The following is a 1,153,433-nucleotide window of genomic DNA, read 5'->3' as shown; positions in this document are numbered from 1 at the left end:
TCTTTATTTTATGTTTAAGGGACTATCTGTTTTATTTATTGAATAGGTTTTTTTTTTTTCCATCATCTAGGTTTAAAAAATAATTCCTTTATTTTAATGCAAAAAAAGAATTATTTTATTTTGACACATGTGGAACCTAATTTATTTTCCCTATGTAAAAATTTGGCCTGGACACTAGGATACCTATTGTAGAAGAGATAAGAGTAAAGTTAGAAGTTATATAAAGGGAGAAAGTAACTTAAGACAAAGAGCTAATCTCTAGGATATAAAAAGAGTTCTGGTAGAATAAAAAGATTACAATACATGCATAAAATGTTCAGAAAAAGAAAGTAAATGTGTGTAGCGTGTGAAAATACGCTTATCTCACTTATAATAAAGAAAAAATAATTAAAATAGTATTAAAATATATTTTTAAAGTTATATCTCCAGCAAATAACCAAAATGATGACAACACACTCAGTTGTCAAAGCTGTAAACGCCCTCTCACACACTGCAGTTGGGTGTGAAGACTTATTTAATCATATCAAGGGAAATTTGGCCATGTTTTTAACATGATCACATTAAATAACCACTGACTCATAGTTCCACTTCCAGGACTCTATACTGAAAATACGGTTCTACAGATAGAATCAATATATGCATTAGACTTTTCCCAGCAGTATTACATATAATGGTAAGAGATTGGAAACAATCCAAATGACTACCAATAGTTGACTTGGTGGGAAAAAAATAAAGCTACATAAAGGTGTAATAAGGAGGTGTAAAAAGCACAAGGAAGATTATGGAGTACTTGAATAATCCTTAGGCTATATATATCCAAAAAGATAAAGTGCCCGAGAAAAGCTATGCAGCCTTTTTTCTAAGGAAGGAAGGGCAACACACACATATGCACATACACACTTACAAACATACCCAACAATACACTCATACATCCATTAAAAAAAGGACCATCAGAACGATAAACCAGAAACTAATTAAAGAAGGAAATCTCTACAAGATTTGAAGTTGGGGTAGAGACTGCAGAGAAGAGGATAGAAATGAAAGTGTAACTTTTTATAGTACAGCTTTTTATGGATTATGAATATATAAACTTTAAATTATGTAAGTGTATAACGTATTGAACACATTTTAAAAAATCAAAGTGTTTTTTTTTTTTTTTTTTGAGAGGGAGTCTCTATCGCCAAGGCTGGAGTGCAGTGGCACAATCTTTGCTTATTGCAACCTCTGCCTCCCAGGTTCTAGAGATCCTTCTGCCTCAGCCTCCCAAGCAGCTGGGATTACAGGCGCGTATCATCAAGCCCGGCTAATTGTTTTGTGTCTTTAGTGGAGACGGGTTTTCACCATGTTGGCCAGGCTGGTCTTGAACACCAGACCTCAATTGATCCACCCTCCTCGGCCTCCCAAAGTGCTGGGATGACAGGCGAGAGCCACTGTGCAGGCCTCAAAATGATATGTTTGAATTGTGAAATTGGAAACAAACTAAACAAATAAACACAACTTGTATCAAGTTCATAGCAAAACTACCGAGTGAAAAAAATATTTCGAATTATTTTTTGTTTCTGTTTTTAAGACGGAGTCTCGCTGTGTTGCCCAGGCTGGAGTGCAGTCACCCTATCTTGGTTCACTGCAACCTCCGCCTCCTGGGTTCAAGTGATTCTCCTGTCTCAGCCTCCCAAGTAGCTGGGAATACAGGAACGTGCCACCATGCCCAGCTAATGTTTGTATTTTTAGTAGAGATGGGGTTTCGCCATGTTGGCCAGGCTGTCCTCAAACTCCGGACCTCAGGTGATCTGCCCACCTTGGCCTCCCACAGTGCTGGGATTACAGGTGTGAGCCACCGCACCTGGTGTATTCTCAATGATTTTTAACACAGTATCCTTTTGTCACATCTCTACTAGCTTTTGAGCATCAAAAATAGTAAGTAAGTACAATATATTTTGAGGACAAAAAGTAGTACATGTAAGCCAGACTCTTTTTGATACTCAAAAGCTAGTAGAGATGTGACAAAAGGACACAGGAGCCAGCCTGAATGGACTCAGTGGCCAAATATGACATAATGTGAGCATGAGAAAGAATAATGGGCATAAGTAAATATAGAACAGCAAGGGGGAAAAAATCCTGATTTCTTAGTGTTACTAAAATAAAAAGAGGAAAAAGTTTTACTATCTTTGAAAATTACTATTACTTCAACTGCTTATTCCTTTATAGTCATTTTTTTTTTTTACTTTTAAATTTTGTGTATAGCTAGTAGGTATATATCAACTCCTTGTTCTTAGCATTAGTAATTAAAGGGAGATAATTATTTACCTTCTCTTTTTAAGACAAATTGTAGTTCATATTGATTTGATGAGGTGAAAAAAGAAACCCCATTTTGTTATGTATGAAAATGACAGAATTAGAAATTTTTTTAAATTTATAACTAAATAGTTGATTTTTACAGAACCCTCAGTGGATACTGAAACTTTTAGAAGAAATGTTTTATTTCATAAACCAACATAGGAAAAGTATCATTCACTGCATATTTTCTAATTGCAAAGAAAATTACCAAACTATAAAATAAAGTGATATGGAGGTCATCTTAAATGATCAGTCAAATTTAGCATTACTACCTTTAAGACACCCTGATATATTTGTCTTGACGTAATATTATATGAAAAGCTCATGAAAGATGCTTACCGAAAGTGGCTAACATGATTTAATCTGGTCTTAGATCTAATTTCCAATTTGGCAGAAATACAGAGTTTAGAAAAACTGAGTTACCAAATGGTAAAATCCATAATTTCAGATATTTAATAAAATAGCATTGTGTTTTTTTAAAAATCAGTTGAGCTCCTTTAAATTAAGAGAGAGAGAGAACATTTCTAACAACCATATGAAACTTAATTGCATCCTGGTTAAAAAATAACACTAAACTGAAGGCAAAACAGTTATGAAATGCATTAAAGGAACAGTTGGGGAGATTGTGATAAGACTTAGATAATAGCTAATACTCAATATTTATGATTAATATTGTTAGATGTGATAATGGTCTAGGCAGCATGGAGAATATTCTGATTATTAATAATAGATGGATGTTAGAGTATTTAAGGATAAAGTATCATCTGCTTTATTAAAGTGTCTTCCGCTTGTTTTGAAACAGTTCAAAAAGCATGCATTTGCACGTTAACATATAAAGTGGATGGAATGTTTATGTGCCCACTCAAAATTCATATGTTGAAATCCTAACTCCCAAGGTGACGGTATTAAGAGGTGGGACCTTTCGGAGATGATTAGGTCTTGAGAGCAGAGCCCTCATGAATGGAATTCGTGCTATGAAAGACCAGAGAGAGCTCCTGTCATCATGAGAGGTTACAGTGAAAAGAAGGCCATCTATGAAGAAGCGGGCCCTCACCAGACACTGAGTCTGCTGACGCCTTGATCTTAGACTTCCTGTCTCCAGATCTGTAATAAAAGAATTTCTATTATTCATAAGCCACCAGTCTATGGTGTTTTGCTATAGCAGCCCAAACAGACTAAGACGACATATATATACAAAATGTATGGCAAAATGTTAACAGTTATTGAATTTGGTTGTAGGTTTACTGGTATGTATTGCACTATTTTTAAAATTTTTATGTATGTTGAAAATTATTTGTAATAACAATTATAAACAAATCAAAAGAATAAATTATTTTAAAAAGTGAGGCCAGAAATGTAGATAATAAACTATCAATTTTTGTGTACCTATAATGCTCCTCTCTTCTTGCTCTCTCTCCCTCTTTCTCTCCCTCTCTCTCTCTCTATGTATATATAGATATATAGATATAGATATAGATATATTGGATATAGATATAGATATATTGGAAACTTTTCTGGGGTACCATTGCATATGGAATTAATTACAGCTTTCTCTACCTATCCTGTAAGTACCTCACCTGCACTATGGTCTCTTAGAAAGTTACTTAACTACTTAATCCCTTAGTTACTATTTGTAAAAGGGAATAGTAATATGAAACTCTTAGACATGTTGAGAAGATTAAATGGCTCTCTCTCTATCTATCTATATATATATAGATCTATCCATATATATAGATATGTATATCTATATATATCTATCGATATGTATCAATATATATCTAGATATATAGAATCTGTCCATATATAGATATATCTATCGATATATATCTATAGATAGATATATCTGTCAATCAATGTATATATCGATAGATATATCTAGTTATATAGAGAGAAAGAGGGAGAGAGAGAGAGCCATTTAATCTTCTCAACATGTCTAAAAGTTTCATATTATTATTCCCTTTTACAAATAGTAACTAAGGGATTAAGTAGTTAAGTAACTTTCTAAGAGATCGTAGTGCAGGTAAAGTACTTACAGGATAGGTAGAGAAAGCCGTAATTAATTCCATATGCGGTGGTACCCTAGAAAAGTTTCCAATCACAGGCCAGGTGTGGTGGCTCATGCCTGTAATCCCAGCACTTTGGGAGGCCAAGGTGGGCGGATCACCTGAGGTAAAGTTCGAGATCAGCCTAGCCAACATGGTGAAACCCTGTCTCTACTAAAAATACAAACATTAGCCAGGTATGGGGGTGGGCACCTGTAACCACCCAGGTACTCTGGAGGCTGAGGCAGGAGAATTGCTTGAACCTAGGAGGTGGAGGTTGCAGTGAGCCAAGATTGCACCACTGCACTCCAGCAAGGGCAACAGAGCCAGACTCCATCTCAAAAAAAAAAAAAAAAAGAAAAAGAAAAACAGGAAAAACGAAAAGAAAGGTTTGCAATCACAGGCATATGACCAGAATCTTTAGTTTAGGAAGATTTATTTTGCTATTGCATTTATTAAGAACTGAAGTCAGGGAAGACAGCTGTAAAATACTTAGGAAACATTATAGTGAACAGATGGTACATGATAGAAGATACTGAGTGTAGGAGTGTAAGGTGGGGAGCAAAAGCCTAAGACATTTTGAATGTATACTATACATGACTTGGAATCTGACTAAAATTTAAGATAGAAAAAATGAGCCAAAAATGCTTAAAGCTTAGCGTTACTAAAATGTGGTACAGCCATTAATTAAAACTTGTATTAGAATTTGGGGGGATGGCAAAACAAATTTTATGTTGGACATGTTGATTTGGGCAACAGTAGAAACAAAAGTGGGTTATTGACAATTTCAACATGATGTCAGGTCAGGGCTGGAGTGTCATAAATATTTGAATCCCTGAAAATAAAGAAATCCCTAATGGTAGAGCATATGGAAAAAGAGAGTTTGGCAAAAGTCTTCAAGCATTAAAACTTAGATTTTTTTTTTCTCCAAGCAATTGGAGTATAACAAAGCCCCAAAAGTAGAAATGTATGTGTAAGTATATGTATGTGTGTGTATATGTGTGTGTGTGTATGTGTGTGTGTGTGTGTGTGTGTGTGTGTGTGTGTGTGTGTTAATGACAGAAATGTTAGAGGCATAACAGATAAAAGAAAAGTATAGTTTTAAGAGGTTTCTATGCAGGCAAGAAAGCAAGATAAGCCAAGGACTTTCTATTCCTTAGGCAATTAACAGTGTGTTGGTATATTAAAGATAATAGTAAATATGACAGCAGGAATTTGGGATAAAGTATATCCATCACTTCATAATTTTAAACCTTTCTCTGTTTTAAGAAACTCTATGAACTGCCTCTTAGGGTTGCCAGCTGAGTATAGAAGACTTTCATTTTACTGACAGTAATTGTACTTTTCCTGTATAAATAGAGATCCTGACTTATTAAATAAAGTTCTTAAATTCCTTCCCATCACATAAGAAAAAAAAATGGACACACTTTGCCAAATTGAAATATTAGTGAATAAAGTCTCAAAGAAATAGGGACATTTTGTCTTCTCAGAGCACCTATTGAACAATTCTCTACATGATGTATCAGCTGCCCTCTGCTAAAAAGGTCAAGCATTCCAAGGATATTTGTACTGCTTCTCTCCTCTGCCAATAAAAGAGATGGATAAATTTATGATAAGATCTATTCTCAGTAAAGAATAGATTTTAAATATTTATTGAAGTTCATAGGCCTCTATGCAACTTTTATAGGACATTTCTCTGTATCACTAGTCAAGAAATGTCATCTGCATATATATTTTTTATTAAGTTTTTTGGTTTTTCAAGTTTGTGAACTGCTTCATTGTATTTCTATTAGTTACATCTCAACACATTTGTTTAAATCTTTAAATTGTAGCATGGTTTAGAACACATATTGCATTCATTATTTAATTTACATGCTGATTTTATTTAAAACATAAATTTTTCTAATAGTGCAAAGTACAGGTTTCTATTTATTTAACTGTTACTTTTTCCTAATGTTGATTGTTTTTAGATACCATAGTAGACATCATTAAAACATTGTAAGAATGTGGTTTAGTTGTCTGTAGGTACTTTAGTAGGCATTAAAACCAGCATTGATATCAATGAGATAAAGATTGTCTCTTCTGATTATTTCTGAATTTAGCAGAAAACATCACATCCAGGAGAGGTTGATCATTTATAAAGATCCTGAAGAGACAGCTTTATCATGAATAGTCTGGATAAGTATAATATTAATTCATTCTAATTCTCAGCAAATGTGTTTCCTTGTTAGAGGCAAAATAACTAGACAGTGACTTTTAAAAGTTCTGTGGCTGCTGTCAGCAGTACATCAAAGTTTCAACTCATTTTGAAATTGTGGCACTAGGATATTTTATTAAGGGCAAAGAATGAGATAATGTATTCAAATAGTAATCGAACATGTTGCTTGTTAGCATCTGTTCACATGATGAAGGAGTTAGTATTATCATAACTCAATTATACTGTGCTGTCCCTATGGTCAACATAAATAATGTTCATCTTCCATCTCATCTATGTCTTATCAAAATAATTGTTACAGTCGCGTCTGTGTCCTGGATGTCTGTGCACTATTTCTCTAAGTGAGGAGTGAGAAGATTCTAAAAGAGTCTATCAAGATAGTGAGGTATATACTAATATCCTGAATATGAAATTCTATGGCATTTTGTTTTTACAGAAATTATTAAAACAAATATTCCAACTTTTTGAATTATAAAAGAAAGGGTAAAATTGGTTCTAAATTTAAAATACATTCCTCAGTATAGCTTTAAGCAGAGCAAGACTAACTATAAAGATAGAAGTTATGCGGAAGTTGAAAAGGAATGTTTCTAAATTTTAACGTCCTATATCTGTAACTTTTTCCTAAATATGAATGCTTCCCTTTCAACAAGTTTTAGAATGCTGGCAATATTTCATTTCCCTGTGAGGGTTATAGGGTAGGAGTAGTAAGATAAATAGTTTGAGTCACTTATCTACTTTTTAGGCCTTGGTTCAAGTTTCACCAGAAAAGTTAAATTACTGTTTTTTGCTGGTTGTCAGGAAGAGTCACGAAGAGAAATTTATTAGTTGTAACTTCTGTCGATTGTGCAGTTACTGAACTCAAAAGACCAAGGCACATAAGCTTCAGGAAGCGATTTAGTTTAGTTACGTAAGGTCTCAGAAATCCAAATTGATAGTGGAAAGGGAATAGTGAGAGGATAAAAGGGTTGAAATTATATATTTTAGAGGAATTTACATTAGTATGTGAGCAATACAATATCCCCATCATAGAGAGTAATAAAAAGTGAATGTCTCTCTGCTATTTCTTTTATGCCTCCCTTGAATATTTTAAAAGCCTTGAGGGAGGTTCAAATCCCATTATACCTAAATTAGAATCCTAGTCTAAGAAAAGAGGAAGAAAGTTTAGTTTTCAAAGTCATCAAGATATATAGAGTTCATGACGGGGGAAAAAAGATAACTCAGATTGTATGTACTTGTATCTAAACAAAGGTGTTGTGTTTTTCCGTGATAGGCTAATGCATTTGAGTCTTGGAACACTGCCGTTCTGTGGCTGCTGTTTCATTACCGCTGAGTAAGATGATTTGAGAAAAGGGCAGAGGCCAGGGAGTGGGTAATCAGAGACTAGGGCATCAGTTGAAAGGGAAAGGTTATTCAAAAGAAAAATCTCACAAGCTAAATATATATTTGAAAAGCCTCTGGAAGACACAGCTATGAAATGACTTTCCTTTAAAGGTATCTAGGTATGATCTAAAACCAGAATAATTCAGTAATAAAATGCCATATTCATTTTAATTTCTTCTAAGAATTCAATAAAATAATTGAGCTTTGAAGATACATAACTTCTTCTTGGTGGGTTTCCACATATTAATTTTTGTATGCAATTACAGTGAGGTGATCATAAATTATTGTTTTTTTCTATCAACATACTTAATAATAATGTTTTCGGACATGTAGAAAATCATGTGCATATCAGGGGAAATGAATACTTTTCAAACACTGAGCAGGAATATATTAGTAGCCATATTCTTATGCACTGAGTGTCTCCCTCTTCTAAAACTATGTTTTTTTAAAATTCTATTATAATACACAACTGAGAAGCCTTAGGATAATGTTTGCAACGGAACTGTCAGATGTGTATTTGCGTTATTTTCATCATTAAAATATATCATCAGTTTAGAGTGTCTTAAAAACAAAGTGTAACCAGGTTGAAGCTCCTTCCTCATCCCTGAAATGACACACCAACATACTGTCTCAAAAAGATGGTTCTTAGCTTTTTTGGTTGGCTACAACAAAAATATAATACATAGGTGGCTTATAAACAACAGAAATTTGTTGCTCACAGTTCTGGAGTCTGGGAAGTCCAAGCTCAAAGTGCCAACAGACTCAGGGTCTGGTGAGGGCTCTCTCTCTGGTTCTTAAATGGCTCCTTGCTGTGTTCCCACATGGTAGAACGCGCCAGCTATCTCTCTGGGGTCTCTTTTATAAGGGTACTGTTTCATTCATGAGGGTTCCACCCTCCTGACCTAATCATCTCCCAAAGGCTCCACCTTCTAATACCATCACATTGGGGACTGGGTTTCAACGTATGAATTTTGGGGAGACACAAACATTCAGACCGTGGCAGATGGTCTGACCCTTTATCTTCCTTAACCCTCCTCCAGGTAAAAAAGTAGATACATTTCTTCAGGGTTTTAGAACTTGAAAGTAGAATACATTTGAGGAAGTGTTTCTAGCCTTGAGGGAATGAATGCAAAATAAAGTAGTTTCTTCCTGTGGGAGGAGGAAATAGTAGGTCTGGGAATGAATTTGAGGTCTTTCCAATATTGGGAGAAGAAATGAGTTCCAGCAGCAGAGTCTAGGACTCCACTTTTACTTATCATTTAGAATTGGAGGGTGGGGGAGGGAGGCTGCTGGTGAAGGAGAGGGTCTACTGTGAGTTACTATCCTTAATATACCTGAAGGAGTAACTCCTGAGGAAAAAAATAGTATAAACCTGAGCTCCTGAGCAATGTAGAGCCTGGGAACAAAAGTACAGCATTCTCCATGAAATGTATTTATGTCTTTGGCTGTGTTTTGGCACTAGGACAACCAAGATTCTTAAATAAGCCCTTGTTAGCAGACGAAGGGTAGTTCCTAAAACAAGCAAGATTGCATTTTCCTGTTTCCTGGAAGCTGGGGACACAAAAGATCCTGACTGTGGTGTAGTGAAATACAGAAATGCAAAATGTCTCATACTCTATGTTTTGAAGTGTAAACAACTGAAGCTGTGTGAATGCAATAATAGTAAAGAAAAGGTCAAACGTAACATGGTTCTGCCTGTAGTTTTTCTAGTGCTATTGACGTTTATTTATTTATTTATGTATTTGTTTATTTATTTATTTATTCATTTATTTATTTATTTAATTTTTGGCCACTTCGTATTGTTAAAGTAAAAAATGCACTGGACAAAGTTAATCAGGCAATGTAGACTTCGTTCAAGGCTGTTGAAATAGGGGAGAGGCCATAACTCAGTCTGAGCTGAACTCCTCTAAGACAAAGCATGGACGATCTTTTAAAAATGAGGGCGGGAAGGATCCACGAGTCATCTGTGTTTGTTAATTGGCTTTACCCTAAGGATAAATAGACTTTCTTCATGACAGGAGGGAGTTTTACAACTTGGAGTAAGGTGCCCACCAAAGTTAGGCTCCTACTTTCCCTTAGAGACGGGGAGATCAGGGCATTATCTCTATGGTGATTATATTTCAAAAGTGTGGCTCCCGGATCCTGGAGAAACTTAGTCCTAGGTTGTAAAGCTTATAAGAGTTTTTAAAAGATTTACATGTCAAAGGCTAGAAAGTTAAAAGTTCTCTATGGTAATTGCTCTAAGAAAAGGAAGGTGAGGAACTTAAACAACCTATCTAACCTTTTTTGGTCAATATGCAAAATTAAGTACCACAAGGTTAAGAACATTTTGTGAATTTGACCATGTCAGTATAATTATCACTTTTTTCCTACTATTGTCAAATTCTGATTCTAAAGTTGCCTTTCATTCCCACTCTCAACATTCTGAAAATAACTAAAATCAAGAAAATGTCATTTTAAGAACAAATAAAACACACATAGCTTTTATAAATCCTGAGGCCCAAGCAACCAAGGCTCTGCAGAGATTTGCACTTATTAAAGCACAGTCCATTGCACAAATAAAAATAAATGCAATCACTTAATTGTGTCTTAAGGAACATTAGAGAAAATTCATTTCATTATTCATGTAATCACTTCTCAAAGCCCCCTTTTCTCCCCAGTACTCTCATTCAAAGAACTGGTCCAGGGCCCTTCAGTCACTGAATTCCACAAAACTCTTACATAAGCCCAAATCTGAGGGCGTTTCTCTCTCTCTCTCGTCATCTTTCCCCCACTCTGCAAACCTATCTCTCTCTCTCTTTTTTGCATCAAAGGGTGAATATCAGTTTTTTTAGATAAAGATCAGAATCTGTACAGATTATATCCATTCAAGCCTCTTAAGTCTCTTTGCAACTCCTAGCATCTTAGACTAATCTGTAAAGTAAGATAAGATTGTTATGTGGTCAATATCAAAATTTCTATTACAGTTGCTACTATTTTTAATCCCGTTTGGTAAGGATCAATTACTTATGTTTCAAACTGAAATAAGCCAACTTGTTTTCTAAGAAACAAGTGAGTATATAAAGGCCATGTTAAAATGCTATTTTTTACAGCATTATAGAAGATATTGTGAGGGTTCTTCTTTAATTTACTTCAGAGAAGAAATATTGGAAGATACAGGCAGAAGCTAAGAAGAAAGAAAAGCACACAGATAACCAACTACAATTGGCAAAACACGTGATTTATTTAAACTAAATAAATTGGGGAAAATGATGGTCAGAGTGCCAGTCAGTGTCCACAAGAATTATGGTATTAGCGGCCGGGCGTGGTGTCTCACGCCTGTAATTCCAGCACTTTGGGAGGCCGAGGCAGGTGGATCACGAGGTCAGGAGATTGAGACCATCCTGGCCAACATGGTGAAACCCCGTCTCTACTTAAAAAAACACAAAAAATTAGCTGGGCGTGGGGGCGGGTACCTGTAGTCCCAGCTACTTGGGAGGCTGAGGCAGGAGAATGGTGTGAACCCAGGAGGCCGAGCTTGCAGTGAGCTGAGATTGCGTGACTGCACTCCAGCCCACTGCACTCCAGCCTGGGCGACAGAGCTAGACTCTGTCCCCCCCCCCCCGCAAAAAAAAAAAAAAGAAAAAGAATTGTGGTACTAGCTGGAAGGCTGGGTGAGGGTAGTGCCATAAACAGGGAAATAAGACACTAAAAAAGGAGCAAATTGTGTCACCTAAAATAGGTGAAAGCAACAAATATGATAAGCATTTAGAGAAAATAGTTATTTTGACCTTTCCAATGTCTACACCGCAGGGGACCTTTTTGCGAAGTATATTTTGAAGGTAATTTGCACTTTTCTGTACGTTTAAAACAACACAAAATGTTATCATGAAAGGTTTTGTTTTCATCTATTACTTCCAAAAGGTTTGTTTTATTTTGATCATTAAACACTTTTGTTCTGTTAGTCCTTTCAGCATGAAAGCATTAAAATAATTGATATCTTAACATTGCAATTTATTAGTATTATTGTCTGTATTAACTATATTTGCTAGTTTCAGGTTGCTTTTGGTTTTTCAATATTTCCAAATATTCTATAGGTGACTTCAAGCAGTAGTTCTCACATTTTGAGCAGCAGTAACCTTATCTGAGAAGTTATTATAGATGCAAATTCTTACGCCCAACTGTAGACTCACTGAATGAAAAACTCTGGGATGGGTAACAGAAGCTGAATTTTTAAGCCCTCCAGATGTTATGATGCATGCTAAAGTTTGAGACATTTGGCTTATAATACTTACCTGCAAATACTGGCTCAAAGTCTTTAGCTGAATACATGGAGTCCTTTCACTCCTCTACCTGCTTGTAGAGCATTTTTTATTATCATATATTTGTGTATGAATTTATTCATTTGTGATGGACAATAAAATGACCACAATGTATTTTCAATAATATTAAAAATCTTAAAAAACAATATTTAAATTACCTTTTGAGTGTTTCTAATGTTTTATGGGTGCTGGATCTCCCTCTACATGAAAATATAATATTCTGAATAAATGAAAGAAAACTACTACTCTTTAGAGAAATTTAACATGATAAACTAAGGGAATGAACTCAGAAAAAAATTAAAAATAACAATATATGTTAGTTATAAAATATATAAGGAAATAGCAAAAAAAAAAAAGTCATAAGTTCCCAAAGGATCTTTTAAAATAACTATTTAACAGAATGTCCTTCCCAGCAATCCATCCAAGATGTAAAAGAGATAATGATGCCATCTGCACATTGTGTCCAAAGCTGCAAGGAGGCACTGGGGCATCTGCTCTTTCCACCCACGATGTAACAAAATGGGATTCTGCCATCAGGACATCAGGGGAAGGCTCCATGTATTTGGCATCTTTAAGAAATTAGGAGATCAAATAAATTAATTTTTATATTAAAAACTTAGATACCAATAAATAATGTTAATCATTTTAAGAGGAAATAATATATTTTATATTATTATATATTATAAATATTATTAAATATTTAATAAGTTCTCTGTGCTCTTACACATTTCATTAAGCAGAGAATCCTGAGTGAGGATATAGGGAAAGTTCTTGGTGTTCTTAAACATCAACTATGAAACTCCTCTTGATTTCTGTGATTCTTTTTGTGATGTCACAGTGAATAAGATGATTTGCTCCTTTCCCTAAATGCCATTGAACTGTAATAAAACTATTCTGGTCTGCCCATTGATCTCCAGGGGAGAAAATAAAACAAAAACACAAAAGTCTAGGAAAATGAAAGAATTGAGAGATATTTCAAACACTCTCAAAGGAGTCGACTGATGAGGATGAAATAAGAAAAAAATAATTCTTACATAGCCCATTAAATATATGGAACCAGGTTGTGAGGAGAAAGTAGGATAAACAGACTGGTTATTGGTAGGTTCCTTTTGAGATGTGTGTAGAGCATCCATGTGGAGATAACTAAGTGGCCACTGAAAATATAGATCTAGTTTAATGAGAGCAGTTAGGACTGGAAACACAAGTTAGTAGTCATTGTCATATCAGTTATAAATAACATTGATTTCTGGTTGGTATTATTTAGCAATAATTTATTGAAAAGAAGACAACAGACATTACAGCCCAAAGAAACAGTAACATTTAAGAAGTGTGTGATTGAAGTTGACACAGTGAAAGTAAATAAACAAGTAGCAAAAGATTGGAATGGGAATGTCATGGGAACTAGGGGAGAATTAACTTCAAGGAGAGATTGATTTATTGCATTGATCCCAAAATGAAGTCAGGATTAGCAGAGAGTCTTGACTTTTGTAATCATTAGATTGGATGATTTTTGTTAGAGCAATTTAAACATTAGAGGTGAAAGATATGTTGTCATGAGTTGAGAAGTAAATGGGAAATTAAAAATCAAAGCAGTGAGTACAGGTTTTTTGTTTTGTTTTATTTTTAACTTTTAGGTGTGGGGGTACACTTGAACGTTTGTTACATAGGTAAATTCACATCACAGTGATTTGCTGTACACATTATTTCATCAGCCAGGTATTAAGCTCAGTCCTCGATAGTTATTTTTCTGCTCCTCTCCCTCTCCTCACTCTCCTCACTCTCCACACTTAGACCTCAGTGTCTGTTGTTCTCTTCTTTGTGTTCATATGTTTTTATTTAGCTCCAACTTATAAGTGAGAGCATGCAGTATTTGGTTTTCTGTTCCTGCATTAGTTTGCTAAGGATAACAGCCTCCAGCTCCATCCATGTTCCTGGGCCTCCAGCCACCCCCTCACTAGAGTACACACTATGTTGATGATGAAGGGAAAACAGCAAATCGGGTAATAGGTAGGAAAATCGGGCATTCTCTTTAGAATGGAGTGACAAATATATGGCATGTTCACAAATATGGAGGCCCAGCTTTGGAAAACAGTAAGAGCGTAGCTTTCTCAGAACAGTAGGAACTGAACTCAGTATGGAAAAAAGAAAAGCGGGAGGGGGTCGTGGAAGTGAAAACGTGACAATTGGTTCAACTGAAGCATAGTATTAAGTGTGCTTTTTATGCCAGTATAATAATTTCTAAATTTGTTTTAAATGTCTGTATACAGATAATTTTCAGACCTATTAACTTAAGACATTTAAATATAATACAAATGCACTTTTAGCATAACGATAATTTTGAAACATCCAAAAAACTTAGAATGACCATATTAATGGTGACTAGGGCTATTTCTCCAAGTTAAAATTTTATACAAAACCTGGAACCTAAAACATAGTCTAAACAAAAAAAGTCTATGAGCCAAGCAAGGCTAAATTTAATTTAGCCTATAATAGTTTGAAATCCAATTTTGGATAAATCCCTTACTCAAAGCACTTACAACAATTAAATTATGTTTTACTTTTATCATTTCTACTTCACTCTTGCATTTTTTTCACAATTTGTTCCACATTACCTAAAAAGATTATTTTACTATGTTATTTAAAACACATACGTGAATTTACTAATTATTAAAAACCTCACATGCAGTATTTTATAAACGCCAGAACATTATTACAGTGGACAAAGTTTTGGAAAACAAGCGTTTCATTTATGACAACTTTCAAAGTCTATATTATTTGTATCACAGTTGTATCATGTTTACACATTCCCACATATGTATATTTACAAAGATAAGACTTTTCATGTGACTCTTCCACATGTGCAGAAATATGCAAGAAATTGATGTACTCTATAGTAATAGATGTATATTAATATAGGTATAGATAATCACCTCATTTCATGTTGTGGTACTTGTCTTGGTCTGTTCAGGTTGCTATATAAAACACCTTAAACTGGACAGCTTGTAAACAACAAAAATTTATTTCTCATATTTCTGGAGGATGGGAAGTCCAAGATCAAGATGCTAGCAAATTCATGTCTGGTGGGGACCCATTTTCTAGTTCATAGATAGCCAGCTGTCTTCTTACTGTGTTCTCATGATGAAAAGGTCAAATGAGCTCCCTCTGGCCTCTTTCATAAGAATAATACTCCTATTCATTAGAGCAAAGCCCTCAGGACCTAATCATTTGGTAAAAGTCTCACCTCCCAATTAAATCCAGCCGTGAAGGTTAAGATTTCAGGGTATGAATTTGGGGGCGGGTGAGGAGGTGGAAATAAACATTCAGCTCACTGCAGTATTTTTTAACTCTTTTGGCCAAATATCCCACTTCCCCTCTTTCCAGACATATCATATTGAGAGACAGGACTAGCTGGATTTCCTAGGCCAACTAAGAATTCCTAAGCCTTGCTGGGAAGGTGACTGCATCCACCTTTAAACACGGAGCTTGTAACTCAGCTCACACCCAACCAATCAGGTAGTAAAGAGGGCTCGCTAAAACACCAATTAGGCTAAAAACCGGAGGTAAAGAAATAGTCAAATCATCTATCATCTGAGAGCACAGGGGAAGGGACAATGATTGGGATATAAACCCCAGCCATTAAGCGGGGAGTGGGCAACCCCCTTTGGGTCCCCTCCCATTGTATGGGAGCTCTGTTTTCGCTCTATTAAATCATGCAACTGCATACTCTGCTGGTCCATGTTTGTTCCAGCTGGAGCTGAGCTATCACTCGCCGTCCACCACTGCTGATCGCTGCGTTGCAGACCTGCCGCTTACTTCCATCCCTCCAGATCCAGCAGGGTGTCTGCTGCGCTTCTGATCCAGCAAGGCGCCTAATGCCACTCCTGATCGGGCTAGAGGCTCGCCATTATTCTGTGCAGCTAAGTGCCCAGGTTCATCCTAATCTAGCTGAACACTAGTCGCTGGGTTCCATGGTTCTCTTCCGTGACCCAGGGCTTCTAATAGAGCTATAACACTCACTGCATGGCCCAAGGTTCCATTCCTTGGAATCCGTGAGGCCAAGAACCCCAGGTCAGAGTGCAAGAGGCTTGCTGCCATCTTGGGAGCTCTGGGAGCAAAGACCCGCTGCTAACAGTATGACTGTACATCTAGCTTCCTTCTGTTTGGTTGAGGCAACATCAATATTTTTCACTAAGGAGAGAAGTTGGCTGGAAGTAACGTGTTCCTCTGTGGGAAGAGCAATTAAATACTCATGAGAGAACTGCAGGCTCACTTTTTTTGCTGATATGGACATTGGTAATACATCATCAGCCAGGTCCAAAGGGAGGACAATGATCCGAAGAATGTAGTTCTAGTGAACCTGTGATAGCTTTGTCTTATAAGCAAGAAATAAGCTTTTGTTACTTTAGCCTCTGAGATTTGGGGATTATTTTTTCAAACAGCATAAGTTAGTCTACCATGACCAATTCACTTATCAACCTTTTGAAAAAGTTGTTAACTGACCAATTAGTGGTGTTACCAAATGAAGTGGTATCCAATTAAAGTTTTCCTCACTCAGACTTTCTTGAGACTTAATGAGAATAAAAACTGAGCAATTTTCCCTTATTACCAATGGTATATTTCGTCAGAATATGGCTTTTTTTGTTTTACAAGTATACATAATTACTGTTGTCAGTGGATTTTGAATTTTTAGCACAATTGTTATCAAAATAACTAGTAACATTGGGAAGTCTAATTCTATTATTTTTTAGGAAAATCATCAATTCGCTAAGCTCTGATTAACTCTTACAGATTTTTAAAAATCTAGCCCTCTTCAATAAAAAGCTATTTTCTTGAATACATTCCTATTCAAAGATCTGCAACTTTATGTAATTTCTGACCTGAATTGCACAGATACTTGGTAGTTGTGTGTTTAGATATAAACAGTCTAGGTTCCTTTCAGAAAAGGTCTAGAGCAGTAATTCTCAAAATGGGGTGGAGGTATATCAGAAGGATCTCAAGTCAGAATTCCTTGAGTCAGAATCTAAATCCATTATTTGCTAACTGTGTGATCTTGGGAAATTACTTAACCTTATTAACACACAATCATTCTCATTTATAAAACAAAAATAAGAGTAGGAACTATCTCAATACATTATGTAAAATGTTATACAAAACCTGGAACCTAAAACATAGTCTAAAAAAAAAAAGTCTATGAGCGAAGCAAGGCTAAATTTGATTTAGCCTATAATAGTTTGAAATTACAAACTATTATACAAACAGACTAGAGAGAATTTAAAGAGTTGTGTATTCACTGGGAGTTTAATAAGGGCATTTCAGAATAATATTTGCTGGATTAGATGCATATCTGGTTGCTGTCCCACGGGACAATAAATTATAACTTTGGGGTTATTTTTGTCTTCTGAACAGAAAGTATTTGCATCTCTACTGGACAAAAGCCTATAAGCAAACTAAATCTGGGACTTTTAAATGATAATCTTTTTTAAATTATACTTTAAGTTTTAGGGTACATGTGCACAACGTGCAGGTTAGTTACATATGTATACATGTGCCATGTTGGTATGCTGCACCCAGTAACTCGTCATTTAACTTTAGGTATATCTCCTAATGCTATCCCTCCCCCTCCCCCCACCCCACAACAGGCCCCAGTGTGTGATGTTCCCCTTCCTGTGTCCATGTGTTCTCATTGTTCAGTTCCCACCTATGAGTGAGAACATGCGGTGTTTGGTTTTTTGTCCTTGTGATAATTTGCTGAGAATGATGGTTTCCAGCTTCATCCACGTCCCTACAAAGGACATGAACTCATTGTTTTTTATGGCTGCATAGTATTCCATGGTGTATATGTGCCATGTTTTCTTAATTGAGTCTATCATTGTTGGACATTTGGGTTGGTTCCAAGTCTTTGCTATTGTGAATAGTGCCGCAATAAACATACGTGTGCGTGTGTCTTTATAGCAGCATGATTTATAATACTTTGGGTATATACCCAGTAATGGGATGGCTAGGTCAAATGGTATTTCTAGTTCTAGATCCCTGAGGAATCGCCACACTGACTTCCACAATGGTTGAACTAGTTTACAGTCCCACCAACAGTGTAAAAGTGTTCCTATTTCTCCATATCCTCTCCAGCACCTGTTGTTTCCTGACTTTTTAATGATCACCATTCTAACTGGTGTGAGATGGTATCTCATTATGGTTTTGATTCGCATTTCTCTGATGGCCAGTGATGATGAGCATTTTTCATGTGTCTTTTGGCTGCATAAATGTCTTCTTTTGAGAAGTGTCTGTTCATATCCTTCGCCCAATTTTTGATGGGGTTGTTTTTTTCTTGTCAATTTGTTTGAGTTCATTTTAGATTCTGGATATTAGCCCTTTGTCAGATGAGTAGATTGCAAAAATTTTCTCCCATTCTGTAGGTTTCCTGTTCACTCTGATGGTAGTTTCTTTTGCTGTGCAGAAGCTTTTTAGTTTAATTAGATACCATTTGTCAATTTTGGCTTTTGTTGCCATTGCTTTTGGTGTTTTACATATGAAGTCCTTGCCCATGCCTATGTCCTGAATGGTATTGCCTAGGTTTTCTTCTAGGGTTTTTATGGTTTCAGGTCTAACATGTAAGTCTCTAATCCATCTTGAATTAATTTTCATGTAAGGTGTAAGGAAAGGATCCAGTTTCAGCTTTCTACATATGGCTAGCCAGTTTTCCCAGCATCATTTGTTAAACAGGGAATCGTTTCCCCATTTCTTGTTTTTGTCAGGTTTGTCAAAGATCAGATGGTTGTAGATATGTGGCATTATTTCTGAGGGCTCTGTTCTTTTCCATTGGTCTATATCTCTGTTTCGGTACCAGTACAATGCTGTTTTGGTTACCGTAGCCTTGTAGTATAATTTGAAGTCAGGTAGGGTGATGCCTCCAGCTTTGTTCTTTTGGCTTGGGATTGACTTGGCAATGTGGGCTCATTTTTCTTTCCATATGAACTTTAAAGTAGTTTTTTCCAGTTCTGTGAAGAAAGTAATTGGTAACTTGATGGGGATGGCATTGAATCTATAAATTACCTTGGCCTGTATGGCCATTTTCACGATATTGATTCTTCCTACCCATGAGCATGGAATGTTCTTCCATTTGTTTGTGTCCTCTTTTATTTCATTGAGCAGTGGTTTGTAGTTCTCCTTGAAGAGGTTCTTTATGTCCCTTGTATGTTGGATTCCTAGGTATTTTATTCTCTTTGGAGCAATTGTGAATGGGAGTTCACTCATGATTTGGCTGTCTGTTTGTCTGTTATTGGAGTATTAGAATGCTGGTGATTTTTGCACATGGCTTTTGTATCCTGAGACTTTGCTGAAGTTGCTTATCAGCTTAAGGAGATTTTGGGCTGAGATGATCGGGTTTTCTAGATATACAATCATGTCATCTGCAAACAGGGACAATTTGACTTCCTCTTTTCCTAATTGAATACCCTTTATTTCCTTCTCCTGCCTGATTGCCCTGGCCAGAACTTCCAACACTATGTTGAATAGGAGTGGTGAGAGAAGTTTTCAAAGGGAATGCTTCCAGTTTTTGCCCAGTCAGTATGATATTGGCTGTGGGTTTGTCATAGATAGCTCTTATTATTTTGAGATACATCCCATCAATACCTAATTTATTGAGAGTTTTTAGCATGAAGTAGTTGTTGAATTTTGTCAAAGGCCTTTTCTGCATCTATTGAGATAATCATGTGGTTTTTGTCGTTGGTTCTGTTTATATGCTGGATTACGTTTATTGATTTGTGTATGTTGAACCAGCCTTGCATCCCAGGTATGAAGCCCACTTGATCATGGTGGATAAGCTTTTTGATCTGCTGCTGGATTCAGTTTGCCAGTATTTTATTGAGGATTTTTGCCTCAATATTCATCAGGGATATTGGTCTGAAATTCTCTTTTTTGGTTGTGTCTCTGCCAGGCTTTGGTATCAGGATGATGCTGGCCTCATAAAATGAGTTAGGGAGGATTCCCTCTTTTTCTATTGATTGGAATAATTTCAGAAGGAATGGTACCAGCTCCTCCTTGTACCTCTGGTAGAATTTGGCTGTGAATCCATCTGGTCCTGCACTTTTTTTTGGTTGGTAAGCTCTTAATTATTGCCTCAATTTCAGAGCCTGTTATTGGTCCATTCAGAGATTCAACTTCTTCCTAGTTTAGTCTTGGGAGGGTGTATGTGTCAAGGAATTTATCTATTTCTTCTGGATTTTCTAGTTTATTTGCGTAGAGGTGTTTATAGTATTCTCTGATGGTAGTTTGTATTTCTGTGGGATCGGTGGTGATATCCCCTTTATCATTTTTATTGCATCTATTTGATTCTTCTCTCTTTTCTTCTTTATTAGTCTTGCTAGAGGTCTATCAATTTTGTTGATCTTTTCAAAAAACCAGCTCCTGGATTCATTGATTTTTTGAAGGGTTTTTTGTGTCTCTATTTCCTTCAGTTCTGCTCTGATCTTAGTTATTTCTTGCCTTCTGCTAGCTTTTGAATGTGTTTGCTCTTTCTTATCTAGTTCTTTTAATTGTGATGTTAGGGTGTCAATTTTAAATCTTTTCTGCTTTCTCTTGTGGGCATTTAGTGCTATAAATTTCCCTCTACACACTGCTTTGAATGTGTCCCAGAGATTCTAGAATGTTGTGTCTTTGTTCTCATTGGTTTCAAAGAACATCTTTATTTCTGCCTTCATTTTGTTATGTACCCAGTAGTCATTCAGGAGCAGGTTGTTCAGTTTCCATGTAGTTGAGCGGTTTTGAGTGAGTTTCTTAATCCTGAGTTCTAGTTTGATTGCACTGTGGTCTGAAAGACAGTTTATAATTTCTGTTCTTTTACATTTGCTGAGGAGTGCTCTACTTCCAACTATGTGGTCAATTTTAGAATAAGTGCAGTGTGGTGCTGAGAAGAATGTATGTTCTGTTGATTTGGGGTGGAGAGTTCTGGAGATGTCTATTAGGTCCACTTGGTGCAGAGCTGAGTTCAATTCCTGGATATCCCTGTTACCTTTCTGTCTCGTTGATCTGTCTAATGTTGACAGTGGGGTGACCCCCAAGTAGCCTAACTGGGAGGCACCCCCCAGTAGGGGCAGACTGACACCTCACATGGCCGGGTACTCCTCTGAGACATGACTTCCAGAGGAATGATCCAGTAGCAACATTTGCTGCTCACCAATATCCGCTGTTCTGCAGCCCCCGCTGCTGATACCCAGGCAAACAGGGTCTGGAGTGGATCTCCAGCAAACTCCAACAGACCTCCAGCTGAGGGTCCTGACTGTTAGAAGAAAAACTAACAAACAGAAAGGACATCCACACCGAAACCCCATCTGTACGTCACCATCATCAAAGACCAAAATAGATAAATCCACAAAGATGGGGAAAAAACAGAGAGCAGACAAACTGGAAACTCTAAAAATCAGAGTGCCTCTCCTCCTCCAAAGGAATGCAGCTCCTCCCCAGCAGCAGAACAATGCTGGACGGAGAATGACTTTGATGAGCTGAGAGAAGAAGGCTTCAGAAGATCAAACTACTCCGAGCTAAAGGAGGAAGTTCGAACCCATGGCAAAGAAGTTAAAAACCTTAAAAAAAAATTAGACGAACGGATAACTAGAATAATCAATGCAGAGAAGTCCTTAAAGGACCTGATGGAGCTGAAAGCCAAGGCAGGAGAACTACGTGATGAATGCACACGCCTCAGTAGCCGATTTGTTAACTGGAAGAACGGGTATCAGTGATGGAAGATCAAATGAATGAAATGAAGCAAGAAGAGAAGTTTAGAGGAAAAAGAATAAAAAGAAATGAACAAAGCCTCCCAGAAATATGGGACTATGTGAAAAGACCAAATCTACGTCTGATTGGTGTACCTGAAAGTGACGAGGAGAATGGAACCAAGTTGGAAAACACTCTGCAGGATATTATCCAGGAGAACTTCCCCAATCTAGCAAGGCAGGCCAATATTCAAATTCAGGAAATACAGAGAACGCCAAAAAGATACTCCTCGAGAAGAGCAACTCCAAAACACATAATTGTCAGATTCACCAAAGTTGAAATGAAGGAAATAATGTTAAGGGCAGCCAGAGGGAAAGGTCGGGTTACCTACAAGGGGAAGCCCATCAGACTAACAGCTGATCTCTCGGCAGAAACTCTACAAGCCAGAAGAGAGTGGGGGCCAATATTCAACATTCTTAAAGAAAAGAATTTTCAACCCAGAATTTCATATCCAGACAAACTAAGCTTCATAAGTGAAGGAGAAATAAAATCCTTTACAGACAAGCAAATGCTGAGAGATTTTGTCACCACCAGGCCTGCCCTAAAAGAGCTCCTGAAGGAAGCACTAAACATGGAAAGGAACAACCAGTACCAGCCACTGCAAAAACATGCCAAATTGTAAAGACCATCAATGCTAAGAAGAAACTGCATCAACTAATGAGCAAAATAACCAGCTAACATCATAATGACAGAATCAAATTCACACGTAACAATATTAACCCTAAATGTAAATGGGCTAAATGCTCCAATTAAAAGACACAGGCTGGCAAATTGGATAAAAAGTCAAGACCCATCAGTGTGCTGTATTCAGGAAACCCATCTCATGCGCAGAGACACACATAGGCTCAAAATGAAGGGATGGAGGAAGATCTACCAAGCAAATGGAAAACAAAAAAAGGCAGGGGTTGCAATCCTAGTCTCTGATAAAACAGACTTTAAACCAACAAAGTTCAAAAGAGACAAAGAAGGCCATTACATAATGGTAAAGGGATCAATTCAACAAGAAGAGCTAACTATCCTAAATATATATGCACCCAATACAGGAGGACCCAGATTCATAAAGCAAGTCCTTAGAGACCTAGAAAGAGACTTAGACTCCCACACAATAATAATGGGAGACTGATAATCTTAATAGATGCAAATACCTTAGCTCACTCTGTCATGCTGTTGTCTAATGGGTGGCTATCACTCCTACTCCTCTCATCCTACCATTTCAACCTTTTACAGCCAATTTCCAGCAAACTGTGTATTTATTTATGAGCTTGTTTATTTCAGAAACTACTTTCGTGCAAAGCAGAACAGAAATTCTGGGGAATTAACCCCCTTCCCCTTCTCATCCTCCCAGTCCAGGATGCAGCCCCCAACAATTACTGATGGAAGTTTGGGTATACATACCTTAGCTTTCTTAGCCCATCAGGTGGGATAATTCTGAAGTGTGTGTTTTTTACAGTTGATCAGACTTTCCTAGGGGAATAACCTCTAAGCACCCACTTTAATAGTTGATTTAATTTCATTTTCTACATTCTCTTTCGTCTACCAACTTACTCAACTTTAGGTGTGTTTTATATCTCCTAAAAAACTACTTCTACTAAAACTTTTTGCTCAAGGTCTGTTTCTGGAGACTCCCAACTAAGGTATTCCTGTCTTGGAAAGGTTCCCAGGACCTACCATATTCTCCATCAATCAGTCAAGGCTGTAGGGTTAGTTGACTAAATATGTGCCTGAGTTAAGCCTGTTATTCAAGAATAATTGCTAATGCTCCCCTAACTCACTCTCAAAAGAACAGGTATGGGAAAATCTTCTTTCCCCACCTCCCACCAACCCACTCAATAAAGTTGTATCTCTCATTAGACACCATCGTAAAACATAGCAGCATTTATTTTTTTTCTGTGATACTAATTTTTCTCTCTGTATTTGATTGTAATATCTACAAAGATCTTGTCCATGGTGCTCATCACTGTATGAAACCTACAATACCTCATAACATAATAGGTAATTGACAAATACTACTTGAATGTTGTTCATAAAATAGAGAAAATAGAAGCAAACATAAAAGTGATGCTGTTAACTTTTCAAAGAGGTGAAGACAACCATAGACAATTTTCCATCACATGTATTTTTTGGTGAAATAAAAAGAAGACATATTATAAGTTTACATATTTTTAGGTGTTAACTCATAAAACAGTTAAGAAACAATGCTATGCTCATTGTTTTAAATTCCATCATCTACTTTTATTTTGATGTATGCATTCACTATACTATTCATTATGGACCATATGATATTTATTACTAAATAAAGTAAGAGCTGTATGATAGAGACCAATAAGCCAATTTATTTGACAATAAGCCCTTTTATAATAATTGCTCATCCATAACTTATTATATATATAGAAAAATTATCAGTAAGCCAGTCATATTTGTTCAGAACAGGTTATGTAATGCATTTGTAGTATTGTATTGATGACCATTTTAAGGTATACAGCATGAGGTTATAAGACACATATATATAGCAAACATTATCTTTATTGATATGTCTGTTTCCCTTTTTTTCTAATTACTATGTTAATTACTGTGAATGCTCCACAATGAAGGGCTAAAATGATAGATCTTAAGAAGACTCAAATATGTAATATGCATTAGATATTTTTATAAAATATTAATAAATTTAGATACTTTGTAGGCATCGAAGATTGATATCCTGATGACATTATTAGACTTTGAGCAGAAAAAGATTCAAAAGCATATTTTAAAAATATGAAACCTACTTATTTTATCAAAATAAAAAATATTTCACGGTAAAATCAATCATCTCTCTTAATGCAGTTCAGCAAGGTCATTTCTTGTAGGTCTTAATGTAACAGAAAAGCATTTAGCTCAAAAAATTTCTGGCAGGTCTAAAGATGTTTGAATTTTATAGCTGTCCTTGATCACCTTTCTTGGAGTGGGGGTTAAGAGGAAGAGGGCTGCAGGTGAGCAATGATTACATGAATGATAAGTTCTTTGATGGATCGATTTTTTTCACGTTTTTAATTTAGAAGGTAAAACTTTCTATCACAATTTAAGCTAAAAAATTATGGCTGAGATAATAGAGGTCTGATTCCAGTGCAAGTTAAAGAGGAAAAAGTTGCTGCTCAAATGTCAAGACATCTTGAGGTCCGGGATGATTAAAACTAAACTGTTTGCTATATGAATCCCAAGATGCAGCTATGCCTTAGCTTTGGTGACATTTAGCCAGTGACTTTTCATAGCTTGTTAATAATGTATAGCTGTCCCTATATAAATTTGCAGTGACAGAAGTGGCCATTTGGAGTGGAGCAGTTAATGATATTTATTCGTGACAGAAAATGCAGATTTGAAAATATTTCTAAAAAATCAGGATTCATGTCAAAAGAAATCATGTATTTAAAAGACAATAGCATCATAATATTTTTCAGGTGTTGTAACTAAAATCACAGCACTTTGTCAAGCAACGTTTGTTCTATTTTTAATCATTCTATACAGCGCAAGCCCCAGCTCCCTCTGCAACTTGGTCCTACTTATCCTGCCAAATCGGAAAACTTCACCTTGCAAATCACTTCCTCAGAGGGCATTTTCTCACCTTTGACTTGGTTAGTTCCATATAATTCATGTTTCCCATTATAAGACTAACCATACATTTTTGTAATTGCTTGTTTGATGCCTGTCTTTCCCTCTAGACAACACTAGCATGTTTCTTAGCCAATTTTTGGATTTCAATGAATCCTTAAATGATTATTGAATGATCAGATCAACACTAGCAAGTAGAGATATGCATATTATTTGCAAAAGTGAGAGGTATCATTAATTTATTAGACAATTGAAAGTTTTATAAGAAAAATTCAGTGCATAGTCTATTAATATTAATCTCCCATTAGTTATTTTGCTCTAGTAGAAACAGAAAACTGCTGTTTCCAATAATGTCTGTTTCTAATATTTCAATTTAAAACCTGACATATACAAATAATGCATAAACTATAAAACATCTTAAGGTAAATATGAAGAGACGGAATGCAGAAAAACGAATATAGGAAAGGAAATGATTTTCAAGTTAGCAATTCATCTTGGTTTAACATCTTTATGAATATAAATAATCTCCAACATTTGCTTATTTGAAGAGGGTTGTCTACTTTTTGTGATTATCAAATTTATTTGGCTATGGAAATAACACATATTATGAAAACTTCAAAAATTTAGAGGAGGCTAGGTGTGGTGGCTCATTCCTGTCATCCAAGCATTCTGGGAGGCAGAGGCGGGATGATCACTTAAGCCTAGGAGTTTGAGATCAGCCTTGGCAACATAGTAAGACCGCATCTCTATTAAAAAAAAAAAATAGCTGGGCATGGTAGTATGAGCCTGTGGTTTCAGCTACTCAGGAGGCTGAAGCAGGAGGATTGCTTGAGCCCAAAAGGTTGAGGCTGCAGTGAGCCACAGTCACACCACTGCCTTCCAGCCTGGGGAACAAGACCCTGTCTCAAAAAAATGAAAAGAAAAACAATTAAAAACTAAGATGAGCACAAAAAATATAGAAGAAATTAATGAACTGAAACATGTCAAATTGCCACGTTTATAGGTTAAATGTGGCCAAATATTAAAAATTGCGTATTAACCCACCTAATATATTCCCAATAACTGAGACAGTCACTGTTAAATTTTGTTGCAATTCCATCTACATGAACATAGAGGTATCTATATTACTTTCCTGGCTGCCATAACAAACTATCACAAACTGGGTGGTTTAAACAAAATAAATTTGTTGTTTCATAGTTGGGTGCTAGTCTGAAATCAAGGTGTTATCAGGGTTGATTTTTTGCTGGGAACTGTAAGGGAAAGCTCCTTTCCTCTCTAGTAGCTTTTGGTAGCATCAGGCATTCCTTGGCTTATAGATGGTGGTCTCCCTGTGTCCAGATAGTCTTCCCTTGGTGCATTTCTCTCCATTTAGCCCAATTTTCTGATTTTAATTAGGGATACCAGTCAGATTGCATTAGGGTCCACTCTAATAACCCCATCTTACTTTCATCGGCAAAGATCCCATTTCTAAATAACGTTACATACGGGGGTACTGAGAATTAGGACTTCAAATATCCTATTCTGAGAGACAGAATTCAACCCCTAATGAATGATATGCAACGCAAAACTGTGCGAATGTATGTAAAATGCACAAACACACACACATATATGTACACACACACGGAATTTTATACATAGTTCTTACGAAGTTTGTAAATAGGCTTTGCAAACATGAGAGTTAATTGCTGTGTGTAGTATGTCATATTTTGCTTACCTGTTCTTTATCGCTACATGTAGAGGAGGTTTCCATTTACTTGCTATCATAAATGACGATTTCATGAATATGGTATTAGTTTCATATTGCTGCATAACAAATTATCACTGATTTAGAAGTATGAAACAAAACAAATTTATTTTCTCACAGTTTTTGTAGACTAGAAGTTCAGGCATGGCGTGACTGGTTCTCTGTCCAGAGTCTCACTGGGCTAAAATCAGAGTGTTTGTTGGGGTTGTAGTTTCTCTCTAGGCCTTAGGGTTTCCTTCCAAGCTCAATGGATGGTGGCAAAATTCATTTCCTTGTGGTTGTAGGACTGAGGTTTCCATTTTTTGTCAGGTAGAAAATACTTTCAGCTCTTAGATGCATCGTTAGGTCCTTGCCCCCTTGTTCACAATGCAAATTATTGCTTCCTTCTAGGCCAGCCAGAATGAATCTTTCTGCCCTTTCTGTGCCCCATCAGAGAAAATACTGTTTTTAATGAGCTCACCTGATTAGATTAAGGCCCACCCCCAGTTAATTTCTCTATTGCCATAAAACTTGATCCCAAAGTGACATTTCATAATATTAGTAGGCTTCATTTATACTTAAGTGAAGATTATATACATGACTGTGGGTCACCTTAGAATTCTGCCTACTAAAAATCATCTCATTAGTTCATCTTTGTGTTTTTGAGAATAACTGTCCTAAAATAAGTTCTTGGCAGGGAAATTTCTCCCTCAAAGTAAATGCAAATTTTTGTAAGCTTTTAAAACCTGTTGTTAAAGTCTAATTTTCACTTCCACCAGTACACTTGGAGTGCCTGTATGCCAGTGCATGCCAATTAACAGAACTTTATCTCAACATTAAACAATAACAGCAAAATCTTTTGATAAGCAATATGATAAAGATTGGTATCTTACTTTATGTAACTGTAGATTATCAAAATGATAAATAAGAGAAAACACTGAGTTAGGTTTATTGTTCACTAATATGTCTTTCTTTATGTTAATATTCATTTTGTTCCAATTTTCCATTCTCAGTGATATATAAAATATCTTATAACAATATTGAACTTTTCTCTGATATGTATTTTATGAATTTTTTTTTCCTTTTTTTGAGACGGAGTCTCACTCTGTCACCACGCTGGAGTGGGGTGGCGCGGTCTCGGCTAATGGCAACCTCTGCCTCCCGGGTTCAAGCGATTCTCCTGTCTCAGCCTCCCGATGTGATGGGATTACAGGCGTAAGCCACTGCGCCCAGCCTTTATGAATATTTTTACAAGTTTGTTTTTTGCCCTGTATTTTTCCTTCCTCATTTATTTTACTTTATTATCTTTCATATTCTCTCCTCCCTCTCCCTCTCTGATTATTCCCATGAATCTACTCTCTAATCTAATGGCTTATTTTTAGGTACTTTGGGAAAAAACAAAAACAAACATAATTTTTGAACTGCACATATATACAGATACATTCTCAATATGAACCATTCAAGTAATATAGAACTATAGACTATAGTATTTCTTAAAATAACATCTTTCTCCTGGCAACTATTTAGTCTTTTTTCCAGAGTAATTACAATTAACAGAGTGATCGTAACCATTCTATCCTTTCTGTAAGCATTTATCTATCTATAATATTCATGTGGACATTTTTTTTAAGTTAGAAAGACATTGAAACCAATTTTTAAGTTACTGGCTTTTTTAGTTAACCATATTGGGGACATCTGTCTACACGAATAGTTAAATTGGCTCCTTCATGATAACAATATAATATTTCATAATATAGGTAAATCATAACTCATTAAGGAGTTGCCAGACAATAAGGTTGTATTTATTCTTCTATTAGTCAAACAATAAACGTGAAGATCCATTTTTATATTTTATTATTTTTAATATATTGCTGTGGTATTTTTGTGATTTCTTCATGATTTTCAAAGATATGTTTATAATTTATTCAGTGGGTACATGTGCTTACCTGAATTATTTTAATATCAGGTTACTCTAGGTTTGTAGGTAGATGTGAAAAGCACCTTTTTTCTATGTTCTGAGACAGTTTATACAACATGAATTTACATATTTCTTAAAATTTTTATAGTACACATGATACTAGAGCTCATGCATGGTGACTGTAGGAGTCAAAATTTTTACTATCTTCTATGACAATTTGTGCTTTCCAGTTTTCCCCCTTTCCTCAAAACAATATTGTAAGTTTATATTTTCTTTGAAAAAGCATTCACTTAGTATAGGTTTATAAGCATACTGCTGTATAAAGTTAAATTCTCTCATTTTTGTTTGCTTTGTTTTCTATTTTACCATCACTAATTTATCTGACAAACATCTCAAAGACATGACAAATCAGTGTCCAAGAGAAAAATTTGAGTATCTTTCTTTCAGAAAGTGATGGAACAGTGAACAAAAAATTAGGATTTTTAATGTTTATAATACATTATTAAGAAATTTGATCTCATAAATATATATCTAGAACCATGGGCCAAGGAAATAGAATATATTTTGTGAGGGTACCATGGACTACTCACAGAAATTAACCAGTTTTTAGCCTCAAAGAAATTTTAATAATTCCCCCAAACCAGAAATCATCATTTAGAACAAATTTTAAAATCAAAATTTAATACAATTTGATATCTAACAAAATTTCACAGCTAACAGAAATATTTTCATTGGGAATTTTAGAAAATACTGTTAAAAAGTTAATGAGTTAAAGAGAAAATATAAATTTAAATCATAATCTAGATATATAGCCATGCAACTACTACATAGCAAAAACTCTGGTTTAATCAAACATTCTCAGAGAAAATTCAAAGTTTTAATGCATATATTATAAAATATTAAAAATTAAGTAAACTAAATCTTTAAGTAGCTACAAAATGAATAAAATAAGAATTAAAATTATATTAATAAAAGTGGTAACACATTAATTTAACATTAATTTAAAAATACTTAACAAAACCTAGATTTTTAGTTGTTGTATTTATCCCTTGAACAATGAGTAGTAAACTTTTAGCCAGTGTGACTAAAAACGAAGAGAAACCCCACAAAGAAATAAATAACGTCAATTACATGAAAGATGAGCTGGTGAAAATGTGGATTAAATGAAAGATTCATAGGAGAATTTAACTTTATACAGCAGTATGCTTATAAACCTATACTAAGTGAATGCTTTTTCAAAGAAAATATAAACTTACAATACTGTTTTGAGGAAAGGGGGAAAACTGGAAAGCACAAATTGTCATAGAAGATAGTAAAAATTTTGACTCCTACAGTCACCATGCATGAGCTCTAGTATCATGTGTACTATAAAAATTTTAAGAAATATGTAAATTCATGTTGTATAAACTGTCTCAGAACATAGAAAAAAGGTGCTTTTCACATCTACCTACAAACCTAGAGTAACCTGATATTAAAATAATTCAGGTAAGCACATGTACCCACTGAATAAATTATAAACATATCTTTGAAAATCATGAAGAAATCACAAAAATACCACAGCAATATATTAAAAATAATAAAATATAAAAATGGATCTTCACGTTTATTGTTTGACTAATAGAAGAATAAATACAACCTTATTGTCTGGCAACTCCTTAATGAGTTATGATTTACCTATATTATGAAATATTATATTGTTATCATGAAGGAGCCAATTTAACTATTCGTGTAGACAGATGTCCCCAATATGGTTAACTAAAAAAGCCAGTAACTTAAAAATTGGTTTCAATGTCTTTCTAACTTAAAAAAAATGTCCACATGAATATTATAGATAGATAAATGCTTACAGAAAGGATAGAATGGTTACGATCCCTCTGTTAATTGTAATTACTCTGGAAAAAAGACTAAATAGTTGCCAGGAGAAAGATGTTATTTTAAGAAATACTATAGTCTATAGTTCTATATTACTTGAATGGTTCATATTGAGAATGTATCTGTATATATGTGCAGTTCAAAAATTATGTTTGTTTTTGTTTTTTCCCAAAGTACCTAAAAATAAGCCATTAGATTAGAGAGTAGATTCATGGGAATAATCAGAGAGGGAGAGGGAGGAGAGAATATGAAAGATAATAAAGTAAAATAAATGAGGAAGGAAAAATACAGGGCAAAAAACAAACTTGTAAAAATATTCATAAAGGCTGGGCGCAGTGGCTTACGCCTGTAATCCCATCACATCGGGAGGCTGAGACAGGAGAATCGCTTGAACCCGGGAGGCAGAGGTTGCCATTAGCCGAGACCGCGCCACCCCACTCCAGCGTGGTGACAGAGTGAGACTCCGTCTCAAAAAAAGGAAAAAAAAATTCATAAAATACATATCAGAGAAAAGTTCAATATTGTTATAAGATATTTTATATATCACTGAGAATGGAAAATTGGAACAAAATGAATATTAACATAAAGAAAGACATATTAGTGAACAATAAACCTAACTCAGTGTTTTCTCTTATTTATCATTTTGATAATCTACAGTTACATAAAGTAAGATACCAATCTTTATCATATTGCTTATCAAAAGATTTTGCTGTTATTGTTTAATGTTGAGATAAAGTTCTGTTAATTGGCATGCACTGGCATACAGGCACTCCAAGTGTACTGGTGGAAGTGAAAATTAGACTTTAACAACAGGTTTTAAAAGCTTACAAAAATTTGCATTTACTTTGAGGGAGAAATTTCCCTGCCAAGAACTTATTTTAGGACAGTTATTCTCAAAAACACAAAGATGAACTAATGAGATGATTTTTAGTAGGCAGAATTCTAAGGTGACCCACAGTCATGTATATAATCTTCACTTAAGTATAAATGAAGCCTACTAATATTATGAAATGTCACTTTGGGATCAAGTTTTATGGCAATAGAGAAATTAACTGGGGGTGGGCCTTAATCTAATCAGGTGAGCTCATTAAAAACAGTATTTTCTCTGATGGGGCACAGAAAGGGCAGAAAGATTCATTCTGGCTGGCCTAGAAGGAAGCAATAATTTGCATTGTGAACAAGGGGGCAAGGACCTAACGATGCATCTAAGAGCTGAAAGTATTTTCTACCTGACAAAAAATGGAAACCTCAGTCCTACAACCACAAGGAAATGAATTTTGCCACCATCCATTGAGCTTGGAAGGAAACCCTAAGGCCTAGAGAGAAACTACAACCCCAACAAACACTCTGATTTTAGCCCAGTGAGACTCTGGACAGAGAACCAGTCACGCCATGCCTGAACTTCTAGTCTACAAAAACTGTGAGAAAATAAATTTGTTTTGTTTCATACTTCTAAATCAGTGATAATTTGTTATGCAGCAATATGAAACTAATACCATATTCATGAAATCGTCATTTATGATAGCAAGTAAATGGAAACCTCCTCTACATGTAGCGATAAAGAACAGGTAAGCAAAATATGACATACTACACACAGCAATTAACTCTCATGTTTGCAAAGCCTATTTACAAACTTCGTAAGAACTATGTATAAAATTCCGTGTGTGTGTACATATATGTGTGTGTGTTTGTGCATTTTACATACATTCGCACAGTTTTGCGTTGCATATCATTCATTAGGGGTTGAATTCTGTCTCTCAGAATAGGATATTTGAAGTCCTAATTCTCAGTACCCCCGTATGTAACGTTATTTAGAAATGGGATCTTTGCCGATGAAAGTAAGATGGGGTTATTAGAGTGGACCCTAATGCAATCTGACTGGTATCCCTAATTAAAATCAGAAAATTGGGCTAAATGGAGAGAAATGCACCAAGGGAAGACTATCTGGACACAGGGAGACCACCATCTATAAGCCAAGGAATGCCTGATGCTACCAAAAGCTACTAGAGAGGAAAGGAGCTTTCCCTTACAGTTCCCAGCAAAAAATCAACCCTGATAACACCTTGATTTCAGACTAGCACCCAACTATGAAACAACAAATTTATTTTGTTTAAACCACCCAGTTTGTGATAGTTTGTTATGGCAGCCAGGAAAGTAATATAGATACCTCTATGTTCATGTAGATGGAATTGCAACAAAATTTAACAGTGACTGTCTCAGTTATTGGGAATATATTAGGTGGGTTAATACGCAATTTTTAATATTTGGCCACATTTAACCTATAAACGTGGCAATTTGACATGTTTCAGTTCATTAATTTCTTCTATATTTTTTGTGCTCATCTTAGTTTTTAATTGTTTTTCTTTTCATTTTTTTGAGACAGGGTCTTGTTCCCCAGGCTGGAAGGCAGTGGTGTGACTGTGGCTCACTGCAGCCTCAACCTTTTGGGCTCAAGCAATCCTCCTGCTTCAGCCTCCTGAGTAGCTGAAACCACAGGCTCATACTACCATGCCCAGCTATTTTTTTTTTTTAATAGAGATGCGGTCTTACTATGTTGCCAAGGCTGATCTCAAACTCCTAGGCTTAAGTGATCATCCCGCCTCTGCCTCCCAGAATGCTTGGATGACAGGAATGAGCCACCACACCTAGCCTCCTCTAAATTTTTGAAGTTTTCATAATATGTGTTATTTCCATAGCCAAATAAATTTGATAATCACAAAAAGTAGACAACCCTCTTCAAATAAGCAAATGTTGGAGATTATTTATATTCATAAAGATGTTAAACCAAGATGAATTGCTAACTTGAAAATCATTTCCTTTCCTATATTCGTTTTTCTGCATTCCGTCTCTTCATATTTACCTTAAGATGTTTTATAGTTTATGCATTATTTGTATATGTCAGGTTTTAAATTGAAATATTAGAAACAGACATTATTGGAAACAGCAGTTTTCTGTTTCTACTAGAGCAAAATAACTAATGGGAGATTAATATTAATAGACTATGCACTGAATTTTTCTTATAAAACTTTCAATTGTCTAATAAATTAATGATACCTCTCACTTTTGCAAATAATATGCATATCTCTACTTGCTAGTGTTGATCTGATCATTCAATAATCATTTAAGGATTCATTGAAATCCAAAAATTGGCTAAGAAACATGCTAGTGTTGTCTAGAGGGAAAGACAGGCATCAAACAAGCAATTACAAAAATGTATGGTTAGTCTTATAATGGGAAACATGAATTATATGGAACTAACCAAGTCAAAGGTGAGAAAATGCCCTCTGAGGAAGTGATTTGCAAGGTGAAGTTTTCCGATTTGGCAGGATAAGTAGGACCAAGTTGCAGAGGGAGCTGGGGCTTGCGCTGTATAGAATGATTAAAAATAGAACAAACGTTGCTTGACAAAGTGCTGTGATTTTAGTTACAACACCTGAAAAATATTATGATGCTATTGTCTTTTAAATACATGATTTCTTTTGACATGAATCCTGATTTTTTAGAAATATTTTCAAATCTGCATTTTCTGTCACGAATAAATATCATTAACTGCTCCACTCCAAATGGCCACTTCTGTCACTGCAAATTTATATAGGGACAGCTATACATTATTAACAAGCTATGAAAAGTCACTGGCTAAATGTCACCAAAGCTAAGGCATAGCTGCATCTTGGGATTCATATAGCAAACAGTTTAGTTTTAATCATCCCGGACCTCAAGATGTCTTGACATTTGAGCAGCAACTTTTTCCTCTTTAACTTGCACTGGAATCAGACCTCTATTATCTCAGCCATAATTTTTTAGCTTAAATTGTGATAGAAAGTTTTACCTTCTAAATTAAAAACGTGAAAAAAATCGATCCATCAAAGAACTTATCATTCATGTAATCATTGCTCACCTGCAGCCCTCTTCCTCTTAACCCCCACTCCAAGAAAGGTGATCAAGGACAGCTATAAAATTCAAACATCTTTAGACCTGCCAGAAATTTTTTGAGCTAAATGCTTTTCTGTTACATTAAGACCTACAAGAAATGACCTTGCTGAACTGCATTAAGAGAGATGATTGATTTTACCGTGAAATATTTTTTATTTTGATAAAATAAGTAGGTTTCATATTTTTAAAATATGCTTTTGAATCTTTTTCTGCTCAAAGTCTAATAATGTCATCAGGATATCAATCTTCGATGCCTACAAAGTATCTAAATTTATTAATATTTTATAAAAATATCTAATGCATATTACATATTTGAGTCTTCTTAAGATCTATCATTTTAGCCCTTCATTGTGGAGCATTCACAGTAATTAACATAGTAATTAGAAAAAAAGGGAAACAGACATATCAATAAAGATAATGTTTGCTATATATATGTGTCTTATAACCTCATGCTGTATACCTTAAAATGGTCATCAATACAATACTACAAATGCATTACATAACCTGTTCTGAACAAATATGACTGGCTTACTGATAATTTTTCTATATATATAATAAGTTATGGATGAGCAATTATTATAAAAGGGCTTATTGTCAAATAAATTGGCTTATTGGTCTCTATCATACAGCTCTTACTTTATTTAGTAATAAATATCATATGGTCCATAATGAATAGTATAGTGAATGCATACATCAAAATAAAAGTAGATGATGGAATTTAAAACAATGAGCATAGCATTGTTTCTTAACTGTTTTATGAGTTAACACCTAAAAATATGTAAACTTATAATATGTCTTCTTTTTATTTCACCAAAAAATACATGTGATGGAAAATTGTCTATGGTTGTCTTCACCTCTTTGAAAAGTTAACAGCATCACTTTTATGTTTGCTTCTATTTTCTCTATTTTATGAACAACATTCAAGTAGTATTTGTCAATTACCTATTATGTTATGAGGTATTGTAGGTTTCATACAGTGATGAGCACCATGGACAAGATCTTTGTAGATATTACAATCAAATACAGAGAGAAAAATTAGTATCACAGAAAAAAAATAAATGCTGCTATGTTTTACGATGGTGTCTAATGAGAGATACAACTTTATTGAGTGGGTTGGTGGGAGGTGGGGAAAGAAGATTTTCCCATACCTGTTCTTTTGAGAGTGAGTTAGGGGAGCATTAGCAATTATTCTTGAATAACAGGCTTAACTCAGGCACATATTTAGTCAACTAACCCTACAGCCTTGACTGATTGATGGAGAATATGGTAGGTCCTGGGAACCTTTCCAAGACAGGAATACCTTAGTTGGGAGTCTCCAGAAACAGACCTTGAGCAAAAAGTTTTAGTAGAAGTAGTTTTTTAGGAGATATAAAACACACCTAAAGTTGAGTAAGTTGGTAGACGAAAGAGAATGTAGAAAATGAAATTAAATCAACTATTAAAGTGGGTGCTTAGAGGTTATTCCCCTAGGAAAGTCTGATCAACTGTAAAAAACACACACTTCAGAATTATCCCACCTGATGGGCTAAGAAAGCTAAGGTATGTATACCCAAACTTCCATCAGTAATTGTTGGGGGCTGCATCCTGGACTGGGAGGATGAGAAGGGGAAGGGGGTTAATTCCCCAGAATTTCTGTTCTGCTTTGCACGAAAGTAGTTTCTGAAATAAACAAGCTCATAAATAAATACACAGTTTGCTGGAAATTGGCTGTAAAAGGTTGAAATGGTAGGATGAGAGGAGTAGGAGTGATAGCCACCCATTAGACAACAGCATGACAGAGTGAGCTAAGGTATTTGCATCTATTAAGATTATCAGTCTCCCATTATTATTGTGTGGGAGTCTAAGTCTCTTTCTAGGTCTCTAAGGACTTGCTTTATGAATCTGGGTCCTCCTGTATTGGGTGCATATATATTTAGGATAGTTAGCTCTTCTTGTTGAATTGATCCCTTTACCATTATGTAATGGCCTTCTTTGTCTCTTTTGAACTTTGTTGGTTTAAAGTCTGTTTTATCAGAGACTAGGATTGCAACCCCTGCCTTTTTTTGTTTTCCATTTGCTTGGTAGATCTTCCTCCATCCCTTCATTTTGAGCCTATGTGTGTCTCTGCGCATGAGATGGGTTTCCTGAATACAGCACACTGATGGGTCTTGACTTTTTATCCAATTTGCCAGCCTGTGTCTTTTAATTGGAGCATTTAGCCCATTTACATTTAGGGTTAATATTGTTACGTGTGAATTTGATTCTGTCATTATGATGTTAGCTGGTTATTTTGCTCATTAGTTGATGCAGTTTCTTCTTAGCATTGATGGTCTTTACAATTTGGCATGTTTTTGCAGTGGCTGGTACTGGTTGTTCCTTTCCATGTTTAGTGCTTCCTTCAGGAGCTCTTTTAGGGCAGGCCTGGTGGTGACAAAATCTCTCAGCATTTGCTTGTCTGTAAAGGATTTTATTTCTCCTTCACTTATGAAGCTTAGTTTGTCTGGATATGAAATTCTGGGTTGAAAATTCTTTTCTTTAAGAATGTTGAATATTGGCCCCCACTCTCTTCTGGCTTGTAGAGTTTCTGCCGAGAGATCAGCTGTTAGTCTGATGGGCTTCCCCTTGTAGGTAACCCGACCTTTCCCTCTGGCTGCCCTTAACATTATTTCCTTCATTTCAACTTTGGTGAATCTGACAATTATGTGTTTTGGAGTTGCTCTTCTCGAGGAGTATCTTTTTGGCGTTCTCTGTATTTCCTGAATTTGAATATTGGCCTGCCTTGCTAGATTGGGGAAGTTCTCCTGGATAATATCCTGCAGAGTGTTTTCCAACTTGGTTCCATTCTCCTCGTCACTTTCAGGTACACCAATCAGACGTAGATTTGGTCTTTTCACATAGTCCCATATTTCTGGGAGGCTTTGTTCATTTCTTTTTATTCTTTTTCCTCTAAACTTCTCTTCTTGCTTCATTTCATTCATTTGATCTTCCATCACTGATACCCGTTCTTCCAGTTAACAAATCGGCTACTGAGGCGTGTGCATTCATCACGTAGTTCTCCTGCCTTGGCTTTCAGCTCCATCAGGTCCTTTAAGGACTTCTCTGCATTGATTATTCTAGTTATCCGTTCGTCTAATTTTTTTTTAAGGTTTTTAACTTCTTTGCCATGGGTTCGAACTTCCTCCTTTAGCTCGGAGTAGTTTGATCTTCTGAAGCCTTCTTCTCTCAGCTCATCAAAGTCATTCTCCGTCCAGCATTGTTCTGCTGCTGGGGAGGAGCTGCATTCCTTTGGAGGAGGAGAGGCACTCTGATTTTTAGAGTTTCCAGTTTGTCTGCTCTCTGTTTTTTCCCCATCTTTGTGGATTTATCTATTTTGGTCTTTGATGATGGTGACGTACAGATGGGGTTTCGGTGTGGATGTCCTTTCTGTTTGTTAGTTTTTCTTCTAACAGTCAGGACCCTCAGCTGGAGGTCTGTTGGAGTTTGCTGGAGATCCACTCCAGACCCTGTTTGCCTGGGTATCAGCAGCGGGGGCTGCAGAACAGCGGATATTGGTGAGCAGCAAATGTTGCTACTGGATCATTCCTCTGGAAGTCATGTCTCAGAGGAGTACCCGGCCATGTGAGGTGTCAGTCTGCCCCTACTGGGGGGTGCCTCCCAGTTAGGCTACTTGGGGGTCACCCCACTGTCAACATTAGACAGATCAACGAGACAGAAAGGTAACAGGGATATCCAGGAATTGAACTCAGCTCTGCACCAAGTGGACCTAATAGACATCTCCAGAACTCTCCACCCCAAATCAACAGAACATACATTCTTCTCAGCACCACACTGCACTTATTCTAAAATTGACCACATAGTTGGAAGTAGAGCACTCCTCAGCAAATGTAAAAGAACAGAAATTATAAACTGTCTTTCAGACCACAGTGCAATCAAACTAGAACTCAGGATTAAGAAACTCACTCAAAACCGCTCAACTACATGGAAACTGAACAACCTGCTCCTGAATGACTACTGGGTACATAACAAAATGAAGGCAGAAATAAAGATGTTCTTTGAAACCAATGAGAACAAAGACACAACATTCTAGAATCTCTGGGACACATTCAAAGCAGTGTGTAGAGGGAAATTTATAGCACTAAATGCCCACAAGAGAAAGCAGAAAAGATTTAAAATTGACACCCTAACATCACAATTAAAAGAACTAGATAAGAAAGAGCAAACACATTCAAAAGCTAGCAGAAGGCAAGAAATAACTAAGATCAGAGCAGAACTGAAGGAAATAGAGACACAAAAAACCCTTCAAAAAATCAATGAATCCAGGAGCTGGTTTTTTGAAAAGATCAACAAAATTGATAGACCTCTAGCAAGACTAATAAAGAAGAAAAGAGAGAAGAATCAAATAGATGCAATAAAAATGATAAAGGGGATATCACCACCGATCCCACAGAAATACAAACTACCATCAGAGAATACTATAAACACCTCTACGCAAATAAACTAGAAAATCCAGAAGAAATAGATAAATTCCTTGACACATACACCCTCCCAAGACTAAACTAGGAAGAAGTTGAATCTCTGAATGGACCAATAACAGGCTCTGAAATTGAGGCAATAATTAAGAGCTTACCAACCAAAAAAAAGTGCAGGACCAGATGGATTCACAGCCAAATTCTACCAGAGGTACAAGGAGGAGCTGGTACCATTCCTTCTGAAATTATTCCAATCAATAGAAAAAGAGGGAATCCTCCCTAACTCATTTTATGAGGCCAGCATCATCCTGATACCAAAGCCTGGCAGAGACACAACCAAAAAAGAGAATTTCAGACCAATATCCCTGATGAATATTGAGGCAAAAATCCTCAATAAAATACTGGCAAACTGAATCCAGCAGCAGATCAAAAAGCTTATCCACCATGATCAAGTGGGCTTCATACCTGGGATGCAAGGCTGGTTCAACATACACAAATCAATAAACGTAATCCAGCATATAAACAGAACCAACGACAAAAACCACATGATTATCTCAATAGATGCAGAAAAGGCCTTTGACAAAATTCAACAACTACTTCATGCTAAAAACTCTCAATAAATTAGGTATTGATGGGATGTATCTCAAAATAATAAGAGCTATCTATGACAAACCCACAGCCAATATCATACTGACTGGGCAAAAACTGGAAGCATTCCCTTTGAAAACTTCTCTCACCACTCCTATTCAACATAGTGTTGGAAGTTCTGGCCAGGGCAATCAGGCAGGAGAAGGAAATAAAGGGTATTCAATTAGGAAAAGAGGAAGTCAAATTGTCCCTGTTTGCAGATGACATGATTGTATATCTAGAAAACCCGATCATCTCAGCCCAAAATCTCCTTAAGCTGATAAGCAACTTCAGCAAAGTCTCAGGATACAAAAGCCATGTGCAAAAATCACCAGCATTCTAATACTCCAATAACAGACAAACAGACAGCCAAATCATGAGTGAACTCCCATTCACAATTGCTCCAAAGAGAATAAAATACCTAGGAATCCAACATACAAGGGACATAAAGAACCTCTTCAAGGAGAACTACAAACCACTGCTCAATGAAATAAAAGAGGACACAAACAAATGGAAGAACATTCCATGCTCATGGGTAGGAAGAATCAATATCGTGAAAATGGCCATACAGGCCAAGGTAATTTATAGATTCAATGCCATCCCCATCAAGTTACCAATTACTTTCTTCACAGAACTGGAAAAAACTACTTTAAAGTTCATATGGAAAGAAAAATGAGCCCACATTGCCAAGTCAATCCCAAGCCAAAAGAACAAAGCTGGAGGCATCACCCTACCTGACTTCAAATTATACTACAAGGCTACGGTAACCAAAACAGCATTGTACTGGTACCGAAACAGAGATATAGACCAATGGAAAAGAACAGAGCCCTCAGAAATAATGCCACATATCTACAACCATCTGATCTTTGACAAACCTGACAAAAACAAGAAATGGGGAAACGATTCCCTGTTTAACAAATGATGCTGGGAAAACTGGCTAGCCATATGTAGAAAGCTGAAACTGGATCCTTTCCTTACACCTTACATGAAAATTAATTCAAGATGGATTAGAGACTTACATGTTAGACCTGAAACCATAAAAACCCTAGAAGAAAACCTAGGCAATACCATTCAGGACATAGGCATGGGCAAGGACTTCATATGTAAAACACCAAAAGCAATGGCAACAAAAGCCAAAATTGACAAATGGTATCTAATTAAACTAAAAAGCTTCTGCACAGCAAAAGAAACTACCATCAGAGTGAACAGGAAACCTACAGAATGGGAGAAAATTTTTGCAATCTACTCATCTGACAAAGGGCTAATATCCAGAATCTAAAATGAACTCAAACAAATTGACAAGAAAAAAACAACCCCATCAAAAATTGGGCGAAGGATATGAACAGACACTTCTCAAAAGAAGACATTTATGCAGCCAAAAGACACATGAAAAATGCTCATCATCACTGGCCATCAGAGAAATGCGAATCAAAACCATAATGAGATACCATCTCACACCAGTTAGAATGGTGATCATTAAAAAGTCAGGAAACAACAGGTGCTGGAGAGGATATGGAGAAATAGGAACACTTTTACACTGTTGGTGGGACTGTAAACTAGTTCAACCATTGTGGAAGTCAGTGTGGCGATTCCTCAGGGATCTAGAACTAGAAATACCATTTGACCTAGCCATCCCATTACTGGGTATATACCCAAAGTATTATAAATCATGCTGCTATAAAGACACATGCACACGTATGTTTATTGCGGCACTATTCACAATAGCAAAGACTTGGAACCAACCCAAATGTCCAACAATGATAGACTCAATTAAGAAAACATGGCACATATACACCATGGAATACTATGCAGCCATAAAAAACAATGAGTTCATGTCCTTTGTAGGGACGTGGATGAAGCTGGAAACCATCATTCTCAGCAAATTATCACAAGGACAAAAAACCAAACACCGCATGTTCTCACTCATAGGTGGGAACTGAACAATGAGAACACATGGACACAGGAAGGGGAACATCACACACTGGGGCCTGTTGTGGGGTGGGGGGAGGGGGAGGGATAGCATTAGGAGATATACCTAAAGTTAAATGACGAGTTACTGGGTGCAGCATACCAACATGGCACATGTATACATATGTAACTAACCTGCACGTTGTGCACATGTACCCTAAAACTTAAAGTATAATTTAAAAAAGATTATCATTTAAAAGTCCCAGATTTAGTTTGCTTATAGGCTTTTGTCCAGTAGAGATGCAAATACTTTCTGTTCAGAAGACAAAAATAACCCCAAAGTTATAATTTATTGTCCCGTGGGACAGCAACCAGATATGCATCTAATCCAGCAAATATTATTCTGAAATGCCCTTATTAAACTCCCAGTGAATACACAACTCTTTAAATTCTCTCTAGTCTGTTTGTATAATAGTTTGTAATTTCAAACTATTATAGGCTAAATCAAATTTAGCCTTGCTTCGCTCATAGACTTTTTTTTTTTAGACTATGTTTTAGGTTCCAGGTTTTGTATAACATTTTACATAATGTATTGAGATAGTTCCTACTCTTATTTTTGTTTTATAAATGAGAATGATTGTGTGTTAATAAGGTTAAGTAATTTCCCAAGATCACACAGTTAGCAAATAATGGATTTAGATTCTGACTCAAGGAATTCTGACTTGAGATCCTTCTGATATACCTCCACCCCATTTTGAGAATTACTGCTCTAGACCTTTTCTGAAAGGAACCTAGACTGTTTATATCTAAACACACAACTACCAAGTATCTGTGCAATTCAGGTCAGAAATTACATAAAGTTGCAGATCTTTGAATAGGAATGTATTCAAGAAAATAGCTTTTTATTGAAGAGGGCTAGATTTTTAAAAATCTGTAAGAGTTAATCAGAGCTTAGCGAATTGATGATTTTCCTAAAAAATAATAGAATTAGACTTCCCAATGTTACTAGTTATTTTGATAACAATTGTGCTAAAAATTCAAAATCCACTGACAACAGTAATTATGTATACTTGTAAAACAAAAAAAGCCATATTCTGACGAAATATACCATTGGTAATAAGGGAAAATTGCTCAGTTTTTATTCTCATTAAGTCTCAAGAAAGTCTGAGTGAGGAAAACTTTAATTGGATACCACTTCATTTGGTAACACCACTAATTGGTCAGTTAACAACTTTTTCAAAAGGTTGATAAGTGAATTGGTCATGGTAGACTAACTTATGCTGTTTGAAAAAATAATCCCCAAATCTCAGAGGCTAAAGTAACAAAAGCTTATTTCTTGCTTATAAGACAAAGCTATCACAGGTTCACTAGAACTACATTCTTCGGATCATTGTCCTCCCTTTGGACCTGGCTGATGATGTATTACCAATGTCCATATCAGCAAAAAAAGTGAGCCTGCAGTTCTCTCATGAGTATTTAATTGCTCTTCCCACAGAGGAACACGTTACTTCCAGCCAACTTCTCTCCTTAGTGAAAAATATTGATGTTGCCTCAACCAAACAGAAGGAAGCTAGATGTACAGTCATACTGTTAGCAGCGGGTCTTTGCTCCCAGAGCTCCCAAGATGGCAGCAAGCCTCTTGCACTCTGACCTGGGGTTCTTGGCCTCACGGATTCCAAGGAATGGAACCTTGGGCCATGCAGTGAGTGTTATAGCTCTATTAGAAGCCCTGGGTCACGGAAGAGAACCATGGAACCCAGCGACTAGTGTTCAGCTAGATTAGGATGAACCTGGGCACTTAGCTGCACAGAATAATGGCGAGCCTCTAGCCCGATCAGGAGTGGCATTAGGCGCCTTGCTGGATCAGAAGCGCAGCAGACACCCTGCTGGATCTGGAGGGATGGAAGTAAGCGGCAGGTCTGCAACGCAGCGATCAGCAGTGGTGGACGGCGAGTGATAGCTCAGCTCCAGCTGGAACAAACATGGACCAGCAGAGTATGCAGTTGCATGATTTAATAGAGCGAAAACAGAGCTCCCATACAATGGGAGGGGACCCAAAGGGGGTTGCCCACTCCCCGCTTAATGGCTGGGGTTTATATCCCAATCATTGTCCCTTCCCCTGTGCTCTCAGATGATAGATGATTTGACTATTTCTTTACCTCCGGTTTTTAGCCTAATTGGTGTTTTAGCGAGCCCTCTTTACTACCTGATTGGTTGGGTGTGAGCTGAGTTACAAGCTCCGTGTTTAAAGGTGGATGCAGTCACCTTCCCAGCAAGGCTTAGGAATTCTTAGTTGGCCTAGGAAATCCAGCTAGTCCTGTCTCTCAATATGATATGTCTGGAAAGAGGGGAAGTGGGATATTTGGCCAAAAGAGTTAAAAAATACTGCAGTGAGCTGAATGTTTATTTCCACCTCCTCACCCGCCCCCAAATTCATACCCTGAAATCTTAACCTTCACGGCTGGATTTAATTGGGAGGTGAGACTTTTACCAAATGATTAGGTCCTGAGGGCTTTGCTCTAATGAATAGGAGTATTATTCTTATGAAAGAGGCCAGAGGGAGCTCATTTGACCTTTTCATCATGAGAACACAGTAAGAAGACAGCTGGCTATCTATGAACTAGAAAATGGGTCCCCACCAGACATGAATTTGCTAGCATCTTGATCTTGGACTTCCCATCCTCCAGAAATATGAGAAATAAATTTTTGTTGTTTACAAGCTGTCCAGTTTAAGGTGTTTTATATAGCAACCTGAACAGACCAAGACAAGTACCACAACATGAAATGAGGTGATTATCTATACCTATATTAATATACATCTATTACTATAGAGTACATCAATTTCTTGCATATTTCTGCACATGTGGAAGAGTCACATGAAAAGTCTTATCTTTGTAAATATACATATGTGGGAATGTGTAAACATGATACAACTGTGATACAAATAATATAGACTTTGAAAGTTGTCATAAATGAAACGCTTGTTTTCCAAAACTTTGTCCACTGTAATAATGTTCTGGCGTTTATAAAATACTGCATGTGAGGTTTTTAATAATTAGTAAATTCACGTATGTGTTTTAAATAACATAGTAAAATAATCTTTTTAGGTAATGTGGAACAAATTGTGAAAAAAATGCAAGAGTGAAGTAGAAATGATAAAAGTAAAACATAATTTAATTGTTGTAAGTGCTTTGAGTAAGGGATTTATCCAAAATTGGATTTCAAACTATTATAGGCTAAATTAAATTTAGCCTTGCTTGGCTCATAGACTTTTTTTGTTTAGACTATGTTTTAGGTTCCAGGTTTTGTATAAAATTTTAACTTGGAGAAATAGCCCTAGTCACCATTAATATGGTCATTCTAAGTTTTTTGGATGTTTCAAAATTATCGTTATGCTAAAAGTGCATTTGTATTATATTTAAATGTCTTAAGTTAATAGGTCTGAAAATTATCTGTATACAGACATTTAAAACAAATTTAGAAATTATTATACTGGCATAAAAAGCACACTTAATACTATGCTTCAGTTGAACCAATTGTCACGTTTTCACTTCCACGACCCCCTCCCGCTTTTCTTTTTTCCATACTGAGTTCAGTTCCTACTGTTCTGAGAAAGCTACGCTCTTACTGTTTTCCAAAGCTGGGCCTCCATATTTGTGAACATGCCATATATTTGTCACTCCATTCTAAAGAGAATGCCCGATTTTCCTACCTATTACCCGATTTGCTGTTTTCCCTTCATCATCAACATAGTGTGTACTCTAGTGAGGGGGTGGCTGGAGGCCCAGGAACATGGATGGAGCTGGAGGCTGTTATCCTTAGCAAACTAATGCAGGAACAGAAAACCAAATACTGCATGCTCTCACTTATAAGTTGGAGCTAAATAAAAACATATGAACACAAAGAAGAGAACAACAGACACTGAGGTCTAAGTGTGGAGAGTGAGGAGAGTGAGGAGAGGGAGAGGAGCAGAAAAATAACTATCGAGGACTGAGCTTAATACCTGGCTGATGAAATAATGTGTACAGCAAATCACTGTGATGTGAATTTACCTATGTAACAAACGTTCAAGTGTACCCCCACACCTAAAAGTTAAAAATAAAACAAAACAAAAAACCTGTACTCACTGCTTTGATTTTTAATTTCCCATTTACTTCTCAACTCATGACAACATATCTTTCACCTCTAATGTTTAAATTGCTCTAACAAAAATCATCCAATCTAATGATTACAAAAGTCAAGACTCTCTGCTAATCCTGACTTCATTTTGGGATCAATGCAATAAATCAATCTCTCCTTGAAGTTAATTCTCCCCTAGTTCCCATGACATTCCCATTCCAATCTTTTGCTACTTGTTTATTTACTTTCACTGTGTCAACTTCAATCACACACTTCTTAAATGTTACTGTTTCTTTGGGCTGTAATGTCTGTTGTCTTCTTTTCAATAAATTATTGCTAAATAATACCAACCAGAAATCAATGTTATTTATAACTGATATGACAATGACTACTAACTTGTGTTTCCAGTCCTAACTGCTCTCATTAAACTAGATCTATATTTTCAGTGGCCACTTAGTTATCTCCACATGGATGCTCTACACACATCTCAAAAGGAACCTACCAATAACCAGTCTGTTTATCCTACTTTCTCCTCACAACCTGGTTCCATATATTTAATGGGCTATGTAAGAATTATTTTTTTCTTATTTCATCCTCATCAGTCGACTCCTTTGAGAGTGTTTGAAATATCTCTCAATTCTTTCATTTTCCTAGACTTTTGTGTTTTTGTTTTATTTTCTCCCCTGGAGATCAATGGGCAGACCAGAATAGTTTTATTACAGTTCAATGGCATTTAGGGAAAGGAGCAAATCATCTTATTCACTGTGACATCACAAAAAGAATCACAGAAATCAAGAGGAGTTTCATAGTTGATGTTTAAGAACACCAAGAACTTTCCCTATATCCTCACTCAGGATTCTCTGCTTAATGAAATGTGTAAGAGCACAGAGAACTTATTAAATATTTAATAATATTTATAATATATAATAATATAAAATATATTATTTCCTCTTAAAATGATTAACATTATTTATTGGTATCTAAGTTTTTAATATAAAAATTAATTTATTTGATCTCCTAATTTCTTAAAGATGCCAAATACATGGAGCCTTCCCCTGATGTCCTGATGGCAGAATCCCATTTTGTTACATCGTGGGTGGAAAGAGCAGATGCCCCAGTGCCTCCTTGCAGCTTTGGACACAATGTGCAGATGGCATCATTATCTCTTTTACATCTTGGATGGATTGCTGGGAAGGACATTCTGTTAAATAGTTATTTTAAAAGATCCTTTGGGAACTTATGACTTTTTTTTTTTTGCTATTTCCTTATATATTTTATAACTAACATATATTGTTATTTTTAATTTTTTTCTGAGTTCATTCCCTTAGTTTATCATGTTAAATTTCTCTAAAGAGTAGTAGTTTTCTTTCATTTATTCAGAATATTATATTTTCATGTAGAGGGAGATCCAGCACCCATAAAACATTAGAAACACTCAAAAGGTAATTTAAATATTGTTTTTTAAGATTTTTAATATTATTGAAAATACATTGTGGTCATTTTATTGTCCATCACAAATGAATAAATTCATACACAAATATATGATAATAAAAAATGCTCTACAAGCAGGTAGAGGAGTGAAAGGACTCCATGTATTCAGCTAAAGACTTTGAGCCAGTATTTGCAGGTAAGTATTATAAGCCAAATGTCTCAAACTTTAGCATGCATCATAACATCTGGAGGGCTTAAAAATTCAGCTTCTGTTACCCATCCCAGAGTTTTTCATTCAGTGAGTCTACAGTTGGGCGTAAGAATTTGCATCTATAATAACTTCTCAGATAAGGTTACTGCTGCTCAAAATGTGAGAACTACTGCTTGAAGTCACCTATAGAATATTTGGAAATATTGAAAAACCAAAAGCAACCTGAAACTAGCAAATATAGTTAATACAGACAATAATACTAATAAATTGCAATGTTAAGATATCAATTATTTTAATGCTTTCATGCTGAAAGGACTAACAGAACAAAAGTGTTTAATGATCAAAATAAAACAAACCTTTTGGAAGTAATAGATGAAAACAAAACCTTTCATGATAACATTTTGTGTTGTTTTAAACGTACAGAAAAGTGCAAATTACCTTCAAAATATACTTCGCAAAAAGGTCCCCTGCGGTGTAGACATTGGAAAGGTCAAAATAACTATTTTCTCTAAATGCTTATCATATTTGTTGCTTTCACCTATTTTAGGTGACACAATTTGCTCCTTTTTTAGTGTCTTATTTCCCTGTTTATGGCACTACCCTCACCCAGCCTTCCAGCTAGTACCACAATTCTTTTTCTTTTTTTTTTTTTTGCGGGGGGGGGGGGGGGACAGAGTCTAGCTCTGTCGCCCAGGCTGGAGTGCAGTGGGCTGGAGTGCAGTCACGCAATCTCAGCTCACTGCAAGCTCGGCCTCCTGGGTTCACACCATTCTCCTGCCTCAGCCTCCCAAGTAGCTGGGACTACAGGTACCCGCCCCCACGCCCAGCTAATTTTTTGTGTTTTTTTAAGTAGAGACGGGGTTTCACCATGTTGGCCAGGATGGTCTCAATCTCCTGACCTCGTGATCCACCTGCCTCGGCCTCCCAAAGTGCTGGAATTACAGGCGTGAGACACCACGCCCGGCCGCTAATACCATAATTCTTGTGGACACTGACTGGCACTCTGACCATCATTTTCCCCAATTTATTTAGTTTAAATAAATCACGTGTTTTGCCAATTGTAGTTGGTTATCTGTGTGCTTTTCTTTCTTCTTAGCTTCTGCCTGTATCTTCCAATATTTCTTCTCTGAAGTAAATTAAAGAAGAACCCTCACAATATCTTCTATAATGCTGTAAAAAATAGCATTTTAACATGGCCTTTATATACTCACTTGTTTCTTAGAAAACAAGTTGGCTTATTTCAGTTTGAAACATAAGTAATTGATCCTTACCAAACGGGATTAAAAATAGTAGCAACTGTAATAGAAATTTTGATATTGACCACATAACAATCTTATCTTACTTTACAGATTAGTCTAAGATGCTAGGAGTTGCAAAGAGACTTAAGAGGCTTGAATGGATATAATCTGTACAGATTCTGATCTTTATCTAAAAAAACTGATATTCACCCTTTGATGCAAAAAAGAGAGAGAGAGATAGGTTTGCAGAGTGGGGGAAAGATGAAGAGAGAGAGAGAGAAACGCCCTCAGATTTGGGCTTATGTAAGAGTTTTGTGGAATTCAGTGACTGAAGGGCCCTGGACCAGTTCTTTGAATGAGAGTACTGGGGAGAAAAGGGGGCTTTGAGAAGTGATTACATGAATAATGAAATGAATTTTCTCTAATGTTCCTTAAGACACAATTAAGTGATTGCATTTATTTTTATTTGTGCAATGGACTGTGCTTTAATAAGTGCAAATCTCTGCAGAGCCTTGGTTGCTTGGGCCTCAGGATTTATAAAAGCTATGTGTGTTTTATTTGTTCTTAAAATGACATTTTCTTGATTTTAGTTATTTTCAGAATGTTGAGAGTGGGAATGAAAGGCAACTTTAGAATCAGAATTTGACAGTAGTAGGAAAAAAGTGATAATTATACTGACATGGTCAAATTCACAAAATGTTCTTAACCTTGTGGTACTTAATTTTGCATATTGACCAAAAAAGGTTAGATAGGTTGTTTAAGTTCCTCACCTTCCTTTTCTTAGAGCAATTACCATAGAGAACTTTTAACTTTCTAGCCTTTGACATGTAAATCTTTTAAAAACTCTTATAAGCTTTACAACCTAGGACTAAGTTTCTCCAGGATCCGGGAGCCACACTTTTGAAATATAATCACCATAGAGATAATGCCCTGATCTCCCCGTCTCTAAGGGAAAGTAGGAGCCTAACTTTGGTGGGCACCTTACTCCAAGTTGTAAAACTCCCTCCTGTCATGAAGAAAGTCTATTTTTCCTTAGGGTAAAGCCAATTAACAAACACAGATGACTCGTGGATCCTTCCCGCCCTCATTTTTAAAAGATCGTCCATGCTTTGTCTTAGAGGAGTTCAGCTCAGACTGAGTTATGGCCTCTCCCCTATTTCAACAGCCTTGAACGAAGTCTACATTGCCTGATTAACTTTGTCCAGTGCATTTTTTACTTTAACAATACGAAGTGGCCAAAAATTAAATAAATAAATAAATGAATAAATAAATAAATAAACAAATACATAAATAAATAAATAAACGTCAATAGCACTAGAAAAACTACAGGCAGAACCATGTTACGTTTGACCTTTTCTTTACTATTATTGCATTCACACAGCTTCAGTTGTTTACACTTCAAAACATAGAGTATGAGACATTTTGCATTTCTGTATTTCACTACACCACAGTCAGGATCTTTTGTGTCCCCAGCTTCCAGGAAACAGGAAAATGCAATCTTGCTTGTTTTAGGAACTACCCTTCGTCTGCTAACAAGGGCTTATTTAAGAATCTTGGTTGTCCTAGTGCCAAAACACAGCCAAAGACATAAATACATTTCATGGAGAATGCCGTACTTTTGTTCCCAGGCTCTACATTGCTCAGGAGCTCAGGTTTATACTATTTTTTTCCTCAGGAGTTACTCCTTCAGGTATATTAAGGATAGTAACTCACAGTAGACCCTCTCCTTCACCAGCAGCCTCCCTCCCCCACCCTCCAATTCTAAATGATAAGTAAAAGTGGAGTCCTAGACTCTGCTGCTGGAACTCATTTCTTCTCCCAATATTGGAAAGACCTCAAATTCATTCCCAGACCTACTATTTCCTCCTCCCACAGGAAGAAACTACTTTATTTTGCATTCATTCCCTCAAGGCTAGAAACACTTCCTCAAATGTATTCTACTTTCAAGTTCTAAAACCCTGAAGAAATGTATCTACTTTTTTACCTGGAGGAGGGTTAAGGAAGATAAAGGGTCAGACCATCTGCCACGGTCTGAATGTTTGTGTCTCCCCAAAATTCATACGTTGAAACCCAGTCCCCAATGTGATGGTATTAGAAGGTGGAGCCTTTGGGAGATGATTAGGTCAGGAGGGTGGAACCCTCATGAATGAAACAGTACCCTTATAAAAGAGACCCCAGAGAGATAGCTGGCGCGTTCTACCATGTGGGAACACAGCAAGGAGCCATTTAAGAACCAGAGAGAGAGCCCTCACCAGACCCTGAGTCTGTTGGCACTTTGAGCTTGGACTTCCCAGACTCCAGAACTGTGAGCAACAAATTTCTGTTGTTTATAAGCCACCTATGTATTATATTTTTGTTGTAGCCAACCAAAAAAGCTAAGAACCATCTTTTTGAGACAGTATGTTGGTGTGTCATTTCAGGGATGAGGAAGGAGCTTCAACCTGGTTATACTTTGTTTTTAAGACACTCTAAACTGATGATATATTTTAATGATGAAAATAACGCAAATACACATCTGACAGTTCCGTTGCAAACATTATCCTAAGGCTTCTCAGTTGTGTATTATAATAGAATTTTAAAAAAACATAGTTTTAGAAGAGGGAGACACTCAGTGCATAAGAATATGGCTACTAATATATTCCTGCTCAGTGTTTGAAAAGTATTCATTTCCCCTGATATGCACATGATTTTCTACATGTCCGAAAACATTATTATTAAGTATGTTGATAGAAAAAAACAATAATTTATGATCACCTCACTGTAATTGCATACAAAAATTAATATGTGGAAACCCACCAAGAAGAAGTTATGTATCTTCAAAGCTCAATTATTTTATTGAATTCTTAGAAGAAATTAAAATGAATATGGCATTTTATTACTGAATTATTCTGGTTTTAGATCATACCTAGATACCTTTAAAGGAAAGTCATTTCATAGCTGTGTCTTCCAGAGGCTTTTCAAATATATATTTAGCTTGTGAGATTTTTCTTTTGAATAACCTTTCCCTTTCAACTGATGCCCTAGTCTCTGATTACCCACTCCCTGGCCTCTGCCCTTTTCTCAAATCATCTTACTCAGCGGTAATGAAACAGCAGCCACAGAACGGCAGTGTTCCAAGACTCAAATGCATTAGCCTATCACGGAAAAACACAACACCTTTGTTTAGATACAAGTACATACAATCTGAGTTATCTTTTTTCCCCCGTCATGAACTCTATATATCTTGATGACTTTGAAAACTAAACTTTCTTCCTCTTTTCTTAGACTAGGATTCTAATTTAGGTATAATGGGATTTGAACCTCCCTCAAGGCTTTTAAAATATTCAAGGGAGGCATAAAAGAAATAGCAGAGAGACATTCACTTTTTATTACTCTCTATGATGGGGATATTGTATTGCTCACATACTAATGTAAATTCCTCTAAAATATATAATTTCAACCCTTTTATCCTCTCACTATTCCCTTTCCACTATCAATTTGGATTTCTGAGACCTTACGTAACTAAACTAAATCGCTTCCTGAAGCTTATGTGCCTTGGTCTTTTGAGTTCAGTAACTGCACAATCGACAGAAGTTACAACTAATAAATTTCTCTTCGTGACTCTTCCTGACAACCAGAAAAAAACAGTAATTTAACTTTTCTGGTGAAACTTGAACCAAGGCCTAAAAAGTAGATAAGTGACTCAAACTATTTATCTTACTACTCCTACCCTATAACCCTCACAGGGAAATGAAATATTGCCAGCATTCTAAAACTTGTTGAAAGGGAAGCATTCATATTTAGGAAAAAATTACAGATATAGGACGTTAAAATTTAGAAACATTCCTTTTCAACTTCCGCATAACTTCTGTCTTTATAGTTAGTCTTGCTCTGCTTAAAGCTATACTGAGGAATGTATTTTAAATTTAGAACCAATTTTACCCTTTCTTTTATAATTCAAAAAGTTGGAATATTTGTTTTAATAATTTCTGTAAAAACAAAATGCCATAGAATTTCATATTCAGGATATTAGTATATACCTCACTATCTTGATAGACTCTTTTAGAATCTTCTCACTCCTCACTTAGAGAAATAGTGCACAGACATCCAGGACACAGACGCGACTGTAACAATTATTTTGATAAGACATAGATGAGATGGAAGATGAACATTATTTATGTTGACCATAGGGACAGCACAGTATAATTGAGTTATGATAATACTAACTCCTTCATCATGTGAACAGATGCTAACAAGCAACATGTTCGATTACTATTTGAATACATTATCTCATTCTTTGCCCTTAATAAAATATCCTAGTGCCACAATTTCAAAATGAGTTGAAACTTTGATGTACTGCTGACAGCAGCCACAGAACTTTTAAAAGTCACTGTCTAGTTATTTTGCCTCTAACAAGGAAACACATTTGCTGAGAATTAGAATGAATTAATATTATACTTATCCAGACTATTCATGATAAAGCTGTCTCTTCAGGATCTTTATAAATGATCAACCTCTCCTGGATGTGATGTTTTCTGCTAAATTCAGAAATAATCAGAAGAGACAATCTTTATCTCATTGATATCAATGCTGGTTTTAATGCCTACTAAAGTACCTACAGACAACTAAACCACATTCTTACAATGTTTTAATGATGTCTACTATGGTATCTAAAAACAATCAACATTAGGAAAAAGTAACAGTTAAATAAATAGAAACCTGTACTTTGCACTATTAGAAAAATTTATGTTTTAAATAAAATCAGCATGTAAATTAAATAATGAATGCAATATGTGTTCTAAACCATGCTACAATTTAAAGATTTAAACAAATGTGTTGAGATGTAACTAATAGAAATACAATGAAGCAGTTCACATACTTGAAAAACCAAAAAACTTAATAAAAATATATATGCAGATGACATTTCTTGACTAGTGATACAGAGAAATGTCCTATAAAAGTTGCATAGAGGCCTATGAACTTCAATAAATATTTAAAATCTATTCTTTACTGAGAATAGATCTTATCATAAATTTATCCATCTCTTTTATTGGCAGAGGAGAGAAGCAGTACAAATATCCTTGGAATGCTTGACCTTTTTAGCAGAGGGCAGCTGATACATCATGTAGAGAATTGTTCAATAGGTGCTCTGAGAAGACAAAATGTCCCTATTTCTTTGAGACTTTATTCACTAATATTTCAATTTGGCAAAGTGTGTCCATTTTTTTTTCTTATGTGATGGGAAGGAATTTAAGAACTTTATTTAATAAGTCAGGATCTCTATTTATACAGGAAAAGTACAATTACTGTCAGTAAAATGAAAGTCTTCTATACTCAGCTGGCAACCCTAAGAGGCAGTTCATAGAGTTTCTTAAAACAGAGAAAGGTTTAAAATTATGAAGTGATGGATATACTTTATCCCAAATTCCTGCTGTCATATTTACTATTATCTTTAATATACCAACACACTGTTAATTGCCTAAGGAATAGAAAGTCCTTGGCTTATCTTGCTTTCTTGCCTGCATAGAAACCTCTTAAAACTATACTTTTCTTTTATCTGTTATGCCTCTAACATTTCTGTCATTAACACACACACACACACACACACACACACACACATACATACATACACACACACATATACACACACATACATATACTTACACACACATTTCTACTTTTGGGGCTTTGTTATACTCCAATTGCTTGGAGAAAAAAAAATCTAAGTTTTAATGCTTGAAGACTTTTGCCAAACTCTCTTTTTCCATATGCTCTACCATTAGGGATTTCTTTATTTTCAGGGATTCAAATATTTATGACACTCCAGCCCTGACCTGACATCATGTTGAAATTGTCAATAACCCACTTTTGTTTCTACTGTTGCCCAAATCAACATGTCCAACATAAAATTTGTTTTGCCATCCCCCCAAATTCTAATACAAGTTTTAATTAATGGCTGTACCACATTTTAGTAACGCTAAGCTTTAAGCATTTTTGGCTCATTTTTTCTATCTTAAATTTTAGTCAGATTCCAAGTCATGTATAGTATACATTCAAAATGTCTTAGGCTTTTGCTCCCCACCTTACACTCCTACACTCAGTATCTTCTATCATGTACCATCTGTTCACTATAATGTTTCCTAAGTATTTTATAGCTGTCTTCCCTGACTTCAGTTCTTCTTAATAAATGCAATAGCAAAATAAATCTTCCTAAACTAAAGATTCTGGTCATATGCCTGTGATTGCAAACCTTTCTTTTCGTTTTTCCTGTTTTTCTTTTTTTTTTTTTTTTTTTTGAGATGGAGTCTGGCTCTGTTGCCCTTGCTGGAGTGCAGTGGTGCAATCTTGGCTCACTGCAACCTCCACCTCCTAGGTTCAAGCAATTCTCCTGCCTCAGCCTCCAGAGTACCTGGGTGGTTACAGGTGCCCACCCCCATACCTGGCTAATGTTTGTATTTTTAGTAGAGACAGGGTTTCACCATGTTGGCTAGGCTGATCTCGAACTTTACCTCAGGTGATCCGCCCACCTTGGCCTCCCAAAGTGCTGGGATTACAGGCATGAGCCACCACACCTGGCCTGTGATTGGAAACTTTTCTAGGGTACCACCGCATATGGAATTAATTACAGCTTTCTCTACCTATCCTGTAAGTACTTTACCTGCACTACGATCTCTTAGAAAGTTACTTAACTACTTAATCCCTTAGTTACTATTTGTAAAAGGGAATAATAATATGAAACTTTTAGACATGTTGAGAAGATTAAATGGCTCTCTCTCTCTCCCTCTTTCTCTCTATATAACTAGATATATCTATCGATATATACATTGATTGACAGATATATCTATCTATAGATATATATCGATAGATATATCTATATATGGACAGATTCTATATATCTAGATATATATTGATACATATCGATAGATACATAGATATACATATCTATATATATGGATAGATCTATATATATATAGATAGATAGAGAGAGAGCCATTTAATCTTCTCAACATGTCTAAGAGTTTCATATTACTATTCCCTTTTACAAATAGTAACTAAGGGATTAAGTAGTTAAGTAACTTTCTAAGAGACCGTAGTGCAGGTGAGGTACTTACAGGATAGGTAGAGAAAGCTGTAATTAATTCCATATGCAATGGTACCCTAGAAAAGTTTCCAATATATCTATATCTATATCCAATATATCTATATCTATATCTATATATCTATATGTACATAGAGAGAGAGGGAGAGAAAGAGGGAGAGAGAGCAAGAAGAGAGGAGCATTATAGGTACACAAAAATTGATAGTTTATTATCTACGTTTCTGGCCTCACTTTTTAAAATAATTTATTCTTTTGATTTGTTTATAATTGTTATTACAAATAATTTTCAACATACATAAAAATTTTAAAAATAGTGCAATACATACCAGTAAACCTACAACCAAATTCAATAACTGTTAACATTTTGCCATACATTTTGTATATATATGTCGTCTTAGTCTGTTTGGGCTGCTATAGCAAAACACCATAGACTGGTGGCTTATGAATAATAGAAATTCTTTTATTACAGATCTGGAGACAGGAAGTCTAAGATCAAGGCGTCAGCAGACTCAGTGTCTGGTGAGGGCCCGCTTCTTCATAGATGGCCTTCTTTTCACTGTAACCTCTCATGATGACAGGAGCTCTCTCTGGTCTTTCATAGCACGAATTCCATTCATGAGGGCTCTGCTCTCAAGACCTAATCATCTCCGAAAGGTCCCACCTCTTAATACCGTCACCTTGGGAGTTAGGATTTCAACATATGAATTTTGAGTGGGCACATAAACATTCCATCCACTTTATATGTTAACGTGCAAATGCATGCTTTTTGAACTGTTTCAAAACAAGCGGAAGACACTTTAATAAAGCAGATGATACTTTATCCTTAAATACTCTAACATCCATCTATTATTAATAATCAGAATATTCTCCATGCTGCCTAGACCATTATCACATCTAACAATATTAATCATAAATATTGAGTATTAGCTATTATCTAAGTCTTATCACAATCTCCCCAACTGTTCCTTTAATGCATTTCATAACTGTTTTGCCTTCAGTTTAGTGTTATTTTTTAACCAGGATGCAATTAAGTTTCATATGGTTGTTAGAAATGTTCTCCCTCTCTCTTAATTTAAAGGAGCTCAACTGATTTTTAAAAAAACACAATGCTATTTTATTAAATATCTGAAATTACGGATTTTACCATTTGGTAACTCAGTTTTTCTAAACTCCGTATTTCTGCCAAATTGGAAATTAGATCTAAGACCAGATTAAATCATGTTAGCCACTTTCGGTAAGCATCTTCCATGAGCTTTTCATATAATATTACGTCAAGACAAATATATCAGGGTGTCTTAAAGGTAGTAATGCTAAATTTGACTGATCATTTAAGATGACCTCCATATCACTTTATTTTATAGTTTGGTAATTTTCTTTGCAATTAGAAAATATGCAGTGAATGATACTTTTCCTATGTTGGTTTATGAAATAAAACATTTCTTCTAAAAGTTTCAGTATCCACTGAGGGTTCTGTAAAAATCAACTATTTAGTTATAAATTTAAAAAAATTTCTAATTCTGTCATTTTCATACATAACAAAATGGGGTTTCTTTTTTCACCTCATCAAATCAATATGAACTACAATTTGTCTTAAAAAGAGAAGGTAAATAATTATCTCCCTTTAATTACTAATGCTAAGAACAAGGAGTTGATATATACCTACTAGCTATACACAAAATTTAAAAGTAAAAAAAAAAAATGACTATAAAGGAATAAGCAGTTGAAGTAATAGTAATTTTCAAAGATAGTAAAACTTTTTCCTCTTTTTATTTTAGTAACACTAAGAAATCAGGATTTTTTCCCCCTTGCTGTTCTATATTCACTTATGCCCATTATTCTTTCTCATGCTCACATTATGTCATATTTGGCCACTGAGTCCATTCAGGCTGGCTCCTGTGTCCTTTTGTCACATCTCTACTAGCTTTTGAGTATCAAAAAGAGTCTGGCTTACATGTACTACTTTTTGTCCTCAAAATATATTGTACTTACTTGCTATTTTTGATGCTCAAAAGCTAGTAGAGATGTGACAAAAGGATACTGTGTTAAAAATCATTGAGAATACACCAGGTGCGGTGGCTCACACCTGTAATCCCAGCACTGTGGGAGGCCAAGATGGGCAGATCACCTGAGGTCCGGAGTTTGAGGACAGCCTGGCCAACATGGCGAAACCCCATCTCTACTAAAAATACAAACATTAGCTGGGCATGGTGGCACGTTCCTGTATTCCCAGCTACTTGGGAGGCTGAGAGAGTAGAATCACTTGAACCCAGGAGGCGGAGGTTGCAGTGAACCAAGATAGGGTGACTGCACTCCAGCCTGGGCAACAGAGCAAGACTCCGTCTTAAAAACAGAAACAAAAAATAATTCGAAATATTTTTTTCACTCGGTAGTTTTGCTATGAACTTGATACAAGTTGTGTTTATTTGTTTAGTTTGTTTCCAATTTCACAATTCAAACATATCATTTTGAGGCCTGCACAGTGGCTCTCGCCTGTCATCCCAGCACTTTGGGAGGCCGAGGAGGGTGGATCAATTGAGGTCTGGTGTTCAAGACCAGCCTGGCCAACATGGTGAAAACCCGTCTCCACTAAAGACACAAAACAATTAGCCGGGCTTGATGATACGCGCCTGTAATCCCAGCTGCTTGGGAGGCTGAGGCAGAAGGATCTCTAGAACCTGGGAGGCAGAGGTTGCAATAAGCAAAGATTGTGCCACTGCACTCCAGCCTTGGCGATAGAGACTCCCTCTCAAAAAAAAAAAAAAAACACTTTGATTTTTTAAAATGTGTTCAATACGTTATACACTTACATAATTTAAAGTTTATATATTCATAATCCATAAAAAGCTGTACTATAAAAAGTTACACTTTCATTTCTATCCTCTTCTCTGCAGTCTCTACCCCAACTTCAAATCTTGTAGAGATTTCCTTCTTTAATTAGTTTCTGGTTTATCGTTCTGATGGTCCTTTTTTTAATGGATGTATGAGTGTATTGTTGGGTATGTTTGTAAGTGTGTATGTGCATATGTGTGTGTTGCCCTTCCTTCCTTAGAAAAAAGGCTGCATAGCTTTTCTCGGGCACTTTATCTTTTTGGATATATATAGCCTAAGGATTATTCAAGTACTCCATAATCTTCCTTGTGCTTTTTACACCTCCTTATTACACCTTTATGTAGCTTTATTTTTTTCCCACCAAGTCAACTATTGGTAGTCATTTGGATTGTTTCCAATCTCTTACCATTATATGTAATACTGCTGGGAAAAGTCTAATGCATATATTGATTCTATCTGTAGAACCGTATTTTCAGTATAGAGTCCTGGAAGTGGAACTATGAGTCAGTGGTTATTTAATGTGATCATGTTAAAAACATGGCCAAATTTCCCTTGATATGATTAAATAAGTCTTCACACCCAACTGCAGTGTGTGAGAGGGCGTTTACAGCTTTGACAACTGAGTGTGTTGTCATCATTTTGGTTATTTGCTGGAGATATAACTTTAAAAATATATTTTAATACCATTTTAATTATTTTTTCTTTATTATGAGTGAGATAAGCGTATTTTCACACGCTACACACATTTACTTTCTTTTTCTGAACATTTTATGCATGTATTGTAATCTTTTTATTCTACCAGAACTCTTTTTATATCCTAGAGATTAGCTCTTTGTCTTAAGTTACTTTCTCCCTTTATATAACTTCTAACTTTACTCTTATCTCTTCTACAATAGGTATCCTAGTGTCCAGGCCAAATTTTTACATAGGGAAAATAAATTAGGTTCCACATGTGTCAAAATAAAATAATTCTTTTTTTGCATTAAAATAAAGGAATTATTTTTTAAACCTAGATGATGGAAAAAAAAAACCTATTCAATAAATAAAACAGATAGTCCCTTAAACATAAAATAAAGAGAGTTTGGGAAAGACTATTTGTATGCCACAAAGTGAGTGATGAAGAAAGGAAAAGCTTAAGAAAGCAATGGGAACAGACTGCCTTAGTAGTAAAGTGGAGAGGGGTCCACCTCCAGAGTGCCAGCATGAGCTGCCCTGTTGATGCCATCCCCAATGAAACAACCATAACTGGTAAAAACTATAACAAAATAATCATTTTATGTTCTACAGGCAGGAATACAACAAATAAGGAAACATTTGTTTAAGAAAATGTACTAATTCAAATGAGTGCTGAGAGTCTGTGACACTTGAGCTACAACCCATTAACCACAACTTCCAGCTGACGGTGTTGGAATCTCTACTTTCAGTGAATATGGCTGAGAAGATGAAGCTAACTCTCTTCTCAACTCCCAATCAACAGATATTGAATCTCACTGGAAATGGAAAGGCCACCAGCATTTATCTGCTTAAACGTTGAGTTGCAGAGGTTAAGATCCTGGCTAGCGTGACTAAGAGTTTACGACTTCCTTTTCTACACCCAACCCCAACTCATAGGGCAGAATATTTACCTTAGTTTCAGCAGGCCAAGAATATGTGGAGACCGATTACCTTAGCCCTAGTTTGCTTGTACTGTGGGGGTTTCACATGCAGAGAAGTTCAGAGGCTCTCACCTTCACGCAGGGCCTGGAGGAGTGACTCAGAGATTTTGCCCCGGGGAAAACACAGTCCATAAAACTGAGTTCCCAAACCCTCTCCAAGAAACTAATTTTTATTTAAAACATAATGTGAGGTACTGCAAAACCAAAGGCAATCTTGATGACAAAGAAAATTTTGGGGGTAAGTATTTAAGAGGAGGCTGGTATATATAGCAGAGCAACAAACTAATCCTTAAGCCAATTAGCTTACTGGAGAGAAATGGGGGGAAAAAAAGCAGCTAAGAAGAGCCTGGGACAGGAGGAAAGTGCTAAAACATATCTCAAATACTAGCCTCACAAATGACTACGTTGGCTATTGGCACAGTAGTTTATCTCAGAATTACTGTCTTTAAAAATCTGGAGAAAATATAAAAACATAACTGAAGGCACCAGAACATGACAAAAGACAGGAGGAAACTGAAGAAGATTCAACCCTTGAAAGAAGAGAATTGCACCTAGTGAGTAGAATTTTTTATTGTATGACTATTGCTTGAGGGTAATTTCTGGTCCCCCGTGCCCTTTTGTGTTTGGGTTGCTAGAGATCAAGTACAAAGTTGCAATTTCACTGGCTCAAATAGAGTGTGACAATAACTAAAAGAATAACTAAAAGATGATGGGGGGAAATACTAGGGCAAACACTAGAAAGGAAACCGCTGTTTGATGTAGCTCAAGATGCTACAATTTTGGTAGTTAGGTAGGTAGACAGGCATGAATGGGGCTGGAGAGGGCTCTTCCCTTGTCCACTAGGAATGTCAGGTGATGGTTCCGCAATGATCACGTGGCCTCGCTAAAAGTGATTCACGGCCAGGCGCGGTGGCTCACGCCTGTAATCCCAACATTTTGGGAGGCTGAGGCGGGCAGATCACAAGGTCAGGATGTTGCGGGACAATCAGAGACAGGAGAGACCGACAGACTTAAGGAGAGCCCTTTATTATTAAGGTGATCACCGGCTCAGTCAGACTAGGGTCCAATCACCTTTTAAGCTGTTTGTGGCGGGATCAATCACCTTTTAAGCTGTTTGTGGCGGGAGTTACGTGCTACAGGAGGAGTACTTGCAGAAGCGAGAACAAAGGCAGTGAATCATTCTTTTACATTTGTTACACCACATGTCTTACATCCTTGGGAATACATGTTTTTGCAACATTTGCTTATCAACCTTGTGACTTAACAGCTGCGCTAGGGAGGGAAGCAAGAACCTGCCGTGCCTCAAGGAACGTGAAATGATAGAACACAGATAAGCCTCTCTGGGCACAGAGGAGAAACAAGCAGTTAATACTCTCTTAACCCAGGACCCCGGGTGGGGCTATATTACATTCTACCTTTAAGGAAAAGAATAAATTTCTTGGCTATTATACTTATAAAATTCATTAATTTTCCCTTCAAGGAGATCGAGACCATCCTGGCTAATAGGGTGAAACCCCGTCTCTACTAAAAATACAAAACAAAATTAGCTGGGCGTGGTGGCGGGCGCCTATAGTCCCAGCTACTCCGGAGGCTGAGGTGGGAGAATGGCGTGAACCCGGGAGGTGGAGTTTGCAGTGAGCCGAGATCGCGCCACTGCACTCTAGCCTGGGAGACAGAGGGAGACTCCACCTCAAAACAACAAAAACAACAACAACAACAAAAAGTGATTCACTGGCAGTGGCACCAGAGAGAGGCCAATTCCTGATGGTCCACACTGTTGCACAAAAGTGTTAATTGGATGTAGGCACCAGGGAGACGCAACTTCCTGGGCATGTTCATTAAGAGACAAAATGGCAGAGTATGACCTTCCAGGGGCAGTTCACCAGAAAAAGTGAAGAAAGCCTCACATGGACATGCCTACAACTTCCTAAACACACTGTGCGCCCTCACCTCCCAAGGGTAAGGAGGGTACTTTGCATGCAGACAGCCCACCCTCAGGGAGTAATACTGAGAAAGAGGACAGTCTATGAGGTCTTAGGATCAAGGTTGAACATCGCAATTGGCCTTCACATGCCCACTAGGGTTTCTTCCAAACGTACCTTCCTTTTTTTTCTGTTGTAAAGAACCTTTTTTTTTTTATTATTATTATAGTTTAAGTTTTAGGGTACATGTGCACAATGTGCAGGTTAGTTACATATGTATACATGTGCCATGCTGGTGTGCTGCACCTATTAACTCGTCATTTAGCATTAGGTATATCTCCTAATGCTATCCCTCCCCCTCCCCCCACCCCACAACAGTCCCCAGAGTGTGATGTTCCCCTTCCTGTGTCCATGTGTTCTCACTGTTCAATTCCCATCTATGAGTGAGAACATGCGGTGTTTGGTTTTTTGTCCTTGCGATAGTTTACTGAGAATGATGATTTCCAATTTCATCCACGTCCCTACAAAGGACATGAACTCATCCTTTTTTATGGCTGCATAGTATTCCATGGTGTATATGTGCCACATTTTCTTAATCCAGTCTATCGTTGTTGGACATTTGGGTTGGTTCCAAGTCTTTGCTATTGTGAATAGTGCCGCAATAAACATACGTGTGCATGTGTCTTTCTAGCAGCATGATTTATAGTCCTTTGGGTATATACCCAGTAATGGGATGGCTGGCTCAAATGGTATTTCTAGTTCTAGATGCCTGAGGAATCGCCACACTGACTTCCACAATGGTTGAACTAGTTTACAGTCCCACCAACAGTGTAAAAGTGTTCCTATTTCTCCACATCCTCTCCAGCACCTGTTGTTTCCTGACTTTTTAATGATTGCCATTCTAACTGGTGTGAGATGGTATCTCATTGTGCTTTTGATTTGCATTTCTCTGATGGCCAGTGATGATGAACATTTTTTCATGTGTCTTCTGGCTGCATAAATGTCTTCTTTTGAGAAGTGTCTGTTCATATACTTTGCCCACTTGTTGATGGGGTTGTTTTTTTCTGGTAAATTTGTTTGAGTTCTTTGTAGATTCTGGATATTAGCCCTTTGTCAGATGAGTAGGTTGCAAAAATTTTCTCCCATTTTGTAGGTTGCCTGTTCACTCTGATGGTAGTTTCTTTTGCTGTGCAGAAGCTCTTTAGTTTAACGAGATCCCATTTGTCAATTTTGGCTTTTGTTGCCATTGCTTTTGTTGTTTTAGACATGAAGTCCTTGCCCATGCCTATGTCCTGAATGGTAATGCCTAGGTTTTCTTCTAGGGTTTTTATGGTTTTAGGTCCATCGTTTAAGTCTTGCATCCATCTTGAATTAATTTTTGCATAAGATGTAAGGAAGGGATCCAGTTTCAGCTTTCTACATATGGCTAGCCAGTTTTCCTAGCACCATTTATTAAATAGGGAATCCTTTCCCCATTGCCTGTTTTTCTCAGGTTTGTCAAAGATCAGATAGTTGTAGATATGCGGCGTTATTTCTGAGGGCTCTGTTCCGTTCCACTGATCTATATCTCTATTTTGGTACCAGTACCACGCTGTTTTGGTTACTGTAGCCTTGTAGTATAGTTTGAAGTCAGGTAGCGTGATGCCTCCAGCTTTGTTCTTTTGGCTTAGGATTGTCTTGGCAATGTGGGCTCTTTTTTGGTTCCATATAAACTTTAGAGTAGTTTTTTCCAGTTCTGTGAAGAAAGTAATTGGTAGCTTGATGGGGATGGCATTGAATGTATAAAATACCTTGGGCAGTATGGCCATTTTCACAATATTGATTCTTCCTACCCTTGAGCATGGAATATTCTTCCATTTGTTTGTATCCTCTTTTACTTCATTGAGCAGTGGTTTGTTGTTCTTCTTGAAGACGTCCTTCACATCCCTTGTAAGTTGGATTCCTAAGTATTTTATTCTCTTTGAAGCAATTGGGAATGGGAGCTCACTCATGATTTGGCTCTCTGTGTGTCTGTTATTGGTGTATAAGAATGCTTGTGATTTTTGTACATTGATTTTGTATCCTGAGACTTTGCTGAAGTTGCTTATCAGCTTAAGGAGATTTTGGGCTGAGACAATGGGGTTTTCTAGATATACAATCATGTCGTCTGCAAACACGGACAATTTGACTTCCTCTTTTCCTAATTGAATACCCTTCATTTCCTTCTCCTGCCTAATTGCCCTGGCCAGAACTTCCAACACTATGTTGAATAGGAGTGGTGAGAGAGGGCATCCCTGTCTTGTGCCAGTTTTCAAAGGGAATGCTTCCAGTTTCTGCCCATTCAGTATGATATTGGCTGTGGGTTTGTCACAGATAGCTCTTAACAAACTGTCTCTCAGACCACAGTGCAATCAACCTAGAACTCAGGATGAAGAAACTCACTCAAAACCGCTCAATTGCATGGAAACTGAACAACCTGCTCCTGAATGACTACTGGGTACATAACAAAATGAAGGCAGAAATAAAGGTGTTCTTTGAAACCAACGAGAACAGAGACACAACATACCAGAATCTCTGGGACACATTCAAAGCAGTGTGTAGAGGGAAATTTATAGCACTAAATGCCCACAAGAGAAAGCAGGAAAGATCCAAAATTGACACCCTAACATCACAATTAAAAGAACTAGAAAAGCAAGAGCAAACACATTCAAAAGCTAGCAGAAGGCAAGAAATAACTAAAATCAGAGCAGAACTGAAGGAAATAGAGACCAAAAAAACCCTTCAAAAAATTAATGAATCCAGGAGCTGGTTTTTTGAAAGGATCAACAAAATTGATAGACTGCTAGCAAGACTAATAAAGAAAAAAGAGAAGTATCAAATAGACGCAATAAAAAATGATAAAGGGGATATCACCACCAATCCCACAGATACAAACTACCATCAGAGAATACTATAAACACCTCTACGCAAATAAACTAGAAAATCTAGAAGAAATGGATAAATTCCTCGACACATACACTCTCCCGAGACTAAACCAGGAAGAAGTTGAATCTCTCAATAGACCAATAACAGGATCTGAAATTGTGGCAATAATCAAGAGCTTACCAACCAAAAAGAGTCCAGGACCAGATGGATTCACAGCTGAATTCTACCAGAGGTACAAGGAGGAGCTGGTACCATTCCTTCTGAAATTATTCCAATCAATAGAAAAAGAGGGAATCCTCCCTAACTCATTTTATGAGGCCAGCATCATCCTGATACCAAAGCCGGGCAGAGACACAACCAAAAAAGAGAATTTTAGACCAATATCCTTGATGAACATTGATGCAAAATCCTCAATAAAATACTGGCAAACTGAATCCAGCAGCAGATCAAAAAGCTTATCCACCATGATCAAGTGGGCTTCATCCCTGGGATGCAAGGCTGGTTCAATATATGCAAATCAATAAATGTAATCCAGCATATAAACAGAACCACAGACAAAAACCACATGATTATCTCAATAGATGCAGAAAAGGCCTTTGACAAAATTCAACAACGCTTCATGCTAAAAACTCTCAATAAATTAGGTATTGATGAGACGTTATCTCAAAATAATAAGAGCTATCGAAAGATCCTTTTTAAATAAACTTCCACTCCTGCTCTGAAACTTGCCTGGGTCTCTGTTTCTGCCTTATGCTGCTCAGTTGAATTCTTTCTTCTGAGAAGGCAAGAATTGAGGTTGCTTCCTGACCCGTACGGATTCACGGCCAGTAACTTGGATACCTGCCACCCCTATGAAAAATCTTTACCCAGCTCCTTAACTAATACAGAAATAGTTCATGTATAGGAGAGAGCATGAGGATATAGAGGGAAGGCAGTAGCTGCAAGGCTGAGAGAGCCCAGCAGAGACTTTAGCTGCTGTGTACACTCTAGGGAAGGCAGAGTTTAGAGTAGTAATCCTTCCATGTCATCTGTCTGCTAAAGGCAGAATCGACATTCTTTATAAAAAGAATCCAAAGGCTCAATAGCCTATCATTCACAATCCATTCTTTTAAACATGGAAAGAAATAAGAAAATGTGATCTACATGTTAATTTGGCACTGAGCTCGTAAATGTTTTAGCCAGTTCTGATAGCAGAGAAATAATTAAAAGGAGCCAATATCAATATATTTAAGGAGTTAAAAAAAAAAAAAGGCTAGGGCCACATGAATTAACAGATGGGGAACATCCATGGATAAATAGAAACTATAACAAAGCACCAAATGAACATTTTAAAATTAAAATTTGTATTATCTGAACTGAAAAATTTATTGAATTTGCTTAATATTGGATTAGAGAAGGCAAAAGAAGCTATCAGTGAAATTGAAGGCATATAAACAGTAATTTATAAAGTACTGAAAATACAGGAGAGAACAAGTTTGAAAATAAAATGGAGTCTAGATGTCCTAGGATAGGAGATAAAGAATAGGACAGAAAATTGTACTTAATGGCTGACATTTTCCCAAACATGGTAAAAAGTGCAAATTACACACAAAAAGCTCAGCAAATCCAAAGAATTAATACAAAGTCAAAATTGCAACTTAGGCATGTTAGCTCAAGTTGCTCCACTTTGTACAACCCACCATTGGGCAGACCTTGGTGAGAGTGGAAAATTCCACTAGGGTTGGGACCATGAGAAACATCCTCCTGGACAAGTCCCAGGCCTAACCGCCTGACCACAGGAAATTCCTCCTTATCAGCAGCTAACCTCACTGCCCACCCCATTTCACAGTAAGCCCAGAGCTTCCCCCGCCCTAGTCTGTAAACGAAGGCAGGCTCCTGCACTAGCTGGTGTCCCCCTCCACAGGTCTTTGTTCAATAAACCTGTGTTGCTGTTGAGCTGCCAACTCTCTCACTCTTTCCTTTACCTTCACCTTCCTTTCAAAGCCTTACAATGCATATCTTAAGAGATAAAGAAAATGTCTTAAAAGCAATACAATATCTTGTATTCTATACAAGAGAATAACTGTATGAATGGTATCTGACTTCCGGTCAGAGAAAACAAAAAGGTAGGCTGGAAGACAATGAAATGATATCTTTAAAGTGCTGAACAAATTACCATGAACAACAACAGAAATATAAAACCTGTCAGCTCAGAAATATGTTAGCCATCAAAAATATTTTTAAAAAATGAAATCTAAGTAAAAAAAGATATTTCTGAATACAAACCTCTTATTTTCTTTGAGTTTCAATAATAATTCATTTCAGTGGACCTGCAATAAAGTAAATGCTAAAAAAAACACAACTGAAGAGAAATTATACTGAAAACTACACTAAGAATAAAGAGCACCAGATATGGCAAATTTGTAGGTAAAGTCTTATATTTTCTCCTTATTTTTTAAAATACATAATTTTTAAAGCAACAATTATAACACATAATTATAGGAAAAATATATATATATATAGAGAGAGAGAGATATGTATATGAGTGGACACACACACATATACACTATAACATAATGGCCTGGTAAGGATATGGAAATATAGTATGACACGTTTTTGACATTTTATAGGAAGTGTTACAATATTAATTCTAGGTGGACTGCAATAAATTAAAGATTCAATCCCAAGGACGTTAATAAAAATGGAATGTATAAAGATATAGTCAATAGAAAAATTAAAATAAGATATTAAAAACTTTCAGTTAACTGAAAAGAAGACAGAATAGGAAGTAAATTATCAATACCAGATGGGATAAATAGAAAATTAATAACATGATAAACCCAAATCCAACCATATAATTGTTATAATAAATTAAATGGCAATAAACTAATAAGTGCATATAAAAGGTAGAAATGTTCCAAATAGATAAGTCTCAACTACAGACTAATATAAGAGATGTACTTTAAATATAAAATGTTGAAAGCAAAGGTAAAAGATGAAAAACAGTATGTTGTGGAAACAATAAGTATAAGAAATTTGGCCTGACTATAATAATATCAGACAGAAAAAGTCAAGATGGGAAACATTACCAGAGATAAAGAAGGGGATTTCATAATGGCAAAAGGAAAAATTTATCAGAAAAATATATTAATCCTCAATATGCACATACTTAAAAGAATAATTATAGTTGAACATTTCAAAGATTCTTTATAAATATTTGATTTTAAAAAAAATCTCAAATTCTTATTAATGATACAGAAGGTGTGAATTAAATTATTAACCACTGCTATCATTTGTATGTTTGTCTCCTCCAAATTTGATCCGTATTGTTGAAGTTGGGATCTGATGGGAGGTGTTTGGGTCATGGGGGTAGATCCCTCATTAATAGACTAATGTTTTGGGGTGGTGGTGATTGAGTTCCAACTCTATAGTTTCCAGGAGAGCTGGTTGTTTAAGAGTCTGGCACCTCCAGTCTCTCTCTTGCTTCCTCTCTTGCCATGTGATCTCCGCACATGCTGGCTCCCTTTCACATTCCTCCATGAGTGAAAACAGCCTGAGGCTTTCGCTAGAAGTTCAAGCTTCCAGACAGCAGAATCTTCAGCTGCTGCTGGCATTGTTTTCTTTATAAATTATTCAGTTTCAGGTATGCCTTTATAGCAACACTAATTTACTTCTATGAGACCCACACTCAGTATACTTCAAAATACACTATCTTTTCAAGTACATTTGAATCATTAACCAAGGGTGATAACATGCTGGGCTACAGAATATATCTCAGTAAATTGTAAGAGTTTGAAATCTTATAGAGTACGTTCTCTGACCATGATAAACTCAATACAAAGCAATAAAAATAAAGTATGGAAAAAAGTCAGACATATTTGGAAATTACACAATGCACTTCTAACTCACCCAAGAGCCAAATGGAAAAACAAGAGAAATTAGAAAATACTTTTAACATTAAAAACATTCAAAAAAACAGGAAGCTGTTAAAGCAGTGCTTAGGGAAAAAATTACAGCTTTAATAGCAATTATGAGAAAATAAGAAAAATTTAAAGTTAATGATCTAAATTTCTATCTGTAAGAAGACAGAAATAAAAAGATAAATTTCAATAAAATAGAGGGAAGTAAATACACATCAGCAAATAAATTATTTAAATTTCTAATCAGAGAAACCTTTTATAAATAAAAATGTTGATTTTTTTGAAAAGATAAATGAAATAAATAAATGCCTGGAAATACTGATGAAGTAAAAAGGAAATAAAACAAACATTACCAATATGATAAATGAAATAGAATTATATAAATATTAAAATGATTATAATAGGCCGAGCGCGGTGGCTCACGCATGTTATCCCAGCTCTTTTGAGGCCGAGGCGGGCGGATCACGAGGTCAGGAGATCGAGACCATCCTGGTTAACGCGGTAAAACCTCGTCTCTACTAAAAATACAAAAAATTAGTGGGGCATGGTGGCCGGCGCCTGTAGTCCCAGCTACTCGGGAGGCTGAGGCAGGAGAATGACATGAATCCAGGAAGCAGGAGCTTGCAGTGAGCCAAGATCGCACCACTGCACTCCAGCCTGGGCGACAGAGCAAGATTCCATCTAAATATATATATATGCATGTATATATATATATATATAATTTTATTCTAAAAACCTAGAAAAACTGGATAAAATAAACTAATTCCTAGAAAAACACAATTTTCCTAAATGAGAAACATTTGAATAGAAAACCAGAGTAGTCCTCATATGTATTAAAGAAATTGGTTTCACTGGCATATTCTATGAAACATTTAATGTAGAAATAATGCTAATTCTAAATAAAATCTCAAAAACTAGAGAGAAAGAAACACATTCCAAGTAACATTAAGTGGCCAAAGTAACTCTAATACTGAAATCTGACAAATATATTTTAAGAAAATATGATTACAAACCAATATTTCTCATGAACATGATTGTAAAAATTATTATATTAGAAAATTAAATCAAGTAATATGTTGCAAGAATAACATATTTGTATTAATAGATGCATTGGAAGAATGCATGAGAGTTTAAATTGTTTAAAAGTCATGCATCAATACCTAATTTATTGAGAGTTTTTAGCATGAAGGGCTGTTGAATTTTGTTGAAGGCCTTTTCTGCATCTATTGAGATAATCATGTGGTTTTTGTCATTGGTTCTATTTATATGATGGATTATGTTTATTGATTTGCATATGTTGAACCAGCCTTACACCCCAGGGATGAAGCCAACTTGATTATGGTGGATAAACTTTTTGATGTGCGGCTGAATTCGGTTTGCTAGTATTTTATTGAGGATTTTTGCATCAATGTTCATCAGGGATGTTAGTCTAAAATTCTCTTTTTTTGTTGTGTCTCTGCCAAGCTTTGTTATCAGCATGATGCTGGCCTCATAAAATGAGTTAGGGAGGATTCCCTTTTTTTCTATTGATTGGATTAGTTTCAGAAGGAACGGTACCAGCTCCTCTTTGTACCTCTGGTTGAATTCGGCAGCGAATCCGTCTGGTCCTGGAATTTTTTTTGGTTGGTAGGCTCTTAATTATTGCCTCAATTTCAGAGCCTGTTATTGGTCTCTTCAGGGATTCAACTTCTTCTTGGTTTAGTCTTTGCAGGGTATATGTGTCCAGGAATTTATCAATTTCTTCTAGATTTTCTAGTTTATTTGTGTAGAGGTGTTTATAGTATTCTCTGATGGTAGTTTGTATCTCTGTGGGATTGGTGGTGGTATTCCCTTTATCATTTTTTATTGCGTCTATTTGATTCTTCTCTCTTTTCTTCTTTATTAGTCTTGCTAGCAGTCTATCAATCTTGTGGATCTTTTCAAAAAATCAGCTCCTGAATTCATTGATTTTTTAAATGGTTTTCTGTGTCTCTATCTCCTTCAGTTCTGCTCTGATCTTAGTTATTTCTTGCCTTCTGCTAGCTTTTGAATGTGTTTGCTCTTGCTTTTCTAGTTCTTTTAATTGTGGTGTTAGGGTGTCAATTTTAGATCTTTCCTGCTTTCTCTTGTGGGCATTTAGTACTATAAATTTCCCTGTACACACTGCTTTGAATGTGTCCCAGAGATTCTGGAATGTTGTGTCTTTGTTCTCACTGGTTTCAAAGAACATCTTTATTTCTGCCTTCATTTTGTTATGTACCCAGTAGTCATTCAGGAGCAGGTTGTTCACTTTCCATGTAATTGAGTGGCTTTGAGTGAGTTTCTTAATCCTGAGTTCTAGTTTGATTGCACTGTGGTCTGAGAGACAGTTTGTTATAATTTCTGTTCTTTTGCATTTGCTGAGGAGTGCTTCACTTCCAACCATGTGGTCAATTTTAGAGTAAGGGCAGTGTGGTGCTGAGAAGAATGTATATTCTGTTGATTTCGGGTGGAGAGTTCTGGAGATGTCTATTAGGTCCGCTTGGTGCAGAGCTGAGTTCAATTCCTGGATATCCTTGTTAACTTTCTGCCTCATGGATATGTCTAATATTGACAGTGGGGTGTTAAAATCTCCCATTATGACAAACCCACAGCCAATATCATACTGAATGGACAAAAACTGGAAGCATTCCCTTTGAAAACTGGCACAAGACAGGGATGCCCTCTCTCACCACTCCTATTCAACATAGTGTTGGAAGTTCTGGCCAGGGCAATCAGGCAGGAGAAAGAAATAAAGGGTATTCAATTAGGAAAAGAGGAAGTCAAATTGTCCCTGTTTGCAGATGACATGACTGTATATTTAGAAAACCCCATCGTCTCAGCCCAAAATCTCCTTAAGCTGATAAGCAACTTCAGCAAACTCGCAGGATACAAAATCAATGTGCAAAAATCACAAGCATTCCTATACACCAATAACAGACAAACAGAGAGTCAAATCATGAGTGAGCTCCCATTCACAATTGCTTCAAAGAGAATAAAATACCTAGGAATCCAACTTGCAAGGGATGTGAAGGACCTCTTCAAGGAGAACTACAAACCACTGCTCAATGAAATAAAAGAGGACACAAACAAATGGAAGAACATTCCATGCTCACGGATAGGAAGAATCAATATCATGAAAATGGCCATACTGCCCAAGGTAATTTATACATTCAATGCCATCCCCAATCAAGCTACCAATTACTTTCTTCACAGAACTGGAAAAAAAAACTACTTTAAAGTTCATATGGAGCCAAAGAAGAGCCCGCATTGCCAAGACAATCCTAAGCCAAAAGAACAAAGTTGCAGGCATCATGCTACCTCACTTCAAACTATACTACAAGGTTACAGTAACCAAAACAGCATGGTACCACTACCAAAACAGAGATATAGGGCAATGGAACAGAAGAGAGCCCTCAGAAATAATACTACACACCTAGAACCATCTGATCTTTGACAAACCTGACAGAAACAGGAAATGAGGAAAGGATTCCCTATTTAATAAATGGTGTTGGGAAAACTGGCTAGCCATATGTAGAAAGCTGAAACTGGATCCCTTCCTTACACCTTATACAAAAATTAATTCAAGATGGATTCAAGACCTAAATGTTAGACCCAAAACCATAAAAACCCTGGAAGAAAACCTAGGCAATACCATTCAGGACACAGGCATGGACAAGGACTTCATATCTAAAACACCAAAAGCAATGGCAACAGAAGCCGAAATTGACAAATGGGATCTAATTCAACTAAAGAGCTTCTGCACAGTAAAAGAAACTACCATCAGAGTGAACAGGTAACCTACAGAATGGGAGAAAATTTTTGCAATCTACTCATCTGACAAAGGGCTAATATCCAGAATCTACAAAGAACTAAAACAAATTTACAAGAAAAAAACAAACAACCCCATCAAAAAGTGGGCAAAGGATATGAACAGACACTTCTCGAAAGAAGACGTTTATGCAGCCAACAGACACATGAAAAAATGCTCATCATCACTGGCCATCAGAGAAATGCAAATCAAAACCATGATGAGATACCATCTCACACAAGTTAGAATGATGATCATTAAAAAGTCAGGAAACAACAGGTGCTGGAGAGGATGTGGAGAAATTGGAATACTTTTACACTGTTGGTGGGAGTGTAAACTAGTTCAACCATTGTGGAAGACAGTGTGGCGATTCCTCAAGGATCTATAACTAGAAATACCATTTGACCCAAAGATCCTATTATTGGGTATGTACCCAAAGGATTATAAATCATGCCACTATAAAGACACAGGCACACGCTTGTTTATTGTGGCACTATTCATGTTAGCAAAGACTTGGAATCAACCCAAATGTCCATCAATGATAGACTGGATTAAGAAAATGTGTCACAAATATACAACATGGAATACTATGCAGCCATAAAAAAGGATGAGTTTATGTCCTTTGTAGGGACATGGATGTAGCTGGAATCCATCATTCTGAGCATACTCTCGCAAGGACAGAAAACCAAACACCGCATGTTCACACTCATAGGTGGGAATTGAATAATGTTAACACTTGGACAAAGGATGGGGAACATCACACACTGGGGCCTGTCCTGGAGTGGGGGGAGCGGGGAGGAATAGCATTAGGAGATATACCTAATGTAAATGATGCGTTAATGGGTGCAGCACACCAACATGGCACATGTATACATATGTAGCAAACCTGCATGTTATGCGCATGTACCCTAGAACTTAAAGTATAATAATAATAAATAAATAAAAATAATAAAAAGTAAAAGTGATGCATATATAATATTAAAAGAAGAAAATATAAATATATCATCACCTCAATAAATTTAAAAAATCGTTTGAAAATTTTAACATCCATTCATGATTTAAATAACTATTAGCAAATTACAAATAAAAATAAACTATTTCAGTCTAATAAAGGGCAATGATTAAAAAGTACACATGTAACATTAGATTTCATAGTGAAATATTAAATATGCAGTCTTTAAGGTCACGAACAGGGCATGGATGACTACTCTCCATCTTCTATTTAATATGTTACAAGTCTTAGCCAGTATAAACCACAAAGTTTGGATAAAAAGAAATAGAAATGTCTCTATACACAGAGAACAAGATTTACTTCCCAGAAGTTTTATGGAACCTACAGAACAGCTAATAATAACTAATGAATAGAGTATTTTTCAGAATATAGTATATATGTACATATAGTCAATGAATTTTTATATGCAACAGAAACACTTTGGAAAATAAATTTTAAAAATTTCAATTTCAACTTCTCTTTAAGATACAGCAGTTACATGTGCAGATTTGTTACATGGGAATATGTGCTGCTGAGCTTTGGAGTATGGATCCTGTCACCCAGGTAGTGAGCTTAGTCCCCTATAGGTCATTTTTTTAGCTCTCCCATCTTCCTCCATCCTCTAGTAACCTACAGTGTTTATTGTTCTCATATTTATGTCAATGTGTGTTCAATGTTTAGCTCCCTTTTGTAAGTGAGAACATGCAGTATTTGGTTTTCTGTTTCTGCATTAATTCACTTCTGGTTATAGCCTCCAGCTCCATCCATGTTGCTGCAAAGGACATGATTTCATCCTTTTTTATGGGAGTATAGTATTCCAAGTGTATATGTATCACATTTTCTTTATCCAATCTATAATTGATGGGCACCTGGATTGATTTCACGTTTTTGTTCTTGTGAATAGCACAGTGACAAACACAAGAGTCCATGTGTCTTTTTGGTAGACCAATTTATTTTCTTGTGGATATATACCCAGTAATGAGATTGCTGGATTGTATGGTAGCTCTACTTGATGTTCTTTGAGAAATATCCACACTGCTTTCTACAGTGACTGGACTAATTTTATATTCTCATCACCAGTATATAAGTGTTCCCTTTTCTCCATAGCCTCACTAGCATCTGTTGTTTTCTGACATTTTAATAATAGCCATTCTAATGTGAGATAATATCTCACTGTGGTTTTGATTTGCATTTCTCTGATGTTTAGTGATGCTAAGCATTTTATCTTATATCTGTAGGCAACTTGTATGCTTTCTTTGGAGAAGTGTCTGTTCATGTCCTTTGCCCATTTTTTAACGGGGTTATTAGTTAAATTCTCAATATAAGACATTTGTCAGATGGATAGTTTGTGAACATCTTCTCCCATTTTGTAGGTTATCTGTTTATACTGTTGACAGTTTCTTTTGCTGCGAAGAAGCTCTTTAGTTTAATTCACTCGCGCTTATCTAGATATTTTTGTTTTCATTGCAATTGCTTTTGGAGACTTAGCCAAAAATTCTTTGCCAAGGTTAATGTTCAGAAGAGTACTTTCTAGGTTGTCTTCCAGGATTTTTATATTTTGAGGTCTTACATTGAAATAATTTTTGACTCATGATTTAAAAGAACTATTAGCAGAGGTAATTTTTTAATATGCTGAATGGTAGGCATCCAGCTTCAGCCTACTACATATGGCTATCCAGTTATCCCAGCATCATTTATTGAATAAGGAGCCCTTTCTCCATTGCTTGTTTTTGTCTACCTCATCGAAGATCAGATGGTTGATAAGTTGGTGGCTTTATTTCTGAGTTTTCTATTCTTTTCTATTGATCTATATGTCCGTTTTCATTCTAGTACCAAGCTGTTTTGGTTACAGCTGCTCTGTAGTACAGCTTGAAGTTCAGGAGTATGATGATGCCTCTGGCTTTATTATTTTGCTTGGGATTGGTTTGGCTGCTTGGGCTTTTTTTTTTTTTTTTGGTTCCAGAGGAATTTTAGAATTTTTTTTCTAATTCTGTGGAGAATATTGTTTATGATTTGATAGGAACATCTTTTTTAAAAAGCACAAGTATGAACAAATTTAAGAAAAATGTAAATTAGTTTTACTCTAGAAACTACAGAATAATGCAGATAGAAATTTTAAAAAAGTTAGGTAAATTTAAAATATTATCATGTTCGTTAATTGAAAGACTTAATTTTTTTCATTTTAATTCTTCCCAATTGATTCAGTCCAAATGTCTTGATCTTAATTTCATCATGTTTTCAAAAACAGAAATTGGCAAGCAAATTCTAAAATTTATCTGAAAAAATCGAAATATTTCTAAAAATTTATAATAATGTTAGAGGATACACATTTGCTAATTTTATGATTTATTATAAAGTACTGTAATGAAAATGAGCTATTGTGATAAAGGTATACACATAGATTACTGCAACACAATAGAGTTCAGAAATAAACCTACACTTAAATGGTCAATTGAGCATCATTTGCAGGGGTGCCAAAGTAATTCAATAGTGAATGTAAAGGCTTCCTGCCAAATTGTGATGAGACAACTAAGTATCACTATGGAGGAAAAAATGAATTTTGAATCCTCACATCATAGGTAAAATTGAATTCAAAATTAATAGACCCAAATGTATTTTTTAATGGAAAAGACAATAAAAATGCCTTCATGTCTTGAGGGTTGGGAATGTTCTTAGGTCACAAATAGCATAGCCATTAATTTTTTAAAAAAATCAATAAAGAAGGCTTTATAAAAATTAAGATACTGTCTTCATTAAAAATGGAAGTTAAAAAAATATGACTTAGATGGGGGAGAAGTAGCCTCCAAACATACATCAAACTAAAGAATTACACTCATACATATATTTGTTCACATATATGTATTAATTTATACATAAGTGATGAAATGATTAAAAGGCAATCAATCCTATCTTTTAAAAAATATAAGAAGGCTTAAATAGGAACATAATAATTACTCAAAAATCTTACAGATTCACATCAATGAATAAGGAGAAAAAAATTGAGATAATCTTGTTTTGATTTTTTTCTCTATACAAAATTTATTGTTCAAACTTAAAAGTTAAATGATAGTAGCTGAAAATTAAAATTGAAAAATAAATTGTTGTTGGGTTTTTTTCCCCAAGATGGTGGAATAGAGGCTTTGCCAGCATGACTTATTTACCTGTAAATAGTAAAACAGTATATAGAGATTCACATTACGAACTCTTATCCATGAAGGAACATGGGGTCACAACATAAAAGTTAAAAAATCATTGAATGCTTTTAAAAATAAGGCAGAAAACAGCTCACATGGCACGTACAGCAGAAGATTGAGAGTAAATTCTCAATGCATGAGAAGGAAAAAGAATGCCTTTGCGATGCACATTCCCACTGGGAAGCTGGGCAACTCAGGCCACAGGGAAACTCCTTGACCCTGCTAAGCCCTCGGTCTGACCTGGGGAGCAATCAGGAGACTGTGAGGAGGAATGATACTAGGAAGTGCCCTGCATGCATTCCCAGACCCACATGCCAATAGAAGACCATTCTTTATCCTTTAATTCATAGCTGACTGCACAGGAAGCTGCCAGCAAGCACAGGCTGGAGTCACTGGTTTGGAGACTAACTGGATGGGAATTTGTGATGTGGTCTCAAGCTAGGGAGAAGCCTTCATAACTAGAACTGAGAGGTAAACGTAGCATAAGCTCCAGCGATGGACATGGGAGTTGGATGTCCCCACTTTTGTGAGACTGGATCAGGAGAAGTTTAGCCTGAGAACTGCAGTTTTGACCCAGGCAGCAAATTTTTTGGCCTGGTGCAGTTTCATGGTCTGAAGACAAACTGCTTGTGACTTGGCTAACTGGTCATTCTTGCTGCCAGTGTCAGGCTGTGGGAGAGAGCCCCACTGGGTCAGGAGCAGGAGAGTAAAGCAGGCTACACTACCACCTGCTAGTCTCTGGAGCCTGAGCTTCCCCTTTCCCCATGCTGCATCTTTGGCTCAACAGTAGTTGCTGTGCCCTTCTATGGAACATTATTCTAGGGGCCTGAGAACTGCCTTCCAACCACTTGGAAGGCTGCCACTTGTCCCCACTATTGGCCATCTCAGCCCCATCCAACCCACCCTAGAGGCAGAGCATAGGACTGGGACCACTGAGAGTTCCAGGGCCTAAACCATAGCCTGGGACACTCAGGTACTTCTCATGGCTAACAAAGGGCAAGCATAAGCCCTATTGCCACCAATGCAGCTGACTCCCACCTGAAAGCACAAACTTCTTGCCTGGAGGTCAACTTGCACAGCTCATTACAACATCTGCTGATACCAATTCATAACATTTGCAAAGGAGACACCCTTTGCGTGATCTTCTGCTACCTTCATTGCCCATTGCACCCCAGCTACTGAGAAGGCCTTCAGCTCACTCATCCTCCCAGTACATTGCTATTACAACTGGCATTTGAGGAAGCCACCACACTAAGGCTAATTATAACCAAGGAAATCATACAGAGTATACACCACTGAATGCATCCAGAAGAAATGCCAAATAATCATACTTTTTTTCTTTTAATTTTTTTTTTTTTTTGAGAAGGAGTCTAGCTCTGTCACCCAGGCTGGAGTTCAGTGGCGTGATCTTGGCTCACTGCAACCGCCTTCTCCCAGGTTCAAGTGATTCCCCTGCCTCAGCCTCACAAGTAGCTTGGTTTACAGGTATGCACCACCATGCCCGGCTAATTTTTGTATTTTTAGTAGAGATGGGGTTTCACTATGTTGGCCATGCTGGTCTTGAACTCCTGACCTCATACTTAATATATATCATAGACACAGCCTCACATAAAAAAGTGCCATCCCAATGAAAAGTAAATACAAAAGTAAGAAGTGACTCTTCCCACATATGCAAATAAATCAATGTCATAATACTGGAAGTATTTTTTTTAAAGGTACTATTACACCTCTAAGGAACACAGTTTTCTGTAGTAATGGATACCAAACAAAAAGAAATATTCAAAATGCCAGATAAAGAATTCAAAATGCTGATTTAAAAGATATTCAAAAAGATACAAGATAAATCTGAAAACCCATACAAAGAAATCAGAAAATCAATTCAGGATATGAATGAGAAATGTACCAAAGAGATAGATATCTTTTAAAAAGATAAACAAAACTTCTGGAAATAAAAAATTTGTTGAAAGAATTACAAAATACATTTGAAAGCTTCAACAGTAGAATAGGCCAAGCACAAGAAAGAATCTCAGAATGTGAAAACAAGTCTTTTGACTTTATCCAATGAGACAAAATGAAGAAAAAAGAATTTTAAAGAATAAACAAAGCCTTTGAGAAGTATGGAACTACATGAAATGAAGTAAATATATGAATCATATGTATTTCAGAGGGAGAAGAAATGAAACATCTGGAAAATCTATTTAAGAAAAAGCTTTCTTAGTCTAGCATGAGATTTAGACATCCAGATACAAGAGGCCCCCAAAATTCCAGCAAAGTATATTGCAAGAAGGACCTCACCATGACATGTAGCCATTAGACTCTCTAAAGTCAATATGTTGGAAAAAAAATTTCTAAAACCAGAAAGAGAAAAGCGTCTCATTGCCTACAAAAGAAACCCCATCAGACTAACAGCAGACTCTTCAGCAGAAGCCATACTGGCCAGAAATAATTATATTTTCAAAGTGCTTAAAGAAAAAAACTGTCAACTATATATTCTGCCAGAATAACCTTCATGAAAAAAAGAAGAAATAATGTGTTGGGCAGACAAGCAAATGCTAAGGAAATTTGTCACCATGAGACTGGTCCTACAAGAAATGCTCAAAGGTGTTTTAAATATAGAAATAAAAAGTTGATACCAGCCATCATAAAAACACAAAACTATAAAACTTACAAGTTATATAAAGCAATTACACAAAGGAGGAAGATAAATGGCAACATGAGAAAATGCTATCAAACCACAGACAAACAGAGGAAAAAGAGAAACAGACTCAACAAAGCAACTAAATAATGCTTAACATTACAACAGGAACAAATCCTGTCAGAACTAACCTTGAATATAACTGGATTTAATGCTCCACTTAAAAATATAGTTTGGCAGTGTGGATTTAAGAAAAACATGAATCAACTACATGCTGCTTACAAGAAACTCAGCTTATTGGTAACAGTATTTATAAATTGAAGGTAGAGCAGTAGAAAAAGAGGTTCCACACAAATGAAAACTAAAAGAAGTTATACTTAGATAAAACAGACTTAAAGTCAAAAACAGTAAAAAAAGACAAAAAAGTCATTATATAATGATAAAGGGATCAATATAACAACCCAAAATACATATGCACCCCAAACTGGAGAACCCACATTCATAAAACAAATATTATTACACCTAAGGAAAGGGAGAGACAGCAATGCAATCATATTGGGTGACTTCAATACCCCACTCATATCACTGGACATGTCATTGAGACAGAAAATCAGCAAAGAATCACTTAACACTTAAACTGGACTTTAGACCAAATAAACCTAACAGACATTTACAGAACATTCTACTTTACAAAAGCAGAATATGCTTTTGTCCTCAGTGCATGGAACATTCTCCAAGAGAGGCCATATGTTAGTTAACAAAACCAGTCTCAATAAATTGCAGGCCAGACACGGTGGCTCATGCCTGTAATCCCAGCACTTTGGGTGGCTGAGTCAGGTGGATCACGAGGTCAAGAGATTGAGACCAACCTGGCTAACACTGTGAAACCCCATCTCTACTAAAAATACAAAAATTAGCTAGGTATGGTGGCACGCACCTGTAGTCCCAGCTACTCAGGCGACTGAGGCAAGATAATCACTTGAACCTGGGAGGCTAAGGTTGCAATGAGCTGAGATTGTACCACTGCACTCCAGCCTGATGACAGAGCAAGACTGCATCTCAAAAAAAAAAAAAAAAATCAAAATTAGATTAAATAATTTCTTGAAATACAGCAGTATAAAACTAGAAATCACTTCCAAGAGAAACTCTTGAAACTATAAAAATACATGGAAATTAAACAACATACTACTGTTGTTGTGTCAACAACACAATTAAGAAGCAAAATTTTAAACATTTTGAAACAATTGAAAATGGAAATAAAACGTACCAAAACCTTTGGGATATAGCAAAAGCAGTGCTAAGAGAGAAGTTTATTGCATTAAATACCTACATGAAAGAAATAGACTATAAATTAACAACCTGCCATTACCTCAATGAACTAAAAAAATAGGAACAAATAAAATCCAAAACTACTAGAAGAAGAGAATAACCAAGATCAAAACAGAACTAAAGGAAATTGAGAATAAAATATAAGGGCTCAACAAAATAAAAAATTGGTTGTTAAAAAAAAACAAAATTAATAGACCATCAGTTGGACTAACCAAGAAAAGAAGAGGGAAGATTTAACAACAAAAGCAAAAATGGACAAGTGGGATCTAATTAAATTTAAGGGCTTCTACACAGCAACAGAAATTATAAATGGAGTAAATAGACAACCTATGGAATGGGAGAAAATATTTGGAAACTATGTATCTGACAAAGGTCTAATATGGACCGTCTATAAGAAATTTACAAGAGAAAAACAATCTCATTAAAAAGTAGGCAAAGGACATGAACAGACTCTTTTCAAAAGATTATAAACATGTGGCAAACAAGCATATAAAAAAAGCTTAATATCAATCATCATCAGAGAAATGCAAATCAAAACCACATTAAGATACCATCTCACACCAGTCAGAATAGCTATTATTAAAAAGTCACAAAATAACATGCTGGCAAGGTTGCCAAGAAAAGAACATACCTATACACTATTGGTGGGAGTTAAAATTAGTTCAACCATTGTGGAAAGTGGTATGGTGATTCCTCAAAGAGCTAAAAGCAGAACTATGATTCAACCCAGCAGTCCCATTATTAGGTATATGCCCAGAGAAATATAAATCATTCTACCATAAAGACACATGCACGTGAATGTTCACTGCAGCTCTATTCACAAAAGCAAAGATTAATCAACTTAAATGCCCATCAATGACAGATTGGATAAAGAAAATGTGGTACATATATACCATAGAATATTATGCAGCCATAAAAAAAGAACAAGAGCATGTCTTTTGTGGGAACATGGGTGGAGCTGGAGGCTTATTATACTTAGCAAACTAACACAGGAACCGAAAACCAAATACCACGTGTTCTTACTTACAAGTGGGAATTGAATGATGATAACTTATGAACACAAAGAAGGAAACAACAGTCATGGGAGTCTACTTGAGGGTGGAGCATGGGAGGAGACAGTGGAGCAGAAAAGATAACTATTGGATACTAGGCTGAATACCTGGGTGATAAAATAATTGGTACAAAAAATCCCCATTACACAAGTTTATCTGTGTAACAAACATTCATATGTACCCCCAAACTTAAAATAAAAGTTAATTAAATGAGAAATAGAAAGGGGTCTCCTTTACAGTTGATACCACAGAAATTCAAAGGATCATCAGAGACTACTGTGAACAACTATATATACCCACAAATCAGAAAACCTAAATAAAGTGGATAAATTTCTGGGAACATACAACTCCCAAGATTCATGCAGGAAGAAATAGAAATCCTGAATAGATCAATAACCAGTAATGACACTGAATTAGCAATAAATCTCCCAACCAAAAATTCCCAAGACTAGTCAAATTCACAGATGAATTCTATCAAATCTACAAAGAAAAACTGGTACCAAGCCTCCAGAAACTCTTCAAGAAATTCGAAGAGAAGGGAATCCTCCATAACCCATTTTACAAACCTAGTATCACCCTGATGTCAAGGCCAGAAAGGGACACAACACTAACAAACAAAAGTAAACTGCATACCCATATCTCTGATAGATATAGATGCAAAAATCCCCCATATCTCTGATAAATATAGGTGTAAAAATCCCCACCAAAAAACTAGTAAATTGAATCCAACAGCACATCAAAAAGATAATATACCATAATCAAGTGGGTTTTATTCCAGGGAACCAAGGATGGGTCAATATACACAAATCAATAAATGTGATTCCCCACATAAATGGAATTAAAATTTAAAACCATATAATCATCTAAATAGATGCAGAATAAGCATTTGATGAAACGGAGTATCTCTTCATGACACAAACCCTCAACAAACCAGACATCAAAATAACATACCTGAAAATAATAAAAGCCATATAAGGCAAACCCACAACCCACATCATACTAAATGAAGAAAAAGTTAAAGAATTTATCCTAAGAACTGGAACAAGAAAAAGACGCATACTTTCACCATTTCTAGTCACCATAGAACTAGAAGTCTTAGCCAGAGCAATCAGGCAATGGAAAGAAATAAAAGGCATCCAGATTGGAAAAGAGGAAGTCAAATTATCTGTTACTTGACAATATATTCTTATACCTAGGAAAGGCTAAAGACTCCTGCAAAAGATTTCTAGATTTGATACATGACTTTAATAATGTTCCCAAATGAAAATCAACAAAAAATATCGGTAGCCTTTCTATATACAAATGATGACAAAGAGATACAAATAAATAAGTCAATTATGTTTATGATAACTAAAATATTAAAGTAACTAGGAATATATTTAACCCTGGAGGGAAATGATCTCTATAAGGAAAATTACATTACACTGATGAAACAAATCATAGATGATTCAAACAAATGAAAAAAACATCCCATGATCATGGATTGGAAAAGTTAATGTTGTTAACATGGCCACACTATCCAAAGCAAAGTACAGATTTATGACATTCCTTTCAAAATATCATCATTACGTTTTACAGAATAAAAACAATTCTAAAATTCATATGGAAAAAAAACAGAGCCCGAGTAAGCCAATGAAATTCTAAGCAAAAAGAACAAAGTTGGAGACATCATATTAGTTGACTTCAAATTATACTACAAGGCTATAGTAACCCAAACAACATGATCCTGGTGTAAACCTAGACTTATAGATCAATGAAATAGAATAAAGAACCCAGAAATAAAGTCACGTAACTATAGTCCATTGATATTTGACAAAGCTGATGAAAACATACACTGGAAAAAGGATACCCTATTCAGTAAATGGTGCTGGCCGAACTGGATTGCCATATGCCGAATAACATAACTGGATCCTTATCTCTCATTATGTACAAAAATTAACTTTAAGATTAATTAAAGATTTAAATGTAAGGCTTGAAGCCATAAAAATACCAAAAGAAAACTTAAAAGAAATCTTGGATATTTGCCTAGGCAAAGAATTCAAAAGCAAATGCAACAAGAAGAAGAAAATAGATAAATGAGACATAAACTAAAATAATCAACAGGGTCAACAGACAACTTGCAGAATGGGAGACACTATTTGCATACTATGCAACTGAATAGAGACTAATATCCAGAATCTACCCAAAGGAAAAAAACCATTATAAAAAGATATCTGTACTTGTATGTTTATTGCAGCACTATTCACATGCCTTTGGTATTTTAATACCAAATTCAAAACATGTATAGAACTGGAGGCCTTATCTTAAGCAGAACAACTTAGAAAATCAAATACTGCAGGTTCTCACTTAAATTGTGAACTAAAGAATGTATACATATGGACATAAAGTGTCCACAATAGACACTGGAGTCTCAGAAGGGTCAGAGGTGGGTGAGGGATGAGAAATTACGTAATAGGTACAATGTAAGTTATTCAGGTAATGGGTACAGTAAAAGCCCAGACTTCACTATACAATATATCCATGTAACAAAGCTGCTCTCACAGCCCTTAAATTTATTCAAATAAAAAATAAATTGAAAAAAATAAACTCAAAAATTAAAAGAGCAGAAGTATATAATAACTTTAAAATAGTCTGGTTTTGTTTGAATTTGCTTTGCAATTTACAATAATTATTTTGAGAATGGAGTGCATATTATGTGTTAACTATTAAAATAAGATGCAGTAAATTTTACTCTTGTGCTATTAGTCATAAAATGACTTTTTTTTCTCATTGGTTTTCAATAACAAAAACCCTCATTTGATTCAACTTCACCTACATATGAATAAAGTAGCCACTATCTTTTAAGGGAATTGGGCTTCAAACACAACTGGACAATTTTTACATATTTTAAAAGAAAAGCGTGTCTATGAAAGAAACACTTCTCTAGAATGAACATTTTTACAAATACAAAAAAAGAAGTTTCACACCCTTTCTACAAAGATGAAATAGAGAACAGAGGCTACCAGTATCAATCATACAGCCTCAGTTTTCTAAGTTAAAAGACAAGAATGTATTTATTCAAAATGCTCAATGTAGGACCAAGACAAAGAAGACATGCACACATGCACAAACACATATAACTATGTAAAATAAAATTTAAAACTGTATAATATAGACTTTAAAATTAATGCTTTTATATATCTATATGTTACATAAATTGACAAATTTATGTACTTTATGTAATCAATTCAGAACATCGTCAAGATCAGATTCAGATATGTGAGATATTTAAACAGGTCTGAAAAAATGTACCACCTCAAATAACATCTGTTAATAAGTTCTCCTGTGTAATAACTGCTTTCAAAGTGCTTTCTGTTGATCTCTGGGTTCATTCAAGTTTATACTATCAAGTGCCATAAAAAGAATACAAGATCAGAAAGGGTATCCATTATTCATTTGTTTATTTAGCAAACTTTTATGGAACACTTAATGCTATACTCTGTACTGTGCACTGTGAATACAGACATAAATATTTAAAACCATAAGTTTAAGCATTTCAATACAGAAATAATTAAAGTTTAACTAATTCTAAGGGAAATAAGTGTTTTGGAGTGTAACAAATTCTTAATGGCTAAAAGCAATGCTTTGCAAGTCACAAAAGAAAAATTTTTACTGATAGATAAAATGGGGAGAATAGAAAACATTGTATTACCTGTTAATGTGACAGACATTGTTAAATAATAATGTGATTAAACAATTTTTTTCACACTCTCAAGAACTGTGAAGCTTCAGAAATTTTGCTGTAATCACAAGCTAAGAGTAAACTCATAAGCATTTCAAGGTTTTATGGAGATTGGCAGAAGAAAAAAGACAAGGTAAGAGAAAAAGGACCTGATTAACTCTATTACTCACGGCAGAGCAGGTAGCATGAGGTTCATAATATTGTGTTTATTCCCCTTGTCTAATTGATGGTGATACATATAAACATAGCTAAATGTTATCTTATTAATATCCTTGTTGTATTGAAATATAGTGCCCAAATAATTATCTGCAATGCTAATTTTTTATGTATGTATACTGGAGGTTTCTTAAATATATACATACACATACAAACACACACACAGACACACACACACACACACACACACACATATATATATATATATATATATATTTTTTTTTTTTTTTTTGAGATGGAGCCTTGCTCTGTCACCCAGGCTGGAGTAGTGCAGTGGCGCAATCTCGGCTCACTGCAATCTCCACCTCCCGGGTTCAAGTGATTCTTCTGCCTCAGCCTCCTGAGTAGCTGGGACTACAGGTGTGCACCACCATGCCCGGCTAATTTCCCAGGACAATGTGGAGTAATCCAAGTGGATGACGCTTTGGTTCATTACAACATTCATGAAGAGGGAATTTTCAGTGTCAAAGTTCATTGAACATTGATGCATTTAAATATATAATCTCACCACCCAAACTGTGGTAATTGTTATTACAAGAACAAAAATGACAAATTGTGAAACAAAAGCAACAATCAAAATAGTAACATATTTTAAGTATGTATATGTGGATAACCATTCTACCAAAATTCAAAACAAAATCAATTAGTTGGCAGTTAGAAGGGAGAGGTGAAAATAACGAGGGCATTATTATTTTATCTTTCTCAGAGCTGAATACAAAATATGCACATTGGTGCATATTTATTTGAAGACCAATTTTTCAATGTGGTTCCATATGTCTCACAATGTATTTAATTGACTAAACAGTTCTACATCTAATAATAAATCCTACAGAAATAATTGCATACCCTTATATGAAAGAGATTTAAAAAAAACTTCAGTGAAAAATATTTTGCAATAACAAAATTCTGGACTCGCATGAAATTCTAAACAAGAATTTGGACAATTGAGTTAAATGTGTTTGCACTAATGGAACATGTAAAAAATATATCAGGAAAAATTTTAGATGTATTCATATTATAATTCCATTTATATCTGTACTTTGTTTAATTTTAATGAGTATTCTAATATAAATGTAATACTATATATTTATATGTATGTACTATATATAAATATATATACATATATAAAATAATTGCTACATTTATCTTTCTTATACAGCAATAAAATTGTATCTAGTTGCAGAGTTCATGAGTGGCAATCTAAATTATATTTCTATAATATAATCTATATTATAATATAATTATAATATAATACTTATAATTATATTATAATTATAATACTTATAATATAATACTCTCATTGAAAGTAGATTTGGGAAGGTGATGACATTGTCCCATGGAATATGACTTCACATCTGAGGCTAGCAAGTGAAATATCGGTTATGACTCACCTGCAATTTCCTCCTGCTGGATTTTGGAGCTATCTTTCATGAAAATAAAGCAAAGCTTGGAGGGAAGGGAAGAACAATGATTGAATGACTTCATGAGTTACAGCTGTTCCACAAACCTGGGCAGGTCTTATGACCATCAAATATTGAAAAGACAGAAAAACATCTAACTGTAATGCCATAAAACCATCTATCACAAATCCACAGCCAAAATAGTACTGAACGGGGAAAAGTTAATAGCATTCCCGTTGAAAACTGGAACAAGACAAGGATGCCCACTCTCACCACTTCTATTCAACATAGTACTGGAAGTCCTAGCCAGAGCAATCAGAGAAGATAAAAAAAATAATAATAAAGGGTGGTAAAGAGGAAGTCAAACTGTTGCTGTTTGCTGATGATATGATCAAACGTTTACCTAGAAAACCCTAAGGATGCCTCCAAATAGCTCCTAAAACTGATAAATAAATTCAACAAAGTTTCAGGATAAAAGATCAATGTACACAAATCTGCAGCTCTGCTATACACCAACAGCGACCAAGCTGAGAATCAAATTAAGAACTCAACCCCTTTTACAATAGCTGCCAAAAAATGTAATAAAATGCTTAGGAATTTACCTAACCAATGAAGTGAAAAATGTCTGCAAGGGAAACTACAAAATACTGCTGAAGGAAATCATAGATAAACAAACAGAGACACATCCCATTCTCATGGATGGGCAGAATCAATATTGTGAAAATGACCATACTGCCAAAAGCAATCTACAAAATCAATGCAATGCCCATCAAAATACCACCATCATTCTTTACAGAACTAGGAAAAAAATCCTAAAATTCATATGGAACCAAAAAAAAGCATGCATAGCCAAAGCAAGACTAAGCAAAAAGCACAAATCTGTAACCAATAGCAAAGACTTGGAACCAACCCAAATGTCCAACAATGATAGACTGGGTTAAGAAAATGTGGCACATATACACCATGGAATACTATGCAGCCATAAAAAATGATGAGTTCATGTCCTTTGTAGGGACATGGATGAAATTGGAAATCATCATTTTCAGTAAACTATCGCAAGAACAAAAAACCAAACACCACATATTCTCACTCATAGGTGGGAATTGAACAATGAGATCACATGGACGCAGGAAGGGGAACATCACACTCTGGGGACTGTTGTGGGGTGGGGGGGGGAGGGGGGAGGGATAGCATTGGGAGATATACCTAATGCTAGATGACGAGTTAGTGGGTGCAGCGCACCAGCATGGCACATGTATACATATGTAACTAACCCGCACAATGTGCACATGTACCCTAAAACTTTAAGTATAATAATTAAAAATAAATAAATAAAAAAAATTATTCAAAAAAAAAAAGCACAAATCTGGAGGCATCACATTACCTTACCTCAAACTATACTAAAAGGCCATAGTCACCAAAATGGCATGATACTGGCACAAAAATAAGCACATAGATCAATGGAACAGAATAGAGAACCCAGAAATAAAGCCAAATACTTACAGCCAACTAATCTTCAACAAAGCAAACAAAAACATTAAGTGGGGAAAGGGCACACTATTCAACGAATGGTGATGGGATAATTGGCAAGACACGTAGATGCGTGAAACTGGATCCTCATCTCTCACCTTATACAAAAATAAACTCAAGATAAAGGACTTTAAGATATAACATTATAAAAATTCTAGAAGATAACATCAGAAAAACCTTTCTAGACATTGGCTTAGTCAAAGACTTCATGACCAAGTACCCAAAAGCAAATGCAACTAAAACAAAGATAAATATATGGGACTTAATTAAACTAAAAAACTCTGCACTGCAAAAGAAATAATCAGTAGACTAAATAGACAACTCACAGAATGGGAGAAAATCTTCACAATCTATACATCTGACAAAGGACTAATATTCAGACTCTACAAGCAACTCAAACAAATCAGCAAGAAAAAAACAAACAATTCCATTAAACAGTGGGCTAAGGACACGAATAGACAATTCTCTAAAGAAGATATACAAATGGCCAACAAACATAAAATAACATTCATTATCACTAATGATCAGGAAAATGCAAATCAAAACCACAATACAATACCATCTTACTCCTGCAAGAATGGCCAAAATAAAAAAAATCAAAAAATAATACATCTTGGTGGGGATGTGGTAAAAAGGCAACACTTTCACACCACTGATGGGAATGTAGACTAGCACAACCACTGTGGAAAACAATGTGGAAATTCCTTAAAGAACTAAAAGTAGAACTACCATTTGATCCAGCAACTCCACTGCTGGGTATTTATCTGGAGGAAAAGAAGTCATTATACAAAAAAGATACTTGCACACACGTTTATAGTAGCAAAATTCGCAATTGGAAAAATATGGAATCAGACCAAATGCCCATCAATCAATCAGTGGACAAAGAAATTGTGAGATACACACACACACACACACACACACACACATACATATATGTGTCATGGAATACAACTCAGCCATGAAAAGGGAGGAAATAATGGCATTTTCAGCAATCTGAATAGAATTGAAGACCATTATTTTAAGTGAAGTAACTCAGGAATGGAAAACCAAACATTGTATGTTTTCACTCATAAGTGGGAGCTAAGCTCTGAGGATGCAAAGGCATAAGAATAATACAATGGACTTTGGGAACTTGCGGGAAAGGGAGGCAATAGGGTGAGGGATAAAAGACTACATATTGGGGGCCAGGCATGGTGGCTCATGCCTGTAATCCCAGCACTTTGGGAGGCCGAGGTGGGCAGATCACGAGGTCAGAGGATGCAAAGGCATAAGAATAATACAATGGACTTTGGGAACTTGCGGGAAAGGGAGGCAATAGGGTGAGGGATAAAAGACTACATATTGGGGGCCAGGCATGGTGGCTCATGCCTGTAATCCCAGCACTTTGGGAGGCCGAGGTGGGCAGATCACGAGGTCAGGAGATCAAGATCATCCTGGCTAACACAGTGAAACCCCATCTCTACTAAGAATACAAAAAATTAGCCGGGCGTGGTGGCGGGCGCCTGTAGTCCCAGCTACATTACAGGCATGGTGGCTCATGCCTGTAATCTCAGCACTTTGGGAGGCCGAGGTGGGCGGATCACGAGGTCAGGAGATCAAGATCATCCTGGCTAACACAGTGAAACCCCATCTCTACTAAGAATACAAAAAATTAGCCGGGCGTGGTGGCGGGCGCCTGTAGTCCCAGCTACTCCGGAGGCTGAGGCAGGAGAATGGCGTGAACCCGGGAGGCCTTGCAGTGAGTGGAGATCACGCCACTGCACTCCAGCCGGGGCGACAGAGCGAGACTCATCTCAAAAAAAAAAAAAAAAAAAAAAAAAAAAGACTACACATTGGGTACAGTGTACACTGCTTGGGTAATGGATGCAGAAGAATCTCAGAAATCACCACTTATTTATGTAACCAAATCCCACTGGTTACACAAAACCTATTGAAATCAAAAAAGAAAACTAACTCTACATTATGTAGGTCAAATAATTATGAGGTCTTGTTAAAGCAGCTTAGCTTTCCTTAAAAAGAAAAAAAACATGAAGTTGAATCACCTATTTTTAAAAAAGTATGAAAGGGACTATGAAGTGATACAGAATATAAATCACAGTGAGGATTCGCATGGGTTTTAATGCATAAAATTATATAAAATAGAAATATACAGCACAAAAAAAACCCCGGATAAACATGAGGGAGCCCACAAACACACAAATGAAGACATACCCTTTAATAAACTATTTAGTGTTCAGCAGATTAAGTAAACAAGTGTAAGTATAAGATGTGAGTAACATGTATGCAGGCCTGAAAAAATGAGTACTGTCATAACTTGTTGACACAACAATTCTTCTAGCTTAAATAATTGGTTGGTTTAAAAAATTAATCAGGCATATGTGCAAAAATGTACCTGCATTTAGCAGTACTGCGTATGACAGGGAAACGCTTAAGACACTTTATATCCAAAGCAACCTATTCTGATATTCAGCTTATTTTAATAAAGCAAAATGCTTGTCTACCTCTCTTATTAAATAATTCAGACCCAAATCTTTTTACTTTCAGTTCCAAATTTAATCCTTTTACTCCCAATTCCAAATTCCTGGGGAAGGAAGTCTGATCTACCCAGGTTTGATAAAACTACCTCATTTTGTTGGGATACAATTGTCCATGGGTCTCTCATGTTTCTGCATGTCATGTGCCCAGAGTCAATATTCCGGACTATCTTCACAAGGATGTTTGTCTTCCTTCAGCGTAAATGACAGATTTGTTTGCTATTTGGGAAAAAAAAGTCTCCCTCAAAGGCAAAGGCTGGGCAAGTTTGCTAGTATATCTCCTATAAAAGATTAGGATTACCTAAACTTGGATTTTCCAGCTGTGAGGCAAACTCACTACATGTATAGCATCTACAAGGACTGTCTGCATTGTCCTGGAAACAAGGAGAACTAAAACAAATGTGAAGTTGTGATGCCTGCTGTGCCATGAAAAATCAAGTCCATTGTTTCTGACTCAAGTATCCCTTAGATCCTACCAGAATTTATGAAACTTTAGCAATCTAACATGCAAGTTTACAAAAAGCATAAAATAGCAGACCATTCCCAGTTTTTGACATCGTGTTTATTTTGAATATTGTATTAATGCATAGGGCAAAGATGATTGCCTGGCATACATGCACACATACACACACACACACACACACACACACAGCAGTAAGTAATGTACTAAATTATCTATGTGCAATGGAAAATACAGATGAAAATATAATATGTTTTTAAAAAGTCTGGAAAAATGATGACCAAATGGGTACAGTAATTATCTTTGAGTGTTAGAATTTTCTTTGTTTCCTATTTTGTCTTTTCAAATAAGCATGTATATTTTTATAACTTATACCATCTCATTTGAAAATGTGAAATCCTAACAATTGTGATACATCATTAAAGTGATATTAGTCATCACAATGTTGTCAGTAATCAAACACTGCATAGGGCATTTCTTCCAAATCACTATCCTAAACTTAAAAATAACATTTGATGGAGTTCATTTCTTGAGCATTTTTCTATATCCAGTTAGATGACATTACACCTTCTTTATATAAATATTTTTTCTCTCTTTATATTCTTTTGTACATCTATACATTTGCTCATATTTTAAATATTTTAATTATTTATATTCAATAGGCTACCAAATTGTTTTAAATAATAACTTTGCTGCTAAGTATACCTCTGTTAGGAAAGTCAGAATATTATTTACCATAATCACTTCTAGGTGTTCCTGAAGCAATGAAGGCAATAACAAAAATATTGGCTGTAAATTGTATAGTCCATTAAAATTCAAGGTAAGAAGTCAGATTGTATGAAGGAGCTAGATGCCACATATGAAAATTTGTCCTAGAGGAGCAGTATGTGGTAACACATTGTTCTCATTACAATGTAAGCTATGCATTAATATGATGGACCATTTATTTTAACTTTGTGGCACGAAAATTAATAAATCATGAGCAACTGCAAACTGGTGATTTTTTCTTTAGGCATATTTTCAAAATATTTTTAACCTGGTTTTTTTCTGGTGCTCTTCAGCTAACAGTCTTGGAATCTACTGTGTGACTTATGATCAAATTGTGTTTTTTACTTGATATATACAGAAATAGTCCCTCAAATTAATTTTCTAAAATATGAAGAATATGAAAACTTTACTTTGCAGGAAATATACTTCTAAAAATAAGTATTTCCTTTTAGAAAAGAGGGAGAAACCAAGAAAATATGCTAATAAACACATCTTATAAATAGGGACATGATTATTAATGATTAAATTCTCATTGTATAAATGACAATTTGTAGATACAGAATTAAGTAATTTGTCTAAGTTTAGACAGGTAAGAATTAATAGGGTCACAATAAAATCCATGTCTTCTCATTATGTAGATGGTTTTCCACATGGCATTTCATAGCAGGTATTGTCATATTCATAGTAACCCTGTATCCACTCTTAAAATGTTACAACCCTTCCTCTTCTACCACATCTCAGGTGGAAAAGGAGAGTGCCAAGCATGGGCCATCCCTTCACCTTCATAGGGCACCACTTCACCTCAGCCTTTCATTAGCCACGGACCAAATCCTTCATCCAGTTAAAGGGTAGCCAATAGGGACCTCACAAGGAATACAGAAAACCAAGAAACCTGGAATTGGGCCCTTGAGCCGCTTGCTCTGGCCCACTCCCACCCTGTGGAGTGCTTTCTCACTTTAATAAATTTCTGGTTTAGCTGCTTCCTTCCTGTGTTTCCTTCCTTTGCTACTTTGTGAAGTTTTGTTCAATTCTTTGTCCACAACACCAAGGACCTGGACAACTCATACTCACCACCTTGCTTCCTGTAACAAAAATACACTGTGTAACCTTAAATAGAAGCTCACTTGCTCAAAGAGTGCTCTCCAGAATATGATTGGGGCAGATTGCCATTTACTTCATGTTGCCATGTTTTCCTGTGGAACATTTATACAAATGCTCACAGGAGGTTGGAGATAGTTTGAATTATGGTCAGGACAACTTATTTTATAGTTCAAAAGCAGCAGCCTGGTCTTCACTTTATGAAATGATATATGATATAGGTGCTGCCACCTCGAATAAACCTGAAAGTTACACAGGGATTCTGTGGACTTGATGTCCAAGGACAGAAAAAGAGTATTGCCTTGAAAGAAAAATGCCGTACCGTAAGACAGAGCTACAGAGATTTTTGTAGAAAATACAATTTTCTGACAAGGTTGTCTCATCTTGACAAGACATGAATTAGGTGTTATGTTAATACTGTAATTAGGCATCTCATTACTAATAATTAAAAAGACATTGTTTACCTCAAAAATTGATTGCACCAATATTTGATTTACAAGAAAATAAAGGCTTTAAGACAACTGCTTTAAGCAGAAAGCAACATTGTATTTTAAAAGTTAAACCTAGAAATGCTGGTTTTAGAAAATAGAAAATATATCTTTGTATTAAGACAGTTGACACTTTCATTCTGTTTTAAACTCCCTGTTTTATACATGTGGCTCATATATGTGTGCCCACAATAGTTTGTACAGGGTTGAATTTTGTTACTAACTTTCTTTAATAAGAGGAAAAAAACACTAAGAATTGCAATTCAATAGTTTATGTATTACATGCATATCAAGATGAAAATCTATTAAAATTGGTCAAATTACTCTGCTATGACCATGACCATTAACCAAGAAACACTGGGTTTGGCATAGTCTTAGGCATCACCGGAAAATGTAAAGAATATAATGAATCTGCTCATTCTTACTCTGTCCAGTTTAATTCTACAGAAACAAGGTAATACAAAATATTCATCCAAGAGTATAAAATTTAATGAGGAAGATATTCAGATACACAGATACGATGCAATATACAACATAGCATAAGAATAAAATGAACTGGGAGAAGAGATTGGACTAAACATTTCCTTTTGTGTCTATGATTAGATGAGTCAGGGAAAGGAGGGGTTATCATGAAAGACTTAGTTGTTTAAAGGAATTAACTATATTTTATTCATTTTTATAATCTTAGTTTGGAGCACGGTATGATTGGCACTGAACAACTACTGCGATGAATGAATAAAATAATTTTTAATGGATGAATTCAAATTAGCTAGGTAGGTTAAAAAATATAAATATTCTAAGTATGCTATTCTAAATACGCTATGCTATTTCTCAGAACCTTTTCAGACTTGCGCCCCTCCGAAGTCAGGTTGTCTCTTCCCCGAAGTCAGGCCATCTCCTCCTCTACCAAATGAGACTCCGGTCTTTATAGGCACAGGATGGGGAGTGCATTCTGACTGGTTTGTGAATATGCAAAAATGGTTAAAGCAAAGACACCACTCAAAGTTGGGCACAACAGTGTGGAGAAACAATTAGGAAAGGGTAGGTATATGTAAAATAGGTGAAGGGTGGGGATTGATCCGAGGAAAGTGCACCGAACCCAGAGGACAAGTTCTCAATCTGGTCCAAGGATTTAACTCGTAACTTGGCTTTCAGGCTTTAAGGTGTCTTCAGCTTGGAGATGGGGTTTCACTAGGTACCTGTCCCTATCTGCCTAGGCATTTGGCTGCCTCCTGCTACTATCAATTCCATAACAGAAAAAGACATGTAGCAATGTGTGTGTGAAATAAAATAGTGTGTGAATGTGAGTCTAAGAAATATCCTTAACATTCTCAGCTATAGAATATATACGAGCTGTAGCATATGAGGCACAAAAGGTAGGTGGAGTATACATCATAGAGTGTCTTAGTTAAAGAGATAAGAGTGTTTGTGGAAGCATGATTAATCTACTTCAGAAAGATAGCTTTAGCAACAGTATGAAAATGATTTGATTGTGAGGATCCTGGTGATGTTAAAGGACGAGGAAGCTGGAGGAAGGAAGTTGGGGGATTATGGAAACTTTATGTTCAGCAACAAATTAGGATCCTGCACAAGCAAGGAATGTTAAAGGCCAGAATTAAGACAATAGTGAAACAAAAACAGAGGAATTAATGTTCTGGAAGCAGTGAATGATCCCAGTGGAATTTCTGAATATTGTGTATATTTGTCAGAATGTAGCACCAACTATGCAAATGTTCTTGCACCAAAAACTTGCAAACCACAAAGGCAACCCCTTAATTACTAATGCCAATTAGTGCCATTGCAGTAATTTCCCGAGTAAGCAATGTGTTCATTTCTCTGGCAAGTTATCTCAAAGCATGGAAAGGCTGAGGCATTTCAGGACCCACGCCCTGCAAAAGAAACTGAAATGCTCTAAGGTAAAACAGAAGACAACTATGCAACAAGAGAGCCAAATATTCCAAGGCAATGGAGTGTAGCACAGTTTGCATCCAAAGATCAAATTCATAAAGCCACACATCAAAACAACTATTAGAAGAAGGCATTCTAAAATCATCCGCAACACCACTGACACAGTCAAAATATTCATAAACCAAACAAAACAATGTTCAAGCACCCACAGGTCCCTATCAATCTTTTGAAGTGCAAAACAGCCAAGGGAAATGCATTTTTAAGATAAGTGCACCTAATATGACTTTGTAAAGTAACTTTATGTCCTAAAATGCCAGTGTTATAGGTAATAAATATAAAATCAAGGCAATAAATATTCCTTCAAACATGCAGCAGCATTGAGCAGCATTCCCTTTTGGTTTCCAGAATATGATTTCCAAAACTGCAGCAGGGAAAATACTTACTTTGAACCTCCTGCCTCTCCAAATCCAACATAAGCTGGTCTGGATTGGAACAATTGTCACCTATAGTCTCAGCATGGAATGTGACTGTTTTCAAGATTCCTTTCATGATGCTGTCAGCATGAAAACTCTCAATTGTGTCCTCAGCTTGATCTTTAAATGTCATTTTTAAAACAGATTTGAAGTAAAAGAATACCATTCTCTCCATTTTTTCAAAAGGAGATATTTCCTTCATAAGTTTATAAAAGTCTAGGTGTTAATGAATTACTCACCTAATATAGACTCCTTAAGGCAACAGCAGCAGCTTGCATCAGGCACCCTAGGGAGTATAGGGGACTTAGAAACAAAGAACTATTTACCTATAAATCTTGTGCACATGTTTTCAGAAGGGCAAGACTTGTTCTTGGTTTCAGGTAAGGTCAACAAGCTTAAAAAATGACAATTCTTGGAATTTCTCAGTGACTCTATGAGACCTATGTAACAGCCACTCAATATATATGTTAAATAATGTTTTCTGTGAAATTTCTTTATATATTAAGAAGGGCTTTCCTGTATTTCTTATTCCACTGAATTCCTGGAAGGGGACTATCCCACTTTGGCAAAGCTCCATGAAACGAATAACCTTGGGAAAATGTGCATAAAAATGTATTACTGAAGGCATTATGTTCCAATATATGAGCCTCTAGTTTCTTTGCTTTTCAGGGGCTCACAAAGCTATATATTTTCAGAGAACTAATTGTGTTCATTTATTGCAAATTTTATAATAGCAAGCTAAATATGTTGGTATTTTAGAAGATGAATTTGAAGAAGTAAATTGTAGAGATCTTTGAGAGGCAATGTGGTCTGCATTACAATGATGGTGGTAAAATAAATGGAAAGACTTGGAAAGATTCAAGAAATGTTTAATAGACAATGACAAGTAAATTATTGCATGTAGTGGATGAGGGAGTATACAAAGAAAACCTCATTGTTTTGGGCTTGAGTAACTGGGTGATTATATTAATAACGATGAGAAAAAAAGATAAAATCTAGTACGGGAAGTATTCTAATAAGTGTCTTTTCCCAGATAAGGAATAATTGAGAGGAAAACTTTCCTTTTTGACTCAGTCATGCCTTTAGCAGAAGGCAATATGACATAATAGATTTCACTGTCAACAGACAAGTTTTTAAAATTTTCATCTAGCAGTTGACTCATGTGTGATATTAGTAACGCCATTTGACTTATTTGAAACACATTTTCATTCTTTCTTTCTTTCTTTCTTTTTTTTTTTTTTTTTTTTTTTTTTTTTTTGAGACGGAGTCTTGCTCTGTCGCCAGGCTGGAGTGCAGTGGCGCAATCTCGGCTCACTCCAAGCTCCGCCTCCCGGGTTCACACCACTCTCCTGCCTCAGCCTCTGGAGTAGCTGGGACTATAGGAGCCTACCACCACGCCCAGCTAATTTTTTGTATTTTTTAGTAGAGACGGGGTTTCACCCTGTTAGCCAGGATGGTCTCAATCTCCTGACCTCGTGATCCGCCTGCCTCGGCCTCCCAAAGTGCTGGGATTACAGGCGTGAGCCACCGTGCCCAGCCTAAAACACATTTTCATGATCTATAAAATAAATAGGCTGATGAGACCACCCCCTCTACCAGCTGCTAGGAGAACAAAATTAGATCGTGTATGAAGTGCCGCTTGAAAATGTCTATCTAGTCTCAAACCTTCCTGCCTTTTTCTAGATGTGTTAATATGCAGGTGACCAAAGCAAATTGTATTAACAGTTTAAGGCAGCAGTTCCCAGTTTTTTTTGGCACCAGGGACCAGATCTGTGGAAGATTATTTATCCATGGACTGGGGGTGAGATATGGTTTTTGGGACGATTCAAGTGCATTATATTTATCGTGTACTTTATTTCTATTACAATTACATTGTAATATATAATGAAATAATTATAGAACTCACTATAATGTAGAATCAGTGGGAGCCTTGAGTTTGTTTTCCTGCAACTAAATGGTCCCTTCTGGGGGTGATGGGAGACAGTGGCACCTGAAGTGTGTTGCTTACGTCCAGTCTACTCCAAAATTGCTTTTCAGTTGTTGTCACTGCAGAAAACCCTGCTTCACAAAGATAGCATGTTGGAAATGGAAGCAGGCTTCTCAGTGCTTTTGTGGCAATCTCAGGATATTCTGCCTTGACTTTAATCTGAAATGTATGGAGATTTGAAGTTGTCTCAAACATACTTTTAAGGCCACCATCATTTGTGATCTCAAGAGGGTGATCCTCTTCTAGCACAGACAAAGTTGATTAACCTGGCTTATTCACAGATGGGCTGCAGATCCATTCCTTCCAAGTTTGGGGGTCTTCTATGGCTGGGAAGTAATGCTCAGATGCTTGAAAGCTGAGATAGGTGCTGATGTACCAACTGGGAGAAAGAAGACCCTGGTTCAATCTCTTTCAAAATCTCTGCTAATGTTTGAAACATGTCAAAAATCCCAATGCTCACTCATTGCCCTCATAATTCCCATTTGGCTTTGAATGCCTCCACTTTATCTGCTGACTGGAACAGTTATCATTTGCCCCTGACATCACAGCTTGAATTTGTTGAGCAGGTTGAATACGTCACACAAGTAAGCAAGTTTTGTCACCCATTCTGTGCCACTGAGTTGTGCTTCCAGTGGTGACTGTTTTTCTAAAAGAAATCTCTGGAGTGGCTCTTGTAACTCCAAACCTCTGGCCAGTGATCTACCTTTAGAAAGTCACCTAACTTCTGCAGATAAAAGAAGAAACAAGTGCTCTGCATCCATCTCCTCACAGAGCTGCATGAAGAGACGTGTGAGTTAAGGGTGTGTAGTTTAGTGTGGTTGATAGTTTTAATCACACCCTGCAAAAGGTTAAGTTCAGGTGACATTTTTGAGTTAGCCAGCATTTCTCTATGGATGACACAGTGTGTAAACTCACATTCAGAAGCAATCTCTTTGATCCAAGTAGTGAAACCAGAAAGCAGTCAAGTCACGGTAGCCGCTCCATCCATCCATATATTCAGCACAAAAACCAATTCAGTTTTCCTGGCACGTAATCATTCAAAGACTTGAATAGTTTTGCAATTGCGATATTGGTTGGCAACAAAAGCACACATAACATGTGTTCATGCACCTCCTGAAAAATATGTTGCATAAAAACAAGCATTGTTGCCTTGTTATCAACATTGGTACACTCCTCAACCTGGATTGCATACCATGGTGATTCATTAATCCTCTCTAACAATTGTGCCTTAATATCCTCTGCCATTTCACCAATTTGTCTACTTATGGTTCTAGCTGAAAGAGGAAGACGTTGCCACCTTTTGAACTGCAGCCTCTCTGAGAAGTTCATGACAAATGTCCTTAGCAACAGGCAGGATCAACTCTTCACCAATAGTGAAGAGCTTCTTGGCTTTAGCAATGCAGTTAGCAACTAAGAATGACGCGCTCAGTGCAGACACATTTGATGAAGTGGTAGTCTTCAATAATTGCTTCTGTTCTTTATGTTGATTTTTTTTTCTTTTGGAAAACTCCAAAGGCTTGTATTTTAATGCAGGTTGCTTGGTCTCCATCTGGGGAAGCAGTTTTGAAGGTTTCATGCCTTTGTTGGATAGCTGGTTGCCACATATTATACAAAGTGGGCTTGGAGAATGTGAATCGCCTGTAGCAATGAACTCATGATTTAAGTAGGACTGTTGGTATTATATTTTAAATGCAGATTTTTGTTGGCAGTCTTAGAGTCTTCTGCTATCTCATCATTGGCTCTTCCCCCTTTTCAAAGTTTTCCAGTAATGTTTGTTTTTTACTCATTTTGGCTAGGGTTAGCTTGTGGGTTTACCAAAACCATGACTGAGACAAGTGCATAGTGTGAGAAAAAGGTATAGATGGAAGTGGTAAATAAAATAATGAGTGGACCACATGTGGACTAAAATAAGTGTCAGATTCTGACTTAAATCCTGCCACCAGATGTAGCTTGTCGCTTGCCAGCCACTAATAGGGATTTGATATGAGTCTGCAAGCAATTGACGTATTATGGTCTCTGTTCAGTGAAACCTGTCTACTAATGTTAATCTTTATTTGCAGCTGCTCCCCGTTGCTCATATCACCACCTCAGCTGCACCTTAGATCATCAGGCATTAGGTTATCATAAGGAGCTTGCAGCTTAGATCCCTCACACACACAGTTCACAATAGAGTTTGGGTTCCTATCAGAATTTAATCCTGCTACTGATCTGACAGAAGGCAAAGCTCAGGGCGGTAATGTGAGTGATAGGGAGCAGCTGTACATACAGATGAAGCTTTGCTTGCTCACTGATCACCTCCTGCTGTGCAGCCTAGTTCCTAACAGGCCACGAACTGGTACCTAAGAGGCCATGAACTGGCACCCCTAGTTTAAGGAATATAGAGTTTTTCCTGCTTACTTCAAAAAGAGTGTATCAAACCAAAGTCCATACCCTTTGAAACTATGCTATGAGGCTTTTCTCAAAATTCCATCATGTGATGTAGAGGTATATGGGTCTTTACACTTAGGTTCAAAGTTGATGGAGGCCAGAAATTGTGGTAGAATGCTTATTGATTGGGCCACACTATGAGAGTCACTACCTCAAAAGCCTTTAGAAAGATTATGGTACATATTAAAATTTCTCAGTATAGAAATTCCTCAAAATTCTCTTTTTCACATTTTCTTTGATGAATGCAGAGAGGAAAGAGAGACAGAGTGTATGTTTGTGTGTGTAAAATAAGCTCAGACATTATGAAATGGCCCTGCTCTGAGCTGTTCTGCCTCTTACTACAGTTAGTTCTGCTATAACAATTGTTTTGAAAACACAAATTTATTCTAGTGTAATGGATATATTAGGGTACAATTTAAGCATGGTGTGAATTTCCTGTTTACTTATGCATGAATTCATCCCTGAGGAACACTAGGTGAATGCATAAAACTGCACTTAGCTGAACTGAGCTATGTAGGAATCCACAACAGTGCAAGCACAAACACCCCTCAAGTATCTACCAGCCGCCTTAGCTGATGACATGGGTTATGAGCCACTCCCATCCACCCCTGTAGTTACAGCTTTCCACCTGATTTCAAATAACCCTCCTTTCACCACTTCACAATTACTTGCAGGCTGAAACCTTCCAATAACCTCTCCCTAAAGCAAACTTCACATCTTTCTCAAGGTAAAATACATATTTCATGTATTTTTTTATATATTTATCAATTCCTTAATGTATATGCAATGCACTTTTGACCTTATCAGTTTATCATTTTTTCAGATGTGTCCCTTATGAAGTTGTTGAATGTTATACACTTTACCTCATCTCCACCTTAACATTCACGCTTTTCATTGTGTGATTTTGCATAGCACAGTACATTTTAGGAATACATATGCCACACAGCATAATTGACTGTATCTATAAACTTGTTCAGGTAACATGATCCTCTTCAGTACTCCCTGTAAAAGGTTAAAAATAGTAGAATCAATCTCAGAGCTGTTGACAAAATTAAAATACGTGTGGCGCATTTAGTATATGCCATGCAATATCATAGTACTTAATACATGTTAGATATTGTGATAAGCAGTATAATAGCTCCCTGAAGCTATCCACACACTAATCTCTGGAACTTGTGAATATTTTGTGTTACACAGAAAAGTGGACTTTGCCAATGTAATTAAGACTTTGGATATTCAAATAGAGAGTATCTTGGATGATGCAGGTAGCCCCAGTCTAAACACGTGAACCCTTAAAGGCAGAGGATTTTCTTAGGATGAAGTCAGAAAGATGCAGCAGAGGAAAATTCAGTGAGATTTGAAATTCTTGACAAGCCATTGCTGATTTGAAGATGAAGGCGGGCAAGTGATGTGGGAATGTAGGAGTCTTTACGGACAGGCTCCAGGATAACAGTCAGCAAGGAAAAGGAAATTAGATTTTTCCCTTAACCTCAACGAGGTTAGAACCAGATTCTTGCTAGCTAGCTGACACCTTGATCTGGGCCTTTCCCAACCTGAAATGGAGAAGCAAAACAAGTCCATCCATACTTCTGACCTACGGAGTTCTGGGATATGTTTTAAACTGTGAACTTTTGGGTAATTTATTATGGGAACAATAGAAAATGTAAGTTTTATTGCTATTAAATGTTTCTATTTTTATTAAGGGAAGAGTACATTGCTATTGGGAAAAATATCATTTTAAACTAAAAATGTTATATTTTAAGTTTTTAAGTTAACAAGTCAGTCATCAGTTACTACCTTAAGAGCAGCATGAAAGGAACAAAGGAAAAATTCCTGAGAGAGAAACCTTGGCAAGAAGGAGAGATGTTGCAGGCAAACTCCATTTGCCTCACAAATGTGTTTTGGGCCAGTCTTTCTTTATATGTCGCTAAACTTTGTTAAATATTTGTATATACTTTGGGAGGCTGAGGCAGGTGAATCACTGGAAGTCAGGAGTTCTCCACCAGCCTGGCCAACATGGGAAAACCCCGTCTCTACTAAAAATACAAAAATTATCCAGGCATGGTGCGCATGCCTATAGTCCCAGAACGGGAGGCTGAGGCAAGAGAATTTCTTGAACCTGGGAGGTGGAGGCTGCAGTGAGCCAAGATCGCGCCATAGCACTCCAACCTGGGTGACAGAGTGAGACTCCATCTCGAAAATAAAGAAATAGTATGTCAACTCCAAGTCTTGCCATTAGAAAGACCATAAAAGGTTTAAACCTATATGTTAGTGTCCTATTACTGCTGTAACAAATTACTAAAACACTAGTGTCTTGAAACAATACAAATATATTGTCTCCCAGTTCTGGAGGTCTGAAGTTGAAAATCGGTCTCACTGGTGTAAAGTCAATGTATCAGAGGGCATAGGGCTACTACTGGAGGCACTAAGATAGAATCTACTTCCTCACCTTTTCCAGCTTCTACAGGCTGCCAGCAGCTGTTAGCTTATAGCTCCTTCCTCCCTCTTCAAAGCCAGCAGTGCAGCATCTTCACATCCTTCTCTAACCTCTGCTTCCTTCATCACATCTCCTTCTCTCACGTTTTCCTTCCTGCATCCTTCTTATGAGGGTCCTTATGATTATATCAGTTCTACCCAGATAATCCAGGACAATCTCCCCATCTCAATATCCTTAACTTAATCCTTAAGTAAATTTCCCTGTGCCCTGTAAAGTAGAATATTCACAGGTTCTTGGTATTAGGATTTGGACATTTTGGGAGGGCCATCATTCTGCTTCCCACAGCCAGAAACAAATATATTTCTAATGGAACACATGATTTCTTAAATAATTGTAACAGTTCCATTCCAGCTATTTCCCTTAAATCATACATTCTTGCAGTTTTCCATCCCCTAGAGTCTCTATTTGCTTCAGGACATGAGTAGATAGAACTTCATTAATGAGACAATAGGCTGGAAGAAAGGTTCCAGGTGAAGACTATACTAGTGAGGGGGGAAAAAACAAAAATACTGTTTTTTGGACTCCTCCAATATTATTCCAGTTGTTCCACAAACAACACACACACACACCAGTCTATCTTTCTCTTTATCAATCTATCTGTCCATATAACTACCTATCTATTTAGACGTTTATTTTTCAAAATGATTTATGGTGCCTCTTTTGGTGTTTAATTTTCTAAATGTGCAAACATCTGCATTTTTTTATGAAAGCCTAAAATATGTATCATAAGCATGTCATATTATTAAGCATGTTTTGAGATCTAAAACCAGTTAGTGTTCTGTAAACTGAAAATAAGTAATAAGGTGTTTTTATATTCTCTAAGCCAAATATTCCAACTTACACTTTTATTCTACAACTAATTATCAAGTGTCTACAAAGTGCCAGGCTCTATTCTGGGCCTGGGGATTTAGTAGGACCAGAAACAACAACAACAGGAACAACAAAGGCTAACACAAATATCTGTCTTTATGGAGCTCACAATTCAATAAGATAGCTGAGCAGTAAGTAAATAAATAATAATACAAGGACAGTATAATATGTCACTTAATGATAGTGCTACAGGAGAGTGAAAAAAGGCAGGAAAGTGGGGCTAGGGGCAGGAAGGTTCCAAAGGAAACTGCAATTTTAACTATGGTGGCCAGACTCAGATGCTTTGCTGAGAAAGTATCTGAGCAAATAAAAAGGAGGTGAGAGATAAAGACTCAAGAGTATTTCAAGAAAAGAATCTTTGGTGGAGGAAGTGGAAAATCCTAGAGAAGGAAATGAGATTTATTCTTTGAGAACATTAATTCCATCTTTTAACTAATATTTATTGATGGCCTCAAATGGGTGGGGCACTCTTACATCAGTACACAAAATAAATCCCCTTTCTTCAAAAAACTTATATTCCAAGGAATAACTTGACTTTCCTTTAATTTATTCTACTCTGTCATTTTTCTGAAAATGAGGGAAAATCAATTTTCCTGTTTATGAAACAAGAATAGCACGATAAGGCCAAAAGAGAACTTTAGAGATTATTTAGCCAAAATGTATAAAGTACTAAGAATCATTTTTATAGAATAATGATTGGCCAGTATAATCACCACATTGAAATCTTGGTTTTAGTTTGCTTATTGTTAGTTTGAATTTTAGTTCCATCGCATCTAGGCCTTACATTTGTAGGGCTTCAGTTGGAACCAGATGATATTTGGAACAAAACTGATTTCATGAAGATGATTTCCTAGAGTCTAACACCCAGTAAATGCAGTCAGTTTATTCAAACATTACACAGTTTCCAGAGTAATGTATGTTGCACAGATAAAATAAATCATGGATTTAGAGAGAAGCTGAAGTGTTGTCAACTGGGCTGTAAATGTTTCAACATAATAAACAGTACAGTAGAATAGAAGTAGCTCAAAAGTTGAAGATTTCAGTTTGTGATGCAGGGAAAAAGGATCTGATTTAGGTAGGAAAGAAAAGAGAATTTTAATGATGGAAATGGTCTAAAAGAAATCGCATGTATTACGGTTGTCAGTGTGACAGATGGTGAGACTGTATATAATAAAGTCAAAAGATATTTTGACAAGAAAGAAGATGGATCTGACAGTTCAGAAATCAGAATCCTGGGCAGTAAAAAAATGAGAAAAATATAATTGAATGTGTGCTCAGCTGATACATAGTTAATTTTACACAGCCCAAGGCAACAGAGTTTGGGAAATGGTCAGTAGTGTTAGCAGACTTGATAAAACAAAGAGAAGAGGAGGGATAATGTGAAAACAAAGCAAAGGAAGACAACATTCTACCACCTGTAAAATAGTATTTTCAGTAAATTATTTGAAAAAAAAAAACAGAAACTAACCCATCTGAATCCATTCAAAATTGTCATTTGAACAATACAGGGCTAGATTTAAATGCTATTATACTTTACATAAATATACAACATCCCTTAAAGTAAAACTAATTTTTTTCAGAGCTACAAAGGAAATACATTTCATTAACACTGTTTCTTAAAATAATGCTAGAAAACAAGGTCTCTTTTTGACACAGGTATTTGAATTTCCTTGACCATTAACATCTTGTAACTACCATTGTTTTAAGATATAATTCTATTTAAACAAATCTAAAAAGTGATAGATTCTTTAGAACATGAATAAGTTATATAAAGGATTACCCATGTTTCTTTCAAAAAGTGACTGTGTTATTCGCCTGATGTTATGCTAGGCTTCCGTATTGTTATCACAGGGACACTCTCAAGTATAGCTTAAAAATACACTTGTCCTTCACATTCTTAATACTTTTAGGTCAGTATATCTGTAGCAGCAACCCCTTATGTTAAAACTTGGAAAGGGTAAAACATAATGGCTTCATACTGAAGATTTCAGGAGGGGAAAGAAAGGCCCTAAGGAAAAACAAAAAGAAAGAAACTGGTTTAAGAACACACAGTGAGCATGGGCAGAGTGGACACATCGAGGCAGACATTCCACCTGTGTAGTCCATGCTCTTAACAACTTTGCCATAATGACTTATAGCCTTACCTGTGAAACATTCCCCGTCATTATCCTTGTCAGTCACATGTGCATTTACAACAGGAAAATGAGACAAATATCTAAATGCTTTCAGAAGAAACCCAACAGTAGGAAAAAATACCAGAAATGAAGAGTGTCTCTATGTTGTTTTTGTAAAGGACAGAGTTCTCAGAGATATTTTATGTGTATAGATGAAACTAAAAACGGCATTGCAGGATGCTTTAATAATCTTTATTGCATCATATTTGTGAAAATTATACTACATCACCGCCATCTGTAGTGATTCATAAATCACAAGGCAATAAAGCCTTCTAGTAAATCTTATGCCCACTCTCTTCACATTATTGATCCCTTTTATTTGCTGATGCAAGAACTCTTCCATATGTTGATGCAGCATCCGTGATCTATGTATCATTATCCTTTATGTCTAATAGCATTTTCTATAAATCAATATCCTTCCTCTTTGAAGATGGTCCTGCAGAATGAGTTGCTATATGCTTGTGTGAGCATCGCTGAAAGCCTGGAGGTGTGGCATGGCTTGCCATTCCCTCATTAGTCTGAGGAAATTTGTAGGTGATCGTTTGTGGATCTTCCATGGGTTTTGTCACAGCCTCACCCTGTTAACTCTATGTTCCTAGTGAGTAGCCTCAGCAGTTTTAGCCTAATCACTGCACTGTGCCTAGTGGTCAGCAGTCTTGGATCTGTGCTTATCATCAGATACAGCCCTGTTCCACTACTTGACACTCTCCTTAACCATAACCTCCTGGTGGTCCCACTTCTATCAGCCTCCATCTGCTAACACATCAATCACAGAGGATTTGTTTGAGACTCTTAATACCTCATAATGTTATAATCATTGTTGTTTTTATTTTTTTGTTTTAACATTTAATACAAGGAACCTGCTGTAGTGAGAACATATTTAGTGCTGATTTGATAGTAAACTTGAGGAGCCGATTTAAGCAATTGTAGGTAAAGTCGGTTATCCACTAGTTCTCTAACCCATTCAGGCTGAGCCACTTACAGAAAACCCAATCTGCAGTGTTGTGTTATATTTCTTTTGCCTGCCAGCCTCTCAAAGCATGTGCAGTTTTGACAGTTTTTTTGCCTTGCCTGCTAGCCAAGCAGGTGACAGAACATTGCTGTAAAAGAAACTGCTTTGGATAGCTTTCAACGTTAAATCACTAGCGTAGATTTTTAATGTTAAGCAAAAAGTCCATGGTGCAAATGGAAGTATGTCTGCCTTCATATTTCACAGACTCTTAGCCTAATATGTGTTTGATATGCTATCACCTTAAACCACTAAAGCCATGTGCTGCTCAAACATCATAAAACATACAATCCTATTTTTCTGTAAAGAATAGTTTACATCTGAAGTCAGATTTATTTGAAATTTCACATGCTAACACAAAGCATTAATGTTGAGTGGGAAAACTATAGAATCTTTAGAAAGGTATCAGAATAACTTCAAAATGAATTTAGTATTTTTATGTATTATTATATATATCATCTGATATGCACTGAAAGGATGAAACCATTTAATAAAGGTTAAAAAGTAGCATTTGTGGGTCAATAATGACTTCAAAATTAAAACAAGTAACATTCTAATAATACAAGTAATATACCACTTTTAAGAAAAATAATTTGTAAAAGGTGGCTTCAAATTTTGCTGTAGAAATTATGGAAAGAACAACTTAATCTCAAAATCTTTTCTAGTATACCCAAATAAGCTGACTAAGAATTTCAACACTAGAAACTTAACAAAAATGAAAAAACAAATCAAACAAAAACTCCAAAATACACCAAAAATGTAAAAGTGTATATTTATTAGGGTTAATAAATAAAGAAGAAAGTAAAAGAAGAGATAACACAGAATGCTTCTTCCCTCTAACCACCCATTTCTGGTCACAGATGGGAAAATCTTACATTTAAGATCCTCTCTAATATAGATGTTTCTTGTAATACGTAGGATATTAATAGTTCTCTTTGGACCACGATATTCTTGACAATAAGTCCAGTAAGTCCTACAATTCCTTATATCCAAACAGAAAGTTATTGTAGTAGAAATGGGTAATCAAATGACATTTGATTCATTCATTCATTCCACTCATTGAGGAGAGGGTTTCATGTTTTGTGTTACTTTCCTATCATGTTCTCCCAGCCCAACCCCTTCCCACCCATCAGAATAGGGGCTAATACCCCAAAGTATCATATCTTATTGACTTATTTACTCAGACTCAGAGAAGCAATGATTTAAGGCATTATGAGCTCAACTGATTTATCTTCCTAGAGAAATGGAGTACTTCTAAAATAAGAGTCAAAATATTCATATGCCCTAGCCCTATTATGAATACAATATTAAATTTAACTCATCTATTCAGGCAAATAAAAATAATCGTTGTCATTTTGACTTCAAAGTGTCCTCTGACTTACTCCTCCAAGTCTTATTTCAGAACTAAACAGCATCACCACCCACCAAGACCTCCAGCACAGAGGAAGCAGGAGTCATCATTGATTCTATCTCATCCTCAACATTCATTTTATATCCATGTCTTATTGATTTCACCTCCAGTAACTGTTTAATCAACCTCTTCTGTTTAATCAAGCTTTTTCCTTCTTCTGTTTTTACATCCTACAATTTCCTGAGAGCTCTCCTCATAAAACATAAAATTAATCATGTAGCTCCATTGCTGATACATTTAGGTGGCCTTCTAAGGCCTACAAATTAAACCCAAAGCCTTTATCACTATGCAATGTAAACAAAAGTGTTTCAACATGTTCCACTTATAATGATCACTTAATGTTACAGGTTTGAAAATACCCCTATTCTTCCCAAGTATGTTGACTTGACAATATCCAAGACTTTTGTCTCCCTCATTCTTTTCCTTCTTTATAAGTTGTCTTTCATCTTCTTCTCTGTCAAACAAAATTCAATCAACCCTCGAGGGCCCAATTCAAATCTCCCTCTTCTTTTATGAGCCTTGCTCTATACAATCTTTCCCCCACATCACCTCTTTTGCTAGAAATTCTAATTATTTGGATGTTATGATGTGTGATGAATGTCTTTTAACAATTTACATGCCTGCATGTAAATGAGATTCTGGAGGGCAAAGAATATCTAATTCATCCTTGAATCTCAATATTTCACACATTGCCTAGCACTGGAGTTTATAAATATTTATTGAATCAAGTAAAATTCTTTAATCTTTTAAATATGCAAACATGATCTATGTATCTTATTTAAATAAATATGGCTCATGACTTAGTAGCCAACTATAGACAGATATTATAAAACTATATTGTTTAAAGTTCTGTCATGGTATATTTCTACCAAAATGTTCAGATAGAAAAAGAAGAGATTCAGCTGGAAATGCTCTTGTAAAGAACACTTGTATTCATGATAAATAGAAGAATATAGCCCTGACTAATTCAATCAGAAAAGTCCTTTTGTAGAATTCAATCCTATAACCCTATTCAATGGAGTTAATGATTGTTTCACATGAGTGATAGTAATATGTTAAGATTTATAGAAGGGTGTGCAAGAAAACATAGCCGAAAGCAGATATAATATTTAAAACATAATTCCTGTAGAACGAAAACAAAATCTATAAGACAGGGCTCCATAGAAACATAATGTTCCATTTCAGGCTTTCAAAACAGATTTACAAATGAAACATTTCATAAACAATGAATAACATGCACTTAACCTCACACAGAGGAAAATTGCAACTGAGCATGCATGTGTAATTTGCACTACAGTAATCTTACTTTTTAGCAAATGCAATGAATCCTGTCACCAAATGGTGAGCAAAGTGATGGGTGGCATACGGATGTTACTGAAATTCTCTCCAGAGGAATATGGATACAAAAATATAAGTGTAATGTTTTGTACACATAATTTTTAATTGCCAATAAATGTAAATAAATAATTTGAAGCTTGTTTTCATCAAGCTATCGATACGCTCTTTAGAAGAAGCCACTCATAAGACTGAGGAATTAAACATATTAAATTCTTAAAGTTTTATCTTGGAGGTGGGATGATGCTCATATTTCTGCATTGCGTAATTATGCTTTTTTTCAGAGATACAATTTCCTTCAGTTTTCTCACTTGCATAAAGCATGGAATTCTGGTACTTAAAAAATTTATTAGACTTTTAGTTTGTTTTATTTCTTTGCATACATACAAACCATGGGTTACCAGCTGTTTACAAGTTTACTCATGAATCTCAACTCTCCTGCACTGACCTATCATCAAACAGTAGCCATATCACCTACCAGTTCCTCAGGGAACACATGTTATTTAAGCTACTTTTTTCTCTTTAAATGTGTTACAAGTAGTAAACTATATAATTATTTTCCGGAAAAAAAATCCTTGAATTTCTTGTGAATGAAGATAAAAATATCAGTTGAATTAAATAGTGAAAAGTAAAGGTGAGGCTTGTTTTTATATTTACAAAGAAACCCTAATTAATTAATCATCTGCCAACAACATCTTAGCACACAATCTCATAACACAATGTTTAGACAATGACCCAATCCTAGAACATAGTATGGACTTCATTTATGGTTATTGAACCAAAGGTGATGCCATAGATTTTGTAAAATAACTCAGAGGAATAAGTTGTTTCTTTACAAAGTAGCCTAATAAGTACTTTGTCCAAAACAACCTACCTATGTACCATGATTCCTGTCAGCTACATCATCACTTCTAATTCTATTTGAAGATACAGTTGAAACCACTACTGAAGCAGGAAATTTCCCTGACCCCTTCACGGGTTGAAACTGGAATGCATGGGCACTGGAACTAGCTGGCTGCTTCTTCGGGGCGGCAGGAGTGGACTCCCCTGGCTCAGTCTCACTGCATTCCACCCCTCGAGGAGGGGAGTGCAGGTGAACAGGTGCAGGAGCCAGGGCAAGTGCTTTTGGGCATTGGCAGGAGCAAAACTTTGTGCGGGCCCTGTGGCAGTGTCTAGTGAGGAGTACCCATGACCCCTGAAGCCCCAGAGGATGTGTGTTACAGTGTTTTTTTGTTTTGTTTTAAACCTGTGTAAATAAAAAAAAGTAAACTAATAAATACTAATAGCTTTAAATACCTAATTCAATGTTTCTTCTCTTTTTATTCATTTTTTTATTTTTTTGAGATGGAGTCTTGCTCTGTCGCCCAGGCTGGAGTGCAGTGGCACAATCTCAGCTCACTGCAAGCTCTGCCTCCCGAGTTCACCCCATTCTCCTGCCTTAGCCTCCTGAGTAGCTGGGACTACAGGCGCCTGCCACCATGCCTGACTAATTTTTTTGTATTTTTAGTAGAGATGGGGTTTCACCGCATTATCCAGGATGGTCTCTAACTCCTGACCTCATGATCTGCCCACCTTGGTCTCCCAGAGTGCTGAGATTATAGGTGTGAGCCACCGCGACCAGCCATGTTACAGTGTTCTTTTAGTTTTGCCATCTGTGGACAGCTTAAGTCTTAAACAGCTCAGTGGGCCCCCTGCCTTTTCACGTGTAGTGGTTGCTCTCCACCAGCAAGGGCAAAGAGTCAGTGTGACAGTCTTCACTGTCTGCACCCATGGCTCCTGAGCTCTTGTTCAGTGTCCAGGAAAAATTAGGTCTTACTAACGAATTGGAGGGTGGTGAATGTGGAGGATTTTATTGCTGATGAGAATGGCTCTCTGCGGGGAGGGGAGCTGGAAAGCAGATGGAGTGGGAGGGCAGTCCTCCCCTGGAGTTCAGCAGTCCTTGGCCAGACTCCTCTCTGAAGCCACGCTGTCAAGTTGTCTCTTTGAATTCAAGCTGCTTCTCTTGGATATCCAGTTGCTTCTCTTCTCTGCTCTCTGCTGATGGAGACTGGGGTTTTAATGGGCACAGGATTGGGGGCAGAGCGGGCCATAGGTGGTTTTGGAAAAGGCAACATTCGAGTGGGAAAACAGGAATACATGTTCTCACATTGGGCCACGGTTCCAGGTTTGAGGGTGGGACCCTTGCCAAAGACTTGCCCTCTTCTGCCCAGAATTTCCCTGCCTCCTATCCTTATCACTACTAAGGCTGTATTGTATCAAGAAACCCAAGTGAGATAAATTATATTATTGCTTAACAAGTATTCACTTTCTATCCCCTTCTGTGAAAGGAATATATTCCCTACCCAATTGATGTTGAACGTGGCTATGTGACTTGCTTTTTCTAATGGGATGATAGTGGAAATTATGTGAGTAGAATTTGAAATGTGCTTGTGTGATTTGACTTGGTCTCCTGCACTTTGATCTTTTTTTCATAAAAAGGATATGTCTCAGCTATCTTCAGTTTTAAGAAGGATGAGAAACAAGTGAATGTAGTTCACAGCTAGAAAGCAAGCCTAATTGTGCCAAATCTAATGTAGCTGAACTCATGTCAACCCATAGATGAGTAAGAAATGGATGCTTACTGGCAAGCAGGTTGGTAAGTAGTTTGGTGTAAAAGTAATCATGTTTTTTTGTCCGTAAAAGCAATGGTAAAAACCGCACCAAGCTAATACATGCCAATGAGTTTTGATTTTTTTTTACACAATGTTATTATGGATACAAATGACCGATACACCAAGGAATAAAAGCATTTCATCAATACACAAGGAGAAGAAAGAATTTTAAAAGTTACTTAATTGTGAAACTATTGGTTTAACTGGTAAAATAGTTGTACAGGTGAAAGTTTAGTTTTGTTATGCATGTAAAGACATTAATAACAGAAGATTTTGAAAAGTAAAGCATCCAGTGAGAAAATATAAAAGGAAAATGACAAATATAGAAAATTCTTAGGAATGTTATTGGTGAAAGGAAGGAAAAACTAAGAGTGAAGCTTGAAGGGGTATTAGAAAATGGAAGCCTTGTTAAATTTTTGTTTCTTTTTTTCTTTAAAGGAATAAATGATCTAAATATATTTACAATTAGAAGAGAAATATCAATGAAGCAAGAGCCCTAAAATGCAAGGGAGGGACTTATTAACTGATTTCAAACAAAGCTTTGGCTCAGCTGAGTTGTGAATGACACTGCACAAAGTGAAAGAGAGGAAACAAACTTACTCTGAGACAGGAGGAAAAAAGAGTAATGTTACGGATAAGTTCTAAAGACATAAGGAAGCTGTGATCACCTAGATATGTTGAAATGACAAGATAGATAGCAAACAAAGGCACTTGTGCTAGATGACCTATATTTGCCAACATGGGATAAGGAGATTGCATGACTGAATAACTTGGAGAAGAGCACAAACAACTTTTACTTTTACTTATTTATTTTTTTTGAGATGGGCATCCCGCTCTCTCACCAGGCTGGAGTGCAGTGGCGCGATCTTGGCTCACTGTGACCTCAGCCTCCCAGGTTCAAGCAATTCTCCTGCCTCAGCCTCCAAGTAGCTAGAACTACAGGCACGCGCCACCATGCCCAACTAATTTTTATATTTTTAGTAGAGACAGGTTTTCTCCATGTTGGCCAGGTTGGTCTCCATCTCTTGACCTAGTGATCAGCCTGCCTCGGCCTCCCAAAGTGTTGGGATTACAGCCATGAGCCACCATGCCCGGCGTGTATCAATAACAAAGATGATGGTGACAAGAGCAAACTGTCTGAAAATTCGATGTTATTTATATTAGTAATACTACAAACTCTTAGTCTTGTTAAGATTAATTCCAAAATGTGATCTTAACGTAAATTCGAGGATTCATTTGGGGCAGGCAATTCAATGTCTAGGGTCCATTTACTTCTGCTTTCCTGTTTTTAACGTAGGGCAACTACAATTTCATCTTGGAGAAAAGAAAATCATAGATTTTATCAAATAACCTCATCTTTTACATGAACAAGATAACTATTTACTTTCTCTTTAAAAATAAAGCATACTGAAACTGGACCCCTTCCTTATACCTTATACAAAAATTAACTCAAGAAAGATTAAATACTTAAACGTAATACATAAAACCATAAAAACTCTAGAAGAAATCCTAGGCAATACCATCCAGGACATAGGCATGGGCAAAGACTACATGACTAAAACACCAAAAGCAATTGCAACAAAAGCCCCAGTTGACATATGGGATCTAATTAAACTAAGAGCTTCTGCACAGCAAAAAACAAAACCAAAAACAAACAAACAAAAAAACAAAAAACAAAAAACTATCATTACAGTGAACCGGCAGCCTACAGAATGGGAAAACATTTTTGCAATCCATCTGACAAAGGGCTAATATCCAGAATCTACAAGGAACTTAAACAAATGTACAAGAAAAATACAACGCTATCAAAAAGTGGGCGAAGGACAGGAACAAACACTTCTCAAAAGAAGAAATTTATGCAGGCAACAAACATATGAAAAAAAGCTCATCTTCACTGGTTATTAGAGAAATGCAGATCAAAACCACGAGATACCATGTCACACCAGTTAGAATGGTGATCATTAAAACGTCAGGAAACAACAGATGCTGGAGAGGATGTGGAGAAATAGGAATGCTTTTACACTGTTGGTGGGAATGTAAATTAGTTTAAACATTGTGGAAGACAGTGTGGCGATTCCTGAAGGATCTAGAACCAGAAATACCATTTGATCCAGCAATCCCATTACTGCGCATATACCCAAAGGATTATAAATCATTCTACTAAAAAGACACATGCACACGTATGTTTATTGCAGCACTGTTCACAATAGCAAATATTTGGAACCAAATCAAATGCCCATCAATGTTAGACTGGATAAAGAAAATGTGGCACATATATACCATGGATTACTATGCAGCCATAAAAAAGGATGAGTTCATGTCCTTTGTAGTGACATGGATGAAGGTGGAAACCATCAATCTCAGCAAACTAACACAGGAACAGAAAACCAAACAGCACATGTTCTCACTCATAAGTGGGAGTTGAACAATGAGAACACATGGACACAGGGAGAGGAACATCACACACTGGGGCCTGTCGGGGTTGGGGGGCAAGGGGAGGGATAGCATTAGGAGAAATACCTAATGTTGGTGACGGGTTGCTGGGTGCAGCAAACCACCGTGGCACGTGTATACCTATGTAACAAACCTGCATCGTCTGCACATGTATCCCAGAACTTAAAGTATTAAAAAAAAAAAAAAAGATGTTATTACCTCCTGGACTGGATTGCAGAGAAAACTGTAAATGTTTTAACACACTAGTGTTTCTACTGCCAAATTCCTGTTAGCTCATTAATTGCATTCCATATACACCTTTGCAAATGTTTGCCCTATAGTCTGTTTATAAACATCTTAGATATGGCAGAAATTTTTTAAAAAGTAAAAGAGATAAAAAACAACATTCATATGAATTATACTAATTTATTTTTATTTTTGAATTATTATTTTTTGAGGGAATCATAAGTATAAATTTACTGTATACCTAGTGGCGTATAGTAAAATTGTAGGCATAAGGATAAAAGGAAATAATAAACTTCATAGTGCTAAGCTTCAAACCCAAACCTCTAAATAACAGGACAGGCTCAGATACCTCAGGGATCAGGCAGATAATACAAATAAATGAAACAGGCAAAAAAGAGTACAGTCTTGCCAAGAGAGGCAATCCCTACTTAACTCCAACTGATTGTTCTCGTTTGAAAACACAAATCACAACTGCCAAATCTGACTGTTCAGGAGAAGCCAGAAATTCTGATGTTTAATGTGAAACCTCTAGATTTCTTATATGGTAGCACAATTTTCTTGAAAACACTAGGGAATCTAAATAAAGCTGACCATCTATCAGTTTCAGTGCTGTGTTGTGCAAATGATGAATGGCATATCCCCTAATTGTGGTATTAGACTGCCTCTCACCAGCCACAATTTGTAATTGCAACAATGGCATCACCAGATAGGACTCTCCTGCTTTGCTATGCACACATTCCTGAGCCCTGGAGAACAACTAACTCTACAGGAAAAAGTGGAAGGCTCATCTAAGCCATTCTTGCTAGCTTTCATGACTAGCTGCTGGCCTACAGGCAATAAATTCCCAACTGCTCCTGCAAGAAGGCTTTAGGGCCTGGGAGGTCTTTATCTGGTTCAGAAGGCAAGGCTGCTTCTCAAAGCACCTCCAAGTGCTTTGGGGCCCCTGTTCAGATGGCAGGCATTTCTGGTTACCAGCACCTGATGACTGACAGGAGCAGGGCAGTCGTACTCACATCCAGGAGCTTGGTGCTTAACAGATGGTACACTGATTTCACAACATCATCTACTCTGGGGATGATCCACTTGGCCACCACAATGATGCTGCTGACAGTGGCTGAAGTCTTCTTCTCAGCCTCTGAGCCCGTTGTCATGGCAACAAGTTTTTCTCTCAAAGTGTGACAAATCTTCAAGATGACACTGCAGTGGGACATGAGACCCAAGGCATCCTAGATCCAGTCTTCATTCTCCAGAATGGGCTCTATGCCAGAGTGGGCGATGATGACATCATCTAGTTCTAACTCAGAGAGCTCAGATTGGGTCTCCATGGCACCCAAGAGACTCATAATGGGCTTGGAATCATAGCGCTGCAGCAGGTCTCCTGGCCAGCGGTAGCGCTGCACTCAAACCACCACCAAGACTGCAAACAAAGCCAGAAAGATGGTAGCCAGCACGCTTATGGCAACAATCACTGTGGCCTTCTTGCTTCTCGGTGGCTCCTGACTTAGTCTCACTCATATCCTCCTCATAGGCTAAATTTTCTGAACTGTAGATGAGCAGTCCCATGGCGATGGGAGCAAGCTATATTAACTTAAGAAGTATTTTTTAAATACCACAAAATATGATACCTTCTATTATGTTTAAAACAATAAAACAAACGAAACCCTTAGATGACAAATCCTAGTAACAATATTATATGGTAGTGCTTACCCAATCACGAATCTTCTGCCCACATTGCAGATATTTTAAGGGAAAAAAAAACAAGTAGAAACAAACAAAAAAATAGATTTACTGCTGGCCATATGGAGAAATTCTATTTTCAATAAATAATATAATTCAGAAAAGCTTTGTTGAGGACTAAAGCGAATAAGCACTTTGTAACCTTTACTTCCAAGAAACATTCCTTTTATTATCCATGTAAGTTATCTATAGAAAAAAATATTTCTAGCATGTTTTTATTTTTTTTTTAAGTTTTGTTTGAAGCTTTGAAGTATTCCTTAGCAATTTGTGTTTGGAGAGAAAAACTAGATATCTGGCATATGCAATAGGCACAATTTTTAGTTTGCAAGTGTTTTGATGTGATTTTTTCCACTGAAAATATTGCTATAAGAGCATAGAAATCAGAATAAGTTAAATCAATCTCCTTATAAAAAATTTTGGGGTTTGTGTAAACAATCTGCTGTAAGTTGTTTATGACTATTTCTAAGTATTTCTGTTACCCATTTACAATTTTTTGTAAAAGTTGAGGCCATTCTGCTCCATTTTCTCTAAGTTCTCTCTCAAGGAAAAAATAAATTCTACCTAAAACTACACTAGAAAGTGTGTATATGCTCGCACATGTGTCCACATGGGGAAGAGTAGAGATTGGAGAAAATGTTCACACGGACAGGAAGGGGTATTACTGTGCCCTCTCAGAAATAAAGAACAAAATCAAGAACACTATGATTTTTCTTAATTTTAATATATCTTTTGAGTATTTGTATATAGTGACATTCTCATTAACTATGATTTCAGAGCAATAGGAATTCTATATTTATTATTCTATTATTTTTCTATTAGTTCTTTCTCTCTAATGTATGTTGCACAGAGGTATGCTTATATAAACCTAAATATGTTAATGAGGTGATTAAGACATAATATGCACTATATTATAAGACTGAAGTGTCTAGTCTAAATGACTTACTTTATGGTACAGTATAGGTTAAGTTTTCTGACTTTTTTTTTTTTTTTTTTTTGAGACCCTGTCATGCTCTGTCGCCCAGGCTGTAGTGCAGCGGTGCAATCTCCGCTCACTGCAAGCTCCATCTTCCGGGTTCACGCCATTCTCCTGCCTCAGCCTCCCTAGTGGCTGAGACTACAGGCGCCTGCCACCATGCCTGGCTAGTTTTTCGTATTTTTAGTGGAGACGGGGTTTCACCGTGTTAGCCAGGATGGTCTCGATATCCTGACCTCGTGATCAGCCTGCCTTGGCCTCCCAGAGTGCTGGGATTACAGGCGTGAGCCACCGTGCCCAGCCAGTTTTCTGACCTTTTTTTCTGCCTCCTGTGCACTATCTTATTTATTTAAATTTGGATAGTGACACAACTGATCTGAAAATTGCATGAATATACTCCTTTCAGATAATAATATATCCATGAGAAGAAAAAACACAAAATTTGAAAAAAATTGTATAACTTATACTTTGTCTTATTTAAGTATTTCTACTACATGGCAAGTAAAATATTTGAGTTTGATTTCACTTTCTTAAACTGAAAGGAAAATGATTGTACACATTTGAATAATATATTATTGAAACCTTAATGGTATTAGGGAAATATCAAAAGAGAAATATTTACAATTGTTACAATTGATGGATAGTGTCTGACAAAAGTATTTATTTTTTGACCTAAATGTAGTTTGGCTATTGATGAAGTTGTTAGGTAGCAATTTACTAATGTATATAATATAATAACCAATAGATACAAATTCCTATTTCATGGAGGTTGGAAATAAAGACAAAATAAAGAACTATGATCACACTGGGAAACTGAAAACATAAGCATATAATTAGATTAATTTAAATAGAGCTTTTTTGAGTTACATATTTCAGTTACAATCAAACCGATAGCTTAGTTCTTGAAGTTCTATAAAAGATGAATTAAATCTAATATATGCAATTGGTTGTATGCTCGAAAATTAGTTACTGAAATTCTCAAGCCCTTTCTATATTATTACAAAAGTTTTCTTCTGATAGCATATACTACTGGTTAATAAAAATTCACAGTAAATTCACTGAAAATATAACAATTTAAATTTTAACAATTTTGAAACATTCCACACTGGATTTGAATTTATTCTTTCCATTCCCTTTTCATTACATGTTTTAAGAAACTTCTATGAATATTACCTTTTATAAAAATGAGATACTTAAATACATTACATATAAATAGAAATCATGTAGTTAAAAATAAAATTCTATTTTTGAGTATTGAATGAACAATGAGGAAACTACTGACTTCCTAGAATATTTTAGATATATTCAAAATAAAATTCTCTAAAGAGTGGTTGAAGAAATAACTGAAATGTTAATTTCTTAAAACAGTCTTTACTCTTTTAGTGGTATTGCACTAACTCTATGACTCAGTGACAATAAAACTACTTTAAAGTATTTTTCCTAGAATCATTACAGAGTATTCGTTACAAAAGCTTCGCCAAACTTGTTCCTCCCTTTGGCCCATTCTCGTAATTGTTACTATTTTATCTTTTCTGTAGAGTCTTTCCTGGTAAGTCAAATATTTTCCTGTTTTTAACATTACATTTCTATTGTGAAATGAGTCCTGCGTGAGGTATTTCTATATTTTCGAATTAGCAGTGTTTATTAAGTGCATATGCCAGTTCTCACCACTGTGTCAGACACTGAGTCAAGGCTGGACTATACATGAGTGAGCAAAATCAGATTAGGGAAGCTTACTGTTGAAGAAGACAGAGAATAGGTAATCACACAAAGAAACATAAAATAAAAATTCACAATAATTCTTACAAAGAAAAATTGTATAAAAATGTGAGGGACGTGTCCTTCTCTAGGAAACAGAAGAATACAACTTATCATTTTATATTACCTTATGATGTTTCATTGTGTATTTTCATTGTATATTAGTATAGTTTGCCTTTCAAATTGTGTGTCACCCAAATTGTGAAGAAACAATGTAATGTGTACTATTTTTTATTCATCCCTTTGAATCTAGGCACATAAAAGCTGTGTCTGATAGCTTACTACCTGCATGAAGACCAATATTATTTTTTGTGATAGAAATCTTATAATAATCCACTGTGATATAAAAAGTTTCTGGATGTGCATCTTTAAAAATCATAAAATGCATTTCTTTAGCAAAACAGCCGAATCAAATATCATTGATATCAGTATTCTTTTCTTTTCCTAATTCAATATTCAGTTTTATTTTTTTAACCGTATGTTCTACTTTAGTAAAAGACCAAGTTTTATTGGGTAAAATATAATTTATGATGTTATATAACAGTCCATTTTAAACAAAATGCAACCACGCTTTAACCTGGTAGAGAAAAACAATGGTAATTCATTATCCAATGATCATCGCAAAACCTTTCTCTGAAGCAAAATCTGGAAACGTTCACCTCTCTTTTCCTAAAGCTGATTCAGCCACAGAGATGGCATCACAAGCTTGGCACTTGGTGTAATTTCATTTTCTGCTGTCACCATCTTGAAATTTTTAATATTTTTATCTTGGAATGTATGTTTTGCAAGTGAGGTCTGATAGGTCTGATAGGACAATGGAACATGCCAGTGAGCAGAGCTGCTTCCTTTGTAGACATCACGCCCAGTTTCTTATGAACACAGAATTCTTGTGGATCCACAACATGCAGGAGTTCAGGAAGACTCAGATCTACTACAAAGTCAGAGTGTTGCATGAACCATCGAGTAACTGTGATAAGGAAAGGGAGCACTAACATCCTTAAGAGGTCACAGTTTCCATTTGAGCAATACTTGCTTTAACTGTGGAAATAATGCAATGATGTTCTATCATGAATGAAAAACTCTCCATATCCTTTATTTGTTTTACTCCTCTGTATTAACCAACCATCGATGCTCAAAGCCATGTTTCCTTTTCCTTATAGTCTTTCTTTAGCTTATCACTATGCTAAAGGTATAGAGGTTGGTAGCATGTGTACTATCGAGAAGTGAAATAAAAACAATTGTGTTAGTTTGTGCAGTATTTCCACCATTCTGATAAGGACTTGATGTAATTTAGATATTTGTCCCCTCAAAACCTCATATTGAAATGTGATCTCCAATGTTGGAGGTGGGGCCTGGGAAGTTGTTGGGTCATGAAAGGGCTGGATGGGGCTGGATCCCTCATGAATGGCTTGGTACCCTCCCTACAGTAATGAATGTGTTCTCACTCTAATAGTTAGCGTGTGTCTGACTGTTTAAAAGAGGCTGGTACCTTTCTTGCTTCCTATTTCCTTGTGTGACAGGTCTGTTCTTCCTTCACCTTGCTCCATAAGTAAAAGCTTCCAAAAGCTTTAACAGAAGTCGAGCAGATGTTGGTGCCATGCTTGTACAACCTGCAGAACTGTGAGCCAAATAAACCTCTTTTCTTTATAAGTAACTCAGTCTCAGGTAGCTCTTTATGGCAGTGAAAAACAGACTAATGCAGGATAAAATATGTGTTGTGGAATTTTGGTGTGCTACTTTCAAGTTAAAGGCCCTTATATTTGTATAGGAAATGGCATTGCACAATAGAAAATGAACAGTTTAGTCTATGTTCATATTTGAAAATTTTAATTTTTCTTTATTTAAAACAACAATAGTGGCAATTTTAAAAATATCATGACAAGATGAGAGAAAGGCCATGCAAAAAAGGAAAAAGACTCAAATTTTAGTAATTTTTTTTGAGATGTAATTTTGCCCTTGTTGCCTAGGATGGAGTGCAATGGCATGATCTCAGCTCACTGCAACCTCCGCCTCCCAGGTTCAAGAGATTCTCCTGCCTCAGGCTCCCGAGTAGCTGGGATTAGAGATGCCTGCCACCACATCCCGCTAATTTTTGTATTTTTAGTTTTAACCATGTTGGCCAGGCTGGCCTCGAACTCCTGACCGTAGGTGGTCAGCCCGCTTCAGTCTCCCAAAGTGCTGGGATTACAGGCGTGAGCCACCATGCCTGTCCAGTAATTTAACAGTACTTTTTTCTTCCTGTTTGTACAAGAGTGTCCTTTTTTTCACTCTACTGAGCTGGACCTCTATAGCCTCAGACAATCAAATACTCTTTTTCATCATACAAGGTAGATGGGTTAGTCATGCAACAATCATTTCAGTCACATCTCAGTAAATTTATGATAATCACTATTTTGTTTTTGAAAACTAAAACTATTCACTCACATTAAGAAATTAAAACCATGCTGTGATGCCATTTACTGGAGGAACTTGTAATATAGTAGTTTAAAATCTAAACAAGAGACAAAGGTGAAAACTAAGGACAATTGTCTGTGTATACCAACCAAGGAAGATAATTATTTTTATGAGTTAAACTGCAGGTTTTTCTTTAAAGACTAAAGTTTAGCAATAATGATCATGACCACATATAAAACAATTTCTATGGTGCTAGTATCAAAATGTTATTACCAGAAAGATCTGTTTAGGCATCTTAATCTCTAATCATATCAGACAGATTGCATGTGTACTAAAGTATTCAAATTTATTTTCTCTATATCCCAGTTGTACCTATTGTTCTTTGCTAGGTAATTCCATTCAGAACCATTACTTTTCTATACAACAGAAGCACCTAGAATAAAAACCTTGATTGCTTTCCTGAATAATATTAAAAAATTTCTATTTACCACAAAATTCTGTAAGGACCTTAAAACAATACCAACATTCCTTCAAATTCTCAGAAATTCTAAAATGTAATTTACATAAATGTTAGGGTCCTAGAATAACCCTATTAGGGTTCCTTCATCCATTTTGTAGGGGCAGGGGAAATATAAACAATACTATTATTAGGAAAATAAGTGAATAGGAAATAATGTTTTTAAACCCTTATTTTATGTTAATAGTTGTTACACACATTAGGCTAAGGTGTTAATAATAAAAAAATATAAGAAACTCGTAGAACTAATTAGCAAAAAATCAAACCAATCAAAAATCTGGTGGGGGGTGTATTTCTAGGGAGAGGTAACTAAATGGTAATTGCTAATAAAACTTACTGATTTCTTTTCCTAGTCTTAGGAACTTTCTTCAAGCATTTAAAGTATGAAGAGAAAGTATTCTTTCTCCTCCTCATCAGAACCCCTAGCACAATCTACATAATCACAATAAATTTACATAAAATACAGTTATGAGCAGTTCTAATACATTTCCTAAATCTTGAAATACTTTATTCTATTGTTTCTACTATATTTTCAAATTATAAAAAAAATATGAGAATGAATTATCTTTGTTTTATACTTCAGTATTAGGTCATGGAATCTACATAATGGTTAAATGATTATTAGTTTCTTGTATTTCAAACACTCATTAAAAGCTTATATATTCTGTTCACCTTGGAGAACAGGTGATCTATAGAAGCACAGCAAAATAGTTTCTGTGTCCATAACTTTTAATGCTAATCTTTATTTTAGTTTACTTTGGTACCTAAGCAAACCTATATTCTAGCATAATTAAGCAGAGGAGAGACCATAGAGCACCTACACCACGGAACAAAGTAAGGTGATGGCTCTACTCTGGTTGTCACTTCCCATATGTCTGTGAGACACATTATCATACATGCCTGTCATTGCACAGTAACTTTGAACATCCAGCTAAAATTCCAGAGTCTGTCCAGAAAGAATATGTCCACTTTTTTTTTTTTTACTGAGTCTCGCTCTGTCGCCCAGGCTGGAGTGCAGTGGCGCGATCTTGGCTCACTGCAAGCTCCGCCTCCCGGGTTCACACCATTCTCCTGCCTCAGCCTCCTGAGTAGCTGGGACTACAGGCGCCAGCCACCACGCCTGGCTAATTTTTTGTATTTTTAGTAGACACGGGGTTTCACCATGTTAGCCAGGATGGTCTTGATCTCCTGACCTCGTGATCTGCCCGTCTCGGCCTCCCAAAGTGCTGGGATTACAGGCGTGAGCCACCGCGCCCGGCCATGAATGTTCTTAATGACATCTAGCATGGTGAATCCTTTTCAGAAGGTTTTTGATTGACTTTGTCTAGATCTATCAGAGAAATCACTGCCTATGACAGCTGCAGCCTTATGAAATGTATTTCTTAAATAATAATACTTGAAAGTCAAAATTACTCCTTGATCCATGGGCTGCAGAAGGGAAGTTACGTTAGCAGGTATGAGAACATTAATATTCTTGTACATCTCCATCAGAGCTCTTGGGTGACCAGGCACCTCGTCAATAATATTTTTAATTTTTTTTCTGCTCAGTAAGTCTGAAAAACGGACTTAACATATTCAGTAAGCAAACTGTAAACAAATGTGCTGTCATCCACGCTTTGTTCCATTCACAGAGCACAAGCAAAGTAGATTTAACATAATTCTTAAGGGCCTTACGATTTTGGGAATGGTAAATTAGCATTGGCTTCAACTAAAAGTCACTAGCTGCATCAGCCCCTAGCAAGAGGCAACTTGTCCTTTGAAGCTTTGAAGCCAGGCCCTGAATTCTCTCTATCTGTGAATGTCCTAGATGGCATCTTCTAAGAAAAAGGCTATTTTATCTACATTGCAAATCTGTTATTTGGTTAATCAATTATGTTAGCTAGATCTTCTAGATAACTTTCTGCAACTTCTACATCAGCACTTGCTCCTTCACCTTGTACTTTTATGTTATGGAAATGGCTTTTTAAAAAAATTAAACATTATGAAGCAACCACTGCTGGCTTCAGATTTTTCTTCGGCAGCTTCCTCACCTCTTTCAGCCTTCACAGAATTGAAGACAGAGAGTCAGGGTCTTGCTCTGGGTTAGAGTTTTGGCTAAAGAGAATGTCATACCTGGTTTGATCTTCTATCCAGATCACTAAAACTTTCTTCCTAGGAGCAATGAGGCTGCTTCTGTTTCTTACTATTTACACGTTCAGTGGAGAACCACTTTTAATTTTCTTCAAATATTTTTTTTTTATTTGCATTCAAAACCTGGCTATTTGGTGCAAGAGGCCCAGATTTCAGCCTGTCTTGACTTTCCATATGCCTTCTTCAATAGGCTTAGTCATTTCTAGCTTTTGAGTTAAAGTGAGACACATGTAACTCTTTCTTTCACCTAAAAACTTAGATATCAATATAGGGTTATTAATTGGCTTAATTTTAATATTTTTATGTCTCACCAAATAGAGAGATTTGAGGAGAGGAGAGAGCTAAAGAAGAGCGAGTTTGTGGAGTAGTCAGAACACACATTTACTGATTGTTTGCCATCTTATATGGGTGTGGCTTATGGCCCACTCAAAACAATTACAATAGTAGCATCAAAGATCACTAATCATAGATCACTGTAACAGATTTAATGACAATGAACAAATTTAAAATATAGTGAAAATTACCAAAAAGTGACCCAGAAACACAAAATGAGCACCTACTGTGGCAAAAATGGTGTCAATAAAATTGGTCAAAACAGGGTTACTAAATACTTCGCTATCTTGAAGTGTAATATGATGAAGTTTGACTGTACTTAAAACTGATCGAGAGAGTAGAATTTATGTTAAATGTTCTTCACATACACACAAGTAATAATAAAGGAGGCAGTAGAAAAATTTGGGAAGTGATGGATGTGGTTATGTCCCTGATGGTAGTGATGGGTTCACAGGTGCATACTTATTCTCAAGCTTATTGAGTTGTAAACATTAAGTATGTACAACTGTTTACATGTCAATCATATTTAAATAAGACAATTTTAACAACAAGAAAGAAATACTCTCCTGAGAATTTCAGGACCTCAGAGGGAATGGCTCCATGATGCACACAGGGAGCTTAATCGTGTGCATTCATTCAGTTTTTCAGTTTTGTCAAAGCTTCTCACATTACAAGGCAAGTATGAAAGCCACAAAATCACCGGTGATAAAGGAATTAGGTTAACTGCAAATAAGAAAATTTAGTAGTGAATACGGAAGACTTAAGATTAAAGGATTTAGTCTCTTTCCTCCCATACTGTGCTATCTGCTAAGATTTACTTCTTTGTCTGAGGACAGAGTAGACATCTAAAAATGACCTCATTTGAATTATCTTCTAGTGAAATGAGATGGAAACCGAGGTGACATTCAAGCAGAAACAAAATGAACAAATGTGATAAACCTAAGTTTACAGCATAAGACTAATATCTGCTATAAAATTACATTTTAAAGATTTACTTATTTTATAGAAATAAGTCTATAATTTTTTTGAACCTTACTGGTAGTGCCTACAGAACCATGGGGTGATTTCATAAATATGACATGTGTAGGTGACAAAAGACAAAAGGCACCAAGCCCAATCTAAAATGCCTTTTAATTTCACATCTGGCCAAACCACATAATTGCTACAATTATGTAAATGAAAGTCTATATTTGGCAAACTTCCATATAAATTTTATTGGTTATAGAAATAGTAAATAATGATTTACTGTCAATTTTCAATTTTTTTTCTAATGGTAAAGAGCATTCTTAACTATTGATATTTTTGAAAGTTATCTTCACAGAATGGTCCATGAAAAGCAGTTCTGATTGCTTTTCAAAGTATCTGCAGTTATTTTACAGTAAAAGAGATTTTTCATCTCATGAGATCAAACAGCATGGAAATAACTTAGGATATTTGTGAAAAGTAAGAGTGTTATAAATTCATTGATTTAAATATCCAAAGTTCTGGAGAAGTTACTTGATTTTTTTGTTTATTTTATTGGAAATACTATCACATTACATAAGGGTTAGGATATTTAGAATTGTTACAAAAAGTGTCAGAAAATAATTGATAATCTTAACTTAAAAGGAACAAAGCACAATACCAAATTAATAAGGGGGAAATGATACCAAAGTACTGCTCTTCTGTAGATGAAATATAAGTGGCTATCAAACTTTAGTGATTGTTACATTACTCTAAAATAGAGAATACTATCATATCATTTTCTATTTCTAGAATAATTCTATAATGCATAGATGACTCTTTGTAAAATTTGGTATACATTCTCTACATTCATGTCTTTACATGACATTAAAATATTGATGAAATATGTGGCTTAATTGGCAATCTTGGCCTAAATTAAGCTATTATGAAGAATCTTATGTTTCTAATATTTAAAAAAAGCATATTTTGCCATTCAATGAGCTTTAGAAACAACACAGTTTTTAAGCAAATCACCTAGTAGCATTATTGAATCAATTCTAGTTGGTAAAGAAATCAGAAAATGGGTCGTAAACCACTGGGGCTCCACACCACTAATCTTTAAATTCAATTTTCCAGTTAAAAGAGACTTAAATCCCAAATTGGGTAAGACTTGGAGTGAGAAACAGATGCTGCTTGTTTTGTGCTTCTAAGCCAATACAGAATCTCTGGAGGCTGTATTCAAGAGACCCAATCAAGGCATCTTATCACCTGCCCAATATTGGGTTATTCCAGACATTTTCTAAGACTTCTCTCACATGTTCCTAGCCAATATAGTAAGTATAGTACAGTTTCAATGTCTATACGCAACCAGTATCAGAATTTATGGAAGTAGACTAAAAGTTAAACAATCTGGCATTTATATTAACAAAATTAGTTATTAAAACTTTAATTTAGTAAAACTTGAACTAAAAACATGTATGTGTACCAAAATGCATGCACATTATATATGCAGATTAAAAGTAATGCTAGTTTTAGAGTGTATACACTGAAAAAACAGTTCCCTTTTAAGAAGAAATAAAATATGATTGAGAAATTTTTATCTCAGGCACATTTATTTTAAATTTAAAAAGTAGAGAAAAAATCACTTTGATTATGCGAATTGCTAAAAAAAAATATTTGACAAAAATTGCACACTAAAAGCTCTTAAACATTATTTCCAGATATACTGGAAAGATTTTTCTTCTCAGTATTGCCAAATTATTTGAAATAGATGTTTGTTATTAAAAACTCTGGAACAGTTATGAAAAAATTTCTATGTATATTTTCTTACTTCTCTAAAACTCTCATAAGCAGCATGAGGGGAAACAGTGTGTCATGCACCCTACAGCCCTTGTTTGTCCTAATGGGAAGACAGAGTGGGCTCATCATATTTGAGAACATTTTCACACAATTTCAAAAAGAAAACTCTTTCATTTTTTTCTTTGAAACATTTCTAAAAATACTTCAATTTAGTTTTCCTAAAAAATTCTGAAAAAACTCTCTAAGCATCACAATGACTGTTCTGAGATATGTATAATAAAAATACATGTTATTAATAAGATGTTAAGAAAACCAGGATTTTCAAAGTCAGTACATAAATATCAATATACAAAATGGCAGTCATTTATGGGCTTAGTAGGTGAATAGTGAATTAAAATGTGCAAAATAAAAAATGCAGTTTATTTTGTTAATGAATATTTAACTATTTTATTAAAGTGAAATTTATATAACAAAATTTAGCCATTTTGAATTGTAAAATTCAGTGGCATTTAGTATATCATAATATTGTATAACCATCACCTCTATCAAGGTTCCAAAATATTTTCATAACCTTCCAAAAATAGACTTTACTCATTAAACAGTTACTTAAGCGACAATATTTTAAAACTTGTTAGCCACTGTAATCCAGAAAAATGGTACCACTATGTATAAAAATAAGCAGTTACTTAAGCAATAATATTTTAAAACTTATTAGCCACTGTAATCCAGAAAAATGGTACCCCTATGTCCAAAAATCCAGAAGGGGAAAATTTCATATGGTTTTTGAAATCTTATAAAGGTTCTCCATTGGCAAGCATTATAGCTTTTGTTTTGTTTTGTTTATCTGGAATAAAATTTGAAAGCAGCTCTAAGTGTAGAAAAGAATCAAATCTGATTCCCTTGAATAAAGTAGAGGGATATATGTTATACATTTGATCTCATTCCATTTCATTGCAAGCATCACACATATCCTTAGGAAGTCCTTGAGTAGTAGCCTCCAAAGGATAGAGTGTACCTTAGGGAATGCAGAACAGGCACTGCTGGGATATAAGAAGAAAACATTGAAAGTTTTATTTCTCATACTTTAAATTTTTTATTTGAAGTATTGCTGTGGTTTGACTAGCAATACCCCAAATAAAAATTTAGAAGTATGAGAAATAAAAGTTGAATATTGTTACAAGGGCAATTAAATTTCAACATGAGTTTCAACCAAAACTTGTGTTGAAATTTAATTGCCCTTGTAACAATATTAAGAGGTGGGACTATTAAGCGATGTTTAGGCCATAAGGGTTCCATCCTCATAAGTGGATTAATTAATACTATTGTCAAGGTTCATTATCTCAAGAATGAGTTCCTTATGAAAAGAAGAGTTTGTCACCCCTACTTTGCCTTCTCTTTGCCCTTCACCATGAGATAATGTAGCAAGAAGACCCTTGCCAGATGCTAGCCCCTTGATATTGGACTTCCTAGCCTCCAGAACCATGAGCCAATACATTTATGTTCATTAAAAACATAACACATCTGTGGTAGTCAGTTACAGCATCATAAATAGACTAAGGTTTGATTTTTAAACATTTACAATATAACACTACAGTAACACATTTATGTGTTTTTTAAACCAAAACAAGTCATAGGAGAACATGAATAAAGAATTTAGGAATCACTGGATGTCTAGTATCCATCATGTTGTTTCATGTTGATACCTCTTAAGCATTTTGAATTGGCTCCACCACAAGGTCTATTTTTAGCAATTTCCATACAGACTGTATATAGGCTGATGTGCTTTTGTGGAAGATAAAGCAACTTTGTCAGTTCATCCATCACTAATAATCCTGATACTCAAAATCCTCCTGTAGGTTGTCCAATGCCCTTTGGCATAGTCATAAATATACATGCAATTTTATGATTATAAGAATTTGGAAAACTTAATCATTTCAATTTGCTATGGCTGATTAATTCTGCTATGGTCTATGGTATTGGAAACAGAAGAGTACTCAGATTTCTGGCTGCTAAGAGCTTTCCTGCCTGGAGCTGTCTTCCTCAAAGCAACAGCTTGGGGAATACAAATTTTCTACCACTACGACCACTCTGCAGGCCACCCATCTGTAACTATTCTCTGGGTAGAACAACAGTTAGAGTAACATACTTTTAGGTTAGTTTTTGTGAGTGTAAACGTATAACTGGATGATGAAAAGCAAGTAAAACTACTTTGTAATTTTTGGTAAGGATCAATGGGTTATATCATCTAGGTCTAGAGTAATTTTTAACTACCGTTAATTTCCAGAGAAGGCTTTCCCATAGTCATTCCATTAGTCCAATGCTTATTTGAAATCTTTTCTCTTCTCTGCATTTTTCTTTCTGGTAACCCTTATGTTGGCGTCATTTTTGACCTTGTAGTTCTGTAATCCCAGAATCTTTTTGGTTTGTTTTTGTTTTGAGACGGAGTCTCACTCTGTAGCCCAGGCTGGAATGCAGTGGAGCAATCTCCACTCACTGCAACCTCGGCCTCCCGGGTCCTGGTTCAAGCAATTCTCCTACCTCAGACTCCAGAGTAGCTGGGATTACAGGCACGCATCACCATGCCCAGCTAATTTTTGTATTTTAGTAGAGACCAGGTTTCACCATGTTGGCCAGGCTGGTCTTGAACTCCTGACCTCAAGATCTGCCTGCCTCGGGCTCCCAAAGTGCTGTGATTATAGGCGTGAGCCACCATGCCCAGCCCTAGAATCACTTAATAGCACCTTCATTTCTCTCTCTGATCTGTTTGAGCCATTAGTGTACCTAGGGGAAAGACATAGCACATTCAGGGATTTACATTGAAAATTCTGGTTCTTTATACTTGTGCTTTAGGGTTTGTGCACAGAATTAGAATGACCTTCTTTATCTTTTACAAAGTCTCTCAAAAAAGGAATACATGATTGGGAGTGGGATAATTGCATTTGTCACTTAAATTAAAATTCTGTTTTTATGCCTGCTGATGAACATACACTTTGTCAGTTGTTGGTTACTTCTCTTTGATGTTTTTCACATATTTATTTCCAATATCTGTCATTTATACCAACCAAGGTAGTCCCAAATAAATGTCATCAAGAATACAGTACTGCTAAGAGTGTGGAGAACATAGATTTCTACAAACTAACTATTGGATTAGCAGTGAAATTGCACTGTGTGATACCTACAAAGCCAAGAACATTATTCAGGGTAACTTTTGTTCTTGTGCTACATATTTAAAGACATGTGATTCACCAGGAAATACAATAAACGTAATAATAAACACACATCAACACATTTCAAATATACTGGCATTCCAGCTACTCTAAGTAGGAAAGTTATAGAGCAGCGCTCCCCAACCTTTTTTGGCACCAGCGACCAGCTTCATGGAATACAATTTTTCCACAGACAGGGTGAGGAGGAACGGTTTCATTACACCTCAGATTGGGCATTAGATTCTCATAAGGAGCTGCAACCTGCATCTCTTGCGTGCACAGTTCACAATAGGGTTTGCACTCCTGTGAGAATCTAAGGCATTAGCATTAATTGGCATTTATAGCTCAGTATCATCTACATTCCAAACACTTAACCTAAAGAAAGTTCAATTTGCTTTTTCAAAATAACTCATCTATCATTGTGTTCCCAGAAGGAAGGGTATCTGTGGATGCTATGGAGCTAGAGAAGACAGTGATTGAGAAAACACAGTGGAATCTGAAGCTTCTATATATTGTAATTAACCAAGTGGGCTTGGGAAGAGGAGATCAAAGTCTAAAAGAGGAAAAGAATGATAGCATGTATAATGTCACATACTATTTAAAATTTTTTAATTTTTTATTGTTTTATGAGATGGAGTCTCACTCTGTTGCCCAGGCTGGAGTGCAGTGGCATGATCTCGACTCACTGCAACCTCCACCTCCCAGGTTCAAGCAATTCCCCTGCCCCAGCCTCCCGAGTAGCTGGGATTACAGGGGTGTACCACAATGCCCAGCTAATTTTTGTATTTTTAGTAGAAACGGGGTTTCACCATGTTGGCCAGGCTGGTCTCGAACTCCTGACCTCAGGTGATCCACCCGCCTTGGCCTCCCAAAGTGCTGGGATGACAGGCGTGAGCCACCATGCCTGGCCTAATGCCACATATTTAACTTTGCTCCAAAGATTCAGGTTTGGAACCATTTAGAAAATTGTAATTTCATAATTTAAAAAATATGGTATACAAGAGATTTTATGGGCAAGTATATTAAACCCTAGTTCTTATCAAAATGAAAATGAGATACACAATTACATTAATAAAAATTGTAACAGACTATTGATGTAGATCATACTTTTTGTACACCATTTGGTCACCTAGCTCTATGCTTTCTATAAAATCTGATTTATTTAAGACCTTGTTACAACACTCAGAATTTTTTAAAAGCCTATGCCTTCTAATATCAAAGAACATGGACTTTAGAACTACTTAGATTGTTTTGTTGAGTCAGATTAGGGCCCACTTGTTTAAGGCATAGCTAAGCAAGAAATGGTTAATTACTTACATTTGAAAGTTTATCACATGTCAAATACTGCAAAGTATAGGTCACATACTTGGGTTCTTAGTATTCATAAAACCATATGAACTTCTTCTGCTGCCTCTACAGGTTGAATAATTCAACGACTATTCTAAAAAAAAACATTTTAGCAAGTCTTGCTAAATTAGAAAATAGAAATCTTTAAAACAGACTGCAGAAATTTGATTCTGTTGAACAGACACCATTAAAAACTAAAGCAGATTTGAACAACTTGGACTAGAAACTATGAACAGGAATCGATAGCCCAGGTTGTCTACTCTGGAGTCCACAGTCACAATCACTGTGCCACTGTGTCTTTTTTTCATACATATTTTGATTTTTAATATTTGAGTAACTGCTGGCATTTAGGAAGTTAGAGGCTAGTACGTAATATATCATAGCAAATATTTTAATATTGCTAACAATAGAATGCCTTATAGTAATTCGTTACTTATATCTTTTAATATTATTAGAAGTATTATAATTTCTAATAGATTATTAGAGTTGTGTTTCATTACAAAATTATATTTTATTTTGTCATTTGGGATTAATTTGACTACAGAATATAAGCAATTCATCTTTGCTTGGTTTATTTTGGAAAACTCCACTTTTTGTGAACATAATATCTCTTACAAAAAGGTTCCAAAGTAATTTAATACTTTATTATCTAGTTATTTTTAAAGCTATATTTTGGGAATATTTTGCTGAAAGCTAAAATTATAATAAAATAGAGAGCAAAAGAAGTACTTTAGGTCAGCTTCTCTGTTACCCAGGTGTCAAATGATAAATTCCTAGATTCTTCTATTGGACATAGATCTAAGGAGTAATAGGATTAGTTAGACTGAGAATAAAGAATAAATGAAAAAAGATAAAACCATGGCTTTGAGTTTAGAGCACTGAGAGTAGAAATTTTACAGCAAATAAGAGGAAAAGTAAAAAAAAAAAAAAGCTTTCTTTTTCTGAAATATTACAGAGAAGCTAAACGGTAAAAAAATTTTTTTTACTATAATATGTCATCCAAAGAAAACTACTTTAGAAAAAAAAGAAAAGATAAGAGCTAAGGTTATACATTTGAATGTGATCTGCATAAAGCTGGATGGATCAGCTTAAAATTACAATTTTAAATAAGGCATAGCAGCATAAGAAGAATTTCTAGGTTATTTAAATTTACATTTTAGGGTTCTTTTCTTCTACGATGTTGGATTGGAGGCTTTTAGAGCATCTCATCCACTTGGAAATAGCAAGATAATGCATAGAGACTAACACTGTGAGAGTATATAGAAGGTATATGGGAATTCACTGAAAAGCAAAGGACACTTCAGATTTTAGACAAGAGAAGGTGGGTAATCAGCATGCATGGAGGCATTCGGCTGAGAAAAGTAGGAGCCCCAGTACATGAGAGGGGCAGAGTCCCCCTGAGCTGCCCCTCCCTTCCCATGCCAAGAACTTGGTGCAGCAGCACTGTCTCTGCTCCACACTCTGACAAATTTCGAGGCACTTGGAGCACCTATTCTTCTAGATTAGGAGTTTAGGCCCCTCCTTTGCTGTGTAGAGAACTTGATGCAGTGGCAGTTTTCATGCTACAAGCCTGGGCATATCTCTTGGCTTTTGGTACACCTGCCAACCTGGATTAGGAGCTTGAGTTGCCCCTCCCTTCCTGTGCAAAGACCTTGTTGCAGCAGTAGTTTCTCCACTCCTTGCCTGGGCAGAGTTTTTCCAGGCATATGGCACATTTGCTCCCCTGGTTTTGGAGCTTAAGCTGCCCCACCCCTCCCATGAAGAGGAGTTGGTGGAGCAGTGCTCTTTCCACTCCACACTTAGATATATCTCCAGGCATTTGAAGCAACTATACTTCCAGGGTAGGAGTCCAGGTCACCCCTTTCTTCCAATGCAGAGAACTTGGAGGAGTGGAGGTTTCTCTACTCCACACCTGGGCACAAATCTGGGTGTTGAATGGCTGCCCCCGGACTCCTCATTGGAGCTGGTGTTTGCACCTGCCTTTAAGATACCTGTAGGTGGACCTGCCTGGTCCAGCTCCAGGCAGCTTTGTCCCCCACTCTGGGGCTGAGCACGGAGACAAGGTCACAGGACATAGCACAGACTAGCCCATTGCCTGAGGAAACTGAGTTTCTCATGGTTCACAAAGATCATTCATATACCCATCTCTTTCAGCCACTGTTGGCTCCTATCTGTAAACACCACCTATTTGTCTGGAGGTGGAACTGCACAACCTAATAGAAAATCTGCTGACAAGAGTGCTCAGACTTGAGGAACAACATAAACTTGCCAAGACCTCTGCTATCATAGCCCCATATGTGGCAGCAAGTCTGCTCACACTCCCAGGACATCACTACTACAACCAGGATTTGAGAAAGCCACCACACAAGGCTATCTGTAACCAATGAACTTATACTGAATCCTTGCCATTTAAAGCACCCAGAACCAAAGCCAAAGAACCTTGCACAACATACATTATAATCACATCCTCAAGGATGTGACTCATTAAGAAAAAAATTAAAAATAAGAATAGACAGTTTCTCCAGATGAGAAGAAACAGATAAACAATTCTGGAACTATGAAAACAAACGACCAACCAACCAAACAAACAGTGTTACAAGCCCTCAAAGGTTACTCTAACTCTTCAGCAATGGATCCTAACCAAAATTAAATTTTTGAAATACCAGATAAAGAATTCAAAATGTGATTTTAAAAAAACTCAGTGAGATCCAAGAGAAAGTTAAAGCTAACACAAATAAATCAGAAAAAGAATGACTCAGGATATGAATTAAAAATCCACTGAAAAGACAGCTTTTTAAAAAATAAACAAACATAACTTTTAGAGGAAAAAATTATTGAAGGAATTACAAAATATAGTTGAAAGCCTTAACAACAGACTAGACCAAGCAGAAGAAAGAATTTCAGAGCTTGAAGACAGATATTTTGAATTAAACCAGTCAGACAAAAATAAAGAAAAATATTAAAATATAAACACTGCATTCAAAAAATATGTGATTATGTAAAGTGTCCAATCTTATGAGTCATAGGTATTGCTGAGGGAGAAGAAGAGTAAAAAGGTTGAACTATCTATTTGAGGGAATGATTGAGGAAAACTACCTTAGTCTTGCTAAAGATTTAAATATCCAGATACAAGAAGCTCAGAGAACTCCAGGAAGACACATTGCAAGATGGATTTCACCAAGACATATAGTTACTAGACAATCCAAAGTCAACATGAAGGAAAAAAAATACTAAAAGCAGCAAGAGAAAAGTGTCTAATCACCTCTAAAGGACATCTCATCAGATGAAGTGGATTTCTCAATTGATACTTCAGAATACAGAGATCATCGAAGACTACTAGAACAGCTGCATACTCACAAACTTAAAAACCTAGAGAAAATGGATACATTCCTGGAAACATACAACCCTATAAACCAGAAGAGACTGTGGCCCTATGTTCAGTCTTAAAGGAAAAAAAACTATCAGACATGCATTTTGTATACTGCTAAACAAGGCTTAATACATGAAGGAGAAATAGTCTTTTTCAGCCAAACAAATGCTAAGGAAATTCATCACTACTAGACTGGTCCTGCAAGAAATCCCCAAAGGAGTTCAAACATGGAGATAAAAGGGTGATGCTTGCCATCAGAATAACACACACAAGAATATAACTCACAGGTCTTATAAAACAAGTATACAATTGAGACTGCAAAGCAACCAGGTAAAAACACTATGACAGGAACAGACTCACATATCAATATTAACCTTGAACATGTACCAAGTGTTCACTTAAAAGATAGAGATTGGCGTAATGGAAAACAGCAACAACAACAACAAACCCAAAAAACAAAAACAGGGTTCAGCCAAATGCTGCTTTCAAGAAACACACTTAGCTGATGAAGACATTTTCAGACTCAAGGTAAAGGGGTGGAAAAAGATATGCCAATGGAAACCAAAAGAGAACAAGAGTAGCTATACTTACATCAGATAGAATAGGCTTTATATCAAAAAACAGTAAAAAAAAAAAAGACAAAAGAGGTCATCAGATAATGATACAGGTTTCAATTCAATAAAAAGTAAAACAATTCTAAATATATATCCACCCATCACCAGAGCACCCAGATTCATATAAAAAATGCTACTAGATAAAAGAGATAGACAGCAATACAATACTACTGAAGTACTTCAGCACCACTAACAGCACTAGATAGATCATTGAAATAAAACAAAGAGGCACTAAATTTAAAATGGACTCCATTCCAATGAACCTAATAGATGACTACAGAATATACTACCCAACAATCACAGAATATATATTCTTCTCATGGGTGCATAAAACATTCCCCAAGAGACATCATGTTTTAGGCCACAAAACAAGTCTCAATGAATTTGGAAAAATTAAAATCACATCAAATATCTTTTTTAACCTCAGTGGAATAAAACTAGAAATCAATTCCAAAAGGAACTCTGAAAGCTATACAAATACAATGAAATTAAACAATCTATTCCTGAATGATCTTTGGGTACATGATGAAATTAATTTGGAAAGTAAAACTCTTCTTCAAAAAATGAAAATGGAAACATAACATACTCAGACTTCTGGGATACAGCAAAAACAGTGCCAAGAGGGTATTTTTATTGTGTTACATGCTTACATCAAAAAGATACAAAGTTCAAAAATTAACAACATATCATCACGCCTGTATAAATGACACTACTATAAATGGCTATACATTCACAACCCAGAAAATCTAAAGAAAATCAATAATTTCCTGAAAACATGCAACTTCCCAATATTGAACCAGGAAGAAACAGAAATCTTAAACAGACCAATAAAAAGGAGTGAAATAGAATTAGTAATTTAAACATCTCTCTGAAAACCCAGGACCAGTCAGATTCACGGCGGAATGCCACCAGACATACAAGGAGAATTTGGACTGATCCTACTGAAACTGTTCCAAAAAGTTGAATAGGAGGGATTCCTCCTAACTGGTACTATGAAGCCAGTATCAGCCTGATACTGTTGCCAGACAAGTACACAACAACAAAAGAAAACTACAAACCAATATCACTGATTAATATAGATACAAAAATCTTCAATAAAATGCTAGTAAACCAATTTCAGTAGCACATTATAAAGAATACACCAAAATTAAGTAGGTTTCATTCCAGTTACGGAAAGATGGTTCAACGTATGCAAATCAATAAATGTGATTTGCTACATAAACATTTGATAAAAAGCATCTGATGAAATTCAGAATCCCTTTATGATTAAAAACCCTCAACAACTAAGCTTGAAGTAAGCTATCTCAAAAGTATAAAAGCCATGTATCGCAAAGCCAACATCATACTGAATGGAGAAAAGTTAAAAACATTCCCCCTAAGATACTGGAGCAAGACAAGGATTCCCACTTTCATCAGTACTATTCAACACAATAATGGAAGTCTTTGCCAGATCAATCAGGCAAGAGAAAGAAATAAAAGATATCCAAACTGGAACCGAGGAAGTCAAATTAGCTCTGTTTACTGACAGTTGATCTTATACCTAGGAAACCCTAAAGATTACTCCCGAAGACTCCTAGATTTGATAAATGATATCAGTAAAGTTTCAGGATAAAAAATCAACATACAAAAGTCAATAGAATTTCTATACATCAATAACAAACAAGTTGAGAACAAATAAAGACCTAAGTTCCATTCATGATACCTATAAAAACCTATGGAAAATGTTCTATGAATACATTTAACCAAGGAGGTGAAAGACCTCTACAAGACAAAGTACAAAACACTGATGAAAGGAATTATAGGTGACACAAGCAAATTGAAAAATACCTCATGCTCATGGATGGGAAGAAAGCCCAAAGCAATCTACAGATTCAGTGTAATTCCTCTCAAAATACCATTATTGATTTTCATGGAATTGAAAGTCCTGAAATTCTTATGGAACCAAAACAGAGCCTAAATAGCAAAAGCTATTCTAAACAAAAATAAGAAATCTTGAGAACATACATACATACATACACACACACACACACACACACACACACACACACACACACACACACAGAATACTATCCAGCCAGAAAAATAAAGAAATCATGTCTTTTGCAGCAGCATGGATGGAACGGGAGAGCATTATCCTAAGCAACATAATTCCTAAACAGAATGTCAAATACTGCATGTTCTCACTTGTAAGTTGGAGCTAAATAATGTGTACACAGGGGCATACAGTAGAATAATAGACACTGGGAACTCACAACAGTGGGAGGGTGAGGGAGTGAGGGATGAGAAATTGCCTAATGGGCACAATATACACTATTCAGATGATTATTACACTCAAGGCCCAGACTTCACTACTGTATAATATGTCCATGTAATAAAGCTGCACTTGTAACCCTTAAATCTATAAAAAATGAAAAATAAATTTATAGTTCATTTATGTAAAATGCACTTTGTGAATCTATAAGTTAATACAAATTTTATAAAAGTACATTCAAACCCATATCAAAATAATCACTTACATTGAGACTTGTTCTATTTGAAATTCTTCTCTAGCAAATCATTAGCAAATTATTAAATATTTTTCTACTCCAAACAGATATGAGTATATTCTATCATAATCCATGTATACACTGACCCCCAAAATTCTTTAGGTATTCAACATTTCATATTTGTTATTTTATATGAAAATTTTGTTTCACAATTTGTTTTAAAGTCCAATTCCATATAGTTATTTTGAAACTTTTTGGATTTTATATTTACTTTATGGCAATGTTTAAAGTTTGCAGCAGTAGAAAAACTGAACTCCAAATGATTAAAACATTAACTTTCCATTTAATGTAAGTTTGTAGGCATCTACTCATTTTCAGTCTGAGACTTTTATTTGAATAAGGATCTTGTTTTTTAAGCATTAGATGCACATAGAATATGAATGGGAATGGGACCGTGGCAGAATTCAAGCCATAATGCCTTATAGCCTGGTTTCAGATACCTTAGATATAAGATTATTTCCTCAAATTTAAGGTGTGCTGATTTATCAAGCACATTTATTACATTTTTATAATCACATCTATAAGTTTTAAATAACCTTTCATGTTTTAAAGGACAAGGACAATTATATATCTCCAACTTGTCTTTAATTTTAGTTGAAAACAGAACCTTATTAAAATTGGAGCATTATACATGTAAAACCACTACAGAGTGTCCTTTTACTCAGCACAGAATACATCTTAGATGAAGTTCACAATAAAATATTCTTACATGAACTTTTGTCTTGTTTTGAATCGTAAGTGTAGAAATAAAGTCCTGAACATTTTCTCATGAAACAGATAATTTTAAAATAACAATAACAAATCAAAGTCAAAAAATGTTCTGAATTTAAAAATACAAAGCATCAGTGCTTTTTTTTTTTTTTTTAACAGATGTGATACTCCCTGATGAAGTTTTCTAGGGAGAAAGAAAATTTTAATACAGTCACTTTGGCCTTAGGCTCATTTATATCCCTTCTTTGAGACTTGGTAAATGGATCTTCACATATATATACAGACCCCAAACTAATATCTGATTTATAAAATAAAAAATTCTTAGGGTGACATTGAAGGTGCTCTATTACCTGTCTTCAATATATTTTTCTATCCTTACCTCTTATTCACATTTCAACATTCGGTTTTCTAAGGAAGACATACTCTGTTATGACCTGATGTTTTTTGTGTGTAAGAAATGTGCTTCCTTATCATCTCCCCATAGAGGAGTCCTTCTCCAACCTGAAAAGTTAGCCCTGTTGATTTCTCCCTGACTGTCTCAGGAAAATTGACTAATTTTCTTCACTGCTCCCACACGTCTTGTTCAGACTTCTATTATAACACTTACTGCACTGCCTTGGAATTATCTCTTACCATAACTTTCTTTATCAAAAGACTAAATATTTTGTGGCAAAAGACATGCATTTTTTTTTTATTTCCAGCATATTGAGGAGTGGCACATTAAATACACAAGTATGTTTTGACTGTGTGAGTGTGGTAGAATACAGATTTTGGTAGAAAAACTATGCTATCACGTCTTAATTTGTATTATTTAAAATGTATGCATCCGCTTAACCAATGGTTTTATCCCAATACCCTAACTGACAGAATGAATATTATACCACTCTATCAATCAGTAAATAAGTGGGTTTTATGTCTTCTCACTCCACCTGTTCTGTTCCTTCTTTTACTGCACAACTACATCTACAAAAGATTAATTTTTTTTCTTTCTTTTTTTTTTTTTTTTTTTTGCGTGTGTGTGTGTGTGTGTGTGTGTTGTTTGTTTGTTTGAGACGGAGTCTCGCTCTGTCGCCCAGGCTGGAGTGCACTGGCGCGATCTCGGCTCACTGCAAGCTTCGCCTCCCGGGTTCACGCCGTTCTCCTGCCTCAGCCTCCCGAGTAGCTGGGACTACAGGCGCCCGCCTAAGTTTTTTTGTATTTTTAGTAGAGACGGGGTTTCACCGTGTTAGTCAGGATGGTCTCGATCACCTGAACTCGTGATCTGCCCGCCTCGGCCTCCCAAAGTGCTGGGATTACAGGCGTGAGCCACTGTGCCCGGCCCAAAAGATGAATTTCTTAACACGTCAAACACAGACATGTCTCATCTAGTACGCACGAGTTATTTATTTGTTGAGTGTCAGTCTTGTGCTTTGTTCTTTGCTCCAACAGTTCATTGATAGGGATCCTGGGAAAAACCCCTTTGGAAGCCTGGACATTCTCCCATTTACCTCACTAGCCACTATACTCTCCTCTAAATAAGTTAAAACTTCTGTGTCTTGGATTAAAAGCAGACTAATACAACTTGATTGCAATGTAGGGGCAAATGACAATATCAAAATATAAGAGGATTATTGGATTTTGTCAATAAAATTGAAATTTATCACTACTGGGTTACTACTGCTTGGATAGCCTGGAACTTGGGTGTTTGGTTTTTTTTTTTTTTTGATTAGAGACATGACTAGACTCAACTCTACAAAGGAAAGAGTTTACGACAATCCTCTCTCAGTGGCAAACTGAGGAAATAGAACTTGCACCCAGTCCATGCTACAATTATTGTGCCTATAGAAATCCACCAGAGGAATTACTTTTCTCCCTCTAATTAAGGACACAAACCCAGTTTTATCATTCCCTCCACTGCAGTTTGGAGTGAGAAAAAGTCAGTACACACCACATCTCTTTTGACAACAGATTTCTTTTCTTTCATCAACACCCAGCTAGGAGAATAATGGGAGATGGAGCTAAAGTCTATTTTTGTTTTATTAAATAAGGAGTCTACCCTTTGGGCAAAGAGTAATCAATTTGGATGGGGAGAAAAGATAAAACTCTATCACCAATGATAGTAGAAAATTAGTCTTGGCCGGGCGCAGTGGCTCACGCCTGTAATCACAGCACTTTGGAAGGCCGAGGTCGGCGGATCACTAGGTCAGGAGATAGAGACCATCCTGGCTAACACGGTGAAACCCGGTCTCTACTAAAAATACAAAAAAATTAACCAGACGTGATGGAGGGCACCTGTAGTCCCAGCTACTCGGGAGGCTGAGGCAGGAGAATGGCGTGAACCCGGGAGGCCAAGCTTGCAGTGAGCAGCGATCACTCCACTGCACTCCAACCTGGGCGACAGAGAGAGACTCCATCTCAAAAAAAAAAAAAAAAGAAAAGAAAAGAAAATTAGTCTTAAGTTGTAATGAGACGACGGGTAGCTATCAAGAGATACAGGATTTGGGGCTAGGTGATACTTGTTTCAAGCGAGACATTCCTTTTGACTCATCACTAATTATTGTAGTGTGAAATCAGCTCATGGATTTAGTGACATGATACACTACTTATCACCACTTCTCTTAGTCTATTTGTACAAAGTCCAATTAATAACTTATTTTTAGGCATTTGTAAGTATAATTTTATTTACATAATTTTACTTGAAAGTAATTCTGTAGTAAATTTGCCTACTGTTCTAATGAAAATAATGTGTCTATATAAAACAAATTGTATAAGCAAAATCATCCTATTTTTAGGCAAATATAACTAATAATTTAATTACACTTATGCTCTTAGTTCAACATGTAATCAATTGTACAGTAAGCACAGAATTAACACTGAGAGGTTAAAAATGAACTAGAAGTTCTACATATATTTCATAGACATAGATAAAAATATATTTAAAATCAAAATAAAGGAGGATTTAATCATCTAATAATCCACAAATGATTTTAGGAATTCACTCTTTCTGAATTATTTTTAAGAACAATCAAGAGAAAATATTAACAATTAGCAAAGAGTAAAACCTTCAAAAAATTTTGAAAATAAAAACTAACAGTTCACTTTATAAAATGAATAGTGTCTAACAAGACAACATATTACTGCTTATTACTACCATGGATAACACCCATATGTTATAAAAATGGTCAAAAATGTCTCATTACAATATTTAAACCTTTGTACAATATTTGAGGCAAAAAAATGTTTTCAGCACAGAAATGCACTATACATTTTGCTGGATTTACCTTTGCCATACTAATCCTATATTTGTGTACTGTCATTAAAGGTACCAATTATGTTTTTAAAATATATTTTACACTTGTTGGAATGCTGAGTACAAACTTTCTAAACAAGGATAATTTGATGCAGGCCACAGTGCCCTCTGTCTTCTCACCCCAAATGGTTCTATAGTTTTTGATCTTTCCCCCATCAGCATCTGTACTTTTCCACTCTCCTTTACAGCTTCTGCATGCCATAAAGCTTCTCCTCTCTTTGACACTCTAGGCTGGTGAGGATTTTCAGATATTATCTTGTATATAGAGTGACCAGCTCTCCAGGTTTGACTAATATGTTCCCGGTTTTAGCTCTATAAGTTCTGTGTCCCAGAAACCCCTCAGTCCTAGACACCCCAGGAGGGTTGGTCATCCTGTTGATACTTTCTACATCATAGCTTCTGATGTAACGCTGCCATAGAGTAGAAATGGCATCAAGCTAGGTTAAGGCAGAAAGAGAGAGAGTGAGTCCGAGGAAGTCTGCTTCTACCCAGTCCCCTTTTCTTTAGGTTGCTATGAGAAATGACATGAGCCAAGATACTTATCACGGCCATGGCAAAGAAAGCTGATAACTGAGGGCCAATGTGCCCTCCCAGAAGACCTATAAACACAAGCTGTTGTGCAGGACAGTCTTGAATATTCATCAGTGGATCAACACTGTCTTTAATTGCAGCTTGTCAGTTGGAAGTGATGAGCAGGTCCAGTGCAAAGTGCATTCATAAGGCCAAGAGAGAGGGCCGACATTCAGCCAGCCACAGATGCCTCGGTGGGAACCCTACAAAGTCAGAGGCTGACTCAGAGAACTGGTAAGATGAGACACACTGAAAGAGGCTGGTGGGACCAGTGAGGAATTGAGGACACTTTGGAACCTAGCCATTGTCTCCAACTCTTTGATGTAACTTTCTGGGAGAAGGAGTAGGAAGGAAGTAGGAGAAGCATGTTTTTTGATAACTTTTACTAAAAAATTGCTTTAAATGACAAAGAAGTGACTGAACATTTTTCCGTCACATTTTTCTACCATCAGTGGATTTGGGGGTTTCGTAACTCTACTTGAATTCAGTTAGAACTATCTGCACAAGTGGGTTGAGACCTAACAACTTAAAGCCATTGCAATATTTTCCAGGAAATTGGAAACTCAAGGCTCAGGAGAGATTTATGTGGAGCAGTGAGGGATTAAAAGACACTTACTTTCTCAATCAAGTTTAGAGAATCAGACTGTTTGAAGATCAATCCTGAATCCTGATTATCACTTAGAATTTACTTATAACTTTTCCTTCCCTGAGAAACTGAGTCAGTTTCTCCGCATTTGATTTACCATCTGTAAACAATGGATAAGACCTGTGTCCTCACAAGATTTTTGTGAAGATTACCAGAGACAATGTATATTTGAAGTATACATTAAGTGCTCAGCAAAAATGGTATTAATGTTGTTATGATTAGTATTATTTTATTTATTTATTTTTGAGATGGAGTGGCCAGGCTGGAATGCAACCTCTGCTTCCTGGGTTTAAGCAATTCTCCTGCCTCAGCCTCCCAAGCAGCTGGGACTACTGGCGCATGCCACCATGCCCAGCTAATTTTTGTATTTTTAGTGGAGATGGGGTTTCACCATGTTGGCCAGGATGGTTTCTATCTACTGACCTCATGATCTGCCCACCTCGGCCTCCCAAAGTGCTGGGATTACAGGCGTGAGCCACCACACCTGGCTGATTAGTATTATTTTAAATTCTTCGAGGACTAAAGAACAAATAGAAAAGGTAAGCACAGATAGGACATAATATATAGATGTATAAAATATCACTTTCCCCACGTATAATATGATTCATAGATAACATATGAACACATAAAAATTGCCTTTTGGGGCAGAAAAGGAGAAATATTGGTTAAGAGTATAAAGTTTCAATTCGATAGGAGAAAATATTCTTGGTGATCTGCACAGCAAAGTGACTATACTTAATGAATGAATGATAGTATTGTATATTTCAAAATTGTTAAAACAGTGGATTTTAAATGTTCTTACCACAAAGAAATGATAAGTATGTGAAGTGTTATACATGTTAATTAGCTGATTTGATCATTCCACAATTTATACATGTAACTAAACATATTGTACTCCATAGACCATATAAAATTAGTAGCCAATTAAAAATTAAAATATAATTTAAAAATGACTTTGTAATGGTTGTCATTTGTAATGGTTGTCATGATTGACTGCTGAAAAAAAGTAATGAACAACCTCACTTAACAAGTTGCAGAAGGCAAAAGCTAACTACTATATTTTTCTGCACTATTCACTCATTAGGGACTCAATTCACTCATTACCTGCACAGCCGTCTGCTAGAGTATGATCTTAAATCATGGAGTCCCTGAAAACCCAACTTGGAGCAAATATCAGTTGCTTGTTATGTTTCTCTGAAGAGCAACATGAGAGTGATGTAATAGGAAATTGGGGCTTATTCCTCTGCCTCTGTTGACAGTAAGAAATGATTAAATTCTACAAAAAATTCATCTTTTCTTTTTTTCGGTTGTATTTCTTGCTTTCTCCACACAGAGAAGAGCGCATATATGCAGATGGTTCCAAAACTATTTATGATGTATTTTTACATCATGTTGGAGAATGTAATCACACACACACATGCACAAACACACACACACACACTCACAACCATGGTGCTCACCCCTCATCGATAGGAAAGTGTTTAAAATTTATTTGGTATTTCGGTCTTTTTCTTTGCAATACTGATTATCCTGTTTTATAGACCACTATGTTATTGTCTTGAAAGAAAACAAGCATTTATAGTGTATTGATTTTAGCAAATCTATCTCTAGTTTACTTTACGTTTGATTGCTCTAGTTTTGAAATGGAATTTATTTCATAAAATACTCTGTGGAATGGCATGTTAGAAATACATTCCCTGTGCAAGTATATTAATAAAGTTATTGAAAGTAACTTGCTGTAAAACCAAACTTTCTGAATGGGAATTATGAACACAATATAAAACAGGGTATTGGATTGCTTGCCATGGTCATTCTTTAACAAACCTTCAGTGCTTCTTTTATTTTGAAAAAATATAAATATTTGATATAATGTTAAATATTACCACAGGAATAAATGCAAAAGCAATAAAGTTAAATTTTAAGGAACTATTTTTATGGGTGTATCAGTCTGTTTTCACTGTGCTATAAAAGAACTAACTGAGAGTGGGTATTTTATGAAGAAAAGAAGTTTAATTCACTCACTGTTCTACAGGCTTAACAGGAAGCATGACTGGGAGGACTAAGGAAACTTACAATCATGGCAGAGGGCAAAAGGGAAGCAAGCTCCTTCTGCATATGGTGGCTGGAGAGAGAGACAGAGCAAGGGGAGATGTGCCGCACACTTTTAAATCATGAGATCTCATGAGAACTCACTCACTATCATAAAAACAGCATGAGGCAAATCCTCACGATCCAATCACCTCCCACCACGTCCTTTCCCCAACACTAAAAATCCCAACTGGAGTTGAGATTTTGGTGGGCACACAGAGCCAAACATATTATTCCAACCCTGGCCCCTCCTAAATCTCATGTCCTGACATTTCAAAATGCAATCAAGCCATCCCAACAGTCCCCCAATCTTAACTTATTCCAGTATTAACTCAAAAGTCCAAATCCAAAGTCTCATCTGAGACAAGACAAATCCCTTCCACCTATGAGCCTATAAAATAAAAAACAAGTTAGTTACTTCCAAGATACAGTGGGGGTACACAAATTGGATAAATCCTCCCAATCTGAAAGGGAGAAACTGGCCAAAACAAAGGAGCTACAGGCCCACCCAAGTCCAAAACCCAGTTGGGCAGTCATTAAATATTAAAGGACCAAAATAATGCCCTCTGACTCTATGTCTCACATCCAGGGCACATCGATGCAAGAGGTAGTCTGCCAAGGCCTTGAGAAGCTCCTCCCCTGTGGCTCTGCAGGGTACAGCTCCCCCTGACTGCTTTCATGGTCTGGCATTGAGGGCCTGAGGCTTTTCCAGGCACACTGTGCAAGCTGTTGGTGGATCTACCATTCTGGGGTGCGGAGGATGGTGGCCCTGTTCTCACAGCTCCACTAGGCAATGGCTCAGTGGGGACACTATGTGGGGGCTCCAACCACACATTTCCCTTCTGCACTGCCCTAGTAGATGTTCTCCCTGAGGGCTCTGCTTTGCAGCTGACTTCTGCCTAGAAATCCAGGCATTTCCAAACATCTTCTGAAATCTAGGCAGGAGTTCCAAAACCTCAATTCTTAGCTTCTGTGCATCTGCAGGCCCAACACCACGTGGAAGCTGCCAAGGCTTGGGGCTTGTACCCTTTGAAGCCACATCCTGAGATGTATGTTGGCCCTTCTTAGCTGTGGCTGAAGCTGAAGCAGCTGTGCTGCAGGGTGCCATGTCTCATGGTAGCACAGGGCAATGGGGCCCTGGGCCCAGCCCACAAAACCAATTTTCCCTCCTAGGCCTCCAGGCCTGTGATGGGAGGGGCTGCTATGAATGTCTCTGAAATGCCCTGGAGGCATTCTCCCTATTGTGTTGGTTATTAACATTTTGCCCATCTTTACTTATGCAAATTTATACAGCAGGCTTAAATTTCTCCCCAGGAAATGGGGTTTTCTTTTCTACTCCATTGTCAGGCTGCACATTTTCCAAACTTTTATGCACTGTTCCCTTTTTGTTTTTTGTTTGTTTGTTTAGACGTAGTTTTGCACTTGTCATCCTGGCTGGAGTGCAATGGTATGATTTTGGCTCACTGCAACCTCGGCCTCCTGGGTTCAAGTGATTCTCCTGCCTCAGCCTCCCAAGTAGCTGGGATTACAGGCATGCACCACCATGCCTGGCTAATTTTATATTTTAATAGAGACATGGTATCTCCATGTTGGTCAGGCTGGTCTTGAACTCCTGACCTCAGATGTACCGCCTACCTTGGCCTCCCAAAGTGCTGGGATTATAGGCGTCAGCCACCGCGCCTGGCCCTTCCTTCTTTTGAAATATAAGTTCCAATTTCAGATAATCTCTTTGTTCACATATATGAGCATATACTCTTAGAAACAGCCAAGTCAAATCTTAAATGGTTTGCTGCTTAGAAATTTCTTCTGCCAGATACCCTGAATCATCTCTCTCAGGTTCAAAGTTCCACAGATCTCTAAGGCAGGGGAAAAATGGCATCAGTCTCTTTGCTAAAGCATAGCAAGAATGACCTTTGCTCCAGTTTCCAATTAAGTTCCTCATCTCCATCTGAGAACACCTTAGTCTGGACTTCATTGTCCATATCACTATCACCATTTTGGTCAAAGCCATGCCACAAGACTCTAGGAAGTTACAAGCTTACCTGCATCTTTCTGTCTCCTTCTGAGCCCTCCAAACTGTTCCAGCCTCTGCCTGTTCCCCAGTTCCAAAGTCACTTCCACATTTTCAGGTATCTTTATAGCAGTGCCCTATTCTTTTGGTACCAATTTTCTATATTAGTCTACTTTCACACTACAGTAAAGAACTACCTAGGCTGGGTAATTTATGAAGAAAAGAGTTTCATTGAATCGCAGTTCCTCAGGCATAACAGGAAGCATGATTGGGAGGACTCAGAAAACTTACAACTATGCTACAAGGCAAAGGTGAAGCAAGCACCTTCTTCACATGGTGGCAGGAGAGAAAGAAAGAGCAAGGGAGGAAATGCCACACACTTTAAACTATCAGATCTCATGAGATCTCACTATCATGAGAACAGCATGGAGGAAATCTGCCCCCATGATCCAATCACCTCCCACCTGGCCCCTCCTCCAATACTAAGGATACAACTTGAGATGAGATTCTGGTGGGGATACCGAGCCAAAACACCATATCAATGGGTATATTTCAGATTTAATAAATTCTGAAAATACTTAGTACCATACCTTCAGCTTTTCTTCATTGAGCTGTTGGCACTATTTTCAAGTAATTAGGGTCAAATATATTAGCTAGGCTATGGGAAAAAATGAAATCCCCCTTTTTTTTTTGTAAAATAATATTTGTAAAAAAACATGCCATCACGCCCAGCTAACTCTTTGTATTTTTAGTAGAGATGGGGTTTCACCATATTGGCCAGGATGGTCTTAAACTCCTGACCTCAGGGGATCCGCCTGCCTCAGCCTCCCAAAGTGCTGAGATTACAGACATGAGCCACTGCACTGGCCCCTCCCCTTCTCTTCCCTTCCCTGATCTGCCCTTCTCCTCTCCTCTCCTTTCCTTTTTTCTTTCTCTCTCCTTTATTCTTTCTTTCTCTATTTATTTATATTTTTATGAAAATATATCCAACAAGGCCAAATGCAGTGGCTCGCTCACGCCTGTAATCCCAGCACTTTGGGAGACTGAGGTGGGCAGATCACGAGGTCAGGAGTTCAAGACCAGCCTGACCAATATGGTGAAACTGTCTGTACTAATAATACAAAAATTAGATGGGCATGGTTGTGGGCGCCTATAATCCCAGGTACTCAGGAGGCTGAGGCAGGAGAATCACTTGAACCTGAGAGACGGAGTTTGCAGTGAGCCAAGATCATGCCATTGCACTCCAGCCTGGGTGACAGAGCGAAACTCCGTCTCAAAAAAAAAAATATATATATATATATATATAAAATCTAACAAATTGTTCACTGTGCCCTTCCACTGAGAAACAAATACGAGATGATTTCACAGACAAACTTAGAGTGAAATGTATTCATTATTTTCTAAGTCTAATATGTACTTAGTCATCTGAACAGAATTTGAGTATTTTATTATTTTGTGACAATAATTTGTTACTTCTTACCTTAAAGGATGCTAAGGAGAGCAAAAGAATAATTTGTTTATAGTAAAAAAGCATAGGTTCAGTACAGTAAAAGAAAAACTGAAAAGAAGTCAATTATTTTAAGTCTACAGATCATTGAAAGTTCTGAAGTCAAATCAAACAGTTTGAAATTTTATATGTGATGATATCACTGGGGTTATCCTCACTTTATATTCACATGAGCTATATATTTTTTTGCTCTACAATCAAATAAAGGTAAAATTGTATTTTTTCCTTTTTACATTAGTTTTTATAAGTGAATTTAATTTTTAATTGGATGTACTAATTGTACATATTTATTGTGTACTAGTGATGTTTTAATGTATGTAATATATAGTGATCACATCAGGGTAATTAGCATATTCATCATACCGTACATTTATTATGTCTTTGTATTGGAATATTTTCAATCCTCCTCTAGCTAGTTGAAAGTATATAAGATATTACTGCTAATTATAGTCACCCTGCAGTGCTACAGAATGCTAAAACTTATTCCTCTTTTCTAGCTGTAATTTTGTATCCTTTACCAAATCTCTCCCCATCTTCCCTTTCCCCATACTCTTTCCAGCCTCTAGTATTCTTTGTTCTATTTTTCTTTTTCTATTTTTTACCTTTATGATTTTTTTTTGCATTCATATATGAATGAGAACATGAGATAGATAACTTTCTGTTTCTGGCTTATTACACTTAACATAATGTCCTCCAGTTCTTTCCATATTGACACAAATAACAAAATTTCATTCTTTTGTACAGCTAAATAGTATTTAATTGTTTATATATACCACATTGTCTTTATTCGTTCATCTGTTGTTGGACACCTAGATTGATTTCATATCTTGGCTGTTGTGGATAGTGCTGCAATAAACATGGGGTACAGGTAATCTCTTTGATATACTGATTTTTTTCCTTTTGGTAAATGCCCAATAGTGGGATTGCTGGATCATATGTTAGTTCAAGTCGTAGTTTTTTGAGGAACCTCCATATTTTTCTCCATAGTGACTACACTAGTTTACATTTCCATGAGCGGTGTATGAGCTCCCCCTGTTTTTGCATCCTTGCCATCATTTGGTATTTTTTTGTGTTTTTGATAGTAGCCACCCTAACTGGGGTGAGATAATACCTTATTGTGATTTTGATTGGCATTTCTTGTATGATAAATTGTATTATTTGATGAATAAATTATCACCTGGAGCATTCTAATATTCCCAATATTAACATGAAATAAAATTTAAATTAACCTAGAAGAATGAAAAATAACAAAATAGCAATGTATTAAACTATTGTTTGATTCATGTATTTCAATATATTTCAGAATAATCATAAGAGATATTTAAAAGTATTCTACTGTAAATTCATATTAAGATTCTGCAAAGTATTTATTAAAAATAAAATAGAACACTTTGAGAAATTTCCTTTTTTTGAAATAGAAAATATAAAAACCATGATGATAATAAAAATGATTTTTAATGTTGCCTTCATGTATATATTTAGCAAGAGGAATACTCACACAAGATGGACAGGGGTGATGAAATTGAATTCTATTTTATGAGAAATATAAAATGGTTGAATCAGAATCTGATGGTATGCTTTAGTCCTTCTGAAAAGTCTATTACTTTTTTGGTCTTTAAAGAAAATTATTGGCAAGGAATTCTTTATATAGGGGTCACCCTATGAAAGGATGAACCATTTCCCTTAAATGTGTCCCTGGTCATATCAGAAAGTTTTATTATCACTTCAGGGTAGCTCTCTGATAAATTGATAAAGACATATTTAACTGAATTTGCAACCATAATATGAGCCCTTTGGTGATAAAGGTACAGAAGCGAAGCTTTCTTATGATGTGTTTTGGAGTTTGAGAAAAATCAGTTTTCCATGAACCACCTCAATGAGCAAAGCCCTGACTGCTAGATCATCCCTTATCACAAAAAGGGCAGGCTGTTTATAATCATATCTTCTACCCTTCCGTTATCATGTCTGTGAAGGCAGCAGGAGATCATGAGACACTTGTAGGGCCATGACAAGGAAGAGCCTACATATCTTACATTGATGATGCTGGCAGGAAAAGTGTTGGCAATTGTGTATGAATGGAGCTAGATCCTGTTGCTTCCTTGAGTCACCTTGTGGCTTGTTTACTACACTCCAAGCCAATGCCAGCTAGTCACTTTCATATTAAGACAAAAATAGATCTAATTCTGCAGGTAGAAAATAAGAACCTACATTACTTTTTTATCATACTTATATGAAAACTACATAGCGTAATGGGACAGCAACTAAAGAAGGTGCGCCTCACTCTACTATTACAGGCCTAAATCATTTCTTTTTAGGTTTATAGATGTTCTGCAGATACCAGCTGAACTGTGTGTTCTTATGTAAATGAGTATTTAGTATTATTTTTGCTCTAAAGAATGCCTAACTCTGTTGGCCTAGCTCAAAAGCAGCCACAGAAAGACAGAAATAAATGAGCACAGCTGTATTTGAATACAACTTTATAGACACTGAAGTTTAAATTTTATATAATTTTATATAATTTTCACATTATTAAATATTATTCTTGTTTTAAAATTTTAAATCATAAGTTTAAAATTGCTTTCCCATTACACTATGTAATAACTATTGTTAGCTCACGAGCAGTACAAAAATGGGTGTCCAGATGGATTTGGCCTACATAGTTCCCACCTGTGTAATAGCCAATTTAGTGACTACAGACACATGTAGTAAATAAATAACCAGGTGATTTAAACATCGTTTTATAAATGCTAAGATTAAAAAGGGCAGGATATGATTGGATCACCTAAAAATGTATCCAGCTTGATCTTACAGAACCACGAAATTCTTCCTGAAGGAGATGAAAAACTGAGGTAGGAAAGATGGAAATAAGGCATCCAGCTGAACATGAGAATAAGGTGTCAAGCTAAAGGACCAGCATTGGTGGAGGTTAAGGAGATCAAGAGAGAGCAAAGCAAGTTTAAGGAACTAAAAGTATTAAAGAAGAGCTAAAGTGATTTTGTCAAGACTATATCTACTTTTCAAATATGTTTCTGCTTCAGATATGTATATATATACACACACACATACAGATGTAAATATATATAAATATAAATATTCATTTATTATTGCTGGTAGAAATAATTTTTCTTACTTCTATCCTTATATTCCTTTACATAAGTTTGACAATGACTTCAACAACAGAAATTGCTTGTCTCTCAATCTTTGTTTTACTGCTTAGTAGATTCTAGAAATGTTTTCTTATTAGCAAGGAGTAGGAAAGCCTACCACTGAAGTTTGAGAGATTGTTTTGAGACCAGTCCCTATTAATACTTTCTTTTGACTACCTCTTAAAAGAATTATACAAGCATATTTCATGTGGAAAGGATATGTACATACAAACAGGAATAGAAACGGTTTGTAAAGAAATGAAAAGTTATTGTTTTAAAGAAATTATATCAAATACTATTTGTTTTTTGTCCGCTGATAAAAAGAACATGGAAAGCTATATAGGTATGATTATTTCAAACAGTCGTATTCAGAAAAGACAAACAAGCTATTCTCAGAGTAGTGGTGGTGATCACTAATTGTTTTAAAAACAATTCCAAAAGGATTTACCCCATATGAAAATGGGTTAACTCACCACTGTACTTTAATAGAAATTGTAGACATATTGACCCATAATGGTTGCCAGTGCTTCTGAGGTTCACTGTTTCACTAAATTTCCTTTAAACTCAATCATCGAAACTAGGTGCAGCTTTACAGTAGGTGAGTTTGGAAAGACTTTGAAGGTATGCAACATCACAATCACAGTCAAAGTGCTCTTTAAAATGCATCATATTTCTAGGTGAATTATTATTAGTAGCAGTATTCATAAAGGAACCTCAAATGAGCTTTTGCATTTACAAACCGAAGGTTTAGTTTGTACAAAGCATTTTAAAAATATTGAAGTCTGTGACATTAGAGCCCATCTTTGTAGGTTACTTCCTTCTACAGCACAGCAGAAGTTTGTACATTCTTAGAAACTCATAATTATGAGGGATAAATACTTTTTTGATCAAGAGGGATATAATATATTGCAATTCAAACAAGTCCAAATTGCCAAATACAATTGTTTTAACTGAGCCCTTGTCTGTTTGAAATTTCCTTGATATTTAACACTGATGAGCGCCAATTCCCCTTCTGAAACTTGCTATTCCTTTGATTCCAGGATATCTCTCATTCCATAATCTCATTCTCTTTAACAACTATTCAAATTCTTCACTTTTCCTTCTATGCTATATATATAATTTCTCAAACTTTTGCTATATTCTTGTATATAGTATTAATTTCTAGTCTCAAATTTCTTATGTATCTATAGCTAGATCCCCTTTCTTATTCCTAGTATTTGTGATTCTCCTCTTTCTGAATTGCCAAATATTTGCCTATATTATGAGACTTTTCAAATAACTATCTTGTGTTTTTGTTGATAAAATCTACACTTTTGTCATTACTTTATATGTTGATGTTTCTGTATTATTTCATATTGATTTTGATTTCTATTTTACTTAGGAATGCTCTCTCTACTTATTTTGGAATTAATTTGTTGTTCTTATTTTTCTTTAGCTTACTTGCTTTAATTTATCCATTATAAATTGCTATTAAGTTTACTGCATACATTTCACATTACACATTTTTCTTTGTACTACTTTGCATACAGTTTTTAGTATGTAGGGCTTCATTGCAATTCATTCCTAAACAGCTTATAACTTCTGTTTTGATTTCATTTTCATCTTAGGAATTCTGTCAGCTGCTTTCATTTTAGTTTGTTGTTAATTTCATTTTTAAATTGTTTTGTGTTCAATAAATATGGTCTAAAAGACTTCTGTCTTACAGAATTTATTGATTATCTTGTGCTTTCATACACGGTCATTTTGCTCTGAGTTCATTCATGTCTCAAAAGAAGGCTCCCTTTTTGTCTGCTGTATGCAATGTTCTAAATGTAAGAACTAGTCACCTCACTGCATTATGCAAATATTCTGTGTTCTTATTGTTTTTAATCTATCTTTTGTATTCAGAGAGAAGTTCCTATTTGATTGTATTTTAAACATTTTTTCATCTCTCATGTAAATAGATACTGCTTTATTGTTTTTCAAAATGTTAATATAATAAGAAATATCCTGTTTCATTTGGTAGTTTTTCACATGGAATCCTTCTTTCTTTTTTTGGCATTTTCCTGTTATTTTTGACTAACAATTAATTTTATAAAAACGTACCTTTATTCATCTTTTTGAGAATAATACATGGTTGGTGTTTTCCAGTCTAACTAATCTGTTTTTAGGGAATCCATTTTTGGGTAGACTTTCATACATTCTCTCCTACATCAGCTGTCCTGTGTAGCATGGTTTTCATCTTCCATATTGGTTGTTTTTCAAAAGTTTGTGAACGTGGTTGTCTAATTAGTTTTGAATATGAGTATCTGTTGATTTGTGTAAGTAGCTGTATCAGCTTTTCTTTTGAATTTTTGTAGTTACATAGTTTTTGTATACATTTATGGGGTACATGGGATATTTTAATACAGGCATACAATGCATAATAATCACATCAGGGTGAATGGGATATCCATCACCTCAAGTATTTATCCTTTCTTTGTGTTACAGGCAATTCAATTATAGTCTTTTAGTTATTTTAAAATCTACAATAAACTACTGTTGACTGTAGCCATGCTGTTGTGCTATCAAATACTAGAACTTATCACTTTTATCTAACTATATTTGTGTATCCATTAACTATCCCTACATACTCTGCCTCCTCCACTACCCTTCCCAGTCTTTGGCAATCATTGTTCTACTCTCTCTCTCCATGAGTTCGATGGTTTTAATTTTTATCTCCCACAAATAAGTGAGAACATGTGAAATTTGTCTTTCTTTGCCTGGGTTATTTCACTTAACATTATGTCTTTTAGTTTCATCCACGTTGTTGCAAATATATCTTTGCTCTGTTGGTATGTAGTTCTCAGGATACCTGCGTCCTAACTAGGAAGGTTTCCTCAAACTTCTTCTACATGGATATGGCATAGTTCATTAGGTTATGTGGATACAGAAAGAGGAAGAGTGACATATCCTTTCTCAACTTTTCTTTTCCACTTTTAAATTCAGGGGGATGTGGAAAGGTTCGTTACATGGATAATTTGCATGTCACAAAGATTTGGTGTACAGATTATTTCTTCACCCACGTTTTCAGAATAGTACTCAATAGGTAGTTTTTCAATCCTCACCCTGCTCACACTTTCCACCCTCAAGTAGTCCCTGGTGTCTGTTGGTTCCTTCTTTGTTTTCATATGTACTCAATGTTTAATCCCCACTTATAAGTGAGAACATGTGGTATTTGGTTTACTGTTCCTAAGTTGGTTTGCTTAGGATATGGCTTCTAGCTCCATCCATGTTGCTGCAAAGGGCATGATCTCATTCTTTTTTACGGCTGCATAATATTCCATGATATATATGTACATTTTCTCAATTCAGTCTACCAGTGATGAGCACTCAGGTTGGTTCCATGTTTTTGCTACCGTGAATATTGCTGCAATGAATATACATGTGCATGTGTCTTTATGGTAGAACGATTTATAGTCTTTTGGATATATACCCAATAATGGGATTGTTGGATCGAATGTTAATTCTGTTTTAAGCTCTCTGAGAAATTGCCAGACTGCATTCTACAATGGGTGAACTACATTACATTCTCACCAGCAGTGTCTAAGCATTAAATTTTCTCTGCAATCTCACCAGAATCTGTTATTTTGGACTCCTTAATAATAGTCTTTCTGACTGTTATGAGATGGTATCTCATTGTGGTTTTGATTTGCATTTCTCTAATGATTAGAGATGTTGAGTATTTTTTCATATGTATGTTGCCCATCTGTATGTCATCTTTTGAAAAGTGTCTGTTCATGTCCTTTGCCCACTTTGTAATGGAGTTGTTTGTTTTTTGCTTGCACATTTCAAGTTTTCAAATATTTTCTCCCATTCTGTAGGTTGTCTGTTTACTCTGTTGATTGTTTCTTTTGCTGTGCAGAAGCTCTTTAGTTTAATTAGGTCCTACTTGTCAACTTTTGTTTTTGTTGAAATTGCTTTTGGCATCTTCATCATGAAAACTTTGCCAGATCCTATGTCCAGATAATGAGGTCTTTACTGTAAGACTGGAGCATTTTTGTTTACTTCTGTCAAATCCCTTATGAATTACCTTTCATTATTACACATACTTATGCATTTTGTTTTATAAAAATACAGAACACTAAATACACAAAAACTCTAGATTCTACCCACATGATCCTGGTTGCACTTCTGAAGCTTTCCCAGGGATAATTTTTGGGGAGAGATTGGGGAAACTGAAGATAATTTTTCAAGGTGTCTCCTCTTATCTTTCCTTATAATCCCTCTTCTTTTATGGAATAAGGAAGGGGAAACAGCAGGAAAATGTTAACATAAGTCCATAGTTGTAACTACAAAGGCTTGTGATTGGTATTATTTAATGTTGACTTGCAGATTTATCTCCACTCAATCTGGGAGCACACCTAGACCTGCAGAGGGAAGGGAAAGCATAAAGGTACCTGCTATCACCATGCATCTGCTTAGTGTGGAGTAGATTATAGCATTAGCTCACCATTTACCTCCATACACCAGTTTCTCAATTCAGCAATGGGTCCTATGTGGATCTTTGGCTTTAGTTAGTTAATAGCCAGTACAAGGACTTCATTTTCTGTCCTTGAACCTCAGTCTGTTATGTATAAATTATAGTTCCTAAAACTGAATCTCCTGATAATGTGTGCCTGCTGCTTAAGTCTCAGTCAGCCCTAATCTGGCCAATCAGATAGACTCCAAATTCCTCACCTTGATTTGAAACTTCCCACTGTAAAATTTACTTTTCTCAGACTAAATTTTGGGTCCATCTTTCCCTGTAACTCTCTCCTTTCCTAAATTTATGACCCCTTATCTGACACCTTGCTTTTTCTGATATTTGGCATGCTTAAATCTAATTCTTTCTTCTGGCACTAAATTAGAGTGCTATAAAATATTTGTATTTGCAACTATTTCGTGTTTATCTTACAGACTCATTTTTGTCACTAGGGAAAGGTATTTCTAGTGCCTATCAGATAAGTAAATAGCCTGTAAATAGGGAGTGCAAACTCGAATGCCTAGAGATGTCCGTGACAGATAATGTAAACAAGTGAAACTCTCCTAGGATAAAACAGCAGGAGGTGGTAACCGCTGAAAACCTTACAACTGTTTAAAGACATTCCAAATCAAATTATTTCTAAAAATCAGTAAAATGTGAGTCAACAAACAGACAAACAAAACAAGTATGGTCTGCATTGCCACCTTGAGTAACTCCTCTAAACCAAATAGACTTCTGCTCATCCTTGCAAGGTCACATCCAGCCATTAGGTAACTTCTTGTTTGCCTCCCATAAAGGCTGTTCATATAGTTAATTTTTGACATGGCTTTACCTCAATAAAATTATCCTGAGGCAATAGGATAGAAGATAAACCTTGGTTCAAACCCCAACTTTGCCACTTAAAACTGAACCAACGCACGGCAAGTTATTAAATTTTAGGAGCTTCATTGCTCTCTTTTATAAAACGGGCATAAAAATGTATGTAATAAATTATTGTTGGGAAGATTAAATATAATCTAAGAAAGAGATTATAGGAAAAAAATCAAACATTTCATGTTAATCCTCTTTTCTGTCATGCATGTTCTCCAAATATTGATGTTTTTCTGTAGGCCACAAAATTTTCTTAAGAGTAATCCTACCTATAGCATTTGGAAGTCAGGACCACAGTATTTTTGAAAGACAAATATTTACAATCTATTATAAAAATTTCCAATATCATTTTTGTTTTTATTTGGAAATATCTTCATGAATTCCTATTCAATATTCAAAACATCACAAATATGTAGAAAAGGGGATAAACATCAAGGTAGTACAATATATCTAATTTTTTGGTTGAATCAAAATTTTAAAATATAGCTGCTAGCTGTTTTGTGTTTTGTTTCTATGTAGACTTATCTCTCAGTAATGATGATGCTTCAAAAGAACACATCTATATCAGGTTCTATCTCTACACACCCTTTACTATTATCAACTTGTAAAATGTATCAGCCAAACAGGACCTGCTACAGGATTGCGGATGTCTATAAAAATGCAGAAAGCACTAAATCGAAATGGGCTGCTGAAAAACTAAAAATCAAATATCATACAAATCACTCAGCTGCCTGGGCTTAGAAAGAGAGCATTTGAAAGCTCATATGTGGACTGATATTGCCAATTGACATACTCAGTTGTTTTAAGCAAATCTTTTAAAAATTCATTGCTTGAGGAGATCGAGCAAACCTGTTTTTCTGGCCAGATATGCTTTTCCTATTTCCCTGGCTTATGAAGTTTCACAGGATGAGTTTTAAATTACTCAGGAAATAGCTATAGGGTATCCTATTTACATCATAAAAGATATACTGACAGAACTGCAGGGTTTATGCCAATCTATAACACCAGACAAAGATTTTTCACTGTGATGCAGGTTTTATAAGCAGACATTTAAAAACATATATAGGAAAAATATAATCCTTTATATGTTATTTAAATATATTCTCTGGCTATCTGAAAGGCTTTCTATTCTTTGAAGGAAAAATTCTATTCCCTTTTTTTTGCTGGCTATTGCTTTTTGTGTGTAGTTATATGAAATTATCAGAAATATTAAGGCTATCTATATGTACTATATTTAAAGTGGGACTCTTCTGAGCTCATCACATGTCTCATCATTAGCCTTTCACATATATTTCAAATAAAAATGTAATTATATTAGTAATAATGCTTTTGGTGGTTAGGGAATGAATAACACTTGCCACACTGTCCAGTTGGTATCTTAGACTAAAATAGTTAACACTTGCTGAAAGTTTTTCCTATGCTTCATTAGCTTACTAAGTCAGACAGGAACATTCCTGTCATTGGGATCTTTGCTAGATTTCTGATGTTATGTTAGTTTATTCTCATGCTGCTATAAGGACATGCCTGAGACTAGGAAATTTATAAAGGAAAGAGGTTTAATTGACTCACAGTTCAGCATGGCTGTGGAGGCCTCAGGAAACTTAACAATCATGGCAGAAGGCACCTCTTCACAGGACAGCAGGAGAGAGAATGAGAGCCCAGTGAAGGGGAAAGACCCTTTTTAAACCATCACATCTTATGATAACTAACTCACTATCATGAGAACAAGATGGGGGGAACCCCCATGATTCAATTACATTCAAGAACTACAATTCAAGATGAGATTTGGGTGGGGCACAGCTAAACCATATCAGATGTTATATAATTATATAGTAGACTGGGATATAAAATAGACAAGGCACACTGTTGTATTAAGTGGAAACTCTAGTTTATAGATATTAACATGATTTTAGGTATTATTCTTTATACCTTAGATTCTCAAAGCACTTGATAAATAATGACCCTAATTTGATGGTGAACATGCTGTTGGAGTGTTGAATCCAATAAAGTTAAATAAACAAGAGAAAGAAATGGCATCTAAAAGGACAAAAAAAATAAGGTACTTAAGGCTGTGCACCTATTTTTCTGTGTTTATAGTGCCTTAAATATCACCCTCTGACCAAGAAGTAATGAACGGGTTTGGGGCTTTTCTTAATGTGTTTTATACTTGCTTTATTGCTAATATATTGATTAGTTTCCTAATGAGATCACAGCAAAGTTGTTACTTCTAAATAAAAGCTTTGCCACAAAGGTTGCAAGTAATGAATACTATAAACTCTATGTAATAAAATGTTTGCAAATAGTCATCCTTTGGTTCATATATAAGGTATTCTGGAGAAATAAAAACTTTCATGAATTTATTTTATACTTTTTCCAGCAATCCTAAATGCTAACAACAACACACTATTTTAATCTGAGGAAATTGCCATGAATTTGAAAATAATCTCAACACTTTGAAGGAATTAATAAAAACAAAGAGTTGTGTACATATTCAATTCCAGTAGATAATATTAAAGTATCATAGATATATTAATTAAGAATATGAATGTTTAAGGATAATTCTTAAGTTTCAATGAGATTCCAACCCAATTAAACAACAAAGATATGTTTCCCTTGTAAATTATCTAGTTGACTTAATCTATTGCTTCTAGAAAAGGATTGTTAGAAGTAATATGATAGTGATGAATAACCCAAGGTTTCATTACTGCCAAGAATCCAGAATGTGTTTACATATCTCTCAGATGCCAGAAGAACTTGGACAGGAGCGAATGCCTTCATGATTGGTGAAGAATTTTTCTTGCCTTGACTGGTAATTGTCTGAATCTTCTAGTAGTGATCTTACCTCTTGTTTTGAAGTTGAGAATATGAATACTCATGAAGAGAAAAGGAGAGGAGACACATCTGAATTGAGCTTCAAGGTATTAAATAAAATGTTGCTTGTCCGGCATCCAAAGAAATCTGCAAAATCTGCAAAATCTTAGGCTCCAAGCACTAGTGGTCTAAAATGAAAATAACCCAAGATATCCATCAGGGTTATGCAAACAACAGGGGAAGACAATCTGCCCTTGGGCATTTTCTTCTCTTCTTTTGTCACACAGGTCTACCCAGCTATAATGGAATACAACTAAGAGAGCTTCTTGTTCGTTGGCTGCTTCTCTCTGAGAATTTAAACATGAATCTCTCACTAAAAAATGTGGCTTGGTCAAGAGAATGACAGATAAGCCAGCAACTGGGATAACATATTTTTGAAACACATTAACTGATAATGAACTGGTATTCAAAATATACAAAAACTCCTAAAAACCACCACCACCAACCACAAAACTACATCACAAGCAAAAGATTCTAATAAATGTTTCACCAAATAAGATATACAGATGGCAAATAAGCATATGTAGCTATCCACACGATTTCTTAAAACCCAACAACAACAAAATTACATTATGTGCAAAAGATCCCAATAGATGCTTCACCAAATAAGATGTACAGATGGCAAATAAGCATATGTAGCTATCCACGCTATTTGTCATCAGAGAATTTCAAATTAAAACATCACTACATCACCTATTAGAATGGGTAAAACACAAAACACTGACAACACCAAATACTGGCAAGTATGCGGAGCAACAGGAACTCCCAATCATTTCTGGTGAAATTGCAAAAATGATACAACCACTTTGAAAGACAGTTTGGCAGTTTCTTACAAAACTAAACATATTCTTACCATATAATCCAGCAATTACACTCTTTGGAATTTACCAAAGCAAATTGAAAATTTGTGTACACTCAAAAACCTGCCACAAATATGTATAGCAGGTTTGTTTCTAATTGCCAAAACTTGGAAGTATTTAAAATATTCTTCAGTAGGTGAATGAATAAATGAACTGAAGTATATCCATACAATAGAATATGTTTCAGGGATGGAAAAATGAGCTACCTAACCACAAAAATGACATGGAGGACACTTAGACCCATATGGCTAAGTGAGGAAGCCAATCTGAAAAGTCTATATACTGTATGATTCTTATTATATGACATTCTGGAAAAGAAAAAACCATGGAGACTATAAAAAGATCAGTGTTTGCCAGGAGTTGGGTTGGGGGAAGGGAAGAATAGAGGAAGCATAGGATTTTTAGGGCAGTTAAAATATTCTGTATAATTCTGTAATGGTGGATACATGCCATTATACATTAGTTATACCTATTGAACGTACAACACAACAAATTAACTCTAATGTAAAACATGGACTTTAGTTAACAATAATATACCAAAATTAGCTTATCAATTATAATGTGTCCCATGAATGCAAGATGTTGATAAAAGAGGAAACTGGGGTGGAAGGAGGGATATGTTTATAGAAACTCTTCCCACTTCTCACTCAATATTTCTGTAAAACTAAAACTGCTCAAAAACATAAGAGCTATAAATTAAACATTATTTTAAAATGCTGTTTGATAGATTAGTGATAAAATGGAGAGGCTGGAACTGGTTTAGTAATTACTAGTGCTCTCCTGCCTGGGGATCACCTCTCTCCAAGGGCCACCATAAATGCTAACTTATATAAATGATGCTCTCTAGATTTATGCAATACTTAACTACAAAAAGATATGAAACAACAACATCTTAATCTCTTCTTAAACTCAAGAATGAACACAATCCAGGGCTTGGTTTTGGTGCTTTTTGAACATAGAGACTAGAGATTAATATCTCCATGTGAACATGAGCTAAATAAGTAGATATCTGGGAGAGATCACCAATATAAAGGAAAAATGACATATGTAAATGAAGCAGATTTTAAATCAAAGGATTAAAAATAACCATGTCATTTAGCCTTATGTATGTAAAGGAAGACACTAGTAATAAGAGGCTGAAATAAGATTTTATTTAAATGTGGATTTTTGACATATGAAAAATATAATGGTTGAAGAAAAGAAAATGGTAGATGGGATTTTTAAACATCAGGATTATTACTACTGAAGAAAGAATTATGGATGGAGCCATTAATCTAAACGAAATAACTCAGAAACAGAAAATCAAATACTACACGTTCTCACTTATAAGTGGGAGCTAACCAATGGGCACACATGGACTTAAAGATGGGGAAATAACAGACACTGGGGACCCCAGAAGGGGAGAGGGAAGGAGGGGGTTGAGGGTTGAACAATTATCTGTTGGGTACAATGTTCATTATTGGGCGATGGATGCATTAGAAGCCAAACCTCACCATTATGCAATATATCCACGTAACAAACTTGAACACATATTCCCTAATCCATAATAATAATAAAATAATCCTGCAATGAAAGGCAAAAAATAAATTAATTCATCTGGGATAGCTGGAATCCTGTGACCCAAGTGAAGACCATGAAATTTATAAAATAATTATTAATTCTTGCCAAAAATATTCTTTAAAAAAATTATTCTATAGAGGAATTCACCATTTTTTATTTCCTTTCACCAGTGTCTTGGAATTATTTTCTAAGAATAAATTCACAGGCAAAGGAATGAATGTGTATATATGCTTCTCAAATAACAGTCTAATGTGGGAAATTAAGAAACAAAAATAAGGGGATAAGGTTTATATTTCTTTACACCACAGTTGATTTGTAAAATTAATATGTTTTATATTCATCGATTCTATTGATTCTAGGACAGAGGTGGTACTCAAGACTCAAGGTATTAGAATCCTTGTCTGTCACAGGGACAAATTCTTACCAGGAGAGGATAGGAAGTGCCTGCAGGGTAGAGTTGACAGATTTGACAAATAAAAATAGAGGATACCCAGTTAAATGTGAATTTCAGGTAAATAATGAACATTTTTTTTAGAATAGGTATTTCCCAAATATCGCATGTGTCTTTCATACTGATAAGCTAGCCCCACCACAGACCTATTGAATCAGAATTTGTGGGGATAGGGACTAAGGCATCTAGTTTGTATAAAAATTCGTCAGTAATTCTAATAGGCAGACAAGGTTGAGGCTCACTATGTTTAACGATTATTTATCAATCAAACCTCCTATAAGATATATGAAGTGACACTTATGGCCGGGCGGTGGCTCACGCCTGTAATCCCAGCACTTTGGGAGGCTGAGGCAGGAGAATGGCGTGAACCCAGGAGGCGGAGTTTGCAGTGAGCCGAGATTGCGCTACTGCACTCCAGCCTGGGCGACAGAGCATGACTCCATCTCAAAAAAAGAAAAAAAAAGAAATGACACTTATGAGGCCATGACCACACAACAAATCCAGATATGGATAACCCTCAGCCCTTGGGCGTCATGTTGACTATGATATTCTGTGTTGGTTGATGACTGCTATCAAGTTTTCAATTTTATCCTGGTTTTCTTTTTCATACATTGGAGAACAAGCTACAAGCCCCACTACCCCCAATAATTTCCTCATTTTCAAAGTCATCAGGGAATGTGTGCAAAAATAAAAATAATGCCTGCTATAAAACTGTTTAACTACTGTGTGAAAAATTGAATTTCCAACATAACTCAAATTATGTTTCATCTCATAAAACATGAAATGGTTGAAGATGCTAAATATGGCACAGTGGATATGAAATTGATTATATCAGGAAATCTAGTCATCTGTTTCCTGGCTATGCCATTTAGCTTCTTTGGGCCTCAATTTCTTCACCAGTAAAACGATGTTTTGTCTTGTTGACTGCCCACTTTTAAATGTTTGTAAGATTTAGTGTTTACAATGTCTCTTGGAAACACTAAGGTTGGTATTCATAAGTTATTGGCAGATCATATGTTTTAACAAGAATGTTGTAGAAACAAAATAGATTATCATCTGTATTTATGCCCCATACTTGTCATCTGAGAGAATTCTTAAATGCAATTCAATGTAGATTACAAATTTGCAGTCTACAATTGATAATCACACTGTGAACCTTCCAGAATATTGAAACTCTATTTTAGAGGAAACAAATGTGTCTTGCTTTAGGCTTACCTGCAGAAATAGTCAATACCCTATTTAGGGTCATGAAGCAGGGACAACGAAATTTTCATGAATATTAATTGAGATTTAGCTTGCAAAATGAACACGGAAATATCTCTCAGATACTGCCCATCTTTTAAGGACTGACACTAAAGTAAGGCTTTCCTTTAAATAATATTTAATAGACTAATATACTCTTTTTCCTTCTAATTTTTAAGCTAGGATAAGTGCATTCCACATTAAAAAACTGTTCTCTTTAAAAAACTTAACTGCATATGATGGTGATGGATGATTACTTTTCTTCATTTCAAGTTTATTGGGTCTGTCTCCTAGTTTATATGTATGTTTTAACCAATGCATCTGATTATATTAATCTCAAGATGAAATAAATGTGCCATTAAAGTCCATATGTAAAAGAATAGTTTAAAGTTATGAAAATAGGCCAGTTCTCAATTACATATATTTTTTGTTCATCATTAAGTAATTTATCACTGGTTCATTTTAGGGCACTTGTATTTTTAGTATTTACGATTCAAGTACATTACAGTAGTCCTTTCTTATCTGGAGCTTGGCTTTCCATAGTTTAAATTACCAATGGTCAGCCATCTTCTCAAAATATTAAATAAAAATCCAGAAATAAACAATTCATAACTTTTAAGTTGCATGCCATGCTTAGTAGTGTGATGAAATCGTGCACTGCCCTGTTTAGTCCTGTCTGGGACGCGAATCATCCTTTTGTCCAGTATCCACACCGTAGGCACTACCCACCTATCAGTCACATAGCAGCCATCTTGGTCATCAGATTGACTGTCATGGTATCACAGTGCTTGTGTCCTAGTAACCCTGATTTTACTTTTATTACAGAATATTACTATGATTGTCCTATTTCATTACTAGCTATTATTGTTATTCTCTTACTGTGCCTAATTTATGAACTAAACCTTATCCTATATACATATCCTATATACATATACATATCCTATATACATATCCTATATACATATATCCTATATACATATATACATATTTTATATACATAATATAATTAGGTTTCAGTACTATCCATGGATTCAGTCATCTGCTAGAGGTCTTACTGCCATGGGGAAGGCGGAACTACTCTACTGCATTCAATTTATATCTTCATTATGTGCTAAAGGAAAATTAATTTTAAGAAATTCAGGTAAAACTATATTCACGTTCTCTTATGTGGCTTTTCAGATCTAAAATTATTATACATATTGTGCTGATACATAAATACAAATTGTAAAATGTGTCCTATGTAAATAAAGATGGAAATCAGAATTCAATAATATTTCAATGGCTATACCATTTAAAAACACACATGTATAGTCAATGAATACAATTTTAAAAATGCTATAATTTTTTAGCCAAAGCTTTTATCTTTCATTTGAGAACTTGAAGACTGTCAGCAAATTTCAAAGGCTTTAATCATCCAAAGTTTTTTTTAACATTACAAAGTATTAAATATTCCAAAAGTAGATTCGAACTTTCTTTACCCCAACTCTGCTTTAGGAACCCAAGTTCAGTCAATGATTCTCAAAACGGAAAATTATTTTAGAGACAGAAAGTCTTCTTTGAGATAAATTTAACAAAAATTTAATCAAAATATTACTTTTAAATGTTATCTGGAGGGGAGAATATGGTATGTTCATTACCTTACAGAGTTTATGTACATATTTTGAAGCTTACCATAAACTTTGCTTTTAATTGGTTACTATATGTGATTAACATCAACTATCCCAACACTTAAGTTATTTTTATAATTCTCAATATTATTTGTGATATCTTTCTAATCAATATTTTTGAGTTTTACCTATTTTTATTGAATTATCTTTCTTTCCTTTTTTGTTTCTGTAAATTTGTATTCATTGTTTATTTTTTAAATTTCCTTCCTTCTACTATCTTTAAAATAATTGTTTTTTCCTAATTTTTAAATTAGATTATTAGTGTAGCAGTTGTATATACTTTATATATATGTCCGTGATATAAGATCTATTCCCTATAATTTCATTTTTATTTTGTTAAGCTTTATTAAGATTTTTTAAACCTTTTTATTTGGTCACAAACACTAACATTGTTGCACTGTGAATAGGTAATATGGTTTGCTAGCTATCTTGCTTATTGTCTTCCCCCTTTACTGGAATTTAAGATTTCTGAGGGCAGGATTTTTTGACTGCTTTACTCATTGTTATGTCCTCTGAACCAGAAGAGAGCCTGGCACATCATAAACCTCAATAATTACTTGTTGAGTAAATTATTTCATTCTAGAGGTTTCAGCTGTCTTAGATCAGTTTTTATATTACTGCTTCTTGTTGTTGTTGTTGTTGTTGTTTGGATTTCTATAACAAATGACTGTGTAAATTCAAGCCATCAACCACTTTTCACACAGACTGGCATTTTCAAATTCTCGGGTTATTTTTCCCCTTCACTTATTGCTTGTGTTGGATAGAAAGTTCTCTTAATATCAGTATTGCTTTGTTCTGATGTGTAAAGTGTCTCTAGGTCTCCATTTCACAGATTGTACAGCCCTTAGATCAGTTGTATTCGAGGCCCCTTTTCTGCCCTCTGACTTGGGAGAACACAAGATGTCTTCTGTTTCTGTAACAGTCATTAAAATCCTGTCCTAAGCTGGACGTGGTGGTTTATGCCTACCATTCCAGTTACTTGGGAGACTGAGCTGAGAGGAACTCCTTGAACCCAGGAGTATGAGGCCAACCTGGGCAACATAACACCTCCATTTCTAAAACATCAAATAAAAATAAATCCTGAACTGCAATTTCAAGAAAATGTTCTAATGCATATTTAAGCCTGTCACTACTTCAGTTGCCAGCGTTTCAGCTAAAATATACAATCTATCTTTAATTTCCTTTTTATTTCTAGCCCTAGGGATTTCTTTCTTTCCAGCTTACTTAGCTGTTAAAATTTTCCTTACATGTTTTATCTAGCATTTTTGTGTGTATGTACTAATCAATCTTGTTTAAATCTCACAGTCTTTAAGTCTTGATTGGAAATGAATATAGCCAAATCTTGCTGGCCTAAAACTGTTTCATTTCTTTGAGAAAATGTGAACAAATTAAAAGGTCATTTTCTGAAAGCAGCCATAATTTTCTTATTTCCGAATTTCTACAGCTCTTTGTTAGACAAAAAGATTGAGCACCACCAGGTTAGAATTTCTCATCTTAAACATATGCTTCCTTATTCTCATGAAAACACTCTGTCTTTATCCAAAGAGATTGTTCTTAGGATCCCAAAATAAACATATTTCACCTTCTGAAACATATTTACAGTCTCGACAATAAACATCATGTAATAGTATCATAACCTGATAGCTACCAGTATAGCCAAAACCAAGCTTATTTAGTCAACAAATATTTGTTGCACTTTGATTATTTGTCAAGCACTATTTTTATGATGTATTGTGCTAGTTGCTGGAGGTATAAATTTAAATAAAGTAGATAAAGTCCTTGTCATCATAGATCTTATTTTCTGATAGGGAAAACTGTCAAGAATAGCAAATCCAGGTTAACCCAGACCCAACTGAATCTTTCAAAATGTCAGTAAATACTTCTAAATGTCCTCCTATGTGCCAGTGTGGCAATCACCAACAAAATAAGAATTCCTGTTGTGTGTATCTTATAGTCAAGTAGGGAATAAAGGCACTAAATGCTGCAAAGAATTAAGTAAATAATCGTAACTGTGCAAAGTATAGGCTGAGAGAAAAATGGAGTGTTTTAGAAATTCTAGCAGAATATAACTCAGGTTTTACAATGAGCCCATCTAGCTTAGCTAGACTGAGCTTTGACCTTTTAGACTTGGTAGTCTTTACTGGTTCTACATTTTTTTTTTGTTTTTTTTTTGGTTTTAAGAAGCAGAGGGTTTAATAGGCAAAAAGGGGCAAGAAGGAAGGGAGAAGGAAGAAGCTCCCCTGTACAGAGACAGAGGGGTGGGCACTCCAAAGCCGAGAGACAGAACCCCAAGTGTGGCGGAAACCAGCCAGGTGTATATATAGACGTTGGAAGAGGCAGTGTCTGATTTGCATAGGGCTCAGGGGATTGGTTTGACCAGGCATGTCATTCACCTAGCCCACGAAAAAGCTGGCCCTCCCACCCTAGTCATTTAATATGCAAATGTAGGGCACCATGATGTTCTACACACGTGGGGATATGCGGGGGCAGTCATGTTGCCAGCAACATGTGGGGCAGGGGCACTGGTTCTACTTTTTTATCATGTCATTCATTCTATCTCTCTTGACACCATACCGGGGTCCCCACTGGGTCATATTAGGTAATTTCTAATTGCTGATGTTGATTCTCAGTCCAGGTTTACCTCTCAGAGCATCTGGTCCAGGTGTTATCTGTAAATCTTACGCCCTTCTTTAAAACTTAAATGTCTCTCAACATGATTTTTAAAAAAAATTATTCCTTCCCCAGGGGACCTGACCTTGGCATAGCAGACTGTGCCTTGGTTAGAATTTTAACCTTCTTTGGAGCTACTCTAGTGATAAATCCTGGGGCTGGCACTCAGCTTTCTCTGACTTCACTCTGAGGAGATGAGGCCCATTTCATATGCTGCCAAGAGAGTTTGCTGAGTTTCACTCTTGGCTTTCAATTACTTGTTAACCACCCTTAGCATTTTGTTATCCTTTTTCTAGAGGTCAGTAGAGTTTGGCAATAGCATGCAATCCAATTGCTCTTGAAGCTACTATTTCCCTCATGCTTTTCAACATCAAACCAGTTAGTGGATTCCTCTTTCACTGATATATCCCAATTCACCACCAGTGAAAGTTGCATGATTTTATGAGTCCCTTGTGCCAGTAGAATCTAGAGTCCGTGTGCTCAGTAGTGCATTCCTCATTGCCAGCTAGGCAATGAGAGGTCTAGCTCAAAGAGTAGTTTTATCACTTGCATTTTCAGAAAACTCCTGACATAAATTACCATATTTTGGATTCATTATTTGATTTCTATACATGATTGATTGTTTGGGTGGTATAAAATTGGAAAGACATTTTTCCTAAAGTTTTGCAAGCATTGTTCCCTTGACTTACGACTTTTGATATTATACTTGAGAATTTTTACTTATCCTTTGCATATTATTTTTAAAAAATTTGTTTTTTTCTCTATGTTGAAATGCTCAGAAAATATTTTCTGTTTTCTTTTCATTTGAAAATTTGAAATGGTCTCATTATTCTGATTTTTTCCAGGCCTTTGTTGAGCCCTTCACAATCTAAAAATGAATGAACTTTAGTTTCAGGAAACAATAATGAATTATTCCTTTTTACTTCCTCTTTCCTGTTATCTCTTTCTGAAATATTAAGAATCAGATGTAAACTAATAATATGTCTATATATTATTTATAGATAATAATACATATATAACATTTTATAATATATATATAAGTATAAATATTTTATTAATTTTCTCATCTCATTTTACTTCTGTGTGGCTTTTCTTTGGGGGAGAATTTGCTTTCTGGGAAATCTGCTTAATTTTACATTTCAAGCTTTCTCTTTAATTTTCAATTTTTCCTATTTTCTCAGTTTAGAGAAGCTCTTTTTCTGTTATCTGGGTTTCCCTTTTACATCATGCCCCTTTGTAACTGTTGTTTTTAAATGGGTGAATATGCTGCTTGTCTATCTGAGTATAATAATTATATTTTTGAAGCTTTTTTTTCTGTTTCCTACATTGCTTACAATTTCTCTCTCTTCAGTGTTTCTGGGGTTGTTTGTTTGTTTTAAGTGTTAGAAGATTTATCCAGAGATCTAACAATCCCTATCTGTCTGCTCATACTTAAGAATAAGGAACTAAATATCAGATTGGAAGTTATTTAGGCATTTACAGAATTTTAAGGATCTGGTACAGATTAAGTTGACTAAGGAGGGATCCGGCTGTTTCAGTAATACATCCAACTGTTAATTTTTCTTTCCCTGAGGTAGGGGAGCTGGTCCTACCTACGGCCTGGAAATCAGAAGCTTGAGTGACTGTGATCTGGCAGCTGAGTAGGAAGAGAGGTGTGGACCTTCAACACTCAGTGCATAGACCTCCATTAACCCCAGTTTCCACACGGCACTCCCACCTCTAGTGATGCCTATTGTTCAAAACTGCAAATTCCTTCCATTTTAACATTTCCAGAGAAAAACTTTTCAAAATTCTTTTTAGGTGTTCATGTGTATGTTTGTTGCATGAGACGTGGTAGAGGGGATAACAGTGCTTGGAATGGAGAGTGTATCCAGGGGTCTAAATGCTTCTAACACTGATATTCAAGTGACTTCCCATTTCAGCTCCATCCACACAACCTGGCCTTCACAGGCAGCAAGCGTCTCTAATTCTCCATCTTTTAAAGAGTTATTCAATGGCAGTTTCATTGCTTCTTAATTTCTCTCCCTATTGTCACTTACTTCTCTTGTCTGCAAACTAAACTACAAATGGGCATTTTTAATCACTTAATTAACATCTTTTCTCTTGTGACTTCCTGTCCTTGTCTCTTCTTGGCTTTATGGAATTATATTTTTAATAAATATTTTAATAGTTATTTTGTAGTGTTTGTGGAGTTTGTAGTGGTAAAGATGTGTTTAATCTGCTACTTGTAACCCAAAACCCGTAAGTCACCTCAATAAAGTGATTGCAATTTTCAACCTCTCATTCAGCACCCCCATCCAGTTATTCAACAACTTATTAAATTCAAACACTGGAATATATCTCCAGTAAGCCCAATAATCTCCATTCCCTATGCTACTATACAATGTCAAGCCACCATAGCATTTGACCTAAGTCACAATTCCAGTCTTATCCACTTCTATTTTCAACTGAAACAAATGTATTTATCTTTCTAAAATACAAAGATGACTGTTATTTTCCTCCTTACAAGATTTTTAACAATTTTTCTAATTCCTAGAAGTATTTTCTAAACTGCTTCCTAATGCACACAAATCACTTGAGACCCTGATTCTCAGCCATCTCTCTTTGTGCTTGGATTACATTCAATTTATGATACATCCTTCTGCCTTTCTTAACCAGAGGAACATGAACATGGGATGAAGCATGCACATACACGTTCTCTCATACACACACATGCTAACATGCTCCGTCAATATTAATGTACTTACAAGTCTATAAACACGCAAGAATTTTTTTATACTGGACTACCAACCACCAAATTGTCCACTAAAATAATGTCTTTCTTTATATTTTTAATACCGTAGTTTAGCTGTAACCCATACCAAGGTGCCCTTCCTGATTCTGTGTTAGACAATATGTTCACATAATACTTTCCATTTATCCAAAATTATCATTATCACATTGTATCGAATTCTCTTTCTCCTTCCCCTGTACACCACTTCCTGTGCTCTAACCTCAAGACTGTAAGCCTTTCTTTTTTTTAAAAACTGCAAGCTCTTTAAAGAATCCTTGTGTCTTTTCCTGTATCTAATTTTAATTTCTGATATACTACATGGCACAGCAGATGCTCAGTAAGTATCTGATAAGCCAGCATCCAATGACTACTACAAGGAAAGCGATGGGATTCTAAAGTTGTATGATATATATATATATATATAAAAATGTCAAAAAGCTAGGGGAATATGAATAATCTTCGTTATAACTAGTTTGTGGTGGGAAGCAATATATCATTAGATTTGTTCTTTTTTTTACGAGGAAGATACAACAAATAAATCCTTATAAAAACAGCCAATAAATCATTTATCATCATATTGATTTTCTCACTAGATTTGTTTTTTAAGAAAAAGTTTATTTGCTGGAAGAAACTAACAGGAATCTTTTTTGCTTTGCTTTTGTAAGTAAAAACAAGTGAAAGGAAAAGAATAGGCTGTATGTTTATAGTCACCAAAAAGACTGCAAAAATGTGACAGAAAGAAGGGAATAAGGTCTTTAAATATCTTTTCAAATTAAAGAGTAGACTGGATCTATGAATACCAAACATCAGCGGCATGAAATTTACCCATGTCATAAACCTGCACATACACCCTCTGAACCTAAAAGTTGAAAAACAAATAAAGTATAATAATTATTTATAGCATTTAAGTGATGACCAAATCAAAGATGAATTATGAATTCAGTTAGTTCAATCATAAGACAAGAAAAAAATATGTACATCTAACAATTAGCAATCACCCGATAAGATACAGAAAAAATAATTAACTTTTTATGACTATTTTTATTTCAAATAAGTGACTGAAAAGAAATAAATTTCAGTGGGATTTTTCCAATAACAGTTTTATGGCACTAAAACAAAGACAAATTGCAATAGAACTTTCACTGTAGATTTTAAATAAGAGTAAAATCATCCCACTTTGGTTTCATTAAGGCCAAATGTAGACAAAGGAAATAAGAACATGATCACATTTTATTCTCATCTGTTTCTTACTTCTATGTAAGGCTTAACTTACAAAAGTGTTATCATTTCAAACATACGATTTCTGGTATGTATTTGAAAGGCAAAGTAAGAACAAGGTGGCACATTATCCAGAAGCATTATTTTTTCTTATTCTTTTTATTTATTTTGCATTTTTCTTAATAAAAGAAGAATGAAAATGCAGGAAAAGATTTCCTCTCTACATAATTTAAAAACATCTTTCAAATTATACTTTAGAGTTCATTTGCAAAATTATGAACAATGTTTTACATGCAGTTTTTCACATGCTGAAAACATCAGTTTTTACTTAATCTCCTTATGCCGTTTCTTTCTTCCTTCTTATAGATAAAAGCCTAAAGTGGGTTTGCATGGATTACAGCTTTTCTCATTCTCCTTTCATCATAGCTCATTGTTTTGCATAATGTGCATAAAATACATATAATATATCCAATCCATTTTAGCCTCAGATCCGAACAAGTATTGAACTTCTACAAGTTTTGTAAAAGTTTGCAAATTTCACTCAGCAAGACGAAAAAAATACATACATTCTAATGACTTTTAATTTGGTAAATAAATGTTGTTAAAATTAATGCATGCACACACACACACATACACATACATTAGGTGTTTGTTCATTAAGACCTAAAATTTGCCATTTCCGCACTATATTATTCACACAGAAAGGGCATCAAGCACAATGTACCATAAAGCTGTTTAACTTCTCCTTAATTGGGAAAAGTAAACTCAAAATATCTAAAAGGCAACTTTATGACAGAATAGAAATCTGCTATAAAAGCAACATTTTCATGAGTATTTAAAATTATCTCTACATTTTAACAGCTATTTGGACAGGAATGTGTAACCAAAGAGAAAACTTAGAAAAAGGCAGCATACAACATTGAATCCGTGATGAATTAATTGTTGGCAGCAACTACAACCATTTTTGTATTGTTTTGCATTTAAAAATGTTTTAACCTGTGTAAAAAGTGTAAACTAATAAATACTAATTGATTTAAATACCTGATTCAATGTTTCCTAAGCTTGAGACACATATTAAAGGAAAAATTATGCTATGTCTCACAATATTGCATTATTTCCAGAATGTCATTTAAATTAGAATATACATAAAACATGGCATTAATCGTATATATTTAGAGTTTTTATAGAACCATATGACTGGAACAAGATTTTAATATACTTTTCATAGAACTACAAAACTAATGAAGTTTAAAATAATAGTATTATTATGTGGTCCATAGCATTGTTTTCTGAATGAAAAACCATCACTCACAATATTACTATGATATTCATCATCCTAGTGCAGGTTCTGTTGAGCTCATCTTGTTTGTACTGCATTTTTTTCCTTATAATGACTCAATTTTCTCACACTTTTGGGTATTCAAATTACTGTGAAGCCTTTATTCATCCATTATGGTATGATGTCAGGTGGATATAACTTGGCTCCACTTTTAGATATACATATTAACCTTGCCCAAATTATTTCCTATTAACTTCTAATGATGAAAGTAACACCACTAGGCAGCAATATGATGGTAAGAAGAATGTGTCTGTAACTCGTAATGTTCTGGATCAGCATTAGATCATATATTTACAATCCAAATAATCAGGAAATACGTTTTTAGACATTTATAAATATTAAACTATAAAATTTAGATTGTTACTGTGGAGAATTTTTAGACATCAAGTTTATGATCATAGGCTTGCATTTAAAAAATAGTACCAAAATTATACGTGTTGTGACAGTTAGTTTCTACCTAAAGTTAAGCAGTACCAAGCTGTGAAGAGTTAATTTTTAAGATTAACATTAATTTGGAGTTCTAATATGAGATCAATTGCCATTGAAAAATTGAGAAAATATAACAAAGATATGATTAATACCTAAAACTCCAAAGCACAGGGAAATTCAAATATTTTAGGAATATAAATCTGTTTTCAATGCAGCAAAAGCAGCATTTACCCATGTCCAAAAGTTGTTTATTTATTTGGCATAGTCAGCTATTATATTGTATAATGTTAGGCTAAGAAAGGGTTTCCAAAGGAGGATTCCTTTCTGTCTCCATGTTTCTGTCTCTGACAATGTCAAAGTCATAATTGTTTTAATTTCATACAATCTTGACGTGTGTGTGTGTGTGTGTGTGTGTGTTAGATGTAACATTAAGGGAAGACCTTTAGTAATTATGACTTTAATTGTTATGGCTGATTTTTTAGAAGAATATTTCCAAATATCCAACATATATAGAAATTCATAATTATACGGAAACATAATTTTTATGCATATTTCAAAACTGATGTATGAAAGTCATTTAGCTAATTAATGAGTCCGAATCTCTTCCTACATTTGCATTGTTACTTGTTGCTGTATGACTTTAGAAATAAAGCCACCTCCTAGTACTAGTTATGAGAACGGATGGAATATGAAGAGTCCAAAAAGAAATGATTCTTTACTGGATATTTTCAATAACTATATAAATGGCTTAAGCTTTGTATTTATTGGTGTAAATGAATTAATTCTAATTGTAGCTAGTGTTAGCTATATTCAACTACACGTTTTGGGTAAATTATATGCTATAAAATAGTTGAAAATCAAAAATGTAAGAATTTGATAGCTAAAGTCTCACAAAATTTAAAAAATTAAGTATGACCTGGGAGGAAGAATACTGTGCAGTCTTTAGGAATGCCCTAATGTTGAGGATCTTAAGTAATAGTAGGGAATGTAAAAACATTGAGTTCCATTGGTAGATGAAATGCATATTGGATAATTTTACCTAAATGTGGCTTTAATACATGGTTGTAAATTTGCTGTTGCAGATGTAACTAGATCACATGCTAGACCTGATCAAAATACATTAAATGTTGTAGCTACGTTTTTTTATTTACGGTTTCAAATTCAATGGCCTGAGTTTCAGGAATAAATATTCCAGTGAATATCATTGTTCATAGTTGATGTCCAAGGACTATACTAAATTTCCTCTTCTTCATCTGTTTTATTACATAAGTTGAAATTTTAAGAAAATGTTTTACAAATGTCTTTATGAACAATTATTTTTCCATCTTTTTTTTGTTTGTTTGTTTTGTGGTAAGAATATTTAACATGAGATATACTCTCTTAGCAAATTTTTAAGCATACAGCCCAGCATTTTAAAGCACACAACACAATATTTTTAAACCTAAGCACAATGTTTCAGGATCTCTAGAACTTATTTATTTTGCATAACAAAAACTTTATTCCCATTGAACAGCAGCTCCCCATTTTTTCCTTGCCCCAGGCCCTGGTTAATCAACCATTCTACTCTCTGTTTCTACAAGTTTGACTGTTTTGAATACCTAATATAAGTGAAATAATAAAATATTTGTTGTTCTGTGATGTGCTTATTTCACTTAGCATAATGTCCTCAAAAGTTCATCCATCTTGTAACATATGGCAGCTATTCCACTTCAGGCTATTCATACAAAGGAATTGAAATTAGGATCTCAAAGAGAATTTTTTACCTTCATGTCCATTGCAGCATTATTCATAATAGCCAAGCTGTGGAAACAATTTAAATGTCTGATATGGTTTGGCTCTATGTCCTCACTAAAATCTCATATTGAATTGTAATTCCCAACGTTGGTGGAGGGGCTTGGTGGGAGGTGACTGAATCATGGGGGCAGACTTCTCTCTTGCTGTCATGATAGAGTTTTCACAAGATCTGGTTGTTTGAAAGTGTGGAGCACCTCCCCCTTCTCTCACTCTCTCTTCTGCCCACCATGTGAAGATGTGCCTACTTCTCCTTTGCCTTCTGCCATGATGGTAAGTTTCCTGTGGCCTCCCCAGAAGCAGAAGCCTGACCAGAGCCAATTAAACTTCTTGTCTTTTTAAATTCCCCAGTCTCTGGTATGTCTTCATAGTAGTATGAGAATGGACTAATACAGTGTTCATCAACAAATGAATTTAAAAATGTGGCATATACATACACATTCAGCTTTTAAAAAGGAGAAAATCCTGCCATATGTGGCCATTGTTTTTATTCCTTGAAATGGGACAATTCAAATAATCAATTCCCATTACTATGATTTTCTGAAAAAAAAATCACAGGATACATAATTGAGATACAGTCTTCTATTATACCCCACCAACCACCCACACACAGGCATACTGCCCAATGCTAAGCATTTATTCTTTTCTGTATCTTGGACATTTATACTACAGGGATAGAAATAGACATTGCCAGCCAGGTGCAGTGGCTCACGGCTGTAATCCCAGCACTTTGGCAGGCCGAGGCAGGTGGATTACCTGAGGTCAGGAGCTTGAGACTAGCCTGTCCAACATGGTGAAACCCTGCCTCTACCAAAAATTCAAAAAATTAGCTGGGCATGGTGGCAGATGTTTTTAATCCTAGCTACTCATAAGCCTGAGGCAGAAGAATCGCTAGAACCAGGGAGGTGGAGGTTGCAGTGAGCTGAGATCACATCATTGCACTCCAGCATGGGTAACAAGAGCAAAAATCCGTCTCCAAAAAAAAAAAAAAAGAAGTAGACATTGCCTTTTATTTTGAAATTATACATGATATTTGTGTTTCCTAGAAGTAGATAAAGCAAGCAAATATCATTGAAGAAAAGCAAGATGAAGTGGGTGGTTGAAAATAGAGAGGAAGTAGATATCCCGAGTATGAGAGAAGGAACACCATTCTTGGTTGGACAAGATATCTATAATTGTTTTTAGTAGGATTATTTTATGTTTCTACATATCATGCCACATTTTTATGCAGTATCAAATTTTGAGGACTGCTATTGGGTACTTCATGGAATTGAATTCTGAGGACCAAAGTCTTGAACTTCTTCATGATTAATCTCTGCATCCAAGATTGGCATCAAACTTTATGGCATTTCACTCTCAAGGGACCGTGTAAACATAGGTGAAATACCTGGAATGACCAGAATATTGTTTCCTAATTGTTCTTGATTTAATACAATTTTTGACACTTTTAATGAACTTCAGTGGGCAGGTAAACTCAATGGCTGGAATTTAGTATCCCCTAATGAGCTGTGACAGAATTTTAGATTAGATTCAATTTGATTTGGAGAAAAATAAACAGAGCGGTACTTTTTTCAAACATATACATGCTCAGATCTGCTATATGTGAGGACCTCATCCAGATGTGTACTGAGGGTTTATGCATTGTAGAATGATAGCAATCTACAGAAATGGAGCGAGATGCTTTTGAGACAAGAGTGTTGACCTAGTTGCAGGACTTGGGTACGTGGATGAGTCTACACTGAGAAGTAACTACTGATTTGGAGTACAGCACTAACGTATGCTGAAACTAAGTTGATTAAAAACTGCTTACGCATGAAACAAAATAAAAAAGCGTACATCTGGATGTTATTGAGGCAGTACTGAAAGAAGACAATGCTTCTGAAAATCCAACCTATATCCAACTTGCATAATTATTTATTCATGCTTGCCCCACAATAGAAGATTATGCTTTTTACATGGAAGCAAACTATCTCTGGAATCCTTTAGTGCCCCAAATTTATATGTAGCTACTGGGATGGACCATTCTTTAAGAGACTTACAGGTTTACTGATGAAAGGGGTTGTAGAATAAATAGCAAGGAGAGAAACAGCTGACCAATTGCTTTTCTACTACTACTTCCAGGAAGAAAAGACGAGCAGTGTGTTCTAAAAACCCATTAAGGGGAGAGGATATAAGACAGTCCCACAGGAGTAGGAGACAGGAGTTAGAGATTTAGTAGGGCAATCAACCACTTAAAAATTATTAGCGTGAATCCCAAGTTATTTGATATATAGTTGAGTTTAAGGCTCTGAAAATAATGGACACCTGCTTCTAATTCTGCCCATTTTTCTGGAGAAATAGCAGAACCACAGGGAGAAATATCAGACCGATACACACAGATGCTATATTCTGAGGTATCCAAACTTCCATATTTGGTCAAGTACTGTACGTTGAGCCAGAAAGAGCAGAACTGACTTTCCTCAAATTAATGATGTGGAGTTGAATATGAACATGAAGAGTTGTTCTTCTGCATATCCTAGACACCATTTAAGCCTCAGGTATTTTTGCGTGACACGAAGATGTGTGAGAGATACCAAAACATATTACTGAAGTTCAATTTTACACCATTCTTGTAATTTGGGGCTTAGGGATAATTTAGAGAAATTAAGCAATGTAGAATATTTTTCTCCGGCGGGTGGTGAAGGGAAACTCACATCAGTTATATTTTCATTGTGAGTGCTTCCCATGGTAGTCACAAACACATCCATTTCTCCAGTATACTGTGGAATTTCAAACAAGGAGAAAAATCTGATGAAGTTCAGCTCCTGCCTAGCAAATTCTAATCGGGTTAATCAATATCAGCCAGTTCTACCTTCAAAATACCAAATGTTGTGACATATGCTATGCAGAGTTTGGCAGCAAACAATTGGCCAAGAAAAGAAGTAATGGGATCAGATGTGAGGAAAGAGAAAAATAAGTATGATAGCAAGAATACCCGTACTCTTTAAGAGGTAAGGCAGAAGAATTAAACATTTAAGGCACAGCAGGGATTGACAAAGAAAAAAAAATTGACCTTCAGGGAAGGTTCCCAGTTCGGAGATGTGAGATTATTGTTAACAGACACTTTATGCCTGAACAGTTTGTTATCTAAATACATTTCCATGGACCTATACGTTTGAAATTAAATGGGTGAATTTTCAGAGAAATCCTTAGTTTTCCCAGTATTGATGTCTTCCCAAAGCATATTATTATTGTGTTTTAAAATAAATGATTAAAAGGGTATATTTAACACCTCATATATTATATCTCACCTGATTGACCAATTGCCAAATAAAGCTTATCTCCATTTTTTCTGAGTTTAGGATTATACTTATAAAATAAAGATTACTATAAAAATATGGTTTTTTAAATTATACTTTAAGTTTTAGGGTACATGTGCACAATGTAAAAATATGTTTTTATTTCCCATAAATACTTTTAATAAGACATTTAAAATAGGTTAAAACTACAGTGCCTGGATAAAAGTGCTTGAATCTCCTAATCCTCCATGTAAATCTTAAATAAGCAATATACCCGTGAGATCTCTAAATCCACAAATGCAAATTGTCTATTTATGTTGCCAACAAGCCAGATGGCATTCAGAGCTTCCTCAATACCCATGAAACACCTGCTTGCTCCAATTATTAGATTTTCAAATGCTATTTAATATCTCATATATTATATAAATTTTATGGATAAACCTAGGTATATATACATATATTAAAACCATTATTTTCTTCATTATATTCTTTATAATCGTATTGATATAAAGTAACAAATAAATATTAAGTAACAAATTCAGAAGCAGATCACTTTTTTTCTAAAGGAATCAGAGAGAAATTTTGTCACACCTACATATGCCTGCATAGTGTTTAACTTGGAATGATACAAAAGTCTTTAATTCATCAATTACACTATTAATTTTACAAATTCTAAAATTACATACTCATATCTCCCTCAAGATTTTCAAGGTTCCTTATCTTCTTTTTCATAAAGATGTTAAAACATAATTAATGGCTTGGTGAATAATTTTCATCCATACAGATATAAGAAGCTTAGGAGATACCAAAAAATATGTTTAAAAATAAGCTATTTATGGATCTACAGAGTCCTTCCCATATGTTTTAAGTTACTTTAAGCTTTTAATTCTTGAAATGTGATTAGATTAATCTAAATAAAGATAAAAAGAAAGCAAGCACATGCGACGGATGCCATGTTATCCATGTAGTTCTGTGCATATTAATTCTAAAACTGACTATGTTCCTAGGTCTACAGACCTGGTTTGAAGATTCATTCTGCCTGTTTCTTTGTTTCTGTTTTTTTTTTTTTTTTTTTGCATCATTACCTAAAAAACATTGCATTAATAACTCCTGGTGAGTTGAACTCATTGTCTCCAGTCCAAGTGGAGGAGATCCTTAGTCTCCTTCCTTCCATAACTCTCTTCCCACTTGAACTGGAGATGATGATTATTGCATAAATGCTCAGGATATTTTTGCATTTGGACCCACATAATTACCCCAGCCTAAATAAAGTAGTCATAAGAGACTTTTCATTCTACTCCCACATTTAATCAATAGCAGGATATTTTATTTTTACCTTCCAAATTCTCTGGATCCTACCCTGTCTTCTCCCATTATACTGCTTTAGCTGGACTCACATTCCCCTCACCTTGATCATTGCAGTACTTGGCACTTTGTCTCTTTAACCAGATAAACCTCTCCAAAAAATTATTTTTCTAAAATACAAATTTGACCATTTAACTCCCTTACTTACAAACTTGGAAAGTTACAAACTTCGAAAGGACCCTCTCTCATTGTTTATAGAATCAGTTTCATCAGTTCAGTAAGCATTTCTTACAAGTCTCCATTCTACCTCACAAATACTATTTTGTTTTACCTCTACTACTTTTTTTTAATTTAAATGATGGTTCCTTGTAATCCATCAAATCTCATCTTTCTTTACTTCCATTTTTTTCTTATGCTTTGATACCAAATATACCAATGTGATAAGCTCATCCTTTGAGATTGAGGTCAAAGCATACCTCCTGTTGAAGCCTTACACAATCTCTCAAAATATAATAGGTTTAATCTTTATTTTTTCACTGAAACTTTATGTACTTGTAGTGTGTTGTTCTTATTGTAAACTCTATTCCATTTGTTTACAAGTTTCACTAAAATATTGTAAGCTTATTCATTTAAGACATTTATCTAATTTATTCATATGCCTTTAGCATATGTTAGGTTGAAAGCATCTAACAAATATTCATTAAGTAAATAGTTAATTTAAAAAATTGATCTATGTAGAGTGAGTAGGCCATATATGATGCAATCTATACCTGTGCTATTCTGAATATATGATATATATTATATCTATCTATAATATATATAAGTACATATATAATTAACACATTTATACCTGTGTCTGTATCTCTCTATCTCAAATAAAAAATGTTACAGGAGCCAAAAGAAAACATTTATAGTTTTAAATTTTTTCACATATTTAAGTATCTGAATACCTACATAAATAAAGTACAATTGGACAGTTTAATCTGCAGTTTCTTTAGAGTAAGCAAAGTGAATGTCTATTTCTACAGAAATGGAAAATACTAATAATATTCTCTGACTGTCTTTGTCTCTCTATAATGTACATGCCCACACACAAATACACAAATACATTGATCTTTCAAGTTAAAAAACTCACATTATAATCCTTTTTATCTTCCAAAATATCACTATCAGGTTTATAGTTCTGCTGAACTGAAAAATTTTGGGAGAAGCTTAGAAAACTTTTATGGATAAAGAGAAATCAAAATCATGCTTTTAAAATTGGAAGGCAAGAAGAGTTTTCAGCTATATAAATTGGTCTACAAAAGTATTGCTAAAGAACTAAAGTATTCTGCAAATGTATAGATGCCCTGACCTGTGGAGATACAGTAATTCCACTGACAATAAGCATCGTGAGCAATTATTTTTATTTCCTTACTGCCCAATGTCTTTGATGAAAAAGTACTATCAACCTAGACTACAGAATGTGGCATTAAAGTTTAATTCTCTTCAATCAGGTAGGCAGAGATCAAATTCTGACACTGGCTTTTATTGTGGAAGAGTTAGAACTTTCTGAAAATCTCTTTTAAACCATTGAAGCAAACCAAAAATGTTATAAGAGCCAAAAGAAAACATATGCAGTTTTTTTCACATATTCAAATATCTCCACACCTACATAAGGAAAGTATACCCAGAGAGTTTAATCTATTTTTTTTCCCAGAGGAAGCTTTTTTTTTTTTTAAAGTTTAGTCTTGCTGCTTATTTAACTCTTTAGATTCCTGTCTTGCTTTTGCATTATCACAGTTGTATAAGCAGGCTTTCCTATAAATTAAAACATTAACAGCAGAAAAGTAAAATACCATATAATTCCATACACTGACATTAGCTTTTTTACTTTTTTACTTAAAAAATAAAAATAATCATATTGATAGAAAGTTTTTTTGTTTTCAATGTGAATATGACTTATGAAGTGTAGCTAAAATTTGAAAATGTAGCTGCAAGCTTGGGTTACATTTTTGAAAATAATGAACAAAAGGACCTGAATTTTGAACATTTTTTCTACAATTGAACATGTCAGATTAATCTGCTATAATAGAAGCACACATTAAGCACAATAAAGTATTTATCAGTGTTCAAAATTACTATTTTTTACGCCCCTCTCATCTGAATGAACTGTCTTTCTAAATAATGAGAAGTTTATCTCATTGTTTCTTTTAACTAATTCTACTTCAATTTTTATAACTTTATAGTTCTGGGAAATATATCCTTACTTTCAAAAGGGCATCACTTCCAGAAAACATCTGAATGTTTAAAAAAAATCATCATTTTAGGGCCAGTCATAAGTTTAAAGGACTGAAAAATAGCACATGTAAATTTGCAGGAGGCAAATGTAATTTTTTTTTATATAGGACAAGCATTAAGCACTAAAATTAATTTAACGAAGATACACTTTTGAAGAAAACATAAGTGTTTATATTTTGCTCACCACTGATAACTCAAATACAGATTAAAAACCATATCATTCTAAGAATTGCTAAACTATACACACAGAAAAAATGTATTTTTATCAATTCATTCAAATAATATACTATACAGATTATAAAAGGTGTGGAATGTTTCACATCCAAAGTTACTTACATATAATTTAACATTTTTTTTGTATCCACTTTTTAAAAGAAGAAAAAGCCGCTGAAATTGTTATATACTCTGGGTTGATGATAACTGACTCTAAATTTCTACCTTTGTTGATTAATTGAACATTCTATAGCTATTTAGCCATTATGTGTTTTTAAATCCTTTTTAATGTATTTTATTAAAATTCTTTTATTTAAAATGAAAAGGCTAATAGATGTGTCAGAATTATATCAAAGAGAGAAAAAAGTACAAAGAAAAGACAAAATCATACGATAATTTCATTCTAATTATTTCATAATCACCTATGACATAAATTGGCAAGCCAGTCTTCATGAGGAGAAAGAAGGAAGTGGACATGGTAGAAAGAAATGTACCATACCCGTCTTAACTAGTCGCTGAGGAGAGATTCTCCAAACAAGTTTATCTTTGCCAATCTATCTTTGCCTATCTCATGAAGTCCCCTGCCACACTCTGATTAGGTTGGCTGTAGACCATGCTATTTAATAAATGAGGATACTAATTTGTTATAAGAGAGTTATAACAAATTTCTTTTTCTTTTTCTTTTTCTTTTTTTTTTGAGACGGAGTCTCACTCTGTCGCCCAGCCTGGAGTGCAGTAGCGCGGTCTTGGCTCACTGCAAGCTCCTCCTCCCAGGTTCACGCCATTCTCCTGCCTCAGCCTCCTGAGTAGCTGGGACTACAGGCGCCCACCACCATGCCCGGCTAATATTTTTTATTTTTAGTAGAGATGAGATTTCACCTCTGTGGCTAACACCTCTGTGTTAGCCAGGATGGTCTCTAACTCCTGACCTCATGATCCATCCACCTCGGCTTCCCTAAAGTGCTGGGATTACAGGAGTGAGCCACCGCGTCCGGCCGAGTTATAACAAATTTCTGAGTTTCATAAACAGTAACTAAACAAGGTTTTTGAGTGTGTAATTCTTTATGTTCCAGCACCTTTGCTCTTTCCTGTTAACCTTCTCTTATCAAATGAAGCAGACCTATAAATAAATACTGTAAGATGGCTAACAAACTGCCACCAAAATAAAAACAAAATAAACTTAATTTTATATTATCCTAATTTATAAAATTCTTGTAAATTGATACTTCTTCATTCATATTTCATCTTTTCACACTACTAATTTCCCTAAAGTGTTAGTGCAAAATTAAAATATGCAGATAAGTTATTTTTAACATCATCCCTTCTCTGTTATTCTCTATTAATTAATAACAAACTATCTCAAGATGAAGTTTACCAGTGAGTTCCCTGGTTAAAATCAGTTATTTGCCAATTTGCTTCATGTAAAAAGATTTTATGTATCATCTATCTATGTGTCTAATCATCTATCATTTATCATCTATCTCTTTGTGAACATCTGCTGAGACTAGACTGATTTGCCACAATTATTTGGCTAAACTGATGGCAGCCACAAGCCCTCTGGAGTGGCTACTGTGAAGACACCAGCTGCTGTGGTGAGGCGGGCAGCTCCAGGTGCTGGCACAGGTGCTGGCTCCATGCAAGGTTACAACTGGACCAGAGGTACTGCACGTAGCTCCCACTGCAGGCACCCACATCTGGACGAGGGGAATACAATGGTTCCCAGAAGCTTGGAGATGCCATGTGGTCCTCAGAAGCTTGGAGAGGAGCTTCATTGATCAGTAGAACAGCTCTTAGGAGGCCCGAAGTGGGTAGTTGCTTTCTGTAGGCAGGTTATCCCAGGAGACCCAGAGTGGGTAGCTCCTTTCCAGCTCTCTGCAGAGAGCAAATCTGGAGTGGGTAGCTCCTTTTCATAGGCAGGTTGACCCTACAACTCAAGGAGACTCAAATTGGGTAGCTCCTTTCCACAGCTGGTCATCCAGATGTCTCTCTGAGTCTGGCTGAGTAGGGGGACTGAAGGTGTGTGTGCGGGGGAGGTTGGTTTATGGGCTTTAGAAGGGAGGAAGTGTGTGCTGATTGGCCATGGTTGGGTCTGGAAAAAGCACCATGAGTTCTAAATCCCAAAGTAGACTCCACCTAGAACTGACAGCCTGGCCCCATGCTTCACGCCTTCCCTGGCTTGAAGGTGGGGCATCAATGGGGACTCACCCCTTTCTGCCCAGGAGCCTGTCTGCCTCCCACCATCATCAATCATGTTGTCCAAGGCACTCAGGCTGTTCTTGTGGAGGGGCGTCTGCAGGTCCATAGGGAGCTACCCTCAGCATCCCCTTGGCCTCCCTCTTGTGTTTGTCAGTGCCCAAAATCTGGAGGGGGCCAGGGTGGCAGAGGGCTGGCATGTCAGCATCACCCCAAGCATGGGCACACCTGGCCGGTCCTGACAGTGCCTGGGCTTGGCCTCAACCTTGCTCCAAAATTGGAGCAGGTGCCAGGAGTGGGGAAGAGTCCAGGCAGCAAGAGCAGGCACTTCCAAGACTGTGGGGCCATGGGGTAGGCTCTCCAGGGCCCCTAGAGCACAGGGATGCCTGGGTTCACAGCCATGGCTGGGTGGCTGCAGCTGCGCCTGGGAGGGTAGGGCTCTCACCCAACCAACTTGGAAGGGGGCGTGGTTCCTGCCTGCTCCTTGGAGTGTAACCCTGGCTGTGCCTCACCTACTGCAGCCAGTGTCTTTGCGGTGGCTGGTCCAGATGGGCCACACCTACAATCAAAATTATCTGGAGGTATGTAATTTATTACAATAAAATTGTTATTTATTAAAGGCATCAAATTTTGCTTTGAGACAGCCATTTGATATTTATCAGTTAAAATAGTTTGAACTCTTTCTCTAGAAAATTCAGTATACTTGGTATAACTTGTTTAGTATTATTAAAGATTAACTTTGATAGGAATTAACAATAAGGATAGTAGAACTGGACATCAATATTTACTTCTTTTCACACTCTGTTTAGTAAATTAAAAGAAGTGTGACATATAACAATTCACTTTTATTCTTACCAAAATTTAAATGGTGAACCATTTTTTACTATTTATCTTGCCACAGAAAACCACCAAACTCATTAACCATCTGGTAATTATGCCAAACAAACTATCATAAATCCATAATTATTAGTGCCACAACTCTCTTTAATATGGTTAAATTGTCTACTTTTTTTTTCCTTCATTTTTCCTTTTGGTTTCAAGAAATACAGAATTGTAATTAATTAGTCATGTTTGATCCTATGGATCGTATATGCGCCTCTTTGGCTTTTGGAATCTGATGACATACTAAAGAAACCTATGTTTGATAAAGGTGTTTTAAACCATAGAAAATTATTTCTGCTTCATCAAAGGAAAGGAATTTGAATATATCTGTGTATTTATATTTTCTGTGAAATAGTCACAAATATATTTTAATATACATAAAAAATTCACATATTTGTGATTGGAGACTAAAACTAATATGTAATTTTTGAATGGACACAATCATCCTATTAAAATGTATCACACACATATTTTCTTCTGCTAAAATCTATTTATAAGAACTTCTGAAGGAAATACAGGTACAGCTATGATTTCTCAATTTTCAAATTCCAACTGCAATTTTTTTTGTACATAGTAGTTTTCCAAAAAATATTTGCTGAATTAAGTTATATAATAATTAGATGAACCATGAAATTAACTTTTTAAAATTTTAATCTTATTTTGAAATCAATTAGTTGCCTAAAAAATACAGCAATTGCCAATTTTCAGTGTAAGTTTTATGTGTAAATCAAATACTCTTTAATGTAAATTCACTTGGTGAATTAAACGAGTAGTCTTATTTTATTTTCTACATATGGCAATAAAGTAACCTTAATTGTATCCCCAAATGGAATAAACAGATGTATTTTTAAAATTGAACTTGATGCTGTTGAGCAAACACTATTTGTGTTTGATAGATTGAAATCTATTATATTGAATGCATAGGCTTTTTCTGTTACTCGTTTAAATTTTCAATTGAACATGTGATCACTAACTGTGGTTTACCATCACATTTAGTATATCTGACATTGATTTTATCTAGAAAATAATCTAGATTTACCTTTCAAAAATAATTTGATCATAAATTATTGCTAGGTATTTTGAAAGGCAAACTATAATAAATTCTCACTACTCAAAATATATTTTTATTTATTTATCTATGGAATGACAAAGAAAAGTAGAAATCATAACAGGACTAAACAGGAAAAGGTGTGTGAGGTATTATATTCAAAATCAGTTCCAAAAGTTATGCAAAAGCTGGAACTATGAAAATTTTAATAAATTCTAATTTATTATTTAATAATATTTATTTAGTAAAATTATATTTTAGATTGATTCAATTTGTTAATAATATTTGAAATATCTGTAAGTATTTCAAAAATTCTGATTTGGAGAACTAAAGTACAAAAATACATAATTTTTAAAAATCCCAAGGAAATTTGAAATTCTAGTAATTTTATTTAAAACATGAACAAAGAAAAATATTTAGTAAGCAATTATAAGGGTTGTGATAGTTTAGGAGGTCATCAGAAAAAGATTTCATTATTATGAGATGAAATTGTAAAAAAAACTTACATGTGAATATAGGAAAAGGCCTACTAATTTGATAGATAAAATATAATTTTAAAATTATGACATAATTACCAATAAGAATACTTTACATTAAAAAATCAAAATAGGTTGATGTTTTAAATTTGAATCTCTCCATGTTGTGAAGTAATAGTCATAAATTTAGAGTATTACATGTTCCATCTTTTATTTTTGAAAATATAATCTCTATTTAATAAAATGTCACCTAAACTACAGCTGTTAAAATACCAACATCATTTTCCAAGCTGTAAAACTAATTAACTTAAAGCTAAGTTGATTAATGATAGTTGAAAATGGTTATTGTACAATCAATATCACTACCCTGTAACCATCATAAGTTACCTAACTTCTCTTAGTCTTTATTTTGGAGTTTTTTATCTAAGCATATAAGAAAATAGCTTCGGTCCTTCCTCAATATGATACCAGTATGGATTACTTATCTCAAATATTTTCTTTAACAATATTATAGGATATTGTGGTCCCTAAGAATATATAATTTAAAATAATTCACTTTTACTGATTTTCCTGCAATCTTTTTAAAAAGAAACTTGAAAATGTCAGGAATCAAACATTAAAGCTTACTAATCTTTTAACAAATAATTAGTGTGAATTAATTATGCTCAGTTCAAGGTAGAAAGAGTAATAAAGTTTAAGTAAATAGTAAGGGCAAGAATATGAAACACTTCAAAAATATGGAGATAATGACCAAGGAGAATCAAGTCTGGGAAAAAAAAATCATATAAGATTAAAGGGAAATTTGGAGCTGGAGGGTGGGAAAGTTGTGGGGATGGATGAGGACTCGGTAAGGCAAAGGCAGAGAGCACTATGGAAAAAAAAATGCCTGGAACAGGTTTTCACATATTAAAAACAAACCATCTTTGTGTCTCAGTGCTTTGTTTTATAAATCATTTCCTAAATTCTGTGTGATCTACAGATTAAAAAAGTTATGTATAATGTCTTTGCTTATTTCTGTAGTCCTCTGCTGTGTGAGTCTAATTTGAATTTTAGTGTAATTTCAACATAGCTTTTACAGTTTAATAAAACTTACATGCATTAAAATGCTATTAAAGTGTTACACATGGTTAATAATACTTATGGATTTCTGAAAGCAGTCATTATTACACTGAACAAAGTCATTAATGTCTTTAAACTTTGCATCAGGAAATAAAATACAAAATAGATGTCTAACTGCAAGAATAGTCATGATATCTGACTATAAATATTTCTTCTCTTTTTACCATATATTTTTTTTCTTTTGTATTTCATATTTCAAATAAAATATACTGTAATAAAAATAAATGAGCAATGCATTGGATTCTGGTATTGACCTTCCCACTGATTGTGACTTCAGCTTTGATGACTGACAGAGTACAAACCTCCTTAGGCCTTTGCCTTGTCACCTATATAATAACTAGGACACTAAAGATAATCTCTGTAATCTCCCTCAGCCCTAAAACTCAATTGAGTTTACAGCTAGAAATGAAATCATCAGGTATTATATTTTCTGAACAAAAATATTTTCAATTATTTTAAATAACATATATAGTTTGGGAATGGCAGAGACTTTGAAAATCTTATCTATTATTTGTCATGTAACTTTTCTCTACTTCAGATGTGCATATTATTAAATTGGCATTTCTTCATTAAGTAATATAAAGTCAATCACTTAAATGTTTGGATTGCCTAAAACATACATTACTAGAAATAAGTTTAGGTGTTTAAAATGTCCATTCACTTCTCTATAAATTACCTGAAGTATGGTTATAGAATGATATGTTACTACACACCTAACATCTAAGTAACTGTTTATCTAAAAGAAATACTAACTTATTTTGCTTGAAATAGTTAACTTTTATTTTATTTCAGTATGCAAAGCATACTGCCTATGTATTTGTCCACAGTAATAAGGAGACTATATGTCAGTGGTTCATTCATTTTACTATCCAGAGTCACATTCCAAACAGTCAGGCTTAAGTCCTTCCTCCCCTTCCTTCTCCCTCCGTCCTTCCCTTACTTCCTTCCTCCCTCCCTCCTTCCTCCCTCCCTCCCTCCTTCCCTCCTTCCTCCCTCCCTCCTTCCTTCCTCCCTCCCTCCTTCCTTCCTCCCTCCTTCCTTCCTCCTTTCCCTTTTTCCCTTCTTCCCTTCCTTTCCCTTCCCTTCCTCCCTTCCCTTCTTCCCTTCCCTTCTTCCCTTCCCTTCTTCCCTTTCCTTCCCTTCCCTTCCTGTTTAAATAATCTACCTATGATCACGATATAGCACACTAAGGATTTACAGTATAAAACATGCTTTGGAAGAATTATATTTTCAACTGGCACACTGAAGCAAGGGGACACTGATGTAGACAATGTCATATGGTAGCAACATCAGAGTTTATCACATTAATTAGCATTTTATGGTAACAATTCAATTAGGCTTATAGTTTTCATTGAACTTTAAAACATTTTTATAGTTATATAACAGCAATAAACATAATGGGTTTATAACTAGCTTTATATTTGTATATATCAAATATATAATTTAACTGAGACAACATGAGATTTATTTTGCTTTGAAAGGAGTCCATATATAAATCAACTTATAAATTTACAGATCTGTTGCATAGAAAATAAATTCCTAACAGGTTCAGTGTTTCTAAATGTGCCTGAGAACATTAGACAAGACCACTGAACTCAAAGTGTAAAAAATTATATCTAATCTGGGTTTCTTGGTAATTTTTTTTTCTTTCTTCATCAAAATACAACTCTTCTGTGTTGATATCTGTGCTAACTACCATAACAAATTTATCCTTGCCAGAAAACAAAGAATCTACCTATCTTTCAAAATTTAGTTACTGCATCAGCAAGATTTTTTTAAATGAATACTGGCTATCTTAATTATGTACCATTGTCTTAGTTCTAAAATAATTTAAAATAATAAAATGTTTTCATGAGAAAAATCAGCAATGAACAAAGTATAAATCTGATACGACTCTGACCTGGAGAGGTCCAATACTCAAAATTTAATAGTAGAGGAAGATATTTAAATAGACTCACACTTGTGTAGTAATTTGACCCTTAGACCCTGGCAACCACAACACATGTAGTAAAAATAGGCTTTCATGGGTGTTCCTGTGCATTAATGCTTGCCTCTGCCCAGACATTTAATGGTTCAGCCTTATTTCAAATAGTCTTAAAGACACAGAAATAATTCAATAAACAAGAGTCTGGCAAATAGAGTTAGGATATGAAAGTGGTCTTCGGCTATATCTGGGTAACAACCACAAAGATCAATAAAGCCGGGATACAAAATGCTAGAAACTGACACACTGAGTCAACTTAATTCTGTAACAATAAAAAGATGAGTTCAGCTATATGAACTTTGAAAAAAATCAAACTCTTGGAATAAACTAACTACTCTGTAAACAGAATATAATAATATGGCTTTTTAAGTGGGCGTTACATTTACGATGAAAGAAAATAATGAAAAACTAAGGCACATTGAAAAGTAAAAGATTAAAATACAAAAATTTCAGAAAAACTGGATAAAAGTTTGAGAAGTAAATAAAAATGTGAGAAGGAACAAAAATATAAAAACTGAAAAAAGTGAAATACATGAAGGACAGAGTTTTAAGTAGTGTTACTCACAATAGCAAGGATATAGAATCAACCTACATGCCCATCAACAGCAGATCGATAAAAGAAAATGTGGTACATATACACCACACCACAGAGTACTATGCAGCCACAAAAAATAATGAAATTATGCCCTTTGCAGAAACATGAGTGGAGCTGGAAGCCATGATCCTAAATGACCCAACACAAGAACAGAAAACCAAACACCATACGTTCTCCATATAGGTGGGAGCTAAACATTGAATACACATGATCATAAAGGTGGGAACAACAGACAATGGGGATCACTAGATGCAGAAGGGAGAAAAGGAGCTGAAGAACCTCTTATTGGGTGCTGTACTTACAGCCTGGGTGATGGGATTTTTGGGATCCCAAGCCTCAGCATCAAGTAATTTACCCCTATAACATACCTGTGTATGTGTCCTTTAATCTATAATAAATGTTGAAAATGTTGAAATTTTTAAAAAAGGAAGCAAAAAATTTCATCAAAGAAAATTTTTTAAGAAGTGTGATATACAATATGTAAGCAATATTGCTACCCGAAGTAGAATGCAGAATGAGTGAATCAGTATCAATCTGCATAAGACAAATAGAATAATTTTAAAAATTCCCCTGACTTGAAGAAATAAATAACAGAAACGTATGACACCACGTATTTTGAATAAACACTTAAAACTCCAGAAATAAAAACAGAAGGGAATTAAATTATAAGTTCTCTATATGTCAGTCATTGGAATAAATCTTTTCTACATGGTTTTTAATTAAATAAAAGTCATGTTAACTTCTGTGAAAGAAATGAATCAACTGAATTTATAACATATAGCATTCATGAAAAAAGACCATTCCTTGGTTTAATTTTGGCAATGATGGAGATGAAAGCAAACTTGACAGCACTTACTATATCATCCTCAGTCAAAGATAAGATCTAAGAAATTTACATTTCACCAAGTTAAAATTAATATGTGAATCTTACAACACAACAAAATATTTTAGGTTGGCAATTAAAAAAATTACAGGCAATTTTAAAGGGTAGCACAGTCTTTACCTTTTTTGTTTATTTGTGTAATGTCATTCAGCATTAAATTTCAATTGGAAAAAATAATTCTAAAATAATTATAAGAGCAAGCCTATGGAATATTCTGCAGGTCATTAAAGGCTGAAATATTTAATAAAATAGTTTTCCTTGCAAGTAAGACCTCAGGATAAATACCCTTAAGGTGCAAAGTTATAAAGTTGAGTAATTTTCCCAATTAAAGTCAAACAGACCTTAGCAAAATCATTAACAAACCAGCAACAAGAATGAAGACATTAACTTTTACTATGATTGGCATAAACTTTGAAGCAAAAATAGTATAAAGATAATAACAACAAAATATTTTACCAGGTTTTTAAGAGTGACATGATTCTTTTTGATTACATTTAGAGAACACAAAATAGAACTCAGAACCATAAGTTCAATTTTCTTCTTTAAATATCAAATAATAATTTTACTATGATTTTACATAAACATATTATGGATTAACCCTTAACCCATGAACAAATCTGATAATTTGACTTGAAAAGCACTACCTTCTATCCTAGAATATGAGTTTTCTTTGGTAAGTAAACTATCTAAGGACTGTGTTGACTTGGCACCAGCTCTGACTTCTCATAGTGTAGCGTGGAGTCCCAGTAGAAACTGCACCTCCCAAGGCATTACCATTGACAGATCTTCAGGGGCTTTTAAACACATTGAATCAGCAATGATAATTTTGGAGATAGATGACTCCTATTTAAATACAGTTTGAATAACTTTATAGCAGTAATGAATGCCTATGCTTATCCCTGGGAAATACGCCAGGAAAAGAAGCAGGCATCTTCAGCCTGAATTCCACTGGCTTCATGCTGTAAAAAAAAAAAAAAAAAAATCAGTCTAGCTAGCCTGTGGATAACTTTTCCCTAAAAGGAATATTTATAAAGGAGCTTGCTATGGTTTAGATGTCCATACCAAAACTCATGTTGGAACCTTAGTGCAGCAATGTTGGGAGGTGGTGCCTGTACACAGTGAATAGACCTTTAAAATAGATTAAAGTCTTTCTCATGAGACTGGATTTGTTCTCTCGAGAAAAGATTAGTTCTGGGTACAGTGGGTGTCAGAAAGCAAGGTTGCCTCTCCCGTTTGGTCCTTCTTGCATTCCAGCTTCCACATTCACATCTCTGCCATCCTATGGTGCAGCATGAAACCCTCATCAGAAGCCAAACAGATGCCTATGCCATGCTCTTGGGCTTTTCAGCCACTTGAAGCATAAGCCAAATAAACCTCTTTTCTAGTCTCTGTTATTCTGTTATAGCAACACTAAATGGACTAAGAGCTCTTACAGTGCTTGATTTAACAAATACTAACAGATTGTAAAAATACACATTTTAGGTTTATGTTTACTTATTTTGATAATCAATTTTTTATTGAACAAAATGTATTTCCATGAATTGAATCCTGATTTTTAACACTGTATCCATCAGAAATATACGTTCAATTTATGATTAATGACTTAGTCCAGGCAATTATTAGGTTATAACCCTGAGAATCCTTGTAGCAGTCATTTTAATAATTTTGTTTTATATAATGTCCATTTGTATAAAAAACATGTTTACTATATTTTATCAATCTACAAAAGTACGATAAACAGAAAGTATGTTCAAAACACAAGATATGAGAAAGAAGGATTTAAAATACACACACACACACACACAGGTACACACACATGTCTGATGCATGTGTATATCAAACAAAAATGGCATGTTAGGCAATGTGTAATAACTAATATCTATGTCATAATAATAAATAAACATTGTTTGCCTATGCTAAATGTAAGTTAATATTCTTGAACTTATATGAAATTAGCCTTTATGTATGTCTTACTAGAGATATACACCAAATAAAAAATACAGTAGATATCAAAATATATAAGTAGGCAAAACATGCCCTAGATATTGAACATAGAAAATACGGAAGTGACAGTATTGTATAGAAGGCAGAATATATTAGTGTCTTAAAAAGAAATAATAAAATATAGAAATGATAAGTATACTTTACTAGTAAATAACTATATATCAAGATATACATGATAAACCTGTCAGTAATTTACGATATATGACAGAAATGCAGCTCACAAATTTTAACTTAACATCATCCTAGCACAAATGAGACTGAAAGGAGGTAAAGTATGTGTGTATATTTTTTAATACCTGGGTTCGGTTATTATTTTACAAGTTGAACAGATAGTGACTAAATTCTCATATGACCAATCCATTGGATATATTATATAATCAGAAATAACAAAGGAAAAAAATTCATCTCCTAAAAAGTTTAAAACTATACCTTTAAAAAGTGGTTCAAAAATATAGTGATAGAATAATTTGCTTTTATAACTCAAATAAAATTTTTATAACCTATTAAGATCTCAGGAGATAGGCATAGTAGTAACAGAAATGAATCTCTGGCTAGGAATTATTCTATAAATGTGAAATATTAGTAAATCATTCATTTGGTATAAAATATTTGAGAAAAAGAATAAAAACCCACTTTGAGAAAGGAGAAGAGATAAAAAAAAATTATAAAATGAGGGATGATTTAACTGGGAAAGCAAAACATGGGAGTGATATGAATATATGATATTTGGAAAATATAAACAATGCCATTTTGTAACTGTTATTTTCTAAGTTGTGCTTATATATATATATAAGATAAAATCTTACTTCAAAACTTAGTATTTACATTGCAGAGTGCATTACTAGTGGGATGTTTATAAGCTCTCCTAAATGTATATTTACTTACTTGTGGGTAAATAAATACTGACCTGCAGTCAAAAGTATGTCCAGGCCCATCAACACAGATCCCTCCATTAAGACAGATGACTGAATTAAGTTCAGGCTCAGCACAATTATCAATGCTTTTTTCACAGTATGCACCAGTGTATCCACGTGGGCAAATGCAAGTAAATCCATGTGCTGACTTCTGACAGAAGCCTTCATTCATACAAGGGATTGATGTGCAGTCCTAGATTAAGAAATAGAGAATCAAATTTGATTATCAGTATAAGGATGACCATTTTAATATAATTATATTTTTATTTAAACATAATCTAAAAAACTGATGTGCAAACTTGTTTGACATTTCCTTCCTCTGTTAATTGAAATATATGTTTATGACAGTAAGCGGTTTTTTACCTTTTATTACCAGAAAGACTCTGTCAAATATTTTATTGCTGATTTACCAAGAAATAAAATCATTATTAATCTTTATAAAAAGATGTACCATGTCAGAGAACTGCCCCTGCCCCCAATAATGGTGCTAAAGCAAATTTCCTCTGCAGATAACAGAATTCACTGGCCCTTAGTGTCTACCATACCTCTCAGTTTTCCCAAAACAGCCCCAGTTCAACTGCTCTCCTACGGTAATGATTAATAGTACTTCCATTAAATTTCAAAGGATTTCTGGGTTTGATCACATACTTAGAACAAACATTTCACAATGCATTTATATTCATGTAAAATAGCTAAAACATCTGTAATAGCTGAAGTTTGAATCCAATCATAATCTTTTAATTACCTACTTTTTCCCATGCATTTGTCCAAATGTATGTCCAGCATTTCTGACACCTATAGCTGCAGAAGTGCAGATGTCTTGTAGAGTTAGAGGAATCTGGATAATACCTGTTACTTTTTAAGCTTAAAAATATTTTAAAATTTCTCATAGTTTTACTTACTTATTCAACAAATGGTATTTTATTTATTGTAACTACATGGATGCACAAAATGGTGTTAATATCACCCACCTCATATGGTGTGCTATGAGAGTTAAATAAAATAGTGGCACTGTGTCTTAAACGTCATATGTGATCAGTAAATATTATCTTTCTTTCTTCTCCACTCTGAAGGCCAAGGGCTCAGTCAGCCTCTATTTCAATCTTTTGGCACTTAATTTGAACAAGAAATATGTTTCTCTGTATATTTAGCTTCTACCATATCATACCATATGCTTTTAAGTTTACAGTTTAGGGTTTATATATATACTTACAGTGTGGAAAACACATGTCATAGTACCACAAACATGGTATGACATTTTTTTCATAATGTAAACTGAAAAGATTTGCACCCATAATTCTGAGAACTAATTTATGGAAAGTTATGACATCATTAGTAAAACTGTTTATTTTCAAGAGTTTTACCTAAAGATAATATCTTAATGAACCTAAACCAACTTGAATCATTTTGCACTCTAGGTCTTGAGTTCTTCCATTCTCAAGGATAATTGCATATGCAAACATAAAATACTTCTTCAGCGTTTTACCTTGAAAAGTGACAATTTTCTAGAATTATTGTTCATTAATTGACACCTATGCTTACAAATATTTAGTGACTTTTTAAAAAAGTATTAACAACAAAAACTCATACCGACAAGACTATTATGGAAGCCATTGCATTAATATCATGTATCCACTGGAAAATTAGATGATGTTAAAAATCATCAGAGAGATTAATTAGCATCATCCACAATTAGAAATGAATTGTGCACTTCAGTATAATATTCCAGTCATGCCTGGAACTTAGATAGTGATCTTGTACACCCCCACCCCCTACAAGTGATAGAACTAAGTATGTTTTTATAAACAAATCCTTTGATATTTGTTCCACTTTTGCTGAAAATATGAACTTGTTAAGAAAAACCAAGGGCACATAGTAGACTATCCTGTAGGTATTGCAGTTTTATTTATGGAATAGAAATGCAGAATTCCACAGGGAGTGGCATGGAAACATGTTTCTCCCTTAGCTCTGTTTCTAGATATGTATAGAATGATTTATTAGAGAACATTACATACACTAATTGAATTGTATCTCCCATGGGAAGATAGGGATAGTTTTTAGACTGCCAAAAGTTCTGTCTCCAGGGTTTCAAGAATCTTTTAGTAAATTAATTAGAAAGCTTAATGGGAAATACAACGGCAATTTCTTTTTAGAGGAAATCAAATTGTCATTTAAAGTTCTTGATCTTTCCTGGTTTAAAAATTTAAAAGGATGCCTTTCCTTTTGTTCATCATTTATATTGCTTTGCTATATTCTATTTAATATAATAAAGTGCTTTCCCAAAGAGTTCACTAAAGTAATTTCAAAAATAAAAGATATAAAAGGTTGAGTATTTAGAGAAAGAGATGGAAGCTGGGAGGAATCCTGCAGACCAGGGCAATCTAGACAACAGAGCTTGACCCTAGTGATATATTCATTCAACTTGTACTGAAAATATTATGCCAGGAAATGTACAGGAGCATGAAAGGAACAGGGCAGTGATATATTCATTGTGAAATTCTTAGACAGGGCAAAGTACTAACTGGGCTAGTAAATGTGACAGTTATCTCACTGACTCAGTTAGTTGTGTTCTCTCTGAGGGATGTGGTTTAGATCCACAGGGTTGTCCTGTGATCTCTTAACTGCCTAGAAAAGGAAATTACCCAATGTCATCTTTATCATAACATTTCTCTCATGGCATCACGTTTTATTTTTTAGCATTGGTGTTTTGGGTAGTGGAATACTTTCCTCAATTAAGATCTTGGAGAAAAGGAAACAGATACAGAGAGAACTACTATTTGAAGAGTGGGAACAGAACACGGTACCTACTAAGTCCCTACCATTCCCTCTGCAAAGGCCTATTAACCTTCACAGAATTCCATGAACTTTGTCCAGTTCTGAATAAAAACTGCTAGTGTAGTCCAGTGTTTTTAAATGCGTATATTCAAAATCTCATTAATTATATGGGCTTTTACTTTGCAAGCTGCAGGATTGGGCAATCCAAAAGACTGAGAACTTTGATGAGACGTAACTACGGAGTCTGTAGCATTGTAAGTGACATGTGGTTGCTGTTGGTAGTAAAAAGAGTCTGGAAAAGGAAATGCAACTTCTCTTACCCACACTTGTTTTGCTCTTCTGATCTAGGTTTGGGCTCACTTTTGCATGAGTCGTGATAGGCTTTCCCTAACTTAGGGATTCAAGATTTATGGAGGAGGGCAAATAATGGAATAGCTAGAGAACAAATACCTAGAGAACATAATGGCATTTATTTAAACAAAAGATACATATACCAATAAGTAATAATCACATTTTGTCAGAACACATACGTAGGAAAATATTTCTAATAAACTCACAAGTATGGCAGGGCACACACAAACAAATGAGCAAGAGGGTGTCTTAAAAGTAGTGCTGATTATTTTCTGCTATGAAATAGCTAGAATGAACTCAAACTTCTGTACCTAAAACACAGAAAGAATTTTTAAGAGCAATAGACTTAAAATATCTTAAATATCCAAAAAAGGATACTAATTAAATAAATATGGTATTTCCACACAATAGAATATTAATAAGAAGAAAGTAGAACAACATATGGTAGTATAGAATATATATATATAATTATATATAAAGTAGAATAATTTTCTATGATTGATTAAGTGGAAAAGCAAGGTACTCTGTGTGTGTGTAATGAATGTTCCCATTTTGCAAGATCTTGTTTATTTTAAAGATTTGTTTCTAATTAAAGGATATCGATATTCTCTGAAATAATTTGTAGGAAAAAGCTGACCATTTGTTGAGGGAGATGGACTCCAACTCAAACCCTCTCCTGGAAAGCATTCTGATGGTTCAATCATTTAATTTCAAATAAAAAGAATGAGAAGAACTTGTTAAATAAGTCCCTTTTAAACCTGTCAAAAATCACAGAACCTTTAGAGTCTGTAATCAAGTAAATTTGGATACATGAAAATAATTTTCTGAATGCCAGAATCCACTATGTACTACTGAAAGAATAACAAAAAATAGAAAAATATACATGATATACATGGCAGACAAAATGTAAATTATATTAAATAAAAAGCTCATAAATTACAGTCCACATTCAGAGAAACACAAATACATGCACTCATGTGTGCGTACTCAGTTTTTTACATGCAGGGGATACATGTGCAGCCTTGTTACACGGGTGTATTGCACTTGGGTAGTGAGCATAGCATACAATAGGTCATTTTTTCGAACCATTCTCCTCTCCCTCCACCCTCTTCTAGTCCACAGTGTCTATTATTCCCATGTTTATCTCCATAGGTGTTGAATGTTTAGCTGTCACTTATAAGTGAGAACATATGGTATTTGTTTTTCTGTTCCTGCATTAATTACCTTAGTTTTATGGCCTCCAGCTGCATCCATGTTGCTGTGAAGGACATGACTCATTTTTATCACTCTGTAGTTTTCTATGGTGTATATGTACCATATTTTCTTTATCCAATCCACCACTGATGGTCACCTGTGTTGATTCCATGTCTTTGCTATTTATACACAGTTTTTTAATTCTTTCCTTTTTATTTAGAGAACTTACATGAGTCCTTGCTTTATGTTAAGTCTGCTCATAGCAATATATTCACTACGAGTTAAAGCACGAATTCTCTTATTTCTACTTCATCTGAGAAAGTCACGATTTTTTAATTCTGTAATTAGTTTTTCCATTTCAGTACATAACATATATTTATAATTTGAAATCTTAAAAATAATACTGCTTCCATGTACATATACATGGTGCATGAGAAAGATACATGCCATCCTCCTAAGTCTTATCAAACTTGAAAGAAAAATATCTGCTTTCTATGCCCTACTCACTTTCCTTTTCTGTTTGTGTGTGCATATCCAGAACTTAAATTACATTTTTTTCACTAGTCATGGCATATGTTCTCTCCCCAGGCATGCATTTGCTCTTCTCCAGCATTAATTCAAATTTTTAAAGCTTCCTTCTAATTGTCACTTGGACAAAAAACAAAACAAAGTGTATTAGCTTTCTCTAGAGAAACAGGACGAATAGGATAGAAGTATATGTGAAAGGGAGTTTATTAAGGAGTACTGACTCACACTATCACAAGGTGAAGTCCTACAATAGGCCGTCTGCAAGGTGAGGAGCAAGGAAGCCAGTCCGAGTCCCAAAACCTCAAAAGTAGGGAAGCCGACAGTGCAGCCTTCCGTCTGTGGCTGAAGGCCCGAAAGCCCCTGACAAACCACTGGTGGAAGGTCCAAGAGTCCAAAAGCTGAAGAACTTGGAGTCAAATGTTTGAGGGCGGGAAGCACCCGGCATGGGAGAAAAATGGAGGCCGGGAGACTCAGCCAGTCTAGTTCTTCCACGTTCTTCTGGCTGCTTTATTCTAGCTGAGCTGGCAGCTGATTAGATTGTACCCACTCAAATTGAGAGTGGGTCTGTCTTTCCCAGTTCACTGACTCAAATATTAATCTCCTTTGGCAATACTCTCACAGACACACCCAGGAATAATATTTTGCATCCTTCAGTCCAATGAAGTTGACACTCAATATTAACCATCACAGCAATTTTGCTTGTCTTGTTGCCCATCCAGCCCTAACATAAACTATATTATTTCCACTCCTAAGGAGGTTCACATGTAACACCTTGCCCTATATTGACCCGAGTGCTCTTTTCAGTTAGTACTGCCTATCTTTCTCCATTTTTCTTGCCTCTTTAGCCTTGAGAAACAGTTCATGAATCTCCTGCAGAGTGTGTTATCTAAGCATTGCACCATAGAGAAAACTAAAATAAATAGGTCAGCTAGTAAGTAAGATAGAGAGAGATGTAGATCACTTTCCATGTGGAGCTGGTCAGGTAGGAAATATATCTAATGATTATTATATCTCAATTTCTTATAGACGTTCAATATCTAAGATTTACAGAATGAATGAGCAAAATTACATATAGAGTACACTTAATGTATTAGTGAAACATGACAAAATTTTAAAAAATGTATTAAACTATAACAATTATTCTAGATAGTACTGGTGCAAATGAAATAAAAAGTAAAGAAACAGAATAGTCCAAAAACTAACCCATATATAGAAATCTATTATATGAAAAGTGGAGCATTCCAAATCAAGAAAGAATTAACAGGCCCTTTGATAAAATTTCTTGGAAAAAATGATTATACTTAAAAGAAACCATTAAGTTAGATTCCTAGCTTTTATCAATCGTAATATATTCACTATGAGTCAAAGCACTAAAAGTATCATGAATTCTATAATTGTAGATGAGAATATAAAAATATATTTAAAATATTACAGTGGGAAGGATTTCTTTGGAGAGCAGCAAAGCCCAGTTAGGAAGAAGAAGGTAAAGAAAAATATGAAAATCTCACAATTCATAAGCTGTATAAAGTAAGAGTGTCCAGACTTTATAAAAGATTTGCATTTTTTCAGAAGCTAGTAGATTTTATCTACAATTTAAAATAAGACATACAAATCAAAAAGTAAAGGGCAAGTAATCAAAAAGTAAAAGGGCTATAAGTAGGCAAGGCACAAAGAACTACAAATGGCAAATAATAGCATGCAAAGGTGTTCAATCTTGATAGTAACCTAGGAAAATATAAATTAAAATAATGACAAATTACATTTTCCTCATGAAATTAGTCAACACTTTGTAAAAAGTGATTTCATTTAATAGGATCTAGGTAAGCAGTGTGTTCATACTCTCATCAGGTAAGTGTGGTCTTCAGTGTTTATTTGGAATACTTTATAGCTATTAAAAAGAATGAATCAGGACTCTTTGCATTTTAATGGAATGATTCCTAAGATATACTTCTAAGACAAAAAAGTCATTGAGTATAATGAGTTTGCTCTTATGTTAAAATAACAATATTAGGAAAAAATCTAGAATCACATAGGTAGAATTTTAAGAATTGCTCTCATAATATTGGCCATGTATGTATATATGTATGCATGCATATATACATACATATGTCAAAAATGTCTATTTACTGATATTTTAATACAAAACTAAGAATATGATATTTGTACTAGTAAGAAATATGGTTTTAGACATTACTTCAGGCAATATTTGCGGTAATGCAAACAAGATGTATGGTTCATTCATTCTCTACTAGGGAATTTATTTATTACATTTCCTTTTCCACATCAAGAATAGCTTTCACTATCCAGAACAAAATAAACACAATATCAACAGATAATTATGCTTTTTAAAACTGTGTGTCAGAAAATGTGCTAATTGTTTTACATGCATTATCTCATTTAATTCTTGCAATAACCTGAGGTAGTTACTGTGATAATTTTTATTGAATAGTCAAAATAATTTCAAAATAAATGTAAATTGAGAACACACAGTAGGTAAGTAGCAATATAGAGTTTCAATCTTGGTTCTCCGTGAATGCATTTAACTACTCCATCACCCCTCTCTGGAAGGGCCACTTACTGAATAGTTACTGTGTTTCATGTGCATTCTCACGCATGACCCTGTGATGTCAGAACTAGTATAGCTATGTTTTACTGACGAGGGAGAGAGACACAAAGAATGTAATAAAATACCCATGGTTTCACAATGACAAAGGCTTTTAGTTTGTATGCTTCCTACCTTTACCATGTTATTGTCAATCAAAAATGATTCGGAAGAACTCCCCAGTATTCCAAAAGGCTCACAAAATTCTCATCCACCAAGAACGGTCACAATTCTCAGTCAACCAACATTTTTCAACAAATGAGGCATCCCATGTAAAATACCATATGTCAATCACACCACATGAGACTCCTGAAGATTGAAAGACATATCCTGAGAATATTAAAGGTGTTGCCCACGTCTTGATATATACATCCAGTATTTATATTATCCTTGTGATAACTGAATTAATTGAATCCTATGTCATCCCTACAGATCCACAGATACCTCTGTCTCCTAAGACCAGGGAGGACGAGGCAGATGGTAAAATTTAAGCCATCTGAGCAACTGTTGATAATGGATACTTCTAGGATTTAGTTTGGTGGGGCGGTCGGCGGGAGGGAGGAGAATCGTGGAATTTTTTAACAACAAGAGACAAAGAAGGAAAAGGTGGGGGAGAAAAAAGCCTTGATTTGTAGTTTTGTTTGGAGCAGCCAAAGAATTACACAGAGGAAAGATGAGAGAACAGTTAAATCGTTAACAACTGTGGAAGAAATGACTCTGAAACCTACAGCAAGCAACTTGATTTTTCTTTTAAATTAAATTTTTGTCATATAACTTGAATAAAATTATAAGACTTACATTAATTTTGATCTTACATTGTGTGCTAGTCCCATCTGCATCACATGAACATGGATATTCATTAATAAGTTCTGTGCACCTGAAACAGAATTAGAATTACATTTTCAAATAAGTAGATGTTAAAGCATAACTTCAAGGGAGTTTCACCATTTAAACTTTTCTTTCCTAGTTCAGGTGAAAAAAGCACTCCCATGAGAAATACAAAGCAGAGTTTATTCCTGGGTTTCTTATCCTTGAAGGTGACTGGACTGAAAAAATGGATCAATTTTCATTTTTGCCATTTTCCCCATGGCAATGAAAAGAATGAACAGTTTTAAAAGATAAAAAGTATGTAGGGCTTACGTGAGAAACTGAAGTTAGCTATGGCCAGCCTGCATTGCAATGAGCTGCCAACCTTCTTTCTCCCTTCCCTGCTTACAAAGTAGGTGGCAGGATTAGAAAAGAAAACTAACGTCGAAGCAAGCAGCATGATGCATCTGTGATACATTCTTCTTTGCCACCTGCATCTCCTAGAAATACCTTCACTCTAGATGTGTATTAACCAATATTTTATCCATGATCAGAGCAGTTATTATACAGATTCATAGAGTCATAAAATACTTTTCATACACATAGGGCTGAAAGAACCAGTTTACTTAGGAACATTTTAAATACTGTGTGGTATTATCTCTCCATAGAGCAAATAATAGAATGTCTCATCATCTTACCTGCTAGTTCTATTACCATGAGCAGTTACCTTTAAGTATATTAAAGTCTCATTAATCCACATTTATAGAAAATTACTTTATGCTAATGAACAGAAATAAAAGAAGGGCAGAGATAATGTATCAGTACATTGCATTAGCTAAAACTGGCAGCATCTGTCATCTTAAATGTACTTAGCTCTTGTTTTATGAAAGAGCATAATTAAAATTATCTTTATCAACTTTCCCTTGACGTTAAGTCTTAAATATTGTGAGTTAAATATACTTTCATAAAGCTAATAATAAAAAAAAATAGCTACCTTCCTTGTAGACAAGGATTTGAAAGGCAATCATTGGCGTTTGTTTCACAGTGTGTTCCAAAAAACCCACTCTTGCAGTCACAGGTATAATGATTGATGCCATCGATACAAACTCTATCATGGAGACAGGGCTCTGATAGGCATTCATCTAGATTTATTTCACAGTTGATGCCTGTGTTGGAACAGACAAGGCAAAACATGAAACCATTTAAATACAAAACTCTTAAAACTTTGTTCATTATGGTAAACATCACCAAGAAATGAAGACCTCTCTCTATAATGATAACTTCGTATTTGGTAGCAAAAGAAAATATATTTCAAGGTTAAATATATTTAGGTCTATGAATGTTCAGATTACTAATTTAATGTGAATGACAAAAACAAAGCACAAGCTTAATCTACTGAGGAGATTGTTTTTAGTGTGATGTTTGTTGAGAATATTAGTGAAGTAATGAATTATATCAAGTTGTCACTGTGAATACTAATTCATAATTTTTTTGGTAATGGTCTTTGAGAGTCAAACATTTATTACCTACAAGAATTAAGAATGAGTTTGAAGTTTTCTAAATTTGGCTTTAGTGAGTCTATTAATGGGCTCCCTGAGATTTCTAAATGAAATCTAACTTTGGCTAAATACCTGGGATTTTCAAAGGCCAAGTAGCGAATATTTTTTAAGCACCTACCAGGAACCACCGCTATGCTCAACTAGAGGTACCAAGCCAAAAAATAAACTTCCTGTTAACCCAAAAACGTTTTTAGGGAGGTAATAATTTACAGATAGAAAACACCGAGATGATAACATAAGCAGAGCTTAATGGAAAGCAAGATTGTGTTTCGTACGTTTGAAATATCTGGAAAGAGCACAGAACCATTGTAGAATTGTTAGAATAATTTCTTTGCCCATTACATCCATTACTAGCAAGCATCTACTAATAAAAACTAGCATTGATTGAGCACTTATAGGTGTGCCCTGCCCTTAAGGCTTCCTGCACATTATCTTAGCTAATGCTCATCAAACCGATAGGCAGATCTCATTAACCTAACTCACTGGTGAGTATTCAGAGTGTAAGTGAAACTTCCAGGTCACACAGGCCATAACAGCAAACAAGAATTTAAATCATGTTTCCTCTGACTTGTGCTTCTGATCATTACTTTAAATTACCTACCTTGCAGCTACTCTAATATGTGCATAAGTTGCTATGCTGAGTAATACCGTGGATACCAATTGGAAAACATGGTTCTTGTAGCCAATACATAATACCTAGTTGTGAATAAAGATAAGTAATAAGCTTATTACAGTGAAGAAGACAATAATGAAAATAGCTGACATGTGAGGCTCTTACTGTGCGCCAGGTACACTCAATTTCAGAGGTTCATGACACAGTTTTATTTCCCACTCACTCTCCATGACTAGAGTGAGTTACAGATCCTCTTCACATTATTTTCACTCTGAGACCAATGTTAATGAAGCATACTCTACCTGGGATATTGACATCTGTGTTTAAGAGGAAAAAAGACACTTCCCTTTAATGTTGGGCTTGGTCATATGACATAAAATACAGGTGGCTCTTAAGTCTTTCACCTACAAATCAAGTTATACGACTAAGTCCAACAGAAATGGAATGGGAAAGAATGTTTCTCCCCCAGGAAAGAGCAGATATTTGTAACAATAAAATTGAGTACAAGCATAATCAATCAAGCTTCTGACTTGTAAATGAGGGTTACTTATTGGTACATCATACATTTATTGGGATGATAGAGTATAGGCATGCATCAAAAACAACCTAGCCAAGGTCTGATACATGTTTAACATTTTATTACTTTCAGGTTCTTGATAAAAATATCACAAACACATTATATTTGATTAGTGATTTGGGTGGTTCCTAAGACACCACCATTCTAACTAGGAAGATAAGTGAAAAGTCTCTGTATCACTATGTAGAATGCTGGTAGAGTCAGTGCTGAAATTTTCAGTTAAAAAAAGATAGATGGTCAATTTATAACAAAAGTGTGGGGGCAGGGACAGAAAGTGTTAGAAGAGCTTGGGACAGGATGCATCCAGCAATGTTGGGAGATGAGGAGATTTGACAAAAGACACTCCACTCTGTTTTTGAAATGTTCTCTCCATAAAAGGCAAACATGTCTCAGTTTAGCTAGAGACAGCATCATCAAGATTATCTTAGGATCTTTTTTTCCTAATGTTTTATTCATTAATTAAAATGTGGTTATAATTTGACTTTCTAAGTAGCCTCCAAAGAGGATAAGAATGGAATAACTAGCCAATGTGAGCATTTTGGTCTCTATAAACCATTCTCATTTTTAACATTATAGTCCTTCAGATTCATACATATCAAAGTCCCTTTTACCTTTCTAACTTCATCTTATTTTAATCTCACCCTTGACTAGTCTACTTTACTTACATTGACCTCCTTATATTTTCTCAAAAGTTTTAAGCATGCTGTTCCTAAAAGACCTTTGTACTTTTATTCCCTTTCTAAAAAATCTCTTCCAAATATTTCACAGTTTACATCTTTGTCAGGTTTTTACTCAAATGTCACTATCTCAATGAGGACTATTCAACCACACAATACAAAATTGCATTCTCATCTTAATCCACAATTGCCATTATCCTGTTTTATGTTTCCCTCCTATAACAAGTAATCTCCTTGTAGCATTTCATAAGATTTGTTCATCTTTTTTTTTCTTTTTCTCTGTATTTCTCCATGACAAGCTTAGCTTCATAAAGGCATAGATTTTGTCTGTCTCATTCAAACTGCATACATTCAAATATTTGTTAAAAAACAAATCCTTGTCATATACGTGTGTGTGGGTTTATGTGTGCATGTTTTTGTATTTTGTTTTACAGATATCTGTTGTTTTCTCAGAAATCCCAGCCTCTTCCCAACCACAAACAAAGCAGTTCTTGAGAATCTGGGGAAACTGTTAGTCCTTGCAAAGGTGAGAGTCAGAATCCAATGAGGCGATGGTGATGCCTCTGAGGTACATAACTAAAAGAGTTGTCTGTGCAGCCAAGGGGAAGTATTTAATGGGACCTCTGCTTTTTCCCACCTTCAAACAAAGACATGTTCATGTGTGAAAAAAGACATACAGTTGTGGAGGGTCTTGGACTTTGGTTCACAATGATCTCCCACAAATAATTACCAACCTATTCAAACTCTAAGTTATTCATCTGTAAACTATGAATCAAAATATCTCTACTGTAGCATAGTAGAGAGATATTCATAAAGTGCACATATATATATATAAATACATATGCTCCCTGATTATTATAACAACAAGATTGTTTATCTTCATAGGATAACAATGCTTTGACATAGCACATCTAAAAGAAATAATAGTATTTATTAGACATGATCAAAGCCTTGGCTAAAGTCTCAGTCTCAGTTTTTTGCCTACATTGCCTTATATACCAGGTATTTCCTACTGGTCATTAATTTATCTAATGCATATTTATGTGTCAATCAGAGTTCTAGACTCCTTGCATAGTTCCCTTGACCTGGCATGCATCACTGCCACCTCAATCACAGCATAGCAGATGATTTTCACAAAATCTAATGATTTCATTATGGACTTCATTTGACAAAAGAAGAGCCATGATAAATTTTTTTCTTTCTTTTTGTTATGTCTAACATATTGTTCTTTCCACCTACCCTCCTGCCTGCTTTGGAGCTACAGCAATAGTTTATGTTTGAAATAATTTTCAGCTTGTGTTTCTAAAGTTTTTTATTTCATTCATAATGCAGGCAATTCCTTTTTTAAGCAGATTGGAAGGTTACCTGTGATATTTGAGTTTTTTTCCTATGATCCCACTTATTTAGAAATCCTCTTTACTAGTCCGCCTCAACATCTGCCTCCAGATTGAATATTTTCACATAGGAAATTACACAATCCTTTTAGAATCAAGCCATTAAAGTTCATAAACTGAGAGGTTTGATCAGCAAAACATTTTCGTGCATCAACAATATTATAATAGAAATTATATATATTCCTATTATATAAATATATGATTTTATGTGTGTATATATATATATCTGTCAATCAGCTGTCTTTTTTCAGACTGTGTTCTTTTTTCTTACTTTCTCTTCATTCCCTTTTTACCCAACTTCTTCCCATTTGTCAGCATTACATGTTTTGACAAGTTTTTCAAAATCACTTTCCTGATTCTTAATTTTTTTCATTTCACATATGAGAACCTCAAAACATACTTTATGAACTCTCCATTGTCCCCAGAAATAAATGTAGTCTCCCTAGCCTAAAACCAAATTCTCTGTTCCAATCTTTCCTTTCTTGTCGCTGCTCTGATATTATCAAATACTCTCATCTCCTGGTTTATAAACCTGATTGAATAATACAATCAACTGTGGAGTTTTAAAAAATACGAAATCCCAAATCTGAATCTCTGAGAAATAGGACTGAAAAGCTATATTTTTAAAAATCTCTCTAGATGATGGTAAATAGCTAAGGACCGCTGCTTTTTATCAAACTGGCTTAAAATTAAACATTCTCAATATTTTCTCATATCCATGTTAGCTCCTGATAGTTCTGCCTGAAATTCATTTCCACATCTCTGTTTGCAGCTTGTTTTTTTATTTGAGGTCTTACAAAATTCTAGTTAATTTTAAATATTCCTTTTGATATCTCCCATTGCATATCAGTTAATATCATTTATCAGAGTCTCCTTAGAGTTTATTTATTTGAATTACTGTCTTATCTTCCAAACTTTATCACTAGTTATTTGAGCACAGGGATCATACCTATTTACTTTTACTTCATGAAAATGCCAAATACAAAACTTTTCATGTAGTAAATGATCAAAATAGTCGGCTTAACTACTACTGAACACATCTAAATTGTGATAACCTTTTGAAAATGACTAAAATTTACATAATAGCATGATATTTACAAAGGACATAATCAAGTTAATACAGGCATACAATAATTACATAATTTATGGACTTAAGAATCAGTGATTTTAAAAATTCAAATTCTTATTTCTAACCATTTTGAATTACAAAATTTAAAAAGTCATAAGAGCTCCAAAGGCAAAATGAGAGTTTTGTAAACGTTTCTTATTATGAACAATATTTAAATTAAAAACAATTTTAACTATCATATAAAAGACTTCCAGATAGGCAGTCCAGCAAATGCTATTCTATGAGGAATTATCTAGGCAAACATGCAGCCATGGTGTTTAAAGGTGTGTCAATCAAAAATTATGAGATGTAAAAAAAATCCAGAAACAACAAAAAATGGATGGAATAAGAATAAAGTTGACAGAAAGGTTGAAATTATCAGAGAAGGAATTTAAAATAATGATTTAGAACATGACTGATATGTTAAAAAATATATCATAAAAGGTGGATAGATGACTGAATCTATGAGGAATATCAAAAGAAATGGAAACTATAAAAATATTCAAATTTCAATGCTAGGAAAATAATACAAGATGAAGAATTAATTTAATGAGCTTATCAGTGGACTGGACATAGGAAAGAACCAATGAACTTGAAGATAAGCAAGTATAAATTAATCAAAAGGAAACACCTGGAGGTAAAAAGAGTAAGAAAACAGAAAAGAGCTTCTAAGACATATAGAATAATATCAAAGGTTCTAACTGACTTGCACCTAGAATCCCTAAAGTAAAAGGGAGAGATAATATGATAGGAGAAATATGTAAACAGATAACGGACATGGATTTGACTAAATTAATGGAACTCTGTAGCAGTTTCAGGCAGTATACAAGCTATTTTGCTGTTTGGGGCATATATCTTAGAAGACTCTATGGTATTAAAGATATATGTAGTGGAAAATATGATGCATAGACTTTATAGTAGTGCCAGAGGAAGAATCATAGACTGAGGCTCTGGACCAAAACTAAGACATATGTAGCAGAGAATTATCCTGAAATTGAGAAATGGCTTCTGTCATGTCTGGGTAGTTGTAGAGATGAAACACCTGACCATGGGACATCAAGTATCCATGTGGACAGAACTGCCAATGCATTTGGCAAGACCAGTGGCAATCTACAGTAGGTAGTATATCGGGAATTGTGTATGAGTATGCCAGAGATCACAGATAGTTGCACTCCTAAGTTATGTACTTCTTTCGCAACAGAAGCTCATCCTAAGTTCATACTGTTTCTGTCTGGGCCCTCCCTGGTGGCCATCTGAAGGAAAAATAAAAAAAGTCCGAGCTTGGTTCATGGATGGGTTGACTTGGTATATGGATATAAACTGGAAATGGACTGCTGCTTCCTTAAAGCCTTATTAAGAGGTTACCCAAGAAGGTAAAGCAAAAGGGACATCCTTCGGATGGGCAGATCTTCAGTCCCATGATGTGGTCATAATCTTTGGGTGGAAATAGCCTAAGAGAAGAATATGCATGGAGTTATAGGTAGTGGCAAATGACATGGCTGGACTGGAAGGTAAAATATAAGACTATCTGGGTCAGGGAAATATGAGAAAGAAGCATATATTGGACTGATAGGAGTGGGCATGAAGTGTGAAGTTCTCTGCAATGCATGTTAATGCAGAAGAGGCATTAAATAACCATACAGAAATAACTCAGCCAGTTAACATCTGTCCTTCTCTGGCATCAGCCACCACAATGGTGGTACAATAGGCATGAATAGAGTAGCTAGAGTGGCAAATATGGAGGCCTGTGCATGGACCCAATGTATGGGCTCCTCTGTCCCAAGAATTAGTTAGGTACTGCTTCCCTCAGATATCCAATCTTCCAGGAACAGAGACCATAGCCACTACACACTTAATGGTCAGCCTTTCTTGCTTCTCCTGCCAATAGAAGTTTGGCCAGAATAACTACTCAAGGGCTTATGTAGTGTTGATCCATCAATATGAGAGCTCTCATAACATCTCACTGGACCAAGGAAGCCACTTTACAACAAAGCATAGTAGCAATCAGATAACGATAGATCTGTTGGTTTCATGATGTAGCACACCATCCAAAAACTACTAGGTGTAACTGAGGTGCCAGTTCGGAGATGAAAGTTTTGGGGATGGAACACTATATTATAGAATGCAGAATGCACTCTATATCAATAATCATTATATGATGCTTTGTTCCCAATAGGTATAATATATGGAATTGGGAACCAGGGGGTAAAAGTGAGTGAACTGAAGTGCCATCCTTCTTTGTGAACAATTGGGAAATTTGTGCTTTGCATTCCTGAAAATATAGGTTCCAGGAATCTAGAGGCACTGATTACCAGGGGAGGGACCCTTGCGCTAGAGAATACCACTAGAATCCCTTTTTGAAATGTATGGTTGTTGTAGGCTCTTTGTGCTAAGAAACTATCAGTCAAGGAAAGAAGTTCCTTATTGTGATATGGACTGAAATGTTTGTGTTCCCCCCAAATTCACATGTTGAAATCCTAACCCCTAAAGTGATTAGGTCATAAGGGCAGAGCCCTCATCGATGGAATTAGTGCCCTTATAAAATAGGCCCAAGGGAACCTTCCACCATGTGAGGACATGGCTAGAAGGCACAATCTAAGTACCAGAAAATGACTTTCACTGGACATCAAATCTGCTGCCACCTTGATCTTGGACTTCTTAGCCTCTAGACCTATAAGAAATAAATTTCTGTTATTTATAAGCTACCCAGTCTATGGGATTTTGTGATAGAAGCTCAAATGGACTAAGATACAAGGGTAAGTGATGCTGATAATGGGGAGGGGGGATGTAGGACGCTGTTATAAAGTAGGGACAAGGATAAAAATATGTGACATTAAGGTGATCTACTGAGCAGAGTCTTCATTGTCATTCATGAACAAACAAAAAAGTCATAGCCTTACTAGCAGATTAACTGTCAGGCATGAGTTTCTAGATTAATTCACCAGGTAATCCAGTAGGCCAGCATATTTTCTAGCCAAGGATGAGGGTAATATAATTTGCACAGGAGAGGAGGAAGAGAAGTATCAGATGCAGTACCAAGACCAACTTTGGTGAAAGAAATTGGAGTTCTTCCCAGTAATCCCTGAAAGTGATCTTGTCTATTTACCCAGGAAGAGACAAATTATAATTTTGGGTATCTGTTTCCAGATTAGGTGTACTTATTTTAGAAAGCAGGTAGATCTGAGCAGCACAAAGGGTTGACTATAATAGATAAAGTAATGAGCATTCCAGGTCCCCATTCAGAACAGCAACACTCAATTCCACAAATAGAGGAGTTTCCTACCAAGTTCTAAGTGCAATTCTTCCCCAGGAATTGAATTTTGCTTGGCCAAAGGTGTCTGCCTTGCCCAAGTTTGGGCCTCCCCTCTGCTGTGCAATGAGTGAAGGCGACTCAGTATGGGTCAACTATGAAGGGGCCATCCCCACTTCATAGTTCCTGGAGGGATCAACTGAGGCTTCTGTTATAACTACATCTTAGCTCAACATCTTCCTTTCCCAGTCCTACTTCTCTTTCCCCTCACAGGCATTGCTGTTGAAAGTAGTCACTGATAACTCACCTATATGTAAATTTCAGTCTCTTTCTTGGGAAGCCTAACCTATGACAAAGTTTCCTGGAAATTAATCTTTTCCATAGGAATGCTTTTAAATTTTTTTGTCAAAAAACTTAGGAAGAAATGTTGAAAGTGTATGAAGTAGTTACTAGGAAAATGTATATCATTAATAAAAATATTGGCGGTATATATCAAATACTGGATTAAACCAGCATAGATTTAGCATTTGATTAACAATCATTTGCTAATATTTTCATTGTTTGGAAAGAATTTATTAGAATATTATATCTGTTTTCAGAAGCTCTCCAAGGAACTTTTACTGATGCTTTATTTTCCCATCTATAAATATCCCAGGTTTGGACAGAGGCTTTTAAAATTCATTACAGTAGTCCTTAGAGGTTTGGAAAAGGACAAGTATCAATAAATATTTGATGATGAAAATGATGATGATAATGATGTTCATTTAAATCTTATTTCTCCTTATATTTTCCTACCTCTTTTATGAAAAGAATGGGGGCAATTCTTCAATATCAGGCCACAATTAAATGAAGTCTCCTCTCATTTAGACTTTGTTACCACAGGAATGCGGCCAGATATTAGAGGACTTCACAGTTTATTGTAAAAGTTATAAAAACAATTACTATGTCATTGTAAAAAATTTTAAAGAAGACATTCAAAATATCCTTCACAAAATTGCTAAGACAAGCAAAAACAATATTCTGATTCATATTAGTTACTCATTGTTTTTAGATCATTCTAAATGAGTGAGTCAAGAAAGGTATGTGAAATGAGGCGTGTGTTTAATTAGGCAACTATGTTGAGAGCTTTGGAAAGTGAGAAGTTGTTCAAGGTGAAGAGATGCAGAATATCTCTAAGTACAAACAGGCATATGAGGATTGATTAAAAATGAAAGATATTAGACAATAGAAGTAACAGTTTATAGATGAGTCGGACTTCTGTTCTAATTAATACATAATTACTTATTATTTGAGGGCCCTGTGTATTAACTCTGATTAACATGTTAAAATATTGTCAAAACTTATAAACTTCACACATTCATATGCATGTACATGGCTATAATTTATCAACTAACATTAATACTAATACAATCAGGAAATTTTATTTCAAACAAATGATTCTAACCCTTGCTAATATAATGCAGAAAATAGCTCATTATTAAAGTACTGTTTAGTTCCTAGGTTCTGTTATGATTAAAATAAACACTGCATGATTCTATCTGTATGAGGTATCTAGTCACCAAACTTATAGACACAGATAGTAGAATGGTGGTTTCTAGAGGCTAGGGGTGGGAGAAAATGGGTAGTTGTTCAATGGCATAAAATTTCACTTATGCAAGATGAATAATTTCTAGAGATAAGTAAGCTATTAACTACAGTACCTATAGTTACCAATATAGTATTGTTCACTTTAGAGTATTAGGATAGGTTGCATGTTAAATATTCTTACCACAAAAAAAATAAATAAATAACACATACACACAAAAAAGAATATGAGAAAATTTTTGGAGGTGATGAATATGTTTGTTATCTTGATTTTGGTGGCAGTATCATGGATATATGCATAGGTTAAAATTAGTCAAGATGCATATATTAAATGTATGTAGTGTTTTTGGATATCCATTGTATCTCACGAAGCTACAAATGAAGTCTTATTAATCACATATACAATAATAATTTCTACCTCATAGGGCTAATGTGAGTATTAAATGTGTCTACACAAAGTTACTGCAATCTAAGTATTTCAAAGGACATTCTTTAGTTCAAAGGACATTCTTTAGAAATGCTTGCTCTAAGCTTGTCTAAATGAGTGCCTCAAATATTCTTATGTGCATCATTGAGCTCCCACCATTAGACCCTGCCACATTCCCCATTCCAACTCATAAGAATGAGAATTGAGATCATTAGGACTAATTTTATGGCTTATTACATATAAACATTAATGCACACAACTCTGTTTCTGATTATGCATACCTTATTTCTTGTATTTCAATACCACAATACTATTTCACTTATATGTACATCACAATCTTTACATGGTAAAGTATTTCAGTAGGACTACACTGAATAGGATTGAAAACCAGCTTGCCATCAAAACAATTCTTTAAATGAATAATGATTTTGTGAAAACATTCGGTTTTAGGTAACCTGTGTGTAGCTAGGAAAACATTTTAATTATGCTTAAAATGTGATTTATAGGACAATTTTGCTTCAGATAAACAAGGCTGATAATCAGTGGGATGTACCGGCATGACTAGTGTAAAAATATTGAAATGTTAAGTAACTAGCCATTGGGTGTTGCTGTTGCTCACCCTTCTTAGCAGCCCCAACATTTCTTCTGTGACTATGCAGACTTCTTGAGCCATCAAGTGAGGTATAGAAACATGAGGTTATACATAGGTCAAAACAATCATTACATAATTTCATTATTACCTCTGAAGATAAATATAACAACAAAAATGTGTCTCATATCAGTGAGCTCATGTGTAAATTTTTTGAATCAAAGTAGCTTGTAATTTTTTGTATTTTGTAACAATTAGAAATGAATGAGTCAGCCTTTAATTGCCGTTATTAGTTAAAATTATATTTCTACATAAGGAAAATACACGATAGCACTGAAATCTTTCTTTTATAATTAAAAAAATGTAAGATTGAATGGCCTAAAATTATGTTATTAGAAGATGACAAATGGAATCACTTTTACAGAATCCTGGGGCTTTGAACAAAATTTGTGACATTTTACAATGTATGTTTCTCTTATTTCTGACAACTCTACCAAGTAACTGAAGATCAATGAAAAATTCTAATTTTAATTCTTCATTTGAATGGGCCCCAAACCAGGGCCTTGATGAAATTTAAGGATTTTGTTTATCCCCTCCAGGTTAGGCACAGACACATTCTGACATAAAGATTGATTTAGGTCCAATGAGTCAATCGAATGCATTCAAGAGAAACCCTTTGGGAAAACAAAGCAGACCCAGCAGTCACTAAGACCAAGCTGTGAGCCAGAACACTCAGAGTGGAAAATAAATGTTCTTTATCGGAACCAAAAAGCGATCTGAAACTTACAAAATTTGGGAGGTATTCTTTAATTTAAAAAACGCTCATGATTACAAATATAAAATAAGGCACAATATGCTAGCACAACCCCTTCTGTGTAAAGAGGTTAAAGTTTAAACATATTAGCTTCATAGTAAATTCATTTCTAGTTGCTACTATTTTTAATACAGAGCTGCATGAAAAAATGGAAAAATTTGAAATTAATATAATGTCTACTGTTCTCCATATGGCTAATTCCATAGTTTACTTAAGTAGGAAGCACACTTTAACGACTAAGTCAATTTTGTCATAGAAGTAAAAATCCATAATTAAAAATATCCAGTAACCTAGTTAATTTGAGATTTAATTTTCCAAAATTAAGAAAACATCTTATTGGAGGTGCTTGCTTTAATCCTTAAATCAATAGCATAACATTTTATTTATTCAAAGTTATAGGCAATGGCTTATAAGCTGCACCTAATTCATAGTTTGATAAAAGAGTATTGTTTCTAGAGTGGCATTTTAAAAATACTAAGTCTCCATAATGTTTAATTTTAAAGACCAGGTGAAATAAAATGTTAAGTGATAATCACAGGACTTTCTATATTGTATGTTTTGATTAACAAACACAATTCTTAGTTGTTAATTTGATTTATGCATAAACCAACCTGTTAAGTTGATGTTAACCACAGGAAATAGATAAGGCTAACTGATGGTTGTACTATTGAGAGACAGTCCAATATCAAATAATAGCAAAAATAAGTTTTGAAGTAACATCTTCTGATTTAAAATGAGTGGCCCAATGTGTGTTATGCAGAAATAAAAGGAGTTTAAAGATGTAAAGTTATAGTTTTGTACTAGTAAATGTTTAACTGGCTCTTGGAAGAAAAAAAAATCAGGAAGCAAGGGCTTATTTATAACATAGTTTAATTCCCCTGATGCAGTACTCCCATCTTTTTTATTTCAATGTCCCGAAATTATGTCTACAAACCAACAAAGTTTATAAAAATTAATATTCAGCTCTCATGAGCACTATTAGCTTTCTCCATCACACCACTGGAAAGGTACTTTCCTAAGTATTAATTTGGGGTTGAGCAGAGTGTTAGAGAACTAGAAACATGTGCATAATAAGGATGAGGAGAGGCAATAGAGATTGTTGTTGAGGGAGCTGTTGAAATGATAGAAGAAAGTATGTGGTGTGTGTCTGCATATGTGTGTGTAGCAGACAATTCCTCACAATATTATAGACTAACACAGTCACTAATTAGCATAATGTGGCTGAGAATTAAAAAAAAACTTGTGGCAAGATTTTAATACCAAGAAGACAATACAATTATTTTATTATCAACACTCACTGAATCTTATGTACTAGGTAAGCACTGGTGATAAAAGCATGACACCAGACTTATGTACCAGTTGTGTCCTTATTTTACATAGCAAACATAGCCACAGGATAATATACAACCTCTTGAAGATCAGGCTGTTGTAAACTGGGTTAATAGATCTGGGTTTCAACACATAGAGTCAATTATGAGAATATTCACTGCTAAACATTTGAATCAACTGTGTATATATTATAACAAATTTAAACTTTATTCCATAAAAATAGAATGAAACAACATTGAAAACTATGTGCCAAGGCTAGAGACAATGAGTGCAGTAACATGGTAGTATTATCAGTTCAGTTGTGAATCAGTAAGGCCTAAATTAAGATGATGATATTAGCAATAAAAATAAATGATGTATAAAAGACATCTCTACTTCTTTTGGGCTAATGGCCAAATGCCTCCCCTTCCTCCATTTTTATTGTAAAAACATATTAAAATGTTTTAAGTTGAGTAAATAAAAGCAAATGAAAATAATAGCTCAAATCTCATAATCGTAATTTTTATATATTACTTATGTTTTAATTTTTTCCACATGCCTCCATACATACATACATTGGCACTTTTTCAATGTAAAAAATAATTAAACAATTATAACATGTCATGATTTTTTTTCATTTGGTGACATGGTCTTCAGTCATATCATTTTAATGATTGCAAAATATATACATTCTTCTATGAGGAATACATATCATGAATATATTATGATTTATTTTATATATATATGCACACTATAAATATATGGCAATGTATTCTTCCATGAATAATATATACAGTAATCTAATTTCAAAATAATGGTTATTTCAACATTTCACCAATAAAAATAACTAATGAAGATCTTTATGCATACCCACACATATATTTTTGGGGGTTATCTCTGCAGACGATTTATACAGGGAAATATTTTTCTAGGCAAAATTTTCATGTCAAATGAGTATTTTATCTCACTACTGTTTACCTCAATAGCAGGCAGTAACATGCATATTGAAACAGTGAAGCATAATTTTACCAAAATTTTTTTCATAAAAAAGATAAAAATTTTCTATTGAAAATAGCAATATCCAGTAGTGATGAACATGCAGTCAAATGAGCACATGGTTACAATCTCGATTGGTCTGCAATTTGTGAAAACTTGCCAAAATGTAGAAAACGGCATAATTTAGAGAGCAATTTTAGTGAAATGCTGTAAATAATCTCTTCAAATGTGATAAAAGACAAATATAATAAAAATTTCACACATTTCTGTGAAATTCCACTTTTGAAATGTGCCTAGGAAGATGATTATTTCAGTGGTTTGAAAAAAGTGAGATATTGGAAAATATATAGATGTATAAACTAGAGACACATTAATTATAGTATATCCTCATGATGAAAAGTTTGACAGTTATTATAAAAATGCTGTGGAAATTTAAAGAATGGCATGGGGGATTTCCAGAATATACTGTTACTAAATAAGAATTCATGTGATCAAATCCTATGAACTGCATAAAACTAATAATAAATCCATCTTTAATAGGTTATAGCAATAAAAAATTGTTATTGTTCACTTTTTGTGGTAGGCATTTTGTAATCTTTACTTTTTATGTTTTATCTGCAATTTCCATTTTTTATCTTGTACATGTATTGTTTTTAATGGGAAAATTATGTTTTAATGGGTTAGACTCTAGATGCTTAAAAAGCACTTGATATTTCACATCTCTTCATAATAAAAATCCTCAATAAGCTAGGCATAGAATAAACACACTTCAGCAAAATAAAGGCCATATATGACAAAGCCATAGTTAACAACATACGAAAGGGGGGAAAATTGAAATCCTTTCCCCTAAGAACTGAAACAAGATGAGAATGTCCACTTTCACCACTTCTATTCAAAATAGTACTGACAGTTCTGGTCAGAGCAATTTGGTAAGAGAAAGAAATAAAAAGCATCAAAATGAAAAAAGAGTAAGTCAAATTGTCCCATTCTCCCTGTTTTCAGATGACATATATATATATATATGAGATATGTATATGATATATATATGATATATATGATATAGGATATGTATATGATATATATAGGATATATATATGTCTATATATAGGATATATATATATCCTATATATAGGATATATATACATATATAGGATATATATATGTCTATATATAGGATATATATATCCGATATATATAGGATATATATACATATATATATATCCTAAAGACTCCGCCAAAAAACTTTTGGAATCAACATATGAGTTTAGTATACTGCAGGATACAAAATCAACTTACAAAAAATCAGTGGCATTTCTATATGCTAATAGCAAACTATCTGAAAAAGAAGAGACATTGAAGACTAGGAAGGGTGGGAGAGTGAGAGGAGATTGAGGGATAAGAAATTATGCAATGATAACAATATACACCATTCAAGTGATGACTACACTAAAAGTCTAGACTTCACCACCTTGCAATATATGCATATAAGAAAACTGCACTTATATCTCTTAAATTTATACAAATTTTTAAAAAACGAATATTTTTGTGTCCTTTATATATAACCAATTTGTTTTAAAAGGATCACAGTGATTCTTACAGTAATGTTACTATTTCTGCTTCTTTTGTTCAAACACACTGATGTATTATTGCTTAGTCTTTTATTTTTAGTGTTCCTCTGCCATTTAGTTTTACATGTATTTCATAAATATAGCATAGTTTGGGATTTGACTGTGAATCTGTTCCAGTAGACTTTGACTTTTAGAGAGCAATTTAAAGACATTTATGCATGTTTGGGATTTATTATGTCTGGCCCTGCATCTGACATACTTTCTTTAATTTTTTAAAACAGTTTATCTCTTTCACCCTCCCCCCTCCACATTCTTTCTCTTTCTCACTTTTGCTCCCTCACTTTTTTTTCTGTTCAATTCTTTCACTAATGTGGGCACTCCTTGAAGGTAAGGACTTTATCCTTTATCTTTGTGCCAAACACATGTACAAAACAATTTATAATTTCTGAATGAATAAATAATTCTATAGCTTAGAATTCAAATAGCTAATTGTCAATTCTGTCACGCAGAATTATCTTATACTTCACTTAAATTCACATGAAACCATTGAATATTGATATAATTTAAATTATAATTTTATAAACATAGAAATCAAATGTAAACTTTATATTAAGCACTGTTGTTTCATTTTATCCATCCATATATCACTTAAATTTTTGTCTGCAACTCATTCCATTTTCTAAAAATATTACTTTACCCTGTACTATTTAACAAATATGGAAATAATTAAATTTTCACCCACAATACTAGTGATTTTTTAATTTAGCAATCTATTTACTTGTATCAATAACTGCACTAAGGCTTAACCTAGCAGGGTTTTTTTTAACTATAACATTCAAACTGAAGTATTCCCTTTCTTGTTTAGGCTGGTAGTGTTTTATCATATCTCATGGGTTTTATTTTGCAGGAAAGAAAGGCTCTTAGCTAATGTGTCCTCTGAGACCATAAATCTGAGAATACCTTTATGTGGCTTTCTCAGAATATGACAGTTTGGATCCTGTCTTTTTGACACCGTGAATTAAGTGATTCCCACATCACTGTTAAATCAATGGTTGAAAAAGAGGAGAAAACATAAAGACATGGTGATTTTAACTCTTCTGAAATGGTTCCAGTCAAAGGAAATTCTGAGCAAGCTGATGATATAATAGGTTCCCCTTTCTCGTCCACTTTCTTTTTAAAATAATATTTAAACTGATGAGCCTAAAGATTGAGCACTGACTTATCAGATCAAGAAAATAAGATATATTTGCCAAACTTAATGCTGATGTACATTTTTACATTAATTCTTTGTGTCTGAAGATCCAGGACCAGAAGTTTCTAAGGCCAGCATTTCAAGTGGTATCTGGTTCTCTATCTATTCTTTTGCCTAGGGATGCTGGTTAAATGAGAGTAAAACAGTGCACACAGCATTTGCAGGCTTGCTGATCTGATGGAAATTTCTGTCATTAAACATTTTCATTTGGAAATTTAATGTTTTGTTAGACTAAATGATATGTAACAATATGGCTATAATATAGTGAGTCTTCCTCTCTTTCTGTTTCTCTACACACACACACACACACACACATGCACGCACACACAGAGCTGTTATTTGATAATGCATAACAAATTACTGCTTATGTGATTTTATTTCATTAAATAAATGCTATCAGAATTGGTAGACATTATCTTTCCATAAATTTCCTGTGGAGTTGTAGAACTGACATTCATTCACTTTGTTTCTTTATGCTCCACTTACAACATTTTTGTTTAATGCCTGACTTGGTTAGTGTTGACTCAATACCTATGATACAATTTTTTGCATTTTAAATATGAGCCCTAAGCAACTAGGAGGAGCTGCAGCTCCATGGTAAATTGTAATCTGTATTGACAGTTCAATATTAAGAAACAGTTTAGAAAAATATATGACATATAGAATTTAAGGTGCAGGCTTAATTTTACCTACTTCTCAAGCCTTATCAATTATATATTCTATTCATAACAGAAATTCTGTCATTATTCTTGATGATTAACATCTTGTAATTAAAAACATTTTGCTATACTTTTGAAATCTGCCCTTATTTCTGCTGCATTGATCCAAAGCAATCATATTGAATTAATTTTTGCTTGAGCAATTCACTATAAATACAATGAAAATTGATCACTTCATTTTGAAAAGCTAGATTGGATACATAAATTTCATTAGTCATTAGATAATTATCAATTCCACATATAATTTTTATAGATCCTACCAGTTACATAATAATTTTATTAAAAATTTACTATAACAAAAATACCCAAAATTTCATTACATGGTCTTTCAGATTTTGTGTACTGTGACTCTAATACATTTTACTTCTATATAACAGTGTTCCTTTATAGTACAAATTTACAGGGAAAATAAGCTTATTAAAAAGTTGCCGGCAGTAAGACACTGATACAAAATAGTTTTTAACATAAAGAGTTGTATTTAATTTGTTTAAAAGTTTAGACTAGGAGGCAAGTTTTCCCTTTTTTTCTCCTAATATATACTGTCTTAGCCTGTTTGTATTGCTATAACGATATACTTGAGCCTAGTTGATTTTTACATAAAGTAAATTTATTTATCCCAATTATGGAGGCTATAAAGCCCAAGATCAAGGTGCTGACAGGTTTGGTGCCTGGTAAATGCTGCTCTGTTTTCAAGACGATGCCTTGTTGCTGGATCCTAGAGAGGGGAGGAACCCTGTGTTCTCACATAATAGAAGGGATGGAAGGACAAATAGGAAGGGTCTACCTTCCAGCCTTTTCATAAGGCACTAATCCATTCATGAGGGCAGAGCCCTCATGATTTAATCACTTCCCCCAAAATCCCCACCTCTTAATATCACCAAAATGGAGGTTAAGTTTTAACACATGAATTTTGGGGGACATTCAGACTATAGCATATGCATATGGACATATGCATACATGTAAGATCATTCTAAGTAGGGCACTTTAATTTTACTCACGTGATGTGTAGCACTACATAGTTGTGGTTATGAACTCAAATATGGAGTCAAATAAACCTCATTAAGAACTCTACTTTTGCTACCTATTAGTTCAGGTGAACTTAATTTTGCTACAACACATCCGTAAAGCAGTCATAATCTCTACTTTACATATTATTGCTATAAGATTGTCATGGTGTTTAAAATGGTCACATACTATTATTATTATCTAGGAATGGGGTAAGTAAAGATAACTGGTGCCTCAATTTGTAACATGTGCAATAAAATTAATCCATAAAAAGTGAAATAATAAAAATGTAACTTGCAGTCTATGATTTCTGAGTGCTCTGCAGTTCTAATAGAGGATGTTACAAAAATCAATAATAACAGATAGGATTTGAGAATTTCTTCTTCTCTACATTTGAATTAATGGGTTGATTCCCAGCTAACAGGCCAAGTGATGGGAGAACATTTTAGATTCCTTCATATCCACATGTTTTCAAATTCCAAGGGAAAGATGGCAGAGGACTTCGAAACTAATGGATAGCCCTTAAATTTATGATTCATTTGTTGTGGATAGCACTGAACCCTCATTGCTTGTTGAGAACTAAAGGTAAATCCATGGGGTATAGAATCATAAAGCCACTGGTATCAAATATTTTACTATAAGAAAAAAGAATGTAGATGGTAACAAGTGTTAACTGATTGCTTAAATGATTTCTTTTTTATAATTGACCTTACCCCATTAAATATGATCTTTATCACTAGAATGTAGAACTGTGTTGTCCAATACTACAGTTTTCAGCACACACATACTTAAATTTAATTAAAAGTAAATTGAATGTAAAATTCAGTTATTTAGTCAGACTAGCCATTTCAAATGCTCAATAGACAAAGAACTACACAGCACACAGCAGAATATACCCATCATAACAGAAAGTTGTATTAGACAGCATTGATCAAGACCACTGCTCTTCAACCTTTATTTTTTTCTTATTGCCCCTGTACATAGCTTTTTAAATATTTTTTTCTAATCACTCCTCATCATCAAATTTTACAGCCAAAGATACATGTTTTATGTACCTGTGTCTAATACATAAAAATAGTAAGATCCCAGAAACCTTTTGAGAATGCATGATGTAGACCTATAGAAAGAGAAAAGAATCAGTCCATAGATAAACACTATGAAGGGCAGAACAACACTTAATCATGTGTTCATGTTCAAAACATCTATGAACCACTTATTAAATTTTACCTTCCTAAATATGCAAATACATGTAATTACAATAAATGTTAAGGTAAATTTAAGAGAATATTTAACTCTATTACTGTATTATTTTATTAATATGCAAGTGAAACTACCATGAAATATTTTTCATGCCAAATATAAAATAAGAAGATTAGATCTGTGTTATTTATATTTCTACCATCTTCTTGTGAATATCTTAGGTGCCAGGAAATGTGGTTGATGCTGGGAAGGCTAAAGGAGATAGAATAGTTCTTGGTCAAAAAATTTTAAAAGGCTGATGTAAAGATAAGGTAAGTATCTAAATTTCCCAATCCGAAATCCAGAACATTGTCTACTAAATTATATTGCTTTGATACATCAACAGGAAGTGATATGCTGGGTCCAGTTAACACTTACTCTCAATGGCCAACTGTAAAATGTTCAAAGGTTTTGGGAGACAATTGGCACTATCACACTGGTAGTTTAATATCAGCTATAGTCAAAATATGTGCACCTTGGACGTGAGAAAGAAAACTGTGAATCAGGGATTTTAGTTTGCTGTCAGATAAATGATTGCTAATCATTCACCAACACATCACTGTCAAACACCTTTTAGAAAAGAACAAGATTAACTTCTCATACCCAATTATCCTAATTCCACAGTCCTTTATTAAAACCATGGAAATCAAGCAAGTGATGGAAATGTCAATAAGCCCAATTTCTTCATAAATTCCAGGATTAGATGGCTTTGTCTACTAGAAAACCTGCTGAAAAGTCACCTTAAGTGAGATTTTAATGATGTTTGGCACCAAATATCATCAGTGTTTGCACTATCTATTACTCTCTATCAGTAAAACTAACATACAGGGCATTAATGCTAATAGTGTTGGTTTTACAATTAACAGTGAACTACACGAAGATAAATTTGTCAGGAGCACAGAATTTACATAAGGTCTGGAACAACTTTTCCTGGTCTGGGCCAGCAAAGTGACAGAAAAACAAAAGAGATTGATCTGGTATGCCATTATTTTCTTTTTTCTGCTAAACCAAATTTCCAATAAGGTTACTGCTGATAATACTGGTTGATATGATTTGTCTGTGAATCCCCACCCAAATCTCATCTTGAATTGTACTCCCATAATTCCGTGTTGTGGGAGGTACCAGTAGAGTGGGGCACTGCTGAAAAGATACCCAAAATTGTGGAAGCGACTTTGGAACTGGCTTTCAGGCAGAGGTTGGAACAATTTGGAGAGCTCAGGAGAAGACAGAAAAATGTGGGAAAGTTTGGAATCTTCTAGAGACTTGTTGAGTGGCTTTGACAAAAATGGTGATAGCAATATGAATGCTAAGGTCCAGGCTGAGGTGGTCTCAGATGGAGATGAGGAACTTGTTGGCAACTGGAGCAAAGGTGACTCTTGCTACATTTTAGCAAAGAGACTGGTGGTACTTTGGACCTGCCCTAGAGATTTGTGGAACTTTGACCTTGAGAGAGATGATTAAGAGTATCTGATGGAAGAAAATTCTAAGCAGCAAAGCGTTCAAGCAGTGACTTAGGTGCTGTTAAAAGCACTCTGTTTTAAAAGGGAAACAGTGCATAAAAGTTCAGGAAATTTGCAGCCTGATGATGCAGAGAGAAAACCCCATTTTTTGAGGAGAAATTCAAGCTGGCTGCAAAAAATTTGCATAAGTAACAAGGAGCAGAATGTTAGTCCCCAAGACAATGGGGAAATTGTCTCCAGGGCATGTCATAGGTCTCATGGCCACCCCTCTCATCACAGACCCAGAATGCTAGAAGGAAAAAATGGTTTCATGGGCTGGTCCCAGGGTCTCCATGCTGTGTGAAGCCTAGGGACTTGGTGCCCTCTGTTCCATCTGGTTCAGCAGATGTATGGAAATGCCTGGATGCCCAGGGAAAAGCTTGTTGCAGTGACAGGGCCCTCAGAGAGAACCTCTGCTAGGGCATTGTGGAAGGGAAATGTGGGGTTGGACCCCCCACACAGAATCCATACTGGGGCACCACCTAGTAGAGCTGTGAGAAGAGGGCCACTGTCCTCCAGACCCCAGAATGGTAGATCCACTGACAGCTTGCACAGTAGACCTGGAAAAGCCTCAGACACTCAATGCCAGCCTGTGAAAGCAGCCCGGAGGTGGGCTATACCCCACAAAGCCACAGGAGCAGAACTGCCCAAGACTAAGGGAACCTATCTCTTGCATCCACATGACCTGGATGTGAGACATGGAGTCAAAGGAGATCATTTTGTAGCTTTAGAATTTTACTGCCCCGCTGGATTTTGGACTTGCATGGTCCATATAACTCCTTTGTTTTGGCCAATTTCTCCCATTTGGAATAGCTGTCTTTACCCAATGCCTGTAACCTCATTGTATCTAGGAAGTAACTAGCTTCCTTTTGATTTTACAGACTCGTAGGCAGAAGGGACTTTCCTTGTTTCAGATGAGACTTTGGACTGTGGACTTCCGGGTTAATGCTGAAATGAGTTAAGACGTTGGGAGACTGTTGGGAAGGCATGATTGATTTTGAAATGTGAGGACATGAGATTTGGAGGGGCCCAGAGTGGAATGATATGGTTTGGCTGTGTGTCCCCTCCCAAATCTCATCTTGAATTGAATTCCCATAATTCCATGTGTTGTGGGAGGGACCAGGTGGGAGATAATTGAATCATGGGGATGGTTTCTGCCATACTATTCTTGTGGTAGTGAATACATCTCACAAGATTTGATGGTTTTCTCAGGGGTTTCTGCTTTTTCATCTTTCTCATTTTCTCTTGCTGCTGCCATGTAAGAGGTGCCTTTCACCTCCCACCATGATTCTGAGGCCTTCCCAACCATGTGGAACTGTAAGTCAAATTAAACCTCTCTTTCTTCCAAGTCGCTGGTATGTCTTTATCAGCAGCATGAAAATGGACTAATACACTGGTGTTACTTCATCTCTCCATATTAAGTGAGTATTTTAGATTAGTATAAAGCAATTTTATGTATATCATTGTTCTTAAATTTCTTTTTTTCTCAAAATAGCCTTTCTCACCCAGCACTATGATAAATGAGTGAGACTAAAACCATGTAATTTAGAGTTTTTATGCTGTTGGGTTTTTTTTTTTTTTTTTTTGAGTAGAAGCATAGTTTCAGTGCTTGATACTCAATAATGAATTCTTTCTCAAAATATTTTCCAAATATACCAATCATGAGATATTGCTTCCAGAAACATTTTTCTGGTAATATTATATTTTAAAGATTTTCTGAGCAAGTAAATCTGTCTCTTATCCATGGGTAACATCTTTCTTCAATATTTAAATTTTTGTAGACCCTTCTTTCACCTACTAGTTCTAAGTGAATTATAAGGTTTCTTGGTTTTCTCCTGATGATACCAAGCTTTTTGAAACCCTCTTTAGGGGAAGCTGATATTTATTTCATTTGGACAAACTCAAATTAATAGTGGAAATGGATGAGTAGAGTTCCTGTTCCAACTTTGGACTTTTATACTAACATAATCATTTAACATTATTTTCACTTTGGAAATTAATGCATTCAAATATATTTCCTTCTCTCAACTTTATTTCATGGTAATTTCAAAAACCATTATTTGAGTGTGATGTTCAGATCAAAGTTTCAGCCTCATCCACCTCAATTAATTTTTAGATGACTGATATTATAGCCATCTACTCATTAGCTATTACACACAGACACATACCCTATGCAACTCAGCATTGTAAATTGTTCTTTATAAAACACCTAATCAAATAAATTTTAGTGTGGTGGCTCACACCTATATAATCCCAGCACTTTGGGAGGCAGAGGTGGGAGGATTGCCTGAGCCCATGAGTTGGAGACCAGCCTGGGCAATATAGTAAGACCTGGTCCCTACAAAACAAATTTAAAAATTAGACGATTATGGTGATATGCACCTGTGGTTCCAGCTACTCAGGAAGCTGAGGTGTGAGGATCATTTGAGCCTGGGAGGCAAAGGTTGTAATGAGCCAACATAGTGCCACTAGACTCCTGCCTGGGTGACAGAGAAAGTGCTTATCTAAAAAAAAATTTTAAATAAAATTTAAAATAAATAATTAGAATCCATTCTTGGCTCTTCCCCTTTGTGTATCCTAAACATACTAAGTTTCCTTGATTCTAATATACACATCTTGGTCTTAGAATCTTTATTCATCTTCCATGGTGCATAAAATAATGGGGAATCCTATCATTGATAGCACATTAGATTTGTTGAAATATAATTGATTTTATTCAAGTTTCTTCCAACAAAAAATAATCTCTCTCTCTCTCTCTCTGTCATTTTAGCCTACTCCTAGGCCTTTTTTCTCTCCCTGTTTTGCTCCCAACTTCAGGAATTTCTTAACTCCACATCCTGTCTATACAGGTAACTCACGAAAATTCATTTGAAGTCATTTCTTTCTTCTCAGCGTCAGATCCTCTTTTTGATGACTTACTTGAAATCCCATATGATTTTATTACTTTTAAGTTTAAAATTAAGTTTTTCTCCATCACTCCTTCTAACAAACATCTCATTCTCCTGACTCAAAAAGTAAAATTCCCTCTTCCTTTTCTAAACTTTCCTCCCTATGTAAATTACCCAGGCTCAAAATTGTAGAGGTAAATTCAATTTCTAATACTTTTATAAGTCTGCTGCTTTAGCTAACTTTTTTCCTTTCTGTTTTCACTGGCATAGGTCCAGACCAGGCCTTCATTTTTATTTAAAATCATCTAAGAAACTCTTCTTTTGTTTTCTTCAACTTAACATATGTTTCCAAATTTTTCAAATCAATCATCTTATAGAGGCAGTTCCTGTAAATCGATTTCCTTGCTCAGAGACTTTCAATAACTCTCTGTTTATCCAAAGTAAAGTAGAATCCACATTTCTTATTTCTGATTAATACTGGAAAAGTAAGTCAAAACTTGTCCTACCAATAATGGGCTTTGTGGAAGGAAAACATAAAATAATTATGTCAAGCCTTTCATTAAAACATTGCAATGTGAAAGAGCAGCTTTAAAATGTGTGTTCTGCAGGGAGATGACAGATTGGTGAAGGTCAATCATAGTTCAGGTTATTCCTAGAATTGAATACTGTTCACGTTCTCAAGAGTAATGGGAAACTGAGGCTCTATTAGTTACAGAATAGAAATAAGAGGCAGCCAGATTGAGGTTGCACATTAGTAGCTTTTGGTTAGATAATTTGAGTTTAGCAAGAGGGGTGGAGAGAAACAAATGGGGTCTAAATTATCTCAAGTATAAGAGGAAAAGATTTAGTTTTATTGGAGCTGTGATAGTTTGAAATCATAGTTGATATAGAATAGACAATATAATATTATTCTCAAAAGACATACAAAGCCATTTCTTAGCTTTACTTTCAGCTATCTGTTATATATTCTCAAAGCAATTGTTAATTAGCATTTCAGTGAGAGTAATTTTCCCAATATAAAATCTCATTGATTTTAATATTAAGGTAAATACATTATATTAAGAATTGCTTGATGTGGTAATGCAGTGAATTTAGGGGAAGTATTTCATTATCTATATGCAACTATTATGAAATAATTATTGTTTTTTATTAGTTTACTCAAAAAGTAAAATAAGGCCACATAATTAATCATTGCATGTGTTCACTTGACTGGACCTCAGGGTGTTTAAATATCTGGTTAACAACTATTTCTGGGTGTGTATGTGAAGGTGTTTCCGGGTGAGACTATCATTCAAATCTGTAAACTGAGTAAAGCATATTATCCTCCCCAGTGTGAATGCCCATCATCCAATACATCGAAAGCCTGAACAGACCAAAAAGGCAAAGAGAATTCTACCTGCCTGTCTGAAAGCTGGAACACTGATTTTCTCCTGCCTTGAGACTTGGACTTGGATTGCAACTTATGCCACTGGCTGTTCTGGTCTAGGCTTCTCATCCTCTGTAATTGCAGGAGATAATTCCTTGCAATACAAAATTCCCCTCTCTCTCTTCTCTCTCCTGTCATTCTCTCCATCTCTGTGTATATGTATATGTATATTATGTGTGTGTGTGTGTGTATCCTATTGGTTCTATTTCTCTGAAGAACGCTAATACAGATTAAATGTTAATGCCAATCAAAAATGAATTTATTTACAAAAATCCTAGTGAATATAGTTACTACACTTAAATGACTATAATGGTAAGCAAATATTCTCTTAAGTAGTTAATAATAATTATTTTATATCTCATATCCTCATCTTTAATTATCTTTTCAGCAGCACAGTTTAGAAAAGTCTGAGTAATCTATGAATTCTTACATGCTATATCCAATTTTCCTAAAATAATGTCTTGTAAGTCCATCTCTGTTTCCCTGGCAACTGCCTGAGCTCACCATTTCACTACAACCCAACAGTGTTTTTAAAAGACTCATCATGTCAGCAATATCCTTTTTGGATTTACACTAACCCCTACCACATCTATTTATTTTCTAAAACAAACAAACAAAGAAAAAACATACTTTTTTTGCCAAAGAAATTCCAGTTATTTTCCCTTTTCCCAGGGGAAAAATGAATCTTCATCACAGACAAGACCCTTTGATTCTTGTTTACCTTCTTACCCTCACTGTGAACAATTTGTAGAGTGGAACCCTAATTACATCTATCAATGCTGATTGGAAATGCCACACTTGAAATATTTTGGGCGCTTCCTTCCTACCTTCTCCAATTGTGACAATGTGTTTTCCTTTGAATCTGAATATGTATGCCATTCTGTTTTTGCATATTTTTCTAATACAGTAGTATAGATAGTTTATTTGTCTATAAATATGTTTGTATAGCTACCACATTGGGTCGAATTATTTATGTATAAGATTCTGAGCTCATTACAATCCTCTGTCTACTGCCCCAGTTCCTGAACAAATGCTGATCTCTTTCTCTTTAATACATGTGGAGAAAATGATTTTGATTACGACAGCTTTCAATAGATAATTGAGTGATTGGCTCATGTAACTTTTCCTCTTTCCTTCAAATTTTTTCTTTTATTTTTTCAGTCTTTAAGAATAATATTTTTTTTTATAATTTCTAATAACAAGATTATGCTTTGATCATTTAAAAATCAAATGTTTATATATATTTCAATAGTTCCTCTTGAATTGCAGAATAGGTAAACAGCAATCATGCAGAAATTTGAAAAAATGCATATGAGTTAAAACTGCTTTTATAGTAAAGCTAGTGAAAAGCAAGAGGCACTTCTGGGGAAGTTTTCAGTTAACTGCATTGCTAGGAGATTGAACAGAGAGACTGATAACGAATGCGTGATGTTTTCAAACAATCAACTCACACAGGAGACAAAATTATGACATATAGTTTGTTTCCAATGAGAATGGGAGGGGCAGTATAGCAGATCAGGTGGATGCGCTGAAGGATAAATGTCTTAGTTGTACTGAACAAGCGAATGCAGCTGGTGTAAATAGCATGGTCTGAGTAATAGTACACAGAACAAGTGTAGGAGAGAATGATAAATTTAGAGATTGCCACCATGGATCAGAATATGAGTCCATCTAATGTTAAATTCTTCCTATGGCAATAACTAATATTTAATGTTCCAAAGGAAGATGAAAACTCATAGACTGTGCCTAGGCAATTTATTCAATGTTATTTATCAGATGAGAAATTTCTGTTATCAGTCCCATATGAAATCTTTGAACAACTTGAATTATGCAGTTTGAATACCCTAATATTTTTATGCTGGCAGAACTGCAAATCATATTGATGAGCATAAAGGTAGTGAAGCTTTTAAAATAATCCCTAAATAATCCCTCCACACTATTCTATTTTCATTTACCATCAAAAAACAATGGTTATTCACATCTAGTGCAATATATATACAATTTGAATGCATTTTGACATCAAGCTTGGGTCACAACACATTTAAAAACATGTTAAAGAGAAAATGTATTAGCATTCATGTAGCCAATACAATACTAGCCTGCTTTACAGAATGTTCATGTTTACTTACTTTATGTTTTTATATTTATAATTTAATTAATATAATTTTTAAAATCTCTGAGATTCTTAGAAATATCCATTTGGTTATATAAGACAATTCTACTAAAATAAATAAAAGTAGGTTTTATTAGAATTATAGTCAGAGGTAATGGAGTGAAAAAAATATTTGAAACTAGAAATATCTTGGGCTTTAGTCTTTCTGTTGTCACATTTTAGATCAAAAATATTTGGGGAGTCACTTATCCTTCAGTAGATTTCTATTTCTGCATATTTAAGCAGACTTAGCAGCTTAAACACCATCAGTTTATTAGCTCACAGTTTTATATATTAGAAATATAAGTGGGCTTGACTCTTTTTCTCCTTAGGGTCTTACCAGACTAAAATTAGTTGTTGGCCAGACAGATCTTTTCTAGAGGCTCTGGGGAGGAATTTGTTATAAGCCATTCAAGTTGTGCTTAGAATCCAGTTCCTTACAGGTAGATTGAACATGCACATTTCCTTGTTGAGTGTTAATCACAGGCCACGCTTTGTTGCTAGAGGCAACCTGTGTACCTTCTCATGTAGTGCCCCCCATCTTTAATATCACCAAAGAAAGACTTCCCCTTATGTTCACCAGCTGGACAAAATTTTCTGCTAAAAAAAAAAAAGGTATGTGATTAGATTAGGCCCAGCCATAGAAGCCCCTTTTTTATATAATGATTTAATGTAATCATGGGAGTTATATCTCATCATATTAGTAGGTTTCACTCACACTCACAGGGAGAAGATTACAGGAAGGCGGTATTTATGGAAGTCATTCCTGCAATTTTGCTTATTACAGGAGCCGATATTTTATCTGAAAAAATTGAGATTAATTATGTCTTCCATGAACAATTGTTGGTAGTAGTAGAAGAGCTAATGTTTAGACTCACTTGCCACATCATAAACAGCGAAATTACTAATTTTTCTGATAAACATTTGACCCTCATGAATGCATATTTTATTTATAAACAAGAGCGTATGTTAGAACATTCTTTCTATATTAACTATAAATCTATCTCCTTGTAATTTCCCCCGGCCTTTGAAGTCAAACAGATAATATGTAATCTCTCATCCATGTTTATTCACTCTGTGGCATTGGTCCAGCATTTGTAGAAACTCCATTTCATGTAAGGCACTCAGTGCTGGGGATCAGTGAACCAAAATACATGACCCCCTTAATCTCAGACGGTCCTCCCTGAAGAAGGAACTTGAAATGAGATATGGTAGAAGTTAATTAGGTGAATAGGGAAAGAATGAGCCTTTCAGAAATAAGCATAGGCATATTAGAAAGGGAAATAAGACAGCAGGAGGAATTAAACAGCTAGAAGACTGAAAATTATTCAAAAAGTGTTACAGTATTAGATAGGAAAGGTAGGCAGAACTTGTTACAGGTAGATGAGAGGGAGAAAAGACAGTAATTGAAAGCCACTAAAGTTTTTTAAAAGTTTTTTTAAGCATGAAGGTAACATAATAGACATTAATTGTGAGAATAAAATTATTCTATTTACTATGCAGATGAAGGTAAATTAGTTCAAAAGTAATTAAGTAGACCGATCAGATAGAATATTAGACTAGTTTTGTGGAGATAGAGATAGACATGATTTATTTTGAAATAGCTAGATGACAACCAACATAATTTTATTGTAAATTTAATATAGTAGGGAAGATGCAAGGGATATTAGGAATTTCTTCAAGATTCCTAGTTGGCATATGTTGATAATTTGTGTATCATTAACTGTTTTAAGTTCAAAGCCCAGCAGTTTAAACTTGTGTACATTGTGGTGGTTTGGCAGTATTTAAAATGAGATATCAATTAGCCTATTTAACAAGGTCTGGCATTTAGAGTGGAGAAGAAACTTGAGAAAATAACACGGAAGCGACTGCACATAGATGAAATGGAGCTGCCACCATGCATGGAGAAGGTGGAGAACCTGATTCAGAAGTCACCAAAGAGGGTTCAGAGTTCTGAACATCAAGCCAGAAAGAATTATTCCTATGACTTGAGGCAATAGAATTTTCCTTGATGACATCTGGACTTGTTGAAGGCCAGTGGCTCCTTTGTTTTCTGATTTTTTTAAAAAAAATAAGGACATCCATGCCTATCCCACCATAAAATGTCAGAAGCAAATAACTTATGTTCTAGAGTCAAAGATTCACACATGGAGATAAATTTTGCCCAAGATGAAATACTCAGAGCTTCATTCATACCTGATTTAGATGACTTAGGTAATACTTGGGACTTATTGATTTGATGTTATTTAGATTAAATTGTAGACTTAGAGTTGGTGCTAAAATGGATTAAACTTCAGGCTAAATGTCCATGAATAATAAACTGGATAAATGATACACCATGGAATACTATGCAGCCATAAAAAAGAATGAGATCATGTCCTTTTCTGGGACATGGATAGAAGTGGAGGTCATTAACATTAGAAAAGTAACACAGAAACATAAAACCAAATATTGCATGTTCTTACTTGTAAGTGGGAGCTAAATGATGAGAACACATGGACATATACAGGGGAACAATACACACTCTGTGGCTTTTCAGAGGATGGAGGGTGGGAGATGGGAGAGGATCAGGAAAAATAACTAATGACTACTAGGCTTAATACCTGGGTGGTCTGTACAAGAAATCCCCATGACATAATGGTGATCTGTACAAGAAACCCCCATGAATAAATTTACAGGTGTAACAAACCTGCAAATTTACCCCTGAACATTAAATGAAAGTTTAAAAAAAGATTTGCGGATTGTTGGGATAAAGTACATTTATATTGCTTGTGGAAAGATCATGATTTGGGGTAGCCACAATGTAGACAGTAGTGGGTTGAATAGTGTCCTCCAAAATCTGTCCATCAAGAGCCTGTGATTGTTCATTTCACAGTTTTATGCTGTGATGGTTAGTACTGAGGGTCAACTTGATTGGATTGAAGGATGCAAAGTATTGATTCTGGGTCTGTCTGTGAGGGTGTTGGCAGAGGAGATTAACATTTGGGTCAGTGTTCTGGGAAAAGCAGACCCACCCTTAATCTGGGTGGGCACCATGTAATCAGCTGCCAGCATGGCCAGGTTACAAAGCAGGCAGAAAAAATGTAAAAAGGTTTGACTGTCTTAGCCTCCCAGCCTACATCTTTCTCACATGCTGGATGTTTCCTGCCCTCAAACATCAGACTCCACGTTCTTCAGCTTTGGGACTCAGACTGACTTCCTTGCTCCTCAGCTTGCAGACAGCCTATTGTGGGACCTTGTGATCTTGTGAGTTGATACTATTTAATAAACTCCCCTTTACATATATATGACTAATACACATGTCTACCATAAACCCATGAATGTAAACCTATTTGAAAATTGAATGTTTGTAGATGTAATAAAGTTAAGATGAGGTTATACTGAAATAAGATCACTCTTAAGTCCATTGACTGATGTCTTTATAAGATTGGGTGAAGACATGGAGACACAGATACAGGGAGAAATGGCATGTGCACATGGAAGCAACAATTAGAGTAACATGTGAAAACCAAGGAACACCAAGGTTTGCTGGCACCCACCAGAAGCAAGGAGAGAGTCATGGAATAGAGTCTTCTCTAGACCCTTCAGAGGGAGCATGGTCCTTCTGAAACCTTGTTTTTACAGTTGTACCTACCAGAACTGTAAGAAAACACATTTCCATTGTTTTAAATCACCCAGTTTCTGGTACGTGGTTATAACAGCCTTAGGACACTAACCCAGAAAATATAGGAAAAGATAAGGCAGACCTACAGTGATAAATGAGAATATTTTTGTTTCTTTCTTGCCTTTTGTTCACACTATGAAATTAGAGAGACCCAAGGTATTGTATGATCAATGTGTAGAGTTCAGTTGATTAAATATAGATATCTTCCCTAAAGATCCTTTCATATAAATAACAATGTATTATAAGTTTTAAAACTTACATAGAAATAAAACTTATGACAATTATAGAACAAAAATGGGAGAGAAGAAAGAGAAGCATACTCTTGTAAAGTCCTTATCTTATGTGACATGGTATACTAATGGCAGTACACTGTGTAACTGTGTCATTTATTTGACATAAATATCAAATATTTGTAGTATGTTAAACAAAAGGGAAGGTGTAAAGTCTATGTGCCATTAGATAATTTTGTGTCCAGGGCTTTCTTTTTCCATGCAGAATACCAGGTTTCCAAACTTCACAGCCGACTATGAGAAGCTTCTGTTATACTTTTTTTGTTCAAATTTGCCTCAACCAATTGAGATTATTTTGCAAGTACAAACTTTAATAATTACTACCAGGATTAATTTGGGTCTTTTCAAAAGGGAGGACAATTAAGCAAGAAAAATGCTAAGGGTTCAAACTTATCTCAGTGGAGAGGTAAAGCAGCTTGGTATTGGTAACGCTGTTGTTAATATAAAGTAGAAACCTAGGCAATAGCATTTAGGACATAGGCATGGGCAAGGACCTCATGTCTAAAACACCAAAAGCAATGGCAACAAAAGCCAAAATTGACAAATGGGATCTAATTAAACTAAAGAGCTTCTGCACAGCAAAAGAAACTACCATCAGAGTGAACAGGCAACCTACAGAATGGGAGAAAATTTTTGCAATCTACTCATCTGACAAAGGGCTAATATCCAGAATCTACAATGAACTCAAACAAATTTCCAAGAAAAAAAAAACAACCCCATCAACAAGTGGGTGAAGGATATGAACAGACACTTCTCAAAAGAAGACATTTATGCAGCCAAAAGACACATGAAAAATGCTCACCATCACTGACCATCAGAGAAATGCAAATCAAAACCACAATGAGATACCATCTCACACCAGTTAGAATGGCGATCATTAAAAAGTCAGGAAACAACAGGTGCTGGAGAGGATGTGGAGAAATAGGAACACTTTCACACTGTTGGTGGGACTGTAAACTAGTTCAACCATTGTGGAAGTCAGTGTGGCGATTCCTCAGTGATCTACAACTAGAAATATCATTTGACTCAGCAATCGCATTACTGGGTATATACCCAAAGGATTATAAATCATGCTGCTATAAAGACACATGCACATGTATGTTTATTGCAGCACTATTCACAATAGCAAAGACTTGGAACCAACCCAAATGTCCAACAATGATAGACTGGATTAAGAAAATGTGGCACCATGGAATACTATGCAGCCATAAAAAAGGATGAGTTCATGTTCTTTTTAGGGACATGGATGAAGCTGGAAACCATTATTCTCAGCAAACTATCGCAAGGACAAAAAATCAAACACTGCATGTTCTCACTCATAGGTGGGAATTGAACAATGAGAACACGTGGACACAGGAAGGGGAACATCTCACACGGGGGCCTGTTGTGGGGTGGGGGGAGGGGGGAGGGATAGCATTTGGGGATATACCTAATGTTAAATGACGAGTTACTGGGTGCAGCACACCAACATGGCACATGTATACATATGTAACTAACCTGCACATTGTGCACATGTACCCTAACAGTTAAAGTATAATAATAAAAAAAAGAAATTGTATTTCTCTTTCACTTACCTTCAATTTTTTTTTTATATCTGACAGTCTATTTCAAGATACAGGTTTCTGTTGGGGATCATACTGTTTCTGGAGGAAAAATATTAATTAATTTGTTGTGAAGTGATAGTCTGATGATAATGAATCCTTTTGGCCTATTTTTCTTTTGAAAGATATTTTCATTTAGACTTTTGTGTTGACAGTTTTTGTAAATATCATTACTTTTAAGGTGTCACTATTGTCTTCTGGTTTACATAGTTTCTGACAAAAGTCAACTGTTTTTATTTTAGTTTTTATTATAATGTTTTCATATTCTCTGTCTGCCTTCAAGATTATCTACGGTTTGCATTAGTTTTACTATTTTTATTGAGCACTCTCTCTCTCCCCCATCCCCCACCGCGTTTGTGTGTGTGTATCTGTGTGTATGTGTGTGTGTGTTGTACTCATCCTGATTGAGGTTCTCTGAGCTTTGTGGATTGGTGTATTTTTTTACCGTTTTTGTAGAAATCTTGGCCTTTATCTTTTCAAAATTTCTTCTTCCTTGTTTTCTATTTTTGCTCTGGAACTCCATTCATATTTATGATTGACTGTTTTATGTCTTTTCATAGCTCTTCAGTGTTCTGTTCAGTTTTCCTTTTCTCTAGTTTTTTTCTTATTTTTCGCTTTTATTCCAAAAGAATTTTTCATCTCTGATATTGTTATTTTGTATTGAGTATACTATTTTTACAACAGCTTTGTATTAGTTTTAGAACAGTTTAGGGGTTTACAGAAAATTTGAGAGATACCTTATTTCCCCTATACATATTTTCTCCTATTATGAATGTCTAATATTAGTGTGGTACATTAACCATAATGATGATCCAATATTGATACATTATTAAGAGTTCATAGATTATATTAGGGTTCTCTCTATGGGTTGTATAGTTGTTTGGGTTTTCACAATTGCATGATGTCATGTATCCACCATTCTAGTATCATAGAAAATAGTTTCACTACTCTCAAAATCCCATGTGCTTCACCACTTTCCTCCCCTCCCACATTTATTCCTGATCCTTTTACAGTATTTATAATTTGCCCTTTTTCATAATGACATAAAGTTAGAATCATACATTATGTAGTCTTTCCAGATTGGCCTTCTTCACTTAGCAATATGCATTTAATGTTGCTCCAGTTCTTTTCATGGTTTGATAGCTTAATTTTTAAATCATTGAGTAAATTTCCATTTTACTGATGTACTGGTTTGTTTATCCATGCACCTATTATAGGATGTGTTGGGGCTTCCAGCTTTCAACAATTATGAATAAACCTGCTATGAACAATTATATACACAATTTCATGTGATACACATTTCCAACTCATTTGGGTAAATACTAGAGAACATTATTGTTGGACTGTATGGTAAAATTATGTAGAGCTCCATAAGAAAGTGCCAAACTGTCTTCCAAAATGGTCGTGCCATTTTGCATCTCCACCAGAAATAAATGAGAGTTCCTGTTGCTTCACATTTTCGCCAGCATTTGGTATCATTTGGTATCAAAAAAATATCATTGGTATTTTTTTTTTTCCCAGAAAGGGTCTCACTTTCATCACCCAGGATGGAGTTCAGTGGCAAAATCTCAGTTCACTGCAGGCTCAACTTCCCAGGCTAAGGTGATCTTCCCATCTCAGCCTCCCAAGTAGCTGGGACTACAGGCGCTTGCCACCATGCCTGGGTAATTTTTGCATTTTTAGAAGACGAGGTTTTGTCATGTTGACCGGGCTGGTCTTGAACTCCTGGACTCAAGCAATCCACCTGCCTTGACCTCCCAAAGTGCTGGGATTACAGGTGTGAGCCATGGTGCCTGGCCTGCCCATTTTTAAATGACTTTTTTTCTTATTGTTTCATTTAAGAGTTATTTGTGTATTTTGAATATAAGTTTCTTAACACACGCATGTTTCACAAACATTTTATCTCATTTTGTGCTTGTCTTTTTAGTCCTTCACAAACTCAAACAACAGAAGCTTTAAACTTATAAGTTTCCAACTTATGTTTATTTTTCTTCTTTCATGGATCAAGCTCTAGTTGCTGTATTTAAAAACTTCATGCCAACCCTAGGTAACTTAGGTTAATAAACACTAAGATTAATATTTCTCCTATGTTAATTTTCAGAAGTTTTATATTTTTGTGTTTTATATTTAGATCTATAATTCTTTATGAGTTAATCTTTAGAAAATATGTAAAGTTTATATCTAGATTTATTATTCCTTGTGGATGTCTAGTTATTCCTGCATCATTTGCTTAAAAAACTATTTTATTGGGTTGCCTTTGCTCTTTGTAAATGATCAGTTGACTATATTTGTATGGGTCTATTTCTTGGTTCTCTAGTCTGTTCCATTGATTTGTCTATACTTCCAACAATATCATAATAAAGTATAGTAAGTAAGCTTAGATTGTTGGTTTTAGATCCTTTTATCTAATACATGCACCGAATGCCATACATTTCCCTATAGGTACTATTTTCACTGAATCTTACAATTTTTTAAATCCCTCTCTCCTTTTGCCCAACCTCTGGTAACCACTATGAGTTCAACACTTTAGATTCCATATGTAAGTGAAATAATGTGGCATTTGTCTTTCTGTGCCTGGCCTCTTTCATTTAGTTCTCCAGTTTCATCCATTTTATTGCAAACGACAGAATTCTCTTTTTTAAAAAAGGTTGAATAGTATTCCATTGTGTATGTATAGCACATTTTCTTTATCCATTGATGAAGTTCATTCATGAAGACTTAGGTTGAGTCCATATTTTGTCTATCATGAATAATGCTGGAATGAAAATGGAGATGCAGATATACTTTTAACACATTGATTTCCATTCTTTCGGATATGTATTCAGAAGTAGATATGCTGGATCATATGGCATTTCTATTTTTAGTTTTTAGAGGAACCTCCATACCATTTTCCATATGGATTTACTAAGTTACATTCCCACCAGCAATTTACATGAGTTCCCTTTTTTCTCCATGTCCATGCCAACATTGGTTTTCTTTCTTTTTTGTTTTAAATAAAAGCCATTCTAATGAGAGAGAATTAATTGTGGTTTTAATTTGCATTTCCCTAGTTATTAGTGATGTTGAGCATTTTTTCATATACCTATCAACCATTTGCATGTCTTCTTTTGAAAAATGTCTGATTTTATTTCCCGTTTTTAAATTAGGTTGTTTTCTTTTGTTTGAGTTGTTTCAGTTTCTTAAATATTTTGGATATTAACCCCTTATCAGATGTATGATTTGCAAATATTTTCTCCCATTCTTTGGGTTGCCTCTTCACTTTATTAATTAGTTCCTTTGATATGCAGAAATTTTTAGTTTGATGCTATCTCATTTATTTATATTTGCTTTTGTTATCTGTGCTTTCAGAGTTATATTAAAAAAATTATTGGCCAAACCAATGTAATGGAGATTGTTGGCTATGTTTTCTTTTAGTAGGTTTACAGTTTCAGGTTTTATATTAATTTTCAAAATTTGTTTTGAGTTAATTTTTGTATATGGTATGAGACAGGGATCCAATATCATTCGTGTGTGTGGATAGCCAGTTTTTCCAGCATCACTGATTGGGGAGACTATCCTTTCTCTATTGTGTAATCTTGGCACCTCTGTAAAAAATCGATTAAGCATAAATATGTGGGCTTGTTTTTGGGTTTTCTATCCTGTTCCATTGGTTGATGTGTCTCTCTTTTTATGCCAGTACCATGCTGTTTTTATTATAATTGCTTTATAATGTGCTTTGTAATAAGAAAACATAATGGTGTCAGTTTTGTTATCGTCACTTAGGATTTTTTTTCCTATTCAGGGTATTTTGTAGTTCCATCCAAATTTAAGATATTTTTTCTATTTTCATGAAAAACACCAAGACTAATTGGTATTTATGCTGTTTCAAGTATGGTTCAATGTACACAAGCAATAAATGCAGGATACCAATTAAATAAAATTAAGAAAAATTATATGAAATCATCTCAATAGATGCCAAAAAACCTCATGTTAAAATTCAACTACCCATAATGATCAAAAGAAAACTTTCAAAAGATTAAGCATAAAGGGAATGTACCTCAACACAGTTAAGGTCAAATATAACAAACATATAGCTAACATCATTCTCAATGATGAAATGTTGAAAGCTTTTTCTCTAAGATCAAGGATAAGCATGTCCATCCTCACCACTTCTTTTTAACATTGTATTGGAAGATGTAGCCAGAGCAATTAGGCAAAAGAAAGAAATGAAAAGTATTCTAATAGAAAATGAAGAATTGAACTGTCTCTATTTGCTGACCTGGTAATCTCATATATAGAAAATGCTAAAGATTCCACCAAAAAACTATTAGAACTGATAAATGCACTTAGCAAATTTACAGGATATACTTTCAACGCAAAAAATCAATAACATTTCTATATGCTAATAACTACCCAAAATAATATTTTAAAACATTTATATCTAATATATTTATATTTATTAAATATATTAATAGATTTATATTTATTAAATATATTAATATAGTTATATTTATTAAATATATTAATATAGTTATATTTATTAAATATATTAATATAGTTATATTTATTAAATATATTAATATAGTTATATTTATTAAATATATTAATATAGTTATATTTATTAAATATATTGATATAGTTATATTTATTAAATATATTGATATAGTTATATTTATTAAATATATTGATATAGTTATATTTATTAAATATATTGATATAGTTATATTTATTAAATATATTGATATAGTTATATTTATTAAATATATTAATATAGTTATATTTATTAAATATATTAATATAGTTATATTTATTAAATATATTAATATAGTTATATTTATTAAATATATTAATATAGTTATATTTAGTTTTATAAATAGATTTATATTTATAAGAATATTTAAATATTCTTTTGGATAGTTACTATAAATCCCATTTACAGTAGCATCAATAAAAATATTACAACATGTATATTTCACCAAGGAGGTAAAAGACCTGTATATTGAAAACTTTAAAACACTCATGAAGGAATTGAATAAAACAAAAATAAATGGAAATATATGCCATTTTGATATGGTTTGGCTGAGTCTCTTCCCAAATCTCATCTTGAATTCCTACATGTTGTGGGAGGGACCTGATGGGAAGTAATTGAATCATGGGGACAGGTCTTTCCTGTGTTGCTCTCATTATACTGAATAAGTTTCACAAGATCTGATCATTTTAAAGAGGAGAGTTTCCCTGCACAACCTCTCTTCTCTTGTCTGCTGCCATGTGAGATGTACCTTTCACTTTCCACTGTGATTGTGAGGCCTCCCCAGCCACGTGGAACTGTAAGTCTGTTAAAACTCTTTCTTTTGTAATTTGCCCAGTCTTGGTTATGTCTTTATCAGCAGCATGAAAACAGACTAATACAAATGTTATTGATAGAAATAATTAATATTGTGAAAATGTTCATGTGACTCAAAGCCATCTACAGATTCAGTGCAAGCCCTATAAAAATTTCAGCTTTCTTTTGATTAGTCTTAGCATGGTATATCTTTTTATATCTCTTCTATCATTCACTTTTGAAAACATTAATCTCTCTCATTGAAACAATAACTGCCAAATTTGTAACAGTTTTCTATTTGTGGCAGTTTTTCTTTGTTTCTTACTTTTAAAAAACATATTCTCCCTTTTTTCTGCATCTTCTGGATCCAGTGGTGCATCTTATATAACTCCATTTGATCTCTCTTTGTGTATACTATCCTTCCTTTTTGAAAAATATTGATTGCTCTAGAGTTTGCAGTATGTATTTACACTAATCCAAGTGCTATGGAATCCTTGGGCTGTCACTTTGCCAGCCAGAAAACTCTGTGGCCAGTGGTGCCTTTGCCCAAGTCTTGGTCAGGGCCACTGGGCCCACTTGGCATGGCAGGCTGTGCTCAGCTCATGCTACTGGCCTAGATCCCATGCCTGCCAAGGTTGAGCAGAGTGGCAAGGGTTTTGTCAGCAAGCGAGTGTGGGGTCAGGCCACTGCACACAGCCAGGCACACTGGCTGTGGCAGGGCTGGAAGCTCCAGGCACCAGCACTGGTGTCGGCTCCCTGTGTGGTTGTGACTGGGCCAGAAGTACTGCAAGCAGCTTCCATGGCTGGTACCAGGGAATGCAGTAGCACCTGGAAGTTGGAGACACCAGGACCTGCAGAGCCCCAAAGAGGGTGTTGCAGCCCTAGCTTGGGGAGCTCCTAGGTCCGGGCTCCCTGAAGGGCCACAGCTGTTTTCTCTTTCTTGTTGCCTGCAACATGGTGAGCAAGGGGTGTTTTTCAGCCCTGTTTGTGTTACAGCTCTTTCAGCTCTGCCACTCAGTGGGTCCTGAGTTCTTGTCCCATGCCCAGGAAGAATGAGGTAGGTAGACAAGTGGAGGATGAGCAAGGTGAAGAAGAGCTTTATTGAGCAATAGAACAGCTCAGAGGAGACCAACAGTGGATACCTCCTCTTAGCAGGCAGGTTGTCCCGTCATGTCCTGTAGTCTGATTGAGTTCTGGGTTTCCGCCTGCTTCAGAGGAAAGGAAGTATGTGCTGATTGGACCATGGGTGGCTATGGGCAGGCCCAGAAAAAGCACCATAAGTTCCTGCTCCGGTCTACAGTACTGACAACCCAGACCCCAGGCTTCAGGCCTTCCTGGCTTGAAGGTGGGGCTTCACTGGGTACCTGCCCCTTTCCACCCAGGAACTTGTCTGCCTTCTGCCACTGTTCATGGTGTCCAGGCTGTTCATGCCCAGGGGTTCTGGCAGGTCAGTGCGGAACTGCCCTTAGCCCCTGCCTCAGATTCCCTCCCATGCTCGTTGGTGCCCAAAGTCCAGAGGGGGCTGAGGCGGCAGGGGACTGGTATGTCAGTGCTCCCCTGAGCATGCCCACACACAGCTGGGTTGCAACAGCACACGGGCTTGGCCTCAACTCAACTCTGCTCACTGGAGGGGGCACAAGGAACAGGAAGAAGCCAGGCAGCAGGAGCAGGCACCTCTGAGCCAGGGGGGTCAGGGGTGCTTCCCAGTCCCGAGAGTGCAGAGATGCCCAGGTCCACAGCCATGGCTTGGGTGGCTGCAGGTGCACCTGGGAAGGTGTGGCTCCTGACTGCTCCCAGCCCCCAAGAGCTCAGGGATGCCTGGGTTAACAGCCATGGCTGGACAGCCTCAGCTGCAGCTGGGGAAGGCAAGGCTTCCACTCTGCCATCTCAGAAAAGGGCAGGGCTTCCACCTGGTCCTAACTCCTATCACAAGTCCACTTTTAAATAAATTTTTTCAAAGGGATTTTCTGAACCTTATAATATAACATTCCCACTTCCTCCCTCTCATCACTTATTACATTGCTGTCATTCATTTCACTTATCCATAATGTACATAATACATCTTTGCTATTATTAACCATTTTAAGACTTTGAACACTTTTAAGAAGATATTTTGTTTTACCTTCATTTACTCCTCTAATGCTTCTTTCTTTACATGGATTTTGGTTTCTGACCATGCTTCTTTCTTTATGTAGATTTCAATTTCTGACCAATATCATTTTTTCTTCTCTCCGAATAATTTTTTAACATTGTTTGCAAAATAGTTTACTGGTGACAAATTATCTGCTGTATTATTTAAAGAAAGTCTTTATTTCTCTTTAATTTTTGAAAGATAATTTTGCTAGACAGTGACTTCTAGGCTGGTGATATTTTTCTCTCAACACTTTAAACATTTCATCTCACTCTCTTTCTACTTGTATGATTTCGCATGTGAAGTCAGGTGCAATGCCTATTCTTGTTTTCCTATAGGTGAGGTGGTCTTTCATTTCCCCCTCTGGGTCTTTTTAAGAGTTTATCTATGTTTTTCTGTAATGAATTCTGCTTCTGTTCAGCTGCAATTCTCTGAATTCATTGGTTTCTCTAGTTTTGTGTATGAAGGTTTGTCTTGTCACCTCAATTATCTGGTGGACTTCAGTTGTTTTTCAGCTTTTCATTTTGTTGTTTCAATGATTATGGGAGTGATGACCTCAGCTTTTTACATGTAAGAGCAGAAAACAATTTTTGATATTGCTCAATATTTCTAAATTTTCCATTTGACTCTTTCTTATTTCTACATTTCTGCTATAATTGTTCATCTTTTCACTCATATTATCTTTTGTTTCCCCAAGATCTTCTAATATATTAATTATAGTTATTCTTAACTTCCTATTAAATAGTTCCAACATACGGAGTAATCATTCAGTCTTGTTCTGTGGATTACTCCTCCTCTGTGCAATGGCTGAGGTTTTTAAAAATTATTATTATTTTTTTGCAACTTCTATTTTTACTGAATGCCAGGCATTCATATGTAATGGCACAGACTGAGGTGAATACTCTTCATAATTGAACTTAAGAATGCTCTTTTTGTTTTGTTTTGTTTTTTTAAATCAAGCTGTTATTATGGGCAGTTGAGTCAATCTACTTAGGAGCTAATCTAGACTTGACTTTTGCTGTTGTACCAGAGGATTTAAATTGGTCCTGCACTGGGCTTCTATTAACTTCAGCCTTGTTTGGGGTCTAGTGGGCTGGAGAATTTTCTCATTGTCACTGCTCAATCATCAGCTTTTGGCGGTTCCTCTATGTTTTCATTAACGACAGAGTATTTTCGTGAATTCTTTTTCCTCCTCCAGTGCAGATTTTTGCAGGTTTTTACTTGATGCTATGCTTCTATTGTGGGATAGTTTTTTGAACTGTTCTAACCTGAATCCTAGGCAAGTCCTGTGTACCTAAGTCTAGGAAGTTTAAAATTTTTTAAATGTATTTCTCTGCTATTATCAATAATCTACAAGCAATTAGAAACACCTAGGAGATTTTTAATATTGTGACACCCAGGTTTTAACCTTAGAGGTTCTTAAGTAAATGATCTGGGTATGGGTCTTGACATTTATATTTCTTAAATAATTCTGGGATATTTAATTATAATATTAAAACTGCCAAAAAGCAGTGTTTTTTTTTTTTTTGTTCATTCGTTTTTGTTTTTGTTTTTGTTTTCTTGAGATGGAGTTTTGCACTTGTTGCCCAGGCTGGAGTTCAATGGCAAGACCTCAGCTCACTGCAACCTCCGCCTCCTGGAGAACCAGTTTTTTATTATACCAACACACTGATTGACAAAATAAAACTAAAATAATAGGGTTTCTGATTGACATGTCTGAATCACCAGATTGGTAAACGCTTTTCCCTTAGTTCTGTATTAAAAATTGTTTCATGTTTATTCTCAAAGAATGTTTTCACTAAATATAAAATTTTATATTTTTTCTTTTAGTATTTAAAACATATTATTCAGTAGGGTGCAGCAGCTCACACCTGTAATCCCAGCACTTTGGGAGGCTGAAGTTGGCGGGTCACTTGAGGCCAGGAGTTTGAGACCAGCCTGGCATCAAACATGGTAAAACTCCATCTGTAGTAAAAATACGAAAAGTAGCCCGGTGTGTTGGCACACACCCGTAGTCTCAGCTTCTTGGGAGGCTAAGGCAGCAGAATCGCTTGAACCAGGAAGTCAGAGGTTGCATTGAGCTGAGATCGTGCCACTGCACTCCAGCCTGGGCAATAGAGCAAGACTCTGCCTCAAAAATAATAATAATAATAATAAAAAAATAAAAATAATTAAGATAAATATATTATTCAATTTTCTGCTAATTTACATTGTTTCTGATAAGAAATCAAAGTTAATTCTAAGTGTTTATATGTATATATTCAAATATAATTTGGCTACTTTTAAGATAGTTTCCTTATCATTGATTTCCATGAGACTTCGTGATACGTTCTCTGTATTTATTCCATTTAAAGTTGTGTTGGGATTTTGGAATTCTGGATATGTTGTTTTCAGCAAATTTAGAAAAAGGATTGGCCAATAGTTTTTAAAGTACTTCTTCTGCTCTAATATTTTAATCCTCTCCAATGTTAATTCCATTGTTCTTTTATTAGCTCATGTAATATTGTACCATAGGTTACTGGGTCTATACATATTTTTAATTTTTTCTTCTCTGTCTGCTTTAATTTGAAATTTGAATATTCAAATCCCCACATATTTTCTTCGCCATGCATTGTACTGTTACTTTCATCCATTTTAGTTTTAGAAAGCATATTATATTTTCATTATCAAGAAATTCTTCTGAGTTCTTTCCCTTTCTCTGTTGAGACTTTTACCTATTTATTCATTATTCCCACTAGTTTCTTTACATTTTTAAACATTTTTGCAATATCTGTTTTAAGTAGCACATGGCAATTCAAATGTCTATATTCTCTGAATCTGTTTCTATTATCTGTTTTACTTCCCAGATATAGATCACACGTTTTTTCTTCACATACTTTTAAAAAAATTTTATGCTGAATAGTAAAGATATCACAGTATATAAGGTTTGCATATTTTATTCCTTTAAAAATCGTTCAGTTTGAGCTGGTGGGCTGTTAATTGCTAGTGGCCTGACTTGTTGCTTATCAAGCCTCCTTTGGGTGCACTTGGAATAGCTCTCATTATATAGCAATAGTAGCTTTATTTTTAAGTCATGATCATCTTTCAACTCTGGCTGGTCAGATATTCATCTTTCAGCACTCTGTGGACTCTAAACCTGCCATTTATCTCATAGTTTTCCAGGAATTTTCTGAAAACCCTTATAGAATGTTGTCTATGAAAGTGCAGGTTTGCATTCAACCAAAAATCTAGGGCTCATGCATATTTTAAATTATTATTTTTTTCCTGAGAAGCCGCCTCCTTTCTAATACCTTCCCTGTAAGTCCAACTTTCCAGAATTTCCAAATCAACCCTGTAATCTGATCTCTATTATCTGTATGGATTCTAATTCCCTATGCTACATTTTGGAAACTAGCTTAGAAAGCAAATTGGTTTCAATGTGACAATCATCTCATGTGTTTCTCTTGTGTCACACATCAGTTTGTAGGTCCATTGAAAAGCCTTTAAAATATATTTTATCCAGGTTTTATTTGTATACAGCAGAAGAGTAAGTCCAATGACTGATTATCAATTGGATCCAAAAGTCTGGTTACTAATCATAAGTCATACATAGATCTATTAAATGGGATTTTGCTAAATGGAAGGATATGTTTTTGTGACCTCATCCACTGTCCCCCTTGGTACTGGCTAAATTATATTTTTAGATTTATATTAAAAGAGAGTTTCATAGGCCAAATCAGAGCTAAGTTGGCACAAGTGCTATTGAGAAGGCAAAAATAATTTTGAGAAATACAGAGGTGCTATAACTTCTTTTTTTTTTTTTTTTTTTTTTTTTTTGACAGAATCTTGCTCTGTCACCAGGCTGGAGTGCAGTGGTGCAATCTCGGCTCACTGCAACCTCCAACTCCCTGGTTCAAGTGATTCTCCTGCCTCAGCCTCCTGAGTAGCTGGGATTACAGGCACACGCCACCATGCCCAGCTAATTTTTGTATTTTTAGTAGAGATGGGGATTCACCATGTTGGCTACGATAGTCTCGATCTCCTGACCCTGTGATCCACCTGCCGCGGCCTTTCAAAGTGCTGGGATTACAAGCGTGAGCCACTGTGTCTGGCCCAGAAGTGCTATGACTAATAGACTCATCTGAGATTGAGAACTTTAAGTTGACTTAGAAAGGTTAATAATGGGGCAGGCGCAGTGGCTCACGTCTGTAATCCCAGCACTTTGGGAGGCTGAGGCAGTTGGATCACCTGAGGTCAGGAGTTTGAGACCAGCCTGGCCAACATGGTGAAACCCCGTCTCTACTAAAAATACAAAAATTAGCTAGGCACAGTGGTGGGCATCTGTAATCCCAACTATTCAGGAGGCTGAGGCGAATTGCTTGAACCTGAGAGGCAGAGGTTGCAGTGAGCCTAGATAGTGCCATTGCACTCCAGCCTGGGCAACAAGAGGGAAATCCTGTCTCAAAAAAAAAATTAATAATGTTATTTGAAGATATCAAGATTCTCTATAGACCCAACTTTTCTGTCTTAGGATATTGGTTACTTTATAACAATCTATATATTTATTCAAAAGCCAATTATCTAGGGATATTTCTGGGCTGTGAACAAAAATATCTTTCTACTTTCAAGTAACTCAAATAAATACCAAGGTGTGGAAATAAAAAATTGCATATATATACACACATAAAATCTAAGAAAGAAATTTGAGATTATGGTAAGTACTGTTAAGAAAATAAAAGAGATCATATAATAGATATTAAATCAGTTTATAAAGAGGAAGGACTATAGGAGGTGATTTCTAAGCAGGCAATATATGAGCTGATGTCTAAAGAAGCCAAGCATGTGAACGCCATTAGAAATGCACCCCAGGCATAGAGGAGAAAAAACGAAGTGTTTTCTAAAGAATGAGTGATTTTTAGATATGTTCCAGGAAACAAACAAAATAAAGTTTAATATAGATGTGCATTGGAATGCATATATTGAAAAAGTTGTCAGTGTCCAAGTTGTATAAGCCTTTTCAGTCATGTTAAGAATTAACTTTTATTTTAAGCACAGCAGGAAAATCACTGAAGGGTTTATAGGGGTGAAGTTATTTATTAAATGTATATTTAAAATTATGTTCATTTTTTTCTGCTATCTGGAAAAGGGAAGGTAAGAATGTAGAAACACAGATATCTGTTGGGAATCTAGATTTTAGGACTCAATGAAGGATAATGATACCCTAGACTGATGTAGCTGCAATAAAGGGAAGAAGTAAACTAATTAAGATTATTTCATTGTGTAAACTAATAGAACTTTGTGATGGATTGGATGTGGGAATGAAGTAGAGATCAGAATCACATATGGTTCCAAGATTTATGGTGTGGTATTTATGGAAGCTTTTACTGAAGTGGAACAGAAATCAGGAATTTTAAAAAATTAATTACAGACAGTTTGGAGATTCTTTAAATTGAAAGTGTTAAGTAAAAGATTATGATTTATTACCAGAAACTACTTCTTGTCTATTTTTTGATTCTCATAATCTTATTTTTATTACCATATTACATTTAGCAATCTGCTTAAACCGTATCATCCATTCTTTGAATGTTCATGAAAATACATGCAATCTGTCTGGAGAGATGATAAAAGTTAAATCTTTATCATGATTATTTGGAATTTACTGATACGGGATTTCTTTCACTTTAAAGAAAATTGCCTCTTTCTATTTTAGTGAAATATTTAATACAGTCCTACTATAGTTGATTAATTGCATCCTATAGGCAACAACAAATTTGAATGTCTCTCTTAGACCTTGAGATCTGTTTCAATCACCAAAATTATTTGGTTGTCATTTTATAAAGTAGAGATATAAGAATGAATAGCTTCTCAGGTTTTTTCTTTAAATTTGCCAATATAGGTCACGTTTCCCTATGGTTTATTATTTATTCAACAGCCTTTAAAATATTTAAAGCAATAGAATTTTTCTGCCTGTATTGAAGGAATATTAAATGTGCTCAAAAGGCCTCTAGTTAGATATAATTTTTATGATTCCCAAACTGTTTTTTATTTTTTAGTTATCTTTCCTGCTATTAGAGTTCTACCATTGAATTAAGTTATTAGATAATATTTGTAGTTCTACTTTATATTAATAAAATATATTTTTGTCCAAATATATCTTTAAAGATGAAATTTGTGATTTTTTTCAATGACAAGTTCTGCTATAAAACAAATACTTTAAAGTTGCTCCACTGTCCTGAGAATGTTAATTTTCCAATTTCAATAAAAAGAGCAGATGGTTAACATTAAGAGTGATGAAACAGGAGATTTAAATGGTTTTACAATAAAAAATGAAAACAAACTCAGTTCATCATTAGTTAAAAGTTACACAATTGATCTATCACCTTCATATTCCAAAAATGTATACATATGCCTGGTAAGAAGGTAAATTTATTTTCTGGGTGTGGAATACAGAAGAACTTTTAAAGGGAGAAAATATTTTAGAAAGGAGAACTCACTATGCATAAATAAATTTAGAACATAGCTATCATTCAATAAATGTTAATTAAATCCAGATATTTAATTTGAGGCAGAAAAATATCAAAGAGACCATGTGTCTTATTTTATTTCCAGCTTTAGATGACCAATTTCCTACAAACTTATTAAAAGTTTATAGAGAATTTGTTCATTTGTTGGTTTTTATTTTAGTTTTCTACAGATGAATTATGTTTCAGAAAATGCCAAACCTGAATTTCAGTCTCAAATCCTCTACCATATTTTTCACCTAATACAACTTATTTAAATTTGTCCTGTCTTCTCAAGTGTAAGGTGGAAATATGCTTAATTCAGAATGTTGAGATATCAAATGACAAATGCCTTCAAATTGGTCCACAGTAGGAACTCACAAACATTCTATCTTTTTCCTATTGCTTTTCTTGACTAACCTATCAGGCAGGTGATCCTATGACACATAGAGCAAAAATCTGTCCATGTCTTCAAAAACCATTATCAAAATTCCATTGTCAATGAAATCTGAGTTCTCTATAGATGCTTATCTTCTTAGCCTGTTTATCTTATCTTTGATGGCAGGAGTTATGTTCTAGATGTTACTTGTATTATTATAGTATGTGGTCCAATATTCATTTACTAAACCAAGCTGTTTTTATCTCTGAATTTTCTGTAATATTGATAAAAACTTCCTTTGCTTGAACTTCCAGAAAATTCCAAGTCTATGTTAGAAAGCCATACAAAATGAAATTCTACTTTTGAAAACAAGCCTTCAGACTAAGTGAATTGTAATTATTTGTGTATATTTCCTGGTCTTTTATCTTCAATTAACACTTGTTATAAAATGAACTTTCATTAGACAACTGACATTAGACAAGCTTCACTAAAAGTACCATTAATTTTGATTTTATTTCTTAAATAAAAAGCCTGTGGATAATTAAAACCCTTGTATATCATTTAGAAAAAGCTCTAATACCATGGATTGTTCGAATACTCATAAAATATATAAAGAAAAGATGGCATATTTCAAAATCTTGAAAACATTGTCTTTATTAATTCATTTACATATCATTTTAATCTTATTTAAATTATATTTTTATTTTAAAAAATCACTTCAAGTCTTCTGATGTTAGTATTTGTTTGTTTATTTTTAAATACTTATTGAACCCTTTGAATGTGTCAAGTGTGGTTTTTAATCCTGGAAATTCACTTGTGAATAAACACAAATATTTCTGTACTCATGTAGAATTGGATATTTTTTTCTCATTTTCATAGTGACAATGTTTTCTAACTTATTAAAACATAAATGCATGTTACAAAATATTAATGGAGAAAGCATGTAAAATGCCACTAAATGTAAATTTTCTGTTACAGCTTCGTTATACCTAAATACAAAGCCAATGTTTCCAATGATTATGTAATCTTATATAACTCCATCATATTCAATTAACTATGAATTATACCCTAATCTATGACTTATGTGGCTAGAATATTATGCAAAACATTTAGGTATTATTCTTAGAATTAATAAATTTTTGTATTGGTTACTTGATAAAATTCTTGCTGTATCAACTAAGTGGGTTGGATTGATTATACATAATAAACCAGAGAAGGTCTCCATATGGAAGGAGGATATTCAGAAAAGTTCAAAGATGGGGGAGAATACTATTTTCTAGGAAGATTAAACATTTTGTCATTTCATTACAGGAACATATTTTTCTGAAGGTGTTGATTAAATTATACAAACAGGCCATCAGGTTAAAAAGAATTACAATTTGAGTACTACCTTTGGAATTTTTCTATCATTCTTTACATGATTACTACAAACGGACTTGCATGAGACTTTTTAAGCTCAGTGTTCTTTCCCTTTTGATTTTCCCCAGTAAATAATAATATTTCACTGTCTAAAGACTTCCGACTAAATACACTTAATTGAATAAGTAAGAGCCTTTTAATCCTTTAAACTGTAATTTGTTAATTAGGTAATATGCTAGAAATTGAGTTTTCTTAGATCTCAGTTGTGACTTCTCAGTTATCATTTTATCATACCTTACACTTCATTTTATATTTTATATGAAAGGATTCTCTTATCTACTTATCACTCAGATACATCAAGGGAGTGGCTCTATGTCTTGTGAGCTTAACAGAAATGACTACCATGTTCCATAAACATGAACATCTGTTCAGACTATTATAATCCATGCTCAGTTGTTTTTATTTATTCTGAATTAACTAAAAATACAAGTTCCTCAATCTCATCTAATTCTTTTTTGTTTTCAACAAACATGTTTTCAGCATGTCTTTTATATCTGGACCAGGGGATACAGGGAAAGTCCCTGCCCTCATGGAACTTTGTTCTCAAGGGAAGAACTAACAATCAAAATAATAAATGAGATATTACAAACTAAGGTAATGAATGAGAAGAAAATTTAAAAAAAAGATGACATAGTGAAGTAATTTGGGGTTATTTCATCGTAAAGAGTTCCCTTTTAAGAGAAAAAAAATCTTAGTTGAGACCTGAATAGAAGGAAATGGCCATGTGAAGATCTGAGGAAAGGATATTTCTGTAGAAGAAACATGATGAACAAAATCTCCAAAGGAAAATAGTGCAGCATGTTTGAGAAATAAGCAGCAGCTCGTGAACTTGCATGATTAAAGAGATAATGTTTTGATATAATGTTGAGAGACAAGCCAGAGATAAAGCAGATTATAAAAGGTCTTGAGAATTAGGTTAAGTTTTGACTTTATTCTAACAAAAATGAGAGGGCATTCAATTATTTTAAGTGGGGAGTTATAAGATCTTTTTTTCTTTTTTATGTAAGACAAGTCTGTAAAGAATTTATTGGAGAAAGGTAAGACTAGAAGTAAGGAGGTTGACTGAGAATATCACTGCAGTCATACAAAAAAGAGATGGCTATTATTTCAACTGAAGTGATTAACAGTGGAGAAAAAAAAGACATCTAAGATGGTCTTTTAAGTTAGAACTGAAAGGATCAGGCACTAAATACGAGGGTGAGAGTAAGAAAACAATCAATCATAGTTTCCATGTTGTTTTCTTAGATCACCGGATGGACAATGGTTTCTTTACACAAGATGAGTAGGAACATATAACACTGAAATTCCACTTTTAGGTATATACCAAAGAGAATTGAAAGCATGCATACACCCCAAATCTTACACATAAATATTCATAAAAGTGCTATTCATAACAGCTGAAAATGTGCATATTAGAAAGTGATTGTGAATACTCAAAAGTCACAGGCTTAGAAATTACTTGAGAAGAAGTTTACAACTTAGGGTGATCCTTGATACAGAGTCAGCTTACAACAATTAAAAAACTAAAAATAAACAAAAACAATTACTCCCTCCTCCCCCTTCCAAAAAAAAAAAAACAAAAAGCTGGGAAGTGGGAGAATCTGATTTGCAGATTTACAACATTATAAGACTAAAATATCCACTTTTCAACAAACATCACAAGGCATAGTGAAAGAAGGAAACAGGAAAAGATGGCCCATTGAAATGGAAACAAAAAACATAACCAACAGAACCTTCCTGAATAATACCTCGTGGCAGATCTACCAGACAACAATTTTAAAATAATTTTCTTAAAGATGCTTAAGAAGTAATAGAGGATGTGGAGAATGTAAAGAAACCATATGAACAAATTGGAAATATGAGTAAAGAGATAGCCTAAATAGGAACTAAGAGAAATTCTGGAGCTGTAAACTACAATAACAGAAATATGAAATTCACTGGAGGGACTTAAAGGCATATTTGAGCAGACCGAAGGAAAAAAATAGTGAATGTAAAGATAAGACAATAGAATTTATGAATTCAGAGAAACAGAAATAAATAAAGTTTGAAGAAAAGTGACCAAAGCCTAAGGGACTTGTGGGATACCATCAAGTGGACCAACATACACACTGTGGAAGTCTCAGAAGAAGATGAAAAGGAAGGGGCACAGAGAATGCTTGAAGAAATAATGGCTTAAATTATCTTACATTCGACTGAGTAAAGTAAAAAATATGAACATCCAAGAAGCTGGCTTATTTCGCTCAAAATTAAGTTTCTACGATTTTTCTGCTGTTGTGTGAATTACAATTATTGTGATTACACAATTATATAGACATCTAATAAATATCTTTTACATAATATTATTTGCATAACATGCTATTTGCATAATATTCAATGTTCCCATTAAGACCCTAATGGATATTTTAAGGAACAGGCCATCATTAAACTTTTTTTCTGCTAGGTTTTCCACAGTTGCTTCTCAAAAAAAAAAAAAAAATCTTGTTTTGGTCACAGAGTGGAAAGTACCTATAAATCTACTTAATATCCCTTTTGAAAAGATTAGGAGGGCATTGTGGTATTGGAGTTAAATGTCTCTAACTGACTACAGGTAACACATGTTTTCTTTTAGGCCTGAAATTAATGCTATGTTTATATAACTTCCTAAATGAAATACAATACTTTTGGGATAAAAATAAAAGTCATCTCTTGCTCTTAGAGAGGACAACAGAGTAAAAGAAATGTTCTGAGCTGATAAATAAAGGTAGGTAACTATGTGTGCTCTCTTGGAGTCAAAATTTTCTCTAAAGGTCAACACCATACTAAACACAATGCTAAAAACACAATTACTAAAATGCTAGTCAGCTCCTCCCGAACTCTGTACAAATTTTGCAGATGCAGCTTTGATTTGTTTTATTCCTCTTGAGAGAAGGTAGGTTTCACCAGAGTATTTTTGTAAATAGTAATTTTCCTTAGAAAATTAAATCTCAGATGTTTAAAGGTTAACAGGGTCTTTCTGTTATGGCTCTAAAGGATAAGCCAACCAAGGATTGACAACAAAGAATTTGAAAAAGAAGGCAACCATTCATTTGCCAATGAAAAGAGCAGAAGGCTGAGAGGTGATTATAAAAGTCTTTATCCAGAAATAGATAACTCTGGACAAAAGTAGCAAATGAAGGGAGTGGATATATTAAAGATGGAGAATCTTGTTTCTACTGTCCTCTGAAGTTATGGTGGTAGCAAATTCAAATTTATATAGTAGCCAGGTAAATAGCCTAAATAAGTACAGTTGACAACTCATATGAAAGGGAGAGTCTATGTCCCATCTCAAGGAGGTAATGACTCCTCATAGCCAGCCTGTTGTTACCAAAGTGAAATGTATGCCCAATGTTTACAGGTCTTCTACATTGTAATAAGAAGCAAAAATTAAGTGTATCATGTAATGATCTAACTTATAAATATTATCTCACCTTTATAAATTATCTTGCCCAACAAAACAGATCCAGACTATATTCAACCTGTGGGCCACATTTAGCAAGCTGCCTAATAATTAATTAAATGTTGAAAATCAATGGTGCAGTAAGTCAAAACTCCTATCTTCTGATGATAGAAAATCTGGCTGGCTGGCGATTTCTTGCTGAGGACATAGGATCCAGCCCAAAGTTTCTGACAACCACACATGGAAGTGGAGGTCAAGATGCAGAAGAAGGAGACCATCTCTTATAGCCCCTCTGCTTCCAGGGAGTGGTAGTTGACTCCCCTGTGCTTAGAGATGAGAAAATGTAAATCAATATCTCACCTTTCCTTACTCCTCACCCACTTTAAAGCCTCAGTTGAAATCTAGAGTTCCAGCATCATCAAAATTATGATAGTGAGAGTAAACACAGGAAAGCTAGATTATCTTAGAGTCTCAAAGGAACATAAACAGCATGAGTCAGGAAGTCTAACATGTTCTTTGCAATTCCCCCAGAACCTAGACAAGTTGGCATGTTGTAGGAGCTCCATAAATGGACCAGGAAGTATAACAGGAACTTCAGGAGTGCAGTCACACTTAGTAAAGTGTGACTTGATCAATATGCTCACATGATTAAATTTGTTTCAGCCAGATAACAGTGGGAACTGTTATGAAAAAGACTAAGAGATAAAATGCTAAAGAGACTAAAACAAGGTAAGATCTGTAAGGAAATAACAAGGAACTAAAATAGAGCATTGTATTAGACTGTTTTTACACTGCTGATAAAGACACATCTGAGAATGAATGGGCAATTTACAAAGGTAAGAGGTTTATAGGACTTACTGTTCCACATGGCTGGGGAGGCATTACAATTATGGCAGAAGGTGAAAGGCACATCTCACATGGATGGCAGCAAGCAAAGAGCTTGTGCAGGGAAACTCCCATTTTTAAAACCATCAGATCTTGTGAGACTTATTCACTATCATGAGAACTGCACGGGAAAGACCCATCCCCATGATTCAATTACTTCTCACCGGGTCCCTCCCACAACATATGGGAATTGAAGAAGAGATTTGGGAGGGGACACAGCCAAATCATATCAAGCAGTGAAATTAATTTTCCACTACAACACCAGAGGAAAGAATCCTTTCAAACATGGGAGACACTTTTATGTGAAATCCAAAAAGTTGATCCCATAGAAACAGAGAGTTAAAAGGCAGTTGCCAGAGGCTGGAGGAAGGAGCAAGGTGGAGAAAGGGGTGATATTGATCAAAGGGTACAAATTTTTAATTAGAATAGAGGAATATGTTGTAGTGACTTATCACATTGTATGGGTGCCATAGTTAATAATAATGTATTGCATATATCAAAATTGCTTAAAAATAGATTTTTAACATTCTCATTACAAAAAAAATTATCAGTTAGTGGGGAGATGGATATGTTCATTAGCTTGACTGAATCTTTCAACAATGTCTACATAACTAAAAAAACATCATATTGTGCCTCATAAATATATACAATTACTATGTGTCAATTAAAAATAAATAAATACATAAATTTTACAAATGAAAAAATAAATGTGGCACATTTTTTTCTTTTTGAATTAGAAATATTAGGGCCAAGATTTCAAATTGCAAATGTCTTCAAAGCTCTTTGCTTTCTAATGGATTATATTTCTATTTATTTTCCCCATTAAAAGCCACAATTAAATGGCCTGGTAGTACTTCAAAACTTTGATTTTTAAGTGTCTTTAAGATTTCTTTAAATTTGACCAGTTTGTATGAAACCACAGCACATTTCAGCTGAATAATGACAGTGCAGAAAGGCACTTTGTTACAGATAAAAATCATTGACTTTCGGAGATGCCATCGATAGTCATTTAGACTAGAATATTTCAGTCTCAAAAGTAAAGATATTTTCTCCTTTATAGGCAGCACATTGCATTTTACATGGTTGTTAAGATTTATAGATTCATTCTCTAGCTCCATAGGTGAAGTAATTTCAGACTCACATAACCAAAAGAGGTAGAATTTCATTGTATCGAATTCTCTTTTCTTCCCTTTCTACTCAATTAGTGAAAAATCTGTTTTTCAAATTGTAATGTCTCAGATACTGACAGTAAGGATTTCCATACTTAAAAAGTATGCAGTATGCTCCATACCTGGGCTTTGGGCACCTTCACTGGATTCCTTCCTGTTTTGATTTTTAAACTCACTATTTTAGTTTGGATTCTGCTGAAATCAGAACTTAAGATGGAGGCTTGTGTGCAGTAATGCATTTGGTAGATGATTTTAGGAAGTAAAATTGAGGGGCTCGGAACATGAAATCAGAGAATAACGAAGTCAGTAGAAGAAATCTTATTATGGTTACTATTTGGGCATTGACTAAATAATTACATAATGACCTTTAGAAAGTTAATAACATATAATCAGGATTATCCATAAGTAAAGCTGGTGATTAGAATATTTATAAATTACCTTCCATCCCTAGTTGTTTGAAGGGTGTCTTAGGAGCACTGACTTCTTGTATTTTGAGCCTGAACGTGCCTGTATGCTAAGGTAGTTCACATCGTGTATGAAAAGGTCCTCAAAGGGAGCAAAGACTTGATATAAGGAACTGCCATGATGAGGCGAGCTGAGATCACTCAGTACAGCTCATTCCAAATGCAGTACTGCTCATTCCAAATGCAACTGAAATCAGAGGCTGACCAAGAAAGAGGATATAGCCTGGAGCACCAGAGTCATTTGCTATGTTTACTGCAGGAAGTATCAAGGCCTGCTTTCTAGAAATATACCTGTAGGTCTGCCTCCCTCCATGTACTCTCTGATCTTCCCCATTCAATTGACCCCAATCTTCCAAGAAGCCAGTTGTGTATATTTTGCTTGGAATGTGCTTTGTACACTCAATTCTTACCTCAATTTGCACCAATTTGTGTGTGTGTGTGTGTGTGCTGAGGAAGTTGGAGAATTAAAATGTTCGTGCTTTGGGACATAGGTATTAGGTGTGCTCTTCATAATAACTTTGCCAGAAAGCCCTGCACTTTGGGAATTATTGAGCTTTTGTGATTACATATGGCAATGTAATCTTGTATTTTGAGTTCTCACTTATGGTTAGAACTTCAGTTGGGTGCTCCGGGCTATATCTTCTTCCTTGTCCAGCGTCTGATATCAGTTGCATTTGAAATGAGCAGTTCTGAGTGGTCTCAACTCACCTCATAATGAAAGTTCCCTATGTAAAGTGCTCGCTGAGTCTTTGCTCCCTCTTGAGGGTCTTTTTCTATACATAGGAGCCATCCATGTATAGAAAGAAACTATGAACAACTGAAGAAGAAGAAACACTGAATAACTAGGAATAACAACCACATCAGAGCCTAACACATTAAATCATCCAATAACTATAATTTTTGGTACCACTGGTCTTTAATTAGGTCATTCTAATTAAAATGTTCTTACATAATTTGTTCTGTAATGTTAAAAGTGTATTTTAATGTTCTATCTATTATATATAATTTATCTGAGGCCAATTACTCTAAAATATGTGATGCCCTAGAAAACTAAATATAGGTGGATAATGACCTATAAATATATGATAATTGATGTGTTTTTAATAGACATTACTTAATCTCAAATCATTATTATCTTATTTTGTAGAGTATAAAAATTAACTGCTTCAAGATTATTTTATATTATATAAAGAATCACCAATGATAAAGTTACTTGTCTTAATTTGCTATTGGTTTCAATTTAGAAAGATTTATTATGAGTTAGTGAATAATATAAAAAGTCTAAATTTTGTGTTTTACTTCACCTCTAGATTTACTATAAAGAACAATTTTACTTTGTAATATTACATCAAATTATATCCTATCTGAATTTAAAATTAATGTTATATACTCACATATATTGTATTTTAATTTAGAATGAACCTGATTCACAGGGTTGTAAAAAATTCTCTAGATTGTTTGCCACAGTTTCAAAAAGTCCGCATTTTAAAAGTCAGAATTTTATTTCTTATTGGTTACTAATTTTTTAAATGTTTTTTATTGGCAGCATGAGAAGAAAATTAAAAGAGAAAACACTTTATGAAAAACTATAATCACTAAGCAGTTATATGTGTTAACATTCAAAAAGTTTAAATTGTATACAATTAAAAAATTAACTTACTTGAAGTGAAATATGATTTTATTTTAAAAATTTTTGTGTGCCTTTAATGTCCTAGGCACTCTTGTAGGTGCTGTGATAAAATAATGAACAAAAGAGAGAAATTCCTGTCTTCAAGGAGATTTAATTCAAGTAGTAAGAGAGAAAATAAACAGTTAAGTGACAGACTTATTAGGAAGTGCTAATTGCTAGGAAGGGAATAAAAGGTAATTGAATAGAGTGACATAGTGTTATTTTTATATAATGTAGGTAGGCTTGTAAGAGAAACTTCTATACAAAGCCTGATAAAATAATACAGAAAAGCATGCTATCGGAGGGAAGTGATACACACCCAGATAGAATAGCAGAGGCCAACACTGTGGAATTGAGGGAGAAATTAGATTAGAGAGGTAGCTAGGGGCCATATTATACAGGATTTAGCAGACCAATGTAAGGAGTATGTGCTTTGTTCAAGTATTTTGGGAAGCTATGGAAGATTTTGAACATGGGAGTGAAGTGATATGCTTTAATTTTAAAATGATCACTCTGGGTGCTAGATAGTGAATATATTTTAACATGAGAAGAGGGAAGATGGAGACAAATTAAGATGTCATATTTCAGGCAAGAGATGATGGGGGCTTAGACTAGGATCATTGCAATATAGGTTGTGAAAGTGGTTGAATTAAAATGTATTTTGAAGATGCAGCCAATGGGATTTGCTGATGGACTGCATGGAGATGTGTGAGCAAAGAGTTAAGAATAACTCCACAATTTTGGCCTGAGAAACTGGGTAATAATGATGCCATCCACTGAGGTGGACAACACTAGGCAGAACACAGTTGGAATAAATCCTCAGTACTAATCATTCTAAGGTATTATATGGATACCTGAATGAACATGTTAGTAGTTATTTGGGTATATGAGTTGAGAGTTCAGGGGAGACACAAAGATTCATAGAACATATTTGGGAATTATTAGTATATTTATGGTATTTTTTAAATGGTTGAAATTCCTCAATCAGTGAATATATCTAAAAATAGAAATAATGACGATCTAAACATTATGGGATCCACTAATAGTAAGAGAAAACAATGATGAAATTGATAATTGCGGAAAGATGGAGTAAAAATTTACAAGGTATTTTACATAAACAAAATAGGTAAAATGCTACTGATGATATGACCACAATGTGGAAAGAAAATTTGCCTTTGAATATGGCAATGGAGAATAATTAGTGACCTCCAACAAGAAGAATATCATTTTAATCTTGGGATTAAAGCATGATTGGAAGTGGGATTGAAAGAGAATAGGTAGTGAGGAAATGGATATTCAATAGACAGCAGGTTTCATAATTCTTTTTTTTAAACAAATCGAGTAGTAGTTTAACACTTTTTACACATTGTAGAAAGATTCAAAAACAACATGAGGAAGAGGTAAATATTTATTCATATGCTGATAGCAAGTGATATAGTATGGAGAGAATAATTTATGCTGGAGAAAATAAATGCAGGATAAACTTTCCTTAAAAATAAATGAGGCTGGGTGCAGTGGCTCACGCCTGTAATCCCAGCACTTTGATAGGCCGAGGCGGGCAGATGACTTGAGGTCAGGAGTTCGAGAACAGCCTTGCCAACATGGTGAAACCCCATCTTTACTAAAAATACAAAAATTAGCTGGGTGTGGTGGCGAGCACCTGTAATCCCAGCTACTTGGGAGGCTGAGGCAGGAGAATTGCTTGAGGTGGAGGTTGCAGTGAGCAGAGATTGTACCACTGCACTCCAGCCTAGGCGACAACAGCAAGACTCCATCGGAAAAAAGAAAATATGATAATAATAATGGAGAGAATCCATACAGCAGTAGGGCAGTAGGGTTGACAATAGACAGGAATGTGGAAAAACAGAAAATGTAGTCTATGAATGCAGATGCATATAGTTTGGTAGTTGTTAGTGCGAAGATAAAGAAGCTTTCTTCTGATGGCTTTTATTTTCTCAGGGATATAAGAAACAAAGACAATTGAAACTGCAATAGAGAAAGGATTGATAATGGTGTAAAAAGATAAAGCTAGACTAGTAGGCTAGGATACTCGGAAATTCAATTGATTCAGAAGAAGTAGGATTGTCAGGCAGCACCAAGGGCTTTCTTGAGATTTGTGGTCAAGAAATCAAGGTAAGAACATTCATTCTCATTCTCTCTCTCTCTCCCTCCCCCTCCTCATAATTTTTCTCTGTGTGTGTTTGCGTGTGTGTGTTTCTTTAAGCACATGCATTTTTTTTTCTGACAAGTAAGAGTGATTTTAATAATGAGTCCTATAATGTAGGCTGGGAACATGGGAAATAAGGATTTTTTTTTTTTTTAACAAGAGTCAAAATTGGCAGCCTGAAAATAGCATTAATGAGCAATTCTTGGAAGACTTGTATTTTCCTACTCACCTCTTCAGCTAATGTCATGCCAACCTCTTGGTCATTGCTCTGTGCTTCTTTCCTGCTGCAACTTCTATTCTCCTGGTGTTTATTTTGCCCTGTGCTAGAAACTGCATTGATATTTTACTCTCTAAAGTTCCATTAACATGCATTTTTGTTTGCATTATAGAATTTCATTAAGGGTTTGAAGAAATAATTTAGAGCACAGTAGAAAAAATAAGTTGAATTTTATGTGTTGCCCTTTTAGCAATTTGTTGGCTTTTTTGAACAGAACTATCTAACTGGCCCTTGGGTTCTGCCTCACCAAATCTTGTCAAATCTATTTTCTCACTGTGTATGTCCTCACCTCTATCTCCACCTATCATTTCCTATGAAGGGGAAAAGACCCACCAATAATGACATTTCAGCTTTCTAAAATACAATAGCTGGCTTTGATGCTCACTCACAAATAGTATCAAAATCACCAGTTGGGCATTCCCATTCATTCAGATTTTTCAGTTAGCATTTTGGTGGTTCTCTCTTAGACATTAACTGATATTCAAGGATTTTCTCATATTAAAGGGATATCTCTAAATAAATAGATACATAAACAAGAAAATAGCACAGACACACAGAAAAAAAGAAATTTTGAAACACTGAGGCAAGGCAGGAAAAAAACATACAAAAAGCTTCATAAATATTATTTTAGAGAAAATATAAGATATTTTGTTTGTGAACATTGCAGAATGCACTAAAAATATTAGGTAAGATAGACAGTTTTGGGGAACTGAAATGAAAGCTAAATATTAACAATGTAATAGAGGCACTGGAAAAGAAGATGTAAGTAAATCTTTCCTCAAATGAGCAAAAAATAAAATTAGAGAGGATATTGATATAGTTACAATATTATTAACAATGACTTATGACTAATAACATTTTTGATATAACTATGTGGGGAGGAAAGAGTAAGAAAACATATTTGGTTAGGGGGATAGTGATAAGCTAAGTTTTAATTATCCATAGAAACAATTAGATATGTGAAACACAGAAGAGAAAAGTTCAAGAAATAGTAGTATAATTGTACCATTTAGAAATATAGAAGTAAATATCAGAAGTATTAAGAGTGTTGAAAGAAGTTGCTTCTGGAAGCAGGTCTGCTGTGTTTTATATTATTCTCCCACGTCCTCACTCCTGCTTTATACAGGCAAATCATACCTTTTCCAGAGCTGTCGCTGGTATAACACCTCTTTCTTCCTAGCGTCATTATAGAATTAGTTACCTGATTCTGTAACTGTTAAGCATAGTCATTGCTAAACACAGGGCCCTCATTACACATAGGTGGAAAAAGCAAAGCGTTTTGAGGAATCTGTGAATTTGTAAGTCCTTTAAAATCAGATTAGTCTTTGTACATTGTATATTTTTTTCCTAATACCTCAAGACTGCAAGACTGCTAACTATAGCTAAAATTCTGAGGTGCTTCCCCTATTTAATTTATGATATGATGGTGCTTTTTTATATAATTGTATATACATCCTATGAAGATTCTAATGTCCCATAGACATATCAAAGCTTCTTTTTTGCTTTACTCTCTTCTTCTAATTATTCAATTACATAAAAATATAAGTATCAGTTAGTAAGGAACTATTTCATCTTTATATGTAATTAAGTGTAATTTTGGTTCTTGATCTCTCTCTACCTCTCCCTCTCTATACACATTTGTACATCTGTGTTTGTACCAATATATTATAGGCATCTTGAACACAAACCTAATCAACTTTTTCCGTAGCTTTCCCTTAATGTTCCATTTAAATTCACTTCCCCAACTCCTTACCTTCATCCTGGACCCCATAATCATTTGTTTTTAATTTCTTTTTAGAATTTTTCCTGTGGAAAGTTAATACCATATAAGGCAATTAAGCTATTATATCTCATATATATCTATATATACATATTTATATATATTTATAAGTTTGTGTTTATATTTTACACACATACTTATGTATAAGAGATTTTATATATATATACACACACATATATTTGTATACACATGCTCTAGTATGTATATTATACTGGCCTTATTTTATATATTATGTGTGTGTATAATATATAAAATAAATGTGAATAAATTTTTTTTTTGGTCATAGCTTTCTGTCTGAACTTTGAGAGTTAAATCCTCCAACCCTTCTAGGAAGTAGTATTGCCAGTCTCTGACACGCCTGGCCTGAATTGATGCCTGAATCAATTCAGAATTTACTACATCTATTGAGACACTTTGTCCATCCTGATTACTGCATAACAAGTTCACCTTACGTCTCATGCTAGTGCATTAATCCAGGTGCAAAAACTACCCCCTAACAATTGTATGTGAGCTGGGTTTTTGTACCCTTATCATCATTTTTTTGACATTAAAAAGAAAGCTCATTTCTTTCAATATGAGAAGCCTAAAATAGAGTTAACTGAAAGTCATACACATGAGGACAAGTTATTGATTGTAGTGGCAGGAGACTAAGTGCCGAATGATGTTGTATAACAGATTCACTGTGCCAAGTGTAAATGTCTGGAATATCATCTGTGGGAAAATTCAACTTCTTATTTTAGCCACTGTATTTTAATATTTTAGCATTTTTTTGTTAGCAAAGGTAATCTTATCTGGATGAATATATTCAGTTATACATTTTTTTCATATCTTTGGAAATATCTCCGATTACTTTACATATTTAGTTGGATTTTGTTCAATATCTCTTTACCGTAACATAAGCTCCTTTAGGGTAGGGAACCTTCTCTGTTATGTTCACCAGACTTTACTGAGAGTTTTCAACAAGGCTTGGGATGTAAGAGGCACATACACATTTGTGACATTAGCAAATAGAAAATGCAATTGCATTCTGCGTCCATTCATGGTTATAACTCAATAAAATAAGATATTGGCTATTAAAATTTGCATCTGGATAGTAAATCTAGAATATAAATCTTCAATGTAAACTCTGTAAGTTTTATTCCTTCTTTGCAATTGTTCCTCTTGCCATTTAAGCTGATTTAAGGGCTTACTTAAATAAACATTGTTTTAAGAAAAGCCAAGGACAGTCTATAAAATAAGTTAATTAAAAGTACTATTAATGTTTGTAATTCAATGATATAAATATCATTTTTCAAAGTGCAATTTCAATGTGTAAGATCCAGCTTTTGATAAAAGAGAAATGGATTTGCGAGTTCTAAGTGATAAAGGCAATTTTATAATGAGGTTTTGGATTTCAAATGAGGATGAGACAGCTTGGACATAGTAAGCAAAGCCCATGGAAGAGAACATGGACATCAAGAGTCTATACCAGTACACAGTACCCACATACCAGGGGCAATGTCTTTCTCCATTGCGTCCAGATTAAACAGAGCAAAAGAGTGACGGATCTCTGAATAAAAAAGATATTCAACTCTGAAACTGATATAACTGAATTTTGTCTTGAAAAAGTCACACATCGACTTGGCACATTGACATTTTCTTCTGTTAGATGACATTTTACCCATACATTATATGGAATTCATTATGACACAAATAACATATATTTTTGCACATTTGAGTTGTGAAAGTGAATTTCAAATCTTGTCACATAAGGGAAAAGTGGTTGAGCACAATTCAGCTGCCTGTTTAATGTAGCTCCTGCCTACATTAACAGAAAAAGGAAATGGTAAATGCTATGTTAATAATGTTGCTGTCGTTGACAAAAAGAAATGATTACTATTAATCTAAAGCTAAATATAATCAAATACCAAATATTTTCCTGAATGTTTATATCTATAGACTTATAGTTATCAATCAAACAAAAAATAAACACTAAACCCTTTGTGTTTAAATTATTACAGATGCATAATATGTAATTAGAAATTTGAAGTTGCTTTTACATCTTTTATTTCCCATTCAATTAATTATCTTTATATTCTATTTTAATATATCTTGTTAAACTAGGAACTCAGCTGACATATTGTACCAGAGTAGACTAAACTTTGATGGAGAGAAGAGATAAAATGGTGAGCAAGCAGATTTGGGGAGTCTCCTCAGATGAACTGATAATTAAATCAGAATTTCACAAAACTCTAAGTTCGGTGGATAAAATGGGTGATATAGAAGAAAATAACAGAAGCCAAGAGTCTAAGAAAATATTCCTATAGAAAGTTGCATCTGAGTTATGGTATGAGGATCAGTACTTGCAATAGGATAAATCGGATATTTTAGGCAGCAGAAACAATATGATAATAATATCTTTACAATAACCAAAAATGTACAATTGATCAATTGTCCATATTTTCCCAAACTATGCTTCTTTATACATGTACTCAAGGCAGATTGTTTTACTTCTTATGTAGATTGGGCATTTGGCAAAAAATGTATTCAGAAGACAGCTTAGTTATCTCAAGCAGAAAATATTATAACTGAATATAGTCATATGTTTGCATGTGTATATGAAACATATCCAAGAAAAAATGTGCATTGCTTTGAAGCAAACATAATTATATTTTATTATTCTGAATTATTGAATTGCATATGTTTTCTACATGGCATTATTATCAAAGTTATTATTTCTGAGATAGGACTTAGGCATTTTAAAAATATGTATACTTTTCTAGTAGATATATAAATATTAATATAGATATAAACACAAATGTAGACATGACTACATGTAATCATATTTAAAGTCCTTAAGCACAAGTTCATAAACTTTTATCTACAGATTAGTAATATATAATCGTGTCTAGTTAAGAGGAGACTTCTTGCTAAATGAGTGAATATTTTAGAAAGCAATATACATTTATTTATATTCATCTTTCCTATATTTAAATCACTAATAATTAAAACTCAAATTCATAAGCCAATATTCTTTAGGAAAGACAAAGTTAGACAATACTGCAAATCTACTGATAAACTGATTTATATCTTTTGCAAGATAAAATGTAAGCCTTTGATTATATGCCATCACTTGTGTACTTCCTGTTCATTAAAATCAGTCAACTCACTACGTGTGTAAATTTGGACTCTATTTGTGATAGTGTTTAATTAAAAATACTCTAGATAAATTAATTATAGAATGGCTTTAAATAGTCAACTTTGTAAATGTTTATTATCTTCTTCCAATTCTAGATACCACAAGTCTTCATAAGAATAAGAACCATGTCAGCCTTGATCATCACAAAACCTCAACAGCTAATAGAATACAAAGCATAAAATGAAGAAGTATCGAGTTAATCACTGATAGCCTGTGTACATATTATTTAATGTGTTCTTCAAAGAATGCTCTGATTTAGATAATTAAGAATCATAAACTTTCCTGGTCAGAGTCTTGAAAAATTTATATCCTTAATAACTTGGTTAAATGTATTCATAGGTGTAGGCAAAGCTAAATTTTTCTGAATAATATATTTGGCTACCAAATTTTAACATATTTAATATTGTATTTAATGTTATTTTATCTTTCCTCTCTATCACTAATACCATTACATTCAAATTTTGTTTTTTTCTGATGGAGCAAAGCTAGAGTAGAAATAAAACTGGAATTAGAGAGGGATGTGTATTTTGGTTCCGGCTCTGTCACTACCAGATGTATGATCTTGAAAAATATACAAAAGTATAACATCCTTGTGTTTTAAAGTTTAAGATTCTTTAAGTAAAACCTTGCAGTGTCATGACTCTCTTGAAATGGAACAACCTAAAAATGAATAGATTTGAACATCTCACAAAACAGTAATGCTTTAGGAGCCTTGAAAAAAAAGATTTCCAGAGAAGGCTAAGAAAAATAAATGCTATTAAGTGTCTGAGAATAAGAAAAACTTTATCTGTCCATGTATGAAAGAGAAGGTCAATTTGAATGTCAAAAGAGCATGTACAGAAAAACAAATACATGTAACTTTCTTGAGGGGGAAAACTTCTTTTTGAATGTCCAGTCATGTATCTTTCTTGGTTTGAAACCAAACTGTAACACATATTTCATAATATTTTTTCTATATTCAACTGTAAATTCTGAAAGTGGTACACTTTTAATTTCTTATCTTCCAGTGAACCTAAAAATGGACATGTGAGCAGTTTTGCTCAGTGACATATTAGCAGGTTTTGATTGTTATTCTAAAAAGGTTCTCCTTACAGAAAGACTCAATACAGTTAGCACCACTCTTTTCCCTTGACTCAAGTGTAGAAATAATGACTTAAGTCATTGCAGCAGCAATTCTGAATGCATGAACCTATAATCATGAATTAAAAACTAAGAAAACCATTACCTCATCCTGGTACTGTCAAGTCACTGGACCAACAACCATTAGCTGTCTCCCTACAGAATTCTTATTATATAAGAAAAAATGAACCCTATCTATTAAGGATAACAATTAATTGAGTTTTCTTTTACTTGTAGCTGTACCAATATGCAAACATATATTAAAACATCTTAAATCATGTGCCACTGGTAACATCTTAGATAATATCATTTTAAAACAATGCTAAATACCATATTTTGAAATGAAATTAGAGATGTTATCAAAAGAAAAATAAAGAATATGTTAATCTTTCAAATGTTGATACATTGAAAATATCAGAGCAAGGTGTTATAACAAATAATTTTACAAAATGTGTTTCTTAGTCATGTTGAGCTCAGTGTGTTGTTTCTTATTTTAATACTTCTAGCAGCAGTAACAACAACAAGGTGAATGGCATTGCTGAGTGGATATATATGGTTCTACATTGATAGCTCAATAATTTTGAAGATAATGGGCAATGTGAAACTTAGAAAGTAAACTGTTTTATATTTGAAATTTAATGTTTCTTGTATATTATATGTAATGAACTTTGCAGAAAATGATACTTTTTAGGAAATATTAACTTAATCTGATAGTTTTTGTGTATATGAGATTTGTTACCAAGATTACCTCTGAAGCCATCAAGATTTCTCAGGAAAGACACCTTCATATTTCTTTTTAAGGTCACGTAACTTTCTCTCACCTTTTGATTACTTATTCTCTGGAAATACTTCTAGTTCCTTTCCATTTTTGCTTGCCAATATAATTTCCATGTGTCTAGTATTTTATCCCCGCTGGCAGAGAACCTAATATTAGATATATTTAACTACTCATCCCTCAGGATAGAAATCCATATGATTTTAGTGCTGCACGAATCAGATGTTAATAAACTGAGATTTGAGATGTAAATACATTATTGTAATCTCTGTGGGAATTGTGTGAAAAAATAAATATGAAACAAAATAACACAAAAACTATATTATTGTTAGTCCCATATCATTAATACTAGTATGCCAAAACTAAAACAATATAGCTTTTTGTATTTTGTAAATGCAATTTCTCACCAGAAATTTAGAGGGCTAATGCCTCTACCTTCTATAAGCTCCCTGATGACTTTTGCCTTTATGTTTGGATAAAATTTATGTTGTGAAATAATTGATACTGACAGCTAATGCCAATCTTCTTTTGCTTTACGTTTAAATTCACAATGGCTGTCTTTTTTATGTAAATATTTTTAATGCTAAGCATATTCTAGAAATGACAGTTTTGTAACAGATATAATAATGTTATTTCTGTTAGATTATCCATACAGAAATACTTTTTCCTATACTATAGCCATGCAAACTTACTAAAGATAAATTTACTGTAAAAGATAAAAATGTAAGATAACTTAAAATCTAATCTTAGGATTTAATAAATTGAAGATAAAACACATAATTTTACTTCTTATTAATTTCTTTTATAAGAGACAAATTATCTCTTGACATTTTTGCCCTGTTTGCATCTGGCAGGTTATTTCAGGTTTTGGAGTATAAATATGAGGTTTCTATTTGCTTGCAGACAGAAATATGTTGCTGCACACGGGACAGATATGGATTTACCTGTATAACCAGGGGCACAGAAGCAGTTGTATCCATCAGTCCTGTAGACACAATTTTCTTCATCTAGACAAGGTGAGATTTTACTTTTATTTACGTCAAGTTCACAGAAGGGCCCATGGTACTCAGGTTCACAATTACAAAAAAATCTGGAGAAAAGTGGAGAAATGAGAAATAGCCATGTAACAATGATAATCATTTATTATACATGATTCATATTTATATTTTAAATTCAAGACATTCAACTTAATTGAAATAAATAATATATGTATTTCATTTTTTTCTTTGAAAAATTATAGCAATTCCCCTTGCAAAATTTTGTTCTGCTCAAATGTTCTTTATGTGTGAAATTTTGAAAAACAATGTGTTGGGTAAATAATTACTGTAACCTGATAAATGCTAGTATCAAAATATAGATGAGTTCATGTCCTTTGTAGGGACATGGATGAAGCTGGAAACCATCATTCTCAGCAAACTATAGCAAGGACAAAAAACCAAACACCGCATGTTCTCACTCAGAGGTGGGAACTGAACAATGAGAACACATGGACACAGGAAGGGGAACATCACACACCGGGGACTGTTGTGGGGTGGGGGGAGGGGGGAGGGATAGCATTGGGAGATATACCTAATGTTAAATGACGAGTTGATGGGTGCAGCACACCAACATGGCACATGTATACATATGTAACAAATCTGCACGTTGTGCACATGTACCCTGAAACTTAAAGTATAATAATAATAAACAAACAAACAAACAAAAAATAATTTCCAAAGGAGATATTAAACTGATCGAAACTGTATACTTAGCAAAAATATCTCTTCATAGTTTTTCCTTTTAGAAGTCTAGATAAAGAAGCTTTAGCAACTTTCCATAAAATGTTTTTGAGCTAGATTTCTATTTAGATTTTTTAGGAAACTCTTCCTAATTAACTTCACTCATCATTTTATAACCACAGAAGTCTAACAGTCCCCATGCTCCTCCTTTTACTTCTTCAACCTACATTAATTAATTGAGTGCCAGACATTAGTCATGTACCTATATTCAAGTGTAAATTAAACTAGAGCTTGCTTTTGAAAGTCTCAGGAACAGGACAGGAATACACATATGTAAAAATTACAGTAAATACATGTCAATTGAGACACGTCCTGTTAAAGCATGGGTAACTGCTAGACAAGAGGTGACAGAAAAGGTCTTACTCAGTATTAATAAAGAAGGAGCAGGATCAGTGTTTTAAAATTCTGAATATGAATGAAAACATGCAGTATTTTTCTTTCTGTGCCTGGCATATTTCATTTACAATAACGTCCTCCAGGATCATGTATGTTGCTACAAATAACAGGACTTCATTCTTTTCCATGGCTGAAGAGTATTTCATTGTTTATGTATACTACATATTTTTTATTCATTCATCTCTTAAGTAAGTAAGCCAGACAGTAGCGGGGAGGGGATAGGAAAGGTTGATTGATGGGTGCAAAATTACAATTAGAAAGGAAGAATAAATTTGGTGTTCTATTGCACAGTACGGTGACTGTAGTAAACAGTAAGGTATTGTATATTCAAAAGAGCTAGAGGAGAAAATTTTGAATGTTTGCACCACAGAGAAATGATGAATGTTTGAGGTGATCTCTATGCTAATTATCCTGATTTGTTCATTACAAACGAATGAACAAATGTGCTGTAATACAATATATTATGTAGTATAATGATACAATGTATTCATGTATCAAAACAACACAACAAAACAACACATAAATACATCAATTATGTGTAAATTAAAAATAAAATTAATAGAAAAAGAAAGAGTAAGGAATCTTTGTATCAGTTGGACAGAAGGCATTAAAATGTCATGTGCAATGGGATACTGGGTGAAAGAGTAGAGTATTTCCCAAGAGCTCTTCATGTGACTAGGGAATTGACTATAATCACCTTTTTGGAGTAACACTAATCCAAATACTAACTTCTTGAATTTTTGTTCAAATAGTCAAACTGTTTTTCTCCATCTTATTCATTTTGCGAATATCTCCCCATCTAGTGAGAAGTAATGTAATGAATCTGCTAAATGTCTTACTAAAATCAAGATATGTTTGTTAATAATACTGTCTTTGCTACTTTGTGTTCTCACTGAATTAATGATGATTCCAAGGAATCACAGAATAGAGAGAAATTGGACACAGAATTCTCAGAAATAGCAGTGAAAGGTATCTCAAGAAATGATTTGTTTCATATTGACAAATTTAAAAATGTTATATTACTATAAAAACAATGACTTTCATTTCAATTTATGTATTTCTTTCATGTACTTCTGACAGTTCTATTATATTTTTAGAAGCTTCAAAATCTACTTTGTATTTTGAAATATTGAATACTAGAAAATTATTTGGGGATATCTTGCTTTTTCAGTGATTTATGATAATCACCACCAATTGTTTCAATTTTTTTTAAATAGTAGTTTACTATTTAATTTATAGAATTTTCTCTCTCTCTCATTTTGAAAATCAGAAAATCATAACATCTCTTGTCTTTTGCTCCCCAAATTTTGTTTTCTGTGATTTTAATTATCTTAAATATACTTACTTACTTGTTCCATAAGTTAATGGGAAATTTTTGTGAAATGTCTTTTTGTCATGATGAAGATGTGGGTTTTGCTGAGTATTAATTTTTTTTTGTCTATATAGTTGTCTTGAAGATACATGAAAAGATTCAGATTTTGACACCTACCCAGAATTCTTGTTTTTTCAATTATGATTTCTTTCTGAATTTTGCCTTTTGAAACCTTTGTTAGTTTTTACTAAATGTTATTGTTGCGGGAAGTCAGGGACCCCAAATGGAGGGACTGACTGAAGCCATGGCAGAAGAACGTGGATTGTGAAGATTTCATGGATGTTTATTAGTTCCCCAAATTAATACTTTTATAATTTCTTATGCCTGTCTTTACTGCAGTCTCTAAACGTAAATTGTGAAGATTTCATGGACACTTATCACTTCCCCAGTCAATACCCTTGTGATTTCCTATGTCCGTCTTTACTTTAATCTTTTGATCCTGTCAGCTGAGGAAGATGTATGTCGCCTCAGGACCTTGTGATAATTGCATTAACTGCACAAATTGTAGAGCATGTGTGTTTAAACAATATGAAATCTGGGCACCTTAAAAAAAGAACAGGATAACAGCAACTGTTCAGGGAATAATAGAGATAACCTTAAACTCTGACCACTGGTGAGCTGGGTGGAACAGAGCCATATTTCTCTTCTTTCAAAAGCAACTGGGAGAAATATCACTGAATTCTTTTTCTCAGCAAGGAACATCCCTGGGAAAGAGAATATGCGCCTGGAGGTATAGGCCTATAAATGCCCCCCCAAGGTGTGCCCATCTCTTATGGTTGAGACTGCAGGGGTAAAATAGACCCCAGTCTCCCATAGTGCTCCCAGGCTTATTAGGAAGAGGAAATTCCTACCTGATAAATTTTGGTCAGACCAGTTGCTCTCAAAACCCTGTCTCCTGATAAGATGTTATCAATGACAGTGGTGCCCGAAACTTCATTAGCAATTTTAATTTCGCCCTGGTCCTGTGGTCCTGTGATCTCGCCCTGCCTTCATTTGCCTTGTGATATTCTATTACCTTGTATAGTACTTGATGTCTGTAACCCACACCTATTTGCACACTCCCTCCCCTTTGAAAACCCCTAATAAAAACTTGCTGGTTTTTGCAGCTTGTGAGACATCAGGAACCTACTGACATGTGATGTCTCCCCTGGATGCCCAGCTTTAAAATTTCCCTCTTTTGTACTCTGTCCCTTTATTTCTCAAGCCAGCTGATGCTTAAGGAAAATAGAAAAGAACCTACGTGAATATCAGGGCAGGTTCCCCGATATATTATATTCATTTTTTTGCTTCCATGTCCATCCTTCAAATGTATTTACTCTAATTTAAAATGAACTTCTCAAAAAGTTCTGCTTTTTTGTTTGCTCTTTAACATTTATCATGTAACTTATTTTATGAATCTCAAATATGTACCTTACGCTTCTGATTTTGAAAGTGATATCACACAGTAAATAAACATACATGTACTATCTCAAGACTTATGGAAGTTTATTTTTCTAAAGTTTTTGGCATACAGATAACTATGTGAAGAATTATTTTTAATAATATGAATCATAATGATCCTTTCTTCTAAGAATGCTTTGCTTCTACTTCAATAACCTCTCTTTCCTTTTTGCTTTCAATCAAGACCATTATTTTTTCTTACTTTCTACACTACTCCTGAAATCTGAACTTTTCAACATTGCAAAAATATGCTTTACTTTTACATAAATTCCAAACATTATTAAATTTCAAGAATCTGTTAAACCACAGATGCCTGTTCAACTGGAATGTTGGGGGTCCCTGCTTTGTTAATAATGATGCAAAAAGGCCCTGGGATTCTAGAGTCCATTTGGACATTTTCTGAATGGCATCTAAAATTTCGTAGAGATTAAAAAAAAAATCATCAACATTAATAGCAGCCCTGGTGAAACAGTTTAGAGAAAATATTCAACTTATATTTCTTACTTTCCACCACACTAAACAATATGAGGGCAAATTTGTGCAAAAATAACATTTTACTCTACAAAAGAGCATCTACCTTTAATCCTTGTCTCTGCTTTCCCAGAAAAATTTAAATGTTTTTATTTTCTCTTCCTCCTTTCCTCCCTCCACCTGCCCTGCCCTGCTCTCTTCCTGCTCCCTTCCTGCTCCCTGTCTCTAATAGGAAGGGCAAGCACAATGCTGAGCACTTGGGACGTTTTTACTTTTCACTTAACGTTGGCCCTTCAAAACGTTAAAAAAAGTAAAAGTGCCTAGGGTATGTCTGAAAAGATCCTCATCAAATTTTCCCCCTCCTGGCCTCTGGCTATAGTGTGCAATTCTTTCAGCTTTGGTATAATTTTCCTTTCGCTATTACCAGCTGAGGGTCCCTTTATGCTAACCACCTCTAATAAGGCTAGAGAAAAATTAAATGTAAACCTGATTTTTATTAATGTCCTAAGTGATCCAGTCAAATGTACAGTAAGTACTGCATTTTATATTAAAGGTCCCTAAAGTATACCTTCCTTTGATAAAACTCAATTTTCATAGCTTTTAAAATATACACATATAATAATATCTTCTATCTTGAGAGAACAATTAAGACCATGAAATATATATTTTCGATGAAATAAAAATTTCTCATTTAAATAAAAAGCTTTTACTTCAAAAGTTTTAGAACTAAACTTAAATATATTGTCAAAGTATTGAAATAATTCATATTTTTAATTTGACATTGCCCTAAAATTTTTCAAATAGGTGTTCAAGATACTTTTTCAATCACTAAGATGCATTTTAACAGTGACTTTTGAAGAAAATTCAACATATTAAAATAGAGATAAGGAAGAGTAACTATAATTTGCATAAAATGATATCTCCAAACTATAAAAAGATGGAAAAATACAAGATAATCACATGAATTTATAGCCCCCAAATTAGCCATGATTACATTTCATTTACATTATTCTTATATACTTTTTCTTGTATTCCAGATAAGAGAGGAATTAATAAGTAGATGTATTATTTGTATGCTTCTGAAGTTATTTTAAAATGTAATTATTAAATAGATTGAATAGTATTACAAAATCCAAACATAACACAGAATGTTTTAATGAGAGTTTTGATTTTAAAATGTGTTTGCAATAAGGTTAAATCATACTTGTTTCAGTAGATATTTTTTAAAAGTTTACATTCAAAATAAGAAAATGAAACCACTGGTGAAACTTTCTGATAAGGACTTTTTAGCCTATGTTAAAGCAATTCAAATTTTGAAAGAATTTATAATGTATTTTAGAGCATTTCTACTTTTTTCTTGTGATATTATAACTGCATTCGTGAACCACACTTCTTTACAATTAATGACAATTTTTACTTAGAATATGAATAATCTATTTTATATTTGCAACATGTCTTTATTATGTTATATATAAATATATGTCTACATTATTTATCATACTCACAACATGTCTTTATATGTTTTTATTATAATTGCATGTGTGTGTGAATCTGATTTGAAACAGTGATGTTATCGTAAATTCTCTAGTAGAATAAACATCATTTGGATTGATGACTGTTTCTAGGCAAACAATTACAGAAGAGTAAACAGATTTTTGTCTTTTGGTTAAACGCATATTAACCAATCACTTTTAAATTTGTGACAGTGAAGAATTGCTAAACCCGTGAACATCACAAACTGAATGGTCACAATATGCTTGTTGGTAATGATCTCGCTATGATAATCACATCAGCCAGGCACTTGGAACATTTTCTTCTATTTTTTCTTTAAATGGACTAGCCACTGTTATTGTAATTGTTCTTGCAAATTCTATTTAGTTGTAAATTTTCAGTAGACAGATACTATTGTGAGTGACCTAAATGAACTAGTAGCAATGACTTGAAAAGACATTAGTTGCATTGGATAACATACGCTATCAAGTGTCAGAAAAATGTAAATTCCAGTGTTCACTTTTGCAGTGGATTTGTATATTAATTGGGGCTGTCATTCATGTGCCATTATATCTCAGCAAACTCATCTTTAAATCATGTTACTAGAGGTAAGTCTTAATTGTTGCAGGCCACAGTTTCAATAACCATAAGAGAGAATAGAATAGATTAAAAACATGAATCTAACCATGAGGCATATATGTAGTAACTACTGTTTTTAATATGTTTTTTGTTTATGTGTCTACAGTTTAATTTACTTTGAAGTAACTATAAAATTATTGGTTTTAAATGAGTTGGTAGATTACTTGAAATATTTTTATTGAGTACTTTATCAATAGATTAAGTTTTTCAAAAAAATAAAAATTACTTTAAGAAGAGATAAGACAATCAAATGTGACTACTTCATTTTCAGCTGCTAATTGATTTTTAATCTTTGAAAGATTTTAATTCATTGAAAATGGCTTTTATTATAATAATTTACACCAGGTCATTTTCTAAGAATAGAATAATCAACACCTGTATGCCCATCACCCATATTTAACTCATCTTAGTATTGTTTCATGTTGCTGAAATATTTTTAAGGAAAACACACAAAACATATTTGATCTGTCATATATATATATGAGATCTGTCATAAATATGTATGCACACACATATATATGTACACACATTTCATACACATATATGTACACATATTAACACAAATATGTACACACATTTCATGCACATATGTATGTATGAAACTCCTATGCATGCATTCAATTAATTATCCTCCATTCCTCTCTACCAGGAGAAAATTACTACTCTTAAGATGCTATGTATTTTTCAAAATATGTTTTAATACTTCAGTAAATATGAGTTACATATCACATTATTCTGAGACTTATTTTTTCAGTCAATCATACATTTTAATAAATATTTAAGTGATATACTTTTATATAATTTATTCACAGTAAGTAATGTATAGATGCTTATGATTAAGTTGCATTGCATTTGTTTTGTTTTCTAATGTTTACCAATATAAAGATATTGGAAAGGCATCACCTTGTTCATATATCCTTGCTCACAGTGCTGGATGTTGCCATGGAATTGGGTTTCGTGATATTAATTACAATAGATCTAAGAATGCATAGACTATTGGATATGCTTGACAATTAGATGCAAAATGAGCAAATAAGCATATAAATCAGAGAAACAGAGTGGACATCAGTGGACTGATTCACAGATATCTATGGCAGAGGCTAACTGATGACGGGGTTTTAGAAATGAAATATATAATCAGTCTACTTACAGTGCTGCCTCATGTATATAGAATGAAATGTATAGTTCTGGAGGACAGAGACATAATTCAGTTTGGCTTTGTAGGGATTCTCTGCCTCTTTCACAATTCCAAAACCTAAGTTATGTCACAGACTCAGTCACTCGAAGGTCAGGGTTTGCCTCCTTAAGAGGAATCTTTAATAGAGTCACAGGTATTTTATGTATCTTTTTGAAGACTTCCTCAGAGGTATCTGAGGCTATTTACCAGTATGACTGTTCTATGGTGAAAGAAAGATATTCAGACATTTTAGGAGTTGCTGAATACTGGTTCTGAAAGTATACTTATTTCTGCAATGCTACTGATCCACCAATAGAAATATAAGATTATTGAGGTCAGTTCAGGTGAGGCCACAAATACATCTTCCCTTTGATTTTGTTTTTTTTTTTTACCCACAATTCTTGAATATACAGTGTAGTTGATATATTTAGTAATAGCACAATTTTTACATTGGAGTAAGAGCTATTATGGAGGAAAATCCAATTGGAAGATCTTGTCATGCCCCTTTAGACCAATGGAGATTTTAAACTGACAGCAATTCTCTATTCCTATGGTACTTGTAGTGATTGGTGTCCCCTTGAAAGGACTGAAAGTTGCAGGGGTGGTGATTCCAAACATCCCTACTTACCTCACCAGATTGGACAATGCAAAAGCTAGATAGGGCACAGAAAATAAGATGAATGATAGAATATTGTTGGAAAATTAAACAGGATCTGATGCAAATTTCACCAATTCTAAAGGTTGGATCTCTATGAAGATAGACAAACAGAGCTCCTGGTACCTGAGTCCAGCTATGACATAGAAAATTAATTATTTTGTGTTCTAATTAGTGCAGCTCCACTTGAATTTGTCAGAATGCCTTTTTAAAGATATTTTGAAAGACCTAAATAAATAGATATCAATTTTTCTTAAATTGGCCTACCCATTCAATGAAATTCCAATCAAAATTGCTTGTTTGAATGTATATTTATATAGAATACAAGTTGATTTTAACAGAAGAAATTGCCAAAATATCTAAAGTTGCCTGGAGATTAAATAGCCCTACTAGTATTGAGATATTTCAAAGGGAAGTAATTAAGATTTATGACTCTAGCACATGGATGAGTAACTGAACTAAAGCAACAGAACAGCAATAGAGAAATAGACATATCCATATGTGGAAACGTGATCTGCAACCAAGAAGGCACTACAGATCAGTGAGTGAAAGATGAACTTAATATGTAGCAGACATGGCTTATTTATATAAAAAAATAAGAATCTGAGTTTATTTTTTAAGTGTGTAAAGAATGAGATAAGAATACTTTACACCCATACTCATACATACAATATACCTGATGCATCTACATATAAAGAACATAATCTTAATTATTTTAAAAGGAAATATAGGGAAAAAACCCTTTCATCCTAGTGTAAAGAAAAGTTAAATAAGATGAAACTTGCAAACCATATACTAAATAATAAATTAATTCAAATATATTAAAATTAAGTTTTAGTACATATAACTTATAAAGGTGAAGTGTCTATTTCAATCAGAACTTATATTCAATAAATACAACTAACAAAGATATTTTAAAAATCATATATAAGGATTCTTACAAAGCCATAAGAAGAAAAAACATTAAAGAGCAGATGCTGACTCAGCAAGATGGCAGAATAGGAATAGCTCAGGTCTGCAGCTCCCAGAGAGACGAACGCAGAAGGCAGGTGATTTCTGCATTTCCAACTGAGGTACCCAGTTCATCTCCCTGGTACTGGTTAGACAGTGGGTACAGCCCACGGAGGGCAAGCAGATGCGGGGTGGGGCACTGCCTCACCTGGGAAGTGCAAGGGATCAGGGGCCTCCCTCCCCTAACCAAGGGAAGCCCAGAGGGACCTTGCTGTGAGGGACGGTGCTATCTGGCACAGATACTACGTTTTTCTCACGGTCATTGAAACCCACAGACCAGGAGGTTCCCTCAGGTGTCTACACTACAAGGGCATTGGGTTTCAAGCAAAAAACTGGGTGGCCGTTTGGGCAGACATTGAGCTAGCTGCAGGAGTTGTTTTTTTTTTTTTTTTTTGTATCCCAGTGGCACCTGAAACACCAGCAAGACAGAACCCTTCACTCCCATGGAAAGGGGGCTGAAGCCAGGGAGCCAAGTGGTCTTGCTCAGCAGATCCCACCCCCACAGAGCCCAGCAACCTAAGATCCACTGGCTTGAAATTCTCACTGCCACCACAACAGTCTGAAGTCCACCTGGGATGCTGGAGCTTAGTTGAGGGAGGGGCGTCTGCCATTATTGAGGTTTGAGTAGGGAGTTTTCCCCTCACAGTGTGAACAAAGCCGCCAGGAAGTTCAGACTGGGGGGGGGGGGCGCCCACCACAGCGCCTCAAAGCCACCATAGCCAGACTGCCTCTCTAGATACCTCCTCTCTGGGCAGGGCATCTCTGAAAGAAAGGCAGCAGCCCCACTCAGGGGCTTATAGATAAAACTCCCATCTCCCTGGGACAGAGCACCTGAGGGAAGGGGCGGCTGTTGGCACAGCCTTAGCAGACTTAAACGTTCCTGCTTGCCAGCTCTGAAGAGAGCAGTGGATCACCCAGTACAGTGCTCAAGCTCTGCTAAGGGACAGACTGCCTCAAGTGGGTCCAGGGCTCCCATATCTCCTGACTGGGAGACAACTCCCAGCAGTGGTCGACAGACACCTCACACAGGAGAGCTCTGGTTGGCCTCTGGCAGGTGCTCCTGTGGGATGAAGTTCCAGAGGAAGGAGCAGGCAACAATATTTGCCTTTCTGCAGCCTCCACTGGTGATACCCAGGCAAACAGGGTCCGGAGTGGACCTCCAGCAAACTCCAGCAGACCTGCAGAAGAGGGCCTGACTGTTAGAAGGACATCTAACAGACAGAAAGCAATAGCATCAACATCAACAGAAAAGACGAACACGTGAAAACTCCCTCCGAAGGTTACCAACAGCAAAGACCAAAAGTAGACAAATCCACAAAGATGTGGAAAAATCAGTGCAAAAAGGCTGAAAATTTTAAAAACCAGAATGCCTGTTCTTCTCCAAAGGATGAAAATTTCTCACCAGCAAGGGAACAAAACTGGATGGAGAATGAGTTTGACAAATTGACAAAAGTAGGCTTTAGAAGGTGGGTAATAACAAACTCCTCTGAGCGAAAAAAGCATGTTCTAACCCAATGCAAGGAAGCTAAGAACCTTGATAAAATGTTAGAGGAATTGCTAACTAGAATAACCAGTTTAGAGAAGAACATAAATGACCTGATGGAGCTGAAAACCACAGCACAAGAACTTTGTGAAGCACACACAAGTATCAATAGCTGAATAGATTAAGTGGAAGAAAGGATATCAGAGACTGAAGATCAACTTAGTGAAATAAAGCAAGAAGACAAGATTAGAGAAAAAAGAATGAAAAGGAACAAACAAAGTCTCCAAGAAATATGGGACTATGTGAAAAGACTAAACCTACATTTGATTGGCGTACCTGAAAGTGACAGGGAGAATGGAACCAAATTGGAAAACACACTTCAGGATATCATCTAGGAGAACTTCCCCACCTAGCAAGACAGGCCAACATTCAAATTCAGGAAATACAGAGAACACCACAAAGATACTCCTCAAGAAAAGCAACCCCAAGGCACATAATCGTCAGGTTCACCAAGGTTGAAATGAAGGAAAAAATGTTAAGGGCAGCCAGAGAGAAAGTTCGGGTTATCTACAAAGGGAAGCCCATCAGACTAACAGCTGATCTTTCTGCAGAAAACCCACAAGCCAGAAGAGAGTGCAGACCAATATTTAACATTCTTAAAGAAAAGAATTTTCAACTCAGAATTTCATATCCAGCCAAACTAAGATTCACAAGTGAAGGAGAAATAAAATCCATTACAGCCAAGAAAATGCTGGGGGATTTTGTCACCACCAAGCCTGCCTTACAACAGCTCCTGAAGGAGGCACTAAACATGAAAGGAAAAACGGGTAACAGCCTCTGCAAAAACAAGCCAAAATGTAAAGACCATTGACACTATGAAGAAACTGCATCAACTAATGGGCAAAATAACCAGCTAGCATCATAATGACAGGATCAAATTAAACACATAACAAAATTAACTTTAAATGTAAATGGGCTAAATGCCCCAGTTAAAAGGCACAGACTGGCAAATTGTATAAAGAGTCAAGAGCCATCAGTGTGCTGTATTCACGAGATGCATCTCATATGCAAAGACACATATAAGCTCAAAATAAAGGGATGGAAGAATATTTACCAACAAATGGAAAGCAAAAAAAAAAAAAAAGAGAAATCAGGTGTTGCAATCCTAGTCTCTGACAAAACAGACATTAACCAACAAAAATCAAAAAGACAAAGAAGGGCATTATATAATGGTAAAGGGATCAAGGCAACAAGAAGAGCTAACTATCCCAAATATATATGCATACAATACAGGAGCACCCAGATTCATAAAGCAAGTACTTAGAGATCTACAAAGAGACTTAGACTCCAACACAATAATAGTGAGAGACTTTAACACCCCACTGTCAATATTAGACAGATCAATGAGACAGAAAATTAACAAGGACATTCAGGACTTGAATGCAACTCTGGACCAAGTGGACCTAATAGACATCTACAGAACTCTCGACCCCAAATCAACAGAATATACATTCTTCTTAGCACCACATAGCATTTATTCTAAAATCAACCACATAATTGAAAGTAAAACACTCCTCAGCAAATGCAAAAGAATGGAAATCATAACAAACAGTCTCTCAGACCACAGTGCAACAAACTAGAACTCAGGATTAAGAAACTCACTCAAAATGACACAACTACATGGAAACTGAATAACCTCCTCCTGAATGACTACTGGGTAAATAACAAAATCAGGCAAGAGAAAGAAATAAAGGGTATTCAAATAGGAAGAGAGAAAGTCAGGTTATCTCTGTTTGCAAATGACATGATTGTATATTTAGAAAACCCCATCGTCTCAGCCCAAAAACTCCTTAAGCTGATGAGCAACTTCAGCAAAATCTCAGGATACTAAATCCATGTGCAAAAGTCACAAGCATTCCTATTATAATAGACATTAATAGACAAACATTAATAGACAGAGAACCAAATCATGAGTAAACTCTCATTCATAATTGCTAAAAAGAGAATAAAATACCTAGGAATACAACTTACAAGAGACTGATGAACCTCTTCAAGGGGAACTACAAATCTCTGCTCAAGGAAATAAGAAAGGAGACAAAAAAATGAAAAAACATTCCATGCTCATGGATAGGAAGAATCAATATTGTGAAAATGGCCACACTGCCCAAAGTAATTTACAGATTCAATGCTATTCCCATCAAGCTACCATTGAATCTCTTCACACTATTAGAAAAAAAAACTACTTTAAATTTCGTATGGAGCCAAAAAAGAGCCCATATACCCAAGACAATCCTAAGCAAAGGATCAAAGCTGGAGGCACCATGCTACCTGACTTCAAACTATACTATAAGGATACAGTAACCAAAACAGCATGGTGCTGGTACCAAAACAGATATATAGACCAATGGAACAGAACAGAAGCCTCAGAAATAACGTCACACATCTACAACCATCTGATCTTTGACAAAGCTGACAAAAACAAGCAATGGGGAAAAGATTCCCTATTTAATAAATGGTGTTGGGAAAACTGGCTAGCCATATTCAGAACTCTGAAAATGGACCCCTTGCTTACACATTATACAAAAATTAACTCAAGATGGATTAAAGATTAAAATGTAAGATCTAAAATCATAAAAACTCTAGAAGAAAACCTAGGCAATATCATTCAGGACATAGGCATGGGCAAAGACTTCATGACTAAAACACCAAAAGCAATGGCAACAAAAGCCAAAATTGGCAAATGGGATCGAATTAAACAAAAGAGCTTCTGCACAGCAAAAGAAACTATCATCAGAGTGAACAGGCAACCTGCAGAATGGGAGAAAATTTTGCAATATATCCATCTGAGAAACGGCTAATATACAGAATCTACAAGGAACTTAAACAAATTTACAAGAAAAAAACAAACAATCCCATCAAAAAGTGGGCGAAGGATATGAACAGACACTTTTCAAAAGAAGACATTCATGCAGGCAACAAATATATGAAAAAAAGCTCATCATCACTGGTCATTAGAGAAATACAAATCAAAACCACAATGAGATGCCATCTCATGCCAGTTAGAATGGCGATCATTAAAAAGTCAGGAAACAACAGATGCTAGAGAGATGCGGAGAAAATGTGGAGAAATAGGAATGCTTTTACACTGTTGGTGGGAGTGTATATTAGTTCAACCATTGTGAAAGACAGTGTGGTGATTCCTCAAGGATCTAGAACTAGAAATACCATTTGAGCCAGTAATATAATTACTGGGCATATACCCAAAGGATTATAAATCATTCTACTATAAAGACACATGCACACGTATGTTTATTGCAGCACTATTAATAATAGCTAAGACTTGGAACCAACCAAAATGCCCATCAGTGTTATACTGGAAAAAAAAATGTGACACATATACACCATGAAATACTATGCAGCTATAAAAAAGAATGAGTTCCTGTTCTTTGCAGGGACATGGATGAAGCTGGAAACCATCATTCTTCGCAAACTAACACAAGAACAGAAAACCAAACACTGCATGTTCTCACTTATAAGTGGGAGTTGCCCAATGAGAACACATGGACACAGGGAGGGGAACATCACATACTGGGGCCTGTCAGGGGTTGGGGGGCAAGGGGAGGGATAACATTAGGAGAAATACCTATGTAGTTGAGTAAATATATGTATATATATATATATATATATATATATATGCAGATGCCATAATTAGGCATTTCTAAAAAGGCAAAATTAATCATCTCAAAATGTACATAAAATTGTTAAACTTCATATTATTATAAGAATGCAGGGAGACTACAATAAGATATAACTTTACACACAGCCTAAAATGGAACATTCTGAAAATGCCAATAAAAACATTTATTCCCTGCTAAGAATACAAAAATTATATTTTTCAAAAGAAATGAGAAAAATATAAATGTGATTTAGCAAATGTGACCATGTTTACCCAATGGTTCAACAATTCTACTTCTATGTATGTAACCTCGGACATACTAGTACTTGTGTATTTAGAGAAATATTTGAAAACTTTAATATCATTGTAGGTAAGACAAAAGAAGCAAATAGTCCAAATATCTATAACCAGTAGAATGATAAATGTTGGTATATATTTAATATTAAATATCGTATAAAAGTTAAAAATGAGCAACAGATACATGCATCAACAGGAATTACAAAATATTATGTTCAACAACAATTTCGGGAGACTCTACACAATATTGTTTTGCTTATATTAACATGGAAACTAAACAGCATTTTGTTCAGGCACACATACAAATAGCACTATAAACTAACAGCAAGATTGGTAAATAAAAATTTGAGATTTTTGACATAAGTGATTGGATGGGACAAATGAGGATGTCCTGGTACAAGCACAAATGTATCAGTGGTGATCAGCTGCCTTAGTTACATAATGAGCACATGTGTGCTCACTTTATTACATGTTGAATTACACATATCAAATAATTAATTTAATAAAAAGTAGCTTCTCACCTGTTTGTCAGATCCACACATGTTCCATTATTTTTGCAAGGTTCAGAGGAACATTCATTAATTTCAATTTCACACAGAGATCCAGAAAACCCAGGTCTGCAAATACACCTTTTAAACAAAAAATTTAGTAACTCCATTAGTATAGATGTATAAAATCAATGCTTCAACTAATTGTAGCATGGCAAGTTTTTAATAATTATAATTGGTGCTTAATTCACCAATTAAAATTCTATACCTGTATACATCTAGACAAATAAACATGTATCTAGATACTCTTTAAGTTTTCTGTACCTGAAATTGTTGACCATATCTTCACAGTCACCATAATCCTGGCAGGAAAGGAAGAGGCACTCTTTCACATCAATTTCACAGTTTTTACCTTCAAATTCTGCAAAGAGTATGAGATGAGTATGGATGAGCAATCCTTGTTATAGAGTAAAAAAATCAGAATCAGTGGTAGTCTAAAGAATACGCTCATAATGGAGGTTAAAAAAGGAAAAAGAAAATAATTAATCTCAAGCTTCTCATAAAACTCCATTTCACATAATGTGTGCATAAAAACATGCCAGTTTCTAGATTAATGAGTTTAAATGAATACTCAAGGGAGGAATACTCCACTAAATCCCCTGAGAAGGTAGAGATGTTGCTAATGTTGCTGTTGTTTTAAGGTATTTAAATGTTTGAACAAGAAGAATTGAAATGATCTGGAAAGCAAATGAATTAATGTGATGACCAATCTTAAAGTAAAATTGAGCTTCAATGATCAAATTTATTCAAGGCAGTTAGCAGATGAAGCAAATTATTTAATTGCTTTTTATATCCAAGTGATTCAAAGAAAACAAATTATTTTGATTCATAGCTACATAATCAGTCATCCATTTAAACACATGCCAGTTATATTAAAAAAAAGAACATGAAAGAAAATTATACAGGCTGATAAACAAGACAGTTGCAATTATTTCAACACATTTGTGTCAGAAAAAACCTGCATGATATCACTTTTTAAAATACAATGAAATATATTAATATTTATAATAAACAGTTAAACTATTCTATGGTTATATATTAACTAAGTATAATAAAATATATGTGTAAAACCATTTTTCTTGTTAATATTTTTTCTGTACTAGTTCAAATATGTAAGAAACAAGATTTCGCTTTACTTTGCTTTTTAAGTGATATTACCAAGCACTAAATAAGTGCAGCCACATTATACAATATTCTAAATGTCAGTATGCAATCAGGCTAATTTAGTTTGAGGAACAAAGAGTCATTCAGGTTACTTTAAGACAACTGTATTCATTGTTTGCATACACATAGACTGGAATTGGAACTAAGAAGCATTTAAAGGGAAGCATAGTCTAGCTACCCAGGAATAGCTGTCTGCCTTTTATAGTACATGTCCTTTATCCTTCTCATATCACTTTTTCTTCTCTTTCTATCACAAATATCTCAGCATGTTCAGTTTCAAATCACTTGTAATGTTGGCATGCGAGTGATATAGCACAGCTTTCTTGGTCTCTATGTCTATATTATGACATTTCAGCTTCAGCACCTACTGTTCAATGAAAAATTCCCTCGGTATTTTCTCACTCAGATTCCCACGATAGAACACGGAATTGACTGACCTATTTCATCTTTTCATATCATACCATGCCACAGTCAATGCCATTCTCTGTGGTGTCTACCATTGGATCAAACCGCAAACCTGCCTCCCGTTGCAATTTAACAGGGAGCTTGGTGTTACACCTTATAAAATCTGGCTGCCTCTTTGGTAGTATATAATATGGAAAACTAAAAGTTACTTAATCCAAAAGAAAACAGAAAAAGAAACAAAGGACAGATACAACAAATAGAAAACAAATAGCTAGAAGGTGTATTTACAGCCACACATATCAAAAGTTATATTAAATATGATTTTTAAAAACGCCAATTTAAAGGTAGAGGCAGACTAAATAACAGAAGAAACTACAAGATATCTAAAAGAAATGTATTTAAAACATAACAACAATGATAGGTTAACATTTAAAAGATGGAATGATCACACACTATGAAACACTAATTGTAAGTAAGCTACCATACTTAAGTGGCTAGCAGACCAGGTAGTCTTCAGGACAAGCAATACTTTTTTTTTATTATACTTTAAGTTTTAGGGTACATGTGCACATTGTGCAGGTTAGTTACATATGTATACGTGTGCCATGCTAGTGCGCTGCACCCACTAACTCGTCATCTAGCATTAGGTATATCTCCCATTGCTACCCCTCCCTCCTCCCCCTACCCCACCACAGTCCCCAGAGTGTGATATTCCCCTTCCTGTGTCCATGTGATCTCATTGTTCAATTCCCACCTATGAGTGAGAATATGCGGTGTTTGGTTTTTTGTTCTTGCGATAGTTTACTGAGAATGATGGTTTCCAATTTCATCCATGTCCCTACAAAGGACATGAACTCATCATTTTTTTATGGCTGCATAGTATTCCATGGTGTATATGTGCCACATTCTCTTAATCCAGTCTATCATTGTTGGACATTTGGGTTGGTTCCAAGTCTTTGCTATTGTGAATAATGCCGCAATAAACATACGTGTGCATGTGTCTTTACAGCAGCATGATTTATAGTCATTTGGGTATATACCCAGTAATGGGATGGCTGGGTCAAATGGTATTTCTAGTTCTAGATCCCTGAGGAATCGCCACACTGACTTCCACAATGGTTGAACTAGTTTACAGTCCCACCAACAGTGTAAAAGTGTTCCTATTTCTCCACATCCTCTCCAGCACCTGTTGTTTGCTGACTTTTTAATGATTGCCATTCTAACTGGTGTGAGATGATATCTCATAGTGGTTTTGATTTGCATTTCTCTGATGGCCAGTGATGATGAGCATTTTTTCATGTATTTTTTGGCTGCATAAATGTCTTCTTTTGAGAAGTGTCTGTTCATGTCCTTTGCCCACTTTTTGATGGGGTTGTATGTTTTTTTCTTGTAAATTTGTTTGAGTTCTTTGTAGATTCTGGATATTAGCCCTTTGTCAGATGAGTAGGTTGCGAAAATTTTCTCCCATGTTGTAGGTTGCCTGTTCACTCTGATGGTAGTTTCTTTTGCTGTGCAGAAGCTCTTTAGTTTAATGAGATCCCATTTGTCAATTTTGGCTTTTGTTGCCATTGCTTTTGGTGTTTTGGACATGAAGTCCTTGCCCACACCTATGTCCTGAATGGTAATGCCTAGGTTTTCTTCTAGGGTTTTTATGGTTTTAGGTCTAACGTTTAAATCTTTAATCCATCTTGAATTGATTTTTGTATAAGGTGTAAGGAAGGGATCCAGTTTCAGCTTTCTACATATGGCTAGCCAGTTTTCCCAGCACCATTTATTAAATAGGGAATGCTTTCCCCATTGCTTGTTTTTCTCAGGTTTGTCAAAGATCCGATAGTTGTAGGTATGTGGCGTTATTTCCGAGGGCTCTGTTCTGTTCCATTGATCTATATCTCTGTTTTGGTACCAGTACCATGCTGTTTTGGTTACTGTATCCTTGTAGTATAGTTTGAAGTCAGGTAGTGTGATGCCTCCAGCACAGCTGAATTCTAACAGAGGTACAAGGAGGAACTGGTACCATTCCTTCTGAAACTATTCCAATCAATAGAAAAAGAGGGAATCCTCCCTAACTCATTTTATGAGGCCAGCATCATTCTGATACCAAAACTGGGCAGAGACACAACCAAAAAAGAGAATTTTAGACCAATATCCTTGATGAACATTGATGCAAAAATCCTCAATAAAATACTGGCAAACCGAATCCAGCAGCACATCAAAAAGTTTATCCACCATGATCAAGTGGGCTTCATCCCTGGGATGCAAGGCTGGTTCAATATACACAAATCAATAAATGTAATCCAGCATATAAACAGAGCCAAAGACAAAAACCACATGATTATCTCAATAGACGCAGAAAAAGCCTTTGACAAAATTCAACAACACTTCATGCTAAAAACTCTCAATAAATTAGGTATTGATGGGACGTATTTCAAAATAATAAGAGCTATCTATGACAAACCCACAGCCAATATCATACTGAATGGGCAAAAACTGGAAGCATTCCCATTGAAAACTGGCACAAGACAGGGATGCCCTCTCTCACCGCTCCTATTCAACATAGTGTTGGAAGTTCTGGCCAGGGCAATCAGGCAGGAGAAGGAAATAAAGGGTATTCAATTAGGAAAAGAGGAAGTCAAATTGTCCCTGTTTGCAGACGACATGATTGTTTATCTAGAAAACCCCATCGTCTCAGCCCCAAATCTCCTTAAGCTGATAAGTAATTTCAGCAAAGTCTCAGGATACAAAATCAATGTACAAAAATCACAAGCATTCTTATACACCAACAACAGACAAACAGAGAGCCAAATCATGAGTGAACTCCCATTCACAATTGCTTCAAAGAGAATAAAATACCTAGGAATCCAACTTACAAGGGATGTGAAGGACCTCTTCAAGGAGAACTACAAACCACTGCTCAAGGAAATAAAAGAGGATACAAACAAATGGAAGAAGATTCCATGCTCATGGGTAGGAAGAATCAATATCGTGAAAATGGCCATACTGCCCAAGGTAATTTACAGATTCAATGCCATCCCCATCAAGCTACCAATGACTTTCTTCACAGAATTGGAAAAAACTACTTTAAAGTTCATATGGAACCAAAAAAGAGCCCGCATCGCCAAGTCAATCCTAAGCCAAAAGGACAAGCAATATTTTTAATTTGCCTTATTTTTCTTACTCAATTCTCAGAGCCTGCAAATGAATCTCTGAAGTTACATTTTTGTAATTCGTTCATACGCTAGGTGTTGTATCCTCAGCTTTAGGAACAAAATTAAAATGAATTACTTCCAAGTTATTATGGCTCTCCTCATTTTAGGTGAGCAAGTTGTAATTGTTCCAACATGCTTCATCATTCTTCAATCGCCATTGCTGTTTTCTATATTTAGGTTGTAAATGCCATAGTACAGATATAAACAACTTAGATTCTATTTTCAAAAGATGTTTAATTCTTTAAGTATTTGTTTGAGGTTAGATTTTTCACAAGTTAAAAATTGAGAAAGTTGAGTGCATTTCACCATTTCTACTTTAAGTCTGGTTAGTTTTCTCTGGGAGGCAGGGCATTTTGACACTAAAATGATTCTTAGAAATGTTCTTTTGAGGCAGTGGAACTCAGGGGCACTGACTGGCTATAAAGAAGCACCAGTGAGCCTCCATGATTTCAGCTGTGCTGATGAATCAGAACACTCAGGGCCCAGGACCTTGGGTAGCTCACAGGATAACCTTGTTTCCTGTGATTTTGTCATATTTATTAAGTTTGACATTTCTAAGATGGAGTTTTGTTACCAGCTAGCAACATATGTCAATGGGTTGAGGAAATGAGATTGCCGAAATGCAGCAGACATTGGGAGAAAACATAACATGTGGATTGCATTCAATATAAAGCAAAGCTTTGCTGAGATAGCCTATGTTTTGGGGATTTTAAGAGCGAAGTATGCATACAGTCACTTGCTGCATAACAACATTTTGGTCAATGACAGACCACATTTCTAATGACAATGATCTATAAATATTATAATGGACCTATAAATGCAGTAGGCTATCTCATCTAGGTTTGTGTTAGGGCACTATGTTGTTCACACAACAAAATTGCCTAGTGATATATTTCTCAGGATATATCCCCATTTTTAAGCAATACATGACTGTATACTTAATCCCAAACTACATATTCTATAATCCTTAGTGTTAGAAGTTGATATTCATTTCTGTGAAAGGTACTTGTTTTGAATATATGAAGTTATAGGTAAGAAACTGCCCAAACAGAAAGTTTATTATTACTAATTTTATGCTGTTCCCCTGTTCTTTACTCCTACTCAGAACTATTCAGTTGGCCGTACTTTGTTAACTGCAGGGAGGATCTTTACATGCATAAAAGTGAAGCTTCTTAAATGGATACTGTCTTGATCCTTTTCTTACACTGTCTCGTCCGTGTATGGCTATAACAAATACACACGAATGGTCACTAAATGATATTTTTATACTTCTGCACTCGTTCCTCCAAAATACACAAAATTGATTTTTAAAGCCTACTGCTCAAATTTAAGATCTAAATCAGTCTGGATTGTAGGTATTATTTTTTTAAATCACTTAATATTTTCTCTTTTCTAACAAATTCAGCCTTTTTGCACTTTATGCTCTAGAAGGTAATGTATGGAACAGAGTACAATAATGAAATTTTCATAAAAATCATTTTACATAGCATTTTATCATTCACGACTATATTTTAACAATCTCCACTTCAGAATTCGTATTAGCTGGAGTAATTTGAAATGAATGTAAATAGGGAAAAAAACTAGTGTATACCATAGCATGAATTCACACAAGGTAGTTAAAAATCATATATTTTTAAATAAAAACTCAAACACTTAAAAATGTTTTTCTTTCAAAAGTATTAAATGTATTATTTCTATTTATTCTTAATTAAATAATCTAATTTCTCTGGATTTAAAAGCTTGATAAAAAGAAAACAAAAAAAATCTCAGAAGTTTTTCTTAGCAAGTCAGATTTTTTTTAAAAAATATTATTTTATTTAAAAATATTTGTATTCAAATATTAACATTTTCTAAAATAATGAACCAATATAAGAAATTCTTTAAATTTAACTTTAAAAACTATGAAATATGAATATACAGAACTAATATTTCCAATAGTCTCTAATAAGATTTTTAACATCTATTTTTAAAGTGAACTTAAAAAAAGAAGAGCTAATATTTTAGAATGTAATAAATATTTAACATGTTTTATGTTTAATTATGTATGTATTTTCTTTAAGGAATTTTCTAAATTCAAATTTCTACAGCTATTAACCTTAATAGGTATGTGCTACAACATGGGTACATGTTTTTAATTGTCAACAGGAGTAATTTCTAATTTATACAAACTATTTTGTCAAATGACACATTTATTTGGTGTTTGTACTTGTATACCTTGGCTAATGTGGAATTAACATAATGATAGTTTATATACTGGAGTAATAGACACATTTAAATGCAACTACTTGTCTCCCGTGATACTGCAATTCCATCAAGCGTAGGATCCCAATTATAAATCAATAGCACATGTAAATGATCTGATTCTGCTCTCACTACAGCTCCTTGCAAGGCATCTTTGCCACATTTTAATCCTGTCATTAAGGAAACTTCTGTTCCTTTCACCTTGAAGACATACAAAGTAGCTATTTTAGAAACTAAGCTCTTTACATTAAATTAAGAAGTATTTGATAGGGTAATTTTTTGCCTATAAACTGAGAAAGTGGAGTAATTCAAAGTAGAAAGATAAAGAACCATTCATAAAAAGAACATTAGAAAATAAATTATTTAATTCTTGACATATATTTCTAGGCTAGACACACACATGCTAACATAATAATTCTACTGTATGCTACAAACACACACATTCTCATGCATTTCATTTGAAGTCGACTTTACCTTCTTAATCTTCGTGTGGTTTTGTGGTATTTATTATTATTATTTTTTATTATTAGAGACAAGGTCCTGCTCTGTTGCCTAAGCTGAAATGCAGTGGTGTGATCATAGCTCATTGTAACCTTAAACTCCTTTGCTCTAGTGATCTCTCCTGCTTTAGCCTCCTGAGCAGTTAGGACTGCAGGCATGAACCACTACGCACTGCTAATTTTTTTAGAATTTTTTTTGTAGAGATATTATGTTGACCAAGCTGGTCTGGAGCTATTGGCCTCAAGCAATCCTCCTGCCTTAGTCTCCCAAAGTGCTGTGATTACAAGTGTGAGCTATTGTGCCTGGCCCTCAAGTGATATATTTTATATTTGATTTCTACCAGCTTGAAGTTGAAACCAGTTTATTCAACCTTTCCCACTTAATTAACTCTTTGCCTTCACTATATGTTTTAGCCATTACTCTAATGGCCATAAACATATAAATAAAAACATGAACTTAGTTAAGAAGTGAGATATATTGGTAACCGAGCTGAGAGGGATACCAGACAGTTCACAAAATTGAAGAAAGAACTGTAAGTTCTGCCAGGATTCCTTCCCCAAACACTTCTATCCTACTATATACAGATCATCTCCACATGAAGAGAACATGGTAGTTGTCTGTACTGACTGAAAACATCTGGCAGAAAGAGAAGGCCTCTTCTCTCAGCATCAACTCTAAAGAAGGGGTCTGAATGCCAATATTCCACTCACATGCATGCCCAGACTTGGGTAAATCATAGTTACCATGGGAATGGAATTTACTATGTGTCTTAGCTTGGGTTGTTCCAAAAATTAAAAAAAAAAAGTCTGAGATAATGATTTTCTCACAAGTAGTTTATTTGAGAGGTGATCCCAGATCTCAGGAATTATTGCAACGGAGTGGAAAATAAAGCAGGGAAGACCGTGGTTTAATGAGCACATAATTGTGGGCAACTGAGGCTTCATATGCTGGAGACTCTTATAAATCATGCGAAACATAACTAAAAGTTGTCAACAGAAATGAGAAAGCAGTGTTATGTATCCACAACTTGTCATCCCTTGTGCATATTTCTGGCATAAATGTGGAAGTGATGCAGGATTTTTCTCAGCCCGTTTGGCAGACTCGTGGGAGGGGTGCCCCATCTACTTGGTCCATTATGCTCAAGCTTTTGGGGGAGGGAGCACATATGCCAGCAAGTGCAGGACCTGGCTGGCCACTCCAGGTGCCGAAACAGGAGCAAGCTCCACACGGGCCCCCAGCCTGACCAGGTGTGTTGCCTTGGCGGGAACATGGTGGAACCCAGGTCAGGGTGCCTGTGACACTGAAGCCCCAGAGGGGATTTTGCAGTGCTCCTTTAGTTCCACCATTCACAGACAGCAGTGTGTTAGCAGCTCAGTTGGTGCCTTTCCTCGTCACATGGGGTGGCTGCCCTCCGCCGGGGAGGGCAAAGGGCTGGTTGGACAGCCTTTCTGGGTACCCACACTCAGTGGGTCCCAAGCTCTTGTCCAGTGTCCAAGAAGAATGAGGTCATGCAGATGATTGAAGGGTGGTGAAGGTGGAGAATTTTATTGAGTGATGAAGACAGGTCTCAGAGGAGAGGGGAGCTGGAGAGGGTACAGGAAGGACAGGTCGTCTTCCTGTACAACCTGAAGTCAGGCTGTCTCTTCCCCAAAGTCAGGCCATCTCATCTTCTACTGACTGAGTCTGGGGTTTCTATAGACACAGGATGGGGAGTGCTTGCTGATTGGTTTGTGAGTGTGCAAAAGTTAAAGTGAAGACAAGACTCAAAGGTGGGTACAACAGTGTGGAAAACCAATTAGGAGAGGGCAGGTATATGTAAAATAGGTGAAGGGTGGGGATCAATCAGAGGAAAGCGCACCAAACAGGAAGACAAGTTCTCAATCCTGTCTGACAATTTAACTTATAGCTTGGCTTTCAAGCTTTAAACTGTCATTGGCTTGGAGGTGATGTTTCACCGGGTACCCACCCTTATCTGTCTAGGCATTTGGCTGCCTCCTGTCACTATCAAAAGCTTTTACTGCATTGTACTTTAATGGTTAACTAACTGATATGTCTCTCCCTTAAACTTTCAATTCCTTGAGGGCATATCTTCACCATGTTTAATTTTTCCAGAACCTATCTCAAGACTTGACACATCATAGGAAATCAATATGTTTGTTGAATCAGTTAATATTTTTAAAAAATCTAGAACACTAACAACATGCAGTTACAAGATAGATATGTATTTGTGTATGGAGTACAGTTTATAGAGGCAAAAAAAGTTGGTTACAATAAAATAAGTTTCTAGGTGTGTAAATTCATTACATACTAAATAATCAAAGCTAACACTATTGAGGTGTCAAAAATAAAACCCATTTGTTTATAGAAATCTCATAAAATGTGCCTTCCTGTGTGTTATTTTTCTATTTATTAAAGCTAATTTCTTACAGATATTGTGCCTATTTTCTTACAGATATTGTGCCAAACTAATAAGATTTTATATAAAATAACCATATTGAATTATTACTGTCACATGCTCTTTTGCCTCCTCATTTTCCTGTAGAAAATGTTCATTATTCATAGAGACCCAATTAATCACCGCAGTTTTAGTCAGAAGACAGAAGCTTTGCCCTTTATTTATCTCACAAAGCAGGATCACAATAGTTGTGGTGCTTAACTATACCTATAATTTTTTAAGTAGCTTACTTTGCTAAAAGGATTAGATTATTTTTACTATATATACATTTTTTACTATATATATATATTTTGACTATATATTTCAATCACACTAACCAAAATAGCTTACCTGCTAAGCATGCAGTCTGATGTAAACCCAAAAGTATCAGTTATTCTACTTGCTGGTCCTTCAGAGTGAATTTGAATGTCATTTCTAATATAGTTTTCTAACATACAGTCGCATTGTTACTCTGGCTGAAATTTTACCTATACTCATATTTATCTAGTGAGAGACCCTACAGACTGACTAAAAACTGTGAAAACAAATTCAGAAATACATACACTGAATCCTTAGCCTAAAGCCTTAAATTTCTACTCTTACGACCTGTCCTATTTTAGTCAATTGACAAACATCAACAACTTCCAAAGAGATCCAGTGGAGCTTCCAAATCATATCTGTAGATGTTAAGTCTTGGAATTCTTTGTAGTTCTAAATGTTGATACTTGTGAGAATTAAATTTGATAAAATATTTTCTTTTAAAAACAATATACTGGCTTTGACATAGAACCTATTTTAAATAAAGCTATTAAAGTAACCCAGTCAAAGCTTCTAAAATGTTGCATAGTCAACTTTTGAATTTTCTGAGGTGGTTTTTAAAAGCAATGTTACAGCCTTTAATTTTTCATCTGCTACAGAACTTAAAACTACTAAAGACACGTTATTACAGTATTCAGATCTGATTTACAGAAACATACTCCACAATTAGGTTTAGAAAAACATAGATGCAAATTAGTTAAAAAATGATGTGCACTTCAAGTATATCTTTGTACTGAATCACAATCACAAAGGAATAAACACATAATTCACGGTGTTTACCTGCCACTCTAGCCAAAGCTCTGATTTGGCTTACGTACAATAATAAAATACTAAGGGGAAATAAGATTTCATTTATTTAATAATAGTGAAATCTAAATTCTCCCCATGACATCTTTGTCAATGTTCAATGGGACAGCAGATATCATTACTAATTCAGTATATGACTAGAGGGTTTTAAAATGTTTCCAAACTTTCTTTCCCTAACCCCGTAGCAGGAAAGAAATATCACTATATTTTATAAATTTATTAAATGCACTTATAAATAGCAAAAGAATTTTTAAAATATTAAGGTTTGAAAACAATGCCCACTTTGCAGAAAATTATCTCTGGTGAAAACAAAGGAAGTTTGTCTAAAGTGAATAAATATACTATGGCCTCCTCAATAAATATTTATATTCTGAGATTTTTTTTCTATTTTACTTAGCCTACTTATACTCTCAGAAATAATAACATGTTTCTTACATTCTTAGAAATGTAAGTAGGCTAAGTAAAATATTCTACGTAGTAGAATGTTTAGAATTGTTCTACTAAATAAATTAGCTTCACTGATATTGAATAATTTTCAACAAGTTTCACTCTCAGTGCTTGCTAAAAGGAAAACTATTTACTTGTTTGAATTATGTTCTTCATAATTACTAAATTTTTCTGGGCATCAAATGCTCCCCTTGTATTTTTTCATTTTTTTCTTCTCTATCTTGTTTTTCCTGTCTCATTCTTGAAAATATTCTCTCATATGCTCTATAAAGCCCATGCTATTTTTGCAAAATCAATTACTGATGGCTTTCTAGCTTTTAGTTTTAATCCTTCAGAAGGCCCAGAACTTTCTGTCATGTATACAGGTTCAAGGACTTGCTTCATATCCTTAAAAAACATTAACATCTTAAGGAAGTTTTAATGCAAAACAAATGGAAATAGCTTTGAATAAGATGTCTGTTTAACTAATGTCATCTAAGCTGACTTTTTTGAACAGAAGAGTAAATAAGTGATATCCTTATTATTAAGAGACTCCCTTAAGGGCCAGTGAGAGGCAGGAAAACATGAAACCACAGTGAGTATTAGAAAATAAATTGCAGTTTTGGACCTCCAAACACAATGTGTTTTTTATATTATGCTTATGACACATCTAGTTATTCTGAAAACCGGCCATGTGTTTTGGAGCAGAAGCATTTCCACTGAAGATGGTAATTGCTTATGAGTAGCCATTGATACATGAACAGTGAACATGTACCTAAACCACTGTGCATTAATAAGACTTTCTTCACTTGCATATGAAGAGACCCCAATCAAGAAAGTTTAATGATATAAGCAGAGTTATTGGCTGATATGACCCAGAAAGCCAGAAATATCCTGGCTTCAGATACGGCTGGATCCAGGAGCTCCAATAGTATTTTTTGAACTGCTCATTCTTTCTTGCATAGGATTTCTCTCTTGAGACAAAGCAGCCACCAAAGTTATGTGATTGTAACTAAACAATCTAAGTCGAAAGAAGTAATATTTTGATAGCTCCAGAAGAAAATGTACAATAGGGCATTTCATTACCCCCAATTATACCTATGCCCATCTCTAACTAACTGCTATTGTCATGAACACTACATGAACAGGATTGTTCAGAAAAGAGAAACTGTTATTAAAGGAGAGACAACTTCTGAAAGAAAAAAAAAGGGCCAAAAAGCTATAAAGCTTCACTCTTTTCCCTCTTCCCAATGGTTAATTCTTAGATTAACTCCTTTGGGGCATTTCTCTAATATATTTTTATAACTGGATTTGAAGTTAGATAGTCCCCTACCCACAATGTACATAGGATTTTTCCAACCCATTTTAGGAGGCCATCATCCCATAGGCACAATAAATACACAAACTAATTAAGTAATTATTTAAAAACAATAAAATCCATATTAGCTCTTACCTTCTCTACAAATACAATGCTGATTTGCGTCTACCAAAGCTAAGCATGTTGAGTTGTTTCTGCAAGGGTTATGAAGTAGGTCACAAGGGTTATAGCGTTGGTGGCAAAATTGTCCAGTATAAAGGGGTGGGCACAGACATACAAATTGTCCAGGGATGGTAGATTCATGACAAAGACCTCCATTCATGCATGGATCAGAGTCGCATTCATTTATTTCTTCACTACAGTTCTGTCCAGTCCATCCAGATGTACACTCACATCTGAAATAAAATATTAAAATTTTTAGAAGTGTGAACTCTTTTTCAAGTTTATTTTTTGTATTTTTAATTACTCCCTTGAACTAATAGTATGTGGTGCTTTTAAATTTATAACAGGACTAATAAATAATACATAGTTTTAAAATATTGTTTGCCTAATTTCCTGTGACAATATAATATATATTACCATAAAACTTACCACATTGGCTGAAATAAGATTTTAAAAGCATTAACAAATTTCTAACATAGTTAGGCCTCTGAGACATGTCAGAGAACAACTATTGACCTAAATCACCAATTGAGCAAAATTTTCCTATGAATTATTTAATATAAGTTTTACAGATGAGATCACTATTTATAAGCCTTAAATGCTATTTAATTCAGCGTCCTTAGCAATATGTGAAATTCTTGTCATCACCAGAGTATATAACAAGGTGTTACTTTATGTTAAGCATCTGTTTTTGGCTTTGTGTGTCTGTTGAATCACTTGAAATGCATTTTTAAAAATATATTTTCTTTTTTAAAAATTTTAGATTCAGGGCTTACATGTGCAGGTTTGTAACACAGATACATTGCATAATGCTGTAGTTTGGGCTTTTGTTGAACCCATTGCCCAAATAGTGAACACAGAACCCAATAAATAGATTTTCAACCCCTACCTTTCTCCTTCCCTGCTCACTTTTGGAGTTCTCAGCCTCTATTGTTTCCATCTTTATGTCCCTGTGTACCCATTGCTTAGCTTCCACTTGCAAGTGAGAAAATATGATATTAGATTTTCTGTTTCTGCATTAATTCACTAAGGATAATAGCCTCTAGCTGCATCCATATTGCTGCAAAGGACATGATTTAATTCTTTTCATGGTTTTGTAGGATTCCACAGTGTATATGCATCACATATTCTTTATCCAGTCCACCGTTGATAGACAGCTACGTTGGTTCCATGATTTTGCTCTTGTGAATAGCACTATGATAAACATATGAGTGAAGTTGTCTTTTTGGTAGAATGACTTCTTTTTATTTGGGTGGATGTCATTAGTGGGATTTTTGGGTCAGATGGTAGTTCTATTTTTAGTTCTTTGAGAAATCTCCATAATGCTTTCTGTAGGCTGAACTAAATTCGTATTAATATTTGAATAATGTGGGATAATTGAAGGGAAAGCAAACAAATAAAAAATAAAGCATTTGGAAGTCATCTGTGTATCACAGGCTTCTAGCTCAGTCTAGTCCTCCATCCAGTATCTGTCATTATCTTCAAATACCACTTTGGCCAGTCATCATCCATGAAACGAGGCTAGTCTGCTGTGAAGAGAAAAATTCTAGCAGACAGGAGGGGGAAAGTGTTTTACACACAAAATTCTAGCAGACAGGAGGGGGAAAGGGTTTTACACACAAAGTGTCCATTTGAGGGAAATGGAAAGGTTATAGTGAAGCCTGCAGATAGAGAGTAAATGCAAATAGAGAGATAGAGAGGTAGTCCATCAGCTGGGTAAGTGGAAAACAATCACAAACTGTAGGTGTGTTCAAGGAGAGAACTTGTGTCAATTTGTGGGCAAGGTAGATTTCCAAATCTTGAGCAACTTTACTATTATGCAAGTTATGAATCATGAAACAAGCACAGGAAATATTAGAACAATTATTTTCAAAAAGTGTATTTACTGATAAATTAGATTTTTAAGATAACTTGAAAAAAAGTCATAGTGCTGAAATAATGTAACTTACTTTATGATACAGAATATCTTACTAAAAGGAGGGGAGCAAAGAGGAAGGAAAGAAGGAAGAAACAAAGAAAAGAGTCACCTAATTTGCAGTTTCAAAGCCCCAGATATATCAAGGCCCTTTATAATTATAAATACATAGGATACCAATATATTGGAGGAGATAATTGAACAAATGACTTGCAACAACATCTATAATTGAATTCTAAATCGATATAGTTACCATTAAAATAAAAACCAAAATGAATAATTGGCAAAATGGTATTAGACATAATTGACTAATAAAGTGTTTACTAGTTCAATAAGTTTAAATCCAATGCATTGTAAGCCAGTGGATTTCACAGCTGTCTAAATTTTTTTTTAATTGGCTGTGGGTAGAAAGTAATTGCTATCATGATAATTGCACATTTCTTTGTGAAGTATGCTAGCACAAGACAAAATTTATGACGGAAACAATTCATACCTTTACAATATAAAAAATATATACCTAAGGGTATGTTATTTACTTAATATTTTATTTTCTTCTCAAAATCAAAATGCTCTAATTATTTTGGTGACTTTCCATCCTAGTTTGCCTGGAGAGACTTGGTTCAGTTTGTTGTTCTGATATAATTTTCAGGGCATCCTTTTACTTATAAAAGTTTCTAAGGTGCTTTTTTAAAAAATCTTTATCTCCTATATCCCATTACTGAAATTGAGTATCTAAAAAAACAAAACAAAACTAACAACTATACACTTACCTATTTACTAATCCTACAAATTATTTCACTTTGCTCTAAAATTTGCTTGCCACACACTTTAGGAACTCATCATATATACTATCTTGTGTTAAAATCATTTGCATGGTTTGCCTCCACCATTAAACTTCTGGTTCCTGAATGTCTAAGAATGATCTGAATCTCCACATTATCATGTCAACACAATAAATGTTGACAATACTATAAGAATTGATATAAGGTCCTCAGTGTTGAAACAGATCAACTTATCTGCACTCTTTCATTTAGGAAGTTGAGGATCAGAGAGTTTAATGAAATTGGTAATCTCAGAGAATTGTTGTAAAGATTACATTATATGATGAATAAAAAGTATATATAGTGCCTGGAATCTGCATTGCCTGGCCACCTACACTGTTTACTAGATGCTGTCACAGAAGTTTTAAGAATACATTTTCTGACCTATGAGCCTAAATACAATGTGTATCTCAACAATGAATATTTCTTTAGCTTTTAGTAGTACTTCTTTTTAATTTTTGATCATCACATCGCATTTTACAACTGTCAAATATATTATCCAATTTGATACTTTCAATAAAGCTTTGAAATATGTAGAAGAGATATTCTTTTTCTCACTTTACAGATGAGATAGGTGGAAGTTCAAAGGATAACAGTGATGTATCCTAAGTCATGTGGTTAAGCAAATGGAACTTAGAATCCAGATCTCCTCCTCTCAAGTTCCTGTTTTTCTTTTCTTTTCTTTTTTTATACATGCTTTAAATCTAGTATCATGTCTTTAAACATTTTGTGAAATAATGTTAAAACTGGGTATTACCCAGTCTTAAGAGAACAACTTCAGTGTATTTATTTTGCTTGAAATAACATCACTGTAAATATAACTATTCAGTCATATAATGGGACTCAGTTAATATACTATGGCAATTTTAAGAGGAAAAAAGCTAGAGAATTAATATTTTCTAAAATCATGGTTACTACCACATCATGATCACAGGTCCTGAGGGTATTGCACAAGTATTTATGTTTTTCTCTTTATTGTATTCTGAGTACATAATTTCAACTTGGTTAATTTAAAAGAGTTTCCTAAGAAAAACCGACAATTCTTGCCTATTTGGCATATGTGCTGAAGGTTTGTTTTATCTTCTCACATAACAGGTGGCCTAAGACCTCATGTGGTGTCATTCCAAGGATCAAATCCTCAGGAAAGAATGTGGCTGTATGTCAAGAGGACTGATGATGCCAAGGCTGAGTCCTATGGAGATAACATGGATGTTTTATAGAAAATAAAGTTCCGAGGAACAAAGTCACTACTAGTGACTAACAATCATACCAGCAGGTTTACATATTTGAATCTGCTTCCGCACATGTCAGAGAAGCTAGTGTTTGATGGGTGGGAAAAGGAAAACATATTTGATGTGAGGGCTTCAATCAGATTCTAAGTTTGCACCATGAAATAATTTCAGGATTTAGTGGAACCAGGCAGATATTTTCAAACTCACAGCTAGAAGCAGAGTCTTTATGGATTAAAAAAAAAAAATGCAAAGCACATACTGTGTGACTTTTTGAGTGTACAATTTCTGGTAGTAAACACTTGAAAACAAGTAAGTGCGTGTCTAAAGATAGGTTAATACATTCTAATTTGCTCTTTTCCCTAGTGTGAGAAAATCTAAATTCATTGGTGTAAAATACATTGAACACTTCTAAGGACACTTTTCAAATCTTAAATGCTGATTTAAAGTACTAAAGCTGATAATAGAAAATAAAGTAGTTATCATCGTTAAAAAGTGGAAGAAATTCTACTCATTAAGGTGTGTTGGCTCATGCCTGTAATCCCAGCACTTTGGGAGTCCGAGGCGGGTGGATCACGAGGTCAGGAAATCAAGATCATCCTGATCAATATGGTGAAACCCTGTCTCTATTAAAAATACAAAAATTACCCAGGTGTGGCAGCACGCGCCTGTAGCCCCAGCTACTCGGGAGGCTGAAGCAGGAGAATTGCTTGAACCTGGGTGGCGGAGGCTGCAGTGAGCAGAGATCGTGCCACTGCATTCCAGCCTGGGTGACAGAGCGAGACTTAGTCTCAAAAAAAAAAAAACAAACAAACAAAATTCACTAGCTTCAAAAATCTTAATAAATGTCAATTTCTAATGACTAAGCATTCTATATGTTTACCTTACCGTAAACATTTATTTGTAATGACAAAGGATCGTTCAGCAATATGTATCTGTGTTTGAATATATTTTGTATATGAAGGCATATAGGCTTTTTTGGCTCTAAATTTATTAATACAAACCTAAGAGTATATGCAGTTTAAAAGAATATTTTCTTATAAAAATCAGTTCACTTCTCTTAGAAGCAAACAGTAAAATGTTGTTTATCAGCTACTGGGAGGTGGAGGAGATCAGTGGAGATGTTGGTCACAGGATACAGTTAGATGGAAGGAAAAAGTTCAACAAACCAATTGTACATGATCATGACTATCATTAATAACAAGATATTGTGCACTTAAAATTTTTTAAGAGAGATTTTAAGTGCTTTCTTCATGAAAAAGATAATTATGCGAAGTAATGCGTATGTTAATTAGCTTGATTTACCCATTTCAAAATGTATGCATATATCAAAACATTATGTTATACAACATAAATATACACAATTTTTATGTGTTAATTTTAAAAATTAGTTCATTATTTCCTGCAACCATTACATATTTGAAACACAAAATTTCAACCAACACTGCTAGGTGAAAAAGAAATAATGACCGTTAATAATAAAATAGTATTGTTATCTTTTTAGTGTCCTACAAATTGAGGGCATAGGAAAGGGAAGAATTTTTTTTTAAATGAGCTACCGAATTAAATAATTCATTCATTATTTTATTGTTTTGTCTATTAACCTATTTATACCCTTAGGTGTACATACCATCAACAAAACTATATTCATACCGAATTATAACATGAACATTACTAAACTCTTAACCTCTGCAATCTTCTTCTTGGAAATAAATGTGGAAAATCACTTAGCTCATTTAGACGGAAAAATCTATTGTAAAAAATATTTGTAAACATTAAAAATAGAATACAAAATTAAGGACCACTTTGAATAACAGCCTGAAAATGTTAGTATGTAAAAACATATGAGAAGATTGATATGGGTAAAATGAAAGTGAGGAGGTAGCCTAAAAACAGTAATAGTAAGGCAAAGTTGCTGAGGATTGTGAAAACTACTGTAACAACAAGAAAAGTAAAATTAAGGAATTTTGACTTTACCCTTGAAGATATTTAAGGGTTTTTTGTTTGTTTGTTCGTTTGTTTGTTTCTAAGCCTGGGAGTAACGTTGATTGTTATCCAGTAGATGGATTAACATAGGGACAGCTTGGAAGCATGAAGATCATTTAGGAAGCTATTGTTTCATTACTGATAAGAGATTATGAGTACTACACAAAGGGAGTAATAAAGTACATCAGATTTGAGATATATTTCTGATGTAGGACAGAGAAGATTTGGATAATGGTTAGTAAGCAGATGAGGCAGAGTGAGGAGTGAGGAGGACTCAGTGGGCTTCACATTCACTATTGGAAAGATAATGATGCCATCAGGTAGGAGACAGATGACAACAATGGAAATAGAAGAAAATAAGATGGTACTGATGCTTAATATGTAACAACTTAAATCAGATAAATTGCATGATTTCAGATGCTGTCCTGCATGTATTGAAAATTCAAATATGGAGCTCTAGAAAAACCAAGGCATGCAATAAAAATTCAAGTACCATTCTAACAAATAATACTAGGAATAAATAAATTAAATTTGGCCTTCTCTACTGAAATATAAATTTATGAAACATATAGAATCCTCTTCATTGTGATATTCTGTGGTATTTTATAGAATCTTAGATACATATGTAGATTCTTTGAAAAGAAATAGGCAGGAAAGAGTTCTACTAGGCAGATTAGTGTAAGCATGTGGTCGGATAGACAGTAAGCAAGATAGTAAGCAAACCTTTCTTTCTTTAATTTTTATTTATTTATTTTGAGATGGAGTCTCACTCTGTCGCCCAGGCTGGAGTGCAGTGGCGTGTTCTTGGCTCACTGCAACTTCTGCTGCCTGGATTCAAGCGATTCTCCTGCCTCAGCCTCTCGAGTAGCTGGGTTTACAGCCCTGCCATCGCACCCGGCTATTTTTTGTATTTTTAGTAGACACAGGGTTTCAACATGTTGGTCAGGCTGGGCAAACCTTCCTTTTTTATGTTTTTTTTTTTTTGAGGGTGAAGGGAAGTTTATGGAGTATGTATTCTAAATGAACTCAAGAATTTCTGTTTTAATATTAATAGAAAAAGGATTTCTTCTATTTAGGCCATCAAGCATCATTTCATATATTTTTTCAAAAAAATAAATTCAGACATATAATTTATCTATTTATACACATAATTTATAAGTCAATTATTTCAATTGGAAGAATTATAATCTATATTTTTCATACATTTTGATGTAAATGAACTGTATGGATAATTCCTTGATATAATTCTCTTCAAATTATCTGTTTCCAATATTCTATATGATTTAATCTCCTGTGCCATGTAAGAAGACAACTGATCAATAATCTTTTTCAGAGTTATTTAATTCAAGCTGCTTTGTAGGTCAGTATTTCTAAAAAACAATTCAAGGCTTTTTCAAGATTCAGAATATTCCTCGTTTCATAGAAGAAAGCTAAAATGCCAGACAAGCAGAGGCAGATAATGCATTGGGTCACGCCTCCAGTATATTCATATTTAAAATCTGAGGTAAATCTGATGGAACTCATGCTGTATTTTGAAGAATACCCAAAGTTAAATACACTTGAATCTGGGACTAGAACAGCAAAGCCAAACATATGCCGTACAGTGAGATGCCATATAGTGAGATTAGTTTCTTTTTTTTTTTTTTTTTGTCATTGTGGTCATAATACAGAAACCATGAGAATGGGGTATTTTACCACTCGGATGATCAGAATTTAGATTTTTTTGTAAGCCTACAACAAGCCCTAAGACATTTATGTTGAAAGATGAATCTTTCAACAACATCTTGAATAAAGCTGAAAGACAACACTTGCTCAAAAAGGCTGACTACATAAGATAGTTGAAGCTACTATTCTGTAAGTTTACCTGTTGAGTCAAGAAAATGACTAGTGTTATAAACATGAGTAACATGAACAATTATGTGATTTAGCTTTGAACATAAACCTAGTTTAAGTTACTGTCTTTAATTTCTTCTATTTTATTTTTCCTTGATGGTGTGTGTGTGTAAGCAGAAAATTGATGATGAATCAGTTTCTGAGCAAGTAAGTATTACTTCTGGCTCCTGTTTTTTTCCAAAAAGGATTTTTGTGGCAAGTCAAAGTAAGTCTGCTTTTAAATATAGTGCTTTATATATTCAGAAGAATTCGTAGTTAGTTGCATCTTTTTCAATGCTTAAAAATGTATGTAAGTATATGTCTGCATGTGTATATGCAAGTATAATATCCATACCTATACCCACACATTGTATTCAAATTATACTTGAAAATGCATATATAATCTTTCAAATACAGTTTAAAATGTATAAAAATCCTATATACCTACACATATATTTTTATTCTTTCAGGTACAATTTGAGTAGGAGGCAGAATTTTAAATACAAAAGCAGGATACAGAGTGTTACATATGCAAAGTACTAAGATATAGAACTTAAATTTATAAACATTTTACAAAATAATTCATAAATCTTCAGCATGTCAGGTGTTTCATATGGAGAAACATTTTAAACTCCCAGTTTAATAAGCATTACACTTGAAGTCTCAGAAGAAAATCAACTGAGCTAGCAAAAGCCAAAGGATTTTTATGCATATGGAAATATTACAAGCAAGGAGGAAACAAAATAATCTCTGTTTTTTTGTTAGGACTGGCATTATAATAAATGCTATATCTGTTTCATACTCCTTAGGGGTAACATGTATTAAAAATATATACTCTAATTACTAATCACACATACTTAGTTCAGACTATATGCATATAACACCATTAATTCTGAAATGTAACATAAATTCAGTTAGCCAATGTAAAAATATGCAAAAATAAACCTATTGAAAATGAACACTAACATAATCTTTCCACATACAGAATTATTAACCCATTATTTTATTAAAATTTAAAATTATAGAACATGTCCTTCCTTAAAATTTAAATAACACTCAAATTGTCTTATACTTATTTTTTAATAAAACAGATGGAACTATAGAAATAAATAAGGATAGCAGAGATAAGAGAGAAATGGAAAGAAGGAAAGAGAAGCAAAATAATTATTTTTAAAAATGTCACTAAAGGGTCACCTGTCTCACAGGGGTTATGTGGAAAATTTTTTATCTATGATCCTGCTTCTTGATGAGACTCTTCCTGGTACTTAGTCAAGCCAGAGTCCAAGTGATATTCAAAAAGCCTTTAAAATTCACTAAGCGAGAACCTCAAACTCATGGAAAGAAAGGATAAATTCAAAGTAGAAGAGATTTATCTTTGTAAAGTATGAAGTAAAGACACCAGTGCCTGTGTCTCTCTGAATCTAACTCAATGTGACAAAGAAAATTAGAAACAGAAAATAAAACTTCATCCTCAATAAAACAGTTATCAATAATCCCAAGCCAAAGCACAAAAGAATGAGATGACAAATATTGTGAAAGGACCAAGATAAGAGCAGATATGAAGAGCAGGTAGGTGCCTGCTGCTGGAGTAAGCCAGCAGAAAGGGCACAAAAATAGTTCTCAGAGTAGGAAACTGATGAAAAATTTTAAAAAACAAGAACAAAAATTAAAAAAAAAAAACTTGCTTGAAATATAAGGCTGGGCCAATTTTCCATCAAAGAGTGTTTGGGGTAGAAGAAAAGACACCGGCAGAATTTGGAATTTCAGAGACATGCAACATTGAGGCCCCATGAAGGAAAATCAGCAGTCCTCTTGCTACCGTTACTCACTGGGGTGACGAAAAATATATCCATTCTCCCTCTCTCCCACCTCTCTCACACACATACACATGCATATGCATATATGTGTTCACACACAAGCAATTGAAAAACCAATATTTTCCTCTGAGCCAGGGAAGATTCTGCTTGTTTCTCATTGACAAGGACATTGTGTTGACTCACACATGTTCCCACAAATACTAAGGTTTTGAAGAACTAAATTTAAAGATAAGAAAAACTTAGAAAGGAATTAGTGCAAAATAGACTGTTGTGTTTGTGTGCAAGCGTAAATGTAAAAATAAATGAGTATGAAAAGAGCCAGACATCTTATGTAAGCATTATTTTACCAAGCATATTAAAATTACAGCTAGATAATTTTAAGACAAGTATAAATATTACTATACAACAAAATATTTAAGGAGATATAAAAGACTCAGGATATATATTAGTTAATAAAATGAGAGGAATCCCAATGGCAGAATTCCAGAAAAAATAGAGGATAAATTAAATGCCAGTATTCACTGGCCCTTTTGTTTCCTCTCCATGATAGCAGTGCAAATGCACTGCTTCTAGTCTGCCATCTTGACCCAACATCCCTTTAAATGTATTTTCTAACTCATTCCCTAGCTTCTAGGGTGTCCTGGCATCTTAGCTATGGATATCCCAGTACCTGCAGGTCACAAGGTAACAGAGACTATGACAGTCATCTGGGTCTCCTGGAACAGAGGACACAGAGCAGTGGAGATGGACCCCATGCTCTGGGTGGAGTAAGAGACCTACTTTGAATTCTTTATCCAGCATCCCAACATTTCATTTTGTTTAGGATTCAAGATCCAGTATTACTATGCTGATTTTTTTCTCATCTGGAGAAACACTTCTTATTCTTGAATTTACTTTTTTGGGGGTGGGACTTTTCTTGAGGATGTGCCTGTGATGTATGTTGAGTAAGATCATTTGGCTTTGCTTCTGGGTATGTTTAGTGGCTGTATTAGTCTGTTTTCATGCTGCTGATAAAGACATACTAGACACGGGGGAAAAAAAAGGTTTCATTGGACTTACAGCTCCACATGGCTAAAGAGGCCCCAGAATCATGATGGGAGGCGAAAGGTATGTCTTACATGGTGGTGGCAAGAGAAAAATAAGGAAGAAGCAAAAGGAAAAACCCCTGACAAACCCATCAGATCCCATGACACTTAATCACTATCACGAGAATAGCACAGGAAAGACCTGCCTCCATGATTCAATTACCTCCCCGTGGGTCCCTTCCATAACATGTGGGAATTCTGGGATATACAATTCAAGTTGAGATTTGGATGGGGACACAGTCAAACCATATCATTTCACCCATGGCCCTTCCAAATCTCATGTCCTCACATTTCAAAACCAATCATGTGTTCCTAACAGTCCCTCAAAGTCTTAACTCATTTCAGCATTAACTCAAAAGTCCAAATTCTCATCTGAGACAAGGCAAGTCCCTTCCACCTATGTGTCTGTAAAATCAAAAGCAAGCTAGTTATTTCCTAGATACAGTGGGGGTACAGGTATTGGGTAAGTACAGCTGTTCCAAATGGGAGAAATTGGCCAAAACAAAGGGGTTACAGGGCCCATGCAAGTTCAAAATCCAGCGAGGCAATCAAATTTTAAAGCTCCAAAATGATCTCCTTTGACTCCATGTCTCACATCCACGTCACACTGGTGCAAGAGGTAAGTTCTCATTGTGTTGGGCAGCTCTGCCCCTGTGGTTTTGCAGGGTACAGCCCCCCTCCTGGCTGCTTTCACAGGCTGGCATTGAGTGTCTGTGGCTTTTCCAGGCACATGGTGCAAGCTGTCAGTGGATCTACCATTCTGGGGTCTGGATGATAGTGGCCCTCTTCTCACAGCTCCACTAGGTGGTGCCCCAGTAGGGACTCTGTGTGGGGACTCTGACCCCACATTTCCCTTCCATAATGCCCTAGCAGAGGTTCTCCATGAGGACCCCGCCCCTTCAGCAAATTTTGCCTGGGCATCCAGGTGATTCCATACATCTTCTGAAATCTAGGCAGAGGTTCCCAAACCTCAGTTCTTGACTTCTGTGCCCCCAGAGGCTCACCACCATGTGGAAGCTGCCAAGGCTTAGGGCTTCTACCCTCTGAAGCCACAGCCCGAGCTGTACTTTGGTCACTTTCAGCTATGGATGGAGCGTCTGGGACACAGGGCCCCAAGTCCCTAGGCTGCACACAGTATGGTGACCCTGGGCCCAGCCCACAAAACCATTTTTTGCTCCTGGGCCTCCAGGGCTGTGATGGGAGGGGATGCTGTGAAGGTCTCTGGCATGGCCTGCAGACATTTTCCCCATGGTCTTCGGCATTAACATTAGGCTCCTTGCTACTTATGCAAATTTCTGCAGCCAGTTTGAATTTCTCCCCAGAAAAAGGGTTTTTTCTTTTCTATTACATAGTCAGGCTGCAAATTTTCCAAATTAGTATGCTCTGCTTCCCTTGTAAAACTGAATGCCTTTAACAGTACCCAAGTCACCTCTTGAATGCCTTGCTGCTTAGAAATTTCTACTGTCAGATACCCTAAATCATCATTCTCAAATTCAAAGTTCCACAAATCTCTAGGGCAGGGGCAAAATTCCACCAGTCTCTTTGCTAAAACATAACAAGAGTCACCTTTTCTCCAGTTCCCAACAAGTTCTTTATCTCCATCTGAGACCACTGCAGCCTGGACCTTATTGTCCATATCACTATCAGCATTTGGGGCAAAGCCATTCAACAAGACTCTAGGAAGTTCAAAACGTTCCCACATTTTCCTGTCTTCTTCTGAGCCCTCCAAACTGTTCCAACCTCTGACTGTTACCCAGTTCCAAAGTCACTTCCACGTTTTTGGGTATCTTTTCAGCAGCACCCCATTCTACTGGTACCATTTACTGTATTAGTTCATTTTCATGCTGCTGATAAAGATATACCCGAGACTGGAAAGAAAAAGAGGCTTAATTGGATTTATAGTTCTACATGGCTGGGGAGGCCTAAGAATCATGGTGGGAGATGAAAGGCACTTCTTACATGGTAGTGGCAAGAAAATAATGAGGAAGAAGCAAAAGCGAAAACCCCTGGTAAACCCGTCAGATCTCATGAGACTTAATCACTATCACAAGAATAGTGCGGGAAAGACCAGACCTCATGATTCAATTACCTCCCCCTGGGTCCCTCCCACAATACATGGGAATTCTGGGAGATACAATTCAAGTTGAGATTTGGATGGGGCACAACCAAACTCTATCAGTGGAATAGACTCTGTATGATTTCTTTGGTTATACATAGTCTTCATGTGGTGGCTTTCTCAAATGCTCATTGTGGTAGCGATGTGCCTGGTGTGTCAGCAGGCCCAAGGCCTCCTAATGAGCGAGGGTGGTGTGAATAATAGTGGTAGCAGAGGTCATATGAGGCTACCTTCCCAAATGCTGTGTACTTGTGTCAGCAGATATTGAAATGGGCTATGAAGTAGATCTTAAGGCCAGAAAGTGGTGCTTACAGGTGAGAGCCAGATGGCATGGTCACTAGCTCTCTCCTGTAAGATGTTCTCACCTGGTCTAGATGATCTCTCATCTACACCCAAAGGTGTAATCTAAATGAAGTTCTCAGGTTCCCAGGTGGTGGGTTGGGTTGTAGAACATTCAGTGGTCCTTGTCCCACACTTTGCCTCTGAGGACAGAGGCAGCATAGCTGGGAACTGGGCCAAGCGAGCCTGCATGTGGGCCCCTAATGGTGGGTGCAAGCACCAGCCCCAGTAGGGTTCAGAGTCAGTTCTCAGGTCCTTAGAATAACTTCCCAATGAGGAGCAGAATAATCATTGCTGGGCCTAAGACCCAGGATGGGGAATGAGAGATGGCTCAGGCTCTACAGACTAGCAAGTGGTAGTGGGACCTGCTGTGCTCTCGTACTCCCAACCTAGCAGGGCTCCCTCCTATAGTCTGACTCTGGCAGAAAGTTAGAACAGTTAGCCAAAGCACTCCTAGTTTGCCTTCAGGCAGACCTATCCCAGGCCACAAAACTTTCTGCTGGGGTCAAAACCACACCCACTCATGTCCTCTGAAGAGGGAGCACCCAAGTACTGTGCCTGTGGCTGGAGCACATACCACATTTGCCTCTCAATTCTAGCCCCAGGGGCTTCTCCCCTGCTCAAGATCATAAATCTCTGACCTGAGACTCTCCAGACCAGTAACTGCCACTTGTGCTGGCTGGCAGGTTTCCACATAGCTCCCTATGAGCTAGGATACAGAATGGCCTCATTCTATTGATGCCCAGTTCTAGGAGAGCATGCAGGATAATTTCTAGGGCTGTTCCTGCTCATAGACTTCTGATGGCTCCCCAAGTTAGATCCAGAGCTTGGTTGGGACAAGGATCTCCGTTATAGCCTGGATTGCCCAGCTTCCCAGTGGGAATGTGCATCATGGAGGCAATCACTCTCTATCTCATGCACTGGGGATTCACTCACAATTTTCTGCTGGAGCCTGCCACATGAGTTGTTACCTGCATTTTTTTTCTAAGTGCCCAAAGTTTTCTTTAACTCTTATGTTGATCTCCCGTGTTCCTTTTTGCACAGAAGTTCACAGTGTGAATCTTTACACACAATTTTGCTATTTCTAAGTAGGTGAGGTATACTAACAAAGCCTCCAATTACCCATCTGGTGAAAGAAAGGTGTTTAAAAACTTTGAAAAAGAGATAGACCCTAAAATGTAGGTATTTGTAAAGAATTCCTATACCAAGACATACGTTAATTGTGATTTACTGTGAAAAGCAAGAGCAAATATAAAGACTATACAGGCGATATAGGTCATGATTTTTTTACAAAAGAATGCAGAGTTATATTTTCTCATTCTGAAGTCAAAGAAGAATTTTATAGCTGAATCTTTTAGTACAGGACATTGGGAAACATAATGGACCATGTCTTGATGTATGGCTTTGCAATAGGTATAGAAATGTTCAAATGCACATCTTTTAAACCGATTCTGCATGAAAATTGAAGGCAAAATGTAACATGCTAACTTTGTGTGGAAAAAAAAGGATTATTAGCTCGAATAATGTGCTCTAGACACAGATCTAGGAGAAACACATAAAATGAATTCCTTAGTTTTATGTGAGCTCTTTTTGTTTGTCAGCTGGCTTATCATTTTGAAAGCTGATAGTTACTCGGGGCATGCATTGGAAATACCCACAGATTATTTAGCAAAACAACACTGATCTGAGAAGAAAGCCCTCTACAAGAAAAGAAATATCCCAAAATCAAACTAGCAATACGAAATCTTACTTACCTAGAAATACACTAATAAAAGTTATTGATTACTTACGTGATCAATTCTATAGACTGAAACAATTTAGAATAACAAATACAGAAATAAAACTTTTTACCATTAAATGTATGTCAAAACTCCCCAGCACAAGAAAAACCACAACATTGAACAACCCTTTCATCACTGATTTGGCAAGGAGTTACAGGTGACAATAAAAAATAATGTCAAATCTTAAGGGTTCTGGTGTAAGAAGTCCTAAATTCTATATATCTTCTGCTAATAACATGTCATTTGAAAAGCCAACTGATCTATATAATTTTTTATATCCTCATATAAGAAACATAAATAATATCAGTATATCATCTGGCCATAGTTATAATAAAAGTCAAATTAAAAGTTTCTATGAAACCCCTTTATTAAGATAAACATAGTAAATAGATAATTTAATTTACATTTAAAGATTTCTCATGCTGAAAAAAAGTATTGATGTTTTGAAATAGTTTATCAGAAATTATTACAAAAGGAAAATTTTCAAAAGCCCAACAAATAGGGTATAAGAGGGTGGAAATGAACTGTGAATGGGGCACAAGAAAACTTTCTAGGGTGATGGATAAGTTCTATATTTTGGGTTCAGTGGTAGTTACACAAGTAAGTGCAATTGCCAAAACTCCTTAAATTGTATATGTAAAATCTTTGCATTTTATTATGTGTAATCACAATAAAAAATGTCCAAAAGCTATTGAATACCTTATGAAAAGTCTATTTCTCTGAAAACATTGCCTCCCCCTTCCCCATAAAAAGAAAGAGTAAGGGGAAAAGTCTACTTCAAAACATAAGAAAAATGCAGGACCTTAATTATATCATTTTTTTCAGAACTTAATATCAAATTTTGATTATCTTTCAAAAAAAGAAAATACAGATTTTGCAGCAAATAATATTCTCATGTACATTTTTCCTTTATTTCCATATGTGATTACCTTTCTTCCACAGTTCAATACAAATAATTTTACTCACAAATACCATAATCCTAAATTTCACATTTTGTGTTTGTTATAGTCATGGTCATTGCCCTCCCATGCAACATTGAATCTGAAACAAACAATAACTAATGGCTTTCAATTCATTTCTAATGAGCCATTGCTGAATATGTCTGCATCATTCTGGTTTTGTTTCATGGTATTATGTTTTTACATTTTTCTTAAATTTTACGGTTTCCAGTACTTTGCATTAAAACAATTCATCATCTTTAAAAACAAATGTTAAAAAAGAAGAAAACAAGCAAAATCTATTCTTAGATATAGTACTTTTTAAAAGTCCATTTTTTTTAAATTTTAGTTTATTTTTAATTGACAAATAATAAGGCAACACTTTTAATCTGAATCTGGTATTATGGTTCTATGTGAAATAATGAGATAACCTAATACGGAATGATTTTTTTCTAACTACACCTCTAAACAAGCAAAATTATCTTTGAATATGTTTCTATGCAGTTCTGTGAATAAAATTTAAAGATTTTATGTATGGCTATGCTAAATTATAATCTTCTGGGCTTCAATAACCATAAGATATGTTTTCATAACTGCACTCAGGAGACATCAGAAGGTGTTGGGGTTGAATTGTATCTCCCCAAAAGACCTTGAGGTCCTAATCACCAGGATCTCAAAATGTGGCCTTTTTTGAAAATAGAGTCTTTACAGTGATATTCAAATGTAAGTGAATCCATTAGGGTGGAAACTAATTCAATAGGACCACTGTCTTTTAAAAAAGGGGGAAATTTTGACACAGAGATAGGCCCTCACACAGGAAGAAAACTACAAAAATTGAAGGCTGAGACGAGGGTGCTTCTTCAGAAGCCAAGGAATGCCAAAGATTGTCCTGGCAAAGTAATACAGAAGGTATACAGGGAGCTTTTTACAATTACTATGATGCCTGATAAAACTGTCTCTTCCTCCATTCTTTCAACTCAGTTTCAGTGAAATAAGAGAGTTCATTTATTCATTCAAAATAAGGTCTTTAATACCTTTTCTGTTTATCACTGCCTGTCTTCAAATAATATGCCACTTCCTGTAAAACATAATAGCCTTACAACAAGATACTGTGCTTTCCCCTTTTCTTCCTTTGTGCTACTGTTATCAAAAAGCAATTTTACTTAATCAGTTAGTTCTAAAGCCTATTTGTACAATAATTATTTGACCAATAATTGGTGGTAGGATGTATTTATCTGTCAAAGAAAGTATACTTAACTCCTGAGTTACTCCTTTTTGATAAAATTTGAACTACATGAGGTTCCAACTTTTCCAGTGAGAAAATAATAATTATTTAGTCTTTCACAAATTTGTTAAACCTTGGGAACTGAGAGATATCATACATATCAACATATGTTGCCACTGGCAACGTATGTATGATTATATACTATAAGCAGGATCAGATGATGATGATCTCAAACCATTGATGTGGAGTCACACCTGTCTTGTTCTGGTATTTAGATTTACTACTTTTTAACACTGTGATTTCTGCATAAGTTACGGAAAATATCTAAGTTTTTGTTCTTTCATATATAAAATAAACAAATAAAATCTGACTAAGAGATTTGCTCAAGAACAAAATGATACAAACTGTAAGTGTCTGCTATAGATAATTGCTTTAATTACTTGTGTGAATTTACTGAATCTGTCCAAAAGATAATTTGATAAAAACTACTCGAATATTTAATGTAGACACACTTTGATCCAGCAATTACACTTATAGTAATTTATTCTACAAATAAACATGCACACATATATACAGAGGCATATATAATTCCTCAAATAATAGATTATAATTGTAAAATATTAAAAATTCCCTGTGTCTGTTATATCTGTAAACTACAGTGTAGCTATACCATAAGAGGATGAGTGATCTACCTACCCACACATATTTTGTTCAAACCTCTGGTTTTTGTGAAGGAAAAATCTTTTAACTCTTAAAGATAGATATTGTGCCATAGATTGCTATTGCCTGAACTAAAATTTTGTCATGGCTTTGCTTTTATATTAGCACTTAGGACTTCTATGCATAAATAAGGTAAAAAAAAAAAAGCAAAACAATATCTCTGGTAACACACTAAAACTTTCATAGTTTTTATTTGATGTGTTAAGATATACATAAATAATCACAAGTTTTTAACTTATTAAATGTCAGACTTTTTCAGTTATTATATCCATTAAAAATTTTTAAACATATTTTTATAAGAGATGAAAATTTTAATGCATAGTGCTTCGTGATTTAAGGTATTTATTTAAATACTCATAAAATACAAACTAAGGAAAAAAATGCTTACAGTCATCTGGGAGCAAACCTTCACGTTGTCTGAAAGTCAGCTTTGTAGTGTCCATAAGAAAAGCAGGCCAAAGCATCAACACAAATGCCAACTGCACAGGCAGCAAAGAGCCAGATGCTGTTGGCAAAACATGCTCCAGAGTGTGGCATCTGGGTCCAATAATGGCCATACAGAGCCCCATCTGTAGCTAAAGCTGTTGACTCTGCTTTGGGGGAAGAAAAATCAGAAATAAAGAAGGCAGTTAAATTTTAAACCATGCCAGGAATAGCAGAAGGCAGGTTGCAGTCAGCATTCAAATTACATCCCTAGCCCAATTTCCTTTTTAATGTCTTGAAACTGTGTAAACACTAAACTATGTTAACTCCAGTTGTTTAGAGAGATGAGCACATATAGGTAGTTCAGTAACTTAGGACACACAAATCCGCTAAATAGATTTGATATTCCATCAGACGTTCATTTATCCAATTTTTTTCTCAAGGAATATAAGCATATGGTCCATGAAATGCAATTCTAATTTGATCTATTAAAATATGTAATTTTAAGTGTTCATTATGGTATATAATTTTCTTCAAATAGCATAAAATTTAAGACTCTTCTTTACAATTTTTATAATATTTTATTAGAATAACTCTTCACAAAGTTAAATAGGATATTCATGTATCCTTCACTGAGACTCCTTAAAGTTTTGATCAGTGGAAATTTGTGGGAAAGCTACAAAGAACCTTAAGCCTTAATCAAATAAAGTTTTTCAAAATTATAAAGAGATGATCAAAATAATCTCTTTTTAGTGTTCTTCATTTGTTGTACATATAAATATATAAAATGGAATTAGTTGATATCCAGATGATTAAAAAGATTCATCATTTATAAGATGCCACACTAATCTTATCTATGCATATATTTTTGAAAACAAGATCAATGTTTTAAATAATAAAAACTAATGATATTTAGAGTGAACTATATATCAAAAAGTTAACTAAAACCTTGTGGACAGAATATTATGTATCACCATAACCCTATGAGACATTACTATTGTTGATTCTACTTTCTAGCTAAGGAAACTGGAAGCTTGCAAATGTAATGTAAACTTACTTATCCCAATTCACACCAACCCTTAGAGACAGAATCAAACTTAATATGCAGACACTGCAGACACTGTGATTGTAGAACCCATATTTATTCTCCTTCTCCCCAATAAGATGAAAATAAAATATAACTTGATAGAATCATTTCTGTAATAGCAGAGGAATAACTAGTCAAACATATACTCTTCCATAAAAGAAACTTGTACATTGATAAATATAGTTAAAATAAGCTGTTTCAGAACTGTGTAAATGAACTAAAGGCTTGAAACAATCTCCGTGTTTATTCAAGAAAAATGATTGAATCTCATAAGCCTAATCAGCTTCGTGGTTGTAAACAACCATCCCTCTCTCCCCAGCTCTTCAATGGACTTGAAATCCAATATCATTTCAATAATGGTAGCTGAGAAACCAGCAACCTAATAGCCAGTGGAGGGGGAGGGGATAGTACAGGTATGCATTTGACTCAAAAGACCCTTCCCAAGGAATGTCACTATTTCCTTGGTTTGACAGCACTCTGAAAAACTCCATTCTCAGGGACTGACTTTATTTGACCTGACTAAAAATTCACTCTTATAAAAAACCATATATCTAGGGAATTTGTTAAAAATAATCAGTGGCAATTGCTTAATATCGCAGTGTTTGAGGCAATAATTCCAGTTGAGGGCAACTCTAGGTTGATCAATATAATCAAAGATTTAATAACTTGGGAATTAGATGTACCTAGAAGTCTTTGAAAGCTAGAAAAAATCCTGGAAAACTAGAAAACATCACAGCATGCAAGTCTATAAACAGGCCTAAGAAACATATAAACAGCCCTAATCTCTGATCTCTGACTAACCTTGAGGCTCTATACAAGCAGGAAGTAAAGAATAAAGTACAGTTGTAAACTGCCCGGCTGAGCATTGAAGACATGTCTCAACACACACACAGAGTCCTTTAGTAAAGGCTGGAAGATGTTTTAGTTCCAAAAATCTAAGAAAAATCTCTGTCAAATGATTCATTTTAGCTGACCACTAAGTTAATCAAGCAGAGACTAATATGGCCACACATGGTAAAGAACAATCCCAGTGAAACACTACACAAATATTAGAAACAACAAAAACAAAAACACTAGCTACTAGGAAAGAGTAAGATTTGATTTCCAGATGTACCAAGTTATGCTATTTTAAATGTCAAGTTACCAGAAAATATTATAAGACATACAAAGAAATAAAAGTATGGGCCATGCACAGAAATAAAACCAGTAAATAGAAACTGCCTTTGAGGACACCCGAATATTGGATTTACTTGACAAATATATTAAGTCAGCTATGGTAAACTTGTTCAAAGGGAAATATAAACTATTATATAATCAATTAAGGAAAGTAGGAGATTGATGTCTTACCAAATCAGTAATAAAAATAAAGGAATAAATTATTAAAAAATTAAAAAACAAATAGAATTTCCAGAGTTGGAAATTATAAAAACTGAAAAACAAATGTAAAAGAGAAAAACAGACAACGTCATCAAAAAGTGCGCAAAGGATAGGAACAGATACTTCTCAAAAGGAGACATTTATGTGGCCAACAAACATACGAAAAAAAGCTTATCATCACCGGTCATTAGAGAAATGCAAATCAAAACCACAATGAGATACCATTTCACGCCAGTTAGAATGGCAATCATTAAAAATCAGTAAACAACAGATGCTGGAGAGGATGTGGAGAAACAGGAATGCTTTTACACTGTTGGTGGGAGTGTAAATTAGTTGCACCACTGTGGAAGACAGTGTGGCAGTTCCTCAAGGATCTAGAACTAAAAATACCATTTGAGCCAGCAATCCCATTACTGGGTATATACCTGAAGGATTATAAATCATTCTACTATAAAAACACATCCACACGTATGTTTATTGCAACACTGTTCACAAAGCAAAGACTTGGAACCAATCCAAATGCCCACCAATGATAGATTGGATAAGGAAAATGTGGCACATATACAGCATGAAATACTCTGCAGCTATAAAAAAGGATGAGTTTATGTCCTTTGCAGAGACATGGATGAAAATGGAAACCATCATTCTCAGCAAACCAACACAGGAACAGAAAACCAAACACTGCATGTTCTCACTCATAAGTGGGAGTTCAACAATGAGCACACAGGGAGGGGAACATCACACACCAGGGCCTGTTGGGGGGTCAGGGGGATAGTGGAGGCATAGCATTAGAAGAAATACCTAATGTAAATAATGGGTTGATGGGTGCAGTAAACCACCATGGCGTGTGTATGGCACATGTAGACCTATGTAAAAAACCTGCACATTCTGTACATGTATCCCAGAACTTAAAGTATATTTAAAAAAAAAAAGTTATTGGAAAAAATAAAATAATTACTAATTGAGCAAAACAAGAGATTTAATTTGGCAGAAGAAAGAAGTAGTGAACATAAAGATAAGTTTATTAAGATAATTGTGTCTGAGGATCATCAGAAAAAAAATAAATAAATGAGTAGATCCTCAGAGATCTACTCACATATGAGTTCCAAAAGGAAAAGGGATAGATAAATGCTTTGAAAAATTAATGGCCAAAACTTTCTGAATTTTATGAACAAATGTTGATCTATACATCCATGAACCTCATCAAACTCAAAGTAGAATAAATTGAAAGAGATTGAAAGTTAATCTTGATAGTCAAACTGTAAAACACAAAGAGATAATAGTGATAGCATCGAGAAAAAAAGTGATTTATTACATACAAGGATCCACATAAGAATAACAATTGACTTCCCATCAGAAGCCACCATGTAGATAAGAAAGCAGCAGAATGATATATTTGAAGTGCTAAAAGAAAAAAAAAGACTATCAACCATGAATTCTATATCCTACAATGCTACCTTCTAAATTAAAGCAGAAATTAAGACATTTTCAGATAAACAAGAACAGGAAGATTTCATAACTAGCAGACTAACATATAAAGAATAGTAATGATAGTCCTTTAGGTTAAAATGAAAAGAAACTATAGAATCTTAATTATTCACACATAAAAATCATGAGATCCAGTAATGGTAACTATATTAGTAAATATTAAAACCAGTATAAATATGTTTTGTTCATAACTCTTTTCTCTGTATATGATTTAAAAGATGGAGCATAAAACCATAATTATAACAGTTTGTTGATGGGCTTATAATGTATAAGATATAATTTGTATCACAATAATACAACAAGGGAGTAAAAAAAGGGGAGCAATGGTGGAACAATATTTTTGCACATTATTAAAAATAAGTTGCTATTAATGCTATGTAATTGCTTTATCTTAAGAGGTTACTTATAATCCATAGGTCAACCATTAAAAATTTTTTAAATAATACAATAAATGTAACAAGGATGTTAAAGTGGTATATCAGAAAAAAATATCTATTTAACACAAAGTAAGGCAATAATGGAAGAAGGCAGGAGCAAAAGAGAAGAAGACATATAGAAAACAAATGGCATAATAGCAGAAGTAAACTCTACCTTATCAGTAATTACAGTAAATGCAAATTGAGTAAACATTCCAATCAAAAGACAAATAATGGCAGAATGTGCTTAATGAAAAAATTGTTCAACTATATGCTATTTGTAATAGATATACTTTGTATTCAATAGTGAAAACTAAATTCATAGCAAAAGGAAGGAGAACATAATGAAAATTAAAGCATAAATTAATAAAGCAGAGAATATAAAAGCAATAGAATAAGACGATGAAATCTAAAACTGGTACTTTCCAAAATTGAAAAACCATTAACTAGAATGATCAAGAAAAAACAGAGAAGACCCAGAATACAAGAATCAGAAATGAAAGAGAAGAAAATACTACACTCTTCCAAAAACAAAAAAGGATTCAAAGAGAATACTAAACAATTACATGCTAACAAATTATAAAGGCTAAATGAATTAGATAACTTTACAGAAAGGTAAAACCACTGAAAGTAACCCAAAAAAAGTATAGCATATCAATAAACTTACAATAAGCAAAGAGATTTAGTAATAAAAATGTGTTCCACAAAATAAGTACATGAGTAGATTGCTTTACCAGTGACTTTACCAAACGTTTACAGAATAATGAACACCAATCCTTCTGCAACTGTTCCAAAAGAGAAGGGGAAAATTCTTAACATGTTCTATGTGGCTAATATTACCCAGTCTAAATCCAGTCAAAGATATGACAAAAAAAGAAAAATACAGATCAATATGCCTTAGGAATACAGACCCCAAATTCCTTCATGAAATACTAGCAAATGGAATTCAGCAACATATACAAAGAAATATACATTATGACCAATTGGGATATATATTAGTTCTGCAAGGTTGGTTTTAAAATAGAAAACCACTAAATGCAATATACAATATTAATAGAATATAAGACAAATTACACATATAAACAGCTTCATTGATAGCATTTGAAAACATTCAACACATTTTATAAAAAACAAAACAAAAAAAACACTCAACAAACCAGAAACAGGAGGGAATGTCCAAAATCTGGTAAAGTGTCCCATGAAAAATCTACAGCTAACATCATACTTTATGGTGAAAGACTGCTTGATTTTCTTTTAAGCTCAGGAACAAGACACGGATATTTAGTCTGTCATTTCTAAATTCAACATTGTACTGGAAGTTGTTGGGATAATTAACCATAAAACAGAAAAAACGTATCAATATTGGAAAGGTAGGAGCAAAATTGTCTCCATTATCAGATATTAAAAATCCTAAGGAATCGACCAAAAATTATAACTAATAAATAAGTTTACTGATGTTGAAAAATACATCATCAATATACAAAAATCAGTGCTGTCTCTATACACTAGCAAAGAACAATCTGAAAATGGCATGAAGACAATTCCATTTCTAATAACATAAAAAGATTCAAATTCTTAAGAATAGATTCTAAGAAGTACAAGTATACATAGAAAACAATAAAATATTATTGAAAGAAATTAAAGAAGATTCAATAAAATCTCTATTAAAGTTATGGCTGCCATTTTCTTCAGAAAGTAACAAGCTGATACTAAAATTCATATGGAAGTACAAGGATCCCAGTTTAGCAAAACAATGATGGAACAAAAAAATAAGTTGGATTCGTATTTCCTGACTTCAAACTTACTAAAAGCTACAATAAGAGGGTGTGGTATTAGAATAAAGATAAATAGAATAGAGTGTCTAGAAATCCTTACAAGTTTGTCTAATTCATGTTAAAGTTACCAAGATAATTTAATATGGAAAGAATAGTATTTTTAAGAAATTATCCTGAGACAACTGGATATTCATGTGTAGAAGAATGAGGCTAGACCTTTACCTCACACCACACACATAAAAATTAACTAACTCAAAATGGATTATATCTCAATATAAGAGCTAAAAATATAAAGTTTATAGAAGAAAATACAGAAATAAAATTATTGTAATCTTCAGTTAGACAACAATTTCTTAGCTATGATATGAAAAGCAAAAGTGGCAAAAGAAAATGAGTCAATTGGTTGTCCTCAAAATTAAAATTGTTTGTGCCTGAAAGGACACCATGAAGAAAAAGATAACTCACATAATGGAAGAAAATATCTGCAAATCATATTTGATAATTGGCTTGTATCCAAAATATATAAAATTTCTTACAACTAAGATAAAAGGTACATAACTTCCATTCCCAAATGAGCAAATGATATGAGGAGATATTCTCCCAAAAAGAGATACACGAGGTCAGAAAGCGCATGTTAAGATGAGCTGTATTATTAGTCCTTAGGGAGATGAAAATCAAATGTGCATTGAAATACAACTTCACACCTACTAGAAGGGTTAAAAAGACAAACATCAACAAATATTGGCAAGATGTGGAGAAGTTGACACTCTCATACACTGCTGGTGGTACTGCAAAAATTATACATTCACTTTGGAAAAGAGTTTGGAAGTTCCTCTAAAAGTTAAGCACAGAGTTACTCTATGATCCAGCAATTCTACTCTAGTTTTATATGAAAAATAATTGAAAATATATGTCTGGACATGTATTGCACATGTTTATAGCAGTGTTATTCATAGTAGTCAAAAAGTTGTAATAATCAACATGTTTATCAGCTGAAAAATAAACAAATTTGCTGTAACTTTATGATGTAATGTTATCTGGCCATAAAAAAGAAACAAAGTCCTTATACCTGCTATGACATAAATCTTGAAAATATTATGCTAAGTCAAACAAACCAGTCACCAAAAAACATATATTGCATGATTCCATTTATATGAAATGTCCAGAACAGACAAATCCTAGAGATAGAAAGTCGATTAGGGGGACTTTATTTATTTCAAGGGGGAAGAAGGAAATGGGGAGAGGCTATGGTAATGGTATGAGTTCCTTTGGAATAATACAAGTATTCTAACATTAGATAGTGGTGATCGTTGTACTTCTCTACTAAGCTACTAAATCTATAGTAGTTCTCTCCTTTTCCATGGTTTTGCTTTCTGGTTTCAGTTACCAGCAGTCAACCATGCTCTAAAAATAGATGAATATAGTATAATAAGATATTTTGAGAGAGAGAGAGAGACCACATTGACACACTTTTATTACAGTATGTTATGATTTTTCTATTTAATTAGTAGTTATTGTTGTTAATCTCTTAATGTGCCTAACTTATATTTAAACTTCACCATAGTTATATATAGAAAAATACATAATTTATATATAGATGGTCCCCAACTGGTTTGACGTGATGTCTTGTCTTTACAATGGGATAAAAGCAATTTACATTAAGTAGAAACTACACTTCAAGTACGCTTACAACAATTATGTTTTTTTGCTTTCAGTGGAGTATTCAATAAATTACATGAGATATTCAATAATTTATTATAAAATAGGAATTGTGTTTTTCTCCACCGGTAAGTTAATGTAGGTTCTGAGCATGTTTAAGGGAGGCTAGGATAAGCTATGATATTCAGTAAGTATATTAAATACTTACAAGTACATTTCCAACTTACAATTTTTGTCAATATACAATGGGTTTATCAGAAAAATAACCCTATTGTAAGTTAAGGGATATGTGTAACCCTGTATAGAGTTCGGTGCTATCTTTGATTTTCAGACATCCACTGGGGGTCTTGGAACATATCTCCCTTGGAATAGTAAAGGGGGACTATTGTACTGAATTGTACACCTAAAAAGGTGAATTGTATGGTATGTTAATTATGTCTCAATAAAATTATTATTTAGAAAGATAATTGGTAAGGAAATTCCTAAGTTGTAAGTCATCCTATTTATATGCAACATATGGAATACATACATTATGCTCATCTCATTAATATAGCATATTTAGTGACTGCTCTTTCCTCTTTACAATCTAGAAAAGCCAATATGAATATAATGTTCATATTAATACATTATCTTTATAATCACAAAGAAGAAGCACATTCAGAAAATCTGATTCAGCTAAACTTTAAATTTTATATCCAGATAAAATGCAACAAATATCTGAAATATGAAAATAAATAAAGCAAATAATATATCAAAAATCTTAGGAATGATGAAATGACTAAGAGTTTGTCTTAATTTAGGTAACAAAATCTCCTGAAACATTTATACATTTAAATCACTAGGAGTTCACAATAAGCCATGTCAGGGTTATCTAGAAAGACTGATTATGTATCATGAATATTAAAGTATTTTGAATTAAGCCTTGTAGATGCTGTTTATTTTGTTTTCAATTTTTAAGACTTCTATATCAAATGTGATACTTTTATTTAAATAAAATTAATACCATGTTGGACAATAAATTAATATTTGAGTCCTCTCATTTTGTTGGGATATATAAGAATATTTTGAACCAATAGGTGGACAAACATAAGTGATGTATTTCATACACACACACACACACACACACGTGTATTTAACTCATATGTATAAGACATTGTTTTGGGAAGGAGCAAAGTAGCTTCTGATAGCCAGGATATTCAGGAGCTAGCCATATAGTATAAAGCAGGTTTAGAGCTAGGTGTAAGTGTTCTTCTGATGACCATTTCAACAATTTCATAGAACATCAGTATCAGACATGGCTAATCTATGCAAATAAGAGATCACAAAAACTAGACTAACTTATAATCTTATCAAATAGAGACAAAACCAGGAACATCACCCAAACAAAAGACTAACAAAACAATCCCCTGTCATGGCTAATATAAGTAATTGGTACCTCTTTTGAAAACATTGGTTTTCACTTCTTTCTTGTCTTTTCCTCCATCCTCCTAGGTAAGACTTACCATAAACCTAATAATAAAATTCTGCTCCCTTCTTGACAACTTATCCAGAGCAAAGACGCACTGTTTGAAACCATCCCCCAAAATACAAGTAGCAAGCTCAGGTCGGTAAGTCCTTTCTAACATCCTTTTATTTAGATATCCCTGTGGATCTACATGATGTGTTTTCTCCCTTGTTGCAATGAGTTATAAACCCAACTTTTGCAACCCTAGGTGTGTTCCCAGTGGTGTTTGTCTGGTGACTGCCAACAGCATCAACGCACACATACACAAATGCATATACAAGTTATCTTAAGAAATTATAGGAAGAGCTAAACGCCAAAAAAAGGATATATCAGAGTCTCAATGAAAGAAATACTAGAAAATTTATAGTACATATTATAGGTTATAATTAATTGATGTAAGAAAAATAAAACATAGATAACAATGAATATTATGTTTTTAGTTCATCAAAAGTTTATTATTTCTCCTAATATACAGGTGGAAAGGTTATTAATATCAATTTGTGTTCATACATCAACTTAATAATTGCTAATGTCACAAAAATGTCTCTGGGTCTTTTTATTTTTATATATCTTTAACTAATCCTAACTATTGGCATTGTGAGTTTTCCTATATTACCAAAATTATTTATTTATCTTTTTTTGTCACATAGTATCTATGCCATTATTGCCAGCTATTGTGGAATTCAATTTAATAAAGCAAACTGCCTACTGTTGAACAGTCTGCACCTTATAACCCACTTTAATCACCAAAAAATTAGAAACATTTGTGAAAAGTTTTACAGGCATGAGATAATCCAGAATTCTCAACCTTAATCACAAGGCAAAAGAGAATGTATGATTTATTTTGGAGGACATTCTGAAATAATTTTAACATTTTCCTTTGTAAAATAATCATCTGAGTGTGTTTGTATGCAATTCATCTGCTTCTGAACAAGAAAAGGATTTAGTTATGATATACTTGATTATGCATCTACATAAGAGATGCAATGTATACCAAACAAATCTAGGATTAAAAATTATTTACCAAGGGCAGGGCATGGTGGCTCATGCCTATAATCTGAGCACTTTGGGAGGCCGAGGCGGGCAGGTCACTTGAGATCAGGAGTTCGAGACCAGCCTGGCTAACATGGTGAAACTCATGAAACTCCATCTCTACTACAAATACAAAAATTATCCAGGCATGATGTCAGGCACCTGTAATCCTAGCTACTCGGAGGCTGAGGCAGGAGAATTACTTGAACCCAGGAGGTGGAGGTTTCAGTGAGCCAAGATCATGCCACTGCACTCCAGCCTGGGAAACAGAGTGAGAGTCTGCCTTAAAAAAAAAATTTACAAATATATACATGGTTATTAAGCTTTTGGAATAATAGCAATAGCTACTAAGAATTTCTTTTTCATGTGTATGCATCATTTTAGATTTAGGGAGTACATGTGCAACTGTTACATGGATATATTGCATGATGCTGGAGTTTGGGGTACAAATGATCCCATCACCCAGGTAGTGAGCATAGTATCCAACAGTCAGTTTTTCAACCCATACTTACCTCCTTCCCTTCCCACTCTAGAATTCCCCAGTGTTTATTACTGCCATCTTTATGTCCACGAGTACCCAGTGTTTAGCTTCCACTTATAAGTGAGAACATATGATATTTGGTTTTATGTTTCTGTATTAATTCACCTAGAATAATGGCCTCAAGCTACATCCATGTTGCTGCAAAGAACATGACTTTGTTCTTCTTCGTGGCTGCATAGTAGTCCATGGTGTATATGAACCACATTTTCTTTATGCAATCCCATGTTGATGGGAACCTAGGTTAGTTCTATGTCTTTGCTATGGTGAGTAGCACTGAGATGACTACATGAGTGCATGTATCTTTTTGGTAGAATGATTTATTTACTTTTGGATATATTCCCAGTAATGGGATTGGTGGGTGAAATGGTAGTTCTATGTTAAGTTTTTGAGAAATCTCCAAACTGCTCTCCACAGTAGCTGAATTAATTTATATCCCAACAACAGTGTTTAAACGTTCTCTTTTCTCCAATGCCTCATCAGCATCTGTTGGTTTTTTAACTTTTTAATAATAACAATGCTGATGTGTGTGAGATATTGTCTCATTGTGGTTTTAATTTGGATTTCTCTGATTAATGATGTTGAGCATTTTTTTCATATGTTTATGGGGCACTTGTTAAATGCATATCTCAAAATGTCAGAAAGATATCAAACTAATGATCTAATATCATACTTGGAAAACCAGAAACAAGAGCAAACTAATTCCAAACCTAGCAAAAGAAAAGAACTAAAATCAGAGCAGAACTGAACAAAATTAAGACCCCAAAATCCAGGGAAATAATCAACTTAAACAGAAGTTGGTTTTTTGAAAGCATAAACAAGATTGATAAACCACTGTCTACATTAACAAAGAAAAAACCACAGAAGATCCAAATAAGTACAGTCAGAGATGACAAAGGTGACATTACAACTGATCTCACAGAAGTAGAATGATTCTGAGAGACCCTTATGAACACCTCCATACACATAAACTAGAAAATCTAAAGGAAATGGGTAAATACCTGGTAACACACAACCTCTCAAGATTGAATGAGAAAAAAATTCAAATCCTGAAAACACCAAGTTTTGAAATTGAATCAGTAATTTAAAAAAAACGACCTGCCAACAAAATAAAGCCCCAGACCAGATGGATTCACGCCAAATTTTACTAGATGTAAAAAGAAAAGCTGGTACCCATTCTACTGTAACTCTTCCAAAAAAAAAAAAAATGAAGTCGAAGGAACTCCTCCCTAACTCACTCTATGAACCAGTATTATCGAGATACCAAAACCTGGAAAAGATACAACACAAAAAGAAAACTACAGGCCAATACACCTTATGACTCTCAACAAAATACTAGGAAGCCAAATATGGCAGCACATCAAAAAGTTAATTCTCCAACTAAGCTTCATTCCTGGGATGAAACTGTTTCACCATACACAAATCAATAAATGTGATTCACTGCATAAACAGAATTAAAAACAAAAAACACATGATGATCCCAATAGAAGTGGAAAATTCTGCTATGATATTCAACATCATGTTAAAAATCCTAAATAGATTAGGTATCTAAGAAACATATCTCAAAATAATAAGAGCCATCTATGGTAAACCCACAGCCAACATCATACTAAATGGGCAAAGTCTACAAGCATTCCCCGGGAGGACTGGAACAAGCCCAGCCTCACAACTTCTATTCAACACAGTACCGGAAGTCCAAGCCAGAGCTATCAGGCAAGAGAAATAAATAAAAGGTATCCAAAAAGTAACAAAATAAGTCAAACTATCTCTCCTTACTGATGATATGATTCTACACCTAGAAGATGCTGAAGACTCCACCAAAAGGCTCCTGGAACTTATAAAAAATTTGGTAAAGTTTCAGGACACAAAATCGATGTATACAAATCAGTAACATTTCTATGCACCAATAACATTCAAGCTGAGAGCCAAATCAAGAATCCATTTACAATATGCAATCCCATTTACAATAGCACACACACCAAAAACAAAAAACAAACAAACAAACAAAAAAGCAAGGAATATATCTAATCAAGGATGTGAAAGATCTGTACAAGGAGAACTACAAAACGCTGCTAAAAGTAATCAGTAATGACACAAACAAATGAAAAAATACCCCGTGTTCATGGCTTGGAAGAATCCATATCATTAAAATGGCCATAATGCCCAAAGCATGCACAGATTCAACCTATCAACCTACGAATGTCATTTTTCACAGAATTAGAGAAAAACTATACTAAAATGTATGTAGAATGAAAAAAGAAGTTGAATAACTAAAGCAATCTTAGAGAGGAAATAAAAAAAGATGGAGGCATCATTTTACCTGACTTCAAACTATACATAAGTCTACAGTAACCAAAAACAGCATGGCAGCATTGCACTGGTAAAACAACAACAATAACAGACACATAGATCAGTGGAACAGAATAGCAAAACCAGAAATAAAGCAACATACTGACAGCCGTCTAATATTTGATAAATCAACAAAAATTAGCAATGAGGGAAGGACCCCCTATTCAATAAATGGTGCTGGGAAAATTGGCTGTCCATATGCAGAGGACTGAAACTGGACCCTTACCTTTTACTATACACAAAAAAGTAACCCAGGATGGACTAAATATATAAATATAAGACCTCTGACTATAAGAATCCTAGAAGAAAACCTAGAAAACACCATTCTGGACATCAGCCTTGATAAATAATTTATGAGTGAGTCCACAAAAGCAACTGCAACAAAACCAAAAATTGACAAGTAAGATTAAGCTAAGGAGCTTCTGCATAGCAAAGGAAACTATCAACAGAGTAAACAGACAACTGACAGAATGGGAAAAATAAAGCGGAGTATTCTCCCCATGTGATAGTCTGAAATATAGTCTGAAACCAGGGGCACAATGCACTGCGGAAAGCCGTAGGGACCTCTGCCCTTGAAAGCGGGGTATTGTCCAAGGTTTCTCCCCATATGATAGTCTGAAATATGGCCTCCTGGGATGAGAAAGACCTGACCGTCCCCCAGCCCAACACCCGTAAAGGGTCTGTGCTGAGGAGGATTAGTAAAAGAGGAAAGCATCTTGCAGCTGAGATAGAGGAAGGCCACTGTCTCCTGCCTGTCCCTGGGAACTGAATGTCTCGGTATAAAACCCGATTGTACATTTGTTCAATGCTGAGATCAGAGAAAAACCGCCCTATGGTGGGAGGCAAGACATGTTTGCAGCAATGCTGCCTTGTTATTCTTTACTCCACTGACATGTTTGGGTGGAGAGAAACATAAATCTGGCTTACGTGCATGTCCAGTCATAGTACCTTCCCTTGAACTTAATTATGACATAGATTCTATTGCTCACATATTTGTTGCTGACCTTCTCCTTATTATCACCCTGCCCTCCTACTACATTCCTTTTTGCTGAAATAATGAAGATAATAATCAATAAAAACTGAGGGAACTCAGAGGCCGGTGCAGGTCCTTGGTATGCTGAGTGCCGGTCCCCTGGGCCCACTGTTGTTTCTCTATTAAAAAAAAAAAAAAAAAAGAATGGGAAAAATAGTCACGATTTATGCATCCAATAAAGGTGTGATACGCTGAATCTATAAGGAACTTATTCAACAAGCAAAAAACAACTCCATTAAAAGGTGGGCATAATACATAAACACCTACTCAGAATTTCTATTTGGAGTTTCTTCAGAATTCTCATCTAATAACTAATTAATACAATTGAATTATGGAATATGTGGATAATTTATATTATAAAATATATCAAAAATTTTATTAAATTATCCAAACTCAAAATAATCTCTAAGTAAAAAATTGGAAGTTTTAATTTAGTGGACTCACTCCTTTCTTGTCATAGTGTGGTAGTTCTCATACTGCATGGAAAGGTCCAAAACAATGTTAAGATGGCAAAAACATGTTTTGAAGAAGTAAATGCATTTGTATCATTACCATATTGGAACATTGCCTTTTCAAGTTAAAATTTGTTTATACTTTGTTGACATCTGGCCTTCAGTGTTTTCAAATTTCAAATGATTGTGACACCATCTTGTCAGTAAATGGCTCTTCATTGCTGGATGGTTATTTTAATTAAATGTATCTAAAGTGAAAATAATGTCTGGATGTATCCCAAGGACACTGAGCACTCCAAGTAATTTCATGAAGAAAACTAAAAATATGTTACTCACCGATAGCTTTTGTAAAGGTCAGTACAGGTGGAATTGTTCTTGCAAGGATTCATTTTACACTCATTGGATTCTTGTTCACAAAAATTTCCTTCCCAATCAGATAGGCACACACACTGGTAGCTCTAAGAGAATATGAAATTATATATTTTTAGGCTATTTCTTACTATTAAGCCTATAATACAGATATTACTCCTGGCTATTTTGATATCTCTGTCAATTTATAATTTTTTTAGTTTTATAGAATGCCAATACTCCCCCCAAATGACTTTTACCACATTTTTAAAACCGTGTGAACAGTATTCTTTAGTATCTAATTAAATAAAGTTTAGTAGTAAGCCAATAGATTCTACAGAAGGTATTAAAGATTTATGCATTATGCTCACAATGTAGAACTATCATCTTTGTTAAATGTTTTAAAAGAAAAATAGCATGTTAGTCATATGATGGTAGATGATGGAGTATAACTAAATAACTAATTAAACAACTCAGCAACTAGCTCACAAGTTAAAAATACAAGTATAAATAAGGAAACTTTTGACAGATTTATTGTTACAGATAAATATTTAAAATAAATTAACAGACTTTTGGTTAATTAAAATCGTAAAACTTTTCATGGTGTTTTTCTGAAACAGAGAGTTGCCCTATGACAATGTAATTCAGAATGCTAGAGGTAAAATTTTGCTTTCCTAGTATTGGGCAAACAAACAAACAAAAGAAACACTTTAAATTACTCTGTGAAAATACTTTCTATATGAAAAATATTTTTGAAGAATAGAGCTCTTGTCAAAATTAGATTTTGGGCTTTTGTCTGTAGAGAATCTAGATATAGCATTATAAAAATGGTAAAATCAATGTTAACTGTTATTTAAATCTGCACTTTTCAATACAGTAGCCACATGTGGCTATAAAACATTGAAACATGGCTAGTACCATTTAAGATGTGCTATAAATATAAAATACATACTGAATGTTGAAAAGTTAGTATTAAAAAAGGAATGCCAAGTATCTCACTAAAATTTTTTATTATTTACTTTTGGTTGACATGGAAATAATTTTGATATAAAGAGTTAAATGAAACGTACGATTTCAATTAATTTCATTTATTTCCACAGCTTTTTGTAGTGGCTACTAGAAAAGTTAAAACACAAACAGAGATCTCGTTTAATTTCTACTGAACAGAGTTGAGAGTTGAGTTAGATAATGCCAGCCCAGTTTCTCCATTTGTGGATAGAGTTAAGAAGTCTATATACTTATAAGCACAATGTGATGAGTAGGAGCCCTGAGATTACAGAACGCATCTTAGTTTAATACATCTCAACATCCTGTACAGATCTAGCACCCTATGTTTAATTAATGTTGATTAAATAAACAGAAAAGAACAAACATGATATGACCAATAATTTAAAGGTTGAAGTTAGTAGCCAAAACAAAATTCAAAATGATCTTTCATCACTTTGGTACATTTGGACAGCAAATTTTTTTTACAAACATAACAATGAAACATGATAACCAGAAGAAAAATAAATTCATGCTCCATGTATGTGCATTTAGGTTACAACAGTTTAAATGTGTAAGAAGTTCTACTCAGTACTGTGCTTTGGTTGAACAGGGCCAATTGGTTTTCCATGCTAGGTATTAATAACTAGCTTAAAAGCACAAGAATGAGAGCCACCTTTTCAACATTGTGCTTTATTCCTGACACATATACTAGTCTCCACTCAGAATAATCTTTAAGGGTACTCCAGTTTTGCTGGATTTTAGCAGATTTTTTTTTCACATACCATGCTCCCTACATTGTTAACTTCCTCCATGAGTGTGGTAACATTTACAGTTTTCATTGGTTGCGTTTGGCTTATTTTTTCTTTTTTTTCTTTTTTGTAAACATTAAAAGAGGACTTACATAAAAATTGAATATAATGATTATATTTTGTTTTATGAATGTGCTATTTAAAATGAAAGCAATTCCACAATAGGCAAGACAACATCAGCTGTGGTGAATGGGAGAAAATCATCCCACTCAGTAGCATAAATGGCATATGCATAAAATCTTCGGGATATGCCCGTTCGTTATGTTCTGAAATTTCTCATATTATGGGGTATAAATTATTTATGTAAAGACAAACGCATAAGCACACTGCTGATTTTTATTTTGATGCCTCAATAATATTTTGAAACAAATTTAGTGAGTCAAAAAGTCAGTCAAATTTTTCCTATTAAATTCATATATTTCTTAAACGCTAATAACTATTGGTATTTTCAATAACTTGATAATTAGTAGAAAATTATCAGTTTCAGGGTATCATTATCATTAAAGTATCAGGTACTATAGCAGTGAATTCCAGATATGATGAACTATATACAAAAAGAAAACATAAAAGGATGAAGAAAATATAATTTAAAAAATTAAAATTTAAAAATGTAAATGATGAAGAGAACAAAAGTGCACAGCAACTAAAAATAACCCAGAGTTTGAGAATTTTTATTCATCAGTATCTTACTTGATTCAAAAGCATTTTCCTGAATTTAGACATTCTTGCTGCAAAGCAGTTTCTCATTCAACATTGAATAATTGATTCCAGTAATTTAAAATAACTGTTACTTAAATTTGCACTGGTCAATACAGTGGCCAGAATAGTATTAAATAATATTAAATATTTTATTTAATATTATTAAATATCAAATATTAATAATTATTAAATATTTTTAATATTAATTATAAAAATAGAAATTATATTCCACTAGAAAACTGAAATATAATTAATATTAATATTTAATATTTTAATATTAAACATTAAGTAATTATTAAATATTAATATTAAATATTAAATAATATTAAATAATATTAAATACTAGTATTAAATAGTATTAAAGTAAAATACTATTTTTAAAAGCATATTTTGAGCCAATTTTGATGGAAAAGGAAAGTATTATTAAAATGTATTTACCAAAAGGAGTAAAGGTTTACATTATTTATTAAATTAGAATCTTACCATTTTTTAACTTCTCACTACAAAGTAGACATTACTCTTCCTACTAAACTTAGATAAAACAGTAGTTTGAAAATATGCATGAGACAGGAAAGACAGAAGATGATAAAAACACACGTCTACAATATTGAACTCTGCAGCCAGTGAGAAAAAAATAAAGACAAAGCTGTCAAGTTTGATAGTTGTAAATGCATAAACTATATAGTAGTTCACTTTTTCAGATAAACAGCCAGATATTTTAAATTTTTCTTATCAGTAACAGATGTACTAAAGTAAGATGGATAGCATAATTGTGAACATGAATTTTCAAGTTAGATTTTCTTTAAACATTATCTCTGATGCTTATTAAATCTCTAGACATCTAGTATATTAGTTTTCTCTTACTGCCTAAAAAATTACTACAAATTTCGTGTCTTAAAACAACATAAATGTACTGTCTCACAGTTTCAATAAGTCAGTGTACAAGTGTCAGTCACCTAAATCCTTTGCTTTCAGTCTCACCATGCTGAAATCAAGGTACTGACTGGGATGTGATCTCACCTAGGAAATAGAGTTCTCTTCCAAGTTCAATGATTGTAGCAGAATTCATTTCATTCTGCCTCTAGGACTCAGGTCTCATTTTCTTGCTAGCTACCAGGTAAAGACTACTCTCAGCGTTTAGAAGGTATTCGCAGGTCCTTGACACATGGCCTCCTCCTCTCACAGCATGCCAGTTTGTTTTTTTAAGGACAACAGGAGAATCTCTGCTGTTACCTCTTGTTTTGTTAAAGGCCCATCTAATTAGGGCAGCCCATGTAGGACAACCACATGTTTGATTAAATAAAAGTCACTTATTGGGGGTGTTAATAACACTGTAAAATCTCTTTCTACATGTAATATAATCATGGAAGAAGTATCATATTTACAGGTTTCACTCACACCCAAGGGGAGATTTTACAGGGCATATACACCAGGAGATGGGAATCTCCAGGATCATCTTATAATTTTGCCTTTGATATCTACTAATCTACTTAATTTTTCCAAGTAACCTACTCAAGTTCTCTAAGCCTCAGGTGCCTTCATATGTAAAGTACTAACAATTTATACTTCATAAATATACTTATGACTTGAAGGTAGTAATAACTATAATATTCTTAGCCTAGCGACAAATAATTATCATTAATTAGTAATAGCCATTACCTCTAGGCAAAACAGTCTAGATCTAACAACGTCAAAGAATAATTGACAGAAGTACCACGATTAGCTCAAACCTATTGATCAATACATTACTTATTTTTATAAACATTTATGCCATATAATAAGAGATAACCAGACTAGGAAAAACAAAGAAGGAGGAAGAGCAAGAGAATCCAGCAATATGTAATTTATGAACACAGACTTACATGACGTGGATTAATATAAGAAAATATAAATGAAGAAAATGTATTCAAGATGAAATAGAAAATCATACTAAATCAGTAGACATTTAAAAATATACCAAAGGAGGCAGATTTGCTAACATAGACTCAAACAAAATTACTCCCAAGAATTTATTTATTCTCTTATGCCACATAGGTGAAGAGAATAGAAAAACAGGAAAAACTACTCAAATTATTTTTTGAGACTATCAAAACCTAGCTACCAAATTCTAGCAAGCATATAACAACAAATAGAAATTTAGTCAATGTTTTTAGGATCAAAAAGTCCATTTTTTTCAAAAAAACATAAATTTAGATAGTCAAAAACAGTAATGTATTTAAAATACATTATATAGTTTGAGCTGGAAATATGCCAGAAATGGAAATATGCCTCAACACAAGAAAATCTTTTAGAGAAAGAAAAATGGTTTTATCATTTCAGAGCAGAAAAATATTTTATAAAATTCAATACACATTCTAAAAATTTCTTTTAGCAAATGAAAACAAAATGGGAATGTACTTATATTAACAACAACTACCTACAAAATGATTTTAAAAAACCCTGCCAAACATCAGTTTATCAAAAACAAATGTAGAAACTGAATAAAAAATATATACACATATACATATATATATATATATATAGTTGAATTGTTACAAGAACAACTGAAGTTGACTAGATCTTCTAAAGCTAAAGAGATAAGAAGCAAGCAAAGTTAAGACTACAGAGGGCTCTGCTTTTCAAACCAGGACATTTGCCCATTTGCTTCCAGATAAGTAGTTGCATCTAGATAAGCAGAAAGTAGTAGCTGGAGTTTGCAGCAGCTTCTTTGAATGAAAAGAAAACACTAGCATTCAGCTTGGTCAAGGAGATTAGGTCCGTGAAGAGAAGAACAGAGAAGTGAGCCCACAATTTGATCAGCCCTATTCTATAGAGGCTCTTGTTCCCTTTCAACCTTGTATTTATAGTATGAAATTACACAAAAGTAAAGCATTAGCAGTCTAGTAGTGCAAGGAAGATAAAAGTTGGAGTTTAGGGCCAGCAATATCTTACAGTCTTGTTAAACACTTCTAGCTTTCAATGAACACAACAGAGGGGCATATCTTGAAGAAAAACCAGCAAAAAAACAAAAACAAAAACAGCTTTAACGGCATGAAAACCATACTTGCCTAAAATGTGATCATGCATTCCTATTCTGTCTGCCAGAAAAATAAAAATAAAAAATCCTCTTTGGAAGACGTTAACATTAGATGGAGCTTTTCAAAGTTTGAAACAAATGTCTGCCATTCAATAAAAAAGTTTCTTAAATGCTGATTACCAAATGTCAAGAGACAAACTGACAGTAGAAATATACTATTGAGATACTGTGATTATTGGATAGAGATTTAAAAATACTTATGATGAATACATATAAAAATATAGAAGACAAATAGGGAATTCCACTAGAAAACTGAAATCTATAAAAGAGACAAAGAAAAACTCTGAGTTTGAAAATTATAACCTGAAATTTAATGACTTAATATATTATTTTAATAATAGACATATTAGACAGAATTAATAAACTTGCTAGTAAAAGATACACAGATTGAAATATTTATATAAAGGATATAACAATCATAAAAGAAAACGAAATATGGGAACTAATGAAAATAGCCATTATTTGTTTAATTGGAGTATCAAAAGTGAAGGTAGAGAAATTGGGCAAGAACAATATTTGAAAAATTGTTGCCTGAGAATTTTCAAAAGATGGCAAAAAGAGAGTGACCACAGATTTAGAAAGTTCTTGAGACCTATGCTGGATACATAAAAATAAAACTTTATCTAGATTAAAACTTCTGAAAATGAAAGACAAGGAGTAAATCATACAGGCAGCCAATGAACAATGACATATTATCTTCAAAGGGACACAAAGATCACAACTTACTCCCCAGTATCAGAAGCAAGAACCCAATGAGCCAACATCATAATGGAGTGAAAGAAAATAACTGCCAATTTAAACTTCTATACCCAGTAAAAATACACTTCAATTATGAAAGCAGAACAAACTCACTTTTTACAAAAACAAAACCTGAGAACTTACTGCAATGTTTAAGATTGTGGGAATTTGTTGACAGATGACCTGGATTTAAATTCAGGCTCTAAGAATTATGACTTATATAATTTTAAGCATGTTACTTAATTTCAAGGCACATCAGAAATAATGCTACCTGCCCGACGAGGGTATAAGAAGTACAGCACTGAATATAGGACGTAGTGTAATATCTAACATAGTAAGACAACCATAAATTTTAACTAAAATGTTCTCATTTTAGTGACTTGTCCAGGTAAGCTAAACTACTTCTCAGTCTCTGTGATGTTTGTTTCCTTTACTTTCTTCCACTTGGAATGACTTTGTCTACTTCCACCAATCCCTGACCATACTTTCCCAGTTTTATCCACCTGCAAATGTCAAAACAAGTGCCACATAGTACCTGAAGCTTTGATAATTTCCTTCAGCATACCTTCTCTTACTTACTGTTTTAGATTTTATGATACATTTAAAGCATGTTAGTTACTTATGTACATATAAGCTGTATTCTGCTTAGTGCTTATTGTATTTAAAAATATCTTAATTATATTATTGCGTATTTCTCTAGTTTCTAAAGTATAAATTCCAAGAGGGCAGAAACTTTCTTTACTTTGTTCAACAATTATCATCAATAATAACATCTGGAATAGTGTCTAATGTTTGACTGAATAGGTGCTAGAGATTGGAACATCTATAATGATATTCATTGGTACTAATATAGTCATGGAGGATATTTTATTTATCATTTCTAGATATTTAATAATCTTATTTTCCTAACAAGAAAAAGACTTTTTAAAAAGAATTCATTTAAATAATCATTTCATTACAATCAACCAAAAGCAGTTCTATAAATGAAGAATTAAAATCCCCATTGAAAGAAAACTTGGATTGCTTCCATTTTGAAAAGTTTTTATACATTAGAATTATTGTATTTTATTCAGTCTTAGCCACAATTTTTTACTAACATGTGTGCTTTGTGAAACTTTCTATTAGATTACTGAAAATGTAGATATATACTGAAAAAAATAGAAATTTCGAATTATAGTCTCTTTCTGATCATTATTTATGTAATTCTAGAAAGAAGGACAAATATTTTTCTTTGCATTAATAAAAAAACTTTTGAAGTAAAATTTGTAATGAATTTAATCCTTGTAAAAATAAAGGGCTCTCCCTATTGACTTATTATCTCTTTCATTTAAATGTTATTTTAAGTTTTCACTTTAATTCATAAATACTTATAGAGTTGGCTATAGACACAAAGGTTTCCAAATACTGAATGCTGATACTCAGGATTATACATAAAAACACTAATCTTTATTCATAAAACAAACAGAACTATCTTAATATGATTTCTTTCAGCAAGAGAAAATGATTTATCTTGGTGCTTTAAATCTAAAGTAAAATAATATGTATTATTCTGACAGAAAGTAAATGGAATATTTAGAAACAATTTCTATAAAAAGTTACAAACACTGAATTTGATTGAACATATTTTGAAATAAGGCAAAGAAAATACACTTTACAATGAGTGATACTTTCAAGGCAAAACTTGTAGAAAAACACAATTTCTTTTACTTGGGAAAATGTAATACAAATACATGAAGAATATGAAAAGTCACATGGTAGATGAAGATAATATAGAGTATAAATCAAGCTATACTGGATTTTGAAACCATTTTCTAAAGAAAACATAAACCTCTAAGAAACTTAGTCATTGTTTCCATGTGATTATACTTTTCATTAGTAACAAAAAAAAAGCAAATGATCATTTTAGTGCCTAATATTCCAAATGAGAAAACAAACATTAAGTATAAATTTCCACTGGTTTTATTTCCTATATCTAGTAAATCTACTATCAAAATAACTTCAGCTGTTTGTCTACCATGCTATTTTCAATTTATAGTTTTTATTAGTAATCTTCACTTATAATTTAGTTCTCTTACGGCATGCCCTACCTTCATAAACCATTTGTGATCCTTTTTAAGGGTTCCTTTACCTTTAATGTTGGTTTAAAAAAAAAGAATTTAAAACTAGAAAAAAGAAGTTTAGACTAACTGTAATAAACCATGGGAAAAAATAACTCATCTGTCATTGATGTGTACTGCTCAAACATATTTATTATGTTTTGAATATTATCTTCCATATTGACTCAATTTGACAATTAGAGATATAGTCTAATACCCAAAGCTTTTTCCCTAGTACACAAATAATAAGAATATAGAAAATATAATCTTGTATGAGATGATCACATAAAGATGACAGTATATAAATGTAATTCTGTAACATATAGTTTTGGGGAGCATTACATGTTTTGGTCTGAGAGCCAAATGACAATAATAATGCAAGTACACCATGGACTAAAAATCACTTGTAAGTTTTGAACCACAAGTACAAAACTCATTACCAGTATTATGACCTCAAAGAAAATTAGCAACTGAGGCAGAGCAAGATGGTGGAATAGAAAGCATCATCAATTTTTCCCCCACCCCTGGCAAGGACACCAAATTAACAACTATATACACTGAAAACACCTTCATAAGAACCAAAAATCAGTACATACAAAAATCAGTAGTATTTCTATATGCCAAAAGTGAACAATCTTAAAAACAAATCAAAAACATAGGCTGGGCATGGTGGCTCACACCTGTAATCCCAGAACTTTGGAAGGCTGAGGCAGGTAGATCACCTGAGGTCAGGAGTTCAAGACTAGCCTGGCCAATATGGTGAAACCATTTCTCTACCAAAAATACAATACAAAACAAAAAATTAGCCGAGCGTGGTGGCAGCCACCTGTAGTCCCAGCTACTCAGGATGCTGAGGCAGGAGAAACACTTGAACCTGGGAGGCGGAGGCAGCAGTGAGCAGTAATTGTGTCACAGCACTGCAGTCCAGCCTAGGTGACAGAGTGAGACTCTGTCTCAAAATACAAACAAACAAACAACAACAACAAAAAAATCTTAATTCCATTTACAATAGCCAAAAATGAAATTAAATACCTAGGAATTAACCAGAGAAAGGAAAGATCACAATAATGAAAATATATGACAATGATGAAGGAAATTGAAGAGGACATCAAAAAATGAAAAAAAAAATTCCATGTTCATGGATTAGAAGAATCAATATTGTTAAAACATCCATACTATTGGGAGAGGACATAGTTAGAGGCTGGCTACACACATACAGAGGGAGAGTCTTGGGAGAGAGGCAGTGCGCATGGAGACACACTGACACCACCCCTGTGATGTAGTTAGCAGGAAAAATATGGTTAAGAGCTTCCTCTTATACCAGGATGTTTGCTCAGAAGGGACTGTCCCAACTTAGGAGCAAGCACAATAAATCAACTAAATGTCCTGAATATGACCCAGAGCTAATTGTAATGTCATCAGCATTGCAGTTTTGGCCCCCTATCCCATGGGTTTTGCTTAGGCATTCTTGGGTAATAACTACGATGGAGTCACTATGGTCTACTCCAGATACGCATAGATGCAACATCCCCGGGAGAGGGGGAGATCTTTATTCCTCCCATTAAGGCAGAACCTACAGAAGGCTTTCTTGTTTTTCCCCACATAAAAAAAATCCCCAGCACTCAGAACCATTTCTGGCAACTCGCTTTGGGTCCCCTCTCACTGCTAATAATTTTTCTATTGCTTTACAAATTCTGCTCTGCCTTACTCACTCTCTGGTGTCCACGTGCCTTATTCTTCTTTGTCCTCTGACAAGAACTCAGACCTCACTAAATTAAGGAATAGAGAAACTGCAATACTATGCAAAGCAGTCTACACATTCAGTGCAATCTCTATCAAAATATATGACATCTTTCACAGAAATAGAAAAAAAAATTCCAAAATTTATATGAAACCACAAAAGACCCAGGATAGCCAAAGCTATCCTAAGCAAAAAGAATGAAATGGAAATAATTACATTACTTGACTTCAAATTATACTACAGTGCTATAGTAACCAAACAGCATGTTGCTGGCATAAAAACAGATACAGACCAATGGAACAGATTAGAGAACCCAAAAACAAATCCACACACCTACACTGAACTCATTTTTGGTAAAGGCGTCAAGAACATGCACTGGAGAAAAGACAGTTTGTTCAATAAATGGTGCTGGGAAAGCTGGATATCCATAGACAAAAGAATGAAACTGGATGCCTATCTCTCATCATGTACAAAAGTCAAATCAAAATGGATTAGATAATTAAATCTAAGACCTCAGACTATGTAACTACCACAGAAAACTGGGGAAAATCTCCGGGACATTGGTCAAATATTTCTTGAGCAATACCCACAAGCACAGGCAACCAAAGCAAAAATGGACAAATGACATCACATCAAGTTAAAAAGCTCCTGCGCAGCAAGGGAAACAATCAACAAAGTAAAGAGACAATCCACAGAATGGGAGGAAAATATTTGTAAATTACCAATCTGACAAGGGGCTAATAACCAGAATATATAAGGATCTCAAGCAATTTTATAGGAAAAAAACTCTAATAATCTGATCAATAAATGGGCAAAAAATTTCAACAGACATTTATCAAAAGAAGACACACAAATGGCAAACAGGCATATGAAAATGTGCTTAACATCACTGATTATCAGAGAAATGCACATCAAAACTACAATGAGAAATCTTCTGACCCCAGTTAATATATCCAAAAGACGCAACAACAAATGCTGGTGAAGATGTGGAGAAAAGGGAATCCACTTATACTGTTGATGTGAATGTAAATTAGTACAGTCACTATGGAAAACAATTTGAGGTTCCTCAAAAAACTAAAAATAGAGCTATCAAATGATACAGCAATCCCACTGCTGGGTATACACCCCCCAAATGAAAATCAGTATATCAAAGAGATATCTTCACTTCCATGTTTGTTGCAGCATTGTTCACAATAGCCAAGACTTGCAAGCAACCTAAGTGTCCATCAAAAGATAAATGGATTAAAAAAATGCAGTACACATGCACAATGGCGTACTACTGAGCCATTGAGAAGAATGAGATCCTGTCATTTGCAACAACATGGATGGAACTGGAGATTATTATGAAGTGAAATAAGCCAGGCACAGAAAGACAAATCAAATATTGCATGTTCTCACTTAGTTGTGAGACCTATAAATCAAAGCAATTGAATTCATGGGCACAGAGAGTAGAAGGATGGTTACCAGAGGCTGGGAAGGGTAGTGGATGGTTTGGGAGATGTGGGAATGGTTAATGGATTAAAAAAAAAAAAAATTAGGGAGAATGAATAAGATCTACTATTTGATGGCACAACAGGGTGACTATAGTCAATAACAACTTAATTGTACATTTTGAAATAACTAAAATAGTGTAATTGGATTGTTTGTAACACAACAGATAAATGCTTGAAGGGATGAAGACCTCATTCTCCATGATTTGATTATTTCACATTGCATGCCTGTATCAAAACATCTCATGCATACCATAAATATACACACCTATTATGTACCCGCAAATATAAAAATAAAAATAAATGCAACCTCCTTCATCAAAAAAAATTAGTGCCTGTAAAAGTAGAAAAATAGTCTAGGCTTTTTCACAGCAAAACAGAGACAAATACCAAACAAATAATATGGTATTTGCTTATTGTTTTTAAATATTTTCAATACCTACTTAAATAGTTCATTTAATCACCTGGTAAAATAAAATAAAATGACCAATATGAGATAATATAAAGAAATGTTCAACTGTATTTTAGCCTATTTGACAGTTTTATGTTCTGTAAAACTTCTAATATTTTACATTTATTAGGATTTTTTTCTGTAAAATGGTTTTAAGTTTGAACTGAAAGCATTTTTATGCAATTCTGTATATATATATATCACATAAAATATATTTGTATAATTATAGATACACAATGTATTACATATAATTATAAATATACCTAGTATATATAATGACATACGTATATACCATATGTTGTGTATGTATATAACATCAAATTTTGGCTGGGTGCGGTGGCTCAGGCCTGTAATCCTAGTTGTTCAGGAGGCTGAGACATGAGAGTCGCCTGAGTCCGGGAGGCAGTGGTTGCAGTGAGCCAAAATCGTGCCACTGCACTCCAGCCCGGGTGACAGAGTGAGACTCCATCTCAAAAACTAAACAAAACAAAACAAACAAATTTAATGTCATCTGAATCTAAACCTCACTTTCACAGAGATTAAGAAACAATCTTCAGCAAATATATATACTGTAATCAAACTGTGGTGTTTCTTTACATTTTATATTTCATAAACATAATAATTTCTTGGCAATTGGCAAGAGGAATTCTGGAAACATTACAGTTAGACACACACTCATTGGAGTGTAAATAATGTAAACTGGCTTCATATCCCAGGACCTTAACAATTATTGAATGACTTGTATATCTGTAGGATATAGTTCCTTGATGAGAGGACTATTTTGTCTTATGGTTAGCCATTATGATTTTATTGCTGGCTGATAGACTACCTGCTTTGCATTAGAAACCAGTAGGGGTAAGATGCGGGATATAAATACTCAGTCGTAGTTGTGGTGACCATGTAAGCGGCAGGTGGGAAGGGAGTAGAACAATGTAAGAATACTTAGAAATAGTGTGAGCTACAATTTCAAATATCCCTGTCATCATCAGCATGCTGGAATTCCATAATTCCTCAATAATAATTCCAAGAAGCAAATTTGTTGTAAAACTCATTAATTTATGAAAACAAGCCCTCCAATCTGTGTTTTGCATTGTAGAATGTGTTATTATTGACATAATCATTACTCCTCTCCTCAGAGTAATCAGGGAGATCAGAAACATAAGTATTTTTTTCTTTTCCTTCATTCTTCTTTTTTTTAAATTCAGGAATGAAGGCTTCTGTTGTCATTCTATCCACAGATACCATAAATATTTTCTACACACATTAAACCACTCATGATATTGACTTAATGTGAATGGAGACATGGGTAAAATGCCCTAGGCAGATGTCAGGGTATTTGATTCTGGTCCCAAATGCTATGACATGTAGGCTATTGAACATCTTATCCAGTTGGTCATAACTGGTCTTAATTTTATATCAATAAATTTGAACTCAGTAATTTTTTACTCTTTCAATTCTAAAATGATTATATTTGTATTGCCTTATTTATAGTTTCTAAAAGCACCAGATATTAACAAGAACTATCTCTCTATTGTGCCAAGTATTCTGACCAGATGTCTAAGGTGTTCCTAGTGATTGGTTAATCCCTGAGTAACAAAATTATGTTGTTAAAGTTTCAGCTGCGAACACAGTTAAGTAGTTCATGACTCAGGTAGTTCATGACTCAGGTTTTTTTTTTTGTTTGTTTTTTTTTTTTTTTTTTTTTTTTTTTTAGAAGAACCACTGTTAAAGTTTGTCTTTGTTGCCAATCACCACAGTGCGTGGGCAAATGTGTGTTTAAAAACTTGCAGAGAGAAATTTGTATTACTGAGTCACAATGATTGATGTTTTACTCACCAAGCACATAAGTGATATTAGTCTTAACGCCTTTCAATGGAATAAAATCAATGGTAATTTTCAGGTATAGAAAAAAAGTGGAGTCTCTAAGGCTAAGTTTGACTTGTGATTTGAAGTTTACAAATAGTTTTCCAGATATTTTCTTAATCCTGTTAACAAATATTTATAATGAGAGGAAATTACTAATACCTTCTCATTGTAAATATTAATATGAACAATAAAAGTAATCTTTGATTATGTAGAATATGGAAACAGTAGTTACTTTATAGTCATATGTCATATAATCATTTTCTTATAAAATAAGGGATAATTTTAAGCAACTGTCTTCAAATGTTAAGACAAAAATGATTTTGAAAGGATTTTTCCTTTTACCTTTTTAAATTGCTGTCAATAATTTTTTAACAATGTAGAACCTAGGTCACTGAATACAGTGTTTTGTATAACTTTGTTTTTTCCAATATATATTCCAAATTATTTATAGGTTTTCCTTTTCATTTTCTACTTTTAGAAGAGCCAATTGTGATTCAACTTATATCTACAATTCTGAGTCTGTTCCCAAAATCTTTGATGTCACAAAATAAATCCATGCCATCTTACATTTGGCATTTCTATATTTTTCCTTCTATTTAACTTTTATATTAAGTTCAGGGGTATATGTGCAGGTTTGTTCCATAGATAAACTTGTATTATGGTGGTTTCTTGTACAGAATATTCCATCATCAGGTATTAAGCCTAGTACCCATTAGTTATTTTTCCTGATCCTCTCCCTACTCCCTACTCCCACCCACCACCCTCTGATGGGCCCCAATGTGTCTCGTTCCCCTCTATGTGTCCATGTGGTCTCATCATTTAGCTCCCATTGACACATGAGAACATACAGTATTTGGTTTTCTGTTCCTGGGTTAGTTTGCTAAAGATAATGGCCTCCAGCTCCATCCATATCCCTGCAAAGACATGATTTTGACTGCATAAACCATAGTGTATGTGTACTACATTTTCTTTATCCAGTCTATCACTGATGGTCATTTAGGTTGATTCCTTGTCTTTGCTATTGTGAATAGTACCAGAGTGAATATATGTGTGCATGTGCCTTTATAATAGAACAATTGATATTTATTTGGGTATATACCTAGGAATGGGATTGCAGGGTTGAATAGTGGTTCTGTCATTACATCATTGAGGAATCATCACACTGTCTTCCACAGTGGTTGAACTAATTGACTTTGATTATGGAATGTAGCCCTTTAAAGACGTGTTTCCCAAAGGAACATTTTGGTCAGTGGTGTTGTATGTATCTGTTGTTGTAAACTATTAATTATTCAAATAAATTTTAACATAAGTAAATGAAATCCTATTATGATCATCTAACTGTAGTGAACAAGAATGAAGTGATCAGTTATCCTTTCTAATATATCATATATATATACACACACACAATTTATATACACATAAATTGTATATTTGTATATACATGCATATCTGTGTGCGTATAATTCCTCTTCCTCTTTAAAATACTCAACAGCTACACTGTTCACCTCTCAGTCATTTATAAGCTAGGAATAATGTTTTTCAAAAAATGCATGCTTCATCAGTACAATGGAATAAGTCCAGAGGGAATTTATAAGGCATTTTCATGTATTCTATTCATTTTATTACGTCATTAATCCTCTCCCAATTCACAATCCTACCAATACACCTTTATAATGCTCAGTGCACTTGAGTTGCAATTCAGCTTCTGTTTTGAGCCCTTATGCTATTAGGCAATTTACTTAGCCTATCTTTTTATTTATAAAACTGGAAAAATAATAGGAAATTTTAGGGAGATAATTTCTGAAGCGGTTTTTCTATACTCATATACTAAAAATTCATAATTTATCTATCATCATAATTATTTTATTGATCCATTAGTATTTTAAAATTCTCAATCCAGAGTTTTCATTCTTCAACTCTAGTGAAGTCACGAAAAACATAATCATAACTTCCTCACGTTTCCCCTAAGAAATTTTCTAACTCCAAAACCTCAAATTATGATATTCTGTTCTTTGTCACTACTTCTTCAGCTTTATCACTCCTAAGCCTGCACTTCTATTCTAGCTGCTATTCTTCTCAGTATTTCTCGGTTAGCACACTTGCTTTCTAACCATTAGTTCTCTCTCTTCACTTTTCAGCATAAACACCATCATAAGGGGGTTTCCAAAAACTACACCACTAGTAGTACATGAGATGGTCTGATAAACAGAGGTTTATTTTATTTTAAACTTTATTTACCTAATTGTGTTAAATAAAAATAAACTGTTTATCTAATTTATCTATGTATCTCTTTATCTCTCTCTTTATCTAATTGTATTAGATAGATAAATTGTGTTATTTCTTTACTCTAAATTGTGTTACAAAAACAGAACAAGTAGGTGGAGCATGGTGGCTCATGCCTGAAATCATAGCCCTTTGGGAGGCCAAGGCGGGAGGATCACTTGATCTAGCAGTCCGAGACCAGTCTGGGAAACATAGGAAGAGACCCTATCTCTACAAAAAAAAAAAAAAAAAAAAAGGTTGTCATGGTGCTGTATGCCTGTAGTCCCAGATACTCAGGGGGCTGAGGGGCTGAGGTTTGAGGGACGCTTGAGCCCAGGAGTTTGAGGCTGCAGTGAGCTGTGATCACACCATTGTACTCCAGCCTGGGCAACAGAATAAGACCAGGTCTCCTCCCCAACAACCCTCAAAAAAAGAGAGAGAGAAATATAGAACAAGTCCACCAAATTCTGAATAGATTACTGAAGAGTAAGTACATTTTAATTAAAAAATGATTTAGGTGGTATAAACATTTGTATCAAGAACCCGAATTTCTATAATTTTGATTAGCTCGATGAGGCTTAAAAATGTGTGCCCTTAGTCCTATTATCATATCTTCTTGCTTCTGTATTACTGTACTCAGGACTATTTGAATGATATTTTCTATGTAGTTTAAAATATTTTGAACTTTAATGGTAAAAGATATGCATATGAATGTGTGTGTGCATGTATTATTCTGAGTGTCACTCTACAGACAATGGTTTATCTTTCTTTAGCAGAAAATCTTTCTCTAGGTGTAGTAAGCTAGTGTTCTGATTAGAAAGCCCACATTCTAAAGATAGTTACTGCAAATACTTCAGTTATCTTTATCTCTGATCAACACTCAATATTTTGCAAATGCAAAATATTAATTTACAAATTGGATTTCATTAGTGAAATTATTATTAAAGATATATAGACTTAGTAAATATTTTACAGCCATTCTTAGTTCCTTCTTGACCAGGATGTAGTGAGTCCTATAGTCATTAGCCATAGGAATGGCACCTTAGGTTTGATAATTTAATTATCCTTTACCTCTCCCTTCATTCAGAGATTTCCCATTCTTTTGACTCTGAAAGATGTTAAGATAACCCAACGACTTAAATATTGTCAACAGTGACCTACTGTGAAACTTTTGTGCAAGCAATTTCTGAGACCACCAAAAGATAGAGAACAGAGACCTCATTGATGCAATAAATGTGTGCATGATAGCATAATTTGGCCTATGGCTTGTTTTTGATAACCAAGTGGTAAATTAGTGAGGAAGGAAGCAACTCATACTATTTCTAGCTATTCATAGTGATAGAGACACACCAAGTAGAAATAATAATATTATCTATGTTCAAACAGATTTTAGTCAATTTCCAAATCCTTAAGTACATTTCTATTCATTTTGTCAGATGAGTGAAGTAGGAGTCTTTTGTATATCAAAAGTTCACTGAATAATTAATAACATACAGCACATATATAAAATGCTGACCAACAGCAAAATATTTCTTTAGAAAATAAACTCTTTTAAGTTGTAATATATAATATAGAATTACAATATATTATGTTGTACTTTTTTATTAGGTAAAACACACATGAATACACTGCCTACTTTTAAGCAATAGGGGTTAATATTTCCTGTTAGAGATTAGAAAGCAATGGTTATCAACTGGATTTTATAAAACCTTACATCTATAACTTCTCAACAAATTTTATCTTTTATGATTATCACTATTACATATTTTTAATAAACACACACTTCTCACACTATTTGAAAATAAGTTCTATATCATTTGGGTTTAAGATAAAAGTAGCCCAAATTTTAGTGAGATTTTAATATAAGGCTCTCAATATGTATTCATGTAATTTATGAAGGAATTTTTATTTCCTCTTTAATTTGGAAATAATCACTTTTTACCATTTCTCTGACTTTCTTCCCTTCAAAAGTTTTCATACAATATTCTTTATGATTAAATGGATATTCAGCATTCCTTATTCCTTAAAGGAAAATCTTTCAACTTTTATAAATGATTTTATTTAATTATTAGACTTTTTAGCTTTATGTTATTACTATAATGTGTCAATTTAAAATGTCATATGTTAAATTACATTTTTCTTTCCTGTGCACTGAGATAATCCATATATTCTAATTTTAGTCAATGTTTGTTGATAAAATATCTTTTGTTTGTTAAGGTGAATATTTGGGAAATTTCCTGTCACAGTGGCAGCACCAGCAAGCAATTCATCAAAGTATGAGCTATATTCTTTGCTCTTTAGCAGATGCAAAAGAACATAAAATATGTCTTTTTGCCTAAAAAGCAAAAGTATGGAAAGTTTCTATTAATAACAATTGAGTTCATTGAAATGAATTCTATATAGGCTGGGTGCAGTTGCTCACGCCTGTAATCCCAGCACATTGCGAGGCCAAGGCAGGCAGATCACTTGAGGTCAGGTGTTCAAGACCAGCCTGGTCAACATGGTGAAATCCCCGTCTCTACTAAAAATACAAAAGTTAGCTAGGGGTGGTGGCATACACCTGTAATCCCAGCTACTCAGGAGGCTAAGGCACAAGATTCACTTGAACCTGGGAGGTGGAGGTTGCAGTGTACTGAGATCACACCATTGTACTCCTGCAGGATGACAGAGTGAGAATCCATCTCAAAAAAATAAAAAGAAACTAATTTTATACAAAACAATTTACCCTTATGCCTAAGGGTAATAAATAAATGCTATTAAATTATATCATCATAATATTAAAACTGCAAAATTGAAGCACAGAAAATTCATGTAGTCTTTTTTGGATACCGTAAATATTTGCTAAATATGTATTAAATGATCTGCATCCTAGGAGTTTGAAATACTTTAGCGAACAGAATTGACAAAATATTCCTGCTTGAATGCTTGTCTGAAAATTACTATAATGTCCATATAGGAAGATCATAGTATTGACCATAAATGATCATAAAATATAATAAAATAGCTATTGTTTATAGGCCTTTTTGTCCAATATATTATATATGTTATTACAATGTAAATATATATATTTTTTATTTTTTACATATAGGAAAGTAAATGCATTGATATATTTGTAAATGTGCTGATTAACTTGTCACTAATTGAAGAATCATATAAATGAAGATCATTCAGACTTTTCGTTCTTCATTATAAACGAGGAAAGCAAAATGAAAAAATAAAAGAAAAACCCAAAAAGGCAAATTTTCTAACTCATGGGTACCCCCATGAGTTTTATACTTTTTGTATAGCATCATCCCTAACTTTTTTCCTTTATTTTATAGAGGTTATCAGATTTATTACAAAGTATACTGACCATTCAATTGGTTTTATATGCTCCTTGATTGCTTGCTTTTTTATAGTTTATAAGCAGAAATATTTTGGATACATATATTAAGATATAGCTACCTACAAACTATTACTGAAAACAGAATATATTTTATATATTAGAGATATATAGATTGTGAAGCAGTTTATGGCTTGAAATTTGTTACTGAAAGTTCTGTCTTTTTTAAAAGGCAGCGACTTTAAGAAGTTTTTGGTTGCCTAATAGCTGCTGAACATTGTGAGTGTGTGTGTGTGTGTGTGTGTGCCTGTGTATTTTGAAGTCTATTCAAAATGCTTGTCCATTTTACTGGGTTGAGAAATGGGTATAAAGGGTACAGGGAATTTAATTTAATCTGGTTAACTGAAAGTCACTCCATGCCTTTGAGTTGGAGAAAAGACAAGTTGATTTCTTATGAGTGAATTATTTCTTATTAAACATATGTTTTTCTGAGTTGTTGCTTTATTATTTATATAGATAGGTATCAAGATATGAGAAAAAAGATTCATTTGTCCTATATGCTAAAGGATAGATTATTTTTAGCTATGAGAAAAGAGAGCCTAAATTGGTTTGTTAGTATGTTTTGTCAAAATCTAGCAAGAAATTGGTGTTGGGGGGGTATTGTTTAACTTGTTAAATGTTTAAGCTTGTTAATTATTTGGCAGTCCTGATGCTTTAATTTAAGGATTGAAATATGTCATATTCTATTAAAATTACCATGGCTTAGAATTAATAACTGTTGACAAGAGAGATGTAGGGTATAAAGCCAAATATCTGCTTCTCTTTATGTGAGGACGAAAACAAGTTATGTGGTCACTCTGCTGATAAAAGATATGGCCACCTTCAAGGGGCTTTAGGGGAAAATCTGTTCCATTTCCTTTTCTAGCTTCTAGAACTGCTTTCTTATCATCCTTGGTTTATGCCCACCTTTTCCTTCATCTGCAAAGACAACAGTGTAACATGGTTGCTTCAATCCTCACATAGCCTTTTTCTTCTATCTTCAAATCTCTTTCTGCCTCCCTCTGATAAGGATACTCCTGATTACATTTAGGACACACACAGATAATCCAGGATAATGTCCTCAATATCCTTAATTTAATTGCATCTGCAAAATCCCTATTACCATATAAAGTAACTTTCACAAGTTTCACAGGTTCCAGGAATTGGAACCTCATCTCTTTAGTGGCCATTAAGTCTACCCTTTGATCATCTGGCTACTCTCTGGCATTCTATATACAAAGGTAGCCCTCCAGTTAGCACATCAAAAAGCCATGGATTTCAAATTAAATTCCATTGCATTCTCACATTATATTCTACTAATTACATGAAATTATTTTTTCTTTGAAGTTTCTTTCTAATCAACTACCACTACCTTATTACTGGGATATTGTCTTTAGCTTCAATTATGGCATCCATTTTCCATGTAATCTGCCTGTCTCTAACCATACTCAGTCCTACTTCATAGCAGCCAGAATTACTTTTCTAAAAATTAAACACAGCTATGTTACTCAGCTCCTTAGAAAGACTCTGCTTATTTCTACCATTCATGGGACAAAATCTAAACTTACACTTTGGAATAAGCTCTTCACTGTAGTCTGAGATCAAAACTCCATTTTTTTTTTTCAAGACAGAGTCTCACTCTGTCCCCCAAGCTGGAGTGCAGTGGCATGATCTTGGCTCACTTCAACCTCTGCCTCCCGGGTTCAAGTGATTCTCCTGTCTCGGCCTCCCGAGTAACTGGAATTAGAGCAACCACACCTGGCTAATTTTTGTATTTTTAGTAGAGATGGGGTTTCGCCATGTTGGTCAGGCTGCTCTCGAAGTCCCGACCTCAGGTGACCAACCTGCCTCGGCCTCCCAAAGTGCTAGGATTACAGGCGTGAGCCACAGTGCCCGGCCTCCATTGTCTTTCTTTTTTTTTTTTTTTTTTTTTTGTTTGTTATTTAGTTTTTATTTCATAATTATAAACTTAACTCTGCAATCCAGCTAGGCATGGACGGAAACAAGGAAAACATGGAACCCAAAGGAAACTGCAGTGAGAGCACAAAGATTATAGGATACTGTGAAAAAATGGGGTGAAGGCGTGCTCTATTGAGCTACAGACAGAATGGTCTGGTGGTTAAGATAAAAACACAAGTCAAACTTATTAGAGTTATCCACAGTCAGCAATGGTGGTCTTGGTCTTGCCATTGGACCCAAAGCGCTCCATGGCCTCCACAATATTCATGCCTTCTTTCACCTTGCCAAAGACCACATGCCTGCCATCCAACCACTCAGTCTTGGCAGTGCAGATGAAAAACTGGGAACTGTTTGTGATGGGTCCAGCATTTGCCATGGACAAGATGCCAGGACCTGTATGCTTTAGGATGAAGTTATTAAATTTCATTATTAAATTTCTCCCCGTAGATGGACTTGCCACCAGTGCCATTATGGCGTGTGAAGTCACCACCCTGACACATAAACCCTGGAATAATTCTGTGAAAGAAGGGAACACTTATAATCCAATCCTTTCTCTCCAGTGGTCAGAGCATGAGTTTTCTGCTGTCTTTGGAAACTTTTCTGCAAACTGCTTGAAGGAGCCACAGCCCAAGGGCTCGCCGTCAACCACGATGTTGAAGAACACGGTGGGGTTCACCATGGTTGATAGTACAGGGCTCCGGCAGTGGTGTCTGCAAAGCCAGTGTTGTAGGTTTTAAATGAGCATCAGCACCCTGGCCTAGGGTGTTGTTAAGTGTGCCACTTCTCTTGTCCTCACATTCATTTGTCATGTATGGGGATTAGACTAAATGATCACAAAGGCTTATTTGAGTTTATTATTCTGTAATTTCCATGTGACTTATTAATTAGCCTTATTATATTTAATACAATTGTAGTCATTATGAGTGCAGAAGAGAGGATCAGACAGATGTTATTCCGTGAATATAACTTTAACACACTATTGGTGCTGAAAATTCAAAATTATAAGAATCTGAATATTGCTTTTTCAAGTGACTACTCCAAAAATAGTTGGCCAGTGCCCTAACCTGTCACTATCTGAACAAATGGAAGAGAATCCATGTTAGAAAAAAACTACAAGTGCTTCATCAATACTAGAAAACAGAGTAAACCTAAAAAGGAAAAGTAGAGGTGAAAGCTCCATCTGGTGGTTAACATCTACATTTCCAAGAAATTGACATTATACTTCACTGACTGTAGTACTGGAACCTCAGTTTAGAAATACCGCACCTGAGCCTCCATTGTCTTTCTTATCACCCACATCATTCCATTCAGTACACCATATGCTCCCACTACACTGAGGATTAACACTACTTTACAAATCTGTACTATAAAATTAACTCCAGTATTTTGCTTGGAAATCTCCCGTTTATCATTCAGGAAGGCAGGTGCTAAATTTCATAACGATTTTTCTTCCTTCTGCAATGTATAAAAATGGCTGCTCCATCTTTTGGGTTTTCACAATTCAGTCTTATTTCTTTTATAATATTTGTTGTATGGTGTTAATTTTTTTAAATAACCACTCTATCCCCTCAACATGAATTTGGGCATGTGAAAAGTACTGTGCCCAGTTCATCTTTGTATTCCCAAAGCCTAGAACTCGGCAGAAAGAAGACATTGGACAAATGTGATTAGTTAAATGAATGAGGCCTTCAGAGGCAAGTGAAATGAACTAGTGCCCACAATACAACATAAAAGACAAATTTGTACCCTCTTTTCAAGATTACAGCCATATATAACACTAGAGTCCTCTCAAGAAATAATCTTTGATTAAACAGGAAATTAACTTTGATTTTTAAAATAAATATGGGTATTTATTATTACTTACAGAAACAGTAAAAAAAGGTATATAAAACACATCTGTTAACACTTGACCCAAGATTTTTTTTTATGGGAAGTTTAAAATTACTCAGTGATGCAATTGTTCTATAAATTTTCCACTGCCTTGAAAACTATGGCAATTTTATATTTTCAAAACTTGTTTAAAAAATAATTTTGCTGATCAAATGTGTTTTATTCTTTCAAAATATATTTATATGAGTTTCTTCATTTACAAATTAAATTTTAAAATGTTTGCAATTTTTCTGATCTAAAACCTTTGTATATTCACTCAAAAATACTTCTCTCCAATCGATCTCTTTCTCCTTTTGAATTGTTACCTGAGAGGGTCTGATTGCTTTATATAGATGCTCGAAGCAGTATTATTTTTTTCAGAAAATAAAACAATCACATTACCTAGGACCCTCAATTTGGCTTCCAAAATTCTGCTTGTCAAAAGCTGGATTGCCTACTCCATGTTTATTTTCTTTACTAGTCAATAACCCCATTGGCTGTTGTTGTGGTTGCCATGGTGTGCCCCCAGATCTGTCTTCATAGCTGAGGCTCTCTTAGCCCCAGCTTCCCAGACTGTTGGCAGTTGAAAACTCATAGCTGAGTCTTTGCCTAGGACTTGTCCTTACCTGAAAGGAGATGCTTTGCTCTTCTTCCAACCCCAGACCACATCCAATCATTGCTTTATATGAAGGTACAAAGACCAAGCTCTTTTCCCTCAATTCAAGATATCTCTAATGAGGTACCCCAGCTCAAGCACTTTCTGTGGGATTGCCCAAGATCTCTGTTATAACCATATTGCTGTTCAAATTGTCTATTTCTCTTTCCTTCACTCTCTCACAGACATTGTTTTCTGAGTATTTCACAATCAACTCCTTGCGTGAAAAAAAAAAAAAAATCTCATTTCCTAAAACTTTTCCTGGGGAATCTCCCCTAAAAGAGTTGAAGACCGGCATGGCCTAGGACATGGACTGTAAAATGATGCTTTGAATCTAAATTGTCAGCTGAAAGAAAAAAGTCTCTGTCAGTGGTTGCAGGTGGAGTGTGAATGGCCCATAGCATGCTGTAGTAGTGCAACTGTTAAAACTTGCTACTAGCTGGGGACTGGAGCAGGATACTAGAGAATGTCTTTGCAAATGCAGTATCGCACACATTTGTGAGGAACAGTGGGAGTGGAAATCACAATAATGTAATCAGATGGCTCTTGCTGGGTATCATTGAGGCATTGAAAAAGGCAAAGATTAAGGGTGAATAATCACCATTTTAAAGAATGAAACTTAGGGGGTCACTTTGGAAGCATTTAGACTCCATTCTTGGCAGCCACATATCTGTAAAAAATGAGGGCCAGGTCCAGGACTTACTTCTAAGGACAGTAGAGCCCAAATTCCCTGGAACCCACTAGGACTGTAGAAGAAGCCACTTCTTTTGCTTGAAGATGGTGCAGACATCTCTGCATTCCAAGATAATAACATGAAACTGCTCTCCCTAGGATTTAATCTCACATAGCTAGTGATGTTAAGATTATATGATAAGCCTTCCAAGCAAAGTCTTCCTTCACACAGAGGTTACTGGCCTATCTCCACAAATACAAAGGCAGTAAAAGGTCTAAACAATTGTACCAACTGTGAAGTCTCAAAGGCCTAGTAGAATTTCACCTTGGTACTCTTCAGTTTGTGACCCCAGATGTTACCTAAACTTTCCAATCTCATACTACGTAAAATTGCTTTAGATTGTCATACCAATGATTATAAAATATGTGGCTTTAATACAGTAGCTATTTCTATAATAAGAATGTAATACAGTTGTTCCATGAACAACACAGGTTTGAAATGGACACATACATTTATAAGCAGATTTTTTTCAATAAGTATTGTTGGAAAATTTGGGGTAGATTTGTGACAATGTAAAAACCTCAAATATGAATTGCCAAGCCTAGAAATACAAAAAAAAAGTTGTGAAAAAGTTAGAAATGTAATGAATGCATAAAGTGTATATGTAGATACTAGTTTATTGTATTATTCACTACCATAAAATATACACAAATCCACTGTGAAAAGTTAAAATTTATCAAAGACTAAGCAAACAAACACAGATCATACATAGTGCTCATACATCCCGAGTAGCTGGGATTACAGGCATGGGCCCCTATGCCTGGCTAATTTTTATATTTTTAGTAGAGATGGGGTTTCGTCATGTTGACCAGGCTGGTCTGGAACCCTTGACCTCAGGTACTCTGCTCACCTTGGCCTCCCAAAGTGCTAGAATTACAGGCGTGAACCACTGTGCCTGGCCACTGCAATAATTTTATAACCACCTCCTGTAGCTATTGCAGTGATCCCAAGTGTTATGAGTATCCACTTAAAACATCATGTGATGCTAATCATCTCCAAGTGAGCAGTTATCTCTCCAGCAAATTGTGCATCACAGTAAAAAGTGATTTTTCAAAGTTCTTATAGATTTTTCTTTCTGTTTAGTACAATACGTAAACCTTGAATAACACCACTGAACCCATATGAAGTGCCACTAGTGATGGTGCAAGTGCTCCCAAAGAGAAGAGAAAAGTCATGACATTACAAGAAAAAGTTAAACTGCTTGATATGTACCATAGAATGAGGTCTGCAGTTGCTGCCATTTTGAGATAAATGAATTCAGACTAAGAACCACTGTGATAAAGAAAAGAAAATTTGTGACACCATCACTGCAGCTACATCAGCAGATGTGAAAACTGCACTTCTTTTTGTGAAATATATTTATTTTTAATCTCATATTTAAAATGCAGCTTTTATGGAGGTTCAGGATTGTTCTAAGGAAGGCATAACTATAGACTCTGATATAATGCAAGAAAAAGCAAAATCATTATATGATAACTTAGAGCAAAATGAAGGTGAAGGATTTCAAGCTGGAAAATTTAATGCCAGCAAAGGATGGCTTGATAATTTTAGGAAGAGTTTTGGCTTAATAAATTTCAAGATAACAGGAGAAGCAGCTTCTGCTGCCCAAGAGGCAGCAGCAGAGTTCCCAGATGTCAATAAGAAAATCACTGAGGAAAAATGATATTTGCCTGAACAAATGCAGATGAAAGTGTCCTATTCTAGAAAAAAAAAAAGCCACAAAGGACATTCATTAGCATGGATGAAAAGTGAGCATCAGGACTTAAGGCGGTAGAGATAGGCTAACTCTACTGTTTTATAGAAACACACTTGGGTTTATTATGATCAGGGCTGCTCTTATCTATAAAGCTGCTACACACTAAGTTTGAAGGGAAAAAAAAATAAACAGCTTCCAGTTTTTTGGTTGTAAAACATGAAGGCCTGGACAATGAGAACCCTTTTTCTGACTTGGTTCCATTGATGCTTTGTTTCTGAAATCAGGAAATACTTAGCAAGTAAGGGACTACTTTTAAAAATTCTTTTGATAGTGGACATGCCCCTAGCCACTGACAACCCCTTGAGTTCAACAGTGAAGGTGTCAAAGTGCTCTATTTGTCCCTAAGCACAATGTGTCTAATTCAGCTTCTACATAGGGGATCATAAGAATATTTAAGTTTAATTACACACAGTACTCTCTAGAAAGGATTGTCAGTGCTGGAAGAGAATCCCGATAGAGAGAACATCATGAAATTGTGGAAGAATTATAACATTGGAGATGCCTTTGTTGTTACAGAAAAGTAATGAAAGCCATCAAGCATAATTAAGTAAGTTCTTGATGAAGAAAACTGTATCCAAATGTTATACAAAACTTCCCAGATTTATGATGATGCCAATCCAGGAAATCATGAAAGAGATTGTGGATATGGCAAAAAAAAAAAAAAAAAAGAATAAAGAAAAAACATGGTCAGGGGGTAAAGCGTTTCTAGCAATGTATCTTGGAGAAATTCAAGAGCTAACACACACCACACCAAACAAATTAGCAGAAGACCACCTGATGATGATTTCTTATGAACCAGTGCCAGAAGATGAGAAAGAAGACGTGGAAGAAGACATAGAAAAAGCATTGCCAGAAAACATTTTGACATTAGGCAATCTGGCAGAAGAGTTCTGATTGCTCAACGTTGGTTTTGATTTCTTTTAGGACATAGACTCTTCTATAATACAGCTACTGAAACTAAAGCAAATGGCAGGAGAAGGATTGGTACTGTACAGAAACATTCCTATAGAAATGAAAAAGAAAACAGTTATGACAAAAGTTACGATGTATTTTCATGAAGTTACAGAATGTGTCTGTCTCTCCTGCCTCTCCTTCCACCTCTTCCACCTCTGCCACTCCTGAGACAGCAAAGCCAATCCCTCCTGTTCCTCCTCTTCCTCACTCTAGCCAATCCCTCCTCTTCCTCACTCTGCTCAATGTGAAGACAATAAGGACCTTAAAGATGACTCAATTCTCCTTAATGAATAGTACATATATTTTCTCTTCCTTATGATTTTCTTATAACATTATTTTCTCTAGCTTACTTTATTGTAAGAATAGAGTAATGCATATAATATAGAAAACGTGTTAGTAGACTACATTACTGGTAAGTCTTCCAGTCAACAGTTGGCTATTAGTAATCGTTTGAGGAGTCAAAAGTTTTACATAGATTTTGACCATTTCAGGGGTTGGTGCCCCCAACACCCACATTGTTCAAATGCAATTTAACATGTTACCTACCAATAAATATTAATACTAGGCATTATAGGTCTTATCTCTAGGTATGTTCTTTAGAGGAAAAAGCCTACTTTCCCAATTCACCTCTAATGTATATGAATCCAAATTAAATTAATAACTGATTGAGAAGAATCACAGGTAGAAAAATCTGCAGGCATTTTAATTTTTCAATATCTCCACTATATCAGGTATCATTTTAAAATATAATTTATAATAAATATGGATCTGACTTCACTATTATTTTGTACTATATGATTTATAGCCATATATACCGAAAGGACTAGAAATACTGTTATTTTTATAGGAGCATAATTAAGTAAAATTTCCCAATATTCTTTGACAAAATAATATACCTAGGAGAATCTCAGCCTTTCAGAAAACAAATCTATAGGAAAGACATCTTGTTCATTCACTTAACAGATACTTACTGACTACCCTTCTATGTACTAGGCACTAGCCACTGGGCAAATAATCAATAAGCTATATCACATCATTACTCTTATGTTATAAGTAAGACAGAGATGTCTTCCTTATGTATGTGTATATAAAATCATCATAGTCTGTGCTGTGAAGAAAAGGGAGTGTTACAACATACATCTAACAAGAACACATAATTTAGCTTGGTGGGTTATGTGATTTTTTTATCACACTTTGTGGTGAAAATAGTTTACTTTCTTCTGTCTCTAAGAGTCCCAAAGGAAGGGATTGTGTATTGTTTACCATTCTATATTCATTTTAGAGCACAGCATTGGGAAACTTGATTATTTTTGAATGAGTGCATAAACTAATCTAGAAAAACAAACTGAGAGCACATAAAGTCAGTGATTCATGGAGCATTTATTAACTGAAGATAGTGCTAAGTCTTTCCTAAGTCTTGAAGACTCAAAGTGTAAACTGCAGTATAATTGTGGAAACCAAATAATGGAAAATTATTCTTTGGAAATATTACCTGCATTTTTTGTAAAGCAGGCATTATTTCTCATTTTTAAAATGGGCTTTATTATAATTTCCAAGTCAAAATGGTGAAATTCCTTTCTGTTTTAGATAAACATAGATAAGTCAAATTAAAATATGAGACAAAATATACAGAAAGATAATTCATTTTTTCCCTCAAAAGCAAAGGAAGTTTTAAATAAATAAATTTAGAAAACATTCATTGAGAAAGAGAATATACACAGCAGCATGAAAAAGCATTTCACATTGGATTCCATCATTAAATTACATTTATGAGCTTCTAAGAATTCACAGATTATAAGCACATTATCAAAGTAATTTCTTAAAAGCATTTGCTTATATATTTATAAATTGCCTTAAGGAACAACCAGAGACATCTATTCAAAAATTGTATGTACAGCATAAAGCACTAAGCAAAAGAAATAGATTCTGGCCAAGTTAACCAAAATAAAGAAAAGTATGAAAGGGGATATAATTTATTTGAAGACTATTGGGTTAACTTACAATAAAATACGTGAAAAGAAAAGCCTTCTCATGTAAAATCCAAGGTACTTCTTGTGATTCAAACGGTCATTTTTGGCAGCTTGATCTGAATCACCGGAGGTGCTTGTTAAAAATGATGGATTCTTGAGTTCCAGCTCATAATTACTGAATCAGACTATCTAGTGATGGCCTCCAGGAATCTGCATTTTAACCCCATCAGGAAGGATAATTAAGCCTTTTAATATTTGTTCTTAGAGTGACTATGCTCCAAAGTTTCCAAATACAATGTTTTTCTACAAATGTCAAAAATTTTGGGGAGATTAAACTACATTTTCCACTCCAAGTTGCAGAACCGTCTCTATCTTCATGTCCTTATAGGATACATATTATATTATACTGTCAATGGTATTATTTGTGTGGATACTTCTCTCTTAAGTTTTCCATAATTTATGAGCTTATTTAGACTAGCATCTTGATAGTCTGTGTATACTGCACAGGACAAAGAACAAGGACTTTTCACGTTTATGTGCTTAAATGTTACTTGAATTGAATGACATTGATAACATACAAGAGTAATGACAGTTTTATGGGTAAGAATATTACATTGAATGGACTTCTTGGTGTGTGCACAAATTTAAAATTGTAAAACTTATTCTGAGTCTTATTAGTTCATTTTATACAAGAGTAAAAAATGACAGCAGGCTCATGGTTAAATTTAATGGAAACCAGAGGTCCCCAGAGAATAAAAGTCATAATCAATCATTTCTTTTCTCATATATTTAGTAAAATATACCAAGTTTCAAAATCTTTTTATATCTCTGAAAATTGCATTTGAGATTGATTAGGTCAGGAGCTGCACACATTTTTAAAATCCTTTAGCTGCTCATCCTGATATCTCTCTGAGAATTTCTGATATTGATTAGAAACTGCACCACTTATTGAATAAGATATAAAAATGATAATTTTGTTTTTGACAACACCTGCCTGTATTAGTTTATGTGCAAAAAAACAGCTTTCCTTGTTAAAAAAAATACATTACTATAAATATAAATAATGTATAATTCAAGACTCAGAGCAAAAACTCCTTCTCTCTATGCTGTAACTTAAAAATAATTCCCCAGGAGGAAAGGGCTCTGGTTATTTGGATAGTATATGTGAGATGCAGACATCTGTTAGGATATTTTTTCCCTTATTTTTTTTAAAAAGTTTTTGCATTGTAGTTCCAATCTCTCCAATACGTGTCATATTCACATGAATAGCTGTCTTTGCAAAATTAAACAAATGAATAAATAAAGCCCTGAAGACTCATTATTAACAAGTGACCATTTGTTTCAAATATTGTTTAGCTAAAATAGATATCCCATATAAATTAAGGGTTAATAGAATCACAGGGGCCTTTAATAAAATTCTATAAGAACTTTTGCTGGAAAAGCTGAATCTCCTAAAAATCCCTTCTTTTAATTTTTATAATTCATAAATTTTCTTTTGATTTGGTAAGCAAACATTATCATTTGGTAATAATTATTTTGAAAATAAACATTTTTATTACATGTTATTGAAAATATATGTTAAATGAAATGCCTATTTAAATAAAACTAAATACTGTACTAAAAACTGGAGGCCTATTTTATGTGATTTTTTTTAAAAAGCTAATTTGATAAAACATTTTATACTATATTTTCAGTAATATCTATAGAGAAATAGCTGCAGTAAGTTCAAATAACATTTTAAAATAAACTAGTTCGACTGAAAATATTTGCCTAACTTTATTAAATGAGTCTATTATAATGATACATATGCATTTTTAAATATAAATGAAATGAACTAAGAATACAATTATTACTGAAAAGCAAGTGACAGTAAAAGAAGCTATCAAACTTTACATTGTTTGAATATATTGAACCGCCTCTTTTTTGACTTACATTGTTCAAATATATTCAACAGCCTCTTTTTTGCTGAAATTTCTTGGCAAGAGTTCATTAATAAGTATGTGATGAATATAAAATAAGAAATATTCAAAGTGCCATGCCTTACAATTTTACATATTGGCCTATTTTATAATTCAGAGTGGTGTTTGGTTTATTCAGGCTGCTATTAAAAAAAAAAAAACATGAACTAAGTGGTTTATAAACAACAGAAATTTACTTCTTATAATTCTGGTGACTGGGAAGTTCAAAATCAAGTTTGCTGACAAATTCAGTATCTGTTGAGGCCTACTTCCTAAATCATAGGTGGCCATCCTTCTACCATAACTTTACATGGCAGTAGGAAAGAGAGGATTCCCCCTTTTATAAAAGCAGTAATCTCATTTATTGGGGGCTCCATGATCTAACCACCTTGAAATGCTCCACCTACTAATACCATTGCTTTTGGGGTAGGATTTTAATATATGAATTTTAAGGGGATATAAACATTTAGAACATAGCAGCCATTTTTATCAAGTAGTGTTTATTATACATCATGAAATTCATCTCCATTCAAGACAAAAGAGAACTATGTTTCTGTCACTAATTTATTGGCATAACTTATTTTATTGCAGTTCACAAATATTGAGATTTTTTTTGCAAAGGGAAGGTTTGTGGGAATCCTGTATCAAATATACTTATCAGTACTATTATTTTTTATTATTTTTTTTTGAGACGGAGTCTCATTCTGTCACCCAGGCTGGAGTGCAGTGGAATGATATCGGCTCACTGCAACCTCTGCCTCCTGGGTTCATGTGATTTTCCTGTCTCAGCCTCCCTAGTAGCTGGGATTAGAGGCATATGCCACCACGCTTGCCTAATTTTTGTATTTTTAGTAAAGATGGGATTTTGCCATGTTGGCTAGGCTGCTCTTGAACTCCTGATTCCAAATGATCTGCCCACCTCAGCCACTCAAATTATTGGGATTACAGGAATGAACCACTGCACGTAGCCTTATCAGTGCCATTTTTCTAACATGTGCATATTTCATTTCTCTGTGATACATTTTGTTAATTCTCACAATATTTCAAATGTTTTCATTATTATATATGTTATGTTGATAAGTGATCAGTAATTTTTTATGTTACTATTGAAGTTACTTTGGGGCACTATTAATCACACCCATACGAGATGGCAAACTTAAAAAGTAAAGTTGTGTGCGTCTGACTACTTCAGCAACTGGCTGTTCTCTAGCTCTCTCCCTCTGCTAAAGCCTCCCCATATCCTGAGACATAACAATATTAAAATGAGGCCAATTAATAACCCTACAATGACCTCTAAGTGATCAAGTGAAAGGAAGAGTTGCACATGTCTCACTTTAAGTCAAAATCTAGAAATAACTAAGCCTAGTGTGGAAGGCATGTTGAAAGCCAAGAGAGGCTGAAAGCTAGGCCTTTTGCACCAAATAGTAAGCCAAGCTGTGAATGAAAAAAAAAAAAAACTTGAAGAAAATTTAAAGTGCCCCTCCAGTGAACATGCAAATGGTAGGAAAGAGAAAGAGAAACAGCCTTACTGCTGATAGAGAGAAAGTTTTAGTAATCTGGATAGAAGATCAAATAAGTCATGATAGTCCAGTTAGGCGAAACCCAATCTAGAGCAAGAATTTGACTCTCTTCAATTCTGTGAAGGCTGAGAGAGGTGTCAAAGCTGCAGAAGAAAGTCTGAAGCTAGGAGAGGTGGGTTCATGAGTTTTAAGGAAAAAGGCTATCTCTAAAACATAAAAGTACAAGGTGAAGCAGCAAGTGACAATAGAAGCAGCAAGTGACTGTAGAAGCTGCAGCATTATTCAGAAGATCTAGCTAAGATGATTGATGAAGGTGACTACACTAAACAACACATTTCCAGTGTAGGTAAAACAGCTTTCTATCAAAAGAAGATGCTATGTAGGACTTTCACAGTTAGAGAGGCGATGTCAATGCCTGAATTCAAAGCTTCAGAGGACAAGCTGACACTCTGGTTAGGGAATAGTGCAATTTGTGACTTGAAGTTGAAGCCAGTGTTCATTTACCATTCCCTAAATACTAAGCCCTTAATAATTATGCTAGATCCAGTCTTCCTATGCTCTATAAATGGAACAACAAAGCCTGGATAACAGCACATCTGTTTACAGCACGGCTTACTGAATACTTTAAGCCCACTCTTTAGACCTACTGACCAAAAAGAAAAGATTCGTTTCAAAATATTACTGTGCTTTGACAATATAGATAATCATGCAAGAATTCTGATGGGAGATGTACAAGGAGATTAATATTTTCATGCCTGCTAATACAACATCCATTCTGTAGCCCATGAATGAAAGAGTAATTTTGACTTTCAAGTCTTACTATTTAAGAAATACAATTCATAATGCTATAGCTGCTGTAGATAGTAATTTCTCTGATGGACCTGGGATAAATAAATAAAAATCCTTCTGGAAAAGATTCACAATTCTAGATGCCATTAAGAATATTCAGGATTTATGGACAGAGGTCAAAATATCCACATTAATAAGAGTTTGGAAGAAGTTTATTCCAATGTTCACAGAAGACTTTGAGGGATTCAATACTTCAGTGGAGGATGGAACTGCCGATGTGGTGGAAATAATGAGAACTAGAATTAGAAGTGGAGCTTGAACATGTGACTGAATTGCTGCCATATTGTGATCAAACTTGAATGAATGAGGAATTGTTTATTATGGATGAGCAAAGAAAGTGGTTTCTTGAAATGGAATCTACTTCTGGTGAAGATGCTATGACCATTGTTGAAATGACAAAACGGGATTTAGAATATTACATAAACAGTTGATAAAACAGTGGCAGGATTTCAGAAGATTTACTTCAACTTAAAACAAGTTTTACTGTGGATGAAATGCTATTAAACAGCAGCGCTATAAGATAAATCTTTTGTGAAAGCAAGAGTCAACTGATGCATTAGGAAACCAAAAATTGTATGACTCGCTTTATTGCTATATTCACTTTATTGCAGTAGACTACAATCAAAGCCACAATATCTCTGAGTTATGCCTGTATTTTAACAATTTTATGAAGTAACCAATGCGAACTTAAAACAAGATGAAAATAAATTTTTCCTACACAGAAATGAAACCATGTTAGTGTACTAGCTAATTAATTATATTATTAGTTAGTTGCATAAATCTCAAGATTATGAGAAACTTGACAGAACTGACCTAAGTAGAGCTAACTGCCCACTTCCTGTGGGAAAAAAAGAGGAACCATAATGGCTTCCCTGATTACACTTAATAGCGTAATTCTGACTGGGAATTACACTTTGCACTACTTTTCTTTGTCTTTTTTGAGCAGAGCAGGACCTGTACTCTGGAAGCATCTGACTGGAATGAAGAATGAGGAGAGAAAGCAAAGATCAGTTGTTGACAGGTAGATTAATTTATAGCTGTATTGGGATAAGAAACAATAAGGGGAATAAGGAAAATAAATAACCCAAGAGAATCAAGATTTAAAAAGTCAAGCAAAACACTTATTGCTAACATATAATAAAAATAAAGGACTGTTAGTTATGCAAGAGAAGTGTTTAAGCAATATAGTCTCCTGAAAAATAAAGGATATTTTAAAAGATATACTATTGTAGAGATTAATTAGCCAACATGATTAATATTTTTTTAAAATTCCCACTAAGTTATTGTGAGTTGGACAAATTATTTTTAGTAGATGATAAAGTAAATAATATTGTCAACATTATTCTGGGATGTCACCACAATAAGTGATGCACAATCCTTGGAGACACCACCAAACTCTTTGTCCCAGGTGATGGTGTATAATAGAAACTCCTTCCAGTAAAATAAGTGACATCCTTTTAGTCTTCTATTGCTAAATTTTTTTAAAAGAAAAGGAAAGAAATACAGTAAGACTTTCTACTCTGAATTGGGCAATAATAAAAAATGTGCTGCAAGTTTTTTCTTTCCTTCTCTATAAAAAAATGGCAATGCAAATTTTATTGTTATTTCAACATGCCACAATAATGTACAATCATTATGAAGAAATGATCTCAGTTTAAATGCTACTTCACCCCTTAAGGCATTAAAATAGCACAGAAAAATTTCAGAGGAATCAAGTTAAATCTAGGTCATCAACAGAATATATGGCTGGTTTCATGAAATGGCCCCAATTTGTGATAAGATTGATCATATTTTAAATTAGTCTGTAGCCTCAAGATAATTCTCCAGAATGCCACAATAAATATATATGTCTTTATATGCTGTATATTTATTGTGCATTAATAAAACATGAATTATTAAATGCATATTTCTATAAATAGCAGCTGCATTTATATTACAGCATGTCTGATATTAGCTAATATCATTGTTTTAATGTAGCTGCATTAATACCTATACTTTGTGTTCCTATCTCCTTCATATTGAAGAATGATGTAGGTTTATATGTTGTATATGCTTTGTTACATTTTATGGGTGAGACAATATAAGAATATCAAGGGAAAAATATGTTTAAAATCATTAGCAATGTCAAACTGAATGAGAGGACACATTCTAGTTTTATAAAACTAATGATTTCTCACCAGGCCTAAGACTTTAATAGTTGAGATGTGGTTTGTCATCTTCCATTTCATTTAAAAATACTTTGGAAATTGTCCATTTGAGTGAGTTAAGATTAAAAAAAACCCTTGAGGCTTAAAAATACCCTTAATTTAAAACTAGATATCTTAAAAGAGAATAAGACTTTTCAGGAAGGTACTGCTCTCATTTTAAAAACAAAACAAAATAACAAAACTGAGGCCCAGATTTGAGTCGCTGTAATTCAATCATAAAATTCACTTAGAAAAGGTTTGATCAATAAATCAATAATTATAGAATTTGCCTAAGGTTATAAAGCCTCCGTGGATGAGCAATTCATTCCTATATCACATAATTATTAAGAATTGATTTTAATCCAGGCAATATACTGGGTTTTATAGATTCAAAGATAAATAATAAACATTCCTGGCTTTCAAGAACTGACATGAGAAAAAGAATACGTAAAGCTACTGAATTAGAATGCAAGGTAATAGAGAAACCCAAGAAAACCTAAAACTTAAGTCATATTTTGTCATATTGCTCTTTAAAGTCCTTAACTGACTTCCCTCTTTTTAGAGTAAAAATCAAAGTTTGTATGATAGCCTACCAGGTCTTTCATCAGCTGCCTCTATACCTTCTTTCTGAACAAATTCACTTTTGTTCATGTTTTTTTCACTGGAGCCACCCTTCACCTCCATTTCCATTTCTTGAGAGATAAAACATGCCCTTCTTACCTTCTTCTAACCACCTGGCAAAAATCATCATTTCTTCTCTTACTATACCCATATATTTTATCATATTGGTCAGGTAACTGAAGCATAGAAAGATGACATAATTTCCTCAAAATTATAGATCCTGTACATGGTTGAGCCGTAATTTGCATACGGTAGTCTGGTTTCAGATCCAACATCTTAACTGCTTTATTTTAAACCATTTTATTTTACTGCCTCACTAGTAGGGGAATCCAAAAAGAAAAGAAAATGCAGACCATTTTTAAATGGTTTCTCTCAAGAGGGTTTCCTCCTTGGCTTTGGGTTAGAAGGGAATAATTGGATACATAATGGAGGGAGAAGGGGTTGTAAGTGACAATATGGAAAACAGAGTTTGGCCAAGCTTAGAACTACTGCCAGATGTTACCAGTGGCTGTGTCTCCAAAGAATTAAAAACCGGTAATATGAAAGTACCTCACTGTAGGAAGGGTCCCCTTTTTAAACGAGGCAACTCTAGATTTCAATAAGACCAGGCCACAATAGTACTTGTAGCAAAAGAAAGGAAATCAAGAGAAGAGAACCATGCCAGCATTAATATCTTTCCTTTCCCTCTACAGGATTGGCTTAATTAGTGGGTGTGGCAAATGTAAATATAATGATTCAGTAAGCACAATCAATGTTACACTATTCCCATTTTTAATTATGTATCTCTGCATGGTACCTTTTTCATGTTGGTCAGCCCATTAAATCAAATATTTAAACAAATTGAAGTTAGCAACAAAGTTTTGAATTACTGTAGTAGAATTAATTCAAAGAAGAAAAGGGAAGACAAAGCAAGTTTAATTATAGTGTATTCGTGAATCAATTATAATAACTTAAATATGCCAACACTTTAGATTACTAATAAACAATGCAACATTAAGAATCATTTATTTACTGTGTTGCTTTCTATTCTACATTTTATGTGTATGTTTATAATTTAATAACTTCTATTAGTAGGATCAATCATGCACATAATTTACAAATTATATGTATTTTGGAAATATATGAACAAAACCTTGTATTGAAAGGAGATCAAAATCAAAGAAGTTTGAAAAGTGTTGGCAGCAGGCTGACTAAATAGGGACATAGAATCAATTGTAATTGAGTCCTAATAGAGACACATTCAATCTATATAGATATATATGACTTTGAAAATGATTTTGAGTGCTTTTAAAACACTTAATTGTATTATAATTTAATAATTTAAAGTAGTTATCTCCTTTTTGAGTTGATAGATATCAGAAAATATTAAAGATTTTGTTTATAATTTAAACAAAAACTGATTTTGTTGGATTGTATTTATGCTTAACCTTAATAAAGTGGCAACTTCTGAGTGAAACCCAAAATACAGTTCTAAAATAATATTTTTATATATGATTTGTATGGAATCGTTACCCTTCAGCTGTCCAGTAACAACATTTAAATCTATACAAGAAATCTTTGAAAATAAAGTCCTTATGATGCTTGTCAGTGCCTGAGAAATGGATGTCAAGCATAAATCTATTAAATAAATAGATATCATGGATTAAACGGTTCTTATTTTATAACATTATGATTTTCATGTCGGTTTTATTTTTCCTCCACATTGATATTCTCGATTTTAAAAAGATAAAGTGTTCATATTACGCATCATCTTTTGATTTACTTATAGAGTACCACTGAATAGGAATTAGCTTTGAAAGAGGTCATCTATGGGCAAAATGTCAACAGGATTGCTACACTGCCTAAACAGAATAATGTACAATATGAAGTAAGTGATTTAATTAGCTGAAACTGTCTCAGTAGAGTGCACTTCTTATCTAGTGAAGACATAAAAAAGATAGATAACTGCATTATGTCGATTAATCTACTCATATTTCAGGGTGAATATAAGAAATGCGGGAGCATATGAGCTATTTGTGTCAGGATAAATAGATAATAAATATATATAGCTTCACTCATTTGAGTCAATACAACCAGTTTTCCCCCCCACACAAAACTTATACTTTTGATGTTTCTACTCATAAACAATGACGCTTCCAACATAATATTTTTAAAAACTCTTATTACAATTTTTAAAATCATTATTTAAAGATATTTGGATACTATTATAAAGCCATTTAAGGATTCCTCCTACTTTTTACTTCTGTTGTACTAGTATGTGTTAATGGGGTTACTATGAAGTGGATATGCTGATTTAACAACAGGTGCTGAATATTTTCTTGATGAACATTTTCTAGGTAATTTTTTTTTCTGCTAAGTTTAAAGACTCAATTTTGTGGTTATTTCTCCCTGTTTTAAACATGGTGAGATAATCTCCTGTACGCTAGTCCTTAAACAGAAAAGTCATAAAACCATGAGTCTAAAGAAGACCAGTCTTTGGCACAAGTTTTCATGACTTTGTAGCATTTAACCACCAAGCTCTTAAACACCTGGCATAGAGCATCTTTATTTAGCAAACTGAGGAAGCAGCAAAGTAGAGCGCTGTCTAAAGTAGGAAGAGACTACTCAACTCCAGGAATCCTGTTTGTATTAGAATCCCATTTGGAATTATGAGATCTGATTATTCAAAAGAAAATGAAAATCCTGATTCTTATATGATGAAATGTGTCCATTATTAAATTTTGAAAAATGATTCAAACTTAAAACATTGTAGACCAACTAATGAAAGGCAAACTGGACTTCTGAGGTCAGATACAGTCTCTGGGCCCTCCAGATAAACTACCCTTGACATCTCCCTTCCAATCATGTAGAAGCAGAGATGACCCCATTACAGACTGATTCTCCCACTGGATGGTTTTTCTTCTAAAGGAGCAGAGAGGTTACCAAACTATCAACTGAAAACTAAAAGATATATGATAATATTTTCCACACCATTTTTGTGAAGAAGGATATACTGATGATGACTGTCTTGGTAGTAAGATTTGAAATTACTTTTTAAAAAATTTTAATTGTATTTGCCCATATCTTTTTAAACTGCCTACAAAAGAACATGTATTAGTTTTTCACTCAGATTTTTAAATGTTATTAAATAATTATGTAAAAATTAAAAAAGGAAGTTCAATGCTCTGTAATCAATTTTCGTGTACAAGAAAAACAAGACAGTGGCATCATTTGAAAATATGAAAGAATTAGCTAGCTATACATTATTGATAGAGGAGACTATTTTAAATTGTAAATTTATTTATGATGGGTTTGTAATATGTCCTACCCAATAAAGACAAATGAACTCCCTCTGCCTTACAGTGCAGCCAGGGACATATCTTCTTAGTGAACTTATTTCTGTGATACGATCCAGGTTTTATTCTCATCCATCCCTCCAGCAGTCTTACTGTAGCAAAATCAGTTTCTTGTAACAGAAATAAAAGTTTCTTTCTTAGCTTCCGGAAATTATTGACTTTCAAGAATTTTTGAGATTCTGCCTCCCTTTAACAAAGTACAAATAAACCTCTTTTTAACATTCAGACAATCTAAAACTTGCTGAAAATCAGACAATGAATACCTATTGGAGCCTCCCTTGACAGATATTAATTTTCTGGTACAATCTTTTGTAAATATTTAATAATTAGCTCCTGTTTTATGAATATGCAGATGTAGGACAAGCCTTATATGAATAGGTCCTGGTTGTAGCAATTGAACTGATGCAATCACATGTCATCCCTGAAAACAAAAGCAGATGCCACTGAAGACCATCCTTGTCAAAATATTTCCACAAGCCTGTGAAAGGTCTTAACCTATACAAATGTTATGACTTTGCTTAGGGCTGTAATTTCTTCTTTTTGAACTCAAGTAACAAAAAGAGGATTTGTCAGTTGAATGAATAAGAAGAAGTAGCAAATTATTTGGGGATCTGACTAATTAAGCCTATCAGGAAGTACCTCAGGCAGTGTCATTATTTGTTTAGCTAAATTGTCAGTCTAGACAATGAGGGAGTAATGCCTTATTTTATTCTTCCTCCTCTATGATATTTTGCTCAACTGCATATTCTATGCTGCTCTAGAAGAATTCACTTAGAACAATTTTATCTTCTTTTATTGAAATTAAGTCAAACTCTAAGTGAGGTCTAAAAATAAATTTAAAAAACCTTTTTTACAAAAAGATAAGAATAACAGTCATATAGTGACTGAAAAAATAAATTTCTTTAAAATAAATTCTGATTTAATTGGGGTTGTTAGACAAACTATTGGACACAATATGAGTTTCAGAGAAAAACTGATTCTTTTACTATAAGTATGTCCCATGCAATATTTGGACATCTGTATTTTTGTTTGCTGAATCTGGCAATCTTAGACTGAATTTATGTTCCGGAGAAAGTGTAGAATAAGTATGTTTAAAAGAGGGTTCAGAAGATTTGTATAAAAACTAACTGTGGAAGTCGGCCTCAGCTCTTTAGATATATGCCTGTTCTGCCACAACTGTCCAGCAGTCTGCTCTACTCAGCTGCTTCTACTTATCACGTTTTCCAGAATCCAGCTACGTTCTGTCACAGCTCTCCATACTCATATCTCAATTTTTACTGAGACCAAGTTTTGACTTATCATTATCATATGGAAGAATCTATATCAGATAACTTTTTAAAACTTGTTTATTCTATTTCTCAATATTCAAGCAAATAAAGGGTTTTGCAAGCCTATATTCCCATCCACAAAGGAATTGAGGTATTCCTTAATTTCCATTATAAGAAAAGAATAACGATTAAAAAAGAATATAGAAAAAAAAGAAAAACTTTTATCAGAAGGTGCCAGGCTTATTATTCAAAGAAATCTTGTTTCATTTCCTTTGCTACATCTATCTTTTTTCTATAATTTTCATCCAATGTAGCAAATAAAATATACACATATGTAAATAACACATACAAATTCCTATGTCAATTTATTGTATAAATATCACTCACAGAAAGGTGAATGAAAAGGCAGTACAAAATAAATTCACTTTATTTCACAATTTTAACTTGACTGTCTTGAATTATTGGAAGATCCTTTAAGATGTATACTGTAAAGGCAGTCCTACGCAATTTTTTTTTTACTAATACTTCATGGTGTTTCCTGCAATGTTTCCCAGATATCTACACAAAAATTATAATAATACTTACTATGGTTTGTTTTTACTTTTTGTTTGTATGTATTAGGTTCTTCATTCATCCAATTGTCTCCTCTTATAAACAATTATAAGGGCCAAATTACAGTTAGACTAATACACAGTAAAGTTAAAATGTTTTGCACATTATATTTCTTCACCATTTCATACTATTAATTTTAAATTCTAGTTAAAGTTGATGTATTTTAGAAATGTTTTTAGTTTGTCTCAGAATATATATATATATATATAACTCAGACCAAAAATTCTAGTGTAGTTGTTCTGTCTATTCCATTTTACTATATTTAAGCCTAAAGAAAAACCGTGGTGGCAAATGACAGAAATCTGTTGATTAAGCTCATTGAATTGGCAAACCTTAAGAAGAGAGTACTCTCTTTTTCCATTAGAACATCACCTTTCTGATGGTGAAAGTACAGTAATTGATACTGTTTGGGAGAAGTGACTAGAGGTCTATATCCTTAGGAAAAGATTTCAAAAGCTTTGGATTCTGTTATGTTTTATTATCAATATATTCAGAATTCTAGTTCTAAATTCCCTTCAACTCCAGTTATTCTGGCGACAAGCAGCTTTTACTTGTATTTCAGTCTCTGTGGCTAAGTCCTATCACCTGTTAGCAGACGAGTTCCTGAATCATCAGGTTCTTGCTACACCTCTCAGTGCAAGCTTCCATGCAGATAAGCATTGGCTGGGTGCAGAATGCTGCGTATAAAATGCTTAGAAACATAAATCACTGTGGCTATGCACAGTCCAATACTTATGCACTATGGCTCTGCAACTGAATTCTCTGTGGGGGATATTAAAAACACAGAGTCTCAACCTCATCTTCTATTCACTAAATCAGAATCCCCAAAGCGGGAATACCAAACATGCATGCAGTTTATAACTGGCACAGGTGATTCTGGTGTATTGTAGAGACTCTGAAATACTGATTTGCTCTTGGAATCCTCGTCCTTCCTTGTTTTGTGAGTCCTGTGGGCAGCTGAACTCAAGATCTGATACTTTCAGAGGTACAGCGTATGTAGGACAGAAAGGGAATCTTGGGGGAGGCATGGCTTGTGCTGTATATTCCCGTGTCTCCTTGTGAAACTTGCTTCACTTCTATGAACATTACATTTTTCTCTGTGAAATATACCTTCTATGATATACCAGTGAACTATAAAAGACATCCTGGAAAGACACACCTCAGAACAAAGTGGGATTTATATTTTCTGAAAAACAAACTAGTCCTTGATTGTATATATTAGTAAGAATTTTAAAAAGCATAGAATTGGTAATAACACTCTAAACCTATATGTATGTGTAAATTCATTTTCATATTTAATACACTTGTGTTTAATATAGTGTTATATTTAATATACTTATTGTATTAAATATATTATGTTTAACATGATATTTAATATACTCATCCACATTTATATCCACACCAATCCCATTGGTCTCTTTTGAGTTTTTGTTTCAGGCTTTTTTAAGAATGTAGGGCAAAGTTTTGGTCTTAGTCTTTTAAGCACAGCAGCTACAGGAAGGGAGATTTTCTTGCTCTGAGAGGGCAAAAAAAAAAAAAGACCAGCAACTTAAACCAGGGGAACTGACCTAAAAGGCTGTGCCACTGATTAAGATTCACTTGGACTTAGCCGGATTAGAGGCTTGATACCTGAAGAGAGAGAGATCAGGCTGAGGTGTTTTGCTTTGTGTCTATCAGATGCAGAGCATTTCAGCAGAAATGCAGCAATCTCACAGCAAGCCTTAAAAGGTGGCCCAAGAGCCTCAGCATCCGATGATATCATGTCAAACAAATGCTATCAGCATCTGGGAAATCTCCGGAATCTGGGCATGAGTATAGACTCTGTGAGTTCATTACTCTATGAGAAAATCTAAAAAAAGTTTAAAGACATACAGGTAAACACCTGACCATTCATTTCTTCTTTCCTTCCTTTCTTTCTCTCTTCCTCCTTCCCTCCTTCTCTCCCTCTTTCTCTCTCTGTCTCTCACTCAGCAATCTGCAATGTTTCAGGCATTGTCACAACTCAGCCTTGAGGATATAATAATTTTTAAAAATATTATAGAGCATAATCTCATCCTCAAAGAATTGACATTAGTGGTTAAACTAAATAATTAAACCCTGACAAAGTATTGTTAAGAGTTAGCAGTCTTCATAATAGGTATTTTATTTTGTACTTTCTTCAAAGTTTTTATGTAAAAATATAAGCTTATATATTATTTCATATGGAAATATATTAATATCAAAACACATGATCAGTAAAGAAATTATTTTTAACACAAAAGTGACTGAATTACAGCTCACTTCCATACATTTGAATAAAATACCCTGGCTTGGCAAATCAGTGTAAGAGCTTTAGCTCAACTCAGAGAAACACTAGGTGTACCATAGTTAAATCATTATAATCATCATAAAACATGGTATATATCTATTAATGCCTTGTATGGGACAGGCATTATGTTATAGATTCAACATAAAGTAAAATACATGAAGCATTTTACATTTAATTTGTGTAACAATTCCACAGAGTACCTGCTATGAATATGTTTATTATTAAAATTAACTGACTGAGGCTTAGAAAGGTTAAATGACTTGTTCAAGGTAACACAGCTAGTGAGGCCAGAGCTGTTTCTCCCAAAGGCCCTCTTCTCTTCTATAAGCAGACTTGTGGTTTTAAAGAGCACACTACAAAATGTAACCCTACTGTAGTCAAGATGATGCCATAGATCATTCTCTATCAGTTCAAATCAAGGTTCTTCATCAATTTACAGGAAGAGGCTATTTACTGGCTAGCTGTAATATATATATATATATATGTATATATGAATATATATGAGAAACATGTAATATATAAAATTATAATATGTAATGTTATAATATATCATATATTTTATATTTAAGAACTATGTAATGTATAAAAATTATATTATTTATTTAATTTAAATTAAATAAATATAAATTAAATAAATTATAAAAATATTATTTATTTTTATACATTACATTTTATATCTTACATATTTCTTATATATAAATTATAATATATTTTATATTATATATAATTGTATATATTATATATTTCTTATAAATATAAAAATATATAACACAGAATATATATTTCATACACACACACACACACACACACACTCACACACACTATAACCAAGACAGGTTTATTGTAGGAAGTAACCGGTTTCAGTTCAAGAGCTTGATTTTAGAAAGGTGTTAAGCTCTATTTATCGTAGGATGGTTGGCAGAAGACTAAAGAACAGAGATACACATATTCTCTATTTGTGTAGGTACACACAAATGTACATGCATACTTGCACATATGCTTGTTTACACATGTATCTATCAACTCCCAAATCCTAAATTTCCTATTTATTTTTTACTGTTAATAAACTTCCTACAGACAAATGAGGTGGTTAGAAATAAACAGGGACTTAGAACACAATGGAGTTATTTACTGAGGCTATTAAGTTAATAAATTGCTAAAATCAATCTGTTCTGAAAGAAAGTGTGATTTTATTTCTCTATGATCCCCTTAAATGCATGATATGAACACAGTGTACACAACATAGCGGTTTTTAGAACCAATTTTTATATGGTCAACTAATTAAAAATGGTATCTAAATGGCATATAAAATGTTTTCTAGGAAAAAAAAGTAGAATTCCTGTAGGGTGTAACTATTGATTGATTTCTCAGAAATAAATTGTGAAGCTCAGAGATGAGTCCCATTTATAGTTATGTAAATATCACCAATAATAACGGTAAAGTGCAGTGTTTGTTTTGAAATAAGCTTAATTTGTCTCATAATTCTTTCAAAATAAATTCATTTCTTTATGCACTTTGGCTAATATTGGAAATGGAAATAGGATTCAATCAGTTCTAAATCATTTTTTAAGCTAGATAATTTCTGGAAAGTGCTGACTTTTGTTAGAAAATCTGAAAATGGAAAATTCCTCTCAGTGATCTGCTATGTCTTCACATATTATTTATGAAGTTAATACTGCTTCATGGATTTCTTAAATCTCAAAATTCAGCCATCTGTAAACCTCTCTTCTCTGTAATGAATCTTGGAATAAGAAAGAAGAGAAGATATGTTTCAGCTTCCAGAGGAGATTTCTGAAGTCCAAAGCATTAAAGCTCACATACTTGTTTACTCAGGTGAATCAACAAGTCTTTTTCTCAGATTCTGTTTGCTTTTATTTTGCATGTAATCCTGATAAATTTAATCAGTTTCAGAGCCATCATAGGTTCAAAACAATAGTTTAAAAGGGAAGAAATGAGGTTGCTTCAGATAGGCATAGTAACTATGATTAAAACTGACAATTGAGGGGGAACATATTAAGATAATTATACAGGTCATCAGATGAGTGAATTTAAGTTCTATTTTAGTCTTACATCATACAGGGAAAAGAATTCCATAATCTAGTTTATTGTAGAAATGACCGAAAGCTGACTTCTATCATAGTTAACCATAGTTATAAATGTAACATTAAATTATGTTCAATAAATTCTTAAAGGGAAGATTGGTATAATAAAAAGTAGAGATCTGAGTAATACATTGTAGGCAGATTTTATTCTATATAAACATAGCAGGCTGTTTAAAATGGGCATAGCAGGCTGTTTAAAATGGGCATGACCAAAAAACTTTATTTTGTGTTACCTAGTCACTGCAGTGCCTCTTTTAACAATAGGTTTTGAAGTTAGCTAATACATCAAGGTTTAGTTCAAGTTTTGGCTACATAATAACTACTGATGATGTTGCAGCAAGAGATTTAATAACAGATTTAAGTGAACCTTTTGGATATCATAATAATCAATCAGTCATTGATTATTTTTAATATGCTCATAATGATTTGAAACATTATATCCAGCCTCTAAGAGAAGCTATAATTTCATGTATGGATTTTCTGATTAGTAAATGCCAATACATAGGGAGACTAACACTTCACGAATTTATTATAATAGTGAGGAGAAAACCATATATTATTATCTCTCCCACAAAAGAATTGGAATAGAATAAACAGAATTTATTCTGCTTGTCTTAAAGACAAAAACATTAAAACAGAAGGAGGAATCCACAAGAAAATAGTACTTATGAAAGAAAGATGCTATGAAATATGCTGCTAAAAACAGAGAGGATGAATCAGTTTTATCATTTTCCAGATTTTTCAGATCATCCATTATTTCTTTTTTAAGGTACTAAATAAATTGTGAATTATCAATACACATGAAATAGAAATCTCTGTGCTTTACTCAGAATATCACAGGAATTTAGAGCTAGAGAGTGCTATCTAGATAACTAGTTCAATGATTTTCAAATAGAAGTACACATCAAAATCACAAGGCGTTATAAATTATCTAGATGCCTGGACCCATCATCTGAATCAGAATTTTAAGCACGTGTCTTTTCAAAAGCAACTCCCTATTTTAGAACAATTGAGTCCAGCTCCTACATTTTATGGAAGAAACTGATAAACAAATTAAAATGTCTAATAATAGGTATTTGCTTATGCATATTTTGACACTAAAATAAAAAGGTATATAGTCTTTAATGTAATAAAATAAATTGGTATATAGTAAACTTGTATGAATACTATAAAAAGTTTTCATTTCATTTTATGATTCTAATAAATTGGCTAGTTGTGAATCATAGAACAAAGTCATGTCAAAGCTAGACAATCTTCAAATGCTGTCTCTGCTCTTTTAAGTTCTCTAAGCTTACAAGTTGTTTAATCTAATAAAAATTAAAAGTTAAGAAAATATTTATTTTTAGAAGCTTAACATTTTAGACTAAATTCCATAGAAACCATTACTTAAAAGCAATATTAATATAAAATATATCCATTTAAAGGCTATATATAAGAGCTATTTCAGGATGGATTAATTTTGTCACACTCCGAAGTATCTGAGAAATTAATGAGAACTAAATGTGCTTTTGTTTCTCTTTTTGCTACAAAAATTGAATTTTTCCTTTCTTTAGGCATATTCAGATGGCTGTTTGTGTTTTGAGAATTCTGGAACTCTGAAGCTCTGATATGAGTCAGATTCGCTATGTTAATTTCCAACAAATGTGATTAAGCAAATCTTTATAGAGAAGGAGGATATGAAAGAAATGAAGGCTTTAGTATTTGGACAGAGAGCAGTTGGATTGATTCCGCACTGATGGGGAGTTTGTATTCCTGGAGAGAGAAGAGAACCTAGAGGTTTTTGTGGTTCCAACTTGGTATACTGAAAGGACAACTGGGACCTGACCACTGATTAGCTAAGCATCATGCCCTTGAAGGCAAGGGTACAGAGAAGGTCCTGGGAGCCACATTTGGTATGCAAGGATTGAAACCATTTCACAGATTAACATATGTTTGAAAGGAGCATGGAGATACCATATAGGCATTTTATTAGGAGCCAAGATGAACTGTATAGCAACGGCTGTTCCCCATTAATTCTGGATTGATCCACCTCCAGTGTTTACTCAAATCCCAAGGGAAGGAAATGAGCGACTCTCAAATAATTGACATGTGCCACATTTTCTTAATCCAGTCTATCATTGTTGGACATTTGGGTTGGTTCCAAGTCTTTGCTATTGTGAATAGTGCCACAATAAACATACGTGTTCATGTGTCTTTATAGCAGCATGATTTATAATCCTCTGGGTATATACCCAGTAATGGGATGGCTGGGTCAAATGGTATATATACACCATGGACTACTATGCAGCCATAAAAAATGATGAGTTCACATCCTTTGTAGGGACATGGATGAAGCTCGAAACCATCATTCTCAGCAAACTACCGCAAGGACAAAAAATCAAACCTGCATGTTCTCACTCATAGGTGGGAATTGAACAATGAGAACACATGGACACAGGAAGGGGAACATCACACACTGGGGTCTCTTGTGGGGTGGGGGGAGGGGGGAGGGATAGCATTAGGAGATATACCTAATGTTAAATGACGAGTTAATGGGTGCAGCACACCAACGTGGCACATGTATACATATGTAACTAACCTGCACGTTGTGCACATGTACCCTAAAACTTAAAGTATAATTAAAAAAAATAATAATAATAATGAAAAAAAAATTGACATGGATTTTCAACCATATGGTGGATGAAAGTAAAGGTAGTTTTTTATTTTTTTGGAAGACATATAAATTCAGTTTATTTTTGCATCTGAATGTTTGGGGGAAAAGTTAAACCTGTAGTATACGTGTGTGTGTGTGTGATGTGTGTGATATTTATATATATATATTTATATATTGCAGAGTTGTTCCTTCCACATTAGTTCTACTGCACTATTTTTGTTTCCCCTGCTGTTATCAAAAATAAGCATTCATTATTCATGTAAGATAAAGAGGAAAACGAAACTAAAATGAGAGGGGAAATACTAGATTAATTTGATCATACATATTTAAATAACCACAAGAAATAGTTATTCTCAAATATACATAACAAAGTTACCCTAGGGAATAGATCTTACTATACACATTCTTAACATTTGTATTTTATTATATGCTAGACTTTCAAAAGATTATTTTTTCCTCCTATTGTTTTCTTAGATTTACTGAACCATAAAGAAAGGAAAAGAAGAAAACTGGCTCATTGTTACAAATCGCTTCCTACTGTGGATTTGAAGTCTTCTTATTTTCTGCTTTTCATCTAAATTCAACATCATGATGCTGCAATACAATCAAAAGAAAATGCTGTAAATATAAAAATGTTAATTTAAAGCTATACACATACCAGGTTCAAAGAAGATGCAAGCCACATGTCAGTGGGATTGCCTGGGTTCATCTGGACAGTCCAGCTCATGCAACAAGCAGGCCGGTGACTCTTTAGGCAAATGCGAATGTTTTATAGATTAAATAAATCATCTTTCTGTTTTTTTAAGATTATTAAATATTCTGCAGAAAAATCCAACTCTGTGCCTTTCTAATTTTCTCTTCCACTTCAAATCCTTCACATTTTATGTTTTTTCTTTTACCAATGAGTTAGTAAAAGCAAGTAAATATAAAACTCAAAAAATTATGTATTATGTCTATTCCAGGCTTTATTTTAAAAATATGAATTTTGGCTCTTTTTATATGACTTAGTATCTTTGTACTATTTTTGTTTTATTATTATAGAATGCATTGTTTTCCAATAGTATACTATTTATTCATACACAAAAAAGGCAATATTTAACAAGACATTTGAGCAAGAAAGCATTAACTCAAAATTCAGGGCTCAAGCCTACATATATTCCATCAGAAGGACCGGCCCTTTACTGGCTCCTGGGAGATAACCTCTGAATTTGGAATATCCTGACAGATAATAATGTCTTTGATACCTGAGACCTCGAGCTGTGCCAAATAGTTTATGCTAATTAGATGTGATTTATGCTTGCAAGCCTTTTTTTGTATGCCTAGGGCTTTGGGGCATGCTGCATCAGCTTGGCCCCTGCAGGAGCTGGAGACTGATTAGCTAAGGTCAGTTACGCAGGTGCTTCATGTCATCATGACTGACCTACAGTGAAAACCATAGACAACAAGGCTTATGTGAGCTTCCTTGGTTGGTTACACTTTATATATGTTGCCCTACATTGTTTCTGAGAAAGTATTTTAAGTACTTTTCATGCAACTCCAATGGGAGAATACACCTGGAAGACTGTACCTGCTTTATCTTAGACTTTATCTAATGTATCTTTCCCTTTGCTAATTTTAATCTGTAACTTTTATTGTAATAAATCCTAGCAAAAAGTAAAACAGTTTTTCTGAGTTCTTCTTATACATTATCAAACCTGAGGGTAGTCTTTAGGCCCCAGACACAATATCTGAAAGCTATGAAATGCTTTGAGCTTTAATATTTTAAGCAATTTGTGGTCTCCATAACACCATTTCTTGGAAGGATATCACCAGTATGATGACATTTCTGTTCTTGAAGTTGATATATGACTTACAGTTAGGAGTTAGATAATTTCAATAGTCTCCTTATGTTAAAATATATTTAAACCAGTTAATAAGATGAGAACTTTATCTCTTCTTCAACTTTGCTTCTTTCTGCTTTCCCCTCCCCCCAATATTCTTATTATCACAATTTCTGGAAATAGGAGTCAAGATCTTAAACTGATACTACAGTTAGTTGGAATAGCTTCTTAGTGGCAATTCATAAAATAGATAAATGAGACAAGAATATCCTTGGAAGTTCTGTTATTTGGTATAAGGCAAGATGTAAAGTTGTACTCCTTGACTTGTCAAATGACTGGCTTAATGTCCCACAGAATATCTGTGGTAGTGTCAGGTCTGAAAGTGGAATCTTATGATTACAGGTATGGGGTTCTTTCTTCTGTAATAAACTCAGATTGAAGTTACTGCCAAAATCACAACCTAAAATAAAGCTTAATTACATTATGGATGTGTACATTAGATGATTTACCTGCAAGTAAAAGGAACTCTGACTTCAGCAATATTAAACAAAAGGCCATAAGGATCAAATATATTAGGTCCAGAGGTTGGGCAGGCAACCTGAGAGGTTCAGTCAAGAGTTCAACAGTTGACCACAGACCAGATTTCTTGTATCTCTAATCTCTGCTGTTTTCAGGACACTCACTAATAATAGACTAATAGTTTATTATATTATTATTTAAGTAGTTAATAGTGATAGTCTAATCAACTATACCCCCCCCATCTTGCTTTAGGGCCTCAAAATGGTAAGAGCAACTACATAAATCCAGATGTTAGAAGGTATAGGAGAGGTCACGCATACTTTTCCTCACATTCTAAGAGCAGGCGACGAAATCTTTCCTCAGAAAGAATGCCTCCCTTGCCTCAGAGACCAGCATAGTGTCACATGTCCACTTCTAAAGGAATCCCCAAGAGTGGGATGTGATTAACATGACTGCCTTAGACAAAGCATGAGACATGGACCAAGACAAAGCATCCAGACAACCACAAATACTTGAAAAGTGGCTAGACAACCTCTGGAGTAACTCTGTTTCTGGTCATGGATATGTAAATGCGAGTTACAGTTATTCCATTAGGTATCTGCAGTCCTTGTGGGAAAAAACAGTTTGCCACAAATGTTCCTTCTATTGTAAAAACAATGTCACTGCACTGACAGTCAAAATATGTGGAGGCTGAAACCATATTTTGACTTTTCAAAGGTTTGCTTTTAAAGCTTTGTTTTCTAACTTCAACAAGTATAGTCCTCTTGCAAATATCAGTTCTGTTGTTAAGTAACAAACTATAAGCCTGGATTAGTATTGTAGCCCTGACTTGTGTTGTATGCTGCTTATTTTCTGAAGCCAGTCAGTGAGTGAGTCCACCTTGAGTAGGTGTTTTTATGTCAGGCTTTGTGAGAAATGAGGAGCCGGAGGGGATCCCAAATCAATTGCCAACCATGTCACAGATCGTTTAAGGCAGAATGGAACATGCTTGTGACAAAGGTGATGACAAATGAATATGTACTGAAGGGACAACACCAACAGATGAGTGAAGGAAACTGGAAATATGTAATATGAGATGGAGGTCAGAGTGAAATGTAAGATAATGATAATGAAATATATGTGTGAATGTAATACCATGAGTTAGATAAAAATAGGTGGCCGTAAGACTCACACAGTGCCTTTCAGAATAAATTCTGAAATTTTACACAAATTCAATATTGCCACAAGTTGTGAATCCAATAAGTGAACAGTTTGTTATATAATATTTAAACCAACCTGTATAGAGTGGAGAACAGAACATGTTTTACTACCTTTAAGTTAAAAAAAAAAGTTGCTTGAGTTTCTGTTTTCTAACCTTGAGAAGTAAGCATATGTAATATATATACTAACCTAACACACAGGCAAAAGCTCACTCTATTTGTACGTAGGTGTTAAATTATATTAGTCCACATTTAGGTATATAAAAGACCAATGGATACTAACGAGATGCAGATCTTTGCAGGTAGAATTGTGCTCACAGGCATTCAGGATGCAGTCATCAATGTCCTGTTCACATCTTATCCCAACATAGCCTGGACTGCATAAGCAGGAAAAGCCATCAACCACTGGAAACAACAGAAAAGAGAAAACTCTTAACATTCCTTTAACCTTAGTACAGGTAATTATAATTAGTCTAAAATTCTATAATCATTTATGTAGTTCACTTTTAACCAAATAAAGTAAGAATTATTATATTTAATCTATTACATAGTCATCTACAATATTTTCTAAATAACTATCTTATTCAGTTCTATTTAACTTAAAAAAAAAACTTCAGTTAGTTGAAATAAGAACAATTACTATGGACATTTGGTAATAGTTTACAAAGCAACAATGAAAATATCCAATTTTACTTGCTCTCTCTTGTTTTTGGCAGTACACAATATATATGATAAATAGGTTACTCTTGTATCATTTAATTTTCCCAAGTTGTTTTAGGTTTAATAAACAAGACCTTAACTGTTCAGTTGTTAAACTTCTATGTATGACAGAATATATTAAAGTGCATTGTGATCTCAAAGTTGATAATGAGCTACTTAAGCCTTAGTTAAAAAGAGCTTTCACATTTCATCAAAATCTTTGTAAAATAATGATCACAATTTGTTCTTCATTTTACCATTAATGATGAAAAAGAATGGTGTCTGAAGCATCTCAAGGAAGTAGTGACAGTATGAATTGCAGTTGGAGCAGGCACCAATTTATAACTACTTGCAGTCAGTCCCTGAGTTCTTCATTATCCCTGAGATTTACCATGAAATCTATACTCCCATTACGCCTCTGTGCATGTACTTGCTATTACTCTCATTAAATGCTTAGGTCTTCAGTGGCAACATCATTTTTAATGCACTGTAATAAATGTATCTAGCTTCTGGATTTCTGCAGCCATGTTTTGTACAACATGTGTAACTAGGGCCTCTAAGGAGAACAGGGCAGTCATAGACATCAACAAGAGACAAGTGAAATACACAAGAATAGGCAGCTCCTTAGACAGGATTTTACTTCTGTTTTACTTTCCTTTTGTATCTAGCACCTAGTTTTTAACCTCTCATTGACTACAAATTGTTAATAGATAAACAGATGTAATTGTAAATGAATTAATGTGATAAAATGTCAGTCTGTGCTTCTATGTTACACATGATATTTTTCATTTTAACATATTAAAACCACATATACAATATATAATTAAGACGTGGAGTGTCATCAATCATAACAATATTTAAAATTATCCTTATGGTTATTATTTAAGTTGGGATACTGATGCATACTGACAAGTAACAAACAACTGGAGTCAAATTAACTTTCAGCATTGATGTTACGTGTTCTATGAAGACAAATTATAAATTACATTAAACGCAAAGGACAACAAAAGGTAACTTTGAACAAACAAAGTGTCTGGAAACAGATTGTTAAAAAAATAAAGCATGCTTTTATTGTCAATAAATGTGTTTCTAACATAGATTAATACAGACAAGGAATGTGTTTCTAACACTTTATTCTGGAATAAAAATCTAATAAATGGACTAAGTGCCAGAAGAGAACCTAGAGAACTAAATTGGATACCAAAGGGAAATCGGATACTGCAAAGAAGATAGAAAAAAATTAAATATTTAAAACAAAGTAACAAAAAGTAGAGGGTTTTTCTCATATGTAATTTGTTAACCACGGGGCTATGTGATAACCAATAACCATTTCACAGGAAAGACATGTTATACACATAGTCTTGCTCTTGATTGTTGTTGTTGTTTTTAACAGAAAATCTAGTAACTGTGATATGGAAGTGCTGGAATGGGAAGAGTGTGGTCCCTTTAAATGATACAGAAGGGGGAAGGGAAGTGCTGGGTAGAAGAGGGCGTGGTCCCTGGCTAGGGCTCCACCCCCATGGATCTACGTGAGGACTGCACTCCTGCCTTTAGGCCAGAATGTTGCATTTCCCAAGACCACCCTGTCCCGCCCTGCCCACATCGTGTGCCTATAAAAACCCCGGAGACCCTAGCAGGCAGACACACATGTGGCTGGATGTAGTGAGAAACATATCAGGGGAAGAAGACACAGTGGCACCTGGACATTGAGAGGCGCACATCAGCAGAGGAACACACAGGTGGCTGCACATCAAGAGGAACGCACTGACAAGCGCTGGCATGCTGGAGCTTCAGAAGAACATGGAGTTTTGCCAGGGCAGTCAGAGGGGAGCCCAGGCCGCCGAGCACCCCAACTCCAAGGGAAAACCACCTCCCTTCTGGCTTGCATTGTCTGAGAGCTACTTCCACCCAGTAAAACGTTGCATTCATTCTCCAAGCCCAGGTGTGATCTGATTCTTCTGGTACACCAAGGCAAGAACCCAGGATACAGAAAGCCCTCTGTCCTTGTGACAAAGTAGAGGGTCTAATTGAGCTGGTTAACACAAGCAGCCTATAGATGGCAAAACTAAAAGAGCAAAACTAAATGAGCACCCTGTAACACACGCCCACTGGGGCTTCAGGAGCTGTAAACACTCACCCCTATGCACGGCGGTGGAGTCAGAGCTCCACATCCTGCCTGTCTATACGTTCCGCTAGAGGAATGGGGCACTGAAGAAGCGAGCCACTCCCCCTGTCACACACCCTGCAAGGGGGAAAAAGGACCATTCCCATTTCAACTGCATTGGTATTAGTCTGTGTTTATAAATATTTCATACTACTATTTTGAGGCCAAATTTTCTTAAAATAGGCCTTCCATGAATCTGGATATATTATTCATTTTATGCTTAAGTGTGTACCAGACATCATATATACTGGTTGTACTGAATGAAAGTTTGAAATGTGACAAAACTTTTTGGTGGAATATACAGAGGTATTTTAAAACTGTAACAGCAGGCCGGGCAGGTGGCTCACACCTGTAATCCCAGCACTTCGGGAGGCCGAGGCGTGTGGATCATTGGAGGTCAGGAGTTCAAGACCAGCCTGATCAACATGGTGAAACTCCATCGCTACTAAAAATACAAAAAAAAAAAAATTAGCCGGGCTTGGTGGCACATGCCTGTAGTCCCAGCTACTCGGGAGGCTGAGGCAGGACAATTGCTTGAACCTGGGAGACAGAGGTCACAGTGAGCCTAGATCATGCCACTGCACTCCACACTGGGAGACAGAGCAAGACTCCATTAAAAAACAAACAAACCTGTAACAACAAAATGGTGAAAAACCATATAATGGTGTTCGAGATTTACAGACTCACACACAAACACACACATATATGCAGTGATTTCTCATATAGTGTCCTGTAATAAATACTATTGACATGCTAGAGTTCCCTGATCCCTCTCGCAGGACATGCGACAGGGGTGTGGCTGGCCTGCTCAGTTGACGCAGCTGCTGAAACCCCTTGAGGGAGGGGGACCACGCAGATAGGCAGGGGCAGAGGCCAGGGCGAGTGCTTTGGGCTCTGGACCTATGGTAGTGTCTAGGGGTGGGTGCCTGCAACCCTAGTGTTACAATGCTCTCTTAGCCTTGCTGTCTGCAGATGGCTTTAAGGGTTAACCAGCTGAATGGACCCTCTGCCTTTTCACAAGGGCAGAGGGCCAGTATGATAGCTTTCTGTATCCCGAGCTCTTGCCTAGCGTCCCGGAAGATTCGGGTCACACATGGGCTTGAAGGTTGAATGAGAGATCTTGAGTGGTGGAGGTGGCTCTCAGCAGGATGGATGGGGAAGTGAAAGCGGGGGATGGAGTGGGAAGATAATCTTCCCCTGGAGTTGGGCCGCACAGTGGCCAAACTCCTCTCTGACCACTCCCAAACTCCTCTTGGTATTCAGATGTTCCTCCTCTTCTGTCTTTCTCTGCGGAAGAGTCCGTTGGTCTGCCTGTCTTATCTCTTCATCTTCCGGTTCACTCTGGAGTCTGAGGTTCAGCATTTATATGGGTACAGGCTAGGGAGCATGGCAAGCCAAAAGGCAACTTTTTGGGTGGAAAAACAGGAATGCCTGTTCTCATTTATGGCTACGGGTATCCAGGCTTGAGGATGCGGCCTTTGCCAGGGCATCTTGTACCTTCTTCTACCCAGTATTTCCCTGTCTTCTGTCTGTATCACTATTAACTAGAATTCAGGAAGTTTAGCTTCCCAAACTATTTTATTTCAGAGAAAGTATGAAGAATCTAGTGTCTTAGTTTCATTCTGATAACATTCTACATGTGTGATATAAATTTTAATAAATATTTTGGTTGCCTGGTAGCTAAATATCCTTAGATGGGGTCCAAAATATATTATGAATGATTATATTATGAAATACATTAATACATTAAGTATTCAAATTTTACATTTCCCATAATATATTATGGTTTCAACATTTTAATAGGTAGTATTGCATTATAAGTAACATTATAAATTGCATTTTCATATCTTAGAAAAAATCATATATTAAAATATTTATGAAGAACTTCTAAAAGTCAAATATATTATAATACATTGTTAATCAATGTGAACAATTTAAATTTAAATTGTCTATTATAATCATTATAGTAGGGCTGCCTACATATTTCAAAAACAAAAAATCTCTAACTTCTCTCTCAGCCATGCAATATTTTAAAATGACATGAATCTTTTTTAAGTATCATTCCTTACCAGACACCTGTGGGTTTCAGCTCAGAAATGATACAATACTGACTTACTTCAAGGTAATTTGAGAATTTCAGAAATTTTAAAATACAATCTTGGAAGTGCCAAAATCTGGAACAAAAATAATAACTTGGTGATTTATATCAAGAGCAGCAAAAATATGGCATATAGTCCACAGAACTGTTTTGCTTAGCTGGCACAATGTTAGAAAATTAACGTGATATTAGTATCTATATAGATATTTCAGTTTGCTAGGGCCCCACCACTACCTGTTCTTTTATATCTGGGTGGCTTCACCCAATTTACAAAATTCAATTGCCTTGATATTGGCTTTTATTTGCACAGCACTTGTTTTGAGAAACAAATTTAAAATTTGAGTTAAATCCTACTGTTTCTAAATAAAAAGACAATAACATAACTTTCTATTGAAATGAGGTTTTATATGTAATTTTAACTATTTATTCATATATTTAGGTGTTGTGGGAAGTCAGGGACCCCAAACAGAGGGACCGGCTGAAGCCATGGCAGAAAAACGTAGATTGTGAAGATTTCATGGACATTTATTAGTTCCCCAAATTAATACTTTTATAATTTCTTATGCCTGTCTTTACTGCAATCTCTAAACATAAATTGTAAAGATTTCATGGACACTTATCACTCCCCCAATCAATACCCTAGTGATTTCCTATGCCTGTCTTTACTTCAATCTCTTAATCCTGTCAGCTGAGGAGGATGTATATCGCCTCAGGACCCTGTAATAATTGCATTAACTGCACAAATTGTACAGCATGTGTGTTTGAGCAATATGAAATCTGGGCACCTTGAAAAAAGAACAGGATAACAGCAATGTTTAGGAAACAAGAGAGATAACCTTGAACTCTGACCACCAGTGAGCTGGGCAGAACAGAGCCATATTTCTCTTCTTTGAAAAGCAAATGGGAGAAATATAGCTGAATTCTTTTTCTCAGCAAGGAACATCCCTAAGAAAGAGAATGTGCACCTGAGGGTGGGTCTCTGAACTGGCCCCCCTGGGCATGGCCGTCTCTTATGGTCGAGACTGCAGGCGTGAAATAGACCCCAGTCTCCCATAGCACTCCCAGGTTTATTAGAAAGAGGAAATTCCCGCCTAATAAATTTTGGTCAGACTGGTTGCTCTCAAACGCTGTCTCCTGATAAGATGTTATCAATGAAATGGTGCCCGAAACTTCATTAGCAATTTTAATTTCACCTCAGTCCTGTGGTCCTGTGATCTCGCCCTGCCTCCACTTGCCTTGTGATATTCTATTACCTTGTAAAGTACTTGATGTCTGTGACCCACACCTATTTGCACACTCCCTCCCCTTTTGAAACTCCCTAATAAAAACTTGCTGGTTTTTGTGTCTTGTGGGGCATCACAGAACCTACCAACATGGGATGTCTCCCCCGGATGCCCAGCTTTAAAATTTCTCTCTTTTGTACTCTGTCCCTTTATTTCTCAAGCCAGCCGACACTTAAGGAAAATAGAAAAGAACCTACGTGAATATCAGGGCAGGTTACCTGATACTGAGGGATCATGTAGAAATATATTTTAAAGGAGGTGAGATAAAACCAAATAAGATAGTTTTTTGCAACACCCTTCTAGACCTTTGTTTATTTCTGTTTCTCCTTTTTATGCCTCAGCCACATTCTGTGTATAATGTCATTTCGTTTTCTGTGTCTCAACAAAATTACCCATTTGAGGCATGTTCTTCCACAGAAAAATCCATGTTTCCATCTTACTTTTCCCTCTTTCCTTCTTTTCTTCCTGTCTTTTTCCTCTATAAATTTATATTTTTTTAGGAATATAAATTTCAGTAGGAAGAAGTGTGAGTGTATGGGGTGATATACGTATAAAATAGGCTAAACTAATGTTATTTTGAATACTGTAAACAATGCTTTCTCATGCCTAAGGGTGAATATTTTTAAAAATTCTACCATTTCAAATAAAATTGCGAAGGTTAATTCTGACACTAGAAAGGAAAAGTCACATTTCATTAGATTTCCTCATTCACTGCACTTGTGACTCACAAAAATATAAATGAATTTGTCAGAAATTGGGGGTACTTAGTGAAGATAACTGACATTGACTTTGATGTTCAAGCCAGGCTAAAGTCAGTAAATAATCATGGTTATATCCTAAACTCTCCCATTACTATGTTACATTCTACATTGGTCTGCTCTACAATAATTGCAGCCACTGAAGGAACTCACTGTCATAGCAATATCCATGCAGGCAAGGGCTGGAACTGCACTCATTGACATTGATCTCACAGCGTGGACCTGAAAAGCTGGCACACTGGCACCGGAACTCAAGGGGAAACATTTCCAAATCCATTTTCTCTCCACGCACAGCTCCATTCTCACAAGGATCACTAGCTTTGCAAGGTCCAAATTCACAGTGATAACTTGGAAAAGAAAGAATCAAAGTGCCAGTGCTTATTGAATGAACCAATTCTTGCAACTGCTGTCATTCACCTGGCATATTTCAGCATAAAGGCATCCAATTTATTCTCTATTCTCTTCCATATTATCATTGTGACTCTCTCTCTCTCCCTTTCCCTCTACATTACAATTTAAGAAAGAAATGTTATTTATGATTTCTATGCTTCATCTAACAAAGTACCAGCAGGTAGCAATGATAAGTGACAACATTTTTAAAAATTATATTTTGTTTCTTCATACTTCCCACTTCTTGTTCAACAATGTTCTCTGAAGACATTGCAATAAAGAAAGTAGATTATTGGGCAACCCCCTTTGGGTCCCCTCCCTTTGCATGGGAGCTCTGTTTTCACTCTGTTAAATCTTGCAACTGCACTCTTCTGGTCTATGTTTTTTATGGCTTGAGCTGAGCTTTCGCTTGCCATCCACCACTGCTGTTTGCCACTGTTGCAGACCGGCTGCTGAGTTCCATCCCTCCAGATCTGGTAGGGTGTCTGCTGTGCTCCTGATCCAGCGAGGCGCCCATTGCCACTCCCGATCGGGCTAAAGGCTTGCCATTGTTCCTGCATGGTTAAGTGCCTGCATTCATCCTAATCGAGCTGAACACTAGTCACTGGGTTCCACGGTTCTCTTCCATGACCCACGGCTTCTAATAGAGCTATAACACTTACCGCATGGCCCAAGATTCCATTCCTCAGAATCCGTGAGGCCAAGAGCCCGAGGTCAGAGAACACAAGGCTTGCCACCATCTTGGAAGTGGTTCGCTGCCGTCTTGGGACCTCTGTGAGCAAGGACCACCCGGTAACATTTTGGCGACCACGAAGGGACCTCCAAAGTGGTAATATTGGACCACTTTCACTTGCTATTCTGTCCTATCCTTCCTTAGAACTGGAGGAAAATACTGGGCACCTGTCGGCCAGTTAAAAACGATTAGCGTGGCCGCTGGACTTAAGACTCAGGTGTGAGGCTATCTGGGGAAGGGCTTTCTAACAACCCCCAACCCTTCTATTGGGGACGTTGGTCTGCCTGGAGCCAGCTTCCACTTTCAATTTTCTTGGAGAAGCTGAGGGCCAACTAGAGGTAGAAAGCTGTTGTCCCGAACTCCCAGCAGTAGCTGGTTAAGATCATGGTGCAGCCAGAAGTCTCTACTCAGCAGTCGCCCATGCGTGCGCCCCTACCTTTCCTTCTGACCCATACCTCCTGGGTCCTGACCGCGACTTTCTTGAAAGTGTAGCCCCAAAATTCTCCTTACCTCTGAATCTACTTCCTCTGATCCCTGCCTCCTAGGTACTAATAGTTCAGACTTTCATTTCTTCTAGCAAGTTGTATCTCCAAAGGGATCTAAGGAGGCTCTACACTGTGTCCTTAGGCACCTAGGCTATAACCCAGGGAGTCTTATCCCTGTTATCCCTCCTGATTTAGTTATACAGCTGTCTACATGGGCAGTTATGTGGGACCCGTTCCCCACCACCTTTTCCAGGGCCCCAAGTTTGTAATGGCTAAGAGAGAGAGACGGAGAGAGAGACAAAAAGGGAGTCAAAGAGAAAAAGAAAGAAAAAGATATTAATAGTTAAAAAAAAAGTGTGCCCTATTCCTTTAAAACCCAGGGTAAATTTAAAACCTGTAATTGATAATTGCCACTTTGTTGCAGTGTAAATAAGGGCTTAGCAAATCCTTAACCCAGTAACCCACAGATGGGCCAAATGCATTCAGTCAGTAGGGACAACTGCTTTACTAAAAGTAGAAAAGTAACTTTTAGAGGAAACCTCGTTGTGAGAACACCTCACCAGTTCAGAGTTATTCTAAGTCAAAAAAAAAAAAAGCAAAAAGGTAGCTTTCTAACTCAAAAATCTTAAAGTATGGGGCTATTATGTTAGAAAAAGCTAATGTAACTCCAACCACTGATAATTCCCTTAACCCAGCAGATTTCCTAACAGGAGATTTAAATTTTAATTACCATACAAAAGTCCGACCAGAGCTAGGAGGAACTCCCTTCAGCACAGGATGATAGATGGTTCCTCCCAGGTGATTGAGGAAAAAACCACAATGGGTATTCAGTAATTGATAAGGAGACTTTTGTGGAAGCAGAGTTAGAAAAACTGCCTAATAATTGGTCTCCTCAAACGTGCAAACTGTTTGCACCCAGACAAGCCTTAAAGTACTTACAGAATCAAAAGACTATCTCAATCCGGACTCAAAAGTTTCACTACACCCTCTCTGAAACGAATTTGCATAAGAACTGTTGTTGATGTGAATGCGTCTTGATGGTGTAGCTGGGTTGTTGTGAAATACTCAGAAACCCAGCCCAGCTCTAGGACTCACCCTGAGTGCAAAGGCAATGTTAAGCATATTGGTAAAGGACCACTAGAATCCAGCATCCCGGATCCCTTTCTTTGTGGTCAAGAGCGGCGGGTAAAACAGATGCAGGACTGCTACATCGGTGATCGTAACTAATCGGATAAGCAGAGGTCCATCGGTGGTTACACACCCTAGAAAGGAATAAGCATTAGGACCGTAGAGGATGCTCTAGGACTAATGCTCATCAGAAAATGACTAGGGGTGCTGGCATCCCTATGTCCTTTTTTCAGATGGTAAACCTTTCCCCCAAGGCAAAAATGCCCCTAAGATGTATTCTGGAGAATTAAGACCAATTTGACCCTTAGACGCTAAGAAAGAAATGACTTATATTCTTCTGCAGTACCGCCTGGCCACAATACCCTCTTCAAGGGGGGAGAAACCTGGCCTCCTGAGGGAAGTATAAATTATAACACCATCTTACAGCTAGATCTCTTTTGTAGGAAAAAGGCAAATGGAGTGAAGTGCCATATGTACAAATTTTCTTTTCATTAAGAGACAACTCGCAATTATGTAAAAAGCGTGATTTATGCCCTACAGGAAGCCCTAAGTCTACCTCCCTATCCCAGTGTCCCCCTGACTCTTTCCCCAACGAATAAGGACCCCCCTTCAACCCAAATGGTCCAAAAGGAGATAGAAAAAGGGGTAAACAATTAACCAAAGAGTGCCAATGTTCCCCAATTATGCCCCCTCCAAGTGGTGGGAGGAGGAGAATTCAGTCCAGCCAGCGTGCATGTACTTTTTTCTCTCTCAGACTTAAAGCAAATTAAAATAGACCTGGTAAATTCTCAGATAACCCTGATGGCTATATTGATGTTTTACAAGAGTTAGGGCAATCCTTTGATCTGACATGGAGAGATATAATGTTACTGCTAAATCAGACACTAACCCCAAATGAGAGAAGTGCCACCATAACTGCAGCCCGAGAGTTTGGCGATCTCTGGTATCTCAGTCAGGTCAATGATAGGATGACAACAGAGGAAAAAGAATGATTCCCCACAGGCCAGCAGGCAGTTCCCAGTATAGGCCCTCACTGGGACACAGAATCAGAACATGGAGATTGGTGCCACAAACATTTGCTAACTTGCGTGCTAGAAGGACTAAGGAAAACTAGGAAGACTATGAATTATTCAATGATGTCCACTATAACACGGGGAAAGGAAGAAAATCCTACTGCCTTTCTGGAGAGACTAAGGGAGGCATTGAGGAAGCATACCTCTCTCACCTGATTCTATTGAAGGCCAACTAATCTTAAAGGATAAGTTTATCACTCAATCAGATGCAGACATTAGAAAAAAAACTTCAAAAGTCTGCCATAGGCCCGGAGCAAAACTTAGAAACCCTATTGAACTTGGCAACCTTGGTTTTTTTATAAAAGAGATCAGGAGGAGCAGGCGGAACGGGACAAACGGGATAAAAAAAAAAAAAGGCTACCACTTTAGTCATGGCCCTCAGGCAAGCAGACTTTGGAGGCTCTGGAAAAGGGAAAAGCTGGGAAAATCAAATGCCTAATAGGCCTTGCTTCCAGTGCAGTCTACAAGGACACTTTAAAAAAGATTGTCCAAGTAGAAGTAAGCTGCCCCCTTGTCCATGCCCCTTATGTCAAGGGAATCACTGGAAGGCCCACTGCCCCAAGGGATGAAGGTCCTCTGAGTCAGAAGCCACTAACCAGATGATCCAGCAGCGGGACTGAGGGTGCCTGGGGCAAGTGCCAGCCCATGCTATCACCCTCACAGAGCCCCGGATAAGCTTGATCATTGAGGGCCAGGAGGTTAACTGTCTCCTGGACACCAGTGCGGCCTTCTCAGTCTTACTCTCCTGTCTTGGACAACTGTCCTCCAGATCTGTCACTATCTGAGGGGGTCCTAGGACAGCCAGTCACTAGATACTTCTCCCAGCCACTAAGCTATGACTGGGGAGCTTTACTCTTTTCACATGCTTTTCTAATTATGCCTGAAAGCCCGACTCCCTTGCTAGGGAGAGACATTCTAGCAAAAGCAGGGGCCATTATACACCTGAACATAGGAGAAGGAACACCCGTTGGTTGTCCCCTGCTTGAGGAAGGAATTAATCCTAAAGTCTAGACAACAGAAGGACAATATAGACGAGCAAAGAATGCCCATCCTGTTCAAGTTAAACTAAGGGATTCCGCCTTCTTTCCCTACCAAAGGCAGTACCCCCTTAGACCCGAGGCCCAACAAGAACTCCAAAAAATTAAGGACCTAAAAGCCCAAGGCCTAGTAAAACCATGCAATAGCCCCTGAAGTATTCCAATTTTAGGAGTACAGAAACCTCATGGATAATAGAGATTAGTGCAACATCTCAGGGTTATCAATGATGCCATTGTCCCTCTATACCCAGCTGTACCTAGCCCTTATACTCTGCTTTCCCAAATACCAGAGGAAGCAGAGTGGTTTACAGTCCTGGACCTTAAGGATGCCTTTTTCTGCATCCCTGTACATCCTGACTCTCAATTCTTGTTTGCCTTTGAAGAGCCTTCAAACCCAACGTCTCAACTCACCTGGACTGTTTTACCCCAAGGGTTCAGAGATAGCCCCCATGTATTTGGCCAGGCATTAGCCCAAGACTTGAGTCAATTCTCATACCTGGACACTCTTGTCCTTTGATACATGGATGATTTACTTTTAGCTACCCTTTCAGAAACCTTGTGCCATCAAGCCTCCCAAGAGCTCTTAAATTTCCTCGCTACCTGTGGCTACAAGGTTTCCAAACCAAAGGCTCAGCTCTGCTCACAGCAGGTTAAATACTTAGGGCTAAAATCATCCAAAGGCACCAGAGCCCTCAGTGAGGAATGTATCCAGCCTATACTGGCTTATCCTCATCCCAAAACCCTAAAGCAACTAAGAGGTTCCTTGGCATAACAGGTTTCTGCCGAATATGGATTCCTAGGTATGGCAAAATAGCCAGACCATTATATACACTAATTAAGGAAACTCAGAAATCCAATACCCATTTAGTAAGATGGACACCTGAATCAGAAGTGGCTTTCCAGGCCCTAAAGAAGGCCCTAACCCAAGCCCCAGTGTTAAGTTTGTCAATGGGGCAAGACTTTTCTTTATATGTCACGGAAAAAACAGGAATAGCTCTAGGAGTCCTTACAGAGGTCCGAGGGACAAGCTTGCAACCTGTGGCCTAACTGAGTAAGGAAACTGATATAGTGGCAAGGGTTGGCCTCATGGTTTACAGGTAGTGGCAGCAGTAGTAGGCTTAGTATCCGAAGCAGTTAAAATAATGCAGGGAAGAGATCTTACTGTGTGGACATCCATGATGTGAATGGCATACTCACTGCTAAAGGAGACTTGTGGCTGTCAGACAACCATTTACTTAAATATCAGGCTCTATTACTTGAAGGGCCAGTGCTGCAACTGCGCACTTGTGCAACTCTTAACCCAGCCATGTTTCTTCCAGACAATGAAGAAAAGATAGAACATAACTGTCAACAAGTAATTGCTCAAACATACGCCACTTGAGGGGACCTTTTAGAGGTTCCCTTGACTGATCCCAACCTTAACTTGTGTACTGATGGAAGTTCCTTTGTAGAAAAAGGACTTTGAAAAGCGAGGTATGCAGTGGTCAGTGATAATGGAATACTTGAAAGTAATCCCTTCACTGCAGGAACTAGTGCTCAGCTGGCAGAACTAATAGCCCTCGCTCAGGCACTAAAATTAGGAGAAGGAAAAAGGGTAAATATATACACAGAATCTAAGTATGCTTACCTAGTCCTCCATGCCCATGAAGCAATATGGAGAGAAAGGGAATTCCTAACTTCCAAGGGAACACCTATCAAACATCAGGAAGCCATTAGGAGATTATTACTGGCTGTATAGAAACCTAAATAGGTGGCTGTCTTACACTGCTGGGGTCATCAGAAAGGAAAGGAAAGGAAAATAGAAGGGAACTGCCAAGCGGATATTGAAGCCAAAAGAGCCGCAAGGCAGGACCCTCCATTAGAAATGCTTATAGAAGGACCCCTAGTATGGGGTAATCCCCTCCGGGAAACCAAGCCCCAATACTCAGCAGGAGAAGTAGAATGGGGAACCTCACAAGGACATAGTTTTCTCCCCTCAGGATGGCTAGCCACTGAAGAAGGAGAAATACTGTTGCCTGCAGCTAACCAATGGAAATTACTTAAAACCCTTCACCAAACCTTTCACTTAGGCATTGATAGCACTGATCAGATGGCCAAATTATTATTTACTGGACTGGGCCTTTTCAAAACTATCAAACAGATAGTCAGGGCCCATGAATTGTGCCAAAGAAATAATCCCCTGCACTGCAGGCCATACATTTCAATCCCTGTATCTTTAACCTCCTTGTTAAGTTTGTCTCTTCCAGAATTGAAGCTGTAAAACTACAAATCGTTCTTCAAATGGAGCCCCAGATGCAGTCCATGACTAAGGTCTACTGCGGACCCCTGGACTGACCAGCTAGCCCATACTCCAAAGTTAATGACATCAAAGACACCCCTCCCGAGGAAATCTCAACTGCACAACCCCTACTATGCCCCAGTTCAGCAGGAAGCAGTTAGGGCGGTCATCAGACAATCTCCCCAACAGCTCTTGGGATTTCCTGTTGAGAGGCGGAACTGAGAGACAGAACTAGCTGGATTTCCTGGGCCGACTAAGAATCCCTAAGCCTAGCTGGGAAGGTGACCGCTTCCACCTTTAAACAAGGGGCTTGCAACTAATTCACACATGCCCAATCAGATAGTAAGGAGAGCCCACTAAAATGCTAATTAGGCAACAACAGGAGGTAAAGAAATAGCCAATCATCTGTTGCCCGAGAGCACAGCGGGAGGGACAATGATCAGGATATAAACCTAGGCATTCGAGCTGGCAATGGCAACCCCCTTTGGGTCGCCTCCCTTTGTATGGGAGCTCTGTTTTCACTCTATTAAATCTTGCAACAGCAAAAAAAAAAAAAAAAAAGAAAGAAAGTAGATTATTAACAATTTGATGCTCCCTATGTTTTCTTTCTGGTACCCTGGAGGTTGCTATCACTGTAAGCTCTGTTTGATGGATTTGTTGCTATTCTCAAAACAAGTAAATGATGGAAAAAGAACACTGTAATAAGCATCTAATCTTAATAGAAATACTTCAGTCTTGAAAAATTTTTTATATTTTACTCAGAAAATGTAATTATATAAAGTGGTTGCCATTGTGTGAAATGTACACAAGTATTTAAGAAGTAGGATTGTTTGATTCAAGAGAAACCATATCAGACAAAAAGCACAGTATAAGCAGCACAAACTTTTTCAACAAAGCAAAATTATTATTTGAGTGTCAGTTTTCAAGTCATAGTAAAAATATTTACATGTTAGCTATTTGGAAAGTATTTAAAAATAATGCCACTTATTCACTAAAATGTACAGTACATAGGTACAAACATAGGTTCTAAAAAGGCCTGGCTGAATACTTTAAAGCAGAAAATATACAGTCATCATTAAGTCCTTGAACTGCTTGGGTTTTCGCAGTAATTTCACAACTACAGGGATAAAGGTATAACACAAAGACTTAGGATAAGCGATAAAGGTTTCAAAGTTGAGAAGTACTATAGTTGTTTGAGAAATTAAAAAACCCAAGTGTCCCTGTGATTCTCCCAATTCTGACCACAAGAAAAATAGTAAGAGGGCCTGCCTAGAAGCTGCTGAGGATATCAGCAATCTGTAGAGTAAAGGCAGCAAATTGATATCATTAGTGTCCATAAAATAAGAGCAATAAAACTGTACCAAAATGGAGATGCTCAGGACTTCAATTTCCAAGTACAGCAAAAAAAAAAAAAAAAAAAAAAAAGTGGAAAAAAAAAAACTACTTCCCAAGAACATAAAAATAAAAATTTCCTTCAATAAAAAAAAAAATCTATTAAGTGGCTACTTTTTGCAATAGCAATGCTTAGTAGTATGGAGAATTCAAATAGAAACAAGATCTTTTTCTGAAACTATTATGAGATTGAAATGTATTGTAAGTAATACATTTCTGGATACTATTTTATCATAATCGAAGTTTTTGTGAAATAATGGAAATTGCATTGAACAAACATCTTCTACTCATGCAGAAAAAATGAATTGTCTTTAATGAAAAGTTCCCATGCATACCCTTTCTTTCTAATTACTTACTGCTAAATATTTAACTGTGACACTAGGTGTTTTGTTTTGCTAGTGGGAAGTTAATTTAGCTGTTGCTTTGTAAATAATTTTGTATATCATAATCTATTACGTAGCTGAACAACAATGTATATGAGAAAATACTCATGATATTTTCTTTTGCAGAACACACATGAATTCACTGTACCCCCATATCATGTTGATTTGTATATTAATTAATTATACTAATATGTAATGAGCCCTTGCCCTGTGGCAAGCACTGTGCTAGACGCGGGAGGTGGGGCGCAGGTGTTTAAAAGAACAATGATGGGTTCAAATAGGCAAGTAAATCAGTGCAATAAGTGGTAAACATGATCAATTTCCTTGCTAAAGAGTCATTATGTAAGTAGAATTCCAATATGGTTTCCAAGATCCCCACCACTAGTGTACATACCCTACATAATTCCCTCACTTTAAATGTGGGTGAGGCTGGGTGCAGTGGCTCACAACTGTATTCCCAGCACTTTGGGAGGCCGAGGTGGGAGGATTGTTTGAGGCCAGAAGTTTGAGACTAGTCTCAGCAACATAGTGAGACCCCTAGAGGTGGTGAAGAGATGGTGATAGGCACACCTATAGTCCCAGCTACTACTTGGGAGGCTAAGATGGAAGGATCACTTGAGCTTGGGAGGTCAAGTCTGCAGCAAGCTGTGATTGAGCCACTGCATTTCAGCCTGGGAAACAGTGAGACTCTCTCTCTTAAATAAATAAATCAATGTGGGTAAGATATGTGAATATGATGGAATGTCACTCCGTAATTGTTTACTTTATATAGAAGAAAAGATTGTGGATATAATTAAGTCCCAGAATCATAAGGGAGTCCATCAAAAGAGACATTATCTTGAGTGGGTCTGACTAAATCAGGTAAGACTTTAAAAGAAGTCAGAGGCATTATCCTACTTGCCTCAAAGAAGCAAATGAAAGCTGTGTTTTATAAAGCTCTATGAGATAGGGAATGGCATCTGGTTTGCAGCAGCCAAGAACACTCTAGACAGCCAGTAAGGAAGAAAGACCAGAGTTCTAAAATCACAAGGAACTAAATTTTACCAACAGCCAGTGAGCTTGGAAGAGAAACGTGAGCCTTAGATTAGCTCACAGTCCTGGCCAACCTTTTGATTTCAGTCTTGTGAGGCCATGAGTAGAGAACTCAGTTAAACCATTCACAGATTTTTGACTTGCAGAAATTGTAAAATAAAAAATGTGACTTGAATTAAATCTATAAGCTTGTGATAAGTTGTTATTCAGCACAGAAAAGTAATACAGTCAAACATAAGGGCCACTAAGACATCTTCAGTGCTATTGGAAAGCCTACTGAACAGGTGATATTTGGAATGAGCCCTAAGGAATCATCACACATTATCGAGGTTAGGCATGTGGGATACAGAAGGGGATGGGGAGAGTTTTCTAGAAGGATGAGGGCCAGAAAGTGAGAAAGTTCAGGAGATTGAAAACAAATCAATATGAATGGAACACAAAATACAGGGAAGAAGGAGATGCATTACCACATTTAAGGAATTATAATATGCCATCGATTTTAAGGGAGTTTATTTCATGTGCCATTAAGGGTAGCATGGTAGAAAAAATGATGCCTTCCCACTCCCTTCACTACCTCCCTGTTGAAGATATCCAGCTCCTAATTCTGGAAACCTGTGAGTGCTATCTTATGTGGTCAATAAGAATTTGCAGATGTGATTAAGTTGAGGATTTTGTTGTGGTAAGCTTATCCTATTTTATCTGGGTAGGCCCTAACTATAATCATAAGGGTCTTCCAAGGGCCTTTATAAGAGAGAGGCAAGAAGTTTAAAGGAGGAAGGCGACATGAAGATGAAAGCTGGAGTTTGGATTGATGCAAGGAAGGGGTCATGAGCCCAGGAATAAAGGCAGCCTCTAGAATCTAGTAAAGGCAAGAAAATAGAAGTCTTCAGAAGCAACACAACCCTGCAATACCTACCTCATTTTAGACTTTGGCCTCCAAATATATAAAATAATAAACTTGTGCAGTTTTAAGTTTGTGAAAATTAGTTACAGCCATTATAGGAAACTAATAAAGAGAGCAAAAACTGCCAGTTAAATTCTGATAAAGTATTTAAGACATCACTATTGTGAAAAACTCATCCCAATTTCAAAGATGCTTGTGTTAATATGTAATGTGTTAGTTATCACGCTAATTTGTGATGAAAATTGGGATGTGTTAAATGAAGTTCATTAATTTGAAATAACATCTGCATAGGCTGGGACAAGATCCTACAAGGCTTTGTGATCTATAGAACGTAAACCTGGTGCACATTGAGGAACTGTTGAAAGCTTTCCTAAAAATGCAATAAAGTATGGTTGGTCTCCTTACAGAGAATCACATTGTATTGTATTTCTTAGTTTTATTTAAAAATATATATAATGCTGCTTTATTTCCTTGAAGTTTTATTTTGCTGAAAACTATATTCTCTTAAATTAATGTTAAGAAGCTAAGGCACATTTTATCTGCATACATATTTGGTAGGAAAAATTAAAAACCTGTTTTTTATTAGTTTTTTACAATGATGTCATCAATTCAGAAAATAAAAAATGCTGAGGTTCCCACTGAAATTGTACCGCCGGGTGCGGTGGCTCACATCTGTAATCCCAGCACTTTGGGAGGCCGAGGTCGATGGATCATGAGGTCAAGAGACTGAGACCATCCTGGCCAACATGGTGAAACCTCGTCTCTACTTTAAAAAAAAAAAAAATTAGCTGGGCATGGTGGTGCACCCATGTAGTCCCAGCTACTCAGGAGGCTGAGGCAGGAGAATTTCTTGAACCCAGGAGGCAGATGTTGCAGGGAGCTGAGATTGTGCCACTGCAATCCAGGCTGGCAGCAGAGTGAGACTCCACATCAAAAAAAGAAAAAAAAGAAAAGAAAAAGAAAAAAAAAAAAAAAAAAAAAAAACAGGCGCCATGGCTCACACCTGTAATCCCAGCACTTTGGGAGGCCGAGGTGGACAAATCACCTGAGGTTAGGAGCTCAAGACCTGCTTGGATAACATGGTGAAACCTCGTTTCTACTAAAAAAAAAAAAAAAAAAAAAAAGTATATATATATATTTCCTCTAATTGAAATTTGCATCAAACTAGTGCGTTACTTTCAAATGTATGGATGACTTTTGATATCAAATTCATTATGATAAACTTCATATGTTCATATGTTAAACTTCTTAAAGAACATTGCGGTTTTAAGAGCTGTAAGTGGATATAGATGTTTACAAGAATGTGAAAATGCTAAGCATGTCTTCATATGAGTCTAGTAGCTTGAATTTTAGTTTCTCATGATTTAGATAAACTTAAAATCTGCTGTTTAAAATGTTTAAAGTGATAACAAAAATTGAGATATTTAGAGAAACGTAGTTAAAAAGTGAGCAAATAATAGGGTGGAGATAATCTTTCTGTACAAGAGGCATCATGTAGGATATGTAAATGACATAAGGCTTTAGTGAAATCCACTATAAAGTTAAGTAAAGTAGAATCAAGTCATCCAACTTCAATAATCAGCAATAAAAACATGAAAGGATTAGACTGGACAGTATAAATTCTGTTTCTGCAGTAATATCAAAGGACATATAGCAGGAAAACAGTTCTTTATGGAGCATACCTCAGCATATTAAAGATAAGTCCTAATTCTCTTTATATTTTCATAAAACTCATTATTCATATACTAAAGTTCTACGAAAAGACAGTCCTTTTTACTAAACAGAAGATCTAGCTAACACTGTATATCCTTAAGGGACATTAAGTGGTAATGGACATTGCATATCTTTAAGGGACATTAAGTGGTAGATATTTTGTGCATTGTAAAAGACCAGAGACGGTTGCTGCTATCTATCATCTAGAAATTTTATGTAAACCAAGGAAGTCCGAGTGATGAATTTTATGGGGAGACATCATTTTTTCCCTCTCCCTATCCCATTCCCTCCCAGCTTCCTAGACTCTATTTACGTTGGACAAATTTCTTCTCAAATCTAACAATGATTAGTGAGACAGAAAGCAATGGAAATAACTCCACTTTCCACATAACCTTTAGAAATAATATGCTAATGGAAAATCTTATAGATGCATTTTACAAATATTGTCATAAATTAGAATATATTATTTATTTACTTATTTTACTCTGAGAAAGCAAATTCCCTTTCCAGGTTGAATGCGAACATATGAAGTTAGTTATTTTCATTTTAAATTTATGACTTACACTTTTAAATAATTTTTTTATTGTTTTAAAAAGCATACCTTCAAGTATTAATAAATAAAACATTAATAACCATGTTCATGTATGTTCTTTCTTGACCTGATTAAATAGCAAATGAATTGATTTTTATCACTTCTTCATGTTAGTAAAATGTTTTGGGAGTAATTAAAGTGAGAGTCAATAAAGCAGCCCCACCAGTATCAGCTAAGCTGGACTGGCTGCATAATCGGACCCTGGTGCTTTTCTTTTGAGCATAAACAATTTTATGGAACACCAAAATCAGACAAGGTCTGTGCTCATGAAGGAACAAAATAAAAATAATATCACTCCACATTCATATCTGAGCACAGACAAAAACAATAAAGCTGTCTAAACCACAAAATGGCTAACATTCATCTTTCCTATCTCTTCTATAGTTCTTTACAAATTAAAGCTTTAGCTTTATTTGTAATAGGTAATGTTATTACCTTTTAGATAACAATTTTCATAATACTCCCCTTTGTAACTCTCAGTGTAGAGTAGAGGCCAAACTTCCTGGAACCAACTCCAGAGTCACTAAACCCAAGCTTGAATCTCAAGCCTCTGTTGAAACCCTCTTAACAAAGTGCTCCCAAATTCTTCATGGTATGGAGCCGATAAACTCAAGTTTGTCTAATGACAGGTGAATTTATGGTGGTCTTTGAGTGGAGAATGCCAATAAAGATACTTCTACTTTTGACTAGAAATAAGAGAGTACTTGTGTCTATTTTTCTGTGACCGATAAAAAAACGCACTGCATTCTCATAGATGTGTAATATATGTATGTATTGGTATGCTAGGGCAACCATATCAAAGCACCACAAACTGGGTGGCTTAAACAACAGACAGTTAGTGTTTGACAATTCTGGAGTCTAGAAGTCCATGATCAAGGTCTTGGCAGGGTTGGTCCCTTCTGAGGGCTGTAAGAGAGAATGTGTTCCATGTCTCTCCTCTAGCTTTCTGTGTTTTTCTGACAATCTTTGGCATCCCATAGTTGTAGAAGCATCACCCTGATCTCTACCTTTATCTTCACATGAAGGTCTCTCTCAATATTTGTCTGTGTCTAAGTTTTCCCTTTTGTTAAGGACACCAGTTATATTGGATTAGGGCCCACCTACTCCAGTATATCCTCATTTTAATTTAACAAATTACATCTGAACTGATCCTATTTCCAAATAAGGTAATATTATTACAATAAAGTGCTAAGTAATTAGGACAACAATATAATTTTGGGAGGACACAACTCAATCAAATACAATGTGTTTTGATGTGAAGGAAGCATAAGAGGTTTTTCTGTATGTTGGTTTTTGTTTTTTGGTTTGTTTGTTTGTTTAGAAGTTTTTTTTAAAAGACCATGTTCTTCTAATGGTTCTCTACTAAAACTTTCTCATATTTCCTCTAAGGTTACCTTTAGTAAAGCCTGTATGCATACCCTGTGTGCATATGTTTGCTTGTTGTTTAGTAGTTCTGAATTGTATTGTTGTTGTTGTTTAAATATAGCTGGATTGTGCTTTTTGCAATCTTAGCTTAAATAATATTTTAAAAATCATAGGTACAAAAAAATTGACCTTACTGTATGACATCATTTTGGATTCTAGACTTAAAAATAAAGCTTATAAGATTATCTCAATGAACACCAAATTGGGAACAGAATAAGTGGCATAAATGTAGAACAACAAGAAAGACTGGGTGTCATATTTTGTATCAATCCGATGATTTCACCACTTGGATTTTATTTTTGGGTACCATATGGTTTAGATTAAGATAAACCCATTGATAATAATTTCAGTCTAATAGGAAAATTATTTCTTTATATTAAAATTTTTGTGAATCTAGGTACCGCCATAGAAGCACAGACTAAACATTCTTATTTTTTTACATTTTTTCTCACTTACGTTTCTAAAAATATTTAACTGAACATTATATCTCTTGAACTACTCTCACTGCCACTTCCAAAATCCTTGTCCTGTTATTTTTCTGTCATATCTATTTTATAAAAATTCAGCCATTCACACAAGACAATGTGTGGCTAACAATGTGGACACAACATTCCAAAGAGCTTGGATCCAAACCCTGGCTTGATCCTTAAGTAGACACGTGATCTTAGGCATATGACATTTCTATGCCTCTGATTTCTGATACCTAACATACAGATAATAACATCACACAACTCATAGGTTTGTAGTACAAAATAAATGACATAAGGTATGTTAAGCATTTCAAAAAGTACCTGCCAAGCACCATATTAATTTAAGACATTAATATTTTTTCATTATCTCTGTCCATTTGCCTAGCTTGCTGATTATTTCGGTAAGACAACAGGAATTATCTCAAAATCAAAATTTCTAACTCCAGGTAGGCACCCAACTCTTAGTAATTGTATTAGTCATTCTCATGCGGCCAATAAAGACATCCCTGAGACAGGGTAATTTGTAAAGGAAAGAGGATTAATTGATTCATAGTTCAACGTGGCTGGGGAGGCCTCAGGAAACAATCGTGGCAGAAGGGGAAACAAACATGTCCCTCTTCACGTGGCGGCAGCAAGGAGAAGTGCCGAGCAAAATGGGGAAAAGCCCTTTATAAAATCATCAGATCTTATGAGAACTCAGTCACTATCATGAGAACAGCAAGAGAGTAACCCACCCCCATGATTCAATTACCTCACAGCAGGACCCTCTCACAACACATGGGGATTATGGGAACTACAATTCAAGATGAGATTGGGGTGGGGAGACAGCCAAACCATATCATTCTACCCTGGCCCCTCCCAAATCTCATGTCCTCACAATTTAAAACACAATCATGCCCTTACGATAGTACCCCAACATCTTAACTCATTCCAGCATTAACTCAAAAGTCCAACCCAAAGTCTCATCTGAGACAAGGCAAGTCCCTTCTACCTATGAGCCTGTAAAATCAAAAGCAAGTTAGTTACTTCCTAGATACAATGTGAGTATAGGCATAGGGTAAATGGACCCATTTCAAAAGGGAGAAATTAACCAAAACATAGAGGCCACAGGCCCCATGGAAGTCTGAAATCCAGTAGGGCAGTCATTAAATCTTAAAGTTCCAAAATGATCTCCTTTGCTCCATGTCTCACATCCAGATCACATCCCATGGCTTTGGGCAGCTCTGTCCCTGTGGTTTTACAGGGTACAGCCCTCCATCCTAGCTGCTTTCACAGGCTGGCATTGAGTGTCTGCTACTTTTCCAGGTGCACGGTGCAAGCTGTCAGTGGATTTACCATTCTTGGGTCTGGAGGACTGTGGCTGTCTTCTCACAGCTCTACTAGGCGGTGCTCCAGTGGGGATTCTGTGTGGGGGCTCCAACCCCACATTTCCCTACTGCACTGCCCTAGCAGATGTTCTCTGTGAGGGCTCCACCCATGAAACCCACCTCTTCCTGGACATCCAGATGTTTCCATACATCCTCTGAAATCTAGGTGGCGGTTTCCAAACCTCAATTCTTGTCTTCTGAGTGCCTGCAGGACCAACACCACATGGAAGCTGCTAAGGCTTGGGACTTGCACCCTCTGAAGCCACAGCCTGAACCGTACATTTCCCTTTTTTAGCTATGGCTGGAGCAGCTGGGATGCAGGGCACCAAGTCCCAAGGCTGCACACAGCAGTGGGGCCCGGGACCCAGTCCAGCAAGCCATTTTTCCCTTTTAGACCTCCAAGCCTGTGATGGGAGGGGCTGCCATGAAGGCCTCTGACATGTCCTAGAGACACTTTCCCCATTGTCTTGGTGATTAACATTCTGCTTCTCATTACTTTTGCAAATTTCTGCTGCTGGTTTGAATTTCTCCCCAGAAAATTGGTTTTTATTTTCCAGTGCATCATCAGGCTGCTGCAAATTTTCCAAACTTTTATGCTCTGCTTCCTTTTGGATGCTTTGCTGCTTAGAAATTGCTTCTGCTAAATACCCTAAATCATCTCTCTCAAGTTCAAAGTTCCACAGATCTCAAGGGCAGGGGCAAAATACCATCAGTCTCTTTGCTAAAGCATAACAAGTGTCACCTTTGCTCTAGTTCCCAACACGTTCCTCATCTCCATATGAGACCACCTCAGCCTCAACTTTATTGTCCATATCACTATCAGCATTTTGGTCAAAGCCAATCAACAAGGCTCTCAGAAGTTCCAAACTTTCCCAGATCTTCCTGTCTCCTGATTCCTTCATGTCTCTAAGAAGTTCCAAATGTTCCCACATTTTTCTGTCTTTTTCTGAGCCATCCAAACTCTTCCAGCCTCTGCCTGTTACCCAGTTCCAAACTCGATTCCACATTTTTGGGTATCTTTAGAGCAGCACCTCATTACCCAGTTGCAATTTACTGTACTAGTACATTCTCATGATGCTAATAAAGACATAATTGAGACTGGGGTAATTTCAAAGGGAAAGAGGTTTAAGTGACTCACTGTTCAGCATGGCTGTAGAAGCCTCAGGAAAGTTACAGTCATGGCAAAAGGAGAAGCAAACATATCCTTTACATAGTGGCAGTAAGGAGAACTGCTGAGCAAACGAGGGGAAAGCCCTTTATAAAATCATCACATCTTGTGAGAACTCACTCACTCACTATTACAAGAACAGCAGCATGGGGTAATAATCCCCATGATTCAATTACCTCCCACTGGGTCCCTCCCACAACATGTGGGAATTATGAGGACTACAATTCAAGATGAGATATGGGTGGGAACACAGCCATATCATATCAGTAATAATTTAATATATATTTCTTCAATTTCTACAATGGTGTGTTTTAGCTGCCTAGTGTCTATCCATTAGCATCCAGATTTTCTGGTGGAGGATTTCTTTTTTCTCCTAAGTCTGTGCTTAGCTGAAAGATCATTTTTAACCTTATTCATCCCACTGCCTACATAGTGCTACAGAACCCCAGGTGACTAGATGCTTCCTCCATTTGCTCTCTGGCTTACCAAAAGAGGCATATTATGCCAGTTTATCCAATTGGATAAAAAGAAAGCCTCAGAAGGCGTGCTTATTGCGATAGTAACAATAATAGCTGGTGTAGCATTGGTGGTGTTAGGTGGATTTTAAGCAGGAAGAGGAGTACTGATGATGACATCTTGGCTAGGCTGTTACGGCTATTTCTATTCTTTCTGTAGCTCTTCCCAAATAAGCAAAAACTGATCAAATTTATTGCCAGTGGATCAACCCTACAAGGAATACTAAAGGGAATCTTCTGGCTGAAATAAACTCTCATTAGACAGTTACTTGAATCCATAAAAGGAAATAAAGAGCATTGATAAAGGTAATATACAGGTAAGTTTTAAAAGAAGTACATATATAAAACTAAATATATTATATATTAATATATATTATTTTTTAAACATAAATGCAATATATGTAATACAATTTTATTTTTCTATTTAATTTTAAAGGCATCTACATAAGTCAGTATTTATAAAACTTCATTGTTAAACTTATAATGCATAAAGACATCATTTGTATGACATAGTACAATGGAGGGAGGGAGAGAATATAGAGATATGTTGTATCAAGGTTTTTATATACTATTGAAATTGTTAGTATTAATTTGAAAGAAGTCAGTCACAAAAGACCACATATTGTACGATTCCATTTATATTACATGTCCAGAATAGGAAAATTTATAAAGAAAGAAAGTAGATCAGTAGGAAGAGAGGACTGCTAGTGGGTATGGCTTTTATTTTGGTGGTGGTGAAATGTTCTTATTAGATTATGATGAGGAGGGTTGCACAAGTTTGTGAATATGCTAAAATCCATTGAACTATTTACTTTCGGTAAATTTTATGAATTATATCTCGACTGAATATTGAATTTTATCTCAATAAAGCTATTAACTTATAGTAGGTTAATATTATCTTTTTAATTATATTAACTGCGGTCACTGTTAAATCTTGGTTAGTCTCAGTTACCTTATTTATTGCTTGTGTCAGAAAAAGTTCAGATACCATATGCAATAAAAAAAATCCAATTGAAATGATTATTTTTCTCCACCACTGGAACAGATATAATACTCTAAATATAAAGAGATTTTTAATTTCAAAAGCTAGGCTTCAAGGGAGAAAAATTGTTGAAATTGTTTTTATTGTAGTGTTTGTTTTGTGTTTTTGTTGTTGTTGAAGTGGCGATAATTGTGGATTTCCTGCCATTGACACATGTTAATCCAAAATAAGAAAAATGGGAGAAGAAAGAGGAAAAAATTCATAGTTCCCACAATTTGCAGTAAGAAAAAGGACTAGAATTTTTTAATAGCCTCTCTTTTATAGTGAGACCTTTCAGTTTTGAAACCAGTTGAAGCAGCACAAGTGGACACTGAAATTTCTTCCAAAGACAGAGGAGACTCGGGTTTGCTTGCAGCATGAAATTGCAAGAGCAGTCTTACAGGAAAGTATGCACCCGTAGTGCAGGGCAATAATAAGGTAGGAATGGCAGTAGGGTAGTCAAACAGACGTCGATGTAACTTGCCCCTGCATATACCACCACCTAGTAAGCTGAGAGAAGACGTTGAATTCAAATTCTAGGTTAAACATCATACATAGCAGTCCAATAAATTAAATGATTTCAAGTAAAAAATGGTTTGTGAGGTTAAAAGTTTGGAAAACAGAACATGCTAGTCAAGATGGAAGGAGTCTCCTACTACATGCCATAGCCCTCTTCTTTAAAGCAAGAGCAAACCTCAGTCTTCTGGGTGGTCTTGTTTTGTCATCACTTTTTACAAAACTAACTTTAACTTGAGAAAATAGTAATTCATGTAAATCTGTAGCCTCTGTAAACTTCTATCATTGTGAATAAATATAGCAATGCAATGAAAATATAGCTGGTGTTCATATGTCTAGGGAGCTTTTATTCACGAAGGAGGCCCACAAGATTTAAGTAGCATTCATAGCAATGACATGATTTAATATTCATAAAAATGGCAAAACCTTACAACTTAAAACACCCCAGGTACTATTTTAAGTGATTTCTATAACCAAGTCATTGTATCCTCACAGAAAAACCTTAGTAGGTATTGTAGTCATTCCCACTCTTCCCTGAGGAAGTGGAGATGCAGGGCGATGTCTGTGGGGAGCCAGGCTTCTGTCCAGGCCCTGAGTCTATGAATTCAACCTCATTACAGGGCTGAGTGTTCTTCAGAATGCCCATGTGCTTCAGTTTTTCAGAATTCATGCTTCACGAATGTGCTTTACTTCTTCAAAATTGTATTTTTGTTTAACTCGAAGATATTGTAGGCATTTTCATATATAAATAAATTCCATTTTTGCTTTTTATTCAATCACTAAGTTGCCAAAAAGTTGGAAATAATAGGTTTTGATAAATATAATTCCATTGTTTAATTCTTCAGATTCTTTGCAAGCAATATATTCATGTAGCTTTAAAAAAGTCCCAAATATTATGTTCTAGGAACTAACATTTGATATTGTTTGAGAGTGCTTCAAAATGATTTTTTAAAATAACCGTGAAAAAGGTCAGCTATACCTCTAAGCTTTCACTGAGGACTATCATCAGTCAAATGATTAGTTTCAGCAATTTCATGGCATAAATCCACAACTAGGGTGATTAAGGGTAGTGAATTTAGGTAAAAGCCTAAAATTGAATCAAATAGAAGCAGATAAATACCTCTACCTTATTCTCACATAATGAAACTCTTCTTATGTATGAAAAACATCACTATATTTTGAGAAATGCTAATTCACATTTAAATTTCCAAGAAAAATGCCCTTCTGAATATTTTAAAGATTATTCAATAGACTTTACAGAGTATATTTGTACCTATCATAAAATTAAAAATCAATATGCATTACCCACAAAAGTGTACAGTTGATAAACCATACTTAGCTATAGCAGATTTTAAGAGTTCTGACTTCCCTCAAATCCATTACATTAAACACTTAAACCAGCTAATGTCAAAACTGGAGCAATTGCATATCACCCCACTTAAAACAATACAGAAAAATGCACATATCATGACTACTAATATCTCTGCAATAATGAAAATGAATTGATTTTAAACAAATGGATTTTAGTGAATGTATAAATCTGAATCCTTTGAGATATGCTAAATGTTTAACTCTGTTTTTCTATTATATTTAATTTGCATTTATGCATTTAGAGAATATATGTTATTCAAGCAGTAAAAAGATTGAAAATATTTTGTTCAGTAAATACACAGTAAAGAAACATGGTATAAGACTGGTACTCTGGTAGAGCTATGTATTCATCCCAGCTGCACAAGAGGCTGAGGCACGAGAACTGTTTGAACCCAGGAGGGAGAGGTTGCAGTGAGCTGAGATTGCCCCACTGCACTCCAGCCTGGGCAACAGAGTGAGACATCATCTCAAAAAAATAAATAAGAGGAAGAAAAACAAAACAATTTCTTGCTTCCTGAATCTTGAATTTTAGGTAACAGAACAGATGTCTGTCAGTGAGAGAAATATGTGTTTTAATGATGTTCTATAAAGGGTACACTGGGATACAAAGGAGGACCATTAGAAAAAACTCCCCAGGGCAGAGAAACTTCCCCACAACTTTCTCAAAATTAATACAGTGAGTCACTCATACCAGAGCTTATTTTAAAACTCAGTCCATAAATACAAAATTCCTAATAAACTATCTGAAAGTACTCTAAATTGCCATATGTATTTTTTTATTCAATTCTGTGTCAGTGTCTCTCATTCTTCATCAGTCGTTACTTTTCTATGATCTTCTAGTAATTCTTCAGTCCCTCTCTTACAGATTGAAAAAGACTTCTTCAGTCGCTTATTTTATTTATGAAATCTTTACATAGCCTTTCTAATATGACATGGTTTATATTAACTCTATCCACTGTTAGTTTCATAAATGAAACATGGTTATTATTAGGCAAACATAATTAATTCAGGTGCTCTAAATACTGTAGGCTGGAACTGCACTGTAGGCATTCTCCAGAAAATAACTAAATGAAGATTGTTTAGAATTTAACAATTAGAGTTGTTAATTGTTGAATTCTAAACTTTCTTAACAGAAGCATAAAAGTAACAGGAAGGAAATGCATTCCAGGCCAAAGGGACTCATCAAAAAAAGACCAGGGGTATGACCAGAAATAAAACAAACATGTAGGAAGGCATTTATGCACAGATGAATGGGTTACAAATAAGGGAGGGGATGTTATATGGGCCTGCGTTGCCTCCCTGTGTCAGAAGGTGCATTAGGAGAGCACAGTCCAAAGTCCACCTAGCATTTTGGAAAATACTGTCAAGAAACAAGTAAAGATTCAGATATTGGCCGGGCATGGTGGCTCTCTCCTGTAATCCCAGCACTTTGGGAGGCCGAGACAGGCAGATCACGAGGTCAGGAGATCGAGACCATCCTGGCTAACACAGTGAAACCCCGTCTCTACTAAAAATACAAAAAATTAGCTGGGAGTGGTGGCAGGCGCCTGTAATCCCAGTTACCTGGGAGGCTGAGGCAGGAGGATTGCTTGAATCCGGGAGGCAGAGGTTGCAGTGAGCCAAGATCGTGCCATTGCACTCCGGCCTGGGCGACAGAGTGAGACTCCGTCTCAAAAAAAAAAAAAAAAAAAAAAGATTCAGATATCTCTGACTCCAAACAGTCAAACAGTCACCACATGGTTTGTTCTACCCTTTTCCTCTTCCTCTTGCCTATTTGTAATGTGTTTTTTTTTGACAGTGAGAAGCTTGGCTACCATTTATAATTTATTTACTTACATGCTGAACTCTACTTTTACATGTAAAGTAGTTTCAGAGTTGCACATCTATACCTCGGTAAGAAACAAATTTACCCCAAAGAGTATGATGTTTTTGTACAGTTATTTTAGCTTTTACCTTAATGTCGTCAATCGATACTCTTGTTTCTAAAGTTATTTAGATCAGTTCCTTTTCTTTCCACATCATTTAGTGATGTCTTAACTTTTCTAACATCATATTTTTCTAATGAACTAGTTCTAATAAACTTTTCTAATAAATCTGACTTCTAATGAAGTCAGATTTATTTGTGACAGTCTGCTTTCTGTTATTGGACCCTCCAACATCCTGGTTGATGTTTTTAATTTGTGTACAATAAGTTATTATTTAGGGTAGAGTTCTATTGATTTTGACAAACATGTGTACCATCACAGGACTGGATTAAACAATTACAGCATTCTAAACATTCTATTCAATGCCTCACTAAAAACAATCTCAATCTCAACTTTCTGTCAACCATTGATCTGCTGTCTGTCCTGATATTTAGCTCTACATTTTCCTGAATGCTGTATAAGTGGAATCATGCAATAGGTACCTTTTGGTATGGCTTCTTTCACGTAAGAAAATGCACTTAAGACTTATCAGTATTGTATTAATCACTTTGTTCCTTTTTAGTGCCAGATAGTATATCATTGTATTTATGTACCAGAAGTTATCTGTTCATCTTGTAAGGCATGTTGTTTGTTTGCATTTATTGGTGAATATGTATAAAGGTGAATATGAATATGTATAAATGTACCCTATAAACATTTGCATATATAACAAAATCTTTATTTCACGTCAGTAAATACTTGATTGCTGGATTGTATGGTAAAGTGAATACTTAATTAACACTAAATTATTATGCCGGATTTCTTTTCAAAGTCTGCTTTACTATCCTGCATTCCCATCATCAATGACTACACTTTGAGTTCTTCTGCATCACAAGCATTTACTATTGTCATTTGTTTTGTGTTTATTTCATTTTTATCTTACTAAGAGGTGTGCAGTGCTCATCATGGAGTATTAAGATCAATTTCTGTTAACTTTTTATTTTTATATAGCTTAAAGCTTACAAACAAATTAAAATAGTGCAAGAAACTCCAATGCTTTACTCAGAGTCCCAAAATGTTTTGGGATATTTTGCTATATTTGCCTTAATGTTTTATCTCTATGTTCACTTATCTATATTATATGCATTTCTACAATAATATATATTATGCATATCATATATAATTCTTTTTGTGAACCATTTGAGGAAGTTTGAAATATTATGAACCTTTATCCTTAATTACTGCAGTATGTGTTTTCTAAGAACAATGTTATTTCTTACATCATCACAGTACAATTACAAAAACCAATACTATTGACTATAGTTAATAATAATGTATACATAAAATTTGCTGAGAGTAGATTTTTAGTATAGTTTTCACATAATAGTCTAGTAATTTTGAAAAGTGCCCTTCAATTTTGGTTTATCTGATGTCATCTTTTGATTCAAATTCAGGTTTTATATAACTTTGAAAGAAGTACAACAGAAGTGATATGTTATCCTCAGTGCATATCAGTGGACATTTTTAGTTAGGTTGTTCTAATATTTGTTATCTTATTCCAGTAAAAAATTTATGTAATTTATCCCCTTGGACTTAATGAATAATTTTGTTATTTAAGAACTATAAACACGTATTTTTGTTAAAGAATCTTTCACCCACTAGTTTAGCAATCATTGATAATTTTCCAACTCCACCTTACTTTCATGTATATGTTGATTTTCCGCTATAAGGAAGAGCTTTGCCTTTATACCTCCCTAAGTATTTGTCTATTTTTCAATTTATTATACATTTATATAAGAATTGAATCATCAGTTATTATATTATTCAGTGAATTATAATACATTAACTTTATTATTTATTTTACTGCTGAAATTTCCTCCTACTTAGCCAGTGGAAAACCTGTAGAGCTGTCCCCTGTGTCCTTTTGATTTATTCTCATTTTTCTTTGAGTACTTCTTTATAATTCAAAAAAGATATTTCAGGTTTCTCTTTTAACTTCCTTGCTCTAGGCTTGAAATTTATCTTTTCTGTAAAAAGTATGGTTCCTTTAAGTAGAGAATGATATTAAGAAATCAAGATCTAGGTGATCAGAGTATTCTCTTATAAAGGGAAAGAGTTAGGAAATATGTGCATGTGTGGGTATGTATGCATACATACATACACATATATATATATTTATGTCTATATATTGATATACCTACATTTATATGCAGATACGTACTTTGTAGGAATTATATAAATACACATGCACACATATACACTCATATCAGATTCATACTGATAAACCATTGACCCTTGAACAGCATGGGTTTAAACAACATGGGTCTATTTATATGCAAAGTTTTTCAATAAAATTTACATGGAGTGTGCCTGCCTCTCCTGCCTCCCCTTCTACTTCCTTGACCTCTTCTGCCTCTGCCACCCCCAAGACAGCAAGACCAACCTCTCCTCTTCCTCCTCCTCCTAGGTCTATTCAACTTGAAGATGATGAGGATGAAGAACTTTACAAGAGGAGAAGGAGCCAAGATGGCTTACTAAATGCAGATAGGAAGAGCATCTCCCAGCAAGAGACCAGACTATTAAGAAGACTGGCACACTGTATGAGGATATTTGGAAGAAAGGAATTCAGAGCGGATGGAAAGAAGATGGATACCCGGGGCTGAATGGGGAGAAATCTGCAATCTCTGCATTGGCCTGCTGAGTATGAGGATGCATTCCTGGTTCCAGTGGGTCCCGGGGAAGGGGTGAGACAAATAAGCGAGGATGGCCCACTCTCACTATGGAACACCAGAATGCTAGCTTCAGGACACCTCATGGCCACCATGGACATTTGAGCTGACAAGAAGAGCTGTTTAGAGAGGTCAGACCTCCAGCCTGTGTGGATTCCAGAGGGTTTGGCTCAAGAGCAGCTGGCTAACAGCTAGGGATATACATCCCCCAAGTCTGGCCACACTCCCCGAAGTGTCTGTAGCCTTTGATGGCTCTCAGACCTGGACAAAGCAGGGTGATCTTGCCAATAAGATGGATGTGATCTGAGCTTTCCCTTCTCTGCCAGCCACTCCTAGGGTCCCTGCTTGGCTGATGCTGCTTGCAGCACAGTGTCAGATGCCCAACCAGGTGCTTCCTGGTGGCCATTGCCATAGGTCCTTTGTTGACAGACCTTCCCTAACCATCAGAGAGCTTCTGCAGACAGACTACCACCAGCATGCACCCCACAAGGCCCTTTTGAAGTTGCTCCCCACGTTCTGGCCTCTCTAGCTTCATCTGTGGCTCAAAGGGACCCAGGTACAGCTCCAGGCTGCCACTTTGGAGAATGCAAGTCATAAACCTTGGTGGAATCCATATGATGTTAAGCCTGTAGGGGCACAGAATACAAGAGTGAAGAATGCTTGGCAGCCTCCTCCTAGATTTCAGAGGATATATGAGAAAGCCTGGGTGCTCAGGTAGAAGCCTGTTGCAGGGGCAGAGCCCTCACAGAGAATCACTACTAGGGCAGTGCTGAGGGAAAAAGTGGGGTTGGAGCCTTCACACGGAGTCCCAAATTGGGCATTGCCTAGTGTAGCTGTGAGAAAAAAGGTCACTCTTCTTTTGACCCCAGAAAGGTAGATCCACTGACAGCTTGCATCCTGTGCCTGGAAAAGCTGCAGGAATTCAATTCCAATCTGTGAGAGCAGCCCTGGTGCTGAATACTGCCAAGACAAAGCTGTGGAGCTGCTCAAGGCCTTGGAAACCCACCGTTTGGGTTCCCTGCCCTAGATGCAGGATATGGAGGCAAAGGAGATTATTTTGGAGCTTTAAGACTTAATGTAATTACTTCCCTGCTGGGTTTTGAACTTGCACGGGGCCTGTAGCCCCTTTCTTTTGGCTAATTTCTCCCCTTTGGAACAGCAATGTTTACCCAATGCCGATACCCCCATTGTATCTTGGAAGTAAATAACTAGGTTTTTTCAAAAAATTCATTTTTCAGGATCACATGTAGAAGGGACTTCCCTTGTCTCAGACAAAACTTTGTACTTTGAGTTAATAATGAAATGAATTAAATCTTTGTGGGATTACTGGGAAGGATGATTGTATTTTTCGATGTGAGAAGTACATGAGATTTGCGAGGGGCCAGTGGTAGAATGATATAGCATGGATATTTGTCTCTACTTGAATTTCATGTTGAATGGCAATCCCTATTGCTGGAAATGGGGCCTGGTGGGAGGTGTTTGGATCATGGGAGCAGATCCCTCATGGCTTGTTTTGTCTTTACTATAGTAAGTGAGTTCTTGTGAAATCTGGTCATTTAAAAGTGTGTGGCACCTCCCCCTGACTCTCCATATTGTTTGCTCCTGCTTTTGCCATGTGATATCCCTGCTCCACCTTCAAGTTCTTCCATAATTGTAAGATTTCTGAGGCCTCCTTAGAAGCTGAGCGGGTGCCAGCACCATGCTTTCTACTAATCGTGCATAATCGTGAGCTAGTTAAACTTTTCTTCTTTATAAATTACCCAGTCTCAGGTATTTATTTATAGCAATGTAAAAATAGCCTAACACTAGCTGCTACAATTCCTACTGAAACTATTCCAAAAAATTTGAGGAGAAAGGACCCCTTTCTAACTCATTCTATCAGGCCAGCGTTATTCCTTTACCGATACCTCACAAAGAAACAACAAAAAAGAAAAATTTAGACCGATATCTCTGACTAACATAGATTCAAAAATACTCAACAAAGTATTACCAAACCCAATTTAGTACCACATCAAAGAGCTAATCCACCACAGTCAAGTAGGCCATATTCCTGGGATGCATGGTTTGTTCAACATATGCCAATCAATACATGGAATTCGCCACATAAACAACACTATAAACAAAACCCACATGATCATCTCAATAGATACAGAAAAGGCTTTCAATAACACTCATCGTCACTTCATGTTAAAAACCCTCAACACACTAGGCAATGAAGGAATATACTTCAAAATATTAAGATCCATCTATGACAAACACACATCATACTGAACAGGCTGGAAGCATTCTCCTTGGGAACCAGAACAAGACAAGGATACCTACACTAACTACTCATATTGAACATAGCACCGGAAGTCCTAGTCAGAGCAATCAGTCAAGAGAAGTACATAAAAGGCATCCAAATAGGAAGAGAGGAAGTCACCATGATATGATTGTATATACAGAAAATTCCATAGTCTCTACCCAAAAGCTCCTAGATCTGATAAACAACTTCAGTAAAGTTTCAGGTTACAAAATCAATGTACAAAAATCACTAGTATTTTTATACACCAATGATATCCAAACTGAGAACCACATCAAGAATGCAATTGGGTTCACAATAGCCATACACAAAAAAAACTAGAAATACAGCTAAACAGGGTTGTTAAAAATTTCTACAACGAGAATTACAAAACACTGCTCAAAGATGTCAGAAATGACACACACAAATGGAGAAATGTTCCATGCTCATGAATTGGAAGAATTGTTGTTAGAATGGCCATACTGCCCAAAGCAATTTACAGATTCCAATGCTCTGTCAAACTAGCAATGACATTTTTCACAGAATTGCTTTGGCTATCCAGGCTCTTTTCTGGTTCCATATAAACTATTAATAATTTATATTATTAATAATTTGTTTATAATATATATTATATATTTTTATATTATAGTGTTATATATATTATATATTACATAGTAATATATAATATATAATTTATTAATAAGTAATTTATTAATAAACTATTAATAATTTATATGGAACCAAAAAAGAGCCTGGATAGCCAAAGCAATCCTTAGCACAAAGAATAAAGCCAGAGGCATCACACTATCAGAATTTGAACCATACAACAAGGCTACATTAACCAAAACAGCAGGCACTGGTACAATAACAAACACATAGACCAATGGAATAGAATACAGCATCCAGAAATAGAGCTGCACACCTAAAACCATCTGATTTTCAACAAAGTCAAGAAAAAGAAGAAATGAAGAAAGGACTCCCTATTCAATAAACAGTGCTGAGATAACTAGCTAGCTATACGCAGAAGACTGAAACTTGACCCCTTACCTTTCACCATATACAAAAATCAACTAAAGATGTATTAAACCCATAAATGTATTACCTAAAACTATATTAATCCTAGAAAAAAAACTAGGAAATACCGTTCTGAAAATAGGCCATGGGAAAGAAAATATTTTCATTATGATGCCAAAAGCAATTGTAACAAAACCAAAAACTGACAAATGGCACTTAATTAAAGAGGAAACTTTCAACCAAATAAACAGATACCCTAAAAAACGGGAGTAAATACTTGCAAACTATGCATCTAACAAATATCTAATATCCAGAATCTGTAAGGAACTTAAACAAATTAGTAAGCAAAAGCAAAAAAAAAAAAAAAAACACCATTGAAAAATGGGCAAAGGACATGAACATTTGTCAGAAGGTGACATACACATGACTAAATCTATAAAAAATAGTTAATCACTATTCATTAGATAAATGCAAATAAAAACCACATTGAGATACCATCTCATACCCACTCAGAATGGCTATCGTTAAAAGTAAAAAAATAACAGATGTCGATGAGGTTGTGGGGAAAAGGGAATATTTATACACTGCTGGTGGGAATATAAGTTAGTCCTGCTGTGGTTAAAAGCAGTTTGGAGACTTCTCAAAGAACTTAAAACAGAATTATCATTTGACCCAGCAACGCCAGTACTGGGTATATACCCAAAGGAATATAAATTGTTCTACCATAAATATGCATGCATATGTATGTTCATTGCAGCACTATTCCTAATAGCAAAGTCATGGAATCTATCTAAATGCCTATCAATGGTGGAGTGAATAAAGAAAATGTGGTACAAATACACCATGGAATATTAAGCTGACATAAAATTGAATAAGATCATATTCTTTGTAGCAATATGGATGGAGCTGGAGGCCATTATCTTAATTGAATTAATGCAAGAACAGGAAACCAACTACTGCACATTCTTACTTCTAAGTGGGAGCTAAGCATTGAGTACACACAGACGCAAATAAGAGAACATTGATAACAGGACCTACTTGAAGGTCAAGGGTGGGAGGAGGGCAAGGATCAAAAAACTACCTATTGCCTCAGTGATGAAATAATCTATCTGTACACCAAACCTCCATGACACACAATTTTTGCATATTATATACCTGCACATGTACCTTCTGAACTTAAAAACTGGAAAGAAAAAAGACCTATATGATAACTTTCACTTAATAAAAAGTAAATATATTTTCTCTTCCTTATGATTTTCTTAGTGTTTTTTCTTTTCTCTAGGTTACTTCATTCATTGTAACAATACGATATTTATACCTATAACGTACAAAATACACATATGTGTTAATCAACTGTTAATGTTATGGGTAAGGCTCCCAGTCAAGAGTTTGTTATTAGTTGTTAAGATTTAAGGAGTCGAATTTATACATAAATTTTCAACTGTGTAGTTTTAGCACCCTTTGTTCCCACATTGTTCAAGAGTCAACTCTATACAATCTTATCCAATCATCCAAAGTGTTAGGAATATTCTAGTATCATATGTAAATACATGCATGTACATATATTTATATTTATGTTTCTATGCCTGTGTATTAAAAAACATGAGTTTATACTCATATCTCCAATTTATAAACAATACCTCAGGGTGCCTTTTACTTCTCCTTTCCGTATTAGCAGTTCCTTCTCCAACAGTGAGAAACCTAGCTTCGTTAATTTCAACAATATCTACAAATTTGCTCAAGTCAAGAATGCATGGCAAAAAGGTTTAGAATCACTAACCAAAACCACTAATAATTAATAATAATTAAACAAATCAAATAAGAAAACAATTTATCATCCTGTTCTTAGCTAAAATGTACACATAAGTGCATAATCCTAAACTTATGTAGATTAGATGGGTTTAAAAAATGCATACAGTTTTAAAACTCACATTTTTTAAAGATATAATACATTTTCATAAACAGAAAATTCCTTCTGTCCCCTTCCCAATCAACACTGTTCCTTGGGGTAACAATTTTTTAATGTTTTTCCTTATTTTTGAAATAAAAAGTGAAATCTTATAATAGGTCCCTTTTCTTTTCTCTTTTGTTCAGCATAATATTTGAGAGAGTCTTCTGTCAGTAGTTTGATCCTTCCTTCACTGAGTAATAGTCCATTGTACTTACATATCACTAGGTCCTTATTTATTTTCATGTTCACAGATTTTTTTTGTTTCCAAATCTGGGTTACAATAAATAAATAAATATGTTATTCTTAGCATAGGTGTATGTTTAATTTTAAATATAATCTGCAAAACGTTTTTCAAATTTTTTAAACTTTCATTTGATTCCCTATCAACAATTTTATCTTTTTACCAACAGTGTGTGAGACTTTGAGTTACTTCACATTTTCAATAATTTTTTTATTAACTTTAGTCTCTGGAGGAGTATTCACTTTTGGTTAGTTTTACATTTTTCTGATGATTAATCATAAGAATTTTTTACTTATCTTTCAATGAAAATATTTTCTCCAGTTATTTGCACATCATTTTTAGTGTTTTGTTTTATATTAGTGAATTATAAGCGATTTCTGGATATATTCTGCTTTATGTCCTGGGTATGTGTTTGTAAATATTTTCTCTCATGCTTATTCATTTTCCAAATAGTATCATTGGTGAGCAAAAATTTTAAATTTGGTTAGTCTAAATTATCATTTTTTCTTTAATGATTATTGCTTATTTTACATGTTCTAATACAAAAATTCCTACTCCTTGATAACAAAGAACTTCTACATTTTCTCCTAAAAGCTTCATAGTTTTAGGTTTTACATAGAGAACGATGATCATCTAAAATTAGTGTCTTTGTGTATGATGTGAGGTAGAAGTCAATGTCATTTTTTTCCATATGAATATCTACCATTTCCACCATCATTTTTTAAAAGTCTTTTATTTTCTTATTGAATTGCTTTGGATATTTTGTTGAAAATAAATTAATTGTATAAGTGTGGTTCTATTTCTGAAATTTTTCACTTTCATTGATCAAACTGTCTTTTTATTTTTCAAATTAAACACTTTCTTAAGTTGTAAAATCAGATGGTACAATTTGTCAACTTTTTCTTGTATTTAATAGATTTATTGGCCATTATATGTTTATACATTTCTATATCTTAAAACACATGTCAAATTTTAAAAAACACTACTTGCATTAGAAGAGGGATTACACTGAATCTATGAATTATCTTAACCATATTTATTCTTCCAGTATGTGATGCGATTACATTTTTCCATTCTTATATATTTAATTTCTCTTCGCAATGTTTTGTATTTTTCTGCATATTTTCCTTTTTAAAAATATTAACCATAAATATTTTATGCTTTTGCAGTTTTTATGAAAAGGCATTTTAGAAAGTTTAATTTATAATCTCAACCTAAGTCTTATGCCATGATGGAGGAAGACTTTTGGTATCTTAGTAAAAAAGGGTGTATTTTGCATGTAAGTGGAATATAAATAATCATTGCTAGATAGCAAAGTGTAGTAAAAAGTAAATGGATAAATAGACAAACAAGAAAATAAATAAATAAATTAATTAATTAAATATTACCTCATTTTTGAATCTGGATGGACTCTGAAATGTTTGCACGATAGAATCTTGCAGAAGTGTTACTTTGCCAATTTTGGCCCATGGATCTTAAGAGACTTGCACTTTCTGATTCTTTCCTCTTAAAATAGTTGCTCCTTACCAGGTTCTCAACTTAACCATTAATGACACTTTTATCAGATAATTTTTAGTTGTATGAGACTTCGTTACTCATTGTAAGATGTATACAGAATCCCTGACCCCTACCTTGTATTTGTGAGGCTACACCAAAAAATGGGTTGTGAAAACAACAAAAATTTATTGTTTCACAGTTCTAAAAGCTAGATATCCAAGACTAAGGTCTTGGTAAAGTTGATTCCTTCTGACAACTATGAGAGAGAATCTCTTCCATGTTCCTCCCATGTTTTCCAGTGCTTTGTTGATAATGTCTGTCATTCGATGGCTTGTAGAAGCATCACCCCAATCACTGCTTTCATCTTCATATGGAGGTCTCCCTGTGTGTCTGTGCCTAAATTTTCCTTTTTGATGAGGACATCAGTCATATTAGATTAGAAACCTATCCTACTCAAGTATGACTTCTCCTTAACTAATTACATATATTTGAGATGACTTTATTTACAAATAACATTACATTGTGATATGACCTCACTGAGGGTTAGAACTTTAAAATGTGAATTTTTGGAGGAAAAATTTAGCACATGGTATACTCACTTGATGCCTCTATTATTCCTCCAGTCCTGACAACCATAAATGTCTCTAGGCTTTGCCAAATGTCTCCTGGAAAGGCAAAGTCATTTCTAGCTTAGAACCAATGTTCTAAAAAAATTTGATTACCCCCAGGTTGCCATGTTGTAAGGAAGCCTAAGCTAGTCATACAGAAATCTACATGGACAGAAGAGTGTTTGACCAATCCCAGCTGATCAAGCAGGATGATAAGTGGTCATTTTTAGATATTATGTACCACAGCTCAATCTCTGGCCACAATAACTAAGATGCTCAATAAGGAAATTAAACTCTTTTCTACCTATAAACATCTTATCACATTGGAATTCACTTAAAATCTAGAATAGCATTATTTAGATTAAGTCCGGATGTAGATTGCAGAATTGTAGATGAGGCTACTTTACTACAGTTTCTCTGTTTTCACTTTTGGGTACAGTTTTTCTTGATTCAGAGACTTACAAATTTAAGACGAGTTATCTGCTCATCCGTATTCTCAATATGAAAAGTTAAGCAGAGACAGAAATACTACAATAGATAAACATTCTTAAAAAAGGAGAGAAGAAGAAAGGTATATAGCAGAGATCAGTCCATAGTACTTCTGTGACCCTTCCTCTGCAAGCCATAAGTCGTGGCTCATGTTGCAGGTGAATAATTTTCTTAGCCAGCTTCCTGCCACACACACAGATGTCTCAGAATTATCTTCTCTCTACCATGAGGTAAGAGTTAAGATACGTCCTCACGATTTAAAAATATATTTATCTACCTGAGGGGTCTACATTCCTGCCTTAGATGATTCTTAACAAAGGGTTTAAAAACCATGCACCCTTGATCTTGACCTGAACCCTACTTTTACTGGTAATGTCCTGGATTCAATAATGGCTCTGAGTTTATTTTGAAAACTTTTTACCCGCTGGAAGTCTGAAAATAAGAATCTTATTTATTTTCCAACACAGTACTCCTGTGTTAAAAATATTTTTTCTAAATTTTGGTTAAAAACAGTCCCATCGTCAACTCATCTCTTATTTCCTGTTTTATCATAGGCCAGTAAATGAAGCTATTTGGTAACTTCCACATTTTGTCCTGAAATCTTAGCCTAGTTAATAAGGTCATGCTGTATATTTTCTATCTTTCACATTGGCACAGGCAACAGTGATCCCAGTATTTGGTCAATATATAACACAGTTTCCATTTCTCCAGCTCCAGTACAAATTTCCTCACTGATCTTACAGACATCATTAAAATTTTCTGTTTTTGCAACCTCTTTCCAAAATAGTCTCAATTGCACAAAACTGTTTTATTTATGGTAGCATCTCACTTCTAGGTACTAATTTCTGTTTCAATTGCCTCTATCTGTAACAAACAACTGACTTAGAGACTTAACAAATAAAAACCTATTATTATTTCTCGTGAATCTGCATATTGTATGCATGGTTCTGCTGCCCCACATTTTGTTGACTGGAGTTACTGATCAACTGACCCCTTCAGTATTATGATAATCATTTTTACTTCTGGTCTGGGATCTATTTGTTCTAATATGAATATAGATCATCACATTTTTATGCCTTTTTTTGAACAGTGTATCTGTCTTTCTTGCAACTTATCTATGTCTTTATATTTACCTGCATTTCTTGTAGATTGAATAAAGCTGGGCCTTTATTTTTTTATCCAGATGAATAAGCTATACCTCGGTTGGATTTTTGTCTAGTTCATTGAATTATTTTGATCATTGAATTTACGTTTACCATTTGCTTTTTGTAATTTGGCCTATTGTTTTTTGTTGTAATTTTCTTGCTTTCATTTCTGTTTTATTTTGGTTAAATATTTTTATTATTTCATTGATATAGCCATCCCTTTTTAAATTTTTTTTTACTTGTTGCTCTTTGGAATGCCTTTTGCATAATCCATTTAAATTTGCACTACTACACATATAAGGATTTTATACCAGTATGGTTCAATTTATCCCATTTGCTATACTATTGTCATATTTGTTATGCTTATTATTTATAAATCCACCATTCAGCATTATAACATTTGTCTTAAACAGTTGCATGTGTTTTAAAAAATAAAAATTTTGTATATTCTAGTGTATGTGCCTACATATTTTTCATTTTCAAAGACTTCATGTCTTTCTGTAAGTTTCCACTTGGTGCTATTTCCCTTTATGCTGAAGAAATTCTTTAAGATTTTATTTAGCTTAATATGTATTTTATTAAAATTATTATATCTATGTTTATGAGATACTTTAAAACTATACATTTGGCTAACATTTTAATTTATTTCTGTTGAGAAGCACTGGCCTCGGTTATGTCTATGTAAACGTGAATGTGTATTAAATTTCCTGAGGGTCATGTGAAAATTCAATTTCTGATTCTATAGGACCGGGATGGCCTGAAAATCTAGATATCTTTTGATTTTATTCTACATTTTAAAATTACTGTGATTTTTTGTTAAATCATAACTGTATACATCATGGGGTACAATGTGATGTTTTGATATATGTATACAAAGTTCAATGATTAAATTGAGCTAATTAATATATCTATTACTTCATTTATCATTTTTTATGGGGAGAAATTTGAAAGTTACTCTTATTTTGAAATATACACATGTAGTAAGTGTTTAAAGCAAATTTTATAAGGGTGAATTGTGATGCTTATAAATAACATAACTAAGTGTAATAAATATGACAATAGTACAGCAAATGAAGTTAATGGGACTATACTGGTATACTATTTTTATATCAGTGTGTAATAGTACAAATGAACTCTAAATGGATTATGTTAATGGTAATCTAAAGTACTTTATTATTCACTGTAGTTACACTGCTATGTAATAGATTTCAAATCTTATGCCTCTTTTTGAAGCTTCGTACCCTTTTATCAACAATTCCTAATTCCCTCCTGCGCCCCTCCTCCAGTCTCTGGTAAGCATTATTTTGCTCTCTGCTACTATGGGTTTAACGTTTTTAGATTTCATATGTAAGTGAGATTATTTGGTACTTTTCTTTCAGTGTCTGGATTATTTTATTTAACATAATGTTCTCTCTATAGGTTAATCAATGTTGTCACAAAAGTTCTTTTTCAATAATATTTCACTTATGCATTATATATATGACATTTTATTTATCCATTCTTCCATTGACAGACACTTAGGTTGATTCCATCTCCTGACTATTGTGAATAATGCTGCAATGATGTGGGCATGCAAATATCCCTTCAACATACAGATTTCACATCCTTTGCATACATACCCAGAAATGGAATTATTTGATCATATGCTAGTTATATTTTTTAGTTTTTTGAGGAATCTCCATACCATTTTTCATGATGGTTTTACTAATTTACATTCTCACAATGTGTAAGTTCCCTTTTTCCTGCATCCTCAACAAAACTTATTTTTCACCTTTTGATAATAATAAAAGCCATGCTAAGAGGAGTAAAGTGATATTTTGTTGTGGTTTTTATAATATTTGTATTTCCCTCATGCTTAGTGATGCTGAGCATTTTTAAATGTATCTGTTTGCCATTTTTATGTCTGCTTTTGAGAAACGTCTGTTCAGATCCTTTGCCTATTTTTCAACCAGGTTGTGTGTTTTTTGTTATAGAGTTGTTTTTGTTCCTTATATATTTTGGATATTAATTCCTTATCATATGTATGGTTTGAAAATAATGTTTTCTTTTCTGTGGGTTGTCCTCATTTTGTTTGCTTTGCCATGCAGAAGCTTTTTACCTTGATTTCATCCCATTTGTCTCATTTTGCCTTTGTTGCCTGTGCTTTTGGAGTCATATACAAAATATCCTTGCCCAATCCAATTTTGTGGAGATTTTCCCCTATATTTTCTTCTAGTAATTTTACTATAGTGAAAATATTCTGAGGATGAAGTCTCTCTAGTAATAATTATATTCTTGACATCGTGCTGATATGTTGCATTGTCTCTGGATTCTGTTTTCTTCCTTTAAGCAATGATGTTATTTATTATAGAATGATGTTATCACATCTGAACTCAAATGCCATATCCCACCTCAGTGTGTTTGGAAGCAGCCACAACCACTCAGCTCCTCATACTTTCAGTGGTTGCTTTCACTGGGGAAAATTGAGATTCCCTACGTGTGTGTCATTCAGGTATTAACAAAGGATTTGTGCAATTTGTATTTTGGTACCCTTCCTTATGTGGTGTCCTTTCTTGAATTCCCCAGTCCCTTCACTTTTCTGCCATTCTAGGAGCCTCAAATTGTCCTGTGACTCTTCTACACTTAAAATTGCAGCTTTCTCCTATTGTTTTCACTGCCCATACATATCAGACTGAAGGTAGCCCTCAGGTGAAAAGCAATAGAAATACACATTTTACTCAGCAGAGCTTCTTTCTTTCAAAGCTTGACTCCTCTTTAATTTCTGCCTGCTTCTGGTAACTCTTTAGTGCCTTAAAACAGTTGTTTTCATGATCTGTTTAGAGTTCACAATTGTCGTCTGAAGAATGGTTTGTCTATATGCTATTCCACCATTGCCAGAAGCCTCCAGGATTACTGTTTGCCTTTTTTTGTGTGTGCTCTCCTAAGTCCACAATATCTTAGATTTCTGAACACTCTGATCTTTGACAAAATACAATTTTCATAGTGCAATGTTTTCTAAATCATTTATTTCCATTTAACTCTGCGCTTCTCACTTGAATCAACCTCCCACTGTGATAGTTTTCCAAAACCTTGCCATTGTATCCTGCTATAGTCTGAATGCTTGTAACACTCCACAGCCCCAAATTTTTATGTTGAAATCTGATTTCCAATGTGAAAGTTTTGGAGATGGAGTCTTTGGGGCATGATGACATTCTGAGAGGGAAAACCTCTTGAATAATTTCTGAGGTGTATAAGAAATTCGAGTCCTTATGAAAGAGACTACAGTCCTTACAGAAGAGATCCTTCATCCCTTCTGCCATGTCAGGTTACAGTGAGAAGATAACCACATATGAGGAAGTGAGATGGTACCAGACACCAAAACTGTTTGTGCCTTGATGCTCGACTTTGCAGCCTCCAGAACCATGACAAATATGTTTGTTGTTTATAGCCACTTAGTCTATGGAATTTAAGATATGGACTCTGAAATATTTGCTAAGAGGTTTAATTGTCCTAGAGGGTTTGGCTCAAGAACAGCTGTAGAATGGCTAGGGATGTAGCTGGTAGATGTACATGTGTTTAGAATTTAACAATTAGGGTTAAACAGCTAGGGATGTAGTTGGTAGATTTGTTAGAGCACTGCAAACAAACTCACTCTTTTGTTATTAACAACCTTTCTTACATTATTTTTGAATATACTTTTACCTTATTGCTTCATTAAAACCTGTTTCATTATGATTGCATCATATTCCTTTTGTCCCTCTTAAGCAACAGTTTTTTTCTATATCAATAAAACTTCAGACTCAAGAGGTGGGATTACATTCCCCTGGTTATTCATTGACACAAAGAACCTATTAATTTCTCTTTATTTCCTCAATTCTGGACTACTCCAACTTTTTAATTCTATGCAACTCTTCTTAGGCTACAGAGCACCAATAGAGAAAAATCACACAAGTTTGAAGACTGATGTCAAGAAATGTGTGAACTGGACTTCAATAGTGCCTAAATTTTTATAATGGAAGACTCTTTCAGGGAAAAGAGACAGAACCTCAGTAGAATCAACATTGGTACAGTGATAAATTTATTAGCTCAAGTAGCAAATCGTGAGAGTAGAAGTGCATTCGGCTCAGGTACATTAGGGACTATAACTTTGCCATATCTGTTTGTCTTTTTATAGCTTTCCTTATTATTATTATGATTCTATCCTTCTATGAACTTTTTTCTTCCAACTTGAGGACTTCCTTTTGCCAGTAATTGTAAATTCATGTTTCATATGGTCAATGTCAAATAAAGTCTGAGCAACATTTTCCCAAATTCTTCATTCAAGATTCCAAGAATAATTTTTGATGTGGTTGAGGGTAGATACTAACTCTAGTCAAACTAGCAACTCCTAAAAAAAATGTGGTTAGGAAAATCATTTTCAAGTGAAATAGACACTATCACCAGCATACAGGAAAATGTATATTCATTTAAATGTGAAAAGTTTTATACTCTCTGATATGGTTTGGCTATGTGTTCCCACCCAAAACTCATGTTGAATTCTCAAAGTTGGGGAGGAAACTGGTGGAAGGTGTTTGTATTATGGGGGCAGATGCCCCGTAAATGGCTTGCGTCACCCCTTTGTGATAAGTGAGCTCTCGTTTTGAGTTCATGGGAGATCTGGTCATTTAAAAGTGTGTGGCACCTTCGCCCCTGCCCCACTCTCTCTATCCTCTTGCCATGCAATGTGAAGTTGTGCTTGCTTCCCCTTCACCTTCTGCTGTGATTCTAAGTTTTCTGAGGCCTCTGCAGCCATCCCTCCTGTACAGCCTGTGGAACTATGAGTCAATTAAACCTCTTTTTTTTTTTTTTATAAACTACCCAGTCTCAGGTAATTCTTTATAGCATTTTGAGAATAGACTAATATACTTTCCTTGAATTATAAATTGTTATTTTTCTAGTCACTCACAGAATATAACCATACCTCCAAATTCCAGAGAACATGGATTTCATCAAATAACTCCCTCAAATTTCTACCAGTAAAACCTCTAGTCTTACCTATATCTCCATCCATACTTTGTATTTGGTTACTTTATTACCAAAGAACGACAGATTCATCACTGTTGATCTTGACAAAGTCCAATTTATTAATTTTTCCATTTCTGGATCCTGTTTTTTGTTTCAAATCTAAGAATTCTTTGAATAGCTCTAAGTCCCAAATATTTTCTCTTATGTTTTGTTCTAAAAGATTTATGATTATATGTTTCACATTTAAATCTATGACCATTTATATTTAAGATGACATTTAATGTTATCACCAGATTTGTAGATTACCATCATACCACATTCCACTGCCCTCTCTGTTAATTATCTTCTCTACCTCCTGAAGATGTAGTTTCTACTTCTGGTCTAACATCTTCCTATGCACACATTAGGATTACTAAGTGTGATTGGATCCTAGCAGGCAAGAGATGATGCAATTGAACTCAGAAATGTGTGGGGAATTTAATAAGGGACTACTTACAAAGTGCGGCAGAGCATGTGAAAACCACCAGAAATAGAATGAGGTCTTTTCTGCCACCCAGGAGCTGAGTGGAGGTAGCTGAGTGGATGGTGCTAGAACCTAAGGCAGAGGAGCTGTGTGGAGACCACTGCCTTAGGGAAGATAACCTGATCAGTGGAGGGGCACAGCCAGCTTGAGGCAAAACACAGAGGGAAATGAGGTGATAAATGTATTTGCATCTGTCTCTTCCTTTCCTCTTATTTCATATTGGGGCTCCCATTTGCCAAACTCAAAAGAAAGCATGGAAAATACAGGTCATGTAGTGTAGCTTCTTGGACACTGAGTAGATCTGAAAGGGTTAATGGAAGATAGCCATAGTCTCTTAAGCCCCATAACATTTTGATAAACAAATCTTGCTTTTGTCTCACGTTCCCCCTATTTAGCCTCGTTTCTCCTTACCACTTTTCTACCAAATATTTTCAAGAAGGAATCTAGTTTTACTATTGCCACTTTTTCATTTCATCTGTACAGTCCCAAATATATCATCATCAATGACTAAACTCCACTGAAACTCTTCTTGTGAAGGTTACCAAGGCCACTTTAGTAATAGTTTTCTGGACCATTTTCACACCAAATCACACTGGACTGTCCAATCCTATTTAGGACTTTCTTACTACTTCTTCCTAATTGGAACTCTCCCATCTTTTGTGTTCATCTTTGGCTTCTCATTGTGTGTTCCTTTCCCGATCCAGCCTTTATATTTTAGTATTTCTTAGTAACCAATCCTATGAAAAAACTTGACCATTCCATATATACTTCTTTTTGACTGGTGATTTATAAAACGATAGTCCTTCCAGAACTTTCTCCTATGCTTCAGATGCACATACTAGGATTATTTAAAGGAAACCTTGATTTTAATAATTTACAATCTGACAGATTCAGTATGCTTGAAGCTCTCCTGATCTCCCTCTTCATTAAATGTGCTTCTTCCACTCCTGTTGCCCTAAAGCAACAATCCATTTATCCGACCTAGGAAACTGAACATCATTTTCTTTTTTTCTTACTTTACACATCTGAACACCACAACATTCTAACCTATTTTGTCTGTAACCTAAATATCTCCTGAAATTATCCAATTACCTAACTCAAGCCCTGTTTCCATACCTCTACAATAGACCACAGCTTGATTTCTGCAAGCAGTTAATTTTTTCTTTCCAGTGTGCCATAAGTAGATTTTAGGTGCCTTGTCACAAAAAGAAAAGTAACCACATGAGATGATAGATGTGTTAATCTGCTTCGCTATAGTAACCATTTTACTATCTATATGTATCCCATAAATCATGTTGTAAATCTCAAATACACAAAAGAAAATTAATTCAAAAGAAGAAAAAAATCAAATTCTACTTTATAATTTAGAATAATCTCCCCAAATTTATGTTTAATTTTCCCCAGATTAATGACTTTGCATTGCCCCTAATATTCCTTGGGTGACAGTTCTGGTTTGAATTCTGTTGAAAACTCCAGCTTCATGTTCTCAGAGTAATTTTAGCTAAACTGAATGTCTTTGAGGTCTTTGAATTCCCACAGTTTCTGTTGCCTCTGCTCCCTATTTTATTTAAATTTATTCCAGGAACATGTATAATACGAGGATATGCATGGCAGTTTAGCACTTATCAATATATACTTCTTTCAATTTAAAGGGAAAAGACCATTTTTCACATGCTGGGAAATAGGTAGTTGACACATTTGAATAGATTTGAACAACCTGAAAAGCATATATAGTGAAAAAGTTTAAAAGTTGAGGACAGAATGCTGAATAATATCACAGTTTAAGGGTGAGTATTGTGCTGGAAATGAAGAAAGGTACCCATTTAGAAAACAATAGCGTTGTTATTACTTTCCAATTTTTCAAAGCTTTCAGACCACTATGAATTCAATGCAAACAACCCTTCTCTGTGATTTTTAACTTAATTATAATTTTGTCTCATTGTTAGAGTGTCAGGAGTACATTTTCTCCTTTTGACAATGCAAATAAAAATGATTAGTATAAAACGTACGGTATAGTTAAACATTTCTCTAAGTTTACCAGACCTGTCATCCTATTGTTGCACATAATAGGTAACTCAGCTGGGATGGGCCGTACATTAACTTGTTGATAAAACCATATGTTTATACTTATGGTCAATTACAGTACTTTTTCACTTGATATGCTAACTTTACAGAAAATATAGTCAAATATAATTACCCACCCAAATGGAGCAGTCAATAGGTTATAAAGGAAGAAGGAATAATAGGTCTGGTCCATTAACATGAAATAAAATTAAAATAGTAGAATTAAATACATGTTTGGCCAAGATATTAAAGAGCTTTGAATCTAAAATAAAAATAAGAGAAAGGAATAAAAGAAGCAAAAAAATATTTTGTTTTAAATGGTAGATAGAAATATTCACATCTTTCACTCAGGTTCCCTATATGCTTGCTGCCAAAATAACCTTAGCATGTTAGCACTTACAACGAGCTAAAGGTAAGGATTTCATCACCAGGAAGAAGAACACAATACTGCTAATAAAAACCAATATTTGCTCCATATTTACTGTTTAATTGCTAGACAGAACAAATGAAAGACAAAATTAACTTCAACTATTTAACGAATCGTTTATTTTTTTCTATTGGATTAATAACTTATTATGGACTCAGTATTTTACAGTTCATTCAATTTATTTGACCACTCCTCCAAAATAATACTCATATTGTCATTTTCATTAAAGAAATTTAATTGACTTTTGGTTAATATTCTAAATTGATCTGGACTTTATTAAAGTCAAGACTTTAATACATTTCCAGAACATTAGAGATGGTTGTTTGGGTAGCCCAGCCAAAATATTTTATACTCCAAGAATCTTTAGTATAGCTGTAGATTGAGTAGACTGGAGCATTTAATTACAGCATCTGTAGATCCCCATTGTAGCTTGACACAAGAATGACTGAATATGGCCTGTGAAGGCTGAAAAACTAATTGCTCCATTATCTGCACTCCAGTCTTTTTCACTTCACAAGCACTTAAAAATATATACTTAAATCTGCTTTCTAATTACAAGTTCCCATAACAGAGTGTCCCTATCCAGAAAACAGCATTATTACTCTGGCTTTCAACACACTTAAGCATTTTTATTTTGCTGAGTTTTGTTCTTCTTTGTTTACTTTCTTTTGTAAACATGTTTAATGGCTAATTACCATTTCAGCTTTTTATATTAATTACTACACATTTAGAGACATGTGTCTTTAAATCTCTAGCAGATGAGACATTTGCTCAAACATTATTTTCATTTTACTTGTCTATACGTAGCTTTATCAGAATGACATTCTTATTAAGTACTTACTTTCTTGAGAATCAAGCAATAATTTATGACAAAGCCTTATCTTTTTTGCATTAGCTACTGAAAACTTTTCTATTTTAGAACAAAAGAGTAACAACTTATTTCTCAGCATCAATATATGACAGAAATATAAGGACGATTGTTTTAACAGTGATATATGCAACATTATTTTCCCCCAGAACTCCTTCATTTAATGAAATTCAATACGTACAGGTTTCATTTTATGAATTATAAAGTCATCAACAATTTAGTTTGATGCCAGTAAATTCACATTTAAAAATCTGAATTGCGCATTATACTTTATTTTTAAATTGACAAATTAAAAATGTATATATGTAGCATTCAATGTGATGTTTTGATACATGTATACATTATGGAATGGCGAAATCAAGTTAATGAACACATGTATTACCTCACACACATTTTGAGGTGGTGAGAACACAAAATCTAATCTGTAAGTAATTTTTAAGTATATAATACATTGTTTTAAACTATAGTCATCATGTTGTACAGGGCATCTTGAATTAAATAAATTCTCCTAACTGAAATTTTGTATCCTTTTACCAATACCTCCTCTTGGATGAACCTGGAGGACATCATGTTAAGCCAGGCACAAAGAGACAAATACCGCATGATCCCACTTATGTGTGGAATCTAAAAAAAGATAAAGTCATAGAATCAGAGAGTTGAATCATACCTTTCTGTAGGTACTAGCATTAACTTCATATAGATTACAGTATCACTGATATATTAATAGGCAATATTAATAGTAATAGGCAATTTGAGTATTGTGGTCTTTTCTACCCACTAAGAAAGCAGCCCTATTCCTGAAATGCACTTTGCTTCTTTAAATACTTCATTGGTAAGTAAGACACTGCCTCAATTTTGTCAGGAACAACATTTACATGGTAGGCAGTTATCTTCTCTTTACTTCCATTATATTTCATGGACATTAGTTTTAGAATTTAAAACTGCGGATTGGGTAAGGGTTGCCTTATTGGTTAGCACTGATTATAATATATTTTAAGGAAATAGTTATAACTATGTGAAAAAATAGCATTTTTCACATACCCAACCCCATTTAGTTCTGGGGGAAAGATGAGTAAGTGTGCTTAATCCCAGGTGTGTGTGTTTTTATGTGTGTGTGCATTTATGTATGTGCTTAATAATTACTTTTCTTATGTAGAAAGAAAATTTATACTTTGAGGCAGTATTTAATCTCATTTACTTTACACTCAAAACATAAAATCCCCTACTTAATACATTTTGTATATCAAGACAAATTTATACACAATTCATTTTTGGAAGTGCTGGGCATAGAGGGCTTTTAATAAAGAGTGCCTCAGAAAGCCATCATTGGCCATGACAATAGACACGTTAATGACAACAGTGCTTATTAGGAATGACTTCCTCATATCTTTTTGTTTTAATTAAAATAGAAAATTGTGGTATCCGAACATGGAAAATATGTATGCAGTCTGGATCCTGCTTTGCTACATGAAAAGCATGAGGTTTTGTTCAGGTATATTATAATAATTATATCAGGGAAAGTGAAAACTCATTTTTACATATTAAAATTTTTGTTCATTTCTGAAGAAAAATTAAGTCCACAGTAACAGAAAACAAAATAATACCCTTTCCTTCAAAAAGAAATACGTATTTGAAATTTATTTGCTAAGTTCAGTTTCTAAGACTAGAATTTGAAAGGGAGCCAGATTCAATCAAAGCCCACCACTTACGCCAGTGGATGAACACTTCATGGAAAAAGAATTGTATTAAGGGATTTATTTTCCACATTTATTTGTTTTTTAAAAAATGAAGAAAAAATATTCTACAGATATCAAAAAATATACAGCATTAATAACATTTTGTATGAAAGCTATGCTATTTTTGGAGGATCTGTAATTTTAGTACTAGAAACTAACATGCATAAAAACACTGCATTATTCAGCTCTGCAGAAGTAATTAAACCAAGATTTTTCTAATTGTTTTCTATTGTTCCCATAAATGGACTATATAATCACAATTCCCTTTTCGGACAAATACCTTTTTCCAGTATGTGCTTTAAAAAGTTATAACTGGTAATAAAACGTAACTTCTATAAATGGCAAAATGTTTGAACTAGGGTAAATTCTCAGAAAAACACTCAAATTCTCAGAAAAACACTCAAGGTGCCGTATCTTACAATTTCATGTATTTGCTAAACAGTCACTGTATATATTCTTTACATTTTCAAACAAATTCATAAATGCATAAACTCATAAAGTTATGTATTATTATTACGCTACAAATTTTACTCAAAATGAAACAGTTATGAATCTAACCTAGTACAATGGGGTAAGAGTCATCTACTTCTTATATAAAAAAGATAGACATCATTTTATCAAAATATATGTTCATGCAAATAAGCATCTAATAGACAAAACTTGGACTATATCAACAGAAAGCCACAATTAGCTCAAAAAATAGGTTATAGGTTATAGTTTGATCATTTTCTACACCAGGGGCCAGCAAATGTTTTCTATAGAGGACCAGATAGTAAATAATTTAGGATTTGCAAGCAAAGAGAACATATACTCTGTACTTGCGTCTGAAGCAGCCATCCACCATACCTAAATGAATGAGTATAGTCGTGTTTTTGAGAGGCACAAAACAGGTAAAGGCCTGGATATTCTCCCACAGGACATATTTTGCTAACCTGTATCTATTGAATTCCAAACAAGTAAAGTTATCAAATTAGTGAATCAACTAAAAATTTACCAACTTAATCTTGTGATTTTAATGTGTCATTCTGGAGTTACATTGTTTATGTGTACTATTTTTCTTTCTTTGGGAAAAAGACTGTGAAATCACTAACAGGCTCAGAGCGAATTTAATCAGAAAAGAAAGAGTTTCTAAGTTTTACAAATAGAAATTAGTTGTGCTTTTTGCATAGAAACTGAATTCATAAATGGATTATATATACACTGTTTCAAAAATTGTATTTATTCATAACAATAAAAAATTCAATTCTAGTGAGGTATTCAAGGAAAGTCTTTCCTATGAGCATTCAAAGGTTAATTCTTAACAATGCTGGTTGCTGTAAAGAACAAAGTACCTTAACCTTAGTGGTGTAGCACAATAACAACTCATAAATTAATTTGTTTATCTCTCAGTATAATAGGGGTATTCCTGGTCCGTGAACATCTTTTCATATAAGAATTAGGGACCTATACTCTTCCATCTTCTGGCTTTTCTCTAGTTTTTCAGGCAACTCCAAGAAGAATGTAGAAGAAATGAAAAAGTTAAAAACTGTGAGATATTTTTATGAACCACATTGCAAGATAAAAACTACTATTGATTTTCTGTTGGTCAGAATTCATTCACGTGGTCTCATCTGTATACAAGATAATTAAGCCTGTGCCTAGTAGCAAGAGAAAAAGATAAACACGTAGCCATCTTCTGATATACCAGACATGTTTCCAGCTGAAAGATGTATAAGAATATAAACTGAATTAGAATGTATTTATGTCTAGGATAGGGTGTCTACAGTATAAATTTATGTGATGTGATTACCAGAAAAATATTATACATTATTAGGTACGTGCATTTTAAAATAATTTAACCTCGTTTTTGCTTTTTTGTTTTATGTATGTACAGTTCCATTGAACGTGTTAATGTAGCATATAAAGCTAAGGCACTACCATTAACTGAAGAATCCTTTTCATTATAATTCATAGATTAAAATATTTAGTATTTAGTATATGAAGGTTAAAATATTTATGATTACCTAACATTTCTATTCATGCTTTGCAAATTCTGTTTTGTTTTAATGGAAAATATTTTGGTTTGGTTTTGGTTTTAGGTTTTCTTTTGTTACTGTTTTTTATTTGTTTATTGTATAGATGGGGTCTCACTTTGTCACTCAGGCTGGGCTGCAGTGGCACAATAATAATTCACAGAAGCCTCAACCTTATGGGGTCAAGCAATCCTCCTGCTTCAGCCTCCTGAGTAGCTAGGACCACAAGCATGCCACCACAACTGGCTCATTTTTCCTTTCTATTTTTTAGAGACAGGGATTTGCTATGTTGGCCAGGCTGGTCTAGAACTTCTGGCTTCAAGCAATCCTTTTGCCTCAACCTCTCAATGTGCAGGGGCTACAGGTGTGAGCCACTATGTCCAGCCTAATGTAAAATATTTTGAATCAGAAATTATTTGCAATTGTTTATTTGTAAATTAAACTTTTATTTTAGAGTAGTTGTAGATTTACAGAATAGTTGCAAGGATAGTACAGAGAGGTCCTGTATACTCCGTAACAAGTTTCCCCTGTATTAATATCCTATGCTACTATGGTACATTTGTCACAACAAATGAACCAATATTGATGTTATTAACTAATGTCTGTACTTTATTTGTATTTCCTTAGTTTTAAGCTAATGTCTTTTTTTCTGTTCCAATATCTCTTCCAAGATACCGTATTACTTTTAGAAGTAATATTTCCTTAGGCTTCTCTTGGCTTTGAAAGTTTCTCAGACTTTTCTGGCTTTTGATGACCTTAACAGATTTGAGAAATTCTAGTCAAGTATTTTTTAGAATGTCTGTCGATTGGGATTTGTCTGATAATTTTTTGATGACTAGACTCAGAAAATGTACTTTTGAAAGGAAGATGAGAGACAAAAAGTGCCATTCTCATCATTTCATATCAAAAGTTTAGGTTATTAACACGGCTGTGTATGTTGATGTTAACCTTGATCCTGTAGCTCAGGTAGCAATTGTCAGACTTCTCCACTGTAAAGCTGCTCTTCCCTCCATGACCCCCCTTTTACATGCCATGCTCTTTGAAACCAGTCACTATCTGCTGTCCAAATTTAAGGGATGGGGAGTTTTGTTCCACTTCATTAAGTTCAAAGTACCTACATAAATTATTTGGGATTATTGTACAAAAAGATGTGTCTATTACTTCTCATTTATTCATTCAGTCATACATTTCCATTAGTATGGACTCTTACATATTTATATTTTGGGTACCAGCCAATATTCCTTTATTTTGGTGCTCAAATCATTCTAGCTTTGATCATTGGGAGCTCCTTCCATTGGCTCACTTTGACTTAATCTCATACTTTTGTGTTTAAGTACTTCCACATTTTCTGGTATTACAATATTATTCATGCTATATTCCATGCTTTAGTCCTAAAATTAGCTAGATCTCTAAGGAGATTTGATTTTTTAAATTGAAGAATGTATGAAAATCCAAAATCTGGGCACTAGAAAAACAGCTATTTTTTAAATGAAGTCTACCAGCCTGGGCAACACGGTGAAACCCTGTCTCTACAAAAATACAAAAACTACCCTGATATGCTGGCATGTACCTGTAGTCCTATCTACTCAGGGGACTAAGGGGAGGATCACTTAAGCCCAGGACGCAGAGGCTGCAGTGAGCTACGATAGCACCACTGCACCCCAACCTTGCTGACAGAGTGAGATCCTCTCTCAAAAAATAAAAAATGAAGTCTAATATTTTTACTGAGATTACTTAGGCCATTCCCTCTGTATCTTTAAAGATGTATAATTAAATAAGTATGAATTGATATCCCACCTACCCAAGCATGATAAAATAGTGTCTATTATATAAATATTACATGTATGTTAGAACATTGTTGGAAATTATAATTAAACAATTATTATTAATTTTTGGCAGACATTGTGGTATTTAAATAACATTTCTCATTTAAATTACATTCAACTAAATGAGCTAGATATATTCTTATTGTCATTTAACAGTGAGAAAGTTATAACTTAATGTGTTTAAATGGATGTAAAATATTTGAAGTGGGGCATACGATCTTACATTTTTCATAAGTAATTATAAGATACTTTTTTAAGGTAAATAGGTATAACATTAAAAAAATCTAAATTAATTTTATTTAGTTGAACAGTTTCAAATTTCTTAGCTTAGAAAGAGATACTAAAGTTCAAGGAAGTACTCAATGAATTAGTATCTATATACTAGTTGCAATAATATATTAACATATTTATAAGGCAAAGCAAGGATTTGTTTAGTTTATGGAGAAAAAATACAATTCCTGAACTGAAGTTGAAGAATTACCATCAAAGTTGAACACTGAAAAATTAAACAGATGATTAGTTTAGAAAGAAAAAGAGAAAACTTGACAATTTCATAAGAAATTAAATAATACAGAAGAATATTTCAAATATAACATGCTAGGCTTGTAATATAGTCCTTCCTTACTTTTTTATTGTATCTTTTGGTTTCATTGGTGACCTTTCAAATAGAAAAATAAGAAACTCAACTATTTTAGTGTGTATGTAAACAAAACTAATTTCACTCTAGTTTCTGCCTAAGGAATAATTGGTTGGTCACTTTAGAAGCTGACTTTAAGAAAATGAAGGACTAATAATGTTGTTGGAAGACTGAAATGAGTTCAGACAAGAGACAGAAGTGCTTTTTAAAGTTCATTATGTTTGCTTTTCCTTATCCCTTGGTGTTCATTACCTTTAAATGGAGGCACACGCTGGCAGAAGTAATTACCAGGTTGGTCAACGCAGGTGGCTCCATTTTTGCAGGGATGTGAAGCACACTCATCTATATCAATTTTACATTGCGTACCTTTGGAAAATAGTAAAAAAAAAATGTTAAGTGTTAACAAGACAGGCATGTATCAAGCTGTAATTCTTAAATTTGCACAAGCCTTTAATCCACTTAGGATGACATCTGAAACCAAATTTATTAGATAAGAATGCCACATATATTACTATCAGAACCCATTTATTTCACCTTCCTACAAACTGTAGTAACTTCTCTTAGAATTACTAAAAGGACACTAATCTCTTCTGAGTTTGTAGGCGTGCAAAGTCTCTTTAGATGTGAACTAATTTATCTTTTACTAGAGAGTCTAGAGATGGTGCAGATATTTCAGGTTACTGAAATGCAGATCAAATGTTAGGTGAAAGGAAATAAAAAAGGAACGAAAAGAAAATATTGGTGAATCAATAACATCCTGATGTATGTCCCTGAGGGCTGAATGTTATTTGTTTGTTTGTTTGTTTGTTTTGGAGAGGGAATCTCCTTCTGTCTCCCAGGCTGTAGTGCAGTGGTGCGATCTCGGATCACTGCAACCTCTGCCTCCCGGGTTCAAGAAATTATCCAGTCTCAGCCTCCTGAGTAGCTGGAATTACAGGCACACACGACCATGCCAGGCTAATTTTTGTATTTTTAGTAGAGACTAGGGCTTCACCATATTGGTCAGGCTGCTCTCGAAATCCTGACTTCAGGAGATCCACCCACTTTGGCCTCCCAAAGCACAGGAATTACAGACATGGGCCACTGAGCCTGGCCCTAAATGTTCTTTATAAGGCACAGTTATTGAGTGCTATTTACTAATAAAGCCATGGGTAATGGGTAGATGCATTTCAATCTACTCATGATCTTTGTAGATATAACATTATGGTGCCAGGGTGATGAATTACTTTTTTTTTTCTAGTAATTTTACAACGTAAACCTATATGGAAAGAAAAGAAATAAATGTTCATTAACTATATAGTCTTAGCATTTTCTTTAAACTGTTGTCCAGTTCATATTTTCATTCATCCTCCACCTAGAACTTGTGTTGCTAAAGCTGACTTTTCTTATTATACCACTTAGATTGCTTGTTAATTTCCCAACAGTAGAAAATCATAGCCTCAACTGACACTGAATTGATTTTTATCACTTATGACAGCTAATTTTCTTACCAATTTATAACAATAATAGAAAATTGACATTGACACAATGCAAATTATTAGCAAATTATTTGAATGAAAACATTCCTTCTTTTTTTAAAAAAAATTCTGTAAAATAGTAACATGAATTTAGAAACAAGAAAACCTACATCAAATTAATCTAATAGGAATCAACGTACTGGACTAAATAGAAAATATCACTATTATCACTGACAAAATGAAATATTTAGTGAACACCTGACACTAGAACATCAGGGTAAGCTGAGAAAAAAAGTGAATATTAAAAAGAATTATGTGAGTGAATGAAAACTTTTTAAACCTTAAATATATTAGTTTTTTTTAATGAGATAATTTAATTTTGTGGAAATTGAGAACCCTATTGTCAAAGCAAAAGTTTAACCAGAAAAAAAGTTAAACAATCAAGAAAGATTTTATTGAAGGCTATTGCAATGAAGGAGAGAAGCCAAAAATCAGTCTGAGCTTGACTCCATTGTAACAATGGGTGAGAGTTTTTAAGAGCTGGGGTGAGAGAGCTCACAGGTCATATGCATTTGCTATTTAGCCTTAACAAAAAGAAAATTAGATTTGTTTTTCAATCTTCAAGTTAGGAGGTAGTATTACAACTTGGATCAAGGTGCATACCAAAGTTAGTCTCCTACCCTCCTACAGAGACTGGGAGATACAGATGCTATCTTCCTTACACTTCAAAGGGATGGCTCCCAGGTCCTTGAGAAAGATAGTCTTGGGTTCCTAAATGAACGAGAGGCTTTTAAAGATATTTATACCCCAAAGAGGCAAAGAAAGAATTTATAATTATTGGGTTCTGAAGTAAATTCTCTAAGAAAATGAAGGGGAGGGACTTCTGTGGTTAGATCATTTAGATCCTGTAAAGAGGTAACAAGAGAAGCACCTCAGGAAGAAACCTGTTTAAGTTTAGTCACACTGAGGGAAACCTGTTTGTCTTGTGACAAATACACTTTGTGGAGATTCCTACAGTCCTCAAGTTCCCAAAGACTGGAAGGAGGAAAGAAATAATGAAATATTAATTTATAATATTAACATGATACTCTTCTAAATTTCTGGTGAAGTTGGAGAAACATGGGTCACATTCCTGCACACAGGGGAATCAATCACCCTGTCCCTCTCTAGGTTACTATTCTTAAATATGTCTCTGTGTCTTCTGATCCCAGCTTCCCCTTATCAACCTGAATGTCACACTGCCATGAGCTTGTATTTCTAAAAGACAAATGTGATGAAATAGCTAACAATTTCAGCCTTCAATTTCTTTCCACCCCTCATCCGTATTTCCCAAACTAATCTATTAGAGCAATCCTAACTAATGAGGATAAAGAATTTATGATCTTAGACATCAGGAGGGTTTGACAAGACACCTACAAGGAAGGCTTTTTTTTTTTTCAAATTTGACACTTTAAATTCATGCAAATCTTGGATTTTGCATCATATTTTATCCTCATTAATATATAACACATTCTATAACACAATACATATACACCCATAGGGAAACTTGACAGTCCAAGATGATTCTACAATCACTGTTGTGACTTTCATGAAGCTTTAAATTCATCCCCTAAAGTACAGTGCTCTAGCAAGAGAAATACAAATTTAGAGGATGATGTAAAAAACTCACAGCATAGTCTACAGGAGCATCATGGTCTGTACCTGGCCTTCCTTCTTGGTCTTCTCTCTCTTATCCTTCCCTGTTTCTTGTTCACCCTCTTACCCAAGTAACCACAATGAATTTTTAAATGCCTGTGATTTTGCCTGGGAATACCTGGTTTCCTTTTAAAACCTGGATCATCTCAGGTATCCTCTGCCTATTCTTTCCGGGTACAGGTTAGCACAACACTTTTCTAGTGTTTACACCTTCTTCTGCGGTCAGTTGCATATATAAATACATATATATATATACACACAAACATATATATGTAATTTCTTTAAAATGTATGCTTATGAAAATATCTTCTAGTATCCATGGCTCTTAGAATAGCTACTGTCTGATATTAGTGCTCAAAAACCATTTGTTAAATGAATGAAAAATTAACAGACTAAATGCAGAAAAATGCCAACGATACTGTATCTGTAAAGGACAGGTAATCATTTTCAATCCTGTTTAGGACAAATCATTAACAAAATAATAAAATTCCAAATGATGTAATAAATATCATAAAGATTGCCAGAAACAGATTTTTGCGACTGACTTTTCAATTTCAGAGTGTGTTCCACATGATTTGGCAACAATAGGCCACATTTAAGGTGTACATGTATATAATTTTAGAGCTTTTATTGCCAAAATGTAGATTGAATTTAAATGAGATTTCAATTTGATTCAGTGAGCTGTAGTAAAATTTCCACTTATTTGACAAATAAATTAATAAGCATAAGTAGTTTGAACACATTCAATAAAATAGCATTCATGTATCCTTTTCAAAAGTTTCTGGGCAGACAAATTAAACAATCAAGCATTCTACGTCTCATTATTTTAAAATAGACTTTAATTTTTAAATAGTTTTAGGTTCACAGCAATATTAAGCAGAGGGGACAAAGATTTCCCATATACTCACTCCACACATGCGTAATCTCTCCCATTATCGACATCCCCCACCAGACTGGAGACATTTGTGACAACTGATGAACGTACATTGACTATCAGACACTTCATTTTAAAATAAATTTCATGTGTTAATTTCTAAATAATCATATTTTTTCTTCCTCATGTATTTCTAGGTCTATGTTTCAATTCCACCTAACACACACACATACACACACACACATACACATTTAAATTAGTTTTCCTTTTAATTGTTTAACTGAATTTTAATCTGTTACTTAATGATATTTACTTCCATCATATTCCTCAATTGCTTGCACCATCTGGGCTAAATCACACTGTGATCGTTTTCTCCTCATAGGAACCATCATGTAGGAATCATCCATTGACCAAAAAGCAATCCAAATAATTAGAGTTCTGTTTCATGCATAGTATCTCAAACATTCTATGCTTTCTTTACTCTGGGTTTTCTGTTTCTTCTTACTCTTTATTTTTTTGTGGTTTGTCCTAAATCCTGAATTTGCTTCCTGTTTTCTCCCGTCCATTGGATGTCACCTTTATTTTTGTTTATTCATTCTTTCATTTGAAATTATATTTTTCTACCTATTCATGTAATTGAAACCATCAACTGATTTACAGAAACCTCAACCGTATCATGCCCTCTACATGACAGACTCCCAAATCAAAATTTCTCCAGTCCCAGGAACTCCTGGCTTCAATGCCTAATTAAATATTAGTTGACAACACCACTTGGATATATTCTAGGCATCTCAAATTCAACATGGGCAAACAAAACTCTCTAAGCAGCTCTACCTTCCTTATTAACCGTGATAAATAACAAAACCCAAGAGTTATTCTTTATTGTTCCTCACCCTCCCTGAATTATTAGTAAATCTTTGCAACTTTATGTCTAAAAATGTCCCAAACCTGTCTATTTATCTCCACCTCTATTACCAATATCTAGTCTAAGTATCCCCATCCCCAATGAGAACAAGAGTTGTTTTAACTGTTTTTCTGCTTTCACTCTTACTCTAATGCAGTGCACAACACATCCAGAGTAATTTTTTTAAGTGTAATATAATTAGGAAATACAAATCCAGTAAGAAAGTTAATGGCAGTACTCCAAACTCCTTACCTTATATGATAAGGCCCTGAAAACCTTTGAGTTTAGAACACATAGTAATCCTTTCTTGCTCACTTATTTTCCAGCCACACTGAACTTCTTTAGATTATTTTACCAAACCCAATTTTACCTGAGGGTCTTGCTCTAACAACTTCTATCACTGGAAAGTCTTCTCTGGAGGATAACTCATTCTTATCCAGTTTTGGTGTAAATGGAAACTGCTTAAAGAGGATTATCTTTACTATCCAGTAACTCCTCTCACATCACCGTCTTTTACTTTGCTTTATAAAACTTATTACACACATAGACATGCATGTATATGGGTATGAGTTTGTGTATTTCTTACTTTTGCTTGGTTTTCCTCCCACTTGAAAATTAGCGCACAATAGCAAGTACCTTCTTTTCCATCCTTAGCTGTTGGAAAATAGTTGACAAAATAGTTCACAGCGCAAAGTTGGGCCACATTAAGTATTTTAAATGAATTAATGTATTCTTGGAAGTCAGAGTCCATTATTAGTATATGAAAATTACATAGAAATGCAACTGTTTATATAAAACAAAGAAAAAATAGAATTATAAGAACTTAATTTACATATTTTACAATTTTCTGAAATTATATGTAAATGTCTTTCTTAAATATTTATGAATATCATTATTAAATCTGGTTATTATTAATGTAGAGGTGGAAGCTATTGCTTATCCTACTGAACTTGTTTGATCACCATCAAATTCCTTTTTACATATATTTTGGTTTGTGGAATGTATTATAAACTACATGTATTCTAAACAAAAGTCTTACTTTAACATAAAAATCTCACTGTATAGCACGTTATATGAGATTTCTTCTTCAGTAGAAAAGAAAAAGGCACTAAGTACTATTACTGTGGGAGAACTAGAGCATAGAGTATGGTCAGAAAAATGGGGGGAAATGTCCCATAATTTCAAATCAAGTCAGAGCAGTAGCTCTTTCACTTACAACCCAGGTCAGGATAACAGCCAAAAGGTGTCTGATCCAAGGAGTTTGGGAGAAAGTCAATACTTTCACCAATGATGTAATTAAATGAGATAGAAATCTAAAGTTAAAGGAAATGTCTTCTCTCTTCCATGCTTAGTTTTCATTCAGAGTAACTTTGCCTTAAAACTCTTGACCTTCTGTTATTCAAATTTTTTTCTTCCCAAAAATGGCACAAAGAGTTATCTAAATGGTGACAAATAGCCATTGGCCCAAAGTTGTTAGTTTACAGTACAGCTAAACTTTCAAAGTTGGCAGAAGAGTAAATGACTGTCTCTTTATTTTTTGTGGATTGTCCTAAGTCCTGAATTTGCTATATATCATATAGTATATGATATATCATATATACCATATACTATGTGATATATACTATATGATATATCATATATACTATATACCATATACCATATATCATATATACTATATACTGTATACGATATGATATATAGTATATATAATATATAATATAGTATAATATATGTACTATATACTAATATACTCTGCTATATACTAATATACTCTGCTATATACTATATATATACTATAAAAGTTATATACTATATAGCTATATACTAATAGCTATATACTAATACCAGTACTTTGTTGGATGGAAGAATATGATTTATATTATGGTTCAAACTCAGGCAGAGAAAAAGAATGCTATTTCTTGGTTCAAACACTCACAGACCCAATAGGTCTAAGTGTGGTCTGTGTTTCTGTAATACCAGAAGTGGACTTTCCCTCTATTCCCTCCTCAGGTAGAATCTAGAACCGTTATAGATCTCTGGAGATAAATTGGAAAAATTGTATATGCAAACCTTGGACTGAAAGCTGGGAAGTGAGTACCTAAGATCTTAGTTAAAGGAGCTGAATAGTCAGGATGGCCCTGGAAGGTGAGTCTCACAGAAAGGCTGATCCTTAATTTTAATGTTCACCTCTAGAGCTCACTGCAAACCCAGACACTAGGCATGGAAGTGGCAGGCTGACTTGAGATCTGATTCTTTGTGTGAGTAAGCCACCAGGAAACCCCTAGGCCTCTTTCTTTGTGACTAAGAATCTAGGTGTGCTGAGCCTTCAGGTGTCTAATAACATGATGGGGAACATGAGTTTATACAGCAGGTGTCAATTAATAGGCATGTATTAAAATTTGGGGTGACATAATAAAATCATCACAGGACCTGTCTTATAAATTGAAAATTTTCTCACAACTGTGATACAGTTTGTTGACTAGAAATACTTACTTCCCAGATGATAATCTGCTAATGGCTTTAGGCCAACTAAATTTTTTTCAGTGTTGGAAAACAAATCAAAGGATTTACTTAAAAGTGATTTGTCTGGAAAAAAAACAAATTTTATTTTATTTTTTTTGAGACGGAGTGTCGCTCTGTCCCCCAGGCTGGAGTGCAGTGGCGCGATCTCTGCTCACTGCAAGCTCCACCTCCCGGGTTCACGCCATTCTCCTGCCTCAGCCTCCAGGGTAGCTGGGACTACAGGTGCCCACCACCACGCCTGGCTACTTTTTTTTTTTTAATTTCTAGTAGAGACGGGGTTTCACAGCATTAGCCAGGATGGTCTCAATTCCTGACCTGTGATCTGCCCGCCTCGGCCTCCCAAAGTGCTGGGATTACAGGCGTGAGCCACCACACCTGGCCAGAAAGCAACATCTTTTAAATGGGAATACACAAGATCAGATTTATAGTAATTCTTCTTCACACTATTGCCACACATGCCTAGGAAACTTTTATAACTGGCAGTTGGCCTTGTAAATTAATACGTTTGACAGTGCACAGAAGAATGTGTCACATGTATTTGTTTTCAATCCCCACACTTACTACCTTATGGTTTTCCTATGGTCCTTGCTATTAGAACCTATCCAATAAATGTACATTTCATTGGCTGTCTACATTATTTACAGATATCTACAACTGAATGGCCCTCCTGCAAAATAAGCATATTGACTGCCTTCAGTTTTTGTTCAAACATCTCGGTTTAATTAGTTCAATGACAACCATAAAAATAAAGATGCTAGGGACATCATTGCTTGTTGATGGGCATGGCATTTTCAAAGCCACAGCATCTGAGCCTGGCCAAGCCTTTTCATTCTGGATCCCACAGAGATTCCTCATATCAGTAAATGGTTAATAAAATAATCTCAATTTATTAAACATTACCACTTGCCACTGTCCAAACATGTATATTGTTACTAGAATTGGTAAGATGAAGCCAGTGAAATTACATAAATTTCTTAAAGCTGTGAGTCATGTACAAATTATCTTTGATTGTACCTTTAGCAATTTTGAACCTATTTCCAGGTCATGTACAATTGGTAATAACAAGATTACTCTTGGCAATTATACACTTGCAGATTTCCTAATATTCTCAGGTGAAATAACAATATGGAAACCCATTTTCCTATAATGCTCAGTCTCATAAATGAATACTTTTTTGTATAATGAAGCAGGAGCTTATTAGGCATGTCATCAGAGTTGAAAGAAAAAGTACAACAGACCTGTTTCATGATACAGTAGACTTTATATCACAGAGTGCTTCAGAAAGAAGATATTAGATTTATAGAAATAATCTTGTCTCAGTTTTTAGTCAAAATTACAACATATTCAAAAGACTGAATACAAATTGATTCAAACTTGAATTCGTTAGGGAAGCTATCTAAATTGGTTAGATTTTATGCTTTCAAATGAGTTCCTTTCTTAGTAGACATTTGCTAATCATGCACTAATCTCACTGCAGTGAAAGTAATTAATTCACAAATAGTTACATATTGCATTGTGAAGATACTAATGATATACTGTGCATGTAATAATTGGGAAATGGGCTATAAAATATCTGCTTAACAATATCAAATGGGACTGGTCATTTAAATGTGATATGTAACATTTAGCATATAGAATTATTATTCCTGAAACGACGGAGGAGAGAAAGGTCATGGTCTTTTACTAATTCTACTTCTAATCAGCTTAGGAAAATGGCCTTGTTAGGAGGAAAATGGCAATATACTTTCAAGAATTAAGATATCTGCTATTCTTAATAATCTGTGTCTGTTGGATCAAACTAAAGAAAAGAAGAGAACTAGAGAGTGAGAAAAAGTTAATTATATCCCCAAAGGGACAAAGAGACATGTATGTGGAGAATTCAATTGGAAATTTCCATTTCCAAACTAACTCAAAGTCCTGCAGCAGGTCATTTTTAAAATCAGGCTTAAAATACATATGTCTACACCCAAGAACAGGATATTCTTTCTGAATAGCTGGACATAATTAAATGATTATTCTTCCTTAGTCCCTAAAAATTGGAGTCTAACACAAACAGTAAAGGATAAAAAAAAATAATGAAATCTAAGATGCCACAGATTGCTCAATTCATCACAAAATTGACAAACACACCATTAATTATTGGCTCTCTGGTTTTAGATATGATGTGAAGAAATACAATAAGTGTGCTTTAGAATGTATAAAATATTGTCAAAGCCAGAAATCAATGGGTGTATCAGTTGGGGGTCCAGAGAGGAGACAGGAATTACATTAGTAATTTGAACAGGAAAAATTCTTATACATAATTATTAACTAGAAAACATAATTAACTACTAGGAGGAGTAAAGAGACACCTAAAAAATAGAAGAATTTGGGCTTTCCTAATATTTGCAAGTAATGTCTCCCATTGCATAAAGTTGTCCACTCATGGACAGGATAACGCAAAAGTACCATGGCAGTGAGAAGACCCTCCTACCAAACTCACCATGTTTTTAAAAAATATTTTGTTTCCTGTTTTTAATAATTTTAATATCTTCTGTTATTTACATGTTATATAATGAGCATAGAGTCAACTAATAATTTAATTACAGTTTCAGTAAGGGATATGCTTATTAAAGAGGCAGATATTAATTCTATCACATGCTAGCAGGTTAATAGTGTGAAGGTAGGGTTAATATCCTCAGGTCACACTGCTACTTCCTGGACATTAATTCCTATTCATATAAAAATCACTGTATTGCAAAGTCTAATGACAATTTTTGACGTTATCTTCTATGCCCTCATTGCGTTTCTCCTTCTCTTAGAAACTCTTCCTCTTATACTAAAGATTTTATTGCCTGAGAGATTTTTCAAACCTATTTCTGTCATCTTGGCTAATGCCAACATGCATTTAGAGCACCCATGAAATCAGTGCATTTCTCATTTTCTCAACATTCTACTTTTCAGTGGAGTCGAATGTTAAGGAAATCCATTTCACATCAGTCACACCCTCCCATGGCTAATCCAAGGATATTGCCCTCACTGTTCTCTCAAACAATGAATACAAACATTCTGCTGACATATTATTATTCAGTTAATCAAGTGTGACCTCCATCACCTATCCTTGTTGCCCATTCTCAATTTCTCCCATTACACTTTTACTTTGACCTTCAGGCCTTTGTACTATTTTTTCTTCTATTCCATGAGGCCACTCTTTTGCAAATATTTTCACTCCTTTGAATTTTTTTAGTGATATCAGGAAAGCAGAGAGTAGTCATAGCTTCTCACCTGTGTGTCTATGTACCAACATGTGAGTTCCAGGTGGGACTAGATATTAATCCCCTTAGCCCTAGCCCAGGACATAGAAACTGGCCAATACCAGTTTCTAGGTATCATAGGCCAGCTACCTCTGGCTTCAAGAAGGCTTGTAAGTATGTAACAGATGTCAGAAAATGTTACCAATTTTTACTTGTGCTCTGATGTTAAAAAAAATTGTTGGCAAGCAATTCTTTGAATTAATGCAATAATTGTTTGCTTATGTTCAACTCTACTCATAAGCCATGCTCTGCAGTATCTGTTAAATTCTTATGCTATTTATAAACCCTTCTTAGATATCTTAGTACACTTTTAAATTTCTCTGCACTCCTCTAATATCTAATCTTGCTAAAATACATCATCCTTTCAAGAGATGATTTAAATTTTTACCTCACAGAGACAATAGAAGGCAGAAGAGAAGCACTCCATCAAATTTAGGACTCGTAATCTTCATGTTTACACACATTTTCTCCTACATTTTTGGTACTCTCTTTTTCTTTCCAAAAATAAATGTGATATTACTCCTACACATGTGGTTGTTACTCAAGCTTGAAGTTTTGGGGGATTCAGTATCTCCTTCCTCATCTCTTGCATCTTCAAACTTCTGCTTTTACTGTCTTCTTTGATCAGCATTTAAAATTATTCTAGCCTTTTCTACCTTAAAAGAAAACAGAAAACTTTCATCTTACATCATCCTCATTCTTTCTCTCTTCCTTCCTTTGATGCCAACTTCCTTTAAAGATTTAACTTATACTCATTTTCTCCATTTCCTTAAGTCAACTCAATTTCAGTCACAGAACAAGTGACTTTTGCCTTTCCCTCTACAGAAATTGCTTTTTGCCATTGTTACAGGACATCATTAAAGGTAAATCCAAACTGCGATCTTTTGGTCCCCATCTTACATAATCTCGAGATGACATTGTTTATTGTTGATGTCTCTTAAGTGCACTCCTCTCAGCTACACTTCTCACTGTTTTTTATCCTTTGTGTGTCTCTCGATGTAGCTTCTGTGGTTTTTCTACTCGTATCTTAATTATTGACATGCCTCAGCTTTGGTCATGGGCTCTCTTTCTCCTCTCAATTTGTATACATACCTGAGTAAACTCATACATTATACTGGTTTTAATTTTTATTTTTTAGATGATTGACTCCAAGTTTACATCCTTAGCTCAGATTTTTCTTCTGTGCTTCAAAATCTCTCCTTCAACTGAAATATCTGAACAGCTATTGAAAGGTAATTTGGGAAGCCCATAAAATAGTCAGATTTATATTTTCCAATATAAATCATTATCTTTCTCCCAAACCTTTGATTTCTAATCCTGTTTTTCAGTAAATAACACCAAGTCTATATAGATGCTCCTGTCAGAAAACTGATGTTTCTTTTCAGAACCTCACTTTCACTAATTAAACTCAAGTGATACACACGTCCTGTAATTTTACCTCCATTTACTTCAGTAAAAATATGAGGTTAAAACGATTCCTAAATACTGTATAATAAATCCACTCTTCCTTCACCACTGCAACTATCTAATCCTGATTGTCATTAAATCTCCCTTCCATTACAAAAACAGCGTTCTAAGTGGCTTTCCTGCTTTGGGTCTTATCTACGTGCTAATTCATTCTTCATCCAGCAGCAAAATTTCTCTCTCTTGAAACACAAATATGAACATGACATTTGGCAGTGTAAAACCCTCACATATGTCTCAAATCCTCTTAAGGTAAAAGCCCAAATATCTCAGCATGTTTTGCAAGGTTCTGGAGAGTCTTCACCCTTGTTAGGCCTCTACCTTATGTCTTGTCACTTTCTTTGCATCCACACTTAGCAGTCACTCACATGCACTCACTGTTGGACTCTACTCATAACAACCTTCTCTCAATCTCCTACAATATTTTTCTCATTCTTACATCTAGAGTTTTGTAATTTTAATTTTTTTTTGTTTGTGGGTACACTGTAGGTTATATCATGGCTAGGGATTTTTAATGCTGTTTTCTTGGTGATAAAGAGGTCACTAGCATCCTGGCCAATTCCTGTTACTAACTGTATCCCACTCTAGATGAGACTTATTTTGAGAAATCTTCTTTTTCTATGGGGGCAAATCTGGATTAGGTCCCACTCCTTTGTGTCTTCAATACTTCCTGTTATTTATTTGCATCTCATGATACCACTCATGTCTATGTTTAAGTTTACTGGTCTGTATCTCCCACTCAACTGTAAACAGAACAGTTTTCCCTACTATTGACCATTTAATACTCTATGCCCAGCACTATTCATAATCCAATAAATATTTACTAAAAGCATAGTATAATAATAAACTCAGGATAAAATGGATGATAATATTAAATTGCATTTTACATTATTTAGAAATCACCTATGCATATATTTGTCACTTTTTTATTTCACAGTTTATGGTTAATATGACATTTACTATCTTAAAGAGCTCTCTTCCTTAAGAAACAGTCATTCTTTTATCATTGCTGGACATGTTGTTTTAGTTTTTAATTATAAATTTGTCTTTACTAAAGCCAAACAAAAGGAATGTATTTAGAATGGATTATGGCTAAATGGATGAAGTAGTTATCACCAGCTTAAAAAATTGTAGAAAAATGTAGAATTTAGAAAAAAAACAAAAACTTATTTTAAAAATACAAATAATTTAAATCCACTCTAGAGAGCAAGAAAGTTGTTAGTATATAAACTACCCATTAGGGTTTTTAACTTTCAGCCTATTCGATATCAGAAAATTTGTTTGGAATATGCACTTAAAGTAAAAATACATTGGCATATATCTAAACAATCAGAATGGGACTATTCCATATTAGAAATGGAATTCTGGAAAAAATAATGGTGGTGTTGAAATAGTTTTTAGATTTCTGTGAATGCCCATCTAATAACAGGCAGATCAACTAGATAATAAAATTTAAAACCCATGAATGGCATGCACAACAAAATTTAGTGACATGGTATCCCCATGAATACATACTCACATATACCAACAACAGCAACTCTAAAATTATTCACAAGAACCAAGAACAATGTGTCACATACATCTGTTCAATTGACAACCAAGGGAAATAATACGGCATCGTATGGGCCTGAAGACAAGATAATCCTTAAATAGATGTGAAGTATTCCCTAGAAAGCATAGTAAATCAACTTGAGAACAGCAGCATGATTGAATGTGTCCTCTCCAAAATTCATGTGTTGTAAACTTAATCCCCAGTGCAACAGTGTTTGGAGGTGTAACATTTTGAGAGATGTTTAGGTTATGAGGTCTTCGCTCTACTACATAGATTAATGCCATTATAAAAGTGCTTGATGAGGAATTGCATCCCTTTTTGCTCTTTCATCTTCTGAACCTACTAGTGTCTTGATCTTGACTTTCCAGCCTCCAGACTATAAGATAATAAATTTCTCTTCTTTATAAATTACCCAGTCTTAAGTATTCTGTTATAGTACAAAATGGACTAAGACAAATAGTAAGCTCTGAAGGATTTTTATCTGCTCGTATAATGTGGGATTAAAACAGATGAACAAAAATATCTTCAGAACAGTGCATCCCTATAAACTCACAATATTGAGCTGCCTCAGTTGTCTTCCCAAACAGGGCTACATATTGGGGAGAAATTGTAAGAAATTTAATAGAAATTGAGTAGGACAGGGAAAATAGACATTAAAGACACAGAAGACTAGACAATAGTAGGAGAAGGAAACAGAGACCTAAGATATCTTAGCATGCAAGCAGATATATACCAGAACAATAAACAAACAAACAAACAAAAACAAGAGACAGATCGCTGTGAATTGAAGAAAGCTACCCTGAATTATGTCTCTTTCTAAACATCCATAAAGACTAATAGTTTGTGAAAATAATCAAAAGAAATGATCAAAATCAACTCCAATACAAAGTTATTTAAAAGAAATGGATCAATATTCTTAAAGTGAATGAAAGTTTCTAAAATAATAAAAGCAAGTAATGAAAACACTGTCAAAGTTAGATCCAATCTGCAATGTATTACTATTTCAAAATGAGCTAAAACATTTTGAGAAAATAACCTAAGCTATGAAGATACAAAATACCAATTAGAATACTCAGTAATGAGGTCATCAAATTCAAAAAAGAATCACAAAGTGAAAACTTTCAGAAATGAATATTATACCAAAAAAAACATGACAAAGGATACATACAATAATTACGTAATTTAATTAGTTGAAAAAAATCAAGTAAAAAGGAAATTAAGAAAGAGATAAAAATGATTTGAAAGAAATAGGCAAATATTGAAACTATGCAAAGAAGATTCAATATTTGAATTAAAAGACTCCCTGGAAAAGAAGCAAAAGAAAGAAAATGAACAAACATTATATAATTAATGTTTTTTATGAACAAACATTATATGACATTATATAATTAAACATTATTATAATTAAAGAAAACTTTCCTGAAAAAGAAAAAGGTTTCAAACTACATGGAAAGATTAAAGAAAATATAGACAACACTCAGATATATTCTAATAAAATAACTGCATTTCAATGAAAAACTAATACCCTTTGGGCATGTAGCAGATAAAAAACAGCAATTGATTTACAATGAAAAGAAAATTAGATTAACATCAGACTTTTCAACAGCAACATATTATGCCAGAAAAAAATGATATATTTAAATACTTAAGAATATTTAAACTGTGAGAAAAAGAGAAAATGTGAGTCAAAGATTTTACAGAGTAAAACTGACTTTCAAGTATAAAGGTCACAGACCTATGATCATGAACACCCAAGAATGCAAGAATTATTTCCATTAGCCCTCTCTGAAGTATATCCTAGATAAATAAGCTTTAAACAACCAAAATAAGCAGCAGAGATCAATATGAGAATAGGCAGTGTGCACTGTACATATATCTACTTACAGAACCCAAACTAGATAAAGGAAAGTGCATTGTATATAATGCCTATAGGCTCAGAATATAGATATATAATAAAAATTAGAGGAAAATGAGGGCAATATATGAACAAAATTTAAAATGTTACATTGATTATATTTTTATATGTACTTTTTAATATTTTTTATATATGAAAAATGAGATATTCTGATTTTGTTGTCCCTTATTTTATTGAGACTAGACTTTTATTATGGAAGAAAGGATATACAAATATTATGCAGAAGATGTTAAGTATAAGATTATATAATGCTGAATTTGAATTTGGTAGCTCTGGAATGAAGTAATGAAGACATTCATCTGTGCCATATACTTGAAAGTATATTTTAAAAATGCGCACAACTAAACACTGCCACCTAGAAATGAACACTTGAATTATAAAAGCAAGAAAGTGATTCTGTGAAAATCAGGAGATTGGTTAGTTTTGCAGAAAGGGAGGTGGTACGTTGCCACTGGGCACATGGAAGATGTTTAGTGGTGAAGTTCGACTTCTTCCCCTAGGTGGTAGTTATAAGAGTGTGTTACCTTGTTCATCTTATAATAACTTATTAAGATAGTATTTATTTTGTGTGGTTTTATGTATTTTCACAGTAAAATATGAAAATAAAACGGAATTGTTTTCTAACTCTAGAAATAAACAAAAATGAAAACACGTAATTCCCTTTGAGACTACAATATGCCGACTCTATGGTAAATACTGGTCCTGCATTCTGTAATTATTCCTTTCTTCAGCTCCACAGGTTCAGCCAACATAGAAATCTCAGGGTCATAGCAGGTACAGCACTGTTTTCTCACCTGCACCGCATCTCCCAAATTATTGTCCTGAATGAATTCCGTGCAGCCCTGCCCTTCATGGCATAATCTTGCCTGTTTCTACTCAAGGTCTCGGTGAGACCTTGTAGAGACCATGTGGCAAAACATTATTAAATATGAACGTCTCTGAGTGGCTACTGCCGAGGGAGTGCTTAATAATTTTACAAAAGCAATATTGTTAAACCCATTTTCAAGTTACGTTTCATCTAGGAACTTACACTTCCCTTCTAGAAGCAGAGTTTATGATATTATTCCCTCTATAGCAGTGAGAAAGTGAGTGCGAAATAGCAGCAAAGCAGTAGTATCAATGGCAAACATAGAGCATCAGATCATAGCAGAGAAATGAACAGCCAAGAGGAGGCTGCTTTGTGGGGCCAAGTAACATTTTGAAGAAAGTTTTAAATGAGAAGTATCTAGGAACATAATTGACTGCTGAGACAGGTAAAGACAGGCCTCTGTTTTAAGAGAGAAATATGACCAACTAAACTGACATGTACTTCACCAAAGATGATGGGTGGGACCTCACTGCATGCAAAAAACAGAAGAAACGTTCACATAAGATTACTCCAAAAACTAGGGCACATTGTCTAAGAGTTTCGGTAATTTTTAACAGAGAAACAAATGAAATGGTATTAAAAGTCACATGATGTAATACAAGTAGTCATTGTGTATAATACTGAAAATCACTACTTAATAAAATGTATATAATTTTCATATCATGTTGTGAGTTCTCACCCACTCTACTTGTTATCTTCAGCTTATTTGTAGGAGGATTTTTAAGTTGAGAACATGAGTTCTTAGTCACTATCTTGAACATTTTTGAAGCTCTTAGACTGTGTTTGTATCCCACCAAGAGTTTGGGTACATTTCTTGAAAACCAAGGGTGTAATAATCTACCCACTTCTACAATTCAATGAGTTTATCATTTCACAAAACACTGCCTACATGGATTTACACATATTAAATGGTTTTAATATTGCCAACAGCTTAACACAAAATTTCTTCACATTTTGAAAGTATTAAATATTTTCTAGAGGATGGAAATACTATATAAACATAAATTCATTTAACTTATATATAACTAACTTTTAAACAATTCATAACAGTATAGTTGCTAATTTATGTGTTTTTCTATATAGTTTTAGAATTACTAAAAGCTTTTTAAAGGAAAAGCCAGAAACATTAATAATCTGAGGAAGTTCAGGTTAAAGTTTTAGATAAACCCAAAATGTTATACAATTCCATGTTACAGTGAATTTCTTAAATAGTATTGTATCAGTCTTTTAGTTCAGAAAGCTCTTATGATTCCACCTACACAGAATACTAGTTCCTGCATCTATGGTAAATATTCATATAAATGCATGGTAAGGTAATATTTGAGTTTCTCACAGCCTAATATTTCTAAGGAGAATTATAGCAACTCTTGGAGAATTGTTAACACGTCAATTCTAACCTCTAGTGAGTTGAAAAGTTTCATTTGAAATGAAAATTCATTTGATAGGTCTAAAATACATAAATATCTGATTATTTCCTGGCAGGCAACTACAGTAAAATCTCACACCTCAATTTTTCCAGATCTTGGAAGTACATTCATCAATGTCTACTGCAGTTTTTATCTGACAGAGAAGAAAATCAAGCATTAAAACAGTAAATCAAGTTGGATTTGAAAAAAACAGAAAGTTACTTTACAGTCCAAATGACAACTACATAATTTAATGATAAGAGGTTTGTAACACCACATTTTATTTTTGCTGGACAGTTTTAAAGGTAAAGATGATAGATCATAAATGCTACTTATACAAATTAAGTTCTCCAAAGAAAAAATGTCTAAAAATTTGAAATAAATTCAAAAATACATTGTATCACTCTTTTATTGTGGCATTTTAAGAATCTTGTTTTTAGGGGACTTAAAACTAGGAAAAAATATTGAAGTCATCCAAGTTTGTATTATATTTCTGTTATCTTTTGAAATATCAAATTATAAAATATATCATACATATTGACAATGACATGGCAAAATAATCAGAGACAAAATTACATATGTCCATTAAATTGGTAAATAATTTTACAAACCTTTATAGGGTATGAGGCATCCCACTGTTTGATATATATTCTCTCTTGGTACTTTAAAACAAGTTTGTGAGTAGCTATCATCATCACAGTTTTAGATATGGAAATCCTGGGATATAGAGCTAAACTTATTTGTTCAGGTTTACACATCTAGAAAGCAACAAAATTATGACTATTTTAGTTTTGTCTAAATCCAAAATTTATAGAAATTATCCTCAGAGTGCATTGATAAGCAATATATATGCATAAATATATACACATAAATATATACACACACACACACACACACATACATACATATACATTCTCTCTTCTCCTCTCATGGTAATCTAAGAGGCATGCTGAGTACTTCTACTATCAGGGATCTGGGAGGCAGAAAGAGAAGTATAAAGAGAGGCAGGCAGTTGATTAAATATGAATAGCATGTGTTCATTGATAATGACTATCAGAAATTAGTTTCCTCACCCAAGTATCACCTCCCAAATATTCAGACTGCTCTTTGAAGCTCAGCTCAAACCAGGCAGAAAACTGAACTGAGAATTAGGAAATCAGAAAACAGGGGCCTTAGAAGGAATAACAGTAGTATAGTACACACTAAACTGAAGTCAACAATGGGGCAAAAAGTCAACGATTAGTGGGGATATGGGTTACCTGTAGTCACATCTACACACACACAGCATCAGGCGTGGAAGCAGTATAGTCTCATACACAACTCTGGAGTGCCTGATGTACTGCTACGAGACAGGATCTATTAGCCCTAAGGTTGAGTGTGAACAAACCTATGGGTAATCTATAATTATCACAGTCATCTATGTGTGGTTGTGGCCTCTGCAGAATGTCATTTTCACATGAGGTACACGTTTTTACTCAAAGTATGCATTTACAAGATAGCTGCTTGAATGAACGTCTTAGTCCATCACCATTAAAGAGAGACAAACAGTAAATAAAATATTTAAATCAATGTTATTGGTTGCATTAACACTATGATTCAATAAGGTAAGCCCACTAGGCACTGAAGAAAACGCTCTAGGTTTACAATGAAATTGCATGGTATTAAGAGAAAATTTAATAGCAGCTAATATAAACGCAAATAAATGCATTAAGTTAGATATATAAAACGAACATTTTCTGAAAAGCTCAAACAGAATTACAACTTCTTAACTTTCAATTTTTTCTCAAATTCATTAAACTCAAAATTATTTTTTAGGTTGTTTTATGGAAGAGGCTTGTTGAACACAGTCAAAAGCCTTCCTTTTGATGAGATTGTATTCATTTCTAGATTAATGTCAGATAGATAACAGAATTTCTTATAAACACATTTTACCAAAAGTCAAAAAATCATGGCAATTAATTTCATTTATTTGATCTTAAAAGTAAGATGTCTATCAAAGTTAAAAATGTGTCAACATATATTTATAAGTGAACAACTTCTAAATAATTAAAAATTACTTTGAGATAATTTTAAGGTTTTAGAAAAAATAAATATGCTTCTTCCTCAGATGCTTTCAGTTGTTGTATTCATAATTAAACAAGCAATGCTTAATATTCACAGATGAAAAGCTGTCAGAAAATTATGCCATCAGAATTCCTGTAAACAAGGTACTTTTGTTAATTTCTAACTGATTGGGAAAGTAGCATTATTGAACCATAATTGATTTCCTCTTTTCTATTTTGTGCACCCAGTGGTTGTTTTGTGTGGTGTGTTATTGTAAGATGATTGCTTAATTTGTGGAATCTAAACAGCCTATTGTATTCTAGTAGTCTCACATATTTATATGCCAGCATGCACTTTATGTTTGCAGTCAGGTTTAGAATTTTATGTCAACTATTATTTCATTATTTATGGTAAACAAGTTTCAAATTCGAGACATTAAGTATGATCAGAAATATTACAGTAGAAATTAAATAATGATTTATTTGTTAAACTATTTTTCTTAATCTATGCCCTGCAGTTCAATTGTCAATTGAGGAAGTTTTAGAACACAATAGCAAAATAGGAAATGCAGTAACAAAGCAAGATTGCCAAGAAGAAAAATGCTTTTTAAATTATTCCTTTAAAAAAAAGTAAAGGTCAAAGGAGTGTGACTAGTATCTGATATTTAAATTAACCTAAGCCACTGAAGGTATTCATATGTATGTGAATGAAGTTCCAAATGTAGACTGGGTAAAAACTCCAAAGCAATAATCATGTTGGCTGCAATAATGCATGCAAATCAAGGTAATTGGTATAGATAATAAATAATTGAAGAATCAAATTTAGGTACATTTTCCACGGCCAGTAAAAATTAAGCATAAAGAACATTAAAATAGTTTGGTTATTTGTCCCTGCCCAAATCTCATGTTGAATTGTAATCCCCAATGTTGGAGGTGGGGCCTGGTGGGAGGCATTTTGGTCATGCAGGCAGATCCCTCATGACTTGGTGCTGTCCTTGAAATAGTGAGTACTCATGAGATCTGGTTGTTTTAATGTGTGGAACCTCCCCTCCCACTCCCTCTTGTTCCTGCTTTTGCCATGTGACATGCAAGCTCCTGCTTCACCCCTGCCATGAGCAAAAGCTTCATGCATCCTCCCCAGAAGCCAAGCAGATGCCGGTACCATGTTTTCTGTTCAGCCTGCAGAACTGTAAGACAATTAAATCTCTTCTCTTTATAAATTGCTCAGTCTCATGTATTTCTTTATAGCAATGCAAGAATAGCCTATTACAAACATTAATTGATTTGATTACTAAAGCTGACAGGGTATTGTGCATGAAATTGATCTCGATATCAAGAAGTCTGGTTTCTTATAAAAAGTGAATTTTATTTAATAGAAACATTGAGAGATGCAGTGTTCAATATGGTAACCAGTAGACACAAGGTTGAACACTTGAAATGTGGTTGGTGCAAGAGGAACTGAATTTTTAATTTAAATTAATTTTAATTTAAATTTAAAAACTAATTCATTTGAGATATTTAAAAACTTTTAAATATGGTTGACAACTTGATACATATAAATATCTATTTTCAACCTTCAGTTTCATGAAATGTAATTACAGATCAATTCCAATGAAAAGTTATCCAAATTAAGATGCCCTGTAAATATAAAATACATGTCAGATTTCAAAGACTAAGTTAGGAAAAAAGCATAATTATTTAAATACTGTTTTAATAGTGATAACATATTATATATTAAGTTAAACATATTATTCATATTAACTTTACTTATTTTTAATATAGCTCTTTAACAAATTAGAATTGCATATGTGGCTCACGTAATGTTTTTATTGGATAGCATTGAGAAAAAATCAAAATCTGCATTGACTTTACATATATTACTAAGAATATGTTTTAGGACAATATACTCTCATTTACATATATTTTCTCTATCTTCATACACATCTGCTTCCCACTTACCCCACCTCCCTTATTGTTTCCCAAAAATCAGAAATTCTGATGATGTAACCTCCCTTATTGTTTCTCAACAACCAGAAATTCTGATGATGTAACCTCCCTTATTGTTTCTCAGCAACCAGAAATTTTGATGGGGCTTGAAAGACAGAAGTGGGATAATAACAGAGAGAAAAATATCTTAGATTTTTCTTTTGTATGGTATAATGGTGCATTTTTATTACTATCATTAATTAAGCAAGAATGGCAAAGAGGAAAAGGATTTTTGAATTGGAACCAGTGAAGAGTCAAAGAAGAGGAGGAATGCAAAAATTTTCAGGTGGAGAACTCTCTGTCTGTAAACTCTGTTCCCAATGACCACTACAAGATCCATGTTCCCTGCAAGAGAGCTGAGAAAACATCACTACATTCATCATTCAGAACAGGGTGAGGGAAGGAGCCCTCGACAGAACACGCCCAGAGTTACAAGTTGTCCTCAGAGTAGTATTATTGCCATTAGGAAAAATTGGCCAACTGTGAGTACAGTGTGAATGATCTGGAAAGATAAAGAGAAAGGTAGTAACAATAACATAATTGTTTTCCTGGCCATGTAGGAGTTTGGCTGAAGTTGCCCTTAATGTAACTTTTTTAAGCCAATGCTTATTTCCATCAATTTTGGTTTCCTACTCAATTCTATTTTTATCAGATAAGATTAACTCCTATACATTTACAGAAATTATACAACTTTTACATCTTCTCTTTCATGGCTAAAGAATGAATCTAGGACTTATCTACTGATATTACATATCATCATTTGGCATTGTCTCAATATACTGTGGCTCACTATGGGCAGCTCAAACACTATATTGCCTCTGCGTCAGAGGCAATTTTGAATTGATTTGTTTGGGTTTGTTAGTCTCGAGGAATCTCAAGATATGATTTTTACCAAAATGAGTGTGGTTTCTTTCCAGCTGTTTGTTAATTTAAAAAAAAAGAAATGAAAATGAAAACTATTAGCTAAGTTCCTAACCTTTTAATAAATTGGCTAGAAACACAATGTGCTATTTCAAAACAATATTTGAAATTTTCTAATATTTCATAAGCACTAAATTTTCTAATATTTCATAAGCACTAAATTTTGCATCTTTTTACATGTACTGATGCCTTAGTCCCTCTTATGTTATTTGAATTTGATGAACAACCTGGTATCTTTATCTATGTTTAAAAATACATCTCTTCAGGAAAGAGCAAAAGACAAACAAAAATAATTCCCATTACAGTCTCAGCAGGTAGAAATGCTCTTACTCAAACCACAGACATTTCTTAAAGCAGGCCTCACAGTTGTAATCTTCAAACACTTTTATTTTAATAGCAAGGCATAATGTAGTAATTTCAAATTTGCTTTATCATGACTGTTTTAAATTGTGAATACATATTTTTTTCTAAGCAACAGTATATTATTGAAATGAAAATAATATATGTGATCATTATGTGTCAGATACTGAAATGACCATTTTCTATATCTCAGTAGCCCCTTTTAACATTCCTTCTAGTAAATCACTATAATTTCTACTTCCAAGGTGACAAAAGCAAGCTTAGTGGGGACCCATAGCTAACCTAAGGCAACAAAACAGGGACATGTTGGAGCCTGGAGTCTTCCAAGCCTCTGTTTCCAAACTCATGCCCTTACTTGTTCTGTTAGTCTAATTCTTGTAATAGCCATTATTTGATATTTTATTGTAAATTTACAACAAATATTTTGCTCTATTATATAAAATACTATCATTTGGAACTGAAACTTCTCAATATTATTTAAAGAAATCATTCCACAAACAGATTTTATTTTATCCTACACTATGTTCACTAAAAAACTGAGAAATATAAATTCATTGATAAGAATTTCACTTAAAGAGAATTTTGACAGCACAAACTTTCACATTGTTTTCTTTTTGATTGGCAATATGAGTTTAGTGCCCAAAGTACTGGTTATTTAAAAAAATGAGATTCATTGATTTTTAATCTACATTTTTCTATTCATCTTGAGATTACTAAACATGGGTCACAATTTTAAGAACATCTAGGAAAATAAGACTTCTTGTAACAAGAACTGCTGAAAACCTTTACTTCAATTTGACATTTTGTGCTCTTCTAAATGTATCCTAATGCATGGTCACGCTACAAAATGACTATCATTAGGGCTGTCACAGGCCATGGCTGTGGGAATACCATGACTGATGCTAAGCTATCAGCACTGTCAGTGCAAGGTGTATTCTCAGTAATTTCTCAAACTGACCATGGAACCAATTTCTACTGATCTCTAAGTCATAAAACTTTACAATTACCCTGAGTTCATTAATAATGTATTACAGTTGTCATTCTCAATCACAATTTCATCAGATCCATGTCTCACAGGAAGGCTGACAAGTAAGCCACAAAATTATCCATATAAATGTCAAGATTTATTTTCCTAACATAAATGATCTAACCTAGTCAAGCATAGTTAGTAATAAAATCACTCTTTCTGAGATTACCATTCACCTGATTGCCATACCCATTTTGGCCTTATATCTCAAACTCTCTAATGGTGGAGGTTATGGATATGGTCCACATAAATAAACCAATTATTTATGAGTCATGTTCATTTTTATATTAAAAATACAAAACCATGAATACTTGTATTATTGCTTATTACTCCTCTGTAATAGGCACAAAACTAAATTGGTCAATTTATTCCATGACCATGAGGTAAGTACTAAAAGGGAAAAATATGTTAAAACAGTAATTTTAGTTACAGTTACCTCAGGTTGCTGTTTTAGCAAAAATCATAACATACTCTACTTCAAATACAGAATATCAGAATATGTCCAAATGGGAAATTAAGTATTAAGGCACTGGCAAAAGTTATTGCATTGAAAATGAACAGAAACTTGCGTCTACATTGCATTTTTCCTACACTCTGTGCATAAAAGTTTATTTTGATAATGAAGGATATATGTAATAAACAGTTTCTGAGTTCTTGAAGCTATTCCCCCCATTGTTATACAACTATCAACCTGTTTTGATATATTATTTTAATCATATCATAATTTTAAATATATGATTTTTTCACTCTGATATATGAAATCTTAAGTAACATATTAAATAACTAATTACAGAAACATTTATTAATCTAAGTAAATGCATGCAATGGACTGTAATTTATTTGCTTTGAGGCATTTTATAGAAGTAAACAGATAAACAGATAAAAGAATGCAGATGGGGTTTCAGAAGCAGCATATTGATAGGCGAAATACTATACTATCTTTCAAGACTACAAGTGGAGAATGTTAATATATTCTGCCAATTTTTATATTCTGTCCATCTTTAAAAAATCACATTGTTTAGAGTAGTTTCCCTCCTGAGAAAAAAACAAAGTTGGTGACACCACTTGACAGCTCCACTGAAGCCGGAAACATAATTGCATTCATTTATTCATTTTCTCAGTATTAGACTCACGAACCTTTAAAAGGGTGGGGTGGGGAGTCCTTCAATAGAAGTCCTTCAGTAGAACCAGGAAATCAGTATTCTATGATTTACTACTTCATAAAGGTAAATAAATCAGTGAATTAATCAAAAATTTAAACAGTATATTTTTCTCTCAATTGGCTATACAAACTAGAATTTATATCTCCTAAAGTTAAATTGATAATATAAAAATCTATAGGTAGCATCCAACATTATAACTCTTTACATGACTGTGTAGAAGTTGTGATACATTTAGAATTATTGTTAGCTAAAGTCTATGTAGTACAGTATATTTGTTTTGTTTCCTAGATAAATTGATTTATATTCAATGATTTGTCTGTAGCAGATAAAATAAAATACATAACTGATACCTCGAATATTATTTTGTTTTGATAACCATTACTTTTTCAACCCTGTTTTCCTAATCATTATCTTTATTTCCTCCTATTAAGAATACTTTAATCTTACTCATTTTCTGTCTGAACACTGAAATTCATCAATGAGAGTAAACATTGAACCAAAAAAATATTCCTTTTATTGAGACTGGTCTCTAAGTATGCTTTCTATTAGAGTTTTAATTAAAATCACTTTCATAATATACTTTTTTATATTTGTATAATATATGATATTATATTTGATCTTCCTAGTATTAATCTGAAGGTGATAATTTTATAATTTGCCAAATTTTTATTACTCTAAGCCATAGGTTGACATGTATATTTCTCAGATATAAATGTTCATATGTACCAGAAATATTTTTAAAAGACATATTAGAATATATATATATATTTTTAAATAAAATATGCTGAAAAATATTTTCATTTCTGAAACTTCATTTATCTTTGGCAAGAGTCAGTCAGTATCTCATGATTAATTCAGGGCTGAACCCAAATGACGTTCAAATTAGCATGTCAGCAGAAGAAATAATAACACTATTTGATGCTGGTCTTTTCCCTTAGAATCACTCAAAAGGTTCTCTAAGACAGCACACAGAGTCCTGGTTAACTTCTGAAAACATTCTTTTCACTGTAAAGCCAGACTATTGTTAATGACAATTGCCATTAATTTACTATGAACTTACATATAAGAATATAGATTCTGACACTGCATTTTCCCCAAATATGATGAACAGTAGAAAATCAGTAGAAAATATTAGAGAAAAGCTATACTTAGAATCCATGTAATCTTTAGATTGTTAAATATCTGTTTCACTCAAATTGCCAATTTAAATGTGGGCTTTCTTCTGAAACAGTAAATGCTACTCCAAGAAAGTAAAACCAGTAGTGAAATTTTATTCATTTTACTTTTTAAAATAAAAATAATATCTGCCCTAGAGCTTATTTTGTCAAAACATCTTCTTCACTGTTGTGTATCCTATGGTATGCCCTTCCTATTCTAAGTGTCAGAGACAAGGAACCAAATCAAATTCTTCATACCCCTGGAAATATATCAGGTTTTTACTTCCCTACAATCATCAACAATTTAAATGCAAATTTAATTTTGTCAGCATTTCATGACATTGAACGTAGATAAATGTCTCACTATCTCAGTGAGTGTTATGAAAGCTTAAAAATATTCTTGAAATAAAGTTAGTGTTTTAGTTGGAAAAAACTATAGCATACAGCATGCTGAAACAGAAGAGGATGTGCAAGAAGTGTGTAGTAGCATGGGTATCATTGTGGAGGAATAAGAAAGAGGGTGTGTTGCTGGGACAGTGAAACACCTCATCCTGCTGTCTAAATCTCAGGCTATATTCCTAAGGGAGAGCATCTGGGGGTTCTCCACTGATTGAATTGTTAGAATTCTGAGAATACTGGAATCAAATCTTAGAAAAAAACTGATTTTTAGTCTGGGAATCTAGGTCATTAGATGTCTCAACTGGTGAACAGAAGAAAATTATAAATAAGAAATTATGAGTGATGAGTGAAGCCAGAAGTCATGACAAAGGTGAAGAGTAAAACTAAGAAGTACTGGAAAGTTAATGAGGCACCAGACATCTCAAACCTCTAATATTAATCTTTTAGTGAGGCTCAGCCAGAGCTTTCTTGCTTTTATGACAACATTCAATCAGAGAGTAATCATATCTCACAGGATTTGCGATTGATCTGAAGTAAGGATCTCTATTTCTCAGTGTTCTTTCTCACTTAATTTTCTTTTTGGTTTTCCCTATGATTTCATATTTGAACCTCCTTTCAGTGGAAAGAACATCTGTAGTCCCATGAATTTTCTAATCTGAAAGGGCTACAGAAATGAACCATCACTGTGCTTCAAGCCAGCCAGAACAAGATTTATCACTTGCTTTGTGTGTGATCTTGAATAGGTGGCTTAAAATGAAATAATGCAATTCCCAGTTTCTGAAATATAAAAATTAAATAGGATAACTGAAATATGCCCAGAAAAATTCAAGGTAACAGCATAGCTTAATCTCCCTCCCTTGATCTAAATTGTTTGATGACTTTTTTAAAAAAAATCTTCCAGAACACAACTCAGATATCTTAACTCAAAGTTCAAGTCTTTCCATAGTGTCTCATCCATCTGCCTTTCCAGGTCCACTTTTCTCTATTCCCTTTACGTAGCTTTTTGTTTAGTCAAATGGGACCATTTAGTTTATTTTTCTTTTGCTATGTCTGCCTTTGCTCTTGCTTCTTTCTCCAACTCTATACTTGCATAGTTATCCTTTCCTTCAAGGACCAGCTCAAATATTACTGCACTTCTATATTTCTCTCCCTTCCCTTCCCAAAATTAAATAAATCTCTCCCTTCTCTACCTCTATAAAAACATTTTTTTTGTCTTCTGGAGTACCTGGCTTAATGTATCCTCACCTTCTCCTCTTTTTTTTTTTTTAAATCCTTCTCTATTGTCTCATTTCCTCTATAGTTTTAAATATGATAGTTTGAAATTAATAGATGATAGCAAAAAGAAGACTACAGTACATGGTGAAACCCCGTATCTACTAAAAATACAAAAATTAGCTGGGCATAGTGGCACATGCCTATAATTCCACCTATTTGGGAGGCTGAGGCAGGAGAATTGCTGGAACCCATGAGGCTGTGGTTGTATTGAGCCGAGATTGTGCCATTGCACTCCAGCCTGAGCATCAGAGTGAGACTCCATCTCAAAAAAACTAAATAAAAAAAAAAAGAAGACTACAGCTTACATTTGTACCTTAGCCAAAGCAGCTTCTTTCTTCTAAGCTATGCTACTGCTGCATATGTTTGGTCAAAATTTTAGGCTTTCATGGTTTCTTTTTCCCTTTTTGGGGGGATGTGTATAGCGTAGATCACATATGGAAACAAACGCAAAACAGAAAATACAAATGGGAATGAAAAGGGAATGGAAGCAGAGATATTATTTCCAAAAGCTTAAAAGGAGAAATAAGGATTGAATTGTTTTAAACTGAAGAAAACATCATTTATATAGAAAGAGCAATTAGATTATGCGATACTGATAAAACGAGTCAGTGGAATTAGTTCACAGAATTATGAATAAAAGGTCTGTCTGCATTATGTCTTCCTTAAATTTATTGTTTGTTAAATATCCAATTATGTACATGAGCATAAACACACATAAATACAGATATATATGTGTGTGGTGGTGTGTGTGTATATAAACATTTGTAAATATGTATATGTGGGTTTTTTGTTTTTTTTTTAACGGAGTCTTGCTCTGTCGCCAGGCTGGAGTGCAGTGGCACGAACTCGGCTCACTGCATCTCCACCACCCAGGTTCAAGTGATTCTCCTGCCTCAGTCCCCTGAGTAGCTGGGACTACAGGTGCGTCCCACAACACCCAGCTCATTTTTGTATTTTTAGTAGATATGGGGTTTCACCATGTTGGCCAGAACAGTCTTAATCTCTTGACCTCATAATCCACCTGCCTTGGCCTCCCAAAGTGCTGGGATTACAGGCGTGAGCCACCGTACCCAGCCATATGTGTTATTTTTTAACGCGGTAACATAATATCCAGGTTAGGATGTTTAAGGATGTATATGTGAAATGTGTTTTCCATCCTCTCACACACTAGATCCCATATTTCACTTTAACTGGTATCATATTTCTCCCTTTTCATTATTGCAGATCATCCTGAAAGCTTCATCACCTTTGGTTTGGTTTATTTTCCATTATTCCACCAAAATGACTATTTTGTTTAGGCCATTGGTGCCCTCTTATTGCCAAATCCGATGGGTATTTGAATATCTTTTCTTAGTTTTCCTGTGTGCAGCATTCAAAATTGTCAACAGTTCCTTACTTCTTGAATTAGTTCCACACATTGGCTTTATGATACTACACAGCTGTGCATCTTACCTAACTGGCTCCTTCTTCCCATTCTTTTCACTCTTCCTCTTTCACCCACCTCATATTAATTGGAAGACTCAGCTGAGTGGTATCAGATGTCAACACTCATAGCAGTTGAGTGAATGAGTGGTGTAGTCCTGAAGTGGAGAGATCTGAGCCATGGGCCAGAATACACACTAAACCCCTCATGTCTATTAAGTGAGTACTAGGCACCAAAAGGAATATGTATATTTGCTTGAATAATAAATGACCTCTCATAGGCTTCCATTTGTGATTTTCTGATCACATTCTTCATATTGTATCATTCCATGCACATGTCTAAGCTCAATGATATGGTTTGACTCTGTGTCCCCACACAAATCTCACTTTGAATTGTCATCCCCATAATCCACATGTGTCAAGGGTTGGACCAGGTGGAGGTAATTGAATAATTAGGACAGTTTTCCCCATGCTGTTCTCCTGATTATGGGGGAGTCTTGTGAGATCTGATGGTTTTATAAGAGTCAGGCATCTTCCCTGTTTGCACTCACTCCATACTGCTGTCCTGTGAAGAAGGCGTCTGCTTCTCCTTTGTCCTCTGCTATTTTAGTGAGTTTCCTGAGGTCTCCTACTAATCTGGAGCTGTGAGTCAATTAAACTTCTTTCCTTTGTAAATTACCCAGTCTCAAGTATTTCTTCACAGCAGTGTGAGAATGGACTAATACAGTAAATCGGTACCACAGAGAGTGGGGTACTGCTATAAAGATACCCAGAAATGTGGAAGCAACTTTGGAACTGGGTAATAGGAAGAGGTTGGAACAGTTTGGAGGGGTCAAAAGAAGACAGGAAGATGTGGGAAAGTTTAGAACTTCCTAGAAACTTGTTGAATGGTTTTGACCAAAATGCTGATAGTGATATGCACAAGTTCATCCATAAGTGGTCTCAGATGGAGATGAGGAACTTGCTGGAAAATAGATCAAAGGTCACTCATGCTATGCTTTAGCAAAGTTCCTGATGGCATTTTGCCCCTGCCCTAGAGACATGTAGAAGTTTAAACTTGAGAGAGATGATCTAGGTTATCTGGCAGAAGAAATTTCTAAGCAGCAAAGCATTCAAGAGGAAGCGGGGCATGAAAGTTCAGAAATTTTGCAGCCTGACCATGAGGTAGAAAAGAAAAACCCATTTTCTGGGGAGAAATTCAAGCCTGCTATAGAAATTTGCATAAGTAATAAGGAGCCCAATGATAATCACCAAGACAATGGGGTAACATCTCCAGGGCGTGTCAGAGACCTTCATGGCAGCCCCTCCCATCACAAGCCTGGAGGGCTAGGAGGAAAAAATGGTTTCATGGGCCAGGCCCAGAGTCCCCCTTCTTTATGCAGCCTCCTGACATGGTGCCCTGAGTCCCAGCTGCTTCAGCTCCAGCTATGGCAAAAAAGGGCCAAGGTACATCTCGTGACATTGCTTCAGAGGGTGCAGGCCACAAGCTTTGGCAGTTTCCACATGCTGTCGAGCCTGTGGGTGCACAGAAGTCAAGAACTGAGGTTTGGGAACCTCTACCTAGATATCAGGGGATGAATGGAAATGCTTAGATGTCCAGGCAGAAGTTTGCTGTAGGGCCAGGGTCCTCAGGGAGAACCTCTGTTAGGGCAGTGCAGAAGGGAAATGTGGGATTGGAGCCCCCACACAGAGTCCCCACTGTGACACTGCCTAGTGGACTTGTGACAACAGGGCAATTATCCTCCAGACCCCAGAATGGTAGATCCACCTATGACTAGCACCTTACACTTGAAAAAGCTGCAAACACTCAACATCAGCCTATGAAAGCATCCAGGAGAGGGTGCTGTGCCTGCAAAGCCACAGAAGTGGAGCTGCCCAAGGCTGTGGGAGCCCACCTCTTGCATCAGCATGACCTAGATGTAAGACAAGGGGTCAAAGGAGATAGTTTTGGAACTTAAAGGTTTAATGACTGCCCTATTAGATTTCGAACTTGCATGAGGCCTGGAGCCCCTTTGTTTTGGCCAATTTCTCCCATTTGGAATGGGTGTATTTACCCAATGCTGGTATCCCCATTGTATCTAGGAAGTAACTAACTTGCTTTTGATATTACATGCTCATAAGTGGAAGGGACTTTCCTTGTCTCAAATAAGACTTTGGACTTTGACTTTTGAGTTCATGCTGGAATGAGCTAAGACTTTCAGAGGCCAGGCATAGTGGCTCATGCCTGTAATTCCAGCACTTTGGGAGGCCAAGGTGGGAGAATCACTTGAGGTTAGGAGATTGAGATCAGCCCAGCCAACATGACAAAACACCATCTCTACTAAACAAATGCAAAAATTAGCTGGGTATGGTGGCATGCACCTGTAATCCCAGCTACTGGGTAGGTTGAGTGAGGGGAATTGCTTGAATCTGGGATGCAGAGGTTGCAGTAAAGCTGAGATCACACCACTGCATTCTAGCCTGGGCAAGAAAGCAAAAAAAAAAAAAAGTATATATATATAAATAAATACACACACACACACACACACACACACACACACACAAACACACACACACACTTTGGGGGACTGTTGGAAGGGCATAAGGCCATAATTCTGTTTTGAAATATGAGGACATGATATTTGGAAGTGGTCAGGGGCAGAATGATATGCTTTGTCTCTGTGTCACCACCCAAGATCTCATCTTGAATTGTAATACCCATAATCCCCAGGTGTCAAGGGCAGGACCAGGTGAAAGTAATTGGATCATGGGAGTGGCTTACCCCTTGCAATTGTCATGATAATGAGTGAGTCTCATGAGATATGATGGTTTTATAAGCATATGGCATTTCCCCTTCTTACACTTCTTTCTGCCACCTTGTGAAGAAGGTGCCTTGCTTCCCGTTCACCTTCCACCATAATTGAATGTTTCCTTAGGCCTCACCTGCCATGCAGAACTGTGAGTCAATTAAAACTTTTTTCTTTATAAATTACCCAGTCTTGGGTACATCTTTACAACAGTGTGAAAATGGACTAATACACTCACCAAATACAGTAAGGTCTTTGTGGATTAGAAATATACTGGATTTGACTTTATATTCTCTACATTGCAAAGCAGAGTACCTTGCATATAGTATGTTTTTATTTAATATTTCCTAACTGAATGGAAACAGAAGAGAAGTTAAAGGATAAGTCATGGGAGCAGCTGATGCAGTCTCTACCAGTGTGTCATAAATCCCAAAATATTTGAAAGAAATTATAGTACAGGGATCCACAACACAAAGCTGCTGTCCCAAAGATCCATTTATTCTATTTACTTGTCAAAGTAATAGACAAAGTAATTGACAAAGTAATTGTCAAAGCAATTACTTTGACATCCCTACACTGTCATTTTCTGGTCTATAAATTAGGGGTAGTAATACTAACCTGTCATAAGGTCTAAGAATGCAATGCTCTAATACGGCCTAGAACACAGTCAATATTCAATAACACTTATTTGTTATTAATAAAACCTTCATGAAGTTAATATTTCATGTATAATATTCTGTACCTTTTTCTTCCTTTAAAATTAATTGTACATGATTAGACATGTATTTTTTAGAGTATAAGAAATAAACACTAATTGTTAATATTATATTTGTTCATATTCTGGATTAGGAGAAATTTAATTCTCAGTTTGTATTATAAATTTTAAAAACTGCCAGGCACGGTGGCTTAAGCCTGTAATCCTAGCACTTTGGGAGGCCGAGGTGGGTGGATCACCTGAGATCAGGAGTTTGAGACCAGCCTGGCCAACATGGTGAAACCCCATCACCACTAAAAAAAAAAAAAAAAACAAAACAGATTAGCTGGACATGGTGGTAGGCACCTGTAATCCCAGCTACTCAGGAGACTGAGGCAGGAGAATCATTTGAATTTGCGGGGCAGAGGTTGCAGTGAGCTTAGATCACTCCATTGCACTCCAGCCTGGGTGAGAGAGCAAGACTACATCTCAATAAATAAATAAATAAATAAATAAATAAATAAATAAATAACTGCTTAATAATAAAAAGAAGTTAGATAATTCAAACATGTATTTTGTTATGATTAAAAATAATCTGACAACAAACGAGCTGAATATAGTAATTATGAAATCAATTTTATGGTTTGTTAAAATGCTAAGGTTAATCTTCACGTAGTTTGAGTTTTTATTGTATTTATCTGCTTCATAATTTTGCTTAGTGTAAGGAGAATGGCTGTGGCTTCTGTCTGGAGTAGGCCAAGGCCGACATCCAGTACAGCACGACACAGCGGGTTTGGAGCAGAGGCGCACAACCCCATGCACTACATAATTACATTTATGTAGCCATTCGGTTGTAACCTGTTTGTGTGAGCTCATACCTGGCTTTGAGCCACTGTTGTCTGTGAAAAATATAACTGCACTGCTGACTCTGTAGGAGAGAGAAAGAATAAGTCCACATCCCACCTGCCTACGGTCCCTCGAGTGTTTTTCAGCTACCCGTCACCCATCTACTGACTTCCCTCGGACCCCAGCTTGGGTTGAAATCTGAAAATTAGGTTAATATAACTTTTAATATTGAAAATAGTATTTATTATAGCTTTTAATTTATATTTTTGTGAATTATTTGACCCAATCTGTGTAAGAAGATGCACATTAGAATATAAAAATACAATTACCAGAAAAATAAAAGATAATTTTTGGTTCTTTCATGAAACATAGAAACTCAAGAACGAAAATGAAACTCAAGAACGAAAATGAATAAAGCTATATTCAATCCAGTCAGTCTTGAATTCATGTAAAATTTTTAGTACTTAACAAAGTTGCAAAGATTCATACTATTAAAACAGAAAAGTTGTAGAAGTGGTCTAACAATGAAATTCTCAGAAAGTTAGAATTGTCTTGCTTTATTTCTCAGGCATTCCTAACATTATGATTTTTGTGACATAAAGTAATAACTGCTCATATATTTACCAGCATCTGAAAATCAAATGTGTTATAACATGAATTATCATAGAAGTATATGACTATGCAATTGCAAATGCAAAAAGTCATGCAACACACTATTTTAATAATATAACAATCATCTTACTGCCAATGTTTTCATTTCACTAATTTCATTGAATCTTATCTTCTGATAACTGTTTAGCTCTTTAATTAGATATCAAATAATTACACTTTTGAAATGCAGCCAGGCATAGTTTTTTAGTTGCCGTGATAGCATATGGTCATCTTTATCCTGCACATTTTGTGTTTTATATCCAAGCACGTATCTAATTATCTTTCTGACTGAATTGACTACTTACTGTGCAGGAAGATCTAACACAGGTAATTTGCAATTGTGCAGTCACAAGTCACAAAAAGAATGAAAAAGAGTGAAGAAAGCCTAAGGTTCTTTTGAGAAACCATCAAGTGAACCAATATACACATTGTGGGAGTCAAAGAAGGAGAATAAAAAGAGAAAAAGGCAGAAAGCTTATCTAAAGAAATAATAACCAACAACTTCCCAAATTTTTGGAAGCAAATGACATTCAGATTTACAAACCCCCTAATACATTGATGCATTATCATCAAATTATCAGAAGTCAATACCAAAGATAATTTTAAAATTAATAAGAGAAAAGTGACATCACATACAAGCAACCCTCATAAAACTATCAGTTGGTTTCTCAGCAGAAACCTTGCAGGCAAGAATGGAGTAAAAGGACATACTGAAAGTGCTGAAAGCAAATAAAACACCTACCATGAATATTATCCCCAGTAAACCCGTTCTTCATAAATGAAGGAGGAATAAAACACTTTCCCAGAAAAACCCTGAGAGAGGTCATCAATAGCAGGCCTGCCTTACAAGAAATGCTAAAAGGAATTCTGAAAGAATACTAAACAGCAAAATGAAAGTATAAAACTTAATGAGTAAATGTAAATACATAGAAAAAACAAGAATACTGTAATACCATAATGATAGTAGATAATTCTAATATAAAAGACAAAAGTACTAAGCATAACCACAAAAATACGTTAATGTATACACAATATAAAATAGGTAAACTGTGAAATCAATAAGATAAAGTACATGCGTGGAGGTAAAAGTGTAGAAATTTTATACTGTTTGAATTTAAGTTGCCATCAGCTTAAAATAGACTGCTGTAAGACAAGCATGCCTCATGGTAACCATGAAGAATATATCCCTAAATATACACAAATAAAATATATCAGAGTATATCACTAAAAAACAAATATAATTCCACAAGAAGATGGCAAGGGAAGGAAAGAGGGACAAAATAACTATAAAATAGATAGAATATAAGTTTTTAAAATTTTAATTAAAAGTCCTCACCTACAATAATTAGTTTGAATATAAATGAATTAAACTTCACAGTTGAAATACATAGAGTGCCTGAATAGATTTTTAAAAATAAAGATCTAACTTTATGCTGTCTATAAGAAACCCACCTTAGCTTTAAGGACTAACATAGGCTAAAAGTCAAGAGATGGAGAAAGATATCCCATGCAAACTGCAAACCATAGAGAGCAGGATAGCTATACTTGCATGAGACAAAATATATTTAAGTAAAAAGGTGTTACAAAAATATGTTGATAAGTTTTATTTAGTTAGTTCAGAATGTATACATATTTGAAAACATCATATTGAACATAATAAGTAATAGCTTTCACAGGAAACAAAGAAGATTATATAATGATAACTGGTCAATTCATCAGGAAGATAAAACAATTACAAATATATAGGCACCCAACATCAGAGCACCTAAATATATACATAAAGCAAACATGACTTATATGAAGGGAGAAACAGACAGAAAAAAATCACAGCAGGAGACTTTAATACTCCACTTCAATAATGAAAGGGATATCTTAACGAAAAAAAAAAAAAGCAAACCGAGGACTAAAACAATACTATAGACCAACGGGACCTAACAGACGCATATGAAAGATTCCATACAATAGCAGCAGAATAAACATTGTTTTTAAACATGCATAGAATAATCTTTGGAACAGATCACAATTGAGGCCACAATACAAGTCTTAGTAAATTTAAGAAGATTGAAGTCTTACCAAGTATTATTTCCAACCACAAAGAAATGAAACTGAGAATAACAGAAGACAAACTGAAAAATTTAAAAAAAGGTAAGTAAATGATACAATCTTGAACCTACAATGCTCAAAAAAGAAATCAAAATGGAAATTAGAAACTATCTCAAAATAGATTTTTTTCTTAAAAAAATAAAACCAACAGAAAAACTTAAGGCATGCAGCAAAAGCAATATTGAGTGAAGTTTATAGTTATAAAAGCCTACACTATAAAAGAAGAAAGATCTTAAACAATTAACTCTATACCTCAAGAAGCTGGAAAAGGAATAACAAATTAAGCACAAAATTAGCAAAAGGAAAGAAATAACTAAGATTTGAAGATAAATAGCCTAGAGAAACAAGAAAAAATGTCAACAAAGTAAAGAGTTGGTTTTCTGAAAAGATAAAATTGACAAAGCTCTAGGTACATGAACTAAGAAGAGAGACTACTCAAAATAAAAAAATAGGAGATATTACAACTGATGCTACAGAAATAAAAATAATTAAATGAGACTACTATTGGCAATTCCTCACCAAAAGATTGGATAACCTAAAAGAAATGTATAAATTCCTAGAAACATACAACCTACTAAGACTTATCATGAAAAAAGAGATAGTCTGATTAGGCCAATAACGAAGAAAAAGATTCAATCAGTAATCAAAAATTTCTTAAAAAGCCAAACCTGCAGAAGTAAACAGTAAAAGGGTGGTACCAGAGGCCGTTGTATTGGGGGACTGGGAGATATTAGTCAAAGGCACAAAATTTCAGTTAGACAAGAATAATAATTTCAAGACATCTATTATACATCATGGTGACTGCAGTTAATATCCATATATTGTATGATTGAAAGTTGCTAAGATAATTTAAATGTTGAAAGTTGCTAAGAGAGTTTAAAAGTTGTCACCAGAAAAAAAAAAAAGTTAAGTACATGAGGTAATGTGTATCTTCAATAACGTGATTTAGCCATTCTACCATTATATATAAATACATTAAAGCATCATGTTGGGCACAATGAATATACACAAATTTTACTTATCAATAAAGTATATCTTTATCTTTCTAATGAAGAAGAGCCCAGTACCAGATAGCTTCACTGGTGAACTCTACCAGACAAAGAATAATTAACATTAATTCTTTTCGTTAACAGAATGAAGGATAAACATCACATGATCATTTCATTAGATGCAGGAAAAGCATTTGACTAAATTCAGCATGCTCTCATGGTAAAATTTCTCAAAAACTATGCATAGACGGAATTTAAGTCAACATGATAAAGACTATATATGAAAAGCTCATGGCTAACATAATATTCAAGGGCAAAAAACGGAAAACTTTTCCTCTATGATCAGAAACAGGGTGAGAATCGCACTCTCACCACTTCCATTCAACATAGTACTAAATGTTCTAGCCAGAACAATTAGACAAGAAAATAAAATAAATGCCATCCAAATCAGAAAGGAAGAATTAAACGTTTATCTGTTTGGAGATGACAGGGTCTCATATGTAGAAAACCCTAACGACCCCCCAAAAATCTGTGAGAAATGATAAACAAATTTGGTAAAATTTCAGTATACATAATCAACAAATGAAAATCATGGCTTTTAAAAATTTAGTTTTTTAATTGGTAAGTATAAATTACATATATACTTAAAATCAGTTGTGTTTTTATATATAAACAACAAACTAATAATGAAATTAAAGACATAATTTATAATAACATTAAAATAATAAAATTCTTAGGAATAAACTTAACCATGGAGGTTAAAGACTTGTACACTAAAACTAAAAAATATGATGAAAGAAATTTTAAAAGACATAAATACATTGAAAGACATGTTGATTTCATGGTTTAGAAGAATTAATATTGTAAAAATGTCCACAATACACAAAGTGATCTACAGATTCAGTGAAATCCCTGTCAAAATCCCACTGTCACTTTTTACAGAAATAGAAAAAAAAAATGTGAAATTTGTATGATACCACAAAAGAACCCTCATAGATGAAACAATGTTGAAAAAGAATAAGCTGGAGACATCATACTTTCAGAATTCAGATATTACAAAGCTATGACAATTAAAGTAATTTTTGGTAGTGTTGTGTTAGCATAAAAATAGACATATAGAGTAATCAAACAGAATAGACAGCCTGGAAATAAACTCATGCATATTTGGTCAATTGTATTTTAACAACTATGCCAAGAATATACAATGAGGAATGAAATGTTTTCTTCAACAAATGCTATTGAGAAACTGGATATTTACACGCAAAATAATGAAATTGGAGCCTTATCTTACACCCTACACCAAAATCAACTCAAATTGGGTGAAAAACTTCAGTGTAAGTTCTTGAAACTTTAAAACTCTTAGAAAAAAATTATGAGGAAAAGCTCTTGACATTGGCCCTATCAACATTTCTTGCATATGATGCCAAAAGAACAGCCAAAACAATAGCAAATATAAAGAATTATGACTACATCAAAGTAAAAATCTTCTACATAGAAAAGGAAATGATCAACAGCATGAAAAGACAATGGAATGGGAAAAATATTTGCAAAGCACATATCTGATAAAGGGTTAATATACAAAATATAAAAGGTACTCCTACAATTCAAAAACAAAATCCCAAATAATCTGATTTATAAATTGGCAAAGAATCTGAATAAACACTTCTCCAAAGAAGAAATACTGATGACCAACAGGTATATGAAAAAATGCTCAACCTCACGAATCATCAGGGAAATGGAAATCAAAACCACTATGAGTAATTAATCGACAGCTGTTAGGATGGCTATGATCAAAAAACACAAGATAACAAGTATTGGTGAGGATGTAGTGAAATTGGAATCTTCATATACTGTTGGTGTGTATGTAAAATTGTGTAGTCACTATGGAAAACAGTATGCAAATTCCTCTCAAAATGGTAAAAACAGTACTACCACATGATTCAGAAATCTCACTTCTGCGTATCCATCCAAAATAATTGAAATCAGGATCTCGATGAAATAGCTGTGCTCTCATGTTCATTTCAGTATTATTTACAATAAGCAAGATAGGGAAACCACCTAAATGTCTATTGATGATAAAATGATGGTGGATGGTGAAACCAAGTGTGGTACATATGTACGATTATTCAGTCTTGAAGAAGAAGGAAGTCTTGCTACATGCAACAACATGGATAAACCTGAAGGACATTATGCTAAGCAAAATAAGTCAGCCACAAAAGACTCATGTTGTATGATTCTACTAATAGGAAGTACCTAAAATAAAATTAAAAAAAACAAAGTACAATAGTGATTATCAGATACTGGGTAGAAGGGAAAATGGGAGTTGTTCATTGGGTAAAAATTTCCGTTATACAAGGTGAATGATTTCTAGAAATCTGCTGTACTACATTGTGCTCATACTTAACAAATTTTCCCTGTAAAATATTATGTTGTTTCTGTGTGATGTTAACTAACACAAGCACGTATTTTTGCTTTTGTTTTTAATTTCCACTTTTAAATAGGATCGTCATATCTCAAAATGTCCTACCAATATGTAGGGACAGTTATCTCGGAGGTAACACTCTTTTGTAAAATGCAGATAAAAGGAAATGAAAAAAGATTCTAAGGAAGAGGCGCAATATAAGAAAGCTTTTCTTTTCCATTGCAGTAGTCAGGATATATAACTGGATAGAATTGCCTCTGTTTAGAGAAATAAAAAGAATATATTGGAATCAGTAAATGCATTTTCTTTGAGTAAAAGGGTTAGCGCACAGATATTTGTAACTTTGGAGATATCACTGCTATAGCCTCGGGGTTTTAGAAGCAAATTCTGTGCTTGAGATGAATCCAGCTGAGATCCTGTTTCTCTTAATATGAGAAAGAATGACTTATAAATGAAGATTTAAAGTACTTGAGTAAGCTTTGAACTAGTCAAGCTGAAACTTAACTCCCATTTCGTCTAGTAAAGCTCTTAGTGCCAGAATGTTTTCTGGTTGTAGAGGATAAATGACAATATGTACCAGCAGTAAATTGGCTTATCTTTTGGACCAGAAGAGATACTATAAATGGAAGCTAAATGCCAGTTTTGACAAGTTATGAATATAACTCCCAAGAAGCCAAATACATTTTTAGGATTCTGAACAGCTTTTTCTTATGTAGTAATTAGACTCTGGTAGAACTAAATGGTGTTTACAACATTACAAATGAATTTTAATTTCATCCATATCATTTCACCCCTTAGGCTGAAGAGTGATGAAACATTATTTATACTTCTATTCAGTTCGTTCTTTTTAAGTGGAGGAAGAGCTAAAGGCAAAATTCCTATAAACAAAAGGAAGCTAAAATTGAAATCTGTAAGGAAATTATAGTTTAAAAAAATAATAACAATTTTTTCATATATGCAAAGAATAGCAGAGTACATATTTATTTCTTTGTATTTGCAGAAACACCATCAAGCTAAGCCATTTACAATGTAAATGTTTAATCTAAATATTGTATAGACCAAACAAGAAATGAAGATTATGTATTTCAAATAAAATACAACACCAGTAAAGAATATATATATATATATATACATAAACACACACACACCTATCTGTAGTTAAATGTGAGAGAAAAGTGTGTGTTCGCCAAATTCAAACACCTTAAATAATCTATATTTATAAATTATATGTGGCATAGGTCTTAGTGCTTTATGAATATACAATAAATGCTTTGAATAGATCAAATGCCTACAAAAATAATAAAGAGAGTGTCATCTTAAAAGGTGTTCTAGTGGCAATGGATATTTTGCCATCTACATTTATGAATAAAATAAAAATGTCATCAAGATTACATATTGAGATTCATTCTTTGATAAACAGCAGGGAGTAAGAAAATAATATTCTCTAATATCCGGCACATATTTGTGTTGCTGTTTCAAATAGAGAGAAGAATAATTAAAAATAAAGAGGTAGTACATTAAGATAAACTTTACTAAAGAAATACTAAGTACCTAAAAAAGTAGATGAATGGCACAGTATTGGGGTTAAACAAAATGGGGAGGAACACTGCAAAATAAAGAATTTTGACTCAAAACAGTAGATTCAGCTAATATAACTGATGGAATTTCCAGGGTAATGGGAAATACTCAAATTAAATGTGAGATTATAAGTATTTTGAAATATGTTTAAGTATGTGGGATGGGCATGAAATAGAGTATACTTTCCACTACATTAATTGAAATGTATTTTTATTACAAAACATAAAAATATTGTACACCAACATATCTCCGGACTGCTGCAAATCAGAGGGTTTGGTAATTCTCAATAACTTATTTTATCAAAGGCAAAAGACAAGAGATTATATAGGTTTCAAGAACAAAACTGGAACAAATTGATCAACACTTCATGGCAAAGATGAAAAGACTGACAAAGTAAGATGTAGTGACAATGACATGTGATTATCCAATTATCTGTTGGAATTCTCATTTACATAAAAACTAGATTGAATATTCTTGATAAGCCTTCTCCCAGTCGATATGGAGAAGATACTTTAGATTTAATTGTTACCAATTAAGAACTAATTACAATGAACCAGAAATGAAGGGCACCTAAGAAAAAAGTAACCCTATGACCTTTTGTGCGGGCAGTTCAAGATTACCAGATATGATGCAAATCATATTATAACAGCATTCTGAAAAATAGGCATTAAAAATGTTAGGATTTCTTGGTACAACATCATAGATCACTTCAAGCTAATGGTCAGGTTTTTGTCCTTAATAAATACAAGAATAAAGGTACAAGCTTTTTGTTAAGTCTGAAAAAGACTACCTGACAATTTTAATCAGAAGTTTTTTTAATGAAGAACAAAAAAAGAGTCATAAGGCATTCTAAGATGAATGCACATTTTAAAATGACATTCAAACAATAAAAAAGAAAGTCAAGGAATCTGTGCCACATATTGCTATAATTGAGTATTACATCAAATAATATGATTTCAATGATAACAAAGATGTTTGGAAAAATTGCTAAAGGTAACAAAAAAAGGAACAAAATTATGTTGCTGTCTAAACAGAAAAGAAAATATTCTATAGTACAAGGCTTGAGAGACTTTGTTATATTTTGTTTTGTTTTGTTTTAATATAAAAGGAACCTGTTGTCAAATGACTTGCCCAAGGTCATATGGTTGTTCAGAAACAGAATTGGAAAAGTCTATTGCTGACTTCGTTTGTTTTACCAAATCAAAACTGCCTCTATAAAAGCTCCAAAAAAAAAAAAATAGAATAGAGACCCAAGGTATATCATAGGAATCTTAAGATACATGAAAGCTGACAAGAGGAAGTATTAATTGGTCTTGTTTTTAATCACTCAAGGAATGTGATTAGAAAGGTAGAATAAAAAGATGAAATTAATATGACGATAGATATTCACTCCAATATTCAAAGATGAAATGAGATACCTTTGGGAAGTACTGAATTATTCCTCTCTCAAAATATTCACACTTGAGTAATAAATATTAGTCAGAAATGCAGGAGTTGGGATTCAAGAATCATTGGGATGGTAAGAATAAATAAAATTTTGTATCTGAGAAGTCAATAATTAAAATTACATGTCAAAAGGAATGATTCTGGGGAAGTGGCAAGCATTTATTTACCTGAGAACTTAATAGCTTAATTTCCTAAGAATTTGAGAACCGTTCAAGTAAGCCTTAGTTTGAAGGCTGAGGAACGAGGCAATATAATATTGAAAACATTTGAAGTTTTTAAATTAGTTAATGAGCCACTACAAATTACAAACCACTGTGTGCCTGATAATATAGTTGGTACCTTGTAAGTGAATGCAAAGCAAATAGATGAAAGAGCAAATTAACTTTTAGAAAAAGTATTTAAAAATAAAGTGGTCCTTCTTCATTACTCAGCTTTTCATTCTAAATTTATCAACAGGCCATATGATGTATTATTTGTTTTCATTTTCATTACTCCACTTAAAAACATGAATTTTGTTTACATACAATATTAAGAAAGAAACAGCCAAATCTAAAGCAGTAAACTACCTCAGATAATAAATAGCATTTATTCATTGTGTTCTGTTTGACCTTTATGTACTTACTTCTTGGTTTGTGAGTTGATGAGAGATCTCTAAATTACACTGTCCTGGACCAAATTGCAGAGTACCTTGTCTGCTTTCTGACTTGGAGTCACAGTTCATCTTGACCTTGCTATTGGTATAAGTATCAGATTGGGTAATGACCTTATTTTTTTGCTATATTGCAGTCCCTAGTTATCCACTTGGCATTTATGGTCAGCTTTTCATTTACAGCCTGGTGCTGACATTCCCCAGACAATACTGTATGTTACCCTATTAGCATTAGTGCTCGCTATCCAAAATCATGCACTAACATAAATCCTCCAGGACTCCCAGACACATTGTGCTGTGAAATTCTTATGAACTTGAAACAATTTACCAGATAATCAACTGTTTTATCTAGGAGTATACCACATCATTATTCACATACCTGCTATTTTCCCACTGACATGAAACATGTTTTCTTTCAAAAGTCAAAAGAAAAATTAATTATATGTTATTGTGTTTATAAGAGCAAATTACATTGTGAGGCATAGAAAAAAACTATCTTTGAAACATAGTAGTACAATTAGAATTAAGCAAATAGCACTTGTAAGATTTTTGAAGATATTTGATTTCTATTCTATACCTTTAATGACTTTGAGAAAATATGTGTAGCTTGCATTTCAACCATTTAAAAGCAAAATGACTTACATTAATATTAATTTATATCTCCTGAAGCATATTACTCATTTTTAACACAGCATTATGCATTGTCATATTTATTCAATGCTAATTTTTTAAGTGACAATATTCTAAAATCAATTAGCAATTTTAATGTAGTACAAAAAATAGACAAACCCAGTATTCATTTCATTTTTTCAAAATCAAATCAAAGAGGCTGAAGAATATCATGGCTCTTTCTACTTTTTTTATGTAGCTATAAACAATAGGCAAATATTTATACAGATATTTAATTTCCTTTAATTAAATATACTTCAATGTCCCAATTTATGTATAAAATATAATGATAAATAAAAGTATTTTTTAAACTTCAAATTTTTGGGGAAAGTTTAACAGGAATGAATTTCAGTTCAGGCTTGATAATTTCACACAGAGAAATAAAAATTAAATTAAAATGTTGAATTTTAAAACTCTGCTGGCATATCATGACAGCTTTTCAGGGAAAACATCTATTTTCCTTTAATAAGATTATGAAAATTAAAGTTCATTATTGTATTACAAAGATATAGTTTAACAAATGCTATTAATTTCATTGGTCTTAATTGTTTTATTAGGATATAATTATTTAAAGGTGACAACATTCATAAATTAGTTTTCTTTAAATTTGTGCAATTGCAGATGTGACATGACATGACTGTACAAAAGTGTGTGGTTTAAACACTGGTCACCTAACTTATTAAGGATCTATTTTGTTTTTCTTGTTTTAACATATGGCAGTAGTTCTCAGAGTATTGTCTTTGAGGTTGGCAGTATCACCATCACCTGGAAACTTATTAGAAAAGCAAAATCTCTGGCCTCTCATCCTAGCTGACTGAATCAGTAACTGGGGAGAGGGTCAAGCATTGTATGTCTTAACAAGTCCAATGGATAATTCAGATATACATTAAAGGTCAAGAATCATTAACCTATGAGTTTTCAGCTGTGGTGTCATATTAGAATGATCAGAGGTGTTAAAATAAATACATGCATAAGTCTTATGCTATAACAATTGAAATAAATTATCTGGTGAGAAGACACAGTACTTATTAAAGAACCATATTTCTAATGTATAGCCAGGGCTAAGAACCACTGATTTTACCTAACATCCAATAGAGCTTTTTTATTCCTTTTTCCTTTCTCTGGACCTAAGAGTGTTCTTTCACTGACCTTTTCATTCAAAAATTACTATCTGATCACCAGACTCTAATAGTCAATGCCAAGTCTTCCCATTTTTGCCTAACATCCTGATGGGACCCATGCTGTTGACTTATTTTGTATTGTAAGTGACATATCAATTTAAATAAACTACTATCTCCATACACAAATAACATTGTATTAGTAATTTTTAGCAAATACAAAGGTGACCCACAAAGTACACTGCTTCTTTAGGCTACTCATCTTATCCCATTAGATCTTTTTTCCAGTAAGTATTTAGATGATGTTATGCAGTAAAAATGCATTATAAGTCCACTGGATTTCCTGCTCACTTAATAACCTAGCTTGTTCCTACTATGCTACTATGCTATAGCATTAATAGTCACCCCCAGAATCAAAATTATTACCTAACAATGAGATTATGAAAATGTAATGCTAACATAGAAATGCAGTCAGGTGGTAATTCTTCAGGCCTAACAAACTCCCAGTCATGCTAGGGATTTACTGGTCATTAAAAATGTTTGAATGTCCAGAAATTTTAAGTATCAGTTTCTTTTATTTTGTTGTTCATGACTCTAAGTTCAGTGTTTCTCAAACTGTTGTGATACCTAAGAATTAACAACAAGGTTGCATTATAGAACATTATAAATACAGTACTTTATTTGTGAAGTAGATAATTTTCAAAGAAGTTTATGTTAATAAGATGCTTAAGTATTAAACATTGGAAGTGATTACACTATCATCACTTCCAATGTTTTTCTAAAGCAAAAATAGTTAACAATTCTTTTCTGAATGTTACTTATGAATTCACGCTTTGTGGGAGAAACAGATTATTTTACAAAATGTCTTATAATGTGTCCTTCAATGTTTAGAATGTTGTTTCTTTACTATATTTAATAAAATATCAATTACTGACACATTTTAATTTATATCTTTCACATACCATTTCTAAATAACTTCATTGCAAACCTCATAGTATCAAGCCCACAATTTGAGTAAATGCTAACATATTTTTTGTTGCTTCAAGTCTCTCTTACTCATCCTAAATGCAGATGTTGAAAAGTTTTTAAAATGTAAGAATTTTTCTCATCATGGAAAAAATTGGAAGTAACTGTTTTACTCAATATCTTCAGGTTTACCTACAAGTTTCTTAAATGCCCAGTTCCAGTTCACTTCTTATCATCACTTCATGTTTCTTTTCTTTCTTTCTCTCCTAAAATGCATATCACGACCTCATCTTGTGTAATATTGTGACCTCTCTTCAAAGTTTGTATCGAATACAAAATCTTATAAAAATTATGCGTTTATTTATCGGCATGAAACCCTAATCATGTAGCCTATCAAGGTTATATTTTCTTTATATTTTCCTTTAAGAATTTCAGAATGATACACTTTTATCATTGCAAATATGTGGATTCAAATAATATATTTTCTGAAAACACAAATATTTAGCTTTCAATGCCACATTTAATGAAATCACATACTAATTTTGTGGAAGACTGAGATGTTCTAAAAAGAATAAGAAATCATGAAAATATTTCTGCAGGCAAACAAATTCAGTCTTTCCACACATGTGTGGTATACATGTTTTTCCATGGTTAAAAAAACATGCACACTACACATGTTGATATAAAATGTTTCCTTTTAACTATTGTTTTGAAAAAAACTTTTGAATAATCACATACAGGATATATATGAGTATGCAGGTTTGTATGAATTTTATGAAAGACAATAATTACTAAACATTCAAAAATCAAACAATTTTAATAACCATGTATATGCTAGAAATCAGCTTTGCCTCTACTGAAACAATTTCTTCAGTCTTTCTACTGACTACATTCTTATCATGTTGCATTTCAGTAACTTCAAAATTATATTGAGGAATAAGTAAGTGAAAATTTTAATTATGTAAAACAATCCATAATCATAATGTAGTGGTTATATCATTATATACACACACATACACACATAAACTATTTTTCTCTTTCTGAAAAACCTTGTTTTCCTTTCCTAAAGGAAACATAAACATGCGTTATGGTTTTCATTTAATTTTTATTTAAGTATTTCTTTGACCACGCATTTTATGGAAAATTTAAATGACTATACATTTTTACATTTCTGTTTATTTGTTGGAAATAGTCACATTTGCATACATTTTATTATTTTTGAATCTTGACCTAATCCTGTCTGTGAAACCACTGCGGTGCACTATATAAAGGGCAAGAGAGATGGGGTGAGATTTGAATCCCTATTCCGTGAATGATGTCTGTACTTCTGAATTTCCTAAATCTGAAGAGATTCAGAGAAAAAGTCATGAGTATGTGATTCCTCTTTGAGGAGACAACATGAACCTGTAACTGGAGGTTAATTTACATGCTATTGCTAGAGCAGGAAAATTATATCTTTGGAGAGATTAATTGAAGAGCATAAATATTTACTCATATGTAAGGAAAAAGCAGTTTCCTCTAGTAGCTAAGAAAGCAAAAAAGATTAAAAAGTTGATTCATAGATGAACATGGAGAAAGATAGTGAAGTTAGTAATACCAACAAAGGTGTTAGCAGGCTAGTTCTTACAGACCATACAGCAACATAATACCATTATGATCTGAAAAATCATGAAAATGGGGCTACTTACTCAGTAAATTCTGGAATTGACCTTTCATTGGAGAAAAATTAGACACAAAAAAACTCTTACGCAGTATGGATAGATGAGAATATTAAAAGACTTCAAAAAATCTTGGGCTTGAAGGTAGTACGATCTCTAGACGTATACTTTTGGTTTATTTCCTTTCTTTTAACATAACTTCCTTTCAATAGACACAATACATATATCTTAAAAATTTCTTCCTATGACCCTTATTTTTTCTTTACTTGTAACTTAGGCTATTTTAATTTCATGTAATGTGACATTACCACTGAGGTTGTTTTACTTCCTTTTTCACGTAGTGTCCTTAAAAGAAGAAAACAGATGTCTTAAATACATAATTATCTTTGCCTCTCAAAATAACTTTGTTCTGTTGTTATCACTATTTTACACATTAGAAAACTGATGTTCAACAATGTTACATCAGCCTACAAAAGGCATACCTACGTGAGCATTAAAGCTAATATTTGAAACCGACACTCTTGTTTATCTGTTATGTTTTCCTGATGCATTGATCCTAGTATAATCATGAAGTGTCCTTATATAACTCTGGTAACACATTTCTTTTGAAATTGGCTTTTTAAAATGTTAATATAGCCACTTCAGACATTTTATGTTCACCGTTTTCAAGGTATATCTTTCTCCTTCTATTTACTTTCAGTCTTTCAAATAGACCTACATAGGTCTTTACATGTAAAATGCATTTTTGTAGATACTATATATATTCTAACAATATAAATATATATGTTGTTATGAACTGTGAAGGGTTTGAAATGTTACACATCGTGCACAAATATTTATAGATAGATGGCCACTACATGGCTGGGTTTGGGAAAAAGAACTTAATATTATTTATCCTCACAACAAAATGAACAACTGTGGTAACATTTCAGTGCTGCTCCTCACCCCCGCTCCTCCCAGCCAGCATCAACATAGAGTGATGTGGTGAGAGTCACATGTAGAAATATCTTAAGGAAATACCAGCTTTCACTCAATAGGTAAGGGATACAGGAGAAAAAAAATGTTTTCAGTGCTTCTAAATGGCAGAGACTATTCACTTTCCCCCATTCCTTTAAGGGAGTCTTTTTGGAGAAACAATGGGAAGAATCCTTAATTTTACCTTCCTCATAAAAATACATTTCCTTGGGAGTCAGATAAGGCCTTTGTCTTCAGCTTCAAATCTTCAAGGGTCTGGGTTGCATTTTTTTTTTAATGTAAACACCTGGGAAGAAAACTCTCCAGCTTTCCTCGAGGACTATTTGCCCACCTTCGATATTAATGTTATTGTTATATAACACCCTACAATATAATTGATTGGCTCTTGGGAACATAAAAGAAACTTGTATTATCTTTTTAAATCTGAACAATTGGCTCCCTTGGGGAAACAAATGGCTGCAGATCTAACTTTTATGGTGTAAGAAAATCTTCTTGGGAAAAGTGAGAGCTATACTCTAACTTTATAGTATATTATAATGTATTATAATATATTAGATTCCATAGCTCCAGAGGCTGTGGTTTTACAGAACAACTACAAAACTAAAATCCAGGAAAGATTTATTTTCCCACAGTACAGTGGGTGTTTTTTTTTGTTTGTTTGGTTTTGTTTTGTTTTCAATATTCTGACAATTTCTGCCTTTTAATCAGGCTGTCTCATTTGTTAATGTCTAATGCAATTATCCACATGGTTGGTTGAAGTCTGCCACTTTATTTTTCATATACTACTTGGTTGCCCTAGATATTATGATTTACATCCTTGATTTTTTATAGTTCAATTATAGTTAATGCAATATTTCATGAGAATATATATGAAAACATTAAAATCTTGCTCATTCTTTGTTATAATTCTTAAATGTATCACACATACCTTCATTATAAATCCTGTAAGATAATGTTATATTCTTGTTTTATACAATCATGTTTTTAAAGAAATTGAGATAAAATAAGAACAAGGGAAAATAGTATTTTGCATTTACTAGATAATTAGCATTTACAATGCTAGTCTTTCTTTACTGAATATATGTATGACTGTTGACCTGGCACAATTTTCCTTTAGCTTGAAGAACTTCTTTTTGACTTTCTTGTAATGCAGGTCCGTTAGAGATAAATGCCTTTAGCTTAGTTTAAAATATCTCTATCACTTCTTGGTTACGGAAAGGTATTTATTCTGTATAGAATTTGAGGTTGACTTTAAAAAAAATTACGCACTTTATTTTTTTTGAGACAGGAGCTCATTCCACTCGCTCAGGCCCGAGTGCAGTGGCTTGATCTTGGCTCACTGAAGCCTTGACCTCTTCAGTTCAGGTGAGTTTCCCATCTCAGCCTCCTTAGCAGCTGGGACTAAAGGCATGTGCCACCACACCAGCTAATTTTTTATATTTTTAATGGATATGGGTATTGCCATGTTGCCCAGGCTGGGATGCACTTTAAATGTGTGTTCATTTTCTTCTGTCTTTCAGGGTTACTGGTGAAAAAGTCAACTCTTAATTGGATTTTTATTACCATGTTTGTAATATGGCAATTGTCTTTTGCAGCTTTCAAGAGGCAATTGACTCTTAATAATTTATGTTTCTCAGCATGATTCCTTTGTGTATAGCCTACTTCATGTTTGACTAACTTCTGTCTGCAAATTTGTTTCATTAAATTTGGGAAAGTCCAGTTTATGATATGTTCATATATAATTTTTTCTGCCCTATGCTTTCTCCACTGTTGCTAAAATTATATATATGTTGGACATTTGAATAACATCTAACAATTGCCTGAGATCAGTGTTTTTTTCTTTTCAATATTTATTCTTTCTGTTCTTCACCTTGGGTGAACTCTGTTGGTATACTTGAAAGTTCACTTTCTTTCTACTCTGCCATGTGCATTAAGCTCTTAAGTCCACCCAGTGATTTTTTTTCAAATTTCAGAAATTGTATTTTTTTTTAGCTCTAGAACGTCTTTCTCCTTCTCTCGCTGAGATTTCCTATTACTCTGCTGAGAATTTTTTATATTAAAAACCTATTTTTGTCTATTTTGTAAAACATACATGTAAGATAATCTACACAAATTATTTTTATTTTTTTCTTTGATGATAGTTATGATAGCCACTTTTAGAATTTTTTTCTGTTAGTTCTAAACACATGGTTATTTTAGGGTCGAAACTGTTGATTTTCCTTTCTCTTGAACCTATGCTATGTGTTCTTGGATTTTTGCATGTTAGTAATTTTGGCATTATATTATAGCTATTATAAAAGTTAAATTTTAGAGATTCTAAATTTCATCATTTTTCTCTAAGTGTTGTTTCTCTTGTTATAGTAGAATTTTTTATTTGTTTGTTTTGGTAGGATTGAACTGCAAACCTTTTTTTACTTGGGCGGTAGCTCCTATATTATTTCATACATTTGTCATTACAAGAGTTGTCTTGAGTCTTTTCTGCACGTGTGGTTAAGGTATTAGTTGGGCATGTGAGAAGGTAAAGTTTTGAGAGCCCCCCCTTTGGCTCTTTCCCTTTTAAACATTTCCCCATTCTTTTAACAAATCCTGGTTTCCTTACTTCACTTTTACAACTCCTTACATAAAAAAAAAGAAGACACCTTTTTTTCCATGTGTGTCCCTGTCACAACTGTGAGCACTGCTTGTACTGTCCTTAGATGTAGTCCAAAACTCACAGTGACAGTAATTTACTCTGCCTACCTACCCTTCTACAGGTAAGCAAAAACTCTGCTATAGAACCTGCCTACTTCTATTCACCCTCTGGTACCTTCAGATAGTTGCTTATTGTATTATATACGTGTTTTATAATTTTCTTCAGGGATTTGTTCACTCAATTCTTACTGTGAAAACTGGAATCAAAAATGTTATTCCCTTTTTGTTTAATGAAATATCCAAAATAAGACTAGGCTTTCTTCTTATCTGAAGCTCTCAAGCAACTTGGTTTATAAGATCTAAAACATCTCAAACTATGTTCTTGGCATTTTTCCTAATTTTTAAGAATTCACAGCATCTCTATTACACAAAACTTCCTGAAACCCTTTATATCATGTTTTGTGAAGAACAGCCTCACATGAAAATTGTCCTAGAAAACCAGTTTTTCTACTATCTTTTACTTCTTACAGTAATTGCAAAATTCTGTTCTCTTTTCATTCCATTTACATTGTTCATTCATTAACAATCATTGAATGACCCGTAACTATGTTCCAGTAATTGTTAAATTCCAAAACAAAAGAACTAACCAGGAAGATCCGAACCCTGAATTGTGTTCTTTGAAAGTAGTTTTGAAAACAAATGTGTAAGCAAATAAATTATAAAACACTTTTAAAATTGTTATTACACAAGTACCAAAAAAGCTAGGAAAGTGAAGGAAATTTTTACCTCTGTTTTAAGGTGGAAGGTAAAACTTTATAGAAGGCAAGGACATTTGAATTAGTTCTTGAAAAATGACAAGATGTTTTCCAAATAACAGCTGTGGCATAGAGCTTTCCAGACAGAAATAAGAGTAAATAGAGATAATCATTTTTCCACGTATCATCCCTATTTCTCTCTGTGGCTTTTTTTTAAGCGAAAGATGCAAACATTCATCATAATAAAGTACATATTTTAAAAACGTGTATCTTTTTTTCAAAATGTTTTTCTATGCGTTTTACATATAAGGTACATGGAATGGATGTAGCGTTGTGTCAAGATGCATGATGCTAAACTGATAAAACTTGTCCTCCATCATCAACAGTGCAGTATAAAAAATCATTGAAGATTAAATCAAATAATGCCATGATAAAATTTATATATTAGAAAGATAGTAATAACTCCGGTTATAGCGTAGAGAACAAATTTGGGAAGAGAAAATTGTAACAAAGCAGACCATCTAATGCATCTGAAGAGTGATTATAAGGATCTGTACTGCCTCAATGATAACAGGTATTGAAACTTCAGATCACATTAGGAAAATATGGCAGATGGAATTGACTTGGCAGCTAATAGGAAATATGTGCATAGAAAATATTAATGAAATAAGACTCCAATATTTTATTTTTAGTAATTACATTTAAAAAAAGTAAGACATTTTCAAGATGGAGGAATTAGTTTTATTTAGCCATTGTTGAGTTTGGTGTATATATTATAAATTATGACTTCTTATATCATTTAGGAAGAATATGTAGACAACAGAATAACCTGCTTTATATATTTTTTTTGTTTTGGTAATTTACCATTATTATTTCTCCCTTGTCTCTCTCTTTCCTTAATTCGTTAAGTGTTTCTTAACCCCTGTTTGTTTTGGTTTGTTCCAACCCTAGCCCTAACCCCCAAATTTATTGAGAAAACTTCCTAGCAATATAGACAAAATATATATTTATTAATACAATGTATGTTTATTAATTCATTTTCTTTTCTTGGATCACCAATTATTTTGTCACAAAATTCTACATAATTGGCACATGTTACACACCTTTATTTTGGACTGCCTGCCAAAATGGCACCCACATGGGCTGGGTGAGGTGACTCAGGCCTGTAATCCCTCCCTATTGGGACGCCAAGGCAGGCAGATCACCTGAGGTCAGGAGTTCGAGACCAGCCTGATCAACATGATGAAGCCCCATCTCTACTAAAAGTACAAAAATAGCCAGGAGTGGTGGCACATGCTTGTAATCCCAGCTACTCAGGAGGCTGAAGCAAGAGAATCATTTGAACCCAGGAGGTGGAGGTTACAGTGATTCAAGACTGCACCACTGCACTCCAGTCTGGGTGACAAAGCAGGACTCTATTTTCCCCCACCAAAAAGGTACCCACGTTAACTTTGGTTCCATATACTATTCCATAGCCACAGTTTTCATCTAATTTCATTATGTTCATCTCCCAGAAAACCTTACTCACTTTCAACTTGGAGCTTATTTGCTCCAGTATCAATGTGAGATCTTTTAACCTCCGCTTGAGATATGAGATAACTAAGACTCTGCATTTTAACAACTTGCCAAACGCAGGCCCAGAGCAGTTTTTCTGATGACCATATTAACTTGCTTTCCATCATAGCATGCTTTCTCTGCAGTCAAAAATTGTGTTATTCTTGGCATTTTATTATAGATTTTCTTTGATACTGGCTACTAATAATCATGAACATTCCCGAGTATGCAAAATGACAACCTAATCACAAAAAAATCAAATATAATCTTTTAAATCATTTTTATGATAGATTTTCAAAGCTGCCTAAGAAGAAAAATATCACCTGATTTGCTGTATATATGACCTACCTTTATACTTTCTCAAATCTCATGGCTAAAAAAAGAAAGTACAATAGATAGACCTTTCATCTAATTTTCAACTTGCGACCATGGCCTAAGCTTGTATTAAACATCAAATTCTATTAAAAACTATGAGAATGTTAAAAATAAAAACAAAGAAAAACAAAATCAAATTCCTCTGCTCCCTCTGCTATTTTAAAAATTCTGAATAGGAAAAAGATCTACATAGTAAAATAAATGTGATTCAATAAATAGCTTACATTACATTGTGAATTCCTGTATGCTTACATCAAGTTAATGCCCAGCAATTCAATTAAATGAACACAATTTAGAAGGAGAGATTTCCTTAATAATGTAGCAGTGCAGTTTCTGGGTAAAATATAAAACAGTATTTATGGTCATTTACTCAAACCTCTACTAACTTCAGTGGATATTATGAATTTTACAGTATGACACAAAAGCAAGCTCAATGAAGCAGCAATTTCTCTACCAGTTGAAGATAATAAAATACTTTACTAAGTAGTCATTTGTATTAAAGTTGCCCTTCATAAAGTACTGGTGCTGTATACTTTTACTATTTGCTTCCACTCTTATGGTATGCAAATATAATAATTATACCATTTTACTGAAGTGTTCAGCATGTTTCTACACCTTCTAAATTGGTGAAAATGAATTGTGATAGCATGCAGTATTAATATAAAATGCCAGGAAAATTGCCCACATAATATAACTCTCACATTATAAGATTTTAAAATGTCAGTTTAGCTCTTGCAAACCTCCTTTTAGTTGTGCACATAAGCAGAAACATGAGGCACTAAGTGTTATATATCTTTTGAAAATGGCCCATCTCTCTAGGGATCAGAATAGTAATACTGCTTGCAAAATAATATTTGCAGAATCAAAGAGAAGAATACTAATCTCAGTGAAATCTAAATGTATTGCTTTACTGCTATTGAAATTTAGGAAAAAGACAAGACTCTCTCTGTGAAGAATACAATGAGAAATTGACAATCTATCTGATGAGTAGGTCTATACATTTCCCTTTCAATTTTATAGAGTGTATTGAGATCTTAAAAAAAATTGTATAGGTTTATTCCTGAGAAAATACAGAGTTGAGTCACATAATAATGCTTTTGACCAATTTTGAGGCAAAATTTAAAACGAGGTAGTATGGATCCTTAAGACTACCTATAAAATTATAAGCCATGGTGCTTCAAATGGCAGTATCTTCTAGCTGTATTCAATACAGAATTTTAATTTTTGAACAAGAATATATTTACTTGGAATGATTGCTTAACTTCTTTCTTCATGCCATGTTCTTCTTTACTTCTTATTCGAATTCTTATATTGTTGAATGAAAGAAACAAACGTGGCATCTTTTAGCTGTTTTCTCTACTGTAAATTATTGGGAAGACAAAGCAATTTACTGGTTTTGTTTCACTTTTTCCTATGACTAATTTTTTCCTGTAAGTAGCTGGAAGTAAGTAGCACCCACACTACATGATTGTTAAGACAGAATAAGTTAAACAAAGAGAAAGACAGGAGAAAAACTAAAATCAGTCTTTTCTGAAGCCAGATTCCTCTTTGTAGGTGTGATTACAGAGGCACTGTCAAATGGCAGCTCTGCAAAGTACTCTTGCTTATTAAACGATGGCACTGAGAAATCAGCATGAAAATCTTTGGTCTCCTACATAGAACTGACCTTATTTGTAATATCTCCATCCACCAAATAGGGATAACAAAACATATGAGAAACAAATATAAGAATTACTAATGAATATATTTAATACAAATAAAACATTCAGAAACCTAGAAATATCCAACAAATGATAGTTTCACTGGTATCAAAAAAGTTACTCACTGTATTTATTCTCTCCATTACATAAAAAATGTTAAAGTATTCTAAATACATGAATAAAAATACAAAGAAATGCCAAATATATGTAACTCTTATGAAACAAAACAAACTATATTTCTTTGCCTTACATTTTTATAGAATATCATATTTTTTCTTATTAAAACTCATAAGTAGATTTGAAAAAAAAAAAAGCAGCAGCAGCAGCAGAATCTTTAGTTCCAGAAGGACTTGAACTGAAATCCTGGCATTCTTATTCTAGACATTTGGGTAATCTTTCCAAACTAATTTTTTTTTTAAATTTCTCCATCTCTAAAGTGATATTTCAGGGTGGTTACTGAGAAAATACAGTAGTATATTCTGTCCTGTCGGGGATTTAGTAAGTATCTCCAGAAGTGGAAAAAATCTATTCTATTTTTCTCCATAGATATTAATATTAATAAAGAAGATAATACTGTCTTTCTTGGATACCATTCTTTCTTTGTGGTATGCTATTTCTCTGCTTTGAAGTTATTTATCCCTCTTTGATGACAGTTATCTACACTCCGGAGTCACTTCTTCAAGTGATTTCATCTACTATTACAGGTTAACAACCAACTGCATGTTGATTGCTCCCAAATTCAGATCTCTAGATTCTGAATACTCCTATGTACCTTATATTTTACCACAATTATACGCCCTCTCTTTCACTTACACTATTCATCAACTTTTCTCATAATGCTAGTCATTCCCCTAGTGATTCCCATTACCCTATAAACTTTTCTTTGGCACCACTAAAGTTCATGTTATCTTTTACCCTTGCATGTTTTCAGTCAATAGGTAGAGCCGATTTTACTTAAATCCTATTTAAGTAAATCCTATTTCCTCAAGCTGTTCCTATTTCTCGGCCTACTACATCAACTTGAATTTTCAGTATCTATTACCTGAAATTCTTTATTTGGCTGTCTTTTTGCATCTTTGCCTGCAAACTTCCACAAATACATACTTTGCACAGTTATCAGGCTGATCAAAATATCATGAAATGTGGCTGAAAAGCTCTTATTTTTTAAATTATGAAATGAATTTCTATCAAATATAAAAACAAAAAATTTTATACAAAGTATCATAATATACCTTTCCTATGACCATTAAAGTTTTCAATGACCTAATGTATATGTGCCTATCCATGTTCATCTTTATCACTCACTGTTTTGCAGTTATTTTAGCAATAGCAAACTGAATTCTTTTCTGTATGTTTTTGCTCATGTCCCCACTTCCTGAAATTATCTTTTAATCTTGCTTTACTTAATTTCTACTATATTCTGTGACTCGGATCAGACTAGCTAATAGACCTATCACATGCTTTGAAAAAAATGCCTGACACTATGTTAAAGGGAGAAAATTTAAAAAATTTATATATGACATCTTATCTTTTCATTAGGTACATTCATAGCTAAGCCATGCCTTAAGATAATACTAATACCAATTAGAAATCATTTATTGAGGATTTTTATATATCTGAACCCATGTTCAGGATTTTATAGGTATAGCCATTAAACTCAAAACAGACTGTGGCAGACATATCACTATTATCCACTGGAGGCCATCCTTAATATGCCTCTCTGATAAAAGACATATATTTGTTCATTAGATTTCCTCAGAGGGTAAAATTAAGATGTACAGAGTTTAGGTTACTTGTAGGACATCATATAACTAAGTGGTGGATCTAGGAGTTCACCCCACATGTTTCTGACTTCCAACATTATACTTCATAACACTGTGGTGTAACTTCTCTCAATGAAATAACTACGTCTGTCTGTCTATCTAATCTATCTATTATCTATCTATCTATCTATCTATCTATCTATCTATCTATCTATCTGTTTTTGTCCTGATGAGTATTTAAATGCTGGCTTGACATCTAAAACAAATTAGAGAGTAGACAACACTAAATAGTAACATTTTGGAAAACATACCTGGAGTAATTTACCCTCTCCCTACATTCAAATTTAAATACTCATGAAAACACAGAAAAACTTATGAGTTGTTTAAAGTAGAATGGAAACTAACTTAGTGGTCTATAATATGCCAAACATTCATAAGCTCAGTATGACTCTATTACCAACCATAGCACCCTCCTCTTTTACCCACCTACAATAAACAAAAGAAGTCAGCATTCTTCACGTCTAATTAACACATTTTCCCCATAGTACTCTGGAAAGTGAGGCATGGATGCATGATTCATGGAGGGTGAATTATTTTAGTCCTTTAAGGTGCTTTGTGGCTAGAAGGATGGAAAAAGGGGATACAAGCGCTATAAGTGGATCACTTAAAGAGATAATCTATCTCTGTGGGAAGCCTGTACAGAATGAGACACTCTCTAGCCCAAGGGCAATAACTGGCTTCTGGAGCAAGATGCTGGCTATTGAAGGTGACAAGGAACTGCTTATGGCTCCTCCTGACCAGGGCTGTTTCTGTACCTGAGTCCTTCAGGAGATAGGAAAGAAAACTAGCCAGGAATGTAAATGAAGCTGCTTTTAAATAACAATTCTATGAAAACAAAACAAAACAACAACAAAAAAACAAAAACAGAGATGGTTGCATTTACTTCCAAGACAATATATTTTATATCTACATTAAGCAGAATAGGGTTTGTGACTTAAGTTGTTATACAAAAATGACAGTTACATTTACTTTTGAAAATCTGTGTTTGTGATTATGAAACTTGAGTCTATCAAAAAGGAGAATATTTCCTGCCACCCTATCAGTTACTCCCTTCCTCAGTGGTTTAGGGGCTTCTGTGGGCATTTCAAGCCCTTATCAATGTCCAATATTCCTCTCTTCCCAGGCGCATGGAACAGTGGCACTTTTCTGTTGCCTTGAAGTTGTAGCCATTAGACTGCACTGGCCAGTCAAATGTGAGTAGGTGATATGAATCACTTTCAGGAAACATTTAATTGCCAGACTGCAACTCTCCTGTGTTCTCTTCTCCAGCCCAAAGGCTGCCTTGAGCTTTTGAGGTCACAGGTTTTTACCATATCATTACGTAGCCTAACCCAAGTGAACCAAATGAACCAACCAAATGAACCAAATGAATGAATGAAAACTGCTTGCTTTCTAGCTGGAACTCTTTCCAACATGATCCCAAATTAGACAAAGCACTTTCTAAAGCTATTTATATACCATCATTTCCATAATTAAAACAGGTATAGGACAAACATGGGTAGATGGTAGAATTTGCTGTCATAGACATTAAGGAAACCAGAGAAAAGGCATTGAAAGACATTGTGATCAGTAAACGCTAAGTGTTGTGCCTTTTCACTCTCTAATTACATAAAGGGAGTAATTTACAGACTGCTTCACATTACCCAAAATATCTGTCCCGCAGTCAATTGAACATAAATTTTCAAGAATAAATCCTTCCTCACATGAACCACAGCAGGAAATAAAAAGCAGTAAGAGGAATTAGACTAGCTGATTTGAGGACCAAAATACCATCCATTTAATATTAGAGAGTTCAACAAAAACATAATATACTTTCTGTTTATACGAAGAACTGCATGTTTAGGATATTCAAGAAATAGGAAAAGCAGACAACAAAAAAGAAGGGGCAACTGAAAGAATTTCCAAGGAAGAATCTGACATAAAAAAGAATTAAATATGTTATTAATGCCCTAGGCACTGATAGATGTCCTAGAGATAGAGCTATGACTAGCAATACCAGATTTGTTTTTATTACATGAAAAATATATTGAGGAGGCTGTGGAATGTGGTGAATTATTACATCTAGAGGCAGAAGGAGGCAAAACAATGACATAAAAAGGAAAGCAAAACTTGAACCAGATACTTACAGACAATAACTACAAGAGATAAATAAAACTGGTAGTACGAGGAAGAATGGGGAAGGATTGTGGTTGTTGGTGATTTAGAGTCAGAAGGCTGGGAAGGTCTCTCTAGAAGAAGAAAGATAACTGAGATTCAAATGATATGAATAATCCAGTGTTTTGAGGTTTCGGTCTCTGAGGTGAGATCACGTTGGCAGCATTTGAGGTGTAGAAAGTATTCTAGTGAAACTGAAGTGTTCTGAGCCTGAGAAGAATTGTATGAAATGATGTAGGAGATGTGGGCTGGGCCTTTTTGTGACAGATGCTAGTAGTCACATGATGAGGACCTAGTTAGGCTTCATTTAGAAAATGCACCCGAATTATGAACTACTACTCCAAATACATTTAAAATATTCTGGTGTATTTTGTAAAGTTAAATACTTCTCTTGTTAATTATGTCTGTTTAGATAGGTCTTGTTAATGAGACAAGAAACACCTGTGTTTGGCTTGCCATGAAGAATTATACTGGCTGTTTTGACCTCTGGAGGAAGGCTGAGCCCTTTGGCATCACATGTGTTTGCAGCTCGTCAAGCTGGCTGGATATCCCACCTCTCCATGACCTATAGCTCTGTCTCTGAACCTGTGATTGCTGTGAATTGTGTCATCTGCACACAGTTCACTAACCAGTTATGTATAGACTGGTTATGCTACATTTAGTAGTTTATGTTTTATTCTGACAGTTGGAAAGCCACAAGAGAGTTTTAAGTTGGGGAGTAACAGATAAATCTATAATTTAATGGGACTACCATGCCTGCTTTGTGACAAATGGATCACTAGAAGGCAGAAATTATAGTGGGGTGACCAGTTTGAAGGATGTTGAAATGACTGCAAATAAACAAGTTTCACAAGTTCTTTAAGAAAAAAAAAATAAGAAATAGCTGACAATTCTATGCCCAATCAAGTTGTCATTGAGATAAAGTTAACAGAATGTTTGTTAATATATAAAATGTTTAAATTAAATGTTAAATATATTAAATAAAATCTATTGTAAAAATAAAGCTCTATGTTAAAGCAAAAGGAATAATGGAAATGGAATGAGGGGAGAAAACATACCAAATAAATCAAGTAAAATATCAATAGTTAAGTTTTTCTCTTTTCAATTATTATTTCTAGAAGAACTAGTTTATGTATTATTTTTATACACTTAAAGCTTCTAGTTAAGAAATTGCTGCTCTAAGACTTGAGCCTCTGCCAGTGAATGCTACTGTAGCACATAAGGCTTAGGAAGTGGGCAGCATGCTTGGGAATACCATTATCTTAGAGACATTTGCAAAAGTTCAAAACTAAACATGTGTAAGTTACTTCCAGTAAAAGTCATCATCTTATACCAAGGCACAAGGAGCTACCAAGTCTAAACCTTAACACAAAGAGAAACAGCAATAGAACTGGTGACTGCAGGGTTTCAGAAACCAACAAAACCAATCATATTATGATTCAAATATAGGTAAACTTGAGTCATTATCAGATGTTCAAGCATTGATGGTCATCATTCACCCAGATATACATTCTACTCAATCTAGTATTCCCAAGCACTTTTAGGGTCCTCCACTGGGGTTTGCCACACTCTGGTAAAAAGAATCCCATTTTGAAAATTTCTTAGCCTTTTTATCTTTTTTTTTTTTTGCCTAAATCAGTTGTTCTCAACCCTGAATTCACATAATATTGAATCACTCTTTGATATTAAAAACAAACAAAAATAGCTGGGCATGGTGGTATACACCTGTGGTTCCAGCTACTTGGGAGGCTGAGGTGGGAGAATCACTTGAGCCTGGAAGGTAGTGGCTAAGCTGTAATTGTGACACTGCATTCCAGCCTGGGTGACAGAACAAGACCCTGGCTCAAAAAGCAAACAAAGCCTGTAATCCTAGCACTTTGGGAGGCCGAGGTGGGCGGATCACAAGGTCAGGAGATCGAGACCATCCTGGCTAACACCGTGAAACCCCCCCCCCCCCACCGTCTCTACTAAAAATACAAAAAATTAGCCGCCGGGCCGGGTGGCGGGCGCCTGTAGTCCCAGCTACTCAGGAGGCTGAGGCAGGAGAATGGCGCGAAACCGGGAGGCGGAGCTTGCAGTGAGCCGAGATCACGCCACTGCACTCCAGCCTGGGTGACAGAGGGAGACTCCGTCTCAAAAAAACAAACAAACAAAAAAAACAAAACAAAAAAAAAACAAATTTAAAAAAAAACCCAACCAACCAAACTAAAAACACAACACTCACAAAAAACAAGCAAGGAAACAAACAAATGAAAATCTACCTCTTCCCCATATGAAGATGGGTTTAAATCAGAAAACATACTTTAACACAACACCTTTTTTAAAAATAGTTTTCTTCAGAAAACAAGCTTCCTCTGCGGCCTTCCTAAGGCTCTTCTCTTACACATCACATATGTCAGAGACAAGGACTGACATGGCTCATTATCAATGCTTCCAGACATTACTCTTTTTCTTTAAATAAGCAAAAAATATATATATATTTGGTTCCTTTAAGATATATATTGTCTTTCCATACCAGTGTGTCACACACTTTAATGCAAACCATGTGGAGTTTGTATTAAAATGCAGTGCAGACTATGATTCAGTAAGATTGGAATAGACAAGATTCTGCACTTCTAAAAACTCAGAGGGACTCCAGTGCTGCTGGTCCATGGAATACACCTAAAAAGCACAAGCCAATATCATCCTCTCTTTCTGTGAATCACCTCTTCGCCCTCCCATTCTTTTGCTCAATTTTAGCCCCTCGTTCACAGACTTTGTTTCTTCCCCATCTCCTTTTATCAATCCCAATGATATAAACATCTATATAGATGAAATAATCTCAACCTGAACATTTTTATATTAATAATCTAACATTCAATGATGTTTCCCTCTACTTCACCTTAACACTTGTACCTTATCAACAAGCAACAAGACTACATTTGATATGTCTATTTTAAATATCTGGTTTTCATCTTCTGTTCTGCTGCACCATCCTATGTCCCATATTCTTACAGTTCTCCTGATATTGTACATTCATTGCCATCATTTCCTGAATTCATTAAGTCCCTGAGCATTTTGACTCTACTACTTTCTCAGAAGGGCCCTTCTTGTCATTCTTGGTGGGGAGCAGAGGCACATGAGAATCCTATTCTTTCTGGTATCTGCATGAGCAGTCAGCCCACTAACCACTGAGCAATTTGTTTCATGTGAATCTTGTCAGTGGCCAAGACACTTGTGCACATTGATCTTGACTGACCCAAAAGTGTATACACCAAGTAAGGGAACAGTCTTCTCTGTTTAGAGATGAGGATGAAACTTATACAGTTGAAAAAGGAGACAAAGGAAGAGAACAAATGGGGAACATTTGAGTCTCTATTTTCATTAAGATGGAATTAGGCATCAGATTATCTAAGTTTCCAGCCTTATTTCATCAAATCCTAATTCTGGTACTAGGCTAATTATTACTAAATTTTCATGTGGTGTGCTTTGCTAATCACTTCTTGTATTTTCATGAGTGTCTTATTGGAAAGTTGTGAAAAAAACATGTCAATCCTATCAGGACATGATTTTAAGGTAGAAGCTAAAAAATAATTCCGAATATTTTGGGGGGAGTGAGTGATTAGAGAACATGTATAATGGAGAATGATCAGCTCTGGAGCATGTTTACTTTAGCAGTGAATGGCCTAATCTACAATTACTTGCATGTTTCTTAGAACATTTTCTTCTCTCTGTATTCTACTACTCTGCAGTGATACATGTATAATAAATTGCCATAGTGATTTGGAATTTTAAAGCAACTCAGGTTAGGCTATAGTATCTCAAAGCCCCTAGGTAAAATTCAAAGCAGAACACAATTTACTTAGGTTATTTTCATTTTGTGCTTAGTCTCACCTTTACTTATTTCTTATTATTAGTCTTCCTGTTTGTTTCATATAGCTAATTTATTTTTGTTTGCAACCTGAAAAAAAAAGAACACTAAAACTAAATTTGAAAAAAAAGTCATAAAATTTCTTATATCATGCCTTATGCCTAATATATTTAAAATGACTTAAGAGAAAATAGCCACCTATGTCTTTTAGATAATTTGTAAAATAAGCTTTCATATGAGGTGTAATGGAAGAGGTCTCACATTGAATCTTGAATTGGGACAGATATTAAAATATCAGAATCCCAAAAAATTGTTTTAACAAGTAAAACATTAAATAAAGTACAGAATAACACATGCACAGAAATGAATATATTAAAAAAGCAGGTTTTTCAAATGTAGTCCAGAATAACTTGGCCTTCACAATATAACAAAAAGGGGATTTGCCACACCAGAAGAAACCATTCATACATATCACCCCACTTGTTTTTTCCTAATAATAATGTTTATAATTCAGACAGGTCTTCAAAGATAGGGACCTTATTGGGCTTATGCACTGGACTGGTAGACATAATAAGGTGAAAGTTATGAAGAGAGTGTCAATGAGAAAATTTGATAGTCTTGAAACGTAACATATTAATTTGCAGTCTTATCTCAGCAAAACAAGTAACTATCTTATTTTTTGAAATTCGTACTGTTTATCATAGAAAAAAAAGTGTGGTCCCATTAATGTTTAACATAGGAAATTATGTTAGTTTCAGTTTTCACACACCACTGAACTGTCTTTTGATTCCATAGTTTGAAATTATAAAATGTGGAATAATTAAACATTTATTGAAGTTATAAAAAGTGAGAAAAAATATAATTTTTGAGTCAAGTTTTCACAAACTAAAACTATTTTCTGTTTTACTCTTAAATCTGAGTAAATCATCTAAAATCTTTAAATATCAATTTTAGAAATAAAATGAAAATAATACCTTGTTTGAAAATTAAACAATGATTATGTGAGAAATAATGCAACAACATGTTGAGTTCAGTGCCTGGCATAGATATACATCTATCCATTTATTCAGTAATATTTGAACATAGATATTATGAGCATATATTAATATGAAGACACAATTAGTTGTGATTTCTAAAAAAATAAATACAGATAAAAATGATTTTTATGAGTACTTGCAGCTATGCTATGTCTATTTAACTTAAATATAAAGCTCATATAAATAAAGGGAAACTTGAGCAACTGTAATTTTAAATTCCAAAGAGACTTCTTGACTAATTGCTACGTAAACATCCTTTCTTCGACTGGGGAAAAAGTGAATGTACGAATATTAAAAAAATTTGTTCACCCTAATGTTGTATCCTAATGCAAAGCTTGAGCTATTATTTTTCTAAAGAGATATTTAAAAATAAATTACAAAAGAGGAAGAATGAAAGCATAATGTATTCTGTAATACAATTATGTTTTACTTTGTGTTAAATTTATTTTTTGCTGCTTTTAATATACCTTATTAGAAAATAGAGGAAGTCACCTCACATTGCCATAAATGAGAAAAAGTTGTAATTAAATATAATTAATTGAATTAAGTTGCGTATATGGACAGAATATATAAGGACACGTCCCCTTCCACCAGGAAAGCAAAGAAATAAAAGGTCCTTTGAACAGAGCTTGACCTTCTAAGACAGTTCGTGATAGGAATTCACTGCTCAAACCTATGAAATAATTGCAATTGAGGAAGGAAACAATACAAGAGCAGAAGGTTGACAAACCAGAGTGGCTAATATATGTTTATTACTTAATGTTATGTCTTTTCAAAAGTGAAAGCAGCTTTGGTGAAAAACTTCCAATTGGTGGCTATTTCTTGGCTTTCTTAGTCTTTCACCAGCTGACTTATAACACACACACACACACACACACACACACACACACACACACACACTAGTTTAGTCTGCCAAAGAGAAAAGTTTATCATATTTGGCCAAGAATTTCCCTAAATTCTGAAATGGTGAAAACATTCACTTTATCAGAAGGATGTTCATAATGTTAAATTAACATTTAAAGCAAGCCAGGCCTGTAATCCCAGCACTTTGGGAGGCCAAGGCAAGCAGATCCCTTGAGCTCAGGAGTTCAAGATCAGCCTGGGCAACATGGTGAAATCTCATCTCTATGAAACAGACAAAAATTGGCAGGGCTGGTGGCATGCACCTGTGGTCCCAGCTACTTGGGAAGCTGAGGTAGGTGGACCCCTTGAGCCTAGGAGTCCAGGCTGCAATCAGCCTAGATTGTACCACTGTACTCCAGCCTCAGTTACAAAGTGAGACACTGTCTCAAAAATAAAAATATAAAGGAATAAATCAATGTATAAAAAAACATTGAAAGCAAAAGGGACTTTGTAGACCTCCTACACACGGATACAAATAAGAATTTATCATTGAGCTTGATGTTCGCTTTGTCACATTGAGAAAATTTAAATATTATTTCCAGATGAATAAATTTGTTGCATTAAATGTCAATGGTACACTGAAGCGAGAATGTGATTTGAACTCAAGAGTCTTTAGAAATTTGTATCAAAAGATAAGGTGCATGCTTAATTTTTATATGTAATTCACAAATTATAAAATATAATTTAATTTGTCAGAATAAAAAATGGAGTTTTGTACTTACATTTGAGGTTTTACAATTTTATTACAACTTAAACATCTCCATGTTTAATGAACAATATATGCATTACTTCTCCTGACTACATCAATCTGCATTAAATCATAGTGACAGTTGCATTAAATCATAGTGACTGTTACATTAACAGCTAAATGCAAATAGTTCTCTTCATTTAGGAACATGCTTGTTAATGAGAATTACACAAATCTTGTACATCTCCAGAAACTAACACTGACCTAGAACTTAATTGTTCATGTAAATGCTCTGTGAAGTGTTTGAATAGGTGTAATTTATTTACTTAGAAATTACCAACACAGATGCTCTCCCCCATTACACACCTCTTTTGTATTCAACTATGATTTAATGGTTTCTTGTACAAAACTAGTCCAAGCCAATTAAAAAGCAAATAAATAGTCACAGTGGAGGGTAAATTGCCTTTTCTGCCTTCTTGAAGCATGTGTGCACCACTAAGATAAGATGTTGTCAATCTGTTAAAATCTCAGTGAATCCATCCTTCTTCACTGCTAATAGCAGGAAAGCTTTAACACTTTGAACAACTAGGAAGGGTCATTTGTCTAAGTTGTGGCAAAGCCTAAGGGGCAGAAAGGCCATAGTATTTCCTGCAACACATTAATCTAGACTTTAAAATAATGGAAAATGTTCCAAAAGTGTCACTGTTAAACACACTGTTGTTGGCTTAATTCAACTTCCTTTTTCCCTTCATTTATTCAAGATAAAATAATGCTGTACATTTTATTTACAAACATGAAGCAAAGCCAATGTCATTAGGATTGTTCAGTGTAGACAATTCATCTATATAGTCTCAATGAAACCAGTTGCTAAGCCCCCTATCTCAAGTAACTTAATGCTGTCACTTCCTCATCAATTCCTTTGTCCCCCTCTGCCCATTTGTAGTTGCTTAGAATTTTGTATCTGTTGCCTAGAACAATAATGGGTATTATGATGAAGTTATCAATGACAGAAATTTTTAAGCACATTAATTATGCAGTTCTATTTCAATGTTACCAATGTTCTTTCGATAATATATGTCTATTATTTCTATTTTGAATTGCATTTATTATAGACTAAAGCCGTTGTAATAAAGATTCCGACCAAAATTTTTGATGTTTGATGGCTTACAGCTGCTACATCTCACTCCTCCTTGCTCTCCTACTCCCTCACATCTATAAAAAGTGGATAAGAAAGTCTGTGTGCTTCCTACTTTGGCACAGGTCAGAAGCTCAAACCATGTAAACCCCTTCCCCTCCTGGCCCCACCTCCTAACAATAAGGATCCAAAGACAATCTCCCTTCCCTTGCTTTTAGGCCAATTTAGGAGGCCTGCCTTCCTCTCTTCAGAAAAGCCCCATTATGTGAGTAACAAAACTTTTTGTGCACTCTTGGGGTATGTGTGGCTTTATCAGTCTCTACATCTGAATCAAATTGTGGGTAGGAATCTAGCCTGCATCTTCTGGTTGTATACAATGGTTTTATAATTTACGTATGCATATAAAGTACCTGGTAAGATTATAAAGCATAGATTCCTAAACCTTCTGCAAGTTTGTGAATTGGACACTCTAGTGAGACACCAACAAGTCAGGGTTTTGTTTCTTTTTGTTGTTTGTTTTTTACAGATTTGGGGCATCAACATTTTACCTTTTATACCCATTTCTTGGATAAACTTATTAACTCTTTCATTTAAAGTCTTGCTTTACCTTGTGCATTATTCTCCCACTCTTCTTTAAGGCTTAAATCTTTGTATCTTCAATGACAATAAGACTTTAGCACAGGAATGTGCTCAATTTTACTTCTATCTCAGAACTAATCAAGTAAAACTTGAGAAATATTAGCAACAATAATAAAAAGAAATGTCATCATGGTTTCTTATGTCAATGCTAACTCTAAATTTGACTAATTTCTGGTTTGTAGCTTGATTTAGAGATGGATCCTAAATAGGCTGCTTGAATTTTCCATCATGTCTAATTCTTTGTTGCGTGTAGTTTTTAAGTGCCAGTTAATAGGCAAGCACCTGCCTGACCACATCAGCAACACCAGAGGCAGAAGGCATTATTAAAACACAGATTTTTGGGCCCACTCCACAGATAAGTTGGTGTAGGGTCCACAAAAAACGATTTTTAAAGAAGCACCCCTTCAGGATTCTTATGCAGTCAGCTAAGTATAGGAATACTAGTTAGTAATGAATGTGTTCTGGAGCCTCAAAATATTTTAGAGCAGGAAGCTGCCACTTATTGTGCCAAGTTTTCTCCCCAACTCTTGCAGCCCAGCATGTCAACTGATGAAAAAGTGCTGGCGTTCCAAAAAGCCTGGGGGATAGTGCTCAGAAAGCCCCTGCTAGGAGCTAGATTGGATTATCTCAACTCATACCTCTCAGCTAACAGGTGGCACCCTGCTGAAAGCTGTTGACCTGAGGCTCTTTTGGATTGTGGTAAGAGTGTGAATTGTGATCCATCACTCTGGAGAACCCTGATCAGAGGCTATTAGCAATGCACCTGGTCTTGGCAATTGATAGAAAAAGGAACACTGTGCCAGGGGAAGCTTGCGACAATGAAAACTGTCTCAAAATTCTTCTTTATATCAGCAATCCTAACTCTAGAATCATCAAAATATAACTAGGTTTTATTGTGTGTGAAAATGTGATAATTCCAATCAACACAGTTGTACTACTTAAATCCTTCAGTTAGAAGAAAAATACTAAAAAAATACTAAATAAACGAACAAATTTTTATGAATTTTACACTGTAATTTCCCTTACACCTAGTAGGGAAGAATATTTGAATTTCTAGAAATAATGTATGTATTTATCTACATATAAAAATAAAATTAAGACTTTACATAACACCCACCTTTAATCAACGTAACATTTTCTGACATTTATGCATTTTCAGAAAAGAAACAACTAGCCTGCAAAGCAATTGTTAAATTTTAAATGTAGGCCTCCAAAATACAGTAAACAAACTACAGAAAACAGAAGCCTATCAACACAGTAAACATTTGCAATGGTTTTAATATAACCATAATTATAAACTGAAGAACAGAAATATATTAATGGAAAAACAATTTACTGTAGCTGTGTTATTGTCCTCAAACAGGAAGCCTATGTATCTAATAATAAGGTGGAATTGCATCATGTGTAAATATATAAAATGAGACTTTTTCAGGCAGGCATTGAACACATGTTTACTCAGACTTTTAATGAGGTGTGTGAGAGAATAGCAGTGGTCCCTTCAGTATCCATTTCTTCATTTTCTTAGGCATATCATCTCCCAAATGAAGAGCCAGGGTGATGGGCTAAGACCTCATATATTAAATATGTACAGAAAAAAATGTGTGTGCAACTTTCCTCTCACTCTTTGTGCAGAACTTTCTCTATTTTATCTTCCTATAAATTGCTTGTACAATACTTTATTTTATCTTCCTATAAGCAAAAACACAGACATATCAGACATCTAGTTTTAATCAATCAAATAATAATAATAACTTACATGATGAAAGATCCCAAAATGGAAGCAATTGTCTTTCTGAATGACTTTTTGGTAAGTAAATCTGGTCTTCCAGTAAGAACTTCCCATGGTCAAACTATTAAGAGATGAATAAATATTTATCTTACCCAAATCATTACATTTTTGGGTCTAATTTTTACAGCAGCTTAACCTTTACCATATCTGATCAAGGTAGGAAAAAGAAAAATATTCAAAGTTATATTTACAGAGTAATCTAAAATAAATATTAACAGAAAGGAGAAGTGAGAGATTGAGAAGCAAAACCAAGGATACCCATTGTCACTACACCTATTCAATATAGTATTGAAAGTCCTAGCTAGAACAATCAGGCAAGTGAAGTTAATAAAAGGCATCACAATAAGAAAAGAACTTGAACTATCTTTCTTCAATGACAATACGATTTTATACCTAGATAACACTAAAAGACTCTGCCAAAAAGCTCCTAGAACTGATAGACAACTTCAGTAAAGTTTCACAGTACAAAATCAGTGTACAGAAATCAGTAGCATTTCCATACACAAATAAAGTTGAAGCTGAGTCAAATCAAGAATGCAATTCTATTTACATTAGCTAAAAAGAATAAAATAAGCAGGAATACAGCTAACCAAGGAGGAGAAAGAGCTCTTCAAGGAGAACTACAAAATACTCCTGAGAGATTACACAAATAAATGGAGAAACATCCCATGGTCATGGATCAAAAGAATCAATATTACTAAGATGGCTGAACTGCCCAAAGCAATGTACAGATTCAGCATTATTTCTACCATACTAACAACTTGATTTTTCACAGAATCAGAAGAAACTATTCTGAAATTCATATGGAACAATAGAAGAGCCTGAATGGCCCAAGCAACCCTAAGCAAAAAGAACAATGCTGGAAATTTCACATTACCCAACCTCAGACTATGCTACAAGGCTGCAGTAAAATAAACCAGCATGGAACTGGTACAATAGACACATAGACCAATGGAACAGAATAAAGAGATCAGATTAAGTCATACAGCTACAACCATTTCATCTTTGACAAATTTTACAAAAATAATAAATGAGGAGAAGACTCCATATTCAATAAATGGTGGGTGCTGAGATAACTGGCTATCCATATGCAGAAGAGTGAAGTTGGACCCCCTATCTATCACCATATACAAATATCAATTCAAGATGGATTAAATAAAGACTTAAATGTAAGACCTCAAACTATAAATATCCTAGAAAGAAACCTAGGAAATATCCTTTTCAATATTGGTCTTGGCAAAGTATTTATGGCTAAATCCTTAAAAGCAACTGCAACAACAACAAAAATTGACAAGTGAAACCTAGTTAAACTAAGGAGGTCCTACACAACAAGAGAAATTCTCAATAGAATAAATAGACAACCTACAGAATGGGGAAAATATTTGCAAACTACGCATTTAATGAAGGTCCAGAATCTATAAGAAATTTGAAGAAAACAAAAGGCAAAAATCAAATAACCCCATTAAAAAATGGTCAAAGGACATGAACAGACACTTCTCAAAACAAGACAGACTAGTAGCCAACAAACATAAAAAAATGCTCATAATCACTAATCATCAGAGAAACGAATATCAAAACCACAATGAGATACCATCTCACACCAGTCGGAATAGCTATAATCAGAAAGTGATAAAATAACAGGTTACCTCTGAGGCTGCAGAGGAAATAAAACACTTATACATAGTTGGTGGTAATGTAAATAAGTCACTGGAGGGGAAGTTTGAAGATTCCTCAAAGAACTAAGAATTGAACTAACATTTGACCCAGCAGTCCCAATACTGGATATACACTCAACAGAAAATAAATCATTCTGCCAAAAAGACACATGCACCTGTATGTTCTTTGTAGTGTTATTCACAATATTAAAGCCATGAAATTAACCCAGGGTATATCAACAGTGTACTGGAAAAAGAAAATATGGTAAATATACATCATAGAATCTTATATAGCCATAAAAAGAAAAAAAATCATTTCATTTGCAGCAACATGGATGTAGCTGGAAGCCATTATACTAACTGAAGTAATGAAGAAACAGAAAACCAAATACCACATGTTCTCACTTATAAGTGGGAGTTAAACATTAAGTATACATAGAGATAAAAATAGGAAAAAATAGACACTGGAGCCTAGTAGAGGAGGGAAAGGGAGGAGGGCAAGGGCTGAAAAACTACCTCTTGAGTACTATGCTCAGTACCTTGCTGACAGATTCATTCAAACTCCAAACCTTAGCATTATGCAATATACTTATGTAATAAATCTGCACATGTACTCTCTGATTCTAAAATAAAAGTTTTAAATAAGTTACATTCATGAAATAAAATTAGGAATAAATATTAGCTTGCCCTTCCCATACATATTTGAAATGTTTAATAACAACGGGAAAATAGTTTTTGAAGTTGTAAGACAATTGACTGCAATTAAGAAAATCACAACAGGGAATACTATGCAGCCATAGAAAAGATCATGTCCTTTGTAGGGACTTGGATGGCACTGGAGGCCATTATCCTTAGCAAAGTAACACAGGAACAGAAAACCAAATACTGCATATTGTCACTTATAAGTGGGAGCTAAATAATGAGAACAGATGGACTTATAGAAGGGATCAACATACTGGGGGGCCTATCAGAGGGTAGAGGGTAGGAGGAGTGAGAGGATCAGGAAAATGACTATTTGGTACTAAGCTTAATACCTAGGTGATAAAATAGTCTGTACAACAAACCCCTATGACACAAGCTTACCTATGGAACAAACGGCACATGTACCCTGGAACTAAAGTTAAAAAAAAAAAGAAAACAATACATGCCCATAAAGACTAAAAAAAAATAATTAATTAGTTGTTTTTAAAAACAGTTTTAAAATATGCTTAAAAAACTGTTTATTGTAAGTGTTAAAAATGCAATTAACTAACTCAATAAGAAAGAAAAACTACATTGACAGAAATAAACTATTTGGGACATAAATGATGAAAGACAAATTTATTTAAGTTTTTATAAATTATATATACATATAAACTTTATAAAAAATACATATTTGGAGTACAACATGTTTTGGCATATACATACCCAGTAAATGATTAAAACTGTCAAGCTAATTAACATATTAATCACCTCTCTTAGTTACCTTTGTGTGTGTGTGTGATGAGAAGTTAGTTTTATTGGAGAACAAAGTAGTAATTTCCCTTGAGCTTAGATAAGTCAATAAAACTATAAAGTAAGTAAGGGGGAAAGCCAGAAACAACAGAATATACATTCTTCTTATTGCCACATGGCACATACTCTAAAATTAACCACATAATCAGATATAAAACAATCATCAGCAAATGCAGAAGAACTGAAATCATACCAAAGACAATCTCAGACCACAGCACAATAAAAAATGAAAATCAAGATTTTAAAAAAATCACTCAAAACTGTGCAATTACATGAAAATTAAACAATATGCTCCTGAATGAGTTTTGAGTAAATAATGAAATTAAGGCAGAAATCACGAAGTTCTTTGAAACTAATGAGAACAAAGATACAACACGTCAGAATCTCTGTTACATAGCTACGAGTTAGTGAGGGAAATTTATAGCACTAAGTGCTGACATCAAAATGTTAGATCTCAAAGTAACTACCTAACATCACAACTGAAAGAATTAGAGAAGCAAGAGCAAACCAACCCCAAAGCTAGCAAAATACAAGAAATAACCAAAATCAGAACTGAACTGAAGGAAATGGAGTCATAAAACAACATTCAAAAGATCAACAAATCCAGAAGTTGGTTTTTTGAAAAAATTAATATGATAGGCTGCTGGTAGACTAATAAAGAAGAAAAGAGAAGGTCCAAATAAACACACTTAAAAATGACAAAGGAGTTGTTACCACTGACCCCACAGAAATAAAAATAACTGTCAGAAACGACCATGAACACCTCTATGCACACAAACTGGAAAACTTAGAAGAGAGGGATAAATTCCTGGACACACACACTACCCCAAGACTGAAGTAGGAAGGAGTGGATTCCCTGAACAGACCAATAACGAGCTCTGAAATTGAATCAATAATAAATGCCCTGTCAACCAAAAAAATTCCAGTGCCAGATGGATTTACAGCCAAATTCTACCATATGTATAAGGAAGAGCTGATTCCTACTGAAACTATTCAAAATATTGAGGAGGAGGGATTCCTTCCTAACTCATTCTATGAGGCCAGCATCATTCTGATACCAAAACCCGGCAGAGGCACAACAACAAAGAACACTTTAGGACAATATCCTTGATGAACATTGATGCAAAACCCCTCAACAAAATACTTGCAAATCAAATCCAGCAGCATATCAAAAAGATAATCCATCATAATCAAGTAGGCTTCATCTCTGGGATGCAAAGTTGGTTCAACATATGTAAATCAATGAATGTGATTAATCATATACACAAAAATAAAAGCAAACCCCATGTGATTATCTCAATAGATGCATAAAAGGCTTTCAATAAAATTCAAAATCTCTTCATGTTAAAAACTCTCAACAAACTAGGTATTGAAGGAACATACCTCAAAATAATGAGTCATCTATGACAAACCCACAGCCAGCATCATACTAAATGGACAAAAGCTGTAAGAATTCCCCATGAAAACCAGCACAAGACAAGGATGCCATCTCTTACCGCTTCTATTAACAACATAGTATTGGAAGTCCTAGCTAGGTTAATCAGACAAGAGAAATAAATAAAGGGTATTCAAATAGAAAGAATGAAATTCAAACTATCATTGTTAGCAGTCAACATAATTCTATATATAGATAACCCCATAGTCTCAGCCCAAAAGTTCCATCAGCTAATAAACAACCTCAGTGAAGATTTAGGATAAAAAAACCAATGTACGAAAATCACTAGCATTCTTACACACCAAGAACAGCCAAGCTGAGAGGCAAATCATGAATGCAATCTCATTCACAATTGCAACAAAAAGAATAAAAGACCTAGGAGTATAGCTAATCAGGGAAGTGAAAGATGTCTATAATGAGAATTACAAAACACTGCTTAAAGAAATCAGAGATGAAACAAATGGGAAAACATTTCATTCTTATTGGTAGGAAGAATCAATATCATTAAAATGGCCATCCTGCTTCAAGCAATTTACAGATTCAATGCTATTTGTATAAAACTACCAATGACATTCTTCACAGAACTAGAAGAAAAGTAGTTTACAATTCATTTGAAACAACAAAAAAAAGTGCCCACATAACCAAGGCAATCTTAGGCAAAAACAAAAACAAAAAAAGCAAACAACAACAACAAAAAACACCAAACAAGCAAACAACAACAACAAAACAAAGCTAGAGGTATCATGTTACCCAGTTTCAAACTATACTACAGGGCAACAGTAAATAAAACATTATGGTACTAGTACAGAAACAGACACATAGTCCAATGGAAAAGACTAGGGAGCTCATCAGAAATAAGGCTGAACACCTACAACCACCTGATGTTCTACAAAGCTGACAAGCAGTGTGAAAAGGACTCCCTATTCAATAATTTTGCTGGGATAACTAGCTAGCTATATGCAAAAGATTGAAACTGGACTCCTTCCTTACACCACATACAAAAATCAACACACTATGGATTAAAGACTTAAATGTAAAACCTAAAACTAAAAGCCCTGGAAGACAACATAGGCAATAACATTCTGGACACAGAAACAGACAAACCTTTCAAGATGAAGACCCAAAAGCAATTGCAACAAAAGCAAAAAGAGACAAATGGGGTCTAATTAAACATAAGAGCTTTTGCACAGCAAAAGAAACTATCAACAGGGTAAACAGACCACCTACAGAATGGGAGAAAATATTTGCAAACTGCAACTGACAAAGGTCAAATATCTAGCATCTATAAGGAACTTAAACAAATTTACAAGAAAAAAAAACACCCCACTAAAATGGTTGGAAAAGTTTGAATACACTTTTCAAAAGAAGGCATACATGCAGCCAACTGGCATATAAAAAAATCTTAATATAACTGACCATTAGAGAAATGCAAATCAAAACCACAATGAGATACCACAATATTACACCAGTTAGGATGGCTATTATGAAAAAGTCAAAAAACAACAGGTGTTGGCAAAAATTGTGGAGAAAAGGAAATACTTGTACAATGTTGGTGGAAGTGTAAATCAGTTTAATCATTGTGGAAAGCAGTGTGGTGATTTCTCAAACAGCTAGAAACAGAATTATCATTTGACCCAGCAATTTCAAAGGAACATAAATCATACTACCATAAAGACACATGCATGCAAATATTAATTGCAGCTCTATTCATAATAGCAAGGACATAGAATCAACCTACATGCCTATTAATGACAGATTGGATAAAGAAAATGTGGTAAATATATACCATAAAATACCAGACAGCCATAAAAAAAGAATGAGATCATGTCCTTTGCAGGGACATGGATACAGCTGGAGGCCATCATCCTTAGCAAACTAGCGCAGGAACAGAAAACCAAATACCACATGTTCTCAATTATAAGGGGAAGCTAAATGATGAGAACTCTTGGCCGCAAAGAGGAAGACGGAAACAACGGACGCTACAGCCTCCTTGAGGGCGGGGTGTGGGACGGGGAGAGGATCAGAAAAAGTAACTATTGGGTACTAGGCTCAGTACCTGGGTGACAATCTGTAAAACAAACCTCTATGACATGAGTTTACCTATATAACAAACCTGTATGTGTGCCCCTGAATCTAAAATAAAAAGAGAGGGAAAGATCAATTTATCATTAAAACTGAGATACATTTTAGGAATGGCAAATTACATTGTGGGGCCAGAGTACCCCATACATATCATAATATTTTGGGTCAGGGATTATATAAGAATAATGGACAAGATCTCGGGATACTCTTGCAACTGTCCAGACCTAGAAAAAATGGGAAGTTGTTGAGAAAATCTGTGATCATATGAGTGAGTGATAGGAGATTTGTAAGTTTGGAAACTGATATATATATATATTTTCAGATTAGAGATGATTCACGTTGGAACTCTTGCAGTGGCTATAGAGGTTGAATGGTGAGTGATGACACACTTCAGTAATTTAGACTCATAATGTCTATTGATGTCTTATTTTGGAAAATTGATTTGATTCCTAGGGAAATAATAGAGAAAATCTATTTCAACTATGGGTGAGATGCTTTAGGTTATTTTGTTTGCAACGGTTGGAAGAGTAAAATAAATCACATCACCTTTTTAATTCTTAGAATATTTAGTCAGTTACATTCCCTATGTTATCCTCAACCAAAAAGTTAACTTTTCCAAAGACAAATTCATTTTATGAAGTTGTGTTACTTTTTATTGAAAAAAAATTAATGTCACTGAATTTTTTTTTCATTCTACCTCTTATTTAATATACAAAAACTTGTTAGTAGTTGATATAGAAGACCTGTAGTTTAAATGTTGTATTATTCCTGATGGATGATTATGAATGTAGGACTTGACTATATTTCAAGTTTATAGTTTGTAAAGAATGTAGTTTCAGTGGATTTAAAATATATATAAATATAGATTTAAAAATTACTTATAGATGGTTTAGCATGAAAGTTTTCTGCTAAACACAAGTCTGTTAAATATCACTTCAGTTAACAGTGAAATAGTGAATCTCATTCATTTTTTTTTAAATCTAAAATCAGATTCCATCTGTCCAATTTGGTATTTTGGCACTAACTGTTATTTGTGATTTCGTTTGATATGGTTCATCTGGAATTTTAGTAGTGACCATTCATTGTGATTTGATTTGATTATACATAGCTCTCTGTGATGCTTACTGGAACTCAGCTTTATAAATGCAAATTGTCCTGTATGTCTCACTCTAAAATTGGATTTAACTGTTTGGAAATTGTGGGCCAAGAGAAGCTTCATGAACTTCTTTTAAAAATTCTGTAAAACATGGTATATAGCAAATCTATTTTTGAATCTTTTACATGTAAATTTAATGGAAACATTAACTTTCATGGCAGAAATAAATATGTATATATGATTCTAAATGATTCATTCATCAATATCAGAATTAAATAATAAAGACAAATAAAAAAATTCCTGTCAATGTGGCCTTCTCCTTGAATTATAAGTCAAATGTATTCCATACAGTACATTGAAGAATTTGTACCTATGTTACCACAAAAGTTTGATCCGTAGCATATTCTTCATAAATAAAATAAGTAAGCCATAGAGGGATATGTGTAAATTGGATACATATAAAAGTATTAGGCAATATAAATTAATAGTAAAATATGATCAAATTTGAATAAACTTTCTTGAAAATAACAAATTTTCAAGCCGGAATAAGTAAGTTATATTTTATAATTTCCAAGGTCATTATAGTACAAATCATATTACAATCACTTTTTTATAGTTAGAATTATTTCTAATAGGAATATCTGAGCTACTTCGAGAAAACTAGCAAGATCTACCCTGAAAACACTTCAGATATGTGATATTTTTCAACATGTAATAATATTTATAATACATATGTCAGATCTTAGGCAATAGACTATTTACTAACATAACAATTAAAAACAAATTACAAACTGAATTTCTAACATAAATAATGAAGATTAAATATCCTATGCACTCACACATATATTATCAAAACAGTATGTTACTAGACAAAAAATATCACAAAATTATAATTTTTCTTCCTTTTTCGAGACAGGATCTCATACTATCAACCAGGCTGGAGTGCAGTGGCATGGTCTCAGCTTACTGCAACCTCTGCCTCTGGTGCTCAGGAGATCCTCCCACCTCAGTCTCTTAAGTAAGTGGGACCACTTGTGCACACCACCACACCTGGCTAATTTTTGTATTTTTTGTAGAGATGAGGTTTTGTCATGTTGGCCAGCCTGGTGTCAAAGTCCTGGGCTGAAGCAATCTGCCCACCTTGGCCTTCCAAAGTGCTGGGATTACAGGTGTGAGCCACTGCACCCAGCCAATTTATTTCTTTTTTAATTCAAAAACTTTTATATTGAGTACTAAATGTATGCAACACATTGTGCAGATATTCGAGATACACAGATGAACACAATCAAATGTCTTCTGACCTCTAACCTTATAGAAGAGTCCAGATAAGAAAGTAAACATCCAGCAAATAATCACCCCAATGTATAAGTAAATAAAACTGACAAAAATAAAAAAGGATAGATATATGGTTCCAGGAAACCCCAATAGAGAAATTCACTCTAGTTTCTCTGAGGAAGTAAAGATTTAGTTATGAAACAGCATTATAAAGCAATTAGCAGGATCAGAGAATAAGCAGTGCGGAAAGACCATTCCAATCAGAAACAGCCAAATGTTAAAAGGCCCTCAGGAGTTTGGCATCGTGAAGAAATGAGACCATTTGAGGTCAGGTTGAGAGGTAAGACTGTACCCAGACTATGGGCCATGATAAAGACTGACCACTTGATATTAAGGCAATAGAAAAGCACTGGAGACTTTTAAGCCAGAGATGGAATGGAGAATCAGGGAGAAGATCAGATTTGTAGACTGGAAAATTTTGACTTCAGTATACAAAAAGAAGTATTTGAGGAAAAGAGAGGTCTGGGGAAAGCAGGAATCCACTAAATTAGCTCATGTGAGTGATAATGGCTGCTGGATATAAGGAGATGGAAAGAAAGGCAGAGAAGTAGGTAGAATCAATAAATATTTAAGAGGTTAAAATATATAGGATTAGTACTGGAATGGGTGGCATTTGTGTATTGAAAGAGAGGAAGGAATACAAGAGATATTTAAGAGGAACAAGTTTACAAAACTAAACCATATGTTTGGTTATAAATATGTTGAATCTCAATTATATTTATGATATTTACTTGGAAAACATAAGTAAACATTTACATACTAAGGTATGGGCTTCAGTGAGATAAAATTTTGTGTTTATTAGATATGGGTGATAATATCACACCTTGGGCAGAAAAGAGATTGCTAGAGATTATAATGCCTAAATAAAAAAAGAACAAAAAATTAAGAAATCTTTAAATGTAATGTTTTGTACAAAAAGATGAACCACTGAAAAAGACTGAGAAGGAGGTTTTTAAAATATCACCTGAGGCCAAGGACAGTACCGATATCAATGAAAGATTTCAATGAAAGAGACTTTTTCAATGAGAGGATTTGAGTCCTATTGAGGAAAAAATTAATTACTTAAATTAGGGAAAATAGTTAATATCATTAGTAATCACAGAAATGCAAATTGAACTATTAAGATATAACTGCAAATTAGCAACAGTTAAATGATAATATAGAATGTAACTATAAAATGAGTATCACAATCTTCACATGTCTGCTTCTTACTTTTTTTGGAAGCCCAGTATTACTTTAAAATGTATCATGTAATCTACTACCAGCAATATTTGGAACACAGTAGTAAAAATAAGAATTATTAAAATATATTAAGAGGGTATATTTGGTTCCATGCTGAAATGGAAAAATGCATTTATTCCTATTATTTCTGCTAATAATGGCTAACAATCCTGGACATTATTTGTAAAACAAACAGAAAACTGAAAGTTGGAGGGAAGAAGCAAGACTAGCTAGTAATCCTAGGATCCGAGAAATAACATATTGGTGAGCACACTGGGTTTTCTTTATACTTTATATATCCCAGATCATAAGTGCTTAGAAAAATACCTTGAACTACCAACAAGAGTTCAGATAAAAATAGCACCCCCAAATGCCGCTTTAACCAAACAAAAGCAATGTAGCAAGACAGAAAACGTTAAAATAACTGACCTGCTCTAGCCAAACATCATGAAAAATTACATTCATGAGGCCAACAAGCATATGAAAAATATTCAACAACACTAATCATTAGAGAAGTGCAAATCAAAACCACAATGAGATACCATTTCACACCACTCGGAATAGCTATTGAAAAGTCCAAAAATAACAGACTCTGCCGAAGTTGTGGAGAAAAGTGAAGGTTTATGCACTGCTAGTGGGAATGTAAACTAGTTCAGCCATTGTGGAAAGCATTCTGGAGATTTCTCAAAGAACTTAAAACAGAATTACCATTTAACCCAGAAATCGCATCACTGATATACCCAAATGGAATATAAATTATTTTACCATAAAGACTCATGCACACATATGTTCATCGCAGCACTATTCACAATAGTAAAGGCAAGGAATCAACCTAGATGCCCATCAATGGTAGACTAGATAAAGAAAATGTGGTACATATACACCATGGAATACTATGCAGCCATAAAAAAAGAATGAGATAACATCCTTTGAAACAACATGGATGGAACTGGAAGCCATTATCCTAAGCAAACTAATACAGGAACAGAAAACCAAATACCATCTGTTATTGCTTGTAAGTGGAATCTAAACAGTGAGTACCTATAGACACAAAGAAGGGAACAACAGACACCAGGAGCCTATTTGAGGGTGAGGGGAAGGAAGAGGGTAACAATCAAAAACCTACTCATGGGGTAGTATGCTTATTACCTGGGTGAAAAAATAATTTGTATACCAAACCTCCACAGCATGCAATTTATTTCTATAACAAACCTGCCCATGTACCCCTGAACCTAAAATAAACATTTAAACAAATACAGACCCGCTCCCACCCTCATCATCAAATGTTGAGTGGGAAACTAGACTTCTACCCATGCCCATTGGAAATGATGCACTCCTCCCGTTCTTAGCCAGAGAGGTGTCAGCAGAGGCCCAGTGAAAAGCCCAATATCCCACTTTCACTGCTAGTAGGAATGTAAACTAGTTTGGCCATTGTGGAAAGCATTCTGGAGGTTTCTCAAATAACTTAAAACAGAAGTGACGAGGTATGTCAAAAGATGCCATTTGGGGAATCTGGACCTTGACCCCTACCTGGAGCTACTGACTCAGGACTCACTTCCCCCACCAGCAGTGTCAGAGGATGCCAGCTAAAAAGATGATTTTTAAAAATATCCAGAATCTCATAATACTATATCTAAAATGTCCAGGATAGAAAACTTATGTTTTCCAAGTAAATATCACCACGAAGGCAATTAATAAATGACAATACCAAAATGTGACAGATTTTGTAATGATCTGAAAAGAATTTTCAAGCTGTCATTATAAAAATCCTTCAATGAGCAATTATAAAGGTGTTTGAAAAAATAAAAAATTAGAAAGTCTCAGCAAAGAAATATAAGATATTAAGAAGAATGAAATGCAATTTTAGAAATAAAAATATAAGTAAAATGTATTTTTCTATTTTCAAGTTCACAGGAGAATGGAAAAGGCAGAGGAAAGAATTGGTGAACTTGAAAATAGAAAAGTAAAATTTGTTAAAATGAATAATAGAAAATAAACTGAAAAAAAATCATGAACTGAACTTCAGGGACCTGTGGGACTATAACAACAGTTTATAAGATGTAACTTCGTGTCATCAGAGTCCCAGAGGAAAGGAGAAACTTGAGGGGGAAGTTTAAAAAGTATTTAAAGAAATAATGACAGAAAATGTAATTAAACTAAAGAGCTTCTGCACAGCAAAAGAAACTACCATCAGAGTGAACAGGCAACCTACAAAATGGGAGAAAATTTTCACAACCTACTCATCTGACAAAGGGCTAATATCCAGAATCTACAATGAACACAAACAAATTGACAAGAAAAAAACAAACAACCCCATCAAAAAGTGGGCGAAGGATATGAACAGACACATCTCAAAAGAAGACATTTATGCAGCCAAAAGACACATGAAAAAACGCTCATCATCACTGGCCATCAGAGAAATGCAAATCAAAACCACAATAAGATACCATCTCACACCAGTTAGAATGGCAATCATTAAAAAGTCAGGAAACAACAGGTGCTGGAGAGGATGTGGAGAAATAGGAACACTTTTACACTGTTGGTAGGACTGTAAACTAGTTCAACCATTGTGGAAGTCAGTGTGGCGATTCCTCAGGGATCTAGAACTAGAAATACCATTTGACCCAGCCATCCCATTACTGGGTATAGACCCAAAGGACTATAAATCATGCTGCTATAAAGACACATGCACATGTATGTTTATTGCGACACTATTCACGATAGCAAAGACTTGGAACCAACCCAAATGTCCAACAAGGATAGACTGGATTAAGAAAATGTGGCACATATACACCATGGAATACTATGAAGCCACAAAAAATGATGAGTTCATGTCCTTTGTAGGAACATGGATGAAGCTGGAAATCATCATTCTCAGTAAACTATCACAAGGACAAAAAACCAAACACCGCATGTTCTCACTCATAGGTGGGAATTGAACAATGAGAACACATGGACACAGGAAGGGGAACATCACATTCTGGGGACTGTTGTGGGGTGGCGGGAGCGGGGAGGGATAGCATTAGGAGATATACCTAATGCTAAATGATGAGTTAATGGGTGCAGCACACCAGCGTGGCACATGTATACATATGTAACTAACCTGCACATTGTGCACATGTACCCAAAAACTTAAAGTATAATAATAAAAAAAAACAAAATTTCTAAATTTGGCAAAAGATATTAACAACTACAGATTCATGAATCTGAGTGTACCCTAAGTGGATAATTCTAAATAAATCCAAACACACATCTATTCAAACTGAAGTCAGTGAGTCAGTCGGTCGGTCGGTCTGTCTATCTATCTATCTATCTATCTATCTATCTATCTAGAAAGGAAAGAATACAAACATGTTAACTATATGAGTAAAACAATTTAATTGACAGCATATTTCTCATCAGAAGTTCGGGGGGCAAGAGTGAAGTGGCACAAAATTTTCAAGGGTTGAAACATTTTCTTTACCCCAAATTCTATGGTCAGCAATCCTATCTTTCAGAAATGAAGACATTTGTAGGTGAAGAAAAACACTGAGAATTTGTTATAAGCAGATCTACTCTAAGAAAATTTTTGAGGAAGTTTGATAAACAGAAAGAAATGATAAAAGAATGAACCTTGGAACCCCAAGAAGAAAGACAGTACAATATGCAGAGCAAACATGTGTAACTCCAGTACACTATCATTAACTACAGTCCTCATGTTGTACATTATTAGATCTTTCGACTTGTTCATTGTACATATTTGCTACTACCATCTAAGATGATGGGTAAGTTAATTTGTTCACTATAGTAATTATTTTATAGTATATACGTATTTTATAACGTATCGTACCCCTCAAATATACACAAGAACAGTTTTCAAAACAATCTAATATATTTTATTTCTCTTTAGTTTGAAGCAAAAGCTTAAAATTATCTAATGGGAATCCCAGTGTACAAAAAGGAAATGGTTAAGACAATTATATTATAATCAGGGGAAATCAAGAGACTTAAAAAGAAGTTACAGTTTCAACACTTCACTCAAACTGGTAAAATACATCAGTAGATCTTTGTTGTGATGAAGTAGTTCTTTACTTGACTCAGGTGGTGGTTACAGGAAACACGATAAATGGAATAGAAATACAAAACACACACACACACACACACACACACAGAGTTCCAATACTAATTTCTTGATTTCGTAATAGTAGTATAGCAGATGTAACTACTGGGAAAAGCTGGTTAAGGGCTACATAGAATCACTGAGTAATATCTTTGCAACTTCCTGTTACTCTATAGTTATTCCACATTAAAAAAAAAACTAATAAAGGACGTTAGTTATAGGGAGCTCAGACATAGCTGAAGGTCCTACAAAGTGGAGGCCAAGGAGACATACTGAATATTTCAGAATGTTGCCAAGCTTTATGGTATTTTTCCTGACTTCTCATCTAAAACTATGGAGGCTAGAAGATAGTGGAGTATTTTAAGTGTCAAAACACTTTAAAAATGAAGCATATTGATTCTGAGTTCTGAAACTGCCCAAAATATCTTTAATGAATGAAGCAAATTAAGACATTTTCAGATAAAAGAAACTAGCAGAATCAATGTAACTACTTTTGAAATATATGTGACACCTTCTTCCAACATTTAACATACACCTGTCCAGAAATTCCATTTCTACATATTTATCCAGGAGGGGAAAAATGTATGTTTATGAAAAAGACTCATATATAAATGCTCATGATAAACTTGCTAATAACAGACCAAAACAGTACTAGTGTCCACAAACCCGAGAATGAATCATATGCTGATATACTCATGCAATGGAATACTATGTGGGAGTAAAACTTCATGACTTATTAGGACATAAAACAACATGGATATTCCTTAAAAGCATTATACAGACTGAAAGATTTTTTTTTTGTACCACAGGATATAGTATATTACTGAATTTATGTAAAATTCTATACCAAACAAATCTAATTTGTGGTGGAAAAGAGCTTCAAAACAGTGGTCATCAATGGGATATAAAGGGCATTAAAATGTAAAGAGGCCAGAAAAAACCTCCTGTGATATCTGTAAGTATATAGATTTATTATCACCAATAATATTCAAGTTGAAAAAATAAAATTATTCGATTTAGATAACAAAAATATTATTTTGGGAAATTAAAACACACTGTTGGGATTTGTATATAAAACATTTAGCACAATGGAATTAAAACAAGATAAAATGATGAAAATGTCAAATTGAGATGTAATTTAAGGATTCTATCATTTTCTCAATTTACGGTTTTGTTATCCTCCAAGACATAGCTTCTCTCCACATTGTCTCACTTGTCGTCTCCATTAGATATATTTCCTCTGTGCTGCAACTGCATCCTATGGATTCATCTACCACAGTATTTCCTTTTTACATATGTCTCTGTTACTCCTCTAGACCAGAGAACGTGGCTCATTTATCTTTATTCTTATTGCTATCATCTGGCACAGAATCTGTCTACAGAAAGTAGTCATTAAAGGATCAGCAAAGCAATTCACAACTACCAACAATTAAGTAGAAAATTCTTTTCTTCCTTTTTTTTTCCTATTATTGTACAACAGTGAGTTCCTCAGTATTGGGTTAAATGAAGTTCACAAATGAAAATGTCCATATTGCCCAGTTAATACAAATTATTGAAATGGGTTGACACAAATAACTTCTGAATAAGTAGGAAGTTGTGTCTTATCTAAGGGAAATCACACTCCTCTCAATGCCTGCTAAACTTTTGTCATGGAGGAATATAACCTGAGCACTTCAGAGCTTCAGATTTTCAAGAGAAGAGACATATTTCAGCTTTTTTATAATATCAGCTCAAACTTCACATCTTGGCTAAATATCTGTGTCACATATATTACAATTCTATTCTAGATTCTGATCTGAGATACACCACTTTGTGATCTATGCTACGTAATTTCTTAGTTTCAAGTAAAGAGTACGGAAAAAGAAACTATGTTAGAAGGTATTCTTATTGTGAATTCAGTAAGCTCACCTGAGCAATATTTCTTTAGACTTTTTATTCAACTTAGAAACTTGAAGGATATGGTTATATTACCTTTGAATGGAAAAATTTAAAGAGAGAAAACGAATTTGGTTAAACTAGTGATCAGTTGTAAATATCTAACATCTGGGTTCTTGATCCAAATAATTTCACAGCATTCGCAGGAAATATTTGTGCTTAAAAACTTAATACAAATTGCAAAGCAAACTTTTATAAAAAACTCTTACTTTTTTCTCTGTCTCCATGATCATAATTCATTGATTTAAAATTGAACAGTATATGTTCTATATTAGAATAAATTTTTTTAAAAAGGGATTAATTCACTGTATCTACTCATAATCACAGAAGAACTGAGTTATTTTACCCATTAGTTTACTTACTTTTTTTTTTTTTTTTGAGATGGAGTCTCTGTCACCCAGGCTGGATGGAGTGCAGTGGTGCCATTTTAGCTCACTGCAACCTCCGCCTCCCAGGTTCAAGCGATTCTCCTGCCTCAGCCTCCCAAGTAAAGTAGTTGGGATTATAGGCATGCCCCACCTCACCTGGCTTGTTTTTTGTATTTTTAGTAGAGACGGGGTTTCACCATGTTGGCCAGGCTAGTCTCAAACTCCTGACCTCATGTGATCCACCCATCTTGGCCTCCCAAAGTGCTGGGATTACAGGCATGAGCCACAGAGCCCATTTACTCACCTTTTGAAACACACACACACCATTCTTCACCTTAATAACTACCTCCTTTTTTTTTTATTACACAGAAAACAAAAATAATATCCCATTGGAAAATTGTTCACAGATTTTATTCACTTAATATCTAGTCCACTACTACTACCAATTTATTTGATATTAATATTTAAAAAACATAAAATCGAAGAATATTATGAATTTTTTTCAACATATATTCAGTTACTATTTTTTCTTTATGCCACTGTTGTATGATAATAATTATATATAGGTATTTTCCCTCACATTTTATGTAAACTTACTAGTGGAGTTATACATTAAAACTTTACAGATAGTTAAGTTTATTGAAGCCCTGTATCTTTAGGTATTTGTGTCTAAAAGACGTATAGATGGTTACAATGAAAGATGCATTATCGTATTTTAGTCCAGGTCTGTCAGACTATGTAAGAGGAAAAAAAAAAAAGGATGTGGTGGAAAGAAATGCCTAATTAATATAAGTGACAATTCAGGGATTGGATGATGCTTAAAGAGAGATTTCATAATCAATACATAATGGCAATGTCATCAAACTGCTAGAAATTAAAATCTGACAAATTTGACAACTCCCAGGAATCTTTGCACCACTGGTATTTATTCAGTAATACACAGTTTGATCCTAAGATATTCATCATTGCTTCCTCGTTCTTGCCAAAATTTTCAAATTTATATAATAGGAGTTTTTCTCTGCAGGAAAAAAGACCTCTGATTTTATAATGTATTTCAGAAGAATATTAGTGATTTATAATCAACACAACTGGAATATATCCATTCCATATAGGAATATATTACTGAATTCTAATATGACTAGGTTTAAAAAACGTTTTTACATTTCGGATACTCTATTCCATTAAGTATAATTTAATTTATATTTACTCTTTATATTTCTATATGTTTATATCCTAGAATTATACTTTAAATTCAACTTTTCTATGAATTCAGAATTTATTTCAGGTATCAATAGGAGGAAAGTTTTGACTACTTTTATGGTCAGTTTCCTGATTTTTAAGAGTATATTTAAAGTAAATATAGCACTATTTTGTTGAGTTAAGCATATAACATAAAGTAACACTTGAAAAAAAATACTTTCTGATATTTATTTAAAAGATAATGATCTCTAAGCAACGTTTAGCTTATTTGTAAGAAAACATTTTTCCCCCAAGGCCAAAGTTCAAAATCACCTCATTAGGAAAGAAAACAACTGACATAAACAATAGCAAAAACAAAAATAATAATGATCCATTGAATACTAATTCTCTTACACTTAGAAAGAATTCCTAATTCTTAGGGCATTTCAAAAGGAAAAATGAGAAAGAAGTGAGAACAGGATGTGAATAAATCATGGAAATATTCTCATCATGGTTTCCTGTTCTTCCTCAAAATTAAAAAAATCAATATTAATTTTTCTATGCACCAGGGATGATGCTAAATTCTTTAAATACATTTTCTTCAAGTAATCCTTGCTTTCTTCAAGTGATGGTTGCTACATAATTACAATTGAAATCTCTTTAATTATTATCCTAGTGTTTTATTTTTGCATGTATTTGGTTATTTTGTTAGAAAACTATTGGTTTCTTTTACAAAATCAAATTTGCTTCAGGCAGACCTGGCAAATTTTACATTTTCTTCCTTTTTTCTTATTCAGACAATCAAGAGATTTGTCTCAAGGGTAAGTCTAAAGGAAACAGGTTCTGAAAATACTTACTCTTTTTACCATTTGAAGAGTTCCATTTATCAGTTTAATTTTTATTAATTCCCTAATATGAATGATTCAAAAACGTTGTCAAAGTAAGTATATGGGTGTCTTTTTTCTGTGTTCTACAATGGTGACATCATTTAACGCTACATTATTTCATGTGACTCATTGTCATTGTGTCCTGTAAGCTTTGGAATAGTGCATTCTACTTTTTGTTGCTTTGTATATATTTGTACTTTTTGTATGGATTTCTTCTTTGCTCTAAAAATTACCTAACAGTATGATTTTGGTTTTTAAACTGCATTTATATTTTTGGTAAAAATTGATTATTAATTTCTACTTTTATTAGATATGAGTAAAGATGGTGACATGAGCATATCTAATTATTTTAATCTATAAATAATTTACTCTGTAGCCAAGCACATGACAAATATTTGTAAATACTCTCCAAACACCAAATATATGTTCTCCATTTGAGGGATACATGATTAAATATGCACACACATGTCATCTCTGTATAAATATTAACATAAAATAAATAATGGAACATATTTTTTATATTTATCATTTCACCAGAATGTTTAGTTTATAAGAGGGATATTAGAATTTTCGATGAAAATATTGCTTATCAAGTTAGCTTTGCATTGCTAAAACTTCAGTATTTCTTCCAGGCAGTTATTTGCAAGATACAAGTTCACTATTATTATATATTTCCCTTACATTTTTCTTATGATTACATAATGTCTCATGTCATATATTTAGGCCCTTTAATTCTAAATCTAATCATATCTTGATATTAATGTTGTCACTCCTTCTTGGCCCATTATTTTAAACCTTTCTTATACTTTAATAAATTTGTCCCTTCTAAATAGAACATAGATAGGTTTTGCTTCTAAACAAAATACATGATTACCTGTTATATTAGTCTGTTCTCATGCTGCTCTGAAGAAATACCCAAGACTGGGTAATTTATAAAGAAAAGTAGTTTAATTGACCCACAGTTCCGCATGACTGGGGATGCCTCAGGAATCTTACAAGCATGGTGGAAGGGGAAACAAAAACGGCCTTCCTTACAAGGTGGCAGGACAGAGAAGTGTCAGAAGGGGAAATGGTATATGCTTAGAAAACTATCAGATCTCCTGAGAACTCACTCACTATCATGAGGACATCATGGGGAAAACTACCCCTATGAGCCAATCACTTCCCACCAGGTTCCTCCCATGACACATGGGGATTATGGGAACCACAATTCAAGATGAGATTCAGGTGAGCGCATAGGCAAACCATGTCATTCCACCCCTAGCCCATCCCAAATCTCATGTTCTCACATTTCAAAACAAAAACATGCATTCTCAACAGTCCTCAAAGGCTTAACTGATTCCAGCATGAACTCTAAAGTCCAAGTCCAAAGTCTCATCTGAGACAAGGCAAGACCCTTCTGCCTATAAGCCTGTAAAATCAAATGCAAGTTAGTTAATTCCTTGGTACAATGGGGGTACAGGCATTGTGTAAACACACTTATTCCAAATGGGAGAAACTAGCCAAAACAAAGGGGCTACAGGCCCCATGCAATTCTGAAATCCAATAGAACAGACATTAAACCTTAAAGTTCCAAAATGATCTCCTTTGACTCCATGTCTCACATCCAGGGCATACTGATGCAAGAGATAGGTTCCCATGGCCTTGGGCAGCTCTACTTCTGTGGCTTTGCAGGGTACCGTGCCCCTCCTGGCTGCTTTCATGAGTTGGCATTTAGTGTCTGCAGTTTTTCTGGGTACATGGTGTAAGCCTTTAGTGTATCTACTGTTCTGGGGGCTGGAGGACAGCAGACCTCTTCTGACAGCTCCAGTAGGCAGTGCTCTAGTATGCACTCCGGGTGGGGACTCTGAACCCACATTTCCCTTCTGCACTGTTCTAGCAGAGGTTCTCCATGAGGTCTCCACTCCTGCATCAAACTTCAGCCTGGACATCCAGGCATTTCCATACACCCTCTGAAACCTAGGCAGAGGTTCCCAAACCTTGCTTGACTTCTGTGTACCCACAGACTCAAAGCCACATGGAAGCCACCAAAGCTTGGGGATTTCACCCTCTGAAGTAATGGCCCAAGCTGTACCTTGGCCCCTTTTAGCCATGGTTGGAGATGAAGCTGCTGGGATGCAAGGAACCATGTCCTGAGGCTGCACGGAGTGGGGAGCCCTGGGCCCAGCCCAGGAAACATTTTTCCCACTTAGGCCTTCAGGCATGTAATGGGAAGGGCTGCTGTAAAGGTCTCTTACATGCCCTGGAGACATTTTCCCCATTATCCTGGTGATTAACGTTCTGTTCTGTTTTACATATGCAAATTTCTGTAGTAGGCTTGAATTTCTCCTCAGAAAATGGGTTTTTCTTTTCAATTGCATCATCAGGCTGCAAAATTTCTAAATTTTTATGCTCTGCTTCCTCTTGAGCACTTTGCCACTTAGAAATTTCTTCCACCAGATATCCTAAATCATGTCTTCCCAAGTTCAAAGTTCCACAGATCTCTAGGGCAGGGGCAAAATGTCACCAAAATGATTTGCTAAGGCATAGCAAGAGTTACCTTTGCTCCAGCTCCTAAGAACTCATCTCCATCTGAGACCACCTCAGACTGGACTTCATTGTCCAAATCACTATTAGTATTTTGGTCAAAACCATTCAACATGTCTCTAGGAAGTTCCAAACTTTTCCACATGTTTCTATCTTCTTCTGAGCCCTCCAAACTGTTCCAAACTCTACCTGTTACAAAGCTGCTTCCTAAGAACTCAACTCCATCTGAGACCACCTCTGGCTGGACTTCATTGTCCAAATCACTACTAGCATTTTGATCAAAACCATTCAACATGTCTCTAGGAAGTTCCAAACTTTTCCACATGTTTCTGTCTTCTTCTGAGCCCTCCAAACTATTCCAAACTCTACCTGTTACAAAGCTGCTTCCACATTTTTGGGTATTTCTATAGCAGTGCCCCATTACCTCAGTACCTATTTATTGCATTAGTTTGTTCTCACACTGCTATGAAGAAATACCTGAAAGACTGGGTAATTTATAAAGAAAAGAGGTTTAATTGACTCACAGTTACACATGGCTGGGGAGGCTCAGGAAACTTACAATCATGGAAGAAGCAAAAGCAAAATGTCCCTCTTCCCAAAGCAGCAGGAGAGAGAAGTGTCAGCAGGGGAAATGCCAGATGTTTACAAAACCATCAGATCTCAGGAGAACTCACTATCATGAGAACAGCATGGGGGAACCGCCAACATGATCCAGTCACTTCCCACTGGGTCCTTCCCATGACACATGGGGATTATGGGAACTACAATTCAAGATAAGATTTGGGTGGGAGCACAGCCAAGCCATATCACCTGTCATTATGGGGGGAAATAGTGTGAACACTTTTATCTGATATTATTTCTTTTTATATTATTTTATATTTACTCTTTGTTTTACTTTTTTCCCCCTTTTTTCTTTTTCTTATTTCAGGAAGATTTATCAAGGTGTAGATTTTCTGGTTAATTTAGGAGTTTTAATACTCTTTTCAATTTTATATAAAAGCACATATTTCTGATCCTTTATATGAAGATGACTTATTTTCTACCAAGATATCTATGCCCAATTACATCCACACTAATAAGATGGATATTTTAAAATAAATCACTCCCCTACATGTAGGTTATGTGGTTTTGTTATATTAACCCCAGAATACCAGTATATTTATTTTCTATTATGTCTTTCCTTATTCAAGATTTCTTTTCCTTCACTTACATTACTCATTTTCAAATAGTCTGTCATTACAGGAGAATCTATTTTTCATCATGTTTCCTTTGTTCTTCATCTGCCGTATATTGATTTGTAGACTTTTTCTTATTTTTTATCATTTTTAATATCACTCTCTAGAGCATTTTGTTCTTTCTAATAGGTTAGTAACTAATAGGTTACTAATGGATTATTTTTCCTCATATTCTTTACATAAATTTTAAAAAGTTTGGATTTTTATCTCCCAAATTTATTGTTTAATAATGTTTAATACTTATTTATTATTACCAATTCTATCTATTTGCTCCCTTGGGTATTTTGGTGTTCCTCTTTGTTTAGCTAAATGCTAAATTAATTTATTTTCACTTTTTCTTATTTAATAAATCATATGATCAGGGCTCTGAACTTTTTCCTAAGTCAAACTTTGGCAGTATTCACATCTAATCTTCAAAATGTTTCTTGAGTTTACAATATTTGATAGAATCTGTTGCTGATTCATTATGGAAAAACATAGAATATTATGTATTTTTTAGTATGACATTTTTGACAATGATTATATAAAATAAGTTTATGACCTATTTACTCAATTTGATACTAAAAAAATATGGAAAACATTTGTAGAACATCAAAATCACATGCAGACATTCTGAAAAATGCTCCAAGCATCAGAAAAAGTAATGACTGTGTAATTGTATTGAAAACTCTGAGGCAGAGATTAACATGCAGGAGGTTATTAGAGAGTGCTCTTAGGGTCTTCATCTGTAGAGGATAGGGAAGGAGAGATAATTGGGCAGAGGGACAATTTCAGTTCTGGTATAATCCGAAGAAAGTTTTTAACTCAACCTGTAGGAAGCTTTGAAGCTAGAATGGCTATTTAAGATTGTCAAGATTTGGGGAACTAAGTGACTCATTGGATTCAGGCTGCCTCAGAAAATAAATGTGATACTGCTCTGACTAGGTGATTCTTGAAGAAAATTGCATGCAGAAAGCTGTCTAACAGCATTCCTTCTAGTAACTAGAAGAATAAGTATAAGCCCTCAGTCCATCACAAATAGTAATAGTTTGATTAGATAGTAATGTTTTATAGCATGTTTCATTCTAACGTGCTATTTTGTTTTAAATATACAAACACATATATATGCATTTAATTGTACTTTGTTTACATTTTAAGAGATTAGCTATGTATTTTCAGTCAACATATAATACATAATATTTTTCTTATTTAAAATATTTGGACATAGTCTCTTAATAATTAGATTATAGGAAGTCTAATTTTTCAGGAAAATATTTCCAGTGTTAAATTTGTTATTTAACTTATATTACTGGTTCAGATATTTAGAATTTTCCTCCCACTATTTTATTGATATTCTATAATTTTGTTTTGATTTAATTTTTAACCTAAATGACATTTGTAAAATATGTTTTTATTAAAGAGATCAATGTTAGTGAAAATTACTTAATAATTAAATTATATGATACTTTTATTACTAATAGCAAATCACTTGCAAAAGGCCACGAACCAGCATAATATTTCCTAATGTTGTTCTTCATGGTTGCACCCATTGCCTCATGTTACCATCATTGTCATAGATCTCTCCAAGGTCTAGGACAAAGAAAATGATTGTGTTGCTAAGAAATAAAATTGGGTTTGCATTCTGTTAGGTAATTATGCTGGCCTATGTTCTTCTAGGCAGGAACTGTTTCATTTCTCTCCATACTTTACACACCTAGTGTTATGAGAGGAATTTTGTCCACCACCCTAAAGATCCCAGTGTTGAAGCTCTAACCCCTAGTACCTCAAAACGTGACTTTATTTGGAAATAGGACTTTAAAGAGGTGATTACATTAAAGTGAGACCACAACAGTTGGCCCTAATCCAATTGGTCTTTATAAGAAGAGGAACTTTCTACAAATACAGACCAGGGCACATGCACACAAGGGCAATCAGGTAAAAAGCCAGAAAGAGGGTGACCATCTGCAATCCAAGCAGAGACTTAAGAAAAAAATAAACCTGCCATCTTTGATCTCAGACTGCCAGCCTCCAGAACTGTGAAAAATAAATCTTTGCTATTTAAGCCATTAGTTTGTGGTATTTTGTTATAGCAACCCTAGCAAACTAAGGCAGCTAGTATAGTAAAGAGCATACTTAGGTCATTTTGAGTACTTTACTTCCGCTTTAATAGTTCAGCCATGAAATAAAATATATAAATATATGAATCATAGATAAAACAATGTAAAATAAAAAATGATAATTTTAATATTATTCATTAAAATATAAATAAATATTTTCATGGCTTTAGATTTTATGTAACATACACCCTGATGCTGCTCTAGCAATTAATTAACAATATGACTTCATATTGTTAATTAATTTCATGCCAATAATACACAAGAGCACAGACGGCAACACTTGTATTAGACCAAAAAAAAAAAAAAAGTCAAAACCTGCAACTTGCCTCCCGTGTTCATGTCCTTGTGTAATCTCTACCTTGAATATTGACAGGACCTGTTACTGGCTTTTAACTAATGAGAATATCTGATTGTCTGTACATTATTATGCTACATAAGATTGTAACATCCATCTCGCGAGATTAAGCTCTTCTCTGCTGGCATTGAAAATGCAAGCTACCATATTATAAGCCACCATATGGGAAGGCCATGCAGCAGGAGCTGAGGGTGGCCATGTTCAGTTGACAGCATTCAGGAGCTTTCACCTCAAAGGATCTCACAGTTCCAGTCAATATTTTTATGAAAGGAAGAGCCTAAACAAAGGACTCAATTGATCTGTACCGGACTTCTTACCCACAGAAATTCAGAGATCATAAATGTGTGTGTGTGTGTGTGTGTGTGTGTGTGTGTGTGTGTGTTAACCACTAAATGTGTGGTAATATTTTTGTGCAGCAATAGATAAATATTATGCCTATCTTCAAACATTATATGGCATGTTTTGCTAAATATTTTAGCTGGGTACTTATTTTTCACCATATCTACACGAAGGCTAATTTTCTTCTCTATTCTAGAGAAAATTTTCTTATAAACGTTATGCTCAGTGCTGCCACGTTCTTTATCAATAGTATCATTATGATTTCTAATCAGCCTTCTGTATTCTCTTGTTAACTGCATACTGACAAGTGACAAGGGTGATCATCAGTGATATTTTGGTATAAAATCTAATAAACAGATTGAAAAGCATCTCTCTGGATTTCTTTAAGCAGAATATAGTCATGTAAAAATTCTTTAGACTGTTAATGTAATCACATCTTTAGGCATGATTTGTTGCACTCTCTGGCTTTAAAATATCATTGTTAAGTAGATAAGACTATTATGGCCTTCTCTTCACAAGTGACATTTATATTATTAATAGATACATTATTATCATCTGATATCATTCAAAGTGCCTCCATTTATTTTGCAATTAGCTAATAATTGTCTAACGATAGTTCTATTAATACTAACTACATGTTATGCCACTCAGCTGGTGTCCATCATAGATTGCCTTTGGATTCACCTATTCATTTGTAGGTCTTAAATCCTTCACAATATTTTAAGCTCTCGGAAAACAGGGCTCAAGTCTTTCGAACCTCACAGTGCCAACTCCTACCACATATAAGTAGATATTTTACTTACATGATCATGTGATTCGATAATTCATTACCTTCAAGAATCTTGAAGCATTTAAGGAAATAGAAAATTCACGTAGGTACAGGTGAAAGGAAGAATAAACTGCCTTAAAATGGACAAAAGTAGAAAAAATTTCAAAAGAAAGGAGCAAAGAAAAGGTGGAAGGAAGAAAAGAAAGGAGTGAGAAATGAAAAAAGGATGATATACTGAAAAACAGAAAATGTAAGACAATGTATTTTAATAGTTTTATACAATGAAATGCTTGGTGTATTAAAATTAATGCTAAAGTAGATTAACTGTGAAGAAACTGCTTTACTGGATAATTACTATGACAGATCTGATATAAAGTAATTTTATAATTATATGTTTAATAATTTTAAAGATCACACTCTGTTATTTGATAATTATTAATATATCTCTTCTAAACTGTAATGGTTATATGAGCAAAGAGGAAGTGAGAAGAGCAGGAGAACTTTTAATACTTAGGATAATCTTTGAGTAGTCCCTTCACTAAGTACATTTAATTACCTCCATTAAGCATACCCACTGCTTGATTACTAGAGCAGATTATTTTTTCCAACTGAAATATTAAAAAAATGGACATGAGTCTCAGATTTTCAGTCAGGATATATAATTATACTAATAGGAAGGGTAAAGGTGATTTATTTTCATATTTAAATTAGACAAGCCACTCAACCAAAATTAATAGTTAATAAGGAATTCAACCAGGTCACATTATCAAAAAGTACAATATTAGTTTTTTATATTATTTCAAAACAGGAAAAATTAAAATGCCATAAGTTAATTGACAAATGGGTTTAGAAAGCAAAATAAGCTCATATAATACATCTTGAAATGTGGACAATGGAGCACAGGCATGCTACATTTCCCAAGTATTTAAGTTATTACACATAAGCAAATGCACTCAGGAATTTTACATCATTTTGAAACTTCAGAATTACAGAAAGGTAGCATGCCTTTGTAGAGAAAGGTGGTTTTTATTTCAGGTAACATTCTATCAGCATTACCACTGACAGGTTAGTATTGCCTGCACTTTATCTAGATTAAGCCTTAACATAACTCTTTCATCAAAGCTACTACCCTGACATGTAGGTGACTGATTCTAATGGAATTAGATGAAAAGAAGACAAAGAAAGGGCTGTCGTGCTCACACCAAGAGCTTTGCCACCCAACATGTACCATTATTTCCTTTAAAGCTTTCAAATTTGACTTTGAACAGGTTTCACCAAATACAACACTGAAGCAATTGCTATTACTGATCATGCCAGAGGGATTAGTAGAATTTTCTCCTGAATTATTTCTTTCCAAAGGGGGAGCTTGTAGATTAAATGAGTCTTGGAAACGTTTGCTGAAATGTATAGATTCATTTTATGACTAGCTTTCTAGTCACTGTCTTGCGGGTTATTAACCCTATAAAATGAATATTTTGATTAACTGTCCTCATTTTTAAAACATTTGACATGAATTGTTCTTGGAAATTTTAGTGACAGCACTCAATATGATTTCCTCAGTTATTTATTCAACAGAAAGTTGTCTATTATGTAAAAAGCATTGCAGTGTAGATAAAAATTAAGCAAGTCAAAGCATTGACTAAGTAATTACATTGTGTTTGGAGAAATGTTAGCAGTTTGACTCTGCTAAAGCTTTGGCTGAATATGTCCAAAGGCAGGAAATGCCACTAGAAAGTTTCCAGATTATAAAGATCCTTGTATAACATGCCAAGGCATTTAATAAACAGTGAGAATACCTTTATATATTTTTAACAGAAGAGTAACAAGGAAGATCTGTATTTTAGAGAATCAGCCAAGCTTCAGTCTGTAGATTTTAATTGCTTTAACTTTTAACTTCTTTTCAAAGAGAATTAACACAAGCTAAGTTGGTGGCAGCAGCAATGGTGAAGGGAGGAAGGAGAGATAATAGAAATAGTCAAGAGATATAGTTAATGAGACCTAGTGCCTCATTAGATTTGATTGCATAAGAGGAGGAGAAAGAGTAAAAATAGTAATAAGACTGCTTCAGAGACTCCCTTGGAATTATAGTGTATTCCAGGAACAATTAAATCCTAAAAAGACCCAGAGTACTTTTCATTCAATTCCTATGCAGTCCAATTTCCGGGACTGACAGCTGTCAAAATTTTGGCTTCTTTAACCATATCCCGTATTCTTGTAGTCCTAGATCTTTGGCCCAGATGTATGACTATAAATTATATATCCTCTCATATTGCTCCTGTTCCCATATTTTCTGGACTTCCTCTTTCCAAGTCCAACCTCCTTCAGTTCCCTTTCCTCCTAAAATTTCCCACTGTGCTCTCTCAGAACTATATTCCTCAGTTAACAAATTTGACCATATAATCATTGCTGAATATTTCAATTAAATTTTGGCTATTCCTGAGAACAAATTATCTTACTGCTACCCTCTCAATTTAAGGGAAATTTTCTCCACATGCCTCAGTCATTAGGAGTGTGATATGAGGATGGCATTCCACATACTCTACTCATAATTATCCAGACCATTTCCCTTTGATATTGTCCAAAATACCCTTGCTCTTTGGTACTTAAACTTAGTCACACACACCTTTTTATTCCTTTCTACATCATCTTCATCAGTCTTTCCCTGGCCTCCCATTCTTTGCTTCTGCTTCTCAGTTTCTCATCAAAGATAATGTAAAAATCTACTTGGATTATCCTTCTGACAAATTGGCATCCCAGTCCCTCAACTTAAACTCTAGTGACATTTTCATCTATTCTATTTTAGCCACTCAATTCTAAAACAAAAAATAATGACCTTATTCTTCTCTAGAACTGCTCAACCTCTACAAACAAACTCCTACATCTGTTATTTGACTCAGTTCTCAATTTTCTTAGCAAGTTACTCTTACTTTTAAGTGTTCTGACTTCATTGACTCCTTAAAATATCTCCATTAGAATGTCGATTTCTTAGTTTTTCTTTATTAGCACCTATTCTATTGAAATATTTTCTATCATGGGTTTAAATGATCTTGGGAAATGTTAACTCAACTAATAGGCCTCTGTGATTATGTAATCTACACCACTATTAAAATAATTATAACAACTTGGATCATACAATGTCTTGATGTAAATGATACATTAGGTCATGTTATGGAAATGTTTACTAGCCATTGAATATTTTAATCTTATTTAGAATCTCTAATCAAATCTATAGAGTTTAATTATTTCCCAGATTTTTCTATTTCTATACTTACCTACCACTGACATTATTCTTATCTCTGAATTTTAACCTAAGTTATTTGACAATGTAGTTAATTACTGCCTACTCAGTCATAGAAATCAAAATTCAAACATAAAAAGATATTTGTTATAAGTTTTACTGTTCTTGAGATCAGCGAAGCTACTACAATTAATAGCATAAAAATTACTAGAAAAGTATAATTTTTAGATAAAAGAAAAATTTAGTTCTCTAAGCTAGTCTGGGTTAGAAAAATGCATGAAAATTATATAGTCATGTAATTTCTTAAAATATTATATCTATTTTGAGCAAAATATCTGAAAGTTTTCTTTAAGAATTCCTTTATTGTTTCTATTATAAATTATTTAGGAAACGGTTATATTTCTATGACAGGTTTTTACCCCCAAATTATAACTTTAACATGTTTTCTTTGATATAAAAATATAAATCAAGTGCCATTATATTTATATGTCATTAAGGTACTGTTCTTGAGCCTATATCATGTATAGCGTATTGTGCATTATTTTTTCTGGCAACCATAATCTAGAAATGGGCTATAGAATGAAATTCATTAATGCTATGTTATACTAGAAGGCACAGAACATAAAGTAAATAAATCTTTTGTAATATCATACCAACTTTATAAATTGCTTTAAGGGAATAACAATCTATAGGGGTGGTAGATGATTTTCTAATCAGATATTACACAATATACATCAAATATTCTCATTCTGTAGTATTTAAAATAAGCAGTTGTCTACAACATACAATCACCAGTCACAATAAACTATTTATGCATTTGTAGACCCCCAATTTGATAACTGCATAAAACAACCAAATATTTTAGAAGAAGAAATATTGTAAGGAATGTATATCCAAGCTTCTGTGGTTCGACCAGGAGCTACTGCCTGAACTACACCTCCTTAGTTGGACTGAACAATCATGGAATGTGTCAAAATAGGCCTAATAATTTATCTCAAAAATTAATAAATAATCAATGATAAAGCTAAAGAGTTTTAAAATTAATGCTCAGTGACATTCTTTTACAATGTGAAACAAATGTAATTCTTATGTCATTGTCATATTTTTAGATGCCATGTCTGGGCTCACTAGTGTTTTAGGCCCTTTGCAAAGAAATATGTTTGTGTTGATAACAAAAAGTCAACATTTGTAGATAATTTCCTTTTTAAAATTAGTTGACTAAACTTGTCTTAGTTTAGTTCAAATATGCTTTATTTGGTGGCAGAGAAAAAGGACAGGGTTTAAAAACAAGGAAATTATTCATAACCTGGGTATCTCTAAATGAAAGTATTGTAATTTCAAAGACATATGTTTCAAAATTTTATTCCAGTTAAAATAAAACTGTATTATGGTAAGTCCTATTTAAAATTGTAATTTTATTTCAGCACAAAAGATACACCCCCATAGATAATGCAACACTTTCTGCCTTTATGAATTTGCACTGCGGAATCATTTCTAATAGAAACAATTCCAAACTATTCCAAAAATGCAAGTTCTATGAAGCATTCTGAGTCCCAACCAAGCATGCAACCAACAAACTTTTAGCATTGCACTGAGAGGGTTTTTTTAAATATTGCTATTTTTTTGTTCGTATTTTTAATAGTGAGAACGTGCCACAGTATTCCTGGAAAAATTCTGAGCTTCCCTTCTTATCTTGCTCTTTTGGGATCTGTCTTTTATGTTGGAAATCTGCCTAAAACAACACATAATTTTTGCCCCCTATTCAAATTTAAGTATAACAGATTAAGAAGCCAATTGGAAGAACTCTACATCTGGGCACAATGCATTAATTATTGAGATCCATTATAGATAGCTTGTATAGCCAATATTCTTATTACATGTGAACTTCTACTGGCCAACTCTGTAGACCCCTTCTGGTTCTATCATCCAGTGACCTGGCAGTGGGCATTCTAAACATTAATGTAGAAAGAGTGCTCTAGGTATGTCATACTACCTAATACTTCTGTTTTATCTCCTTTGTGTTTGCATTTAATAGGCCAATGACATTTTGGCTTAATTTTTGTATCTATTGTCTTTCATATGGGTCAGGGAGGAACATCCTTTAGACTGTACAAAGTCAGGAGGCCCACAGAATTTAAATGTTTTTTTGAGCACACGTTCAAAATAGCTCTTCGTTTTCAGTTACCAGTAACCTCTATCAATTACCAAGCTTTTCCTGAGTTTTCCCAGATAAGTCAAATTACTTCCCATTAATATCTACTTCCATAGGTTCTTAATTCTGACCTCTCTCAGCACTGCTAAGTCACTTAACAACTCTCCATCTACTCTATACTCACTCATATTAAGTTTTGGTATTGTAGATATCCTGGTTTTGTCAAAGACAGAGTTGTGTTTCTTTTCCTTACTTTGTAGCTTTGAAAGAAAAAATGGTGTAAATGTCATTACTCCACTATCATGAAATTTGAAACAATTAGAAATAACAGTTGGAGAGAGAGAAGAGAGGGATGTAAGTGTCATTACTGCATAATTTTGAAATGAACAATTAGAAATGAGAGTAACGAAGAGTCAAAGTTTTAACTTCAAGGTGATTGATGGGACATGGGAAATGAGTTACAATGGGACGTCTAGAATATTTCCCACCACTGTTAATATTTCTGCCACAATTTGATTTTTTGTGCCAAAATTTTTCTCATATTTGTTTCTCTATATGTTTTTAAAAATCAGTACAGCGTTTTTTTGTTTGTTTTCTTTTGTTTTTTAACCTCAGCATTTATGAAAGCTAACTATGGTCTACTGGATGTAAAATTTGGAGAGCTGGGTTTGAGTTCCAAGGTTGTTATTTTCTGGTCATGTAACTTTCAGTTTATAACTTTTCCTTTCTTTATCTCAGTTCCAGATTACTGGTACAGGAAATGTATTAGAGAGACATTTTTAAATGTCCTCTCTAAAATAGTGACTGTTTTGAATACTTTGCATATTGTTTTTAATTCTTCATGAAACCTTTAATGTAACTGCTATATTCTATTGGTTTTGACCAAATTATCTGAGACATAACTTACCCAAGGCCATAAAGCTATACAATTATAGATGAATATACTGATAACCTTCAAATTTTCAAAGTTGGGGGCACTTATCTTTTGTTTGACTACTTGGCATTGTTGGCAACCACCCCATTGAATTTTATGGCCCTAATTCTTGGACATTTCTTCTCCATACTTTTTGTAGATGTCTCTGATGTTTATCCTTATATTTCAATATTTTCCAAGCTCTTTACTCAGCCTTTTGTTCATCCCACGTTAAAGATGGCATTTGAATAAATTTTTTATTTTCCTTTAAAAGTTATATTTCCTTAAAAATTCTAGCCAAGAATTCTCTGATATGCACAAGATTTGTATATGTAAATTCCATATACCTGTGGATATCACGAGAAATTCAAACCAAATGTCTCTATAATTATGTTTATTATATTTTCCCCCAAAACTACCTATCCTGTTCCTGGTTCCCAATTTACTAATTACTGACATCTGAGGCCTCAATTTTTGGTCTCATTCATCTATTTATATTCTTATATCTCCCTACCTTCTATCTCTTCTCATCTACACGCTTTTTGTACATCTACACTGATTTTTCTAAGCCACAAAGTTTTCATGGTATAACCTACTTAAAATCTATGTCTTGACACGAATTTTGGTGTATATTTTATACTCTTTAGATTATCATGTAAGTCTTTTCATTTTATCTTCAGTAAGCAATGAGGAGTTGGCTACCGCTTAACTTTCTGGTCACTTCCTATGATTCCCCCAGTATACTTGTTAATCTGTCTATAGATATTGTTTTACTGTCTCAATGGTTCCTGATCTATTTCTCTCTGCCAGCATATAAGTTTCTTTCTATGTGATATTGCTGTTATTCATCTTTTAAAATTCAGCTCAAATGTCATCCATTTCAGGAAGATTTCCCTTAAATCTCCTCTCTACTTTCCATGGCTCTTTTTTGATATTCCCATAGGATAATGTACAAGCCTCTCTCAGAGCATGAGCCTGAATTTATTGCAAAATTATGCATTTTTGCCTTGCGCATTTCCTCCAATTTTATTTATAGAATCTTCAATGCTGTTTATAGATTCACTTATAGTCTCAGAATAATTCTTATCATATAATAAACATACAGTAAGAAAATTTCAAAGAAAGAAAAACAAAAGGAAAGATAAAGCATTTGATTCATTGTCTTTCTATTACCAAATTCTAAATTGTTTCCCCTTCACAATGCTGCCTTACTTATCTCAAAGAGATGTTCTGACTCTGACAAAATTTATGTGAAAGCATTTTACAAATACAGAACTATACACATTTGCAAACAATTAATAAGAATATGTATTGTGAAGCAATATGTAGTAACAGAAAAACTTGAAATACTTGGAAGTAAAAGAATAGAGATCAAATTTCAGTATCCTTTATTTATGCCTGAGTATACTTGCCAACAAAATTAGGTCAAACATTCTAAAATCCAGATGGTTTCTGTATAAATTGAAATATTTTTAGTTTCCCTGCCTTCTCACATGGTCCATAACCTCAAGTAATCTATGTGAAAATTTGGTTAAATAGCAAAGCATTCTACAAATATAAGGTCTTACTTATGGTTAACTATTAAACACCTGAAACAGGCAAACCATTGCAAGGAATACACAGTTACAGAAAAAAGTAGTGTGTTTTAATGGAAAGAGCATGGACTTTGGAGTCTGGCAAACTGAATTCTACTTCAGCCAGTTACCAAGTGTATTTGACTACAACACTTGGTCTTTAATCTCAGTTTCTCCATGTATAAATGGAGATAACACCAGTTCTGTCCATTTCTCAGGATTCTATGAGACAAGTGACATAATCCATGGGTCAGCTTTTGAAAGCAATGATTCTGAATGCAGATAAAATAAAATATTGTTATTTTCTTGAGCTTGAAATACAAGAAATAATTAGAATGCATGAGATAGAGAGGAAAATCCTCAGTAACACTACCTGACAATGAGCAGTGAAGGTAATTCTCAATTCACATCAGTCATCAGCTTTAGGCCTGTGACTGTAAGTCTACATTTTGATATTTTAATATTAGACACATATAGTACATTACATACAACAAAAAGAATATAATGTTATAAATTTCCATTTTTCAATTAACTAATTCTGATTACCACTTTATGGCTACTTTATTTTTTTTTGGCTACTTTAAAACTATTATATAAATATATTATATTTCCATGTCCTGATAGTTTTTCTTATATTATTAAGAAAAACAGTCCTGATAATCCTGATAATTTTTCTTATATTATTCTCGTTGGTGTTTAGGTGCTCTGTGCCCTAAAACTAAAAATTAAAATGAGACATTTCTTTTTGAGGACAAGCCAGGACTTGAAAATGTTTTGTTTTGTGACAATCTCCATCATCCTTGGCCTATCCAGTGAAAATCACACGTGACTTCTCTTGTCACTGCAACAAGGCCTCCTCTTCTGTGTGTGTGTGTGTGTTTGTGTGTGTGTGTGTGTGTGTGTGTGTGTTCCCAACCAAACACATATTTTTCATGCTCTTGTTTTTTTCCAAAATACATTCATGTTATCAGAAATCTAATCCCTTCAGTACTAAATTGCCAAAATTTAGGGGTCAGGAGTCTGTGTCACTGCAGAAATAATTTGTGGTTCTAAAGTTCTCATTGCCATGTCCCAAATCTGATTTTCAAAATCTCTTTATGCACCTCTTGAGTTCTCCATTATTTTAGAGCTTTTTCAAATGTTTATTTACTTTTTAGGTAACTTTAACTACTTTTATTCTCTCCTATGTATTTTAAAATTCATTTTCATAACAGATACAAAACTTTAGTTTTGTAAACACAGTTCGTAAGGTTTAAGAAAATTTCCATCCAACATAACATGTTGTAACTATAAAAGAGAGTTAAAATAGAGCTGAATTACCATTTTTTCAAAGATTAAAGACTCTAGAATGAAATTAAACACTGCATTAAAATTGTCCATATGTTTCTTACGTGAAATACGTTAAAATTTAATTTTCTTGTTTTACAATTCTAAAATTGGAAATGTCTTTGTCACTCTTAAAGAAGGACATTCTGGGCCAGTGTACTAGATCAATGGTGAGGGGACGAGCAGGTGGGTGAAGGAGTGAGTGTAAAAGGCATGTCTTTATTGACAAAGAAGGATTGCCAATATAGTTATTCTACTTCAGGTATGTAGAGCAAGGATAAAGCATATGGGCCAAAGCTCATCCGATTCCTGCTTTTATATTGTCCATGAATTAAAAATTATTTTTACATTTTTTTAACTATTGAAGAAAAATTGAAAAGTAGAATAATATTTCTGACACATGAAAGCTATATAAAGTTCAAATGACATGGTCCACAAATTTTCATTGAAACCCAGCCAGGCTCATTTGTTTATGCATTGTCCATGACAGTTTTCACACTATAATGGCAAATTTGAATAGTTGTGGTAGATACCAGATGGCTCCAAAGCTTAAGGTATCAATTAGCTGGCACTCTGCACAAGTTTGCCTGGTTATTATCAGATACATCCCTGAGACTAAAACAAGTGTTTTCTCCATTTCCCCATATTATTATAATACAGACAGCAGCCCCTCCTGACTCTAGCTTAATCATACATGAGCAGATAACTGAGGAAAAATAAATGTTACAATATTAACTGAAATAATTGTGAGTTGTTTTTAAAAAAGATTCTCAGGGGAAAAAGTATACATTTATACATTTGTAAACTGCATATTTGCAAGACTACAATCATTTAAATATGTTAACTTTGTTTTATGGCTTGGAGTATGATATATTTTGGCAAATGTTCACATGCACTTGGAAATCATGCATATGTTATATAAATTAATTTAGGTCAAGTTATTTAAATGTGTTGTTCCGGCCTTCTGTATTTTTAATGAATTTCAGGTCTATTGATCTATTGATTGCTAAGAGAAGACTGCTTAATTCTACGATTATACTTTTACGGCATTTGTTATTTTTTCCTTTCCGTTTCATTACTGTACACTTTCCTTTTCTTACTATATGCTTTCCATTTTCTCTGCTTCTTTTTTTATCACCTCTCTTGACTTCTGATTTATGAAATATTATTTTATCATTACACATTTATGTGAATGTAGACAGATCTAGATCTATCTATCTTTATTATCTTGAAACATATATACTATTTACACTGTTTTAGAAAATCTGTATTAGATCTCTAGGGCTGTCATAACAAAACATTACAAACTGGGTGGCTTAACAACAGAAATCAATTGCCTCATAGTTCCAGAGACCAAGGTGCCAGCGATGTTGGTTACTTCGGAGTGCTGTGAAAAAGAGTCGGTTTCACGGTTCTCCTAGCTTCTGGTGATTTTCTGGCAATATTCATCACTCATTGAATTCTTGATGTACAACCCCAATCTCTGCCTTCATCTTCATAATGTGTTCTGTCTTGTGTGCTTGTATCTGTGTTCCCCTTCTTATAAGGACACCACTCATTTCAATTAGGGGCCACCATAATGATCTCATTTTAACTTAATTAGTGCTATGAAGATTGTGCTTCCAAATAAGGCCAAATTCTTAGGCAATGGGGTTTAGGAATTGAACATATAACTTTAGGGGTACACGGTTAAACCTATAACAGTAGCTATCCTAGTATATACAAAACAAAATGCTTGGCAAATAAATTCTAACATTAATTGGTACTTTTTTTTCTAACACAGTTAATGCAAGTATGTCAAAATACCATAACTCCATTAAGCTAACTCTTGACAAATGATGTTTTTGTAAATGTTTATCTATGTTTTAAATCTCACAGGGGTTATTTTTTATCCCTTAGCTTTGCATATATTTAAGTTTTCTTTGTTTTTTTTTAATTTATTTGCACATCTTCAAGCTTTCATCTCAAATTATCTCCTGTTTGCACAAACAATATACTTTAAATTTTATTTTAGAGTGTGTCTACTTGTAATAAATTCAGAAAATATATCATATGGTTATCCTTGAAATATATTTTTCTTAGAACAGAATCCTATTTTTCAGAAATCTTCTGTGACATATTCAAAATATTTTATCATCTTATGAATTCCATTTCTTCATATGAAAAATTAGTTGCATTTCTTACTTTTATTCATTAACAGTTCACTTTTTCTCTTTTTACCCTTTCTTGAGAGATTTTATTTCCAAGACCTACCAAAAGAAAATCCTCAGCTACATTATACTTAATGGTGAAAGACTGAAGTTCTCCCCAGAAAGATTAGGAACAGACCACAACATTGTACTGAATATTTTTTCCAGGGATATTAGGGAAAAAAAAAAGTAAGACAACTTATTTGGAAAGGGACATTAAAACTATCTCTATGGCATATGACACAATTTTCCATATAGAAAATTCTAAGGAATAGACAAACACACATTCACACACAAACTTAGAACCAAGAGTGGGTTTAGCAGGTTCACAGGATGAATAATCAATACATGAAAATCAATAATATTTCTGTACACATGCAATAAACAATCCCTAAATGAAATCAAGTCCCATTAGCAACATCTTCAAAAATAATAAAGGCTAATATTTATAATAGTAAAATAAATATAATCAAAAGTAATATAAGAGCTATATACTGTAAACTACAAACTTCACTGAAAAAAATTAAAGAAGATCTAAACAAATGGAATGATGTCCCATGTTCATGAATTGGAAAATTCATTATTAAGGTGGCAAAAATCCCCAAATTATTCTATAGTCTCAAAGTAAGCCCTACTGAAATCCAAGCTGATTTTTTTTTAGACATTAACAAGCTGATTTGAAAATGTTTGCAGCTATGACAGAGTCACAAAATCGTCCAAATAATCTTGAAATAGATGATCAAATTTGGAAGACTTGCACTTTGTATTTTTAAAACTTACCACAAGAAACACTAATAAAGACAATCTTTACTAACATAAATGTAGTTATAAAAGATCCATGATGGAATTGTGAATCCAGTTATATTTCCTCACATTTATGGTCAAGTAATTTTTAACAAGGATGCTAAGATGATTCAATAAGTATAGAATATCCTTTTGGTATTATTTTGTTTATCCACATACAAAATACTAAAGTTGGACCCTTATCTCACATTATACAAAACAAATTACTACAAATGGACCAAATAGTTAAATATAAGAGCTAAACCTATAAAACTTTTAGAAGCAAGTCTATGAATACACCTTCATGACCTTGGATTAAGCAGTAGTTTTTTACATATAACAAAATCATAAGTGACAAAAAATATTAACATATTTTATGTTTCAAAGGACACCATCAGAAAAGTGTAAAGACAACCCATAGAATGGTAGAAAATATTTCCAAATTATATCTTATAAGGAACCACTAATTCAGTATATAGAATGAACTCATAAGATAACAATAAAAAGGCAACTGTCTCAATTAAAAGTGGACAAGGAATTTGAAGATACAGTTCTTCCAAAGAAATACATAATATAAATAGTCAATAAGTTCAAAAATATATGATCACTGTCATTAGCTGTTAGAGAAAATGCAAAACAAAACCATAACGAAATACCCCTTCACACCCACTAGGATGACAACAATTAAAAAAAGATGTAACAACTGTTGGTAAAATGTGGAGAAATGGAACCTTGCATATACCATTGGTGGGAAGGCAAAATGGTAATGCACTTTGGAACACACTTTGGCAGTCCTTCACAATGTTTAACATAGAGGTATCATACAGCATAGCAATTTTATCCTAAGAAAAATGACAACATATACCCACACAAAAATATGTACATGTATGATGATAGCCCAAATGTATCAACTGATGAATGAATAAACAAATGTGGTAGATGCATACAAGGGAATATATCCAACAGTTATTTTAAAAGATGAATGGATTGTGGATATAGGCTACAACATTAATTAACCTTGAAAGTATTATGTTCTGGAATTAAATAGTGGCAAGGATTGCACAACTTTGTGAGTTTTCTATAAATGGGTATATTGTACACTTTTAAAAAGTGAATTTTTATGGTATGTGAATTATGTCTAAAAATACTTTTAAATTAAAGATCACTTTCTCTTTGGTTTTCTGCAATTTTGCTATGAAATGCCCAGGGGACTATATAGGTACATGGATACACAGATATATAGATGGATTAAAAGATAGAAGGATAGGAATAAAGATAGATAATTTCAACCTTGCTCCTGCCTTATAGAACTTCTGGAAACTGACTTGAGATTACCTGTTTGGGGCAACTATTGATTATTATATCTCCGAATATTGCTTCTGTGACATTCTTTATCACTGTGTCTTTTGGGATTCCAAGTGCCTGTATTTTATACCTTCTTCTTTTATGTTCTAACTTGATCTATTTTATATATTTTCCAACTGTTCAGTTGCTTGAGGTTCATTTGGTATAATTATCAATTCCCATACCTTCCTTTTTAGCTGTGTTTTTTTGGTGTTATGTTTCTATATTTTGTTTGTGATTTGTTTATTGCTTTGTTTCGATTTTAGAATTTTCACTTGATTTTTTTACAGCTTGTCAATCTTACCATTTCTTCTTGAACAGAGAGAACAGTTATTTTAAAGTCTACCTCAAATGCTTGCAGCCCTTGAGGACTGCTGTATTCTCTATTTTTTTCTACTAGTTTTTGTTCAAATTGTCCTTTTTCCTTAAATCTATGGTTATTTCTCAATCTGTTAGTGACATCACATTTTTTAAGTTGCTGATGGAAAGAATGTGAGGCAGGGAATGAAATTATCTTTTCTTATATAAAAAGTAAATATTTTTACATTTGGCAGGCCTGGAAGTTCAGTAGCAGTCCAGTACCACCAAAATCTAATTGCAAAAAATAAGATGGCTTGAAATGGTCCTGTAGTTCATGAGTCTTAGTCGATTTATGGCTGCCATAACAGAATACCATAAGCTGGTGGCTTACAAATAATAGAAATTTATTTCTATTTCATTCTGGAAATTGAGACTTCCAAGATCAAGGCACCAGCAGACTCAAGGTCTGGTATAGGCCTCCTTCCTATCTCTTCACTGTCTCTTCCCTGTAACATCAAATGACAGAAGAGGCAAGCTATCTCTCTTGGGTCTGTTTTGTAAGGACACTAATCCTATTCATGAGGGCTACACTCTCATGACCTAATATTGCCTTAAAGGCTCCACCCACCCTCCAATACCATCATCTTGGGGGTTAGGATTTCAACATAGAAATGTAGAGGGTACACAAACATTCAGGTCATAGTACCATGTAAGGATATATTTATGTTCAAGTCATTCTTCCTTTTAAATTGTGGCCACTTTGAGGTTTTCAACTTCTTTCAAGAAGGGATTTTACTAGGCAAACTTTTTAAAATTTTGTACCAGATAGAAAATATCCCCTCTCTTCCTCAATTTTTTAAAGCTATTCAGTTTTTAATCTCACAAGCAACTTTTTCAAAATTGGCCAAAGAGATCATGGCTGATCTCTCTGGATATCCATCTTCTTACATTGCTTTGGTGAAAATTACAACCATTTTACCTTTACCATGTTTTAAGACATATCAAAACAATTGTTCAGCATTTTTAATTGTTCTAAGCAGGAAAAGTGATCTATGAGAAATCATTCCCTATTCCTGAACATTTACTTTCTGTACTAATGTACTTGTATTGTTATGTGACTGAGTCCAAGAAGAAAGGTTTTTGGGATAATTCATATATATGTTTTCAATTATTTTCCATAATGAATCTGTTTTCATGTAGAGAAAAATGTATTCTATTATTTTTAACTAGTTGATTATCTTTCATGAAATTAGATTGGAAAAGGCCAAGAGCTGAGTTGGTACACTATATTAGTACCACAGGGAATACCCAATGTCCACATAAATCACACCTAAGCTGTACATAATTGTGCAAGATAACACAAGCAAATATGATAATTTGTGGCATTGATAAATAGTTTGCATAAATATTTAATTGCTATATCTAAAATGTTTAAAAATAAAAATACAAATATATGTATTATGTTCTATTTTTAAATGTTTACATTTTAATTAGAGATATCAGAAAATACAGTATAACCTCTAATTTCCTTGGATATTCCATTTTCCAGATAAAGCCAAAATAAATCAGCCAATACAACACATGCTTTTTCAATTATGGTACTTTTTACAAGAGTTAAAACAATTATTTAAATGTAAAAAATTAAACATAAGACTGTGTGGAAACTTTTAAAGGCAAAATTTTTTTGGGGGTGAGAGCAAGTCTATATATACTGACTTCTACCTAACTACAGTATCCAAACTTATGCTAAATAAATTATTTTACATTCTATAATGATCCTCAAATTTTGAGTGTACTTACACTCTTCTTTCTAATATATGTAAGTCTTTTAAGGATGTTTTACTAAATTGTTACACTAAACAGTTGGAACAACTTCCTTTGGTACTATACACATTGAGAAGAGATTCATTGAAACACACTAAGCTTTAGCACTGAAAACAAAAATTTTAATGTGTATTGCCTTGAATTGTATGCAATAAAACAGAAGAGAATAAGCACAGATTATTGTAGTGCAATCTTCTAAAAATGGGAAACTTACTTTCACCTGCAAGAACTATTTTTGTGATAAGGTAATGATGGTGCTATAAAATAATTATAGGGACACTTTCCTGAGTGAGTCAATTTAGAGAACAGCTAAATAAGTTAATTACCAAAGAACCCCATGGTGAAGATGTTGGATTTTTACAGGTTTTAGAACACACATACACACATACAAATACAGACGCACACACGCGCGCGTGCGCGCACACACACACACAGAGAGAGAGAGGAGAGAAAGAAAGAACCCATTGAATAATAGAAAAGAACATCCCTGAAATGAAAGGTACATGGAGTTTTTTGTCATATAGAAAAAAGAGGTTGATTTTAAAATAAACTGACATTTTTGAGGCGAATATATTATACTATAAACCATTTTCTTGACCACAAAAAGACGTACTAAAGTGGGAATGAAAATGAAAGCATGGCCAAATGATCTAGCTCTGTTGACATCCTATGAGTCTAAGTGGTGATCTAAATTTCAAAGAATTTATTACAATTTCTGGAAATAGGCCAGTTTTCTGCCAACTTAAAAGGTCAGAAAATAACTACTAAACTTATTGGTACAAGGTTTCCAAAATGTCTAAGCCAAAAATGGTTTCAATAGCATAAATACTAAAAGTAGCTTATTTCATCTTATTTAAATATTATTAAAATACTTGAAACCTGAGGAAGCACAGTTACGTTTTAATACATCAGCCAAATACTATGGCATTAAGAATTGAATTACTACTAAGGATCAAGGAAATAGAAATCAATGACATCTAAGATGAAAAATTAACAACAAAAATAATCATAAATTTTCTCACTTATTTTTAAAGTTATTTAGAAATCTTTGAATATCCAATAACAAAAATGAGAAATTTGTAGGACACAATAAGATTCTCCAAATGATAACAGTTTCCACCACATTTTTCTCAATAATTTTATATTTTAGGTGGCAACTCTCTCCCTTGACTTATGAAACCTTCAACTACTTTTTCTCCTCCAGGCAACTCCAACAGACAATGAATAATTTACTCATAATTCTAATTAAAAACTGAATAGAAGCTGCACAGCCTGTGTAAGTTATAAGGCAGTGTCACTAATTATCTGTTACTTGAATTTTAAATAGTTATAGGCAGCTTTAGGAAAGCATGTATAGAATTAGCAATCCAAACCAAACCAGTTTCCTGAAAACACTGTTGAGATATTACTGATTTCCTAATTATTGGGTCTTACATGCCTTCTAATTACCCTTACAATTTATATCCTTTCTTTTTCCATGAAAATACATAAACTATAGTCATCTACTATCAACAGGTAACACATTAAATAATCCCCATGATATCCATGCAAGACAATGATTCTTGTATTAATTGCTGATCTTCTTCAGAGGCTAAACCTTTACTTAACTTTTCAATGCTTACATTTCAACTTTTATGTCACAAAGTCCAGTATGCTATTCATACTTATGAAGTTAAACAGAAACAAAGTATTTCAAATGTAAGACCCAAAATGCCAGATGCATATTTGTGTATATGTGGTAAAACCCAACACTGAAGTATATTTCTTTAGTTGGGCGAGGTCGTTTCTGGTGCTAAAATGGAACTGGTGATGACAACAGTTCACACCAAGAAAAAACAATCAAAACTCTGCCACCCACCCTACCAAGCAAACACTGCTCACAGGATCATTTGACCTCATTTTTATATGCATTGTTCATTCTACGGGAAAGATAAAGCTGGCAAATTCCACCAGATGAAGGTAAACTATTTTTTAAAATGTTTCTTGACACTGTAATTCTATACATGACTGAAAGTATTTTTAAGGACTGAGAAGAAAGTTATTTAATATAATTTTTGTTGTATTTTATTTAATTAAAAACAGTTGTTTTAACTTACTTTTAATTTTACCAAGTATTATATACCATGAATATTATGAGTTAACAGAATTTTATTAATTTAGAAAGTAGCCAATAGTGCCATGTTAGGAAAATACATGATCATGGAAATTTCCCAGAACTCCAAATGTTTAGTTTAACTTTGGCATAAATTGTAGAGGAAGAACAAATGGTAAACTGAATTTAAGCAGGGTCTCCCTCTTATAGAGAACTGCAATACTCATTGAATTATTCCTTAATATCACAATTAAGTTGATAATTTATTTTTATGAAAGTTTGTACTTTTGATTAAAATAATCATAGGATAAATCAGTCTATGATTTCATAGAAGGTAAATTGAGTTACAGAAAATCTTTGTCTAGCCTTAGCCTTTTAAGTATATTAGTACCTCGGAAATCCTACTTGAAAGTCAGCTGATATGGAAAATATGCCCATGCAAACATCATCTAAATTTCTTTCTCAAGTGAAATTTTGACAAAGGGGCATACATATACCAATAAGAATGCTGACAAATAGCATATGCAGGTTCCCAAAGCCTATGATATTGGCCATTCTGCTTCCTGAAGAGGGAAAGATAAATTCAAAGAATATATTTACCTATTTATGTTTAATTTATTGAATATAGATGCTGTTAATGTTTTTCTTAAATGTAAAACATGTCCCAAATTTATATTAAAAATTCATTATTTTATATTTCTAATATGGCAATCAGCTATTCAAGTAGAAAACAGGAAGGAGGATACAGCTGAACAGTTCATAAGGACATAAAACAGATGTGTATTTTGTTAACAGTTTCCAATTTTGGTCCTTGCAAACTTATTTAGGAAAAATGAGAGAACACTTTGATAACATGGTCTTGAGAGGTCTATATTAATATCATGTCAAATAATACTTATTGAGAGTATTTTTATGTTGATCTTAGATAAGAGAATAGTATCTTGAGCTCTGTAATTAAAACATAGAAGACATAGTATGCTTGACATGTATTATCAGAACATGAAGGAACCCAGTGTGGTCAAGGGATCAAATTTGTGTTGCACTGTTTTGGAAAGCAATATGAGCCCTAAAGCCTGGAAATTAAAAAAAAAAACTCAGAGCCTTATATAAGAAACATGAATTTTAATTGAAATTCTCTACTTTAGAATGTACAGCTTTATCAAGAAGATAATAAAGAAGAGATTAATTAGCTTGTCTGGATTCTGGCAGCAGATTCCATCATGTTGGCCTAAGAGTTGCAATGGATAACCTCATCCCATCTTAAATTACGGTGGTGCTGTGATAGCCTTACGTTTGTTATGCTATAAAAAATATTAAACTTCAGTGGTTTTTCATGTCTGTAGTTCTTTTGGAACATGCTTCCTGAAAATGATGATGGTTTATAGATCACGTTCTGTAGAACTGTAAAATATTTAGCAGGAGTGAATGAGACAGAACTTCTTGCTACTTCACTGTAAATCTACTAACCTCTCTAAAATATGAATCAGAAGAATAAAATATAAATCAAAATAGAACGGGGGACTCACCAAACCAAGTATTACAAAAAATAATATGTATTATCAAACACCAATAAATTTTCCCTGACATCTAATGTTGGTCTTACATTTATTAAAAAATGTAACCTTTGAAGTACAACTTTACATGAAAACCTATTTAAAGGACTCATAAAGAGAAGGCAATGATGGGATTATATAACAATTTTTCATTTCCATATGAGAATATAAATTATTAAGCTTATCATTTTTCTTTTTATTTTAGTAACAAAGACATTACTGAATGTTGCCAACAGATTTAACATTGGCAAATCATCTGACATACAGCTTAATCTCCTATGATACAATATATGTATATATAGATGTAATTATGTTGTATGAACAAAATTGTTATAGCACATTCTGGAATTGATTACCTTGAAACTAAAGTAATAGATTAGAGTTACTTGAAATTTAGTTGCATAGTAAGGCTAAATCTTAAATAAATATGCTACAATTACATTGACAGAATAAAAGATTTTTACTAAAATATCATACATAGCCTTAAGTGTATGCTTGTGTAATCACAACGTATATATAGCTTTTTTCTTAAAGATAACATAAGGACTCTGACTTCATAAAGATTGAATAATATGAGAAATAGGACACACCAAGCCACATGATACAAAATAATAAAAGCTACAAGAAAAAAATGCTATAACAGGGACACAGTTTGGGAAATTTTTAAAGCAAACTTCACCCACAAACCCAACAGATAGTAAATCTACATCTGTTTACACAGCTTATAATGACCACTTTCGTATGTAGAAAAAAGGCTGTGAAAGAGAACAAAAAACCAAACACCGCATATTCTCACTCATAGGTGGGAATTGAACAATGAGATCACATGGACACAGGAAGGGGAATATCACACTCTGGGGACTGTGGTGGGGAGGGGGGAGGGGGAGGGATAGCATTGGGAGATATACCTAATGCTAGATGACGAGTTAGTGGGTGCAGCAAACCAGCATGGCACATGTATACATATGTAACTAACCTGCACAATGTGCACATGTACCCTAAAACTTAAAGTATAATTAAAAAAAAAAAAAGAAGAAAAAAAAAAAAAAAAAAAAGAATTGCTGGAACCTGGGAAACAGAGGCTGCAGTGAGCCGAGATCACACCACTACACTCCAGCCTGGGCAAAGAGCAAGACTCTGTCTAAAAAAAAAAAGAGAGGAAGAAAAAAAGAAAGAAAAGTGTCTGAGACCTAGTAAATGACATATAAATGTTGCTATTAAAATGTCTTTTTATTTTATTTTGATACAGATATATAATAGCTGGATACTTAGTCTTACATACCAGAAGATTTTAAATAAATAATCTTTTTCTTGGAAAAAAAAAAAGAAAGAGAACATAATTTTATATAAAGCACACTCCACATTACATTTATATGGCTGTAAATATGGCCTAGAACTTTCCATTGCTCATCATTGTCCACAAATATTTCTCACTCTTTTCCATTAAACTAAGCACAAGATACATCAGTTGATAGCACTGATTTCTAAATACAAATTTCAAAAATATTTGTAATTTCTCTGTCCACCTTTGAAAAAGGAAATTGCCATTAGACTTTAACATTCTACAAATTCCAAAACTCTTTATGACCAGAATAGAGTCCCCAACATTTGCTTAAGCCAATCACTGATGATTTATGACAATTTAAAGTCAATTGATATGTCAACAGTAGTTGGAAAAAGTTTGTGAATAATACCAAGAACAAAATGTCTTAAAAGATTTCAGAAGATAATTCGATCTTCTAAAGTTTCATCTGACAATGAATTTTAAAACCAGAAAAAAATAGCTGACATTCGTGTTAGCAAGCATTTTTTATTCCACATTCTCTATGCTTGACTGATCCATAAATTGTTGCAAATCATCTAAGTGAAGCACTAAATATAAAAAGATGAGCACTGGAAATTTTCATAAGAAATTACATTTGTATGTATTATAATATGATAATACATATCACATTTAACTCATATTGCAACTAAATACTAACAGAAATTTTGGCAGCTGTTAAAAAGTTCAAATATTCACTCATGTAAAAATATGACATCTATTTTTTTCTTAAACTAAGATTATTTTTTGTTCATGGATACAGATACAAATAACCTCTCTCTAAAGTCACTCCTTATATAGTTTCATTCATTTCACAAAAGCCAGCTTGAACATGTCACACACTGAAATTCAAAAGGTTTTAATGAAAAAGTCTCTTTTATTTTTTGGAACAGTACCATTGGGATATCTGAAAAGGGTAATACAGTTAGAGAGACTGTGAAAATGGTTCTATCACAAACAAAAATAGTAGGTCAAGAAAAGGAAAGGATGTTTTAAGGTAAGATAATATCATTCATTGAATTTGGATCTACTGAGTTTGAAGCATTGATAGAATGTTCAACTGGAAACAGTTTTCAGACATTTGGAATATAATAGTAAGGCAAGCATAGGAGATGTGCTTAAGCTATAGTAACAACTTTTAGATACTATACCAGTCATAGTTAAAGTTACAAACTATGCAGGATATCCAAGGTAAATAATGAAGACAGAGAAGCACAAGAAAAGATTATTTGAGCAAAGCATATCATTTGAGTGGTATGAGAAAGAAGAGATAAGAAAACCTTACTGGAATAAATGGTGCTCTCAAAAAAATTAAAATGAAGAAAAATAAAGAACAAGAAAAGAGTGTTGTTTGTGGTCATAAGTGACCAGACAGGAAATTATTCATAAAGCATTTCTCACTGGTTTTATAAATGAGTAACAAATATGAATAAACAGGTATCAGATCCTGAAGTGTAAGTTTATATATGAAGGTGAAGATTTTAACAAGTGGACTTGAGATCATGGATCATGATGAAATAATATCAATAATGGTGAATGACAATGAGTCAAAAGTTTTGTGTGATAAAATATTCTAATTTAATAAAATCAACAAACAACTGACTCAATGAATATACAAGAACCATAACCTTTGTAGAACTTACTAATTTACACACAAGGCATAGGTATGCTTAGTTAGTTGTGCTTGTTACCAAAATGCCAATGAGATGTTTATTTTCCCCCAAATCTTTACTGAGTTATCATTAACAAATAAAAATTGCATATATTTCTTATATGCTTTGATGTTTTGATATATGTAATACATTGTGGAATAATTGCCACAATCAAGATAATTAACATTCTTCACCTCACATAATTAAGTGTGTGTTTGTGTGTGTGTGTGTGTGTGTGTGAGAGAGAGCACTTATGATCTATTTTCTTAGGACATTTTAAATCCACAATACAGAATTGTTAACTATATTCACATTGCTGTACATTAGATTTTCAGAAATTATTCCTCTTACATAACTAAAACTTTTTATCCCTTGACCAAGATCTTGCCATTTCCTGATCCTCTCAGCTTCTGGGAACTAAAATTCTACTCTTCATCAGTTGTCCTTGTTATGCATAGCTAAGTGTATACTTAAAACCAACATTGTAAAGCAATGTAGAAGTCAGGAAGGAGCTCTGGTCCCTGTATGTTGACTTCCCAGACGAAAATTAGAAATTGACACAGAAATAGCAAGATGATTTAGTGAAGAGTAAAGATTCACAACACAAAACTTAGGTTATAATTTTACTTTTATATAATGACATTTTATTTAAAAAAAACTATAACAATAGTAAACTATATTGAAATAATAACTTTCTATATACTTTTCACTTAAATCAAAAGCCTTACTTGTCTATATTAACTTCCATTCTTCATCCACATAAAATCCTGGGATTTAAGTTTCTCCACCACTTAAAGTCTATGTGAAAAGTGAGGAAGTATTTTCAACAATCCAAATTTCAGTTCCTTATCTAGAAATTAGAGATAGTAATGTCTATGCAAAGATTTTAAGAATTAAATGATTATATAATTTTGCAATTATTTTGTAAAATTTGAAAGCTTACCTAAATGGTGGGTAACATCATTTGAAATTATTGGCATTAAGTTGCAGTAAAATACATGCTAATTATAAATAACTAGAACATGTTAATTTTAAGAAAATTAAAATCCTTCATAATTGTGAAATAATGGAAGTTTTAGGTATATGTTTTTCATATGTCAGTTCATATCATTATCATATACCTTTGTATTCTGGTTTTTAACTTAGCACTATGATAATTTAAGTGTTTTCCAAATCATTACTTATTTTAAAAAGTGTCTTAATGCCTGTATAAACATAACATTAATTTGTGAGTGTTTCAATTAACTAAGGGAATTTGTAATTTTTAACTTAGCATTTTGAGTACTTTCAGAATTTTTTATAAACAAGACTATATTCAAAAATCTTTACTGGCAACTAATTTGTCTGCCAAGATTTCATTAGAAAAAAATGTCAAGAAGTAATTTAGCCAGGTTAAAAAGCAACCACATTTCAAAGACTTTGATGTAAATTATCAAATTGGCCACTAGAAATAATTTGCGATTATTCATCCATTTGCAATTTGAGCAATAGTTCATGGCATATACCCTCCGAAATAAAATGGGCATTATGTTAATATCTTTCTAATGTGTTAGAAGAAACATTCTATTTTATTATTATATTAATTTGCCAATTAAGTGTTTGTCATAGCAGTTGAGTCTTTTACTATATTTCAGGATTGTTTGTAGTTTGTAAACACGTTTAGCTATACGATTATGCTATATATATTCTTTTGTATCTGTCTTTTTTTAGCAAGTTTGTTCTCTTTCCAATTCAGTATCTGTGTATGTGCATATAGGTACATATACCCTCACATATACATACATAATTATTTTAAGTCTGAATTGCATTCAGAGATGGCCTTAACCAGTTTCTCTAAATGGACAAATGAACAATTTTTTTCATATTGGCAAATTTTATACATAATCTACATAGATCACTGTCTTTTTGTGTTAATGATATAATTATTTGGAGTCATTTCCATGAAGAGTAATTAGTGAGTTTAAAACATGTACCTATGTTACTTGATGTTACTCATTGTAAAAATGCCTTCCAGAGACGTTTTAGCAATGTATAGCACCAGCAACAATGCATCATGTATGAGAATGATTTTTTTTCTCCACAGATCATTCCCAGAATTACATTTCAGTTTGTTAGTCCCTTTCACTTTTGTGGGGCACTAAGGAGTTAAAATAAAATTGACAAATAGGTTTAGCTTGCAGAAACAGACAAATGGGTAGATGGGAGTGAATGTTCCAAGAAATGGGGTCAACTGCAAACAGCTCACTGGCACCCCCCGAGTATCCTGCCACAGGCCCTGAGCTCACCAGCTCACATGCACCCAAGCATCTTGTCTGTAAGCATTCAGACTAAGCAGCATGACCTTATAAAATTTCCCTCTAGCTCCTGCCTCTTTGCAGACAGCAGAGAGCCTTCTTTTTACTATCTTGCCTGTTGCTCCCTTGCAACGTACTGTTCCCTTTTCTCTAATAAATCTGTCTTTCTAAACTTGTTACTGTCTTGGGTAAATTCCTTTACTACCCATGCGCCAGCCTCTGACAGTTGACCATGACAACTTTGTCTAATTTTGACTGAAGTAAAGAGAATGGGGGGTGGAGCCAAGATGGACGAATAGGAACAGCTCCAGATGAAGAAGGCCATTACATAATGGTAAAGGGATCAATTCAACAAGAAGAGCTAACTATCCTAAATATATATGCACCCAATACAGGAGCACCCAGATTCATAAAGCAAGTCCTGAGCGACCTACAAAGAGACTTAGACTCCCACACATTAATAGTGGGAGACTTTAACACCCCACTGTCAACATTAGACAGATCAAAGAGACAGAAAGTTAACAAGGATATCCAGGAATTGAACTCAGCTCTGCACCAAGCAGACATAATAGACATCTATAGAACTCTCCACCTGAAATCAACAGAATATACATTCTTCTCAGCACCACACCACACCTATTCCAAAATTGACCATATAGTTGGAAGTAAAGCACTCCTCAGCAAATGTGAAAGAACAGAAATTATAACAAACTGTCTCTCAGACCACAGTGCAATCAAACTAGAACTCAGGATTAAGAAACTCACTCAAAACCGCTCAACTACATGGAAACTGAACAACCTGCTCCTGAATGACTACTGGGTACATAACAAAATGAAGGCAGAAATAAAGATGTCCTTTGAAACCAATGAGAACAAAGACACAACATACCAGAATCTCTGGGACACATTCAAAGCAATGTGTAGAGGGAAATTTATAGCACTAAATGCCTGCAAGAGAAAGCAGGAAACATCTAAAATTGACACCCTAACATCACAATTAAAAGAACTAGAGAAGCAAGAGCAAACACCTTCAAAAGCTAGCAGAAGGCAAGAAATAACTAAGATCAGAGCAGAACTGAAGGAAACAGAGACACAAAAAAACCCTTAAAAAAATCAATGAATCCAGGAGCTGGTTTTTTGAGAAGATCAACAAAATTGATAGACCTCTAGCAAGACTAATAAAGAAGAGAGAAGAATCAAACAGATGTAATAAAAAATGATAAAGGGGATACCACCACCAATCCCACAGAAATACAAACTACCATCAGAGAATACTATAAACACCTCTTCACAAATAAACTAGAAAATCTAGAAGAAATGGATAAATTCCTCGACACATACATCCTCCCAAGACTAAACCAGGAAGAAGTTGAATCTCTGAATAGACTGATAACAGGCTCTGAAATTGAGGCAATAACAGCTTAGCAACCAAAAAAAGTCCAGGACCAGATGGATTCACAGCCGAATTCTACCAGAGGTACAAGGAGGAGCTGTTACCATTCCTTCTGAAACTATTCCAATCATTAGAAAAAGAGGGAATCCTCCCTAACTCATTTTATGAGGCCAGCATCATCCTGATACCAAAGCCTGGCAGAGACACAACATAAAAAGAGAATTTTAGACCAATATCCTTGATGAACATTGATGCAAAAATCCTCAATAAAATACTGGCAAACCGAATCCAGCAGCACATCAAAAAGCTTATCCACCATGATCAAGTGGGCTTCATCCCTGGGATACAAGGCTGGTTCAACATATGCAAATCAATAAATGTAATCCAGCATATAAACAGAACCAAAGACAAAAACCGTATGATTATCTCAATAGATGCAGAAAAGCCCTTTGACAAAATTCAACAACCTTCATGCTAAAAAATCTCAATAAACTACGTATTGATGGGACGTATCTCAAAATAATAAGAGCTATCTATGACAAACCCACAGCCAATATCATACTGAATGGGCAAAAACTGGAAGCATTCCCTTTGAAAACTGGCACAACACAGGGATGCCCTCTCTCACCACTCCTATTCAACATAGTGTTGGAAGTTCTGGCCAGGGCAGTCAGGCAGGAGAAGGAAATAAAAGGTATTCAATTAGGAAAAGAGAAAGTCAAATTGTCCCTGTTTGCAGACAACATGATTGTATATCTAGAAAACCCCATGGTCTCAGCCAAAGTCTCCTTAAGCTGATAAGCAACTTCAGCAAAGTCTCAGGATACAAAATCAATGTGCAAAAATCACAAGCATTCTTATACACCAATAACAGACAAACAGAGAGCCAAATCATGAGTGAACTCCCATTCACAATTGCTTCAAAGAGAATAAAATACCTAGGAATCCAACTTACAAGGGACGTGAAGGACCTCTTCAAGGAGAAATACAAACCACTGCTCAACGAAATAAAAGAAGATACAAACAAGTGGAAGAACATTCTATGCTCATGGGTAGGAAGAATCAATATCGTGAAAATGGCCATACTGCCCAAGGTAATTTATAGATTCAATGCCATCCCCATCAAGCTAGCAATGACTGTCTTCACAGAATTGGAAAAAACTGCTTTAAAGTTCATATGGAACCAAAAAAGAGCCTGCATTGCTAAGTCAATTCTAAGCCAAAAGAACAAAGCTGGAGGCATCACCCTACCTGACTTCAAACTATACTACAAGGCTACAGTAACCAAAACAGCATGGTACTGGAACCAAAACAGAGATATAGATCAATGGAACAGAACAGAGACCTCAGAAATAATGCTTCATATCTACAACCATGTGATCTTTGACAAACCTGAGAAAAACAAGCAATGGGGAAAGGATTCCCTATTTAATAAATGGTGCTGGGAAAACTGGCTAGCCATATGTAGAAAGCTGAAACTGGATCCCTTCCTTACACCTCATACAAAAATTAATTCAAGATGTATTAAAGACTTAAATGTTAGACCTGAAACCATAAAAACCCTAGAAGAAAACCTAGGCAATACCATTCAGGACATAGGCATGGGCAAGGACTTCATGTCTAAAACACCAAAAGCAATGGCAACAAAAGCCAAAATTGACAAATGGGATCTAATTAAACTAAGGAGCTTCTGCACAGCAAAAGAAACTACCATCAGAGTGAACAGGCAACATACAGAGTGGGAGAAAATTTTTGCAATCTACTCATCTGACAAAGGGCTAATATCCAGAATCTACAATGGACTCAAACAAATTTACAAGAAAAAAACAAACAACCCTATCAAAAAATGGGTGAAGGATATGAACAAACATTTTTCAAAAGAAGACATTTATGCAGCCAAAAGACACATGAAAAAATGCTCACCATCACTGGCCATCAGGGAAATGCAAATCAAAACCACAATGAGATATCATCTCACACCAGTTAGAATGGCAATCATTAAAAAGTCAGGAAACAACAGGTGCTGGAGAGGATATGGAGAAATAGAAACACTTTCACACTGTTGTTGGGACTGTAAACTAGTTCAACCATTGTGGAAATCAGTGTGGCGATTCCTTAGGGATCTAGAACTAGAAATACCATTTGACCCACCCATCCCATTACTGGATATATACCCAAAGGACTATAAATCATGCTGCTATAAAGACACATGCACACATATGTTTATTACGGCACTATTCACGATAGCAAAGACTTGGAACCAACCCAAATGTCCAACAAGGATAGACTGGATTAAGAAAATGTGTCACATATACACCATGGAATACTATGCAGCCATAAAAAATGATGAGTTCATGTCCTTTGTAGGGACATGGATGAAGCTGGAAACCATCATTCTCAGCAAACTATAGCAAGGACAAAAAACCAAACACCGCATGTTCTCACTCATAGGTGCGAATTGAACAATGAGAACACATGGACACAGGAAGGGGAACATCACACACCAGGGCCTGTTTTGGGTAGGGGGAGGGGGGAGGGATAGTATTAGGAGATATACCTAATGTTAAATGACGAGTTAATGGGTGCAGCACACCAACATGGCATATGTATACATATGTAACTAACCTGTAGGTTGTGCACATGTACCCTAAAACTAAAGTATAATAAAAATATACATAATAATAAAATAAAAAAACAAATCCAACTTTAAATAAAGGGGGTGTTAAATGTTAAAAGAAAAAAGAGAATGAAACTTATTTTTAAAATTTGAACACAATAGGCTATTAATGAAACTTTATTTAAATCTTTATATTTTTCCAGGCCAATTTTAAAGCTTTTAAAAGTTTTGTTTTTTTAATTCTGTGCCCATTTTTAGTAAATATAGTATATTTTTCTTAATGGTTCTTAAGGTTTTACATCATAATAATGCAAACATTTCTCCAAATACTTGATGTTTAGTATTTCCACGTCACTGCATTTAGCGCATTTTCATGATTTTTTTAAATTTCCTTGACATGTTTTGTATTTCCTTGACATATATAATATTATTAAAACACACACTCAATCATAATTTAAATGCTAACCCTCACAAATCTATTAGTCTCAATTTTGTTTAATTGGTTTTTTTTGTAGTAGATATATAATTTTTTATAGTGAATTACATCAATCTTTTCTGTTTACTTCTTTTATACTTTGTAAGGAATTGGATAAGTCTCAAACAAGACAGTTACTCATCATTCTGGGTTTTTTGTTTTGTTTTGTTTTTTGAGACAAGGTCTCACTCTATCACCCAGGCTGGAGTGCAGAGGCACAATCTTGACTCACCGCATCCTTGACCTCTCTGGCTCAAGTGATCCTCCCACCTCAGCCTCTTAAGTAGCTGGGAATACAGTCACACACCACCACGCCTGGCTGATTTTTTGTATTTTTTTGTAGAGACAGGATTTCCTCATGTTGCCCATGCTGGTCTCAAACTCCTGAGCTCAAGCGATCTTCCTGCTGTGGCCTTGAAAACTGCTGGGATTACAAGCAAGTGGCACTGTGCCCAGCCTCTATTCTGTTCTTCATTCATCTGCATTTATGTTTAAAATTTCAACTTTTAAAATTTAATTTTTAAATGTTGAGAAATAAAGGACAGTATTTTTTCATATAGTTATTACCTGAACATTTATTAAATGATTATTTAGCATAATGCCATATGTTCTCATTCTTAATGTGTTTGTAATCTCTCAATTGGTTGCATTTTCCATCTGTCAAAAGGTCTCACTTAAACATTTTAAGCTTTGCTAAGTACCTTTTAAAAAGTGTAAAAAGGGTGATACACCACAAATTTCACCAGAATTTTTAAAGTATATGTTCCTATTTATAATTCCAAATACAATTTCAGAGTTATTTTGAGTTTCTAAAGGATCTTCTTTAAATTGTATATGGAATTTTGATGATGTGATAAAAGTGAAAATACGTATCTTATAGTACTAAAAAGTTTATTTGGAAATACAGTATGTTCTCCACTCATATCCTTCTTCCTTAATTACTTTATCAAATTTTGTGTTTGTGTTACCAGTTATGATATATTTCTTGTTTAATATTTTTTCTTCTAATTTTATATGCTTTTGAACTATTATAAGTGTACTGATTTTATTATACTTTCTACCCAGTTAGTATTTTATATTTTCTATTTTTGATTCTCTTGAAACAAATGTGTCATATAGAGGGAGACACTGAAGAAAAAAATAGGAAGATTAGGATTAGGGAAAGGTTAGGGAAAAAAAGTGTAGTTGGTATTTTCTTCCATAATCAATGAGTGAAATAAAATTTTCTCAAGCAATGACTGCATTGTTACCTCATCCTCCTCCCCAAACAAACATTTTAAGCTGAAATACAGTGTGTCTATACTGCACTTCAAGAAATACTTTAGCTGGATTAATATCTCAATGGAATGGGAATTCCATGGAACATAATTATATCATTTGACTAAAGTAAATTCATAGTCTTTTGTTGCACTAACTTGTCCTTAGTTTAGGGTTAGTTATAAATACTTTCAGAATATGTTATGAATGACTTTAAATAAATTGATAAAGTAAAGTCACATAAAACATCGTGATGTGTCTTAATCTGTTTGTGCTGCTTTAACAGAATACCACAGACTAGGTAATTTATAAGGAGCAGAAATGTATAGGCTCTTAGTTCTGGAGGCTGGGAACTCCAAGATCAAGCAGCCAGCATTTGATTAGAGCCTTCTTGCTATGCCATAACATGGCAGAAGTCATCACATGGCAGAAAGGCAAACAGTAGGAGAGAGAGCAACAGGAGTCAAACTTACAACCATGATAATGATAACAGCATTAATCTATTCATGAGAGCCAGGACCTCATGACTAGCCATCTTTTAAAAGTCCCTTCTCCCAATACTATAAAAATGGCAATTAAATTTCAACAAGAGTTTTGGAGAAAACAAACATTCAAACCATAGCATGATTCAAACAAATAAACAGCAACAAACCGAGAACAAATATATAAATCCTGATTTTAAATTTAAAAATCAACAAAAGGCTAATGCATAAAAATAATCATTCCAATTCCAAATAAATACAGATTCAAATATAAAATAATAACATTAATAATAACATATTTTTAAAACTGAATTTAAAAACAATTAAGAAAAATAACACCTAATGCTGTAAGGGTTTTGTTATTCAGTCTCTGGAAAAAAAGTCTAAAAACCTTCTGGAAAGCAATTTGGCTTCACAAATATAAAACCTCAAATAAATTTATATATTTTGACTTATCAATAAAATCTACCCCATTTCTAGGAAATGTATTATTAAAATATGATAAAACGTTTGGATAAAGATGTGAAGACACTAATGTCTGGCACAACACTATGGAATGTTTATTTTGGATAGATGCATAGCTACAATAAAATATTTTGTTCTAGTATGTAATAAAAATAAATTTGAAGTGGGAAATTTTCATACATATTGTATGTAAAAAGGAAAGACAAACTATACATGTGATTGATCTGAATTGCTCATAATTTCAAATGTTATATATTGATATAACATTTCATTTTTATCATGAAGAAAGATGCACATAGATCCACTAAAATATTAACAGTCTCTAGATTTTCAGATTCTAGATATTTATAAATCATTTTGATATACTTATTACGTATCTTATGAAGACTAGAGAGTAGAGTACACCAACTTTGTGACATCATGTCCCACACCAAACTAGAACTTTTTCAATACAAGTGTTGACCGAATTTATGCAAGTAGAATTCACATTCAGAACACTCAGACTCACATATTAAGAAATATCTATGGCAGCCATTGCCACCAGCTCTGAAATCTTAGTTTCAGAGCAGCATCCAGTTTTAGAGAGCTGAGCTGAAAGACATTTAGAAAACATCTATTGCATCACATTTGTTCTACAGATTTGAAAATATGGATCACTGGAGTTTAATCAATTTATTCTAAACACAAAATATTGTAACCAATGGTAGAATTACGATTATAAATAAAGCAGCATAATTTTTCTTGGCTGTTTCCAGCATGTAACCTACCTTACTTTAATTTCAAAGAAGCCATGAAGACTATGACATGAGTGCTAGGCTCTGTTATATTTCTAAGCTATGTGTTCGTTCTTTTTGTTTTTTCTTAGGAGAATGGCACTGTATTTTGGGCACAGTTCATCAAGGAAAAACAGTTGTCTTAAGCAATGGATTTTAGTGACGGCTAGTTGATTGTTACCTGGCTACTATTAATAGTATGTTCTTGGTTTTATTATATGATTTTATTGAAAAGTTACATAGAAAATAAGAATTTAAAGTAGAAGTCCCAGTTTTACTATGTCCATGATATACACTCAGAACATTGATATTCTCTTTAGAAATGAATATTTAATCTCCACATCCACTTTTGTCAGAAGTAAGTTATTTAATTGCCAAGCACTTTACAAATTACTTCTCTTCACGTATTAGTTCCCTACAATTCCCGAACTATAAACACAGGTATAATACTAACTTGCTTTCTGGTATTGCAGATAAGAAATTAAGTAGATAATCTGTCTTAGATGTTATCTATTAGCTAACATTTTCACTGATTATTGGAGATATATTAGATAACTTAACTTTGTTCCTGAAATTATTTGAGAGAATTTCACCTCAACAAAAATTGAAGATGGGAATGAGAATTTAATATTCTTTAAGAAAATATTTTGTGCTCCTGTCAATTTGTGAGAGTTAAAATATAGGAAAGATCACGTTTCATATGAAAAATCACAATTCACTACTTCCTCTTGATATGGGATATATGGACAAAAATTACTCTTTAGGCATGTAGAGGTCTAGTGCAATGGTAATGAAGTAAGTGGGATGATAGAGTGTGTCTGAGTCTATTGGTTTTAAACTACTCCTGGGTTACTGGTAACTACATATTTGTCACTAAGCCTATTTAATACAGTTCCTTACCTTGGGGATTGAACTATACAACACATGAGTGAGAAATACAGACTGAAATGACAACAAAGATGAAATGATGGAGATAAAAGTACTTTGGAAATGAGATGATAGAATTCACTAAGAATTATGGGTCATTTCAAATTCATAAACATAAATATCTACTTTAAAACATTACAATTCATGGAAAGCACTTATGTCACTTAAAAGATTGGGCTTCAGAACGGTGTCGCCTCTTAGGTTAAGGTGGCAAGTGTAAAAAGTCACCATAGCATCACAGTACTTGAAGACATTTAAATGGAAGTATTAGTTGATACCATGAGACTTTTAATTTTGACATACTATTGTCCTTGATGATATTGGATATATTTCTTCCATAAATAAACAGGTTTTGTTTAAATGGAAAATATGCTGAGGCAAGTAGAACCCCTTTTTTATATTTCCTCAATGAGAAACTGTCTTAGCAGCCAAAGTAACAGCGTTCACTATTATTGCCTCAAGGGTTGGGCAGATTCCAATAGGCTGGGAACACAGGCACTATTTGGGGTTGTATACTCAAGTTTAGACAGAAGCAGTCTGGTCACATGAAACTTAATCTTTTAAAGTGTTATTTAAACACATTCTTTATAGTTTAAATTGTACCAAATTTATTCTAGGCACACACAACATTTATTCAATATTCAATTTACAAATAGAACTTATGTGATTTCTTAGTATAGTTTTTTGGTTTTATATTTTGAGTAAATTTTAAGACCTTCAAACAAGAGAAAAAGCCATCAGAAATAGATTACTCAGGGTAGGGAGGATATCAAAGAATAGAGGTTAATTTAACAATTTCTAGATTTCTTCTTACAGTTTTTTAATGTCAAGTATTAAAATAGCACGCATTTTTTCAACATATTCTAGCCTCAACTGATTTTAGGAAGTCAAACTCATGTCAACATGTCATTTTATAGACATAGAATGGGAAAGAAAATAATAGTACAGCCAGAGTGGCAGGTATTTCCTGCAAGAATATGAATAATTCCAACTTTTTCATGCAGTTTTCACTTCTATTTGAGAATCAGGGCTTATTCTGTTATTATTTTGTGTTTGCTATGTATTTTATATAGTGTTGTCAGTTAAGCAAGTTAAATAAATGCAACTGGTCAAACTGTGAAGACTCAGTAATAAGCATCAAAAATAATTTAGTTTCCAAGAAAAAGCAAACTCTCCTTTGTCAACTGAGAGACACGTCTATTGAGAAAGCGTTTCATTCAAACTTGAGAAAAAGTTTGGTAATTATGGCTAACATTTACTCTGAAAACTTATTGGAATTGGTATATTCGTATAAAAATATTGCTAATTTTATTTTTCCCAAATTAATTTTTGCCTTTGAGATTCACTTGAAATTAAAGTAACTTGAAACTAAACTATGTTCTTTTTTCTTCTAATTTCACTGTCCCTATATATAACAATGGCTTTTCTTAAGACATTAGAGTAGCATTCCTTCGTAACTGATGACTTTTACATTAAACTTTCATGTAAAATTATATTCAAATTTGCTTTCAAGTCTCTTTTTAAAATAACTGTTTTTACTATTCTAAAAATAAATCATAGTGAAAAGTTAATAAAGTATATATACTCATATCAATCTTATTAGAAACACAATGGAAGGTATATCAAATATTTTACAAGTTTCTCAATTCACATTAACCTAGCTCTAGAAGTTTCTTCTGTTCTCAATTCAACTGGAAGATAATTGTCTTGACTAGGAAAAAATGATAATAATGAGACTGTCAATATATAAACTATAAAAGTTAATGGAAATAAAAAATAATCTTAAATGCATACTAATGAATACAATGTTCACAATATTAGCATTAAAAGTGGTCTTATTTTCTTAAAAACAGGTTTGTGTTGTAAACAAAATACAAGGAAATCTTCTATTAAAAATACATGCTTGAGATTCATGGTAGCTTAAATTTATCCAGGGAAAATATTTTACAATATGTCTCAGTGGTAGTCAGAATAATCACCTCCAAAGACATTTATATCTTAATCCTCAGAACTTGTGAATGCGCATGAATGCACACAGCAAAGGAGAATTAAGGTTGCAGATGAAATTAATGTTCTAATCAGCTGACTTTAAAATACAGATATTATTCTGAATTATCTGGCAGGTCCCAATGTAATCACAAGGGTCTTTAAAAGTGGAAGAGGAAGGCAGGGAAGAAGTTAGAGTGATGCAATGTGAAAACTCGATCCTTTATTGCATGCAAAAAAAAAAAAAAAGATGAAGGAAGAGGGCCAGGAGCCAAGAAATGGGGACAGCTTCTAGAAGATGGAAGAGGCAAGAAAACAAATTGTTTCTTAGGGGCTTCAGAGGGAATGCAGCCTTGCCAGTATCATGACTAGCCCAGTGAGACCCATTTTAATCTTTTGAGCTACAGAACTGTAAAATAAGGAATTTGTGTAGTTTTAAGCCATAAAATTGTGTAATTTGTAAAGGTAACCATATAAAATTAATATAGCTTCTATGAATGCCTCTATCTTAATTATATAGTTACAGTTTTAAATTTTTTTTATCATGCATATCCCTTGAAAAGTTGTAAGCAATATAGCATGTGCTTAAGAGGCAAAAAGGTAATATGAAAATTTTTTAAAGTATAATTTATTATATATTTCTGATAGTAATTTGCAATAATGTATTATATGTATTATAAATCAGTGTTAATGTACCAGTCTATATAAATGTCTATATGATTAAACTATTCCTTATTCAATATCAACTTGCCCACTGTAAATCACACTAGTATGCTGTTAATTATTTTGCAAAGATTAGTTCATGATGTTTTCAGGTGGATAATTCATGCTTACGTGTCATATCCTCCTGTACTCTATAAAAGAAATAAAAGCAGCCACAGCACATGTATCACTCTATGGAACATATTAATAAAGTTCTCAAGATCAATGCTGCTGAGTGCTTTTTTGCAGGAGCAGTTTAATGTTAGTATAAAATATTGCCCCATTAAAGCACAGAAGACAATAAAATAAAGCAAAATCAGCACAAATAAAATTTATTAATTATGTCTCAGTGATTGGACCTTTTCTTTTACGTTAAAGAAGGTTTACAATGACAGCAGCATATACTAGAAATGATGGAGTACCTATTTATCCCTGGTAATGCACCTTCTTGGATCACAGTTTGTTAGTTGTCATCACTTAATGTTTATAAAGAGCTCTAAAATTGAAATTACTCCCTAAGTGTCGAGTAGCCTCATCATTCCTGAACAATCCTAATGAAGAAAAGCATATGTGACCATTTGGCAAGCCTCTTCAGAGGAAAGTGAATATTTACCATTGAATAAAACAAAACAGGAAAACAAACAGATAAACATAAGAGCAAAAGAACAAAGTCAAAACAAGTTGCAGACCAATGTAGAAAGAAACAAAAGTCTGTGCTTCTTCCGCTCAGGTTCCTCTGGCCAGAGACAGCATGTAGGTCATGCTGTGGTTGATCACAAGGGCCACAGATGATATTCCCTAGTGTTTGCAAGAACTTCCTTTAAAGTACTATTAATAATATAGAGAAAAATGAGAAATAAGTTTAGCATGATCATTAGTATGCAGTGTATGTGAGTGATGCAACCATCATATACAAGCATTATAACTTTCGTGGGCCTCTTTTCTTATGCTCTATCTCTCTGTGTATAAAACATAAAATATATAAATATGTTTATATTTTATGTAAATTTATATTTATGTTTAATTTATATATTTATATGTTATATAAAGTATTTTCATGTATAAATATATTTCCTATAAAATATTTATATATTATATTTTATATGAAATATATGTAATATTACCTAGGCTATGTTCACTATTTTACATTCATTGTTATTCATTGTTATACTCATTTTTTTCTTTGGTTTCTAAGATACATTAAAATTTAAAAATATAATGGGCCTATAAAATTTTCATGACCCCTAAGTGCCGTACCTACTGTGTCTGACGAATAAGTTGTCTCTGGTCTTTATAACCATTTGCTATCTAAAAGTGTATACCTTCAGATGTCCCCAGTTTTATATTTGTGATAAATTCATGTTGATAAGAATACGGGCATGCTGATTACCTAAAATTCAAAATATGAATAGGCTCAGTATAAATTGTTTATGTATATGCATTCAAGCACTAGTGTGTTTGTTAGAGCTTTCAAATCTGTTTCCCTCTTTTAATCCAAAGCGTTCCAAAACATATTTGAATATAATGTGTATTTTCTAAAAATATTCCATAATCTGCATGTATCACATCTTAACCCAACAAGTAAACACTGGAAATGACTACTAATCAGGGCAAGACATGCATGATAACATGTAGGTGTGGGTTATTACTTATACAAAAATTCTAGGAACTTTCCTATGTACTCTGTAGGATGCGAATGAGGGACTGTAAAAGTGGAGAATGACAATTTGTATGCTAATTCTGAAACATTTGCATTGAGAAGAATGGCCTGGGAAAATTGAGCTAAATCTATTCCCGCCTTAGCAAAATTCTTCATGAATGTGAAATGCTATAGGTTAGTTAGGTAAACTAGAAGCTTCTACAATCTTGTCTACATTCCAAGATAATGCAGTATGCTAAATATTTTTCTCTAGACTGAAAATATTTCTTTAAAATGATCTGTAATTTTAGCTTCCTACAAAGTCAGCCTTACTTTCTCTGAATTAGAATGATTATGTGAGGGTCTGTTAAATTTATATGTTTAGTTTTGACAAAATAACACCTACCTGCTAAAGAAAATTGTAAAAAGCGATAAGAATAGTGAATATGTTAAATATCATTTGACCTAATGAATATTGGTTTTGTTGTGGCAAAAGAACAAAAAATGGAATGGGTATTTTAGCCCACAGTAACAGCCACTCCTACAACAGATAAATTACTATTATTTGATTTTCAGCCTTTGATTGTCTTTTTTCCCAAAGAACTCAGAAAAATATGCTCATATATCACCTGTGTAAAATAGGAACAAATTATGTTCTTTCAACTGTGAATGCCAGTCACACATAGACATTTGCAAATTTACATGAGATGAAGAATAATTTCAAGGCAATCAGCTAAACCACAATAAAAATTACGCATGCATCACAGCATTGGGAGAGAGAGAAAACTGTGACTTGCCAAAAGAAAATCAGCTTGTACATTACTTTGGCCAACCAGTGCCAATACCCTGAACAAGGAGTTATCTCTAGGCAAATGACACTGTAGATTGATATGCTAACTTACCCTTCAATACAGCATGTATGTATCTGGGGATGCAGAGCTACAAAGAAAGGTTCTGACCCTGTGAAAACAGGTGATCACCATGCTGCCTTGTGCCATTTACAACTGCTAACTAGAAATAATTTGGTCTATTTTCAGTGGTTAACTTAAGGGTAATGCATTGTATTCATTTGTACTTTTTTTTTTCTTCAAATTTTAAAGACTTCCAAAATATCTATTGCTTTTGAAATCTACTCAGTGGCCATTCAGCTGTTTAAATTGAAATGGCCAATGTAAGGAAAGAAAAAGATTAAATATATTCAACTGGCCATGATAAATACAGTCCAGGTCCTTTGGTGTTAGAAGCTCAGTATGATTAAACTGTTTTTAATGATTAGGCTTTTGATTTTTACACATAAAGAATTCTTAATCATGATTTTTTATCATAAAAAACAAAAACACTCAATTAGAAAAAATATGGATAGCATTTCCCAGGATAAGACACGTTAACAACTATTTCTTTCCCTATAGCTTTTTCTACTCTCTGTGTGTGTGTGTGTGTGTGTGTGTGTAATGTGTGATATTCTCTTAAAATTTGCCTTTCTATACAAGTTCACATAAAAAATTTTATGCACCAAATTTTATATCTTTTTCAAGAAAAATTGTAACTTCAGCAAAACAAAGATAAAAAATGTTAATAAAGGACCATAATTTTTTACAAAAAAGGCTAAGTTCATACTGTACTAAACATATCTTTATCAGAAGATGTAAACATACTGAATTTGATGCACATGTGAATTTTAGAAATCCAAGCTCTTACTATTTTTAGAGTCCTTAATAAATATCTAACAGTCTACTATGGTTTGAATGTAGTTTGTCCCCACTAAAACTAATGTTGAAATTAATTGCCATTATATTGGTGTTAAGAGATAGGGCCTTTATGAGATGACTAGGTCGTTAAAATCTCAAGAGAGACTGGGTTAGCTCTTGCAATAATGAATTTGTTCTCATAAGAATGATTTTTGGCTTATTGATCCATAATATTTATATATATTTGGGGTACATAAAATATTTTCTCACATGCTTAGGAAGCGTAATGATCAAGTGAAGGTACTTAGGATGTCCATCACCTTATGTATCATTTCTGTGGGTTGGTAACATGTTAACTCCACTCTTCAAGCTATTTTAATATATAAAATGCATTGTTAACTATAGTCACCCCACTATGCTATTGAATATTAGATAAAAATCCTTTCATTTGCAACAACATGGATAGAACTGGAGGTCATTAAGTGAAGTTAGTGAGGTGCAGAAAGACAAATATTTACATTCTCACTCATCTGTGGGAGCTAAGGAATTGATCTCATGGGGGTAGGAAGCAGAATAAATCCTTAACAGGTTAATTTCATTATTACAACAATTCAATGCAGTAGTTATATTTTTATTCTATTTTGCAGATGAGAAAGCTAAAGTACATAACTTTTAAGTAAATGCTCAGGTTCACAGTGCTAGTAATTAACCTATTCAGCATCTGTACCTAGAAAGTCTACTGCCAGAGTCCACATTTATCACCAGTTTACTGTAATGCCTCTTCTTTTGTAACCCTGAAAATTACTTATGAGAAAACTTGGCTAGTTTTCACCCATATACCTATATAAGGGACAGACATTGATGCGTCTTTTCAAAAAGGTGAAGTGAGAGTACAGGGCCAGAGAAAGATAAATGGAATCATGGAGTATAAGTGATGATGCCATTTTTTTTTCTACTGGAAGTTTGAAGTAATCTTGGAAATAAGAACAAGTTCTGTATATAAGCTAGGTGAGAGCTTCCCCAAATTCCCATCCATTCATTTATTGTTCAACAAATATTTATTGAGTGCCTACATCAGGCACTGTTTCAGAAATTTAGAGCTTCGTAAGGAACAAAAATCTCTGCCTCTATCTAGTATATTTACTAGTTGGGAAGAGAGTTAAGTAAACAATATAATACAAAAGAGATAATAACAGTAAAGAAAACAATAACAATTGCCACCCTGAGGTAAAATTTGGGGGATGCTCAGAGCCTGAGTACAAAGGTGTCAACCAAACCACCCGAGGACCAATGGGATCAGTGTCTCAGGACACCAGTAAGTGGATCCAATTGAAATGCCTGCAATAATAACATCGTTTTAACTTCTTGGTAAACCAAGGTTTTCAATTAAAGGTTGGTTTGGGAAAAAAATGCCTTTCCTTATGAATAATTCAAATGGATTTCCTTTGAATTTACCAAAATTCTTCATCTGATGAGAGAGGATTTTTTCTCTTTTCACCCATAAACTTTGCGTTATAGATTGCTTAGGGCTACCGCCTAAATAAAAATAAATTCCTGCTGCGGTATGGTTTTAATATGTTGAAATGTATTCTTTAAGTTGAAGATCTCTGTAGTTCATTTGTCAATGCAACTTTTCTGTTCAATAGGAGTTTTTAAAAAAGAAAACAACCAAACAAACGAGAAAGAAGTTTACTTCCTTTTGCTAGTGTATTCCATTACTACAGTTTGATATTTCAAGTGGCTCATGAATTAGAAAAACGGTCTATAAAATCAACTTATAACTATCTACCTGAAAGAAACAACAGAATATTCATAGTCACATTCTTTTTATGTTAAATTTAAGTTTTAAAAATTAAAATACTAATGTATTATTTATAACATGTATAAAATGTGATATAATAAATTCCAGCAACTAACTTATACTTTTTTGCCTAGCCATTCCACCCCTTGTGTTTTCCTCCATTTATGCTGGAAGCAGGCTTCATGTTCCTTTGCACAACAGCAAAGTTGTGTCAGGACCTCCAGCAGAAATCACGTTCATTTAAACAAGTTTCTCACTTTGTGTTAAGGCCTTTGTCCATTGAAGGGCCTGTATCCCAAGTGTGAGGAGGGAGAATTCCTTGAGAACAGTGAAGCAAGCAGAAGGGGTCCTCCCGACCCTAGAGAAAAGATCCAGACCCAGGGAATTGAGGAGAACAAGTGACCCGGGTCCAATCTCCTCAAAATAGTTTCGGTTGTTGTTAACAGTTTAAAATACCAGGGAGAATCTCATGTTTGCCAGTTGTTGTTTTTTTTTTTAGACCTGGCTTACCAGTAGAACACTATATTAAACCTAGTTGGTTTATATTCTCAAAGAAGAGAATAGGAATATAGTCTATGGGTTTCTATTTTTTCCTACTCATTTAATTTTATTACAAAGGCTGTATGTTAGTTGATATGAGAGATAGTGAAACAATTTTTAAAACTTCTAATTGTAATCATTCACATTTCAATGTGATATTGTGTTAAGTATGACTTCATGTTAGCTATAAGTTTGACCTGGACCTTTTTGTCTTATATTAAGGATTTGTGCTCCTGCTCTAAAATAATTGGAATGGATTTTAAAATTTCTTGACTTTCATATACTTTTAGAAATTACTACATATCCTTTTGCTTATTTGACCTATTGGCATGATGTATTAGTAGAGTTGTTTTTACAATTCCATCATCAACTTGTAAGTTATTCTTCTGGATATAGCGTATCAATATATTTTATATAAGAATGATGCATGTCTATTCATAAAACATCAGCCTGGATTTTTCATTCTTAACGCTGTGGTTTTACTTTTGTAGTTGCTTGTGAATCTCTCTTGATAAGGTTAAATACTGTTTTAACTTAAAAACAACCGAGTTAACATACAATTTCATTGTCATATTGCATACTTCCTTTTCCCTTCTTTAAAAAGAACTCATCAGTGATGCTATAGCCATGTCTGCTGAATGTGTTAAATGGAAAGTAGATTGAGAAATTTTGAGGTGTTGAACATCAGAACATTATTCTTACTAGATGCATTGAACAGAGAGCTAAGTATATTGCTATCTTCTCTAGCACTTGGCTGAGAGCAACCAAGCAATTTTTCATTTTACTTGTGAGCACACCATGAACACACCACCTCCATGTATCACTAAACCATGCAAAAGCCTCTGATATTCATGCCCAAGCTGGCATAGAGATAAATTTGAAAGAATATGAGTGAAAAATGCTGCTTCATACAGAACAGTATTCTGTCTCTGTGTTTAAAATGACTTTAAAAAAATAAATCATGCAACAGGAATGTCTCCAAACACAGACTTCTGGAATAAAAATTGCCAATCTCAGAGACCCAGCTCCAAGGAATATCAACCAGCCAGTCATCCACCTAGCATGAAATGGAAAGGACATTATTTCAACCTTCAGTGGATAATGAATGCCTTGACACAACCTGTTTTGAAAGATAATTGGATATGTAATTTGCTAAACATACTATCTACAAGGCAATAAAACAAGTTATCCCATTTATATTTTTTGCTATTTTTCTTTGTCAGTTTACCATAATTTTGTTCACCCATAAAGCTATTATTTCCCAAACGAGTGCTACTAGATCTAGAGATGGTTTCTAAGCAAGTGAAATTATCTGAAATGTGACTAACTGAACTTCACCCTTTAATAGGATTCACTTAAGGAATACATTATACTTTTCACGTACTCAAGCTCAAATAACCTTTACCATTCCCATGGTTTTGTATATGTTCTTCCAGTTACCACATATTATTTATAGTATCATATTAAGAAAATATAAATTTTCTTACACATGCAATTGAATATGCCCCGTCCCCCTTTGGGATTGTTTGATTCACTTATTTACTCAACAAATCTTCATCAAACTCTTAATTTTCATTCATTCAATCACCTGCATAGGGCAATCATTCAATCAACATTCTTGAGCACCTATCTTGTACCAAGCATTATTAAGCCCTTGGGACTACAGCAGTGAAGAAAACATACAAATTCACTGCTTTTATGAGACTTAAATTCTAGTGTAGAGAGACAGAAAACACACACATAAATGTATTTGATGTGCTGAGAAGTACTATAAAGAAAACTAAAGCAGTAAGAGCACAGTGAATGCAGGACTTTTAGTGATGGTGGTATTATTGTCATTTGAATAGACTCATTACAAATTATCTCTCTGTCAATGTTACATTGGAGGAAGCACCCAAAGAAAACAAGGGAGTAATAATTGCAAATGTTTTCCATTAAGAGGGAGTGGTAGGGAATTTATAGGTGTGCTGGAGGATAGCAGAGGCCAGCAGCCTCACCAAACTGGAGTCAACAAGAGTGGCTGCAATGGGGTACCAGCAGTGAGTTAGTCAAAGAAAGATAACATCATCAGGCTCTGTAGAACACTTTTTGGAAGGACTTTGAATTTAATTCCATGTAAATTGCATTTTAAACAAGGCTTTTCCAAAGGTCATTCTGTAGCTTTGTGGAGAGTAACAACAGTAGATGCAGTTGTAGGCACTGTTAGAGGTACATGAGAGGCAGAATACAGGACGGTATTGAAGAAAATAGACTCTCTTTTCATGGAGTTTACTCTCTGGTGTGGGGGCATATAATAACGAAGCTAAAATAAATATGTAGAAAGGATATACAGGTTAGTGATAAATACCAGGATGGACATAAAACAGATTGGTGTGATTAGACAAAAGGTGGAAGCTATTACTTCTTTTTGTTTGATTAAGGATCTAATAAAGACTTATACTCAATCTGAGACCAGAGTAACTAAAAAGAGACAGCCATGGAGAGCCCATTAAAAAAGGGAGTTCTGGAAAGAGGAACAGCATGTGAAATATCACTTATGTGACAGCAGAAAGGTGGTCAGTGGTTTTGAAGAGGAAGTTCAATATTATGCGAACTGGAGAAGTGAAGGCAAGATCATGTTGGGCCTTATCAGCCACATTGATGACATTAGATATATAGTCATATGTCACTTAACAAGGGGGATATGTTCTGAGAAGTGCATCCTTTAGTGATTTCATCACTGTGCAAACATTATAGAGTGTACTTCCACAAACTGAGATGGTAGAGTCTGTAGGTTACTGTACTGAAAACTATAGTTAAGTGTTTGTATATCTAAACATACCTAAACAGAAAACATACAGTAAAAATGCAGTATAGAAGATTAAAAACTGCTATACCTGTATAGAGGACTTAACATAAATGGAGCTTGCAAGACTGGAAGTTGCTCTGGGTAAGTCACTGAGTGAGTGGTGAGTAAATGTGAAGGCCCAGGACATTATTGGTTTTATAAACACTACATTTAGGCTACATTAATTTTTTTCTTTCTTCTATAATAAATTCATCTTAGCTAACAGCAACATTTTTACTTTATAAACTTTTATATACGTTTTACAATTTTTGGACTCTTTTGTAATGTCAGCTTAAAACACAAGCACATTGTACAGCTCTACAAAAATATTTTATTTATTTATATGGGCTTTTTTCTATTTGTAGTAATTATAACTTTTTAGTACGTTTTGTTGATAACTAAGACAGAAACACACACATTAGCTTAGACCTACACACAATAAGGATCATCAATATCACTGTCTTCTACCGCCACATCTTGTCCCACTGGAAGGTGTGCAGGGGCAGTAACACGTATGGAGTTATCATCTCCTTGATAGCAAGGCTGCCTTCTGGAATACCCTCGAAAGATCTGCCTGAGGTTGTTTTATGGTGAACTTTTTGTTATAAATAACTAGAAAGCACATACTCTAAAGTAACAATAAAATGTATAGTATAGTAAATACATAAGCCAGTCTCACAGTAGTTTATTATCATTGTGAAGTATTGTGTACTTTGCAGAATGGTATGTGTTACAATTTTGTACGATTGGCAGTGCAGCAGGGAGTTTTTTTTACACCTGCATCACCACAAACACACGAATAATGCATTTTCCTAGGACATTAAGATTGATACAATTTCACTATGCAATACATGGGACCACCACTGTACATGTGGCATATCATTGACTGCAGAAAGAAGTGAGAAGCCCCTGGAAACTTTAATGTTAAGAGAGCAACATAATCTGACTTATGTATTTCGATTGACTACTCTTTGAAAAATGTATTTTCATGGAAGTGAGTAGCAAGAATGACATTTTGGAAAGCTATTAATCCAAAAGGGGGATTTGGTTGTTCAGATTAGGTGGTAACCTTGAAGATGAAAATAAATGAACAAAATTGGGATATCTTTTGGCAGCAGAGACATTAGGACTATTTTATGGATTTGATTGGGGGGTGCTGAGGCAAGAGACATCAGAGATGTCTCCTAAGTATTTGGCTTGAGTGAATGTGTGAATAGGGAAACATGTTATGATGTAGAAGGGCCTAGCTTAGCAAATGAGCATGGTGTTAAGGAAGCATTATTTCTCCTTGGGGTATGGCAAATTAGAGATACAAATTAGACATCCAGTAGTCCTGTCAAGTAAACAATTAGGTTGCTTTTCTAATCTGATTTAGTTTAAAGGAGCACCTGAGATCTACCCCAATGAGATGCTTTCACGTTACTGCTGTTAAAACAATTTTATCAGAATCCTCAGTTTTTATAAATTATCCTTTTAGCATATAATATAAATATTTGTGTAACCATGGACTTGGATGATGCTTGTTTTACTTGAGTGGGCTTCCACTGCAAAGTCAAAACCTTTAGCCAAAACTTCAAAACAGGAGGTGAGTCAAATTGGCCATTCTCCAATGACCTGTTAGAAGTTTAAGAAATTCTTTGAGAAGAATGCAAAGTTTTCCTACTCAATTGTTACGACATATTTTTGAGGCTTCTAATATTTCATTCATGTTTAACCGACAGCAGTGAAGTACTCAGTGTATTTAAAAATAAAACCCAAACTGACCAAGGTCTCAGACTTTAAAGCAGCGTATAATTTACTTAGAAACCAGACAGTGCCATGAAACCACTAGATGCTATAGAGTGTCTCTCATAGCAAATATTATATAAGTGACATGTACATGAGATGAAAGATGTAGATAACATTATTCTGTTCAAGAAAGTTAATTGACTTAAAAATACTGAATCATCTGAGTTCCATCTTGGAGAGATAGTAGGATTTTCTAAGAAAGGAGAAACAGGAGTGGTAAGCTGAATAGCAGAAACAAAAGCATAAGCAAAACAAGGAAATGAAAATAAATAGATATTTGCATTACACCTAGTCATCATTTGAAAGGCACCAAGGATGCATGGAGGAGAGTGACTGGAGATGAGGTTGAAACAGGAAACATCCTAGATTGCGAAAACATGTTGGAGCATTCTACAGAGTTTGCATTGCGGATAGTATAAATCATGGATGAGTATAAACGGATTATGTTGGGGTTTTAGAGAGAATACTCTGTTATCTTATTTCCAATATGATGGAGTAAAGGACAAGATTTCAAGAAGTGAATGAAATGGCTCAAGACGATAACAGTGAGATTTAAAAAGACAGGAAAGAATTGTGAGAAAGACCAAAACTAGAGTTATTACAACTTCCTAAGTGAATGTTTTGAGTGAAGGAAAGTTAAGTGTCAAAGATAATTCTGAAGCTCTCAGCCTGTGTGACTGAGTGAATTGTGGTGTTCCTCAAATGAAGATGGAAATTCTATTTGATGAGGGAGTAGTGGTAAGGCAAGAAAAGTTCTGTTTTGAAAATCCAGGTGGAGATGACTAGTAACTAGATAGAAATACAATCTGTTGCGCAGGAGATCAATATTTAAGCCAGAGAATTAAGAGTCATTAGCATATTCAAGAAAGTGGTAATTGCTGGACTCCATGAAGTCCCTATGAATAGGTTAAATTGAGAAAAGATCTTTCAGCATAAAACTCTGAGGGGTGGGGGCTTTCCAGGGAGAGGCAGCAGAAGCCAGAGTAAATTAAAAGAAAGGGACTTGTCAGAGAGACAAAAGAGAAAAGAAGAGATGCTAAACTAAGAGGAAGGTGATTTTTAAAAAGAAAGCTAAGAATTGACACAAAGTACAGTTATTGTATATAAATGTGTATATACCATGATCCATATTTCTTCATTATTGAACACTTTTTACTTTCATTTGAGTATTGTCATCCCTCTGTTCTTTAAATTGCTCTAACATCTTTCACATTTCTCGAAATTCTAAATATTAAAAAATTGCTTAGCCACAAAATTTTCTCAAGCTTCCTGTTCATATCTGCATTTAAGAAAAAATTAAATAGTAATAAAATCAAATAAACTGAACAAATAGAAGAAAAATTAGGGAATAGAAACAGAAGAAAAACTGTAATTCATTTTGCCTGAAAATGAGAATAAAAATGTATTCTAAAGACTGTTTTTCATGTTTTATGTAAAAACGACAGTTTTTAAAGTTTTCTAGGGGCTGTCTCTTTTAAGATATTAGAACATAGTGATACTTTATTTTGAATAGATGTATTATGGATGATACATAAAAATTAGTTATAACTATCTATTGACGATATATTGTTTACTACAATAGAAAAGACCACACCTGAGCCTAAAGAAAGTTCTCAGTTTACTATAGGTAAAATCTTGCTATGAAAGGTGCACATAAAGATTAGGGGCTTTCTGTGGTGGAGGGGAAACACTGCTGGCTGCAGAAAAAATATCTGACATAACATTTAAATTTAAAAGCACAAATTATTGACTTAGTATGTTAACATAAATGAATAAATGTCTTCTAAATGCTTTGTCTTTTACTAAATTCCAGCATTTTATTACTAAAAGGACACATATACAATAAGTAGTAAATATGCCTGATATATTTTAATAATGTAACTAATTTCCTTTATAAATTAGTTATAGTTTTAATACTCTTCTTTATGTGCTCTAAGTGGCCCCATTGGCTAGGTTAATCATTAGAGGATGACTAAATTGAAAAATCTTTCTACAAATAACATGGTGAATAATGTCATCTTCCACCATCTTACGCTAATGTATAACTAATTATTATCCATTGCTGCCATTTCTGAATTTTACATATTTTGTTCATTTAGTGTGAGCTATCTAAAATATATATGGATTTCAAAAATGTATTTTATGCCATGGATAAAGTTTATCTCTCTTATTTTGTTTTGTCCTATAACTATTTCAAAGTAATAACACCTATATGTTCCAGAACAGATGTCATTGCTTGTGGTCTGGAGGTCATGAACATTGCTAAGCCACACAAAAAAATGATTTTGTGTGTGTGTGTGTGTGTGTGGTTGTGCACAGTATCTCATGCCTGTAATTCCAGCACTTTGAGAAGCCGAGGCAGGTACATCATTTGAGGCCAGGAGTTTGAGGCCAGCCTGGGCAACATGGCGAGACCCCATTTCTACATAAATACAAAAATGAGCTGGGCGTGGTGACACACACCTGTAGTCCCAGCTACTCAGGGGGCTGAGGCATGAGAATAGCTTAAACCCAGGAGGCAGAGGTTACAGCGAACCAAGATTGCACCAGTGCACTCCAGCCTGGATGACAGACAAGACTCCATCTAAAAAAAAAAAATGTTTTTTACAACCGTGGTTTACATGCTGAGACATATATAATCTCTGATGAATAATGTATCATGCTAATTTTATTTAAAATATTAAAACTCATATTACACCACTATCAAAGTAATAAAAAATAAAGGAAATCAGGTATACTGTATATTGACACAATATATTTTGCTATCTATTCTGATGGCTGATATTTAATAATAGAACGGGTACAAAATAACTTGGAAAATTATAGATAATATTACGTATATATAAATTCAGAAATGTCTTGTCTAGCTGTTTGTGAAAGCTGTGAAGCATATCTTCCATTTCCCTGATTATCTGTTGGTGGCCTGGACAAGTTCACCCTCATCACAGCTTGACCCCTAGCGGCTAGAGGACAAACACTTTGGCCTGGTTCCAGTTCCCCAGCACTCTAGCACACAGTTTGGGATGTATGAAGATGACATCTGCGGCCTGATCTCCAGCAGGGGAGGAGTCCACACTGTCAAAACATAGAGAAGGGTATGGTGATGAGGAAGCTGGGTACCCCTCCCTTCTTTAGACCTGACTGAAAAGCTTATTGCCTGATGGCTGTGGTTTCTGCTGCAGGAAGTCTCACCATCGAGATGCCTAGAATAGCTTTGTGATCTGGGCACAAATGGTTTTGGGTCAGACTAACTTGTAGGGCCAGTTGCCAGAGTGGATGCCAGAGGGAGACTCACCAATAAGAGGGTTATGAGTTGGCTCTTCCTCTGAGCCAGCTCTGTGGTGCAGGAGAGGCACCTCCAACCCTTTCTGGAGGGTTGTCCCTGAGGCCTGAGAGCTTCCACTAGACACCTGCTAAGGTTGGTACTTGTACCTGCCTCAGAGAGCCTGGCTGCCAGCTCACCAGACCCAGTGCCGCACAGCTTTGCCCTCTCAAGCCACCTTAGTGGCAGAGCACAGGATGGAAATCCTGAGAGTCCAGGCACTGCCCATCACCAGAAATATCCCAGTACTACTCCAGATCAACAAAGGCTATGTAAAAATTCCACTGCCACCACCACAATTACCTCTTGCCTGGAAGTATCATCTACTGGCTAGGAGGTCAAACTGCATGGCCCATCACAACTGCTGAAACCAGTTTATACCATTTAACTGGCTTTTAGCCAAAATTGTCACCTACTTGCTGGTAGGGTGAGCTGCACAACCCAACATAATTCTTGCTTACAGTAGTGTGCAGTGCTAGGGAACTAGATATGCAACCCAAGCCCTGTACCTCACCATCTCTGTAGGAGACAGTGAGCCTGACCACATACACAGCATATTGCTACCACAACCCACAAAAAACTAGCACTTAAGAAAACCTACACTACTATACTACACTCAGTTTATCTATAACCAAGGAATTTATACAGAGCCTTGGCCCCATAAACGCAAAGCAAAGGACTCTACCTGACATGTGCAACAGTCACACTCTCAAGGAGGAAGAAAAAAGTCATGTAAATGAAAGTTAATTTAAAAATAATAAATGACAGCATCTACATATGAAAAGAGACCAGTCCAAGAACTCCAGTACAACAAAATAATGGATATTATGACACATGTTATGGACCATCCTGGCTTCCTAGCAATGGATCATAACCAAAATCAAAACATTGAAATGACCAAATTCAAACAAAGAATTTAAGATATGCATTGTAAGTAATCTCAGTGAGATTCAAGAGAAGGTTAAAAACCAACTCAAAGAAAGTGGAATAACAATTCATGAGATAAAAGACAAAATAGATATATTTTTTAAATAACTGGAAATTAAAAAAACTGAAGAAAATTTAAAACACAGCTGAAAGCTTTAAAGAGTAGAAAAAAGCAGAAGAATTTCAGAGCTTGAATACCAGTCTTTCAAATCAATATGGTCAGAAAAAAAACAGTAACAAAAAGGATTTCAGAAAGCAAACAAAGGCTTTGAAAAATATGGGTTATGTAAAGCGACCAAATCTACGGCTTATAGGCATTAATGAGAGAGAACTAGTAAAACTATGAAAAACATAATTGAGAAAATAATTCAGGAAAATTTCCCCAATCTTGCTAGAGATGTAGACATTCAAATACAATAAATTTAGAGAATACCTGGAATATATTATACAGAATGTACATTACCAAGGCATACAGTCATAAGATTATACAAAGTCAACATGAAAGAACTAATCTTTAAGGAAGCTAGAGAGAAGTATCAAATCATCTGAATGAAGAAAATGCCATCAGACTACAGCAGACTTCCTAGAGGAAGCCAGAGATTGAGGCCCTATTTTTAGCCTCCTTAAAAAAAAAAAAAAGCCAAGAATTTTATATCCGGCCAAATTAAGCATCATAAACGAAGAAAAAATAAAGTCTTTCCCAGTGAGGAAACACTAAGGGAATTTCTTCCAGATTGGACCTATAAGAAATGCTCAAAAGAGTTCTAAACATGGAAATAAAAGGACAATACTCTCCATCATAAAAGCATATATAAGAAAGCTCACACATTACACAAAGCAATTACACAATTGAGACTCCAAGGTTACTAGCTCACAAAACTATAACAGGAATAAAATGAAACCTCACATATCAATATTAACATTCCAGTTAAATACCCTTGAACTTAAATATTAATAATTCTACTTAAATATTAACCATGTACATAAATAGCCTAAACATTCTACATTCCAGGATAATATATTCTGGAAGAACATATTTATATATTCTGGAAGAACATATTTATATATTCTGGAAGAACATATTTATATATTCTGGAAGAATATATTTATATATTCTTTATATATTCTAGAAGAATATATTTATATATTCTTTATATATTCTAGAAGAATATATTTATATATTCTTTATATATTCTAGAAGAATATATTTATATATTCTTTATATATTCTAGAAGAATATATTTATATATTCTTTATATATTCTAGAAGAATATATTTATATATTCTTTATATATTCTAGAAGAATATATTTATATATTCTTTATATATTCTAGAAGAATATATTTATATATTCTTTATATATTCTAGAAGAATATATTTATATATTCTTTATATATTCTAGAAGAATATATTTATATATTCTTTATATATTCTAGAAGAATATATTTATATATTCTTTATATATTCTAGAAGAATATATTTATATATTCTTTATATATTCTAGAAGAATATACATATATATCTATCTCCAACTCTCAGCTGCCTATGAGAGAACCTATAGGGGGTCTAATGGCTAGACACATATATACTCAAAGTAAAGGGGCATTAAAAGGTATAGCACACAAATGGAAAACAAAAGTCTGAATGACTAGCCATTCTTATATTAAACAGACTTCAAAGAAACAACAGTTAAAAACATTAACAAAGAATGGCATTATATAATGATAAAGGTTTCAATACAACAAGAATATTTAACTATTCTAAATATATACATGCATCCAATACCAGAGCACCCAGGTTTATAAAACAATTTCTACTTAACCTAAGAAAAGAGATTAATAGCAATACAATATTAATTGGGAACTTCAACACCTCACTGACAACACTAAACAGCTAATCGAAGTACAAAGTAAACAAACCCTGACTTAAACTATACTCTAAACTATGTGGTCCTAATAGACATTTACAGAACATTCCACTCAACAACCAGAGGGAATACATTTTTCTCATCTGCACATGGAACATTTGACCATATGCTTGGTCATAAAGCATCTCTATAAATTCAAAAAATCAAAATCACATGAAGTATTTTCTCAGATTAGAGCAGAATAAAATTAAAAATCATTACCAAGAAGAACTCTCAAAACCACATAAGTACATACAAACAAAACAATTTGCTCCTGAATGACTTTCAGGTAAACAATAAAATTAAGGAAGAAATCCAAAAGTTTTGAAACAAAGAAAAATGGAAACACAACATACCAAAACCTCTGTGATATAGCAAAAGCTGTGATAACACTAAAGGTAATTGTGTTAAGTCCCTACATCAAAAAGAATCTCAATTTAAAATCCGAATGTCACATCTCAAGGAACTAGAAAAGCAAGAGGAAACAAAATCAAAGCTCGCAGAAGAAAAGAAAGAACAGATATCAGAAGAGAATTAAATGATTTTGAGACTTAAAAATGATACAAAAGATCAACAAAATGAAAAGTTGGTTATTGGAAAGGATAAACAAAATCAATAGACTGCTAGATAGTTTAACCAAAAAAAGAGAGAAGACTCAGATAAGCACAATCATAAATGATAAAGGTGACATCACATCTGATACATGCCACAGAAATAGAAAAGATCACCAAAGATTAGTGTGAACATCAGCTGTATGTGCACAAACTAGAAAACTTAAAGGATGTAAATAATTCCTGGAAACATACAACCTCCGAAAATTGAACCAAGCAGAAATGTAAATCCTGAACAGACCAATAATGAGTAATAAAATTGAATCAATTAAAAAAATATTATAAAAATAAGCCCAGGACCAACAGATTCAGAGCTGAATTTTACCAGATGCACAAACAAGAGCTGCTACCAATCTTACTGCAACTATTCCAAAAATTTGGGAAGGGATTCCTCCCTAACTCATTCTCTGAAACAAGTATCACTGTAATACTAAAATCATGCAATGACAACACCAAAAATAACTACAGACCATTATCTCTGACGAACATGGATGTAAAAATCCTCAACAAAATGCAAGTAAACTGAATCTGACATCAAAAAGATGATTCATCATAGTCAAGTGGGTTTTATTCCAGGGATATAAGGGCAATTCAACATTTGCAAATCAATGAATGTGATCCACCACATACACCAAATTAAAAACAAAAACCATTTGATTGTCTTAATAGATTCAGAAAAAGTATTTGATAAAATCCAACATTTCTTCCAGATGAAAACCCTCAACAAACTAGCAATTGAAGGAAAATACATCAAAATAATAAGAGCCATATGTGACAAACCCACAGGTAACATTCTGCTCAATGGGGAGAAGTTGAAAGCATTCCCCCTAAGAACTGGACCAAGAAAAGGATGTTCCCTCTCAAAAATACTATTCAACATAGTAGTTGAATTCCTAGCTAGAGCAATCAGGCAAGGAAAATAAATAAAAGGCATCCAAATTAGAGAACAGGAAGTCAAATTATCTCTATTCACTGATGGCATGGTTTTATAACTAGAACCCCCTAATAATTCCAAAGTAGTACTAGAGTTGATACATAAAGGCAGTAAAGTTTCAAGATTCAAAATCAATGTACAAAAGTCAGTAGCATTTCCATACACTAATGACATTTGAGCTGAGAACCATATAAAAAACTCAATCCTGTTTAAAATAGCCACATGCACAAACGAAAAATACCTAGGAATACACTTAAAGAATTAAGTGGAAGATCTCTACAAGAAGAGCTAAAAGACACTGATGAAAAAAAAAATTGTAGATGACACAACAAATTAAAAGACATCTCATGTCATGGATTGGAAGAATTGATATTGTTAAAAGTACCATAGTGCCCAAAGCAGTCTACAGATTGAATGCAATTCCTATCAAGTAGCAATGTCATTCTTCACAGGATTAGAGAAAGCAATTGTAAAATTCATATGAAACCACACAAGAGCCTAAATAGCAAAAACAATCCTAAACTAAAAGAACAAAGCCGGAGACATCACATTACCTGACCATAACACATACTACAAGGGTATACGAACCAAAAGATCAAGTACTGATATAAAAATAAACACATAGATCAGTAGAAAAGTGTAGAGAACCTAAAAGTAAAGCCACATACCTACAGCAAACTGATCTTTGACAAAGTCAACAAAAATAAACAATAGGGAAAGGACTCCCCATTTAAAAAATGGTGATGGAAAAATTGGCTAGTCTACGTATAACAATGAAACTGGACTATCACTAACAGTATATACAAATTAACTCAAGATGTATTAAAGATCTGAATGTAAGGCCTGAAACTATAGAAGTCCTAGAAGAAAACCTAGGAAAACCACATTGGCCTAAGCAAAGACTTTATGACTACTACCCTAAAAGCAAATGCAACATAAACAAAAATACATAACTGGGAATTAAACTGAAAAGCTTCTACCTAACAAAAGAAATAATTAATAAAGTATATAGACCACCTGCAGAATGGGAGAAAGTATTTGCAAATTATGTCAAACCAACAATCCCATTAAAAAGTGGACAAAGGAAATGAAAAGACATGTCTCAAAAGAAGACATACAAGTACCTAACAAACATATGAAAAATGCTCAACATCCCGAATCATCAGAGAAATGCAAATTAAACTAAATTGAGAAATCTTATACCAGTCAGAATGGGTATTATTAAAATGTGCATAAACAACAGATTTTGACAAGGATGTGGAGAGAAGAAGGGAACACTTATGAACAGTTGAGGGAAAGTAAATTAATATAACTTCTATGGAAAACAGTGTGGGGATGTATCAAAGAACTAAAACTACAACTACCATTTGATCCAGCAATATTACTTCAGGTCATCTACACAAAGGAAAATAAATCATTATCTCAAAAAGATACCTGCACTTGTCTGTTTATTGCAGAGCTGTTCACCAGAGCAAAGTCACGGAATCAAGCTATGTGTCCATCAATGGTTGATTGGATAAAGAAAATGTTATATATCTAAACCATGAATACTATTCAGCCATAAAAGGAATGAAGTCATTTCTTTTGCTGCAACATGGATAAAGCTGGAGGCCATTATCCTAAATGAATAACTTACAAACAGAAAAATCAGTACCACACCTTCTCACTTATGAGTGGGAGCTAAACAATGGGAACACATGGACATAAAGATGGAAATAATAGACACCGGTGTTGCCCAAAGTGGATATGGTTGGAGGGGATTGATGCTTAGAAAGTTACCTACTGGGTAATGTCCAATATTGGATGATGAATATACTAAAAGCCCAAACCTCACCCTTATGCAATACATTCAAGTCACAAACCTGCTCATGTGCATCCTGAATAAAATAATATTGTAAGATATATTACTCATAATTCCTCAAAAATAAGACTTAAACATAAAACATAAGCCCAACAGGTTGAAAATACTTGCAAATACAATAATAATCTACAACTAATTTGATGTTATTCCAGTGCCTTACTGAATGGCATCAGGGCTTCTGAAAGTAAGCCCTATTTTTGTTTCCTGAAGCACTTTAAGGTAAGATTGTCTTTTAATATGCAAAATAATAAAAATAATTTTGATAGTTTTCACAAAATGGTTGTGAGGAATAAATCAGGTAGTAAAATGTAATAGCAGCAAAGCCCAGTGTGTGGGGAAGTTTTTTTTTTTTAATTTTTACTTCCTATGTATATTTATTACTCGACTCTCAGTAAACTGAACTAATCATAGTACTTGAAAAAACTCCAAGCTTTCTGCTATATTAAAAGAAAAAATATGTGAGAATGAAACAATTATTTGCTCCACAAATCAGGATTTATTAATACCATTTTTATCCCCCACTTAATGATCCCCCACTTAATATAGAGTAATATAAACACAACAAGGAATGTTTATTTTCATATCCTTGAGCCCTCAGCTTGATTTTCTGGCCCAATTTAATGTTTTATGCATTTGTTAATCTGAAAATATTATTTAATATGTATTATGTGTCAGGCACTGTTATAGGCACTGGAAAGAGTTCCTAAGATGATGGAACATACATGCTTGTGGGGATGACATAGAACCCAAAACATATAACATATACTTTCAGGTGGAGGAAGTGCAATGCATTACAAGAAAGCCTGCTAAGCTTTCTGAGGGTTACTGGAGGGAGCATTGTACATACTATGGTCAGGGATCACCAATCTAAGGAGCTAACAATTTCAGAGACCTAAGTAATGTTGAAGGAAGTAGCCATGTGGAGATATGGGAGAAGTGCATTACAGACAAAGGGAACAACACATATAAAAGCCCCAGGTGGGAAATAGGTTGACTTTAAGAGAGTAAGAAAGTCTGTATTGCATCCAGCACAATGAACAGAGAGGAACAGTTAGGAGAAGAGAAATAAGAGCAGTGGGAAGTAATGAAAACATGTAGAGCATTTTAACTTTGTACAGAGACTGTAGTTGAGAGTTGATAAAATATTAAATTAATAGTGAAATGGATCAAATTAATGACAGCTGAAAAGAAAAGGAAAACAGTGATATATGTTACCAAACATGAAATGTCCAAAACATGAAGACATAAACACAGGCAGAGGATTGAATTCTAAAATTTTTAAGTGCTTTAGAATTGACAAATTACATGTGAATGCGTAATATGCTAAGTCTCATGAGTTTCACAGGCATAATGTTTCAGTCTTGACTCTTGTGAAACAGTGTTTGTTGGAGTTGATTACATGGGAACTTTCCCATTGGAATCCTATTTGTCTCTTTTTCTTTAGCGGGTTTAAATAATGACACAATAGAGGAAAGTCTGAATCATGGCAGAATTATCTTCCCACTTACATATGAAGGCATACTATCTGGTAAAATTGATTTTGGCCAATGATGACGTTTAATAATTTCATTTAAGAGAAAAAGGATAATTTTCAAACAATTAAAACAAAGACTGCAGTTACTATGCTCACTGGAAAATAGCCTCACATTATTAAATCAATTGGCATGATCTCAGTTGTGGAAAGCTTGGAAGGGGACAGCAGCTTTGTAAGTACATGGCAAAGAAAATAAATAATAGTGTATTATAGAGAAAAACCACATGAAAGGAATCATGAATAAAAAGATAATAGGGGGTAAAAATTTAAATGTAACTCTGACAATTGCAAAAATAGAAAATCACTTGTAGCATGAAGAACATAGATAATTTTATAATATATTTAATGCGATTTTAAATTTCTCAGTGTTAAGTTTTAGACAAAGTTTTAAAAGAAATATTTTATAATTCTTGATTATAATGGCCTCTTGCCTAGCAAGTCCCTGCATGCAGCCTTTCCTGATGTTTTAATTTACCTATAAAGTCATGCAAACACACACACACGAAGAAAACAAACATGGTTACTGAAAAGTGAGAGATAAATATACTAGTCGGTGTCTAACTGGAAAAACACAAACTATTCCTAGGTAATTTTAAGAGGAAATGTAAAATGGGGAAGTGTTTACACAAGTATTAGCGATATTAAACCCTGAATTAACCAAATATAATAACTTCAAGAAAACCTATTACTCTTACGGATGGGAGAATAAGAGAAGGATTGGAGTTACAGGAACCTTGAAGTTCAGGGAAGTACCACAAATTGAATATTCATATCTCCTAGGAAAGGGCTTGTGTTGGTGCTGCTGATACCTTTAAGCATCTCTATTATTTTCATATTCTAACAGGAAGTCACTTGGTAAAAGAATCTGAAAAATGTAGTTTGTAGAATCCCAACCAAAACTGCTATCACAGAGAAAAATATAGAAGACTAGCTTTCTATCTGAGACATAACATGCAAACCATCTATTGGCATACTGTTAGAAAAAATTTTGATGGAACAGGACTGTTAGAGACTGTAGGTCTTACTTTATAAATAAAAACAAGACAAAGACTTTGTATATATATTGTCTGACTCTTCCTCTAACTCTGAGGTATAAGATATTTATAGTCATCCAAAGTACTGACTTTCTAACTCTGATTTTCAACCAAATATTCTTGCATCTATCCATACACATTTAGAGAGAGAAATTTCCAGAAATCAGAGGAGCAGACAGGTAGAGTATGACTTGTCCTTGTGAATTGTGTTCTGGTAAACAGAGTAGAGAGAAAGGAATATCTGTAGGAGGGGCAGAAAAAAAAGCCCCTATAGCTATCCAAACTTAGGATTATTATTTTTGTGTGTGTACTCCAAGGTACGCACACAAAAACTAGAATGAGAGGACTATTAATTCACTCTGTCATCCATATGAGAATAGGCTCAAATATCACTCAGAGGAAACACAAAGTAGGTTAAAATTTCATCCATATATGAAGTCTTTTGGGTGAGGTAAAGGCATAATAGATCTTAGCATCTAAATTATGGACAAATAAGTATAAAATTGAACGCCACTGTGATTATGGAAAACACCATTGTGTTTACTGTGAAGCAAGGAAAACAAAACATAGACATAGAGATTCAGAAAATTATTTATGCCAGAAAAAAAAAATTAAAAGTCACCAAATAGTGTGAAACAGAAATACATAAGAAAGGCTGGAAATAAAGTTTTGTAATAATGCCATTAAAATGGATGGAGATGGGAATTTTATCAAGTATGTGGACAATTTGAGTACTATACAAGAATACAAACAAAATGATGAGAGATACACTGACAATTGGAAGAGAAAGAATATGGTGGTCTAACGTAAGAATGAAAGGTATTTTCCAGGAAGAAATTAAGAATTGAAACAGAGGAAGTAATCAGATAACATTTTCTCTTTAAGAAGAAAATAGAAGCTATCTGGGATCTATACAGCTGAATCTAATATTTTAATTACAGCTAAAGGAAGCTTGATACTTTTTGGCCCACTGTTTTCTTAATATATTCAATGAACTTTCTCATATGTTAGCCATTAGTTATGTGTTACTATTTAAACATAAATTTTAGTTGATCCAAATTAAATACAATCTAAAAATAAATTTGTCAGTCTGAGTAGTCACATTTCAAGGGCTTAATAGCCAGAGTTGCCAGTGGCTACTGAATTATATAATACAGATATAGAACACATTGATTACTACAGAAAGACCTACTAGACAGTGCTGTTCTAAGAAATTATTTTTAGAAAATAAGGAGAGATGCTCTTGAAAATTTATGTATAAGAAGAGTTATCTTAAGAGGACATGTTAAAAAATTCATTAATATTGTACTACTCAAATAAGTTATATTCATAAAAATTATAAAGCATTTAAACCTATAATTTAGAAAATAAATTTATCACACTAGAAAACATTGTTATGATAATACGTAAAAATATATTAATAATTAATTGAGATGCTTTCAATTTTGGACAAGTAAATGGGGCTTATATTTTATGTAATTTTAATATATAAAATCGATCGATGTTCGTTATATTTAAGTGGCAGGATTATCCAACTGTTTTTCTTTATTTTTTTTTCCTTTGATGTGGAGGAATTATTTATAGTGAGGCATGTTGTTTTATAGTCAGAAACACTTCTTTTAAACAAAATTAGCATATATTTGCATGTGATGCTGATAAACTGAACAAAATATGTGACATTATTTAAAATAGAATTTTGAGATGGAGAGGGTGCTGCACATGGAAAAGTGGTTCTGACAGAATCGATGAACTGTCATCCGTGTGCACACCTGCGGCAACTCTGCTGGAGGCTTTTAGCTGAATGCCCAGCGGTGACCTTCAAAGTTGTTTTTAGGTATTTGCATTAAAATTTTGAGAAAAACGTTCCTTTGTTTTTACAATACATACATGCCTTGTTTTATTATTCTTTGCTTAATTGTGCCTTGCAGATGCTGAGTTTTTGAACAAATGGAATGTTTGTGGAAACCCTGCATTGAGCATGTATTGGCTTTTCCAACAGCATATGCTCACTTCATGTCTCTGTGTGACGGCTGGGCAATTCTCACAACATTTCCAACTTTTCATTATTATTATATCTGTTATCATGCTCTGTGTTCAGTGATCTCTTATGTTACTAATGGAATTGTCTCAAATTGCCACAAACTACACCCACGTAAGTCAGATAACTTAATTGCTAAATGTGTGTATGTTATTACTGTTCCACCAACCACCCATTCATCTGTTTCTCTGCCTCTCCTCAGGCCTATTCTATGAGACACAACAATAGTAAAATAAGGTTAATTAATAATCCTACATGGCCTTTAAGTGTTCAAGTGAAAGGAAGACTAGTGCACCTCTCAGGTTAAATCAAAAGCTAGAAATAATTAAGCATGGTGAGGAAGGGATATTGAAAGCTGGCCGGGCGTGGTGGCTCACGCCTGTAATCCCAGCACTTTGGGAGGCCGAGGCAGGCAGATGACGAGGTCAGGAGACAGAGACCATCCTGGCTAACATGGTGAAATCCCGTCTCTACTAAAATATAAAAAATTAGCTGGGCATGGCGGCGGGTGCCTGTAGTCCCAGCTACTCGGGAGTCTGAGGCAGGAGAATGGTGTGGACCCGGGAGGTGGAGCTTGCAGTGAGCCGAGATTGTGCCACTGCACTCCAGCCTGGGCGACAGAGCAAGACTCCGTCTCAAAAAAAAAAAAAAAAAAAAAAAAAAAGCAAGCAAGCTGATATAGGCTGAAAAAGTTAGGCCTCTTGTACCAAGCAGCCAAGTTGTGAATTTAAAGAAAAATTTGGTGAAAGAAATTAAAAGTGTTACTTCAGTGATACAAGGAATGATAAGATAGTGAAACACGCTTATTACTGATATGGAGAAAGTTTTTAACAGTCTGTATAAAAGATTAAAACAGTCACAACATTCCCTTATTAAAAAGCCTAACCCAGGGCAAGGCCCTAAGTGTCTTCAATTCAGGGAAGGCGGGAGAGAGGTGAGGAAGCTACAGAAGAAAAGTTCGAAGGTAGCAGAAGTTGGATCTTAAGGTTTAAGGAAAGAACCCATCCCCATTAATAGAAGAATGCAAGGTGAAGTTGCAAGTGCTGAGTAGAAGTTGTGACAAGCTATCCAGGAAAACTACCTGAGATCACTGCTGAGGGTAACTACACTAAACACCAAATGTTCAACGTAGACAAAAAAGCCTTATATTGGAAAAAGACATCATCTAAGATTTTCACAGCTATGGAGCAGACATCATAGACTAAATTCAAAGCTTCAAATCACAGGCTGACTCTTGTTAGAAGCCAATGCAGCTGATGACTACATTGAAGCCAATTTGAAGCCAATTCAGAATACCGTTCTGAAAACCCTGGGGGCCTTGAAGAAATATGCTATTTCTACTCTGCTTGTGCACTATAAATGGAACAAGTCCTGGATGACACCACGTCTGGTTACAGGATGGTTTACTCAATATTTTAAGCCCACTCTTGAGAACTGCTGGTGAGAAAAAAAGACTCCTTTCAAAATATTACTGTTAATATACAAAGTACCTGGTTACCCAAGAGATCTGATGAAGAGGTGAAAGGAGATTAATATTGTTTTCATCCCTGCTAACATAATATTCATTCTGCAGTCCACGGAAAAAGGAGTAATTATAACTTTCAATATTATTAAGAAATCCATTTTATAAGGCTATAGATACCATAGATAGTGATTCCGCTTATGGATCTTGGCATATTGAAACATTCTGGAAAGGATTCACCATTCTAGATGCCATTAAGAATGTGTGGTTCATGGGAGGAGGTCAAATTATCAATATTAACAGGAGTTTAAAAGAGGTTAATTTCAATCATTATGAATCATTTTAAGGTGTTCAGGCTTTGGTGGAAGAAGGAAATACAAATATGGTAGAAATAACAAGAGAACTAGAATTAGAAGTAGGGCCTAAAGATGCGATTGAACTGCTGTAATCTCATGATAAAACTTGTATAGATAAGGAGTTGTTTGTGAAGGAGCAAATAAAATGGTTTCTTAAGATGGAATGTACTTCTTGTGAAGGTGCTGTGAACATTGTTGAAATAACAACAAATTATTTTAAATCTTACAAAAACTTAGTTCATGAAACCATGGCAGGCTTAAAGGGAATTGCCTTAAATTTTGAAAGAAGCTTCACTGCAGGTAAAACGCTGTCAAACAACAACACATGCCACAGAGAAATCTTGTGTAAAAGGAATTATGCACCGATGTGGTAAATTTCATTGTTGTGTTATGTTAAAATTTGGCACAGTCTCTTTAGCATTCAGCAACCACCATCCTGATAGCCAGCAGCCATCAACATTGAGACAAGACCCTCCACAAGCTAAAAGAGTATGACTTGCTGAAGGTTCAGATGATTGTTAGCATATTTTAACAATGAAGAATTTTTCAGTTAAGCTATACATACTGTTTTTGTAGATATAATATTACTGTGGACTTAACAGAATATAGTATACTTTAAACATAACTTTATATGCACTAGAGAACAAAAATATTTTATTGCAGTGGTCTAGAACCAAACCTGTAATTTCAATGTAAGTCTTAACAATCAGTGTTCTTTTGTCAGCATGGTACACAAAGATGTACTTACATATAAAGTGTTCTAATTTTTCATATAAATTGTAAATAAATGTGGCAAATGTTCACAGTTCTTAAATTAAGGACAAAAGCAAAGATTATATAATTAAGTTCATCTTTTGTTCATGTTTATATATTTATATTTTATATATGCATAGTAATTTCTTTTTGAGGTTTGTCTTAAATGAGTAAAATGTGTTTACATGAGTGAAGTGTGGGTTCTGTTCACGTCTATATGACTGATGTTCAAATTGTATGAATACCCATACATATACAAGTTATTTATAGTGTGAATATATGCATTGTATCATGAAATATGAATAAGTTTATAATCCATGCTATAAAATGATACAAATTGTATTGCTACTTTATAGCATTAATGTACACAAATATATTTAATTTACCAAAAATATAAGGTAAAAGTAAATAATATTTTTGTGAATTTTGAAACATTGTGGTGTGAGAAGCACTAGTTTGCTATTGTGGTTAAGGCACATTTTTATATTAGAATATACTGAGTTTAAAAATAATACAGAATGTTTAACATATTAGCAGTAATTTCTAGGAAAAACTTTTATGAAGTTTAGTATAAATAGAATATAAAAAATAATTTTAAAATGATGTGATCGGTCATCGAAAGCATCTGATATATAAATAATAAAAACACAATCTTAAACTGTTATAATTTACTTGGCTTGCAAATATTTTATAATATAATATGTATACATATATTATACATCAAAATTTATTTTTGATGATATACTTTTAGTAACTTATTCCTATGACAAATTTGGCAAGTAAAAATCAAAATTATTTTCTAATTCCATTAACATGCAAAACATATCACAAAATTAGTGAAAACCTAATTTGAATCAGCCCACATTTAAATGAGAATTGCTAGGTCATACTAATCAATTAATCAACCTCTCAATCTAGAATGTATTGAACAAATGAGCCTCAGCAATACTGCTTAATACTTATGGTCCATTAAGCAAGATCAGGTGAATGAGGCAATCAAAATATTTTAATAGTGTATCCGATCAGGAGATAGTAGAATACTAAATGATCTGGTGGTTATTTTTAACAATATGTTGTGCTCTTGAGAAGTAAATGAATCTTGCAGGATTGTCAGCTGGAATCCAAACTCAGTGTATCATTTTAAACAAAGTCACTTAATTTATTGATTGTTTTAACCTGAATAAATTTAAGACTGTAGCAATTTTAGACAATTATCCAAATCTAATGTCTATGGTCATTTCATTCCATGAAGATGAAGTATTATGTATAGCAATGCTTTTTTCAAAGAAAAATGAATTATGCATTAGAAATTATATGATCACTTATAATAAGGTATTAAACAATGAGAAATTTACTGTAAAGATGGCCTAGCATTCTAAAAAATGCCAATAAATATTTGTCAAACACTCTTCTAGTTTCTCATTTTTAGGGATGATCAAAACAGACCTGAAACCAGATGATGAGATGGGCTGGAGCAAAGGAAGGGAGCTCCTTTAATTAGGGTAATCACAGAAGGCATTTTTGAGGAAGTAATAGTTCTGTTGACATATAGGAAATAAGCAGGAATGCAATGAAAAGAGCCATATGAAAAGCCTTTTAGTCTGAAAGAATAAGAAATGCAAACGATCTTTACAAGCATGGAGCTAGGGATGTCAAAGTGTAAAAATAAACCAGAAGCTGGAAAGATAGGCCAAATACAGAAAATATAGAGTTTTCTGGGATGTGGTCAGAAGTTTAGATGTCATGCTAAGGACACTGACATGCCAGTAGGTTAAAAATATTATCTGATTTAAATATACACTAAAAATATTCTGACTTGCTGTGTGGAGATTGACGAGTAGAAGCAAGAGTAGAAGCACTGAGACCAACTATGAAAGGTTTTACATTGTCTCCATTGAGAGATCTTGGTAACCTTTACTGAGGATGTCACAGCTGAATTAGATAATAGTGAATAAGTTCAGTTTATATTTTTAAATAGAATAAACTAGATCTGGGGGCTATGTGTGTGGTAGTTGAGTAAGAGAAAGGAATTAAACAAGTATCTTAATATTTTCCTTTAGTAATTAGGTAAATCGAAAATACTAAGAGAAGATAAATGAACATTAGATAGTACGGGGGATAGTTATAAAGCAGAAAGTGTTTTATTTCTGACTTTTGTATTTAATTCATCTCTTAAACATACCCTGATAGGGATACATAAGACCGACTTCTAAATAAGTCAATTACGGAAAAAAAAAATTTAGTTATTGGCATGTAGATGGTTTGAAGCATATTTGATGCTAACATTTTTTCTTTACCTCCCTGGTTTTGTGATACCTCACTGAGGTAAGAATGTGTTTTTTGAATGTATGATTTTGGGTTTGGATACGTGAGTTGCTTTAGCAAAACAAAAACAAAACATGAGTAGAGGTGACAATGTACCAGTTATAAGCTGAGGCTTTATTAGACATCAAATATTTTCACTCATTGGGATTTTGCCATTTGTCATGAGAAGAGCGTACTCTGAGTACGCTGTTGATCTGAAATGAAAAACACATGAATCAGACTTCAACCCAGTCCCAGGCCTAAGTCATTACTCTAGCCACTCAAGATTTGTGAGAAAGACAAATGGTTACAGTTCTAAATCACCAAACTTCAGATGTCTCACCAGAAATACTGTTAAATATGTGTCATATAAACAATGAATTCTAAATAAAATCATCTAGCCTAGAATGGAGAAAAAAAATTAAAGAGGAATAAGGAGTAGGGCAATCTATCTTTTGTGGTCGGGTAGAGAAGAGAAAAGGGTAGAAAAATCTTGCAAAATACCAAGGATCCAAAATGAAAACAAAGCAAGTTAACAGTGATAGAAATCAAGATAACTTTTTTTTCCAAAAAGTAAAATAAGACAACTTCGGAATGCTAATGAGAGGTGGAGAAAAATGAAGACAGAGAAGTTATTTCTTTATTATGATCTCAGCAAGCCTTAATTTACATAGAAGATATATCTTCCAAATTTTGCATGATTTGAAGCACATAAAATATTTTAGGGGGCTCATAATCTTCAAGTAGGTTTATATGGCATTTAAATCAAGAAACAGTAAAGCTGTAATCATTTCTGGAGACGTTTAGACATATAAGCACACATACATATATTTGGATGGTAGGCATTCGCCAATACAGGAAACATGGTTCATGCTGCCAGATTTGACAAAGATTAAAACAATGGTTCCAAATAAACTGGAATGTTGATTTTCAGTAGAGGAAAAATAGAGAAAATTGGTGATTGGTAAAACCATACAGAATATTTCACAACCTAAATTATCTTGGTGATTAAAATATAGTAGAGTGTTTGCCAAGTCTGCTTGTAAAGATGCTGGAGTATTAGCAGCTGAAAAGAAAAGATAACATTTTCTTCTACTGAGTTTAGAGAAATTTTTTTTCAGACTAAGAAATGTAGCTTTCAAGTGTTAAGAAATATTCCATGAGATTTACAATCTTTTTTTCCTTCATTTGTGAAGCACTAGACAAATCTTTGTTTACATCTGTTTCTGAATTCCAGTGAAATGAAATAGCACAGAAGTCAAAAACAATAATTGTATTAGTCTGCTCTCATGCTGCTGATAAAGACATGCAAGACTGGGTAATTTATAAAGAAAAAGAGGTTTAATGGACTCACAGTTCCATATGGTTGGGGAATTCTCACAATCATGGTGGAAGGCAAAAGGTACATCTTACATGGTGGCAGGCAAGAGAGAATGAGAACCAAGAGAAAGAGGAAATCCCTTAAAAAACCATCAGATCTCATGAGGCTTATTCACTACCATGAGAACAGTATGGGGAAAACTGCCCCCATGATTCAATTATCTTGCACTGGGTCCCTCCCACAACACATGGGAATTATGGGAGCTACAATTCAAGATGAGATTTGAGGGTGGGCATAAAGCCAAACCATATCAATAACTTTATCTTTCTTCCTCTCATCTATAAGCCTCCATATTGATGTGATATAATCCTATAGCCTTGGGAAAACCTCTCTGCAAAACTATTTTTTAAAACTTTTTATAGGCTCAGATTTTTGCATTTTTATCCTTATTGTTTACATCAAAAAGACTACTTGCATTTTTTAATGACTGTGATTTTATTTTTAAAAGTATCACCAAATCCAGAAAAAGAAATATTGGAAAAAAAATTCACTCTTCATTAGGTACATTTTTACCATGTACCTACCATGCACTAGACACTCTGCTAGGTAGTGAGGGTAATACTGTGATGATAAATGATAATATGGCTTGACTCTGTGTCCCCATCCAAATCTCACCTTGAATTGTAATAATCCCCATGTGTCATGGGAGGGACCCAGTGAGTGGGTAATTGAAACATGAGGGCATGTTTTTCTCATGATAGTGAATAAGCCTCATGAGATTTGATAGTTTATAAAGAAAAATTCCTTGCACGTGCTCTCCTGCCTGCCACCATGTAAGATGTCCCTTTGCTCTTCCTTCATCTTCCACCATGATTGTGAGGCCTCCCCAGCATGCAGAACTGTGAGTCCATTAAGCCTCTTTTCTTTATAAATTACTCAGTCTTGAGTATGTCTTTATTAGCAGGATGAGAATGAACTAATATAGTAAATTGGCACCAGTAGAGTGGGGTGCTGCTGTAAAGATACCCAAAAATATGGAAGTGACTTTGGAACTGGGTAACATGCAGAGGTTGGAACAGTTTGGAGGGTTCAGAAGAAGACAGAAAGACGTGGGAAGAGTTGGAACTTCTCAGAGACTTGTGGAGTGGTTTTGACCAAAATGCTGACAGTGATATGGACAATAAAGTACAAGTTGAGGTGGTATGAGATGGAGATGAGGAACCTGTTGGAAACTGAAATAAAGGTGACTCTCGCTATATTTTAGCAAAGACACTGGTGACATTTTAACCCTACCCTAGAGATTTGTAGAACTTTGAACTTGAGAGAGATGATTTAGGGTATCTGGCAGAAGAAACTTCTAAGCAGCAAAGTGTTCAAGAAGTGACTTGGGTGCTGTAAAATCATTCAATTTTATGTATTCACAAAGATATGGTTTGGAATTGGAACTTACATTTAAAAGGCAAGTAGAGCATAAAAGTTCATAAACTTTGCAGCCCAGTGATGCAATGGAAAAGAATAACCCATTTTCTGAGGAGAAACTCAAGTTGGTTGCAGAAATTTGCCTAAGTAATGAGGAGCCAAATGTTAATCACCAAGACAATGGGGAAAATGCCTTCAGGGCATGTCAGAAATCTTCACAGCAGCCCCTCCCATCACATGCCCAGAGGCCTACGAGGAAAAAATGGTTTTGTGTTCCAGGCCTAGGGCCATGCTGCTTTGAGCAGTCTTGGGACTTGATGCCCTATATCCCAGGTGTGGCTAAAAGGGGGCAACATAGAGCTCAGGCCATTGCTTCAGAGGGTGCAAGCTGCAAGCCTTAGAGGCTTACACATGGTTTTGGGCCTGCAGGTGCATAAAAGTCAAGAATCGAGATTTGGGAACCTCTGCATAGATTTCAAAGGATGTATGGAAACACCTGGATATCTGGGCAGAGGTTTGCTGCAGGGGCAGGGCCCTCATGGAGAACCTCTGCTAGGTCAGTGTGGAAGGGAAATGTGGAGTTGGAGCCCCCACACAGAGTGCCCACTGGGGCACTGCCTAGTGGAGATGTGAGAAAAGGGCCACTGTCCTCTAGACCCAAGAATGGTAGATCCACTGACAGCTTGCACCATGCACCTAGGAAAGCCAAGACACAAAATGCCAGCCCATGAAAGCAGCTTGGAGGGGGGCTGTACCCTGCAAAGCCACAGAGGCAGAGCTGCCTGAGGCCATAGGAACCCACCTCTTGCATCAGGGTGACCTAGATGGAAGAAATGGAGTCAAAGGAGATCATTACGAAGCTTTAAGTTTTGGCTGCCCTGCTGGATTTCAGACTTGCATGAGGCCTTGTAGCCCTTCCTTTTGGCCAATTTCTCCCATTTGAAATGGGTATATTTACCTAATGCCTGTACCCCCATTATACCTAGGAAGTAACTAACTTGCTTTTGATTTTTCAGCATTATAGGTGGAAGGGACTTGCCTTGTCTCAGATGAGACTTTGGACTTGGACCTTTGGGTTAAGGCTAAAATGAATTAAGACTTTGGGGAACTGTTAGAAGACATGATTGATTTTGAAACTTGAGTGCATGAGATTTTGGAGGGGCCAGAGGCAGACTGATATGGTTTGGCTATGTCCTGACCCACATCTCACCTTGAAATGTAATAATCCCCATGTGTCTTGGGAGGTACAGAGTGGGAGGCAATTTATATAGTGCTAAGGAATATGATATGCATAATTGGCCTACTTTGTGAAGTCACAGAATCTTTGCTCAGGAATCAACAATGATTGAGTTACAGAGAAAAATGTGAATTAGATACATGGGATAGCAGAGAAAAGCGGATTTGTCAGGAACGAGAAGATATCACAGTAAGAAGAAACACGGTGGCACCAGCTTAAAGAACTAAAAACTGTCAGTTTGTCTGGATAACAAAACATAAGAGAAAACACATGAAATAAGGATGAAGAAGAGGTAAGAGTCAGGGTACACAGCAACTCACAACAGAACAGCTAAACGGAAGTGATTAAGAGTATAGACCTAAGGACGACATCAACAATGATGGTAAGAATTCCAAAATTCAGTCCCTCTACAAAAGCAATGATAAATTTAACAAAACCTGTCAGAATCAACTGTTTTCAAAGCTCTGGACCTCTAATCAAAAACTCACAATAAATAGGGGAATGTATAATGATGAAATAAACTGCCAACCAGCCTGACCAACATGGCAAAATCCCATCTCTATTAAACACAAAAAATTAGCTGGGCGTGGTGGTAGGCGTCTGTAATCCCAACTACTCAGGAGGCTTAAGCAGGAGAATCACTTGAACCCGGGTGGTGGAGTTTGCAGTGAGCCGAGATCACGCCATTGCACTCCAGCCTGGGCAACAGAATGAGACTCCATCTCTGATAACAACAACAACAAGAACAACAACATAAACTGCCAAATATTAAAAAGAGAACATACGACATTTTAACTTACCTTCTATCATCTTCCAGTCTCTAACTTAGTGCTATTTGTGGAGATAAGTGGTCTATATTCCTAGTATGACTAGCTTGTGCCCGAGGAGGCAAAAATGACTGTTTTCAAAGACATATGATGTGTGTTGACATGTTTGGTGGGTTGCTGAGGGATTGGATCTGAAGTTTGCCTTTATTTCAACTGCCTAGAAGTATTCTCAGTCTAAGAACAGCACCTTATATCACATTTGGCAAAAGCATTTATAGCAAAGTACACTACGACAGTAGTCTAGGACAATGGATACCATCCAGGGCAAGTAGCAGACACATGAAAAAGCCTCGGAAAGAAGAGACTGGGGAAGGAAACTGGCAGGCTGCTTTTCAGGGTCCCTCCACTGTGGTACCAGTTGGACCACCACATATAAGACTGTACCCATCCTGGGCAGCTTTCCTGTCTTGGAGTACCAGCTCACAATGGATACTAGGCTCTGATCTCCCTTGCTGCGTATCTGTAAGTAATACATTCACTTAAGGTAACTTGCACACATGAGTGTCCTGTCTCACTAGACTCAGACAAGTTGGTAACCAGTGCACAATGAAGTTGCTTGACAAGATGACTTGAGTAACACTACAAACCAGACCTAACAGACATGCACAGGATAGTCCATCCAACAACAGCAAAATACCAACAACAAAATACAAATTCTTATTAAGTTCACATGGAACATCCTCTATGTATTAGGCCACAGCAGTCTCAAAATATTAAAAAAAATTGAAGTCATACAAACTATCTTTAGGGATCACAATGAAATAAGTATAGATAAAAGGAACAAAAAAGTAGAGTTCATAAATATGTGAAAATTAAATGACACACTCTTAACCAATCAGTCAAAGCAGCAATCACAAGGTAAATTCTAAATAAAAAAATATGTTGAGACAAATGAAAAAGATATACAGTATGCCAAAACTTACAGACTGCAGTAAAGGGGTACTTGGAGAGAAATTTCTATCAATAAGTACCTACATTATAAAAGAAGAAATTTCTCAAATCAACAACCTGATGTTACACCTTAAGGAATCAGAAAAATAGCAAACTAAACATGAAACTGAAAGGAAGAAAATAATAAAGATTAGAGTGGAGATAAATGAAATCAAGAAATGAAATACAATAGAGAGAATCAACAAAACTAAAAGTTGGTTCTTTGAATTGACAAACCTTTAGCTAGATTGACTAAAAAAAACAGCAGTAGAGAATACTCGAATCACTAAAATTAGAAATGAATTGCAGATGGGGACATTACTGCTATTTTAACAGAAATAAAAGGATAAAAGGATTTATAAGAATACTAAGGAATACTTAGTTCTATGCCAATAATTTATATAACCAAAACAAACTGGACAAATTCTTGAAAAAATAAAAACTACCAAAAATGAGTCAGGAAGAAATGCAAAATCTGTCTGGACTTACCATAGGTAAAGTGATTGAATTCGTAGTCAAAACCTCCCCAAAAAGAAAACACAAAGACGAGATGGCCACACTGGCAAATTCTATGAACATTTAAAGAAAGTTTTTCAGATAATATCAGAAATTTTCAGATAATATCAATCTTTCTCAAATAGAAGATGAAAGAATACTTTCTAGCTCATTCTATGAGGAAAGTGTTACCCTTAATACCAAAGTCAAACAAAAGGAATGAAAATTATACACCAATATATCTTATGGATATAGTTGCAAAACTTTTCAATAAATGTATAATATATAAAAAAAAGAGAATTGAAATATAGTAATCAACAAAACTAAGTCTAAAATCTTTTACAAGAAAACTAAAAACTAATTATAATGTATTGAAAATATTTGAATCTATAATACAATATATAATTATAATTATATAGTATAGCAAATATAAAGCAGCATATTAAAAATGGTAAAAACATTGTATACCCTCACCAAGGGGGATGTATCCCAGAAATGCAAGGAGTTTCAACATAGAAAACCAATCCACATAGGCTGGGCACGGTGGCTCAACGCCTGTAATCCCAGCACTTTGGGAGGTTGAGGCGGGCAGATCATGAGGTCAGAAGTTAGAGACCAGCCTGGCCAACATGGTGAAACCCCGTCTCTGCTAAAAATTCAAAAATTAGCCGGGTATGGTGGTGGGCATATGTAATCCCAGCTACTCGGGAGGCTGAGGCAGGAGAATTGCTTGAACCTGGGAGGCGGAGGTTGCAGTGAGCCAAGATTGTGCCATTGCACTCCAGCCTGGGTAACAAGAGCAAAAAACTCCATCAAAAAAGAAAAAAAAAAAAAAGGAAAAGAAAACCAATCCACGTAACTTTAATTGAATGAGACCAAAAAAACTACATGATCAACTCAATTGATGAAGAAAAAAATAACATTTGGAAAAATCCAATGCACTTTTGTAATAAAAACACTCAAGAAACTGAATACAAGGGAACTTCTTTAACATGATAAAGAGCATTTGTGAAAACACACAACTATATTATATTCAATAGCAAAAGATGGGAAGGTTTACCTTTAATATCAGGAACTAAAAGAAATCTGTTTTTACCACTACACTGGAAGTTTAAGACAGAAAATTATGCAAGAAAAATAAAAGATATCTCTATTAGAAATAAAAATTAAATCTATTTATATTTAAAGACTTCATGATGTTATATATATGAAATTCTTAATAGTAAAAAAATCTATTAGCATTAATATGCAAATTCAACATGGTTGTAGAATACATATCAACACACTAAAATCAATTGTGTACCTATATACCAGCCATAAACAAATTTTTAAAAATTAAAATCTCAACTCCATTGCAAGAACATATAAAACATTTAAATATTTAGAAATAAACTTAATCAATGAATAAACTAACCAAGAAGGTGTAAGGCTCTTACACTCTAAACTGCAGAATATTACTGAAAAAAAATTAAAAAACTAAATAAATGAAAATACATCCTGTGTTCATAATGGACTCATTAACTCAACAAAAAGACAAGCAACCAATTTAAAAATGGACAAGGGACTTGAACAGACATTTCTCTAAAGAAAATAGTAAACAAATACATAAAGATATACCCAATATCAATTGTCAATATGGAAATCCAAATCAAAGCCACAGTGAGATCCACTTCATCCTGAGTAGAACAACAACAACCATAAAAACCTGAGAAAAACCAAGTGTCATTGAGGATGTGGAAACATTATGACCTTCATATATTGTTTATAGAAGTATGAAATAGCGAGACCGCTGTGGAAAAGAATGTTAGTTCCTAAATAAGTTAAAAATAGAATTACTGTATGACCCAAGAATTTTATTCCTTGATATAAACTCAAAAGAGTTAATAGTAGTTGTTCAAATCAATACTTTTATACAAATTTAGTAGTGCTCTTCACAGTAGTCAAAAGGTAGAAACGCAGTCATCCAAATATCCATCGGATGATAAATAGACAAAATGTGGTATAACAAACAATGGAATATTATTCAGCTATAAAAGCAAAATAAGTGGCCTAGTGCAGTGGCTCACGCCTGTAATCCCAGCACTTTGGGAGGCCGAGGCGTGTGGATCACCTGAGATCGGGAGTGAGAGACCAGCCTGATCAAAATAGAGAATCCCATCTCTACTAAATATACAAAATTAGCTGGGTGTGGTGGTGCATGTCTGTAATCCCAGCTACTCGGGAGGCTGAGGGGAAAAACAACAACAACAACAAAAAAAAAAAAAAAAAACAAGAAGTACTGATACATGTTGCAACATGAAAGAATTTTGAATGTGAATATGACATATTTTCTGAATTATTCCACAATATATGACATGTCCAGAGTATGCAAATTCAGAGATGGAAAGAAGTTTAATGATTACAAGGGGCTGAGAAGTAACAGTTAATTGGGTATGAGTTTTCTTTGTGAGGTGATAAAACAGAAAACACCACTTTATATCTATTAGGAGGGCTATTATTTAAAAATACACATATAAGAACATGAAATAATTAGAATTCTCTGCACTGCTTGTGGAAGTATAAAATGATAAAGCCACTGTAGAAAATGATATGGCAGCTCCTCAGAATATTAAGACATAAAATTGATGTATGATCATATTGATATATGATCAAGCAATTCTACTTCTAGGTATAAATAAACGAATTGAAAGCAGGAACTCAAACAGGTATCTTAACACTAATGTTTATAGGAGCATTATTAATAATAGACAAAAGTTGAAATATCTCAAATATCCATACATTGATGAATGAATAAACAAAATGTGGTATAGCTATAAAATGGAATATTATCCAATCTTAAAAATGAAATTCTGATACATGATACAGCATAAATGAACTTAGACAACATTATGCTAATTGAAATAAGCCAGACAAAAAAAGGACAGATATTGTTTGATTCTACTTATATAACGTATAAATTGAAATTCATAGAGACAGAAAGTAGAAGAGTGGTTACCAGAGGCTGTGGGAAGGGGGAAATAGGTGATTATTGTTTAATGGGTAGGGAGTTTCAGTTTGGGATGATTAGAAAGTTCTGGTAAGGAATAAGGATGATGGTCACATAACAATGTGAATGTATTTAATACTACTGAATTATATGTTTTAAAATGGGTTAAAATGTTAAGTTTGATGTTACATATATTTTAACACAATTTTCAAAAATAGATGCATCCATAAAAAGTCTATAGCTAGCGCAGTCTATGTGGAAACAAGGATATCCACTTTCTCCATTTCCATGCAACATCGTACTGGAGGTTTTTAAATGGTGAAATAAGACAAGGAAAATACAGAAAAAGCACTCAGATTGAAAAGGAAAAAATAAAAGTATTGACTAATGACATAATTGTCTATGTGGAATATCCTATTAAATCCATTAAAAATACTAAAACTATTACATGTGTTCCACATGGTTATATTTCAGTAACATTAAATATATAGTAAATCTGACAAAAATATGCAAGACCTACACATTTAAAACTTCAAAAGACTGTTGACAGAAATTAAAGAATATCTAAATAAATAGATATATTGTGGTCATGGATCATTAATAATACTTTTCCTCTTTTACACTATTGGCTTTTCTCTAACAATTTGATCCTAACAGCTTTTAATCATGGTGAAAACCCTACCATTTGAATCAATACTTTCAGATATTAATCCTCCACAAATTGATCTACAGATTAAGTATAGTCCCAGTGAAAATCCTAGCAGTTATTTTATAGAAATAGGCAAGATGGTTTTATAAATCATGTGAAAATGCTACGAAAAAAATAGTAATACAATTGGAATTCTAACACTCTCTGACTTCGAGACTTGTTATAATGCTGTAGTAATCACAAGAGTGGTGGTACTGGTAAGAGAGAAAGACACACTTGTTAATGACACAGAATACAGAATCTACAAATAATCTAGTTACATGGTCAATTAATTTTGACAACAGTGTAAAGGCGATTCAGTGGGAAAGAGCATTTTATCAAATGATGCTGGGAGAATCAGATTGTTGTTTCAAAAAAAGAAAGAGCCAGTCTTAATCCATACCTTGCAAGATATACAAAAATTAAGACAAAATGGATTATAGACCTAAAAGTAACCATAAGGAAAGAAGATTCTTGAAAGTAGACAAAATTGAGCAAAGAAACTGGTAGAAGAAAAACCAAGACAACGCAATTTCACTGAAGCCAAATTAACAGAATTGACTTTTAAAAAGAAAAGAATGCTTCAATGGATAATGCTGAAATGTTTTAAAAGATTAAGATTAGAAAATGTCCAGTGTATTTAGCAAGATATGGACCATTTGAACAACTAGTGTTGCGGCTAGATAAACAAAAAGAAAAAGAAAAAAAGGAAACAGGTTTTAGACAGTAATTTTTAGAAAACAACTTTTTCGTTGAGCAAGAGATTTATAGGGAGACAGCATAGCAGGGATGTTGTTTTTGTTTGTGTTATATAACAGTAGAGAACTGAGCATGGAACAAAAAAGAGCTTTTGTTCCTAAAGCTCTTAGGACCAAATTGGTGGAGAAAAGTCAATTGTATAGAAAATAACATGTACTATTAATAAACGAAGTTACAGAAAAAAAAAGTGGCAGAATCCGGAGCCCTTTCGGGAAATTAGACAGAAAGAAGGTTCTCTAATGTGAGAGAAGACAAGAGTGCAGATGGGTGGGGATTTAGATTGAAAGAAGAGAGAGAAGTTCATGGATAGTGAGTTTATACTCTTTCTAAGACTGGAGCTGGGTGGCAAGTTGCAGAAATCAGAGGAGGGTGAAGAACAGTGAAAAAACATAATGTTGAAGAAAGTGACAGCGAGTGAAACTGAGAAGTCTCAAGTGTGATATCTGGACAGTTTGCTGTGTCCATTTTAGATATGAGATCTTGAATTTACTGCAAGACAATTCTCCTTTATTTTGAGGTAATACAGTTTTGTGTAATTGCCCAGTTGAAGAAGCAGAATAAAGTGCACATGGGTTTTGCCAGAGATCTATGACACATACATCAATAATCCACGGGTCTTAGGGGAATGTTCCTAAAATAATCAACCATTTAAGTAATAAGGGGAAATGAAAAGAAAACAAAGGCTGACAGACTGTTAGAAAGTATAGGGGTCAATGAACTATGAAAAGTGAATATTTATACAATAACCACTTGAGTAATAAAGGATAGAATCCATCACAGACAGCTTGCAGTTTAAACAACTGTTCTTCTAAAAACACAATAGAAGTAATCTAAAGATAAATTAAGTGATCAAATCCTTAACAGAAGGAGTCACATTTCTTGCCATTTTTTACTTTCATGTGATTTTCTCCTAGATTACACTGTGTTTTGTTCCATAACTGGACAGATTTTAAAATCCAATAAAGAAAAAAATAAAAATAATTGGTGAATAGCAGAGCATCCAGAATGATTGGTCCAGGTTTAGCAACCATCTAATGAGGTCAATGTGTTAATACGATTACCCATGTATAATACAATTATTCATGTATACAATTAGTTTTCCCCCCAGAAGATTATTTTTATACAATGCCATACATTTTAATACCTCTTTTTAACTTTAATATGAGTTGCTAATCCTCCTCCCTTAAAAATGTTTTCAGAGAGAAAAATTTACCGTCTTGGTTAAATGCAATTATCAACAATGCAAAATTTATTTTCATGTCTTTTTTTTCCTAGAGAGTCTGTATTTGAACAATGGGCCTATCTCACATGTGGAGGGCCTCCCCTCATTTTTCACATACTCCTGAGTTACAACGTTGACAATTATTTTTCTTTGAGTCATATCTTTTTTCAGAGAGTAAGGCCTGAAATTTGTCTGGAATATCCCTCTTTTATATGAGTAGAAATTTTAAAATTTGCAGTAGTAATATGCATGTCAAAGCTATCATTGTTTTGGGAAAAAAATATTTCATTGTGTTACATGGCATGCTCTTAATTGTACAGGTGAAGTGATGTTTTACTTTTACTGGCAATATTTAAGAAAAACAAAAAGTGAATATATATTTCATACTAGGCTTAATAACTGGGTGATAAAATAATCTGTACAACAAACTTCCATGATACTAGTTTACCTATGTAACAAACGTGCACTTGTACCCCAAAATTAAAAGTATATATATATATATATACATATATATATATATTCTTTTCAGACATATATGTCTGAATTTCTGTTGCTTTTTAAGCAATAATATCCTGCATATGATTATTTTTGGCTTATTTCTCTGTCTCTTAGATCAGAAAAAATAAAATATATAAAAATCACACTTACAATTATGTATGAATATATGCATGTATTTATTTGAATGAAATCCATTCATTAAAACAGTTAAATTCTAAAATTGTTCTATGTCGCTCAAATTCCCTCTCTGTGGTGTTTTATTAAAAGAGAGGATTGGGGAGAGACTCTTTACCTAATTATGAAATAATACATTGTGTTGGCAGAGAAAATCATCATGATGGCTCAAAGCCAATAAAGTCTGTATCACAGATTTCAGTTTTTTTCACCTTGACCATAAATACACAAATGGATGAACAGCAAAGGATAAATGTGCTATCAAGGTTTGAGAAAGTTATATGTACAGGCAAGTTTTTCTTCTGGTGTGTTGCTTAATAATTAAATTTAATAACGAAACATTGATAGATATCCTCTTAGTGAAAATACATCATCTCCTTTGAAAGACTCCAGTCATGGGATATATTTATAATTCCTTAAATCCTTAGTTACCGAGAAATATGCAACTATGCAGTCATATGATTTAAAAACAAAAGGCACTCTAAATCAGGAGAAAGCAAGTAGTGGTATGAATAGTTCCCAAGTCTTGTGGTTGAAAAAGATATAAAGGCTTCTCCTGAGATTAAGCTGGAAAACTCACATAGCAATTAGTGCATCCAATCTATATGCCAGTGTAGGCAATGCCACTATTGTGTGCAAGACCATATCTAAGTGTTTATATTTCTTTTTAAAATGTTCTATATTTATCTATAAAATACACTATGTAAGTAAAAAAGCAGGTCTGTAGAAGATATGATACATTATATTACATACAGTTTCTTCAGCCTTCTCTTTTCTGAAGTTCCAAGAGACATATTCCTAATCAGTCCAAGTTGCATATGTCTATGTTTATGTCTCTGTATTTGTGCAACATTGCATGGTGGAGCTACCAGAACTGTGGGTGCAGATATAATGTCCAAAATTAAAATATAAATCCTCACTACATGACTACAGAGAAGAAAAAAGTAATATTTGATTTCCCATCAAATCACGCATGTGGTACTTTCGGAGAACAAATATTGCCTAAAACCACTGTGATCTACTGTATTAATGGACTCCTCAAAAGTGACTACTTTCTTATAATTAATCTTTCAATTATTTTCCAAAATTCTTAAAGTCCAAATTTCTTAACATGCTCTATAATGTTAAGGACAAAATCTTTTTTTATGCCTCAGTCTCATGCTTAAACGTTTGAGTAGTTTTAGATTTGCTGAAAAGTTACAAAGATTGCACCGAGTTCCCATATACCCCTTACCCAGTTTCTCCTCTTAACAGCTTAAGATCTGGCATTTGTCACAATTAATGAAAATAGTGATTTATTAACTGAAGTCCATACTTTATTTAGCTTCTGTTTTTACCTAATGCCTGTTTTCATTCCCATATAGAATACATTATACTATTTCCAAATTAGGTCATATTCTAAGGTACTGGAAGTTAGAACTTCAACATATGAATTTGGGTGGGGAGTGATAATTTGACCCATAATAACCCTCAAGGTTCTAGGCAATCACTAATCTACTTATAAACTGCCTATTCTAGACTTTTCATATAAATGGAATGTTATAGATACTGTGACTCGTTTTTTCACTTAGCATGTTTTCAAGATCCATCAATATTGTCACATGTGTCAGTACTATTAGTCTGCTCCTGTGAATTTTTCATTTCAGTTCATTAAAGAATTTCCTTTGTATTTCTTATATCTGTATCTTATTGATATTCTCCATTTGATATGAAATTGTCATCATGCCATCCTTTATTTAATCTTAGTGTCCTTTAATTCTTTGAGCATGTTTTTAAGAGCTGCTTTGAAGTCTTTTTTGGCTAAATTTACCATGTAGGCCCCATCAAAGACAGTTTTTCTTGTTTGCTTTTTCACTGTGTATGGGTCATATTTTCTTGTTTCTTTGCATGTGTCATATATTTCTGTTGCAAGTGGGATATTTTCGGTAATATGTTGTAGCACCTATGAATACATTACCCACCCCTCCATCTGGCAGTGGTTATTATTGCTGCTGCTTGCTTGGTCATTTGTTTGCATAGTGATTTGCCTGAATTAACTCTGTGAAGGATATTTTCCTTGCAGTGTTTTCCCTGATCATATTTTCCCCTGATCATATTTTCCCATTATTTTTAATCTTTGAGTCTAATATCTAGAGGTTGTCCCAGGAAGAATATAGCTATTTATTGTTGAAACATTTTGCATAAGCTCTCCTTAGCCAGTTGGAGTTTTACCCTTTTACTGTTGGATATGTGTGTGTGGCTTGGAGGCTGCAATCATTATTTAGGGAGTTTATGTCAGTCTCACATTCAACAGACTGCCAGCTTGGAGGGTCCTTCTCTTATTGTGCTTTAGAGGGTGCAGCCTTGTTGGGCATGTACAGTCTTCCAGAAAGCTGAGGATAAGTGTTATTTTATCTTTACGTTTAGCTTCTCTAGTAGTTACCTCCATGTCAGAATAATTAACTGTTCAGTCACTGTTTTGCTAGAAGTTGTGTTTAAGCTCCTTGTGTCTATGAGGTTTCTGCCCTGTGTTGATGGGTCTGCATGTAGCTTGGAGAATGTTTTCATTTTCATGCCTTGTCCTGCTCAGATTGCTCCTGAGTGAGGGCAACCCAGCACATGCACACAGCCTTCCAGAAGCCCTGAGTTGACTGTGATCTCCATAGGGACATCCTGGGCTGTCTCTCTTCCTGATTCTATCACATTTCCGGCTGCTGTGTTGTTCTGTGTATATTATGGGTCTACTAGCCTCTTCTTAGTCACTGCCCACCAAGATCTTCATTATTTTTAATAGTGTCCTTAGGCATGGAATTCTATGCTTTTTGTACCAAGTAAACCCAGTCATCTCAGACAAATCTGCAGAGCTCTTTGTCATATGGCCAGCCTCTCCTGTGGGCAGAACCTCCTGCCACAGCATCAGAGCTGGGTGGAGGGAACCATTTTTTCTCAAAGTGGTACTCCGGCTCTAAGAGTAAGCAGTGGATGGAAGTGGTGTTATTATTTCCTGGTCTTTCTGGTTTGCTCTTTCTATCAAGGAACTCCTACATTACCAGGGACCTGGGCCACAGGCAATCAAAGTCTCAGATTTCTTTGCTTGCTATCCCTGAGGAGGAACTTCTTCTCTACCAGTGAGGGCTATGTAGATTTCATTAGTTTCTATATATTGTGAAGTGATGTAGCCTTTGGAGCTCTAATTGAAGATCACCATCATTTCTACAGCATTAAAACACATTTCCAATTTGAATCAGATTAATTGATTTGTGATTTTATTTAACATCTCCTTTCTTACCAATCACTATAGTTGATACTGGAAATGCCAAGATGAATAAGACACACAGAATGCAATGTATTTATAATCCGATGTAACAGATAGATATTAAAAAGAAACACAAACTATACTATTTGTATTGTCAGTTAGCAGGCATAAATATGTACAAAGTGTTTGTATAATATGGAGATGTCTTTGTGAGATATGTTGATGCCGAAGAGAAACAATCTTATTAATTGAATTTCCAGGATTTAAAGATACTACATAGCTAGTGACATTTGATCTCTTAAAATTTCTGCAGGAATTTACTAATAAATTGGGAGTAGATTGGGTAAAAATGCCTGCAAGTAAGAATATAGAATAAAGTCACAGAGGAATTTGGAGCATGATGTGTTAAAATAACTAAAGGAGTTCAGTATGGCTAAAGCCATATTAGGGGTGGGTGAAGAATATTTTAAGGTTCATTATAGTTTTATCTTTGCAGCATTAAATTGTCACAGAAACCAAGATGCATTGGCTAGCATTGCAAGAAAATATTCAGTATAGGAGCCTAAGCTAGATGTTCTGCCTTAAAGTATTGGTGGAGAATTTTGTAGTTGTGCTATTACAGAGGATGTCAAGATTTCATTCTTCAACATGGAAAATAGTATAACTGATTTACTTTGTTCAAGTTTCTCTTAAATATGCAGAGAGGTTGTCATCCTTAATAGTACTGTGACTGAGCCACATTTAATCTACTGGAAGTAAATTGAAATAAATGGAATATGTATGACACTATGAAGAGTTGGATGTATACATGTGCAATGAAAATATGTGGATAAACTGCATAATAAGACACAATAAGGAAATAAGCTATAACAAAAGTAGCTGGTATGAAGGTTTGGCAATTTTTATTCTATAGTTATTTCACATATCATATTTCTCCTTTATATAGTTCATAATGCCAAGAGGTACAAGCTGACAGCTACAGTAGGAAATTGAAGCATGAATTAGGTGATGTAGATTGTAATTCCAGCTCTTTATGACAATTTTTGTCACTCTGAACAAGTCGCTAATCTTCAGAGTTTGAGCTTCAATATTTTAAGATGGCAAAATTATGTGATTCTGGTAATTTACATTCTAGATTATTTAGCAAAATTTTCCTTGATTTTTGAATTATGTGTGCACCTCTTAAGTAACAAAGCAAAATATATACATTGTAGTACTTTGTAATAAATATTATCATTATTATGAGTAGCATTAATTTGTTAGTTTAGATTATATCAGCATTGCTTACATATGATTAACGACTCTTTAAAGGGAAAAAAAATCTTGAGGATCCTAATATTACCAGAATTTCTATTATGTTACTTAAAATGTACAAAAATTTTGGCATATATTTCTTAGGCTTATATATGTGATTCTGCTAATTTACATATTAGATTATTTAGGAAAAATTTCCTTGATTTTTGAATTATGTGCACCTCTTATGTAACAAAGTAAAATATTTATAGTAATTTGTAATAAATATTATTCGTAGCATTAATTTGTTAGTTTGGATTATATCAGCATTTCTTACATATCATTAATTACTCTTTAAAGGGAAAAAAATCGAGGATCCTAATATTACTGGAATTTCCATTATGTTACTTAAAATGTACAAAACTTTGGGCATTAGGTCATATTCTAAGGTACTGGAATACATTTCTTAGGCTTACATACTCAATTACTCCATAAACTAAAATTACTAAGTAAATATAGAACCCGTAAAATGGGCCTGGCACGGTGGCTCATGCCTGTAATCCCAGAACTTTTGGAGGCCAAGGCAGGTGGATCAGGAGGTCAGGAGTTCAAGACTAGCCTGCCCAATATGGTGAAACCCCATCTCCAGTGAAAATACAAAAAATTAGCTGGGCATGGTGGTGCACGCTTGTTTTCCTAGCCACTAGGGAGGCCGAGGCAGAATCTCCTGAACCTGGGAGGTGGAAGTTGCAGTGAGCCGAGATTGCACCACTGCACTCCAGCTTGGGCAACAGAGTGAGACTCTGTCTCAAACAAACAAACAAACAAAAATAACAGTATCATTTTGGCAGAAGATGGTTTGTGGCTACCAAATATATGCTTATAACACCTTTATGGTACTGACTTCAGTGGTACAGTTTCTTTTACATTTAATAGGTAGAAACTTTCATGTACTATGACTATAAAGCAAAGATTTCACTGTTTTCCTCAAAGCTAATTACTGTGAAACTTTCGTCACAGCAACTTAGGACCACTTTTCATCTTTGCCTGATGCAAGCTAAGCATTTGTAGATTAAATCTATCTTTATCTTTTCTTTGGCCAATACAATGAATGTGGTTTTCTGCTTATGTGAGTGTTCAAAAACATAAATTAAAAGGAATATACTGAAAATGATTAAGTTGGGTATAAGGTGGTAGATGTGCTGAAGACCAATTGTGTTTATGCTCTTTTTCTCTCACTTGAACATATTAACACGTTTTTACATTTATATTAAATACAAAATGAAAATCTAAAATATAAGGACATAATAGAGAACTGGGTAAACCTGGGTAATACATCTACATTTTCCAGGAGTAAGCATATGCCTTTACGCGAATAAACGAAAGCCAAATAAATTTGTATAAAAATTAGCTCTGCACTTTGCTCACTATAACTGTATTTGCATATACCCAGATACTATTCGAGCATATACAAGTCAGGGGCCTCTTATAAAGTCTATCATCATGAACACTTAGGACACTACTTGAACTACAAAGTATAAGGAATGTTTTAGAAATATCATTACATTTTAGAACATTCTCTAGAGACTTGAATAGTATAGGTTTGTATCATTATAACTGAATGCAGATTTCCAGTAGACCTTCCACACTGATCTCAGATATCTAAAAGGAGAGGCATTTGTGCCATTTAGGCAAAAGGGGATTAAAGAAGTGACAGTAGGAAAAACTGAAAATAAAGAAATACTCCAGCCTGGGTGACAGAGTAAGACCCTGTCTCAATCAATCAATCAATCAAGGATTATGGTAGTGCTATAAACCACATTTGTATAATTGCATGGGCAAACAGTTATGCTTTTGGTGTCTGTTCCTCATTTATGATACTGACAAATAATGGTATGTCCATCTAAGGTTATTATGAGATTTAAATGAGTTCATAAGCAGGATCTGCTGTTTAGGACCCATTGCTAACATTGAAATACTGTTATACAAATTCTTCATTTTTTGAACTAGTAATTATAGATGGAATGATGTATGGGTATGCAAGAAATTGATATCATACAGTGTATTTGGTAAAAGAATGAACATTTAACTGATTACAGTGAATCATGGCCCATTTTGGCAAAAGAAAAATGGTAAAAATTAAGACAGTAAAAATTACTGATTTGTGTTTCAAATGATCACAAAATGGTCATGTAAAACCATAAAGTACAGTTCTCTTTCAGTTACCAAGATTTGTTCATAGTAATGGCTTTAGGTATATGTATATAGATGGAAACATTTTTCTTTTTTACCAAAGTTTGATTTCAGAACTTTAAAGTCTAACAATGTGAATACTATGTTATACAAAAAGTAGTTTGCTATACTTTTATTCATTTTCTATTAATTCCTGTTACATTTTTTACTCTCAAATACTATTATGTAAAGATAATTGCCAGACAAGGTATATAATCCTTTTAAAAATATAATATATATATAATATAAATATGTAATATTCAAGATAGGCACACCAATACATGAATCAATAATACTAGAATCACTTTTTATCCATTTTCAATTAATATTTCACTGTCACTTGTCAGAAGAAATAATCCAAAGCATCATCATGATTATATTGAAAAGTTATTTCATTTTGATCTCTGAAGTGCTGGGTTTGAATCCTAGGTTTGATTTTTAGTAATTTTGTGATCATACCCAAATTATTAGACCTCTTTAATCATAGTGTTCTATTTCTGAAATAGAAGTTAATGCCTTTTCTATTCTTTGTGTGTGAGAGAGGGAGAGACAGAACTAAAAATAAAGAGTACGAAAGCACTTTTAAAAAACAATGATCCACCATAATGTTGTTATTGCTATTATTACTAACATGATAATCATAATTTATGGTTACATTCTTGAACTCCTCTCAAAAGAAAATTAAAATTCAGAGCAAAACCTTTCCATATATTGCTGGTTTTAAATCCTATTCAATGGCAAAAGGTAGGAATAGCCAAATCTTTTTATGTCCTGTTCCACAAAATTTCATTTAAAAGTATTAGAAATACCAATAAATAAAACACCCAAATTTTGGTAACATAACTGAGATGAACAAATGCTACAATGACAAGTCAGTTACATGATTAATATAAAATTACAATCATATTAATATGCTTAAAAAAGTTATTGGAAGAATGATAGGATGACAAACAGCTGCCATATTCTTCTCATTATAGTTCAAAAAATAAGAGCTGAGAATATCATAGGCTTACTAAAATTGAGCTTGGCTAAAATATTTTGTCAGGTAATCTCCATTTTATTGCCCTTAATCTCCATTACATTTCTGGTTTAAAAAATGTGTAAAAATTAGTCTGCAGAATGAAAAACTCATAGACACAGGCCAAAACAAGACATATCCTGTCTTCACAGGGTGATGCTCATTGTCTCCTAATCATTTATTTGAAATGAGAGCGTAAAAATAACAATTACCACAATTTTAAAATTAATAAAGCATTTCTATATATTATTTTGACATAAATGAATCAATAAATTATAGACAAGAATCACCCTTCACATGTGACCAATAAGGTTTACAAAAATATCTTGGTACAAATTATAATCTGGATATTTTTGTTAACTAAAGGCTAGTTTAATATATAAAAATTATCTGAAAGTATAAACTTTGCTAAATACATAATGTAAATTTTCATATATTTATTCTATTCAATTGGCTAATGTCCACTCTAGGATTTTAAAAATTCTTTTAAAATTTTTGCCTTTAATATTTTTTTCACCTACTATTAAGATGACTCCAGATAAACAAGCAGATATAAGCAGAAATGTAACAGAACCTCATTAAATGAACAAATTTGAAAATCTTCAGAATTTTGTGGGTTTAGAAGCTGGGTGCAACAAGAGTTGATATTAAAGAAAATGGTTTTTGAAATTAAGATATACATATTTATTTGTGAAAGGACAAATAATATTAAATGCATGGCTATGTTTACCTCAGTTGTATAATACAAAATACTAATACCATACATGTAATTCTAATGGGTAACTTTTTAAACCTCAAATTACTACCCTGATGAATGTTTTACTTTGTACTATAAGCAGAAAAAAAATATGTTAAGAAACTAACATTAAACACCTGTACAGAAAACATATCTGATTTTAAAAATCCATGTATTTGTAGCATATATATTTTGATTTTTTTTTTTTTTTGAGACAGAGTCTCACTCTGTTGCCCAGGCTGGAATACAGTGGTGCCATCTCGGCTCACTGCAACCTCTGCCTCCTGGGTTCACACCATTCTCCTGCCTCAGCCTCCCAAGTAGCTGGGACTACAGGCGCCCACCACCACACACAGCTAATTTTTTGTATTTTTAGTAGAGACGGGGTTTCACCATGTTAGTCAGGATGGTCTTGATCTCCTGACCTTGTGATCCACCCGTCTTGGCCTCCCAAAGTGCTGGGATTACAAACATGAGCCACCATGCCCGGCCAATTTTTTTAAATTTCAAGTTTTATTTTAGGTTCAGGGGGTACACTTGCAGGTTTGTTACATGGGCATATTGCTTGATGGTGACATTTCAGGTATGAATGATCCTGTCACCCAGGTACTGAACATCGTACCTAATGGTAGTTTTTTCAGCACTTGCCCACCTCCTTCCCTCCCAACCCTCTCTAGTAGCTCCCTGTCTCTATTGTTCCCATCTTTATGTCCATGTGTACTCAATGTTTAGCTTCCATGTATAAGTGAGAACATGTGGTATTTGATTTTGTGTTTTGCTGTTAATTACCTTAAGACAGTGGCCTTCAGCTACATCCATGTCACTGCAAAGGATGTGATTTTGTTCTTTTTTATGGCTGCATAGTATTCTGTGGTATATATCACCACATTTTTTTATCCAGTCTACCATTAATGGGTATCTACGTTGATTCTATGTATTTGTTGTTGTGAATAGTGCTGCAATGAACATACAATCGCATGTGTCTTTTTAGTAGAACAATTTATTTTCCTTTGGATATATATCCAGTAATGGGTTTGGTGGTTTGAATGGTATTTCTGTTCGAAGTTCTTTGAGAAATCTCTGAACTGCTTTCCATAGTGGCTGAATAAAGTTACATTCCCATCAGCAGTGTATAAGCATTCCCCTTTCTTTGCAACACAATTTTATAACAGATTTTTCCTCTGAAATATCTACTTGAAATTCCTGACAGTGTTTTCCTAAAACATTTTAACATAAATAAATGAATAAATATTTTTCTAATTATTTCATTTTAAATACAAATACTTACTAATTTCACTTTACATGGTAGAAAATGACTGGTTTTGTTAAATATTTTGAAATTAGACTTACATAAAAATGGAAGATCTTATATATAGCTATTTTTCACTGATTCAGTCTTCTTCCTTTCACATTGTTAAAATAATATGTTAAAAGTAAAATCATGAAATAGATATACTCATAAAACTTACTTGAATTTAAGTGACCATTTTATTTATGAAAGTCCTCTTTGCTAGTTTTCTCTTTTCTTGTCTGTTACATATAATGATTGAGTTACAGTTACACGCATAGCAACATTTTCCATTGTGCCCCTGTGTTAAGTATAGGCTTTTATTCTGTTTCTATTCTGCACTAAAGAGTCAGTAGCAAACAAGTTTATAAACATTTCAGAGCTGGATGCATAATCAAAACTCATAATCCACTCCAACACCCACTTTTTAAAAATCAAGACACACCTAATTTTATTTTCCCTCTGGTCTAATTTTTACAAAAATTTCATTTTGTAATTATTTATAATAATTTATATCTGCAATTTCTGCTTTGATAGAACTGGTATGTCAGGAGTCTCCATCCATGATATATTGTATCTTTGCTTATCAGTTAAAGGAGTCCGGAAAATAACTCTCCCCTTCCTATGTACCATATTTATGGTTTCACACTTGATTTTTTCTACAAGTTGGAGGGTATTTCTTAAAGTTCTATATGTGATTATCTAACCTTGCTTGGACAGAGAAAGAGTAAATCAGGTGTTAGCTTATACTTTAGGGATTGTCTTAGGCAGAATATTGACTCCTTCTGCTTCCCTAACACTTATTAACGAGTCAATTTAGCTATTCCTAATGTGTGCATGCGTGTGTGTATTTCAGAACAAGGTATTATATATGACAAATATATACAATTTATATTTGTCAATTAAAAAATGAGAATATTAAAAATAGTGAATTAGAGAAAATATTGTGCAAATTCCAGCAAAATTCCAACAGATAAGTTTTTAAATGAACATTTAATTTGATTACCTGTATAATGACTCCATTACACTATTAAAAAATAGCTTTATGTGTAAAATTTCTATGTATTTTTTAAACAGCTATATTGAGATATAATTCGCGAACTATACACTTTACCATTTAAAGTATGCAATTCAGTGATTTTAGTATATTTAGAAATTTGTGCAACTATCATCACAAATCTAATTTTAGAATTTTTTTTTTAACCAGGAAAAGAATCTATTAGCATTCAGTTCCCATCTCCCCATCTGCTCTAGGTGATCAATAATGTATTTTGTGTCTATGCATTTGCCTTTTCTGTATATTTCTTATAAATGGTAATGACCAATATGTTGTCTTTGTGACTGTCTTGTTTTTAGCATAATTTTTTAAGGTTAGTCCATTTAGTGGCATGCGTCAGTATGTCATTCCTTTGTATCGCCATCTAATCTTTCATTGTACAGATGTAACATATTTCATTTATCCATTCCTCAGTTGATAGACATTTGGATTATTTCCATTTTTAAATTTTTATTAATGCTACTGTAACATTTTTGGACAACTTTTCTGTAGATACATATTTTCAATTTTCTTCAGAACATGTAAGAATTGGAATTGATGGGTCATATGATAAATTTATATTTAACATTTTGAGGACTTGCCAAAATAGTTTCCAAAATTGCTGGATGATTTTACATTTTCACTAGCGACATATTAGAGTTCCCATTTCTCTACATCTTAATGGAAAATTATTGTCTATATTTTTATTATATTTGATCTAGTGGTTGTAAAGTGGTAGCGTTTTCAAGTTTAGACTTGTATTTTTTTAAATGACTAATGATGTCAAGTATATTTTTGTGTGCTTACAGGCCACTGCTGTCTTCTTTGAAGAGGTAACTACTTAAATGCTTTGCTCATATTTTAATGTGTTTATTTCTGTATTGTTATTGAATTGTAAGTGTTTTTTATAAGTTCTGGCTAAAAGTACCTTACCAGATACATGATTAACAAGTGTTTTCTTACATTGTATATAACAATATGATTTGCAACAAAAAATAAACTTAATTTTGTCAGGCATATTTTGATGTGCATTCATTTATTCATTCACTTTTTGTGTGTGTGTTTATCTTATCATTTGTACTTTTGATTTTACAGGTATACCTCAAAGATATTGTGGGTTCTATTTCAGATCATCACAATAAAACAAATGTCACAATAAAGTTAGCCATTAAGATTTTGGTTTTCTAGTACACATACAAGATATGGCTACACTATACTGTCAACTATCACAGCAGCAGAGATCAGAGTTACTGGTGGCCTGCCCCTCTCAGAATGAAACTGTAGTCCTAGAATAGGAGTTGGGGGGTGAAGGAACTTCTTTGCTTTGGAGCTTCTGAGCTTTTGTGATGCTTTGTTGGGTGGGAATGAGGGAGGAATTAAGGGAACAATCAAGACTCAAATACCACAGACTCTGTCTCTGATTACCATAAGGTTCTAATAGGTGTTTCTCCCTTTGTTGTATGCCATTTAAGACAATGTCAAAGACTTTATTTTTTTCTTTTTTTATAAATAACTTTCAGCAGTTAAATTTATGTTCCTCTGGTGAGAGGACATGCTGAGCAACTCTTACCATTTTGGAAATCTTTTCTAGCCCAATCAACATAGCGAGACCCCCATTTCTACAGAAAAATAAGAAAAAAAAATAGCCATGTATGGTGGCACGGGCCTGTAATCCTAGCTACTCTGTAGGCTGAGGCAGGAGCATCACTTGAGTCCAAGAGTTCGAGGCTGCTGTGAGCTATGATTGTGCCACTGAACTCTAGCCTAGGTGACTAAGAATCTGTTTCAAAGTAATTTGTTTTTAAAGTTTGTATTTTTTTCCATTTTGCTAGTTGTATCCCAAATAAAATAATTTTTGAACCAATAAAGATAAGTTCACCCTTTATCATTGTCATAGTCCTCTTCTCTCCATCCCTTCATCTGAGCTGGGCCTATTGAACGCTCACTCTGATAAATGGCAATGGTTAGAGTTGAAATATAAGAGGGCTGAGGCCTCTCCCTAAGCAGCTTGGAGATTTTCCAATTAGGCTTGTTTTTGTCTTTTTAAGGACACATGAACAGATTACACAACTTTTTTGTGAATAGTATTTATTACAAGAGGTCATTGGTACGATATTTCTTTTAGTCGCTTCACGCAAATTATTTTATCTTATTTTCCCTAATAAAGTTTAATTGCTGATACAATTTGACCATGAAGATTGGCTAGGGGTAACTAAAATTCACTTTACCTACAAATTAAATTAGCACATAAGTTATTCTTTAAAACCTACTAGAAATGTCTCCCTAAATAATGTATTTGTTCCTATGTTCTCCTATTCAAAAGAATCATGCTGTTCTAAAATAATTATACTTATACCCTAATTTCTACCTTAATTATCCGAACTATTTATTTATTTATTTATTTATTATTTGAGACCAAGTCTCGCTCTGTCGCCCAGGCTGGAGTGCAGTGGAGCGATCTATGCTGACCGCAAGCTCTGCCTCCCGGGTTCACGCCATTCTCCTGCCTCAGCCTCCGGAGTAGCTGGGACTACAGGCGCCCGCCACCACTCCCGGGTAATTTTTTGTTTTTTGTTTTTTGTATTTTTTTTTTTTTTTAGTAGAGACGGGGTTTCACCGTGTTAGCTAGGGTGGTCTCTATCTCCTGACCTGCTGATCCGCCCGCCTTGGCCTGCCAAAGTGCTGGGATTACAGGCGTGAGCCACCGCGCCTGGCCCGAACTTATTTCTACCATGGCATCTATCTTTCACCAAAGTTATACTGAAATACCATCCAAAAATGTGTTTATTTTTATTTCTATATTTATGGCCTTTAGACACACTAATGTCTAATTCGAAAGATTTGGCTTATTATAGTTCCACTATTTTAGCATAAAGTTAATTTAAATATTTGAAACAAATAGGACATAAAATGGTGAAAATTGTACTGCTGCTCATATTATTAAATGTTTTAACTATTAGAATATTCTTTTGCTGTAATTTTGAACAGTACTAGAATTCAGTACAAGTTTATCAGATATTTAGAATCATCCCAGCACATTACATATGGTGTTGCTAAAATGTGGACTTAAACCTATTGCAGCAGCTCAGAGCATGCTCACAACCCAATATGTAAATAAAGAAAACGTAACTAGCAAATGGAATTCTCTGATTCTGTTCAGTTTGAGAAGGAAATATGCAATGGGAGGGATACATCAAGTACACTGATTTTCTCTACAGATTATCTATTTTTCCAAACATGTAATCAGTTTTTATTTATCTATGCTTCGAAAAATAGCACTAAGATGGATAATTGCAATCCAGGATTCAGGCAAATTAAAACTGTATTTCATTCATAATTATTAAGTTACATGTAAGTCCCATACATGTAATTGTATAACACAAAGATCATACAATAGCTCTGACTTTAAAAAAAGGCTGCCACCTCAGCTTATTATTCTCATATCAAGGCCTTTATATTGATGTTCTTTCTCAGTTCTTGTGCGTTTCCCTGAACTAGGTTTTCAGGATAACAAAATCTGTTGTTTTTCTTCTAAATTACATTTTTACTAGTGTTCAGTTTAATCTAATTGCACCTTCTCCTTAAAAAAAGTAAAAAAGAAAATTGAGGTACTAGCAGGATGTTTAGATATTTATAGCTTGTTTTATTTGAAAAATCTTGGATAAACAACAACTTTTTTGTTGTTTCTGGTGCTCGTTTTGTGTTATCATCTCAGTGACACTGAGGCCTCTTTTTCTGGCCATGGGGGGAAGATCTCTCGAAGAGCTAAATAATATAGAATTTAACAATATAATTTAGTTTATTTTTAATTTCTGAAAAATATACTTTGGGGAATACTGCCCTTGACATAACTGGAACCTGCCCCACCAACCTTGTTGTCTTTCTATTTTCCTTATATTCCTATTATTTCTCCCTAGTACAGTAGACAGGAAGGGCAATCAAATGCAACATAGCAATGTGAAAGATATACAAAATGATTTTTCTCATTCAATCTTATTTTGGTTGTTCCTAAATGGTACTATGTCATAGCAATAATTATCACATGGTGTGTTTACTATGTGTCAGTGTGCGTACTAAGCACTATGAATAGATTATTGCACTGATTCCTATACTCACCTTATGTTGTAATTACTATCATTCTCAGTTTGCAGTTGATGAAACTGACATACAGAGAGTATAGGTGACTTTTCAGCCTATATTGTGAATATGAAAATGTATAGGGAAAAGTACACACACATCAAGAAGACTGAATGCAAATAAGTTTGTTGAATAACACAAGGAAAGGCTGTTAATTTGTAACATTATTTAATTATTCATGTCTTATGGTATGCCAGAGGACAAAATCAAATTAAGAGAACTTTATTTGGGTTTAGATTTCAATTTCATTTTCTATCCATTATTACAAGTATATCCACAGGGATTCAATGTGCCTAACAGAAGCTTGGTGGTCACTGGGAAAAGAGCCCCCCATAGTAATATTTTTTTCCTGTCTTTTTCCTGCCTTTAATATATCCTCCCATTTGCTCATATTGCCTTTTCTAAATACATCTGAAACACGGTATGTTTTACTGTAGTCTTCTGGTATTCAGATTGGAAATACACACACACATATATGCGTGCTCGCTCGCACTCTCTTTCATACGTTCTTCAATCAAAAACTTTTAAAACAACAAAGAATGGCTAAGCAGATAATCCATTTTCAGGCCATCTTTAAAAGCTATTATTTCAGTTCTTGCTTTTTCATTCACTGTGTCCTTGTGACAAGCATATTTTCAAGTACATTCCTAAAGTAACAAACATAAGGCTAAATGAAAAGCCTAGAATAAACTCAGAAATGAAGAGAATAAAAAAGATCTCTATTTCTGGTATTGTTCTCTCAATGCCAGGTCTCATGGAAGAACAATATAAGGTGATAAAGTAAAAAATAAACAAATAGTTCATAGGGTGATTTTATGTTTTAAAATATGTATTTCAAAGCAGATTCATTATTGTTTTAACTAAGGCCTGAGTAAACTGGAGACAGGGGCAAATGAATAAGCTGTATCAGTCCACGATAATCATCTTTCTTATCACTCTCTCTTGCTCACTCGGGTCCAACCATATAGTCCCTTTCAGGTTCATGAATACAACATATGCTCACTTGACTCAAGGACTGTTTATGTGTCCTTCCTTCCAGATATCAATTTTCTCATTATCTCACTTCCTTCAGATCACTTCTCAATGTCAATTTATTTGAGAAGTTTCCTCTGATAACTTTCTATCAGATAGGACCCATTCCTATAACTAATCTTTTACCCTGCTGTATTTTGTCAGTAACATCTTTTTATTCCTAATATATAAATATTCATTGTTTTGCCTACTATTTGTTGCTCTAGCAGAGTGAAACCTTAACAGGCATTGTTTTATCTTCTGTTACACCTCCAATAGAGAGAACATTGCCTAGTATATGACAAGAACTCATAATTATTTGAAGAGAGAATAAAGTAAATAGGGGAGAAAACATATTCTCTTTCAATGATCTCACTATGCACTCTAACCTAATTACCAGACACCTTGGCAAATTTGTAAACCACAGAAGAAAATAGAAGGATTAGAATGCATTACATTTCTTTGTGTTTCCTGTCTCATTTTGGCTAGAATCACTCCAAATTATTTTTGTCCATAGCCTATACACAATTATTTCTTTAAAACTGGGTGTTCAGTCACTAATATTGTTCTATATTGGAAAGAAAATAATTTAAAATAGTATCAGAATAAAATTTGACCAAGGTTATCTTTAGGCTTTACAATTAAATAGTTTGTGACTCTCTTTATTTTGCTTATTTTGGGAAAAAAATGTGCCTTTATAAAACCTGTATAATACATTAAAGACCATACATTTGTGATTTTAGATTGCTTATAATTTCCCCTACAATTTACTCTATAAAAAAGATTATTTAAAAGAAAGAAAAGCAAAAGATACTCAGATTGTTGTTGTTTTTTTTTCCTCCTCAGCTGGTTTTGGCTGCTCAATTTTAACACTCCCCAGAGAGCTCTCAGACATTTTTGTGATTTAATGGCCTACTATTATTAAGTCAGAGATATTTTATTTTACATTGAGATTGCCATAACCATTGCATTAACATTTGAGTAACAGGCAATAATACTGAGAATGTATCAATGTATCATTTAGTGAATTAATCTGTATTCCCTTCCTAGGACTTGCTTATTGATGATGCAGGATAAATGTAATAGTAACAATAAGTCATCAAACATTCTGGCAGACCTGCCAGGAAGAGGAGATGGGGGTGCATGGAAGTGAGCTTGTTGAGAGACAGTTCAATGCAGAAGAAATGACATATGTCATATTTTCCCCACAGTGAAATGATAGAGTACATGGGGATAGCTTAGTGACCAGCAATGTGTGCAAGTTTTGTTTGCCTAGAGCCTTTGATTGTGTTTCTGGTTACCCTATGTAGCAAAATAATAATGAGTTAATTGAAATAGCAATCAAATTCTGTAGGAAATAAATCATCTAGAATAAAAAAAATGAAAAAATTATAAATCACATTTAACTGTAAATAATATCTCCTAGCTGTCTATCAGTCCACAAATTAGGGTGACGTATATTCAAGGCAGAAAAAAAATAGATTTGTTGTGCATGTACAGGAAGAAAATATTAGAACTTCCATTTATATGCATATTTATCTAAACATAAGAAAACATGGACTCATTTTCATTAAAGTGTGTAATATTCAGATTGATATGTATGTGTTCATGGTATGCTGTGTACAAGTTATCCTGAGGAAGAATAGGAGGTCCTATAATAGGCAAGTTTGCCAATGGCTGCCAGACTCCTTTGTGGAGCTCAGACTGTTAATTTCAGTATACTGTGATGTTGAGCATATCCAATTAAGTTGATTTAAGAATATTTTCTGGGTTTAGTAAAATGTGTCCTATAAAACCGACAAGTGAAAAAAAAAACAAAACTCAAACCAACATGAACAAACTGTGGAATAAAATGCCAGTAATAAGAACAAAAGTATAAAAGAAAATAGCATCACTGATATTTCTCAGAGTATAACTATCTAAACCATATTATGAAGAATAATAGTCTAATATGATGAACACCAACCCCCAAAAGCTCAAAATCACAACAATTTAAAATATTAATATTTATCTGGTTTCATTAATGATAAATCAGAACTTACACACTGTGTTTTAAGATGTGAATGGCTGTATAAAGCCATGAAAATAAATAAGACATTCCAAAATTAAGCATCTTGACAATGAAGAGAATCAAATTTTTGAGAAACATCTCAGGTCATGCAACTCCCAGTCCAGTATTTCATGCAAGGTCACCAAACAACCCTAAAGAGTTAGAATTTTATTAGAAAAATTCTCACTTAAATAGCAAAAGGCCTAAATCCACAAACAATTACATAAATATCCTTTTGTTCTTGCTATGGCAAAAGTGGTTTAAACACTATCAAGAAAAGAAAAACAGAATTAGAAGTCTCTTGTCTGCGAACACAAAAATAATGTATAAAAATTGTTGGAAATTTACAAAGCAGGCATTAAAACACATTTATTGTGTGAAACACTTTTTTCTTTGAATTTAAAGTACATATTCTGCTTCTGTCATAATATAGAGAAAACCACTGAATGAAAGATGCAGTGGAGAAGATAAATTATAAAAGATTGCCCACAGGAGAAATAATGTACAACTTAAAAGCACTTACTTCATTAATAATAAGCAAGGTAAACAAGGTACTGCAGCAAAAAAGGTTAATAACTGGAAGCATCACTGGCAATATGTGGTTTCAATACTTGTATTGTTAGTGAAGAGACCCCCTATACCAGAAGATTGTGCAGAAATCCATGTAAGAGATGTTCAAGCATTGGGCCCGGATTTAACAAACGTAATGGAAGATGTCAAGTTTCAGAGATATTAGAGAAGCAAGGCTCAAAAAATGTGCTGGCAGATAGTATGTGGAATATGTGGAAAATATTGAAATTGAAGATGATACTTAGATTAAAATTTTGTCCAGTGCAACTGAATGGATGATGATACCATAGTTGCTTTCGGTTAAGAGCATCAAATCAAACATACTAAAACTATGCTCTATTATATGCATGATGAAGTCTGGAGAGTGTTCTGGAAAATCCAGCAAAGTTTAAATAAATATTCTTTCATAGTCTATACATTTTTCTATTTAAGTACATTTGGCTAAAAAAAAATAAGTCTAGGTTATACCTATTAAGTGGCTATCCTTATTAGCTGAGGGGAGGAGACACTATCAGTTGGTATTCTCCTGCATTTATGAGGCAGCTCCTGTAAAACAAACCACTGATCTTTTATGGATCTTCTTGGGGTTACTAGCGAGCAGAGTAGATTTTGTTCACCAAAAATTCTCAGAAGAAATCTAACAGTACCTTAATAAAGTTGACTTCCAACGTCACCACTAAATTAAAGCTAAAAATTAACTCTGTTCTATTTTTATCCCAACTTACTTCCGACCATATTCAGAACCTGGCCTCAAAAATCATTCTCAAGGAGATAAAATGACATTATAAAAATATTCTCATAATGAAAAACTTCAACAATACAGATGACCAAATTTGAATATAAACCCATGTATATAATCAAAATAACAGATAGATATTTTAAGTCCAAGAGATATATCCTTTTGCAAGTTAAAGAACCAAAACAGTAACATCCCCCCAAAAAATTAATCTACCGCAAGTTAGAATTTGCTTCTCTGTGGAAAGACTTAATTCTACAATAATGCTAGTCCTCATACCTTAATGTAAAATTTAGTGCAATTCAAATTATAATCCCAATGAGTTTATTCTTTTTAAAAGGAGATTGGCTAAAATGATTTTAAGTGATATGAAAAAAATATCCAGAAAATAGATAAGAAAAATATAAATAACAACAGAAAAAAAAACCAGGAGAGCACTGGCCTTAACACATATCTAAACAGGCAAAAATTTTGTATGAATAGACAAATGTGCACTTTTATGGCATTGAGAATCCAGATATAGGTAGTGTCAAGTGGAAATAATTAGGAATATTTAATAAATAAAGACAAAATTGATCTTCCAACAAAAAAATTAAAAATGAATGCATGAACAAACAGCACCAATTTTATAAAATAAAATTAATTACAAAATTTATCAAAAGTAAACTACACTAGAAAATACTGATGTTTGATCAATGTATGTAAAATAAACTATAAAATAGTGGTATATTTTTGAGCAATTTATTACAAACTATAAAAATGTTAATTATAGAGAAAAAATTATTTTCAATATTTTTGAAGATGTTATAAGTTCCTAGGACTTCCAAACAAAAAAAAAAACAACAAAAATGAAATTTAATTATTTGTGGGAAATATATAATCAAGATAGAGACACTGTTGTCAAGATAACAATATACCAACTCTGATTCCAGGGAAGATGGAATAATGACATTCCACTCTACTATTTCTCACTGAATATAGCTATAGAAAGCCTGCAGCTGCTGTATGAGGACTGACTCAAGCAAACAGTAGCAGGTAAAATGGGTAGAAGACCCAAATGCCAGTGAATTTACCATTTTTCCCCTCAAATATCCATAGTCTGAACGCAATGCTTCAGAACTGGCCACAGATGGAGTTAGAGAGTGATGGGAGAACTCTGGTTCTGACTCAAAGAGTGGGAAAGGAGACTCCCAATGCCTAAAGAGAATACCAGATTCCTTCCCCATCCCAACCTCCCTGTGCCACATCCCTTTTTTTGTTGTTTTTGTTTTTCTCTCTTTTTCTTTGTACTAGCCTTAAGCAATTCCGTCATGCTGGTGGTGATAGCTGATGGTGACAAAAGCTTATAGTAGTCAAAATTATGAGGGAGGGGAACTTTCCTTTCTGTTTGCTACAGTCATTTTTCCATGGGGTAGGGGCGACTCCTATTGTTTTTGTTTTATATTGCCTGTTCTTTTGCTTCTTGCATCAGATGGGGGTGCAGTCATGGAAGTGAAGAGCAGAGTATTAAACCCCAACTTCCTGGCAAGAGGTCTAAGTGGAAAGGGAACTGGAGTGCACAGGGGAGATGGCAGAGGGAGGAGCTAAGCAAAGTGACCCCATCACATTTTTAATAAACTCCTAAATCACCCCTGTGTTGCACAGATGTGGATCTGATTTTATTCAGCATACCAAAGACAAAGAAAATATAGTAATAGACCACCAACCATATCACAGATTGACCATTGATGGCAAACACTTAGGATAAATACAAATACAAACAGAACAAAGGTTTGAAAACAGAATGGACATTGGAGACAAGGCTTAGGGAAGACATTGGAATTTGTGACCTGAAACTAAACAAATCAACTGCTTGCTAAAATAAAATGCATATATCCTCAATAGGATTTAAATAAGATCCAGCATCTCATATTTATTATTTAAAATGCCTAGGGTATAGTCTAAAATTATTCAACATATGAACAACCAGAAAAATATCAACTGATATGGGAAAAGCCAATCAATAGATGCCCATGTTTAAATGTCGAATTTATCTGACAAACACTTTAAAGTAGCTATTTTTAAATGCCCTTGTAAATAATTGAGAACACTATTGAATTCAATGGAAAAATACAAAGTCTCAGCAAATAGATAAAATATATAAAGAAGAATTGAATGAAAATTTTACAATTGAAAATTGAAATAACTGAAGTGAAAGTTTTCATTGGGTGGGTTCAATTCAGAATGAAGATGACAGAAAAGAAAAGTCAGTGAACTTGACAGCAGATCAATAAAGATTATCCATCTAAATAGAGAAAAGAATTGGTGAAAAAAATGAATAGAGCCTCAGACCTGTTAGAGAATAAAATTTCTAGCATTTGAGACATCCATGTACCAAGAAAAGAAATGAAAGAATGCAGTACTAAAACAGGCAAAACAAAAACCTCGAAGAAATTGTGGCTGAATATGACCCCACTGTGCTAAAACACAATCGATAGATTCAATAAATACAGTGAAATCTATACATTCAAAACAAAACCCTACAGACACATCAGAAGGAAGCTGCTGAAAGCTAAAGACAAAAAGGATAATATAGCTTGAGACATTTATACTGTAGCTCTTGCTGTTGGACTCCCACATAATATATCTAGGCTCTAAGCTATTCCAATCTGCCAGAAAGGCTTTGAAATAATTTTCTTATTCTTCTTCATTAATTCCAGATGAATTATCCTGGTGTTTGTTTTAAAAGAATGTTGTGTTGTAGCTTCTGCCTTTTTGTTAAATTGAAATATGTGAAAATAAAATTAAACGCCCACTGAGGTCATCATACTCTACTTATCCAAGGTGATTTTCCTTTAACTGTTTTATGACCTAGCAGAAAAATATTAACATACTGTAATTTTTATATATTTGAATTATTTGTAAATGCAGTGTTCTGATGTAACACATAAGATTGAGATATTTTATAAGTCATATACATATTATTGTGAATGACATCCATCATTGAAATTATTCTAAAAACAATATTTTAATGAAATTACTCTAAAAGCAATTTGCATTGATTCAGAAAGGCCTTCAAAATAGAAGTCACTGTAGACCATAGCTATATTTGTGCTAGATTCATAAAAATACAAGCAATAGAAAGTTAAAGTTAATAGAGTGCTACTTCAAAACAGTATACATGGATATACGAGTACACATTGTAAATTGAAACTTTTTTCTTTTTATTATGTAGTGACTTAGTCAAACTTCTAATATCCTATCTTTTTCTGATTTTTCAGGCATTTCCCCCCTACAATATAAATGCTACTGTATCAGACTCAATTCTTAGTAAAGCTTAATCTCATTGAAAAGATTAAGAGGATTTAAAATAAATCTTAAGGTAGGAAGCTTAAAAGTGCTTTATATCTATAAAGTCATATCTATAAAGTCACCTAAGAACTTCAAAGTTTCTAAGAAGGCTTGCTAAAAGAAGTCTTTAAAACATATGCCAAGATAACACGGCATTTATTTTGATACACAGATTTACTTTTATCTCTTAGAACTTTTTCAAATCACCTGAGCAGTTGAGTATTGCTCTTTTATAACTAATCCCTTCTCGCACCCACACACCCTGATGTATATACAGACCAGTGCACACATAGAAAACAACTGGCTTGTGTATTGATTTAATGATGAGATATTTTGGGGGATAAAACAGGTATGGTTAAACACATCTACTAAGACCACTAATATTCCAACTCTATCTCGTTTTGAATAAAGTGAAGAAGATCCTAGTTAAAGTGTAAGAACAAGTAGGAAATTCAATTTACGCAGGATGGAGTGGAAGAGGTAATTGTACTTGAATGGAATAGAATGTTAATTATGAAAAGAAAAATTACTGCATTTTGAATGATAAAGAACTTTCTAAAGTTCAGTACAATAAAAAATTGATAGACACAGAACTGCAAATGTTAGATTCCAAAGTTATTGTGGAAAGATTAATTTGGTTACACATCTTTTAAAACAAGACCATAGTAAAATGTGGAATTCAGTATAGAATTTTCATATTCTAAGGAGCTTCCCAATTTATTACTATTCAAAAACAGTGGAAAGTTATGTAGGGCTGTTAATAAATGGATGTTTGGTGCCTTGCGGAATAATGTTTCTTCTAATATTTATTTTCATCTGAAATCAAAGACACTGGTAATTTAAAATGATACACAAAAGGAAACAGCACATTTTTACAACATAAAGTAACATTTTAATAAAAGTATTAATATGGCTCCATTTTCACTTTTGAAAAAGTAAACATGAATTTACACATTTTTAAATAAACCATGCTCATAATGTTCAAACATATCACTTGAATTAGTTCAAGCAAAATAACTGCCAATGAAATCCTTATACAAATACCAATGATATTTTTCACAGAAACAGAAAAAATAATCCTAAAATTTTATGGAAGCACAAAAGACCCAGAATAGCCAAAGCCATCCTGAGCAAAAAGAACAAAACTGGAGACATCCCATTACCTGACCTCAAATTATGCTATAGAGCTATTGTAACCAAAATAGCATGGTACCAGCATAAAAACAAAACATAGACCAATGGAATAGAATAGAGAACACAGAAATAAATCCATACATCTATAGTAAACTCATTTTCAACAAAGATGCCAAAAATATACACTGGGGAAAGAACAGTATCTTCAATAAGTGGTGCTAGGAAAATTGGACATCCATTTTCAGAAGAATGAAACTAGACCCCCATCTCTCACCATAATCAAAAAGTAAATCAAAATGAATTAATAACTTAATATAAGTCATGAAGCTACTAAAATAAAACATTGGGGAAACACTCCAGGACATTGTCTGGGCAAAGATTTCTTGAGTATTATCCCATAAGCCCAGGCAACCAAAGCAAAGTGTAAAAGTGGGATAATATCAAGCTAAAAGCTTCTGTACAGCAAAGGAAACAATCAACTAAGTGAAGAAACAATACACAGAATGGAAAAAAGTATTTGCAAACTACCCATCTGACAAGGAATTAATATCCAGAATATATAAGGAGCTCAAATAACAGGAAAAAAATCAAATGATGATCTGAACAGACATTTCTAAAAACAAGACATATAAATGGCCAACAGGTGTATAAAAAATGTTCAACATCATTAGAGAAATGTAAATCAAAACCACAATGAGATATTATCTCACCTCAGTTAAAATTGCTTTTATCCAAAAGACAGGCAATAACAAATGCTGATGAGGATGTGAGGAAAGGGTAACCCACAAGCACTCTCAGTAGGAATATGAATTAGTACAGCCACTGTGGATAACAATCTGCAAGTTCCTCAAGAAAGTAAAAATAAATCTACCATATGATCCAGCAATCTTGCTGCTGGATAAATATTAAAAGGAAAAAAATCAATATATCAGAGTGATATCTGCATTCCCGTGCTGCTTGCAGCACTAATGACAATAACCAAGATTTGGAAGCAACCTGCATGTCCATCAACAGATGAGTGGATAGAGAAAAGGTGGCACATATACACACTGAAGTACTATTCAGTCATAAAAAAGAATGTGGTCCTATCATTGGCAACAACATGAATGAAACTAGAGGTCATAATGTTAAATGAAATAAGCCAGTAACAGAAAGACAAACTTCACATGTTCTCACTTACTGTATGAGGTAAAAATGAAAACAATTGAATTCATGGAGATAGTGAGTAGAATGATGGTTACTAGAGGCTGGAAAGGGTTGCAGGGAAGGAGAAAAGTAAGGATGGTTAATGAGTTCAAAAATATAGTTAAAATGAAAAAGATCTAGTATTGATAGCATGATCAGGTGACTGTAGTCAACAAGAAATTATTGTACATTTTATAAAAACTAAAAAAGTGGAATTGGAGTGTACCTAACACAAAGAAATGATAAATGTTTTAGACAACAGATACTCCCTTTACTCTGTTGTGACTATTGCAAATTGTATACCTATGTCAAAACATTACGTGTACCCTGTAAATATAGACATCTAATATATACCCATAAAAATTTAAATAAAGTTTTAAATAACTTTTAAGTTAAAAATGCGAAGATATTAACATGGATATCATTTTCCAGTTAGTGACAGAAAAAAAATTGTTGGAATTTAAAAGTGGGGGGAAAAATCCACTGACAATAGACAAAGCAAGGGAAGAAGAGTTGAATTAGAGGAGAAAGCAGCACTTCCCATTCAAAGTAATTTGATCCAAAATTTCCACAATTTCCCTGTGATATAGGTAATCTTCTGAGAAAATCTGCATTGTATATTGTGGGATACAGGATTCCTGTGAAGTTTTGATTATTGACGTATTTAACATTTGTATATTCTATCGTGCATGGTAGTTTAATCTCAAGAGAGAAAAACTGTTTCCCTTTAAAAGTTGATGTAGTATATGTCACAAGGTGTGGAGAAGGGGGAGAGCTATGTAATCCAACCAACAAATAATTTCAAAGGTTAGGAAAATGTCTTTCTTGCATTGGTTAAAAACTAATAAAACTCCTATCAGACATTATGAGAGCAAGATTGTCTGGTTCTAGTACCTACAGAGAAATTTTGCGGTGGAATATAAATGAATCCAAACAGGTATGCCACTGCAGGAGATACAATGGAATGTATACTCAGAGTTTCTCAAAACACAAATTTACCATATGTTTAAGGCTGAAAGTTAAAGTAAAATTTTCTGGTTTTTGACCATTTGAAATTAACTGAAATTGGTAAAGCATTTGTGAAATGACATAATTGTGAAATCTCCCATAAAAATATTTTTTAAATTTTGGGGAAAAAGAAAAATTGATACAAGTAGGAAAACCCTGCATGTGGAAATGCAAGCTGGAGGGGAGTACAGAAGAAATAATAAACAAACTTTTGTTACTTCTGAATATCTGATAATTTCCAAATCTATGCAAGATGATTAAGAATGATTACAGAAATTTAAATATTTTCATAAAGATTTAAAATGACAAATCCTAGATGGTAGACATTACTGAGGTCTTGTGTCTCTTCCTTTATACATATACCTATTGAAGTAAGTTGAGACTTTGGTCAATGAAAAGTGAAAGGAACTGGTGTTGGTCATTTCAGGATAGAAGCATTAAAGAGTCATTGCTCCACCCATGTCCTCTTCTTCCCTCCTGGTGGTAACAAATGAAGTTGCAATAAACTGAAACAGCTGGAAATACAGAGTGAGTCATTAGGTAGGGAAAAAAACTGCCTCAGAGATTCCTGCAGTTTTGCAGCAAATTTTCTGTAACCCAGAACCAAATGTTTTCGGTGTTAATCTTCTAAGATTTTGTCTTTGTGCACCACAGTATAACATATCCTATCCTGAGAGAGACATTGAATAAATTAAATAAAAATGGTTGATGTGTTTTTATACTTGAATGCAAATTTAGATAGTAAAATTGCCACTTAAGAATTACAACATTAAATAGATGAAATGTTGTATTTCAGATGAAAAATTTATCTGTTTAGAAAATTATACACAAAGCCAAGATTATTGGTTTGTTTTGTTTGTTTGTTTTTCAAAATCTTCTTTGGCTCCATAGGACTGATCAGTAAAAATGATAAATCTTCACATGGAATTTAAGACCTAACTCGACATATCTTTCAATTTCTAACTGATACTAGTGGGAATGTACTCCTAATTTTCATGTGCTTGAAAATTCAACCAAAAGTACAGAATAATGAAAAATGACTAAGACCCAGGATACATAGTGACACTCCACTTCTGCCTGGAGTAGAAACTGTCTTTGGACAGCTCATGCAATCTCTCTCAATTTCTCATCTGTAAAGTGAAGTGGTTGGAGAGTAGAATCTCTTTAATTTACGCAATATATTAGTCCATTTTCATACTGCTATAAAGAACGGCCTGAGACCTGGTAATTTGTAAAGTAAAGAGGTTTAATTGACTCACAGTTCAGCATGGCTGAGGAGGCCTCAGGAAACTTAAAATCTTGGTGGAAGGCGAAGGGGAAGCAAGCAAGCTTCTTCTCAAGGCAGCCAAAAGGAGACGTGCCTAGTGAAGGGGGAAGAGCCCCTTATAAAACCATCACATCTCGTGAGAACTCACTCACTATCAGAACAGCATGGGGGAAACTGTCTTTATGATGCAATTACCTCCACCTGGTCTCTCCCTCGACATGTGGGAATTATAAGAATTATAATTCAAGATGAGATTTGTGTGGGGAGACAAAGCTTAACCATATCACTCAATTTCAAAGACCTGCCTGCAGATGCCTGCTCTACTTTACCACACAAAGGCTTTTATTTCTGTTGTTTCATTTCTCTGACCTATCTTTTTCTTATTATTATTTCCTAGAAACATCTTATTGTTTCTATGGTTTATCAATGTTTCAAGTACCCACCACAATGCCACTTTTTCCATAAAGCTTTTCTTCTCTCATTAAAATTGTCTTTGTTTGAATTATATTACATTATCACTGCCTCTTGTAGTGTTTATTTTTTAACCCATCAATTATTTTCATATTTTGCCTATTCAATATATTATAAATTTATAAACTGTGAAATACACGTTTAAGATTACTTATATGTCACACAATATCCAATATGGCCCTTTTATGTCGTATGTGCTCTAAATACACTTTTAAGAACAATGGGTAAAAAAGCACAAAAAAACACAAGGACAAAAATAATAAAAGAGAAAACTGAAACATGGCTTGTACAGAATTATTTTCCTATAAGAACTTATTAGAAAGAGATCACTACCTTTATTCTATCAAGATGAATTATTTGTTCTTTGACTCTATTAATCCATTTTCCAAATATTACACTTCTATTTACTATTTTCTTGTCTAAAACCTAAAAGCTTTTACTTAATCTAGGTCTCAGAGTTACTAAGTACTATCATCATTGTTTGGAGCGACTTTACTTGGGGGAACTTTGCACTTCACTGATCTTTAAAGAGTGGAGAATAACAACATTTCAGAATGCATTACGAATATTTTATGAGCAGATAATGTTATCTATATCACTCAGGTTCTGTTGGATTATCTCACACAATACTGATTGTCACAGTGTGGAATCAAGAAAAAAGTTTAATCAATGGTTATTTTTTAAACTGTATTTTGAAAGGACATATATAATATGTATATTTATACATATATATTTACATTCACATGAATATATATATACACACAAACATATATATGTCTGATATAATTTTTACATCTCATCCAAATATATACAAAGTGAGCAGAAAATAAGGAAAAATCCATATCTGTCTGGTGTGCATGTGTTTACCACTCCTCTGTTGTTAAGCAGCAAATATCAAGAAAACTCTTAAGTTGCTTGTGTTTAATAAAAGACTGACATGTTCCAAGCAATAGTAAACTCAATTATGGTTTGCATAATGATTAACAAAGTGTTATTCTCACACACTGATTTATTTGGTATTCACTTAATAATATAAAACAGATAAAACAGCTATGTATAGATAAAAAATATGAAGATTGTCATTTGTCTATGATCAAATTGTTAAAAATTTTAAGGTCATGGCTTGAGCCTAAGTTTTCTTATTCTAAATCTATACTGCTTTGTTTCTTCAATCATAAGTGGTATGTCAAAATTTTTCCACTTGGAAAATTTTAATTGTATTTTTTCTTTAATCCTTTCAATAGTTAACTTTATTTGCTCATTAAATAGAGTTGTTTTACCAGCATACAAAAATGTTTACTGTTTTCTGTCTATGAAACAGTCTATAGCTGTTCTGAAAGCACCACGATATTATTTGAAGAATTTGCTTTTCCAATTGAACAAGGTCTACTAACATTATATTTATGGACACTTTCCTCTTAGGCCAGTGGATCAAACTATTCAATCAAATCTTCCCTCCTTAGAATATAATTCTTATCAGAGATCAAAAGAGAAAAGTACACTGATCATGTTGAGATTTATCCTGTAGCCCATCCCTAAATCTCTGCACCTGATTTAGTTCTAAATAGCTCCCAGGTGCTTTTTCCTAGCTAGCCTTCTGTTAATTCTGAGAGCTCATTATATCTTTCCAGTAACATATCTTTGATTCAATTAGCCAGCGATATTTGTGTTACTTCTTACTAAAGAATCTTGGTACTATTGGTCATAATCAATTTAATCATAAATATTTTTCTCAATACATTACATGTCATACAGGACTAAGCACATACTTAATCAAATGTGATGATTAGAAGACAAAAGACTTAATATATAATTGAATAAGAAATGTATTACTCAATATAATGAATCGTCTACTGAGAATAACATTCAGTGACCTACCCAGCCCAGAAACACGTTAACTCATTCACTTAGAAAATGACATTTTGTTACTCGAGAGCTAGAATGCATGAGATGTAATTATCATTGGGTAATTACAAGAGTGATTTTTGCATTCCCATAAGTCTCAGGGTTAAATTTCTGTACTTCATCATATATATGATGGAAGATATAATTTCTTTAATGATATAATATGATATGAAATGATATATATTATGATATGATACAATAAGAACAACAATAACACATTTATGTATTAGTTTTTCAACCATGGGCAAAACACCAGACACCCAATTTATTTAACGTACACATTGTGTGTTTGAGATGCACTAGTTAGGTTCATTTAAAGCTCATGTAGGTATCTCTATATTTCAAGAATACCTTTAAAAGATTTTAAGGGGACACCCATATTAAGAGGATAATTGGTGGACTCTATTCAGTAACTGTCCATCATATAGATCATCTTGCTTATAATCATAAAGCCATTGGATCCGTCATTGATATTATATTTTTCCAAGTCCATTGTATAACTCGGGCCTGTTATGAAGTAGAAATGGTTATTAATGTAAACAATCAAAACATATAAAAAGGAGATAACTTAGTTTTGGATGACAGCGAATTGTAAACAATGCAAGAAGCAGGTTACAGTGACAAACGCCTATAATCCCAGCCCTTTGGGAGGCTGAGGTAGGTGAATCACATGAACCCAGGAGTTCCAGACCAGCCTGAGGAACATGGCAAAACCCCACCTCTATAAAAAACACAAAAATTAGCTGGTCATGGTGGGGTGCACTTGTAGTCCCAGCTACTCAGAAGGCTGAAGTGGGATGGTCACTTGAGCCCAAGAGGTTGAGGTTGCAGTGAGCTATGATCATGCCAATGTACTCCAGCCAGGGTGACAGAGCAAGACCCTTTCTCAAAAATAAACAGACAATGTAAGAAATCAGAAGTTAAATATGGAGAGTGTTGATCATATAAGTGTAAAATACCTGAAATCCTCACCAAAATTCAGTAAAGTAATATGATAAAGTGTTATTACCCTTTACATAAAGAAATGGCTCTTCCAAAATTCCAGAAAATTAATAAAAACTAGAAATTAAAAGTCAGTTTTAAAACAGGCTGAAGAATTTGTATTATAATTAATGTTTGAGGAATCAAAAGTAATTTATTATTTTCATGAATATTGGAACAATAAAAATATGTTTTCTATAAGGGTAGCAAGTAGCTGATTTACAAATAAGGCATAGAACTTCAACCTAAAAAGCAAAAACAAGGCAAAGCTGTGTGTGTGTGTGGGTGTGTGTGTGTAATTTAAAATTAAATAAAAAACAATTGTGGTAGCTTGTGCTTGTCAGCTACTTGATAGGCAGAGGCAGGACGGTCACTTGAGCCCAGGAGTTCAAAACTTTAAGGTGCTATAATTGCACCTGGAAATAGTCACTGAACTCCAGCGTGGGCAACACAGTAAGACCCTGTCTCTCAATAAGAAACAAGGAAGTAGAAAAAAACATAGAAAAGAAGTCAAGAGAATAGGAAAAAAGCCAGTCATGATGGTTAATAGTGGAGGAAGGCAGTACTGAGAAAAAAGTAGAGGAGTTAGGCAAATTAGACATTTAAATTTTATTTCTTTCTTTTGAAATAATATCTCTGCAGTAAATTATTTGGAATGTTCTATTTAAAAAAATTAATCAACCTGCATTTCTGATAACCAATAAAATGTCTTTCCAGTTGTTATACCTAGCAAGGCACTTTTTGAACCAATTTAAAGTTATTTACCAGCGAACAAAGGAAAGTGTTACCAAAAATTCTAACATTCAAATATTTATTTCTCCTTTGTAGGAAAAGTGTACTAATAAGTGCTAATTAACATTTCTTCTGTAAAATACCCAAGTTATTCTTTGTTTTCAAAATTGTAACTACATTTCATTGCAAATTGTTTTCATTACTTTTAAACATGCAGAGAATGAGACTGGATTTTTAAAAATAGCCAGAATTTTGATGCATGTAAGACATTCACTTAAAACACCAAAAGTTTAGAAAATAAGTACACCTCAGAATAGAAGTACTTCTTTGTCTCTCCTTAAATAATCAAAATTATATTGCAAATTTGGGTACTTTCGGCCATTTTATTTTGAGAAGACTGTTTAGTTGTTGTTAGTGAAATCAAAAGAAAAATAGAAAATAAATAAAAGTGATTTAATAAAAAGGTATGCTTTGCTGGTTTCCTTTAGGTTATTGGTTGTTTATTTTTCTCTTGTCTCACATATAATGAATCTCTTTCGCTGTTTAAAGGTATCATATTGATAACAATGAAAGACTATTTACTGAACTTATTGATGTAATTTTGCTCATAATTACTAAATATAAAAAAATTAAAATATTCTCACATTAGCATTCTAAAGTAAAAACATTTGGAATGATTTTTACTTACATTATCATAGATATATCTGTGTAGATATATCTTATTCTATTTATTTTATCTAAAATAATTTATTTTGATATTATTTATAAACAATATTCTATTGCATTAGTATACAATGTAATACAGATTGCATTGATTTTTACCCTCTAGAAAAGATCAGAAAGATTTTAAAACATAAGTAGCCTACTCCATATAAAATTTAAGTACACATGGGCAACAACAGAAATTGGAGACTATTAGTTGCAGGGCAGAGGGAGAGAGGCAAGGGTTGAAAAACTAATTATTGGGTGCTAAGCTTAATACCTGGGTAATGAGATCTTTTGTACCCAAACCTCAGTATCATGCCATATACCCTAGGTAACAAACCTACACACACACACAAAAGTTACTTTCCAACTTTTCCAAAATAAAAGTTGGAAAAAGAAATCTCTAAAGAAAGTAATTTGTTTTCCCTTTGTTATCGCATAGAACCTTATCTGTAGTTCTTTTACCTTATTTGGTCTTGAATTATTATTTGTATTTATGGATTGTGTCACTATTAGGGGATAAGGTATTTAAAGCAGGGACTATGGTTTGCTATTCTGTGACTTTTCTACAACTCTGAACGTGATTCCTAAGAGAAGTGAGTAGATGTTTGCTGACTGGACCTGGAACATGTGAATATGTCTATTATTATATTTTCTTAATATGGTATGCTTAATGTAGTGAGCTAAACAAAATAACAATGTGTATAGAGTATTGTTTAAAATACCCCACTTCCAATTGTTTAAAGTGCAAAAGAAATTATATGTTTGAAAGTTAGGTGGAATAAATGAAGATTAAATGATATAGAACTACTCAGAAAACAGGATGACTTTGTGGGGAAGTGAATTTTGACCCTGCTTTTGAAGAATATATCAAATGTAACTTACAGAGTAAGGATATGTGGGAAGAACATAGGCTGTGGATTTCAGAAAATGCTCTTATTTTTTAGCTATGCAAACTTAAGCCATTTAACCTAGGATTCTATTTTCTAATCTGTAAAATGAAGGTAACAGCACTCACCTTAACTTACTGGGTGTTTTGAGGTTTAAATGAAATACAGAATTTGATAATATTTTGTAGTTTCTGAGTACACATCTAAAATTTTTTCATCTATTTCTTTAGGCCATCAGAGAATAAAAAAATTAATATTTAAGAAAAAATATGTTTGCCTTGTAAGTAAGAAATACAGTATTATCCTTCCATATCTCATTCTTGATTTTACTATATCCAAGTTGATAATATAGAGAGAATTTTTATATTTTATTTTGCAGTGTACCAGATAATCCTTCAGATAATTGGTATAACTGTTCAATCAACTTAAGATTATGATATTCTTTACTATTCATTCTAGTTATTGCAACACCTGTAGAACCTATATCTTACTTTCCTGTCAGTCAGCTAGGGGACCATACAGACTTTAAGGACTGGTTAGAGAATGATAATATTGATAGAATAGAAATTGATTCTGAAACAGTGAAAGAGGTTTGACTCTTACATATAAGACTATAAATCTATGAAGGCGGAACTCCATATACTTTTTTCACCATTATTTTCTTTCACTTTGATGCATGGCACCTAAAAGCTACTTTACAAAGATTTGTTGCATGCATGCATGAATGAATGAATGAATGGATGAATGAATGAAATTTAAAAATAAAATTTTAAATCCACAAAAATGCTTTATGTAAATTGATCGTGGTGCATAAGCCTTTTGATGTGCTGCAGGATTTGGTTTGCCAGTATTTTATTGAGGATTTTTGCATCAATGTTCATCAGGGATATTGGCCTGAAATTTTATTTTTTTGTTGTATCTCTGCCAGGTTTTTTACAATACTGTGTTAAAATATTAAAAACTAGTTCATTAGTATCATGAGCTCAAAGCAAGAAAGAACATATAAAAAATTTTCAGTGTTAATTTCTACTTAAGCTACTCTACAATATCTGTTTAATAAAAAAACACTGAAAATTTTAAATTAACATTTATAGTTGTTATAAATACACATCTTAATGTGTGTGCATATATATATATATACATCTTGAGACATATATACACAAACATTGATATATATATATATACACACACACACATACCTTGACATATATATATATAGAGAGAGAGAGAGAGAGAGATCACACATGTAAAAAATTTGAATTAAGCCCTATTTTTGGTTCACAAGTCTTGCTTCTTCCAGAATTTTTCTGTACATGTCTCTCAAGCAGACAAGTACCTCGGCTTTTCAGAAGCATGTGTGATCCTGAAGAGATTTGAAAATATGGACTCCTGGTGCTTTATGCAAGGCTATAAAAAAGCTCCACTTTTCAATTATGATTGGGTAAAATATTTCTCAGTTATATAATATTTTTCTTGATATTAATTCTGCAATTTTCTTTTCAGATTTTCTAGACTGTAATAACATTCCACTGATATATAATAATTCTATAGTTGGGAAAATGACTAATCGCATGAAAAAGAAAGGGTACTGTGAGACCATCACTTGACAAAAATATCAATCATAGTCTGCCTCAACTTGAGAGGCACAGTCTTTATAAGACATTTAATTTGTCATAGTACATTGCCTGCAGGAGTGTTACACAGAAGTCCTACCAGTGTTTTCCATGGGGTTTCACCCTAGATCTGATGAATCATAATTTATCGGATGAAGCACAATAACATATGTTTATATGTTCTTTTTAATACCTCTCTTATATTTTACTTACGTATGTATTTTTCTGTCCTTAGGTTTAGGGGATACATGTACAGATGTTACCCTCAGCAGTGTATAAGCTAGAACACAGGTTCGTAACAATTCCGATTGGTAACTATCATGCAACCAGCTAAATTCCAGGTAAACATATGAGAATCAAAATACCAAAACTTTAAAATTCAAACAAACAAACAAACAAGCAAATGGAAATCTGTTTCCTGCAAAGTATGAAATATTTTAAATTTTTCTATCCAATTTCTTCAAAAAACCAAGATGGATCTCTTCTTAAACCTATACCTCTTCAAAAATTGGCCATATTGAAATTAACCTTAGAAAATGTGTGTCTCACTATCTCTCCCCTCTAAACACACACACACCCACCCACACACACACACAAAAGCATATAAAGAAAACATACTTGTGTCTTATTATGCACAGGATATTTGCTAATGTAATAGGCAATTATATTCAGAAATGATTTGCATATTCACAATGTAAAAATGCTGTTATGCTGTGGATATGCAATGAATAATTAATCAGTTACACTTGAAACAATACCTATGAAACACACACTGTTTAGCAATAATCATGAAAGAATCATTGCAAATATGTATATGAAATAGATTACAAACCTATCATTAAAATTGATTCAGCAATTTAAGATATTTGATTTCCACCTACCAAATTATTAAAGAGATAAACTTTACTAGGTAACCCATGGTTTTGGTTGTAGATTGTATGATAAAAAGGATAAATTATAGATTTGAAAAGATCATGAATATTATGTATTTCAATATCATACTTAGTTTTATAAGTAATATAAGTAAACAATAGTTATGATGTTTAGATATAATTTACATCCTCCCTTTTTCCCTACTCCATAAAATATATTTGAGAAAACATACAATCAAACATTAATACAAATAAAGTCATTGATAAAAATAGAGATCACAAGAGCAATTCCCTGAAGATAGGGAGAATAATAGAAATGGTTATGAAAGCATTGCAACCAAGTTAGAACAGTTACTGAGCTTGGAAAGAAACATTTAACTTTGAACTTTTTAGCAACTATATCAAAATTGGAAATGTAAGGGATTGTATCATTCTCATTCTCTAGAAAGAAGAACATCATCGTTTTATCTGGAAAGAAAAACTGCTAGAACTAAACGCAAGAGGAATTGTTTTTTGTAACATAACGTGGTATTTCAACATAAGCTTTTTTTTAAAAAAAAAGATGCTAAGATCTCTTGATATAATTTTATTTTACATTTCTAATATCCTACTAATGGTTAGCTTTAATGATTGTAAAACTTTCAAAAATGCAGTCAAATCAGTAAATTTCATTATAATTTTCTTTTCAAAATTTATAATTGATACCTTAATTTCTCATATTACAAATACTTAAAGAATAAAAAAATGAAGGCAAATATTATCTCCAATCTAAGCCTAATAATAGTCATTATTCAGCCTTGTCATCACCCTGATCATTTTTTCTTGACTCTAGGCTCTGTTTGTCAGTATCAGCTCTTAAAATGACAACCAAATCCTGCTCAATAATTCAAATATAGTTTCTAGTCAATCTTTGTCCTTCATGTCTTTGAACATATTCCCTATATTTCATAATCACCCACACTGTGTGTCCCACTTCCCAAAGCATAAGTTCAAACAAACAAAGAAACAAACAAGCATGTCTAGATTATCTTGGAGTTTAGGTATATGTGTGTGACTCAGATTCTAGATATCACAGTGAGAGAACTGGATTTAAAAGGGAGCAACCTGTGGAGGCAATTGTATAAGGGGGATGTCATCTCCAGACAAGTGTCATGTGTAGGTATTTCCTGAAACAAGCAGTAAAGAACTTGTGACATCCAGCCCTGAGTCTTATAAGACTTGGTAGTTCTGAGTTTCTGCTACAGCAGCTACTGTGATATGTGGGTTAGATGTGATTCCTATCTGTAAAGCTACAGAATCTGAGTTATGGCACTCGTGGAGACTGTCTTAATTCAGCCTGCTATAACAAAGTACCATATACTAGGTGGCCTATACACAACAGAAATTATTTCTCACAGTTCTAGACACTGGAAAATTGAGATGAGGGTGCCAGGATGGTGGGGATCTGGTGAGGGTCCTCTTCCTCTTCCAAGTTTCAGACTGCTCACTTCTCGTGCATCTTCACATGGCAGACCGAGGGCAAGCTAGTCTCTGACCTCTTCTTACAAGTACACTGCTAATCATGAGGGTGGAGTCTTCATGACCTAATTACCTCCCAAAGACCCTACCTCCAAATATCCTTACATTGTGGGTTAGAGGGAAAGAAATATTCAATTCATAACTTTCTATTCTTCCCCCCAAATTCATGTCATTCCCACATGCAAAATATATTCAACTTAACAGCCCCAAAAGTTACCTTACACTAGCATCACCTCTAAAGTTTAAAATGCAAAGTCTTACCTAAATATCATCTAAATTAGATATAGGTGCAACTTGAAAGCCAATTCATCCTGAGGCAAAATTCCTCTCCAGCTGTGAATTTTTGAAACCAAACAAATTGTGTGCATCCAAGCTACAATAGTAGGACAGGCATAAGATAAACATTCTCATTCCAAAAGGGAGAAATAGGAAAGAAGGAAGGGGTGATGGGTCTCAAGCAAGTTCAAAACCTAGCAAGGAAACTCCAGGTGATCTTAAGGTTCAAGGATAATTCTCTTTCGCTAGATGCTCTTCCTTCTGATCCCACTGGGGTAGGTGTCCTGCCTTCCAGAATTATTGGATCAGGAGTTACATCTTTATTGCTTTGGGTGACCCTACCCTCACAGTTTGGGGCAGCCCCTCTGCTCATGGTTTTGAGTGAAGGCCATTTGTACTGTTGAAAGCAACGTGAAGTCCCCAACACCAACACAAAATACATCCTAACTGTTCTCGCTTAACACACTTTCTCATTTTTTTTGTGATATGGATAGGCTGAGAATTTTCTCAATATTTAATTTCTAGTTCTTTTTTCTTAATAATTTGGTCTTCAAGTCATTTATCTCATCACACATTTTACTATGAAAAGTCAGAAAGAAGCAAGCACTTCTTCAACATTTTGCTGAGAAGTTTCTTCAATTAAATATTAATTTTATTGATTGCAACCCCTACCTTCCACAAAACAACTAGAACATAAATAAAATTCAGCAAAGTTCTTTGCTAGTTTATAACACAGATCACTTCTGCTCCATTGTCCAATAACATGTTTCTCATTTTCACCTGAGACCATAATGGCAGCCATAATGCAGTGTTCTATATATGATTTATGTATTATTTAAGAAAACAGAAACTTTCTCTACCTCTCTTCTCTTTCTGAGCCCTCACCAGAATTGTCTTTAAAAGTCTCTTCACAAGAGTCTTAGCTTCTTCTAGCATATTCTTCTTTCAGCTTCTATCCATTATCCAGTTCTAAAATTGCTTTCACATTTTTAGGTACTTATCATAACAACATCCCACCCTCTCGATACCAAAATCTGTTTTAGGATTCTCCAGAGAAACAGAATCAATAGATTTTATATATATATATATATATATATGAAGATTTATTATAAGAAATTGGCTCACAGGAAGCTGGAAGTTGAGAAATTCCACAATCTGCTGTCTGCCAATTGGAGACCCAGAAAAGTTGCTGGCATAATTTGAAGTTCTGAGACCCAGAGAGTCAATGATGGTTCCAGTCTGGGTATGAAGGCATGAGAACCAGAAGCACTCATGGCAAAAGATCAATGTCTCAGCTCACACAGTAGGGAAGAGGGCAAATTCAACCTTCCTCCAACTTTTTATTCTATTCAAGCTCTCAACAAATTGGATGGTGCCCACCCACACCTGGGAGGGCCACATGCTTTACTCAGCCCACCAATTCAAATGCTAATCTCTTCCAGAAACATCCTTAAAGACATACCCAGAAATAATGTTTAACCAGCTATCTGGGAATCCAGTGGCCCAGTCAAGTTTTAAATTTTTTATTATTATTTTTTATTTTTTTAGTTGGAGTCTTGCTCTGTCACTCAGGCTGTTGTACAGTGGTATGATCTCGGCTCACTACATCCTGTGCCCCCTGGGTTCAAGCAATTCTCCTGCCTCAATCTCCCTCGTAGCTGAGATTACAGGAGTGCACTACCACATCCAGCTAATTTTTTGTATTTTTAGTACAGACTGCATTTCACCACGTTGGCCAGGCTGGTCTTGAACTCCTGACGTCAAGTGATCCTCCTGCCTCAGCCTCCCAAAGTGCTGGAATTGCAGGCCTGAGCCACTGCACCCAGCCCCAGTCAAAACATAAAATTCACCATCACAGAGACCATGAGCTCTACCTTCAGCCAGTTGAAGGATAAAATCCTGAATTTGACTTTCAGCATTCTTAGTCCTATGTCTACAGGAGGTAAAGTTCTCAGCATACATACAGCTTTCAGATTGTGTATATGCTGCTTAAACTAGTAATTCAAATTCCTGAGCTCATCCTTTTCTTTTCCCAGTCTGTCTAGCAACATTAGGAAAAATCAGCCAATTACTTTATATTTCTAAATTTGAGACAAATATTCAAAAGTATCATATACTCAGTCACCGAGATCTTTGCTTCTTATAAGTGGTTGGTTAGGAGTACCCAATGGTGACTATTTATTTATCTCTATTGCCAGATCATGCCATGGGCAATCAGTGCTCTTTGAACTGCTGAAAATAGTGTCATTATGAGAGGAGAGTGCTCCCTTGACTTTGAACCCCTTGACCTTGACCTTGTCCCTTCATGAGCAGGAACCGAAGGGGCTCATTTCACTCAGCCTGCAGTCCATGGATGGCTAAGAGTTAACAGCTCACTAAAGGGTGACTTAGGGCCAAGATTCCAGGCTTGAGGGTAGAGTTTAGCCAGGAGCCCAGCCATTCTGCATCAATCAGAATCTAAATCTAGTCATGTCCCAGAGTCAATTCCAAAAACCCCAGAACCATTTCTGAACAAACTCATCTTTAAAAATCTCTTCCTTTTGAACCATTCTCAGTATCAAAATCTGTATTAGTTATGGAAACAGAACCATTAGGATATATATTACTCCATTCATGTATTATAATTATTACATATATATAAATGTCATTCTAAACACAGTAATGAATACATTAATGTTATATTGAAGAAATTTAAAACTCATTCTCACGGATAAGTAGAATGAGCATTCAAAATATCTTGACATTAAAAAGTATAATATATCTAAAAATAACTTTATGCATAAATATATTGGCATGAGCGGCCTTAATCTCCCACAGATGAATAAGATTAAGATTAGGATGATAGGGCCTACCATAAGCATGTGTGCGATCAAGTTTAATTTATAAATTAGTCACAGTGCTCTTGCATTTTGGGGTCTTTATTAAGTAATGTAAACGTTACTTGAACACAAACACTGCAATAACCATAACAGTCAATTTAATAATCAGGATGGCTAATTGAATAATATGTGATACACTGGATAAAAAAAGATTCATGTCCTAAGAAGGAGGGAGAAAGATGATGTGAGATTTCATCATGCTACTCAGAATGGCACATAATTTAAAATATCTGAATGGTTTATTTCTGGAATTTTCCATTTAATATTTTGGACAGTAGTCAACTACTTTGACTATACAGTTACCACAGGTAACTGAAACCATGGAAAGTGAAACTACAGATAAGTGGGGACTACTGGACTGTTACTCTTTCTGCCAGCATTCCACAAGTGACTCCACAGCCTTTTACCAGTGTAACTCTGCATTAAGGGAAGGGAAACAATCATGAGATAGAAACTTAAAAATAAATATGCATTCATTCACTCTAAGGAAAGTAACAGGCAAGGCAAGGGTTACAAAGAAAAGAACAAACTTTACTCTACCTAGCAAGCTCACTTCAAGGACAATTATAAGGTAACACTGTCCGGAAAGGCAAGGCCAAAGAAATGGGCTCCAGACACCCCCAATCCAGAGCAAGGTTGAAGAGGAAAAAAAGAGAAAGACAAATTATTTCCCTGGTTTCTTAAGCATGATTATGTTTTACAAATTTCTGTATTTAGCCCGTTCTTGTTTTCCTTGCAATGCAGCTACAAGGTCACCAGCTATGCAAGGCCACAAGTTATGTTATGCTATACGTTACGTGACATATCACTGTATGATTAACTGCTTTTGTTTTGCTTCTGTAGGTCTGCTTATAAAAACCCCACTCTGTCTTTGTTCAAGGTTCAGCTTTTTGTATGCAAATCCACTGAGCCAGTGCGTACCTAAAATAAACAATCCTCCTGTTCTCCATATTGGTCTCTCCTGTCCTCAGTTTCCCACAACAATCAGACCTTTTAAGGACTACTGGACACTGTCCCTGAACCCATACTAACTTCAGGAGACATAAAACATCACTGGTGTCTACCAGTTAGAACTGGGGCTTATGGAGGTCAGGTGAGCAGTGGAGTTTTTACACAGGTTCAAATCACAAGGGGCCCAGTGAGTCCCCAGACACACCCTGTGGTTACTTCCCCAGTTCTGGAATGCACAATAGGAATATACATACTCAGCAGCTGACTTGTGGAGTGAAGATTGTTATGGTAGAAAAGGACAAGTGGAAGCCACTAGAACTATCTCTAACCAGGAAAACTGTAAACCGAAAGCAGTATAGTATTTATGAAAAGATTGCAGAGGTTAGTTCCATCACGAAGAATTGAAAAATGCAGGGGTGGTGATTTCCATCTTATCCCAATTCAACTCCTCTATTTGATCTGTGCAGAAGACAGATGGATCTTGGAGAATGACAGTGGATTATCAAAATCTTAACCACGTGGTAATCCCAATTGCAGCTGCTGTACAAGATGTAGCTTTATTGCTTGAGCAAATTAGCACATCTCCTTGTCCCTAGTATACAGCTATTGATCTAGCAAACTGTTTTCTTCATTCTTGTTCATAAGGACCACCAGAAGTAGTTTGTTTTCAGCTGGCACTACCAGAAGTATACTTTTTCTGTTTTACCTCAGGGTTATAAAAATTCTTCAGGCCATTGTCATAATTTGGTTCACAGGGATCTTTATTATCTTTACTTTCTATAAGATATCATGCTGGTTCATTACACTGATAACATCATGTTAATTAGACCAAGTGAGCAAGAAGTAGCAACTACTCTGGACCAATTGGTAAGACATTTACATATCAGAGGGTATAAATCCAACAGAAAATCAGGGGACTTCTAACTCAGTAACATTTCTAGGGGTCCATAGGTCCTGTCAAGATATCATTTCTGAGTTGAAGGATAAGTTGCTGCATCTGGTTCCTCCTACAGCCAAAAAAAAAGGAGAGAGAGAGAGAGAGAGAGAGAGAGAGACAATACCTAGTGGCCTCTTTAGATTTTAGAGCTAAAATATTCTTTATTTGGGTATTCCCATTTACCTAGTGATCTGAAAAGCTGCTAGTTTGAGTGGGACCCATAATAAGGGAGGGTTTTACGGGAGGTCCAGATTGCTGTGCAAGCTACTCTGTCCCTTGGGTTGTATGATCCAGTAGATCCAATGGTGCTCAAAACGGCAGTGACAGGCATTCTGTTTGGAGCCTTTGATAGGTTCGTATAGGTAAATCATAGTACAGGCCCTTAGGAAAAAAATCTTGCCATCCGCTGTGGCTAACTATGCTCCTTTTGAGAAACAGCTGTTGGTATGTTACTGGACCTTAGTCGGAACTGAATTTTCACATGGGTGAAAATTCAACCATGTGACCTGAGTTTCCCATAATGAATTAGATGTTATTAACCCACCAAGTCACAACATTGTACCTTACATAGCAGCACTTCATCATCAAATGGAACTTTTATGTATGTGATTGGGCTTGAGAAGGCCCTGAAGGCACAAGTAAGTTACATAAAGTGGCCCAAATGCCCATGGTTGCCACTTCTGCCACACTGTCTTCTCTCTTTGAGCCTGCATCTATGGCTTCATAAGGAGTTTCCTAGGATGACATGAAAAGGAAAGAAGACTTAGGCCAGGTTGTTCCCTGTGCTTGGAAGAAGAAATGGCCAAAAGGGCAATCATAGATGGATTCATGGGCTGTTTCTGTAGCCAATGGTTTGACTGGATGATCTCAGACTTGAAAAGAATATAAATTGGAAATTTGGGAAAGAAGTTTGTAGATAGATCTGGCCCCAAATATGGCACCATTCCCCAGGGTGATCAGCCAGCTAGCTACCTGGTGGCAGATTGGTTACTTGAAACATTGTCATCACAGAAGGGGCATCATTTTGTTTTTAATAAAATAGAAAATTACTCTGGATATGATTTGCCTTCTCTGCATGCACTGCTTCTGTCAAAACTACTATCCATGCACTTACCAAATACCTTATCACCATCATGGTATTCCACATAACACTGCTTCTAATAAAAAAAACAAAACAAACAAACAAACAAGAAAACCTCATTTCATGGCAAATGAAGTGATGCATTGGGCCCATGCTCATAGATTTCCCTGGTCTTACCATGTTTCCCACTATTCTGAGATGACTGGTTTGATAAAACAGTAGAAGAGTTTTCTGAAGGCTCAGTTATAGTGCCAGTGAGGTGACAATATCTCACAAGATGGAACAAGGTTCTTTAGAAGGCTGTATATGCTCTAAATCAGTGTCCATAGATGAGTTATTTCTCCCATTGCCAGAACTCATGGTCCAGGATAGGAAGAGTAGAAATAGAAGTAGCACCATTATTCCTAGTGACCCACTAAAAAATTTTTGCTTTTTGTTTCTGAAACCTTATGCTCTGCTAACCTAGAGATCTTAGTTACAAAGAGGGAAGAGCTTTCACCCAGAAAAGAAAAAAAAAAAGATTCCTGACACTTAGTTAAGACTGCCACTGGGTCACTTAGAACTCCTCATGCCTCAGGATCAACAGGCAAAGAAGAGTTACTACACTGCCTGTAGTTATTGACTCTGACTACTAGAGTAGATTGGTCTACTGTTTTACAACAGAGGTAAGGAAGGCTATATCTGGAATAAAGATCATTGAAAGCATTTCTTGGTATTACAATGCTCTTTGATGAAGGTCAAAGGAAAACAGAAAACAACTGAATCCAGTCAAGACTACTAATGGCTAAGTTTCTTCAAGAATAAACGTCTAGGTCACCCAAGATCAGCTGAGGTAGTTAATGAAGCCAAAAGAAATACAGATTGGGTAGTAGAAGAAGCAGGGATTTATCCTAGGTCACAGCCAGCTGTGACCATGTGACTAGTTACAGAAAAAGATAACTGTAATTGACATGAGCATTTCCTTCTTATTTTGGTATAAATATGTGCATGTTTGTATAAAATATTTTTTATTGTCTCTCTTATTTCCTGGTCATGCAACATAAGACATATAACAGAGTATTGAAGTATTGTTAATTTTACATCATGACAACAAACTACATGTTTATGTTCCCCCAAAATTCACATGTTGAAATCGTTGCTCCTAGTGTGATGCCATTAGAAAATGAGGCCACTGGGAGGTAACTATTAGACATAAGAAGGTGGAGTCCTCACGAATGGGATTGGTGCCCTTACAAAAGGGACCCCAGGGCTGGGTGCGGTGGCTCATGCCTGTAATTCCAGCACTTTGGGAGGCCAAGGTGGGTAGATCACGAGGTCAGGAGATCGAGACCTTCCTGGCCAGCATGATGAAACACCATCTCTACTAAAAATACAAAAATTAGCTGGGCATGGTGGCACAAACCTGTAGTCCCAGCTACTCAGGAGGCTGAGGCAAAAGAATCGCTTGAACCCGGGAGCCAGAGGTTGCAGTGAGCTGAGATCATGCCACTGCACTCCAGCCTGGCCACAGAGTGAGATTCCATCAAAAAAAAAAAAAAGTTAATTAATTTAAAAAAAAGCGCCCCAGAAAACTTTTTTTCCTCTTCTGCTATGTGAGGATACAAGGAGTCAGCAGTCTGTATTCTGGGAAAGAACCCTTACCTGAACTCAATCATGCTGGCAACCTCATTTTGAACATCTATCCTTAAGAACAGTGAAAAATAAATTTCTGCTTTATAAGCCACCCAGTCTGTGGTACTTTGTCATATGAAACCAAACTGACTAATCCATCATAGTAATTAAGTTATGGGATATGAAGAAAAGCAAATGTCACTCAATGACTTTACCTCCTTTTTAGAGCAGGTGGTGATACATTTTCCACTGTACACAAGATAGATGTATCAAGTTAGGAGATTCAGACCTTGCTATTGTCTTCATTTGGAGATTGGGTATGAAAGAGATGCATATGGGTGGTTAAATTAACAAGGGATGGACTTACAATGTTTATTTGTCAATTTTACTGGGCCACATGGTACTCAGATATTTGCTTAAACATTGCGGGTGTTTCTATAAAGGTGCTTTTGCATGACTTTACATTTAAATTGGTAGACCCAGTAAAGCACATTGCCATCCTTAATGTGGGCAGGCCTCATCCAATCAGTTAGATGCCAGAAAAGACCTAAAGGCTTACCTCCCTGGATAAGGAGGGATTCCTTCTGTCTGACTACCTTTTAGCTGGGACACCAGGTTGTTTTCTTTTCTTTTCTTTTTTTCTGCCTTCCATCTTAAACTGAAAGATTGGCTCCTGGGTCTAGAGCCTGTTGGCCTGTGGACTGGAATTATAGCTTTGGCTGTCTTGGATCTCAGGCCTTTGGACTGGGAGTGTTATGGCATTGGCTCTTCTGGTGTAGACTGCAGATCTGGCTGCTTGTTAACCTGCATAATCATGTGGGTCAATTCCTTATAATAAATCTCTTTCTATATATATTCTATATATATATTTATAGAAATCTATATATATTCTATAGAAATCTATATATATATAGAATTCGATCTATATTCTATATATAGAATATATATTATATATATTTTATAGAAATATATTTTTATATATATATCTCCTATTGGTTCTGTTTCTCTGGAGAACCCTAATACAGCAGCTCATATCTATATATTACATTATTCAAAAATTATTTTTTCTAATAATGCCATTCTTTTGCTGCAATCTTTTTGGATATTGACTCTACTTTTTATTTCTGAGGATCAATTTCAAGGTTATTCAGTGTGGCATAAATGTATTCACCCCAGTTACTGATAGGGTTTTGTTTTTAATTTGAATTAAACACAAGGCCCAAGTCAGAGGAGTTTACTTTGTCATGCTCACTATTGTATATAATTTATCATTTGTTGCTGACTCTTCTAGTCAATTCATAATTGTTTCTATTGTGCCAGATGACATGAGATTGTACAACAGTTCTGTGAAATATACTACATTTACTACCACTCAGCCATTGAGTTTTATTCAAATAGTATCTGAGTCTCAGATGTCATGATTAACTCTTGGTCAGTCATGGCTCTAAGAGGGTCCTATGAGGTGTTACATAATATGATACCCATGGCCTAGCCCGGTGGCTCCTGCTTGTAATCCCAGCACTTTGGGAGGCCAAGGTGGGCAGATCACCTGAGGTCAGGAGTTTGAGAACAGCCTGGCCACCATGGCTAAACTCCATCTCTACTAAAAATACAAAAATATTAGTTGGATGTGGTGGCATCCTGTAGTCCTAGCTAATCAGGAGGCTGAGGTGAGAGGATCGCTTGAACCCAGGTAGTGGAGGTTGACAATGAGCCAAGATCACGCCACTGCACTTCACCCTGGGCGACAGAGTGAGGCTCTGGCTCTATAAAAAAGAATAATAATAACAAATAACAAATATGGTACCTGTGTACCTCAAGATGTCTGTGCTTAGGGCTCTCTCTTCCTACAACTTTCTTTCCCCCTGACTTTCTCATAGTTATTTCTCTTATTTTTTCTAGATCTCTGCTTAAATGTCATTTCCTTAGAGTTCTCCCTTTGCTATCAATCTAAAATAGCTTTCTACTCACCATATCATCTTCTCCTATTGCCTCACTTTATTTTCCTCTGTAGCAAGTGATAACATTAGGCAACATACCACACTTTCCCTAACTTATATTTTTCAGTCTTCTCCAGTAAAATTTTAGCTTCCCAAAAGAAGACAGGCTTTTTCTTTGTTCATCTGTGTTTTCTTTTTTTTTTTTCCCTAACCATTCCCCCAAAATAGTTGCATGTCTGACAAGCAGTAAGTATAACAACTGATAATATTCTGTTGGGTGAATATATGAATGACTAAATGAGTGAATAAATAAACTTTTATTTTAAGTACTCATCAAGCATCCTTTAAATAATTCTGGCATCACGTTAAAATCAACAGAAATCCTTCCCTTTTTTTAAAATGTAGACTTACATAAACCTTTCTTATGTGACATCTTGATTGTTTACATCTTGCTAAAGATTTTATAAAAAGACAACGTCTTCATTCTTTTTCCAACATGGTTTCAATTCTATAATTTTGACATTCACCGGCCCAGAAAATACAGGAGTTCCTCAGATTATTTAATTTTCCTAGGAGACAATCTCTGAAATAATGAATACCTCAGGAAAGGAGGCTTTCCTAGAGCATTTTCAGTATCACTTGGAAATAGACCCAGGATAGCAACCACTTATTTTTTTGTGGTATCCTCTTATAAAGTCACTTAATAAAGTACTGGATAAAAGAAGTAGATTTATATTATTTCTGCTCTTCTCAGAGGAGCTTTAGTTTAGACTTAACTGACTTCCCCTACCTACTAAACAGCATCTCTAAAAGAATGTTACTAATTTCCAGTTTGTTAGCCACTCTTCCAATCCACAAACAATGACTCATTAGTCAACAGAACATCCCTTCACTCAGCCCCTCCCTCCATTCTGCCATCGACGCCACCTCCAGCACTGCACGACTACTGAGTGTTCTCACTAGGAAATGTGTTTATTCTCAAAAACAAATGTCTGTATCAGACATGTTGGGTGAATTATAACTTTAGTTTTTATGTAGTACGTATATTTTCAAGATATAATAGCTAATTAGAGGCACTTGGAAATTATTAATAGTGAAGTTACCTATTTGAGCACCCTGACGTTTCACACAGAATGCTAGTTTCAAGCTATACTAAGAAATTAATGCTGTATAATTTATATCATAACTATCTGTAGCTGTAATTTTTTCTTATGAATTTAGGTTTAATAAATATTTGTAAGTTACTTTTACATGATTTCATTTTTTTAATTCGGTCTGTGGGGGATATAATTTTCACATACCTGTAATGTAAAATTACAATTTCCAGTGCTATTTTATGATATTAATTCATCTGATACATATAAATAATAACACCTGGCCGGGCGCAGTGGCTCACGCCTGTAATCCCAGCACTTTGGGAGGCCAAGGTGGGCAGATCGCCTGAGGTCGGGAGTTCGAGACCAGCCTGACCAGCAAAGTGAAACCCCGTCTGTACTAAAAAAAAAAAAAAAAAAAAAAAAAATATATATATATATATATATATATATATATATCAGCTGAGTGTGGTGGTGTGTGCCTGTAATCCTAGCTACTTGGGAAGCTGAGACAGGAGAATCGCTTGAACCCAGGAGATGGAGGTTGCAATGAGCCAAGATCATGCCATTGCACTCCAGCCTGGGCAACAGAGTGAGATGCCATCTCAAAAAAAAAAAAAAAAAAAAAAAGAAATAATAACACCTAACTATTGAGGTAAGTTTTTTTTGTCATATATATGTATATGTACATATGCATCATTAATAAAGTGATACTTGGAAAATCTAGAATATTATCTATACCACCTCTCATTAAGTAACATTATTAAGTTAACAATCACTTATATTTTGTTTTCTATTTTGAGTATATTAATTTGATATTCAACTACTCTTATTAGAAGTAGTACTTGTAAGTAAAACTAGCAAAATTAAAGATAAATGTTAATATTCAACAGAATATTTCAGATGTATTTTCACTATAATTAACACTAAAATAATTTCCTTTTATAACTCACAATGTATGTAGTTCTTATTGTGGGATAATTAGTCTCTGTCTAGTCACTGAAAATTAATTTGAAGTACAGTTTTAAACATTGGAAATAGTGTCCTGAGCTTGTGTGTTATGTTATTTTCTTGTATTTCAGAAAGATCACTCTCAGTATAACTCTGTGAATGCTTGCAGCTGCACACTTTTGAAAGATCACATAAATGTACATTTGAACGTGTGATCATTCTTGCATATGTCAGTACTTTACTTGAAATCTCAACTAAGAAAGGATAAAGCCTTGATAGTCACATATAGCATGAGAGAGAAAAACCATATATTTCTACTAGGCCACATATCATAAAGAGAATAGGTATGGATTGAATACTAATGACATTGGGGACTTCTTTTGAAAGCTCATAACAGATCAACCAGGTTCTATAAGTTCTTCTGAAGGAAAACTCCATTTCTAGATAAATATGTCTCCTAGTTTTTACCTATAGTTTTGTATTTCTAATTTTATTTAGTATTTGGGTAATTTAAACATATTTAAACAGTACATCTATGTTAAAATTTTTTATCCATTCATCTGTTGATGCATAATAGGTTGATTCCATATATTTGCTATTGTGAATAGTACTGAAATGAATGCTTAATATGTGGAATCTTAAACGATTCAAGTCATAGCAACAGAGTAGAGTGACTGTTACAGAGGATGGAGGATTTGATTGGGGGTGGGGGGTGATGATTAATGAATACAAAATTTCAGACAGGAGGGAAAAATATATATATAGTTCTATGGCACAGCATGGTGAATATAGGTTAATAATAGAGTATTAAATACATTTCAAAATTACTAGGAGAGTACATTTCAAATGTTCTCATCACAAACATATTAAATATTTAAGGTGATGGATCTGTTAACTAGTTTGATTTAATTACTCCACATTCTATTTATAAATCAAAACATTGCTCTGTACATCATACATTTATAAAAAGTATCGATTTACAATTCAACAAATTTCTAACAATATACTGAATAACAAAATGAACTAAAATTAAATAAAAACATAACATTGGCTCTTAAAATGTCTGAAAGTAGAAAAAATAGTAATAGTTTTAAAAGTAAAACAAAAATAAGTTGTTAACACGTGAGCAAATTTTTAAGTATGTTACTGTGTGCAATGCTGATTTTCAAATTTTACTACATGATTAGAGAACAGAAAACTTTAACTTGGAAAATATAGCCAATTTTTCATAAGCACTGTAAACATTCCATACTTTCTGGGACCGAATGAGATAATACATTTTTACTGTCAATAATTGATGTCACAGATATTAACAAAATAGCTCACTAATAATGGCTTTCCATAAAGACATGTGCACATTTTAACTTTATATTCTAGGTACAATGCTTTTGTTAGTATTACTTCATTGCTCTATAACTATAATATTTTTATTAATAAATACAGTAGCATTTGTATACTGTTGATTATTGGTCTTATTTGTACAATTAAATGGCTCAGTCTGCAGAGTTTCTTAAATTGTTTCATTTCTCAAAAAGTTTCATGTAACTTAGCATATTTTCTCCAAATGCCATTCATTTTACAGGTAGGCAACATTAAATATATATACATCCATGTGCTAAAATTTGTCATTTTAGTGACTGTTTATATGTTATTAGACATGTCTATCATCTTACAAAATGCATAATTTAAAAAATGTGATATTTGTTAATATATTACATTTTCAACTACCCAAAGCAATACTAATTTTTCTTTTCTCCCAGAAAATTAAAACAATATGACTCAATATTATTTGTTAGTTAATATTTTTCCTATCAGAACTCCATAGCTAATGTTCTACTTGATCTTTTTGGCACTGAACTTTAAAAAGAACAAGTCTCATTCTGTAATAATTTTATTTTTATTTTAAAAAATATTTCAGCTCATGATGTTAAACCAGATACATCGATATTTATTTTACAATTCCAAATGATAATATCAGTTGTTTATATGGATTAGAAATTAGTTTTATATCTTACTTTTGATTATTATTTGTTAGCATTTAGTAGCAACATTTATCAATATGGTGGCAGTTCATTGTCGTGACTATTTGTTAATAACATCTTTTATTTTTTCTATTTTTTTACATTTAAAATATTCTAAATTCCTTTCTCATATTATAGACTTGACATTTGTAATACTAATCCCATTCTTTACTGATTTTAATGGAGATTATTTTACTATGCCAATAGTAAAATAGAGTTACTCTGTTAACTCTACTTTTCTCCAATTTTATTCAAGTGGCTATTCATTTTTACGGTGGTCTCATTTCATAACCTTTTTTCCACAGTATCTATGCCTTTTTAAGAAAATATTTGTGTCAAGCTAGCTTTCTCATCTCTAGCAGATCTCATAAAGAATTATACTTTTCAGTGTCAATATTCGTTTCTATTTTGGTTTATGTTGCAAATTTTTATGGGCTGTATTTGAGCTTTGTATATTAAGTGAATTAATTTGTATGAGCAGAAATCTGAACAATCTAAATAATTGCTTACAAAATAGTAGGTTATTTTTATTTTAATCTTCTTGCCATTTCTGTGGCCACTATTAAAATCTTAGGTGATCTAAACTCGATTGACTGAATGTTATATACGTTTTCCATCAAAGCGATGCACCAGTACTCCTGGAAGAGTTGAAAGATTCTGGAGCGATTGCTTTCTCACCTGCCAAGAATTGAAATGGCACATAGGAATTCCTGTGTGGCTGTGGGCTCCAGTTAGCCTCTGTTCGCTTGCTAGGTTCATGTTGTACGCTGCGCAATGCCCTAGCCACAAACTTTGGGAAAGCTAATGGCTACCAGATAACAGAAAATCTATCTTCTCAAAAAGAAGTCTGGCCAAATTTTGTGCTTTTTATTTTGCTAAAAATAACTTATGTGAAAATCCTGCTTCTGCCATTTTGTTTTTAATAATACATTTTGCCTGTCTCAGTTGTCATATGAAAAAAGCTACTACTTTTTTTTTGCAGGTGATTTTTTAAAAGTCAGAAGCTGTTAAGTATACCATAAGAAAAAATATCATTTTAAAAACTATTTTTACCATGTATGCTTGTAACTATTAAAATAGAAAAGTTAATATCTATTATAATGAATATTATCTAATGCTATATAATGAGAACGCACCTATGCTTCTCTGAAAATATCCTGGCTTACAGATCTATCCAGCTTGAACTTAACTAATATAACTCCAATCATCATTCATTTTTGGTGTATAAATAAAAAAGGAACAACATAGCTAAATGGTTTTATATATATAATTAATCACTATGGCCTCATTATACTTCATACCTTGTGCCAAGGTAAGTAAATACAAGTATGGAAGAATAAACAGGTTGTTAACAGATGAATGGATGGATGAATCCATAATACATAACTTTGTTAAAGCATATTTTAAAATACCTAACTTATTGAAAGATTGTTTGAAGCAATAAGCTTAGATTATCCTATAACTTATCTGATTAATTTGCATGTTTACATAGTGTTCATGTAACAAGAGGTATTCTATTTGTAATGAAATAAAAACACTAAAATATCTTTAAAAGCAAACAAATCTATTTTCCTTCTTTCTTAAACATGTGCATATTTATTGTAAGTGTTTGATGTTTTCTGGCTATGTTTTTCTATTAAAGGTCTTCCCTGGAAAAAAAAAAAAAAAAAAAGAATGACATGTAATGGAAGCTTTCAAAGTGATTGTTGATACGTGGTATCTTTTACAAAATTGAGAAATATATGTTAAAATTTAAAACATCAAATAAACCCTTTGAGGATTGTGTTTAAATTTGTGTTATTTTCTGCTACATTTTGTGGCCTAATTATGTGAAATTTTACTCTGCAATTGTATTTTGCAGCTATTTTACTATGAATAATTTGCATTTTTTTCTATTTTCCATGGAATTTAAATTAAAGACAATCAACTTTTCATTTATGAGAGCAGGGCAGTATCACCTTTACATTGTAGCAAAAATAACAAAAGATAGAGAAATCACTTAGTTTTCTGAGAAATGCAAAAAATGTATCTTTCCTCTCTTGCATTTTTGGATGCTGTTTTATAATGCTTTTTACATTTAGTCAGCATTTTTGAAAATTGTACAGATTAGAAATCTTTTAAGAAGTGCCCTAACAGCAAGAAAAGCCATGCTATCTTCTATTCATAAAAAAGATCATTTTGGAAAGGTACTTTCCTTCAGTAGCTTTTGGAGGCTGTTTATATAATGTAGCTGCAAAATAACATTTTCAGATAAATTTTAAAAACTACGAAAATATAAATTGTATAGTGTCAACAAATATGACTGTATTAAATGATAGAAAATGTCCTAAGTGTACAAATCGAGAAATATTACTGTCATATCACATTGAATTATAAATGCAGAGCTAACCTGGTATCTGTTAGAAAGAGAATGGAATTTGACAACTACATCATTTAACTTATAATGGTATAAAAAATCAGGAGAAAAAGTTCCCCAGGTATTGTAGGAACTTACACAACTTTTATCAGTATTCTGGAGGGTGACCAAATTGGTAGTTCACTGATTATTTTGGCCTTCACCCATCGTGAGGTTGCCTAGGTTAACACCAAAATTTTTCTGGGTTAGCAAAGCTACTAGGTCACAGGAGGGAAATTCTAACCGATCACTTCCATACTATGCCTTAAAAAATCTAAACACAGAAATTATGTTAGAATTTGCAGCCAGAAAATTAATTCTGATTGAAAATGTGTCATTTTCATACTTAGACCTGTTCATTTTAATCTCTATTCTCATTTACTCTCATTTAGTTATTTCTCAGTTGCTTGATAATTAAAATAATTATACAGTATGCATATATCACACTTCCAAATTAAGCTGGCCTTTTATACATTATCTCAATCTCTGCCAAATGTAGATTTGTCTTTCTCTCACTTCTTTCTTGTTTACAGTTACCTTGCATTTCATGGAGTATTGGAAGACTCAGTTTCATCCCATTCATCTTTCAAGGATCAGCTCAAATATTACATTTTCTAATACCACAGGCAAAAGTCATTGACTATCCATCAAGACAGATTCTTGATTAAATTTTTAAAAATACATTTCTACATGTGTTGAATTAAAAATCAGGACCTGTAACCCACAGAAATATACATATATCTTCAAAATTTAACATGTGATGTCTTTAATGTTGATAAAACGATATTATCCATGTACATAAGTTATAGAAATGAATACCAAAAATTCTACCCAAAGAATAACAGTAATTCTTTCTTTGAGAGTACTAAAAATGTTCTGAATAAAAAGGGAAGAAAAACAAGCTATCAAAATAAAGTCTCAGTGATATGCCACTTAGTTATGCTGTGTCAATTCACATTAAAATTAAAAACCCACACTTTAAAATTATCTGTGGTCTTGGGCTGCTTGATATTTGATTTAAAAGCAGTTAATTGAAGAGTAGTAATTTTAAAAGTAGTGAATGGGGTTTTAGTTTTGTATTTGTTCATTTGTATGGGTGCTGTATTGTTGATTGATTTCTTAATGGGATTCTTTTAACTTCAATGGGAATGTGTAAGAAAATTAAATTACGTAAAGCCTGGAGCAGCTTATAAAAGTCTTGGGCTCAGTAGTGTTATCACCTTATATTAATATATTGGATTTCCCGCAGGAAGCTCAAGATCCTTTCAGTATTTATCCTAATAGTAAAGTAGGGCAGGTATACAGAGGGGAAACAGAATGTCTATACACCAATAATGGGAAAATTGAAAAAAAATAAGATATTTCATATTTAGATGAAACAGAATCAGAAACCAGGTCTCCTTTAGCTACTTTGGTACAGAATGAATGGTGCTCACACTTATAATTTTACTACCATTTACTTTGGAACACTCCACAGTGTAGAAATGGGCTCAGCATAAATGCTAAACATATCATTACAAATACTTCATGTTATGATGAATATATTTGGTCATTTCCCTTGGGGTCACTTCCCAAGATGGTTATTTTATAACACTTTAATATAAATGCTTAACCTTTAAAAATGTAGTTCTTTTGGAGAAAATCCCAGATGTGCATACAATTAGAACCAACATCAAATATTTTGTGTTGCCAGATCACTAATTAAATTCCTGCACATAACCTTTTCCTTCCTGAAATGCAACATTTAGTAAATTATTTTATAATTATGCAAACAATGTTTTGTATAGCTTTTGCATTTTAATGAGTTTGGGAGAAACCAATTTAGAATTAAATCAGATTCTGAAAAAAAATGAAACAAAACATGTGTTGTACTAAAGAGCTGCCATCTAATTGTAATAACACACACTACTTTCCATGAGTCTGTAATTCCTTTGCCATTTAAAAAGTCACAAATTTTCTGCTTAATTTTTGTTTTTTTGCCTTTTTATGGGAAGATGTTTAAATATTTAAATTCACAAAGGACTCTCAAGAATCTTCCAAAGTGAAGAAAAACTGTTCTGTCTCCCATAACCTTTTCTTTAATATTACCTTTCAAAAAAGTTTCTAGAGCTCCTATATTCTATTTGGTTAGATTAGCCTTCAGTACACTCAAAGTCCAGGGATCAAAGTAGGCAAAAATATAATGCCCAACTTTATTTCCCTGATTTCATCAATAATTTCATCAGACATTGTATAGAACAGTATTCTATTAATAGGACTAAATATGCATTAGTTGTTAAATAAAATGAAAATTATGTAGCAGAATAATTATCTTGAAATATTGGACTTTTTAAATTTGTTAAATATCTTTAGCCCCCTTTCTATTTCCTGTTTTTCAGAATGTAAGGTGTATAAATGACCTGTAGGAAATGGCAAACTTATGTCTGAGGGACAAATATATTGACAAACATATTATGTCTGAGGGAATCCTATAAATAAAGAACTGGAGTGAATAGCTGAAGTTCTGACAAAAAATATGGGAAATATTTGGTATTATAGCTGTCTGAGTCTTCCACTAAATTCTTTGTACCATGGTGTGCTTTAAAAAAATACAGGAATGGACAAAGAGGAGTCAAAGTTATTATAGGACTAAGAATACGAGATAGATACAAACAAACACATATGTATATATGTGTTCATAGATACAAACACACACGTGTGTGTGTATATATATATATATATGTTTTGGTACAGTTCTTTCATTTTACTTAATTAATATTAACCTCCTACCATCAAACATCTTTTAAGTATAAAGGTGAAAGGAAGAGGTAATTAGAGAATGGAGAATTCAACACACGAGAGCTACTTAAAAAGTTACCATACATATGGCAATTTGTATGGAATTTCACAAATGTAGGAGAAAAGGGCAATAAAATAGTACAATGTGGGTAAATCTAATATTGGATCTATAAAATGATAACAATGTCTCCTGCTATTTTAAAGATATATGGAATAATACATATGCACATATATGTGAAGGGGATTAAATGTGGTTAAATATTTATGACCTTTACCTTGTCTGGAATGTGTAACAAGTACCAATTTCTATTAAAATATGGTAAGCTAATTAAAAGTATTGCAATCCCTAGGTTAAGCACTTAAAGAGTAGTAAAGGTAAGTGTTAATATCAATAAAGGGGAAATTGGACAGACAAAATAATCAATTGAAAAGAATACATAAAAAGGAAAAATATAACATAGAATGGATGAAACAAATAAAAAACAAATAGTGTTGGCATATATTTAGACCTTAATATAAACTAATTACATAAAATGAAAGTAGGTGAAGTCTCCAAGTAAAAGATAAAGGCAAAAGTAGTATCCCATAAATAGATTTAAATAAGAAAATATGTTTATTTTATACAAATATGGATTAAAATAAGAAACTTTTAAGTATATGCTAAATAATATAGCTCAAAATTTGAAAGGTAAAATTTTAGAACTACTTGAAACTTATTAAAACCAACTGGTGTGAGGACCTCTAACTCATTTATATTGGGTTTGTGTGTATGTATATACATTTATGTTTATTATAAATAGATGTAAATGTTATATAGTCAAATTTCCAACATTTAGCTACACTTTAAAACCACATGGGAGTATGGTATATAGATTGAAACATTGAGTTTTTTCTTGAGGACTACTCCCAAATATGTGGATGTGTTATATTTGAGGTGGCATCAAAATACTGCTTTCGGAAAAATGTATTCAGGTAATTCTTACCCCCAGCCTGATATATATACCACAGAAAAAGACATTTTAAAGCATATGCGTAAGGTAAATGTCTTCCAAATATCCAAGCACTGTTCAAAAATTATCACATGCTAAGCCAAGCATAACAGATGAGTCATAGGAATCCAACATTCCTAACTCCTTCCTAAATTCACACATTACTAACAAATCATAGCAGTATTTCTGCCAAACTTTAGGAATTTTTCTCAGCACCCTTCCTTTCAGTCCTCTTGGTAGGTGCTAGAAATTCTCTACAATTGGAAGAATAATAAGAAATAATTTTACATTTCTGTATTTTTCAAAAAAATTAAGAGCAAAAATATACCAAAAAGCAATGATTAGTAATCATATTCTTTATTAATGATACATTAACACTGAAAATTAGTACCAAAAGAGTAAAAAGTATTGCCAAGTAAATTTAGAAGTCTTTTCTTTCAAATGCCATATTTACTCATAAATGGAAATGAAAATCAAGTCTGAAATCTATTTAGAAAATAGTACAAATAAGAAACTTTAATTTAACATTTTTAGAATACAGGCAAAGCAATACCCAAAGTATTTATAGCTCCAAACTTGTTATTGTTAAACAACAAACATAATAAAAAATTGACTAAGGGTTAACAAAACATCAAAAATTAAAGAACACAAAGAACAAAGCATTGTAAAGTTTAGTAAAGATGGAGAAAGGACTCTATCATTAAACATATAAAGTATTAAACAAAAATCAGAGAAAACCTTGAGAATAAATCTATGAAAATAAGTTCTTGAAAATAACAATGATATGTAGAAAAATCTAACTATTATAAGAGAAAATACAAAAGATGAAAAAAATTGATTTTGATTTTATGTCTATATTTTTTTCTCATGTTTTATTAGTTTTTGATTGGAACAGCTAGAATTTTGCATATCATTGAATTGTTATTCTATGACAATTATACTTTTAAATGTGAATATTATAAGTAACTCCAGTAATATACATTAGCAAATTCTTAGCAAATCCTAAGGAATTTTTAAAATGTTTGTAACCATTATGATTCATCTCACTTTATTTAAAACATTTTAGAGTTTAGAGTCAGAAGTACTTTCCATATCTTTGTATAAAGTCAGCAAAAGATTGTAAGGCCATAAACAAAACTTCTAATGAACGCATCTAAAAGACCAAAATTGTTAGTGCATCAGTGTGTGCAATTTGCAAAATCTTTAAAAATTATGAAAGTAAAATATCAGTTTATTAAACAGCTGTTGTGCTAAATTATTACTTCCCCTTCTATTCCTATTTAATGTGTTTTAATTAGAAATGATATCATCTTATTTATCATCTCCTTAATATCAAGCCATCACCATGTTTAATGATAGCAAAATCTAAAGTCCTTTGAAATTCAGGAAGAAAAAAATGGGTGTTTACTCTCACCATTAATATTGTACTTTGTCTTAGAAATTTGATCAAATGGTATTAAACAACAACATAATATTAGTTCAGTAAATAATAAAAAGAAAATAAAAACTACCTTTATTTGCAGATGTAATTCTCTCTAGAAATAATACGAAAAGTTGTATCTTTAAATTATAAAGAACTATAGCAACTAAGTAAGATACACTTCTCAGGAAAACATGGTAAAGAGCCTGTAAAAATTTCACATTGTAAGCACTCAATGTTTTTTTGCTGCTGCAAGAAGTGAAAATCAAAATGAGATATAATCTGATACATAAGAGTGGAGGAAAGTCAAAACCATAGTGATTAATAATTGGCATAGTGAATGTGTAAACCAAATGGTCCTCCTACACACTGTTGTTTGAAGTGTAAATGAGGACAGAGAATTTGGTTGTACCAAATCAACAACCACTCACATGCTTTTTTTGATTTAGCAATTTTCTTCAAGTTAGGTGCATGCATTTACATAAATACTTCGAAGCCATAAAAAGTGAGGTTGTATATTTATCTTATTGATATACACTGATGGTCAACATTCATGTGTTATTTTAAAAAAAGGAGGTTATAAACATATGTACATGAAATCCACTGTTAACCTTTCATAAGGGAGGTTGTTCTTTCCATGACATGAATGGGTAGGAAGTTGACAAAAACTAAAGGAAAATGCTCCAGGAGCTCATCTCTGGGAATTTAGGAATGAATACTCCTAGAGACAGATCAGCTCTGTGGAGACTCATCTTGGGAGTCTACTAAAAGAGTTATGTTGCTTCGAAGATGAGGCTCATTTTCATGAAGAACTAAATTCTCAGTACATCGAAAGAGTAGGATCCTGCTTCTACCTACATCAAAGATCTTAAGCCACTAGCTGAGTGGTTTAAGAGCCAGTATGTCAGAATATAGTGCAGAGTGATGAAATTGAGCTTGACGTGATCCTACAATATGTCTTGAAAGCCCTGAGCAGATACAAAATGTTAATGGAATTTTTATGAAGAGAGGGATGTACATGCAGCTCCATGAGAGACAGAATATACTGGGATAAGTGATACCAACAAAAAAAATAGTGAATTTAAGGCACAACCCCAGTGACTAAAAACAAAATATTTTCTGAAGGAAGACTACAATATCATGGCGAATTTTGGGGAAAACCATAAATACAAGCAACAGGCTTATATAATATCTCCTACTTTCTCCTCTTAGGCATAAATTACAAAAGAAAATATATACAAAATAAAAGCAATTACATAAGATATAAAATCAATGTTATTTGTGCATTGGTGTTTTTAAAAGATCAGAACACAAAATAGGCTACACTATAAATTTGTTTTCTGTAAAACTATCCATGAGGTCTTAACAGAATTGGTGATTATAACGGCTAGGTTAATTAAATGTCTATTCAAAGTATAGAGACTGGAATGTGGAAGGAAGCAATCAAGGGTAAAAGTCTTACTAACTGGGTCAGTTTTGAACACCCAACATGAAGTAGTTCAATTCTAATGTGGAAGAGATAGTCTTGGGCAGTGTGATCACTCCAGTGAGTGTTCTAGAAGTACGAAGGCACCTAGAAGTTTCTCTCTTTGTATATAACTCCTTTGTATATAAAGTACCCCCTTTAGGTACTTGTAGACTGCTTTGGGGAAAATGAAATTATAACCTGAAGGAATATAGTACAACAGTGAAAATTAGGCATCAATAATTGGCACTGTACAGTGGGAGCTAGGTTCCAGCTGAAATGCAAACGTGGTTGAAACATACTAGTACACTTCTACAGAAATAAAAGTTAGCAGACAAGGAAGGAAAGGGGCCTATGGAAAAAAAATTAATCCTGGAATTTAAACAGTTTTGTGTTGCCACGGTAACTTAGACCTAAAAATAGAATAAAGTTGTCTGGTTGGCATTTTGGAGAATAGAGTCATAAAGATTTGCAAGTCAAATTTATAATATATAAGATTGTATCAGAAAAGGAGTTTGCTTTAGGATAGCAGCCTCATGGAAATTAGATGAAAACTAGCAAATCTATCAGTAAGGCTTATCTCAGTCTCATCTCAAACAGGAAACGGCTGGGCTTGATATTGTCTAAGAACTTGAATCCTCCTATTGGTTAAAGGAGAACTTTCTAGACTTCTCTGGTAATCAAGACAATTATAAGAAAAGTAAGATGAGAAGATGGTTACTCAAATCAAGAAGGACGATAAACTTGCATGGTCTTGTTTTGACCATGAAAAAATTTTAGAGAATAGTAGTGCTGAAAGTGTCAAAAGGATGAGGGAAGAATATCAACTAAAAAAAAAAAATCAATTTTGATTTCATTACTAAAATATTATAGACATAAATAATACTGGAATTGCAAAAAGGTTATAACCTGAAAAAACACATTCTTTGAAATTATTTCCAGACTTAAAAATCTTTGGAGAGTTTCAGAAAATTGATTGGAATCAGTTTTAAATCCTGTAGGATTCACTCAAGCATATGGCCGTACCAAATGAATGTATCAGCTTCTTCAAGAACTCCAGAGATTAGTGGTTTTCTGCAGAGAAGATTGGACTAGCTGCTTTCCTCATGCTGTGTTTCATGGTAGTTCACACTCAGAAGTGAATTTTACATCTTAGGATCCATACAACTCCTCTTCATTAACATAATTTACTGGGTTTAGAACAGTTTTCTTAAAGTGGTTCACAGATCAGCAGTGTAAGGATCACCCCCGACATACTGGACGCTAGAGCTACCAACTGAGAAACTCCTAACGTGGGGCCAATAACTGGTGTTGTAACAAGACCTCCAGGTGATTCTACTAACCTAACGTTTGTGATCCTCTGGGCTGGAGATACAGAGACTGACATTTAATCTGGAAATTTGACAGTAAGGCTAAAACTTCCAAAAATGTGATGGGGATCAGGGAAATAAAAGGTGATTATACTTGATATAAAAGCCATGGTTACGTTGTTTTTAAAATGTTAACAAATGCCTTCAGAAAGCACATGAGTTTGGAGATGGAGGGAGAGAAAGCAAATGGAGGGGGGAAAAGAGACAGCAAGGAGAAATCAAATGGAAAGGGAGAAAGGGAAGGAGGAGGATCATATGATGGGGAGAGAAACCAGGTGGAAACGGAGAAATCAGATGGGAAGAATTCAAGATGAAGGGAGATACAACTAACAGAAGGAACCAGATAGAGGAAGAGAAGGGGGCTGGAGAGAAAGAGGGGCATCTACTTTAAACTGCCCCCAAAAGATTCCACTTTTAGTGGGATTAACTCTGCATCCCTGGGAAAGTTTAGGCAGATCAGTTCCTTTACTTCTCACCGTGTGAAGAGTTTAGAAGTAGGACTGAACTGAGGAAAGCCAGAGGATTTTTTATAATTCAGTGGAAAGAAAAAGACACAATAGAAAATACGGGCCTTGCTTATAATATGGGCCTGTGAAGCTTGTGTTGGGTTTAATTTGAAAAGTGAAAGAAACATAATAGCGTTTAACCCCACCTGGAGAAGTAGGCCATACCAATTTTATATTATATTCCAGTAATAAGTATTATGTATATATGTGGTAAAACTATATAGTTTATATACAATATATATTTAATGATCATATAATGTACAACCAATATAGAGTTGATATATAAAATAATAGATGATTCATTGATCATGTTTGCAAATACACATATGTATTTAGCCATGCAAAAGGATTATGGCAAATTACATATTCTATTAGTAATGGCATTATGCAGAGTTAAATTCATTCTTTCTTTTATGTAAAATTACTACTTAACTATATATTTACTGATATTTGGAAGATTGTTAAAGAAATGATATATATCTATTTTCTAAGACAGACACCTATATTTTAACAATGCTAGCACATTTATGCAATTTTATTTTTACTTAGAATATGTTTGAATGTGAAGTAATATGACCAACTTTTTAGTAAGCTTACCAGAATTTTTGCGCTCAAATTTATTTTTGCCTTAAAATAGCTAATCTGGATGGCTATACATTTATTCCAATGATATCACCATTTCCATTTTTGGAATTTATCTTTAAATTGCTTCCAAAACCTTCAACATATTACTTTAAATACCAAGCAGGGAAAATATTTTTCATGTTACGATGAAAATCCAAATAACTTTTCGAATTGGGTCTGCTTAATAAAATGGAATATCCAACTGGACAAAACTTAAAAAATGTTGTTTTATAAGTGATAATGTAATTGTTTTTCTGTATGGCCACTGTTCTGATTTTATAAGGTAATCATAATAAGTTTGAAATTACTATAAATAATTATATCAATGTAAGACCAATCAGAAAAATGTCAAGTAATTAAATTTGAATGCTTAATTTCTGATATTTAACCTTAAAAGCTGCCTTATTACTACACTGAATCTTGTTCTCTATGACTGTACAGAGAAAATAGTATGTTTGTGACTTCACTTTTTCTTAAATGTTATTAACGTCACGGCATCAAACTGACCTAGACAATACTGAAACCAAATTTTATTCTTAAACTAGAAAAAATTGTCACTCCATGTGCTTATGCAGCCAAACAAAAGGTTGAAATGCAGTACTAAGCTGTTTAGGCAAAATTATTTGGAGCTTATGGCTGCCTGCTTTTCCCTTCAGACCTTTGACATATACCATCATATTCCCAATGCTTCAGCCTGACCTTATTAGTCTTATTTGCATGAGCAAGGCTGTGTAGTCAGATTAAATTGCCCAAAGAAGCAATCCTATTATTCAAGTGAATGCATTTTTTTTTTACTTTGCCAAATAAGAAATGAGACAACAATACCAATCAATAGACACATTTGAGATATATCAAATAAATATATTAACAACATTATTTACTAGAAAATTTAATTTATCAGGAAAAAAAAAACTTGCCTTTAAATCCTGGGACACACTTGCAGAAGAAATATCCCCTTAAATGTGTACTAGTTGTTCCATTTTTGCAGGACGCAGATTTGCAGTCTTCAGTATCTATCTCACAGATGTTCCTTTCATATCTTTGCAGACCGCTACAGTTACAATTGTGCGAAAGGGCCAGGCAGAGGCCATGCACTGATATACTCTGGTTCCCTAAGCAATAGTCAACATTGACAACACACAATCTGCCAATGTAACTAAGAGAACAGCTGCATCTGAAACACAGAAAAATGAAAAACCCAATTAGTCATATACTTTATTTTGATATATTTAAGTATTTAAATCACACATTTATTTAAAAACACAGAAATAAATATTTAATGAAGATAGTTGTGGGGTGCATTTAAAAAATATTTTCATAAAGTGTCCATTCTTGGCAAAATTACTTTTGATTACTGTGCAGAATTATGAGTGAAAATAACTTTGGTGCTGAATATATCTAGTCTCAAAAACATATTCTGCCACTTAATTGCTATGTTAGCTGGGATAACATCATGAACTCTGCCTATGCTAATGTGTGTGTGTGTGTGTGTGTGTGTATTCATATATTATTAGGTTGGTGCAAAAGTAATGGCGGTTTTTGTCATTGAAAGTAATGGAAAAAAATCACAATTACTTTTGTAACAACTATATATATATACATATATATAAGATTATTCAAACTCAGTTTGTCACTCAGTGCAATTATTTAAGATGTAGCTGTAAGGCAATGCCAGGTATTCTTATATTATTCTTTAAATCTATAATATTTTGAATTTTAAAATATCTGTACTCTTGAATACATGAACATAATTCATGCATTCATTATTTTAGTTTTTTAGATACACTTTTAATGAATTTGCAAATTTCGACGAGATTTTCCCATAGTAATTTCAATTTATCCAATATATTTTTCTAGTAGTTTTTTACATAGTTTTCTTGTAAGTGAAGACAATTGTGAAATAGTCTGCAATTTATGTAAATGTATTTTAAATATGTTTTAGGTTTAATGCTGAGAACTATGTTGGCTATCAACAAAAGTGGGGATATTTTTCTGGAGTTAGAGACACAAAGATTTTTCACTTTTTTCTTCCTTTCAAATACAGATGTGCACAGAAACACACACACATCTGTTCAAGGCCTAATTTATTTGATCATTATACATTGAACAACTTTTCTTGGGTTCCTCTATATCTAGGCATAGTTATAAGTTATTAATATAAATTCTTAGATCATTTTAATATAATAATACATTATATAATATATCCATATGCATTTCTTTGAATATTTTATATACATACATAATTGAAAAAGAAAGCAAAAGATGAAAAAAAATTAAAGTATCATGATTTTCAAGAATTCTTTACCAAGCATTCAAAGGGCACTTAACATTAGCATATAAATATGTCAATGGGCTGAGAAAAGCAATGTCAAATCACTTTGCTTGTTATTATTAATACAAATTAACCTACTGAACCTAAGTCATTACACTTATAACTGTATATGACGGTAAGTGTTTGGAGCCAGCAAAAATGTTAAAGGTGAATTAGTTCAAGCCTTTCTTCTTGTAGTTGTAAAGAACTTAGCCATTTAATGCAATTTGTCAGGGATCACTGAGATTATTAATGGTAGGAAGTGTAGTGGATGCTTTGATGTGTTCAAATCACTGGTCTTGGAGAGAAAACTTTGGTTTTAATTCTTTTCAAACATGTATTAAACAAATATATTTGTGCCTGTTTTCCTCATCTGCAAAATTCTCAGTTGCACATCTATTTCACAGAAGAGTATTGAATGCATATTTTACTGGGCAAGTAACTGTTACCTACTATATCAAACACCCTTCCAACAAAGTTACCTGAAATAAAATCATAGAACACAGTTACTTCCCTTCAACACCTTTCCTCTTCTCCCTCCACATACAGAAAAAGAAAAAAAAAACCTAGGTAAATTCAAAACAACTGCCACATGGCAAAAAATTGTTGGCCTGTGCTAGGCCTTGTTTAACCGTATCTTTGTAAATTGTTAATAGTGCTCTTTCACTTTTAACAGTGTTCTGATTGGGGTGGTAGATTACATGGGGCCCTGTGTATAATGCCAAGATTATTACATAGTTCTGTGCCTCTACTATGCAAGCTTTAGTCATAATGCTGTTTGTTATTCCATGAAAATGAAAAGAAAATTTTAGAAAGTTCCTTCCTAAATGAACAGGATATCCTGTACAAGAATACGAAGGCATATCTTTATAATTCTTCCTGAGCTAATCTCTAGTTTATTAAATCTCAGTAAAGGCATCAAGAGGTAGACTCTAAATTATATATGGGAAGCTTACGGCATTGAGAATATTTTTGAAAATTAAGAGAAATATGGAAGTACTAGCTCAGATACTATAACAAACAAAAACTGTACTAATTGAAAGAGAGTTTGCCACTTAACTATTAGGATCTTGCTTAAGTCTCTAATCTGAGCTGTGTGGAGATAGTGACACCTTTTATTAAGAGGAAGATTTAATAGGAGAAAATTTGGGGTAGAAACTAGGAATCTGCATTTGGCCATAGCAAATTTGAAATGGTAATTGACCTATTTTTATATTTCATTATATTTCATGTATTTTTATATTGACCTCTTGATGTTTGTTTTATTGAGCTTTAATGTCCTCAAGAGAATACTTTTTCTTGTGTACTCGTCTTTTTAAAATTTGACGAGTTGTGGTTAGAGCAACAACCTACTTGTTCCCAATTTTTGAATTTTTCAAATTTTATTTTTGACACAACTTAGGCACATTCCCTTATTGTTTAGCATTACCATTTCTATATCAACCTACCTACAATACAAACCTACCTACACATACATATTTTTATATATATATATTTAAATTCTCAAAAATGATTATATCTTAGTAATATATAATGCTCTGAAATTTTATCTTTCCATTTAATGATATGTCTGAGATACCAATCCAAATTAGCACATTTTGTTTTCAAAGGTTGCAAATATTCTATTATATGAATGTACCATAATATTTCACCCTCAGAAGGCACTGTAGTTACTATGTGTTTTAATTTGTTGTGTTAATATTTATACAGAAATTGAAGTCCTTGTATAAATATATCAGTGGATTCTATAAAGAGGATCCATAGGATAAATCCCTTGCAAAATTGGCCCTGATCAAAAGGAAATCAAGTGTTTAATTTTAATAGTTCTTATCAAAGCCCTCTCTATAAAGGTTGATGTTCAGAATGCTGGGCTTCCCAAACACTGGCGAGTTCTGCATATCATAAAATGTTTTAGTATTTACCAGTCTGATTAGAAAATCTGTCCTATTTTGCTATGATTTTTATGTGTTTAATTCATGAATTGCACTTTTTTTGCAAAGTTACTGGTCATTTACCTTTTTGTTTTCCTAATAACAACCTATTTTTAGTAATTTTTCTACAATAAATAACATATTTTTAACACTAATTTTATAATTAGCACAAAAGAAAATAAGATATCAACACTTCCTTTTCCTTTGCACCACACCCTTCCCCTGACCCCCCCAAAAAACAACTTGGCAATCTATTGCTTTCTAATGGCCATTGTTTGAAAGCTCATTGGGATGTTCTTAGGAAAGTGTCGCTTCTGATGCATTGGAAGTAGTCCAAAATTTCTGAAATGCCAGGCGTTTTGGTTTTAAATTTATTTCCAAGTTTTAATATTCTGGTTTATTTTAATTTATATTTTCATCAAATACTATGTAAATATTCCTATAATAATGCAAATATTTCTTATAGAATAACTATAGTGTCTTCTGAGGGTCAAATATTACAGTGCGTTTCCATTTCTAACTCATCCTGCCACCTATATATAACTACTTTAAGATGTTTAACTATTTTTGTGTTTTCATTTATCTCAATATTTCCAAATAAAATATTTTACATTTATTACTTAATAAAAAAGCACATTTAAACATTATTCATTGATGTCATCCTATGGAAGAGAAGTATTTACATTTCTTACACTGCTCCTTACCCCAAAACACACACACACACGCACACACACACACACACAGACACACAGATAAACACACCAAGCCCTTATATCATTCTCCCAATATAAAATTAGGTTAATTTTGTAATAAATTAACATTCATTTTATATAATTATGTGTTTAGTGATATCATTTGTAGCTGAAAGAGGTCGTATGCATTTACTTTTACAGAACATTTTTGTTTTCCTGGCAGTTTTTAATCACTATATTTTTAGTTTTGTTTACTTATTCTAAGCACCCAGTCATCATTACTTCCCCATGTCCCTCAATATGCAAAATACATTGGATATTCTCTCAGCCTCAGTCTTTTTGTCCTTAGAAATGCCTCTTCTGAATGGGTAGATCCACAGGCTCACTTCATAGTGTTTTCTGGGATGACTCTTCACCTTCATCCTGGGAAGCTTTACCGCCTGTCTTCTGGTTTGGATCCTCAGTTTCCTGAATTCCTCATCTTTTCCTTACTTGACTTCCTATTTTAAGCGAAGTATATTATTTTTAGGTTAGACCTCTTAGAACTAAAAATGTTCACATATTGTAGATCTGAAAACTATTTTTTCTACCTTTTTCTTATTACTTTGAGGGCAGTAGTCTTAAGTTTTGGAGTTTTTTTCAAAAGTTTAACATGCATCTCTTCTTTGTATTTCCTCTGAATTTTCTCCCCACCTTCCAACTGACTTTGGTCTCTGGCTGTGAAGTTAGAGAATTTCTTAACTTACATGGTTATGCTTGACTCTCCACTTATATTGAAAAATAAATCACCAAAAAATATGGTTTGAAATTCCATGTATTCATTGTGAGTGGTTTTCTAGTGACTTTATTGCACTGTGATCAAAGAGACCTGGCTGATTTGTTTAAGAACTCTCTAATTCTCTCAGAGTCTATATTCTTTAACCTACATCCACTCAGTGACAGTCAGGGGAAGTGGCCTGACCACCCACATTTTTAGAGCAGAATAGGGAAAAATACCTTGTTACCTCTGTTTTGGGAGTAGATTTTTACTTAATTTCTCCTCTGTAGTATTGCACCACATCCCTGGGCTCTGTGTATTGCTCAAGAATGGAACAGGCTGTTCACACAGATAAAAGAGAGAATTCAGGAGTTTAACTGTGTGCTCATAAAGCTTTCAACCAATTCTTTGATTTTCAGCTTTACCATGGTCCCACCCTCAGGAATGACTGATGAGTACAATGCCTGTCTTTCGAGTATTCGGCTTATTTAGTGGCTTCCCCTCTGCTACCAACTTAGTTTGGTGGTTCTAGTCTTTCCTGATCCTTTGCATTTTAAATAATTTTTGTTAGGATGTTAGACATTGTAAATATTTTATTGAAAGTCTAGATTTGGGGCTGGGCGTGGTAACTCATGCCTGTAATCCCAGCACTTTGGGAGGCGGAGGCGGGCAGATCACGAGGTCAGGAGATCGAGACCATCCTGGCTAACACGGTGAAACCCCGTCTCTACCAAAGATATAAGAAATTAGATCTTAGGCATCGCGTCATAGAGGAACTACGTCTTCCAGAACCCTCGCGCCCTGCGTCGTGCTGGCACTTTTACCGGCCGGGCCTTAGAGCGGAGCCTGTAGCCGGGCGCCATCTTTGACGCTGGCAGTCTTGGTTTTCTGCGAGTGCTGCTGCTGCTGGGAGGACGACGGACGGCAGCGGCCAAGCAAGAAGAAAGACGTGGCAGCAAGCGGGAGTCGGGGATAGTGTCATCGGTTCGGGTCCCACGACTTTGGAGCTTGTCTCAAACTCCACATACAGAAAGCCACCGACCTTATTCCGGTATCCTACACCCATTCCCCACCCTCATTACACTCCCACCCCTGGCCCTCAGCGTGGGAGTCAAGAGCAACAGGGACACTTCCGTACTCCTTGTAGGATTGGTGAAACCGTAATGAAGAACACCCCTAAACTCCCATAATCGGTGCGGATTCCTGTGGGGAAGGCCTATAGTGTTGACATCTTCCAGGCCTTGGTTCTGGACCTTGAGAAGGAGGCTGTGGAACTAGAGATAGCGATGCTTTTTAGGATTTGGGGATATTCCCTGCCCAAAAAATTCCTGGAAAATTGACTAGTATTAAGTGTGAAGAAATCTTGAAGACCAGAAATTGGATCTTACTGAAAAACTGATGTTTTTTTTGTTTTTCAGATTATATTGTTCAGCTATGGAAGACGGATTTTTTTTCATGATCCTTTGACTCTCAAGTTCATCTTTAAATGAACTCTTTTTTTTGTTTTTTGTTTTTTTGTTTTGTTTTGTTTTTGAGGAGATAACTAACCCTAGCTGTCTCCAGTCTGACAAAGGTTATTTGAATGGACTTAATCTCCCAGTAGTTGGGAGATGTTTTAAAAACACATGCTGTGTTTGAATTGTGGCTGAGAGGTTTTCTTGGCAATGTGAGGAGGAAAATTTTTTCTGCCTCATTATTATTAATTCATGGATTGAGTGTTGGTTCGACCTACAGGCGTAATAGATTGGAACTCAGTGAAGACACAGACGTTCCTGTTGAGAGCAACCAGCTAATGATTACAGTTTAAAGACAATTTCTGTGATCAAGTTGTCATTTGGAAGATTAAACCCATTTCACGAGGACTTGGAGCCTTGTCCTTGCTTTGAGGAAGCAGTGGCTTGTTTCAAGAAGCCACTTCTGATCTAAGAATCTACCCAGCATGCCTAATCAAGGAGAAGACTGCTATTTTTTTTTCTATTCTACATGTACCAAAGGTGACAGCTGCCCATTCCGTCACTGTGAAGCTGCACTAGGAAATGAAACTGTTTGCACATTATGGCGAGAAGGGCGCTGTTTTCGACGGGTGTGCAGGTTTCGGCACATGGAGATTGATAAAAAACGCAGTGAAATTCCTTGTTATTGGGAAAATCAGCCAACAGGATGTCAAAAATTAAACTGCGCTTTCCATCACAATAGAGGACGATATGTTGATGGCCTTTTCCTACCTCCGAGCACAACTGTGCCTGAGTCACCAGAAGAGGAAGTGAAGGCTAGCCAACTTTCAGTTCAGCAGAACAAATTGTCTGTCCAGTCCAATCCTTCCCCTCAGCTGCGGAGCGTTATGAAAGTAGAAAGTTCCGAAAATGTTCCTAGCCCCAAGCATCCACCAGTTGTAATTAATGCTGCAGATGATGATGAAGATGATGATGATCAGTTTCCTGATGAAACCAAAACACCTACCCTGCAACCAACTCCTGAAGTTCACAATGGATTACGAGTGACTTCTGTCCGGAAACCTGCAGTCAATATAAAGCAAGGTGAATGTTTGCATTTTGGAATAAAAACTCTTGAGGAAATTAAGTCAGAGAAAATGAAGGAAAAATCTAAGAAGCAAGGTGAGGGTTCTTCAGGAGTTTCCAGTCTTTTGCTCCACCCTGAGCCTGTTCCAGGTCCTGAAAAAGAAAATGTCAGGACTGTGGTGAAGACAGTAACTCTCTCCACCAAACAAGGAGAAGAACCCTTGGTTAGATTGGGTCTTACTGAGAGACTGGGGAAACGAAAATTTTCGGCAGGCGCTGACAGTGATCCTCCATTAAAGCGTAGCCTGGCACAGAGGCTAGGGAAGAAAGTTGAAGCTCCGGAAACTAACACTGACGAAACACCAAAGACAGCTCAAGTTTCCAAGTCTCTTAAGGAGCGATTAGGCATGTCAGCTGATCCAAATAATGAGGACGCAACAGATAAAGTTAATAAAGTTGGTGAGATCCATGTGAAGACATTAGAAGAAATGCTTCTTGAAAGAGCCAGTCAGAAACATGGGGAATCGCAAACTAAACTCAAGACAGAAGGACCTTCAAAAACTGATGATTCTACTTCAGGAGCAAGAAGCTCCTCCACTCTCCGTATCAAAACCTTCTCTGAGGTCCTGGCTGAAGAAGAACATAGGCAGCAGGAAGCAGAGAGACAAAAAAGCAAAAAGGATACAACTTGCATGAAGCTAAAGGCTGATAGTGAAATTAAAAAAACAGTAGTTTTGCCACCCATTGTTGCCAGCAAAGGACAATCAGAGGAGCCTGCGGGTAAAAGAAAGTCCATGCAGGAGGTGCACATGAAGACGCTGGAAGAAATTAAACTGGAGAAGGCACTGAGGGTGCAGCAGAGCTCTGAGAGCAGCACCAGCTCCCCGTCTCAACATGAGGCCACTCCGGGGGCAAGGTTGCTGCTGCGAGTCACCCAAAGAACATGGAGGAAAGAAGAGAAGATACTTCAGGAAGGAAATGAAGTTGATTTTCAGAGCCGTATTAGAATGGAAGCTACAGAGGCTTCAGTTGAGACCACAGGAGTTGACATCAGTAAAATTCAAGTCAAGAGATGTGCGACCATGAGAGAGATGCGCATGCGGAAACAGCAGGAGAGGGAAAAATCAGTCTGGACACCTCTTCGGGGAGATGTAGCCTCTTGCAATACCCGAGTGGCAGAGAAACCAGTGCTCACTGCTGTGCCAGGAATCACATGGCACCTGACCAAGCAGCTTCCCACAAAGTCATCCCAGAAGGTGGAGGTAGAAACCTCAGGGATTGCAGACTCATTATTGAATGTGAAATGGGCAGCACAGACCTTGGAAAAAAGGGGTGAAGCGAAACCCAAAGTGAACGTGAAGCAATCTGTGGTTAAAGTTGTGTCATCCCCCAAATTGGCCCCAAAACGTAAGGCAGTGGAGATGCACCTTGCTGTCACTGCCGCTGTGAAGCCACTCAGCTCCAGCAGCGTCCTACAGGAACCCCCAGCCAAAAAGGCAGCTGTGGATGCTGTTGTCCTGCTTGTCTCCGAGGACAAATCAGTCACTGTGCCTGAAGCAGAAAATCCTAGAGACAGTCTTTTTTTCTTTTTCTTTTTCTTTGTCTTTTTTCTTTCTTTCTTTTTTTTAATATACTGTAAGTTTTAGGGTACACGTGCACATTGTGCAGGTTAGTTACATCTGTATACATGTGCCATGCTGGTGCGCTGCACCCACTAACTCGTCATCTAGCAGTAGGTATATCTCCCAGTGCTATCCCTCCCCCCTCCCCCCACCCCACCACAGTCCCCAGAGTGTGATATTCCCCTTCCTGTGTCCATGTGATCTCATTGCTCAATTCCCACCTATGAGTGAGAATATGCGGTGTTTGGTTAGAGACAGTCTTGTGCTGCCTCCAACCCAGTCCTCTTCAGATTCCTCACCCCCGGAGGCGTCTGGCCCTTCCTCATCCCAAATGAGCATGAAAACTCGCCGACTCAGCTCTGCCTCAACAGGAAAGCCCCCACTCTCTGTGGAGGATGATTTTGAGAAACTAACGTGGGAGATTTCAGGAGGCAAATGGGAAGCTGAGGTTGACCTGGATCCTGGGAAAGATGAAGATGACCTTCCGCTTGAGCTATGAGAAATGATTGATAGCTGAAGGTGGTAGTGAGGACACTTTAAAAAAAAAACCGCCAAAAAACTGGACTTAGTTTCATCTATTGTAACATTTACCTGAGACGATCATTTCTTTAGTCTAGAATTTGCCCCAAATCAGAAGTATACCTCTGAATTATCTGTATGTGTCCTGGATTCCTTGGGGTCAGATTTTTAAAGTTACTTTATAACCATTTTGTCCATTTGATGCCATTGTTTATCATCTTTTGAGAAAAAAGTTCTGTCATACCCTTCTCTCCACAAAAAAGAGACTGAGAGGGAGATCAAGTGAAAGGGTGCAAGCAAACTTAGTGACTCCTTGAGGTGTTTGTCAGTTTTGGCTTTTTTCTCCTTTGTTGTATTCTTTATGTCTTGTCTTGATGTACTTAATATTACCTGAGTTTGAAATGGATGAAGACAGCTGTTACCATTAAGGACCAAATTTTATGCTACCACTAAACAAAAATACCCACTCAGTCTGTGTTAAATTGTATGTCTTTGTAAAGGTATTTAGAGATTCAACTAAGCTTTAAAGAGAGCTGAGCAGCTCAGGAAGCCTGTAATGTGGGCATAACTCTTTGGACCTGATCTTGATGCTTCTGCTGCTCTGTTGGCCTCTGAAGAGCAATATCTAATTTATTATTACTGTAATTTTTTAAAAGGCTTTAAAGTGCCTCAGGGGTCCCCTGAAACTAATTTTCTGTTTCTGGGATTCCCTGGATTCATTATATGAGATGGTGACATGATTAGAGGAATTCTTTTTTCGTATGAAAATTGTCCCTTTTCTTCTTCAGTACTTGCCTCCTTGCTGGCATTGAATTAACACAGGGACAAAATTTGGTTAATTTTTTATTTCTAATTCTCCCAACAAACCCCTGTTGCCCAGTATTTATGTGGCGGCCTTTAACCACCTGAGGGAAAAAATGAGCTTATTCAAGCTGCCAATATTTATCTATGGGCTGTAGCAGTACACCGAATTGTACTGTGCCAGGGATATTGAGATGCTCTGGGCGTGTATTGTATACCTGCCAGTTTTCTTCATTTCTGAATTGAGTTTTCTTTTCTTGATGTTGGTTTCCTTCATATCACCTCAAGGTTTAGATTTGTGAAGGAATAAGCATGACAGAAATAATAGTCTTGAAAGGAGATATGTTGTATATAATCAGAAGGAAGAGGAAGGAAGGATTTACCCATTTTGATATTTTGCTGTAGGTGGCCAGTTTTGTTTCTCATAGGGAAATCTGACCCACCTGTCATGTTGGCTCCTGAGGAACTGCTGTTGTAAGCGGCTCATCAAGAGTTGAACTTCACGTAGCCTTGTTGGGAATATGGAAAAGGAAGAAAGCCACAGGACTGCCCATTCAGTCTTGTTAAGATTGGGATGATTCTGCACAAGCAAAAATGACTTGAAATTTATGTATCGACACACCTCTAGCAATCCATCTTCAGCTGACTGAATGTTGTATGATAGCCCTTCTCCAAAGCAGGGGTAGAATGTTCAGGTTTCACCACGGATTTTCTACTTATTTCGCTTTTGGAATCAGCTTACAGATTCCAGGTCCCTTTTGTATATATTCTTTATTCTTTTGCTTTTTTAAAAAATAAACTTGTATTAGTCAATGTTTCGTGTTCCGCATTATTTGAACCATTTGCCCTTACAGAAAGAGAAATACTTGTTTGTGTTTTAAATACAACCGATGTAGGAAAAAAAAAAAAAAAAGAAAGAAAGAAAGAAATTAGCCAGGCGTGGTGGTGGGTGCCTGTAGTCCCAGCTACTTGGGAGGCTGAGGCAGGAGAATGGCGTGAACCTGGGAGGCGGAGGTTGCAGTGAGCTGAGATCGTGCCACTGCACTCCAGCCTGGGCAGCAGAGCAAGAGTCCGTCTCAAAAAAAAAAAAAAAGAAAGTCTAGGTTTTGTAGTCTTCCTCTGGGAAGCCGAATTTTGTTTTGCCGGGGAGTTCAGTTACTTACCATTCAACCTGATCCTTTTTAAGCGTATTTTTAAGTTTGGGAGTATGCGTCTAGAGTAAGTTTTTCTTTAGGGCTAATTTAATTATCCTTTTGAAGCACGCCTCTTCAGGAGGCTCGAGGAAATATTCAGGGTGGTCAGCAATGCCTCCATTCTGGCTGGCTGCAACTCAACCCCCAGCTCACAAATCCCAGTAGCTGTTTTTGCCTGGCCTCATAGAGTTTCATTTCATGCATATGTAGCCTAATATTCAATGAAGGACTCAGGATAGCTGCCTGTATAGATTTCTGGAGTTCTTTCTCTCTGTGCCTCACATTTCAGCTCTTTTAGCTCCTTTAACTCTGATCTCTGTCTATTAAATTCAGTAAGTTGGATCTGCCTTGTCATGGTTCCTCCTCTCTTACTGCAGTCTTGGAAGTGCCTACATCCAGAAAGCCATGTTGGTTATAGGGCTTACCTCATTTCTTTTCCTGTTCTGAAGACTCACACTTCTGTGCTGTGTCTGTTTTCTAACGTCTGAAAACAGCTGTCTCATGTATTTTGTCCAATTTCCTAGCTGTTTACAGCAGAGAGACAGATTTGGTACCAGTTATTCTATCACATTGAGAAGTGACAGTCCCTAAACTTGCTCTAAGCATGTTTAGATTTAATGTGAACAACTAATGTTTCCATTTTCAGTTTCTCTTAGCAGTTTTCACGAGCTTCAATCCGTTAATTCTCAAATACATCCATAAATCACTTGGAATATCTTAATGCATTGTATGAAAGATAATTCCTCCTCTGTACCCATCATCAGCACTCTTCCTTTAAATTGTGGGATATGTTTTTCTGAGACTGTGGCTTTAGCGTGTACGAGAAAAATTCAGTTGTTATCCCCTCATTTTGGGGAGTAAAAATCATAAGAACGAGGAGCATTATAGTATCTAATCTTGTCCAACAAAAACCTAGGTAACTTTGGAAGTTTTCTTCTCTCTCCCCCACTCTCCCACTTCTATGTGTGTATAAGTGTGTTTATTGAATAAAGAGCCTTTTATTTTTATTTATTTATTTATTTATTCGAGATGATGTCTCACTGTCATCCAGGCTGGAGTGCAGTGGTGTGATCTCAGCTCACTGCAGCCTCCACCTCCCGGGTTCAAGCGATTCTTCTGCCTCAGCCTCCCTAGCAGTTGGGACAGACTACAGGCACATCCCACCACGCCCAGCTAATTTTTTGTATTTTTATTAGAGACAGGGTTTCACTTGTTGGCCAGGCTGGTCTTGAACTCCTGACCTCAGGTGATCCACCTGCCTTGGCCTCCCAAAGTGCTAGAATTACAGGCGTGAGCCACTGCCTCAGGCTGAATAAAGAGCCTTTTAGATAATGTCTTGCCTGACAAGTTTAAAACAACTTTCTTACCAGATATGCCATAATAAAAATCTCCAAGAAATTTTCCTTAGGCTACATCTCAATGGGCCATTTAATACTATATCAATAAACTTTATTACATAATAAGATCTTGGTGTTTATCAGAAAGGGATTTGAGCCAGGGTGTTTTAAGTTGATTAGTATCTTGAGTGAGAAAGATCTCTGTTTTCATTAGCCTTCTCAGAAAAAATTCCCCCTATTTATCAGGAATGCAAATGTTTCAGATTGAAGTGGGTACCCAGACATAGCTCAACATTGCACAAACAGGTGCCAAGGGGAATCTGTTTCCTTTTCTATCTAACTCCAACTCCTTTGAATTTTTTTGACAGGTACTTAGAAAAACTGGGATTGACAAAGTGATACAGTTTGAGTTATATGTTGCCATAGAAAGAGGCAAGTTGGCAAATATTTTGGTAAATCATTTCAAGATAGCTTTGAGGAGGTCCTCAAAGCTTAGTATTATACATAGAGCAAGAGGATTATATGAAGTATGAAGAGAAAATTTCTTCTGATTTTCTAAGGAAGATATTGTTTAAGATCCAAGACTAGAAAACCAGGTGAATAATGTAATAGTAGTGCTTGGGCGAATCAAACCTTTTGGTGTGTTAAGTTTAAATTCTCAGGAGGATCGGGAAATCCATGGAACCAGATGGCTCCTAATTGTTTACAAGGAGAAAAAAGTCATGCAGAGGTTGAGAATTGCATGGTATTAAAACCTATAGGGTTAAAAAAATTAGAAAAAAACTAGTGTGGAGTTTGGAGTATTTCAACTGGTAATCAAATACAGAATGTTATGAGATAGCTGATGAGATATTCTTTCGCTAGATTTCCTCAAATAAATAAAGGCTGTTGATGGTTCCATCAAGACGGTTTTGCGTGTAGGGAAATAATTAGCATGTGTTTTATCTCCGTTAACATATGTTCGTAATTGCACCCATACACTTCCTTAGAAGGGGAAAGTTTGCAGGCCTCTGAAATGACCATTGTACTTCCATAGCAGAATTCAAAACCAACACTATAGAAAGCATCTATAGCTGCCTTAAAGAAAAAAATTGGTGAATCAGCCAAGGGTGACGGGAAACATGGGGCCTGATAGACTTGTCATATCTTGTTACAAATGTTCTCAAAAAAGCATTATTCATGTGCCTCTGGTTCCTACGACTAGATATCAGATATCACCAAGTCTCTGTCACTGAGGAGCTTATAGCTTAAAAGGGGGACTTTTAAATAAGTAAGCACACTAGTAGACATTAATCAGCTCACCAACCCCAAAATATTGGAGCATTAGGAAGAACTGAATTCGAATCTTTGCTCTGGTACTTAAAGTGTGATTATGGGAATGTGTTTTAATTTTAATGAACATCAGTTCCCATCTCAGTTAATAGCAACCAAGCTTCCCGGTAAAAATTCTATGGTTATCCTTTATGTATCTTTCCCCTTGCCTCTTACTGCCAATTTAGCAGCACGTCCAATTGATCCTACTTTCAAACAGACGTGACTACTTCTCTCCCTTTCACAGTGACATCCAAGGCCTCAACATCTATTGCCTAGACAATTGGCCTCCAGTCTACTTCTACTTTTGTCTTCCTCCCCTTGATCCCTGTTCAATTTTTCTTGGTTGAATAGCCATATTGATCCTTTCAGGATGCATTGGATCACAATACTATCTTGCTCTAACCCCTTCAGGTCCCTCCCATTGCACTGGACTATACAAACTCTTGGCTGGGCATGGTGGCTCATGCCTGTGATCCCAGCACTTGGAGAGGCCAAGGTAGACAGATCACTTGAGGTCAGGAGTTTGAGACCAGGCTGGCCAACATGGTGAAACCTCAACTCTACTAAAAATACAAAAATTAGTCAGGCAAGGTGGCATGTGCCTGTAATCCCAGCTACTCGGGAGGCTGAGGCAGGAGAATTGCTTGAACCCAGGAGGCAGAGGTTGCAGTGAGCCGAGATCATGACACTGCACTCCAGCCTGGGTGATGGAGTGAGACTCTGTCTAAATCTATCTATCTATCTATCTATCTATCTATCTATCTATCTATCTATCTAATCTATCTATCTATAGATATATCTGGGATTAGTGGTGACCAGCTTCCAAGATGACCCTCAATGATCCTGCCTGCCTCCGAGTACCCACACTCTTGTGAAGTTCCCTCCCTCACACACTATGCCAGGGTTAGTCTGTTTGACTAACCCTGGTTAGTCAAAAACAAAAACAAGGAAATAAAAAACCCCAAACTCTTCAGTATGCCCTTCAAGGCTCCACGTGACCTTGCCGTGTCTACCTCTTCTGCCTCATCTGAACCTTAGCTCTTTCCACACCCTTCTCATTCTGCTACAGTCATCTAGTTCTTACTGTTCTACGAGCAGCTCATTTGCTAAGCTCATTTCTTCTCCAAGGAGTGGCTCCATTTCTCGAGCGATTCCCATTTCCACTGGCTGGTTTATCATTATCATATAAGCTCCATGTCTAACTCAAGTGTTACCACTTCAAATGGGTTTTCACCATCCTAGCTAAAATAGCAGCCACTGTCTCTCTTGCTCTGTTTTATATCTTCATGGCAATATTGCCAACTGAAATTTTATTATTATTATTTTAAAATATTATTTATTTCTTACTAGAAGGTTAGTTCTGTAATGACCAACTGTTCCTGTCGTGTTCACTATTGTTTTCCAAGCGCATAATCGATACCCATTAAATATCTGTCAAATGAATACATAATTTTTAATGGGGATGATAAATAAAATATTATTTTTTGAGGAGGGAATAAAAGAACATACGTATATCTATAAATACTACGCTTGATCTTCGCCAAAAGGCCGAGAAGCGATACGTATATCTATAAATACTTAAAAAGTATGAAGTACTACAATATTAATATTCATAGATATATAACTAAAAGGGTTGGATGGTAAACAAAGTACTTGGACATGTTTCTGGTAAGTTTCTCTATGAGCTGGGACATAAGTTTTACATTTAATCCTATTTTCTATGTCAAAGGAGGATAAGTGAGTTTTACCCATTGAACAAATAGACCCATTACTCATATTTCACAATTAGCTGCTTTATGCATATTTGACCAATGTTGCACTTTAAGCAATTACAGATAACACTTAGTCCTGGACTTACAGATGGTTTGACTTATGGATGGGGGACGCAGTAGAATATTGTGTTCCCAATAATGCTGCCTATTTACAAAAGCAGCGTTTCCATCCTTTTCATTAGTTAAAAGTGAATAGTTTTTACTAATTAAATTAATATTTAATATTTAATTTGTGTCAATTAAATATGCACGAATTCTGCACAACCCTCAGCCCCCTTTTGCAGATTCTGATATGACAGTTGAGTATTATTATATGAGTAATGATAACTGTCAGGGCCAATGTTGGAAGCAACCATGTGACCTACTAATACAATATTTATCCTCTGTCCCTTTGATTTTCTGTTTAGTAGGCTCTCCAAATTATCACTCATTATGTATCCCAAAGCAGAAATCAGTGTAGGTAGCATTACTAAACTTAGCGAATAAAAATATGGGATGCCAAGTTAAATGTGAATTTCAGAAAAATGAGTGCTTTTCTGGTATAAGTATGTCCTATGCATAAGTATGTAGGGGTACAGTTTTGCTAAAAATTATTTATTGTATATTTGAAATTTATATTTAGCTGGATATCATGTATTTTATCTGGTAAACATATATATAGGATATAGCCAGTGACATAATTCCTGATGCCATCACTGGTCCTTTGGCTCAGACCACAGTATTTCTAATATCAGCGGAGCACAGCTAGATTGTTCAACTGTTGCATCTGTTAAGGTGGTTAGAAGATGGTATTTCATGGAACAAGAATATTTACTATGCCTTCCTTTATCTAAGTGCCTTTAATATGTTTCCTTTTATTTGAATACCTTTGAGTGAGAAATAGACATAAAGGAGAGTTTTCCTATGATGCCTGACTAACTCTGAATACTTCCTGGCACTTGTAAGATAAACTTGGTCATGATAAATTAAGTGATCAGTTATTGCTCCCAAGGTTTCTGTCATCTGGGTTTAGGGTCAGAGGTGGATTTTCTGTGAAGTTAGGAAAACTATAGCTTTAGGGCCGTCACTCGCATAGGTCACTTCCATGGCCCCGTGCCTAATTTTGCATTCTTTTTCTTAAATACAAAACAAAGAGACCTCCCACACTCTATAAGTGCCATGAAAACCTGCATTCTATCCCCTCATCCCCCACCCATGTCTAGGGATAAACAGTCTAGCATGCTAGCTCTAGATAATTGCTGCTTTGGATAATTTCCAGATAAAATGCCCAAATTGACAAGACAAATGTTTTACATGTAAACAAGTTGCACTTACTTATCTTAGGCCCCCAACAACCTGATTCATTTCAGCTATTGGCTTTTTCTTTTCTCTGTGGTCACAGTTATCACAGTATGCTCTCAGGAACATGGGGGCAGAGCTTCAACGTTAAACAGGTCTTTCTGTTTTCCTTTCCACTGGGAGATACCTAGTTCAATGTTCCTGTAACCAGTTGGAATATATGCCAATCTCAAAGTTAAATTCTGGCTCTTTAGGAGGGAGCTTTCATCTGAAGACCTGGGATCTTCAGATTATCACTGCGTTGTCACTTCCCCTAATTTAACAGCTGCTTGTTTTGCTTTACTCCAGTCCTCAACCCCCAGATGAGGTAGTAGAGATTCCCTACTGTTTCGTGGAACACCAGCAACATGGACACAAAGGCAAACTCCAGCTTTCCTCACACCTCTTAAAGAGCATCTTGAACCCTACAAGTCTAGATGGCCCTGGCCTATTCCCTGGGGGATATTTTTTCCCCATAGGTAGGGCTGGTGAGATATTATGTTGGAGTCACCCGGGGCCTATTCTTGTACCTCTTCTGTCTTTCTTTGGGTACTTTCATTCACTTGGTAATCCCATCTTTTGTCATGGCTCTGAAAACCATCCAAATGTTGACAGCTCCCTAGTTTATATCTGGGAAATTATAGGAGGGTTTAGAGTAAAGAAGTGACCCCATACATGCGTGATTAACACATGCTTAAAGGATCAGCCCCGAATTCTCCCTTGACTCAAAACTTATTCAACTGTCTATCTGGGTGTCCTTTAGGCATCTCAGACATACTGTGATCACAGCTGAGCTCCTGATCTTGCCTCCAGATATGGTCTTTCTGCAGTTTTCCATAACTCGATAAATGACAACTTCATCTTCCCAGTGTTTCAGGCCAAAAATCTTGGAGTCATTTCTGACTCCTCTGTTATTCTCACGTTAGCTGTTCAAACTATCTAAATAACAGTCTACCTACTAAATACCCTTTGTCTCTACCTTCAGGGTATATCCAGAATCTGATCCCTTCTCAGTATCTTCACAGCAAACACCTGGCCCAGGCCACCTCATCTCCTACGTGGCCTTGTAATTGCCTCCTAACTGGTCTCCCTGCTTCTGTTTTCAGCCAGCTTTAGTCTGTACTCAATGTAGCAGTCAAAGCAGTCTTTTCAATACATAAGTCAGAGCATGTTAGTTATCCTCTGCTCAAAAGCCTCCAAGAGCTTCCCACATTAATAGGAATAAAAGCCCAAGTCCTATAATGGCCTGCAAGGTGGTATCTGATCAGACCCTCTGCAATGACTATTGTCCTTGTCTTCTCAAATTTTATCCACCACCCACTCCCCTCCAGCCTTGCTGACCTTGCTGTTTTTCACAGAAGCCAAACATTTCCCCACTTAGTGCCTTTCCATTGGCTGTTCCATCTGCCTGGATTGCTCTTCCTTCAGGTGTGTCTATCTGTGTGTGTGTGTGTATGTGCGTGTGTGTGTATACATGCTTACATGCTTCCTTACCTCCTTCAAGTACTTTCTCAAATGTTACCTTCTCAATGATCACCCCATTTAAAATCAAAACCCCCCCTCCACAATTGTTAATCCTTGTTTTGATTTTTCTCCATAGCATTCATTACTTCTAAGAGAGGTTTTTAAAAATTTTTTATTCTGTCTCTTCCAATTAAATATAAGCTCCATGAAATCGGGTTTTTATCTGTTTTCGTTCCTGCTCTATCATTCCTAGCACTCAGAATAGTGCCTGTCACAAGAAATGGAGGGCACTCAACATATATCCATTGAATGCATAAAACAGGATAAGAAAGTCTTAAACATTTGCTTAATGTGTCTTCATCAATCCTTAAAGGTTCAAAAGCACTCAACCCTCTTTCTCTTCTTTGGACTTCCCCTTATGGTATGTGTGTGTGTGTGTGTGTGTGTGTGTGTGTGTGTGTGTTTTCCAGCTAAAACCTAATATCCTTGAGTTACACCATTAAGAGAGTTGCAGCTAGCTCTTCAGAAATCTTGTATCTACTGAACTCCAAGAACATCATTTATTCAGTACCCAAGGATGGGACATAGCCAATGATGATGATGGGAACATTTTCAGGAAATGTGCTCACTCACATAGATTTTTGTTCATGGAATAAGTTTCTGAAGGTCTGTTTATCAGGGTAAAACTTCAGTCCTGTATCAACTAACAATCCCATACAGAAGGGTCACTGTTTACATTTCTCCAAAGCCTGGTCAAAAGTAACTTTGACTAATTTGATTAAATTGATTGATAACTCAAAGTAAATCATATCACCAAAACACTTCTCATTCCAATGCTTGATAGTTATGGAATTTGCTGAGACCACCCACTGAATACCCGTTCAAATGAATGGAATCTCACAGAGCACACATAATCATCTCTGACTTTTGTAGCCGTAGGGATACATTAATACCTGTGCCTCATACTTAACTGAAAATCACCAGTTGTCGGCTGAGTAGTTTACTGCATGTCAAATCTGAGGTCCAGTGTAATAGACTGTTTTACTACTTCTATTCAGAATTTTCTAATTCATAGACATTCTAATTTTATTTGTCTTTTTCTCTCAAATACCATGATAGGGTGAAAGTTTGAGCTTTTGTATCTTAATGTTTATTGAACATTACGATACATAGAGAATACTCTACTATACATAAATGCATACCACTCAATGAATTGTCCTTGGATGAACATTGCTGTAAAACTACTCAAGTTAAAAAATAATATTTCCAGTATCCAGAAGTCTTCTGATGTCTCCTCCCCATCACTACTCCCTTCTTCCTCCCCGATGTAACTGTTACGCTCATTCTAACACTGGAGTTCAGTTGTGTCTCTTTTCCAACTTTCTATAAATGAAATCATCTGTATAAATCTTGCATCTGGCTTCTTTTGCTCCATATTATGTTTGTGAAATTCATCTATATTATTGAATATAATAACTGTGGTTCATTCAGTATTACTGCTTCATAGTATTCCACTTTATGAATTTATCACAATATATTGTTTCTAGCTTTTCATTTTTATAAATCATGTTGCTCTGGGCATTCTTGGAAATATTTTTGGTTAGCATGATCCCCTTTCTGTTGAATATACACTTTGGAGTGCAATATCTGTGTCATAGGTATGTACATGTTCAACTTTAGTAGATAATGTAAGCAGTTTTCCTAAATCATTGTCCCAATTTAACTCCCACCAGCAATATAAGAGACATCCTATTGCTACATATCCATGTCAGCAGTTAGGATTATCTCTCTTCTTTATTTTAGTTATTCTCCTTGGTAAATAGTAGTAGTATCTCATTGAGGTTTTAATTTGCATTTCTCTGACTACAAATAAGATTGAAAATATGCAGATATCCTTTTCCTGAAGTGTCCACTCAAGTATTTCCTTCTTTTCTCTATTGCATTATTTATCTAGTTATAGTTAATTTGTAAAAGTTTAAAAATTATTTATCTGGATGCAAGTCTTTTGTTAGTTATGTGTGTGGCAAATATCTTTCCTCACTCTGTGGCTTGTTTTTGTAGTCTCTAAATGGTGTTTGTGTTGAAAAGAAGTTTTTAATTTTAACATCCAATGTATCCATCTTTTCTTATGAACAGTCATTTTTGGTCCCAATTTATCAAATCCTTACCTATCCTAAAGTCTTGAAGGTATTATCTGCGTTATAGTCTTAGATTATCTTCTAATTGCTTTATTATTTTCTCTTTCACACTTTTCACAGTTAAATCTACAATCACCCAGAATGGATTTTCATGTGTGGTGGGTGGTAAGGGTCGTTTCTTTTTTAAATCGTCAACTTTTTTAAAAAATTATTTTTATACTTTAAGTTCTGGGATGTATGTGTAGAACATACAGGTTTGTTACATAGGTATACAAGTGCCACGGTGGTTTGCTGCACCCATCAACCCATCATCCACATTAGGTATTTCTCCTGATGCTATCCCTCCCCTAGCCCCTCTCCCCCTGGCAGGCCCCAGTGTGTGATGTTCCCCTCCCTGTGTCATGTGTTCTCATTGTTCAACTCCCACTTATGAGTGAGAACGTGCAGTGTTTGGTTTTCCGTTCCTGTATTAGTCTGCTAAGAATGATGGTTTCCAGCTTCATCCACGTCCCTGCAAAGGACACGAACTCATCCTTCGTTGTGGCTGCATAGTATTCCAAGTTGCATATGTGCCACATTTTCTTTATCCAGTCTATCACCGATGGGCACTTGGGTTGGTTCCAAGTCTTTGCTATTGTGAACAGTGCTGCAATAAACATACATGTGCATGTGTCTTGAATTGACCCAGCATCATTTGTTGAAAAGACTATATTCTGTGTGGATTTCAATTTGAAAATTTTATATAATAAATACTGTATCTATATTTATAACTATGATTTCTCTTTATGTTTGTAAGGCTTAGCAATTAGGATATGCTATCAATTTATCATTTTAAGGCTGATTTTGTCTTTTTTTAAATGTCAAAGTATTTATTTTACCTCAATTGTTGGAAGAACTCATTGGTTGGAGCAGCTAAACCTAGATCTTTGTGGAGAGATAATGGAAAAAATCTGTAATAGGTGTTTGATTTTCTACTTAAATCTATTCACTGATTACTAATTTGCTCAGTTTATTTTCTGGAGTCAATTTTTAGTCATTTATATTTCTCCAGAAAATTATACATTTAAAGGCATGTTTTATTTTTACTAATATAAAGCTACATTTAATATTCTGTTAAATGTGTGAACAATTCTTGTAAATACTGTTTTTCATTTGTAGTTTTGGTATGATTTTTGTTTTCCTATTGTTACGGTCTGTATATTTTATAAAATGAATGTCTTTGATTCTGTTATCTATTGCTGTGAAACAAATTACTCCAACACTTAGTGGCTTAAAACAACAAACATTTAGAAATTGCCTCATGCAATTTCTGAGGCAAGGAAATCTAGGGGCAGCTTGGCTGGTTCAACATCTCTCACAAAGTCACAGTCAAGCTTTTCTTCCTGGGCTGCCATTGTCTCAAGGCTTGGCTGGGGCTGGAGAATCCACTGCTAAGCTCACTCACTTGGATACCGACAGAGCTCGATTCCTTGCTAGCTCTTGGCTGGAGGCTACATTTTCTTTCTTTCTTTCTTTGAGACAGAGTCTCCCTCTGTTGCCCAGGCTGGAGGGCAGTGGTGCGATCTCGGCTCACCGCAACCTCCTCCTCCGGGGTTCAAGCAATTCTCCTGCCTCAGCCTCCCGAGTAGCTGGGATGACAGGCGCCCGCCACCACGCCCAGCTAATTGTTTGTATTTTCAGTAGAGACGGGATTTCACCATGTTAGCCAGGATGGTCTTGATTTCCTGACCTCATGATCCGCCCACCTCGGCCTCCCAAAGTGCTGGGATTACATGCGTGAGCCACCGCGCCCGGCTGGAGGCTCCATTTTTTTTTTTTTTTTTTTTTTTTTTTTACCCTGCAGTCCTCTCCATAGAACTGTTCACAATATGGCAACTTGCTTTTCACTCCTTTCCCCTTCTCACTCCTCTTTTCCAGCAATAGATCAGAGAGAGAGAGAGAGACAAAGACACAAAGAGACAGAGAGAACAAGAGAGCTCAACGTGGAAATTATACTCTTTCAAAGTCTAATCTTAGAAATGACTTACCATCACTTCCACATCTGCTATTGTTCAAACAGACTAACCCTGGTATAGTGCGTGTGGGAGGAGACTTCACAAGAGTGTGGGTACTCGGAGGCAGGCAGGGTCATTGAGGGTCATCTTGGAGGCTGGTCACCACTGATCCTGGTTATATACATATTTTATATATATATTATATATTTTTTATATATTATATGTATTACATATATTTTGTATATATAATTTATATGTAATATAATATATATAAAAGATATATAATTTATATATATAATATATATGTATTTTTTAAGACAGAGTCTCATTCCATCACCCAGGCTGGAGTGCAGGGGCACGATCTCGGCTCATTGCAGCCTCCGCCTCCTGGGTTCAAGCGATTCTCCTTCCTTAGCCACTGAAGTAGCTGGGACAACAGGCATGTGCCACCATGCCTGGCTATTTTTTGAATCTTTAGTAGAGATGGGGTTTCACCATGTTGGCCAGGCTGGTCTCAAACTCCTGAGCTCAAGGGATCCACCCGCCTTGGCCTGCGAAAGTGCTGGGATTACCGTCGTGAGCCACTGCGCCCAGCCTGGTAATAGTTTTGTTGTGAATTCTATTTTTTTCTGATATTAATATTATTTTCTACTTTTGATTTGTGTATTTACATATATATATGTTTACATGATTTTTATCTTTATATTTTTAAACTTTTAAAATGTCACTATTTGGCTGGGTGTGGTGTCTCAGGCCTGTAATCCCAGCACTTTGAGAGGCCAAGGCAGGTGGATCACTTGAGGTCAGGAGTTCGAGACCAAACTGGCCAACATGGCAAAACCCCGTCTCTACTAAAAATGCAAAAAAACAAAACAAAAAAAAACAAAAAAAACCAAAAAAACAATTAGGGCAACGTGGCACATGCCTGTAATCCCAGCTACTTGGGAGGCGGAGGCAGGAGAATCTCTTTAACCCAGGAAGCGGAGGTTGTGGTGAGCCAAGATCACATCACCACACTCCAGCCTGGGCAACAGAGTGAGTCTCCATCTCAAAATATATATATATATATATTTTTTTTTAAATTAAAATGCCACTCTATTTTAGCAAATCATGGGTTTTTTTCATTGAATCTGAAAGTCTTCAGTTTTCCATAGAAGAACCGAAAACATTTAAATGTACTGTCCTGATACTTGGCCTTACTTCTTATTCCTCTTATTTTCAAAAACATTGTTGAATTATATTTGTGTCTTTATTAAGATGATGTCCAAACAGGAGTTTAAAATTTCTTCTGTATAATCATGGAACATTCTCTGAACTGGCACATTGTAGACACTCAATAAGTATTTGTTGAATCAGTGATACAGATAGATGGATGGTTGGTTGAAAGAGGAATGATGCCGCTTTGCTAGGGGAGGTGAGTGTAGGACTCCCTCCCTCAAAGTAGTCTGTTAAACAGGGAAGTGGCTGCTTGGTTATCTGAACAAGTATTCACTCCATATTTTGAGCTAGACATAATCATTGAAAGAGAGCTAGAATGCCTTCCTATTGACTTCCTGGCCTGCTGGGAAGTTTTGCTTCCTTCTCCCCCAGCCATCCAATTTTTCAAGAAAAATTTTCTGTTTGCCAGCTTATTTCCCCAACTCCCCTACTCTTTTGCCTTTCCTACCCTCTAAAGAGAGTCTAGGTCTCACAGGTGATCTTTTGTAGCTCTGTGATGCCTAATAATAGAACAGAAAAGGAGATGGGGAAGAACTGACAGAAAGACTAAAGAAAGGAATTAACTAGCGAGTGTAAGTGGAGCTGCCTAAGGATGCAATGCAGGGGAAAAAAAAAAAACACACACACACACACACACAAAAAATGGATGGGGACTACATGCTGAAGGGACTCAAGTCAAGAGGGAGAATTTGGGCTGCGAGTCAGCCAATGAGAGATTCCAAAAGGAATAGAAAGTGCTGAGAAGACAAAAGCACATGTAGCCTGATAAGGGCATGGTGACCAGGAGCTCAGGTCCCTCAGAAATGAGTGTCTAGTTCATGCCATCAGGTAAGCTACTAAGACTAGCAGAGCTGCAGCCTGATATAGGAGGAATCCAGATGGATAATGGAGGAAGGAGATGATGAGTATCAGTTGCAGCCCTGGGACTGGTGCAGAAGCAGGGGTGGAGTTCCTCCTATTAACTTCCCCTATTGTAGATTTCACTGGGAAGAGATGCCTCTTGGTACAGTGGAGGAACTGCTCCTTGAATGTATTCAAGTGGCACATTTGGCTCCTTGAAGTGGATCCAAGTGGCACATGGGATAGATGGTGGTAGAAACAGAGATGTGCATCTCAGAAGGACATGTTGTCCTTCTGCCAGTTATAGTTCTGCCAGTAGATAGCCTCTAGGGCTCAGCCCCTTCAGGGATTCTTTTAGCTGCAGAGGTGCAGCTTAAACAGGTGGCCTTAAGGTGGCCCTTAACAAGTGGCCTTAAACAGGTGGCCTGAAAAAGGTGGCCTTAGCTAAGGCCACCACCCCCATCCCCTCAAAGGTTGGCATGCAGTGACTGATGGAGGGCCATGTTCACCCTAAGTGAGGCAACTCCAGCAGGCACCTACAGCTTCCTGTGGAGTTGGCTAAGGCAATCAGGTCTGCATCACAACCTGACTTCTCCCTCTGCTCAATTGTTTTCCCCTTCTTTTCACAGCTGTTGGTCCCAAGGGATACCCTAGAAATATACTAAACGCTAAACATTGTTTCAGGTCTGCTGTTGGACAACTCAACCCATGGCAGTGCTCTGTAAGACTACGGAGATTTTGTGGGATTAAAACTAGTAGAGGGTATGAAAGCCTTTTTTTTTTTTTTTTTTTTTTTTTTTTGGCAGATGCAGTATTCTGAGAAATGGATTAACATGATTTAAAATGGTGGCCAAGAAATATGATTCTTCTTATTTCATTGGAAGGCCTGGAAGTGTAAGAGGCTAAAATATAAAAATCTGTTTGTATTGACTTATTTTTCTCCTGTTATGGCTTGTACTTTGCTGATCCTTTGCATTTTAAATAATTTTTGTTAGGATGTTAGACATTGTAAATATTTTATTGAAAGTCTAGATTTGGGGCTGGGCGTGGTAACTCATGCCTGTAATCCCAGCACTTTGGGAGGCGGAGGCGGGCAGATCACGAGGTCAGGAGATCGAGACCATCCTGGCTAACACGGTGAAACCCCGTCTCTACCAAAGATATAAGAAATTAGATCTTAGGCATCGCGTCATAGAGGAACTACGTCTTCCAGAACCCTCGCGCCCTGCGTCGTGCTGGCACTTTTACCGGCCGGGCCTTAGAGCGGAGCCTGTAGCCGGGCGCCATCTTTGACGCTGGCAGTCTTGGTTTTCTGCGAGTGCTGCTGCTGCTGGGAGGACGACGGACGGCAGCGGCCAAGCAAGAAGAAAGACGTAGCAGCAAGCGGGAGTCGAGGATAGTGTCATCGGTTCGGGTCCCACGACTTTGGAGCTTGTCTCAAACTCCACATACAGAAAGCCACCGACCTTATTCCGGTATCCTACACCCATTCCCCACCCTCATTACACTCCCACCCCTGGCCCTCAGCGTGGGAGTCAAGAGCAACAGGGACACTTCCGTACTCCTTGTAGGATTGGTGAAACCGTAATGAAGAACACCCCTAAACTCCCATAATCGGTGCGGATTCCTGTGGGGAAGGCCTATAGTGTTGACATCTTCCAGGCCTTGGTTCTGGACCTTGAGAAGGAGGCTGTGGAACTAGAGATAGCGATGCTTTTTAGGATTTGGGGATATTCCCTGCCCAAAAAATTCCTGGAAAATTGACTAGTATTAAGTGTGAAGAAATCTTGAAGACCAGAAATTGGATCTTACTGAAAAACTGATGTTTTTTTTGTTTTTCAGATTATATTGTTCAGCTATGGAAGACGGATTTTTTTTCATGATCCTTTGACTCTCAAGTTCATCTTTAAATGAACTCTTTTTTTTGTTTTTTGTTTTTTTGTTTTGTTTTGTTTTTGAGGAGATAACTAACCCTAGCTGTCTCCAGTCTGACAAAGGTTATTTGAATGGACTTAATCTCCCAGTAGTTGGGAGATGTTTTAAAAACACATGCTGTGTTTGAATTGTGGCTGAGAGGTTTTCTTGGCAATGTGAGGAGGAAAATTTTTTCTGCCTCATTATTATTAATTCATGGATTGAGTGTTGGTTCGACCTACAGGCGTAATAGATTGGAACTCAGTGAAGACACAGACGTTCCTGTTGAGAGCAACCAGCTAATGATTACAGTTTAAAGACAATTTCTGTGATCAAGTTGTCATTTGGAAGATTAAACCCATTTCACGAGGACTTGGAGCCTTGTCCTTGCTTTGAGGAAGCAGTGGCTTGTTTCAAGAAGCCACTTCTGATCTAAGAATCTACCCAGCATGCCTAATCAAGGAGAAGACTGCTATTTTTTTTTCTATTCTACATGTACCAAAGGTGACAGCTGCCCATTCCGTCACTGTGAAGCTGCACTAGGAAATGAAACTGTTTGCACATTATGGCGAGAAGGGCGCTGTTTTCGACGGGTGTGCAGGTTTCGGCACATGGAGATTGATAAAAAACGCAGTGAAATTCCTTGTTATTGGGAAAATCAGCCAACAGGATGTCAAAAATTAAACTGCGCTTTCCATCACAATAGAGGACGATATGTTGATGGCCTTTTCCTACCTCCGAGCACAACTGTGCCTGAGTCACCAGAAGAGGAAGTGAAGGCTAGCCAACTTTCAGTTCAGCAGAACAAATTGTCTGTCCAGTCCAATCCTTCCCCTCAGCTGCGGAGCGTTATGAAAGTAGAAAGTTCCGAAAATGTTCCTAGCCCCAAGCATCCACCAGTTGTAATTAATGCTGCAGATGATGATGAAGATGATGATGATCAGTTTCCTGATGAAACCAAAACACCTACCCTGCAACCAACTCCTGAAGTTCACAATGGATTACGAGTGACTTCTGTCCGGAAACCTGCAGTCAATATAAAGCAAGGTGAATGTTTGCATTTTGGAATAAAAACTCTTGAGGAAATTAAGTCAGAGAAAATGAAGGAAAAATCTAAGAAGCAAGGTGAGGGTTCTTCAGGAGTTTCCAGTCTTTTGCTCCACCCTGAGCCTGTTCCAGGTCCTGAAAAAGAAAATGTCAGGACTGTGGTGAAGACAGTAACTCTCTCCACCAAACAAGGAGAAGAACCCTTGGTTAGATTGGGTCTTACTGAGAGACTGGGGAAACGAAAATTTTCGGCAGGCGCTGACAGTGATCCTCCATTAAAGCGTAGCCTGGCACAGAGGCTAGGGAAGAAAGTTGAAGCTCCGGAAACTAACACTGACGAAACACCAAAGACAGCTCAAGTTTCCAAGTCTCTTAAGGAGCGATTAGGCATGTCAGCTGATCCAAATAATGAGGACGCAACAGATAAAGTTAATAAAGTTGGTGAGATCCATGTGAAGACATTAGAAGAAATGCTTCTTGAAAGAGCCAGTCAGAAACATGGGGAATCGCAAACTAAACTCAAGACAGAAGGACCTTCAAAAACTGATGATTCTACTTCAGGAGCAAGAAGCTCCTCCACTCTCCGTATCAAAACCTTCTCTGAGGTCCTGGCTGAAGAAGAACATAGGCAGCTGGAAGCAGAGAGACAAAAAAGCAAAAAGGATACAACTTGCATGAAGCTAAAGGCTGATAGTGAAATTAAAAAAACAGTAGTTTTGCCACCCATTGTTGCCAGCAAAGGACAATCAGAGGAGCCTGCGGGTAAAAGAAAGTCCATGCAGGAGGTGCACATGAAGACGCTGGAAGAAATTAAACTGGAGAAGGCACTGAGGGTGCAGCAGAGCTCTGAGAGCAGCACCAGCTCCCCGTCTCAACATGAGGCCACTCCGGGGGCAAGGTTGCTGCTGCGAGTCACCCAAAGAACATGGAGGAAAGAAGAGAAGATACTTCAGGAAGGAAATGAAGTTGATTTTCAGAGCCGTATTAGAATGGAAGCTACAGAGGCTTCAGTTGAGACCACAGGAGTTGACATCAGTAAAATTCAAGTCAAGAGATGTGCGACCATGAGAGAGATGCGCATGCGGAAACAGCAGGAGAGGGAAAAATCAGTCTGGACACCTCTTCGGGGAGATGTAGCCTCTTGCAATACCCGAGTGGCAGAGAAACCAGTGCTCACTGCTGTGCCAGGAATCACATGGCACCTGACCAAGCAGCTTCCCACAAAGTCATCCCAGAAGGTGGAGGTAGAAACCTCAGGGATTGCAGACTCATTATTGAATGTGAAATGGGCAGCACAGACCTTGGAAAAAAGGGGTGAAGCGAAACCCAAAGTGAACGTGAAGCAATCTGTGGTTAAAGTTGTGTCATCCCCCAAATTGGCCCCAAAACGTAAGGCAGTGGAGATGCACCTTGCTGTCACTGCCGCTGTGAAGCCACTCAGCTCCAGCAGCGTCCTACAGGAACCCCCAGCCAAAAAGGCAGCTGTGGATGCTGTTGTCCTGCTTGTCTCCGAGGACAAATCAGTCACTGTGCCTGAAGCAGAAAATCCTAGAGACAGTCTTTTTTTCTTTTTCTTTTTCTTTGTCTTTTTTCTTTCTTTCTTTTTTTTAATATACTGTAAGTTTTAGGGTACACGTGCACATTGTGCAGGTTAGTTACATCTGTATACATGTGCCATGCTGGTGCGCTGCACCCACTAACTCGTCATCTAGCAGTAGGTATATCTCCCAGTGCTATCCCTCCCCCCTCCCCCCACCCCACCACAGTCCCCAGAGTGTGATATTCCCCTTCCTGTGTCCATGTGATCTCATTGCTCAATTCCCACCTATGAGTGAGAATATGCGGTGTTTGGTTAGAGACAGTCTTGTGCTGCCTCCAACCCAGTCCTCTTCAGATTCCTCACCCCCGGAGGCGTCTGGCCCTTCCTCATCCCAAATGAGCATGAAAACTCGCCGACTCAGCTCTGCCTCAACAGGAAAGCCCCCACTCTCTGTGGAGGATGATTTTGAGAAACTAACGTGGGAGATTTCAGGAGGCAAATGGGAAGCTGAGGTTGACCTGGATCCTGGGAAAGATGAAGATGACCTTCCGCTTGAGCTATGAGAAATGATTGATAGCTGAAGGTGGTAGTGAGGACACTTTAAAAAAAAAACCGCCAAAAAACTGGACTTAGTTTCATCTATTGTAACATTTACCTGAGACGATCATTTCTTTAGTCTAGAATTTGCCCCAAATCAGAAGTATACCTCTGAATTATCTGTATGTGTCCTGGATTCCTTGGGGTCAGATTTTTAAAGTTACTTTATAACCATTTTGTCCATTTGATGCCATTGTTTATCATCTTTTGAGAAAAAAGTTCTGTCATACCCTTCTCTCCACAAAAAAGAGACTGAGAGGGAGATCAAGTGAAAGGGTGCAAGCAAACTTAGTGACTCCTTGAGGTGTTTGTCAGTTTTGGCTTTTTTCTCCTTTGTTGTATTCTTTATGTCTTGTCTTGATGTACTTAATATTACCTGAGTTTGAAATGGATGAAGACAGCTGTTACCATTAAGGACCAAATTTTATGCTACCACTAAACAAAAATACCCACTCAGTCTGTGTTAAATTGTATGTCTTTGTAAAGGTATTTAGAGATTCAACTAAGCTTTAAAGAGAGCTGAGCAGCTCAGGAAGCCTGTAATGTGGGCATAACTCTTTGGACCTGATCTTGATGCTTCTGCTGCTCTGTTGGCCTCTGAAGAGCAATATCTAATTTATTATTACTGTAATTTTTTAAAAGGCTTTAAAGTGCCTCAGGGGTCCCCTGAAACTAATTTTCTGTTTCTGGGATTCCCTGGATTCATTATATGAGATGGTGACATGATTAGAGGAATTCTTTTTTCGTATGAAAATTGTCCCTTTTCTTCTTCAGTACTTGCCTCCTTGCTGGCATTGAATTAACACAGGGACAAAATTTGGTTAATTTTTTATTTCTAATTCTCCCAACAAACCCCTGTTGCCCAGTATTTATGTGGCGGCCTTTAACCACCTGAGGGAAAAAATGAGCTTATTCAAGCTGCCAATATTTATCTATGGGCTGTAGCAGTACACCGAATTGTACTGTGCCAGGGATATTGAGATGCTCTGGGCGTGTATTGTATACCTGCCAGTTTTCTTCATTTCTGAATTGAGTTTTCTTTTCTTGATGTTGGTTTCCTTCATATCACCTCAAGGTTTAGATTTGTGAAGGAATAAGCATGACAGAAATAATAGTCTTGAAAGGAGATATGTTGTATATAATCAGAAGGAAGAGGAAGGAAGGATTTACCCATTTTGATATTTTGCTGTAGGTGGCCAGTTTTGTTTCTCATAGGGAAATCTGACCCACCTGTCATGTTGGCTCCTGAGGAACTGCTGTTGTAAGCGGCTCATCAAGAGTTGAACTTCACGTAGCCTTGTTGGGAATATGGAAAAGGAAGAAAGCCACAGGACTGCCCATTCAGTCTTGTTAAGATTGGGATGATTCTGCACAAGCAAAAATGACTTGAAATTTATGTATCGACACACCTCTAGCAATCCATCTTCAGCTGACTGAATGTTGTATGATAGCCCTTCTCCAAAGCAGGGGTAGAATGTTCAGGTTTCACCACGGATTTTCTACTTATTTCGCTTTTGGAATCAGCTTACAGATTCCAGGTCCCTTTTGTATATATTCTTTATTCTTTTGCTTTTTTAAAAAATAAACTTGTATTAGTCAATGTTTCGTGTTCCGCATTATTTGAACCATTTGCCCTTACAGAAAGAGAAATACTTGTTTGTGTTTTAAATACAACCGATGTAGGAAAAAAAAAAAAAAAAGAAAGAAAGAAAGAAATTAGCCAGGCGTGGTGGTGGGTGCCTGTAGTCCCAGCTACTTGGGAGGCTGAGGCAGGAGAATGGCGTGAACCTGGGAGGCGGAGGTTGCAGTGAGCTGAGATCGTGCCACTGCACTCCAGCCTGGGCAGCAGAGCAAGAGTCCGTCTCAAAAAAAAAAAAAAAAAAAAAAGAAAGTCTAGATTTTGTAGTCTTCCTCTGGAAAGCCGAATTTTGTTTTGCCGGGGAGTTCAGTTACTTACCATTCAACCTGATCCTTTTTAAGCGTATTTTTAAGTTTGGGAGTATGCGTCTAGAGTAAGTTTTTCTTTAGGGCTAATTTAATTATCCTTTTGAAGCACGCCTCTTCAGGAGGCTCGAGGAAATATTCAGGGTGGTCAGCAATGCCTCCATTCTGGCTGGCTGCAACTCAACCCCCAGCTCACAAATCCCAGTAGCTGTTTTTGCCTGGCCTCATAGAGTTTCATTTCATGCATATGTAGCCTAATATTCAATGAAGGACTCAGGATAGCTGCCTGTATAGATTTCTGGAGTTCTTTCTCTCTGTGCCTCACATTTCAGCTCTTTTAGCTCCTTTAACTCTGATCTCTGTCTATTAAATTCAGTAAGTTGGATCTGCCTTGTCATGGTTCCTCCTCTCTTACTGCAGTCTTGGAAGTGCCTACATCCAGAAAGCCATGTTGGTTATAGGGCTTACCTCATTTCTTTTCCTGTTCTGAAGACTCACACTTCTGTGCTGTGTCTGTTTTCTAACGTCTGAAAACAGCTGTCTCATGTATTTTGTCCAATTTCCTAGCTGTTTACAGCAGAGAGACAGATTTGGTACCAGTTATTCTATCACATTGAGAAGTGACAGTCCCTAAACTTGCTCTAAACATGTTTAGATTTAATGTGAACAACTAATGTTTCCATTTTCAGTTTCTCTTAGCAGTTTTCACGAGCTTCAATCCGTTAATTCTCAAATACATCCATAAATCACTTGGAATATCTTAATGCATTGTATGAAAGATAATTCCTCCTCTGTACCCATCATCAGCACTCTTCCTTTAAATTGTGGGATATGTTTTTCTGAGACTGTGGCTTTAGCGTGTACGAGAAAAATTCAGTTGTTATCCCCTCATTTTGGGGAGTAAAAATCATAAGAACGAGGAGCATTATAGTATCTAATCTTGTCAAGCAAAAACCTAGGTAACTTTGGAAGTTTTCTTCTCTCTCCCCCACTCTCCCACTTCTATGTGTGTATAAGTGTGTTTATTGAATAAAGAGCCTTTTATTTTTATTTATTCATTTATTTATTCGAGATGATGTCTCACTGTCATCCAGGCTGGAGTGCAGTGGTGTGATCTCAGCTCACTGCAGCCTCCACCTCCCGGGTTCAAGCGATTCTTCTGCCTCAGCCTCCCTAGCAGTTGGGACAGACTACAGGCACATCCCACCACGCCCAGCTAATTTTTTGTATTTTTATTAGAGACAGGGTTTCACTTGTTGGCCAGGCTGGTCTTGAACTCCTGACCTCAGGTGATCCACCTGCCTTGGCCTCCCAAAGTGCTAGAATTACAGGCGTGAGCCACTGCCTCAGGCTGAATAAAGAGCCTTTTAGATAATGTCTTGCCTGACAAGTTTAAAACAACTTTCTTACCAGATATGCCATAATAAAAATCTCCAAGAAATTTTCCTTAGGCTACATCTCAATGGGCCATTTAATACTATATCAATAAACTTTATTACATAATAAGATCTTGGTGTTTATCAGAAAGGGATTTGAGCCAGGGTGTTTTAAGTTGATTAGTATCTTGAGTGAGAAAGATCTCTGTTTTCATTAGCCTTCTCAGAAAAAATTCCCCCTATTTATCAGGAATGCAAATGTTTCAGATTGAAGTGGGTACCCAGACATAGCTCAACATTGCACAAACAGGTGCCAAGGGGAATCTGTTTCCTTTTCTATCTAACTCCAACTCCTTTGAATTTTTTTGACAGGTACTTAGAAAAACTGGGATTGACAAAGTGATACAGTTTGAGTTATATGTTGCCATAGAAAGAGGCAAGTTGGCAAATATTTTGGTAAATCATTTCAAGATAGCTTTGAGGAGGTCCTCAAATCTTAGTATTATACATAGAGCAAGAGGATTATATGAAGTATGAAGAGAAAATTTCTTCTGATTTTCTAAGGAAGATATTGTTTAAGATCCAAGACTAGAAAACCAGGTGAATAATGTAATAGTAGTGCTTGGGCGAATCAAACCTTTTGGTGTGTTAAGTTTAAATTCTCAGGAGGATCGGGAAATCCATGGAACCAGATGGCTCCTAATTGTTTACAAGGAGAAAAAAGTCATGCAGAGGTTGAGAATTGCATGGTATTAAAACCTATAGGGTTAAAAAAATTAGAAAAAAACTAGTGTGGAGTTTGGAGTATTTCAACTGGTAATCAAATACAGAATGTTATGAGATAGCTGATGAGATATTCTTTCGCTAGATTTCCTCAAATAAATAAAGGCTGTTGACGGTTCCATCAAGACGGTTTTGCGTGTAGGGAAATAATTAGCATGTGTTTTATTTCCGTTAACATATGTTCGTAATTGCACCCATACACTTCCTTAGAAGGGGAAAGTTTGCAGGCCTCTGAAATGACCATTGTACTTCCATAGCAGAATTCAAAACCAACACTATAGAAAGCATCTATAGCTGCCTTAAAGAAAAAAATTGGTGAATCAGCCAAGGGTGACGGGAAACATGGGGCCTGGTAGACTTGTCATATCTTGTTACAAATGTTCTCAAAAAAGCATTATTCATGTGCCTCTGGTTCCTACGACTAGATATCAGATATCACCAAGTCTCTGTCACTGAGGAGCTTATAGCTTAAAAGGGGGACTTTTAAATAAGTAAGCACACTAGTAGACATTAATCAGCTCACCAACCCCAAAATATTGGAGCATTAGGAAGAACTGAATTCGAATCTTTGCTCTGGTACTTAAAGTGTGATTATGGGAATGTGTTTTAATTTTAATGAACATCAGTTCCCATCTCAGTTAATAGCAACCAAGCTTCCCGGTAAAAATTCTATGGTTATCCTTTATGTATCTTTCCCCTTGCCTCTTACTGCCAATTTAGCAGCACGTCCAATTGATCCTACTTTCAAACAGACGTGACTACTTCTCTCCCTTTCACAGTGACATCCAAGGCCTCAACATCTATTGCCTAGACAATTGGCCTCCAGTCTACTTCTACTTTTGTCTTCCTCCCCTTGATCCCTGCTCAATTTTTCTTGGTTGAATAGCCATATTGATCCTTTCAGGATGCATTGGATCACAATACTATCTTGCTCTAACCCCTTCAGGTCCCTCCCATTGCACTGGACTATACAAACTCTTGGCTGGGCATGGTGGCTCATGCCTGTGATCCCAGCACTTTGAGAGGCCAAGGTAGACAGATCACTTGAGGTCAGGAGTTTGAGACCAGGCTGGCCAACATGGTGAAACCTCAACTCTACTAAAAATACAAAAATTAGTCAGGCAAGGTGGCATGTGCCTGTAATCCCAGCTACTCGGGAGGCTGAGGCAGGAGAATTGCTTGAACCCAGGAGGCAGAGGTTGCAGTGAGCCGAGATCATGACACTGCACTCCAGCCTGGGTGATGGAGTGAGACTCTGTCTAAATCTATCTATCTATCTATCTATCTATAGATATATCTGGGATTAGTGGTGACCAGCTTCCAAGATGACCCTCAATGATCCTGCCTGCCTCCGAGTACCCACACTCTTGTGAAGTTCCCTCCCTCACACACTATGCCAGGGTTAGTCTGTTTGACTAACCCTGGTTAGTCAAAAACAAAAACAAGGAAATAAAAACCCCAAACTCTTCAGTATGCCCTTCAAGGCTCCACGTGACCTTGCCGTGTCTACCTCTTCTGCCTCATCTGAACCTTAGCTCTTTCCACACCCTTCTCATTCTGCTACAGTCATCTAGTTCTTACTGTTCTACGAGCAGCTCATTTGCTAAGCTCATTTCTTCTCCAAGGAGTGGCTCCATTTCTCGAGCGATTCCCATTTCCACTGGCTGGTTTATCATTATCATATAAGCTCCATGTCTAACTCAAGTGTTACCACTTCAAATGGGTTTTCACCATCCTAGCTAAAATAGCAGCCACTGTCTCTCTTGCTCTGTTTTATATCTTCATGGCAATATTGCCAACTGAAATTTTATTATTATTATTTTAAAATATTATTTATTTCTTACTAGAAGGTTAGTTCTGTAATGACCAACTGTTCCTGTCGTGTTCACTATTGTTTTCCAAGCGCATAATCGATACCCATTAAATATCTGTCAAATGAATACATAATTTTTAATGGGGATGATAAATAAAATATTATTTTTTGAGGAGGGAATAAAAGAACATACGTATATCTATAAATACTACGCTTGATCTTCGCCAAAAGGCCGAGAAGCGATACGTATATCTATAAATACTTAAAAAGTATGAAGTACTACAATATTAATATTCATAGATATATAACTAAAAGGGTTGGATGGTAAACAAAGTACTTGGACATGTTTCTGGTAAGTTTCTCTATGAGCTGGGACATAAGTTTTACATTTAATCCTATTTTCTATGTCAAAGGAGGATAAGTGAGTTTTACCCATTGAACAAATAGACCCATTACTCATATTTCACAATTAGCTGCTTTATGCATATTTGACCAATGTTGCACTTTAAGCAATTACAGATAACACTTAGTCCTGGACTTACAGATGGTTTGACTTATGGATGGGGAACGCAGTAGAATATTGTGTTCCCAATAATGCTGCCTATTTACAAAAGCAGCGTTTCCATCCTTTTCATTAGTTAAAAGTGAATAGTTTTTACTAATTAAATTAATATTTAATATTTAATTTGTGTCAATTAAATATGCACGAATTCTGCACAACCCTCAGCCCCCTTTTGCAGATTCTGATATGACAGTTGAGTATTATTATATGAGTAATGATAACTGTCAGGGCCAATGTTGGAAGCAACCATGTGACCTACTAATACAATATTTATCCTCTGTCCCTTTGATTTTCTGTTTAGTAGGCTCTCCAAATTATCACTCATTATGTATCCCAAAGCAGAAATCAGTGTAGGTAGCATTACTAAACTTAGCGAATAAAAATATGGGATGCCAAGTTAAATGTGAATTTCAGAAAAATGAGTGCTTTTCTGGTATAAGTATGTCCTATGCATAAGTATGTAGGGGTACAGTTTTGCTAAAAATTATTTATTGTATATTTGAAATTTATATTTAGCTGGATATCATGTATTTTATCTGGTAAACATATATATAGGATATAGCCAGTGACATAATTCCTGATGCCATCACTGGTCCTTTGGCTCAGACCACAGTATTTCTAATATCAGCGGAGCACAGCTAGATTGTTCAACTGTTGCATCTGTTAAGGTGGTTAGAAGATGGTATTTCATGGAACAAGAATATTTACTATGCCTTCCTTTATCTAAGTGCCTTTAATATGTTTCCTTTTATTTGAATACCTTTGAGTGAGAAATAGACATAAAGGAGAGTTTTCCTATGATGCCTGACTAACTCTGAATACTTCCTGGCACTTGTAAGATAAACTTGGTCATGATAAATTAAGTGATCAGTTATTGCTCCCAAGGTTTCTGTCATCTGGGTTTAGGGTCAGAGGTGGATTTTCTGTGAAGTTAGGAAAACTATAGCTTTAGGGCCGTCACTCGCATAGGTCACTTCCATGGCCCCGTGCCTAATTTTGCATTCTTTTTCTTAAATACAAAACAAAGAGACCTCCCACACTCTATAAGTGCCATGAAAACCTGCATTCTATCCCCTCATCCCCCACCCATGTCTAGGGATAAACAGTCTAGCATGCTAGCTCTAGATAATTGCTGCTTTGGATAATTTCCAGATAAAATGCCCAAATTGACAAGACAAATGTTTTACATGTAAACAAGTTGCACTTACTTATCTTAGGCCCCCAACAACCTGATTCATTTCAGCTATTGGCTTTTTCTTTTCTCTGTGGTCACAGTTATCACAGTATGCTCTCAGGAACATGGGGGCAGAGCTTCAACGTTAAACAGGTCTTTCTGTTTTCCTTTCCACTGGGAGATACCTAGTTCAATGTTCCTGTAACCAGTTGGAATATATGCCAATCTCAAAGTTAAATTCTGGCTCTTTAGGAGGGAGCTTTCATCTGAAGACCTGGGATCTTCAGATTATCACTGCGTTGTCACTTCCCCTAATTTAACAGCTGCTTGTTTTGCTTTACTCCAGTCCTCAACCCCCAGATGAGGTAGTAGAGATTCCCTACTGTTTCGTGGAACACCAGCAACATGGACACAAAGGCAAACTCCAGCTTTCCTCACACCTCTTAAAGAGCATCTTGAACCCTACAAGTCTAGATGGCCCTGGCCTATTCCCTGGGGGATATTTTTTCCCCATAGGTAGGGCTGGTGAGATATTATGTTGGAGTCACCCGGGGCCTATTCTTGTACCTCTTCTGTCTTTCTTTGGGTACTTTCATTCACTTGGTAATCCCATCTTTTGTCATGGCTCTGAAAACCATCCAAATGTTGACAGCTCCCTAGTTTATATCTGGGAAATTATAGGAGGGTTTAGAGTAAAGAAGTGACCCCATACATGCGTGATTAACACATGCTTAAAGGATCAGCCCCGAATTCTCCCTTGACTCAAAACTTATTCAACTGTCTATCTGGGTGTCCTTTAGGCATCTCAGACATACTGTGATCACAGCTGAGCTCCTGATCTTGCCTCCAGATATGGTCTTTCTGCAGTTTTCCATAACTCGATAAATGACAACTTCATCTTCCCAGTGTTTCAGGCCAAAAATCTTGGAGTCATTTCTGACTCCTCTGTTATTCTCACGTTAGCTGTTCAAACTATCTAAATAACAGTCTACCTACTAAATACCCTTTGTCTCTACCTTCAGGGTATATCCAGAATCTGATCCCTTCTCAGTATCTTCACAGCAAACACCTGGCCCAGGCCACCTCATCTCCTACGTGGCCTTGTAATTGCCTCCTAACTGGTCTCCCTGCTTCTGTTTTCAGCCAGCTTTAGTCTGTACTCAATGTAGCAGTCAAAGCAGTCTTTTCAATACATAAGTCAGAGCATGTTAGTTATCCTCTGCTCAAAAGCCTCCAAGAGCTTCCCACATTAATAGGAATAAAAGCCCAAGTCCTATAATGGCCTGCAAGGTGGTATCTGATCAGACCCTCTGCAATGACTATTGTCCTTGTCTTCTCAAATTTTATCCACCACCCACTCCCCTCCAGCCTTGCTGACCTTGCTGTTTTTCACAGAAGCCAAACATTTCCCCACTTAGTGCCTTTCCATTGGCTGTTCCATCTGCCTGGATTGCTCTTCCTTCAGGTGTGTCTATCTGTGTGTGTGTGTGTATGTGCGTGTGTGTGTATACATGCTTACATGCTTCCTTACCTCCTTCAAGTACTTTCTCAAATGTTACCTTCTCAATGATCACCCCATTTAAAATCAAAACCCCCCCTCCACAATTGTTAATCCTTGTTTTGATTTTTCTCCATAGCATTCATTACTTCTAAGAGAGGTTTTTAAAAATTTTTTATTCTGTCTCTTCCAATTAAATATAAGCTCCATGAAATCGGGTTTTTATCTGTTTTCGTTCCTGCTCTATCATTCCTAGCACTCAGAATAGTGCCTGTCACAAGAAATGGAGGGCACTCAACATATATCCATTGAATGCATAAAACAGGATAAGAAAGTCTTAAACATTTGCTTAATGTGTCTTCATCAATCCTTAAAGGTTCAAAAGCACTCAACCCTCTTTCTCTTCTTTGGACTTCCCCTTATGGTATGTGTGTGTGTGTGTGTGTGTGTGTGTGTGTGTGTGTGTTTTCCAGCTAAAACCTAATATCCTTGAGTTACACCATTAAGAGAGTTGCAGCTAGCTCTTCAGAAATCTTGTATCTACTGAACTCCAAGAACATCATTTATTCAGTACCCAAGGATGGGACATAGCCAATGATGATGATGGGAACATTTTCAGGAAATGTGCTCACTCACATAGATTTTTGTTCATGGAATAAGTTTCTGAAGGTCTGTTTATCAGGGTAAAACTTCAGTCCTGTATCAACTAACAATCCCATACAGAAGGGTCACTGTTTACATTTCTCCAAAGCCTGGTCAAAAGTAACTTTGACTAATTTGATTAAATTGATTGATAACTCAAAGTAAATCATATCACCAAAACACTTCTCATTCCAATGCTTGATAGTTATGGAATTTGCTGAGACCACCCACTGAATACCCGTTCAAATGAATGGAATCTCACAGAGCACACATAATCATCTCTGACTTTTGTAGCCGTAGGGATACATTAATACCTGTGCCTCATACTTAACTGAAAATCACCAGTTGTCGGCTGAGTAGTTTACTGCATGTCAAATCTGAGGTCCAGTGTAATAGACTGTTTTACTACTTCTATTCAGAATTTTCTAATTCATAGACATTCTAATTTTATTTGTCTTTTTCTCTCAAATACCATGATAGGGTGAAAGTTTGAGCTTTTGTATCTTAATGTTTATTGAACATTACGATACATAGAGAATACTCTACTATACATAAATGCATACCACTCAATGAATTGTCCTTGGATGAACATTGCTGTAAAACTACTCAAGTTAAAAAATAATATTTCCAGTATCCAGAAGTCTTCTGATGTCTCCTCCCCATCACTACTCCCTTCTTCCTCCCCGATGTAACTGTTACGCTCATTCTAACACTGGAGTTCAGTTGTGTCTCTTTTCCAACTTTCTATAAATGAAATCATCTGTATAAATCTTGCATCTGGCTTCTTTTGCTCCATATTATGTTTGTGAAATTCATCTATATTATTGAATATAATAACTGTGGTTCATTCAGTATTACTGCTTCATAGTATTCCACTTTATGAATTTATCACAATATATTGTTTCTAGCTTTTCATTTTTATAAATCATGTTGCTCTGGGCATTCTTGGAAATATTTTTGGTTAGCATGATCCCCTTTCTGTTGAATATACACTTTGGAGTGCAATATCTGTGTCATAGGTATGTACATGTTCAACTTTAGTAGATAATGTAAGCAGTTTTCCTAAATCATTGTCCCAATTTAACTCCCACCAGCAATATAAGAGACATCCTATTGCTACATATCCATGTCAGCAGTTAGGATTATCTCTCTTCTTTATTTTAGTTATTCTCCTTGGTAAATAGTAGTAGTATCTCATTGAGGTTTTAATTTGCATTTCTCTGACTACAAATAAGATTGAAAATATGCAGATATCCTTTTCCTGAAGTGTCCACTCAAGTATTTCCTTCTTTTCTCTATTGCATTATTTATCTAGTTATAGTTAATTTGTAAAAGTTTAAAAATTATTTATCTGGATGCAAGTCTTTTGTTAGTTATGTGTGTGGCAAATATCTTTCCTCACTCTGTGGCTTGTTTTTGTAGTCTCTAAATGGTGTTTGTGTTGAAAAGAAGTTTTTAATTTTAACATCCAATGTATCCATCTTTTCTTATGAACAGTCATTTTTGGTCCCAATTTATCAAATCCTTACCTATCCTAAAGTCTTGAAGGTATTATCTGCGTTATAGTCTTAGATTATCTTCTAATTGCTTTATTATTTTCTCTTTCACACTTTTCACAGTTAAATCTACAATCACCCAGAATGGATTTTCATGTGTGGTGGGTGGTAAGGGTCGTTTCTTTTTTAAATCGTCAACTTTTTTAAAAAATTATTTTTATACTTTAAGTTCTGGGATGTATGTGTAGAACATACAGGTTTGTTACATAGGTATACAAGTGCCACGGTGGTTTGCTGCACCCATCAACCCATCATCCACATTAGGTATTTCTCCTGATGCTATCCCTCCCCTAGCCCCTCTCCCCCTGGCAGGCCCCAGTGTGTGATGTTCCCCTCCCTGTGTCATGTGTTCTCATTGTTCAACTCCCACTTATGAGTGAGAACGTGCAGTGTTTGGTTTTCCGTTCCTGTATTAGTCTGCTAAGAATGATGGTTTCCAGCTTCATCCACGTCCCTGCAAAGGACACGAACTCATCCTTCGTTGTGGCTGCATAGTATTCCAAGTTGCATATGTGCCACATTTTCTTTATCCAGTCTATCACCGATGGGCACTTGGGTTGGTTCCAAGTCTTTGCTATTGTGAACAGTGCTGCAATAAACATACATGTGCATGTGTCTTGAATTGACCCAGCATCATTTGTTGAAAAGACTATATTCTGTGTGGATTTCAATTTGAAAATTTTATATAATAAATACTGTATCTATATTTATAACTATGATTTCTCTTTATGTTTGTAAGGCTTAGCAATTAGGATATGCTATCAATTTATCATTTTAAGGCTGATTTTGTCTTTTTTTAAATGTCAAAGTATTTATTTTACCTCAATTGTTGGAAGAACTCATTGGTTGGAGCAGCTAAACCTAGATCTTTGTGGAGAGATAATGGAAAAAATCTGTAATAGGTGTTTGATTTTCTACTTAAATCTATTCACTGATTACTAATTTGCTCAGTTTATTTTCTGGAGTCAATTTTTAGTCATTTATATTTCTCCAGAAAATTATACATTTAAAGGCATGTTTTATTTTTACTAATATAAAGCTACATTTAATATTCTGTTAAATGTGTGAACAATTCTTGTAAATACTGTTTTTCATTTGTAGTTTTGGTATGATTTTTGTTTTCCTATTGTTACGGTCTGTATATTTTATAAAATGAATGTCTTTGATTCTGTTATCTATTGCTGTGAAACAAATTACTCCAACACTTAGTGGCTTAAAACAACAAACATTTAGAAATTGCCTCATGCAATTTCTGAGGCAAGGAAATCTAGGGGCAGCTTGGCTGGTTCAACATCTCTCACAAAGTCACAGTCAAGCTTTTCTTCCTGGGCTGCCATTGTCTCAAGGCTTGGCTGGGGCTGGAGAATCCACTGCTAAGCTCACTCACTTGGATACCGACAGAGCTCGATTCCTTGCTAGCTCTTGGCTGGAGGCTACATTTTCTTTCTTTCTTTCTTTGAGACAGAGTCTCCCTCTGTTGCCCAGGCTGGAGGGCAGTGGTGCGATCTCGGCTCACCGCAACCTCCTCCTCCGGGGTTCAAGCAATTCTCCTGCCTCAGCCTCCCGAGTAGCTGGGATGACAGGCGCCCGCCACCACGCCCAGCTAATTGTTTGTATTTTCAGTAGAGACGGGATTTCACCATGTTAGCCAGGATGGTCTTGATTTCCTGACCTCATGATCCGCCCACCTCGGCCTCCCAAAGTGCTGGGATTACATGCGTGAGCCACCGCGCCCGGCTGGAGGCTCCATTTTTTTTTTTTTTTTTTTTTTTTTTTTACCCTGCAGTCCTCTCCATAGAACTGTTCACAATATGGCAACTTGCTTTTCACTCCTTTCCCCTTCTCACTCCTCTTTTCCAGCAATAGATCAGAGAGAGAGAGAGAGACAAAGACACAAAGAGACAGAGAGAACAAGAGAGCTCAACGTGGAAATTATACTCTTTCAAAGTCTAATCTTAGAAATGACTTACCATCACTTCCACATCTGCTATTGTTCAAACAGACTAACCCTGGTATAGTGCGTGTGGGAGGAGACTTCACAAGAGTGTGGGTACTCGGAGGCAGGCAGGGTCATTGAGGGTCATCTTGGAGGCTGGTCACCACTGATCCTGGTTATATACATATTTTATATATATATTATATATTTTTTATATATTATATGTATTACATATATTTTGTATATATAATTTATATGTAATATAATATATATAAAAGATATATAATTTATATATATAATATATATGTATTTTTTAAGACAGAGTCTCATTCCATCACCCAGGCTGGAGTGCAGGGGCACGATCTCGGCTCATTGCAGCCTCCGCCTCCTGGGTTCAAGCGATTCTCCTTCCTTAGCCACTGAAGTAGCTGGGACAACAGGCATGTGCCACCATGCCTGGCTATTTTTTGAATCTTTAGTAGAGATGGGGTTTCACCATGTTGGCCAGGCTGGTCTCAAACTCCTGAGCTCAAGGGATCCACCCGCCTTGGCCTGCGAAAGTGCTGGGATTACCGTCGTGAGCCACTGCGCCCAGCCTGGTAATAGTTTTGTTGTGAATTCTATTTTTTTCTGATATTAATATTATTTTCTACTTTTGATTTGTGTATTTACATATATATATGTTTACATGATTTTTATCTTTATATTTTTAAACTTTTAAAATGTCACTATTTGGCTGGGTGTGGTGTCTCAGGCCTGTAATCCCAGCACTTTGAGAGGCCAAGGCAGGTGGATCACTTGAGGTCAGGAGTTCGAGACCAAACTGGCCAACATGGCAAAACCCCGTCTCTACTAAAAATGCAAAAAAACAAAACAAAAAAAAACAAAAAAAACCAAAAAAACAATTAGGGCAACGTGGCACATGCCTGTAATCCCAGCTACTTGGGAGGCGGAGGCAGGAGAATCTCTTTAACCCAGGAAGCGGAGGTTGTGGTGAGCCAAGATCACATCACCACACTCCAGCCTGGGCAACAGAGTGAGTCTCCATCTCAAAATATATATATATATATATTTTTTTTTTAAATTAAAATGCCACTCTATTTTAGCAAATCATGGGTTTTTTTCATTGAATCTGAAAGTCTTCAGTTTTCCATAGAAGAACCGAAAACATTTAAATGTACTGTCCTGATACTTGGCCTTACTTCTTATTCCTCTTATTTTCAAAAACATTGTTGAATTATATTTGTGTCTTTATTAAGATGATGTCCAAACAGGAGTTTAAAATTTCTTCTGTATAATCATGGAACATTCTCTGAACTGGCACATTGTAGACACTCAATAAGTATTTGTTGAATCAGTGATACAGATAGATGGATGGTTGGTTGAAAGAGGAATGATGCCGCTTTGCTAGGGGAGGTGAGTGTAGGACTCCCTCCCTCAAAGTAGTCTGTTAAACAGGGAAGTGGCTGCTTGGTTATCTGAACAAGTATTCACTCCATATTTTGAGCTAGACATAATCATTGAAAGAGAGCTAGAATGCCTTCCTATTGACTTCCTGGCCTGCTGGGAAGTTTTGCTTCCTTCTCCCCCAGCCATCCAATTTTTCAAGAAAAATTTTCTGTTTGCCAGCTTATTTCCCCAACTCCCCTACTCTTTTGCCTTTCCTACCCTCTAAAGAGAGTCTAGGTCTCACAGGTGATCTTTTGTAGCTCTGTGATGCCTAATAATAGAACAGAAAAGGAGATGGGGAAGAACTGACAGAAAGACTAAAGAAAGGAATTAACTAGCGAGTGTAAGTGGAGCTGCCTAAGGATGCAATGCAGGGGAAAAAAAAAAAAAACACACACACACACACAAACAAAAAATGGATGGGGACTACATGCTGAAGGGACTCAAGTCAAGAGGGAGAATTTGGGCTGCGAGTCAGCCAATGAGAGATTCCAAAAGGAATAGAAAGTGCTGAGAAGACAAAAGCACATGTAGCCTGATAAGGGCATGGTGACCAGGAGCTCAGGTCCCTCAGAAATGAGTGTCTAGTTCATGCCATCAGGTAAGCTACTAAGACTAGCAGAGCTGCAGCCTGATATAGGAGGAATCCAGATGGATAATGGAGGAAGGAGATGATGAGTATCAGTTGCAGCCCTGGGACTGGTGCAGAAGCAGGGGTGGAGTTCCTCCTATTAACTTCCCCTATTGTAGATTTCACTGGGAAGAGATGCCTCTTGGTACAGTGGAGGAACTGCTCCTTGAATGTATTCAAGTGGCACATTTGGCTCCTTGAAGTGGATCCAAGTGGCACATGGGATAGATGGTGGTAGAAACAGAGATGTGCATCTCAGAAGGACATGTTGTCCTTCTGCCAGTTATAGTTCTGCCAGTAGATAGCCTCTAGGGCTCAGCCCCTTCAGGGATTCTTTTAGCTGCAGAGGTGCAGCTTAAACAGGTGGCCTTAAGGTGGCCCTTAACAAGTGGCCTTAAACAGGTGGCCTGAAAAAGGTGGCCTTAGCTAAGGCCACCACCCCCATCCCCTCAAAGGTTGGCATGCAGTGACTGATGGAGGGCCATGTTCACCCTAAGTGAGGCAACTCCAGCAGGCACCTACAGCTTCCTGTGGAGTTGGCTAAGGCAATCAGGTCTGCATCACAACCTGACTTCTCCCTCTGCTCAATTGTTTTCCCCTTCTTTTCACAGCTGTTGGTCCCAAGGGATACCCTAGAAATATACTAAACGCTAAACATTGTTTCAGGTCTGCTGTTGGACAACTCAACCCATGGCAGTGCTCTGTAAGACTACGGAGATTTTGTGGGATTAAAACTAGTAGAGGGTATGAAAGCCTTTTTTTTTTTTTTTTTTTTTTTTTTTTTTGGCAGATGCAGTATTCTGAGAAATGGATTAACATGATTTAAAATGGTGGCCAAGAAATATGATTCTTCTTATTTCATTGGAAGGCCTGGAAGTGTAAGAGGCTAAAATATAAAAATCTGTTTGTATTGACTTATTTTTCTCCTGTTATGGCTTGTACTTTGCTGATCCTTTGCATTTTAAATAATTTTTGTTAGGATGTTAGACATTGTAAATATTTTATTGAAAGTCTAGATTTGGGGCTGGGCGTGGTAACTCATGCCTGTAATCCCAGCACTTTGGGAGGCGGAGGCGGGCAGATCACGAGGTCAGGAGATCGAGACCATCCTGGCTAACACGGTGAAACCCCGTCTCTACCAAAGATATAAGAAATTAGATCTTAGGCATCGCGTCATAGAGGAACTACGTCTTCCAGAACCCTCGCGCCCTGCGTCGTGCTGGCACTTTTACCGGCCGGGCCTTAGAGCGGAGCCTGTAGCCGGGCGCCATCTTTGACGCTGGCAGTCTTGGTTTTCTGCGAGTGCTGCTGCTGCTGGGAGGACGACGGACGGCAGCGGCCAAGCAAGAAGAAAGACGTAGCAGCAAGCGGGAGTCGAGGATAGTGTCATCGGTTCGGGTCCCACGACTTTGGAGCTTGTCTCAAACTCCACATACAGAAAGCCACCGACCTTATTCCGGTATCCTACACCCATTCCCCACCCTCATTACACTCCCACCCCTGGCCCTCAGCGTGGGAGTCAAGAGCAACAGGGACACTTCCGTACTCCTTGTAGGATTGGTGAAACCGTAATGAAGAACACCCCTAAACTCCCATAATCGGTGCGGATTCCTGTGGGGAAGGCCTATAGTGTTGACATCTTCCAGGCCTTGGTTCTGGACCTTGAGAAGGAGGCTGTGGAACTAGAGATAGCGATGCTTTTTAGGATTTGGGGATATTCCCTGCCCAAAAAATTCCTGGAAAATTGACTAGTATTAAGTGTGAAGAAATCTTGAAGACCAGAAATTGGATCTTACTGAAAAACTGATGTTTTTTTTGTTTTTCAGATTATATTGTTCAGCTATGGAAGACGGATTTTTTTTCATGATCCTTTGACTCTCAAGTTCATCTTTAAATGAACTCTTTTTTTTGTTTTTTGTTTTTTTGTTTTGTTTTGTTTTTGAGGAGATAACTAACCCTAGCTGTCTCCAGTCTGACAAAGGTTATTTGAATGGACTTAATCTCCCAGTAGTTGGGAGATGTTTTAAAAACACATGCTGTGTTTGAATTGTGGCTGAGAGGTTTTCTTGGCAATGTGAGGAGGAAAATTTTTTCTGCCTCATTATTATTAATTCATGGATTGAGTGTTGGTTCGACCTACAGGCGTAATAGATTGGAACTCAGTGAAGACACAGACGTTCCTGTTGAGAGCAACCAGCTAATGATTACAGTTTAAAGACAATTTCTGTGATCAAGTTGTCATTTGGAAGATTAAACCCATTTCACGAGGACTTGGAGCCTTGTCCTTGCTTTGAGGAAGCAGTGGCTTGTTTCAAGAAGCCACTTCTGATCTAAGAATCTACCCAGCATGCCTAATCAAGGAGAAGACTGCTATTTTTTTTTCTATTCTACATGTACCAAAGGTGACAGCTGCCCATTCCGTCACTGTGAAGCTGCACTAGGAAATGAAACTGTTTGCACATTATGGCGAGAAGGGCGCTGTTTTCGACGGGTGTGCAGGTTTCGGCACATGGAGATTGATAAAAAACGCAGTGAAATTCCTTGTTATTGGGAAAATCAGCCAACAGGATGTCAAAAATTAAACTGCGCTTTCCATCACAATAGAGGACGATATGTTGATGGCCTTTTCCTACCTCCGAGCACAACTGTGCCTGAGTCACCAGAAGAGGAAGTGAAGGCTAGCCAACTTTCAGTTCAGCAGAACAAATTGTCTGTCCAGTCCAATCCTTCCCCTCAGCTGCGGAGCGTTATGAAAGTAGAAAGTTCCGAAAATGTTCCTAGCCCCAAGCATCCACCAGTTGTAATTAATGCTGCAGATGATGATGAAGATGATGATGATCAGTTTCCTGATGAAACCAAAACACCTACCCTGCAACCAACTCCTGAAGTTCACAATGGATTACGAGTGACTTCTGTCCGGAAACCTGCAGTCAATATAAAGCAAGGTGAATGTTTGCATTTTGGAATAAAAACTCTTGAGGAAATTAAGTCAGAGAAAATGAAGGAAAAATCTAAGAAGCAAGGTGAGGGTTCTTCAGGAGTTTCCAGTCTTTTGCTCCACCCTGAGCCTGTTCCAGGTCCTGAAAAAGAAAATGTCAGGACTGTGGTGAAGACAGTAACTCTCTCCACCAAACAAGGAGAAGAACCCTTGGTTAGATTGGGTCTTACTGAGAGACTGGGGAAACGAAAATTTTCGGCAGGCGCTGACAGTGATCCTCCATTAAAGCGTAGCCTGGCACAGAGGCTAGGGAAGAAAGTTGAAGCTCCGGAAACTAACACTGACGAAACACCAAAGACAGCTCAAGTTTCCAAGTCTCTTAAGGAGCGATTAGGCATGTCAGCTGATCCAAATAATGAGGACGCAACAGATAAAGTTAATAAAGTTGGTGAGATCCATGTGAAGACATTAGAAGAAATGCTTCTTGAAAGAGCCAGTCAGAAACATGGGGAATCGCAAACTAAACTCAAGACAGAAGGACCTTCAAAAACTGATGATTCTACTTCAGGAGCAAGAAGCTCCTCCACTCTCCGTATCAAAACCTTCTCTGAGGTCCTGGCTGAAGAAGAACATAGGCAGCTGGAAGCAGAGAGACAAAAAAGCAAAAAGGATACAACTTGCATGAAGCTAAAGGCTGATAGTGAAATTAAAAAAACAGTAGTTTTGCCACCCATTGTTGCCAGCAAAGGACAATCAGAGGAGCCTGCGGGTAAAAGAAAGTCCATGCAGGAGGTGCACATGAAGACGCTGGAAGAAATTAAACTGGAGAAGGCACTGAGGGTGCAGCAGAGCTCTGAGAGCAGCACCAGCTCCCCGTCTCAACATGAGGCCACTCCGGGGGCAAGGTTGCTGCTGCGAGTCACCCAAAGAACATGGAGGAAAGAAGAGAAGATACTTCAGGAAGGAAATGAAGTTGATTTTCAGAGCCGTATTAGAATGGAAGCTACAGAGGCTTCAGTTGAGACCACAGGAGTTGACATCAGTAAAATTCAAGTCAAGAGATGTGCGACCATGAGAGAGATGCGCATGCGGAAACAGCAGGAGAGGGAAAAATCAGTCTGGACACCTCTTCGGGGAGATGTAGCCTCTTGCAATACCCGAGTGGCAGAGAAACCAGTGCTCACTGCTGTGCCAGGAATCACATGGCACCTGACCAAGCAGCTTCCCACAAAGTCATCCCAGAAGGTGGAGGTAGAAACCTCAGGGATTGCAGACTCATTATTGAATGTGAAATGGGCAGCACAGACCTTGGAAAAAAGGGGTGAAGCGAAACCCAAAGTGAACGTGAAGCAATCTGTGGTTAAAGTTGTGTCATCCCCCAAATTGGCCCCAAAACGTAAGGCAGTGGAGATGCACCTTGCTGTCACTGCCGCTGTGAAGCCACTCAGCTCCAGCAGCGTCCTACAGGAACCCCCAGCCAAAAAGGCAGCTGTGGATGCTGTTGTCCTGCTTGTCTCCGAGGACAAATCAGTCACTGTGCCTGAAGCAGAAAATCCTAGAGACAGTCTTTTTTTCTTTTTCTTTTTCTTTGTCTTTTTTCTTTCTTTCTTTTTTTTAATATACTGTAAGTTTTAGGGTACACGTGCACATTGTGCAGGTTAGTTACATCTGTATACATGTGCCATGCTGGTGCGCTGCACCCACTAACTCGTCATCTAGCAGTAGGTATATCTCCCAGTGCTATCCCTCCCCCCTCCCCCCACCCCACCACAGTCCCCAGAGTGTGATATTCCCCTTCCTGTGTCCATGTGATCTCATTGCTCAATTCCCACCTATGAGTGAGAATATGCGGTGTTTGGTTAGAGACAGTCTTGTGCTGCCTCCAACCCAGTCCTCTTCAGATTCCTCACCCCCGGAGGCGTCTGGCCCTTCCTCATCCCAAATGAGCATGAAAACTCGCCGACTCAGCTCTGCCTCAACAGGAAAGCCCCCACTCTCTGTGGAGGATGATTTTGAGAAACTAACGTGGGAGATTTCAGGAGGCAAATGGGAAGCTGAGGTTGACCTGGATCCTGGGAAAGATGAAGATGACCTTCCGCTTGAGCTATGAGAAATGATTGATAGCTGAAGGTGGTAGTGAGGACACTTTAAAAAAAAAACCGCCAAAAAACTGGACTTAGTTTCATCTATTGTAACATTTACCTGAGACGATCATTTCTTTAGTCTAGAATTTGCCCCAAATCAGAAGTATACCTCTGAATTATCTGTATGTGTCCTGGATTCCTTGGGGTCAGATTTTTAAAGTTACTTTATAACCATTTTGTCCATTTGATGCCATTGTTTATCATCTTTTGAGAAAAAAGTTCTGTCATACCCTTCTCTCCACAAAAAAGAGACTGAGAGGGAGATCAAGTGAAAGGGTGCAAGCAAACTTAGTGACTCCTTGAGGTGTTTGTCAGTTTTGGCTTTTTTCTCCTTTGTTGTATTCTTTATGTCTTGTCTTGATGTACTTAATATTACCTGAGTTTGAAATGGATGAAGACAGCTGTTACCATTAAGGACCAAATTTTATGCTACCACTAAACAAAAATACCCACTCAGTCTGTGTTAAATTGTATGTCTTTGTAAAGGTATTTAGAGATTCAACTAAGCTTTAAAGAGAGCTGAGCAGCTCAGGAAGCCTGTAATGTGGGCATAACTCTTTGGACCTGATCTTGATGCTTCTGCTGCTCTGTTGGCCTCTGAAGAGCAATATCTAATTTATTATTACTGTAATTTTTTAAAAGGCTTTAAAGTGCCTCAGGGGTCCCCTGAAACTAATTTTCTGTTTCTGGGATTCCCTGGATTCATTATATGAGATGGTGACATGATTAGAGGAATTCTTTTTTCGTATGAAAATTGTCCCTTTTCTTCTTCAGTACTTGCCTCCTTGCTGGCATTGAATTAACACAGGGACAAAATTTGGTTAATTTTTTATTTCTAATTCTCCCAACAAACCCCTGTTGCCCAGTATTTATGTGGCGGCCTTTAACCACCTGAGGGAAAAAATGAGCTTATTCAAGCTGCCAATATTTATCTATGGGCTGTAGCAGTACACCGAATTGTACTGTGCCAGGGATATTGAGATGCTCTGGGCGTGTATTGTATACCTGCCAGTTTTCTTCATTTCTGAATTGAGTTTTCTTTTCTTGATGTTGGTTTCCTTCATATCACCTCAAGGTTTAGATTTGTGAAGGAATAAGCATGACAGAAATAATAGTCTTGAAAGGAGATATGTTGTATATAATCAGAAGGAAGAGGAAGGAAGGATTTACCCATTTTGATATTTTGCTGTAGGTGGCCAGTTTTGTTTCTCATAGGGAAATCTGACCCACCTGTCATGTTGGCTCCTGAGGAACTGCTGTTGTAAGCGGCTCATCAAGAGTTGAACTTCACGTAGCCTTGTTGGGAATATGGAAAAGGAAGAAAGCCACAGGACTGCCCATTCAGTCTTGTTAAGATTGGGATGATTCTGCACAAGCAAAAATGACTTGAAATTTATGTATCGACACACCTCTAGCAATCCATCTTCAGCTGACTGAATGTTGTATGATAGCCCTTCTCCAAAGCAGGGGTAGAATGTTCAGGTTTCACCACGGATTTTCTACTTATTTCGCTTTTGGAATCAGCTTACAGATTCCAGGTCCCTTTTGTATATATTCTTTATTCTTTTGCTTTTTTAAAAAATAAACTTGTATTAGTCAATGTTTCGTGTTCCGCATTATTTGAACCATTTGCCCTTACAGAAAGAGAAATACTTGTTTGTGTTTTAAATACAACCGATGTAGGAAAAAAAAAAAAAAAAGAAAGAAAGAAAGAAATTAGCCAGGCGTGGTGGTGGGTGCCTGTAGTCCCAGCTACTTGGGAGGCTGAGGCAGGAGAATGGCGTGAACCTGGGAGGCGGAGGTTGCAGTGAGCTGAGATCGTGCCACTGCACTCCAGCCTGGGCAGCAGAGCAAGAGTCCGTCTCAAAAAAAAAAAAAAAGAAAGTCTAGGTTTTGTAGTCTTCCTCTGGGAAGCCGAATTTTGTTTTGCCGGGGAGTTCAGTTACTTACCATTCAACCTGATCCTTTTTAAGCGTATTTTTAAGTTTGGGAGTATGCGTCTAGAGTAAGTTTTTCTTTAGGGCTAATTTAATTATCCTTTTGAAGCACGCCTCTTCAGGAGGCTCGAGGAAATATTCAGGGTGGTCAGCAATGCCTCCATTCTGGCTGGCTGCAACTCAACCCCCAGCTCACAAATCCCAGTAGCTGTTTTTGCCTGGCCTCATAGAGTTTCATTTCATGCATATGTAGCCTAATATTCAATGAAGGACTCAGGATAGCTGCCTGTATAGATTTCTGGAGTTCTTTCTCTCTGTGCCTCACATTTCAGCTCTTTTAGCTCCTTTAACTCTGATCTCTGTCTATTAAATTCAGTAAGTTGGATCTGCCTTGTCATGGTTCCTCCTCTCTTACTGCAGTCTTGGAAGTGCCTACATCCAGAAAGCCATGTTGGTTATAGGGCTTACCTCATTTCTTTTCCTGTTCTGAAGACTCACACTTCTGTGCTGTGTCTGTTTTCTAACGTCTGAAAACAGCTGTCTCATGTATTTTGTCCAATTTCCTAGCTGTTTACAGCAGAGAGACAGATTTGGTACCAGTTATTCTATCACATTGAGAAGTGACAGTCCCTAAACTTGCTCTAAACATGTTTAGATTTAATGTGAACAACTAATGTTTCCATTTTCAGTTTCTCTTAGCAGTTTTCACGAGCTTCAATCCGTTAATTCTCAAATACATCCATAAATCACTTGGAATATCTTAATGCATTGTATGAAAGATAATTCCTCCTCTGTACCCATCATCAGCACTCTTCCTTTAAATTGTGGGATATGTTTTTCTGAGACTGTGGCTTTAGCGTGTACGAGAAAAATTCAGTTGTTATCCCCTCATTTTGGGGAGTAAAAATCATAAGAACGAGGAGCATTATAGTATCTAATCTTGTCAAGCAAAAACCTAGGTAACTTTGGAAGTTTTCTTCTCTCTCCCCCACTCTCCCACTTCTATGTGTGTATAAGTGTGTTTATTGAATAAAGAGCCTTTTATTTTTATTTATTCATTTATTTATTCGAGATGATGTCTCACTGTCATCCAGGCTGGAGTGCAGTGGTGTGATCTCAGCTCACTGCAGCCTCCACCTCCCGGGTTCAAGCGATTCTTCTGCCTCAGCCTCCCTAGCAGTTGGGACAGACTACAGGCACATCCCACCACGCCCAGCTAATTTTTTGTATTTTTATTAGAGACAGGGTTTCACTTGTTGGCCAGGCTGGTCTTGAACTCCTGACCTCAGGTGATCCACCTGCCTTGGCCTCCCAAAGTGCTAGAATTACAGGCGTGAGCCACTGCCTCAGGCTGAATAAAGAGCCTTTTAGATAATGTCTTGCCTGACAAGTTTAAAACAACTTTCTTACCAGATATGCCATAATAAAAATCTCCAAGAAATTTTCCTTAGGCTACATCTCAATGGGCCATTTAATACTATATCAATAAACTTTATTACATAATAAGATCTTGGTGTTTATCAGAAAGGGATTTGAGCCAGGGTGTTTTAAGTTGATTAGTATCTTGAGTGAGAAAGATCTCTGTTTTCATTAGCCTTCTCAGAAAAAATTCCCCCTATTTATCAGGAATGCAAATGTTTCAGATTGAAGTGGGTACCCAGACATAGCTCAACATTGCACAAACAGGTGCCAAGGGGAATCTGTTTCCTTTTCTATCTAACTCCAACTCCTTTGAATTTTTTTGACAGGTACTTAGAAAAACTGGGATTGACAAAGTGATACAGTTTGAGTTATATGTTGCCATAGAAAGAGGCAAGTTGGCAAATATTTTGGTAAATCATTTCAAGATAGCTTTGAGGAGGTCCTCAAATCTTAGTATTATACATAGAGCAAGAGGATTATATGAAGTATGAAGAGAAAATTTCTTCTGATTTTCTAAGGAAGATATTGTTTAAGATCCAAGACTAGAAAACCAGGTGAATAATGTAATAGTAGTGCTTGGGCGAATCAAACCTTTTGGTGTGTTAAGTTTAAATTCTCAGGAGGATCGGGAAATCCATGGAACCAGATGGCTCCTAATTGTTTACAAGGAGAAAAAAGTCATGCAGAGGTTGAGAATTGCATGGTATTAAAACCTATAGGGTTAAAAAAATTAGAAAAAAACTAGTGTGGAGTTTGGAGTATTTCAACTGGTAATCAAATACAGAATGTTATGAGATAGCTGATGAGATATTCTTTCGCTAGATTTCCTCAAATAAATAAAGGCTGTTGATGGTTCCATCAAGACGGTTTTGCGTGTAGGGAAATAATTAGCATGTGTTTTATTTCCGTTAACATATGTTCGTAATTGCACCCATACACTTCCTTAGAAGGGGAAAGTTTGCAGGCCTCTGAAATGACCATTGTACTTCCATAGCAGAATTCAAAACCAACACTATAGAAAGCATCTATAGCTGCCTTAAAGAAAAAAATTGGTGAATCAGCCAAGGGTGACGGGAAACATGGGGCCTGGTAGACTTGTCATATCTTGTTACAAATGTTCTCAAAAAAGCATTATTCATGTGCCTCTGGTTCCTACGACTAGATATCAGATATCACCAAGTCTCTGTCACTGAGGAGCTTATAGCTTAAAAGGGGGACTTTTAAATAAGTAAGCACACTAGTAGACATTAATCAGCTCACCAACCCCAAAATATTGGAGCATTAGGAAGAACTGAATTCGAATCTTTGCTCTGGTACTTAAAGTGTGATTATGGGAATGTGTTTTAATTTTAATGAACATCAGTTCCCATCTCAGTTAATAGCAACCAAGCTTCCCGGTAAAAATTCTATGGTTATCCTTTATGTATCTTTCCCCTTGCCTCTTACTGCCAATTTAGCAGCACGTCCAATTGATCCTACTTTCAAACAGACGTGACTACTTCTCTCCCTTTCACAGTGACATCCAAGGCCTCAACATCTATTGCCTAGACAATTGGCCTCCAGTCTACTTCTACTTTTGTCTTCCTCCCCTTGATCCCTGCTCAATTTTTCTTGGTTGAATAGCCATATTGATCCTTTCAGGATGCATTGGATCACAATACTATCTTGCTCTAACCCCTTCAGGTCCCTCCCATTGCACTGGACTATACAAACTCTTGGCTGGGCATGGTGGCTCATGCCTGTGATCCCAGCACTTTGAGAGGCCAAGGTAGACAGATCACTTGAGGTCAGGAGTTTGAGACCAGGCTGGCCAACATGGTGAAACCTCAACTCTACTAAAAATACAAAAATTAGTCAGGCAAGGTGGCATGTGCCTGTAATCCCAGCTACTCGGGAGGCTGAGGCAGGAGAATTGCTTGAACCCAGGAGGCAGAGGTTGCAGTGAGCCGAGATCATGACACTGCACTCCAGCCTGGGTGATGGAGTGAGACTCTGTCTAAATCTATCTATCTATCTATCTATCTATAGATATATCTGGGATTAGTGGTGACCAGCTTCCAAGATGACCCTCAATGATCCTGCCTGCCTCCGAGTACCCACACTCTTGTGAAGTTCCCTCCCTCACACACTATGCCAGGGTTAGTCTGTTTGACTAACCCTGGTTAGTCAAAAACAAAAACAAGGAAATAAAAAACCCCAAACTCTTCAGTATGCCCTTCAAGGCTCCACGTGACCTTGCCGTGTCTACCTCTTCTGCCTCATCTGAACCTTAGCTCTTTCCACACCCTTCTCATTCTGCTACAGTCATCTAGTTCTTACTGTTCTACGAGCAGCTCATTTGCTAAGCTCATTTCTTCTCCAAGGAGTGGCTCCATTTCTCGAGCGATTCCCATTTCCACTGGCTGGTTTATCATTATCATATAAGCTCCATGTCTAACTCAAGTGTTACCACTTCAAATGGGTTTTCACCATCCTAGCTAAAATAGCAGCCACTGTCTCTCTTGCTCTGTTTTATATCTTCATGGCAATATTGCCAACTGAAATTTTATTATTATTATTTTAAAATATTATTTATTTCTTACTAGAAGGTTAGTTCTGTAATGACCAACTGTTCCTGTCGTGTTCACTATTGTTTTCCAAGCGCATAATCGATACCCATTAAATATCTGTCAAATGAATACATAATTTTTAATGGGGATGATAAATAAAATATTATTTTTTGAGGAGGGAATAAAAGAACATACGTATATCTATAAATACTACGCTTGATCTTCGCCAAAAGGCCGAGAAGCGATACGTATATCTATAAATACTTAAAAAGTATGAAGTACTACAATATTAATATTCATAGATATATAACTAAAAGGGTTGGATGGTAAACAAAGTACTTGGACATGTTTCTGGTAAGTTTCTCTATGAGCTGGGACATAAGTTTTACATTTAATCCTATTTTCTATGTCAAAGGAGGATAAGTGAGTTTTACCCATTGAACAAATAGACCCATTACTCATATTTCACAATTAGCTGCTTTATGCATATTTGACCAATGTTGCACTTTAAGCAATTACAGATAACACTTAGTCCTGGACTTACAGATGGTTTGACTTATGGATGGGGGACGCAGTAGAATATTGTGTTCCCAATAATGCTGCCTATTTACAAAAGCAGCGTTTCCATCCTTTTCATTAGTTAAAAGTGAATAGTTTTTACTAATTAAATTAATATTTAATATTTAATTTGTGTCAATTAAATATGCACGAATTCTGCACAACCCTCAGCCCCCTTTTGCAGATTCTGATATGACAGTTGAGTATTATTATATGAGTAATGATAACTGTCAGGGCCAATGTTGGAAGCAACCATGTGACCTACTAATACAATATTTATCCTCTGTCCCTTTGATTTTCTGTTTAGTAGGCTCTCCAAATTATCACTCATTATGTATCCCAAAGCAGAAATCAGTGTAGGTAGCATTACTAAACTTAGCGAATAAAAATATGGGATGCCAAGTTAAATGTGAATTTCAGAAAAATGAGTGCTTTTCTGGTATAAGTATGTCCTATGCATAAGTATGTAGGGGTACAGTTTTGCTAAAAATTATTTATTGTATATTTGAAATTTATATTTAGCTGGATATCATGTATTTTATCTGGTAAACATATATATAGGATATAGCCAGTGACATAATTCCTGATGCCATCACTGGTCCTTTGGCTCAGACCACAGTATTTCTAATATCAGCGGAGCACAGCTAGATTGTTCAACTGTTGCATCTGTTAAGGTGGTTAGAAGATGGTATTTCATGGAACAAGAATATTTACTATGCCTTCCTTTATCTAAGTGCCTTTAATATGTTTCCTTTTATTTGAATACCTTTGAGTGAGAAATAGACATAAAGGAGAGTTTTCCTATGATGCCTGACTAACTCTGAATACTTCCTGGCACTTGTAAGATAAACTTGGTCATGATAAATTAAGTGATCAGTTATTGCTCCCAAGGTTTCTGTCATCTGGGTTTAGGGTCAGAGGTGGATTTTCTGTGAAGTTAGGAAAACTATAGCTTTAGGGCCGTCACTCGCATAGGTCACTTCCATGGCCCCGTGCCTAATTTTGCATTCTTTTTCTTAAATACAAAACAAAGAGACCTCCCACACTCTATAAGTGCCATGAAAACCTGCATTCTATCCCCTCATCCCCCACCCATGTCTAGGGATAAACAGTCTAGCATGCTAGCTCTAGATAATTGCTGCTTTGGATAATTTCCAGATAAAATGCCCAAATTGACAAGACAAATGTTTTACATGTAAACAAGTTGCACTTACTTATCTTAGGCCCCCAACAACCTGATTCATTTCAGCTATTGGCTTTTTCTTTTCTCTGTGGTCACAGTTATCACAGTATGCTCTCAGGAACATGGGGGCAGAGCTTCAACGTTAAACAGGTCTTTCTGTTTTCCTTTCCACTGGGAGATACCTAGTTCAATGTTCCTGTAACCAGTTGGAATATATGCCAATCTCAAAGTTAAATTCTGGCTCTTTAGGAGGGAGCTTTCATCTGAAGACCTGGGATCTTCAGATTATCACTGCGTTGTCACTTCCCCTAATTTAACAGCTGCTTGTTTTGCTTTACTCCAGTCCTCAACCCCCAGATGAGGTAGTAGAGATTCCCTACTGTTTCGTGGAACACCAGCAACATGGACACAAAGGCAAACTCCAGCTTTCCTCACACCTCTTAAAGAGCATCTTGAACCCTACAAGTCTAGATGGCCCTGGCCTATTCCCTGGGGGATATTTTTTCCCCATAGGTAGGGCTGGTGAGATATTATGTTGGAGTCACCCGGGGCCTATTCTTGTACCTCTTCTGTCTTTCTTTGGGTACTTTCATTCACTTGGTAATCCCATCTTTTGTCATGGCTCTGAAAACCATCCAAATGTTGACAGCTCCCTAGTTTATATCTGGGAAATTATAGGAGGGTTTAGAGTAAAGAAGTGACCCCATACATGCGTGATTAACACATGCTTAAAGGATCAGCCCCGAATTCTCCCTTGACTCAAAACTTATTCAACTGTCTATCTGGGTGTCCTTTAGGCATCTCAGACATACTGTGATCACAGCTGAGCTCCTGATCTTGCCTCCAGATATGGTCTTTCTGCAGTTTTCCATAACTCGATAAATGACAACTTCATCTTCCCAGTGTTTCAGGCCAAAAATCTTGGAGTCATTTCTGACTCCTCTGTTATTCTCACGTTAGCTGTTCAAACTATCTAAATAACAGTCTACCTACTAAATACCCTTTGTCTCTACCTTCAGGGTATATCCAGAATCTGATCCCTTCTCAGTATCTTCACAGCAAACACCTGGCCCAGGCCACCTCATCTCCTACGTGGCCTTGTAATTGCCTCCTAACTGGTCTCCCTGCTTCTGTTTTCAGCCAGCTTTAGTCTGTACTCAATGTAGCAGTCAAAGCAGTCTTTTCAATACATAAGTCAGAGCATGTTAGTTATCCTCTGCTCAAAAGCCTCCAAGAGCTTCCCACATTAATAGGAATAAAAGCCCAAGTCCTATAATGGCCTGCAAGGTGGTATCTGATCAGACCCTCTGCAATGACTATTGTCCTTGTCTTCTCAAATTTTATCCACCACCCACTCCCCTCCAGCCTTGCTGACCTTGCTGTTTTTCACAGAAGCCAAACATTTCCCCACTTAGTGCCTTTCCATTGGCTGTTCCATCTGCCTGGATTGCTCTTCCTTCAGGTGTGTCTATCTGTGTGTGTGTGTGTATGTGCGTGTGTGTGTATACATGCTTACATGCTTCCTTACCTCCTTCAAGTACTTTCTCAAATGTTACCTTCTCAATGATCACCCCATTTAAAATCAAAACCCCCCCTCCACAATTGTTAATCCTTGTTTTGATTTTTCTCCATAGCATTCATTACTTCTAAGAGAGGTTTTTAAAAATTTTTTATTCTGTCTCTTCCAATTAAATATAAGCTCCATGAAATCGGGTTTTTATCTGTTTTCGTTCCTGCTCTATCATTCCTAGCACTCAGAATAGTGCCTGTCACAAGAAATGGAGGGCACTCAACATATATCCATTGAATGCATAAAACAGGATAAGAAAGTCTTAAACATTTGCTTAATGTGTCTTCATCAATCCTTAAAGGTTCAAAAGCACTCAACCCTCTTTCTCTTCTTTGGACTTCCCCTTATGGTATGTGTGTGTGTGTGTGTGTGTGTGTGTGTGTTTTCCAGCTAAAACCTAATATCCTTGAGTTACACCATTAAGAGAGTTGCAGCTAGCTCTTCAGAAATCTTGTATCTACTGAACTCCAAGAACATCATTTATTCAGTACCCAAGGATGGGACATAGCCAATGATGATGATGGGAACATTTTCAGGAAATGTGCTCACTCACATAGATTTTTGTTCATGGAATAAGTTTCTGAAGGTCTGTTTATCAGGGTAAAACTTCAGTCCTGTATCAACTAACAATCCCATACAGAAGGGTCACTGTTTACATTTCTCCAAAGCCTGGTCAAAAGTAACTTTGACTAATTTGATTAAATTGATTGATAACTCAAAGTAAATCATATCACCAAAACACTTCTCATTCCAATGCTTGATAGTTATGGAATTTGCTGAGACCACCCACTGAATACCCGTTCAAATGAATGGAATCTCACAGAGCACACATAATCATCTCTGACTTTTGTAGCCGTAGGGATACATTAATACCTGTGCCTCATACTTAACTGAAAATCACCAGTTGTCGGCTGAGTAGTTTACTGCATGTCAAATCTGAGGTCCAGTGTAATAGACTGTTTTACTACTTCTATTCAGAATTTTCTAATTCATAGACATTCTAATTTTATTTGTCTTTTTCTCTCAAATACCATGATAGGGTGAAAGTTTGAGCTTTTGTATCTTAATGTTTATTGAACATTACGATACATAGAGAATACTCTACTATACATAAATGCATACCACTCAATGAATTGTCCTTGGATGAACATTGCTGTAAAACTACTCAAGTTAAAAAATAATATTTCCAGTATCCAGAAGTCTTCTGATGTCTCCTCCCCATCACTACTCCCTTCTTCCTCCCCGATGTAACTGTTACGCTCATTCTAACACTGGAGTTCAGTTGTGTCTCTTTTCCAACTTTCTATAAATGAAATCATCTGTATAAATCTTGCATCTGGCTTCTTTTGCTCCATATTATGTTTGTGAAATTCATCTATATTATTGAATATAATAACTGTGGTTCATTCAGTATTACTGCTTCATAGTATTCCACTTTATGAATTTATCACAATATATTGTTTCTAGCTTTTCATTTTTATAAATCATGTTGCTCTGGGCATTCTTGGAAATATTTTTGGTTAGCATGATCCCCTTTCTGTTGAATATACACTTTGGAGTGCAATATCTGTGTCATAGGTATGTACATGTTCAACTTTAGTAGATAATGTAAGCAGTTTTCCTAAATCATTGTCCCAATTTAACTCCCACCAGCAATATAAGAGACATCCTATTGCTACATATCCATGTCAGCAGTTAGGATTATCTCTCTTCTTTATTTTAGTTATTCTCCTTGGTAAATAGTAGTAGTATCTCATTGAGGTTTTAATTTGCATTTCTCTGACTACAAATAAGATTGAAAATATGCAGATATCCTTTTCCTGAAGTGTCCACTCAAGTATTTCCTTCTTTTCTCTATTGCATTATTTATCTAGTTATAGTTAATTTGTAAAAGTTTAAAAATTATTTATCTGGATGCAAGTCTTTTGTTAGTTATGTGTGTGGCAAATATCTTTCCTCACTCTGTGGCTTGTTTTTGTAGTCTCTAAATGGTGTTTGTGTTGAAAAGAAGTTTTTAATTTTAACATCCAATGTATCCATCTTTTCTTATGAACAGTCATTTTTGGTCCCAATTTATCAAATCCTTACCTATCCTAAAGTCTTGAAGGTATTATCTGCGTTATAGTCTTAGATTATCTTCTAATTGCTTTATTATTTTCTCTTTCACACTTTTCACAGTTAAATCTACAATCACCCAGAATGGATTTTCATGTGTGGTGGGTGGTAAGGGTCGTTTCTTTTTTAAATCGTCAACTTTTTTAAAAAATTATTTTTATACTTTAAGTTCTGGGATGTATGTGTAGAACATACAGGTTTGTTACATAGGTATACAAGTGCCACGGTGGTTTGCTGCACCCATCAACCCATCATCCACATTAGGTATTTCTCCTGATGCTATCCCTCCCCTAGCCCCTCTCCCCCTGGCAGGCCCCAGTGTGTGATGTTCCCCTCCCTGTGTCATGTGTTCTCATTGTTCAACTCCCACTTATGAGTGAGAACGTGCAGTGTTTGGTTTTCCGTTCCTGTATTAGTCTGCTAAGAATGATGGTTTCCAGCTTCATCCACGTCCCTGCAAAGGACACGAACTCATCCTTCGTTGTGGCTGCATAGTATTCCAAGTTGCATATGTGCCACATTTTCTTTATCCAGTCTATCACCGATGGGCACTTGGGTTGGTTCCAAGTCTTTGCTATTGTGAACAGTGCTGCAATAAACATACATGTGCATGTGTCTTGAATTGACCCAGCATCATTTGTTGAAAAGACTATATTCTGTGTGGATTTCAATTTGAAAATTTTATATAATAAATACTGTATCTATATTTATAACTATGATTTCTCTTTATGTTTGTAAGGCTTAGCAATTAGGATATGCTATCAATTTATCATTTTAAGGCTGATTTTGTCTTTTTTTAAATGTCAAAGTATTTATTTTACCTCAATTGTTGGAAGAACTCATTGGTTGGAGCAGCTAAACCTAGATCTTTGTGGAGAGATAATGGAAAAAATCTGTAATAGGTGTTTGATTTTCTACTTAAATCTATTCACTGATTACTAATTTGCTCAGTTTATTTTCTGGAGTCAATTTTTAGTCATTTATATTTCTCCAGAAAATTATACATTTAAAGGCATGTTTTATTTTTACTAATATAAAGCTACATTTAATATTCTGTTAAATGTGTGAACAATTCTTGTAAATACTGTTTTTCATTTGTAGTTTTGGTATGATTTTTGTTTTCCTATTGTTACGGTCTGTATATTTTATAAAATGAATGTCTTTGATTCTGTTATCTATTGCTGTGAAACAAATTACTCCAACACTTAGTGGCTTAAAACAACAAACATTTAGAAATTGCCTCATGCAATTTCTGAGGCAAGGAAATCTAGGGGCAGCTTGGCTGGTTCAACATCTCTCACAAAGTCACAGTCAAGCTTTTCTTCCTGGGCTGCCATTGTCTCAAGGCTTGGCTGGGGCTGGAGAATCCACTGCTAAGCTCACTCACTTGGATACCGACAGAGCTCGATTCCTTGCTAGCTCTTGGCTGGAGGCTACATTTTCTTTCTTTCTTTCTTTGAGACAGAGTCTCCCTCTGTTGCCCAGGCTGGAGGGCAGTGGTGCGATCTCGGCTCACCGCAACCTCCTCCTCCGGGGTTCAAGCAATTCTCCTGCCTCAGCCTCCCGAGTAGCTGGGATGACAGGCGCCCGCCACCACGCCCAGCTAATTGTTTGTATTTTCAGTAGAGACGGGATTTCACCATGTTAGCCAGGATGGTCTTGATTTCCTGACCTCATGATCCGCCCACCTCGGCCTCCCAAAGTGCTGGGATTACATGCGTGAGCCACCGCGCCCGGCTGGAGGCTCCATTTTTTTTTTTTTTTTTTTTTTTTTTACCCTGCAGTCCTCTCCATAGAACTGTTCACAATATGGCAACTTGCTTTTCACTCCTTTCCCCTTCTCACTCCTCTTTTCCAGCAATAGATCAGAGAGAGAGAGAGAGACAAAGACACAAAGAGACAGAGAGAACAAGAGAGCTCAACGTGGAAATTATACTCTTTCAAAGTCTAATCTTAGAAATGACTTACCATCACTTCCACATCTGCTATTGTTCAAACAGACTAACCCTGGTATAGTGCGTGTGGGAGGAGACTTCACAAGAGTGTGGGTACTCGGAGGCAGGCAGGGTCATTGAGGGTCATCTTGGAGGCTGGTCACCACTGATCCTGGTTATATACATATTTTATATATATATTATATATTTTTTATATATTATATGTATTACATATATTTTGTATATATAATTTATATGTAATATAATATATATAAAAGATATATAATTTATATATATAATATATATGTATTTTTTAAGACAGAGTCTCATTCCATCACCCAGGCTGGAGTGCAGGGGCACGATCTCGGCTCATTGCAGCCTCCGCCTCCTGGGTTCAAGCGATTCTCCTTCCTTAGCCACTGAAGTAGCTGGGACAACAGGCATGTGCCACCATGCCTGGCTATTTTTTGAATCTTTAGTAGAGATGGGGTTTCACCATGTTGGCCAGGCTGGTCTCAAACTCCTGAGCTCAAGGGATCCACCCGCCTTGGCCTGCGAAAGTGCTGGGATTACCGTCGTGAGCCACTGCGCCCAGCCTGGTAATAGTTTTGTTGTGAATTCTATTTTTTTCTGATATTAATATTATTTTCTACTTTTGATTTGTGTATTTACATATATATATGTTTACATGATTTTTATCTTTATATTTTTAAACTTTTAAAATGTCACTATTTGGCTGGGTGTGGTGTCTCAGGCCTGTAATCCCAGCACTTTGAGAGGCCAAGGCAGGTGGATCACTTGAGGTCAGGAGTTCGAGACCAAACTGGCCAACATGGCAAAACCCCGTCTCTACTAAAAATGCAAAAAAACAAAACAAAAAAAAACAAAAAAAACCAAAAAAACAATTAGGGCAACGTGGCACATGCCTGTAATCCCAGCTACTTGGGAGGCGGAGGCAGGAGAATCTCTTTAACCCAGGAAGCGGAGGTTGTGGTGAGCCAAGATCACATCACCACACTCCAGCCTGGGCAACAGAGTGAGTCTCCATCTCAAAATATATATATATATATTTTTTTTTTTAAATTAAAATGCCACTCTATTTTAGCAAATCATGGGTTTTTTTCATTGAATCTGAAAGTCTTCAGTTTTCCATAGAAGAACCGAAAACATTTAAATGTACTGTCCTGATACTTGGCCTTACTTCTTATTCCTCTTATTTTCAAAAACATTGTTGAATTATATTTGTGTCTTTATTAAGATGATGTCCAAACAGGAGTTTAAAATTTCTTCTGTATAATCATGGAACATTCTCTGAACTGGCACATTGTAGACACTCAATAAGTATTTGTTGAATCAGTGATACAGATAGATGGATGGTTGGTTGAAAGAGGAATGATGCCGCTTTGCTAGGGGAGGTGAGTGTAGGACTCCCTCCCTCAAAGTAGTCTGTTAAACAGGGAAGTGGCTGCTTGGTTATCTGAACAAGTATTCACTCCATATTTTGAGCTAGACATAATCATTGAAAGAGAGCTAGAATGCCTTCCTATTGACTTCCTGGCCTGCTGGGAAGTTTTGCTTCCTTCTCCCCCAGCCATCCAATTTTTCAAGAAAAATTTTCTGTTTGCCAGCTTATTTCCCCAACTCCCCTACTCTTTTGCCTTTCCTACCCTCTAAAGAGAGTCTAGGTCTCACAGGTGATCTTTTGTAGCTCTGTGATGCCTAATAATAGAACAGAAAAGGAGATGGGGAAGAACTGACAGAAAGACTAAAGAAAGGAATTAACTAGCGAGTGTAAGTGGAGCTGCCTAAGGATGCAATGCAGGGGAAAAAAAACACACACACACACACACACACACAAAAAATGGATGGGGACTACATGCTGAAGGGACTCAAGTCAAGAGGGAGAATTTGGGCTGCGAGTCAGCCAATGAGAGATTCCAAAAGGAATAGAAAGTGCTGAGAAGACAAAAGCACATGTAGCCTGATAAGGGCATGGTGACCAGGAGCTCAGGTCCCTCAGAAATGAGTGTCTAGTTCATGCCATCAGGTAAGCTACTAAGACTAGCAGAGCTGCAGCCTGATATAGGAGGAATCCAGATGGATAATGGAGGAAGGAGATGATGAGTATCAGTTGCAGCCCTGGGACTGGTGCAGAAGCAGGGGTGGAGTTCCTCCTATTAACTTCCCCTATTGTAGATTTCACTGGGAAGAGATGCCTCTTGGTACAGTGGAGGAACTGCTCCTTGAATGTATTCAAGTGGCACATTTGGCTCCTTGAAGTGGATCCAAGTGGCACATGGGATAGATGGTGGTAGAAACAGAGATGTGCATCTCAGAAGGACATGTTGTCCTTCTGCCAGTTATAGTTCTGCCAGTAGATAGCCTCTAGGGCTCAGCCCCTTCAGGGATTCTTTTAGCTGCAGAGGTGCAGCTTAAACAGGTGGCCTTAAGGTGGCCCTTAACAAGTGGCCTTAAACAGGTGGCCTGAAAAAGGTGGCCTTAGCTAAGGCCACCACCCCCATCCCCTCAAAGGTTGGCATGCAGTGACTGATGGAGGGCCATGTTCACCCTAAGTGAGGCAACTCCAGCAGGCACCTACAGCTTCCTGTGGAGTTGGCTAAGGCAATCAGGTCTGCATCACAACCTGACTTCTCCCTCTGCTCAATTGTTTTCCCCTTCTTTTCACAGCTGTTGGTCCCAAGGGATACCCTAGAAATATACTAAACGCTAAACATTGTTTCAGGTCTGCTGTTGGACAACTCAACCCATGGCAGTGCTCTGTAAGACTACGGAGATTTTGTGGGATTAAAACTAGTAGAGGGTATGAAAGCCTTTTTTTTTTTTTTTTTTTTTTTTTTTTTGGCAGATGCAGTATTCTGAGAAATGGATTAACATGATTTAAAATGGTGGCCAAGAAATATGATTCTTCTTGTTTCATTGGATGGCCTGGAAGTGTAAGACGGTAAAATATAAAACAGACTGGGAATTTGTTTCAGGAGTCTAAGAGTAAATCCACAGGCTAAAAGAGGGTTGCATTTGGAGGGAAAAAATGTACTTGCTATTTTTCAAAAAAGAGTTGGAAAGATTTGGTGTCAACCTGGATGTGAGGATGAAGACAAGGCAGCTAGAATAAATATTGATTCCAAGATTGAGGGCAGAGTTTTCTGGGAGTGTCACGGATGGGAACAGACAAAATGGAAAGAGACTTAATGAAGAAGATAATATCCTCAAGTTTTGACATCTCTAATTTAAAATGTCAACAAGCTATTTAAGAGGAAGTTTCTTTGTGTTGGGAGCCACCTTAGTTGTCCAGCCATATTAAGGGGCTGCAATACAGTCATGAAGGCTATAACCAGCACTATGGTATCATGCCCAGTCTAAAATGAGGCTGAGCTCTGGCCAATGTGGGGCTGCATGTGCCAGGAAGAAGGGGTGCCTTTTCTGACTGGCACAAAGATGTTGTGTGAGCTGGTAGGGGGCCTGGCCATTGCCTCAAAATCAGTGAGAGAGACAATGTGATGCCTGGTGAAATGCACAAATTTGGTTTAGATTAGAGATGGAAAGTTAGTGAAGGAGAAAAGGCTTTAGTAAGTTAGATTTCTTTAGGGTCAGAGAATAGGCAAGTCACTTAAACCTTCTGAATCTCATTTTCCTTATTTGTGTGGCAGGATGCTTTTCTTTTCTCCACTCCCTCACAGCTTTCTCGTACCAAGATATGATAACTGAATGAGATATTTGGCAAGGCAGAGAAAAGAGATGGAGATGCTTAGCCCAATTAATGTGCTACACTTATGCCAAGAAGGGATTCTATGCTTACCTAGCAGATAATTTACCCTGAAACTGGACTAGGCAGGTCACCTTTTTCTTCATTTTATTCTTGCATATGCAGGATCTAATTATCCAGACGTATCCACAGAGAGAGGAACCAGATGAAATGCGGAAAGCACGGTTCACCTTCAAGAGAAAGAAGTAGGACTCTGGGGTTTTAAGCCGAGGCATGAAATGTACCGATTAATAGCGTCATTTTGTAACCACAGGTCTCAGGAGTTTTGGGAAGGTTAGTATGAGCTTGTCAGCATTGCTTATTAATAACAGTGAGATTGCTGCTTTGCACCTGATCTCAGTCAGACCGCAGAGGCTCAGCCACTGGGGCTGGTTATGCAGCAGGAATATATCCATGCGACCAGCAGGGTGTAAGAAGTCCAGGCCAGGACGGGCGCAGTGGCTTATGCCTGTAATCCCAGCACTTTGGGAGACCAAGGTGGGTGGATCACAAAGTCAAGAGATCGAGACCATCCTGGCCAACATGGTGAAATCCCGTCTCTACTAAAAATACAAAACTTAGCTGGGCCTGGGGGTGCGCGCCTGTAGTCCCAGCTACTCAGGAGGCTGAGGCAGGAGAATCACTTGAATCCAGGAGGCAGAGGTTGCAAGTGAGCCAAGATTGTGCCACTGCACTCCAGCCCAGGTGAGAGAGCAAGAATCCGTCTCAAAAAAAAATAAATAAATAAAAGAAAGAAAAAAGTCCAGGCCAGACTCCATCTCAGGCTCACTGGTTCCAATGTGTTCCATCCATACCTCAGTGGCTCTTGATTTAGGGAAAAAAGCACATCCTGCTATTTAATTTGCAAAAATTAAATAACTACTTGATGTGTCTTTTGTGCAGATAATACCCACAAAATATTAATTTTTGCCCTTTTTCCCTTATAATTTTAACATACTTATTTTCTTTACTTGTCTCATGTTTTCTTTCAGAGATTCTAACTCTCTTTGCTAAATGGATATAGGAATAAATACTCTTAAAATACATTTTTTATTGTATTGATGTGGAAAATGTAGAAAAGCACAAAGGGATTTTTTAAAACTCTGCAATATCATCCACCAGTCATAATCATTATTAAGATGTTTTCACAGATATTCCCAGCTTTTATTTTATAAATAAGACTCTCATGAGTCACTTATCCCTCACTTGTCTAACTATTTTCTACTTTTTGACGCACTAAGATTCTAAAATGAACCATAAAAGCTGGCACATATTTATAGTAATCAGTTTTCTTATTTAAGAGGATGAGATAGATGAGTGTAAATAATCTTGCTATACACAAAATTGTTTCTGCTACTCTGAAGACAAGGTGTTCTTACATCTCAGTCTTTGAGCATATATGTAATAAAGTTTTGCATAAGGTTGCAGACTTTGTCTTTAATACAAAGGAAAACAACAGGTATAGCCTTCATATAAATTATCTCATTTAATCCATACCGTGATTTTATGAGATTGGTATTGTTACCTTCATGTTACTGATGAGGGACCTGAGCCAGGAGAGGCAAAATATCTCAGTCAAAGTAGCCCAACTGCTAAATGATTCTGCCTTTGAAAAATCACCTGCCATTGACACCTTTGTCACCGTCACCTCCATCTCTGTCTGAGCCACCATGATCTTTTTTGACCTATTGCAAAATCTATTTAACTGCTACCTCTACCTTGGCCCCTGTATAGTGACCAAAGTGAGCCTTTCAAAAACATAAAGCAGATCATGTCATTCCTCTGCTTAAACCTTTCACTGGCATATCCCTCAGGGTAAAATCCAGAGCATTAGTAGGGCTTCTAAGGTTCTATATAATCTATTCCCCACTCCCTCACTTTCCCAGTCACTCTGGTCTCACCTCTCCCTCTTGCTTCCTGAACTCAGTGCTGCCATTCTCCACACAGCTTGACATGTTCCTACCTCAGGGCCTTTACACCTGCTCTGTCTCCTTTGCCAGAAATCTATCACTTTATTCCCATCTCTGATTAAATGTCACTGCTCCTTCAAACCCTTGCCTGGCTACGCTATATAAAATAGCCCCTTTCCCAACTTTCTTTATCAATTACCCCGATTCATTGTTTTTCCCATGGTATTTGTTACCACCTGGCTTTTATTTGTTTATTTCTTCATTTGTTTATTTTCTGTCTTCTCCTGCAAGAATGTTACTGTATGAGAGTGGGGACTTTGTTTTATTTGTTCTATTTCCAGGCCCAAAACAGAGCCTGGGCCCACTAAGGAAAATTTGTTAATGAATGACAGAAAGGAAGGAGCCAGATTTCCCGTTCACATCTTCACCCTAAGTCCAGGCTATTTCCTCTAGGCATTCTGAATACCAGAGCCACTTGAAGGAAGGAACATACAGCGAAACACCGGTGATATTGTAAACCTTCCTTGCAACCCTCTTCGCTTGCCTTGCTGAGATTAGGAAGATTGGAATGAGTCAAAGCCAGAGTCCTTCCTCGGAAGGTCACTCTAGCATTTGCTCTTCTCCACTGTCAGGAAAGAAGAGAAAGCATAGAGAAAATGGTACCTATAACAGTGAATTCACAAGAAAGAGGACACGAGACCATTTGATTGTACATAAGTAACCTGGACTTTGGATCAGAGGACCCTGGCTCTGCTGTGTGACTTGGAAAAACATTTTAAAAACCTTTCTAAGGTTGTTTTTATCATTTTTAAAATGAAATTAATGATCCTTCCTTTGGTCATGAGAGTCAGGTTCTCTAAAAAGCCAAAGGAACTGTTTCCTCACAAAGTGTCAGAGAGATTTTTGAAAGAGCTAGATACTGTATCTCTGGGATTAAAGTGACAAAGCATGGCCTTTAAGAGATCAGAAGTAAAAGATATTTTAGCACAGTGGATTGTCAGTCTGCATTAGCAGGTGGTGGAAGAGCTTTCGGCAGACATGCCCCTATAACTTCAGTTAGTGGCAGCACCATTGGCACAGGTACACCCCCAGGCAGCTGGCCCTGGTAACAAGGTGGCAGCAAGGGGAATTCACATTTAGAGGCAATGGAGGCAGCTGTCGCCACCATCATAAACTTCTCCTCCTCCTCCTCCCTTACTCTTCCTCATAATTCTCCTTTCTCCCTCTTCTCCCCTCCTCCTCTCCCTTCTTCATCCTCCTCATCCTTCTTCATCTAGCTGTGATATTTTTTTGTCCTGGATTTAGGTTGTACTGGTGAGGATAGAGACAGCAAATCAATAATAATATTTTAAATAAATTTTTAAGCACATATACAACAAACGCTGCATTTGATACATACACTGTCTCATTTCATCATTATTTAATCTCCCTTAAGGTAGGTATAGTAACTCTGCAATGGAGTTGAGAGAAATGAGGCATAGGAGGGAGAATGGCTTGCTTAACGTCTCATAATTCATAAGTGATGGCAGGAGGATTTGAACTTCTCTTGGAGGTTCAGATTTGAACCTGGAGTCTCTTTGACTCCAGGACACTTGTTCTAAAGTCACTCAGATTCAAAAGGTAGAATCAGATGGCTTAGTGATTGGACGTGTCAGGGACAGGGGACTGTGAGGAGGAGAAGGGGTCTAAAATACTTCCTAGTTTTCTGATTTGGGTGGCCTGTTGAAATGTTAATGGTGCTTTACCCAGGGTAGGGACACTCTGACTCCTAGAAATAGTTCCAGCCTCTAATTAGTGTCGAGATCATTTTTTAGGTTAAAAATGAGCTTTGGGCTAGAGTTACAGGAATTCTTATTTCAATCTTTCACTTGGTTTTGCCTGTAATAGACTGGCTAAACTGTAAGAGGCCTCCTATTAATTTTAAACTGTCTTGAACTCAAAATAGTCAAAGTATTAAGCTAATGAAAGAGCAGTGTTCTTGTTGTTGAGTAATCTACTTATTTATTCTATAGCTTCCTCTCCCATGCTCTTTGTTCCCTTTGATCATAATTTTAATGGGTTTTGGAAAAAATAGAAACCCATGTACTACATTGGCTATATTTAACAGGAGTACCTATAAAATATCATTTTGTCTAATGTACTGTAAATATTTTTTTCCAGATGCTTGAATGTTTTTGGAGTTTATACCTTTATAAATTATACATTTTTATATAACACCTGTATCTGTTTTTCCTTTAATTGCTTCTCAATCTTGTGTCACATTTAGAAAAGCCTCCCCATTTTAAGATATACAAATATTCACTCTCATTGTCTTTTAGAAAGCGATAGATTTATTTCATAAATTAATTATCTGATAAATTTTTAAATGGTGTAATTTTTTTCTACCATTGATTAGAAATGCTATGTATATTAAAATAAATTCATATAGATAAGTACATATGTTTATATATAAGATATACATATGCATATGACTCATATATATGAGTCAGTGTCCCCCTCAGTAGAATGTTTGATTTAACACCCCAGAACATATTTTAATACCTTGTTTTAATATCTTTTCTCATACTCCTATAGTTTTTCTTTCTTTCAACTTTTATCCTTTTTATATACACAGTAAAACAAAAAATTTATTTTTGTTTTATATGAGACCATATAGAATTTATATATGAATTTAGAGTTACCATATCTAAAACATTGAGCCTTTCTACCCAAGAACATGCTATGCAATTGAAAGCATTTAATAATCTTTCATAAATCATTCATTATAATTTTAAGATTTTCTTTTGTTATGCATTTATAACAGTTTATTCCTTGGTGTTTTATCTTTTGGGTTACTATTGTAAATAAAATATTAGTCTTCATTTTATTTTCTAAACGACATTTATCTCTTATTGGAAATCTATACATTTCTTACAAAGATTTGTCAGTAGACCACAAAATAAAATTATTTTATTTCTAATAAGTTTTTTAAATCAATTCTTTTGTTTTACTATATTCATAATCATATCTATAAACCACAATAATTGTGTTTCTTCCTATCCAATTTATACTTCCTCATTTTTTGACTTGTTTATATACTTAAATACTTTCAGGAGCCTAAATTAATAGCAGGCATTATTGATTGTAATGCAAAATGCTTTATTACGTCAACATAAAGCTAAATAAAAACTACTTTTTATCTGGTTTAACACTTTCTATCCTAAATTCCACCTTGATATATCAAGTCTGTAGTTCCAGCCTTGTTCTCATTAAGATCTCTCCAGTAAGTTTTTCTGTTGTGTATTTTTGATCCTTCTAAGTCAAAGTGTTATAATGAACCTCTTAACCTAGAATTGCTCTTACTTTGATTTTTGAGGTAATTTAATAGATGTTAATAACCAATATGTCTTTTATGTGTTTATAATATTTTTGTTTTCTATTTTGAAATGTGAATTGTGTTTTATTTATTTATTTTGTGGTTTGTGATGTTATTTATTTCTTATAATTTTGAAATATTTGTCTGCTTTTGATCCTCCATTATACTTTTAAAGGTGTATGATCTACTTAGCTTTGTACTTCCTGAAATGGATACACTAAAATCAATGAGACCAATATTTTCTGTTAATAGTGCATTTTTGGTTTTTGTAGCACACACTTTACTTCATACAATGGAATTCATAATGTATCCTACCTACACACCTAATATTAAAAATTAACCAAGATAATTCCCTAACTCTAATATAAAAAGTATAAGAGACCACTAATTTACAAGACCACTATTTCTATACAAAAGATACTAAGGAATGACTGAACTAGAAGATACATTGAAGTGGTTAGCTCTTTGCACTCATACACAGAATTACCATGGGTTTGGTAGCCATAAATAAAGACTGATAATAGTCATTTCCTATTAGACACTCAAGTAGGATGATGTATTTTTTTCAATATAGTTAAAAAATTCTAAGAAATTTCTGAATGAAAAATAATATTTATTGACTTAACATAAAAAATTTATTCCTGATATAGTCAATGATTATTAAAATTGTGTAAAAATATTTTGTGCCAATATGTGACATGAAATTCAGATCTAGGCTTAGATATTCATGTATAGGTTTTATACACACATTAACATATGCTGTGACTTTTAGAAATTGTGCAATCTGTGAAAAACGTTTGCTTTGCCTGAACTGTTCTGTGCATTGAAAGATTTATAACATTCATCATTCACTACCCATATCCTAAAATTAAACTGTTCCAGTCAATTATTCTGAATATTGACAATGACTCTAGAAATTCCCAAGATGCCTCTAGAAGACAAAATACTCTCCCTGAAAATCACTGAGCTGAAATAAATTTCTCCAATTTACAAAAGCACTCATCACTTTTCACCCAACCATGTACTAGTACGTCTAGCATTTTGTCATCATAATTAATAAATTCAAATAAATTGTAATATATATGTGTACATTGATATTGAGTACTAAGAGAAATGGCTATCAGATTGAAAGCTTTTCAGTGAGTACATCAATTTTGCTAAAATATCAATTTTGATGAAAATTATAGTAACCTATAAATGTTATTGATATCTTGAAAATATGTAAATCTAAAGAAATTTTCTTTGAGAAATCAAATTGGACTAAAATAATTTATGAATGTATTGCTAACTGTATTAAATATATACATTTTAAAATATAAATGGGAAACAAGTGAATAATATGATAAAAAGTAAAAAGCAGAAGTCTACTAGGTAAAATTATATAAGTTAAAAATATGATCTAATGTGAAAATATTATAATTATTAGTTTTTTATCATTTATGTTTTTAATGAAAAAAATTCTAGGAATAGAAAAACTAAAATGTATTCCTTTACACATTATCCTGAATCCTAAAGTTATGACCCAAATACCTTATAAACTGTGGATGCTCAATTACTGTTGCATTAATATGGTCAACAAATGCATTTTAAACTTGAACAAGCTATGCTTAAGACAAAGGTCACCTTTTAAAGATTCTGCATAAAAGGCTGCATGAAACTCCAAGTCTTAGAAAATAATTTGAAAAGCAATGCTAAAAGGTTATACCTATAAAAATGATTTAAATATAAATTTAAATAAAAATCTGGCTTAGGTAGTATAAAACTATATAACATGCGCAAATCATTTTATTCTTTGAGATATGAAATTGAAGTATGAAAAGTCATAAAACCTGAAGCTATAATACGGTCAAACTTTAATTTTAAATATATAACTTATGTATTTGGGAAAAATATGTGAGAGATAATTGTGTATAGATGAGTTAAATTTCAACCCATATGAAACTTGAAACTTTATTATTCAAAAATGCTTCATTTAATGAAGTTTGTTATAATAATTTTGGTATGTGTATGGGTAATACAATGATATGTACTCTAGAATTGCTTAAATGAATGATTTCTATATCATTTTACTATAAGGATTTAAGAACCAAGATTATTTGGTTTTCTAGAGCATAATAAAGAGAGAAAATATATCAGTGTATGTAAGTGCCTTAGACAAAAAGATTTAGACACTTGATCTAGTGGTTTCAAGACTGGCCCCAACCCAAAAATACATTCAATATGACACTTTCATATGCAGTTCAATATCTTTTTTGCTTTAAAGGTAAAAATATACCCACATAAAACTTTTACCTGAAGGCAGAAAAGTTTGCATAGTATAGCCAAAATAAATAAATAAACCTAAAACCAACTATTCAACTTGTTAATAAAATCACAGACATCACGGCAGAAATTACAATAGTCTTAGAATAAATAATTATTAGACTTTTGGGATCAGAAATAATTTAAGAAAATCCTGGTCAAATTATACTATACTTTTGTGCCAAATTCACATAAAGCTCTATTTTTACAAGCCTCCTGACTCTACAGAAATCGTTTTTGAAACTTCACCTGATTTTCTTATGGACTTTTAGATTCTACACTTTGAAACAGAACTCTTACTTATAACTGAAAATTATGTTTTGGATATATTTAACATTACACAGAAAATGTGAATCTCCTAAAATAGCCTGTAAAGGAAACAGGTTAAATTTAAAACTTCCAGAAAGAAAGCCAGAAGACACACTGCTATAATCAAGCAACTTGTATGTTCAGAAAGTGAAAAAAATAATTACTTTAGTACTTTAAAAATGTGTTCACTTTCTAAATGAAACAGAAGAACCATGAGATGTGTTCTGAAGAGTATACAATCTTACCTATGTATAGTACATTACCTGGGGACAGGTATCATGTCTCATTGTCATAACATTTTGAAAAATATCTTCCAGTTAGAGGAGATTCAATAAATAATAAATGTATGAATGAATATATTTCATTCTGTTATGATATTTCTGGTAGCAAGTAGGGATTGGTGACTTAGACATAAATTTGAGGCTTCAAAAACAGGTGGGAGTCATGAACACTTCACAGTCTGGGCATGGTATTAAGAAATTAACATCCCAGACTTAGCAAATCTTTCCTGGTCTTAAGTAACAATATGGCTGGTATGATTTAGTCTTTGGCTCATTCAACATTTTATAAACTCCCAGAAAAATTTTTTGAAGATTTCAGGGCAAAAAAATGTGGTAATATGCAGACCTGTTTGAAATACATCATTTATATGATGAATTTTAATCTGCACCCATTTAAAATACACTTTAAAAGAAAATGTTTATACGTTATTCATTAACTTTGTGTCTGTTAACATCATCAACATTATTAGTGTCTATCGTTATAATACTATCATTATTTTGCCTTATAAATTGAGTTTAATTGAAAAATTTCTCCATCCCGAAATCACAAAGATATTTTTCTACATTTCTTTCATTTATATCGTCATTTTACCTTAAACTTTTAGATCCCTATACACATTTAGAGTCTACTTCTATATAAGGTATAAGGTTGTAATCCAGTTTCATTTAAGGTCTCATTATGAGCCATTTCCTCAATACCATTTACTAAAGAACCCTGTATGTTCAAATGAAATTATAGCCAAATTTCTCATATATTGAATTCCCGTATATACTCGGGTTGTTGTCAGAGCTCTCTGTTGACCCATTATTATTTTTTTTCCTTTAAAGGCACCCATATGTGTTATGTAGTCTGTCATGTCATATGGTTCATGAGATCCCACCCCATTAGTCTTCCTTTTCAAAGATGACTTCATAATTTAGAAAATATTATTCATAAATATATATAACATGATCATTAGTTTCTAAAATAACTTGCAATATTTTTACTATTGCATTAAATGTGTGAATTAATTTGGGAAGAATTAATATTTTAGCTAATTTAAGGCCTAATATTTAATTCCATGCATTATATTTCCATTTATTCAGTGTATATATAATTTTCTCTTTTTCATTGAGCTTAGTGGTATATAGAGTGTCTTTTTAATGGAGAATTAGAGCATCTTTTTTTTTAATTCTAAAGATTTTGCATATCTTTTGACATTATAACAGGTGGTATCACACATATAATTTCTAGATATTGCAACTGATATAGAGAAACTTAATTTTATATAAAATACTGGTATCTGCAACATTTGTTGGGCTCCATTGTTAGTATTAATTATGAGACAATATCAAGAACTCATTAAAGTGTTGATAAATTACAAAAATTTTGTAATTTATCCAAGGTTCTCTGGATATCAAAAAATAATGGCAAACAAAAGAGAATCACAAAATCAGAAAAAAGGAAATAACATCACAAAACGAAGGATAATTTTCTTAATAAATAAAAAAGCTTCTGAAAATCATTGTTTCATTAAACAAGTATTTGTTGAGCACTATTCTATGTGTCTTTTGTGGCTTACTACTTTTCCTTATCAAAATGTTTTCAATGTTTATTCGTATTGAAGCACATATCAGTAATTCATCTTTGTCTATTGCTGAATAACATTTCATTGTATGGATATAACAAATTTTATATATCCATTCATCAGTTGATGGTCATTTGGGTTGTTTCAACTTTTTGACTCTTTCGAACAAAACTGTAAACATTCACATATAAATTTTTGTAAGAACATATATTTTCAATTTTTTGAGTATATACTAGAAGTAGAATTGCTGGGTGTAAAGTGTTATCTCATTGTTTTGATTTAAAATTCCAGTCTTTCAGCCTTTCACCGTAAAGTATAATGTTAGTTATGTTTCTTCATTCTTCTTATTTTTTTTTAACTTCTCTTATCAGATTGTGGAAGTTCCCTTTTATTCTTTATTTGTTGAGTGTTTGTTTCATAAAGTGTTGTGAGATTCTGTAATACAATTTTTTTCTCCATCTACATTATCATGCATTTTCTTCTTTATTTATTCTATTGATACATTAAATTACATTAATTGATTTTAAGCCACTAAATCAAACTTATATTCTTACGATAAATCTCACCTGGTCATGCTGTATAAACCTTTCTATATGTTGCTGAATTTGGTGTGGTATCACCGTGTTGAGGATTCTTGTGTGAATTAATTTGGGAAGAATTAATATGTTAGCTAACTTAAGGCCTAATATTTAAGTCTATGCATTATATTTCCATTTATTCAGAGTATATACAATTTTCTCATTTTCATTGAGCTTAGTGGTATACAGAGGGTTTATAGTGCTATATAGATGGATTGAAAACATAGATTTGCCTATAGTTTTCTTGTGATTTGTCTGGTTGTGCTATTGTTGTAATATTGGCCTCATAAAATGAGTTGGGAAATGTTCTCTTCTCTTCTATTTTTGGAGGAGGTGGTGAATAACTACTCTTAATTTTGCTTTAAATATTTGTTACAATGTCTCAGTGAAGTCATCTAGGCATGAGCATTTCATAGTGTTAATTTTTGTTAGTTTGTTTAATTACTGATTCAATTTTTTACTTGTTATAGGTTAGATTTCCTATTTCTTCTTGAATCAATTTCAGTAGTTGGTATTTTTCTATTTTATCAAAGTTAACTAATTTTTTTAATTTACAGTTGTTCATAGCATTTCTTTATAATTATTTTTCTTTCTGTAATTTCAGTAATATTTTATATCTTATTCCTGATTTTAGTATATTTGTTAATGTTTAAAACAAATGAAATTTTGTTTTTTGATATTCTTTATTGTTTATCTATATTTTATTTTATTAATTTTACTCTACATTTTATGATTTCCTTCTTTCTACTTATTTTATTTAGGTTTAGTTTCCTCTCTTATCCATTGTGTTGTGGAAGTTTAGGCTATTGAGGTATTTACAGCTATAAATTTTATTCGCAGCACTGCATCACCCACATCCCATGAGTTTTGGTATCCATTTTCAATAATCTCAAAGTCTTTTCTAATTTCTCTTGCAATTTCACTTTGATTCATTGTTTAATAAAGATTGTGTTATTTAACTTCCATGTAATTGTAAATTTATCAAGTTACTTATTGATTTTGATGTTTAATCTCATTCAGTTTTGGTCAGATAATGTCCTTTTTATTATTTCAATTTTTTGAAATATATTACAGCTTGCTTTATAGCATAGCGTAGGATATGATCTATCCTGGAGAGTGTGCCATGTACATTTAAGAAGGTTATTCTGCTGTTGTTGGGTAATGTGTTTTATAGCTATCTACTATTTCTAGATGATTTATAGTGTTGTTTGAATCTCCTATATCTTAGTTGATTTATAGCCAAGTGTTATATCTGCTATTGAAAGTAGAATATTAGAGCCTCTAATTGTTATTGTTGAATTGGCTGTTTCTCCCTTAAATTATTTTTTAGCTTCATTATTTTGAGGCTCTGTTGTTAGTTGTGTATATACATATATATATACACACACATATATGTTTGTAATCACTACCTTTTCTGATAGTTTGACTCTTTTATAATTATAAAATATCTTTCTTTTTCTCTACTAAGTGTTTCATTTTTTCTCTTAATATCTATTTTTTCCCTGATGTTAGTATAGGCACTCCAGTTTTCTTCTTGATGCAGTTTGAATGATATTTTTTTTTATTGCTTTACTTTCAGCTTATTTGTATCTTTGAATCTAAAGTGTCTTCCGTAAACCATATATATATATACACACACACGTATACATAAAGTGTATCTTCTATAGATCATATATAGTTGACTAAATCAGAAAACAGCCAGTCTAAACATCTCTAAATTTTGACTGAATTTCTGAAATCACTTTATTTAAATATTTTTGATATATTTGAATTTATGCCTGCCATTTTACTTTTTGTTTTCCACATGTCTTATATCTCTTTTGTACCTGTATTTTTTTTCATTGTAATTATTCTAATACTAGTTTCTTTTATACTAAGTAAATCTCTAGGGCAATATTTTATTTTATTGTATTTATTCTCTCGTGATAGGGTCTCACTCTGTTGCCCAGGCTGGAGTGCAGTGGCACAATCATAGCTCATTGAAACTTCTAACTCCTGGGCTCAAGTGATACTTCTTCCTCAGCCTCCCAAGTAGCTAGGGCTAGGAGTACAGGTGTGCACAACCACACCTGGCTGATTTTTTAAATTTTTTGTAGAGACAAATTATCACTATGTTGCCCAGGCGGGTCTCAAACTCCTGGCCTCAAGCTATTCTCTTGCCCTGGCCTCCCAAAACACTGAGATTACAGGCTTAAGTCACTGTGCCAGACCCTGAGGGCAACATTTTAATTTTGTTAATGCTAATTTTACTAAAGCATATGAGTTTTTGTTTGTTTTGTTGTTGTTTTTTGTAGTTGCTTTGGAGCTAATCGTACACATCTTAACTTAGCAGAATTTACCACAGATTTATGCTAACTTAATTCTACAATGACATAGAAAAGTTATTTCTATACAGATATATTCCTTCTTCCCTCCTTTTATTGTGCTAGAATTGTTATACATAACATGTATTATGTAACATAATATATAATCACTATATATGTATATGTAAGTGTTTGTTATGGAAATTCCAATCATTTTAATCAACAAAAACATTGTTACCATGAAACAGTTCGATGACTATCAATTTAATTATAACTTTTTGATATGTGATATTATCTGCGCAAATGATACATAAATACCTGGGTCTTTTAATTTCATCTTTACAAATAGCTTCATGTTGACACTCATTTTCTTGATCATCAGTTGTATTTTCCAGATACATGTTGCCAGCCCATCTGAGAAAACATAGATACCGATATTCCTGACTGTCTTCTTCACTCAAACAACTGCATCCATTTGCACAAATCTATAGCAACAAAAGAAGTAAAAATGTTATGAATTCCCATCACTTACTACAATATTACAATTGTGACCTGAGAGATCACGATAGATGCCTCTCTGTCTACTAAGATGAAACCTAGGGTTAAGGAAACAGAAGGTAACTATTGGACAAGGGTTCAAAGCTTGGCTGGCACAGCAATTCCCTAAATTTCTAGAGCTACAAGAAAAACCACACCCTTGCTAAACTCCCTAATAGGAGCTATCAGTCAAATTGTCATTTCATTTCTAACTCTGATTTACAACCAAGGCCACCATAACCCTTATCAGACAGAGAATCGCCTTACAAAACACTTTTCTGATAAGCAATTGTAGGCCTCAAACCAGTTTCAGCCAGTTTATACAGACAGGACATAAACTGTCTTTGTGTCCTATAGTTCACTTTTTTTATGTGAACTGCCAAATTCCACCTCATTTTAAAGCTAAAACCCTGCTTCAAAGAGAACATGGGATGTATGTTACATACATGTTTACTCATTGAACATGTGCTTGCCTGTCCCCCATAAATATGTATTGCTTTCCCCACAAACTTGCTGAATATGTCTGACTCTATTTTGAACACAGACCTTATGAGGCACAAAAATCACCTTGCCCTTTACCACTTCTAGGAGAGCACCCTGGGTCCACATCAGAGATGAAGTTTTCCCAGTTATATTATTTTGCTCTGTTTCCTCAGCCAAATCTCATGTTGAATTGCGATTCTGACTGTTGGAGGTGGGGCCTGATGGGAGATGATTAAATCATGGGGGCAGTTTCCCCCTTGCTGTTCTCCTGATACTGAGTGAGTTCTCCTGAGATCTGGTTGTGTAAAAGTATATAACACCTCTCCCTTTACTCTCTCTCCTGCTGCCATGTGAAGACCATGCTTGCTTCCCCTTCACTTTCTGCCATGATTGTAAGTTTCCTCAGGCCTCCCAGCCATGCCTCCTGTAGAGCCTGTGGAACTGTGTGACAATTAAACCTCTTTTCTTTATAAATCACCGAGTCTCAGGTAGTTCTTTATAGCAGTGTGAGAATTGACTAATACACCCAGTTAGCAAACTGATATCACAAATAAACTCTTCTTTCTACTGTTTAGTCTTTTTGGTAGTCTTTTGGATGACACAATCATTTCAAAGTTTGAATTTCAAGCTTTCATTTATTTGTTGAAATAATATGTTTCTTTAGCGAAGGTTAAAAAAATCAGTTTTGATTTATGTCAAAATCATTTTTAATAGTCAAATTGTTTATACTCAAATTGTGACAGAAATATATATGTATGTGTAAATATATGTATGTATATATGTATTGAATATATGTACATTTATTACACAATTTTTTAAAATTCCATTTTATTTTAACCAAATTTTTACAGACATTATTTAAATACTAACTGATGTGATGGAAATAGCATTGTATTGATAGACAGATCCATGGAAAATCTATTTGTGGTTTTGCGAAATACTTTTATCCTTCAGTGGTTTACTTGTTTTCTCCTTTGAACTGATAGTAAAGCTTTACTGGGTTCCTTATTAAAAGTAAATTAAATAATATCTTTCACACATATTTGTTTAATATTTTCATAAAGTTATGATGCTTTTATTGAAAATTATATTTATATTTTTAACAGCTTTAAAAATCTTCCACAGATATGCCCAGTGGATTCACCTGATGGTTAGGTAAACTGTCAGAAGAGAAATGCACTTCTTATGGAGTGCTTAAACGCAGGTATATATTTATATATTTACATATACATATATTCCTAATTTCTACAAGTAAATTCAAATGACAATAGAATTTTACTATCTTTAAAATCATTTCTCTGCATATTTTCACATTTTCTTTTTGGTTTTGGTTCTGGTTCATAGCCAACAAGTTATTTTCCATGTGTAGCAACAAAGATTAGGAATTTGGTTTCATGGTCTGATCCTTTATTGATATCTAAATAGATGAATGTTTCATAGAGATTCACTCTCTGTTGAATTAGAATCAAATGAGAATCTGTCTTTTCACTTTTTACATAGAGCTCAAAACAAGTAAGAAAGTCAAATCTACTAGGAAGTAGAATAGTTCTTTGACATGAACAGATAATAAAGTGTTAATTACACTTGCCCCAAGTCTAAAATATTACAATTGAAGCTATAAGTTTTCTCTGTGTCTGTATGTCTATGTGTTTGTAATTCACAAAGGCTTTCATTTCTGTTTGAGTATGTAATGATTTTCTACATCCAGAGGATATTAGTTGTAAAGTTTTTTTTCAATTAAAGGAGCACTTTTATAACTGGCTTACAAATTTAATAAACACTCGTATAAGAAGCAACAAATTCTAGCATTTTATGACAGTACTTTATTTTTCTATCTATCTCTATCTCTATATCAACAGGTAGTTTAGCTTCCTGAGATTTGAGACTATATTGAACATTGTAACTTACTGTGCTTTTCTTTAAAAAAAGAGAATATTCTCTTTTGTTACCTCAGAAAAATTACCAAAGTTAGAAAGTTGACTTGGCTATAAAGCTATATTTTCTAGCTTATAAGCCTTATTCAAAATTTGTTAATTTTTAAAATATTCTTTATGGAAAAATGCCTAATGTATTATTTCTGCACCTTATATATAATTAGAAAATATGAAACACCAAAACTTCAAATTACCCATTGTATTTTTAATAATTGTATATCTATATTACAAAATAATACATAATGAAATCTTGAAAGAGAGCAATATTTTAACAAGGAATATTAGTATGGAATTTGGAATAGGACAGACTTACTTCATATAACTATGTGCTTTCCCTTTTATTTTCAAAATAATTATTACTGGGATTTAAGAAAATCTGAAAGAACTAAAGTTGAATAATGAGTTTTTCTCTTGGCTATACCTCAAAAACCACATAACATTTTGTCTAAGGGATGTGATATGAACACCTAAATTATATCTAATGCTCTGGTTGAGATACTTTTATTAAATGGAAAAGATGGTGAATTATTTTATGCTGCAGTTATGTACTATATCTAGGACTAAAAAATAATTTTGGATTTCAACATGATTTCTCATCTGTTCAGGTAGTCTAGACATCTACTAGAATTTTGGTTTTCTATAAAATTTACAGATAAGAAGTCTCTCAGAAAAATTAGCAAGAGAGTAAATTATATCGGTAGACATATAGAAACTTGAATCTGCCTTGTAAAGCAGAGGAAAGATTTCTCAACTTTGTGTATACAGAGAATCAAAGATCTGCTTAAAGGAGTCCATTAATCTTTAAAATTTTTATACAAAAAATTCTATTAAACATTCTATCAAAACATTACATCAAACGTGTTAACAAACTTTGGACTGAATAGGGGTCGGCAACCCTAACTCCTGTATTTCACAGGTCAACTGTATATATATTATGTACATAAAATATATAATTAATTATTAAACTTTGATTGCACAAAAACCTCAATATTACAAAATACACACAAATTAAATTAGAAGTTTTATGCTAGATATTTTAAAATGTTTACTTGATGAAGGAATGCAATAAAATCATGATTTTGGGCAGTGGAAGATCTTTTCTTCCCAAAGGAAACAGAAGTAAAACAAACGGCTGGAAATTCCCTTTTTGATAATTCATTACTTGTAATGTATATACATAACACAATATTATTACCCCAAAGTCACTTCATCTGTAGAGAAATTAACCTTCCTGAAGGATATTTATAACATACTTACAGAAAATGTTCTGCATAGGTAAATAAACAACTCTAGTTAAATAATGCCAGCTATCATTTCAGGGAATATCGTGTAGTTTTCTAGAAATAATTTTGTCATATCCACATTATATTAGTACATAAGGTCACTTGGCAAAGGACTCCGTGGGAAAAAATTCTGTAAGATCTAATATATGCCCTTTATTTTGCCATTTTGACTCTTGTTATTAAATAGATAAATAAAGTGACTTCAGAGGTGAAAGTGACTTTTCTTAATCATGAAAGGTAGAAAGCTGGATCCTTAAAATAATATCTGTCAAGGTAAAAATTGCACCAAAGTTAGATAGGTAATTAAATTTTATTAAAGACTATTGAAATAAGGGAGAGAAACTAAACTCAATTCTCCAAAAATAGGAAGCAGGAGAGATTTTAATTGCGAACTTGAACTAATAAAAAATGACAGCAGTCCTCCCTTATTGTTGGTTTCACTTTCCATGCTTTCAGTTACCACGGTTCAAAAATATGTTAGTGTGGTTTAGTAAGACATCTTGAAAAAGAGAGACCATAGTCACATAACTTTTATTATAGTATACTGTTATAATTGTTCTATTTTTATTAGTAATTGTTGTTAATCTCTTTTTGTGCCTGATTTATAAATTAAACTTCATCATAGGTATGTATGTATAGAAAAAAATACAGTAAATACAGGGTTTGGTACTATTCACAGTTTCAGGCATACACTGGGGTCTTGGAAAGTATCCCTGCAGTTAAGAGGGAAGACTGTTATACTTGATGTCACTGGAGAAGAGTTTGATCAATGAAATGTGTCAAGCAGATTGAGTTATTATTGAGTTTGCAAAGATTTTGCTCTGTGAGTAGGCCTTCTGTAGAGTACACAGGGAAGTAAGAGTACTATTTTCTTTGATGTTTACATTTCAGAGACATGGTTCCAAGGTCCTTGATAAAGACATCCCATGCATCCTTAAACTGGCAAGAGGTTGGAAGAAGATTTACATACATTTCAAAAAGGCAGATAATTTACAACTGCAAAAATTTTAAAGTACATCCTATAAGAAAAAAAGAGTGCAGGGGCCTGTAGGCAATAAGAAACCTGTCTGAAGTTTACTCAAGGTGAGGGAAAGAGGAAGGTTGTTTTGGCTCTATATTTAGCTAACTAAAAGGGAACAGATTTTAAAAATCATATCTGGATGAATTAAAGTTCAAATTTATACTGGATTAAGACCTAGTCATAAATTCTGAAATAAAATAAACTTGGTAAAAACCTTTCACATCCCAAATTTTAGTGCTCCATGGACTCTTCTACTTTGTTTGAAATTCACCTTCCCGTCCCAGTAACTCATAATAATATATAATTTCATAACATTTTTGTAGCAGGGGTGTAGAAAATAAGGTAAACTTATTTGTAATTATGTGTTTCCACTCCAGAAGCATTTGCATTTAAAAGGACCTCACTCAGAGAAGGAACACATTTTAATACAAAAAAAAATTAAAACAACACTCTTGGAATTTCTGTCTTTGATGATGAAAACTAAAATAAACCTAATTTCCCATCATATGTTTCAAAATACTGAGAAAAAGCAAGACTAACTTACTATTTACTCTATGAAATACTTGCTTCTGGAACATAAGACTGTGAACCAACTAAAATAAGTTATTTACAAAAACTAACAGTTTGCACATCAAGACTCACTTTAAAGATTCTCAGTATATTGTGCCACCAATTCGAAGCTTTCCTTCATAAACTCTAACCAATCCCCACTAAATACCCTCTACAACTGACTCAAGGCTCTACACCAAATAAATAACTTTCCACAACTTCTCCCATCTGATGCACTACCAAGACTCTACTAAGGTGTTGTTTTCCCTTATTGAAAGAAGTCTAAAATAATTAGTTTTTCTCCATCAGCAGAATAGTCTGGTGGTCTTTTGGAGGGTAAAAAGTGAATAAATCCAAAGTTTCACAAAATCTCATTAAAATGCCCTCACTCTCAAGGCTGGATAGCAACCAGTGCACTACGCTGAGACCACTGGATATTCTCTCCAACTGTGAAAGTGACATAGGTACAGTATCAAGTCTAAACTCCAATATTTTTCATCAACTTCACAAATGTCATGTTTCTGTTGTTTCTTAAGAATAAAAAAAATTCGAATATATATAAATAGGAAAACTCTCCGTCTTCATCACTTTTTCAGGTGAGTCTATAAGAGGAAGCTCAGCTGGGAGAGGAAAGTGTGGGTTCTATAAGTACATCATTCAAGTGTTCTAAATAAGCGATGAGTTCAGATGATCACATCACTCTGGTGTTCCTTTGGGCAACATTTTTATTGTCACCTTTTAAAAAATCTTCTAAACAGTCTTAGTTGATTTGAAATCGATTGATCTTTTGAATTTTCTGGAGACATGATATTGTACAAATGCTTGCTGACATAAGTTTTCACGGGTTCTTCTCAGTCTTTTATACCTGGACACCACACATTCCTCCCCTCATATTGTAAGCCATATACATATCTATCTCTCTAATTGGCATAATTTCTCAAAGGACAATGTGAAATTGCAGTGACCACCCTGGGGAAATTTTGACATGAACAAGATTATTTATTTGACAGATCTAATAGAACAAAAAGGGAAAAATCCTCATGAGGAGATTCTCTGTCCTGTATATCTAATAGAGAGATTACTGTGTATTATACAAAACCTCCTCTTTCATTTTCATGCTTCTGGGATTAAGAAGCACTAGATTTTTAATTATATGGCTCTGTGGAATTGTCAAGTATGTGAGTTGTTTAAACTGTCTATAATAATTTGTTCTTGTGTGTTTGAAAATAGGTTTTTCTTCATTTAAGCATCTCCAATGCTGTGCAGAAGGGAGATAATCAAACTTTGCAATCATAATTTTACATCTACCAGAATCTAGATAAACTTCATTTATTCATTTTTCACTTTTTCTCCTTTTCTGTTTTGCTTAGAAAAAATAGAAATTAATTGATCATAAATATTTTTGTAACATTCTATATTGCCATTCTAGGATGATTTTTCAGATAGTCTACATTTTACAATGAAAGGAAACGATTAACTGTGCTTTATTTACATGATTTCTCTTCCCAAATTTTAACAAATCAGGAAAAGCATTCATGTGTATGGGTAATATTGTTAGTCTTTTAGTTGAGAAAAAAATTGGGCTCCACAGAGCTTTGGCTTAATCCTAAAGTTCTGATTTTTCAAAATACATAAATACTGAGGTTTGCTTATTTATATTAGTACATATGTATTTATTTATTCTAAAGAGGTTTATTTATTTAAAAAGGACTCATGTAATTTTTAAATAAATGACACTTCAGAAAAATTAGCCTGATTTAATTTAACTTTAAGAGAAATACTCTATAATTATGTCCTCAAATTGTCTGATTACACAATCTAAAATGGATATAATCGAAATTTTAAATAACAGATATAATTTAAAAGGGTTGAATCTTGTGAATTCTTACTAATTCTACTACACTGATGTATTAGAATGTTTTATTGATGATACTGCAAATCATAAGAACTTAAAATGATTGTGTAAGTTTGCAATTTCTAAATATTTAGTCAACATTAAGAACTTACACAGATATTTAATCAAATTAATCAAATTATTTTGGATGCCTGAACAATTAATCAAATTAATCAAATTATTTTGGTTGCCTGAACAATTCCTAATTAAGAAAATTATAAAAATATAGTCTCTAAATATAGATTTAAATTACCTCTGTCCTTATAGAATGGAAATAAGGTGTGCAAATACAGTTGAAGGATGTGTATTTATATTTATTTTGCCTATGATAAAAGTTGTTAAAGTTATATAAAATGTGTAATCATAAAGTAATAAAATAGCCAAAATGATCTTAGATTGCTATATTTGTGTATTTTCTTGAGTCTAAAGAAATTGTCTAATTTAATTAAAGTTGGTGATTTATATTATAAAAGGATACTGAGAACTAGAAATACATAAACAAAACAACAAATATGATTTGCTTGTTCCTAACAAAGGTTTACAGTTACTGAATTATTAAGTGTATTATAATATGTAACTATTTTTAATATACTGATAAAGCTAAAAGTCTTAAAGATAAAGCTGTAATGTAATCATCTATGTGTATAGTGATGTATATGTGATTGGCTAAATATATATATATGTAAGAACGTATTAAGCTTACTTCATATATTTATGACTTGTAAACATATATCAAAATATATTTTAGGGCATACTTTTAGATGTTCTGTGGTATTTGAAGTCTTTTTGCCTGTAGTTGTAATGCCTCTAGATGAATTCGAAGGAAATAGTGACTTGTATCAGTTTTTACAAGGTTGACTCAATATAAATTGATACATTAATAAAGAAAAGGGCTTATGAGTCTTTACTGAAATGTATACAATATGCAGAATTAAAACATGGCTTTCTTAAAATGACCAAATTAGGATGTATCAAGACAAGATAGGTTACAAATACTTTGTTAATTCTCTTTTGGGAAAATTCTTGAATCATTTTAACAAAAAGTTCCTATTCCTAAGTTGTTTAAAATGAAGATTCTTAAATTTTTCTTAATTATTGTTACATATTAAAAAATATAATCTTAATTTGTATAAGACAGTGGTGAGGGGATAAAAGGAGGGCCTCTCTTTTATTCTTGCCATAGGCCTCACAATTTTTAGTGATGGAACTGCCTAGAGATTAGAAATTATTTTCATTTATTTTTATTTATTTTATTTTTTAAGTAGCTTGCTCGTGTAAGAGATTAGAAATCTCTCAGAGATTTAAACATATCCAAAAGACAAATGCATTTCATTATGATCTGTAAGCAAAAAAAGTGGCATAATCACAACTGTATCAGAGGCTTTAGTCAGCCTGCAAATTATAACATTAATAAAAAACAAGAAGACTAGGAACAAAATGATTCTTCAAAATTTTTACTTTCCCATATTATAAATGTATGACGTAAATATAAATTTCCAAGTAGACTGTTGAGAATTTGTTTACGAAGTTATATTTAAACTATGCAAACTATATATTTTGAATATTGAAGAATCTGTAACCTAAACATTTCTAACTTTCTAAAAATCAGACAATTACAAGCTAAAGAGAAAAATGAAAAGCAACTACATAAAATTACCTTACCTCTTTTGTGCCTTCATGTGGGAACCAACATGAAGAATTATTATCTTCAGGATCGTTCACATAGGTTGCATCTTCAGTGCAGTCTGCAGCCAGAAAGAAATAGGCATCAATAACCCCTTGGCACTTTTCACCTTCAGATCCTTTAAAAAAAAAAAGATAAAAAATTAAATAAACTCTTACAAACTTGAATTCAGAATGAATTATTAAGGACTGTGGTGAAATTACTTGAAAAGATAAATTTGACAACATCTGCCACAAAATAAGTTCCTGTATGCATATGATATTGAATTTGTAGAAGACCTCAAAGCCCAACACTCTCATTTTAAACATGAACTGAGAAATACAGCATCACAAGAAGAAGAAGAGACAGCTCCCAGGCCAATTCATTTTTTAAAATAATCAAATGGTGACTAAACTGTAATTAATAATTGTAAGAAAGGATGGTAGAACGATAAAAAGAACACTGTCCTATAACAAAAATAAAAGCAGAGATTGCAAAAGAGCAGAAGAAAGAAGTGACCTATATTCAAGAGAATGTGACCTATATTCAAGAGGAAAACTAAAATTTTAAGGCCCAGACCTAGAATTCTCAGACAAGGACTTTAAAATGATTATATTAAACTTTCTGAAAAATCAACAGGAAAAGATGAATAAAATAGATAATTAGATAAGGAATTAGGGGATGAGAGATTTTGAAATTGTAGGAAAAACCAAACAAAAAAATGGTAAATCTCAGAATTGTAGGGAAAAAGGAGTTAATTAAACTGGGCTGAAAACCCATTATTGGTCATTAATAGTGGTAATAAAAGAACATAGAAGACCTGATCCAATCTTTTGGTAAACATGACTACATCTCCTAGTAAACAAACAAAAAATATTTGTCAGAGGACAGTATTTATCTAAAGAATCTTTTAGCAAAATATCTCTGGCTTTGGATTGCTTATAGTAAACAAATCTAAACTCTAGGGACTCGCAAGGCGTCATTTCTTGGAAAATAGAATGTAAGCTATGCATTTTACAACTGAGTTGTAAATTAGAAATGATTCATAAACTGATGTCTCCCTACCGTGTGAATATTTCACCAAGAAATCTCACATATTACTGGAAAAAAGGAAGGAGCTAGGAACCAAGCACAATATCCCAAATCTCTTCAATCATATGTATGTAATTTGACTGTTTATAAATTTAAGATTACAGAAAATTATGGCTATGTTAATAAAACAATTAATGGATGAGATTATCAGATCAAACACAAGAGAAGATCAGTAAATTTAATGATAGGTCAATAAAAATTCTACCTGTAACATTCTGAGAGTAATTAACTCAAACAGGATTATGCTAGCTCCATATAATTAATTGATATGTGTTCCTCCCTCTGTGTTTTTGTGCAAATTTATGTAGTATTAGAATGAATACTTTATTGAAAATTTGGAGAACTTTAATAGAAGGCCATATATTTCAAGTATGCTTTTGTGGGATGATTTTTAAAACTATTTTATTCAGTTATTTAAGAAATTGTAGGATTGTTTAGAATTGAAATTTATGATTTGCTCAGTTTTTCCAACTAGTATTTTTTTAGAAATTTATCCATTTCATTTAAATTGTCCAATTTATTAGTATAAAGTTTTTCATAATGATGTATCTGACTAAACATTTGGATTTAACTCTTAACGTCTTCCCTCTGCCTCCCAAGACCTCAAGAAAACAGAGAATTAAAAAAATAAATAAAACAAACGTTTTAACCCACAAAAAAGAGTGAGAAGATGAAAAAAATGATACATTGACTAAATTAGCAGAAAGGCTACAGCCAAAACACAAGTGAGGGGACATAATTATGAAAAAAAAAATTGGACTAGCAGAAATACTGAGATGCTCTGGGTTTAAAAAGCATCTGAGAATCTGATACTAAGGTGGGCTCTGGAAACACGATTAGCTGGCACTGAGAGTCTCTCTCCCAACTCAGTGATCCAGATTATTATTCTAACTCCTCACTCAGCTTTACAAACAAACAATTTCCGAGGTTTGTTTTCAGGAGTTAAAGAATCTCAGGAGCTCCTGCCTTAAGGATACCAAGCTCCTTGAGGGTCCCCTAGCGAAAGCCTAGTTGCCATCCTGCAACCCTGTCATAGAGCTCCAGTCATCATGGCCCATCCTTGTATGGTCAGTTTCCAGTCAGCCTTCTTAGTTCCTCTCTGTTAAATATGATCACCCCACATTTGGCAGAAAGACTCCAAACGAGAGAGAACAAATCTTTATAAACAGTATTTACAGAAAACTGAGACACTAGGCAAAAAAGAAGAAAATTAAAACAAACAAAACTATAACATTTTTAGAGAGAGAAGAAAAGCCATTTTACCCTTATTGAAAAAAAAAAAACAATGGCCGAAGTGTGTATAATTTAAAGGATGGAAAACTGCCCTAGATTATTACAAATATAGTAAAACAAATTAAAAATTCAAACTCATTTTGAGATATTCAATTGGAGGAATGGAGTAGAAAATAAAGCAATATGAAAAGAAATAGGAAAGAGAAAAGAAATTATGAGAAAATGAGAGGATGAATTTAGGAGATGTGATACCCAATTTTTGGAATTGGGGCTACAGAAAGAAACAGGAAAAAGGACTTTTTAGGGGAAAAAATACAGAAACTACCTAAAAATGGAAAGACCCATGCTTCCAAATAGAAGAGTTTAACAAGAGACAACAAGAACATACTATGTAAAAGTCTCAACATTGTGAAATTTCAGAACACTGAGCAAAAAACATGGAAAAGTGTTCCACAGAAATAAACACAAATTATATATAAAGAAGCACAAGGTTGTCTACTATACACATGATTCTACACTGCTGCATGCCTTTCTTCCACCTTATCATGTATCTCAGTCCTAGATGAATTCTACATTCATTTCCATATTTATGTTTATTTTTTTCTTAATAACCAATGATACCAGGTATAAAATTACACCTATATTATTTAGCATGTGGATGTATTCTCAATGATCAGAAGGCTAGGTCAAATGGTATAGAATTTGTAATATTGACGGATATTGCAAAACTATCCCACTTAGATATTATAGTGATTTTACATTATTGCCAGCAATGGATAGTCATTAAATTGTCCAATTCTAAAATTTTTACCAGGCTAAGAGGAGAAAAATTATATACTTACAGTGTTTTTTAAATTGCTTTGATTGCATTATGAATAGAGCTTAGCATTTTCCCCACATATTTAGGGATACTCTCTGTGTCTTCGTATGTAAACTGGGTGTTTATATTACTGACTTACCTTTCAGCTTTTTCAGTTTTTCCTTCTTAATTTCTAAGTTATTGATATATTCTCGATCCTAATCTATCTTTTGTGAAGTAAAATGTTTGTGCAGTGTTTCTTTTGCATTTTGATTTTTATGTCTTTCATAAGCAGATATTTTTACTTGTCTTGTAGTGAAATTCACCAGTCTTTTCTTTCTGACATTAACATTTTTAGTATTAACTATAAACATCTTCCCCATCCATTTTTTTTTTGTTTTTCCCTTTGAGTTTTTGTGGGTAAATACTAGGTGTATATATTTATGGGTTACATGAGATATTTTGCTACAGGCATACAATGTATAGCAATCACCTCAGGGAAAATAGTGTATCCATCACTTCGAGCATTTATCCTTTCTTTGTGTTACAGATAACCCAATTATATTCTTTTAATTACTTAAAAATGTACAGTAAATTATTGTTGCCTGTAGTCACCCTGTGGTTCTATCAGATACTAGATCTTACTAATTATATCTAATTATATTTTTGTACCCATTATCTATCCCCACTTCCATCCACCTCACTATCCTTCCAAACCTCTGGTAACCATCATTCTACTCTCTATCTGTATGAGTTCCATTGTTTTAATTTTAAGCTCCTACAAATACATGAGAACATGTGAATTTGTCTTTCTGTGCCTGGCTTATTTCACTTAACATAATGACCTCTATCTAGTTCCATCCATGTTGTTGCAAATGACAGGATCTCATTTTTTTCTATAGCTGAATAGTATTCTATTGAGTAAATATACCATATTTCCCTTACTCATTCATCTGTTGGTGGACACCCAGGTTGCTTCAAAATCTTGGCTATTGTGAACAGTGCTGAAGTAAACATGGAAGTGCAGATATCTCTTCAATATACTTATCCCCTTTCATTTGAGTATATACCTAGCAGTGGGATTGCTGGATCATATGGCAGTTCTATTTTTAGTATTTTTTAGGAACCTCCAAACTGTTGTCCACAGTGATTGTACTAATTTACATTCCCACCAACAGTGTACAAGGGTTCCCTTTTCTATACATTCCTGCTAGCATTTGTTATTGCCTGTCCTTTGCACTAGGGTGAGATGACATCTCATTTTAGTTATGATTTCCATTTATCTGATGACTAATAATGTTGAGCACATTTTCATATGCCTGTTTGCTATTTGCATATCTTCTTTTGAGCCACATCTATTTAGATCTTTTTTCCCATTTCTAAAAATCATATTATTATTTTATTCCTGTAGAGTTGTTTGAGCTCCTTTTGTATTCTGGTTATTAATCCCTTGTCAGACAGATAGTTTGCAAATATGATATACCATTCTGTGAGTTTTGTCTTTGTTGTTTCCTTTCTTCTACAGAAGCATTTTAACTTGGTGTGAGATCATTTGTCTATTTTTTGTTTGATTACTAGTGCTTGTGGGGTATTACTCAAGAAATCTTTGCCCAGTCCAATATGCTGGATAGTTTCCCCAATGTTTTCTTTTAGTAGTTTCATAGTTTGAAGTCTTAGATGCAAGTCTTTAATCCATTTTGATTTGCTTTTTGTATATGGTGAGAGATAGGGGTTTAGTTTCATTCTTCCCCCATCCAAATTTACAAAGCATTTCTCCAACATTCTCTGATATTTTTATACTTTCTTTTTTATGTATTAAAACTTTTATCTATTTTCAGTTTAATCCATAGAATGTTTAAAGGTATAAACAAGTCGAATTTTTTTTTCAGACGGCTATCCAGTTGTTCCATGTTAATTATTAAATAGTCCCTACTTATTCTAATAATCTGAGATGGCAGTTTTATTATATGTTTCTTTTTTCATGTTTTGGATTCATTTTGAGACTTTGTGTTTTGTCATATTTGTTGACTTGCATGCGGTGGTGCTATGCTTTTCATTAATGAAGCTATGTAATCTAATTTAATATATGGCAGAGCTCATTCTATACACCACTTGTCCAAACAATGCACTTTCGCAGAGTACACTTGGCTTTATTTGTCTTTTATTCCATGTGAACATTAAGAAATAAGATGTCAATTTCATAGAACACAAAAATAACACCATTATTTTATTAAAATCTCAATAAACCTACAAAATAATATGAAGAATTGAAATCTTTAAAAGTTGTATGTCCAGTATAATATAAGTTTTTCAGGGGGAAGGTTATTATTATTTTAAATTTACAGATGAAACCGTATGTATCATACATAAGGTTATGATTATGTATGTATGATATACAACATGATATTTTGAAGTATATACACATTGCAGAATGACCAAATCTAGCTAATTAACATATGCATTACCTCATATAGTTATCATGTTTGTGGTAAGAACACTTCTGAAATTATAAAACTCACTGGCAAAAGTAAACACATTGTAAAATTCAGAATACTCAAATAGTGTATGGTAGTGTGTAAATCACTAATATAATTAGTATGAAGGTTGAAAGAAAAAACTATTAAGAATAATAGTAGCTACAGTGTAATATATCTTTAGGATTTTCTTTCAGATTATGTATGCATGCGCCTATACTACAGCAATATCTAAAGTTTTCTCCATGTAGAAGTTGCATGTTTTTGTTACTTTTAGTCCAATGCATTTTAACATTTTAATTCTTGTTTGTAAGAAATATTTTCTTCCTTATGATTTAATTAGCTTTATTCTGTTTATTAAAGTTGTTTATTTCTAATTAGCGACTTAATTAAGAGAATTCTCTTTCAAAGCATGTAAAAATGCTTTAAAAACTTACTATTAAGTGATATGAATGAAAAATACTAAACCAGTTTTTTTAATACTCAGTTTTTTAAAAAGCCTTCAAATAAGATTAAAACTAAAGTCCCTAAAATACTTAATAAATATATAAATAGCAGGCATTTGACAAAAGAAGACTTGAAGGTAGAACAATATACTAAGAAAAATAGATTTTGATAAAGATTGCTTTGTTGATACAGCATTTCCTATTTTCACAAAAATCGTTTAAAATTTAAGAAGTAACATATAATGCATAGATTATAATTAATATTCTGGAAGGTGTTCTACCAGAAGATCCATTACTTTATAAAGGAAAAATAAAACTTTCAAAGTAAATATTTGTTTGCAATATCAACTCACAAATGCAACAATCACTATTTATTTAGAAAAAAAGTTCACTAGTACATGTTAAGTGTTTTAACTCTATGTTTAACTTGGATAAGCAAACTGAAATTATGACATGCTTCAAGAAGAAAGAGATTTAAAAGAATTTCTCTTATTTTCTTTTTTTGTCTAGGATTTTGTCTTTTCTTAAGCATGATTCATATTGTCTTACTTCACTTCACAACTCTTTATCCACTCTGTCAGTAGCTCTTTTCCTCAAACTTAATAATACACATAATGAACATAGATGATGACACTGAAAAGAAACAGTTCATGTCAGCTCTTTCTCAAGATGTGCACTGTCGATCAATTGTCCTTGAAGGGGCTTCTTCTAATTAATTACCATCCCTTCTCTGTAGAGCAATCATATTGGCAAGAATTGATTGGGCGTGTAAGACACTTAATTTAGTTGTTAGAAAAATCCCTTAATTAAAATAATTTTCCTGCTGGTAAAATTAATGCACCCCATGCAAAATTACCAGCATGATTTTAAAGTTCCTCTTCAATTACATTTTATATTTCATGAGGAAAAAGTAAAAGAAGATCTTAATGGCAGTTATCAAAAGAAATAAGAAGGAATTTTGCAATACGTAAAATGTATAATTCTATTTACATATTTTTCATTTATTTTAACTTCTATTTTGTTTTGAAAACTTGAGAAGTTTCACTGCTGAATCTTCATATTGAAATTCAAAATGAGTTTAAGTGTTTTACTTAAACATTCATTCGGTCTGTGCATTATCACACTGTTTCTTTTCCATTGGAAAGCCCAAGTCATTTAGATTCTCAGATGTAGTGGTCACATAATTTTAATTTTTGTTATAATTAGCTATATTCAGTAAGTTCTGTCCAGTAATTCAGGAAGGAATAATGATTAAATATGCATACATTGTTTTGAAGATAATTGCTTTCTTCTAAGTTTTCCATGAGTAATTTTAAATTTGTATTACACCACCCATTTTCTAAAACATATATTTGTTATTTTACTGCCATTCATAAAGTTGACTATATTTGCTCAAAGCTGATTTATCCATGAGCAATTTGACTTGCTATTATTCCTTCCATTTTCCCTCAAAAATACTTTTGCCATTTCATCATTGTGAATATGTTCCCTGTAGCAATTTATAGTTCTCAAAAGAAGTTTAATATTTAAAAATAACCAAACATATGAAAGCATTATTCCTACTATGAGACAAAGGAAAATGAAGTGCAAAAATGATGCAAGCACTGAAATATGTGAACTAATTTGGTTGTAACAGTAGAGAGCATTTCTCAATCTGCACATTGAAAGCATTTAGGGAACCTCAAAAAATACTCTGTGTCCATCTCACTACAATTCCAGTTTGATTGTTCTGTAATGAGAGTTCACCATTAGTATGTTTCAAGAGCTCCTTCAGATGATTCTAATATGTGGTCAGGGTTTAAAAACAACTGAACTGACACAATCCCTAAATAGTACTGAGGTTAATTCCTCTAACCTCAACTCTATTTATTTCTTTGTTTCGTCTGATTGTGTCATTTATAAAATAGTAAGTATTCATAACAGAGTCTCTGAAAGTTCCTTTCAGCATCAACATAGTATAATCAACAATGCTTTGCTCTCTTCTACCACTTTTGGTCTTCAGTGTGATCCGATTAATGAACTGATAACTATTTCTGTCATTAAAGGTTGTTAACTCTACAGTATACTATTTTATGAGCATGGTGAAATAAATTATCATGTTTTCTGTTTAAAAGGCTAATTGTTAGTTTACTTCAACACTGTTGTGATGTAATACAATGTTAGAAATTCAGCTGCTGTTGGTTAGCTGTTACTCAAAAACAGAGACATCAAACTGTTAATTTGCTGGTTGTTTGTAAACTGAAGTGCCAAAATATCACTGTCAGAGGAAATATTCTTTAAAAGAATGAAAATACCATATAGTCTTAAGAATGTAAATCAAATTTGCATCAGCTAAGTTAAATAATATTAGAAATGTAATCAAAGAATGACAATTAAGCTCATCAAAACAGATTGCGATAGAAATTGAAACTCTATAATATAAACAAAAACATATATGGGAACACAAGTGCTGGAATGATTTCATTTCAAGTGTGTAAGACAGAAAACTAGGAGTCCTGTTGACACCTTCATCACTTGCTATTTCCAATTCATAAACAAGATCTTCCATTTATTTCAAGCTTCCAGCATTATGACTCACATTATTACTCCAACCAACTCCCTAGCTTTTTTCCTTCTCTTCCATGTGTTTCTCTACTTGTTATAAACTTATCGAATGTGTCAAAACCTATAGTAATTTTCTATTCCTTTTAGAATAGAAATCAAAATATCTAACCCAGCATTTTAGTTCTGGCTTCACCCCCTCCATGGAATTGTTATTAGTCTTTTCTCACAGCCCCAGACAGGCCTTCAAAGAAGCCATTTCTTCTAATATAATGTTTTTACAAATACAATTCCCTCAACCCAGAATCCTCTCTTCTCCAGCTTCTCTGCCATGACATTATTCTCTATATCTCTCTTCAGGGGTCATTTTCTCATGGAAACCTTTTCTGGCAACCCAACTCAATATCTCAATTGCCAAGTTTTTTTTTTCTTTTTTTCTAAATAGGCTCATTGCTTATAAGCATTCATGGAATGCTACCTGTTCTCATAAGAGCATTTTGTTTTTAAATAAAATTACATAGTTATCACTGTATTTGTCCATTAACCACTCCCTTCCAACAAATGGATTTATGAAAGTAGGAAATAGCTCTAGTTTACTTCACTATTATCTCTCTTGTACCAAGTAGATTTCCTAGGATGTAGTCGGTATTAAACATGTCAGTTAAAGGAATACATCAGAAAATAAGAGTATTAATTTTATTTTTAGTTTATATTATGTTTTGAGATGTAAAATACTTTGTGTGTTTAGAAAATGAATACGTGACTAGCAAATTTTGAAATGATTCAAGCAGATTGAAAAAAATTACATAAATTTGTTACCTGCAAATCCCAATTGCCACATGTATTCAAATTGAGCAGGACCTTTATCTTGGCAAATACCATGGAAGGTGACTCCACAGTAGCAGAGGTGTTGATGAATTAGGTAAACATTCTTCAAAAACCAACATGGATTTTTTGTGCACCCTGGAATGCATACATACTACAAAAAGGAAACAAGGAAAAATGGTAAATTGTTTTTTGATATATTTTTCAATATATACATATAACATAAACAACTAATTTTTAAAACCACAGTGATTATAGAAAACTTTATGGGACACACTTTTTATACTTCTCTTTATTTCTTCTATTTCTTTATCTTTTCTTTCTGTGCTATCTTTTGTCATATCCATGTTCAAAAGCCTATATGATAATCTTTTAGCTTTGACTCACTCTCAATATACAGCAGTCCCTAATCTTCTGTTTGATGGGCTATAATACATCTTTCCCCTCACAAATTAAAAATACCTATGGTATAAATTAAGAGATACACCATTTAAAACACTTATAACAGTAGAATTAGCACAATAAATGTCATGGTGTGTTCAAATTAGACTTTTGCTATCATTTGAAAATAGTTGAAGATAATCAGGGCATATTGTCTAATAATATGATTTGTTTATGGTAATCTCCAGCATCTTCAAATACAAAAATCATATATAGTTATATCCACAATTGAACTAACTAAATGTAAACCATTTTAGGTCACATTGAGGTCATCACTAAGTTTTAGTACATGCTGCGCTACTTGGGTATTAGGAAGACATCAACCAGCATGAAATGTAAGCCCTAGAGACAAACTAGGGCTATGTATTCTCTTTAGAGCATACCCCTCAATTATTTCTACTTCTCCACGTTTTTTATTAACAAATCTCCCTTGAATTTGGCAGAGAAAAGCACAGCTGAGACATGCAGTACAAGGAATCTGACAGTTCCATTAATGAAATTACTACACTAAGTAAGCATTGTTCTGTTTCAAGTCATGGTGGTCTACCTGGATTTGCAATCACAATTTCCTAATTGCACAACAACCCTAAAGTATGAGTCAACACTAAATGTGAGGGAAAAAAAAATTGGCCAGGCGTGGTGCCTCATGCCTGTAATCCTAGCACTTTGGGAGGCCAAGGCGGATGGATTACCTGAGGTTGGGAGTTCAAGACCAGCCTGGCTAACAGGGTGAAACCCTGTCTCTACTAAAAATACAAAAAATGAGTCAGGTGCAGTGGCGTGCACCTGTAATCCCACCTACTCTGGAGGCTGAGGCAGGAGAATCACTTGAACCAGGGACACAGAGATTGCGGTGAGCTGAGATCACACCACTGCACTCCAGCCTGGGCTACAGAATAAGACTTTGTCTCAAAAAAAAAAGAAAAAGAAAGAAAAAAAAAGAAATAATTTTAAAAAAATTATCATTTAATTATATTAAATGATTACCAAAAATAAAATTTTATGATATATTTCCAAGTTGTGAGATGATCAAAAGCTTTAACCCATTACTTTTATACTGAGACATCAAATGTTGAACTCTACAAATGGCATTAATCAATCTTCACCGTCAGTGGAGATTGTCTTTATTGGATTTGGGTCCTCATTGTGATAGAAAATATGAAGGCCTAATAAATTCTGAATATATGACTGTACAAAATAAACTTAGCAGAATAGTACATTATTCATATAGATAGGATCCTGTAGAGTCATTTCTTCACTTAAAACTTAACAAAACAATAGACAGTTTTTATCTCTCATCCCCCTCTCACCCTTCCCTCTGAGTCCCCAAAGACTGCATATTGAGTACAGTGTACACTGCTTTGGTGACTGGTCAACCAAAATCTAAGAAATCACCACTAAAGAACTTATTCATGTAACTAAAAACCACCTGTACCCCCAAAAGTATTGAAATAAAAATTTAAAAATAATTTCAGAATATCCTCTTCTGGACACTGGCCTAGGAAGAGAACTCATGACTGAGATCTCAAAGTACAAGCAACTAAGACAAAAATAAACAAATAAGACTTGATTAACCTAAAATGCTTCTGCACAGCAAAAGAAATAATCAATAAAGTGAACAGACAACCTTCAGATTGGGAGAAAATATTTGCAAATTATGCATCCAACAGGGGACTAAAATCCAGAATTTATAAGGAACTCAAGCAACTCAACATCTTCAAAATACAACCAAATAACCCAATTAAAAAGTGGACAAATGACATGAATAGACATTTTTCAAAAGAAGACATACAAATAGCCAGCCCACATATGGAAAAATGCTCAACATCACCAATCATCAGAGACATGCAAATTAAAACCATAATGAGACATCATCTTATACCAATCAGAATGGCCATTATTAAAAAGTCAAAAAACAATAGATGTTGGTGAAGATGCAGAGAAATGGAATGCTTATGCCCTGCTGATAGGAATGTAAATTAGTACAACCACTGTGGAAAATAGTATGGGAATTTCTCAGAGAACAAGAAACAGAAATGTGATTTGATCCAGCAATCGCACTACCGGATATCTGCGCAAAGGAAAAGAAATCATTATATAAAAGAGATACCAGCACAAGTATGTTTAGATTCATTATTCATGATACCAAAAATGTGGAATCAATCTAAGTGTCCACCAATTGATGACTAGGTAAAGAAAATTGTTTATACACACATACACGTACATATACATACACACAATGGAATACTATTTAGCAATAACAAAGAATAAAATCATGTCTTCTGCGGCAAAAAAATAACAAAACAGCAACAACAAAAACTAAGTTTGAATTAAGTCCTGTCTAAGGTATTTTGTTTTGTCTGCAATTGTTTTTGTTCTTGTTTGTTTGTTTTTTGAACTAAGAATATCAGAGGAATTTGGATCAAAGATATGAATCCCTGTTTCTGCCACTCAGGAGCTAAGGAACCATTTAAAAATGAGACATTAAGTATTCTGTAACAACCTTGAGAGAGATGAGCTGGTAAGGAGCAATGAGAGATGCCAGGAAAAATGACACAAATAATATGAATCCCTGCTCACAGGGGTGCTGTGGTATTCTTCCTACTACTTTAACCTGAAGACCAAATTTGACTTCTGGCTTTTCTTAATGAAAAAAACAAAGTCACCCAGGATATATTTCAATGGGTGTCTGAACGATTTATCTGTACTTATAACCTTCTATATTGAATAAGGACACTATGAAGATATTATAACTTTAGATACAATTTGGATTTAGAGGGAGTTATTTGTGATTGCAGCTCTTAATACCTTTTTAAAATTATTGCAACACCAGTACATTATCCTCTAACATAACAACCTGAATGTTAAGAGCAGTTAATTTAAAAGAGCAATTTATTTAAGCCATATGTAGAGGCTAGGAGTATTTTCATATAGGTCTATCTCTGATTCTGACCTCTCATTTCTACCTTGTGTGTTCATGTGAGGATGCTGATACACACACACATTTCACAGCACCAACATGAAAATAGATGTACAGTATAACTTTTAAAGCATGTTAATATAAGTAAAGTATGATGGTGAGATGGAAGAGTGGAAGCACTTTTTGTGTAAAACATTTAACTTAATGGTCTTTTGTAGGAATTAGATGCATCACCGCTGTATTACAAATGAGCCATTAATCTTGAAGCTTCATCAGTATTAACTTGGTTCAATTTCATCATGTTGTTGAGAGGCTCATCATTTCTGTAGAGGTTCAACAGAAAGGCCTTTTGAGCAGTGTACAAGTTCTTTTTGTATATTTACAAAAGCTTTATTCAGTTTGTTAACTTCTTAATCATTCATAATGTTTATCTTCTTAAGATTAGTGGTAACTGGTGTTGCTTTGTTTTTAGTCTTAAAGTGTTTTTTGGCTTGCTATATGAAATACATTCCTGGCCTTTTCTCTCTTAATTTGTTCTTGTCCATTGTCTATAATACGCATGTGCACCTTCTTAAGCTTCAAGTGATGCCATCTATTGAGTGAATAAACTAAATGTTTGTCTTTAAATTGCTCTGACCTTTCTAGAAGCCAAGGGAAAAGGGGAAACATTAAAATATACCACAGCTGTTTTTTATTGATTAATTTTATACTGGTAGATTCATTTTGGTTTATTGGATGAACCAGATTTCCAGTTGATATTCCTAAGGAACAATTGTTATATGGTGGAGAATATAAAACAAATGACAATACTTTGGTAATACTATTATGAAAAAATATTTATTATATTGACCAGGAGTCTGCAAAGTGTTTTCTTAAGTACTATGTTTTACAAGTAAGATGATTTTTAACTAAATCAACTTCCTTTTTTTGAGTATGAAGTTCAAAAATGCTGCCAATAAAAGAAAAGTAATTATTTCAAATTCACAGTGAAATGGCAACTAATGTAATGCTCATTGCTTGCTGAAACACTATTTTTTTCATCTTTGTAAACTTAAATAAAAAGACAATTAAGTGAGTCAAACGTTATTTGTATGACCAGATAGCTGTCTTTGTGGAATTCAGTTATTTTAATGTGACCTCTCTTTTAAAATGAAGTTAATTTTCAGTAGAATGATGATCTTCTCTGTTAAGATATCTTAAGTTTCACAGTGACCTCAGGTACTATGGTAATATTAACTTTGGCCCATCAATCTTATTTAGAACCAAAGAGATTAAAAATTAGTTAGTTTACATGGAAGTGTTCACTTAGTTTGATTTTTTAATTTATTTAAATTAATATTTGGAATTAATGCTTTAAAATAATCTCATTTTAAATACTATTTCCCATTTAATTCATAGATTAGGTGACAAATATTTAACAGAAAATTTTCTGTGGTCTGGGAATTTATATCAAAATTTATACATTTCAAACTTTACCTCTGAAATAGAAGTATGATTATCTTCATTTAAATAAGTTCACTTATTATGGTATGGCGAATTTAAGGTGATCAACTTAGCTGTTTGCTTGGGACTTTCTTTTTTTAAAAGCTAAAAGTCTTATGTCTACCGAACTACTCATTCCTAGGCAAACTGGGATGGTTTCTTTTCCTAAGTGTTGATTATACACTCAAAGCTTTATTTCTGAAATTAAGGAGGATGAGTAGTAGAGCTGTATTTGGCATGCCATGAGAGAGAGAAATGATCCTCTGTTGCTGTAGGTTTCTGAAGTGTGTGTGTGTGTGTGTGTGTGTGTGTGTGTGTGTGTGTGTGTGTTGGGAGAAGGGGGGATTTAGTTACCATAGAATAACCCAACTTAACATGCTTATCAGAAGTTTCCTCCACCTATAGGTGAGACTAAACTCATTATCAAATATATTAAATTAGACCTTATAGTATAAAATGTATAGCTCACATTTCTATAAGAAAATAAAAATTACATTAATTGCAGTAAACAATAGGTGTTTATAAGTTGCTAATAACAATATACATGAAAAATAGCAATGTGTTAATCTATCCTGTACTTGACAGCCCACTCGATATATAAAAACTGAAAAGAGGAATCAATTCAGCATTTGATCTATTTCTTCTTTTAGTGAGTTGAATGCCAAGGTTTGGAAATACACAAACATGCCTTTGGAAGCAAACATCTATCTTACTTTTGACAGTGAACTAATTAACTGGTGCATATTAGACAACTAAACTTGAACTGACTTGGAACCTCAATAAGCTTGTGAGAGGAGTAATTCTGGTAAGCAAACAGTGAAATTAAGACAAAGATGAAATGGTTTCACAATGACAGTAAAAAGAAACAAGAGAATCAAGAAAATTGTCTATAAAAAGGAAAGTAATCTATTTCTTGTATCTCACGTCACATCAGAAATAAGCAAATTTTGCAGTATCAAAGTTTTGTGATTTTTATTTGATTGACACAAAATACATATTTATAACAATTTTATAACCTTAACCAACTGATTTGTCATTTCATGTGCCAAATATATTCAATGTTGCTTTCCTTAAGGCTTTTCTATTTTATAAGGGAAAACTAATTTTGATTGCTAGTATGAAGAGGATTTTAAAGCAACTTTAGATGCTGATTTCTTACTTCAGCAGCAACCTTTCTTAGGAAAGATAAGGATTTCCATTAGAAATCTTGCTTTTCATGATGTATTAAGCATTGTAAACTTCTCTTTCTTAAAGAAACTATATCATGAAATTATGGCATATACCTAGAATTACAGCATCTATATTCCCTGGTGATTCTATTTATATTTATTTAAAGCATTTGCTAGTTTTTAGAAACCATACAGAAAAATGAAAAGAAATTCCTTCATATAGGCAGATATTAATAGTGGGAAAACCTCACCTCTCTCTCTTTCTCTTTTTTCTTAGTATTTGTATATGTGGCCATTTTACCACATATGTGAATTCATTGTTCAAATGGGTTCAAAAGCATTAACTCATTCTATTCATTTCATCGTTTTTTTCAATAGCCTGGATAGAATATTTGTATATTCATTTCCATACTTCAGATAAGGAAATAAAAATTATAGAATTTTTTTCAACTCACACACCTCAATTCTCACAGGTCTAAGACATAAAACCTTTATACTTAGGTTTCAAATCTCATCAATTGTTACTTTATTTTAAAATTTATTCTCTATTCCCCAATAAAAATATTTTCAATGGAAGTTTTAATTGACACATAAGAACTATTATTGTTAAAAATTGGAAGTATATAACCTTATAATTCTGATGTTTTATTGTTTTTATGACACCACCTTCTTGCTTTGACATCACTTATTCACTTATCCTTCTGAAGTTTAAGTACTAATAAATTATTAACAGATTATTTCTAAAATATCTTATTCTATCCAGTTTAAAGAAATGTAATGATCCTTCAAAAAGCAATGATGAATTTACATAAATTAATGTTCAATTTCCACTCATAGTCAAAATCTTCTATGGAAAATTAATAAAGTAAAATCAATAGTAATTATATTATTTAAATTAAAAAAACATTAGAATTATTTTTCCTCTAGCTTTTCTAGGTAGCACCTAAATTTAGGAACTGTATCAAAAAAATGTAGAATAATGCAAAATAAAAAACAAAGCTGGCCTATTTTGGCTCTCCGGGGACCAAGGGAAATCTGATTTTAACAGAAAATTCTCAAGTAGTTTGGGAAATTATATAAGATCATTTTCTGGTCTCCTATTATTACTTTAACATTTTTCCATAAATCACAGTAGTTGCTGACAACTCCACGACCATACTATATTCTAGAGAAATGTGAAAATTCAACAAATATTTTCTGAAATATAACTCTTCTCCAACTTGTTATGCTAAAAAGAGACAAAAAGTTTAAATTACGGCATCCTTGCTCTCACTGAGCTCACAGTCTAATGTGTGTTTACGGTCATTCCAAGAAATCCCATTTAGTGTAGTCACTGCTATGTAGAAAGACAGTATTGCAAACAATGGGAACAGAAAGGAAGAAGTAGTCGACATAATCACAAATGTTGTGAGGTAGTTTCATTCTGGATGAAGGCATGTATTGGGATAGACATGAAATAGGAAATGCAATCTTTTCCATATTTCCATCTATATTTCTACATATAAAATTGTGACTGGAGTTCAAGGAATGGTAGGTGACCATAAATTATTGAATATCTGTACTTTTACCCAAGATATTATAATTAATTTCTAAATTTCCTTTAGAAATACCATCATTCTCAGCAAACTATCGCAAGGACAATAAAACAAACACCGCATGTTCTCACTCATAGGTGGGAATTGTACAATGAGAACACATGGACACAGGAAGGGGAACATCACACACCGGGGCCTGTTGTGAGGTGGGGAGTGGGGGAGGAGGGATAGCATTTGCAGATATACTTAATGTTAAATGATGAGTTACTGGGTGCAGCACACCAACATGGCACATGTATACATATGTAACTAACCTGCACGTTGCGCACATGTACCCTAAAACTTAAAGTATAATAAAAAAGAAGAAATACTCATATATGGATATGTGAATGATCAATTTAATTTAATGACTTGTGAGGTGACTGACAGGAATTTCTTTCTCTTTCTTTTTTCTTTCCTTCCTTCCTTCTTTCGTTCGTTCGTTCTTTTTTTTTTTTTTTTTTTTGGTCTGTGTCTCTCTCTATCGCCCAGGCTGGAATGCAGTAGTGCTATATCTGCCCACTGCAACAACCTCCACCTCCTGGGCTCAAGCCATCTGCCCATGTCAGCCTCCTGAGTAGCTGGGACTGCAGACATGCACCACCATGCCTGGCTATTTACATATTTTGTAGAAATGGGGTTTTGCTATGTTGCTCAGGATGGTCTCCAGCTCATGAGGTCAAGTGATCTGTCCATTTCAGCCTCCCAACATGCTGGGATTACAGGCGTGCACCACCATGCTCATCCTGAAAGTAATTTCTTACACTACAGTGATTCATTATCTAATGTTTCCCTCCAAAAATAACACAGATAACACAAAGCAAAACAAGCAAAGCCTCTTATTTTCTAATTATGAGAAAATGACTGAAGAAATTGAGCAAATACTGGAATTTTTCATGATTGTGAAGAAATGTACACTATTCTAAAACATATATGAGTAACTAATTTATTATTCACAATCTGTAGTATCCCATAAAAGTGCACCATAGCTAATGGCCAGAGAACCTGTTCTTCCCCTATTTTCATTTATTTCCTTTTAAAGATTTCTCTGATTTTCAAAAGTATTACTACAAGAACAAAAATGTGGCTACCTAATTCATCACCAAGTATTTGATTTTCTTGTTTTAAGACATGATAATCACTATTATTCAAGATCACTTCTTTATTCAATAGGTATTTATTTTAAGTATGCTCTGGGGAGTTATTAATCACATATGGCACAAAGAAAGTAAAAGAATGAAATTGTCCCAGTTCTCTTAGATATAACTTTAAAATGAACACAAACAAACAAATGAAAATCTCACAATTCCTAAAGGCAATACATTCTAGGACATCGTTAATCCAAGATGCTGCAAGTTGAGTATGTCATTTAAACACACGTAGATATATTTTACTATTTGGGAGTAAAGTAAAATTGACATATATGTATTTATGGGCATGTGTATATATATATGCGTGTGTGTGTTTGTATAAATGTATATACACATGCATATACATTACATATATGCATATATGTATGTATACACATTACACATTATTATATATATACATATATGTACGTATACATTTATATATATGCCTATATATGTAATGTATATGCATGTGTATATATGTAATGTTTTTACTACAAGTGTTTAAAGATTTTCTTCTTAGGAGACAGTTTCTTCCCCTTCTTAAATATATACATTTTCTTTAAAAATTTCTACATTAGTATTTTATATCACTGTAGACAAAGTGTAATATTCTCCAGTGCTATACTGTTCTCTGATTCTGATGTATTTATTTTTTCTCAAGGACTTTCATTTTTAAACTTTATAAATACAGTGTCTCTTATTAAACTCTTATCATAGCTTTAAATTCAAAAAAAATTAGAAAAGTTATGGGAAATCTTTAGAGAGTGAAGTCACCCTTTTCTTTTCAACAGGAAAGCAAGCAGTCTCAAAGAACCATGAAAATGATCTGATTGCATTTAGTCCTAAATCAACTTTCAGCTGCTGAGGTAAAAATGCCTTTGCCGTGACATTACACCTTTGTAGTTGTCTCTCACATACTACATAGACTTGCATGCCAAATATCATTCAACTTCAGGAATGAATGTGATCATCATGGGCTACAAAAGAAGATAAATGATCACCTTACTCATTTAAAATGATATTAAAACTCTTTTTTTTTTTTTGCAGTTAAATCTTCCTTTTGCTCTTATAGGCTACATAACATCTATTTATTTCATTTTTCTATCAAACAAATGACTGTAGAAAAACAAAATCCCTATTTTCCTTTCCCAGCTAATTGCTAATGCAAACTTCTTTTAATAGTGGCATAATATTAAATAAACAATCAATTAAGCAATTAAATATATAGCTTTAGGTTCAAGATAACCTACATTGACTCTACTCATTTTTTGTTACAGTTATATTTAATCATTTCAGAAGAAAAATAACTCCTTTAAGTATATGTCATTTTGTTTCCACAACATTATAAATGTTCTGATTGATGCTGTTTTTCACGGCGTAGACAGACATATCTGATAACGTTGCCATCTCAGGAAGAGTACATCTTTAACAGGCTAAAAGTGACTTTAATGTTCTTTTTAATTTTCATAATTAGTTAAAAACTTAGATTGATAATTGACGATTTAACTCTTTTAATACAAGTCAAGTTTATTTAGTAGCATTTATTTAGATTACTTCAATCTATCAGTAGTTTGCATTTTGTAATTTAACTAAAAACTTAGATTAAATATATGTGTCACATATTTTTTCCAATTGTAGAAGTGTATGTGAACTAAATTTTCCCTCAAAATACCTTATTATAATTTTTTAATATAATTTTTATATAATCAAACTTTACCCCACTGATTTCAGTTTATAAATTCAGAAAATGACTTTAAATATATTCTTGCATTTGATTTTCTCTATTTTAATTTAATTATCTTTTTTATTGTGCTACAATAATATCTTAATTATTGGGGCTTTATAATTAATTTTTTCACCTGGTATTCCAAGTACTTCTTTGGTATTTTTTCAAAGTTTCCCTATATATTTTTAAATTTGTTTTTCCAAATAAATTCTTGGATATTTTTTCTTAAATATCCCTTATATGTAAATTATTAAATAACATCTGATACATCACATCATTTGATTTTGTCTTTGTGAATTTTTGAAACTGTAGGGTAATATGATTTTTCTCAGGCTTTGACTAAAAAATAAAATCAACTAAATGTTTTTTTTTTTCAATTTTTTTTCAATTCATGGTAGAACATTGATTAGAACATTTCCTTCCATAAGAAGTAGTAAATAATCAACCTCAGAATTGTATTAGTCATTACATAGGAAACATTTACAGATATACTAGAGTAATAATATAGAAATACAAAATGAATAAAACTTTAAAATATGATAACCTTGCATGAGTTGAAAAAATTTTTTTTCAAATAGTCCACTCATTACAGATATGCGCTTCAGATATATTTTAATTCATGGTCCTCATAAAAGAGATCAAGTTGGACTATATTAAAAATATTAAGACTTATTATGATATCCTTCTCTTTAGGTTTGATTCTAGGTAATTTTATAATTATTTCAGATATTTTTTATATCTACCTTTTATATCAGGCATTTTAACGAGATAGTTCAGGGACAATGTTCTCTTCTGGGTTAATTTGGGTACTTTTAAAGTTCAGCTCCTTCTCCCCGGATGACACCATGGAGCTCTCCTATTTTAAGTAGGAGTATCCTACTTAAAGAGATAGGATACATGTATTAAAAACAAGTACTTGGCCAATTAGAATATTATGGAGTTAGAAGAGAGGCAGCTAAATTTTTAAAAAATGAAATGTGTTTCTTCAGATTTCTATATTCATTATTCAAATGCGAAAAGCAACTTTTTCTTTGGATGAAAATCTCAGTGATAGTGTGTGTCAAACATTTTTGGTACAATTGCATAATTAAACTCTCCACCTCATTTTAAGGAGTTCTGGTCATCTGCATACTGTCAAAAGGATTTTTTTGTGAGTTGAGATAGATTGCTTAAAAAAGTCATCCTAACTCTGAAGAACAGCTGGAAAAATAAACAGTCAGGACTTCAGACAACTATCAATCTAGGGAAACTTGGTAACCAACAAAGAATGAATAAATTCCTTTTTCTGTTCTCATAACAGAAGTAAGAATAGTCAAGAACTGACCTATATTTGCTAATAGTAAGCTTATCCAAAATACAATAGCAACAACCAACAAAAAACTCACTCATATTTTTCCAGGACCTAGGAGGATTCCTGTTTTGGCCCTCCATCTGCCTGCCTTCTTACGCCTGAAAAATTTTCTGCCTGATCCCAGGTTTAGATTGGAAATGATTATGAAGAACTGAGCAAAAGATAGAAAATATTAACCTGTGGATCTCTGTCTCCGTCTCCTGTATCTCCCCCTGTGTGAGTGCGTATGTGTGGTCAGTCCCTCCTCAGTAACAGGTGGACACTATTTTCAAATCTGAACTTTCAGCAACTGATGTTAGGTTTCTCTTTTATCTTTTATTTTGTTTGCAATTAAAGTTAAGATATATATCTCATTGAGTGACTATTACAAAGCATAAGGTAAGATCATGGCCTGTCTTCTTCAACATTGTGTGCCTGGAGTTGAGAGTTTCCACAATGCAATGTTTTTGATATTCTTTCAATGAGCTGTACTAGTTACATAGCACTAAGAGATTACAAAAGAATTAGAGAGAGATTTTCCTGAAAGACAAGTGACTAAAGATTTCACCAAAACTTACTGAGGCCAAACAAAAGTTACTTAGTCCATGGGCCTCTTGTAATACCCGTGATTACATCTGCAATCAGAATGTTGGCTGTCTAGTAAATTATGTATGATTCTCACTTTGTAATGTGGATTGCCTTATTTTTTAAATCAGTGTTTCTGTTGACTTTTGAGTACAAGGTGAAAACATGACTTCGCAATTGTTATAGATAACATAAGAATCATGTAGACACCAATTTCTAAACATTAGATGTTCATATTGGGAAGAATACCAGTTAGTGCCTTTTGTGTAAACCAGACCTAGTTTAGGCTAGGCTAGGCTAGGCCAAGCAACTGTTCGGACCCTTTTTCATTCTCAAATGTGTCCTAGTATGAATGATAAATTAGTAAAGTATGTACACATGCAGGATATGGCATTAGCACGGGCTATTCCTGTCTGCGTTAGAAATGGGACAGCAAAATGTTACAAGCCAAGATCTCATTTGTGAAAGTCTGCTGTTTCACTAAGCAGTTGACAAATGGATCTCCTAAACGTGCCAACAATGTCAAGGTAAATGCAGAATTTTAACTAATGAAAGTTAAATCCATTTGTTCTGAGATATGCAACTAACTAAACATCTTGCTGTTTTGGTTTTTCCTGATCTACACTCAATCCACTTGTATCAGTTAGTTCAGATGGATCTAAAAGCTAAGACTAAAAATGACTGCTAAGAATAAATCTTGATTGACTTCTTTTGTGTATTTTATATACATTTTTAGAGAGGACCTATCACCATATTTACATTCAAATTTATGTGTTCAGTTAGAGAGCTTCTTGAATGATTTTCAGCTAGCAAGTTTACATTGGTGTAAATTTTAGAATAAAATTTCTTGAAGCCTTTGTGGATTTGCTTTCTATTGCTGCTGTAATGAAACACTACAGATGCAGTGGCATAAAACAACATTTATTCTCCAACATTTCTGGAGGTCAGAAATCTGGAATCAGTCTTATTGATGTAAAGTCAAGGTGTCAGCAAGACTGGCTTCTTCTGCAGGTTCTGAGTGGGAAATCTGTTTCTTTATCTTTTTCTCAGCTTCTATTGGTAGCCTATATTATTTGGCTTGTACCTTCCTTCCTTCAGCTTTAAAAAATAACACTCCAATCTCTGCTTTGTTATCATATCACCTTCTCTGTCTCTGATTCTGTATGCAACATTTTAATAAGGACCTCTGTGATTATATCAGGCCCCATCTGATAATCAGGATAATCTCTTCATCTCAAGATACTTATCTTCAACGTATCTGCAAAGTCCTTTTTGCCATGTTAGATAACATCCATAGGTTATGGGGATTAGGCCACAGAGGAAAATTTGGGTACCATTATTCAGCCCAGCATACTCTGGATGCTCAGAAACTGTTGAAGAAAGTTTATGTTCTGGTTTCTTTCCCAAATATTTGTGAAACTCCTTCTAAAGTACTGAGCTTTACCATATGTACAGATAGAATGGCTCTAAATCCTTGTTAATAAGCATCTTGGTAGAAGAGCTGCTATCTTAAGGATCCAAAACATAATATGAAATAGATTCACATAAATAACCTGACCTTATTTTGTTTTTCTTTCACAAATGATTTTTTCTTAACCATAGCAGGCGAATTTTTAAATAATAAAACTTGTTAAAAAAAGGTTTTTTCAATTATTTTTCCTGTTCCAGCACTAGTAAAGACATTGTGACATTCTCAATTTCTCTAAGACATTTAAAATGTTTATATGTTTCCTTTAAATATGAATGTTTTAACTATTCACAAGCATTGCACTAATTTGAATGAATTAATCTATCACTTCTTATAGTTGTTTTAATTTATTTTATCACTTACAAAACTTCCGCTGAAAAAAAGCAAGATAAAAGATAAACTTGCAACTCCTTTGGTGCTTACTCTTGTAAATGGATAATAGCATAAAAATCAAGTTTAAAAGTGTGAGAGAAGAAGCTTATGAATTCATTATTAGAGGTCTCCCTTAAACATTTCCTACTCTATAGCTAATATCAATTATTATAGCCAATCAACAGAAAACATGTGGAATTATAAAGTACTTCTCATTGGAAATTAGTTAATTTACATATCATGCATGTAGAGGTAACATTGGCATAGCACTAATTCCTGAGCATTTCTGTATTAGTCCATTCTCATACTGCTAATAAAGACATACCTGAGACTGGGTAATTTATAAGGGATAGAGGTTTAATTGCCTCACAGTTCAGCATGGGTGGGAAAGCCTCAGGAAACTTACAATCATGGCAAAAGGGGAAGCAAATATGTCCTTTTTCACATGGCAGCAGGAAGGAGAAGTGCTGAGCAAAAGGGCAAAAAAGCTCCTTAAAAAAACCATCAGATCTTGTGAGAACTCACTCACTATCACAAGAACAGCAGCATGGGGGAAACCGCCCCCATGATTCAATTACCTCCTACTGGTTCCCTCCCATAACACATGGGGATTATGGGAACTACAAGTCAAGATGAGATTTGGGTAGGGACACAGAAAAACCAATGTTAATTTTTATTTTTGTCCTAGATCTATTAAGATACTGGTAAATTTCCTGTACATCAAATCCTTCACACATAATGGAAGTTATGTGGTAACTTTGATTTCTATTAATCTTCTCAGTTGAACACATCTGAAGCTTTATTATTGTTTGCTGCCTAGGAAAGGACAAGCCAAAAGGCCCCAGATAATACTATTTATGGTTGACCAAAAATAAAGTTTCTACCACTTTGAATGACTAACAATTTTATGGCAATAAAACCATTTGAGAATGACTTAAACATGAATCCTGTGAAAGATGCTTCTTACGTTATTTGAAAAAATTCTTCCAAGTAAAAGCACATTGTTGTTTGCTTATTTAAAATATGAGAGTAATTTAAATTATTAAAATATATCATAGAACTAGAAAAACAGTAACACATGCACATGAACAATATTTAAAAGTGAACAGCTAGTTTGAGGATGCTGCTCTCTTTCAAGTAGTACTTTAAGCATAAGCCAACTTCCCTCCCAAGAGTCAGTACAAGTACAGGATAAACTACTCAGTTAATGAAGTTCTTTCAGAGAGCCATTGAGAAATATGTCCATGAAAGAGAGAGATGAGAGGAGATGTAAGGCATAGACCAGGACATGAATGAAATGGATCATGATCATATGGTATTATTGAAGCTACATCAGAGCAATTCAGTGGCTATTTGATTTTGTTATTTTATGCTTAATACATCTGGGATCCTACCTCTTTCTCCCCGTTTTCTTAAAAATGAAGTAGAGCAAGCTCTCTGTTATTATCACACAAGTTCATTCTACTTAACAAAACTCTTTCAAATTTTTCACCTACATGACTAATAATATACATAGAGGAAAAAATCAAGCAAATTTAATGTAAGCAAGCATTTCAGAAGGAAGAACTGAAAAGCAAAGTTTGTGACCAAGCAGTACATATATATATATATATACACACATTTGTGACCAAGCAGTGTGTGTGTGTATATATATAATATATATTTATATATATTATGTATATATTATATATATATTATATATATATATATTATATATATATAATATATATCTCATTCTGAACCAAAAGTGCTTAGTCTGTTCCAACAAAGCAAGAAAATAACAAGAAAACAATTTGTCCTAACCAATTATGTGCATCTAACTGTCAGACGCAATGCCCACATGAACCAGAAAAAGATTTCCCAATCTGGAATCTATCTCCTGTTATTACGGTCTGCTAGTCTGAAACAGTTTTTCTTTGTAAGTCTGGGGTTCTCTAACTTTCATAAAGTTGTATGCATTTGATCTTTCCTTTTTTCTTACTATTTTCCATTTTCTGCAACCTAAACTTCCTCTAAGGAAGAATTTTTCAACCACAACGATATTGGCATTTTGGACTCAATATTGCTTTATTGTAGGAAACTCTCCTGTGCACTGTAGGATCCTTAGCAGCAACTTGGCTTCTATAGCCAAACGCCAGTAGCAGCCCTGATCTCTACTTGTGACAACTAAAAATGTCTTTAGACATTGCCACATATTACCTAAGGGACAAAATCACACTTGGTTCCTTCAGGGATCTTCCTGATTCTGACTCTAACTATTCCTTTTCAAAGATGTCTGCGACTCTCAGCACAAATTATGGCACTGACAACCCAGTCCCTAAGTGTGAAGAAACTGTCTCCGAAGACTGATAAATAATGAATATATTGGTGTGTTTATTTGGTTTGGGGTACAATCAGAAGGTATCTTTCACAGATTAAAATGTAATTGGTAAGGTGATAGATGGTCACAGTATTTCTGTTTAATTCAGGCTTTCGTAGATCAGCATAGCATGAATTTCAGATTTTGCAATTTTGTGTATATTTGAATACTAATATTTTGAGTGTCATAACATACTTAGCTTACCCAATGCCTCTTCTTTCTTTCTTTCTTTCCCTCCCTCCATTTCTTTCTTTCTTTCTTTTTTTCTTTCTTTCTTTCTTTCTTTCTTTCCTTTCTATTTCTTTCTTTCTCTCTCTTTCTTTCTTTTTTTTTTTGAAACAGGATCTTACTCTATTACCCCAGGATGAAGTGCAGTAGCACAACCATAGCTCACTGCAGTCTTAATTCCTGGGCTCAAAGTGATTATCCTACTCCAGCTTCCCAAGTAGCCAGGACTATGGATGCGTGCCACCAGATCACACTAATTAAAAAAAAAATAGAAATTGCATCTCATGATGTATTCCAGGCTGGTCTCGAACTCCTGGCCTCAAGCCATCCTTCTATCTCAGTCTCCTTGTTAGTTTGGATTACAGGCCTGGCTGTAACGCTTCTTTCTTTGACCGACTTTTATATTTTTTTACATAAAACCATAATGCAAATGTTTTTTTATGCATCACTTAATTTTTCCCACCTTTCAACAAATGCATCTTTTCCCATGTTCTATGTATTGCTATAAAATGTAATCTGGCTTTCCAGGCTTGGTCAAATTAGCTCTGACTATCTCATTACTAAGAAAGAGTTCTCCTGGTCAGTTTCTATAGTCTGCGCACTTCCTATAAGGGAGTCCCTCCAAATAGGGTTCCACCAACTACATTTGGCATCATTTGCCTTTAGGGCAATTTTTCTGCCTTCCCTGGAAGAAAGTTAGTACCATACAAAGAAACAAATATATCTTTCTTCATAGAGATTACATTTCAGCCTAATCTAGTCTTCTAGTCAATAAAAATAATGTTTGAAGAACTATGTTGTAAACTGGGAAGCCAGATGGCAATAATTGTCAAGAAAAAAAAAAACCACAGAAAGTGGAGATGACACATATGGGCTGGATGAGAGTATGGGAGTGTGGCTGGCTCTCCTTCTCCATGAGTTCTGCATCCATGGATTCAACCAACTGTGGCTGAAAATATTTTTTAAGACAAATGATGGTGGCCTCTGTATGAAACACACAGACTCCTTTTTCTTGTCATTATCCCTTTCAAAATACAGTATAACAACATAGCATTTACTTTGTGTTAGGTATTACAAGTAATCTATAGATAATGTGAAGTATACGGGAGGATGTAGACTGGTTATATGAAAACACTATGTCCTTTTATATAAGAGACTGGAGCATCCATGAAGTATCCAAGTGGGTGGAGGTCCCTAGTACCAACACTCCACGGATACCTAGGGAGGACTGTATATAACATTTTAGATTGGGTTTCTACAGAAGGACAAACCGAGGATGTAACATTTGAGAAAATACCTGCACAGAATGAAGAAACTGATGAATAATAAATGTGGGTGAAAATTTGGGTGTAAATGCTCACAAAAAAGGCCTCAAGCAGGAATATGCCTGAGTTCTTATGGGAACTTCCAGGATGATATCGATGTTATTGTAGAGCAAACCAGGAGAAGTATGATAATATTGAGCCTCTGGTTAAAAGCTTACCTGCTTTCCTCTCTGCAAAGTTTAATTATGTGAGCCTTCAAATTCCTCTCTCTCTCTCTCTCTCTCTGTGTGTGTGTGTGTGTGTGTGTGTAATGGGGGAAGTGGGGACAAGGAGAGAGGGACAGACAGAATGAGAGAGAAAGAGACAGAGAGAGATTTTCTTTAGATTTTCAATTGTTGCAACTAAAATTTAAAACTTTTAATCCTACCCGAATGCAAATTGTACTCATATGGAATTCTAATTCGAGCTTTACTTCTTCCAGCGTGAGTTTACATAAGTCACTCTTGTTGAGGATAATTGTAAAAAAAAAAAAAAGCAAAAATGATTTAACTGGAGGATAGAAATAGAAGACAGAAATAAAGCAGATGGTGAAGTTAAAGTAGATTAGTTTTAAATTTTGTGTTTTTTTCTTTGTTCTCTAATGAAGCCTTATAGGAGATTTAAAAAAAATAAGATAAAACATAAACCGAATTCTTATATATACACTTCTGAGCCAGTTGCAAAAGAAGAGAATCAAAGGAGCTTTGTATAAAGCTCCGATGCTATTTTCTTTGATATAACAAACAACACTCGATAACTTTAAGTCATAACATTAGGAAGTTATACAATATTTGAATAGACACAAACCAGAAAGTGCATTTCTAACTATATGTATTAAAATAAAATAAATGAAAATAAATGTGTCAGTAAATTACTGAAACTCTAAGGAAAAGAATGCCTGAATCATTGCGGTAAGGCATAATAAATAGTATTTAATTGCATAGTACCTGTATTTTACAATTATAATATGCATAATATCAAACATTTTTAAATGTATTGGATGCCATTTATTTATATAAACATGAAAATAACTATAGGATTTTTTTTTGCCATGAGCTCTTAATCTCTTCAATAGTTTATACATATGTGATGGTGATTAGAAACCTAACACCCTCAATTGTAAAGCAACAATTGTTTTATCATTGAGGCCATTTATATTATTAATATTGAGAATGCAATTGACATTGTGAATGTGCTTGATTAGATATTCCTCACCACAATTTCAATGAGGAAGTTCGCCATCCTTATGCCACTTCAATTATAAAGAAAATGAATTGAAAATAGAGAAATTTAACTCATAATGAAGAGCATGACTTAGAATTAATAAGGTTCTGACCTACAGGGTTTTTTTATCTCCTCATATTTTCCAGCCTATTTTATTAATATCAGCTTCCTAATCTTAATGTTACTATGAAGAATGCTTTATTCTTCATAAAATTTCATTAAATGCATATTAAAAAAGAAACATTTTTGTTCTCTTTTTAATTTTAGTCTAATCCCATTAACAAGAGTAAACCACTATTAAATTTGTTGGTTTATTTTCTTATAGCTTATTTAATACACATCTGCACAAATACAAATTTCATCCTGGCCCAACTGGCCATCAAAACTCTGATTAAACTTGGTCTTAAGTTAAATCCTCATACTAACAGAGCCACTCTGTGAATTCCAAATGCATTCTTCCCCATGTTTCTCTTTGGATCCTTGCTTCGGTGTCCCTGTCTGTTTCAATTTATCCCTGGGCCAGGTAGGTCACAGGCTCTGGAAATTTTAATGTTTCCATCAAACCAAATCAAATATGCTAAGAAAATTTCATGTTAAATGCTAAATGAGAATGGGGATGGATGACATCAAATACCACATCACCTTTTGCCATCTAAATGGCTCCCCTCCCTTATGCTTTCTGCTGCTTGGGAAAGCCTCTGCTCCCGATATATAATATTTTCTAGTGTCTATACCACTCTGGGAGGTAAAATCAATTTCTGAGGGAGCAGTCCTGAAATGACTTCTAACATTTTCAGCACCTCAGAAAATACATAAAAATTATTTTTTTACAAGTGGATAAATACATACAAATATCTAAAACCAAATAATAGAATGATACAGATGCTTTTCACAAAACATTTTAACTTGAGCATTTTCAATGTGATTAATAACCTTCAAAAACAAGGCCAAATGGATTCATCTTTTATTATATGGATACACTATAATTTTTAATATTCTTGTTGTTTAATTTGATTAATTTTCCTTTACAATAAATAATATTATAATGAACATTTTATATGCATGTTTTATATAATCTTTTAAATTTACTTTAGATATTTCTAGATACTGAATTATTACCGGTTGAAAAATTTCAGGCACATACTGCTAAATTGCCATTCAGTGGACTTATTACAAGTCATATTTTCCCTGGATACATGTGAACATACTGTCTCAATTTTCCTTTGTGATACAGAAATATAAACTGCGTATGCTTTTATGTTCTGTGATATGAAAATATCAAATGATATCTTCATAGTGCCTTAAATAATATTTCATTAATTTTTTGACAGTTTGGATTACCAACTGTAGTAAGATGGCTGAATAGGAACAGCTCCACTCTGCAGCTCTCAGCAAGACTAACACAGAAGGCAGGTGATTTCTGATTTCTGTATTTCCAACTGAGGTACCCTGTTCATCTCATTGAGACTGCTTAGGCAGTGAGTGCGGCCCACCAAGGGTGAGCAGAAGCAGGGTGGGGCATTGCCTCACCTAGGAAGTGTGAGTTTACATAAGGGGTCAGGGACCTCCCTACCCTAGCTAAGGGAAGCCATGAGGGTTTGTGCCATGCGGGACTGGGCTATCTGGCCCAGATACTACACTTTTCCCATGGTTTTTGCAATCCGCAGACCAGGAGATTCCCTCGTGTGTCTACATTCCCCGGGCCCTGGGTTTCAAGCACAAAACTGGGAGGCTGTTGGGGCAGACACTGAGCTACCTGCGGAGTTTTTTTTTTTTTTTTTTCGTACCCCACTGATACCTGGAACTCCAGTGAGAGAGAACCATTTACTCCCCTGGAAAGCGGGCTGAAGCCAGGGAGCAAAGCGGTCTGGCTCAGCGGGTCCCACTCCCTTAAGCCCAGCAAGCTAAGAACCACTGGCTTGAAATTCTCACTGCCATCACAGCAGTCTGAAGTCGACCTGGGATCATCAAACTTGGTGGGGATGGGGTATCCGCCTTTACTGAGGCTTGAGTAGGAGACTTTCCCGTGACCCTTCTAAAGACTGGGCGGAACGCATCACAGCACAGCAAAGCTGCTATAGCCAGACTGTCTTGCTAGATTCCTCTTCACTTCGTAGGGCATCTCCGAAAGAAAGGCAGCTGCCCCAGTCAGGGGATTATAAATAAAACTCCCACCTCCCTAGGACAGAGAACCTGGGGGAAGGGGCGGCTGTGGGCGCAGCTTCAGTGGACTTAAGCATTCCTGCCTGTCAGCTCTGAAAAGAGCAGTGGATCTCCCAGCACAGCGCTCCAGCTCTGCTAAGGGATAGACCGCCTCCTCAAGTGGGTTCCCTGACCCCTGTGCCTCCTGACTGTGAGAGACCTCCCAACAGAGGTCGACAGACACCTCGTATGGGAGAGCTCTGGCTGGCATCTGGTGGGTGCCCCTCTGGGACGAAGCTTCCAGAGGAGGGAACAGGCAGCAATCTTTTCTGTTCTTCAGCCTCTGCTGGTGATACCCAAGCAAACAGGGTCTGCAGTGGACCTCCAGCAAACTGCAGCAGACCTGCAGAAGAGGGGCCTGACCATCAGAAGAAAAACCAACAAACAGCAAGCAATAACATCAAAGTCAATAAAAAGGACCCCCACACACAGAAACCCCATCAAAAGGTCATCAGCCTCAAAGGTCAAAGGTAGATAAATCCATGGAGATGAGGAAAAACCAGCAAAAAAATGCTGAAAATTCCAAAAACCAGAATGCTTCTTCTCCTCCAAATGATCACAGCTCCTCTCCAGCAAGGGCACAAAACTGGACAGAGAATGAGTTTGATGAACTGACAGAAGTAGGCTTCAGAAAGTGGGTAATAACAAACTCCTCTGAGCTAAAGGAAGCAACGCAAGGAAGCTAAGAACCTTGACAAAAGGTTACAGGAATTGCTAACTAGAATAACCAGTTTAGAGAAGAACATAAATGACCGGATGGAGCTGAAAAACACAGCATGAGAACTTTGTGAAGCATACACAAGTATCAATAGCTGAGTTGCTCAAGCAGAAGAAAGGATATCAGAGATTGAAGATCAACTTAATGAAATAAAGCATGAAGACAAGATTACAACAAAAAGAATGAAAAAGAACGAACAAAGCCTCAAAGAAATATGGGACCATATGGGAAGACCAAAGATATGATTGACTGGGGTCCCTTAAAGTCATGGGGAGAATGGAAGCAAGTTGGAAAACACTTCAGGATATTATCCAGGAGAACTTCCCCAACCTAGCAAGACAGGCCAGCATTCAAATCCAGAAATACAGAGAATGCCACTAAGATACTCCTTGAGAAGAACAACCCCAAGACAAACAATTCTCAGATTCTCCAAGGTTGAAACAAAGGAAAAAATGTTAAGGGCAGCCAGAGAGAAAGTTCAGGTTACCTACAAAGGGTAGCCCATCAGATTAACAGTGGGTCTCTCTGCACAAACCCTACAAGCCAGAAAAGAGTGGTGCCCAATAGTCAACATTCTTAAAGAAAAGATTTTGCAAACCAGAATTTCATATCCAGCCAAACTAAGTTTCATAAGTGAAGGAGAAATAAAATCCTTTACAGACGAGCAAACGTTGAAGGATTTTGTGACCACCAGGCTTGCCTTACAAGGACTCCTGAAGGAAGTACTAAATATAGAAAGGAAAAACTGATACCAGCCACTGCAAAAACATACCAAAATATAAAGAACAATGAAACTAAGAAGAAACTGCATCAACTAATGTGCAAAATGACCAGCTAGCATCATAATGACAGGATCAAATTCACACATACCAATATTAACATTAAATGTAAATGGGCTAAATGCCCCAATTCAAAGACACAGAATGGCAAGTTGGATAGAGTCAAGACCCACTGGTGCGCTGTATTCAGAAGACCCATCTCATACGCAAAGACACGTATAGGCTCAAAATAAAGAGATGGAGGACTATTTACCAACAAATGGAAAGCAAAAAAAGCAGGGGTTGCAGTCCTAGTCTCTGATAAAACAGACGTTAAACCAAGAAATGTCAAAAAAGACAAAGAAGGGCATTACATAATGGTAAAGGGATCAATGCAACAAGAAGAGCTAATTATCCTAAATATATATGCACCCAATACAAAAGTGCCCAGATTCATAAAAATAAATTCTTAGAGGCCTACAAAGAGACGTAGACTCCCTCACAGTAATAGTGGGAGACTTTTTAACACTCCACTGTCAATATTCGACAGATCAATGAGACAGAAAATTAACGAGGATATTCAGGACTTGAACTCACCTCTGGACCAAGCAGCCCTAATAGATATCTACAGAACTGTCCACATCAAATCAACAGAATATACATTTTTATCAGCATCACATAGCACTTACTCTAAAATCAACCACATAATTGGAAGTAAAACACTCCTCAACAAATGCAAAAGAATGGATGCAAATGTAAAAAAACAGCCTCTTAGACCACAGTTTAATCAAATTAGAACTCAGGATTAAGAAAGTTACTCAAAACCACACAATTTTGTGGAAACTGAACAACTTGCTCCTCAATGACTCTTGGGTAAGTAACAAAAATAAGGCAGAAATAACAAAGTTCTTTGAAACCAATGAAAACAGACAACGTACCAGAATCTCTGGGACAGAGCTAAAGCAGTATTTACAGGGAAAGTTATAGCACCAAATGCCCACATCAGAAAGCAGGAAAGATCTAAAATTGACACCCTAACATCACAATTAAAAGAAATAGAGAAGCAAGAGCAAACAAATTCAAAAGCTAGCAGAAGACAAGAAATAACTAAGATCAGAGCAGAACCGAAGGAGATAGAGGCACGAAAAACCCTTCAAAAAATCATTGAATCAAGGAGCTGTTCTTTTGAAAAGATTAAAAAAATAGATAGACCACTAGCCAGACTAAAAAAGGAGAAAAGAGAGAAAAATCAAATAGACACAATAAAAAATGATAAAGGGGATATCAACACCGATCCCACAGAAATAAAAACTACCAACAGAGAATACTATAAACACCTCTATGCAAAAACAAAACAAAACAAAACAAAACAAAAACTAGAAAATCTAGAAGAAATGGATAAATTCCTGGACACATACATCCTCCCAGGAGGAAGAAAATCCGTAACTAAACCACGAAGAAGTCAAATCGTGAATAGACCAATAAAAAGTTCTGAAATTGAGGCATTAATTAATACCCTACCAACCAAAAAAAGCCAAGGACCAGATGAATTCACAGCTGAATTCTATCAGAGGTACAAAGAGGAGCTGGGACCATTCCTTCTGAAACTATTCTAAACAATAGATAGACAAATGCAATCTAATTAAACTAAAGAGCTTCTGCACAGCAAAGGAAACTATCATCAGAGTGAACAGGCAACCTGCAGAATGGGAGAAAAATTCTGCAATCTATCCATCTGACAAAGGGCTAATATCCAGAATCTACAAAGAACTTAAACAAATTTACAAGACAAAAACAATCAACCTCATCAAAAAGTGGGTGAAGGATATGAACAGGCACTTCTCCAAAAGAAGACATTTATGCAGTCAACAAACATATGAAAAAAAGCTCATCATCACTGGTCATTAGAGAAATGCAAATCAAAACCACAATGAGATACCATCTCATGGCAGTTATAATGACGATCTTAAATGTCAGGAATCAACAGATGCTGGAGAGGATGTGGAGAAATAGGAACGCTTTTACACTGTTGGTGGGAGTGTAAATTAGTTCAATCATTGTAGAAGACAGTGTGGCAATTCCTCAAGGATCTGGAATTAGAAATACCATTTGACCCAGCAATCCCATTACTGGGTATATATCCAAAGGATTATAATTCATTCTACTATAAAGACACATGCACACAAAAGTTTATTGTGGCACTGTTCACAATAGCAAAGACTTGGAACCAACCCAAATGCCCATCAATGATAGACTGAATAAAGAAAATGTGGCAAATATACACCATGGAATACTATGCATTCATAAAAAAGGATGAGTTAATGTTCTTTGCAGGGACATGGATGAAGATGGAAACCATCATTCTCAGCAAACTAACACAGGAACATAATACCGAACACCACATGTTCTCACTCATAAGTGGGAGATGAACAATGAGAACACATGGAGACAGGGAGGGGAACATCACACACCGGGGCCTGTCAGGGGGTGGGGGACTAGTGGAGGGATAACATTAGGAGAAATATATAATGTAGATGACAGTTTGATGGGTGCAGCAAAACACCATGTCACATGTATACCTATGTAACAAACCTGCACATTCTGCACATGTACCCCAGAACTTAATGTACAATAATAAAAAAGATAAACAAGAAAAAAATAAATAAATAAAATAAAACAGAAAAAAAAGAGAGGGACTCCTCCCTAACTCATTTTATGAGTCCAGCATCATCCTGATTCCAAAACCTGGAAGAGACACCATGAGAAAATAAAATTTCAGGCCAATATCACTGATGAACTTCGATGTGAAAATCCTCAATAAAATACTGGCAAATGGAATCCAGCAGTACATCAAAAAGCTTATCCACCACGACCAATTTGGCTTTATCCCTGGGATGCAAAGATAGTTCAACATATGCAAATCAATAAACATAATCCATCACACAAACAGAACCAATGACAAAAACCACATGATTATCTCAATAGATGCAGAAAAGGCCTTCGACAAAATTCAACACCGCTTCATGCTAAAAACTCTCAATAAACTAGGTGTTGGTGGAACATATATCAAAATAATAAGGGCTATTTATGACGAACCCATAGCCAATATCATACTGAATGGGCAAAAGCTGAAAGCATTCCCTTTGAAAACCGACACAAGACAAGGATGCCCTCTCTCACCACTCCTGTTCAACATAATGTTGGAAGTTCTGGCTAGAGCAATCAAGCAAGAGAAAGAAATAAAGGGTATTCAAATAGGAAGAGAGAAAGTCAAATTGTGTCTGTTTGCAGAATACATGATTGTATATTTAGAAAACCCCATCGTCTCAGCCCAACAACTCCTTAAGCTGATATGCAACTTCAGCAAAGTCTCAGGATACAATATCAATGTGCAAAAATCACAAGCATTCCTATACACCACTAACAGACAAGCAGAGAGGCAAATTATGAGTGAACTCCCATTGAGAATTGCTACAAAGAGAATAAAATACCTAGGAATACAACTTACAAGAGATGTGAAGGACCTCTTCAAGGAGAACTACAAACCACTGCTCAAGGAAATAAGAGATGACACAAACAAATGGAAAAAATCATTCCCTGCTCATGGACAGGAAGAATCAATATTGTGAAAATGGCCATACTGCCCGAAGAAATTTATAGATTCAATGCTATCCCCATCAATCTTCCATCGACTTTCTTCAGAGAACTAGAAAAAAATACTTTAAATTTCATATGCAACGAAAAAAAGGCCATATTTCCAAGGCAGTCCTAAGCAAAAAGAACAAAGCTGGAGGCATCATGCTACCTAACTTCAAACTATACTTCAAGGCTACACAGTAACCAAAACAGCATGGTACTGGTACCAAAATATATATATAGACCAATGGAACACAACAAAGGTTTCAGAAGTAACACCACACATCTACAAGCATCTGAGCTTTGACAAACATGACAAAAACAAGCAATGGGGAAAGAATTCCCTATTTAATAAATGGTTTTGGGAAAACTGGCTAGCCATATGCGGAAAACTGAAACTGGACCTCTTCCTTACACCTTATACAAAAATTAACTAAAGGTGGATTAAAGACTTAAATGTAAAATTTAAAACCATAAAAACCCTAGAAGAAAACCTAGGCAATACCATTCAGGACATAGGCATGGGCAAGTACTTCATGACTAAAACACCAAAAGCAATTGCAACAAAAGCCAAAATTGACAAATGGGATCTAATAAAAATGAAGAGCTTCTGCTCAGCAAAAGAAACTGTCCTCAGAGTGAACAGGCAACCTACAGAATGGGAGAAAAATTTTGCAAACTATCCATCTGACAAAGGGCTAATATCTAGAATCTACAAGGAAGTTAAACAAATTTACAAGAAAAAAACAACCTCATCAAAAAATGGGCAAAGTTTATCAACAGACACCCATCAAAAGAAGTCATTTATGCAGCCAGCAAACATATAAAAAAAAAGCTCATCATCACTGGTCATTAGAGAAATGCAAATCCAAACCACAACGAGATACCATCTCATGCCAGTTAGAATGATGATCATTAAAACGTGGAAATAATAGATGCCGTTGAGGATGCGGAGAAATAGGAACGCATTTACACTTTTGGTGGGAGTGTAAATTAGTTCAACCATTGTGGAAGACAGTGCGGTGATTCCTCAAGGATATAGAACTAGAAATACCATTTGACCCAGCAATCCCATTACTGAGTATATACCCAAATGATTATAAATCATTCTACTATAAAGACGCATGCACACGTATGTTTATTGCAGCACTATTTACAACAGCAAAGACTTGGGACCAACCCAAATGCCCATCAATGATAGGCTGGATAAAGAAACTGTGGCACATATACACCATGGAATATTATGCAGTATAAAAAAGAATGAGTTCATGTCCTTTGCAGAGATGTGGATGAAGCTGGAAACCATCATCCTCAGCAAAGCAACATAGGAACAGAAAAGCAAACACCACATGTTCTCACTCATAAGTGGGAGCTGAACAGTGTGAACACATGGAGATAGGGAGGGAAATATCACACACCAAGGCCTGTTAGGCAGAGTGGCGAGAAGGAGAGGGAGTGTATTAGGACAAATACCTAATGCATGTGGGGCTTAAAACCTATATGACGGGTTGATAGGTGCAGCAAACCACCATACTACATGTATACCAATGTAACGAACGTTTACATTCAGTACATCTATCCCAGAACTTAAAGCAAAATAAAATTAAATTTAAAAATTTGAGACAGTTTGAACATTTAAAATGTGTATTTACCTTTATTTTCATTTATATCTAAAGATTATCTATACAATATATTTTCTAATTTTATTTGTTCTTTCCCTTTAAAAATTAACAATATAACTCACACATAGTTTTTCATGAAGAAACAAATACACCCCACCGTGAAAGAGGATTTATTAATTTCTTAATTTTAAGAATTTTAAAAATCAGAATTTTATGATTTCTGATTTTAAGTTTTAAGGTCTGTTTTACATAAAAGTAAGGTAGGCATCAACTGGTTTCTGGTTAGTATTTCTCTCAATTTTTTCCATCATTTTGTTTCAATAAAGACATTTTATTTCATATTATCTCATGTGAACAGTACATACCTCTATTATGATTATGTTTATTTCTAATGTAAATTTAGGTGGGTAATCACTGGTTATTGTTGTCTTTTTAAAAATTATTTTGATGCACAGAAGTTTTTAAATTTAATTAAGTTCAATAAACCAATTAATTTGTGCCCTGTCTAACAAAGTTTAGTCTAATACATGGTCATGAAGAACCTCATCCTTTGGTGTTTTTTTTTTTTTTTTTTTGCTCCATTTTATTCTCAAGAAGTTTTATAAATTTCTCTTTAACTCTCAGGTTTATGCTTCATGTCAAATTAATTATTGTGTGGTTTGACGTAGGGGATATGGACTCACTTTTTTTCCACGTGTGTTTTGATAAGATGTTCCTTTGTTAGTTAAATTACCTTGGTGTTTTTGAGAGAATTCAACAGAAATTTCCCTGTGGATCTATCTTTGAAGTCTCCTTTCCTCTGTGTGTGTGTGTGTGTGTGTGTGTGTGTGTGTGTGTGTGATCTTCTAGTTCATCCTTATGCTATGTATTAGTCAGGGTTCTCTAGAGGGACAGAACTAATAGGATAGATTTATACGAAAAGGGGAGTTTATTAAGGAGTATTAACTCATACTATCACAGGGTCCCACAGTAGGCTGTCTGCAAGCTGAGGAGCAAGGAAGCCAGTCTGAGTCCCAAAGCAAAGAACTTGGAGTCCAATGTTCGACAGCAGGAAGTATCCAGCACAGAAGAAAGATGTAGGCTGGGAGGCTAAGCCTGTCTAGCCTATTTATGTTTTTCTGCCTGCTTTACATTTTGGCTGTGATGGCAGATGATTAGATGGTGCCCACCTAGACTAAGGGTGGGTCTCCCTTCCCCAGCCCACCAACTCAAATGTTAATCTCCTTTGACAACACCCTCACAGACACACCCAGGGTCAATACTTGACATCCTTGAATCCAATCAAGTTGACCCTCAGTATTAAGCATCACATGCTAGTACCACATTGCCTTGATACTCTAGCTTGAAAGTAACTCCTGAAATCAGGTTGGTAAAATCCTTCAGATTTGCTGTTATTTTTGATTGCTTAGCTATTTGAAGTCCTTTGATGTTTCATATCAGTTTTATAATCAGCTTACCCATTTCTACAAAACATTTGTTAATATCAGTAAGAAGAAAGGACATCATAAAATATTAATTTTTCTAATTCACAAATATTTTATAACTTTGTTTATAGGGCATATTCCATTTCCCTCTAATCTTTTTTTTAGTTTTCAGCATAGAGATATTAGCCACATTTTGTTAAATGTTTTCTGAAGTGTTTTGATACAATTATAATCATACTTTATTTCACTTTTATAGTATTAATTTTTAGTGTCATGTCTTAATTAGTTGTTGCCATATTACAGAAGCACTATTGGTTTCTAAAAAGTTATAATGAATCCTGGGATTTTGCCATATTTAACTTGTTAGTTCTACTTTTTAATTTTTATAGCGTTCCAATGAATAGTAATGAGGAATGCTTATCAAAACCATACCATTTTATTTATTCTATCTTCATGTTGTATTTATTTTTCTTGCCTTATTTCTCAAAAAAATTATTTTTTGAAAAAAAAAAGCTTTGCGGAAACATTGGAAGTTCCCTTTGTACTCTCCCTGATTTCATTCTCCCATCTACCTCCCTATAGTTTGCCTTTCAAATAAAGCTGGTGTGTGTAATCCTCAAGTTTATAAAATTTTAAAATTCAATATTTTGATATTTGTAAGTATTAATACATATAGCTATTGTCTATTCATTTTAACTAGTTTTTATAACTCCATTGTAAGACTACACCATGATGAAATTGTCCGTTCTCTTATTTACCAGGTTTAGTTTCAGATTTGAAGTGAAAATTCCTGTGTAGGTCTCTCAGTAAATACCTGATAATTTCTCTAATAGACACACCTACAGGTAACATTGCTAGGTTGTGGAATATCCCTTACCATGTGTAGTACAGATATATTGTATTTGTAAAGTAATTTCCAAAACTATTCACTAAAAAAGCATATTTTATGGACCCTAACAATCAACCACTAGACTGATTTTATTTCTCATCTAGTTAAAGAGCTTAAAGTATTAGTAACTGGGGTTTTATATACTAAGAAGTATATCACCAGGCCTCAATTAGCTTTATACTTACTTTATAATAAAAACACCTGCTAGAACATTTATTAATTCCCTCCCAACATAATTCTTATAAATTAAAACCCCTATTGCTAAGCTTTACATAACTCACATTTAAATATAGATATAAGGATATATTTCTCTGGCTAAGATTAATAAGAGCATTTGAAATATAGACTAACTGAGTCTATTGTATTTTGAAGGGCTAAATTATGTTGCCATGTATTAAATTACTTACTTTGAATCTTCCAATTATATTGAAACACCATTCTTCATTCAGACAGTTGATGCTCAGCAGTCTACAGTGGTCAATTGCTTTCTCACAGTTTTTTTCAGTAAATCCTGATATACAGCTGTAAATACATCAGTGTAAATTAGAAAAATTATAATTTAAATGTTTTCAGAAAAGCCTATTAACATTATTCCAAAAGGAATAAGGCTTTGTTTAAATTATATGGTACTATTAATCATTTTTTTATACATACCTGTGATCTTAGCCAAAAAGCTCCTATTTATGTATTTGGAAAGAATTACAGTAAACTAAATTTTCAATGTATGCTCTTAATGATCTCTTTTGGGAATTTAAGAATAAAATAAACTTTGGCCTAAACTGATACTTAACAATACAGTATATGTTTTGGAAAACTAGTGGAATATGAAGAAAAAACATGACAAATGTGATTTTTTAATGTTTAGTAGAGCCAGTATATACTGATGATGTGCTAGCAGGAGTTAATGATGACTACATGAATTTGAGACAGGATAGACTGCCAGTGGATGATAATGGTCTAGTTATAGTTGGGCTACTTATAGGACTTCTGTTTGTTAGTTGTCATTTTTAAAATTGTTTTTCAAACAATCTATATTCCAGTCTACTGTATTTCATTAACTGCAATCTATAAGTTGCTAAAGAACACACACTGGTGTTCTGGCTTCTACTGCCCTCACTTCTAATTAATTTGTAGGAAACAGTCCTGTGCCTTAAATTTTAGGCACTTAATATTTAGTAAACCTTCTATTATAAAATAAATGGGACCCCAAATGAAAGAATGTTTTTTCTAATGTAAACACCAAATATTTTAAGACCAAAAATATGACTTCTCATGACTTTAAGTTGGTAGAAGCTGATTTATTAATGAAGTGAATTTAACTATGCATTTATTATTTTAAATCTGTTATAAGAACACAAAATAATTTCATAAAAGGGATCAAAGGCCATGTTGGCACAATTTCACTGAAATAGCATCAATAAAATGCTGTAGTAATTTACCTTTCCTATAGTTTGAGGCATACAGCTTTGCATTTTCATCTTACAGAATTAAATTATTTCTCCATTCATATCAGAAATAATCATCCACTTTTTTTCAGCACCCATCATATGCCAGCCACTAGGCTAATTACCTTTACACAATTTTCTTAAGTTCTCATTCAATTCTTGTAAGTTGTGAAATATATTATTATTTATCACTTTTATAAATGAGGAAACATACCCATAGAAATTACATTAGTTGCTTTGGCCATATTACTTACAAATTTTAGAGTGGTTAATAAAATTAAGTTTGTCCTAACTTTAAGTGCATTATTATACTCTGCTATTCCATAGATGAAGACCTTTATGTATTTTACTCTACCACTCCACAGATAGTAAGATATATTTACTTTACGTCTCTCATTCTGAGGGGCTGGCTAGATATCCAGAAATCACTCCAAATACCAACTTAATGAGAGGTAGCATCGCTTCCTGTTGAGGATGAGCATGTAATAGCATAGAGAAGAAGAGAAGAGCTTTAGCACATCCTAAAAGTTGATGAGTTTCAATTTTCCTTTTGAGTTGGAATGGACTGAATTGACCAAGAGCAGTTAAAGACACATGTGACATTTGGGCTTACTTTGTGTTGCAGTTTCCAAAGAACAGGATCAGGTCTATGAATTGAAGAACCAATATTTAGCCACTAAGAAGAATCAGATCCAAATGGTGTTGGATGAACACTGGGCAGCAGCAACTCTGAGAAAGTGTTTCTAAACAGAGCAAGTTTTATTGATCCAAAAAAAAAAAAAGGCCAAAGATTTTCTACTCTCAGTACACACTAGGTAAGAGACCCCCCAAATACTATCTGCAATGTGTGGCTCAGAGAGGTTTGACCCAAAGGCGGAGGACTAATGTGTACTAGGCTTAATACCTGGATGATAAAATAATCTGTACAACAAATCCCCATGACCCAAGTTTACCTATGTAAGAAACCTGCACTTGTATCCCTGAACTTAAAAGTTTTTTTTTTTTTTTTTTTTTTCAAAAAGGGAAAACTTTCCTACTGAGTTTCAGGCAATCATCTCCAATCCCCCACTCCCAGTGATGGCTTGAAATCTAAGAGGCACTTCCAAGTCTTACTCATAAGAAAAATGTCATCCTATCAACTCAGCCTGCTGTCAAGGAAAAAGAAGTTTCAATAGTAGCCTTGACATTTAAGAATGTAAAACAGAGAAAACAAAAGCAAAGTAAACAAAAGCAAACTCTGAAACAACATGGACCTTTTTAATAAATGTGTTTACAAAAGTGCATTAACTTCTGTTGAAATGCTCAGAGAGACTTATAGCTAACTAATTTGAGCTACTCTAGGTGTCCAGCAGCCATTTTAGTCAGAGGCCAATTGTTTTAAATACAGGGGGAGAGAAAGGAAAGACCTTTCAGATCACCATGTTTCTAAAACATCCAATTTATAGTTTGTTTTTATATAAAACTATTTTGAGACTTTAGGGTAAGGGTAACCTCATGATTGTGATGGAAATATTTAAGGTGTCATTTTAGTGGTAAAATGGGAAATGATACATAGGAAAGCAGCGAGGATCTGTGAAGATACATGAAAGGGAAGGAAAAAAATAATGAAAATAAAATATAATAGTGGAAAAGAGGAGACAAAAACAATACTCTTATCCTCTTTTACTTTTTCCTTCCTAAAATGATTTCTTACCACTGATTTAAATATCTTTCTACTATTAGCTTTCCTTTTGCCAATAAAGCCAATATTCATTAGTTAATTAGCTTTACTCTATTTCTTGGACATAACATTCCAAACTTGTCCAGTGACCTATGGAATGCACACTACTGATTTTAATGAGAAGTGTCAGGCACTGTTGGGAACACAGCATTAATAGAGTAGGGACAGCAATATCAGAACAAAATTCCATCACCAGCATTTTGGTAAATGTTTTATGTAATACAGAACTACTAGTATTTATAACTGCTATTTATTTTTAAAGTTAATTTATCAATTAAGGTAAAAATCAGTGAAACAATATTTACTACATTTTAAATAGGTTTCAAAATGTATTTTTTCAAAATATTAAGAAAAGCCCATAAATTTAATACAATTAAAAATAAAATGTTCAATATTTTACTAACAGTTAGTAAAAATTATTACTGTATTAAAATAATAATTTCATAAAGCAAAAAATTAGAAAAAATATTTTTTAAAGAGTTAACTTCAAATTGGAAGTATACTTTTGCTTAAAGTTTTCTAGCTGCTGAAATAGCTTTTTCAAACTCTATACTATTCTAGCAAATGGAAAGGAGATAGTTATAAACTAACTTCAGATAGTTTTCTCTGCCTGTGGTAACTTGAAATACTCTCATCACTTGTTTGAAAACTTGGAATCAACTTTTGATACATTTTTTTCCAGGAAATGAACAGTTATATTTGTAATTTTTATAATGTTTAAGTTGTAATTTTTGTCTTAAAGCATTGTAGTTCACATTTGTCTCTTTGGTTTCATCATGCAGACATGGGGATTCTGATGGAAAGTTCCTTGTATCAGTTTCAATGCTGTCATTGAACCTGTTCCGCTACTTGGGCAAAAAACCCTTCGAAGTAAATTAAGATTTATTCTTATAATAGAATCTTTGCAATACTATTGCATGCTTACATACTGTGACTTGTGTGGGCATAGACAAATGTCCAGACCTATGGACTACTTCATATGACGAATTTATCTTTTAAGCATAAACTGAGCAACAAGGTCACTGCCTGGATTTCGGAAAGCAAATAATTCAGATGTAAAAGTTATTTAAAGATGAAAATAAGAATCTTAGACAAAACCATCCATATTTGATAAGTAAAATTAACATGCTATACCTCTATCCTAGAATATAGAAAGCTAGTATTAAACCTATTAAAACAGCAACTCCTCTGCCTTATTATACATTCGTTTATGGGGAAGGGAGAGAAAATTATAAATACATGAGTATAATGACAGATAGGGAGAGGTGCTATATAATTAATAAATTAAATCCGATAAAAGTGGAGGGAGAAATTGAGATTAGGTATTTCCAGGCTGTGTCAGGATCAACAGGAAAGACATCTTTGAGGAGATAATATTTGAGTGAATGGCTGAAGGAAGTGTACAAATTGCTACTGTGCTTTCTGGGAAATGTGCACTTCAGAAAAGGGAACGGCAAATACCGAGGATTGAAGCAAGAGGTCCTTGAGATATTCAGGAAACATCTCAAAGACCAAAGTGGTGACTTAGTAGGAGATGGTGGCAGAGAGATAGGCAGGAGGAAAATATGGCTCACCTTGTAAGCATTTTAAATCCTTTAGGTTTTATTAATGTACGGGAACCCCCTGAATGGCATTGGCAGAGGAATAACATGATTTTAAAACATATATATTCTTTTTTTGTGGATAAAAAATGATAAACAAGCAAACTATTTTACAGTTACTTTACCTGTAACTTTCAGCATCTAAAATAATCACAATCTGTTTTCTAGTTGCTCAGGTCAAAAACTATGGAGCCAATATATTTGTTCTTTTTCTTTCTCATTCAATCCGCTCTAAAGAAACATTGTATTGACTCCATCTTAAATATACATCCACAATCCAACCCCTTCTTATTATGCCCTCTCTCCAATTCTAATCTAAGTCACTGTCCTACCCAGTTTGCTATACTGTAATTACTATAATAGCTTATTAACAGGTCTCTTTGCATGTGCCCTTGTGTCTGTACAGTTTCCTTTCAAAACAACAGTCACACAACAATTCAAAAATATAAACCAAATAAAGTAACTCATTTGCCAGCAACACTGCAATACTTGCCATTGTACTTAGAGTGAAAATGGAGGACGTTACAAAGGCATTCATGATCTAAAGCTGCCCCAGATTCTGGTTTCTCTTCTAACTTCATTGCTGCTACTTCCCTTGCTTTCTCCAGAGCAGTTAGTCTGGACTCATGCATGGATAGAGTCTGAATAGGCCAAGGATTTTGCAATAGGTACTCCCTCTGCCATGAACACTCTTCCTTAGACAGCTGCACATTTCCTCACATCATTCAAATCTCCGCCAAAATATTAGCTTTTTTGATGAGACTTCCATTCACTATTTGACATGTACCTGAATGAAGGTTCAAAACAATGAGGTCAAGAGGGAAGCTATTGAAATGTTCCAGCTGAGAATTTGGCTTGAACAAGGGTGTTAACATTCCTAATGATAAAAGTGTTCATATCCATGATATGTAGTTATGGGAGAGTTTAAAGGATTTGTTGATGGACAAGACGTGTCAAAAGAGAGAAAAGAAGAAATCAAAGAGTAATGTAAACGAATACTGGCAGAAAAGAAGCTTTGTCCAGGGCTCAGTAATCAATTATGAATTTGGAATACATTAAGTTTGAGCTGCTATATTAGATATATATAAAATGGACAAGAGTTTAATGGTAGGATGAGAATTAAACAGGTTTGATGTTTTCAGGTCAATGGAACATAGAAAAAGAGAATCAAGGAATTTGAAAGTGGATGTGTAAGTATGTTTTTTAAAAGAAAATGGGGACCTGCAGGGGATACTAGACACAGGAATGTCAAATGTAGTCATATAATTGGAAGTCCTGTTGCTTTTTTAAAAATTTATGAAATTTTGTCATTACAGTACATGAGTGAGTGAACTTGAAATACAGGAAGTGGGGATCAGAGAGTGAAAGAATTTAAATTAAAGGTATTTCAGGGTGTGCAATTAAAGGCATGATAACTTATAGGATAAGACCATGGGAGATGGACTGAGGTGAAGGAGAGGGGGAAATTAGCAAAATAATTATCAAAAAATTTAAACAACCAGAGTGAGTGGATTTCCAAGAGGGATACCAAAGTTATCAAAAAATATGACCACAGTGGTGATAAAGAAAAGGTCAGCAAGCTAGATGCTAAAACATTTAGTAAAGGATAAGCAGAAACTGAGAGAAAAGCTACTAGAAAAGGAGCGAGGGAGAGGGGGAGGGGGAGAGAGAGTCAGAGAGAGAGAGAAGATACAGCTGCTGGCTAGGGTTTTCAGAAGGAGAAGGGAAAAAATGGCCTGAATATGGCAACAAGGGCAATGCTGTCTATACACTTCACTGTCTGTGGTACACAACTGTAGAAGAATGAATAGTGACCAACTCGAAGGCTACAAGAAAAACTGTCCTCAGGTTTCAGTGAGAAAAAGAAAGAAAGTGTAGAAAAAATATTGTGGGCTGGGTGTGGTGGCTTATATCTGTAATCCCAGCACTTTCGGAGGCTGAGGCAGGAGGATTGCTTGACTCCAAGAGTTCCAGACCAGCCTGGGCAACATAGTAAGACCCCATATCCACAATTTCTTTTTTTCAAAAAATTAGCCAGGTGAATAGCCCCAGCTACTCGGTTACTTGGGAGGCTGAGGTGAGAGGATTGCTTGAGCCCAGGAGGTTGAGACTGACATGAGCTTGGTTCACAACACTACATGCCAGCCTGGGTGAAAACATGAGACCCCGTCTCTAAAAAATAAAAAAATAAAGAAAAAGAAAATACATTGTGGATACTTGGAAAATATTCTGTGGACAAAATGAGATACAGAGGGCACAGTGGAAGAATACTGGATATTAAGAAATATCGGAGGTTGTGCAAAGCATTATGGGGCTAAGATTCCTTGAATCAGGTATGCCAGAAAGACTTAAAGATTTCATGATGTTGATTCAAATTTTATCTGCACATGTCTGTACTAACTTACTATTTTTATATGGAAATTAATACATTGAAGGAAGGAAGAAAGTTTATACTGATGAGAACATATGTTCTTAAATGGGGCATTTAGGGGGCCAGATTACAGGATACCTCCTGTCCCCTATAACAATATTGCAGAATGTAAAGTTGGACTAATAGTAGCAAAAACTACTCTTGATGAGAAAATGGCAACAATGTCCTAGATATTTTTAATAGTTATATAGTTTATGACCAGAAACTGAAGTTAAAAACTATGTTTAGACTTTAAAAAACTTTTCCCTATGTTAAATTTCAGAATGATTGATTCAAGAAAACCCCACTGTCTCAGCCCAAAATCTCCTTAAGCTGATAAGCAACTTCAGCAAAGTCTCAGGATACAAAATCAATGTACAAAAATCACAAGCATTCTTATACACCAACAACAGACAAACAGAGAGCCAAATCATGGTGAACTCCCATTCACAATTGCTTCAAAGAGAATAAAATACCTAGGATTCCAACTTACAAGGGATGTGAAGGACCTCTTCAAGGAGAACTACAAACCACTGCTCAAGGAAATAAAAGAGGATACAAAAAAATGGAAGAATATTCCATGCTCATGGGTAGGAAGAATCAATATTGTGAAAATGGCCATACTGCCCAAGGTAATTTACAGATTCAATGCCATACCCATCAAGCTACCAATGACTTTCTTCACAGAATTGGAAAAAACTACTTTAAAGTTCATATGGAACCAAAAAAGAGCCCGCATCACCAAGTCAATCCTAAGCCAAAAGAACAAAGCTGGAGGCATCATGCTACCTGACTTCAAACTATACTACAAGGCTATAGTAACCAAAACAGCATGGTACTGGTACCAAAACAGAGATATAGATCAATGGAACAGAACAGAGCCCTCAGAAATAATGCCGCATATCTACAACTATCTGATCTTTGACAAACCTGAGAAAAACAAGCAATGGGGAAAGGATTCCCTATTTAATAAGTGGTGCTGGGGAAACTGGCTAGCCATATGTAGAAAGCTGAAACTGGATCCCTTCCTTACACCTTATACAAAAATCAATTCAAGATGGATTAAAGACTTAAACGTTAGACCTAAAACCATAAAAACCCTAGAAGAAAACCTAGGCATTACCATTCAGGACATAGGCATGGGCAAGGACTTCATGTCTAAAACACCAAAAGCAATGGCAACAAAAGCCAAAATTGACAAATGGGATCTAATTAAGCTAAAGAGCTTCTGCACAGCAAAAGAAACTACCATCAGAGGGAACAGGCAACCGACAAAATGGAAGAAAATTTTCGCAATCTGCTCATCTGACAAAGGGCTAATATCCAGAATCTACAATGAACTCAAACAAATTTACAAGAAAACAACAAACAACCCCATCAAAAAGTGGGCAAAGGATATGAACAGAGACTTCTCAAAAGAAGACATTTATGCAGGCAAAAGACACATGAAAAAATGCTCACCATCACTAGCCATCAGAGAAATGCAAATCAAAACCACAATGAGATACCATCTCACACCAGTTAGAATGGCAATCATTAAAAAGTCAGGAAACAACAGGTGCTGGAGAGGATGTGGAGAAATAGGAACACTTTTACACTGTTGGTGGGACTGTAAACTAGTTCAACCATTGTGGAAGTCAGTGTGGCGATTCCTCAGGGATCTAGAACTAGAAATACCATTTGACCCAGCCATCCCATTACTGGGTATATACCCAAAGGAATATAAATCATGCTGCTATAAAGACACATGCACACATATGTTTATTGCGGCATTATTCACAATAGCAAAGACTTGGAACCAACCCAAATGTCCAACAATGATAGACTGGATTAAGAAAACGTGTCACATATACACCATGGAATACTATGCAGCCATAAAAAATGATGAGTTCATGTCCTGTGTAGAGACATGGATGAAATTGGAAATCATCACAAGAACAAAAAACCAAACACCGTATCTTCTCACTCATAGGTGGGAATTGAACAATGAGAACACATGGACACAGGAAGGGGAACATCACACTCTGGGGACTGTTGTGGGGTGGGGGGAGGGGGGAGGGATAGCATTGGGAGATATACCTAATGCTAGATGATGAGTTAGTGGGTGCAGCGCACCAGCATGGCACATGTATACATATGTAACTAACCTGCACATTGTGCACATGTACCCTAAAACTTAAAGTATAATAAAAAAAAGCCTTATAAATGTGACTATTGATTTCAAGCAAAGAAAAATGTAGCAGCCCAGCTTTTGAGATAATTAACTCCAAAAGATTAAGCTTTCCTGTTGAAAATTATTGAGTGACCAAGTGGAAGCATTCCATTAATTAATACATTCCTCATGCAAATATGTGATTGCTATTTTTAAAATCATTTTTCAAAATTAATAAGAAAATATAATTTTATTATATGTTGAAATATGTCAACCTATGCATTTCTGCAAATGCAGTGTCTTATTTCATAGTCACAGTGCATACTTAGTTAGTTATATTTGTGACATAAACTGAAAACCTTAGTTATATTTGTGACATAAACTGAAAACCTTAACTTTACCCATGACTGACATGGTGAGATTTATCACAAGCCAAATAAAATAAATGCTGAAACTGACTTGGGGATGGGGGTGGGGGAAGTTATGTTAATACATCAAATCGAAATTTAAGTAGTGTAAGTTATAATAATCTAAATCCAGTGAGTAGAAAACAGAAAAAAAAAACACAATAAGCTGAGAATATAAAAGAGAATATCATTATTGTTGAAATATCTCAGAATTTTGGAGGAGAAAATAAAAGGCTTAGAAAGCAAAATTCTCTATATCACAACATTTCTGATTTTTAAAAACATAGTATTCATATTTCTCTAATATTTAGTCAGTGGCATATTTTACAAAGTTTTCTCCCGATTAATTTGGTTAAATAGTTGATTTTCAGACTTGAAAAATTTTTATGAGGAAGACACCAGCTGGTTTAACGAAACTTTATTTCCTGGCTCATTTCCTCATTTTACTCTAAATAGAAAAATTTGATCCTCCTGATATGTTGAGAATATTGGAGTCATTGCATTCAGTAAAAATTAGTGTGTGTGTGTGTGCGCGTGCGCACGTGTGTGTGTGTGTATGCAAAATGGCAATACTAATAATGTAGTTCATGATAATCTTCAAAGCCATTAAGTGATTTTGGTGAATAAACACTTTCCACTCTACAAAAGTGGGAAGTATGGTGGAGAATTCAGAAATCTACATGTCAGGTCACAATGAGTTTCCCTTCTCTACCCATGAACCTCCATCCAAGAGGTGATCAGAGACCCTAGGAAGCATCACTGGAGCTGTGTCCTGTAGCGCCGTGGACACTGCCACCTGTGTAAGTGAAGTGCAGCACAGAGTCTTGTAGCTGTAGCACTGCCTTTGGAGAAATTTCCAAATGTCTATCCAGCTCTGTGAGCTTCTGACAGAACCCAGCACTATTAACTTTATGCCAACTCTCACAATCAACCCACCATGATCTACCTTTGAGGCCATTAAAATTAATCCCTTATTACCATTACCTCAGATATCCCAGGAAGCCAGTGGTTTCCAAGTCATCCCTCACTGTGTGGTTCTTTTCCCCCAAGCAGCTCTGTACACTTCTTTCATATTCTTCTTAGGAATCTCTTTCCTTTGACTGTAAACTCTCAAGTGGTGGTTATTCTTTCTCCCTCTTCTCTCACAGCTCAATGTCTACATGTTATATAGTTGTCTTCATCTTTTCCTCATGTCCCGTCCTCTTCCTTAAAAGCTTTACTTATTTCAAGATGATGCCATCAAACCATGCTACCCATATCTTCTCCTTGTCATAGTCATAGTCAACCTTCCTGAGCATCCCCTCTAATTCTTTAACATTTAACCTCTGACATGTTATATCTTTCTCTAATGTAATCCCAACCTTACTTTATTTGTTTGTCTGTCTGTTTTGAGACAGAGTTTCGCTCTTGTGGCCCAGGCTGGAGTGCAATGGCGCGATCTTAGCTCACTGCAACCTCTGCCTCCCAGATTCTATTGATTCTTCTGCCTCAGCCTCCCAAGTAGCTAGGATTAAAGGCATGCACCACCATGCCCAGCTAATTTTGTATTTTTAGTAGAGACGGGGTTTCTCCATGTTGGTCAAGCTGGTCTTGAACTCCCAACCTCAGGTGATCCTCCCGCCTCAGCCTCCCAAAGTGCTGGGATTATAGGCTTGAGCCACTGAGCCCAGCAATCTCAACCTTACTTTGCTATTTTTTTCCAACTTTATCGAAGCATAATTGACAAAGTTGTACAAATTTAAAGTGTAAAGTGTGATAATGACTTGGTATATTATATATTGTGAAACGATTATCCTTAGTTAACATATCTGTCACCTTGCACAGTTATCATTTGTATGTGTGGGGGATAGCAGGTAAGATCTATTCTCTTAGCAAATTTCAAGAATGCAATGCATCATTTTTAGCTATAGTCATTACCTTGAACATTAATTCCCCAGAAGTTATTCATCTTTTTTGCCTTTATTTTTTTATTGATAACTACTGTTTGTACATATTTATGAGATACATGTGATGTTTTGTTTCATGCTGAGAATGTGTGATAATCAAGTCAGATTTAGGGCATCCATCACTTCAAGTATTTACCATTTCTATGTCTTGGAAACATTTCAAGTTCTCCCTTCTAACTCTACTGAAATATACAATATTATAACCCTTTGAACACCCCCGCATTTCTCTCAGTCCCAATTGCCTGAAAACCAGTATTCTGTTTCTATGACTTTGACTTTTAAAAATTTTACATATTAGTTAGATGATACAGTGTTTGTCTTTATCTGGCTGATTCATTTCACTAAGCATAATGCCATCAACATTCATCCATGCTGTCGCAGATGACAAAATTTCCTTCTTTATGTGGCTGTGTAATATTACATACATACACATGCAAACACATCACATCCTCTTTATCACAATAGCCAAGGCATGGAGAACACCTAAGTGCCTTCATTATTTCAATATCTGCAAAGTTTATTTATTTGCAACATTAGCATCTCCTAGGAGCATACTGTCTCAACTCAAAGATCTGAATCTTCCCTCTAACTCTACAACCTACTCCTACTCTAGTATGCTCTATACTACCATAATATATAACTATGTCATCTTCTCAATGTTAACTTACATAATCTTAATGTTAAGTATTTTATATTTTATGCACGGCCTCATTTCTCTTTCTAATTTACTCCTTGTAGTCCTTTTCTCCCCCAACGTTTATTCCATCCCACGATCCATTGACCCTACCAACCTTCAGTGTCTGTCATCCCCATCATATTCTCTATTGCCTCCTTGTGTGAATTAGATTACACCTTTTACTTCTATAATCACTAATTGCATACACCCTTAAATCACTCTTTCCCCTCCATTGTCATAGCCTGATAAAGCTCAACCCTACTTTAATTCAACACCCTAGCTATTTCTGATGGGCATATGAGTAAATTACACTTGGTTTGAGATTGACACATATTATTGCAGGCTGAACTTACTTTAAATTCATGTTCACTAACTTCAAGGAGATGCTGTAGCATATCAGTAATACTCTATTTTCCTCATACTCACTTGGATTACTATTTCATTAGACATTGCTGCTTATTTCACTTGAGTAACAGAGCCATCAGAAGACACTTTCCAAATGATTCAACAACCACACATTCAAAGCAACCTATTCTATTTTTCCTTCTATTACAATTCATTTAACATCTGCCATCCTATCTAAGCTAACTCTTCTGCTTGTGCCCTATATCCCAACCCATTTCTACTCCTATCTAAATATAAACTACTTTGAAGTTTCCTTAGTTGCCAGTTTATTAGCTTCTCTAATAATTGTCTGTATTTTTATCATCTTAACTCACGGAGTCCTTTTAAATCTCATGTTCTAATCCATTAACTCCCTCAAATATGAGTGTACCAAGTCTCATTCGAAAACCTTCTCTTGTTCCTATCTGGGTTCAATGTGAGGTAATTTCATTGAGTTTCCTGTTGTATTTTTTATTTTTTTCTAAGCTAACCTCTTTTATTTATTTATTTATTTTACATTTAGAGACTACAAGTGCAGTTTTTTGTTTGTTTGCTTGTTTTTTGTTATTTTAACATGGGTATATTACATAGCAGTGAAGTCTGGGCTTTTAGTGTACCCATAACACGAATAGTGAACATTTTACCCAATAGTTCATATTTCATTCTTACACCCTCTCCCACCATCCCACCTTTTAGAGTCTCCAATATCTATTATTTTGCCCTGTATGTCAGTGTGTACCCATTGTCTTGTTCCCACTTATAAGCGAAAAGATTAGGTTTTTTACTTTCTGGTTCCGAGTCATTTCACTTATGATAATGGTCTCCAGTTCCATCCATGCTACTGCAAAGACATGATTTTATTATTTTGGATGGCTAAGTTGTATTTCATGGTGTGTGTGTGTGTGTGTGTGTGTGTGTGTGTGTGTGTATCATGTTTTTAATCCAGTCATCCATTGATGGACACTTAGGCTGATTCCATGACTTTGCTATTGTGAATTGTACTGTGATAAACATATGAGTGCAGGTGCTATTTTGATATAATGATTCCTTTTCTTTTGGCTAGATATCCAGTAGTAGCATTGCTGGATAAAATGGTAGTTCTATTTTTAGCTCTTTGAGAAATCTTCATACTGTTTTCCATAGAGATGTACTAATTTATTTTTCTATCAACAGTGTGTAAGCATACCCTTCTCTCTGCATCCTTGCCAACATCTGTTGTTTCTTGACTTTTTAGTAATAACCATTCTGATTGGTGTAAAATGGCATCTCACTGTGGTTTTAATTTGTATTTATCTGATGATTAAAGATGTAGAGCATTTTTTATATGTTTGTTGACTGCTTTTATATCTTCTTTTAAAAAATATTTGTTCATGCCTTTTGCTGACTTTTTAGTGGGGTTATTTGATTTTTTCCTTGCAGAGGTGTTTGAGTTTCTTGTAGATTCTGAATACTAGCCTTTTGATGTATGTTTTCCTTGAAAATGTTTCTCCTATTCTATAGTTTGTCTGTTTACTCTGTTGACTTAAAATTATACTAAAAGGTTATAGTAACCAAAACAGCATGGTATTGATATATAAAAATAGACACATAGATTAATGAAACAGAATAGAGAACCACATACCTACAACAAATTGATCTTTGAAAAAGTCAACAAAAATATACATTGGGGAAAGAATATCCTATTCAATAAATAGTGCTGGGAAAAATAAAGAATTATATGCAGAAGAATAAAACTAGACCCCTATCTTTTACCATATTCAAAAATTAACTCAAGTTAGATTAGAAACTTAAACATAAGACCTGTCATTTTAAAAATCCTAGAAAAAAAAACTAGGAGAAACTCTTCCAGACATTGGCCTAGGCAAAGAATTAATGACTAAGTTCTCAAAAGGAAATGCAACAAAACAAAAATAGACAAAAATGGAATATAATTAAACTAAAAGGTTTCTGCACAGCAAGTTTCCTGGTTTTAAATGTCATGTCTCTGGCACTGGCTTCCAAATTTATATATTTAGCCCAGATAGCTTCTCTAAAATGGAAACATACTTGATATCTACTTCAATATCTCTACTTGGCTCTATTAGGTGTCTTGTCTAACATGTTCAAAACTGACATCTTGTTTTCCACTCCTGCCAACCAGGCCCTTCTTTCTACAGATTTTTCCATTTTGGAAATGGTATTAGAAAACAGTTAAGGTTTATTTCCCAACCTTTCAATTAAGCAAACAACCTTAGAGTTACCCTTGACTTATTTCTGTTACCTCACATCTAATCCTTCAGCAAAAGATTGAACTATTCTTAGAAATATATTCCAGATCTGATCCTTAATTACCATCATCGCGAGTCATCTTGATGGCAGTGTCAGTCACCACCAACTCTGGGCTACATACTCATAGTAGCTTTCTAGCTGGTCTCCCTTCCCTTGGGAACATACACCAATGCTCTATTTAATAAAATTGACTCAGAGTGATCATTTAAAGCAGTATCTGCCTACTGGAATGTAAGTTTCTAACGAAAAGAGCTTTTTTTCTTTTTAATTTTTTTTGGCCTTTTTTATGGTTGCGGAAGAGTTTTACTTAGAGTAGGAAAGTTTCTGAAAAATATATAAATATTCTTTAAATTAAACAAATTAGTCTTTTCATATCACCGCCCAAGTCAAGACCTTCCATTTCAATCAGTAAGATCCAAAATAATTATTATAAACAAATTATATAATGAATCAAATAAATTAGTTAGAAAATATTCTATACATAGCACAGTAAAATAATTTACAAATACAGTCATGAATAAAACACATTCTTCTTGAATATCTTACAGTAGAGTAGAATTTCATAGTAATTCAAAATCATTTTCATAGAGTACTCAGCAATATTACAGAAATATTTGATTTTCTTTTAGTAGATAACTAATAATTGAGTGAGCAATAAAACTACTTGTATGGCTGAAGATTAACCATTTAAAATATGTGAGCAATCTAACTCAGTGGTTTGTAAAGAATTTCAGTATATTTACATGGAAAGTTTTCAGTGGTAAATAACATAATGCTAACTCAAACAGACTAAACCAATGCAGGGAATTATTGGCTCATATTGTTAAACTGTCTATAGGTAGTTCTTTCTTCATAAAGAATCTGATCATTGTTCTGGCTCTCCTTTTAATCCTTTCAGCTCTATATCTGTTTTGGCTTTGTCTCCTTGCTGGACTTCATGGTTGCAAAATGACCTCCAGTTGCACAATTACATGCTGCAATACAGTTTCTTAGTGTTACTGTAGAGTGTGACTTTCATTTCCCTTTAAAACCTCTAGTAGGAGTTTCACTGTTAATCTTAAGTGCAGACTTTCTTCCAAATGGTTCAAGTATCAACATGCAAAAGTGCCAAATATACCTTGAAAAAATTTACCTTCTAGGGCCAAACAAGCAAGTAGGGGGTAAAAAAGTTATTTCACTTTTGTAGACGGAAAGCAGTAATGCTGGAGAAGAGTGAGAGGAATTCTCTAGGAATTCCTAGTATTTGGATGGCTAAACCGCCACCCAAATAATGTTCAAGTATCCTTTTTAAAATATTTGTTTCTTTTTTTGCAGTTGCTGTATTTCACAAACTCCATTTTATTTTCAAATCATTTTCCAAAGTAGTCACATAAACAATCAAACCATTCTTCTATAATTTAAGAGAGTCACCAAAGTTGTATTCTATCTGTCTGATACCTCCAAGACATCAATTATTCCTTTTCCTTTCCTATCAGACTCTACTTGTGTGCTACCTGCTCCCAGCATTGCCCCTTTTGATACTTTACAACTCTTTCTGCTCATAATAATAACATTTTTATGCTAACTTCCCATAGACATCTAAAGCTTTCAGTCTTCTAGGTGGTAAGGAATTTTCTGATTTTTAACTACTGGAGAAAATTAATTTCTTTCTAACTGTATTGCTTTAAGTTACTAGGTACCAAATAAAAATTTCCATAACCAATGTTTCACTGTCTTTCTCAGGGAGGTAATTTTGTTTCAGTTTCTCTCTCATCTACCCATATAAATTTAGATCTATAGCATATGTTCAGGTAGGGAAACTAATATCATTATAATCACTCTATTCTTCTCCTTTCCACATTTGACTCCTTTTCACCTTAACACATTTTTTTTTCTCCCAAATTCAGAAGAGTAAAACTTCAGTAGAAAAGAGTAGTTAAACTAGTTGGAAGGTATAAGACAATTTCCCTCATTGAAGCTGTTTAAGGCCAAGCTCATCTTGACTAATAGTTCTCAAAGTATGGTGACTCCAGATCAGGACCATCAGCATCACTTACGACTTGATTGGAAATGTACATTTGCAATCCTCATCCCAGATCTATTAAATTATAAACACTAGAGACACAGAACAACCATTTGTACTTTAGCTCTTCAAGAAGTTCTAATTTCAAAGTGTTAGAGTCACTGACCTAGGAAAACATACCTCATAAGTTAGTAACACACAGATAAATCCTTAACATAAAAGCATTGAAGTCAAGTCGTTTTTATTTTTATTATTATATTCACTGATATTCTTTGACTCATATGAGAACAGAAAAATAGATTTCAAGATTGATTTCCTGTCATTTTTTTCAACTTCATACTTAATTAATATTTATTATATCTCCATTATTTCACCTGAGTCAGAGTTAGCAATTTTTTTTAATCAGTCAGTTTTATGTTTGGGGAGGAGATGTATTTGGTTTTTTTTTTTAAGTTGATCACTTTTCTAAGTACATTCACTAATCTACTAGCACATTGAGGCATAGAAATAGAATTGTAAATTAAAAGTAAATATTTTTAAAGGGATAACATTCAGGTTTATTGATGAATTAATATACGATTGAAGGCATGCAAAAATTTGACGGAATGGGTTAGAGTTTTCAATATCTTGATATAATGATAAGGTTTATTGTCACTTCTTTTGAAAAAGTCACATTTCAAAAGGTTAATTTTAAAAAAACCTTTAAATTTGGATTCCTTTGAAATAGATTAAAGTATCGTACAGTGTGAAGTGGATGCATATTCTAAGTTTCTTTTCAGTGTGTTCCAAGGCTATTCTGTACCCCGCATGTTAATTTTCTGCCTTTATGAATATTCTAAAATTTTGAGGCTACTTACTGCTTTTCAATAATGCCCAACAGAATTTACTTTAAGCAGCCAGATAAAAGTCAGGCAAGTGTGAAGAGTATAAATTGTATTTCTTAATGATGTGAGAAAATGTCTATAAAGCTATTTAAAATTGACTAAATTATACGCCCAGATATTTGGGTCACTTCTGCCATTTATAAATGAGTAATCTGTGGCAAATTATTACTTAAAGAAAGAATGAATTCCTAAAAGTCTGCCTAAAGACCCTAACTAATATCTATCTGCTGAGGTTTGTGAAATACAGGAAGAAATATTCTATTATTTTAAAATATTTCAACGTTATATATGTATAACATAAATAATACTATGGAGACATATATCTCTCTTTTCTTTCTAGACCTTCAATTATTATTTGATTATATTAAAACCTCCATTATGAAACAAAATATTTTTTTGATAACCGTATACCTAAATTATGCTTGAGAATTTCTCAAATATTTATTTTAAATTAATACCACAACAATTAACCCAAAACATGCAAAAAAATTTACTTTAACTTCAAATAGAATATTATATACCATTAAGTAAAAGTTAGGATTAAAACCAGAACATCATTATATTTTTGTTCACGTGATTTAAAAACCATGTATTTTGTATTAAAAATAAACAGAAAATTAGTTATACCTGCAAGGATAATCTTTCTCACATTTCTTACACGTAGCGTTATTCCTCAAAGGAAATGACTCACATGATGTTTGAATGCTCTTACAAAGCAAATCTGTAAATATTGGTGAACAGATGCACATAACATCCTAGGAAAGATTAAAAAAATATTTTTACAAAGTATTTTGGATATTTCAAAGGTAATGAATGGGTTCTTACCTGGAGAAGGGTTAAAATTATTTTCATGAACTTGGAGTAGAAATTATCTGTCAGCAATGTGGCAGATTCTATTTTCCAAAATGTCACAACACCATCTCCCATCTCACACACTCTTCCTGCTATGTGAAATCAAAGCTCCTCTATTAAGAGTTAGCAACTATATTCCCTTCCTCTTGAATGTAAGCAAGATTGTGATCATGGAGACAATGATGCTTTAAAGGCCATATAGATTCTATCTAATTATCTTAGAATGCTTGCTCTTTGAACCCAGCCACCATGCTCTCAGGAAGCGCAGGCCACATGGAGAAATCATGTTTAGGATTGTGGCTAATAGGCCCAGTTCTGGGCCAAGCTAAGAGCCAACATTTACTACCAGACATATGAATAAGAAAACCTTCAAGATGAAGTCCAAGTCTAGACACTTTCCGATGGCAACCTCAGAGGGACTCTAAACAATATCCTAGCTGAGACAAGTCAGCTCACAGTACCGTAAGAGATAATAATAAAACAATTATTTTAAGCCACCAAGTTTTGGGGTGACTATGCATAGAAAATAAACCATTGGCACCTGAAACAAGTCCATGCATCCATGGGCAGGTAAAAATAAAATGAAATTAAATTTGCTGGGCAAAAGTTAATTTCACCTGCATTCAAAATACAACCTAGTCATCATATTTCTTCCTCTTGCTGTCCTCCTTATTTTTTCCTCTCTTTTTTCTTTGTTATCCTTATCATCAACACCATCATCATTACCATCATTTTCATTATCATATTTATCTGAACAATAAGATTTATTAAGATTCCAAGGTAAAAAGCCCGTATACTTAAAATTGATGATTTTTTTATTCTCATGGAATCCAATCAAAATTTATTTAATTTACCCCAAAATTAACGTTGAAAGAGGTATATAGCTTGTCCAACCTCATACATGGTAGCAGTACAAATGATAACATGTACAATTTTCCAAGTAATTTATCTACAAAATAATTCTTCTAATGAATAATAGAGAATATTAAATAATGAGAATATTAAATAGAGAATATAAATAATGAATAATAGAGAAGCAAAATAGAATTAAAGTACTTCTATGAATTAATAGTTAAGCATACATCCATTAAAAGTCGCTTCTTATATTAAGATTCTTTTAACTAGTAAAGTTATAGAATGTGTTCAATTGTTCATTATTGTCAACTTTAAAAGCAAAACATTTTAAATGATACTATTAATAGTTCTTGATAGATTATTGTATTAGTTTTCTATTTATATAACAACTTTTTATTTAAATAGCAAATTCTTACAAACTTAGTAGCTTGAAGCAACAACAACAACAAAAAATCATTATCTTAGAGTTCCAGAGGTCATAAGTCTGAAAAGTTTCAGAAGGCTAAAACCAAGATGTCTGCTGTGTCCCTTCTGTAGGCTCTACAGGAAAATGTTCCCCTGACTTTTCTAGCTTATTCTAGAGGATGCATTCATTTTTTCATTTATGGTCCCTTCCTCCATCTTTAAAACCAGCCTCATTACATCATCAAATCCCCCTTTGACTCTGATTCTTCCATCTCTCTCTTCCACTTTAAAGGGCCCTTGTGATTACACTGGATCCACCCAAATAATCCAAGATAACATCAGCTGATTAGCAGCCTTTATTCCATCTGCGATCTTAATTTCCTCTTGCTGGGTAACATAACACATGCACATATTCCCAGGATTAGTGCATGGACATATTTATTTATTTTATTTTTATTTTATTTTTTGGTGGAGGATGAGGGGCATACATAGTCTGCTTACTACAATAATAGTTTCCTTGATTTTTAGAAGAAGCATGTATTATTGCTCTTTGCCCTTGTATCTCCAAATATTTGGGGCTAGTATATGGTACATTGGTAACAAATATTTGCATATTGTAGAAGAAATTTCAGGTGGAGTAAAAAATATTCTTCTATAAACTTTTATCTGTGTGTTATGTTCTATATAATGTAACTAATTCTTCTCAGCAAAAGTTCAGCAATTTTTTTGATAAAATGGACAATTCTCCAGGGGAAAAAAATTTCCTTTTCAGAGTGTTAGTAACAAAAAGTTTAGGAGGTTGGAAAAATAATCTCTTAAGGTTCTTTAAAGAATAAATGACAAATATGAATCTAAAATGAAAAGACAGTAATTTGTGAGAAGAGCTAATGAAATATTTCCTACTCTTATTTATTTAAATGTTAAATTGAAAAGTTAAAGTATAACAATATTGAATAACTAAAAGATGAAAAAAAGCAATAAGTAAAAATGAAGAGTGTACAAATTTATATTCTTTTAAAAGGGAAAATACTGATGGAAGAGCAAAGTTTTTTCCTATATAAATGGGAAAAATTAAAATAAGTAGACCGTTCTTGTTCGTCTAACAATTAAACTACCTTAATAAGGATTCTAATTATTTATTCTTTCCAAATTGCTTGGTAATAGTAAAAAAAATTTAAAACCACTCACTTATATGTTAGATTGAGACTTACATTTGATATTTTGATGCAGTCAGTACCATTCTGACATGGTACTAATGAAAACTCACTGACATCAGTTTCACCATTTTGGCTGGAAGATCCTTTTGGGCATTCATAAGTATAAGCAGAACTGCTATTTGGGCAAATTCCTCTTTTCCAAAAAAGCAGAGAAACACAAGGTTTTGCTGACACCTCACAGAATGGACCTTAAAAAAATCACACACGGAAGAAAAAAAAAAATAAAAGGAAGGAAGGAAAGAAGAAATGAGCATAGATATGTAGCAAAACATTCTAGAAAATTTCTCTAGAGTTTATGAAATATTTTTATTTAACAAATGTATTGCAGTGTAAGTTATATATTATAAAATTCATTCACTGCAATTCTAGAGTAACTTTTGCAAATGTATAGAGCTACTCAAGCATCATCACAATACAGTTTTAGCACAATTCCATTAACCAAAGAAGAGCTCTTTTGTAGTCAATCTTTGTACCCAAGCCCAGTTCCAGGCATTTCATTAGAAAGGTATGATGGACTATGTGGTCTTTTGCGACTGGCTTCTTTTGCATAGCAATGTTTTTTAAAGAATTTTCATGTTGTATCATGTATCAGTAGTTGGTACTTTATATTGCTAAAGAGTAATTCACAATATATACATTTTGTTAATCCATTCATCCTTCAGTGGACATCTGTTTTCAGTTTTTGGTTCTCATGAATCATGAATTCATATACAATTATTTGAGGGAATTTTTTTTTATATTTCTTGAAAAGATTCCCAGGAATGGAATTGCTGGATTTTATGGAAAATTCATGTTTAATATTTTAGGAAACTGCTAAACTGTTTTCCAAAGTAGCTGTGCCATTTTAACATTCCCACCAGCGATGTGTCAGATTTATGTTGCTCCACATTCTTGCCAACATTTGATATTGTCCGTTTTCTTTGTTGTACTCATTCTAGTAAATGTACAATGGTATCTCACTGAGGCTTCAATTTTCATTCACTAATGACTAATTATTTTTAGCATCTTCTGGTATGAGTATTAATCATTTGTATATCTTCAAAAATGAAATGTCTTTTTAAATCTATTAACTATTTTTAAATTGTGTTATCAGCTTTCTTATGATTGAGAGCATTTTTTGAGTGAGTTCTTTGTATATATTGAATAAAAGTCCTTTATGATATATGTGATTTGGCTTTCCATTTTCTCACTTGTTGACATTTGGATAGCAAAAGTTTTTATTTCATGAAATCCAATTTTTCTACTTTTCCTTTAATTGAGTCCATTTTGTCATTTTTATATCATATATTTTGGTATCATATAATTGGTGTCTAATAATATTTTGCCTAACCCAAGGTCATGAAGACATTTTAATATATTTTATAATTTTAGCTCCTATGTTTAGATTCCTAATCCATTTGAGTTTATTTTTTATATGGTGTGGGATAATGATTTAGCTTATATGTTTCACGTATACACGTACAATTGTTATGACACTTTTTTCTTTTAAGACTGTCCTTCCCTCATTTCTTTGTTTGTTTGTTTAAAAACTGTTAAAACTGACCTATTATATGCCTTTTTATGTGCAATAAAGTTGCACATAGATATGCAAGAAAGTTGATTTCTGGCATATCTATTTTTTTCCTGACTTATATGCCTTTTTATGTGCAATAACCCATTGACCAGATAAATACATAATGCATATAGCTATATAGTAGGTTTTGAAATTGGGTAGTCATTCAACCTTTCCTTCTTTTTTTCCAAAAATAATTTTGGCTATGCTATGGATTCTTTTTATAGTTTCCTATAAATTTTTCTATGAGCTTGTCAATTTCTACACAGAAGCCTGCTGGAATATTATAGGAATTTTATTAAATCAATAGATAAAATTGGGAAAAATTTCCATCCCAACAAGATTGAATTCCAATCGATGAATATGCAATGTATCTCCATTTCTTTGGCTATTCTTGCATTTCTCTCAGCATTGTTGCATAGCTTTATGTTAAAGTCTTGCATTTATTTGTTAAATTCATATCTAAGCATTTTGAAGGTCATGTAACTAGAATTGCTTTCTTAATTTTATTTTTGAATTTTATTTTTATTCATTTATTTTTTTCAGTCATAGTCTCGCTGTGTTGCCCAGGCTGGAGTGCAGTGGCATGACCTCAGCTCATCACAACCTCTGCTTCCTGCCTTCAAGTGATTCTCCTGCCTCAGCCTCCCAAGTAGCTGGGACTACAGGCATGCATCACCATGCCCAGATAATTTTTGTATTTTTAGTAGAGATGGGGTTTCATTATGTTGGCCAGGCTGGTCTCGAACTCCTGACCTCATGATCTGCCCGCCTCGGCCTCCCAAAGTGCTGGGATTACAGGCGTGAGCCACTATGCCCGGCCTTGAAGTATTGTTTTTAATATACAGAAAGGCAAATTACTTGTGTATATTAGCTTGTAGTCTGAAAACTGTATAAACCCATTTACTAGTGCTAGTAGTCCTTTGGGGGGATTACTTAGGATTTTCTACATATTAGATCATGTCATTTGTGAATAAAGACAGTTTTACTGCTTTCCTTTCAACTAATATGTCCGTGTGTGTGTGTGTGTGTGTGTGTATGTCTAACAAATAGCCTGGAACTTCCTATGTTCCAGTGTTAAATAGAAATGGTGAAAGTAGATATCATAGTCTTGTTCCCAATTCTTCCAAGAAAAGCTGTCAGCCTGACACCTTTAGTGTGGTGTTCCCTGGACATTTGTCATAGATGCTTTTTATCAGGCTGAGGGATTGTGTTTCTATTTCTAATTTGTTGAGAGTTTTTATAATGAATAGGTGTTAGATTTTGTGATATGTTTTTCCTGCAACTATTGAGATGATTATGTAGGCTTTGTCCTTTATTATATTAATATGGTATATTACATTAATTGACTTTCAGATATCAAACTTATCTTGAATCCTGGGGAAAAAATCGTACTTTATCAGGATAGAAAAAAATATGTTTATATGTGATTGGACTCAATTTGCTTATATTTTGGTGGAGATTTTCTATCTTTATTAATAAGTGATATTGGTCTTTAGTTTTCTTGTGGCAGCTTTGTCTTTGGTTTTGGTATGAGGGTAATACTGGCCTGATAGCATGACTTCAAATGTGTTCCTTTCTCTTCTCTTTTTTCCTTTTCTCTTCTTTTAAGAGATTAGTGCCAGTTATCGAGGATTGGTACTAATCTCTTAAATATCTGGCAGGACTATATGAATTTTCCATTTCTTCTTGAGTCACTGTTAGTAATTTACATATATTTAAGAATTTATTCATTTCCTCTAAGTCGTCACATTCGTTGGCCTAATGTTGTTCATAATACCTCCTTATAATCTTTTAAATTTTGAGTGGTCATTAATGAGTCCTCACTTCCAATGCTTATTTTATTTACTTGTGTCTTTCCTTGTATTTTTTCCTTGTTCATTCCGACTAAAGATTTGTCCATCTTGTTTTCCTCAAAAATCAATTTTTTTGTTTCATTGATTTTCTCTAAGAAGTTTTAATGATTTCTGTGCAAATCTTACTGTCCTCTTTTGTTTGTATGCTTTGCACTTAATGTGGTTTTTTTCCATTTATTTAAGGCTGAAGCTTAAAATATTGATTTGAGAGTTCTTTTTCTGGTGTAGAAACTTGGAACTATAAGCACTGTTATAAGTACTTAAGCACAGTATAAGCACTGTTTTAGCTAAGCACTGTCTTAGCTGCATTTCATAATTTTTCATATAGTTCCATGTTATTTTTTTCTTCTTTACTCTCAGGTTATTTCAGAAATATGTTGTTTATAATAATTTCCAGATATGTGAAGATTTCTAGAAACAACATCTGTTGTTAATTTCTAATTAGTTTTGTGAGGGTTGAGGAACATATATGATATGATTTGTATTCCTTTAGATTTATTAAGACTAATTTTCTTGCCATGCCTATTCGTCGATACACTATCAACAGCAGAGTTGTACAGTGAGGTTTGGCACTTGAAGGGATGTGAAAGCAAATGCCTCTTTAAACTTGATTTCCTAGGCAAGTCACTTGCCTCCCCTTAGTCCCCACCCTACTAAGATTATGCAAATAGAGTTAACAAACTAGTATTATTAAGGTCCAAGCCTGGGGTACCCACTGCAGCTTGTATAGAACTTGGATCAGCAGGTGTTTCACTTCACAGTTAACAAATACTTGTCAATCTGTTCAATGTGCTGTCATTAGGCACACCATAGTGACATTAAAACGTAACTGCAGTAGTAGGCTGACAGGCCTTGCCATCTCTGTGAACTTCTAGATTTTGAAAACAAATTTTACTCTTTTACTCCTCTTACCTTGAGTAAGGCTTTGGACAATTGATACATGTTAGAAAAAACTGAAAAGGGAGATATCTGACTCCTAGCTAAAAATGATATATGTGGACTTTGAAAATTAAGGTATTTGTACTTCAAGTTTATAACCATTTTCATCCAAATCACTATATAGTGTAAGAGTTTTTAGTAAACAACATATTTATTGAAAAATTTCTTATATCCAACTCATTTATTACTATGTGAAGAGGAGCACCAAGAAATACTTATCTACAAAATATTAAGTTACTTAGTGACAACTTACTAGCCAGAAAACACTGCTTAGATTATATAATATTAATTCATTTGGATTTTGGATTGTGTCCGTTTCTAAAACAGACAGTCATAAAGGCAGTATAAAATGTTCAGTGACCACACCATTGACATTATTATTTGAAAACAACTCAACCTTTAATTTGTGGATATTTATTAATATATAAGCTTTTATTTTGATCATACAAAGAGTAAATATGTATTTCTCCATGTTACGATACATTAACATAATGTTTTCCTTTTAAATAATCAAATATTGACGATATTTGATTAGATATTTAGTGGTACTTAATTAGACATAAATATTACTTGAACTTATAGTAAAACATTGTTTGAATGATCCTACCTTATAAGTATGTAATTCTTGGCATTTCCATAGTGCTTACATCCATAAAGATTTGATAAAATTCTTAAAACAAAACCTGAAATTTATAGAGGTCTATTCTTACCCAGTTTTATTTTAGTTGACACATTGTAATGGTACATATTTATTGAGTATAATTTGACATTTTGAAACATATCCATGTGGTATAATGATCCAATCGGGATAGTTAGTATATCTATCACCTCATGCCTTTATCATTTTATTCGTGGCAAGAACATTCAAAACCATCTCTTCTAGCCCTTTTGTAATATATAGCACCTTACTTAAGCATAGTCACTCTGTGCAATCAAACAGCAAAACTTCTTCTTCTTATCTCATTGTACTTTGTACCTGTTGACCAACCTCTACCCATTTTCCCTCTTCCCTCCCCTCTCCAGTCTCTAGTAACCACTGTCCTACTTCTATGATACCAGCTTTTTTTTTTTTTTTTTTTTTTTTTTTTTTTTTTTTTTTTAGATTTCACTTATGAGTGAGATCATGAAGTTTTTGCAGTTTTTGTGTTTCTGTGTCTGGCCTATTTCAGTTAATATGATGTATATCTCCAAAAGGAATTGAAGTCAGTATACCAAAGGGATATTTTTACCCCCTGTTTATTGCAGCATGATTTATAATAGCCAACAAATGGAATCAACCTAAGTGTTCCACAATGGAAGAATGGATAAAGAAAATGTTAACTATATACACAATAGTATACTATTCAGACATATAAAATAATTAAATTCTGCTATTTGTGAGAAGGATGGAAATGGTGGATATTATGTTAAGTAAAATAAATGAGTTGTATATTTTCATTTTATTTTATTTAAAAGAAACTAATTTTTCTAGATGTTAAGCAATTTGCCACATGTCACACATCTGGTTAATTAATGGAAGATTGATAATTTTAAAAACCGCATACCACCTAATCCCATAATAATTCCATGCTCTTTTCACAGCAATACATGTCCAGATTAATTCTGTACAAAAAATAGAAGACTCAAATACCATTTGATTGTTAGTACTAGACCAATATTTCTACTCTCAGATAAAATGTTGTTCAACATCGTATGTTGAATATAAAAATATACAAAAACAAATGCATTTTATTTGGCTTCTTCCAGAAACAAACAAAATTCTCCCAATGTATAAATATATCCTGTGTGTATATTTGTCATGGCAGTTTCCAAAGTAATCCATTGGGAAACATAGTAAACAGTGAAATGTGTGATTTTTCACATTTCATTTTGAAATAGTAATAGATTCATAGGAAATTACATAGTTAATACCAGGAAATCCTGAGTATGTTTACATCTTATGTAACTATAACACTGTATCAAACTAGAAAATTGGCATTAGCATAATATTTGGGTATAGTTCTATGTCATTTCATCACATGTGTAGATTGAGGTAATCACCACTATAAAAATGTGAACCATTCCATGATTACAAAGATCTCTCTCATGCTATCCCGTTATAATCTTTCCCACTTCTCTGCCCTCTACCATTTCCTGATCACTGACAACCATCGATTTTCTCCATCTCTATAGTTGAGCTATTTTGATAATGTTCTTTAAATGAAACCATACAATATGTAACTTTTTGGAATTGTCTTTTTTGTCCCTCTTGTTATAATGCCCTTGAGATACATTAAAGCTCTTATGTGTACCAATAGGTCTTTTTTTTTCTCGGTTAATTGGTAAATAGTAGTATCTGGTATGAATGTACCACAGTTTGTTTAACCATTCACTTATTGAAGGACACTTTTATTGTTTCCAGTTTTTCACTATTACAAATTGCTAGGGACTGAAAATTTGTGTCCCCCACATATTATGTTGAAACCTAATCCTCAATACAATAGATTTGGGGTGGGAATTTTGGGATGTAATTAGATTATGACAGTGGGGCTCTCGTGTATAAGATTAGTACCCTTATAATAATCAGATAGCTTGCTCTCCCTTTCTCAGCTCTTTACCATGTGAAGGATACAACAAAAAGACAGCCATTGACAAACCATGAAGTGTGCCTCACCAGGCAACAGATCTTCTGCGACCTTGATCTCTATTGCCCAGCCTTCAGGACTGTGATAAATAAATGTTTAAGCCACTTAATCTGTGTTAATTTGTTATAGTAGCCTAAACTGACTAAGACACAAATAAAGCTACCACAAATAATATATAGGCTTCAGTGTGAAAGTAAATTTTTATCCTACTAGGATTTGCTGGGTCATATGGTTAAGGCATGTATAGTTTTTAAAGAAACTGTCAAATTGTTTTCCAAAGTGGCTGTACTAGTTTACATTTTCCACAGCAATGTATAAGAGATTTAGTTACCCCTCATATGCACCAGCATTTTGTGTTATCATTTTTTTATTTTAGCTATTTTAATAGGTATGTAGCAACATATTATTGTGGCCTTAATTTGCATTTATCTCATGGTCAGTGACATTGAACATCTTTTCATGTACTTATTTGCTATCCTTATAGCTTCTTCAGTGAATTTTCTCCTTGTATTTTTTGTCTATTATTTATCGAGATTTTTGGATTTTCATGGTATTGAGTTTTGAGATGCCTTTCTGTCATCTATATATGAGTCCTTTGTCATATATGTGGTTTGCAAGCCTATCATTTGTCTTTTAATCTTCTTAACATGGTATTTCTGGAAAAAAATAGTTTATTTTTATGAACACTGATTTATCTATTTAGTTTTTCTTTTATGAGTTGTGCTTTTAGTGCCATATCTAAGAGCTCTTGCAGTGATCCATTCTCATAAGCTTGACCCCAAGATTTCAAAATGGGGACAACTGCTTTTTCTGAGGTGAAAGCATTTTGTTGTGCACATTTTAAGATGTGATTTTCTGTGCCTTGGCTTTTTAATTTACCTGATCCAATCACTTCTCAATTTCCCCAGAATTCCTGAATAAAAAGTCTGATAATGGTCTCCATGTTATGCTTCAGAAACACCGTATTTGTTTATTTTTATGGAATGTTTGATGAAAAGAAAATGATCATATATGCTTAGACCCCCAAATTAAGATATCAGACTTTTTCTTATGTAAAATATTCTTCATCACAGCTATGAAGCAATTAAAGTAATACTTTAATTAAGTTAGAATAATGTGTCTATTGACACTGATTATATGTCAAGAAATATTCTATATACTTGGATTATAGCAATGTACAAAATAGATTTTAACCTCATGAAGTCATGAATTTACAAGGAAATAGAACACATTTAAAATACATATAATCAATTAATTATACAGTATGTTTACTAGTAATAAATGATGTTAAGAAAAATAAATCAGTAAAAGGATTTCTAAGAAGAGTTCTTAAGAGAGGGGGCACATTGTGCAGCCTCAAAGATGCAAGGAATATCTAAGATTTATAGAAATAATGGAATGAGTCCTGTGGATAGGTTGTTTAAGAGCAAAGTGGGCCAGGTGCTGTGGCTCACACCTATAATCCCAGCACTTTGGGAGGCTGAGGCGCACCGATCATGAGGTCAGGAGTTCGAGACCAGCCTGGCCAAGATGGTGAAACCCGTCTCTACTAAAATACAAAAATTAGCCAGACATGGTGGCAGGCACCTGTAACCCCAGCTACTCGGAAGGCTGAGGCAGGAGAATTGCTCGAACCCAGGAGGCAGAGCTTGCAGTGAGCGGAGATTGCGCCACTGCACTCCAGTCTGGGCGACAGAGGGAGACTTTGTCTTAAAAAAAAAAAAAGGAATAATGTGAACACCAACTTCCCTCATCTTGTTGTATTTACACTTTTCAGTTCAGATAATGTTCTAAAATAATATATTATATAAGGATTTGTGTATATAATATGTTTCCTTCATTTAAATATAAGCTCTACTTGGGCAGGTAATTCTGTTTGTTTTATTGGCTGATTTATTACAAGCAAATAGAATGCTGCTACCCCACAATAGATTCTCAATAAATATTTGGTGAAAAAACAAGTAAATGAATAAATAAAGAGCATATCAACAGAGAAAACAACAAATGCAAAGACTTTGAGTTGAGAGCATGCTTAGGTATTCAAGAAACAGAATGAAAGCTAAGAGACTGAGTCAACAATTGTATGGATATGGAGATGAGCTCAGAGGAGGATGTAATAAACTATTTCAGGAATTCTGGCATTTACTGCTTTTAGATTCTATGGAAAGATTACGGAGCATTTTGTTCTAAATAGTGGCATGATTTCACATTTTCAAAATATTTCTTCACAAGTAGCCTGTAGATGTCCAAGAAGGAAAGCAGAGAGACAAGATTTTAGACTACTGCAGTATTGCAGTAATGGAATTATAGAGACTGGATTAGGATGCTAGTGAAGAAGACAGTGAGAAAAAAATCATGCTCTAAATATATTTTGAAAGTACAGTCATCTACATTTGTTGATGGATTTAAAGTGAAGGAAAAGGAAAAGGAAGATTTAATCTTTTTTTTTTTATGTAAGTAACCAGAAAGAAAGGATTAATCTTTTCTAAGATAGGGAAAAATAATTTAAGGGAAGAAATCAGAATCACTTTTAGATATGTTAATTTCAAGATATTTATTACACATCCAAGTGAGGTTGGTTTATAGGCAGTTAATTAGAGCGATCTGCAGTTTCTGGGGTGAGGTCATAAGTGAAGATAAATATTTGAGATTTGCCTGTATGAGGATAGTATTTAAAGCCAAGAGAACAGGTATGATCCTTTAGGGAAAAAATGGAGAGAGAGATGACAACACTGATATTTAATGTTACTATAGCAGAGTTGTGCTATCAATGTATAGAATGTGCACTTCAATGTATAGAAAATATAAAGATGTGAAGGTACCTGAAAAGTTATTAAGAAAGAACAACCAAGGAAGGGGGAATGTAGGAGAAACAAGAGTGTGATGTTTTAAAAATACAAAATTTGTCAAATACTGCAAATGGTTTATAAAAGACGAAGAATTAGACTGAATTAATTAAAGATTAAATTTAGCAATGGCGATTTAATAAACATTAGTAGAACTGTTTCTATGGTATAGTGGGGATAAACATTAGTTGCATAGGTTCAAGAGGAAATGAGAAGAATAAAAATGGAAAGAGGTAGTATATAATTCCTGGCAATTCAAAGGATGGTCCCTGAACCAGTAGAATCAAGATTTCACCTGGTATCTCATTAGAAATGCACTCCAGACCAACTGAAGGAGAATCCGATTTAACCAAGAGTCCCACATGATTCATATGTAAATAAAAATTTGTGAAGCATTGATCCAAATATCTCTTCTGAGTTGTATGAAGTACAGTGGTATGAAGTAGCAACTAAGGAGGTCTTAGAGGTTGTCAGGTCATATTTGTGAACAGATGGGATGATTAACTAGAGAAAGAAAATTGATAATGAATGCAATAAAGGGGACAGATTCTAGATTAATGTCTATAAGTAAGGTAGAATGACACATGGAATCCCACCCACCGGTAAAGGGATTATCAGGTAAGAGACATCAATATAACAGGAGAAAAGACAAAAATAGATGGGCAAATAATCAAGTTAACTGGTGGCATCCAGGCAGAGCCTGGAGATCTCTTTTTCTGGTTGTTTCTGCTGTTTACTAAAATATGAAGCAAAGACAAAAATGAAGTCTAATGAAAGGGGTGGAAGTTTGAGTAAGGAAGAGACGTAATAAATGGTTGCCTAGCATATTGAGAGAAAAAAATGTACACATTAGAAAAACCTATCAAAATTTATGGGCAGTGTCTACGAACTCCTTGAAATTAGTGAATATATGAGACCAGGTAGCATGGTTCCATGTATATTTTACTGCAAACAAATTAATAAGTAGAGATAAATTTAACAGGTTTGTAATTTTGCAGGGGGTTACAACGCAAGGAGAGAGGAACAAGAAATTGAGAATGTGAAAAAGTGGTAGTAATGACAGACCATATAATTTAATTGCACAAGAAGAGAAAGGCATCACAAGGAGGAAATAATGAAAGTATGGTAAAGGCTCAATAGACTTTGTTGTTTGAGGGAATGAAAAACCAACAGAATTTGGAATCCTAGAAGGAACAAATTTGAAAAGTGAGACAGGGTTATATTCCTGGAGTAGAATGCTTAAAAGTTTATCTAAATACAAAAAATACATAGTGTGGGTTTGCTATAAGAGTACAGTACATTTTTCATAGTAATAGTAAGTGTGGCATAAATAAGGAGCCATTTATTAAAAGATGTCCATGATAAAGAAACAATTCTCCAGGTGTAAGTTATTATCATTTTTATCTCAAAAAAGTCTCTCTCTGTCTCTCTCTCTCATACACACACGTACAAACATACAGACATAACCCAAATAATTTGAAGTAAAATATTTAAGCAGCAATCCTATTAAAATTATCTAAGTAATTTTTATTTTAGTAGAAATCATAATGGGGCTTCTATAAAACAAACTAGCTCTGCTATCCTAACAATGTGCATATATCCATAAAAAAATCACAATGAATAAAAGATTATTTTAGACCATTATGTTTTATTACAATTTCAGTAAATTCTTTTGGTCAATCCTCTGATGAAGTGTCAAAAATTTCCGAAGCAATTCTGTGTAAAATAACGCACTGCAGTTAGTTGAGTATTTTATTCACTCAAGTTCGTTTTAGTCTACTTTCCTGTAAGAATGAAGCTATTATACTCTTAGGATAGGCAACACAAAGGCATCACCAAGTAGCATGATAATTTGCCTTTCATTTCTATGGGGAGAGAAAGAAATGGTTGCTAGGAGCTCTGTTCAAGAACTTGAAAAGTGACAGAAGAAGTAAATACAAGAAAATTGAAGAAAGACAGCTAACTTGTTTACCCATGTTTGATTACATTTTTAAGAGTTTGCCAAGACAAAGAATTGCTCCAAAATAAGAAAGAACATTTAATGAAAATACTCAGTTATTCATCCATGGTAAAAGTAATTATGTAAAAAGTTGCTAGTTTAGCATTTCAGATAAACAAAAAAATATTTTAAGTTATTCATTGTAAACATACCTTAACAAATACCATTTAAGTAAAGTTATTATCTTGTTATTAATTCAGTTTTGGCCATGCAGGATATGAAAGTTTAGCAGTTAAAAGTACTGACTTTGCTAAGTTTCTAATGTGTGACTCTCACCACTCAGCTCTTCCACTTAAATTACCAGGAATGAGCACACAACCTATTGCAAGGAGATTAAAACCCAATATATTCCTCCATTGTATGGATCTGCAATTTTTTTTCTCTAAAGAAGCAGATAGTAATTATTTTGGGCTTTGTGGGCCATCAGGTCTCTTGGATTATTCAACTCTGCTCTTGTAGTATGAGAGGAAAGATTATACATAAATGCATAAGAATGATTGTTATATTGCTTTTCATCTATGTCTTTAATAAACCACACAGTGCTCTAAGCCCTTTATATGTAATAATGCAGCAACTTTTATAAAGTAGATATTGTCGTTATGCCTATCAGAAGCAAGGTGACTGAGGCACAAGGGGGATAGTCTAGAAACATTCCATCTCTACATTATTCATCAGAAACTTCGAGGAATGGCTGCCAGAAGCCCAAAATGCAATACTGGATTTAAGAAAGTACCTAAAAACATGTAAATCATGCATAGAATACCAACAACAAAAAGCACATGGGGAGCAAATAGATATGGCCCCTAAAATAAATCCATTCACATCTCTTACTTTGAAGAAGCAGGAGACTGAAATAAAAAGGGCTCCCAGAGCACTGAATTATGATATGAGAAGGGTGTGGTAGAATTCAAAACAGACTGTGAGGTATAATTGTTGGAAAAATATGCATATGTTACATATCCTGTTGTGCAATTTTAGGTTAGGCTACATGGGACTACGTTGTACATACCAGCCTAAGTTCCTATTTAATAAATTCAAGTATTCCTAGTAGAAAAACTACATTTCCAGTTAGAAAAGTAATTTTGAGCAACACAATCAAAATGATGTAAACAAAAAGTAATACAGAGAAGACCTGTCAAATGGTATTTCTGGTTCTAGATCCTTGAGGAATCGCCATACTGTCTTCCATCATGGTTGAACTAATTTACATTTCCAATAACACTGTAAAAGCATTCCTATTATTCTGCTATAAGGACACATGCACACATATGTTTATTTCAGCACTATTTACAATAGCAAAGACATGGAACCAAACCAAATGCCCATCAATGATAGGCTGGATAAAGAAAATGTGGTACATAAACACCATGAAATACTATGCAGCCATAAAAAGGAATGAGATCATGTCCTTTGTCCTTTGCAGGGACATAGATGAAGCTGAAAGCCATCATCCTTAGCAAACTAACACAGGAACAGGAAACCAAACACCACATGTTTTCACTTATAAGTGGGAGTTGAACATTGAGAACGCATGGAAACAGAGAGGGGACCAATACACAACAGGACCTGTTGGGGGTTGGTAGGTGAGGGGAGGGAACGTAGAGGATGGGTCAATAGGTGCAGCAAACCATCATGACAAACGTATACCTGTGTAACAAACCTTCACGTTCTGCACATGTATCCCATTTTTTTAGAAGAAATAAAGAGAAAAAATCTGTCATGAATACTAAAAGTATGGTCTCAAGCCACAATTAGCAAACCTCCAATTGTGGTTGGACAGTGAAGCCTCTCTACATCTAATTTTATTTTCATGTTTCATCAAAGCTTTAAAGCTTTGATCAGGGGCTTGCCTAATCTCTGGCTGAAATCACCTCAACCCCTAATACCATGCAGATTTAGTCATTTCTCTGGGAGAATGAGAAAAAAGAGAAAATAAGGCAGACATATGAAGAGTTAATATTCAAAAGAAAAGTTGAAAAATAAGGCAGTCATTTTTTTTCAGGAGCAGAGCTATTGGAAGGTGAATAAAATATAAATGTATAACTTACGGATGTATAAACCCAAACATGAGGCTTTAAAAAACAAATAAAGCAATCAGTCCTTTAGTAGTTCTTATTTAAAAAGTGAGAGAACATATCTACACCTCATTAAGAATATTAAAATAGAAATTTTATAATTTGATTATATGTGTTTTAAAAGACTGAAAATATAAGAGAATGATTAACAATTCTGTTCTAGTAAAATTGCAATCTAAACATGTACAAAAATTCACACAAATAAATTTATAGTGGTTGAAAATACCAATAACAAAATATAATTTATCAAAAAAAATCAGAGAATTAACCTCCAAAAACACATTGAGCCTAAATTTTGATTCTTTAAAACCTGTGTAATCTGTACAATTTTGTTCATTATGTTCTAGAACAGCTCCATTCAAGAGAAACAGAATATTTCACATGCGATTTTAAATTTTCTAGTCATCACATTTTAAAAAATAAAGCAAGTAATATTCATTTTAATAATATTTAATGTACCTCAATATATCCAAAATAAAATTATCATAACACATTATCAATATAAAACATTATTAACATTATATTTTAAATTTTGTTTATACTAAGTTTTTGAAAACCAAAGTGGTAAAGTGCATACAGGCATATCCTGGAGCTATTGCAGGTAGGTTTCCAGATCACTACAATAAAGTCAATATCAATCTGAAGCAAGTCACACAAATGTTTTGGCTTCCCAATGCATATGAAAGTTATGTTTACACTATATTATAATCTATTAAGTGTGCAATAACTTCATATCTGAGGAAAACAATGTACATGCCTTAATTTGCAAATACTCTATTGCCAGAAAATGCTAACAATCATCCATGCTTTCAGCAAATCCTAATATTTTTGCTGATGGAAGTTCTTTCCTCAATGTTCATGGTCACTGATGGATCAGGGTGGTGGTTGCTAAAGATTGGAGAAGCTGTGATAATTTCTTAAAATAAGACAACAAGCTTTCATTTCATGAAATATTTCTCTGTAGCATGCAATGCCATTTGAGAGCATTTTGCCCACAACAGAACTTTTTTCAGAATTAAAGTTGGTCCTCGCAAACCCTGCACTTGGTTTTACCAACCAAATTAATGTAATATTCTAAATCTTTTGTTGTAACTTCAACAATGTTCACAGCAGCCTCACCAGGAGTAGATTATATTTGAAGAAATCACTTTCTTTGCTCATTCGTAAGAAACAATCTTCATCCATTAAAGTTGTATCACGAAATGGCAGCAATTCATTCACCTCTTTAGGCTCCACTTTTCATTCTAGTGTTCTTGCTATTTCCACTACATTTGCAGTTGCTTCTTCTACTGATGTTTTAAACCACTCAAAGTCACCCACGAAGGTTGGAATTACTACCTCCAAATTCCTGTTATTGTTGACATTTTGATCTCCTCTAATGAATCACAAATATTCTTAATGGCATCTAGAATGGTGAATTCTTTCCAGAAAGCTTTCAATTGACTTTGCTTAGATCCATCAGAGGAATCACTGTCTATGGAAGCTATAGCCTTACAAAAAGCATTTCTTAAATAAAAAGACTTGAAAGTAAAAATATTCTTTTATTGGTGGGCTACAAAAGGGATGCCATGTTAGCAGTCATGAAAACAATATTTATCTCCTTGTATAACTCCATCAGATCTCTTGGGTGATCCGTTGCATTGTCACTGAGCAGTAACATCTTGAAAGGAATATTTTTTTTTTTCCTGAGCAGCAGGTCACAATGGTGGGCTTAAAATATTCACTAAACTATGCTGTAAACAGGTGTGTGGTCATTCAGACTTTGTTCATCCATTTCTAGAGGGCAGGCAGAGTAAATTTAGCATCTTTCTTAAGGAACCTAGGATTTTTGGAATGGAAGATAAGCATTGGCTCCAACTAAAATTCACCGGCTGCATTAACCCCTTGCAAGAGAAGCACTCTGTTCTTTGAAGGTTTAAAGTCAGCACTGACTTTTCCTCTCTAGCTGTGAAAGTCCTAGGTGGCACTATCTTCTGATACTAGGCTGTTTTTTTTCACATTGAAAATATGTTGTTTAGTATAACAACCTTCATCAATAATCTTAGCTAGATCAGGAATTCCTGCTTCACATTGCACTATTATGTTATGGAAGTAGCTTTTTTCCATAAATTTCATGAGTCTATCTCTGCTAGCTTCAAACTTTTCTTCTATACCTTCCTCATCTCTCTCAGCCTTTATAGATTGAAGAGAGCTAGAGTCTTGCTCTGGATTAGGTTTTGGCTTGAGGAAATGTTGTGGCTGGTTTGGTCTTCTATTCAAACCACTAACATTTTCTTCATATCAACAATAAGGCTCTTTAGGTTTCTTAACTTTCATGTATTTACTATAGTAGCACTCTTAATTGCCTTCAAGAATTGTTCCTTTGCATTCACAACTTGGCTAACTGTTAGGAGCACAAGGCCTAGCTTCTGGGCTATCTGAGCTTTCCACATGATTTCCTCATTAAGCTTCTTTCTACAAACATACATTGTCTCATTTAAATTGAGAGATGTGTGACTTTTCCTTTCACTGAAACACTTAGAGGTCATTGTAGGGCTATTCATTGGTCTAATTTCAATATTGTTGTGTTTCAGGGACTGTGGAGACATGAGAAGAGGGGGGAGAGAAAGCAGAACGGTCAGTTGGAAGCAATCAGAACCACACGACATTTATCTACTAAGTTTTCCGTATTATATCGATGCAGTTGGTGGTTTTCCAAAGCAATTACAATAGTAACATCAAAGATCAATGATCACAGAGCCCCATGTAGATATAACAATAAAAAAGTTTGAAATATTGTGAGAATTACCAAAAGGTGACAGAGACACAAAGTGAGCACATGGTGTTAGAAAAACTGGTGCTGATAGATCTTCTTGACTCAGGATTGCCACAAACTTTCAATTTGTAGAAACTGAAGTATCTGTGAAGCACATTACAGTAAGGCACAAGAAAACAATGTATGTCTGTATTTTATGCTTATAGCATATTTAACTTTGAAATAACTAAATTTCAAGTGCTCAATAGCCACATGGCTTGTGGTTCTATACTGAGTAGCACATTTTTAGAGCATGGAAAATAAATAAAGCTTCCAATCTAATCTCAAGAAGTTATTGTAACTTGATACAAATACCTTATAATGTACCATATTTAATTCTAGTCCCATGACTGACTAAAGTTGGAAGAATCTTAAAAGAAATATGAGCAATTACATTTTATTAGTATTGACATGTAGCAATAAACAGAACCAAATTGGATCCACTTTAATACTGAAAATTTTAGAAAATCTGTGAATATAATAAGTTACATTTATACTCAATAGGAAAAGAAATTTAATAAGAAAAATACACTTCACATAGAAAAAATGCAAATGCCCAATAAACATGCAAAGCTTTTATATCATTAATAAACATAAAATTAAACAAAAAACTGCTGCTACCTAATTGCCAGAGTGGCTGAAATAAACATCTGTGACCCACAGAGTAATGTGTTCATATGAAGCAACAGGAAATATCCTACACATCTAACAGGAGGGTAAGTTGGAACAATCACTTTGGAAACAATGTGTTATCATTTAATAACATTTAACAAATACATAAATCAGGACCAAAAAGCCTCTCTCTATATAGAGAGACATATATATATACATATATACACACGTATGTATATATGTATGTTTATGTGTACATCCTACAAAGGAACAACAGACAAGTGCAAGAAAGCTTATGGTAGCATCATTCATAATAACTCCAAACTTAAAATTACCTAAATTCTGTCCATCGTCATTATAACAGATATATAATTTTGATATGTTCATTCAGTCAAAAAGCACATGACGATAGAAATAATTGCTAAAACTAAACACAACATGATCACACAAACATCCTATAAATAGAAAAAGGATAAAGAGAATAGAGAATATACTGCATAATCCTCACCCACATAAAAATTAAATGAGGGAAAACAAAACTAAAATTTAAAAATTCAGATTGGTTTTTATCGTTGGGGCATATTTACTGAGAAGGGGGAGGAGTAAAGATCTGAGAACGCTGGCAACATTTTATTTCTTGGTCTATGTCACATGTATGTGGGATTTTGCTTTGTGAGAATTTTGTATTCAAAATGTTAAATTATTCAATTTAAAAATACATGTAATTAAACCATGCATAAAATTAAAAGGCAGGTAATTTGTTAAAATGTAATGTGTGTGACAGGCAGATGTTCTTCAGTGTTTTTAGCTGTTTGCTTGTGTCACTGGGAGTCAAATGTTAGCCAATGTCAGAATCACAGGGACAGCTTTTTAGAACAGATCCCGGGACCTAGCTTCCAAAACTTCTGATTCAGTGGGTCTACATTAGGTATCATAAATTGAGAATTTTTATTGCCATGTTCCCAGGTGATTCTGATGCTGCTGATACAGGACCACACATTATAAACCTCTGGCTTTTGCTATGCCCATTGAAATATACTTCCCTCCGTCCTCACAGTCACCTAGCTAACTCACTTTTACATTCACCCTAGGCCCAACTCCAGCAAGGCCGCATAATTAGGTTACCCTCTCCTCCCAAACCTACCATTATCTTCAGGGAGCCCGCTTCTATTCTTTCATAATATTTTCCTGAGAAATTTACTTAAGATATTTTATCTCTCTGTCTAGCCTTCTAATTGCCCCACTATAAGCGACATTCTCTAGGGTTTACTTTATCCCTGAGAGTGTTTATTTAATTATATCTGTTGAATAAATAAATCCCATCCATTGACTTTTCAATTCCTTTCAGTTGTCAATTTCTCTTTTAGGTTCCTATGTGTCTTGCCTTTAGCCCCCTATTTCAAAGTCTAACTTTAATCCCAGCTTTCTTGGGAACACCTTCCTTCCAGGTTTCTAAGGTGTAATGAATTTAACGTGAAATTTGTGTCCTGGCAGCCTCCTTCTTCATTAACTCGCCAAAGACTGCCAACATTTTTCTATACATTGGAAGTTTTACTTGCTTCTTTCTTGGTAGGGTGCACTGTCCTTCTTACTAAGTTGCCAGAAGATTAACAATCCATAACCTCCCTTTCATTATGTTCCCTAGCAATTTTATTTCTATTTTTTTCTTTCTTTTCCTCATATAACCTTGCTCTTAAGATTTTTCTGATGGTCTGTGAATTACCTTATTATTTTCTTTAGTCTTACTCTCCACAAAAATACTTTATGGAAAATGAATATTTATCCTATGTCCTTCACTTTGTGGCTTCGGAAATAATGCTTCCTTTGTTACTTCCTTTCTCTCTTCCTTTCACGGCCATTGAAACCTATTTTTAATACACAGTATTAAATAAATGCATTCATCCTCTTGTGCTTGAAAATATATTACAGATTTTCCATGTTTAATGAAAGGCATCTGTTTTATATTACATCAAATCTAACTCATTTTACCAATCAGTACACAATTATATTTTTAAGAAGTGAGGTTTTGAGAGTAGGTATCCTAAGTTTATAAATGCTTTGGTATTTTGCTGCTACCTCAGAAATATTTAAATATTCTGGTATCCAGATGATGTGTGTTACATTAACTGAGGCATGTACAGGTTAATGGATCTCTCACCTCTGTCTGAAGATGGAAGAAATAGTATGCCTTCAATAACCCTCAAACCTAGAAGCTATTATTAATAAAAAGCAGGGAGATTTTCTCTGCATTCCAACCTCAAGTGCATATGAACTATTACTCTATATTTTCTGCCCAAATGAAATTTACTCCAGGAAGGCAAATAATAAATGAAGCTAGAGATTGTTTTTCTTGTTTGGTGTCTCTGTGTCTAAGGGTGTTATTGCAGACATTTACAATGAATAAAAATTGAATGGCTAATGTAATTATATGTGCAATTCAGTACCAAAGCGCTCCTTTGACTAACTATCTTGGTCAGCTGAAAAGCCTTTAGCTGTATAAATGTATATTTGATTACAAAGGTAATGTTGAATATTGTGGTTAGTTATTCTTTCAACAGGGAAGGAAAATATTATTTTTATATATGGATAATGACTGTAAAGGGTACATTAAAATACTTGAATTACAAACTAATCTGTCTCTAGATGTGTTCTCCATGATCATGAAGAGAATTAATATAGTCAATTTTAAATAGATTTAGTAAACGTGCAAAACAAGTAAAATTTTGAAATGTGTTTTCTGGTTCAAGACTGTGGCTTCCATATACACTTGTTTTCTTTATGATTTTAGAGCATATTAAAATGGTGCCATTAAATTACTCATATATTGAGGAAAGCTAAAAAATCAATAGACCCAGATTGCAAAGAGGCTGAGTAGGTAATTTAATTGTTTTTGCTTTTCATAATTCTTGGGGAGGCTATCTTGCTTTATAAAACAAGATTAACTTCAATAATATCTATGTGTTTTAGAGGTGAAAACAATGTCTAAAGCATTTATGTTAAACTTGGTTGGATTTCATTTCTTCTTATGAGGTTGTCCTTCCATAAGAAATTTAAACAGCGAGCAGAGGCTAAGAATCCTTTTAGTACTCATAAAATTTTGGCTTTGATGGACAAGTGTTTATAGTTCATGGTGAGGGACCAGTCTTTTAAAGCATTTTCATCTTTGCCAAAGTCTCTTCCTGGATTTAACTGGTCATCTCAGCAGGTATTACAGCACTTTATGGCTTTATGATGACGAATTTTCTCTCTAGAAGTGATGGCAGAAATGTTAGGTGTTTTTCAGCTGTATTTATCCACCAAACTCAAGTGCATGTAACCAAACTGAAGACTACAGAACAAAGACTTCTTAATAAGTCAAACAGAAGAATTCCATTTTAAGTTTTAGAAAGAGAGTCTCACTCTGTCCCATAAGCTAGAGTGTAGTGGCACAATCATAGCCCACTGCAGCCTCAAACTCCTGGGCTAAGTGATCCCACAGCCTCATCCTCAAAAGTATCTAAGACTAGAGGTGTATGCCACCTCACCCAGCTAATTTTTATTTTTGTATTTTGTAGAGGTGGGTTCTTGCTACGTTGCTTAGGCTGGTTTCAAACTTACGGCTTCAAGGGATCCTACCTTGGCCTCCTAAAGTGATGAGATTACTTAAGGCATAAGCCACTACACATAGCCAAAATTCTGTTTTATTATTATTAACTTTTCATTTCCTGTGCTGAAACAAATTGCTCTCCATCTGTTGTTGGCTACTAAATAAAATACAGGGGTAACCTTGCATTTAGTGGCTCTGATGTATGGATATACATAAATAAATATATTTTATTATTATCTTTAATGTCTAAAAAATCACTGAATGAATGAGATTGTCCCACTTTGGATAAGAGGCAATGTGGTAAAATGTCTGCTAGACCTAAGCAGATTAATTTTCTGATCCTATATTCTTTGGAGCATGTTTTCCTAAATAAAGTTGCCTGCTGAATCATCTCCACTTTTTAAATTGCCCTGTTCTTTTTGTCTATCAAAGCTGATTTTATAAAAGTTAATTAGGAAGAACAGAGATAATATGATGAATAAATCGTAGGGTTGTGAGACTTTTCTTTTACTATATATCCTTCTACACTATTTTCCTTTTTAATCATAGGCAAGAAATTTACAATACATATTGTAATGTAAAAATTTTGTTTTAGGAGTTTCAACAGCCGTTAATAAGTTATAAACCTTAATTTAGTAATTTACATGACTAAATATGTAACACCTAAAAATGAATCTTTTGTTTACATATATGGAAATGTTGTGGCTTGATGTAAACTTTATGGATTTTTAATTATTAGAAGTTCTTAATATTAATGTAGTTAAATACATAAATATTTTCTTTTAGGTTTAATTTTTGAATGTGTGTGTTGTATCTCTGTATGTTTTTAAGGAAATATTTCCCATAGTGAAGCCATAATCTTCTCTATTATAACCTTAAATAAAATTTGTAAAGTTTAGCCCCCTGAAGCTTTTTCTTTAAATGGTGTAGGGTAACCCTTACTCTAGTTCCACCTTCATAAGCAGTCTTGATATCTGCCAGGGCATTTCACTTCACTTTTTCTTCAGGAGCATCATAGTTATTCTTTGGCCTTCCATTCAAATTTTGTAATCATTTTAGCACATTTCTTGGAAAATTCTTTTGGAATATTAATTAAAATTATAGATGAAGTTTAAAATTAATTGAGATGATGAATTATCTCAAGGAGATGATGAAGTCTCCTTGTGCATGAATATGCTATTTCCCTCAATACATTTACACGTTTAAATTTTTCAAAATACAGATATGCATTGACTATCTCATGTTAGATTTGTTTCATAGTTAACATGTATTTTTGGTTAATACTATAAAATATTTCCCTTTAAATTGTGTTTTCAATAGCCTATTAATGTAATTATAAACATATATTTTAAAAATAAATATAATGTACATAAAAATAGAATTTTTTTTTCATTACAGGGGTAGAATAAGAATTACTTCGAAGATAGGCAGCATATTTGAGTCAACATAAAATATGCTCTCATCAATTGCAGACATGCAACAGTAAAAGGGGCACCATTATGGTGTAGAAGTACCCCGCTGAATGCTGAATTATATCATTCAGTATTAACTGAATTAATATCATTCAGTATTAACCATCTGTAATAAAAATTGCAAAAGAAATTCATACAGATTTGAAATAATCAAAATAGTATAAAATGCAATATATGATTTATTATATTCAGGATATAATTCATGACATACTAAGGAGAGAAAGCAGGAGATTCAAAATTATATATTTAGGATGTTTCCACATATAAGTTATATCAAGAACATGATATATAATTACAAAAGTATACATGATACATTCTATGGTATGAAAGTACAAGTCAAGAAAATTTCATTTTATTAGTAATAAAATGTAAATTTAAAATATTAACACATTATACCTAATAAGTGAAATTTGATGTTCAACTTAGCAAATATTTTTTAATTTTTGGAATGATATCAACTACTGCTGGTGAGAGTGATGTACAATGGCCTCTTTTATACAGCAATAATGGAATTACAAACTTGCTCATCAATTCTCAGAGGGAATTTCTTAGTATGCTTATGTTCATTATTTTGAACATTGACCCAGTTATTCTATGTCTGAAAATTTATTCTAAAATACAAATATATACTCAAAGATCTAGATTTATATGACAGTATTTTTTAATAAAGGCAATATTAAAAAGTGAATGTATACATAGAATGGTTAAATAAATACATTGAAATGATAAAAGGCCAAGTAGTCATTAAATTTCATAATAATTACATCAAACACTTGTATTGTGCTAATTATGTGCCAATCATTGCTATTCATTTTTACGTATAACTCATTTAAATATCACATATTTTTCTATGAAATAGTCACTGTCATTAAACTCATTTTTTTTTTAGCAATATTGAGGTTAAGTAACTATCCAAGCTGGAATTGTATGCCAAATCTATGCTGTTTTTTGATTCTCCTTCTTCTCAAGCCATTAACAGACAAGACAATGGACTGACCACTTCGACACATAAAATTCTCCTTCCCTTAAACTCCACCCATGCCCTCAGGTCTTCAATAAAATAATATAAAATATAGATAATCTTACATCATATTGGGAACTGAAAATCACTGAGGAATTTTTGTTAAATCTAATGTAAGTTGGATCAAATTGCAGTAAAGATACCAAAAACTGTCAAATGCATCTTGAAGCACTGTGCTTCATTGCTAATAAATCCCCCACATGAGGCACCAATATGAAATTGTGGCCTATAAATAAAAGATGTTCTGAGCTGGGCGTGGTGGCTCATGCCTATAATCCTAGCACTTTGGGAGGCCGAGGCGGGCAGATCACCTGAGGTCTGGAGTTCGAGACCAGCCTGACAAACATGGAGAAACACTGTCTCTACTAAAAATACAAAATTAGCCGGGCATGGTGGCAGATGCCTGAAATCCCAGCTACTCGGGAGGCTGAGGCAGAAGAATTGCTTGAACCCAGGAGGCAGGGGTTGTGGTGAGTGGAGATGCACCATTACACTACTGCCTGGGCAACAAGAGCAAAATCATCTCAAAAAAAAAAAAAAAATGTTCTGGCACAACACTTGTAGCAACAATTAACTGGAAGAGAAATTACCAGGGGCCAGTGCATGGTGTACAACTAGAAATATACTATGTGGAATCTCCCTTTAATAATCACTAATCCTCAAACGTATTATAAAGCAGCTTACTCTTCCAGCCTCTGGGATTCTTCCACTTGGATATAAAAAATTGAAACCAAAACAAAACAAAACAGTGAGGCAGAGTTATTCAATTCATTTTCCAGCAGGCAAAGAAATGAAGCTAAATACTAACAGCTTCATTTCTTACAGCCTTATAGCTAAAGAGAAAGCTAAATACTAATATCTGAGCCCTACCATAGTGGCTTCATTGTCCGTATACAGTAGTACCAAGCACACTCTAATATCCTTACTTCATTGGTTCCAAACCCAATTTGCTAATTTATGTTGGTAACACCAACCCTCCAGATTACACACTATAAACAAAGTGATATTGGGACTTGACTATACAATAAAACAAGCAAAAGAGAATAAAATGTATTATCTATGGAGAAACATTGAGAATGATTTTTTTTTCTTATTTATGATGAGTTTCCAAAAACAGATACACAAATAATTTCAGGCTAATGAAAATGTCTTGGAAAATAAATGAAGAAAATAACACTTGATAGACAGAGAAGAGATACTTTTAATTATTGTAATGACAATAATAGTCAATGTTTTGTAATAATACTTTTAGTAATACTTTTAGTTTACTACGCCAAGCAGTGTTTCAATACCTTTACATGGATAGCTGTTTTAATCCTCATAATAACCTATCAGATAGTAGCATTATTATTCCCGTTACAGATAAGTGAAGCATAGGAAAGATGAGTAATTTGCTCAAATTGACACCGCTACAAATGATAAACTCTTGTGTCTGAACCAGGGGTTGAGAGGTAGAGCAAGATGGCAGAATAGAAGTCTCCATCAATCATCCCCCCCTTCAGGGACACAAAGTTAACAACTATCTACAAAGGAAAAACACGTCACAATAACCAAAATCAGGTGAGCACTCATAGTATCCTGTTTTAACTTCATATCACTGAAAGAGGCATTGAACTCAGTGCTGTTCTGTTAGAGCAGAAAGAAAAACCAGACCGAACTCATCTGACACCCGCCCACAAATGGAGCATTTAAACAACCCTAGCCAGAGGTGAACCACTAATCCCAGCAGTCCTGACTTGAGTGCCCACAAACCTCACACTGAGGTCCAAAATGCCGGTCTCTGAGTAAACTTGAAAGGCATAAGGCATAAGTTTCTAGGCCATAGGGACTGCAACTCACAGGCAAGTCCTAGCACTGAACTAAGCTGATACAGTTGACTTGTAGGGAATGTGACATACAAAGACACCAGCTGGGGCAGCTAAGGGAATGCTGGCATTACCCCTCCCCTAGACCCAGGCTAACCCTAACCCTTTCCTTCTGCTTGAGCAGAGGAGAGAAAAGAGTGGGGAGGACTTTATCTTGCATCTTTGATCTTGATCAGCCACTGGATAGGACACTGGTCAGAGTCATGAGGCCCCTGTTCCAGGCCCTAGCTGCCAGATGGCATTTCTAGGCACATCCTGGGCCAGAAAGGAATCTGCTGACTTGCAGGAAAGGATTCAGTCCTGGCAGCATTCATTACCTGCTAACTGAAGAGCCCTTGTGTCCTGAAAAACCAGCAGTAACACCCAGGTACTATGTGGAGGGCCTTGGGTGAGCCTCTGAGACTTGCTGTCCTCAGGTGAGATGCGGCACATTACCAACCTTGGTGGCCATGGGGGAAAAAAATCCTTCTTGAGGAAAGAGAGGAAAAAGAAGAGGGAACTTTGTCTTACACTTTAGATACGAGCACTGCCACAGTCAGGCAGAGCACCAAGTGGGCACTTAAGAATCTTCTACACTACTACTTTCAATTTGCCTTTTCTACCACCACTCCAGATTGTGGACAAGATCACTAACAACCATCTTACTTCAGAATCCGTTGTGAACTCTTTCACCATTTTTGATAATTGACCTGTCAGCAAAGCAGCATTTAAAGTGTGGGTCATAACCTCCTTTTGAGAAACACCTTTTCCTTTACTCCTTAATATCACCATCCTGTATCTTGGGTTGTTACTTCTCAATGCCCTTTGTGTCAGTGTCTCTTTGTCACATACTTCACTTTCACTTTAATTGCTGGTATTCCTCCTTATTCTGTTCTGAAGATAGTTTTCTTCTATTCAGCTTTTTTCCTTTGGTGGATACTACCAGATCCCAGGAAGTCAACTAATATGTATATGGTATTTATGACAATAAAATAAATAATATATTATTTGTAATTTACTATTCTCTCTTCTGGGGAGCTTTCCTTCTTTAAATATGTTGAAAACACTACATTATTTATCATAAATATTTGTTCATTATATATGACAGTAACATTATTAGGTGGAAATATTATGTGTTGGAAAAAATTGCTCAAATTATATTCATGATCACTGGCTGTTCTAAAATCAATTTTATTAGGTAATATCTGTGTCACATTATCTCTAAATTTCCGTAATTTTCATAATGAAAATGAAGAATAAAATCAAACTAAGTTTTAAAATGTGAGCTAGTAATTTTAGTTATCATGTTTATTTTAACATTAAACTCATGAATAAATAACAAAATTAAATGCAATTCATCATTCTTTGAACATTTCTGAATTTTTGAAGATCAAATATAAATCTTTCACAAGGCTTGTATTGACAATGTTGAGCAACTATCTCTGGTGGGAGGTTGTTATTGTACATTTTAAAAATAATTTAGAATACCAAAAACAATTCCTCACTAGATTCCTTCTGGAAACCAAGAAAATATCCAATAATAATGGCATTCTCTAAACCCAGTTAATTAAAATCTTATGATCCGTAAAAGTAAGATAAATATTACTCATATTTGTAGATAGAACATTAGAGGATTGTTGCTGTATTTTCAGAGTAAGGGTAAAGATTAATCTTTTCATAAGACAGGATTGCAATAGCTGTTTTATAAATAGGGTTTTTGGAAGTTAATTATTTATATGAAACATAAAGTTATTGTGTCAGATGCTTTCCTAGGGACTGGAGATAAAATAATGAACAAAACAGATAACCATATATCACCTCCTGGAACTTAAATTCTGGTGGGAGAACACAGAAAAATAAGTACATACATAGGTACATACATACACAAAAACCTATGATTATGTAATAACCATTATAATTTATAATAATTTAGATGCAGACGAGTATTATGAAAAAAATGAAACAAAAGAGGGTGGGGTTGCTCAGGTATGGGTATAGGTTCATTTTTAAATAATGTGGTAAGGAAATGCCTAACTGTGCAGAACAAGAAGGAGACCAAGATGACTGTGAAAGAATGAGAGGAGTACAGACGTGGGAGACCAGGTCCAAAAGGAAAGGAGGTCAGACAATTTAGGTCCAGGACATTTTGAAGGCTCCTCTTCTTAGTGATATAAAAGCTTCTACACAGAAGGGGATTTAGCAAATTGACATGGTCTGACCCACATTTGAGCAGAATTGTTCTCCCTGCTGTTGGAGGTAAAAGGCAGAAGCTGCCACTGACATGGCAGCAATGAAATGGGTGAGAAGTGGTCAGATTTTAAATGTATTTTGTAGGTAAGAGCAACAAACTTTTCTGAGAGATTAAGTAAGAATGTAAGAGAAAGGAGAAGTCAAGAAAAAAGAAGACTGCAAGGTTTTTGTTTGTTTTTTAACCTTGGCCAACTGAGAAGATAGACTGATAATTCAGGGAGGAATGGGAGGGGGTGGATATCACGTGTTTGTTTTGTGAAATTAAGTTACAGTGTTGAATTTAAGATACATCAATATATAATAGGTACCATTAAGGAAACACATCAAGTGGGCAGTTAGATACAAAACTATGGAGTCCATGGGAAAAGTCTATTGAGCCTTTTCAGGTTATGGATTGTTTTTAAATATATAAAACTAGACAAGAATCCAAAGGAAATGAAGATAGCAAAGACATGGAAGCCAATATGTAGTGTCCTGGAGTCCAAGTGAAGACGGTATTTTAAAGGGCAAGGAAGGATCAATTTTATGACAATCACTAGCTCTTCTAGAATGTCAGTCACTTCAACTGCAATTGGAGGCATTGGAACATGACCTGATGGACTCTATTCATTCCGGGTCTTAACATTTTTTGGGACTCACCAGGGTACATGATTAAAAAAAAAACAGAATGCCTCAACAAGATTATATTTTCATGGTCATCTCTTTTCAGTGCTGTAAATGTGTGATTAAGAGAATGTTTGAGATTAATCATGGAAATAATTAAATCATGTCTAAACTCATTATATGAGAGATGAAAGTAATAACACCCAGCCAAATTTAGTGGCTGTGAAACATTTAAAATTTGGGGTCAGCCTACAGACTCTTAGGGACAGATTTAGTACGTTTTTCAGAAGGCAAAACAGAAATATTTCGGGAGTTGTTAATAATTTGATAGCTTTATAAGATTATTTGTTAATAAAAATGGTACTAGAATGAACCAAGTAATGACTTTAACATTTGAATATGCACTTACTTTTTATTTTACTTGATCACGATTTGGCTCTTTAATTAATTTCATTTACTTTTAGTCTTTCTTTTGGCCCAGAGGAAAAATTAACAAGTTGAAATGCCATGTTTGGGTTTAATTTGAGAATGAGATTTGAAATATGAAATATACCTCTTCTTCAAATCACTTCTGTGGCTTAGAGAATGACAAAGACCTCTATTTCCTACCACATCAGTCACAGCTCTTCCTAAGCATCACACTTTCAACAGAAATACAGCTGACCTCATAATCATCCCAGATAAACCATTTTTTATTTTCCCTGACCTTCAGTGAACATTTTAAAAAGGCAGAGTGATTGGAGAGCAATGTGGAGGAGTGAATAGTGCAGCATAGTGCTGAGAGCTCTCAAGAACTAAGCTTTGCTAAGAATGTGGACCTTGTTGAAGACATAAGTCATTATCCAGAGATGAAGAGAAGCACCAAGTATTGTGACACAAAATTTTGCAGAAGGAGGAGGCAATATTAAAACAACAACAACAGGTTATATCAGGGACATTTTCCTAGGTTTGCATAATTTTTTTTTGTTTTGTTTTGAGATGGAGTCTCGCTCTGTTGCCCAGGCTGGAGTGCAGTGGTGCAATCTCGGCTGACTGCAAGCTCTGCCTCCCACGTTCACGCCATTCTCCTGCCTCAGCCTCCCGAGTAGCTGGGACTACAGGCGCCCGCCACCACGCCCAGCTAATTTTTTGTATTTTTAGCAGAGACGGGGTTTCACCATGTTAGCCAGGACGGTTTCGATCTCCTGACCTTGTGATCGGCCCGCCTTGGCCTCCAAAGTGTTGAGATTACAGGCATGAGCCACCGCGCCCGGCCACAAAAATTTTTAAATAAGGAAAATTTTTAAATTGTCACTTCAACTTAAATGTTTCATCTATGAGAGGCTGCATAGCGCCTAAAATCTCTCATCATCCTTCTTCTCCTGAAAGATGCATTTAATGCTAGAAACATTGACATATGCTACTCTTTATATCTAAAATGTTCCCTTAATATGAAAATGTATTAATATTTTAAGGCTTAATTTATATTGCTACTTCTCTGTGAAGACCTGTTTGTCTCATTTCAATTAAATATCTCTTTCTTTTCTGTACCTTTATTATCTAATTATCTCTACTATTCCTAGTATTCTTAATATTTATTATACATAGGCTCTTGGGGACAGAAGGACTAGTATTCTGCATGGCTTGTATTTTGCATTATTACTGGGTTAGTATATTAAATAATTAATAGATGAGTAAATTAATATCACACATCTAAAGTCACCAGATTTTATGTTAAATAAGATATTTTCTATCTGATTTAAGAAAAAAAAATTGAAAGAAAAATTACTGTACCTATTGGGTTTCATTAATTGGTTACAGAGCTATAAAATAACCTCAAAAAACAACATGTTTAAAATGTTACCTATATAATTAAATGTTGACCTTGTGGGACAGTAGATGAAAGTATCAATGTAATATTAATTATTTATGATGATAAAGCCTTTATGAGACTTAAAGGAATTTCTGTAAGTCGAAGATTATAACAGTTCACATGTTATGATTTGCTATTTAGTAGTTCTATTTTCACAAATTTTCTAATAAAATTTTGTTTTATATATATGAATACAAATACATATTATTTAACAATAGATGTCTTTTATGGGCTGATTATCACAAAAACTTAAAAGGAAATGATTATGTAAGCATGTTTACAGTCTCTTATGGAATTACTAAGTAAAAAGAGAGAGATTAAACTGTTAACTTTAAAGTTAACAATTTTAACTGGGTGAAGGGCCCATGGAATCCTCCTTTATTATTTCCTACAAGTGCATGTGAATCTACAATTATCTCTAAATGAAAAAAACCTTAATAGAAATATTTTCACACTTACTAAGGACTGAATTGTGTCCTTGTCAAAATTCATTTGGTGAAGTCCCAGCCCCCACCCTAATAATTCAGAAAGTAACTGTATTTTTACATAGGGCCTTTAATGATATAATTAAGGTAAATGAGGACATGTGGGTGGGCCCTAATCCAATATGATTAGTGTCCTTATAAGTAAAGGAGATTAGGACATAGAGGCACAGAGGGAAGACCATGTGAGGACACAAGATGGCCATTTAAAAGCCGAAAACAGAGAGGCCTATGAAGAAACAACCCTGCTGACACTTTAATCTCTAACTTCTAGTCTCCGGAAATGTGAAAATATTAAATTTTAGTTTTTAAGCCATCCAGTACATGGCACTTTTTTTTACGATTGTCCTAACAAATCAATATAACACTAAACAGAGCATTTTATTTTAAAATACATATAACCAAAAGTAGAAGAAAAGTCTAATAGCAAAGAAAACTATCAATGTAATTGGCCATATTAGCAGATGGAATGAAACAAAATCATGGCTCATCTTTTTGGATGCTGGAATAAATATTTAATAAAATTCCACATACTTTTGAAGATTAAATGCCAGAGCATTTGGAATGAAACGGAAATCTCTAAATCTGACAATGGCTACTTACTAACAACCAACAACAGACATTATTTTTTTCATCATTTTTAAGGGTGAAACATTACAAACGTTTTATTTGAAAATGAGGAGCAAGAGAAGGTAGACTGCAATCACCACATCTATTCAAATCCATATGAAAGGACTCGGCCAGAGCAATGTGACAAGAAGAAAAAAGAAGAAAAAAAATGATGTTTTGATTGTCTATTCAGTGCTTCCCAGCATTTTTCATTTCAGGGGAAACACAGAAATTGCTAAAGGAACCAGATCAATATCTTCCCTCAATTGTAAACCATTTGTGACACAGCAGTATTCTGCTGCAAATGGTTGAGAACCCTGTTCTATATTGTAAATCAACATAGTGACAATCTTTCAGAAAAAGTATTCATCTAGATTGGTGAGAAAATATCAATATACAAAATAGATAAATGTCCTATATACCTTCAATAAATAATTAGAAAAGATGTTCAAGATATGTATGAAGACAATTATAAATCTTTATTGAAATAAAAAATATCTGAATAGATATAAAGAATGGTTGAAATTTTAATATTTTATTTAAAGAAACCATTCTCCCAAAAATAATTTACAAATTCAGGAAATTTCTAATCAAAACCTACAACTTAATACACAAAAACAGAGTCAAGAATGGCCAAGACAATTCTGTAGCAAGCATAAAGGGAAAGCAGGTTTTAACAGGTATGTAAAGTAAAAATTAGAAATCTACAGTAAGTAATAAAGTATAGTATTTTGGTGTAAGCTGGCTGATTGGTAGCAGAATAGAAAGTCTGTATATAAAAGGAAAACTTAATTTATTATGTTTCTCTTTTTCTTTATACTACAGAAAATGTTGCAGATGATTCCACTGAATTTATGCAACTCTGCTGTTTTACTAAAATGGCTCATAATGTGAAATTTATTTCAAAATAATAAAGCAATATCCTAACAACTGCAGTTATGGGTGTGCTCAGTGTCAAAAATTAATTACAGGATTAAAGAGAGAAAAACATATATTAGTGTTTTTTAATGGTAACATGAGATTAAAAGCTGTTTTCTATTAGGATACTTGCAAATTCATGAATGAACATTAACTCTTAGATGATAGTTGAAATATAGAAAGAAAAAGGGAATTTTGGGATTTCTTCAGTATGCAGTTTTTTCACGGAAATCAGTTTCTTTCATTGTTATCGCCACAATTATAATGGGAAATTGAGAAAATAAAGATAGTAATTTAGATTGGTTACCATATGATATTTAAGTACAGAACTTACTTTACCCACAGAATAACATATGGACATGTTAATATAACTTAAAATTTTAAAGAGTACTTCATGTATGCTTCTTTAAGAACTGTATAGAAGAATCTTCTTTAAGAAACTTGGCATCCAAAACTGTTACAAAAATATTTTCAAGTGGGGAAGATTCATTTTTATTCCTATTATAATGGCTTAGAGATTTTGATATCTCCTTTATGCAAACGTTTGATAAAACAGTCTCTGGCATTATGCTTTTTGTCAATTTCAAACACCTCCAAATTTAAACATTCATATTTTGGGTTTTATTTCAGTTTTTCTTTTTTTCAATTATACTTTAAGTTCTAGGGTACATGTGCATAACGTGCAGGTTTGTTACATATGTAAACATGTGCCATGTTGGTGTGCTGCACCCATTAACTCATCATTTACATTAGGTATATCTCCTAATGCTATCCCTCTCCCCTCCCCCCACCCCACGACAGGCCTCAGTGTGTGATGTTCCCTGCCCTGTGTCCAAGTGTTCTTATTGTTCAATTCCCACCTATGAGTGAGAACATGTAGTGTTTGGTTTTTTGTCTTTGCAATAGTTTGCTGAGAATGATGGTTTCCAGCTTCATCCATGTCCCTACAAAGGACATGAACTCATCCTTTTTTATGGCTGCATAGTATTCCATGGTGTATATGTGCCACATTTTCTTAATCCAGTCTATCATTGATGGACATTGGGGTTGGTTCCAAGTCTTTGCTATTGTGAATAGTGCTGCAATAAACATACGTGTGCATGTGTCTTTATAGCAGCATGATTTATAATCCTTTGGGTATATACCCAGTAACGGGATGGCTGGGTCAAATGGTATTTCTAATTCTAGATCCTTGAGGAATCGCCATACTGTCTTCTACAATGGTTGAACTAGTTTACAGTCCCACCAACAGTGTAAAAGTGTTCCTATTTCTCCACATCCTCTCTAGCACCTGTTGTTTCCTGACTTTTTAATGATCGCCATTCTAACTGGTGTGAGATGCTATCTCATTGCGGTTTTGATTTGCATTTCTCTGATGGCCAGTGATGATGAGCATTTTTTTCATGTGTCTGTTGGCTGCATAAATGTTTTCTTTTGAGAAGTGTCTGTTCATATCCTTTGCCCACTTTTTGATGGGGTTGTTTTTTTCTTGTAAGTTTGTTTCAGTTCTTTGTAGATTCTGGATATTAGCCCTTTGTCAGATGAGTAGATTGCAAAAATTTTCTCCCATTTTCTAGGTTGCCTGTTCACTCTGATGGTAGTTTCTTTTGCTGTGCAGAAGCTCTTTAGTTTAATTAGATCCCATTTTTCAATTTTGGCTTTTGTTACCATTGCTTTTGGTGATTTAGACATGAAGTCCTTGCCCATGCCTATGTCCTGAATGGTAGTGCCTAGGTTTTCTTCTAGGGTTTTTATGGTTTTAGGTCTAACATTTAAGTCTTTAATCCATCTTGAATTAATTTTTGTATAAGGTGTAAGGAAGGGATCCAGTTTCAGCTTTACACATATGGCTAGCCAGTTTTCCCTGCACCATTTATTAAATAGGGAATCATTTTCCCATTTTTTGTTTTTGTCAGGTTTGTCAAATTCAGATGGTTGTAGATGTGTGGTATTATTTCTGAGGGCTGTGTTCTGTTCCATTGGTCTATATCTCTGTTTTGGTAACAGTACCAAGCTGTTTTGGTTACTGTAGCCTTGCAGTATAGTCAGGTAGAGTGATACCTCCAGCTTTGTTCTTTTGGCTTAGGATTGACTTGGCAATGCAGGCTCTTTTTTGGTTCCATATGAACTTTAAAGTAGTTTTTTTCCAATTCTGTGGAGAAAGTCATTGGTAGCTTGATGGGGATGGTATTGAGTCTTTAAATTACCTTGGGCAGCATGGCCATTTTTCATGATATTGATTCGTCCTATCCATGAGCATGGAATGTTCTTCCATTTGTTTGTGTCCTCTTTTATTTCGTTGAGTAGTGGTTTGTAGTTCTCCTTGAAGAGGTCCTTCACATCCCTTGTAAGTTGGATTCCTAGGTATTTTATTCTCTTTGAAGCAACTGTGAATGGGAGTTCACTCATGATTTGGCTCTCTGTTTTTCTGTTATTGGTGTATAAGAATGCTTATGACTTTTGCACATTGATTTTGTATCCTGAGACTTTGCTGAAGTTGCTTATCAGGTTAAGGACATTTGCTCTTATGTGTGTCCTCACAATTTCAACCCCAATCATGCCCAGTTCTCATTCCTGTATTTCAATTTAATTAAACTCAACAAACATTCATAGACATAAAACTATAATATGAAAAGTACTGTAACGGATCTATCTTTAAACAGCAGCTGATAAAAGACAAATGAGTGAACAGTTCATAATGGCCAGATGAAACCAAAGATAAAAGGTGACAGTGGAGGGCAAATAAGTGCTTGTCAAGCAGACAAGGAGGAGGGGGTGTTTCAGACAAATAAAACAGCATTGGAAAGGTTAAACAGCTGTTTTAGTGCATAGAGTTTTCAGAGAAAAAATTAAGTGATTCAAAAAGGATAAATCACATAATTGTGAAAGTCAATGGAACAAATGGATAAATACAGATGAGCTTAAAATAAAGGTGAAGTTAAAGTTGCAGTGGCTTTTTAAGCAATTGTTCAAGCATGCATTTTACTCTATACCAGTGATACGTAAACAATGCTCACTGGACAGGGCCTTCTATGCATAAATAGTTCCAAGATGAACAGGAGTGAGAAACATTTGATAGATTCAATACCATATGTCTACTTGAAACTGTCTTGAAAACTTACAATGCATGTTAGTTTATAAACAACCTTCAATAAAAAAAAAAATTAAAACCCCAAAAACAAAACCAAAAACCCCCTTGACTTTAATACATTTTCTAAATTTTATGAAAATGAAAATTTTCCTCATTTGGAAGACCCATTATAATATCAAGAAAAAAATCCCAGAGAATAGAGTTTGAGAAACGTATTAATAGGACGTGCAAGCTGGTGATATCTTTTACTTTACTGCTCACAAGTAATTTTTGCTTGTCTTTAATGAGTCTTCCCCACATTTCCTCCATAAACATCCTCATAAAGCTGACCATGTAAAGCTAATTTTTTTTGTACTCACACCATATACTTCTACACTGGAAGGTGTTTGGGATGTAGCATAAAGTATCGTTGAGAAATTTTTTTGATATGGCTAATAACATTAATTTATATTAATGTCTGCTTCACCAGGAATACTGCTTTAGGAACCTGACTTAATTCCTTTGTGTAGAAAAAATATATATGTGTGTGTGTGTATATATATATATATTTATTTATTTATATTATATATTTATATTATATATATGTTTATATATAATATATATATTTAAACAGTATATATATATATAAAACAGTATCTGTATATGTATATAAATATATATATTAAACAGTGTATATATATATCTATATATATTAAACTGTGTGTGTGTGTTTGGCACATCATAGGAACTAAATATATGCTTCTGAAAAATAATAAGATTAATTAAATTCATTAATGACTTGATTTGTCATGTTTTGTGAATCATGGAGCAATAACAAATGTGTGTATTTTGCTGATAATATTTTTTGCTACAAACCATTTTTATTAGTATTTATTTTCAACGTTTAATATCAACATAGCATAATACTGAATTTTATGAAATTCACTCATTGCACATTATGTCTCTTCAGGATTTAAATTTTTATATTTTGTATCATCTCAATATTTATATTTTTAAGAACTTTTACTTTTTAATATTTTTGCACTATATTTTGACACTATATGTGTTAGTTTTAGATCTGTTCTATTTACGAATGTTCATGAACAGATTTTCCCATTTTCTAAAACTCTTATTTGAAAATGCATTATGAAAGAATTGTATTTTAGAAATCATGACTCCTCTGAGATGGAATGACAAAATCTTTCCAGGACTTATAAAAAATTCACTAAACAGTTAGGTCTTTCAGCTGTTCTATGTGTTGACAGACGGTTGCAGATCAAAACTGTGCATCAAAAAGATTATGTTAATATAATTACAGTGGAAAATATTCTGAGGAACACAGGAACTTTTCCTTAGCACCATTTAAATGTGCTAAGGAAATAGGTAAAGTAAGCAAAGTCAACCTACGAAATAGGTAAAGTAAGCAAAGTCAACCTAAAAACACAGAACTGTAGAACTTGAAGGGACTAAATATATATCTACTTCAAATTCTCCTGCTTTCAGAGGAGGACACTGAGAACCAGAGAAATGAATTGACCTTTGCAAGGACATTCAGAAGTACTATTTTCTAAATCCTGCTCAGACATATCAAGGAATGACACAGCAAGTTCAAGGCCAAAGTCATATCTGAAGCCGTTAAATTTGCTTGCTTGAAAAACTAAATGTCATTTCTTCATAGAGGCCTTCTGGAGATCTTTTTCTTTTTTGTGACATGATTCATTCCCAAAAATATGACTGTACTGTAACTGAAAGCCTGGTTTATTTACTTCATACACCCCATTAGAATTTATAGTAATTTTATTTAAATTGTGTTGCTTTTAGACCATTGAATTATTTGTGTTTTCTTCTTTAAAAAATATGACTACAATTTTTCTAATAATTAGAGTTCTTCATATATGAAAATTTCAGCATTTCTTAGTGACTCCTGAAATACCTGATACTTTATTTCCTATCTAAATATCAATATCTTATAGTCGATATTCATTACTTGGTCTCACCTCAGGACTATTGATTTTGATTATTGGGTTTGAATTATATGGGCTTAGAATTCTAAATTTTGAATATTCTTATGCATTCTAAAGTTTAAGAACTTAGAAATTTTATTATTTATTTTATGGTAAGGCAATTTTATTACTTCATACTGCTGTAAACTACTGTTTTTCATGAATTTAAAAAATGAATAGGCCAGGCACAGTGGTTCATGCCTGTAATCCCAGCACTTTGGGAGGTCAGGGGGGCAGATCACGAGGTCAGGAGATTGAGACCATCCTGGCTAACATAGTGAAACCCCGTCTCTACTAAAACTACAAAAAAATTAGCAGGGCTTAGTGGAGCATGCATATAGTCCCAGGTATCTGGGTGTCTGAGGCAGGAGAATTGTTTGAACCCAGGAGGTGGAGGTTGCAGTGAGTCAAGATTGTGCCACTGCACTCCAGGCTGGGTGACAGAGCGAGACTCCATCTCAAAAAATAAAAATAAAAAAATAAAATAAATAAATAAATATATATATAGACACACACACATGCATATGTGTATATGTACATATATACACACATATACACATACATATGTACATATATACATACATATACATACGTATGTACATGTATGTATATATACATACATGTACATACATATGTACATATATGTATATATACATACATACACACACACATGTACATATATGTATATACATACATACATGCACAGACATGTACATATATGTATATATACATATACACATGCACAGACATATGTACATATATGTATATATACATATGTACATACACATACACATGTACATATATGTACATATACACATATACATACACATACATATGTACATATATGTACATATACACATATACATACACATACATATGTACATATATGTATATACACATACATACACATACATATGTACATATATGTATATACATATATACATACACATACATATGTACATATATGTATATATACATATGTGCGTATATGTATATGTACACATATCTGTAAATATACACACATATATACATATAGACATATGGGAGTATGCATATATGTGATATGTATGTGTCTATACATACATGCATATGCATATACATATATGTGGATCATATATGTACACATCACACACATATATGTACACATCATACACATATATGCGCACATATATGTACACATCATATACACCTATATGTGAACATATAGACATATGTGTATACATACATGCAAACATATGCACACATATAGACATGTATGCATACATATATGCATACATATATGTACACATATAGCCATATATGCATACATGTATGTACACATATAGACATATATGCACATATATGTACACATATAGCCATATATGCATACATGTATGTACACATATAGACATATATGTACATATATGTACACATATAGACATATGTACATATACGCCATACACGTATGCACATATATACACATATGTGCATATACTTATATGTATAGACACATGTATGTATATACATATATTTATGGACACATGATACGCATACATGTATACACACATATGTGTATATACACATATACATATACATCATATACACATATACACACATATAAACATATGTGTATAGGCACATATATGTGTCTATACACATACGTATACATCATATACACACATACACATATATACACATACGTGCACATACACATAGATACACATACGTGCATATACACATAGATACACATACGTGCATATACACATATATTCATATATAGTTACATATACATTATGTACACATATATGTAGTAATATTCCCTTACTGTTAAGAATATTAATCAAATATAAGTCTAAATTAAATGAAAAAAATCTAAGTTAATCCTCATGTTAGTTCCTATACCTTTTTCTTTATATCCATAAGATCAGAAGAACACTTTAAATAATTAACCTAAGCTGGATGGAACAAGTAATAATAATAGTAATAATAGACTTTAATAATAATTATTAAAGCATGGTTCAATGGTTAAAAGTAAGGTCCCTGTGTCTGTGTCTGAAATCTAAAGACTGCAGTTTTATTAGAAGGACATTAATTATACGCATATTACTGAAAATTGCTGTCAAGGAACCAGAGTAGTCAATTTCCTTAACCCACATATTCCCATTGTACACTAGAGTCACTATTCTTCAATATAGTCTCAAAATATATATTTTTACTAATTTCAGGCACTATTTTTTAAAAGCTTATCTTCAATAAACCTTCCCATACTAAATTTTGGCTTTGTGGATTCTAAAGACAACAACACAGTGCTAACTTTTGACTTTAAACAAGTACAGGATGGGACTCAAAGTCTTCTAGTTTAAAGTTGATGTAATTGATTTATTCTCCCCTCCTTCACAAGAAAGTTTATATAAAAAGAACATAAACAAGTGGTGTTTATTTTGCCACAAGGCCTACTAATACAGGGAGACCAGGATGCTGGGCAGCTTAGCGGAAAGGTCGGTCTTTGGAGAGGGTTGGATCGTAATCCTTTAAGGCACCTATAAACTACGTGACTTTAGGCCAATTATAAAGTATTTTTGATCCTCCTTTTAAATATTGGGTTTTGTTGTTCTATAAAATAAAAAGAATAATACCAGGTAAACATTCTGCTAGGCAGTCTACCTTAGGTCTTCTATGTTAGGAGCTTCTATTCTAGCCAAGATTAACATTTAGTATAAATATTATTAGTTGCAATTATGACATTTTCTGCTATAGAGTCCAACAGGTCATCTTTACAAATTCCTTTATTTCACAGAAAAGTAATGAACTATATCAACTATTTGATTATATTTATACTTAGATGCTAGAAGCAGGACCAATATATTGCGCTTCCATTTCTCAATGATGTATTCAATTAATTCATGCTTTTTCAGTCTTCACTAGCTTGTTACCTGTCTACACCTAAGACCTTATCTTGTTTCTATTTTAACATCCAAATACTTTATGCATAGCATTTGTTTCTCGATTAATCTGACAAAAGATCTCTAGAATAAATGCTGCATTAACAAATGAAAGTGAATTTAATGCCTGCCAAGTTGGTACCTGAAAAAAAAAAGGTCTTTAAAACTCCTTGGATAGTTTTGATTGTTAATGTTTTGATAATTATTTTTATGGTTATTTAAGTGTTCCTAGTATGACAAGCCAAAGGTCTAGGTTCACCAATCCACCATGATTGAATATTTCTTATAACTTTTTGTACTAGGTGGAAAATGATCACTTTTATTAATCCTGTGCTGATCACATAAAAATAGCTAAGGCTTGCTTTGCTCAGGCCTATAGTTTAATTTATTAGGGAAGTATAATAGTATTCATCTTTAACAACTAAACTATAAAGTTCTCCTAAGAGAAAATCAGAGCAATAAATATTTTGAATAAAATTTTACCACTTTTTTTAAACAAAAAAGCATAAAATTAAATTTGCCTGCTAATTTATATTTTAACTTGTTAAACTTGAAGCCCTTTTTGGATCTAATGATTTCCTCCTTCATGTGATTTTAGGTTTATTCAAACTTACTTTTGATTATGAAAAAATTTACCTGACAGCCAAAGCATACATTCAAACAGATAGCAAAATCATTGGTTAATAAGATGTGTACTAAGACACAGTCTCAACAGTGCAGAAATAAACCAAAAAGGTATTCTTTTAAAATATTTGCCTTTATATAGAAATAATATATCATGTTTTCATATTTAACCGTCATGGAAAATCTTGAATTCAGTTCTACTTTATTGATGTTCTCTGAACTTCCTTTTTAAGAGATAATATTTTAGAAACAAGTTAATATGTACTGAATGTTTAAATTCCTAAACTATTTGTTTCCATAATGTTATGATATATAATTTTCCACATAAAATTTCCCAATTAGCTTATAATATCAATAAGATTCATGTTTACTACTCATAATTCAGGAGAAATAAAATTTGAACTAAAAGTAGTAGAGTTTGAAAATTTTCATAGTATAAATAACATGGTTTTAACCCAGAGGTTTTTTTAATCAATCATAGCGAAATATTTTCAAAAACTCAGTCACTTTGCCTAATGTCAATTAGTGGACCCAATTGATCACTTGTTTTATCATATATGTGGCAAATTTATAGTTTATCATTTGTCCAAAGGGTGTTAAGACACAAGAGATAATACATCAATATTGAGTAATAAACACAGAAACAGTAGTTTTAGAAAAAACAATAAAATGTTAATACTTTTAATGAAGCCATTAATTTTTTTGGCAAAATCACCTTCAATAATTATAGCTAATTAATACTTTTTCATCAAGTAAAATTTTACCAGATAGTGTGTTTAAACTATATTAACTTCAAAGAGAAAACTGTCAGAACTAAAAGTATTTTTAAGCCTGAAAGTTTAAATGATATAAATGTTTTTAAATGCTTTGATTTGAAGAGGTACAATCCTCTGTTTTCATGACTTTGATTCATTGCTGTGTACACAGAATTAAACTCAAGATAATACTGAGAGTTGTGCTAGCTGTTAAGTTCACAGTGATTAATGGCAAGACAAGATATCAGGCATCTAAGAGTTGAGAAAGTATTAACTTGAGAGAAAGCTGAAAAAGCCAGAGGGAAATAAGTCACAGTAACGAAAAGCAAAGAAAAAGCAAAACATTGTTCTTGATTGTACTTTGATACATTCCTGAATTCATCCTAAATTGTCAAAAGACATGTTAAAGCAGTGTTCATGGGATCTAAATCTAAACTGGCCTATGAAATAAATAACTAATATATTATTACATAAAAATTAAGAAATATATAAAATATTATAAGCAAATTTTCTGTTTTTGAGTACAAAATGTAGTAAGAAATATTAATTCTTAAAACTTTATGAGAAAAAGAGAAGGCACAGAAAAAAAGCCATTCTAATAATTTATACAGTTTTCATATAATATTAGTTATCAATTATTAAAGAATTCTCACATTCCAGACATCGTCTTAGATGATTGTATAACCTATCTTAATCCTCATAACATAATCACCAGTATGTGAGAGGAAGTGTCTCCTTTTCAATTTTATATATTTTGTAAGCTAAAATTCAGAAAGATTCAGTACTTTTTTAAAGATTGCACAGAAGTAAGACTTTAAATACAGTTCAGACCAGTAATTAAACTTTGTTTTATTCATTTGCTTAATCATCTGTCTTCCCCAATGTTGCAATATTTGTGAGGGTAGGTACCAATATTGGCTTTTCTACTTCTAATTTCCAGCAATTTTCACAGAACCTGACTCTCTCTCTTTCTTTCTCTCTCTCTGTGTGTGTGTATATATATATATATGTATATATATGTAAATATATGTATATAATTATATATAATTAGAATTATAAATTTACTGTACTGTGTCATAAATCTTTCATAATTTTTTAGTGTATATGTGTGATATTTCTTTCAAAACAAGAGCACTTTTCCAGATCAAACATTGTAACATGTATTTCTATGTATTTCTTTTTTTGCATAGATTTACTCACTTTTTCATATGCTCTTTGTATTTTTTTTTTCATTTGACATTAATTGGGCACTTAATGAACACATAGATTTCAATGTGCTAGAGTCTCCATATGTAAAGACAAATAAGAAGTGATTCATTGTCTGAAGGCAGCAGCATGCAAACAACATTAAATCAGACAAACAGGTGCACACATCGTATTAGTGGAATGGTTTGTGTTTTGCGGATGCAGAGAGATAAATAACTAATGAATCATGAGGGAGCTAGGGAACACTTTGCTAAGGAAGCCACCTGTGGGCTGAAACTGGGAAAAGTAGTTAGTTGTCTAGCCTCATGTTGGCAGGGAATGGAAGAAAGGAAAAGCATTTCAGGAAAAGGAAACAATGTACAAAGACCCAGGTTAAAGAAGATAGGATGCTCAGTTTGCCTGTGATGTAGTGTGTGAATTAGAATGAAATGAATGTAAGCTAGCAGAAATACAGTCAAGTCAGATTACGATGAAGTGTTGTTCAGCATTAATATTACTGGCAATTTGGACAAATTTTTCTTTGTTCAGACAAATTATTTGAGGGAAGTTAAACATCACTTGCCCTATCCACTAAATTCCAAGTACTCCCTAGTATTTGCAACAAGCTGATACAAACACAACTCACCCATTTCTCCCATCACTTTTCCAAGTGCCTCCATCAGGAATTGTAATCTCACACATACACACACTGCACGGCATTAAGGGCCAATGTGAAGTACTGAGGAATTTGGACAATATTCAATGACAAATGAAGATAAAGAAGATGTTAGATGACTAACATGATTGTATTATGCTTTATAATTTTCCAATTTTAATTCCTTAATATGATTAGCCCAAACTGTAAGAGGAAAGCTGAAATCATTCTTAAAACTGTGAAAAGTTTTATTAAAATTCATAGAGATTGCAGTTATGGAATGTGCTAATTTTCAGGTTATGACAACTTAACACTTGTCCATTACTGCTTCATTGACATGAAACTGCATTAAAACATGTCCTTATTCTATTAACACTTTTTTATGGCCTTCAAAGATAAACACAATAGGATATTTTGTTCATTGGCACACACACTCATATACATACACAGTCACATAGACTTGTATACACTGCTTTACTGCTTTATAAAGCTCTTACAAACGTATTTTTGAAGAGTAAGTTTTTGACTTCTTTGAAATAATTGTTTTCTATTTTTTTAACAATTTGGCAATATCAAATGCAATGTTTTTAGTAATTGTATTATGAAAACAAAAAGCAACTTAAGACTTGATGAAAATAGTGGTCAAAGCAAATAAACACACTTTATGTTTCAGCCAAATTACTGCATTCAAGAAGGCTGTGTCCACAATGTATGATTCTTTTCAACATGATTACATAATCTTATCTGTAAGCAATACAGCATGCCATTCTAGTTAGAAACAACAGTTCTGATTTAATGTTAGGTTTGTGAATTTGGTTCTCACCTTAAGAAACTAACACCCACATCCATATGCAATGCTTAATTTGCTTCCACTTTATTCACTTTCTTTCATAAGCTATGGACCGAGCACAAAAATAACCTAGTCCAAAAGATTCTTGGGGCCATCTGCTCTGTTTTGCCTTCTGAGGCTTCTGTTGTTTTCCTTTAGAATGGTTTCCTTGATGTTCTCAATGACCTATTGTTTTGCTGATGGTTATCTTGGCTCTCTTCCTGTAAGAAATTCAAGAATTGTCTCCAGCTGCCTATAGCATAGATGGCCAGTCATATGACATTTCCCTTATTGGGATGCATATAAGACAGGTGAAGAACTTTCTAATTAAAATATTTGAGTTGTCAATTCATAGAAGAAAATAATTTCTTAGGAGATTTTTCTGAAATTTTTATAATTAAAAGAATGCATTGGGTTGTTATCTTTCTCAAACCTTATAAATTTCTATTGAAATCTGTACAAGTGAAAACAAAAGAACAACACTGAGATTAAGGTTAGTATACATTGTTGCCTATAATTATTAAGTATTGGAAATAGAAAGCTACTAGTAGCTGAATGGAATTTCATTTTGGTCAGATTCAATTGTGAGATAAAATCAAACAAAATCAAACAATTCATTCAAGTACACAAAGATGATTTTGGTATCTCATTTTAAAGCAAAGGCAAGAAAAATAAGCCTTACGAAGAAAAGACCTTGTTCATTTCCTCCCTTTACTTTCCTCAGAATATTTTGTTTCCTTTTTTTCCGCTCATTTCCCACCTTCTGTTCTTCAATTCTACTCTTCTCTGTTTTAAAGTAATTTCTTTTTTTTTTTTTGTCAACATGTAATGCCCTGGGTTTATTTTGTGAGAATTCTATCACAAAAAAATATGGAACGCTTCACGAATTTGCGTGTCATCCTTGCGCAGGGGCCATGCCTCTCAACTTTTTATCTTCCTGGTTTTTATTACAACTTCTCTAGGACCTCTTCCTCATTTTAGATGCTAATTAGCACTTACTAATTGAAATTTTAAAAGCTGAGTATTTTAAACACTTTAGCACATCAAAAAATTCTGTGATCATAGGCAGATTTCAAAATAGTTTAGTGTGTAAAACAGAAGATACTAGAGACTCTGCTGCCTTTTAAAGAAAGTGTGAAAAACAAGATATGTGTCTAAATTTTACACTTATTTTAACATTGCATGTCTAATTCTGACATTCTTACACAGTTTGAAAACAAACCAGGTTTTTGTTGGGTTCTGGCTTGTGTGATTACTGTCATCAGAATCCTAGCCTATTCATTTCTTCAAATACAACACAGTTATCACAGATTTTATAGCCTTTTTTTCTAGATTCTGCCATGTCTGTTCCATGCTTTCTACAGAAAATCAGCTATGAATAAATGTAACTTTATCCTAGGTACAGGGGGAAAAGCAGTCATTCTTATGAAGTGCAATTTTATATATAATTATTTTTAAAAGTTACATTGTATTTACGAGATGTTACAGATTGGATTCTCTGGGAATCAGATGTTGAGACAGAGTTTAGTGTGTGGAATCAAGGGGGAAAGAAAGTAGTCCTGACAGAGGTAGAAGTGGATTTCCATATGGTGACCAGAAACTTAGCTGACCCAGTGATTTATGAAGGTAAAAATGACCAATCAGAGTTGTTTTGCTTGAAGTGGAAGTGGCCTAGGCCTCTATATCCCTCCCTCTGTCAGTCACAGATATGCAGATGTGCCCTGCTCTGGAAATGGGTGTGACCTTGGGCAGGGCAGCTTCTCAACTCAGGCAATCCCTTAAGGGGCTGAAGCTTTCCTGCCACCTACACTCCTAAGACCAGTGGCAATAGGATACTCCCTGCGAAATGGGGGTGACCCATCTCCACATCCAACACCTAAGAAACATTTAACATCCCTAGACTTATGCTGAAGAATTTTGTTTTAAAATATTGATGCCTTCTTAGCTCATCATTAATATGAAAATTTCTGACAAACTCAAAACTCACCCTTTTTTGGTATTACCCATTTTATTCACATATACTTTATCTTCCTTTTAACTTTTATTCATGGGTCAGAGATACTGCTGTATATACATGCTTTGTACTCACATAGTTCTTTTAATTTTTGCTTTATTTTTCCTTTGGCGTACTTATAATTATAAACTACTGGTATTAGTGTTGTTATCACTTATTCTTCACTTGTCTTTGCTATTTTCTAGATTAATAGAATTTTTCTATTCTATTAATCTAGATTTCTAGATTAATAGAAAAACAATGCATGCAGATAAGTAGTGTAGCCAGTTCTAAGTTGGAGCCTTTAATTGTGGCACAAAGTAGAGAAAGATAATAAAGACTCATGTTTGTAGTGTTTACTAATAGCACATTTGAGGATAAATGAGAAAATACCATTAATTTGTTTATTTACACCCCTCACACACAATTTTGACCATGCTTTCATTTGTTTAATTCAAAGAATTTATGTATTTACTACCTCAATCAAAATGCATTATTTGACACTCTAGTAACGACTCAGAGGCCCCTTTAGCATCTAATAATTCTTGTTTCACTGTAAATGCTCAATAAATAAATATCTGAAAGATACACAATCACAGATCCTTAAGAGTTCTTTAGGGATATACAGTATTGTCAAATACTTTAGGGATACATAGTACTTTAGAGATATATAGTATTGTCACATTTTAAACTCACGTAACTTGGATTTGTCATTAGCTTAAAGAGTTTGCTCAAATACAATAAAAAATAAAGTTAGCAAACATAAAGTCATTTGAGTATGAAACACACTGTTTTTACAATTGCTACTTCCACAGTGAAAACTTCTCATTATAATTAGCACTTCTTAAATATAGGCACTGATCTATACTTTTTATTTCTTTTTATTAAATGCATATTCCAACATTTTATCTTTATAAACATTGATTCCAAATTAAAGTGTCTAATTTTTAAAAAAAATGTATTCAATGGTATGTTATTAATGAACAACTGTAATTTGAACAATTCATTTAAAGTAAATAATTTTATATCTTTTGCCTTGTTAAATGTTTTAAAGGAAAATTAATTTTTAATTTGAAAATTATTCACAGAAACTTTGAGAAGTTTTACTAATCTTAATTTTTAATATGCTTACATGCAACTATTAGTAGAATTTAATAATACTTTAATTAAATGAGTTAATATATGTCATACACTTGTAATAGTACCTTATGACCTCACACTTAGTGTGAAATGGAGGTCAGCTCTTATTAACAGCAAGAAGTAAACAAATAACTAGGGTATAAAAAAACTTTCTAATAGTAAGATTATCAGCCTAAAATTTAAGGGATATTTTTATCATTTTTATAGAAAACAATGTATTTTGATTTTAATACAACATGAAAAACATTTTAAAGACAGAAGTAAGAACATGGAAAGATTTTTTTTTTACAAAATTAAATATTTTCTGAATTAATAAGATGTTCTAATATTGAGCCAGATTTATCTGCTTAAAATAATTAAGTTTTTTAGTGTGTATCAGACATATGTATAGATGCCACTAGGTAGGATTAATTAAATTATAGCTTGCAATGTATTACCTCATTCGAGATAATAATATGTAATTAGTTGACTTCACTGGGAATTTTCAATTTATATTCCTAATAAAAAATATTATGTAATTGAAACCAACATCTGCCTAAAATCAAAATGTCATTTAGAAGATTTGCAGACTACTGCTAAAGTCAATGGACGTTGTCCCTAAGGAAGTTCTCAAAGAAGTGTTGTAGTAAAGAACTTTCTGTGAATTATTCCAGCCTGAGGGAACTATGTTAGCAAGTATCTTACAGTCCAAGATATTGGTCTTCTTATATATGGGCAAGTAATAAATCACTGTACTTGCATATGTCATGTACGTGGCCCATATCAACAATCAGAGAAGATGTAAATTTGTTGAATACAAATATGAACAAACATCCATTGACCAACAAACTGTAACAGGCAATCAATCTGATAATGAGAAATCCAAAAGAAGACTTTCTTTTAAAGAAAGACATGAAGGACATTAGATCACAGACAAGCTCCATAAAGTTCTCAAAAAACAAATTCATCTACAAAGCACAGGGAAGCATTTATAAGTACACAGCCTGAAGTTGATTACTTGTTTGTTCATATTTTTCAAAATAAATGGCCTAATATACCCTAAAAGAACAAATTTTCACGGACATATGTGTGGTTGGTATGTATGGGCAGGTTTATTGTTCGAAGTCCATATACAAACATAGCGTGTATTTAACTATTTATGTATTTAACTTCTATACTGTTTTCAAGCAAACTGTACCATCTAATTGCACCATGTATAGAGGAGTAGGCTAGGACATTTAGATAGCATTTGGCATTTTATTCCAAATTCTAGGAGGAACACCAATAATCTCAGCTTATGTATTTAAAAATTAGAACTGATTTTAAAACTCAAATTTATTTAAAAAATTTATTTAAAACAACAGAATTCCATTCTTTTTGATGGCTAGATAGTATTCCATTGAGTATAAACACCATATTTTCTTCATCCATTCGTCCCTTGTTGGACTTTTAGGTTGATTCTATATCTTGGAAATTATAAATTGTGCTGTAATAAGTATGAAAGTGCAGATATCTCTTTGAATACTGATGTCATTTTCTTTGGATACATAACCACTGGGGGATTGCTGGATCATATGGTAGTTCTATTTTTCATTTTTTGAGGAATTTCTATACTTCTTTCCATAATGTCTCTACTAGATTACAATGTGTGTAAGTGTTCCCTTTTCCCCATATCCTTGCCAACACTTGTTTTCTTTAGTCTTTTTGATAATAACCATTCTAACTAGAGTAAAGTGGTATTTCATTGTGGTTTTGATTTGCATTTCCCTGATGACTAGTGATGTTGGGTATATTTTATATACCTGTTGATCACTTGTCTTCGTTTGAGAAATGTATATTAAGTTTTTTTGCCCACTGCTAAATCAGATTATTTGTTCTTTTGCTGTTAAATTTCTTATATATTGTGAATATAAATCCTTTGTTAGATGTATAATTTGCACATATTTTCTCTCATTTGTAGGTTGTTTCAACTTGGCTAATAGTTTCCTTTTCTGTGTAAAAGCATGTTAGTTTGATGTAATCAAATTAGCCTATTTTTGCTTTTGTTGCCTGTGCTTTAGAGGTTTTATTTAAAAAAAAAAAATCCTTGCCCAGCCCAAAGTTGTAAAGCATCTCTCCTGTTTTCTAATAGTTTCATCATATTTTCAGATTTTACATATAAATATTTGATTCATATTGAGTTGATTTTGTATATGGTGAGAGTTTGGGGTCTAGTATCATTCTTCATGTAAATATCCAATTTTCCTGGCACCATTTGTTGAAGGGATTGTCTTTTCCTCAATGTGTGTTCTTCTTACCTTTGTTGAAAATCAGTTCACTGTAGATGTGAATTTATTTCTGGGATCCCTATTGTGTTCCATTGATTCATGTATCTGTTTCTATGCCAGTACCATGCTCTTTTGGTTACTTTAGTTTTGTAGTGTATGTTGAAGTAAGGTAGCCCGATTTCTCTAGCTTTGTGATATTTGCTTAGGGTTGCTTTGGCTATTTAGCATCTTTTTGTGGTTCCATATACATTTTGGAATTATTTTTCTTTTGTGAAGAATGTCACTGGTATTTTGATAGGGATTGTAATAAATGCATAGGTTGCTTATGGTAGTACAGCCACGTAACAATACCAATTCTTCCAATTTGTAAACATGGGATTATGTCCGTTTATTTCTGTCCTCTTTGATTTCTTTTATCAAAGTTTTATACTTTTCAGTTTAGAGATCTTTCTCCTTCTTGGTTGAGTTGATTCTTATGTATCTTATTTTTTATAGCTCTTGCAAATGAAATTGCTTTCTTGAATTCTTTTTCAGATAGTTCACTATTAGTGTATACACATACTACTAAGTTTTGTATGATGATTTTACATCCTGAAACTTTACTGAATTTATTAGTTCCAACAGTTTTTCCTGATAGAATCTTTAAGGTTTTCTATAAAGAATTTTAAGATAGAAACTAAAAGCAATTTTAAAGGTGAACAAAATAAAGAGTTGGATGATTGAAAAGATAAAATTCACAAATCTTTAACTAAACTAAGAAAAAACAAGAAAAGACTCAAATAAGTAAAATCAGGTGAAAAATGCATCATTACAGCTGACACCACAGAAATACAAAAGGAGATGTGAGAGTATTAAGAACAACTATATGCCAACAAATTAGACAACATAGAAAAAACTGATATGTTTCTGGATACGTACACTCTGCTAAGATTAAATTTTGTAGAAATACAAAATCTGAACGGAACAAAAATTAGTAAGAAAATTGAATCAGTAACAAAAAGTCTTCCATCAAAGAGAAGCTCAGGGACTAATGGGTTCACTGCTGAATTCTACCAAAAATTTAAAGAAGAATTAATAGTAATTTTCCTCAACCTATTCCAAATAATTGAACGGAATGAAATACTTCCAAATTAATTTTACAAGGGTAGCGCTACTTTGATTTTAATACCATACAAGGATGCAGGAAAGACGGAAGGAAGGAAGGGGAAAGAAAGAAAGAAAGAAAGAGAGAGAGAGAAAGAAAAAGAAAGAAAGAAAGAAGGAAGGAAGGAAGGGAAGAAAGAAAGAGAAAAAGAAAGAAGGAAAGAGAAAGAAAGAAAGAGAAAAAAAAGAAGGAAAGAAAGAAAGAAGGAAAGAGAGAGAGATGCAAGCTACAAGCCATATCTCTGAGGGACACAGATACAAAAAAGTTCAGCAATATCCTAAAAAATTCAATCCCACAGTACACTAAAAAGAACAGGCCAGGCGAGGTAGCTCACACCCGTAACCCTAGCACTTTGGGAAGCTGAGGCAGGAGAATCACGAGGTCAGGAGAGCGAGACCATCCTGGCCAACATGGTGAAACCCCATCTCTATTAAAAAATACAAAAATTAGCTGTGCATGGTGGAGTGTGCCGGTAGTCCCAGCTACTCAGGAGGCTGAGGCAGGAGGACCACTTGAACCTGAGAGGCGGAGGTTGCAGTGAGTCGAGATCACACCACTGCACTCCAGCCTAGCGACAGAGTGAGACTGTCTCAAAAAAAAAAAAAATTTACTCTTAATGACTTAATACAATTCAGTTTTAATTTTAAGATTCATTACCACTGTTCTTGTATAATTATTTTATAATTATAAAAAAAAGAACATTCACTATGATCAAGTGGAAATCATCCCAGGCATGCAATGAGGGTTTAATTTATGCAAATAAATACATGTGATACATATCCCATTAACAGAAAAACAAAAGCATATGATAATTTTAATAAATGCATAAAAAGCATTTGACAAAATTCAACATCCCTTCATGATAAAAAAAAAAACCTCACAACAAATTAGAAGTATGTAACTTTATGCCTAATTTCACTATTTCTATTCAGCATAGTACTGAAAGTTCTAGCCAGTTATTAGGCATGAGAAAGTAATAAAATATATCCATATTAGAAAGGAGGAAGTCAAACTGTCCCTATTTGTAGACAACATGATCTTATATAGAGAAATTCAAGTGTTTCTGACTTCAAAACTGTTGAAGACGTTAGTGCTACTTACCATTATCTCCTGAGCACATGAGGGTCAGTATAGAACTTCTTTACCCCCTTGAGTTTAGGCATAGCTTTATGATTGGTTTTAGCTAAATAAATCTATGCAGATGGAACATATGCCATGTGTCACTTAAAGATGGAAGCAATTAATTGCTGATAGAAGCCTCTCCAAGGTTGCTTTCTCTCTTTTTTTGTTGTTGTTGTTGTGTTTTATTTATTTATTTTTTTAGACTAGGTCTCCCTCTGTCACGTGGGCTGGAGTGCAGAGGCACAAACACGGCTCTTAAAGCCTTGACCTCATGGGCTTAAGTGATTCTCCTGTCTCAGTCTCCTATGTTTCTGTGACCACAGGCATGTGGTCACAGCTAATTCTTTTTTTTTTTCTGTAGAGATGGGGTCTCACTTTGTTGCCCAAGCTGGTCTCATATTCCTGGCCTCAAGCAATCCTCCCACCTCAGCCTTCCTAAGTGCTAGAATTATAGATGTGAGGCACTGTGCCTGGCCGAAGGTTCTCTTTCAATGCAGTGGCAATCCTCGATTGGAATTGATGTTGGAAATGCAAAGTTGAACTATCCTTTGCTTGATGGTTGTCTTGGAATATCATCTGAAACTGCAGTTTCCTTGTATAAGTAAGAAATAAATCTTTCTTGTTCTAAATAAGTGCTATTATTTGTTTTGTTATCCTAAAATAATCTAGCACACTCTGATGAATAAAAAAAAAATCAAGTTTACCCTAATATGCTACATTGTCACGGAATCAAGCTGAAAGTTACCAAGCTAAAGATAATTAATATTTTCACCTACAAATCAAGCTTAAACATTCTTATATATGTTCCTAGACCTAATTAGATGTGTACAAGTTTGGTACAAATTCTCAAATATCAGTCATCTCATCTTTTTAAATGGCCCACAGTAGTAGCCATTTAAAGCTTGAGTAGCTACTCAAGCCATTAAGCTTGAGTAGCTCAAGCTCAGCAAGTACAAAATTAGACCATTATTTCTGCCTACCCTCAAACCTATATTATCTTCTTAATCATATCCAGGGAGAACCAGGGAGCAATCCTGCTTCTTAACTCTTCATCCTTCCCCACTCATAAAAACCTTTATGGAAAATCATGTGGATTTTGAACATGTATCTATCATTGTCTGTTTCCTTATTGGCACTACTAAGTTTGGACCAACATCTTTGGAATATAACTAGGTTAGTTGCAACCTCCCAAACTCTGAATTATCCTCTAATCTTGTCATTCAAGATATCACTGTAAAATTCAAATCTGATCATGCATAAAGTACTTTACTGAATGTTTGTTATAGCAACCATATATTCTCTACCGTGGCACGTCACATCTTCCACCATAATTTCTTTGTATACATTTCTGTCTTCATTCTCCACCAACCTGTGACTTGCTCGAGGACAGAAACTACAGATTCATCTTTGTAGTCTTAGTTCTCAATCCTCCCTCACCCATCTTATACTTGTTCCCAGCCTAACCTCAGGGAATATCCCATGAGAATCCTAGTTGTCAAATGAAGACAAAACATTAATACCTAAAAACAGCATAATTTATGCTGACTCAAAAAAGGTGCTCTCAGAAATGTTTTGAGAACTTCAAGACTAATTTTCCAATTCCTATTTATCACTGCAAAGCTGAAGTAATGTCACTTATTTCTGTTAATAGAATTGCTCAGAAATAGTTTCTGTTGTTAAGTTCAGGATTTACATAATTTAATCAAGTACATGTAATGCATTAAAAGTTTGTAATTTAGGGTATACCCAATCTAAGCTACCTGTTTATATTTGCCTACAAAGCACATACACACTTATATAATTGTGAAAACAGTTTGGGTAGACAAAGACTTTTTTTGTTGCCTACTAAAAATACTGAATTTTGCCAGACACTGAGGAGAAATTGCAATGTTTCAAATAAAACATCATTGCGGGTACTATTGTAAGCCTAATAGCATATATATATTTGGAGAGAGAGAGGTAATAGGGAGACTTATTGTCACAACTTTGTAATGTACTTGCAAAATAATCTTACAAAAAATTTAATTAAAAAGTATAGAATTTTAAAATTGTTGATATTTAATAGGATTTGTTCTAAAAAATGCTTTTATATTTTCATTACAAAAATCAGAGAAAAACACTTTTGCTATAATAGAATTATACACACAGTCATTAAAATCTGATAAGATGGCTCCTGCTAAGTGAACTTTGCCAAAATTAATTGAGCAAGATGCACCTGCTGGCTTGAAAGGCCAGCTGTAACAGTATATGAAAGAATGAGAGAGAGGATGTGCTGAGTGTATATGTCACAGAGACTAGGGATATTCAATTAATATTTTCACTTATTAGAAAAGATGAAGCAATTGATGTTCCTAGTGATATTTTAAATGCCAGTGGTATTAATTCTGAATAATTGCTGTCATTATCTGTATATTGTTTTGCACAGGTAAGCAGAGTAAATTTAGAGAACATTATAGTTTAAGTGTGAAACAAAATGACTAAAGAACCTACTATAACTTTCAAAATCAATATTTGGAATATGCAAATGATTAAGATAATAAGAATGTACATATAATGAAGAGTATATGATATTTTAAATCTGACAATTTAATGAATGAAAAGATAAAATAAAATATTATTATACAACTTTAAACCAAAGATGCTAAGGCAAGAAGTGCCTGACACCTGGTAGATGTTTGATAAATATTTGTTAAATGAATGAATGGATAAAAAAGAGTTTCATAGAGAGTCTTGAACAGAAGACTGTTCAAGAGATCTCAAATATCTGTTTACATGGAGAGACAAATATTTTTTAGCCCATAAATATTTAAAACCAACTGAAATATTTGAAAATATATTTACAGTCATAGTATGATAAATTGTCCATTCTCACAAAGTAGTCACTGTATTTTGGTTGGCTTTCTTAAACAGAAATTACCTAAACTAAAAGGATTACTACTGTATCTTTTCTTATTTTTCCATACTTTTTCTGGTACGTGTGTGTGTGTGTTTGTGTATTTTATATATATATATATATATAATTTTATTGTATGTATTAATATAATATATATCACTGATATATGTGTGTATATATGTATATATGTATACACACACACACACAGACATACATATAAAATATCCTCTAAGAGAAAAGAAAGAATGGAGAGAGAAAAAATAAAAGGAAAGAGGAAATTATCCAGAGAGACACCATGAGTTATGGTATCTACTCTTTCCTCCCTAGAGATAATCACATCTTTCTAAACTTACATATAAATTAATAAATCCACAAAGTAAGAAATAGGCAAAAATTTCTATTATATATAAAATACAAATTTACACTAGCCATACTATAAATGTTTGCATTGTTAATATGCAGATAAAAATGTAACTTCTGTCAAATATCTAAGAAGATCAAGTCCCCTTGTTCTTCCATCTTGATTAATTATTTTCTCTTTTGAGAACATATGGTACAGAAAGAAAGAACTCTCCATAGTTGTGAAACTGTTTAGCTCATCTCATCAGACCTGATAATTTGGACCTTATGACCAGGCCAGTTGAAAATAATTATAGTGTTAATAATGGAAAAAATGAGATTAAATCAAAATTAGTTCTATTTAGCTCAGATTCATGCTGACGTAGAGCCAAAAGCCAGCTTTAGTTTACTCAGTCTTCCTTTGGCAATTTTTCAGTCAAGTACATGAACATTTATTCCGGTAATATCTAGTGGTGTTTTGGCCTGAACAAATCAATGGATTACTACAAACAACACAATAGTTGCCAAATAAACTTAAAATATAGATCAATTAGTTCACATACAAACACACTGACTGCTTCACACTATATTATTAAATTGAAAAACTATTCCATTAACACGATGCATTACTATAAAAGATTTGGCATATATGAATTTCTTAACATGCTCCCAACTCTACTTCTAAATAAGGAAGTTTACTAAATGATCCATAATATTCTTCATACATGAAGGTCAAACACTGTTTCTATATCAAACATTAAAATAATAAATTACCAAAGATGTATTTTCCAAGTTTGGTTTATCCAGATATTGATAAAATATTATGATTCTCTATTCAGAAATTGTATTACTCAATTGATGTGATTGATTGGATCAAATGCCATATATAGTTGTACTTTCTTCTGTCATATAAATGAGGCAACAATGGCCTTGGTAAATTAACTCTACCATTGTTTACTTCTTCACAGAAGGCTAAGACCATTACCTCAAAAGCCCAATGGTGCCAAACACAAATTTTCACACATGCAATTGTTCTGAACAAACTCCTGATAAGCATTATTTTTAGCAATTTAGAGCCTAGCTCCATTACATATCTAGGAAAACTTCACTCAACATTTGTTAGTCATAGATAAGACACATCCTGAGGCTATAGATGACACCAAGCGACTGTTGATCTTTGGAGTTCTCTAACTCATCGACTTCCAGTTACAGTGCTGAGCTACATCACCCAGATGTATAAGCTCACTCTCATATTCCTTTCTTCCTGGAGCTCCTTTGCCCTCTCTGCGATTTGGGTTCTGGCCTTCTGCTTCTGTTTCTGAAACATCTGCTGTGTATGCCCCTCCCACGTAATCCTAAATCTACACAATTAAATGTTATTGCCACTTCACGATCATGTCTTTTTCCTTGATCAGCCCTGAAACCCTCAAGTTTTAAGCATACCTTCTTAAGTTTTAAGGGCACTGAATAAATTTTAAATATAATCGTTAAAATATTTTATATCACAAGCTGCTTGCTACACAATTATTAGAATAACTAAAACAATAGAAGAGTAAAATTATTAATTAAAATGCCAAGTAACAGGGACTCTCATACTTTACTGATAGGAAGTAGTATTACAGTATTGCCATTCCGAAAAATGATTTATCAGTCTCTTATGAAATTAAACTATACTTTCATATGACTTAGCAATGCTATTCTTGGGTATTTACCATAGAGAATGAAAACCTATTACTCTAGAGAATGAAACATTAATCCTATTCATGAACGCTTATAGCAGTTTTAATTCATAATCATTAAAAATGGAAATAACTCAAATGTCTTTAAATGAGTGAATATCTTATACTGGCCACTGCATAACAAATTTTGGGACATTTGTATAATAAGAAACTACTGAGAAATAAAAATAAGTGAACTATAAATATAAACAACACTTGGATGAATCTCAAAGATATGCTGAGTGAAAGAAGTCAACTTAAATAATTCATGTAATGTATGATACTTTTATATAATGTTCTTGAAAAGTCAAACTATAATGACAAAGAACAGATGAGTGATTGGTAGGGTTTGGAGTGAGGGAGAGTGTGGCTGCACAGGGATAGTGTGAAGGAAGTTTTGGTGTGAATGGAAATGTTTTGTATCCTAATTATAACGGTGATTACAAAAATCTTTATGTGTAAAGATTCACAGAACTCTGCACACACACAAAATCAATTTTGGGTATGCTCCTTTAAAAAGTTAAATTTAAGTCTTTACATTGAACAATAACTGGAAGTAGAAATATTAGAATTCTATTTATTATTTATAGTATATTTTATTATTTGTAGTGTATTATTTACAGTATATTTTCTCTTAGGATTGTGTATGTCTTTACTACAACATACAAGCAACTGTTGAAATATTCCATTATTATTTTCACTGTGTTTTGATGTCACACCATTACTCTTAAATTTTACAGGAACTTGAATGTCTATAATTTCATAGTCATTAAATTTAAAACTATTCATTCTCTCACAATGGATATTTAAAATTGTGAGTTATATGGCTTATATTTTAAATATGTATACTTTTTATGGTTCTTAATATGTGTTGTCAATGTGTCAAATTTTTAACATGTACACATTTCATTCTCATTATATTTACATTTTATTTGGCTGAATTTTTTTCTATACTTCAATAATCAAGCTTGTTCTCTTGATTTCCAAGGTATTCAAAATAATATTATTTCATGGAAAATTTCTTTTCTCACATGGATAACTGGAGAAGACATTTAACTGGCTTTCCTGCTTCTATTCCTGCCCTCATCTCTGCCGTATTTCCCTCTCACCACAGCAGTCAGAATGACTGTTTCCAAACATGTCAGACCTTGTTACCCCTCTGCTCAAAACTCTGCAGTAGCTCCCCATTTCAGGGTCAAAATTAAAGTCTTTCAGATGGTCTCTGAGGTTCTGACTCTTACTTGCTTATCTGACATAATTCTCTATTATTACCACTCTTTAAATTGCACCCCTGACACACTCCTGGTTGTGCACTAGCTGTTTCTTTTGTCTACAACTTTATTTCCCAAACAATTGTCACTGTTCATTGCCTGACACCCCCAAATATTAGATGAAATATCACTTTCTCAATGAGATTTCTTCTAATCACCTTGTAAACAATTGATATAAAATTGGTAAACCTATTCTCTTAGCATTTGCTGATTTTCTCATATTGTTTTACTGTTTTCTATTTTTATTAACCTATCATATATTAACATAAAATTATTTATATTTCCAAGTACCTAATACAGTGCTTGACATATAGAAGGTGATCAATACATATTTGTTCAATGCCAGAGAATAATTTATAAATTAATTTGTGCAAGAAGTATTTTATGTATGCATATACAAATAATAATTCATGATCAAATATTGCTTGATGTGTTTATTTAAAAAAGTATGGTTTGTCTCCTTAAAATATTTGTCAGGAAAATAAACGTTGAATTTAAAATAAAATATAATTATGTAAATGACAACTCAGTCTTGAACATTGAGATATACTTCAAGTTCCCTCTTGACCCATTTATGCCTAGTGTTCCATTATTGGAGTGCTAAGCATGTGGGAGTTATTTATATTCTATTGCTCAAGGTCATCACCAAGGTCTGACTGCAAAAATTCAAAAAATTGCAACCTCAGGCATAAATGGGTTAACTGTGATGGTATATAATTTTAATATATTGTGATACTATATACTTTTAATATATTTAATTTCATACAAATGTATGATTTGGTGCTTTTATCTTTATCCTAAACAAAAATCTACCTATTTTCTTTTTTCAAATTTCAGTTATGTTTTCAATTTTCTTCTATCTATTGGATTCCGATAAATGGATGTAAATTGTCATGTAGTCTAACCTTATGCAATTACGCGGTCCCCAGTTAATGCAGAGATCATTCAAAAGTATACACATTGATGCATTTTAATTGTTATTTTGTACATACAACCAAGATCACAGGAGACACAGGAGATAAGAAGCAAAGAAGACTTTTTGGATACAGTTTGTAAGATTAGATATACAACTACAGGGGGTAGATATTTCTAATATTTATCTTGGCTGTCCCATGAAGGTAGTTAAATTTTGTTTACTACAGAATAGCAAATTACACTGTCTGGCTTAAAGAATGTCTGAGTTGTAGTGCATGATAAGATATCTCCCAAATTATGTCAAATATATCTGTGAAAACTGAAAATAAGACTAAAGTTTGTAATACAACTAAATGCCAAAGTTGAATCTCTACCAACATCAAAGTTAATGTAATCAATATACAAATATTTTGTCTTCTCATCATCTAAAAGAAAGTAAAAAGTTTCATCATCCATCTACATGCCACCTTTTAATAAATTGGAGCCCTATCTCCTCTAAACCATCTCCTCTCCCCAGTCGTTTTGCATCTATTCTGAAACAGCAACTCCATATGATACTCCAAGTGAGCATACAGGAGAGAGTCTGGAAACTTCGGTTTTTCATGCTTCCATTGATTCAGAGCATAGAAGCAGAATTCACCACAGTAGACTAGAGAATCTGTAGATGTTCAACAAGAACCAATGACTAGGTTGGAAACTTACCTTGTGTTCCACGTGTGGGACTGAGAAATTTATTTTGCCATTACTCAGTGAAGAGAGATGAGGCTTAAAGGTATCCACATGACCTAATTACTAAAAATTTCTGAATTGGGGTAGCTTTCACTTCTTTAAGTAGTGTTGAAAAAACAAACAGCAATATTTATAGATAGTTCTACAAAAATAGAGAATAGAACCATTGTTCTGAATACTGAAATAAAATATAATTTAGATAATAGTCTACTGCATTAATAAGAAAAACCTTTTGCCATATTCAAGAACATACAATGTCTATAAAATGAAAAGAGAAGAACACCAAGAGAGAAATAAATGAGATAAAAAGATAGCAGAAACCAGTTGTGGTGCTTCACGTCTGTAATTCCAGCACTTTGGGAGGCTGAAGAGGGAGGATCACATGAGGCCAGGAGTATGAGGCCAGGAGTTTGAGGCCAGCCTGAGCAACATAATGGGACCTCATCTCCCCCCATTTTTTTTAATTAGCCAGGTGTGGTGATGCACACCTGCAGTGTTAGCTACTTCAGAACCTGAGGTGGGAAAATCACTTGAATCCAGGAGGTCCAGGTGGCAGTGAGCCACGATTGTGCCACTGTATTCCAGCCTGGGTGACAGAGTGAGGCTCTGTCACAAACAAACAAACAAACAAACACCAACCAAACAAACAAAAAAGACAGATAATAGAATGAAATGGAAAAGAAGGGTAACATAAGTTAGAATTTATAGACAAATAAAAATTGGAATTAAATTTACATCAGAGTCAGAGAAAAGCACAATTAGCGTTGAGATAAATAAATATATTTTTAAAATTCAAATTGGAGGAACTTTCTAATACCAAAACAAAATCAGGCCAGGCATGGTCACTTACTCCCACTCTTGTAACTGCAGCACTTTAGGTGGCCAAGGCAGGAGGATCACTTGAGTCCAGGAGTTCACAACCAGCCTGGGCAACATCATGACACTCCAACTCTACAAAATTTTTTAAATCAGCTGAATGTGTTGGCTGATCCCAGCTACTCATGAGGTTGTGGTGGGAGGATCCCTTGAGGCTGGGAAATTGAGGCTGCAGTGAGCTGTGATTGTGCCACTGCCCCACAGCCCGGATGAAGAGTAAGACCCTGTATCTATCAATCAATCAATCAATCAATCAATAATAAGTAAGAGAAAGAAAATTCTAAAATTTTGAGAAAGAAGAAATGTTAATGGGACAGAGAATTAGAAAAACAATTTAGAAATTGTATTGCCCTCAGCAATATAAAATGTATAATAGTGTAACAAGTTTTAATAATTTTTCTAGATCATTATATTATAATGTATATATGATTTCAAATACCACCACTAAAACCAAGAATTGGAACTAAAAAAGGCATTGAGGTAATGGAAGCAGTAAATATAAGATAATATTTTATTGAAGAATTTTGTATATACTGTTTTTATTAAGGGATTCAGTTAAAGAGATATTTCATTGTTGACACTTAGACCTAGAATATAAAATATGACATTAAGCAAATGAGTCAAAAGAAATAAATCCTCAAAAGAAAATATAATATGTACCATTTATTAGAAACAAATTCATTCAGGATAGTTACAAATAAAACCATGGGAGAATATGTTGGACAATGTATATTTCATATGAAATGGAAAAATTAAATTAATTCCCTTTAATATGAGGAACATTGTTAAAATTCTCACTGTTACAACCATTTACTACTGTCCTAGAGGTCTTGGTCAAACCAAAATGAAAAAAAAAAAGGAAATAAGAGATATTTGGAGATTGGAAAGATTTGGGGGTTGATCAAGGAAAACAGATGTGATGAAAAAAGACAGTAACGCACACACAAACTTCATTGAATGGCACTTGGACAGGGTTGCATGAGAAGGGACGTCTCTCTAACTTAAGACCTTCAGACACTAATTGTGAGGAGGCCACCATCCAGAAGAGAAGGAACACAAGGAAACTCCTGAGGTAAAAGGGAATCCGAGAGAGACTTACTTGTCCAAGTGATAACTAAGCAGCACCACGGAAAGTTTCTGGGTCAGAGAGCTCTTAAGGGCAGTAGCAGCTTAGGCTTTATCACCACAAAGCTCTAGCTCATCAATGCCCAGCAGATGCTATATGTAGTTTTACAGGTTATACAAAGTAGGCAGGCTCTAAATATTAGTTTGGTGCAAAAGTAATTCAGGTTTTTGCCATTGAAAGTAATGGCCAAAAACACAGTCACTTTTGCACCCACCTAATAGCTAAAATCTTCTTGTTTGGACTATTTTTAAAACCATTATGTATGTAAAAATTTTAATGTGGTACCAGCTGGCATTTGAGCTAACAGATATCAGCCTGTAGTGAAGAAATATCAATGTAGGGGCCAATATACAGAGGCCTTTTTGCCTCACTTATATAACAAAATTTAAAAATTGGAAGATAAGTTAGTTATTCTAACCATATGCAGAGAAACTGGATTATCTAGCAAGTAAATGCATAGAACAAATAGGTAAAATACTGAATTTTTTTCACAGACAAAGATTTCCACAAGGTTGCAGAATACAAGATTGATGCCCAACATTCAATGCCATTTCCTTACCAAAAGACTAACAGTTATAAAAAAAATCAGAAATAAGATATTATTCCCTAGAATGACAAAACTGATACACATGACTATTTAAACACACACACACACACATACACACACACACAAACACTCATACAAAACCCATATGAGAGAAACTATCATAATGAAGATTTTAAAATCTGAATAAATGAAGAGATATGTCACTTTATGAGATTTCATGAATTGACAGTATACTGTCTGTTCTCTCCAAATTATCCTATTAATTTAAGCCAAATTAAATTATATATTTAATAATGCTTAATAACATTACTTAAAAATACATAGGTAAAAAGGAGCCGCAAATGTAGGTTAACACTAGAAAATAATAGTGGGGGGGTAATTGTCCAGACAAAATAAAAATATATGACAGAATTATATTAAGAAGAATGTGTAGATTTTGATTATAGCTTTTCTTTTGATTAAAAAAAGCCACAGACAAAGATAATATATTAAGAGATATACCTAAAATGTCTCCAAACTAGAAGGGATTAATTACTATCATGCACACATTACTTTTGAAAATAAAGAATGCACATCACTGACTGTGGGAACTCCAATGCCCTGTTTGCTCCTTTCCCCAAAGTCTCAAACTAGACTCTCAGTGGTTTCTCTGTTGGGTTTATACCAGAGAAGAACTAAGGGCAGCTCAGGAAAATTAACCTCCTGAGCACTCCTATGACACTTTATCCTTAAAGGGAAAGTAACAAAAAGCTGTTTCCAGAACCTTAAACAGGGAATCATGGCAAGAGATGTTCTGATGCTTCTTCCTAATCAGAGCCGAAGCTACAAGAAGAGACAGTGACACATATAACTTATTTTTGCTGTTTTCTTTTTTCAAAGCCTTCTTCTCATGCTTTTTGGGGCAAGAATAGGGGAAATTTTATTCTTACTTCCTCTAGGACTTTGCTATTATTCCCACTAAGCTAGATTAGCTACTTTACATTTAGTTAAATAATATTATGCACAGTGAGGGAGAAGTCTATGAGCTGGGTGCTTCAGGATGGACTTACAACATAACAGCCAGCCTTTTAAAGTTATTTATTTATTTAGTTAGTTAGTTAGTTAGTTAGTTAGTTAGTTAGTTATTTTTTTTGCATGGCCCTATTTTGCATGTCAGGAGCTGAATATAACCTCCTTTTTCATTATGACTCTTATGTATTCCAGCGTCCTTTTAAGTATTTGGGTGCCTTTGGTTAATTCGAACAAAAGTTACCTATTAAGGAAATCACAAATAAAAAACATATACCTTGATATACCTATGATTGCAAAGCAGTGTAAGTTTTATGGAAGCCCAATAGAAGGAGAATTCTGAGAGAGAAATTTCAGTTCTGGTGATTGTTACATTTCAAGAAAAACCAAAACTGAAACTCTATTCCACAGAAATGTCTCATTCATTTCTGTGAAGGATATCTTTAATGTCCTTCACAGATGTTAAAACTTTAAGATTCTATGAGATATGGCATCAGGAATATCTCACTCTTTTTAATATTTTATGTAGTCTCTACTTAAATACTTTTCTTTACTTCTTTGATCTAATGAATTTTTCTGTGAAACAAAGAAGAAATCAAAGTTCAAATTCACCTCTAGGGTTGCCAGATAATATATATCGTACACTATTAAATTTGAATTGCTGATAGAACAATATTTTTCAGTATAAGTATTTCCCATTCAAGATATGAGATATAATAATACATCCATTCCTTTTCTGAAATTCAAATTTAACTGGACTTTTTTCTGTTTTTATTTGCCAATTCTAGCGACCTTATATAATACATCAAATTTTATGAGTTCATAAACTTTGTTAATCATGAAATTGGAAGAAGTATGGTAACAACCAATTTTTTGACATGTAATATCATAAGTAGTTCAAACTGAAAAAGTTTAAAACAACATTTTTATTTCAGTGAAATTCTTTCAGTTATACTTTTGAATCTTCATAAAAAATATTTTCAGTCTGGTAAATATACATAGATATGTATTTCTTTTCCATTAAAATTTTTAAGGACATAATGTTTTCATATATTCTTTTATCAAATATTTTAGGTCAGTGAATCTAAAAATAGGATCAAAACTCAATGTATGAAAGAAAATGTATACACCTTCAAATCTATGAGTCACATGAACTTCACCAAAATCAAATGTTATTTTTCTTTTAAAATTATTCTTCTCTGTATTTTTTATTTCTTTAATTTTCTTGAAAATTTGTATTGTTCAAGAAAGAGGGACATTTTGCCATTAGTACTGGTGAATACCATTCAGCTCTTTTTTTTTAGTCACAAAAAGCCAGAGGAATTCAAACTTCAACACATCTCTCACTATCCTCAAAAAACTTTCTTCCTCAGCTATACATAGGCATCTATTCTGCCAAGCATCTGTTGAGGAAATGATATAAGTAAATTTCCAAAGATTTTAAGTCCCTAGCTTTAGCCTAAGTATAGCAATTGCCAGATTGCACTGTGACTTAAAATCATATCAAAGAAAAATGTACAAGCTTCCTCCACATGGCATTTTAAATTTTATGTATGGCTTTTAAAAATTGTCTATATAAGAGATTAGATACAAAATAATACTTTCTCAGGAAAAGGATGTTTCTAGAGGAGTTTATGATAATACCATCTTCCTTAAAATGTGCTTACTTTAAAGGATGGATAGCAAGCAAGAGAAGAGTATATGCCAGCAATTAAAATATTGTCTCCAACTGAGCATCAAGGAGAAAAATATGCTGATGGCATTAATGTTTAAAAACATTCCTTTTACTGCAAGTAAGGTATAGACTTAAGAAATTTTTAAACTCATGAAAGCCTTCTGAGCTTTCTTTTCTCTAATTAATGGGTGCAATGGGAAGTAAAGTGGCAAATACTATTTGGTATCATTCTGAAGATTAAATGTAAATAATGCATAAAATACAATGAAAACATTGCCCAACATGTAGCAAGTACTCAATAAATAGAACTTATTATTATTTTTAATTCAATTTTAATTTAATATATTAGATTGGTTTTAAAATTTATGAAGTTAGATGTCCTTGATGCAGTCTGACCAATCTAAATATACATTCTAATATTTTTGCATTAAAAGCAATATTCATTAATCAAGAATACAATATATTGTCACTAACCATTCTATACAATAGATATCACATTTAAACGTTAAATGATTACATATGGCTAGTACTGTGTTAGCCAGTCCAAAGACATGAAAATAATCTGAAATTTTTAAGTAACTGAGCTGATAGAAAGACTGATGATTATATGATAGTACTATAATCAAAGAGAGCTAACTGTAAATCTCTGGAATTTGACATGTCATCCACATTAATGTATAAGTTGTTAAGTGTGATAACAAGAAGAGAAATTGTTACCTACACGTCAAAGTCACTTAAGAAGATGGATGTGGATATAGTGTTTAGTTCTAAAATTAAAGGTGAAGCTATAAAAAAAGGATGGCTTGGGAGGCTGAGGAGGGCAGATCATGAGGTCAGGAGTTTGAGGCCAGCCTGTTCAATACAGTGAAACCCTGTCTCTACTAACAATACAAAAATTAGCTGGGCGTGGTGGCACGCACCTGTAATCCCAACTACTTGGGAGACTGAGGCAGGAGAATCGCTTGAACCCAGGAGGCAGAGGTTGCAGTGAGCTGAGATCGCGCCACTGCACTCCAGCCTGGGTGACAGAGCACGACGCCATCTCAAAAAACAAACAAACAAAAACGAAAAAAAAAAGGATGGCATAGAATGTTTACAAAAGCACCAGCCTGGGCAACATAGTGAGACCTCATCTTTACAAAAAAAAAAAAAAAAAAAAAGAAAATTGTCAGGTTTGGTAGGGTGCCTGTAGTCCCAGCTACACAATGGCTGAAGTGGGAGGATTACTTGAGCCCAAGAGGTTGAGGCTGCTGTGGGTTGACATCACATCACTGCACTCTAGCCTGGGCAACAAAGTGAGACCCTGTTTTAAAAACAAAAACAAAAAAAAGGAGTTTATAAAATCAACTAATAAAATAAAGATAAATGACGATGAATTCTGGGATTGTATATTATATTAGTACAAGAGAGTAAAACCAATGATTTTCAGATCTTGGACAACTTGCTTAGCATATCACAACCAGCTTTTCACTAACGCCTGCTTTGACATCATTGTAATTTATGTTGACGTAATTGAAAATTCAGAATATGACCTCATTACCTCTGTAGCCAGAGCCATTAGAAAGAAAAATATTCCTTACTGTAAAATAAATGATATGGAAAATACTAGTTGACTATTTTTTCTCTTCTATGAATCATAATTATTTGTATTCTTGTTCACAATAGAAATCATGTGATTATGTAAATTACCATTACTATTCTATTTCTAATAAAATATTTTAAGATATTTTAACCTCAAGATAACATGGTATTGTCATGTTAAACTATATTTCATAATATTTTTCATGGCATTATCCTTTTAAATGAGACATATTTGAAAACTAAATATAGAACCTAAATGGGAGAAGAAATTTGGATAGATTATGCTATGTTTTATAGTGTTAAACTCTTCTATATATAGTTTATATGAAGATGATTGCATTTGTTCATCTTGCTTTAATTCATATTACTCAGTGCCTGAATAAACAGTACATTTTTTTATGGACACAAACTAACATCATATTGTCAGTTTCCATGCACTTTGAAGGGGATCATGTGATACACGGCAATACGTATTTGTTTAATTACTTCTCAAAAACGAAATCATAGAGTTGGAAGATCCATATAAAGAAGTGTGTACCAATGTTGAAGATGAAATGTAATTATAACAAAATATTTTGTAAGTCTGAAAGCCATTTATGTCTGGTAAACATAACCATCATGGAAGAATATGGGTATGTTTGGCAGATCCATGTTTTCTCTTGGAAGGCAGTACGTTATGATGATCACAAAACGGGAGATGTTTTATAATTATTTTGCAAATTATATTTTCAATATCTACACTAAAATGTCAGATACATATTCTTATGGAAAAGTTTGTGGAACAAATATAACTTAAAAATTTTTTAATGTAAGCAGTTACAAATTTGATGAGCTTTTGAATAACATGCCTTGAATTTCCTGAACAACTCTTCATTATGGCTTACAAATTATTTGGAATTCACTAGAGTATAGGATTCAATAATATAGCACATAAACAGAAATATAAAGTGTCTTATTTGTACAAAAATGTGATTTTACTGACAGGAAAAATTTACAGATGAGATAAAGTTCAAAAGAGAGGAAGTCAAACACTAAACTACATATATTTGTGTATTTGAGAGCCATCACTCCATCTCATTAACTGGTTTATGTATTTAGGCATATTTTATTTAAAACTCACTATTTTTCTTACTTAATTCCTAGGTTGGTTCTTGTAAATATTGTCTTTATAAAATTGTTTCTCTCTTAAGATTTATTTTTTTTAATAATATGCTCTTATTTGGTATATCCCCTCTTGTGGGTCCAAACTCCTAAGGTCCCTAGGTTACTGTGTCAATACCTAAGAAAAGATGGAAATAATGTATTGGCAGTAGTGCTGAGACTAGAGGCCACTGTATTTTTAAAGCTATAAAAAATGTTGGGATTTCCACCAACTGTGGTCAGTAACTGTGACACCTGGGTTTTGATTAATTACTAAAGAACAAAAATTTATGCAAGAGAAAACCAATAATTAATAATTTGGTACTATCTAGATGCTAAGCACAATATTTATATTTTAGATACAAGATCTAACTAAACTTCAGAATAATTCTCTTTTTTGTTTTTTACTCAACTACTGCACATGAAAAAATTTAGCTTCAGAAAAGTTAAATGTTTTGGACAAGATTAATAAATAGTAGATATGGGGTGACATTGAAGTCCTTGAACTTCGAAAGAAATATTTTCCCAGCAAATAAAATTTCCTCCACAGGAAAAACAACAATGTTGGTTATGGGATTTTTGTCTCAAAAAAAAAAAAAAAAGGAAATGTAGAATGATTCAGAAAGTGAGAGAACTAGAAGTGTAACAAGGCCCAGTGTTTTTTAGAGTAATGATGAGGTTCTTGGCACTTTTGTGGATGAGTTGCTACATTAAAGTGGTTGTGATTTTCCTTGCAGTTAAGGAGACCAAAAAATTTGAAGTAAGATTTTAAAATACTGATGACAAGTTTTGTATTTGAAAAGAAAGACTATGAAGGAGGTGTATCCATCAATTAGGAGAAACCAAGAAGACAGTAAATGACAAAGCTAAAAGCAGTAGCAAAGCTGATATAAGGTGACATGGAGCTCAAAGAAGAAGCAGATTTTGAATAATATGTGTAAAGCAGTAGTTTCATAAATGCAATTGTTAGCTTAGAGAAAGTAATAATGACCCCCATGGGGAATGGTATATGGTAGAATGCGTAGCTTTCTATGATTCTATAGCAAACTGCAGAAAGAGAAAAAAGAACTTGTGATGTGGTAGCCTATCAAAAATATCTTCAGCAAAATTTCCAACCAAAATTGGTCTTACAGACCTTTCTCTACCCCTTTAACCTAAATGAGCTTCTATAAAATCCTCAGCAAATATAATATACAGAGAATGACAATGTATGATTTCTGAAGATGTCATAAAAGTTAATACAGCTCATTGTCTCTATTGAAGCTTATTGTGGAATTTAGTACCATGTATAAGGAAGCCAATGCCATGTAGAAAGTCAGTATGTAAGTCTTCCAACAGATAACATCAGCAACATCTAAGCCAATGGCTGGCATCAACTTCCAGATTTGGGAGGAAGCAATCTTTAGATAATTCTAGCACCCAGTCTTTGCAATGACAATGATCAGAGCAAAATCAAAATAAAATTGCTGATTTATGAAAATAAATGTTGTCATTGTTTTAAACCACTTAATTTAGGGTTAGTTTATTACACAGAAACAGATGACCAGTAAAAACTTTGAGTAGTGAAGATGAAAGAGCACTAAGAATTAAAAGTGCTGAAAGAACTGGAAGTGAACGACAGAGGAGGAAAAGTTAGGAAAGAAATGAGAGCTCCGGAGAATGTAAAAAACAGAGAGACTTGCATTTTGGCTGAGGATAAGAAGAACATAGATCAAAGGCACAGAGAAAAAATATGCTTGTAATATATACTAAAATCCCAGAGTTTCAGCTATTGATAAAAGTCAGATTTTTTCAGACAAAAGTATTTTATCAGCATTCAAAATAAATTACTCAGAAAATTATAGTGTCTCTTGTGGGAAAACTAACCACCTCCTAGTCCAACTGTCATATATATATATAGCACTTAATGGTTATTGTATTTATTTTCTCATAGTTAAAATCACTGAAGGCCATCTTTGTATGAAAACATTGTACAGAGTTCAAAACACTAAAAATACACAAGTAGTTCTTGGTTTTGGGTCATAAAAACAAACTACATTAGGTGAGATAAAAGAGCTACTGCTTTTCATTTATTCAATAATAAGTACATTGAATCTTTCTAGCATTGGTCTTTATATATACCCAGTGGAACAATGTTTATTAATAATATTTTGAAATTTTAAAATAAACTGAAAATTCAAAATTATAGGCTAAATTTACACATAATGCTATACTAATAAAATTCTGTGTGGTCAAGGATATTTATTTGAAAATAATTTTATATTTAGTTAATGATAAGTAGCCAGATCATTACTTTTCTATGAAAAAATTCTGAAAAGTATAAGAAGGCACCATTTTCAAATTAACATCTGGGATTTACTCAGAAAGTCATTGGTCAATAACTGTTTTAAAATAACTGAAATAAAAATCATCTGACATATGTTGTTTACCTTACCTAAAGTATATACTCATTTTATAAATTTTTGTACCCCAACAGACAGACAGACAGACAGACAGACAGACACACACACACACACACACACACAGAGAGACAGAGAGAGAGAGAGAGAGAGGGAGAGAGAGAGAGAAAGAGAGACATTAGCAGTTTTCCCAGCTTTCTCTTCATGGAGTAATTAAATTTACTCCATTTTTAAAATCTTAGACTCAGAAAATAATAAATAAGGAATATTACAGAACCGATTACATGATTTCAGTAAGCCAAAAATGATGTTCACTCTGTATTTCTTACTATCTCAATGATATTCTTCATTATACAAGTATAACACCTCTTAAGAGCAATTATTTAAGTAAAATTTTGTCAGGGAGAAGATATGAGGATTACTCTCTTATTAAAAAAAAATTTTTTTAAAAGTAACTTGCCAAAAAAAGGCATGATTGAATTAGAGAAGCTCCCGTTTTTTGCGACCCTGCTTCTGAAGTGAAACCTTGGGTTCTAAACACCAAATGGTGGCCTCATCTGCCATGACGCATGATATTTGTTTTATCAAACAGAATAAACTCTGTTAAAGATGCTCCTTAAAAGCTCTAATTTCAATTATACCCTGCTATCAGAGTTGGTCTACCATAGATAGACTAACAAATACTAATAGAATAAAATCTAATGCATAAAGGACAGAAAAAGGAATTACATTTTTCCCCAAATTTACAAAATTGATTGCTCATTAAGATATTTATATGTACATCTTAATTTAATTCACTTATCTCAGATTATTTTTAAATTTGCTTTTAAACTTGATGGAAAATTCTCCTGAATTGTGGCATAATTTGAGTTCAAAATATATTAATTATTTCCAAATCTTTATCTTGAATCAGTAAATGTTCATTTATTACAAGCCATTTCTAAAACTGCTTTTCTTTTTTTGAGACAAAGTCTCGCTCTGTCACCAGGCTGAAGTGCAGTGTGGTGCGATCTCAGCTCACTGCAACCTCCACCTCCCAGGATCAAGTGATTCTCCTGCCTCAGCCTCCCTAGTAGCTGGGACTACAGGCGTGTGCCACCAGGCCCAGCTAATTTTTATATTTGTAGTAGAGACGGGGTTTCACCATGTTGGGCAGGATGGTCTCAATCTCTTGACCTTGTGATCCACTGGCCTCGGCCTCCCAAAGTGCTGGGATTACAGGCATGAGCCACAGTGGCCAGCCTAAAATTGCTTTTAAACCTATACAATAAGAATTTGATTGGGTTATTAAGGTAAGCCTGAATATGATTAAGTAGGTTGTAAAAATTTCGAATTTTTATTCACGCTAATCAAATCAACATTCTAAGAAATCCAGTATGGTATCTATTGAAAGGATGATGACACTTTAATAATTATGGTATTGTGCTTTTATAGCCAGCTTCTGAAACTGTAATATCACTGAGTAGCACAGACAAGATACAATAATAAGGTTACCCACAGAGAAAAGGTAAAATGCCTTGTAAATTTAACTTTTTAGATTTTCATTTTCAAGTTTTTGTACTAAATAAAAACTGAAGCCATATGTTCAGAAGTGTTCCTGTATCTGAGAAATAAGCTTATGGCATTTCCCCATAAAACACATTTCTAAGTCCCAAGATGGAGTAATTAGAGAGATGTTTCTACATGGAGTTCTATAAATTGTCACACCTGTTTAGTTGAACAAAGAATGAAAATATGCAGACTTCAACAGAATTCAAGAACTCATTAAAAGACTTACACTTTACCAGCAGAAATTACTTAATATAGGAAAAACGTCAGTCATTTTTCAGGCAGTCATGAAGTGATTTTTAAATCACTGAAAATGACAAATTAGAAGTGGAAAATTATCACAATTATATAAGCAGTATTACTGCGATGTATAGAACATCTGCCACCAGTGATAGCCAATTCAACATTCTACAAGGGAAGCCAATTGACGCATTCAATATTACAAGGCTAAAGGCAGTTATTACATTTTTTTCACTTTTAAAACAAAGAAAGCAATCATGTAATTTTCAGTTAGTATAAAAATTGAATACACTCTGAGTCAAAAATAAGCAGGTATCATATTTTCCATATGGCCATTTGTAGCAAATCATACATTTCATTTTTAAGAAATGATATATTTTTCAATCTTTTTTCTGTGTGTTAATAAAACATGGAGAGAAAGCTGTGATTCTTTTCGTTCTACACATGGCCATAAGAATGTCAGTACTCAAATATAACTCTGTGATTTCAGACTAAAAAATTGTGTCATACCTATTTTCAAATATGTCTGTCAGAAGAGAATGATAATACTTTGAACTTCTTTTAAGATTAAGAACATCCCCACATCTCATATTCTCCTGATTATCAAATATTTATTCAATACCTTATATGTGCTGTAAAATAGGGCTGTAAATTTGAATCGATCACAGGCTTTGCTGTCAAGAACTTTGCAAATCAGTAGGAGGAGTAAAGGAAGTGGATTTTTGCAGAAGTGAAGGAGAAGGAGAGAGACTTCATTCTAGAGAAGATATAATATATGAATGACAGCAGAGAAAATATGAATGTATATGGCTTGTTTATGACACAATCACTAAGACTAGTTGATTAGAGCAAACGACTGGTTAAGAAAATATTGAAAAATGCTTATAAAAGTAGATAGACATAAATTACATAAACACCTGAATGCCATAAAAAGGATACTGGATTTCGCTATATTCACAAAATGGTGGACATAAAATTGAATGAGAAGTTGTTATGCCAAACAATAACAAAAGTAGCAAAAGCTAAAATTAATTATGTGCTTACCAAGTATTTTACATGAATTGGTTCATTTAGTCTTAAGAAAAACACATGAAAGATGCTACTCAATTCTCTTTCCCCTTAAAGTCACCCTCTTGACAGTGCTCCATTTACTGGTTTCCTCATTTATATTAGTGAATTTCATTTTTAAACAATTACCAAATTATAGTGAAGTCAGGACCACTTTACAAGAAATTGATCTTTACGCCTAATTATACATAATTGATTTTAGTTAAATATCCCAAATTACTGTTTCTACTTGGAAGGGCCCTGTTTAGAACCACTGAAGAGTTGCTTGTTTCACTGAAAACACAGAAAAGTTCTTAAAATTAAAAAGAAAAAGAGAGAGAGAAAGCCACATTGACATTTGCTATTCTGTGTTGGTGGTGTCGCTTTTTTCAGATGAACTCTCTCACTGAAAACTACAAAAATTCTGTATAAAAACACACAGAAATCTGCAAAGTCCTTTAAGAACGAACAAAACCAGGCAAAAATAGAATGCATGAGTAAACGCAGAAATTTATCCAACGAAATTATCTAATCTGTAGAATAGTGAGAGGACCACAAATGGTTGAACTAAAATGAATTGAGCCTCAGTGACCAGTAGGAGAATTCTTAATCTACCATACGTGTAACTGTAGAAGGAAAGGAAGGAGACATTTTGGCAAATAACTCCTTGGCATATATTTGGCAAATATCAAAAGAGGCTGAATTAAAATTCTGGTAGAATTTTTAAAATAAATTGACAAGTGGATTCTAAGATTTATATGTATATGCAAAGGATCTAGAATAGTCAGAACAATCTTAATAAAGACTAAGAAACTGGAAGATTTGTTTTATAGAACCTCAAATTTGATATAAATATACACTAACCAAGAAACACTAGTATTGGCTAAGGAAATAAAAATAGACCAATAGAACAGAGATTACAGAACTAGACATACACACATATATATTTAATTTATTTATGATAAGATCTCAAGCAAATCTATGGGTAAAAGGAAGTTGCCACATGGTGCTAAACTGTATTTCCATATATTAAAAAATTAAACCAACCTTCTATGAAATGTAAAAATTAACTGAGTGGATTATAAACCTAAACAGAGGACTAAAACTGTAAGTCTTCTAGAAGAACGCATTGGATAAATTCTTTGGGATTTTGGAACATGCAAATGTTTCATAAAGAAGGCACAAAACATACAAAATGTGTTTTAAAATGATAAATTTATTTTATTAACATTGAAAACTTTTGCTCATCAAAGTACATGGAAAAAAATTTTAAAGTATGCTGGGTGTGGTGGCTCACACCTGTAATCCCAGCACTTGGGGAGGCCAAGGCAGGTGGATCAGGAGGTCAGGAGATGGAGACCATTCCGGCCAACATGGTGAAATCCTGTCTCTACTAAAAATACAAAAAAAAAAAAAAAAAAATTAGTTGTGCATGGTGGCACGTGCCTGTAGTCCCAGCTACTTGGGAGGCTGAGGTAGGAGAATCGCTTGAACCCAGGAGGCACAGGTTGCAGTGAGCTGAGATTGCACCACTGCACTCCAGCCTGGTGACAGAGCAAAACTCCATCTCAAATAAGTAAAATTAATTAATTAATTAAAAGGCAAGTCAGAGACAGAAAAAAAAATTTGTATTATATGCATACATGACAAGTGACCTCTATCCAGGACATATACAGTTTTTCTACATATCACTAATAAAAAGACAACTTAAAAATGGCAGAGTGAGTGAGCCATACTGGCTTTCAATGACTACAGGATATTACGGGCCTTATATAAATATACACAGATACTACCATATTATTAAATATTTCATTGACATTTTCATGAATAAACCAGAGAAGCAACATATTATATTGATTTAAGATCAAATCACTGGAGTCAAATAATTCCAAATTATACTTATATTTCTGCCATTCCCTCAAATGGTAAAATAGAGATGAGATTATCTATTTTATTTACTACTTTATGGACTTTCTGATAAAAAGAAAGGTGCATATTAAATAGTAGTTAAAAATAACCAAAGGACATTAAATTAGTATACCAAAGGGATAGCTGAACCCCCATATTTATTATAGCATTATTCATAATAGTCAATATATGGAATCAACCTAGATGTCCATCAAGAGATGCTTGGATGAAGAAAATGTGGTCTATATACACAATGGTATACTATTCGGTCATAAAAAGAATGGAATCCTGTCATTCCTGGCAACATGGATAAACCTGTAGGATATTATATTAAGCGAGATAGGTCAGGCACAGAAAGATAAATACTGCATGTTCTCACTCATATGGGAGAACTAAATAAAATTTGAGCTCATGGAAGTAGTGAGTAGAATTGTGAGTATTAGATGCTGGGAAGGGTAGGGAAAAGGAGGATAGGGACAGTTTGGTTACTGGATACAAAATTATAGCTAGATAGAAGGAATGGTTTATGGTGTTCTACAACATTGTAAGGTGAATGTGGTTAACCGTAATTTATTATATATTTTCAAAAAGCTAGAAGGGAGTATTCTGAATGTTCACAACACAAAGAAATGATAAATGCTTGAAGTGATGGATAAGTTAATTACTCTGATTTGATCCTTACATATTGTATAGATATATCAAAATATCACTCTGTATCTTATAAATATAATTATTAAGTGTCAACCAAAAAAAGCAAAAGGAAAAAATAAGTATTCTATACATTGAAGAACAATAAAAAGACGTTCAAATTGGCATATATGTATATCTGTTTAATAACTTTAGCTAAATTTATGCTTTATTGAGCATTCAGCTCTTTTCATTTTATAATCAATTTACACTCTCATTTCTCAATATAAGCAATAAAGTTTCATTAGCCTCCTGAGATCTCATAATTATCAATAATTACTATTTATTAAGTATAGTATACACTACCTTGTTGGTAGACACAAACTATTTTGAGACAATTTTTTGTTTGTTTGTTTGTTTTGTTTTGAGACGGAGTCTCGCTCTGTCGCCCAGGCTGAAGTGCAGTGGCGCGATCTCGGCTCACTGCAAGCTCTGCCTCCCGGGTTCACGCCATTCTCCTGCCTCATCCTCCTGAGTAGCTGGGACTACAGGCGCCCGCCACCAAGCTCGGCTAATTTTTTGTATCTTTTTTTTTTTTTTTTTTTTTTTTAGGAGAGATGTGATTTCACTGTGTTAGCCAGGATGGTCTCGATCTCCTGACCTCATGATCCATCCACCTCGGCCTCCCAAACTGCTGGGATTACAGGCGTGAGCCACTGCGCCCAGTCCAATTTTGAGACAATTTATAGTAGGGTGGAGAGCACTTGGAAATAATGTTTTGCCAATAAATCTATGGAGGATTCATCACAATGGAAGAAATTAATTGGAAGATTCAGAGGAAGACTCAGTTCTTTATCTGGATGGAGTACGGTAGCAAAGGAAATTGTTCATGTTAGTAATTGATACAGAGCCTTTGCTTTTAAATGTTGTGTTATTGTGGATTATGCTGTGTTTGGAAATAACAGTCACCATCAATGCTAATAATTATCATAGTGACTAGAGAAACAAGAAGAAAAATGCTACAAAATAAAGTTTGACAATGTAAAACTAATAGCAACCTAGAATAAGCTTATATAAACACCTGCCTATTCAATGCCTTAAAAATTATTTACATTATTAAATGTGATAAACATTTGCCATAAATTATCATTCCAAATTTTATAAATACTAAGTCTTAACATTGACTATACATGTGTGCTTATCAGCTCATGTGACTCCATTATTTTTTAAAATTCCACTTATGAGAGCAAGGACTAGTTCAATTCTCTACATGGCAGGGGGTTAGAGATAGGGTTAAATTGACAGAGATTAATTTTCCAAACTCTATCAGAATTGAGTCTCAAAATAGGATTAAAGTTCAATTATTAAAAATGAAGAAAGTTATATCTGATTTAGCTCCTGCCTGCTTTTCTTTCCATGAGCAAAATTCTATTCTTCACAAATTCTACCCACTGGTGAGGATTACTCAAATGGAGAAATACGTACTTTACATTGGAAAATATTTTGTCTACCCTCTGATCTAAACTGCTAACTAAATGTCTTACACTATTCTCTACTAGTCAGATTGGATCTCTTGTTATCTGTCCAAAATGGTAGCTGAAGTTACCATCATTGAATGCCATTGCAAAACCTTTTTAACATCACTCATCTTGGATTCAAACATCCCAGCATCCTTACAAATAAACTTTCCTATCTTGAAACTAAATTTGTTTATGGTAGCTTTAATTTAGTCAAACTAAAAACAGTGTATTTTCTGACAATCACCTGTTTCTATGTCAAATTCACACTTGAAAATGTGTCATTAACTAATAATGTATAGCATAATAATTTTAACATTTCCTGGCATTGATCAAAAATACACATTTAAAAATTTAGCAATAAATCTTATAAAATTTGAATAAATCACTTTCTAATGGATGCATAAATCCTACATAACATTTCAAATTTGGGATTACAATTAAGAATACATTTTCATGTGGTCTTATATTATATTTTAATTCTTAATTTTACTTTTATAATGTTTGAAATTGAAGTTTGACCTTATGGCTAATGATTCTTATTTTTACTCTATTTCACAATATGTGAGATATCTGAAAAATCAAGAATTTGTTTTTCTAAGGGCTCTTAAGTTTTGAAATATGATTGGCATACTCTATACCATATTTATTTGCAGTCTTAATGTAAATTTGCATTAGATGTGAGTTATTAAACTGCTTTAGGTATGACAATTATAATATTCCAAATTATATGAATTCCAAAATTCTGTTTGGAAGGAAATTCAAGAGCAATGAGAACTTGACATAATGGCTAATTTTATAATAATCACTGGTTGATATGGCATTAGGAATATTAATTTTCTATAGTTTTACTATGGCTCATTAGAACATAATATTGATTATGAATCCAGACTCATATTTCAAATAATATATATTAATATGCACAGTTGATCATGGTAGAAAAATATACGTATATTGGTTTCTGAAGAGTTTTGAAGAAACCAATAATAAAATATTAGAAAATATGTATCAAATAAAGAGATAGATGGTGTATTAGTTCGTTTTCATGCTGCTGATTAAGACATACCTGAGAATGGGCAATTTGCAAAAGAAAGAGGTTTAATGGACCTACAGTTCCACGTGGCTGGGGAAGCCTCACAATCCTGGTGGAAGGCAAGGAGGAGCAAGTCACATCTTACATGGATGGCAGCAAGCAAAGACGGAGAGCTTGTGCAGGGGAACTCCTTTTTTTAAAACCATCGGCTCTCGTGAGACTTATTCACTATCATGAGAACAGCATGGGAAAGATGTGCCCCCATGATTCAATTACTTCCTACCGGGTTCCTCCCACAACACGTGGGAATTCAAGATGAGATTGGGGTGGGGACACAGTCAAGCCATATCCGATGGATAGATACAGACATATTTTATACATCTTTTAAATGTGATGCTTCCTGTATACATTTGGCACAGGCTGTACATCTCAAAATATTTTTTAAAAAAACCCTATTATAGTTACCAAACCTTTATAGGGTAATCACTCTAGTTTGCTCAAGATAGCACCAGTTTATGCTCATGGGGTAGAAGACAGAATATTGCTGAAGTATCTCAGTTCTCTCCAAATATTAAAATGCCATTTGTCCTGGATGTTTTAACCAAGTACTATTATTTATGGTTGCACTAAAACAAATAGGGATGAGTTTGATAAATCACCACTTGGTATTTTATATTCTGCCATCATCTTTTCCAGAAGTGTGAGATATAGAGTTATACATAAGCAGAAAATTATTTTTAACATGAGGATAATATGGTAATATAACCAGTGATAACACATCTCTCTTTTTCAATGCTTTCCAGATGCAGATTTTATTGTATCAATCATTCAAAGACAGCTTGTTGGACTTTGAAGACCCAAGCAGACAAAAGTAGGTAATTCCTTCTTATTTCAGTTGGTATGCAGAGAAGCTACTAATAATGCTACTCTTCCAGCACAATGTTTCCAGGCTGCCAGTGAGCTTGGTCAGTAGGAACACAGGAAATTATGAGTTATGTCTATGTTATATATGAGAGGAAAATTGAGGCTACTAGTTTTGTCATAGGGTTTATAGATAATTGTCTGTATGTTCTTGCTATAGAGGTTTGGTCAATTATTGTGTGGTACAAAACAGTGGTCAGTAAACTATAGCTGTAAGCTGAATAAGGCCTTCCACCTATTTTTGTAAACAAAGTTTTATTGATATAGTGAAATCCACACATTTATGTTTGTCTATGGCTGCTTTCATGCTGCAATAGCAGAGTTGAATCATTGTGATAGAGACCATATGGATCAAGAAGTCTAAAATATTTACTATCTAACTCTTTACAGAAAAATTTGCCAGCCATTGGTATAAATCTACAACTATTTACATACTTTACTATGCACTGATGAACATTTCTTATTCTACAAAAAATACTTACTTTTTAATAAAACTAAGTTTCAAATTTGTTTCCCTAGAAAATCAATGATGAATATGTAGTTGCCCCTAAACTGTGCCACTATTAATGATCCACTGTAGGATATTAGTGACATTACTGACTATATACAAACCAGAATGCATACATTAGTTGAGCAATCATCAGCATCTACTTTTAAAAATGTTAGTAAATATTTTAGAAGACTGTCTTCTGATGATGAGCTAGGTTCATAGGCAGGTCTTCTTACATATCACTCTGTGAAGCACGTCTTTTCATTTAGATCAAATGACTGTCCCAAAATTATTTTTGTCATTTTTTATCGCAAGTTCCTCTGTGCATACAAAAAGTAAAGTGATAGTTGTCAATGTGTCAGCTCAGCTAGTAGACAACTTCACTTACAGTTAAAAAATGCCAGCTTGGGCTGTGCGTGGTGGCTCACTCCTGTAATTCCAGCACTTTGGGAGGCCAAGGCAAGTGGATCGCTGGAGGACAAAAGTTTGGGACCAGCCTGGCCAACATGGCAAAATCCCGTCACTACTAAAAATACAAAACTTAGCCGGCTGTGGTGGCATGCACCTATAATTCCAGCTACTTGGGAGCGTAAGACAGGAAACTCACTGGAGCTTCGGAGGCGGAGGTTGCAGTGAGCCGAGATTCACCACTGCACTCCAACCTGGGTGAAACAGTGAGACTCTGCCTCAAAAAAAAAAAAAAAAAAAAAAGTGAGCCATATTAATAAAAGCAGAAACTTCAAATTGATAATCAGTTAATTCCAACAATGGTTTTCTTTTTCCCTCCAATTCATTAAATTAAAATAAAGTTTTGCAAGTTTATTCTGTCAAAGGCAAGACATCTGACAATGTTGGTAGTGCCATTGGGAATTTGTGAATTCAGCAAACAATATTCAAAAATAAAGTTATTGGTTCCTGTGGTGAAATTTTAAATACACATTTTGTTAAGTATGTGGCATAATACATTGTTTTGATCAAATATAGAAAAATGTGGAGCAGAAAATATAGGAAATGTATTGTGGTTCACACATAGTTCATATTTTGTTTCAAATCAGTCATGATATTCACACAACTAAAATAAAAACTGTAGTTTCAAAATTCACAAATAATTTTAAATACTTATAGAGTAATGGAACTAATTTGTTGTGACAAAACTATTATTGAAAAAATTGTAACATGGCATAATGTGCTTTTTTTCTTGCTTCTTTTCATCAACATTCAAATTTAGAAATGTTTAAGTCTCTAAAGAATGACTTTGAAAATGAATCTAAGGGTGCAGGGAAGCTTTGACATTTTGGTAACAGAATGCTCTAGCTGCATCTTGCTCAAAATCAGTTTCAAAAATTTGATTAAACAGCTAAAAAAATTTAAGTACCAAAGAAATCAGTTTTTGAACATTACAGTAAGTTGCATTTTTTAGATAAAGCATTGAAGTTTATTCCTCCATGATTCAAGAAAGACACTTAGCAAATTTAATAAGATTTCAAAAGTATATAAGATTTTAAATATTATAACAGTGCTTTGGAATAGCTGGGCTTTTGGGAAGCATTTGAGGGGGCTCCTAAATTTCAAGGATAAACTTACATACTAGAGCATAATGGAAATAAATTGAGAGAGTCAACAACTTTGCAGTATCTAAATTTAGCCAAACGTTCTAAAGAATAATAAATAGAAATCATTTACTTCATGAATATCTTGGAAAATGTTATCTAACAAACTGATTTTGAATAAGTAAAATATAGAACTCCTAAAAAATATTTTATCCTTGAAGAGGTCCTTCACATCCCTTGTAAGTTCTTTCCTAGGTATTTTATTCTCTTTGCAGCAATTGTGAATGGGAGTTCACTCATGATTTGGCTCTCTGTTTGTCTGTTATCGGTATATAGGAATGCTTGTGATTTTTGCACAATGATTTTGTATCCTGAGACTTTGCTGAAGTTCCTTATCAGCTCAAGGAGATTTTGGGCTGAGACAATGGGGTTTTCTAGATATACAATCATGTCATCTGCAAAAAGAGACAATTTGACTTCCTCTCTTCCTATTTGAAAACCTTTATTTCCTTCTCTTGCCTGATTGCCCTGGCCAGAACTTCCAACACTATGTTGAATAGGAGTGGCGAGAGAGGACATCCTTGTCTTCTGCCAGTTTTCAAAGGGAATGCTTCCAGTTTTTGCCCATTCAGTATGATACTGGCTGTGGGTTTGTCATAAATAGCTCTTATTATGTTGAGATACGTTCCATGGATACCTAGTTTATTGAGAGTTTTTAGCATGAAAGGCTGTTGAATTTTGTCGAAGGCCTTTTCTGCATCTATTGAGATAATCATGTGCTTTTTGTCGTTGGTTCTGTTTATGCAATGGATGACATTTGTTGATTTGCGTATGTTGAACTGGCATTGCATCTCAGGTATGAAGCCGACTTGATCGTGGTAGACAAGCTTTCTGATGTGCTGCTGGATTCTCCTTGCCAGTATTTTACTGAGGATTTTTGCATCAATGTTCATCAGGGATATTGACCTAAAATTCTCTTTTTTTGTTTTGTCTCTGCCAGGCTTTGGTATCAGGATGATGCTGGCCTCATAAAATGAGTTAGGGAGGATTCCCTCTTTTTCTGTTGATCGGAATAATTTCAGAAGGAATGGTACCAGCTCATTTTTGTACTTATGGTAGAATTCGGCTGTGAATCCATCTGGACCTGGACTTTTTTTGGCTGGTAGGCTATTAATTATTGCCTCAATTTCAGAACCTGTTACTGGTCTATTCAGAGATTAAAATTCTTCCTGGTTTAGTCTTGGGAGGGTGTATGTGTCCAGGGATTTATCCATTTCTTCTATATTTTCTAGTTTATTTGCATAGAGGTGTTTATACTATTCTCTGATGGTAGTTTGTATTTCTGTGAGATCGGTGGTGATATCCCCTTTATCATTTTTATTGCATCTATTTAATTCTGCTCTCTTTTCTTCTTTAGTAGTCTGGCTAGTGGTATATCTATTTTGTTGATCTTTTCAAAAAACCAGCTCCTGGATTCATTGATTTTTTCAAAGTTTTTTATGTCTCTATCTCCTTCAGTTCTGCTCTGATCTTAGTTATTTCTTGTCTTCTGCTAGCTTTTGAATGTGTTTGCTCTTGCTTCTCTAGTTCTTTTAATTGTGATGTTAGGATGTCGATTTTAGATCTCTCCTCCTTTCTCTTGTGGCCATTTAGGGCTATAAATTTCCCTCTACACACTGCTTTCAGTGTGTCCCAGAGATTCTGGTACGTTGTGTCTTTGTTCTCATTGGTTTCAAAAAACATCTTTATTTCTGCCTTCATTTTGTGAAGGACGTCTTCAAGGAAAACTACAAACCACTGCTCAAGGAGATAAGAGAGGACACAAACAAATGGAAAAACATTCCATGTTCATGGATAGGAAGAATCAATATCTTGAAAATGGCCTTACTTCCCAAAGTAATTTATAGATTAAATGTTATCCCCATCAAGCTACCACTGACTTTCTTCACAGAATTGGAAAACTCTACTATAAACTTCATATGGAACCAAAAAAGAGCCCACATAGCCAAGACAATCCTGGGCAAGAAGAACAAAGCTGGAGGTATCATGCTACCTAACTTCAAATTTTACTACAAGGCTACAGTAACCAAAACAGCATGGTACTGGTACCAAAACAGATATATAGACCAATGGAACAGAATGGAGACCTCAGAAATAACACCACACATCTACCACCATCTGATCTTCAACAAACCTGACACACAGAAGCAATGGGGAAAAGAGTCCCTATTTAAGAAATGGTGTTGGGAAAACTGGCTAGCCATATGCTGAAAACTAAAACTGGACCCCTTCCTTACTCCTTATACAAAAATCAACTCAAGATGGATCAAAGACTTAAACATAAGACCTGGAATCATAAAAATCCTAGAAGAAAACCTGGGGAATACCATTCAGGACATAGGCAAGGGCAAAGACTTCATGTCTGAAACACGAAAAGCAATGGCAAAAAAAGCCAAAATTGACAAATGGGATCTAACTAAACTAAAGAGCTTCCACACAGCAAAAGAAATTGTCGTCAGAGTGAACAGGCAACCTACAGAATGGGAGAAAAATTTTGCAATCTATCCATCTGACAAAGGGTTAATATCCAGAATCTACAAAGAACTTACAAATTTACAAGAAGAAAGCAAGCAACCCCATCAAAAAATGGGCAAAGGATATGAATAGACACTTTGCAAAAGAATACCTTTATGCAGCCAATAGATATGTGAAAAAATGCTCATCATCACTGGTCATTAGAGAAATGCAAATCAAAGCCACAATGAGATACCATCTTATGCCATTTAGAATGGTGATCATTAAAAAGTCAGGAAACAACAGATGCTAGAGAGGTTGTGGAAAAATAGGAATGCTTTTACACTGTTGGTGGGAGTGTAAATTAGTTCAACCATTGTGGAAGACAGTGTGGTGATTCCTCAAGGATCTAGAACTAGAAATACCATTTGACCAGCAATCCCATTGCTGGGCATATACCCAAAGGATTATAATCATTCTACGATAAAGACACATGCACACATATGTTTACTGCAGCACAATTCACAATAGCAAAGACTTGGAACTAACCCAAATGTCCATCAATGATAGACTGGATAAAGAAAATGTGGCACATATACACCATGGAATGCTATGCAGCCATAAAAAAAAAAAAAGGATGATTTCATGTCCTTTGTAGGGACATGGATGAAGCTGGAAACCATCATTCTCAGCAAACTATCGCAAGATCAGCAAACTATCGCAAGATCAGCAAACTATGGCAAGATCAGTAAACCAAACGCTGGAAGTTCTCAGTCATAAATGGGGGTTGAACAATGAGAACACATGGACACAGGGAGGGGAACATCACACATTGGGGCCTGTTGGGGGTTGGCGGCTAGGGGAGGGATAGCATTAGGAGAAATACCTAATATAGGTGACGGGTTGATGGGTGAGCAAACCTCCATGGCACATGGCATACCTATGTAACAAAAGTGCCCATCCTTCACATGTAACCCAGAACTTAAAGTGTAATTTAAAAATATATATTTTATCTGCATTTTATATCAAAAAAAGATGTAATAATATCTTCCTTTAGCAGACTTTTTTTAAAGAAATTAACAGAAACCTCATCATGTGTTCAGTGAAAATGTCCATAATTTAAAATTTAATGGTTAAGAAGTGTCAAATAAACACATGAATAATTTCAAATTCATTGGTCATAAATGCAAGTCTGAAGAAAGATGTAAGTAATTTTATGGTGAAAAGCATGTGAACTGTTGTTCAGACTCTTCTTATGCCATAAAACATTTAGAAGTAGTATGATTTAATTGTATTAACCAAATTGATTTATTAAACTTTACCATAAAAGAGTTCAGTGTATATAAATTCTAAAATCGTATTTTTCAATAATAAAGGAAATATTTCACATTTAATTTGAAATACATAGATAAAATTAAAGTTACTTGTGTATATGGATGTGTATATATGCATTTTTTACCTGAAAATTGCTCATCACATTCACAAATGAAACTATTTGAAGTAATATTGCTGCAGTTTCCATGGAAACAGACATGTGGTTGACATTGGCCAATTATTTCTGAGCAATTCTTTCCTATAACAATGAAAAAAAGTTTTTTTTACATTGGATATCAATATTATAACCATCAGTTTTCCCTCAATTCTTTAATAATGAAAATATCAAATTCTGACTAAAGTAATTTCAGTTATGAAACCATGTTATACGATGATGCATTTAAATTGAAATAAAAATTAATTTTGATACTTTACATAAGTTTTCATCTTCTGACCCCAGACTATAATATCCAAATATTTTTTCTGGCTTGTAGTATTTGAGCTTTATTTAATTTACATAATATTTTAAAATTTTAATTGTATTTTCATGATAGATAATATTCATACATTTAAGTACCAGTTTTTCAACATACATTCATAGTATTGCAGTGATAATTTACAAAATGACACATTCAAATGTGTACTGTTTCTCAGACTTACCCCCTAGCCAAGGGAACAATTCAAAAGCAGAAATGGCTGCCTGGATTCTCAGAATATGTGCACAAACTTCCAAATTCAACACTTCTTTGCACTTGCTGGCATATCAAATTTTCCAAATCTCACTTACACATACTATTGTGGTCCCACTATATCAGATATATATATATATATATATACACACACACACACACACACACAGCCTTCCATAACATACTCATTCTATGCATATTTAATCATCTTATAATACCTTAGTAGAGGAATGTGCCTTGAAAATCCCAGGGCATAGCAAGTGGACAAATGTTGTTACAAACCAACTGCATGTAATTTGGCAATATGTTTTTTCCCCAGTTTAATTAAGCTCTTAATTTAATTTATGAGCAGTTTTTGCCATTATCATTGATATCTTTCAAATTCCTTATATACTGACATCCCTGCCTCACTAATGCAGAACTTTTTTCTTCATTTGCCTCCAAGCAACCCTAAATGTAATGAAAATATAAATAAAAATCATTGTGTTTCAAAAGGTTTTCCAAACATAAAAACTAAATTAACAGTATAACGCTGTTAATTATACTGTTAACAGTATACTGTTAACAGTATACTGTTAATTATAATAGGCCACACCCTAATTAAAACTTAGTGAGTTTTATGAGCTAAATTGTGCCCACCCCCGCCAAATTCATATGTTGAAGTTCTAACCCTCAGCATCACAGAGTATCTATATTTGGAGATAATATCTTTAGAGAAGTACGCAATTAAGGTTAAATAAGGTCAGTAGGGTGCGTCCTAATCCAATGTGACTGGTGTGCTTTCAAGAGGAGAACATTTACACACAGATACATACAGAGAAATGACAATATAAAGACACAGGGAGAAGACAGCAGTCTATGGACCAAGCAAATAGATCTCAGAAGAAACCATATCTGCCAATCTTTGACTTTTGGCATCTAAAACTGTGAGAAAATAAGTTTCTGTTTAAGCCATCCAGTCTACGGTACTTTTTTATGACAGCTCTAGCAAACTAATGCAGTAAGCATTCTCAATTGTTTTGACAATTCTACATATTTCATTATCTTCTTTGATTTTTAAAATTGAAGTAATTATTTATAATTAAAGTGGCAAATGGAGTATTCTTAATGTTATAAAAATAAGTAAGCATTATTCAGGCATTTTATAGTGCTCAAAGCTTAATGATTTAAAGCACCTATGGCTGTAAGAAAGAAAGAGAAAGAAAGAAACAAACAAAGAGAAAGACAGAAAGAGAGAAAGGAAGGAAGGAAGCAAAGAAGGAAGGAAGGAAGGAAGGAAATTGAGTAGGAAGCAAACCATTCTATGCAGTTATAATAAAACCACTAAAATAATATCCCATAAACTATGAATGCATACACGCAAATTAATATTCTGACACATAGTAGAAATTTTCTGGCCAAATGTTCTTTAAAACTCTTTGGACAGGTGAAAATGGATGCTTTAAAGACTGTCTATTAAATTGCTTTATCATTCACTCCAAATCAGCAATTTGAGTGTTTTCACATTTTCTCTAGTCTTCCTTAACTTTAATCACCTGATATACCCCAGCGGAAAGAAGACGTATAACTTGCACCTTCTATCACCAATGCCAACACAGTCAAATGAGAATTTGATCCACGTTATAGAGACAATATATTCAGTGGCTATTATTGGTATTAACTTCTATAATGATCTTGGTACTGAGCTATCAAGTTCAAAATGACTATTTGAAAGATTGGATTAGGTGAATTTTACAGCCTACAATGGCTTATTGAAGTCTTCTATTACATCTTTTTATTTTATCTTATTTTATTTTTTGAGACAGTCTCCCTTCATCGCCCAGGCTGGAGTGCAATGGCGCGATCTCAGCTCACTACAAACTCTACCTCCTGGTTCAAGGTATTCTTCCGCCTCAGCCTCCCGAGTAGCTGGGATTACAGGCACCCGCCATTATGCCCGGCTAATTTTTGTATTTTTGTAGAGACGAGGTTTCACCATGTTGGCCAGGCTGGTCTTGAACTCCTTACCTCAGGTGATCTCCCTGCCTGGGCCTCCCAAAGTGCTGGGATTACAGGCATGAGCCGCCTCCAAGTCGGCTCCCATTACATGTTATCACACAGCCTCTTTAAACTTGGCTCCAATGGAGTCAGCCTCAGGCACAGGGGAGAAGGAATCCCCCTAAAGCCTGCCTAACAAAAGTACAGTTAAATCCCTGCAGGTGATCTGCTCTAGATATATCTCTGCTCTAACCTTCCTTCCTCTTTTATGACCAAAATACATACCAATCTGCTGTTTTCCTATACTATTATTATCAGCCGTGTCAAATATTTCTCTTTGTTAGATCATCGTGGTCTTATTTCACTTGTAACTCTCCATGCCAGGTCTGTCAAACCCTCAAATAAATTCTTTCACAAGTTTCCAAGCTTTAAATGTTCCCTACATTTTTTCAATCTTTCTCCTCACTTTCCTCCGATGACCCAGATTCCTCTAGTATATTCTCAAGTAGAGAGAGTTTTATTCCCTTCAAACTTCACGTTAGCCTCAGGCAGCATCATTTAAATTTTTTTTAGATTGCCTTTCCTCTGGCTTAATTACTCACCAAACATCTTTTTACAACCTTCTCTGATTATTGCCTTTTATTGAGCTTATTACAACCGTTATTAATTATAACATCTTCTTTCCATCCTCGTCACTATTGGTTATAAATCACCATTTGGATGCCACACCAACATCCATTTAAAACATTGCTCTTGGCTCACAATTATCTGTTCCTCTCCAATTCTGCCAAGCAGTTTCAATCACTTCCCTTCAACCATAGTTCCCTAACTTCCTCTACTGAGATGCATAATTTATTTTCAAGTTATCACCTATCTAAGTACCATAATCTTGGGAATTCATTCAGTGACTAAAAGCTTTTATATTATTCTGATAATCTTATGTTTTAATGTATGAGACGTTAAGAATGAATGTTGGGAAAGATGTAGATATAGATATTTCACTATTAAACATGTTTCTAAGAGCCCTCTTTCAGTTAAGCAAAAAGCTTATTTTGGAGGATCCCTGATAGGATTTGTATATGTCCAGAATCTATATTCAGCCAAATCTAAGGAATCTATTAAATTTTTTATTTATTTTTATTTATTTTATTTTTATTTTTATCTTTTTTGAGACGGAGTCTCGCTCTTTTGCCCAGGCCAGACTGCAGTGGCGCTATCTCGGCTCACTGCAAGCTCCACCTCCCGGGTTCACCCCATTCTCCTGCCTCAGCCTCCCGAGTAGCTGGGACTACAGGCGCCCGCCACCACGCTCGGCTAATTTTTTTTTTTTGTATTTTTAGTAGAGACGGGGTTTCACCGTGTTAGCCAGGATGGTCTCGCTCTCCTGACCTCGTGGTCCACCCGCCTCGGCCTCCCAAAGTGCTGGGATTACAGGTGTGAGCCACCGCGTTTAAAATGTACTTTGATTTCTGTTAACAGTTTATAAATGCACTGTGTTTCTCTATTTTAATAAAATTATATATTTTAAACAATCTTACCTGTAAATGGTGGGTGACAGACACATTCATATGCTTGCTCATCCCAATTTTCTCTTTTATTAATGCAACTGCCATTATTTTTACATGGTTTAAAAGAACATGCATCAAGTTCCTGGCAGTATTTTCCAGAAAATGGAGGCTGGCAATGGCAGCTGTATGTCTTGCTCCAAACTTCACTAAGACATTTACCATGACCAGAGCAAAATTCTGAACTCAGAGATTCCTGGCAGAACTGCTGTTTCACTGTCACATTTAGTCGAAGTCCCAGTGGACAAGGTGATGGACCACTTGCCATAACTGTGATAAAATAATGTGTCCCAACACTCAGCCACTTAGAATTAACAGTGTGCATTCCTTTTAGTCTGCAGCCAAAAAGTAACTGATCTTCCGTTGTGGTATTTTGCACACAGCCAACGAAAGATGTTTCAGAAACATTCATCAAATTTATTTCTGGAAATTGAAGAGATGGTTCAGAAGAAATTACAAGGATATCTCCTAATTGAATTTGCAAAGGGCAAATCTGGGGAACAGCTTGATTGCCTGAAGTATCTATTTTAGTGTTTACACCCAAAAACCAGCAATCTCTGTAGAAGTCCAAGCAGATGTTTTCTGTTAGTGTCCAATTTACCACATATGATGAGGGTTGTGGATGCCATTCTTCCACCAATTGCCGTCTACATGTTTTTCCATTTATGAAAGAGCTGTGAAAAACCATCAGGCTCAGAATGATGATTGATTTGTCAGTCATTTTCGGGTAACTGTATTTTACAGTTTATCATAAAGAATAGCTGCAAAATGGTGTTTTAAGTATTACCGGAAATTTCCAAGTAAAGTTGTGGTTAGGGATTCCTGGGAATTGGAATTGACCTTTTTTCTATCCCCAAAGTAGCTTTGATGACAATGTGCTTTGATGGAGAAACAGGAATTCAAATGTTGTAAATATTCCTTTAAACAGAAAAAAAACATATATTGTTAGTGAAGTTTTCCCTAAATTAATAATATAGAAAATGCTAGCTCTTTTTGTAGATTTCATAAGAGCCTACACTGCAAAGATAGTGTCACCAGCAGCTGGGGACCTTCTTTGGGAAAGAAGGCCAAGAAAAATATGATCAAGATATGTTGATCTGGTCAATCTTTATATAGTCACCTGATTCTGAAAAGTTCTGGTTTCATGACATAATTAAGCCAGCAACTTACTGCGGTCTTTTGTGTTTTCTCTTTACACCAAACTTCAATCTAATCAAAACACAGCACAGCCAAGATTCTTTTACAGATGGTTTCAATTTTCTTGGGAGATAAGCATTCCTCTTCTGATTAGTTTTCAAAAAACACCTTTAAAACATAGAAGAGTAAACACCATTTAAACATATTTTTCATGTAATATTTTATATAAAAATAAGCCTTAAAATAACTGATAGTGATAATCATGTTCCTTTTATGATAATCCAGAGGATGGGAACTCCCATATATATGTAAAATTCTGTTGTGCAAATGACTAACCTAGAATGAGTCTTCTGTAGGAATGGTGGAAGGTGCCAGATAAAGAGGGAAAAGAAAGTCACAAAGCAGTAATGAAAAGATTATAAATATAAGTAAATAAAGTAAAAATAAATATAAGTTAAATGGTAGTAACTGAAAGGAGGGGTCAGCCCATCAATTCTGTTGTTCCAGAGGGCAAGAAAACATAAAGGATTTCTGAGTTTAATATATTGACCTATTTTTTTTAAAAAGGTAACTACCAATTATTGAAGGTTTTCTCTGTACAAATCACTCTACTACTTGATTAACAAAGAAACTGCAATCCTCACAATTAAACTCAAATTTTGAGAGGAAAGGTAAATGACGTTAGTGAAAAAAACGTGTTCTTTGGATCTCAGTTATGTTATTCGTTTGTTTAATGTCCTTAGGCAACCTGAGATTTAATTCTCTCCACTTTCAAATAGGTACACCAGGGAGAAGTACACCTAATTAACAAGGTAGTATTGAAGATGGAATGACTACGTAAACATATATGAGTCACTCAATAAATAGTAGCTTTTATTTTTGTTATTGTACAATTTCATCCAGCAGGTAAGTGGTATATGTTGGATTAAAATTCAGGTTTGTCAGATTCAAAATATCGGCATTTTCTACTGTACCACAAAGATCAATTAAATGTTGTTAAAATACATTATGGTATGCCATTATATAATTTATTTGTTAATTCATATCAAATCTTTATGGTAAGTCTAACATTTTAATGGGTATTTTAGATCAGGCAGAAATCAAATTTGAATTATAAATTACCTCTTTGCAATTTCAGTTCTGCATATTATAAATCTATGAAATATAAATTCATGTGACAAATAACACAAATATGCATATAGAAAGATAAAATACAACTTCTACATAATTAAATGTTCTACATAATCATGTCAATTTCAAATATATTAATCACCTTGTTAATTTTATAGATTTAAATTATCAATCTTGCTAAAGGTTTAAAAAATAATTCAAACAAGTATATTTGAGCTCAATCTATGTGCAAGGCAATATGCTCAGTACCAAGATTCATCAATAATCAGTTGGAATAGGGTATCAATGGAAGGAATTAAGAACTCAATGAAGGAGACAGATCATTAGACAAGCAACATCATCAAATTGCTATCAACAAAATAGTCTAATGGTCTGAGACATGTAGCAAGGACATTTAGTCCAATCCAGGAAACAAAATCTAAGCTAAAATGATAAAACGGAATCACCTGGGAAAATTGCCAAAGGAAAAATGTTCCAGGAGAGAGCATCTACATCTAAAGATTTTGAGGTGAATGTGACGCTGGATGCCTTTAAGGAAGTAAGAGAAGTGGAGCTTTCTCATCAAAGAGGGAAAAGGAATTACAATTAAAGATAAGCACTCCATTTAGGAAGAGATTATATCAAGAAGGAGCAGCCATTCTCAGTAAAGGAGCTCATATTTTATTCGAGAGCAATGAAGAGCCTCTTGAAGATTTCACATGGATGGTTAACAAAATAAATAAATAAATAAATCCTCACTTAACTTTGTCCATAGGTTCTTGGAAACTGCGACTTCAAAACAACATATGACAAAATCAATTTTGTTCTCTCTTCAATGTTATAATGAAAAGACAGAGAAGGAAAAGATGTTGAGGACCAACATGTTGTGTGTCGTTTTGCTTAAAGTCACAATTTTGAAGAACCTGTCAACTACATTGAGAACTCACTATAATTTAATAGCATTAGTCTAGTTTCAAGGTGAGGAACATATTGGTGAGTGCAATTAAAAGAATTGAGACACTTGTGGAGGAGAAAACAACTCTAATGTAGTGAAACAATAATGAAGACCAATTAGTACAGAGGCAATACAAATATAACACTCGTGAAGTCCATAAATATTGAAATGGTAGAATTACTACATCTCCAAGGCTGTTGGCCTAAAGAAAGAGAAGAAAATCCAGGAAGACCAGTTGGAGCAGTAAGACGGCAAGGAAGAGGGGAGAAGTCTGATTCACTTGTGCATACGCTCAGTTTAAGGTCTATCTGAGTGATTTTCTAGCACAAGTGTTCAGAAATCACAAGAGAGAAAGTGAGGTTTTAGAGAAAGATATGAATCACTAGGCAATATTGAAATACTTTTGTACCTGTAAATCACAAATTTACAGTAGTAGCAACTTGCACAGGTGTATTATTTTCCCAGCAGCTTAGTTGAAAAGGATACACTAAAGATTAAATAGCAAATGAGTTAAACACAGTCACAAATTTATTTCCACATGTAAATGCGAGGAAACAAATTACATTTGCTTTGAAGCAAAATTAGGCCTATGTGACATTTTTAGACCGACTGCAGATGTGAGCCCACATTATTGTGGGGCTAATCCCATGGTTCTTAGAGCACGCTGGGTCTCTAATTATTGTGGATTTATGTTTTCAAAGAGAAAGTGGCTTGATGCATTGCATTTCTGCCTTGTGAAAATTTAAATAAATGAAAATAGCAGCAAAGGAAAAAAAAACACTAACAGAAAAACATCTATGAAGTCACTGTATATCTATACATGCTGAATACAAAATGCTTTGGATTTTATTGGGAACTAGAGTAATATAAACATTATAAATTTGAAAAAGGTGATGTAATTTTGACCCCAAAGGTATGATGTTATGTGTCTCAGTTTTTCATTTATAAAGACATTCTTCAAACCCTGTCAAAATAGCAAGCCAAATGGCATTCTCCTCAATTCTAAACACACATATTGATTAAAATCAGGAAGTAATTTTATCCCAGGTGATATTACCATTAACATCTGATAAATTCTTGAGCCAAGAAGTCCAGAAACCCAGAACTACGATGGAGCCATTGACAGCATTTCACATAATTACAACCATAAAATCACTTGACAGGCTACGTTACCAGAAAAATATTTCACAGGAAAATATGTGTAATTTCAGAACTGTATGAACTGTATCACTTTTATAGTAGCTTTGTAGTTAGGTTATTCTAACAATAAAGTCCAACTTAAATTCAGTAGTTAAGAAAACATGAACAATATTTCTTCTTTCACAAACAGCTGTCATCTTAAATTACATCTTTTAAAAAAACACGGTAATAAGTTTAAACAAATAAGTTTTATATAAGCCAAAAAATAATTTGAATAGAACATGCTCATTATAATAGTTGCCATATAATAGGCATTCAATTAAAGATAGTTGAGTAGAGATTGGAGATGATGGATGTAATTTATTTCTATTTGCACTCAATAGACAGTATTATGAACTGTGGAAGCCTTTAATAAGCTTGTAGTTGATTCTATATACCTGATATTTTTCATGTTTCACTTCTTTAAGAACTATGGCCTCCACAATAAGCAGCTTTTTATTTGTATAAATTATACATTGTACTTTCAAAACATATACAAAGAGGAAAGTTAGAAATAGAAGAGATAAAATTAACAGATATAAAAGTTCTCATAGTTTATGCCTGTGCTCTAGAAAGTAAGCAACAAATTTTACCTACCACAGATTGGACTAAAATTATAGGAGTGAAAATGTGTGTTTCAGAAATGCTACCAGCAGTGTGAATGATGAACATTTTAGCAAGGATACTAGAAAAGGGAAAAAAATGGTAAATTTTAAAATAAAACTGAGAGTACTAGAGAAGAGACAGCTGATTTATTCATATTTTTTAAGGGAGTAGTGACTGACTTTATCGATTATGCTCCTACTATTGGGAGACACCAGTCCTTCTTTAGTACACTGTCGTGATTATGACAATGATCCTGTGAGGTACATAGTCACGGCCCCATTTTAAAAATGAGAAAACTTAAGTCACCATAGTGTCCAAAGAAATGAAAATAAAAAGAGTAAAAAATAAAAAATAAAATGAGAAAACTGAAGCACAGAAAGATTAAGGACTTGCCCAAGCTCACACAATCAATAAGCAGTGGTGCATGTATTGACCTGACTCCAAAACACATGCTCTCAGTCACATTTACCATCTCATACACAAATGCACACACCCAGTTAGGCTTCCGAGGCAAAGGAGGCAGGTAATTTAGGAGAAAGAATATTCACAACATGATTGCCAATAAGGCATAGGATTAAACAAAGTGGCTCAGGCAAAAGATGATAAACAATCCTGGAGAACAATAATACTCAAGAGACAAGTGAAAGAAGGTATCTCAAATTATCCTTGCATTTTGTTAAGAAAAACAAAGAAAAAGGTTTTCAGAATTTTTAGAGTTGGCACTTTTATAAATTATGAAGTGAGTTTTCTATATTTGATTATCATAATGGTGGTAAACTCAGTAACTGGTCAGTTGATGCTATAAGAGCAGGTAGATTTGAGTGGTATGGTGGGATTATGGGAGAGAAAAATCAAATTTAAAAAATCTTTGAAAAAATTGTCTATGGAAGAAGAGTAATTCAGTAATCAAGTTGCCAAAATAGAGTTAAAATCTCATTTCCTACATCAACTTCTTCATAAAGCTGTGTTTAAACTCAGATCTCTAGCTTGAGCACCACTCTACAAGTGCCTTCACATTATAGTATCCTTTTTGAAGAAGAAATAATAGGCAGAAATGTACCTTCATTCAATTCCCTCTTATTTCTGTCTCCCAGGTTTATATAATCCTAAAGTAAATAAACAGTCAGGAATGAAGTGATTGTAGGGAATGTGCAAGGGTCAGTGATGTCAGGAGGTAGAAAGAGCCACAAGACTGTCACAGATGAGCTGAAGAATGAAGTGCATTGTGGATTACCCTTGGGGGTGGGGGAAGGTCAGAACTTTTTGTTTTGCTCATCACTCAGCTACTTACAAATGTATAATTTTATAATGCTTTTTAACATGCTTAAATGTTTAGGGATTAAATTTAATATGTCAGTATTTAAAAAATATTTTCCTTTTTAATCCACACACTCTATGAGTAGGCCTCAGAAATTTTAAATAGCTGTATTAAAGAGTACTTATTAGAAACAGTTTGTCTTCTGTGAAGGGAAATCGGTTTTCTGTAAGTAAGCTAGAATGGAAAATAATTGACAATAGTATCACTATATCTGTGAATGTCCATGTATACATGTGCGTTTGTCTGTGTGTGGGAGAAGGGAGGTGTATGCAGCCTTCATCTCAATTTGAGTCATCACAGCATATTGGTATTGTTAGTTATTTCTCTTTTGTAGATGATTAAAATGAGAATTTAAATGATTACATTGAGGTTTCATTATTCAACTCTTTTAAGATCATATTTCCTATCTCTTAACAGAGATAATATATTTTTCTAGAATATTTTATATTTTAATAAGGAAAAACTACATTTAAGAAAAACACCTAAATTATCGTTGCCATTATACAGTTGGTCTATAGTATATGGATTAAAAGTGGTAAAGGAAATGGAAAGAAACATCAATATATTGTAACTGGAGTAAAGAATGACACTTGGTAACTCACTGATTATAGAGTATAAAAGATTTACCATTCAAGATATCATTTCAATTGCAATTATAAATTTTGTATTAACATTTCTTTAGCTTGTGGTTAAATTTTTATCAAAATATATAATTCCATATATGACATTATAAAAAAGTATAGAGATTATTGTTGACATATTAAAATATGCTGTAAGAAATTAGTTTTTTTGAAACACTTTAAGCTTGCCTTAAAAAATATTATCTAGACAACTTTGCCGTTATCTAGAGGGTGAAAATATTATTATTAAACAGAAATGGATGAGACCATAGCATCATACACTTACCAACATGATTATTTGCTTTTGAAAAACAGAGCTGGTTTTATAAAATAAGATTTGAAATAAATTATGCCTTATTTTGTACTTCCTTTTCCTTTCTCCACATATGGTCTTATAGATTATTGATTTTTTTAAAAAAATAAGTATAACTTCTTTTCCATTGTCTGTGTTTTAGCTTTCATGAAAAAAGGTTCTCTGTTTAAACATTGACCTTTCATTGAAATTAAGATAGCTTAAGTATATAAAAGTCAAAGGCTATATGCGACTTATAGACAAAAATGTTTTGCTTCCATGTTTTGACAATTATGAATAAAGCTGCTATAAAGAGCATAAGGATGTCTTACAAAACTAAACATACTCTTACCATGTGATCCAATAATCATACTCAACTCACACAAATCATACTTTGGGTATTAACTCAAAGAAGTTGAAAAATTACATCCCAGAAAATCCTGCACATGGATCTTTATTATATTAACTTTTTCAGTACATATTTTGTTTAAAAAATTTAGTAGAGTTTTAAATTTACAAAGTTATTAGGAAGAGAGTGCTGAATGTTCTCATGTATACCATATTGTCCAGTTTCTATGATTTTTAATGTTTCATATTAGTATAACACATTTGTTACAATTAATGAGTTAATATTAGGATATTAACTAATGAATTTTACTTAATGTCAATGCTTTATTCAGACTTTTTCATTTTTTACATTATGTTCTCTTTTCTTTTCTAGGATCCTATTCAGGCTACTACATTACATATAGTAGTCATATCTTCTTAGGCTCTTCCTGGTTGTTACTTGTCTTGTTTTGATGACCTTGAGATTTTTTAGGACTATTGGTTAAGTATTTGTAGAACACCCTGCAGTTATGATTCATCTGATTTCTTTTCCATTGTTGTACAAAAGTAATATGTACTGGGGAGAAAGACCACAGAAGTAAAATCTTCTTTAAGAAGTGAAGCAGTGAAGTGTCATTTTCATCACATCATATGGTATATAAGTAGTCACCATTAATGTTAACCTTGATCACCGGTCTTGAGGTAGTATTTGTCAAGTTTCACCACCACTCTTTTAACCCTGCCTCCATTGCCATACTAATTCTTTGGAATGTAATAAACTTTACTTAGTTTTGGAAGAAACTATTAAACTGTTTTCCAAAGTGGTGGTACCATGATTTTTAAAAAATGTTTACCAGCAATTAATCAGGAGTTATTATTACTTTGCATCTTTGCCAGCGGTAGCAGTGTGAGTTCTTTGGATTTTAGCCATTTAAATAGGTATTTACTGGTATCTCATTGTTGCTTGCTTAAATTTCTAATGACAAATGATGTTGAACACCTTTTTATATGTTTATTTACCATCTGTATATTTTGGGGGTTGAATTGTCTATTCAGATCTTATGCACGTTTAATTAGTTCTTTGTTTTATTATTATTGAGTTTTAAGAATCCTTTTACATTTGGATAAAAATCCTTTATCAGATATGTGTTTTGCCAATATTTCTCCAAGTAGTTATTTTTGTTCTCTTAACAGTGTCACTTCAGAGCAGATTTTACTTTTAATAAAGTCCAAATTTCCATTTTCTGTCATGAATTATGCTTTCGGTGTTGTATCAAAAAATGTATTGCCAAGCCCAGGGTCATCTACATTTTATCCTATGTTTTCTCCTAGAAATTTTGTAGTGAAGTGTTTTACATTTAGGTATGTAATTCATTTTGATCTAATTTTTGTGAAGAGTGTAAGTTGTAAATTCAATGCCTATGTTCATTTTATTTGCATATGAATATCAAATTCTTCCAAAACCAATTAATAAGAAGACTATACTTTTGGCTTTGAATTACATTTGATTATTTATCACAAATTAGTTGACTACATTTGTTTGGGTCTATGTTTGGACTATCTATTCTGTTCCATTGATCTACATGCTTGCTCTTTTGTCAATACCAGGCTACCTTGATTATTGTTGCTTAATGGTTAAGTGTTGAAATAAGGCAGAGTGTATTCTCCAACCTTATTTTCTTCAGTATTTTGGTGGTTATTCTAGTCTTTTGCCTTACCATAAAAACTCTATAACCAGGGTGCCAATATTAGCAAAATAGCTTGATGTAATTTTGATTGGGATTGTACTGAATCTATGGATCAAACAGGTAAGAAGAGCCTTAAGTATATTGAGGCTCCCAGTCAATGAACATGAAATCTCTTTCTATTTATTTATAATATTTATTTAGATTTTTATCAGAGTTTAGTTTTCCACATATAGGTCAGTACATAGTTTTGTAGGTATATACCCAATTATTTATTTATTTTGGATACTATTACAAATGGTATTATTTTTCCTTTAAATATTAGTTGTTCATTGCTGTTACAGGGGAAAGCAGTTGACTTTGTATACAGTATTAAATTTTATCCTGGACCCATGCTATACTGACTTATTTAAGGCATTTTTTAATATTTGGGAATACAGACCATTTTATGTCTTTCTTATTAGTCTGCATATATTTTCATGCTTTTATTTTGTAATTGCACTAGCTAGAATTTCCTAGTGTTGAATAGCAGTGATGAGAGGACATTCTTGCCTTGTTCCAGACCTTTGGAGGAAAGTATCCATTTTTCTACACGAATTAGCATAACTGTAGGATTTTACAGATGTTCTTTACTAAATTGCTGTTTTTCTCCTCTATTTTTGGCTTTCTGAGAGTTTTCATCCAGATTAGTTGTTAAATTTTGTAAAATATTTTTTCTGTGTCAGTTTATATAATCATAAAATATTTTTCCTTTAGAGTATCGATATGGTAGATTACAATGATTAATTTTAAAATGGAGACCTAACTTTGCACTGTGGAATAAATTACTGTTTATATATTTCTATAATAAATAAAAAATTTATTATTCTTTTTACTTATTGTTGGATTCAAGTTTAAATATTTGTTGAGAATGTTGTGTCTATGTTCATGAGAGTTATTAGTCTATAGTTTTCCTTTATTTTAATACATTTCTCTACTTTTGGAATTAGGGTAATGCTAGCCTCAGGAAATGACTTAGGAAGTGTTCCATCTGCTTCCATTTTACTGGAAGAGGTTATTTAGAATTGGCATCATTTCTTCCTTTCACAGTTGATAGAATTTACCAGTGAATTAATCTGAGGTGATTTCTTTTATGAAAGAGTATTAGTTATTGATTCAATTTCTTTAATATATGGAGGCCTCTTCAGATGATCTTTTCTTGCATGAGTATTGATAGTTTGTGTCATTCAATAAATTTGTCTATTTTATCAACATTTTCAAATATTGAGACAGAAAATTGTTTTTAGTATCCTTTTATATATCCTCTTAATGCCCATAGGAACAATAATGGCAATCCCTGTTTGATTTATTATATTAATAACTTGTGTCCTCTCTCTCTTTTCTCCCTTGATTAGCCTGACTAGAGTCTTTACCAATTTTATTCATATTTTCAAATAATAACTTTTGTATTAGTTTATTTTCTTTATTGTTTTTCTATTTTTAATCTTACTGAGGTCTGTTCTAATTTTAATTATTTCTCTTCTTTTGCTTAGTTTGGCTGTTATTTCTCTAGCTTCTTAAAGTAGAAGCTTAAGTTATTGATTATAGATTTTACTTTCTAATATATGCATTTAATGTTATACGTTTGTCTCTGTGCACTGCTTTTTCTGGATCTCACATGATTTGACCAGTTATAGTTTCATTTTCATTTAGTTCAAAATATTTTTTAAGTTTCTCTTCAGACTTCTTTGATCAATGTGTTATTCAAAGTACACTGTTAAATTTCAAATAATTGGACATTTCTTCAACTATCTTTCTTTTACTGAATCCTACTTTTATTCCACTGTGGCATGGGGATATATGTTTTATGATTTCATTTTGTCTTCATGTGCTCAGGTGTGTTTTATGGTCTAGAATGTGTGCTATCCTGCTAAATGTTCTACACAGTCTCAAAAGAATTCCTCCTGCTGTTGGATAGAGTACTCTATAATTGCCAATTATATCAAGCTGTATTATAGTGCTGATTGGTCAAGCATATCTTTATGAGGTTTCTGCCTGCTTGGCTTATCAGTTACAAATAGGGGTATTTAATGTATCCAACCGTAATGGTGGGTTTTCTCTTATTCCTGTCTGTTTTATCACTTGTCTAATATATTTTGGCATAACGTTGCTAGGTGCATGCACATATAGGATTGTTATGTCTGTTTGCAGAATTGATTCCCTGAAGGCTGCTTTATCTGAAATTACTTGAGCTACTGAAGATTTCTTTTGATTAGTGGGAGCATAATATATCTTTTCTCGTCTCTTTTAACCTACCTGAGTCTTTATATTTAAAGTGTTTCTTGTAAATAGATTACAGGTGGGTCTTGTTTATTTGTTTTTCTCCACTCTGATAAGCAATTTTTTTGTAACTGTATTTCATTGATTTCCATATTCCTCTTTTTCTATGTGCTCTGGTTTTAGTTGGGTACTTTACATGATTATTTTTATCTTCTCTCTAAGAGCACCAATTACACTTCTTTTAATTATTGTATTGATTGTCCTGAGGTTTACAATATCCTTCCTTCCTTTCTTTTTTTTTTTTTTTTTTTTTTTTTTGGCAGAGTCTTGCTGTTGCCAAGGCTAAAGTGCAATAGTTTGGTCATAGCTCACTGTAACCTTGATCTCCTCGACTCAAGCAATCCTCTGCCTCAGCCTCCCGAGTAGCTGGGTCTACCAGCACATGTCACCAGAGCAGACTATGAATTTTTTTTTTTTGAGACAAAATCTTGCTATGTTGCCCAGGTCTTGAACTCCTGCCTTCAAATGATTCTCTTACCTCAGCTTCACAAAGTGCTGGGATTACAGGCATGAGCCATCACACCCAGTCACAATATCCTTTTTTAACTAATTTACTTTGATTTTTAAATAACAGTATTCTGCTTCATGTGTAGCACCTGTACCTTATAACAGAGTATTCCTAATTTATCTCTCCTAATCTTTCTGACATGACTGTTATTTCACCTATCCATAGGCTATAATCACCCAATATATGGTTATCAGGTTATCATTATTACTTTGAAGTTATTTCTATAACTATTAATAAGGAAAAGAAGGCATTTTATTTTATCTTTACTTATTCCTTCTCTGTCTTCCTTTCCTCATGTAGATCTGAGTTTCTGACCTATATTATTTCACTCTCCCTTTTTCAATATTGTTTGCATGACATGTCTGCCTTCATTAAAATCTCTCAGATTTTGTTAGTCTGAGAAAGTTTTTACTTCTTCACTTTTAAAGTATCATTTTACTGGGTATAGAATTCTAGGTTAGTGGGCTTTTTCTCTTGAAAGGTATATCATTGCACTCTTCTCATTTGTATAGTTTCTGATAAGAGGTGGGCTGTAATTCTGATCCTTGTTCCTGTATAGAAAAAGTGTTTTTTAATCCCTCTGGCTTTATTTAAGATTTTTCCTTTGTCTTTCATTTTCTGCAGTTTGCATATGACATGCCTAGAGAAATTTTTTTGTTTGTTTTGTTTTTATCTTTATAACTTATTTAGCTTAGTGTTCTCTCAACTTCCAGGAAATGAGAATCATTTGTCACTCATTTTGGAAAGTTTTCAGCCATTATTTTTTCAAATATTTTTTCAGCTCTGTTCTCTTTCTTCTCCTTCTAATATTACAATAACACATAATACACTTTTTGAAATTGTCCCACAGTACTTAGATACTCTGCTGTGATTTTATTTTATTTTATTTTTCCTCTTTGAGTTTTAGTTTGGGAAATTTCTGTTGAAATATTTTCAAGCCCACTGATCTTTCCTTAGCTTTCTACCTATGTCCATTCTCTAATGAACCTATCAATGGTGTTTATTTCTATTATGGTATTTTTTATTTCTAGCATTTTCTTTCAGTTCTTTCTTAGAGTCGCCATCTCCCTGTTTACTCATTTGTTCTTGCATTCTGTCTTCCTTTTTTATTAGATCTCTTAACATATTATTGATAGTTATTTTAAATTATCTATGTGGTATTTACAACATCCTCGTGATGTATGAATTTGGTTCTGATGATTACTTTGTCTCTTCAGATTATTCTTTCTTTCCTTTAGGTATGCCTTGCAAATTTTTGTTGAAAGTCAAGCATATTGTATCAGGTAATAGGAACTGAGATGAATAGGCCTCTAATGTGGAGATCTCTGTCAATGTGGTTGGGCTTTGGCTTTATTTAGAGTTTGCTATACCTAACGGTGCCTAAGACTTGATTTCAAATTCCTTTAGTGTCTGGTTTTGTTGTCCCTTTTGCTTTGGACTTTCCTAAGTACTCATCTACAGAGAATGTCTATGATTTGCAGCTTTCAACTATTGTCTTTTATGGTATTGAGGCTCTGTTGGTTTGATGGTAATGTATAAGAGAGGGAAATGATATAATCTATGATCTATGGTCTATGATCCTCCAGTTAAATCTCAGTCTTTTCTTGGGTCTGTGTCTCTAGCCTGTAGCCTTAAGAAATGTTTCTTCTGCCGGGAGTGGTGGCTCACACCTGTAATCCCAGCACTTTGGGAGGCCTAGACGGGCAGATCACGAGGTCAGGAGATCGAGACCATCCTGGCTAACATGGTGAAACCCCATCTCTACTAAAAAATACAAAAAATTAGCTGGGCGTGGTGGCGGGCGCCTGTAGTCCCAGCTAGTCAGGAGGCTGAGGCAGGAGAATGATGTGAACCCGGGAGGCAGAGCCGAGATCACGCCACTGCACTCCACCCTGGGTGACAGAGCAAGACTCCGTCTCAAAAAAAAAAAAAAAGAAATGTTTCTTCTTATATGAATTTCCCATTTTCATTGAGATAGAAAGTATAAAGGGGGCTAGAGTATGACAAATGCCCTTGCTAACAGTCCTGGCATGACTCTGGCCAAACTCTTCCCCACTGGAGAGTAGGCCTTTGTTAGAAAGAAGATCTGGGTTCATTTAAAAAGGATAACTCTTCCCCTCCCCACTCCCTGGATCTCACAGAATCATTCTCAGATCTTTACAGTGAGAGCGTGGAGAAAAATCCTGGAGGAAAAGCCTCTGAAAGTGTGGGGACCTACCTAAGACTGCAGTGTAGCCCCAGGGAGATTCTCCCTCACACGAATCACATGAATACACAAAGTGTATTTTGTTAGATGACTCAGAACCCAGAGGTATCCAATGAGTAAATTGGAGATGAAAATAAACATAACATAAGAGTAGTAACATACTATAAACAGAAAGAACATACATCTTCCTTTCATTGATTGGATGACAGAAGAATGCCAGAAAGGAAGCAGAGCCTCTGCAGGAGCTACAGACTGACAGCTCATAACAGATTCTCCTTAGAGAATTTAAGATGGTTGATGTGGAATCTAGAAAATTTAAGATGGTTGGTGTAGAATTCTAGCTTTTCTCTAAGTTTTTTTCATCATAAATGGTTTATATTACACATTCCCATCAGCAGTTTTTGAGGGTTCCAGTTACTCTGTATCATCTCCAATACTTGGTATGGGTGGTCTTTTTAACTTTTTAACTATTTTAACTAAACTAAAATATTTTATTGTGGTTTAATTTAATTATCAATTATGTCAAACATCTTTTTAATCCTTGTTTGCCACCTTCATATCTTCTTTGGTAAAATAACTGTTCAAACATATTGCCTACTGTTATTTGGGTTTTTTGTTTTTGTATTACTGAGTGTTTAGAGTGCTTTAAACATTCTAGATGAAAACTCTATGCTAGACATATGACTTGCAAATATTTCCTAACAATCTGTGGATTAAATTTTCATTTTCTGATGAAGTAGCTCTTACGATTTTCATTTGATAATGTCCAATTAATACTTTTTCTCAGTGCTTTCAAACTTAAATGTAAACCTCCTGTCAATATGGTGAAATACAGCAAGCAATTCCTTTCTGTTTACTTGTTTGTTTCCCCACTGTAGACTCCCACCTTGGAATGCTGCAATGTGAAGTGACTTCTTCTAGATGTTAACTCAGCTGTACTTCTGAAACCTCCTATCAGCATCATTCTGCCTATTACTATTGCCTCACTTCTCTGTTGGATCCTTGTTTCCTGGACCACACATATTATTGTTATAATCTCTCTTTTTGCTGGAGAAAATTTTCTTTTTTTTTTCTTTTTTTAATTATTATTATACTTTAAGTTTTAGGGTACATGTGCACAATGTGCAGGTTAGTTACGTATGTATACATGCGCCATGCTGGTGTGCTGCACCCACTAACTCGTCATCTAGCATTAGGTATATCTCCCAATGCTATCCCTCCCCCCTCCCCCCACCCCACAACAGTCCCCAGAGTGTGATGTTCCCCTTCCTGAGTCCATGTGTTCTCATTGTTCATTTCCCACCTATGAGTGAGAATATGCGGTGTTTGGTTTTTTGTTCTTGCGATAGTTTACTGAGAATGATGATTTCCAATTTCATCCATGTCCCTACAAAGGACATGGACTCATCATTTTTTATGGCTGCATAGTATTCCATGGTGTATATGTGCCACATTTTCTTAATCCAGTCTATCATTGTTGGACATTTGGGAAAATTTTCCAATAGGTCTCTCAGCAAGGTGAAATGGGATATACATTTTTAAAACTTCAAATATCTCAAAAATATCATTTGATTCACACTTTTGATTAATATTTTTTGACTGAAGTAGAGTGCTGGGTTGAAGATCATTTTCCTGTAGGAAAGGTATTTCTTCATCTCTTCCAGTTTCTTTGATGTAAAAGTCCATTATTCTTCTTACTTCAAATCCTTTGATTATGACCTTATTTTTGGTATGTTTTTCTCCCACAAATCCTTATCTCTATTGTTAAAAAATTTTCAGTGATTAAGACTTGAAGTATGTCAGTTTTCATTCATTTAGATGTATCAAAATAAGGCATGTATGTGTGTTGTTGTTAATTTAGAAATTTGTTATTTAGTTCTAAAATAGTATTACTCAAGGCAATTATTTCATTCAATGGTTTCTTATTCCATTGGTAAATATGGTGCAATGTTTGATGATGCACATAATATTCTCTGTCTGCCTCTTGCTCTTTTTGAGGCTGAACTTCAAAAGCATTCTTTGACTGTACTTAAAACACTTTAAGGCGAGGGTTAATTTGTGAAGAATTTGTGAATAGGAGTTACTTTCTCACCAATTCCTTAAGGATATATTTGTTTTTAAATTTTACCTACAGAGATTCCAATTCCATTCTCACAGTCATGCAATAAAATTGACAAACAGTAACTAGACTATTTTATTTTCTTGCAATAAGAATACATTATACATGACATTACTTAAAAGAGCTGTAGGAAAATAGCACACCTGCTGCTTTTCCCACTAATGGTATATGCTTTTCATCTACTAGGGAGAAATTATTCTTTAAAGAGTATGTAAATAATTCTATTTTAAACCAGAGAAAATTATTAATTAACACTATTAACTTCTTAATACAAATGCATTCTGTGTGTGTGTGTGTGCGCGCGTGAGAGAGAGAGAGAGAAAAGAGAGATCTAGAGAGATGGAATTGTAGCATGTATTCAGAATATTTTTACAAGACGAAAGTCTATCAGAACTCCTAAAGTATAGAAATTAGATTTAAATACTCACCTATCTAGGACCTAAGGTTAACAACCTAACCTTCTCTTTGCTTGCTTCATCTCCCATCTACATGCTTCTACATATGCTTTATCACACAGTCTTATAGGCAAACTGCTTATAACATGATGTGTATTGTGGAATCCACCTGCCCTAACCTAGATTAGGTAAATTTTTTAATTGTTATTCCAGTCTTCCCAGGTAGGTACTATTTTTTTCCAATTTATGGATTAGCAAAATTGATGTCAAAAAGATCCAATAACTCAGGACAGGCGAGGTGACTCATGCCTATAATCTCAGCATTTTGGTAGGCTAAGACAGGGGGCTCACTTGACGTCAGAAGTTCAAGACCAGCCTGGTCAACATGGCAAAAAGTCATCTCTACTAAAAATACACAAACTAGCCGGGTGTGATGGCACACACTCCTATAATCTCAGCTACTTGAGAGGCTGAGGCAAGAGAATCACTTGAACCTGGGAGGCGGAGGTTGCAGTGAGCCGAGATTATGCCACTGCACTCCAGCCTGGGTGATGCAGCAAGACTCTGTCTCAGAAAAAAAAAAAAAAAAAAAAATCACATGACTCATCTAAAATCATATAAATTGTATATGTTAAATTGAAATTGAGGATTCAAAACCTAGTGGCTAACTCTTAATACGTTGATCACCTTCAGGTTACCATTTCTGTGAAATTTTCCCCTACCTTTCCGGCACACTTAGACATTACTACCGGCAGTTACTCATACGCCTTACAGATCGTCTTAGTATAAAAATTACATTGTAGGCTAGGCACGGTGGCTCATGCCTGTAATCCCATCACTTTGGGAGGCCAAGGCAGGCGGTTCACGAGGTCAGGAGATCGAGACCACCCTGATTAACACGGTGAAACCCCATCTCCACTAAAAATACAAAAAATTAGCCTGGCGTGGCGAGCGCCTGTAGTCCCAGCTACTCAGGAGGCTGAGGCAGGAGAATGGCATGAACCCAGGAGGTGGAGCTTGAAGTGAGCCGAGATCGCGCCACTGCACTCCATCCAGCCTGGGCGACAGAGCGAGACTCCATCTCAAAAAAAAAAAAAAAAAAAAAAAAAAATTACATTGTAAAGTAATTTTAATTATAAGAATGCTTCTTCACAAATGTAAAAGAACAGAAATTATAACAAACTGTCTCTCAGACCACAGTGCAATCAAACTAGAACTCACGATTAAGAAACTCATTCAAAACCGCTCAACTACATGGAAACTGAACAACCTGCTCCTGAATGACTACTGGGCACATAACGAAATGAAGGCAGAAATAAAGATGTTCTTTGAAACCAATGAGAACAAAGACACAACATAATCTCTGGGACACATTCAAAGCAGTGTGTAGAGGGAAATTTATAGCACCAAATGCCCACAAGAGAAAGCAGGAAAGATCCCAAATTGACACCCTAACATCACAATTAAAAGAACTAGAAAAGCAAGAGTAAACACATTCAAAAGCTAGCAGAAGGCAAGAAATAACTAAAATCAGAGCAGAACTGAAGGAAACAGAGACACAAAAAACCCTTCAAAAAATTAATGAATCCAGGAGCTGGTTTTTTGAAAGGATCAACAAAATTGATAGACCGCTAGCAAGACTAATAAAGAAGAAAAGAGAGAAGAATCAAATAGATGCAATAAAAAAGGATAAAGGGGATATCACCACCGATCCCACAGAAATACAAACTACCATCAGAGAATACTACACACAACTCTATGCAAATAAACTAGAAAATCTAGAAGAAATGGATAAATTCCTCCACACATACACCCTCCCAAGACTAAACCAGGAAGAAGCTGAATCTCTGAATAGACGAATAACAGGATCTGAAATTGTGGCAATAATCAATAGCTTACCAACCAAAAACAGTCCAGGACCAGATGGATTCACAGCCGAATTCTACCAGAGGTACAAGGAGGAACTGGTACCATTCCTTCTGAAACTATTCCAATCAATAGAAAAAGAGGGAATCCTCCCTAACTCATTTTATGAGGCCAGCATCATCCTGATACCAAAGCCGGGCAGAGACACAACAAAAAAAGAGAATTTTAGACCAATATGCTTGATGAACATTGATGCAAAAATCCTCAATAAAATACTGGCAAACCGAATCCAGCAGCACATCAAAAAGCTTATCCACCATGATCAAGTGGGGCCGGTTCAATATACTCAAATCAATAAATGTAATCCAGCATATAAACAGAACCAAAGACAAAAACCACATGATTATCTCAATAGATGCAGAAAAGGCCTTTGACAAAATTCAACAACCCTTCATGCTAAAAACTCTCAATAAATTAGGTATTGATGGGACGTATCTCAAAATAATAAGAGCTATCTATGACAAACCCACAGCCAATATCATACTGAATGGGCAAAAGCTGGAAGCATTCCCTTTGAAAACTGGCACAAGACAGGGATGCCCTCTCTCACCACTCCTATTCAACATAGTGTTGGAAGTTCTGCCTAGAGCAATTAGGCAGGAGAAGGAAATCAAGGGTATTCAATTCGGAAAAGAGGAAGTCAAAGTGTCCGTTTGCAGAAGACATGATTGTTTATCTAGAAAACCCCATCTTCTCAGCCCAAAATCTCCTTAAGCTGATAAGCAACTTCAGCAAAGTCTCAGGATACAAAATCAATGTACAAAAATCACAAGCATTCTTATACACCAGTAACAGACAAACAGAGAGCCAAATCATGAGTGAACTCCCATTCACAATTGCTTCAAAGAGAATAAAATACCTAGGAATCCAACTTACAAGGGACGTAAAGGACCTCTTCAAGGAGAACTACAAACCACTGCTCAATGAAATAAAAGAGGATACAAAGAAATGGAAGAACATTCCATGTTTATGGGTAGGAAGAATCAATATTGTGAAAATGGCCACATTGCCCAAGGTAATTTATAGATTCAATGCCATCCCCATCAAACTACCAATGACTTTCTTCACAGAACTGGAAAAAACTACTTTAAAGTTCATATGGAACCAAAAAAGAGCTTGCATTGCCAAGTCAATCCTAAGCCAAAAGAACAAAGCTGGAGGCATCACGCTACTTGACTGCAAACCATACTACAAGCCTACAGTAACCAAAACAGCATGGTACTGGTACCAAAACAGAGATATAGATTAATGGAACAGAACAGAGTCCTCAGAAATAACACCGCTTATCTACAACTATCTGATCTTTGACAAACCTGAGAAAAACAAGCAATGGGGAAAGGATTCCCTATTTAATAAATGATGCTGGGAAAACTGGCTAGCCATATGTAGAAAGCTGAAACTGGATCCCTTCCTTACACCTTATACAAAAATTAATTCAAGATGGATTAAAGACTGAAACAATAGACCTAAAACCATAAAAACCCTAGAAGAAAACCTAGGCATTACCATTCAGGACATAGGCATGGGCAAGGTCTTCATGTCTAAAACACCAAAACCAATGGCAACAAAAGCCAAAATTGACAAATGGGATCTAACTAAGCTAAAGAGCTTCTGCGCAGCAAAAGAAACTACCATCAGAGTGAACAGGCAACCTACAAAATGGGAGAAAATTTTCACAACCTACTCATCTGACAAAGGGCTAATATCCAGAATCTACAATGAACTCAAACAAATTTACAAGAAAAAAACAAACAACCCCATCAAAAAGTGGGCAAAGGACATGAACAGACACTTCTCAAAAGAAGACATTTTTGCAGCCACCAGACATATGAAAAAAATGCTTATTATCACTGGTCATCAGAGAAATGCAAATCAAAACCACAATGAGATACTATCTCATACCAGTTAGAATGGCAATCATTAAAAAGTCAGGAAACAACAGGTGCTGGAGAGTATGTGGAAAAATAGGAACACTTTTATACTGTTGGTGGGACTGTAAACTAGTTCAACCATTGTGGAAGTCGGTGTGGTGATACCTCAGGGATCTAGAACTAGAAATACCATTTGACCCAGCCATCCCATTACTGGGTATATACCCAAAGGACTAGAAATCATGCTGCTATAAAGACACATGCACACGTATGTTTATTGCAGCACTATTCACAATAGCAAAGACTTGGAACCAATCTAAATGTCCAACAATGATAGACTGGATTAAGAAAATGTAGCACATATACACCATGGAATAGTATGCAGCCATAAAAAATGATGAGTTCATGTCCTTTGTAGTGACATGGATGAAATTGGAAATCATCATTCTCAGTAAACTATCCCAAGGACAAAAAACCAAACACCACATGTTCTCACTCATAGGTGGGAATTGAACAATGAGAACACACGGACACAGGAAGGGGAACATCACACTCTGGGGACTGTTGTGGGGTGGGGGGAGGGGGGAGGGAAAGCATTAGGAGATATACCTAATGCTAAATGACGAGTTAATGGGTGCAGCACACCAGCATGGCACATGTATACATATGTAACTAATCTGCACATTGTGCACATGTACCCTAAAACTTAAAGTAAAATAATAAAATAAAAGAAAATAAAATGCTTCTTCCATATACTAAAGTTCTTTAGGGAAATATTATATATGTAATCCACATCCCCTAGGCACATATTAAGACTGAAAAATATTTATAGTATAGCTAAATAAGGGAAGAAAATGAATGAAAAAGAAAAGAAGGAAGGAAAGAAATAAGAAAGGTATAAAGCATAAGGATGCTGAAACCATTAAAAGAGAACATATATATTAAAATAATTCTGGCACATAGCAGGTTTTCAGTTAATTTTTGTATAATGTGACAAATTAGTTCCCTGCCCATGTATATGAATAAATCTTTTATTTATATACTTGCATGTTCTATATGTGAAAGCCAATATTTCTCATGGAAATCTGTCTACTTCTAAGCATTTAGGCCTGTGGCTAGACAAAGACCACTGCTAATCCTCACAGCTATTTAGGTACTTTTAATGATGATAGGTTTAAAGTCCCTACAAATGTGAATTTAATAATGAAAGGAGAAATTATGACATGTAAACAACTTTCAGAAGTCTTGTTTAGGATTAGGACTGACAAGACATAGTAGAAGCATGAATGGTAGTTTATGTTTCAGGAGAAAATATAGGGAAATAGACAAATAGATATTTCAGTATAGAGTGAGATAATTTCTTAAAGATGTCAGGGCAAGAGTTACAATTTTATTAAGGGCTTAATCTGCATCAGGCCCAATGATCAGTGTTTTGTATGTTTTATTCTTTTAATCTACAGTCTTTGAAATTAGTACAAATATTTACATCCATTTTACATGAGGATGTACAAAGGCACAAGGATGCCTGGTATTACTAACTCCTCTTTTCTCCAAAATTCTCTAAAAATTATCCTCAAAAAATTTTTCTCAAAGAGAATACAATGCAAAAGGAAGAAGAGTTTATGAGAAAACAAATTAGATTCTACTCTAGATTCTGACACTTCCTAGTCAGAGAATACAATCTCTTACTGGGAACAAAAGAGTTTCAAGTTAACACACACTTTTCAACTATAACACTGTATGATGTTGTTATTTTTCCTTTAAAATGATAATAAAAAATACTATGTGGATAATAGCTCTATTATTTATAGTGCTCTCAATGTCTATTACATGAACTTATTTATCCATTTGCAAATAATTCTTAGCCTCAGTTTCCTTAGCTATAACATGATATTAATGAAAAATATACCTGCTCTTGGAACATGGAAATTGGATTTATACCAAAGCAACTACTGCGTGTGGAAGGGCTGTAAATCTAAGGATATTATATTATTTTATTTTCCATTATAAACCTAGGATATATTTTATACCTCATATTTTAATAGCTTATTTTCTGTCCCATTTTTTAAATAAAAATAATTGTCTGTAACAAAAGTATTTTGGAATCTGTTTTTTTCAAAAAAAAAAAAAAGAAAGAAAACAAAAGCCCAAACCTTAAACCAGTTTCTTTGAATAACTAAAATCAATCTTCTTACTCTACCTGAATTCATCACTCAAAAATCTTTAACAATGAATTAATCTGCCTTTACATCCAAGCTAATAAAATTACAGTTGAAGCAATACTTATGTATTATGTAAAGTGAGGTTACGGGTAAATAAACTATTTTAAAATGATGCTGTAATTACATCCTCATTAGGTCTATGGTTAGGCAAGTCATTTTGGGCTTTTTATCAACTTATCTGTGCTAAATAAAACTAACATTTTAAAGTAAAATAAATAAAATTTACATTTGGAAATTAACATTTAAGAATAGTAGTATGAAATTACAGTTTAATTATTTCAACCAAGTAAAGGTAAGTACAGGCATACATGACACCAATGACAGATTATTATCATTGTTGCGAATTACAGATATTAATCATTAAAGGGAATAAAAAAATTCAAGAATATACAAGTTTGCACATGTAAGTTTGAGGCAGGATAGTAAAAATTCAACTCCAAACAAGTTCTATGTGTAGGAGTTTCCAGTGATTTGGAAGTGGTTCCTGCACTCAACAATCTTGATGTTTAGATAGAAAAAATAAACAAAAAGCTAAGGATAATAAAAATAATTAACAACATGATTCTTAATAGACACTCTTCCTTTAACAAGCTTAACATATATACATTATCTAAATCTCACAACAGCTTTAAGAGGTAACATTATTACCTCTATTTGATAAATGAAGAAACTGAGTCTCAGAAAAGTAATGTTCCCAACGTCTTACAGCTGGTATTTGGCAGAATCCAAACTTATATCCAAGCATTCTGTTATCAGTGCCTGAGTCCTTAATTACTGTCCTAGAGTAGACTAAATTGAAAGAAAAATTTTAGTTCTATAAAATTAACAAACATATTATGAAAAATCTGGAGCATTACCCATATCTTATAAAAATTATGGTTTTCACCTCCAACTTTCCACCTTCATCTCTTCTCCAAAAAGGGCAGGCAATACATCTCAGTTTTTGTATTTGTATTTCACTAGTACAACAAGTTGGCAAACACAAGGTAAATGTTCAATAATATATTAAAGTGTCACAGGATTCCATGAACATTAAAGAAGGAAATAGACATTTTGAAATATGTATGTTCTATATTTAGTGAACACATTATCTAATCAAGAAGGTAAGATTTATTTTATTTATTTTCTTTAGGTCATGCAAAATTGTGGTATCATCTTAAAATTAGAATATAAACCCCATGAGGGCAAAAGCTATTGTCTTTTCTTGTTCATTGCTATAAATATAGCAATATGTGTGTATTAGTCGGTTCTCACACTGCTAATAAAGACAGACCCAAGACTCGGTAATTCATAAAGGAAAGAGGTTTAATGGACTCACAGTTCTGCAGGGCTGGGGAGGCCTCACAATCATGGCAGAAGGCAAAGGTGTGGCAAAATCAGGTCTTGCACTCCCCTTTATACAACATCAGATCTGGGAGACTTACTATCATGAGAACAGCATGAGAAAGACCCGCCCCCATGATTCAATTACTCCCACCAGGTCTCTCCCATGACACGTGGAAATTATGGGAGCTACAATTCAAGGTGAGATTTAGGTGGGGACATAGCCAAACCATATAAATGTGTAATGCCCATGTCAGAAAAACAAATTGTGAAATTCTTTGAAATGAAGAAAAATGATTCTTGTGTGTTCTATCAAGCACATCCTTCTGGGATATCCCTCTCTTTCATTGTGTTTGAGTTGTTTTACAATTCGGTAAATTGTAGCATACTATTAATAATGCTAATAATGCTTGGTCGTTGACATGCAATTTGTGTCCAATGGAGATACAATTGATTATTGGATTGTGGATATTTATCAATTTTGCATCTATTTGTACATTCAATTCAATATACATTGTTGCCTCTGTGTGTGTTTGTGTGTGTGTGTGTGTGGCGGTGGTGGTGGCAAATTAAACTTTAAATGAGTTTGAACATTGTGCTAGTTTCCTCTTCAATTCATGAGTTAAATTAAACTTTTATCGTGTATTGATATTTAAGAGTTATGATTTTACCTTAAACATTATTTTTAACATCTAAATTAGTAAACAAAGGCATACCAAATACTAGATAACTAATAAATATATGTATATTAATCTATAAAGGTTAATATAAGTTAATAATAGAATACTAAATTAATAATTGAATTAATGAGTGAATAAGATATTTTTCATGAAATTACACAATTAATTGTTACGGTCTCTATTAGTCTGCATTCATTGTTATAATATTCTTGGCCAGGTGACTGAGAACACTTGCAAAAACTGTAGTAACTATATATATATATATATATTTTTTTTTTTTTTTTTTTTCTTTTTTTTTTGAGATAAGGTCCTGCTCTGTCACCCAGGCTGGAGTGTAGCGGAGTGCTCACAGTTCACTGCAGCCTCAACCTCCCATGGCTTAGGTGATCCTCCCACCTCAACCTCCTGACTAGCTAGGATTACAGGCACATGCCATCACACTTGGCTAATTTTTGTATTTTTTTTTTGTAGAGATGAGGTTTCACCATGTTGCCTAGGAATCAATACTTTTCTAAACCATGTATGGATTTTCACTCTTTATAGATTAATTTTACTCTTTATAGATTCACCCTTTAAGTTTACTATGCATATTAGATTAACTTTTCAAATATGTACAACATATTTCATGTACTTCAGTAGTACTTGATACACATCACCCCCTCTGGCTATCCAAAATAAAATAATTGTGTTATATAGAAAATGTGTACTTGCAAAAGAATTCCATTATCATTTGAAAACTCAGAAAGCATACGGGGCCAATACTTCTGAATTTGGCCACTGTACTTTTTGATATCAGATAAGATACAGAAATAATTTATATTTGATAAAAAGAAACTCAATTTGATTTCCACAAAATTTATAGTTCTAGACATTTAAAAATGTGTTTATTTTTAATGAGTGTAACAAGGATATTGCTAAGATAACAAGACATATGTTGAACTGGCTAATTTTCTTCAAGATGTAATGAGCCCTCTTGGGAAGTAGGCCTTGTGCTGGACACTAAGGAAATTTGAAGTTATAATGTCCAAGTTTTCATAATATAGTGCAGAATATGGAAACATGAGAAGTAAAAATGTTACACAATATGTGTTATTGCAGAGGTACAATTATATATACACATATATATCATTTATATAACAGTCTATTCCTGATATGTATATATATGTGTGTATATATGTATATACATATATCAGAGGAATATAATGTATACATATATACATATATGTATATATCAGGAATAGACTAGAATAAGGATTGACTGATAATTGTGAGTTACTGTTATGTCTATCCTATTTACAGGGTCTCTAAGCAAGACCAGTGTCTTTGTCTGCAATGTTTCTTCTACCTTCTTTTTTATTAACAACATAAATCATGGATTTTACAGAGTGAGAATTTCATTGGACGAAGGGTAGTCCAATTTTAGTGCTTGATTGCATATTTCTTTGCAATTGGAGAGGCAATTAAAAATTAAGAGTAACAAACATCTTCTCAAAATCCTAAATTTGAGGACAAATATGAAATTATGACTGCTGATGGACTAGGCTCACATGTTCCAATTTGCTGTTTGCAAGGCTGACACCAAAAAATTATTACAATTTCTATCATTCTGAACAAGTTTATATGGATGCATTTGCTGCAATTAAGATAAAAATATAGTTTGTTCAGGCTTATCTTATCAATTTTTATTCTCACATAATTAGACGCTGAGTAAAACTTTTGTTTTAGAGATGTAGAAATCATGACAGAGAATGACCATCTGCTCAACATATATACGTGTTGTATCAAATCACTGCAGTACTTAAGTACAGAGGCTCTGGAGTCAAAAACCCTGGGGGAAGAAATCTGGGTGTGTTTGCTTTCTACCTTTCTTACACTGAATAAATTACTGAACACAGTTTCCCCATCAGTGAAAAGAAGGTAATGCTTGTTCTTATCTCACAAAATCATGTGAGGACTAAATTATATAAATCATAAAAGTATTTTTGAGAACTCAGACCTTCCAAATAGAAAGTTAGTAAATTTATTACTTTAATGAAATAGTATATGCGTGAAGAAATCCAATAATCAGGTTTTGTTAAAAAACCTCTCTATCCCATATCTTAGTCTAACTTACATAGCCGAACATACCTGACAGTTCATATCAAAAAATCTACATTAAGAAAATTTTGACAATTTGAATAAGGTTTCTTATGGAATTAGGTCTCATTATTTTGGAAGAAAGTAATTTGTTTGATTGGCTATATTTAAAGTATTCATTTCTTCTAATCTTGTTTTATCACACTTAGCAGAGTTACAGAAGATTGTAAATGTAATTTTTTTATTAATGCCACTCCGTGTTAAGGGTCCTCAAATTATGAAGGGCAGAGATTCTAATATCTCCTACTCATCAAAATATTCTCAGTGTCTCGTAGGGTTCTTGGTATATAACGGATGTTTTAAAAATATTTTATTTGATTAATAGTCAACAATGTAAGTGAATAAATGATAATTTAATTCATTTTTGCTCATAAATAATTTTATTGTTCAGAGTTTGAGGAATTTTACCTTCAAATTTCCTGTGGGTCTCTTCTTACAAAAAATCACTTTTAACATTTATAACAATTCTATCAAATCATGGTGACATGTTATACTTTCCTCAGCACTTGCAAAAATATTTAGTATTTCTAAAAAAATACTCTGATGTAAATCTATTACGTAAGCTTTAGATTTCATTCTACTTGAATTATTTATCTAAGGTATATAGAGTAATTTTTCTGGTAAATTGAAAATAAGATTCTATATATTCTGATCTCTGAAATGAATTATATATTCCTCTGTAATAGTATAACATAGTTTTTATAGCTGTAAATTAAATGAGAAATTAGTGGGCCAGCACAGTGGTTCACGCCTGTAATCCCAGCACTTTGGGAGGCTGAGGCCAGAGGATCACTTGAAAACAGTGGCTCAAGACCAGCCTGGGTAATGAAGTGAGACACTGCCTGCACATTAAAAATAATAGTGAAAGTATTTTGTGTGGATCGTCCTTAAGTCTGTGTGTGGAGTGGGGTGGAGATGGGTTGTTTGTTTTTGAGAGAGTCTTGATCTGTCATCCAGGCTGGGGTGTTAGTGTTCTTAAGTTTTGAAATATGTATGCATATTTTTGTATCAAAACACATACAAGCATAAATACTTTAAGAATTTCAATGCAATTTTGCTTCCAAATTATATGCTAATTTTTATTATGTATTTTGCATATTATATAGTTTAATCTTTGAAAGTTATTGAATATGTATTTGATTTAATTTGCTCTTCCCTTATATTCTCACATTTTTGATACCTTTTGTGCAGCTGTGCTATAAAATCTAATGCATCTGAACATTTTTATAATAACTGAACTTTTCACATTTTATGGCTAATTCTGCCTTTTAACCTTTTCCTTGATCCTCGATGAACAATTTAGTGTAACATTTAATTATAATTACCAGAACACAACAAAACATGAAAATAAAGTTAAATGTAGGATATTACATTTTTGTGTTCAAATAGTTTCAATTTTTAATTTAATATCTGATTATTTTGTGAGAATTATATGTACAATTACATGTAAATAGAATCTTCAAATACATAGATTAACAATTAAAAAGACACTTGTTGTCATATGACATGCAAACCCCAAGAGCAGTCCTGTTATATATCATTTTTTGAAATGTCTATGATTTTTATTAGTAACATTTTATAAATGCATTATGGGGTAATGTATTCTTTAATTACCTACATTTTACCATTCCACAACATATATATACCTCAAAACATCATACTGTAAATTATAAAAACACTTATGTGACAGTTAAAAAAATAAATTGTGATACACACACACAAACACAGAGAGACAGACAGAATGGAGTACTATTTAGCCTGAAAAAACAAAGAAATCCTGTCATTTGAAACAACATAGGTAAATCTGGAGGACATTATGCTAAGTGAAATAAGCCAGACACAGAGAGAAAAATAGTGCATGATCTCACTTATATGTGGAATCTAAAACAGTACATCTCTTAGAAGCAGAGAGCAAACAGTTGTTATGAAGAATGAGGAGGTGGGAAAATGGGGAAATTTTGGGCAAAGAGCACAAAGTTGCAGCTATGTAGGATGAATAAGTCTAGATGTCTAATGTAAAGTAATCATTTCACTATGTATATGTCTATAAAAAATTGTGTTGTATACCCTAAATATGCCCAATTTTATTAAAAATAACTTTTTTTAAAAAAAAAGTTTAAATGTTTATATACTGCTAGATGGCAGGTGGGTGGAAATTATATAGCTACATCAGGGGTAGTCTACGTTATGAGAGAACAAGTTCTCCATACGGATGGTTTGCTGAGTTAGTGTTTCTCAAGGATATATTCCAGACATACTTTTCCTTACAGCCAACGTGGAATAAAAGTCCAACTTTTTTTTTTTTTTGAGACAGAGTCTCACTCTTGTCGCCTAGTCTAGAGTGAAATGGCACGATCCCAGCTCACTGCAAACTCCACCTCCTGGGTTCAAGTGATTCTTCTGCCTCAGCCTCCTGAGTAACTGGGATTACAGACACACAACACCACGCCCTGCTAATTTTTGTATTTTTAGTAGAGACGGGGTTTCACCATGTTGGCCAGGCTGGTCTCGAACTCCCAACCTCAGGTGATCCGCCCACCTTGGCCTCCCAAAGTGCTGGGATTACAGGCTTGAGCCACCGCACCGGGCCAGAAGTCCAATTTTCCTATAGCAGTCAGAATTAATCACCCTGGCCTGCACAGTAACTCTCTTCTTTGTCTGTTTATTCAGAGGCATGAGGAGTCCAAAGTGGCCATATGGCAGTCTTAACTTTCATTTCAATGGAATAATTGTTGTGTCTCCTGGTGGAAGCATTCTCCTTTTTGGAACTAACGGATTTAGGTCAGCAGAGCACAAGGTCACAGAAACAGGAAGTAAGCATTTTGCTACTGGGTCAGTAGGAGTAACAGTGAGTGGTACCACTTTCATTTCCACTCTCTAAATGTTGGACCGTGAATCATATACATGAAGCATATACAGCCTTCTAGAGAACATTTTCCCAGCCCTTCAAGATGTTGCCACCTAGCTGGTACTGTAACCAGCTCTTCAAAACACAATTTCACTGTTTTATCAAACCACTTACTTCAGGTTGATGGGAAGACATGGAAACACTGGTGAAATCTATGAGTGTGGTTTCACTGCCACACTTCATTTGCCATGAAGTGAATTCCTTAGAATCAATGTTGTGTGAAATACCATGATGATAGAAATGTATTCTGTAAGCCCATGAATGGTAGTTCTAGCAGAAGGATTGCATGTAGGGAATACAAATCCATATCCAAAGTATCTAATATAGCAAGAACAAAATGCTGCCTCTTTTATGACAGAAGTGTCTCATGTTATTAACTTGCCATCAGAAAGCTGGCTGATCACCTTTGAGTGTCATGTGAGGGCCTCAGTGTTTATCGTTGCTGCTGGCAAATTGAGCACTGAGCGATGGCTTTAGCCAGGTCAACCATGGTGACTGGAAGTCCACGTTGCTGGGCCCATGCATAATTTCCATCCTTGCCACCATGGCCACTTTTTCTAAACTGATTCTTTTTTTGCTTTTTTTGTTTTTTTTTTTTTTCAATTTTACTGTAAGTTCTGGGATACATGTGCTGAACATGCAGGTTTGTTACATAGGTATAAATGTGCCATGGTGGTTTCTAAACCCATTTTAAAGTCATATGTTGAAAGCATTTGAAGATAGGGCTCAATGAAACCACTGAGAAGTCACTGAAAAAACTGGGGAATCATGACTGGTATCCACAGAAAAAGTCATCCTATCAACTTGATTATTGTAATCATCCTCTGCAGAGGTCACTGTTTACCAAGCATCTGAGTGAAAACAAATATTTTCACATTATTTGCCCATTCATAAAGGTCTATTATACACACCTCTTACCAGATCTCCTCAACACTGATTTTCCAATCAAGTCACTTCCAAGTGCCTGGCCATCCATTCTAACCGGAAAATTCAACTTAACTCATGATCTGCTAGCCTTCCCAGCCTTTCTGATTCCCCTTGCCCACCATCAATTACTCTCACAGGCATCTCTCTAATAAAATCTTTGATTAATCCTGTCTTATTGTTTGTTTCTCAAAGAAATTAATCTAACAAAGGTATTGTTAGTGGAGATCAGCAACACAGAGTATGGCATTTGACATGAAGTAACTAATCACTGACTCTTTTGTTTTCCATATCCATAAACAGGAAGTATCTAAAGCAGTTTACTTTTAGATGAAATGGACAACAGTATATCTTTCCAGTCTTGCCTCATGGCAATGAGTGCTCCTACTTTATCTAACAGAGTAGCTCAGAAGTCTTGATTGTTTTGGAATTTCACAAAATAGCACTCTTGCCCATTTGTGAATTATATTCTCTTAGACTACTAATAACATAAGAAATGTCTTAAATGTTCTAGTAATTACATACATGGCAGTGAGTCTGGAGTGTTTTAGTCCATTTTCTTTTGCTATAATTACAAATTACCCTGAGACTGGGTGATTTATAAAGAAAATAAGTTATTTTGGTCTGGTTCCTAGAGACTGAGAAGTCCAAGGTCAGGGAGGCGTATCTGGTGAGAGCCGTGTCATAACTTAGTGAAGGGTATCACATGGTGAGAGAGCAATAGCATGTCAGTTAGGGCTTTTCTTCCTCTTCTTATAAAACCACCTGTCCCGTTACGGGCCTCATTCTATTGACCTTATCTAATCCTAGTTATCTTCCAATGGCATCAAATCTGATTCCCATTGACATATGATTTGGGGAATTAAGTTTTCAATACATGATATTTACAGAAAAAATCAAACCACGGCAGGTGTAGAACACAAAGATTCAGAGATCAATTGTAAGTAAAATTTTGAGAAGGTCCTTTGGTCCGAAATATCTTAGAATATTTCTTTTCTCTTAAAAGATGCCATCACTCTTCTCATCTCTCATCACCAAGCATAATGCACAGCACTTGATAAGTCTCTTTAGATTTGTAGCTAGCAAACATTTGGAAACACTGCTCCAACCTGTCTTTTTTAGTTTATTCAAAAGGCTGCTTGGCTCACGCCTGTAATCCCTGCGCTTTGGGAGGCCGAGGCGGGTGAATCATGAGGTCAGGAGATTGAGACCATCCTGGCTAACACGGTGAAACCCCGTCTCTACTAAAAAATACAAAAAATTACCTGGGCGTGGTGTCGGGCGCCTGTAGTCCCAGCTACTCAGAAGGCTGAGGCAGGAGAATGGCGTGAACCCGGAAGGCGGAGCTTGCAGTGAGTCCAGATCGCGCCACTGCACTCCAGCCTGGGCGACAGAGCAAGACTCTGTCTCAAAAAATAAAATTAAATGTAAAAAAGACTGCTAATCTTGAGTGGAATCGAAATAACGAGAGGGCACTGCATAAAGTCCAGGTGGCAGTATAAGCTTCTCTAAAACTCAACCCAAATAATTCAGTACATTTTATAAAGCTATAGGAATCGGTGTTGGAACAGGAGTGTGTGGAGTTTTGGGTATCCCAAAGGGATGAGTCCCTAGGTTTCTGGAGAAAGGTTAAGCAATTTTCTCCTTCTCATCACTTAAAAATTTCCATGTCTGTTACTGGACCATAGTAAAAACTAAGTGTCAGTCCATGGGACAGAATGACTTTCAATGAGGTGCATGTCCTTAGGTACATGAAGGTTAGTCAATCTCAGCAACAACCTCTTGTGGCCTAGGAGTAGTATATTCTGGTTAACCCCAAGTAACTCTAGAAAGCATTTTAAATTACAGACACCTATATCACCTCCCTAACTCACACTATATTCACAAAAGGAGTTTCCTTATGACTAATTAATGGTAGAGAAATATACTGGGGTATGACTCACGTATGGGTTGGTTTATGGTAGCACTATTCAGAACTGCACATCTTCTTCATTATAGGCCTACACAGGACAGCCCAGTAGCATGATGGAGAACAGAAATCCTTTCAGAGGATAGATCTCTGAGCACTAAATTGATCACAACTTTCAACAGAACAGATGACATACCTTTCAAAAGTCATCCAGTTTCTCTTCAGGTCACCCCAGTGTTAGCACAGAAAAGTCATAAATGTCATGGTGGCACAAAAGGTTATGCACAGGCCCAATAATACAGATGCCTTCTCATCCAAACTGATCTAGTTATTTCCACTAGTCTATGTCTGACTTGCCAGTATAATTGGACGCTGTCTTTGATATCACACTGTTACTCAGGGAGACCGGGCATACACCTATTACAATCAAATGCATTGACACGAAATGAAAGTCATTCATCCACAGTAGACATGATAAACTGTGTAGATATGGGTTTGATTTTCCACACATGGGACCTCCCTAAACAGCTTTAGTTAAGGGTTACAAAGTAACACATCCATCAACATGATAATCCATACAACATTGTCTGAAATTAAGAAGCTCATTTTATGGCAAATGAGTTGGTTCAACAGGCTCACGACTATTGGATTCACTGGTTGTGCCATGTGAAATAGCCTAGGATCAGTTTTTAAAAACTATTAACTGAATGGCTGAAAGTGTTACTAAGGCATCAGCTCGAGCACTATAATTTCAGTGTTGAGAAACTGTCCTTCTGGTAACAGCACATATGTTGAAACAATGGCCAATATAATGAGATTGTAACAATATGAATTGAGAAAATAAAGGTGAAAGTAGAAATAATTTATATTTCAAAATGTCCATATTGTGGAATTCTCTCCTTACAAACTCAGTCTCTGTTTCTGATTGTTAGGAGCAACATTTCTCCAAGGGGAACATAGAAAAAAATTTCACTGAAATAGAATTGATAACTACAATCTACCAACTAGGTTCTAATGCTATTGATAAGCAGACAAAATGTATTTGCTGTGCAGGCTGGGTGTCCTGGTTATAATGAGGATCTATGATTGATGTTATCTACTATGGTTTGAATGTTTGTTGTGTTGAAATTTAATTGCTGTTGTAACACAATTAAGAGGTAGGACTTTTAAGAGTTGATTAGGCTATGAGGGCTCTACCCTCCTGAGAGGAATGGGTTCCTTTGTAAAAAAGTAACTTGACCCCCTCTTGCCGTCTCTCACCCTCTTGCCTTCTGCCATGTCATGGCCCAGCAAGAAGGCCCTTGACAAATTCCAGTGTCTTGATATTGAACTTCTCAGTCTCCTGAACTATGAGCCAATATATTTCCATTCATTATAAATTACCTAGTCTCGACTATTCTGTTATAGCAGCACAAAACGGACTAAGACACTAACCAATCAATTGGGTAAATTTATTTACATATAAAGTAAAGAGAAGTCACTCATTATTCCATGTTCCTTGAAAATTCTTTATGGAAATTTCAATAATAACAAACCAATAAGAACATGGTAATTAAAGGTTCAGACCCTTAAGAAATAAAGTTCTAGGTTTCTTTTCTTGGCAAGCTCTGAGACAAGCTAAAGTCTTTTGCAAATTTTCAGAAATCTAGAATGGATGATTCAAGAGAAAGATAAGAAATATCAATTAATTGCTCAAGAGGAGATGCAGAAGCAAGTATTATAGATGACTTCTTTAACCGTTTTAAGTTCTCTAGAAGATCAAAATTAGCCACCATCTTGAAGTGGATGTTATGACTGATTAGGCTTTAGATTTCATCTTGGGGGCTTGCTATTCTTAAAAGAAAAATAGTATGGGATCTTGGCATAATGAAAGGACAGTTCAAGCAATTGTGAATGTTGCAAGGAGTGACACATTTTAAGCTTTACCTAAAATTATCTCAACCTTATGATGTTCTGGCTTTTGGATGCTTACTTCCTCATAATTCTGTGTAAGTAACCACTCTGTTGAGGCCTATATGCTTGTATCACCTAAAGCAAATATCTGGAGTCTCTGGGCTCAGATGAATTACCAAAGAATGTGAAGAAAGATCTGGCTTCCCAGAAGCTGCTTAAGATACCAGGTGATACAATTCAGAAGTACAGGAGAACTAAAATCCCCTAGAACAAACTTTGACAGATGAAACACAGGACACCAGAGGAAGTTGATTAATAAATTGCCTTTCTATTACTCCCCCTGAAGCAATAATTTCTTATATACGTTCCCCTCAGAGTTGTCTTGTAAGCATGAAACACATGTTCTTCATGAAATATCAACCAGCCTGATAACACATTATTATGGACTGAATGTTTGTGTCCACCCAAAATTAACATGTTGATATCATAATCCCCAAGACGAAGGTATTAAGTGTTGGGCCTTCGTGATTAAATCATGATGTAATAATCATTACAGCCCTCATGAATGGGATTAATGCCTTTATGAAAGAGACCCCAGAGAGCTCCCTTGCTCTTTCCATCATGTGAGGACACAGTGAGAATGCTGTCTATGAATGAGGAAGCAGACCCTCACTAGAACCCAATAATGTTGGCATTTTGATCTTGGAATTCCAGCCTCTAGAAGTAGGAAAAATAATTTTCTGTTGTTTAGAAGCCATTCAATTTATGGTACTTAGTTATATCAGCTCAAAATGATGAAGAAAATATTATCTTTTGTTTGCTTTTTACATTTCCCGGCCTGTCTCATATTTTTATTGTTATTGTTTTTGTCTCAGCCTTGGGATTGTATCCTATAATAAATCATTAAAATCCATCTCAGGTTTTTGTTTTTATAAAGAAACTAAGATTAATATAATGAGATAATCAACAGTGAGCTTACGATTTGTCAGTCAGTAATTTAAATGGGAAGATATTCCCAATTATTTTGCTTGGTAGCCTACTTGGTGAAACTTCTAGAGACAGCAATTTCTCAGTGTCTATCAAACTCTAAATTCACATACTCTTTGACCCAGCTCCAAAGTAGGAGTCAGCAAACAATGGCCCATGGGACTCCAAATTCAGCCCACCACCTGTCTTTGTAAATACAGTTTTTCAAAACGCAGTAATGCACATTAGTTTAAGTATTGTCTATGACTTCTAAGCTACAAGATCAGGATTGTGCCAAAGATTGCATGGCTTAAAGAGTCTAAAATATCTACCTAGACTTAACAGAAATGCTGGTGGACCCCTGGCTTAAATGTCAACAGTTGTTATTATTTTAAAAAGCTTATAAAAACATAAGTTTTGTATCATTCCAAGAATTAAACTGGATTCATACTCTGTTTTTCATGACTCATTTTTTTCTTATAATAAAATATACCTGCCATCTTGACAAAATCATTTAGTTAACCTCAGTCAAGTTACTAAACTGCTTTACATCTCAGTTTATGAAAAGGAATGTGGAAAGACAACATACATTTCCACTGAATTTGAAAAGACATCATGTATGTAGAGTGTTTAGGTATGGCCAAAAGTTTTTAGGGCCATTTGGTCTGCATACTTTTTGTTCCTTGTGCTTGCACTTAAAAATATGAAGTCCCATATTTTTCTCTTTAAATAATTCCAATAAACATATTTTTCTAGAAAAATAAAGAATCTAAATTGCCTACAAAATTTTAATATGATAGTTAATACAATCACTCGCTCCTTTAAGAAAAATAGTAATAGATTAAAGAATTTTCTGTATTTAGATCTCCTTTACAGTAGAAATATAAATGCATAATCTGTGTTTGTTATGGCACAATGGAAAGTGTGGATGACCTTACTGAAATTTAATTATTCAGTTCTTTTAAAACTCTTTGATCCATGATGCCTTATGATCTCTGATCAGGAAATAAGGAATGCCACAGAGTTCAGGATAGGAAATTTTATAGAAATTAATGTTCTCCCGGCAAGAGGGAAATAAACAGGCATTTATCTCTTAAAGGAAATGGCTTTAAGAGGCAATACCTATGTTATCATCATTGTATTTGCCACATTTATCATGGCATGAGTTATAAAGAAAATGCTTCATAAATGTTTTTCAATAACTGAATGAATACATGAGTGAAATACAAAGGTCTATCTTATGTTCAGCATTCGGGATTCTGGGATTAAATGGAACATGAGGCAAGAAAGAAGATACAGTGTGGCCTCATTATAATCTGACAGAACCAGAGCGGTATAACTAACTGAAAGCCCAATCCCCAAAGTCAGACTACATGAAAGGAAACATTCAAGTCCTAGTATGCACATAGGAGCCTTTGTTCAGAGTTTTAAACGGATAGGGAGATCCCTATGAGCAGCATAAATATTAAAGTCAAGGCAGAATCTATTTCCTCTTCATTTTATGCACGCTGCTCAGTGTGGGCAAACAAGGTTGGTATGAATTTGTGGGCTGGGTGCCAGAGCTGGGAGCAGTAATCAACAGGTGCCCACAGATGCTGACTGAAAGATAGAAAACAGCTAAAATAGATTTGAGCTATCTAATTAGGAGCCACCATAAGAAGCAACTGACACATTAACCTTTTGTTTCATCGGTAATATATAGAACATCTTGATTTTTAAAACATCTTTCATTAACCTAATTCACAAGATCTGCTTGGTGATGTAAATTCTTTGAACCTAGAAGGGAATTTGTTAACTCTGTGTAAGTTACTGTGTGATGTGGATAATATATGATAAAATTCTTATTATTATACTAGGCACTTATTAAACACTCTACATATGTAAATTATTGTTGTTATTATTTCTATTGCTGTTATAGAAAATGTATAAAAATGAAATATGGATATTTTAAATACTTTAAAAGGTGGTGTTTTTTATTTTAATTTAAACAATTATTGAACTCAACTACCTGCTAAATTATATATAATCATATGCTTAACAAATTTTTTAAAATTAAAACAAAAATCTAAGATTATAACCAGTATCATAACTCTACATGTAAGAAAGTCTATATTTACTCTGCTACGTATTTTAAAGCCTTCATATTTCTATTCAATCTGAATGATCTCAAGTCATAATATTTTTCTTTGATCCAAAATTGTTTGATATCCATATTATGGTGCATGATGTTAGAATACTTGTTTTGTTCTGCCATGTGCTGGTGAATTAATTCTGTCTAATTCTTCTTGTTCTGACTTAGCCTTTCTTCAAGATTAGATCAAAACATTAAGTATTACAGCTACAGTCCCTGATGCATTATTAGTTCAAGAAGCAATGTAATATCACATTTGTTACTGTTTTATCAAGCTAGGTATAAAAATTGCTTTACGTTTAAAGGGGAAAAAGTGAAAATTCCAGCAAAGCAGCCTCGATTTCACACCGGGACAATCAGGAATATTTTCTCACTTTTGCTGTCCTGGAGCACAGGTCTGACAAATAACAGAGATTAGAAATGATTCTAATGCTTCCCTTTCCCACATTCCCTAGATGGATATGTACTAAAAAGCTTTAGAGTAAACATTACCAACAGAAAAAAAATATGGCAAGTATTTTTTAGATAAACTAAAGGGTATAATCTCTACTTCTGCTTTCTGAAGTTTCCACTTTTACACTGTTGGTGGGAGTGTAAACTAGTTCAACTATCCTTTTTAATGAAGTTTGTTTTAGGATCTTTAAAAATATCTCTACAATTTATTGTAATTGCTTCCTCAATTTTAACTTTGCAATTGTCGATTTTATAGATTTTTAATAATAAAAAAGGATAAATTTTGTTTTTAATTAAAAATATGTATAAAAGTTACTAATATTAGCTGCTTTAAAAGATTGCTAAGCTCTATTTGTGTATAATTTATTGCCATATTAAATAGAAAATAAGTATTTATGATCATAATGAACAACACCGATCCCACAGAAATACAAATTACCCTCAGAGAATACTATAAACACCTTTATGGAAATAAACTAGAAAACTTATAAGAAATGGATAAATTCCTGGACACATACACACTCCCAAGACTAAATCAGGAAGAAGTTGAATCTCTGAATAGACCAATAACAGGTTCTAAAATTGAGGCAATAATTAACAGCCTACCAACCAAAAAAAAGTCCAGGCCCAGACGGATTCACAGCAGAATTCTACCACAGGTACCAAGAGGAGCTGGTACCATTCCTTCTGAAACTACCCCAATCAATAGGAAAAGAGGGAATTCTTCTTAACCCATTTTATGAGGCCAGCATCATCCTGATACCAAAGCCTGGGAGAGACACAATAAAAAAAGAGAATTTTAGACCAATATCCCTGATGAACATCGATGCAAAAATCCTCAATAAAATACTGGCAAACCAAATCCAGCAGCACATCACAAAGCTTATCCACCACGATCAAGTTGGTTTCATCCCTGGGATGCAAGGCTTGTTCAATATACGCAAATCAATAATCCATCACATAAACAGAACCAATGACAAAAACCACATGATTATCTCAATAGATGCAGAAAAGGCCTTCAACAAAATTCAACAGTCCTTCAGGCTAAAACCTCTCAATAAACAAGGTATTGATGGAACGTATCTCAAAATAATAAGTGCTATTTATGACAAACCCACAGACAATATCATACCGAATGGGCAAAAACTGGAAGCATTCCCTTTGAACACCGGCACAAGACAGGGATGCCTTCTCTCACCACTCCTATTCAACATAGTGTTGGAAGTTCTGGCCAGGGCAATCAGGCAAGAGAAAGAAATAAAAGGTATTCAATTAGGAAAAGAGGAAGTCAAATTGTCTCTGTTTGCAGATGACATGATTGTATATTTAGAAACCCCATCATCTCAGCCCAAAATCTCCTCAAGCTGATAAGCAACGTCAGCAAAGTCTCAGGATACAAAATCAATGTGTAAAAATCACAAGCATTCCTATACGCCAATAACAGAAAAACAGAGAGCCAAATCATGAGTGAACTCCCATTCACAAATGCTTCAAAGAGAATAAAATACCTAGGAATACAACTTACAAGGGATGTGAAGAACTACAAACCACTGCTCAACAAAATAAAAGAGGACACAAACAAATGGAAGAACATTTCATGCTCATGGATAGGAAGAATCAATATCATGAATATGGCCATACTGCCCAAGGTAATTTATAGATTCAATGCCATCCCCATAAAGCTACCAATGACTTTCTTCACAGAATTGGAAAAAACTACTTTAAAGTTCATATGGGACCAAAAATGAGTCCACATTGCCAAGATAAACCTAAGCAAGAAGAACAAAGCTGGATGCCTCACACTACCTGACTTCAAACTATACTACAAGGCTACAGTAAACAAAACAGCATGGTACTGGTACCAAAACAGATATATAGACCAATGGAACAGAACAGAGCCCTCAGAAATAACACCATACATCTACAGCCATCTGATCTTAGACAAACTTGATAAAACAAGAAATGGGGAAAGGATTCCCTATTTAATAAATGATGCTGGGAAAACTGGCTAGCCATATGTAGAAAGCTGAAACTGGATCCCTTCCTTACACCTTATACAAAAATTAATTCAAGAGGGATTAAAGACTTAAATGTTAGACCTAAAACCATAAAAACCCTAGAAGAAAACCTAGGCAATACCATTCAGGACATAGGCATGGGCAAGGACTTCATGACTAAAACATCAAAAGCAATGGCAACAAAAGCCAAAATTGACAAATGGGATCTCATTAAACTAAAGAGTTTCTGCACTGCAAAAGAAACTACCATCAGAGTGAACAGGCAACCTACTTAATGGGAGAAAATTTTTGCAATCTACCCTCTGACAAAGGGTTAATATCCAGAATCTACAAAGAACCTAGACAAATTTACAAGAAAAAAAATATCGAAAAGTGGGCAAAGGATGTGAACAGACACTTCTCAAAAGAAGATATTTTTGCAGCCACCAGACATATGAAAAAAATGCTTATCATCACTGGTCATCAGAGAAATGCAAATCAAAACCACAATGAGATACCATCTCATACCAGTTAGAATGGCAATCATTAAAAAGTCAGGAAACAACAGATGCTGGAGAGGATGTGGAGAAATAGGAACACTTTTACACTGTTGGTAGGAGTGTAAACTAGTTCAACCATTGTAGAAGACAGTGTGATGATTCCTCAAGGATCTAGAACTAGAAATACCATTTGACCCAGCCATCCCATTACTGGGTATACACCCAAAGGATTACAAATCATGCTATAAAGACACATGCACATATATGTTTATTGTGGCACTATTCGCAATACAAAGACTTGGAACTAACCCTAATGTCCATCAGTGATAGACTGGATTAAGAAAATGTGGCACATATACACCATGGAATACGAGGTAGCCATAAAAAAGGATGAGTTCATGTCCTTTGCAGGGACACGGATGCAGCTGGAAACCATCATTCTGAGCAAACTATCACAAGGACAGAAAACCAAACACTGCATGTTCTCACTCATAGGTGGTAATTGAACAATGAGAACACTTGGCCACAGGGTGGGGAACATCATGGGGTGGAGGGATGGAGGAGGGATAGCATCAGGAGAAATACCTACTGTAAATGATGAGTTAATGGGTGCAGCAAACCAACACGGCACATGTATACCTATGTAACAAACCTGCACGTTGTGCACATGTACCCTAGAACTTAAAGTATAATAATAATAAAAAAAATTAAACTTCAGAGTTCCAAATAAGACTACGGCTTTTTCATTCCAACAGCCTCCAATCAGGGTCTTCCCTTTTTTTTCACTATAAAACTTTCCCACTCCTCCATCTGCTTTTGAGTCTAGGCCAAACACAAGTGATTGTTCCCAACTCCCTCGCTATATAGCATATTCTGAATAAATAGCTTTTGTTTGTTCTCACTTGGGTAGTAATGGCTTAACTGTGCTCTCCCCATCCCTTCAAATGTTTAGGTCCTAATCCCCAGTATGCCAACATTTGACTGTATTTGTAGAGAGGGCTTTTAAATAAATAATTAAAGTTTAACTAGGTCATTAGGGTGAGCCCTAGTCCAATATAACCAATGTCATTATGAGAAGAGGAGATCAAGACACAGACACACAGAGGAAAGATCATGTGGAGACCCAGAGAAAAGAGGGCTACTTACAAGCCAAGGAGAGAGGCTCTCAAAAGAAACCAACCTTGCCTACATCTCAGTCTTAAACTGCTAGCCTCCAGGATTATGAGAAAATAAATTTCCGTTGTTCAATCCACCAAGTAGGTAGTATTTTGCTGTATTCATCAGTCCCTAGGTAATTCTAAAGTTGAATTCAACAACCTTTATGGGGCAATTGACCAAATACCTAAAAGAGACTGACAGAGATCCAAATATGTAACCTAGCTAGTACTATAAATTGCCAGGGCTGGAAACACTGACTCAGATATGAGCTCCAAAATAAGGTAACTGCTGATTATACAGGCACACTATCTGGAGAAATTACTGCCTCATTGTTTATGCAATCAGAGCATTGTTCCCATTGGTGGCAATCATGCAGCTAGAAAAGACTGTAAAAGAACTAACACTTAATACTATAGTCTGAATGTTTGTGTCCCCAAAAATTTCATATGTTGAAACCTAATCCCTAATGTGGTGGTACTGAGAGATGTGAATTGGGGGAGATGATTAGGTTAGAGGCCTCTGTCCTAATGAATAAGTGCCTTTATAAAAGAGTCCCAAAGGAGCTTGTTCACCAATTCAGCAATATGAGGACACATAGAAGATGCCATCTATGAGAAACAGGCTTTCACCACATATGGAGTCTGCTGGCACCTTGATCTTGAATTTCTCAGCCTCTAGAACTGAAAAAAATACATTTCTGTTGTTTATAAGCCACCCAATTTATGTCATTTTAGTACAGCAGCCTGAATGGACTAAGACACTCACTCTGGCAGAAGTTATTGATGATATTGCCTTTGTCCGAGGTAGAAACACAGATCAATCTCAACTCATTGGCATGGGTAGTGATAGACAATAACATTACCCTAATTTTTTTTTTTTGTCTTTTAGTCATCCTGGTGTCTGTGCCATTGCTCATACTTCTTGTACTTGGATCAAAGAAACAAGCAAGTTGGAACTATTTATATATTGTTTTAAAGTATAAGCTATTTGGCTCTCTAAGGTTAATCTTCATGGTCTATCAAATTTGTTATTTTGGCCTTGATTTGGCAATTGAGGTTCCTAGCTCCAAATCACCTTATAGGAACTATTAATCATTCTGGCTTTGTGAGAGAGGCATGATGCTGCGTGCTATCTAGATTTTTAAAAGGTTCTGCACATCTGCTCTCTAGTCAGAAAATCACTATGATAATACAACAAAAAGGTCAAGAATATTTTGTAATACCGTTTTATATGAACTTTACTGAATAATCTCTGAGTGGTAAAGAGCTGGATTTGCAGCTTTCCTTAAATTGGCTAACCTCTTGAAAGTAAGAGAATGACCAAAAGGGGTGACTATGAGCCGGAATATACAAACACAATGGCCAGACCATATATGAAAGTAGAGCTCTGACCCACCTCTACAGCAACCAGTCCAGAAAGCCAAAAAACAACCCCATAGCAACTAGCTGAAAAACAGCCAGCACTTCATTGACTGACGGCTTCCTTAATTTTTGCGTCTGCTTGCAACTTAGGACCAAATGAAGAAAGTCAAAGATGCACACATAACCAATCACATTGGATGTCCTGGTTCTAGTTAGCTTATCTACAGCTTCTCCATGGCAACAGCCTCCAATCAGGGCACAACTGAAGCCTTCCCCTTTTTCCACCGTAAAGCTTCACACTCCACTGCTTGCCTTTAAGTCTTTGCCAAATACAAGTGATAATTCCTGACTCCATTGCTCTGAATAAACAACTTTTACTTCTCATTTGGGTGGTTTATGTTTATTTCTACACTCATTTACCTGATTTAGCTGCTGCTGGAAAACACGATGTTTCTGTTTTCACATTTCAAATATTCTTTTACACGCATCTCATTGAATCAAAAATCATCCTGATGAGAGACAGTCTGGAAAATGTGCTTGTATTAGTCAGGGTTCTCCAGGAAAACAAAAGCAATAGGAGATATTTTGTTAGTTACTATAAGGAATTGGCTCCTCCAGTTATAGAGGCCAGCAAATCCCAAGATCTGTAGGGTGAGTTAGTAAACTGGAGACCCAGGATAGCTGATGTTTTAATCTCAGTCTGAGTCTGAAGGCCTGAGAACCAGGAATGCCTATGTAGTTCCAGTCTAAAGGTCAGTGGCCTTGGGACCCAGAAAGAGCTTGATATGGTTTGGCTGTGTCCCCACCCAAATTTCATCTTGAATTTTAGCTCCCATAATTCCCATTTTGTTTTGGGAGGGACCAAGTGGGAGGTAATTGAATCATGGGGGCAGGTCTTTCCTGTGCTGTTCTCATGGTAGTGAATAAGTCTCACGAGATCTGATGGTTTTATAGATGGGAGTTCCCCTGCACAAGCCCTCTTGCCTGCTGCCAAGTAAGATGTGATTTTGCTTCTCCTTTGCCTTCTGCCATGATTATGAGGCCTCTCCAGCAATGTGGAAGTGTGAGTCCTTTAAACTTTCTTCCTTTATAAATTACCCAGTCTCAGGTATGTCTTTATTAGTAGCATGAGAACAGAGTAATATAGAGCTGATATTTTAGTTTAAGTCTAAAGGCAGAAGAAAGGCCAATATTCCAGTCTGAAGGCTGTTCCTTACTCAGCGATGTCAAACTTTTTGTTCTATTCATGCCTTCAACTGATTAAATGATGCCCACCCACATTAGGAAAGGCCATCTGTTTTACTCAGTTTATCACTTTAAATGTTAATTTCACTTAAAAACACCCTCACAGAAACACCCAGAATAATGTTGGCCCAAGTATCTGAGCAGCCCAGGGCATAGTTAAGTTGACATGTAAAATCAACCATCACAGTAATATACAGGTGTCTAGCCCCTACCACACAGAAAAGAGTGGAAACAGTGCTATCAATGGACAATATAAAGCACGAAGTCAAATTATCTGAGATAAGGAAAAAGAGGAAATCATGGAAGAAATTTAAATGTGGTGACGTGATGATGAATTTACTTCAGATACATTTAATTTGAGATAGAATGATATATTCAAGTAAATACGGGGAAGAAGACAATGACACTAAATAGATAAATTTGAGAATCATACGACTATAGAAGACAAGCAAAGCATGGTGATAGGAGAGATACCTTGTTAAAGACTATAGTTAAATAAAAAAATAGCACCGAGACCTGAGTTCTGAGAAATTCTAGTATTTAGAGGCCAGATAGGAAGATAATATAGGGCAAGTGGTTGAGAAGGAGTAGCAGAGATTTTTTTTTTTTCAGGTAGACAGGGAATAAAGTGTCTTGAAAAACAAATAGAGGAAATGTTTACAAAATCTAGGTGACACCTTTATCAAATGGTACTGGGGAGACTAATAAGTTGAATGAATATTAACAATTATGTTTCACAACATGGAGGTAATGATTGGAGTTATCAAGGGCTGTTTCTTTAGAGTAGTTCAAGAAAAAGCCAGCCTGATGTGGTTTGCAGAGGCTTCAAACTTCTGGTTTTAATGCTATAGTGCACTAGCTATTTGGATAATATCTAAAAATGCTAGAAAAATGTGATAGTAATATTTTTTACATGCTTGTCTGAGATGGTGTAAAACAGAAGAAAGTAGTGAAGGCCACAAATCAAACAAAAATTAGATAAGACCTCAACAAAGAAAAGGATAATAAAGCCTTATAAAAGACATAAAGCATGCACAACCCTTTGGGGAGATATAATATGCTTGTGGGCAGAAAGCCTCAATATTGTCAGGTTGTTAAACGTCTCTAAATTAACCTATAAATTTCAATCCAAGGCACCCAAAATAAAAATCACAATTGGACTTTTTTCATAGAAACTGAGAATATTATTCTTAAACTCATATGGCAACGCTAATAACTAAGAATTACTAAAACAAGTTTTGTAACTAAACAGATGTGTATTGATGTATGTAGCCACATATGAATACATGGACATAGAATGAGTTCATGTCCCTTGCAGGGACAGGGATGAAGCTAGAAACCATCATTCTCAGCAAACTAACTCATGAAGAGAAAAACAAACACTGCATGTTCTCACTCATAAGTGGGAGTTGAACAGTGAGAACACACGGATACAGGGAGGGGAACATCACACACTGGTGCCTGTCAGGGGGCAGGGGGCAAGGGGATGAATAGCAATAGGAGAAATACCTAATGTAGATGACGGGTTGATGGGTGCAGCAAACCAACATGGCACATGTATACCTATGTAACAAACCTCCAAGTTCTGCACATGTATCCCCTAACTTAAAGTATAATAATAAAAATTCATGCTATGTGGAATATCATACCCTTCAAGTATGTGTATATGTAAATTAAACCCTAAACATTAAATATTTCCTAAGATTTATATATATTTATGCATAAACAATAATTAAATAAGACTTGTTTATGTATACATAACACACTTGTTATATTTATATATAACATGCACACACACACACATATATTTATGTATACAGAGAGAGAAAGAGAGAGAGAGAGATCTGGGAGGATAAACATTAAATTATGAATGTATTTACTATTAGTTGGAAAATCAAAAATTCATTTCAAAAGGAAACAGAAATTAAAGAAACAGACACTGAAGACTAATGGATACTTTAAGATGATCGTCTCTGATAAAAATTATTGCTACCAGAAAAGACTTGCAGATATGCAAAATACTAGAACACGCTTGAATATTCATTGGATGAGCCATTAGCATGGGACAGCTAGAGAAACAGAAGATGAATAATGGAAGAATCAAAATCCAGGAAATATGAAGACAGATTGGACTTTACTGATAGCAGGATCCCTGCAGTAAGTGCTGATGCTGAGAGGATTTTCAAATTAGTATTGAGAATGATTAAGAGTCAAATTCTTCGGTCAGGCTGAGTCTGAATCTGAATTTCCTGCTTTGCCTCTTAGTAGCTGTGTAAGCCTAGGAAAGTTACTTATGCCTTTCTGTGTGTCAATTTCCTCATTTTATTAAATAGCAATAAAAAATATAACTTGATTAGGTGAATTGTTAAGAAGACCAATAAAATGTACTTTAAAGAGTTCCTAGCAAAATAAGTGTTTAATATTGGTGGACAATTATTACAATCCTTTGTTTTCCACAATAAATGGTAAGGATATAAGTTGAAAGAAAAGGCAAATGTCTTTAGGAGAATTAAGAAAGCAAGAAGAGTGGCTGAAGGAAATAATAAAGAATAATAATAATGAAATATAGTTTGATTGTTGGACAGTTCCAAAGGTCCAATAGAGGTTGGCAATTGAGAATCTATATTTTAACAAACTGTCTTGGCATTACATTATCATACTTATGCACAGAAAAAGATGGTTACAGGTATCCAGGACATACTTATATTTAGCATTCCCTTTGTACCAGATCCTGTTGTTAAGTGCTTCACAAATATTACCTCATTTAACCCTTAAAAATTGCTATTTGTAAAACAAGTACTTCCAGGTTCACCTTCCTAACAAATAAAACATATATTGAGTATCTCCCAAAGAAAGTAGGTAATTAAGCAGAGAATGTCATGAATAGACCACTGCTATATTTTAATGTTTGAATGGATAATGACCCATATAATATAATGACCCATTTATCCATTCAAACACTAAAATATAGTCGCAACAATTCTTTCAAAGTTTAAGGAGACTTTTTTGTTTGAAACCCTTCCATGACTCCTCCTAGTATTCAAAATTCCATACCATAATAAGCCTTACAAACCCTACATGATCTGGCATCCTGCTAAGTCTCTGACCTCACCCCTCTGCCTTCACTCACTGCATTCCAGCCATACTAGTGTTGCTACACCTTGAGTATTGCAAAGATATATGCCATCCTCAGGGACTGAAAACACAATTTCTGTTAATATTCTGGCAACAAGTTTAATGCAGTTAAAGCATAAGTGAACTAAATGGAAATTAATAAAAAGAAATAGAGAGCTTATTAGAATAATTATGTCTTTAAGGTAAATTATTCTCCATTGTATTTAAAGTGTTTATTATTTTATTGCACTGCAAAATATATAAACTCTGCAGATTAAAGAATATCTAACTGGAAATTGCATTAATTCTGCTTCTCCAGTCTTCTAGCTGGTGCACAAAAATATGCATCATTGCATCACTAAGGAGATTCAATAATTTCCAAAATTATTTGACCTCAGAACACATCTCATAGAATAATATTTCTCAGAAACATTTTTGGAAATGCACTAGGAGACGAAGTTCTTCTGCCATCTTTGTTCCTTACTTTGATTTAAATTATAACACTACATAAGCCAAAGACATAGTTCTCATTCAGTAAAATTTCCTAAAACAAACTTATAGAAGACTAATCAGATAGCAATTTCTGAGAAAGCTATGATATACAATATAAATATATTGGACCGATTCATTGAGAATGATTAGAATTAAACAGAATGATAACACTCAACATAGTTTATAATGAATCACATTTGCAAATCATGACATTATAATAATACTCCGAATCACCATGCTAATTTAGACAGGTAGGCATATATCCTTAAAATGGTTCTTATATATATCAAATATGTGTTGTATTTCTAGCTACTAAGAATGACATAAAACAAATGTTTGAAAGTATATCACGGTCTGATGAAGCTTCATTTTCAATATAAATAAATATTACAGCAGTTTGCTGGAAAAAATTAAGATGAAAACTATGTTCTTTGAAGTAAAATTGATGAGTGAAAAGTTTCAATCTTGAAAGTATTAAAAATATTCATGAACTGTCTACTGATCGAATTCTCTCTGAAGTATAGTCCTTCAAACACCTTCTGTCATGCATTTCATCCAACCAGATGTGTAAGCTCAAGACCATGAAAAGAAAGGGAGAAAGCTCATAATGCTTTGCTGCCACTATAGCACGCAGCCATCTGTGAAGCCTTGTTTTAACATTATTGTTTCAGCGGGTGTTTATCTTTGCATAAAAAAGTTTAGACTGATATATTCCCATGTCTTTGCACACACTAAACACTTACATTTGTAGTAAAGGGGAATCTTACTTTAGTTTTTAACAGAATCATAAATCCAGAAGGGACATAAGAGAAGAGCTGGGTTTAGATGGAAGTTTTCTGTCCCCAGCTCAATGCTTTCTCCATTAAGCCATCATTCCAATGATACCAAGCACATTGTATTCTAAGAAAATGGAACAAACTCTCTAACCTGCCCCACTATCTAGTTTTAGTGGCATAAATACTTTGTGGGCAACAAGGGAAATGAAATAAAGAGGGTGAGGAGAAAGGGGAGGCATCAAAATTCAGAGCTGATGCTTTAGAACCTCTTCAGCGATGCCATATTTGTTAAATGCAAGCAGATAAAAACATGCCACATTTTAAAGCCAATTTGTGCCTCTAGAGACAAGAATTATAAAGTCTATTGATCAGAATGAGGTAATGTTAGAAGGGAATTAATTATTTTAGCTGATGCCAAATATACATAAAATTCTTAGCATACTTTTAAATACCAATATTAAAGCAAAATTAATGTGAGCACATACTTTTATATAGTAGGAAGCAATGTTCTTTTAAAACTTAGAGAAAGGTGTCCGGGTGCGGTGGCTCACCCCTGTAATCCCAGCACTTTGGGAGGCCGAGGCAGGCAGATTACCTGAGGTCAGGAGTTCGAGACCAGCCTGACTAACATGGTGAAACCCCGTCTCTACTAAAAATACAAAAATAAATTAGCCGAGTGTAGTGGTGGGCACCTGTGATCTCAGCTACCAGGGAGGCTGAGGCAGGAGAATCGCTTGAATCCGGGAAGCAGAGGTAGCAGTGAGCCGAGATCACGCCATTGCACACTCCAACCTAGGCAACAGTGCGAGACTCTATCTCAAAAAAATTAGAGAAAGGTAATTAAAAATCACTACCATAAAACTGACATAAGTATCACAATTTTTATTTTTATTTAGTACTTATATTTATTCCTTCATTTTAGTAAATAAAATTGCCTATGTAGTTTGCATAAATTTATTCACATCTTCAATCTTGCTGACACTTTTTTTTCCTGTTGGCCTCATATTCCTTTTCTGCAAATTTTCTCACAGCAAAATCTGGAAATATAGCCCTTAAAGTTAGGTGGTGCCACTTTATCACACAAATGTACATTAAATAGTTCAAAACTATGTTCCTTTAATCTAATATACAAATTGTATACTGATTGTAAGAGATTCTGAGTTAATTTAAACATTGCGATTAATAGTGTATAACCACTGAAGAGTAAGACTCTTTGTTGAGTAAACAAGTTTGATTTCAGAGATTATTGAAGTTTATGAACATTTGTTCATGAATCAATATTTGGCCATTATGTAAGTTGTATTTTTTTAGAAGATTAATTGAGCTGATTAAGCCATCTTGTTTAAACTGAATTTGGAGGTTAATTCTGAATCTCTTGTGTTTCAAAATCACAACAATGTTATCCATTATTTTGTTATAATCCAGACTATATTTTAACACATCTTTCAACTTAATTGCTAATTTAATTTGAATTTTAAATATTAACTTTCCCATCAAGAAACTTTATCTGCCTTTCCAAGATTTAATCACTAGATGCATAACATTTTTCCCCAAGGGTTGATACAAGCTGTCTTACAAATTAGCCTACCCTTGTCCCATGTGAATAATAGCGTATTTATTAGAAACTATAGTCAGATCTTGTATGCTGCCCAACAATACTGCTTTAAATAGATATATAAGCTATTTCTTTGCTCAAAATGAAGATGTGTTCCAATAAGATTCCTTTGATGAATGCCTACAGAACATTTAAGACATGAGTGATTGTATATTAGCCAAGTGCTCACCATCACGGAGGATGGAATGCAATTACCTGGGAACCTGGAATGATAGAAGGTTTGACTTTCTAATAAGCTGGAAGGCTAGTAAAGCATAAAATTTCTAGCATGGTTGGAAAGCTTAAAGAGAGCTTACACAAATCAAATTAATAATATTTAAATACAAATACATTAATGTGCAAGGAATTGACTGCACACTTTGCAAATATTTAACTTCATTTATTCTAAATATACAGATAGATTTGACTTTTTAGCAGTTTTCATTGAGTAGTTTATGAATTCTAAGATTATTTCCAGCTATGGGATTATTTCCAGGCACTTCTTTACTCCTAACTGGTTTTAAATACATTACAAAAAATATTTCATAAAATCAACTAGATATAGTAGGCATCTATCTTCCAATAATAGCTAGATTTGACTCAGACTTGATAGTTTACAAAGTATTTTACAATATACCATTAAATTTGTATTTGAGTGAACATTGTATAACCACCAGTCTATCGAATTTTAAAATACCTAATATTCTTTTCCAAATAGTATTTCATATGGAGATTTTTCAAAAAAATAACTGTGGCTATGGATAACAATAGAATGTGTGTGTGTGTGTGTGTGTGTGTGTGTGTTATGTTTGGAAACACTAAGGATATGTGTCAACACCAATCATATGTTCACTGTATTAAAAAATTAGAATATTTGGTCTTGACAGCAACCTCGGTCATATTCCAAATTCCATTTTTTATTATGTTTGAAGATTAAAAGCTGATTAATTAGATTTTAAGTTATCTAAGGGATGGCTCAAAGATGATTTATAACCCCAACTCTATTTCAATGACATAAACACCTGCTACTTGATAAACCTTGATATTGGCAACATTAAAAATGACATTGGTAAATACTATTATGAGCAAATCTACCAATGACTTGAATTTTTGTAAAGACATGCATATTTTAAGCATTCAAATATATTTCTACACAAAATATTTATCTGCACTGTTACTTTGATAACATGAATAAAAGCACCAACATTTATACTAACATCTCTCTTCTCTGAACTAATTGCACAAACCACATGAAAAATTAAATTAGACAATTATATAATTAGAATGTGATCACAGTTCTCTGTTTTATTTACTTTTATTTATTTATTTAGAGACAGAGTTTCAGTCTTTCACCCAGGCTGGAGAGAAGTGGCGTGATCTCGGCTCACTGCAACATCTGCCCCTCAGGCTCAAGTGATTCTCCTGCTTCAGCCTCCGGAGTAGCTGGGATTATAGGCACTTGCCACCATGCCGGGCTAATTTTTGTATTTTTAGTAGAGATTGGATTTCACCATGTTGGCCAGGCTGGTCTCAAGCTCCTGACCTCAGATGAACAACCTGCCTCGGCCTGCCAAAGTGCCAGGATTACAGATGTGAGCCACTGCACACAGTCAGCTGTTTTTTTACATTATTTTACATTGGCATTTTCCTACTTAACTAATTATCTTTTGCTAAATATTTATATATATTATATAATTATATATGTAAATATATAATATATAATGTATATTATGTATAAATACATTATATATTATGTATACTGTTTATATATTAATTATGTGTGTGTATATATCTATATATATATATAATTATATTATAGTCCCAATAGTTTTACCATATGGGAATTGATAAAATGTTTATCTCTTCATAGAAAAGGGAATCTCTCAGACCAGGTGTTTTCAAGATTTTGTTGTTTTGCTTTGTAATCACTTCAATCTTTGTTATTCATTAATCATCTCCCTATGATTTAAAACCATAGTCAGCACTGATTGCACCAGAGTCTACAATTGCTTAAAATTCAGATTTAAGTAGAGTCATGACTATGATATTTTTTGCTTTTGCTCTAACATTGTGAATCACAATTTGTTAGTTTCTAAAATAACAGATGACTTTGAGTGGAATAATCCTTGCTCCATAAAAATAGTCTGCTGCAGTGAATAGTAATTCGTCAACTTCTCTCTACCATTGCTGGAGTGAAGGGTATGAGGGATCATAGTAGAGATGGCCTTGCTTTTGAGTTGAGAGTGAAAAATTTCAGTGTGAACACAGAATCAAACTTTTCCACTTATTATTGAAAAGGAGAAAGTGTGTGTGTGTGTGTGTGTGTGTGTGAGAGAGAGAGAGAAAGACAGAGAGAGAGAAAGAGACCTCTTTACAGACCCTATATGGAAGATCTGTTTTGTTTTGTTTTGTTTTGTTTTTCCATTTAACTCTTTCATGACCACACGTGTGGCCTTTGGTTTGTAACTTGGATATGGATGTTGTTTGTCATTGCACTTTGTATTTTATAGCAGTAGCTCATTACTCATGAGAACACATGAAGTTCTTACTGAAAAACAGTTTTTAAAAATTCGTTTAAGTCTATTTTGCAGAATGTCATTTTGTGCATATTTTCCAATTTAATAGTTGCATCTGGCTGGTAACTTTGGCTAAAATTATTTTTGGACTAAAGTATCCTGTATATACTGTGATATGGTCTGGCTGTGTCCCCTCCCAAATCTCATCTTCAATTGTAGTTCCAGTTTCCCCCATCTGTTTTCATGATACTGGGTGAGTTATCATAGATCTGATGGTAAGGGGCTTTTCCCCCTTTTGCTCTGCACTTCTCCTTGCTGTCACCATGTGAAGAAGAATGTGTTCACTTCCCCTTCCGCCATGATTGTAAGTTTCCTGAAGCTTCCCCAGCCCTGAAGAACTGTGACACAATTAAACCTCTTTCCTTTATAAATTACCCAGTCTCAGGTATGTCCTTATAGCAGTGTGAGAATGGACTAACATGTGCTGAGTAAAATTTTTAATATAGAGAAAAGTAAAAATAAAAGCCATCAAAACTTTTAAATGTGAAATTCCATGCCAGTGATCTAAACAGTTTGAGAAAATTCTGTCTTGGTGTCTCATTGAGGCAAAAGAATAACTAACATGATTATTTTAATAGATTATTTTGACATAATTCATTCTAACCAAAGTACATGTTTACAAAAATCTTCTTTATAAAATAATTTAAAAGAACTGATAATCACAAGACAGATTACTAATAATTTTTAAAGTTCTATGTAAAAAGTTATTTTATTCAAAAGTATTAAGGCAGTCACTTGGGCAGTGAATCTAATTTTGCTTTAAAAATAACGGAAAATTACATTTTACTGGAAAATAAATTGGGAAAGAGACTTTTCAGTACTCTTACATTCTTTAGTTTAAAGAAAGAAGATGTTAAAAAGAAAAACGTTGCCTCTAAACTAAAAAATTGCCTCAGCTTCCCAAAGTTCTAGAATTACAGGTGCGAGCCACTGTTCCTGGCCTAGATTTTTTTTACTCTGTTTTTTTTTCTCTGATCATTATTGCCTCTAAATATTAAAATAAAATGTTGTTTAGTTAGAATATATGACTGGTTGTGAATAGGTGCTTGGTTTAGTACTACAGATTTTAAATTAGTATTTAGATATTAACAAACATTTTTATACATGTTTATTTTTTAAAGTGATTTTATGGAGCTTGATATGAGTAGCAAAATCACATGGCCATGATCTCAAAATTGAATTGTGTTTTAAGAATCTCATGTCAATATAAATAATCTTTCAACCCATAAATGTCAATGAAGAAAGTGGGATCAAAGAGTATATTATCTGGGTTATGTTATAATTACAAGAGACAGAATTACAACTTGCTGTTTTAAATTTCAATATGTATGTTGTATATGTACGTAATGTAAATTGATAAAGAAGTATCAAATCAATTTTCAATACAAATGGCTAAATCAAAATAAGCTACATATTTATGGAGGGATTAAAGGATTAAAAGCAATGAACAAACATGGAATATCTTCAAATTTAATAGTTAAGAAAGACCATCAAATAAAATTTACAAAGACCAATTATTTCATGACTATTATGGAAGATCCAGTGCTGAATACAAGATTAGATAATTATGCAAGATTATACAAGATTTGATGCTGATTGATGAAATAGTTAAACTTGTATACACTAGCATTGCTGTTGAACCATTTTAGTATTTATATTATTTAGCAAACTTATAAGCATCTTGGCAAACCTTTTTAGATTTGTAAAAAATTTAATTAAAAAATATTTTAACTTTTTTTTTTTTTTTTTTTGAGATAGAGTCTGGATCTGTCACTCAGGCTGGAGTGTAGTGGCGTGATCATGACTCACTGCAGCCTGTACTTCCCAGGCTCAAGCGATCCTCCACTTCAGTCTCTTGAGTAACTGGGACCACAGGAGCACACGACTACATCTGTCTAGTTTTTTGTTTTTTTTTTAATATATAGGGACAGGGTTTTGCCATATTGCCCAGGTTGTTGTTAAATTCCTGCTCAAGCTATCTGCCTACCTCAGCCTCCCAAAATTCTGGGATTCTCCCAAAGTTCAGCCTAGACTTTTTTTTTTAATTCTAAGTTTTATCTCTGGTCATTAATTACATTGAAAATGTATAATTTTCAAAACGGTAAAACTGTGACTCTGTAAATATAAAATAAACATATGTCATTCATTTTATTTAACTTACTGATTAATGTGAATATAAATGAAATAAGTCAATTCAAATGAGAATTTGACTTACAAAGAGTTTTATTCTCCACTAGACAACATTCATTTGTATTTTTTTATTTTTTTAATACAACTCGATCTTTTTGTTTGCTTGTTTGTTTTTTGTTTTTTGAGACAGAGCCTTGCTCTGTTGTCCAGGCTGTCAAGATCTTGGCTCACTGCAACTTCTGCCTCCTGGGTTCAAGAGATTCTCATGCCTCAGCCTCCTGAGTAACTGGGATTACAGGCGCTCGCCACCATGCCCAGCTACTTTTGTATTTTTAGTAGAGATGGGGTTTCACCCTGTTGGCCGGGGCGGTCTTGAAATACTGACCTCAAGTGATCTACCCACATTGGCCTCCCAAAGTGCTGGGACTACAGGCATGAGCCACCACACCAGGCCATTCATTTGCACTTTAATGAAGAAAAAGTATCTTCACGGCTAGGAGCAGGCAGCATTTGCCGTTAAGTTTTCTACAACTCTACTACTCCTTCAGAGTTATAAATAGCTTAATCAATCTAAAACAACTAAAGGTACACACTTCTATAGAATCAGAAGGTTCACTAGACAATGTCGAGAATGCCACTACGAAAAAACTGCCAGTCATCTCTTCTGCCTGTTTCAAGTCTGACAAATTTTGCTGACTGTAACCCCCACTCCTCTTTATAGGTCTTATCTACTTCCTGCCACTGTATGCATATTCTTATGCAAAATGTTCTTTATAGAGTTGAGCTCATCTAGTATAGCCAATTTTAAATTTCACTATTTCCACAGATATTTTCATATCATTAGGAAATCCTTAGAAAGATTTCAATGGCTGCATGATATGAATCTACTAAAAACTATATAAGCCCTCTTCTAATGTTGGTCATAGAGGGTATTCAAGTGTTTGCTATCTTAAATGGATCTGAGAACAGCAGTATACATACCATATTCAACTACAAAATAAATTTTAATAATATTACAGTAATGAATGTTTTATACTACTTCTAGAATTAGATCTATGTAGATAAAATATGTTCCTGATTACTTGTATGTGTGTGTGTATGTATGTGAATGTTTGCATGCCTACTTTTAATATTAGTGTATATAGTGTCTGTATTGTATTGGGATTATTGGATTTTGTAGTATCTAATATCATAGGCAAAATACAACACTTGTAAAAGTTGTATTTATGCAATAACTGAAATGGAAAATATTTTATATATTTATGTGCCATTTGAACTTTTTACTTTGAAAATTGTCTGTATCTTTTGGAATTTTGTTGTTGTTATTCTTTTCAGGTTAAGGGAATCAAATGTAATTGGTTATAGTGACAATGTTGCAACTTGCCTAAGCCCTATACTCCCTGAAACAGAGAATGTCAAGAAATCTTCCTAATCCTTTTGTGATTTGGGCAACAGCTTCTGAAACACTCTTCCCAATATGATTTAAACAGATACAGAGGCCTCCTTATTTAGCTTGACAAGGCTAGACAGACTCTCCAAATTCCCATTCTTTATCTCATAAATGGTTGGCTGAGCTGTTTTCCCCACTGACAAATTTAGATAAAACTTAATCAAACTTTAGTCAGACTTCTCTCCTTCACCCAGGCCCCTGAACTTTGACCCACACTTTGGTATATAGTTTATTCTTAAATTATAAAAATAGTGGTGTTATCTGCTACTAACAAACTACAAAAGTGAAAATGTCCAAAGAACTATTCTACAAATAAGTAATGTGACATGATCATACTTAATGCAGAATTTATTGATAAAGAAAGATACTTATGTAAGGAAATGAAATATATTTTCATTATTTGTGATTATTTAAATTTTAGTTTGCTAAATTGAAGGTAAATTCCATAAACCTGTATTCACTGAATCAATTAGGTTATCAATTATGGCAACTTCTTTTTCTAATTATTATTTTTATAGGACATTAAAAAATTGCAACTTGTCAAAGCTTTTAATAACTGAATGAAGTCATTTCATAATAACTGTAGACTTCTGTAGACCCAGCACAGTAGTACCTCTTGAAAAGTAAATGTACACTTTTATTTTTAAGTTGCACTGCAAAGGAACTATCCAATGGAAGTTTCCACAGCGATTCAATCTGTTCCTTTTTCCCAATCCATTTCCAAGAAATTCTGTATCTGTCTGATTCCCGGCACTTATCTCCACCTCTTCTCTATGATTGCATCCTTTCCAATTTGAACCCGATGATCTAAATTCATGCTTCTCCTTATGAACTCACTTCAATTTTCTGCAACTGTTCTACAGTGTAAGATTTGCTGAGTATTAAACCCACCCTATGAAGCCCTGCTTCAGCATTCTCTGGATACAAATACACAGACAATTCAACTCAAACTTGCCCAAAGACTAACTCAGTTTTATGCCTGAGGAAGGAGGTGTGCTCCTGATGTTCTGTATGTAGCACAGTGGTTCCCAACCTTTTCGGCACCTGGGACCAGTTTCCTGGAAGACAATTTTTCCACCAGATGGGAGGGGAGGGTGGTTTCAGGATGAAAGTGTTCCACCTCAGATCATCAGGCATTAGATCCCTCACATGCGCAGTTCACAATAGGGTTTGAGCACCAGTGAGGCTCTAATGCACCCCTGATCTGACAGGAGGCAAAGCTCAGGCAGTAATGCTCTCTCACCCTCCCCTCACCTCCTGCTGTGAGGCCTGGTTCCTAAATGGACACAAACCGGCACTGGTCCCTGGCCCAGGGGCTGAGGACGCTTGCTGTAGCAGATATTCCTGGACTAATAGATCTTACTACAATAATCTGTATCTAATTTTATAGCAGGCAATGTATTAACTAAACCTAATGCAGAGACTTAAAGCTATATCACCAAATGCCCATGGGGAGAACTGGAGATGCAGTATGTTTCCTATATAAACTATTTTAAAATACTTTGGCTCTACTTTGTTATGCTCTGTACCAGAATTTGGCAAACTGCAGCCTGAACCCATATATGCCTGCCTTCCTGTTTTGGTAAATAAAATTTTATGAGACCACACCTCTGCTCATTACTGCTGTGTGTAGCTGCTTTTGTGCTTATAGCTGTGTAGTTGCTATGAACACCTTATCTGTTGTATTCCTAGGGCTGTCTTTACGAACATGTGCCCAGTGCACTCCCACAGGGTACCACACAGAGAAGGGCTTATATTTAAGGTCTCATTTTCTGCAATTACGTTATTGAAATTCTTAAAACATTCATTTTTGAATTAGTGTTTATAAAGTCTGCTGGGATAACATATGATATACTGGGGGCTTAATGCCTCAGCTCATATGTTTTTCCAACCTGACTTTCTCCTCAGGAAGAATTTTTCTGACAGCTACTCCCAGTCAACCCTGTCTGCCTATCCTTGTCCTTCCTGATCTGGTTCAATGGCTGCCGCCCATTGGCCAGAACAGTTACAGATTACATTAGTCAGGGAGATCCATGTTCCACCATACAGATGTCCTGGTCTGGAATGCAGGGAGCATTGGGCTCTGGAGTTGGCCAGAAATGTCTCAGGGAGGGGCAAGGTGGCAACCATCCTCCCCGGACCAGCAGTGGTACAGTGAATTCCCCAAATGACTAGGCAGATGCTTTTTGTCCACTCCCATCCATTATTTTTCACTGAGCCCTTTTTTAGCTGAAACTGTTTTTCCCCTAAGCCTGTCAGAAGTTAATATCTGACTCTACTATATCTTTCTGATCAGGGAAAAACCTCAAGGCAAAATGGATTCAGATTCCAGACTTACCTCTTATCTCCTTATCTTTCACGGCATCTCAAACTTGTTATCTCGACTACTTTGCTAGCTTTATGTTGTCTTTAAAGATTGCTTTTACATTTATTTGGAACTTTTTCAGTGACCCTAAGCAAAAGTGATCCATCTTTATTAGAAGTAAAAATCCACTAACTAAGAAATAAACATTGTTCTCTCAAGTTGTTCAAGACATTTTAACAGGAGTTTATTTTTAAAAATCTTGTAATCATTATACTTAACATGAAAATGAAATTGGCTTGATGATTCAAATTATTTTAAATAATTTTACTTTAAACTGCAATTTTCTTTTCAAATACTGCACAAACTACCAATTCAGTAGGTAACATTTGAAGACCTGCTGAATTTCTCATATATCAAGAATGACACTATACACATAGCTGAAGCTGAAATTTTCAATTTATTAATCATGTGCAGATGCATTCTCTCTGGCAATTTAATTAATTTAATGCCCAGGAACAAATGGATAAGATGTTTATGTGTCATATTAATGGGGACATAGCATCTTTCTCACAAGGGGTTCAAACCATTTTTAAATTTAATTTACTCTCAAACTGTGATGATACTAATGTAATTATCTTTCACATTAGAGCTAAGATTCAAAATAAAAGGAGTAACCAAAATTGCCAGAAATTATGAGATTCAAATTTGTGATCAGAGGCAAAAGCCTTTCAGTTCTAAGGTACTTATTTTAAACAATAAAGCCAAATATCGAGGAAATTGCATTAATGAAAAATATATTCACTATCTGTTGTTTCTTTTAAATGAAGAATTGATTCAAATCGGCACTTTGGTTTTGGGAACAAGGTATTGGAGTTAGAATCTCACCTGAATTTATATGATGCAAGTGATGGCAGATTAATTCATTGTTTTTAAGTTTCTATGTCCACAGCTCTACTGAAATCATTCTGACAAAAATCATTAGAAAAATATAAATTCACTTCTATAGTGATATCCTCCTAAAATGATAACCTGACATGTCTTATTTTTGCCAAGTGGCTTCATCTGAAACAGCATATTGTAATGTGAAAAGGATTCAGTAATCAGAAACAGTTTAGAAATGGCAGTGTAGGCAACAGAAGATCACAGCAATCTATTACTGAGGTTCCTTTCGTGGGATATAGGATAGATCATAATGTTTTGTTCAATAAAAGGAAAATGTAAAACTGTAGAAACATGAAAACAAAGTGATAAACAGGAAGCTATGTCCAGCATCTAAAACAAGAATCTGGATTATGCTCCTGTCAGTACTTTTGTCTAAAACAAGCACAGAGAATTCAATGATTTATATCTTAGAGTGATATTGTACTATTGAGGGAAATCATATTAATAGGAAAAAAAAGTTTACCTATGAGACTTTGGTTATTGTTAATTTGATGAAAATTTACCAGTTCCTTCATTAAGATTAACACTTAGAAATCTTGCTTGTAAAAACAAATTAAAACAAAACAAACAAAAACATCTCTAAAACACCATAATAATCTTTTATAAAATAATGATGAGTTATATGTAGTTAATTTTTGCCAATGTATTAGAACATGAGGTGTTCTGTACTCCTTTTTAAGCAATTGATAATGTCCAAATCTCAAGCTGATTTTTACATTTAAATAAAGGAAGTTATTTATTATTACATACTCATATTCATTAATCAAAATATATAAAATATTTAAAAAATATGTCAATGGAAAGAAACCTTTCTGTTATAAACTTCATATATGTGTCCTTCTAAAATTCACAAGATGAAATTCCAACTACCCATGTGACATTAGGAAGTGGTACCTTTGAGAGGTAATTGGGTCATGAGGGCTCTGCCTTTATGAGAGAAACTCCAGAAAACTCACTAGTTCTCTTTTTGCCATGTAAGGATATGAGAAGATGGCAATTGGCAATCTGAAGCATTCCATCACTAGGATCCTATCGTCCTGTCACTGGGTCTCTGTCTTCTAGCCTCTGGAGCTGTGTTAAATTTTTGTTGTTTATAAGCCATCCAGGCTATGGTACTTGTTATAGTAGCCCAAAGATACAAAGATACTTTCCCTTTCCTGTGAGGGTTTTTCAAAGATTTAGTATCCGCGTGATATGTTCTAACACCTATCAAGCAATTATTTGACTACATTTTTATTATTGTATCTTTGAACAAGAAATTAATTAAACAATCTCTTTCCTGAACTTTCTCTCAACCTCCTTCTTTATTTTTTGGCTTGCTTTTATACTGATATCAGCCAAGAAAATATTCGCTTTTCTTTTAAGAATCCTTCCCTAGCCCATCTTGTTTTGATAGATGCTTTTCCTATATGTTCACTCTATTACAGTTTCCATAACTTTGTCATGGTATGCCATATTTGCCTACTTATCTATCTGCCTTCTACAGTAATTACTATACACCACTTTTACTTTCTGTCCTCTTCACCATTTCCCCCAGACACAAGACTGAGTACTTCACATTTTGCAGGTACTCAGTTGAATAGATAAAGTCCTCAGTTAAAAATAGCAGTGCCCTATCAGAAAGATTACTAAGTGAATAACGGCCTTCTGTTTCCTGATTCATAAAATGGCACAAAGGCTAATTACAGAAAGCAATGTCTAGCCAAGAAGGAGTAGAAGGCTTTAAGTCAGTGCATACAGTGCACCACAATTAAAGTTAGAAATATCCCAGTTTTGTCTGGTATCAGCCTTGATCTCAACATATATTTCACTACAAAACTCTTAATTTGCACAATTATGCATTTATATGTTGTTTTCAATTTCTTCTTGGTCATAAAAATATTGATTTTGTACTGTAACTTTACACAAGGAAAAAAGAAGAAACAATTCAAATTGTACCTGGTGTAATTATATTCCAAAGACGGTTTCAAAGCAAATTTCAGAGCACAAACCCAAGATGATCATCAGGCTATGGAATGTGATAGTTACAGTCACTATCAATCAAAAGTGATAAAAGTGATTTCTGACCAAATAATAAAATTTATGTTTTCATTATCTTTATGGTACACCTAAAACGACCATGAAATAAACTAATTCATTCTACTTTGTGAAATAAACTGAATTTACTTCACACCATTACTAGCAATTCTACTTTAATAGATTTATAAATTACCAAATAACATTCCTGAAAGTGTAGTAAGAAATAAATTTACCACCTAGAGTTTTATTTCTTCTCTTATCTTTTACAATGCATATGACTGCTTAAATGATCTATTTAGCCCTTTACTTTGTTTATTTTTTCACTATATATTAGTTCATATTACTTAGCAATATACTTTTATTATTATACATTTATTCAAGAAAAAATGTTTATATATTTAATTTTCACTTTGCATAAAACTACATTTGACACTTTTATTAAAAACATTCATATTGTAATTTAATTTTACTTTGAAGTTGTGATTACTCACAGAAGCTGGTTCAAATATTTTTTAGTCTTAAAACACTCACACTTCATTGTTGTCTAGCCAAATTTTGTTGGCAAATTAATAACTGTTTCTTACTTTCGTAATTAGTTTTTGGGACTCTAATTTACATTTTAGAATTGAACTGTCTGAGACAATAATGAATAGTCACTATTAGACATGTAAAATTTGAGTAGTTCAAATTCAGGTGTGCTGTAAGTATAAAAAATGCAGATTTTCAAAAACAGTAAAAAGATGAATACTGTAAAATATCTCAATAAGGCAATTGAAACTTTTAAAATATATTGGAGTCAATCAAATATATAATTAAAATTAATTTTACCTTTATTTTCACTTTTTTAACATGGCTACTAGAAATTTTAAAATTGCATAAATAGCTTGCCTTTGTGGCTCACATTATATTTCCTTTGGTCTATGCTGTTCTAGCTTTGCTCAATGGTCCTTCTGCATATTGTTGCCCTCATTTTTCTTTAAATCTTTAGCTATTTTGTTTTTCCACCTGAAAAATACTGTTTTAGGGGGTCATTTTCACATTATTGGTACCAACCTATAATACTTAAACTCTTAAGTTGGGTGCAGTGGAACACACCTGTAGTCCTAGCTGTTCAGGAGGCTGAGGCAGGAGGATTGCTTGAGACCAGGAGTTTGAGGACAGCCTGGGCAACATAGAAAGACCCCATTTATTTTAAAAAATATACGCATAACTGAACTCATAAAATTTCCCTTACAGCTTTATTATTTAATATGTGGAGGAGACTGCTGGGTTTGTGTGTGTGTGTGTGTGTGTGTGTGACTAAGAGAGAATTCTGAAGGACTAACATGTGTCAGATCCTCTTTTAGTGATATTACATGAGATGTCTCATTTTAATTAAAGTCCATGTAAGAGAGATATCATTCCTATTTTACAGACAGAGAAAGAATCTTGAGGAAGATTGAGTAACTTGTCCAGTATGTGGTTCTCTAAAGAAAACATTATCCTAATTGATGAAATCTTTACAATACCATATTATAATAATGTAGCTACTTTCAGAAAAAAATATTAGCAATATTAGTTCCATGGGCATTATAAATTTTAATATCCTCAAATTTTTCTTGTAATATCTCTTTAGTTTTTTCAGGTGTACCTTGACTTAATTTTGCAACAATTCACTTAAGGCTGCTGGTACTTTTATCTTGTCCAGTGTTACTATCTTTTCATATGAATTCTATATAACTTAATGAATATGAACCTTAAAATGTTTTTAAATTATCTCTAATATCACATGTACTTCTTAGGATAATTTGGACAATAAAAGTAGAAAACAAATACCATTATTTGTATCATAACAGTATATGGTAATAATATATGTCATAGATCTGGTTTCAGTATATTAAGAACTGTTTTGAAATCAATATAAAGAGATTTTAGTAATTAAAAATGTACAGATGGTATAGTTATGATAAATTGTTGATATTCCAAAGTAAATTATAACAAGAATTATAACAATGTCGCAAGATCCTTCGGGTGTCACTTCACCAGCCAGACACCTCTGTGGCCAGTAAAGCCTCTGCTTGAGATTTGCTGGCACCTGCTAGGCTTGTTCCGCCCACCCAGCCCAGCAGGCTTCACTCATCTCACGCTGCCAGCCCAGATCCCACACCTGCCAAGGCTGAGCCAGGTGCAGAGTGGTGAGGAGTGTGTGCGTGAAAGAGTGCAGGGTCCAGCCACTGCATACAGGCAGGTACGCCAGCTACTGCTACTGCAGTGGGGCAGGCAGCTCCAGTCCCTGGCACAGGTGCGAGTTTGTGTGAGGCTAAAGCTGAACCAGACATACAACACGCCACAAGCAGTCTCTGCTGCAGGCGCCGGCATCCAGAGGAGGAGAACACAGTGGCAACTGAGAGCTCAAAGATGCCAGGAACTGCGGAGCCCCAAAGAGGGTGTTACAACATGTCACAGCCCTGGCTCGTGGAGCTCCGAGGTCTGGGCTCCCAGAACTGCCACTCTTTACTCTTACAGTCCGGGAGTGCGTCACCACCTGCAGCTCAGCAAGCCAGCCAGGAACATGTTACAGCTCCTTTCACTCCCGAGGTTTGGTGGGTCCTGAGTTCTTTTCCTGAATCGAAGAAGAATGAGGTTACACTGACAACTGGAGGGTTAGCAAGGCAGAGAGGAGTTTTATTGAGTGACAGAATAGCTCTTAGGAGACCCAAAATGGGTCCTTTCCACAGACAGGTCTTTGTGTAGAGGAGAACCGAAGTAGGTAGCTCCTATCTGCAGGGAGGTCATCAGGAAGAGTGTCTGAATCTGGCTGAGTCCTGGGGTTTTTATGAGCTCACAAGGGAGGAAATCCATGGGTGGCCATGGGAGGACCTAGAAAAAGTACCGTAAGTTCTCACTCTGGTCACAGACTCCACCCAGAACTGGCATCCGAGCCCCCAGGCTTCAGGCTGTCCATTGCTCTTGCTTGAAGGTGGGGTTTCACTGGGGACCTTCTTTCCTGCCTAGAAACCTGTCTGCCTCCTACTGCCATCAACATGCCATCCGGCATGCCCAGGCTGTCAGTGCCAAGGGGCAACTGCAGGCCAGCACCAAGCTGACCTCAGACACCTGGCCTCCCTCCCAAGCTCACCAGCACCCAAACCTGGAGGGGGTCAAGGCGGCAGTAGGGGTGGTATGTCAGCACAGCCTTTAGTGTGTGCATACCAGGCTGGCTTACGACGGTGCCTGGGCTCGGCCACAACTTTGCTCTACACTGGAGCAGGCACTAGGAGTGCGGAGAGGCCAGAGACCAGGAGCAGGCACTTACGAACCTGCAGGGGCAGGGGGTTTCCCAGGACCCCAAGAGCACAAGGATATCTGGGTCAGGAGCCACAGCCGGGTGGCTGCCACTGCACCTGGGAACACTGGGCTCCTGATTGTTCCCAGCCCTTGCCAGCTCCACAGATTGCACATCCCCAGTCAAGCCTCCTCCACTGCAGCTGGCTTCCATGTAGTAGCTGTTCCAGATGGGCCACCACTGCCACCAAGAAGATGAACAACAAGAACATAGCAAGAAACACGACTTCGGATATAGCAAAAAGAAAAATGGGACTGAAAGAAATTACCTTTCTACTTGACCCCAAGATGCACTGTCATGTCATTTATTCTGCAAATGCATCAGCCTGGCCTATGTCTGGAGAACACACAGAGGATAATTCTAACAATGTCAAATCTAGGTAAGTTCTACACTGTGTTTTGCTCCGTAACTCCAGAAAAGTCACAACCTCACCATATCCTAGTTTCCTTAATTATAATGAGAGAGTTTGATGAAATGGAAGATTTTAAACAATCTCCCACTTTTAATAATATCACAGTCCTTTAAAATCTGTTTAGAAACATCAAAGTTAATATTATACAAAATCCATAAAACATGAAATAGAATAAAGAGAGAAGCTATAATAAATAAAAACCTAAGCAAAATAAATAAAAGCAGGCCGGGTGCAGTGGCTCATGCCTGTAATCCCAACACTTTGAGAGGCTGATGATGTGGGCAGATCACTTGAGGCCAGGATTTTGAAATCAGTCTTTAGTTCTTTTCTGGCCAACATGGCAAAACCCCATTTCTGCTAAAAATACAAAAATTAGCTGGGCATGGTGGCTTATGCCTGTAATCCCAGATACTACAAAGGCTGAGGCACAAGAACTGCTCGAACCTGGGAGGCCAAGGTTGCAGTGAGCTGAGATCACGTCACTGCACTCCAGCCTGTGCAAGAGTAAGCACTATCTCAAAAAGAGAAAAAAAGAAAAGAAAGAAAAGAAAAAAAATTTTTTTTGGCTACTCCCAATAGATTTTGCATGTAACTACTGGGTTGTTTTTCTGCAGGTACAGAAATGATTGCCACATATTCACTCCCCAAAATTAGGCTGTAAGGTTTTTCATGGGCATAAATATAATTTTTCATCTTTGCCAATAACCAAACCCAAACAGGAATAACTCAATCTCAGTTAACTATTAATAAAGTAAGAAGAAATACTATGTTTTTATTATAGTTTACATCATCAAATAAAGTATACAGTTGAGCAATTTTCTGAATAACTATCATTTAAATACCATGTTTAATTATTTCATTAAATATATCTCTGATATTTTGATACACAAATAATATAGTTATAAAACTTTTCCAATAAAGTTGTCCAATTTTTGAATTTATGGTACTGAAAATTACTTTATATCTAATTTTTGATGTATATTTTAGCTTGTACCTTTCAAGCAGCATTAATTTAGAATTTACAGTCCTTTGAATTTTAAAAATTAGTTCAAAGATTTTTATTGCAGTCTTACTTAAAATACGTTCTAGTTTCTTTAAAATATTTCAAACACTTTGATGACATTTTTTTCAAATGATATTAAAGAATGTATTTCAGTTTTAGTTTATGTTTTGTCAAATATTTATAATGATCAATGATCATATCCTACATTATATCTATTACTCAAAACATTGACAAACTATAATCTGCATTTACTAATATACTAAGATGCTAATATTCATTCATTCATACTAAGCTATATCAATCACTATAATACTTGTAATAATAATATTTATACTTATATTTATATTATAAAATATAATAATTATAATATATTATAATTATATATAATTATTATATATATAATATATGACATATAACATATTAATATAACATATAATAATATATAATATATTATTACTATAACATATATGTTATATATTGTATATAATATAACATGAAATAATACATTATTATATATTGTGTATAATATATAATATAATTATATAATAACAATATTCAAAACTTCTATATATTGCAGGACACAAATAAAGGTGTTAGACTGTTCTTGGTGTCCATTATTTTGTAATTTTCACTTCAAAAATGCATGTGTGTGTATGTGGTGTACGTGTGTGTATTTAAGCAAGACTCTTACTCATTGTATATAAAATATTGTTCAACATGCACTGAAATGATGGCATGCATCTCTGCCATCCATAGGCAGACATAATTCTGCATGTCTTTCACATATTTTATTCTTTCTGAAGGATCTAAAAGCACACAACTTTTAAGTTAAAGCATATTAAATGGATATATATAATGAATATGCGTAATATAATGAATATACAAAGTACAACATTTACATTAAAGAGTATAAAGTGGGTATGTATATTATTATATATACTGGTCCCATAACAGTACCTTCTTATTCTATGGGTACATCCATGTCATTATATTTTTTAAAGCTTTCCAATTGTTGTAAGTTGCAGAGAGATTTGACAACCAATGGTCTAGCCATAATCTTCAAGCCTGAAGATTTTTTTTTAAAGACCTGTTGGTACTTTGTTATTTTTTCATCATCTCTTATTTTGATTGTTGCTACCTTGGATAATTCACAGATATTCTCAGATTAAAAGTTGTTTGCTCTAGAATTTACTCTGTATCTTGCGGACAATACTAATGAAAATGTGATTGGAAAGACCCAGAGCATCAATGTTATCTCCTGCTAAGGCTGACAATCAACTTTGCCCCCAGTGGCATTTATTTTTCTACAGGCAAGTTGGGACCCACATCTTAGACTGCCATCCATAGGCAGAGATAATTTAAAACTCCATGTTGGATATTTTCATGTAAGCTCTACTATTAACATTACACTCTATAACACAAAATTGGCTTAGGCAAACACTTTCCATTAACCAAACCTAAATCTTTAATGCTCCCAATTAGCTGAAGAGACTTCTTGAGTCACCATTTACTTCTCTCTCAAGGGTCCCTCTATTAGTTCTATTTCTCAAATATTTATAGTGCAGTCCCCCTTTTCTATTTCATTTGTCATTGAATTCCGACCCTCATTATCTCTTACATGTTTTGTTGACCTAATTGTTAACTCCCAGGTGTATCACATTCGTGTGTCTCATTTTGCTTTTCTAATGGGTAATGGTATGTATTAAATGGTATCTTTTAGATATATTCAAAAGGTAATGTAACAGTTTTATTTTTAAGTGTCAATATGTACAATGTTTTAGAAATTACCACCTTTTAAATATTTAAACTAATAAATTTTAGATGGCATCTTAAAAATATGTAGGGCTGTCAACGGTTTTTCAAAATACTTTTGGGGGTTAGAAATGCAAAAGCAATGAAAACCACTACTCTACTTCTATTACAAATCTTTTAAAATACATGTTATTATAACCTTGAAAGTGCTGATTCATACCATGAATATTATTTAGTTAATATTAATAAGCAGAATTTTATATAACATTTAATATTTTTATCAGAAAGTAATTTTCTAAATTAGTTAAATGGTTATAAAAATACAGTATTTTAGTGTAAATATTTTACAATATCCTAATTTCTCCACCAACTTTTTCATTGTAAAATTTTTTGTATATTATATAAACATGCTATATATGTATATAATAATTTTTGTATATAATAATTACAGAAAATTACCATATACACCATATACACATATAGCATGCACGTTTAGTAAAGACAAAAAAAAAATTAGCCTACTATCTGACTACTATATTTCCTCTGGAAGAAGCTATGTTTGTTCAAGAGGCAATTTGACATTTTATATTTGCAAAAGGTTATCAGCAAATATCAGGAACAAACATCAGATGTGAGCTAGAAAAGACAAGAAAACATCAAATTCGAATGAGGCAGTTTAATAATAAAACATATAGCAGGGTACATATCACCCATGGGGTCATAGCCAAACAATTTGAAGAGGAAGAGTTAATATATTTTAATAGTCACCTATAACTTATTGTAGTGTATTCCCATACTGTTATCCAAAATTTGTAGTTAACATAAGGACAGAATGGAAAGAATGAAATAAATGAAAAAAACCCTGAAATATTAGAAATCTTCCAAGTTTAATAAACATAGGAAACTTGAAGTAGGTATACCATGGTCTCTGGACCTCCACATAGCAAGACCCTGGAGATAGTTGGTCAGGGTGCTCAATTTCCCAAAATATATAAAGTTTGAGGCAATTTTATTTTAAATTTCACAGGGACATAATGCCTTCCGTAGATATGACTTATATATAATTAGCCTGACTGAAATGAAATGAAATAAATACTGTGTTAATTAAGTTAATTTTATTTCTATAGTCTGTTGTAAAAGTTTCCTTTGGTAACTGTTAAAAATGTGCTGTGATTTTAACAGTCCTCTGCATGAAGTACAGTTTAAATAATTTTGTAAAAATGTGATATTAATTGGCTAAGACTTCCAAAGCAATTATAATATCTGTGGGTGGTTTGAAGCTGATACTGATCATTGATGCTTCATCAAGTTTAATAAAATGGTACTTTTTTTGCCTGAATACATTCTAAGCCAGTGAGCCATGTAGTACCACTTTTTAAGCAACACTTATAGAATTCATACAATGTTAGTTCTAGAAAGAATTAAGTATCCTTTCATCCAACTGCTTCTTTTTACTAATAAAGAAATTGCAGTGGAGAGAATTTGAAAAAATTGTTCAAACAATTATATAACAAGCCCCGGCTTGTGAGACAAACTTGAATTTATGTCTCCAGCTTCCTAGTTCAGTACATACTCATTTCAACACAAAACACTGCCAAGGTTTTAGTGAAAAGGATATCAGTAATTTATTACCAATTATACCAGTTGCAAAATTAAATCAAAATATCTCAGAAATTCAGTAGAATATTCAATAAGTATTTCAAGTTCATTCACTAAATATGTAGTCATATTACAGAGTAATTGCCGGAGAAAATTAATATAAAACTATGTTATATTTTTATTTTTGTTAATTTAATATTCAGCTACAGTTTCATGTATGATCAAAATTTATTTGTTATAGAAAACCATTCAATTTCAGCAATATTTTATAAAGCATGGTATCTCTTTTGAAATATATAACAAAATTAAGACTATCAATCTCCAAATTTAATTCTGCAGTTTTTTTTTTCTAAAGAAAACCCCACTTTCCAATTGACAACCATTATGACATTGTACACAGAGAATATAAAAATTTAGTTAACTAATGCATGGCACTTAAAACTGTGAATCAGATTCAGGTTTGCTATGAAGTTAGAGTAGGTAGATAGGCAGATAATAGTAGGGCAGGATAGTGCCCCAAGTAATGTCAGGTGACTGTCTTGTAATTGTCAGGTGGCCCCTTAATTGTGGGCCACAACTCCCAATAAAATCCTAAGAATTGAGCAAACATGTGGCAGATGACATGATTGTATATTTAGAAAACCCCATCGTCTCAGCCCAAAATCTCCTTAAGCTTATGAGCAACTTCAGCAAAGTGTCAAGGTACAAAATCAACGTGCAAAAATCACAAACAATCTTACACACCAATAATAGAGAGCCAAATCATGAGTGAACTCCCATTCACAATTGCTACAAAGAGAATAAAAATACCTAGGAATACAACTTACAAGGGATGTGAAGGACCGCTTCAGGGAGAACTACAAACCACTGCTCAAGGAAATGAGAGAGGACACAAACAAATGGAAAAACATTGCGTGCTCATAGATAGGAATAACCAATATTGAAAAAATGGCCATACTGCCCAAAGTAATTTATAGATTCAATGTTATCCCCATTAAGTAATCATTGACTTTCTTCAAAGAATTAGAAAAAAACTACATTAAATTTCATATGGAACCAAAAAAGAGCCCATATAGCCAAGACAATCCTAAGCAAGAAGAACAAAGTGGGAGGCATCATGCTACCTGACTTCAAACTATCCTACAAGGCTACAGTAACGAAAACAGCATGGTATCGGTACCAAAACAGATATACAGAGCAACGGAACAGAACAGAGGCCTCAGAAGTAATGCCACACATCTACAGTCATCTGATCTTTGACAAACCTGACAAAAACAGGCAATGGGGAAAGGATTCCCTATTTAATAAATGGTGTTGCGAAAACTGGCTAGCCATATGCAGAAAACTGAAACTGGACCCCTTCCTTACACCTTATACAAAAATTAACTCAAGATGGATTAAAGCTTTTAACATAAGACCTAAAACCATAAAAACCCTAGAAGAAAACCTAGGCAATACCATTCAGGACATAGGCATGGGCAAAGACTTCACGACTTTTTAAACACCAAAAGCAATGGCAACAAAAGCCAAAATTGACAAATGGGATCTAATTAAACTAAAGAGCTTCTGCACAGCAAAAGAAACGATCATCACAGTGAACAGGCAACCTACAGAATGGGAGAAATTTTTCTCAATCTATCCATCTGACAAAGGGATAATATCCAGAATCTACAAGGAACTTAAACAAATTTAAAAGAAACAAACAACCCCATTAAAAAGTGGGTGAAGGATATGAACAGACACTTCTCAAAAGAAGACATTTATGTGGCCAACAAACATATGAAAAAAAGCTCACCATCACTGGTCATTAGATAAATGCAAATCAAAACCACAATGAGATACCATCTTATGCCAGTTAGAATGGCGATCATTAAAAAGTCAGGAAACAACAGATGCTGGAGAGGATATGGAGGAATAGGAATGCTTTTACACTGTTGGTGGGAGTATAAATTAGTGCAACCATTGTGGAAGACAGTGTGGCAATTCCTCAAGGATCTAGAACCAGAAATACCATTTGACTCAGCAATCCCATTACTGGGTATATAATTATATATCATGCTACTATATATAATTATATATCATGCTACTATAAAGACATATACACATGTATGTTTATTGTGGCACTGTTCACAATAGCAAAGACTTGGAACCAACCCAAATGCCTATCAGCGATAGGCTGGATAAAGAAAATGTGGCACATATACAACATGGAACACTATGCAGCCATAAAAAAGGACTAGTTCATGTCCTTTGTAGGGACATGGATGAAGCTGGAAACCATCATTCTCAGCAAACTAACACAGGAACAGAAAACCAAACACCACATGTTCTCACTCATAAGTGGGAGTTGAACAATGAGAACATATGGACACAGGGAGGGGAACATCACACACCAGGGCCTGTTGTGGGGTGGGGGGCTAGGGGAGTGATAGCATTCAGAGAAATACCTAATGTAGATGATGGGTTGATGGGTACAGCAAACCACCATGGCACGTGTATACCTATGTAACAAACCTGTACATTCTGCACATGTATCCCAGAACTGAAAGTATTAAAAAAAAAAAAAAAAAAAGAATTGAGCAAACATATTCAGGCATGGGCAGTAAGGGCAAAATGTTGGAATTTGACTTTCCTTGGGGACATGTATAGGTGTTTACAGTAAGGGTCAAAATGGTGGAGTTTGACCTTCCACCAGATGCACTAGACTGGTAAGGGAAAAGTTCCCCAAGAGAGCATGCCTGTAACTTCAACCACCAAGTGGCGCACTCAGCTCCTCCAGTATACTGGCAAGTCACTGAGCATGCGGTGATTAGCCAACAGCTCACACAAGGGGAAGGTTGAGGGGACAAAACCTGGAAAAAAAAAAGAACAGGAAATAACAATTCTTTAAGAGCCTTGAACCAACAATCAGGTAGGGCACTCGATCTGTTGAGTTGCCCACTTGGTTTCTTCCAAGTGTGTTTTTCTTTGCATCAGTAAACTCTCATTTCTGCCTTAAATCTACTTTTGTGTGTTGGCTGAATTCTTTCTCTGAACAAGACAAGAATTGAAGACTGCAGAGTCTACCCAGACTTGCCACCAGTAACAAAAGTTAAAAAACAAAAACAAACAAACAAAAACCTCTATATTTAATCATGGTGTCATCAGCCTAGCTCTATGACCTGAAAAAGCTAACTTAACATGTTAGAGCCTAAATTTCATCATCTAAAAAGTAAGAAAATTATACACAATTAATTCAGAGTTTCCTTCTTCTCTAGGTTTATATGATTTAGTAGTTTAAAAAATCATATCCAAAGAGTTAGCTCAGAAATTAACAGAAAGTACAAAATTACAATATGACTGCATTTTTAAAAATCAAAGAAAATTTGTTTACCACAGAAACATAGGTTAAATTACTTAGCACATCATCATGATTTTAATGTGTCCCCCCAGATGTCATGTGTTGGAAACTTACTCCCCAGTTCAAGTGTTGGTAGGTGGGGCCAAATAAAGGTGCTTAGATCATGAGGGCTCTGCCCTCATGAATGGATTAATGCTGTTATTGTGGGAATGGATTGTTATAAAATCTAGCTCAGACCCTTCTTGCTCTTGCCCTCTCTTGTCCTTCCACCTTCTGCCATGAGAAAACATTGCAAGAAGGCTGTCACGAGATCCAGGCACTTCAACCTGGGAATGCCCACTCTTCAGAACTGTCAGAAATATATATGTGTATGAATAATATATATATATATATACACACACATATATATAATATATACATATAAATTAAATATAAGTTACCTGTTCTAACAGATACATTTTCTAAAATGGTGACCCAAATGAAATGAAAAAGTATTTATATTTGTATAGTAATAAAAGAGAAGTAAAAATTTTAAATTATAAATTGATGTTTATTAAATATATATTAGTCAACATTCTATCTAAACTCTATAGTCTAAAAAGAGTAGGTAATAAAAATGATGCAGCTTTTTAAATAAGGCCAGATGATCACTGAATGTCTTCTAATATTCCACTGAAGGATTGCTTCAAAAATTCAAGTCCAGTAAGGATTATTCAGGTTTCTAGGAAATGTATCATTATTTTATATTTCATATTTGCTATTAATGAAAGCCTTACACTTGGTGAAGTTAGATGTTAACCTCTAGTTTTCAGACCAATTAAAATAAATTTTGGTAGTAAAAAAGATAACCCCTAGCGGATTTATAGTTATGCAGGGTTTTAACCAGTTTCTTTTCTAAGCTAGTTATATTATTCAAATACTGTCTTTGAATATTGCTCCCTTAAGTGGGCCTTTCTGGACCCTTAATTGAACTCATAATTGCCTAATTAGCTTGCTAATGTTGTGGCTCAGAAAACAATAGCTCAGAAAACAATACCCCAAAATATGGCATTTTGACATGCTGAACTGAAGATGAAGCTCAAGTTCTCTGACTTTTCCCCACCTCTCCATGTATCTCCCACAGATGTTGAAGTTTCCGTTTTCCCACCTAGAACAATAATTATTTTTTCTTCCCCCTCCCTATTACCTCATTATCTATTGCAGAAAAGAAGATCAAGAGTAACAACACCTGAGCAAACCCTTTTACAATTATGATGACTGTCTCTGAGGATTATTTAAATCCCCAACTGAACTATTTACAAGTTAATCTCTGTTCCTGATCCATAACCATTCATTCCTCCCTAGAAACCATTTATTGTCCTTCAACAGAATTCCTCTTCTCCCCTCTCCCATAATCTGTTTTACCAGAATCTGAGCTCCCACTTCCTTTTTTTCCTTTTTTGTAACCTCCAGATGGTATATAAGCTTCCTCATAACTCGTTGGAAAGTTGGGTCTTCATTTTAAAGGCTTCTGTGTATATACACTAAATACATTTGCATGCCATTTTTCTTATCAGTCTATCTGCCTCATGTCAGGGATTTTTCAATGACTCTTTAAGGGACCAAGAGCCCATGGCCCCCTCACTAGCTATTTAAACAATTAAATAAACTTTTTAACACATGTTTATGTTTTACATAAGTGAAAATTATACTTCAAATTAAAAACAGAAAATAATAGCAAAAGAGTTGAGCATGACTTTTCAATGACAAAATTAGACTAGGAAATTTCTATGTGGTCATGTCCTCCAAGCTGCTTTTGTTTCTAAAGTGGCTCACTTATTTGATTTTCTCAGGAGAAGCAGTTGAGAAATAGTGCTGTGTATGTCAGGCTGTCTTTTCTAATTGACAAAAGTTACTCATGACTTATCTCAAGAATACAAAATTGAAGAATTAGAGACAAATGTACGTATAAAAAACACTGATGAAACCACATTTGCAAAAATGATCACAGTGAGAATATTATGACAGTGAAACTGATCTGACCTGAGTCCATCTTGCCTCTAACTTCCAAACTGTCCTTGTTCATCCCTGGGCATAGGCCAAACTAACTTTGTGAGGAACTTAGTTTACAGTTTAACTTTGAGACAAAGATGATAACTGTCAGGCCTCTGAGCCCAAGCTAAACCATCATATCCCCAGTGACCTGCATGTATACATCCAGATGGCCTGAAGTAACTAAAGAATGACAAAAGAAGTGAAAATGAATTGTTCCTGTCTTAACTGATGACATTACCTTGTGAAATTCCTTTTCCTGGCTCATCCCGGCTCAAAAGCCCCCCCACTGAGCACCTTGTGACCCCCGCCCCTGCCCGCTGAGAACTACCCCCTTTGACTGTAATTTTCCTTTACCTACCCAAATGCTATAAAACGGCCCCACCCTTATTTCCCTTCGCTGACTCTTTTTCGGACGCAGCCCGCCTGCACCCAGATGAAATAAACTGCCTTGCTGCTCACACAAAGCCTGTTTGGTGATCTCTTCACACGGACACGAGTGAAAGTAACAGTTTTTTGAAAACAAATTTTCTTCTTGCCTGGGGACCAGACTGCCACTGCAGGACTAACAAATTAGCTACATGATTACAAATTATGGCTTAGGAGTCATGCAGCTGGTGGCCACAAGATTCTGAACCTCCTCAATTGTTTCCAGGGTTAACACCACTCTCCTAAAACCTAAGATTGGTGCTCAAGATATTCTTCAGACTCTGCACTCAGTGGATCAGTTGCCCCCGCCCAAATCAATAAACTGGCTCATCTGGTTTTGTGGTCTCAACCCAGGATCTGACTCAACACAAAGGACAGCTTTGATTCCCTCTGATTTTATCTCCAACCCGACCAATCAGCAATGTTCACTCCCTGGCCCCCTACCTGCCAAATTATCCTCAAAAAGATCCAGTCTCTGAATTGGGGGTGAGACTAATTTGAGTAATAATAAAACTCAGGTCTTCTTTTCAGACTGCTCTGTGTGAATTAAGCTCTTTCTCTATTTTAATTCTTTTACCTTGATAAATCAGCTCAATCTAGGCAGCAGGCAAAATGAACCTGTTGAGTGGTTACACTGATGTGGAAGGACAAGGGAGTTGGAATGAGGGAAAGAGGAGTCAGCCATGAAAGAAAGATTCAAATATTCTAAGTATGGACTCTTATTCCAACCTCAATGCCTGGCAAGTTTTCAGCTCTAGGTGTGTGGGGATAGGTGGAAAAAAAAAAAAAAAAAGTTATTTTCCTCTAGGGAAAAAGTAAAAGGTATTCAAGGGGATAGGTTTCCTCCTCCAATTCTGCCAGTATACTTGAGATTACTGAACAATTTCTCTACCAACTAAATGAAGCTTGCAAAGAAAGAAGAGCCTAGACCTTTCTTAAGAATGGTAATGAATTAGCATCGTAAATAGCCTATGCAGAAAACATGCTAAATTATGCTTAGCAAATAGGTTCTCTATACTCTTCAATGATTTACTAGGACCTTTTTTGGGAACTCATCAGCAAGTCATTTTGAAGTTATCATGCTGTGATTAACTGCTGTGCCATTTTTCCCCTCAAAATTCATGAAAAATGCAGAGTTACTATCTACTTCACCCACTGTATGAGTTTCACAACTGATTTTTATCATGATCTCTCATGCTGGGTTTATAGATTGCTTGAACTGGGGGTGAGAACTCCTGCTGATACTGTCACAGAGCAGTCTAGTTAGGTTCCACCAAGTGAATCTGTTAAAACTGTCAACAAAAAATAGCCAATAACTTTTAAGATAAACAGAGATGGACTCTTTCCTACAATGTATCTAGAAATGGAAGCTGAATAAAGTCTCAATAAAAAGAAAGGTTTTGTTTATTTTCATTCCTTTCCTTTTGCATTATTGTTTGGACTGCTTCTGGAAACTTCAGCCTTAGAAATAAATAGAAGTGAATACCTTTTAAAATGAATGTCTTCAGTAGATTAAAAGTAACTGGAGATTTTTTTCAATGTATTTTTTACTTGTTCCTTTGTTTATATTCTAAAAGAAATGTACTTGGAGGCCATATGTTTTAGAAACTCCATTACACATGTACATTTGTTTCTCATTACTCACATCAGTTATGTTCTGTAAGGTTGCCATAAATACTGAATAATTGCTTTGGTGGGGCGGGAGAATATATATTACACATATTATACTTTAGAAAAACAATAGTTTTCATTCTATCCTTCTAGGTTTTCAGCTGGGGCATTTGTAAAAAAAGACAGATTAACAAGAGAAAAACAAACGTGTATATCTCATACATACATGGGAGAAAAGACAGGGCAATCAACTCTCAAAGGGGTAGCTCAGCATTTAAACTTAAATACCATCTTCAGCTAAAAAAAATATATATATATATATAAAAAGAAGGATATCTGAGAGGTAAGTTATGGCAAGGTGACCATGAAAACCAAGGTGAACAAGAATAAAAGTTGATAGGCAGATTTATGTCAGTGCCTTCTCCATAGATAAAATTACCTTGTGATTTAGAGTCATATACTCTTTCTGGTACAAAGAAGGATAGACTTTTACAAATAGAAATTTCCTTTATAAATGTACTTTTCCCTTATAAAAGTGTAATTTCTACTCTGGTTTTAGAGTTTCTATTATATCTGCTGTTTCTCAAAATAATCTTATAGGCCAAAAAAAGTGTATTTTTTATTTTGGGATGACATAATCTGGTCTCCTATAGCCATAGTCCCGGGTAACGTATTCTGATCCACTATAATATAAATTCCATGTACTAGGATCAGTTGCATTTCTAAACAACAATAGTTTGATAATGAAATTTTTCAAATGCTTTTGATAAAAATGTATAATGCCCAAGTCCAGTCTATATAGAAAGCTTTTATAAAAAACATTTTTTAAAAAACCTTCGAAAAACAGTAAAGAAGATCCAAATCAATGAAAATATATGTTTATGGATATAGGGTTTAATACATTCAAGATGTCAATTATGCCTAAATTTATCAATAGATTTTAAGAAATCTCAATCAAATTTTCAGCAGATCATTTGTAAAACTTGAAAAGATGTAATGAGATGCATATGGAAAGGCAAAAGCCCAAAGTTACAAACATTAAATAATTTTTTTTTAAGGAACATTACCTAAAATGAGAAAGGAAAATCTTCTCTGGCGAATATCAAAACATGAAAAGCTATGCTTGTAAGATACCATAATTTTCTCCATTAATTCCTTTTAAATCAACTCATGAAACAGAATATGGCATTTAATTATTGAATAAATATGACAGTGTAGACAAGCTGGAGAATTATAGACTCTTCAATAAATCATGCTGGAATAACTGTATATCCTTACAGAGATATAAAATTATATAGCAGTCTTTCATATTCAAAAATCAATTTCTTGTAAATTAAATACATACATGTGAAACATAATGTTAAAAACTTTTAAAATATATGTCTTGGTTCTAGATAGAGAAACAGTTCTTTAAAAAGGCACAGAAGCCAAAAATAATAATAAACAATGTTGTTAAGTCTCAGAAAACACAAATCATAAGTAAAGAAAATTAAATGATAAGCCACAAATTAGAAGAAATTTTTGTCATACATGAAAAATCGATGTGGGGAAGGATAAATTATATTTCTTTCTACTAGTTTTATCATATGCAGGGGAAATGAAATTAAAATATACAGTCATGTGCCACATAACAGTATTTCAGTCAATAATGAACCGTATATAAGATGGTGATCAGAGCAACAGGCTATACTGTGTAGTCTAGGTATGTAGTAGTCAGTACCATCTCGGGCTGTGTAAGTATACTCTTGGATGTTCATACAATAGCAAAATTGTCCAACAATGCATTTCTCAGAATGTGTACCTTTTGCTAAGCAAAACATTAATATATTTATATATGTACTCCCCCATTAGTTTTATGTTTTATACAGGAACATCTATTTTAAAAATTGCAAAAAAACCATGATTAAGCATTTTAAAAATCTATTTGCATGCTTTCCATTAAATAAAACTACATTTTTCTCCAGGCAGCTTATACCTGCTTTTTGATAGATGTTATCAAGACAATTGATGATTTACTTCAATGGGCTGAGGAGATAATTCCATGGAAGCTCTTAAAGATCTAATGTGTGTGCTTCTGAAACATCTATAATTTAGCCTTTATGGTTATGTTAATATAGGCAATGAGAATCAGGAAATTCACCTTGGGAGTGATGTCACAAAGATTGCGGAGTGGGCATAGCAGCTCTCATCTCCCCCTCAGAAAAACTATAGACAGCTATTCAAAATCAAAAATAGGCCAGAGAGGGCTCAAGAGCTCATTAATGAATCTGCCACAACATGTTGAAGCAAAAATGGAAAACATGTATATAGAAAGGATCACTGATGAGATCAGAATACCCAAGATGTCAGTACAAGCAAAGAAGAAATGTAAAAGCTACTGATATCAGCTACATGGTCGGAACCACTGTGGTCTCCACAAGTCTGCTCTGCAAAGGAGACCAGGATCTTTTGCCACTGAAGGAATCAATAGCTATCCTGGCTGAGGAACCCAGAGAGGGAGACGCCACTGTTTACTCTTCTCCCATACAAGAATTGGCTGCTGTTCAGTCACCTCAGGAAAGAAGCTTCTTCAGGAAAAGAACTGCCATAGATACATGCATACGTTCACGCAGGTATTCTGTGCAAAACCTGACCCTGAAGCCCAGCCTCCCTGTAAGTGCCCATGTTTCAGCTCCAGGCTCTGTGGCTGTACTGGTACAGCCTACCTTTCAGATACTGGAACCACAGCTATAAGATGTTAGTTTGCACACATAGGCTCCAGGGCCAAATTCTTGCAGTATATGCCCATGCTTTGAACATCAGCCCAGCTGTGATGAATACCTGTTTCTGAAGCTGCTCTAAACCTGCACACACCTGCATTCCCATTCTCATCTTCTCAACTATTTCATGAATATACTGTTTCATGATCACCTTGCATACTGTTACTAATGTGGCAGTGTAAGCCTCTATGACCCAGGCACTAGCTCAGCTGCCTAGAGAGTTAAGCAGTATCCTAGTCCTGGGGCTGCTCTAACACTGTGCATGCCTATTCTGTCATTCTTGGCACTCTGGCTAGTTCACAATCATCCATGCCTCACAGACAGTAACCAACATGGCAGTGGGAGTCCCTGTGCCCTAGGCATTAGTGCTATTACTGCCCCAGTTCCCAAAACTGTAGTTTCTCCACACATTCTCATTCTTTAGTCCTCAGCTTTGTGACTGTTCCATGTGTGCCACCCAGACATCGGTGCCACTGGCACCTCTAGTGGGACCCTAAACCATTCCGAGTGCCAAGAGCAACCCACTAGGTACAACAAATATCTAGGTACAGGAAAGTCAAAGGTCTCCAATCAAATTCGGTCCAAACAAGACTACACAAAGACACGATATAATCAAACTGTCCAAAATCAAAGACAAAGAGATGGTCCTGCAAGTAGCAAGAGAAAAAAAGCATAACACATAAGAACATATGTACACTGAGAGTGAAAGAATGGAAAAGATATTCTATGCAAGTGGATACCAAAAGAGAACAGGAGTAGCTAGCTATGCGTGTATCAGGTAAAATAAACTTTAAGTAAAAAACTCTAAAACAAGACAAAGAAGGGCAATATATAATGATAAATGTATTAATTAATCAAGATGTAATGATTGTAAACATATATAACCAACATTGGAGAAGCTAAGTAATAGTAATATGTCTGAAGAGAGAAATAGACTGTAATACAACAGTAGTAGGAGTCTTCAATACTCCACTTTCAAAAATGGGCAGATCATCCAGACAGAAAATCAGTAAGGAAACATCGGACTTGAACTATATGCTTTAGACCAAATGGCCTAACAGACATATACAGAACATTCTAACCCACAGCTACAGAAAACAAATTTCTCTCAAGTGCACATGGAACATTCTCCAGCATAGATTATACTTTAGTCCACAAAAGAAGTCTTAACAAATTTAAGAAGATTGAAATCATATTAAATATATTTTTTGACCATAGTGTTATGAAACTAAAAATACATGGTAAGAGAAATTTCAAAAAAGAATAGAAGTATTTGAAAATTAAACAGCATGGTCCTAAGCAACAAACAGGTCAAGAATAAATTATGGCTGGACATGGTGGCTCACGCCTATAATCCTAGCACTTTGAAGGCCAAGACGCATGGATCACTTGAGGTCAGGAGTTCGAGACCAGCCTGGTCAACATAGTGGAACCTCATCTCTACTAAAAATACAAAATTTTTTTGTATTGCAAGTGTGTATTGCACACTTGTAACCCCAGCTACTCCGAAGGCTGAAGCAGGTGAATCACTTGAATCTGGGAGGTGGAAGGTGCAGTGAGCTGAGATCATGCCACTGCACTCCAGCCTGGGTGACAGAGTGGGACTTCCTCTCAAAATAAATAAATAAATAAATAAATAAATATTAATTAATTAATTAAAAGAAAAAAGTTTAAAAATATCTTCAGAGAAACAGAAATGGAAACACAACATATTCAAAATTAAAACATTTAGCAAAAGTATTTCTAAGAAGGAAGTTTAGTAATAAATGTCTACCAAGAAAAAGGAAAAGATCCCAAATAAACAACTTAATGTGACAGACATATCAAGGAACTAGAAAAAGAACAATATAAACCCAAAGTTTGTAGCATGAATGATATAATAAAGACTACGGTAGAAATAAATAATATAGACATGTGAAAAGCAACAGAAAAGAAATCAACCAAATTAAAATTTGTGTTCTTTTAAACTAAACAAAATTGACTAACTTTTAGGTAGACCAACAGGGAAAAAAAAGAAAGACTCAAATACATGAAACCAGAAATTAAAGAGGAGATATTACAATTGATAACACAGAAATATAAAGGATCTTGAGACCACTTTAAACAATTATACACCAATAAATTGGATAACCTAGATAAAATGGATAAATTCCTAGACACATACAAAATACCAAGACTATTTTGTGAAGAAAAAGAAAGTTTGATCAAAACAATAACAAGTAAAGAGATTAAATCAGTAATGAGTATTCTTCCATCAAAGAAAAGTCCAAGACTTGATGGTTTCAGTGCTGAATTCTAGCAAACAATTAACACCAATTCTTCTCAGACTCCTCCAAAAATTAAAGAGGATATAATACTTTCAAATGGATTTTATGAAGTCAGCATTACCCAAATACCAAATTCAGACAGCACACTACAACAAAAGAAAATTACAGGTCAATAATCTTAATGAACATAGGTGCAAATTCCTCCACAAAATAATAGCAAAAAGATTTCAACAGCACACTAAAAGGATCACTTACTATGATCAAGTGGAGGATTTATCCTTGGATGCAAGGATAATTTAATATATGCAAACCAGTAAATGTGATTCACTACATTAACAAAATGAGGGACAAAAGCGATATGATTATCTCAATGCATGCATCAAATAAGTTTGAAAAAAATCAACATTCTTCTATTATAAAAACTCTCAATAAATTAAATATGGAAAGAATGTACCTCAACACACAAACGCCATGTATGAAAAGCCCATAGCTAACATTATACTAAATGGTAAAAAGTTGGAAGATTTTCCTGTAAGATGAGGAATAAGACAAGTATGCCCACTCTCCCCATTTTATTCAAAAATAGAGCTGGATGTCCTAGCCAGAGAAATTAGTCAAGAGAAAGAAATAAAATGCATCCTCTTTAGAAAACAAGAAGTGAAATCATTTTGGTTTTCAGATTACATAATCTTATATATAGAAAACCCTAAAAACTCCATCCAAAAACTGTTAGAACTAATAAATTCAGTAAAGTTTCAGGATACAAAATCAACATATAAAATTGATTAGTGTTTCTATACACTAACAACAAACTATTTTTAAAAAGTCAAAAAACAAGATTATTCACCACAGCTATAAAACAAATACTTAGGAATAAATTTAAACAAAGAAATGAAAGACTTTGTATACTGAAAACTCTAAACACTGATGAAAGATATTAAAGAAAAAACATAAATAAATAAAACATATCTCCTCTTCATGGGTTAGAATAATTAATATTGTTAAGATGTCCATACGACCCAAAGCAATCTATGAATTTTATGCAATTCAGAATTTCAATGACATTTTTCACAAAAATAGACAAAATAATTTTAAAATTTAAATGAAAACACACACAAGAAAACCTAATAGCCAAAGCAATCTTGAGTAAAAAGAACAAAGCCAGATATATCACACTACCTGATTTCTAAATCTATTACAAAGCTATAGTAATCAAAACAGCATGGTACTGGCAAAACAAGCAAACAAACAAAAACCTGTAGTCCAATGGAACAGAATAGAAACTCCAAAAATAAAATCCATACATTTATGGTAAATTTATTTTTGACAAAATTTCCAAGAACACAGAATGAGGAAATGACAGTCTTTAAAAAATGGCACTGAGAAAACTGGATATCCCTATGCAAAAGGATGAAGTTAGACTCTCATCTCCATCTAAAATCAACTCAAAATAAATCAAAGCCTTTAACATAAGACATGAAACTATACAACTACTAGGAAAAAACATAGAGGAAAAGCTCCATGACATTAGTCAGGGTAATAATGTTTTTGGATATAACCCCAAAGACACAGACAACAAATCAAAAATAGACAAAGTTGATTACATTAAACTAAAAAGTTTCTGCACTGCAAAGGAAACAAACAACACAGTGAAGAGGCAGTCTACCAAATTGTAGAATATATTAGTAAACCATACACCTGATAAGGACTTTATATCCAAACTATATAAAGAACTTAACTCAATAATATTAATAATAATAAAAGCCTGTTTTTTTTAAAAAAAAAAAACAGACAAAATACCTGAATAAATATTTCTCAAAAGGAGACATACAAATGGCTAGTTGGTATGTGAAAAAAATGCTCAAATTACTAATCATCAGAGAAATGTAAATCAATCCACAATGAGATCTCACCTCATGCCTGTTAGAATAGTTATTATAATAAGAGGAAAGATAACTGCTGGAGAGGATGTTGAGAAAAGGGAACAACTGTACACTTGTTGGAATATAAATTAGTAAAGACCTTATGAAAAACAGTGTGGAGGTTTCTCAAAAAATTGAAAATAGGAGCACTAAATGATCCAGCAATCTCACCAATAGGGATATATCCAAAGAATATGAAATCAGTATGTCAAAGAGATATGTCTACACTACACTTTTTGCAGCACTATGCACAATAGCCAAGGTATGGATTAAACAGGAGTGTAGATCTACAGATGAACAGATAATGAAAATATATATTATATATATATATATATACACACAATAGAATACTACTTAGCCTTTAAAAAGAAGGAAGTCCTATCATTTGTGACAACATAGATGAACCTAGAGTACATTATGTTAAATGAAATAAGCCAGGCACAGAAAGACAAATACTGCATGATCCTACTTACATGTGAAAACTAAAAAAGTCAAATTCGTAGAAAACTAAAAAAGTCAAATTCATAGAAACAGAGTAAAATTGTTGTTGCAAGAGGCTTTGGGGTGGAATTCTTGGGAGGATGTTGGTCAAAGGACACAAAATTTCAGTTAGAGAAACAAATATAATAGATCTATTATACATCATGGTGACCACAGTAAATAACAATATATTGTATACTTAAAAATTGCAAAGCAATAGATTTTGAAGTGTTCTCAGTATTAAAAAAATGATAAGTGTGTGAGGTAATGCATAGGTAAAATAGCTTGGTTCAGTTATTTCACAATTTATACACATACCAATACATGTTGTATACCACGAATATATACATAATTTTTACTTAACTAAAAATTAAATTTACAAAAACAGAAAAGAAATTGGACTCATCTTTCACACATTTAATTTAATCTTGCAAGAAAATAACCTCATAATAAATTGAGGACTATAACTAATTTATTAATCCTTTTATAAAATGTTCTTGCATATTGACTGAGGCATTAAAGAAGCACAAAGATTACAACATACCCCATTCTCTTATGGTCACACAGTATTTAATTAGATAATTAAAACTTTGTTTATGTATGCTTCTAGTTTAAATTATTTTCCAAAGCCGTGTAAGAATAAATCCAGCACACAAAAGAAAACACATTTCGTCCAGTTACTTTTGCTCTGACTGGATTAAGTTTTCTTCAAATATGGCAGTGACCTAATGGCCAACTCAACTTTGACTAATGAGAAACTTTTGACGATTATTCGTTTGCCTGTATACATGTGTTTTTTTGTTCCTTTCTTAGGGAACTTAAGCATACTTGAAAATAGCAAGTACTTAAAAAACATAAGCCAGTTACAAGAATCAAGAAGATACAACATATATTAGATTTAGAAACTTGAAATATGAGGCAGCTTTATAGACATTGAAATACAAGGATTTCCAAAGTATAATTTTAGTGAAGAAAAGGGGGAATATAAACAGTATGCTGATATTTGTACAGAAAATACATATATTTACAATATATTTCTGGGAATATATATCAGAGACGGCAAAGGTCTTTGTGTATTAGCCAGCTCGGCTTCCAAAAGAAAATATCATAGACTGGGTGGTTTAAACAACAGAAATATATTTTCTCACAGTTCTGGAAGCTGAAACTTTGAGATCAGGGTGCCAGCACGGTGAGGTTCTGGTGAGGCCTCTCTTTCTTCCTTGCAGATGACCACCTTCTCCATGAGTCCTCACGCGGCCTTACCTATGTATGTGCTATGGAGGCAGAGAGACAGAAATCTGTCTCTTTCTTTTTATAAGGTCACCCGTTCTATCGAGTTAGAAACCCACAGTTATAATCTCACATAACGTTAATTACCTCCTAAAAGCCCTATCTCCAAATATAGTCACACTAAGGGTAAATGTTGCAACATATGAATTTTGAGAGGGCAAAATTCAGTCTGTAGAATCTTGTCTCCAGGGAGATAATTTGCATTGTCGGGAGACAAAAAAGAGAAGGAGACGTTTCTCACTCTACTCTTTTGTAATTTCCATCTTTTAAATGTGAATGTGAAATTTACTCAGAAAGGTAAGTTACATAAAATTTAAATAATAGGGTTATTGTATCTACATGGTCATGTAAATATTAAGTATCTCCATTACCATGGCATTTTACTAAATAATATATCAGAATATAATTAATTCAATAATTTTGTTTTACAGACCTAAGACACATGCATCAGTACTTTGTTAGGTTTTGAAAAATGTCACAGAAAAATATCTGTATCCTCAGGAAGGAACAGCCCATTAAAATATTATTCAAAATCAACAAGTATATTCCAAGATTAATTCAGCAAAAGTGGAGTGTATTTAGTAAAATTGCAAATGTTCTATTTGGAGAAAAGATTGCTTTGAAATAAAAGTTAATTCAACTCAGAGAGAAAACAACTATAAATATTAAGGATACGATCAATAAAGTTACTAAAAATATGGCTGTGCTTATTCAAGATTTAGAATCCAAACAGAACTCATTGGGTCTAGTAACTACTAGCCTGAAATTAGGAAGATTTGTAGACAACAAATTACAAAAGTAATTAAGAGACTAAGAAGATTTAGGATAATAAATGTAAGAAATTCTCTTTTAATTGAAAACCTAATTTTGTAGAATGCTTAAAATATAACTAATCAGTCATAGAAAAAATAGCATTTGTAAGTACTCTACACATTGCATTCTTTGAAGCAATTATTAATGATTAATACTTTACTCTGTGCTGTTATTTGAATGTCATAGATCTGTACAAAAATTAAAATGAAATGAGACAGAGTCCATTCAAAATGGCATAATGCATAATTGGATACAATTTTAACCTTGATTCCATTGTTCTATATAAAGCTACTATTTCAATTTAATATAGCCAATGTTCTAACCAGAAATTTATAATGTTAAATACTTCATCCTAAAACTTCAAGTGTCATGTCTCCCCCAGACAGAGATATTAAAGGCCATTTTTTATCTCAAGGTAAGCCTGAAATATAGATAATATATTAATATTCCAGTATTTCAAATTGTAAGCATTAAAATGTCATCTAATGAATTTTGTGGTTAAATATAATTTGACATATTTTAATCTATTCAGTTGCAATGAGTAATTTTGGCACTTTGTTTCAACTTTTAAAAAAGTGAATTTCTCATAATGGATCTCTTAAGGAATTATCTATTAACATAATTAGAAATTAATACATGTTATTAATGGCTTAATCAAAGAAACTGTAAATTGATGTGGGACTTCTTTGCAACTTTGCTGTGGGTCTAATCAGTAATATTTCATGTACTCGTTGTCTTCACCCACCCCATCCTTTATTAAATATAGAGGGGAAAAAAGTGGCTCATGTAGACTAGGACTGGTTCAAGAATTTTACGAATATATGATTTATAAAGTGATATGGAGGAAAGACATGAAAACAAAACTGACTTATTGTACAGCAAACGTTTTAAAAGCCACTTAACAAAAATTAATGCTATATTTGTTCTATTTCTATACAATCGGAAACCATTAATAAATATATATCTTTCATCTATAATGGCCAGAATTATTCTTAGTAGGCCTCAGGAATGGTCAAAGTAAAATTTTTGCCAGGGAAACACAATAATTGCCAATGTTCAATACTTGGTGTGCCAGTCAATGAGGGAAACAAAAATGTTGCTTTACAACAATCCCTTCTAATGTTTAATGTTACTGTTAATTGCTTTATGTAAACTCTATGATCTTAGTTCCTTAGTGATGCTCTTATTAACCAAAATTATTGTAATACTTAAATAAGTACCTATATTCACCTAACCAAAAATGTGTATATACATCATGCTTTTATTAGTCCCATTAGTAAATAATGAAAATCATTTATAAAAATGACAAATAAATGTCTGTAAAAATAAAAAAATTAGTAGCAAGATAAATCCATTATATCTCTATTATGTATACATCCAATCCTATTGGTGATTTTTTTCAAAATGATTTTAAAATCTAAAAGCTTGGCTGGGCATGGTGGCTCACACCTGTCATCCCAGCACTTTGGGAGGCTGAGGCCAGCAGATCATGAGGTGAGGAGTTTGAGACCAGCCTGGATAGCATGGTGAAAACCTGTTTCTACTAAAAAAAAAAAATATAGATAGATAGATAGATAGATAGATAGATAGATAGATAGATAGATAGATTAGCCAAGTATGGTGGTGCACACCTGTAATCCCAGCTACTCGGGAGGCTGAGGCAGGAGAATCGCTTGAACCCGGGAGGCGGAGGTTGCAATGAACTGAGATGGCACCACTGCACTCCAGCCTGGTTGACAGAGTGAGACTCCATCTCAACAAATAAATAAATAAATAAAAGCTTTCTGAGAACATTTGATCTTTTACCAGTGTTTTGTTGGAAAAGCAGGCGTGAAGTTATTTCATTTATAGGGAATACTTTATATTACTTCATGAATTTCTGGAGTTATGTATTAAGACATCACCCACAGTCAGGACCAGGAAACTTAATAAATAGAAATTCAGTTTTAAGATTGTCTAACGAATTTATAAATTTCCCCTTAGTCCTGTTTATAGAAGCTTAGGTAGATTAGTTTTCAAAGAACAAAGGCTAGCTCTCATGTCAACTGTATTCATTTCTGCATGTCATTCTGAACCAAAGAAATGGATGAAACTCATCTGTACTTTTGACTGAGGGAATTACATGATATTTTGCTATCATTGGAAAACAGAATAAAATGATCTTTCTTTACTTTCAACAAACCCATACACTCCCCCATCACTATCCACACACCATCATGATTCTACAGAAATAAATAAATTCATTTAGCCTATCCCAACAGAGGGATTTCACAAATTTAGAATACCATAACCAAGTAGTTTGGAATACTCCTGTACAAACAAGACAGATTTCATGTGTAATAAGTGACAAAGAAATACACCTAAGAAATGTTATAATTATCACTATTTTATGGACTTTTTTTGTTTTGTTTTTTGAAAGATGTAACCATACTAAAATGTTTATGCCTAGTATCTTACTTGCAAACTCTAGGAATGACTTTATAACAATAGTAGCTAACACTCATGTTACTAATATACTGATAGTAGTATACTACTACTTCATTTCATCACAGTAATGGCAAGCGGATTGTAATATTGATCGCTATAATGCAAAGTTATTTTTAAATTTAATTTAAGTTACATAAGTGACAAAAAAAGAAATTTGAATTCCATGTCTATAACTCAAAGTTACTGTTCTAATTGTTAGATAATACTGCTGTAAAATCTTTTTAATTCCCTTCTGCTATGGAATAAAATCTAGGTTATAATACTCCAGATTTTAAATGGGGGCTCAAGTATACTTATTTTAATATTGTTTTCTCTTAAACTAATTTGCCGTAAGAAGAATTTTATAAAGAATATTAAATATAAAAATGCAGAGGATAGTTTAATGGTATATTTATGTCACATTTTCAGTAAGGCAATTACTACGCTTTTCCTTAAGTATGAATTACTTTATATAAGTGGTAGAAGTTTTCTTGTAGTGCTTTATACACCTTAAGGATGCCAAAAGTAAAACAAAATGGCAAGTCCAAGCCGGTATTCCACTACAAATAATATTTTAATTCTATGACTCTCATTTCATTTGGATAGCTTTGAACTCCATCTGGTCACTGACAGGAGGAAAAAAAAGTTTGAGTTCCCATTTTCATTAATATCTTCACTTTTTAAAGTGGAAAATGGAAAGCTTCAACTGCTAACAAATCAGCAACTAATACATTCATAAATGAACCTGCTCCTATAATGGTCTAAAGTGGCTCTCTGTTTAAGAAAGCAATTGATGCAATTGGACCTTCCTATTATTTTCTTTAAATAATCAAGTTATTTGTTTTTAAAATACAAGTGCATTTATATTCACAGTTTACATGAGTGGACAATATTATATTTGGTTTTATGTTTTACACAAAATAGGGATATTGACAGAAAGTTAATATGTTCATATTAACATATTACCTAACATACCTTATGAACATATTACTTAAAATAAAAAAAAAATTTTCAGACTACAGAAAGTTAAAGCAGAAACTTTTATTGACTGGATGAATTCTAAGGGTGAATAGGAAATATATTTCAGCCAGCTATGACAAATAGAGAAAAACACAACTGAAAAAGAACCCCAGCCATCTCTCTTTGATACTATGTCTCTAGTTAGCTACATGAATTTAATAACTCATGGAGTATTTTTGCATCATAGTCTTATTACCTGGAAAATAGGTAGGTTGTATTAGATCAACAGTTCTTTGCTGGATGATTTTGCATCCCCACGGGACATTTGGCAACGGTTGAAGACATTGTTTATATCACAACAGTGGGAAGGGGGTTAGGGCTGGCAATACTGGCATCTACTAGGTAAAATGGAACAGGAGAACTCCACACAACAGAAAATTATCCAATCCAAAAGAGTAATGTCAACATTAGGAGACCCTAGAACAGGCGGTATTTATGGTTTCTATATCTGGGATTTCAGGATGAGTTTTTTAGAGTTAATTGGGGAACATGAGGTAGAGTGAGGGGCTGAGATGCCTTTTTACCAATTAGGTTTTTTTCAAACAAAAATTTGAAGAATTAGTAACTTTTAGTTCAAACTGTATTATCCAGAATGTTCTATAAAATACCTTCAAACGAATCATTTTTCTTTGAAAATACTATGTTAAGGCTAATCTTTCACTTTTCAATGTGGAGGTCCCCATCCAAAGTTTATGGCATTTATTTATCCAGTCTTACAATAATATCTTACATTGCTATATAATTATAATATGAATATTATGGATGATATACCTATCTTTATAATCCATTTAAATCACTTCTAAAGCATGAATAATATATAAGTCTTTTACACATGATTGTATACACGCAAATACAATTTACTTATAAACATATTAAGAAGTTAGCACTATAGGAATATTATATATATTATATATATAACATTTTTCATCTCTCTGTCCCCAAACTTTGTGATTTTATAATTTCAATAAAAGTACAATTTTGTTCAAACTGTATTTGTATCTTATGTTTCTGTTCATGCTTCTGCAGGATATTTTACAAGATAAAAGTGTGGTCCATTGCTATTTGCTTTACTAAAGTTCTAAATTTTAAATAGTACTAAGACCACCAGGAAAATACTTTCTAATTTATTAGAAAATATTTACAATAAAGCATTAATTTGATAATTCAAGAATGCCAATATAAATACATGAAATGGAACACAGTAAAAAATAAATGTATGAACAGTCACATAAGCCATTTCATGTCATCATTTTCTGTATTTACCAAAGTTATAGCTCTTTTGAATGATTATTGCTAATGTATTCATCTCTGACAAAGAACAATTATTTATTTAAATGAATGAACAAAAGAAATAAACAGACTGGCTCATTTTCATGGGTGACTGACTGAAGGAATTTAAGACTTGCTTCAATAATCCTCAATTCATGAATCTAGATGGTATAAACACATATTGATAATTTTAAAACTAACATAATCAAAAATGTACATTAAAATATTTTTAAAATAAACTGAATTATTATTCACATAAAGAATTTGAAGTGATATAAAAATGTTAAATAAATAATACAATTCAGTATATTATTTCAATAAGTTTTTAGTGTACTCTTTGAAGCAGAAATATTATAACATTCTTTGTCATAATGAGAAGACAATTTTAAACATCTTTTCCAAATATTAAGGTTGTCTGGCATATGAGACTACATTTATGTGACTGTATGTTGTATTTCAATGATGAAGGAGTTTTACCTAGAAAAGATTAATAGAAGATTTTAATAAAAGTAAACTATATGAGAGTCTTACAGTTATTGTTGTAAGAGCTAAAATAAAAGCTTCACTTATAGAAAAAAATACTAAAATGTTTAGTAACTACTCAATATGAATTTGCCTGTTACTAAAATATTTTATTATTAGGTTGTTGCAAAAGTAATTGTGGCTTTTACCATTACTTTTAAAGGCAAAAAGAGCAATTACTTGTGCACCTAGCTATTCATAGAAGGAGGAAAATCAATATTTTATTTAACATTCCATGTTATGTGGCCACTCAATTATTTGGTGGTTTCAGGCTCCATTTTGGGGAATTCTAGAGTTTCTTTATGGTTTCAGGAATGTCTGCATTAGGAGAGGTTGGGAGAGAGGGTATTTTGTTGGATGTAATTTCTTCATTTTACTTTAATCAAAGTAGTTTCTCTTGTAACTATACACATAGAGAATTTCAGAAGAGGCTTTTAACTGAACAGAGGGATTTATAGAACAACAACAACAAAGGTAGATAATTTCAAATTAATATGGTAATATGCACTGCTGTTACACTGATCTCTTGGTCAAGTAATTTAAAACAAGAATTAAAAACTAAAATTGAAGTTTAGGTAATTAAATTCTATGAATAATTTTATAACCAAAAGGGGCAACTATTGAGATGCTGGAGATTAAGGGTATCCTATCTTAAGGAATGTAGCCATTGTGGAATTAGGACAGCACTTTTAAATGTAGAACATACCTGCATTTGTTTCTTGTCAAGTTCACCATTAGAGACAAAACTGATTGTCAGAACTGTGGAACATTTGAGTAGCAACATACTTTTTATACTTAAAATTAGGTTGAAACAACTGAAGAATGAAACGCATAAAGAAGTGTGTTCATTCCCACCACAGAATAAGAATTGCACTTAAAAAGTTAAGGAAATATAATTTTGATAGGAAAATATTTGTTATTAGAGGGAATAAAGAAATTTTGTAAAGTAAAAAATAAACCCATTGACATATTGAGTAGTAGTGTGTACATTCCCTGTCCAATTCTATTACAAGCAAGTCTAAATCTAGAGCCACTAAAATTTCTATGATAGACAGTTTATCTTTAACTAGACGTATTTTTTTCTTTTCAACTAAAATGCCTTAGTAATTTCAGTACGATTTTTTTTCTTAGATGTCAAACATCTTTTAAAATTCAAGTTATGGATCACTTAACTCTAAATACATGCTTTTATTTTATTTCCAAAGCTTAGAAGACAAAGATTATTAAAATCTGAGTGTTCAAATATAAAATATCTTGAAGTATATGCATTAAATGTTCCATATTTTAGGCTACCATTGAGAAGATGTTTCTCTAAGCAACATTTGATAACACTAATCATGAAACTAAACAGCCAGCTGTTTAGATTATAGTACAATCCTTGCTGCCATGTATAACACTATTATCATCATTGGTTTTACAATCCTTTGGCTCAACTTACTACTTGCTGGAGATAGCCGAAGAGAACTAACAAAGTTTTTAATGTGATGGTGTTAAAAGGTGATATGGTTCAGTTGTGTCCCCACCCAAATCTCATCTTAAATTGTAGTTCCCATAATCCCCAGGTATCGTGAGAGGGACCCCATGGGAGGTAATTGAATCATGGGGGCCATGTCCCCAATTCTATTCTCATGATAGTGAGAAAGTTCTCATGAGATCTGATGGTTTTTATAAGGGGCTTCCCCCTTCCCTTAACTCTCTCCTTCCTGCTGCCATGTGAAGAAAGAGGTGATTGCTTCCCCTTCTTCCATGACTGCAAATTTCCTGAGGCCTCTTCAGCCCTGCAGATCTGTCAGTCAATTAAACTGCTTCCCTTTATAAATACTCAGTCTCAGGTATGTCTTCATTGGCAGTGTGAGAATGGACTTACACGAAAGGCCAACATAAATCCCTTTCTATTGGGACAACAGTATTTGGAGTTAAGAGTTAAAAAGAAAACATAAAAAGATGAACTGTAAACCTTCATTCAAAAATAAAACAGCATATTATATTACACTTTCATATGCAATAATATTTTTAGAAGTTCACTGTAAGTATAAATTTGTGTGAGATATAACCAACTTATTATAGTTGTAGTTTCATAAATTAAAAGATGTGGATGAAGTTCCAAGATTTGAAATTACTGAGCTTTTATTATCAAAATTAAAGATGGCAGAGTAATAATAATTATCTTAAGTTTGAACAATAAATCATTCAGAGGGTGGTGCCCAGCTGGTTGTTTACTTTTCCCCTTAGAGAAGATTGAGGAAATAGTGTTAAGATTTACTATTAGAAAGATGTTTAGAAGAATAATTTTGTGACAGTGATTAAATTCTAAAATCCTTGATCCAAAAGGGAATTGAGAGTATGAAATTAGATAATGAAATTTCCTGCTGTGTATCACATACCATCACTGAATAAATTCTCTTGCCACATATTTTTGTATTGTGTTTCTTTTCCTCTGTGTCATAAACCTCTATCCACCTCATTTAACATTTTTACTGATTTTTTTCTCCCACAAATCATATTCTTATTGTGCCAAATACTATTAATATAAAATCTAACAGGCTAACATAAAGAAAGAGATGTCACTTTATCCTTAGAGGTATCTCCAGATGTGGGCCTGTCATGTGGCGGGGGGAGTATCTGCTGAGCCTCTTAAGACTGTGGAGATGGCAGAAGCAGTTTTATGCCTCTGAGGTCTCAGCAAATTGGCATCAGTCACACTTGCCTGTCTGTTTCCTTCCCTGATCTCTTTTAAGCTATTTCTAAACCTTCCCCCTGTCCATATCGTGCCTCTGTATTCGAAATATAATATTATTAGACACAGAATTTTACTTAAAAATACATGCTCACAGGAAAATAATGAGACTTTCTCAAAGAAAGATCATTCCTATATTTTTGGCAAAGGGATGGGCTCCTCTGGGAAGCCTTTCAGAGAGCTACATTGACACATTTGTATAAAAATAAATGAAACAGTATTCATCATAACTATGTGTCTCTTGCAGGACTCTATAACCCCTAAACTAACATTCTGCAGATGGCATGCCAATATATATATTCAAGAGGGATCATATATAATTTGGATAGTTTTGATATATTAATAGGATATATACATCAGGCTTTCTTTTTAAAAAGTGAAATAAACGTATATGATCTTAGAGGCAAATCAATGACTTTTATATTTTTGAAACCCCTAAATTAACTTTTTAAACCAAATGAGGCTATTATATAATAGTCATCATTCTTTAAAAGTTTCTACTTCCATTTCTTCCCCTCCTGATAAGTTTATTTTCTCCTGTATCACACCACTCAAATTTCTAGTAACCTCTTAACTTCCAAAAGGAATAATGGTGTGTTCCTCATGCCCTGTGACTTCCTACCAGGATTTGCTTACAGTCACTATCCCTGAATGGAAACTATTTTTCTCTGATCCCAAGATCCTAAGCAGAGCATTGTGTGCATGTTGTACTCTACTTCCAACCAACCCTTTAAAGCACCAGGCACTCTGCATGTTGCATTCTGGCCAGAGTGCACTGCTTTGAATTCCTCTCATTTGACTCCTTGACGATCCTTACTCAGTGCTCTTCTTCAGCCTGTTTCGTCAGTCTGCAATTATCTTTTTTTTCTTTACCTCCAGTTGAAATTTTACTTCTATTTCAATATCTATTTTAAATACTTTCTCCTTTTAATGATTACCCTCACACCCACTTAAGTACATACACTTGTACACACAGTCACTACCTCTCTAGATAGAAATGGTTGATTCTTGTCTTGAATTCTGCTTGTACTCTTATGTAGCAAATTTTTTCAAACAGCCAATATATAAACTTCAATTGGACTTATCGCTGTATTGAAGGCCCAGATTATTATTTTTTTTAGAAATTGGCTACATTCTAGAATGCCTAGAAAACCAAACTAGATTGTATACTTAAAAAATTAAATTAAATCTTAAAAGTACATATTAATATTTCTAATAATTCAACTGAGAAAAAACACTTTCTCTGAATGTAGCATTTTACCATTTTCCTGACATTTCTATTTTCTAATGTATTAGAAATAAATGTTAAAGGTTTTGGGGGGTGATAATGGCCTACGTTTTAACTTCGGCTTAATGTTTATTAATCTGTTACTTCTGAAATCAATTATTTCTATAATTGTTAAATATGTCTTTATAATGTCTACAATTGTTAAATATATCTTTATAATTTAAAAAGTCATATGCTGAAAGCAAAACCATTGGCAAAATGAACACGTTGGACATTTTTAAAGCATATAAGAAAGAAAGAAAGGATTACAGCACAATACTAGAGACCTTAGTGCTTAATAAAATTCTTTGTGTTTTCCCACAATTCCACTTTAATATTAAGTGTAATTGTAAAATGATTCTGAAGATGTAGCAAGATGAGTGTCAATTATAGGCAAAAGCAAGGAAGGGGTAGCATGGAACCTTCTAGTTCTTTCTTCCACTACCACAGTAACCAATGAAGCAATGTGCAACAGATGGTAGAGCCTCCATCAACCTGAAGCAGAATATCCTGCTGCCTACAATACACATAAACATATCAACACAAAACTTTTTCTTTTTAAATTTTTAACTGACACGTAATATTTATACATATTTATGGGATACAGTGTGATGTTTCAATACATGTATAAAATATGTAATGATTAGGGTAACTAGCATATCTATAACCTCAAATATTTATCATTTCTTTGAGGTGAGAACATTCCAAATTCTCTTTTCTACCTATTTAAAAATATACAATATATTATTGTTAACTATAGTCACTTGACTGTACAACAGAACACTAAATATTATTCTTGCTATCTCACTGTAACTTTGTACCCACTGGACAACTTCTTATTCCCCCACTCCCAAATCCCTCTAGGCCTCTGCTAGCAACTATTCTACTCTTTACTTCTAGAAGATCAACTTTTGAAGATTCCGTTTATGAGATCACGTGGCATTTGTCTTTCTATGCCTGGCTTGTTTCACTTAACATATTGTCCTCCAGGCAATTTCGTGTTGCCTCAAAAAACAGAATTTTAATTTTTTTTTTATGGCTGAATAATATTACATTGGGTAAATATACCACATTTTTTTAATCCATTCTTCAGTTGATGGACACTTAGATTCCATAACTTGGCTATTGTGAATAGTGCTACAATAAACATAAGAGTTCAGATATTTCTTCATCATATTTATTTCATTTCCTGTGAATATATACCCAGTGCTGGGATTGCTATATCATACTAAAGTTCAATTTTTAATTATTTGAGGGATCTCCATACTTTTTTGCAAAATGGCTGCACTAATTTACATTCCCACCAACAGTGTGTGAAGGTTCCCCTTTCTCGCCACATGGCCTCTCCAACATTTGTTATTTTTTGTCTTTTGATAATAGCCATTGAAGGTGAGGTGAGATGGTATTTTACAGTGGTTTGTTTGTTTGCTTGTTTTGAGACAGGGTCTCACTCTGTCACCCAGGCTGGAATACAGTGGTGCCATCACAGCTTATTGCAGCCCTGACTCCATCTCAATCAATCCTCCCCCCTCAGCCTCCCAAGTAGCTACTTACTATATACTTAATCTCTGTGTGTGTGTGTGTGTGTGTGTGTGTGTATATATGTGTGCCTGTGTGTGTTTCTCATAATGCCTTTCCATAATGTAACGAACATATTGAGAAGGTCCTTGGAATTGCAGTAAACACAATACATTTAAAAGAAAACAACCCATTTCATAGTTCTAGATATTATCTTTTCTCTTTCTCTTTCTAGTTCTTGGTTTATTTTCTTGCCTTTTTAGACTAAATCTCTGACTCACTTTTTGAAGCTCCAAATAATGCAAAAATTTCTTCTGAATTTACTAATTTAACCTCTTTTGTTATATTCACCCACACATTATATGCATGTCACCATTCTCTCTGTCTGGAATAATCTTTCCCCTGATTTTTGCCTGGTTATGTACTACTGATTCTTTAGCTATCACTTGACATGCCTTTGCATTGGAAAACCTCTGGGTCCTGGACTTATATACTCTCTCATAATTTGCATTCTTAACTCTTTTTATTCTTAACAAAATTGAAAATTAAATTATTTTTTATATTTAATAAGGCATTTCTGTATCCACCATTAAGCCATATGCTACCTAAAGACAAGCACCATGTGTCATTATCTCTGACATATCTTGTCACAGGCAAGCACAGTGCTATGATGAGAACATAACAGATACACAAAAGCATGTGATGGATAACTGCAGTACCTTATAATCAACTATTTTGAAAATGGTATTTCTAGGCTAATCATACTTAGCATCATTGTACCAATTTGTATGTTCATCTTAATATTTGCTAATTTTGATCATTTTTTCAAAACACATTTCTATTCTATAGCTTTCACTTTTCATAATTAAAGTTTAATAAAAAATGAACATTTTCATAACTTCAAAAAAAGGCTTTATCAATTATTCTAACGGCATTCAGAGTAAAAGGCAACTTAATTTGATTAATTTTGGATTTAGTTAAGTTAGAAGTTGCCAAATTATAATATAGTATATAACTGAATTTTATATATGTTAGATATTTACAAATTATGCATTGAATTCAAGTTTTAATATTTAACATCTGGTAACTTTTATGAAACAGATATTTTATTACTATATTTCAAAGTTTCCTGTTTTATTGCATTTTATTTACTTGAAATAAATAAATAACTGAAATACAGGATGAAGACAATAACAAAACTCACAGCTAACATTTATCATGAGCAGGTATAGGATAAGTGATTGACATATGCTATCTTATGTAACCCTCACAACCACCCAGAGGGGTAAACGCCACTATTCTCATTTAGACATGAGGAAACTATAGTCATAACTAGGTATCCAGTTCTAAAAAAGAAGCTTAACTCAAATGCTTGAGGCCCTGCCATGATGCACCACTACTTCATTGCATTAAACACAGTTTAAAATTAAACTACACATATCCTTAAAATTTATCTGTGGGAGCAGGAGAAATAAAACTAAGAAGAATGGTTGGTTTTATTAAAATCCCTTTCCTAATGTCACTGAGCAGTACAACATGTTTATAATTAAAATGAATGAAACTTAACATTGGCTTTATTCTTTTGTGATTCCTGCACGTAGCATCCTTCTCTACCACATAGCACAACATTATGGACAACAGCATGAGAACCATCTTTAATTCCGCCTCCTGTTTCCAGTAACTCCAGCAATAGGAGTCAATGTTGAAGATAATATGTAAATAAATCACTAATAATTCAGCATTACCCCTAGTTGGGCTAGGGAAGAGCATATATTATTTCAATGTACAGTCCAGTAAATCCTTTGTTTTTGGCCTCTGATGCGTAACCATTAAAGGTGCACCTTATTAAGAAATTCTTATGTAACATTTCTAGACATAAATGTCATCTGTCTTTCCAAAACTGTCTTTCAAAACAAACTTCTATTCAGCTATCTTTACATAGTTGAGTAGTATAGGACATTTGTTAAACATAAATGGAAAAAACCATATTCTTCAGAAACAAAATATTATTCATATTAGAAGATCAAATTGAGACTTTTTGCTTCTCTATAATATTTTATTAGTTGTCTGTTTTTCTTCTGATACTTCGGGTGAAACTGGTGCAAGCTAAGAGTTGAAAATCAATGCCTTAGGGCATGGGCTTTTAATACTACTACATATTAGAATCACCTTGAAACAGTAAATACATGAAAGCTGACAGCCCACCTCAGAACACTTAAGTTGTAATTGGATGGGGCCAGAATGTTTAGAGTTTGAAAAGTTTCAAGGTGTTTCTCATATGCATACACTATTGAAAACTACTCTTAAGAGGTAAGAAACCTAAACAAATAAAGTCTATTCTTAAAATTCAATTTTTCTACATACTCTCCCGTAACAAATTTCATGTATTTCCCACGATATTATTTTTTTATTCTCCCCATATACATTACAAAGAGGTCATTAGTACTCTAATTATATTTTGTCCTTCTCTTTAGGAAGTGTTTCTGTCAGGTATTATAATTATTTTACTTTATAATTATAATGCAATAATATTTTGCATTAAAAATTAATTAACACATAGAATGTACCAGGTATTGTTCCAAAAAACTTTTCCAATACTGAGTCTACAGCACTATCGCTATCTTCATTTCACAAACAAGGAACTTGGAGCATAGAGAAGGTCAAATAACTTGACTAAAAATCAGTCAGCTGTTAGGTAGCATAGACATGATACAACCCCAGAGCAGCATGGTTCTTGACTAATAATAACAAAATAATGAGTTGATAGTTATATAGCAATTAGAACAGCTCTGGCAAGTGTTAGGTTATTGCTTACTTCACTGTTATCATTATGATCATGATTATTATTATTTACTGTGTGATTACCATGCACTAGGCATAATGCTAAGAACTTTACATAGTTACACGGTTGTATATGCTTTATTTCATTTTAACCTCACAATATCCCTGTGAGATGAGAACACTTACTGCTGTAAGCAACTTGTCTCAGTCACCCAACCAATAAGCAGATGAGCCTGAACAAAAACCCATAGTTAAAACCATGGCGTTTTTCTTTTTCATTTTGTATCCTGTACAGGATTTAATAATAGTTTTCTAAAACAGTAGTAAACTATTATTTATTGAATTGAATTAAATTGAATTTGTATATCTATGATTCAAACTTAGTTACATTACTTTGCAGTAGAGACATTTTCCTTTTTTTATATATATTTTTGTCTGTCTTACTTAATATCTGTTAGCCTGACGTTCTTAAAAAATATCAGTTTATCAGATGAGTAGATTGCAAAAATTTTCTCCCATTCTGTAGGTTGCCTGTTCATTCTGATGGTAGTTTCTTTTGCTGTGCAGAAGCTCTTTGGTTTAATTAGATCCCATTTGTCAACTTTGGCTTTTGTTGCCATTGCTTTTGGTGTTTTAGACATGAAGTCCTTGCCCATGCCTATGTCCTGAATGGTATTGCCTAGGTTTTCTTCTAGGGTTTTTATGGTTTTAGGTCTAACATTTAAGTCTTTAATCCATCTTGAATTAATTTTTGTATAAGGTGTAAGGAAGGGATCCAGTTTCAGCTTTCTACATATGGCTAGCCAGTTTTCCCAGCACCATTTATTAAATAGGGAATCCTTTCCCCATTTCTTGTTTTGGTCAGGTTTGTCAAAGATCAGATGGTTGTAGATGTGCAGTATTATTTCTGAGGGCTCTGTTCTGTTCCATTGGTCTGTATCTCTGTTTTGGTACCAGTACCCTGCTGTTTTGGTTAGTGTAGCCTTGTAGTATAGTTTGATAGACTGGATTAAGAAAATGTGGCACATATACACCATGGAATATTATGCAGCCACAAAAAATGATGAGTTCATGTCCTTTGTAGGGACATGGATGAAGCTGGAAACCATCATTCTCAGCAAACTATCACAAGAACAAAAAACCAAACACCACATGTTCTCACTCATAGGTGGGAATTGAACAATGAGAACACATGGACACAGGAAGGGGAACATCACACACTGGGACCTGTTGTGTGGTAGGTGGAGGGGGGAGGGATAGCATTAGGAGATATACCTAATGTAAATGATGAGTTAATGGGTGCGGCACACCAACATGGCACATGTATACATATGTAACAAACCTGTACGTTGTGCACATGTACCCTAGAACTTAAAGTATAATTAAAAAAAAAAAAGAATCCATCATCCACATAACCTTGAGCCAATGACCTCCAGAAGCTTCACTTTCCTTATCTGTAAATTCAGATAATGGTACTTCACAGGACCGTTTGGAATCTAAGGAGTTAATGCATGTAAAATACCTAGCACATAAAGCGTCAATAAAACAGCTCTTTTATCTCAAAAAAAAATCAGTTTAGTTAAATAAAGGTTTATCTCTTTGGGAAATGTAAGAGAGAAAACAGTCTAGAATTGCGACATCACTGTCTTTTCACCAAATACAGAATATGGGTGTGGTAGGCAGCTTCTAAGGTGACCGCCAATGATCTCTGAGTCTTGGTATTCCTACTGTTGAGTCTGGGTTGGATTTAAAGACTTGTTTTTAATGAATGGAAAATATCAGAAATAATGGGATATTACTTTTGAGATTAAGTTATAAAAAGAAAGTATCTTCAGCCTTGAGCTCTGAGTGTTGCTATTTCTCTCTCCAACCCCCTACCTCAGTGGAAAAACAGCCTATTGCGAGCACCCCTATGAGGAGAGAGGTCCATCTGAAGACGAATTGATATCTCTCATCAACAGCCAGTAAAATTCTGAGGCCTGCCTATAGCTACATGAGTGAGTGTGAAAGAGCGTCTTTTGAGGCCTACTGTCAGTCCCTTTGACAAGTTTTGGGGTGGATTATCTTCCAATTCAGCTCTAAGATGACTGTGGCTAAATAACATCTTGGATAAGCTGATTCACTTCGGTGTCCTTAGAGACCTTGAGCCAGAGGAACACAACTGAACTACATTCACAACTGTGAGATAAGTTTTTTCTTAAGGCACTTCATTTGGGGATAAATTTTTATGCAGCAATAGATAACTAATAATTTATATTTTGGTTATGTGATATATGTGAATTCATTTTGGAATCTTCACATAAACTTCAAACAGATAGATATATATGCAGCTAGAACCAAATAAAAACAAAGGCCTACATTACTGAATATTGGGAAAGATGTGATTTTTATGTAAATGCACCATATGTGCAGATAACAAAAATGTGACCAATATGAATCCTGAAATGAAAGACAGGAGCAGGCACTATGAATTACAGGTTTTCATGTACAGTGAGGCTTCTCTCACAGACCAGTTCTCCACAGCATATTCTAGGTTAAATGCAGGAAGAATTTTTTTTTTTAAGTAAAGGTGTTTGATAATTCTCCTTATTAATGCCAAATATGTCAGTAGGCTTTCCATAAAAAAATAAGGAATGGTACATCATTTTCTTACTTTTTATTTATAAAACTAGAAATATTCATTACCATTAGAAAAATTGATTTGGATAACAAAGCATTTAAAATTGATATGGATGAAAAAGCATTGTTAATATCTTATTCTAACTATTTAGAGGGATGATAAGATTTTTGTTTCAGTAGTTCTAACAGAACAAAGTCATCAATTAGGGAAATGATAGTCCTTCAAGAACATCATTAGAATGATGCACTTCTGCTGAAGCCAGAGAACTGAAGCAACTCAAATTTGATACAGATTCACAAAGGATCAGAAGTTCAAAATATACTAATGCATATGAACATTATATTAGAGACCATTGCATCCCAAACTGGTATTTTACCTAATAATATATAAGCAGTTATAATATTTTTAAAAATGATTCATGCTCAAATAAGTTTGAGAAAAAAATGCTGGTTAGACAGGCTTGTTAATTGTAGGGCTCTCCTGTGCTTTAAATTACTAATACGCACGATTAATCTCTAAGAGTGAGCCAAGAAACAGCATTTCCTACCTTCATTTGAGCATTGAGATTTTTGTGAAGGCTAAACGATTAGCCTTGCCCAGAGTAATGTTCCATGGAACAATAAATGAGGAACACTCTTAAGTATCATAATTCAAAGAGTTCACAGTAAGCTACAAGAAAGCAGGAACCACCTTTAGCCATTCCCAGTGTACTCCCAGTACTAAGTACAGTACTGACAGTGCAGGCTTTTACTAGGAAATTACTGATGAATGAATAGATAGACACCCCCAAACTGTACATTGGAAAGTATTAGCTACATGCATATATTATTTTCAATTGTAGTCTTGCATCAAATAATGATTTATTTCTCTTCATCTTTCTACCAGCATCTCAATGCAAGGTCACTTCAGAAGTCTGGAGGCTTCTATAACAGCACACAGGATCAAAGGAAGGACCCTCCACTCAAGAATAATCTGTCATGACTGCGGCTAATATCAACGTTATCCAAGACCTTATTTAGGTTCCTTGAAAGCTGGTATCTGTGCAGCTTCCATTCAGGTGGAAGGTATTGAAATCATCATAGACTGGCAAAAATGGCCAAGCGCAGTGGCTTACACCTGTAATCCCAATACTTTGGGAGGTCAAGGCGGGCAGATCACTTGAGCTCAGTAGTTCGAAACCAGCATGGGCAACATGGTAAAACCCTGTCTCAACTGAAATAAAAAAGTTAACTGGACATGGTGGCATGCACCTGTAGTCCCAGCTGCTCAGGAAGCTGAGGTGGGAGGATCATTTGAGCCTGGGAAGTCAAGGCTGCAGTGAGCTGTGATCCGGCCACTGCACTCTAAACCTGGCAACAGAACAAAACCTTGTCAAAACAAAAACAAAACAAAACAAAACAAAACAAACAAACAAACAAACAAAAAAACTCTATTTTTAAGTCCTCACTGCTAAATGCAAAATTTTCTACCACAGGGTGGTAGTAATAGATTTCTGTTATTGAGAAGACTCTCCTCCCCACCCACCCAAAAAAAAAAAAAAAAAAAAAAAAAAACTAAAACTTTTCTCTCCAGGTATTTAGTAATTCCTTCTTTTTTTCTCTTTTATCAGGAAAACTGATACACTATTTTCAATGAGTTTTGGATTTTCTAAGGGCACACACAGAGAGAATAACTTTAGGCTACTTCTTGAAGATATAATTCAACGATTTTTAACCAATATTTATACCATCCAGCATCACCTGGATTATAGCCAATCGAACAAAGCATATGAACCAAGTAATCACACAATATCTGCATTGATGTGTTGCCTACATGCAGCAGAATGATCTGGATAGCTCACCAAAAACATAATTCATATATACCTTTTTTACTCCATTTGCCAACATACTTTATTTCAGAGAAATTTTAAATTATATCTCAGCTGTTTCTCAGAGCTCCTTTGTGGAAATTACATCCTGGTTTCTGTTCCATACTTGAGTAAACTACAGGCTTTCCAGTACATTGTCCATTGGACCAAAATCTGGAGCAAGAGAAATAGTGTTATGGCAGTCAGGACACAGTAGCTGGAGACAAACTATCTCGGTTCAAATTTTCGCTCTGTCACTTACTAACTCTTTATCCTTGAATGTATTATTTAACCTCTTTGCCTCATTTTCCACAACTGTCATCAAAGGGAGTAGTAATAGTATGAGTTAGGGTCATCACTTAAATTGAATGTATTAATACATGCATCACTTAGAACAGGTGTGTGGTGTACATATCTATATCTATATTTATATATCTATATCTATACAATCATCCCTCAGTATCCTCAGGGGATTGGGTTCAGGACTGCCTGCATATACCAAAATCCATGCATACTCAAGTCCCGCAGTCAGCCTTGTGGAAATCATGGACACAAAATGTTGGCCTTCCATATATGCGGATTTAGCTTCCTGCAAATACTATTTTTCTAGCTGATTTTGGCAGATGAATGTGAATGAGGAACCCACGTATAGTGATGGCCAACTGTAATTATTGAAAAAAATCTGCATATAAATGGATCTGCCTAGTTCAAACCATGTTGTTCAACGGTAAACTGTATATCTCTTCTGGACTCTCCATTTGGAAACACATGGACCCAGAGGATTTCTTCCTTTGCTTGTTTATTTTTATGTGAGTGTGGGCCCACATTTATCTCTATTGGCTGATCCAGAAGATTCACAGAGGTTATGTTCTTCATCTTGCTATCCCAACCGTCAGGTCCAAGACTTTGTATTATCTTTTTCTCTTACTTCATTGACTTGTAGATGCCCCTGGTCCTTGATCCATCTTTGTGAACTTAATGATTCAAACTCTCTTGTTTATAGCAGGTTTAAAAGAACAGCTCTTATTACTAGATGTTCAGAAAAATATAAATTTTATGTTTCTATTAAATTTAGAAGATCCTACCCATTTTTAGCATTAAAAAATATGAAATGTTTATTCAGATAAAAATTTAGTCCAGTAGATTTTCAGTGTCTTCTAGGTAAAAATGTTTAGTCTCCCAGACACCTTTCCTTCTTAGTTTTTGTCTCCTTAAGATAGTGCCTATTCATAGGGGAGGGGTTGGGGGGATAAATGGAACTTATTTTATAAGGTTTCATGGTGGTAGGGGAAGCAAACAAACAAATACCTTGAGGGCTATGTCCTCAGATTTCTACGGTTTCCAAAGAATTGGTTATGTGCTGTTGACACAGAATTGGTTATGTGCTGTTGACATCTGCTAGTGATCACTGCTGATTCTGTATCGAGTGTGAGTCTCTCAGCTTAGAAAGAATGTAAAAGTGATCATGTGATCAAGTGATCTTGATCAAGTGGAAGGTTCATCTCAGCTTCCACTGCACCTGTCACTTATGAGCTCTCGCTATAATTTCATTTTCCTTCATCTGGGGATAGCAGGTAGTGATTCCTAACCTTTTGTGCAAAGACCTCTGACTTCATACAGTTCTCCCATCAGCCTCTTGGTAAATTCTGAGTCCTGTTGTAACTCTGGAACCCAGGGTGGTTCCAAAAGGCTACAACATAGGGCCTTTTCTCCCTGACCTGTTGCATTGCTAAGTAATTATAGCTGAGCCCCTAGTGATTCAAGTAAACCTTCAAGAAGAACCTCATCCCAGACTCCTGGACTATGGGCAAGAGTTTTCTCCTCATTGTTATTCCTTCAATATATGTAACATACCTCATGGATAAGGATGGCTCTTATATTCTTATATAATCCTAAATTAAATGTCAACTATTAAGTATTATCTCTGACATCATCTTTATATTCCCTCCATCCTTATTCTCAAGCAAATGAAAGCTATACAACAACATAGGGAGGTACTCAGAAATGCAAATGATGAAAGCATAATGTCCCCTCATGAACACGAAAACAAGTTCCTGGTAATTTATGTGCATTTTGTGGTACCGCCAAATCCCAATCAGGAGAATAAGTACTGTGTATTGAAATTGTACCTCTGATTTCAAAATTAAAACATAAAAATTTTTAGTAGTTATATAATTATGTTAGTTGCATGAAATTTGTTTCTAAAATATGACTTTGACAAAGATATATATAGGACACATAGTAATCAAAACAAAAGTGGCAATTTTCTTGGTAGTACTATCTACCCTCATGGGCTATTCTATGGAATTCCTTTCCCTATTGTTTCAGGTAAGCCGTCAGTATATCTGTTTTGCAAAGAAAATAATGATACTGGGATTTTAGTACAAGTCATGTCACTTAGTTTCCATGTCTATTTCTTTATATGAGTTATTTTTCCTTTTAAAACTATCATTTATGTATCGTGATAGATTCAAAATATATCTAAATACACATTGCTTATTATGAATACTAAAGTTAAGTAATGCAGAATTTATAGATTCATACTCCAGTTTAAAATTAGGTAGCTTACATAGGGGCATTTATATTGTTTCATGGAAGCAAGTTTATTAGTGCTTTCCTTTCAAGCATAGCCTAAATACATTAAGATTAAATACATTAAGGTTAATTTGAGAGTAGTTTTAATTCCATAGGAACATACATTAGCCATATCTTTTCATCTGGAAAAAATTATAACAATAGCAAAACAATAAGTCTAATAATGTCTACAAAGAAACCATATGAGATTAGAAATATGAAACCTTGTATAAATCCCTCTTATCAGTCCCCATACAATTGTCTGAATCCCCATGGCTACAGTCAGTTATGCTTTTTTTTCCCCCACAGAGATACCAGCACCAATAAGAGAACAGTTTATTCTGCCTCTTGCAGTGATTTTTGTGAATATCTCGAAATATCGATAATAAGAAATGGGTCCAGTCAATGCATCTGATGGATGCTAATTCTATCCAGGAGACAATATTAACCTTTTCCACTGTAAGCCTATCAAATACTAGAGATCTAAGATGGAATAATAGCTCAAAATGAATTTCTCCATGAATAAAAATAGAACTGATTGTTAATTTTTCTCGAAACACAGATTAGTAAAACTGCAGCTGTTTCAAGAAGTGAATATGTGGGAAAATGTCAAGTGTGAGACATTTTTCTTTCTTGACCAATTAAAAGTAATAACATGCCAACTTTGAGAATAAAGTTGTGGGAAATAGTGGCAGTTTTTAAACTTTGTAAATAGAAATATCAAAACATATAATTAGTTTCAAATTTTTGGTTAATTAAACACAAATACCTATTTATCTGTTGTATTTTGCTTTCATAGTGGGCTTATAATGTTGGTATGAAGAAAATAAAAATAGCTTTATTGTTACAGCCTATGTAACAAAGCATGACAAAAACATCCAGATATCTAATTTCTCACTGGTCTGGGTCTTTCGCAGTGTGGATGCATAATTTTGTTATCAAATTGAATGGATATTTTTAAGGATATAATTACGTTTCTTGGGGAAGTTCAACAATTTAAAGTATCTTGTCAATGTTTTATATTTTCCATTCCTCCAAAACTTAAAATTAAGTAGTGAGTCACTGATTCAACAAGATGTACACAAAAGTATGTCTACTAGTATAAATTATAAATGTGAAAATATAGTTTAGAACTCTCATCATTAAAGTTATTGGGTTATAATAGAAACACATGTAATACATGTAAAAATGTATAACACAAGCTCAAGTTGAGTTATAAAAACACGTTTTGCTCATGAAATTTAATTTTTTACTAAATTTGATTAGTTGAGGCTTTTAAATAAACATAAACATTAATGAATTAAATAATGTATAATTCCACAAATGTTTTCTCCACATGCATCTTAGGCTATGGAAAAATATTTATCCATTCTTTCCACAAATATTTATTGAGCTTTGAAATATGCCAGACACTGTTCTTGGAAGCAAGAACACATGAATAAACAAAAACATTCTAAATGCTGGCCTTTGTGGTACTTGTGCTCATGTTTTGTATATTAAATAAAAAAGACAAAAACTATTTTTGTGACATTTGCAGTTTGTGGTTAAGCAGGCAGTAAACTCTTCTTCACACAAGTCAACAGGGGAAGCACAGGTTGTAAATATCTGAATGAAAGAGTGATGTGATACAGAATAATGTGTGAAGGCCCATTGTAGGGAAGAGACAGGGAAGCCTTTTTGAAGTGATAACTCCATGGCGTCACACACTTTTAAGTTTGCCTAAGACAGTTTTAATTCACATTTGTTGTCCTAACAGTCTGTCAGAGTAGCCTTTGCTCCACTCAAATATTTAGGAGAATGACTAAGGTAAAGTAGGAGACTGATTGTAAGCATTGAAGCAGGTTCGGTAAGGGATGGTTTTGATTGGGTTTAGGGTGATAGTAACTGAGATTCAGAAATGTGGATACACTTGATACAAATACTCTAAATAATCTTCTTTTCCATTCCTGTATTTAAGTCACTTATCTATTCAAAGAAAAAGTAGCATTCAAGACTCTAAAGTTCAAATAACAGAATGATACACCACTTCCTGCTTTAGAGGCTCACAGCCCATTTGAAAGAGACAGACAAATAAACACATGCATATAACTTAGAGCTACAGGAATCCTAGTGTAATTGGCAATGGGTAAGTGGATCACCAAGGAAAGAGAGGTGAATTCTAACTATATTCAAAAACAAAAAAGATTCACAGAGTAATGGACCATGGACTTGAGATTTAGAAGTGAATGATGGTCATTTGTCAATTGGGATAATATCTCTGTAGGTGTATGAGGTCCTAACTTTGGTGAATGAAAACTACAATTTGCCTTCATAAATTGCTTACATTTTTTCTGAAGAAAGATAGTTTTATAATTCCATTTATTAATATTTCTTTGAACCCCCTGTTACCTGAGAAGGCAATCTATTTTGAAATGAAAATAATAGAAGCTTAATACATTAACGTGGAAACACTTTATAATACATATCACATTGAAGAGTTCCTACATAAATACTCTTCTGTTCATTTTAAACTTGAGCTTTATTATCTGTTTTTTGTAAACCCCAGAGCTTTCTTAATGAGCACTATGAAAAATCTTTTAAATAAGACAAAAACATTTTAGGTTTCTATTCCTTTTTCCCCTCAGTGCTTTCAAAGAAATTTCTGAGCATAACCTGTTGTATAAATTATACTAGCAGGTTATGATTGTTTGGGGTACTTCCTTGATTTTTCACATTTAAAAATAAAACTGCTCATTTTTTTTTGTTTGTTTCAAACAGCAAGTAGAAAAATTGTCATACAGAATGTTACCTGCAAACTTTATCTTTGTTCATGTTTTAGATGATTTTCCTTGATTTGAATGACTTTTTTTTTCTTTTCAGGTACTTATATGTGAATTATTTTCAAATTGTACTTTTTAAGCAATAGATGCGGAAAAAATAGGAATACTGACTTATTATGTCCTCAAAGTCTCCTCTCAACAAATACCAAGAGATTTCCAGTTTTCTCTTACATAGTTTGGTTGGAATTAGCTCTGTTTTGATTAATAGTCATGAACAATGTGTTTGTTCTGCCCTGTTTTTTAAATATGGGAGGGAGTTGATGTTGGTAATTATTCATTATTTCTCTCAACTTTGCTATAAAACAGGAGGAATTTCATTCAACTTCCGATCACATTTGAATTAGATGCCAGAAGACTAATAATAAGTAATTTTACAATGTTGATGTGCGGGCAATTCTAGGGAAGACTCAAAACCCAGAATACATAAAAGGGAAAATTCACACAATTAATTACGTTTAAAAATTCACATGGAAACACATTAAAGAGTTCAAAAGAGAAAAGGGAAAAGTAAAGCCATGAAATACAAACTATCCACATGAGTACTAAAATATCAAAGTGTGGGTTATACATGTGTATATATTTGTCAAAATTTGGAATGTACACTTAGGGTTTGTGCATTTTATTATATGTAAATTTATATTAAAATAAATAAATTTGAACTCTAGTTAATGATAGTAATAATAAGGTATTTAAGCGAAAGTACGCTGATTCCTGCAAAGTATTTTAAATTGCATCCAAAAATAAGGTAGAATAATATATGGATAGGATGAAGGAAATATGGATTGGTTTGTGCCACAAGTTTAAATAAATATTAGTGTTAGAATCTAGGTGGTAGATCAATGATGTTCATTGTAAAAGACCTTTAAATTCACTGCCCCTTTTTTTTTTTTTTTTTTTTGAGACAGGGTCTTGCTCTGTCACACAGGCTGGAGTTCAGTGGCACAATCATGACTCACTGCGGCCTCAATTTCCCAGGCTCAAGCTAGTCTCCCACCTTAGTTTCCTGAGTAGTTGGGACTAAACGTGTGGCCGACCACGCCCAGCTATTTTTTTTTTTTTTTTTTTTTGTAGAGACTGGGGTCTCACTATTTTTCCCAGGCTGGTCTTGAACTCCTGGACTCAAGCAATCCTCCTGCCTTGGCCTCCCAAATTGCTGAGATTACAGGCATGAGTCACCATACTGGCTTTCACTGCACATTTGAAATTTTCATAATAAAATGTTGAAAAATTTCTACATGATGACTTCTAATAAATAATATAATGCAATTGAATACCAATTAAAAATTGCAGTGACATGAATGGTATCAATAACAAATTTAAAATAAACACACAAGTGAAAAAAATGAAAATAATGCATAACTTCATTGTCGATCACATAAATTAAAATTAAATTGATATTTATTCTATTATGTCTTGAAAGAAGAAAATAAATTATAATACACAAGGTTTTTGAGTGTGAGGGTGTTGAGAATTATATACAATGTCCACGTGTATATAAATTTGTACAGCCTTTTAGAAATACTCCTTTTGAATATATGTCTAATAAATTTAATGACATTACCTTTGATTCAGCAATTCAAATTTTAGAAATGTATTTTCATAAAACATTGAAAGACTGGACGCAAAGATATATATCCATAAGTTTATAGTTATCAAATTGAAAGTACATAACATACATATTTAGCAAAATTATTTGATTAAATACATTTGGTATAAATAATATGATTAAACTTTTTTATTGTATTGTAAGCACTGATATAGATTTATATTTATGGACATAAAAAGATAGCCACACTTTTTTGAGTGAAAAAGGCAAGCTATGAAAAATTATGTTGAATATATATGTGTGTGTAAGTGTGTATATATTTATATATGTTTGTATGCATAAAAGAATAAATGTCTGAAAATGCAGAATAAAATAAAATTTGCTATCTCTGGAAATGCTGTATTGTGCTCAATGTTTACTTTTATATATTTCCTTTTACACATTTCCTTTTACATATTTCAGTAGTTTGAAAAGTAAAAATAAACATTTACAGATAAAAACTTGAGGAAATATTTCACATCAGATATAATGAATAATTAATATTCTTAAAGTACTGAGTTCTTACAGTTAAAAACTACCAACAGTCGCAAATTTTTAAAAACAATATTTATTTACATGACAAAATGGTAGTCTCTAGGAAACACAGAGAATAAGAAATATAGAGAATAAGTATTCTTTACCTTCCACATATTTACAACCAGTATTCAAAAATAGTTTTAAAAACATGTTTAACCACTCTAAATGTACATTAATATTCTATACACACAAGTGTGAAATGATCACATCAAAGTAAAACTATTTATTGCTTTATATTTACTTACTACATATTCTAAGCTATACTAAAATGTATTTAAAATGTAATTGTAATTGCCTAAAGAAAGCATACGAGTTTGTATAAATAAAATACCATTTTCGTAAAATGAAATTCTAAGATAAATTTGTTGAATTTTGTTTTTTTGAAAAGGATTATAAATAACATTCAGATTATATCATCATTCATGAGTTCAAAGAAGAAATGAAATCTCCTTTGAATGTAGCACCATTCCGCCCTGATTAGATCAATTTTGGACATTGACCATGGTAATCAATTACTCTTAGCCTTCAGGATGATGCACAACTCAAAATGTGGAAAACTGAAATTCTATAACAAATACAACTGGCTTTACAACATCTGAACCATTTAATACATTTAAAATTACTTAAATGAAAAGTAAAAGTTAAAGTTATTGACTCAAAATTTTAATCAGCTTGACTATCCTTCTGCATCTAAACATGAATTAAACAATCTTAAAGCTAGAAATCTAACCACAGACAGATATAAGTAAAAAAAGAGAAGTTTACCAGTTTACTTTTTTCTAATATCTGAGTTGAATTAGTCTCTTCCAAAGTATTTTTTTTTGCAATTTTGAATTTACTGGTTACTTTAATGAATGAAGAAATAATAATGGGATATAATGTCTTAAGCAGGAATGAGTAGAATATACAAAAATCTAATCTAAGAACAGGAATGAGATATTGGATATTTATTTATGAAAACTGAATAACTAATAAAAATGATCTCAGCAAATATGCTTAATTTAGATATTGTGACAATTTCTTGTGAAACTTTTGAAGTTAATGTTTTGAGGGAACTTTAAATTCTCTCAACCACTTGCAATTTAATTAATTAGCTATCAGGCATCAGTGATATTCAAACTTGCCTCCAGAATCTCATTTATGAGATTTCACCCTGGATCACATTTTTAGTTTGTCATAAAAGTTGGCACTCTGCACAAAATTGGCAAGGCAAAATATTTATTTTCCTCTGTATTCACTTTAAAAAAAAATACTGTCACATCTGACAGAAACCATAGTAACTTCTCTCTAAAGTTATTCTTTCTCAAGTTTTTTACCCTTTGTGCTCTTGACAACTTTTCTGCAAATTTCATTGTAACAGAACCAATACAACTAATAAGATTCCTGCTGTAACTTTCCTCACGCCTTCTATTTATTTTTGTCTGTTTATTAAAATAGTACTTTTTATAAGAGTCGCCCTATGATATTACTGCTTCTTTTAATTACTTTTTGAAAAATAAATACTTTTATTTTTAAGAAGTATGTTTAATCAAACTCATCTTAAATTTATTTTGCATACCTTCAAATATGCATTGTTATCTGAGATAATTAATCTGTTTTAATATGGCCAAACAAAATTTGTGCTTTAAAGTTCATTATCTCAGCGAAAAGAATGGAGTGAAAATCAATTATATTTAAAACCACACACATACATTATGCAGAATTTTCTCCTTTCAGAATTGATATTCACAGAAATAAAATGCCACTCTTATTGTTTAGTTGGAAATACAGTTAGAAAATTACATTTCATCTTATGTGTCAATCTCTGCACAGAAAAGCAAATTAGCTTTCCCTGGAATGTGAGAAAGCAGCAAAAGCAAAACACTCTAAAATTATAATTTCATATTCTTATATTTTTATTTTTACCTTGCTAAAGAATAAGAATAGATTCCACTCAAAAATTCTTGATTTTGTGGAGGAAACACATTCAGCAATCTTTAGAATGATATAGTTAAGTGTCACTTAATTATGAGGATACATTCTGAGAAATGTATCATTAGGCAATTTTGTTATTGTGTGAACATCACAGAGTGTGCTTACAGAAACCTAAATGGGATAGCCTCCTACACACCTAGACTAAATGCTATAGCCTATTGCTCCTAGGCTACAAACCTGTATGAGGTACTACTGTACTGAATACTGGAGACAACTGTATCACATGGTAAGTATTTTAATATATTTAAACAGGAAAAGGTACGGTAAAAATACAGTTTAAAAGACTTAAAATGGTACACTGTATAGGGCACTTGCCACAAATAGAATTTGCAGGAGTGAAAGTTGCTCTGGGTGAGTCAGTGATTGAGTGCTGAGTGAATGTGGAGGCCTAGGATGTTACACTATTGTATGCTTTACAAACACTGTACACTTTATAAACAGTGTACACTTTATAAACACTGTACACTTAGGCTACACTACATTTACTAAAAATATATTTTATTTTTTCAATGATAAATTAACTCACCATAACATTTTAGGTTTATTTACTTTTTAATGGTTTTAACTCTTTGACTTTTCTGTAATAACACTTAGGTTAAAACACAAAAACATTCCACAACCGTAAAAAATATGTTCTTGCTTTATATCCTTATTATAGAAGCTTTTTCCTTTATATCCTTACTATACAAGATTTTATAAAAATTTTTAAAAATTTATTTTCGTTTGTAGTTTCTAAACTTTCTTGTTAAAAACTAAGATACGAACACACATATTAGTCTATGCCTACACAGTGTCAAGATCATCAATATCACTGCCCTTCACCTCCACATTTTGTCCCACAGAAAGGTCTTCAGAGGAAATAACACACACGGAGCTGTTATCTCCTATGATAATAATGCCTTCTTCTGGAATACCTTCTGAAAGGCCTACCTGAGGCTGTTTCACAGTTAAATCTTTTTTAAGAAGTAGAAAGAATACAATCTAAAATAATGATTAAAAACATAGTATAGTAAATACACAAATCAATAACATAATCTTTTATTATAAAGTAGCACATAATTATATTTGCTTATATTTTTTATATGACTGGCAGAGCAGTAGGTTTGTTTTCACCATCATCACCACAAGCACGTGACTAATGCATTGCACTACTACATTACCATGACTACCACCACTAAGAGACAGGAATTTTCCAGCTCTATTATTATCTTATAGGACCACCTTAGTATATGTGGTCCATCCTTGACTGAAACAACTTTACCTGGTGTACAACTGTACGTATCCAAGATAGCCAAAAAAAAAAAAAAATCTAATACTAACATTGTAAGAACTGTATAAAATTTAATTTTAAAATTACATGAATCTTTTAAAATAGAGAATGTACCCTTGTTACTCCTAATACTTAGCTGACTCTCCTTTTTCTAGATGAGAAAAATATCATCACAATTGCAAATCATCTTAAAAGGAGATTCTCATTCAGTATAATATAATTTCACTTACACTGAATATCACTTTTTATTTCCTTTATTGCATTATCTCACACACTTGGAAAGGTTTGAATTGCCACCTGGCAGTGTATTATAATATATTTTACATTCACTCTTTATCAGATATCTAACATGGAAATTCAAGTTCATATTTCTTTGCAGACAAAACCAATGACAAAAAGTTCTTTAAACAATCAGTTTCTCCAAAGCTATTCTAAATACATTTAATCCTCTGAATCAAATGCATAATATGAATATGTATCATGTTCATAAGCAAGTTACATAAAACTAAATTGTTATGCCACTAAAAATATATAGGCCACATATCATGTGTCTACACTTATCTTTTTGAATGCATTGTGTTTCACCTTTTGAGATATAGTTCACACACTGGATATAAAAATATCCAGCCCAGGCTGGAATGCAATGGTGCAATTTTAGGTCATTGCAGCCTTGAACTCCTGGGCTCAAGTATCCTTTTGAATCAGCCTCCCTAGCAGTTGGGACTACAGGTGCATGCCACCACGCCTGGCTAGTTTTTTCATTTTTTTTATTTTTGTAGAGACAGTATCTTACTAAGTTGTCCAGACTTGAAGCAAACTCAGGCCACAAGTGAACCTTTCCACTTAGACTCCCAAAACACTGGGATTACAAATATGAGCTGCCATGCCCGGCCTATTAAACTATTCCTTATTTGTTGGTGGTTTTTTTTTTTTTTGGTTTCTTTGTATTGTGTTGTTCTTTTTTTCCCCCTTTTTTAAACTATTCTTAACATATCAGAGTTTGTCTACTCAGATTTGCATGACTTCAAACTCATAGGGATTATTTATCTTCATTAGTCATTAATTGCTAACAATGAAATCTAAATTGGTGAGGGCAGAGAAGGATACGCAGATAAATTTTGTTCCATCATTTAGATACATTTTTATGTTTATATTTTCCTATTATGATACTTTTAGGTTTCTGGAGCTGCAAATTCCAGACTTTCTACTTCTCTTTGTCAAAAGGTGCATTTTTTCATTGCAAATATTCTAACCTATGTGCCATAACTACAGGGGAACATCCTATATATAAAGCAAATTATTGTATTCAAATTTGACACATGTCCTCTGTCTCTGACAATATTTCAAAGTCTTCCTAACTGTACTTTATTTAAAACTTCTATAACTTTTCTAGTTTTATTAACGGATTAATTTTCACAGTATGATTATGATGCTTGCAATATTCAGCTTCCTTATGATCAAAGCCAATTCTAATTCTGCTATTTACTCACAAGCATACTAATTACTTTTTAAAATATCGTGTTTATAATGATCAAAATATCTCTCTGTGTAACTGATTCTTTTTCCTAGCAAAAAGCTCATTAGCAGTCATAGGACTCGATAATGTTAATATTCCCAGGATGAATGATACAAAAGATTCATTATCTTTATGCCACACTGGAATCATTGAACTGAATCATTTTATACGATTACAATTATCTTTCAGGCAATGTACTCATATAAATTTAACTAAATGCTTAAATGGCCTGTTGACCCAAAGGGCACTATTAGTTTTGGCTTGATAATTTAATAAATTAATGCCCAGGAAATAATACATACTTTTTATTCCACACTTTTTTATGTTTTGAATCAAATAATCATGTGGGTATAATTAGAATATTGAAAAAAAAAAGCTTCCTTTCTTCTTGGCTACCCTTCCTTGGTATATGCATGTCTTCTTCACTGATTATGATGAAGAATTGAGAGAATTCAACCTACATAAGTTCATTTTCTGTATAATTGCAATTTAAAACTTTAAGCAGCATGCTTCCAACCAGTTTTGGTGAAACTCTAAGAACATAAATAAATTATTTGAAAAGTCAGTATAAAGTATACCTTCAGTATGAATATAATATGGGTATATAAGAAAGACTATTTCTTGTTTTCTCATGAAATCTTAATTTTCTTAGTTTTATGTTTAGCTTTCTTTTTATAGATAAATTCCTTAAAGCCCTAAGTCATGATAAGCAGAAAAAGACTGAAAAGATCTCGAATTAAAATTATTTTATCGTAAAAATTATATTGATTGATCAGAGACAGTTAAATATTATATTTACAAATTCCAATCTGTTTAAATGTCCTATTAGTACACATAAAGTTGTAATAGTATGGCATTTGCGATTTATCGCAAGATTTCTATACCTTTACAGTACAGTTCTCTGACATTGGCTGCACACAGCAATTTCCCATAGAGCTTTAAAAAATACTAATAAACGGGCCTCAAACCCACTACTTCTGGCTTAATTGGCCTAGGATGTTGCCTCATCATCAGGATCGTTAAAAGATCCCCAAGAAGTTCTATTCTTGAGCCAAGCTTAGGAAACATTGCTCAAAAGGTATATCAACAGAAGAATAAAGTCTAAAGTGCAAAGTAGACATTTGCTTTAAACTTGTCACATTTCTCAAAATTTATCTAGTAATACAGAAAACATTATTTGCATATATAAGCCATTTAAAATGGCCCTAACAATACTTATTATCTTAACAATTTCACTAGCAAACTCCAAAAGAACACTCATAATGGTATAAAAATATATTAAATTATTTAGACATAGCCAGCATTTTAGACACCTAACAGGATGTTAAAATAATTAATATAATGGTGCTTGGATTGGCATGTGTCTTTGAATGTAAACCCTGTATATATATGTATATATATGATATATATGTGTATATGTATATATCATATATATTTATTATGTATGACATATAATCGTGGGTATTACTATTTTAATCAAAAGATAATTCAGAGCTCATGAAATATGATGAATTGAACTTCCTTGATACTGATTCGGATTGTTGTTTGGTCCATCTATCTGATTACTGCTTAAAGAAAAACACAGGTACTAAATTTACCATGAACTGATTAAATTAGGTAATACTAAATTTATTATGCACTGACTAAACTAATTCTTGCAAGCTATAAACTAAATTGTATTTATTAACTGCATTATGGAATAAAAATATTCTCATAAACAAATTCCTAACCCTCTGGAAAAATAATACTTTATTTTAAATATTTCTATTGCTGAGTTAACTAAGCAACAACTAAACATTCTACAATATGAAATGTTAATATCATTTAATTAAAACACATTGTGGATATTGGTATTACATAATCACTCATTCTATAGTATTAATCATAGAAGTTTTCTTTTCATATATTTTATAGAATGTTATTAATCTTTATTCTGGTGTGTTATTTATTATAACTTAAAAAAAGTAAGCGATTAAATTTAAATTGAGATAGTTTATATTATTTGATTGGGGAAAAATAGAATTGCTCATCATATTTTCCCTCCTTTTAAGTATTTTTTTTAACTTATTTTACTTTTTCTGGTTAGAATTTCATCAATTTTATCAAAAATATGAAGGCTGTTTAGGTATGAATTTTTCTTGAGCATTACTGTGTAAACAAGATAAATATATAAAGAAAATAACAATCTTAAAACTTAAATTAACTTTTTTCTAACCACCCCAGAAGTCTCTGTAAATGAAACAGCTACAGAGGCATCTCAGTTTATAGATGGTTTTTGCTTCAACTATTTCCATTGCACAGATATACACGTCTGTCTTATAACTTTAATTTTCTTGTCTTTCTTATGAATATAACAGTACATGCAAAATCACATTATTTAGTGTTGCAGAAATCAATATATTAAATTAGAGGTGTCTGGAATACAATAGATGTTCAGAATATTGGTATATTTGTTGACTAAATTAATTTTATTATTTAATATGGTGGTGACTTCTCTATGGATAAGGTGAGAGACCTAGTTGAATCCTTTCTATGAATATTCTTCAAGCAATCTTGTCAATAATTCACTGTTCATCATAGTAATTATGAACATAAAAAGGAAAAACATCTGCAGTGTGGGAAATCTGAATTTGAAGTATAATTTTCAGTCTGGTACACTGGGTAAGATCATTTTTAAGTGGAAAAGAAAGAAAGAAATGAACCCTGAAATATTCTGTGTGTGAGCATTAGCAGCAATTCAAATACATGATCTGATTGCCAGCCAAACAGAATTTATTTAAATATGTACACAAGTAAATGGGTTTACATGATTTAGGGTAGTTTTTACAGGTACTAAAAGTTAGCAGATAACTTTGTCTTGAATGTAAGCCATGTGTACAACAGAATGTAAGGATCCAGGCAATTCGTTTAACTGAGTATTGACTTTTTTGAATTATGATGAATTATGATAAAGTGATTAAAAACACACTACCTCAGTCTTCACATAATACATGTTTTCATTTGTAATATGATTTCCTACTTTGATAACTTCAAACCTAATTTTTTTTATGTTTTTCATATGGATGGTTTATGGTTATTAGGTAAAAATATTTATTTAGATTATGAAATAAAAGAGCCTAAATTAATAAAGTTGGAAACTTTTGCATAATTTTCTTAAACAACTGAAAAAAAAGCAATTTAGTTACTATAGGCAACATGGTGTCCATGATTAGTACAAAATTTAATTATTCACAGAGTGCCAGGCACATGGGATATACAATATGACATGTCTTTAAATTTTACTTATTTCATTTTCCATTATCTTTAGGTTTATATTATTTCACAGATAATAACTACACATTTCATAACTAAATCTGAAATCTATATAAATGCACATTATGAGTGTTTTTGGAGATATGGACCCCCAAACAGATGGTGAGATGCTGAAAATTTAGACTACAATATAAAAATTACTCTTGCTACACTGTACTTCACCAAAATACACAGGACTAGTTAACAATTACACCCTAATTAAAGAATCTTGTTGTCTGGGGTCAAAGCTTTAATTCATTTAATGTCCATATATTTGGTAAAAATGGTAATATCTATGGATATCTCCAGAAAAGTTCGCCACCTAGCAATATCTATGTCTGTGAAAGGATCCAGAATACCTTGTATTAAAAAATTATATATATGTTGGATGTAGTCCAATGAATGTCATGACTCAGAAGAAAGTACAATAAACCATCTTCCCCATAGATGACCAGTTGTCTCCACAAAATGTACATTTGTTATAAAATGCATAAAAATGAACTAGGTGTACTTAAAATGGATCTACATGAGGTTTACTCTACTTGGCAAGAAAAACATTTATATTATTAGATAGAGAAAGTGGTTGCATCAATTATAGCAAATAAATGACAGTATTTGTTTTTTATTTGTCATTATTCTTAAATCCTCTAGAGGCAAAATGGTTAATGAAATACTTCTCAGCCTGCATTTATATGCCAGCCTTTTAAATAAAATCTGTAAATATTCAAATACAATCTATGCATATTCTGTAGTAATCTTTAAAGATTATCAATAAAGATTATAGACATAAACATATACATGCATGTTTGTGTGTGCATGTATACATACTACAAAGGCTAGTCCTTGCAAAAGATGAGAGGTATGTTCTCATTGTTCATTATCTATTCGAAACCACTAGCTTACTGCTACACTGTGCAGAATCAAACAAAACTTTCTAGAACATACCAAAAGGCGAAATTCAATCATCGTGTTTGCTATTTCAAAAATCTGAAAAATGTTGCTTAGTAACTTGTCTGCAAGTAGGTTAATTGAATTCGAATAATTATTTTAAAATACTTTGCAAATTACTTTGTCCTTTCATTTTTAATTTTACATCTACATTACTATTGATCAATACCTTGCTTGAGACAAAGTTTAGGGTACTTTGCAGTTTTCATCTTTTGAACAAGACTGGCAAGTAGTGGGTATTAAATGAGCATTGGCCAATTTAAATGAATACTCTGAGAAAAATAATTCATCCCAGTTATCCGAATATTCAAAACCGAGTTCATTTTATTTATATATATATATGTGTGTGTGTGTATATATAAATATATATATTTAGTACATATATATGTACTCTATTATCTATGTAGGCACAAGGCTAAATGATGTTTACTGTGCCACATTTTTACTGTCTTTTGGATAATATGATTTTTAATTTTTTAAATATTATGTTTTCTTGAGACCAGATATATATATTTGATTTTTAAAGTATGTTTTCCCCCAGGGCATCTACACGAATACTTCTCAGATATGGTTACTTAGCAAAAAAAGTTCTCAGCCAGGTGCGGTGGCTCATGCCTGTAATCCCAGCACTTTGGGAGGCCAAGGCGGGCAGATCATGAGGTCAGGAGATCAAAGTCAACCTGGCTAACACGGTGAAACCCTGTCTCTACTAAAAATACAAAAAATTAGCCGGTCGTGGTGGCGGACGCCTGCAGTCCCAGCTACTTGGGAGGCTGAGGCGAGAGAATGGCGTGAGGCCAGGAGGTGGAGCATGCAGTGAGCTGAGATCGCACCACTGCACTCCAGCCTGGGCGACAGAGCGAGACTCCGTCTCAAAAAAGAAAAAAAAAAAAAGAAAAAATAATTATCAAATAGTATGAACACAAATTAATTTGATGTGAACTTCTTGACACAAAATTGTATCAAGAGTTAGAAGAACATGTTAATGCATTAGCATCAAGTATTAAACGTTTACTCTTACAGTTTTTCAGTTTTAAGTAATTAATTTTATTAAATTATATATTTTAGTATAATGGAAGGCTGATATCCAATTTTTAAAGCCAGCTTTTATTCTACATGTTTTACTCATTTTTTCTGATGTAATGACATTTTTCTAGTGTTAATAGTCATATAAAATGTTTCTGCTCTGTGAGTTTCTTCACTAATTCTTGTGTTTAAGTCTTCTCTGAGTTTGTTTTAATTCACTCAAAATTATTTGTTCACTCTCTAGAAATTCATTACTCTTGCAAATAATCAAATCACTGTTTAAGACAATTAATGTGTTAATCAACCTTGTTTGCTTCAAATAATAAACCCACAAGTTAGACCAATTTTAAGACTAATTTTATTGAACCAGATAATTTAATATGGCATTATTTTCCTATATGTTTTAAGAAGTAAATCTTTAGGCCGGGCGCAGTGGATAACACCTGTAATCCTAGCACTTTGGGAGGCCTAGGTGGGTGGATCACGAGGTCAAGAGATTGAGACCATCCTGGCCAAAATGGTGAAACCCTGTGTCTACTAAAAATACAAAAATTAGCTGGGCGTGGTGGCACGTGCCTGTACTCCAAGCTACTAGGAAGGCTGAGGCAGGAGAATAGCTTGAACCCGGGACGTCAAGGTTGCAGTGAGCCGAGATAACGCCACTGCACTCCAGCCTGGTGACAGAGTGAGACTCTGTCTCAAAAAAAAAAAAGTAAGCCTTTATTTTCTAATAAAACTAAGAAAAAATAAATACGTATATAGCTTAGTTCAGTATTTTTATTTCGATTGGTGACTGATCACTATGACTAACTAATACATTGAAGCTTCTAAAAATGTTATTATTTCCCTGGCTTATTTATACGAATTAAGTATTGAATATGTGTATAAACATTAAAACAAATAAAAATGAAACATCATATGCAGTTACAACAAATGATTTCTAACATTAGGACATGGATTTTTATGGAAAAGGAGAAATATTTTTATACTTTCTTTGATCTTTAGTTCAGGTGATTTTAAATAACTTTAACGTGCTTGTTTCTGCAGACATTCATTAAACATCTAGAGTGTTAGAAACCTATGTATAACTAAGAAATGTTGACTTGGAGAAAAAATATTGTTTAAACTCTGATCTATATTTGATAATAATTCAGCAGGTGGACAATATAACAAGAGCCTGTGAACGAAGCTACTGATTTACTTATGAGAGACTTAAAATATCTAGTTTACTAGTGACAGTCAGAATGCAAATTAATAGGGAAAAAGAAACTCACTTGTTACGACTTCAAAAACTATTCTATCACATATCTATTGGTAAATGTTTAATGATACCTGAATTAAAATTATATAAAATTAGCAAGGTATATTGGTAAATGTTTAATGAGACCTGAATTAAAATTATATAAAATTAGCAAAATAAGTTCATATGGTATTATTTATAATTTTTTTAAGTTTATTATTATTGTACTTTAAGTTTTAGGGTACATGTGCACAATGTGCAGGTTAGTTACATATGTATACATGTGCCATGCTGGTGAGCTGCACCCACTAACTCGTCATCTAGCATTAGGTATATCTCCCAATGCTATCCCTCCCCCCTCCCCCCACCCCACAACAGTCCTCAGAATGTGATGTTCCCCTTCCTGTGTCCATGTGATCTCATTGTTCAATTCCCACCTATGAGTGAGAATATGCGGTGTTTGGTTTTTTGTTCTTGCGATAGTTTACTGAGAATGATGGTTTCCAATTTCATCCATGTCCCTACAAAGGACGTGAACTCATCATTTTTTATGGCTGCATAGTATTCCATGGTGTATATGTGCCACATTTTCTTAATCCAATCTATCATTGTTGGAAATTTGGGTTGGTTCCAAGTCTTTGCTATTGTGAATAATGCTGCAATAAACATATATGTGCATGTGTATTTATAGCAGCATGATTTATAGTCCTTTGGGTATATACCCAGTAATGGGATGGCTGGGTAAAATGGTATTTCCAGTTCTAGATCCCTGAGGAATCGCCACACTGACTTCCACAATGGTTGAACTACTTTACAGTCCAACCAACAGTGTAAAAGTGTTCCTATTTCTCCACATCCTCTCCAGCACCTGTTGTTTCCTGACTTTTTAATGATTGCCATTCTAACTGGTGTGAGATGGTATCTCATTGTGGTTTTGATTTGCATTTCTCTGATGGCCAGTGATGGTGAGCATTTTTTCATGTGTTTTTTGGCTGCATAAATGTCTTCTTTTGAGAAGTGTCTGTTCATGTCCTTTGCCCACTTTTTGATGGGTTTTTTTTTTGTAAATTTGTTTGAGTTCATTGTAGATTCTGGATATTAGCCCTTTGTCAGATGAGTAGGTTGGGAAAATTTTCTCCCATTTTGTAGGTTGCCTGTTCACTCTGATGGTAGTTTCTTTTGCTGTGCAGAAGCTCTTTAGTTTAATGAGATCCCATTTGTCAATTTTGGCTTTGGTTGCCATTGCTTTTGGTGTTTTAGACGTGAAGTCCTTGCCCATGCCTATGTCCTGAATGGGAATGCCTAGGTTTTCTTCTAGGGTTTTTATGGTTTCAGGTCTAACGTTTAAGTCTTTAATCCATCTTGAATTGATTTTTGTATAAGGTGTAAGGAAGGGATCCAGTTTCAGCTTTCTACATATGGTTAGCCAGTTTTCCCAGCACCATTTATTAAATAGGGAATCCTTTCCCCATTGCTTGTTTTTCTCAGGTTTGTCAAAGATCAGATAGTTGTAGATATGCGGCGTTATTTCTGAGGGCACTGTTCTGTTCCATTGATCTATATCTGTGTTTTGATAACAGTACCATGCTGTTTTGGTTACTGTAGCTTTGTAGTATAGTTTGAAGTCAGGTAGTGTGATGCCTCCAGCTTTGTTCTTTTGGCTTAGGATTGACTTGGCCATGTGGGCTCATTTTGGTTCCATATGAACTTTAAAGTAGTTTTTTCCAATTCCGTGAAGAAAGTCATTGGTAGCTTGATGGGGATGGCATTGAATCTATAAATTACCTTGGGCAGTATGGCCATTTTCATGATATTGATTCTTCCTACCCATGAACATGGAATGTTCTTCCATTTGTTTGTATCCTCTTTTATTTCATTGAGCAGTGGTTTGTAGTTCTCCTTGAAGAGGTCCTTCACATCCCTTGTAAGTTGGATTCCTAGGTATTTTATTCTCTTTGAAGCAATTGTGAATGGGAGTTCACTCATGATTTGGCTGTCTGTTTGTCTGTTGTTGGTGTATAAGAATGCTTGTGATTTTTGTACATTGATTTTGTATCCTGAGACTTTGCTGAAGTTGCTTATCAGCTTAAGGAGATTTTGGGCTGAGACAATGGGGTTTTCTAGATATACAATCATGTCGTCTGCAAGCAGGGACGGTTTGACTTCCTCTTTTCCTAATTGAATACCCTTTATTTTCTTCTCCTGACTAATTGCCCTGGCCAGAACTTCCAACACTATGTTGAATAGGAGTGGTGAGAGAGGGCATCCCTGTCTTGTGCCAGTTTTCAAAGGGAATGCTTCCAGTTTTTGCCCATTCAGTATGATATTGGCTGTGGGTTTGTCATAGATAGCTCTTATTATTTTGAGATACGTCCCATCAATACCTCATTTATTGAGAGTTTTTAGCATGAATTGTTGTTGAATTTTGTCAAAGGCCTTTTCTGCATCTATTGAGATAATCATGGGGTTTTTGTCTTTGGTTCTGTTTATATGCTGGATTACATTTATTGATTTGTGTATATTGAAACAGCCTTGCATCCCAGGGATGAAGCCCACTTGATCATGGTGGATAAGCTTTTTGATGTGCTGCTGGATTTGGTTTGCCAGTATTTTATTGAGGATTTTTGCATCAATGTTCATCAAGGATATTGGTCTAAAATTCTCTTTTTTGGTTGTGTCTCTGCCCAGCTTTGGTATCAGGATGATGCTGGCCTCATAAAATGAGTTAGGGAGGATTCCCTCTTTTTCTATTGATTGGAATAGTTTCAGAAGGAATGGTACCAGTTCCTCCTTGTACCTCTGGTAGAATTCGGCTGTGAATCCATCTGGTCCTGGACTCTTTTTGGTTGGTAAGCTATTGATTATTGCCACAATTTCAGATCCTGTTATTGGTCTATTCAGAGATTCAACTTCTTCCTGGTTTAGTCTTGGGAGGGTGTACGTGTCAAGGAATTTATCCATTTCTTCTAGATGTTCTAGTTTATTTGCGTAGAGGTGTTTGTAGTATTCTCTGATGGTAGTTTGTATTTCTGTGGGATCAGTGGTGATATCCCGTTTATCATTTTTTATTGCGTCTATTTGATTCTTCTCTCTTTTTTTCTTTATTAGTCTTGCTAGTGGTCTACCAATTTTGTTGATCCTTTCAAAAAACCAGCTCCTGGATTCATTAATTTTTTGAAGGGCTTTTTTGTCTCTATTTCCTTCAGTTCTGGTCTGATTTTAGTTATTTCTTGCCTTCTGCTAGCTTTTGAATGTGTTTGCTCTTGCTTTCCTGGTTCTTTCAATTGTGATGTTAGGGTGTCAATTTTGGATCTTCCCTGCTTTCTCTTGTGGGCATTTAGTGCTATAAATTTCCCTCTACACACTGCTTTGAATGTGTCCCAGAGATTCTGGTATGTTGTGTCTTTGTTCTCGTTGGTTTCAAAGAACATCTTTATTTCTGCCTTCATTTCGTTATGTACCCAGTAGTCATTCAGGAGCAGGTTGTTCAGTTTCCATGTAGTTGAGCAGTTTTGAGTGGGATTCTTAATCCTGAGTTCTAGTTTGATTGCACTGTGGTCTGAGAGATAGTTTGTTATAATTTCTGTTCTTTTACATTTGCCGAGGAGAGCTTTACTTCCAACTATGTGGTCAATTTTGGAATAGGTGTGGTGTGGTGCTGAAAAAAATGTATACTCTGTTGATTTGGGGTGGAGAGTTCTGTAGATGTCTATTAGGTCCGCTTGGTGCAGAGCTGAGTTCAATTCCTGGGTATCCTTGTTGATTTTCTGTCTCGTTGATCTGTCTAATGTTGACAGTTGGGTGTTAAAGTCTCCCACTATTAATGTGTGGGAGTCTAAGTCTCTTTGTAGGTCGCTCAGGACTTGCTTTATGAATCTGGGTGCTCCTGTATTGGGTACATATATATTTAGGATAGTTAGCTCTTCTTGTTGAATTGATCCCTTCACCATTATGTAATGGCCTTCTTCATCTCTTTTGATCTTTGTTGGTTTAAAGTCTGTTTTATCAGAGACTAGGATTGCAACCCCTGCCTTTTTTTGTTTTCCATTTGCTTGGTAGATCTTCCTCTATCCTTTTGTTTTGAGCCTATGTGTGTCTCTGCACGTGAGATGGGTTTCCTGAATACAGCACACTGATGGGTCTTGACTCTATCCAATTTGCCAGTCTGTGTCTTTTAATTGGAGCATTTAGTCCATTTACATTTAAAGTTAATATTGTTATGTGTGAATTTGATCCTGTCATTATGATGTTAGCTGGTTATTTTGCTTGTTAGTTCATGCAGTTTCTTCCTAGTCTCGATGGTCTTTACATTTTGGCGTGATTTTGCAGCGGCTGGTATTGGTCGTTCCTTTCCATGTTTAGCGCTTCCTTCAGGAGCTCTTTTAGGGCAGGCCTGGTGGTGACAAAATCTCTCAGCATTTGCTTGTCTGTAAAGTATAATTTTTATTTTTAAATGTTTCCTTGATGTGTCTCTTTTACTGAGCTCTAATATGATGAATCACCAAATACAGATAATCATAGCATTCAATGAAGAGAAGTTAAGTGAATTAATTAACAGGTGTTTATAAAGCTGTGGTGTTACGCTTTCACTAATCTTTCCTTGTGGCAAATATTGTGGCACATTATAGAAACAATAATAAAACTAAACAAAACAAAAAATAAGCAGTTCCCAAGTCTCCAAGCACAAGACAGAGATGCCTATAAATTTTACTGAACAACTTTTCCAGTTTATGTCAGCAATAAAGGGATATCTAAATGGAGGCCAGAATGAGACAGAATCGTTTGTCCTTCTCAGCTGATTCTCTCTGGGGCTCACTCTTCTCCCCAGTTGGTTAATCCATTGTTTTCTTCATACAGGTTAGACACAGAGGAGAACCTTTGGAGATGAGAAATTTGAACTTTATATTTTTCTTCTTTATTTCTACAGGCTACACTGAAAACAGTTGCTCTGTATCTGGTTAGCCATAAGTTAGAGCACCAACTTAAATTACCTTGAAATACATCAACTTTTTATAAATTTTCTGATTTAGAGATTTCAAAATTACTTCTGCTATTAATCAAATTTTCGTTAGAAATGTTTTCCATTATTATTGTAATATTATTATTATTAAAATAATAGTAGTAGCTACATTCTTTTATACATTATTCAATTATGGTAAGTAATTTGCATATTTTTTCCTATTTAAGATCTATACAACAGTTTTATGGGATGGTGGTGTTAAAATTATTTTTCCTTGGAATAATAAGAATAAATATTTGGGACACCTGGTTTGGATTATTGCATTGGAGAAAAACGTACTTCAAAGCAGACTATCATTGTTAAGATTGTTGCATTTCTTGAGTTAATCAAGAGTAAGACCACATTTTTAATGAATATCTCTTACTATATAGGAATAATCTTTCTTTTTTTTTTTTTCTGGTTTTGAAACAGTATCTCCCTGTCACCCAGGCAGGAGTGCAGTGGGGCAGCTGCAGCTCATTGCAGCCTCAACCTCCCGGGTCCGGTGGTCCTCCCAACATCACCCTCCCAAGTAGCTGGAACTATAGGCATGCACAACACCACCCGACTAATTTTCAAATTATTCGTACAGCTGAGATCTGTCTATGTTGCCCAGGCTGGTCTCAAAATCCTGGGCTCATGTGATTCTCCCACCTCAGACTCCCAAAGTACTGAGATTGTAGGCCTGGGCCTCCACGCTTGGCGATTCTCCTTTTTAATACCTTAATTTGAGATATGGCCAGGCAAACAGTAGACCTTACTTCTAATTACAGAATTGGGAGGAAAGAAAGAGTCTGAGCTCTGGGCACACAAGCTGATGCAGTTGATGGACAATGTCCTGCTGGATAACCTCCAAAGACTTGGTTGTAATTTTCTCAATCTCTATTTTTCGTAGGAACCTAGTAGAAAGCAGGGGACAGCGAAGTCATCATCCAGGAGGAACTAACATGAAAAACATTTTGCATATATATTATTATTTTAAAATCATTTGCCTTAATTTTTAAACTGCTTATATAAAATGAATGTTTATCCCTTGAAATGAACTACATTAAAATTTAATGCAGATATTTCAGGTGGCTTCAGCTCAAAATAATTTGGGTAATTTTTAACAATTGTTTATAATAAATAAATTTATCTTTAAAGGACAGCTGAGATAAATAATTTTTATGAATTTACACGTACAAATTTTTAGTATAGTATTGTGCCTAGGGGAAAGTTTAATACATAATAGGTATTCACTAAAAACTTTTTGAAAAAAAAATTGAAGCGATAATAGGTTAGCCTGGATTTGCCATTTAATCAGTTCAGTTCAGAGTCTTGAGTACGTACATATGAATCATTGTTAAATAAACATGGAATTATTTTGTGAATTAAAAGTAATGTATGTACATTTCTTAGATGATGTCTAACATGCAGTAGACGTCCAATGAGTCATAAATGGTGCATAGTGTTTACTTTTGGAATAAAGTGAGACAGAAGAGAATTGGTATTTTCTCTGTCTCTCTTGTATAACCTAGCATAACTCACCTTTCTTGAACATAGGCTCATGTTGAGTGGGAAGCAAGGGAGTAATCACATGGAAGAATGTTCTGCTTTCAGGAATTAATGCATCCTATTCCTAAATAATTAACTACAGGTAAGTATATGATAGATGGATGGATAGATAGATAGGCAGACAGGCAGATATTCTCAAACAGCAATTAAAGTAAACATTACAACTTAATTCAATATCTCATATTACAGTTCAAGAATCTGAGAAAATATTTTCTAAAATAATGATATTAGGCATAGAAGAGACACACTTAGTGGCTATATAGAAATCTCAAACTTATACAAAAGCAATGAAAGTTCCCCTGATAGATATCAGTATGGGACTGTTATGTTTACATTAAACCCTGTATTTTAAAATGACTTAGTATTGGGGTTGGCAGTTTTGCCCCCTTAATCTTCAATCCCTTGATATTGCACCTACGAATATGTCAGCTTACATGCTAAAAGAAACTTTGCAGAGGTGATGAAGGGTATGATGAGGAGACTATCCTGGATTAGACAGTTTCAGTCTAATCACTCTAGTCCTTAAAGGAGGAGAGCCTTTTTTCAGCTGAATTCAGAAAGATGCTGTGATGGTTAATATTGAGTGTCAGCTTGATTGGATCGAAGGATGCAAAGTATTGTTCCTGGGTGTGTTTGTGAGGGTGTTGCCAAAGGAGATTAACATTTGAGTTAGTGTGCATAGGGAGAGGCAGACCCACCCTCAATCTGGGTGGGCATCATCTATCAGCTGCCAGAGCAGCTAGAATAAAGCAGGCAGGAGAAGGTGGAAGAGCAGACCCGCTGAGTCTTCCTGCCTTCATTTTTCTTCTGTGCTGGATGGTTCCTGCTCTTGAACACCGAACTGCAAGTTCTTCAGCTTTGGACCTTTTGGACTTACACTACTGTATGTCAGGGGCTCTTGGGCCTTTGGCCAGAGACTAAAGATTGCACTGTTGGCTTCCCTACTTTTCAGATTTTGGGACTTGGACTGGCTTCCTTGCTCCTCAGCTTTCAGACGGCCTACTGTGGGATGTCACCTTGTGATCGTGTGAGTCAATTCTCCTTAATAAACTCCCCTTTATATACACATCTATCCTATTATTGTTGTTCCTCTAGTGAGCCCTGAATAATACAGATGCTCTGGAAAAGGGAGGGAGGGGAGAAATTCAAAGCCTGAGAAAATTTCAACCTAGAGGAAGGGGGCTGTTATACAGGGAAAGTGGGCTGCCTCTAGAGGCTGAGAAGACCTCAAGCCAATTGTCAGAAGGAAAACAGGGACCTCAATCTCAAAATCAAAATGCACTGAATTCTGCCAGCAATCTGAGCGAGCAAGGAAACAGATGATCTTATATTCCCCGAAAAGCCATGGTACTCTGTCAACATTTCGACTTCTTCCTGGGGAGACTTGGAGCAGAGAAACTAGCTGAAATCACCAAATTCTGACCTCTTGAAACTGTGAGATAATCTATTTGTGTTGTTTTATTTCACTAAGGTTGTGGCAATTTGTTATAGCAACAGAAAACTAATGCAGGCATAATGGAGGATTCAGATAATTACAAATTTATCCAGCTTTCATTTGCTTACTTTTAAATCTTTCCAATATGAACAACAAAAACATGTTAATTTTGTGACTTGCCTCAGTTAACAAAAGGAAAGTTCTGGTGTGAAAATGTCAATATAATACCGCATATTTTAGGCAAAGAGAGGTTATGAAATAGTCTCATATAATTATAACATACATGTTTTCTATTTTTATGTTTACTGAATAAATGAAATTTAACTAGTTTGAGTTAAGTTTCTGAAAATTAAACACAATTGCTTATATGCAAATTGAAAACTTGCATCTAACTATTTTGTTTTGTTTTATATTTGAAATTACAGTGACAATGATTTCCATTTAGCTCTAAAGCCATTAAGCAAGGCAAATTTCTCAAGAAAAGGTTCTTAATGTAGTCCCTGAAGTTAAATGTAACAATTGTCTATCTAAAATTGCTCTTGGAATTCTACATCGCAATAATCATTTGCAAATGTAATATTTTTCAGTTACCAAAACTATTTTATCTTTACTGAACTTTCCTGTGGATGTTCTGAAATTATTCCTTCCCTTCCTTTAATTGCAGATTTTTCAAATGTAGCTTCCAGATAGCAGCTTCCAGGTAGCAATCATGATCTAAATCACTGAAGCCTGTGTAGTGATGTGTATAGTCTCTTAGTCCCTAAGAGGTTCCACAAAAATCATCTCCTGTACACGTTTTGAACCTCCTAGACGATGATACAAAGCACTTATAGTCAGACTATTCAGTCCTGGGAGATTTTTGAGGTCTAAAATCTCACAGTGATTATTTGGTTCTTGAATTTGTAGTTCATCAAGTCACACAGTTCATCAAATTCATTTCTGGCTCAGACCTTGCCATATTTAGGGGCTAAAACAGAGCCACTACCTAGAGTTTGCTTGAATTCTAAGGCCAAGATCATAGTCTTTGTTTTCTTGTTGTTGTTGTTATCTTCTATATGCATTTAGTAATCTCATATCACTGGGAAGTCTGGAATGTCCAAAAGCCTATATGATGTACTGTGGAACTCACATGATCCCTCTGATAAGGGTGAGAGTCTATACAGGGATAGATACAATGAATAAACTAAACCTTAATCCACTCCCTGTATAATTGAATCTGTTTTAAACAAACCCTAAATTTTTAATTAAAGCTCCTCTGACCATTGAAATCAATTGTATTTGTATACCTAAAACAAGCCATGGACCCGAATAAGGAGTAGATTAGAATACAGACCAGGAATGGAGTAAAGAGGTCAAAAGTGAGGAATGACTAATTTACAAAATAACAAATTCAAAGATAGTAACAAATATCCCAGCCTCAAAGTTGTAATTAATAATGATAGTAATAGTAATAATAGATACATATTGACTATGTGTGTTCTCGGCAGTGTTTTATGTATTGTATGGACTCATAAGAACAGAGAGCCCCCGGCTCAATGGAAATGGGCATATTATGTAAAAAACACACACACACACACACAAAAACTGTCTTGTTAAAAACCAATATATTTCAGGTTTTCTTTTCTTTCTTTCTTTCCTTCTTTCAGCCTGCCTTTCTTTCTCTCTCTGCCCTTTCTTTCTTTCTCTTTCTTTCTCTTTCTTTGTTTCATCTCTTTCCTTTCCCAGTTTATCTTCATATAAATATTGATTACCTGAAATTGGTGCTACTGTAACAATGACAATAAAATGCACAGTATTTACTTTAAGTCTGGGCAGTAAACAGCAAGGGAACTCTTACTGGAGGCTGTAAGAATGGCAATTTGTATTATGCAAGAGTGAAACATAAAACTGTCACTTGTGATACCATGAAAGAGAGAAAATATCCCAGTGAACTTGTAGCTTTAGGTCAAAAGTTGAACAAGTTTAACAAAGAGAATTTGTGATGGTTGCATTTGTAATGGTACTGAGAGGTGACAGCGTGCTGGCAGTCCTCACATCCCTCGCTCACTCTTGGCGCCTCCTCTGCCTGGGCTCCCACTTTGGCGGCACTTGAGGAGCCCTTCGGCCGCCGCTGCACTGTGGGAGCCCCTTTCTGGGCTGGCCAAGGCTGCAGCCCACTCCCTCAGCTTGCAGGGAGGTGTGGAGGGAGAGGCGCGAGCAGGAACCTGGGCTGCCTGCCGCGCTTGCGGGCCAGCTGGAGTTCTGGGTCAGCTGGAGTTCCGGGTGGGCGTGGTCTTGGCGGCCCCACACTCGGAGCAGCTGGCCAGCCCTGCTGGCACTGGGCAATGAGGGACTTAGCACCCAGGCCAGTGGCTGCGGAGAGTGAACTGGGTCCCCCAGCAGTGCCAGCCCACCGATGCTGCGCTCGATTTCTCACCGAGCCTTAGCTGCCTTCCCGCGGGGTAGGGCTCGGGACCTGCAGCCCGCCATGCCTAAGCCTCCTACCCACTCCATGAGCTCCTGTGCCGCCCGAGCCTCCCCAGCGAGCACCACCCCCTGCTCCACGGCGCCCAGTCCCATCGACCACCCAAGGGCTGAGGAATGCGAGCGCACGGCGCAGGACTGGCAGGCAGCTCCACCTGCAGCCCCGGTGCGGGATCCACTAGGTGAAGCCAGCTGGGCTCCTGAGTCTGGTGGGGACGTGGAGAGTCTTTATATCTAGCTCAGGGATTGTAAACACACCAATCAGCACCCTGTGTCTAGCTCAAGGTTTGTGAGTGCACCAGTCGACACTCTGTATCTAGCTGCTCTGGTGGGGCCTTGGAGAACCTTTATGTCTAGCTCAGGGATTGTAAATACACCAATCAGCACCCTGTGTTTAACTCAAGGTTTGTGAGTGCACCAATCGACACTCTGTAACTAGCTGCTCTGGTGGGGCCTTGGAGAACCTTTATGTCTAGCTCAGGGATTGTAAATACACCAATCAGCACCCTGTGTTTAGCTCAAGGTTTGTGAGTGCACCAATCGACACTCCGTATCTAGCTGCTCTGGTGGGGCCTTGGAGAACCTGTGTGTGGAAACTCTGTATCTAACTAATCTAATGGGGATGTGAAGAACCTTTGTATCTAGCTCAGGGATTGTAAACGCACCAATCAGCACCCTGACAAAACAGGCCACTCGGCTCTACCAATCAGCAGGATGTGGGTGGGGCCAGATAAGAGAATAAAAGCAGGCTGCCCAAGCCAGCAATGGCAACCCGCTGGGGTCCCCTTCCACAGTGTGGAAGCTTTGTTCTTTCGCTCTTTGCAATAAATCTTGCTACTGCTCACTCTTTGGGTCCATGCTGCTTTTATGAGCTGTAACACTCACCGCGAAGATCTGCAGCTTCACTCCTGAGCCCAGCAAGACCAGGAGCCCACCGGGAGGAACGAACAACTCCAGATGCGCTACCTTAAGAGCTGTAACACTCACCGCGAGGGTCCGCGGCTTCATTCTTGAAGTCAGTGAGACCAAGAACCCACCAATTCCAGACACAGTACTATAGGAAAGAGATGAGCTTGGAAAATAATTCAATGGTTTTCATGCAAAAATATGATGGCATTGTTTAGAATTTTAGGGGTGTGTAGGGTTGAAACACATTTTTAACCACAACCATTAAAAAGCAAAATTGAGAAATGATTTGATCAGCAAAGGTCAATCAAAACTCAGATTCACAGTAAAGTCAAGTGTATGACTATCACACTCACTGTTAAAACTATACAGTAGTTTAAGATGATGCTCAGTCAATCCTTTCAGTTGAACAAATAGTGCAAGGAAATGAGACTGAAGGTAAGCCTGTTCTACAGATTCCTGGCAGGATCAAGGTACCCAAAATTAAATCTAAAGGGAGAGTCATATCATTAAAAGAATAGTATGTTTTATAACCAGAAGTTATCACACACACACAAAAGACTTGAATCTTTAAGGGGGTTATTCTGAAGCTGTCAACACAGGGTTAACAAGAATTCTGGACAGAAATATAGTTACAAGTGTGCATTAGTCAGGCTGCAATTTGATTCACTTCCTTGTAACCAAAATCAAAGTCACTAGATATCGACCATTTGCATGTCCATTGTTCTTCTAGGTAGGATATCTAAAGTTAGAATCATAAGACTTTTAAGAATCCTGAATTCCAGCAGAACAGATGATGCCAACCCAAAAACCCCACATGAGAACTAAATCAGCATGAGAATGCAGTTTCTTCTTCTCCCTGTCTCATGACTGCACCCTGCACTCTTCAACTAATCAACAATCTCCACACATCAGTCCACTCCAAAACCTTTAAAAACCCTACCCTCAAACTCCTCGAGAAGACAGCCTTCAGGTTTCCTCCTGTCTCTTTGTTTGGCGGCCCTACAATTAAACCTCCTTCTCTGCTGCAACCTGATGTCTTGGTGTATTGATTTGTCTTGTGCGTAGGGCAATGGGCAATGAACCTTTTGAGGCTATAATTCCACTAAGTAATCTACCTCTTTGGAATAAAAAATAAAATGACCTCAATATTCTAAAGATGTAAAACAAGCCTATAAAAAAATCCTGCACAGCCTCCAGAGAAGACAAATTCTCAAATTCCCACTTTAAGTGAAGACAAGAAGGATAATAGAAAGTTAAAGAACTCCCAAAGGTCAATCCCATGGATGATGGAGAACAAGGTACAGAACTGGATTGCTAATCCTAGGAAGTGAAATTAGGGTCTAATCAAGGAATACACTTCCAGTGTAAAAGCACCTCATAAATTCCACACAGCTGGATTTCAGAATTGCTGTTGATCAATGACCATTATATCTCCTGTTCTTCCCATGTCAAAATGGTCACTGTGGTTGTCTTGTGTCTGCTTCACTATGTAATATTTGGTAGGGGAAAGGGGATCATTGACACTTAGGTCAATAGGAATCACATCCAGACTTCATTTGGAGACTATCACATTACCTAGATTCATGGATTTTAGTTAGATACTAAGATTGCTTGGGACTTTGTGTTCCCCCCGCCTGGGGAAACAGGAGAAACAGAAGAAGTAAACAGTTACACCTTATGGAACATCTTCTCCATTAATATTTTCTTAATAGAGCATTTTTCTGCTTTTTCTATCCAAACTTAGTAGAACTTACATATTTCTCAATGTAAATATTTTGACCAATATTTATCTAAAAAAATTTCAAAAACTCAATAGCAATATTTTAGCAAAAATGGTATATGTGAAAGTCTCAGGTTGCATAACAAATACATTTGACAGAACTTCTAAATCATATGCAGATATCTTGAAAACTTGCAGAGTATCAACAAAAGAAATACCATTCTTATATGAAGCACATCACAGTGTCATTGTCAGTTAAAATATTCTGTGACTTTGTACTTGTGTTGAACATCTTGCCACGTTACTTTTTATATTTCTATAGTACTTGTCTAAAATAGTAAAACAAGTCCTCCAAACAATAAAGAAATTTGTATAAAAATTATTGAGAAAAGCTGTATCAATGGAAGAAAACTTACTGAATGCAAAAGAACTGCTTGTTAACAACCGTATTAGTTGTTTGGTAGTTAAGAACCAAAGATGTAAGCAATTTATATACTTAGGCAATAGTTCATAATGTGTATTCTTCAATGCATTTTAAAAAGTAATATATTGGTTGTAAATATTTGACTGATGTGTAACTCATTAGGAATATTTTTCATTTAAATTATTAAGAAATAGACTACTTGTTAGTATTTTCACACATAAACCTCTAATTCGCAGGAATAAATTACTGTGATTAATGGGAGACCCCTGTAAAAAAGAGGATCAACCAAGTTTTTGGTGACAATGAAGACAGATGTGACCATTATTTGTGCTGTTGAAAAATATCCTCATTCTCCAGCCCACCTTCTGGACACAAGGTAGTTGCACTTCCTGAATTCTGTCTGGAGGATGGGGCTGGGTGGTGAGTTTCAGTCCGTGAGGTGTGGGTGGAAGAATGCACATCATTTCTGGACCAAAGTACTTAATCCACTATGCTATCCTCCAGTGTGTTATTTCCTCCAGCTACTGTGAAAAGTAATATTAGCTTTGGTCCTTGAATGAGGATGGCATATACACCAGATGGGCTATAATGGACACCTAACATGAATGGAAAAAAAAAAAAAATCCTGTCTTGTTTTCCCTCTTTGGGGCAAGTGGGAGGTGAGTTTTACTTGAAAAATTTAGTCTGATCTCTGTTTCTCTACAACTTCATTATGACTGAACAAGCGCAAATACTGTCATCTCTACTCTGATTTACTATAACAGACTTATAATTGATTTTTCTCTTTCATGTTCATAATCTGCAAGTCTTCTTTCCATAGAGGGAGAATAAATTTTTTTAACATGCAAATAAGATTCTGTCAGCAGTTCTAATGTGCCTATGGATAATTCGAGTAGAGTATAAGTAAAATTTACTAGTAGGTGTTCCAGGAACTGTGAGGCCAAATTTTAGAAAGTCCATTATTATGGATGTTAGAGTTCCCAAGCATAAAAGAGAATAATGAATGGAAAGAAAGGTTATAATTCAGTTAGTGGCTAAAGTCATTGAATATTTACAATGTGGCAGACACTCTTTAGTTCTCACATCACTCTAATTCTCTTACAACTTCTCTTACTTTATATATGAGGAAATTTAATGACAGAAAGATTATGGTAAACAATATGTCTTAGGTAACACAATTGTTAACGTAATAGAAGTGGGATTCAAACTTGCCACAGAGCCTAACACTTAACTGCCAAAAACCAAAAAAAAATCCTGAAAGTTCTATGGACAGAACCAATAAAAAGTAGGCAAAATGAGCTCATGAGGAGTTTATGAAAGTGCCTGTTACAATGCTGAATGCAAAGCAACTGCATGCTTTGTACTTATATTCTTATCTGGATGCTTTATAGGTACCAGATTTTCTCTGCTCGTTCATCAGTAGACAGATGAATGTTCCTGATTTCCACTTGACAAGTTAATGCATTTTGGAAGTGTAAATACTTAAATAAAATTCAAAATCAATGTCTAATAAAATTTTTCTGAGCCTGGACTCCACCACTAGACAACGTATGCATGTAAGAAATTCGCACTTATACTCACTAACTCTATACAGACAAAAATACAAATTTTCTTCTTTTTCCTATAGTATAAAGAGCTCCCTTGGTGCGGGTGAGCATGTTATTATTCATGCTCTATCATATTCCAAATTTCATTTTATGCTACAGGTTAGCATATCAACTACTATCCTCATTTTCCATTGAAAGGTCAGTGTTGCTGTTTGTGTGGTTTTTGAGCAGAAGAAATATGCATTCTGAACAGTGTTATAAATGTATTAGTTATTCCTTAATAACTTATTATGCTACTTGGATGACTATAAGAATGTAATATATACCACTAGGTAAGTTATATTTTCTCAAGTAGAAACAAAGAATTGAAAAACTAGAAGATTATCTTATGATACCTAGTTTAACTTCCATGTTCCATAGGTGAAGAAATTGAGTCCCAAGTAAGTTAAATAATTTTCCCTGAATTTCAGAGGATACTAGTAAATAGGGATAAATCGAGGACCATAACTGAGGGCCCTTGAATCTGTGTTCCATGTAGCTTATGTAATTAATAAAATAAAAGCCTCAATGTTACACAGCAAATATGTCTATCTACAGAAATTTATTAAATAGTATTTTTAATAGTAAATGAGAAGTCAAAAAGGTTGGCTCATATAAAGATACTATATAAAGCATTTTTCTTGCTACCACAACGTAATCATTGCATTGTTAGGGTTGTGTTTTCTCTGAACTATCCATCATAAGATTTATTTTTTGACTTTTGTATATCTAATGCTTTCTCACTTAGATCTTCTAGTAATTCACATCTGAGTTCACTTTGCTCTCACCACTTTTCTAAGCAGGGTTAGGCTACAATGGTAACACTTTACCTTCTTGCAGTGTGCTATATTTCATTTTGTAATTATATGAAAAGACATTGTAAAAAAGAGGAAAGAAAAGCTCAATGTATTTTACAGAATGCATTTTGTGCCAAGTCTGAAGTACCACATACTTGTGAATACCAGAGAGTTTTCAAAGCATTTTCATTTTATTTCACATTATTTCATTTAATTCTCCCACTAATCTGTAGAGGTAGGCGAAGTAGGTTTTAATGTCTCTGTTTTATAGATGAGAAAACTTGGCATTAGAAGGATAAGTGACTTGCCCAAGTTCACACTGGTATTAAGTGGTGAAGCTGTCCATTATTCAGTGCTTCTCCCTCTACAGTTTACTGAGATAATCAGTGTTGCTTAATAGTAGCTGCCTAGAATACATCTACTATAATTATGAAATACCTACCCTCAAAGCCACAAACTGGCCCTTTTCCAATTTCTCACACTTTTATAGAGCAGAGGTCAGCAAACTAAAGCCCACAGATCAAATTGGAGTCCTTCCTACTTTTGTAAATAAAGTTTATTAAAACACAACCACAGTCATTCATTTACATATTGTCTATGGCTGTTTGCCCGCCGCAATGGCACAGGTAAGTAGTTGGGAGAAAGGTCACATGGTCCCAAAGTCTTCAGTGCTCTTCGGCCTTTGCCTTGAATGTGTGCTGACCCCTGCTAGAGAATATGAAAAGCCAAAGTATACTTCCAGACTCTTGCAGCTATTCTTTCAGAAACTACAGAAATCTCTAAGTAATCTTTCCAGGAAATGTTTTTAAAATAAGCAGACTTGACTGGCTTGGCTCTTCTTTTCTTTGTCCCTTTCCTATATTTGCTTCTTCCAACCTGTATTGTGAACAACACCTGGGATTGCAGTCGTTACTTTGTATACATGAAGAGACAAACATATGGACAAATGAGGACGGATAGAAAGAAAACAGAGTTAGGGTGCCTAATTACATTTCTGAGCAACTTCTTCAGCCCTGGACTTCGTGGATCTATAAAGGATTCTCTACATATTAAATACACTGTTAGTAGTGTTACTTGATTATAATTTTAAAAAATTATAATGGATGCATTCAAATGTCCTGTCATTTACTGAGTCATAACAATAGTGTTAGCTTCCATGTTAAGGCCACTAAATATTGAATCACTTTAGGATTCAGCATTTTACTCCTTTATCTACACCCACTCCCTTAGCGATCTTATATAACCTCATGAATATACAGTGTTTATGTGATGATTAATCTTAATTCTATCACAAGGCCAGTCATCTATTCAGCTAGCTACTTGGCAACTCTACATGGAAGTTTATCCGTATTTCAAACTTGACTTCTGCAAAACCTGATCCTCTTGAAGATTTCCCCATTCCAGTTAATAGCAATTTAATGTTTCAGTGCTTGTGCCAACAACTGTGGAGTCATCCTTGATTTCTCTCTGTCATCTACATTCCATATTTTTAGCAAATCTAGTCGTAACCCCATCAAAATATTTCCTGAGGCCCTGCAAGCTGAAGCTTAGTCCTTGTTATACAGGTGAGAAGAATATGTCAGATTGCTAGTGCCTTCCTCTTCTATAACTAAAAGTTCTTTGAGTCTAACATCTGGATAAATTGTGCCCAACATTAAACTTCATTTTTCTTCTGTCTCTATGAAATGCCTCTTATTAAAAATCAATTTGCCTTCATCACAGACAGAAGCCTAGACCACCTGAGATGCCATCTCCTCATATTGGAAACAGCTGTTTAACTGAACTGATCTAGTTTCAGGACTAGTCTGCAGTTCATTTAAGTGCTGTGCTAAAACTGTTGGTAAGGATATCAACATCTTTGACACATAAGCCTAGGAACACTAACTGGGAACCCCATGAGTAGATGCAGATAACTGCAAAGTGGTTTTATTTTTATTTCCCTTGTGCATAACCCACCTCAACCCCACAACTATGCCTCTTGTCAACAGGAAGAAGCTAGAGTGATCATCAGCCTTTTCCCATCTCTATAGCCAACACCTTAAGAGTAAGGTGCTATGGAGCCCAAAGCAGGGTTTAAAACTACCTTTGCAAATTATATCAGGGAGAAAATTATGACAGTAAAAGAGATCTGATTTAACCACCCTGCCCCATCTTGCCTTTCCCTTCAACATTCCTGAGCTTAGGCTAAGCTAACTTTGAGAGACATTTAGTTTATGACTTTTATCTTATTTTGTTATTTTTATAGAGATGAGGTCTCCCTATATTGCCCAGGCTTGTATCAAACTCCTGGATTCAAGCAATCCTCCCACCTTGGCCTCCCAAAGTACAAGGATTACAGGCACGAGCCACAGCACCCATTCAATATAAAATTTAGTTTTAAATGATAATAGGCCTCTCCCAAAACTCAACCACCTTTGTAAATCTAATGAAACATTATCAGGCTAGGGGGAAGAGCTAAGGTGTGGTCTGATCACAAGATATGCAACATCACTATAGTATATTGCCCTTTTGAGATATTTGTTCAGGTTTTTTGCCTGTCTGACACCTGGACCTGATTGCTCCTATGGCTCCACATGGAAGCAACTCAGCTTAAGAGGATAGCTGTGCCCTCCTACAATTTCATCTCTGCCTGAACCAATCAGCAGCAAGTACCCATTACCTGGCCACCCCATCCCTTCCCTCAAACTGTCTTTGAAAAACTGCTAACCTAAAAGCCTGAGATGGGATTGATTTGAGTAACAACCCCATCTTCTGTGTAGTGTGGCAGGCCTTGTGTCAATTAAACTTTTCTTTAGTGCAATGCCATGGTCTTTATTTATGCAGCGGGCAGGAAGAACTGATCAAGCAATTGTCCTTCTACTCTTGTCTTATTTGGTCTATTCTCTATACCTCAGTCAGAATGACCCAGTAAAACTGAAAAGAAGACAAGGTCATTTCTCTGCTCAAAATTTTTCAATGATTTGCTGTCTTTCTTAAACAGAAGCCAAAATCTTTGACAACAACCTACAAAATGTTTTGCAGTCAGTCCCACTTCCTCCCCAACCCTACCTTGTTATTTCCATGACCTCAATTCATATTATAGCCTCTTTCATTCATTGTCCTCTGGCTACACTTTTTTGCTTGCTTGTCTTCCTGAACATGCCAAGCATTCTCCTGTCTGGAAGTCTACTCTGGTTATTCTTTGTTTGCATTGCTCTTCACCCAACTAGCTACATGGATATCTCATCTCTTGCAAATTTCTGCTCAAATTTGATTACCTCAGTGAGCTCTTCCTTGACTATTCTGTATAAAACAGCCAACAATTAACCACTTCCCTTAAGATGACAGCAAGAATGAGGAAAATAAAAATAAAAATAAATAAAAGCATAAAAGATTATCCACTTCTCTTTCCCATTAGTACTTCCTATATTCTCTAATCTTCCATTCTTTGTTTATTTCTATCATTAACGTTTTATTATGATATATAATTTATGTACTATAATATACACTACTCTTAAGTATTTGCTTTTTCTCCTTAACTCGTGTCTTCTATGACACTATATACTTTACTTTTATTTATTTAGTTATTTATTTTTTGAGGCAGGATCTCAATTCTGTCACCCAGGCTGCAGTGCAGTGGTGTCATCACAGCTCATCAATGCAGCCTCAACCTCCCAGCCTCAAGCAATCCTCCCACCTCAGCCTCCTGAATAGCTGGGACTACCAGTTTACACCACCACAGTTGGATATGTTGTTTTTTAAAAAAATTTTGTAGCAATGGCATCCCCCTATGTTGTGCAGGCTGGTCTTTAAGTCCTGGGCTCAAGCGATCCTCCACCTCTGCGTCTAAGATTAAAGGCTAAGCTTAAAGGCATGAGCCAACACACTTGGTCACATTTATTTATTATTTACTACATGTCTTCCTGAATTTAATTTAAAAACGATAAAGGCAGAAATTTTGTTTGTTTTATTTGTAGAGAGCCCACAGATTTTTTAGTAAGTTTCTGGTGAAGTATTTAATATGCATTTTCTCATTTAATCCTCACATTAATGAGTTATTTCCGCCACAGAAAAAAGGAAAAAACTCAAATTTATTATATTTAAAATAATTGGCATTAGTCACATTGCTAGTAACTAGTGATGGAAGTGACGACCAGTGTGGAGCAGCTGCTGCAAGGATGCTGGTTGCACAGCATGAGACATGGACAGGGTTGCATGTTCTGCAGAGCTGGTGGGAGCCAGGAGCAGGCGAGAGCCCAGACCCCTACTTAGTTGATGAGGCAGAAGCCCGTGCTCCCTGGCACAGCTGCAGCCACCCAGCTGTGGCTCTGGACTCCAGCATCACTGCACTCTTTGGGGGCCCAGGAAGCTCCTTGCCATCGCAGGCTTGAAAGTACCTGCTCCTGCTCCCTGGCCTCTCCCCACTTCTAGCACCCACTCTGGCATGGAGCAAAGTTGTGACCAAGCCTGGGCACTGTTGCAACTCTACCAAGTGTGCGGGCACTCGGGACAGCACTGACACACCAGCTCCCTGCTGCCTCAGCCTCCTCCAGACTTGGGCACCAACAAGCACAGGAGGGAGGCTGGCGGGCGGGGTGGGTGGTGAGAGCAGGTCAGCATGGGCCTGCAGCACCCCTCAACACAAACAGCCTGGGCACTGGGGACAGCATGTTGATGGTGGCAAGAGGCAGACAGGCCCTTGGGTGGAAAGAGGTGCATCCCAGGTGAAACCCCACCTTCAAGGCAGGGATGGCCTGAAGCCTGGGGGCCGGGTTGTCAGTTCCAGCTGGAGTCCACTACCCAGAGTGAGAACTTACGGTGCTTTTTTCGGGCCTGCCAATGACAGCCCATGGACAAATAAGCGCATATTTCCTCCCTTCTGAGCCCACTGAAACCCTGGACTCAGCCAGACTCGGACATATGTCGGGACTACCAGCTGTGGGAAGGAACTACCCACTTCAGGTCTCCTGGAGTGATAAGGATGACCTGTCTGCAGAAAGGAGCGATCCACTAGGGGTCTCCTCTGAGCTGTTCTGTTGCTCAATAAAGCTCCTCTCCACCTTGCTCACCCTCCAGTTGTCCGCATACCTCATTTTTTTAAGAGGCAGGACAAGAAGTCAAGACCAACTGAATGGTGGGAATGAAAGAGCTGTAACACAAACAGGGCTGAAACTCCCCCCGATCGCCATGCTGTGGACGATGAAAAGGAGAGAAGAGCTGAAGAGGCCCTTTGGGGACGCCAGACCTAGGGGCTCCCCGAGCCAGAGCCGTGACACCCTCTTTGGGGCTCTGTGGTTCCTGGCGTCTCAAAGCTTCTGGGTGCCACCGCAGTCCCCTCATCCAGACACAGGTGCCCACAGTGGAAGCTGCTTGTGGTATATCTGATCCAGCCACAGCCTTACACAGAGCCCGCACCTGTGCCGGTGCCTGGAGCTGCCCACCGCGCTGCAGCAGCCAGCATGCCTGGCTGTGCGCAGTGGGTGGACCCCACGCTCACTTTCTCACATATCCCTTGCCACTCCGTGCCTGGCTTACCCTTGGCCGGCGTGGGATCCTAGCCGGTGGTGCAAGCCAAGCACAGCCTGGCAGGCTGACGGGGCAGAACGAGCCAGTGGGCCCAAGCAAAACTCAGGCAAACGCGCCACTGGCCACAGAGGTTTCCAGCTGGAAAAGCAACACCCTAAGGAACTCAAGACAGCAGTGTTGCCAAGATTTTAATTTAGAAATTGTGAAGTCACACAATACCCTCTTAATTACCATGCTCTATATTCTCCTAGCTGCTCTGTAGAAAAAAGTTCAGACAAAACAAATAGTAACATGATTGAAATGGAGATTGGCAGGATACTAGAACAAGCAGATATCAAGCTACTTCAGAACAATATCCTATTAGTTGCCAAATCTAAGAGAAAAAGCAAATAAGCTCATAATAAAATACAGAGAACAAAAAAGCTGAGAATGTATGATTAAGATAATATCAATATGAGAAAATACTACATTTAAAACTAGTTGTCAGTAGAAGGAGTAGAGAAAGGAAGAGAATAGAACTCTATTAAGTCAAGTTTCAGGAAGAATTTTCCAGTCTGAAAAATTAAGAAAAGTTATTAGGGAAGTAATAAAGGGTCACTTCTAGAAGAATAAAAACCTGTATATGTTTATCCATTAACTCAAAAAAAAATTTTTCAACCCTTTCATCTTGAAAGAGAAAGAGATGCATTTAATAATGGATTATTTAAATGCATCTCTTTCTCTTTCCAAGGCCCAAATAATGTTATGACAAAGTAACACCAACAATGTGAAAACCCATAGAATTGTGACTACAAAAATTGAGATATTTCAGCACACTTTTAGCGGATCTAAAGTGAATTTAAGAGGTAGGAACCATTTAGTAGAGCCAAAAACGATAAAACCTGAAATTCTCTAGAGTAGGATGTTAATGAATGGTGAAAGATTCTGAATAAGGAAGCAAAAATTGCCATGGAAAGCAGGGAATGAGGCAAGATTATAAAAATACAGAACCTGTTTTTTCCTCATGACTCTTATCCTTACCTCAAGTACACAGGTTCCGTTGCTGTTTGAGATCAGTGTTTTATTTGCTAAATAAATATGGAGCAGAGGATCCAGACTTGACTCCCCAGGTGTAAGAGAAGAGTGAGGCACAAAGCTGGAAAAAAAGAAATAAGAAAAATTATTTTATCTTTCAGTTTCTTCTCATCATCCCTAAGCTCTCCCACATCTTATGGAGGGATATAATCCCCTCCTTTCAGATTAGCCAGTATCCTGCCTTTAGCTATAGTCCTGCATTTATTGTCTGTGTAATTACTGAGAAAAATAAGATGGTAATTAACTTTCAAAATGGGCAGTGTAGCTGTAACAAAGTCTTTGAAAGCAATTGACATACAAAAATTCTACAAATAAAAGTAAGTATAAGCTCAAATAATACAATAGTACATTATTTATAGAATAATGCTTTTCCCATTCCATTGTATTTTAAACCTATGAACCCAAATGCCATACTGGAAAGAAATGTTAGGGAAATGTCAGCAGTAATTCAGTGGGTCCATGAAAGGGCTTCAACTTGGCAGGAAACTTCTAAAATTACATGCAGGATCATATTTGTATTTTCATAGTGATGATTTTCATGAGAGTATCTCTAAATGAATTTCAAAAATAATTCTTTCATTAAAAAGAGTTTTTTTTTTCCTTTAGGAAACTTTTTAATACATAGGCTATCCGTGAAATATGTATATGTCTTCAGTTGCTGTTGAAAGCAAGATCAGCTACTCCTCTGTCTGAAAAGTATTTTACTTCATCTTCATTCTTGAAGGGTATTTTCAAGGCATATAGAATTCAAGGTTGGGAGTTTTGCTGTTATTGTTCTTTCTGTGTTGTTCTGGGTTTTTATTTGGCATGTTGAGAATATCATTTTACTGTTTTCTGACTTTTATTGCTGCTATTGACAAGTCACCTTTCAACTTAATATTTTCTCTTGGGCCATTTTTAAAGATTTTTTTATGGTGTATTTGATGAGGTACAGTTTCATTATAATGTTTCTAGTTGTGGATTTATTTTTATTTCTTTTTTCCTGAAATTACTTAGGATCCTTGACTCTATGGATTTCTGTCATTGACCATTTCTGAAAAATTATCAGCCACAATTTTTTTTTACCCTTGGCCGGTAAAATTTATTATCTGTGCCCTATTTCTTTTTTTCTCCTCTTAGGACTTCAGTTGAAATAATGTTACATTTTCTCACTCTGTCCTGTATATACTTTATTCTCTTCCTGTATTTTCCTTTTATTTCTTTGTCTCCCATGCTTGTGGTGTTTTTTACAGTGTAAACTTAGCTTAGCTAGAAATATGTTTTCCATATGTGCTTCCCTATATGCTTCCAGGTTATAGTGGGCCAAAATAGAAGTTTGTACATGATTTGGAAAGTGGAGAGGAAGAAACAGCCATAACCTCTGTTGGTTGTTTTGGTGTTAGGCTGTAAGAACCAGAAGCATCAATGCTCAGAGAAGCAAATTCAAAATTAACCATACTCTTCCCAACTCTGCATTTGTAATATTCACCTGCTAGCCCTATTGACCAAGAGTGACCTCAGGCCTACTCCATCTCAGATGCAAAGGCAATACCCTGACACAGATGTCTCCACTAGTTCTCCTTAATGGTCCCATTCTGCAAGTCAGCCATGCCTGGTTTCTGAGATCTCTGGCAAGTTCTAATTTGTCCACCCATACTGGTTCTTCAGAGAGGAGGAGAGCAAATTTTTCTCATCCTCTAACTCACCCATTCTGACCCTTACTTACCCAGTGTCTTGTGTAGTTGTCTAAAGTTTTAGTGCTATAATAAATGTCCTATTCTGTATTACTTACAGTGGTAGTGCTCACATGGTTGAACTTTGTCTGTACTGCGTACTGTTTTACTGCACTCTTTTTAAGAACACTAACTTCACATCCTTGTATATAATTAGCTATGAGGTCTATGCAATGAATTTTTAATTTATTAAATTTTGGAGATCTTTATGTTCTTTATATCCTTTTTTACATCTGTAGCATCACATTTTATTTCCCTGTTTCTGTTGATATCCTTAACTTTTGTTTTTGACTTCTTTAAGTTAAAAAGCTTAAGAGTTTCTTCTGCCTTGACCTCCTGGGCTCTAGTGGTCTTTCTGGCCTGAAATTAGTCATCTCACAGAGTAATCCACGAAAAGATTTAGAAACAACTGAGCTCAAACCAAAACTTGGACCAGTTCCTAAGTAATAAATAAGTTCTCCTTGTTTAACATCACACTAGATTGTAAAGTCCTTATAAAAAATAGATTTGCTTATTTTATCCACAACTGAATATATAGGGCCTCGAGGAGTTCTGAGTATCTGAGAGGTACTCAATACATATTTGTTGAATAAAAGCATGGCCAAAAAAGGATAAATTATTTTGTGCTCTCCCTGATGATTTCAATAGGATGTACTTCTGGGTCTATTTATTTTGTTGTTTGTGTTTCGGTGGGTACATGCTTTTGGTGTGTTTTTACTTTATGTACCTGGCTATCTTTGATCGAGCTAAGCATTACACATAATTAATTGTATAATTAAGCATAATTAAGCACTGCATAATTATTTGTAGGAATAATTAGAGGACTGAGATGAAGGAAAGCCTTCATCCAGAGAGGATTTCTGTTTGTTTCAGTCAATGGGGGCATTACTTGTCCTCAGTCACATTCAACAATTTGAATATGTTAGATTACTGAAGCCTCCAGACTTTTAAAATTGGGCTACAATTCTTCAAGAAAGCCAATCATTTTATTTTTTTAATACACCTTTGTCCCAAAGGTGTATTTATTAGGTAGCAACTTATTGTGGGACACTTACCTGTTAGATTCTTCATTTTGTTCTATATTTTTTAACTATAGATATGTCAGTACAAATATTCACATTTATGTAACTAACAAATACTACTATTAGTTCTAGTTTTCCCTTTGATTTCAGTCTAATAATTATTTCTTTTCTTACAAGACTTGCAGTGATTTTAAGAAGATATTTTAAAATATATCTTATGCAGATTTTTAGAAGTTTTTAATAGAATTGTTTGTACAAACAATCCTCCCATTATGGGAAACACCTAGCCTCCAGAAAATAACTTTAAGAATAATTTAGAGAGCTTTGATTAAAAATGTAGATAGGAGGCAGGACTAGCTTGCAGTTCCTGCTTGGACAGACAGAGCAGTGTGTGAAGACTTACATCATAAAATTTTGCTCCAAGAACTACCACAGGAAAATACCAGGAAAGCTGAGAGAATTATCTGACCCTTTGAAGGAACTGGATTGCTACTGCAGGCTCCCTGAGATGCCAAAACATTGTGAGTGTACTTGCTTTCTCAGCAGGGACGCTGGTGGTCTGAGGCAAGTTCTCAGCCCTGGTCACCAGCTGCCTAAAAATAGACTCAGTGTTGTTGGGGGGACACAGTGGGAGTAACACTGGCCTTTAGGACTGTGGGCTGTGTGGGAGCAGGGTGAGTCCTGTGACTGCTGACTTTCCCCCACTTCTTTGGTGACCTGTACGACTCAGCAGAGGCAACCTAATACACCTGGGAATAAAACTCCATTGGCCTGGGAACCACATTCCCATTCCACACAGCAGTTGCAGCAAGCCCCACCCAAGGAGAGCCTGAACTAAGACATGCCTATCCATGCTACCACCCAGTGGTCTTTCTCTAACCAGTGTAGTTGCGAAAGAAAAAGGACATAATCTCTTGGGAGCTCTATGGCCTTGTCCACTGGCTGAGAAACCTGAATACTTAACCAGACATTCCTAGGGCAAGTTTGCATCCTCCCTATAGTATCACAGCTGATGCACTCTTGAAAGCGCCACCTCCTGCCTGGAGGGCAACCAACACAAAACGAGCGCACTGAACAAAAACACAACCAAAGACCCTCACAGAGTCCACCTCACTCCCCTACTATCTCCACCAGAGCAGGTTACTGGTATCCACAGCTGAAAGACCTGAAGATGAATCACATCAGAGGACTCCCCAGTACCGGCCCAGAGCTCAGTACCTCTGCTTGGTGGCTAGATCCAAAAAAGCAAAAACAATCACTGAAGTTCACCTCTCAAGAAGCCCTATCCCTAGGGGGAGGGGGTACAAGAATGCCACATCAAGGGAGCACGCGGTGGGACAACAAAATCTGAACAGCAGCTCTTGAGTCCCAGATCTTCCCTCTGACATAGTCTACCCAATGAGAAGAAAACATAAAAACAATTCTGGTAACATGACAAAACAAGGTTTTTTAACACCCTTAAAAGATCACACCAGCTCACTAGCAATGGATCCAAACCAAGATGAAATCTCTGAATTGCCAGAAAAAAAATTCAGAAGGTTGATTATTAAGCTAATCAATGAGGCATCAGAGTAAAGTGAAATCCAACTTGAAATCAAAAACATGATACAGGTTATTAAAGAAAAAACCTTCAGTGAAATAGATAGCATAAATAAAAACAATCACAACTTATAGAAAGAAGGATACACTTAGAGAAATCCAAAGTGTACTGGAAAGTCTCAGCAATAGAATAGAACAAGCAAAAGAAAGAACTTCAGAGCTTGAAGACAAGGCTTTCAAATTAACCCAATCCATCAAAGACAAAAAAGTAATAAATAAATGAACAAAGCCTACAAAAAGTTTGGGACAATGTTAAGCATTCAAACCTAAGAATAACTGGTGTTTCTGTGGAAGAAGAGAAATCAAAAAGTTTGGAAAACATACTTGAGGGAACAATCAAAGACAACATCCCCAGCCTTGCTAGAGATCTAGACATCCAAATACAAAACACTCAAAGAACACCTGGGAAATTCATCGCAAAAAGATCATTGCCTAGGCACATAGTCATTAGGTTATCTGAAGTCAAGACAAAGGAAAGAATCTTAACAGCAGTGAGGCAAAAGCATCACGTAACCTATAAAGAAAAACCTATCAGATTAACAGCAGATTTCTCAGCAGAAACCCTGCAAGCCAGAAGGGATTGGGGGTCCTATTTTTAGCCTCCTTAAACAAAACAATTATCAGCCGAGAACTTTGTATCCACTGAAATAAGCTTTATAAATGAAGGAAAGATACAGTCTTTTCCAGACAAACAAAAGCTGTGAGAATTCGCCACTACCAAGCCAGCACTACGAGAACCGCTAAAAGGAGCTATAAGACTTCAAAATAAACCAAAATAGAACCTCCTTAAAGCATAAATCTCACAGGACTTATACAACAATAACATAATGAAACAAACAAGGTATTCAGACAACAAATAGCATGATGAATAGGATAATAATACCTCACATCTCAGTACTAATGTTGAAAATGAACTAATATAGGGACTTTAGCACTCCACTGACAGCACTAGACAGGTCATTAAGATACAAAGTCAACAAAGAAACAATGGACTTAGACTATACCCTACAGCAAATGGATTTAATAGATATTTACAGAACATTCTACCCAACAACTGCAGGATATACATTCTGTTCATCAGCATATGGAACATTCTACAAGATAAACCATATGATAGGCCACAGATAAGTCTCAGTAAATTTAAGAAAATCAAAATTATATAAAGTACTCTTTCAGACCACAGTGGAATAAAACTAGAAATCAACTCCAAAAGGAGCCTTCAAAACCATGCAAATACATGGAAATTAAATAAACTGTTCCTGATTGATCAGCAGTCAACAATAAAGTGAAGATGGATATTAAAAACGTTTTGAACTGAATAATAGTGACACAACCTATCTAACCCTCTGGGATACAGCAAAAGTGGTGCTAAGAGGAATGTTCATAGGATTAAATGCCTATATCAAAAAGTCTAAAAGGGCACAAATAGACAATCTAAGGTCACACCTCATGGAACCAGAGAAACAAGAACCATACAAACTCAAACACAGCAGAAGAAAATAAATAATGAATATAAGATCAGAACTAAATGAAACTGAAACAAAAAAACTACAAAAGATAATGAAACAAAAAGCTAGTTATTTGAAAAGAGAAATAAAATTGATAGGCCATTAGTGAGATTAACCAACAAAAGAAGAGAGAAGTTTGAAGTATGCTCAATTAGAGATGAAATGGGAGATATTACTATTGATACCACAGAAATACAAAAGATTATTCAAGTCTACTATGAACACCTTTATGCACATAAACTAGAAAACCTAGAGGAGATGGTTAAATTCCTGGAAATAAACAACTCTCCTAGAATATACCAGGAAGATAAAGAAACTCTGAACAAACCAATAAGAAGCAGCGAGATTGAAATGGTAATAAAAAAAATTCCCAGCTAAAAAAAGTGTGGAATCAGATGGATTCACAGCTGAATTCCTTCAGACATTCAAAGAAGAATTCAAACGAATTCTACTGATACTATTCCACAAAGTAAAGAAAGACGGAATCCTCCCTAAATCATTCTATAAAGCCGGTATCACCCTAATACCAAAACCAGAGAAGGACATCACAACTACAACAAGAACAACAAAACTGCAGACCAATATCCCTGTTGAGCACAAGGACAAAATACTAGCTAATGAAATGCAACATCATATTAAAAAGATAATCCACTATGATCAAGTGGGTTTATACTGGGGATGCAGGGATGGTTTAATATCTGCAAGTCAATAAATGTGATACCCAACATAAACAGAATTAAAAACGAAAGTCACATGATTATATCAATAGATGCAGACAAAGCATTTGATAAAATACAGCATCCTTTATGAATAAAACCTTCAGCAAAAGTGGAATAGAAGGGACATACCTTAAGGTAATAAAAACCATCTATGACATACCCACAGCCAACATTATACTGCATGGGAAGAAGCTGAATGCATTCCTTCTGAGAACCAGAACAAGACTAGGATGCCCACTTTCACCACTTCTATTCAACACAGTACTTGAAGTTCTAGCTAGAGCAATCAGAGCAGAAAGAGATAAAAGACATCCAATTTGGTAAAGAGGAAGTCAAACTGTCACTGTCTGCTGATATGATCGTATACCTAGAAAACCCTAAAGACTTATCTAAAAAGCTCCTAGAACTGATGAATGACTCAGCAAAGTTTCAGGATACAAAATTAATGTACACAAATCAGTAGCTTTGCTATACACCAGCAGCGACCAAGCTAAGAATCAAATTAAGAACTTAACCACTTTTACAATAACTGCATAAAAAATAAAATACTTCAAAAAATACCTAACCAAGAAGATGAAAGACCTCTGCAAGGAAAACTACAAAACACTACTGAAAGAAATCACAGATGATACAAACAAATGGAAACACATTCCATGCTCATCTCATGGGTAGAATTGAAATCATGAAAATGACCATACTGCCAAAAGCAACCTGCAAATTAAATGCAATTCTCATTAAAATACCACCATCATTCTTCACAGAAGTAGAAAAAAAATCTGAAAAATTTATACGGAACTAAAACAGAGGCCATATAGCCAAAGCAAGACTAAGCAAAAAGAATAAATCTGCAGGTATCACATTACGTGACTTCACACTATACTATAAAGCCATAGTCACCAAAACAGCATGGTACAGGTATAAAAATAGGCACATAGACCAATGGAACAGAATATATAACCCTGAAATAAAGCCAAATATTTACAGCCAACTGATCTTCGACAAAGCAAACAAAAACATAAAGTGGGGAAAGGACAAACTATTCTACAAATGATGCTGGGATAATTGGCAAGCCACATGTAGAAGAATGAAGCTGGATCCTCATCTCTCACCTTATATAAAAATCAACTCAAGATGCATCAAAGTCTTAAATGTAAGACCTGAAACCATAAAGATTCTAGAATATAACATCAGAAAAACCGTTGCAGACATTGGCTTTGCCAAAGAGTTCATGACTAAGAACCCAAAAGCAAATGCCACAAAAACAAAGATATTGTAAATAGATGGGAGTTAATTAACCAAAAAGCTTTTGCTCAACAAGATAAATAATTAGCAGAGTTAACAGACAACCCAGTAACTGGGGGTAAATTTTCACAATTTATATATCCAACAAAGGACTAATATGCAGAATCTACAAAGAACTCAAACAAATCAGTGAGAAACAAACAAACAAACAAACAAAATCTTAGCAAAATGTGGGCTAAGGACATGAAAAGACAATCCTCAAAAAAAGATATACAAATGGCCAGCAAACATATAGAAAAATGCGTAACATCACTAATTATCAGGAAAATACAAATCAAAACCACAATGTGCTACCATCTTACTGCTGCAAGAATGGCCAAAATAAAATAAAAAATAAAAAATAATAGATCTTGGCGTGGATGTGGTGAAAAGGAAACGCTTTTACACTGTTGGTGGGAATGTAAACTAATACAACCACTATGGAAAACAATGTGGAGATTCCTTAAAGAATTAAAAGTAGATCTACCATTTGATCACGCAATTCCATTACTAGGTATCTACCCAGAGGAAAATAAGTCATTATAACAAAAAGATACTTGCACGCACATGTTTATAGCAGCACAATCTGCAATTGCAAAAAATGGAATGAACCCAAATGTCCATCAATCAATGAGTGGATAAAGAAAATATGTGTGTGTGTGTGTGTGTGTGTGTGTATACCATGGAATACTACGCAGCCATAAAAAGGAATGAAATAATGGTATTTGCAGCAACCTGGATGGTATTGGAGACTATTATTCTAAGTGAAGTAACTCAGGAATGGAAAGCCAAACATCGTATGTTCTCATTCATATGTGGGAACAGAGCTATGAGGACACAAAGGCGTAAGAATGATACAATAGACTTTGGGGACTTGGGAGAAATGGTGGGAGGGTCGTGAGGAGTAAAAGAGTACACATTGGGTACATTGTACACTGCTTGGGTGATGGGTGCACCAAAATCTCAGAAATCACCATTAGAGTACTTATTCATATAACCAAACACCACCTGTTCCCCAAACACCCATTGAAATTAAAAAAAAAATCAATTTATAAAACAAACAGAGAAAAGGGAAGAAAAAAGAAAACAACCTTCATTCATATTTAACTGAAATTGGTGGCTGAACAACGCACTATTCCACCTAGGCTTTTACACATGTAAGAAAGAGAACAAAAGATTTTTAAAAAGTGTCCAGGCTTTGTGGCTCATGCCTGTAATCCCAGCACTTTGGGAGGCCGAGGAGAAGGTAGATCACGAGGTCAGGAGATAGACACCATCCTGGCTAACATGCTGATACCCCATCTCTACTAAAAATACAAAAAATTAGCTGGGCATGGTGGCACACACCTGTAGTCTCAGCTACTCGGGAGGCTGAGGCAGGAGAATCACTTGAACCTGGGAGGCCGGTGAGCCGAGATCGCGCCACTGCACTCCAGCCTGTGTGACAGAGCGAGACTCTGTCTCAAAAAAAAAAAAAAAAAAAAGGAAAAAAGAAAAACTTAAACAATAAAAATTGACATTACTTGCAAGACCCAACTATTTTCTATGATTTCCTTTATTCTAGCAAGAGTTTTGTATGTGTTTTGTTTTGTTTGTTTTGTGTTTAAGATTGGATGCCTTTTCAAAGACCTTAACCTATGTGTTTGTGCATAATGTGTATAGCATAGGTTCTTTTCTGAAAGTGTGTCCAATCTTAAAATACACACACACACATACACACATTCATGTGCATTTGTAATAACTGAAACTAAAAGAAGCTGATTACTAAGAATATAATGAACCTTATTGTTTACTCTTCATCAAACATATAATCATCAAATATCCATTTAAATTATAAATAAAAATAAGTGATTTCATAAGATAAGTTTGATGCCAGAAAACAGGATTGAACTGGTTTGATCCATGAAATGCTGATACATGCAAAATAGAACTCCATTTGTAATTTCTTTAAAGTAATACTCCATTCTTTTTTATTAGACCATTGATGAGTTCGCTCCTTTCTCTAGATCAGAACTATTTAGATTTTTTTTTACAAATTCAGTATGAAGGAATTTGTTTTTTAATAGGTGTGAATAGCATCGATGTAATGATGTGTCATTGAGCCCCACATTTCTGTCACTAGAGTGGTAAAATGACACAGAGGATGAACCAAAAGTCACCTGTAGATGACAATGGGTGAAAGAAAACACACTTAATTTACATAGAAACATACAGAATGTCAAAAGAGTTAAAATTCATGAATAAAATTTCATTAAAAATGCATTCTAAAATATTAGTTAAATATACACTACTTAAGAATGATTTAAAACTAGCATTAAATGTATTAAAATGGATATATTTTGCAGGAAAAGGATGCCTGTGTTTTCAGTGTTTTATCTGAATTATTTAATGGTTTACATAACTTTCTGTGAATGAAGGGAAAGCAGTTTTTTATCTGAGTATTCTCAGGGTTATCTGAGCATTCTCATTGCCTACATAACTTATTCTGAATGAAGGCAGGCAAAATAGAGAGAAAAAACTGAGTATCTATACCATATAATACTTTAAATAGAAAACATTAGCCCTTTGTTACATATCTATAGGCTGAATAAGAACTCAAACACAGCTCTTCCAACTCAACACACAGTGCTATCTTTGAGGTCTGAAGGTTATAAGGCTATACTCATAACAGATTCTCAGTCTTACAATTAAACTAAAATCTAGGCTTGAAGAGATTAACACTATTTAGCATGCCAGGCTGGGTTGTAACACAGTAGCCATATATTTATTTTATTTCATTTTGATTTTAGACCTGCAGTGTATTGCCAGACGCCAGGTGAGTTTGAAATATTGCAATGGTTATTTCAGAATACTTTGTGTGGCTTTACTGTCATTTATGTTAAAGGTAAACAGGATTCTCTGTTCGATCATTGACATCAAAGGCAAAGATGAATGATAAATTATTTTCCCTCTATTCTTGCATTTTGAGACAATTTTTGTTGAAGTTCAAATTTACAAGTGTTTCAGGAGGATGTTTTCTTCTGGGGAAACAACATTCACAGCAGTCCAGACTGAGGGTACACAGAGAGCAAAAACAGCTCTAGCTGCTGAGTGTCCTGCTTATACTCTCACATTTGCCCATCTACTAATCTCTATTACTGTTTTATCTTATTTTTACAGATCCTACATATCTAGGAGGTTCCTTTTAAAATGCAACTAAAATACCTAAATGGGAGTGTCACTGACTTCATTATCATTCATCAACGCCATAACAGGGATTATTTTATCACATTAGTTTGCTTCAGAGAGTTGAGCTGCAAGAAAATGGGACTGAATTCACTTATGTTTTGAAAATGAAAGTGCTGGATAACAAGGTAGCAGTTTCCAACAAATTTAAATATAAAAACCTTTATTAATATAATAAAATGTCTAATATCTATTAAATTATATGGTGGCAAAAGTCTTAGAGAACTCAGGGACGTGTTAATATTATCAATTACAAATTGTACTCGAGAAAGCTACTCCAAATGGGTGGAAACCAAAGAAGCTGATCATTTTCCAGGGAATGACCTTGCATGCTTTTACCTAAAGGAACTGTTTAAATTTTTAGATCAGAAAAATAAGTGAAAAAAAACCAGAAGAATGGTCTAAAATATATACATATATTTAATGTTACTGTCAGAAAATATAGGCTTGTAAGAGAGCTTGGATTTCAATTTTAGAAAGAAACTTCGGTTTCTTTGGAGACAATGTTTATATTAATTCAATAGTGTTTCTGTACATATATATCTGATATTGACTGCCATTGTCTCTTCTATAACTTTCTTTGAGTCCTAGGTTTATATTTAATCTTATGATATCTTCGTGTATATCTCCTATAAATATTTCAAACTTAAATTTTTAAAAGCATAAGACATCATTTCCCCTCTCCAGTTGGAAAACTCTTCCTTCTTTGTAAATGAATGAATAACACAGCAACCGCTAGAGGATGCAGGCTAGAATCTTGGAAGTCTTACTTTATTTCTTCTCTTATCTCATTATGTCCTTACTTTCATATTTACTTTTGAAACTATCCAGTTCTCTCTTTTTCTGTAAAAAATCCGGAGTCTCCTATTATCCAGTCAAAATTTCTGCTGTAGTTGTGTAACCAGTCTCTTTAATCCAAGGTGTATTTTCAGTGCTGTATTAGCAGTCATACTGAAAAAATAAACTAACCATTCTTATTTGGGATAATTTGTTATGCAGCAATAAATAACTAATACGCTAAATTGAGAACTCCTGGAAAGAGAGAAAAACATATAAAAGATCCTTTCTTTTACACTAAATCCCTAGGCTCCATCTCACTTTGATGGTATTAGACACAATAGAAACTCCATTTTTTTCTGATGTGTGTAGAATTAAAATAAATAAAAGCAAAACATCAATAATTAAAACAACTATAAAAATGTGTAGCTCAAACTAGAGGGAAGCTGGAATGGCTTGAGGAAGGAAAATGATAAATGAAATCAAAGAATTGATTGATGTGAAATAAAAGAAAAATGCTTTTTGCAAACAATACTGCTTACTAAAGGGTATACATCTTAGGAAATGAAATAATTTATTTTTTTGCTCACTGAACACTATGATGGAGTTATAGATGCAGAAGTAATTTTGTAGTTGACTTTGAAAATTGTTTTGAAAAGCAGAAGAAACGAGTTAGATGTTTATTGAGGCAATTGGAGGAAAAATTGTGCTGAAGTTAAGGAGGATAGGGAGGAGGAGACAGGAAGAGAAAGAAAACATCCCAGAGAAGTGTAATGGTGGTGGCATTGGATGGCTTGTTGGTGTCACTTTTTTAATATTTTGAAATTTTTTAATGTATGTTCAAATCACAGAAAGGACTGATTCCACTTCTGTGTAGTTAGTGTAAATATAGAGAGCACCTACTCAGTGAAAAGAAAATTAATAAGCTTAAATAATTTAGAAGAAGATGGAACTCTTAGCTAGAGGTCACTAAAAAAAGAACATCAGGAATGTAAAGACATACTAGGGTGAATATTGAACTTTCCCCTAAAATACAGTAAAATTTTGAGCTGATATTGTCTAGATCTTTAAGGCAGGAAGGGTGCAGATGAAATACCAGTTATCTAATATCAACATGAGCTTAGTTTAATGAATCATGAGATTGTACTTATGTTAAATAACTACATTTTGAATCAGTGATAACTATCCAGGATATAAGAAATCATTTCAAGTATTTTCCATAACAGGACTGTGATGCAGAGGTTTGGTTACACAGATGATGGAGAAGCCAAATATCTCCCAGTAGGAAGTCACTACCAATACTAATTAGGAGGGATAAACGAAGAGGAGGTTCAACCTAAGCCAGAAGATAGTGTTAACAGGCAGAAGCTACAATCATGTGGACATGTCCTGAAAAAGTGGGAGCCACAAAGGATACACAGATTCTGGATACTACCTAATTCAGAGAGAAAGGGCGAGGGAGAGAGAAATACCCTGTGTTTTCTATTTCTTTAATTAATTTTTACCTGTGCCTACCTTTGTCCAAAACCACCCAGAAGCAGATGACAGGGTTGCCCAGAAAATACAAGATTATCACTCCTGTTACACAGAGCACAGCAAGAAAAGAACAAATAATTGGTCAAACACACCCAGGATGGGCATAGTTTATATGTAAGGGGGACCAAATTATCAAATAACTTGATAAAAAGAGTGAATCTAGAGATATAAAGTAACAATGAAGATAAAATTGCCACCAAACAAGTTTGCCTAGCACTAGCTTTGATATACACTGATTTCAGAGCCCCATTAGGATACTGGTGCCACTGAGACAATTAAATTTCAGAACCCATTTAATTTTATACAGGAACCCACTTCAGCTCAGATATCATATCATTGCCGTATTCACAACATTTAAACTGATTTGCGGGCAATCCAACTTTTAATTCTGACTCATGTAAGTCTTCTTGATTTACAGCAACACCATGTTGAACTGCACTGGTTTGTCATCTCTCCCATTCCAGGATCTGTTTATATTCAGCACTGTATCTCAAGGACAGGCAAATAGAGTCAGATTTTTGACATAGCCGAAGAGTGGTGACTTTAGAGAACCCTATTTCCTCTTATAAGAGCTTTTTAGGAAATAACCAGTTACTAGCAGGTTTAATGCATTGGCAAAGTCCAAGTGTCCTCTACATCTCACATCCTTTGTGTCATCTATAAGGACATAGGAAGGCAACTTCCAGAAGCAAAAATATGTCTGTATCTTCTGCCCTCACTTTTTAGGTCAACACAGCCACCACAACCCGAGCTGCCATTTTCATTTCCTGCCATGGATATCTGACAGTCCTTCATACTGAAGAAAAGTAAGTTTCATTGATATAAAAAGTTATAGGATTATTAGAAGTATTTATACTTATTTTTGTTTTTAGCATGCCCACTAAATACTTCAGAGTTAGTCATAAATTGACAAGACAACCCCTCGGCTTTACTCCTTTCATTATTTATTAGTTCTCAAAACAATTTTCTCAAAGTGTGAAAGTTTCTTTTAAAAAAGGTAGCATGAAACTATTTCAGTCAGAAATAGCCTATGAATTCATAGTATATGTGTCACTTTCCTTTGCCTTTCTGTAATAGTTACTCACAGACCTGAGCTTCTGTAATTGGCTTATTTTACTACTTGGAATAAATAAGATTGTATATAAGAAATCCTGTAGGAGAGGAAAACACAACTCTTGGGCGTGGATATTATTCTTTGACAACCCAAAGATTTTTCCAAATGGTTAATAAATGGACCATTATCTTATTTACTCTTGAGGAAACTTCTTTTCCAGCATCTGAGGTAATGACTTCCCAGTTTTTGACCTGCCACTGTAAGGTTTAAATTTGGTTTTCCTCAAAACTGATAGATATCAGAAATGACATCTAAAGTGTTAAAGATTCTGAGCTACATAGTACTGGGTGTCAAAAGGTTACAGAGACATCCCTATACCAGGTGAGAGTCCATTAAAAAGGTCACTCACTTCTGTTCTCACAAGTATTGTTCACTGAATTGAGTCAAGAAACGCTCAATAAAAGGGAAAAAGAACTATAATTGTTCCTGAGAATTACCTGACAAAAGTGAGATCACCGAAAGAAATGATTTAGGACCATACCACGGAGAGACACAAAGTGGTACCAGAGACCAGCTCATTAAGTTTACCATATACAACTATGGTAATTTGTTTTTAAAAGATATTCTAAAACAGGTAAGTCAAAGTTTCACATATGGAAATATGTCCAAATTAAAATGTGCTTGTCTTCCTGAAGAGTCTGGGTCATTCATTAAAAAAAAAAAAAGTGTTTGTCCAAGATTTTAGAGCAGGAATAAAATATCTTCATGAGAATTACTTTTCTATTCATAACAGGAATTTGTAGTAACTCAATGCATTTTTATAATTAAAATGTATTATTAATTTTGTGTAATACAAATGAAATTGGATTTAGAGATAAGTTTCTGGATGACATTGAAAACTCATTATTAGAAAAATTCCAAATAATGTATAGAGAATTCTCAATAATTTATTTAAATACTCTGCCATCAAGTAGATACAGCATAACTGCTCACCACTTAAGTATGAGATGCATATAGTGACTTCCTTCTAAAGAATATAGTATGAAAATGAGGGGAAAAATAACATCTGTACAATCAAGATACCTGGAAAATACTGCTTTAGTGAGTTAATCAAGGTTAACATCATTAATAAGTTGTTGTTTATAGTATATATAGTATATATACCAATTATAAATATATGTTGATAGTGTATCCCCTTGAAATGGTACAATGAAAATGGCACTTTACCTCTTTATTTTCCTTGAAATAGATAAACCATATCTAGCCATGAGAAAAACCCAGACTTAAGGATTTTTCATAAAATATCTCATCATGTTCCTCAACACTTTTAAAATAGGCCTACTTTGTTTTATTGTGCTTTGCTGATGCTGTGTGTTTTTTTATTTGTTTGTTTGTTTTTTAACAAATTGAAGGGTTGTGGTAACTGTGTCCAGCAAGATGTGACTGAATTGCTGCAATCTTATGATCAAACTTGGAGAGATGAGAGTTGCTTTTTATGGATGAGCAAATAACGTGGTTTCTTGAGATGTAATCTATTCCTGGCGAAGATGCTGTGAACAATGTTGAAATAACAGGGATTTAGCATATTACATAAAGTTAGTTGAGAAAGCAGTGGCAGGGTTTGAGAGGATTGACTCTAATTTTGAAAGAAGTACATTGGTGTCATTTTTCCAACACCATGTGCTCACTTCGTGTCTCTGCGTCACATTTTCGTAATTCTCACCATATTTCAGACTTTTTCATTATTATATCTGTTAAGGTGATTAGTGACCTTTGGTGTTACCATTGTAATTGTTTTGGGGCACCACAAACCATGCCCATATAAGATCACAAACCTAATCAACAAATGTATGTATTCTGACTGCTCCACCCACTGGCGGTTCCCTCTTTCCTCCCCGTCTCCTCAGTCTCTCTACTCTTTGAGAAACAACAATATTGAAATTATGCCAATTAGAAACTCTACAATAGCCTTTAAATCTTCAAGTGAAAGGAAGAGTAGCACATCTCTCATTTAAAATCAAAAGCTAGAAATGATTATGCTTAGAGAGGAAGGCAGGCTGAAAGCTGAGATAGGTTGAAAGCCAGGCCTCTTGCACCAAACAGTTAACCAAGTTATGAATGCAAAGCGGAAGTTCGTGAGGGAAAGTGCTATTTCAGTGAACATATGAATGATAAAAACAGGCTTATGGCTGTGTGATCTGGATAGAAGATAAAACCAGCTAAAACATTTGCCCAAGCCAAAGTTTAATCTGCAGCAAGGTTCTAACTCTCTTCAATTCCGTGAAGACAGAGAGATGAGGAAGTTACAGAAGAAAAGTTTGAAAGTAACTGGGAAGTCATTACCTCAGATGCTGGAAAAGAAGTTTGAAACTAGCAGATGTTTGTTCATGAGGTTTACAGAAAGGAGTCATTCCTATAATATAAAACTGCAAAGTAGAGCAGCAAGTGCTAATGTAGAAGCTGCAGCAAGTTATTCAGAAGATCTAGCTAAGATAATTGATGAAGATGATTAAGATGAACAATGGATTTTCAATGGAAACAAAACAGTTTAATATGAGAAGAAGATCCAAATAGGAATTTCATAGCTAGAGAACAGAAGTCAATGCCTGGTTTCACAGCTTCAAAGGACAGGCTGACTTTCTTGTTAGAGGCTAATGTAGCTGGTGATTTTAAAGTTGAAACTGAATCTCATTTACTATTTTGAACATTTTAGGCCCCTTAAGAATTATGTTCAATCTACTCTGCCTGTCCTCTAGAAATGGAGGAACAAAGCCTCAATGATAGCACATCTGTTTACAGCATGATTTACTGACTATGTTAAGCCCACTCTTGAGACATACTGCTCAGGAAAAGATTTGTTTCAAAATATTACTATTTATAGATAATGCACCTGGTCACTCAAGGGTTCTAACAGAGGTATACAATGGAGAAGCATGTTGCTTTCATGCCTGCTAACAAAATATCCTTCTGTAGCCCATGGATTGAGGAGTGATTTTTACTTTCAAATTTTATTGTTTAAGAAATAAATTTCATAAGGCTACAGATGCCGTAGATCATGATTTCTCTGAGGGATCTTCCGGAAAAGATTCACCATTCTAAATTCCATTAAGAACATTAGTGTTTCATGGTAGGAAGTCAACATATCAACAATACTAGAAGTTTGGAAAAAGTTGATTCCAAGTCTCATAGATGACATTGAGGACCCAAGATTTGAATGGAGGGAGTAACTACAGATGTGGTAGAAATAGCAAGAGAACTAGAAGTGGGAGAGGAGCTGAAAGATGTGACTGAATTGCTGTAATCTCATGATCAAACTTGAAGAGATGAGAATTGCTTTTTATGGATGAGCAAATAACGTGGTTTCTTGAGATGTAATCTATTCCTGGTGAAGATGCTGTGAACAGCGTTGAAATAACAGGGATTTAGCATATTACATAAAGTTAGTTGAGAAAGCAGTGGCAGGGTTTGAGAGGATTGACTCTAATTTTGAAAGAAGTTCTACTGTGGGTAAAATGTTATCAAATAGCATTGCGTGCTACAGAAAAATCTTTCATGAAAGGAAGTTAATTGATGTATCAAACTTTATTGTTGTCTTATTTTAAGAAATTGTCAAAGATATCCCAACCTTCCTTCATCAGTCAGCAAAAGCCAATATTGAGGCAAGATCCTCCACCAGCACAAACATCATAACTTGCTGGAGAGTCAGATGATCACTGGAATTTTTTAGCAAGAAAGTATTTTTAATTTAAGATATGCACATTGTTTTTTAGGCATAATGTTATTGCACACTTAATAGATTACAGTATAGTGTAAGCATAAGCTTTATATGTGCTGGGAACCAAATAGCTTGTGGGATTTACTTTATTGAGGTTGCCTGGAACTGAACTCACAATATCTATGAGGTATGCCTGTATTATCAAAAGCAAGGAAAGTCTGAGAAACTGTCACAGTCTATATGAGCTCAAGGAGATAAGACCACCAAATGTAAAATAATGTCCTATATAGGACCCTATAACAGAAAAATGAAATGACATAAAAACTATAAAAATCTGAAAACTGTATGGACTTTTGTTAATCATAATGTATCAATATCAGTTCATTAGTTGCAACAGATGTATCACGGGGAAACTAGGTGTGAAATTTAAGAGAAGACTAATATTCCTGCAACTCTTCCATAAACTTAAAACTATTATAAAATGAAAAGTTTATTTTTTTAAAAACTTAGATTAGTAAAATATAGTTAAAATATTAATAAACTCCCTGAAAACTATGAATAATGATAACTATGACTAACATGATTGTATTTTGAGTGATCAATCTACTCAGATATTCAGTATATTTCAAATTTAATGTTTGCTTAATGGAAACATACTTAAAAGTAAAACATTGCCCAGAAGTAAATGAGTAAAGTTAAATTTTAAATTATGATACACATGTAACATATATGGAATTGAACTGCAGCCTTTCCTAACTTAATATGGAGCATCTCCACCTCCCTACTTGCCAATTCCAACACTAACCCAACTCTAAGCACACTGGCAAATCATATTGTGTTTACAGATATTGTCTTGGGATGGGGATAAAGGAAAGAATATATTGTATCTCATATAGTAAGCATTATAAAAATGAACTTTAAACATTTTTTTTCTTTTTTTTAATGAAAGGTCTGGAAGGTTTGTTTAGCTTTATTCTCACACTCTCCAGAATCTTTTTCTTTTTCTCTTTTTGAAGACCACATGGGTGCAGCTTTATTTCACTCTTAGTTTATCTAGATCCTATTGTTTTTGTAGTCAATTTAAATCTCTCTTGATTTATTTAATTTATAGCCTTACATATCAATATCCTGGAACAACTTGAAAATGTTCCTTTAGATTTTTATTTTTAAGAAGGAAAAATAAAAGTATTGCAGATAACTTTTTAAACTTCCTTTATTATTTGCTCTGCCACAAACAACATATATTATATTCAGTATTTTTTTCCAGGATTAACAAAAGGAAACTTTGTTTTCAACAATTTTTATTGTGCAGGAGTACTATCTGGCAATACAAGTTTATTTGAAACAGAACTGCATGACACTCACATATTAAGCACTTTATGAAGGAAAACCGTAAGAAAATATCCTAGAAAGTAAAATGTTGGAATATAAAATAAGGAATCCTGTGCTAAATCTCTGCCTTTGGTGATTTCAATGATTGAGACCAAACTCAGATTTCCACCAAGATTCATAAAACTTATCATGCCATTGTTGAATTCACTACTGGAGTACATATACTGTTCCTGATCAATTTTTAGAAACAGCTGAGCTGATAAAAGTTAAAAGAATCACAAGGAGAACTGGAAATACTGAGTTATAGGAGATACTAAATATCCTTAGATTCATATACTATGAAAAAATGTTTTGCTGTCTTCTTAGCTGCTATGCTTTCTATTTCTTTTTTTTTTTTTTTGAGACACAAACATTAGAATTTTCAAACAAATTTACTAATTTTATGAACTTACTATTTTATTTATTTATTATTCTAAGTACAGTATTCCATTACTATACAATGAAGAGTATATTTTCTTTCATTTTGAGGTGGTTAATAAAATAATGCACACAAGGTTATGGCTAATCAAATTATTGTAGTCAAGAAGTCAGAATTGCAGATAACAGCTCTTGGAAGTCCACCCCTAAGTATGGAGGGTGTTCATGAGTTTAGAGAAATTTTTGTGAACTGACTAGTCACATAAACTGGTTTCTACTATAGTTGGGGACAGGACTGGCTGTATAAATGACAGGGTATAGTGCAAAATGAAGATAAGGAGCTGCTTATTAAAAATTTATTCAGAATTTTAAAATGGTGTCAAAAGATCATGAAACCAACAGCAAGAACCTTCTAAGCATTGAGTCCTGTGCAAATGTAAAAAATCATGAAGCTGGTCCTGCATAGGGGTAGTGAGAATTAGGGAATAAATACTGTTTTCCTTTTGGTAACTTAGTGATCCCCTGTTTTAAGTATGAATCCATAATCTTAAACTATTTTCTCTTCTTTGGTATACCATTGCATGTACTATCTCTCCTTTTAAGCTTTTCTGCTTTTCTCTTGTATTTATTTAATTGATAAACCTTCAAATACATGAAATATGATGAGGGGACAGTTCCTCATGTAGCACTTAGTCATAGGTGAGGAGTGGAAAAGCGCTTCATGGCTCTTTATTTTAATGTTTAATTTATATAACTATATGCCTTTTTGAAACCTGTAAGGACAAACAACTGAACATCTAAAGACAGATATCCATATGTACTGTAATTTCCTGAATTCTACATTTTTAGGAAAAAAGATGTTCTTCTATGGTAAGGGAAATATATGTATACTCACACAAACACACTCACACACAATTATATATTTTTAGTACCCTATTATGTTTGAATATAACATGAAATAACAGACGTATGCAATGTTTACAGAAAATTGATATATTAACTTTCTGATACTGTGATCACCTTAATTTCTTGATAATTCATTTTATTTGCATGTGAAGCTTTGTAAACTTATATTTTGAAATTGAAAGAGTCAATTAGAAAGCACCTCAGGACTCATAGTGTCCTTCTTTTATTGCTTTGTAACACACTGCTCTTATGTAATTGCTTTAATACTCTACTATGTAGCACTAGTATGACAATGATTATTATGATAATGATGATAATAAAAGCGATATTTAATAATATAAATTGTGCCTTGAAATAAGCTGTAAGTACAGTCTACAGAGCTTAAATGCTAAATTCTCAAAATAACTCGGTCTATAAGTGGTAGTCTTTTATTTGTTTTTCTGCAGCTCCTAAACACTTTCCAAAATGTATTCAGAAAGTGATTATAATGGAAAGATGGTCTTCCTTACCAAAGGAATGTTTAGATCCTTTCTGAGACCTAGGGACTATATCTCACCTCCAGAGAACCATACTTAGGTTTATATAACCACCATATATGAGACGGTAAAATATTAATTACAACAATAAGCATCTTTTGAGAACTTTTTCCAGGCTATATCAGAAGCAAAAAAGGTTTTGTTTGGTGTTTGTTTTTGCTTTGTTCTATGCCCCTTCCATGTAGTGACCATTATTATACGTATCTTGAGGGAACTGAGGCTTAAAAAGATTATATAAATTTAAACAGAGTAAATTTGCACAAGGTTATGCTACAATGTTAAAATACTTTCACAGAACTTTACAACTTACAAAGTATTTTCCTATTTAGCTCAATAATAAACACATAAACAAAGTCACTTAGGCTCCAATAATAATACAATTTTGAATGAATGAGATATTCTTGCCTTACACTTCCGTGGAAGAGAAAGGAATTGCATTATACACTATTTTCATGATTTAGTTACAGACATATTGCTATGTGAACAGAAAGGAGGATAAGGCAAATTCTACCTGGAACTTTCGGATGATTTCATGAGTGGTCATTTGTACCACTTCTTCCAAGCAGTTTTAGAATTATATGAGCAAATGTATGAAGATGGTAAAAATCTGTGCCTGCACAAGGAACAATACACAGTCTGGTTTGGTTAGAGAATAGAACACAAAATGGCAGCTATTCTTGGAAAATGCATATTAGGCTGATCTATAAAACTTTGAATTCCTACTTATATGTATAGGATCTTTCTGTGTCAGTTTTGAATGGAGGCATAATGAAAGGATGGAGAGGCAAGAAGGAGGTTACTTAAAAGGCTACAGCTAAGGCAAAGTTAATAATCACCAGAGATTAGACAGTAGGGAAGAAACTGGATGCAAATTCGCCACACTCATTTTACTTTTTTTCTGGTCACACCATATTTCTAGACTTCCTTTAAGTAAAGGTTAAGGATAAATTAAGGTTAAGGATTTAAAAAAAGGTGAAAGTAAATAAATTATTTGCAACCTATCATACATATCTAACAACAGAATAAAAAGATAAAAGGTACTGATTCTGAACATTCCCAAAATTTACCACTTAATTTCTGGAAGAGGTTTATCTTCTACTCAAATTTAGTGAAGAGAGAAGGTCACTGTGGCTTAATGAAATGGCTCATCTCCAAGCTAATGTCCAATCTCATATCAGCCAAAGTATGATCACCAAGTTACATTAAGGATGAGCTTGATATATATTTTTTCACTCAAACACCCATCAGCTTTGCAATGCAATATTCTCTCTCAAAGGCAAGGGAGACATCGATGTTAAATAAAAAACAAGAGAATTTAGAACAATCTATTTTGCATTGTTACATACTTATACAATTGCAATTAATATTTGCTTTATTTTAATCTACCATAAAATTGTCTGTAAATGGAATTTCTCCCCAATAAATGAGTGCTCCACATCTTTTGCCCCATCTTTCAGCTCAATAATCCATGCTCAGGGTGGATGTGGAAACCCCGTATTGAAGAAGGCAGCATGTCAAGAACCACAGTGTTGAAATGACTACATGCTCTGTTATAAACACTAAAATTTTAAGGTTTATCTTTAATATCTGCTAGCATTATCTGGAATGCTAAACAGTACTATAGAGAAAAAATAAAAGGGAAGGTGGAAGAAAAATAACAAGTTAGTCAAGGTTGTTATAAAATGTGACGATTTAGATAAACTTAATAAAATTTTACCTCTGGTAAACTAGGATGTTGGCACTATAATACCCAAAATGGGATACATAAGAAAAAATGAATCTACTCTGAAATGTAATGATGATCAGGCTAAGCGTATGTTAGGGTTTAGAGGGAGCGCCCCTAAAATATAAGAAAAATATTTGAAAATAATACTTTGAAACTATTTTTGACAGCTCAAAGAAGCAGCAGCTTCTTTCTTGAAGCAGCAAAGTAATCATACGGGGGTAATCACAATGTTCTTATGCTCTTATATGCACTCTACAGTTTGGCATTGTTTATCAATTTCATTCTTTCCAGCGATTAGAGCCTCTAAAAATTCATGCTAGTTTAGAACTATGTCTGTGTTTAGGTATCTAGAGAACAGGAAGAGAGTTCGATATGTTGCTCAGCAGAGAAACCAATTCTAAGAGTATATGGCACAGGAGTCAAACCCTTAGAAAGATTGTTAGAGCCATGAATTTGTATAGGACCACAGGAGACACCATAGAAAAATAAGAGTAGAGTGTCATCAGGCTATAGTCCCATTTACAAAAAGGAAGGGTAATTAGCAAAACTAAATATAGTCAAGAGATAGGAGAAGAAACTTAAAGAAAGGAATTATCACTAGCAAATATAATGAGAATATACCATCTTGGACTTATCCTTACTGGAGGCATCAGGGAAACCAAATGGGTTCATTGGCCAAAGTGGGCAGAAAGATAGCTTTGAAATGCATCTGTCATGGTTTGGATCACGGTACAAAAGCAAGTTAAACTTATGTAGATACATCATTAGTAGATAAAATCTTTATTTATTTATTTATTTTTTTTTTTTTTTTTTGAGATGGAGTCTCGCTCTCTTGCCCAGGCTGGAGTGCAGTGGCACGATCTCAGCTCACTGCAAGCTCCGCCTCCCGGGTTCAGGCCATTTCCTGCCTCAGCCTCCCGAGTAGCTGGGACTACGGGCGCCCGCCACCACGCCCAACTAATTTTTTGTTTTTTCTTTCTTTCTTTTTTTTTTTTTTTTTTTTTTTTGAGACGGAGTCTCGCTCTGTCATCCAGGCTGGAGTGCAGTGGCGCGATCTCGGATCACTGCAAGCTCCGCCTCCCGGGTTCAGGCCATTCTCCTGCCTCAGTCCCCAGAACAGCTGGGACTACAGGTGCGGCCACCACGCCCGGCTAATTTTTTTGTATTTTTAGTGGAGATGGGGTTTCACCGTGTTAGCCGTGATGGTCTCCATCTCCTGACCTCGTGATCCGCCTGCCTCGGCCTCCCAGAGTGCCGGGATTACAGGCATGAGCCACCGCGCCCGGCCCATAAATTTTTATATATTTCAACCAAAATTAGAAAAACAGAATAATAATAGTGAAAGAACCAGAAAGTGACAATCTTCACCAAACGTTCAGTCTCAAATGGTATGGGCAAAAGCACACCATGCACACAGAAGAAAGGGCAGACTGAGATGAATGTGGGTCATTAGGGTTCAAGAAGTGTTATGGAAATGAAGGGAGTAAAGAAAAGAAGAACATCAATCCAGGATACAAAACCCATGGATAACTTCAGACAATGCATTTTTACAGCTGTGAATATTTTAATATGATAGCTAAGTAAAGCAAACATATTAAAGAAAGTTGAAGAGAGGAGTTACAAAAGAAGTATTGTCTAGAGGAGTCAGAGGGAAATATAATTTGATAGAGAAAAGAAGACAACGGCATTAATAAGCACTTAGTATATATGAGAAAGTTGCTAGAGAGGATGGTGGGCAGAGGAGAAGGATTCTCTGGGTTCAATATGAAATTTCTCCACTTATAAATTATTTCACCTTAGGGAAGTTATTCATTTTTAATATGCTCACAAATAAACAGGATAATAATTTGTTTTCATATTATTTCTTTCAGAGGGAGTAAACAGAGATCCTTTTAATAATTATGATGTGACAACAGGTGCAAAACTTAGACAAACTAAGGTATCTGATCACCATATTTACTAGGCAAAATATTGAGGTTAAAAGAATTTGTGCTTTGTGTTTTCTTTTCAGTTTTCAACGTTCTCATCCCAGTAGATAACAAAAGGTCTGTGACAAGATGGGACATAGCAATTCTGTCTCTGTGATCTGCCCATCAGGAAAAGAGCTCTTAATAATCCAGGCTAAACTTTTCTGCAGTTAAATGTACCCAGTTTCCTCCTTCAGTGGTATGATCTTAGACATCAGCTTTCTTTGAGGGAAATCTTCATAGAGACATTGAGAGAAATCTTTACAATCTAAAATTACATAATGGAATAGGTCTGTGGTTATAGTTCAGTTTTAACTAGGGACATACAAGTCATAATGTCTTAACTTCAAATATCGAAAATCCATAAGAAGTTAAGGTATGAGAACTGAAGGACAGAAAAGGCAGTCTTACTTGTGCTATGAGATGTTCTTAAGTCCCTCACATAATTGCGCCAGGAAGTATACTTTCTTTCTTCATTTATCTCTTAAAGCTCGGTCTTAAGACGAAGGGGCTAAAGGCCTGAGTTTCAATTTATATTTGTTTCATAATAGCTGTGACCCCTCAAGAAATGGCCACTAAACTGTGGGAAACAATGAATTCCTACACAGTAAAATAGATTATTTTCTTAAAAATGGCACAAGGTTTTATGAGAATTACAGCAGAAACATTGCTTAGCATCATGCATGGCATGTACTAAATATTCAGTCTATGCTACTTAGGTATCCTTGATGTTATAATATGAAATTGTGGATATTTGTAAATATGCAGTCTCCTAATACATAGTTGTAAAAATGTGTGAAGGGGTCCAGTGAGCAATTAATAGATTCTTAAATAATATTCCATTCTTACCCTTCATGATTTGTATGAAATATTTAGAGAATGAAACAAAACTCTGGGATCTGTACCTTTTAACTGAAACAACCACCAGATCTAAATTTACATAACCATGATAAATAAATCTCTAAATAAGATAAGTATGGATAAACTTTGTAAACTTTCTCTTTTTAAGATACAAACAACAATAACAGTGTGGGTTATTTCTTCATAAATCATATACACTCCCAGTTATTTGTGTCAAACTTCTCTCTTGTGCCTGATGGTTTCCAATTCAAAACATGGTAATATTTTTCCAGTATTCAAAGGAAGTTCTGATTTGTCAGTACATAGAACTTACCATCTCCAGGCATACGTATTGATGGAATGTAAGTTAACAATTCAAATCTTTTTTTTTTTTTTACATTGGGTGGTAATTTAGATTTATGTTTCTTTAAAACTAAGTCATTGGTGTCATGTTCATTTCCCTATAGCTAAGATTCCATCATACTAAACCAGAAAGAAATAGTATGTGTGTACAAAAATGTAAGAAATCAGTACTCCAAGCTATATAATAGGTTGTCAAACATTATTCTCATAAAATATCTATAGACACATTGGCCAATATTTACTTATTTTTTTATAGTAATGTAGAAGCAATAGTAGTTAAAAACAGGGACTTTGGAGCCAGAATAATCTGTATTGGCTCCCATCTCCATTTCTTATTTGCTTTGTTCTCTAACAAGTCTCAAAATTTCTTGTCTCAGTTTTCTCAGTTTTAAAATGGGGATAATTATACATATGCTTTTCATAGCATATTTAAATTACTAATTACTGTAGTAATTAAATGTTAGCATAACTAAAGTTTATACCTGTCAGGTAGTAAATATTATGTGGTTGTACTAAATAGTAAGCTGTGGTTGTCAATTCTAATATTCTTAATAGTACACACTTCATTGTGTTCTACAGATATTGATTAAATATAATTTTTGAGAAATTTAAATTTTGACTTTTCTCTAACATATTAAAATATTCTAAAATATAGAATTGCTGGGTTCATGAGACTATAGAAACCATATGTGAAAATAAAGTAATATCAGCATCCTATAGACATCTTCTAGAATCATAGAATAAAAAAGGTTCTTTATTTGTTATTTTTATTTCATTTTATTAAGCTAAGAAAGATTAAGGATAAATACTCTTGAAAAATACATAAAAATAATAAAAATTAAAAATAAATAAAAAATACATAAAAAATATAAAAAATAGAAACGTAAATCTACATTGCCACCCAATGTAAAAAAAAAAAAAGATTTGAATTGTTAACTTAAATTCCTTCAATACATATGCCTGGAGATGGTAAGTTCTAGGTACTAACAAATCAGAACTTCCTTTGAAGAGATTTATTAAGAGATTTGATGAAAGTGATTTTAAAAATGCAAACACAGAATTAATCTCTTGCTCTGACTAGTGCCCTATCTCCTAATTTGTTATTCTACTTCTGTTCTTGCTCTTACTTATTCTATTTTTCCCACAGTAGCCAGAGCAATTTTTGTAAAACATGAAACTGATTATGTGACTGTTCTGCTAAAACTCTTCAAATTCTTCCACTGTGCTTAAAATACAACTAAATTCCTCACCTTTGTTTACAAAACTCATGTAATCTGTTCCTTGCCTAATGCTCTCACTTAAATTCATACCATTCTCTTTCTCACTTATTTGGCTTCACCCATAACTTTCTATTTCTGGAACACATTTATGTTCATTTCCAGCAAAGACACTTTGTAATTGCCATTTCCTCTGACTGGTAAGCATTGGATCTAGATTTTAGCACCATTACCATATTCTTATGATTCAGATCTTAACTCAGTGACGCCTCTTTTCAGAGGACTTTCCCAACTACCAAATCAATTGTTGTTTAAATTCCATTCTTATCACGAATACCCTTATTAATTGTCAATCACATTACTCTTGTAGCATATTAACATGATTGTTCTCAGAAATTATCTGTTCATTCATCTACCTCTTGATTGCAAGATTGCAAGCTCCTTGAGACCAAAGATTTTGCTGGCATTTTCCACTGGTACATTTTTCCCACCCAGAACAATATTTCCTAAATTACAGTATCACAATACATATTTGTGTAAGCAATGAATAAAAGGACATAAATCAAAAGAGAAGCTTGTTGATATGCTAATATGAAGATGCTGATGTTCAAACAGAATTTTATCAGTAAATTTGGAATAAAAAGTGTGGAAAAGATATTCAATGGTAATGGGGTGAGTGGTTGATATGTATTGTACAACAGCAACTGAGAAACATGAAGTGTGAATAGAAATATCAGCAAATGCACCATTGAAGTAGTATCAGTAGTACACAAAGCCAATTCATCACGAAATAGTTTACACTCTAACTCTTCCATAAGTTTCATATTTGGCTCTTTCTTTAGATCCCCTTTGCCCACTTTATTTTGGGCTATCATATTTCTTCCTGTCTTCTAATTAGGTGTTGTCTTTATACTGTGAATCTTAGTCTTACTTGAATCAATGATTAGTAGAAATCACTGTTGTGACTAACACGCTTCTTCACATATGTGTTTAAAAGTACCCTAAAATCAATTCATTTAAAGTGAAAGCCTGACTGTTTTCTAAAATATCTTTCAATACTACTTCATTATCACATTAAATAGGCAATAACCTTGCACCTCATTATTTTATATTGGGTCTTGGCTAACTGTGGCTCTTGGACTAAATCCAGCTGGCAGCTGTTTTTGTAATCATGATTTTATTGAATCACAGCCACACCTATTTATTTATTGTGTATGACTGCTTTCACTCTACAATGACAGGATCATTGCAACAGAGACTGTACAGCCAACAAAACAAAAAAATATGTATTATCTGCCCTTTATCAGAAAGCTTCCTTGTCCCTACTTTAAACCACTGTTTTACAGAGATTAAAAACTATATAAAATTCAAATCATTTTCTTCCATCAGCTTTACTGAGTCATATCTGTCTCTCTCCCTTTCCATACAATATAAAGATTACCTTTCAAGATCTCTTATTAGCCTTTAAACATTGAAGACATTGGCAAACAGACACTACTTCGTTTTCACTAGTTTCTTAATAAAACTGTTAATTGACAAGTTACCTTATTTAGCAGGAAGCCAATAAACCACAGTGTAAATCAGTAGATTACGCTGCTTTAAGCTTTTGAAAAAATGATTAGTTTCACTAAAGGGGTGGGCAATTACTGCCACTGCTAACTAATTTTGTACCTGGAAATAAAGATCTGCAATTTGTTGCCCATAGCTATAGCACACAGCCTGTTGACTTAGTACCTATACAGTTATAAACTATGGATTCTAAGAAAATTTAAATGTATGATGTTTATTTAAGTATATATGGTTATGATGTTATCTAAAGTACATTTATTATGAATTTCTTGGTATATAATCATTCATGCAGATAGGAGGATCTCTCATTTTGCAATAAAACTTTTAATTTTGACCCACAACAAGGTAAAGAGATGCTCTTGAGGTACCTGCTTCTAAACTACAGGCGATGAATGTGTGTGTGGACTCATTGGTGAATCCTCATATATAAACAAAGTAGATGATATATTCATGCTAAAAGGAATCTGACTTGGAGCTAAGGCCCTTTTCTAGAGGCATAAGATTTAGTCATACAAAAACACTTAAATAATTTTAAAGGCATCAGACTCTCTGTACAGTAGGGATTATAAAAGACTGAAATTTCCCTTTTGTAATAGGGTTTCTGGCCTCTCTGGCCCTCCAGAAATATTAGGTATAGCTTAAAATCAGAGAAAAATAATACCAATTGCCAGAGAATGCTTTGTCCTTCATGATGTCAATAGCTGTCCCTCACTGGTTGCTCTGATCTCTTCTTTCTGTCAGCTTCTCTTCACCTATACACAGACAACTATGATTTTCAGGCCAGAAATGTAAGAGCTATGCATATTGGTGGCACATTAAATCCATGGTCATCACCATTAAATGAGTCCTTAATATAGCAAGACCACCTTGTTTCATTTTTTCTGTAAACTCCTGTTTCCCTCATTACTATCATTGTGTAAAAACTGTGTGTCAAATAGAGTTATTAACACCTGCACAGTTGGACATATGTGAGTTAACTATGGCTTTGTCACACAGGAATGGCATGATCTGGAAAAAATGGGTTAAACTCTCCATCTCTTAGTTTTTTCTCCTGTAAAATGATGACAATAATGTTTATAACATATACTTGTGATAGCATTAATGGTACATAGCATACAGTTAGTCCTAATAAAAATGATTTATTGCCTCCATCATGTCTCTCTGACTCCTCCTCCTCCTCATCATTTTTGAACATGTAACCCATATGCTACTCTTTCACCTGAGAAATTAGAACAAATACAACAAGATTAACCCTGCACCTTTCTGTTTCTCCTTTTATCATCTTTCAATGGAGGACTTGGCTTCTTTCTAAGGGCCATTTCTCTCTGTCCTCTAGTTTAGATGCCTTCTAACTGAATGCTATTTATTGTTCAACTATTTGTTATTTTCTTAACATTTCCTTGTAATATAAACACTCTCTCATTAAAAGTCAATTATGGAACCAAAGAACTTCTGTTGCATATCTCCTTTTGCATGGATGGACCTTTTGGTTTCCCTTATCTCTTTGGGTTTAGGGGTGGTAAGGGATTCCCATTGTTGCTAGGCATGAGGTATTTCACCATTCTGTTAAGGTTTCCTCACTCTGTTCACACTTCTGTAAATAGTTATTTCATTGAAATATCATATTAAACTCTGTGTGTGCTACTGTTCTGTGCCAGGACCATGACTGATACAGATGCCTATGATCTTTATGGAGTCAGTAGAAGTGTTAGTCTAACAGTTTCAGGGTTAATCATCCAAACTCTATTAATAGCTTATTACATGCCAGATACTGAGAAATTTGAACAATTGATAATGAATGCTAACTTAAGACTAATAGGATCAAACAATCAGACCTTATTTCAAGAAAAAAGCCCTGCTACTTACCTTAGGAACTAATTTATCTTCTTTTCCAAAATATATGCCATTTCAAATGATCAGTTTACCCTCAACACTAGAATATTTTCTCTTCATCATTCCATATTTAAAAACATTTATTTAACATAAAAAGAGCAAGTTAATTACAATCCTTTTTTCCTTGGCCACAGTTATAGCTATCTCACAGAGGAGAAAACACATTTTATATGAATGGCACCTATATTTCTTTTCACCAAGATACATTTAACAACCCATCTTTTAAAGCACAAAGAAAGGAGAAAACCTTCAGAAATATGTCTTTTCAAATGTTGTTAAACATTGATTTGTCTGATTATTATAACTTGAGATAGTCCTTATTGTAGTAATTGAATACTTAAAATTTAAGAATTTATGCCATGTTATATGTTAATTTTATGCATCCACTTTCTGTTTCTCCTGTTCCAGCCTCCCACATCCTAGGGCATCTGTGAAGATAACAAAATTGCAAATGCCAGATGGTAGTATGATCATTAAATTAAAATCAGTTCCACTCTTGTTTCAATCATGAAACAGAACGATCAAATTTGTAAATGTTTCTATTTTGGATATTATTTTATTTTACATGAAAACAAAGGGTTGTACTTTAAAAACATTACATTGGTAAATTATAGTATTTTTTTCTCTACTAATCTTATTTTGTAAGGTTCTAAAATTTGGTTGACTAACACTTGTGTTCTGCAAATTAGTTTACCTAAAAAGAGGAATAAATAATAATAAACTTTGAACAAAATAAAACTAATATAAAATACTGTTATGTTTCACATAACTAATGGAAAAAAAAATTCTGACAGGCTTTCTTGACACAATAATATTAGGAATAAATTTTGTTCCTTGTTGCAGGGTGAAGTAAGGAAGATGGCTGAATAAGTACCAAACCCTCCTCTGAAAAGGACACCAACTCAACAATATGCAAAACATTCTCCTTTGTGAGAAACCCAGAGACCAGCCAAGAGACTCCTGTAGCCCAAGTGAGTATCATGCCAGCCACACTGAAGTTGATGGGAAAATTTGTGGCACCCACTTGCCAAAGCCCTGCCCTTAGCTCAGAAATGTGCAATCAGAAGGAAGATCCTAACTCCTCACTTCTCCCTGGGGAGGAAATAGAAGACTGGAACATATGTCTAATGTTCAGATTTGGAGGGCACTACCTAAGAGACTGATTTCTTCCCTATTTGAATCTAAGTGCTGACAGGAAAGGGTGTCAGATAAGAAACCAGTGGAAACAGAGGCAGCCCTTTGAACTAGCACACACTCAGTTACCATCATCTTTCTCCCCAGCTCAGCATAACAGTTTCACCTGACTTGGCATACTGACAGGAATCTGAATGCTCTAGATGCTTGAGGATACTGAAAACAAACATAAGAGCTCCAGAGGACCTACAGTATAGCAGACAGAAGCTGATTCAACTTGACAGTTTGTCCCTCAGGGGGAAAAGAGAAGAATAAAAGGTGTGTCAAATATTCTGACTTTCGGGAGGAGCTGCCTGAAAAACTGGTTGTTTACTTGCTAGTCTCAGAGCACTAAAGGGAGCTGGCATACTCTAAATGCCTGAGGCCAATGAGGAGAAAAAGAAATGAGTGACTTACAGTAACATCAAAGGATCTTCATTAGTGGAGACAGACACCATAAGAAGGAGGAAGTTTAAGCTTCTAAAAAAGGAAACCAGTAAAATCTCCCTAATTAGGAATTTACAAATTCACAGAAAACATTTGAGAGACCCGCAAAATATGTAGCTGGGTCATTTCAAGAAAAACTTTCCCTGTTTGGAGCTGGTCCATAAATACTGGGAGAGGGGGCTACTTTTCAAATGCATAGATCCCAACAAAAAGTAACAAGGCACATGAAGAAACTGTTGTAACCAACAGTTGGGCACATGAACCAAGCAAAGTATCAAAAAACTATCTCCAGAAATAAGTCCTAAAGAAATGGAGATATATGAATTACTCAACAAAAAATTCAAAATTACCATTGTAAAGATGCTCAATGAATACAGAAAATAAATACATAAAATGACAATATCAACAAAGACAGAAAATTTTCATGCGAGTCCGTGTGAAGAGACCACCAAACAGGCTTTGTGTGGCAATAAAGCTTTTTAATCACCTGGGTGCAGGTGGGCTGAGTCCAAAAAGAGAGTCAGCGAAGGGAGATGGGGTGTGGCCATTTTATAGGATTTGGTTGGGTAGTGGAAAATTACAGTCAAAGGGGGTTGCTCTCTGGCGGCAGGGGCAGGGGTCACAAGGTGCTCAGTGGGGAGCTTCTGAGCCAGGAGAAGGAATTTCACAAGGTAATGACATCAGTTAAGGCAGGAACCAGCCACTTTCACTTCTTTTGTGATTCTTCAGTTGCTTCAGGCTGTCTGGATGTATATGTGCAGGTCACAGGGGATATGATGGCTTAGCTCGGATCAGAGGCCTGACATTCCTGTCTTTTATATTAATAAGAAAAATAAAACAAAATAGTGTTGAAGTGTTGGAGTGGCGAAAATTTTGGGAGGTGGTATGGAGAGATAATGGGCGATGTTTCTCAGGGCTGCTGTCAGTGGGATTGGGGCAGCGTGGGAACGTAGAGTGGGAGAGATTAAGCCGAAGGAAGATTTTGTGGTAAGAGGCAATATTGTGGGGTTGTTAAAAGAAGCATTTGTCATACACAATGATTGGTGATGGCCTGGATGTGGTTTTGTATGAACTGAGAAACTAAACAGAAGATACAAGGTCTGAATAAGAGAAAGAGAAAAACAGGTATTTAAGGACTAAGAATTGGGAGGACCCAGGACATACACTTAGAGAGTGGCCAAGGGGGTTCAGCGTAAGTTTTTGGGCTCTATCCTTGTCAGAGTTCTCCTTTTTAAGTTGGAGGCTGAGCTTGATGAGGCGTGTTTTTAAAAGACCATTAGTCCATTCTACGTTTCCTAAAGATTGAGGACGGTAAGGGGTATGAAAGTTCCACTGAATACCAAGAGCCTGAGAAACTGCTTGGGTGATTTGACTAATAAAGGCCGGTCTGTTACTGGACTGTATAGAGGTGGGAAGACCAAACTGAGGTATTATGTCTTACAGAAGGGAAGATATAACCGCGGTGGCCTTTTCAGACCCTGTGGGAAAGGCCTCTACCCATACAGTGAAAGTGTCTAACTAGACCAAGAGGCATTTTAGTTTCCTGATATGAGTAAAGTCAATTTGCCAGTCCTGGGCAGGGGCAAATCCCCAAGCTTGATGTGTAGGGAAGGGAGGGGGTGCAAAACTAATAAAAATAAACACACAGAAATTTTGAAACTAAAGAATAAAATTATATAATTAAATAATTCTCTAGAAGAACTCAAAAGCAGGCTTAATTGTGCAGAAGAAAAACGGTGAACTTTTGAAATGATCCAGACAAGCAAAAAGAAAAAGAATGAAGAGTGAAGAAAGCCTAAAAGACTGATGTGACTCCATCAAGGGAACAAATACACATTATGAGAGTTTTAGAAGGGGAAGAGTTAAAGAGGTAAAATTCTTGTTGGAAGAAATAATGGCAGAAGACTTCCCAAACTGGGGCAAGGAAATGAACATCCACGTTGAAGAAGTCCAGTGGCATAAACTCAAAGAAGACAACAATAAGACACAATGTTATCACATTGTCAGAAATAAAAGACAAAGAGAGGATTTTAAAAGCCAGCACAATATTGCAGTGAGGCGAGATCACACCACTGTATTCCAGCCTGAGTGACAGAGCGAGACTCCGTCTCAAAAAAAAAAAAAAAAAAAAAAAAAAAGCAGTACAATAAAAGTGATTCATTATATACAAGAAATCCTCCATAAAACTAACACAGGATTCCTCAGCAGAAATATTGAAGGCCAGAAGGACTAGAATGACATATTCAAAGTGCTGAAATAAATAAAGTTGCCAACCAAGATTACTATATGGAACAAATCTGTCCTTCAAAAATGAAAAAGAAATAAAGACATTTCCAGATTAACAAAAGTTGAGGTAGTTTATAATTATACTTGCCTTACAAAAAATACTAAAGGGAGTCCTTCAATTGTAAACAAAAGAATGCTAGATAGCAACAAAAAAAACATATTAAAGTATACAGCTTGGTAGCAAAGGTAAATATTTAATGAATACAGAATCCTTCAATACTATAATGGTAGCATATGAATCACTTTTAGTTCTGGTGTATAATGAAAGTATTAGTATAAAAATATAACTAAAATAAATTTATACACAATATAAGAAAGTATAATTGTGACATCAGTAACAGAAAGTGTATGTGTGGAGGAGGAAGTAAATATGTAAAGTTTTTTGTATGCAATTGAAATTATGTGTTATCAGCTTAAAATAGATTGTTATAATTATAAGACGTTTTATGGAAGCCCCATGGTAACTGCAAAGAAAATATCTATAAGAGATATGCAAAAGAAAATAACAAAGCAATTAAACACTGACAGTATAAAAGTCAATGGGAAGAAAAGACTGCAAGAGAGGAAAAGAGGAACAAGAAAAGCTACAAGATAGACAGAAAACAATGAATAATATGGCAATAATAAGTCTTTATCAATAAATATTTTAAATATAAACAAATTAAAATCCCCAATAAAAAGATATAGAGTAGCTAAACAAATTAAGATAAAAACCAAAACCATGATTTAACTATAAGCACCCTACAAGAGACTCACTTTAGCTTTAAGGATGCACATAGGTTGAAAATGAAAGGATGAAAAAAAGATATTATGTGTAAGTGGTTAGCAAAAGAACGCAGAGGTAGCCATATTTGTATCAGACAAAATATAATTTAAGTCAAAATCTGTCATAAAACAAAAATAACATCTTAGAATTATAAAAGGGTGAAGTCACTAGGAATGTATACCAAATATATATGCACATAGCACCCAAATATGTAAAGTAAAATAGGCAGAACTGGAGTGAGATAGAGAGTAACATGATGATAGCAGGAAATTCCACACTCCCCTTTTAATTATGGATAGAAAACCAGATAGTTGACCAACAAGGAATAAGAGAGCTTGAACAACACTATAGTCTGATTGAACCCAACTGATACATAGAATCAGTCTACACAAAACCAGTAGAATAAACATTCTTCTCAAGTGTACATATTCTTCTCCAGGTAAGAATACATTGTAGGTTGCAAAACAAGTCTTAAGAAATTTAAAACGATTGAAATCACACCAAGTATCTTTCTTGCACACAACTGAATAAAAATAGAAATCAATACAAGAAGGAGAAGTGGAAAATTTACAATTATATGAAAACTAACACACTACCAATGGATCAAAGACAAAATCAAGGGAAATTAGAATATGTACTGAGACAAACAAAAATGAAAACCTAACATACCAAAATTTATGAGCTGTAGCAAAAGCAGCACTAGGAAAGACCTTCATCATGATAAACACCTACATTATAAAGAAAAGGTATCTCAAATAAACAACCTAACTTTATACCATAAGAAACTAGAAAAAGAAGAACAAAATAAGCCCAAAGTTAGCAGACGGAAGGAATTTTAATGATTAGAGCAGAAACAAATAAAATAGAAAATAGAAAAACAATTTTAAAAATCAACAAAAATAAGAATTGGTTTATTGAAATATCAACAAAATTGACAAAACCTCAGCTAGACTAAGACAAAAAGAGAGAGTATTGAAATAAAATTATAAATTGAGACATTACAACTGATGCCACAGAAATTAAGATTATAAAAGAGTATTACAAAAATTATACGTCTACAAATTGAATAACGTCAAAGAAATGGATCAATTCCCAGACACATACAACCTACTAAGACTAAATCATGAAGAAATAGAAAGTGTTAACAGGCATATATCTAGTAAGAAAATTGAATCAATAAGCAAAAACCTCTCAACAGAAATAAAGTCTAGGACTAGATGGCTTAACTGGTGAATTCTACCAAATATGTAGAGAGGAATTAATGTCAATCTTTTTCCACTTGCTAAAATATTGAAGAGGAGACAATACTTCCAACATCATTTTATGAGGCCAGCCTTATTCTGAGATTAAAGCTAGATTAAAAACACTAGAAAAAAATTGCATACCAATATTCCAGATGAATACAGATGTAAAAATCCTCTGAAATTTCCTAGCAAACCAAATTCAATAGTATCTTAATAGAATCATATACCATGACCAAGTGGGATTTCTCTCAGGGATGAAGGGACTGTTCAACATAGGAAAATCTATCGATATGATACACCACATTTACAGAATTAAGAGTGAAAACCACCTGATCACCTTCATAGATGTAGAAAAAATTTGACAAAACTCAGCACTGATTATGATTAAAGAAATTTAAAAAACTAGAAATTGAAAAAAAAATCTCAACACGATGAAGGTAAAATATGTAAAGCCCATAGCTTTATCACAGTCATTAGTGAAAAAAAAAAAAAAAGAAAGAAAGAAAGCTTTTCTGGTAAGATCAGGGATAAGGCAAGAATGTGCTCTCCTATCACTTCTATTCAACATAGTACCAGAAGTCCTAGCTAGAGAAATTAGGCAAGAGAAAGAAATAAAAGGCAACCAAATCAGAAAGGAAGAAATAAAATCAATTATATTCACATAGGATATGACCTTACATGTAGAAAACACAATAGATCTCATATAAAAACTGTTAGAACTAGTAAATGAATTCGGAAAATTTCCGGGATAAAAAATCAACATATAGAATCAGTTGTGTTTCTACACGTTAACAAAGAACAATTTTGAAAAATAAGTTAAAAACAATACCATTTACAATGACATCAAAAAGAAGAAAAAAATACTTGGGAATTATCTTAACCAAGGGAATGAATGACTATAAAACATTGATGAAAGAAATTAAAGGAGACACAAATAAATGGAAAGATATCCTGTATAAATATTGGAAGCCTTAATATTATTAAAATGTCATTACCACCCGAAGCGATCTATAGGGTTGAGGCAATCCCATCAAAATCCCAATGCCATTTCATTTTTCAGAAATAGACAAAATAATCCTAAAATTCATAAAGAACCACAAATGACCCCCAATAGCCAGACAGTCTCATGCAATAACAAAGCTAGAGGACTAACTTCAAAACATACTACAAAGCTACAGTAAGCAAAATAACATGATACAGGCATAAAGGCAGATATATAAACCAATGAAACAAGTTTGAGGGTGCAGAAATAAGCCCATGCACATATAGTCAACTGATCTTCAACAATACACAATGTTGAAAGGATAGTATCTGTGTTAGTCCATTGTTGTGTTGCTGTAAAGGAATAGTGGAGGCTGGGTAATTTATAAAGAAAAGAGTTAGTTGCCAAATGGTTCTGCAGGCTGTACAAGCATGTCTCCAGCATTTGCTTCTGGTGAGGGATTCAGGAAGCTTATAATCATTGTGAAGGGAACGGGAGCCAGCAGGTCACATGATGAGAGCGTGAGCAAGGGGATGTGGGGTACCACGCTCCTTTAAACAACTAGATCTCGTGTGAACTCAGAGTGAGAACTCACTCATTATTGCAATAATGGCCATTAATGAGGGATCTGCCCCCATGAGCCAAACATTCCCCACGAAGCCCTATCTCCAACATTGGGGATTACATTTCAACATGAGATCTGGAGGGGACAAACATTAAAATTATATCAGTATCTTCAATAAAAGGTGTTGGGAAAAATTGAATTTTTTTCACATGCCAAAGATATTCAGATGCAATAGAATAAAATTGTATTCTTATCTAACAGCATAAACATAAATTATCTCAAAATAGATTAAAGACTTAACTATAAGACATGAAACTATAAAATTCCCAGAGGAAAACATAGTGGAAAGCTTTATAATGTTGGTGCAGGTCACGATTTTATGAATATGACACAAAAAGCACAGGAAACAAAAGCAAAAACAGACAAGTGAGACTGTGTCAAACTAAAATACTTCAACACAGCAAAGTAAAAAATCAACAGAGTAAAAAGGCAACCTGTAGAATACAAAACAATATTTGCAAACCATATGTCTAATAAACAGCAATATCCACATATATGAGGAACTTGTAAAACTCAATAGAAAAAAAGAAATTATCCAATTATAAATGGGCAAAGGACATGAAAAGATACATCTCCAAAAAAAAAAAGACATACAAATGACCCACATCTTCATGAAAAGATGCTAAATCTTTTTAAACAGGAAAAAACAGATCAAAACCACAATGAAATATCAAGTCATCCCTCTTATAGATGGCCGACATCAAAACAAAACAAAACAGAAAATAATCAGTAAGGATGTGATAATAATAATCCTCAATAATCAGAGAGGATGTGAATACATTGAAACCCATATCCCCTCTTGGTGTTACTGTAAAATCGTGCTGGGGCTATAAGAAATAGTGTGAAGATATCTCAAAAATTAAAAATAGAACTACTATATGATCTAGAAATTCTACCCCTACATACTTATCTAAAGTAACTGAAAGCAGGATCTTGGAGAGATACTTGCACTTTCATGCTCACTGCACCTTTATTCACAAAAACCAAGACATGAAAACATAAATGTCCACTGACAGATGAATGTTTAAAAAGTTGCATATATGTGTGTGTGTATGTGTGTGCATGTGTGTGTGTATGTGTGTGCATGTGTGTATGTAAGTGTATGTATAAAATAGAATATTATTCAGCTTTAAAAAAGAAGGAAGTCCTGTCATCTGTAACAACATAAATGACACTTGAGGACATCATGCTAAGTGGAAAAAGCCAATCACCAGGACAGATACTGCATGATTCCACTTTTATGAGTCACCAAAAAATAGTCAAACTCATAGAAGCAGAAAGTAGAATGTTGGTTGCCAGAGTCCAAAGAAATGGGGAAATGAGGAGTTATTGTCTAATAAGTATAGAGTTTCAGTCATACAAGATGAAAATGTTTTAGAAACCTTTTCTACAATAAAGTATATATAGTTAACAACACTGTACTGTATAACTAAAAAACTGTTAATAAGATATATTTCATGTTGTGTGAGATTTTTTCACCACAATAAAAAGTATTCCTTGTTATGACAAATTAAAAACAAGAAAATCACTACGGTATAGTAAAGGAAACTGCATCCTGAAATATTTATGAATTATTTGAGATCATGTTGTAATCTGTTATTAATCTCAAGTCGTACAATAGCAATTTGTTTCTTCTACCAATTTCTCACAAAGTGTGGTCTGCAGTAGCCTTCAGTCAGAATAAAAACTCTGGTATCTAAGAACATCTCCAGACCTACTGAATCAGAATTATGGTGGATGGTACACAGGAATCTGTATTTTAAGTATTCTTTCCAGGTGAAAATTATGTACATAAAACTTGTGACATTGCTTTATATGAAAGCTTATATTCATATATATTATGCACTCCTGAATTTTCACACACACACACACACACACACACACAAAGCAAATGTTCTTAATCAATATAAGTTACATTGAAGTTAAATTCATTGTTTGACTTTGACTCTAAGATGTGGGTCACGTATCTTCACTAAACTCTTCTAATCTTACTGATAATCCATACTAATTTCAGATCTAGAAAATTAAGTAAAACTATTCAAAAATTAAGTAAAACTATTCAAAGTTCCTTAACAATACGAACTAGATTTGAAAGTTCCAACCACTTTCAACATTACATAAGATCCTGATAATCATACTATTTGTTTTCAACCTCAGAAATAGCAAAAAAATTTAATTTTGAAAAGCAAAGAATTGGTGGTTTTGAACTTTATTAAAAGCATCATCAGCATTTTATTCATTCTATAGTAAAGAAAATAATATAAGAACTTGAAAGTCTATTAATGACAGTAAAGTAAACTAGTTTATTTTGTTTTCTAAGATTCAAGAAAAATGGATCACTTCTATGGCTAAACTAATATCTTGAAATTCCTTTATTATAGACCTAAAAATGTAAATATGGTTTAAAGACTGCAATTTGTTTAGGTTAGCCCTGTGATTGACTCTGATTTATATGCTGAGTTCAATTTCAGCTTTCTATTATAAATGACCTAATAACAAATATTCTCACAATTCTCTTCCGACAGAGGAGATGTGGGGATTCCTCACCATCAGCAAAGAAGTGATCAATTCTGCAGAAACACCAGCTGGGCTAACTCAATTCAATTCAATTCAATTCTCACACTCTACCTCGATGTAGCAACTGAGCTACATCTAATTCTATTCAATTCTCACACTCTACCTTGATGTAGCAACTGAGCCACAGGTTGAAGGTTCAGTTTCATGAGATTGCCTCCCATTGGCCACCGGTGATCATTTTAACCTTCAGCCCCAACTCGTCCCTAGAGCCTTGGTCTATCTGGCAACCAACTGTCATCATCTATGGGGGTCAACAGCTGTCAGCCAACTTATTAGCATATTAGAAGACTTTGGAGATTCTAAGGATTCAATTCAATTCTCTAACTCAATTCAGTTCTCACACTCTACCTCGTAGCAAATGAGCCACAGGTTGAAGGCTCAGTTTCATGAGATTGCCTCCCATTGGCCACCAGTGATCATTTTAACCTTCAGCCCCAACTCATCCCTAGAGCCTTGGTCTATCTGGCAACCAACTGTCATCATCTGTGGGGGCTAACAGCTATCAGCCAACTCATTAGCATATGAAAAGACTTTGGAGATTCTAAGGATTTTAGGAGTTGTATTCCAGGAAATGGGGTCAAAGACCAAATATATATTTCATAATACCACACTCTGAAGAAAAATTTAAGTGAAATTAAATCAATATCAATATTTCAGTGGAAAGCTTCAGTGAGGAAGATAATTTAACAAAGGAATTAACTTTTTGCTTTACGTTAATGATCTTCACGATATAGCAGAGCTGAATTACAATGGTAGGCTACAAGCCTTTATTTAAATTTTCCCCTTAGACATGAACAATGTGTTTTATGCTAGCAGAAGACATGAGACTCCTGGGCCAGAGACAAAAGACCTTATTACTTATGGCTTAACAGGCAGCATAAATATCATTCTCCTGTCCTCTGACCAAGACAATTTTAATGTTCCCCTCAGCTTGAGTAAATGCTAAACAGATTTCTTCTTGATTTTAGGCCCCTGACTTCCTTCGCCCTTTGAGATGTAAAGCATCTTTGAGCCTCTTGCTAGTTTTATAGCTCACGTATATTTGTCTTAAGAACTTGAGAGCCATCCTTCTAAAAATCTAATCATTAAGAAATATAGTGCCTCTACCTGTCAAGCTCTGTGAGAGAGTGGGACTCTGACTTTGGTAAGTGCCAATCAGCAAACACAGCCTAATCACGTTGACCCCTACATAACAAATAGTCTTCAATACTTTTCCACTAGGCTACTCCAGCAATTAAAAACTCTCCTGCCTTTTGTTTCAGTGGTGTTGAGTTCAATCTCTGCCCTATTGCAATAGTCTTAACCACAATTGCAATATTGTTGAATAAAGTTTGCCTCCCTGTTTAGCTGTCAGGTGCAATTTTTCTTTGAAATTCTGAAGTCTCTTGGGAGCAATGAAGAGTGGTCCAGGTAGAAGCTGCAGTAATAGTTTGTTTATGTCACTGCTGAGAAATACAAGCATAGGAAACTCCAGTTTCATCAGAGGGTTGCTAGCAAGTCTGTCCAATCTTAGCTACGGAGTGGGAAGAAAACATGGTATTTATTATCCTGATTAGGAGACAAATCTTGTCTCTGACCCAAAAGGAAACCTTATCTGTATCTTCCAAGGCTTTTAGCTATCCTAACCTATGTCACCAATAATTTTATATATAAGAGTTAATACATAATAAATGTTTGTTCATTTGGTATATTATAATTTGAAAATATTAAAATATAGTTATTTCTTGAAATACAAATATTTTTATTATTCAATCACATATTAATTTATTTAATACAGTGTTCAACAAACATTTTTATAGATTGCCTAATATATATCACATGCTATGATCAAGAGCTATAAGACACAGTAAATTCATGCTCTCCAGGAGCTCCAATATAGCAGCTAAATAATTTTCTAGTTGTGTACCACATTCAAAGAAATCAGAGCCAGAGCACAGAGACAAATACAGAGTTTCAAGAGGTGATGCTAAATTTATCAGACAAGGAGAAGGAAAGGCCATGTATATAGTAAAAAGAAAGAAAAGAAGGTAAAATGGCTTTAATATGGAGTATCTGAGGGAACAGTAAATACCATATGAGAGAGGCTAGAATTACCTGGAAATATAAACGCGGTCATGGCAGAAAGGAAAGTTTAGGCCACTATCAATAAGTTGGGCTTTATTTGTAAATGATGTGGTGCCATTTAAGCATTTTATGCAGAACAGTACTATGTTCAGATATGGATCAAAGAGAGGCAATGCTCTACACAGAGACTGTTATTAGAAACTGTCATAGTCTTGAATTAACTACAGGGAATATAAATTCCCAAACCTTCTTTACCCATGGTGTATTCATTTCAAAAATATATTTGATGTGTTTTTATCACTCATGATAAAAATTGCCAAATTGTTTCTCAAAAATATTTTACAGCAGTATTATATCTTCATTAGAATTTAGTTTTAATGTCAGCACATCTGATGAAAAATAGTCTAAAGTCAAAATTATCCTTGTCAGTTTCTGATAAAGGTGCCATTTTGAAGATCCACAATCTGTCTTTCAAAGTACTAGGTTACTCCAGCAATGAAAAACTCTCCTGCCTTTTGTTTCAGTGGTGTTGAGTTCAATCTTTCCCCTCTTGCAATAGTCTTAACTACTATTGCAATAATGTTGAATAAAGTTTGCTTGCCTGTTTAACTGTCAGGTGCAAATTATCCTTGTCAGTTTCTGATAAAGGTGCCATTTTGAAGATCCACAATCTGTCTTTCAAAATAACAACACTACTTTTTTCTCCATGGTAAAACAGTTTACAATTCCTCCATGGAAATATCAGATGAAGTAGTGGCTTGTATTTAGGGTCCATGTTTTATTAAGATAAGTACTGTGTTTTTAAAAACTAGCAGCACATTCAGTGCTTACTGAAGCTCACAGTATCAGGGACATGAGTTGGAACTGACAAGGATTGAGAGAGCAGCAGATTCACATTTTCTTCCACAACCCACTGGGTCTAGGACATATACTCAGCAGAATGGCAGGCAACATTTCCAACAGTATCTGAATGTATCCACTCCCTCTCTCAACCATGAATAGTTAAAGCCAAGTAATTTAAATAGAACCAGTGCAAATGGACTATACTGTGTTTTTACTTCATTTTCTTTGCAATAATGCTAATTTTGGACCAAAGTTTTAGGCAAAGGGTATCATCACTGTTAAAAGGGGAAAAAGCTGGTTTTCCTTTTGGTTTCTGTTTATTCTTTAGTGGATTGTAGATTAATATTCATTGCCTTAGAATTTATTAAAGTCATGATACTTGCCAATCAATTTTTGTATAAGCAATTTGTTTGGTGGAGATGTAACATGATAACAATAAGGACTGATTTATTGTCTTCAAATTCTGATAAAACCAGGATTGAAAACAATAGGAGACAAACATTCTGCTATGTTACAGAAGGGTGCGAGACACAGTCATGCAGGATTTAGTTAAAAATAGCAAATCCTCTTATCTCCCCAAGCTCTACAAGAAAATAATAACATTTTAATGGATTATTTGAAGGGAATTAATAGGCTATAAAGAAAGCTGTGGCACTTCCTCTGTCAGATGGTGGGAGGGGGTCCTTTTCCTAAAGCCAAACGTGGGAGCACGTTCAAAAGAATGTAGAGAGGACACCCGCCAGAACCTTCTTTCTCAAACAATGTTTGCTGAGCTGCAGAAATGTATAGACGCTACATGGTACAGAAATGAAGTGTTGTGTGAGAGTTTTTGATACATGTTTGTGTGTGTTCTAGAGAATTTGGTAATATACATGAAGCTAGGGGCTGTTTTCCACTGGAGAAGTTTAAAAGCAGCAGCAGTCTGTTTTGAGATACTTCCCATGGTAAGGTGAGGAGAGAAGGGTCAGCAGTTAAACATGTGTCCTTTTTTTTTCCAACTTTTATTTTAGGTTTAAGGGGTACATGGTTAGGTTTATTACATGGGTACATCGTGTGTCACGGGGTTTTGGTGTTCAGATTATTTCATCACCCAAGTAATAAGCATAGATCTGATAAGTAGTTTTTTGTTGTTGTTGTTTTCTCTTCTTTTGTTTTTGTTTTTCTTTTATCTTCAACCTCCTCCCACCTCCCATCCTCCACCCTCAAGTGGGCCCCGGTGTCTGTTGTTCCCCTCTTTGTGTCCATAGGTACTCAATGTTTAACTCCAACTTATGAATGAAAACAGGCAGCCTAAAGATGTATAGGGCTTCTATGGCCTGAGGAGACGATGCGGATAATGGGCTGGCTCCTGTTATTTTTATGTAGTCCAACCTATAATAGGGTTAGAGTGAGGGTAATAAGATATGGAAGGAATGTTTTCACATGGGTCACTCTATAAGGGCATAGCCTATACTAGACAGGTGAGTAGGGACAAAGTCCCTGTAGCACTTCCAAAAAACAGCAAGCCTGATACATGAAGAAGAACCTCAATTTGAATGATGGACACATAGAGACGTCAATGGCCATATTTCAGCAGCATTTTTTCTCTAATTCCTTTGCTCACTTCCTCTATTGTTTCTTAAACCTAGAATCAAGAATCAAGTCTGTGCTGGGAAGAAAGAAGCTACAACTACGACATCAAATTGAAGGTTTGTTTATATAAACTAGACATTTTAATGTCTGAATGTGTCAGAATTACCATAATAAAAATTTTCTTTTAATTGAAATTGATTGGAAAGCCAATAGATAGACTTAAGGTTCAGCAAAGAATTTACTAGAGTATAATTGAAGGCAAGGTCTGGAGAAAAGTAAAGTATTTTCCTATTTATATCACATAGAGTTCAACCTTCATTCCCTGTTCAATATACCAGCTGCAAGAGTATTAATCATTTGACATATTTGCCTTAATATTCTCTTTTTGTTGTCTTAACCTCTTTTTATTTCCATTACAGTGAAATGTGTGTTTCCATGCATATGTGAGAGAAGACAGTTAATATGTCCAAATTTCATATTTTCCTTTGTAATCTATATCTTTTATGTACTGAATGAGTCATTCACATTCTAGAAGGTACAATAATGTTGCAATATATTCTCATTAAAATTCTAATGCCTTCAATCCTCAAATTAATATTCTAAACATTAAATTCATATAAAATATATTTGATCACTGTTCTAAGGTAAGTACAGAAGACCATATGGTGTGCTTCCCAGATCTCCGTTCAAGACTGAAAAACTTATTCCCCCATCTACTGGAAGTGCATTGCGAGATTATTTCGAGCTCTTCCTCAACTTCAGGAATTGTTCTACCTGAAGAATGTTGCCTTGATTAAGATCATGTTCTTCCCAGTGTCACCCTACGTCTAATGATAGCCAGATGCAGGTATAAAACAAACTAACAGACTGAAAACTTAATCCTTTCTTTTCTACTTAAGACAACCTGAAGGGACATCTCTAGAGGTCTTTATTTAGACTGTATCAGAGCCCATTTTCTCTGGCGTTCTTCCCGGCTCTTCCCCAGAAGACAATGCTAAGAGCCCTTAATTGATACTGATGTCTACCTCTGCATCTTGAAAAATCTAATATGGGACAGAAAAGACTGGAATCAGTCCTCCTCCAAGGTCAAAAGCCATTTATTACAATGCCATTTTTTAGTAATTATTATTTTCTTTCTGGTGCTCCAGTGGCTCCTTGATCATACAGTAAGGAGGCCTATGTAGTGGAGTCGACGCGATTATGTGGTTATGCATGTGTATGCTTCTGTGCTTGTGCTAGCCCCACACAAACACATACGAATACATAAACACACATATATAACATATGCTCACACATAAATGGGGAGAACAGGAGGATTCATATGTTTGTTAAACAAACTACAAAATGAAAGATAAATACAAATGAACTTTTAAAATATCACTTTAAGGAATTCTTATTTATCCCTTGGGTAATGGATTGTTTTTAAAGCAAGAGAGTGTTATTATCTGAATGTTTTCCTAAAAGGCAAATAGTAGCCATGTGTTGTATACATAAACAGGACCAATGCAAAGGTTATTATAACACATGAGGTGAGAGATGATGAATACCTGAAGCTGGGTATTGACACTGGTAAAAGTTAAGAGGTACTCATTGGAAGCTAGATTTGATGGGGCTTGGTGACAACATGAAAAATTGAAAGGGAGCTTTTTTTTTTAATGTTATAGGCTATTTAAATAGATTTTATTAGAACACAAAAAAGTTATTTTTAATTTAAAGTATTAGAAGTATAATTATTCTATAGAAATAAAAGGCATAATATATTCTTTAGTCACACATTTATACCTAGACTAGTTTCACGCATGAGTGATAAATGATGCATTAGCCATATTATTGTTCTTCTTGTGTTTTTGAAACCAAGAAATATTCAGATTTAAGTTTATACATCTTTAAAGCATAAAAAATGCAACTGAATAATTTATAAGCAGTAGCACTGAGACTACTTAAAAAGAATACAGCAGTATTTGAAAAATTACATACTAAAAATGCAAGGTTATATATGCAAGAAAAAAGATAAACTCAAGATAATATTTCAGGATCTATAAACATAACAGTCCAGTTGGAAATTTCCAGCTTTAAATATGACATATGCTGAAGTGAATGACAATAGAAAAAATCGGAATAATTTAGGGACATATCAAGGTCAAATAACTCCCTACTTTTCTGCCTTTTGTAATAAATTACCACCTCACTTTTCCAGCAGTAAAACAACCTCTAAGTAGAAAGATTCTAAACATAAACAGATAAAGATTATGTGGGATGCCCTCTCTCACCACTCCTATTCAACATAGTTTGGAAGTTCTGGCCAGGACAATCAGGCAGGAGAAGGAAATAAAGGGCATTCAATTAGGAAAAGAGGAAGTCAAATTGTCCCTGTTTGCAGACAACATGATTATATATCTAGAAAACCCCATCGTCTCAGCCCAAAACCTCCTTAAGCTGATAGACAACTTCAGCAAAGTCTCAGGATACAAAATAAACGAGCAAAAATCACAAGCATTCTTATACACCAATAACAGACAAACGCAGAGCCAAATCATGAGTGAACTCCCATTCACAACTGCTTCAAAGAGAATAAAATACCTAGGAATCCAACTTACAAGGGATGTGAAGGACCTCTTCAAGGAGAACTACAAAACCACTGCTAGATGAAATAAAAGAGGATACAAACAAATGGAAGAACATTCCATGCTCATGAGTAGGAAGAATCAATATCGTGAAAATGGCCATAGGGCCCAAGGTAATTTATAGATCCAATGCCTCCCCATCAATCTACCAATGACTTTCTTCACAGAATTGGAAAAAAAATACTTTAAAGTTCATATGGAACCAAAAATGAGCCCACATTGCCAAATCAATCCTAAGCCAAAAGAACAAAGCTGGAGGCATCACACTACCTGACTTCAAACTATACTACAAGGCTACAGTAACCAACACAGCATGGTACTGGTACCAAAACAGAGATATAGACTAATGGAACAGAACAGAGCCCTCAGAAATAATGCTGCATATCTACAACCATCTGATCTTTGACAAGGCTGACAAAAACAAGAAATGGGAAAAGGATTCCCTATTTAATAAATGGTGCTGGGAAAACTGGCTGGCCATATGTAGAAAGCTGAAACTGGATCCCTTCCTTATACCTTATACAAAAATTAATTCAAGATGGATTAAAGACCTAAATGTTAGACCTAAAACCATAAAAACCCTAGAAGAAAACCTAGGCAATACCATTCAGGACATAGGCATGGGGAAGGACTTCATGTCTAAAACACCAAAAGCGATGGCAACAAAAGCCAAAATTGACAAATGGGATCGAATTAAACTAAACCTACGGAATAGGAGAAAATTTTTGCAAACTACTCATCTGACAAAGGGATAATATCCAGAATCTACAATGAACTGAAACAAATTTACAAGAAAAAAACAAACAACCCCATCAACAAGTGGGCAAAGGATATGAACAGACACTTCTCAAAAGAAGACATTTATGCAGCCAAAAGACACATGAAAAAATGCTCATCATCACTGGCCATCAGAGAAATGCAAATCAAAACCACAATGAGATACCATCTCACACCAGTTAGAATGGCGATCATTAAAAACTCAGGAAACAGCAGGTGCTGGAGAGGATGTGGAGAAATAGGAACACTTTTACACTGTTGGTGGGACTGTAAACTAGTTCAACCATTGTGGAAGTCAGTGTGGTGATTCCTCAGGGATCTAGAACTAGAAATACCATTTGACCCAGCCATCCCATTACTGGGTATATACCCAAAGGATTATAAATCTTGCTGCTATAAAGACACATGTGCATGTATGTTTATTGCGGCACTGTTCACAATAGCAAAGACTTGGAACCAACCCAAACGTCCAACAATGATAGACTGGATTAAGAAAATGTGGTACATATTCACCATGGAATACTATGCAGCCATAAAAAAGGATGAATTCATGTCCCTTGTAGGGACATGGATGAAGCTGGAAACCATCATTCTCAGTAAACTATTGCAAGGACAAAAAACCAAACACCGCATGTTCTCACTCATAGGTGGGAATTGAACAATGAGAACACATGGACACAGGAAGGGGAACATCACACACTGGGGCCTGTTGTGGAGTGGGGGTAGGGGGGAGGGATAGCATTTGGAGATATACCTAATGTTAAATGACGATTTACTGGGTGCAGCACACCAATATGGCACTTGTATACATATGTAACTAACCTGCACGTTGTGCACATGTACCCTAAAACTTAAAGTATAATAAAAAAAATTATGTGTAAAAATTAAGATAAATTGAAAAGTAGAAAAAATTATCCTATATTATTTTGAGTTGCTGTGATATATATGAATATAGATATGTTTAATAATAACATAAGTATTTTACTGCTTCATCCTGTTTTCAACTTTATATGATCTTCCTTTAGAAAATCTACTTTTTTATATATACTTTAAGTTCTGGGATACATGTGCAGAATGTGCAGATTTGTTACATAGGTATACATGTGCCATGGTGGTTTGCTGCACCCCTCAACCCAACATCGCCAGATATTGTGGGATCTGGCCAGCAGCCCTCAATGCAATGGGGATCTCTCTTTGTTCCCAGACGGATCGGCAGGTCGAGAAATAACAGACACACACAAGATAGTGAAAGCTGGGTCCAGGGGGGTCACCGCATTCTGGTCCCGCAGTGCCAACAATGCACTGGATATACCAGCATTTATTACTAAGTTTAGTGAGGGCGGGGGTAGGTTAGTGAGGGATTTAGGGTCATTTCATTATGAGGTGAGATGGTCACATGGGGATGAAGTAATTCTTTAACATAACATCTGTATGCAGAAGTACAGTATACAGAGGTAAGAATTTACAATATAGTGTGTGCATCAGTAATTTCTAACAGAGCCTTAAAACAGAAACAGTCTTTCTATAACCTATGATTAGCAAGATATTAATCAGCAGTAACAGTTGCAGCAAAAGCTGGTTACAAACAATCCATAGAAGCAGGACGTGAAGCTAGACAACCAGTTAGACCAGAAATTCTCAGAAGGGAGTATGCCTTAACCCTAAACAGGCCTAGAAGACCTGTGCCAAGATGAGGGCGTTTATAGCCCTATCTTATCCATATGGACAGGCGCCCCTCATGCGTCCGTTTATAAACTCTCCACAAGGGTCGCATTCCATTCCCAGAGCTATGAACATCTGCTTTTCTGGGATAGGAATCTTGGTGATGTGAAACCTCCCTGACTGCACGTCCATTCATAGGCTCTCTGCAGGCGGAAGCACATCACGCGCTGTTGGCTCATTCTGGCAGTCCAACCTAGCATTGTCTTAACACAATCCTGCATGCAATTTTGTATTTACAATAATCAGGAGCATTTCATCTTTTATTCCGTAGCAATAGTTTCACGGGGTCTGCCTACATCAACCCATCATCCACATTAGGTATTTCTCCTAATGCTATCCCTCCTCTAGCCCCCCACCCCACAACAGGCCCCCAAGTGTGTGAGGTTCCCCTCCCTGTGTCCATGTATTCTCATTGTTCAGCTCTCACTTATGAGTGAGAACATGTGGTGTTCGGTTTTCTGTTCTTGTGTTAGTTTGCTGAGAATGATGCTTTCCAGCTTCAACCATGTCCCCAAAAAGGACATGAACTCATCCTTTTTTATGGCTGCACAGTATTCCATGGTGTATATGTGCCACATTTTTTAAATCCAGTCTATCATTGATGGGCATTTGGGTTGGTTCCAAGTCTTTGCTATTGTGAATAGTGCTACAATAAACATACATGTGCATGTGTCTTTATAGTACAATGATTTATAATCCTTTGGGTATATCCTAGTAATGTGATCACTGGGTCAAATGGTACTTCTGGTTCTAGATCCTTGAGAAATCGCCATTCTGCCTTCCACAATGGTTGAACTAATTTACACTGCCGCCAACAGTGTAAAAGTGTTCCTATTTCTCCACATTCTCTCCAGCACCTGTTGCTTCCTGACTTCTTAATGATCACCATTCTAACTGGGGTAAGATGGTACCTCATTGCGGTTTTGATTTGCCTTTAACTAATGACCAGTGATGATGAGCTTTTTTTCATACAATTGTTGGCCGCATAAATATCTTCTTTTGAGAAGTGTCTGTTCATATCCTTTGCCCACTTTTTGATAGGGTTGTTTGTTTTTTTACTGTAAATTTGTTTAAGTCCTTTGTAGATTCTGGATATTAGCCCTTTGTCAGATGGATAGATTGCAAAAATATTCTCCCATTCTGTAGGCTGCCTGTTCACTCTGATGATAGTTTCTTTTGTTGTGCAGAAAATCTTTAGTTTAATTTGATCCCATTTGTCAATTTTGGCTTTTGTTGCCATTGCTTTTAGTGTTTTAGTCATGAAGTCTTTGCCCATGCCTATGTCCTGAATGGTATTGCCTAGGTTTTCTTCTAGGGCTTTAGGGTTTTAGGTCTTACATTTAAGTTTTTAATCCATCTTGAGTTAATTTTTGTATAAAGTGTAAGGAAGGAGTCCAGTTTCAGCTTTCCACATATGGCTAGCCAATTTTCCCAACACCATTTATTAAATAGGGAATCCTTTTCCCATTTCTTGTTTTTGTCAGGTTTGCCTAAGATCAGATGGTTATAGATGTGTGGTGTTGTTTCTGAGGCCTCCGTTAAGTTCCATTGGTCTATATATCTGTTTTGGCACCAGTACAAGATACCTCACTTGTATGTTTATTGCAGCACTTCTCACAATAGGAGATATGAAATACACTTAAGAGTCCATCAATGGATTATTGGATAAAGAAAATTTGTACACATAAACACAGACCATGCAATACTACTCAGGAATAAAAAAGAATAAAATTATGTCTTTTAGGTGGAACCGGAGGCCATTATACCAAGTGACAAAGTCAGAGACAGAAAGTCAAATATTGCATATTTTCACTTGTAAGTAAGAACTAAATAATGTTAACAGTGAACATAGAGAGTGGAATAATAGGCATAGGAGACTTGGAAAGTGGGGAGGTGACGAATGAGAAATTACCAACGGGTACAAAGTACAGTATTTGGGTGATGTTTACACTGAAGGAGTGAACTTCACCACTATGCAATATAGCCATATAATAATACCACACTTGTGCTCCCTAAAACTATAAAAATAAAATTAAAAAGAAGCAGAATATGAAAAAATTGACATAATTCATAGAAAACACTAAATATTAATTTGAGGTACTTAGTTTATTAAAAGAAGATCTTTTCATACTTGTTTCCTGGTAATGAAAAAAGTGGATATACATTTTTCCTTGTGATATTATAATTGTAAAAGATGTCACTACAATGACAAATATAAATGGAAAGTATAATTTTCCAATTAATCATTTATAAGAATTGTTTTCCATAAGGAACTATAAAGGGACTAAAACATATAATTTTTTTGGTTCTAACACGACATGTAATATTTATAAACATGTAGAACTATCCAGTTCTGGAGAAAGAAAGTCATTCTTTAAAATATGTTTTCAAATTGCTACAATTTTAAAAAAAGGTGGAAAGACAATTTTCAATGCTTTGCATTATATTTTGTTTGAAAGATATACTCTAGGCTAATTTTCAACTCATAGAGAAGGTTTATATTTTACTTTTTAGAATTTTGGAAATAATAACTGCACCATTACATTGTAAGTTTTTGATCCCTTCTTTCATATGGTCTTGGCTCCTGAGATACCTAGATGCTCAGACATCTATTAAGCAAATAAATAAATAAATAAATAAATAAATAAATAAATACCATACACTTCAAGGTGAGACAAAGCTTTGTAAAATGGTCTTCATAAGTAGCACTACGCAAGAAAATAATATAAGGCATTCTATCAAATTTCCCAATAATAACAAGAAGTCAAATAGATTTCATCGCTTCCTTCCTTTCTTCCTATTTTCCTTCCTTCTCTTTCTTTTCTTCTCTCTCCAGCCTTACTTCTGTTTTATTTTTTCCCTCTTTCCTCCCTTTTTCCTCTCTCTTTTCTCCCATTTTTCTCCTTATGTATTCTACAATGAATTTATGCTGCATAATTTTACAGTTCATATAGCTTGTAACTTTGTAAAAATGAAGAAAAGATGAAGGAGAGCTCTGATAGAGACACAGCCCTCAAAAGCAAACAATCTTCTTTTTTCCTTTCTTTTTTTTTTTTTTTTTTTTTTAAGTCTTGGGCCATAGTTACAACGAAACTGTACCAGTGGTGGTTTATAAAATGCAAGAGAAAGGAGGATGTTTGGCATTTTAGGGACACATTTGCTAGTACCATCCTGATTTTTAACATGAGGTTATAAAAAAAACCCTATTTTACAATAAAACCTGCAGAAGTCACTAGTCTGATATTTAATATTAGAGAAGTATTAAGATTTGGAAAATTATAGAATTTCAAGTATAAAGATAATGACAGAGAAAATTAGGAAAGGATAATAGGAGGAGTAAGAACTTGCTTTTATGCATCTAAGTTTAGAAAATCCATCTGAATTTTTTAAAAAAGACATGAAGTAAACGCAATGAGATATGGAAGATCCTGTGTGTCTTGTGAAATAATGGCTCATAAGACACTGAGGAAATGGTCAATAGACAAATCTAAGCACCCATCTCAGCTTGCACAGTACATTGCTGGTTTCTATGGGTTGTCCTAGACGTTTGTTTTCATTTTAATTGCTTTAGTGTTTACTACTTTTAAGAATGTCCTGGTTTTGATGCTATAGTCACCTGATGAATACAGAACCCCCACAAGGAGGATGAAGAAAGTAGATAATATCTAAGATCAATAAAAAGACTGAAACTTTTGTTCTATAACTGAACATGATTGTTTAAAAATTATGTATAATAACAAAATCAGCCAGGCGTGGTGGCACATGCCTGTCTGTAATCCCAGCTACGCTACTCAGGAGGCTGAGGCAGGAGAATTGCTTGAACCCGGGAAGCAGAGGTTGTGGTGAGCCAAGATTGTGCCATTGCACTCCAGCCTGGGCAACAAGAGCAAAACTCTATCTCAAAAAAAATAAAAAATAAAAAATATATACATGTATGTATAATAAAACATATGCACTCTGCGTAAACTAGTATGTAAATATTTTTAAATTTAGTAACTTATGGAGTTTAATCATATTGCCATTTGATTCTTCATTTTTTTTTTGTCTCTTGAAGTTGTGATGCAATTTAATATTTTTGGTGATTGTTAAAAGAAACTTCTTCAGGTATATTTTTAAAAAGACAAATATTTGCATTTAAACTAAATTACTCCTTCTTGATTATAATTTCTAAGCAGAGATCGCCCTTGTGTAATCAGTAGTATAGAAGAGGCTCAGGTAACTCAAACTATAAATATAGTTAACAGTGTACTTTCTGGGGTCAGCCTGCCTGACTTGGAATCCCAGACCCAACACTGACTGGTTATTTCACTTTCTGCAAATTGATGCACTTGTGCAAAATGATGTTAACTAGCAACGAGGTAAACCATTGGCTTGTTGTGGATTTAAAAAAAAAAAAAAAAACTTTGTAAAACCCTTAGCCATTTATATTTGCCCATAGTTTGCTCTGCTATGTTAGATTGGGAAGACAAAGGAAAAATGTTCATTTTCTTCCTTCAAAGTGTTTAATAATCTCAAGAAAAGACAGTATTGCATAAGAAAAATTAATAATAAAATATAAAATTTGATATAATGACTAAGAGAGAAAATTCCTTAATCTCCCTGATAAAGTCATAAAAATTTTCAAAATGAAGGAGAATTTGAGGTGAGACCAGAAAGCTTAGGAAGAGTTGAAAGAGAGCAGAGGCAATAATTTGTGAAAAATATACATTTTACAAGAAAACTATATATCATTCAGTAATACTGAAATATAATATGCAAGGGCAAATTAGGTGTCCATGTACATAGAAATAAGTGTTCATTTAGTTTCTTAAATGATTAGGCACCACTGAGAAATTTTCAACAGCAAGTTATGAGTGTAATATTTTAAAAATATCAACCTCTGGGAAAAGTTAAATATAGATTGCAAAATTAGAAGAGACATGGTATTTATCACCCTTGTTTGGCAAGATTATGACAAATAATATTACAGTAGGATTAATAATATTTCCCGAAACTCTGAGAAGGTATATGGCTAGTAAAGAGCAGAATTAAAACACAATTCTGTTATTAAACTGCAGGTGTTCTGAGACATTCTACTGCATTTATTGAATTTTAATTTGATATATACCTCAGATCCAATGTAATCTTTTGATTTTTCTTCATATATCATGTGATAAAAGAGTTTTCAGTGGGAAAATAGGAGAATGGTAGAAGTCAGTGAAGGAAAAAGAGAGAGGAAGTTGGGTCACAGCCATATTAAGTTGATGCCTATTAAATATCAAGGAGTCAATCATTGTTATTTTTTTTTTACTTTGCCTACCTTAGCAATGTTATATCTATATGTAACTATTTCTACAATAACATTTTATAAATACATGCACATACAGGTAATATGGCTCTGTCAAAAAGTTGATTTTTTTGTTGACTTTTATAGAAAACTATCTTTATAGTCAAGTATGAAGCTATATAAACATAGTTATATAATTACAAAGTAGCAATTTGGCTATTCTATATCCTGTGAATATTCAAACACATACAGAAACACACATGGTTCTGTATTTATAGTGTTAAGAAATGAGAAGTTAACTGCAACTTGAGCATTTTACTCAAATTTGGTCTAAAATAATTATTCTAAAGCTGTATGAAATCCCAGAATTCAGCTGGGATTAGAGGGAATGATCTAGCTTGTTTTGACAGGAGAATATATAAAAGGTAATATAATAGGTCTCTTTCCTACTCAGCAATCCTATAAAACAAAACAAAAGTTCCTCTGCCTGCAGTAGTGTATACTGAGATGAAAGTCAAAGATTCTGTTGTATTCTTCAAAACGACTGATCTTGGTTCCTGAGCCAGTATGCCTGTTCTGATTAAACATTTTCTGGCAAATTCTCAGAGATATATTTAAAAATGTCATACTCCTGGTTAAAAAAAATCTGTATTATTTATCTAAACATCTTTATTTACTTTACCATATTTGGTTTAAAATGTAAACTGATTCTAAAATACAATTCGTTGTTTTCAAATTATATTACCTAAATATGCTATAAGAATATTAGACAACTTTTGAAGTTAGTAACTTCGAGCTGATTTTAATCGTTTATTTTGAGAGTAAACTATTTGTACATTTATTCATTTTGTGTGGTTGTTCTTAACGGTAGTCTTGATTTTCTTAGTTGCTATCATTATTACAAACCTCTTTCTCTGTTTTTGATAAGCTAGATTATTAAATGAAGGAAAATTAATGGAAAATATAGGGGGAGCTAAGAGATGGAAACCTCTCAAAATTCTCAATTATATAACAATACATAAAAGTATCGCATAAATTATCTCACTGGTAAGGTAAGGCGGTACTTGAGTCTTGCACATCCTAAAAATGAAATGCTATTTTAATAATGATAAATAATTCAAAGATCACTTAAGCCATTGTAAATAAAATATTAAACTTTGAAATGTATTTTATGCACTGCTTAAATAAATTGACAAAAATATTTCTAAAGAAAATTTAAAAATCATCCAGAGTACTTAGAATGTAGAATTCTTAATCTATATTGTTTCTTCTGCTAAAGGTAAGAGCTATCGAATACCATATGTCTTCACTTTTAAAATACACCATATTGAATTCTGTAAGCTTAGTCTGGTTTTTGTCAGGATACCAAAGGCATGAAAAGATTCAATAGTTAAAAAATTCAAACTGCAGCCAGATTACATATATTCTGAGGCATGTATATCTCACATATATGTTTTTGTGTGTTTGTGTGTGTGTATATACATATACATATAATGATAATTCACTTTGAATAAAAAGGTATGTTTTGTCTCTTAGTTTTAAAATTATTATAATTAACAGTCTAATAATTAAAATGATATAGATTAAAAAGTCAATTCTCAGTGTATATCATGACGAATAGCTACTTCATCATGTATACTTTAGACATTTTAAAACTATTCTTCACAAGCTAATGTGAAATTCATGTTAAGTGCATATTCACATCAAAGTCACTTTTACATTAAGTGTTTACTGCAGGCATGCTTTCCACATGACCATCAAGGCTTGAGTGACCATTTGAGGTTTCATCTTGCATTCTATTTGTGCAGGTAGTCTTCCAGTAGATCTTACATTGATCGTCTGTCAATTTGATTTTCTAATCTTATCAGACTCATTGTAAACAAAATAACAAAATGTTTGCAGGCCCACAGAGAAAACACAACAGCTCTGCATTTTATTTCTGACAGAAGCATTCTTTTCAATCAAGCTTAAAAATAGAAGAAAATAACAGTATTTTTTCACTTTATGAATTCTTACCAAACGATTGGGTCCGAGGCATTTAGAATTTAAAAACAACTAATCTAAATATAGAAAGAGCCTCGCTTGTGAAGTTTTAAAATTAGACGATGGAACCAATAACGAGCATATGTTAATGAAGACATGAAATCATCAGGGCATTACATCTATCTTAGTCACAGCCTGTCAGTATGCCCATTGCCTAATAAATTGTATCCATAGTCACAGTTTATAAGACACAAGAAGACATTTTCAGAAAATACAAATGAAGACAATATGAGCCTAGCCTAGCCTAGCCTAGCCTAGCCCTAGCCCTGGCCCTGGCCCTGGCCCTGGCCCTGGCCCTGGCCCTAGCCCTAGCCCTAGCCCTAGCCCTAGCCTAGCCTAGCCTAGCCTAGCCTAGCCTAGCCTAGCCTAGCCTAGATGGTCGAGTGCTTCTCATAATGCGCCAGGCGGGAAGCCTCACAGGCAATGCGCTCAAAAATATCACTAACAAAAGAATTCATGAGGCCGGGCGCGGTGGATCACGCCTGGAATCCCAGCACTTTGGGAGGCCGAGGCGGGCGGATCACGAGGTCAGGAGATCGAGACCATCTTGGCTAACACGGTGAAACCCCGTCTCTACTAAAAATACAAAAAATTAGCCGGGCGACGTGGCGGGCGTCTGTAGTCCCAGCTATTCGGGAGGCTGAGGCAGGAGAATGGCGTAAACCCCGGGGGGCGGAGCCTGCAGTGAGCCGAGATCGCGCCACTGCACTCCAGCCTGGGCGACAGAGCGAGACTCCGTCTCAAAAAAAAAAAAAAAAAAAAAGAATTCATGATACTCATGGCCTTGGAAGAGATTCCAGTGTCCGCGTGGACCTGCTTCAGCACCTTCTAGATGTAATTAGAATAGCTCTCTTTGCGGCATCTCTTGTGCGTTTTGTCCTCCTTCGAGTTTTAGCGACTGCCTTCTTAAAGCCCTTTTAGGAAATGGTAGTGCCCTTTGAAGCAAGCTCCAGCATGTTTATCTTCCAAGTTCATGGGGAGATCACTAACTGATGTTTGACTGGAGTGAAGGGTGATATTTACAGGCATGGCCCTCAACCTACATCATTTGCATCCAACATCTGTTTGGATAATAGGCACAGTATGTAAATAAGGCAATAGCAGTATGGTTCTGTGATTGGATAGATGGCTATCAGCCAATCAATCAGATAATCCACAATCTGCTCTCAGACTAGAAATACGCTGAGTACCCGTTTTAACGGGTGTCTTTTTCCGTTATAACTTTTAGTTTTGGGCTATGGCTTAGACTAGGGAAGCTCGTGGGAAGGGTACGCGCTATTCATTCAGAGAGGTTCTGCAGTTCCCCGTGGGCGGTGTCAACCGGCTGCTCAGCAAGGGCAACGATGCCGACAGGGTCGGCGGCTGCACCCTAGCGTACCTGCCGGCGGTTCTGGAGTACCTGGCCTCCGACATCCTGGAGTTGGCGGGCAACGCCGTCGGAACAAGAAGAAGCCTAGCGAAGCCTAGCCTAGCCCAGCCTAGCCTAGCCTAGCCTAGCCTAGCCCAGCTGATGGTCGAGCGCTTGTCATAATGCGCCAGGCGGGAAGCCTCACAGGCAATGCGCTCAAAAATATCACTAACAAAAGAATTCATGATACTCATGGCCTTGGAAGAGATTCCAGTGTCCGCGTGGACCTGCTTCAGCACCTTCTAGATGTAAATAGAATAGCTCTCTTTGCGGCATCTCTTGTGCTTTTTGTCCTCCTTCGAGTTTTAGCGACTGCCTTCTTAAAGCCCTTTTTGGAAATGGTAGTGCCCTTTGAAGCAAGCTCCAGCATGTTTATCTTCCAAGTTCACGGGGAGATCACTAACTGATGTTTGACTGGAGTGAAGGGTGATATTTACAGGCATGGCCCTCAACCTACGTCATTTGCATCCAACATCTGATTGGATAATAGGTAGAGTACGTAAATAAGGCAATAGCAGTAAGGTTCTCCGATTGGATAGATGGCTATCAGCCAATCAATCAGATAATCCACAATCTGCTCTCAGACTAGAAATACGCTGAGTACCCGTTTTAACGGATGTCTTTTTCCGTTATAACTTTTAGTTTTGGGCTATGGCTTAGACTAGGGAAGCTCGGGGGAAGGGTACGCGCTATTCATTCAGAGAGGTTCTGCAGTTCCCCGTGGGCGGTGTCAACCGGCTGCTCAGCAAGGGCAACGATGCCGAGAGGGTCGGGGGCTGCACACTAGCGTACCTGCCGGCGGTTCTGGAGTACCTGGCCTCCGACACCCTGGAGTTGGCGGGCAACGCCGTCGGAACAAGAAGAAGACCCGCATCATCCCGCGCCACCTGCAGCTGGCCATCCGCAACGACAAGGAGCTCGACAAGCTGCTGGCCCGAGTGACAATGGCTTAGGGTGACGTTTTGCCCAACATCCAAGCTGTGCTGCTGTCCCAAAGGATTGGGAGCCACTACCACAAAGTCCAGTATGAATAACCACGCAAGTTGTAAAAGCCAGCGAAGTGACTTGAATGTCTAATGTGTAGAAGAAACAAAACCAAAAACCAAAACCCCAAAGCTGAAATCAAAGGCCCTTTTCAGAGCCACTCAATTTCTGAGAAAGAGCTAGTTTACAATAGATTTACACAATGCTGTTTCGTCAATAAGACTACAGCTTTCGTAAACAGGACTCAGAACAGTTCTGGTTATTGGGGTATCCGAAGCAGTTTCCTTTAACACTCGGTAGTATTGACAGCAGAACTTGATGTTTCTGGGTGGAACTGTTTCAGCACCTACTTCAGGTAGGCAGAGCAGTGATTATAGCAGGCTCCTGGAAGGGAAAATGCCATTCTTCTTGGGAAAATGAACAAACAAATTAGGACGTTATTGTGACAACCTATGTAATTCCTGAGAAAAATAATGTGAAGATGGGGAATCATATTTTGGGGGTTGCATTTTAGTTAGAGTGTCGAATTAGACTAAATGATTAGAAGCAAAGGAAGATTTGTAAACTTGCAGCTTTCAGCACAACTCTTGTTGGGAGAGCATGACTGTATGGACATCAGTCAAGGAATGGGCATATCTAAACATACTCCTAGGGCGCATGTTTTCTTCTGCCAAAGAATTACCTTCCGAGAATTCTAGGATGGTTATATGTCTAGAAGACCGTAGCCATGCTATGTTAATAAACCAAAAGATAAAAGGTACATACAGATATGTGATACCTTACTTATGTGAAGTGCTTAATACACTATAATAAAGTTTATAATGTTTATAAGGTTTATAACATACACACTAAGATACAAACCTATAATTAGCCTTTGGTTTGAGATATAATGGACACGCTGAGATATAAATATGTTCATACTTATAAATACTCGTATTTATAAGTATAAAGATACTAATATTTTAGTATGTGGGTTATATCTCAAACCAAAGCCTAATACTGTGTGTGTGTGTGTGTGTGTGTGTGTGTGTGTGTGTGTGTATGACAGAGTATTGCTCTGTCGCCCAGGCTGGAGTGCAGTGGTACAATCTCACTGCAACCTCCACCTCCTGGGTTCCAGTGATTCTCCTGCCTCAGCCTCCCGAGTAGCTGGGATTACATGCACGTGCCACTATACCCGGCTAGTTTTTTGTATTTTTAGTAGAGACGGGGTTTCACCACGATGGTTAGGTTGATCTCAAACTCCTGACCTCAGGTGATCCGCCCACCTGAGCCTCCCAAAGTGCTGGGATTACAAGGGTGAGCCACTGCGCACGGCCAAAAGTTATTTTCTTCACAATCCTTGTGTCCATAAAATTATTACCCTAAACCTATAGAATTAAATAAATATAAGAGCTATTTGTTGAAAACAATTATTAAACCTCCTGGGAACTTAATTTAGATAGAGATATTTAGGAATTGTTTTAAGGTTACAAGGACATAGTTTAAAAAAACCTATGTTAACATATTTGAAAATATTGAAGAAATGTAAGAGTTTCTGAAAAAATAGAAATTGCTTAAATTAAACCTAGAAAGCAGTGAGGATTAAGACGAATGGGGAAAAAAATGAGGTTACCAATGAGCTAACATCCTCAAATATCAGGCTTCTTCTTAGACATTTAAGAAAAGGATAAATCTATAGCTAACGAAATGGTTTCCAATTATTAAAAAAATCCCAAAAGTGAATGAAGAAGGCATGCTACTAAGTGCAGCACATTCTCAGTTATAAGTAAATATACACAAATCTTCCATTAAATATGAGCAATCAACTCTGGTAGCCAATTAAAAAGTTAACAGTGATAAACCAGGATCCATCTACGAGTGTAAGGATGTTTGAATGCTGAGTAAAATGCAAACCTGTTTGCTAAAGGAAAAATAAATCTTAAACTCAGTAGATGCTTAAAAGGCATTTGTTAATATGTTTAGATGGATAATCTTTGTTTCTTAGTGGAATACTGGTAGTTGTTGTTAGAGGACTTTTAAAATCACTGTTATTTAATAATGTTCTTGATGATTAGACAAATCTTTAAAAAGGGTATTAAAAAGATTCTCCTATACTAGTAGAAGGAAAATAAAATCAGATTTAAGTAACAACTGCAGGGCAATGCCCCACAATTAACTGGGAAATAATTATTGGAAATCAACAGTTCTCCTCGGAGCCACACACCCTTTCAGAAAAGGAGCTGTGATCAAGTTTCAAAAAATATCATTTCAGTAACTCGCTTATGTTCAATGTAGTAATTGCAGCTGCTTCAAAATGATGGCATTAATCTATCATCCTTAGTTCATGCAGATTGTATTATATGACAAGGGATTTTAATAGGTAAAACAGAACATTTTTGGTGAGTGTTGGCTATTTTTCATTTATAAATTCAGAAAGCCATAGTAAACATTTGCTAAAGGAAATGACAATATTCTACTGTAATTATACTGTGGAAAATAGGGAATGTAGCGGGATTAAAGACAAATGAAATGGAGAATGAGCAAGGACACATAATACTTGGTGTTAAAGCCCAGAAGGGACATAAGTACATCTGATTACCCTCTAAAGTGGGTGAATGAGGAGCAGAGAGATTAAGTGAGCAATCATGCTCTAGTGCAGTCTGTTCTGCAAAAGACCAAACAAGGGAACAGTCTTACTGCTGTAACACATCACAAACTCCTAATCTGGAAACATCAACATTGACTGAATTCAAGTACCCAAACCATACAGTAGAGCTAAAAGTTTTTTCACTTTTTTTTTTTTTTTAACTACAACAAACATTTAAGAAATACCTTTTATTCCATGACCAAAGTCACAGTTAGGGAAACATGTACACACCAAGAGCTAAAACAAAAGTTTTCAAAAACAATATGCTATGGTGGAAGCATTCTGACATTACTTTCTAAATTATTGTGTTGTGTTCTATTGTTTTATTGTATGTTCTATTTCACAAGTGGTTCATGACTTGCTCTTCAGAACAAGATTGGGATGATGAAAATGGTCAATCAGGGCACTCCACTCTGCACTCAGGTTTAATCAATAAAGGAACTGCACTCACTGGGGTACCATGATTGGTTCAAAGGTTGGGCATGCCACCCAAGCTGAGCCAGTAAGAATCTTTTCTGATATTTTCAGACCTGGAGATTGAAGAGACATATTTATAGGGTTGCAGGACAAATAAAAAATTTTAGAAAATTAATCCAGAGCTGCCAGTGGCTGAATCTCTTGCTCTTGGAGCACTTAAAAAAATAAAGGTGACATCAGAAATAAAAACTTCTGTGGCTGTTGAAAGAGAAGGTGGTGGGGGTGGGGTGGTAGGGGGAATGTCTGTGTATCTCAGATTCCACTCTCTGAGGACTTCAGTCCCAGCAGCTTTTCTTTCTAGTCTACGGTTACCCTAGAAGAGAACTGTTAATGGGCCCCACCCTTTCCTCCTTAATTTATCTCAATAATGAGTTTCTTTTGTAAGAACATCTGTCTGACAAATTTAAGCAAAATTTTCGGCTTGACACAATAAAAACCCCTCCCCAAAATCATAGTCAATTAAATGTGTTTGGTCTTTAACCATGGCCCCGTATCTCAGTACTCATTTCGGTGAGATTAAATGGCTTTGTTCTTAATCCGGGTGTGCCAGAAGGGATAAGAATAAGGAAGAAGCATGAAATTAAGCTAAAAGATGCAATTTTTCTCTTTCCTTTAATACTGTAAAGCAATTAGAAGACAAATTTAGAGCCAAACAAGGGGTATGGCTGGTGCTTTGAGAAGATTTTTGGATCCTCAGAACATTTTGACTCCCTTCCATGGGGTCATTAACCCATTCCTTCCTTCTACTGTTAAGAACCCATATCAGACCAGTGGGATGGGCAGGTCTGACTCTCAGTGTCTTCTGTCACACCAAGATTCTTTTAAAATCCTGAAATTTATCAGAACTGGACCATATTTAACTAAATTGTTCTCAAGGTCTTTCTACACAGTAAAAATAAAATTAACACCCTATTATCTTTTCCATTAAATTGTACAAAATTACATGGTCCAACTGAACTCATTATAAAATCACATTTGCAAAAATTGTAACAGTGAGAAAATTATGACAGTGAAAGAGATCTGACCTAACCAACTTCATCTTGCTAGATCTTGTTAGATCTTACCTAACCAACCTCCAAACCGCCCTTGGTTATTTCTGGGCATGGGCCAAGCTAACTTTGGGAGAAATTTAGTTTCTAGTTTAAGTTATAATAGCCCTTCTCAATAAATTAAACCACCTTTGTAAAACTAATGAAAGCCTACCAGGTTAGGAGGATGAGAGGGTCTTAATTTGTAGTTGAAACATTATTCCATTACCAGCCATTATTCTATAGGTGACAAGATTTGCAACTTCTCCAATTACTCTTGTAAATAATGTCATTAGTGTAGAATCTAAGATTGGATTTTTGGATGTCTTTTCAGGCTTTTGCATTTCTGATGACTGGATGGCCCCACTGGATCCATGACTCTTGACTCAACTGGTCCTATGGCCACTACTCAGAAGTGGACTCAGCTTCAGGAAGGCCATTTTCCCTATCCCTATGATTGCTTTCTCAATCAATCAGCAGCACCCATTCCCTAGCCCCCTGCTTGCCAAACTATCTTTGAAAAACCCTAGCCTCCAAATTTTCGGGGAGGTTAGTTTGAGTAGTAATAAAACTCTAGTCTCCCTTCTAGCCTGTTTTACATGTATTAAACTGTTTCTCTATTGCAATTTCCTTATATTGATAAATTGGCTTTATCTGGGCAGCAGGCAAAAGAAACCCATTGGGTGGTTACAACTGCTATTACAACCAGTAATATATGACCATCATATGGCACCCAAATAACATGATTTTGGAAATAAAAGTTACTGCCTTCCAATGAAATAACAATGTTACTAGATCACTGACAGTTTCCCCCTTTCAAAATATAATAACAAAATTAGGAATTCCTTCAAAAGAGTCTTCTCTACGATTGTTATGACAGAGAAATATAAGTCCTACATTATATAAAGTGTTTTATTCTTAACATGTTTCTTCTGATTCCCCTTAATCCTAGACATTCAGATTCTACCTGGATTCTAGATTGGTATCTAAGATCAGGAGCAAGGCGAAATGTTCACTCACAATTAAATTCAACTGTATACTGGAAGTCCTTGCTAGTACAACAGGGCAAGAAAAAGAAATTAAGGGCATATGGATTTGGGAGAAAATAAAACTCCCTATATTCACAGATGATATGATTGTTTATGTGAAAAATCACACTAAATCTTAAAAGTACAAGTAAAAGGAACTAGAACATCTAAAACTATTTTGAAAAAGAATAAAGTGGTAGGGATAACTGTAACCAAATTCAGGACTTATTATATAATATAGTCATCAACACTGTGTAGTAATGGCAGAATAGATCAATGGAACAGAAGAGAGAACACACAGATAGTCCTACACAAGTATGACCAACTGAGTTTTGACAAAGATTAAAAAACAATTTAATGAAGGAAGGATAGTGTTTTCAATAGCTGATGCTAGAGCAATAGGCAAAAATATGTATGTTGACTTAAACCTTACACCTTGCCTAAAATTAACTCATATAGATCATATATTTAAATATGAAAAATGTAAAACTATAAACCTTTTAGAAAAAATACGTAGGAGAAAAGTCTTTTGAGTCTAGATGTATGCAAAAAGTTTTTAGACATGAAATCAAAACAATCCAGAAAAGAAAAAAAAAGTAAAAGCTTTTGTTCTGTGAAAGTCTCTGTGAAGAAAAAAACGACAGGCTGCAGACTTACAGAATATATTTGCAAACCATATATATGGTAAAATACTTGATCTATGTTAATATAAAGAATTCTCAAATCTCAACAATAAAAAACCAAACTATCCCAGTAAAAAATGAACAATATTCATGAAGAAACATTTCACTGCCAAGGACACACAAAGGGCAAAAAAGCACATGAGGAGATGTTTAACATTAATGCTCATTAGGAAAGTGTAAATTAAGACTAGGATGAGGTATCACTACACACTTACTGGGCAACTAAAATAAAAAAATTGACAACATCAAATGATGGCATGAATATGGGAAAACTTGATCTCCCATACATTGCTGGTAAAACTATAAAATGGTACAGATCACCTTGGGAAACATTTTGCAGTTTCTGTAAAATCAAAACATATACTTACAACATGATCTAGTACCCCCGCTATGGAACATTCATCCCAGAGAAATGAAAATGTATGTGTTTTAGTCAGTTTGGGCTGTTACAACAAAAATACTATAGACCAAGTAGCTTAAACAAACAAGCAAAAATATTTCTCGCAGTTCTGAAATCTGGGAAGTCTAAGATCCGGGTGCTGGCAGATCTGATCTCTGGTGAGGGAACTCTTTTTGGTTTGTGGATAGCCTTCTTGTATCCTCACGTGGCAGAGAGAGAAGAGAGATAGAAAGCAAGCTTTCTGGATTCTCTTCTCATAAGGGCACTAATCTCATTCATGAGGGCTCTACACTTATGACATAATTACATTCCCGAAACTCCACCTCCTAATACCATCACACTGGAAGTTAGAATTTCAACATGCGAATTGAGGGGACACAAACGTATGAACTAAGGGACACAAATATTCAGTCTATAATGTTATGCTCACACAAAAATCTGTATGCATATATCCATAGCAGATTGTTTTTAATAGGTAAGCCTTAGAAACAATTAAGATGTCCTGTAATGAGTGAATGTTTAAACACACTGTGGTATATTTATACCGTGAAATATTACTCAGCAACAAAAAAGAAAAGCTATTGGCATACAGAATGAGTAGAATGGACTTCTAGGAAATTATGTTGACTGAAAATAAAGCCAATATCAAAAGATTACATACTGTATGATTCCATTTATATAACATTTCAAAATAAAGTCATAGGGATGGAGAATAACTTAATGGTTTCCAGGGGTTTGGGATGGTGAGGCCGAGGGGATAGCATGAGGTGTGGTTATTAAGGTGTAACATTAAGGAGATCCTTGTGATGATAGAATTGTTCTGTACTTTGATTGTGATGGTTACACAAATCTACACACATCATAAAATTATATGGAACTATTCACACATTGTACCAATGTCACATGCCTGGTTTTGAAATTGTGCTATAGTAATTAAGATAAGGCCACTGGGATAAAATTAATGAAGGATACAGGGCACCTCTGTATACTAGCCTTGCACCTTCCTGTGAACCTATAATTATTTCAAAACAAAAAGTTAAAACCAGCCCCTTTTAGCTATGAGGCAACAGTATAACTGATATCCATTAGTTACTAGGGAAAACAAAGCCAGAGCTGGAGAAATCTGGGATCAAATAACATTATAAAAATAAATTAAAATTTTATGAAGAGAAATGTAAAGTCACAGGCTGGAGCAGGAACTGACTGACATAAGGGAAGACAATGATCCTAAACCTTAGTTACTTAGAAAACTAAAATATGATCCACATTCTCCAGACAATGGAAAAAAACAAACCAAACACCTGGATATTTACAAGATATAACAACTTCAAGCATCTACGAAGTCATTTTTTTTTTAAATTGGGTTTCTCAAATATTAGAACTTATTGATTAATATAAGTTATTTGTTGTATTACAACAGTTATTAAACTGAACTTCTAATTTCATTAGGAAAAGAATAAATAACAGTAGGGGTGGTTTAAAATTACAATAAAATGTAAGTTGCAAAAAATTTAACCACCAAAGAATGGACTATATGGAATGCAAGATACTGACTTTACTGATGAGCTCCTTTCTCAGAAAAGTGAGTTTATTCTGAGATTTTTATAAAGATAATTCTGAAAATAAAATGGTTCAAAAAATGAATCTCAATTCTAACACATTAAGAAAATATATAAAATATCTGCACTTCCATGTTAATTATAGCATAACTCACAATAGCCAAGAAATGGAATCAACTTAAGTGTCCATCAGTGGATGACTGGAATTAAAAAATGTGCTATATATGCACAGTGCAATACTATTCAGCCTTAAAAAAGGAAATCCTGTCATTAGCAGCAACGTGGGCGAACCTGGAGGATGTTAAGTGAAATAAGACAGGCATAGAAAGAAAAATATCACATGTTCTCAGTCATATGTGGGAGCTAAAAAAGTTGATCTCATGGAGATAGAAAGTAAAATTATGGTTACCAGAGACTGTGAAAGGTGGAAGAGGTGGTAGGGAATGAAGTAAGGTTGGTTAATAGGTAGAAAATAAAAGGAAAAAGTTCTACCATTTGATAGCACAGTAGGATGAGTATAGTTAATAATCACTTATTATATATTTTAAATTAGCTAAAAGAGAAGATTTGTAATGTTCCCAACACAAAGAAATGATAAACATTTGAGGCGATGGATATCCTAATTACCCTGATTTAATGATTACACATTGAATGCATGTATCTAAATATCACATTGTTAAAGTATACAAAATATGGCTGGGCACTGTGGCTCACACCTGTAATCCCAGCACTTTGGGAGGCTAAGGTGGGTGTATCACTTGAGGTCAGGAGTTTGAGATCAGCCTGGCCAACATGGCAAAACCCCGTCTCTACTAAGAATCCAAAAAAAAAAAAAAAAAAAAGGGCGCAGTGGGTCACGCCTGTAATACCAGCACTTTGGGAGGCCGAGGTGAGTAGATCACCTGAGGTCAGGAGTTTGAGACCAGCCTGGCCAACATGGTGAAACCCTGTCTGTACTGAAGATACAAAAATTAGCTGGGCGTGGTGATGGGCCGCCTGTAATCCCAGCTACTCAGGAGGCTGAGACAGGAGAATCGCTTGGACCCAGGAGGCAGAGGTTGCCGTGAGCCCAGATCACTCCACTGCACTCCAGTCTGGGTGACAGAGCGAGACTCTGTCTCAAAAACAACAACAAAAATACAAAAAGAAAAAAAAAAAATTAGCCGAGCATGGTTGTGCATGCCTGTAATCCCAGCTAGTCGGGTGGCTGAGGCAGAGAATCCTTTGAACTTGGGAGGCAGAGGTTGCAGTGAGCGGAGATCACACCAAGACAGAGTGAGACTCTGTCTAAAAAAAAAAAAATGTATACAAAATATCACATTGTTGAAGTATATCCTTGGCCGACAGACAAAATGGACTCCCTGTGACAAACTGAGACTCTCAAACTTCAAACAGAACCAGAGGGCCACAGCTGGGTGAGGGAGCATTCAAATACTCTGTGTTCTCAGAAAAATGTTGTAAAAGTATCACAAAACTTCCCTTTCTATAATCAAGCCAAACCGGTCATTGTTGGTGCCAAGGTAAAACTACAGCCAAAGCCTCTGGGCAACCACTTCCAAGGTTAAAAGAATCATCTGGCCCAGAGACTTCTGGGCTTGGAAGCCAACCAATCAGTGTTCAACTATGGTGGCCAATCAGAGTTCAGCCATATCAGGACTTGACTGTATTGACCAATCAGAACTAAGTTACATTGACCGATCAGAACTAAGTGAATTTAAATCCTTTATTTGTATAAATGGGCCTGACTGGGAACCTGGGCAGGAAACTTTTGTTATAAAACCAAAACCCAGTGGGGCATAGTGACTCATGCCTATAATCCCATTATTTAGAGAGGTCAAGGAGGGAGGATGGCTTGAGACCATGAAGACTAGCCTGGACAACATATTGAAATGCTGTTTTACAAAAACAAACAAAAAACAAAATAAAAAAAAAACAGCTGGGTGTGGTGGTATGCACCTGTAATCCTAGTTACTGGGGACTCCAAGGCTGGAAGAGAAATAGGCACACTCATACAGCTGCTGGTGGAAGTGTACAATGGTATAATATGTATGGCGGGAAATTTAGTCGGGTGTGGTGGCACACACCTGTAGTCCTAGCTACTCAAGGGGCTGAGGTGGGAGAATTCCTTGAGCCCAGGAGTTCAAGGCTGCAGTTAGCTATGATCCTGCCACTGCACTGGGCAACAGAGGGAAACCCCATTTCTCAAAAAATAATAATAAAATAAAAACACAAATTAATACATTTTGTGCGGAATTTAGTAAAACCTAACAAAATAACATATGCCTTAACCATGGACCCAGGAATTCTCCTGACAATCTATCCTGAAAATACAACTCCACATATATGAAACAACAAAGATGTACAAGGTTGTACATGCAGATTATTTGTAATTTAAAAAATTGGAAATAATGTTAAAGTCTATCCACAGGGGAAATGTTGAGTAATGTCTAGAACAGACTCACAGTAGAACACCTGGGAAGCCATGGAAATGAATGAGAATCATCTCCATGTGTTGGTACAGAAATCTCCATGATATATTTGAAGTTTTTATAAAAAAGGTGAAAAAACTGTGTATTGAGTACTACTTTTTTTTGTAAAAAGGAGTAACAATTTAAACCATGTTAATGATTTACAAGCTCAAGAAATAAAATTAAATCCAAAGGAAAATAAGCAAACTCTGACACTGAAAGCAAACTGAAACGAATGAAATAAATTGTATTTTGTATTGGTAACATGATTACACAGAGAACAGATTATTTCCAATGACTTTTGAATATAGTTCTCTGATGATACATTCTTTATGAGATGCCTTCTATTTTTGCCAGAAACTTAAAAAAAACTTTCTAGGTTTTATAAACCAATTCAAAGCATAGGAAAATATAGCACCTTCTATGTAATTCTGTGAGTTAGTGTTACCATGAAATCAAAACTAGATGAAAGAAAAACAAGACAACCTGAAGCTAATCTCAATTACTAGAGTAGATGCAGAAGTCCTAAACAGAATAATATGAAATTCAATTAAGTAGTTTATTAAGAAAAAATATATTGTGAAAGTACTTGATTTATGCTTGCAATGCCAGTATAGTTAAGGTCTTAAATGTCATCCACATTAAACAAGGGTTACTGAGCATGCACATATGACAGATACTGCTCCTGGCCTGGGAAAATTAGGTAATGTTTCAAGGAGTTTATGTGTAATAAAATGGATAAATAAATAAACCACATGCTTTCAGAAAATCATAAATGTGAAAGAAAGCTGTGCTATAGCAGATATATGTACAAAAGTTCATGAGAATTACTGGGTTGAGCATATGGTTCTGACTGGAGGGAGAAGAGAGTGAGAAAAGTTTCCCAAGGAGAAGAATATTTGAGTCAGATCTGGAAAAGGGTGTCACTAAGTTCCATGCAGAGAAAAGGGCAAGGTCCATTCAGGGAGATAGAAGAGAGTCATTGAAGGCACTGAGGTGTGGCCAGCCATGGCTTCTTTGAGTAATAAAGACTAATCTAATATGACTAGAGAACATGGACATAGAGTGGGGAGATATGACTGGATGGCGCTTAAGGTCAGTTGACACAAACCTTTGTGTGGCATGCTAAGGAGATTGGAAACTCTAATTTAAAAAGTAGACATCCAAGGCTTCTGAGTACAGGAGTGAAATGGTCAGATGTGTGAGTAATCAAGAAACTGGTAGCATCAGTGTGGATGGATTGCAATGGGGAAGTGGTGAAATATGAGGAAACACACCTGTCCAGTTTGCTTGAGACAGAAAGTTGGGATTCTCCTAAGCAGTCACTTAATCTTAATCTCTATAAGCAGTCACAGAGCCAGGGTTGTGCTGGAGCTGGCTCAAATGAATGCAATCTTACTCACAAGGACCAATTATTAAAATTGCAGGAATTTTACAAACTGGTTGTTAAACACCACCATTATTAAAAATTAAATTATATAAAATTACAGTTAAATTAAATTTAGAAAGGTGAAAATACAGTACATTTTACTATTTGCTCTCCATGCTCTTGAGGTTATTTATGTCAATACTATCTGAATTGTAGAAATGCTATTTAATGGTATGCTATTGTGCATCTCTTCCCAACTCTGCATTCAATAATGTGTGGGTAGCTGGAAATCAGCCTGGTGGACATTCCTACACCATGGAAATCAACAACCACTATAAATTAGGACTTTATTATTGATTGTCTAGACTTAAGAAAATCTTGGAGAAAATGTTAATAATGTAGATTAAACTTAAAAGTATGACATATCTATAGCTATTACATTCTGAATAGCCCGAAATATTAAGGAAATATTATTTCAGTACCCCAAAACTATTATCTAATTCAGCAAGTAGTTGCTCATGCCATTGACATCTGAGCAAAGTTTTGACATACTTTCATTTTCCTTCATTTTTTTTTGAAACCTGAAATAAAAGCACATAACCAACATTTATGTCAGGACTGCACCCATTAGTTGATGTGTAAGTGACTTCTCTGATCAAACAGATAGTAATCAAGCAGTTTGCAGTCTGATTTTGTGACACTATTGTTGGCAATAAAATTCTAAAAATTGATAGAATTTTTACAAGAAATAGTAATTCTTCTGAAGTTATAGGTCTAAACTGAAAATCAAGAAAGCAGTTTAGCTTAAAATTTATTTCTCAAATTATATACAGAAATGTTAGTGGAAGTTTTTACTTTAACTTGTAAGTGGTACCATGGATTTTATTAACATATATATGTATGGATATAGGTGTGTAAATGTTTTGTGTATGTATATGTGCGTATTCACTTTTCTCTTAGAGCCAGTTGTTAAAAACATACCAGCACATAACTATCTACAAACTATACATTTGAGAGAGGCCTCCAAAGGAAATACGTGTACGGAGGACAATGAGAGAGAAAGGAATACTTTAACATTTACTTGGTCTTTGGTCTGAAATTCACACGTTTCCCAATGTGGGTAAGGCCAGATCATGGCAAGAACACCTTTTCCCTTCACTAAAAAACATAGAGAAAAAGTAAAACTTGCTCAGTCTTTGTGTTACAGACTTCCCTAAGTTGGAGGCCTCTTCTTAGGCTCCAGGTCTTTCTATTTCAGACTTACAGAATAACAAATCATCAAAGTAACCAAAACAGATGATCTGGCCTCTTTCTAGAAGGAACTAATCCATTACTCACAATACTCTGATATTGTGGCTGAAAGGTCTGAGGGACCAAACCCAGGTGGGCATCATCAGGGCATTTATTAGTTGTTTCTTTAGAGCTTCTCCATTATATGAAAAATTGGTTCTACCATATTTCATCTGTAAAGTTCAGCCAACAGACCCTGATAGGCTTTGTAGAAAAAGTGCCATTGGACAAGATTGCTTCAGAAGTCTTTAAAGATATACTTGGAAGTAAATTCACATATTTGACTTAAAAGACAGAGAGGATCACTCATGAGCAGATTTCGCAATCCTAACGATAAATAGTATTAGCCGTTATCAATCTAGTGAACTTAAATGTTTACTGCAGCTTCAGATAATAAATTCAGCAAAAATGCATCATGTCTTATCTATATTACCTGTCTTATCAAATTAACTGTATGATTCATAAATAGCATATAAATATGGAAAGCATATAAATATGGAAGCCATAGTTAATCACAGCTCTTATTTTTAAAACTTAGTTGCTCTGAAAAACCTTTAGTTTTGATGATCCTTCAGCAGCTTATTTTCAGGTGGAGCCTCATGGATTTATAATTACTGTCATATGTAAGATTATTATTATCACATGTAAGGTAGCAGAAGTAGCCAAGCCTACTTCTCTCAGTAGACTGAATAAATTTTTATATTATTTTACTGCTAAGATAATAAAGAACAGATTGCCCTACTCACTCTGGTTGGGGCTAGAGTTGGCCATATGTGATACATACATGTTGGTGGGAATGTAATATCCATGGATATTACTACATACATGTTGGTGGGAATGTAATATCCATGGAGCCAGGAGTCAGGTCAGACAACAACTCGGCAACTAGCTTCTTGTTATATATGCTTTTTAGTCACATATCCTAAAGTCATATCCTAAGTGAGGATCTCAACTTGGACTTGGAAGATGACAATAACTTGGAATCACCTGTCCTTCAATAGCCAGGAAAGTTGGTTCTTGAATTAGGGCTTAAAGAATCAAAATGGTTTGGATAGAATGAAATGGAAGCTAAAGGGCATTCCAGACCAGAATAACTCTTAAATGAGTGATACCAATAGAAAAAAACTTAATGAGAAATCGAGCAAATTAGACGTGTGCTGTGCTTGGTGGCTTCAGCAGTCCTTTCTTACTTTGTGTAACTGTCTGATGGCTTTTGTTGTGGAAACAGGGTAACAGATGGAGTCAATTTGAACAAATCAAAATGAGCAATGTAGACAAGACATAAATAGAGTAAGACGTTAAACCTTTTATTTCCCTTAACTCTCCTTTTGTTATTTGTATTTTTCTTTTTATTTTGTATGCTATGAATCACTAATGATTCTCTACTTTTAATTAATAAACAATTCTAAATACATCTGTCATTTCAATGAACTTAATTAAATTTCCATTGGAGGATTTAATAATATATTTTCTGAGTATTAAATGATATCAGATTTTTATTTTCTCTTCAATCATTGTTTTGAAAACATATTACCCTGAAAAACACATATAAAAGTGCTGTATTTTAAAAATTTACTCTTCTTAACATATTTTTCCTTCTAGAAGAGGCAACATTTACTTTCATTATTTAATATGAATTCATGTACTCATTTATTTAACATTCATTTTAATCAAGATATGCAAAGGTGAGTAAAATATGGGCTTTGAGGCTGGGGTGTCCACAGCTAGGAAAATATATATTATTTAAATAAAGAGGGAATTTCTGATTAATTCTTTGCTTTCTTAACCTGATACCATGGAATATTTATAAATACTGAATATTAAGTAGGAAATTTTGATTTGCTTAATATTGAGAAAGTGGCACAATTAGCAAGTTATCTCTTTTGAATTAAAAATTACAACTGGATTATAGTTTAGTGATGAAAAATCCAACAAAACTACCATGTTTCTCTTGACTTTCATTTAGTTGTCTGCAAATGAATAGTGGCCTTGCTTGTTTATACTGTAAACCTAGTAGTTAATTTTTAAGGCACAAGGGCTCTGACTTAATTTTCTTTTCTTCATTCCACTGATAAGAAGAATGTCTCTGTGTCAAAGTCATTTTATATTTTTATTGTCATTGTCTCATTCTATTATATAAGCAGATATTAATTCTAAGTATATCTTTCTTCTTAAGTAGAGTTCAGTCTTGTTTCTCCCTCCACTTTGCCATCCATTACATATTTTCTTTTGGTATTATCTTTGAAAATTATTCAGAAACCATTTTAGATATCTATTATTCTTTTTGTTAGTTTTCAGATAAATAATAATGTTAAATGTTATAATTATAAGCTTTCATGTCAAACCCATTCTTTAAACTTTGCGGATGCTACTCATTTTCTTTTAAAATTATGCCACGTGATTATTAGTTTCAAATTTTTAGTTCCAAAAGCAACAAGTTTATATTTTTGTCTTGGATTGGATTCTCTATTTTACAAATTATAAAGTTGTCCACATAATTTAGTTGTCTCCTGTTTGTTGTATATTGTAAAGGATTTATGCCATAGTATAAAAATAATGAATTATGGAAGTGAATTATTTTATTATCCTAATATTGTGATTTTATCATTCTTCTTCACTTCCACTAAATTCCGAGTAATGCCTCAAATCCCAGTTCAATTAAATATATATTGAAGACCTACTACTATTTGCCAGAAACCATAGCAGATGTAGTAACAGACACAATGCAAGTATAAAAGACTTCAAAATACTATTTGTTTTGGGAGCACACATTCTACAAAGTTATTCTACTTGCACATAGTGTACAACAGAAGACAAAATTTTATCTGTGACTGCTTTGCAAACTCAGAAGCCTGAGGCCTTGCATAGTCAAGAAGGGCTCTGACTGTAATCTTTGCTCAAGCCAATTTAAAAGAAGCATTCTGCATTCAAAATACATAATTATCCTTAAACATTTAGTTGATGATCTGACTCTAGAAGAATAGATAGAATTTGGATATCTTACATGGTTGAAGAATTTCACAATGCATTCCAGGCAAGTAAATGAACATGAGCCCAGAAGCAGATGGGCACAGTGTGATTGCAAGAACAAGAAACCCACTGACAAGAGCAGGATTAGCAAAAGGGCAGGGGACATAATTGATAAAATAGAAGAAAAGTATAGGGGAAGAGGTATTAGAAGTAGATTATACTGAAAAGTGTTGGTAGAGGGGTGATATACTAAACTGATGTGTATGTAAAATCTCATGAGTGAGTGTGACAGATTCACGGGCAAACCAGTTCGGAAGGTATCCCATTAACCCAGGCATGTTACAATAACAACCCAGATTGAGATTTGGAAATGTGAATATAAAAGAGTGATTAATGATGCTGTTTTGATTATTTGTTTTCAGAAATAATAAATCTTGGTAACTATCTTGACAAAAGGAAGGAAGAAGAAAGATGAATCAGAGCCATTGTACATTTTTGAGCCTGGGTGAACAAAAATAATAGTAATGACATGCATACAGGCAAGGGCACTTGGAAGTGAGCTTATTTAGAGTCTGGGTATAGATGGAGTGAAAGGTAAGGAAAACCAAACACACCAAGTTTTCAAACTTCCATCTTGAGTATAGTTAGAGTGAATGATAAAGTATATTAAAACCAGACTCACTTTATTTAGACACTTTCATTCTCTATTTTGATTTGTGGAAGTTTTCTACAATCTCTGTTCTCTGAGAGCATCAATCAGTATATTTCATATAAATAGCTATTGTTAGTATCCTTTAAGTTATTTATTGCTCTAAGTGATTTATATATTTAACTTGTTTAATGCTCACAATACCCTATAGAGAGTTACTAAATTATTATTATACAATTTTATAGATGAGAACAGGGAAGTACAGAAAATCAAATAGCTTAGTGAAGGTAACAAAGCTAATAGGTCCTGAAAACAATTTTTGGAACCCAAGAATCTTCTGTTCTTATCTATTGGTATGTAGATTGATTCCTTCATGTCAAATAGTCAGTTTAGTATAAACAAGTCACATTTTCTCTACCTCTTTTAGCTCTTACATACTCATTTTTTTTTTTTAATTTAAGTTCTGGGATACATGTGCAGAACGTGCAGGTTTGTTACATAGGTAAACATGTGCCATGGTAGTTCGCTGCACCCATCAACCCGTCATCTAGGTTTTAGGCCCCACATGCGTTAGGTATTTGTCCTAATGCCCTCCCTCCCCTTTCCCCCCACCCACCAACAGGCCCTGGTGTGTGATGTTCCCCTCCCTGTGTCCATGTGTTCTCATTGTTCAACTCCCACTTATAAGTGAGAACATGTGGTGTTTGGTTCCTGTGTTAGCTTGCTGAGGATGATGGTTTCCAGCTTCATCCATGTCCCTGCAAAGGACATAAACTCATTCTTTTTTATGGCTGCATAGTATTCCATGTGTATATGTGCCACATTTTCCTTATCCAGTCTATCATTGGTGGGCATTGGGTTGGTTCCAAGTCTTGCAATCATAAATCGTGCTTCAATAAACACGTGTGCATGTGTTTTTATAGTAGAATGATTTATAATCCTTTGGGTATATACCCAGTAATAAGAGTGTTGGGTGAAATGGTATTTCTGGTTCTAGATCCTTGAGGAATCGCCACACTGTCTTCCACATTGGTTGAACTAATTTACACTCCCACCAACAATGTAAAAGCATTCGTATTTCTCCACATCTTTGCCAGCATCTGTTGTTTCCGGACATTTTAATGGTCACCATTCTAACTGGCGTGAGATGGTATCTCATTATGAACCATCAAAATAAGCATAGAAGATAAGGACATTTAAAATCTGGTGATTATATGTATAGCTAACTTTATTTCCCAAAACTCCTCCCACCAAATCTGCTCTCCAAACACGGAGACTGTGTCATGTTATTTTATGTCTCTTGGCTTTTCACATATTAATTCAACAGAACAGAAAATTCCCCTGGCTAACTAGAAACTGCTAATCAGCTTTTATGCTTGTAAAGCATACTGTGGTTGTCAACAACTGTCTGGGCCTGACTTTGTTTTCATTTGCTTTAAATCTAGACTTTTGGAGTCTTGCTGCTATGGCATGCCTGTGCAATTGAGTGTACTAAAGAAATTCAGGAGTGAGACTTTTGCACTGTTTTAGTGTGTCCTGGCTTAATTATTTTTTTATTTTTATTTTTTGGACAAGCCAGAATGATCTGCTCATATCCTACCTCTTATCTGTCTTTTTTTAAGGCTGCTTTCTTCTTTGTACTTAAAGCTCTTAGTACCTCCTGCAAATCCACCTGGCCTCAGACTGCTTTATAGTTCCTTAGTTGCTTCCCCTTATCAAAATGTTCATGTCTCTGATTTTGAGAACTGTAACATAACAATAAGTTATGTTAATAAGATAAACAAATCCCTGCTCCTGAGTAAATGAGATAATGTGCTATTTCTTATAGTTTGATCATTTCTGCTTAACTCTGAAATGCCGTGCTCATTGAAGAGGCCTTTGGAAAGTTATAATGATACCAGAAATAGTCATTTTGGTCTACTGCAAGGTAACTTTTGACGTGGACATTACTACAAGTAGACAAGTAACACTCTGTTTTTGATAAAGAGGGTTTAAAAATCAAGTGAAGGAAACAAATTTATATGGGGTATAAAAATTTGTTATGATGAAAATAAATTGAATAAAATGATAAAAAATAAGTACATAGAACTGTTAGCCAAATGTAATCATTTTTTACAGATTCCCTCCCCTGCCCCAGAATGTCCTGTATACAGATCCAGTTATTTTTTAAAAATCTTTTCAGGTATCTTTATTTTAGTATTTAACAGCTCAAAATACCACAAGGTAAATGGAATAGACATCCATTCTCTTGTTTTACTTATGTTGAATACAGTTTATAGAAAAGGCAATATTTTATTAATTTTAAAGGACCATAATTTTCCTGCTTCATGGTACGTATCTGTTCGCTCTTAGACAAGTTCCTAGGAACCACAATTTTATGTTTGCTCCAGGTACACAACATCCATAATATAAATATAAAGCTGCATTTAAGCTGACATTCAGTCATCAAATTTCCTCATTTTAAAAGGCTAAATCACACAAACAATGTGCAGTTCTGAGAAAAAAAAAATTGTGTAGGTATGGCAAAATTGTTTTGTGTCAATTAAATACCAATGGTGTTTAAAATGTCTCCAACATGCATATCAAAAGGAAATTGTGTTAATTATACTGATTAACCTAGTTTATTATGTTTCACCAAGTAAGTCCTCCTAGAAAGGAATTAGTGGAAGATGCATAAACATTTTAAATTCAAATGCAGAGTGTGGTAAATTGTTACCACAGAGCCTTAAATGGATTATTTTATGTTCTCAGAGCATCCATCAGGAAGAAAACTGTTTTAGAAAACCAATGTGATTGTGTCAAGATGATGGGACTAAATTGACCGTGGCAAGGTTTAGTCAGTGTTTTTCCTGTTTTCATTATTGATTGCATAACATTGATTATGTTAACTGTGCAGAGCTCCAATTTACTTATTACGTTTGCTAAAATAACAGATTGACATTGGCACAATTTCTTTTTATTTGAGTTTTTTAGGTACATTCTACTTGTCATTATTTTGGGAGAGTTTTTTTTTTTTTTTTTTAAAGAAATCTAGAATTCCTCTTCCCCATCTTAAATTCTAGGTTTTTTAAAAACTTTTTATTTACTAATTTCATTGCTTGGGAATTTAGAAAAACCCAGTCATTGATATCCTATGATTAAGTACCTTATTTCCTAAGGAAAAAAAGGAATAGCACAGGGCGTATTGTCTTTTCTATAAACAGTATTCAGCATAAGTGAAACAAGAGAACAAATGTCTATTCCATTTACCTTGTGGTATTTTGAGCTGTCAAATACTAAAATAAGTAATGATATCTGAAAATATTAAAAAAACAAATCATTAGGATAGAGTCAACATAAAAAGCAGAAACAAAAAATGTTATGGCTTCTTTCTGTGATGCAGTTCCATATTTTATACTATTTTAAATATGTAGGTATGTATATACATACACATACAAATGTATCTACATATCTCTGATCATTGAAAATAAAACAAGGTTCTGAGAACATCCTCATTAAAAAAAGATTAAACTATTAATCAGGGATAGTGAGTACCTATTAACTGAAGATGCCATTTTGGGAGAGAAGGAATAGCCCATGACCTAGGGTTTCTTGCTTCAAGCTGCTACTCAGAAATACCCAAACTTTGGATAAAAGAACTTTTGACAAATTTTAAGGAAGTAAAACCAGATAAGTATCATTAGTCACTAATGAGAAGATTATGAGGATAAATGCAAAGGCCTGGGTTTTCCAGGAGTATGTATGCAGTGACTTAACATTATCAAAAATGGGCAAGTGAGCTTCCCTGGCATAAATGGATAAGAAAGCAAAAGTCTAACAGGGACCTCACCTCTACCATGTATGACCATGAGGACATTAGCACCAGACTGTCAGGGTGCCAGAGTGGCTCCTGCATGTACTAGTTCTGGAACTTGGGCAAATTACTTAATCATTGTGCCTCAATTGCCTCATTTACAGAGTAGTGATAATATAACACCGATCTCATAGGGCTGTCATAAATGTCAAATGAGTAAATGCATGCTAAGTACTTACAGCAGTGCCATACAAGCAGTAGCTGTAATTATTACATTTGTGTTTCTTTAATATTTGGGTTAATGGCTCCCTTATAGTGAGGGTGGGTATACAAGAAAGAGTGACAAGACTAAAGGTTTAAAAGAAATGGCAGAACCAGACAGGAGGCTGGTTTTTTTTTTTTTTTTTTTTTTGACGGAGTCTCGCTCTGTCGCCCAGGCTGGAGCTCAGTGGCGCGATCTCGACTCACTGCAAGCTCCGCCTCCCGGGTTCACGTCATTCTCCTGCCTCAGCCTCCCGAGTAGCTAGGACGCCCGGCTAATTTTTTGTACTTTTAGTAGAGACGGGGTTTCACCGTGTTAGCCAGGATGGTCTCGATCTCCTGACCTCGTGATCCGCCCGCCTCGGCCTCCCAAAAGTGCTGGGATTACAGGCGTGAGCCACTGCGCTCGGCCGGAGGCTGGTGTTTTTTTAAGGTTAATCATCAATTTATTCGATGTTAGCAATGCACTCATTTTCAAAATAATATTTTTCTATTTATGTATCTATTTTCCTTTTGAAAAGTACACATTTAAGTTTTATATAAGGAATACATTCATTTTATTTGTTTTTCTCTGCTATTGACAGTTTTTTGTTGTTGTTGTTGTTTTTTAATCTTGTGCTGGACTCCTGCAGGAAAACTAACATAAATCCATCCATCAACAGTATTTGAAACAATAAAAAATTATATTGTTTAAAATTAAATCTGTTTAAAATAGATGTCTGATATTTGTACATCATAGGAATTTAAAATTATTTCAAGAACAATGGTAGCCAGGAATACTCTTATAGCACATCAAAGCATAGTTTCTCATGGCATAAGTCTGAGCTATTTTAGCCCCTTATCAGCAATGCAAGTTCTTAATGAACTGATACAGTTTTTAGATGAGCTTAACTTCCTTCCTCTTGCCAAATATGTTGTTGCCATAGCTATCTCCTTTACAGCAGTGATGTTATTTTATTAGCATGAGCTTAAAAAATTCAGTTATTTCTGTCTGTCAAGACACAACATACACATTCTCTCAAAATTTGCAATTTTCTTTTTTTACATGCTTTACTTAATTTAATAGTCAATATGAAATCGTTTTACAAAGTAAGCTAGTTTCTTCACATATCTATGGAAACATTTGGCAGTTAAATTCTCCTGGCAGGTACACTAGCCAGTTCAAAGACACAGAGTCCTTGGGATGTATTTTCTATTGCTGAGGAAGCTGGCTTGACTTGAAAGAAAAAAAAAATCCAAGTCAAATCATCCTTTCAGAGTTTTATGTTATAAAACTCAGGGGGATCTGAATCAAAGGTTACTTATTCTTACGTAAATGTGATGATGCTTTTTGAGAAAAATCTTGTTTTTAAGCTTTTTTAAAACTGCTTCCGTGGAATTAAAGTGTTCTGGTGATTGTTAATGATAATTTCTCAGGAAGGGTTTCATGGGTTTATAGGTAACTCCCCTAGGCAGGTATCTGAGGTCAAATCTACAGATTCAGCTCCCTAACTCTTGTAATGCAGTGTCCAAACTGATAGTTTGGCTACCCAAACATTTGTCCTGAAACAGCAGCATGGGGCACTAATGCCAGAAAGTCCCACAACCTAGAGAATGGCCTTGACTCTGAACCACCAAAAACTCAGCAATATTTAAGAGAGGAAGTTGAGGGCTGATAAGGTTTGGCTCTGTGTCCACACCTAAATATCATATCAAATTGTAATCCCTACATATCAGGGGAGGGGCCTGGTGGGAGGTAATTGGACCCTGGGGGAGGATTTCTCCCTTGCTGTACTCATGATAGTCAGTGAGTTCTCACAAGATCTGATGGTTTAAAAGTGTGTGGCACATGCCCCTTGGCTCTCTCTCTCTCCTGCTCCACCACGGTAAGATGTGACTTGCTTCGCCTTCACCTTCCACAATGATTGTATGTTTCCTGAGGGCTCCCAGTGATGCTTCTGTACAGCCTGTGGATCTGTGAGTCAACTAATCCTATTTTCTTCATAAATTACAGTCTCAAGTAGTTACCTATAACAGTGTGAGAGGAGACTAAAAGAAGGGCCTTGACATCCATCCCTTCCTCCTGATACATTGAGTTCTAGCCTTATAGCTGATTAGATCTCTGAAATGGTACATTCTTGAAATTCATTATCTCGGCCCTCAGAATGATCATCATCCTTGCTTTTATAATTATTCCCTCAAGTTTTAAAGGACTTTTATAAAATTAAGATATTTGAAAATCACCCTAACATTTTAGGAAAACTTACCAATGACACTTCTGTTATGATGATGAATGGCCCAAATATAAGAACCCATCTGACAATGTTTTGCTAGAATTTAGCATGAAGAAAAAATACTTTTGTTGAAGAGTCACTGCTCATTCTTTGTTCATTTATTTATCAAAGAAATATTGGCCGACTACCACGGGGGCCAGAGTCTGTTCTGGATGCTGGATATTCACTACTGCTGTCAGAAAACTCACTGTCAAGTCACCGAAAGATATAGGAAAAGCTGATGCTATGAGGAGCCAGGGAAGACTGGAGACTCAGGAAGAAGTCTACAGCAAGAAGTGGCATTTGGCAAGGTGTTTCATCATAAGCAAATATTCGTATGTAGAAGAACAGGAAAGGGCCTTAGGGACAGATATTAGAGCTTTGGCAACAGCACAGATGTGAAAAGTAAACAGTGAGAAAAGGTATGTGCAGTTAAGAGAGAGAAGTTCCATGTGGCCAGTAAGAAACACTAGCAGGAGCTGAGGTTGAAAAGGATCTCTCAGGGTAGGTCGTAAAAACTTGGGATGCTAAGCTCCACAGTAAGTTTTACTCTGTGGATGAAGAAGGGTCCATAATGAACTTAAATTTAAGGCGAACAACACGGTCAGATTTATGAGATGAACTGTTTGTGAATTTCATAATGGAATAGACTGTTATTGTGCTTTGAAAATTCCTGTATTACCAGGATGTAGAACAGATTCAAACAAATAGCATATGCTTAATTACTATCTGTTGAGTCGAATGCTTAGTTATGAGACTGCAAGAGTCTAAGGGTAGAGATACAGAATAATGTTGGATTTCAGATATATTTTACCATTGATTCCTCTTTTGGATATTGACATTCCCATAACTTTTTCCTTTTCCTGAAGGCTAGGAAATTCAGAGCTATGCAATAATTATATGTGTTCCTCACAGTTGGCATGCATGCTTCTTCCTTTTTATGGCTTTTATTTTCTGTTTCAATTATATTGATGTTAACTCTTTTGTAGCTTTTATCATAGGCCACCTCAAATATGTTTTGGACATATGTTGAGTGTAAATGAACCCATATTTATTTGAAAACATTTAGGTTAACACTGCTTATGTATTTCAGGCCTATTCACATGGAAATGACCTTAAAAGATGCTCACAGCCACGGGCTACCCTCAATGATGCGCCCCCTAGAGGAGGCCTGCAGCCCACTCAGGCCGGCTGCCAGTCTTATTTTGGAAGACTGCAATGGCAAAATCCATTCTCCTTGTTATGTCCACTTGTCTTTTTATTTTTTTGTGGTTTCAGAAATATACAAGCATTGAGTTGTCATGTACAGGGAAATTGTCTAAATGCAGCTTTAAAAAAGTGATATACATATCAATTAAACTCTTTAACCTTCTGGGATTTCTTCCCAACTTTAAGAATCTAAATATTAAAGGTAATCTATGGACAATTCAGTCTGCACCATGAACTATAATCACATAAAAACTTCAATTATCAACACTTATGATCTGAACTTGCTTTTTGGTACAATAGAAATAATAATAACCTAAAGTGTTATTTGGCATTGTTGAAGGCACCTCAGTATGCTGATATGCTTGAGAATCATAGCTATGCAGGAGCTTATGGCAGGTTGAAATAAGTGACAGCTTTGAAATCAGGAAATGCGGTCCTTTCGACATCACCTTCGCAACTCATTCACAGTATAATTGGGAGAGTCATGCAATCTCCTGAAAATCTTACTTCCTCATCTGTTAGACAGAAATTATTCTTTCATAGAATTATGAAAATTGAAAAAATGTATATAAAAGTATTCCAATACAGTATACTGTATAAAATTATATTTTAAAACTGATGTAAGTGAATTATAGAAATTCTGGTTATGGGACATTGCATTTAACACAGTCAGTAAATTTACTGTAAAATTAATGTTTTCATTATGAAAGAGACATATATTTTACCACTCTATGCCCACTATTCATCTATCCTGAATTAAACTTGGCTGAAAAAGTTAAATTTAAAAAAAAATGTTTGGTTTGAAGAGCAAGTATTTCCTAAATGTGATAGCTTAATGATAACACTGAGTTAGTTCTAATCTAACATTAAAGGAAGAAACATGTACACTTACGCTTTGGATGGGACAAATTTTTGTTATTCACATTTGAAATTCACTTTAGTTTTAGCACAATAAAATTTAATAATTTATTAGTCCCTCATAGCACTCTGCTGAGAAGTGAATGTCTTGTCAAAGGATCAGTTCAAAGTAGCTTTACTTCCTACGTTTAACTAATTTAAAACTGCCTTACCTAGGCCGGGCACGGTGGCCCACGCATGAAGTCCCAGCTCGTTGGGAGGCCGAGGCAGGCGTATCACGAGGTCAGGAAATCGAGACCATCCTGGCTAACACGGTGAAACCCCGTCTCTACTAAAAATACAAATTAGTCGGCTGTGGTGGCAAGCGGCTGTAGTCCCAGCTACTGGGGAGGCTGAGGCAGGAAAATGGCGCGAACCCGGGAGGCGGAGCTTGTAGTGAGCTAAGATCGCGCCGCTGCACTCCAACCTGGGCGATAAAGCGAGGCTGTGTCTTAAAAAAAAAAAAAAAAAAACTGACTTACCTAATAAATACTAAAGTAGTCCTCCCTCCAGTTTCAGTTTTTTTTTTTGTTTTTTGTTTTTTGTTTTTTTGAGATGGAGTCTCGCTCTGTCACCCAGGCTGGAGTGCAGTGGCGCGATCTCAGCTCACTGCAAGCTCCGCCTCCCGGGTCCATGCCATTCTCCTGCCTCACTCTCTCCAGTAGCTGGGACTACAGGCGCCTGCCACCTCGCCCGGCTAATTTATTGTATTTTTAGTAGAGACGGGGTTTCACCGTGTTAGCCAGGATGGTCTCGATCTCCTGATCTCGTGATCCGCTCGCCTCGGCCTCCCAAAGTGCTGGGATGGTAGGCGTGAGTCACCGCGCCGGGCCTGGTCCTCCAGTTTTAATAAGTAAAAATAAAATATGTATATATATATATATATGTGTGTATATATATATAATTTATAGATTATAATTATCAAGGGCTTCTGTCATATTATTTTTAATTTTCAATTAATTCTATTTTCTTAATGCAAATTTTTCAGTGTTTTGAAATAGAATGGACAACGTCATGATACTTTTAATTATTTTATCACTGAATTGGTCTCATTTTTGACAAAGTAAGAATTTGCCATATTTTGTCTATGATTAATCTTTATTTCCAAAGTATTTTTATGAGGCTAAAATCACACAGGGGAGATGTTTTGGTGACAGAATCTTGTATATATTTAAAGTCATAAAACCAAACAGTAGCTATCTAAAGCCCCATGGTTTAGCAATGCAGATCTAGACACACATGAACAACCCTCAAATTTGTCCCAAAAATGTTCTCCATTTACCTACCTAACCCTTATATGAAGAAGTTAGTGTTGATTTTCTATTTTCTGGACTGGTGATGTGAAAGCTCTGAAACATCTGCTCTACGATGATTTCGGTGTCTGACAAGTAATAATTTACTAGAAGCCCATTTAATGTAATTCAGACCACATAGGAGAATAAGTGTATTGACTTCGTTTTGTTAAATCTCACAGTGATTAGGCTTTCTAACACACAGCATGAGTTAACTAAAGGAGCCTTAATAAGACT

The 1,153,433-nt window shown here is 34.6% G+C and overlaps 5 protein-coding genes, 2 long non-coding RNA genes and 4 pseudogenes across 14 annotated transcripts; 6 read left to right on the top strand and 5 right to left on the bottom strand.

Moving 5' to 3' along the window:
• Window positions 1–116,154: 116,154 nt before the first annotated feature.
• On the bottom strand, window positions 116,155–122,055 carry LOC134810330 (transmembrane protein 98-like; annotated as a pseudogene).
• Window positions 122,056–192,249: 70,194 nt separating this feature from the next.
• On the bottom strand, window positions 192,250–686,746 carry LOC129144370 (protein eyes shut homolog). Its single transcript, XM_063813140.1, has 14 exons — window positions 686,592–686,746; window positions 685,585–685,698; window positions 681,182–681,438; window positions 444,431–444,544; window positions 387,532–387,653; window positions 334,815–334,936; window positions 301,475–301,734; window positions 288,784–288,880; window positions 288,493–288,600; window positions 273,030–273,175; window positions 206,273–206,444; window positions 205,270–205,348; window positions 197,015–197,214; window positions 192,250–195,062 (listed from the first exon to the last, which is right to left on the bottom strand). The coding sequence occupies exons 2-14, from the start codon at window positions 685,587–685,589 to the stop codon at window positions 194,972–194,974; spliced, it is 1,773 nt and encodes a 590-aa protein (XP_063669210.1). The 5' UTR covers window positions 685,590–685,698; window positions 686,592–686,746; the 3' UTR covers window positions 192,250–194,971.
• Window positions 686,747–686,780: 34 nt separating this feature from the next.
• On the top strand, window positions 686,781–692,229 carry LOC129144268 (zinc finger CCCH domain-containing protein 11C-like). Of its 2 annotated transcripts, none has more exons than XM_054685929.2 (2): window positions 686,781–687,006; window positions 687,374–692,229. In XM_054685929.2, exon 2 carries the CDS (start codon window positions 687,895–687,897, stop codon window positions 690,118–690,120), a length of 2,226 nt encoding a protein of 741 aa, XP_054541904.1. In that variant the 5' UTR covers window positions 686,781–687,006; window positions 687,374–687,894; the 3' UTR covers window positions 690,121–692,229. The 2 variants fall into 2 exon arrangements, with proteins under 2 accessions (XP_054541904.1, XP_054541905.1); XM_054685930.2 differs by lacking the exon at window positions 686,781–687,006 and adding an exon at window positions 687,200–687,307 and having other exon boundaries at window positions 687,690–692,229.
• A 15,152-nt stretch (window positions 692,230–707,381) lies between these two features.
• LOC112209525 (zinc finger CCCH domain-containing protein 11C-like) lies at window positions 707,382–710,895 on the top strand. The gene is made up of 2 exons (XM_054685931.2): window positions 707,382–707,779; window positions 708,162–710,895. Exon 2 carries the CDS (start codon window positions 708,367–708,369, stop codon window positions 710,590–710,592), a length of 2,226 nt encoding a protein of 741 aa, XP_054541906.1. The 5' UTR covers window positions 707,382–707,779; window positions 708,162–708,366; the 3' UTR covers window positions 710,593–710,895.
• Window positions 710,896–727,849: 16,954 nt separating this feature from the next.
• LOC112209476 (zinc finger CCCH domain-containing protein 11C-like) lies at window positions 727,850–731,341 on the top strand. The gene is made up of 2 exons (XM_054685932.1): window positions 727,850–728,225; window positions 728,608–731,341. Exon 2 carries the CDS (start codon window positions 728,813–728,815, stop codon window positions 731,036–731,038), a length of 2,226 nt encoding a protein of 741 aa, XP_054541907.1. The 5' UTR covers window positions 727,850–728,225; window positions 728,608–728,812; the 3' UTR covers window positions 731,039–731,341.
• A 17,320-nt stretch (window positions 731,342–748,661) lies between these two features.
• LOC112208034 (protein eyes shut homolog) lies at window positions 748,662–1,075,923 on the bottom strand. 5 transcript variants are annotated; one of them, XM_054685938.2, is made up of 12 exons: window positions 1,075,814–1,075,923; window positions 1,066,572–1,066,686; window positions 921,694–921,828; window positions 920,497–921,441; window positions 916,438–916,551; window positions 831,740–831,933; window positions 829,044–829,171; window positions 810,929–811,043; window positions 779,952–780,111; window positions 770,547–770,686; window positions 761,502–761,668; window positions 748,662–748,769 (listed from the first exon to the last, which is right to left on the bottom strand). In XM_054685938.2, exons 4-12 carry the CDS (start codon window positions 921,242–921,244, stop codon window positions 748,766–748,768), a joined length of 1,770 nt encoding a protein of 589 aa, XP_054541913.1. In that variant the 5' UTR covers window positions 921,245–921,441; window positions 921,694–921,828; window positions 1,066,572–1,066,686; window positions 1,075,814–1,075,923; the 3' UTR covers window positions 748,662–748,765. The 5 variants fall into 5 exon arrangements, with proteins under 5 accessions (XP_054541913.1, XP_054541914.1, XP_054541912.1 ...); XM_054685939.2 differs by lacking the exon at window positions 748,662–748,769 and adding an exon at window positions 758,256–758,935; XM_054685937.2 differs by lacking the exon at window positions 748,662–748,769 and adding an exon at window positions 943,967–944,107 and having other exon boundaries at window positions 761,279–761,668.
• On the bottom strand, window positions 876,586–876,705 carry LOC129144447 (U6 spliceosomal RNA; annotated as a pseudogene).
• On the top strand, window positions 906,620–925,826 carry LOC134810315 (uncharacterized). Its single transcript, XR_010158059.1, has 3 exons — window positions 906,620–906,758; window positions 910,307–910,374; window positions 922,440–925,826. It is a non-coding gene; the product is annotated as an uncharacterized LOC134810315 (long non-coding RNA).
• Window positions 985,591–1,024,768, top strand: LOC129144269 (uncharacterized). Of its 3 annotated transcripts, none has more exons than XR_008548544.1 (3): window positions 985,591–986,004; window positions 1,022,797–1,023,093; window positions 1,024,419–1,024,768. It is a non-coding gene; the product is annotated as an uncharacterized LOC129144269 (long non-coding RNA). The 3 variants fall into 3 exon arrangements; XR_008548542.1 differs by lacking the exon at window positions 985,591–986,004 and adding an exon at window positions 1,006,729–1,006,817 and having other exon boundaries at window positions 1,022,797–1,022,910; XR_008548543.1 differs by lacking the exon at window positions 985,591–986,004 and adding an exon at window positions 1,006,729–1,006,817.
• On the bottom strand, window positions 1,126,029–1,126,328 carry H2BC2P1 (H2B clustered histone 2, pseudogene 1; annotated as a pseudogene).
• Window positions 1,126,081–1,131,702, top strand: LOC473461 (histone H2A type 4-like; annotated as a pseudogene).
• Window positions 1,131,703–1,153,433: the final 21,731 nt, after the last annotated feature.

Source organism: Pan troglodytes, chromosome 5 (genome assembly GCF_028858775.2).
Source record: "Pan troglodytes isolate AG18354 chromosome 5, NHGRI_mPanTro3-v2.0_pri, whole genome shotgun sequence".
Taxonomy (NCBI): Eukaryota; Metazoa; Chordata; class Mammalia; order Primates; family Hominidae; genus Pan; species Pan troglodytes.
The sequence above is the reverse complement of the archived record's forward strand: the minus strand, read 5'-3'. Positions and strand labels throughout refer to the sequence as shown.

Coding starts and splice junctions, on each gene's coding strand:
- LOC112208034 (XM_054685937.2), bottom strand. CDS start 921,244: ATGACTGACAAATCAATCATCATTCTGAGCCTGATGGTTTTTCACAGC. Junction 916,552..920,496: donor CTGTCACCCACCATTTACAG/GTAAGATTGTTT, acceptor TCATTGTTATAG/GAAAGAATTGCTCAGAAATA. Junction 761,669..770,546: donor CACATGAAGGCACAAAAGAG/GTAAGGTAATTT, acceptor TTGTTGCTATAG/ATTTGTGCAAATGGATGCAG.
- LOC112209525 (XM_054685931.2), top strand. CDS start 708,367: ATGCCTAATCAAGGAGAAGACTGCTATTTTTTTTTCTATTCTACATGT.
- LOC129144268 (XM_054685929.2), top strand. CDS start 687,895: ATGCCTAATCAAGGAGAAGACTGCTATTTTTTTTTCTATTCTACATGT.
- LOC129144370 (XM_063813140.1), bottom strand. Junction 444,545..681,181: donor GTGTGTCCCAGGATTTAAAG/GCAAGTTTTTTT, acceptor TATTTTCCAAAG/GTACGCAATGTAAAATTGAT. Junction 195,063..197,014: donor GGACATACTTTTGACTGCAG/GTCAGTATTTAT, acceptor TTTTTTTTACAG/CATGAAGCCAGTGGAATTCA.
- LOC112209476 (XM_054685932.1), top strand. CDS start 728,813: ATGCCTAATCAAGGAGAAGACTGCTATTTTTTTTTCTATTCTACATGT.